This window comes from Narcine bancroftii, chromosome 3 (assembly GCF_036971445.1).
Source record: "Narcine bancroftii isolate sNarBan1 chromosome 3, sNarBan1.hap1, whole genome shotgun sequence".
Taxonomy (NCBI): Eukaryota; Metazoa; Chordata; class Chondrichthyes; order Torpediniformes; family Narcinidae; genus Narcine; species Narcine bancroftii.
Genome location: NC_091471.1, coordinates 187576454 through 188704012, shown reverse-complemented (window position 1 = coordinate 188704012; position 1127559 = coordinate 187576454). Strand labels below are relative to the sequence as shown.

General features: G+C 41.7%; 1 protein-coding gene and 4 long non-coding RNA genes across 6 annotated transcripts; 3 read left to right on the top strand and 2 right to left on the bottom strand.

Annotated features, from left to right (window-relative positions):
- Positions 1–362437: 362437 nt before the first annotated feature.
- On the top strand, positions 362438–374002 carry LOC138757952 (uncharacterized). Its single transcript, XR_011354004.1, has 4 exons — positions 362438–362707; positions 367454–367576; positions 371231–371495; positions 373793–374002. It is a non-coding gene; the product is annotated as an uncharacterized lncRNA (long non-coding RNA).
- tll1 (tolloid-like 1) lies at positions 370685–750476 on the bottom strand. The gene is made up of 23 exons (XM_069926140.1): positions 749992–750476; positions 736940–737369; positions 605184–605294; positions 602413–602493; positions 598689–598841; positions 587690–587807; positions 581786–581964; positions 549466–549571; positions 543440–543563; position 541831; positions 494098–494213; positions 477288–477390; positions 474127–474243; positions 469209–469354; positions 467672–467867; positions 460667–460792; positions 459052–459212; positions 448498–448678; positions 434211–434336; positions 423644–423771; positions 412121–412334; positions 378262–378512; positions 370685–372826 (listed from the first exon to the last, which is right to left on the bottom strand). The coding sequence occupies exons 2-23, from the start codon at positions 737082–737084 to the stop codon at positions 372692–372694; spliced, it is 3018 nt and encodes a 1005-aa protein (XP_069782241.1). The 5' UTR covers positions 737085–737369; positions 749992–750476; the 3' UTR covers positions 370685–372691.
- Positions 749671–1039263, top strand: LOC138757953 (uncharacterized). 2 transcript variants are annotated; one of them, XR_011354005.1, is made up of 4 exons: positions 749671–750547; positions 855962–856063; positions 1005560–1005657; positions 1038747–1039263. It is a non-coding gene; the product is annotated as an uncharacterized lncRNA (long non-coding RNA). The 2 variants fall into 2 exon arrangements; XR_011354006.1 differs by lacking the exons at positions 749671–750547; positions 855962–856063 and adding an exon at positions 988584–989228.
- LOC138757954 (uncharacterized) lies at positions 1016261–1020529 on the top strand. Its single transcript, XR_011354007.1, has 3 exons — positions 1016261–1016473; positions 1017992–1018136; positions 1020149–1020529. It is a non-coding gene; the product is annotated as an uncharacterized lncRNA (long non-coding RNA).
- LOC138757951 (uncharacterized) lies at positions 1036194–1044843 on the bottom strand. Its single transcript, XR_011354003.1, has 2 exons — positions 1044476–1044843; positions 1036194–1036595 (listed from the first exon to the last, which is right to left on the bottom strand). It is a non-coding gene; the product is annotated as an uncharacterized lncRNA (long non-coding RNA).
- Between the last annotated feature and the right edge of the window lie 82716 nt (positions 1044844–1127559).

The following is a 1127559-nucleotide window of genomic DNA, read 5'->3' as shown; positions in this document are numbered from 1 at the left end:
AGTCTACAATCATCTCTTCTGTCTTGTCCATGTTGGAGCTCATGTTGTTGTTGCACCATTTTATGAGTCTCCTAACATCCTCTCTGTAAACCAGCATCATCCTCAAACTGTCTCTTCTTCATAAGCTGGGCACTCTGTCGGGCACTAGCCCTCCCACATTCAATCAGAGCCAAATAGAGGAGCACACATTTATTGATTTAGTCAACCAATTTTGTGGATCTAATTCTTTGAGGCTTTTGTTGTACATTGCAATACAACATGTACATCCAGTTGTCCATACAGTCAAGAACCAGCACAAGGCAACGTTCAGGGAAAGGATCATAGAATCAAAATTAAAGAGCTTTATGTTATGACATGCAAGTTTTATTTTATCCTTGAAACTGAAGAAGCATTTTTGGTGAAAGTTGGAAATCCACGTGCAACATTCCTCGTGTTGCGGGAGGTGGTGATTCACATTCCTAAAAAAAAATCCATATCACAATTTTCCATAATGTGAATCCTCGCCATCTACTAATGCATTTCTCAAGAAATTCAAATTGACAAAAAAGAATAAATGTTGATACAAAAATTCTGAGATGTATTTTTTTTAAATTCTGTACCTCAAATTCTTTTTGATGGTGATTTAAGAATTCTGTAAGGGTGAATTTCCATTACTTGAACTTGCAATGACACGAAGAAGTTGTGTGGAGTAATGACTGCCCCTGCTCACTTGAGATGAATAATGTTGTGGTTCCTTCCTTTTTGTTTCATGGAAGGAGATCACAAATCATTCAGACAAAGCAGTTAAGATTTTGTATTCACCATAATTTAACATATCTCTGTTTTTTAGACCCATGGCTCCTGAGTGTCCATTGAGGTAATGGGGTGGGTGGGGGGGTGGGGGAGGTGATGGGGGAAGAGGAGGTGGTGAAGGTAGCACAACACTGTCTCCTTTTGTATGTGATGCATATTAAGCACACTTCACAACACATACAAATATAATAACTCAGATCTTTACCTCAATCTCTGACCAAAAAAAAATCAGGCTTAAGTCATTGGTGGTCATCATGCAGTGGCTTGCACATTATCCGCTAAATGTTTTCATTAATATAAATTCAACACTCAGAGCTACAGAGAATGAGAACTGAGAATCTTAATTCAATCTCAGAATCATTGAGCCACTGTGCCATAATCTAAAGATTAATTTCTTCCAAGAATATTCAGGTGATATTGGAAGTCTTATCTTCACCTTTGAGAGTCCATTATCAGACCCCTTGCTTAATAGATAGAACCCATTATCATGAGGAGAATTATCTGAATGAGGAGAGAATACAGTGAAAAGGGTCTAGAATCTGGTTTATTCCGAGCTGCCATCAAACTAGAGCACATTGATTGATGCAGTAATTCAAGCTTTTCCTTATAAGCGTTCTTTGAGGCCTACCATGATAGGCCAGACAGAGTGGTATGATATCCATGAACAGACATCTTATAGTGGGTGGTAAGGTTGGCTTAGCGGTTAGCATAGCGTCTTTACAGTGCCACTGATCAGGACTGGACCTGGATTCGAATCCTGCACCACTTGACAGGAGCTTGTACATTCTTCTATTTCTGCATGGGTTTTCTCCAGTGGCTCTGTTTTCCACCCAACGTTCAAGTATTGGGAGGTGTAGGCTAATGGGGTGTAAATTTTGCAGCACTGACTCATGGGCCCATATGGCCTGTTACCGTGCTGCATGCCTAAATTTAAAATTTAAATGTAAACTGTCCAGTTCAGTATAGGAGAACTTTGTTGAGAATTTTTCTTCAATATCGTAGCTTGTTGAGAGTTGCACAGATATTGGTAATAGCTGGCTGCTATGATATGTGTTGGAAATTAGATTAATCCTGACTTATCTATGAGAGAGATGGGAAGTGTTATACTGAGCACATCATGATAATCTGTGCTCCATTAAATAGTCTCTATTAGAAAGTCTAGATAGGGTGTCACTTCTGCTGTTCTCAGCTTGCCTGAAAACCTCAGAGATTGCAGTTGATGGAGACATATTTCTCCTTTGACTTTACCATCTTCCTCAAAGGTTGAAAGTTCCCTGAATACATACTCTGTCATCTGTCATGGAGTGCAGTGAGTGTGTTCCTCTTTACGCTCTCCCAAGAGCTTCCCAAGCCCTGGCACCCAATCTCGAGCCAAACCTTTCCCACAATCTCCAACTGTTATTTCAATGTCAAAAGATGTGACTGATAGCAGTTTTAATGTAAATGTGATATGATTAGATAATATTTGAAATATAAAACACTTTGGGTTAAACTAATTTTCAATTTTATATTAATGAAAATAGCAATACCCTGGGATTGAATTTCTTGCCAATGGTGCATTACTAAATAGTGATGATTTCTCAAATTGGGTCTTCACATAAATTGGATGTTATCATTAGCTCTTCTTAGCACTCAATTATCTTTGTTCACATAATTCTTTTTCCTCCTTATTCATTTTCTGGTTAAAGCATAAACTGTGGTTTTAGCAAGGATTTAAAACATGCATGAACGGTGATTAACACCAGTTTCATTGATGCCTATAGAGAACTGGTAATGAATTTAGCAGTACTATGGCCTCTTTACAGATTGGGTTGAGTTACTCTTAGTTGATATTTCCTTTGATTTTGCACTGATAAAATGGACATTTTCCTGTTTATACTCCTGCACAGGAATGATTGATCCAGTGCAATATAAATGGAAAACTATTAATCCTTGACCATGTTTGAAGTTTAGTATTTGTCTATTGTGATATCTAACATTACTAAAGAATACAAGACAAGTTGTAAGGCATGGAAACAACTGACACACTTGCCAACGCTGACCAAAGTATACCTTCCACATTAGTCCCACTGCTTGCATTTGACCATATACCTCTGAACCCATGCTATCCGTGTATCTTTCCAATTTTTTATTAAACATTACATCAGTACCTCTCTCAACCACCTGCGTCAGCAGCCCATTTTATACGCCCGCCGCTCTCTGTGTGAAACTGTTACCCCTCAGATCCTGTTGTATCTTTTTCCCCTCACCTTAAACCTATGTCCCCTGGTTACTAGTAAATCACAAAATTCTGTAGACACTGTGGTTGAAGTAAAAAAACACAAAATGCTGGAGAAGCTCAGTAGGTCAAACATTGTCCTTTATGTAGCAAAAGTAAAGATACAAAACCGACGTTTCAGGCTTCAGCCCTTCATCAAAGTGGGAAAATGTCGGCAGATGTCCAAATAAAGAGTGAGGGGGGAAGGGGGAGAGACAAAGGCAGAAGATGGTAGTTACTGATTCCCTCACTCTGGGCAAAAGATTCTCCATGTTCATTTGATCTATTCTTTTCATGATTCACTAGAACTGATATGAAAGTTGAGACTGGTTCAAAGAGGGAACACTTGTGAGACACGTTCTGTATGTTCCCCCAGAAATTGTCCACGACTTGATTCAATTTCAACTGAAAAATATACTGTCTGATATCTTTGTGCATGGATAAACCAGGACATTAACGATGACACCTGAATAAACACAAAAACCACGTCGATGATTACATCCACAAAAGTGCATCCCAAGTACAGTACACTGTACCAACATGTCCTGGTTCAGCCTTAATTAAAGGGGACTTGGCCGAGTAGGTCTCATGGTTAAGAGTCTGACATTAGGAATTCACCTCAGAATAGTGTCATTTAAATAACATCTACTTATCAAAACACGATTAGCATAATGGTGAGAACCACACTATCACAGCGCCAGCGATCTGAATTCAAATCTGCTGCTTTCTGCAAAGAGTTTGTACATTCTCCCCATGACTATGTGGGTTTCCTCCCGTGTTCCAAAGACGAATGGGTTAGTAGGTTCATTGGTTGCAATTGAGCAGTGTGGTTTCAAAGGCTGGAAGGGTTGCATCTCCAAATTAAAATTAAAAAGTTACATTTATCCACAGGCACCCCTTAATTAAACTTTACTTTCACCAGAGCATTCGCCCCAAATTGCCTTTACCAACACACCTTCTCCTCGACTACAGATCTCCTGAACCAGCCTTGTCCCAATCATCAACTCACTGATAATGCTGATCTCTGCCCTGCTCTTCATCTCCACTGCCTCCTAGCTGCTGAGCCCTTTACCAATTTGTAATGACCGATGCATCACAGGCCTTCGTTCCCGTGCCCTATTACATGACTTCGCGTGAACTGACTCAATTACCTTTGTGCAGTCTAGATTGTAAAAGCATCAGAGAGAAATGCTTTTCAAAATTTAAAACCTGTACGATGATTCAGAAGCCTGTAGGTCTCCAACAGAGCTGTTTTTTTGTCGAAATGTGCCCTCAAGCATAATATTCATTGACCATCTCACGAAGGCATTTAATTTCTATGCAATGGAGGCTCGACCCAAGATTATGGATCACGTTGCCTTTCTAATGGAATGCTGATTTATGCAAAGTCAGGTGTCTGCACACATGTTGGAATTCACTGAAGGCAATGATGGCAAGAAATACATGAATGCAGCTCCATTTAATATTAATTTAGTGAGCAAGATCTCCAGCTGCTGATAAGTCTAAAATGATTTCTCTGGCGATGTCAGTTGTAATGAGTCATTCCTAACCACTTAAATGCCAGAAACTATTTAAAATGAAGCATTTTCCATGGTAGATAATACATCAGTAATGATTCTGATGTTCATTAAGTTGACTACCTTAAAAATTAATTTCACCCTAAATTAAAATGATGCTTGAAATTTATTCCAGATGGCATAGTGCTAGCTTAATCATGTTCCTCTGTACCTTTAAGCGATACACACTGATGTATTGCAGCATTACATGGAGAAGCTATCAGAAAGTTCATGATTGGAGAGTCTTGCACTGCACAGGAAAAGAACATGTCACTCATTCCATTCTTCATTGTCCTACCACTCACCCAAATCACATACTTTACAAACAGCGTTTTGGCATTGTGGGAAAATTCCATAGCCACAAAATTGAAATCTATCAAAACACTGTCAAATGAAGCATGAGAGTTCCTATTCAACACCCGGTCTGTGGCTGATGCACGGAACAGATACATTTTCCCCTTTGAAAGATGAATTCTTCTCTGTGGAAAGCTGCCTAATGCTGCCAATCTATCTATCAGTTATTCAGTGACTCTTTTGTACAAGCAGGCAGAATTTGACCCACCTCAAACAGCTGCTTGAAATTGAAGCCTTTACCTTCTTCTTTGTTAAGTGAAATTGGAATCAATTTCTGTGCTGCTGGCTCAGCAGTGTTAAAATCATTAGACAACATGAATGGGAATCTGCCAAGATCCTTTTATGTTATCCAAGATGCAAGGTTTTTCATAAAGAAAAGTGTCTGCCGCCTTTGCAAAAAAAAATTAATGTTTTGTGATCATTAAATAAATGATCATCCTTGACACCATGTTGATTTGCCTATACCATTGTCTCCAAAGAGAAGAAAAACTAACCTTCATTGGTGATGCTAAATCAAAGCCATGCTTCTCTATTTTCAGAGTTCTTATGACTGGAAATAGTGAATACAAACTATTAATTTTGTAAGTGGAGAATTAACCAATGTCAATTTAGTGAGAGATGGTTCATTCAACGTGAGATATGAAACAATGGCTCTGACATTTTGTTTCAATTTCAGGAAAAGAAGCTGAACGATATTTTTTACACTCATGGACTTCATTGAAAAATAGTTGAAAATGATACAATGAAAAGTTAAGATAATTAATTACCTTCGTTTTGGCCACTTTTTTGTTCTCTGACGGCCAATTGCAACCAAAATATTTTCCTTTCTACTCTTAATTATGGAAAACCATTTGTTTGACATTGTCTTATTTCCCCTAAACTGCAATTATTTTTTTCACAATCACAAATGTTAGGAGACACAAATGTAGCTAGAAATATTTCTTAAGAAAGTTTAAGAATTTAAACATTTTTTTTTGCTGGTAAATTCATCTCACGAGTGATAGAGCCTTTTGGACCATTTTGAGTGAGAATAGACATGAAGGCACACAATCTTGAAGAAATATATTACATTTAAAAAAGAATTTTGAGACATATTAAATTGAAACAATTGAAATAACTTCTCCTTCAGAATATATATAAATGGCAAGTTTATGTTCTTTAATTTTACATTTTCAATTATTTTTATTACACTTCTATTTCACAATAAAACTGATTAAGCTAACTAAATATGAATTTATTAAATTTAAAAATAAATCATGATTCTTCAGAACTGAGGAAATTAATCACAACATAGAGCTTTCAAAAGTCTGATATTTTCTTTCAGTCATATTTTGTCATTTGTGTGGCACATTATCGATCAGAGACGATTATTTTAAGTGGTGGGTGGTTTCAGCTGGACTGCCACTCCATTCCTGGAATTGCCTCACAAAATTTTTCCAGCTAATGTTTTCTGAACTGCTTTTGTTTTTAAAACCATTGACCTTTTTAGCCAAGACTTCAGGCACATATTCTGTTATAATTATATACAACAGCAGAATTTGTTTATGTTCCTCTAAAACCCCTTGGGGTGCTCCGCCATATTGAAAGGTGCTATCTAATATTTTTCTGAGCTAGTCCCTCATGATCAAGAATAACTTGCTTCCTCTCTGGTTCCTTGGTGATTGTTGGAGTCCAATGTGGGAGCTACAGAAGAGCTACAGGCTCTTCTCAAGCTGTGGAAGGTGTCCCATGGGGTAAATGTGTGGTTTTGAACAATGTGGTTCTTCATCCGTTTGCATAGGGCTTCTGTTTATTCCAAATACATGGATCGAGATTTTTGGTATCATTCCAAGTAGTCAGGGCCAGATATTCCCAAGAGTCAGTGGAAACTTTGGACTCTTTGTGAACATTTTGAACACATCCTTAAATCTTTTTTCTCCATTCACTTGGTAATCTCTTCCCTAACTGAACTTGGGACAGTGTTTCAGAAGTCTAGTGTCAGCCATGCTGATCACAAGCCCTGCTCAGTAGTGTCAATTCAGAGAAATTAGTATCTTTGTGCTTGCCTGGTTGGCCTGTAAGGGAACTTATCAATGCTAATGTTTGCTATTTTACCTGGGGTATATTTTGTCTAGTCCTGGGAACTTATCAATGCTAATGTTTTAAAAAAGACAGCACTTCCTCTTTCTTAACTTCAACATGTTTCAGCACATAAACCTGTTCTATACTGACCTCATATTGACTAACATCCCTCCCTCTGGTGAACACTAAAGCAAAGTATTCATTTAGAATCTCTCCCACGTCCTCTGCCTCCAAGAAAATGTTACTTTCTTTATCCTTCAGCAGCCTATATTCACTCTGATCACCCTTCTGTTCTTCATGTATGCATGGAACACATAGGGGTTTCCTTAATCCTATTTGCCAAGGCCTTCTTGGGCCATCTTCTAAGTCCTTTCTTTTGTTCCTTCCTGGCTACCATATAATGTTCATGATCCCTTCCTGTTTTTTGCTTCCTAAATCTTGTACATGTTTCCTTCTTCCTCTTAACTATCTGTGTCACCACTTGTCAACCACAGATCCCTTATCCTACCACTGTTACCCGTCTCAGTGGGACAAACCTATTCAAAGCCCCATGCAAGTGGTCTCTAAACATCCTCCACATTACTTTTGTACTTTTCTCCCAATCATTCCCAATTTACTCTCTCTAGTTCCTGCTTAATCCCATCGTAATTTGTACTTCCCCAATTAAAGACTTTACCACATTTTGTCTCCTCTTATCCTTGTCCATAGCTATGCTAAGGGTCAGGGAGTTGTGGTCACTTTCACCAAATACTCCCTTATTGAGAGGTGTGTCACCTGACCAGATTCAGTGTGGCCTCTCCTCTTATTGGCCAGTCCACAGATAATGTCAGGAATGTTTCTTGAACACACCTGATAAATTCTGCCCCATCTGCCCATTTTGCTACAAGGAGATGCCAGTCAATATCTGGGCAATTGGAGTCTCTCATAATAACAACCCTGTTATTTCTGCATCATTGCAAAATCTGCTCCTTGATGTCCTGGGGGCTATTTTGGAGTCTATGGACTACTCCCAATACAGTGATTGCACCCTTCCTGTTTCTGACTTCTGGCCACACTGACACAGTAGACAATCTCTCCACAATGTCCTCCCTTTCTGCAGCTATGATACCATTCCCTGACCAGTAATGCTACTCTCATCACTCTCTTTTATCTCCCTTCCTATTCCTTTTAAAACATCTAAACCCTGGCACCTGCATCAACTAATCCTGTCCTTGTGCCAGCCATGTCTGGGCAATGGCCACAACATCATCATTTCATGTTCTGATCCATGTTCTGAGTTCATCTCCCTTATCCCACCAATACCTAAAGCTTTTCTATTACTAGGTGCAAATGGAATTCTGATCAGAGTTGAGCAAATATTTGCACATTGTCGATCAAGGAGTTAGCTACATATAATTTCTGATGAAGGGAATCGTGAAAAAGGATTTAAATGGCTCAGGACCATTTCCCATTTCACAAATACATTCTCCATAATCAAAAGGTAGGGTGATGGTGATGGTGCCAGAAACTAAAGCCTAAGAGTCAGACTTCTCTGGCAGGTTAAGGTTACACATGGAATTCGCCCCAGAAGAGGAGGCAACAATTAATCAAGTTGCCTTAATTTGAAAGTGTGCTGGACAATGCCACTCTCATTACTGATCTGAGAAGCCAAGAGTTTGGGTAAATGTCCTGCTATAATTAAGATCAGGAAATTAATCTTCCCATTTGGAAGGTTCCAAATTCCTAATGTTGAGGGTGTTTTAGACAAACGTAGATTTAGAATATGGGTCTATAAGGCTCATGACAATACCTGTGCAAGGTTAACACAGGTGTATCTCAACATGAGCTCACTAATGAGCTCTTCCAACATACTCTCATCAAACAGATGAGTCATGGACCAGAGAGTCAGAGTTATACAGCATGGAAATAGGCCCATCAGCCTACTTGCTCATCCCAACCAAAGTGTCCACACACACTAGTCCCATATCCCTCTCTGTATAGTTCAGACCCCTGAGTCTTGGTAACATCCTCATGTCTTCTCTGCATGCTCTCCATCTTGACAACATATTCCCTATAGCATCGAGATCAAAAGTAAACACAAAACTCCAAATGGAGCCTCACTAACATAGTGTAAAACTGAAACATAACCTCTCGATTTCTATACTTAACACTGACTGATGAACTACTTTTAAGGTATCATGTACAGGTACTGCTAGATCCCTCTGCTCTACAACACTATCCAGAACCCTACCATTCATTATGTAGATCCTACTTATGATAGAGCTCCCAAAATGTCACTCCTTGCATTTCTGTGCATTAAATTCCATCGATCATTCCTTTGCCACCTACCCAACCAATTAATATCCTGCTGCATTATTTGGCAACCAACCACTACCTACAATACCAAATGCATTCATCCATAAATTTGCTCATCATGCCGTGTACATTTTCATCTGAATCATTCATCTCAATGACAAATAGTAATGGGCACAGCACCACACCCTGTGACACACCACTTGGCAGTTGAGGAGATATGTTTGGAAGATGCACTACTTATATTAATTCTTTGAACCAAACAGTAACATTTTATAATTATAATCATACATTTAAACAAAGCAATGAACTAGCAGTTATCTGTACTTCATATCCATTCATTCTTGCACAAAATAAATGCCATCAGTACTTACTGCAGATCTGAACTTTCTTAATAGAAGCAAAGCTCCAGAGAGAAGTGAAAGCAGCTGCTGCCACATAAATCTAAATAATCACATTTACTGACTGCCTTGGAGGTCATTAAGGACTGTCTCTTGAATCATGATGAGTGAAGACAGATAAATCAGATCTTCACCCACTTTCAATTCTAAGAATACTTAATATACTATACTATCAGACCTGAAGAGTTTAAGTCAGGAGGTAGAACTCATTTGTTTTCAATCATACTGTTTGGATGGGAGTATATACGGTATGTTTCTGAAAATCCGAAACAATTGAGACTGGACGTATTTCAGTTGTAGATTTTCCGGATATCTGAGAAATGCCTTTAAGCAGAACCAGCCTGGGAACCTAAGGTCCCTGCTCCAATCTCCAACATCTCCCCATCGCCATCACAGAACCTGCCTGGGACCATGAAGTCCCCGCTTGGATATCCAACACCTTCCCACCGCCATCACGGAACCTGCCCGGGAGTCTGAGGTCCTCTCTCTGATCCCAGACACTTCCCCACCACTGTTGCCGAACATGCCTGGGAGTCCAAGGACCCTGCTCCAATCCCTGACTCCTTCCCACTGCTGTTGCCGAACCTGCCCAGGAACCCGAAATCCATGCTCCGATCGTAGACACCTCCCCACTGCTATCACCGATCCTGCACAGGCGCTCGACATCCCTGTTCAAATCCCCGACACCTCCCCACGACAGTCGCCAAACATGCTCGGGAGCCGAGGTCCCTGCTCAGATTCCAGCCCAATAGCATCAGCATAAAACAACAACAAAAAACAAGGGAAGTTTTTTAAGAATGAAATAAAATTTAGTTCTTACCTTGAGTACATTTGACTACACGAGAGCTTCGTTGGATTCAAAATGGCACTGACAGCGTGTCAGAGCCCCACTTCAGCATGGAAGGTTAAAAAAAATGAACATTTTTCAACTTCTGATGTCATGTTACTGCTGAAAACTTTCATGGATAACCGGGAATTTCGACAAACTTGTTTTCGGATAATCAGAAATGTACCGTAATTAGAGAAACTCATGAATAGAAACTTGGAAGCTCACTGACAAAGTGAATGAGCAAAACCATACAGTACAAATCCAATTATCTTCAATCGGATTCTCCAAAATCCTCAGTTATCCGAATTTTTTTTTTTAATTTGGATAAATGAGGATATCCAAAACAAATCACAAATCCTCATTTAATCTGTCTAATCTTTCCCTACAACTCAACTCCTGAAGTCAGGGCAACATCCTAGTAAATCTTCTCTGCATTCTTTCAATCTTAATGTTAGCTTTCCTGATGCTGGGTGACCAGAAATGCACTCAATATTCTAGGTGCGACCTCAATCTCACCAATTACTTTCTTTACAGTCCTGTCCCTTTGTGATGCCAGGGACAATGTACCTGTATCCCCAGGTCTCTTTGCTCCTCTGCACTCCTCAGTGCCTTATCATTTACTGTGTATCTCCTTCCTTGATTTGCTCTTCCGAAATGCAATACCTCACACTTATCTGCATTAAGCTCCATCATCCATTTACTCATCCATTCTCCCCATTTGTTACAGATCCCTCTGCAAGCTTCAAAAATCTTCCTCACTATCCACCATGCCTCCTATCTTTGTGTCATCTGCAAACTTGCTGATCCAATTTCCTATATTATCATCCAGGTCATTGATGTTGACAACTGACAACAATGGTCCCAACACAGATTCCTGAGGCACACCATTAATCGCAGGCCTCCAGTTTGAGAAGCAACCATCCACCACCACTCTGTTTTCCCCCACACAGCCAATTACAAATCTAGTTTACAATCCCTCTATGTCGGCCTTGTGTCTTCACCTTCTGAACTAACCCATGTACAACTTTGTCAAAGGCCTTACTAAAGTCCATGTAAACATCATCCACAGCTCTTCCTTCATCTACTCTCTTGATAACTTCCTTGAAAAGCTCTACAAGATTTGTTAAACACAACCTACTATGCACAAAGCCATGGTGACTGTCCTTAATCAGCCAAACGCTGTCCAAATACCTATATATCCTATCTCTCAGAACTCCTTCCAATAATTTACCTACTACTGATGTCAGTCTTCCTGGTCTATAGTTACTTGGTTTATTTTTGGAGGCTTTTTTAAACAGTGGGACAACATGAGGTACTCTCCAATCCTCCGACACCTCTCCTGTGGCTACTTTATGGTTGTTCTTTAATCCCATCATGGAGAACCATGATCAGGGATAAGTATATCACAGACAACAGCCCAGAGTCCATGGCAAACACTCATCACCTATTATTTTTACACTGCTCTTATTCAAACCAATTTTATTCGCTCTACATTCTCTCTTAGATGCTATCAATTATCTACACACATGGGGCAATTTATATGGTCAATTAACCTACCAAATGTCATGTTGGGAAGAGATGTGTCTGGAGACAAGTGTTACAATCACGCATAACTTTTAATAACACATGGTAGACAAATAGGGGAGAACATTAAAAGGTATTTGATCACTATTTCACTTAAGCGACAATATAGACATTCACTTCAGACTTTGATTGAACTCTGACAATGGTAAACCTATACTCAACCCACTCACATACTACAAACAGGGATTCTTGCACACATCCGGTTCTCTTACCAACAGGGGTGCAGCTCTCTGCATGTATAGATCTATCACAATACTATGGCTCAGCTTCAGTGTAGTGCACACCTTACCTGTGATGCTTTCAACGATGTCCACAGTAGCGACCTGGCTGGCATGCAGTGATGTCCAGGGCTTGGACCACAAGGCAGAGAGAAAGAATGTGCTGTGCATTGGTGTTATAAACAGTGCTAATCTGTGCTTCTAGCCAATAATGATGTTAGATTATTTAAATTAGTCAAAGGCAAAGTGTGCACTAATGAGTGGCCGGAGTCCAACCTTGATTGACAGGTGATGTGATTTCTGAATAAGTTTCAGACAGGGAACACACATGACCACCCACAACACACATATTCCAGACAGGTAGGGAGGTAACAAAATAAATTGATGAGGGTAGGGTGGTAGATGTGGTCTACATGGATTTTGTCAAGGCATTTGACAAGGTTCTCCATGAGAGACTCATCAGAAAGTCATGGAACCTTCAATATGTGGATAAAAAAAAAATTGGCTTATAGGAAGAAAGCAGATAGTAGTAGTAGAAGCAAAGTATTCTGCCTGGAGGTTGGTGAGTAGAGGAGTGCCATATAGATCTGTTCTGGGACCCCTGCTCTTTGTGATTTTTATAAATGACCTGGATGAAGAGGTGGAAGGATATATCAGTAGGTTTGTGGATGACACAAAGGTTGGAGAAGTTGTGGATGGAGCTGAAAGTTGTTGAAGTCTGGTTAATTGTGAGGTGAGGCATTTTGGAAGGACAAACCAGAAGGCTGAGTGCAGGGGTTTATGGTCAGTTACTTAAGAGTGTAGATGAACAGAGGGACATTAGGGTTCAACTCCATACATCCCAAAAGGTCACCACAAAGGTTGATAGGATAGTTAAGAAGGCCTATAGGATGCTGGGCTTATTAGGAGCAGAGAGGTCATTTTGCGACCTTCTCTAGTAAGACCACACGTAGAGTATTGTGTTCAGTTCTGGTCACCTCATTATAGGAAGGATGTGGAAGCTATAGAGAGGGCGGAGAGGAGATTTACCAGGATGTTGCCTGGATTGGAAAATAAGTTAGCAGAGTTGGGACTGTTCTCATTGGAGAGTAGAAGGATGAGGGTAGACTGGATAGAAGTCTACAAGATTATGAGAGGCATAGATAGGGTTGATAGCAACATCAGTTTCCCAAGACAGGGTCAACAAACAGCAGAGGACATAAGTTACAAAGTTGAGGGAGGGAATTTCAGGGGAGACATCAGGGGCGTTTTTTTACACAGAGCCTAGTTGGTGCCCGGAATCCCTTGCTTGAGATGGTCATGGAGACGCTAACATTGGGGGCATTTAAGAAACTGTTATAGACAGACACATGGATGAAAGAAAAATAGAGGGTTACAAGGGTAGCAAGGTTTTAATACTTTTCTTTGGAAGGAATATATGGGTTGGAGCAACATCGAAGGCTGAAGGGCCTCTACTGTGCTGTATTGTTCTATGTTCTATGTTAACTCTCCATTATTTACAGGAAACCAGAAACTAACTTGTACTAATCACAGTGCAATTATGTGCAGATGAAAAAGATGTTCTCTAAGAGGATTTCCTTCCAATGGCTCTTTAAAAACTTTTTTTTTCAATCTGGCTCTCCAGAACTAGAAGAAGTTGATGTATTTACCTTGTGGCTTGATGCAGTTAGGAAAACTCTCAAAGACCAACTGACAATAATGTAGAAAAAATCCAGAAATTATTCTGAAAGCAGGTTCAATAACAATGCTTAAATAGGAATTTAATAAATCTGTGAAAGGTTGAACTTAACAGTGCCTTGACTCAAGAGCTGAGAAAAGGCTAATTAAATGGTTAATTCAATGTTCTGACACAACACATTACATTTTGCCTGGTTTGTAAAACTCTGTGGCCTTGGAATTCATTCAGAAAGTGCAAAGTTTTATGTGGTGAATGAATGAATTGTATCTCCCAAAAAATATTGATTGTGAGAAGGTTTTCAGGAAACTCAGTCTGCATGGAAAGCCATGAACACAATTTTTAACATTACAAATGCAATTCAGGATCACTGGGAGCATTGAGAGTTGAAGTATATTTTAACCAGTTTTGAATCTTATTAACTAACAAGATTATGCCTGCCTAGACTGTTACTGGGAATGCAACACTTTGCTGAATGGCACAGTTTTAACTTGTGATTCATCATGATTGATTCTTCCACCCTGTGACTCAGGTTCTGTTGACAATTTCCATTACCCTTGGATCTCATATTCCCCCCTTCTCCATCAATCTTCTCCCCAAATCCCAGGATCTTCAATCTGATACCCTCATCTTCTTTGCAAACCCCTAATGATCTTTCCACTTCCCAATCACCTTCATATTCTTCCAGACATTTTCTCAAACATCCCAGCAGGAACATCAGCAACCTACTTTGATGTCCCTTTCTCTTTTTTTGAATATGTTATTGATCATTTGTATCAATACAAAGTGTAAATGAAATAATATAATAATTGGATAAACCAATCAAAATGATACAATAACTTTTTATTTTTCTCCCCAACCCCCTCCCTCAAAAGAAGAAAAAAAAAGAAAAAAAAGAAAGAACACCTACTTCTACATATATAATATTATTAACATATATAATATTAATGGAATATTTTTTTAAATTAGTAACTGAGAGGGGTGGACAAAGTGGAGGATGGACTTTTATTCATAAAAATCCATATATGGTTCAGAAATTTTATAAAAACTTTCAATTTGATTCCTTAAACTATAAGTATTTTTTTTCCTAAATTTTGCATTTCAATCTGCCATCTGTCTATTTTTACCATATTTTCTGATTTCCATGTTACTGCTATACATTTCTTTGCTGTCACTACAGATATATATATATATATATATATATATATATATATAAGAATAATTTCTTGATATATATCCAATTTCAATCTTATATATTCCCAAGTTAAAATATTCTTGGATATTTTTGTATCTTTATCTTCATAATTCATCCTAACAATACACTCAGATCATTCAAAATTGTTCGACTTTCATACAGGACCATGCCAAATGCAAAAAGGTCCTTATTTCCTTGTTACATCGAAAATATTTATTCAGATAATTAGAATCAAGTCCATTCAATTTATGTGGTGTATAATATAATTGATGAAGAAAATTATATTTTGCTATCTCGCATTAACCGTATTCTCTCTGGTGCCTGAACACGTGTTCGTTTTCACCAACGACCCCCTCTGTGATCACCCCTCATTATCTCTGTAACCCCCCTCCAGTCCACGACACCCCTCCCTGTTTCTGTAACCCCCTCTGGTCCGACACCCCTTCCCCGACGCCTCTCCTTCCGCTCTCGGTGAACGATTACACAATGGAAGGTGAATTTTCATCAATTACATTGTAATTGTCTCTGTTGAGACAATTTTGACCATGTTTCCCTTTGGATTTGTATATTTAAATTTTCTCCTTTCGTAATTTTGTTTTGTATAAATCTTTTTTCTTTTAGTTTCTTGTAATTGTATATACATATTAGTAGTGAATTTATTGATAATAAATGCATCTGTTATTATACCTTCAAACTGACTTTTTCCTGGAGTCTCTGAATTTCTTTTTTAAATATGATTTTAATTGATAAAATGCAGAAATTGTATTATTTTATATTATATTTATCTTTTAATTGCTCAAAAGTTAAAAAGAAAGATCCCAAAAACAATCTTTTTATCCTCTGTATACCTTTACTACACCAATTATCAAATAAAGAATTAAAGTGAAAAGAATAAATTGATTTTGTTTTAACAACATTTTAGGAAATTGATAATTTTTAATCCCTCTCCTCATATGATTCCCATTCCATATTTTCAATATCTGTTTTAAAATTGGTACTTCCAAGTTTTCTTTAAACAATTCATTATTCCATTTATACAAAATTTGTTCTGGGATAGTTTCTCCAATTTTATTCATTTCAATCTGAACCCAAGCTGTTTTCTCACCCATTTGATAAGAGGAGGACAAAAATTTTAACTGACCTGCTTTCTAATAATTTTTTTAAAATTCAGTAATCTTAGTCCTCCCTGATCAAATTTCCATGTTGATTTTGAAGACCAATTCTTGACATTTTACCTTTCCAAATAAATTCTCGTATAATTTTATTCGAAATCTGAAAGAATGTTTCTGGCACATGAATGGGAAATGATTGAAATAAATATTGCATTCTTGGACAAAAATTCATCTTAATACAATTCACCAATTCTATTAATGTTATTGGTAAATATTTTCATCTTCTCACATCTTCTATCTTTTTTAATAGTGGTGAGTAATTTAACAAATAAATTATTTATATTTCTGTCAATTTTTATTCCTAAATATTTAATTGCTTCTCTTTGCCACTTAAATTTTGTCAATCTCTTACATTGTGAACAACAATATCTTTATAACCAGATACTAAACCGTATTCTTTTAATCTCATATTCAACTTATTCAATGCTATTTCTGGTCTTGTTAAGTATACTATAACATAATCTGCAAACTAACTAATTTTATGCTCTTTATTGCCTATCTCAAATCCCTTAATTTCTCCCTTTCCATGATAATCTCTCTCCCCACCCTTGCTCTCCCCATTCATTTCCCACCCTCTGATTCTTTAGTCTTTCTCTCAATTTTTATTTTTCACCAGCCCACACACATCTATAATGTTGCTGACTGCCATCTCGTTCGCCACTGCCCATGAGTCCATATAGATAAGGAGAAGACCGGTTGTTGATTTAATTGTGAGCACTACTACAGACAGCTCTACCTGGATCACCAACCCCTTCCTAATTTAGGGTCTTACCACTGCCTGGGTGTAGTGACGCCACTCACCATAACTGCTTCCATTGATTGGAGTCGACCTTGCTGCTGTTCCGATTGGTGAGGGGGTCGTATGGCTGATCCCAGGATAGAGGCGAGGGATTGGCTGTGGGGACTTGAGGAAAAGAATCGTCCCACATGGAGGGACATTTTCTCATGAAGCTTGCTGCCTCCTTCTGGCCCTGCATCTGCCTGGTTGGCAACATACCACTGCCACTTAACAATAGAGGAACGACCCTCATTGTGGGTAGCATCGGAGGATTTAATCCACCACATAATGGGCACATGAGGCCAGAGTATAACAGTCTAATTGGCCATTTGGTGCTCCATGGTGAGGAGAGACAAAGAACATGTCAGGAGCTGGCATTTGTAGGGGGTGTAGCAGCGGCAGCTTCGGGGATGGTCCTTGTTAATAAGCCAAGTAGAATTCTGCAGCCATTAATTTTCTGCAAGAGGCTCCACTCATCTGTTGTGGTGGTGGCAGAGACCTAAAGTTCAAAGTGGACTCTGGTCTGTCAGGAGACTAGTGACAGTACCTGCTCCAATGATTGTTTTACTGTATCGAGTCCTAGCTGCTGATCAAGGCCCCAGTGAAATGTAGTCTTCTTCCTGGAGACTGCATACAGTGGGTGCAGCAATATGGTAAGATGGGGGGATGTGCTGCTGACATTAACCTAAAATGGCGATGGAATGCTGTGCTTCAGCCTTGCTGATGGGTGCTGCTGAGTTTAAAAATTTATTTCGTGCCACCTCTGGTATATCCTTCTGGCCTGTGCCACTGGATTACCAGGAAGACGACCGTCTGGCTGGGACCCTGTATTTTTTCCCAAATGATCGCTCAGCCATTTGCGCAGAGCGCAGAGATAAGGAGCCCTGTGATTGTGCCACCACTGTCTCCTCCATTGGGCCCTGGATCAGAATGTAATTGATGTAATGCCTTACATCAGGGGGAAGGCAATATTTTTTTGGTCGCAGGCTATTAACCCGTGGCAGAGGGTGGGACTATGGCGATATCACTGGGGTAGGTGACAAAAAGTGTATTGCGTGTCACCCCATGTGAAAGGAAACTGGTCCTGGGAGTCAAGGCTTAAGGAGATGGAGAAGAACAAGCTCGACCATGGCATATCATTCTTTGTTGTTGCTGCCTACGTTATCGTCAACCAATGTGACACTATCAGGAATGGCCACAGTGGAGGGTGGGGGAGCAATTTATTTAATTTGCAGTAATCTATCATCATGTGCCACATGCTGTTTTTCATGTGGATGAGCCAAACTGGGCTATTATAGGAAGACACAGTAGGTCTGAAGGGGTGCAGGGTTGGCAAGGAAAGTCCATGTGGCCACCCCGACAACAATGGTTGCCCAGGTGACCTCAAATGTAAATTTTGCCTTGCTGGTTCATTTCAAAAAAGTACTCAGGGGAGGCCACTACCAAGACCGGGACAGGTCAGGGAGGCTCACCGCCAATGAAGAGGTGGAGAGTGACCTCTTTGTCAGAGAAGATGAAGCCCCATAACCCCATTATACTAACTTCAGGGCCCCTCCACTGTTTGGGATGCCCGATGTCAACCAATGCCATCCATCCCTTTTTCCAGTGGATGGCTTCTGGGATAAATGGCCTCGGGTCACCCGGGCATGACAGGATACTGAATGGATCCACCAGCATCCCTGACATCCATCCTATGAGGCAGGAATGGAATTGTCCCACACAGCAGTGCATTTCTGGTGTGATTTTGTAGTTTTGTTTGATTTCTTGTCACACCAGTGAGTTTGCTTTGCCAGTGGTCTGTACACTGGGGTTAGCAGGATCGATATGTGATCTGAGTAACCAAGATAGGGGTGGGGTGTAGCCTTGAATGCACCAGGGACATTGGTGTACACCTGATCCAGATGTACACCAATAGGGGAGGACATGGGAATAGGTGTCTAGTGGCGGGATCACATAGTAGGTGGTGGATATGGCAGAGGAGTATGTGTTGGATGTGGAGACTGGTGGGGTGGTTAGTGAAAACAAGAGGAATTCTGTTCTTGTGCTTGAGGGTCGACGGAGCCAGGTTATATGTGCAGGTCAGTGCTGAGTTGATGGTAGTAGAGAGAAAGCCATGTTGTTGAAGAGGGAGGACATCTCTGATGATCTGATAATGAAGTCCTCATCCTGGGTGCAGATGCAATGGAGACAAAGGAATTGAGAGAATGGAATGGAGTCCTTACAGGGGACAGGGTGGGAAAAGGAGTAATCTATGTAGCTGTGGGAGCTGGTGGGTTTTTAGAAGATGTCTGTCGAGAGTGTTATGAGCCCAGAGGACCCCAAAACCTAGCAGCAATAGAAATTCACCAAGACAAATGGTTACTTAAACTAAAGTTGATTTTAATTATCTTTAAGCATGAAAACAGAATCACACTTTAACTTATCACTATTAACTTAACCTAACACCCCTTCTAATTCTAAGTGCACATGTAAGTAATATATATAAGTTCAAAAAAAGTTCTTTGGTTCACAGTCCAGTCTCACTTCTCACTCCTCCAAGTTCATAGTATCAGGCAATTTTTATACTGTGTACAGAATTGAACATTTATGAATTTCACCAGGCTCTTGTGCTTGAAAGGTAAATGGTTGCCTCTCAGGAAGGATCTTATTGTTTTTCAGAGAGAGATTTGCTGTTCATTGAACACAAACTGATTCCTTCCGATCAGCAACTTCAGTGTCTTGCGGAAGAAACTTGAACCCATCAGATTTTTCCTGATGATAACCTCTTTCTGTCAGGTCATAGAAACATAGAAACATAGAAGATAGGAGCAGGAGTAGGTCATTCGAACTTTCGAGCCTGCTCCACCATTCAACGAGATCATGGCTGATCTTAAAGTTCAGTACCCCGTCCCCGCCTTCTCTCCGTAAACTTTAATACAGCCTGAAGAAAACTGAGGTCCTCCATCAGCCAGCTCCCCACCATGACTACCAGCACCCCCACATCTCCATCGGGCACACAAAACTCAAAACGGTCAACCAGTTTACCTATCTCGGCTGCACCATTTCATCAGATGCAAGGATCGACAACGAGATAGACAACAGACTCGCCAAGGCAAATAGCGCCTTTGGAAGACTACACAAAAGAGTCTGGAAAAACAACCAACTGAAAAACCTCACAAAGATAAGCGTATACAGAGCCGTTGTCATACCCACACTCCTGTTCGGCTCCGAATCATGGGTCCTCTACCGGCATCACCTACGGCTCCTAGAACGCTTCCACCAGCGTTGTCTCCGCTCCATCCTCAACATTCATTGGAGCGCTTTCATCCCTAACGTCGAAGTACTCGAGATGGCAGAGGTCGACAGCATCGAGTCCATGCTGCTGAAGATCCAGCTGCGCTGGGTGGGTCACGTCTCCAGAATGGAGGACCATCGCCTTCCCAAGATCGTGTTATATGGCGAGCTCTCCACTGGCCACCGTGACAGAGGTGCACCAAAGAAGAGGTACAAGCACTGCCTAAAGAAATCTCTTGGTGCCTGCCACATTGACCACCGCCAGTGGGCTGATATCGCCTCAAACCGTGCATCTTGGCGCCTCACAGTTTGGCGGGCAGCAACCTCCTTTGAAGAAGACCACAGAGCCCACCTCACTGACAAAAGGCAAAGGAGGAAAAACCCAACACCCAACCCCAACCAACCAATTTTCCCCTGCAACCGCTGCAACCGTGTCTGCCTGTCCCGCATTGGACTTGTCAGGCACAAACGAGCCTGCAGCTTTCGTGGACATTTACCCCCTCCATAAATCTTCGTCCGCGAAGCCAAGCCAAAGAAGAATATTTTATGACCCTGCCTCTACTGCCCTCTGTGGCAATGAATTCCACAGATTCACCACCTCTGGCTCAAGAAATTCCTCCTCATCTCGGTTCTAAATGGTTTGCCTATTATCCTCAAACCATGGCCCCGGGTTCTGGATTTTTCCATCATTGGAAACATCCCATCTGCATCCATTCTGTCCAGTCCTGCCAGAATTTTATATGTCTCGATGAGATCCCCTCTCAATCTTCTAAACTCCAGTGAGTACAATCCCAATTTGCGCAATCTTTCCTCATAAGTCATTCCTGCCTTTCCAGGTATCAGCCTGTTGAATCGCCTCTGCACTCCCTCCATTGCAAGAACATCCTTCCTTAGATAAGGTGACCAAAACTGCACACAATACTCCAGGTGGGGTCTCACCAAGGCCCTGTACAGCTGCAGTAAGGTATCCTTGTTCCTATACTCAAACCCTCTTGATATGAAGGCCAACATACCATTTGCCTTTTTAACCATCTGCTGTACCTGCATGCTCGCCTTCAGAGACTGGTGTACGAGTACCCCTAGGTCTCTCTGCACTTCCCCATCTCTTAATCTATTGCCATTCAAATAGTAATCTGCCCTCCGGTTTGTATTACCAAAGTGGATAACCTCACATTTATCCACATTGTAGTGCATTTGCCATGTATCTGCCCAGTCCCTCAATTTATCCAAATCACACTGGAGCTTCCTGACCCCCTCTTCCGTGCACACAACCCCACCTAGCTTAGTGTCATCTGCAAATTTGGAGATATTACATCCAATCCCCTCATCCAGATCATTAATGTAAATTGTGAACAGCTGGGGTCCCAGTACAGATCCCTGTGGCACCCCACTGGTCACCGCCTGCCACTCAGAAAACGAGCCATTTATCCCAACTCTCTATCTTCTACCTGCCAGCCAGTTCTCAATCCACATCAATACTTTGCCCCCAATCCCATGAGCCTTGATTTTGTAAGCCAGTCGTTTATGCGGGATCTTATCGAAGGCCTTTTGGAAGTCCAGGTACACCACATCCACTGGCTCTCCCCCATCTATTTTACCTGTCACCATCTCAAAGAATTCCAATAGATTTGTCAAGCACGATTTACCTTTTGTAAATCCATGTTGACTCTGTCCGATCCCTTCTCTGCTAGTCGTATGCTCCACTATTACATCCTTGATAATGGATTCCATCATTTTTCCCACTACTGATGTAAGGCTCACCGGCCTATAATTCCCCGCTTTTTCTCTACCCCCTTTTTAAATAGTGGGGTAATATTAGCTACCCTCCAATCCATGGGTACTGATCCTGAGTCTATCGAGTTCTGGAAGATAATTCTTAAAGCATCTGCTATCTGAATGGCCACTTCTTTAAGTACCCTAGGATGTAGATTATCAGGCCCTTGGGATTTATCTGCCTTCAATCCCATCAATTTCCCCATGTCCTTAGAGATACTGATTTCTTTTAGTTCCTCCCTTGCATTAGTCTCTGTTTCCCAACATCCTTGGGAGATCATCACAGAGTTCCTTTTTGTTTCCCTTATTTCAAGAGAAACATTATACAGCTAGTCCACTCCTCTTGTATGGACCACAAGCACTGACCAGGCTAAACAAAGAACTCACAACCTGTCTTCAAAATGGTTTTTTTCCATAAGCTTGCCAGCTTGTCCTTTTCCAGTCCCAGCTGTTGCTGCTGCTGAACTGTAGAACTGGATTATTTCTCTCTCTCTCTCTCTCTCTCTCTCTCTCTCTCTCTCTCTCTCTCTCTCTCTCTCTCTTTCTCTCTCAGAGAAAACCACTTAACCCTCATAGAAGAGCCATCTGCACTCAGACAGACTGCGATTTCAGACCTAATCTTCCAAGTTTGTTCATCTGTTGCTTTCCAAAACAATAATCCATTACTCCATAACATGTCAATTAACACCTACTTGTGAAATCCAATGGCATTCTTCAAAGTTTTTTTTTTCAAAGGCACCTCCCGGAGCCTGGCTTGAGCAGAGCTCTGGCATCTTAAATGAGATCTGTTTTGATGCATTTGTATGTGTATATATATATATATATATATATATATATATATATATATCATTATCTTTCACAAAGGTTTGTCTCCCGAGATGCAGACAGAGAGGTCGAGGAAAGGGAGAGTGTTGCTAGAGATGGACTAAGTGAATTTAAGGTCAGAATAGAATTTGGCAGGAAAGTGGATGAAGTCAATGAACTCATCATGGGTACTTGAGGCAGTACCAAAGTAGTCATCAATGTAGTGGAGGAAGAGTTGAGGGGGCTTGGCTATGTAGGATTGTAGCAAGCATTCCATTATGGTTCCATACCAGATTTCAGATTTATTGTCAGAGTACATATGTGACTTCACATACAACCCTGGGATTCTTTCTTCTGTGGGCAAGCAGAATTACCACATATTAGAAGTGCAAAAAAAACTGTATGCATGTAAATAAATAAAGAAATATAAGCACATAACAAATGTAAATAAACTGTCTATGCAATACAAAAAAAAACATAAAAATCAATAAAGTGCACAAGTAAGGGTCCTTAAATAAGCCCCTGATTCAGTTTGTTGTTGAGGAGTCTGATGGTGGAGGAGTAATGGCTGTTCCTGAACCTGGTGGTGTGAGGCTTGTGGCACCAACACCTCTTTCCTGATGGCAGCAGTGAGAATAGAACATGTGCTGGGTGCTGTGGTTCCTTGATAATTGCTACTGTTCTCCAATGGCAGCATTCCCTGTAGATGTTCTCGCTACTGGGGAGGATTTTGCCTGTGAAGTCCTAGACTGTGTCCACTACCTTTTGGAGGGCTTTATATTCAGAGTTATTGGTGTCCTCATACTAAATGGTGATGCAGCCAGTCAGCACACTTACCACCATTCATCTGTAGAAATTTGCCAGGGTTTCTAGTGTCATACCAAACCTCCTCAAATTCCTGAGGAAGTAGAGATGCTGATGTGCCATTAGTGAGTTGGGTCCAGGAAAGATTCTCTGAGACAGTGACTCCCAAGAACTTAAATTTGCTCACCTTCTCCACCTTTCATCTCCCAATGATCACTGGATTGTATACGTTTGGCTTTCCCTTCCTGAAGTCAACAATCAGCTCATTAGTTTGGTGACATTTAGTGCAAAGTTGTGGTTGTTGTTTCACCATTCAGCCAAGTTTTCAATCTCCATCCTCTATGCTGACTCATTCCCTTCCTTTATACAACTGACTACTGTGGTATCATCGGCATAGTTGTAGATGGTGTTATTGACATTCCGAGCCACCCAGTTGTAGGTGTAAAGTGAGTAGAGCAGGGGGCTAAGAAAGAAGCCCTGTGGTGTTCCAGAACTGATGGAGATTGTGGAGGAGATGTTCTTTTCAATCCTCATTCATTATGGTCTGGAGGTGAGGAAATCCACGATCTAATTACACAGTAGGGCATTTTGTCCCAGGTCTTGGAGTTTGCTGATTAGTTTTGAGGGAACAATGGTGTTAAATGCCAAACCATAGTTGATAAAGTACTAGAGATCAGATGAATGCATCTTTACTGTCCAGGTGTCCTAGAGCTGGTGAGATGGCATCAGCTGTAGGCTTGTTGTTTACGATAGGCGAACTGGAACATATCCATGTCACCACTCAGACAGGTGCTGATATGGTTCAACACCAGCCTTTCAAAACACTTCATCACTATTGATGTTCATGCTACTGATCTCTTGTACTGTATAGTACTTTAACCACCTGGTTAAAGATTAACTTTGCGAAGTGCTGCCTGTGCCACAAAGAACAATAGTGTTGTGGAAGCAATTTCACCCCATAGGCTGTTAAAAATTCCTCACAATCAATCTTCTCTAGCCAACACATTCAGCTGGTGCAATTAGAGATTCCACTTGGTTTATTAGTAATGTTAAATTTGGAGTATTGTATTTTCTTGGTCACTGTCTGCAGGAAAAATATCAATAAGATTGAAAGCAGATAGTAGATACAAAAAATTTACAAGGATTTGAAGAGCTGAGTTATAGGGAAGGATTGAATAAGTTAGGCCTTTATTCTCTGGAAAGTCAGAGAATGAGGGGAGATTTTAAGTTCAAGTTTATTATCATCAGACTGTACATGTACAACCCAATGAAATAGTATATCTTTGGACCATGTTGGACACATACACACAATCCACAGTACATAATAATCAGAGGTATATAAAAAATGTCAAAAAAAATTAATGTATTTAAATATTTTTGGATGATTTAATGCATTACAAGATATTGTTCATCAATCTCACAGCCTGCAGGAAGAGTAATTTCCCAGACTGGCAGTCCTGATTTTAATCCACCTGCACCATGTAATGGATGGAAAGAGTTTTCTATAATTCTTTGAGCCCTGTTTAAAAAACACTACTTGTGGATGTTGTCAGTAGAAAAAAGAGAGATGCCAGAGATCTTCTTGGCCATTTTACTAATTCTCTGGATTGACCTGCAGCTACCATACCACAAAATGATGAAGCCAGACACAGCACTCTCAATTGGAATCCTCTAAAAAGTTGTCAAGATGGTGGCTGGTAGCCTTGCCCTCCTCAATCTCCTTTGGAAATGAAAGCACTGCTGCACATCCCTGTCTAATGAGGAGGTTTTGTGAGCTCTGTGTAGGTCATCCTTCAATGAGCACCGAGGAACTTGGTGCTTTCCACTCTCCTTGATAGAGATAGAAAATTGGATTAAGGTATTCAAAATTATTATGAGTGGTAAATGAAAGCAGGCTTTCTCCACTGAGCAGGAACTAGAGGACATATGTTAAAAAGGGAAATATTTAAGGGAAATATTAGAGGGAACTTCTTCACTCAGTGACTGGTGAGAGTGTGGAACGAGCTGTCAGCTGAGGTGATAGATGTTGGTTCAATTTTGCAATTTAAGAAAAGATTAGACAGTTACTTGCCTGGGAGGAGTATGGAGGGCTATGGTCTAGATGCAGGTCAATGGGACTAAGTGGAATAAATAGTATGGCACAGATTAGATGGGCCAAAGTGCCTTTTTCTGTGCTGCAGTTTTCTTTGGTTCTATAGAAAGTGTATGAAGGTGGCTTCTCAAATTTGTTTGATATTTTCTCATAGCAGAGAAAGCTGATTGTCCATCAAATCAATCCCCTCTTATTTCCATGTTGGTTAATTTCTCTCATTCTCCATCCCCTTCTCATTATCCTGCAACAAATGTCTACTAGGGGAAAATTAAGTTGCCAATTAACCTGCCAGCACATCCTTGGGATATATAGGGAACTGGATCACCAGGTTCAGAATCAAAATGAGAATTTATTGTCATGAACTTGTGTCATGGTATTTGTTGTTTTGCAGCAGTATTATTGTTCATTGCATATGCAAAAATAGCTGCAAATTACATTTCCGGAAATATACTATTTTTTTTTAAAAATTAGTGCACACGAAGAGAAAAGAGAGGAAGTGTTGGTGGTTCATTATCAATTCAGAAATCTGTTGGTGGAGGGGAAGAAGCTGTTTTTGTACTATTAGTTGTGTGTCTTCAGGCTCTTGGGTGAAACACAAAAGTTTACAGACGCTGTGATTTTAGTAAGAACACACTGAGATGCTGGAGGAACTTAGCCTATCTTCGGCGCCCATAAAAAGCAAAGACATATAGCTTTTTATGGACATGAAAAGATTGGCCGAGTTCCTCCAGCATCTCAGTGTGTTTTTACTGTCTTCGGCCTCCTGTGCCTCCTTCCCGATGGTGGCAATGAGAAGAAGGCATGGCCTGGGTTTTTGATGATGGAGGCTGCTTTCTTGAGACACTGCCTCTTGTAGATATCTCAATGGAGTGAGGGCTAATGCCCATGATGGTGCTGGCCAAGCTCTCATCTCTCTGTAGCCTTTTTCTTAACCTCCTTCACACCAGCATGTGATACAACTTGTCAGAATGCACTCGACGGTACATGTAGGAATATGCAAGAGTCTTTGGTCACTCATCAAATTTCATCAAGCTCTTAATAAAATATGCCCACTGGTGAGCCTTCTTCAGGATTGCATCAACATGCAGCCTCCAGGACAAATTCTCTGAAATATTGACACTCAATAATTTGAAGTTCTTCATCCTCTCCGCTGCTGATCCCTCAATGAGGACTGGTTTGTGTAGACATGGTTTCCCCTTCCTGAAGCCTACAATCAGTTGCTTAGTTTTACTAATGTCGAGTGCAAGAATCTGTGATTCTACTGACAACCATGGTGCCATCCATAAATTTGTAGATAGCATTTGAACTGTGCCTCATCACACAGTCATGGGTGTAGAGTGAGTAGAGCAGTGGGCTAAGCACACATCCTTGAGATGTAACTGTGTTGATTGTCAGTGAGGAGGAGATGTTATTACTGATCCTCACTGACTGTGGTCTTCCTATGAGAATGTCAAAGATCCAGTTGCAGAGAGGGGGTTGCAGAGGTCCAGGTTTTGAAGCTCGCTGATCTGTACAGAAAGGATTATGGTGTTGAAAGCTGAGCAGGATGAGGATGTGGATGGTAGCAGGAAACTTGCATGGTCACTGTGGACAAAATAAACTCTACTCAGCTCAGTAGGTCAAGATGGCTGGAGCTGGAAGGTCATAGTTGTTAAGAAAGATTGAGTAAAATGGTATTGTTTTCTTTTGGTTAGAATTGTCTGAGCTGTAAAAAGATTATAGGGAAGAAGAAGAAATAAAAATTTATCCGAGCAGTGTTGGTTTGTGTATGAACAATTGAGAAGACAGAGGCCACCGTCACATTTATATTGTTCTGGATTTGTATTTGAAGAGTTATGTTGCCACAGTTATAGGACCAAGCTGAAGATGAGAATAGTCTGGATATTTCTCATTTAACTGGCATGGATACAAATGGGCTCCTTCTATGTCATAAATCTATGTCGCTGACTTAATTCTCACACTATTTCCACATTGAAATGTCTATACATGCCCTCATGCAATACCAAACCAAGGCTACCAACAAATTAGAGGAACAACATCTTATATTTCATCTTGGCACTCTCCAACTATACAGCATTAACATCAACTTCTCCAATTCCATTAAACTCTTCACCGAGTCTCTCCCTTTCACTATCTCTCTGTCTCCTTTGTTCCAGCTCCCCTCCCTTTTCCTTTCCTTCTCCTATCACAGAACAACCCTCTCCCCATAACTTCTCAGCAGTTTTTTTCTCTCTTCTATCCTCCAATCTCTATCTGCCAATGACTTGAAAGGTTGCAGGGAGACTTAGAGAGATTAGGAGTATGGGCAAAGAGATGGCAGATGAAATATAATGCTGGAAAGTGTACAGTCATGCACTTTGGTAGAAGAAATAGACAAGGAGACTATTATTTGGATGGAGAGAAAATTCAAACTTCTGAGGTGCAAAGGGACTTGGGAGCTTTTGTGCTGGAAACCCTAAAGCTTAACCTTCAGGTTGAGTTGGTGGTGAAAATTATGAATGTAATGTTGGCATTTATTTTGAGAAGAATAGCTTTTAATAGCAGAGATGTAATGTTGAAACTCTAAAAAGCACTGGTAGGACCTCACTTGGTGTACTGACTACAGTTTTGGGTACCTTATTTGATAAAATATGTGCTGGCATCGGAAAGGGTTCAGAGAAGATTTACTAGAATGATATGAGGAATGAAAGGGTTAGCATATGAAGAACACTTGACAACTCTGGAACTGTATTCATTGGAGTACAAAAGGATAAGGGGGGAACCTCACAGATGCATTGTGAATGCTGAAAGACCTAGACAGATTTGATGTGCTAAGGAGGTTTCCCAATGGTAGAGGATTCTAGGACAAGAAGGCATCACTTCATGATAAAAGGGCACCAATTTAAAATAGATTGAGAAAAATTTCTTTGTTTCTGAATATTTTATTTCAAATGTTTAAGAACAAAAACACCACAATAAATTCAATTAATAAAAGATTATACATATAAAAGCATACATGTGGTATATCCACCCTCCCTCCCAACCATCCCCCTCCCTTACCCACTACCCACCTCCTCCCAACACCCCAAAGAAAGAAGAAAGAAAAGAGATTATCAATGAATATATAAATTCTTACTTACTGCCGTGGAGCCAAGTACCGTCCAGGACGAGTCACGAGAGTCTAGATTTTTAAGACTACTTGCTGTAAATATGTGCTCCATATTTTCAAAAAGGAATGATATTTATCACATAAATTATGTTATTTTTTCAATAGGGATACAAGATCTCATTTCAATATGCCATCATTGCAACCCTAAATCTGTATCAGATTTCCATGTAATGGCTACACATTTCCTCACATCATCCAATGCCAATCATAAAGTTTGATACTGTGATGGCAGTATGATACTGTGGTGGCGAACCAGCCCCGCTTGTAAACCACGTGGCAGGGCAGCTGGCCAAAATTGTACCATTGGGGGTTTACCTTCCTCTGAGCATGGGGCTCAGAAGCCCACGCTAGGGGACCACGTGATGCCCAGGTGATGTCAGCGCCCTCCAGCGCGGTTCTCAGCCAGGTCCGGGTTGGGAGTATAAGTGCAGCCCAGCAGCCTGCAATAAACTAGTCTGCTCACTGAGCTCAACCCATCTGGTTGTGTGTGTTCTATCAGGAGCAGAGTAGCTGCCGCTACAATTGGTGACCACAACTGGTTCAAACGCTTTTGAACCCATCATGAACGAGCCTGAGATTAGCGCTATAGCCATGAAACGTCCTGAATTCTGGGTTCAGGAGCTGGAGACCAGGTTCGGCCACACAGAGGCTCAGTTTCACCTCCGCCAGATTTTGTCCGACAAGACCAAATTCTACCATGTGGTCGCTGCCCTGGACCAGGCCACCACCAGATGTGTGCTGCATCTCGTTCAGCACCCACCCGCCAAAGACAAATATGAGACCATCAAGCGAGTGCTTACTGGATCCTTTGGACTATCCAGGCACTAGCGTGCCACTCGGATGCTGCACCTCGATGCCCAGGGGGACAGGTCCGCAATGGAGCTGATGGGCGAGATGCTCACACTCATGGGTGATCACACCAACTGCCCACTCTTTGAGCACATTTTCCTCAACCATATGCCCAGGGACATCCGGCTGCTGCTGGTCCAGGAGAGCTTCACCAACCCGAGGAAGATCACCAAGAAGACCCAAGAGCTATGACTCGCATGCTTCCTGGAGGGTACAGCAGTCCACCAGATCATGAGGCATGGGCACGACCATCTCAAGCCCACCCCTAGCACAGCGGAAGAGCATCCGGCCCCTGCAGGGGCCCCCAAGAGCTTAACCAAGTCCACAGCATCCGCTCCAGGCCTCTGCTTCTACCACCAGCATTGGGGAGCCAAGGCTCAGAAGTGTCGTCAGCCCTGCTCATTCCAGGGAAATGATCAGGCCGGCCGCTGTTAATGGCTGCGGAGACTGGCCAAGGACACATCCTCCTCTACCTGCGGGACTCAGTCAGTGGCCGGCAGTTCCTCATTGACACTGGAGCCCAGATCAGCATCATCCCAGGCATGGCCATCGAGTCCAGGAACCGACCTCATGGATCTCCCCTCCGTGTGACTAACACAACAGAAATCCGGACGTATGGAGACAAGACAGTCCACTTCCAGATCAGCCAACAAAATTTTGCGTGGAGGTTCTCCGTCTCGTCCCTCTCGACCGCCATCCTGAGTGCAGTCTTCCTCCTCGCACACGGGCTTCTGGTGGACATTCGAGGTAGGCATCTGGTGGATGCCCGTACCTTCCAAGCCATTCGCCTCGATGCCTCCCGCTTGGAGCAACTGCAGATGGCCACGATTAACATGCCCAGAGATGAATTCCAGTGAATCCTGAACAATTTCCTGACACTCCTCAAGCCACAGTTCTCTGCTGCCTCGCCGTGCCATGGGGTATTCCACCACATCCCCACCCAGGGCCAACCGGTTCACACCAAGGCACGCTGACTCCTGCCTGATAAGTTCCAAGTGGCGAAGGAGTTTTCACACCTGTTGGAACTAGGGATAATTCGGTGGTCTGACAGCCCGTGGGTCTCACTGCTCCACCTGGTCCTGAAAGCCTCCAGTGGCTGGCATCCCTACGGAGACTATCGACGGCTCAGTGACCGTTACCCCATCCCTCACATCCAAGACTTTACGGCCAACCTGCATGGTGCGAGGGTTTTATCCAAGGTAGACCTGGTGAGCGGATATCACCAGATCCCCGTGCACCCTGAGGACATACCCAAGACAGCCATCGTCACCCCCTTTGACTTGTTTAAATTCTTATACATGCTGTTCGGGCTCAAGAACGCTGCTCAGACCTTCCAGCGCCTCATGGACTCTGTGGGCAGAGACTTGGATTTTGTCTTTATTTATTTGGACGACATCCACGTCACCAGCAAGGATCGGGCACAAAACAAGGCCCACCTACACGCCGTTTTCTCCCGGCTGGCCGACTTTAGCCTTGCCATCAACCCGGCCAAGTGCCAGTTTGGGAAAGAGTCCATGCAGTTCCTGGGCAATACCATCATGGCCGAAGGAGCCATGCCCACTGCTGCGAAGGTCACCGCTATCAGGGAGTTCACATGCCTGGACAGCCTCAAGGGGCTGCAGGAGTTCGTGGGTATGATTAACTTTTACAACGGCTTCATCCCAGGTGCTGCGCACATCATGCAACTGCTATTCGCCCTCATCGCAGCCAAGCACAAAATGCTCGCCTGGAACCTAGAAGCCTGCACCGCATTGGAGGCCACCAAGGATGCCCTCGCGAAGGCCTCCATGCTCACCGACCCACACACCAACCTGCATATGGCACTCTCTGTCGACACCTCTGCCACAGCCGTCGGTGCCATCCTGGAGCAGCAGGTGAATGGACATTGGAAACCACTGGCAATATTCAGCCGCCTGCTCTGCCCGCCAGAACGCAAGTATAGTGCCTTAGACTGCACGTTACTGGGCATATATGTGGCAGTGCAGCATTTCTGCTATTTTTTGGAGGGAAGGATTTTTACCATCTTCACTGACCACAAACCCCTCACCCAGGAGCTCGCGATGGCATAGGATCCCTGGTTGGCCCACCAGCAGCGTTACCTCTCCTTCGTGTCAGAATTTACCACCGACATTTGGCACAAGTCAGGGAAAGACAATGTGGTTGCCAATGCACTCTCATGACCGGCCATCTGCGCATTGACACCTGGCCTCAACTTCGACTAGCCTGCCCGGAACCAGAAGTCTGATGAGGAGATGAGGGCCTTCAAGACCACCATCATGAGCCTGCAGTTCTAAGACCTCCCGACTCCGAGAGATGAAGGCACCATCCTGTGCGATATCTCCATGGGCACCCCACAACCCCAGCAGTGGCGCAGGCAGGTCTTCCGTCACATCCACAACCTTTCACATCCGTCCATCAGGTCCACGGTCTGGATGGTGGCAGAACGGTTTGTATGGCATGGGCTGCGGAAGCAGATCACGGGCTGGGCCAGAACATGCACCCATTACCAGACATCCAAGGTGCACAGGCACACCAGTGCACCCGTACAGGAGTTTGAGCACGTCCAGGAACAGTTAAGCTACATTCACGTGGACATTGTCGGGCCCTTACCCATTTCCCGGGGCAACTGTTAACTGTTTACAATGGTGGACCACACCACTCGCTGGCCCGAGGCGATCCCGATGCCAGACGCCTCCACCGACTCCTGCTCCCGAGCACTGTTGCATGGTTGGGTCACCTGGTTCAGCATTCTGGGTCACCTCACCAGCGATTGGGGTGCCCAATTCACATCTGCACTCTGGGCACAGCTCACCAACAGGTTGGGGATCCAGCTATTCCGCACCACGGCCTACCACCCGCAAGCCAATGGACTGGTTGAACGTCTGCACCGCCACCTTAAGTTGGCACTCACGGCCCGCCTCACCGGTCCCGCCTTGAGTGCTCCTGAGCATCCGCTCCACTCCCAAGGAAGATCTGCAGGCGTCATCAGCTGAGCTGGCACTACCTGGTGAGTTCGTCAACACACCTCACAATCCCCAGTGGTCATCGCACAAACTACTTCCTCACCTCAAGGCACGCTTAGACTCATTTGAACCCCCACCTCCGCCCAGGCATGGCACCCACCCATCTCACATCCCCAGCAAACTGCTTTCCACGGAGTACGTTTTTGTTCGGCAGGGCCCGACCATGGCACCTCTGCAGCGACCGTACTAAGGGCCATACAGGATTGTACAGCATTCCAGCTCTACGTTCACAATGGACATTGGCAGCAGGCAGGAGCTGTTTACCGTGGACAGGCTGAAGCCTGCGCACCTCGATCCCACCGAGCCCGTGGTCATAGCCCAGTCCAAAAAGCGAGGCCGTCCGGTGAAAAAGGACATTGGTGCCAGTCCTGGAGGGGGCTGTGTGGCAGCTCACCACTAGGCAGGCAAACCAGCCCCACTTGTAAGCCACGTGGCGGGGCAGCCAGCCAAAATGGCGCCATTGTAGTTTTCCCTTCCTCCCAGCACGGAGCTCAGAAGCCCATGCTGGGGGACCACGTGATGCCTGGGTGACGTCAGCGCCCTCTAGTGTGGTTCTCAGCCAGGTCCAGGCTGGGAGTATAAGTGCAGCCCAGCAGCCTGCAACAAAATAGTTTGCTCACTGAGCTCAACACATCTGGTTGTGTGTGTTCTTTCAGGAGTAGTGTAGCTGCCGCTACAATACATAATTAATTTTAGACTATACATTTTAATGTTTCCTAATAAAAATAAAATTGGATTTAATTAAAATTTAACCTTTAACACGTTTTATAAAAATAATTTAATTGTATCCAAAAAGACCTAACTTTAATACACTGCCAAGTTGAATGAAAAAAAGAACCTATTTCTTTATGACATCTAAAACATAAATCTTAAGAAATCAAATTAAATCTTTTTAATCTTTGAGGTGTTAAATATAACTGATGTAGAAAGTTATATTGCACCAATCTATATCTTACATTAATAATTTTAATCATATCGTCCTTATACAATACTCTCCAATCATCTTGATCTATTATTCTAAATTATTCTCCCACTTTAATCTTGATTTATGTATATCCAATTTTGGCATTTTTCTTTGAAGTAATTTATACATTTCTGAAATAAATCTATGAATACCCACTTTTGTAAAGAAAAATTCTAACTCCGATTGTCTTGGCAATCTAATAATAGATGTAATCTATTATTGGTAATCTAATAATAATGTCTTGATAATAACAAAAAAGTGTATTATTAAAAACATTATATTTCTCTTTCATTCATTGAAAAGAAATAAAATAACCAGCTTCAAAACAATCTTCTATCATTTTAATCCCCATTTGACTCCATATCTTTAAAAACTGATTATTCATAGTAAAAGGAAAAAGTTTATTTTGATAAAATGATGTTTTACGAGAAATCGTACCTTTCCCACTTATCTCATAACCTATTCTATTCCACAATTCAATTAAGTGTTTCAGTATAGGTGGATCATTATAACCAATCAATAATTTAGAATTCCACTTATAAATAAATTTCTGTACAGATTTTTCACCTATTTTAGCTAATTCTATATTAACCCATGTTAAAGATTGATCTAAGTCATACATTCCATTAATAAATTTCAATTGAGCTGCTTTATAATAATTTTGAAAATGTGGAAGGTACAAACCTCCTAATTCAAATTTCCTAGTTAATCTCTCTAAAGATACTCTTATCATTTTACCTTTCCACAAAAATTTCCTAATTATTAAATTTAAATCCTTAAAGAATTTTTGAGGTATATCCATTGAAAAAGATATTTAATCCTTGGAAAAATATTAATCTTAATACAGTTCACTCTACCTATTAAAGTTATAGGTAAATCATTTCATTTATTCAAAACTTCTTTAATTTTATTAAGTAATGGTAAATAATTCAACATATAAATTATTTAAATTTTTATCAGCTTTATTACCCAAATATGCAATTCCATTATCTGACCATTTAAATTGAACAGTTTTTTGCACTGAGTATAATCTCCCTCAACTAAAGGCATAATTTCACTTTTATCCCAGGTCCTCTTATAACCTGATATTTCACCATATTCTTTTAATCTCATATGTAACGAACACAAAGAATTTTCAGGGTCAGTCAAATAAATCAAAACCATCAGCAAATAGATTAATCTTAAATTTGTTAGAATTAACCTTAATCCCTTTAACATCTTGTCTTATTAATTGTGCCAAAGGTTTAATAGCTAAAACAAATAAAGCCGGAGACAAAGGACATCCTTGTTTAGTTCATCAAGTAAGCAAAAATGCTGAAGATTTGTCACCACTTTTGCATACAGATTTTGATATAAAGTTTTAATCCAATTAATAAATATTAACCCAAATCAAAATTTTTCTAACACCTTACAGTGAACTGGGATTCACTGGTAGGGTGCGGTGCTGATGGCTGGCCCTGCCTTCCGACTCTGGTCCCATCAGCTCACATATATCCCTGGTTTCCCGCTTAAACCCAGAACCCTTCTGAAGACTATTGTTGAACCCTACCCTTAGTTATAAGCTAATAAAAGTGTTTGTTCTCCCTCCAGTAGTGAGAGCTTTTATTTACGCTACATACCTTACATAAAAAAATTCCACTCTATTCTATCAAATGCCTTTTCAACATCCAATGATAAAACTATTGCTAAATCAGATTTCATCTGAGAAGCATGAATTAAACTAATCAACTTAGCAATATTATCTGCAGAATATTGCTTTTTAACAAATCCAGATTGATCTAAATGAATTAAATTTGCTAAATATTTATCAATGTTTAATAATGAAATTAGTCTGTAAGATTCTATCTTTAATGGATCTCTATCTTTGTGAGGTATTACTGTTATGATCACATTAGAAAATGTCTCCAGTAAAGAATGGAATTCCTTTACTTGTTTCAATATTTCATTAATAAATCTTTAAATTCCTGATAGAATTCAGATGGAAAACCATCTTCACCTGGAGACTTACCATTCTGCATAGAATTAAGTGCACTAATAGCTTCTCTAACTGTAAATTGGGAATCCAATTCTTTATAATCTTGACAATTTAGAGAAGCAAGTTGAATGAGAAAAAATTCAATCTTTATTTAATCGTTATTAAATTGAGATGTACATAAATTAGCATAAAATCTTTAAAAGAATCATTTATATCTTGAGATTTATAAGTAGTTTTTTTTAATTTATTTTAATAGCATTAATATTTCTAGAAGCCTGTTCTGTTTTCAATTGCCAAGCTAATATCTTATGAGCTCTCTCCCAAACTCATAATATTTCTGTTTAATTCTCTGAATTAACTTCCCTGCTCTATGTTTGTATTGAATTATAATACATTTTTAATTTATCAAATCTCTCTTTTTCTTTTTAGATGGATATTTCTATCGATCTTTCTCTAAACTCTCTATTTCTTTCTCCAATTTATTTATTTCTTTAAGATAATCTTTCTTATTTCTACTAGAAAAACATTATTTAACCTCTCAAATAAGATTTTAAAGCATCCCATAAAACAAATTTATTATCCACAAAATCAGTATTGATATCCAAATATTCTTGAATTTGATTTCAAATATAATTACAAAAATCAACATTCCTTAACAATGAAGGATTATAAACTAGAATAGTCCCTTCAGATCCTGAACATGAAATCAATAAAGGTGAGTGATCTGATAACATCCTAGGCTTATAATCTGCATGAATTACTTGCCCTTGCAATTGAGCCAAAACTAAAAAGAAATCTATTTTTGAATAAGAATCAAACTTGAAAGAATAAAATGAATAATCTTTTTCCTTCGGGTTCAACCTTCTTCAAATATCAACTAAATTCAAATCTTTCATAAAAGCTAAAATTCTTTTTGCAGTTTTTGTTTTTGTTATTGATTTTTGAGATTTATCTAATAATGGATCTATACAACAATTTAAGTCACCACCATATGCTTCTACAAGATTAAAAAAATAATCCTGAATACATTTCTCATCATTTACATTAGGAGCATAAATATTTATGAGTTCAAAATTCAGAATAAATTTGACAAATAACTAAAACAAACCTCCCTGCAGAATCAATAATAGTAGATTGTAATTTAAAAGCTAATTTCTTATTAATTAAAATAACAATTCCTCTTTCTTTGGAATTAAAAGATGAAGCTATAACTTGACAAGTCCATTCCCTTTTTAAGTTTTGATGTTCTGTGGTGGTATACCACTGGCCTACTGCAGAGGGCAACCTCTGTACCTGCAGGAATGTAAGGGGACAGGACAACACCTGGCCGGCTGCCAATCAGTCCGCCTGAATGGATCAAGCCCCACCCGGTTGGGTGTCAATCACCCTCCGGGATATAAGCCTGCACTGGCCTCCCGAGGCCTAACACTTAGTTGCTGCAGCCATAGCCAGCCTGGCTCTGTGGAAGTCTTTGTGGATTAAAGCCTGTTGTACAGTCTTTACCTTGTGTGTGTCTGATCCTGACTAACAGTGCACCACATGTTCTTTTTTAGTTAAATGAGTTTCCTGTAAAAATGCAATACCAACTTCTTTTGTGAAGGGTTGTGATTATCATGTGACAGCACTGCCCCCCCCCCCCACCTAGTCAGAGGACATATTAGCTTCCAATCAAGGTTTGGTTCCACCCAGCTATTAGTGCACATCTCACTGTAGGATCCATTTAAATTACCTGGACTGCACTCTCTAGCCCGCCTGTACTTGGCCTTGGGCCATTGCCTGTTATTATTGGATTAACCCTCCTGTAAATATCTGGGTTTGTCCCTCCAGCATTATAAAGGTGCCACTGGTCTTTGTTCCCTCTCTTTGCCAGCTTGAGACCACCCTGCTTCACTCTAGGCCTAGAAGTGTGGAAGGTTGCTCACTGTTTAATTAGTGTCCTTTGTAGCTGAGAACCGTGCCTGCATTGAGTCAAGGGGTGGTGGGGTAGTGATTTTTTTTCTTGATGATTGTATGTACCAATTCATTCTATGTGTGCATGCGTATTTTGTTTTCACACTATTTTCCCTATATTCATTACTAATTGTCCGCTATTTCTTTTCCATGGCTGCTGTAAACTGTGCTGCATCAGTTACCATTTCCCACACTTGCCTTCCGTAAATACAATCCTTCACTACAAAAAAACTATGTTCAGAGTGCTTGCCTTTGAGACCTACTAAACTTTCCTCACTCACAACACAACTCTTAATTTTTTAATATAAGCCAAAACCTTCTTTCATTTAATTGGGTTATTGAACCCATTCACATTATAAGTTACAAAACCACCAGCATTTTATATATCTAAAATACACAACCCTCATCCCCTACCCCTATAGGTCTCCACAGCAGTCTTCAAAAGTGAATAACATCTCTTAATAAAGTAGGAAACCCTTAAAAAAAATAAACCAAAATACTGAAAAAAAGTACTACCTCTCTCTACTATTCAGAAAGAGGCATCCGCCACTAAGTGGCACTTGACTTCAGAAGGAGAAGATAAAATTCCTCCCTCCCCGGAGAGAATGCAGAAGATCTTTATTTATCAGTCCATCAAGCTTCTTCAAGATCTTTATTCATTTGATCATCATCAATCTCGATCTCAATGGATTCTTGACATTCCATCACTTGAAGTTCATCTCGTGATTTATCTTGACTCATTTTAGGTTGCTGAGAAGAATAACTTTGGCTACTGTTTTGTTTATTATTAGGCGACGCATTAGCAAACATCAGGGCTTTATATTCATCAGTAAAAAACCGTGACTGAAAATCTCCATAAAAAATTTAAGTACAGCTGGGTACTGAAAAGCTAACTTGTATCGTTTCTTCCACAAAACTGATTTTGCCAGATTAAATTATTTCCTTCTCTTAACAATAGTTTGACTCAAGTCTGCATAGAAAAATATTCTGTTGTTTCCAATCATTAATGGAGCTTGTTGTTTCCTGGAAATTTGGTCTGCCAATCTTAATATCATTTCTTTATCTTGATGATGCAAACATCTGACTAAGATAAAGCGTGGTGTTTGTCCCGGAAATGGTTTCATATTCTGAAAGCTCTTTGAGCTCTATCCAATTCCAAACCATTTGGAAAATTTTCAGAACCCAAAACTTCAGATATCCATTTTTGAAAAAATTGCACTGGATTTGAACCTTCAAAATCCTCAGGCAGTCCAACAATTTTAACATTATTCCTTCAGCTTTGATTTTCCTTCACATCAATTTTTTTGTAGAAGATCTTTCCTTTGAACTTCCCAAACTGTAAAGGAATTTTCCATTTTACTGACTGTATCTTTGCATTGTTCCACATCAAAATGACAATCCTGAATTTTTTTTTTCTATTTTTAAAAAAATGTAGCTTTAACTTTATCCACAGCTTTAGCATATTTTTCCATATCAGATTTAATAATAGTCATTTCATCTCTAATAGATTCAAATTGTGAATTGAGCTTTAACAGATTGGTCATTGATTGAATTTGCTGAGAAATCAAATTAAATTGATTTAAAGGATCAACAGAGTATTGAGCAATTTGAGAAGTTTCAATTTTACCTTGAATAGTCTGTTGAGGTTGGGGCCCATATTCATACTGAGCCAATTCCTCTCCCTCTAATTCTTGAGAAGGCTCTTCTTCTGTTCTTGCTTCTTCCTCTGTGGATGTAGCAGCTGGTTTTATTTGCCTACGGGCCTTTTGCTTGGCCCTAGTCTGACCAGCAATGCTGGTCAACAAGGCCTCAACAGCCTCCGTAGTCTGGTACGGTGTAGTTGATTCTGTAGTAGCGCATATTCGTGGAATCCCACGCATGTGCAATTGTTCCTTTTGAATAGTAGTGATATTCCAGCTCTTCATTTATATTCCCTTTACCTGGAGGACAGGAAGGAGTTCTTGTTGAGGTTCATCTTGAGCAGCCGGATATTGGGGGAGTCTCTGATCTTTGGACAGATCCAAGGAAAGTTTACCAATCAGGAATCAGTTTATATTTGTATACCAGCATAAATCCAGATTGTATCCCCAGAGACTATCTGATAGCACACTAATGACAAATGAATTGCTTCTAAACTATGTTGGTTTTCACCTTTCCTTAAGCATATAAATGAATGCTTTTCACAGTTACATCTGAAAACTTTTCAACAATGATGAGCATGTCTGACTTTACCACTTTTTAGGCAAGAAGTTCCAGATTCTTTCCATGCTTGAGGTAAATTAATTCATTCTTCTCATCTCTCATCTTATCTTTTTGACCAATTATTTGAAGTCTTTTGCCTTCAGCTAAAGGAAATAAATTTTACTCAATCTAGTCTTGTTTTCATTTTATGCACCTGATTTAAATTTCATAGCTCATGTCAATAATAGCAAAGTATCAGACCAATGGAAGATAAAAGTATCTGGATACATTTCTAACTTCAGCACTCCAGAGCAACGGGAACAACTGAGGGTTGACATCCACAACAGAGTTCTGTCAGTTTTCGGAAAATAGCAAAGTAAGTCAAATAACTGGTTTAAGGCTAAATTAAGTGAAGCGATCCAATCTCAAATGTAAAGTGAGTTGCCTGTAACAACTACAACCTCAAGCCGAGTTCAGCTGGCATTTCTGGATGTAAAGTAGTGAAACCGACAGTAAAACATTGAGCCAATGAATATTGCCTGCAGCTATTTGAAAGTATCCAGATATTAGCAGACACAGCCAACATTGGAAGCATGGATGTTAGCAATAAAGAGGCATTAGGACCAATTCACAATGTAATTGCTTTCCTCAAATCAGCCATAGGGGAAATTGTAAACAACTGGTCAAAGCAAATGAAGCGGGGTGGAGAGATTTTTCAGAGCTTTATTCCAGAGAAATCTCTATCTCTGACATGACCATCAATGGCAACAGAGAAGCCAAGGGAACTTGGCAATGTACTAGAAGTCACGGAATTTATAAGATTTCAATATTTGCCAAAGATGCACAATGGCACAGCAAGTAGAGCTGCAGCTTCGGAATTCTAGTGACCCAGGTTCAGTCTGGACCTCCAGAGCCATCTGTGTGCAGTTTGCATGCTCTTCTCATGGCCTTGTGGATTTCCTCTGAGTGCTCCAGTTTCCTCTCATCCCAAAGTAAGTTACCCCACCACTAGAAAAGATGGCCATTAGTGTGTAGGAGAATGGTGGAATCTGGGGGGTGGGGGGTGCTCGCAAGGATATTAAGAATAAAATAAGGTCAGTGTAAATAGATGTTTGACCGTCATCTTGGATTTAATGTGGCAAAGGGCCTGCTTTGTGCACCACAACACTACACAAATCACAATTTTATTAGTCCATAAAAATTGACAGTTCTCATAAATATCAATAATACAAACCAGATGGATGGAGAGGATACAAACAATATTCACCAGGATGTTGCTTAGACTCAAGAGCTTGAATTATAGACTGAGTTATAAGCTATAATTAGAAGTTAGGTCTTTATTTCCTTGAGTGCAAGAGGATGAAGGGTGATCTTATAGATCTATATGGAATCATGTAGGGTAGTGGTTCTCAACCTTTTCCTTTCTACTCACATACCACTTTAAGTATTCCTTATGCTATAGGTATTCTGTGATTAGTAAGGGATTGATTAAGGTGGTATATGGGTAGAAAGAAAACGTTTGAAAACCAGTGTTTTAATCGTACCTAATTGACTCATTATGTGCACAGTTTTATAACTCCAAAGGAAATGGGCCAATGACAATTTTTCTCAAGCAAAATATTTCAGTAACAATTGGGTCTAGAGCAGCAATTCTCAACCTTCCCTTCCCACTCACATACCTCCTTAAGCAATCCCTTACCAATCACAGAGCATTGATGGCAAAGGGAATACTTAAAGTGGTATGTGAGTGGAAAGGAAAAGGTTGGGAACCACTGATGTAGGGCACAGATTAAGGGAATGATTCACAGTCTTTTCTTTAGGATGAACAAGAGGGCATACAATAAGGTGACAGGGGAGATGTACTCAAGGGGCAACATTTTCAATCAAAATGTAGCCCATCACCGAACGAGCAGACACAAAACTGAAAGCTATAGAAGTGGGTACGATGTTGACTTTTAAAAGAGATTTGGATAGATATATAGGTGGAAAGGGCTTAGAAGGATATCAAATGCAAGCAAATGGGATGAATGTTGATCCAAAGGTCTGAATGATTTTACAACTGTAATTCTCTTATGATGGATCAGTTAGTCAAACAGTAAATAGGAAGATAGCTCAGTGAAGATTTTTGGCAACAAATCTTTTTCCTTATCTTTTTTAATGAAGTACCATACTAAGCCAAGACCAACATGAAGGATCAATCTTAAAGATTTTTCATTAACTGGTTACTTTTTACCTTCATGCACAAACTGAAATATTTATTTTCTAGGGGAAAGCAAATGCTTCCTGTCAGTTCCTTTCCTAAGGACTTCGGCCTGCAAATGAATGGATCACAAAGAAACAAACCCCACCCCCCATCAACTCCTCCTTGTATAGGTAATATATGAAATGGAATTTGACATTTTGGCATCACAGTTTAGCGCCCTCTAGTTTGGCGTGAGCATTTTGGCAACATACATTTCGGTGAAAAAAATCAAGACTTTTGTATCCCTTCGGATATTTTGGCATCCACAGTTTGGGGCTGGATATTTTGCCGCTTGCATTTGGTGATGGTCATGACAGTTAATTTATTATATTTTTTAATTAAATATAACAAATATAAATTTTTAATTTTTATACTTTTAATTAGGGCTAGGGTTAACTTTAACTCCCATCTTCCTGTGATGACATATCCACATGCCCCTCTCCCTGCTGTAACATCTATGCACTCCCCTCTCCAGACATGGCATTTAATTTATTATATTTTAATTAAATATAACAAATATAAATTATTAATTTATTATACTTTTAATTAGGGCTAGGGTTAACTCTAACTCCCCTCTCCCTGCGGTGACATCTTCACTCTCCACTCTCCGCATGGTAACATCTCCACATTCCCCTCACCCCATGATGAAATCCACCTAATTGTTAGTGCAAAAATGTCCAACACCAAACGGTGGGCAGCAAAATGTCTGGTGCCAAATTGTGGATGCCAAACTGAGGAGGCCAAAATGTCCTAGATCCTATATGTAATGGCATTTTAAACAAACACAGGGAAGGTGGAGGGACTTAACAGGTAAGAGAAAAATGGATAGTCAAATCTGCAGGTCAAGACCTGTGTTGAGACCAAGGTGGACCCAAGCATACAAATGGCAGGGGAGGGGGAAGATGGCCCCAAAAGATTATCGGATTCTGGACATAGTAGAAGTGGAGTTGAGGGTTGAGTGAAAATCAAGTGTAGGAATGGGTTAGGAAATGGCAACAGGTAAAGGACAGATTGAAACAGTGAAACCAGATTGAGGCAAAAGTTACCTGACAAAACGGTTGAGTGCTGGCACTTTGACCTCAAGCATGTGCTGGAACCTTCAGTTCCCATTCATTTTAATTTTCTTCCCATTCCCACACTCTCACTGGCTTTGTTCCTTGCCAGAATGCTGCCAAAGCAAGCTTGAAGAAGTGCATATCACATTCAATCTGGGTAGACTCCAACTTGATTAAATGAACATTGAATTTTCCAATTTAATATAACCCTCACCCTTATCCGGTTCTACTGTTTACATCTGTCCTTTTCCTGTTCCCATTTCCTTGCTCAGTCCACTATTTACTTTTCACTAAACCCACACCCCTTATGGTGTCTTCCTGTAATTGTCTCCAAACTCCAGCTCCCCCACCTGCCCAGTGTCTTCTTACATCTTGGTCCATCCCCAGACCCTTCACCCCCCCTTTTTATGTTTGCTATCCTCCCTTCCCACTTTATTCTTGATAACAGGGGTCTTGATGCTCTATATCTCTCCACAGGTGCTACATGGCCTTTTATTTTTGCTCTGTTTGCCAAATATTCCAGAATCTGCTGGCGTTTTGTTTTTTGTCTTGCTAATGTCACTGTGACCATTCCTTGTCTTTGGTTTCACTCAAGTTGTCTCATATATCCTCCTTAAACAGCTATTTTTGCAAAGCCCACTCATTAACTTAACTGCTTTTTCTACTTGAAAGATTGAACACTGGCTTTCCCATTTCCTTACCTGTATCTTTGCAAGCTTGGAATGTACGTATGAGGTACCAGTGGTACAAACCGATGTGGTTAAAGCTCTATAAAGATGCAATCTGTTAAGAATTGGTGCCTCATCACTCTTCCCTTCATTATTTCTTCACAATATCTCATCTATTATTTTTATTTGATATAATTTATATGCACAATAAATATTTCACCTACTCTAACCCTACCCCAGCCAACAGTCCCATAACCTAAAAGTCAAATATTAATGTTTGTTAAACAAGAAAGTCTGCAGACGCTGTGATTGTAGTTTACACAAAAATGCTCGAGAAACTCATTACATCGAGCAGTGTTGTTTATGTAACAAAGATAAAGACACATAATCAATGTTTTAGGCCTGAGCCCTTCATGAAGGTATCAACAAATAATAGGCAGATTCCAGAATAAAATGATAGGGGGAGAGGCAGGAGGTTGAGCACAGGGCCACAGGCAAGAGATCAGACATGGATATGGGTGGGAGGGCACAAGAGGAAAAAAGCTGAGAAGTGATAGGGGAAGAGGATAGTATTTGACAAGAGAGAAGGGGGTGGAGTCCTGGAGGAAAGGAGACAAAGTGATGGGGGAGTCAGGGGAGTAGCCTAAATGAAACCAGAGAAGATAAGTCGTTGTTAATGTCATCTGGTTGGGGAGTGCACAGGCAAAATATTAAGTGGCTCCTCCAATTTGTGGGGGTCATCAGTTTGATGGAGCATGAGGGCAAACTTGTCGGTGTGGAAGTGGGGAGCAGAATTAAAGTGGTTGGTGTAAGGTAAAAACATCATGAGTTGGGACCGGAGAAGGAGTCACCCAGTACTAAGGAGTAACAGGATGAGATGTGACCTTGTACGCTCAAGATAAGTGTGACAATAACAAGATGATGTGCAGCAGACTAACAGAGAAGGGTAGCAACAGCTTATTCATTGGACAATGTAATGGTATAATAATTTACTAAGTGCGTGTCCTGAGGTATTAAAAAAACACCACTTGCTGATATCGGGAGAATGCGCCTTCTCCAACTAACACTGTTAGTTGCAAGTGTTACAATCCGGTAATAAAGAACCTTGATTTTGACTCAGTCTGGTGTCTGACTCACTCATTCTCGAACAAAGCAGACCTAACATTGGCAATTGGGAGATCCCTGACATTGCTGCAGTCAGAGTGAAGGTGCTCAGTGAAATTATCTCCCAGTCTGCATCTAGTCTCTCCACTAGAGAAGGCATCAGATGCAGTAGATGAATCTACCCCTCCACCATCAAACACCTAAAGAAACTCAATCAGAGACTCGTTTAAGGACTCTTACTTTGCACATTATTTATTACAGAATACAGTAGAATTGCCATTACCCAGAACTCAATCAACCAGAAACCCAAAGAGCTGGTAAGAAAAAACCACAAGGAAATAAATAATCAGATAGATAGATAGATAAATAAATAAATACATTTTTAGAAAATAAATAACATTTTAAATAAAAGTTTAAATTTGTATTTAGGTGCAAAGAATTAGATGGTGACATCATTCACTAGTCCTCCTGGACAGCGTTCAGAAAGTTTGGTGTCTGCTCTTTCATTTGTTCAGCCACTCTTTTATGTATTATGCCACATCCAGTGAAATGGATCTTCTACACTACTTCACAAACAGACACAGTCCAGTAACAGCATGTCAGAAGGAGAAGTCGGACCGATCGAGGGGTAGCACTGTCAAAAATGTCTAGGTTGACATTGGACTAGCGCCAAAGTAGTTGATAGATAGAATAGTGTTTCATGAAAGTAAGATAGAAATATAAAATAAATTACTCCACCATGACCACACAAATAAATTATTCTTAATTATATTATGCATGATAATCGAGCAATTATAAAATAACAATGAGATGAAAGGTTTTCAATTTATGTATGTAATAATTATTAAAAATAGGCTTTGAGTTGCATATCATACCTGTGCCAAAATCCTATTCTTGACTCCACTGAGAGGACATGTGATAATGAGCAAACCTGAGAAACAATAGAAGAAAGTCTAGGCATTGACAACAGGTGTTGGTCATGTTGAAATATAAAGATATTTTGCAACATTGCTAAAGGGGACACTGCGTCTCCAACTCCAGTGTGATATCTGGAGAGGTTCCATACTTGTGATTTGCCATCTAATATCATAGTGTGGCCATATTCATATTCATTCTGTTAGTCTGGTGTCTGTGGTTCCAGAGAGCCACCCCTCTTGTGATACCGTGGTAAAAGGATGGTTTGGATGTCTGGTTTCTTCCTCTAAAACTTTTAGAATATTAACGTGAATCACATTTGTCAACAAATGTATATGAATATTCAAAGTTGGTCATCACCTGAGAAATGCTCTCACTATAAATTGTCTGAAACTGTTTCTTCATTCACACAACATTCAAGTAGTCAAGTTACACACTGCAACTATTGAAATTGTATTTGATCATCTGTTATTATTTTGGTTCATAAATGGTGTAAAAACTCAATGTATCCATTTCTGATGAAGAGGTCAGGCTTACCTTTTACTTCCTATGAATACAATGTGACCTGCGGAGTTTCCCCAGTATTTTTGTGTATTGCACTCAACCCCAGCATCTGCAGACTTTCTTGGTTTACTCAATGTATTCCAGCTGCTTCTCCCACACACTGTATGTTTGCTTGTGCCGAATAAAATTCTGTCCATCTATAGCTCTACCTCTGATGGCTCTTTCAACCACAATGGATAGGATTCGATTTTAAAATATGAGGTGATCATCCCGGCTAAAACTGCTGTGGGGAGGTAAAGGACGAAGTATAGAGTTGCTCCTTGTGCTGATTTTTCTTGCCATCTGCCACAGGCCCAGTCTCTCTGTATTTAGCCAGTTTGTTTATAAATATTGTTCGAGATACTCTTAGTGATAGTGATTGAAGACTCTATTCAAAGAATATTTATAGCCTTTTGTTATTTTTCCATGTTCTTCAGGATGGAGAACATTGCTGATGGTAGATGTAATGGAGAAGAGGGAGGATCTGAGTTACTAAACCTCCTCTTGATTATGAAAGTTCATTGAGGATTCCAAGAGTTAGCCTATCTTAACCATGACACCTCTCTTGCCTCTGTTGAGTTATTGGCACAGAAATTAGTCAATGATTGTGAAGTTGAAAGGGATGACCCTTTCAACCAGAGTTTGACCAGAGTGTGGATAACTCTGGATTCAGCTACAACAGAAGCCGGCAAACCTTGTTTTGCTGGTTTCCTTGGCTTGTCTACTAATAACATGGCAGACAAGTGAAAGGATCATAAGAGAGAATTTATAGCTTTTAAGTTTGAATTGTGTCATGAGAAATCTAGGACTTCTCTTTTCCTTAGGGCAATAATAAATCTGATTGACATTTACAGTAATCTATTATACAGTATATTCCATCACGATCACTGAGATAAATTTTGCATTCCAGATTTAAAGTTTATCCATTTATTTAAATGTCCCAGTTACTAACACGATTCAAATTCATATTTCCAAATCAATAGTCTATATCATTGAGTCCTTGCTCATTAATTTAATTATTATGCTACCATATACTTTAGCTATTATCCATTTAATATTTTACAAAGCAGTATTAATATGATACCAATTGCATTGATTAAGTTCAGTAACATAAAACACTGTAAATCTGCCTGCCAATCAAAGCAATGTATAGTTTATATAGATTGGGCCATCTTCTGCATATGAGTGAAGATCATTATCTGTTCTTAATTTTTAGATGGTATATCCTCCATTTTTGCATTGGTAACTTTTATGTAGTACATTAATTTCAAATGGCATGAACATTATTAGAGAAGCAATAGATTAGACAACATCATTTTTATGAAGGGCTCTGGGCTGAAATGTTGGTTATCCTTTTCTTCCTACAGATGCTGAGTTTCTTCAGCACTTTTGTATTTTGCACAGTCATCCGAGATAGATTTTCCACAGATTAATAGTCACAAAAATGTAACATTTAAGATGAATACTTCAGAACAACCACCAAAAAAATTTGAAGATCTTTGTAAGTTTTGAGAATCCTTGTGAACACATGAGGACTAGGGATTTGTACAGACCTATGAGTATTTTTAGTTTATAAGCCCAACTAATACCATTAACAAACAAGAGCATCATATGGTTAAGATGCTAATACTAAAGACTGTACCGAGTATAATGCGATGATTATTTAGAATTGAAACAAAATCTGAAAAGGACAGAAGGATCAGAAAGAGATCAACCAAATTACTTAACCCCTTTAAACAGCATCTTGAGGGCTCTTTAACATTGAAATCAAAATAGAACAATTCAGCATATTATGAACCCTTGGGCCCACAATAATCTGCTCCACATCAATCTAACCCTTTCCTCCCTCACAGCCCATAACCATCTAAGGAAATACCTGTCATCTTCTGACACACTTGGGAGAAAAGCCCGAGCTTGCTCAACCTTTCCTCATGAGACGTGTTCTCCCATCAAGGCAATAAATCTCCTCTGCTCCCTCTCTAAAGCTTACACATATTTTCAATAAATCAATTGAATGTTCATGTGGCATATAGAAAAGTTCCTATCTCAGTTCCACATTTGAAACACATCTCTGAAAATTCAGCTTTTGATCTGTGCAACTTTTGTGGATAAGATCTAACTGGTATAAAAATTATACTGAACCAAACTATATCTTGCATTTATAATTGAGGTTCTTGTACCAATTTGACCAGCTTCTTTCTGAAATCACCACACCTAAGTCTGACTCCCATCTTTCCCTTGACCTCTGCAACAGTCGTTTTGCACTTTTGCTCTGGAGAGCATAGTACGTTTTTGTTGTAAATTTGGATGTATTTACCCCTCCAAACTATTCATTCAGTTTCACTAATTTCAGGTGGGGTCAATGTTGGTCCCAATCTTTCTCTTAAGAATGATCTAAGCTGGAGAAAATAGAAGAAGGTCCCATTGGCTACTCCGTATTTGTGAACACAGCATGTCGCTGGCAGTGAGTGAAATGCAAAATGCTTCTGAGCTGGAAGGTTTTTATCTGGTTCACTTTCTGGGTCTCCAACCAACTTAGGCTTCAGTTACTTTTAGGGGTGGGGGTGGAGGCTCCTCATTGTCATCCTCCTGTGGCTCAGGAACTGGTGTTATACTAACATTACGGATGATCTCGGAGTTTGTCACATGCTCAAATGTCGGGCATTCATCATCGGCAGAGTACCACTGGAGAAAATCCTCTTTGCTAATCCTCTGCGCCTCACCCACCTCTTCATCTGTGAAGCCATAAATTCTTGCTCATCATCATCATCTTCATCTTCCTTGGTGGATTTTTGTGATGAAAAGGCTGGATTCAGACCATACTCCAAGCTGCTGCCCAGCCCTTCCCACCTAAGTAGCAAACTTATTTTTTTAATATTATTTTTGATTTTTTTTTCAATAATATACATGGTAACATTTTAAATATACAATATATTAAATTTTTTCTTACAAGCACAACAAACAAAAACAAAACAGTCCCACCTTCCCTCCCATCACCCCACCCACCCACCCCATCGTTACAGATCTGTTCACAGTCAGAGCTTACATATATTTTAAATATATATATATAGTACAGTTGGGAAACTACATTTTTATATTTAATAGTTCCTTTTATATCCATTTTTGTTCCTTTTTATTACTGTATCTTGGCCCCTATGAGGTCCAGGTATGTCTGCCAGAGCTTTACAAAAGTGTAATATTTATTCTTTAAGTTATATGTGATTTTTTTCCATAGTTCACTTCCCCAGTCCATCATGCTGTACGTAGAGGAGAGTGGGACTTCTAAGTGATTGTGATACATTTTTCACTACCTACTGCCAATGCTATTTTTATAAATGAGATTTGATATTTGGTCAATTTGTCACTTATTTCCATTAAATTACTGAGTAGATATAGCTCCAGGTCTCCCATGAAGTCCACTCCTGTTGTCCTGTTTAATTTTTCTGCAATTTCTTGCCAAAATGGCCTCACCTTCACGCACGACCACATTACATGTAAAAAAGTTCCTGTCTCAGACCCACATCTGAAATACATATCTGAAATTTGTGGGTAAGAAATAATTGGTGTAAAAATTTTACTGAACCAATTCATATCTTGCACATAATTTATGTCATGCTGTCCTTAAAACAATCTGACCAGCTTCTTTCTGAAATCACCACATCTAAGTCTGACTCCTATCTTTTCCTTGAACTCTGCAACAGTGGTTTTGCACTTTTGCTCTGGAGAGCATAATACATTTTTGTTGTAAATTTGAATATATTCCCCATCCAAACCATTCATTCAGTATCATTAATTTCAGTTGGGGTCAACTTTGGTTTCTCTTGAGAACGATCAAAGCTGGAGAAAACAGAAGAAGATCCCATTGGCCACTCCATATTCATGTTTTAAATTGTTCAAAGGACATAAGGGTTTCTTCCATGTAACAGCCCTTAATATATTTTATACATTTGTCATACATCGAATTTAATATTCTATTGTCCATGTTCATAGGCAATAACACATTTTACACACTGGTGCTTTAATTAATATCCATTCTTTTTTTCCCATACATTCATTAATTTCTTGCCACATTCTAATCATATGTATTAGAATGGAGTTATCCATCTTTTTCTTCAGTGATTTGAAACTCCATTTATAGATAAAGTCCTTTGTTTCCCCTCCTCCATTGTGTACATTCCCATTTGAACCCAAGATCGGGGGTGGTCTTCAGTGAAGAAGACTGCGAGAAATCTAGCCTGTGAAGCTAGGTAATATTTTTTGAAATCTGCAAGTCCTCCCAACCCATAGTCCCATGCCAGTTTTTCCACTGCAATTCTTGGTCCCTTGTTATTCCATAGGAGCTATCTAATATGGTTGTTTAGTAGCTTTAAAAAGTTTTCAGATAACAGAATAGACAGTGATTGAGAAAGGTGTTGCAGTTTTGGCATCACTTTCATTTTTAAGCAGTTAACCTTCCCACCAAAGTAATCGGTAAGTCTCTCCATTACTGTCAGTCTCTTTCTATCTGCCCAAGAAGAGGAAGATAATTTAGTTTGTACAGATTTTGCAAGTTATTGCCAGTTGCTATTCCAAGATATTTTATTCCATTTGTCTTCCATTTAAATTTACTTCTTTCTTGGTATCTTTCATTTTCAAAATTTGTTAATGGCATTATCTCACTTTTATCCATATTTATTTTGTCATCTGATAGTCTTCCATATTTTTCTAGTGTTCCTTGTAATTTTTCCAAGGATTTAGCTGGATCTGATAAGTACAATAAAACATCATCAGTGAATAGACTAATTTTGTGTTCTTCTTGCCCACTTTAAAACCCTTTATATCCCTTCTTATTATCTCTGCCAGTAGTTCAATTGCTAAAATAAAAAGAGCTGGGGATAGGGGACATTCCTCTCTCCTTAATCTATTCGAGGGGAACACCACCGACATCTAATTATTTGTAATTATTTTAGCTTGCAATTTATGGTATAAAGTTTTTATCCAATTTATAAATGTTCTGCCTAAACCAAATTTTTCTAGTGTTTTAAATAAAAAATGCTATTCCAAATGGTTGAATACTTTTTCCGTACCTAGGGAAGCTGTAATATTTGGGTTTCATTCTGATTTTGCCTATGTATTATATTAAATATTCTTCCTAGACTATATGAGGAATGCTTTCCTTTAACAAATCTTGCTTGATCTGTATGTATCAGTTTTGGCAATTATTGTCCTAACCTGTTAGCCAATGCTTTCACTAGTATCTTATAATCAGCATTTAACAGGGATATTGGTATGTATGATGAAGTTTTTAGTAGGTCCCTATTCTTTTTTTGTAACATTGTAATAATCGTGTTTGAGAATGTTTCCGGGAGGGTCTGTGTTTCCACTGCTAGGTCCAGAACATCCATTAGCAGGGACATTAATAGTTCTTTAAATTGTCTATAAAACTCTAGTGGAAATCTATCCTCCCCTGGTGATTTATTAGTCTGTAGGGTGCCCAGGGCCTTTTCAATTTCTTCCCTTGTGAAGGGAGTATCTAATTCTATCCTTTCTCTCTTTCCTAGTTTTGGAAGTTGAACATTGAGCAAAAATTTTTCCATTTCATTCTTATCTCCTCGTAATCCTGATTTGTAAAATTTTATGTAATATTGTCTAAAAATGTCTTTACTTTATTTTTGCTTATTTACTAGGGTATCTATCTCTGTTTTTACAACATTAATCATTCTTGAAGATTCCTCTGTTTGAACCTGCCAAGCTAAAACTTCGCGTGCCCATGCACCCAACTCATTGTATTGTTGTTTAGTTTTTAAATATAGCTTTTTCTGGCCTATATGTTTGTATTGTATTGTATCTTAGCTTTTATATTCTCCATTAATCAGTATTCTTCTTGTGGTGCTATTCTTTGATTTTTTTTTCTTATTCTTTAAAATCTTTCTTCAAACCTTTACTTCTGGCATATGTTCCCTCTTAAGATTCTTTGTATAGGATATAATTTTCACCCTTAAATATGCTTTGAGTGTGTCCCATATCAGAAAACTATTATTAGTAGATGACAGATTTGTTTCACAAAATATTTCTATCGGTCTCTTTATAAATTTGCATATCTATTCTTTTAAGCAATGTAATATTGTGATGCCACCTGTATACATTCTATTGCTTTTCCATTGTTGCTATAGTTGATGTTAGTGGTAAGTGGTCTGATAGAAGAAGCCTCACTAGATATTTTGTTTTTATCACTCTACTCTTTAACTGAGCAGACATTAAAAATAAGTCAATCCTTGTATGTGAATCATGCAGCCTTGAGTAAAAAGAGTAGTCTCTCTCTCTCTGGGATTTAATTGTCTCCATACATTGATAAGATTTAGATCTTTCATATATGAAATTGTGGTTTTTGCTGCTTTTTTCCCTCATTATTGCTCTTGGTGATTTATCTAGAATTGGGTCCAAGCAAATCTCCTCCAACCAATATATTTTGTCTTCCCTCTGCTGTTTATAATTTTGCATTAATATTTATAAATGTCCATGCTTCTCCATAAATTTTATAGTGTGCCATTACTTCCTTCTGGCTTGATCAATCGAGGTATCTTCTATTAACACTGCGGTACTTTTAATTAATTAGAATCGTCACCCCTCTTGCCATTGAACCAAAGGAAGACGATATTATTTGTTCCACTAATCCTCTTTTTAATTTATCAAGTTCTAATTCGATAAAGATGTGCTTCCTGAAAAAGATTATATCCACTTTTAATTTCTTTAAATATGCCAAGACCTTCTTCTGCTTCCCCAGCCCGCTTATCCCATTAATATTATGACTAATAAACTTTAGTGTTTTAACCATACCATTTTTCAAACCGATATTGTATAACAATAAAACCTTTCTAATTTTTTCAATACTGTCATAACATTTCCCTTTTAAGAGACATTTTCAACACATATATTTCCCATTTAAGAAACAAACAGACATCCCTAGCTCAGATGGTGTCATTGTCAATAGTACCCGAAAACCCTCAAAAAAGTCCACGGATTTTTCCAAAGAAAGAAGAAACCCTCCCTTTAGCATCATCTTTTAATATTGCTCCTCTACCAGTGCCATATCCCCCACCCCACCCGAGTACCCACCTTGCTCCTTAACCTACAATCTTTTTGTCTTTGCAGAGTTCTCCATATAAACCATAAGGATTTTTCTTTTAACAGTAAAAGCAAGACAGTTCAGTACTACCAATATAAATAAAAAAGATACGACTTTCAGTTGGTCCCTTTTTGAAATGGTCTTTTCAGCCCTTACAGCTGGCGAATTTAATATTTTCATAACTTTCATAAAAATTCTTCCACTTCTTTATTCTTGAAAATTTGTTGAATGCCTTCTGAGACATCCACCCTCAGCATTGCTGGGTAAATAATTGAATAGTCAAAGTTTTTAGATCGCAGTTATCTCTTTACCTCATCAAATTCCTTTCTTTGTTTGACCAAGGCAGGGCTGAAGTCCTGGAAAAATATTACTTTAGCATTGTCCACCACCCAAGATCGCATCTTTCTCCCGGTAACTTAAAAGTCTTATCAGGACTGGTTGTGGTTGTTGTTTGTCTGGGTCTGAGAGTCCAGTGAGCCCTTTCAATATGTAGCTTTGCATTTACTTTGTCTTGGCCCAGCATTCGGGGGATCCATGTAACAAAGAAACTCACCACGTAATTTCCCTCTATTCCTTCTATCAATTCAATGATGATTACATTATTACATCTGCTGAAATTTTCCATACGATCGATCTTGTCCATCAATCCTTTTTTTTCTTGCTTTTTCTTCCAGTGCCTTTAACCTGCCTTTTGTTTCATCCAGCTCAGCCTCCGAATGAGTCATTTGTTTCATTAAGTCTTCCAAGACTTGTTTGATTTCCGTTACCTTTTTCGATATGTCTCTCATCACTGATTCCACATTCGTGAAATGAGCGCATAAAATTTCCATCTTGTTCAGGATGTTGGTTATATCTTGGCCCAATCCCCAAGCTCTGCTGGGTTCAGCCATTTCCAAGGCCCCTCCTGAGTTTCTCTTATCGGGCTTCCACTCCATGTTACTGGCTGAGCTGTTGTTTCTTCAGTTTTTGTTTTTGGTTGCCTCGATTGTTTGACACTAGCTTTATCCAATTTTTGATGCTAAAATTCTGGTTTTGAGCTTTCTAACTCTCTTTTTAATACTTTTTATGGAGTGCTCTTTCAAAGCATGGCCACGTCTCAGCAGAAAACTTCTTTAACATTCATGCTTTTCAGATAGTCTTCCAGCGTTGATGATTCATCTACAATTCTACGAATTAATTCATGCCTGTAATTCTTCTTGAACGCAGAGATGATCCCCTTATCTAGGGGCTGGATCTTAGATGCAGTGGTTTTTGGAAGGTAAGAAACTTGGATCTTTCAATCACAGCTTAATTGATTGGCAGATGGTGGGTGGGCGGGGCAGCTGTCAAACAAAAGAGCGTGGACAGATGGGACAAAAGTTATGTAAAGCCAATCCTCAAAGATGACACTGGTCATCCAAGCATTGTTACTGTGCGTGTACGTGGATGCTAAAGAATTCATGTTGACATAATGGAAACGGCGGGGAGAGCAAAATTTGCAAATCATGAGTGGTTTTAACTAATGTGTTCCAAACTTGTTAACACAAAACAACAATGTCACATGATCTTTGTGTTATTTGAACCCCTCACATCGCTGGCCATCATCAGCATGTGGTCTGGGATCATTTTGTAGCAAAGGCCTGTTTCATCAGTTGCACACTTGTTCTTCAACATAACCACCTTCTTCTAAGAGAGTTTTTAGTTCTGCCAGGTATTTGCTGGTGGTAGCACTGTCGGCTGAGCAAATTTCTCCAGACACTAACACTTGCGAAATCCCGTGACGGCTTTTAAACTGATCTAGCCATCCACTGCTAGCTTTGAACTGTGAGGCGTCTCCATTAATCAGCTGATCAGACTTCTTGGCTTGAGTTTTGAGAATTGGCCCAGAAATTGGAAGGCCTTCTGAGAGTGCTTGAACAAACCACTTGTACAGGAAGTCATCGAGGCTGACGTCTGTGGCTGTCTTTCTTTGTTTGGCCTTTTGTCCTGCCTCTTCCTTAACTTTTCAAAGCGACATGCATAACTTATCTTCTTGAGATTTCCAGCCACGAATTGTTGATTCAGGTATGCCGAGGTGGCCTTGCAACTTGGGTTTGTCTTTTATTCTTTTTTTCAATTTTATTTAATTATTTGCATCATTACAGGAAAATAAAATGAATAAAACATTAATAAAATATCCATTGCTAATGGTACAAAAAAACTTTTATATTTTTCTCCCAATCCCCCCTCCCAACCAGGTTTGACTTTTATTATTGATCACATCAAGTGCATGAAGCTTATCTATAACTGAAAAAGATTTTCGACTTCTAATGGTGTGTTCCATTTTGATCTGAAAATAATTTCAATTCTGGAAAGATGGAAAATTAAGGGGCTCCACTGGCTGATGGTGTTATATCCAGGTTCATGTTAAATCAGGTCCACTGGCTGATGGTGTTATATCCAGGTTCAAGTTATATCGGGTCATGTTATTTCAGCGTTCCACTGTAATTGGTTCTCTAATTTTTCAGGTTTATCCAGACCAGTAGCATTTTTCATATATTCAAAAGTTACTCTTTTGTAAGGTTTTGTACTTTTTTTAAAAAAACATGCCATCTGTTAACTGGGGTGACATGGATCTAGTTGATCTATTCTCTAATGCAGTGTGTGGGACAGAAATAGGGTTTGCATGAGTCTGAATGTATTAGAGTTTATTGTCAAATACATAAGTACAACATTGCCATGATATGCCATGAGACAGAAAATATAAAGTGATAGATAACAAATATTCACAATTGGAGTTAGTGCAAAGAAAAATGAAGTTAAGAGTGCAGACATTTTTTTTTGTATTTTATGGTTCGGGTGAGTTAGTTTAGCAAGGTTCAGGAATCTGATAGCTGTTGGAAAACACTACTTTTGAACTTAGAGATATTTGATTTCAGTATCTTCTTTCTCAAGAAAAGGTTGTGATTAGGGTGATGGGTATCCTTTATGATATTGGCTGATATCTTGAAGCAGTCCATCACATAGAAATCAACTCATGAAGGAATAGGAAGGGATGACTCGATGGACTGAATAGCTTACTTCTGCTCCCTATATTTTATGGTCTTACAGATGGTAGCTCTAGAGCCAATGATGGACTCCAAGTTTTCCATGATAATGGGCATTTGGATTTCCAAATCAGGACATGATGCTACCAGTCAGTATACTTGCCGGAGTATACAGTACACTTGTAGATGTTCTGTGGAGATTTCACCAACAGACCAAATCTCCTTAGACTTCTAAGAAAGTAGATGCATTATGTGTATTTTTCATAGTTGCATGAGTGTGCTGACTTCCAGGAGTGGTCCTCTGATTAATGGACTTTCAGGAACTTGAAAATACTAACCCCCCTTCACTGCCACCCAGCCATTACCCACCCAGGTTTATTGAAGACAGGTTCCTTGACCTCCCCTTCTGCTTGGTCTGGCTGAATTTGGTAACAAAATTGTCATTTTGCCACTTCCCAATCAGATTCTTAATCTCTATTCTGTATTCTAACTCATTATTATCTAATATTTGGCCAAAAACAGTGGTGGTCAGTGAATTTACAGATTGCATTGGAAGCAAACATGGCTATGCAATTATGAATGCAGAAGGAATAGAGCAAGGAACACAGCCTTGAAGTGTTTCTGTGTTGATGGTCAGCTGGCAGGAAGGCAGAGAACATTGGGAATGAGGTGCAGAAAATGAAATGAGGTGTGGGAGAACAGGAAGAAGGCAAATATGACCCTAATAACCATGTCAAAGAGCTAATATTATCAGGTAATCTTGAGTAGAAGGAGGCAGTATTAGGGGATGAATGCGTTGGATCAAAGATACCCCTCAGTGATGTTGGTTTCTTCCCCCTCATCATATCAGTATGGAAGAAGGTTGATTTTATTATTTTGCTGTATTTTGTATATAGGAAAGAATCAAGCTGGGAAACCTTTGGGTTCTGGCAGCAATTATTGGGCATTTCACAAAAGTAGGGCCCAGATGTACAGTTACAAAGCTGAAAATGAAGAAAGTTGCGATGGAAGAAGGTTTTATGAGGTAAGCTCATTTATATTGATTAGAATCAGCCAATGTGTTTATTGAAGTCATTTCAGGGACATTTAATTACCATTAAAGTTCTTGATTAAGGTGCTGTCTCTTTTATTAATACTTCATTTAGAATGAATACACAGACTGTGGTGGCATTTTAAAGCACTGCTCTTTATCAAAGTGACAATGTAAAGTGAATCGCTGATTTATCAAAGCATCATTTTAACATTTCATCCTCACAGTGCATGGCAGAGAAAATATTCTTTGTGAATACACTAAAAGGCCCCAGCACTTTCGAGGTCCCATTTATATTTCATAGATATGATAAGCAGTTTGACACTTCCTTATTATAATGTGGCAGATTGCTTTTTTCCACCTTTTACTGCAGATAAAATAGAATTTCTATCAGATTTCTGCAGCTTAGGAAAGCAGCTCATGGTTCAGGGGGAGAACGTAAATTCGGGGACATGCCACCAGCTTCTTAATGCGTGGAAAATAGCTTTGAGCTGATGAGTGAACTCAATCATAAGAAGGGTAATGTTAGCAATATTTACAGTGCAGTTAAATGATCATGAGATAAATGGAACTGAAAAAGCTATTCTGCCAGTTTTAGCTTTTTTTAAATCAAAGGAAACACCTTTTATTCTACTTATCATGGCACCTGCTCTATTTTAAAACTCATGGTAATATGACAAGTCATCATTATGGATAATGAGAACTTCTGCTAAAGTTAGCCAAGCTTGTCATATTTGATTCACTGAGGCCTTCTTGAGAGTTGGGTGAATGTAATGTGCGGTATTATGCATCCATTCAGTTGATTTTATCCATCATTCACTTCTTGCTGGCATGTAACCCTCTCTAGAATTGTCCCTGCCTCTGGAAAAACCGACATGCATTTCATATGCCAGCTTGGATTCTTGAGCTACCGTACAACTCCTAAGTGATGGATGCTACACCGTCCAATATTAGGCCATTATCACAACTTCAGTAATTCCTTCTTTCTTTTCTTTGGCTTGGCTTCGCGGACGAAGATTTATGGAGGGGGTAAATGTCCACGTCAGCTGCAGGCTTGTTTGTGGCTGACAAGTCCGATGTGGGACAGGCAGACACGGTTGCAGCGGTTGCAGGGGAAAATTGGTTGGTTGGGGTTGGGTGTTGGGTTTTTCCTCCTTTGCCTTTTGTCAGTGAGGTGGGCTCTGTGGTCTTCTTCAAAGGAGGTTGCTGCCCGCCAAACTGTGAGGCGCCAAGATGCACGGTTTGAGGCGATATCAGCCTACTGGCGGTGGTCAATGTGGCAGGCACCAAGAGATTTCTTTAGGCAGTCCTTGTACCTTTTCTTTGGTGCACCTCTGTCACGGTGGCCCGTGGAGAGCTCGCCATATAACACGATCTTGGGAAGGCGATGGTCCTCCATTCTGGAGACGTGACCCACCAAGCGCAGCTGGATCTTCAGCAGCGTGGACTCGATGCTGTCGACCTCTGCCATCTCGAGTAGTTCGATGTTAGGGATGAAAGCGCTCCAATGAATGTTGAGGATGGAGCGGAGACAACGCTGGTGGAAGCGTTCTAGGAGCCGTAGGTGATGCCGGTAGAGGACCCATGATTCGGAGCCGAACAGGAGTGTGGGTATGACGACGGCTCTGTATACGCTTATCTTCAGTTGGTTGTTTTTCCAGACTCTTTTGTGTAGTCTTCCAAAGGTGCTATTTGCCTTGGCGAGTCTCTTGTCTATCTCGTTATTTTACTTTAAAATATATATTTTCAATTTAACATAGCTGGCTGCTTCCTAAGAGTTATTTAACATTATTTCTAATTCCATTGTTCCTAGCCTATCTTAACCACTTCCAGCCATAACCATTACTAGATTCCATCTTTTGGACAAAGACCAAGACATTACAAAGTGATTGCAAACTCTACTATTCTGATGTTGCCATTTTTGTGCCACTGAGCTTCTCTGCCAGACATACACATTGCAAATATTACCGCCTCAACCCCAACCCTTACCTACCCCTCATACACTGTAGCAAAGGAACATGCCTTCAGTCTACTTGTCTGTGCCAAACATGACATCCAAATTAATCTAATACTTAACTTCTAAAAATAAAACTCTTCTTCCCAGCAAAATATTTTAGATTCCAAACTTTTCTGAGTTCTTATGAAAGGTTGGCAGCTTAAAGTATTAACTCTTTTTCTTTTGCCACACATACTGATTGACCTATTTCTCTCACCTTCTGTTATTATTTCTGTTTTTGCACAAAATACACAGTACTTAATGCCTGTGTATTGGGAAGCGGATGGCCTCATGGTGCTCAATAAGCTGAGATCTATAAAAATATGTGTCTTGATAGATTAACTGAAGGAATCTTTCTTTTTTAATTTGCTTATTAGTTTAAAACCACACAATAAAACACAAAATTAAAGTTAATTCAAAACCATACAAATATATGTGGTATATAAAAAAAAAGGAAAAATATGAACACCTTCCCCCATATACCACCACCCTCCCCCCATCCCCCTACAAACAAAAAGGAGAAAGAACAGGACAAGACTCTCAACAGGGATGCCTATTACTTTAAAGTTTCTTAATAATATACTGAGACCTTAAGGAGAAGAGAATGTCAGAGCTTCATTTAAATATTAACACTCATATTTTGAAAATAAGGGCTCCATATCTTCCAAAATATATAATATTTGTCTCTTAAATTATCAGTAATTTTCTCAAGTGGTATACAACTCTAGACTTCAGCATGCCATCTTTCCATACCCAAATCTATATCAGACTTCCATGTTATGGCAATACATTTTCTTGCTATTGCTAAAGCAATTTGAACAAACTTCTTATGGAAGGAATCTCATTCCAAGGGAGGGAGTTAAATAATCAGGCAATGTAGGTTAATTAATTAAGTATTTGGTGGTGAGTTAAGAAACAAAAGCATACTCAGTAATGAGCTCTGGAAATTTATAAGTCATTGCCTGGAATGTCTGTGCAGGATGAAAACTTGATCATATTTTAAACTTGGGAGAACACTTGTAAACAAGTGGCTTACAAGAGGTTTGCTGGTGCTGCTCTGGGAGGTTTAAACTAGATTTGCAGGAAGATGGGAACCGGAGAACCAGAGCAGATAAAGGAGTGGGAAAGGAAAAAGATGGTGAAGATTGCATGTAATGTCAAAAGTCAAAAGGTTTTTATGAGCTGGATCTATGTCAATGCAAGGAGTATTGTAAGAAATGCAGATAAGCTTAGAGTGTGAATTGGCACATGGAATTCTGACATTGTGACTGTTTATGAAATTTGGTTACAGGAGGGGCTGGACTGGCAGCTCAATGTTCCTGGCATCCCTTTTTTCAGACATGTTAGAGCATGGATGCAGTATTGGGGGGGGGGGGGATGAAAAGGGGAGAAATGGCATTGCTCGTCAGTGAAAGTATCACAGACAGGACAGACCAGAAGCTTCATCTACTGAGGCTATGTGGATGGAGCAAAGGAATGGGAAAGGTATGACCACACTCATATATTATGGACCATCCATTAGTCAACGAGAATTGGAGAAGAAAATCTGTAGAGAGATAGCAGACAGCTGAAGGAAACACAAGGTTGTGATACTAGGGGGGCCTGGCATGATGGTGTAGGGGCAAGACGTGGAAAACGCCTCTCCTGGCAGAATTAATTAAAACCTGACTTTTAATTTAAAAAAAAGAGTGGATAACTTTAAAGTTCTTCTAAAGGTCTCAAAAAATGGCTGCAAGAAAATCTAAAGTTTGATCTGTTAAAAAAAATAACAGCTACAACAGAAGTAACAAAAATGGAAGAAACTGGGCCTACCTTGAAAGTTCAGTCTCTGATCTTGATTCCTCTCCAGCCATGTTCAGTGAGACCTCCTCAGGTAAGAATCCAATCTCCAGAACCACCTTCTCGGGGAGTTTGGTAAAATGGCGCTGGAGCACAGAAGAAGATGTCAGACCTGACTACAGAGCAATTGCACATGCGCAGATCTTCACACATGCATACAATGGAAGCAACTAGCACAGAGCCTGTGGGCCCACCAGCAAGTACTGTTGCAAGTCAGACGAGGGCTAGACAAAGAGCTCGTATGCAGTTTCAACCACTGGCAACCTACAAAAGAAGAAGAGGAGGAGGTCAGAATGGAAGAAGAAAGCTATGTGCCACAGTTGCAAGTAGAGGAGCCAGAAGAAGAAGGAGGAGGTCAATATACTCAAGGTAAAGTTGAAGCATATTATGTCACTCCTGAACCTTTTGACCCACAGATTTTTAATAAAATTTCTGAACAAATTAATTCAATGAATGAAAAAATGGATACAAAGTTTGCAGAAGAAAGAACAGATTTTATTGCACAATTGGGGCTATTATGCAAGAAATAACTATAATGAAGACAGATGTGGCAAAGTGTATCAAAACTGGTAATAAAATTAAAATTAAGGTTCAAAAGTTTGAAGAAGATTTTCAAGACTGTCATATAGAAGTAGAAGAATATAAAGATACAGTTAATAAGATAGAAGATTCTTTTACAATGTGGAAAATTTAGGAAAAAGATTTATTGCAAAAAGTTGATATGTTGGAAAGTTAGAGTCAAAGAAATAATGTTAAAATTGTTGGTCTTTCTAAAGATTTGGAGGGTAGCAATCCCGTACAATTTTTTCAAAATTAGCTGTCTGAAATTTTGTGGCCTGAAAATTTTCCAAATGAATTGGAACACATAGAGCTCTTAGAAAAAAAACCATACCCAGGACAACCGCCATGCTCCATTCCGATTAAATATTTACATTATCAGCATTATTCATCTCAACAAATGGAAATGAATCAAAATAAATCAAGAGAAGAGTTCTTAACAGAAAGTCAAAAGCCGACTGAAATTCAAGTTGAAATCAATGATGATCAAGTTAATAGAGGAGCTTTAATATACTTGCTTGACTAAATGATATTTTTTTTAATATTCTGTCTGGGGGAGGGGCAGACCTCTATTTTTTCCAGTTTCTTCTTCCGAGGCCTCTTCTCGTAATAAAGTGGATTAGTACTGTCCTAATAAGCACTTTTGGGCTTTTCTTTTTGTTTTTTTTATTTCATTGTTTGGGGATTTCCTACTTTCTATCTTTGAAGCTGTTGTATGTTTTTAAGATTGGTTGTCAAACTGAGACATGATGGGGTGGAAATGGGAGTCCAGTATTTTTGAAATTATGTTATGGGGGTACATAGTTTGAATTATGTAACATTTAATGTGAATGGGCTCAATAACCCAGTTAAAAGGAAGAGAGTTTTAGTTCATATTAAAAAGTTGAAAGAAGATTTTTTTTGCAGGAGACTCATTTGACAGAGAAAGAACATCAAAAGTTGAAGAGTTGAACTTAAATTGTCAAGTTAAGCTTCATCTTTTAATTCTAAAGCAAGAGGAGTAGCTATTTTAATTAATAAAATGTTACCATTTAAATTAGAATCAATGGTTATTGACTTCGTGGGAAGATTTGTTTTGGTGAATTGTCAAATTTAATCAGAATTTTGAACTTTTATGAATGTTTATGCACCTAATACAGATGAGAATTTATCCAAGATACTTTTTTAATTTGGTAGAAATAACTGAAAATATAATAATTGGTGAAGATTTTAATTGCTGTTTTAAATCTCAAAGATCTTTAACAAAACCAAAAACTGCTAAAAGGATTTTGATGTTAATGATAGATTTGTATTTGGTAGATATTTGGAGAAAATTGAATCCAAGGGAGAGAGATTATTCATCTTATTCATATCGACTTGACTCTTACTCTAGGATAGATTTTTTTTTTCCATTTTGGCTCATTTAAAGGAAGAATTGAATATGTACAATATAAACTTAGAATTGCATTGGATCATTCACCGTTATTGATGTCATGTTTAAGTTCTGATTAGATTGATTCAGTTTATTGAAAGAGATTTAACTCTTCATTATTAAAAAATGTAGAATGTTGTAATTTTATGAAGATTTAAATTCAAATTTATTTAGATATAAGTGCTAATTCAGTTGATAATAAATTTGTCTTGTGGGATGCATTAAAATCTTATTTGAGGTCAAATAATGTTATTCAACTAAAATTAAGAAAAATTATCTTAAAGAGGTAGATAAATTAGAGAAAGAAATAGCAATTTTTTTAAAAAATTACAAAAAGGTCCATCTGAGAAAAAGAGGTTGGAATTAATAAATAAAAAATGCGTTATAATTCAATACAGACATATAGAGTGAAGAAATTAATTGATAGAGCTAAACAGAAATATTATGAACAAGGAGAAAGAGCACATAATTGAAAATGGAACAAGCATCAAAAACTATTAATGCTGTTAAAAATAATTCAAAAGTTACTTATAAACTGCAAGATAATGATTCTTTTAAAAATACATCTGTCAGTAGATGATGAAGAGAAAATTAATGCATTTTTACACAAGCTTCAACTTCCATCTTTAAATTGTCAAGCTCATAAAGATTTAGATTATCTGTTTATATTGAAAGAAGCTATTAAGGCTTTAAATTCTATGCAAAATGGTAAGCCTCCAGGTGAATTTTATAAAAAGTTTAAAGATTTATTAATGCCTTTATTAATGGATTTATCGAAACAAGCAACCCAAACTTGTTCATTACCAGAATTTTTTTTCATATGCAATAATAACTGTAATACCGAATAAAGATAAAGATTTACTAAAACTGGAGCCATGTAGACCTATATCTTTATTAAATGTTGATTGTAAGATTGTAGCTAAAGTTTGGGCTAATAGATTGAATGTATATTTACCAGAATTGGTTCATTTAGATCAATCAGGATTTGTTAAAAAGTGATATTCTGCTGATAATACTGCTAAATTAATTAGTTTAATTCATATTTCTCAGAAGAAGTTAGATTTAGCTTAAATTTTATCATTAGATGCTGAAAAGGCTTTTGATAGATTAGAATGAAATTTTTATTTAATATTTTGGAAAGCATTTCAATTTGGATCAATATTTATTAACTGGATTAAGACTATATAGAAATCCTTAGGCTAGAATAGTTACTAATGTACAAATTTCTTCTTTCTCATTAACTAAATTGGCTAGACAAGGTTGTCCATTATCTCTGGCATTTTTTGTTCTGGCAATTGAAACATTAGCACAATTAATAAGACAAGATGTTAGTATTAAAGGAATTAAAGTTAATAAAGAGATATATAAGATTGCTATGTTTGCTGATGGTATTTTAATTTATATAACAGATCCTGAAAAGTCATTTATATAACAAATTTCAAGACTATGGGGAAATATCTGGATATAAAATTAATTGGGACAATAGTGAGGTTATGCTGTTAGTTGAAGGATATTATGATCTAATTGAATTTCTATGTTTCGCTTTGGGTCTATCTAAGAAATACTTGGCTATTACTTTGAAATCTGATTTAGTTTTAGGAAAGCAAAGATGGCATACTAAAAAGAAATCTTGTATACTTTTTGAAAAGATAAGGTATAATTTGAGGGATAAATATAATTTTTTGTAAAAATATGGAGCCATATTTTAAAATTCTTGGTTTTGAAGGTTTGAAGATTTGAACTCTCCATCTGTTCTGGTGTGGTGTCTTGGTTTTAATAGTCAGTTGAACATATCCTTTCTTCTTTCTTTCCTTAGTGGGTAGATATAAGGGGCTGAGGGTGGGTATTAGTTGGGGAGGAGAGAGAGGCTTGGGTGGGGGTTTTGTTATCCATACATTTTCTGTATATGAATTTATTATAATTGATGTTATTATGGTTTTAATTTTTTTTAAATAAAACATTTTTTTTAAGTTGTGATAGTAGGAGATTTTAATTTTCCACATATTGACTGGGACTCCAAAACTTTAAAAGAGCTGGAATGGTTTGGAGTTTGTTAAAAGTGTTCAGGAATGTTTTCTAAATCTTTATTAGTGGTACCAACTAGAGAGAGTGCAATTCTGGATCTCCTATTAGGGGATGAGACAGGACAGGTGACGAAGAATGTGTTGGGGAACATTTTGGGTCCAGTGATCATAATGCCATTAGTTTCAAGTTAATTATCCATCAGCCAGCTCCCCACCATGACTACCAGCCCCCCCACATCTCCATCGGGCACACAAAACTCAAAATGGTCAACCAGTTTACCTATCTCGGCAGCACCATTTCATCAGATGCAAGGATCGACAATGAGATAGACAACAGACTCGCCAAGACAAATAGCACCTTTGGAAGACTACACAAAAGAGTCTGGAAAAACAACCAACTGAAAAACCTCACAAAGATAAGCGTATGCAGAGCCGTTGTCATACCCACACTCCTGTTCGGATCCGAATCATGGGTCTTCTACCGGCATCACCTACGGCTCCTAGAACGCTTCCACCAGCGTTGTCTCCGCTCCATCCTCAACATCCATTGGAGCGCTTTCATCCCTAACGTCGAAGTACTCGAGATGGCAGAGGTCGACAGCATCGAGTCCACGCTGCTGAAGATCCAGCTGCGCTGGGTGGGTCACGTCTCCAGAATGGAGGACCATCGCCTTCCCAAGATTGTGTTATATGGCGAGCTCTCCACTGGCCACCGTGACAGAGGTGCACCAAAGAAAAGGTACAAGGACTGCCTAAAGAAATCTCTTGGTGCCTGCCACATTGACCACCGCCAGTGGGCTGATATCGCCTCAAACTGTGCATCTTGGCGCCTCACAGTTTGGCGGGCAGCAACCTCCTTTGAAGAAGACCGCAGAGCCCACCTCACTGACAAAAGGCAAAGGAGGAAAATCCCAACACCCAACCCCAACCAACCAATTTTCCCCTGCAACCGCTGCAACCGTGTCTGCCTGTCCCGCATCGGACTTGTCGGCCACAAACGAGCCTGCAGCTGACGTGGACTTTTACCCCCTCCATAAATCTTCGTCCGCGAAGCCAAGCCAAAGAGAAGAAAGAGAGAATTATGGAGAAGGATAGGTCTGGGCTTCGGGTTGAGATTCTAAATTTGAAAAAGGCTAAATTTGAGGAAATGAGAAAGGATCTAGAATGCTTGAATTGGGATAAATTATTTTCAGGCAAGAAAGTGTGATGTAAATGGGGGACATTCAAAGGTGAAATTTTGAGAGTACAGAGTTTGTATGTTCCTGTCAAGATTTAAGGAAATGTTAACAAGCATAGTGAACCTTGGTTTTCAAGGGATATTGGGGATATGTTTCAGAAGAAGAGAGGTGTATAACATAAATAGACAAAATGGAGTAAATGAGTACTTGAGGAGTATAAAAAATGCAAGAAAAATCTCAAGAAAGAAATTAGGGAGGCTAAAAGAAGACATGAAGATGCTTTGTCTGACAATGTGTAGGAAAATCCTAAAGGTTTGTACAAGCATATTTAGAACAAAAAGATAGTAAGGGACAGAATTGGTCCTCTTGAAGATCAGAGTGGTTGGCTAAGTATGGGGCCAAAAGAGGTGGGAGAGATCTTAAATGTTTTTTTTTGCATCAGTAAGGAAAACAAACAGAAGATCATGGAAACTATACAAATGAAAGAGTAGGAGGTGATTTCAGTCTCAAAGCAAATAAGGCTGGGTAAATCCCTAGGGCTTGATAAGATATTTCCTTGGACCTTGAGGGAGGCTCTGGCAGGAATATTTAAAATGTCTTTAACCACGGGTGAGGTCCCAGAGAATTAAAGATTCCATTGTTTAAAAAAGGCTCCAAAGTCACCCTGGAAATTATAAGCCAGTGAACATGATGTCAGTAGTAGGTAAATTATTAGGTGTAATAAAAGATCGGATATACAATTATTTGGATAGCCAGTGACTGAATAGGGAGGGTCAACATGGTTTTGTGCATGGTAGATCAAGTTTAACCAATCTTAGAGAGTTTTTGGAGGCAGTTACAAGGAAGTTGATAAAGGAAAGGATGTGGATGTTGTCTATATGGACTTTAGTAAGGCTTCTGACAAGGTCCCACATGGAAGGTTAGTCAGGAAGGTTCAGACACTCAGTATTCATGCTGAGGAAGTAAACTGGATTCAACATTGGCTATATAGGATAAATTAGAAAGTGGAAGTGGATGATAGCTTCTCAGACTGGAGGCCTGTGATTAGTGGTGTGCCTCATGGATTGGTGCTGGGACCATTGTTGTTTATCATCTATATCAATGATCTGGATGATAATGTGGTAAATTGGATCAGAAAGTTTCCAGATGACACTAAAATTAGAGGTGTTGTGGACAGTGAGGAAGGCTTTCAAAGCTTGAAGAGGGATCTGGACCAGGTGAAAAAATGGGAGATGGAATTTAATACAGGCAGGTGTGAGGTGTTGTATTTTGGAAGGACAAACCAAGAAAGGACATACACATTAAATGGTAGGGCACTGAGGAGTGTGATAGAACAGAGGGATCTCAGAATTCAGATACACAATTCCCTAAAAATGGTGTACACAGTTAGATAGGGTAGTAAAGAGACCTTATGACATCTTGGCCTTATAAATTAAACTATTGAGTATAGGATTTGGGATGTTATGGTAAAAGTTGTACAAGATATTGATGAGGCCAAATTTGGAGTATTGTGTTCAATTTTGGTCACCTAAATATACAAAGATATCAATAAGTTTGAAAGAGTGCATAGAAGATTTACTAGGATGTTGACTGGGCTTCAGAAACTCAATTACATGGAAAGATTAAACAGGTTTAGGACTTTAATCCCTGGAGTACAGAAGAATGGGAGATTATAGAGAGGCATTTATGAGAGGTATAGACAGCGTAAATGTTGGTAGGCTTTTTCCACAGAGGCTAGATGAGATACAAACCAGAGGACATGGGTTAAGTGTGATAGGGAAAAGTTTAGGGGGAACATTACAAGGATCTTCTTCATACAGTGTATGGAGGGAATGTGGAAAGAATGGTGAATGCGGGCTCAATTTTAACATTTAAGAAGAATTTAGGCAAGTGCATGGAGGCGTATGGACTGGGTGCAGATCACTAGGAATGAGCAGAATAATAGTTTGGCACAGATTAGAAAGGCTGAAAGACCTGTTGATGTGCTGTAGTTCTATGGTTAATAGTGGTCTCTAAGCCATTAGGACAGGAAGAAGAGATGGGAAATGGGAGTGATCAAAATAGTTCCACTCTTGGCTGGTATGGCAAAATGGTTTCCTCTAAGCTATAAATTTGTTTCAAATGAAATATAATGCTCAAAATTGCCCTTCCAGCATCAACATGTTTTTTCCACGTCAAGATTGAAAAGTAAGAGCTGATATTTCAGAAAAGAAGGCATAAAAATTTGTGTACCAGTTTCTCACACTTTTGAATTTCTGTAACTCAAGTGGTGTTATGCAAGAAATGTTTGTTTATACTGCCCATATTTTTGGGCATTGAACCAAAAGCAGAACAATGAATATACAGCTCTGTAGTCATCTACAACTAATTAGCACATGCACACATCACACATCTAAATATAATGAATCTTACCTTCAAGTGTCCCAACTTGACAGGTTTCCTTGAAGAATGGCTCTGGCCTGAAACTTTGGTTATATATCTTTTACTCCTATGGACACTGTGAGACTTTCTGAGTTCCTACATCATTTCTGTACTTTTACTACAATCACAGTGTCTGCAAACTTTTGTGTTTCACAGGATTGTTCAGGAATCCCACCCCATCACTCTGACCCCTATTGCAGCCATTGTAAACTAGCAATCTAGGAAGCATGATGATGCCCTCAGCTTTAATTCTTGGCCAAAAAGAAACTCAACAGGTCAAGAAGCAGTTGTAGAAGTAAAGGGATGGTTGATATTTTATGTTCTGACCCTGCATGAAGACTGAAATTGTCACGTGGAGATAACCAATATAAATATTTGAGGGGGAGGATTGGAGCAGGTCTTGGCAGGCAATAGGAGGAACCAGGTGAGGAGGAAGATAATGGCCATTTCTGCTTGATCAAGTTGCTATTGGACATACAGTCAGCTCCGGCAGCTTGATATGATCTCATTGCTGAGGATGAAGATGAATCCCCACTGGTCCTCAGGCTCCCTCTTTTGACTGTGTAGACAATCAGAAGATTCTGTGCCCTCCGGTAAAATAATCTCTGGTGCTACATGGCCTAAGTATCCATATTTTTACAGTTTCGATGTGGAACCCATTGGATATTTGCCCTGTGATCCATATTTGTTTCAGTTGTATTCAACTTTTCCAATGTTTTTTTCTAGAATAGGTGATTAATGTTTTAACATTTTCTTCTCGGAGAGATGATCCAAGGTATGCCATTTCATGCTCGCCTACACCTGCACTGTTCTCCACCTTAATGAATAAATGACACAATAAGCTTTCCTAGTTCTATTTTTATCTCAGCTAAAGTCTTCTGGTAAGTAAACCCTTTCACAGAGCTGGCATATTATGGATGACAAGATTTATTGGCTCAAGGGTAAAAATCAATCAATTCTGTTCAATGGAAGAATTTTTTTTGTGAAAAGGCAGAAGGGTGTCGTAATGCCCCGCAATAAACAAGTGACAGATAAGGGCCAAAACATGATTTGTTGCATTGTTCTTTCCCCTTTTAGTTATCTTTCGCTAACTGCTTTCTCCAGAGCTGGCTTCTCTTCTGCCACTGTGACAAAAGCATTCATTAACTGACATTGATTAGATGATGGAAAAAGAATAGCTTGCCTACTTTATCACCAGAAGTGGAGGGGGAAACATGATTCTATCAATACAATTAACATTTGCTCTGTGTTTTCATGCTTCTGACCAATCTTGCTCTTCTGACTGATCCATCAAGGGCACTGAATTCAGGCAGCCAAGTGCAAAACCTTTCTTTATTGCATGATGCATTTTATTCATCCTGTTATGGTTCATTTATCATCACCATTGATTTTTTGACCAGTGTTGAGGAGCATGTCTAATATCCTAATCATTCTCAATTGTTTATTTATTCACCTTTTTAATGAGCTTCTGTTTTAATGTCAACAGAAAACAACTTGCACATAAATTTTATGATTGAAAAGCTTGTACTGTGAAAATATAATGATGAGAAATTGGTGATATGGCGAGGAACTGAATAGATAGAGGAGCTCTAACTACAGCATGGCCCAAGTGTCTGACACCTGAACTGGTCTTCAGTTTGGTTGGAAGGTGGACAGATTGCTGGAGTTCTCATTCGATCACTGACTTGCCCATCTTCCACCTGCTTAGTGTAACAAGACTGTTGCCACATGGAATAAAATTGTCCAGCCATCCAGAATTTTCCACACATGTGGTTTACTCAATGATGACATTGCCGCCCCCACCCCCCCCCCCCCCCAGATGTCATGAGTACTTGAGAAGAGATATCTGGGATCTAGAGAGATTAGGGTGGGGGAGGTGGTGGTGAAAGCTTCTTATTAAGCCCTTTGCTAGTCAAAGATAACCATGTTTCCAACTTGTTTTACTTTGATGGCATTTTCTTCGAACTGTTGTGGAACATTCTCTTTCCACAGACTCTGCATTTTCTGTTCTTACTCTGAACCTTAAATGTCAACTATTTTTAGTGGTGACGGCATCAGATTGCACTATTTCCTTGACTACTTTCATAGAAGTGGAATCAGCTCTGAACAAGGTTCCAGAAGCTGCAGAAGCCTACTGAGGTGGGACAGCTCAGAAGGTTCTCTGTTGCACTGGTTCCTCAGTGGAGTTGGCATCTGGGTTCAAGGAGATTCCTTTCCCACAAATTTTCCATTGCATACCTTTTTGACATGTTAAGTGTCCTGCTTTCTTTTATTCTGTAGAATCCAAACATTATGGAAGAATAACTTAGCTTATTCTTGTACTATTTTAACTGTGCAGAAACATTTATATGAGGTTGAATTTTGCATGAGCACAGAAGTCAGTGGTTAAATAGTTATAACCATTTTTCCCTAGAATTTGTGGCTACTTTTGAAATCTAACTGGTTTCTAGTACTGTTATAGACATATTTAGACTGATTAAGGTTGAAGCATGAACTAAAATGTTTCTGTTGTAACAATAATGCGAATTGGTTGCTAACTTATAAATATTTTCCTTTCTCTGAATAAAATTATTCCACTGACAACATATTGTATTCTTCAAAACATAATTGCCCTTTTGACCTCTTGTGTCTCGCTATTTATTGCCTTTTTACTTTGAATATTACTCATGAATATATGAAGCATATATTACACTGTTTATTTAAATTTAGTCGCAAAGCACAGTAACAGAGACTTCTGGCCCATGAGTTCGTGCCCCCTAAATACACCCAATTAACCTACAATTCCTGTTCATTTTGAACGGTGGGAGGAAACTGGAGCACCTGGAGGAAACCCAAGCAGATACACAGAGAAAGTACAAACTCCTTATAGACAGTGCCAGATTTGAACTCAAATCACTGGCGCTGTAATGAATTGCACTAACTGTCTCACCTAATTAATTGTACAATTAATTAGTTGCAATCATATATAGTCTATGACAATGGGCCAATGCTTTAGTTTCTATACCGTCCCCAATTTTAAATTTTACTTTTACTTTTGGTCCAGTAGCTGGTGAAGAGCTGAGCTAATTTTCTATAAATATCAGCAGACTCCAAATGTACTTTATTTAAGATACTTCATTTACCTCTCCATTTCTTTTGTGTGTAAAGATAGATCTGCCAGGTTTAAGGTGTTACCTAGCACTTGTTTTTCTGGGGTTTTTTTGGAGCTAATGTGATTTTAGATTAGTGTCATGCACAATGAATGCAACCTCCTGTGACAGTGTGTCGGATTTGCTGGAGGGAAAGACTGCTGCATTCTATCGGGAGTTAAGAACCAAACTGTTGGACGAACTATGCGGGGGAGGGGGGAGGGGGGGTGAGGAAATATTGATATTTTGGATCAAGTCCAACCCAAAGTGAAAGGAATTCCTTTACTTTTAATGATGTTGCTTGACCACTCAATTCCACCAGTGGTTTGCTCTTACCTCCAGATTCCAGCATCTGAAGAGTCTTGTGTCACCTTTGGAAGTCGTGTAGTTTTGCCAGTTTTCCCATATTTTGGTAATTAATTTCAGGCATATGTGTGTTTCTACATCTTCTATTCTAACTTTGACTGATTTTCCATCTGCAGAGCCCCTGAGGCAAAATCAAGCAAGCTTGTAGAACTCTTCTGGTTCTCTCACTGCTTCAACATGTTCTTTTCAACTTTCATCATTCATGTTCTTAAAAAGATCAGGATTGCTTCAGTCCAGCTGGATCCACGGCGACCCCTTAACACTCGAGTTGAGCATACCTAAGTGTCATTTCATATTCATGCATTTTTGCATCTTCTATCATGACTTGGACAGATGTTGCATTGTCATTGAATTTAAGGTAAAAATCCTATGACATTCTAAATTCCTTTTCTGCATTACCTATTGTGCTTTGATCTAACTAAATTCGAGTCCACTCTTCAACTAGTTATCAAAAATGTGCAGTTTAATTTAAAGCTCTATAATGGATTATTCTCTTTCTCACTAGTTCTAAATTCTAAAAATGATTAATTAATATTTTGATCTATTGCAGGAAAAATTATACCACAAGAGCCAGTTTCCATACTTCCCCTATTTCAATGGCATAATTATTGTCAATTTTCTCAGAACATCTCTAGCTGGGGCATACATTCAGATTTCAGATTTTTTGCAAGTACATCACATCACATACAAGGCTGAAATTCTTTTTCCTGTGGCCTGGGCAGAATTACCACTTAATGAGAGTGCAAAAAGAAACTAGACTCAACGTATACATGTAAACAAATAAAGAAATGTAAACAACTGACTGACAAAATAAATGTATAAGTAAGAGTCCTTGTATGAGTCCCTGATTGATTTTATTGTTGCGGAGTCTGATGGTGGAGATGTAGCAGCTGTTCCTGATCCTGATTGTGTGAGTCTTGTGGGACCTATACCTCTTTCCTGATGGTAGCAGTGAAAACAGATGGTGGTGTGTATCCTCAATGATTGCTGCTGCATTTCCGCTAGATGTTCTTGAAGATGGGGAGGGTTTTGTCTGTGATGTCTTGGGCTGTGTCCACAACATTTTTCAGGGCTTTACATTCAGGGGCATTGGTGACCCCACACCAGACCATGATGCAGCTTCCACTACACATCTGTACAAATTTTCCAGGGTTTCTGATGTCAGACCAAATAGCCACAAATTCCTGAGGAAGTAAAGGCACTGATGTGCTTTCTTCATGATGTCATTAGTGTGTTGGGTCCAGGAAAAATCCTCTGAGATAGTGACTACCAAGAACTTCAATATTCTCAGCTTCTCCACCTCTGATCCCCAATGATCACTGAATCGCACACATCTAGTTTCCCTTCCTGAAGTCAACAATCATCTCCTTGGTTTTGGTGACGTTGAGTTGCTGTTGGTGCACCATTCAGCCAAGTTTTCAATTTCCCTCCTGTATGCTGATGCATTACCCCTTTTTATACAATGCACTTCCATCAGTGAATGTGTAGATAGAGTTATTGGCTTACCGAGCAACACAATTATAGTATAGTTGTAAAGCAAGTAGAGCAGGGGTCTAAGAACACAGCCCTGTGGTGCTCCACTGATGGAGATTATGGAGGAGATGTTCTTACCAATCCTCACTGATTGTGGTCTGGGGGTAAGGAAATCCGTGATACACTTACACAGTGGGATGTTGAGTCCCAGGTCTTGGAGTTTGCTGATCAGTTTTGAGGGGATTGATGGTGTTAAATGCCAAATTGTTGTCAGTGTAGAGCATGCTAATGTATGCATCTTTGCTGTCAAAGTGTTCCAGAGCTTAGATGCCATCTCACTGGCTCTACACAAACCCATAGACCCATTGTTACAATAGGCAAATTGGAACAGATCCATGTCACCACTCAGGCAGGAGCTGATATGCTTCAAAAACCAGCCTTTCTAAGCTCTTCATCACTGTTGATGTGAGTGCCACTGGTTGATAATCATTTCGGCAGGCATTGAAACAGGTGGAAACTATGCCCTGCCAGAATGAGATTTTGAAATTATCTGTGAATGGGTTGATAAGTTGGTCAGTGCAGACATGTAATACTCGGTGGGGTACTCCAATCAGACCAGATGCCTTCCATGGATTCATTCTTTTGAAGGCAGCCCGCATATTATCCTCAGATACGGACAGAAGAGGATCATCAGTGGACATGGGGTCCTCAGTGGTGGCTCTTCCTTTTTTGTGTGGTCCTATCAGGAATAGAAGGCATTGAATTTGTCTGGGAGTGAAGCTTTGCCATATACTACTGCAAAAGATTCGTCATTTTTCCTACTTGGTGGATTTTTGAAAAGTGAAACTTGCAATGCAAGGATATTCATCAAAATCCATCTGATGTGCTAGTAGACATGTCAAATTCAAGTCTTGTTCCTAACCCATGCTCACTTTGAGAGTAACTTCACCAATTCCACTGTGGTGTCTCTCTGGTTTGCAAACCATTCATGTTTCCTTTAACTGCTGAATTTGTCTTAAACTGTATGTGTAGGGAATTCCTTGGTGTTTTGTTCACATTCACTGACCACATAAATAAACTTTGATTTCTCAAAATGTCTCCATTATTTTCCATTAATATGATTCAATCATACTCTTCAAAACTTTCTGAAAGTTATAAGCTTGGCAAATAAAATAATGTTTGTAACAAACTACACTCAAAATAGCTTTGTATAGGTGCATCAAGCACAAGCAGTAGAGGTCGGACCAAAATATACTGCAAGGTTTCCATTCTTTTGGCCTTTATTATCAGCAAATGAATCATATTTAATTCCATTCTTTAGAATTCATTAGCTGCCAAATAAAATTGATTAAATGGCTTGAACTGTATGAATTTCACACAGCATTAACAGAGAGCAATTTTATGTTATTATCGCTCACCATCAATGTCTCCACTTCCAAGAACCAATATCCTTTAGCCACAACTTATTAGTTGAGTAATAAAGTAATATCAAGATGCTACCATAAAGACGGTCAATTAACATTCAAAAATGTTATAAGAAAATAATTAACATTGAAAAACACTTGTGTTGCAACAAGCGTGTCATGGTTGATTTGGCTGAAATAATGGGCCCATGGTTGTATCCATCCATCCAACAACATATTTCTACTCAGGATTTTTCTCAGGATGCAGCACACAATGTCAGCTCGACAGACAACTCTCTCATAGATCGGGGTTAATGGTAGGGTTGGAATTAGGAACAGTAACAATTTCTTGAGATGATTAAAATACAAGTCTTAAAGACAGAGAGGAAACTGGTAGCACAGGTTCGCTCCACTCTCAGGATTCGTTCCCCCCTCCCGAGAACACAAAAACAATGGAAGGAAAGTCGGAAAGGGCTCTGGTTACAAAGGAAAGAGGGTTTCTATTTAGAGTTGAGGTATGTAAGCATCTCTGCTTGGTGCATCTCTATTCTCAAGGGTTGAGTAATCTAGATCACCAGAGGTAATTGAAGAGAAGCCAGAAGACTGGAGAATTGAGGAGAATTGGCTTTAAAAAGAAAAGGTTGAAGCCTAGGGCAGATCAGCTGTATTCATACTGGATGAAGGTCCATCTCTCTAGTACCTACTGAAATGTTCCATCATCTTTAGTCAATGAATATTCCTCCAATCCAGGGAATTTATTTCCGCCAACCTCTTCTCAACAGGATTCTTCTGGAGAAAAATAAAAGTTTCAGATGCAGAGAGACAAATAATTGTTGGAAGAATTCAGTATGTCAGTTGGAATCCGTGGGTAGAAATGGTCAGTCAACGTTTCACATCTGAACCCTTCATTAAGTACCAAGTATGGTTGTAATATGTGTTACGTACTTCTCTAGTACAAGACCAACTCCAACCTCATCCATGTTTTCACCTGCAGATTTTTTTTTAGATTTAGCCATGTTCATGCATTGTGTTGTTTTGCAACATAGCTGCACATTCTGTCGAGTTCATTAGTTTAACACAGCAACCAGCGTTAAGCTAAAATGTCACATTCACTTTTTTCATGACATCAGTAGTTCAACTTGTGTTAAGTTACCCTTTTTCTCATTACATCTTGAACACGTCCAGTTTTCAACTACTTCCTTCATCTGAGAATGGTGGAAGCTGGAAACTTAGAGCATCTTCCTTTCATTTCTTATGTTTGTTTATATTCTTAACTTTCCACTTATTCCTGGTGATGTGGCCTCTTTTAAATCATACATGTGAGATTTTTCTTCCCTGAACCAGCATTTAGATAGAATTGTTCCCTCCACAGCTGTAAAAACCATTGGTTACCTGTGAAAATGATTTTCAGTTTTAACTGAACGGGGTAGTCGACTGCTACAAAAAAAACACACACTCTCACAGCGTGGGAGGTTAAGCTCTGAGATTTATTGAGGCTAAAAAGGCTCCTTTTATACAGTTTGTTTGATTGGCTGACATCAGCTGCATGAATAACAATAGCGGGCAGGAACATTCTTGCATGTGAATACCCTTCTTCCCCAGCCTGCTATTGAGCTGTTAGCTGGGCAGCTTGGCCAGCACCATTTTAGGGCTGCTAGTCTTGTACTGCTCCAGCTTTCAACTGCGCCGGTTCACTGTGTTAAGGGACGTGTTGCAGTGTGTTACGCTGCTGTTTACTACCGCGCGTGCCTCACGTTGTGCCAGCTCAATCTCCACGATGACGGGCCACCACAATGGTATATTTTGCCGTATGTCTGTCATGCATTCAGTCACATGGAACTCCCAGTTTCACTTGCAACTCCTGTAACTTTTAACTAATTAATTCCACTGCTTGTGCAATTTTTCTGTGAACCTTTGAATGTCCAATTCACTGCTGATAACAGCTGCCTTTTAACTTTGTCATCATTAATTCAACATATTTATCTGTCCTCTAGCTTCAAACTTTACACTATCTAACTTGGCTTTCAATTAAAAGGATTCTTTTAGCTATTTCATCAATTTGCCATTTCATCAACTGAAACTGCAGAGTGACAAATTTAACTCAGACCATCATGAAACTAACCTTTTTTCCATTATGCCCTTTCCAACTGCTGTGTAAAATGGGGTTAACCGGGCAATTTGCTCAGTTAGCCCCAATTACCTGGCAGGCAGAAAGGGTCTGACCCAGTCAACCCTGTCAGAATCCAACCGGATCTCTGACATACCTCAGAGGTATTCAGGCAATCCAGTTAAACTTAACTAGGTCACATCCACAGGCGATCTGAACGGGAAAGTGGCTGACCCGTTTATTCCAGTGACATCAGTGATTGCCAGGTTGGCAATTTAATAGATCAATCCCCCTGCAATTTGAAATGTGCTTCCAGCACCTTTGCCCCAGTAATCGCACCCTGGTCCCATGAGGGATACCCTGGTGCTGAAAATTAAAAGGGGCTAATGGCTCTATCTGTACTGTCAAGTATTTTCCCTTTGAAAAAAACCTCACTTGAGAGAAGCTATAAGCATCTTTATTTATGCTACGATGGTGCCAAACTAAACCTCCCCATACAAAGTAACTCCGTGTACATCCATGCACAAGTTTGTGCTTACTGATAAAGTAGAAAATTAAATCCTGTGCTACCTAACTTAAAATGTATCAACTGGAAGCATACAAAGTCTTTAAGTCACCACCCATAGATTTTGTAATGTACTGAATAAAGTCTTTCAGTCACTGCACATAGTCCTTTAAATATATTGGAGGGTATCTTTCTCTCTTGGATCTTCTCAGGGATGAAGAACACTGAACTGGAGAACACATTTCAACTTTTTTGGAGGTTTGTTTAAGAGGTTTAATTGGCAAAGAATCATCCTCCTTACCTTGATCCTCTATTGATCCTTCTCGTCTGTGTGGTGAATTGCAAGTGGTTATCTCCATCTTGTGTTCTTGAAGCTCTCCTTCCTCCAGTGAGTCTCGCTTAGATTCCCTGTCATCCAAGCTTTTCAAATGTTTGTGGTGGTACACCACCGGCCTACTGCAGGGGAAACCTCTATACCTGCAGGAGAGTACCGCCAGCCTACTGCAGGGGGAAACCTCTGTACCTACAGGAAAGTAAGGGGACAGGACAGCACATATCAATAAGTCGGCTTGAATGGATCCAGACCCACCCGGTCAGGTGTCAATCACCCTCCAGGATATAAGCCTGCGCCGGGCTCCTGAAGTCTCACTCAGAGTTACAGTAGCTACAGCCAACCTGGCTCTGTGGAGGTCTTTGTGGATTAAAGCCTGTTGTACAGTCTTTACCTTGTGTGTGTCTGATTCAGGCTAACAGCGCACCACAATTTAATCCACAATTTTTCCCATGGCTGCCATGGAAAAACTCATGAGTGCAGGGAGCCTCGAAGTTGACCCATGCCTCCCGGAAGCCCAGACATGCTTTGAGATCTGGCAGCACGCAGTCGAGGCAATCATCGAGGCGCATGCAGGTGGCATCCTGGACTCGGATCAGAAGAGGCTGGTCCTACTCCAGTCAAAGCTGGGTTCCCACGCCTTCCAGGCAACCAAAAGCTGCTCCACGTACAAGAGCGCAATGGACACTCTCGAGAACTTGTACAAGCCCTCTATGAATGCGGTCTGTGCAAGGTACCTCCTCAATACCTGAGCCCAGCAACCCGGGGAGACGGCCGTGTCTTAGCTGGGACACCTGCGAGAGTTGGCCCAACTGTGTCTGGCTGAACCCGCAGAGGAGGCCAAGAGGCTGATCCAGGACACTTTCGTCTAAGGGCTACGCTCGAGGGCCATCTCGCAGAACCCTGGAAGCTGCAACCCTGCACATCGAAGCCTTCGATTCCAGGATCCCCCAGACTTCCTCATGGCCCTCTCATACTGCAGCTGCAGCCCCAGACCGAGCTGGGGAGGAGAACATCGCTATGGCGGGTGCCCGGCGCCCCGGTAAGTACTGTGGGTCCTGGTGTTGGTCAGACCGATGATCGCGCCAAAACTGCTGTTCCCGATGCGGCAAGAAAGGCCACTTTGCTAAAGTGTATCCCTCAAAACCAGCTGGCAGTTCAACGGCCCTCAATTACCTCCCCACCTCCCCCATGGACCCCTCCACGTGTGTGTACCATGAGATGCATTTGTCCCCGCTACGACTTCCGACTTCCCCGACTCCGATAGTGCAGCATCTGGCTCTATCAGTGATGATCGCAGCGTGTGCCCCGAGCACCTGGACCAGCCCCTGCCCTCACCAGCGCCGCTTGCTGAGAACTACAGTGACGTCATTTCCCCCGGCACAACGAACATGGCTGAGGAAAGAGGCCAGCCATGCGATATGCCCCCATGTGCCACTGGCATCTCGAGCCAGGTGGTGGCCGACACGGAGGATCCCCGATTATGACGGAAACAACGTGGTCAACGTGGGCGATGACCAGGCCACCATACTGACACTCCCCTCATCTCCGGAGATCGTAAATCACTACACATAGCTGGAGAGCGATGACTCTGACCCTGACATGGTCCTGGCTGCCACCACTCTGACCAGGGACATCCCTCACGACTTCGGGCGCTCTATAATGGACATGCAAGTCAACGGGCAGGTAACAAAGTGCCTGTTCGACAGTGGCAGCTCCGAGAGCTTCATTCACCTGAGCGTGGCCCACTCCCTGAGATTAAAAGTCCACTCCACCATCGCCCTCGCCACCAAAGATAAGACTGTTGGTACCCTTGGGCGCTGCTTGGCCGATATAACTGTGGGAGGGGACACATACACGGGGTTCAGGCTCCTGGTCATCCCCAAACTCTGTACCCAAGTCCTCCTGGGCTTGGATTTCCAGTGCCACCTGCAGAGTGTCACCCTTGCTTTCGGGGGGTCTCCAACCTCCACTCACGTTACACAGCACGCCAACCTATCAGCCCTGGCCAACCTGCGGCCTCTCCATACTACGCATCACCCCACCGGCTCTCTTCCCACATCTTACGCTAGGCTGCAAGCCGTTCGCTGCCAGAAGTAGGCGCTAATGCACCACAGACAGAGATTTCATCAAGGAGGAGGTACGGCGACTCCTGGTGGAAGGTGTCATAGAGCCCAGTATCAGCCCTCGGCGCGCCCAAGTCCTGGTGGTCAAAGGGGGAAGTAAGGCGAGGATGGTCATGGATTATAGCCAGACCATTAACCAGTACACCCAACTGGATGCCTACTCCCTGCCGAGGATAGCTGACATGTTCAACGAGATAGCCCGCTACCAGGTTTTCTCCACGATTGACCTGTAGTTGACGAATCACCAAATTCCCATCCACCTGAAGGACAAGCTCTAAACAGCCTTCAAGGTGGATAGATGCCTGTACCAGTTCCGCCGAGTTCCCTTTTCAGTCACGAACGAGGTCTCCATCTTCCAGCGGGAGATGGATCACAGGGTAGACCGGCACAAGCTAAAGGCGATGTCACTATCTGCGGCCGTGACCAACAGGACCACGATGCTAACCTGGAAAAGTTCCTCCAGACAGCCGGGGAGTTGAACCTCACTTACAACAAGGAGAAGTGTGTGCTTAGCACCATCCGCCTCGCCATCCTGGGGTACATCGTGGCCCAGATCCAGAAAGGGTGCCCCCATTAATGGAGCTACCTCTTCCCCCACGCTAAAGGCCCTCCCCAGGTGCCTTGGCCTATTCTCCTATTACTTGCAGTGGGTTCCTCACTTCTCGGTCAAGGTCCGCCCACTGGCCCAAGTTACAACTTTTCTCCTCCCACCCGAGGCGCAGGCAGCCTTCATCTGCATCAGGCAGGACATCGTGGACACCACGATGCAGGCTGTGGATGAGGACTCCCCCTTTCAGGTGGAGTGTGATCCCTCTGAGGTAGCCTCGCTGGTACCTTCAACCAAGGTACTCATGCCTCCCTTTTGCTATTTCTTGCTCGGACACCTCCACGGCCACAGTCATCAGGGCCCTGGAGCAGATCTTCACCATGTTTGGCTACCCCGCTTTCATCCACAGCATCCAGGGGTCTAGTTTCATTAGTGATGAGCTGCGCCAGAACCTGACGGCAAGGGACATCGCGACTAGCCACATGATGAGTTATAACCCGAGAGGCAATGGGCAAGAGGAACACAAAAACGGGGTGGTAGTCCTCCTGGCTCTCAAGTTGAAAGGCTGGGCTGTTGATTACTGGCAGGATGCCCTCCCCGAGGCACACCATGCCATTCAGTCGCTGCTGTGTGCAGCTACATATGAGACCCCTCATGAACGTCTGTTCGCATTCCCCAGGAAGTCGGTGACTGAAATGTCCCTCCCAGCATGGCTCACGTCCACGGGACTGGTGCTCCTGCGTAAGCACATACGGACACACAAGGCTGAACCCCTGGTCGAGCAGGTCTTCCTCCTACACACAAACCACAACTATGCCTATGTTAGTTTCAGCAGTGGCAGGGAGGACACCGTCTCAACCAGGGACCTGGCACCAGCAGGAGCACCCACCACTCCATGGCATCCTTCAGCCTAGGATGACGCCGACCGGGCATACATCCCAGTCCCCAGCAGCTATGGGGTGCGCAGGACCACCTTGACCACCAGGAGCCCGCTTCAGCCCTGGGGGACGAACCTGCCCCCCCCACCCATCCAATACGACTCTCACACGTCAACCCTGGCCCCCTTGGCCATTCCTCCGCGTGGCACCACACCAATCACACAGACCCCTGCCGCCAGCCCCCCCTCTCCCCCTCCAATCAGTGACCAGGAGCCAGTCCTACGACGATCACAGAGACCCCGACAGCCGCCAGATCGTCTCAATCTGTAAATATTGTATTTTGTATAGTGAGTACGATTCCTTGTTACTGCCCACCCCCCACCCCGGGACAATTTTAAAGAAGAGGGTGAATGTGGTGGTACATCACCGGCCTACTACAGGGGGAAACCTCTGTTCCTGCATGAGAATAACACTGGCCTACTACGGGGGCATCCTCTATACCAGCAGGAGAGTACAGCCGGCCTACTTTGGGCAGCAACCTCTGTACCTGTAGGAGTGTAAAGGGACAGGACAACACCTGGCTGGCTGTCAATCAGTCAACCTGAATGGATCAAGCCCCACCCGGTAGGGTGACAATCACCCTCCGGGATATAAGCCTGTGCCGACCTCCCGAAGTCTCTCTCAGAGTTACTGCAGCTACAGCCAGCCTGGCTCTGTGGATGTCTTTGTGGATTAAAGCCTGATGTACAGTCTTTACCTTGTGTGTGTCTGATTTTGCCTAACAGCGCACCACAGTTTCCCATCAACCTTTTCCTCCTGTTCTCGCCGTTTCTGCCTTTCCCCCTCTCTACGTATCTTATCTTGTTCCTCTCACTGCTGTTTCCTTCGCCTCTTTTTCCTTATCTTTATCCTTTGCACTCATGTGTTTTCCTATTTCCTATTTCTTTCCTCATTTCGTTAAAGATTTTAAAGTTCATCTCATCTGCCTGAAGACATTAAATTCTTTGAGTTTCTTCAAACTCAGCCCTTCTGAACTCCTTTTCTTCATTAAATGATTAATGTGCTGACAAAATGCATCTAGCTGTTCAAGACTGGGGACAGCGTCATAATCAATGGAGTAGCCTGTATATCACAAAGTGTGGTGCACTGAGGTAGCAGCAAGCAAGCACAAACTCGAAAAAGACTGTACAACAGGCTTTATTCCAGTAAAGGTCTGAACACCAGTTCATGCCTTAGTGGCTCCCTGTGTGACTGGCTCTGTAGGGGCCGGCTCAGGTTTATAATCAGGTTGGCTGATTGACTGCCGGCCAGGTGGAGTCAGCCCCTTAGCAGGTCTTCCTGCAGGTACAAAGATAACCCCCTGCAGTAAGCTGGTGGTCGTATCACCACACAAAGCTCTTCATCTCCCTCCTTAAGGCACCTTAATTTTGTCATCCTCTCTTTCTTCTCCTTCAAAAGAACCTCCAAACGCGTCCACAAATCTTTTTCCATCTGCAGCCTTGTGTAATCTTCTTCTGACAGACATGTATCCAAACCGATTTCTTGACACTCTGCATGGAGCTCTATCTGGCACACAGCAATGATCGTTTTCAGCCACTGACTTAAATTTCTTCCTCTGCAATCATCATATCCAAAAGGCCTTTAATATGCCTTTTAACAACTTCTGTTCTTTGCAGTCTCTGATCATCTAGAACTCCAATCTCTTCCCAGATATTCCGAAGATGGAAAAGTGCTGCATTGAGACAGGTGACTGATTTTCCACACCATCGTCCGTGATGTTAGCGTCCAGCCTCGGCTGACTGGTCCTCGGTCTCTGGCTGCTGGATCCGGCTGTCCAGCCTCCCCCTGGTCATCTGGCCCCTGGCTGTTCGGCCCCTTAGAGAGCATCCTGCCCTGGCTCTCCCGGTAGTCCTGGTCCTTCTGGAGGCATCATGGCCCCTCTCTTGATACCTGGCCTCTGGCTGATCTGGCCCCACCTGTTTGGCCCCACTCTTGGCGTCTTGGCGTCTGGCCCCTGGTTGTCCTGGCCCAGGCTGTTTGGCCTTCTCTTGGTGTCTGGTCTGCCACTGTCCTGGCACTGGCTGTTCAGCCCCTCTGTGGGTGTCTAGCCCCCTTTGTCTCTCACTTTCTCCCTTTTCCCTTTTCTCCTGAAGATTTTTCATCATCATCGCCACTTTGTCATGTATTTTCTCTTTGAAAAAACTGCACTCGAGAGAACCATACCTCCTGCTATCTTGGGAGAGTTGCTACATATTGAAGGATTACCCCACCCTGGTCATAGTCAGCACATATCTTCCATCTAGCAGAAGATACACATGCTCAAGAGCATGGACCTCCAGATTCAAGGACAGTTACTCTCCTACTGTTATCAGGCACTTGAATGGATCTTAGACTGGCAAAGTTTGATGCCCTTGCAGTGTCTTTTATAACTCTAGTTTTCTCTAAACCCTACACCATTTAGCTACTCTAACACTACTCCCTACATTTATTTATTGTTATTATTACACTACTTGCATATTAGTAGGAGTGTCAGGATGATATGCAAAGTGAAACTGTTTCGAAAACACAATCTGCTAGAAGTTCTGAGCTGGTTGAGCAGCCCCAGTGGGAGTAAAAGAACGGTTGACATTCTGAGCCCAAACCCTTTAATCAAGACTAAATTGACTTTATTAACCCTTGACTAAAGGGTTTCAGTTCAAATAATCGCGCGTGTGTGTGATATATAGAGATACACACATAAATGTAATTTATTTATTTATATGTGCGTGCGCATGCATGTGTGAAGATGTATATAAATAAATAAGTACATGCATTCATTTAAATATATTTATTTATATATTTTATGTATTTCCATTTTAAACACATGAAAAGCCATAAGCCATGTCCTTGCTTTTTAAACAAAAAGCCTGGCGAAGTGCTTCAGGCACAGTTGCTATAGTTGAGAAGGAAATGCTCTGTCATTCTCAAACCGAAGGCAGTCTGTGTGAAAATGTATCTATTCACCCATCAACACTTCCATGACAGAATGGCAATGTGCCAGGGAGGATTTTAAAGAGAAGTACTGAATGAGCCACACAGAGACAGGAGCTGCAGATATGATGGTAATCATTCAGCACAGGCATGACTTCTTACCTGTTAGCCTGTGCTCCTCCCCGTATTCCTTTCTCCCTTCTCTCTCTCCTCATGTCTCTCCCCACATTTTAATTCAGGTGCCTTCTTAAGAGTGATGCTTAGGTCCGAAATGTTGGTCACCCTTTACTTCGAAGGTTCAAGATTCGTTTATTGTCATGTAATAATACATAAGAATGTAATATAAGTGATATTCTTCAAAGAGTCGCTGTGAGCATTGCCTGGTAATCCTACCATTAAGGGAAGGAAAAACAAAAGAGAGCCCCTTCAGATACACTGAGTCCATGGATTTCCCCTCTAGAGCTCTTGCAGCCTTTTCAGCCACATAGACACCTGTTTAAACCAACAGCAGTTCAAGCTCCAGGTCTAAAAATCCGATATGATCATGACGCCTTCTATCTGCCACAACTCTGTCCGTGTTTCCAGTTGATCTATGTCCCAATGTATCCTCAGACAATCTTGCTTTCTACAACTTCAATTTTTTTGTTGTTTAGTTTTTATTATCAGCTGTCTGTAACAGTGTTTTTCAGGGCCAAGGTGCACAACCTTTTCCTACTCACATGCCACTTTAAATAATCTCTATGCCATCGGTGCTCTGATTATTAAGGGATTGTTTAAGGTGATACGTGAGTGAGAAGGGAAGCTTGAGAATCCCTGCTTTAGACCCAATTGTTACTAAAATATTTTGCTTGAGAGAAATTGTCATTGGCCCATTTCCTTCGGAGTTATGAAACTGTGCACATAATGAGTCAATTAGGTACGATTAAAACAGTGGTCTTCAAACTTTTTCTTTCCACCCAAATACCACCTTAAGCAATCACAGAGCGCCTATGACATAGAGAATACTTAAAGTAGTATGTGAGTGGAAAGAAAATGGTTGTGAACTGCAGTTTTAAACATTTCTCACAAAGCACATGATAATCACATACAGACATACATATAAAGAAAATAAATGATATATGGAATAATTTATTCAATTTAATAAAATAAGAGACTCAAGGTGAGAGAATACCTTTCATCAATCTCACACCACTTCTTGCCCTCAGAACACTCCTGAATCCTGGTTCAAATACCTGGTTCCTACAAGCCAGACTTTAGCAGCCTGTTACCTGTGTCAGTCCTTCAACCACAAGTCACCAACAGTTTGGGTCCTTCAGCCACTGAGCCCTTCACTGGTTTGCTGCCATGGTCACCATCCTGTAGGGTTATCTACCATGCTTCTACTCGATGGCCAGGTTGTTCTCTCCATTTCTGGTGCTCTGTGCAATCCACTGCTCCTCCGGAGTCTGAAATCCCTTGTGGTCCACTGCCCAGCACAGGAGCTGCCATCTTGGGCACAGACATCTGTAGTTAGAGGATTTGAAAAAAAAATCATTGAACATTGTTTTTTTTTAATATTTTATTTGAATCAACACATATATGATCATTATAACAGTATCAAAACACAATGTTACAGTGTTTACAAATATATATTGATTGATATATAGTAAAGAAAAGAGTGAAAAAAGAGAAATAAAACTATTAAAACTACTAAAAATCTACAAAAACTAAAAAAAACCTTAAAAACCAACTAAACCCTCCCCCATCCAACCCTTATAAACCCCAATAACTAGAATCTAAATCTAAAATACATAATAATATAACTATGTTACAAGCCCAGAGGACCCCAAAGCCATAGATATTCACCAAAACAAATGGTTACTTAAACAAAAGTTGCTTTTAATTATCTTCAAACATGAAAACAAGATCAAACTCTAACTTATTACTATTAACTTACTTAACCCCTTTCTAATTCTAAGAGCATGTGTATGTAATGTGTGTGTAAATTTAGAAAAGTTATTTGATTCACAGTCCAATCTCACTTCTCATTCTTCCAAGTTTAGGCAATTCTTATATTGTGCACAGAATTTAACATTCATGAAGTTCACCAGGCTTTGGTGCTTGAAAGGTAAATATTTACTGCTCAGGAAGGTTTTTGTCAGTTTTCAGAGAGAGATTTGTTGTTCGGTGGACACAAACTGATTCCTTCTAATCAGCCACGTCAGTGTCTTGCGGAAGAAACTTTCCCCATCAGGGATTTCCAGATGATAACCTCTTTCTTTCCCTTATTTCAAGTGAAACAATAGGCAGCCAGTCCTCTCCTCTTGTATGGACCACAAGGCTTTGACCAGGCTGAACTACGCACTCACAATCCATCTTGCAAAAGGGGTTTTTACACAAGCTTGCAGGCTTGCCTTGTTCCAGTCCCAATTGCAGCTGCTGAACTCTAGCACTGTAGAACTAAATTCTCTCTGTTGGTCTGTCTGTGTGTGTGTATATGTGTGTCTCTCTCTCTCAGAGAAAAGCCTGTTTGACTCTCTCTCTGCTTGCAAAACCACATAATCCTCTTAGAATAGAAACCTCCACTCAGATAGACTGCAACTCAGAAACTAATCCTCTGAGTTCTTTCATTAGTGAAGTCCCTATAAGTACGCCCCAAAGCTTTTGCAAAGGCATTCGAAGCCGGCCTGTCTAGCTTGATCAGAGCACCAGAATTTTAAATGAGATCTGTTTTGAAGTGTTTGTATGTGACCTACCCTAAAAAAACCTGCCACACTTTATCTCCCAAAATTATATCTATAGACAGTATAAAACACAATATATTCTGTCACGTCCCTTGGACACTCTTCACAGTTTTTGCAAAGGCACTCAGAAGCAGGCCTGTCTCACTTGAGCAGAGCTCCAGTATTTTAAATGAAGTCTGTTTTGAAGTGTTTGTATGTGATCTATGCTAAAAGAATCCTGCCACACTTTATCTCCCAAAAACATATCTATATACAATATAAAATACAACATAATCTGTCACAACTATATATTAATTAGGATTGCTTCAGATTATCCTCTAGGATCCCGAAAAGAACATTTTTCCAAAGACTGTTATGCATTTTCAGGGAAAATATCACTGGTTTGTAGAATTCAAAACAAGGGGAAAAAAAGTTATGGTTTTAATCTTATTATTCTAGCATAAGGGCTCCAAATTTGTAAAAATACAGAATATTTACCCCTTGAATTATATGTAATTTTCTCTAAGGGATACAACTTTGAATCTCTATGCCATCTTCCTAATGTTAATGAAACATCTGATTTCCAAGAAAGAGCAATAGATTTCCTTGCTATTACCAAAACTAACTTAACAAATTTCAATTGAAAATCTGATAAATATAATTTAGGGTTCATATTCTCAAAATTTACCAACAATAATAATTTATTATTTAATGGAAAAACAACACTGGTAATTCACTATAAAAACTTACTAATGGAAATCTTAAAAGGCTTAATCTTCAAACAAGACCATGTAGAATGAACAAAAGTTTCAAATTCTTTTCCACATCTAAAACATTGATCTGATGTATCTGACCTCCATCTATTCAACTTCTGAGGTGTATTACACAATTGATGTAAAAAATTATTATGGAATAATCTATATCTTACATTAATAGTATTGCACATTACTTCTTTACATAAATCTTGCCAAATCTGTTGATGTATTGTTATGTTTAAATCTTGTTCCCATCTTTTGTTTGAATTAAACAAACCTAATTTAGGTGCTTTTCCTTTATAACAGCATATATGCCATTGAAATTATTTTTTTAGTCATTCCATCAACAATTATCTGTTTTAAATCTGTAAGATTTTTAAAAATCATATCAGATCTTAATTTCTCTCTTAAATAAGCTCTTAATTAAAAATAACAAAGAAGTGTGATGCAAGGAATATCATATTTCATTTTTAATTGATCAAATGATATCAATCATGCAAATTGATCAATGATGAAATCATAACAATCTCCTTATTTAGACATTCCTTTATTATTTGAAATATTCAAAAAAAGGATATTTTTTTTAAATTAAGAGAAGGTTAATTAATGGCATTTTTAATGATAAAAGATTTCCATCAATTTCTAATTTAACTTTATTCCAATGTTACGAGCCCAAAGGACCCCAAAACCCAACAGCAACGGATATTCACCATGACAAATGGTTATTTAAACAAAAGTTTATTTTAATTAACTTTAAACATGAAAATAGAATCAAACTTTAACTTATCTCTATTTACTTAACTAATGCACATGTATAATGTGTGTGTAAATTTAAGCAAAGTTCTTTGGTGCTTGAAAGGTAAATAGTTACTGCTCAGGAAGGTTTTTGTCAGTTTTCAGAGAGAGATTTGTTGTTCGGTGGACACAAACTGATTCCTTCTTCTTCCAAGTTCTTTGGTTGCAGGCAATTCTTATACTGTGCACAGAATTTAGCATGTATAAAGTTCACCAGGCTTTAGTGCTCGAAAGATAAATGTTTACCACTCAGGAACGTTCTTGTAGGGATTGCAGAGAGAGATTTGTTGTTCCAGGATTTCCACAACTGAGGTACCACCATTAGTCACCTCAATGTCTCGATGATGAAACTTGCCCCATCAGGGTTCTCCAGATGATAACCTCTTTCTTTCAGGTTATCACAGAGTTCCTTTCTGTTCCCCTTAATCCAAGAGAAATATCAGACAGATAGCACTGCCAACCATCTGCCACTCTGGAGGTTTCTGTTTCCCACCAGCTTTTCGTGGCTTATTTCAGCCGTGACTGTTCAGTCTCTTTCAGTGCCACACACACACTGGCTGAGAGAGCTTGTTGAGCTTCTCTCTCTCTCACTCTCTCTCTCTCTCTCTCTCTCTCTCTCTCTCTCTTCAACTGCCAACTGCCAGAAAGCCCGTGTGATTCTCTCATTTGCAAAAACCCCCACCTTCTTCACCAAATCACAGGAGTTCTCCTTCTTAGGTAAACAAAACCTAGGAGTGATCTTTCTGTGAGCACTCTGTAGTAAGGTCAGAAGCCTTGTAGTTATTCAACCAGCCAGCTTGTCTCCAGTCGAAACAATGGTCTATTCATTTCATGATGTCATTTCAATTAACACCTACTTGTGAAATGTGCATAGCATTCTCCATTGTTTCTATAAAGTTCACTGAATATGAATTCTTCAGTCTTTCAAATAAGATCTGTTTTAAAATGTAACCTACTCTCATCTTACCAAATTCTCCCAATATTTATCCATTACACAAATATTAGACAATGCTTCAATATTGGAGCATCTCTATGCACTGTTATTAATTGTGGTTCCCATTTATAAATGAATTGTTCAGGTACAATTTCTCCAATTTTATTTAATTCAATTTACATCCAAGATGGTTTCGTTTTCACAAACAAAGAATGCGACTTAGATGTGGGGATAAACAGCCATATCTCAAAATTTGCAGACAACATGAAGTTGGGTAGTGGGGTTGGCTGTGTTGAGAATGCTAGGAGGGTGCAGAGTGATTTGGACAACTTAGGCGAGTGGGCCAAGACATGGCAGATGCAATATAATGTGGATAAATGTGATATTATCCACTTTGGAGGTAAGAATAGGAAAGAGGACTTTTATCTAAATAGTTTCAGTTTAGGAAAAGGGGATATGCAGAGAGACTTAAGTGTTGCTGTGCATCAGTCATTGAAAGTGGGCGAGCAGGTGCAACAGGCGGTGAGGAGGGCGAATGGTATGTTGGTGTTCATAGCGTGAGGATTTGAGTACAGGAGTAGGGAGATCCTGCTGCAGCTGTACAGGGCCTTGATGAGACCACACCTGGAGTACTGCGGGCAGTTTTGGTCGCCTTATCTGAGGAAGGACATCCTTGCCATGGAGGGGGTGCAAAGAAGATTCACTAGACTGATACCAGGGATAAGGTTGGATAGACTAGGCTTGTATTCTCTGGAATTTAGAAGATTGAGGGGGGATCTTATAGAAACATATAAAATTCTTAAGGGTTTAGACAGACTAAATGCAGGAAGGTTGTTTCCAATGCTGGGAAAAAACAGAACCAGGGGGTCACAGTTTAAGGATAAAGGGGAAGTTTTTTAGGACTGAGATGAGGTGGTGGATCTATGGAATTCTTTGCGATCAATATTTAAGAGTAGGCTAGATTTGGCGCTTGTGGCTAAGGGGATCAAGGGATATGGAGAGAAAGCAGGAACCAGGTACTGATCAGCCATGATCATAGTGAATGGCGGTGTAGGCTTGAAGGGTCAAATGGCCTATTCCTGCACCTATTTTTCTATGATTCTATGTTTCTAAACAAGAAATCTTAATTGTGCTGCTTTATAATAATTGTTTAAATTAGGAATTTTTAATCACTGAACATTTTGACTCCTTTAATGGGCTGTTTAAAGCCTGTACAGAGCTGTCAGCATCATGACTGGGCAGTAGGTCCCTTCAGAGCAGCGCTGTGTCTCTGCTCCACATCCTACTGGGTCTACACCAATGGCAGTACTGCCATTACATCATGTCTGGAAGCGTGGCCATTCTTTTCCTATTGATGCTGCATGTACTGCTGAGTTTCTCTTGCACTTTAGTGCATTACACAACAAATCAAGTGTCTGAGATTTTCCTGTTTAAGAGCCATGTAGGGAGATCTGGTCAGAAAGTCTCTTGGAAGAATCATTCTGAAATCAAAGTTTATTCATGTAATCAAACACAGGGAGATGTTGTCCCTCCTGGCCCACCTTATCAATGCCGAACATGATGTCCACCTATTTCATCCACATTGGGCCCATAATCTCTCAACTCCTTTCCAATCCAAATGTCAGCAAAATCCAATCAGTTTCTATTACATTCTCTGACAGCTTGTTCCAAATAACCACCACATTCTATGTGAAAATCATACCTCTCAGATTGCCTTTAAATCCTTCCCTTTTCACATTAAACCTGTGCCTTCTGTTTCTGCCCCCAAAAAAGATTCTGACTATTTATTATATTTACGCACCTCCTAATTTTGTAAATCTCTATAAGGTCAAACCCCAGCCTTTTACATTCCAGTGAGAATAAACCTAGCATATCCAAACTTTGCTTATAGATACTAACCTCTATGTCAGATAACATCCTGGTGGAGTACACAAAAATGCTGGAGGAACTCAGCAGAACATACTGCATCCTTGGTATATAATAGGCAGGTGACCTTTCAGACTTGAGCTCTTTTTCAGGTACACCAAAAATTAGGCAGATAGCCAAACAAAAACTTTTGAGAGGAGGAGATGGAGGAGCACAGATTAGTAGATGACAGGTGGATATAAATGGGAGGTGGAAAAATAAAAAGGAGCTGAGTGGGGGAAGGGGCAGAGGGCTAAGAAAGATGTTCTATGATAATTGAAGGGAGAGGGTAAAGAACTGGAGGAAGGGTCAGAGGGATGAGGGAAAATGGGGGGTGGAGGAGTGGGGTTACTGGAAATTGGAGATCGATATTGATGCTATCTTGTTGGAGCCTGCCAAAATGGAATATTTTGTGTTGTTTCTCCAAGTTGCAGGTAGCCTCAATTTGGCAGTAGATGAGTCCATGAACAGACATATCAGTGTGGCAATGGGTTGTGGAATTGAATTGTCTGGCCACTGGGAGGTCTTTTTGTTGAAGCAAGCAGAGCGAAGGTTGTTAATTAAGCAATTTACGACTCTGTGTCCCCTCTCCCTGAAGAGGGAATCAACTCTCTGTTGCTATCATATAATTCCTATTGTGTGCTTATCAGTCTTGTTCCAAGAGCAACCTAACCAGCATTTTTTACAACCGCAACATAGTATCACAATTCTTCTATGGAAAACGTTTTTGCTTATGAAGCATATCAACTAGCCTTTTCCCTACCCTATCCACCTGTGTTGTTGCTTTTAGAAAGTGATGTATGGACTTACACCCAATGGTCTCTGCATATCAAAGCTCCTTGGATTCTTGCCATTTACTTACGTCCCATCAGAATTTAATCTCCAAAAGTGCATCACCACATATTTGTCTGGATTAATTTCCACCTGCCACAGATCTGTCCCTCTTTCCAACTGATCTACAATGGCCTCCATAATGTTTTGGACGAAGACACTTTTTTCTCCTTTATTTGCCCCTGTGCTCCACAGTTTTAAATTTGAAATCAAACAATTCTGGAAGGGATTCCCATTTTATCTTCAGACAATCTTCTTGCTGTCCACAACTCCATTAATTTTTTGTGTTGTTCAAGTTTTATTATCACCTGAATGTACATGGACACCAGGATGAAACAACATTTCTCAGGACCACGTTGCATACACATAATATATCATTCTCAAAGCACATACTAAGCACATGCATAAAAATTACATTAAAAAAAATGATATGTGGAATAATTTAATTGCTAATGTAGACCCTGAAGCAACTGGTCAGTATACTTTCCACACTTCACCTGTGGAAGTTTGATACTGTATTCGAAGACAAGCCAAATCTCTTCAGACTTCTTTATAAGCCTTCACAATTGTTTTGATGTGCTGGCTTTGGGATACATGGATTCCAAGAGCTCGGAAACCCTTCCACTGCCATCCTGTCAATAAAGACAGGTGTGCTGTCCTTTGGCCTCCCCTTCCTAAAGACCACTATAAGCTCTGTGGTTTTGTTCAGTGATAATGTTGCTTCCACCAGCGTTGTCTCCACTCCATCCTTAACATCCATTGGAGCGCTTTCATCCCTAACGTCGAAGTACTCGAGATGGCAGAGGTCGACAGCATCGAGTCCACGCTGCTGAAGATCCAGCTGCGCTGGATGGGTCACGTCTCCAGAATGGAGGACCATCGCCTTCCCAAGATCGTGTTATATGGCGAGCTCTCCACTGGCCACCGTGACAGAGGTGCACCAAAGAAAAGGTACAAGGACTGCCTAAAGAAATCTCTTGGTGCCTCCCACATTGACCACCGCCAGTGGGCTGATCTCGCCTCAAACCGTGCATCTTGGCGCCTCACAGTTTGGCGGGCAGCAACCTCCTTTGAAGAAGACCGCAGAGCCCACCTCACTGACAAAAGGCAAAGGAGGAAAAACCCAACACCCAACCCCAACCAACCATTTTTCCCCTGCAGCCGCTGCAACCGTGTCTGCCTGTCCCGCATCGGACTTGTCAGCCACAATCGAGCCTGCAGCTGACGTGGACTTTTACCCCCCTCCATAAATCTTCGTCCGCGAAGCCAAGTCAAAGAACAGAATGTTGCTTAAGGACCTCTTAACCAGATTCCTTGCTATATTCTGACTCATAATTTCCCATTATTTAGCCAACAATAGTGGCATCATCAGCAAAATTATAGATTGTTACGGAGCCAGACTTGTGATTGTACAGGGAATAGAGAAGGGGACTAAGCATAGTGCAAAGAGGTAGTCCATTTGTACTGATTGGGATCTTCTGATGAGCACTGTTACAGAGTCCTTAGCTGAGTCATGTTATGCTGATATAATGGCATCAAATACTGAGTTGTAGTTAATGAACAACGGACTGACATGTTCTTGTGGTCCAGGTGATCTGACGCTGATTGAAGAGCCAGGAAGATGGCAACTACTATTGACCTGTTGTGACACAAGGTTAATTAAAGCGGATCCAGGTTTTTCTTGAGACAGGAGTTGATTTGCTCCATAACTGACCTCTCAAAACACTTCATCATTGTAGATGTAAGCACCGCCAGCCTGTGGTCGTTGAGGTAAGTCACCTCACCCTTTATGGGCTCTGGTAATATGGATGTTCTTTTGAAGCAAGTGGGGGCCCCCAATCAGGCATGTGACACACCACCAGATTTAAGCTTAATGTGATCTGCTGGAGGAATTTGATGGTTCGAGCAGCATCAGATAGAAGAAAAAGAATGGTTAACCTTTTTGGCCAGAGCCCTTCATCAGTAGTTCAGTATGGATAGTGCGCAGTATATCTGACAATAAACAATTCAATTCAAATAATTCGTACTATCTACTTTCATTTGCCATTCAACACTGATAATACCTCTCCTCCCACAATGCTGCTAAACTCATTGAGCTCCTCCAGTAGTTTATTTTTGCTCCAGATTCCAGCATTTTCAGTTACTGGTCTCTCCAAGCTTGAACAGCTCATTCTCACATGAATTACCAATGAGGAAGAAAGAGCTTAACAGTGTCTTTATCTTGCGAGCTACAATAAAAATCCATGAATCACAATGAAAATTGTGACTTAAATTCTTTAAAAGGCACTAAATTGTTAACAAAGTTACAATATTGGCTTGGGTTGAATTACATCCCTGGGTGATTTGGAAAGACTTTCATCTGAATGCCACTATCCGTGGCTGCATAACATTGGGTGGCGCTGAGTCAGCCAATGTAACACCTCATTATCACTTATTAAAAAATTACCATGAGAAGGAAGTACCTTGTCAGTGCTATTGTATGGAACCATTGTGTCAGCCCTGCTGAGCTCATTAATTGTGCTAAAATGGGGGCTCAAATTAAAGCATCTTCCAAAATTCGCATTTGACTTGTGTAGCTTATTGTTTCCGTTCATATACAGCTGGAGCTTTACAGTGGAGAAAAGGTTGCTGGCTAGTGTGAAAGTTAGCCTGCAGTGTAATAGAATAAGCACCTGAACCAATTATGCATCCAACAGTTTCCTTTATTCAGCCTTGTTAACGCTAGCGGGAGTGAGGGGTACAAAGAAAGAGTTCAGTAATTCGTTCTCTACACTGATCCCCACTCAAAGCATATAGCGTGTTCATCCCATTTTATACAGTTTCAAGCAGGGGTCTGCATGAGACCCTACAATTTTCATATGATTCTCACACAGCTGGCGATTCCTGTTCTTACAACAATGTGTTCCCTTGTGGTGGCTGCAGACAAGGTGGCAAAAACAGGATGTGCTTGGTGTTGGTAACTGGCTCACTACAGCAAAGGGAGGTCATGTTAGAAGGCAGTCACATTCTCACTTATGTAAAAGGCAACTATATTCTCACCCAATTCATTAACCCTTTGTTAAGCATATTTGTTAAAGTAACAAGTATTCTGTGACCAAGATACAACAGACCCTGAAATAAAAATATGATAATGGTAAAAAAAATCAAAAGGTTAAGCACAAGAATGCTGGAGGAACTCAGCAGGTCTCTCAGCATCCATAGGAAATAAAGATATAACCAATGTTTAAGCCTTGATGAATAGCTCAGGCCCGAAGTATCAGGAATATAACTTTATCACCTATGGACACTGCGAGACCTGCTGAGTTTCTCCAATATTTCTGTGTTTTTACTACAATCACAGCCTCTGCAGATTTTCTTGTTCCACAAAGATTAATCACATTTGATGATAAGAATATGAGTTTCTCATTTCACTCCCAAAGGATGTGAATAACTGTTTATAAGATTTACTGTCAGGGAATCATTGTTTGAGTTGGAGGAAGGGAATAGTTTAAACAACAGGTGTTGCATCTTCTGAAAGTGTGCAGGGAAGTGGCAGGAGATGGGGAGTGGATGATGGGAATAGAAGGGTGGACCAGCAAGTCATGAAAGGAGCAATCCATTTGACACTTTGAAAGGAGAGGTGGGGAGGAAGATGTGCTGTAAATAGAATTTACAAAGCTTCATTGACTGCAGAGGCTGATTTGGTGGAATGCATGGATGAGGGGAACTTGTTTCTTGCTCTGTCCAAGTGGGGTACAGGAAATAGATGAAAGGTAGGGCAGGCTTCTCAGTGGTAGAATGGAGGGCACAGTTCAGAAGTTCCCCTTATCCTTACCTTCCACTCCATCTGCCTCTGCATTCAATAGATCACCCATATATTCCCCAGTCTCCACTTACAGAATTTTGAAGGACACCCTGGTCCACTGTTCCATTCATACCAACTGTGACTCACCAGAGTTTGTTTTTTCTACCTGGGCCCTCCTCCACTGTTATGACAAGAGCCAATGCAAAGTCTTCCTCTGTGCTATACTGTTACCTCCTCCACTGTTACAACAAGGCCCAATGCAAATTCTTGCTCTGTGCTATACTGTTGCCTCTTCCACTGTTACAACAAGGCCCAATGCAAGTTCTTGCTCTGTCCTATACTGTTACCTCCTCCACTGTTACAACACGACCCAATGCAAGTTCTTGTCCTGTGCTATACTGTTACCTCCTCCACTATTACGACAAGGCCCAATGCAAGTTCTTGCTATGCCCTATACCAGGGGTGGCCAAACTGCAGCACTCAAGCCACGTGCGGCTCCTTGACATGTAATGTGCGGCTCGTAGCAATATCTTACGTTTGAGTTACAGGGAAAGGTTGTGCAGACTGGGGCTTTTTTCTCTGGAGCGTAGAAGATTGAGAGGGGACTTGATAGAGGTGTTTAAGATTTTAAAATGGACAGACAGAGTAAACGTGGATAGGCTTTTTCAATTAAGAGTAGGGGAGATTCAAACTAGAGGACATGGTTTAAGATTGAAGGGGGAAAATTATAAGGGGAACATGAGGGGAAATTTCTTTATGCAGAGGGTGGTGGGAATGTGGAATGAGCTTCCGGCAAGACGTGGTCGAGGCGGGATCATTGGTTACATTTAAGGAAAGACTGGATAGTTACATGGATAGGAGAGGACTGGAGGGGTATGGACTGGGTGCTGGTCAGTGGGACTAGGAGGATGGGGATTTGTTACGGCATGGACTAGTAGGGCCGAACTGGCCTGTTCTGTGCTGTAAGTGGTTATATGGTTATATGGTTATATTGAATAGAGCCCCTTTCAGGTGATTTTGCCTGGGAAATGCGGCTCTGGAGCTGGTTGCAGGTGTGGGTGCGGACCTTTCAGGAGAGAGGCCGTGGAGCAAACGCCAGCTACTGGGGCTGGGGCAACCGGTGCGGGACGTCAAGGCAGGACAGACGGTGGGGGATGTCGGGACTGGGGCAGCCGCTTGACAGCCCCTCGGAGCTGGGGTGGCCGGCGTGGGAGTTCGGTGCAGGGGTAGCCCATGCTGGCCACCCCAGCCCCGACGTCCCATGCTGGCTGCCCCAGCCCTGAAGACCCACCCCAGCCACCTCAGTCCCATAGTCCCATGCCGGGGGGGCTGTCAGGCAGTGGGGAGTTGGGTCGCCAGCTGATTATCATCAGCCAGCCCCCTGCTAGGCATCTGAAAGCTGCTAGCCACTTTCAGGCTGCTGCTTTCAGGTGCCTAGGGGGAGCACTTAGAAGCGGAGAATATACCTCCCCAAGGTAGGTTAAGTACACCTCGGGGATGCGTTCTCCGCTTTCAGGTGGCCTCTGGACATCCGCATTCAGGTATTTTACTTTTGGGTATTATGGCCACCTGAAAGGGGCTAACAATAGTGTCAGTGGGTGTGGCTTGCAATTGCGCAATTGCTACGTCTCTCAAACATCTGAAGTTTATGGTATGAGGCTCTTATGTGAAGCAAGTTTGGCCACTCCTGCTCTAGACTGTTAACTCCTGCACTGTTACGATAAGGTCCAGCACAACTTTGAGGAACTGCATTTCATCTTTCAACTGACCTATTGTAATCTTACAAATTCAATTACAAATTCTCTAACATTAAGAAGCTGTTGCTTTCTTCTGTCTGTATCATACTGGATGTTTCCACCTATCATATTCTTGGCTCAATTGTTCTTATTCTGTTTTACAGACTCACCAGCTGGGCATGTCGCAATCACGCTATTTATAACATAGCTTAAAAAGCTTAATGTACTTCCTCATTACCCTATTTGGTCTCAGCCAATCAAGTATATTCCATTCACTCTACCCATTCCTATCAACCTACTATCCCAATTTTAAAAAAATAACTCAGTTGTTTTCTCTTTTGGACCCAGCCTTGAGTCACTTTGTTTCTCTGTCTGTACCAACTACTGAGTATTTCTACATGTTCTGTTTTTATTTCAAATTCTCGGCAACTGAGGATATCAGTAGAGGGTTACAATCATGATTCGTTATTATAGGGTAAATAAAGAAAACTCTTTTCATTTGCTAAATGGGCAGTATCAAGAGGACATGAAAAATAGACAAATAAAAAAGCATTTTTTATAAATCAAGAATTATGATTTGCAATACACTGAGTGAGAAGCAGATTAAACAGCATTTTTTAAAAACAAATTGTGATAAATACCTAAATATTACAGGAGAGTGGCAAAGAGTAGTTCACGGACAAGTTTCTCTTGTGTCTTGGTGTGAGCTTGCAGGCGCCTCAGATTGAAGAGACTGCCATCCGTGCGGTACCGGATGTAAACAACGTCTTCATTGTTGGGGTCTTTCATGGCTTGGTTCAGCATCATGCTGAAGAAGATTGAAAAGAGGGTTGGTGCGAGAACACAGCCTTGCTTCACGCCATTGTTAATGGAGAAGGGTTCAGAGAGCTCATTGCTGTATCTGACCCGACCTTGTTGGTTTTCGTGCAGTTGGATAATCATGTTGAGGAACTTTGGGGGACATCCGATGCGCTCTAGTATTTGCCAAAGCCCTTTCCTGCTCACGGTGTCGAAGGCTTTGGTGAGGTCAACAAAGGTGATGTAGAGTCCTTTGTTTTGTTCTCTGCACTTTTCTTGGAGCTGTCTGAGGGCAAAGACCATGTCAGTGGTTCCTCTGTTTGCGCGAAAGCTGCACTGTGATTCTGGGAGAATATTCTCAGCGACACTAGGTATTATTCTATTTAGTAGAATCCTAGCGAAGATTTTGCCTGCAATGGAGAGCAGATGATGCCGCTTTAGTTGCCCATTCAGAGCCAGCTCTTCAGCGCTTGACGTCCTGCTTTGCGGAAACTGCCAAAATGTTTGGCCTGGAAGTCAGCCTGAAGAAAACTGAGGTCCTCCATCAGCCAGCTCCCCACCATGACTACCAGCCCCCCCACATCTCCATCGGGCACACAAAACTCAAAACGGTCAACCAGTTTACCTATCTCGGCTGCACCATTTCATCAGATGCAAGGATCGACAATGAGATAGACAACAGACTCGCCAAGGCAAATAGCGCCTTTGGAAGACTACACAAAAGAGTCTGGAAAAACAACCAACTGAAAAACCTCACAAAGATAAGCGTATACAGAGCCGTTGTCATACCCACACTCCTGTTCGGGTCCGAATCATGGGTCCTCTACCGGCACCACCTACGGCTCCTAGAACGCTTCCACCAGCGTTGTCTCCGCTCCATCCTCAACATCCATTGGAGCGCTTACACCCCTAACGTCGAAGTACTCGAGATGGCAGAGGTCGACAGCATCGAGTCCACGCTGCTGAAGATCCAGCTGCGCTGGATGGGTCACGTCTCCAGAATGGAGGACCATCGCCTTCCCAAGATCCTGTTATATGGCGAGCTCTCCACTGGCCACCGTGACAGAGGTGCACCAAAGAAAAGGTACAAGGACTGCCTAAAGAAATCTCTTGGTGCCTGCCACATTGACCACCGCCAGTGGGCTGATAACGCCTCAAACCGTGCATCTTGGCGCCTCACAGTTTGGCGGGCAGCAACCTCCTTTGAAGAAGACCGCAGAGCCCACCTCACGAACAAAAGGCAAAGGAGGAAAAACCCAACACCCAACCCCAACCAACCAATTTTCCCTTGCAACCGCTGCAATCGTGTCTGCCTGTCCCTCATCGGACTTGTCAGCCACAAACGAGCCTGCAGCTGACGTGGACTTTTTACCCCCTCCATAAATCTTCGTCCGCGAAGCCAAGCCAAAGAAAGAAGAAGACAGGAGAGTGGAGAAAGAACAGAATACTGAAATTGCTCTAACAAAGCATTAACATAGGCATAAAGGGTTGAATACTGTGCTGTATTATTCTTACATTCGAAAAATACACCATGCTCCTCCACCTGGTATGAATGTTCATATCTTGATACCAGTATATATTTGTATGCATTAGGTTCTACACTTACATTTTTTTCTGATACAGGTAAAATCTTTCAGCTAGAGAATTAAACTGTAACTTGTATTCTGTCCATAAAGAAAAGCCGGAAGTTCATCCATTGTTTCTTCCCAATCGTGAATCTTCCTTTCTGAAATTTGTTCAGAAAAGTTTTAGATTTATATATCTGGCTTCTCATATTATTATTTTTTTTACTTGTTAATCACTGATGGCCTGACAATAGTTACTGTTTACAGACTCTCAAAGAGGAAATTATTTTTTCCAAAACAATAGACAATGCCTAGAAATTAAACCATTCACCTATATTTTTTTTAATCTCTCTCAGTCACACACTACAAAGTGGTTTAAAGTGAGTGGAATCAGTGCCCTGCTGGACTCAACTTTGCCACAACATCTCACATGCCAGGCAGACACAACAGCAACTGTACTACCTGAGAAGGCTGAAGCGGGCAAGGCTACTGGCCACTCTCCTGTCAACTTTCTACGGGAGTTCTATCAAGAGCATTTTGGGTGTCTGCATCACAATTTGCTACAATTTCTGTAGAGCAGAGATCAATCCACAGGACCATAAGAGCAGCAGGGACGATTACTGGGGTCTCCCCCCAACCCATTGAAGTGATCTGCCAGATTTTTGTTTGAAGAGAGTGCACAAAATCATAGAGGACCCCTTCCACAGCAGTTTCATCTACTTCCTTTGGGAAAAAGATATAGGAGTATCAGACCAGCTCCACCAGACTGAGAAATAGCTTCTTCCCAGGGACAGCTCATACTAATACAGCAAGGCACTACAATTTATTAAACGATTTGTGTGTGTGTGTGTGTGTGTGTGTGTGTGTGTGTGTGTGTGTGTGTGTGTGTGTGTGTGTGTGTGTGTGTGTGTGTGTGTGTGTGTGTGTGTGCGCGCGCGCGCGCGCGCATGTGTGTGTGTGTGTGTGTGTGTGTGTGTGTGTGTGTGCGCGCGCGCGCGCGCGTGTGTGTGTGTGTGTGTGTGTGTGTGTGTGTGTTGAGTATCATTTGCTTGTATATGTGTTGTATCTGGTTGCCTGCATTTTTTTGCACCATTGTACAATTGGATGATAATAAACCAACATGAACACTGGCTGTAGCCTTTTGTGTTCTTGGGCATTCAGTTTTCCTAAGCAGGCCCTGATGCAATCATTCAGTACACTTTCCACAATCCATCTCTAGATGTTTGGATATTTAGCAACATATCATTTAGAAAGAATGCTGAGAAGTTGTGTCATAGGCAAGTGGTGTGAATGGGAGCAGTTCGGGGAGGGGGGGGGAAACAATCGATCTGCAAATCAGATGAAGCTTTGATAATCAAGAGCTAACTATATCCAGTGACAGTGAATACAGGTAGGAGGAACATCGCCTACAATGCAACCAATGATCCCTGATTAAAAGAGGGCCCCTCAAAATGCTCCACTTTCCTCTATATCTACTCCCTCACCAACATTCAGGACCAAAACAGATTCATTGTTGGGTTATTTATTACATGTGGCCTCCTCTACATCAAGGGGACTGGATGCAGACTAGGACATTGATTCATTGAGCACCTTCGCTCTCTGTGCTACAACAGGAAGAACCTCCCACTGGGAAGCAAATTTAATTTTACATATCATTGCCACACAGACATGTCCATGGCTGCATGCTCTGTCAAATGGAGGCCACTTGCAAATTGGAGAAACAACACATTATATGCCCTTTTTGCAGATTCCAACCAGGTAGCATTGACATCAACTTCTCTAATTTTTATTCAACCCCTCCCCGAGTCTCTCTCTTTCCCTATCCCTCTGTCTCCTTTCCTCCACCTCCCCCACCCCCTTCCTTTCCCTCTTCTATGGAGCTACTCTCTCCCCCTTACTTTTCAGCATTTTTCTCTTCTACCACCTTCTACATGTTACCATGTAACATCTCTTACATGTTAGCCAGTGCTCTTTCCCCTGCTCTTTCTCCCCCAGTTTTTTTCTTCAGACACCTGTCTGCCTTTGCTTATACATATTAAAGGCCCCAGGTCCAAAACATTGGTAACCCTTTACTTCCTATGGATCCTACATGACCTGCTGTGTTTTTCAGCCCTTTTGTGTATTTAACCTTGAAATTCTACCTATATTTATGTTTTGTTCTTCTATGGTGTACATGACTTCTATCTCCTGCTCATCATTGATAAGGGTGGCTGGCTGAAAGCATCCAATTGTGCGGACACATGATCGTCATGTGATGTTTACCCAATAAACTTTCACCTGATTTGTTCATTTTGCTGTCGTTCACCCACTCGCCTCCTGGGAGATCTTTCAGTGTTTACACAAGGACTCACAGAGTAGCACATGTGTCAAATGCCTATCAATATATGTGCACTTATATGAGACCATTATGATAAGCAGGTACTGATGTGCTTTCCACTGCCTCTCCCTCTTTTACACCCACTCATCCTCCCTCTTCATCCTCAATCATCCTCCTCCCAAAATCTCTTTGATATCTGCCCTGACTCAACATGGTGTGGATTGTGGAGGGCCATGTGACCTCTTTCTGGAACCTAGTCAGATTGTGGAGGGTCATGTGTTCTCTGGCAAGCCTGAGATCGGAAGTGATGCCATCTACTAGTGCACTGTGATTACTAGATATCAATAGGAGTGGTGGGTATTGTGTGTTTAACCCTTGTGTTCCCAATCAGGAGTTGGGAATGTTTAGCAGTGATTTATTTGCACCGGATGTTTAGTGATTTGTGTATTATTCTGGGTTAGTCTGTGTATGTGCCCTTTTTGTGAATTTCCCTGTGCATAAATAAAAATCACTTTTTGTTAATAGCAGGTGTCTATCCTTGATTCTCTCTGAACCCGTTGAACCTATTCTGAACACAACACTCCCCATCACTTCCATTCTCCCATGGAGCCCTTCTCATTCCTTATTTGAGGCTGCCAGGCTAGCAGTTTACCAACATTAGCATAGCAATGCGTCAAGAGACAGAAATCTCATACATGCCGTCATTTTAGTAAAAAGAGTCAAAGCAGAGAGTCAGCTAAATTGTATCCCAACAAATCAAACCTTAAAGCACTTAGGAATTAACAATTTTTTAAAGCTTTCAGTGAGGAAAAGGAAGCCAAAGAGCTCCAACCATTTGAGGATAAAGGAAATCTAGATCTTATCCATTCATGGTTAAGAATGTTTCAACAATACTGGTGCAGTGATTTCAAAAGCTTGAGATGGGGTTGGGGGGGGGGCAGATGAGATGAGTGTCAAGTCTGATAAGAGGTCTCCAAACATTGTCCACCATCCATTGGGCATGGTTAGTCGTGTCAAACATGCTGTAACCATCAGCCTTCTTATCTTTGCCATATCCTTCTAGGTTTGCTCAACTGACAACCTCAGAGTATAAATTAGTCAGCTGCACACAGATTCCTCAAAATGTTCACAGTTGTATTGTGCAGCAGGGCTCACAACATCATTACTTACGCTGTCAAAAAAATGACACAAGAATAAGCAAAGTGGTGTAATTTTTCAATTTTCAAAAAAATCAGACTTCTTAATTGTATCCCAGTGGCCAATTGAACAATTATTCACCCTCTGTATCAAATATGAACAGTTATACATATTTTTTCAACATTATTATGGAAGCACTTGCCTAAATAATTCAGTATCTACCTCCTCCTGGGAAATGGTATACTGCCTTAATTTTAGCAGTCATCTGTTCTACTCTCATTTCAGAAGAAGTAAAAGTGAAAGAATGGCTCCTGGGTGAATAGCTTTAACTCATCAAACCCAAGTGGAAATCATTAAAACAAGAGCAACACAGATACATTAAAACTCATGGAGTAACCAGTGTAGCCAGTTACTTAAAATCAGAAATCGATGACAATTCTCACTTTTTAATGTGCGTTATAAGATTTTGTCCAAAGTTCCTCCCAATTGAGGTCGTTTATTCTGGAACAGGTGATTCATCTCTATCAGACCTGTGCTTTTACCCAAACGGAAGATCTCTGACATGTTTGCACTACTCAGAGACACAATGTAGGATCAGAGTAAGGGGGAGAGGTTGACAATTGTTCAGCCATATTGGACCAGACAAACAGTGTTTATTTGATAATGCATGATTGCACTCTCCAAAATTGAATGTGGGGCTTTGAACACAACAGCTTTACAGACCACAGTACTGCAGTCCAGATGTACACCTGGGAAATGGACAATTCCATGAACAAATCTAGAGGAGCCAGGCAAAGCTGCCTTCTCTGCTCTGATTGTTGTGTTACATCTTTTCCTGAATCTACCAGGAAGGAGGTGGATGTAAGAAGGATGATGTTCCAGGTAGCAGGGGCACTCAGATCAAAGGTTAATGTTGCCATTTTCTGCTCTAACCAACGCCGGTCCACTGATTTATCAGCATCTGTGAACAGTTTGAACTGGACTCAGGGGTCAGGTCAATTGCAGCAAAAACAAGGCCATGTTTATTGGCAACTGTTGAAACCCATCATTCATTGTGTGATCTGAATAAGCACAAGATAATCTGGCTGTTGTCTGCAACGAATGTTTTAGAAATCCGATAGGAAAATGAGACGGTGGATCAAGCCCTTTTTACATAGCCAGAGTCTCAGTCCCGGGACAGTGGTGTGTGGCAACCATTTAGGGCTCCAAATAGGAGAGAATCAAGTGTCACTACCCCAGGGCGCCAGCTGAGAAGGTAGTGCCTCCTCCCAGAGGTTCAACCAGGATAGCAATGACTCTCCTGTGGCTTCTGTCTGGACCGTGGTGGCCTAGACTAGAACACAAGCTGATTAGTGGTATCTTATCCCAGGGCTCCAGTCAGGAAAATGACTGTCAGCAATGGGACGTAAACTAGGTGAGTGACAATTCAACCTTGGGGGTTTAGCTGGCACAGCGGCAGCCTGGCCCCAAGCTCAAGCTAGGATCACTGTAGCTCATCCCAGCCATCTGTTGGGACCTGACCCAGGACCCAGCTGGGACTGGATCCGCATTGGTGATCAGAGATTGCATTAGAGGTCATTGACGTGATTTGGGGTGAACATTCAATAGGGAAACCAGATAAGCCATTGTTCAATGATAACTGTTCAAATGGTCAAAACTTGACTCTAGCTAAAGACATTGAAGGTAGACAGGAGAAGCCTCAGCAACAATGCTGTGGTGCACACAATAATCACATCAACATGATGGAGTGATTAAACGGCTTTAATTACCAAAAGCCTGACCATTACTGATACACTTCTTGGCCAGGTTCCAGGTACAGGAGCAAGAGGGAGCAAATCCAAGCACACCAGTCTTTATTGGGATATCCAAGGAGGAGCCAAGGGAGGGGTTACGGAAGGTCAAGGAAGGTCAGGTAAGTTCGGACTGGCCAGTCCATATATCTATGCAAATGCATTTAACCACAAATGCAACCCCTGATCCCCAAGTAAATTAGGATCCTTCACCTTCTAAGCGGGATTTAGCACACTGCTTAATCCAATAAACTAAACTTTGTAGATGCAGCTTTAAATAGCTTTAATTCATTGATAAAATGGATAAACGTTTTGCATAACTTCGCATTGAGATTTTCATAATGATGAATAAATAAATCCTAATGATATAAGGATATTCAACTTTCAAAAGATATAAGAAGAAATAGACAAAATGAAGACAAAAAAGATGAATTCAAAGGAAAGTATCACGAACTTAAGTCTCTTTCGTGGTTTGTCGAAGAATGAGATCCATACTCTTGGGCAGCTCAGATATAACAACATATGATGTCATAATCACTATGGTAACACTACAAACAATAATTTTTCTTAAAGGGATAGGCAGAAAATTAACTACAAATCAAAAACACAAGGTTTTAACCTTTACAGTGGATATCCTGTTGACACGTTGCAAAAGAGCAGCTTGCTGTCAGCATCGATTTGCACATCCTTCCATTCCAGGTTGTTTATCGAGGTGCAATACAACTCCATCTCACTGTCTTGGTCCATAACTGATGCCTCAAGTGCAACTGAACAGGAAAGTGTATCAACCACTACATTGTCTTTTCCAGAAATGTGCATTATTCTGGTAGAGAGTTGCAAAATGAAGGACAGCTCCCTCTGTTGTCGAGCTGACCAGGGTTCCGATTCCTTCGAAAACGTGAAGGTCAAGGGTTTATGGTCTGTGAAAGGGTGAATTGTCTGCCTTCCAAAAAGTAACCAAAATGATGGATGGACAAATATATGGCTATGAGATCTTTATCAAAGGTGCTGTATTTTTTCTCAGCCTCATGGAAGTGGCAGCTAAATGCCAATGGCTTCGATTGTCCATCGACATATGTTTCCTATGGCCACATGAGACATGTCTGTTGAAAGGGCGGTGGCTGAATTTAGGACTGGATAACTGAGCGTGGTTGCTTGAGCTGATAGTTCCTTTGTTTTTATGAAAGTATTTTGACTTGCATCTGTCCACTGAATAGATTTGGCATCACCAGACAGTAGATTGAACAGAGGCTTCATAACGAGAGCTGGTGCTGGAAGAAATCAACGATTAAAAATTAACCATGCCCAAGAACTCTGACAGATCTTTGACATTGTTCAGTCTGGAAGATTCAGTAATGGTGTCGATTTTGGAAGGCAGCAGAACCATGTCCTTGTCGGTGATTGTATGCCCCAGGAATTCTATGGACTGTTGTCCAAAAACACATTTATCAGGATTGATGGTCAGTCCAAATTCTCGTGGACGTTTAAAGAGTGTACGTAGATGTTCCATGTGCTCTTCTTTAGATTTACTGGTGAATAATATGTTGTCTAGATAAATTAAGAGGTTGGCCATGCCATGCTCTCCTGCGTCCATAACTAGCTGAAAGGTCTGAGCTGCTTTTTTTAACCCAAAAGGCACAAGCAAAAATTCAAGCAATCTGAAAGGGGTAATTATTGCCATTTTTGGGATGTCGTTTGGTTCTGCTGGTACCTGGTGATATCCGAACACCAAGTCCACTTTTGAAAAGATTTTGGCCCTTTGCAGATTCACTGAAAAATCTTGAATATGAGGAATAGGGTATCCGTTATAGTGGCATGTTTGAGTCTTCTATAATCTCCACAGGGTCTCCAACCTCCAGTGCGTTTTTGGACTAAATGTAATGGAGATGCCATGGGCTGTTGGACCTACGAATTGCCCCCTGCTCTTCCATTTTGTGGAATTCTGGTTTAGCTAACTGCAGTTTCTCCAGAGGCAAGTGACATGCCTTAGCATGGATGGGAGGACCCTTGGTAGAAATATGATGAGTTACTCCATGTTTCATGGTGGGGATCGAAAACTTCAGTTGTAATTTCGGGAAACTCTTCTACAAGTCTCGAGAACTTATCAACAGTCTTACGCAGGGCTTGAAGGCATAGCACAAGTGAGTAGTTTAAAAGGTGGTACTATCCACCAGTCAATGCCCTTTTAAATCCACCATGAATGAATGAGCTGGAAGGAAGATGGCCCCAAGTAGTGGCTGTGTCACTGCCGCTATAATAAAAGGCTTTGTGTAAAGGTTTCCCATGAACTAAACATTCATTTTTATGGTGCCATACCTGGGTATGTTGGAACTATTGACCTGCTGTGAGTGGAGGTTAGAGGTAGGATAATATGTATTGAAACCGGTTGGTGGAAAAACACCTCTGATCCTATGTCCACCAAAGGTTTACATTGGGATAGCTGATCCCAAACACATAGAAGGCACGTAGATTTTCAGCCAACCATCGCAGCCATTAATAACGGTCGACCAGGGGGTTTCCCGAGAACACACAGCGAGTAAGGCACCTATGTGCATTGACTCCTCAACGCTGGTGGTAAAAAGCACCAGGTGGAAGTGTCGACTGTCTGTCCTCTGATTTGAGACATTGGCTCATTACAGGAACTGGTGTGCTGAGAGCGTTGGCTTGGGAAGTAGTGGAAACAAAGGAGGTGCTGGGTGCGGACAACTGTGATGCAGTGACATTATCCAAAGACCTTTTGATGTGTTTTTTTGCCAGCCACAGGACATTTGCTTCTGCAGCTACTGCCCTGGGGTCTTTGAAAGAGTCTAATGTCTAATAAGAGTCTAATGTCTTCTGGCATCATCTCCAAGAAGAGCTGTTCAAGTAACATGCCGGATGCCAGGCATGGCATGTAATCCATTAGTTAGGTCGACATATGTAACAGTCTGGCGGCCCTCTCTCTGTGGGACATGCCATAAATTCGCAGCAGGAGCATATTTAGAGTGTCATAATTGTGTTCCCCAGGCTCCAGTGGATCGCACAGGACATCACCAACTCACTTGGTAGTGGCTTGGTCCAAGGCACTGAGGAAGTGATAGTAGCGAGTTGCATCCACCTCAACCTTCCTGAGATGAAATTGTGCCTTAGCTTGTTGAAACCAGGACAGTCACTTAACAGCTGCAGTATCTCTTTTTGGACCTGTCGATGTCACCAATTGTAGCCACTGAAAATGGTGGCTAATGAACGCAAAATAATGACACACACACAGTTACAGATAAATCCAAACTGGTTTACTTGAGTCATGTGCATATTCATTTAAAACACTGAACTACGTGTGCCACGTCATGATATTATGGCGTCCCGTGCTGGTTCGCTAGACTTCTGGCAGTTGTAGACTTTCTATAGCACCACAACACCACCACATTTTTTATCCCTCCGTCTCATCATATCTGCAAAAGAGCTCCAATAAAATTTGTCAAGAATATTTTCCTTCTTAGAAAATAATGACCACATTTGGGATTGTTTTCTGAACATCCTGCTACTACTTCCTTTCAATGGCCTAGACCTTTCCAGTTTCATCTCTCTCTGTACTGACAATAACCACACCAGCAGTGCGAGTATAAGACAGCTTTAATAAACTAATATGTACACTAAGAGGTCTTGTCTCTCTGCAAGATGAACCTGGAAGGCTAGACTGTAGCTCTGGACTGCTTTATATACAAGGTCACCAGGATGACCCCTGGTGACCTAGTGGTGTAATTACACATCACCATCTTCACCCCCTCTTAAAAAATTGTTATTCCACACCCCCCCACCCCCACCGTCCTCCTTCCCTTGTTTGTAAGTTCATAAGTCCAAAATTTTTCATGGCTTCCGTTACCTTCTGGACCTCCTCGGTAGTGGTATAGGGGTGGGGAGTGCGGTCTGCCTTTTGGCCTTTCTTGGTGGAGGTGTGGGAGTGGGAAGTACTGGTTGGTCATGTGGCCGTGTGGGCTGAGGATCCTCTTGTATGGGATTAGGTCCTGCCACCGAGTCTAGGGTGGTGACATTTTGTGGGGTGGGCGTATCCAGGGTCCTGATTTCTTGGGTGGGTGGTATAGTCCTCTGGGGTGACTCGATGGATGACTGTTCTATTGACTGCTGCTACGCTCCTTGTTGATCCGTAGACATCTGTGTTTCCTCCACGTAGTTCACACATCCAGCCGGCACAAGATCCCTGGTAGCCACCGAGTCTTCTCTTCCATCTGGGAATGTGACGAAGGCGTACTGAGGGTTCGCGTGCCTTAACTCCACTTGATCCACCAGTGGGTCTGCTTTGTGGGGTCTGCAGTGTTTCCGGAGAACAGGTCCTGGTGTCATCATCCATTTAGGCAGCACTGTGCCTGTCATGGCTTTCCTTGTGAAAGAAAAGATACGGTCATGTGGGGTCACGTTAGTGGCAGTACACCACAAAGAACATATAGAGTGTAGGGCCTCGGGCAACACTTTCCATCTAGTAACAGGCAGGTCTTTTGCTTTTAAGGTCAAGAGGACCATTTTCCAGATAGTGGCATTTTCCCTTTCGACTTGTCCATTCCCCCTGGGTTTATAACTTGTAGTGCGGCTGGTAGCAATCCCTCTCTCGTGCAGGTACGGCTATACTTATGTGCTCATGAATGGAGCACCACTGTCTGTGTGTATATAGTTCGGGTGCCCAAATATGCTGAAGATGGGTTGGAGGCATTTTATAACAGTGGCTGCTGATACATCAGAACACAGGATGGCGAAGGGGAAACGGGATATTTCATCTATTCATCTATTACGTTTAGGAAATAGATATTATTGGACGGGAGCGGGCCTTTAAAATCGAGGCTGAGGTGCTTGAAAGATTTGGTAGCTTTTATCAGGGTGGCTTTGTCTGGCCAGTAAAATTGCAGTTTGCATTCCGCACAGATGAGGCAGCTCTTGTTCACTGACTTCACTTGCTCAACCGAAAATGGGAGGTTTTGGGTTTTAATGAAGTGAAGCAGTCTAGCGACCCCCGGGTGGCCCAGTTCATTGTGCAAGCTCTGCAACTGGGACGTGTGGTTAAGGATGGCACAAGTGCCTCTGGACAGCACGTCCGGGGGCTCATTGAGTCTCTCGGGGAGGTATAGAATATCGTAGTTAAATGTAGACAATTCTATCCGCCAGCGCAGGATTTTGTCATCCTTAATTTTCCCCCTGTTCTGGTTATCGAACATAAAACCCACAGACCATTGGTCCGTGACGAGGGTGAAGTATTTGCATGCCAGATAATGTCGCCAGTGCCTTACTGCTTCCACAATGGCTAGGGCCTCCATCTCGACTGCTGAGTGTCTTACCTCTGACCCCTGTAGGGTTCGCGAAAAAAAGGCCACCAGTCATCCATCTTGGTTTAGGGTGGCTGCCAGAGCCACATCGGATGCATCCGTTTCTACTTGAAACGGGATCGACTCATCTATGGACCGCATGATAGCTTTAGCGATATGGTCCCTAATGTCCCTGAATGGTCTGGTGGCTGCTGTGCACAGTGTGAAAATTGAGGCTTTTATAAGTAGGCGGGCCCTGTCAGCATAGTTGAGGACCTATTGGGTGCAGTAAGCGAACAGTCCCAAACACCTTTTTAGTGCTTTCTGCATGTGTGGCACTGGGAGGTCTAGGAGAGGCACATACGGGCAGGGTCTGGGCTGATTTCCCCATTCTGCACTACGTAGCCTAGGATTGACAACTTCCTGGCACTAAAGACGCATTTGTCCCTGTTGTATGTTAGGTTCCATTCCTCGGCTGCCTTGAAGAAATGTTATAAATTCATGTCATGATCCTCCTGAGTGTGGCCACAGGTTATCATGTTGTCTATGTAGGGGAACACCACTTTCAGTTGGAACTCATCTACTATTTGGTCCATTTCTCTCTGAAACAGGGACACTCCATTGGTGATACCGAAGGGGAGTCGCAGAAATTGATACAGCCTGCCGACTGCCTCAAATGGCGTGTAAATGCGATCACTGTTTCTAATGGACAGTTGGTGGTATGCTGCCTTCAGATCTATAGTGGAGAACACCTTACACTGCACAATGTGTTGACCATGTCTGCTATGCGTGGCAGGGGATAGGCATCTCGTTGTGTAAATTTGTTCTTTCTTTCTTTTTCAATCTTTTTATTATTATTATAATTTATAAACACATACAGTTCAAAGAGATATAAAAAATACATAGTAAGTAATGAATTAATACAGAGATATTAAACAATAATATTACAGAATAAAAATATATCATAAAAAAAAAAATTTTGATCAATTTAGGGTGTGAACTATCTCTTAAAAAAAAGATATAATTAATAACAATATATGAAAAAAGAGAAAAAAAAACCCAAAAAAGAAGAAAAAACAAATCAGAATTAAAAAAAACTTTAAAAAAAACCTACGGATATAGCTAAACCACGCCGATCACTCCGATCTCATCTTACAGCCCAATTATCATACATAATCATAGAAAGAAAACAGAGCCAGATCAACTCACCACAAATGAAAATATTGAATAAATGGTCGCCAGGTTAACTCAAACTTAGAAGGGGATTCATAGACAGAGTTTCTAATTTTCTCTAAATTTAAACATAGTATAGTTTGGGTAAACCATTGGAAAACAGTGGGAGGTAAATTTGTTGATTGTCTGGCTGTAATCCACTACCATGCGCAGTTTTTCTCCTGACTTTACTACAAACACCTGGGCTCTCCAGGGGCTGGTGCTCTGCTCTATGATGCCCTCCTGTCGTAGCCTGCGGACCTCTGTCCTAATATAGGCTCTGTCCCTCGGGCTGTACCTCCTGCTCTTTGTGGTTATTGGTGTGCATTCTGGGGTCAGGTGTGTGAACAGCGGAGGGAGTTCTATGTTCAGGCTGGCTGCAGTGTTGTTTCTTCGTGAGGCGTAGTGGGAGGTGAGGCCCATTGTGCACTATTGTATTGCTTTCTAACTGGCACTGAAAATCAAACCCTAGCATCGGGGCACAGAGATGAGGGAGTACTAGTAATTTGAACCCTCATATTTTGTGCTCTGGATTTCTAGAGTAACCCTGCAAAACTGTTTTACCTCAGCTGCAAGGCTGCTGGCTGCTAACAAGATCTGGTGCTCACTTGGGCATGTGGGGAGGGCAAAGTGGTTGACTAACCCCTGGTCAATAAAACTTTCAGTGCTTCCACTATCTATTAAGCAATTTACCCTCACATCATTAATTTTGATGCACACAGTGGCATCAGATAAATTGCGTGGACTCGCCTGATTCATGCGTAGGGAAGCAAGTTTGGGGTGTCCTTTGTGTCCTCCCATCCGATGGTACTCGGCGTCATATTCGTCTCCTGAAGACTGTGTCCTCTGCTTTGTAGCTTTTGTCCAAGATGGCCGGCTGCACATGAGATTCTTCTTCTTCTATTTGTCTGTGGAGAAAGAAGAGCTTTCCCGCCTCTCATTAGCATGAGAATGGGCCTTGGCTGTGGCCTTGGGGTTTCTGCAGACTTTTGCATAATGCCCATGTTTTCCACAGTTGGAACAGATGTTTTCTCTGGCAGGGCAGACGGCTCTGGGGTGCTTTCTTTGTCCACAGAAAAAGCACTGAAGGTGTGCTGCTGCTACTGTGAATTCCTGTGAGGCAGCATACTTTTCTTTTCGTGGGGCTAGAGAGTCCAGCAGTGTGACGTTTGTCCCAGCCCCAGGGTCCTGTAAGTACTCCTCCATTTCTTTCCTGGAGCTTTCTAAAGCTTATGCAATAGTCTCTGCCTCATCTAGCTCCACCATTCCTTTCTCCAGCAATCGATGTCTCATCTCAGTGAATCGTATGCCCGCAACAATTCTGTCCCTAACAAGGTCCTCCGCATACTCATGGGCTGATACTGTTATAAAGTTGCAGCCTCTCGCCAGGTTTTTCAGAGAGAGTATAAAGTCTCTGGCAGACTCCCCTACTTGTTGTGAACTGGTCATGAGCCTATACCGGAAGTGGAGTTCGCTATGCCCCTTACTGTAATGCTTCTGTAAAGTGCTCATTGCCTCTTGGTAGGACCTGGCATCCTGTAAAGGGTGGTCTCCCAGTTGTGCTAACAGCAGCATTAATAGCTCTTCATCCGATGCCTCAGCACCCTCCACATAATTCAGAAAGCATCTCTGCCAGCAGCCGAAGTGGTGCCAGCTCCAGGATTTCTGGAGTCAAGCTCCAGCCTGTATGGTCGCAGCACATGGCTAAACCGCAGTCTTTGGTCCCTTAGGTAATGTGAGGGCACCCCAGGGGTCGTTCCTGGTCTCCACGTGGTTTCTGGGTCTCGGTGTAGCAAGGGTGGTCCCTGGGGTACTTGGAGCTGCTGGTATCTGGCTTTAGGACGTTTTGCAGCGAGCTTAGGGGGGATCCCAGCGGTAGCGTCAGGTCTCCGTGGTACTGGGGAAACTGCTGCAGGGGGAGTGACGATAGCAGTGTCTGCTTTCCCTAGCTCTGGAGTGGTCAGGAATTCTGTACATAAGTGGCGATTGGGAGAACAACCTGTGGAGATTCTTCCACCCCCGCTTGTAGTGGCCCCTTTCTGATTTGACCGGGGTTTAGGGTCGGCAGCACCTGTACCAGTGAACCCATGGGCAGGCAGGATTCTTGGCTGTTTCTTACCTGCCCTATCATACTTCTATGGTCTTCCCCACATTCCACCACGATTCCAGTACAGTGGTCGCTCCCCATCTCTGTTCTCGGATACACATGTGTGCTAGTCGTCCCCGGATTCCATTCCTCAGGAAGAGTCTTCAGGTGGTCAGGAATGCGTGTCGGAGAAGAAGCAGCTTCCATCCTAGTAGCTGTGATATTAGTTTGTTAAATTGTACTGACAATAACCACAACAGCAGTGCGAGTATAAGACAGCTTTAATAAACTAATACGTACACTGAGAAGTCTTATCTCTCTGCAAGATGAACCTGGAAGGCTAGACTGTAGCTCTGGACTGCTTTATATACAAGGTCACCGGGATGACCCCTGGTGACCTAGAGGAGTAATTCCATATCATCACACTCCCACCTTTTGTGAATTGGGGCATTACCTCTGCATTACATCTCTTTCAGATCCAAAGGAAAGTTTGGAAGGTTCCAACCAGTGAATGCATGTGACTTGTCAGCCTTTATTCCTTTTGGTTTTCTGAGCATCTTTTTTCTGGTGATACCCATAAGTTCCTTTCTCCCTTTCCCTTCCCTATTTCATACTTGTATTGCAAATCTGTTAATATACAACCATGGAACACTAAAGCACAGAAAGAGACCCTCTGGCCCATCTAGTCTGTGCTAAGCTATTATTTTACCTAGTCCTATTGACCTGCAATCAGACCAATACCCTCCAAACTCCTCCCATTGAACAAAATATTTGTTCAGTTTTTTCTGTTCCCTTATTAATCAATAATTATTCCCCATTTTTATCCTCAAAAAAGTTTAGCCATTTTCTTCCTTTTAATATACTTGTTGAAGAACTTACTATCTGTTTCAATATTTCTTGCTGGTTTAATTCTCAAAATCCATTTTCTCCCATTTTAATGTATTTGTGTTTTTTTTTTCTGAAAAGTCTCTATTGCTCTGGCCTTCCAGAATTTTTTTTTTAATTTCAAGGACATAGAAACCCTTCTGGCCATGAAATCCATGCAGCCCAATTACATCTAATTAACCAACTATCCCTGGACATTTTGGGGGTGGGAGGAAATCGAGCAATTGGATAAAACCCACAAAGCTCCCAGGGAGAGCATATAAACACCTTACAGACACATCGGATTCAAACACAGATCACTGGCGCTGAAATCGTCATGGCTACCCCTCGTAGTCGAGGATGACAGACTTTGTTCCGTTGATCCACAGAGTGAAGATGCTGATATTTGTTTATGAGTGCAACTTGATGTTTTTCTCCAAGAAGCACACAATACTTCACAAATCAACCAACTGATTCCAATGGCATGAAAACCACGACGAATGGAGCTGATGGATTTGTTGCAGCCTTTGACTTCACAGCCATTGAGTCACCTTTCCGCCAGGAGCATAGCTCAAGACAGCATTACTCTTGGGATCACAGGACCACACAAGCTTCTCCACCATGACAAGATGACAATCCACGGAGAAGTAATAGCTTTGCACTAACTGCTATACTGTGTCAGTATAACATTGTAACCTTTTTCTTTCATTTCAGTACCATTGTTAACTTCCACATGGTACATCCTTCATGAAGCTGTCATATCATAATGGGATATATCCTGGTTGAGAGTAATGAAATATCTCATTAAATGTTTGTCATTGATTCTTACTCTCTTACCTTCTCATCTATTTTCTCCATTCAATTTAGCACCCTCAACCAGAAAAGTATTATTATTACCTTTAATTTTATGACTCCCACTTCTCATTCTCAAACTAGATGTGAAATTTTAAGTTAGCATGGGCACTCTTCTCTATTACTATGGGACTATAAATTAATCCAGTCTCGTAACACATTACCAGAATTAAAATAGCTTGTCTCTGGGTTGGTTACACGATATATGTCCTAAATAAAAATCATGTCCTGAAGACCAAGTTTGATTTGTTCAATCTATATTCAGCACTTCTTTCTTTGTCCTACATAAGGAGGTTTTTCTTCCCACTGTCAAGCTCTTCTCCAGCACACATTAGATTATGGTTGGAAAGAGTGGTGTCTATCCTCCTGTATAATGTCTCATCATAATTTAATTGCTTTCTGCTCCTTAAGCTTCAGTATGCCCCTCTACATGACAATTTGTGATTCATCCACACTGACTGCAAGACCTTCATACCCAGTGGATGAGTGCAAGGACTGAGGATTCATCAATGCTCCTTTCTACATCTCCATATTTCCCTTCCCTTGTAGTCAAACCCTCTTATCCACGACCACAACAAAATCCACATTACTTGATTTAAAGTAGGTGTCTGCCTCACAAACAGTGTCCAGGAATACAAAAGGAAAGGCTAACAGGCCAGTTGCATTCTGATATGTTGAAACACACTGAAATGACTGAATGATGAAAAGTGTATTTTGCTTTATTTAAGCATTTAATTGAAAGACGAAATGCAAGCACTTGAATCGTGTACAATATAGGACTTGGCAGGACATTAGTTCACTAGGTGATCATTCTCGGTCACACTGATGGTTTGCCTTTGTTCTTGGAATCCCAGCCCCAGGATTTCTTCTTTCTGAGTGTTACCACAATTTTACATTGCTAGCTCATTCCAAGATTAACTTGACCTTGAAGTATTTCTTATTGCTCTAGCAACAATGAACTAATTTCACTCCCACAACCCCCCCTTCCCAGACCCACTTTATTGCTGTGGAGAAGCCAAACACAAATTGACAAGTCATGTTTATTATTATCTGATTGCACAAGTACCACCTGATGAAGCAACATTTTCCAGTCCTCCACCAGTCACACAACCAGACATTACACACATACAGACAAATAATACATATGCAGAATCAGTATTCATATAAATAAATAAATAAATAGATAGATAGATATCGTTTGGTGAATGAGAGAGTCTTGGGTGATACTGTAAGCAATTTCTTGGTCATTCAGTAGTCCCACTGCCCATGGGAAGAAGCTGTTTCTCAGCCTGGTGGCACTGGCTCTGATAGTCCTGTATCTTTTTCCTGATGGGAACAGTTGAAAGATGCTGTGTGCAGGGTGATGGGGTTCGCCATGATTTTACACACCCTGGTCGATTATGTCGATGGGGGAAGGAAAACTTCAATGATCCTCTCTGCCACTCTTATGGTCCTGTGGATTGACCTCTGATCCAATTCTCAGCAGCAACAATTCCACAGTATGATGCAGCGACCAGGACGCTCTTGTTAGAGCTCCAGTAGAAGATTGACATAATAATGGCAGGTAGCCTTACCTGCTTTAGTCTTCTCAGGAGGTATAGTCACTGTTGAGTCTTCCTAACAAGTGTTGGGATGTTGTGTGTCCACGATAGGTCACTAGTTATGTTATTACGTGTCTATAATAAAGAATTAAATTTCCCAGTAGGCAATGTGCGTGGTTGGTGGAGGAACCTTCGTCAAGTTGGCAGGCGTACGTTAGGAAGCAGCTTGACAAATAAAAGTTCTTTAATTGTTAAAAACCACGTAAGTCGATTGTTCTTCAAGGAATAAACATAAGTGTGTGAGTAAGTAAGAAAAGACAATAGTTCCCATCATGGATAAGTAAAATCCTCCCACTCCGATGCAGGTTACTGGCAATCTAACCGATAATTAGAAATACTTCAAAGAGTGATTCAACATTTGTTTAGAGGCTGATGGAATGGAAGGGACAAGTCAAAACCAGAAAGTATCTATATTTCTACACGTGATGGGTGAAGATGCCTTGAACATCTATAACAGTTTTCAAATTGACGAGACAGCTTTCACTTTGGACACTCTGATGACAAAATTTGAGGAGTATTTTGTTCCAAGTAAAAATGTCATGTTTGAGAGATACAAATTTTTCTCCTGTGACCAGAAAAAAGGTATGAGCTTCGACCAATACTTAGCTGAGCTTCACGCACTCAGTAGGTCCTATAAATTTGGAGATTTTAAAAAAACTCACTCACTGAAGACAGAATAGTTTGCGAAATCCCAGATAATGGGCTTAGAGAAAGAATGTTGTGTGAAAAAGATATGACACTGGACTGGAGAAGGCTGTGAATATGTGTAGAGCAGCAGAGTCCACAGCAGCACAAGCGAAGGAGCTGCACAGGATAGACTCAACAGTGCATTTGGTGAAAACAGAGAAGCAGAGAATCAGGAGCTTCCCAAAACCTGCAACAAAGCAAACAGGTAAGCTCAAACAGCAAATGCAGCAGGCATGGAGGTAGAGATAATCCAAAGATGAGTCCTGCCTTTGGAAAGTCCTGTAATAAATGTGATAAGAAGAATCATTTTTCAAAGTGTTACAAATCAGAGACTACCAAGAGAAAGGTGCACAGAGTGGATGAAGAAATGAAGGAATTCTTTGTGGATTTACGACAGTGGTAAACTGCTGGTGGTAAAAAGGAATGGACTGTGAATGAGACAGGAATTTCATTTAAGCTTGACACCAGAGCCCAGGCGAGCCTGTTATCTTGCTCATAGTAAAGAGCAAGATTTATCCAGTTAAGTTAAAAGTGACAGGCTACACTGGAGAGAATGTTCCAGTAAAAGGGAGCTGCATGGTTATCTTCAAACACAAAGCATGGCATCTAAAGTCACAGCTACTGTTTGTAGAAAGGAGAGTACAGCAAATATTAGGTCTGAGTGCATGTGAAGAGCTCAACCTGGTGAAAAGAGTTTTCATAATGGCCTCACAGACCGAAGATGAGCACACAACATTCGTGGAAGAGTACTCAGATGTCTTTGAGAGGCTTGGATGTTTACACAAGATCCATGTAGATAAGACAGTGGCCCTTGTTGTCTATGCATGTAGGAAAGTTCTGTTTCCTCTTAGAGACAAACTTAAACAAGAACTAGCACGCATGAAATGGATGAAAGTCATACAGAAAATTGAAGAACCATACAGATTGGATCAGCTCGCTGATCATCATACAAAAGAAAATTGGACCATTGTCTATATGTCTGGACCCAAGAGATCTCAATAAAGCCATCAAGAGTGAGCATTTTAAATTGCCAACATGGGAGGAAATCATGTCCCAGTTTGCAGGTGCCAAGTGGCTTAACAAGCTCGACGTGTCATCGGGTTTTGGCAGATAAAGCTTGACGAGGCAAGTTCGAGACTATGAACTTTCAATACTCTACAAGGAAGATACAGCTTCCTTCAGCTACCACATGAAATCTTGTCCACACCAGAAGGCTACCATAAAACCATCTACATGATCTTAGTATACCTGGAGTTAAGACCATGATGGATGACGTCATTGTATGGAGGTCCACCAAGGATGAACATGATATGTGACTAACGCAATTGCCTGACATGACACGGAATGTCAATTTGAAATTAAATAGAGAGAAATGTGAGCTTGGCGTAAAATACTGACCTTCATAGGAAATGTCATATCTGAACAGGGAGTGAAGCCTGAACCAAGCCATTGAGAATTTTGTAAGGCCCCAAAACAAAGAGGAGGTGAGACATTTCTTGGGGATGGTAAGTTACCTGGCTAATTTCATCCCTCATCTGTCGACAGAGTCAGCACCACTTAGGTCACTCCTTGAGTAGATCTGGTTGTACAAGCTAGAAGAGTGCTTCCAGACTCTCAAAAAAGTCTTAACAGAAAAGAGCCTGCACGAAAATTTTATGATCCAGATAGCTGCACCAGGATCTCAGCTGATGCATCCCGACATGGCCTTGGAGTAGTACTACTAACAGCAGCATGAGGACACATGGCAACCTGTGGCCTTATGCATCAAGGGCTTTAACAAGTGCAGAAGCCGACTATGCACTGATGGAGAAAGAGCTTCTTGCCAGCACTTATGCACGCGGAATGTTCTATCAATACATTTATGAAGTGGAAACAGACTATAAACCATTATGTCCAAACCACTGAATGACTGTCCCATGAGAGTACAGCGCATATTGATAAGGCTGCAGAAATATGTTGTGAAAATGATCTACCTGCCAGTAAAATACATGTTTGAAGCTGATGCACTGTCACGAGCAGTTGACAAGAAAAGAGCGACCAAGAGGTTAATCCAGAGAAAGTTTGAAAACCACCGTTTTAATTGTACCTAATTGACTTGTTACATGCACAGATTCATAACTCCAAACGTTAACCACTTCAAAGATTGATTGAAAGCTGCTGGGTGGAAAGAGACTGACCACGGAATGTAGACACCTTTGTTATGTAGACATAGTATTGTGTTTGTTTTCTTTATTTGCTATTTTGCATGCATAATAAAGAACTAAATTTCCTTGTAGGCAATGTGTGTGTGTGTGTGTGTGTGTACGGGAATCCTCGTCAAGATGGTGGGCATACATTAGGAAGAAGCTCAACAAATAAAAGTTGTTTAATCGTTAAAAACCACGTAAGGTTGCTCTTCTTCAAGGAACAAACATAACACTAGTTAAGTGAGTTCTAAGGAACAGAGTTATTGATGTATAGTGGCAGGTGGTTGTTCGTGGTCCCCCTGAAGTTCATGATCATCTCCTTGTCTTCTCCACGTTGTAACTCTCACACCACATCATGAGATTTTCCACCTCTTCTCGGTAGTATGACTCATTGTTGTTGTTGACAGGGAAGGTTGGAACAAGAATTAAGGATAAGAGGGGAAAACTTTAGGAGAAATATTAGAGGATGCTTCTTCACTCAGAGAGTGGTGGCAGAATGGAATGATCTTCCGAATGAGATAGTTGCAGCAGGGTCCCTTCTATCATTTAAGAGAAGATTGGATGTGTACATGGAGGTGAGGGGGTTGGAGGAATATTGGTGGAGGGCGGGAAGATTGAGCTAGTGGAGTTGTTCTAGTGAACCAGTGTGGACTCGAAAGGCCGACATGGCCTGTTTCTGCTCTGTAAATGGTTATTTGGTTATATGAGAGGAACTATGTTATGTCATCTGCAAATTTGATGACACTGTTGGATCTGGATCTGGCAATGCAGTCATGAGTCAGTAGCATGAACAGGAGTGGGCTGAGCACACAACTCTGTGGTGCTCCAGTGCTCAGCGTGACAGAGCTCGTGTTCTGCTACTGACCCAGACAGATTGTGGTCTTTCTGTTAGCAACTCCAGAGCCTCTGGGAATGATCATAGTAAAGGCCGAGCTGAAGTCAATGAACATCAGCCTGATGCATGAGGCGTATTACATCAGGGGGGTCAGGATGAAGTGAAGGGACAAGACAATAGCATCTTCAGTGGAAAGGGCTTCTTCGATGGGTGAATTGAAATGAGTCTAGTGTCTCTGGGAGGTGTACTTTGATGCGTTCCATCACCAGATGCTCAAAGCATTTCGTAATGGATACCAGGATAATGGTGGCTGCCTTGAAACCTGCTGGGACATTGGACTGCTACAGTGAGTTGTTGAAGGTCCTTAAAGACCTCTGTCAATTAGTCTGCACAGTCCTTCAGTACCGACCAGGTATGTTGTCCGGTCCTGATGCCTTGTGTGGGTTCACCTTGCATAGGTTTCTCCTCACCTCAGCCGTGGCTGTGCAAGAGGTCCATTCATTGGGGGGTGCATGGAGCTTTCTTCAGAAAGAAGAAAGGACAAAAAGAAAGAAGAATGAAATTGGAATAACAACATTCCATGTTCCTACTTAGCAGTTTACAACTGAATGGTATGAACCATTTTAGATAACAAATACCTCTTATCACACGCACAGTCACATGATGATCTAGTTTACTGTTTCCTTTGTTCTTCTCCCCTAACCACTTCTTCCACCTGGTTCCATCTGTCTATCATCCCCTCCCCATCTGGTGCCATCTATAACGCTTTATGTCACCTAATAACCACAACCCCCCCACACACACTCTACTATACACTGTCAATTTTCACTCTTCCTTCTCAGTTCTATGCAGGGTCTTAAATCCCAAACTTTTTCAAGTTGAAGTTCAAATTTATTTATCACCCAAATGTACAAATACAACATGATGAAACATCATTCTCCGATTCTCAGTGTAAAACACATAGAGACATAGCACATGGACAGACAAACAATGCATATGCACAGTTTACCTCTACAGATGCTGTTTAACCCATGAGTTCTCCTAGCATTCTGTTTGCTGGATTACAGCATCTGCAGGCTCTTTTGTCTTCTAACTACTAGGTCTTCTGCCTGTTTCTGATGCCTTGGATACCATTGGCGATCTTTCAGAGTGCACTCATTTTTTTCTTACCTTACTACAAGCAGATGGCAGGCGTTTTCTTGTTTTCAGCTTATCAGATGTTTTGAGTCTCAACAAAGCTAGGCAAATTTCCAATTAAAATAATGGGAAATAGGGAATACTATTTTGCAGCATTGTTCTTTCTTGCATGTAGGTCTACTTTCAGTTTCTGGTTATATCAATTTCACAGTTAAATTGCTACTGATGAATTCTCAAAACAGCTCCTGATTCAAAATTCTGTGATCAGTCAAACAATACCCTTTCAGTTAGATCGCTTTCAATCTTACATTTTCTTGTCATTTTCAGGACACTTCATGGACCATTAACCATCCATGGATGTGGCAACCTCCAAGTTTTCAAACGGGGGGTGCTGCCTCTTCTTCTGTCTGGGAAGGCTGTTTTAAACCTTTTGACTGCTGAACTTCCCAATTGCTTGCAGTTAACTTTCAGTGTCTTGTGTAAGATACCCATGCCCCTTTCAGCACCAATATTTTTTTAATGCAATGCACAAACATGCTGGAGAAACTCAACAGTTCACACAGCGTCCAGAGGGAATAAAGGGTAACCAATGTTTCGAGCCTGGGCCCTTTCTCCACCCCCCCACTAAGGACCCCTTCTTCCTCCCCTTAAACACCTCAGTTTGGCCTTCTACCTGCTTTGGATTGTTTCATTTCCAACCTCATTTGACTCCAGCATTTTCAGACTTTCTTTTTCAGATCAACATTTTTGACTCTATCATCATTTTCAAAATACTCAGTATTTCTGGATTTCTTTACTGGAGTTGCAATTTTCCACATTGTGCAACACCTGCCATGTTGTTGCCCACTCACTCAGTTTGTCACCTCTTTACATCCTCATTATTGTTCACTTAATTTCATGTCCTTCACATACTTGGAAATGTTGTATTTGGTCTTCTCAGGCAAATTATTGATAAACATGGTAAACATTTGGATCCAAAGGACCAATACATGGGATACCCTATACCTGCCAATCAAAAAAGGGCATATATATTTCTGCTTTCTATTTTCATTTTGTTAACCAAATCTGAACCTACACTAGTATAGTTCCTCCAATCCCATGTACTAACTTTGTTCGGTTTTTCTCTGTGTGGGATCTCACTAAACAGCTTTTAAAAATCTAAGTTTTTAATATTGTGTTCTCCTTGAGATATATCTTCATGAAACTCCTGTATGTTAGATCATCTTTGCACAATCGTTATTATAATTTTCCAACTGTTATGATATCACATCCTTTATTATAGATTCCAGTATCTCCATTGCCATTTACTAATTAAATAAATACATTCATGTTTTGACTATCTATCATTTTAATTGCAATTTACATTCAGTCAATATCTCTTGGTCTTTATTAATTCATTCAGTGATCTGCTCTTTATGGCTTTTCAATTAAACCCTATCTAGAGAAACACTTCAGGCTCTCAAACATGGGAGGGGTATTCCAGGGCAGTCAATTTAGTCTGATTCAGCACTGCTCATGAATAATACCCCATTCTGGTTAGTTAGCAGATGCACAGCTGCTTGTCAGTACTCACAGGTCCAAGGCATTTTTTTTAGAGGAAGGTGCATTGCAGGAGTGCAAGGACAGAACAAATGACAGGTATTGTTTATGCAGGAATTTCTGTCTGTCTCAGTTTAATTAGGATCTGCCAAAATCACACAAGAATCAAAGTTGAAATACATCTCAGGCAAAAAGAGCAGGTCATCACTGCCAAATAAAAGCTGGGTGTTGTGGAGTGGATAAAGTTTTGATCTGAAGCATTATAGTTCCATTCTATACTTAATAGCATAGCATATTTTTAATTAAATTTAATCATTTAATGTAGTGGGCAGCACATTGGTTTGCATATTGGTTAGTGCAATGCTCGTACAACACCAGCAACCTGATTTCAAATACCGTGCTTTCTGTAAGGTGCTTGTATGTTCTTCCATGTCTGTGTGTGTTTTCTCCAGGTGCTCTGATTTCCTCCCAGCCCCACCCTTCAAAAATGTACCAAGGTTGTAGATTAATTCAGGTGTTTGGGTGGCACGAGCTCATGGGATAGAAGGGTCTGTTACCATGCTGTATGCCTAATTATAAATGTTTAAATATGTGAATAACTTTAAAAGATATACAGAATGCATATAATGAGATTGAAGGAGTCCATAGAGATCCATGCTGGATGCCAGGGGAGCAATTCCATTAGTCCCAACTCTTCTCTTTATTTTCTATATCCTTCCAATTTTTCTCTCTCTGAAATGTCTATCAATTCTGTTCTACTTTTCTGCCATTAACTTTCACCATAATTACCTACAATAGCTTATTAACCCACCAGATCCTCTTTGGGTGGTTGGAGGAAACCAGAGCTCCTGGAGAAAGCCCATGCTATTTCTCGGAAGCCATGCAAGCTCAGCTCATGCAGCACCTGTAGTTAGGATCAAACCCAGGTGCCCAGAGGTGTCACACATTGCTACTAACTGCTCTGTCCATCACTGTGCCCCAAATTTAATTTTTGCTGCTGCATTTCATGATAATATATATTTTCTTACCTAAGTTGAATGAATTTAAACATGAAGATCACACATTCATATAGAAATTTGGTCGAATGTAGGATTCTTCAATCAATTTCATGATAATTCTAAATAAAATGCTAATTCTGACAAACTCACCCCTTATCCACACATCTGCCATGAACCCTTCTGTCCTCTAGATCATTGGTTCTCAAACTTTTTCTTTCCCCTCACATCCCATTTTAAGTAATCCTAATGCTATTGGTACTCTGCGATTAGTAAGGGATTGCTTAAGGTGGTTTAGTGAATGGGAAAGGAAGGGTGAGAATCATTGCTCTAGACCCAATTGTTACTGAAATATTTTGCTTGAGAAAAATTGTCATTGGCCCATTTCCTTTGGAGTTATGAAACCGTGCACATAACAAGTCAATTAGGTACAATTAAAACAGTAGTTTTCAAACTTTATCTTTCCACCCACATACCATTTTAAGCAATCCCTTATTAATCACAGAACACTATTGGCATAGAGAATACTTAAAGTGGTATGTGAGTGGAAAGTAAAAGGTTGGGAACCACTGATCTAGATGCAACAAGGACAGGATTCTTCTTGACCTCATCTACCACATCAACAGCCTCTGCATCTAACCTGTTATCCTCTGAAATTTCCATTACTTACAACATGGTTCCACCACAAGGCACATCTTCACCTTCATCTCCTCTCTGCCTTCTGCAGGGACCACCCTCCATGACTCCCTTGTCTATTCATCCCTTCCCACTAATCGGCCCCTTGGAACCTACCCCTGTGACCTCAGGAGGTGCTGCAATTGTGTCCACACCTCCTCCCTCACTACCATTCAGGGCTGCAAATAATCCTTCCAACCGAAGCATCATTTCACTTGTGAATCTGTGGGGGTCATCTACTGCATTCAATGCTCTTGTTATGGACTTCTGTACATTAGAGAAACTGGGAGATTGTTTTGTTGAGCACTTGCACGGTCCACATAAATTGGGGGGATCAGACTCCACGTGGCCAGCTATTGCAATTCTGTGCACCACTCCATGGTTTCAGGTATTGCTAATCTGAGACCACCTATAAATTGGAGAAGGAACACCTAATTTTCCAACTGGCTGCCATTCACATTGAGTTATCCGGTTTCCGTTAGGCCACTTCCCTGTCTTCCCCATCTTTCTACCTTCTTTCCTCCAACTTCCCTTCCCTCTCCATTCAGAGAGCTATCCTTCCCCCAATACTTCTCAAGAATTTTCTCTTGTGCCCTCCCTCCTACATCCACCTATGAACTCTTGCCTGTGACCCTGTGCTCCTCCCCTGCCCCTCCCCCCTCAGGCACTTGCCTACATTTTACTCATACCTAGATGATGGGCTCAGGCCCAAAATGTTGATTATGTATTTTTATTTTTGCTTTGTAACTTGGTGAGTTTCTCCAACATTTTTGTGTAAGCTGCAATAACAGTGTTTGCAGACTTTCTTGTTTAACTCTTGCAACATGAGAACAGTTCTCAGAATGTTGGCATTTGCGGACAGGATTCTTGAAAAGCAGTAACCCATTTTGCAATTCAAAAGTTCCCTGATATTAATTTTCAGCCTGTGTTTTTCATTGCACTTGAAAAACACTACTTTCACTGACAAAAGGCAAAGGAGGAAAAACCCAACACCCAACCCCAACCAACCAATTTTCCCCTGCAACTGCTGCAACCGTGTCTGCCTGTCCCGCATCGGACTTGTCAGCCACAAACGAGCCTGCAGCTGACGTGGACTTTTTACCCCCTCCATAAATCTTCGTCCGCGAAGCCAAGCCAAAGATGTGATTTATTGTGAGAATCAGTGTGCATTGCAATCACATCACGATAACAATTGGAAACTGCTCTTTTCCATGTTCAAACTGTACTGACAATAACCACACCAGCAGTGCGAGTATAAGACAGCTTTAATAAACTAAAATGTACACTAAGAGGTCTTGTCTCTCTGCAAGGTGAACCTGGAAGGCTAGACTGTAGCCCTGGACTGCTTTATATACAAGGTCACCGGGATGACCTCTGGTGACCTAGTGGTGTAATTACATATCACCACACAAACAAGTACTTTCCAAGGACATTCTGCTCTTTTAGCACCTGCTGGGTGTACTAAGTTTATCACAGCTTTTATAGTTATATTTTATTCAGCTGCTCATTTCCTCCTCTACAAGCTGTCAGCTTGCTTGATGAACATTGCTTGCAAGAATAGATTTTATTCAACAGCAGTTGTGATGTTATACCATCTAACTAACATTGCATGATTGCTGCACAAAAATAAATTTGATTTTATTCTAAGAATATTATTGTGTTGTTCTTTAGTATATGTTTGTAATTAACACAGAATTCCTTGTTTTCGGTCATCTCTTCTTAACTTCGGGAAGCATCTGCTCTGTTCTTGGCTGGTCTTTCCACAAATATTTCCTTTAGTTGTACAGAAGCCTTGCTTCCATGCCCAGTTTGACCACCAGAACAAGGAAGAACCAATGCACATCCCCACGTCCCCTGATGATCTCCTACGGTCAGTAACTGAAGGTGATGTATGGCCAGGAGAGTGATTGCAAGGAAAGTATCTGGTCCGGATGGAGTATCTGGCCAAGTACTGAAAACCATGCTAATGAACTGGCTAATGTCTTCACAAATATCTTCAACATCTCACTCCACCTGTTTCAAGCAGAGCTCAATCGTACCAGTGCCTTTGAAGAATGTGGTAACCTGCCTAAATGACGACTGACCAGTGACACTCATATCCATAGTGATGAAGTATTTTAAGAGGCTGGTGTTGAGACATATCAGCTCCTGACAAAGTTATGACATGGATATGTTCCAATTTACCTACCAGGTCTCCATCTCATTAGCTTGACATAAAGCCCTGGAACACCTGGACAGCAAAGATGCATAAATTAGGATGCTCTTTATTCACGACAGTTTGCTATTCAATACCATCATGCCTCCAAACTATCAGCAAACTCCAAGTCCTGGGAAACAACACAATTCTTGTGTCCCAATAGTCAAAGGGAATTGGAAGAGCAAATCTGTAGAGAGATAGCAGACAGCTGAAGGAAACATAGTGTGCAATTTGATCCTGAATTGCCTCACCTCCAGACCCAAATCAGTGCATATTGGTAAGAACATCTCCTCCACAATCTCCATCAGTATCAGGGCACTACAGCACTGTGTTTTTAGCCCCCCTGCACTATTTGTTATACACCTATGTCTGTGTGGCTCATTACAACAACAACACCATTTACAGATTACTGATGATGCCACCATAGTGGGCTGTATAAAAAGGGGCTATAAGTCAGCAGACATGAGGGGGATTGCTGAATGGTGTTCTATCAACACTCTTGCACTCCATGTCACCAAAACCAAGGAGGTGATTGTAGACTTTCAGAAGGGAAAAGGAGAGGTGTACAATCCAGTGATCTTGGGGGAATCAGAGGTGAGGAAAGTGAGCAAACTTAAATTCCTGGGAGTCACTAATCTGTCCTGAATCAAGCATTCTAATGCCATTTTGAAGAGAGCTCATCAGTGCCTCTACTTTCTCAGGAATTGGTGAAGGTTTGGTATGACATTGGAAGCTCTGGCAAACTTCTACAGATGTGCAGTGGAAAGTATTCTAAAAGCCCTGTAAAAGTTAATAGGCACAGCTCAGTACATGACATGCATAACTTTTCCCACCAATGAGAAATCCTGACGTTGGAGAGCAGCAGTAATCATCAAGGATCCACACCACCCAGCACATGCTCTGTTCTTGCTACTGACATCAGGAAAAAGATAAAGGTACCACAAGACTCATACCACCAACTTCATGACCAGTTGGTATCCCTCCACCATCAAACTACAAATCAGAAACTCATTTAAAGATTCTTAATTTGCACATTTTCTATTACTGAATATTTATTTTTTTCTATATTGCAGTTTGTTTACATTTTGTTCTTTATTTACATAACTCTCATTTGAATACATATCTTTTTTCTTGAGTACAGTTTACAGTTTCTGAGAAGTAGAAATTCTGCCTGGCCTGCAGGAAAAGAAATTTCAGGGTGGAAATTTTCTAGGATGAATCTATTACAATGCAAGGAGTATTCTAGGATTGTAGGAAAGGCAGTCAAGCTTAGAGTGTGGATTGACACATAGAATTATGACATTCTGCCCATTAGTGAATCTTTGTTGCATGGGGGGGCGGGGGGGGGGGGGGGAGAACTGGCAGCTCAATGATCCGGGCTTCCTTTGCTTTAGGCACGGAAGTGCGGGAGTGGGGATGAAAGGGGGAGGAGTGGCATTGCTCATCAGGGAAAATATCATAGCTGTGCTAAATCTCATCACTGAGGCTATATGGATGGAGCTGAGGAATGGGAAAGGTCTGAACACTTTCATGGGATTGTATTATAGATCGCCCATTAATCAACGGGAATTGGAAGAGCAAATCTGTAGAGAGATAGCAGGCAGCTGAAGGAAACATAGTGTGATAGTAGGAGATTTTAATTTTCCACATATTGACTTGGTCTCCCACATTGCAAAAGGGCTGTATGGCTTTGAGTTTGTCAAATGTTTTCAGACAAGTTTTCTAAATCAATATATAAGGATATCAACTAGAGAGAATGCAATACTGGATCTCCTATTAGGGAACAGGACAGGACATGTGACAGAAGTGCATGTACAGGAACATTTTGGGTCCAGTGATCATAATGCCATTACTTTCAAGTTAATTATGGAGAAGGATAGGTTTGGTCCCTAGGTTGAGTTTCTAAATTGGAGAAAGGCTAATTCAAAGGAAATGAGAAAGGATCTAGAATGTGTGGATTGGAATAAGATTTTTTTAAATTTTTTTCACACTGTGAACCATATCAATCAAAATACATACAAACATTTCCCTCTTAAATATACACAGTGACATTTTCTCACCTTTTTCCCCCCACCTTCCCTCCCCCCTTCCCACCCCCCTTCAACATATACAAAACAATAAACCCATTAAACAATGTCATCACACAATGAAAATAAACAAGAACATTGTGTCATCTACTTTTACACACTGGATCAAGTCATTTTGTCTTCTTATCATTTTATCATTTTAGGGGGTGGAGGTCCGAGGCAAGCCCCCCTCTGTTATGTTCCATGTACGGTTCCCAAATTTGTTCAAATAATGTGACTTTATTTTTTAAATTATATGTTATTTTTTCCAATGGAATATATTTATTCATTTTCATGTACCATTACTGTACTCTCAGGCTCTGTTTTTGGGAAAAAATGCGCAAGATAAGTGGAGGACCTTCAAAGGTGAAATTTTGGGAGTACAGAGTTTGTTTGTTCCTGTAAAAATTAAAGGCAGTTAGAAGGTATAGGGACCCTTGATTTTCAAGGAATATTGAGGATCTGGTTCAGAAGAAGGGAGAGGTGTATAGCAGGTATAGGCAACAAGAAGCAAATGAGATATTTGAGGAGTATAAAATTTCAAGAAAGCCTCAAGAAAGAGATCAGCAAGGCTTAAAGAGGACATGAGGTGGGTTTGGCAGAAAATGTGAAGGAAAATCCTAAGTGTTTCTACAGGCATATTAAGAGCAAAAGGATAATAAGGGACAAAACTGATCAGTGTGGTTGGTCTTGTATGAAGCCAAAAGAGATAGGGGAGATCTTAAATTGTTTTTTTCATCAATATTCACTCAGGAAACAGGCACAGAGTCGTGGGAAGTAAGGAAAACAAACAGTGATATCACAGAACCTAAACAGATTAAAAAGGAGAAGGTGCTTGCTGTCTTAAAGCAAATAAAGTAACCCTGGAACTTATAGGCTGGTGAACCTAACATCAGTAGTAGGTAAATTATTGGAAGCTGTTCTAAGAGATCAGATATACAATTATTAAGATAACTAGAAACTGATTATGGATAGTCAACATGGTTTTGAGCATGCTAGGTCATGTTTAACCAATCTTATAGAATTTTTTGAGGAGGTTATCAGGACTGTTGATGAAGGAAAGGCTGTGGATGTTGTCTTGACAAGATCCCACATGGGATGTTAGTCTGGAAGATTTGGATGCTAGGTATTCATGGAGAAATAATGAAGTGGTTTTCACAATAGTTGGATGGGAAAAGCCAGAGAGTAATAGTGGATGATTGCTTCTCATGATGTGTCTCAGGGATCAGTGCTGGGACCATTGTTGTTTGTCATCTATATCAATGATCTGGATGATAATGTGGTAAATTGGATAAGCAAGTTTGTAGATTACACTAAGAGTGGAGACATTATGGTCAGAAAAGGTTTTCAAAGCTTGCAGAGGGATCTGGATCAGCTGGAAAAATGGGCTGAAAAATGGCAGTTGGAGTTTAATGCAGATAAATGTGAGGTGTTGAATTTTGGAAGGATAAAACAAGAAAGGGTATACATAGTAAATGGTTGGGCACTGAGGTGTGTGGTAGAAAGGAGGGACCTAGGAATATAGATACATAATTCCTTGAATGTGGCATCACAGGCGGATAGAGTTATAAAGAGAGCATTTGGTATATTGGCCTTCATAAATCAAAGTATTGAGTACAGGAGTTGGGATGTTATGGTAAAGTTATATAAGACATTGGTGAGACCAAATTTGGAGTATTGTATGCAGCTTTGGCCACTTAACTACAAGAAAGATATCAGTAAGTATGAAAGAGTGTATAGAAGATTTACTAGGATGTTGCCCGGACTTTAGGAACTGGTATACAGGAAAAGGTTAAATGTATTTGGACTTCATTTCACTGGAGCATATAAAAATGAGGGGAGATTTGATGGAAGTATTTAAAATTATGGAGGGGGGGTAGACAAAGTAAATGTACATTGGCTTTTTCTATTGAAGGTAGGTGAGATGCCACCCAGAGGACATGGGTTTAGAGTGAAAGAGAAACGTTTGGGAAAACATGAAGAGGAACTTCTTCACACAGAGAGTGGTGGGAGGGTGATATGAGCTGCCAGCTGAGCAGGTGAATGTGAGCTCAATTTTAATATCTAAGAAGATTTTTATCAGGTACATGGATGTGAGAGGTATAGGGGGTATGTATGGACAGGTTGCAAGTCAGTGGGACTAGGTAAAAAAATAATGGTTTGGCACAGACTGGAAGGATGAAAGGGGCCTGTTTCTGTGCTGTAGTTTTCTCTGGTTCTATATGAAGTCGTCTTCACACTGACAATAAAGCTAACTTTGAACTTTGCAGTGGATTCAAAGGAAGCAAAACTTTAGAAGTAACAAATCAGTGACAAGAAATCCAGGTGCTGCAGATGTACAGTTTTGATTGTAATGTACACTTTAATGTTATAATGCATGACATGCTACTTATTACATGGAATTAAGCTGTTTCCCATACAATATACTGGGATGTCAATCTTCATGAAATCCTAATTTGGTATCTGCCCTGCCAAACATGGCTGCAAGTGTGCTGGTGAAGCAGGGTATGGACAATACACAGTAAATCAAATCTGAAAAGCATCTGAAACATAATTAAAAGGATTCCAATTACAGGAGAGCTCACTGTATGTTTGCAGTTGGTTGTTTTGGTGTCACTTTAATTTAATGCTGAGGCCAAAGTCAGGTTTCCTTGTGGAAACTGTACGTTTTACTGTAGTTCCAAGTGGCCTTCAGATTGAATAGGAACAAGGGAAGATGAACACAAGCCAAATCCTCAGTGCCAGAAAAAGATGAAAAAGGTTTCTACCCATGGCGTCATCCAAAAAAGATTTGGAAGCAAGAACCAACTTCCACTTGTCCAAGGACCAATGAATCTCATGGCTAAGATTTTAAGAAGTGTCCTCTGAGATCTAATGGATCTCCAACCATGCAGCCTTGATGGAACCTTAATGGCCAAAACTTAGGAAAAACAACTGATTTATGTCAGATTGCACAAAGTTCTACTTGCCACTGCGTTAACAATGCGATGGAAGCTCTTTTCACAAAAAAAATATTATTTCTCTTTGGATGGATAATGACTTTCAGTGTATAGTGTGCGGTTATGCTCAAACTTCACAAAAAATTCACAGATCTGTTTTATTCATAAGTAACAAACAACACCAATGGATAGTTCATGTGGGTGAAGGGATTAATTCTAAACTCCTGTCTGTAAGTGTTAAAAAGGTAATCATATAAGGTTCCTGGATCACTAGCAATATATTGGACACCATATTTGGTGTCCTCAAACTGTAATTCGGGTTGTTGGACTAGTCAAGGATACACTGCAGTATAATTCAAAGATGACCACTTATTTATTGTCACCTACTGTATGCTCCAAATTGTACTTCTAACGAAGATAAAAGATTTCCCCTCTGCAGCAACTGGTGGATGAAAGGGAAGAGAGGAAGAAGGATGGAGAGCATAAGAATGTAAGAAACAGGAGGCAGCGAAGCTACCTCACCTATCAAGCCTGCTCTGCATTCCAATAAAATCATGGCTGATCTGGCTGTGGACTCAGCTCCACTTCTCTGCCAGTTCCACGTAACCCTTAATTCCCCTACATTGATCAGTGTCTTAAATTCATTTTGTCAACCTCTGCTGCTTCCTTGGTCAGATCATTCCACAGATTCACTACTCTCTGGAAGAAGCAGTTCCCCTCCATCTCTGTCTAAAATCTACTTCATCAAATCTCAAGGCCATATCCCTTGGTTCAAATAAAACAACCACCCTTCTTCTATCTATCTATTCCTTCCATAATTTTAGAACATCCCTCCTCATCCTTCTAAACTCCAATGAGTATAATCTAGGCACCTCCTCATTATTGATCCTCATAAGATTACACCTTCATTTGTGTAATCAAACTGGTGAATCTCCCTGGCATCGCCACCAAATTATAAATTTTTTCTCTCATATTTTAAGGGAGTCTCAAATACCAAGGAATTCAAAACGCTCGTGATCTGTAAATATCTAAGAAAATGATGTTTAGATAGTTTAAACTGAGAAGATAATTGTTCAAAAGAAGTCAAATTTTGCTCAATAAAAAGGTCTTGAAAAGATTGGATACCTATCTCTGACCATTCAAGGAAACCAAAATCTTGTGTTGAAGGTTAAAAAAAAAATAGCTAAAAGGGGACTGAGTAGTATTCCTATTGTTTTTGGAATGGAAATCAAATTCTCAATGTGCGTTTAACAACAAAATTATCAGTTCATTTAGGTATAAAAAAGGTAATGGTGCTCCAACTATCGAAATAAGAGAATACTTCTGAGTAGATTCAATTTCAAGATTAATACAACTTGCAGCATTTTGTCTATCCTCATGACAAATCCAAAAAGTAATGTATCTAATATTAGAGGCCCAATAATAAAATCTAAAATTAGGCAATAACACCTGCATCTCCAAAGTATTCTCATCATTTTGCATGCAAGTCAGTTTTGGTGAAGAATGTTTTCAGTTCCTCTTTTAGGATCCAGGACAAAACAATTTGATTGTTGTCCACCAATGAGAAGTTTCAATTTGTACTAAAAGCACTAAAGGCCGGCAGAAGTCTTTACACTCATGCTGCTTGTAAAGCTGCTGCTTCACATCTCCAGCGATCCTGACCTCTGGTGCTCTGTACAGAATTTTGTGCATTCTCCCACATAAATATCCTCCCCACTGCTCCCCCATTTCCTCTCATGTTCTGAAGACATGCAGGTTGATAGGTTGATGGGCCATTGCACCAATGTCCCTTGTGTATAGGTGAGTGGTGGGACCTGGAAGATGTTGACAGGAATAGATATGTTGGGCCAAAGAGTCTATCTCCCAGCTGCAAATGTAACATGTGGGAAGAACAAATTGGGATGAGTGTAAATGAGTGCTTGATGGTCAATACAGAGTCAATGGACTGAAGGGCTAGTTCCTCTGCTGTATAACAATGACTTGGTTATTTTGTATTGTTAAGCAAGTAAAAATGAACACTGATACAAAAAAAGGACAATTTTCATGTTAATCACCTTTGAGTCTACTTGTTCCCTAATCATAGAAATAGAAAACAAGCCCAGCAACATTTCAAACCACTATATTCATCTGTTCAAAACTAAATCTATTGTGCCAGCATCTGTTTGATTCCAGACTTCTAGATAGTGCTGCATCAAAGCTGGTGGGTAGGTGAATGGGCGAGGTGGAAGACTATGACTGATGACCTCGAATCACACGGTGGATACATGTCCTAATTCCCAACCATTATCTTCCAATAAGCAACAATGATCTAGGATGATGGGTTAGAAGTCAACAGTAAGGAGAATATCAGGGTGGAAAAAATGGGATCATAAATCCTACTAATCCTGAAAAAACAAAGAAATAATATTCATCAGAACTACTGCACCACTCCCTCCCTACCCCAGGATTGGTTATCCAAGTAATTTGTTGCTAGGATGCCACAATATTCTTAATGCACTACCAGATACTGGAATCTTGAGCTGTGTTAGCTGGTATCTGAGCTTGTAAGACAACTCTCCATTTCTATGATATTGGATCTCTTCCACCCATGATGTAATAGAAGCAGAGGCTTCAGCGATCACACTTGGTTGAGACTGTTGGTGCTGGAATGAATCAGACGCCCATTTGCAAGTTAAGCATGATGGTTGCAGCTGGAGTGTCCCATAGTCTTTGGCACTTTGACTCAATGAGCATGCCCAGCAGTTTTTTCTATTCAACTCGAGCACAATGGTCCTGGTGGATGGAACTGTTACTGGACCATGTCTGTGAGATCACTAAAAATCCTGCACTGAACTTTCAGGTGATATCCTCCCTCAGAGATTTTATTTCTGCTCCAGTGCCCTGTTTCTCCCGAACTGCACTTGTTCCGCTAATTTGTCCAGTGCTGCATCAGAGAAACATGATAACGATAATGAGTTTATTGTCACATCCATTGTACAATGTACATTTGCACCAACATCCTTACTTGCAGCAGTTGAACAAGTACTTTGTAAAACAATTAAAGTAACTACTTTATTGAATTGAAAATACAATAAATACATAACAATAGGTAATAAATACTCACAGTTGTAGTGAAAAAGAAATTACTTAGCCACAGTGCAGACCGTATTTTATGGTGTTGGAGCTATCTATAATGAGTGTAACAAGGGAAGGTTCAAGAATCTTGATAGCTGATGGAAAGAAGCTGTCTTTGAACCTAGCGGCTTGGCTTTCAGGCTCTGTACCTTCTGCCCAAACGTGAAAGAGGTTGTGATTATGTTAATGAAATCCTTTAGGATATTGGTTGCCTTCTTGAGACAGTGTCTTATAGATATCTATTCCGGGGATGGGAGGTCTGAACTGTAATGGACCTGGCTATATTTGTTTCATTCTGGAGCTTGCTGTGTTCCTGGACCACAGTCATTGAATCCCAAACCAGGCTGTGATGCAACTTGACAGTATACTTTGCATGGTGCAACTGTTTGATAGAGTATTTGATAATATGTCAAATAATTTCAGACTCTTGAGAAAATAAAGGCATTGATGTGGCTCAATGTGTTGACTCCAGGAGAGGACCTTCAATATGCGGACTCCCAGAAGATTGAAGGTTCTAACCCTTTCACCTCTGCCCCATCAATTCAGATGGATGTGTGCTGCCTCGCCCTCTCCTTTTTAAAATCCACAATAACCTTCTTGGTCTTGGTGATATTGAGTCAATGATTGTTCAAACACCATTCAAAGAGATTCTCAATCATTTCCAGATATTTGGCCAACAACAATGATGTCATCAGCACATTTTTAGATTGAGCTGGAGCCAAATTTGGCTATGCAGTCATGAGTGTGCAGAGAATAGAGAAGGGACTAAGCATGTGGTGTATCCCCATGTTTATGGTCAGTCAGGAGATGTAATATTGCCAATTCACACTGATTGGGGTCTGCCCATGAGGATGTTGAAGGTCCAGTTGCAGGAGCATGAACAGAGTCCCAGATCCTTTAGTTTCCTCATAGAACTTGCTGGTTTGCTGATGTTGAATGGTGAGCTGGTCAATAAACAATAGCCTGACACAGACGTTCCTGTGGTGTAGGTGATTGAATGCAGAGTGGAGGGCCAGAGAAATGGCATCTGCCATTGAGGTGATGCTAAGTGGATTGAGGTGAGTCCAGATCCTTCCTGAGATTGGAGTTGATTCACTCCTTAACCAACTTGACATAACACTTCATCAGTACCATGTCATTGAGACGGGTCACATTGCTTTTGTTGGGAACAGAAATAATGGAGGTCTTTTTGAAGCTAAAGCAAGGGATTGAAAATGCCTGCAAAAGCTTCGTGCTATTGTGATAAGTCTGATATTTCTAACCCACTGCTTTAGAATAAGTTCCAGCAGAGCTATTCATTTATGAAATTTAATGAGTGGCAGTTGCATTCTTGATTAAAACTCTTAATGTTGAATGACCATTTCGACAGTTGGATGCTGACTGACCTGTTTAGTTCCTCCAGCAAATGTTGCTCTGCACAATATTCCAGCATCTGCTGCTTTTCTGTTTCTCACCTAATATATTCTGTTGGTGCTGAAAATTCCAAATGTGTTATGAGCCAGTGCTGATTCAAGCTGCAGAAATCCTGAAGTGACTCTTTGAAGTGTTCTAACAAAATTGAGATAAGAGGAGCTCTGATGCAAACTTGGGTGGTCTTCATAACTGAATCTCTATATCAAAGTATTTTGATTAATAATAAGGAAAAGTTTCAAAGGAGTTTAAGACCTGCAATTGGAAGGGCAACAAGCATAGTGAAGACAAGAAATTAACATTTTGGCCCAATGTTCTTTCTGCTGAAATAGGAACAGAAAAAAGTTCTGCTAATGGTTTTGGTCTGATACAGTTCTCTCTTTTCACAGATACTGCTGAGTTTATCTTCAGAATTTTCTGTTTTTATTTTGATTTTCATCTGTGGGGTTTTTATTTGATCATTCAGCTAAATTGGAGCATGATTCAAAATTTGTGAACTTGTAAAGGTTCAGGGGAATGTTTATTCTTTGATAATCATTTCCTACTTTGCGTAAAAATACTGACTGATAGAAAGCTGTCTGCTTCTGAGATGGATCATTCACCAAAGAAAAATATCAGTTCTTTCAGAAACTTAATTAAGAAATAAAAGGTTTTAAATCTATTAAACATCTGAGTTTAAATTGATTTTGACTACTGAAGCAGTTGTAGAGCAAAGATTTAGAGGTCGAAATACAATCGAGACAACTTCCCCCAATGTCATGCAATAGATTTTTCAATCAATCATACACAACTAATGAGCATTATTTGGGAAAAAAAACGACAAGAACCATGGATGGGAAATTCAATACAATAGATTTGCCGCCATTTTGGTGGTCTTTCCAATATTTAGATCAGAGTTTGTACTTAGTTCACCAAGCTTTGTCATTTTGCAATTAAGTATATTAAAATTGAGCTCAATTGCATCATAAAGACATTCATGCAGTTTTTGGAATTAATTCTACAAATGTGTTCTTATTTTAAATGCATTTCTGTTTTGTGGGTTTATTTAGAAATCTGTATTTTAAGGCCATTTCCAAACAGCTGAATAACCTATCAGTATACAGTGTTAGAAATTATGCATGAGGAGTGGCAACTGGGAAAAAGGCTGCAGGGCAATCAACATTTACTGATCACTTGGAAGCAAGGGATCAGTGCTTTTATGATGGAAGGAAAGAAAATATATAAATAAGTTCATAAAACAAAATAACAGAGAAAGGGGGAATTTGACATAGAGGAAAAAGAATGTGCAGAGTGGTTGAAAAACAAGGATAAATAAAAGAGAGAAACTATAAAATCTGAAAGACGACAATTAAATTGGTGATTTAAATGCCGGGTGCATTTGTAGTCACTGAATGATGCAGTATCGACTCTGCAATAGATTTTACAAATAGAACTTTTAACAATGACCTTCAGGTTATACGGGAATTTGAGAACAGTGGTCAATGCTCTCCACAGGATTTTCTGTCTATTCATTTTAATAGAAAGTAAATCTTGTGAGCCTTGGAAATCTTATTCAAACTTTCAAATATGCAAAAAATGTAACTTTCTGTTTACAGAGACACTGACTTGCTGGGATTGATAATCATATTTTTGATTAGGGACTACATCACCGCATAACATTGGGAGGATGTTCCTAGGGGATCCTACAGTCAGAAATAAAAGCATGATCAAATTGTCGAGATCATACTATCAGCACCAAGCAGTCAGCAGGAAATAAGGTAAAGGTACCATTATTTTCACGTAATACTACATTTAGAATGTAACATACATGAAATCCTTTAAATTTTCTCTACCATAAAGCAGACAGAGTTGCCACTCACAGAAACCTACAGCACCGAGTTTACCTAGGCGGTCTTCCTTCCAAGCATTGATGAGTCCTGAGCCTGCTTCGCTTCTTTGAGTAGGCATATTCAGGCTTTTAAATTATTAGTGCAGATGGGTCGTGGGTACATGGATGTAAGGGAGAAGGAGAGGGGAAAGAGCGACTCTGCAGAGGCATGTTCAGGCTATTAGATGCTGTGAGCAAATATGGAGGGATATTGCAGTAATAGTGGGGGATTTTAACTTTCTGAATATTTTCTGGGACTGCCATAGTGGTAAGGGTTTGGATAGGGTGGAATTTGTTAAATTAGTTAAGTACAATAAGGAAAATGTTTGCAAGTAATATGAAGGTGGCCCTACCAGAGATGGAAAAGGTAGAGCTGGTCCACAAGTTAAGTTCCAAAACAGGACCAAGGTCAATTTTGATGGTATTAGGATCTTGGAGAGATTGATTGGGGAAGGCTGGAAGAGGAAAGCTTTTAAAAGTGAGATAGTGAGCGATTAGGACAGCTTGTTCTGGTTAGAATGAAGGACAAGGGTGGTAAGAGTAGGGAACCTGGATGACAAGAATATTGATGCTTTCATCCAGAATAACAAGGAGGCATATGTCAGGTAATGGTAGCTGGGATCAAGCAAATCATTTGAATATGCGATATTCAATTTGAATATTGAAGAAGTGCACTCAAGAGAGATCAGAGAGGCAAAAGAGGGGCATGAGATCACTCTGGCAGGTGAGGACTAGAAGAATTTCAAGATATCCTAAAAGTGTCTTAAGGAGAAGCAGATAACTAGGGTGAGAATATGGCCCCTTAAAAATTCAATATGGTTGTCCACAAGAAATGGACAAGATCCAAAACAATATTTCTTCCTTGTATTTTCCATGTAGATAAACATGATGCTAGAAAACTCAGGAAAATAATTTTAAAAGTGCTGCCTTGGAACATACCCACATTACAGAATATAAGGTGCTGGAGGTCATAAAATGAATAAAAGTAGATGAATCCTCAGACATGGATGAAGTGGATCCTATGACATTGTGAAAAGCTCAGAAGAAATTCTGGGACCCTGGCAGGGATATTGATATCATCATCAGCCATAGGTGAGGTGATAAAAGACTCGAAGGTGGCTAATGCTGTGCCATTATTTAATAAAGGCTGCACAGACAAACCAGGCAATTACAGGGTTGGGTGAGCTTAATGTCAGTCATGGGTAAATTACCAGAAGGGATTCTGAGATTTAGAATTTACCCCCATTTGGAAAGGCAAGGACTGATGATTAATAGTAAGAATGATATTGTGCATGAAGAATTATGTCTTATGCATTTAATTATGTTTTTTAAGAGATGTCCAAGAAGATTGAAGAGGACAGGGCAGTAGACATTGTCTACATGGACTTTATCAACACCTTTAACATGTTGAACAGGTTCAGAACTTGAGAACCATTGGAATCCAGCATAAGATGGCCAATTAGATACAGAATTGGCTTGGCAGTAGGTGACAGGGAGTGGTAGTGGTGAGTTGTTATTCAGGTTGGAGGCCATAAGGATCAGTGCTGGGTTCACTGTTGTTCATCATTTATATTAAAAATTTGGATAAGAATGTATGTGGCACATTTAGTTAGTGAAGAAAGGGAATCTGGAGGGACACAATAGGACAGAGAGCAACCATGGACAGAAAGTGTCAGTAAATGTTTTGAATCAGGATCCTTTATTGAGACCAAAGAAGGAAAGGATGATACTAAGGATAACAAAGGAAAAAAAGGGGGAAGAAACTGGGGAGGGTCTAAGAGATAAGTTATTTGATTGAAGCTGGGAAACATGGGGAGACAGGTAGAGGGAGAGAGAGACTATTGGGGGATGATAGAGAAAAAAATATAGCAACAGATGTAAGTAAAGAAGAAATAGAAACAGCAAACCAGGTGGAAGAGAGGGTACCTGAAATTGGAAAAATGAATGTTCATGCCTTTGCATTTGAGTCTATCTCAGGGGAATATAACATGTAGTTCCTTAGATTTTTGTTTAGCCTCACCCTGACAATGGATAAGGCTGAGGACAGACATGTCTGTATGGGAATGGTTGAGTGAATTAAAATAGTTGGCAACCAGGAATTCTAACTTGGATGTACAGTCAAAATGCAGGTGCTGGTCATCCAATCTCTATTTGGTCTTATTGATGTAGATCAGCCATTTTCGATGGTGGCACAGAGTATTTAAGTGGGGGCCATGGACCGAAATCATAAAGTATTTTTTTATGTTGGCGGTAGGAGAGAAGTATGGAAGAAATTAATTAAACCTGATGGGTTCACAGGGAAGGGGGCAATAGCCAAAACAAAAAGGATGAGAATGGCTGATGTAAAGGAAGTCACATAGTGTTCACTGAATGTGGAGATTAGGTTGGTTGACATGCATGTAAAGCTCTGCCTCACCTGAAAGGTCTGTTTGTGGCCCTGGAAGGAGGTGAGAGAAGAGATGTGGGGACAAGTTTTGTACTTCCTGTGATTGAAGAAGGGAGGTGGAAGGGTGGGTGGGGAAGGAAGAGTGGACCTGGGTGACTTAGAGTGACTGATCATGCTTCTATCAAAATTGCTTTAAGTATCCTGAATCAATGCCAGTTTTCACACGACATTGATTTTAAAAATAATTAAGATGATGCCCTGGCAACAATGTGATTTACTGTTTTAAAGGAATTGTTGATTACACTTAAATGAGGTAGTGATGGTGTGTCAGTTCAGAACTTTAAAAGATAAGTTCTTAAACAATAACACTAATTTCCTTGTATATGGCATTTTTGACCATGTTAAACTGCTCATGGAGCTTTATAGAAAGAGTACCATGCAAAATTTGACATTAGTCTCAAAAAGGAAATTAAAATTCTTAAATAAAAAGAAAATTCTGCAAGCACTCACTGAGGAAATAGAAACAGATTTTTTTTTACATAGAAGTTGCGTGATATTTCCATTCTGAAAGTTCTCCCTACATTCCAGGAGTGGCCATTCACACAAAAATTACTAAAACTCCAAATATCCGTGAAAATGTCTGGGGTCACGGAGGTAACATTTCGGAACAGGAATTCCCGTTCCTGGAATGCAGCAGCTGTGCAAAAAAAACATAAGGGTTAACAGAGTCGATAAAGAGCTTTGGGCTTCAGCATACATTCATACACGGCTTTAGGTTCCCTTCAGAAACTGAAGTCCTTAAATGCTTTCTGCTCTCCAAAGACATGTTTGCTGTGTGTCTATGTGAGTCCATTTTAGGGTAGACACAGTTGTCTATGGATGTCAGGAACCACACTGTCCAGAGCTAGACACAACCTCTTCTCACTGCTACCTTTGGATAGAAGGCTCAGAAGCTCAAAAGCAAGCACCTCTCAGTCCTAGAACAGTTTCTTTCCAACATCTTTCTTTTTCAATTTTTTTTATTGTTTTTTATAATAAATACAGTAAATGAAGAAAAGAGAAAACTGAAAATACAATATCATATATGTATGTGTGTGTGTATATATACCAAGATAAAATCTCAAACAATATAAAATCAGTCCCTGTCAGAAGACAGAAAAGACATCAAAATATTCATATATATATATATATATATTTTTTTAAAAAACTCCACCTAACCTACGTTATTAAAAAAATAAATCTAACCAAAAAAAGACAACTGAGGAGCTTATCCTGATGTTTACATGTATTTTGTAACCTTTGATTCATACCAGGAATCAAAATACAAAGATAAGACTGTATCTCATCTGGAAGAGTAAGTACATCTAATCACATTAAAAACATTTACATCAAATGAAAATAAGACATAAAAGGTCACCATGTATCTTCAAATTTCACCAATTCCTTTCCAACATCTATCAGGCTCTTGAACCTCCCCTTGTTACACTGATCATAGACTGTCCTGACAACACAATATTGTTGCCTACACTATTGCAGTCATTATTTTTTGCACTAGGATTACTGGGAATATTTATTATCTGTCCTATTATATGTATATATTGTTTCTTTCAATTTAATTCAATTATTTTATTGTTGTAGTTTTTATTTACAAGCAGCTGTTTTGCTGCAGAATTTGAGTTCATATGAGTATTGATGATAAATATCATAATCTTCAGGCATAATTGCTGTCTCTTTCTCTAAAGGCCTCATGCTATGTCTGTATGTTCCCACACGAGCAACATTTGCCAAGGGTCTAAATGGTAACCACCTCAGAATGAAAATTTGTTGTCTGCACTTCCTCAAGATCGCCTTCCAACTCCGATGGAGTAACTGCTGCACTGATGTCAACTGCTATTAACTGCCCCATCTAGAAGGGAGGAGAATAGAGTCCTTGTCTGAGTGCCACCAGCAAGGAGGGAGTGGGGAGTAGTGTGAACCGGAGAAAATGGAAGAGAAGGAAGTTGGAGATGAGCAAGTGTTGCATCAGAAGCATACACAGTATAATGCTCTTGATGAGATAGATGGAGAGTGAGGCAGCCTGTACATAATAGGGAATGTAAGGCTGGAGGTTTGGAGGAAAGCTGTCCTTGAAAAAGGGGTAAATGACTGTCTGAGAGATGATGGTAAATGACTGTCTGTGAGATGACGGTAAATGACTGTCTGTGAGACGATGGTAAATGACTGTCTGTGAGATGATGGTAAATGACTGTCTGTGAGATGATGGTAAATGACTGTCATGAGATGATGGTAAATGACTGTCTGAGAGATTATGGTAAATGACTGTGAGATGACTGTAAATGACTGTCTGTGAGATGATGGTCATATGTTCATATGCAATTGCAGTCCAGAAGGAGCTGATTACATGATAGAGATCAGTTGCCTTCTTCTTACTCCTCAGTAAGACGGTCGTTCCAGCCTGATCTCTTAGAAGTTATTTCTTCCTGCCTTTATTCTATTCTTTCTCCCCTTGATCTGTCTTTTCCACTTACATCCAAAGGATCTGTGACTTTTTCTAATTGATCAGTCCTTTTCCACTTCCCGGTACATCCAATATGTCAGTTTGACATTTTCTTGCTTCTTGGTTCCAACAGCTCGATTTAGCCATAGACTTTCAATCTCTCCATGTCATTGACCCATGCCAGGATGCTCTGAGGCCTTTTATTCCTTCCATATCGGAGACCCAACTGTCCCTTTCCATTGTCATGGTTATTTGCCAGGCTAAATGCATTCTCAACTTCATTCACTTTCTCTCAGTCACATTGATCCAAGCTCTGTCTATTTCTTTGTGGGATGCATGAAATGGCCTTTATTTCAGTCATATACAGTCCTTCTTCCTCAGCTCTTTTTTTCTGGTACTTTGCTAAATTGCATTGGTGCTGCTTCCTACCTTCACGTAGAAGTCACAAACATCACTTCCTTTGCTGCCAATTTTCATCCCGCTCTCAATTTTGCATGCTCCATCTTCGATCCTAACACCGAAAAAAAATAGTTAACATGATTAAAAATTAATGCTCAGTTTTGAACTTTACGTTCAATGAACTTCAGGTCTCATCCAGAACTACTCTGAAGATAATTGGAAAGAACTATTGATTCAGTTCTGGAGCTACCATACTGCATAAGTTGGTCCAATGAGCAGAGCAAAAAGGAGATAAAAGTAATTCCTTTAAATGGACTTGAAAAAAAGTTATGTGAGTTCATCTGTTTCTCATTAAGCATTGCAAAAATGATAGCCAAATCTCACTTGCCAATTAAATTTCATGGTTAATGTTATATGGTGCTCAAATTGCTTTGGGTTGTCTCTGAAAAGACTTAAAGTAAGATAAACTACCTTAAAAGAATGTTGAAGCCTTACTTTAATCCCCTTCGCCACAGTGGAGGATTTCAGATCACCAACCCTGAACATTGAGGTCAATTGTAGGTCATGTATCCACCCCAGTGAGCCATCAATCCTTTCATCTCATCCTGCCATCAATAGAAACAGGAACCATCCGAAGTAAACATAAAGGTACTTTCAGATGACAATGATGTAATATTATGGCTTAGATGCTTCCACTATAGAACAGACATTGTTGGACAGAATGAACAAACTTAGAGTATCTCCATTATTTACAACTGATGATCAAATTATACTGGAGAAAAGTACAATGTATTACATCCAATTTCATTGATTTTGAGCCAATATAACATGCCCATTGGGCCAATCATGTAATGATTAGCCTGCTTAGGTGATCCCATTCATCCTCGAAAGTTTAAATACAAATATGAAGTACAGCAAGAGAGTCAGCTTCTGTGGAGAAATAATTAAATTCTGATCTACAGTACTTGGCTCATTGTGCACAATTCAATCGACCAAAAGAAGAATTTGCCTTTCCTGTCTTCAAAAATCACAGTGGATTTTGCCTGATAATCAGAGGTTTCAGACTTCGATCATCATTATACAACTAGAGCAATGTCCCTCAGTGGAAGGGAGCATAGGAGAATCAGGTTTGGGCCATTCAACGAGGTAATCTCTTGTTCTTCTTGGAACCAGCCTGCTTAACCCTTTCTCACACAGCAGACCTGTCACTCGAGGAGTCACTGTGATGTTCCTTCATTCCTCAGTGCATTCCTCTTTAGGGAGGGTGATTAGTACTGCACACAGGACCCCACGCAATTAGAGCAAGCTGTCTCTGCTCTTGCCCTCAGATCCGTGAGCAATAAACATTTCCTTCACCTTCCTAATTGCTTGCTGGAGCTTGATTTTAAATTCCACTGAGATCTAACACCCTCTGAAGTCCAAAACCTTTGATTCTCAAACCATTGAAAAAAATGTGATTTCTTTCTATTTTTTACACCACATGCTGTCCTGCACCTCGGGAAGACTGAGGTAAAGTGCTTGTAATAAAGGTAGATCTTCATACATTTCTCTAGGATGCTTGAAGCATTGCTCTCCTTATTTATTCATTTTTTTCTTCAGCAGTTCAGTGAGGCTTTATCAACCCTTTACTTTTTTGTGAATGGTTTCTTTATAACAAAAGAATGTACCTGAAAACATCTTCTTGAACTTGTTTGTTTTTCAGCTCCATCTGCTTCACTGATAATGAGATGAAAGGATGAAATATGTCAGTGATGGGTGAAACAGGAGAAGCTGTGTTGCTTACTTCATCAGCTTTCACACCTTATGGTCCAGAAGTGAAACCTATGCTTTCACATCAGCCCTCATATTGATCCCGTGAATGTGCAGCCACATGTGCTTTTATCCGTATGTCCCCCATATGGTTGCAGCCATTGCCCACCATCAGACCCGTCCCCACCCTTTCTGGAATCACTAGTGGCTAATGACACTTGATGCCATAAAAGCATCGCTGTCGGCATCTGCTTTAGGGAAGCAGATAGTGGTAACACCCCCCCCACCCCCGCTGAGCAAGTTTATGAGTGTTTCACCATGCCCCCCCACCAACACATTAATGCCCCCCTCTAACATTCATTAAGGTGCCGATGCTGTGCAGGAGAAGTGGAACTAAAATCTTTTTATGCCATGAGAGATCCACAAGTAATGGAGACATAATATTATACCAACATAAAAACATGATTGTAGATGTCTTAACAATGAATATGTCATGTCAACCTGGATTAGAAAATTTCTGCTGAATTACAGAGAGTTGGTCTCTCAGTTAATGAATCAGTATTGTCTGTGTGTTGATAAATTCTTGGACGAAGCATTGAGGATAGTAAACGAACTGATGTACTTTGGGGACTTTCACTCCATCATCAAGAATGTCTCAGCAGCACTAATACTGAGACAAAGGTTCACATGCATATTAAACAGGAGAAACAGCATTTGAAAAGACATCTCACCTTATGAAGAGATCAGATCATCCTTGACAGTTCCAGATGTGGATGAGATAGATAATTTAGCAATTAACTGAAGGAGTTGTGATGAAGAGTCATTGACTTGAAAATATAATCCTGTTTCTCTCTCCATAAATGGCACTCGACCTGTTGAGTGAGACTGGCATTGCTTTGTTGTTACTTCAGATTTCCTGTATCTACATATTTCTGCATGAGGTAATTGACGAAAGTGGCTCCATGTATGTTCTTTATTTAATGCAAGTCTAAAAGTCCCGCATCAGACTTGTCAGCCACAAACGAGCCTGCAGTTGACGTGGACATTACCCCTCCATAAATCTTCGTCCGCGAAGCCAAGCCAAAGAGAAAGAAAAGGAAGAAGCATTTGTCACTATCTTCATTGCGATGTGGTATGGAAATAAATTATTTTAGCATATTTCTGAGGGCCTTGACATAGTAATGATCAGCTTTTGTCCAATTCAGTTTAATTTTAGGCTCCAAAAATTGATGGAGGGTGCCTTCGACAGGATGATCAAGAGGCACTTACTCACCTATGCTTAGTTTATGTTGCATGTAGTCCAGAAGACGGCAGATTTCATCCAAACTGCTTAAACGTAGACAAGAGAAAGTTGTTTTGTAGGGGGTTAACATCAAGATATAATTGCACCAACCCTCTTTTCAATCTTCTTCAGCATGATGCTGAACCAAGCCATGAAAGACCCCAACAATGAAGACGCTGTTTACATCCGGTACCGCACGGATGGCAGTCTCTTCAATCTGAGGCGCCTGCAAGCTCACACCAAGACACAAGAGAAACTTGTCCATGAACTACTCTTTGCAGACGATGCCGCTTTAGTTGCCCATTCAGAGCCAGCTCTTCAGCGCTTGACGTCCTGCTTTGCGGAAACTGCCAAAATTTTTGCCTGAAAGTCAGCCTAAAGAAAACTGAGGTCCTCCATCAGCCAGCTCCCCACCAAGACTACCAGCCCCCCCACATCTCCATCGGGCACACAAAACTCAAAACGGTCAACCAATTTACCTATCTCGGCTGCACCATTTCATCAGATGCAAGGATCGACAACGAGATAGACAACAGACTCGCCAAGGCAAATAGCGCCTTTGGAAGACTACACAAAAGAGTCTGGAAAAACAACCAACTGAAAAACCTCACAAAGATAAGCGTATACAGAGCCGTTGTCATACCCACACTCCTGTTCGGGTCCGAATCATGGGTCCTCTACCGGCATCACCTACGGCTCCTAGAACGCTTCCACCAGCGTTGTCTCCACTCCATCCTCAACATTCATTGGAGCGCCTTCATCCCTAACATCGAAGTACTCGAGATAGCAGAGGCCGACAGCATCGAGTCCACGCTTCTGAAGATCCAGCTGCGCTGGGTGGGTCACGTCTCCAGAATGGAGGACCATCGCCTTCCCAAGATCGTGTTATATGGCGAGCTCTCCACTGGCCACCGTGACAGAGGTGCACCAAAGAAGAGATACAAGGACTGCCTAAAGAAATCTCTTGGTGTCTGCCACATTGACCACCGCCAGTGGGCTGATATCGCCTCAAACTGTACATCTTGGCACCTCACAGTTCGGCGGGCAGCAACCTCCTTTGAAGAAGACCGCAGAGCCCACCTCACTGACAAAAGACAAAGGAGGAAAAACCCAACACCCAACCCCAACCAACCAGTTTTCCCCTGCAACCGTGTCTGCCTGTCCCGCATCGGACTTGTCAGCCACAAACGAGCCTGCAGCTGACGTGGACATTTACCCCCTCCATAAATCTTCGTCCGTGAAGCCAAGCCAAAGAAAGAAAAGAATAATTGAATGAAGAATCTAGGAACGCTGTTAAAATGGAATAGAAGGGAAATCTCTCAATTTGCTTAATTTAAATTTACAACAAATCAAATTGATTCTGATGGTCAATTATTTCAGTTGCATGGCATTATAATCGCAGGAATTCAAAATTGTCACCAGCTTCATCTCTCCCTTAAGCTCAGAAGGCAATAGATTCATTAGTGACTGTAATGTTCTGTTCTATTTTTGAATAATGTAAATAATGCAAAGTCTATGCTCACATGCAGCCAGATGTGGAAAATGTCCAGGCATGGTCGTTTAGTGCTTCAGAAAAATACCAGGATGCAAAAATCAACAACAAGAGTTTAATCAACTCTCTGCTACAGTCAATTAGATTAAACGGTCAAAGCTTTCATCATCTTTACCCACAAGCTCAACAACTACTGAAATAAGAAGTTTGCAAAAGCAAGTTAGAGACTAAATATTTTCCATTATCTGTGCCCCAAAACTCAGGAATAGCTTGGAACAATCATCATTTGCTTGTATGAGTGGAGCTCCAACAGCAAAGATATTCACCCCATATGTTGCTTGATTGTCTCCATATCTACTGACTTATATTAATTCTCTCCACCACTGCCACAGCACGTTGCAATGTGTACCATCTTCAAATTATATGTTAAATGTTCACAAAGGCTTATTTGACATCACCTCCAAATGAAGGTCAAAGATTGAAAGTGTATGGGACCTACTCTTACTTCAAGCCCCTCTTCCACTTAAAGTTTTAGAGAAATGTAAATTGTGTTCAACGTTTATAGATTGGATTTGAATGATGTATTAAAAAAACGTGTTGCAAAGGTAGTGATAAATGGACAGATTTGATCATCTTTTGAATGAATGAGATCAAGTACACAAGGTTGCCAATTACCACCAGCTTTATTTGTTTTAACAATAGAACTGATAGCTGAATTAATAAGATGAGATTCAAAGATTGTGGGTATTAAGGTGAAGCAAGAAGAATATAAAATATATTGATTTGCAGATGATGTTTTGATTTATTTAACAGATCCTTTAAATTCTTTGCCACAACTTAAAATTAGAATAAAAGAATATGGAGATATATCAGGATATAAAATAAATTGGGAGAAGAGTGAAATTAATGGAGATTATCAGAAATTTAATGAAGTAATGCAATCTAGATGGCCAGATCTTATAAAAATATATTTAGGTATTCACGTGCAATCAGATTTGACAAATATATTTAAATTAAATTATTTATTTTTATTAAAGAAGATGGAAAAATGGAATATGTTGCCTATTACTTTGATGAGTAGAGTAAATTGTGTTAAGATGAATGTTTTTCCTCAAAAACAATATTTATTGCAATCAAATCCAATCTCAATTCCTCAAAAAATTTTAAGGAATTAAATGTTTGTGTTAGAAAATTTTTATGGAAAGGAAAAACGGCTAGGGTTTCTTTGGAGAAATTGATGTGGAAATATATTTTAGGATGTTTACAGTTCCTCAATTTTATGAATTATTATAAAGCAGCCCTGTTGAGATTTATTAATGTAATGTATGAGTTAAATTATGTCCAGCATGAGTAAATATAGAACTTGATAAAATAGGATTCACACCATTTTATTTATAAATGGAATGCAAAATTGTTAATAACAAATAGAGAAACACCCACTGAATCATTTAATTGAACTTTGGAATAAAATTGATAAAGAGATTGTAGTAAGAGGTTTAATAAACACCTTTATTTCAAATTAGAATTATTCCATTTTCTATAGAAAATAAATTTAGAAAAATCTAGCAAAATTATGGTATTAGGAAATTTAAATATTATTTTGAAGCCAGGAAATTTATTACTTTTAGTAGAATGAAGGGAAATTTTAAGATATTGGAAAATACAAAATTTTGTTATTATCAAGAGATTCTTTTGTGAAATTTTTGGTCAAAATTTTAGTATTACCAGCAGAAAACAGAAGTAGAATTATTATTGAGTGATAGGGATGTAAAGAAATTTATTTCAGAGATGAATAAATTATTCCAAAAAAGGTTTGTAAAGGAGTTCATAAATCAAGGAAGATTTAAATAAGCAAATAGATGAATGTACATGGATTCAGATATGTAGAAAGAGTATGAAAGGTACAATAAATGTGAGATATCAGTTACTTCAATATAATGTTATTCATCAGTTATATTTAACACCACATAAGTTACATAATATGAATTATATTTATTCAGATTTATGTTTTAGATGTGGACAAGAAGTTGGTACTTGGCAGTGTTCCACAATTAAACCTTTTTGAAATGGGAAATGTATTAGAACAAGTAACTGGAGTAAGATTCACACAGGATCCAATATTATTTCTACTGGGAGATATTAAAGGGATTAAACCTAAATTAAAAATGTATATGTATCAAGTAAAATGTATTCAGATTGCTTTGGCAATAGCTAGAAAATATATTGCTATAACTTGGAGCCCTGAAACTGATCTGGGAATGGATAGATGACGTACATGTTCGGAGTTGCATTCACTTGAGAAAAATTACTTAATTTAAGAGATAAATATCATACATTTTGTAAAATATGAAGCCCATATTTACAAACTGTTGGTATTAAGATTTAAATGAATCTCAAACATTCCCTTTCTCTCATATGTCCATATGAATATGTGTATAAAAGTATTGGAAAGTGAAGTGCTTCTTTTATGGTTTTCTTGTCCCTTTTCATTTTCTTTTTCTCTTATTTTTTTTAGTTTGTAGGGTGTTGGGGGCAGGGGGGTGGAGGGATTTAGAGGAGGATTTTCTTTCTTTTGTATTTTTATTTTATTTTTTATATAAAATACCACTTGTATTTGGATTGTTTGAAATATTGTGATCTGTCTGTTAAATGGTTTTATATTTAAAAAATATATATATATTTTTAATTTTAAAAGCCTCCCTTCCACAAGATGATTACAATTTCTGGCTTGGAAATGTATCATCTTCTTCAAATAGGTCAATATCTAGGCCCTAGTGCCAAAGCTCCTGAAACTAATAAATGCAGCCACATGCAGTGCAATAACAGGCCCTTTTGACCTATGAACCCATGCTGCTTTAATTACACCCAATTAATCTACAACCCTTGTACTTTTCTGAATGGTGGGAGAAAACCAGAGCGCCTGGAGGAAACCCAAACAGACATGAATATTTTTGGGAAATAAATTGGAAAAGATACATACACACACCTTAGAACAGACCTTATTTGAAAATACTGGAGAATTCATATTATGAGCGACTTTACTGAAACTGTGGAAATAAATGGACTATTGTCTTTAAAGCAACAAGCAGGAGATATGATGTCTATTGATAGCTCTTTGCTGAGTTTTGGAATGATCACAGAAAGGTCACTAATGGGTTCTTGTTTACCTAAAAACAACAGATGAACCAGAAGACTGACTTCTATTGTTTGCTGGAGAAAGTCAGGTGTTTTTTGCAAGAGTTTGAGAGAGAGTCACATGGGCTTTCTGGCAGTTTGAGTGTCTGAGTGTCTCAGAGAGAGGGGGATCTCAAAACAGTGTCAGCCAGGAGGAGCTGGTGGGAACTGAAACAGAAGTCCCAGAGTGGAGGATGACCTACTCCTGTGTGTCATGCAAGAGAAGAAAATGAGCTGTCTAGTGTTTCTCTTGGAATAAGGAAAACAGAAAGGAACTCTATGGTAACCTGAAGGAAAGAGGTTATTATCTGGAGAACCCTGATTGGGCAAGTTTCATCAGCAAGATATTGAGGTGTCTAATGGTGGTACCTCCGTTGTGGAAATCCTGGAACCACTCATATCTCTCTACAAAACCTACAAGAACCTTCCTGAGTGATAACCTTTATGCTTCAAGCACCAAAGCCTGGTGAACATTATACATGTTAAATTCTGTGCGCAGTATAAGAATTGCCTGCAATCAGAGAACTTGGAAGAATAAGAAGTGAGATTGGACTGTGAACCAAAGAACTTTCTTAAATTTACACACACATTACATACACGTGCACTTAGAATTAGAAGGGGGTTAAGTTGGGTTAAGTTAAGTAAGTTAAAATAGAGATAAGTTAAAGTTTGATTCTGTTTTCATGTTTAAAGATAATTGAAAACAACTTCTGTTTAAGTAACCATTTGTCATGGTGAATATCAATTGCTGCTGGGTTTTGGGATCCTTTGGGCTCGTAACAGTACAAACACCTTACAGACAGTGCCGGATTCGAAACAATGTTGCTGGCATTGTAACAGCGTTGTACTAACCATATTTAAATTTATTTTAATTTAAATGTCCCTATAGACTAGTGGCAGCAGGAAATGAATAATTTTACACCCCCCTTTCTTCCATCTGAGCATCTGTGAATGTCTGGGAAAGTAGTAGCCAAGGTCCATGATGTGCTTCACATAAATAAAACATTTAATTCTGAGGTCAAACTTTCATCCAAAAAGTGGGCAGATTTTTTTTAATGGATGAGAAACCTGCCTCCTTTCCACAGTTCCAAAGCATACTTTTAAAATCTATCTCTCGTGGGTCTCCCTCAGTGGTATCAATAAATGATTCAGTCCACTTCACATTTGCTGCTCAACAATTACATTTCATTTATGGATCTTACTTAGTTTGACCTGTATGTTAAATAGGATCAGCAAGTTTATATTGTGATTAATTTCCAAACAGATATTTTGGAATATGTGGCTAATCATTGCATGAGCAGTAAATTAAGGGCACACGGGTAAGTCTCAGCCAGAAAAAAGGCCTATGTTGAAATTTTGAAAATGATCTCCTTTATCTTTAGGAAATGCCAAATTAAAAGCTTTTCTAATTGGTATCATACATTGTTCTCAAGTTCGTGAAAGTATAATTGCACAAAAAATCTCTTCACTGATTTCAGTGATTTTTTTTTGCATGATGATGCTGTACCAAAGTATCTAATCCATATTTATTGAAAATGAAGGGAGTGAGTTGAGACCCCAGTGAAATATAACAACAGAATGATTTAAAACCAAGATGATACATTTGTTGACCTACGCTATGAAAGTTTGTTATTACCACTGCAAGTAATTCAGCAGCGATGTGATTTTAATGAAATATTTATGGCATAAGAACTATCCTCTGCATGTCTGTATGCCAGATTTCTAACATTTTGGGAAAAAAAACTCATATTAGATGTGCTTTTTAACAGCACCTTAAAATGAACAATATCATTTTTGTTGAGCTGAACCACTTAATACTTTTGCCCCACATCAGACTTATTCAGTATCTAGTCCCATTATAAAGCATATGGTACTTTTAGCTATTGAAATATAATATCTCATATAAACAAAGTAAAATCACCAAGTCCTAATTTTTAGAAGAATTCTTCTCTCACCTCTACACCACTTCACCTACCTCATTTCTTGACAAAATAGAATGGATTATGATACAAAAATTTAATATAGGTAGTCAACCGTATTACAACTGTCAACTAAACAAGGAAAGAAATAACATTGCTCTCTGCAATTTTTTATTACTTGGACTGATAAAATGGTTTGAAGAACATACAACCATTGTTTTGTTGCAAGGTCTACAAAACAAGCAGTGCCAATAGTGTCCTGCCTGGCTATTGGAAGCAATAGACTTCTTACGTGGTCACAGTTTCTTCTGTCCTTTCCTGTCGGGCAGAAGAAATACGTTTGAAAATATGCACATCAAGATTCAAGGACAGTTTCTTTCCTGCTGTTACCAGACTGTTGAACAGACCTCTTATGAGTAAATGATACAATCAGATATCAGAGCAGAAATAGGCCATTTGGTCCATCAATTCTGCTCCAACATTCCATCATGAACTGATCCATTCAAACACTCAGTGCCATTTTCCTGACTTCTCCCCATAACCTTTCATACCCTGACTATTCTCATACCTATCAATCTCTACCTTTAATATACCCATAGAAACCATAGAAAACTACAGCACAGAAAACAGGTCATTTGACCTTCTAGTCTGTGCCGAAACATCATTCCCCTAATCCCACTGACCTGTACCCATTCTATAACCCTCCAGACCACTCCCACCTATGTATCTCATCTTAAAACTTAAGAGTGAGCCCACACTTACAACGTCAGATGACAGGTCATTCAAAACACCCACCACTCTCTGAGTGAAGAAGTTCCCCCTAATGTTCCCCCTAAACCTTTCACCTTTCACCCTGAAGCCATGTCCTCTTGTATTTATCTCTCCCAATCTACATGGAAAAAGCTTACTCACATTTACTCTGTCTATTCACCTCATCATTTTATAAACCTCTATCAAATTTCCCCTCATTCTTCTACACTCCAAGGAATAAAGTCCCAACCTGTTTAATCTTTCTCTGTAACTCAATTCCTAAAGACCTGGCAACATCCAAGTACATTTTCTCTGCATTCTTTCAATCTTACTGATATCTTTCCTGTCGTTTGGTGATCAGAAATGCATACAATAGTCCACATTTGGCCTCACCAATGTCTTATTCAACCTCACCATAACATGCCAACTCCTGCACTCAATACTTTGATTTATGAAGGCCAAGATGCCAAAACATTTTTTCACAATCCTGTCTACATGTGATGCCACTTTCACGGAATTATGTATCTGTATTCCCAGATCCCTTTGTTCCTCCGCACTCCTCAGTGCCCTACCATTTACTGGGTATGACCTACCTTGGTTTGGCCTTCCAAAATGCAACACCTCACACTTGTCTGCATTAAATTCCATCTGCCATTTTCTGGGCCATTTTTTCAGTTGGTCCAGATCCTCAATGTCCACAACACCTTCAATCTTAGTGTAATCAGCAAACTTGCTGGTCCAATTTCTCACATTATCATCCAGATTATTGATGTAGACAACAAACAACAATGGTCCCAGCACTGATCCCTGAGGCACACTGCTAATCACGGACCTCCAGTCTGAGAAGCAATCATCCACTACGACTCTCTGCCTTCTCCCATTCAGCCAATTTCAAAACCATTTTATAATTTCTCCATGGATACCTAGTGTTTGAACCTTCTGAACTAACTTCCCACATGGGACCTTGTCAAAGCCTTATGAAAGTCCATGTGGACAACATCCACACTTTTTTCTTCAGCTACTTTCTTGGTAACCTCCTCAAAAAACTCTATAAGATTTGTTAAACATGGCCTACCACACACAAAGCCATGCTGACTATCCTTAATCAGCTCTTGGCTGTCCAAATATTTGTACACTCAATCTCTCAGAACACCCTCCAATAATTTACCTACTGATGTCAGGATCATCTTCCTTTAATTTCCTGGTTCACTTTTTGAGCCTTTTTTAAACAATAGAACAACATGAGCTACCCTCCAATTGTCCATCACCTCACCTGTGGCTGACATTTTAAATATTTTTGCCTGGGCCCCTGCAATTTCTACACTAGGCTCCCTCAAGGTCCAAGAGAATATCTTGTCAGGCCAGTGGGATTTATCTACCTTTATTTGCTGTAAGGCACCAAGCAGCTCCTTTAATCTGTGTATGTTCCATGCCACTGCTGCTTGTTTCCCTTCCTTCCTTGTGCACCATGCCAGTTTCCTGAGTAAATACTGACGCAAAAAAAAAACTGTTTAAGATCTCTCCCATCTCGTTAGGCTCCACATATAGATGACCACTCTGTTCTTATAGGGGGCCAATTTTGTCCCTTACTTTCCTTTTACTCCTAACATACTTGTAGAAATCCCTGGGTTTACCTACACATTATCTGCCAAAGCAATCTCATGTCTTCTTTTTGCCATCCTGCTTTCCTTCCTAAGCATTTTCTTACATTTTCTATACTCTTCTGGTATCTCATTTGCATCTTGTAACTCTAAAAGTATTGTAGTTTATAATGTGATGCTTTATTCCCATCCCAGATAAAATGTAGATATTGAATTACCTAATGCTTTATGTCATTGAGATTCATTCACTTGCACTTCAGTCACTGCACTTGGCCAGAAAAATTGTTTGATTTTATGAAGAAACATGGTCACAGATTTTTCTGAAGTAATTTAGAGAGATTCTATTTCAAAAGATTCTGTAGACTGTCTGTTTAATATAACAGACCTTGTTTGCTGAGTAAATTGGTTCCTCTGCAAATTCTATCAGAAGTCCATTTTTTAACTTTGAATTTATTGACAGGCTCATTGATGTCGAAGAATGAATCTCATGTGAACAAGCCTTAATGGGATGGTACACAGCAGGCAACAAAGAACTTGCTCGAATCCATGCAACTTAAAATGCCAGCAATATGGAAGGCTTGAGGCATTGTGCACAACTGAACAGGCTTCATGAACAGGAAGACCTTTCCCTTCAGACATCATAATGGAAGGGCATCAGTCAAGAATGAATTATCAGTACCCAAAGAGTAGTTAAGCACATCTTTGGGAGAGGTAGTTACAACTAACTGCTAGGATTAGTAAGGTTCTGTGACAAGGGTCAGACTGGGAGGCAAGAAGGATGATTCAGGAGTTAAACAAAAAAACCTGCAGATGCTGGGGTTGAGTGCAATACACAAAAGTGACACGTGAAGGATAAATCAAGAAAAAAAATGGCCTTTAAATTTGATAAATTGAATCATGGAATGAGTGAGCTGACATGGTGAGGCATATGAGGGTGAGAGATGGTGGGGAAGGGCAGTAAAGAGGGTGGACAAACAGAGGTTAGTAGAAGGGCTGGAGGCAAGGGTGGAGAGGGTTTGGAGAAGAAAATCTTTCAGTTAAATTTTAGGTGGATACTGAGAAGAGTTACTGGGTGAGTTGGGTGGGGTGCAAATATTATCAAATGGCAGAAAAGTTGTTGGGGCTGATGGGACTTGTTGCGTATGGTGGTGGCAAGAGGGGAAGTAATTATGCTGGTTCAAAAGCCAATCACAGTGGAGAATTCTCTGTCAGCAAACCAAAACGTTTTAGCTGCACTTTAAATACTTGAACTGAAGTTAAAGTTTGGAAGAAGCACACAATATCAAAATAGAAGTTGAAATGTTCAAGAAAGACCTGCTTGAAGCAGTTTCCTCTCAAACCTATCTCTTTTCAAAAATTGACAAAGAAATTAATAATGACACATAGATTGAAGTTCCAGAATCAATTCAGAAAACTTTTTGGACTTACGGGATATATAGTTACAAGTCCTATAATATCTAATTATTTATTTCAACCAGCTAATTTAAATGCTAGTCTTCAAGAATTTAATTTTTTTAGGTATTAATAATTTTAAAGATCTTTTTGTACAACAATATTTTATAGCTCTTCAACAACTGGGTACAACATTTAACCTATCAAATAAACATTATTTCAGATACTATAAAATTTGACATTTTGTTCACTCTAAGCTTTGAATATTTCCTACTCTTCCTGACCCAGATTTTATCAATGAACTCTTTGAGTTACAATTTACTCAGAAAAGCATGATATTTGCTTTATATTATGAACTATAGAATATGAAAGCAATTTTTTTAAAGTGGAATTAAAACTGAATGGGAGAATTATCTGAATATCTCTTTCTCAGAAGAAGAATGGACTACAATTTTGGGCCTGATTTATGATTGTGGGCTCTATGATGTTTCTTCTATTACAATAAAGAAACTTGGGTTTTTTTTTAAACAACTAAGCAAGCAGTATGAGGACAAAGGATGCACATACCAGACCTCATGTGGAGGCATCCATCTTGAATCTACCCAAGATGCAACAGCATTCACAAGGTTACACACACCTCTCTGACTCCTCATGGTGGTAGCACTCTATCCCTGCATCCCCCCTCCCTGAGATGTTTAATCAAACATGACACATTAATGTAGTATTCTTTCAATATAAAGTTCAACACAAAAATAGCATGAACATCAGCAGCACAAGCCTTTAAGTGTTCAGCTCTTTCTCTTTTATAGATTCAGAATGTCAGGTGCTTTGACAACTCGTGTAGACCTTCTTAACACAGGTGCTTGTGTCGGCTCTGCTAGTCCACTACTGTCTAACACAGGTGGTGGTGCTTCCTCTGTTGTTGTGCAGCCTGAATCCTCTGCACTGATCTGTTCCTGCAGAATCTCCAGCATTTTCAGCAAGCTCTTTCGATTCCTCCTCAGTATTTCACCCTCCTCTGTTCTGTCAGTGTAGGATCTTGGATTTACTTCTCCCAGACAGTAGCTTTTTTGCCTAATGTGAATGCGTCATGTTGTGCCGTGGCCCTAAGGTTCTCGCTGACTTGTCATAGTTTTCCTTTTGTCTCCCTTGCAGATGCTTTTGTTCCCGTTCGACATCTCTGTTCCTGTTTGGTTCTGCAGAGTAGGGAAGTGTGCTTCATAGTCTATTTCCCATCAGAAGCTCAGCTGGTGACATACCATGTTCAAGAGGCAAAGCTCAATAACTCAATAGAGCTATATACGGATCTGGGCCGCTGTCTGCTACTATTTTGAGCAACATTTTTCTTCTTTACTGTTTGACTGTGGATGCAGATGACTTGAAGTAACATGTCAAAAATCATACTCTTCTGCAAAGTTCTGGAATTCTCTACCACTGTAGCATGGTCCATTGTCACTGTAGACAATTTGAGGAATTCCATGTCTTGCAAAGATCCATTTCATGTATTGGATCACACAAGCAGCAGACATGCTAGGAAGCAGCGCAATCTCTGGATAGTTCGATAGATAATCAATAACCAGTAAATGATTCTTTCCATCCATGTGGAACAGATCAGTCTCAACTTTCTTCAGTAGTTCTGCTGGTACATCATTTGTTATCAAGGTTCCTTTTTCTGCTTTGCGTGATGTTTCAAACAGGTCTCACAGCTTGAAACAATCCTGACAACATCAGCATATATCTCTGGCCAATAAACAATAGTTCTGGCCCTCCTCTTGCATTTTTCCATCCCTAGGTGCCCCTCATTCATCCTTTTCACATCTCTTGGCGCAGTGTTGAGGAATGTCAATTCTGCTCTGTCTGAGTAGAATTCCATTGACAACCCTCAGCTCAGCTCTGGTGTTGTAGTATTGCTGACATTCCCCTCTAGGCCATCCTTCAACCAGATACTTGATGACCTTCTGTAGAACTGTGTTCTTTTCTGTTTCAGCTGAGATCTGCTTGGATTTCATGTCAGATACAGAAAGAGATTCAGTGATCAGATTCACGTGGAGATTTACATCTGTCTCTGTGGAACTTTCATTATTTGCTTCACTCTGCCTTGTTGCCCTGGATAACACATCGCTAATACAATAAGTTTCCTTGGTATGTACACCAATTCAAAGTCATAACATTGTAGTTTCAACAACAGTCTTTGGATTCTCGGCAATATTTCACTGAGATTTTTCTTGATTATCACTATTAATGGCTCGTGATCTGTCTCTGCCATGAATGTTAGTTGACCATACACATAACTGTGGAATTTCTCATCCATAGACCAGACTTAGACACACTTTCTCAATCTGTGCATATTGATATTCAGATGTTGTCATTGTCCTTGATGCGTATGCGACTGGTGTCCAATCTTCTCCCATAGCCTGAAGTAGTTTGGGACCTATTCCATCTTTTGAAGTGTCTGTGGATATTTTTGAATGTGCCAAAGAATGCCAAAAGCCCTAGTTCTGTAGTTAGAATGATCTTCAGTCATCTCCACTCTTCCTCGTTGTTGGTTGTCCACTTGAATTTACATTTGTCCTGTAACAACTTTCTTAGGTACATTGGTTTGGAAAGCAGGTTTGATATGAATTTACCAATGAAATTGATCATTCCCAGCACTCTCAATATGCCTTTTTTGACAGTGTGTCTGGGCATCTCTAAAATTGCTTTCACCTTGCTCTTCTCTGGCTCTACACCTGTCTCTGACAGTTTATCTCTCAGAAAGGTGATTTCCCTCACACCAAACTGACATCTTTTTCTCTGTTTAACTTTAATCCATACTTTTGACTGCGTTGTAGCACTTTGATGAGCCTCTCGTTGTGTTGTTTTTGTGTAGATCTGCATAGGATCATGTCATCCATGTACATACTGTGATAGTACAGATTCTATCACCAATGTGTATATGTATAGATTGTAGTGTAGGATGACTATGATTGGCTGAGAGTATAGCCACACCTACTGGAAGGTCTTAAAGGGTTGTTCCTAGCCAGACCAGGTCATTCTAGACTGGTGGACCTACATGTGATACTCTCCAGTCTTCGAGTTAATAAAAGCCTTGGTTTGGATCAACATGCTTTTGATTCTTTCAATGTGCTTTACAATTTTATTAACTAGAATGTTTTGAAGGGATGGAGTGTATACTATGGCTGAAACGCCTCAACATCGACCCACAGTCGGCTACAGCCTCAAATCATTTTAAGCACTGGGTGAGGTGCTTCGAAACATACTTAAACTTTCTGACCCTACCGTGATAGAAGACAGCCATCGACTACTAATATTGATAACTGTGGTGTCCCCGAAAGTCTACCAGAGCATCCAGGATGCGACTACTTATGGTGCAGCCATGAAGGTGCTGAAAGGGCTCTACGAGCAACCAGTGAACAGAGTCTATGCTCAGTACAATCTATCATCAAGGAGGAAACAGCCCAGTGAGTCCTGTAGACCTTATATTCAAGCACTAAGACCTTATATTCAAGCACAGACAGAACTGCTGCCGAGACCACAGACGATCTCATTCGTGATGCCTACGTGGCCGGGGTCCGATCAAATGAGATGAGGCAGCACCTGCTAGAGCACGGGGGAGAAAATCTAGAGGACGTGATCTGGATCGCAGAGACAATGGAGGATGTGGTCTTAAGTATGGACGTGTACTTTCCAGACTGGACCCCATGCTCTGATGTGAGTAGGTTGCCCTCCCTTAACCCTACTATCACCCGGCACACCAACAGCCTGTCAGCTGCCGCTACACTGCCCGATGCGACCCTGAAGTGTTATTTCTGCGGGAGGGACAAGCACAGCAGGTCCCAGTGCCCAGCGAGAAAAGCCAGGTGTCAAAAGTGCCTTAAAAATGGCACTTTTCTGTAGTCTGTCACTCCAAAATGGCCACCGTCAAACACAGTGCCTCATGTGAAGCCCAACCATCATCCTCCCATTCAAACACTTCTTCCTCAGAGCTCTCCAATGAGAGCGAGGCCTCCACCACGTGGCAGTGCCTGACATCATGGGGCAGACGCCGAGCGCAGAAGGTACAACCCACCCTTGCAACAATGACTTGCTTCACCCTCCCTCATGAAGCAACGTCTGACCAGACCCCAGTCCTGACTTCAATGGCCGCCGCCGCTGCCGACCAGGGACCCACCGTCGTGATCACCGCTGAGCCCACCGCCGCCATCACCGCTGAGCCATGTCAGTATGGTTGTTCCCGATTTAGATTTCCTCGGGAAAGAGAACATCCTTTCATCGGGGGTGGCATTGGTTGTGGTGCATAGGAGGGAGTGGATGGAGTGTAGGGCACTAGTGAGCATGTCCTGCCAGTGAGAGGTGGGGAGACCTTTAGACTGGAGGGCAAGCGTAACCGCTTTCTAGGCAGTGCCAATCTCTCTTTCTATTGCCCAATACCGCGTGTTCTCCACCATTGACTTACGTTCGGCCTATCACCAGCTCCCAATCCGCAGAGAAGACCAACCTTTCACAGGCTTCGAAGTGAATGGGCAGCTGTATCAATTCCTCAGGGTACTCTTTGGGGTCACGAATGGCATCACGGTCTTCCAGCGGGAAATGGACCGGATGGTGGACCAGAACGGGCTAACAGCTACCTTCCTGTATCTGGAGAATGTCACCATCTGCGGCCATGACACGCAGGATCATGATGCCAACCTCGAGAAATTTTTTCAGACTGCAATTCGGCTGAACTTGACCTACAATTTCGACAAGTGTGTCTCCTGGATCATTCGGCTCACAATTCTAGGTTGCACTCAGACGCTGCCTGCGCTTTTTCTCCTACTATGCCCAATGGGTTCCACACTATGCCGACAAGGAACGGCCACTCATCAAGACCACCTCCTTCCCCCTGTCAACCGAAGTCAGAGTGGCCTTTGACTGCATCAAATCAGACATCGCCGCTGCAACACTGCACACCATCGAAGAGTCCATCCCATTCCAAGTCGAGAGTGATCTGTCTGACTTTGCACTGGCAGCCACTTTGAACCAGGGCAGCCAACTGGTAGACTTCTTCTCCAGAACCCTCAGGGTCCTGAGAGCCGACACTCCTCTGTCGAGAAGGAGGCCCAGGCCATGGTCAAAGCAGTATGTCATTGGAGACATTACCTCACTGGCAAGCGCTTTACACTGCTGACCGACCAATGCGCAGTCTCCTTCATATTTAGCAATACCCAGCGAGTTAAGATCAAGAATGACAAAATCACCAGGTAGAGAATCGACCTCTCCACCTTTAATTATGACATACTGTATCGGCCTGGTAAACTCAACGACCTGCCAGATACGATCTCCAGGGGGACTTGCACCAACATTCAACTGGACAGGTTGCAGAGACTCCACGAGGAGCTCTGTCATCCAGGGGTCACTAGGTTTGCGCACTTTGTCAAAGCTCGCAACCTGCCCTACACGGTCAGGGAGATTCGCTCCATGACCTGAGCCTGCCCGGTGTGCACTGAGTGCAAGCCCCACTTCTTCCGTCCAGAGAACACCCACGTCATCAAAGCCACCCGCCCCTTTGAGCGTCTCAGCGTAGACTTCAGGGGCCCTTACCATCAACCAACTATAATACCTACATCCTTACGGCCATCGATGAGTACTCTTGCTTCCCGTTCGCTGTGCCCTGCTCGGACATGACCACCTCCTCAGTCATAGAGGTCCTGCACAGCATCTTCGCCATCTTTGGGTACCCCAGTTACATTCACAGTGACAGGGGGTCCTCGTTTATGAGCGCGGAGCTGCGGAAGTACTTTCTGGAGCATGGTATTGCTTCAAGCAGGACCACCAGCTATAACCCATGTGGTAATGGGCAGGTCGAAAGAGAGAATGCCACTCTGTGGAAGCGGTTACACTTGCCCTCCTGTCCAAAGGTCTCCCCACGTCTTGCTGGCAGGACATGCTCACTAGTGCCCTACACTCCATCTGCTCCCTCCTATGCACTTTGACCAATGCCACCCCCCCATGAAAGGATGTTCTCTTTCTCGAGGAAATCCGAATCTGGAACAACCATGGTCCTCCTGCGATGCCATGTCCGGTACTCAAAGAACGACCCCTTGGTTGACCGAGTGACTCTGCTTCATGTGAACCTGCATTATGCCTACATTGAGTACCTGGACGGGTGGGAGGACACAGTCTCGGTAAGGGACCTAGCCCAAGCTGGATCAGGCCCAGCAGTGCTTACAATCCAACCTCCCCCAAATCCTTCTTCCCCAGGTCATGTGCTTGAACAGAGGGACCAGCACCACCCCATCAGCTCAGGCCAGACTGTCGACATCGCCGTTGGGGAATTGATCGAAGCAATGGCTGCACCTGACGAGCCTGCCTGCGACACGACTCCAGCAACTCCAATCCCAGCACCACGGCAGTCACGACGGATGGTCAGGCCCCCTGACCGGTACAGACCCTAACCTCCACTGGGCCCTTTTTTTCTTTAGCTTTTTCTTTTTTTTTTACAGCCCTCTATCCACCCCGGGGTCAGTTCTCAAAGAAGGGGTGAATGTGATAGTACAGATTCTATCACCAATGTATATATGTACAGATTGTAGTGTAGGATGACTGTGATTGGCTGAGAGCATAGTCACACCTACTGGCAGGTCTTAAAGGGTTGCTCCTAGCCAGACCAGATCATTCTGGACTGGTTAACCTACATGTGATACGCTCCAATCTTCGAGTTAATAAAAGCATTGGTTTGGATCAACAAGCCTTTGATTCTTTCGACGCGCTCTACACACACGTACCCTTTTTATGCCTTCTATGATGTGCTCCATTGTCCTGTGGAACACTTCCAGAGCTGAGGAAATTCCAAAAGGCATCGTCAGCGAAATGATGTATTAAATGTACAGTATTTTGTACTATTATCATGCAGTTTTATTTGCCAGAAGCCCTGGGATGCAACTAATTTAATGAAAAACTTTGCACCAGCCTTCTCACTTGTAATTTCATCACTGGATGGAATCTGATAATGTTCCCTCATTATATTGGTATTCAAGTCATGTAGGTTACTGTTCTTCTTTTTGACACACACCATTGAATTCACCCATTCTGTGGGCTCCTCCACTTTCTTTATGACCCCTGGTTCCGTCATTTGGTCGAGTTCCTGCTTGATCTTATCTTTTAGTGGTGCAGGGGGATCCCATCTCTGCTGGCTGTGCATCCTGTTTTAGCTGTATCTTATAGGTGAATGGTAAAACTCCAAACCCCTTGAACATGTTGGGAAATTGATCCTGTATTTTCTTCATGCAGTTCTCTGCATGGTCAATGTTAATGAGAAACACCCTCTTGACTAGGTTTAGGTTTTCCCAAGCTTTGTCACCAAGCAGTGAATAATGTCCATCTGGGACTACTGTGAACCTGAGGTGGTGCTCTTCATCTTTAACTTTCACCTTGAGTTTAAATGTACCTTTCATGTCGAGGCTCTCTCCATTGTAGGCTTTCAGCAGTACAGGATTTGCATAGATGTTGGACTCAGAGATCAAATTGGCCTTTGCCCCCTGTGTCTAACTTGAAAGGAATATTCATTCCATTTGTATGCATTTATCCATTTATCCTGCTCAACATTGTTCACTTCCTGCACCACCATGTCCACGAAAAGTATATAAATGAGAGCAATTTCTTCTATAGTGTTTACAGTGTCTTCTATAGTGTGAAAACTTTTACTTCTGTTTAGTTTCCCTTTGTAAAAACATTACTTTGCATAGTGATTCTGCCCTTTGCACTTGTTACAGACTTTCCCATGAGCTGGACATTGCTTTGGTGCATGTTTAGTGTCACATCATTTACAACTGAATGTCTCTCCATCTTTTTGTTGGTTCCTGTATCTCATTTTTTTGTTTGTGTTCATGTCCAGATACTGTGGCTATGGCAACTCCTTCACTTTCACTGGCTTTTACAATATCACCAAATTTTTTTCACGTGCTGCAGAGCTAATTCATTGGCATGGCATATCTTCACAGCTCCAGCTAAGGTAAGCTCTGTCTCTCACAACAACCTTGCTCTCGCTTTCTTATCATTAATCCTAAACACAACTTGATAATGGATCATTGAATCTTGCAGCAATCAAAAATTGTATGTTCTTGCTTTTAATTTAAATCTGTTAAAAAAAAGTATCAAACTCTCTCCCTGCGGCTGCATGCGTGAGCAAAACACATACTTCTTGAAGGTTTTATTTTTTTTTGATGAATAGGGTTCATCAAACATCTCAATAACCTTGATGAATTTGCTCTGATCTTCTGCATCAGCAAAAATAAATGTGTTGAAAACCTTTAGTGCTTGAGGTCCTGTGACATTAAGTAGCAGTGCAATCTCCCATGTATCTGGTTTGCTATCAATTTCAATGGCTTGCAAGTTCAGCATAAAGCTTTGTTTAAACTGCCCCCATTCACAGTTGACATTTCCAGTCCATTTTACAGAATTAGGAATTTTTAAACTTTCCAAATTTTCTCTGCTGATATCGATTGTTACTCACTATTCACAGATTTTATTTCTTTCACTCCTGTGCACAGAAGGACTTGGCTAGATTTATTACAACTAGATTTATTAACTAAGCAAACAGCACAAGGACAGATCATACATATGCCAGATCTCATGTGGAGGCATCCATCTTGAATCTATTTAAGATGCACCAGTATTCCCAAGATGCAACACTCCCAGTCTCTGTCTCCAGCTCCTCCTGGTGGTAGCACTCTATCACTACACGTAAGGCATAGTCTTATTCAATTCAAAATGTGCCATTGTGTACATTTCTCCCAAGTCAAACTTATTCTGATATTAGTTCATTTTGTGACAAATGTGAAATATTTGATGCCTCTTTGTTGCATGTTTTGGACTTCCCTAATTTGCAAAAATATTGGACTGACATTTTTAGAACTTTTTCAACCATATTCCAGTAAATTACATTATTTGGTTTTTCTAAAGAAGTAAATATTATTTTATCTTCTAATCAAAGACAGGTTATAGCATTCTCCATTTTATTAGCAAGAAGAACAATTGTGTTAAAATGGAAAGTGAGTTCCCACCTACAAATAATCAATAGATATTAGATACTAAGTCCTTTTTAAATCTGGAGAAAATTAGGCATAATGTCACGATAAGACTTCTGTTAAGACTTAGGGGTCATTTATTGCTCACTTCCATAATTTTCCTAATTAGATGTGATGATGAATGGCACTGGGAGCATTTGTTTGGATCCCCGAGGCTACTTGTTCAGATTTAACGCTACTTACAATATGAATTTTAACCTTTAATGTTGTGGGTTTTAATTTTTTTTCTTTTTTCTTTTCATTTTTTTCTTACTTATCTCATATAATATTGTATGTATTACCATTTCTGGGAATTAGAATTAAGGAGTATTGCTACTGTACCATATGTTATTATTTGTAAATCTGCAAAGATTTCATTGTGATTGATTTACTGCTTTTTTTGTTTGTTTTTCTGATAAAACTCAAGAAAAATAATTTTGAAAGAAAGAAAGTCAATGTTGAAAATGACAGTACAGATCCTGAGACCTGATTCTGTATGAAAGGGAACATAATCAATCAGAGATTGTTGGTACTAATGAAATAGATAGGAGAAGCAACATAGTGCAAAGAACTAGGTGGCAGGACCTCAAAGTTGGTCACCTCTGGATTACTTCCAGGGTCAACAATGAGTGTAGGCTAGGTGAATGCATGGTACAGGTGGATGAATGTTTGGCTCGTAGATCAATGGGATGTGGTTTGGGTAATGTGGGACCTGTACAAGAGAGATGTGATTCAAGTAAATTTGAAGGGAACAAGTCAGAGGTTTCTTAGTGTTTTGGAGGAAAGATTTGACTAGGTAGACAGGAGAAAGAGAATAGTGGGGTGGTAGATTCATGGTAGAGAATAGCAAGTCCAGTGGGTAGAGCAGGAGGTTAAATGCAGATGAGGGGAATACAAAACCAAATTTCACTTATTTTAGTGCATGGTATCTAACTAGTAAGACAGATAAATTCAAAGCTTTAATTGACATGTGGGATATGCCATACATTCCCACAGATAAGACACTTGAAGCACCCAAACCACATCCCAATAAAAGGGGTCATCCTATAAACCAGATACAAAAAAACAGTGATCTTAAAATTACACTCAAAATACTCCTTGATTGGTTCCATAACCAATCCCCCTCCACCGCGCCCTCACCCTCCCCACCCCCCCACCCCCCATCACAAGATCCCACACTATAACAACTTTTTAAGCTACCGGTATATTAAAAATAAAGCTGCTGTAGTGTACACAATTTTTATTTTGCACTAAAATCCATTACCAATAACAATTTTTAAGCTAGCGGTATATTAAAAATAAAGCTGCTGTAGTGTACACAATTTTTATTTTGCACTAAAATCCATTACCAATGTGTTCTTAAACCAATAAGAGAAATTTTTAAAAATCCCACACATTTAAAATCCTTGAAAATCACTGGCTTCATTGTCTGAGGCAAAGAACTCGGCAAGTACATCCGGAGTCTCATTGTTTTCACTGTTATCATCTTGAAAGATTTTATTACATTCTCTACTTTCACTTTGTCCCATGCTTTGATCACACATTCACACAGCACATCAAGTGATGCAGCATGCATTGCCCCACCCCTTGTAAAGGACTTTTCAGCATTCATCATGCAAGTTAGCTACAGACTGAAGCTTGAATCATTTTGTGATGGTGCCTTTTCACCCACCTATCAGCCATGCCCACCCAACTCAGTCAACACATGCCTGGTACCAGTATATCTGAGGGTCGTCTTATACCATTGATATGAATGAAAACCATGAAATTCAGACTGAAACTGCGGTCGCGTCTTACGTGAAGGTGGCCTTCTCCACTGAAATATACTGTAATTGTGATCATGCCAGGGTTCGGATCTGAAGCTTGGGTTGCCGATAGTCTGTGTGGCTGCAGAGGCTATGGAAGCACTGGAGGCAGATCCATAGACATTCGATGACTCTGGTGGCCTCTCTTTTGCTTCTTTTTCTCTGACTGTAAGGGGCTCCTGGCAATTTCTGATGATGATTGCCGCAGACTAAAGCAAAGTTCTCATTATATTATATTACACCTGTAAAGGGCTTGGTTCCACAATAACATTATGGAAACAAGCTCTTTAAACGATGGACCATGAGCAGCAGAAATGTCGAATCTCTGAGGAGGTGATCTGGAGGTGGTAAGCCAGGGCAGAGCTGAAGGAACGGATGTGGCTTCAGTCTGTCCTGTCAAGACAATGCAGATTGCAAATTTCTCATTTTGGCGGAGGGAGTGGGACTGGATAATGTGGCACCTCTGTGGACTGTGCAATTTCAGGATCTAGAAGAGGGTTGTTTTTTTTGTGATTGAAGATACATGACTAGTGGTGTTTCACAAGGATCAGCTGTTGGGATCCTTGCTATGTGGAATATACATGAATTTGGATGCATGTGACAAGATCAGATGACATGAAGAGGGGTAGAGTTGTTGATTTTGTAGAGGTTAGTCTCAAAGCTACAGAATGATACTAATGTGTTGGTGAAATGGGCTGAGAATTAGCAGGTTAATTTTAATCCAAATACCTATGCATTTGGGGAGTAATGTAGCTGGGGTGTGCATCATGAATGGTCAAGTCCTTGGGACTATTGAGAAACAGAGGGACCTAGGTGTGCAAGTCCAAAGTTCCTTGAAGTGGCAGTACAGGTAATTAAGAAGATGGAGGGGATGTAGGCCTTCATAAGTCTGGGCATTGACACATGGTATTATGATGTTGGTGCTCTCACAGAGACATAATTTAAAATACTGTCATGACTGTGTGGTGAAATAGTGCCCCAAATTCATCTCCACATTTGCAGAAGATGCCACCATTATGCGCTGGATCTCAAACAAGGATGAGACGGAACAGGAAGTAGATAATCTATTGGCATGGAGTGAAGACAACAGTTTTTTTCCTCAATGCCAGCCAAATAAAGTATCTGGCCAGTGACTTCAGGTAGTGGGGTGGAGGTACTTCTGTCTGCATCATTAGTGTTGAGGTGGAAGTTGTTGAGAGCTTTAACTTTATGGATGTAAATATCTCCAAAAATCTGTTCTGGTCCAACCATGATGATTTGAAGGCCAAAAAAGTGTTCCATTGTCTCTGCTTCCTTAAAAGCCTGAGGAAATTCTGCATATCCTCAGTGTTTTAGATTCACCACAGAATAAATCCTGACTGGATGCATTAAAACTGGGTACAGGAAATACTGTGTCCAAGACCTGAGATATTCCAGACCTGTGAACGCAACTCAGGCTATCATGCAAACCATCCGCCCCACCACTAACTCAGTCCATACTTCCTGCTGTCTCAGGAAAGCAACTAATGGGTTAAAGGTCACATCGCACCCTGGGCAGACATTTGAAAACACATCCAGATTCAAGGACAATTTTTCCTCACTATGGAACAGACCTTCAGTAGTAAAAGAATAATGCTCTTACCTCAAAATTTTCTATGTCATGCACTTTGATTCATTTTGCATGACCTAGTATATTTAATCTAGCTTGACGTGCCTGGATGACAAGCAAAACGGTTTTTCACTGTAGCATTGCACATGTGACAATAAATCATTCAATTCAAATTCAAAGAATAGGGAGGTTATGCTGCAACTTTGATAAAACATTGGTCAAAGCTCATCTGGAGCAAAGTATGCAGATCTTGCCACCACATTGGCAGCATGGATTCCTCCATGTGGCCAACAAAAAGGCAGGAATAGCTGAAACCCAAGCAGGTTCCCATGGCTACTTTGACTTGGAGAAAGTGGAATGAGCCAAAAGAGGGTGAGAACAAGTTCTGCCAGGTGGTGGAGGGTTGTGGTAGAGGGGAACAGGTTGGGTCTGTTATTGAGGAAGAAACAAACAGTTTTGAGACCTTTGGAGGTGCATGGATATTGGACGACTACGCATAGATGAGCACTTGAATCGTCTCAACTTTGAAGGCCATGAGCTAAGTGCTGGGATTAGTATGGATGGGCACGTAACAGTGGATGTGGTTAGCCAAATGACTGGTTTCAGTGTTCTGTTACTCTGTGCTGTACACCATTCTAAATTCTTACACCTCACTCTGGTCATTGCTTATAAGGTAGACTGAACTTTCCCTATTCAACCATTTTCTACATGGCAAACTGATTTCAGTGGGGCATAGCCTTGAATCAATGACATGAAAGTGCAACAGATGCCACCAGGTATGCAATATCTGCAATCCAATGAAATTTAATGGAGACTGGTTATCATCTGAGAATTAATAGCCAAAACAATTATACATCCTTGTCTGCAACATTGTTTGATGTGCCAAGTTTTAAAAAAAAACAGTAGTTAACAGCATATGTTCAATGTCCTCCCTTTGAAGTTGCTTCTTAATTGCAGAGGAATTTCTTTGGCCAGAGAATGGTGAATCTCTGAAATTTACAACCATGGGTGGCTGTGGAAGACAAGTCATTGGAAGTATTTAGGGCAGAGATTGATAGGAATCTGAATAGTCAAGGTATCAAAGGTTATGGGGAGAAGACAGGGGAGTGGGTCTGAGTGGGAGAATTTATCAGCTTATGATGGAATGGTGGATCAGACTCAGTGGGATGAATGGCCTACTTTTGCTCCTAAATCTTAAGGTCTTATTGTTCATATTGTTTCGTAGTTAACGTCATCTGAGATTTTATTGTCGTAAGACCTCTATCACTTCTTGATATCTTAAGGATTCTATTTCTTTTTGCCCACTCTTTAATCTGTTAGACATAAACAGCCTTTTTATTCCCCCTCATAAATCAAAAATCTCCAACTCCCTCTGACTTCCAAGTGTACTTCTCCGCCACTTCTAAAATACACAGAAGTGGTGGAGAAATTCAGCAAGCCCCACAGAGTCCAAACGGGACAAAGGTTTATAATCAATGTTTCAGGACTAAGCCCTTTGTCAAGGTATGAGAAAAAAGCAGGCAGGCACCTGAATAAAAAGGCATGGGGAGGAGGGAAGAAGGGGCAGGGGGAAGAGCGCAGGCCAACAGCCAAGAGGCTATAGTTGGTCATGGATAGGAGGGCCAGAGAGAAAAGCTGAGAATTGATCAGGGGAGGGGTAGCTCGGTGAATGCTGAGCTGGAAAAAGGATTGGGGAGGGGGGGGTTGGTTAAAATGCAGCCACAGAAACTAGAGGTCAATGTTAACGTCATCTGGTTGGTGGGTACCTGGATGGAATCTTAGGTGTTCTTCCAATTTGTGGGTGGTCTCAGTTTGGCAGTGATAAAGGGCTCAGGCCTGAAACATTAGTTATGTATCCTTATCTACTATTGACACTGTGGGACCTGCTAAATTTATCCAGTAGGTTTGTGTATTTACTGCAATCACAGTGTCTGCAGACTTTCTTGTTCATTCTAAAATACACACAGATTTCAGAGCTTCATATACTACAGATGTGTACTGGGCTGAATTCCAAAGTATTTTCCTATCAGCATAAAGCATTCCATGCTTGTGTTTAGAACCAATTAAAGTTTAATGAATATGAATTACAACCAGCTATTATTTGTTCTCCGGTCTCAGAAAACACAATGAGTGAATTTGATAATTTTCCAGTCTTTGCAATATTGCCTGATTTTACTAAACTACAGCTCATCTGCTGCAGTGACCTCGCCCAGGCTTTCGTATCTCTTTCCCACTCAGCTTTCCATCAATTACCATCCAATAAACAAATTCATTCTAATATTAGTTGCCAACTTTGTAATTTGATGATTTCATCCTTTCTGTTCGCTGATTAATATAGGTCCTTGATCCAGTTCAATTATAAAATTCTCACTCTTAATTTTAGATCCCTCCTTGACCTCAAGACTTTACTGCCTTCCCTATAACCCTCAGAAATTTCCTCCTACCACCCTCATTGTATGTTTGATCTTGTATTATTTTCCATGCTTTGCTTTAAAAGTCCACCTCTGGCAGTTGACCCTATAGGAACATAGACCTAACATGTTAGAACTCTCTTTTCCCATTTAACATCCTTTGCCCTTTTGTCTTATGCCAAATTCAGTTTGATACTGACCCTGTGAAGCATCTCCAAATGTTTTCCATATTGGAGGTGCTATTCTTGTTTTCAAATATCTGTAACAACTGGTTTGAATGATACCCAAGCACATTTTCAACACAAATCTGCACTTTCCAAATGAAGTCTACTTCTTTGTGAAAATACCCTTGTTCTTCAGTCGTTGAGGGGCATTGAATAATGCCCACTAATCAATGAAGCCATTATTACTCTTGTTACTTTCCAACAATTCTATAATGACAAATAACAATCTTGGCTCCTTTGTCTTCAAATTACTTCCCATTATGAGGAAACAAACTCAGTTCCTCTGAATAGAATAGATATAGTCCTCCTAACTTTCTCCTTTATTACCCATCCTTTTTGCTATTAAAATTCATAATGCCATGACCCACAAAACAAATAAAATCCTTGTGGAAAGTTTTCTCCCTCTCTAACACATAGTGACCAGTTTTAAACATCCTTCAACCAACTAGATTCATTGATTTTCCCTTTTTCAACTTTGACCACAGATCTTTTTTGGAAGAATCACTAACTATATCTTGACATCTTGCTTATTTCATTGTTGGGTGAATGATTAATTTTTATGTTGTCATTGCTTCATTCTTGAATTACAAAATATTTGCCTTGGAACTCTGCTTTCACTGAAGCCTCCAGTACTGATATCTTGTGTGAAAACATCACTGATTTCCATCCCATTAATTTCTGCTTGTTTGATTCCATCTTTGTTCCCTCAAGTCGACGGGATACAAGCTGAGGTAAATCTGCCAGTATGTTGGGAAAGCTAACCACTGTGGTTCATTTATCTTAATCCAGAAACACAGGACTCATTTCCCCAAACTAAAGTATCCCTTAAAGTGGCTCTCTCACTTCACAGAAGCTATAAAATCTGGTGCGACTATCCCATGTACCCACTTACCCTGCCTTTTTCTTGCTCCAAGCACAAGGACTTCCATTTCAGTTTTCTGGCCATGATCCTTGAAGTCCCAGGCTGTCTACTACATTCTACCAGACCTCTCCAAATGTATTTAAGTTTTGAAACCCACTACCTGCTGCTTGGATCTCCTTTCCATTCACTTCCTGATCATCAGATATTTTTGAAGACTTCTACTTCTCAGACTATCATCTCCCATTGTGCTTCTATAATCTCTCATCTCCTCCATGGCATATTTCTCTTTTTATCCTTTTTGAACTACCTCTACATTCCACACAAAATTACTGGAGAAATTCAGCAAGTCCCATGGTGTCCAAAGGAGGCAAAGATATATAAACAATGTTTCTTTTTTTAATTTAATATTTCACTGTGAACTACTACAATAACAATATATACATTCATCATTAAAAATACAGTGACATTTTTCTTCCATTTTTCCCTACACCCTCCCCACCTCCTATAACATAAAGCAAAAGTAAAGAATAAAAATAAGAAAAATAAATAAACAATAAAATAATACAAAATAAAAAGAAAAAAGAAGTAACGTCATCCTAGATTCTATATTTAAATATTTTCGTATTTGTCGTTTATTATTTTAGGAGGTGGAGGTTTGAAATTGGTGGTTTCTAGGATACTCTATGTATCGTTTCCAAATTTGTTCAAATAAAGTATATTTGATCTTTAGATTGTAGGTAATTTTTTTATAATGGAACACACTTGTTCATTTCTATGTACCATTGTTGCATTTTTAAGGTTGCCTCCATTTTCCAAGTTGTCATTATGCATTTTTTTGCTGTTGTGATTGCAATCATAGTAAATCTTTTTTGAGTCCTGTCTAATTTTAAGCCTAATTCTTTGTATTTTATGTTGTTTAACAGAAAGATTTCTGGATCTTTTGCTATCTTATTTTATTTAGTATTAAGTTTAAATCTTCCCAAAAAGTTTTTACTTTTGTACATGTCCAAATTGCATGTAATATTGTTCCAATTTCTTGTTTACAACGGAATCATCTGTCTGACATTGTTGGATTCCATTCTTATAAACAATGTTTCTGACTGAGCCCTTCATCAAGATATGAGCAAAAAGCAAAATGCAAAGGCTCTGGTCTGAAACCTTGGTTCTACATCTTTGCCTACTATGGATGCTGCAGGACCTGCTGAATTTCTCCACCAATTTTGTGTATTTCCTACAATCACAACATCTGCAGATTCATTGCTTCACCATTATTGGCTCTGTACACATCTTTCCTCTGACTCTCTTTCCCAATTCATCCATTTCAGTTTCTTCCCATTTCCAACACTTCTTTATTGCTTTTGGTCACTCTGTCTCAATTTCAGGGGAGAGACTTGCCACTGACACCTTCTATAAACTCACTGACCCCCACAGCTACCTGGCCTGTACCTGTACCTCCTTCCACCCTACCATTGTTGCATTTTTAAGGTTGCCTCCATTTTCCAAGTTGTCATTATGCATTTTTTTGCTGCTGTAATTGCAATCTTTTTTGAGTCCTGTCTAATTTTAAGCCTAATTCTTTGTCTTTTATGTTGTTTAACAGAAAGATTTCTGGCTCTTTTGCTATCTTATTTTATTTAGTATTAAGTTTAAATCTTCCCAAAAAGTTTTTACTTTTGCACATGTCCAAATTGTGAAGAGGTCACAATATTCCAGGGTCACAAGGGGAGGAGTTACCAGGGAGCGAGTCACCAGTGAGGATGTGTCAGCTATCCATCTGCAGTTACATATTTGTATCACCACAAACAGATTCATTAATTTAAGCATGTCACCTTATCTAAGGAAGGATGTTCTTGCAATGGAGGGAGTGCAGAGGCGATTCACCAGGCTGATACCTGGAATGGCAGGAATGACTTATGAGGAAAGATTGCACAAATTGGGATTGTACTCCCTGGAGTTTAGAAGATTGAGAGGGGATCTCATCGAGACATATAAAATTCTGGCAGGACTGGACAGAATGGATGCAGATGGGATGTTTCCAATGATGGGAAAATCCAGAACCCGGGGCCATGGTTTGAGGATAATAGGCAAACCATTTAGGACCGAGATGAGGAGGAATTTCTTGACCCAGAGGGTGGTGAATCTGTGGAATTCATTGTCACATGGTGAGGGCAGTAGAGGCAGGTTCATTAAATATATTTAAGAGGGAATTAGATATATTTCTTCAGTATAAGGGTATTAAAGGTTACAGAGAGAAGGCGGGGATGGGGTACTGAACTTTAAGATCAGCCATGATCTCGTTGAATGGCAGAGCAGGCTCGAAGGGTCGAATGACCTACTCCTGCTCCTATCTTCTAAGGATGTCATCTTAATTTGTCTGCCCGTGTTTCATCTTTTCTACAGTTCAGGCCTTCTGCTCTAGTGCAGCTGAAATGTCTTTCTGGAGTTGTGGCTTTCCTTCTTACACCACTTGTAGACCACTTGTATGTATTTCCTCCATTTCCCACCTGTCTGTGCTGAAACCATTCCCCCACCTGGAAATAGCAACAGAGTTCCCTTGGTCCTCACTGTTCACCCTACCAGGCTCTGCATGCAACACATCACCCTGTGCCTCACTGCCAGCTCCAATGGGATCTCACCACCAATTCCCCTCCCCCCGCCCCTCCATTCTGCCTTCACAGAAACCACTCTCTTTGATCCTCGTCTCTCCGAACCCATTCCCCCCCCCCCCACCCCCGGGAGAGATGAACAAAGCAGACATTTTACACTCCATCTGCTGGAGGTGTAACACCTGTATCTTCTTCTCCTCCTTCTCTGGTTTGCAAGCACCTTAATCTTCATATCAGGTGAGAATGTTTGACTGGAGTGTTAAATGAGGCCCTTCAGTCCATGACAGAGGACCTACAAGCACCAGAGTAAATTTTTAAAATCTTAGACACACAGGGCAGTAACAAGCCATTCAGCCCATGAGTCTGTGATGCCAAATTTACACCCCATTAACCTACAAAGCCCAGTACATTGTGAACAGTGAGAGAAAACTGGAGCCCCCGGGAAAATCCCACGCAGATACAGGAGAGCGTACAAACCCCTTAAAGGCAGCGCAGGATTCGAACTCCAGTCCTGATCGCTGTGTCACTGTAAAGACGTGGCACTAACCATTATGCCAATCATGTAACCCCATTGTATTTCAACATAGTTAAAGAGCTGAAGGTCTAGTCTCTAAAATTATATGGAGAAAGAATTTATATCTTTTAATTTGGAAATTATAAAGTTAACATGAAGCCAAAGGCTTATTTCTAACTTTCATGCTTGCACATTTTATTGCTCAGAATTAATTCATTTAAAAATATTTTATTCATTATATTAAAATAATTGCTCATTTTACATTGACTTGTAATAATTTATAACACCAATGTGTTCCAATTAAAGCAGTTTTTCCATGTTCCGATTTGTTTCACATGGTGAGTAATTGAATGCTTGCTGTCCGTGTACAAAGAGCAATAATGCAAAACAAAATTTCCATTCATGCACTGATTTGGAAATTGTTTTGGATTGTGTCACAGATTTCTGGAGTATAATGTAAGAAAATATGCTGGAGAAACTCAGCAGGCCACACAGCATCCGCAGGAACTAAAAAGCAGTTGATATTTAAGGTCTGAGCCCTTCATCAGGAGTGTTGGAAATCAGGGAAATGTCTGAATAAAAGAGTCGGGGGGAGAGGGGAAAGGAAAGGAAGAGAAGCACAGGTGGATATAGTGGGAGGTTGAGGAGTGATGGGAACGAAGGAAGAGGGCTAAGAAAGATGGCTCTCTGATAGGAGATGGAAGGGAAGGGGGTGGGAAGGGAGACAGAGGGGCAGGGTAAAAGAAAGACACTGAGGAGTGGGGGATTAATGGAAATTAGAGAGCAATATTGATTTGCCCTGTTTGGAGAATGTTGAGACAGAATATGAAGTGTTGTTCTTCCAATTTGTGAGTAGACTCAGTTGGCAGTAGATGAGGCCATGCCAATGTGGTAAAGGGGTGTGGAATTAATGGGTGGCCACTGGGAGGTCACCATTATTGCTAAAGACAAAGAAAAGGTGCTCAACAAAATGATCTCCCTGTCTGCTTCCAGTCTCCCAGATGCGGAGAAGGTCACAACAAGAGTACCAGAAGAGAAAAATGATGCACTGCTCCAAACCACCCCCATCCCCCGCTCTGACCAGTGCCGCCGCTTCTCCCGTCCAGGACTGCTGCATACCCCCACTCCATCCAGCGCCATCACCTCTCCCCATCCAGTGCTACTGCAACCCCTCCCTGTCCAGCAACCCTTTCCCCCCCTCCCCCTCTGTCTAGAGACCCTTCTAGTTGGAGTGTGTCTTTGTTTCGCACGAATATGAAGGGCTAACTGGCCTACTCCTATAACTATTTTTCTACCAGTTCCATGGACAGACATATCAGTGTCAGAATGGGCTGTGGGGGCAGAGGTGAGGTCACCCCAGCATGAGGTCTTCCATAGCACACATTTGAGATGTCCTCCTTGAAAGAATGTGGCTTCTACCATCTACTCAACCCTTATCTGCATCTCCTCTATTTCTCATACATCTGCCCTGGCCTGCTTCTGGAACTATATGCAATAAGGACAGGATTCCCCTTGTCCCTGCCTGTAGCCACCACCCTCCACATCAAACATATTCTTCTCTTCTATTTCTGTCACCTACAACAGGATCCCACCATCAAAAGCATCTTTCCCTCCCTTCTCCTCTCTATTTTCCATAGGTTTGCTCACTCCTCAACTCCCTTGTCACTCATCCCAGCCATCCATTCCTTGGTACCGACTCCTGTGACTGCAAGAAGTGTTACACTTGGTCTTGCACCTCTTCCATCACCATTATTGAGGGCTTCAAACACTTCTTCCAAATGAAGAAAAAGCATCTCATTTGTGCATCTTGAGGGTCATTTACTGCATCTGGTGTTTTCGATGTGCCTCCTCTACATTGGGGATACTGGATGCAGACTGGGAGATCATCTCATTGAGCACCATCGTTCTATCTGGTGCAGCAGCAAGGACCTCCAGTGACCAATGATTTCAATTCCACACACCATTGCACACTAACATCTCTGTCCAATGGGTCATGTACTGCCAAATCAAGGCCCCACGCTAATTAGAGCAACACCTTATATTCACCAGCCAGATGACATTCACATGACAACTCCAATTTCCATTAATCACCTTCCTCCCATGGGCTTTCTCTTTTCTTCATCCCTCTGTATCCCTTCGTCCTGTTCCCAATACCTTTCCTCCCTTCTCCATTCAGAGACCTACCCTCTAAGTCCTCTGCCCTCTTGCCCATCACTTCTCAACTTACTTCTATTTCCCCCCCCCACCCATATACAGTAATTATGTCTTACCTGTTAGCCTGTGCTCCTCCCTTCCCCTCCCCTAAACATCCCTCCACCTTTTTGTTTAGGTTGTCTGCCCTGATTTTCAGCACCCCAGATGAAGTGCTCATTCCTCTGGATGCTGCAGGACCTGCTAAATTTCTCCAGCACTTTCATGTACTGCACTAGATGCCATCAACTGTAGATTTTCCCGTTTACCCATGATAAAAGCAAACCACTGATAGGCTCTATCAATGATTCCAAAGCCATAGAGTGAGGAACGATATGCATTGTTATACTTTAGACTTGTAACTGGCCCAATTCCAAGTATTCGACTGAGGACAGGGAGAGGGAGGTCGACTTTTATTCCAGGGTCACAAGGGGAGGAGTTACCAGGGAGCGAGTCACCAGTGGGGATGCGTCAGCTATCCATCTGCAGTTACATATTTGTATCACCACAAACAGATTCATTAATTTAAGCATGTCCTCAGCTTCCAGACATTTTTTTTTCTGAACATGTGCCCAATAAACAATCTCTTTGCTTTGCTCAATAAAATTAAAACTACAATAATGGGTGTTGTCCAATTAACATGATCTTAATAGATGGAAAAGGATGCTCGTAATAAGGTAGATTCAGCCCGGTACTCCTGTACTTTCTCAGTTGATTTGCTATGATTGACTGCTTGGTTTTCATTAGGTTTCATGCCAAACTCGAGTTGCAGAGTTACTGCAGGGTGGTTTAGTGATCTATTGGTTTGAGAAGAAAAGGCAGCCTCTGAGCAGATAGGCTGCTGGTATATGGACAAGTAAATAATTTTTGATTGAATCTGTGGTCATTTCTCCAAGAAAATCCCCAGTGCTTTCCAACCAGTATTTGGAAGATTTAAGTTGGAACCAATTCCCAGACCAGATTTTGGGCCCCATTCCTGTAAATGTCAGTCCACATATATCAGTTGAGCAATCTGCCCTGAACAACCACAAATATATCAAAGCAAATAAATGAATGGAGAGGTTCAGAAAACCTAGGATGACATTGTAATTGGTGTCGTCATGATCTAAAGTTACATTGAAAATAATCTTTCATTTAATTTCAGTTGCTCAAAGGAAAAGTGGAGAAAATACCAGATCTTCAGAAAATGATAGAATGTGCAGTTCCTCATTCATGAAGCTGAACCAGTACCTAACGGTGTGAGGCATCACAGCTAGTCGCATGAATAGCTACAACCCCAGGGGCAATGGTCAGGTGGAACGTGAGAACGGGGTAATCTGGAAGGCGGTCCTTCTGGCCCTGAGGTAGAAAGGCTAGTCCATCAACTATTGGCAAGAGGCCCTCCCTGAAGCACTCCATGCCATACGGTCGCTTTTGTGCACCAATCAGACCCCTCACGAACACCTTTTCTCCTTTCCTAGGAAATCAGTCACTGGTGTCTCCCTGCCAGTGTGGCTGACGTCTCTGGGACCAGTACTCCTCCGTAAACATGTAAGGACCCACAAATCTGACTCCCTGGCCGGGCAGGTGCACCTCATCCAATCAAACCCAAATTATACCTACGTCAGGTACCTCAATAGATGTGAGGACACCGTCTTGACCAGGGACTTGCACCAGCAGGGGCCCAGCACCCCCACCCTGGGCACTCCTGGCTCATCCAGGATCTCCCAGGAGCCAACACCCACTCTCTGCCTCTCCAGAGGGGCCCACTCCCTGTGGACTTGCGCCATACCTCCATCCCCTCTCTGCCAGACACCATCGCCCACCCCCCCAACCGCACCACCAGCCGCCCCAGCCACCCTGAGCCCAGCCAACCATTGACTAGGAGCTAATTAAATTGTGTGCACTGCTGTGTGAACAATTCTGACACAAAGTCCACAGGCTGTACAACAGGCTTTAATTAGCTTAAACCAGGTCTCAGTACACTCCTGGCTCCATGTCTCTGTCTGTCCCCAGAGGGGCCAGCTCGAGTCTTTATATGGGCTGGTGACTGATTGCAGGCAGGTGGGGCCAGCCTCCCAAGTTGTATACCTGCAGGTACAGTGGTTGCTTCCACTGAGGACAGGGAGAGGGAGGTCGACTTTTATTCCAGGGTCACAAGGGGAGGAGTTACCAGGGAGCGAGTCACCAGTGGGGATGCGTCAGCTATCCATCTGCAGTAGGCCAGTAGGAGTCTTCATACAGCCAGTGATTAACAGCAGGTAGGTGGGGCCAGCCTCCCAGCTTGCCTACCTGCCAGTACAGTGGTTGTCCCCTGCATCAGGATAGTAGGAGTATGGCCAGTGTAGTGGTTGTATCACTACAGAACTTACATTATTTCTGCTTTGTATGGGCTGTGCATTTATCATTTAATTCCTGCTTTTACTATATGTTATTAAAGGTTTTATGTGTTATTTGGTTTAATTTGGTGGGTTTTTTGGGTCTGGGAACACTCAAAAAATGTTCCCATATAAATTAATAGTAATTGCTTCTTCACTTTATGCCACTTTTCATAGGAACTCTACTTTTGTATAGCAGGGGAAATTTGTACCTGGTTATCTTCCTTCCCCTTGTTTGTCAAAAATCTATCTTAGCCTTAAAATATTGAGAAATTGTATTCCAGTGCCCTTTGAGGAAAAGGGTTCCAAAAAGAAAAAACTGACATCTCTGTCATAACTTCTTATTTTTAAGCAGTGGCTTCTCATTCTAGATTCTCTCATTTGAGGAGACATCCTCTCCATATCCACCTGTTAGGTTGCCTGGGGATCTTAATTCTGAATATTATTTGTGCACAGACTGCAAATGTGAATTTGAGAGCTCTTTCTTATAGTTGAGGTTAAAAATAGCCACCGAGCCAAACAGGCATCTGATGGGTAGTTAGATTGCAGAGGGACTATTGAGCATTTGATGTCATAGGTGCAGTGATAAGGGACCATTTGCTGCATTCAGCATCAAATTGAAGTAAAACAAAAGTCGGAGAACAGAAGAAACAGTGTGAAGGGATGAAATGCAGATACAGCGTTTTGGAAAATGCATTGTCAGATGCATAAAACCGATCACAGTAACAATGTCTTGAATTGAAAATAGTTATGTCAAATACATAAAATACATAGCTGCTAGTGCACTCCAGCTCTGTTGATAAGGAGTTTGTATGCTCTCCCCATATCTGCATCGGATTCCTCCGGGTGCTCTGGTGTACTCCCACATTCCAAAGACATTCCAAGGTTGGTAGATTGATTGGTCACAGGGATTTGATTTGGTGGCGCCAGTTTGTGGGTCAGTAGGGCTACAAAAAGAAAAAGAAAAATGACCATGTACACAGCAAAGAAAGAGTATGCCACATCACGCATGGAATTTACTTGAGGATCCTCTGCAAATGGATGAATGGGTGCATGAGAATTAAAAAACTGTAATAACGGCGAGGATGCTCGGCCTCCTCTCCATGACAAGAGTTGATAATTAACTGAAGACTCAGAACAACTAAAATCTAAAATCTGCTTCCTTGCACCATTATTTTATTTTGTAACATAATGCTGAAATTATATTAACAACATGAAATCAGTTTTTTTTTCATTATCTATTGTGGAGGAAATGGATATCAACATCTCTTTCATTCAGGGTGCACTTACAGACTTGCCAAAAAACTTCTAAACACAGTTGTCATCAGCTGGAATAGCAAAAAAAGAAGGTACATTGCAATGTTATCACCTTCAGATTTCCCTTGATGTCATGAACCCAGCATGTCCAGGCTATGTGCTGCCATTATTTTATTTCTACAAGTCAAAATCTTGGAATACCTGAACGAGTGAGTGAGTGAAATTACCTTCACTGCCCACACTGCAGTCATCCAGGAAGTGGTTCACCATATCTACATAGGACAAGTAGAAATGGATAAAACTGCTTGCCCTACCAGTGACTTTTACATTAGGAATATCTACCCCCAAGGGTTATGGGGTTCCAGCATCTGTAGTTTAGTGAAGGGTAACCCAGCCAACAGGCTCTTTGGCCTCCAAGAAGTAATTTATTAAAGATTTTGCTGAAAAAAAGCATATGAATTTTAAAAAATGACATCTTGGTCGATTGTCTTCGCAAATTGTGAAAATGTGTAAAGCTAAAAAAAAATCGATTCTTCAAAATATAATTATTCAACTGTCAATCAGTACTAAGGTTTATGGCAAAACTCTTTATTCATAAATATCTAGACTTGCTATTATGGTATAGCATTTAAACCATTTTACTGAAATAGATTTGGAGTGTCATTATGATTAAAATATAGCTTTACGACCGACCATCATTAAAGCTCATTTGTTTCTCTGTATTGCAGTATTGCCATTCATTGAAAAAGTAATGAAAGCAGTCCCTTAAATATTAACAATTCAGCTTTGAAATCAAGAACCTTTTGCAGTAGAATACTGCATGATCATATTGTGCTCTTTCTGTGGATTGCGTGCAGATTTCTGTCCTTCAGAATAACCACAGCCCATTCAGATAAAGTGTCAACCATCCAATTCTTCTTCCAGATGAATTTGCAGTTAGATTCATTGCATTCCAATATTATGCACTTTGGGAATAGCAGAGATTGATGGGGTGGCTTCGTGAACCAAAGGAAATGTGAAATTGTTAATTTAACTATTAAGCAACACAGAGATTCTGTACATTTGTAATTCTGAATGACCTGATTACATTCTGTGCAATGGGACTTTGTATGGATTTCAGAACTGATTAGAATCATGCCTTCAGAGAATTGAGGCTATGCTCTCTGTGCAAGCATTATCAGAATTCACTGACTAGTTTTCTTGCTGTTTCGTGTTGGTTTATGTCATCTCCTCCTCTCAATGCAAGGGTAGTCAGCCAATGTGAGTGACAGCAACCAGGGAAATAACATCTTGGACCATAGCACAAAATAGGCAATAACAAATTGTTAACCCCTTTTACAGTGAAGTTGATTTACTTTTTCACTGAAATCAAGTTAAGGACCATACTCCAAGTGAATGCAAAAGTTATACCACCATTGTAAAGAATGCCTTGAAGTTGTGATGTATTTTACAGATGGCTATAATACAAGATCGTGTTATATGGCGAGCTCTCCACTGGCCACCGTGACAGAGGTGCACCAAAGAAAAGATACAAGGACTGCCTAAAGAAATCTCTTGGTGCCTGCCACATTGACCACCGCCAGTGGGCTGATAACGCCTCAAACCGTGCATCTTGGCACCTCACAGTTTGGCGGGCAGCAACCTCCTTTGAAGAAGACCGCAGAGCCCACCTCACTGACAAAAGGCAAAGGAGGAAAAACCCAACACCCAACCCCAACCAACCAATTTTCCCCTGCAACCGCTGCAATCGTGTCTGCCTGTCCCGCATCGGACTTGTCAGCCACAAACGAGCCTGCAGCTGACGTGGACTTTTTACCCCCTCCATAAATCTTCGTCCGCGAAGCCAAGCCAAAGAAAAGAAAAGAATACAGATACACAAGAGCAACTTGTCCGTGAACTACTCTTTGCAGACGATGCCGCTTTAGTTGCCCATTCAGAGCCAGTTCTTCAGCGCTTGACGTCCTGTTTTGCGGAAACTGCCAAAATGTTTGGCCTGGAAGTCAGCCTGAAGAAAACTGAGGTCCTCCATCAGCCAGTTCCCCACCATGACTACCAGCCCCCCCACATCTCCATCGGGCACACAAAACTCAAAACGGTCAACCAGTTTACCTATCTCAGCTGCACCATTTCATTGGATGCAAGGATCGACAACGAGATAGACAACAGACTCGCCAAGGCAAATAGCGCCTTTGGAAGACTACACAAAAGAGTCTGGAAAAACAACCAACTGAAAAACCTCACAAAGATTAGCGCATACAGAGCCGTTGTCATACCCACATTCCTGTTCGGCTCCGAATCATGGGTCCTCTACCGGCATCACTTACGCTCCTAGAACGCTTCCACCAGCATTGTCTCCACTCCATGCTCAACATTCATTGGAGCGACTTCATCCCTAACATCGAAGTACTCGAGACGGCAGAGGCCGACAGCATCGAATCCACGCTGCTGAAGATCCAACTGCGCTGGGTAGGTCATGTCTACAGAATGGAGGACCATCGCCTTCCCAAGATCGTGTTATATGGTGACCTCTCCACTGGCCACCGAGACAGAGGTGCACCAAAGAAGAGGTACAAGAACTGCCTAAAGAAATCTCTTGGTGCCTGCCACATTGACCACCGCCAGAGGGCTGATATCGCTTCAAACTGTGCATTTTGGCGCCTCACAGTTCGGCGGGCAGTAACCTCCTTTGAAGAAGACCGCAGAGCCCACCTCACTGACAAAAGACAAAGAAGGAAAAACCTAACACCCAACCCCAACCAACCAATTTTCCCTTGCAACCGCTGCAACCGTGACTGCCTGTCCTGCATCAGACTTGTCAGCCACAAACGAGCCTGCAGCTGACGTGGACATTACCCATCCATTAATCTTCATCCGCAAAGTCAAGCCAAAGATAATGCAGATACCCTTTCTTTCATTTCCAAAGGTCACTTTATCGGAATTCATGGGGTATTCTGTTGATAAATAAACAGCATGAACTAACAAATTCCTCAATAATCAGGGAAGAAAACTTGCTTGGCATACAAGTACTAGACTGTCACCATCTTTTAGTCTTCTTCACCCTTGTGCTAACGTGTATCCCATGTTAACTCCTCAATTTAGCTGTCTAAAACATCAGAGTTTGATAGCTGCCTTCCAAAGTTAGGCCAGGTGTTAAGTTGTTTGGGACCACTCGCTGAACTCTCATCGTATTTTTACAATACACAAATGTGCCGGAGAAACTCAGCACGCAATGCAGCATCCATAGCAAGGGTAACCACCATTTTGGGTCTGGGCCCTTCGTCTGCTAATAAATTTGTGTATGTAATACATACTTATTGGTCTACCATTGCCTTATAATGTGGGGGTGACATTAATATAATCCAACAGGAGAGAAACTGACTTATTGAGATCCTCTCCCTTATGAGTTTAGCATTCCATGAAATTAATGGACAATGAAATCTGACAGATTTTTAAATTGGCTTCCCAGATGCCTTAGCCAGTCTGATGCTGAATCCCAAAGATAATTTTACCTCCAGTTCTTGTTTTTTTTATATTTTATTTTAATTTTCCGTCAATAAAAATGAAACATCACATATTTCTCCAATATATACAGATATCCACCAACTATTTAGAAACAAGTGTCCCCCTCCCCCACCTCTCCCACCCTCCCATAAAGAAAAATCCATGAAAGGAAAATTTTAAACCAACTACCAGTCCGGCCCTGTATGATTGGACCGGCCACCACAACAAAGCAAAACAACGAGATGCAGCATTGGTGCTTCCAATGGATGTCCAGAGAAGCAATGGAGCCATTCCCTAATATAAATTTTTTATTAATCCACATATTGGTATTTTTGTCAGGGTGCAGCTACAATTGCGCATCATATATGGTTGCCATATTCTGACAAGGTTGCTGTGTTGTTTTCTAAGATTATACATGATTTTTTTCCATGGGAATACAGCTATGCATCTCTGTAGTCCACCGACTGAGAACGAGAGGGGTGTCAGACTTTCAGATCATCGCTATACATTTCTTTTTGCTTCAGACAAAGCAACTAATAAGAATTGAATTTGGGATTTAGATAGTTTATAGCTTATGTCCATAAGGTTCACCAAAAGATATAATGTCGGGTCCAGTGGGAAGCTAATCCTGCCAAAATGGGCCCACCTTTACACAGGGCCAATTTGCATGAATGAACGATCCCACCTCCACCCACACCTAAAGCACATCTCCGACACTCTGGTTTCACCTTAAGGATCTTTTGTGGTGTGGTGTAGAGCTGGTGCAAGATGTTGTATTGAACCAATCTGTCACACTTTTTCTACACCAGTCAGACCAGCATCTCTCATTAATTGTGATGCCCAAGTCCGACTCCCATCTTTCCCTTGGTCTGTGTAGCCCCTGCTTGGAGCTCTCATCTTGGAGTACAGAGTACATTCTCCAAATAAATTTAAGTGCATTTCCCAGTTGCAGCATCCCCTCTGCCTCGTTGGGTGTAGGCGGGGTCATTGTGGGACCCCACCTATCCCTTAGGAATGATCTTAATTGGATAAAACATTGAAAGGTCCCATAAGAAAAATCGTATTTATCTTTAAGCTGCTCGAAGGACATAAGCCGTCTCCTTTTGTAGCTGTCCCCTACTGATGCCAGATCTCCAAGATTTTAATGCCCAAATCCAAAGGCATCTTTTCACTATGAGACAGCAACATCTTTAGTGATATTCCCACTTCCTCTTCAACACACTCATTGATGTCACGCCAAATTTTAATGATATGCCTTAATATGGGGTTGTCCATTTTTTCTGCTATTATCTTGGTATCCCATTTGTATGTAAAATGCTTCACTGTCCTCTTCCCTACAAGCTGTGACTCTGTGGACCCTAGAGCACAGGACAAGTTATAGCTACATGCAGGTTAGCTCAGAAAGAATGACACAAACCCCCAGCTGAGTGTAGTTAACACTGAGCTTTATTGGATTCACAACCTTCTCATCAAGCTGAGGGGCATGGTCAAAGCCCCCTCAGCGCTGATTGGTGCAATCCACTTTCCTTGCTAGGCCAGTTAGAGTCCTTTAGTTGTGGCCAATTGGAAAGCAGCGCTGCGGGCCTCGTGCAGTCTGCTGGATCGTCGCGGTCATCCTTCATTTTGTGAGGTACCCCGAGGGGACTGCAAGGGGCCGCCACCATATGCCTTAATATGGGGTTGTCCATTTTTTTTGCTATTAACTTGGTATCCCATTTGTATATAAAATGCTTTGCTGTCCTCTCCCCCATTGTATGCAATCCCACTTGCACCCAAGTGAGTGGTTCCCCCTCCTCAAAGAAGGATGAGAGGAACCTCAACTGAACAGCTAGATAATATTTTTTTAATCAAGTAACCTTAACTCCCTCCCCCCAAAGCTGTAGTCCCATGTCAATTTTTCTAAAGATATCCTGTGTACTTTCCTATTCCAAATAAATGTCTTTATATTACCATTTAGAGGTTTTTTTAAAAAACCGTTGTAATAACCCCATGTCTTTATTACTCAGATTGCAGTATCAACTAGTGTGGGAGAGTGCACACCATAAACTAAATTGAGTCAATCTCACTAATTGGAGAAACCTGTAAATTACTAGAAACACTGAATAGATTGTAAAACCTAGTGAGGTGTAAAATTTGAGGCCAATTCCACTGTTTCCATGAGTTTCCAGATTCAATTAAAATTACTCCTTGATGAGCAACATTTTGTGCTCAAGTGTAAAACACGAAAGTCTGCGGACACTGTGGTTGAAGTAAAAACACAATGCTGGTGATCTCAGCAGGTCAAACAGTATCCTTTATATAGCAAAGACAAAGATACATAACCAATGTTTTGGGCTTAAGCCTTTCATCAAGGTATGGAAAAATGTCAGCAGGTTTCCGAACAAAAAGGTAAGGGGGTGAGGGGAGGAGCATGGTCCCAGGAGGTAATAGGTGGAGAAGGAAGGGAGGGAGGGAGGGCACAGCAGCAAGGAGGGGGAGGAGGGATGACTAGGTGAATAGAGAGGGAAGGGATGGAGAGCTGAGGGAAAGAAGACAAGAGGAAGGGAGGGAGAATAGATTAGCAGAAACCGGAGCGATCAATATTAATGCCAGCTGGCTGGAGAGAGCCCAAGTATGTGTTTGTGTACAAGGGAGTGAGTAGCTGGGACTGTTCTGACAACACCAGAATAGTTCAAGCCCTCATTTGGGTAACACCTCCAAATTTATTCTTGGCATCTCTTGTTACCCTCAGTGTTTTAAATTCTTCAGTTGGACTCATTGGTAAGAAATTCCAGAGCTGTTCATTGCTCTGATTTATTCAAGTTCTAGCATAATGTCACATTAAACCTGACAGTGAGAATCTATGATCTGTGAATAGTCTAGCAAATCAACTTTAACATGCATGCACCTATACAAATTAGAAGAGTAAGAGTACAATCACAGGGAATAGTGTTACGGTGAAAATGATGAATTATTGCATTGCTAAGACTCCTGTCACAAGGTTCATTCAGAAGCTTGATGGCTACAGGTGAAGAAACTTTCTGTATGCCTGTTAGTATGCCATTTCACATTCTTAAACCTTCTTATTGATGGGAGAAGGGGGAGTGACTGGGACGTCTTGTGTCCTTCGGTGTGATGGCCGCCTTTCCTCAGTAAAGGGAGGGAGGTTTGCCTGAGATGCATTCACCACCTTCTACAGCTTCTTCAGATCTTAGGCAGAGCAGCTCCTGTACTACACTGTACTTCCTCTATCTTGGATCCTTTCAAGATCTATCTTATGGAACTTCCTATGGAAGTTGTTGAAGGATGTAGACGCATAGTTGTGCTTTCTTGATCATCATGTCAATGTAGTTGATGTTTACCCCGAAGAACTTGAAGCTTTCACCTGTCTCTGCTTCAGTGCCACTGATGTGCTCAGGGGTGTGGGCTCTACACCGCACCACCCCCCCACCCCCATCCTCATTCTATAATCAGCTCCTTTGTCCAACTGATATTGAGAGAGAGGCTTTAATCTTGCCACCAGATTCTCGATCTCTTTCCTGTGTTCCATCTCATCATTATTGAATTTTCAGCCTATGACTGTGATGGTGTCAGTGAGCTTGAAGATTAAGTTGAAACAGTATTTAGCTGTACAGTTGCGAGTGTAGTGGGAAGCTGAGTACGCATCCTTGCACAGCACTGGTGTGTGATTTTGGACGATGAGTGATAGTCTGATGTGGGTATCTTTGGCATCCCTGTGCTCCAGGGCTGAGTGGACAGCAGTCTACCGATCAGTGTTAAAATAGTGCAATAATATTGACATCTTGTTGTTCCATGGAGCAGATCTGAAGGGTGATTCATAATCTTTCATTGCGGAGGCTGCATTTGCAGGAATCGTAGATCATTGCTCAGATTACAATAGCATGTTTTGCTGAATATTGCCAGATGATCTTATTATTTCTAAGAAGACATAGTCTATCTTCTGATATAACCTGATTGACAGTAATAAATTAAGCATACACCATGCAAGCATGTAACATTACAAGGCTTTGCTAAGTCAAGAATCTTCAATGAGTAATTTTCTTCCTATCATCCACAGATCATCTATGAAGAAACATCAATGTTGTGGCCATCTCCACAAATCCATACACCATCCCATCTTGGTGGTAATTCATTACCATTGCTTCAATTACAAATTCTGTAATTCCCTACTCACAGCATTGCAGAGGCATGTTCACCCAAACAGTTCAAAAAGTCATCTCATCACAACCTCCTCAATGAAAACCATACCAGCTTTGCTAGCAACATCCATATCCAAGATAAAAAAAATTAAAAATGCATGGGAACACTATAAAAATCTATCAGAATTCTGTTAAAGTAGGAAAAGTTACCTTCAACTGATCAAGCCACACTCTAGAGCATTTTGAACTGCTCCGACCAATTTTACAAAAGGGATATGTGGGCACTTGAGTACATGCAGAGGAACAGAACACAAATTTATTCCAAGTGTTGGAAACACATTCCAGGAAGAAAGATATTATTTGGAAAAAAAAAACAATTGAGGCGACATGATTGAAGTTAAGAAAATATAATCTTTGAAATTGAAGAAATATTGTTGCTATAAACATAAATAAATGGTTTAATGAAGGATGTAAAAGACCTTTGTAATAACCTAATGAAAGATAAGCTTTTGATTAGATTACTAATTAATGCCTTTATACTAGAAGTGATAAATATCTGGGATAATTTCCCATGATGACTGACTGAGACTCAAATAGATTTCTGGTCCTTTACTGACAAATGGCAGAAACTCATTGTCGATAGGGGCTTAAGACCATTACTGATTATCAGGCTGCCACAGTTCACATGCTTGGACCTTGGTTCCAAAAGGCAAATGCATTTTCTTTATTTTTGGATTTTTCTACTTTCTAATTATCATTTGAAATGAGATTTGATGGACTTCTAAATTATTGTTTGGTCTATAATCTATGCACTCTTTTCAACAATTTATCTTTGCTGATGAACCCATGCTAACCTTCTACAGACAAATACACAATTTTTACATCTTTGCTAATTTCAATCAGTAAATTTAATTTTGTTACATGTAAAAAATTTCAAAGTCCCTTGGCACCCATTGCTTGTAAATCAATGGCAACTGAATATCCTTTATTCCACTCATTCCCTGCAATGACCCTCATTTGCGGGTGGTAAATATCTCCCTTCAGTGGCCTAAAATACGCAAAATTTTTTGTTCATTTCTCTCCTTTATCAGGATCAAATGAGCCACCTTTCATGCCAATTTTAACTCCTGAATTTATGAAATTTCTAAAAATATTACCTGGAACTGGCCTACTTCCTGATTCATTATCTTGAAATTTCCAACTGACTATGTTAGACCTGTCATTTCTTGCCACGTGTGCTGCGAATATGCATTTCAATTTCTGATTCATCATTCCTGTTGTCACATTTATCTTTCCAACTGACACTTTTGGGTACCAAAGATATAAAAATAAGCTACTGACGTGATCATTGTCAATTGACTGAAGAGAACATTGATTAATTGTTATTTTACTTAAGAAAGTTTATGTCAAAAAAGTTGAAATGATGATCTGTTTATTTATTATGTATTCAAAATAAATCAGTGTTTCTAAATCAGTGATCTAATCATATGCTAATCAATTACCCATGAAATTAATACATTACAGTTACAATTGTGTTCTATCATTTGCAATCATGTCTATGGTGACGAACTTTGATTGAGGATATCTATGTAAGGTGAGAGGAGGGAAGGAAGTTTAGGGGTGATGTCAGAGGTAGGATTTTTACACCAAGAGTGGTGGATACTGGCAACCCAATTGAAGTTTGTCACCTCCCTCTTTGACAGAGGAGACAAGTCTTCATGGGTAAAATCGGAGTTGCATAAGGATGAGGAGAGAGAGGATAGCAGTAAACCTTATATATAAATGGAACTCTAAATTATTACCTGGTCCTAAAGAAGCCCCCCTATTAAAGCATAATTACAATATGGAATAAAATTTATGGTCAAGTTGGGGACAAGGCAGGTTTTTCACCTAAAGGACTCATGGCTCAAAATATGTTAATTCTATTAGTGACTGATAATAAAATCCTGGACACTTGGTCCCAGAGAGGGGTCAAGTGTACTGATAATTGTAGGGACAATTTATGACATTTGAGCAAATTAAGAATAAATATGGAGATTTAAATGCATCATTTTTTCTGCTATCTTTGGTTAAGATCTTTTTTAAGACAAATTAGGTCCAGCACTAATCTTACTGCAGTGTGGCAAAATAGAGACTCTGGTTCAAAGGAGAGCACAAAAAGATTATTTCAAAAATGTGTTTCTCACTTCAGGCGGGAACCCCTAAACAAGGGCTTTATAAATTAAGACCAAGATGGTTATCAGATTTGGGTAAAGAAATTGATCCATTTTGCTTGTCCATCTTATGTCAGGACAGTATGATTAACACGATTAATGTAAGGTGTCAGCTGGTGCAACATAATTTCTTGCATCAGCTATACCTTACTCCACAAAAGTTACATAAATTCAAATCGGAAATATCAGACCCATGTTTTCAAAATGGTCAAGAAATAGGTACTTTCTTGCATTCAACCTGGTCATACCCTAAACTGAGGTATTTCTGGGAAGATTTGGGTAATCTGGGGAAAGAAAATGACTGAAATTTGATACCATCAGGAACCTGAATTATTTTTATTGGGGAATTTGGTAGATGTAAGACCTAAAACGAGGTTGTCAAAATATCAATTAAAATTTGTTAAGCTCGCTTTAGCAGCGGCCAGAAAATGCATAGCAGTTACTTGGAAATCTGATTCCCAACTAGGTTTAACCCACCAGAAGATAGAAATCCATAATTGTGCTCCACTGGAGAAAATCACCTATAACCTCAGAAGCAGGTATGATGTATTTTCAAGAATATGGAATTTATACCTAAGGTACATCGAGGTAAATCTTTAACAATTCCCCCCTCCTGTCTCTTCACGGTGCTCACAGTGCTGAGGACCCTAGATAAGTCAGGTGATTTGTCCCTTGTTGGGAATGGGGTTTATCCTAGGTGAAACCGATCTTTTCTTTTTCTTATTCTTTCTCTTTTTTTTAACTTTTTCTTCTTTTCTTCTTTCTTCTTGGAGGGGTGGGAGGGTTCCTCTTATTTTGTTCTTATTTCTCTCTATTATCTTTTTTCCCTTTGGTTCAACATGGATATTGAATTTGCACTTCTGTAGGATTATTGTAATTTTTCTTTTTTTATAATAATTGAATCATATGTTGATTCTTTCCTTTGTTTTTCTCTCATTCTTTAACATCAACATACGGATCGATATTTGTATTATTTTGTTAATATTATCCATATTGATTATTTCCTTTTTAATTATTCTTCATTTTGATTCCATGTTGATTGACAATTCTCAAAAGCAAATATTCAAAAAAGAAAGAGTGGCGGGTGCCCAGAACCACACTTCCAGAGGTGGTGGTGGAGTCTGATATACAGAATTAGGGACATTTAAAAGACTCTCAGCTGGGGACATGGATGGTAGGAAAATGGGGAGTTATGACTGAGGGAGGAAAGGGTTTGATTGATTGTGGAGTGGGTTTTTATAGGTTGGTGCAACATCTTGGGTTGAAGGGCCTATACTGTGCTGTACTCTTCATGTTCTATGTTCTACATTCTATAGGCTTTGATCACTTTGACAAAAAACTGCCAATGTCCTCATTTTAGGACTGTGTAGTTATTGGATTCCCCTTGTCTTGAAACCTTTAAAACCACCACAACAGTTGACTTTCTGCTTCTAGTACTGATTGCCTTTCTTTCCATTTCCAGTGTTTTCTGCGAACAAATACATGATGTAGGTCAGGCAGCACCCATATAAACAATTGGTCAGTCAACATCACAGGACAGGTACTTTTGCAGAGACAAAAGTAGGAAGGGCAAAGGAAATGTAAACCAGGGGAAAGAGCTGAGGAGGAGTCAGAATCTGGGTTTCCCCAGTATTTTTTGCTTTATTACTGCTGAACAAACCATTGGGTGGCACCATTAACGTAGCGGTTGGCAAAACGCTATTACAACACAAGCGAGTCAGGTTTGAATTTGCCACAGTGTGTAAGGAGTTTGCACATTCTCCCTGTGATTTGCATGCATTTTCTACAGATGCTCTGGTTTCCTCCTACTCTCCATGATGTACAAGGTCAGTAGATTAAATGGATGTAGTGGCCAGAATGGGTTTCATAGGCTGGAAGGGGCTTCTACTGCACTGTGTGGTTTGTTTCTTTTTCAATCTTTTTATTAAGTTTCAGATCAATAAACATAAATGATACAAAGAGATCAGGATTGCATTAACAAAAGTTAACAGACATGGAGTAACATATGTAAACTAAACCTTCCAATCTCTTAAAGGCTGAACATGGAAAGGAATCAAATTTTATTACAAAAATATCCCCCTAACTAATAAACAAAATAAAAAAGAAAACAAGAGCTGGGCTATCATGTTTCAGTGGTTAAACAATTATTTTGCGGTTATTTCCGCTCCTCTACACTCATTTAAAAAAATGTTGAAAAGGTTTTGGAAAGGATCAACTTACATCACATGAAAATGTTGAATAAATGTTTCTTCAAATTTAACCAAAGGGTCAGCAGTAACACTTCTAATTTTTTCTAAAGATAAACATGCTATAGTTTGTACTGTGTTGTATTGTTAACATTTTTTTTAATTATAAGGAGTTTTTATCATAGAAATCATGTCGGGGTATGAGAATAGGCTGAATTGTGAAGAGTGCAGAGGGCAGGATAAGGATTCTGGAAGCACTTGGAATGGAAAAGAAATATCAGTGGCATTAAGAAGGCATCAGAAAGATCTAACCAATAGAAACCCAAGTGTGGCTAAGGAAGGGTCTAGAGTATCAGCATCGACTGGAAGACCACTTCTGCACTCACCCCCCGCCTCTCTTCTTGGATAGAATAAAGACTTGCTTCTCTTTGTCCTTGCCTTCCAACTCTCCAACTTGCACTTAAAACAAGGCATAGTCCTTAACTTCCACTGCCTTGAAAGAGATTCTTCTACCAAACATCTTTCCCTTCTTTTTTATGGAAAAATTCACTCTGCAACTCTTGTTTCCATTCTCAACAACTACTGCCCCTGTTCATGGCACTTTAATGTCCAACCATTCCCTACCATGCAGGTAGATAAGCAGTCCTTCCAGGTGAAATAACAACTTCTTCCAGTTTGGTACATTACAATCAGTGCTCACAATGTGGTCTCTTCCACATTGGAGAAGCCCGAGGCAGATTGAGTGATTACTTTGCAGAATAGCTCTGTTCCTGACTAAGGAATGACTCTGTGCTTTCATTTCTCTGTTTTACACCATTCAGAGTTCTGTCTTTGGTATCCAAAGTGCTCTAATGAAGCCCAATGGATCATACTGGGGGTATGGTTAATTGGGTATAAATTAGATGGCATGGACACGTGGGCCAACATGGTTTGTTAACGTGCTGTATGTCTAAATTTATAAATTTATAGAGCTCAAACAACAGCATCTCATCTCTTCTCAAGCCACGCCTTTCCTGTTTCAAAATGACAGGTCTAATTATAAGATCACCCCCTTGTAACATTAACTCATCAGGTCATGTGGCATTTGTGGAGGATATTTCCAGCATTCTCTTTTATTTCAGATTTTCATCAAAAGTTGTATTCTGTATCACCTTGTGCATTTCCATCTATTTGCACTCCTCCAGGCAGATCCAGCATTGGCAAATGAGATTCACCCTCATCTCTTCTATGCAATCAACAGTATTTCTGTCAAATGGACAAACTTGCTCTCCAACTTAAAACAAACACTCTCCTTGTTCTCTTAACTTTCATCCCTCTCTACATTCTGGATCAAAGGTCAACAGCTCAAATCCTTATCTTTGTTTCTCTCCGCAGATGTTTCCCAACCTGCCAAGTATCTCAAACAGCTCCAGTTCTTATTTCCAATGTTCACTTTTCTTGTTTTCATCAGCTAGATGTGTTTCGCTGGCACTCAACCCTATTTTTGGTGACAAGGAAAAGTGGGAACAGAGAGAATTCAGCAGAAGATATTATTCAATAGTGAGTAAGTCATGGAGGGATGCAACTGTAACCCATTGGGAAAAGAAGAGATTGACCTCAGTCACGTCCAATTGCCCAAGACACATTTGGAGGGATGGTTGACACATGTAAAGCACCAGTTGAAAGGATTCACAAAAGCAATTTCAAAAAATTGCTTGAAATACTCAACACGCCAGGTAGATTCTGTGGCAAGAGAAGCAATGTTAGAGGGGCAGAAAAGTGGACTGGGGGTGGCAAAAGGCGTGACCCTTCATTGTCTCTCTTCCGAGCCTTGACAAAGGGTCACAAACTTTAAAAGTTTACTGTTCTGACCAATGAATTATTCCATCATTTTCTGTTTTATTTCAAATAGACCTTGTATAATTTAGAGAGCTTTCAACGTTTCACATTTATTACTCTACATGCTCTGAGCAATACTGAGCTAAAATCCCACAAAAGTACATACTTTTGCTGGTGACTAGAATCAATCAAAGAATTGAAGCTTCATGAAGTGGCAAAAATCATTGAAAGTGTCAAGTGCCACATTCTTCTGGTAAAAGGATGAACTGTATTAATATTAAAGTGTAACTGGAAAGAGATGGAACTCACATTTAGGCCTGAGTACATCAGAATTGTAGGGGTTAAGCCTTGTGACTGTTAAAGTGGAAATGGAGCTCAGTAGCAGCTCAGATTCCACTGTATCAGGATCTGTACAGTCTAGGATAAAGTGTGGCCCTCTATGAGTTATACAGCAGTCCCAACTCCTTCATACTGACCACATTATATACCTGAGCTAGTCCTATCTGCCTTTATTGAGCCCATATCCCTCTCAACCTTTCCTATCCATGTGCTTAAATCAATGTCTTTAAACATCTGAATTATGTCTGCCTCTGCAGCATCCTCTGGCAGCTTGTTCCAAGGTATGAGATTCTGTTGAGGGAATGTGAGCAACTAGGGATTGTTGCTCCATGAGGAATTACTACCTGAGTCATGTCCAAATTGGCACAGGGTTAATAAGATCAGGGAGTTAAATGCGTGGGTCAAAGACTGGTCTCAGAGAAGTAGGTTTAAATTTGTGGATCACTGTTACCAGATCTGGGGAAGGAGGGAACTATTCCCTTGGGGCATGTTGGAACCAGGGTCTTAGTGAATCACATAACTAGGCCTGTGGATAGGACTTTAAACTAAATAGTGGGGCAGTGGGGTGGGGTTGGCAGTGTGGAGGATGAAGTGATCTCAACAGTTTGCAAAAAATTGAATAAAGCTAAAGGGAAAGGAAGCTCAAGAGAAATTACTGAACTTTACAGTATTAAAAAAAAGGTCAGAAAGTTTAGAAAAGGGAATCAATTTACCTCAGGTGACGTGGAGATGAACGTGAGAAGAGGGGTGAACATTTGACAGAAGTATTTAAATGCATGTAGTGTATGAAACAAGGTAAACGTTGGCAGATATGACGCTGTGGGAGTAACGGAGTCGTAACTGAAAGAGGTTAGCAGCTGGGATCTTACCATCCAAGGATACACATCCTAGCAAAAAGATAAGCAGGCTGGCTGAAGGGTTGAGGTGGTTCTGTTGGTAAGGAAATTAAATCAAATCCTTTGTATGGAGGGACGTAAGATTAGAAGAGAGAGAATATTTGTGTTCAGAGTTGAGAAACTCCAAAGGTAAAAAGTCCCTAATGGGAGTCACGTACAGACATCCAAACAGGAGGCAGATTGTTGGGTGAAAATTACCACAGAAATCAGAGTAGGCATCTAATAGAGGCAATGTTACGATGGTCATGGGGGAACTCCTCAATATGCAGGTAGACTAGGAAAATCAACTTGGTGCTGGATCCCAAGAGAAATGCCAATGAGATAGCTTTTTAAAACAGCTTGTGGTTGAGCCAACTGGAGAAAAAGCAATTCTGGATTTGGAGCTGTGCAATGGACCAGATTAGGTTCTTCAAGTGAAAGAACCCTCAGGAGGCAGTGATCACAATAGAATTCACTCTGCAATTTGAGAGGGAGAAGGCATTTGACAAGGTGCCATAGTTATGTTATTAAACAAGATAAGAGCTTATGGTATTATAGGAAAGGGGGAAGCATGGACAGAAGATTGGCTGACTGTCCGAATGCAAAGAGTGAGAATAAAGGGGGGCTCTGGGGACTAGTGTTCCACAAGGGTTGCTGTTCGGTCTGATGGGTTTTCACATTATATTTGTTAATTATTTAGATGATGGAATTGATTAAATTGTGGCCAAGTTTGCAGATGACATTAATATAGGTGGAGGAGTAAGAAGTATTGAAGAAGCAGAGAGTCTGCAGAGGGGCAAGGACAATTTGGGGAATAGGGAAAGATGTGGCAAAAAGAAGACAGCGTAGGGATATATATGGCAGGATTTAGGTAGAATGAAAAAAAGCATGGACTTCCTTCTGAGTAAGAAGATCCAAAGGGACTTGGAAGTCCTAGTGCAGGATTCTGTAAAGGTTCATTTGCATGTCGTGTCAGTTGTAGGAATGCAAATGCAATGTCAGCTTTCATTTTCAGAAGACTAGAATATAAAAGACATTGGAAGACCACATTTGGAGTATAATGAGAAGGATTTGGCCCCACATCTAAGGAAGGACATGTTAGTGTTAGAGAGGGTCCAGAGGAGGTTCACAAGAATAATCCTAAGGATGATAGGTTTAATACATCAGGAGCATTTGATGGTTCTAGTCCTTACTCCATGGATTTTAAAATTAAGAAGGATCTCATTGAAACCTGCTGAATATCAAATGACTAGACAGAATGGATATGGAGAAGATATTTCCAGTAGTGGGAGAGTCTAGGACCAGAGGGAACAGCCTTAGAGTAAAAAGGTGTTTCTTTAAAAGAGAGCTGTGGAGGTTTATTCAGCCAGAGGGTGGTTAATTAATTAAATTTGTTGCCACACCTGCCTGTGGAGACCAAGTCATTGGGTGTCTAGATGCCCAGTCGACTACCGTCATCTCTGAATGGGTTTTGAACGGCCCATTGAGGGAGACGATGGGGGAGTTTTATTTGAAATCCTGCGGCCGCAGGTCTGTGCCCAAGATGGCAGCACCTATTAATTGGTGGCAGCAACAAGAGGCTACAGACTCCAGGGAAGCAGAGGACTAGAGCAGGGCACCAGAGGATGAGAAGATCATGCACCATCTGAGAAGGAGAAGCAGAAGAGATGACCTGAAGGGATGGTGACCACGGCTGTAAACCAGTGAGGGAGCTCTGCGGCTGAAGGACCTGCACAAATGGCAGGATGCTGACGACTCGAGGCGAGAACCAGTGGAAGCTCTGGGCTACTGGAGACTGGTGTGGGAAGTCCCGTGTCGGGCTGCAGACTGCTGGAGATTGACTCAAATTGGCTGGAGGGGTACCAGGTATCTGAACCAGGATGCAAGGAGGTGCCAAAGATGTTGAAGGGTTCTTGACTGTATTAGAAGTTCAGATCTGGAGCTCAGTTTGCCAGTGGTTTGGATTGGACTCCGTGTGGCTGCAGGGGCTGCAGGGGCTGTGGGAGGCAAATCTACGGACTTTCGGTGGCTCTGGGGGGACTCTCTTTTGCTTCTCTCTCTCTGACTTTAAGAGGTGCTTAAGCAATTCCTGCTGATGGTGAATCTGTCTACCTTGCAGCAGGCAAAAAGAAGTTTCATGTAATACAGCAGTTTCATTACTATGATAATGAACTGATCTCGAATCCTAATACATTACCATTTTCCATATTGATTTCACTATCTTCCAAGCCTTCCTGAAGACAACCACTGCCATCGGCTCCTCTGCACTTGCTGTAATTGCATAACAGCCACTGTACTCGCAACAGCACTCTGCACATGTGCGAGGTCTGCAAAGGCAGCGGTGAAAAAGTAGGCTTTGGCATGAAGTTTACACCATATAAGAAGCTCCCTCTCCTATGTGTACAAAGTAAACAGTTTGCTTAACGTTACCCTCCGCAGTCGTCTTGTTATTCAGCATGCAATACAAACAATACCAATGCAAAGTAATCATTTAGTTTCTCACCAACTCCACACATAAATTCCCTTTCTTGTCCTTGAGTGGTCCTATCCTTTTCCTAGACATTCTTTTGTTTTTAGAGTGAAACATAAAAGTCTCCAGATGCTCTGATTGTAGTAAACACAAACCGAAATGCCGGACGAACTCAGCCGGTCTTTTCAGCATCTATAGGAGACAAAGATATATTTCTGACGTTTCGGGCCTGAGCCCTTCTTCAAGGAATAAGCAGAATGAGCCAGAAGCAGGAAATCTTAGAAAGTCTTGGAATTCAGACAGTGCTGGGTGGGGGAGGAATCCAGACCAACAAAAGATCTTAATTGGATATGGTGAGTGATAAGGTAAGAACTTATCATGTTTGTGCCAAAGGGGATGTAAGAGAGAGACAGGGGTAGGGAAAGGTGTCGGGGAAGAAAGGGAGGGTTTTAACGAAAGGCAGAGACGTCTATATTAATGCCATCTGGTTGGAAGGTGCCCATTCAGAAGATGCAGAGTTGTACCTCCAATTTGCAGGTGGTCTCAGTCTGGCAGTGCATGAGACCATGGACAGACATGTCAGCAAGGGAATGGGATGGAGAATTGAAATGGGTGGCCACTGGGAGATCCATTCTATTGCGGCGGACCCTTGTCCAATTTGTGGTGGTCTCAGTCTGGAAGTGCATAAAACCATGAGTCTGTCCATGGACTCATGCACTGCCAGACTAAGAGCATGCACGTTGTCTCCAAGAGACACTGAAAAGTCCGCCTGAGTTCCTCCAGTATTTTGGTATGTTTTTACTTAATCTTTTGTTTCTAATGTGTATTAAATGGCTTTGGATTCTCTTTCATTCTACTCACTAAGGACATTTCATTGTTCCTGTTGAACTTCCAAATGCCCTGCTTGAGTACTTTCTGCAATGTTTATGTACATTCCTGCAGCATTTATATTCCTGCAGTGTTTATATTCCTCAAGATCCCTGTCTGATTTGAGCTTCTTAAACCTTGCATGTGCTTCCTTGCCTTTTTGACTAAATTCATGACTTTCCTTTTCATCCAAGGTTACCTTACCTTACTTTGCCTTTCCTTATGACTGAAGCCTGCCTATCCTGGACTCTGGCTTGCTGGTTCTAAAACAACTTCCACATATTATTTATGGATTTGCCCAATAATAACTGCTCCAAATCAATTCCCCTTTTTTCCGTCTTTTAATTTCATAGCAGCCCTCTCCAATGCATCTTTTTTCCCACAAGGTCCAGGTTTATCCTCATTTATAACCATTTTGAAACTTGAGGAATTGTGATTAATGTTCCCTGAATACTTTCCCAATAACACCCTGGTCAGCTGGCTAACGTCAATTCCAAAGATAACCTGGTCTCTTCCTTGGTTGGACCATTGACATAGTGCTTCATGAAATCCTCCTGGATGCACCTAATATATTTTGACCCATTTACTCCCTTGACACTGAAGGAATTCCAGTCAATATAGGGGAAAAGTTATAGTCAATATCAGGAAAAAGTTCCAGACAATATTTGGCAAGATCTTTAGGTTCAGCTGAGGCTGTGGAAGACAAGGATTCAAAGTGCATCATGCAACCTACTTGAGATGTGATGCAGGAAATTTGACATGTGAATTATAAAGAATACTTAATTAGTTAAGCAAAAATTGAGACGGTCAACTTCCATAAACTTCACTGAACCTATTTAATGTGTTTTAGAGCATCTAATTTCCATCAGAAGCAAGGAAAAGTGTTTCTCTGTTTACCAGGCACCAACATGACAGTATTGTTTACAGCATTCAACAACTTTAAACCTTTTCCTGAAATGGGAAGACCATTATACATGTCATGGAGGCAATGATGCTCCCAGCTGGTGCAATGAAAACACCAGCAGTGACATCCACATTTTAAATTCACCAGATTCAAATATGGAATAATTATTTGTTGAACCGCAATACAAATAAAATAGGCACATCTCTCTTTAACATGGAATGAGATTTTAACAAGATACAGTTAAGCACCTCAAAGATGAGGTAGCTAAATCTTGTGCAGTGGTGCTCGATTACCAGCCTGGGTCCATGGAATTTCAGCCATTCTTCCTTTAGTGATAAAGGCCCTTTACCAAGTACTGTACAGTAAAACCCCTATTTTCTGGAATTCAAGCAACCGACAGCCTCAAGCCACCGGCAAAATATTGCGGAAAATAAATAAATCAAAAATACGGGTTTAAAATTGGCGCACCACACTGTTAGTTCACCAATGCACGCAACACTCAAATCTCAGGCAACTGGAAAATTCATTTGTCTGGCATCTACCAATCCCCATAGGTGGCAGATAACAGGGATTTTACTGTATTGTAACCAGTGCAGTCAAATATCTGAGAAGGTGTTAAAAGCCTTTTTGGTGCTGCAAATCCCTTCACACAGTGTGGGGAGTTTGGATATCAGCAGGCAACATGAGGAATAGAAACTGAATAAAAATAAAAAAGAACAATTGTTGTCTTATGGCAGCTAATGAACTCTGCTGGAGGACCTGAAAAGGTTGGATCCTAATGCATTTTTCAGTTAAACTCTTCCTAGCCAATTATATTTCAGTCTGATCAGTGATTCATTTTCTGTTTCAGAGAGAAAATATTGGAACCATTTGAAAGTCTATTCTGTTATGCTTTTTATTTAATTTTTAATTTTTTACACTATAAACCATACTGACCAAAATACATACAGACATTTTTCTCTTGAATATATACAGTGTCATTTTCTCCTCTTTCCCCCCCCCCCTTCCCTCCCTCCCTCTCCCCCCCCCCTTCCCATTTATTCAAAGTTCAATCTATAAGATACATTAAACCCATTAAACAATGCTTTTATGGCAAATTGACATAGAGTCTTCCCTGTGGGAACTGTGAAGTTCTGCTTCCCTCAAGATATAAACCGTGAGCATTTCAAGAAAATTAAGTAGTGGACTTTAAATCCTTGGGCTTCAATCACCTAAGATCTGAGCATTCAGAAAATAATAGCTTTTATCTTGATAGGAGGGGAGAGGGCAAAAAGAGTGCTAGAGGGCCAATGAGATCTAATGCTGAGAATATAAAGTGCTGCTTTTTTTGTCAGAAGAATGAGAAGAGACAGCAGAAACTACAAAAAATCTCTTAAAAAAATATAAGGACAAAACGAGCTGAATGAGTATGTACACAATCTGTTAAAAGTGATCAAGTGATTGGACCAAGTAGTTGGAAAAGCATCCACGATTCTAACATAAAAGATATAAACAAAGAAGTTTATGGCAAAACTTTATAAAATGTTGGTTTGGCCATGACTGGAAAGCTATGAAGGCTGTAGGGATGTAGCCTGGTCCAGTTGCTATAAGATTCTGGGGATGAGATTCTTCAGTTTTGTGCATAATTTGGAGAGGGTGAGGTTGTTTTCCTTGCAACAGAGGATGTTCCAGGTTCAAGGTTCTTTTATTGTCATGTGCAGAGATACACAAATCTGTTTACTTCCCTTTGCCCATCAAGGTAAACAAGGAGGCATCGCTAGTCCAGTGTCTGTACCAAGAAGAGAAAGAAAGTCCCTTCAGAGGCATTGTGTCTGTTGATACCACCATCCCCTTCATAGCCACACACCCTCCCACCCCATCCTCATCATTGTCTGTTTCAGCAGTCAACTGGATCTCCAGGCATTCGTCACTCTCCTCAGCTCCTTGTCTGAATCCCCAGTTTAATTAGGAAGCTTGCTCACCATCGATACCCTCATGAATTCCAGACCCAACATCTGGTTACCAGGTCTGTCTCCAGCAGCCAGCCAGTTGGGTTGCACCTTCGGCCAGCCAACCCATCACTTTTACACTATAGGGATGTCTCCCACACCTTGCTTTCATGGCAGGGTAGTGTTCTCCCATTCTGGTGTCCTGTGCCACTGCACTGCTTTCTTGGAGCCAGCAACCCTCATAGTCTAGACCAACGGTCACCAACATGGTGCCCACAAGCACCAGGTTGCCCACAGGGATAACATGAGTCGCCCGAGGGCTGCCCAAGCCCCGTAGTCCCCTGCCAGCTGCCCCAACCCCGTAGTCCCCTGCCGGCCACCCCAGCCCCATAGTCCCCTGCCGACTGCCCGAGCCCCGCAGTCCTGCACCAGGGGGCTGTCAGGCAGCAAGGAAGGGGCTATAAGGCAGTGGGGAGATGAGCTGTCAAACAGCTGCCCCTGCCCAAACTCAGGAACCGGCGTTTGCTCTGCGGCCCCTCTCCCCACTTCAGACCTTTTAGGTGGCAGACACCTCCTTCAGCGCTGCCACCTGAACGTCCCTTCACAGACCCCCGTAGCCTGGTCCAGAGCCGCATTCTCCAGGCAATTCCACCTGAAAGCAGCTATTGATGTAGACTTGAAAATGAAAATATTTTTAAAAACATTTTTAAAAATAAAAATGTTTAATACACATGAACTCGGATCTAGTCTTGTTTAAAGATCAGTATTGTGCACATGACAACCCTCAGCGTTTGTTGAAAAAGCTAGCGGGCGCCGTGAAGATGACTAGCTGTGAGGTTTCTACACCCAAATACCTGACAGAAAAAAGAAAGAAAACTTATCATTTTCACAGTGAATGGGAGGAAGAGTTCTTTTTTACTACTGTGAAAGAAAACTGTGTATGTCTCATTTGCGGGGCGACTGTGGTGATGGCAAAGCGGCACAATGTGGAGAGACACTTTAGTACGTGTCACAAAAGCTACCATGCTAACTACCCACCAGGCAGTGCACTACAGGCAGAAAAAGCCCGCGACTTCAAGGCAGCTTTGGGCAAACAGCAGTCTTTTTTCACGAGGCCAGTGAAAAATTCCAGAAAAACAACTGAAGCCTCATTCAGAGCTACACATTTTCTGATAAAGAAGAAGTCCTTTTCAGACGGGGAGGTTTTCAAAGAAGCAATGATGATAATTGCAAACACTCTGTTTAAAGGCAAGAAGAATGGAGCCAATGTCATATCCACTCTCTCCGATGTCAAACTGGGGGCAAGTACGATGGTTAGAAGAGTTTCGGCTATGTCTGGAAATTTGACCGAGCAGCTGGACCGGGACCTGGCGAAGTGCTGGTGGTTTAGCATCCAGTGCAACGAGTCCGTGGACAGCGGCAGTACAGCACAGCCGATGATCTTTAACCGGCTGGTGTTTGATGATTTCTTCATAAAAGAAGAACTCCTGACTCTACTGCCCCTAAAGACAACTATGAGGGGAATTGACATCTATAACACGGTGAAGAGGTTTTTCGCGGAGAAAAAGATACCATTGGAAAAGCTGGTATCGGTGACTACAGACGGAGCTCCTGCTATGACCGGCTGACATGCAGGTTTGACATGCGCACTGTAAAGGTGACACAGACTTCTCAACATTTCTGCATTACCACTGCATCCTTCACCAGCAGGTGATATGTGCAAAAGTGACCGGCTTTGAGCATGTGATGGCTCCCATCCTGAAGATCATAAACAGCATCCTCTCCAAAGCGAAACAGCACAGGACATTCAAGATGCTATTGGAGGAGCTGTCAGCTGAATATGGTGACCTGTTACTACACACAGAAATCCAATGGCTCAGCAGGGGACGAGTTTTGCAACGTTTCTTATCACTTTTGGGTGAAATCAAAGAGTTCATGCAATCCAAAGGCGAAGATGCCTCGCTGCTGGAGGACACTGAGTGGATACTTGACCATGTATTTTTAACAGACATCACTGGGAAACTAAACCACTTGAACTGTGAGCTGCAAGGCAAAGGTAAGACTGTTGCTGACATGGTAAGTGCTGTAAATGCATTTAAAGCCAAGATTAACCTTTACTCAGTGCATTTACAGGGGAAAAAAGTGCTACACTTTGTGATAGAGCAGATCTATCACCAATTTTTATAGTGTATATAGTTACAGTATCTAGACTGTGCTGAGAGCTAAGCCATGCCTACTGTCTGGGCCTTAAAGGGTTGTGTCCCTAGCCAGGTCGGATCATTCCGGACTGGTCGGCCACCTGTGAAGAGCTCCTGTCTTTTGCAAATAAAAGCCTTGGTTTGGATCAACAAGTCTTTGATTCTTTCGACGAGCTCTACACACTTCCCCTCTGTACATTCGGTGCTGAAAAGCAATGCTTTTGCATCTGAGACTTTTGACAAAGTTGCAGAAAAGTATTCTCAAGCCATAAACAGTCTTGGGCAAGAGTTTGAGAACTTTGTGACTTTGATCAGCTTGAGCCATGTGTGTCATTCATTTCCAGTCCTTTCATGCAAGTGGACATCACATGCAGTGCAACGTTCAACATGGATGCTGGACAGGTGGAGATTGAAATTATAACATTGCAAAATGACCTCCACCTCAAAGCCTACCAGGCTGCACCAAACTTTTGGTGCCTTGAGGACACAGAAAACCGATGAAGGTTGCCAGCCTGTTTGGTTCAACCTCTCTGTGAATCAGCCTCTTCTGACATGAACTTCATCAAGAACAAACAAAGAACATGCTTCACTGATGCACATCTGCAAGACTCAAGAGTTGCAGTGTCAAGTTACACCCCAGATTACAGTACACTGGTGAGCAGCGTGCAATGCCTGGCTTCCCACTGACAAAAAACAGATACCAGATGTTGTCAGTGGCAACATGGCAGTGCCATAGCAAAGTTGAATTCTGTTGGAGTTGATAAGTTTTCATATTAAATTACCCATCTTTTAACATTTATTTTTACTGACTCCAACAAATTCAAATATTGAAAAATTGTGACAAATATGTTCGTAAAGTGTGACAGATATGATGATTTTGTTTAAAATGCTGCAGATTTGGTGATTAGTACAAAATGTGATAAGGTTTACCGTATATATTCGTGTATAATGCGTCCCCACCCATTTTTGAGGGGAAAAAGGGGGAAAATTTTACCCCCGTGTATAATACAACCCCCCCTCACCTGCCTGAGTCACATTTGCGCCTCTCCGCTCACCCGCTTGCCCACCCGCCCGGCCTCCTGAATTGCGGTCGCGTCTCTCCACTCGCCCGCTCGGCCTCCTGAGTCGTGCTGGCATCTCTCCACTCGCCTGCTCGCCCGCCTGGCCGGCCGCCCGAGTCGCGCTGCCGACTACCACTCGCCCAGCCGGCCGCCTGAGTCATGCTGCCAACTACCGCTCGCCCGCCCAAGTTGCACTGCTGACTACCACTCGCCCGCTCACCTGCAGAAAATTTTTTTTTAATTTAAGTCTCATGTATAATGCGACACCCCCCCCAACAATTTTTGAGGGGAAAAAGGGGGACTTTTTTTGCATTATACATGGATATTTATGGTATTTAAAAATCTGAAAGAGTTGCTTTTTGTTAAATCTTATATAATTGATAACTTGTACAAACATGGTACATATTTCATGATTTGTTAAAAATTGTTAGAGTTAGTGGCTAGTAAAAATGGAACATGAGGATTTCCTATGAAATGTTGCAAAAGTGATCATTTAAAAATGAAACAGTTGAAGGGATTAATAGAAATAAAGTGTTGCACATTGAAACGTATCTGTTTCCTACCTTGTTAAATCATTGTTAATAATTATTGTGACGAATCATTAATGTGATCAGTGTCTTCAGATGATGAATATTATTAATCATTAATAATAATATCTTCTTTCTTTGGCTTGGCTTCGAGAACGAAGATTTATGGAGGGGGTAAAAGTCCACGTCAGCTGCAGGCTCGTTTGTGGCTGACAAGTCTGATGCGGGACAGGCAGACACGGTTGCAGCGGCTGCAGGGGAAAATTGGTTGGTTGGGGTTGGGTGTTGGGTTTTTCCTCCTTTGCCTTTTGTCAGTGAGGTGGGCTCTGCGGTCTTCTTCAAAGGAGGTTGCTGCCCGCCAAACTGTGAGGCGCCAAGATGCACGGTTTGAGGCAATATCAGCCCACTGGCGGTGGTCAATGTGGCAGGCACCAAGAGATTTCTTTAGGCAGTCCTTGTACCTTTTCTTTGGTGCACCTCTGTCACGGTGGCCAGTGGAGAGCTCGCCATATAACAGGATCTTGGGAAGGCGATGGTCCTCCATTCTGGAGACGTGACCCACCCAGCGCAGCTGGATCTTCAGCAGCGTGGACTCGATGCTGTCAACCTCTGCCATCTCGAGTACTTCGACGTTATGGATGAAAGCGCTCCAATGGATGTTGAGGATGGAGCGGAGACAACGCTGGTGGAAGCATTCTAGGAGCCGTAAGTGACGCCGGTAGAGGACCCATGATTCGGAGCCGAACAGGAGTGTGGGTATGACAACGGCTCTGTATACGCTTATCTTTGTGAGGTTTTTCAGTTGGTTGTTTTTCCAGACTCTTTTGTGTAGCCTTCCAAAGGCGCAAGTCTGTTATCTATCTCATTGTCGATCCTTGCATCTGATGAAATGGTGCAGCCGAGATAGGTAAACTGGTTGACCGTTTTGAGTTTTGTGTCCAATCTCTTTTCAGTGCCAACCGCTCAGTCCAAGATTCCGCCCTGCTCCAGCTCCCTCAACAGCCCCTAAGGCTAGAGCTGGATGAGGTCCTCACCCTGGATGAGACATATAAGGCAATCGAACAACTGAAAAGTGGCAAAGCAGCAGGTATGGATGGAATCCCCCCAGAGGTCTGGAAGGCTGGCGGCAAAACTCTGCATGCCAAACTGCATGAGTTTTTCAAGCTTTGTTGGGACCAAGGAAAACTGCCTCAGGATCTTCGTGATGCCACCATCATCACCCTGTACAAAAACAAAGGCGAGAAATCAGACTGCTCAAACTACAGGGGAATCACGTTGCTCTCCATTGCAGGCAAAATCTTCGCTAGGATTCTACTAAATAGAATAATACCTAGTGTCGCCGAGAATATTCTCCCAGAATCACAGTGCGGCTTTCGCGCAAACAGAGGAACTACTGACATGGTCTTTGCCCTCAGACAGCTCCAAGAAAAGTGCAGAGAACAAAACAAAGGACTCTACATCACCTTTGTTGACCTCACCAAAGCCTTCGACACCGTGAGCAGGAAAGGGCTTTGGCAAATACTAGAGCGCATCGGATGTCCCCCAAAGTTCCTCAACATGATTATCCAACTGCACGAAAACCAACAAGGTCGGGTCAGATACAGCAATGAGCTCTCTGAACCCTTCTCCATTAACAATGGCGTGAAGCAAGGCTGTGTTCTCGCATCAACCCTCTTTTCAATCTTCTTCAGCATGATGCTGAATCAAGCCATGAAAGACCCCAATAATGAAGACGCTGTTTACTTCTGGTACCGCACGATGGCAGTCTCTTCAATCTGAGGCGCCTGCAAGCTCACACCAAGACACAAGAGAAACTTGTCCGTGAACTACTCTTTGCAGACGATGCCGCTTTAGTTGCCCATTCAGAGCCAGCTCTTCAGCGCTTGACGTCCTGCTTTGCGGAAACTGCCAAAATGTTTGGCCTGGAAGTCAGCCTGAAGAAAACTGAGGTCCTCCATCAGCCAGCTCCCCACCAAGACTACCAGCCCCCCCACATCTCCATCGGGCAATAATAATATATAATTAAAGGTAAACCGTGCAACTTTGTTATTTCAGAAGTTTGTACTAAACTGGTAGCCCTTCGTATTACTCAGTACCCTTGAAGTAGCTCGCAGTTTCAAAAAGGTTGGTGACCCCTGGTCTAGACTGATAAGCATTGATGCCAGCATCTTTGGCACAGAATTCCCTGGGTTCTCCAATGTTAAAAAAAACCACTGTCCCTGTTCTGCATGCGGTTCAAACCTGTATGGCACTGATAATAGAATGACTGGACAGTAGGACCACAGAGAGGAGTGCTAGCAGACGAGGTGCTGTTGGTGAAAAATAAAGAACAGTTGTAGAATAAGTTGAATAGGCAAATGAGATAGAAGTGACCTTGAGGAATGTTCTTGTAATAATAAATTGTTAAAATTTGAAATGCCATGCTAGGGATTGACGAGGCAGTAGGTTCAAGAGTGGCATTCAGAGGAAATTAGATCATCTGAAAGGAAACAATTTGCAGAGTTCTTTGGAAAGGGTGGGAGAATGGCACAGCTGGACTGACAAATCAAATAGCCTCCTTCTATGGAGCAATCAATTTATGATCCTGTAAAATTTATACTCTTAATCTATCATGAAAGCCAAGAATGAATCATTTTGAGAAACACAAAAACTGCAGATGCAAAATGAAAAGCTGGAGGGACTGAACAGGGTGGGCAGAGTCCATCGAGGGAGATGGACACTCAGCAGAGTGGGCAGCGTCTGTCGAGAGAGATGGACACTCAGCGTTTCGTGATACTCAGCATTTCAGCGTCCATCAAGAGAAATGGACACTCAGCATTTTGTGTTGAAGCCTTTTATAAAGACAGTTCAGACCCAATAAAAGGACCCAACCTAAAATGTTGATGGACAATTTCTGAACATGGGTCCTGCCTGACCCACTGAGTCCCAGTTTTTCATTGTTTCCCCCAAAACATTTTGGTTTGCTTAGAAGCTAAAGATCACATCTACATTCTCCTTTTTGGAGATTCACTGAGTACAAGAGTCATGCTCCCCCCACCCCCACCTCAGAAAATGTGTCAGTTGATTTTCCTTTAATGTAAAATTAATCAAAGAATTATATGCAGAGCAATGGGTGAAGCAAATGATTGGGAATGACAAGATTAGATTGCTACCAGCCAATAGAGAATCTATGGACTATATGGAATCTATATGGAATCTATGGAATCTATGGAATCTACGGAGAATCTGTGGCTCTCAAATCTCTGAAAACACAGACAGCACTTCAAAACTGTGTATCTGGAAATGTTCAGTGCTACATTATTATCATCATGGTCAACTCAGAACATAATTTTTGCTATGTCCACAGAACTGGTGAATGGCTGGAACTCTTAAAATATGGACCCAAGAAATAAACAAAACTTTCAAAAGGAGCAAACAAATTCAAGGAAAATAATTCATTTAGAAAATGTAGCACCTTGAGAATGATGCACAATATTTCATCAGTCTGGATATCACCTGGCAGCTTAGAAGCAATATCTTGTGAAATATTAATCATCAACTTGCTTATTATAATGTTTCCATCTATTACAACCGTTGTGAAAATTCCAACTCAAAACCTCCCAGTGTGTTTCATCAATTTGCCATTGCATGTTAAAACTCACTTCAAGAATTTACCAAATTTACATTCATTTTTTGGGATCAAAGCACAAAATGAACCATTTATTGCTAACTCCTCAATTTAGTATTATCCTGCAAGGTCCATACTTATTCATAATTATCTTAAAACTTAAGGAGTTATGATTGTGGTTCCTAAAATATTCTTTCACTGAAAGGCCAGGCACCTCTTCAAGCTCCAATTCAATGTCCAATATGGTCCATCCTCCATGTAGTGTTTTACAAAACCTCCTTGGATGCACCAAAGCAGAATTTCTCTCACACTAAGGAAGTCCCAGTCAATGCAATGAAGACATATAGTATAGGAAGGAGATGTCTGGTTGCATGCCTTCAGGTAATAACATTTCCCTCAATGCAAGGAAAATGGAATTAGTCGTCACTTTCAGTAAATGGGAGGAGTGCACATCCCAAAAAAATATCTATCGTGCTAAGGAGGAGAGATCAAGTTCTCAGGAATACATGTTGCCAGCAACCTCTCCTGGTCCAATTATGTTGATGTTATAACTAAGAAAATGCACTAGAGGCCCTATTTTCTCAAAGAAAATGTTTGCAGTTTCTGGAGTCAAGTGCAATCCACAAACATGCGGGAGAAACACAGCAGGTCATGCAGCTTTCATCGGAAGTAAAGGGTAAGCAATATTTCAGGCCTGGACCCTTCAACAAGTCTGATGTGGGTTACTTTTTACTTTCAATTGATGCTGTATGACCTCTTGAGTTTCTCCAGCATGTTTGTGCATTATACATTAGTTTATCAGAAGTCACAGGAAATTCACATATCCCCTAAATTTTACAGATCTACCATTGAAAGTATCCTGTCTAAATGCATCAAAGCCTGGTACAGGAATTGCTCTACTTAAGAATGCAAAAAACTTCAGAAAGCACAATACATCCTGCAAGCCATCTTCCCCTCCATCAACTCTGCCACATCTCTTGCTGTCTTAAAAGAGCAGCTAACCTATTAAAGGATGCATCCCATCCCAGTCACGTTCTCTTCTTCCCCCTCATCCATCAGGCAGAAGATGTCTATGCTTGAAAACAAGAACCTTGAGATTAAAGGACTGTTTCTTTCCTACTGTTGTTAGAGCCTTAAAATAATCTCACACTGGCAAAATATGAATGTCCTTGTACTGCTTATAATTGAACTTTTCTCTATGTCCTGCATGATGTTTTTGTACTTTTCTTGAATCCTTGACACAATTTGGCTTATTGTAAAATGACGCCAGACACTGTCGTCTTATCTATTTATTTATTTGATTGCTTGCTATTATTGATGAGTTAACTTACCTGGTGCAGTGAACTGGAATTCACTGTCTATGGGTAGATTAGATGACTGGCCCTTCCTCTTGGCTCCGCCCCATCAGTCCCGATATAAACCCTGTTTTCCTGCCTTACCTCCAATTTATCTGAAGACCATTACCATTAACTGGCTGTTAATTGCAAGCTAATAAAAGCATGTTTGTGCTCCACACAAGTCTCTGAGTACACATTACAATTTTATTAGCTTACCTTTGGAAATGGGATGGAAGCCCTAATGAAGCCTGGTAAGTTTCAGGTCAATCCTCTGTTCTCAAAGGCCCCAGAAGAATTTGCCTACTGGTTGGAGTTCTTCCAATCTTACCTACGGCCACCCAATAAGTCTTCCACTCTGATGGCCTCCAGAGATTGGCCCTCCTCTCCCGAGTCAGTCCCAAAGGATACGCAGTCATCAGGGACTGTGCGATGTATGAGACGGCCATCGAAGGCCTGAAGGTCCACTACATGAGGCCTCAGAACAATGTGCTGGCAAGATACCGACTCTCTCAACATCAGCAATGACCAGATGAATCATTGGATGACTATGTTCTGGAACTATGGACACTGACGAGAAAGGGCCACTATGCAGTGGTCTCACCCCAGTGAAGAAAAGAAGAGCAAGTCCGGGATACACTCGTGGCAGGAGTGAGATTGAGGTATGTGAGGCAGTGACAGCTAGAGTTGGAGAAGAAGGACCTTGCCAGTACTCTTGATCTGGTGAAATATCTTGAACAGGCCAACTGGGAATGGATGACCTCTCTAATGAAAGTGGTGCATTCTCGGAAGTCCAGGCCTGTGGAACACAGCTGTCCTTGGTACAAACTACCACGGCCACATGCAACCGGGGATGCTATCTCTGTGGACAGGCCAAACACCCCCATGCCAGATGACCCATGAAGGATTTCATGTGTTCAGGATGCGGTAAGAGGGGACACTGGGTGAAAGTCTGAACTGCCAAGGGGAACCCCAGGAAGGCAATGGTGGATGTGACCCCTGAGCCATTGTATGCCCTGTACTCGAGCCCAGAAGTGTAGGTCCCTGCCTCTCCATGCTGCTCACCACTGCCATCTTGCTGCACCTCGTGGTGGGGACCACTACCGGATGTGAAGTGTCAAGGAAATCCTGAAGTGAAGCAATGTGGGAATGGCAGCCACATGGTTGACACCATCTTCCCAGCCCTTGGATCAAGACAAACATTGACAGGGAAAGCAATGCAGCCTCCAGAGTGTTGGTATCAGTTGTCCTTGACCAGGCAAAACCCCACTAGCTGAACAACTCATTGATGGAGGTGAGGGTAAATGGACATCTGATGGATTGCTTAATAGACACAGGCTCATCTGAGAGCTTTATAATCTCTATGTCTGCTCGGAAGTACAACTTAAAGGTTTACCCAACAGACAATCGTATTCGGTGACTACTCAGGTGTATCTGTAAAAAGGGGGAATTGTCCAAGTTCCAACTGTATGTATTGAAAGGTTTGTGTGCTTCTGTGTTGCTGGGCCTGGACTTCCTGTGTCACCTTAAGAGCGTGACCATGGAGTATTCAGGCCCACTTCCCCCAATCACGGTGCGGAACAGAAGGTCCCAAAACCCAGACGCTACATGCGGTATCTCCACACTGAATATTAAACCGCCTCCCCCACCTTGTTTCAGAACCTAACCCCTGAATGTAATCCAATAGCCACAAAGAGCAGGCGATACAGTGCAAGGGACTGAGAATTTATTGGAGCTGAATCGCAGCGGCTGCTTAAAGAAAAAATCTTTCAACCCAGCAATAGCCTGTGGAGAGCCCAGGTAGTAGTTGTGAGAGAGGTAGAAAAGACCAGGCTAGTGACTGACTATAGCTAAACTATTAATCGCTTCACACTCTTGGACGCATACTCTCTCCCCCAAATCACAGACAAGCTAAATTAAATTGCACAGTACTGGGTCTATGCAACGATTGACCTGAAAGCTGCATATCACCAGCTACCGATCCATCCCAAGGACCGTCCCTCCATGGCATTCAAGGCAGATGGACGACTTTATCAGTTCCTGAGGGTCCCTTTTGGAATACGAATGGGGTCTCTGTCTTCCAGAGGCAGATGGATGCAATGGTAGATGAGTATGGGCTAAGGGTTACCTTCCCCTATCTAGACAACGTCACCATTTGCAGACACAATCTGAAAGATCACAATACCAATCTTCAGAAGTTTCTCCACACAGCCAAATCCCTGAACCTCATGTACAATGCTAGTAAGTGTGTGTTCCAGACTAAACATCTAGCTATCCTGGGCTATATGGTGGAGATTGGCGTCATTGGCCCAGACCCTGAGCGTATGTGCTCCCTCTTAGACCTCCTGATCCCAAGGACCATGAAAGCTTTAAGAAGCTGTCTGGGCTTTTTTTCATATGACACCCAGTGGGCACCTCATTACACTGACAAGGTCTTCCCCTTTTTAAAATCCACCTCCTTTCCATTATTGGCTGAAGGCCAGGCAGCTTTTAGCTACATCAAGAGCTATATCGCTAAAACCACCATGCATGCGGTGGATGAAAATGCACCATTCCAGGTGAAGAGCGATGCCTCTGACGTAGCTATGGCCACGACCCTTAACCAGGTGGGCAGGCTAGTAGCTTTCTTTTCCTGCACCCTACAAGGCCATGAGTTCCGAAATCCTTCAGTGGAGAAAGAGGCTCAAGCCTTTGTGGAGGCCATTGGGGACTGGAGACACTACCTGGCCAGCAGGTAATTCACTCTGGTCACTGATCAGTGATCTGCACCATTCAAGTTCAATAATACGAACAGGGGCAAAATAAAGAATGACAAGATCACGAGGTGGAGGATTGAACGCTCTAACTATAACTATGAGATAGTGTATAGGCCAGGTACATTCAATGAGTCTTCAGATGCCCTATCCTGAGGAAGCTATGCTGCTGCAGACACCAGCCAGTTGCAGTAAATTCACAATGAGCTCTGCCACTCGGGCATCACCCTCATGGCTCACTTCATCAAGCCATGCAACCTGCCCTTCACTTTTGAAAACATTATGGAGATGACCAGGTTACGCCAGGTCTGCACTGAGTGCAAACCACACTTCTATCACCCTGACAAAACGCACCTGATAAAAACTTCCTGCCCCTTCGAATGTCAATTTCCTTCCACCAATGGAAACGTGTACTTTCTTAATGTTATCGATGAGTACTCGCATTTTCCATTCGCCATCCCCTGCCCAGACACCACCACCGCCACAGTCGTCAGAGCTCTTCATTCCATTTTCACCATGTTCAGGTATCCCAGCTACATTCATAGCAACCAGGGGGGTCATCATTCATGAGTGAAGAGCTACACTGACACCTTCTCGCAAGAGGCATCACCTCAACCCCCAGGGGAACATACAAGCTGAAAAAGAGAATGCAATGGTTTGGAAAGCTGTGAAATTAGCTCTCCAGTCTAAAAGCCTTCCAGACTCACGTTGGCAAGAGGTCTGCCCACCGCACTCCACTCTGCACCATGTTCAATGCGACTCCTCGTGAATTAATGTTTGCATTCTCAAGGAAATTCACGTTGAGAATCACTCTTCCAGCATGACTAATGACACCAGGACCAGTCCTGGTGAAAAAACTCATGAGGAAAAGAAAAATGGACCCTCTGGTCGAGAGAGTGCACCTACTGCACACAAACCCGACGGATGCCTATATGGCATACCCGGATGGCAGAGAGGACACCATTTCGATCAAAGACCTGGCAAGTTCAGGAACTGAGGTCCCAATGCCCACAATAGGCCTGGAACCTCCAAATACCCTACACAGGGTTCAGGATGACATGGTTCCAACAATCTTAGTGAACCCCCAAGTCCCCTTTTGAGTCCCAGTATCCAAGACCCACAGGAGGCATAGGAAGTTCTGGAAAAGCAAAGTCCACCAGTTCTAAGGCGTTCGACCAAAATAAACAGTCCCAAAATAAACAGGCCCTCAGATGAATTCAACTTGTAAATAATTGTAAAAAGCTTGTGTTGCTGAACGTGGCCTCTGATTTCACCTGCAGATTCTGTTCTGAAAGAAGGGATGAATACAGTGAACTGTCTGTGTGAGTAGATTAGATGGCCGACCCTTCCTCTTGGCTCCGCTCCCATTGGTCCCGATATAAACTCTGTTTTCCCACCTTACCTCCAATTTACCTGAAGACCATTGTAGATACTGTCCATTAAATATAAGCAAATAAAAGCATGTTTGTGCTCCACGCAAGTCTCTGAGAACTATCGATCACGTTACAGCTGGAAACCATGCAAAACAAAGATTTTTCCTGTATTTCTCTCAGTTCATATAATTAAAGAAACTCACTATGATACTGCTTGTAAAACAAAATAAAAGTCTGGAGAAATTCAGCAGGTCAAACAGTGTACTTTACATAGCAAAGATAATTACCAATATTTCGGGCTTGCGCCCTTCATCAACATATGACTAAAATGTAGGCATGCGCCCAAACAAAATGATGGGGGTAGGGGCAAGGGGGAGGGGATTGTGGAGAGCACATGCACACAAGCAGGAGGTAATAGTGGATAAGGGAGGGTGGATGGCTTTATGAATGGAGAGGTAAAGGGGTGAAGAGTTGGGAAAAGGAAAATAGAGGGATTGGGAAGAGAGGGAGAATTGGGAGTTGATTAGTAGAACTGGAGATGTTAGTGTTAATGCCATCCAGTTGGAAAGTGCCCAGACATGTGATAGTCGAGCTCCTGTCAAGGTACAAAGAGTACAACCAAGCCATACAGTACAATTCAAACTGTCTTTATTTGAAAAACGCTAATGGGAATGAGCAATCTGTAGTGTTGGGGAGACAAGGTCACCTCACTAAGACTGGTCTCAATCAAAGATCACAGTCACCGGGTACAATATTTAAGGCATTTTCCTGCATATAAATTGGATATCATTTCTTGGAATATCTTGATACAACTTATGTTTTACATTTTGCATATCCTCTTCCTAAAGATAGAGAAATGATTTGTTGTCAGTCATTTAATCTCATGTACAAATCACAATTAAGAGACATCCTTCTGGTATACAAAAATCAACAGAAGTCTTGAATGGTTACTCTCAGTATACTCCAGTATCCGCTCTCTGCCTGCCTGATTTCTGGTTTTCAATTAACACATACAAATGGCTAGTTTCACTTAAATCTTAAATTATTAAAGTTAACAATGGTAGCCAAAACTTCTGGGCAGAAACAATGTCAACCAGGGTCTGAGTGGTGCAGTTAGTTTTGCTGGATGCTTATTGCGACCTTTGACAATTCACATCGCATCTAACAGGTAGTAATTCAATCAGCTGCATTTGGGTAGGAAACTGATTTATCAATGGGCTGCCTTTTGACAGTAGTCAGTTAGCACTATTTTGTTAAAGATATCAGACAGGCAACAGGATATCTTCCGGAGGTTGTGGGGGGGGTGGGGGGGGGGTGTGCTGGGCTCTGTAGAGGAGGTGAAAATTGATTCCTATCTGGGAGGTTTATTACTTTTTAAACTTATACCCTGTCTGTAGCAGCTTCTTGATTGAGTAAAACTTATGCTGCTTTTTAATAAACACAACTTTCTACATTTATCCTATGAACACAATCTTCTATTTTTCTACAGATGGAATATTATGTATTGCACTTCAATATAGGGATGGCCTCGGCTTGACAATACATGAGGGCATGGATAGACATGTTAGCATGGGAGTGGGATGTAGAATTGAAATGATTGGCCACTGGGAGATCCCTGTCATTGATTTGGACAGAGCAAAATTGCTCAGTGAAGCGATCTGCCAGTCTGCATCCAGTCTCTCCAATGTAGAGAAGGGCACAACAGGAGCACCTGATGCAGTAGGTGCCTCCCACAGGTTCTCAAATGAAGTGTTGCTTCACTTGGAAGGACTGTTTGGGGCACCGAATGGTGGTGAGGGAGGAAGTGTGGGCACAAGAGTGGCACTTCCTACAGCTGCAGTGGAAGGTCCCAAGGAAGCAATTGGTGGAAAGGGATGTGTGGACGAGGGAGTCATGGAGGGAGATGTCCCTATGGAAGGTTGAGAGGGGAGGTGAGGAGAAGATGTATCTGGTGGTGGAATCATGTTGTATATGACAGAAATTGTGGAGGACAATGTACTGGATGCAGAGACTGGTTTGGGTGGTAGATGAGGAGAAGGGGAATCCTGTTTTGTTGCATCTAGGTGTAGAGGGAGACAGGGAAGATGAGCAGGAAATGGTGGAGATGCGAGTAAGAGCTCAGTTCATGCTGCTGGAGGGGAAGCTACATTTTTGGAAGAAGGAGGACATCTCAGATGATCTGAACTGGAAGACCTCATCTTAGGTGCAGTTGAGAGAAAGGAATAGAATCCTTGCAGGGGACTAGGTGTAAAGAAATGTAGTTGAGGTAGTTGTGTGGGTTGGTGGGTTTGTAAAAATTGTTTGTAGAAAGTTTGTCTCCCAAGATGGAGATAGAGAGATCAAGAGAAGGGAGAGCTTCGCAAGAGATAGACAAAGTGAATTTGAGGTCAAGGTGAAATTTAGAGGCAAAGTGAATAAAGTTAATGAGCTCATCAATGGTCTATTAGGCAACACCAATGTAGTTGTCAATGTAACAGAGAAAGAATTGATGAGTCGTGTCTGTGTTGGCTTGCAGCATGGATTGCCCCACATAGGCAAAAAATGTCAGGCATAGCTGGGACCCCTACATGTACCCAAGGCCACTCCTTTGATATGAAGGATGAGTCAAAGGAGAAGTTATTGAAGGTGAGAATAAGTTCTGCCAGGCAGAGGAGGATATTGGTGGAGTGTGACTAATTAGGTCTCTTGTCAAGAAAGAAATGAAGGGTTTTGAGACCTTCTGTTTAGGGGGTGGATGTGTAAAGATATTAGATTTCCAAAGTGAAAATGAATGGTCAAGTTCAGGGAATTGGAAGTCATTGAAGAGATTCAGGTCATGTGAGGTATCACAGAAGGAGATAGGGAGGGTCTGGACCAGGATAGACAAAATGGAGTCAATGTAAGATTATACTAGTTCGAATGGGCAGGAGCATGTGGAAACAAAGGATTTCAGAATCAGAATTTATTGTCATGAACAAGTCATGAAATTTGGTGCCTGCAGCAGCATCAAAGGGTAAACATTCATATTATTACCATCTTGCAACATTACTATATAAAAAAAAACGATAGTTTTTCTGGCTAATTAGGTTTGTGTATTTTGGGTAAGAGTTGGATTTGGGCAATGTGGGAATGGCAAAAAATGAGGTTGAAGGTTAGGGGAAGGAGATGACCAGAGGTGATGAGGTTAGAGATATTACTTGAGACAGTGGGGTCCTGTTGAAGGTGTAAATAAGAGGAGGTGTCTGAGAGCTGTCGCCTGGCCTCAGCAAGGTAGAGGTCAGTCCGCCAAACCACAACAGCACCATCCTTGTGTAGTGCTATCAATTAGACCCGACAGACCAGAATTTGAGATTAATAGGCTTTAATCACTATAAACTCACAGGCATATCTTACAAGCTTTTGACCCTATTCCAGAGAGTGAAGGGATTGGGCAGTACTACCTTTATTAGGGATATTGAGGGGGGGAGTTACAGTATCAGGGGCAGGCCAACTAGTACAATGCATGCATTACAGTTTTCCACCACACCTTGTCTTTGGGTTTAATAGTGAGTTTGGGATTTGTGCAGAGAGAGTGGAGGGCAGAGCATTCAGAGGAAGTGAGATTGAAATAAGTGAGGGGAGTGATGAAGTTGAGATGGTTGATGACTCGGTGACAATTGGAAATAAAATGACTAGGATGAGGTGTCCAAGAGAAGGAAGATGGCTTAAAGCAGGAGAAGGGGTCTTCACTGGAGGGTGGAGAATCTTGTGGAAGTGGGAATGGAGATATAGATGATAGAAGAAGATTTTGGCTTCATGATGTGCTTGGAACTTATTAAGGTGCGGGCAGATGGGGACGAAGGTGAGGCCTGTACTGAGGATAGAGCATACAATTTCTGAGAGGGGATGGTAAAGAAAGAGAGTCAGTGTGGTGGAAGATGTCAGAGGGAGGAGGGTGGGGTGGATTAGGTAGTGGGAAGTAGAGGGTTGGGGAAGACAGAGGGGGAAGGTGAAGAGTTGGGGGGGGTTCAGAAGTTGGAGGTTGTATGTCGGAGAAGATAAAAGGGGGCAGGTGGAGGGTCGGCGAGGTCAGAGGGTGAAGATGGTAGGTGGGGAAGGTCAGAGAGGGGAGGTGGAGGGTAAGAGAGGTCTTTCGATAATCTTACATCTCTGTTCCTCCATCTGCGAATGAATATTTGGAGACCTCCAGAATAACTCAATCAGAGCTCTATCCAGCTTGCCTCAGTAGATGAGCCCTCTATTATGTCATCTCTGAGTGCAGCTGAGGCATTCCTTCCTAATTAATGCAATTTCTCTACTCATTTTACTTCCCAATGATCCCATCCAGAACATCAAAAAAACACCAACCAGTTCTCTTCCTCTTACAGCTAAATCTCTGTAATTGTCACATCTTAATTCCATGCACTTATCCCATGCTCTAATTCATCTGCCTTATCCATCATACTCTTTGCACTGAAATAAACACACTTCTGCCCATTAGCTCCACTCCTTTCAGTCCAACCTTTCAGACTTAGGAACAGTCCAGGAATTCTGTTCAAGGTACTTTACTTCAGCCACTGTGCACCAGCAGTGGAGAGAATAAATGTTTACAGCAGTCCATGCCCTGTTACTTTAAGTGCTGCACTTATCCAGGTGAGTGGAAAGTATTTCATTATGTTCCTGATTTATGCCCTGCAGATGGCAAAAAAGCTTGGGGTTGTTAGAAATTGAGTGATTCACTGACAGGTACCAATTTCTGGTCAGTAGCAGCTTCTCAGGAATTGTTGAAGAAACTTAATCAAGGCACTACAATCAAATGATTGGTTACAGTGCCTCATTGGAAATAATTGTGGTATGCCACTTTTAATGCCTCAGTATTCTCAAGATTTTGCTGCATGTAGGCATGGACTGCTTGATTTGCTGAAAAATTGTAAGTAGAATGAAACAGTGTGCAACCTCTGGCCTTTGACCATTAATCAAAATGTTTGGCTTTTTGCTCATACCTTGATGAAAGACTCAGGCCCGAAACATAGGTAAAATATATTTACCTCCTGCGAGACCCGTTAAGTTCCTCCACCATTTTTGTGTTTTTACTAAATCGCAGCATCTGCAGACTTTCGTGTTTTATTTTGATTGTTGATGAAACAGCTGATGATGGTTGGACCTGGGACATTCTCCAAGATGCTCCTGTCATAATTGGCCTGGACGATGGATCTTGATCAACCACAAGCATGTTGTGGCTGAGGTCGAAGTCCAACCACCAGAGTGTTTGATGTCAATTGGCTTAAGTTTTACCAGGGTGCATTATTACCACACACAGTCAAATGCCACCTTGATGCTGCCGAAAGTCACTCTCTGGAATTTAACTCTTTTTTTGGGACCAAGATTAAGATGAGATCTGGTACCAATGAGTCTGAAAACCAAAAATGACAAACTAAGACAAAAAGAGAGCCTGCTCCTTTCCCACTAAATCAGGGGTGTCAAACTCAAATTCACGGAGGGCCAAAATTAAAAACTTGGACTAAGTCGAGGGCCGAACTAAATATTTATTGAAAATTTTCAACAACATCTGCATGTTTTCTCTTCTTTCAACATATGTAATGTTAAACTTTAGGATATAAGTTTAGGAGGATAATGTTACAGGTCAAGAGTAGGTAGCTCAAGTTCACCCTTTGCTTGACCTGAGGGAAACATATTTGGTCCCTGTGGAGATGTAGTCACAGGCTGTGTCCATCTTGGCCTGCATCAGGACTCAGCATTTCCTGCTCACTCCTCAGGCTCTAGGCCTCTATTCACCCTCGACCCACCATCCCTCTACCTGACCAGTCCTTTACCCAAACTCTACTCACCCCTCACTCCACTCGCTCTGCCTCTACCTACCCCATCCTATACACGCCCCTCTACTGCCTCTCCCCTCAACCTGTTCCTCCCTCTACCCGTCTCTCACCCTCTAATCACCCCTCCCCTACTCGCCCTGCCCCTCCCCTTTTACCTCTTCCCTATCCACCCCTCCTTCTACTCATCCCTCCCTCTAACTGCCCCTCGCACCACCATAACTTCCCCTGCCCATTACTCCTCACCTACACCTTCTGCCCACCCCTGCTTACCCACCCACTCAGGCCCAGCGCACTGCCGATCAGCCTTTGCAGACAGCCACCATCTCTCTCTTCACGTGCAGGGCCGAACCAGCCGCCCTGGGGTCCGCACGGGTGCAAGCACTGAAGGCCGTGGCGACCGGGAGAAGTGGGCTCATGCTGTGGAAGGGCCGTCCGGTACCAGTCACGTGGGGCTCGCGCTGCCCGGGGGCCGTGCGCAGCCTGCCATGTCCGTCGTGCCGACAGGAAATCACAGGCGCTCGCCAATCCGCTGCACCGCTCGACAGGTGGGAGAAGTGACTGGTTGTGCGGGGAGCCTTCCAACTGGCTTGCCGGCTGATGACATCGACAGACTTCTCGTGTTACAATTTCTCGTGTTACAATGGGGAAGGATGTGCAATGAAGGGGGAGGATGGTGGGGGTGACATTACCAAAAAACAGCATCGGCTCTCGCTGCAGGGCGGGCCACCTCTAATACATTTTTTAAATGATCTCGCGGGCCAAATATAATTATATCGCGGGCCAAATTTGGCTCGCGGGCCAGAGTTTGACATGTGTGCACTAAATCCTAAACATTGCAGTCTGCTCTTGATTAAATCAGTTATTGTTGCAATCTGTGGTTATTCTCCCTGCCTATTCCATATTTCCATATAATCATCTGCCAAAATAATCAGTCAGTGCTTGTGAATGCTTTCTATATCGAACAATTGAACATACAATTGCAAATAAAATGTAGATGAAGCAAACTGGAGAGATAATTCAACGTTCTAGGAAACCACACCTGATTAAACTAGGCTTGAAAAACCGTCAAGATCATTTCTGCCTACAGTCGCAATTATCATTTGAGGCATGCATAAAAACCGTATAACTTTAATGAATTTATTTTATGACTTCTTTGAGCAAGTCTGCAACAATTCCCTTTGCTTTACTTTGCTAATATTTAAATTTCAGCAAGACTTTTATGATTATTAATATGATCAATGTGTCTGACATGGTTCGTTGCTCAAAGCTTATTGTATGATATCAATATACCACTCATGCTAATCAACTCAATATAGCTGTTTTGGAATTTTTTATTCCTAGTCCTTTGAGGAGGATCTTTACTGCTTAATGTATACTTACTTCTGACAGCTTCTTACAAAGCACAAGCAATTGTGGAGAAGAAATTCCTCCTTGATCTTCCCTTGTAAATGTTAAATGGAGCTGAATGTGTAAAGGCAAATAAATCAGGCTGCTAATACCTGCAGATCATGATAGTGTGAGAGATGAAAATCAAGTTTCTCTGCCTGAAGAGATGAAGGAAAATAAATCAGTGCCCAGTGCAGCTTTTCCAGACACTTCAGAGGAACCAACTTCTTGAAGGAGTTTTCACAGAGATCTAGCATACATTTCATATCAAATTAAGATCTAGCCCCTTGTTTCTTTCAAGACTGATGTAGGAAACATGAGTAGCATTTGGCATTTTGCAGGGCACCACAACTTCAGATACTCCCTACTCTCGAAGAGTTGAATTAATCTCCTTCTTCGAAAAAAGGCAAGTTGCTGCAGGCAAAGATCGGTCTTCTATGGAATTCATCAGACCAAAGCATGGCTGCTGAGGAATGCAACACTGGACTAGGTAGCTGCACCCCAAACATTCACAAAAGAGAATGCATGTAAATCAGAGGTTTTGGTGGCATGCACAACTTGACTCAGTTAAGCACAGTTTCTTCTGCCTGCGCTGCACAAAAGCAGCCAATGACGTGGTACAGATTAGGTGTCAGATTGTGTTGTGCCCTTCACAATCTGCTAAATGACTGCACCCTTGCTTCACAAGAGGCGTAGCAGGAAAAGATTAGTAGGAAGAAGAGGCAAGATGGAGGCCAAAATGGGAGTTATTTTAGGTTGAGGTCTCAAGGACAGACTGAAAGGATGATGTTTTCATTAACGCACCACTATAAAAACCAAATTGTTAAGGTAAGGGAAATTAAAAAACCCATTCCTGCATGGAACCAGAGATTTATGGGTGAGCTGGGAAATCAAAGAAAAAAAACCAAAGCACCTAAATGTGAGATGACGGTTATAATGGACAAGTTAGTATATGACTGGATCCCCTTGACATTTAACAGCATGACCTTTACACAATCATCCACCATCGATATCCTCACCACTGACCAGAAATTTAAATATTGTAGGACAAACTCGGGAGCAGCAACACTTCACACTGGACTGAAACCTATGGACAAGAGATTAATGTACTTACAGTTAGAGACAAGCTGCCATTCTCTGGTGGATGGGATCCTGAAGTTGATGCTGAAGGAGTAGCTCACAGGCTTGATTCCTCTGTTGTAGCCAGGTCAACATTTTGGATGCTGCGGTCCAATAAATCTGTGAGAATACCTTCACTGCAAGGACTTCAGTGACTCAAGGACATAATTCTCGATCACCTGATCTGCTGAGGGAACTCGGTGAGTCAAGCAGCATCAGTTGGAGAAATGAAATGTAGATGTTTCAGGCTTGTGCCCTTCATCAGTCCCCTAAATCAAATAATTACTCCTGCACTCCTTTAGATCCTGCAGTCACTGTGTCTTTACTTTTCCTACTGCACGTACACTGAATTTTCCTCACAGGTGCAGCTCATGGACATAACCAGGTTCTAAAGTTAAGGGGAGCAAGCACATAAAAAAAGTCATCATGACACATGCCAGATAGTGAGCCAGTGGGTTGGATGGTGGGCCGCACTGATTTTTCAGCGGCGTCGGAATGGGACAGGTGGGGTGGTGGCATTGTCAGAGCAGGGATGGTGGCAGCATCAGAGCGGGGGTGGGGTGGTGCCACTTTTGAAAGATGTGCTCAGGGGCAGTAATCACTCCATCTGCACCCCCCGCTGCCCCACCTCAGCCCCAGCTATGCCACTGGTTCAGATAAGCAGGGTTAAGTGTGATGCATTAGAGATGAATTGGATGAGCAAGTCTGTTATTAGATGACAACATTGTTTGTTTTAAACATTAATATCAACAGAATGGATTGATTACCATGGACAACAAAAACTTTTCTTCCTGAATACTTTTGTGTGTATTTTATGGATTTTGGGCTGCTGATCATGACAATCACCTTAATTACATACTCCTTTTTAGATATAACCTATTTTGTGATTTCAGTCATTTTTTAAGTCAACTAGAAGATTACCCACAAAGCAAGATGCTTTGGTCAGTCCCAGCAGGTGCAATGCAAATGGTGTCTTCGGCCTGGACATGCTTAGTCAGGATAGATGCAGACAGGCTATAAAAGCAGCTCATTTATACAGATGTTTTGCATACATGGATATAGATTTAATGCCTATTGATGCACATGTTCTTCAGGCAACAGCATGGTGAGTGTATTTAACAATAGTATTTATTGACTTCAGGAAGATTCAGTGCAGCAGAAATGACTCATCAATGTGGCAACAGCTGCAATACATTCTTATACATTTGTGGTGAGTGTACACTTAATTTCAATAAAATTCAATGTTTTTTCTCTGATTTCCATTTTCATTTTAAAATATTTTGAATTGAGTTTAATTGAAAACATATACATAATAAGTTCCGAAAGAACCAAATACAATATATGTTTATATTGATTATCATATTGTACATCAATCACATGAAATCACAATCAAACCCATAAGTATTTATTGCCTCCCCAAAAAAATAGAATAACTCAATTAAAAAAAACAGAAGGCCTAACCCCCTCCTACTAAACAACGTTAAATTAATATTATTAACAGCCTTGAAATAGAGCAGTGACTTCTGGAGATCTCGCAAAGCACACCAATTTACTTTAATTATTTGAATTGTGATATTAAACCATAAATCGACCCCATGTCTTATCAAATGTGACCTTAACTTTCCTGACATGCCTAATTTTCTCTAAACTCAAAAAGGACATGGTATTCTGTGACCATTGCAAATGGATTAGGTGGAAACTCATCTTTTCAATTTAACAGGATTTTTCTTTGTCGGCCATGTAGAAAATGATAAAACTTGTCTTTGATTTGACATTAAATTTATATTCTCATCTTTGGAAAAACCAAATGTTTCTATTAACAGACAGGGTTCAAGGTAGATCCTGAAGATATCCGAAAAATATCTGTCCAAAATTTCCCTAATTTAGGACATAATGAAAACTTGTGTATCAAAGAGGCTTCAAACACTTTACATTTATCACACAATGGATTGATATCAGGATAAATTCAAGAGAGTTTAACTTTAGAAAAGTGAACTCTATATACCACTTTAAATTGAATCAAACTGTCTAGTTCACAGAGAAGAATTACTGATAAGGCCTAGAATTGTGAACCAATCTTTCCTACATGATATAGCATTTGTATTCAATTATCTTTGTGAAATTATCTTTTTGTACAACTTGAAGTTATCTATCATAATCCCCAATTTCTTTTCAGGAAGCAAACCTTTGGAAAAAGGTTGTTGTCCAGTGTTAGCCGACAACCAATAGCTGAAAGACAGTACTATGGTCTCAAATGCTACCAGCACGAGAAGGGACAATTACCTCTTGCCCCACCAGATTACTCCATTGAGGTGACATCAAGCAATGCTTTCCAAACTTTCATGGAAGAACCTCAGCTTTGTATTCAGCTCTCAGGTGTTTGCTATTGCTACTATGGAGGCAAATAATTTTGTTTCCTGTTATAAGACAAAAGCAGAAAATAGCAAAAACATTCAACTGTTCAGGAAGCAATCCCAGAGGGAGAACCAGAGTAATATTTCAGGTTAATAAAGTTTTACCACAAACTGAACATTCACTCTGTTTTTCTTTTTCTAAGGATGCTGCCTGGCCTGCAGAGCATTTTCTACATTTTCTGTTTTTTATTGCGGATTTCTAGCATCTCCAGTTTTTCTTTTTATTTTCAACAATCAGATGTTGATTGATGGTTAGAACAAGAATTGCTGAAATGGAACTGGGCACCATTTCATGATGGAAAGGAAAGGCTCCAGGCTCCATGCTCATTTGGAGTTTTCCCTTGCTGTAACTGATGTTCAATGACACGTCGTCTGGTGTCGGCTTCTTGGGTCAGAAATATTCCCCTGCCACTTCTAGCTTCTAGCCAAGTAGATGGAAGAAGACAATAAAAGCATGGATACCACAAGTGACAAAAGATATGATGTTTTATACTTGGAGTAATCAAAAAAGTCAAGTTTCAGACCAGAAGTACAACCCAAGGGAATTGTGCAGCACTGCTGAATAGAATGGTAGCAATTACAAAATGCTGTAATGATACATGAAAATTAATGAGAGAGAAGCAGATCAAGGTCATCACATTAATTAGATGCATGACAGAGCATGAACAACATAGCTCTGGTTAAACTAAAAACTTGTTGCTTTTTTAATTATCAAGCTTTCTGCATATAAGTAAGTTATTCAGTCCATTAAGCTCTGCCAGTGCTAGATTCACATTTTAACTTACTTTAATTCCAATACCTATAATTTTTTAACCTCTTCCCCTTCTTGCTTGATCAAATCCACTATAAGCAGAAAAAATATAAAGCAGCAAGTAAAATAAGCAAACACAACTCTGCTCCTAAGGCAACCTTTACATTTAGTAATTGAAGTGTCTGTGTGTGTGAGATTCTGGAGAAAAATTGGTCCATTAAATGACAATACCCCATTATACTTGGACTCACAGGCTATGTTGGCTCAGTGTCACCTTCATCATTCACCAGTTGAACTTCATCTAACTGTCAGATGATACCTCTGTCCAGGATGGCGCTGTGGAAATTACAATTGCTCCAAAGCATAGTTCATGATTTTCCCTGCTTTATTGCAACACTCACTAACTGTTAACCATTCCAACCTCCATCTTTTTTTCTTTTTTTTCTTTGGCATGGCTTCGCAGACGAAGATTTATGGAGGGGTAATGTCCACATCAGCTGCAGGCTCGTTTGTGGCTGACAAGTCCGACGCGGGACAGGCAGACACGGATGCAGCGGTTGCAAGGGAAAATTGGTTGGTTGGGGTTGGGTGTTGGGTTTTTCTTCCTTTGTCTTTTATCAGTGAGGTGGGCTCTGCGGTCTTCTTCAAAGGAGGTTGCTGCCCGCTGAACTGTGAGGCGTCAAGATGCACGGTTTGAGGCGATATCAGCCCACTGGCGGTGGTCAATGTGGCAGGCACCAAGAGATTTCTTTAGGCAGTCCTTGTACCTCTTCTTTGGTGCACCTCTGTCACGGTGGCCAGTGGAGAGCTCGCCATATAACACGATCTTGGGAAGGCGATGGTCCTCCATTCTGGAGACATGACCTACCCAGCACAGTTGGATCTTCAGCAGCGTGGATTCGATGCTGTCGGCCTCTGCCATCTTGAGTACTTCGATGTTAGGGATGAAGTCGCTCCAATGAATGTTGAGGATGGAGTGGAGACAACACTGGTGGAAGCATTCTAGGAGCCGTAGGTGATGCCGGTAGTGGACCCATGATTCGGAGCCGAACAGGAGTGTGGGTATGACAATGGCTCTGTATATGCTAATCTTTATGAGGTTTTTCAGTTGGTTGTTTTTCCAGACTCTTTTGTGTAGTCTTCCAAAGGCGCTATTTGCCTTGGCGAGTCTGTTGTCTATCTCTTTGTCGATCCTTGCATCCGATGAAATGGTGCAGCCGAGATAGGTAAACTGGTTGACCGTCTTAAGTTTTGTGTGCCCGATGGAGATGTGGGGGGGCTGATAGTCATGGTGGGGAGCTGGCTGATGGAGGACCTCAGTTTTCTTCAGGCTGACTTCCAGCCAAACATTTTGGCACTTTCCGCAAAACAGGACGTCAAGCGCTGAAGAACTGGCTCTGAATGGGCAACTAAAGCGGCATCGTCTGCAAAGAGTAGTTCACAGACAAGTTGCTCTTGTGTCTTGGTGTGAGCTTGCAGGCACTTCATGGAATGAGAACCTGCCATATTCCATCATTCCATTAAGTTGCAATGGACAAATTGAAAAATCAGTTTTCCTCTTCTAGCACATCTAATTACTGTTGCAGCTTTTAATTGGTCCATGGAATGTCTCACACTTGACAAAACCAGCATTTATTGTCCCTTCAATAGTAGTTTGGTGGCTTATGCAATGAGAATCATTGGTTAATTTGCTGAAAATTGGGTGGCACAGACTCGTGGTACAAAATAGCCTGTAATTGTGCTATATGTCTAAATTTAAAATTTAATTTAAATATATTTTAAAAAGAGAATCATCTAGATTAGTGAATCTGGAGATATGTATAAGCTTTACTGGGAAAAGGACCAGATTTCCTTGTCTAAAGAACAAATGTGTTCAGACTGGTTTTACAATACTATGGTAATATTTTAATATGTGTTCTTACTCATACAAGCTTTTTTATAACAATTATTGTTTTTTTTTTATTTAATCAGCTTGTTGGGCACTATCAGTTGCCCCAATAATTGCAATGACAAAGACTTGAGGGGAACAATAGGCTTTATTGCACAGAAGACTTGAGCTGGCCCGGATCCAAACTAGGGAAGGCAGGGAAGGAAAAGGTGGCCCGACATTTATGGCCTGGGTCCCAGGGGAGGAGTTCAGGTAAGAGAGTCATCAGGGGGCAGGCCAGCTTGAACCAATTAGCATATACAATCCATACCATTACACAGCTGAAGTAAAATTCACATGTTACCTTGAAAAGATTCAATGTTGCTTTCATCGAACATTGTTTTAGACCTGCAGTTATTTTAAAGGCAGTTAGAGAACAGTGTAAAGTTCTTGTTGCCCTCCTGTAAGGAGGATGCAGAAGCAACGGGGTGAATGCAGAAGAGATTTATCAGGATGTTGCTTGCAATTGGGGGCTGTAATTAATAGGAGAGACTAGATAGGCTGAGTTTATTCTCACTGGAATTTCTGAGGGTATTTACAGAGATGTATAAAATTATGAGAGGCACACATAAAAAGTGCACAAATACAAATTTGATGAGGATGTTGTGCATAAACACAGCTATTCTTTGAGCCTGAAAATCACCCTGAAATTAGCCAAAGATAAAACATTTTCCCCTAGACTGCATGACTAGTTAGACAGATTAGTGAAGCCTTGTGGGTCATATCTGTTTCAAATGCCTGTCCTCTTTGCTTGCTCTTGCAGCCACTGACAGAAATGAGATTTTGTGTATCAAACTGTGCCGTGCAATGTACCAATGTGCAGAAAGCAGCTCGGGTCCAGCAAATCTCCTGAAAATATCTGGAAAGAATTGGTTGCATTGGAATTTAATGTCCAAAGTGACGCTGATCATCACAGCACAGGTTGTTGTTATTCCTGGAGTTCTGATTTCCCAGGAGATGGCAGAGTTTAAAGATAGCTGTGCTGCCAGAGAAGGATGGATCTGCTCCACTAAATAAAATAGGAGGTATTCCCTCTGAATCTTCATTCTTTTTTCCTGTAAATTCTCTTTCAACATTCTGAGAAACAGGTTTTCCTTATTACTTTCCAATTGAAACATTGCTCCAAGGTGAGTGTTCTAAAGTTATAGCATCCAGGAAATAACGTCCTGGATCCAGCAATAGTTTTACTTTAATTTCTAGCATCTAATTCAAAATGTGCCCAGAACTGTGACAAGAGAGGTGGAATAAATAAGGTTTAGGAAGCAAAAGTCCGGGTGAGAATTGTAAGGTAGCCAGAAGGGTAGGAGAGCCAGAAGGTGGCACAAAAAGACCTTGGAATTAAGGAAAACTCTAAGGCCTTCTATGCATAGGTCAAGAACAGGAGGGTGATGAGAAGGTCTGCATAGGGATAAAGATGGGGGGTGGGAACCTACACGCAGAAGCAGAGGAGTTAGGAGAGGTCCTGAAGGAATACTTCACTTCAGTATCCACCAGAGAGAAGGATGTTAGTGAATGTGAGATTGGCGTAGCACAGGCAAATGTGCAAGAGCTTGTTGTGTTACAATGAGGAAAATGAGGGAAGAAATTTCTGGGGCATGGGTGGAGTCAGAAGATTGGATTATGGCAAATGTAGTTCTCTTGCTCAAAAAATGTTATAGAGAAGATCCTAGGAATTATAAACCATTGAGTGTTACATCTGTGATTTCCAAACTATTGGAGAGAATTCTTAGGGACAGGATTTATGACCATTTACAGAAGCATAGTTTTACAGAAGATAGTCAGCATGGCTTGGTGAGGGGCAGGTCATGTCTCAAGAGCTTAATTGATATTTTTTGAGGAGGTGACAAGTGAAATTGATGAGGTTATGGGGTAGATGAGGTGCTTATGGATTTTAATAAGGAGTTTGACATGGTTCCCATAGCAGTCCCCTCCACAAACTCATGACCTACAGGAACTTTAGAAACTTGGCTGTGCAAATTTGGAATAGGCTTGTCCATAGATGGCAGCGGATGGTAGTAGATGGAACATATTCTGTCCAGAGGTTAGCGATAAGTCGCGTTTCACAAGGATCTGTCTGGGTAACCTGATCTTTGTGATTGTTATAAGTGTCTTGGACAAAGGAGAGAGATGGCTCAGTATCTATAGCAGAGAGCATAAAGTTGGTGATGTTGTGAATAGTGCAGAAGTTTGGTGAGGGGTTCAACAAGATAAAGACAGGATGCAAAGTTGGGTGGAGAAATGGCAAATGGAGTTCAAGCTGGAAAAGTGTGAAGTGATGCAATTTGAAAGATTGAACTTGAAAGAAGTAAACATGATTAATGACAGGATTCTTTAACAGTGAGGAGGAACAGAGGAATCTTGGGGTCCAAGTCCATAGACCCCTCGAGATTGCTGCTTGGTGTTTGGTGTGTTTGCTTCATTAGTCAGATGATTGAATTCAAAATCTGAAAGGTAATGTTGCAGTTATGTAAAACTACTCTTAAGAGTGAAACCATTTTGAATTATGGGATGGATACTGAAGTAGGTTGGCACAAAATCCTGGGCTGAAGGGCTTATACTGTGCTGTACATAATGCTTAATTATGTTTTAATTAAGCATGACTAATTTTGTATCAACTTTTTTTAACAAACTCTTCAACTGAAACTTAGATATGTTTTAAAAAGTATTATAAAGATGGTTAAAATCATAAAATTGAGATTTTTTCAATAAAAAAATAGACAAAACAAGTACTAAGAAACCAAGGCAGCCAAGAACAAAAATTGAGGAAGTTTCTGCACAGCTAGGAACATCGAGCGAAAGCCCAAAAAGAAGTGGTGCAAAAAAGACCTCGGGACCGGAAGAGCTGGAGAGTCAGGGCAAGAACTAAATATTATCCTGAAAAAAAATGGAGTTCTTGAGCAATCGATTTGAAAATGTAATGAGACATATGACTGAAAGGATGACTGAAATTAAAGAAATCATTGAAGATTTAATGGAAAGAATGAACCAAGCAAAATCAGATTTGGTAAAAACACAAGCTAAGCTAAAAGCTTTGGAAAAGATGCAAAGAAATGGGAATCAGACAGACAAGGTCTGCTGGACAAGATCAACCACATGGAGAATTTTAGCAGACAAAATAATGTTTGAATTATTGGATCGAAAGAAGGAATTGCAGGAAGAGATCCGGTGAACTTTGAAACATGGATCCCATGACTGTTGGGAGATTACAAATTCAGAGAAAAATTACATATTGAAAAGGCTCACTGGGCCCTCAGATCTAGGAGACCCAGTGATCAGCAACCACGACTGGTCCTGTTAAGACTTTTGAATTACCGAGAACAGAAGACGATTCTGGGAGCAGCATCAAAGAAAAATAATGGCCCACCTGAGATTCATAATAAAAAGTGCATTTTTTCAAGATTTTAGTCCATAGGAAAGAGGTTGATGATGTAAAAAGACAATTGCATCCAAAAACTTGAAATATTTGATGATATACCCTGCGACTCTGAGGGTTAATGTAGCAGAAGTTAATCTAATTTTCAAGACTAAGAACGAGTTGGAAGACTTCCTGAGAGGTTTATGAAAAGACTAATGTTGCCAAAGAAGATGACTGTGAGGAACGTTTACAATGGGACCAAGTAAAAGTTGTATTTTTTAAAACCATCTTGTATTTATTGTTGAAAAGTAAATTTTATTAAAATGTTCATGGGGAGCTGAGTAACTAGTGAAAACTTGGGAAAAGTAGTAGCAAGGTGGAGACTCTGGTCCAAGGGGGAGAATGAGTATAAAAAAAAAGATGGCACTAAAGGGAGAGGTTCTTCTTCCAGAGAGGATTCCACAGGATTTTTTTGTGGGCTTTCAGTGTTTCCTGTTTACATCACCATCAGGGCAGGGACATTGTAAGTGTATTATTTAAACAATTGAAAATATTTTATTTTTAAATAATATTTGTTTTAAAATTGATATGGATAGAATGTTAAAATTTATTAGTCTTAATGATAATGGGATAAATAGGCCGGTGAAGAAGAAACAGATCTTGGCACACCTAAAAAAAATTAAAAGCAGACATAATCTTTCCACGAGAAACACATCTTGCAAAATTGGAACAGGCTAAATTAAAAAGAGGATGGATGGGACAAGTAATATCATCTTCATTTGGCTCAAAAGCAAGAGGAGTAGTGATTTTAATTATTAAGAATATATCAATAATATTAGAAGATAATACCAGTAATAATAAAAGAAGAAGACTGACCAAGTTGAAAGATTTGTAATGGCACATTGTAAAATTTATGCAGAATCATGGACTTTTATGAATATCTATGCACCAAATTATAATTTTGAAGCCTTTGTAAAGGATATTTTTTTTTTTAAAACAGCAGAGGGGAGTCAAAATATATTGGTCAGAGGAGACTTCATTTTCTGTCTGGATCCAATACTGGATGAATCAGCCAGAATAGTGACAAGGACAAAAGATGCAAAAACGACACTATCATTTATGAAGGATTTAAATTTGATTGATATCTGGAGGCAGCTTAACCCTGTAGAAAGAGACAAATTCTTCTACTTAAGGGTACATGTTTCACATACCAGGATTAATGTCTACCCAGATAAAAAAATAGAGTGGTAAAATGGGATATTTGGTGAGACTTTTATCACATTATTCACCATTAACTTAAACTATTGCAATAATAGAAAAACAAGAAAGTGTGTATGGATGGCATCTCAATATCAAACTGTTGAAAAGGAAGGACATTTGTGAGTTTATTAAGAGACAGATTGAACTATTCTGTGAAACTAACCTTTCATCTACTGATAATAGTTTTTTTTTTTAAATATGGGATACATTTAAAGCTAAAGAGGACAAATTATCTCTTATACAAAAAAAATCTTAATAGAAAACATGCTACAGAGTTGGATGGTTTAGAGATAGATACAATGAAATTGGAAAAAGAATATCAAAGAATGGGGATACAAGAAAAATATAGATTATTAGAGAAAAAACAAATGAAATATAACACATTACAAAAGTAAAGAATGAAAAAAAAAATACCAAAAGCTAAACAAAAATATTATGAATTAGGAGAATGAAGACATAAAATGTTATCTTGGCAGGTAGAGGCAGAGGAGTCTTCTAGGATGATAAATGAAATAAAAATATGTCAATATTACCACATATAATAAAAAAGAAATAAATACTATTTTTAGACAATATTATGTGAAACTATACAAATCAGAATTATTAGGAGATGAAAATGAGATAGATGAATTTTTAACAAATATTGTACTTCCAAAATTAGAAGATGGAGAATGAGTTGATTTAGATGCCCCTTTAACAAGAGAAGAAATTGATAGAGCTTTGGGCACTTTACAAGCTCACAAATCTCTAAGGGAGGATGGGTTTCCTACCGAGTTCTATAGACAATTTATTGGTATCTCTTATGATCCCGGATTCTTTCTCAACTGCTATAATTACAGTGCTACCAAAGAAAAGTAGAGACCCATTAAAAACCATCATATAGACCTATATCACTTCTGAATGGTGATTATAAAATATTGGCAAAGGCACTAGCTAATAAATTGGGACAATATCTACCAAAGTTAATACATACAGATCAGGTGGGATTTGTTAAAGGAGGACATTCTTCAAAGAGTCTAGGTAGACTATTTAACATAAAACATATGGCAAAATCTAAGTTGAATATCTAAGTATAACAGTCTCCTTAGAAGCAGAAAGAGCATTTGACCATTTAAACTGAAAAAATTTGGTACAGGCAGAAAAATGTATAAATTGGATAAAAAGTCTATCATAAACCACAAGCAAAAATCATAACTAATAATGAGATGTCAGTGGTAGACAAGGGGTGTCCTCTGTCCCCAGCTTTTTATCCTTGCGATTGAATCACTGGTGGAGATTATAAGAAGAGATCTAGATATTAAGGGCTTCAAATTTGGACAGAAAGAACATAAAATTAGTTTATTTACGGATAATGTGTTATTTATATATATATATATATATATATATATATATATATATATACCTGACCCAGCTGAAATCTTGATAAAATTACAAACATTGGAAAAATATGGAAGAATATCAGGTGATAAAATAAATATGAACAAGAGTGAAATAATGCCATTGAAGAATTTTAATTATGAAAGGTATCAGAAAGGCAGATTTAAATGGAAGATGGATGGAATCAAATGTTTAGGAATAATGACACATAATAATTTACAAAACATATATATTTAATTACACTCCTCTTTTAGAAAAAATAGAGGTTTACAGAAATGGAAAGACTGATTACTCAAGATGGAAGAGGAAATTGTATTAAAATGAAGGAGATGCCTAGATTACAGTATCTTTTTCAATCATTGCCTATTGCACTACCTAAAAAATTCTTTACTTTATTTAATAATTACATAAGGCAATTCCTATGAAAAAACAAAGTGCTGAAATTTTTTTTGGAAAAGCTAAAATGGGACCATAAGTTAGGAAGACAGATTTGTGGACTTTAAGAAATATTATTTATCAGCACAAGCAAGAATTTTATCAATCATTTTGGAAGAAGACAATCCTCCTTTTTGGATCTGAATGGGATTGAGTTCAACAAAAGAGGGGGATAGCAAAGGACTTTATTTACAAGTGGAATGTTAAGTTATAACAAAAAAGACAGACCACCCTAAATTAATACATATGATTAGAATATGGGAAGAAATAAATGAGTGTATTGGAAAAAAGGCAAGTGTACCATTTGTAAAAATGTGTTGCTGCTATGAATCTGGGTAACATAATATTGAATTCATGGTACGATAAAGGAATAAGACATATTGATGCTTGTTATATGGCGGGAGCTCTTATGTCTTTTGAACGATTAAGAAATAAGTATGGATTAGCTAATGGGACTTCCTTTTGTTTTCTCCAGCTAAGATCATTCCTAAGAGAAAGGTGGGGGCCAAACTTGGCCCCACCTGAAATTGGTGAAATGGAAGGAACAATTTGGCTGGGGTATACACCTAAATGTATAACCAAGATGTACTATGTTTTCCAGAATGAAAGTGCAAAACCAGATTTACAGAGGTTGAGAGAGAGATGGGAGTCAGATCTAAGTGTTGCAATAATGGAAGGATGACATCAATTATAAATGCAAGATGCAGATTAGTGCAACATAATTCCCTACACCAATTATATCTCACATCATAAAAGTTGCGTAAATCAAAATCTGAAATATCGGAGCTGTGTTTTAGGTGTGGGATAGAAATAGAAACCTTCTTGCAGGCTACATGGTCATGTATGAAAGTGAGACCTTTCTGGCAGGATATTACTGAAATATTAACAAGGATAAAAGGGGTGGCCTTCGCATGCAACCCAGAGCTTTTTCTTTAGGACAATTTTACTGAAATAAGCAATAAAGTAACTAAATTTCAAATTTCTTTTTTTTTAAATAGCCTTAGTAGTGACTAAGAAATGTATTGCAATTACATGGAAATCCGACTCCCCTCTGTATATTGCACGATGGACTGTTGAGATGAAGAGTTGCATACCTATGGAAAAAAATTACATATAACTTAAAGAACAAATATGACATATTTCAAGATATGGCAGCCATATTTGGATCATTTAGGGTCCAATTATAATTATAATTACAACAATAAATGCTGCTGTAGTATAAATACAAGTGACTTACCCAGATAGAATTTTTTTATGGTCAACATAAATGTGAGACCTGACAGTGTGTGGATTTATACTGTGAAAAGGGAGGGAGGAATGGGTAGTTTTGTTTTGATTTGTTTCATGTAAGTATATTTATACACACATATACATACACACATATACATACACACATATGCTTTGGTATTGGAGAATTGACTATGTATATTTATGGAAAAAAACAAAAATAAAATATTCAAAAGAAAACAACCACTTCAATTCTATGACTGTGGACTCATACAGTGTAATTTTGTCTTGCTGGAACCAGATTTTAAACTGTAGGTGGAATTTCCCAACTACTTTTTGATTTTGTTTGCATCCGATTTTATCCCTACCCTACTTAATCCTTCCCTGCCTCACAACCATAACCGTCTATTTTTCTTACATTCATCTCAGAGACCTTTGACTATCCCTGTTTTACCAACCTACACCACCAACCCCGTAATGCATTCCAGGAACTCACCATGCACTGTGTAAAAAAAAATACCTCTGATAATCTCCCTTAAACTTTCCTCCATTCACCTCAAACAAATATCCTCTGGCATTTGCTATTGTCATTCTGGAAAATAGGTGCTGGTTTAGCCCTATCCATGCCCATCATAATCTTATATTCGCCTATTAAGACTCCCTTCATTCTTCATCGCTCAAAAGAGTAAGGACTAGTTCTATCAACCGTGCTTCCTAAGACATGTTCCCCAATCCAGGGGATTGCACTCTCTCTTCAAACAGTAAACTAAAATTCAAGATTTTCATCAACAAATTGATAGTCTTGGGAGTCTTTGCTCTTTGCTTCAAACTGTGAGGGTAAGGAACAGCCTATGTTGCCCAGAGTGAGTGAAAGTGATGTGAAATTAATTATTTTTGCTCAGCTTTGTTGGAGATTTCAAACAAAATATATGAAACACAGCATTTTAAGTTTCTTAACTATTGATGCAAGGTTTTGTACTCAGAAGAATGAAAAACAAAGATGTGTGAATGAAAGGGATCCAGATGCAGTTTGTTGGAAGGACTTCTGAAAGCTTGACTATGAATAATTCAGAAGTTATAGCTTTATTTGAAAGTACATCTTGGTAAAAATGCGTGTTCACAGAGTTGAAATCTATTTAATTCATTCTGGTCATGTTTGTTTTTGGAATTATAAAATCTATACGTACATATGGATCAGATTGATTTAAACCATTTTTATGGCTCACAACCTGAAAGTAACAAACTTTGTGTCCCTATGTTTTCATTTTCAGTTTTCAGATTTATTGACATCATATATAACCCTGAGATTCCTTTTTTTCTGCAGATGAGGCAGAATTACCACTTATTGCTAAACTGTACACAGCATATGCATGTAAACAAATAAAGAACTGTAAACAGATAATGAATGTAAACAAACTGAATCTGCAATACAGTGAGAATAAAAGAAATAAATAAAGTGCACAAGTAAGAGTCCTTAAACGAGTTTCTAATTGAGTTGCTTTTGAGGAGTCTGATGGTGGAGAGGTAGCAGCTGCTCCAGAACATGCTGGTGCGAGTCTTTACTGATGATAACGGTGAGAACAGAACGTATGCTGGGTGGTGAGGGTCTATGATGATTGCTGCTGTTCTCCGACGGCAGCGTTCCCTGTAGATGTACTCAAAAGTGGGGAGGGTTTTGCCTGTGATCTCTTGGGTTGTGTCCATTATGTTTTTGAGGATTTCACACTCAGGGGGAATTGGTGTCTGTGTATCAGACCATGATGCAGCTGGTCACACTTTCCACCACTGATCTGTAGAAATTTGGCAAGGTTTCTGGTGTCATACCAAATCTCTGCAGACTCCTGAGTAAGTAGAGTCACTGATGTGCTTTCTTTATGATGCCAATAGTGTGTTGGATCCAGGAAAGATCCTCCGAGATAGTAACTACCAAGAACTTAAATATGCTCATCCTCTCCACCTTTGATCCCCCAATGATCACTGGATCATATACCTCTGTTTTTTTTCCTTCCTGAAGTCAACAATCAACACCTTAGTTTTGGTAACATTGAGTGCAAGGTTGTTGAGGGTGCACCATTCAGCCAAGTTTTCAATCTCCCTCCTGCATGATGACTCATCACCTTTCTTTATACAACCCACCACCAGTATGTTGCCATACTGATCCACACAGTTATAGGTGTAAGTGAGCAGAGCAGAGGGCTAAAAATGCAGCCATGTGGTGCTCTGGTACTGATGGAGATTTGTGGAGGAGACATTTTCACCCAATCTGCTAGCTTTTGTTAGTTTGTCAGAGAAATTTTGAATAAAGGGCCAAATATTAAAGTTTTGAACAGACAAAGGCATGTTTCCTTCTAACAAGGGATATATGGCAACTGTGACAATCTATCTATAAGACATAGATTTAAAGCTTAAATACTAATTTATAGTGTTTGTTTTTAAAATAATTGAAATGTAAAATACTTTATTTTAATTAAGATAGAGTTGAGAAATTTCTTTTGTTTCAAGGTCTCTAAATTAAAATGAAGATTAATGTTTAGTATTAATTTAAATGTCCACAAAATCTTACCTTAATTCAGTTAATCTAAGCCTGAGATTATTGACCAGCACATTGTCCTTCGATACACAGAGGTTTTGTCAAGGAAGAATGGATCATAAATTTGAATTGAGAAGATAACATATGAAATTAGCATGCCCGAACCAAAAATAAGTGAGATAATAGAAAGAAATATTTCTTTTCCAAAGTTAGAAATTGAAAATTGTTTTCTTCATATTTCAAGCATTCATATACAGTTTAGCAATCCAAAAACTGGGTGAAGTTCCAACCTTTTTCTCCTATTTGCACAAGTTTTGAAAGTTTTGTTCATGACACTATTAACTGTCTTCAGCTTAATGGAATTCATCATCATTGTTCAGATTAGGGGAAGTTGTTAGATTAGAAAATAGTCAATGTGACTCATTCAGAAAGGGAGACAGAAAGAAATAAAGTCAAGTTTACCCCAAGCTTGGCATCTTTCATGGGAAATATCTTTGAAGCTATAAACTAGTTTCTATAGACTGGGGGCTACATCTGCTGAGTTTAGGAGAAAGAACATTGTGATGATGTAATAGGGGGGAGGCGTATTATACTGACTGCTTGCTATTGGCTATGCTGTAGCGATAATCCACCCTACTAGTATAACAGATAGAGAGGTTTTCCCACTGGCCAGTTTAGTGGTGTTATAGATTGTTAATAAAATTGATATGCCTTAAACATGGACCAGACAAGGGTTATACTAATACTGAGCTTTTATTAACAGACTATAACCACCACTAAACTGACCAGTGGGAATGCATCTCCATCTTCATGCATACCAGTAGGGTGGAGTATCTCTACAGCCATAGCCAATAGCAAGCAGTCAGTTTAATGCAATCCCCCCCCCCATTACATCATCACAAATATAATTCAAATTATTTATTTAATAATTATTTTAATAGCAAATGATTGCAGCATGTTACTATGCAGATGGACTTGGGAGTGCTTGTGCATGAATTGCAAAAGGATGGTTTGCAGGTGCAACAGGATATCAAGAAGGTAAATGGAATGTTGGCCTTCATTGCTAGAGGGATTAAATTTATTGAGGAGTTGATGCTGCAACTGTACAAGGTTCTGGTGAGACTGTATCTGGAGTACTGCATACAGTTCTGGTCTCCTTACTTGAGGAAAGATGTAATAGCTTTGGAGGCAGATCAGAGGATGCTCGCCAAGTTAATTCCAGAAAAGAGGGGGTTAGCCTATGAGGAGAGATTGAGTCATCAGGGGTTGTACTCACTGGAATTTAGAAGAATGAGAGGGGATCTTATAAAAATGAATAAAATATAAAAGTTGTTCCCATTGACAGGGGAAACTAGAACTAGGGGCATAGCCTCGGGATCCAGGTTAATAGATTTAGGTCGGAGATGAGAAGTAACTACTTTTCCCAGAAGGTGGCGAATCTGTGGAATTCACTGCCCATTGAAGCAGTGGAGGCTACTTCATTGAATATATTTAAGACAATGTTGGATAGATTTTTACAAAGTAGGGGAATTAAGAGATATGGGGAAAGGGTAGGTAAGTAGAAATGAGCCGATCATCAGATCGTTGAATGGGGGAGCAGGCTAGACAAGCCAGATGGCCTAATCCTGCTCTTATTTCTTATTTATAAACTTATATGACGAGAAGAGTTTTTGACAGGGCAGATGGTATGAGAATGTTTCTTTTCAAGGGGAAATCTACAATTCAGGTTTACATTAAAAATAATGTGTAACCCATTTAAGACAGAACTGAGGTGATTTTTGTTTTACCCAAAGCATTGAAATCTTTTGAAATTCTCTACCTCAAAGGCAGTGGAAGCACACACTCTGAATATTTTAAAGGAAGAGGGAGATGACTCGGAATAAACATAGGAGTAAACAATGAATGGGAATATGGTTAAGGTGGACATTGTAGTCAGATTACCAATTATCATACTGAATGAAAACCTCATTGGGATGAGTGACCATTTCCTGCTACTTATGTACATGTTTTTTGTTTCTTTAAATTTAATATTTGTATTGTAATTTGGTCAAAATTAACACAAAGGTGGGACACATGATAATAAAATATACATATTGTAATTCATTGGATTTCTTTGCAATCATGTGTCCTCTGTCTCTATATGCTTATGTATTCTTTTATGTTTTGTTCCAATGGTTCATAAAATATTGATGTGAAGTAAATTTACATTAGAAATAATGCTAACATAAATTTCTTAAATTCTCTTCTGGCATAAGAGGAAACTATTTGAACCATTAAGTTAATATTGTCTCGAGAAGTGATCCAATTAACTCCATTAACTCAATTATTTTCCTGTAACCTCTTCTCTGACAAAGGTCAGTCCCAATGCAGAGGCTTCACCAGAAATAGTGACATTCGCTCTGCCTCCACAAATACTGTTCAACCCATTGAATTCAGTGAAACATGAAATTCACCAGAAGCTGTGATTGTAGTAAAAACACAGAAATGCTGGAGGAACTCATACAGAGGGAATAGAGAAAAGAAAGAGACAGACAGACAGCCAGAGCTAGAGGAAAGGAGACATAGTGAAAGATGGAGGGAGGGGGGCCTAATAGAAACCAGAGAAGTCAATGTTAATGTCATCATGTTGGAGGGTGACCAGACACATCATGAGGTGTTGTTCCTCCAATTTGCAAGTGGTTTCCCTCTGTCACCTTTACCATAACTCTGCCTCCGCAGAGCCTCAGACAACCCCCATCAGTTCTCACCTTTCCTCTCTCCTGTGTACCATCCATATCCAATTAACACCTTTTAGTCTGTGGGTCTGTACTCCTCCCCCTGCCTATTCTTCCCTTCTCCCCAGTCTTTTAATTCAGGCACCTGCCTGCTTTTTATTCATTGTTAGGTACAAGACAGCATAAAATAATATTTTAAATTATTAATCAACAATTATAAAACACCTAATCTAATTTAACTAACTTATCTAAACATCTTTTTATGGAGGGGTATGTCCACATCTGCTGCAGGCTCGTTGGTGACTGACAAGTCTGATGTGGGACAGGCAGGCACGGATGCAGCAGTTGCAAGGGAAAATTGGTTGGTTGGGGTTGGGTGTTGGGTTTTTCCTCCTTTGTCTTTTATCAGTGAGGTGGGCTCTGTGGTCTTCTTCAAAGGAGGTTGCTGCCCGCCGAACTGTGAGGCGTCAAGATGCACGGTTGGAGGCGATATCAGCCCACTGGCGGTGGTCAATGTGGCAGGCACCAAGAGATTTCTTTAAGCAGTCCTTGTACCTCTTCTTTGGTGCACCTCTGTCTCGGTGGCCAGTGGAGAGCTCGCCATATAACACGATCTTGGGAAGGCGATGGTCCTCCATTCTGGAGACGTGACCCACCCAGCGCAGTTGGGACTTCAGCAGCATGGATTCGATGCTTGTGGACTCTGCCAGCACGAGTACTTCGATGTTAGGGATGAAATCATTCCAATGAATGTTCAGAATGGAGCAGAGACAGCACTGATGGAAGCGTTCTAGGAGCCGGTAGAGGACCCATGATTTAGAGCCGAACAGGAGCGTGGGTATGACAACGGCTCTGTACACACTGATCTTTGTGTGTTTCTTCAGGTGGTTGTTTTTCCAGAATCTTTTGTGTAGTCTTCCAAAGGCGCTATTGGCCTTGGCGAGTCTGTTGTCTATCTCTTTGTCAATCCTTGCATCAGATGAAATGGTGCAGCCGAGGTAGGTAAACTTGTTGACCGTTTTGAGTTCTGTGTGCCGGATGGAGATCTGGGGGGGGGGGGGGATGGTAGTCATGGTGGGGAGCTGGCTGATGGAGGTCCTCGGTTTTCTTCAGCCTGACTTCCAGGCCAAACATTTTGGCAGTTTCCGCAAAACAGGACGTCATGCGGTGGAGAGCTGGCTCTGAATGGGCAACTAAAGCGGCATCATCTGCAAAGAGTTGTTCACGGACAAGTTGCTCTTGTGTCTTGGTGTGAGCTTGCAGGCGCCTCAGACTGCCATCCGTGCAGTACCAGATGTAAATAGCGTCTTCATTGTTAAGGTCTTTCATGGCTTGTTTCAGTATCATGCTGAAGAAGCTAGTAAAGAGGGTTGGTGCGAGGATGCAGCCTTGCTTCACACCGTTGTCAATGGAGAAGGGTTTGGAGAGCTCATTGCTGTATCTGACCCGACCTTGTTGGTTTTCGTGCAGTTGGATAACCATGTTGAGGAACTTGGGGTCTTTGGCCCAAAGTCCTCTGGCTCCAATCATGAAACTGAAGAACTGGATGCTCTGGCCACCTGTGAGCTCTTTTATCTCCAAGTCCAGGTGTTGGTACTTGTTAGCTTTCTCCCTCCAAGCTTTCTGAATGGATTTGTTGTTGTCCTCATACCGGATGGTTATGACCACAACAGCGACGTTGCCGTTTTTCACCAAGATGAGGTCTGGCTTCCAAAACAACCCATCGCCTGCATGGAGGTATGATTCAACGAACGCCGTCCATCCATACTTCTTGGCATCTTTCAAAATGTCCTCGATCTTATTGTGGCGTTTAATTCTGGCATTCTTCATGCTCAGGCAGAGATGTGTGCCAACGTTTCATTGGACGTCCGACACCTTCTGCAGGTCTTGATTGCAGAAGGCCTGCCGTGGCTCCTGGTACACCTTGTCAGGTACAGCCCACATTTAAGTAGAAGGGCATTGATGACTTGATGCCTCTTCCAGGTCTTATTGTTCTTCACCCACAAGTTGGAAATTGTATCTCCTTGGAATTCATTAATGCCCGAACCCTGGCATGCAAGGCCCGCCCACTTGCTGAATTTCAGCGCCCTCCATTCGGGATGTATATTAGGGGGTCTCTGTCTTCTTCCCCCTATCATCCTTATCTACACATCTAAATTAACTCCCAACTATGCGTGAATATACTGGTGTGTGTGGAACACCCCACGCCCCTAGATCTCAAGGCAAAATTTTCAAAAGATAGTTCCAAGTTCACTTTGCCGAAATTCAGTGATGTTGTCATGTGGGTTTGAAACAGGTGCAAAATGTAGCCTTTACATTGATGGGATACATAGACCTTAGGTGGATTCGACATGCAGGCTCTAGATGGATGAGATACACAGGTGGATTCGACATACAGGCTTTAGATGGGTGAGATACACAGGCCTTAGGTGGATTCGACATGCAGGCTTTAGATGGATTGGATACACAGGCCTTAGGTGGATTCGACATGCAGGCTTTAGATGGATTAGATACACAGGCCTTAGGTGGATTTGACACGCAGGCTTTAGATGGGTACACGCAGACCTTAGATGAAATTAACAGTTCCTGAAGTGGGTGAGAAACCAGAGCTGACACCTTGTTGAGGTGATTCACTGAAATATCCTTTGTCAGTGAATGCCAATCAAAACTCCCCTCTTCTTTGGCATAAGGGACATGAAGCAAGTGATGCTCACGAAGCTCCCAGAACCCTTTTTGTGGGACAGCCAAACTCAAGTGACTCTCACTCTGGTCACCATCCAAGCACAGTATTTCTTCTGCAAGTAGAACCCTTTCTGTGGGTCAGCCGAACTAAAATGACCTTCATCCTTTTTGGTCACAAAGTGGTCTTCTCATTCCCAATAGCTTACAGGAAGAAATCTGACAGTTTGTCTATAGCTGCACAATGAAGCCAAATGGGTTTCTCATTCCCACAAGGAAGTTGAAGAGCTTCTTACTCTTGTGCTGCCTTCTTAAAATGTCCTCCTGAGCAAACAATGCTCTGTGTTTTTAATAAGATGGTCACATGGCTTCTCCAGGGCTTCTTCTCTTCACTCTGCAAATGTATCAACTTTTGGAACATGCTGTCTTCAAAGCCTGCTGGTAGTTCACACTCACTTTTCAAAACCTGCAAGGTTTGTTAAATCTGTTCTCTTAAAAGGACAGTCCCACACAAATAAAATGAACTGAACATCACACTCATACCTTGAAGGGCTCAAGTATGAAACATCTGTTATATATTTTTACCTCCTATGGACACTGTGAGACCTGCTGTGTTCCTCCAGCATTTTTATGTTTTTAACCCATTGAATTCCTCCAGCAATTTGCTTGTTGCTCCAGATTACAGAATATATAGTCTTTTGTCCCTCTCTTATACTAACTGCACCTCCCCCATTCCCTATATTAAGAGACAATACAGTAGTCAATTAACCTACCAACTCGCTTATCCTTTGGATATGGATGGATAGCAGAGCAGTCACAGAGAGAAGGTGTAATCTCCACAGAGACAGACGCAGAGGTCAGAATTGAACCTGGGTCATAGAAGCGGAGAGGCGGCAGCAATAGCTGCTGAAACACTCTGATGCCCTTCATTGGCTCAGCACAATAGAGATAATGTTATACTTCACGCGATAATTCCTGGTTCCAGTCAAAGACCACGTGCTAAAAATTGGATTGATGCATTTGAAAGAGTTTTGCTTATTTTATTATGAACTGTTACAAAAAAGTGTGAGAATAATCAAAGGGGTTAGTTTCAAAAAAGGGTCTTGCTTGTTTAATATTTTTAAAGATTAATCATGATTTTTGATTTAAAGCTACAATTTGAGTGGGTTCTGTAAATTACAAAGAAAGATTGTGCAATGTGAATGAATGAAAATGCCATGTTTGATGCTATTCAGTCCATTAATAGCAGTGGTTTCTGAATCATTGAATCAAGAAATTAATCCACATTTTGGACAGTTTTATGCAAAATATGCATGAAATAATAGGTATTATGCATAAATTGCACATGTATTAGAACTTTGGAAATTACCCTTTAAAAATTTGTATTGCTCATTCACTTTCAATTAGTTAATATTCCAATGTGTCAAATAGTAACATGACAACACATAGCTTTCACACACATCAGGGATGTGGTTGCATCTGACAAATTAAAATTAACCCTACTTTCCATTCAGCTTTGATTTGCTACAAACATGCTCATTTCTATTCATAGAAACAGGCAACCTCAGCCACTCTAGACTGTGCCAAACTATTTTTCGGACTAGTCCCCCTGACCTGCACCCAGTCCATAGCCCTCCATACCCTTCCCATCCATGTACCTGTCTAAATTCTTCTTATATGTTAACGTTTAGTCTGCATTCACCACTTCAGCCAGCAGCTCGTTCCACACTCCACCATTCTCTTTGTGAAGCAGTTTCCTCTAATATTTCCCTTAAACTTTACCCCTTTCACCCTTAACCCATGTCCTCTGGTTTGTATCTCATCTACCCTTTGGAAAAAGCCTACAAACATTGACTCTGTCTATACCCCTCATAATTTTAAATGCCTCTGTGATGGCCCACTGTGGAGACAATCGAGCTGGCGCTCGGGGCAGTGAGCACAACCAAAAGCCAGCAGCCCCCATAGTGGCACTGGTCCCAACAAACGAACCAGTGGGTAAACAGCAAAGGCAACCTCAAAATAACACTGGCCTTGCGGTGGAGCCAACAGGCAGGGGCAGCGCGTGGGGAAGGAGGGTATTGTTATGCAGAAAAGTACCTGCACATGGGAAACCCACTTTTGTTATGCATGTTGTGACGTCAGCCAAGAGGGGCCATGGTGGGAACAGTGCAAGTATAAAAGTCAGGCCTGAGTAGCACTTCTGTCAAATCTCCCCTCATCCACACTCTAGGGAAAAAAAAGGCCCAACCTGTTTAACCTTTCCCTGTAACTCTGTTTCTAAAGTCCGGGCAACACCCTAGTAAATCTTTTCTGCACTCTTTCTATGTTATTGGTATCTTTGCCGTAGTTACATGACCAGAACTGCACACAATACTGATATCGCCTCAAACCGTGCATCTTGGCGCCTCACAGTTTGGCGGGCAGCAACCTCCTTTGAAGAAGACCGCAGAGCCTACCTCACTGACAAAAGGCAAAGGAGGAAAAACCCAACACCCAACCCCAACCAACCAATTTTCCCCTGCAACCGCTGCAATCGTGTCTGCCTGTCCCGCATCGGACTTGTCAGCCACAAACGAGCCTGCAGCTGACGTGGACTTTTTTACCCCCTCCATAAATCTTCGTCCGCGAAGCCAAGCCAAAGAAGAGAGACCAGCAGCAATAGAAATTCACCAAGACAGTGTTATTTTTCAAACAATATATTTATTAGTAATTATTAATAATATGACAACTTAACTTAAATCTAAACTTAACCCCCAACTATGTGCAAATATATATGTGTGTGTGTGTGTGTGTGTGTGTGTGTGTGTGTGTGTGTGTGTGTGTGTGTGTGTGTGTGTGTGTGTGCGTGCGTGTGTTTGCGCGCATATGTGTATCACCCAAACCATTAAAACTTGGACAAAATTCTGGAAAGTCATTTCCCAAAGTTCTGTCTTAGAAATCCTGTGTTGAAACTCAGACTTTTAAACTGATGTTTCAGAAGTAATTGTGAAGTAGATGAGACAGTGCTGACTGCTCAAATGCTTGTCGAGTTGCTTCCAGAGAAATGCTTTTAATAGAAATGATTGTCACAATTCCCTTCTTCTTTGTGTAGCAGAAACAAAATCTGTGACTTCCACGATGCTTCCAAAAACCCAGGCAAGGATCAGATGAAATGAACATCGAAATGGTCACGATCCAATGAAGCAATTCTCCTGCTTCTTTTACCCAGATATGGGTCAACCAAAAGTGACCATTACAATGGTCATCATAGATCACTGTTTACCTTGACAAGGAAAAACAGTAGAAGTTTCCATTTCTCACAAATTCATTTCTGTCCCTTGCAGATTTCTGGTTACTTATTAATTAATCTTGCTTCTTCAAGTGTCTCAATCACATGATTTGCTTGATCAATGCTCAATATCTCAAACATATGAGTCATAATCATATGACTTGTAAATGTCCTATCTGGTTTGTCTTGAATAAACAATAATTGTCCTTTTGTTCTTCCTAAGCATTAACTTTGTTTATGGTTTGGACTGGATGGTGTCAGGCTGTCTGGAAAATGTCATGAGTGTTTTTCACCCTGATCCCACCCCCAATGTAACACTCACTAAGAAACAGAAGCTTGCAACACAACCCCCCCATAGAGAAAATTTTGAGCTTTTAAGATCAAAATTTTAACTGCAACTTACAATTGTTTTTTAATACTACATCCTAATGTTATATGATATAATACATATAAATATATAATTTGTCAACAACATTGCAGACTTAACATCATGAAAGGCAATCAGCAATTACATTATCCTTTAATATGTTATCATTACATCATATTCTTGCAAAATTAAACTTAAGCTTAACAATTGTCTATTTTTATTTATGGTCAATGTACAAAACAAATGGTCCTTGAGCTGTGCAGATGTAAACATCAAAATGCTGCAACCCAGTACAAGGGACAATAATTCTTTCTCTATGGTCGAATCATTCTTTTGATGTTCATTGAATTTCTGGGATAAATGAGCCACTTGGATGACCAATATCATCACAACCCTTCTTTTGTAATTAACGCTGCTCCTGTGGCTTCATCACTAGCATCTACTGCTAAAGAAAAGGGCTTTTCAAAGTCAGATGACTTAAGCACAGGTTGATGGCATAAAATGGTTTTCAGTTTACCAAATGCTTTATGGCAAATTTTTGTCCAAACAAACTTTTCACCATTCTTCAGAAGGTTAGTCAAAGGAAGGGCAATATAAGCAAAATTTTTTACAGAACTTTCTATAATACCCTACCATTCCCAAAAACCTCCTAACTGCTTTCTTACCCGTGGGAATGGGAAACTCGGAAATCATCTGAAATTTCCCCTGGACAGGCACTAATTTACCTTGACCAACAACATAACCAAGATAAATCACAGTAAATTGGCCAAATTCATTTTTAGCTAAATTGACAGTAAGGTTTACTTTTGAAATTTTGTCAAATAATTTCTCTACTCACAAATATGTGCTTCCAAGGTGTCATTCCCCAAATCATTAATATAAGCATCCGTATGCTCTAAATCTTGAATCACAGAATGGATCATCCTTTGGAATGTTCCAGGAGCATTTTTTCATTCCAAATGGTAAAGCATTGTATTCATATAAACTTGACGGGGTCACAAATGCAGAAATGTCCCTACCTCTCTCTGATAAGGGAACACACCAGCAACCTTTTAATAAGTCCATCTTTGAAAGAAACTTAGCCTTTCCAACCTTGTCCACACGATCATCCAGCCTAGGGAGTAAGATAAACATCTGTCTTTGTTACCGAATTAACTTTTCTATGATCAGTGCAAAATCTAACTGTCCCATCTAATTTAGGTGTCAGGATACAAGATGAACTCCAATCTGAGGTAGAACGTTTAATAATATTATACTTTATCAAATATTCAATCTCTTGATCTACCAATTCGCACTTTTCAACATTCATTTGATATGGATGTTGTTTGATAGGTTTTGCATCTCCAATATGAACATCATCACAAGTTATTGTGGTTCTCTTATCTGGAAACAGATTCCTAAATTTTAAAAGTAGCTGTTTCATTTGTTCCTTTTTCTTGGGCTGAAGATGAGTCAATTCATCATCCAAATTCTACAAAACACTTGAATTAGACAGACGAACTAGAACAATGTTTTGCTTGAAGGGTCAGCTTGTACCGTCTCATGATCCCTAAACTCCTCAGTTTTATCAACAGCCAATACCTCTAGTGAATACCTGCTCCTTGCTAAAAGTCAAGTTCTCAAAATAGGGTTTTAATATGTTCATATGGCAACTCTGCGTTTTACGTCTCCATCAGGTGTTTTAACTATGTAGTTGACTTCATTCACCTTTGACTCTATCTCAAATTGACCTGAAAATTTAACCCTAAGAGGACTGAGAAAATAATTAACACTTTATCTCCTGGTTTAAAAGTTCTCATCCTAGTGTTTTTATCAAACAAGACCTACATTTTGCTTTCAGCCTTTTTCAAATTCTCTTCAGTTATTTTACAGTCATCCTGCAAATGATCTTTAAACTTTGAAACATAATCTAACAAATTTAAAAGCACATCCTCATTAACCCATTGATCCTTCAACAACACTAAAGGTCCTCTAACTTGATGTTCAAACACCAGCTCAAAAGGACTAAACCCTAATGATTCTTGTAGAGACTCTCTCACACAAACAAAGGCAAATGGGCACCCTCATCCCAGTCCTTCTCATTCTCATAACAATAGGTCCTCATCATGGCTTTTAGGATCAAATGCAGCCTCTGCCTGACCACTTGAGATTCTGGATGATATGCAAATAACATGATTTGCTTAGCTCCCAATTTATAACCTATCTTACTTCCCCAGTCTAATTGAATCTCTTTAGGCAAACCAACTAAAGTGAAAAATTTCACAAGCACCCTTGACATAGTTTTAGCTTTAATATTTCTAAGTGGTATTGCTTCTGAACACCTGGAGGCTGTACACATGACAGTTAACAAAAACTGATTCCCAGCTTTTGTCTTGAGCAATGGGCCAACACAATGCATGATAACTTTAGAAAAGGGTTCGCCGAAAGCAGGAAAATGGGTTTTAAAGGAGCCACTGGGGACCCTGATTGGGTTTACCCACAACCTGACAAATGTGACAGGTCTGGCAAAATGTCACATCTTTTCTTAAACTAGGCCAATAGAACTGTTTCATAATTTGTCATATAGTTTCCTTATGCCAAGATGACCACCCAAGAGTGTGCTGTGAGGCAAGGTTAAAATTGCATCCCTGTAGTCTTTAGGAACTAAAACCTGGTGAACAACTGGCCATTCATCACTGGCAGGGAGATCAGGTGGTCTCCACTTCTTCATCAACATGCCTTCCTTGAAATAATATCCAATTGGCACTTTCTCAATTTTATTATCAGAGAAAGCCTTATATCTCAGTTTAGTATCAGGATCTTACTCTCAGGTTTAACACCAGAATTCTGGTCCAATAAAGAAGAACGTCAAGTCTTTGCCAGGTCATTACAACCTGAGTGCTGTTGTGCATTATCACAGATCCCTGTCCCTTTTAACTTAGTCTGCACAGCACCATCTTCATTGGCAATCTCTTTAGCCATAGCTCATGTCACTGCACAAGTTGGATATATATCAGAATCTGTCTTTGTCTCACCAATCTCACTGCAGGAACAACTTTACCCTCTGAAAGATCATATCCTAATAACAATGACACCCTTTCCACTGGTAAACTTAATTGGATCCCTATCATAACAGATCCACTAACTAATTCTGATTTCAACATTATCTTGAGCAGAGGTATCAACTCCGGATCACCCCCCCAAACCTCGAATCAAGTTTATTTCACCCACGGCAGTCTTATCGCCAAACTCCAAAACACTGTCTAACTCTAGTGACTGGGCAGCCACAGTATCTTGAAGGATTTTCACTGTCACTTGTGATGACCCTTCCCTTAACAAAACCATACGCTCTGACACAAAATATTTGAATTCCTCCCTAATGTTACAAGCCGGTCTGGAACCTCTTTTATTTTCATGTGTTTCATCTCTTTGAATACAGGCATCTAGCACTGCATCTTTTTCTCTTTTTTTTACTCAGCATGGAACAAGTTGCTATCATGTGACAAGTTGCTATCATGTTGCTATCATGTTATCACAACAGTGATAAAGGAGACCCGAAGGTTTTTTTCCTTTTCCTGCTTCCCTTCTTCTTTACCCCTATTACTACTTCCCCATTTTTTCTAACTTACTTGGATAGTCAATATTACCCCTTTGGAAAGTTCTACTTGTAACCTTGAGGATTAAAGCATACTCATCCACTAATTTAGAAGATTCTTGCTAAGTTTCTACCCTCTTTTCATCTAAATATTTTTTATGTCATTAGGAGCACAATTTTTAATTTACTCAACTAATACCAACTCTTTTAGTCTGTCATAATCATCATTTATATTTTTTGGTGTGCACCATTAGTCAAAGCACACAGCTTTGTCATGTGCAAAATCTATATATGACTGGCTCACCGATTTTCTCAAATTCCTGAATTTTTGTCTATAAGCTTCTGGAACTAATTCATAAGCCTAAAATACAGCTTGCATTACGGTATCATGATCAGAAGCCTGTTGGATTGTAAGAGCAGAGTAAGCCTGCTTAGCCTTCCCTTTATTCATGCTTTGTAACATGAGGGAACAATGGCCACTTTAAACTCTCAGCAAATTTCTCAAAATGCTGGAAGTATTTATCAATCTCAGCCTCATTAAATGGAGGAATTAATTTCACATCCCTACTTTCATAAACCTCTCAAGAGGATCAGAAGGTGGATCTCCTTCTCCTCTCTCCTCTCTTTCAAACTCCCTTTTCTTTGTCTCTCTGCTTCTTCCCTTTGTTTCTCTGCTTCCTCCCTGTTTTTGTTTTTGTTCTTTCTCTCTCTCTCTCGCAAACCTAACTCAAACAGCATTTGTTTTCTCTCTCAAGGCTAAGTTTTTCTAATTCAAACTGTTCCTCTGGCAAACGCTGCTCAAGAGATTTACTCTTAGGAAATTGTTTTAACTCCTCTTCCCCAAACTTCCCCTCTTTTATATAGTGTCTTCGGATCTTTATTTTTCCTTCATTGATGGTTTTAGCACTGCAAGTTACAAATTTTAGGTGATAGTCGCTAATTCCTTCTTTTTCACCCTCTGCAAATCTGCAAAGGCTGGCGATCCCAAAAATTTATCTCTATCCATTGCTGATGTTATTTCACACACACAAGCTTTTTAATTTTGTTTTAATGGAATTTAACTAGCACATGTATATATCTAAAAAATCTTTGTTTGAAGATTTAATCTCTCAGTCCGCTCCAGTGGGTGTCTCAGTTTCCAAGCTAAAAAGTTGAATATTGTTATTTTTAAGTGATGATCTCTTTTCTTCATTCTTAGTAGGTGGAAGGGGGAGGTGGGTGGGTGTTAGTGGGGTGGATGTGGGAGGTTGGGAGGGGGGTTATTCAATTATATACTTTCTGTATGAATATGTTTTGTAATTGATGTTATATGATTTTAAAATTATAAATAAAATATTTAACTAAGAGGAATTTAACCAAACAAATTGAAAATCAATCGATCAATAAGCTCCTTTTTGTTCTTCCAAAGGATTAATTGGAAAATGTCATTACAGCGCGCCAAATGACTTGAAGGCATGTTAACTCAAACCAAGGCTTTAATCAGCAAAAGACTGGAACATGTTACACCAAGGTCGACCAGTCCAGACTGACCTGGGTCTGGCTAGGAGCAGCCCTTTATGACCTGCCAGTAGGCGTGGCTATGGCTCTCTGCCAATCAGAGCAGCTGTATGCAAATATATACAAATATACATTGGTGATAGTATTCTGTACTATCACAGCCATGAACTCTTTGAGTGTTTTGTACCATGAACCAATCTCCAAAGTATCACTCACTAAAAATCAGAAGCTTGCAACTCTGCACCCCAACAGAGAAAATTTTGAGCTTTTAAGAGCAAATTTTTAACTGCAACCGACAATATTTTAAAATACTACACACTCATGTAATATGATATATACAGACAAATATAACATTGTTCAGCAACATGGAACAGGTTTTTATTGAAATCACCATTGCTGCACAAAAACAAAAGTTTTCAAAATGTTTCCTGCAAACTTATTTAAGGATGACTTGGGAAAAAATTGTAATGAGCTCAGCAGATGGCTGAGCCTTGACTAATGATGCAAAACCACAAAAGTGTTTGCACTATTACTAAGTAACCTTTGCACTAGAACAGCTATAAATATTTATTATCAACCTAGTTTTAAACTATTGTCTCTTTTTAATTCAATTAAGTGCTCTTTCTTTTTCAATTTTTTTTATTCATAATATACACAGAATCAGGAGAATAGAAATTACACAATTAAAATGGTCTGTCCAAGTCTACATAGTATAAGCATCATATATAAATTCCAAAGAGAGAAAATGTGACATATTAGAAATAATTCTCCTTAGAAAACAGAGATAAAGAAATAATTATAATTTATATATATATATATACATAAATCACAACTAATCTACTAAACAAAACAACAAAAATAAACAACTGAGTGGCCTATCCCGAGGATCTGTTGAATAGTTTGAGACATAGCTCCAGTCCACACCTCCAGATAACAAGAATAATGCCATTTATAACCCAAAAAGTAATCAATAAATGGTTTCCATGTTTCTTCAACTTTAGTAGTTGTATCTAAAGTGTGACTTCTGATGTTTTTCTAGATTTAAGAAAACTGGCCACCGTGACAGAGGTGCACCAAAGAAAAGGTACAAGGACTGCCTAAAGAAATCTCTTGGTGCCTGCCACATTGACCACCGCCAGTGGGCTGATATCACCTCAAACCGTGCATCTTGGTGCCTCACAGTTTGGCGGGCAGCAACCTCCTTTGAAGAAGACCGCAGAGCCCACCTCACTGACAAAAGACAAAGGAGGAAAAACCCAACACCCAACCCCAACCAACCAATTTTCCCCTGCAGCCGCTGCAACCGTGTCTGCCTGTCCCGCATCGGACTTGTCAGCCACAAACGAGCCTGCAGCTGACGTGGACTTTTACCCCCTCCATAAATCTTCGTCCGCGAAGCCAAGCCAAGCCAAGAAAAACATGACATAAGAAAGCCGTTGAAATCATGCAGGAGAATCAGAGTCAAGTAAAATGGCTCTTATAGCTAATAGTGTCGAAAAAACTCTAACTCAATATGCAGAAGTAGTTAAACAAACTACATCTGTAATTCAATTAAGTTCTCAATTAGACTTGTTTCGTATCTGTTCAGCTGCAGTAAGTAAGAATTTTGATGTAGATATTGTTACGTCTCAAACCCACAACAACAGAAGTCGCAATTCAAAAGGGTTAAATTTTAACTATAATTATTAATGACTATTAACAACGTAATATCTTAACACAATTACACCACTATAAGTAACTATAGCAAATATACAGATGTGGCGGCTCACTACAAGGCAGCCGAACTGGCCCCGCTTGTAAGCCACGTGGCGGGGCAGCTGGCCAAAATGGTGCCATCGGGGTTTCCCTTCCTTCCAGCATGGGGCTCAGAAACCCGCGCTGGGGGACCATGTGATGGCCAGGTGACGTCAGCGCCCTCCAGCGCAGTTCTCAGCCAGGTCCGGGCTGGGAGTATAAGTGCAGCCCAGAAGCCTGCAATAAACTAGTCTGCTCACTGAGCTCAACCTGTCTGGTTGTGTGTGTTATTGCAGGAGCAGTGTAGCCACCGCTACACAGATATTATATATTTATAATCAGTGTGTACGTGTAAAACCAGACCACTACAGTCTGTGCCGAATATTCAAAAAGAAAAATTCCCCCAAAACCCCAGGTCAATCAGTCAAGTAAGTCAGTCCAAAAACACAGTCCACAGAATTCAATCTCGAAGTTCAATGTCCAAGCTCAGTTCTTTAACTGATAACAAAGGACATTGTATTGAACGTTGGAGAGAGAAATGACTGATGTGTTGCAGTAAACTTACAAATCCTCACTTATGAGGCATGTGCATTTCACACAGCTCTCCAGCTGCCCTCTTCTGCTCCAACTGCTGCTCTCTGCTTCACAGCTGGATTCTCCCTTTGTTGTCGGAAGTTCTGAGCAATTGGCGAGTCAGTGCCCATTGGTACCACAAGTTGCACAGAGTTCTTAGCAGAAATCTATCCTTTATAATGACAGTCCACTGTTCTAAAGGTCAGTCCTTGGTCCATAATAATATACAGTACATTGTAGAATGTATATGACAATAAATATTATCACAATCTTCAACTGTGCCACCTACAGTGCTCTACTTGCTGTGCAGTTGACAATGGGAGGATTAATCAGCCACACACCTGAAGCCTGTGACCTGTGTCCATGGTTGACCCAATCAATCATTTGTCTTTATATATACCTTTTCATATTTATATCTAAGCATATGTAGGGTGAGAGGCAAATGGAAAAATACAGGGGAATTATAGCAAAGTTATGTTGAAACTCATTGGTTTTCATGCTTATTTATTTGTTCCACCTGCATGAGAATTTCAGAGCCTAAACCTCTGAGTACCCTATACCTTTACCTCTCCTATCAGAGAGCTACCCTCATCCCTATCAATTATCAGATTTTTCTCTTCTACCCTCCCACCAGTATCCACCCATGACCTCTTACCTGTTAGCCTATTCTCCTCCACCTGTTCTTTCTTCCCTCCTCTCCTTCACCCCTTCCTCCCACCTATTTATTCAGGCAACTGCCTGTTTTAACTGATACCGAACAAAATGCTCAGGACTAAAACAGTCATATTTTACTTCCAATGGATGCTGCAAGACTTGCTGTGTTTCTCCCAAACTTTCGTGTATTGCCCTGTTGAGTGAATTGTGGAGGATCATGTGACCTCTCGTCTGCAATCTGGGGGCAGCGTGGATTGTTGAGGGTCACGTGACCTCTCTGTCTGGAACCTAGATGGACGTTACATCACCTGCCAGACAAGGTTGAGCTCTGTTTGCCCATTAACCTACTATTGGTCCTTTAATCACCTAGTGATTACCTGGGCTGGACTTTCCATCTTACTGTACCATAAAGTCCATCGTGTGCAGTAACTCTTCCCCTTTTGCTCTTCATCTCCATCCTGAGATGAAGTCTGCTCCATTCCAGATCACAAACTGTGAACAACACTGGAGGAGTCATTGGTAAAGCGTGCACTGTTCAGAGATCAGGGCAGTTAGATAGCATTGAGGCCATGCCCAGGTTAGACAAGGAACAGCAGCTAGCACATTATAATCCTTGGTTGTTATAAGTCTGTACACAGTTGCTAGTATCAGTAGTGTTAAGTCCAATGTGACTGGGTTATACTGTGCTTTGTGATTGAGTACTAGTGTGTGCTATCCCTGTTGTGTTTTGATAAAGATCCTTCCTGTGTTCAGCCTGTGTCCAGATTCACAACATGCACAAATGTAACATTGTTCGTATTATTCTTAGAATAATCTGCTATATTGCAGATTACTGACTGGCCATTAAGAATTCCCAAACGGGGAAATCTTGCAGAGAAGATCATATTTTTATCACAGAACCCCTTGCTTTCCCTCTTTGTGTAGGAAAGATAGGAAACTCCATTGGGTTTTTTTTTAAACTTTATTTATTCGTTCAAAGTACAGATAATAAGTAACATATATAACAATAAACCATAAACATGAACATTATATTTTATATATAAAAAAGAAAGAAAAGAAAGAAGAAGAAAAAAAAGAACACCCTCCACCCCCCTTCAGCCAACTCTCCTAAGGAGAGCCATAAAGAGAAGAAAAAAAATATTAAGGAAAAATTAAACATACATATTAAGATCTAATCAATGTAAATCAAAATGTAAATATTCTGAATATAACAACCACTTGTTAATAAAGAAACTATAGTTATCACGCGAAACATATGTAATTTTTTCCATTATTAAACAATATTTCATCTCATTATTCCATCTATTAATATCAATCATATTCGTATCTTTCCACATACTAGCAATACATTTTTTCGCTACAGATAAAGCTAAATATACAAAAGCACGTTGAAGCTTATCTAATCCCAAACCTTTCAGAGGTTGCAAACTATCCAATAAAAATACTGTCGGATCTAAAGGTATTTTAATCTTATACAGGTATTCCAGAAACAATCCATTGGCTTATTTAATTAATCTGTGAATTCCCCACTGTGTTCCAGCCTGTCAAAGCCATGCACCCAGATAGCATGGATGAAAATCTATCTCGGACTTCACAGTGGTTATGTGGTACTATGAAAAGTGGCTGAATTGTTGTTGTTCCTGCAGCATCTCCCTGTGGTCTTCAGCTCCTGCCAACTTTTTTTTGGGGGGGGGGTCACCGTTGGTGTAGCCGTTAGCGCAATGCCTTTACAAGAGTTTGTACATTCTCCCCATGTCCGCGTGGGTTTTCCCCACGGGCTCCAGTTTCTCCCACCATTCAAAACAGACCAGGAGTGTAGGTTAATTGGGTTTAAATTGGATGGCATGAACTCGTGGGCCAAAACGGCCTGTTCCTGTGCTGTATTTCTAATTCTAAAAAAATAAATCCTTACAGTATTATTGCTGTTGCTGCCCTCTGGTGACAGAACATCATGCTATGAAGAAGATCCCTGAATTTATTCGCAGCACGTGTATGTTTCAAGTATCAGCGATTTAAATCCCTGTAATCACTGGCCTCTGCATGTGCTGGACTTATTGTAATAAATAAAAGAAGTACAGAAGCTTGGAGACTTTTACCTCTCAGTTCAAGAACAGTTCTTTTCCAATGGTTATCAGACTCTTGAACTTCCCTTACTTCACTAATCCTAAAATACTCCGACACCACAAAAAGGACTGTCTGCCACTTTGCTTCTTGTGCTCTGGTAACTGTGAATACTTATTATCGATCTTTTGCATTTATTATCTCTGTAATGTAATTTAATGTACACGATGGTATTGTATTATTTAAAGTACCTATGCAGCTGCAACAAGGCAAAATGTCGGTGCATATGTATATTATGCAATGTATATGACAATAAACTATTATCATTATCAATATTTAGGAGATATAATATGTCAATTGGCTCCACTGCTGCAGTTTTTGGGTGGCATCTAGCACCGAGCCTCTGCCTTGTCAGGATGTATTAGTTGGGTTTGTCCCTTGGAATAAAAGACACAAAATGCTGAAAATATTCTGTAAACCAGGTAGCATGTGTTGAAAGAGAAACAGAAGGATCATTTCAAGTCAAAGTCCTTTCATCTCTTGGAGTTAGCACTAGTTAGGTTGTGGTTTGATGGTTGACAAGATAAAGAGAAAAGTTTGCTCCTTATTCAAAAATTACTTTGCTCCAGGTTAATGTTTTCAATTGCTTATTTTGCATGTTTTTATTCTTAATAATTTTGTTAATTTATTTAAGGTCATTACTTAATTTTTAATATTTTTCAATATCCCTCAATGCCAGAGTTCCTAAGTTACCACTTTTTTTGGCCAGCAAAGACTGCCAAGGCAATTTGAAAGTGGGGCCTTCACATTGCACACCATGACCCGGGTGCAGTGTGGCTCAGACAAGCAGACTCCAGGATGAGGAGGAGCAGCCAGGTTGGTGGTCTACATCATGCCCCACGGGACTTTGTCAAAGGCCCATATAAATCAGTTTCAGATATAATTCCAAATCAAGAAGTCATTAATGATGACAAATTGTACTTGTAAAAGCAATCAAGACTTCCTACAGTGTTCAATGATTCTGCCAGTGTGAATAACATCAGGGCATGGATTGAATGTGGGGATTAATTCCAGATCTAGCATGTTTCAGCCAATGTTGTTACTAAAATAGAAAACTTATAAACAGCCATGTGAACTATTCATCAAGAAAAATCATTTGAATTTATTTGTCATCCAATCATGACTGAAGCAACTTTTGTGCAAATTATCCCAGAAATCTAATAATGGTTGCTTTGTAGATTTGCTTCCTTGCCATGCATTCAAAATATTGCTGAAAAATCATGTTTAAGTGATAATATTGGAATGGTCTTTATTTTAGAAATATTATTTATCTTATCCAAGGTTTGAAACAGATTGAAAGGTTTTTTGGAGTTCCTCGCACTGATCAAGGGAACCTCAGTATTATCTTTGTGCTTCTGTGGCTGGGAGGCTGTTATGCAAAGCACTGTTCCACCGCCCACCTGAACTGGACATTTTATTGGCTGAATAAAAATACCTACAATTGAACAAGGTTCACATTTCTTGAATAGGCCGTCTCCTTCCTCTGGGGCTTGTTTTTCATGGTGAGACCAATGCTGTTTCATTTTCTTGTGCATTAATGTTCCAAAATTGTAGCTGTAAGGACAAGTGTTGATTGCCTGTCAATTGACATCAAACCTACTTGGCTAGCAATCATTGTATATAAGTTCCTAATATGCGCAGAATTTTTTTTTACAGCGGCCTTTTACACTGTAGGAAGTCTTGATGGCATTTACAACTGCAATTTGTCATCATCAGTGATTTCTTGATTTGGTATTAACTCCATCACAGATCTATGTGGGCTTTAATACGGTCTTTGACAAAGTCCAGCAGGGCAGTCTGCTCAAGACTGGCAGATTGCTTGGGATCCAGGCGAGAAATCAGACTGCTTAAACTACAGAGGAATCACACTGCTCTCTATTGCAGGCAAAATCTTCACTAGGATTCTCCTAAATAGAATAATACCTAGTGTCGCCGAAAATGTTCTCCCAGAATCACAGTGCAGCTTCCGCGCAAACAGAGGAACTACTGATATGGTCTTTGCCCTCAGACAGCTTCAAGAAAAGTGCAGAGAACAAAACAAAGGACTCTACATCACCTTTGTTGACCTCACCAAAGCCTTCGACACCATGTGCAGGAAAGGGCTTTGGCAAATACTAGAGCGCATCGGATGCCCCCCAAGGTTCCTCATCATGATTATCCAACTGCACGAAAACCAACAAGGTTGGGTCAGATACAGCAATGAGCTCTCTGAACCCTTCTCCATTAACAATGGCATGAAGCAAGGCTGCGTTCTCGCACCAACCCTCTTTTCAATCTTCTTCAACATGATGCTGAAACAAGCCATGAAAGACCTCAACAATGAAGAGCTGTTTACATCCAGTACCGCACGGATGGCAGTCTCTTCAATCTTACCACGCTGGGTGTGGTTGAACATGAAGGAGACCGCGCATTGATCAGTTAGCAGTGTAAAGCGCCTCCCAGCGAGGTAATGTCTCCAACGACACACCACTTCAACTATGGCCTGGGCCTTCTTCTCGATCGAGGAGTGTCTACTCTCTGGACCCTGGAGGGTTCTGGAGAAGAAGGCTACAGGCCGACCGGCCTGGTTCAAGATGGCTGCCAGGGCGAAGTTGGATGCATCGCTCCCGACTTGAAACGGGATAGACTCATCGATCGCGTGCAGCATCGCAATGGCGATGTCGGATTTGATTCGATCGAAAGCCGCTCTGGCTTCAGTCAAGAGGAGAAAGGAGGTGGTCTTGATAAGAGGATGTGCCTTGTCGGCGTAGTGTGGAACCCGTTGGGCGTAATATGAGAAAAGGCCCAGGCAGCGTTTGAGCGCTTTCTGGGTATGGAGGGGGGGGGAAGTCCATTAGGTGACACATGCGGTCAGGATCTGGCATGACTATCCCGTTCTCCACCATGCAACCTAGAATCGCGAGTCGTGTGGTTCGGAAGACACACTTGTCCAAATTGTAAGTCAGGATCAGCCGACAGGCAGTTTGAAGAAATTTGTCTAGGTGGGCGTCGTGGTCCTGCGTGTCATGGCCGCAGATGGTGATGTTGTCCAGATATGGGAAGGTAGCAGTTAGCCCGTTCTGGTCCACCATCCGGTCCATTTCCTGCTGGAACACCGCGACACCATTCGTGACCCTGAATGGTACCCTGAGAAATTGATACAGCCGCCCATTCGCTTCGAAGGCCGTGAATGGTCGGTCCTCACAGCGGATCGGGAGCTGGTGGTAGGCCGAACATAGGTCAATGGTGGAGAATATGCGGTATTGGGCGATTTGGTTCACCACATCCGTGATGCGTGGCAGGGGGTACGCATCCAGGAGTGTGAAGCGGTTAATGGTCTGGCTATAGTCGACCACCATCTGTAGCTTTTCCCCATTCTTGACAACCACCACCTGGGCTCTCCAGGGACTTGAACTTGGTTCGATGATGCCCTCATCCAGCAATCTACGCACCTCACTCCTAATGAATTGCCTGTTTTCGTAACTATATTGCCGACTTTTGGTAGCCACAGGCTTCCAGCCAGGGGTGAGGTTTGCGAAGAGTGCTGGTGGGGCAATCCGGAGTGTGGAAAGGCCGCAGGATTGGCCCCGGGGCATGGGGGCGGGTTGCTCGGGTGCTTCGGGGGTGGGCCAATGGCAGACCGAGAGGGGGGCGTGGGGTCCCCCAAAGTGTAGGGACACCGTTCGGAACTGACACTGAAAGTCTAATCCCAGCAACACTGGGGCACACAATTGGGGAAGGATGAATAATTTGAAGTGGGTGACCGTTACGCCCCGTACTTCCAGCATGGTGATGCAATACCCCTTTATCCCGGTCGAGTGCGACCTCGTCACTAATGAGATCCTCTGGGTAGTGGGGATAATGTCAAGTCCCCAACGGAGGGCCAGATCTGGCCGGATAAAACTGTCAGTTGACTCAGAGTCAAATAAGCAATTGGTGTAGTGTCCATGCACTTTAATCAGTTCCATTGCTTTAGTGAGGGGATGAGAGCATTGCTGGTTTAGTTTCATAGAAGCAGCCACTGATCCAGTTGACAGGGGAGTTCCGCGTGATGATGTCACGCAACAGGATGACATCATAGACGTAATTAGCGCTGGAGGAGCAGGTTGGAGGACCTCCCGGAAGTGCTGTTGTGGTGGCGTCGGCGGATGAAAGGTAAGTAGTGGGGTTTATAGTTGCTCGCAGTTGGCGGTGGGTAGGTCGTCGGTCGCGGCGATCGGGCCCCGGCGGTCATCAGCGATGGATGCTAGGGTGAGAACCTGGTTGGCCGCGGTGGGTCCCCAGTCGGTCGTGGTGGCCGCATCGGCGGCGGCGTAGACAGCGGCAGATGGGGAGCGGGCAGCAGCAGCGGTAGCATTGGCCCCAGGGGTGGCTGTGGCGGCGGTAGCATCGGCCCCGGGGGTGGCCATGGCGGCGGCAGCAGCGGTAGCGTCGGCCCCGGGGGTGGCCATGGCGGCGGCAGCAGCAGCAGTAGCCACAGCTGGGACCAAGGCCGGGTCGAGTGTTCTGCACGAGGGCGAGAGGCGGGCCAACATCATGGTTGCGAGGGTGGGCTGCCCCTTCCGGGTTCGGCATCTCCGTGACATCAGGCGTTGCCGTGCAGGGGAGCCCTCGCTCTCATTGGACGAGAGCTCTGAGAAAGAAGAGTTTGAATGGGATAGTGACGGTTAGGCTTCACACAAGGCACTGTGCTTGCCGGCGGCCATTTTAGACCTACAGACTGCAGCAAAGTGGCCTTTTTTAAGGCACTTCCGGCACCTGGCTTTTCTTGCTGGGCACTGGGACCTGCTGTGCTTGTCCCTCCTGCAGAAATAACATTTTGGGTTCGCAGGGGCCAGTGTAGCAGAGGGAATTAAATATATTTCTTCAGTATAAGGATATTAAAGGTTACGGAGAGAAGGCGGGGATGGGGTACTGAACTTTAAGTTCAGCCATGATCTCGTTGAATGGCGGAGCAGGCTCGAAGGGTCGAATGACCTACTCCTGCTCCTATCTTCTATGTTTCTATGTTTCTATGTCAGTATCTCGGGGGGTGGTAGGGTAGAAGGGCACTCTACTCACATCAGAACGAGGGGTCCAGTCCCTAGAGAACTCGTTGGACTTTAAGGCTGCATCCTCCATTGTGATCGCAATCCGGGCCACGTCCTCTAGTTTTTCTACCCCTTGCTTGAGCAAGCGCAGCCTCACTTCGTTCAATCGGAGCCCGGCCACATAGGCATTCCGGACGAGATCGTTTGTGATCTCAGCAGCAGTTTTGTCAACACAGTTACAGTCCTTGCCCAACGCCTTTAATACTTGTAAATATGCCCTGCTGGACTCGCCGGGCTGTTGCTTCCTCGATGCAAGCACGAGCCGGGGATGAACTCTGTTCACCGGTTGATCATACAGTTCTTTCAGTACCTTTATGGCTGCGGTGTAAGTGGTCTCATCCTGGATGTTCTTGTAGACTCTCAAGGACGCCATAGACAGCAATGCTGTTAGACGCTGGTTATCCTCCTCCACCCGAATGAATCTCAGGAAGTTCTCAAAGTTCAGAAGCCACAACTTAAAGACTTTGAAGGCTATAGCTGACTGTGGGTCAATATCAAGTTTTTCTGGCCGAGTCAAACGCTCCATCCCTTTCAAAAAAATATTTTTTTTCTTTTTGCTAATAAAATTGTAGAGCTCGTCGAAAGAATCAAAGACTTGTTGATCCAAACCAAGGCTTTTATTAGCAAAAGACAGGAACTCTTCACAGGTGGCCGACCAGTCCGGAATGATCCGACCTGGCTAGGGACACAACCCTTTAAGGCCTAGACAGTAGGCGTGGCTAAGCTCTCAGCCAATCGCTGTAAGCACAGTCTAGATACTGTAACTATATACACTATATATATTGGTGATAGATCTGTACTATCACAACACCTTTTAAAAAAAAACAAGCAGGCGATTGCACGCTTCTTGTGTACAAAAAAACACAATTGTTTCCTTTACATTGTTTCCCCAGCAGCATCGCCACAGGCTCACAGAATTGCTCTCAGGTGTATGTCCAATTGCTTCCTAAATTCTCAATTAATAAAGGCCAACATACTGCTTAACTTTGACCTGAAACCATGATTTATTTCCCTTCCCACAGATGCTACCTAAGCCACTGAATGTTTCCAGCATTTTTTGTTTTGATTCCATCTGATATATCCAAGTAAGTCCACATTAATTATCTGCACTAATCCAAGGTTTCTCACAACACCTGCCAGATTCCTTTAGGAATCTTCCTACCAGCAAGGAGTGGTCTGCTGTAGCAGATTAATCTAACAACTCACCAACGTTGTGAGATACATTCAATAGTGGTATCTCCCATGGTCCGTCATGTTCAGGTTCAATGCTCCTTCCATGTGGTTCGACTCTGCTTAAAGGAGCAGTAGATCTTCTAATTAATTCCTTCCATTTGATGGCTCTACTTGTCTCATTCCTTTCCTTATAATTTAACAACATTGCACTCGCTGATTGTGGACTTCAGGAGGAAAAAACCAGAGGTGGATGATCATTGGGGAATCAGAGGTGGAGAGGGTAAGCAAATTTAAATTCCTCGGAGTCACTATTTTAGCAGACTTTTCCTGGACCCAACACAGGAAGTCCATCATGAAGAAAGCATATCAGTGCCTCTACTTTCTCGAGAGTTTATGGACGTTCAGCATAACTTCAAAAATCTTGGCAAACCTGTACAGATGTGTAGCGGAAAGTGTGCTAACCAGCTTGCATCACGGCCTGGAATGGGAACACTGAGTAGAAAGCCTTGCAAAAGGCATTGGACACAGCCCAGCACATCACAGGCAAAACTGTCCCCACCATTGAGAAAATTACACTCCTTATTTGCCCTGCCTCCTTGTTCACAGTTCTCTCTTTTGTATATGGTATCTTTTCTTGAGACTAGTTTTCATTGCATTACCAATAAGTATAAATTCTTCCTGGGCCACAGGAAAAAAGTGTCTCAGGGTTGAATGTGATATAATTTATGTATTTAGATAATAAATCTGAACTTTGAACTTCCATATCTAGTTCCACTCTGAGAATTTTAGTGCCCTGCAGAACATATATATCCTTCAAGGGACAATAGAAATCCATGTCACACAGGGAGGCCACAGCCCATTGTTCAGTGACCAGGCAATGAATAAAAATTCTGAAGGAATGCCATGAATGTGGCCCACATCAAGGGCTGAGGCATCCTTTCCTAAACGAGCTGGTAATCCTGCCTCTACCATCCTTTCATCTTTTCTTTTTCTAAATCTTCATTTCTCACTTATTTCTAAACATGGTGTCAGGAATATATAAAGAAGAAATTCATATCATGGTCAAAGAAGCTACAACTAAATCTAAAGTATGATTTCTCCCCACTATCTTTTGATGTGATATCACTGTGCTTTCAGCAAAAATAAAACTCCTCAAGATGAACTGGTCCCAGATTACATCTGTTCAGAAATTAAGTTGCTTCTTGCAACTGAACAAATAATGTCCAGAATCTGACAGAATTATGTTGAGTAATTTGTAAAGTGATTTTGGATTACACTACAGAATCTTCCAATTATTGTTTTCCACCAAGGGAACAGTCTGTCTTTTGGTGTCAAGGAATTATTTCTCTAGTGCATAAATGTGTGAATCATCACCTTCAAATTAGCAGCTGCTGCCCTGTGTTATTACTAAATAATGATTAGAAATGTCAGTCAAAAATTATTGCATTTTGAATTCTGAAATTGATTCCTGCAATTATTTTTATCAGCCCAGACAGATTTCATTAAAAACATTCCTGTTGTGTGTATGTAAAAAATATCCTTGTGGTTAATGATTGCAAAAAGAATACTGCACAGAGAGAAATATTTTACTATTTGTTTTCAAAAATGTTTTTGATCATTTAGAACTTAACAGAAAGCATATTGGAGAATTGGAACCTTAGAGAAAGTTTCAGTCACTAGATCCATGCATACCTCAAACAGGACATACTCAACGGCCAATAATGGATTCTTAATTCCTCATTCATACCAAGCAGAGGCAGTAAGTCTTCGTGCTGCATAGGAGAGCTGTTGCCCCACAGCTGCAGCCAACTTGATGCAATCCTGGCCTCTGCTGTTGACTGCATGGAACTTTCTTGTTCTCTGTGCGATCAAGTGGATTTCCGCCTGCTACTCTGGATTTCTGCCACTTTCCAAGGATAATGGTTGGATAATTCACCATTGTAAATTGGCCCGAGTATGTGGGAGAATGGTAGAACCTTGTGGGAAGTTATGCGAATATGAAGAGAATAAAATTGATTTCCTGCAGGATGTAAATGTTTGGGCCAAGGAGCATGTCAATAACTTTGTATTAAGTCAGGCTTCATGTTTCACCTTAACCAGGGATGGTTGACACAAGATCGCAACTGCATTTATTCCATTTCCTACATTTTGTTTTTTCCTAATATTTCACCAACTTGCAGCCACAAGAGGTATCTCCTTGTGCTCACCACCCATAAGTGCTATTATTTCTGTTCCCCTTGCCTCTCTTTGCAGGTTTTATGACAATCTCATCTGTAATATTCTGATCCATGTTTACATCTCCACCAATAACTATTCCTCCTCACAGCTCCTTTTGAAGCAACTGGGGGAGACTTTAATTTCCTCCATTCCCACCATTCAACAGTGCAAGCACACTTGCCATGTAAAAAAGTGCTCGGATTTAAGTCCTCCAATTCCCAGTTTTGTATTCACTGCTCAAAATGTAGTCTCTTCCACAGTGGAAGACATGACAACTGTTGACATGATCACTTTTTTGCGCTGCCACACAATTCAGCCTGTATGGGTTAACCTGGGCTTCCAGCTTCCCATCACTTCAGGTGCCTTTCATAATCTCACTCTGATCTCTGCCGTCAATTTCCTACAGCATTCCTCCAAGGCTCGGTGTAAGGAAGACCCTTACCATGAATTCATTGAACACTTCTGACATTCTGAGTTCCGATTTCTTGCATTCCTTCCATCATTTTTTGGTAAGTTCAAATAATATTCTGCATTTTCAGTTCCCCAAGATATCTGTATTATTATATAATATGTAGTTACCGCATGTCTGGAATATTAAATAAAATATTTTTTAAAAGATGGTTATCTTCTTTTCTGTCATTTTATCACCCTATCGATTATTTTTCCTCTTATTCGTTCTCCTCTCCCCCTCAACTTCTAACTTGTTTAATTGCCGATTTTTCACAGCTCCATTGAATGTCAGTGACTTACTGCCAGACACATTGTGCATACAAATTGAAATTTTTACTTGCTGCAGCCAAACAGGTACTTGTAAAGAAATACTATAATGGGAAACTAATTGAATTAAATTAAAAGAGACAATAAATGCATAAGGATGGACAATAAATACTTGCAGTAATCCCAGTTCACAAAAGGTGATGCAAAAGTGCAGCCAGTCTTTTTGTGCTGCCAGACCAGACCCTGATTTGTATAATCAGGGGAGTTTCAAGAGACTGATAGCCGTTGGAAAGAAACTGTTCTTGAACTTAAAGGTACGGTTTTCAAGTATCTGTCCCTTCTACCTGATGGTAGGTTGTGATCAGAGTGATGGGGATCCTTTATGATTGTGGAGATATGTAATTACACCACTAGGTCACCAGGGGTCATCCCGGTGACCTTGTATATAAAGCAGTCCAGAGCTACAGTCTAGCCTTCCAGGTTCGTCTTGCAGAGAGACAAGACCTCTTAGTGTACATATTAGTTTATTAAAGCTGTCTTATATTCGCACTGCTGGTGTGGTTATTGTCAGTACAATGATGTTGAGTGCTTTCTTGAGGCAACTCCTCCCGTAGATGTCTCTAATGAATGGGAAGTCAGAGTCCATGATGGGCATGGCTATATTTGCTACTTTCTGCAGTCTTCTGTATTCCTGGGCACTCGTGTTGTCAAACCAGGATGTGCTGCAACCAGTCTGTATGCATTCCACAATGCTCCTGTAGGAGTATGGTCGAGGTAAAAGCACACTGAAATGCTGATGGAACTCAGCTGGTCTTTTCAGCACTTATAGAAGACAAAGGTACATTGTCTAGATTTCAGGCTTAAGCCCCTCTTCAAGGTCACCATCATCTTGGGGAAGTCACGTGATGGAGTAGGAAAATACCAGCCCGCTCCAGAAAAGAAAAAAAAAGTAAACAAAAAGCAAAGCCACAGACACACAAACCACAACAAATTAAAATTAAGGTATGGAGAAAATGACACCAAAGAAAGAAAAACCAAAAACAATGGGAAGAAAAGAAGAAGGAAAGACGTCAGAAGAGAAAGGTGAAGGCCTTACCTGTATGAAGAGGCCTGCCATGGAGAGAAACCCGCTCCCTCAGGTCAGTGGAAACCCCGAGCGCAGGACTACAAAGATGGCTCACAGAGCCAAACAGAAGTGCGCAACCGCGCATGCGCAAATCCTCGCACTTGCGCGATACACATGACAAAAACAACACCGACGGGAGGGGGGACCAGCTGAGGAGTGGATCTCCACAGCTTGAACAGATAAGAATGACCCGACAGCAAGGCTCCCAACAGGAAAACACAGAAAATAACGGAAACAAGAAGGAAGAGAGTGAAAAAAGGAAATCAGAGAAACAGCAGATGACCAACCCAGAGGAAGAAGACCAACACCAAGACACCTTTAATAAAAATAATAAAAACAAAAATACCCAACAAACTGAGATAAACAATCCAGCAAGAAAGTCAGAAGAGACAGAGGTAAAGAACACAGATCCTGGAATGGACTCAGAAGAAGAGGAGGGAGAACATCAAGCTCTACACAGAGAAATGGAAAATGAAGGGAAGGGACAGTACATGGAGAAAAAAAAATTTAAAGAATATATGGAAACATTAAAAGAATGGCTGTCACAAGAATTCAGTGAAATAAAAAGAAGAATAAAAGGTACAGAAGAAAAAATAAATAGATTAGAGATGGTCATGACAGAAATAGGGGAAAGAGTAGACAAGAACGAGAAACAGCCATAGAAATCGACGTAGATGACTTAAAAAAGAAATTGGAAGAATCTGATAAAAAAAGTTAAAGAAACACAGGAGCTGTTAGCTCAGAAGATGGATATAATAGAAAACTATAATAGTAGAAACAATATAAAGATAGTGGGCCTTAAGGAAGATGAAGAAGGCAAAGATATGAAAGAATTTATAAAAGAATGAATCTCCAGGGTCCTAGGAATGCCAGAATTACAGGAAAGAATGGAAATAGAAAGGGCACACAGAACATTAGCCACTAAACCACAGCCACAACAAAAACCAAGATCCATTCTAGTAAAATTCCTGAGATATACGACAAGAGAAAATATATTGGAGAAGGGAATGAAAAAAATAAGAAGACAAAAAAACCACTGGAATACAAAGTCAAAAATTTTTTTTCTATCCAGACACAAGTTTTGAACTCCTGGAGAAGAGGAGGGAGTTTAATGCAGCAAAATCAACCCTATGGAAAAAAGGTTATAAATTTATGTTAAAATATCCAGCAGTGCTTAAAATAGTTATCCCGGGGCAGCAAAACAAACTATTCTTGGATCTGGAGAAAGCACGAAAATTTGCAGAACGCCTACAAAACAGACAGAGAGATGAAGAGATGTAAAGAAGAAGAATAAAGTATAAGTAAAAACTAAAAACGGAAAGAAAGGGAAGAAAGGAAGTAAGGGGGGAATTAAGAGAGTGAGCTTTGTTATATGTGAAGATTAATATCTTTTCTGGGGGGCTGAGTGGGGAAGAAAACAGTCACTGCAAAATCAATTGACGCTTGCGAGCGGGTTCGCAATCCAAATGGAGAGGGGAGATGTGGTTGCCCGACAAGGGACAAAGGGCAACTCAGAGAAGGGAGGGACTATTAGGGTTAAGGGAATTTTAGATGTGGGAATAGTGGAAATATTTTATGTTTTAGAAGTGTTGTCTTACAGTGTGTTCAAAAAAAGAAAATAGAAATGGATAAGAAGGGAAGGTGGTGATGAGGAAATGGAAAGGAAAGGTAAACAAAGTATGAAATGGCCATGTTGAACTATATGACTTTAAATATTAACAGAATACATAACCAAATCAAAAGGAAGAAGCTTTTAAATTTACTGAAGAAAGAAAAAATTGATATAGCATTTGTGCAAGAAACACATCTAACTGAAGTGGAACACAAGAAATTAAAGAGTGATTGGATAGGGCACTTAATGACAGCATCATATAATTCAAAAGCCAGAGGAGTAGCTACATTAATCAATAAAAATGTAACAATCAAAATAGAAGAGGAAACAATATATTCAGCAGGGAGGTATGTAATGATAAAGTGTCAGATATATTCAGAATTTTGGAATTTCCTCAATGTATACGCACCTAATGAAGGAGATCAAAAATTTATGCAAGATATCTTTTTGAAGATCACAGATACGCAGGGGAATATACTTATAGGAGGGGATTTTAACCTTAATTTTGACTCAAACATGGATAAAATTGGAGTGAAGACATAAGGAGTGTGGCCAGAGTTCTTCCTACATAATTTCACAAATCGCACTATTGACAGTCTTGGAAAATCTATATCTAAAATATCCATAATATGTTGAAATTGTGATCATTGTTTCATTGTGTGGTGATACACCACTAGTCGACTGCGGGGTGGGGGGGGGGGTGGGGGGGGATCTCTGCATCTGCAGCAAGACTACACCTGGCCAGCTATCAAGCAGCTGACCTGAATAGACCCCTAGGGGGCTAACTCCACCCGGCCGGCTGTCAATCACCCGACCAGGGTAGAATCCTGAACCAGCCTCTCCTGAGCCAGTCACTCGGGAGCCACCATTACAGCCACTACTGTAGCAGAGGAATTTAGCCAAATAAAGCCTGTTGTACAGTCTTTGAGTTTGAGTCTGCTCACTGCTGCTGCAGTGCAATACACATTGATATTGTCAAATATCTTCATTATACAGAATATTATTAGGTAATAATAATGGTGATTTCACTGAGATCAGAGGAAAAGCAAAGAAAAGATTGGGAAAAAAAAGTGGAAGAATGATTGCTGCCTCTGGCTGAAGGGGAGATACTTTGCTGTTGACTGCTCAAATGACTGGTTTATCACAGAAAATGGTTATATCCCCAGTACACCAAATATCTGTTTTGCATATTGGATCATGCATATGATGGTATCTGTCAGTTCTTGATGCACCAGTAAAACTGCTTTATACCTTAACCTTTCAGGTAACCTGTGATTATTAAAAAAAACCCCAAGGCTTACTTTGTGAATGTTAATTGGAGAGGTCCATTTTGGATGAGATGTTCCTGGGCTTAGGATCTTCACTAGTTGGCGTGACTTTGGTTCCTGCCCTAAGGTCCAAAATGCACCTTGAGTGGTCAACCAAAGACATAACTATGTGTTTGAATTTCTTAGTCACAAAATATCTCGTACAGTGAGAAGGACTCTTCAGCGAACAGACCAAGAGATTACCTCCTGTATTATATACAGCTGTGTAAAGAGTACAATTTACAGAGTATGGCATCACAGTGAAAAGATCAATACACCAAGCAAGAGCAGCATGAAATCTCTGATATGGGGTCCATTCAGGAGCATGATGACTGCAGGGAAGAAATTGCCTTAAAACCTGTTGGTGCATGATTCCACGCTGTTAAGCCTTCTTCCTGGTGTGCTTGGAGTCTGATGGATCTCTCAATGTGTTGGCTGTCTTTCCTAGGAAGCATGAGGTATAGATAGAATCCATGGAGGGGACGGTTGGAGGGGGGGGAGTTGGCATTATGTTCTGAACTACATTCACTACCTTCTGTAATTTTCTCTGGTTTTGAGCAGTGCAGCTCTAATAACACATCGTGATGTACCCAGTAAGTATGCTTTCAATGGTGCACCTGTAGAAGTTCCTTCATCTTCTATGGAAGAAGAGGCATTGGTGCACTTACTTGATTGTTGTATCGATGTGCTTCTCCCAGGTCAGAACATTGGAGCTGTTTATTCCCAAGAACTGGAGCTACCTGTTCGTTCAACTTTAGTGCCTTTAGTGTGGACAGGGATGTGGACTCTGCCCCCTCTCCTGAAATCAATGATCATTTCCTTCATCTTAATGATGTTAAGAGAGGTGTTATCTTGTGACTATCTCACCAGACTTTCAATCTCTTTCAATATTTAAGACAAGTTTGGATAGTAGGGTAATTAAGGGATATGGGGAAAAGGCAGGTAGGTAGAGATGAGCCTATCATCAGATCAGCCACGATCACATTGAATGGCTGTGCAGGCCTGACAGGCCGGATGACCTGCTCCTGCTCCTATTTCTTATGTTCCCGTAGTGCAACTTATCATTATTTGATATGAAGCCCACGACAGTTGTAGGTGTTGAGGGAGTATAGTTGGGGACTGAGTACACATCCTTGAGGAGTGCCAGTGTTGCATGCGATTGTGAAGGAAACATCATTATCCAGCTTTACTGATTGTGGTCTGCTGCACAGGAAGTTAAGGATCTAGTTACAGAGATAGGTATTGAGGCTTAGGCTCCAAAGTTTGGCAATGAGTTTCCTGGAAACTAAAGTTTTGAAGGCAGAGCTATCATCTGTGAACAGTAGTACAATACAAGTGTCTTTGGCATTCATGTGTTTGAGGGCTGAGTGGAGAGCTGAGGGAGAGCTGTTTGAAAGGTTGGCAAATTGAAGTGGGTCAAAAATGACTGGTAGACTAGAGTTGATGTGAACCATGATCAACCTTTCAAACCACATCAGGATGGCAGTTAGTTCCTCCAATATCACAGAGGAACTCAAGGAAATAGTGTATCCTCAAGTAAAAAGTAAACCAAAAGGTAACAAATGAATGCTATCTCCTCCTTGATCTACTAATGGTATTTGTAGGCACACTATTGTGAACACGTGAAGAAAGTGCATGGTCCATTTTCGCAACTGGAACTTTGTTGCTCAAGAGTTATGTAGAGTAGAATTTACTCAGGGTAACTGGTGGCTTTATGATTCATTCTCTGGATTTATAATTGGTATGTGTTGTCTCAGGAACTGTGAGAATAATCCACAGAATCTCTTGGATTAATTTTTGAAATATTAAGTGTTAGTTCATTTTAATCAGAAAATTTAAAAATCAGTTTTCCCAGCCAAATTACAAAACGAATTAGACTGCTGAATGAAATTGCAGGTACGTGAAGAATATGTCCACTCTTCGCAAGTATTTCAGTTTATCTGCATCCACCTTGAAATCTGAAAATGTTCATATCTTGTTCATTGTGGTAACATGAATGGAGCTACAAAAATAATTTCTTTCTTAAACTTAAATTTGGACGTACAGCATAGTAACAGGCTCTTCCCGCCCCCAAGCCCATGCCACCCAAATACCCCAATTAACCTAGAACTCGATATGTTTTGGAGGGTGGGAGGAAACCCACGCAGACATGAGGAGAACATACAAACTTCTCACAGACAGCTCCGTAATCTCTCTCTCTTTGGCTTGGCTTCGCGGACGAAGATTTATGGAGGGGGTAAAAGTCCACGTCAGCTGCAGGCTCGTTTGTGGCTGACAGGTCCGATGCGGGACAGGCAGACACGGTTGCAGCGGTTGCAGGGGAAAATTGGTTGGTTGGGGTTGGGTGTTGGGTTTTTCCTCCTTTGCCTTTTGTCAGTGAGGTGGGCTCTGCGGTCTTCTTCAAAGGAGGTTGCTGCCTGCCAAACTGTGAGGCGCCAAGATGCACGGTTTGAGACGTTATCAGCCCACTGGCGGTGGTCAATGTGGCAGGCACCAAGAGATTTCTTTAGGCAGTCCTTGTACCTTTTCTTTGGTGCACCTCTGTCATGGTGGCCAGTGGAGAGCTCGCCATATAACACGATCTTGGGAAGGCGATGGTCCTCCATTCTGGAGACGTGACCCATCCAGCGCAGCTGGATCTTCAGCAGCGTGGACTCGATGCTGTCGACCTCTGCCATCTCGAGTACTTCGTAATAGTGTTGCACTAACCACCATGCTAACAGTGGCTCATGTCAATTCGTTTTTACCTTGAGAAAAATCCATCACCTTCACTGTAATTAAATCATCCATTCACTTGAACAGATTTAAGTGAAATTCACATACATTTCTTACCAAAATTGACTTTTAAATAGAATGCTTACTATTTTCTCTGATGCATAAAACTCAAATTATCCATAATATTCACCAAAACCCAATGAATTCTGAACCTCAAATATACACAAATAATGAAGGTATATCGATGCTTGATTGCAAGTGAAATGGAATGTCCTGTATAAAGAAAACAACTTTTAATGTAATAATGCCTACATTGTCAAGAAATTTAATGATTAGGCTTATATGTTTCAAAATAAATGACACAGATTTCAATGAGGTAAATTGTGGATTTTAACATGTACAGTTTGTATCTGCAACATCAGGCCCTTTCACTTTTATAATAACTTAATAACCTCTTTAATGATTATGTAGTATTGACAATTTCATCACTTGTCAAAAACAACTATTGTAAATGTCACCTCAATTTATTGTTAGTTGTGCTGTCACACTGCAGCTGCTGTCTCCAGATAATCACAGCGGCAAAGCAGACAGCACTCATTTGTGGTTGTTTTAATGGCACCGATTCAACAGGAAAAAAATAGCATCTATCCAAAAAGTGTAACAATAATTTTGAGTGATTTCGTTTACAAGATCAATAAAATACTTCAAAATATCTTTGAATTTCAGCCAATGAACACATTTTTTTTTAATACTGCCATTATCAAGCAAAAAGTAAAATCTATCAGCTTCAGGAAACATCCTACGGATGAGCCAGCACATGTAAGCGAGAGACAGCTACCAACTCAGTGGATGCCTATCTGAAGAAGTTCTGCTTCTGTCTTCGAAGGGAGATCTGTGAGAGTCTCCATCACTACTGCTCCTCTCTTATCCCCACTATTCTCAAGCTCTACAACCATGAGGACCTGACAAAGGACCCAGACCTAAAACATTGACTGCCTTTCACTTCTTATGGAAGCTCTGTGATCTGCTGTGTTTCTCCAGCACTTTTACACTTGATCCCAGCATCAACAGATTTACTTGTATAACAACAATTCATGGCCCATGTTTGTCATTTACTTTCTGTTGAAATATCACAGTTTGTTTCGGATCCCCTGCTGAAGAATTACAGAGAAAATTCTATTCCAACTGTTAAGTCGTGACCTCTTTGGCCTCTTAAATTACTTTTCTGCTATACAAATAATGGAAAATATTCTGACTGGTTGCATCATGGTCTGGTTTGGGGATTTGAATGTTCAAGAATGCAGAAGGCTACAGAAAGTAGCAAATGTAGGCAGGTTCCTAGCAGGCTCTCACCTCCCATCCATCAAATGTGAGGCACTGCATCAGGAAAACACCCACCTTCATAAAGCACCCCCATTACCCTGGTCACAACCTCTTCTCATTGCTACATTCAGGTAAAAAGTACAGAAGTCCGAAGACCTCCACCTCCAGGTTCAAAAACGGTTTATTTCCGACAGCAGTCAAACTTTTGAACCTCCCTTTGTCATACAGATCAGAGGCGGCTATGACTTTACAAAAAAGGACCATGCACTTTTGCTCAAACACTTTTTTTTGCACAAGAGTATATGAATATCTATTACTTGTGTAACTTCTGTATTTGTGTCTTTTTTTAATTCCTTAAATATCCTACTGCAGTTTCTTTGGTAGTTTTTTTTTTAAACAAAGTACCAGTTCAGCTTCAGCAAGTAAGAATTCTGCCGCCTATGTACATTGTACTGTAGCTTACGCACTATGATGAATGTGGAAGGAAGACACACACAAGAGGAGTCGAGGTCGAAGGCTGATTTATTGCGCTGGCAGCTTTGCTTATATGAGACCCTGGCACTGACATCAGGACCCCGTGACACCGGAGCACCCACCTTGGGTTGGCCGGCCTTCCCGCCAGAGTTTCCCCTCTTCCCGCTGTGTGGAGGTCACCTGGGATGACGGTCGGTTTCACCCCCCAGGTCTGCGTGGCTGTTGCATTCGTCAGCCATTTTGTGGGCCGCTTCACAACTCCGTGTGCAGGCCGCTGCTGCACAATGTATATGGCAATAAACTCATTGTCATTATAAAATCTGTAGGGTATAATCTAGGACAAGCTCCACTGCAAGCAAAAATGGATTTGATAGTAGAATCAGGCTCTGAATTTATTGAGATGAGCACATCATGAAATGTGTTATTTTGCAGCAGCATCCCAGTGCAAGTACTTTTTAAAATAAACTAGTACAAAAATAAGCAAAGTATGTAGTTCATTGTCCATTCAGAAATCTGATGGTAGAGGGAAGGAAGTTGTTCATTCTCAGGCTCCTGTACTTCCTTCCCCATGGTAGCACAGTGAAGAGGGCATGGCCGGGGTTGTGAGGATCCTTGAGGATAAGAGGCTGTTTCCTTAAGAGACCACCTCTTGTGGATGTCCTCGATGGATGGAAACTGATGCTTGTGATGGTCCTGGCTGAGCTCTCAACTCTCTGTAGCCTATTCCTGCCCTGTGCATTGGCACGTCTGTACCAGTGATGCAACCAATCATGGTACACCTGTAGAAATTTGCAAGTGCCTTTGGTAACATACCAAATCTCATCATGAAGTATAGCCACTGGTGAGCCGGGGGAGTGTGGTAAACCACTGTTATGCTATGATTGGCTGCTTGTGACACGCCTCCCGAGTCCGATCCTACCAATAGCCCTTTCCATGCTTCCCATTCCACCCTGCCTCGATCAGTCAATGAGGTTGATGGCTGTTCCAGTCTATAGTTAATAAAAGCCTGTCAGATTCACAATTTCAGTCTTTTGTGATTATTGACGGTACATCAGGGTGGTTTATTAAAATTGTCGTGAAAATGAATAAAACATTTTGAATTGTACAGCATCAATGGAGCCCCATCGGTTATCATCAAGAAGCCATTTTAATCATTCCATTTTATTCTTCCTATCATCTTCCCCACATTCTGTCAGTTACCTACAGAATCAGGGCATTTAACAGTGGCTCTTTAATCTACCAACCAACAAGTCTTTGGGGTGTAGGAAGATGCTGGTGCACCCAAAGGAAACCAAGGAGTCAGGAAGAATGTGCTGGAGCTGTGACACTGTAGTTCTGCTAGGTATGTCTCTGTGTCATCACCATCCCCCAAAACGTTACTCAATGGTCGTAATTGTTGTGGTTTAAACAGCTGTTACCCTCCATTGTAATCAAAATGAAAACTATCTCTATTCCAGATCTCATCTGTACAAATTATTTGGGACAGTTCATCCACATAAGTAATATGGAATGATAACACCTTGCATTCCCTCTAGATCTTGAGGAATCCACTGTTGGGGTACTATTGGGAGTACATAATTATCTGGAAATTCCAAAGTTGCAGACAGTTAACCCGGGTGCATTGGGAAGTATCAAGATTTCATCACAAAATCTGGGCCATTATTTAAGATTTCATCAAATTTGGGCAAAGTTAATGTGACAGAAATTGGGAAGAGGAGGAAAGGACCAAGAGGAGTCGCATCAGAAAGGCTGGATGTCGAAATAAAACATTCCGGCTCTGGACATACATTTCACCAATCTCAAACAGCAGAAGGGAGGTTAGATTAGGTGACATTAGAGAATGTAAGTAACAATGTACATTGATGGAAATGTATGAAGATGACACTAAAGATGTGAAAAGATTTTGAATGTTTTTTTGTTGTAATAATTCATTGTGAATAAATTTACTCTCTGGTGCTTATTCCCCAGTTTTTCTCTCAACATTTTGATCAGGCAATCCAGAACACGAAGACAAAAATTCGTCCCACCGTCATATCCACTGCAGACAAAATAGTGATTGAGAGTTGCCTGGCAACTCATGTAGAAACATTACAGCTTTAGTTTCTGCATCAGATTTACTTCATTGCCCATGAAAGAAGTTAATGTTGACTTTCAGAATTTCCTCTGTTGGAAGATTGGTCATTGATTTCTCACTTTCCAGCAGGTGAAATATGCAGTATTTAGAATCAAAGCACTGTCGGTGTTGTTACTGTGCAAGAATATAATGATTTTAAGGTCAAACGAGATTCTAGGATTCAGAACTCCAACTATTTAAAGAACTTTAGAGAATATTTACATCTTCAAATATCTAATCATATCCACTGAAGCTGGAAAGACATCCAGGAAAAATCAATGCATGGATTGAGATTGCTCAGTTAGATTATGATATATTGGAAGGACAATTTATGGCATCATCCCACCAGAAGTGAAGCATCTGAGGTAACTTTGTTCTGTCATAAATTTACTCTTAGTATCATTTAGAAGGGAAACAATGGAATCGAGAGAAAGCACAAGAATAGATTGGTGATCTAAAACATTGTGAAGTATTTTTCTTTAGAGTCATACTATGCTGAACAAGCCCTTCAGCCCAACTCATTCATGCCACCAAGTAGACATTCGGAGCTAGTTTCATTTCCCTCCATTTGGTCTATATCCTTCTAAACCCTTGCTACCATATGTTGTTCACATATCATTTGAATGTTTTAATTGCACCCATTTCTATAGCTTCCTTTAGCTAAAGACTACCCTCCAACTGAAAAGGTTGGCCCACAGGTCCCTCTTAAATCTCTTAACTCTCAACTTAAACCTATACCCTCTAGTTCTAGAATCATCTACCCTTGAAAAAAGATGGTGTGCATTTGGCATTATCCTGCTCCCTCATGATTTTATACACTCAATGCACCAAAAAATAAAGAACAAGCCTATTAAATCTATCTCCATAATTCAAGCCCTCAACTCCCTCTGTACCCATTCCAATTTATTGACATCACTCCTAAAAAGCTAGGCAACAAATACTGCACCTAATATTTCAAATCTGGTCTCACAAATACCTTCTAAACTGTATCATGATGTCCCAACCTTTGTACTCAATACCCACTTAATAAGAACATAGAACATAAGAAATAGGAGCAGGAGTCGGCCATCTGGCCCATCGAGCCTGCTCCACCATTCAATAAGATCATGGCTGATCTGATCATTGACTAAACTCCACCAACCTGCATTTTCCCCATATCCCTTAATTCTTTTTTTATGTAAAAATCTATCTAACTGAACCTTAAATATGTTTAATGAAGTAACCTCAACTGTTTCCCTGGGTCGAGACTTCCACAGATTCACTACTCTCTGGGAAAAACAGTTTTTCTTCACCTCCATCTTAAATCTACTCCCCTGAATCTTGAGGTTGTGTCCCCTAGTTCTGGTCTCACCTACCAGTGAAAACAATCTTTCTCCCTCTACCTTATCTATCCTTTTCAAAATTTTATATGTTTCTATAAGATCCCATCTCATTCTTCTGAATTTGAGTGAATATAATCCCAGGGGATTTAGTCTCTCCTCATAGGTTAACCCCCTTATCTCCGGGATCAACCTGGTGAATTTCCTCTGTGCTGCCTCCAAGACCAGTATATCCTTCCTCAAGTTTGGAGACCAGAACTGCACACAGTACTCCAGGTGTGGCCTCACCAGTAGCTTGTACAGTTGGAGCATGACCTCCCTGCTCTTGAATTCAATTCCTCTTGCGATGAAGACCAACATTCCATTTGCCTTCTTAATAACCTGTTGTACCTGCCACCCAATTTTTTGCACCTAATGCACAAACACTCCCAACTCCTTATTCACAACAGCATGCTGCAGTTTTTCACCATTTAAATAATAATCTGCTCTTCTATTTTTCCTACCAAAGTGGATGACCTCACATTTATTAATGTTGTACTCCATCTGCCAGACCTTTTCCCACTCACCTAACTTAACTATATCCTTCTACAGCCTCTCCATATCCTCTGTACAATTTGATTTTCCACTCAATTTAATATCATCTGCAAACTTGGCTTCACTACACTCTGACCCCTCTTCCAAATCAATGTAAACGGTGAACAGTCACGGGCCGAGCACCGACCCCTGCGGCACCCCATTTAGCACTGTCTGCCCACCAGAAAAAAAAATTTATCCCGACTCTCTGCCTTCTGTCAGTTAACCAATCCTCAATCCATGCCAACATACTTCCCTGACTCCATTCATTTCTTATTGTTTATTATTGACAAGTCTCTTGTGAGACACCTTATCAAATGCCTTCTGGAAATCCAAATTTACAACATCAACCTGTTTCCCTCTATCTACTGCACCCATTATATCCACAATGAACTCCAGCAAGTTTGTCAAACAAGACCTGCCCTTTCGAAATCCTTACTGCATCTCCCTTGGTTCTAAATATCTCGCTATTTTAGCCTTAATGACAGTTTCAAGAATTTTCCCGACTACAGACATTAAACTAACGGGCCGATAGTTACCTGTCTTCCTACATCCCTTTTAATAAAATTGCGTGGCATTTCCTGCCTTCCAATCTGCCGAGACATGCCCAGAATTCAGAGCATTTTAGTAAATGACTAACAACACATTAAATATAACTCCCGCCATTTCCTTCAGTACCCTGGGATACATCCCATCAGGACCAGAGGATTTGTCCACCTTCAGTCTCATTAGTTTACTCATCACTATCTCTTCTGTAACAATTATTTTAACCAGACCCTCACCTCCCTTTGCATTCCTATCACCACTTTTTGACATGCTGGGCGTGTCCTCCACCTGAAGACTGACACAAAATATCTGTTCAATGCCTCGGCCATTTCCTCATTACTCAATATCAATCTCCCTTTCTCATCTTCCAAGGGACATATGTTGACTCTAGTCACCTTTTTCCATTTTATATATTTATAAATTTTTTTGCTATGTGTTTTTTTAAATTTTGTGCTCATTTGTCTTCATAATCGTTCTTCCCTTTCCTTATTTCTCATTTGTTGTCCTTTGTTGCCTTTTGAAGTTTTCCCAATCCTTCAGTTTCCCACTACTTTTGGTGACTTTGTACACTTGAGCTTTTAATTTTATACTTTCCTTAGTTAACCAAGGCTGACTCTTCCCTCTCTAATTGCCCTTATTTTTAACAGCCTGTCCACCTGAGTTGCCACTTTCAGGAAACTGTGCACCAGTACTCTGAGGTCTCTCTGCTCTACAGCACTCTCCAGGGATCTACCATTTACTGTAAGTCATACCTAGTTTAACTTAAAGAGCAGCACCTCACACAGTTACAGTTAAATTCCATTTGCCACTCCTTGGCCCACCATCCCAAATGATCTAGATCCTTTTGTAAACTTTGATTAACTTACTTGCTGTTCAGTGCATCACCAATTTCGGTGCCATTACATCGAGTGACAGAAAACTTGAATCATTATCAGCCTAACTCTGCCAATATATATGCTCCATTGAAGGCTCGACCCATTCTACTTCATCAGTCCCAATTGGCATATCCTTGTCCCCTAAATACTCACCTAGATTCCTCCATCAATTATGTGATAAAGCCCATGACAATTATGGCCTCAGATAATCTTGAAAATAGGAATGAACATCATCACCTGATAGAAATACTTAGGATCTTTCTGCTCTCAATTGGAAAAAAGGTACATTGTGATGGTATCTTATATCTACAAAATGATTGTAACTATGTAGCATAGCTTCTCAGTCCAACTGCTCAGCATCAGTTCTGTTTACAAAATATGTGAGACTTGCACCATTCTACCTCACCCAAACTAACTAAGACATACTGTCAATAAAAATAATGACGCTCCAGTGGTGCAGAATGGTTTGGGTGAAATAAACCTGGAGTTTGATCTTATAATATTTGACCATTTGACATGACATCACATCAGACCAGTCACGTTGAGCCCATGATACGAGTGAACAGGGAATTGTCCCACTGTTTCACAACTAAGAGGGAATAAATTCAAGCTGTAGGTCTCTACTTCCCAATTGTGTTTCTTCTTTCTTTTCATTAACATTGACTTCTCCAATTTCCATTATTAACCATGCCCCTCCTCTTCTTCTCTTCCTCCATTCCTGAAGATATTTCTCTCTCACTCCTTTTCCAAGTTCAAGTTTATTTTTCATCCGATTGTACAAGCACAACTCAATGAAACTGTGTTCTCCAGTCCTTATTTAAACACTGACATAACACACATACAGTGTGATGCACTATTGAGCAGAAAAGCAGACACAAAACATAAAGTCTGTTCAACAGGCTTTATTCCACAGAAACTGCCACAGAGCTGTGAGAGTAGCTGTGCTGGTTCTGAGACTGACCTCGAGGGGCCAGATGTAGCTTATATCCGGGAGGGTGATTGGCAGCCGACCGGGTGGGGCTTGGTCTATTCAGGTCAGCTGATTGACAGCCGGCCAGGTGCTGCCTTGTCCTCCAGTGCTCTTCCTGCAGGTACACAGGTTGCCCTTGCAGTAGGCTAGTGGTGTATCACCACATACAGACAAATGATACATATGTGCAGTACATATAAATATTTTTGTTAAAACATAGTTGAGCCACAGAAGGGTTTGTATGAGCAGTTCATTGATTGTCTGACTGCCAATGGGAAGAAGCTGTGGAGTGGTAGGGGTCCTCATTGATTTTGTGAGCCATTGCTAAATAACAATCTCAGTAAATCATGTCAATGGGCTCCCATGATCCTCTCTGGTGCTTTTATGATCCTTTGGTTTGACCTCCGATCTGATGCTCTACAGCATCCATAACACACTGTATTACACTCCCGATATAGCCCCTGTAGAAAGGTTACAGGATGTAACAGCAATGTAAACTCTTTTGTTTACAGCTGGTTAACCTTAGGTACTTTGGAAATCATACTGTATATTGGCATTGGAAGGAATAGAGCAGTTTGCCAGACTGAAATCTAGAAACTTGAGTTTCAACAGATGGAAGGAACAACACCTTATATTCCAAATTGGCAATCTCCAACCATACAGCATCAATAATGACTTCCCCAATTTCCATTATTAACCACTTCCCTCCTCTCCTTCTCTCCCCCAAACTCCTCCTCTCCCCCACCCACCCACCTTTTTATTCAGGTGTTTGTCCGTTTTTCTATATACCTGATAGAGGGCTCAGGGCTGAATCTTGGACTGCCTTTTAATTTCTATGGCTGCTACACAACTTGTTGAGTTTCTCCAGCACTTTTGTGCATTTCCTATGAGTAAGGCATTTCCAAATGTAGGAAATCTAAATTTAAAACCAGAATCAGGCCAAATGAAATGTTTACAGGTATCACTGACAAAAAGAAACAATAGATGTTAGCTCATTTAAGAATTTTGCCAAATATGGATATATATGGAATATGGTACTAAGGTGGGTGGGTGGGTGGTGCTAAATGCCTTGCCCTTGAACCTCTGTTCCTTTCAGAAGTCTGGTTCTCCCACATCACAGCTAACAATGCTCAGAAACCAATGATAAATATGTGAACATTAGCCTTGGCATATCTTGAAACCAGAGATGAAATAATAGGGGAAAACTATCATTGATCAAAATAAATATCCAAGCATTTTATAGAGGTCCGCCCTATTGTCATGGACCTGTACTGCCAGTGATGCACCTAGGAAGCCTCCTATGAGAATCAAAGAACCGTAAAGTAGGAATTACAACCAGAGAGATCAGCATATGGGTTGAGGTATGCTTTCTATTTTCTCACAAATAATAATTACAAACAAACAAAAATAAATTACAAAAGAAAACAGAGCATTAAGCCAAAATAGTTTATGTAGGTTTTTATTTCAGTTATGCTGGCTGACTGCTCAGTGAAAGAGAAAGAAATGATGTAAATGCACCTTATTTATTGATATGCAAGTTTTTTCGTTGATGGAACTACCTAGCCCTCAAGGTCACAGCAAGGCATTTCAATGATTACTACAGAAATGTGTTGCATAGATATTTATCCATCGTAGAGCATTAAAGTATCTTCTTTCTTCTTTGGCTTGGCTTCGCGGACGAAGATTTATGGAGGGGTAATGTCCACGTTAGCTGCAGGCTCGTTTGTGGCTGACAAGTCCAATGCAGGACAGGCAGACACGGTTGCAGTGGTTGCAAGGGAAAATTGGTTGGTTGGGGTTGGGTGTTGGGTTTTTCCTCCTTTGTCTTTTGTCAGTGAGGTGGGCTCTACGGTCTTCTTCAAAGGAGGTTGCTGCCCGCCGAACTGTGAGGCGCCAAGATGCACGGTTTGAGGCAATATCAGCCCACTGGCGGTGGTCAATGTGGCAGGCACCAAGAGATTTCTTTAGGCAGTCGTTGTACCTCTTCTTTAGTGCACCTCTGTCTCGGTGGCCAGTGGAGAGCTCGCCATATAACACTATCTTGGGAAGGCGATGGTCCTCCATTCTGGAGATGTGACCTACCCAGCGCAGTTGGATCTTCAGCAGCATAGATTCGATGCTGTCGGCCTCTGCCTTCTCGAGTACTTCGATGTTGGAGATGAAGTCGCTCCAATGAATGTTGAGGATGGAGCGGAGACAACGCTGGTGGAAGCGTTCTAGGAGCCGTAGGTGATGTCGGTAGACGACCCATGACAACGGCTCTGTATACGCTAATCTTTGAGAGGTTTTTCAGCTGGTTGTTTTTCCAGACTCTTTTGTGTAGTCTTCCAAAGGCGCTATTTGCCTTGGCGAGTCTGTTGTCTATCTCATTGTCAATCCTTGCATGCGATGAAATGGTGCAGCCGAGATAGGTAAATTGGTTGACCGTTTTGAGTTTTGTGTGCCCGATGGAGATGTGGGGGGGCTGGTAGTCATGGTGGGGAGCTGGCTGATGGAGGACCTCAGTTTTCTTCAGGCTGACTTCCAGGCCAAACATTTTGGCAGTTTCCGCAAAACAGGACGTCAAGCGCTATATATATAGCATAGTACATGCCTATCAACCCATGATGTTGTGCCAACCTATGGAAACATACTCCACAAAAATCTTATTTCCATTCCTCACACCCATAACCTATTTTTCTTATATCCATGTGCCTATCTAGGAGTCTTTGAATGTCCCTTTTGTGCCAGCCTCCACCACCATCCCTGGCAATGCATTCTAGGCACACCCACCACTCTGTGTAAAAACCATACTTCTGACATCTATAACCATATAACCATATACAGCACAGAACAGGCCAGTTTGGCCATGCCAGAACAAATCCCCACCCTCCTAGTCCCACTGACCAACACCTGGTCCATACCCCTCCAATCCTCTCCCCTCCATGTGATTATCCAGTCTTTCCTTAAATGTAAATAACGTCCTTGCCTCAACCACCTCTGCCGGCAGCTTATTCCACATCCCAACCATCCTTTGCGTGAAGAAATTTCCTCTCCTTTATAATTTTCCCCCTGCAATCTCAAACCATGGCCTTTGGTTTGAATATCCCCCACTCTTAATTGAAAAAACCTATCCACGTTGACACTCTCTGTCCTTTTAAAATCTTGAACACCTCCATCAAATCCCCCCTCAATCTTCTACGCTCCAGAGAAAAAAGCCCCAGACTGCTCAACCTTTCTCTGTAACTCAAACCCTGACATCCTGCCAACATTCTCGTGAACCTTCTCTACATTCTCTCTATTTTGTTTATATCCTTCCTATAATTTGGTGTCCAAAACTGCACACAGTATTCCAAACTTGGCCTCACCAATGCTTTGTACAATTTCATCATAACATCCCAACTCTTGAATTCAATACTCTGATTTATGAAGGCCAACATTCCAAATGCCTTCTTCACACACTATCTACCTGAGCATCAACTTTGAGGGTACTATTTACCATAACTCCTAAATCCCTTTGTTGCTCTGCACTCCTCAATTGTCTACCACTCTTCTAAACTTTTCTCCAGTTACCTCAAACTGATATTTGCTATGATTACCCCAGGAAAAAGATGTTGGCTGTTCACCCTGTCTAAGCCCCTGATAATCTTTTATGCCTTGATTGAAAAGCTTCTCATCCTTCCAAAGAGAAAATTCTTGTTAACCTTGCCTCATAAGACATGTTGCACATTCCAGGGAGAATTCTGGTAAATCTCCTTTGCACCCTCTCCAAAGCATCTGAACATTTTGAATGGCACAAAATAAAGTTAATTCAATTTAACAATGAGATTTTGATGATTCGTTTAATTCAAAGATAGGCTATCAGTAAACAATTCAGTGGCATGCAATTTAATTAATCTTTTTTAAAAATTGACAAAGTTTGCAAAAAAAATACAGATAAAGCAAAGGAACAATAGGTTTACATTTCAAATTTTTTAGCAAATCATTAAAAAGTTAAACAAAAGGGTCTTTTATTTTGCTGAACCCCCATGTGAGAGCATAAATATTGTACCATTGTTGCTGAAGCTATAATGTCATGTTTGTTTTGTTAAACCTCAGCAAATACTTAATTTAGATTAATTATTTTTATTTATAAGAAATTAGCTTTCATGAACTGAGAGGTGCTGAGAGGAACAATTCTCTTCTTTATAATTTGCTTTAAAAGTATCCTGATTCATGCATATTGTTTAAGTGTTGCCAATAAATGTTTTTGGTTTATTGACCTATCAGTTGAAATGAATCACAATTATGTGAAGTTATAGCCATTTGAGACCGTCTGAAATACGAATCATTTTGACTGGGGCGAGATGACAGTAAGAAATCTTTACTGCTCTCACTATATAAATGTCACTTGCCCCTAAATCGGAGAGACTGGATGCAGACTGGGAGATGATTTCCTTGAGCACTTTCACTCTGTCCGCTGCAACAGCAAGGACCTCACAATGGCCAACCACTTCAATTCCGCATACCACTGCTAAACTGACATGTCTGTCCATGTACTGCCAAGTTGAGGCCACTCCTAAATCCTGGTATTCCATCCCAGCAGTCTCCAACCAGACACCATCAATATGAACTTTCTCAACCAAATTCTATTAACCCATGTCCTTGGTCTCCATCTTTCTCTTTCCCCACCCCTTTGTCCAGTTCCCTACACCCTTCCTTCTCCTACAAGATAACTACCTTTCTTAGCTCTCTGCCCTTTTCCCTCTCGGCTTCTATCACTTCTCTCCTCCCAGCTGCATCCACCTGTTACCTCCTTGCATGTTAGCTTAAGCTCCTTTTCCTTCCCCTTCCTCCCTCTCCCCCTCCTCTCCTTTTTATTCAGGTGTCTGCCTGAATTTTTCAACACTTCCAAGGAAAGAGGTCATATCCAAGTGTAGACTGAATTTTATCGACACTGCATGCCCGGTTGGGTTTCTCCAGCAATTTTGTGTAGATTTTCTTCTTCACCTGCTCCTAAGATTGGGTTGCTGCTACAAGATCATGTTTTGACATCTTTTATAACATATTACACCAGCAATTTGTTTTATTCAGATTCTATTCCACATTTGTAATTATGATTAGATTTTAGTATGCTCATTAATTTTTTTAGTACTCTCCCAGTCACCAACATTAATGGAGCAAACAAAAAGGAACTAGACGGACTTGCAAGGTCAGGTACCACCAACGGACAGTCAATGTATTATGTCACACCCTTTTTTGGCACTCTGCTGTTCTTGTGTGTGACCAGAGTTAATTGTTAACAAGGTATTTCAAGAAATAAAATGTTAATTCATGCATCAGATTTTTTGAGGAAGGGAATCTCAAAGGGTGTCCACTTTTGGCTGCCTATTCATGTTTATGACTTTCTAATTCTTTTCATGTTAAATCACTGAAAGCGTAAGCTGATAAAGTCTATGAAAAAAAGGGCACTTGGAACCTAAATAAACAGAAGTGCAACCAAATGAATTGAATGACTGAGAAAGAAATGTGAATTAGCCTAAGTGAGTAGAATATCAAGTGAGAAATGGGAGCATGGGGAAAAAATCTGTATTAAGAAAGGAATTGAAAAATACAATGGAGATATTTAATTTTTTTAAGCAATAATTAAAACTAATGGAGAAACACTTTTTAAATGATGATTGTTAGTAATTGGCCAATTTCATTTTTATACCATTATTCTGATACGCACAGGGCTTTGGAGATGCAGCAGTCTTTTCAGATGATTGGATGTTATTTTTTTTATTGGCCGGAAACTTTTGATACACAGTAACATAACATCTGGTCTAGTGAACCAGTAAGTTGAAATGAAGTGTGGAAACCATGGCCCTATAGTAGGAAAGGGAAAACAAGAACCAGGGCCCCAATATGTGAAAGGTTGCCCCACAGATGGATAAGATAGTTAAGAAGGCCAATGGGGTGTTGGACTTCATTAATCAGGGGATTGAGTTCAAGAGTTGAGAGGTCATGTTGCAACTCTACAAATTAAATGTGACACCACAATTTGAATATTGTGTTCAATTCTGGTCACCTCATTACAGGAAGGATGTGGAAACTACGGAGAGGGTGCGGAGGAGATTTACCAGGATGTTGCCTGGATTGGGAAATGTCTAATAGGCATGGTTAACAGAGCCAGGACGTTTCTCTTTGGAGCGTAGAGGAATGAGAGGTGGTTTAAGAGATCTACAAGATTCTGAGAGGCATAGATAAGGTAAACATCCAGCACCTTTTTCCCAGGTTAGGAGTAGCAAACAGAATAAAGTGAAAGGAGGGAAGTATTGGGAAGATATCAGGGCTTTATTGTTTTTTTTTAATAAAATAGAGTCATAGGTGCCTGGAATGCATTGCTAGGAATGATGGTGGAGGCTGGAACATTAGGGACATTTAAGAGAATCCTAAATAGGTACATGGATGAAAGAAAAGTAGAGGGTTATGAGGTAGAGAGAGTTTAGGGTTTTTTTTTAGTCAGAATATACAGGACATCACAGCATCAAGGGCCCAAGGCCCTGTAGTGATCTATGTTTTAATATAGAGGCCCTGGTGAGTAGGAGATGGGTAGAACCAGGGCTGGGAGTGCAGGAGTCAGCACCCAGTGAGCCAAATGCTGAACAATCTGGATTTTCGAATATTTTCAAATTAGCGGAGATTTTTTGCACCTAGAATTAATATGCAAGATAAATTTCTGGACATTTATTTTGCATCCAGTCCTTAGTTGGTCAGTGGCAAATGCAGGCTGCAGTTAGTTTCCCATCCTCTATTCATTAATTACATTCCTTCATTAATGTATTTCAGTGGTGAGTCATAGAGCAGCATGCCATCTTCACAAAACCAATAAGACAGTGACTCAGTTTGGCTCACAAATTCTGGAGATGAATCACATGCCTGCCCTGGTTTGAATTCATTCTTTCACTTCAACACAACTTCCATGCTCTTTCACCTTATTGTTACATTGCCAGAAAAATCTGGGCCACCCTAATGCGCTTTTGTTCAGAGGCTCCTTTCTGAAACAAGTCTCAAAAAGAAAGAAGAGAATTAAGGATGTCAGGATCTTTGCAGGTCTGAAATCCATGAGCTTCTTGGTAGGTATCAGGTCTTCACTTTCAAGCAGCTGAAGGCTGTACTGGTGCACAAGCTGATGATGCCTGCCTGCCTTGATTGAAATGTACCTTCCAATACAAGGCTGCTATTGGTTTTGTTTTGTATTTTTGGAGGGTGCTATTATACAGCAAGATCAAGTTAATAAAGGAGCTTGGTTGTAATTATAATCAAACTAATCAAAATTTATTGTCATGAACAAGTCGTGAAATTCGCTGCTTTCCAGCAGCATCAGAGTGGAAACATTCATATTATAAATCATCTGACAATAATAATATAAAAAATACAATAATATGGCACAAAAAGTAAGGCAGTGTCTTTGCTTCATTGATTATTCAGGAATCTGAAGGCAGCGGGGAAGAAGCTGTCCCTGTGCTGCTGAGCGCTTGTACCTTTTTCCCCCCTGATGGTAGCAATGTAAAGAGGGCATGGCCTGGGTGGTGGGGGTCATTGTGGATAGAGGCTGCTTTTTTAAGACACCGCCTCATGTAGATGTCCTCAATGGAGTGAAGTCTGGTGCCTGTGATGTCGCAAGCCGAGTTAACAATCTTTGGAGTTTATTCACGTCCTGAGAGTTGGCACCTCAATACTAGGCATTGATGTAACCAGCTAGAATGCTCTCCACAGTACACCTGTAGACATTTACAAGAGTCTTTTGTGATATTCTGAATTACTTAAGATAAAATTGACAAAATTCCACCTGTGAGGACATTAACTGTATTAATGGCCAATCCACCTATTACAATATTTGACAAAATCTTTACAACAGGTGGATTTTGCAGATGTGATGTGAAAGTGCCATTATCTTAACTACCTCAGTGAACAAATCAAAGATGGCTTGCCATTCATATCTGGATGTGAAAAAAACTCATTAAAATTCATATATCCATTTAAGTCTTGATAACACTCAATTTTTACTTTCAAAACATTTCCTTACTCTTCCATATATTTCTTTTGCTTACACTCACACAATTCATAATGTGATGTTATGTCTCAGTTTGGAGGAACCTTCATAATTCCCACTATTCAAAAGTCAGTTCTTTCACACTACATATGAGAATGCAAAATGGATGGCTGGAAAGCAGAGCTAGGCTACCACAAAATTATTCTCAGTTTCCAGCAGTCATTCATTATGGATTGCCATGCGTCTGCAGACTATACTAATTTTTCAAGTAAGCTTTGTGAATACCCTTGAATCATTTTCTATCCTTCCATTGTAATTTCTTGATATAACAAAGCTCCATTTTGGGAGACAAATACTGTGGTCTGCCTATTGGAGTCAATCGAAAGGAATCAAGGCCTCAGTGCTGAGGTTGGCCTTGGAGAGATTTCCTATTGTATAACACCACCACACAGTTCTGTCAGGCAGGAAGATGTTTTCAAGATAAAGAGCACAACTGTGGCCCTCTCAGAGATACAGAGAAATCCTCAATGCCTGACAAGAGATTCAAAGATGGTTATGATATATAACTAGAAGTTTTTTAGTGACAGCCACAAAATTCTACTAAGATTATTACTTCTTCTGGAAATATTTGGCCCAAGTTTTGCATGAGCTGAAACAGTTTCCGAGAGGATCTCATTGCTTCTGAGACGGATGCAACACAGGTCATAAAGCCTTACATCACTGTGGACACTGAACAATAAGGCTCTGACAAACAGCTTTCGCTCCACTCACACTTGTGTACAAGAGGAACAGCATGGTCAACTGCTCTGAATAATTTCACACAATTAGTAACCTTTATACACATCTCCAATCAGATCTGTACATGTTATTAAATAGAATAGAAAATAGCATAGAAAAGTCACTAATCATGATCTAACTTAAAGGCACAAATCACCAACAATAATTGAAAGATGATTAATCTTCTATTGCATGTTATCTGCTCAAAGTGGTCAATCTCTATGTGCGTCAACAAACACAATCAAGGCCATAATTATTACAATGGTCTTTTCCATATTTTATTTTGCAGGCAGGATCTGTTACTGTGGGTATGGCCCTCGAGGCAATGTTTTTGCCTCTTACCATTTTCATGGCAAATTCAGCTATTGTCAGTGCAGAATTTCAACTAGTACATTCTTCCACAGACTTGCTTTATTTATTTTAACCCTTAGAGCACTTCGACTTCCACACCATACATTAATGGGTCTGTTTAGAATGCTAACTGTTCGCGTGATTATTTACTATTTATAAGTAACCATAGATTGGTAAAGCATCTGTTTTTGATGTAATTTCCAAGTTCTTCTTGTGGTGCACACAATAATCACATTGACACGATGGAGTGATTAAATGGCTTTAATTACCAAAAACCTGAGCATTACTTGGCCAGGTTCCAGGTACAGGAGTAAGAGGGGAAAAGTCCGGGCACGCCAGCCTTTGATGGGAAATCTGGGGAGGAGCCAAGGGAGAGGTTAGGGAGGTTCGGACTGGCCAGTCCATACATCTGTGCAAAAGCCTTTCACCACACTTGTTCCAATTTATTGTCGCATGTATCGAAACTGCAGTTGTGGAGAGAGCTTCATGAGCAGACTAGTTGACATTCATACATTGTACAAAAATAAAGCACGGTACAAAAGTACAAAATGTAATCTGGTAGAAGTCTGAGGAAGTGCCTTCATTCCTCTGAAAACTTCTCTCAGTATTTTAGAAACCTGGGCTGGAGACAAGACACTTAAGTCACTCCAACATCAATGGAATGCATCCTTTTAGTTCAAAGTTCATACATGACATCACATATAAACCTGAGATTCTTTTTCTGGAGGGACAGACATAATTTCTAATTACTAGTAACTGTAAACTGTACTCAGAAGAACAAAATGTAAACAAACTGACTGTGCAAATACAGAAAAATAAATATTCAGTAATAAATAATAAACAAAGCAAGGGTCCTGAAATGAGTCTTCAAATGAATCTTGTTCAGGAGCCTGTTGATGGAGGAGTAGCAACCATTCCTGAACCTGGAGGTACAAGTGCTTTGGCACCTATAGCATGTTCTTGGTGGCAGCAGCGAGAACAGAGTATGTTCTGGTTCATGTGGATCCTTGATGATTGCTTCTACTCTCCAATGGCAGCATTCCATGTAGATTATTTTGATGGTCAGGAGAGTTTTGTCTGTGATGTCCAGGGCTGTGTCCACTACCTTTTGCAGGGCTTTCTGCTCAGAGGTATTGGTGCCCTTATACCAGGCCATGGTGCAGCCAGTCAGCACAGTTTCCACTACACATCTATAGAAATTTGGAAGGGTTTCAAAAGATACATCAAATTTCTGCAAAGTCCTGAGGAAGTGTGCTTTCTTCATGATGTCATTAGTATGTTGGGTTCAGGAAAGGTCTTCTGAGATACAGGTGCCTAACACTTTTTCCAGAATTCCGAAAACTGGCAACTTCCAAAAGCCGGCACTTTTTTGACCCATTGGATCTGCTCATCAAAGATGGAATTTGGCGCTAAACATGGCCCAACATGACCCTCACTCAATTTCTGTGTATCCCATCGCATTCTGTGTCGATAATTTACAGTATCTTCACCTAATAAGTGGCCTTCATGGCATGTGCAGTCGCGAATTAGTGGGATTATCTCTTTATAAGAGCAACTCCTTGTCAGGCGCCATTGCTGATTAGTGCAATCATTGCTTTATAAGACCCCCTCCCTGCCGAGCATCATCACCCTTCCAATCAACACTACCAGTCGGAAGCCTCTGTGAAGCCTATGGACAGGCAAAGAGAGCTGTAGAGTCCCCTGTGGGTTGCAGTAAGATGCAAAAAAGGAGCCGTCTTTCACTATCGATCATGCAGGTTTTTGCGGAAGCTTAATAGTGGCATATCTGTGCATCGTCTAACAGAAGATTATGGTGTGGGATCATATACCAAATATGATTTGAGGAAACAGAAAGAACAGTTGTGGAAGTTTTACAGTGAGAGTGAAGACCCTAGACTGATGAATTAAAGGAAAACTTTGTATTGGGCAAAAAATGTAGATATTGACTGAATGCTTATTGAGTGGGTGCGATAACGAAGAAATGAATGCATGCCACTGACTGGTCTGCTTGTAATGAAACAAGCTCGAGAATTCCACAAAGAACTGAACCATCAGATGGTTGGCAGCAAAAATTTAAGAAGGGTCACAGTATAAAATATCTTAAAATCTGTGGTGAAAAAGCTTCTGCAGATTATGCACTTGTGAATGCATGGAGAAATGTAACTGAAGCAACATTAAAACATACTTGGTATAGACATTGGCCATCAACAATGAGTCTACAGGTGAAGTCTTTGAAGGTTTTCGTGTCAGTAACGAGAGGAGGATGATCGCTAACCTCATTGCCTACGCCAAAAGTGTTGCAGGAGAAAATGTAAACACGTTAGAGGCAGCGGACATTGAAGAAGTGCTGAACATTGACCATGATGCACTCGTTGTGCATTCATTGAGTGATGGGGAAATTGCTGAAATATCAATAAGCATGAGGAGGGTAGTGATGAGGATGAAGACATCGTGCACATGGGTGAAAAAAATGACCATTGATGCTATAGTTAAAATGTGCGATCAATTAATTGGTGGGATGGAACAAGGTTCATTTATCAGTGAGCATAAGATTATGGCAGTTTATTCAATTAAAGAGGGATTGCTTAGTTGGAAACCTCTTAATTAAACAGACGACATTGGAAGAAATCTTGAAAAAGAGTTCATTCCGATGCAACGTTGGAGCTGTAGTGTGCGTTTACTGCATTTGCACTGTTTGAGATGCCTGCAATGTCTGAGCCAGTTTTATTCTGAAGTTTTACTTCAGAATTAAAAAAACATGCTAGTAATATTATGGTCTTTATTTAAATTCATTTAACACCCCATGACCCTGTTTTGTGCGATTTTAAAGCTTCACATTTGCTTGAAGGGATGGCCATTTTAAAATGATTCTGAAATCCGGAAGATTCCGAACAATGGCAGGTGGTCTGGTCCGGACGATTCCAGATAAAAGGTTAGGCACCTGTAGTGACTCCCTGGAATTTAAATTTGCTCACCTTCTCCACCTCTAATTCACCCCCCCCCCCCCCACCCCACCCCATGATCACTGGATCATACACCTCTGGTTTTCTTTTCTTAACATCGACTATCAACTCCTTTGTCTTAGCCATTCAACCAAGTTTTCAATCTCCCTCCTGATTGTTAGCTCATCATCCCTATGTAAACAGTTCATCACAGTGACATCACCGGGGCAAATGTGTAAATGGTGTTGTTGTCAACCAAGCCACACAGTCAAAGGTGTAAAGTAAGTGGAGCAGGGCACTAAGAACACAGCCCTGTGGTGTTCCAGTGCTGATGGAGATTGTGAAGGAAATGTTCTTGCCAATCTGCACTGATTGGGGTCTGGAAATGAGGAGATCCAGGATGCAAAGTATGGTATTGAGGCCCAGGTCTTGGAGTTTCAAGATTCAAGATTTCTTTGTTGTCATGTAATAGTAGAGAACACATGTCATTAAAAGAAAAAATGCCTTCTGCCTGCCATAAAGTAGATAAAACCCCATTTCATGTCAGGTCTCCACCTGGATGCCAGCTACAAGAGTGGATCAAAAACTTAAAACTTACCTTTCTGACAGCAGTCCTAAAAGGCTGCTCCAGCTCCCATTCATATCAAGAGGCGCCTCATAGTGCCATTCAGAGCCGATGGAGGTGGGACGACTGGTGCCGTAGTGCCACCCATCATAAATACGTGGCAGAGCAACAGCCATCTTCCCTACCCATAATTCCGCATGCAGCTGGAACCACTGTGTTTTCCAGAACACAGTGATTCCCCAAAGCCCAAGGTGGCTCGGTGAAGCTGTCACAGACTCCTGATGGCTCACGCTGACCTGACGGCCCCCACTGCCCCTGACTTGAGGGGGTCATGAAGGGAGAGGGGTGAGTGGGGAGATGGGTCGCAGGCTGACAGCATCAACAGCCCACCTCTATCTAGCCATTTGCAGCAGCTGTACATTCATGTCGGGTGGCAGAGCGCAGTGCTCCACCGAGAAGGGTTGGAATCCGCGCCTCGGATCTGGCCATGGCGCATTCAGAAAGGTACGTCTTGTTAGGTCTGCTTTGTTCGAGAATGAGTGAGTCAGACACCAGACTGAGTCGAAATCAAGGTTCTTTATTACCGGATTGTAACACTTGCAACTAACAGTGTTAGTTGGAGAAGGTGCATTCTAACGGTATCAGCAAGTGGTGTTTTTTTTTATACCCCAGGACACGCACTTAGTAAATTATCATACCATTACATTGTTCAATGAATAAGCTGTTGCTACCCTTCTCTGTTAGTCTGCTGCCCATCATCTTGTTATTGCCACACTTATCTTGAGCGTACAAGGTCACACCTGCATCCTGTTACTCCTTAGTACTGGGTGACTCCTTCTCCGGTCCCAACTCATGATGTTTTTACCTTACAATCTTTAGGCATAAGGGTGAAGAACCTCCCCCTCTACAGACGGGAGTTTTCCCTCCTTGAAAGTGCCTAGGGAGACGTCATTAGTATAGCCCAGTGTCTCTTATGACATGTAAGAAAGAGAAACAAAAAAAAGTCTCTTCAGAGTCACTTTGAGTCTGTGGATTTGCCTCCAGCAGCCTCTGTGGCTTCACAAACTCCTATTTGATACATTGGCAACTCAAGGTCCAGATCCAAGCCTCCAGTACCATCAGGAAGCCTTCAGTGCCTGTGGCCATTCAGGAACCTTCTTGCTCTTGGCACCCTCTTGAATCTTGGCTGCAATACTGATACGTGGCTCTTGTCTCCGGTCACCTGCAGTCTGTGTGGATCCCTCAGAGGCTGAGCCCCTCGCTGGTCCACTGTCATGGTCACCTTCCCTGTAGGTTCCTTTAGCCACTGAGCCATTCACTTGTCCACCACTGTGGTCACCATCCCGTAGGGTTGACTCCTCTGCTTCTCAAAGGATAGTGTTTCTCCCCGTTTCTGGGATGCCCTACACCAGTCCACTGCTCTGGCGCCTGCAATCCCTCATGGTGACTGACTAACACATGCACCACCATCTTGGGCACAGACATCATGATTTGAGAGGATGATGGTGTTGAATGTCAAACTGCAGTCAATAAAGACCATCCTGGTGCATGTATCTCTGCTATCCAAGTGTTCCAGTATAGAGCCAGTGAGATGGTGACTGGCATAGACTTATTGCTATGGTAGGCAAATTGGAATGTATCCATCTCACTGCTCAGACAAGAGCTGATATGCTTCAACAACAGCCTCTCTGTGAATGTGAGTGCCACTGGTTGATAGTCATTAAACCAGATTACCATACTCTTCTTGACAATTGATGCCTCTTTGAAACAAGTGGGTACCACACCCTATATCTCTTCCCTCCTTTGGGAAGAAATAATAAATTGAACTCTGCAATAAAATCAAACCTATTGTTACATAGAAACATAGAAACATAGAAGATAGGAGCAGGAGTAGGTCATTCGACCCTTCGAGCCTGCTCCGCCATTCAACGAGATCATGGCTGATCTTAAAGTTCAGTACCCCATCCCCGCCTTCTCTCCGTAACCTTTAATACCCTTATACTGAAGAAATAGATCTAATTCCCTCTTAAATATATTTAATGAACCTATCTCTACTGCCCTCTGTGGCCATGAATTCCACAGATTCACCACCCTCTGGGTAAAGAAATTCCTCCTCATCTCGGTCCTAAATGGTTTGCCTATTATCCTCAAACCATGGCCCCGGGTTCTGGATTTTCCCATCATTGGAAACATCCCATCTGCATCCATTCTGTCCAGTCCTGCCAGAATTTTATATGTCTCTATAAGATCCCCTCTCAATCTTGTTATGTGAGATTTAGTGGATTCACAGAGAAGCAAGTCCAGACAGACATGGAGTCATCTTTATTGTATACAAAGGAGAATCATAACAGAGAAGAAACAAAATAACATGATCATAAAAACTACACAGGTATTCACATCAAATAGAGCAATTTCCAATACCAGTGGCCGCCTACTCCATCACTCTCTTCAATACACAGATTTAGTAATATACAGTTACTAACATGCTCATACAAGACAGGGACTTCAGCAAAAGCCCCCAATCCCTGTACCACAGGTTGCAGCTCTACATCAAGTAATATACAGTTATTAACACACTTTTACAAGACAGGGACTTAAATGCACACTCCCAGTTCCCTGCACCAACAGGGTTGTGGGCTGCTCAATGCTAAATACTGCCAAACAACACTATGGTTCCACTCTAAGTGTAGTGCACACCTGACCAACAACTCCTCTAGCAATGTCCACAGCTTGTGACCTGGTATAGAACAGCATTCATAGTCAGGACCAAGGAGCAGAGAGAGCATACAAAACACATGGTGTGTTTTTAAATTGCAGTAAGCTGGGTTATCAGTCACTGATTTAAAGGGGCTATGGTCATCAGTGAGTGATTTAAAGGAGCCAATGGTCAGTGTGCACAAATGGATGGGCAGAGTCCCACCTTGATTGGCTGGTGATGTGACTAAATTCTAGACGGAGAGGTCACGTGACCCTCCACAATCCACATTCCCACCAAGTTCCAGGCAGAGAGACCACATGACTCCACAATTTGCTCTACACCTACCCTTGATAAACACTGACAGGATCATATCATCGATCCGTTTGTGAAAAGCACAAACAACACGGTTTAATCAACTTGTGATAATAATCAACAAAATCTGCCTGCTAATGGTTAACAAAATCTATAGTACCTATAGTATTTTGATTGACAGAACCTAGCTGCAATGATTGGCAGTATTCATCCTGCCTTGATGGTTAACCTAATTGTGGTAGCCATTTACTTCCTATGATAAAGATTGAGTTGTTTTTAATCAGGATTAACCCCTATCCCTGCCCCACCCCAGAGGAAATCAATCCACTTAGTATTGTGGGAGATTATGTTATATTTTATATTGTATATAGATCTGTTTTAAAGGAGATAAATTGTGGGGTTCTTTTTAGTGTAGTCAAAAACACACTCAAACACTTCACAATACAGATCTCATTTAAAATGCCAGAGCTCTGCTAAAGCCAGACAGTCCAGACTCCGAGTGCCTTTGCAAAAACTTTAAAGAATGCCCATAGAAACTTCACAAGTAGGTGTTAATTGCACATGCTGTTGTCTAATGGATTATTGTTTTGGAAAGCAACAGATGAACGGGCTTGAAAGATTAGGAAGATTAGGTCCGGTGCCGTAGTTTGTCTAAATGCAGTTGGCTTTCTAAGAGGGTCATGTGGTTTTCTCTGAGAGAGAGAAAATTCAGTTCTATAGATCAGCATCAGCAGCAGCTGGGACTGGAACAGGACAAGCTGGCAAGCTTGTGGATAAACCCCATTTTGGAAGATGTGTTAGTTCTGACTATAGTCTGTTCAAAGCTCTTGTGGTACATACAAGGGGAGATAGCTGGCTGTATAATGTTTCACTTGAAATAAGGGAAACAAAAATGAACTCTGTGGTGACCTGAAAGAAAGAGGTTATCAACTGGAAAACCCTAATGGGGCACGTTTCTTCAGCAAGACACTGACGTAGCTGATTAGAAGGAATCAATTTGTGTGTGTGTCCAATGAGCAACAAATCTCTCTGAAAACCAACAAGAACCTTCCTGAGCTGTAACCATTTACCTTTCAAGCTCCAAAGCTTGGTGAAATTCATAAATATTAAATTCTGTGCACAATATAAGAATTGTCTGATAATGGTGAACTTGGAGGAGAGAGCAGTGAGATTGGACTGTGAATCAAAGAACTTTTCTGAACTTACACACACATTACATACACGTGCGCTTAGAATTAGAAGAGGGTTGTTAGGTTAAGTTAAGTTCATAGTAATAAGTTAAAGTTTGATTCTGTTTTTATGTTTAAAGATAATTTGTTTAAGTAACTATTTGTCTTCGTGAATTTCTATTGCTGCTGGGTTTTGGGGTCCTCTGGGCTCATAACATTATCATTATAAGTCATTTGATAGTTATCATATGCAAGACCATTAATAGGAAAGTTGATCATTATGCAGACATGTCACAATGATCACTCCATCAATGAACTATTGGTCCGTGATCCACTTCTAAATCAGGTATTAAATAAAATCACGAAAAGCAACATACCAAAAAAATCCAGAGATCTTTCTTCTAAGTAATATAAGTAAAGAACTTGGCCTCGATTTGGATGGAGCACAAAAAAGATTTATTATGATAGCCTTAGCTGGAGCAAAAAAATGTACAATGTCAACCTGGAAATCAGAAGAGAGCCTGAGAATACAGCAATGGTACATAGAAATGAATAAATGTATTCCATTGGAAAAAATAATATATAATTTAAGAAATAACATCACGGTATTCGAACAAATTTGGGAACCGTACATGGAACACAACAGAGAAGTCCTACCGTGGACCTCCACCCCCTAAAATGACAGAATGAGAAGAAGACAAAATGAACTGACCAGTGTGTAAAAGTAGATGACACAATTTTCTTGTTTATTTTCATTGTGTGATGACATTGTTTAATGGGTTTAATGTATCATATATGTTGAACATTGAGTGGGTGGGGAGGGGGTGTGAAGGAGGGAGGGAAGGGAGGGGGGAAAAGGGGAGAAAATGACTCTGTGTATATTCAAGAGGGAAAGGTTTATGTGTATTTTGGTCAATATGGTTCATAGTGTGAAAAATAAAAAATGAAATTTAAAAAAATGACCTTCCCTCAGTGAAAATCATCCATTTTCATATGACCTGTGATCATTTGTGTGCACTGGAGAAACTATAAGTATTGTTTGAAGTTCCAGTAGTTAACTTACACTGTCAAAAGAACAGAGACAAGACACCGATGACTTGATAGAGTGAGATGTAAAACTCAAGAGCTTTATTCACATTGCACATGAACCAAGCAGTGGTCATGTCACATTCCAGAGCGGTTCAGTCATAGCTGTATAGAGCTTACATTTTACCATATAATGGTTATAGTGGACATTCCTTGGGTACGAATTATGAAACAGATCATTCACAGATCAGGTACATAAAACAATGAGATTAATGACAGTATTATTGCAGTCACAAGGTACTCATAATACATTAGCATGGGTGCTGACTTATAGGATACTACAATAATATCTAGCACATGATTTGTCTGTGTTATTGATATAATGGACTTTGATAATGATCCAGAGAGGAACAAAAAATCTGCTGATGCTAGAATGTTGATCAAACAAAGAAAATTACTGGAGGAACTCAGCAGGTCAGATATGATCCTTGGGTAGAAATGGTCAGGCAATGCTTAGGTGGGGCCTTTTTCAAGACTGATAATGATCGATTCACTTGAGATAACAATTGGTGATAACATTGAAATCCCAGTAATTGCTGCAGGCCATAGCTAAGAATATATTTCCCAAGTTCAGTCAAATGCTTCTCCACTAAACCATAAAGAGAATGCTTTGGAGCAGATCATGTCAGGGTTTAGAGATACAGATTTAGATGGTGAGGTGAGTGAGAAGGACAAAAACATAGTTATTTCTACATTGCGGAGAGGGTCTAATTATTCAGTGGCACTAAAATGGAACCCTGCAGGAGTTCAAGTTTATTTGTCATCTGATTGCATTATGATGGCTGGTAGCCTTGCCTTTCTCAGCCTTCCAAGGAAGGGCAGTCACTGCTGCACCTTTCCTGACCAGGGAGGAAATGTTATGCATCCAGGATAGGTCACTTCTGAAGTGGACTCCAAGGAACTCGGTGCAGAAGCAAGATGAAAGAATGAAAGAAAATTTGTAGTTAGTAGCACATTTGTTTCACACCACAAAAGAAATAAGGCAGCATAAAGATACAGATAACAAAGCAATTTCTCCAACCGTGTAAAGGATGTATTGAATCAATACTGTATCCACTGTACATAAGCTGCATCTGGCTCTTCAAGATTAAAAGCAGCAACTTTAGTGTAATAATGCAACTTATCAAAGCTCCGTGATTCACTGAAACACAGGCAGGAATAAAGGTCCGACACATTTTTAACTCTGCCAAGCTCCTTTCCTTACAACACTTTATTTCTATTCCCCCCCCCGCCCCCTCCCCCCCAAGCTCCGATCAGGTTTCAGGCATTATATTGATTAATGTGCAGGCATTTTCCGGATGAGCTCATTCATTTCTACTACATTGTGTTCATTGCTTTCACAATAAAACCGTTCCTCTTTGCACTTTAAATGTCATCTTTCCTTCTTTGATTTAGATAAACTTTGATGTAATTTGAATAACTACAAATATAACATTTTCTATGTGCTCATTTATCAACATTTCAGACAATAAAATTTGAATCATTTGTTTTTATATATTTATGCCCAGCATGTACAGGAAATGGCAGAAATACAAGAGTCACAAGAAATAGGTGCTGAGTGAGTGAGTGAGTGAGTGAGTGAGTGAGTGAGTGTGTGTGTAATCAAATGGTGAATTGATTTGACAATTATACTCACAGGTCATGTGAACAAAAGCTGAGGGTCTACAAATACTCAACATTTTAAATAACCTTTTGGTTTCAAACACAATTACCTGAATATAGCACAAGATCAGGTAGAAAAATGGGAACAAGCGCCGAACAGTTGTTATTCAGTCTGGAGGGAAATATACAAAAGGGTCCTATCAGCTAAAGTACTAGGAACTTTCAAGCCCTTGACATACACAGTATAATTTCAAAGTTTTTAAATTATATTGTTATGTGGGAAGGGAAAAGTTCCATGGGTTCAAAGAATAGTGGGTCTAGACACAGGTTAAATGCAGAAATAATCTCTATTGAAATACACACAAGGGGATCACTACAGGCATAACACATGCGAGTATTCTTAATCACACAACACAGTGCAACCAGTCACAACAGACTTAATACTACCGATACTACCAACTATTTATACAGGCTTATCACAACCAAAAATGACAATAGTCTACCTGCCGTTCCTTGTCTAATGAGGACAGGGCTCAGATGCTATCTACAACTACAACGGTGTACAACAACCTTGATCCCTATGTAGTGCACACCTTACCAACGATTCCTCCAGCATTATCCACAGCAGTGTTCATCTCAGGGCCGAAGAACAAAAGAGGAAGTTTTACTGCATGTGGTGGACTTTATAGTACAATAAGCTGGAGGGTCTGGCCCAGATAATCACTAGCTGATTAAAGTGGTGAGCAGATTCCAACCTTAATTGGCAGGTGATGCAAATTCCGACTAAGTTCCAGATGGAAAGGTCCATATCCCACACTACATTGAACCACTCAGATGTCACACCACTCACTAATCATTAAAAAACAAATAAAAACATTATTACAAAAAAGAAATGTTTACATTGTCAGAAAAGGTAAACACATTGTTGCAGCATTAGTGACTGGTGAATAAACAGAAAGGCACAACAGAAGGGTGATCGTATTGTTTCAAAAAATGAGTACGGCCTACTAACTCCCTGTGGTGCATGACAGTGTGAACAAAACAAGCACAAACTACGAACGCTGTCCTAAAGGCTTTAATTAGCTTAAAACTTGCTCACCAGGTTCATTTCCCTTCTGGCTCCATGTGCTCTGCTCCTGCCCAGGGGCTGGAGTGAGCCTTTACATGGGACTGGTGATTGGCAGGTTACCTCCCTGCAGGTACAATGAGTTTCCCCCAGCAGTAGGCAGTGCAAGAGTGTGGACAGGTGCAGGCAGTCACAGACAGTCCAGTGGTTGTATCACCACACTCCCTAAGGTCCCGTCCCTTCACTGACGGTATGCTACTGTGCCCAGCCATTTAAGTCTTATTCTACAATGGTAGGGAACCTGGCCCCCATTACAGTCATCACCCGATCCCATCATGTGGTGCCATCACTGACCTCTTTGGCAGCACCCGCAGTGCATTGTTAATCATCCATTGATGAGACAGACTGCCTAGGGCGCTCACTTCCAGGTGAGAGAGGTAAATATTGGGGCCCCCCTCATCCAAGAGCCATAGCAGTCAAGCAGCTAGGTTTTTGCCCGGCTGCTGGACCACTAACCTGGTGAGCTCCTTGGCAGAGTACTTGAGTTTCAACTGTGCTTTCACAGCAAATGCATACCTGCCCACCTGAAGTCCCCCTTCTTTCAGATATTTCCTCGTTTTGGCAGGTCGACGAGATGCCCTCATTGTGGGTTGGGGACTGTGTGGTTACTGGTTAGACTTGCCAAGCTTTGGGCACACAGTTGGAAGGGTGTGTGTAATAGGACTCAGTTTCCTCATATTCATCACTGCCCATGTATACACATCCCATCCCCCAACCATATGGTGAACTTTTCCCCATGTCGGACAATGGTTTGGACCTTAACTGAGTCGAGCTGCCAGCCAGACTAACCAGCTGCTTGCAGTTTCTGCATTTTAATCAGCTTGCAAGCTGCCTCTGCACTAATGATTTCTGAGTTGGTGGCTCGAACCTGGACAATCTGTGCTTCCTCCTGCAAGGCACAACAACGATGCTGGAGGAATTCTATTTTCCTATCTTTTTGGTCACCCTGTTGACTTAACTCTGCTATAATTCCCTGTTTCATCTCAGGAGAGACACCACAAGCCAAAGGGGCCTGCATGACTCACCTTGGTCTTGAGAAATCCTGCCTTCTCAAGGACAGATGCAAGGTGGTGCCCAATATTCTCTCCCCTCTGGTCCAAACTGTCAACCCAGTCTACCAGTCCCTGTGGTCCGCCAGTAAACTACTAAATCCCTTGCCATCATCAGTTCACCTGGGAATTCTACTCTCGTGCCCTGAGGCTCCCTTACTAGCTGAGGGGCTCTTCCTGCTGGTGCTGTTTCCAAGGAAGTATGCCATCACACACACACACACACACACACACACACACACACACACACACACACACACACACACACACACACACACACACACACACACACACACACACACACACACACACACACGACAGGACTCCTTGAACCCTGCTCACTACACCAATTGTGTGGGAAGGGAAAAATTCAGTGAGTTCAAAGAACAACGAGTCTGGACACAGGCTAAATACAGAAATAATCTTTATTGAAACAGATGTAAGGGGATCACTACAATGGTAGGGAACCTGGCCCCCATTACAGTCATCACCCAATCCCAAGTATTCTCAATCACATAACAATGCAACCAGTCACATCGAGCTTAATACTACCGATTCTGGCAACTGCTTACACTTTTACAAACACAGTACAACCCAGTCACATCAGACCTAATACTACTGATACTTGCAGGCTTATCACAACCAAGGATGACAATATAGTACCCGCTATTCCTTGACTTATGTGATCATGGCTCAGATGCTATCTACAACTACAACAGTATATAACAGCCTTGATCCCTCTGTAGTGCACCTCACCTCCAGCATTGTCCACAGCAGGATTCGGCTCAGCACCAAAGATCAAAAGAGGAAGTGCTACTGCATGGGGTGGATTTTATTGTATAGTAAGCTGGAGGGTCCGCCCCAGGTAATCAATAGGTGATTGAAGGGGTGAATGGTCAGGTATACACTAATGGGAAGGCAGAGTCCAACCTTGATTGGCAGGTGATGCAATTTTCAACTGGATTCCAGATGGAGAAGTCACATGACCCTCCACAATCCACATTCCCATGAAGTTCTAGATGGAGAGGAACATGATCCTCCACAATCCACACTCCCACCAGGTTCGAGATGGAGAGGTCATGTGACTCTCCACAACCCACTTGTAATGGAGGATTAAAACCATGTACCCAGATGCTTTTTGCTTATGTGGAACTGACGACACTGGGTCCACACGCAGGTCACCTTACTTTCAGAACTAGCAGATGTAATTAAACTCAGCCATGGGGACTTATCTGAAGATACACTTTGAAATGGAATTCCACTGTGAGGCCCAGGGAAAGCAGTTGTCAAATGCAACACTCTGAAATTGACGAATTGGTCACAACCTGTCTTGCTCGAGAAGTTTTAATAAGTCTTTGTATCTACGAGATAAACCAGGAAATTATAACATCCTGGTTCCATAATAATTAATCTTCTAAATTGTAGAATGTAATGTTCAGTTTTGATTTTGACTGACAAATATTAGAAGGAGTAGGCGCATGATTAATTGTTTTTGGGGTATATAAGCCTGTGGTCCTGCTGCTGAAGTTTAGACTCTCCGAGGGGTGGGAACACCCCTTGTCAAGAAGGAAGAACAGCCAGAGTCCGAGCAACGTCCCGGTCGGGGGAGGTGGAGAAGCTGCTACCAGTGCCCTGACAACCTACTACAAGTGTGCAGTCGTTGCCTCGCTTCGGCAGTTGGGACCAGTCCAAGCGTTGATAAGTATAGTTGGGAAGGGCTTGCATGTTGTAGTGTGAAATCAGCTTTTGAATTAGTAATAAACATTTGTATAAACTGAACTGCTCTCGGTGTGTGTGTCTATTTTCTTTCGGTAGCTCAAACACTGTGACCAATCTAAAATGAACAAAATGAGAGGTATAAGTTTACCCAAGACACCACTTTACAGATATCAACTCAGAAATGTAATAAATAGAGAAAGAGATGGGAATGGACTTTAGGGAAGACGGGTAGATCACCATCTGCACTCCCTGCTGCTCACTCTAGTCAAATTGAGGAAGTGGACCCCAATGCAAATGATAAAATTTAATGCAGAGAATTATGAAGTTAATTATTTTTGTTGGCAGAAGGAAGTAACGTGAACTTAATGCAACAACTCTAACGTGACGCACGAGCAAAAAGATCTGTGTGTTTATGTACACAAATTTCAGAAAGTTGTTTGAAAATTTTAAAAACTTTCCTACAATGTGCACTGGATCCCTGGCTTAAGCAAAATGCTTCTGTGCCGTAACATTAAAAAAAAGGAGCAGGAACAGAGCAGAGTGTTCCCTGAACTTCTCCTTATTCAGCATCATTTCTGATTTTTCTTCTCAAGCCCACTATTCTGCCCATTATGCTAGAAACGTTTAATTCACTCACAGCTCAAGTTCTATCAATCTCAGAGTGAAATGCACAATGAGTCCATTGAACTCAAGAGCAGAGATGCCAAGGATATAAAAAAAACCTCAATAAATTTGTTCCTCCATTTCAATTTTAATTTCCTTTTCCTTAGTCTGTGTCTAGATTTTGCAGCTAAAGGAAACATATTCTCAGCTTCTACTCTGTCAATCATTCTCAGAATCTTATAAATTTCAATAGTATCCCCTTTCATTCATCAAAATGGTAATGTGTTCTGATCTCATTCAATTTTTCATCAGAAGATGTATCCTTCGTTCCAGAAATCAGTCCATTGAGACCACACCACACAATCCCCATGGCATATTTCTTAGGTACATAAATGAAGTGTAAACGTGCCCACAAGATTCGAGGTCTGAACTCCACTACTTAAGATGATCATTCCTTTGTTGGTGCAGCGTGACTGCCCCTTGAGCACGTTCACATTCATGTTGAGGATGCCCTTGGGGAGGGTTGGGGAGGTTCGTTACCTCATGAGAGGCAGAGGGCTTAACATAATTAGCATTTTTTGTATAATAAGCTAACCGCACAAACCCACTTTCCTACGGTCAATTAGTAAAATATGTGCATTATATCACTAGAAGTTATAATAAATGAATAGTCAAAATAGCCAATTGCTGACTACATTAATAAAACATAATGAATACAATCTATTTAACTATCAAAAAAAACCAAAGTGAACCAAAAAAAACTAAATTAAAATAAACCCACTTTAAATTAAATCAATGAACACCTCCAGTGGCTTAAGGAAGAGAACAACTAAACTCCCCCCTCTTAGAAAATAAAACACCCCTCAGAATTTAAAAAAAACCCTTCCAACTCAGAGACATATCAAACTTGAAGTTGAAGAGGAATCCTCCAAGACTTTATGGGCTTCATCCATCGAATTCAATGTCTTTTCACCACTTTCCAAAGTGATCCACAGACGAGCAGGATACAACAAAGCAAGTTTCAGATCATTCTTGCAAAGTTCCATTATCACTCCCCTATATTTCGGCCATGTATGTTTATTTCTTAAACTGCCAAGTTGAACCATATGCAAGAATTGAATACGTTTTTTAAACCATACACAGGGATTAGATTTGAACAATCCCTCATGCAATGATTCCTAATTTCTCAACATTTCATTTTTGACTCTCATTAAGAGAGATCCAGTTGTGTTTACCAAAATAAAGAATTAGGCTATAAATACTGCTAAACAGGAAAGTTTGCAAATACTGTGCAATACTCAAAAATGCCTGAGAAACCCTGCAGGTCGTGCAGCGGCTAAAAGAAGCAAAGAAATATACCCAAATGTTTTACGTTGACGAAGGGCTCAGGCCCAAAATGCTGGTTATATCCCTATGTTTCCTCTAGGTGTTGCATAACCTACTAAGATACTCCAGGATTTTTGTGTATCAGGCTATGAATACTGTTCTCAGCTGAACAAAAAAGTGCTGGAGAAACTTAGCTTCTCATACAGGATCCATAGGAAGTTACTCAGGCCTGAAATATTGGCTCAATCATTCAATCCTGGCAGCTGCAGATTTTTTTTTAACCTCATTCCGAGATGTACATTTTTTCCAAATTTATGCACATTTGGTCTGGTCCATCAGGTGTCTGACATGACTAGGAGCAGAACAGGACCCAAAAGCAAGAGTGGAGAAGGAGGAGCCAATAGCTGTTGCAAGAAGGACATTCCCCAATAAATATTCAGGAACGATCTTCCTAAGGCGTGACAGAGAAGCAGTGTATCCTGTAGCCAAGGTTTTCAAAGAAAATGAACACTGAAACTGCCACCTGCTATTAGCAGAGGTCCAGCCATAGGGATTGTAGTGAACTTGGGCCCGTATATAACCCTGGTTTCCTGCCTAAACCCAGAACCCCTCTGAAGCCTGTTCAGGAACCCTACCTGTGTTGTAAGCTAATAAAGCATTAGTTCTTCCTCCAGTTGAATGTGAGCTTTTATCTACGACACAGCAAACAAGGATGGAGGCGTTACTCAAGCCCAGTATTCTGTTAACAGACCCCCAGACCCAGGCATGGCTGAGGAGTTTACATATTGGCTAGACTGCTTCCAGCCCTACCTGAACACAACCAGGGACGTCTTCCATACAGACAAGCTCCAGAGGTCAGCGCTCATCTCAAAGGAAGGGACAAAAGGGTACACAGTTGTCTGAGACTGGCCGACGTATGAGGCTGCCTTTGAGGCACTGAAGGCCAGCTACATGAAGGCCCCAAAAAAAGGTCCCAGTGAAGCACCGGCTTGCCCTACACCACCAATGGCCTGGAGAGTCAATTAACGACTACCTGCTGGATGTGTGGATGCTGGCTAATAAGTGCAGGTATGAGGCCATTTTCGGCTGCGACTGGGAAGATGAACACATCCAGGACATTCTGGTCGCAGGGGTCTGCTCAAGGTATGTGTGGCAGTGGCTACTTGAGTCAGGAAGGAAGGACCTCACTAGTCACATCGAGCTGGCCAAATCACTGGAACAGGTCAGTCTCGAGAACAATGACCTCGAGGCCAGTGAACTCGCGCTCTCAAGTGAGCCCGGGAGTGATTTTTATGCAGCAAGGGACAGTACCCCCGTACCTGCTGCCTGGCCAAAGACTTGCCGTACTCCAGCTGTGGGAAGATGGGACATGGGGTGAGAGTCTGCCATGCAAAGGGAGGTCCGGGGAACTCCACAGACTGTACCGCTCCTGGATTTGATTCCAGCCCCAAGCCGTCTGCCCTGGAAACGATGCATAAAGGCTCAATGGCCATCTTGCAGTGGCCTGATTTCTAATTCAGCGCCATCATCATCTTCAGAGGAGGATAGAGGGCAACTATCTTGCCGCGCCACGAGGTCGGCACCATCTTACTTGCACAGGTCAACTCAGGACAGAGGGGGCCACTCAAGGGAAGAACACAATGTCTCCAGTGATCTAGCATCACTGGTCCTCAACCAGAATAGACCTCACCAGCTCAGCAACTCGATGGTGATGGTGAAGGTAAACGGACATTTGACCAAGTGCCTGATTGACACAGGTTCCACGGAAAGTTTCATAGACTCACGGACGATGCAAAAATATAACTTAAAAATGTACCCCTCTAATTACCAAATCTTCCTAGTGTCCCAGTCCCATTCAGCATGGGTACAAAAGCATCATCTGTTGTTTGGGGTGGGGGGGGAATCTTATAAATTTTTCATGTGCATTTTAGAAGAAATGTGTGCTCCAGTATTGTTGGGTCTGGACTTCCTGTGTCACCTTAAAAGTGTAACCCTGGAGTTTTCTGGTCCCCTTCCCCCGGTAATGGTTCGGAATGGAAAGCCCTCAAAACCAGGGCCCACTTGCAGCCTATCCATGCTGAACATCGACTCCCCACCCCTGTTCCCAAACCTGTCTAAGCCCATCACCACCAAGAGCAGGAGATAGAGTGCAGCAGACTGGGAGTTTATAAAGACGGAGACCCAGTGCCTGCTGGAGGAGGGGACCATCGAAACCAGTACCAACACATGGAGAGCGCAAGTGGTGGTAGTAAAGGTGGAAAACAAGTCCAGATTAGTGATTGTCTATAGCCAAACTATTAATTGGTACAGACTCCTGGACACATACCCCCTCCCTCACATTTCAAATATAATGAACAATATCATGCAGTTTCGGGTCTATTCGAACATCAACCCCTGCCAATCCATTCCAAGGACCACCCGTACACTGCATTTGAGACTAACAGTCAACTCTATCAGTTCCGGAAGGTCTCTTTCGGCATTACCAATGGGGTGTCTATTTTCCAGCGGCAGATGGATAGGATGGTTGATGAGTATGGGTTAAAGGCTACTTTCCCCTACCTTGACAATGTCACCATCTGTTGAAGACCATGATGCCAATCTTCAGAGCTTTCTTCACGCGGTGATAGCCCTGAATCTCACCTACAATTCTGACAAATATGTATTCAGGACTGGCTATCCTTGGCTACATGGTGGAGATTAGCATCATTAGTCCTGACCCTGATAAGTTGCACCCCCTGTTAGAGCTTCCCCTCCCCGGAACAACAAAGGCTTTGAGGAGATGCCTGGGGTTTTTCTCATATTACACCCAGTGGGTCTCTCAGTACATCAACAAGATTTGTCCCCTCTTAAAGGCCACTACTTTCCCCCATCTGGCTGAAGCCCAGATGGCTTTTAATAACCTCTGAAGTTACATTGCAAAAGCCACCATGCATACGGATAATAAGAATGTACCTTTCCAAGTGGAAAGTGATGATTCGGATGTAGCCCTGGCTGCTATCCTCAAGCAGGCAGGCAGACTGGTTGCATTTTTCTCATGGACACTTCAAGGCCACAGCTCCAGAACCTGTCTGTGGAAAAGAAGGCTCAGGCCATTGTAGAATCTGTAAGACACTGGAGGCGCTACCTGGCTGATAGAAGATTTACGCTTCTCACAGACAAGCACTCTGTCGCATTCATGTTCAGCAATGCCAAGAGGGGAAAAATCAAGAATGATAAGATTGCTAGGTGGAGGATTGAACTCTCCACCTACAATTTTGACATCGCCTACCAGCAGAGGCACTCCAGATGCCTTGTCCAGGGAATGCTGCGCCTCCGCACACATCGGTCAACTGCGGACCATACACAATGAGCTCTGCCATCCAGGGGTCATCCACACGGCTCATTTTGTCAAGTCCTGCAACTTTCCCTACTCAATAGAAGATGTCAGGGAAATGACCAGGTCATGCCAGCTCTGAGCAGAGTCCAAGCCACACTTTTTTCACCCCACTAAAATGCATCTGATTAAATCATCCAGGCCCTTCAAACGGCTCAGTGTCAATCTTAAGGGATCTCTCCCCTCCACGAATGGGAACATCTACTTCCTTTCGGTCATCGATGAGTACACCCGCTTCCTGTTCACCATTGTTTGCCAAGACACGTCCGCCTTGCCCGTTATGAAGGCCTTAGACTCTATTTTCACCCTGTTCGGGTATCCCAGCTATATTCATAATGACCAAGGCTCAGCCTTCATGAGCGATGAGCTGCTGGTGAGGGGCATCACGTCCACCAGGACTACTAGCTACAACCCTCAGGGGAACGGGCAGGTTGAAAAAGAGAATGCCACAATCTGGAAGGCTGACATATTTGCCCTGAAGCAAAAAGGCCTTCCAGACTCACACTGGCAGGTTGTCCTCCCCATCGTGCTCCACTCAATTCGGTCGCTACTCTACACTGTGACCAGTGCTATTCCTCATGAGCTTATGTTTACATTTGACAGAAAGTCGGCATCAGGGACTACACTCCCAGCCTGGCTCAGTTGTCTTGGCCCGGTCCTTCTCAAGAAGCACGTGAGGAGAAGCAAGACCGACCCGCTGGTGGAAAGAGTGAAATTGCTCCATGCCAACCCCACGTACGCCTATGTGGATATCGGGACACTGTCTCCATCAGGGACCTGGAACCTGCTGGAACAGAGGATCCATTGCCTCAGGTGCCCCACGAGCTACCGAGCTTTTTCTCCCCACCCCCACTCAGGACCTCAGGGGATCCGGTTCAGGAGGAGAGTGAACCTCCCTCTGTCGTCGAGCCAGAGCCCCAGCCCAGTATCCTTCCATCACAGGTGGACCAGGAGACTCAAGGAGCCCAAGGCCCCTCCCGGTGCTAAGGTGCTCCACCTGGATCTCCAGACCCCTGGGCCGCCTGAACCTGAAAATAGTTTTGTAAATATTTATCATCTGTGTCCATTATCAGCTTCTGATTCTTGTTCTCTTCATCCACAGACCCTTAATTCTGAAGGAAGGGGTGAATGTAGTGAACTGGGATTCACTAGAAGTGTGCTGTTCTGACAATTGGTCCCACCTCCCGGCTCCTCCCCCTGGGGCCTGTATATAACCCTGGTTTCCCGCGTAAACCCAGACCCCTCTGAAGCCTATTCGTGAGCCCTACCTGTGTTGTAAGCTAATAAAAGCGTTAGTTCTCCCTCCAATCGAGTGTGAGCTTTTATCTATGCCACAGGGATATCCTGGTCCATTCTGCCTAAAGCATTTAAGGTCACAGCAGCCTTTATCCATCAGGTGTCTGCAGCTGATCTACATTGTGTGTCCAAGTTTGCATGCCACAGAATTTCCTTACTGAAGAGGAAGAGTCTTAATCCCCCCCTTCTTGGATTAAAGAGAATCCAAAAATGCATTTATATGGCTTCCTGGCTGTTCAGGAAATGGTAGAATGGACCTATAGAATTTACATATTTCACATGGCAATACTAACCTGTAAAGAGTACTTTTTTCATCAGCTACATATGTATGTTACCATTTCCAGGACCTCATGACTAGAAAATTCATACGACTTCTTCATTTTGGATAAATTGAGGGACTGGGCAGATACATGGCAAATGCACTACAATGTGGATAAATGTGAGGTTATCCACTTTGGTAATACAAACCGGAGGGCAGATTACTATTTGAATGGCAATAGATTAAGAAATGGGGAAGTGCAGAGAGACCTAGGGGTACTTGTACACCAGTCTCTGAAGGCGAGCATGCAGGTACAGCAGGCAGTTAAAAAGGCAAATGGTATGTTGGCCTTCATATCAAGAGGGTTTGAGTATAGGAACAAGGATACCTTACTGCAGCTGTACAGGGCCTTGGTGAGACCCCACCTGGAGTATTGTGTGCAGTTTTGGTCACCTTATCTAAGGAAGGATGTTCTTGCAATGGAGGGAGTACAGAGGCGATTCACCAGGCTGATACCTGGAATGGCAGGAATGACTTACGAGGAAAGATTGCCCAAATTGGGATTGTACTCGCTGGAGTTTAGAAGATTGAGAGGGGATCTCATAGAGACCTATAAAATTCTGGCAGGACTGGACAGAATGGATGCAGATGGGATGTTTCCAATGATGGGAAAATCCAGAACCCGGGGCCATGGTTTGAGGATAATAGGCAAACCATTTAGGACCGAGATGAGGAGGAATTTCTTGACCCAGAGGGTGGTGAATCTGTGGAATTCATGGCCACAGAGGGCAGTAGAGACAGGTTCATTAAATATATTTAAGAGGGAATTAGATCTATTTCTTCAGTATAAGGGTATTAAAGGTTACGGAGAGAAGGCGGGGACCAGTACTGAACTTTAAGATCAGCCATGATCTCGTTGAATGGCGGAGCAGGCTCGAAGGGTCGAATGACCTACTCCTGCTCCTATCTTCTATGTTTCTATGTTTCTGAGCCTGAACCAATAGATGTTTCTGGGGGAATACAGATATTGACTGAATCTATCATTCCTTACTGCAATTTGGGGTACTCCATTCACACTTAAATCCACACAAAAAAGGGAAGGAATTCCCATTGGGAACCAAAAATTAGCGCTTCAAGTGCTTGGGCTGACCTGTGGGTAGCTCCAGGGATGAAGTTGTTAATTTTGCTCCGAGTAGCAGCAGTTCATGTAGGCCAGATAAGACTGATTGATACACAAGAGCTGAGGACACCGTTGAAGTGGCTGTGAACGGTTTGCACATTCTGACATGGTCAGAGAGAACAACCAAAATGTATCCAACAAACCCACTTAATCTTCTCCAGAGAGTGCCTCAACAATCCATTCAGAGCCCAGATCGCTGGAAGGCCTTGACATTCTGAAAACCTCAATAAAACAGTAGAACTCAGCAGTGAAAGGAGCAAATTTTTGATCTGTTTAGTGTGCACAAATTTTCCAGCACATTTTTATCCTTTGTGCTGAACATTTCAGCCACTTTTACGTTGTGCATGGTACTGACCTAATTCACCTTTCTTTCAGCTCTGGTGAGTAACGGTGAGACATCATGCAGAAGTCTGACCTTCCCCTGCATCACTCAAATGTTGAGTAGCTGCTGCGCTTATACCTATTATTTCATTTTCAACATCTGAGAATCAATAGCAAGGACAGTATTTATTCCCCATTGATAATTGCTTTTGAAGAAGTGAACTGCTGTTCTGAACTCTAGCAATCTCACTATGAAGCTGTTTCCACAGTGATATTGCACAGGGAGTCCTAGGATTGAGACCCAGAGATGATGGAGGCTAGGCAATATGCAAGTTGGGATGGTGTGCATCTTGAAGGGGACCCTGCAGGTGATGGTAGAGATTATAGATTTGAGAAGCACTGTCAGGGAAGTCTGGACAAATAACTGCAAAGTATTTTCCAGATGGCATACATGGCATTCAACATGTGCAGGTGGCAGAGGGAATAAACCTTTAGGATGGCGCATAGGGTGTTAATCAAATGAGCTGCTTTGTCTTGGATGGTGTCAAGCATCTTGAGTAGCACTCATCCAGGCAAGCGCATTCTATCATGGTGAGGATGTGCCTTGCAAAGCCCTTGGGATGTCAGGTGATGAGCCATCTGCAACAGGATAGCCTTTGATCTGCACTGTGTAGTCACGGTGTTTATGTGTCTGGTTCTGTCAAATTTCTTGGAAACAGTAGCCCACCAAGATGTTGATGGGTTGCCCGGTATTAGTAGTGCCACACTTATTGTTGAGTATAGTCATATTTCAGGCACATATTACTTGATAGATTTCAACCCATGCTTTAATTTAATCTCGATCTTGTTGCATTCAGGCAAGGGGTGCTCTGTTTCTGTGGAATTGAAATGGAATTGGACATTGTTTAATTTTCAACAACTTTTCCCACTTTTGATCTTTTAATGGAAGGAAGGTCACTGTTGAAGAACTAAAGATGTCTGGGTTTGGCTTTGAAGAATTCTTGCAATAGCTACCCTTGGGCTCGGTTGATTGATCTCTGACAATCTCAACCATTTTCCTTTGCATGAGGTATGAATCCAACTACTGGATTATCTTCCATATGATGCATGTTGAATTCGGTTTTACCAGGGCACCTTTGATACCACACGAAGTCAACCCTATTAACTCCCACCTCCCCCTTGGAATTCAGCTCCTTAGTCCATTTTTGGATCAAGGATACATGGGCAAACCTCCCATTAATGAGTAGGATTCCAGTGAGGGAATAATAGACCCTGAAATGAAGTGTTTGTATCGAGGAAGGAAACATGGCTGTGGAAGTGTTAGTAGTGAGGAAGGAAACATGGCTGTGGAAGTATGTAGCACTTCAAAAGTGCTGGCTGATAGGACTACCCATGACAGACTTCCATCACTTTGTTGATTATTTTTCTGATTGAGCTATAATGAATCAATGGCTGTAGGAAGAGTAGAAGAGAGAACCAGAACTAAACGGTTTGTGATAAATTCCATTTTGGAATAATAACTCAGTGGAAAAGCTTGAGATCTGTTTCTTCGCATGCACGTGAATACACCACTTTCATCTTGGAGCTTAGATGGCTCATGTCAAATCTGTTATTTATAATTGTCCTATTCTTCAACCCATTCAAAACTTCTGGCCTCGCACTGGTATGAGCAGCTTCAATCCAAGGGATTGGAAAGCAAACCATCCATTGCTTTGGCCTCTGACTCGTCATATGCATAGCTTGCTACAAAATCATTCTCCACCCTTCATGTATATCAGTGCCTGAGCTGGTGGCTATGAATGTCAGTTTCAGTCAAGAATATATCTTCTTAATTGGCCCTGAAAAACACCTATGTTCCCATCTATAATGAGTTTTTGTCCGCACAAACTAAAATATACATAAATTAAGCTCTTACTTTGGAAAAGGTGGAGTAAAAAGGTACAGATTTAATCCATCTGCATTCTATAAACCAGAATAGGTTACGGGATGTGAGAAGGATCGTTCTACAACCATCAGCACTACCATCGTCCCTGGACTCTGATGCTGTTTTCCCATTAAACGTCAGCATTCTTTTTTCACGATCAAAGAGTAAGTGGAGATGATAGAAGCCTTTCACAGCTAAAATCAAGGCCTTTCTTTGCTAAAATAGGAACTAATTTTATATCTGAAATCTATAAATAGTGGACAACCGGAAACGTAATCATTTCTCTTTACATATCGCTTAGCATGCAGTGTTCTTACGCAAAATCAAAGTAAAAGCTGAAAATGTAGCAACAATTCACAGTAATAGCTATTGCAGTATCAGCATTGACAAGGAGTATATAATTTTCCACAGTGAACAATTGGCATTCCAGTTATGACTTATACCAGATTTTAAACCACAAAATTTAGTCTAATCTTATATTTGATCTCTTATAACTATCCATTCCATGAGGGTTCCTTTCAGTCAGTTTGTGGGGTTTGATATATGCTTCCTGGGATGGCGGTACAACTCGATCCTTGACCTGCCCTCCTTGCAACATACTTAGCAGGTGCGGCCTGGAGGGACAACAGGGGCAGAAGCTTGATGTGATGCTTCCTGTGCCTTACTTCTGTTGTCTCTTTGACTTTCTTCTCAGCAGCGTTCACACCATTTTGGATCCAAAGGGAGTGATCTTGAAATAGATGCTCCCATGTTGATATGCTCAGTATCAGAATATATACTGTATAGTACAATTCTGTTGCAAAAGATGAGAATAATTCAAATTTTCACTTTTTATTGTACATTTTGAGTGAAATATATCATGCAATGAAAAGGGGAATGGAGGGATGCTATGGTGTTTTTAGCAAAAAATATCTTCTAACATGTTGCCTTCCTTGATACTAACACTTCCACAGACATGTTTCCTTCCTTGATACTAACACTTCCACAGACACGTTTCCTTCCTCGATACTAACACTTCCATAAACATGTTTCCTTCCTCGATACTAATACTTCCACAGACGTTTCCTTTCACGCTATTAACTCTTCCACAGACATGTTTCCTTCCTCGATACTAACACTTCCACAGACATGTTTCCTTCTTCACTACTAACACTTCCACAGACATGTTTCCTTCCTCGATACTAACACTTCCACAGACATGTTTCCTTCTTCACTACTAACACTTCCACAGCCATGTTTCCTTCCTTGATACTAACACTTCCACAGACATGTTTCCTTCCTCAATACTTACACTTCCACAGCTATGTTTCCTTGTTCGATACTTCCACAGCCATGTTTCCTTCCTCGATACTAACACTTCCACAGACATGTTTCCTTCCTCGCTACTAACACTTCCACAGCTATGTTTCCTTCCTCGATACTAACACTTCCACAGCCATGTTTCCTTCCTTGCTACTAACACTTCCACAGTCATGTTTCCTTCCTTGATACTTACACTTCCACAGCCATATTTCCTTCCTCAATACATACATTTCTACAGACACGTTTCCTTCCTCAATACCTGCAAAAATCTACCCTATTATTATCTTTTCTTCTTAATGTCAGCATTAAACACATTCAAGCTGAACAGTTGTTGAAGGGACGTAAAGTTATCTTTATTCTGCACAAACCTTTTCTCAGGAGAGGGCTGCTCAATGTACCATCCTTGCATTTTAGCATTTCCTCATAGGTCGTCCCTTCTTTGAATTGATTTAATACTCTGCCTCACAGGTAACATTGTTTGGTGGCTTTGAATGCTCAGCTACAGACCTAGAATTTTGAAAAGGAAAAGTATTTTCCTGTTTGCTTGTTGCAACAAATTCTAAATTTGTGTACAAAGAAATTGTTGCAGCTTTCAACTTACAACACAGATTTTTCACCACTTGTTTCATTAGTAATAGAACTATACAGCAACACGTAGGCTGCATCACAGCTTATTTTTTTACAGACTTCTGTGAAAAAATTAGATCACAGAGCTTTCCTCAGTAATAGGCAATAAAAATTGATTTTTGTTCCCCAGTGGAATGTGACTGTGATTATTTCTGGCTCAAATCACAGAAATTTAACCAGACACAATCCGTTGGGATCCACACCAGCATGACATATTTTCATGATCAGACACACAGCTAATGATACCAATTTGAGTGCAATAAAAAATGCCTTTTAGCATTGCCAAAGTAAACCTGAACACCCTGTTTGAGGACAGCATCAAAAAAGAGCACCAATGGAATGCCATTCAAAAGGCCAGACAAATAGGAATGAGACTTTAGTTGACAGGATTCAATGTCTCTGTAGGTAAAACACAAATGCCTGTAGACATTGTGGTTGAAGAATAAACACAATGTTGGAGAAACTCAGCAGATCAAACAGTATACTATATGTAGCAAACATAGAGATACATAGCCAATGTTTTGGGCTTGAGCCCTTCATCAAGGTATGAAAAATTGTGGGCAAGTTCTCGAAGATAAGGTGGGGAGTATCATAGTATGGGATCTTATCACCACTGTAAATATTTGTATATATTTGCATATAGTGATAATGATTGGCTGAGAGCCGTAGCCAGGTTATAAAGGGCTGCACTTAACCAGATCCAGGTCAGTCTGGACTGGTCGACAGTCTTTTGTTAATAAAAGCTTTGATTTGAGTCAACAAGTCTTGGAGTCATTCGACGTGCTACAGGGAGGAGCATGGTCCCACAAGCAGGAGGTGTAGGTGGATAAGGGAGGGAGGGAGAACCAGCAAATGGGGAGGATGGATGGCTTTGTGAATGGAGAGGAAAGGGGATGGAGAGCTAGAGGAAAGAAGACAAAGGGAAAGGGAGGGAGGGAGAATGGAGAGAAGGCTAGCAATAATGCCATAGAACCATAGAAGACAGCAACACAGAAAAAAGGCCATTTGGCTCTTCTAGTCTGTGCCGTCCGGTTGGACAGTGCCTAGATTTTAAAAATTAAGTGGGTCTCCCACTCCCATGCTGAGATGTCCATCCATGATCTTATGTACCTTCGCACCAAGACCACTCATGTCAGGAAGTGCCACACCTGCACCCACACCTCCTCCCTCACCAACATTCTGAGCCCCAAACAGTCCTTTCAAGTGAAGCAACATTTCACGTGTATCCGCAGGAGTGATCTACTGAATTAGTGTTCCCGCTGAGGTCTTCTCTACATCAAAGAGATAGGGCGCAGGCTGGGAGATCGCTTCACTGAGCAACTTCACTCTGTCAGCATTAGTAAAAGGAACTCCCAGTGGCCAACCACTTCAATTCCATTCACCACTCCCATGCTGACATGTCTGTCCATGGCCTCATGTACTGTCCAACCAAGACCACCCATAAATTGGAGAAGCAACACTTAATTTTCCATCTGAGCACTCTTCTACCAGATAGCATTAACACCCACTTCTCCAGTTTCTGCTACCCTACTTTCCATTCTACCTATCTTCTCTTTCTAATATCTCCTTTCCTCCAGACCTCCACCCCCTTCCCTCTCCATTCACAGAGCCATCCCTCTGTCCCTTGCTTGCTGGTGTGTCTTCCCTCCTTTATCCACCTATTACATCCTGCCTCTGGGACTGTGCTCCTCCCCTTGCCCATCCCCTCTACCATTTGGTTTGGGCACCTATCCACATTTTTCCATACTTTGATGAAAGGCTCAAGCCCGATACATTAGTTTTATATATATTTTTCTTTTTAATCTTTACTACATAAAGTACACAGTTTGACCTGCTGAGTTTCTCCAGCATTGTGGGGGATTTTTTCAACATCTCTGGAGGCTGTTTCTACAACTTCAAATGTGCTCTTGGTCAAAACCAAAAATTCAGTTGATCTCTTTCTGAAATTTGGCGATTGGAACCTACGCAGGAGAGAAGCTCACTGGAGATAATACTGGCAGTGCTTCTTTCACCAGTAACTCGGGTTAAATATCATCAAAGTCTAAAGCAGCATTGGATTCTCAGGGGATGAGGCACAGGAGCATTCATATCTAAAGATTCCATTCTCTAGATGCAAAAGTCTTGTCCTCTTCTAAAGGTTAATATGTGTCGGACTCTGGCTTTACCTTACTCTTAATTTAGTCTATGTGTGGTCTGAGTCCAGCGTGTTCTTTGAATGAAGTGATAGGAGAAGGTATTCGGTTCAACAGTCAGTTTATTACACAGCACAAGAATAAAACTTAACAGAGCTCTGGGTCAGTCGTTAGTTCATAGGTCACCTGCACAGTGAGCTACTCCCCAAGACTGACCCCTATTGTCCAGTTGGCTCAGTTTATATAGATCAACCTTATCATACAGAACAAAAGTTGTCTTCCTTTGCTAGATCTTTTTGCATAAGGGTTATCACAAGTCATCTCCTGTTTTGCAGATATCTGGGGTGTAGCACTCCCATCTTAATCCTCCAGGCCAGACTATCCTGTTGTGTTGATCAGAAATTAATTCATCCCCAGATATTTCTAATCACCATTCTGTTCCTGTCTGGCCAATTTCTGCTGTTCTCTTTAACACCTCCTCCTGCCTTAATCTTCCTCCTAGACTGGTTTTCCATTCCCTTTGTTTCTTGCAGGCCATTCTTTGTTCTGGTCTGGCCTGTGTCTCCTGTGCTACTCACCACCTCCTTCAGTTTGAGCATTCCTCCTAAATCGTTTTATGCATTTCCTCTCCCTGTATTTGGGAGCAGACCATTTTCCTCAGCCAACTTTGCTCCATGCTGTGATTGCCACTTAATCACATTCCTCTTTTTCCCTGAACCATGCAGTAAATATAAACTTATTAATTAATCATTTCTTTCATAATGTTTTAACCCCTAGATTCCAACATATGTCAACTGGCTCTGGTTGATCCCAGCAGCCATCACTGAGGCATGAGGTATTCTATAAGCACAGCTTCAGCCACTCACATTTCTGGGCTGCTTTTCACACAAAGATTTTCAGTTTTTCAGCACCAGGATTACTCCAGGTAGACTGATTTATGGCATATTTCACAGTTTGATACACATCACAGCTGAAGAGGGGTCACTGATGTTCTGCTCTGGAGAAGAGACTTTCATGTGATAAGGCACTTGAGTGGAATTTGGTCATTCACTCTATGGAGTCTGCCCCTCCATTCCATGTCCTTTTCAATCCCATTTCTCCTGCTTTTTCCCTTAACCCAATCAAGAACTCATCCACCTTTATTTTAATCTACCTAATAACTTGGCCTCCACAACCACCCATGACAACAAATTCCATAGATTCATCAGGTTCTGGGTAAAGAAATTACTCCATCTCTGTTCCAAAGGGATAATTCTGCATTCTGAGACTGTGCCTTCTCGTCCTAGACTCACCATATCCACTCTATCCAGACCTTGCAGTGATGAGGATTTGCCTTCGTGAACATGTCTATTTCCCAGCACTGCTGCTTTTGCCAAAGTTCAGCAGGAATTGATTGTACTTGCGCCCATACAGATTTCCTTGAAGGTCTCTGAGCACCTGACTCTGAAAGGGCTATCTTTAACTTACATGATTTTTTTAATGATACAGTATAGTAGAAGTCCCTTGAGGTCCATAAAACCCATACCACCCAATTGCACTCAAATAATCTGTCAAACCTGTATGTTTTGGAGGGTGAGGGGAAAAAACCAACACCAGTTCTCAGAGAAAACATACAAACTCCTCATAGATAGCACCAAATTCAAACCCGGGTCTCTGGCGCTGTAATAGCAAAAACACTAAACACTACACTAAATACACTGCTAACTCCATCTACTCTTGCTGAACACCACAGCATTCAATCCTTCAGCCCATCAAGTATGTGTTGGTTCTCAGAGGATTCCCAGTTATTCACTGAAATTTCCTGTACATTGTTCACTCCACATTCCATCAACTCCCACCCTTTAATTCTCCCATATGCCCACCTCACTGACAAAAGGCAAAGGAGGAAAAACCCAACACCCAACCCCAACCAACCAATTTTTCCCTGCAGCCGCTGCAACCGTGTCTGCCTGTCCCGCATCGGACTTGTCAGCCACAAACGAGCCTGCAGCTGACGTGGACTTTTACCCCCTCCATAAATCTTCGTCCGCGAAGCCAAGCCAAAGAAAGAAAGAATGCTTATACACCAGCAACAACTTGCAGTGGCCAATTAACCCTCCCCCACCCGACTAGCAGGTCTTTGCGATTTGGGATGAATTGAAAGGAAACCCAAATGGTCATAGATAGAAACTGTGAGGTTTGGCATGAATCAGTCCACCTGGAATGCTGGCTCCACACAGACAGCCCCAGTGGGGAAGATAGAATGCAGGTCTGGCGGCTGGGCCATAATGCTCTTCTGAATTATTAATTAGTGATTGTAAATATCCCTTACAATGCAGGTGAATGATAGAATTAGCAAAGAAGTTGATGTGAATATGTGGAGAATAAAATAAAATTACTGTAGATTAATACAAAATTGGTGCTTGCCGGATATCTCAGACTTAATAGCTAAAGTCTGTGTCTCTGTGTGACTGTATGCATTGCACAACTCTATGAAGGCCATAATACAACTAAAACGCCAGAGGAGACTGTAATCGGGCTTCACCTTAATTCAGGGACACATTCAAGTGTAGTGAACTGGGATTCACTAGAATTGTGCTGTACTGATGACTGGTCCCACCTCCTGGCCACTCCCCCAGGGCCCCTGTTTTCCCACCTAAACCCAGAACCCCTCTGAAGCCTGTTCATGAATCCTACCTGCTTTGTAAGCTAATAAAAGCATTCATTCTCCCTCCAGTCGAGTGTGAGCTTTTATCTACGCTACGTCCAGTCACTCCAACTAGATCTGATTCCTTTTTGTTATTCACTGCATGCTCCACAACCTGTAAGTTTGGAAATGCTCAGCCCATATATGCCTGAGGCAAATCAACACAGAGACAAGGCATCCCACCAAGTGATGAAGTGGCCCATGGCTTCTGACTCCATCTGTTGACTCCATCAATAAAGGAGTCAGACATCATGCAAATTGTGGGTAGCTATGCTTAGTGACCTTCAAGGAAATTTGTATGGTCATGAGTGCAGCCAATTCCTGCCTCACTTTGGCAGTGTTGAGAAATACATGTGTTCATGAAGACAAATTCTCAGCACTGGAAATCTCTTGATTCTCTTGGGGGATCAAAGAGGATTCACCAGGATGTTACCTGGTTTGAAGGACTTTAGTTATGGGAAGAGGTTAAATGGGCCAGGCTTGTTTTCCCTGGAGTGCAGAGGTCATCTGATAGAATTATATAAGATTATGAAAGGTATAGTTAGGGGAAATATTTAAGCATGTTTGGATATTTAAGACAGGAAGATATAGGTTTAAGATGAGAGGAAGGAGTTTTAAAGAGGATCTGAGGAGTAAGTTTTCTACACACAGAATGGTTGGAGATGAGGAATATGCTTCAAAAGGTGATAGTGGAATCAGATACAATTATCACTTAAATAAGTATATATGGTTAGGATATATATAGAAAGTATATATACAAATTAGGATATATGGTCTTAACGCCAGCAAATAGGTGGTGGGCCAAAAGGTCATCATGGACATGATGAGCCAAAGGGCCTGTTGCTGTGCCTGTCATATCTGTGACTGACACTCTATGACTTTACAATCGAAGCCATGAGGAAGCTAAGGATCAGCCGGAGGAGAGAGAGCAGCAGTAAAAGAGCCTCGTATTGCAAGTGCAGGATCGTGCAAGAGGGAAGCTGGAATATTATCTGAACCCAGCACACTGATTTTACTGTTCACTTCTTTAAAAGCCTTCATATGTAGCCTCATTGAACATTGCATTGAAATGTAGGGGGAGAAATTTAACAGGAACCTAAGGGGCAACTTTTTACATAGAGGCTGGTGGGTGTATGGAATGGGCTGCCGGAAGAGATGGTGGAGGCAGTTACTATTGCTATAGCAAATTGGCCAGACACATGGAGTAGTGGCTCGCAACCTTTTTTTATCCCCCACTCACATACCAGCTTAAGTAATTCCTTACTAACTGCAGAGCACCTGAGGCATCCTATGGTTGAGAACCATTGGTTTAGAGGGATATGGGCCATATGCAGGCAGGTGGGACAGTATGGGTGGGATATTTTGGTTGTTGTGGGCAAGTTGAGTGAAAAGGCCATTTTCAATACTTTATGACTCTATGGCAGAAGTTTTCAACCTTTTTATTTCCACTCACATTAATGCCAATTAGCATTAAGAAACAGAACTGCTGGAGGAACTCAGCAGGTCAGACAGCATACAAGAGTAGAAAGGATTAACATATAACGATCCAGCACAATCCAGGCTCTCCGCCCCACATTGTGCTGACCAGCATCAATCTAACCCTCCCCAACTTCACAGCCCGTAATCTTCTATTTTTCTTTACATCCATTTCTTATATTAACTGTCCCTATTATATCTGCTTCTACCATCATTCCTGGCAGTGCATTGCACTCTCTGTGTAAAAATTGTACAACTGAAGTCTCCCCTGAACTTTCCTCCTCTCATTTTAAACAGATGTCCTCTGGTATTGGCTGTTGCTACACTGGGAAAAGGGTGTTGGGTGTCCACTCTGTCTATGCCTCTCATCATCTTCATTGCCACCTATCAATGTTTCAAGTGTGATCCTTTATCAAGACTAAGATATAATAGTTGAACTTACATATTTAAAGGTGAGAGAAGCTTGGAGAGGGCCCAGAAGTGATGCAGTATGGGACCCAAAACATTGCAACCCGTGGATCCTGAATGACTAGCTGAGTTCCTCCAGGTTCTGTAAACAGGAAAGTCTACAGATGTTAGGATTTGCTTGATTGATGATTTTATTGATCTTGAGCAGAGGGGTCTCCCTTCCTCCACATTGACATGATTTACCATTGTTTAAATATGACTTGCCAAATCTGCGAGGACCTCCCACTACCCTGCACGCAGCATCTTCCAGCTACTTCCATTGGGAAAGAGATACAGAAGTATTAGAGCTGTCTCCTGTTGTGAGCCAGTAACGATTGCTCTGAAGTCAGTAGTGTTTATATACATGGCTGCCACTGCTTGTGATTTGCGTTTAACACTTTTTGTAAGACTGGTGTTCTTTGTATTGATGCCTGCTTTCCTCATAATTCTTGAAGGATATCCTACATCCTACAATCACAATCATATTAAATATTTCCCAAAAAAAGGCAAGAAAGCAGATAAATGCAATAAACTCTGTTGAATAATCTGCCATTGAAATAGTTACTCTGTAATAGATCAATTGTTTGTGATCATTTTCCTCACAAATTACGCCTAAGATTATCAATTAATCAGCATGTCTAATTAGCATATTACTCAGGATTTAAAATTAAGAACAAAATAACTTCCTTGTACAAATTGTGATCTTTGATCCCTTGTGTGTTTGGTTGAAATGTTTATGAGATTGTCAGTGACACCAAAGTGCAGTCAAAAGACAGCAAGATGACCATGAACCCTCACTCAATCTGCAGATGTTGAAACTAAGGACATAAGTACTGGCTGGTGGACTGCAGAGATGCACAATTGGAGACAAATGGAGGGGATGGGCAGGAGAAGATAGAGAGGAGATCAGGAGAAGGGTAGGAGCTCAATTGTGTGGAAACATACCAGAAATATGGTGGATGCCGGAAATGCATTGCCAGGGATGGTGGTGGAGGATGGTGCAATAGGAACATTCAAAAGACTCTTAGATAGGCACATGGATGTAAGAAAATAGATGATGTCGGAAAAATTAGATTGTTGTGGAGTAGATTTCCATAAGTTGGCAAAATATTGTGGGCTGAAAGACCTGTACTATGCTGTAATGTTCTATGAAGAGAGAGACAGTGACACACAGATGAAAGATTGAATAAAACAGAATAGTACAAGAAATAAGAGCTGGTGGAGGCCATCTGGACCATTGAACTATTTCTGCCATTCAACAAGATCACAGCTAATCAGGCATGAACTCAGCTCCACCCACCTGCCCTTCTCCCATCATCCTTAATTCCCCTTACGTACAAAATTCTCTGTATCTTTGTCTTAAATACATTCAGTAAAGCAACCTCTATTGCTTCTTTGGGCAGAGAATTCCACAGATTCAGCATTCCCTGGAAAAAGCATTTCCTCCTCCTATCTGTTCCAAATCCACTTCTGTGCCCCTTGATGCTATGTCCTCTTGTTCTAGTCTCACTTACCACTGGAAACACTATCCCTTTCATATCTTTATAAGTTTCTATAAATTCCCCTCTTATTCTTCTGAATTTCATTGACTATGGGCCCAAACAACTCAATCTTTCCTCATAAGGTAACCCCTTCATTTCTGGAATCAACTTGCAGATCCTGCTCTGCATGGACTCCAAAGCTCTTATATCTTTTCTCAACTAAGGAGACCAGAACTACATGCTGTCATTTAGCTCCAGCCTCACCTGTACCCTGTACAGTTGCAGCAGATCCACCTTGCTCTGAAATGCAAACTCTCAAGCAATGAAGGCAAATATTCCATTTTGTGTTGATTGCCTGTTGCACCTCCAAACCAACATTTTATACAAAAGCAGACCCAAATTCTTCTGCACAACAGCAGGTTGCAATCTATTATTATTTAAAACAATAATCTCACATAGTGGCCCATTAACCAGGACACGACCTGGTACACAAGATGGCCGACAAACTCTGTGACCACGCATACCCCATGGGGGTCAATGACCTTCGTCACAAGCAACCACCTGCATGGTGGGAAACAATGAGCAACAGTGGGAATGCTGGCCAATCCGAGGGCGGCGCTACTGTGACATCACTCCTGTCGTCAGTGGTGGGGAGAGAATAAGCAGAGCTTCCAGTGCAATAAATCAGTCTTTGACTTCGACTTCTTGGGGATTTGTCATTTTTTCCACACTTCCCAGTAGTGTGTATGCTACATTAGTGAGCCTGGCAGGTCCAACCAGCAGTTGGACCCGAAGATGACAGATCAAGCAGCTCTTCACACAGTTTCATTAATGCTAACAAGATTCTGGGTGTCACAGCAACACCTGTGGTTTGAACAGGCCGAGGCCCAGTTCCACCTCCGACAGATCATTACCAATGACACATGTTACTACTACGTGCTCAACCAGGGCACTGCAGCTAAGGGTTGTCTACTTCCCAGTTCCACCTCCGACAGATCATTACCAATGACACATGTTACTACTACGTGCTCAACCAGGGCACTGCAGCTAAGGGTTGTCTACTTCCTCCAGAGCAAGGCAAATATGATGCCCTCAAGAAGCTAGTAACCCACACCTTTGGGCTCTCATGGCACGAGTGCACTGTCCGATTGTTGCATATGGACTGATAGGGGGACAGGACCCCATCCGCCCTCGCGAGTGAAATGCTCGCCCTTGCTGAAAGACACAGGCCTTACTTGCTCTTCTAGCAGATTTTCCTGGAGCAGCTGCCCGAGGATATTCGACTCTTGCTCACTGACAAGGACTTCAGCAACCCTAGGAAGGCTGCAGCCTGGGTGGACGTACTCTGGAGAGTGAAGAAAGAAAATGGCACCTCAGCGGAGCAGATCACCAAGCCCTGATTCCAGCAGACAACAAGGCCACGGCAAATAAAGAGAAAAGTGGTCCCCCTAACCCAACAGTTATTATCACTAACGATGGAGTCGCGGAGGCCCATTGATACCACCCACCCTGCACATTTTAGAGACACTCCATGGCCAACCATTGCTAATGGTTGCGTAGTTGGCCAACATCACAGCCTCTCTCACATGTGGGACTCTGTCAGAAAGGAGCTTCCTCATTGACACCAGCTCCGAAATAAGTGTCCTTCCCCTCTCAGCCTACGACACCCAGAATGGGAAACCAGGTCAAGTACTGAGGGCAGTGAACAGAACCACCATACAAACTTTAGGCACCTGCACCATCCCCATCTATTTCGGCAACAGCCGGTTCATGAGGACTTTTACAATTGTGGCTGTGGCACAAACGCTCCTGGGAGCAGACTTCCTGTGAGTCTACTGCCAGCTGATGGACCTTAAAGGGCAGCATTTGGTGCTTGCCAGGACTTTTCAAACAATGCCCTTGGGGAAGCAAAGTTACCAGCCCCCCACCTCGACTCCATTACTTTGTCCGACAATGCATTTTCGTGGATCCTAGCAGAGTTCCCTTCAATTGCCGTCACCGTTTTCCTACACCAAATTGAAGCATGGAGTAAGGCACCACGTTCTCACTAAGAACCCCCCACTCCACGCCAGGGTGTGCCGCCTTCTCCCCGAGAAGCTCACCCTTGCCAAGGAGGAGCTTTTTTTTTAAATGGAAGAGCTGACAGCCCCTGGGCCTTCCCCTGCACATGGTACCAAAGACAGCAGGAGGGTAGAGGCCATGTGGTGACTATCGCCACATCAATGAGGCCACTACACCCAACAGGTACCCTGTGCCCCTAATTTAGAAGGAGCACACTATTTTCAAAAGTCAACCCCATTAGGGGCTATCATCAGATCCTGGTCCATCCTGATGACATCCCTAAAACTACCATCATTACCCTTTTTGGACTCTTTGAATTCCTGATTATGCCCTGTGGACCTTCCAAAGCTTGATGGATGCAGTGGGCCACGATCTCCCATTCATGTTTATCTATTTGAATAATATTCTTATCACCATCCGCAATCACCCAGAGCATGCCGTTCATCTAAGGCAACTGTGCACCTGGCTGCAAGAATTCAAACTATAAACCCTGCTAAGGGCCAGTTCAGGTTGGAAACTATCGACTTCCTGGGGCATCAAATCAACAGTCAGGGAGCGAAACCCTTCCCCGGAAAGGTAGAGGCCATTCAGCGCTTTGCCAAGCCCAACACAGTGAAGGGGTTACAAGAATTTGCGGTATGATTAACTTTTATCACCAATTTATACTGGCAGCGGACCACTTCATGTACCCCCTTTTCACACTTATGGCAGAGAAAGGTAAAAACATTACTTGGGACATTGAGATCTTGGAGATGTTCCAGAAGGCCAAGGATGCACTGGCCAATGCCACCCTTCTGGTACACCCCAGGCCAAAGGTGCCAACTGCTCTCACAGTAGACACCTGCAGCACAGCAGTAGGGACTTAATGGAGCAACATATCGAAGGCAAATGGCAGCCCCTGCCTTCTTTAGCAGGCACCTCTGTCCACCCAAATTCAAATACAGTGCCTTTGTCCAGGAACTATTGGCACTGTACCTGGCAATCAGGAATTTATGTTCTTTTTGGAAGGTAGACAATTCAGAGTTTTCATGGACCATAAAATCATTGCCTTCCGTAAAGTGTCAAATCTGTGGTCGACCAGGCAGCAGCGACAACTCTCATACGTGTCTGGGTTCACCACGGACATCCGACACATCGTGGGTAAGACCAATGTGGTGGCTGACGCACTGTCCCACAAGTCCATCCACTCCCTGTCCCAGGGAATAGACTATTCCACTCTAGCCAGGGCACAGCAGGAAGACCCTGAGATCCTGGCATACAGGTTGGCAGTTTCCGGGCTCAGGCTGGAGGATGTCACCATCAGCCCTCGTAATCAGATGCTCCTCTGCAACATCTCCACCGGAAAACCCCGACAGCATGGAGACAGCAGGTTTTCGACGCAGTGCACAATCCGGCGCATCCAGCCATCAGAACTTCTGTCAAAATGGAGGCCAGTAGGTTCTGCTGGCATGGCCTCTAGAAACAGATCAGACAGTGGACAAAGACTTGCCCGCTCTGCCAGATGTCCAAAGATCAGATTTTTGAGCCAGCGCAACGTAGGTTTAGCCACATCGATATTGACATTGTAGGACCGCTACCTGTCTCCCACGAGACAAGATATCTCCTCACAATGATTGTCTGCTCCACAAATCAGTCCCACTGGCCAACCCAACCACTGAAACCTGCACCAGGACACTGATTAAGACCTAGATGTTGAGATTCGGAGTCCCAGAACATACAATCTCCGATAGAGGTGAACAGTTCACTTCAGGACTCTGGACAGCACTGGCCAATTTACTGGGAACCCAGTTCCACCATGCCACGGCATACCACCCTCAGGCCAACGAGTCAGTGGAACAGTTCCACAGGCACCTAAAGGCAGCCTTGATGACTCGGTTAAAGGAGCAGAACTGAGCAGACGAACTACCCTGAGTCCTCCTGGGGATCAGCACACACCGAAAGAAGTCTTCAACGCTTCAGAGGAGAGATAGTGTATGGTTTGCCATTGGTCATACCAGGGAAGTTCTTGGCTGCTGCCATGGAACAAAAGAACTTGACGGCCTCATTGACTAAGCTGAGGGAAAGACTGAGCACTCTAGACCCTCCACAGCCTCTGCCACAGCCAGGCCAAGTCCTATGCCCCCAAAGGTTTTGAGACCTGTGAGTACATTTTCATTGGGAGGTGGGCAGACCAAACACCTCTGCAACAACTGTACGAGGGGCTGTACAAAGTAGACAGACACAACGGATTGACATGTGTGCTGGATATCAGTGGTAAGGACTTTAACCATTGACTGCCACAAACCAACACATCTGGATATTAGCCAACCGGTCTCCACTCAGCCCCCATGATGCAGAGGTAGGCCACCAAAAGTGGCGAACAGTGCTCCAATAGCCAGTTTTGGGGGGGTTGGGGTTGTATAGCGGCCCGCTAACTGGGACGTGACCCAGTACACATGATAGCTGACGAACACAGCTATCATGCAGACCTCGCGGGGGACAATGACCTTTACCCCAGGTGGGAAACAACGAGCAATAGTGGGAATGCCAACCAATCCGAGGCTGGTGCTGCTGTGATGTCACTCCTGTCGTTAGCAGCGGGGAGAGAATATAAGCCGAGCTGCCAGTGCAATAAATCAGTCTTCGACTTCAACTTCTTGGGTGTGTGTCTTCTTTCACACTTGGTGGTGGCGTACACAGTACACTCATGTATTTTTCCTTCCAAAGTGGATGACTTCACATTTTCCCATTCACTAGATCTTTTGTAATCTCTCTGCAGACTCTTAGCATTCTCTGCAAAATTTGTTTTCCACTCATTTTAGTGTCATCAGTGAACTTAAGATACACTGCATTCCATCCCCTCTTCCAAATCATTAATGTATATCATGAACACTGTCCCCTGCAGCACTCTGCTCACAACTGATTGCCAAACAGAAAAACATCGATTTATCCCGACTCTCTGCCACATTTCAAATTTCAGATTTATTGTCAGAGTACATACCTGACATCACATACCACCTTGAGATTCTCTATCCATGTTGATACCTTACCCCCAACTATCTTATGGATAAGTCTTTTATGCGTCACCTTCTCTAATGCCTCCTGGAAATCTAAGTATGCCACATACACTAGTTCTTCTCCATCCACTGGACTCATCAGATCCTCAAGGAACTCCAGTAATTTTGGTAACTATAACCTGATCTTTCTGACCCCAGGTGTGTGTCTATCTGATGGAGCAATTTCTGTCCAGATGTAATAAAATCATACAGCGTTGGAATAGGCCCCCTTCAGCCCAACTTTCTGACCAAATGTGCCATCAACATGTCCTTCTGCCTACATTTAACCCATATCACTCTAAAACCATCTTATCATTGCAATAGTATCTACCGCAACCACATCCTCCGGCACCCCATTCTATATGTCCTTAAAATGTTGCCCCTCCGGTTCCTGCTAAATCATTCCCCCTCATCTTGTCTCTCTATTTCCTTCCTTAGTGATAGCCTCAAGCATTTTCCCCATTACAGACATTAAGCAAACCTGCCTTTTGTTGACATCCTTTCTTAAACAATGGGGTGACATTTGCTATCTTCCAGTCCACTGGGACCTTCCCAGAGTCAAGAGAATTTTGTTAAATTACTACAAATTCTTTTCCTATAACTTCTGCTAATCTCCTGGGATGTATTCCATCAGGTCCAAATGACTCACCTAGCTTTAAACCCGCTAAGCTCTATCTCTTCAGTGATAATGACTGCATCATGATTCCCACCTCCCATCACATCCTTAACATGACTCTTTAGCACGTTTGCCTTGTCTTCCACCATGAAGACCGATACAAAGCCTTGGCCATTTTCACATTTACCAGTAATAATTCTGCCTTCTTATCTTCCAAGGAACCTATGTTCACTTTCGCTACCCTTTTACAATTATACAATTATAAAAATTGAGTGTGAGAAGACAGAGGATAAGAGAAAGGGAGAAAGAAAGAAAGAGAGAAGGGAAAGGAAGGAATGATAAAGGGAAGAAAGTTTCAACAATGGCCTGACCTCTCCTAGCATGATGACAGCAAGGCAATAGCTCCTTCAATTGAAAAGTTGACCCATTTGATTCCATACCTTGAAGAAGGACTCAGGCATAAATGGTCAGTAAAAGATCTTTACCTTCTATGGACACTGCAAGGCCAGCTGAGTTCCTCCAGCATTTTTCTATGTTTTTACTACAATTACACCGCCTGCAGACTTTCATGTTTCATTCCATTTGATTCACCACTGGGATTGCAGCAAATCCCCAGGAACTGGTGGGAGGTATCACCTGAGCAGTAGCTAGCAGCTGGATCCAGAGCCAGCTAGGGGGTGGTATCCTATCACATTAATCAATTCTTGCTAAGGGTCTCACCGCCACACTCTGCCTCGCACATGAATGCCCAGATTAACAAAGATGGACTAAAGCTAAACTAGTCCTCCCAAGGCCCCTTTGTTCCTCCACTTGGACTTTTGAGCCTCATTCCTTTCTCCTTCTTTGAAATACCATAACTAAAAATAGACATATTTCATGTGGATTTGTCAAGAGGCCAGTGGTTGTCTTAACAGCAGCGCTGCCACTGGAGCAGACCAAATGGACCAAGGGAGTTGGACCATGGCCATTCAGTGCTCCAAGAGGGACCCCCTGCAAGTTTCAATTTCCTGTAGAATGGGACTATTGGTGTTTTTATATTAATGTGTTTGAAGATCAGGATCCGTGGCAGCACCCATGTCCTGCAGCTCAAACTTCAGGGATGTACACTCCGAGAAAGGGGATCAAACCAGGTCACCAGAGTGGGATGACACTCCCTGCCTAGCAGGAAAAGCCTGGGAGAGACTTCAGGACTCCACAATTGAAGGCCTCTCATCAGGCTGTGGGCTGCTGGCAGCCAGCCTTTGGGGACCAAGTGTCAGGTCCAGAAAACTTTCTCACTGCTTTTTTGAGGATCACTGTTTTGGGGTCAGGCTTTGCACCTACTTCAGCCCAAAGGACAGTGGCCTTTTCAACATTGATAGCAAATGGAAAGATTGCAATCTGGCTACTTTACATCAATGGCTTTTTGCCATTATGTCATGCTTAGATTTAGAAAAAATTGGACATTTGAAAACACCTTCAACTTCGAAAAAACCTGAAGACCATTTATTCAATATTTCATATGACTCAAACTAATAATCAACATTGAACCACTTCCTGTTTGCTTGTTTTTTTTTTCTCCAAGTGTGCTGTGTTTACTCAGGAAGAATCTCTTTTCTACTTACTTTGAAATTACTCTCAGAATTGGATTGACCAGTTGTTTTTGTTTTGGAGTTCCTTTTTAATTTTTTTTCATCTGAGTTAGATGGATTTTTTGTTTTTGTTTTATGCATTAACTTTTTATATCCTTACTCAATGTAACTGTCAATATATGACAAAGTTGAATTAATTTGAAAGTACTTGTTTGTTATATTCAAGCACAATGTATATTACTTTTTCATGTTTTCTATCTATTATTCTGTTTATTTTCATTTTTGTGGAAAATTATAAAAGGATTTAAAAAAGAGAAGTTAAATGTAACATTTCTTTTTAACGTTTTTGCAGATATCTTCTAATTATATCTTTTAAATTATGCTTAAAAAAACTCTTCCAACCAAATTAAATGGTTAGATCTTACCTGGAATATGTATGCAGTTTTGGCCTCTCTACCTCAGAATGGATATACTTGCAATGGGGTTGTTTCATTTTAAATCATTGGGTTGATGAAGAAGTTGTGTTAAGGTTTCAACTGCCACACATTAGAGTTTAGAAGATGACAGATGTTATTGGTTTGACTGGGTAAATAGAGCAAGAGTTTTTCCTTTTTCAGAGAGTCACAGCACAAAATCAGGCAGTTCGACCCCTGGAGGCTGAGCTGATCACATTTTACTCTAACCCTACACTAGTCCCATTCTCGTTTTGTTCATATTCACTCACTTGCATTCTAGGGATAATTCACAATGGTCAATAAACCAATCTTTAGGTTATGGAATGAAACTAGGCCACTCGAGAAAATCCCTGCTGACACTCACAGAATGTGCAAACTTCACATAGATAGCACTGGAGGTAAGGATGGAACTAGGGCTGTAATAGTGGTGAGGCAGCAGTTCCCCCACAGACGGTGCCCAAAGTCTCAAGCCAACAGGCTCTTCTTTTGGTAAATAATTATTCATTTATGATTGAACTTATTTCAACGCAGAAGCTTCCAAACTCCTTTGTCCAGTGATGTTCGGTCACTAAGTAAAATTTAAATGCTTTTGGACAGGGTGTCAAGCGATAAGAGGATGGTCGATTAAGGTAGAAGATCAAACGTATTACCATTGAATGGCAAAAGAGCTCAAGGAGCTGTTCAACCCCCACTGCTTCCATTTCTAATGTTCAGAATTAATTCTGACAGAATTGCCATTGAGCTGCAAGCAACAACACTCTTGCAGAACATGTGCAACTCCAATCATTAATAGGATAAATGCAAGTTATTTTTAAAGCATTGCAACAGAAAACCATTTAATCTTAGCATTACAGATAAAGTAAATCATATAAATTAACCTATAATCCTTTAACAGAAAAATAGGCTGAAAGGATGATTTAAGTATGGACATTATTGCCAGTGATATTTTACAACCACTTAATGTTCTTGCATCATTTTTCACTTCTGCTGTAATGGAGGTGTTAGCCTATTTATTTCAAGTAGGTTTGGGTTTCCTTTTAAACAGCACAGAAAATCATTTGATGCAAAATAAAACAGAAATTCATCTTCTGCTGTGGACAAAGGTAGGTTTTACAATAATATACAGTATTTTTATAAAAGTCCACTTCAGAAATTCAGTGCATTACTAAAAATAATAGAACGATAGAATGGAAATGTAAAGCACCAAAAGAAATGTGGTAAACCACTGTTTGTATATTTAACTGTCTGGGCACGCCCATTGGCAGACTGTACCAGTGGCCCTTCCCACAGTCTCCTGAATAAAGGTGACTGTTCCACAGTCCCCTCCCTGTTCAGGACAGTCATCCAGCATGGATGTACCTCCATTCTATTATGAATAAAAGCCTATCAGTTTCACATAACTTCCGGCCTTTTGGAGTTATTGATGGTGCATCAATTTTATTCACAATAAATTTTGACAATGGAGCAGATACTGAAGCTGGAGAAGTTGAAAATCAACCCTCAGTCACCTGAAGCCTCCACCAACTCCACCATTTCCTGAGGATTCCCTTTGGATCACCAACAGGGTCTCGGTCTTTCAGCAGGAGATGGAATGAATGGTAGACCAGTATGAGCCGTGGGTCACATTCCCATATTGGAGCAATGTCACCATTTGCGGCCATGACCTGCAGGAACATGACGCCAACCTCCAAAAATTCCTCCAGATCGCCAAACTCCTTAACCTTACATATTATAAAGCTAAATGCATATTTTGCACAACCCACCTTGCCATCCTTGGCTGCATAGTGGAGAGCAGAATCATTGACCCCAATCCCATGCATCCACTTTTGGAACTCCCCCTTCCCCACAGCCTCAAAAATCTGAAAAGGTGCCTGGGTGCAGTCAACTTGGTAATGTGTTGTGCTGAATGTTGGCTCTGACCCCATCTGCTCAGATGTAACCCTAGTTTCCCACCTAAACCCAGAACCCTTCAGAAGACTGCTGTTGAACCCTACCCTTAGTTATAAGCTAATAAAAACGTTTATTCTCCCTCTAGTTGTGGGAGCTTTTATTCATGCTACATTTTATTAATTTATTCCCTAAACGATGGAAGGGCTACTCAAGCCAGGGATACTGCTGATAGGCCCTCTGTATCCCGATGCGGATGAGGAGTTCACATACTGACTAGACTGCTTCCTGAACGCGACCAGAGAGATTTTCCACACCGATGAACTCAAGAGGTCTGTACTCATTTTGAGAGAAGGAACGAAAATGTATGCGGTCATCAGGGACTGCCCTACGTATGATGCTCCCATTGAGACATTGAAGGCTTGGTACCTAGCAAGGCACTGACTCTTTCTATGTCACCAACGGCCAGGAGAGACCATTGATGACTACCTGCTGGATCTGTGGACGCTTGCCAAGAATTGCAGGTATGAAGTGGCTACGGGCTGCGTTCATGAGGAAGAAAAGATCTGCAACACTCTAGTCGTGGGGGACCGCTCAAGGTACATGAGGCAGCGACTGCTTGAGTTGGGAAAGAAGGAACTGGGTAGCCACATCAAACTGGCCAAATTGTTGGAACAAGCCAAGCTCGAGAATGATGACCTCAAAGCCAGGAGACCCCTTCCAAGCACTGGCTGTTCCCACTACCCTTCCCCTAACAGCTGTCACTTCCCATGCTAGGGAGTGCTTTTTCAGTGCCAGCCTGGCTGATGTCCCCAGGGCCAATCCTACCCCAGAAGCACACGAGGATCCATAGGCCTGATCCACTGGTCGAAAGGGTCCACTTGCTCCATGTCAACCCCAATATGCTTACATGGTGTACCCTGATGAGCACAAGGGCACAGTTTTGGTTAGGGACCTGCTGCCCTCAGGGGTTCCAGAAACCATGACCTCCCCTCTCCTATCTTCACCCATAATGTACCAGAGCCCTAACAGGTTAACGCAGCCCTGACAGATGGCATGCCAGATTTGTCACCATGCATCCATCAAACCAATGCCAACGACTACATACAGGCACCCCAGACTGTCCAGGACCCCACTACAGGATCTTGGCCACAGCCGGCAGCTCGACAGTCACAGCAGCAGATCAGACAACCTGAAAGACTTAATTTATGATAACATCTGATGCACTTCACTCCACCAAACTCTTAAAAACAAGGAGTGAATGTGGTAAACCACTGTTTGTATATTTAACTGTCTGGGCACACCCATTGGTTGATTGTACCTGTGGTCCATCCACAGAATCCTGAATAAAGGTGACTGTCCCACAGCCCCCTCCCCAGTTCAGGACAGTTGACTAGCATGGATGTGCCTTCATTCTATTGCAAATAAAAGCCTAATCAGTTTTACATAAGTTCCAGTCTTTTGGAGTTATTGATGGTGCATCAAGAACTTGACAGGGTAGATGTAAAATTCATGGCTCTCCCACCTAGGATAACTCGTGTCAGAGGTCACAACCTAAAACTAAGGGTTTGTCCATTCAGAGCAGTTGCAAGGAGAAATGTCTTCACTCAGAGACAGATAGCTGGGTTTATCACAAATTTTCAGATACTAAAAAGAAATCAAGGCTTATGGGATCAGTGCAGGGAAGTTGCAATGATGTAAAAGACTAGAAGGCCAACCACAATTTATTGAATGCTGAACCAGGGACTAAGGCCAAATGCTCCTCTTCTACTTACATTTCTTTATGTTTCTCTGTTCTGAACTGTCCTTTAGTAGCAATGTTTAGCGCACATGTTGCTACATTGATGGCTTTGTGCACATAATAGGAGGTGAATCACAACCTTCAGTCTTTTCTATTGACTTGTTTGATATGTTCACTGACTTTTTATATGTGGGTGACTAACTTCAAAAGAACTTGTCAGGCATGAACATAACAAGAAATTGCACCTTTAAACTTTTATTTTCAAACTCTGTGATTTAATGTCTCCATTGTACCAACAGCATAGAAAATAAGCTCCTGTTGCTACTGTCCTATTGGTTTGTGATTAAAATAAGCCAATAAAAACATGTTGGTATAATACTGAAAAATATGGCTTTTTACAGATGAAAAGCACCTATGATTCAAAACCATCTTATACCTTTTACTAAAGACAACCAATTTTTAAATATCTGATTTCACAATGATATTAAAAATGTGGAAGATTATTATCAACAAGGACAATTGATGTCATTTCAACAGTTAAGAAATAAATATGGAATTACTTGGAATACACTTTTTTGCTATCTTCAATTGAGAGAAAAATTAGGTTCAACAATGTAGTTACTGGCTTGTAGTGAGTTGGAAGTTCTTATCAGGAGGGGTTAAATTAAGAAATTTATTTCTGCATTGTATCTTTTATTACAAGCAAGCACTATTAAACAGGGAGTTCATAAATCTAGACAGAATTGGGAGGTTGATTGAAATATTACAATTGATGAGAAAAGGTGGTCAGATCCTTGTCAAAACTGCACGACAATTATTATAAATGTTAGATACAATTTAGTTCAATATAATTATTTACACCAATTATACTTAATGCCTCAAAAATTGCATAGGATGAAATTGGATTTATCAAATAAATGTTTTAGATGTGGTAAAGAAATAGGAACCATTTTAAAATCTACTTGGACATGTTCTAAAATTAGAACTTTTTGGATGGATTTAGAAAAGCTTTTAGAACAGATTATTGATATCGTTATTCCACAAAATCCAGATTTATTTTTGTTTGGGAACATAGAAGGAACAAGACCTGATTAAAACTACCATTTTATCAAGTCAAATTTATCAAAATAACTTTAGTGGTGGAAAGGAAGCGTATTGCAGTGATTTGGAAATCAGATGTGCATTTGGGTATGGAAAGATGGCCCTCGGAAATTCAAAAGTTGTATACCCTTGGAGAATATTGCATATAATTTGAGAAATAAATATTCAACTTTCATACAAATTTGAAGCCCGTATATGCAAAGTTTAGGGTTAAATATGTAAAAATGCATTTTCAGCCTCTTAAGATCTATATAAACTTCCTCACTAAAGTTGTTTAATATAAGTACTGTAAGATCCCAGAGTGTGAGCCAATCCTTTGTGCAATCCAGATTAACATTATCTTTTCTTTATACTGTTCTTTTCTTTCTCTTTTTGTATAATTTTTTTAAAATAACTATATATTTTATCTATTGTTATTATTATAACTTTTATAGTGGGGATAAGAGGGAGAGGACGGTTAATGCCATGTAATCACTACAATATTTAAATTTAATTAAGTATTGACTCTACAATTACATGGAAGGAAATTTTTAAATAAATTATTCAAAAAAAACCACATTAATGAGACATGAACCCATTCTGCAGATATTTCGACACAAGTCTATGCCAGTTGATAATAAAGATGGATGTTTTGGTGCAAGGTTTGTGTCTGAGCACTGTCTTCTTGGCTCAAGGCTTGCCCAAATGTCATTAACATAGCCGAAAAGTAATTAATGGTGAGAATTTCAATCACTTTGACCTGAATTATTACTTGCACTGTTTTGTAACAAAAAAAGTTATTGTGAGCTTTGAACTTTCAGCATTATTACTTAAAGTTTCAGAAACAGTCGTGCACAGCTCTATCCAAAAGTAATCCCAAGCAGATTGACCTATGCTGTGCTGTTTGTCATTCGTTCTCAAGTAAGACCATGACATCTACTCTTTGGTAGTGCAATGTGAACAAAGGAACCTGATTAGATCAATCTATGCTCAACACCTCTTTTCACACAAGCAAAAGAGATTCAGGGATACTGGCATCCATGTCGCCATACACATAAGTGGCTTCAATCGGCTAACTCTCAAAATTATATGGCCAGAAATGCTCAAAGAAAGCATAGAAATGCAGATGTGGGTCCATGTTCACCAGATCTGACAGCCTTTGAAAAATAAAATGTGGAGAATGATATCTGACTAAAGAGGTGACACTCAATGAAGGACATTGTTGGGGGTGTATCTATAAGAGCAATCTAAATAAATCCATAGGCTGGAAATCTGAAATAATAACAGAAAATGCTGGTAACAGCAGGTCAAAAATCAATTGAGGAAAGAGAAACAGAGTTAATATTTCAGGTCTCAAACCTTTGAAAAGAGCTTTCAGAAAAGGGGCTTAGACCTGTAATCTTGACTCTGCTTCTCTTTCTACAGTTGTTGCCTGATCTGCTGACCCTTTCCAGCCTTTTCTGATTTTAATTCTGTAATCTACAAGGGCTTGATTGCCTTCTCTGTGCCTGTTCAACACTGCAACCAACTGGCCTCAGCAGAGACAGCTGGTATGGCTACTGAGGTTAACATATCTGGGAATGAAAGGAATCAGATGTTGACTGTGAACTGAGCATCATATTTATTGATTGTCTCATTTTGGGCAAAGCTCAAAGAATATCAGCATAATCTACAAGAGTTGAATTAATTAGATCACTACCAAATTAAAATTTGACAAATATGCTTATTTTGCCCACGCTAGACCCCAACAATGAAGACGCTGTTTACATCCGGTACCGCACGGATGGCAGTCTCTTCAATCTGAGGCACCTGCAAGCTCACACCAAGACACAAGAGAAACTTGTCCGTGAACTACTCTTTGCAGATGATGCTGCTTTAGTTGCCCATTCAGAGCCAGCTCTTCAGCGCTTGACGTCCTGCTTTGCGGAAACTGCCAAAATGTTTGGCCTGGAAGTCAGTCTGAAGAAAACTGAGGTCCTCCATCAGCCAGCTCCCAACCATGACTACCAGCCCCCCACATCTCCATTGGGCACACAAAACTCAAAACGGTCAACCAGTTTACCTATCTCGGCTGCACCATTTCATCAGATGCAAGGATCGACAATGAGATAGACAACAGACTCGCCAAGGCAAATAGCGCCTTTGGAAGACTACACAAAAGAGTCTGGAAAAACAACCAACTGAAAAACCTCACAAAGATAAGCGTATACAGAGCCGTTGTCATACCCACACTCCTGTTCGGCTCCGAATCATGGGTCATCTACCGGCACCACCTACGGCTCCTAGAACGCTTCCACCAGCGTTGTCTCCGCTCCATCCTCAACATCCATTGGAGCGCTTACACCCCTAACGTTGAAGTACTCGAGATGGCAGAGGTCGACAGCATCGAGTCCACGCTGCTGAAGATCCAGCTGCGCTGGATGGGTCACGTCTCCAGAATGGAGGACCATCGCCTTCCCAAGATCCTGTTATATGGCGAGCTCTCCACTGGCCACCGTGACAGAGGTGCACCAAAGAAAAGGTACAAGGACTGCCTAAAGAAATCTCTTGGTGCCTGCCACATTGACCACCGCCAGTGGGCTGATAACGCCTCAAACCGTGCATCTTGGCGCCTCACAGTTTGGCGGGCAGCAACCTCCTTTGAAGAAGACCGCAGAGCCCACCTCACTGACAAAAGGCAAAGGAGGAAAAACCCAACACCCAACCCCAACCAACCAATTTTCCCTTGCAACCGCTGCAATCGTGTCTGCCTGTCCCGCATCGGACTTGTCAGCCACAAACGAGCCTGCAGCTGACGTGGACTTTTTACCCCCTCCATAAATCTTCGTCCGCGAAGCCAAGCCAAAGAGAAGAGAGAGTTAACTACATGAGCAATAATTCCAAGGAGTCATAGGTTTCCACAGCACAGGAACAGGCTCCTTGGACTTAATGATTTCTGTTAACCAAATTAAGTAAATGAGCTAGTCCCATTTGTCTGCGCTTGGGCCATGTCTCTAAACCTTTGCTTTCCATATACCTGTCTAGATGCTTTTAAAACATTGCCTCCACCTCCACCATTTCCTCTGGCAGCTCGTTCCAAATAACCACCACTCTCAGAGAGGAAAATGTTGACCCTCAGGTCGCTATTTCTTCACATTTTACATTCCCCTACCCTGGGATATAGACAATAACCTCTGACCCTCATGTTTCACTATAAGGTCACCACTCAGCCACTATGCTCCAGAGAGAAAGAGTCAGCCTATTCAGTATCTTAAAGCCATAGAGTCATACAGGGTGGAAAGAGGCCCTTCAGCCCAACTTTCCATGCCGACTGAAATGTCCCACCCAAACTAGTTCCAACTGTCTGCTTTTGCCCCATATCCTTCCAAACCAATCCTATCCATGAGTATGTCCAATTTGTTTTCATAATCACAGCAAGAAAGAAATTAGTAAAGCTAAAAGAAAGTATGAGGTGACTATAGCAAGCAGGGTGAAAATAAATCCAAAGGGTTTCTACAAATATGTAAATAGCAAAAGGAAAGTGAGAGATAAAATTGGTCCAATAGAGAATCAGAAAGGACAGATGTATGTGGAGCCAAAAGAGATAGGGGAAGTCTTGAACAATTTCTTTTCCTCAGTATTTACTGAGGAGATGGGTATTGATCTGTGCAGGATAAAGGAAGCAAAGGAGGTATATATGGAGATTATAGTGATTAAGAAAGAGGTAGTAGTACTGTGTAGTGCACTGTTAGACAGAATTAGACACACACAAGGTAAAGACTGAACAACAGGTTTTAATGCACAAAGACTTCCACAGAGCCAGGCTGGCTGTGGCTGCAGCAACTCAGTGTGAGGTCTCAGGAGGCCAGCGCAAGCTTATATACCGGAGGGTGATTGACACCTGACCGGGTGGGGCTTCATCCAATCAGGCCGACTGACTGGCAGCCGGCCAGGTGTTGTCCTGCCCCTTATACTCCTGCAGGTACTGAGGTTGCCCCCTGCAGTAGACCGGTGGTGTACCACCACATTCATCCCCTTCTTTAAAATTGTCCTGGAGGGGTGGGGGGCAGTAACAAGGAATCGCACCCACTATGTACATACAATATTTACAGATTAAGATGATTCGGTGGCCGCCGGAGTCTCTGTTTCCGTCGTAGGATTGGTTCCTGGTCACTGGTCAGAGGGGAAGTGTGGGGGGGGGGGGGGGGTTGGCGGCAGGGGTGTGTGTGACTGGTGTGATGCTATGCGGAGGGGTGGCCAGGGGGGCCGGGATCGATGTATGCGGGTCGTATTGGATGGGTGGGGGGGGCGGGTTCGTCTCCTAAGGCTGAAGCGGGCCCCTGGTGGCAAGGAGGCCCTGCGTGCCCCATAGCTGCCTGGGGATGGGGATGAATGCCCGGACAGCGTCGTCCTGGGTTGAAGGGTGACATGGTGTGGTGGGTGCTCCTGCTGGTGCCAGGTCCCTGGTTGAGACGGTGTCCTCTCTGCCACTGCCGAACCTAACGTAAGCATAGTTATGGTTTGCATGAAGGAGGAAAACCTGCTCCACCAGGGCTTCGGCCTTGTGTGTCCATACATGCTTACACAGAAGCACTGGTTCCGGGGACGTGAGCCATGCTGGGAGAGACATTCCAGTTGCTGACCTCCTGGGTAATGAGAACAGACGTTCACGAGTAGTCTCATTGGTAGCCATTCACAGCAGTGACCGAATGGCTTGGGGCACCTCGGGCAGGGCGTCCTGCCAGAACTCAAAGAACCACCCTTTTGACCTGAGAGCCAGGAGGACTGCCTTCCAGGCCACCCCACTCTCATTCCACTTGCCCATTTCCTCTTGGTTTATAGCTTGTCATGCGACTGATCGCGATGCCCCTTCGCCGTCAGGTACTGGCGCAGCTCGTCGTTCTTGAAACTAGACCCCCCCAGTTGCTGTGGATGAAGGCGGGGTAGCCAAACATGGTGAAAATCTGCCCCAAGGTCCTGATGACAGTAGCCATGGAGGTGTCTGGACAAGAGATGGCAAAAGGAAAGCGTGAGTACTTGTCTACTACCGTGAGGAAGTAGACGTTTCTGTTCGTGGAAGGCAGGGGCCCTTTGAAGTCCACGCCGAGACGATCAAAAGGCCGAGTAACCTTTACAATGTGGGCCTGGGTGGGGGGGGGGGTGGCAGGTGAAAGAAACGGGGTTTACACTCAGCACAGACCCGACAGGCCTCGGTCATGTCCCTGATGTCCCTGATGGTGGACGGCAGATTTCAGTACTTAACAAAATGGTACAACTGGTTGGTGCCTGGATGGCAGAGGGACTCATGCAATACCTGCAACCTGTCATCATGCATAGACGCGCAGGTGCAAGAGAGGGCATCAGGGGAGTCGTTAAACTTCCCGGGGCGGTACTGGATATCGTAGCTGTAGGTTGCCACCTCGACTCTCCAGCGCAGGATTTTGTCGTTCTTTATCTTGCTCTTGTGGGTAGTGTTAAACATGAATGTCACGGCCCACTGGTCCATGAGGAGAGTGAATCTCCTGCCGGCCAGGTAGTTGCGCCAGTGACGACTGCTTCCACAATCGCCTGGGCCTCCTCTTCAATTGCGGAATGCCCTAGCTTGAAGCCGTGGAGGGTCCTGGAGAAGAAGGTGACGGGGCACCCCCCCTTGGTTGAGGGTAGCAGCGAGGGCCACCTCAGAGGCATTGCTCTCTACCTGGAAGGGGCAGTTCTCATCCACAGCCTGCATCATGGTGTCCACGATGTCTTGCCTGATGTGGGTGAATGCTGCCTGCACCTCAGGTGGGAGGGGAATAGTTGTGGCTTGGGCCAAGTGGTCAGACCTTCTCCGAGAAGTGAGGGACCCACTGCAAGTAATAAGAGAACAGGCCCAGGGACCTGTGGAGGGCCTTTCTCTTGGGGAGAAGAGGTAACTCCATTAATGGGCACATCCTTTCTGGATCTGAGCCGACGACTCCATGGGCCATGATGTACCCCAGGATGGCGAGGCAGGTGGTGCTGAACACACACTTCTCCTTGTTGTAAGTGAGGTTCAGCTCCCTGGCCATCTAGAGGAATTTTTCCAGGTTAACATCATGGTCCTGCTGGTCACGGCAGCAGATAGTTATGTTATCCAGATATGGGAACTCGACTTCAGCTTGTGCCGGTCTACCATGCGATCCATCATCCGCTGGAAGATGGAGACCCCGTTCGTGACCCCAAACGGAATTCGGCGGAACTGGTACAGGCGCCCATCCGCCTCAAAGGCAGTGTAGGGCTTGTCCTTTGGGTGGATAGGGATTTGGTGATACGTCAACTTCAGGTCAATCATGGAGAAAACCCAGTAGCAGGCTATCTCATTGACCATGCCAGCGATCCTCGGCAGGGGGTAGGCATCCAGCTGGGTGTACCGATTAATGGACTGGCTATAATCCACGACCATCCTCGGCTTACTTCCCCCTTTGACCACCAGGACATGGGCTCTCCAAGGGCTGTTACTGGGCCCTATAATGCCTTCCGGCAGGAGTCGCCGCACCTCCACCTTGATGAAGTCCCTGTCTGCAGCACAATAGCACCTACTTCTGGTGGCGATCAGCTTGCAGCCTAGTGCAAGATGTGGAAAGAGTGCCAGTGGGGTGATGCGCAGTGTGGAGAGGCCGCAGGTTGGCCAGAGCTGGTAGATTGGTGTGCTGTGCAATGTGAGTGGAGGTTGGGGCCCCCTGAAGGCAAGGGTGACACTCTGCAGGTGGCACTGGAAATCCAGGCCCTGGAGGAGTGGTGCGCAGAGTTTGGGCATGACCAGGAGCCTGAATCCTGTGCAAGTCTCCCCTCCCACCGTTAAATCCACTGAGCAGCGCCCAAGGTACCAACAGTTTTATCCTTGGTGGCGGGGGCGATCAAGTAGGTGGTGGGGTGGACCTTTAACCTTAGGGAGTTGGCCACGCTTGGGAGAATGAAGCTCTCGGTGCTGCCACTGTCGAACAGGTACTTTGTACCTGCCCGTTGACTCGCACGTCCATCATCGACCACCAGAGATCATGGGGAATGTCCCTGGTCAGCATCGTGGCGGCCAGGACCATCTCAGAGTCGGAGTCATCGCTATCCGGAGGGATGGGGAGCGTCGATAGGATGGCCTGGTCATCGCCCGTGTTGACCACATCAACATCGGTTGTGAGGTGCAGTATGTGGTAGCTGATGGCACCCGGAGGCATGAGGAGCGTCGGTAGGGCTGCCTGCTCATCGCCAATGTTGGCCACATTGCCGTCGGTCACTGGGTGCGGCGTGTGGCAGCTGATGGCACCCAGAGGCGTGGGGAGCATCGGTAGGACAACCTGGTCATCGCCCATGTTGACCACATCATTCTCAACGTCGTCGGGGGCCCTCCGTGTCAGTTGCTGCCTGGTCCAAGATGGCGATGTCACGTGAGGCGCCGCTGCATGGCTGGCCTTCTTCCCTAGCCGTGTCCGCTGTGTTGTGGGAAGTGGCATCATCACGGCTGGTGGCAGTGATGTCATTACTTCAGCCGGAAGTAACGCCACACCGTGAGCTGGAAGTGACGTCGCTTTGGCTCTCAACAAGTGGCGAGGGTGAGGGCTGGTATATAAAGCAGTCCAAAGCTACAGTCTACTCTTCCAGGTTCGTCTTGCAGAGAGACAAGATCTCTTAGTGTACATATTAGTTTATTAAAGCTGTCTTATACTTGCACTGCTGGTGTGGTTATTGTCAGTACAGGTCTTACCCACATTACACCTCCCAAAATGCAACATCTCACTTCTTCTCATAGCTCAAGTCTTCCAGTCCTGGCACCATCCTTCTGAATATTTTCTGCACGCTTTCCAGCTTCCTATTATCTTTCCTATCTCTGGGAAACCAGAAATGCGCACAATACTCCAAATGTGGTCTCACCACTGTCCTACACAATGCAACATCATTTCCCAACTCCTGTGCTCAAAGTCCTTCCCAGTGAAAGCAAGCATGCCCAATGGATTCTTCAGCTTTTTGCCCATTCATGTTGGAATTTTCATGTACCCCTAAGGCCCTCTGTTTCACAACACTCTTCAGGGCCCTACTGCCCTCTTCTGCCCTGGTTTGACTCACAAAGAACATTATCTTACACTTACCTTGGCCCATTTACCTATCGATCTGGATCCTGTTTTAAAATCAGACAGCCTTCAGTGTCCCTTCCAGTAACTTATTCATTGCAGATTTAGGCTTACCAGCCTTTAGTACCCTGGCTTGTCCTTGCATCCTATCTTAAATAAAGGCAGAGCATTAGTCACTCTCTTACAGTCTTATGGTACTTAACCTATTGCAAACAAAGATACAAGTATCTCTGACAGGAGCCGCCAACAATTTTTCCTTCACTTCACAAGACACCCAAGGACATATTTGGTGAGGCTGTGAGATTTGTACATCTTAAGCTTCTTTAAGATGGCTATCACCTCCACTTTTATAATATGAATAAAGTCCAGAACATTACCATTCATTTGTCACAATTCCGCAGCTTCTATGAATTTCTCCACAGTAAATACAGAGGATTATTCATTTAAGACTTCATCTACCTCTATTATTCCACACATAAATGACAAAGAGTACCTTGTGGCGACGCACATGTTTGCAGCGGTGAACCACCCCCACTTGTCACGTGCGGTCACCAGGGCAGCCGTGGCAAGGATGGCTTCACAGGAATGTCTCTTCTGGCCCAGACCGGAGGGGCACGTGCATGCTTGTGTCATCGTGACACGAGTGCCGTGATATTGGGGGCAGGACCAGAGACGGGCTTAAAGGCTGCAGCACAGAATTCAAATTAAAGCAGTTGTGATACTCGAGCTCCCAGCCTGTTGTCTCAGTCTCTTCACTGCGCTCACTCACAACCCGCTACATTGGTGACCCTGACAAATCTCCATGACCTGAAGACTCGATACAGTGGAACCAGCAGTCGTAGGTTCTGTCACGTTGAAGCTGCCAACATTCTGGATGAATGGGCTCTGCACTTGGTTCGACCAAGCTCCAGTGTGATTTGGATAAATTGAGGGACTGGGCAGATACATGGCAAATGCACTACAATGTGGATAAATGTGAGGTTATCCACTTTGGTAATACAAACCGGAGGGCAGATTACTATTTGAATAGCAATAGAGTAAGAGATGGGTAAGTGCAGAGAGACCTAGGGGTACTTGTACATCAGTCTCTGAAGGCGAGCATGCAGGTACAGCAGACGGTTAAAAAGGCAAATGGTATGTTGGCCTTCATATCAAGAGGGTTTGAGTATAGGAACAAAGATACCTTACTGCAGCTGTACAGGGCCTTGGTGAGACCACACCTGGAGTATTGTGTGCAGTTTTGGTCACCTTATCTAAGGAAAGATGTTCTTGCAATGGAGGGAGTGCAGAAGCGATTCACCAGGCTGATACCTGGAATGGCAGGAATGACTTATGAGGAAAGATTGCGCAAATTGGGATTGTACTCGCTGGAGTTTAGAAGATTGAGAGGGGATCTCATAGAGACATATAAAATTCTGGCAGGACTGGACAGAATGGATGCAGATGGGATGTTTCCAATGATGGGAAAATCCAGAACCCGGGGCCATGGTTTGAGGATAATAGGCAAACCATTTAGGACCGAGATGAGGAGGAATTTCTTTATCCAGAGGGTGGTGAATCTGTGGAATTCATTGCCACAGAGGGCAGTAGAGATAGGTTCATTAAATATATTTAAGAGGGAATTAGATATATTTCTTCAGTATAAGGGTATTAAAGGTTACGGAGAGAAGGCGGGGACAGGGTACTGAACTTTAAGATCAGCCATGATCTCGTTGAATGGTGGAGCAGGCTCGAAGGGTCGAATGACCTACTCCTGCTCCTATCTTCTATGTTTCTATGTCTCTATGTAGGACCAGTTCCAGATCAAACAGATAACCTCTGATTCGACGAGATACTTCTACATCATCAGCTCGCTCAGCCAGGAAGCCGCCTTATGAGTCGATGACCTCATCCAGGCACCGCCAGAGGAAGGTAAATACATGGTTCTTAACAACCTCATCATTAGCACGTACAGCTTTTCATAACATCAGAGGGCCAAGAGGCTCCTTCACTTGGATGGTCTGGGCGATAGGACCCCCTCTGCCCTCATGGACAAGATGCTCACACTGGTGGAAGGGCACAAGTTTGAGCAGGTGTTCCATGAGCAGATGCCTGAAAACATCAGACTCCTGTTGGTTGATGTGGATTTCAGTGATCCTCACAAAGTTGCAGCGTTAACAGATGTTCTCCACTGTTCCAAACCTGAAGCCACAGACTCGATCTACTGTGTTACATGGCCGTCGCCGATAATGTCCAAATCTAGTCCACAACGTGACCAGGCCCCACCCTGCCAGAGAGCAGAAAGGTCCAATCCATATGGTGTTTCTTCCTCTAACATTGGGGTGCATCCGCAAGCAGGTGCCGCAACCCATGATTGTTCCCGGGAAATGACGTTAGTGGCTGCGGTGACTGGCCAAAAGAACACCCTTCTCTATGTCTGGGACAGCATCTTAGGCCGCAGGTTCTTCATAGATATGGGGCAGAGATAAGTGTCATACCCCCTACTGCGCTTGAGACACACACGAGACCCTCTGGCCCATCCCTGCATGCTGCGAAAAACACCGCCATCAGAACCTTTGGCAAGAGGTGAATTCCTGTACGTTTCAGCGACACCACCTTCAAATTGTCCTTCATGCTGGCCTCAGTTCTGTTGGGCACCAATTTCCTGCAGGAACACTCCCTACTCAGGGATATCCATGGCAGACAGCTCGTCCATGCTGAGACTTTCCACACTGTGCCCCTCAGCATGTCCAACAAGCTGTCAACCCAGTTCGCCTCCATGGAAATTCAACACGGCCAGTACCTCCTCGCTGATTTTCCCTCCATTCTGCACCCTCAGTTGATGGCCGCCATGACAAAGCATGGTCATGAGAATGGTCAATATCACATCACTACCACTGGCCCACCATTGTATTCACGGGCCCACCAACTGGCCCTGGACAAGGAAGAATTTAGATGCATGGAGAAGCTTGGCATTGTCCGCAATTCCGATAGCCTGTGGGCTTCACCCCTCCATTTAGCGCCCAAGTTCAACAGCAGCTGAAGACCCTGTGGTGACTACAGGCACCTCAGCAATGTAAGATGCCAGACAGCTACCCAATTCCCCACATCCAGGATTTTAAAGCAAAGCTGTTCTCTAAAGTCAACCTGATCCGGGGATACCATATGCACCCATATGGCCTGTTTGAGTTCCTTCACATGACATATGATTTTAAAAATGTGACACAGACATTCCAGCACCTCATGGACATGGTCGGCAGAGATTTGCCTTTCCATGTCATCTACTTCGATGACATCCTGGTAGCCAGCAACACACCCAAGGAGCACATAACACACCTGCACCAGTTTTTCACCCACCCCGCACAGTTCAGCCTCACCATTAACCCAGAGAAGTGTCAGTTTGGCCTTGAGGAAATAGACTTTCTTGGACAAAAAAATTACCAAAGATGACGAAACCCCCTACCCAAGAAGGTGGATGCTATACGATGATTTGCCAGGCCAACAACACTGAAGGTCCTGCTAGAGTTCATGGACATGATAAATTTTTACAGCAGATTCATTCCCACAGCAGCTAAGATTATGCGCCCCTCTTCGCTCTAATATCAGACTCAAAGAAGGAGCTCGCATGGACAGATGAAGTTCACACTTTCAAAGAGACCAAAGAGGCACTGGCTACCCACGAATGGATGGACTGATGGCCCTCACAACTGACGCATCCAACACACCAGTAGGCGCTGTCCTGGAACAGTTCATGGATGATTCATGGAGACCCCTCGCCTTTTTCAGTTGCCACCTGCATCCGCCCGAACTGAAGTACAGCACATTTGACATGGAGCTACTCGCCCTCTAACTGGCCATCCACCATTTCCACTACCATGATGGGGCCCACTCCCGGCAAGACAACCCTGAAACTCACAGCTTCAGAAGTGCGATCACGGGATTGCAACTCCAAGACCTCCCATTTGACGCCAATGGCACTATGCTCCTCTGCAACATCTCCACAGGCCAACTCTGACTACTAGTCCCTGCCCAATTGAGAATGGTCTTCAACATAATCCACGGTCTGTTGCACCCTTCAATCCGCACAACAGTGTGACTGATGTCTGAAAAATTGTTTGGCACAACCTGTATAAACAGGTCACAGAGTTGGAGAAAACCTGGACATACTGGCAGTCGGCCAAGGTCCAGTGGCACACCAAGCACCAACTCCAACAGTTTGATGCCCCAACCCACAGGTTTCACTACGTCCACCTCAATAGCCAGTCTCCTGAGGGTTGTGCTACCTTCTCACAGTAGTGGACAGGTTCATTCGTTGCCCTGAGGCAACACTCATTCCAGACACCTCCACAGAAATGTGCGCCAGGGCTTTCCTCACTGCCTGGGTCTCCCGTTTTGGTGTCCCAGCTGACGTTACGACTGGCGGGGGGGGGGGGGGGGTGGGGAGCTCAGTTCACCTCTGCCTTGTGGACAGAACTCTTCAAACTCCTGGGTACCCAGCTGCATCGCAGCACAGTTTATCACCCCCAAGCTAACGGACTAGTCGCCATCTCAATTCGGCATTGATGGCCCACCTCGAAAAGCCCAGCTGGGTAGATAAACTACCTTGGGTTCTCCTGGGAATATGAATGGACCCCAAGGATGACATCAGAGCCTCATCTGCTGAACTAGTCTATGGTGAGACCATTGCAGTCCCTGGGCAATTCAAACTGGACACCTACACCGCAGTCCTCCTCGGGAGGTTGTAGGACAAAATGGGATCCCTTGCACAATGGCCACCACAATGACATGGTCAGCCACCCTGCAACTACCCCCCAGACTTGGCCTCCTGTCAGTATGTATTTGTGTGACGCGGCGCACACAGGACTTCCTTTCAGTGACCTTATGAGGGTCCATTCAAGGTGCTGCACAGGAACGCGTCCATGTTCACTCTTGACATTAGGGTCAAGGAGGAGTTATTCACACTGGACCATTTGAAACCAGCCCATCTCGACTTGACCCACCCAGTCCAGGTCCCCCCACCAGTGCGGAGTGGCGACACACATGCTTGCAGCGGCGAACCAGCCCCGCTTGTCACGCGCGGTCGGTGGGGCAGCTGCGGCTCCGTGTCTTCCAGTCCAGATCGGAAGGGCGCGTGCACGCTCGCGTCATCGTGACACGTGCCGAGATTTTTGGGGGCGGGACCAGAGATGGTCTTAAAGGCTGCAGCACAGAATTCAAAATAAAGCAATTGTAATACCAGAGCTCCCAGCCTGTTGTCTCAGTCTCTTTGCTGTGCTCACTCACAACACCCTACAACCTTTCCTTTCCCTCATTAAACTTTTCTCTTAATGCATCTTCGGACTTCCCTTTAATCTGTTTGTCAAAGCTATCTCATGTCCTTTTACTGCCCTACTGAGTCCCCTCTTTATTGTGCTCTGACATCTCTTATATTCTCCAAGAAATTTGTTGGACCTCATCTGTCTAAACTTGATATACAGTATGCCTCCTTTTTTATGACCAGGGCCTCAATTTCCCTCATCAGCCCGGGTTCCCTTAACCTGCTGGCCTTACCCTTTAATCTTGCAGGGTCATGCTGTTCTTCAACTTTCTCTTTAAAGCCTCCCAATTGCAAGATAGCCCCCTATCTGTAAGCAGCCTGTCCTAATTAACCTCTGCAAGCTCCCTTCAAATTGGCCTTGCCCCATTTTGGGATTCAGATCACTAATTTATTTTCTGTAACTGTAATGATAAAATATTTTTTTGGAAGGATTAAAATTCATTTGTCGCACTGTGCAAGAATGAGTAGCACCGGAGATGGAGCACAGGAGATTTACCTGGATATTGTCTGGATTGGAGAACAGGTCTTATGAGGCAAGGTTAACAGAGATAGGACTTTTCTCTTTGGAGTGAGGAGGGTGAGAAGTGACTTAATGGAGGTCTTCTGGATTATGAGAGCCATAGATAAGGTCATCATAATCACTCACTCTCTCACAGAGAGTACATACCACTATCACATCGGACGCCACTAAACAAGCAATAACTGTAAACCATGCTAGATATACAGTAGATGTAAAGAAGAAGCAGCAACAACAGTATTCACCACCCCTCGACCTAGTGCAGGTGCAGCACTAAAATTATAAAAGAAAAAGAAGCACAATACAATGATGATAAATCAGTTTGCACCTCAAGAGCCCGCACCCGCGACTGGCACACACCTTGACATCGATCCTCCAGCATCGGCTCAGGCTCTTGAACTGGAGTGGAGCTCGGGTTCATTCCTTTGGGGAAAGAGACCTGGTGGCTCCACAGGTTGGACTTTATACCCCTCTTTGCTGGTCAGTGGGGCCGGCCCAGGTGATTCACTGAGTCAGTGGCGACATGTGGGATCTTTTGCAAAGGCCATTTACAAGGTGTGTGCTCAGCATAGGTGGTCTTGACCTTGATTTACAGATGTGGTGGCTTCTGATCAGGTTCCCACTGGAGAGGTCATATGACCCTGCACACTACAAACTGGTAGCGTGAGAGGAAGATAATGCATGACACAGAACCTCTAATCTTTACAGCAAGTTGTCTGCACAGAACTCCACACAAATATAAGAAGGCACTGTACCTTGGACATTGAAGCTGCTCAAAAAGTTTTCGGAATGTCCTGTACCAACTGAGATAAGAACTTTATTTATATTGTTATTAATAGTGGAATAAGGATAGGCCAGCATATTTATTTAATGTCAGCTAAGATATTCATTTCTCCACAGTTAGTGTAATGGTTAGAGCAACACTGTCCAGTGACAGTGAACCAAGTTCGAATCCAGCACTGTCTGTAAGGAGTTTGTACCTTCTCCCCACATCTGCAGTGGTCTCCTCCGGGTGCTCTGGCTTCCTCCTATCCAATGGGGTTTTAGGTCAATTGGGTGCAATTGGACGGCATGGACTCATGGGCTGTATGTCTAAAAAAAATGATTCCCTAACCTAATCATTGCAATAGCTTTCAGTGACTATTTTTCTGTTGCCCTTTCTAATCTCTACTCTCAATGGCAAGGGACTATATTGAAGCACTTGATATTGCTTCATAAGAAACAGACAGTTGTTTCTACCTTCAAGCTCTAGTGTACAGAGGTAGTTGGCATTCCTCACAAGACCATGAACTGTTTCTCACTCTGCAGAAAATAACACAATGCCAGAGAAAAGGGATCATCTCTCTCATATCCTTAAAATCCAACTATAAATACCTTGGGCAGAAGGTGACATACAATAAGGCCAAAGAAAGCATCCCATTGCAGCTTCTGGTACCACAATCCATTTCTTCCATCAATCCACACAGCTTGGTACTTCATTGAGTAGCTATGGCTTTGCCTCATATTTCCTATTTATTTTTCCGACTTCTCCTTTGCCTTCAGGCTAGTTGGGGAAGTGTCAGTGTCTGGTGATGTCCTGTCAGTCACTCCTACACAATTGAGCACAGCCTCAGAAAATGAGACTTCAGCATTTTCTGCAGGACTCTCCTGCTATCTCACTTTAGATTTCTGGCAGGTCTCTGTAGACCACCGGACTTTCTCACAGTAAAACTATCAATATTTCAAGGGAAAAGCAACAAACGTCTGGAATAATTCAATAGCTGTAGTGGAAGGACAAGTTTAATTGAATTGGTAACTCCTTTTATTTGCATAAAGTCTTTTGCATCAAAGGTTGAGCTGAAAAACACAGTACATTCCCGATTATCCAAAATGCTTGGGACTGGGCCTATCTCAGTTAAAGTGGATTTTTCAGATATTTGGGAATTTTCTCTAAAGAAGCCCAGTAGCATCAGGAGAATATATTCATATCGGCTGGTGCTGATCCCCGACACCTCCCCATGCAGTCACCAAACCCCGCTCCCTCCCCACCACCTTTGTCAAACATGCCCGAGGTTCCCCACTCCTGCCCGGGACCCCGAGGTCTCACTTCACCTGTAAGTGGTAGGAGATTGCACAGGAATTGTCCTCCAGCAGAATTTCATCAACTCCACTTGAAAGAGGGAGCGGCTCAGGTGAGTGGGGAGAGAGCGCGGCTCCAGAGGGCAATCGGGGAGAGAGCGTGGCTTGGCCAGGCGAGCGGGGAGAGAGCACGGCTCAGGCAAGTGAGCAGGGAGAGAGATTCGATTCAAATTCCGAGAATGCCATAATGCAAATTAATCGCGAAGTTGCAGTACCTCATGGCAAAAAAATGACATTTATAAATAAATAATTAGTGTTACCCTTTCCTTCAATGTGTAGCCTTTAGACAAATGTCTCCTTTGTAAAACTGATTCCCTGAAGCCCCACTTGAGAAAGGTGGGTAAATTTGTTTACAACTTTTTTTTTCATTTTGTGACATTATGTCTCACCCAAATAAACTTTTGGATATTCAGAATTTCAGCTGATCAGTTTTCAGTTAATCAGAAACATACGACCGGATGACGATAATGAAAAGTTTGATAAGACATAGATATGTTTTAAGAAGGGGCTTACAAGAACAAATTTCTCCTGTCTGAATCATTTAATCTAGTGTTTGATAAAACTGAACCATAACACTTATGTTTTTATGACAGAGACCTGACACGCTGATGTTTAACATGTGATCGGCAGTCCATCAGCAAGAGTTCCTTTCTTGTCCAGCACAACATTACAAATTGGATTAATAGCCTGAGTTCTGCATTTATTGTAACAGCAAGCATTTTTCATTCCTCTTTACTGTCCTTCAGTGGGGTGCATATGGTTGTAATAATGTTCTACTGTTTCATCACCTGTTGTCTTGATTTTCCGTCTGATATAGACATCTCAAGAAACAGCTATGGCAAAAAAACAGTGAGGCTGGAAACTATTGAGTGAGCTTAATCGCAGATGTTTTACAGAGAGAAAATCCTGGCAATGAAAGAAGGCACGCAATCAGATGCATGTGAAAATGGAAAGCAGCCACGGAATAGTTGTAATGGAGAACATAAATTTCATGGCTTACGAATGTGTGCACAGCAGAACAGTTGAGGAATCTGCTGTTTAGCTGGTCCCATGTCAGAAACAAGATACACTGTTGTGATACCAATGGTGAAATTAAATTGGTTGACACTCCTTACATGATTTATGTCAAATGTGGAATTTACTCCATCAATGATGCATCACGAAAATCTGCCACTTGTACAGTTAGACCTCTGAGAGTTCAGTCTGCTTTTATCATCACTGTAGAGAACTGGAGGATAGAGATAAGAATAGCAAATAGAGACACAAACTGTCAGGTTTTCTGTTTGTTGCCTGGCAGAGGAATGCCAGTCTGTAATAAAATGGTTTACAATGAAATGACAGTGTTATTAGTGAACTTCACCAGGAATTTTCTTGGGAATTCACTCAATCAGCCTTCAAAACATCAGTCGAAGATCTGCAGAAGTCTAAGGTATACTAAACTAACAGTGCTTTCACCAAAGCTCAATTGCATCCCCACCTCTTAAACCCCTGCCCGTCCCCATTTCCCTCTGTCAACTCAGAAAACCATCTCTCGTTGGAGCTTTATCAATGATCTTTCTCATAATTTAAATGATATGGGTAGAAAAGACAAATGACAAACCAGCAGTTCAGATCACTTGTAATCTCTGGCAAAGTTGGGAATAGTAGGCTGGAAGATCAGGTGCCAGCACTAATTGAAGAGCTATTGATAGCTCATATGAAGCCACTGCCATTCGTGTTTTGCCTTTTTCCTTATTTTCCTAAGGATTATATTGTCTTGTGGATTTACCGTTGAACCTTGGAGAAAGGGAAGCAGATGTAAATTTGAGCAGCCTAGGTGCTGAGGAACAAAATGTTTTCTTTCCCTTACAGGCTACAAGTGGACTTTTGTACACTAATTTCACACACTAGTTTGAAGGTCATAAGGGGAAATAACAGTTGTGAAAAGGGGTCTGTAATGAACAAAAGTAGCAAATTAAAATTAAATCTAATTCTTTTGAATTGATGATAAAAACCAGTTTTTACTACCAAAAAAACCTCATTCCCCAGAGGCTGGTGGAGAAACTGTCTTCACTGGGACTCAACACCCCTCTCTGTAACTGAATTCTGGTCTGTCCACATCCATAGCAGAATATTGACCACTGTCACATTGAGCACTGGTGCACCTCAGGGCTGTGTGCTCAGCCCACTCTGGTTAACGCTACTGATCCATGACTGCATCACCAGATCCAGCTCCAACAGTGTCATTGAGTTTGTAGATGACACACAATAGCAGCTGGTCTCATCAGCATCAGCGATGAGTTGCACTACAGAGAAGAGGTGAAAAATCTCATGAAATGGTACGAGAGTAACAACCTGAGTCTCAACATGGACAAGATGAAGGAGATGATCGTGGACTTCAGGGAGGACCAGAAATGATCTCCCTCCACTACATATCAACAACTCTGTAGTAAAGAGAGTGGAAGTACCAAGTTCCTTGGAGTTCACTTAACTAGTGACCCATCGTGGGCACTCAACATTTCCTCCCTTGTCAGGAAAGTGGAACTGAGACGACACTTCCTGACAAGGGAGGAGATGTTGAGTGTCCACGATAGGTCACTAGTTAAGAGCAACAAAATAACATAAAATGACTTGTCGTTATTAATTATGTTATTGCCATTTGATTACTCTTCACAACATTTATTTTCTTGTATTGTCATATTTACTTTAATTTCCCTTTGTCAGTTTTCTCCCAATCCTTTAGTGTTTGAGTACACATCTAAGCACATTTCACTACTTTCAATATCTTTTTCCTCTGGCTATTGAATGCATAGGACTTTTAACAGTGTATTTGATTATTGAGAAAGCATCACAATTGTTCAGGTTGCCATATAACACAGAGAATAATAGAGAATTAAAAAGATCAGGAATCCAATTCCCTCATAACCTAAGGTTACTAAAAGGGAGTTGAGTTACCTGCACTGGAAACTGTCTCAGTTTGGTTCACCCACCACAAATCAAAGAGAGGATTTGGCACCTTCCCAGTTTGCATGCCTCAACTGCGTACTGGATAAATTCAATGAGGCATTGGAAAAGCTTTTATATTTGTTATTTGTTACTTAATATTTCATCACTGCCTCGATGCAATTTTAGTTGTGACTGAAGCCAAATGTTCTGTTATGCTGCTGCCATCTACTGGTGATAGTCTTAAATCAGAGAACGGAGGAAAATGTGAAACATTTTAAATGGTCACATGTTTAATTGATTAATGGAATTGGCCATGATTGCTTTATATTCCTTGGAGACTTTGGAATAGCTCTGTAGAGTCCAATTGTTGTGACTGAGTTTTTGGACCTATCTTTTAAATTATTTTTAAATTCCTTCCCATGTGATAAACTGTTGTTCTTTTGATGTATCTTAGTCAGTTCAGAATCTCACAACTGTTTTGCTTTTCATAGGTTCTGAGGCCCACAGAGTCAGGTGACCAAGGGAGGTGTTTATTTGATACAAGACACACAAGACATACGGGAGATTGACATTGTTAGAATCTGGAGCAAAGCAAAATATGCTGGTGGATCTCCACAGGTCGAGCAGCATCAATGGGAGAAAAAGAACCATGGACTTTTCGGGACCTTTCATCAAGACTAAGCCCTGCTCTCCAACCACACTCCCACCTGTTGGTGTAAAAGATCACGAGAGCGCTGCTCCGGACACCTCCTCATTGATGCTTTTGAAGAGCTCTAGCACCTAAAAAATTAACACTGCCCACTTGATCACCACCCAACTCTCCCACTGCCCCACAACATACAACCATGATTATATTGACACAGCTTATATAGATACAAGGCTTATATTGGCACAAGGCTTCCACTTCTCTTTTTCATTATTTAATGTTCTTCTCTCGCTTAACAATCAAATGCTTTATTTTATTTTTCTTGTGGTTCACCACAGTCTTCATAGAACTTCAGAATAAACTAGCTCATGGAAAACATATGAGTAATTCCATCAAAAATGAATGAAATAAAATGACATTACCTGCTACAAATCCAAATCTGGTACAATAAGAGGCTGCAAAGCTTCACTCCCAGATGATCTCAAAGCCTTCTATGCCCGATTTGACCATCAGAACAAGGAACCCCCATGTCCCCTGACAGTCTTCTAGTGTCAGTACCTAGAGATGACATGCAGGCTGCCTTCAGGAAAAATAAATCCAAGGAATGCATCTGGTCCAGATGGAGTCACCGGCCAAGTATTGAAAACCTGTGCTGACCAACTTGCCAATGTCTTCATGGATATCTTCAACATCTCACTCTGACACAGCGTGGAACCCACCTATTTGAAACAGGGTTCAAATATGCCAGTGCCCAAGAAAAGTGTGATAACCTGCCTAAATTATTACTGACCAGTGGCACTCACATCCACAGTGATGAAGTGTCTTGATAAATTGGTGTTGAAGCAGATCAGCTCCCATCTGAGTGGCAACATGGATTCATTCCAATTTGCCGACCGCAGCCACAGGTCTATGGCAGATACCATCTCACTGGCTCAACACAAAACCTTGGAACACCAGGGCAGCAAAGACACATACATCAGGATTCTCTTTATTGACTACAGTTCAGAATTCAACACCATCAACCCCTCAAAAATGATTAGCACACTCCAAGACCTAGGCCTCCGTACCCCATAAACCCCTTTATCCTTTCCACTCAACAGCAGAGCAGGAGTCAGATGCATCGTTAAGGACAAACTGACCGATGGAGAGGATCTCTGATGCTCTCTTCCTCCTAGCAAAAGGTAAGTAGCTTTCAATAACCCTTCACTACAATGAGACAACTCAGAAAGAAGATTGCTGAATCCTGTGGCCAGCAACTTGCAAGAACAAGTCAAAAGATGATGGGTTGAGGGGCCAAATGCTCTAATTCTGCTCCTATGTCTTATGGTCCTAATTACATTGAAGGTAAGTTGGTTCACCTCACTCCCTGGTTATAGTGGTTGTGAGTTGGTTCACCTCATTCCCTGGTTATAGAGGCTGTGAGTTGGTTCACCTCACTCCCTGGTTATAGTGGTTGTGGGTTGGTTCATCTCATTCCCTGGTTATAGTGGTTGTGGGTTGGTTCATCTCATTCCCTGGTTATAGTGGTTGTGGGTTGGTTCATCTCATTCCCTGGTTATAGTGGTTGTGGGTTGGTTCATCTCATTCCCTGGTTATAGTGTGAGTTGGTTCATCTCATTCCCTGGTTATAGTGTGAGTTGGTTCATCTCATTCCCTGGTTATAGTGGTTGTGGGTTGGTTCATCTCATTCCCTGGTTATAGTGGTTGTGGGTTGGTTCATCTCATTCCCTGGTTATAGTGTGAGTTGGTTCATCTCATTCCCTGGTTATAGTGTGAGTTGGTTCATCTCATTCCCTGGTTATAGTGGTTGTGGGTTGGTTCATCTCATTCCCTGGTTATAGTGGTTGTGGGTTGGTTCATCTCATTCCCTGGTTATAGTGTGAGTTGGTTCATCTCACTCCCTGGTTATAGTGGTTTTGATTTTTTAGCTACAATTTCTCTGCTAACCATGCAGATCAACCCTAATAGCAATTGAACATCTACTGCCAATCTTCACTGCAGAATACAGAAGTATTGTGTGGAATAGAACTGAAGGTTTATCTTCTACATGAAATAAAAAAGGTCAATGCCAGCAAATAGAAGGGAAATATTTTTTTTTTAAATTTCCTTTCACTTTGAGAACGAATCTTCTAGTTATGTTGCCTTCTCAATCAGCAAATTATTGTTCAAACCAATTCTCCTCTTTAAATGCCCAAGGCCCTGGAGTCACTGAATGTTTTATTTTCTTTCAAGTAGGTTTAAGGAACATCCTTGAATATTTTCTTCCATCCATTTGATTTTCGACGTGTGGACATCTTTAGTCTTGTACTCAAATCCTCTTGCAATAATCCTCTTTCATTTCTCATTGACAACTTCCCTTGTACTGAGCTTTAGCTTTCACTGTCCTGTGTACCAAAAAAGCCAGTGCCTCTGAATATTAATATTTCACAATCTCTAAAAATACTCAGCTTTTATTTTTATTTTCACCAAAGTGCATGCGGAGCTACAAAGTAGACAGGTGAGTATTTATATTACACATGTCATAATCTATCATACTTGTCATTCATGTGTTGGACATTGTCAGAGGATTGCTTTACCTCACAGGTCACCAGGCTTTGATGAGTGATTATAAGAAACATCTCTGTATGCGGCCCTGCTATGGACTGGCAGTGGATGCTATGGTCATTTAAGGATTTTATTTTACGCGTGTTCTCTCACACCAGGCTCTACAGCTCCTCCTTCACCGAAGATCTGCACCTGGCCTTCATGTCACAGGATCATTTAGTGTGCAGCTCAAAATGGGAAATCAATGCATCTGCTTGGAGAAGAGGGGTAGATGCCTGCAACATTTAGCCTTCACTGTCCTGTGCACAAAGAAAGCCAGGTGCCTTTGAACCTTAATATTTCAGTCTCCAAAAATCCTCAGCTGAGAGAACCTATGATATTCTCTACAATTATTCTAATATCTGTCAATCAGAATCCAAATTTATTGTCATGAACATGTCATAATATCTGTGGCTTTGCAGTAGCACGATAGTGTAAATGTTGCTCTAAATCAAACTGCAAAAATATATAAATAGTGCAAGAAATTAGGATAAAGTGAGGTTATGTTTTTGGTTCATTGTCCATTCAGAAACCTGATGGCAGAGGGGAAGAAGCTGTCCTTAGGCCACTAGGTGCTCATCTTCAGGCTCATGTACCCATTTCCTGATGGGAGCACTGTGAAGAGGGCATGGCCTGGGTGGTGGGAGTCCTTGGGATAGAGGCTTCTTTCTTAAGACACCGCTTCTTGTAAATGTCCTCGATGGAGTGCCCATGATGGTCCTGACTGGGTTAACTACTCTCTGAAGTTTTTTCCTGACCTGTTCAGTGGCATCTCCATACCACAGTGATGCAACCAGACACAATGCTCTCCATGGTACATATCAGTACTCCACATCCACATGAGGAGTAAGAGGAGAGGGTAAGACCTTGTCTTATCTCTTGGGACAAGCCAGTCTCTAAAGTTGTCAGGCAACTTGCTGTCGCAAAGGATGAAAAAATTATGTGTATCTGGAGGTTACAAAAGAGTGACCAAGAGAAGTATCTTCTGAAAGAGCCACCAGAATGGGTACATTAAACGAATGAAAGCTTACTGCTGATTAACAAGTTGGGTTATTGAGTCAAACTATCATGGGTCTGAGTAAATTTAAATTAAATTTTAAAAAATGTATTTACATCTTAGAAGACAATTCCGACCATTGAACCCCATGCTGCCCAATTACACCCAATTAGCTTAACATTCCAGTACTTTTTGGAAGATGGGAGGAAACTGGAGCTCCCAGGGAGAATGTGCCAACTCCTTTATGGACAGTGTCAGATATGAAACTAGGTTTCTGGGGATGTAACGGCATTGCACTACAATCAATGCTGTGCTGGGAAACCATCAACTAGTATAAATTCAACTGAGATTGTCAATGTGATCTCTCACATTGATAACACATTGGGAGAGAAAACAGAATGGCTGCAAGGAATGGCCCTGAGCCGGCGAATAAGATACAAGGTTATCCTGACATTGATGGAAAGAACATTGATGGTTAAGGTCTTCCCTGAACAAGTCACATATTTCGATCTATATTTGAAAACCTGGGGTTGTGAAGACAATCAGATAAACTGATTGAAAAATTAATCAAAGATCAGGGTCCTCCTTGATAGAAGTGTCACATGGGACAGGTCCCAAATCCACATTGCTCCCATTGGTGCTACTATGCATTGGTGGAGTATTTCCTATTAACTACAACATAGGTCACTAACATTAGCAGAGTCAACGGAGTTTCAATTTTATTGGAGTAATTTTACATCTCAGGGACTCGAGGTCAATTGTGTGCTTTTAAATGGGAAAAAAAAGCCATAAAGTATCACAATGAACTGTGAGTGATTCTCCAAAGTTGTAAGCTGCACTCACAAAGCCAATGTTATGATATTACAGGCAGAAAATGGTCAGCATGGTTACCATAGCAGTTAGCACAACATTGTTAGAGCAGCAACAAGCCGGGCTTGATTCCCACAGTCCGTACGTAAGGAGCTTGTACCTTCTTCCCACATCCATGTGGGTTCATTCTGGGTGCTTCGGTTTCCTTTTACATTCCAAAGATGTACATGGGTTAGAAGGTTAATTGCTCACATGGGTAGGCTTGGGCGATGTGGGCTCGTGTGCTGGAAGGGCCAGTAACCATGCTGTATCTCTAAATTTAAAATAAATTGAATTAAACCACATTCATGTAAATTATCAGTAACTGCATGACAGCACTTGAAACATTTTGTGATGTGCACTGGTTGCAACAATTTTGCTAAAATACTTTGAATTCATGCATTAGGTGTTGTTAAGTATCATGAAAGCAGGTAACTAATGGGCAATTTGTGATTTCTAACGGCTAGTTTCTGAGTATAATTTTGCTTTTAGTTTTCATCTTTCTTTGTGGTTTGAAATGAATGAGCAGGAGGAAGGAAAGCAGCAGCCGAAAGGACAAGAACATTGAAAATCAGAGCCATTTTTCGAGTTAGCTCATGAAAGTTCTGATAGCAGGATATTGAGGCAGAGTCTTTTGCATGGATCCCCTTCAAGTGATTCCCTTTGGTGTTTCCTGTTGTTTGATTTGGGCTGAATGAGGAGGAATATACAATATTTTTAATGTCAGTTATTCTGAGAGAATGAGACATTCATGTATAGGAGTATAGGAGCCCTGTTTTGTGTGGATGAGTATGAAATTGTAATGCTCCTATCGCACACAAGTCAGCACATAATCATCTATATCAATAAACGCAAGAGTGTTGATTTATTTCTGAACAATGTGTCAAAAATCTAAGCAATTAAATGTAAATATACACCAGTGGAAAAGGAAGATAGTAATGAACTCAAATGTATAACCCCCAATAGGCAGACAAATAACAATGAGATCCACTAGAATCCTCAAAATTAATTTAATTTTTAACATTTTTAATTTAGACATACAGCACAGCAACAAGCCATTTCAACCCATGAGTCCGTGCCACCCAATTTACACCCAATTAATCTACAACCCCTGGTACGTTTTGAATGGTGGGAGGAAACCGGAGCTCCCAGGGAAAACCCACGCAATCACAGGGAGAACATACCAACGCCTTACAGACAGTGAGGGAATCAAACCCTGGCCCCGATCACTGGTGCTGCAACAGAGTTATGCTAACCGCTACACCAACCGCACCACCCCAAATTTTTGTGAATGTTGATCATTAATTTCCAAAATAACCTGTCACTACTTCTAACTTTATTGCTAATGTCCACCCCATCCCAATCTGATAATTAATTAGTGTGTGTGCAATGCATCTGTCATGGTCTAACTCAGCCATCCGCAACCTTTTTGTGACTCCTGTTATCAATGTCTTGTCTAATTCATACACATTCATGCAAAATGATCATTTTAGACTGGAGAATTTCTCTGGTTGAAAGCTGACATGGACATTAGTGGTTAAGTGGCCTCTGTCTATGTCTGAACTATTCAATTATTCTAAAACCCAGCCTCATTCTTAAGAAACAGTCAAACAATGAGAAACTGGAGGGACTCAGCAAGTCAGGAAACATCATGGAGAGAAATCACAAAATCTTGGATCAATGCTGGGCACATGTTTTAAGTTTTTAACTTGTCTAAGCAATGAGTTACAAGGCATTATTTTAATTGTGGTGACATGCACATTTTAAACATGTTTCTCCGCACAGAATTCAATGGGGAAACTCCTGATATATACATCTTAATTCAAATCACAAAGTAAAATTTCCAGATGATACAAAAGCTGATATTATTAATTCCTTGGGCATTGTCCACAAGATGCAGGTGGTTTTTGCAATGAAACTTTTGTTTCTTTAGAGCAACCATTCACAATCTTTTCTTTTTGGCTATGGCCCTCTTGGGGCTTGTCTTGGGTAAACTTATACCTCTCATTTTGTTTGTTTTAGATTGGTCACAGTGTTTGAGCTACTGAAAGAAAATAGACACACTCACCGAGAGCAGTTCAGATTATACAAATGCTTATTACAAATTCAAAAGCTGATTTCAAACTACAATATGCAAGCCCTTCCCAACTATACTTATCAACGCCTGGACTGGTCCCAACGACCGAAGCGAGGCAACGACTGCACACTTGTAGTTGGTTGTCAGGGCGCCGGTAGCAGCTTCTCCACCTCCCCCGACCGGGACGTTGGATGGACTCTAGAAGTTCTTCTTCTTGCTGAGAGTTGTTGCCACCTCTCGGAGAGTCTCAAACTTCAGCAGCGGGACCATGGCTTATATTACCCAAAAACTGCTTTCCTAAGCACCTATACCCAGCACAGCAAGAAAGATAAACGAGCAAGCTAGCATGCTAGGCTTCTATCAAATAACATAATTTTCAGCTTATCACTTTGAATACAATGGTTTATTTTGCATCAAGGCTAGGCTTCTGACAGTCTGTGACCAAAAAAAGCAGGAAGATTAAATGTTCTTGGTACACAGATGTCCTTTCGTCAAATAACAGCATCTCTGGCCCCTCGGTGGAATTTAGCTTATGTCTGCTGATTCTAAAACACAAGCAGGTTCTCAGCCTTGCAGAAGCAAAAGGCTGCAAAAGTTTTTTAAAAAAGTTAGAATCTTCCATTACAGACCTCCATTCAAATTTATGGGCCCTCTTCCCAGTGAAGCAGTCAAGTTTAGATGGTTTCTTCTATACTGCTCTCCTATCGACTACATTAAAAAAATTAAAATATTTAATGATTTCAGCCAGTGCCCCCCCCCCCTTTAAATGTTCTGTGACTCCCAAGGAGGCCCCATATGGCCCCCAGGGGTAATAGCTGTTTTAGAGTATCGCTGTGACTAAAGTTCAAATGTTCTCCAATGGTACTATGTAAATGCATATACTTTATTTTCCTTTGTTTAGTGAAATAACATTCAATTCTGCATGGTGCTGACCACTGTACAAATGCAAATGACCTAATTCATTCTGAAGATTCAAAATGTTAATTCTAATTCTCTCCATGAAAATAACATGCACTGCATGTTTTAAGCATTCCCCGATTCTGTTTTCAGATTCCCAATATTTGCACTCTTTTGCTTGCCCATTACACTTCATTTTGTTTCAGTTTCCACTATCACAGAGAAGTTATTGCAAAACTCAGGATGAAGAGGGAAGAGCAGGGAGGCTGATGAGCAGGCTTACTGAAGAAATTGGGAACTGTGTGAATTGTAACACAAGAGCTTGAAAGGTATGATCCACATACCTTTCACTGTACTACTCATTAAGCATGAGAATAATATAGATAATAATCTGGATTTTGGATAGGTGTAATAAAGATAAAGCTGTCACCATTTGCTTTTAATACACTTTTCAGACTATTGGCCAGGCCTCTTGTGAATAAAATAATGATGTCCTTGCAGACTCTTAACTGAACAGTTTCTTGGTAACACTCTGCACTTTTATTTTTATGTTGGACTACCTGTTGCACTTCAGTATGGATTGACTTGCCTGGATAGCATGCAAATCAGTCTTTGACTATCTCGACACACATGACAATAACCAATTCAATGCACCCTGAAATTTAGAGAAACTTCTGGACTGTATACACAATCTCAGGCCCCAGTTTGTGCTGGAACCACTGCTTGTGGTATTTTACAGGTTTCTCTCCAGCATAAGTTTCATAAGTCATTGAAATGACATCAGCTTTTTTTTTACAACTGCTTCTTCCTTTAAAGAAATATGGAAAATATTGCCCTTCCTTGCATATGACATTAATGGACATAATGGGTGCAGAGTGGACACCAAGTAGATCTACTGCCTCACAGTGATAGAGACTACAATTCAATCATCTCCTCAGCTGCCATCTCTTGTGTCTGCGTGGAGGTCCTCCGGGTGCTCCGGTTTCCCTCCAAAGGCATTCTGGTTAGCAAATCAATAAGCCTCTATAAATTTCCCCAGTATGTTTGTGTGTGTGTGTCTGTATGAGTGGTAGAATCTGGGGCAGTGGATGAGAATGTGGAAAGTATGAAGTGTCAGATAAATGTAGGATTAGAGCAAAGGGATGGTTGATGCATCACGAGAACCTTTTGGGCCCAATTGTACTTTCTCTGTGTCTTTCATTGTTTAACAACCGAAATGCTGGAGGAACTCAGCCGGTCTCCATAGCAGGTGAAGACATATAACCGATGTTTTGGGTCTGAGCCCTTCAAATGCTGGAGGAACTGAAGGGCTCAGGCCAGAAACATCGGTTATATATCTTTATCTCCTATGGACACTGCGAGAGTGGCTGAGCTCCTCCAGCATTTCTGTGCTTTCACTACAATCACAGTGTCTGCAGACTTTTGTGTTTCACTGCAGAAATATTCTTTAGCAACTTCTCTAACCAACCATACAAACTTCATAGATGTATTCCCCCATTTTTCTTCTGTTCAAAAAAAATATATTTTCAAGTTTTTTTTAATATTTCACCATCTAACTTAATCTCACACAAGGTATGTTCTTGACTTTATTTTGTGCTCTCTCACAAAGTGTGTCCTTTGCTTCCTGGATGACTGACATGTAACTATTGCCTTACTCACCATTAACATCCAGCCAGAGTCAAAAGGACAGCATTGCACAAATAACATTGGAACCAAGGCTGAGAGCAGCACCAGCCTTCTTTAAAAATGAGGTACACCCTAGCAAACCTGAAATATGTGCTTTACCGCAAGACCAGCAAAGAATAATCCAATAATCTTTATGTTAATTCATCTACTCTCATTCATTAGAAATGTAATGGAAGGTATCAATGATAAGTGCCTCAATTGCCAGTAATCAGCTCACCTACAGCCAGTTCAGGTTCCATCGGGACCATTGAGCTCCAGACCTCATTCTATGTAGATAGAATACAATTTGGAAATTTGTGAAGTCATCCACTTTAGTAGAGAATATATTCAAAGATTCTTTAAATGGCAAGATATTGGAAGGGTGGACCAGGGTTTCCTTGTGCACAAATGTCTGAAAGTTAACACCTGCTAAGTTATTCAGAAAGCAAACAATATTTTGGCAAGAGGATTTGATCATTAAAGTGAAGAAATTTCTCCGAAATGATTTGGTGCCTGGGTTAAATTGCACCTGGCATCATGTATTTAGATCTACTTACAGAAGGAAGGGTAGAACAAACATTTACAAGCTCTCACCTCCTCCACACCTTAATGAGGGGCTCAAGCCCAAAGCTTTGGTGATATTTCTTTACCTTTGCTACATAAAGGCACTGTTTGACCTGTTGAGTTTCTCCAGCATTTGTGTTTTTTTTTCAACATTTACAAGCTGATTTTTGAGAATGGGGCATTTGTCATTTCTCGAAGCATAGACTTTCTTGAATTTTGAAATACACGAGGTGATTCAATCAAAACATTTTTAAAAATTTCTGGGGATTAAAATTAGCATTTCATACAAAAGAAAACAATTGTCTAGGAGGAATTTCAGGTCATGTCCCTGTGTGAGTGATGAGGGAAGATAGATGGGATGGTGAGGAGAGAAGAAGGGGTGAGACAAGGGCCAGTGGATCAAAGCGAGGTAAGGGATGATGGGCAGGGGGAGCTAGGTGAGGGATAGAGAAAGAGAGAGGAGTTGGGCGACAGAAGCAGGTAGATGGCAGCAGTCAAGGAAAAAACAAGGGGCAAAAGACAGTGTTTTTGCTCCAGATTCCAGCAACTAGACTATAGGAGTAAACATGCGCTTCTGCAGCTGTACAGGGTCCTGGTGAGACCACACCAGTTCTGGTCTCCTAATTTGAGGAAGGACATTCTCACTATTGAGGGAGTGTAGCATAGATTAACAAGGTTAGTTCCCGGGATGGTGGGATTGATGTATGCTAAAAGGTGGATAAACTGAAGTTGCATATGTTGGAATTTAGAAGCTTGAGGGAGATATGATTGAGTTATATAAAATAATTAAGAGATTGGACATAATAGAGACAGTTAACATGTTCCCGATGTTGGGGGAGACTAGGAATAGAGGGCATAGTTTAACAATACAGGGAAGACCCGTTAGGACAGCGATGAGATTTTTTTTTACCCAGAGAGTTGTTGGTCTGTGGAATGCCTTACCGCAGAGGGTGGTCCAGGCGGGTTCTCTTGATAAGTTCAAGAGTGAGTTAGATAAGGTTCTTGTGGACAGGGGAATTAAGGGTTATGGGGAGAAGACAGGGACAGGGTACTGATAGTGGAAGACCAGCCATGATCTAAATGAATGGCAGTGCTGGCACAATATTATCTATTGTGTCTCCAAGATTTCATACAAGATACTGTTAGGCAGTATAGATTATGTACAGACATTCATTTAATGTTTGTAAAAACATATTTATTAGTGCTAATGATGTTTTCATGGACGTAGGATATAATACAGATACAAATAGGATCATTAATGCTAACTTAGGTAGTAATCTACTGTGGAAAGACATTGCAAAGTAACATCCATTGCAATGAGCTTTGATTTTTACTCCAGAAACTTGACCTGAAAGGACAAAGACATTGATCTGGTTATAAACAATAGCAAAAAAGTAAACAAAGAAACACTTCAGCAAACAGATTCAAGTTGAACTTGGCCTGTACTGGTAATGATTTCACTGGCTGGCCTTTTATTGGCTTTGGAAATGAACACATAATAGTACATTTATGTTGTAATTAAACATCGAATGTTTTGGTTTTCTTGTGTAAAGTGAAAAGAATGGTGAGAGATTTAACTGCCGGTCTGGAAAAGTGTTATTCAGCATTTTTATATCTTAGCTCTGTTAAAACATTTCACTTTTATATTATATATAGACATTGACTTTGTGGATTTTTTTACATGGCAAAAATAACAAAAAATCTGTTCAAGTTGTGGAATAATTTTAAATCAAGTATTCATTGTTTTGTTACAGAAAGACTTGTCATGTGCAAGATTTACAAGGAATCATTCTAATCTAAGGCATACAGCGTCCACAGGATTAGAGGCTTTGCAGCAGGACGATTTTATTTCATGTTCAAGATGAGATTTGTTTTTGCCCTACCACTTACACCTGCAACTTCTTGCCAATATCTAAAGATGGTTCCGAACACAGAGTAGCACCATTGGAAACCTGCTTAACATGGCATTTTCTCGAGTCTTTCATCATTTCAGGGATATAATTCTTCTCTTCAACTTTGGTACATCTGCCATTTCAGAAGATCTGAGTATTATAATAAGTTGATTTTTCATTATGGGAATATAGGTTACAGACTTCATCTAAGCAATTTGTCTCTCTGCCTGAAAATCATAGCACTAAAAATGATCACCAGTTTAATTATATTTTTTTTTTCAACACACAGAATGGCTATAAGGGTAGTTATGGAATTGCAGTTAGCTATTTGACTTTTTAATATTCCATGGCCATTTGCTCACACTACCTGCTGAAACACTATTTTTAACTGGTTATCTATTAATTTACTTTTCGTTCACATAAAGTCGAAAGCTTAACACTTCAGATGATTTACATAATAGAATTTCCAGACATACAATAGCTAGAGCCTGAAAGAAGGCCCTTGGTATCATTCTAAGTGCAAACTACCAAAACACACACACACTCCTGCACACGCAAACACGTGCACACACACACACACACACACATATATATTTATATATATATATATATATATATATATATATATATACACATATACATATATATATATATATACTATCCTGGTACATTCCGATACCAAAATATAGAAAATGTTATCAGGATTTTCAATGTTCTTAAACCTGTTTTTGGTACGGAAGGAATTCACAGTTTGCTACAGTGCTCATCTGTTCTGTATGATGTCCTGTGTCTGAGACAAAATCACAGATAATAATCACCAGTAAAGACATCCAGTTTTTTTTTAAAAAAGAGACTTAAAAAACCTCATAAGTTATGTAGTAAATGGTTTTGTTTTATATCAGTAATGTTGACAATTGAGCGGTACGTAGAATACTTTTGTCCTCCTTTTATTATTTTTGCCTGATTGAAGAAATCGATGAGTGGCAGGTTGTAGTTTCATTCCTATGGATAGTGCAGTTGGCTGCGAGTGTATATAGCAGTATTTTCACTCTGTAGCCAGTGGTGGACAGAAGCTTATGCAGCAAGCAAACCTTTATAATTACTCCACAGTGGGGTCCTCTTCTTGCAGTTACATACTCAGACTAACTGGTTGTCTGCACTTTTCACTGAAGCTTCCACTGAAATTCATCACCTTTATGTTGATCTTTCAGCAATTCACCTTCTTCAGTTCCTCCCCATTCTGTCATTATAAAATCATCCAGGTTATTTTTGCTTTTGCTTTTTAACAAAAAAAAGATAAAGGAAACTGTGTGATGGTGCAGGCTACTTTTTGATGTGGAGGGAATCCTGGAACTTTGTACTCGTGTATCGTATATGGAATCCTTTCTTGTTAATTGTGTCATCAGTATGGAAATGGAGTAGAATGGCATTTCCTGTTGAAAACATTTCTTCAGGTGGCTGTAAACAAAAATGGAAAACAAACATTGAATTTTTCAGGAACAAAAGCTGGACCCATACAATAAATAGTAAAGTCTTTTTATATGGAGTAAAACTCTCGAGGCAATTCACGAGCACAAGTCAACCAAAAAAAGATTAATAGCAAGAAAAGTAATAGAAGTCAAATAATAGGTTTCGATGAGTATGATCTGGGAGGTGGAAATGCTAATAAGTTTAGGGAAGTATGTCTAAAACCTACAGTCTGAGCAAGGTGATGGGGAGAAGGGAGGGAAGATGTGTAAAAAGCCCAGATGCAAGAGCAGTATTAGGCCATTTGACCCATCAAATCTGTTCTGCCATTCAAATCATGGATGATTTTGACACCCTTACTAATTATGAACCTATGAAATCCACTTTAAATCTACGCAATGACTTGGCTTCCACAGCCGGCTTCAGCAACAAATTCCAGATTCACCATTATCTGGCTGAAGAGATTTCTCCTCATTTTGTAAATATTGAAGATTTTGTAAAAGACTGGAGATTATTAACAAATATATGGTGGATGAGGCCATGAGGAGATGCAATAAAACAACAGAGATTAAAATGGATAATCTTTGCAGAGGTGAGCATAAGGAATAAGACATACATTAAATTTAGGCTCAAGATGCACAGGATGCGAACAAGCCAAGTTAACCAGACATTTTGGGAGAAAGATGATGGAATCACATCGTAATCCAAGGAAATGCTTTCAACTTCTTGCATATAATGCTGACTTCACTTCAGAAACATTCCTTAATAACTGTTTAATGATTTGAAAAATTCAGAGGTCACACAATGTGTTTCATGGAAACATCTCCCTTCTTTTAAAATTGGGGGAAATTGTGCTCCAATAACAAATGAAAAATATAGCCAATGGAAGGGGTTAGAGAACTATTGGTGAGATAATTCTTCTTCATCTTCCTCTTCTCCTTTTTCTTCTCCAACCAGATCGAAGATGACTTGATCCAGACCGGCATCGAGGGTTTGAGGTTAACCAAAGCCTTCCAATCAAGAAAACATTCTTCCACTTCTACCCTCTGTTTCCTTCCACTTAGCCATTTGGCCAATTCACATTGGATCCCATATGGTTTAACCTTCCAGACTAACCAGCCATTTAGAGCCTTGAAACATGCCATTGCTGGTCAAAATACACAACATCCTTGGGCCTACTCTCATTAATCCTCTTTGTCGTTTCTTCAAAATTTCCATCAGATTGGTGAGATGCAATCTGCCATGGACTATCCCATGCTGAGGATATCCAATCAGCCCCTGATAATCCAAATGCTAGTAGATCCTGCCCTTCAGCATCTCCTCCAACAATTTTCCAGCCACCGGCATTGAGCTCACTGGTCTATAGTTGCCTGGTTTATCCTTGCTGCCATTTTAAATAACAGCACCACATTTGCCAGCTTCCAGTCTTCCAGCAATTCACCCAAAGCCAAAGATGATATAAATATCTCAGCAACACTCTCCACAGTTTCTTCCCTAGATGCCCACAAGGCAGAGGATACACTAGCTTCTTAGACAAGGTGTTTCATGTGCTCATCTAAATAACCAGTGTGATGTTGTGAAAGTCTCAGCTTCCAACAGCACCTCAGGCAATGCATCCTTGATTTAAGACCAACCTGCCAAAAAACAAATCCAACATATTCAAACTCAATCATGTGCTTACAGTGGTGTTGTAACATCTCTGTGGACAGTAATCTAGCTGTGGGTATTATATATTATTATAGCATAACCTCTTTGCTCTTTTTTGATCTGGCTAATGAACACACCTATCCTGTATACCATCTTAACCACCATATTAGAGATTTTTGGAGATCAACACTATGGTCCCTCGGTACTTCCAAGGGTATAACTATTCATGGTAAATATCCAAGACTTAATAGCTACCCCCAAAATGAGTCAATTTACATCTTGCAGCCACACATCAAACTTCTGCCATTTCTGCACTCATCTTATCAACTGACCACTATTTACCTGCAGCCAAAAACAACCCTTCTGATCAACAGCGGCACCATTGAATTTGTAGCATTTCAGCTTTGACAATGGCACCAAGGACATCAAGAAAGATAACGAGAAAGTTATCAAGATCATATTGACTGGGAATGCCATTTGCATCTTTATTTTAGTCATTTCAATTCTGCAGCAGGGTCAGATGCCATGCGTTGGCATTTACATTTGAGAGCACTCAAGGTACCCTAGAGTTAAATTAATTACAAACAAATATAAGCTACAATGATTAGATTTTGCTCCCTTTAATTTGGGAAATGTCTTGAAGAAATGTAAGGGAATATATGCATTGAGCCTGTGAAAGGAAGATTAAGGTTCTGTGATCAAACACGCAGTCTAAAAGAGAGGTTTCAAGGAGATCAGAAAATGTGTTGAAGGAAGTTTAAATCCTCTGCGATGAAAACTGCAAAATGTAGGGCCTACACAGGTGGTAGAATAAAGAATAGATGCACTAAGGACAGATTGTGTCAGAAGACTGACAAAAGTGGTGAAGGGAATGCATAATTGTAGGTTGTTAGAGATAGATCTGAGGACCTGGAGTGGTTTAAATTATGTGGAAAATTTGAAGGTTGATGAGATTAATGAAATCATCATTTGAAACTTCCATTATACAGTATTTTGTTAATCAATTTTGAAAAGTCTGTGCTTTATGATTCAACTGCATCACACTGCTTTCCCTGCAGGTTTTCAAGGTAGCTGTAAAATATGTGTTCTCAAAATGCAGTTTGATATTATAAGAGGAATAATCCACTGTGACAGTTTGAGAATTTGATTTCTGTTAAAAAAAACAATGAAGGTGGGAATTTGACATAAGTAAATGTCTTTTACAAAAGAAAGCAACCCACCCCCACCCCCGACTTGGTCTGCCTTTTGGAGATTTCAATTCCCCAATAGCAGAGCAATCCAAAGCTCCCTGCAGTCTTGCCAGAATCAATCATTAATGATTGTGAGATAAAAGGTATTGATCATCTGGAAAGTCAGGCAGAGCAACAGGCAATGTAATCTAGCTCTGACAGGTGTGAAGAGACGAAGTTGGAAATGGTAGTAAAGGTTAGGACCCCAGGGAGTGTTGACTAAAGTCAGCTTGGGGTATGTACATACATCCTTGAAAACAGTAGTACAAGTCGATAGGACAATGAAGAAGGCCTATGGGATTCTTGCTTTTATCAGAATATAACTTTATAAAACATGGAGTTTTATAACTTTATAAAAATATGCAGTTCTAGTCCCCATTTGTTATACAAAGGGTCAGCTGACTTCTCCGGTAGAAACCGGTCGGAAGTCGCCTTACCTGCCAATCAAGCATAAGGTCCACCCTCAAGTAAGGCTACCATACTATTGGTTCTCACAGGCCATTTGGGTGCACCTGGGCCAGCCCTTCTATCTGGCAACAGTACAAAGCCCACCATGTTGGGCTGCACATTCTCTTGTTCCCTCCAGATGATCTCTGAGCTCCACTCCAGGTTGCGGGCTGCAGGCGATGCCAGAAGAATAACTGTGATGGATCCAATCCAGGTTGTGTCACATCAGTTGTGAGGTGTATGCTGCTACAAGGTGGGCCTATTGTGGCATATACCAGGGAGAGACCATTGCATTAGACAAGTATTCCTTTGTCAATTAGTTTATCATGCTTGTGTATTGTAGAGTGGTGGCAGGTATTGTGTAGCCTAAGCATGACTATAGGGAGTTACAAGTATCTTTGGCTAACTAATGTCTGATGTGTACAATTTGCGGGCTACTGTTGTACATGTCCTTGTTGCAAATTACCCCACGTGTAAATAAATATCTCTGTTCTCTACTAACATGTGTCCAAGACTCACTATTCTTTGAAAGCATCCAACCTACTCCCACCATTGGACGATTCCATATTAATTGGCTGGAAAGAGTGGAGAGGACATTCACCAGGATGCTACTTGGACTCCCATTAAAAGAGAAGATTGGTTCATCTAGGTTTGTTTTCCCTGGAACAGATATGGTTGAGTGGTGATCTAAAAATATATATAAAATTGTAAGGAGAATGGACAGCATAGATTTTTTTTCCCCCCATGTTGGGGGTGTTAAAATAAGTGAGTGTAGGTATAAAGTGAGAGATAGGCAGTATGGAGGGAAGCTGACGCCAGCACATTTAGGGTAGCAGTTAACACAATGTTATTACATACAGCGCCAGTAACCTAGGTTTGAATCTGGTACTGTCTGTAAGGAATTTGTGACCTGTGTGGGTTTTCCCTAGGTGCTTCAGTTCCTTCCTAACCTCCAATACGTATGGGAGGCTAATTGGGTGGCACAGGTTTCAATAGCATGTTGTAAATATTGTTTTTAAATTGTTTCACACACAATATGGTGTAATCTGGAATGCTCAGCCTAAAAAAGTTGCTGGGGCTACTTTCATAATATTTAAGGACCATTCCTCCAACAACTGAATCACCAAGGCACTGAAGGCTATAGGGCAAATGGAGGTAAATTGCATTAATACATAGAATAACCAATGGGTTAAACAAGGTGGACCAAAGGGCCTGCTTCTGTGCTGTACAACTCTGATTCTCTCTGTAACCCAATGTAATAATTCTGGAACTCCCTATCTAACAGCACTGTGGGAGGATGCTCACCACAGAAATGATTATGATTGGTTTGTTTTTGAATTTTTCTATCATTTTCTACAACTTAATTTCAGTAGTTGTAGTTTTGATTTGATTTTTGTTTCTGTAAACTGCATCATATGTAAACACTCCATAGAAAGGTGCCGATTGGATAAACTCAGAGGGTGGTTGTGTGTGTCCTTGCCATCATTCCACAAAACTTTATCAACCGTGTGTGTGTGTGTGTGTGTGTGTGTGTGTGTGTGTGTGTGTGTGTGTGTGTGTGTGTGTGTGTGTGTGTGTGTGTGTGTGTGTGTGTGTGTGTGTGTGTGTAAACTGCATCATATGTAAATTTTCATTGTAATGTCAATGGCAAATAATTTAAGCAATTAATATGTATTTACAGAATTTAACATGTATTTGGTTTGTATCTCAGATTTCCAGCATTTATTTTGTCTTCTCTATTTTCATTAATCTTCTTTGAATTATGTTTCCTCAGGACAGGTCAGCTTTGATTAAAATGCCTTTCTCCTCTCAGCTGGCAATTTTCTGTCATTCAGATCATGTCACAGACATTGTTCTCCCCCTTTCTCTACAATTTGTTTGATTTCTCAGGCTTGATGTAAAATCATCAATCAAAAATAGTTTCAAATCACACATGTTGCTTGGCCTGCTGATTATTTCCATCATCTTCTATCTTTATTGGAGATTTCCATTACCTGCGAGCTTCTCACCCAAGAAAAGTTCATCAATAATTCACCATTTTATTGAAAAATTAAAGCTAATAAATAGTCAATATCTATCCATAGTAGTCAGCTTGTTTCTTACCCCTGATCCACAGAATTGTCCAAGCCTTGAAGCTGTGGTGTCAAATCCATCGAATAGTTCAATGAAGTCATAGCCACAGTCAGCTTCCACTTCCACTTCAAATGTCTGGAAGGATAACTCCACTCCAAAACCTTTCTCTGCTATAATCTGCCACTCGCAGTCGACTTGGCCTGGATAGTTATTGTCTCCAAACTGTGCATGGGAGTACAGGTCCTTGGATTTAATTTCAGCCCGCAATCTCCCGCCACACTCTGAAACAAAGAATTGATACAAGGGTAACCAGCTTATCTTGCTGCATCTCTGTTTACAAGACCAGAACTAAAAGACAAAGAAATCCACTTTAGTTCAACTATTTAGAAAGAATGTAATGCCCCGTCATAATATGATCTTAAAAGCCTAATGATCCTGTTATTAAAATTTCTAAAATCCATTCTCCATTTACCACATTTAAATTTAGATTCAGACATACAGGCCCTTTCAGCTCTCGAGAGCCTACCACCAAATTACACCCAATTGACCTCCAATTGAAGGGTGGGAGGAAATGGGAGCAGCTGGAGGAAACCCACACAGACACGGGGAAAACGTGCAAACTCCTTAGACAGCACTGGATTCTAACCATGCCATCATGTCTTAAATCCGCCTGTTTAAAGTAATATTCTAATTTTAACCTTTCCACATAAACTAAAATCCAACTGAAAATGGGCACAAACGTGATTTTAAAAATGAATTTGATCCTTTTGGAAAAGATCAAAACTTAATAACAATTTACATTTGAATAGAACATTCAAAACAGGAATGCAAATCAGGCCATCATTTCACATCTTTAAAATATATAAATACAGCACGGTAACATATCCTACCCACCTATGAGCCTATGACCCCCTTTTATACCCATGTGGCCAATTAATCCACTAAACCAAACGTCTTTGGAATGAAGGAGACCCTCTCAGTCACAGGGAAAATGTACAGACTCCTTACAGACAATGGTGGTTTCAAACCTAGGTCGCTGGTGTCATAATGCATTGCTCTAACTGTTACGCTAAGTGTGCCACGATTGAGTCGTGCCATCCAAGCTTGTGAATGATAATAATGTGTTTATTGGCATGTCATGTACATTGTACATATGCCCCAAAATTCTTAATTGCTGCAGTTAAACATGTACTTTGTCAAAAAAAATACACATATTCAATTAAAAATTGAATAATAGTATACGAATTAAAATGAGTCAATAAATACAAAAAATGAATAAATAATAAATATTCAGTTATCCTACTGCAATAATGTCTTTTGTCATGTCAAAGAAGTCTATGATTGGTGAAACAAGGGGAAATTCCAGAGCCTGATTGTTGTTGGAAAGATAAAACTGTTCTTGAACCTTGACGTGCTAGTCTTCAGGCCTCTGTGCCTTCTGCCAAAAGTAGCAGTAAAAAGGGGTTGTGACCAGGGTGATGTGGGACCTTTATGATGTTGATCACCTTCTTGAATCAGCACCCCACGTAGATCCATTCAATGGATGGAAGGTCGGAGTCCGTGATGGACCTGGCGATTGTTATTTTCTGGAGATGTCTGCATTCCTGGACAATCCAATTCCCAAACAAGGCAGTTAGTACACTTTCCCAAGTCTACCTGTTGAAATCTGTTAGAATATTCACAACACACCCATCTCCTTGGACTGCTGAGAAAGTAGAGGGATCAGTGTGCCTTCTTCATGGTGGCCTCGATATGCTGGCTCCAGAAGAGGTCTTCTGAAAAATGGATTCCCAGGAATTTAATGGTTTTAACCCTCTCAAATTATGTTCCATCAACACAGACAGATATATGGTGACTCCCCTTTAGAAAATCAACAGTAAGCTTCTTGGTCTTGGTGACATTGAGAACGTTTGTTGTTCTGGCATCACACAACCAGGTTCTCAATCTTCATCCTGTATTTTGACTCATTGTTTCCAGTTACTTGACCAACAACGATGTTGTCCTCAGAAAACTTGTAGATTGAGTTGGAACTGGACTTGGCTATATAGTCATGAGTGTGCAAGGAGTAGAGTAGGGGATGTAATGTGTGTCGAAAGAACCAAAGACTTGTTGATCCAAACCAAGACTTTTGTTAACTGAAAGACTGGAGCATATCACAAGTAGGTCGACCAGTCCAGAATGACCTGGTCTGGGAAGGAGCAATCCTTTAAGACCTGCCAGTAGGTGTAGCTACACTCTCAGCCAATCACAGTCATCCTACACTACCATCTGTACATATGTGCATATACACATTGGTGATAGAATCTGTACTATCACAGGGGACCAAGCTATTGGCCTTTGGATGCCCTATGTTAATGGTCAGTGTGGATCAGACGATGTCGCCGATCCACACTGATTGGGGTCTGCTGATGAAGAAATCAAAGATCCAGTTGCAGAGTCCAGATTCTTTCATTTGCTCATTAGATTTGGTCACATGATGTTGAATGTCAAGCTATAGTCAATGAACTGATGTAAAATGACAGTAGGTTTTCAGGAACAATCTCAGAAAGGAAGGGAGAGGTAGACAGAGTGAGGAATGCCCAAGTCCCAACTGATGTTCCAGTAACCAGAATCATCTGTGCAAGTAATTGACCTGTGAAAGTACAATGAGTTTGGGAAAGTGTAATGCAGATGGAAGTTCCAGAAGTATAGAATGGTGAACACAAGGAAGGTTGTTCAACCAGCAAGAGGGTGAACTGGATAGACAAAGGATAGAGAGGATGGGAGGGAGAGGGCTATCTGTGGTATTGGGATGGCAGAATCTTTGGTGCAGCTGTATCGCAGGGACCCAGGTTTGTCCTGACCTCCAGTGTTGAGCCTGTGGCATTTTCCTCATGATTCCAATGGTACAGGTCCTTCCATTCTGCCACAGGAATGCTAGTAGATGTAGTGGCCACTATCAATTATTACCTTCAGTAAAAGTAGCAAGAGAATCATATTTCATGTCATTAATTCAAATTTTTTTTGATATGGAAGGGGGTTATTTGGTCCATCAAGTCTTTGCTAGCGCCTAGAGCAATTCTTTCAATCCTATTCCTGCATTTATTACCCTGCAACATATTTTCTCTCACATGCTAATTAACAAACCCAATTCTTCTATGTATTACAGATACAGTATGTTGTTGGGATATGGAGAAAACACAGCACTGAGGGACTGGAGAACCCATGCAAATCATTGGGAGAGCATCCGAGGTTCAAACAGACAGCACTGGAGGTCAGAATCCAAAGGAGAATCCTTGGCTTATGAGACAACTGCAGTACCTGCTGAGCCACTGTCTCACTCTCAAAGGGAGTTGAAGGGGCATGTGAAGTGAAAAAGGTGCATGAGATATGATTGGTTACTCTGCTGGGAGCTGGCATGGGAACTTAGAAACAAAGAATGGAATGGAAGGAAGAAGAAAGAGGTCTAAAGCAAAGTGAAGAAAGAGGAAAGGAATGGGAAGAGGGAAGTAAGGGAGAGAGTACAAAAAAGGAAGGAATAGGTATGATATAAGAAAAGATGGAAATGGAGAGAGGGTGAAAAAAAGTGAAAGGTAAAAAGGAAGGTTGGGATGGAAGGAGAGATGAGTGCTAGTTAAAGAGAGGGGTGTGGGATAGAGGAGGAGTTTTGAGTTGCTGGGAGAGCCATATTTAATAGTAAGTCCATATGATCTGGTCATGAGATGCCCTATTTCCCATTGCATTTTCTGGACCTACATAAGTGAGGATGGCCCTGTTTTCTGCATAGCTCATGAAGAAGCACTCCTCAGGGAATGATATAAATCTATTTAAAGCCCAATGAAAAAAATCAGGTGATTTACAACGCCTAATCAAATTTACACAGAGATGTTAACTGACACACAAATTGTTCTTATGTTTCACTCCAGAAGGTATCCTGAATTTCAGTTACACAGTACTAAAAAAAAACTGCTTATATTCTTGAATTTGCAGTCTTTTAAAAAAAAATTACATGCTTTAAGCACAACAAAACTGGTCATCATGTCTTTGAGCAGTTGTGATAAATTTTCTAAAAAAGAGGCACCAAGGATGTGTAGTCACTTGCCAATTCGGTTGTGAGACCAAAGATCAATCTTTAAACGTTTTATTTACACTCATTCCAGCTATTGAAACCCATGCCGGCCAAATACACCCAATTAACCTAACAACCCTGTATGCTTTTGGAAGTTGGGAGGAAACTAGAGAATGGGGTGAACATGCAAATTCCTTGCAGACAGTGCTGGATTCAAACCTGGGTGGCTTTTGCTGTAATATCTTTGCAATAAAGATTATACTAACCATGCAATGCAGTGCTGTCCCACATAGAACACACACGTACCCTAAATTAAACAACTCCACAAATGTTTATCTTCTGGCTTGTTCATTTCATCACTCTCTCCATAATCCCCTGAAAATGTTCGTTAGCTCTTCCAGAGGAAAAGCCTTCATCTCCTTATTATTTTCTACTTGTATTCACTGAAATTCTAGTGACATCCAATAAATGCAGCAGGACCATTATTAGCATTTCTGGGACCTGTGGAAATCCAAGTTGCCCCTGATACATCTCAATGCGAAGAAAGTAAAAAGTTGACACTGATTAAATTCAACAGCACCAATTAACAAACCCAGAAGGATGGCAAATATGTGGGCCATGGATGTGAGAAAGATGGAAAGTTATGGGTTGTGAAGAAAGGAACATTTAGATTGATGTGGAGAAGGTTTATGTAGGTTCGCACAAAATTAGGGGCTGAGGGATCTGTACTGTGCTGTGCTGCTCTATGTTCTATTATAGCCCAAGGGGTTGAATATACATGTTAGAAAACAAGCAAAGCATACTATTATTATAGCAAAGGCATTGATAATAATGTTGAATAACATGCAAGGCCTTCATTCACTTTTATCACAAAATAGTTCCAGAGATCAGAAACAAATGACAAAAGCAAAATTTCAATAATGCTGTAACTCTGTCCTGAAATATTTACTCAGTTAGATCAGTTAGATGCTGACTGATCTGTTGAAAGCTCCGAGTACTTTTCTGTTTTTATTTCAATTGCAAATGACCACAATCATGAAAAAGAAATGGTGTCAAGAACTAATAGTTTAATAGTTTAGTTGTTTAGAGAGGAGACCGTGACACTGGTCACTTTGTGTGTGGAATGATGGGCAATCCAATTATTTCATTTATTAACAGCAACCTATTTTTCCCTTTGCCCCCAAGAAAAGTTTCTCTTCAATAATTGTGGTCCAGTGATCATCACTTAGGTGCAAACATGTCATCCATTGGTTCTCAACGATGAGCCCTGCACATTTCCAGAAGATGGAATGAAGGATTCCATTTATTGGCTCCACCTTGCTATTACACACCATTGAGTCCAGCAGGCTCACTTGATAGTTTCTGAACTGAGTCTCAAATTATTGTTTAAAAAACTGGGAGAAACCTCTTGCTTGGGAAGACATTTTTATTTGCTATTAAAAGTCGAAAGTATGATCTTACCCAAGAAAATAGATAATCAAAATTCATCAATTACATGAGCTCAAACAAGATTTCTTGTTTCCAAGTTTGTTTTTGATATATTGGAATCAAACTATAATTTGATTATAAAAACATAACTATAGTCATGTTCAGAAGTACTAACCATCGAGGTGAAATTATTTAAAAAACTATTGACTTGGAAATTTGATTTTTTTGCACTTTTATTTTGGCTTTATTCCACAGGCTTGACAGTGATGTTTTCTTCAACCACCATCACTACCCTATGCTGCAGACTTTCCACCAATCACTACTAAGCGAGTCCAGGGAGTGTAGAATTGATATGGTGTAGGTTGAACTCCTCAGCACACATTATATAGATGTGTTAACATACAAGGAATATATTTCACTTTGTTCCTTTCGTTGGAGCAAAAATGCCTTTTGGGAGAAATTCTGCATTGTGATGGCCCATATCTGACCTGCACGGCCAGATGGATTAAAAATCATCTAAATCAATAAATATGTAAATTGGGACTCCAATACGTCAGAACAGATTTCAGACTTCAGAAGCTGGTGAGTGCTCAAGAAAATGTTCTTAAAGGGGCCACCCAAATGGGTTTTTCTTAAATTACACTTCAATGGAGCAAAAGAGTGACAGCATATCTCCTGCTTCTATAAAAATATGTCGATGACAATTGTCCTGCCCTCATTGCTCTGCATTGTCATCACCCACTCCCTTGCCAAGGATTTGCCTGCAGGCTTGTTTGGCCCCAGAGCCAGCCAGAATTTATCAAGCACCGCTGATAAATTTAGCTGCATCAGAACAATCAATTGATTCTCTCAACCAGGACCAGATACCTCAGACTGGCATAGAAACAGTCACTTCGCTCACGGTGCATCCAATTTGTTGGCTAGTAGCTGCAATAAGCTTTTCACTCTCTGCTTCTCTCATATAAAACAGATAAAAGTAAAGTGGAAAAAGGCTGCTGGACAGAAGCAGAATAAAGGCAAGGTAACAAAAACCAGCTGTTAGCTGATATTTGGTCTCAACATGATTTAGAATGGAGCCCAGCTGTGTTTTGGAAGTCAGTTTTGAACATTGAGCTTTTGCACTCAGTAAGAATCCAGATTTGGGATTTCTTTCAGAACAGCAGCCATAATGGAAAAATTTATATATGGCTTCAATGCACCCTTTTAGAGGTAATCCTTTCTTCAACTGAGTGTAGCTTTTTTGTGGCACCATTTGTGGTGAAATTGTGTATTTGGGCTGTCTGATTTGATAGCAGTGAAGTAAATGCAGAATGTCATGGAAATAGTCAATAGGTCAAGCAACATTGTGGAAAGTGAAACCGAAGTCATGTCTGAGGTTAATGAGCCTTCACTGGAGACATCATGTTGGCCCGTCAATACAATTTTTCCTGTCAGTCTGAAGGGCAAACAGACCAAATTTATAGTAATGGCTGCCCTGTTTCTTGGTGCCAAGTGATCAGAAAGCTTAAATATATTTGGGAGATTCACCATTAGCACTGACCTCCTGGTTTACCTTCCTATCATTTCAGTGATAGCATTACATTTATTTTTAAATTCTCTGAGGCAATCAAATGAGTTTAATCTTAGAGTCTTTTGTTGCTCTGAGGAGAATGTAAGAGTTGCAGAGTTGATTCCATACCTTTTGAGACCCCTTCAAGCAGCTCTGTTCTCAAACTACACCCCTAACTTGACTTAATGCAGACCATGACATATAATTGGAAATTGTTTGAAAATTACCTTGGTATTAAACTGGCAATCAACATTCTGAGATTTTGTAAAAATGGATAGATTGCCTTGGAACTCTTCCAACAAAATGAATACCCATGAAAAGTAAAGAAACTCTCAGCTGTTCCTAATTCTGACCACTGTACTTTCTGCATTGCTTCCACCAAAATATGCGATGGATCTGAATGGTACGGGGGGTTACTGCCTGTGGTTGCCTCCTACTAGCCGAGATCTGGGATTCTAGTCAAAGATCTGGATTGCATCAGAGCCTCCAGTCATATATAATAGAACTTTCATCCCAAATGACTTAAAAACTTCTGCAACCTGCACTCTGCTTTGCTATCGTTCATTTAAGGGTTATGAAAATGCCTCTGATCTACAGGGATGTTTAAAAATAAAACATTATTTCAAAAATGCTAACATTATCCAAAAACAGTTATATTTTTAATTGCACAGATTATCTTAAAACTGAGGTAAAATAATGGAACAAGAGGAACTGGCCTTTTTCATTTCAACTAATCCATAGGCTGCAATACCCACAGGAATCAATGGGGTCTTCAGTAGATCATCAGTCAAGATCTGAGATCTCTAGTGCAAGTACTGAGCATGATTCACCTGTCCTGACTAAGCTGACACCTTTAACATTAACTCTGAACCTGTCAGTAATTTTGGAGCTTCTAAGTTTAACACTGAGTGCTGAGAAATCCCAACCTTGTTCTTCCTTTTAAATGGTAAATGCAAGTTTTTCATATATTTATGTCAATAATTATGTCTCTTTCTTTATTCTAACTTGATAATTTTCAAATATAAAAACAGGTAGAAAAAAATGTATAAATATATAAAATGGAAGAGTTTGGATAGAGTCAACAGAGGTCCCTTGGAAGATGAGAAAGGGAGATTGATATTGAGTAATGAGGAAATGGGAAAGGCATTGAACAGATATTTTGCATCAGTCTTCATGATGGAGGACATCTGGCATGCCAAAGGGTGGTGTTAGAGATGCGAAGGGAGGTGAGAGCCTCAGTAAAATAATTGTTACATAAGAGATCAGAAAACTCATGGGACTGAAGGTGGACAAAAGCCCTGGTCCTGATGGGGTGCATCCCAGGGTGCTGAAGGAATTCGTGGGAGTACTTTGTGCACTTCTGGTCCCCATACTTGAGGAAGGATATACTGGCTTGGAGGCAGTCCAGAGGAGGTTCACCAGGTTGAACCTGATGTAATGATAGTGATCATGGTTGCAATGCAACTAGCAATACCTTACTGGTTGAATAGATGGCTGCCAACATGGGGCTGACACATAGTATGTAGAACAGTAATGAAGGATTGAGGCCTCATGGCATGCTTCATTGTGCTGTTTACAACAACTTTAAATTAAAGAACCTTTTCCTTCATCCATGTGTTGTCTATGAGCTAACACGTATGAAACATGGTGTCAGAATGGGATGAAGGAAATTAAAAAGAAATACTTTAAAAGGTAAAATCTAAAGTCAGCAACTGATCAGTGAAGAGAAGCTAACATAGTGGAAAAATTGAAGGATTACATCCATCAGCGGAACTTCAACTGACAGGTAACGTGGCTGAAAAGTGGAACAGATTTAAACAGCATTTTGGATTGTATTTAGTGGCAGTCGGAGCTGACGAGAAAAGTGATAAAGTGAAAGCTTCAGTTTTCTTACATGTTGTGGGTGATGAAGCCCTGGAGGTGTATAATAACTTCACATTTGCTGCTGAAGGAGACAAAATGAACCTGGAAAAAATAATGCAACAGTTTGAGGCATACTGCATACCTAAATGTAATGAGAGGCACAGATTTTTCACATTTATACAGAAAGCAGAAGAAAGTATTGATCAGTAGATGACTGAATTGAGAAACAGAAGCAAAATGTGTGAATTTGGTGGACTGACCGACCTGCTGATAACAGACAGACTTGTGTGTGGTATTCCAGATAATAGTCTAAGGGAAAGACTGCTAAGAGAGCAAAATCTAGACCTGGAACTGGAAAAAGACAGAGCACACTACAAGGCTATAGAAACTGTAAAAGCACAGGCAAAAGAGCTGTTCAGTGAAACTAGCTGCATCATGGATGTAATGAGCAAGACATAAACCATTTTTAAAAAGTGCACCAACATGGAAAGAGAGCAAACAAAAATGAAAGGGACAATTGAAAGCCATGTTGTTGATGCGGTGCACAACGCCTACCAAAAATATGTCCAGCATATGGTAAAACATGCGATATGTGCAACAAAAGCAACCATTAGGCCCATTGCTGTAGGAACCAAGTGCAGTAGATGAAAGGGAGATAGAGGAACTCTAGGTAGATGTTGTGACTGGAAACAAGAAAGAAAACAGAGACTGGATGTTGAGATTAAAAGTGAATGGCATATACATTTCAGTTAAATTGTACACTGGAGCACAAATTAATGTAATATCAGAGACTGATTTTAAGAAGATTAGACCCAGACCGAAATGTATGGAACAAAAGTGAAAGTGACAGGCTATTCAGGTTCTGATATACCAGTGCAAGGAGAATGCAAGGTCAATGTGAAACACAAGGACAAAGAGCACATGCTAGCATTCATTGTGGTACCAAAGGATGTACTAGGTTTAACAGCCTCAACCTGGTAAAAAAAGAGTCCTCATTGTGGAAAGCAAAGGAAAGACAGTCTATGATGAACTCATGAAAGAGTACAATGACCTATTTCAGGGTCTAGGCTGCCTTCCAGGAGAACGCACAATCAGTGTGGATAAACATGTGTCCCGATAATACATCCATGCAGAAAAGTTCCATTTGCACTTCAAAAGCAGAGTTGGACAGGATGGAAAGCCTGGATGTGATTCGAAGATAGATGAGCCAATGGAGTGGGTGAGTTCACTCATCGTTTTGGACAAAAAGAATGGAAACCAATAAAGGGAGAACACATTTAAGCTTGTGACAAGTGAAGAAACCATGTCACAGTTTGCAAATGCAAAGTTTTTCAGCCAGTTAGATGCATCATCAGGATTTTGCCAGTTTAAGTTGGATGAAGCAAGTTTAAGACTGTGCACATTCAATAGTCCATTTGGCAGATACAGATCCCTAAGGTTACGATTTGGAATTGCCTCAGCTCCTGAAGTGTATCACAAAACTATCCATATTGTCTATGAGCACCTGGACAGAGTTGATACCTCAATGGATGACATCATAGTACAGGGAACCACGAGAATGGAGCATGATGAGAGACTAAAGAAAGTGCTGGAAGCAACAAGGAAAGCAAACCTGAAACTGAATAGAGAAAAATGCCAGCTTGGGGTGACAGAACTAATATTTGTAGGAGATATTATTGGCAGTGAGGGCATCAGACCAGATCTCAGAAAGGTGTCTGTCATTGGGAACATGCCAAGGCCACATGCAAAAAGGATGTTCAGAGGTTTAATGGGATGCTCAACTCCATCCCATCCCATCCATGGCCCATCCCTTCGCAAGTGAAGATGAACACAGTGCCTTGTAGCTTTTCAGCTTTAGGCACCGTGTGCCTGGGCAAGGTCTTGGAGGCAAGTGCTTGCCCAGGACAAATGCCTCTTTGTGGTTCCCATGCTACTGATCCTGGCGGAGGGCAAGGCACGACAGCCAGAGTGACGCGGGATTGCCCCGCTGTGGTCTGTTTCAAGACCATGCTCGCTGGACGTTGTCCTTATGGATCCTTCGCCCACCGAGTTTCCTGCCACAGACTGCTATAGAAATTGTTTCCTGTGCACTGCCACAGATGCCAGCCCCTGCTGCCAGACTGACATGTGGTATTTGCCCACAGCTGGGGCCCTTTACAGGTGCTGACGGCTGGGTGAGTCGAGTCCAGGGATTTGAAGTCAGAGTTGCCTTCGCCTAAAGAGGCAAAACTTGCAAGGCAGCAGGTGATCAACTACATGGGTAAATTCATATCCAACCTCTCAGAAAAGATGGCTTCATTGAGAAGACTAAAAGAAAAGAACATTGAATGGGAGTGGAGTCATGAGCGTGAAAAGTCATGGAGGGAACTAAAGAAACTGTTCACAGAGGAACCAATTCTGAGGTTTTACAACCCAGCGAGACTCATCAAGATGCATCACATAGTGGGCTTGGTGCAGTTCTTCTGCAAAAATATGATGACTAGCAACCCATTACGTATGCATCATGCTCAATGACAGACGCGGAGACGCGATATGCTCAAATTGAAAATTGAAACCTCCTGTTTCAGCATCACATATGCCTGTGAAAGATTTTATCAATTTGTGTCAGGACAAGCAATCAGTGTAGAGACTGACCATAAGCCCTTGATTGCATTGTTTCAAAACCCATTGAATGAATGTCCACTTAGAATACAAAGAATGATTATTAGGCTGCAACACTATACACTGAATGTGGTGTAAGCTAATGTACACAGCAGACACATTGTCTATAGCTGTTGACATGAGAGAGCCCGCAAACACCAAAATGGATGAAGACGTGAATGCCTTCGTGGACATGATCACAAGTGCACTGCCCGTATCAGATGCAAAAATAGAGCTCATAAAGTCAGAGACAAACAAAGATGAAACACTGAGACAACTGAGAAAAATCATTTTGGATGGATGGCCCAACATGAAGCAGGACTGCTCACCTGACATTTCAGATTACTGGAACTAGAGGGCGGAACTATCCATGGTTGAAGACATCATCTACAGAGGAAGTAAAATCCTAAGCCCAAAGAATCTGAGGAAAGGGATGCTAAAAAGGATCCATGGAGCACATCTCAGAATCGAAAAGTGTAAGAAAAGAGCATGAGAGGTGATGTACTGGCCAAGAATCAACAATAAAATAACAAATGAAGTGTCAAACTGTACAATATGCCAGAAATATCAAGCAAGCAATCCTGCAGAACCACTAAAGCCACACCCAGCACCAAACAGACCTTACCAAAAGGTGAGCGCTGACCTATTCGAATGCCAAGGGAAGGACTATCTTGTAGTCACAGATTATTACTCCCTATATCCAGGTGTGTAAACTGAGCACCACCACTGCAGATGCTGTATTAACAGGTATGAAAGCCATATTCTCCAGACATGGCGTGGCAAGTGAGGTCTTCACAATGCACCCCAGATTTGAAATTTTAAGTTCCGAAAGTTTGCCGAAGAGTGGGACTTTGTACACACAAGGTCTAGTCCTCATTTTCCATAGTCCAATGGTCTAGTGGAAAAATCAGTACAGACAGTGAAAAGACTGATGAACGAGGCAAAAGTCAGTGGAACAGACTTCTACCAGAGCATGCTCATATACGCACAACACCTCTCGAGCACAACTCCTTATGGGACGTAGGCTAAGATCAAACCTACCCATTCAGGAGAACATCCTAAAAACAAAAGAAGGGGAGAAAGTGAGGAAGTTCAAAGAACAACAGAAAGAAAAGCAAAAGTATTACTTTGACAGAGGAACAGAAAATCTTCCGGAACTCTACACTGGTGACCAAGTAAGGCTAAAAGACAAAACAACTTATGGGCTCAGAAGAGAACTGTCCTTAGTGAAGTTCAACCAAGATCATACATCATTCAGACAGATGAAGGTGCTGTTCTGTGAAGAAATCATTGAGATCTTCAGATGGGACCAGCCACAGTAGATGGAAAGACGGATACTCTTGAACAACCTGAATACTCATCTGAGAAAACGTCATCTGAGGCAACAACTCAGATTCAAGGACAATCAATCTGGAGATCGTCAAGACATGTGAATTCTCCTAAGAGACTCATTGAGCAAATTTAAAGACTCCTGTTATCGAATGAAGTAGTGCTATCTTATTCACTCTTCAAGTTTTAGTGTATGTAAATGTGAACACACAAAACAAGTTGAAAAGTGTTAACAATGCTGATAATAATGAAAATGTAAGTTTTTGGTGTTAAAAGTTAAAATTGCAGAGTTATACAAAGAAAACACGTTTGGTAAAAGTAAGATACTTTTTTTTAAGAAAGGGAGATATAATGATAGAGATCATGGTTGCAATGCAACTAGCAATGCCTTACTGTTTGATTAGACTTGGTTGCCATCAGGGGACTGACACACAGTATGCAGATCTGTAATGGAGGCTGGCAGCCTCATGGCCTCATGGTGCTGCTTACAACAACTTTAAAGTAAAGAAGCTTTTCCTTCATCCATGTGTTGTCTAAGAATTCACACATACTAATACAAAATGAAACTCTCATGGATGAGGGGGTTGACCTACAAGGAGAGACTAAATTGCCTGTGATTATACTCACTCAAATTCAGAAGAATGAGAGGGGATCTTATAGAAACAAATAAAATGATGAAAGGAATAGGTAAGATAGAGTCAGAAAAGTTGTTTTCACTGGTAGGTGAGACCAGAACTAATGGACACAGCCTTAAGATTCAGGGGAGTGGACTTAAGACAGAGATGAGGAAAAACTGTTTCTCCCAAAGAGCAATGAATCTGTGGAATTCTCTACCCAGGGAAACAGTTGAAGCTACTTCATTAAATTTATTTAAGGTTCAGTTAGATAGATTTTTACATAAAAATGAATTAAGTGATATGGGGAAAAGGCAGGAAGGTAGAATTGAGTCAATGATCAGATCAGCCATGAGAGGCCAGATGGACTACTCCTGCTCCTGTTTCTTATGTTCTTACATTTAATGTCTGTGCCAGGCATTAATAATGTAAATTCCACTGTGGTAAATGATTGTTATGTATAATTGTCTGCATGATGCTGAAACAAGCCATGAAAGACCTCAACAACGAAGTCGCTGTTTACATCCGGTACCGCACGGATGGCAGTCTCTTCAATCTGAGGTGCCTGCAAGCTCACACCAAGACACAAGAGCAACTTGTCCGTGAACTACTCTTTGCAGATGGTGCCACTTTAGTTGCCCATTCAGAGCCAGCTCTTCAGCGCTTGACGTCCTGTTTTGCCAAAATGTTTGTCCTGGAAGTCTGCCTGAAGAAAACTGAGGTCCTACATCAGCCAGCTTCCCACCATGACTACCAGCACCCCCACATCTCCATCGGGCACACAAAACTCAAAACGGTCAACCAGTTTACCTATCTCGGCTGCACCATTTCATCGGATGCAAGGATCGATAACGAGATAGACAACAGACTCGCCAAGGCAAATAGCGCCTTTGGAAGACTACACAAAAGAGTCTGGAAAAACAACCAACTGAAAACCTCACAAAGATTAGCGTATACAGAGCCGTTGTCATACCCACACTCCTGTTCAGCTCCGAATCATGGGTCCTTTACCGGCATCACCTACGGCTCCTAGAACGCTTCCACCAGCGTTGTCTCCACTCCATCCTCAACATTCATTGGAGCAAATTCATCTCCAACATCGAAGTACTCGAGAAGGCAGAGGCCGACAGCATCGAATCCACGCTGCTGAAGATCCAACTGCGCTGGGTAGGTCACGTCTCCAGAATGGAGGACCATCGCCTTCCCAAGATCGTGTTATATGGCGAGCTCTCCACTGGCCACCGAGACAGAGGTGCACCAAAGAAGAGGTTCAAGGACTGCCTAAAGAAAGCTCTTGGTGCCTGCCACATTGACCACCGCCAGTGGGCTGTGTAAGGTAAAACATCATGAGATGGGAATGTGTAGGGAGTTACCCTGTACAGGGCAGTAACAAGAAGGGGAGGTGTCCTTGTACTCCTGTTAGGTAAAACATCATGAGATGGGACCGGAGAAGGAGTCACCCAGTACTAAGGAGTAACAGAATGCATCCTTGTACTTACAAGATAAGAGAGACATTGATGGATTGAGAGGCAGGAAGCTAGCAGGGAAAGGATAGCAACAGTTTTAGTCATTGGACAAGTAATGATATGATGATGTTCTAAGCATGTATCCAAGGGTATAAAAAATCACCATTTTGCTGATAACGGCAGAATGCATTCTCCGACTAACTTTGTTAGTCGCAAGTGTTACAATCCGGTAATAAAGAACAAAGAACCCTGATTTCGACTCAGCCTGGTGTTTGTCTCACTCATTCATGAACAAAGCAGACCTAACAATTTGGTGACCCCGACGTGATGGGTGAGTGAACACTGGACGACGGTTTCTGTTTTTTCTGACAATCATCTCAGCCGGCTGATAAAAAGGTCCAGAGAAGCCTGTTTTAACAAAATTCTCTTTTTTTTTTTAAATCTTTATGATTGTCAGTAAGAACTGGAGATCGGACAAATTAGACGACCACAATTGAAGGTCGCATGCCAGGATTGTAACACGTAAGTGATTACAGACAAGATAAAAGTCCTTAAGGTGTTTGAATGACATTTATTAAGTGCTTCGCAAGAAACTACTAGAGTTTAAAAGTCTTTATTGTGTCGTTGCAAAGTCCAATAGAGTGAGAAGGTGGTCTATAAACAATTGAGGACCTGAGTTTTCTGCCCTAAACTGGTTATTAAGAGGAGAAATCTCCCACGTGAAGGTTGGGCTTTGAAAGAAAACAAAGGTTCAGGCTTATTGGCCTCAATTGTATCTGAGAGACTGACTTATAAATGTCCGGTAGGTATGATAATGTCTGTACACTTGAGAAGTTAAGAATTTATTTCCCCAATTCGCCGTGGTGGAATACCACAGCAGACACTAGAGACCTTGAGACAACAAAAAAAGTACTCAGGGACGCCTGGCTGGTGAACAAGAACGACGACAGAAGGCTGCGACAGCTGTGTCCGGATCAGGTAGGAGATATTAATGAAAAAGTTGACAAACTCCTAAGAGACACCCAGTTTATTCGAAATACTTTTGATAAGTTAAATGAGGGTATTCCCAACATCACCAAGGAGATAAAGTTACGTAAATTCATAGATTGGTACAGGGAAACAGGACAAAAGTATAGCCCAAATATCTGGTTTTCTAGTTGTAATTTAACTTTCAGACCCCTTTGGGAAAACAGAGAGTGGAAAACGAGCAATCAGAGTATACAGGACAGTCTGAAGTCAATTGGAGGACAAGACTTAGAGACTGTTCTTTTAAAAGATATTAGTCATCCAGCTTGCAAGGAGACATTTTTAAAAGCAATTTTCGTTGACATAGATCCCCTAAACGGACAAGAACCTAAATTAAAACAGGCATTAGAAAGCGGTCCCGCAGCTATGGCTGTACAGTTGCCTGCTAAGACTTTTGACCAAGTTATTAAGGAAATTAATCAGGAATTAGAGGAGCGAAATACCAGTAATGCGGCATTGGAAAAACAAAAAATGCTCCGAAAATGTGTAGACCGCTGGAGGAAGAGGGGTTGGTTACCCGGGGGCACTGAGATGTTCCTGACAGGTGAGGGAAACAAAAATTTTAAAACGTAGAGGCTTAGATAAGCTGGAAGAAACAAAACACAGAAGGGAAAGGAAAAGTGCCTGTTTCCAGTTTCCAGCCACGAAGTGTCCGGGTTTGCTCTCTCCCTCCCTCCTTTCACCCTCCCCCCTCTCTCTTCTCTCCCCCCCTCTCTCTTCTCTCCCCCTCTCTCTCTTCTCCCCCCCCTCCTCTCTCACCCACTCCCCCTCCCAATCCCAATCTGTGGTGGTGCTGCCCTGAAATCCCCAGGTTGGGCAGGGCAGAGAAATACAATTTGGTTTTAATTTTGTGCCCACAATTCCAGCTCCGCATCAAATGGGATCCTGTTTTATCCTCTCTCCCTCCCTCTTTCCCGCACCCCCACCATTGCGGGATCAGGGCAGACATTGTGGGCTGACGTGTAGCTCACTCGAGGCGGGAGGGAAGGAAGGAGTGATAGTTCCCAGTGGTGGGAGACCCAATCTGATCCAGACCAGTGATCACAGGATGAGAACCTTTTAAAACCTTTGAAACGAAAGTGTTAATCTGAAGACTTTTCTCCCAGTGGGGCCAGTGCAAGGCATTTTCTCTCTCTATCTCTTGTGCTCTGTGTATCTGCCTCTCTATCTCTTTCTCTCGCTATGCTCTCTCTCTCTCTCTCTCTCTCTCTCTCTCTCTCTCTCTGGCACCCCAGATGGGACACTGGAGTCACGTCCCTTATATTCAGATATTGAGACACTGGGGTGTGACAAGAACCACGGGAATAGGGATACATCAGACGAGGTACAGGCCCCTTTAATAAAAATAGAAGGGGGAGTAATAGATGTAGAGACCCCTCTGGAGTCCAAGAAAATAGAAAAGGAGTTAGAGATACAGAAATGGAACATGAAAAAGGTTCAGGATAACATTAAAAACTTAAACAGAGATATTAATGTGCTGGGGCAGATCAGTGAGGATCAAAAAGATTTAATGGTAGGTGTATTGAAGGAAGTGGAAAAGATAACTACAACACTGTCAGGAGAAATTAAAGCTGAAGGAATGGTAATAGGAGTAAAGGACGAAAAGTGTAGTACAGAAGAGGAAACGAGATACGATCCACCATGGGAGGAAAGTAGAAGGAAAAGACTCGGGAGGGAGAAAAATAGACATGCCTACCTGGACATAGTTAGGACAAAAGAGAAAGATGTGAAACAACTAAACTATGGCCGAAAAGATTATCTTAGAGATGAACGTGACCAATATACCTTTGACCCTGAGACATTGGAAGCTGATAGGGACAGTGACAGTGACGAAGAAGAGTCAGAACAAGGTGGGATAAATAAATGCATTACAAGAGTAAAGAAGGAGCAGAAATCCCCAAAATTGAGATATCAATGCCCATTACTGATCACGGGACGGGGAACTCAAAAATATGTACCCTGGTCACGAATGGACTTAGAGAGTTTAATAAAAAAACTACCTCCGTTGAGTAATGGGGCTAGTCCATGGATTTCTTGTTTTGAGCGAGAAACCTGCCAAGAACAATTAGCACTCACAGATGTCAGAACTATCATGATAAAATTAAAGGCAGAAGGGGCCCTGAAGCAAATAGAGAAAATTGTAAATTGGGGGATGAAATAGAATTTAACCCACTTCGGAATAAATTTTGGGAAGCACTTAGAGAAACATTTCCTACACCCTATAGTTTGGATGCCTTGGTAACCCTTCAACTAAAGGAAGGAGAGACTGCACACGAGTATTTCACTCGAGCATGGGACTTATGGGAAACAGGGACTGGAGAAAGACCCGACCACAGCCCCTTAGGAAGGGCTCACTTTCGTAATGGGATAATAAACGGACTACCTGCTACGGTTCAAGCAAAATTAAGGGACATTGTGGGATTAGAGACAATGTCAGAGGATTTGTGGAAAAGACACCTGACACATGCAATCAAACGACATCGTCAATCAGAGCATGCTAAGTCAGAAAGTGCGTCCCAGAAGGAGGTGGACAAGACAACCGATAAATTGGTGAGAGCCATAGAACATATAGGGGTTAAATTAGCGGCCCAACAGATAGTCCCACAGGTCATGGGGCCAGTGATAAATCCGGGACCCCAAGTAAGAAATGGTTGGGAAAGACAGCTAGGTACAATGTATAGAGGGGAACATGCAGTATGCTGGTACTGCCAAAATCCTGGACACTACCAGCGGAACTGTCCGGAGGCTGGGAGAGCAAGGGGAAAAAGATTACCCTCTATTAGAGGCTATCGGGGAAGAGGAGGAAACTTAAGAGGACAAGCAAGGGGTAGGGATGGACACATTGATGGGCCCCAGAGAATCGGGGGGTGGCAGAGTGATCAACAAGTCCAGGCACCTCAGTGTAATGACTATATTGAGGAAGGTGCTGAATTTGATTATTGAAGGTGCCCAGGAGAATCAAAAATCACACCTCCCTGGGAGCCACCAAAAATTTGGGGGACGGTAAATGGAGAAAAAATTGAATTTATGGTTGACACAGGGGCAGCAGTTACGACAGTGATTAAAAAACCCCCAGGGAGCACATTTTCGGGCAAAACATTATCTACAATAGGATTCTCCGGGATAAGGGAAACACAGCCCTATACAGATAACATCGACATGACATTTGGACGACAAAGGGTTAAAACGCCTGTCCTGGTTGTGCCAAGTTGCCCCATTAATTTATTAGCAAGGGACATTCTTACCAAACTAGGAATAACCATACAATGTTCTGAGAAGGGCCTTCGGTTAACATACCCAGGGGATACAATAAGAAGGGGAGGACAGTTTATAGTAATGACCCCATCTAACGCTTCAGAAGACTCTGTGGAGGTTAGTATTTTCTGGAGTCGGCTACTGTATGATGAACCAGGCCCAGGGATGATTAAACAGTTTTTTGAGTGGAGGGCCAGTATTCCTCGGTATATCCACTAGATCCTATGCATGTTACATTAAACTACACCATCCACCCGGACCAGGAATATGAGGAGAGGTGGGACTCTCTAAAAGAAGGGAAGACAGAAACGATACATTGTCCATTTATCTTTGTAGGTAAGGAGGGAATAGCTGCTATGGTTGTCATGACAGAAGAACAAATGGAGTGGTTCTGCTTAGGAGTAGAAAGTGTGCCTCATGTGACCTTGGGTATTGCCAAAGATCATCACGCTCGACAGCTGGGTCCGATGGTAAAGGAAGCGATAGGGTGTGAATACAGGCAGACAGAAATCCCGGGATATTCCACCTCGGAGGGAGGAAAATTTGTCAGACTGAATATTGAAGCATGGGACCAGGTTGTGAATGAGAAAGTAGAAAGAGACCGAGCCATAGAAGGAGAAAATATTGATCACAGAGACTCAGACAAATATCTTTCTAATCTGAGTCCACATATATGGACAACGGGGCCCTATGATGTGGGAGTAATAAAAGGAGAGGTATTTCTAGAATTGGCCAACCCCGGGCAGAAACCAATATGGAGAAAACAATACCACTTGTCGCCCAGTCAGGAGGAGGGTATTAAAGGAACGATAGAAGGGTTAATGGAGTCAGGGGTTTTAAGGGCGGCACCTGACAGTATGTGGAACATGCCCATCATGCCTGTTCCCAAACAGGGTAGAAAAGACTGGAGGATGGTACACGACCTCCGGGAGATTAACTTGGCTACCAAGACTATCGGGAGACCAGTCCCAGACCCATATGTAGCACTTAGGGCTCTGAGTCCGGAGCACGAATACTATACTGTCATTGATCTGGCAAACGCATTCTTCTGCTTGAAATTAGCTGAGGAATGCCAAGACTGGTTCACTTTCACTTACCAAGCACATCGGTACACATACACTAGATTACCTCAGGGTTATAAGGACAGTCCAGGACTGTTCAATCAGGCCCTTAGCGAAATCCTAATGAAATTAAAGCTCCCGGAAGATGTTACACTGATTCAGTATGTAGACGACCTACTATTAGCAGGGAAAACGCCACATGGGTGCCTGACAGGGCAGCCAAACAGGTTACTGGTTATCATGAACATATACAGGGGATGATTTTGAGGTCCCATAACAAAAAAAATGAATCTGAAACTAAGGAGACTTGTAGCAGATTGAATGACTACACAGATGAGTTTTGTGGAGGAAGAGTGCTGTACAACTGGCTCCCCGCTAACTGGGATGGTCGGTGTGCTCTAGTAACCCTTAATGCGCCAGTGCTGATTGTCAAAAGGCAGGAGGGAGACGAGGATTCCCTAGAATTGCGCCACACAGAGAGTTGGCTGTGGAGAAAAAGGAGGAGTGTTGGACTCTTGGGGCCGGGAGGAAGGAACCCTGATGGGGTATGGATTGATGCCATTGGCCAAGCCCGGAATATTCCGGACGAATTTAAATTAGCCGATGAGATTGCAGCTGGGTTTGAAAGCTTTCCTGTTTTTAGTGCAATTTTTCCCATCACTGTAAATAAAAATGTTAATAGGATCAACCTTATTCACTATAATGTCCAGCGCCTTGCAAATTTGACCAGGGACGTTGTTGAGGCAATACATCAACAACTGTCAGAAACTTCCCTTATGACACTTCAGAATAGGATAGCGATTGATATGGTCCTGGCAGAGAAAGGTGGAGTGTGTGCTATGTTTGGAGATCTATGCTGCACTTCTATCTCTAATAACACAGGGCCAGATGGATCACTCACTAAGGGGTTAACGAAACTTAGGGCATTGGCGAAAGAATTAAAAGCCCAGTCTGGAGTCTCCAATCCTGTTTTATCCTGATTACAGGGAGTGTTTGGGAGATGGAGCACATTGTTAGGACAACTTTTGCTGGGTTTGTTCATTTCTGTATCAATTTTTATCACTTGTGGCTGTTGTTGTATTCCATGCATTCGAACGCTGGTCACGAGGACCATAGAGAAAGCCTTTGCTGACCGTGATGAACTGCCTCCGAAATATCAAGCTGTGCAGGCTGTGGAGCAAGACTATCTCACATTACAGGAGACGGAGAAAGTTGCTGAGATCGATCTGGAGTCTGAAGGGGAATGTGATGGGAAGGAGGGATTGTGAATTAGATTGTTACACATATAATTTTAACCTTGCTTGTAACCCAAATATTATAACATTGATTGTAACACAAACATTATTAATCAGATTGTAGACCATATGTTAACTTGGGTATTTACTAATGTACGGGGGGTTAGCTAGTTTTTTGCATGGGGGCAAATGGGATGAAACTTGTAAACGGGCAATGGGATCGGGGTGACGGATGGGGGGTGTACGCAAAGGAGGGTTGGGGGAGCCCTCGCCCACCAGCCGAACTACCCTGTGAACAGAACCCGTATAGAGCTTGGCAATAATAGGCGAACTAATGTAACGCGGTGGTAGCATAGTCAGGGCGAGATTGTCCTCTAAAGAGGACAAAGGAGGGATTGTAAGGTAAAACATCATGAGATGGGAATGTGTAGGGAGTTACCCTGTACAGGGCAGTAACAAGAAGGGGAGGTGTCCTTGTACTCCTGTTAGGTAAAACATCATGAGATGGGACCGGAGAAGGAGTCACCCAGTACTAAGGAGTAACAGAATGCATCCTTGTACTTACAAGATAAGAGAGACATTGATGGATTGAGAGGCAGGAAGCTAGCAGGGAAAGGATAGCAACAGTTTTAGTCATTGGACAAGTAATGATATGATGATGTTCTAAGCATGTATCCAAGGGTATAAAAAATCACCATTTTGCTGATAACGGCAGAATGCATTCTCCGACTAACTTTGTTAGTCGCAAGTGTTACAATCCGGTAATAAAGAACAAAGAACCCTGATTTCGACTCAGCCTGGTGTTTGTCTCACTCATTCATGAACAAAGCAGACCTAACAGCTGATATCACCTCAAACCGTGCATCTTGGCGCCTCACAGTTCGGCGGGCAGCAACCTCCTTTGAAGAAGACCGCAGAGCCCACCTCACTGTCAAAAAACAAAGGAGGAAAAACCCAACACCCAACCCCAACCAACCAATTTTCCCTTGCAACTGCTGCAACCGTGTCTGCCTGTCCCGCATCGGACTTGTCAGCCACAAACGAGCCTGCAGCTGACATGGACATTACCCCTCTATAAATCTTCGTCCACGAGGCCAAGCCAAAGAACATAATTGTCTGGTCAGGCATACCTAGTCACCGGTTGTACCTGGGGTCACTCTCCACAGGCTCATGCATAAAGGTAACTGTTCCACAGTCCCGTGCAGCTCAATGCAGTTCCACCGAACAGTATGGATGTGCTTGTGTTCTTAAGTGAATTCTGGAGGAAATGTTCCCTCCCATGAAAATTTTATACTTTTCCTGAAAGTTCTAAATTACCATTATCCAGAATGCAATGAACCAGCAGCCTCAAGTAATGGCAAATAAAAATGGAAAACAGAATGATTAAAAAATACAGAAGTTTAAAATTGGTGCCTCTGGAGATTTGTTTGCTAATCACACAGCATGCAATCTCAAACAACCAGCAAATATACTTAACCGGCATTTATTGATACTCATGGGTGCAGGATTTTGCAGAGTTTTACTTTATTTACTGCTGGTTTACAGATTCATCTCAACAGATTCATCTCACTGTCTCTTTAAGATGTCAGAAAGCAAAGGTACTGTATTTCAATTTAACAATAAAGCATTTTATTAAATGAAAGTTAAAGCTTTCAGTGTCTGAGCATTTTTCACTATGGCTTTCTCCCATAGAAGCAGTCAGACTGAAACTTTCTACGCTGAACGTTATTGCATTAAGATTTTTTTTTAAAATTGCAGATGCAGGAAATCTATAATAAAAGCAGAAAATCCTGAAAGAACACAGACCAGGCAGCATCTGAGGAAAGGGAAACAATGTAAACATTACAGGATTAAGACTGTTCATCAGTACTAGCAAAATTCAAATGAAATGTCTCAGATTGGAGGAGAGTATCAGAATTAGTGGAAGGAGTTGTACCATTTAATCAAATGAGGCCAGAATAGATGAAATATTGAAGGCAGGTAAACCGGCATAACTTTAATTGCTTTTTAAAACATTAATGAATAGTCCAAGTTCAGTTTTCAAGGTGATTAAGGAATTTGATTGGACAGACCAAATGAATTTCCTCAGAGATTCTAAAACAAGGGACAAAGAAAATCAGAGCTGGAGTATTCAGGAAGATGTCAGGCTAGTTAAAATCTGGACCCCTCACCCCAAAAATTGCTGAGGCTACATCTAATGAAATTCTGAAAAATGAGAGTGACAGAGTTCTTTTTGGGGAAAGTGATAATAAAAATGAGTGTATTGTCATGCACATATATACAATATACATATGCACTACAATTGCAGCCAAACAGGTACTTTGTTAAAAAAAAATCCAAATAAGAATGTAAGGGGGTTGTAGGACATTAAGTGTAATTGGACAGCATGGGCTCGTGGACTGGAAGGGCCTGTTACCATGCTGTGTGTTTAAATATTATTATAAAATAATTACAGATAAATTAAATTAAAATCAGATCAGTTTTCATTCAACAAAATGCATTTCTAATTTACTAGACTTTTATCTGCCTTCCAGCCATGTAGACTTCTCGAAAAAGTAACTTAAAATCAGTATGTAGACCTCTCTTGGAGTCAGCACATCGAGGCACCATGGAAAAAAACTCACCAACTCCTAGAATGTTTGAGGAGATTTGGCATGTCATTGAATACTCTATCAAACTTCTTCAGTGCACTGTGGAAGGAATGCTGATTGGTTGCATCACGGCCTGGTTTGGAAATTCAAGTGAAACACTAAGAAACTCAATGGGTCTCTTAGCATCTACAGGATGTGAAGACCTTCTCAGGCAAGACCTGCTGAGTTCCTCCAGCATTTCTGTGTGTTTTTACTTTGGTAATTCAAGTGCCCAGAAGGCTGAAGACAGTAGCAAATATATCCAAATGTATTATGGTCTCCGACCTCCCATCCATTAAAGATATCTATGTGAGGCGCTGCCTCAAGAAGGCAGCCAACATCATAAAGGACCCCCATCACCCTGGTCACAACTTCTTCACATTGCTACCAGGTCTAGCATCTCTCTGTTCAAGAATAACCCCCCCCCCAGAAACCGAGGATAGCACTAGACAAATTAACAGAATGGTATAAACAAGGAGGCTTACAATTGCCAAACTTCAAAAATTATTATAGAGCCGCACAATTAAGGTACCTATCAGATTTTTATCAAACAAGGGAAAAACCAGACTGGACGAGACTAGAATTAGATAAAATAGGGGAAAAGATACCTGAACACATATTATATAAATGGGACGAAAAATTGGTACAACATAGAACTTCTCCAGTATTACACCATCTCCTCAATATATGGAAGAAGATTCATGTAGAAAGAAATAAAATAAATTACCAAATACCAAAACTAATATTGACGCAAAATAAGCTACTCCCTTTTACAATAGACAACCTTGCCTTTAGAAAATGGGAAAAAAAAGGGATTAAAAGAATAGAAAATTGTTTTTCAGGAAGTAGATTCTTATCCTTTGAACAAATGAGAGATAAGTACAATATAACGGGAGATACAGCGCTGGCATATTACCAACTGAGATCCTACTTGAAAGATAAATTAGGAAGCAACTTGAGTTTACCAGAGGGAAGTAACCTTGAATATGTGATTACAGATACAATGTTAATCAAAAGATTTATAAAAAATATGTATATTAAACTGCAAGAAAAGGAAAATGAGGAAACAAATGGTAAAACTAAACAAAAATGGGAACAAGATTTAAATATAAAGATAAAAAAGGAAACATGGGAGAAGTTATGCTCTGGAACGATGAGAAATACAATAAATACGAGGCTGCGTATGATACAATATAATTGGTTACACAGACTATACATTACACCGCAAAAGTTAAATAAATGGGACCCAACAGAATCTGATAGATGTTTTCGATGTAAAAAAGAAAGGCAATCTGGACATGTGAGAGAGTAGAAAAATTTTGGGATGATCTCAATCAGATATTAAATAAAATAACAGAAAACAATATACCAAAGAATCCAGAGATCTTTCTCCTAAGTAACATAAAAAATAAAGAATTTGGAATTGACTTGGAGGATGCACAAAAAAGATTTGTTAAGATAGCCCTAGCTGTAGCAAAAAAATGTATTATGTCAACCTGGAAATTGGAAGATAATTTGAAAATACAACAATGGTATATAGAAATGAATAAATGTATTCCATTAGAAAAAATAACATATAGTTTAAGAAATAATATTGAAATATTCGAACAAGTATGGGAGCCTTACATTAAATACAATAGCGAAAACCTACCGGGAACAAACATTACCTAAGTTGATGGAAGGAGAAGAAAAGAAAAGAATGGACTCAGTAGAATTTCTGGTGTATTTTTGTTGAATGACAACATTGTCTAACTGAATTAATGCAACCTAGATTGTATAACTAAAATGGATGAGAGGGGGGGGGATGGGGGGGTGGCTTGGGAGGAGGGAGGGGGGAGGGAGAAAAAGTCACTGTAAATGTGTGGAAAAGAAAAAGTGTATATCATGGCTATTGTGATTTATGGTGTGAAAAATAAAAAATTTAAAAAAAAAAAAAAAAAAAAAAACCCCCCCCCCACCTACAATGGCTATCAGCTTCTTGAACCTCCCCCATTATATAAACAACAAAACAACCTGACTTCACAGTTGAAAACCTCTTTTTTTTGCACTAACACTTTTTAATTGAACTATGACAGTAAATTCATTATCATTTTGCCATATTTTTCCTCTGAGAAATAGGGCAAGATCCTCCAACTTCTTTTGACATTTACGAAAACTGGTTGAAATAGTTATGCCAGCAGCAACAGCCATCGCAGGATAAATTTCACTTGCTTGGTGACTGGAATGACTTAATGAACAATTGGGCAACACCCTTCCAGAAAGGTAAAGATGAAGTTTCCATTATTGTCACATAATGCTACATTTAGAATGTAACATATGTGAAATTCTTTGACTTTGGTCTACCGTAAGGCAGTCAGAGAATCAGTACTTTGTCCAGTACTTTGTCACAGAAATCGCCATTTTGTCACAGAAACCTACAGCACCTGGTGTTTTTAGACGGTCTCCCCTCCAAGTACTGATCAGTCCTGAGCCAGCTTAGCTTCTGAGATTCTGAGATTCAGACAGTAATTAATTCAGCAATTAATTAAAAATGAAAATGATCTCAAATGGAGCAGAATGACTAATGACGAGGATCAGAGATATGAACATAAAGTCACATATTTTAGTCCAAAGTGAGATACCAATCAATCTTTTTCATAATGAGGTGTAAATTAAATATCAAAAGAAAATTACTTTCAGTGTTAGTGCTTTGTCTATTTTGCTCACTGACAAAAGGCAAAGGAGGAAAAACCCAACACCCAACCCCAACCAACCAATTTTCCCCTGCAACCGCTGCAACCGTGTCTGCCTGTCCCGCATCGGACTTGTCAGCCACAAACGAGCCTGCAGCTGACATGGACATTTACCCCCTCCATAAATCTTCGTCCGCGAAGCCAAGCCAAAGAGAAAAGACAGTAGAGGGTGCTGTAGTCCTCCAAGTCCTGACTGAAGCCCATCTCTTGATTTAAGATATATTTGTTCAAATTGAAATGCTTAATTAAAAACTAAAACTAATTTGGATATTCAATTATAATCATACATATTTACTTTAATATGATGTGCAATAGAGCTGGCTGCTGCTGAGCACTTTCAGAGAGGCTGGTCATGACTCCCATTCACATTGGTGAACCGCTAAATTGATGGTTCATTTATCGGTCCTAAAATACCAGTAGAGCCATTCACACTGGACCAATTTTAACTGGTTCTCTGCATCCTTTCACATTCACCACCCAGCATTGCAGAGCAAAGGGGCAGCTATCCTCCAGCGGTGATGTCCTGCATACCCCCTGTGCCATTCACACTGCATGAAACGGTATGCCGATTCAAAATGGATCAGTGATGATAGACCCTCCCTAAGCAGTTCATCCCATGGCTATTTGACTCTTGCATGCTGGTTCGCGAGCGTTAACACTAGCATGTTAACTAATAGATGGGTAATTAATTATTGGGTGCAGTGAACTGCAATTCACTATCTGTGTATCATTTGGATGGATGGCTCCTCCCTTGGCTCCAACCTCACCTACCCCAATATAAATCCTAGTTATTACCTCAGATTCACCTAAGGACTATTGTGTCTACCAGCCATTGGATGTAAGCTATTAAAAGCGTATTTGTACTCCTCAATTGTCTCTGAGTGCAATCAGTCACATTACAATTTTAATAGTGTAGCGACTGTGTAGCAGGCCGAGCGGACACTCAGCGCGGCAAAGCGAACCGCCACCATCAGTACACGGACTTACCCAAGGGCTGGCATGCTAGCAGTACCGAGTGCCAAGGGACGGCATGTTGATTAGCTGGGTCCCCTGCCGAAAGGCACAGGACATTAACAAGACTCACTAGAAGCTGTCCCTTAACAAGATCCCACCTTGTCCTGTGGAGCACGGGACAGGCAAGGAATGAAAGCCGCTTGTAAAGCTTCAATAAACCAGTCTTGAGTTGACTACTCTGGCGGGTGTTTGTATTTCTTTAGTAGCTCTACCATAGTAGCCGCTAAAATAGCTTAGTTTGAAGCAGGATGGAAGCCCTGTTGAAGCCAGGCATGCTTCAGATTGACCGTCTGTCCCCTGAGCCCCGGTGGAATTTGCCTACTGGCTGGAGTGTTTCCAGTCCTACCTGACAGCTGCACAAAATGTCTTCAACTCTGACAGTCTCCAGAGATCTGCACTTCTCTCTCGAGTCAGCCCCAAGGGGTTCCCTGTCATCAGGGACTATGCAACTTACGAGTCTGCCATAGAATGCTTGAATGTCTGCTACATGAGGCCCCAGAACAATGTCCTGGTGAGGCACCAGGTCTCTCAACGTCGTTAGCATCGGGTGAGTCACTAGACGATTATGTCCTTGAACTGTGGGCCCTGACTAGGAAATACCACTATGAAGCGGTCACGGCCTGGGTGAGAGAGGAGGAACAAATCCAGTATACCCTAATAGCAGGAATGAGGTTGAGGTACGTGAGGCAGTGACTGCTGGAGTTGGGGAAGTAAGATATGGCCAACACCCTGGAGCTGGCGAAAGCGATTGAGCAGGGCCAACTGGGAGCTGATGACCTCATGGGTGAAATTGGTGCCTTTTGAGAAGACCAGGTCAATGGGGCTCCAGTGACCCTAACAGCCCCAGCGCCGACTGCTGTGGCCATGTGCAACCAGCGATGCTACTTTAGTGAACAAGCACAGCACCACCACACCTGATGCCCCATGAAGGACGCTGTGTGCTCAGGATGTGGTAAGCGAGAGCACTGGGTGGTTTGCAGGGCTAAAAGGAACCCAAAGAGAGCGACCATGTGTGTGACCTCCGAATCAGCATTCAACCCATGCCTGAGTCCCAAAATGCCAGCCTGAGCCTCTCCATGCTGCTCACTGCCAGCATCTTGCTACAACTCGTGGCGAGATCTGCCACCGGAAGTAAAGCATCACGGGAAGCAATGGTGGCCATCTTGCCACGTCTCGTGGTTGATGCCACCTTGTCCTCTTCCGGATCAAGATGGAGGGTGGCCATCTTGCTGCACCTTGTGGTCGACACCGTTTTGTCTGCCCATGGGCCAAGAGGAGAGAGTTGACATCAGTATTGGGAGCAACGTAGTTTCTGGAGCACTGGCATCAGTCATCCTAGATCAGGCAATACCTCACCAATTGAATAACTTGACGATGGAGGTGAGGGTAAATGGACATTTAACTGATTGCTTAGTAGACACTGGCTCCATTGAAAGCTTTTCTGCCCTGGGACCTTTGCAACTCGTCACAAGCTAATGTTCACTTTCCAGAGGAAATCCACATCCTGGACCACCCTCCCAGCTTGGCTAATGGCACCGGAGTCTGTCCGGCTGAGAAAGCACATGAAGATAGACCCCTTAATCGAGAAGGTGCTCCTGCTGCATGGCAACCTGACGTATGCCTACGTGACATATCCTGATGGCAGAGAGGACACTGTCTCGACCAGAGACCTGAAACCCGGAGGAACTGAGGATCCGATGCCTCAAACTAGGAACCACCAAGTACCTCACCCAGGGTTACGGACGACATTGTTCGGGAAGTAGGTCAATCGAGACCAAGTAACCCTGTACCATAGGGGGTCAAGGAAATTCAGGAAGCCCAAAGTCCTCCAGTACTGAGGCACTTTACCGGAATAACCAGAACCCCCTGTCAGACTTAACTTGTAAATATTTGTAAACTATTAGTTTTTGAATGAATGGTCTGTTTTTCACCCACAGGATCTATTCTGAAAGAAGGGGTGAATTCAGTGGACTGGAATTCACTGTCTGTGTATTGTTCAGATGACTGGCTCCTCCCCTGGCTCCACCCTCTCCTACCCCAATATAAACCCTGGTTTTCCTGCCTGACTTCAGATTCACCTGAGGACTATTGTATCTACCGGCCATTGATTTTAACCTATCAGAAGCGTGCTTGTACTCCTCATAAGTTTCTGAGTGCAATCAGTTGCATTACACTGGGTTAAAGTGCTAGTTCGACTACCAGCCAGCCTTGACCCACCTCAAGATTGGAGAGACAGAAGCAACTTAGAACATCACCCAAACTTCCCTCCCCTCCAGGGACTCCATCTACATTTCCCACTGCCAACGAAAGTCAGTCAACATACTGAGGGACTCCCATCCTGGACATCTACTCTTATGCCTCCCCAATTAGGGAGAAGGATCAGGTGTAAAATCAACAGCAACGGGCTTAAAGACAGTTTCTTCCTTACAGACATCAGGCTCCTGAATGAACCCCATGACTGTGCTGCTCTTGCTTTTACTCTGTATTCTGTAAAAGTTGTTCTTCTATCTTATATAGCGGTGTTAATATTAGAGTTACATCGCTCGTAGATGAACCCTACTGTAGAAGTTGTCCTCTATTATAATGAAATAAAACATATCTATCTGAGAAGTCCTGATATTGCCTCCAGTATGTCCAAAAATGCACATATAAAGGCATGTTAGCAGAGTGTAACATTACTATAGTTACAAAAGTGATTGAAAACTAAAAATTAATTTTGTCACAAGATGGCACTGCAACACATCAAAATAGTTCCCCATGAAGATGTTTGTATGCTCTGCACTCATAAACTAAGATTACTTTTAATTGAAACCATAGTTGATCAAGTGAGGATTTCCAACTTTTTCTGGTTCTGACATCCTGCAATGAGAATATTTTGTTTTCAATGTATTAATATACCTTGTTTATCTTAACTAACAAACATTTGTATTTGTAAAGATGAGAATAATTCCAATACTCTATGAATTGATGTATCATTGTGGTTATATGACCGACAACTGCAGGAGTATAATACATGAAAGAAAGTAAAGATGGGGATATCTTTACTCATCTACTTAACCATTTCCAAGTTTTTGGAATTGAATGGTTTTAGCTGATGTAACATATGCTTCAGGACAGCTATAAACTAATGTTAAGTATTGAATAAAATGTAGAGACAAACCATCAACTGATTTGATCAATTTAAAATTGAAAAAGCAATCCAATTTCCACCCTCATTTTTTCCCATCTCTGTACTCTTACCACCCAGCTACACACTAGGGGCAGTTTGGGATGCCGCAAAGATCCCGAGGACCCAGGAGAACCCTGTGTGTTCACAGAGAGAACGTACCTGCACATCCAAACAGCACCAGAGGTCAGGATTGGACCCATGTCACTGCAACTGTGAAGCAGCAGCTCCACCAGCTGGGCCACTGCCATGAGCTGCAAACGATGAACCTTCTGGTGCTTCGACGACTCCTGACAACATTTTCGGAAAGACTGCAGGTTTTCTTCAATGATGAGTCAGTGGCATATTTATACCATCCATGTGCGACCAATCTAATCCCAGCCCCGTAAACGGGTCACTTTGTAACTGTACGGTTCATTTGGGGTACTCTCACCACCAGAAGAATTAAGGATCATTAAGGACATGTTTATTCAAGTTTCGGGATTTCAGCCTTTGGAAGCTCATAATTTGATCACAATAAGGTGGCAGTCTGTTCTGGATGTGGGTAAATGACAAGAAGAAAATGGGGCAAAACCTTCCAGCCACGAACTGGCTGCAGGCAAAGTCAAGCTAGAAACTACCTTTTTTAAGTGTTCATAAAGGTACCTCTTCACGGTGCTTGGAAATTGGATTATTGTCATATTCACAAATACAAGGTACAGATGAACCAAAATTCTTACTTGCTTCTGCAAAGCAGGCACGGAAGATACATCAACTGCAATGGTATAAATTACTGCCGTATGCCAAGACAGAAAAATGGGTAACAATATAAAAGGATTGATTGATAAATATTTACAGCTGCAATTAATGCAAGAACTAACATGACGCCTCAATAATGTAGACAGATCTTTCAATGGTCCTGATCTAGTTTCAGGTTAAGTTAGGATAGTATAAGGAGGTTCAAGTGCCTAATAGCTGTTGGGGAAAAAAAACAGTTCTTGAACCTAGAGATACTGAACTTCAGCCTTCTGCATGAAGGGAACAGCGAGAACAAGTGGAGACTGGAGCGATGGGAAGCTCTATTTTGTTGGAGGTGAAAGTCAAAATTCGAAAAGTGTTAAGCGTTTCAAGATAGGTAGGGTGAGAAGTTAAAAAAAAATCGCACACTATCTTTGACCCACTACTATCAGGAAGGAGGAACAGGAGCATCAAAATCAGGAGTACCAGGCTGGGAAATAAGTTCTTCCTACTGGCTGTGAGACTGATAAGCAGTATTCTGAAACTGATCAAATCATTCCAAACTTTATATTAAAAAAAGTTTGCGTGCGCGTGCGCGCGCGTGTGTGTGTGTGTGTGTGTGTGTGTGTGTGTGTGTGTGTGTGTGTGTGTGTGTGTGTGTGTGTGTGTGTGTGTGTGTGTAATGATCATCAATGACGTGTGTGTGTGTGTGTGTGTGTGTGTGTGTGTGTGTCTGTATAATGATCATCAATGACGTGTGTGTGTGTGTGTGTGTGTGTGTGTGTGTGTGTGTGTCTGTATAATGATCATCAATGACGACCTTCACCATCCAAGCCATGCCTCTTTCTCACTGCTATCAGGAAGGAGATACAGGGGCCTGAAGACACACACTCACATTACTCCCCTCTGCCATCAGATTTCTGAATGGAAAATGAACCAATGGACACTACCTTAGTTTTTTCTCTTTTATGCATTACCTATTTTTTTTATAAATCTTGTATTTACATAATTGTAATTTTATAGTCATTTTTGCACCTTGTTCTGCACCATACTGCTACCGCAAAACAACAAATTTTATGACACATGTTCATGACAAAAAACCCTGATTCTGATCATTATAATATGCTGTGTATTGTGTGTATATGTGTGTAGACCATAATCTGGAGAAAGGCTGCATTGTCTGTTTGATAATAAACTTGAACTTTAAAATGTAGCTTTTGCTTATACCGTCAATGCATTGCATGAGTATCAGTGGCTTATATAAAGATGAAGCAATTATTGCAAATTAGAAGATATAATGTATACATTTAATTCAAATTGGTGCAAAGGAGGTCGAATTGTCGCTATTAAAATAACCAATTGGCAAGAGGTGACAAGAAGGAAATAACTTGGACAGCCAATTGTGGTGGTATGGAACACTCAGCGGCGAGTGAGATTTGTTGGAAAGCTCCAATGAAGAGGTGACTTAGACTTAGACATCATGATTCATAATAGACTATCATTCCCCTCAAGGGCTGCCCTAATCCTCTATTAAAGGAACAGCAATTTCACCGTTGCTAATGAAGAGCAATGAGTGTTTCATTTACAATAGAAACGATTATTTTCAGAACAGGAAGTTCAACAAAGCTTCTTTCAATCTAGCCTCATGATTTATTATGCTGAAGCTGCAGCTGTAAAGTGGGAGAAGCTCATAACAATTTGTCCTAATATCGTAGAGCTTAACATAGTCATATCATCAGAAAACTTAGGTGCATTAGGCAGATGTGGGTGATCTTACAAAAAATCGATATTGTTGATATAAACATTTTTTTCATTTACTACCTATTGGCCCATTGATATAAAAAGTAATTGCCCTGACAAATTAACTTTGTTTCTCCATGGATGCCTCCTGTCCTGACCCATTGAATATTTCTTTCCAATTTCTGTCTTTGACAATATTTTGCTTGTTCAGTATAGAGCACAAGCATATATGCCATGTTTAAAATTATTATTGCCCTCTCATACAGAGCATATCTCAGCTAGTTGAAGACATCTTTTTCCTCTGCTGGAAACAGCCAAGATCCTTACCTCTAACATGGAAAAGTGCCCTTTTAAATGGGCATCTTGATTGACTTACCAGTGGAGTGGGTAGCCTGGAAACCTTTTCTTTGTACCGATGCATCAGAAACAAATCTTACAAACATTTTATTTCCAGTGGAGATTACAGGATTTGGAATGATGCTCCCACAGAACCGTCCAAGGATTGCAAATTTATCAGTCCCTCCATCAAACATTTCCAGGTGATCATAAGCACATTCTTGGTGTTGTTCGATCTCAAATTCATTAAAGGTCTAGAAAAACAAAACTATGGTGAAATATCTTTCCCTGACCTGTATATATTGGCCAGTACAAAGTTTGTTAAGCTCTAATTGTCTCTGACAACTGTCATAAAGATATATATCTATAGGTAATATCTGTAACATCCAATTGTTAGCCAGCCAAAATGCAGCATTTCATTGAGGTCCCGATGTGGATTTTATTGAAGTGTCACAGAAATAGGTCCTTTGGCCCATCGTATCCATACTGACTTTGTTGCCTGTGTACACTAACCCCAAGTGCTTGCATTAGGGCCTTGTTATTCCACATCATAATAATTTGTCTGTCTAAATTCCTCTTGAGCCGAGTAATTATGTGTCATTGCTGCCGAATTTGCACAATATTCTCAAGGTATTAATGAATGATTATAAAAGACGGAACATTCTGTTTTTCATTCAACTCTATGACCTGTCTTTCTCTTCAGAAGAAAGAATCTAAAATATATAAAACTTCTTACTTTATCAACCAATTTACCATCCTCTTTAAAGTTACCCAGCAGCTGAACTTAGATGATATTTTCTCCTTGGTGATCTCACATAGGTTAATATAATATAATATAATAATATAATAATATAATATAGTAAAATAAAATAAAATAATATAATATAATATAATATAATATAATAGGTTAGTAGGAGGTATTGTCATGATAATGAATATGTATGAGATGTACCGGAAGTCACGTGGTATGAGAGAGAGAGATAAGAACACAAGCAGGAGAACAAAAGGAAACGGGAGAATAAAGACACTCAGAAGTTTACCTGATAAACTTGTGTTTAATGTTTTATTAACTTCACATTTCGGGCCACAAATGTGACATTGGCGACGAGGATGAAAGAAGCTTGAAGAAAATTAAAGACTAAACAAGATTACAGAGGATTACAGACAACTTCAAGGTGATAAGAATTTTCTCTTTGTCTCAGTACTTTTGGGGATGGAATATTTCCTCATGGCTGGTGTAAACTGACTTTCTAACACATAGTGGAATTGCTCATTTTGACCCAACGGGTGATGCAAGCACTGTAAGTGTGAAGTGGAAGGCATGGCTGGAAGAATTTGAATCCTAAGCCGACAGTCGTGGCCTATTTCTAGATACCGGTACAGTTGAACAAAAAGCACAGAGAAGGGCGTTACTTCTTTTCACTGCAGGACCCTCAGTTCGGGAAACGTTTAAGACACTTTTGAATACTGGAAGAAAGGATGAGTACCAGAAAGCGGTAGATGCATTAAATGCACACTATGTAGTGACACCGAATGCTACATTTCAACGCCATTTGTTTCGGAGAACTAGACAAGAAGTTGGCCAGACAATTGCTCAGTACGTGACGAGACTACGCCAGCTAGCTGTTGGATGCAACTACACGCCAACTGATTTGGACAACCAATTATTGGATCAAGTCGTACAGCACTGCAGATCAGATAAACTCAGAAGACGTCTACTGGAAAGAGGGAGTGAGTTGGAACTCACTGATGCTTTAACCATTGCTGCTGCATTAGAGGCTGTTGAAGGGCAATTTCATACCATGACCCTGAAAGACAACTCAAGCCAGCAAATTAAGAGGCTCTCACATCGCCATAATCAGCCAAGATATACGTCGACACAGGACGTGGAGTGTTATCGATGTGGAAACCGAGGTCACTTTGGAAAAGACCCATATTGCCCGGCCAAAGGCAAAGTTTGCAGAAAGTGTGGAGGTAAGGACCATTTTGCAAAGAAGTGCAAAAGCAAGTCCAATGCAGACCAGAAGAGGAAGAGTACAACTTCCAAAGGCAAAGCCTGGGGGAAAGGAAAGTATCCTGGAAAGAAAGATACCATTCGCCAGATAGACGGTGACGATGATGATACCCAGGAGGAACAGAGTTGTTACCAATTTACGTTGAATGAAGTACATCATGAGAAGGTCCCAGTGATCATTGGTGGAGTGACAGTTCAGGTCATTGTAGACTCAGGCAGTGACAGTAATGTGATTGATCGACATTTATGGGAGAATTTGAAAAGGAAAAAGATCATCTGTACCTCAAAGAAGTGTTCCAAGAAACTGTATCCATACACAGCAACAAAGCCATTGCAGACCATTGGATGTTTTACTGCAACTGTTGAAGCTGGAGATAAGTACACCGAAGCAGAGTTTATGGTCATAGAAGAGAGGGGAGAACCATTGCTGAGTAGAAGCACAGCGCAAGACCTGGCAATACTTCATATTGGAGCTTGTGTCAATTCAATTCAGTCATACGAGGATATGAAGCAAGAATTCCCCGCAGTCTTTCAAGGAGTAGGAAAGCTGAAAGGTCGACAATTGAAGCTAGCGGTAGATGAAACGGTCAAACCCAAGGCACAACCAATGCGCCGAACTCCGTTTGGACTTCGTGGGAAAGTCGAAGCCAAAATTAAAGAATTGATCGAACAAGACGTTATTGAACCGGTGGAACATTCGACACAATGGGTCAGTCCCGTAGTAATTGTGCCCAAACCAAAGGGTAACATAAGACTATGTGTTGACATGAGAATGGCCAATGAAGCTATAATTAGAGAACGACACCCTATACCAACAGTGGAGGAAATACTTCAAGAACTAACTACCAGCAAGGTATTCTCAAAAATTGATCTGAAATGGGGCTATCATCAATTAGAGCTGGATCCAGGTTCCCGAGATATGACAACATTTGTGACTCACTGTGGATTGTATCGTTACAAGAGACTATCATTTGGAATTAATGCAGTTTCGGAGATCTACCAGTATGAAATCCATCGAGTGATTCAAGGCATTCCTGGAGTTGCCAACATTTCTGATGCCATCATAGTCCATGCACCAATGAAGGAAGAGCATGACAAACGGTTGAGGCGTGTACTATCTAGACTACAGGAGGCAGGCCTTACCGTGAATGGAAACAAGTGCCAGTTCGGTGTGTCAGAAATGGACTTCATGGGACACAGACTTACAAGGAAAGGACTAAACCCTGCAGAGGCCAAGGTGAAAGCTATTGCAGAGGCACGTGCACCTCAGAACGCAACAGAGGTGAGGAGTTTCCTGGGATTGGTCAATTTTTGTGCAAAGTTCATTCCTAATTTCGCTACAGTGGCAGAACCACTAAGGAAACTAACCAGGAAAGGTGTACCATTTCATTTTGGATCTGAGCAGAAGAAAGCGTTTACAGCGCTGAAGCAAAGCCTGACAGATGCAAAAACTCTTGGATATTACGATCCGGCGGCATCAACCAAAGTCATAGCGGATGCCAGCCCAGTTGGTTTAGGAGCAAACTTGGTCCAGATGCATGAAGGAGGACAAAGAATCATTGCCTATGCCAGCAGATCGTTATCAGATGTGGAAAGAAGATACTCTCAGACAGAGAAAGAAGCACTCGGACTTGTATGGGCCTGTGAGAGGTTCCATGCATATTTATATGGCATTGAATTTGAACTCATCACAGATCATAAGCCATTAGAGGCGATTTATGCACCTAGATCCAAACCATGTGCCAGAATAGAGAGATGGGTACTCAGACTACAACCCTACAAATATAAAGTAATCCACATTGCAGGGAAAGCAAACATTGCTCATCTGCTGATTGGTGAAGGATGGTGGTCCACAATCCAAGTCAGAATTGGGAACAGAAACAGAGAGCTTTGTACGCTTCGTAGCTATTCAGGCGATACCAAAAGCTGTGACTACGAAGGAAGTCGAAAGACAATCCGAACATGATCCAGAACTCATGGAAGTAAGAGAATGTATACAGAGTGGACAATGGGACAAGTGTACTCACAAGGCTTACATTCCCATCGGAGACGAACTTTGTTGCATCGGACAGTGTGTATTGAGAGGTTGCAGATTGGTGGTACCGCAAAGATTGAGACCGAAGATCGTATCCTTAGCGCATGAAGGACACCTAGGTATTGTTGGTACCAAGCAAAACCTCAGGACCAAGGTATGGTGGCCAGGTTGTGATAAAGACGCCGAGAAATTTGTTAAAACTTGTCACGGATGTCAAATCACAAGTAGGAGTAATCCGCCAGAACCGATCCGGAGTACGCAACTTCCGACAGGACCATGGATCGACGTAGCTGTTGATTTTCTTGGACTTTTACCGACGGGTGAATCAATTATGGTAGTGATAGATTACTACAGCAGATACTATGAGTACGTGGTGTTGAAGTCCACAACCACAGAAAAAACAATACAAGCGTTAGCAGAGATATTCACAAGATATAGATTACCTGTTACATTATACTCTGACAATGGTCCACAATTCATTTCAGAGACATTTGCGGAATACATGAGGACCACAGGTATCCACCATCATAAAGTAACTCCGAAATGGCCGCAAGCCAACGAAGAAGTAGAGAGACAAAATCAGTCCATTGAAAAACGATTGAGGATTGCACACGCAGAAGGACAAAATTGGCGAGAAGCATTGCTATCTTATGTGGCTCTCTATCGAGCAACGCCTCATGCAACCACTGGAAAAAGTCCTGCAGAAGCATTTTTTGGGAGAAAAATCCGCACAAAAATGCCAGAAATAAAGGAAATCTGAGACGACCAGGAGATGAGGGACCACGATGCTGAAAAGAGAGGTGCAGCAAAGCTGTACACGGATTCGAAACGTGGAGCCAAGTATTCAGACATCATGCCAGGAGATAATGTTCTAGTGAGGCATGAAACTGGTGGTAAGCTAGACGCACCTTATTACCATCAACCCTATACTGTCGTATCCAGAAGTGGCAGTATGGTGACAGTCAAGTCTCCGACTGGAGTCCTGTATAAGAGAAATGTCTCAGGTGTAAAAAGGTACCAGTCCAGAGATACATCGAGCGAAGAGGTTGAAAGGCCAATACGAGATGCTGAAACTGAGAGACCTGATGATGTTCCAGAGGCAGTTACCAGCACTCCTGATGAAGTGACTAGAGCGCCAGAAACACCCGAAGCCGTGGCGAGCAGTATTTCCGACGCCGAGAGTGAACAACCGAGAAGCGACGACAATATCGCAGGCAGGCCAAAACGAAACCGGAAAGTGCCCAAACGATACGAAGACTTTGTGCCATAGTTTTAATAAGAACTTTGGGACAGTATTTTAATCTTATATTATAAAGTGCATGTATGAATGCTGTAGGAAGTAAATTTTATGTAGTTGAGTTATAGTATTACCATTAGTTACGATGTTTGTATGTTTCCGAGGGATATTGATAAGTGAAGGTAAAGTTTATTTCTGATTAAAGGAGGGATGTCATGATAATGAATATGTATGAGATGTACCAGAAATCACGTGGTATGAGAGAGAGATAAGAACACAAGCAGGAGAACAAAGGGAAACGGGAGAATAAAGACACTCAGAAGTTTACCTGATAAACTTATGTTTAATGTTTTATTAACTTCACATTTCGGGCCACAAATGTGACAGGTATAATTTATGTTGGTGATTTAGGAGCATATTCTATCAGGCTGCTCTGCATCAAATGCAAATGATTAGTTGTTTTAACAAGTCCTTTCTGCACATCTCAGTTACCTCTCCATGGAGGCTTTCAGAGGTCAGCAATCACAGGTGAGTAAAATGATTGTGAACTGGCTTAATAGAATGTGACCTTTAGAGAAAGACTAAATAAAATCTCTGAAAATCGTCTCTGGTTAAATAATTAAAGTTTAAGATTCAATTACTGTATCTGCAAAGGAAATGAATTGCTTCAAATGTGATGTGTAAGGGAGATTTTTTAAAACTTTTTTTCACATTATATTACAAATTATTTATTTTAATAACCGGCTTCTGAAATGGCTTAATTTCTGTATTTTATGATGGAATCACAAGCTGTGTAATAAATTAATAATCTTCAATACAACCATTTGAAACCTTCAAATCTTTCTGTTCTTGCACATTGTGGATCTAAGAAAATCAAAAGTGAAGGAACCTACAGAACAGAGGCACGTCTCATTTCCCATTCATTTGCTTAAATAGACAGAAAGTCAAATAGTCCCCATAATGGGCAGGTGCACCTTTTGTCTTCATTTCCCTGTGTTCACTCTGCCTAAACAAATCAAATGATCCCAGATACATGAATGGAAGGGTTTCTGAGATGTTGTTTGAAAAATATTACACTTATTTAAACAATTTTAATTAACTATAGACAGTTGTGCTCTGGGATCGATGGGTATGTTTTCCTCAATAACCTAATTTATGAAGCAGAAAGCCATACATTGAATTGTTGGAAGTGGCATGAACCAGTGCAGCTTCTTACTGTAAGTATATAAGGTGTAGAAACTGTGACAGTAGGTCACATTATCCTCCACCATTCCACTCAGGCTAGGATAATGGTTCTCAACCACATTCTTGAAGGTAGTTACCATTACTTCCATCGCCTCTGAAGCCCACATTGTATAAATGAATAAAAAAGATCACAGCTAACCTTTTCTCAAGTGAATCAACACTTCACTTGTATATCTGCAGGACTGATTTTACTGCATCCAGTGCTTCCTTTGTGGCCTTCGCTATATTGGAGAGACTGGGTGCAGATTGGGAAATCACTTCCCTGAGTACCTTCGCTCCATCCGCACCAGTGACAGAGACCTCCCAGTAGCCAATCATTTCAGTTCTGTGTCACATTCCCACAGTCACATGTCTGTCCGTGGCCTTGTGTACTATCCCACCAAGACCATCCACAAATTGGAGGAACAACACCTGATTTTTCTCCTGGGCACACTCCAACCAGATAGCGTTAACATCGACTCTTCTGGTTTCTGCTAACCTGCTTCCTCTTCCCCCTCCCCCTTCCCTTCCCCTTTCCAGTACTCCTCCCTCCCAGCAATTCTTCCTCCCCTTCTACACCTATCACCTCGTGTGTCTGTAACCGCATCCCCCCCCCACTCTTTTGCTCGGAGGCCTGCCGACATTTTTTCCATACCTGATGAAGGACTCAAGTCCGAAACGCTGGTTATGTATTTTTACCTTTGCTATATAAAGGGCCCTGTTTGATCTGCTGAGTTTCTCCTGCTTTGTGTGCTTTTTACTTCAGCCACGATCTCTACAGATTTTCATGTTTTACTTTTTTTCAATACCCCATTTTTTTTCTCTGCATTCAAATAATCCTTCAACCTCAGGTATTAGAACACATCAAATAGGTAGAGTGACCACTGCTACCATTTGTTAAAGATTATGGTTGCTTTTTGGATTCTGGGACAATCCAGAGTTATGGGAAAGTGCCATAGACTGGATTATCCATAACCATATTGAATTACAGAGAACACATAAGGGCTCATCCAGCCAACTGCTGCTTCTACTTCTTCCATTCTTATCCCTCTCCATTGCACTTTCTTACCCAATCTCTATGTCAGTTGATGAAGAGCAGCCAACTTTAATTAACAGCCGAGCATCCATACGCCTCTGAGTTGGAAATTCCCAAATATTCACAATCTTTTGAGTGGAGAAATTACCTTTAATTTTCCAAACTTCTACTTATTCAAGAAATCAATCCTGCAAATATTTGTTGGATCTCCTTTGAGATAGCCTGGCACAATTTAAATATTCTTGAAATAGATGTGTCACGCCCCTACTGGAATCACAAGAATTGACAGAATCCCAAGCATCTCCTTTTAAACCAGTTTGAAAGAGCAGCTGGCAACTTCAACACAAGGTAGAATCTAAGAGATATTTCAACCTCCCTGAGCTTCCAGCATGATGCTGTGCCCACAGTGTAGTTTAGGTCAGATGAAGATGCAAAGGAGGAGGAAATGGTGAGGCAATTGGACAAGCTAGAACCATTAAACCAAATGACTCATTATTGTGCTATAATTTTTGTGCATTGCTATTTAAATTGGAAGGTGTGCTGAGGTTAATGCCCAATCCTTGCTTCCTTTGAATGTACTTCTTCACTTGGAGATAGAATTTTTTTGGTTTTTAAGCTTCAAGCTATTTTTTTTCAATTATTTTAGGAGTGAAGTAAGCTAACTAGAAGAGCTATGTGTTCTATTTGATATTTCACTCTTTTTTTAAAAAATGGTATAGCTGCCAGAACTGCTGTAATGTTGGCACTGTGGGGTCCAACTGCCCAGCCCAACTGCTGTCGGCTCTATATAGGGCTGTTAAAGGAGCTGACGTGGTTTAATTTAAAATCCCGTGACCATGGGGTCTGGACCCAAGATGCTGGTGCCTATGTTCCGGAATGGGTTCGAGGGATTGCAGACACCAGGGAGGCAAAGGACAGGCACAGGGCACCAGAAAACAGGAAGACCATCTGCCATTGGAGAAGAAGAATCAGAAGAGATGACCCATGGGACAGTGAACATGGTGGAGGACCAGCAAGGGGCTCTGAGAACACATAGGCAGTGGGCAGTGGTGACTGGAGGCAAGGAACCCATGGAGGCTCTGGGTGCTGGTGACTGCAGTCAAGGGACTTGCACCAAGCTGTGGACTGCTGGAGATTACCTCGAGGGGTATCAGGTATCAGAACTGGGATGCGTGAGGGCGCTGAAGGCTTTCTGGTTCTGTTGAAGGTTTGGATCTGGAGCCCATTCTCTTTCTCTGACTGCAAGGGACACTCAGCAATTTCTGCTGATGGTGAATCATTTGCCTTACAGACGAAAGAAAATTTCATGTAATATTGCATTTTCTGTTGTATTGCATGACAACAAAAAAGAATAGGGAAACTTGAAAGTACAATCCTTTCCTGTGTCAGCAAGCTCTATCTTGAAGCTTCCCCGGTATATATTTGATTGACAGATTCTAAGGCACGTGTGACAACTGGCAAATGCGACAGAAAAGAGCTAATTCATCTGTGAACTTTCCAAACTTCTTCAACACAAACTAGTTCAATGATAGATAAATAACATTACATTTCTTTGAGGAACGATGGTATGGAGTGTTAACAATGGATTTGGGATGAAATAAAGCATTTGTTTTAATAATAGAAAGCAGTAAATATGCCATATACAGATTTTAAAAAGTCAATCTCTTGTCACAAATCCATTCAATTTAATGCCACTGGACATCAGACAGATTCATTTTGGATTTGCCCCATATATTAAAAATAACCCTGAAATCATTCATACTCTGAATTCAATTAGCATGTAAAGGTTACTTAAAAACTGATTCGAAGCAAATAGTGGTATATATTTCACTACTATATATTTCGAATTTTCAAAATCTGTATCATGAACAAATCTTCACAGGTCACATTAATTAAATTTAAAATATTTTGTACTTTAAAGAAACACAATCCAATTAAATACAGCTTCGCTTGGTTTTAATATCTACCTATTTATTCAACTATCATTTTATTTATCTGTAATTATTGCATATCTTGGTAATACGTTCGTTCTGGGAAATATTGCTATCAAGTATCGGTGAACTTGAGGGAGGTGCCTTATACTGCCTCAATGATGGGTAGAACTACCTCTTTCTCACAGTAATCAGAGAGGGAGTAGTTTCGTCCTCAGTGCATGTTCTACTTCAGAAGAATTACTTTTTAATTTGCAGGCCATTTAAACCTCCTTTTGTAATTTCAGCTCTTTATAATAATTACTGTCAAAGTATCAAGATGCCATTTAGTGTGCTATATGCTTAGGTAGAATTAACAGGACGCATGAAGATTTATAATCCCAATTCGTTGTGTATATCACAACTGTATTTAATCATTTAAAAAAAACACCGTGGCCAACAGCATTACACAGTGGAAAAGTTAAGTAGCTCTAATAATACACAGACAAAAATGTTAAATGTAACCAGAGTTGCATTTGAAATGTCCTGGGATCAAGATGCCATGCTGATGTGCTCTTCCATTATCTGAATATCCCTAGTATCCATTTTACACTTGCTCAAATTGATTGATTGGTCAAAGTGTGACAACTGCAATCTAGCAGAAGATCACAGTAGTGGACTGAGAGGGGTGGAGAGAATGGGGCTTCTCTGCAAGCTGTGATCAGGTGTCAGCATTAGATAAGAGAGACCCAGAGGTTCTTTAGGGGCCATACACAAAAGTGCTGGAGAAACACAGCTGGTCACTTCGTGTCTATAGGAAGCAAAGGGATATAACCAACATTTTGGGCTTGAGATCTTCGTGAAGGTATGAGCAAAAAGCAGGCAGGTGGGGGAAGGAGAGGAGAGGAGAGAAGGGAAGAAGGGGCAGGGGAGGAGAGGAGAGGAGGGAAGAAGGGGCAGGGGAGGAGTACTGGCTAACAGGTAAGAGTCATAGGTAAATATGGGTGGGAGGACAGTAGAAACAAATGCTGGGAAGTGCTGGGGAACGAGTAGCTCTCTGAAAGGAGAGGAAAGGAGGTGGGGAATGGAAGGAAAAGAGACAGAGGGATGGGAAAAGAGAAAGAAAAATAAGGGAGGGCCTAACAGAAACTGGAGAAGTTGATGTAAATGTTGTTCCCCCAATTTGCTGGTGGCCTCGGTTTGGAAGATGTGTCAGATGTGGACGGATATGTTAGTGCAGGAATGGGGTGTGGAAATGAAATGGCTGAATACCAGGCATTCCCCATTTTTGCAGCAGACAGAGCAAAGGTGCTAAATGAAATCATTAAGCGAGCACCAGATGCAGTACATAACCGGTGCAGATTCACAAGTGAAGTTTTGCTTCACTTGGAAGAACTGTTTGGGGCCTTGAATAGTTGTGAGAGAGGAGTTGTGGACACAAGTGTGGTACCTCCTACGGTCAGGTAACAAGGGGGAAATTAGTGGGAATGGATGAGTGGATGAGAGAGTCTTGGAGGGAGTGGTCTCTGCAAAATGTGGAAATGGGAGGAGAGGGGAAGATGTATCTGGTGGTGGGACCACCTTATAGGTGGCGGAAATTGCACAGGATAATATGTTGGATGCGGAGGATGGTGGGGTGAGAGGTGAGGACAAGGGAATTCTCTCCTTGTGTGTTGGGGCAAAAGCGGGGAGTGTAGGGTTGACATGTGGTAAATAGAGGAGATGTGTGTAAGGGCTGAGTTGATGGCAGCAGAGAGGAAATTACATTATTTGAAGAAGGAGAACATCTCGGATATTCTGAAATAGAAGACTTTATCCTGGGAGCAGATGCAACAGAGATGTAGGAATTGAGAAAAAGGAATAAAATCCTTAAGAGGTTACAGGGTGTGTAGAGGTGCAGTTAAGGACAGTGTAGGAGGTGATGGCTTTGTAGAAAATATCTGTACAGAGTTTGATTCCCAAAATGAAGACAGAGATCAAGAAAGGAGAGAGTGTTGCCAGAGATGGACCAAGTCAAGACCATACTTATGAAGTAAATAAAATGATAAACAGCCTTCTATCGAACATTAATATTGAAAGATGTTATCTTTTCCATTCGCACACTTACTATCTTCACTCTGTGGCCTGGAGTTGCAGAGATTTCCCACGTACATTCTTTGCGACTAGGATATTTATCTGGCCAGTTGGGACTCGTGATGATACCAGTGGCACTGTAAATCGTGTGTTCACATTCAGCTGAGATTTTAAAAAATTACCAATTAGTTCATCGGCAGGATGGCTAAGATCGCATTATATAATTATGCAAAATACATTTATTCATAATCAGGTTCCTAAAGAAGCACTAAAATAAATTATCAGTGTCTGTTGAGCATATTCACAGGAGCAAAGATTTAACGAGTAGCAGAAGGTTGGTGTAAGTCAAACAGATTGTTAATTTTTTTCAGTTGAACAACCGTATTTTCTATGTGCTGTGTTCCTGCTGTCTCTATAGTAAAAAACATATGAATATCTACTGAATTTCAAATCCAAGAGTAATATTTTCTCAAAGCTAGAAAGACGTTCTTTGAATCTTAGTGAGTAAATAATTAACATGCTATTTTCTATAGAGTTCAAAAGAAATTCCAATGCCATTTTTTTAAAATACTGGACAAATAATTTTAAGATAATCAACAACACAGTTTCAATTCATTAATTTTCATGGGTTGTTCTTTTAACTGTCTGCAGCATAGCTTGTCAATTGGTTTGTTAAGTATACTATATTCCAGGTGAAACAAAAGACTCTTGGCAATTTTACACTGGTTGCCTTCCAGCAGATTTTATTCCACTGAAGACCAGTGGATTCTGGATTGATACAGTACAAGTCCAAGGTGTTGGAGTTGAAGAGATGGGCACACCTTTTAATTCTCCAGACCACCTTGGTACATTGCTAAACCCTGCCTGGGAGTTATACACAGATAAAACCCTTTCCACCATATTCTGCATCTTGAAGCTTCAGCTTTGTCCTTTCTGTCTGCTATGGAAGATCAGTTATCAGCCTTGAGTGCATCAACACAAAAACACAATGGTTCCTCTGTTTATAGACTATATCATTGAGTTGAACATAATCGTAGGTCAAAGTTAATCCAGAGACAGACTAATGGGTCAGTTTGAATGGCAAAGATATATGGGAGGCTGTCAACACTGTTTCCCTAGGATATTTCAATACCGCATAGCCTTTGCAATGAAGTTAATTGGCATTGTCAAGGACAACACAGAAAAAAAAACAGCCAGGGTTTCTTTAAATCTGATGTTTTATTCTGATGAGGCTTTTATTACATTAACAAACTGACCATGGCAATATTTATCATCTGTTCCTGCTTACCAACTTTCTACAGTAACCAGCATGCAACCCTTCATCTTCTTCACTCTTACTTCACCTCCTCCTTTATGAATTGACTGTTTCTCTCAGCTATAATTTACATGTCCACAATCTGGGTAGTTAATCATGGCCCATTGCCAGGCACTGCTTCAGGAGAAAGTGGCATGTAACAGCAAGCCTCTAGAATGGAAACGTGGAGGAGATGGTGCAAGTACCATGGAAGGGGAATGTTTCCTGGCCTGCTGAATGTTTCCAGCATTTTTTGCAGTTAAAATATAGAACATTACAGTACAGCCCATTCAGCCCACAATGTTTTGCTGACCCTATGTAAGCCTACTCCACAACAATCTAATCCTCCCCTACCTCACACCATAACCCTTTATTTTTTCTTACATCCGTGTTACATCCAAACTAGGGCTGCCCACCCTATCTAAGCCCCTCATAATCATACCATTGTCGGGGCCAGAAGCATTGTAAGAGAAGCCACCAGCATGCCTAATCCACTTTCTTATGCCACAGGCTTCAGGTGGTATGTGCATGAACTTGTTTTCTCCCCTCTCCATTTCTCAATGGTCATTTCCTTTTCCCATTTTAGATGTCCAAACAGTGAAAGCACTGAAGGATGAGGAAGTTAGCAGTCATTCGATCTCATACTCAGCCATCGGTCAGAGGCGGGAACTATAAATATGCACAAAGATCATTGAGAGAGCAGGATATCACCAGTTCTCCTGGAATGGATTCAGAGAAGGATTTCAATGGTCCCATCTAAGGAACATCTATAATATTGAAATATTCAGTGTACCAGAAAGATTGCCAGAAATATCATACAGGGTCAAGAATAAAAGCGGAGACCAGAAGTTCATAACTCCAAGCTTTGCAAAGAATTTGGTGCAACTCTTTGCAAAATAGACCAGGTATCAGCCCACAAGAGAAACCACCATAATTGAATGATTTCACTTGCAATATGAAAATGCTTCTATCAAAGAGCTGATCGCAGTTTGAGATGGCCATCAGAAAGCATCTAGTGTCCCAGCTCTATAGGAGACCTTGGACAAGAAAAGGCTAACAGGCAGCACAGTTAGTAGCATCATTATTACAGCATCAGGGACCTTGGTTCAGATCAGGGACTTTGTACATCCTCCCCTTGTCTATGTGGGTTTCCTCTGGGTGCTTCAGTTTCCTTTCAAAACATATGGGCGTTATAGGTAATAGGGGTGTTTGGGCGGCACGGGCTCTTGGGCCAGAAGGACCTGTTACCGTGCTGTAGTCTAAATTTAAAGAAAACCATAAATGGAATATACAAATGATTGTTTAATTTTATACACATTTTAGGCAAAAGTTTAAGATGATAAAATCGGTTTGATATGCACATTCCAATGATTTTTATTTTTCATTGAAAGAGCACCTGGTGATCATCAGTGAGAGTATAGAAATGTTGGCATAGAGAAGGCAGTGGCATCAGGATTTGATTTATTATATGGAGCTGGATGGGGTGGATTACATTGTATTCTCTCTTCCTCTTTCTGTTCCATCACTTCTCATTGTTTGCCCTCTTCCCCTCCTCTTCCATCCCTTCTCCCCCTCCTCCTCTTCCTCCCCTCCCCTCCCCCTCCTCCTCCCCTTGTCCCCTCCTCTTCCTCTTCCCCCTTTCTCTCCTCATCCCCTTCCTCCCCCCCTCCTCCTCCTCCTCTTCTCCTCTTCATCTTCAAGGTGCTGCTCCTTCAATCATGAATTGATTGTAGCAAACCCTGATCTTTCCTCACAGAAGCCATGCTCTGCAGCATATGGAGTTTCTCTTGATCTTCTTCTTGATTGTTCATTACCAGGCTGGTGCAGACCCGGGGGACCAAGGGAGCAGAGAAGCAGTGCTCCCACGGGGTCCAGCCACCCAGTCAACTGCCATCAGCTCTGAACAGATTTTATTTGAAATCCTGCAACTGCAGGTCTGGGCCCAAGATGGCGGTGCTTATTAATTGGCAACAGCCACGAGGGGCTGCAGACTCTGGGGAAGCAGAGGATTGGAGCAGGGGACCAGGGGACGGAAAGACCACCCCTCTCTGAGAGGGAGATGCTGAGGAGATGACCCACAGGGACAGTGACCATGGTGGAAGACCAATGAGAGGGGTCTGTGGCTGAGGGACCAGTCCATGCGTGGGCTGCAGGAGACTCAAACTGAGGAATCTGTGGAATCTGTGGGCTACTGGAGACTGCTGTCAGGAGACTCGCACTGGGCTGCAAACTGCTGGAGACTGGCCTAAGCTGGCTGGAGGGGTAACGGGTACCAGAACCAGGATGCGAGGAGGTGCCAAGGGTGCTGAATGGTTCCTGACCATGCTAGTGGTTTCGATCCAAAGCTTGGGTTGCAAATGGTTTGGATTGGACTCTTGTGTGGCTGCAGTGGCTGCGGAAGCACTGGAGGCGAATCGATGGATACTCGATGTCTCTGGGAGGACGCTCTATTGCTTCTCTTTCTCTAACTGTAAAAGGCGCTTAAGCGATTCCTGCTGGTGGCGAATCTGTCTGCCTTGCAGCAGGCATAAAGAAATTTCATATAATATGACACTGTTTTATTACTATGACAATAAATTAAATCTTGACCTTGATCATTGCCAAGAATTCAGGTAATAATGAAGATAAAGCTAATGGTCACAGCACTTGTCTTTGGCCACTTATTTGTTTCCAAAGTTCATCCTGTGGTGCAAGGAGTCACTTATGTTTTATTCATGGTCTTTGTCAATGGAACTCTGTGTCATCATTCACACATAGCCTGGAGCGATTTTATTTACCTCCCTTGAAGCAGTTGCATGTGGATTCTTGGGACAGCTGCCAACCTATTGGGGCATTCATCAGGTGATCTGTGGACCTCAGTTCCATTTCGAAGTTTGCTTTGAGAGTGTTGGCTTTCCACTCTCATGATGTGTCTGGTCCCCACAAATTTTGTTTTCAGAACTGCTGATTCTATGCTCAAATATCTGAACACTGGTCATTCAATCTTGATTTGTGGGCAGATTTGCTAGTGCTGCTCCAGTGGGTTTAAAATGGATTTGCAGGGGGAGAGGAACCAGAGTATCAGAGGAGATAGAGGAGTGGAGTGGAGTTCAATGGGTTGAACATAGTGGAAATTCTCTCAGGTCCATTTATTTCAATTCAAGGAGTTTTGTAGGAAAGGCACATGAGCTTAGAGGGTGGATTGGCATGTGGAATTATGATATCGTGGCCATTAGTGAAACTTGTTTGCAGGAGGGACAGGACTGGCAGCTCAATTAAGAAAGGGAGAGGAATGGCATCGATCATCAGAAAAAATATCACACTTGTGCTCAGGCAGGACAGACCAGAGGCCTCATCAACTGAAGCTATATGGGTGGAGCTGAGGAACGGGAAAGGTATGACTATTCTCATGGGGCTGTATTACAGAGCCCACCTCACTGACAAAAGACAAAGGAGGAAAAACCCAACACCCAACCCCAACCAACCAATTTTCCCTTGCAACCGCAGCAACCGTGTCTGCCTGTCCCGCATCGGACTTGTCAGCCACAAACAAGCCTGCAGCTGACGTGGACATTACCCCTCCATAAATCTTCATCCGCGAAGCCAAGCCAAAGAAGAAATTACAGACTGCCCAATTGTCAGTGAGAATTGGAAGAGCAAATCTGTAGAGAGATAGCAGACAGCTGCAGGAAACATAAGATTGTGATAGTAGGAGATTTTAACTTTCCACATATTGACTGGGACTCCCATACTGTAAAAGGGCTGGATGGCTTGGAGTTTGTCAAATGTATTCAGGAAAATTTTCTAAATCAATATATAAGGTACCAAGTAAAGAGTGCAATACTGGATCTCCTATTAGGGATTGAGACAGGACAGGTGACAGAAGTATGTGTAGGGGAACATTTTGGGTCCAGTGATTATAATGCCATTAGTTTCAAGTTAATTATGGAGAAGGATAGGTCTGGGCCTTGGGTTGAGATTCTAAATTGGAGAAAGGCTATTTTTGAGGAAATGAGAAAGGATTTAGAATGCATGGATTGGGATAAGTTGTTATCAGACAAGGACGTGTGAGGTAAGGTGTGGACCTTTAAAGGTGAAATTTTGAGAGTACAGAGTTTGTATGTTCCTGTCAGGATTAAAAGCAATGTTAGCAGGCAAAGGGAACCTTGGTTTTCAAGGGATATTGGGGATCTGTTTCAGAATAAGAGGTATATAACAGATGTAGGCAACATAGAGCAAATGAGGTACTTGAATATAAAAAAATGCATGAAAAATCTCAAGAAAGAAAACAGGAAGGCTAATAGAAAATAGGAGGTTGCTTTGACAGTCAATGTGAAGGAAAATCCTGAGGATTTATACAGGTATATTAAGAGCAAAAGGATAGTAAGGGATAAAATTGGTCCCCTTGAAGATCAGAGTGGTCGGCTTTGTATGGAGCCAAAAGAGATACAGGAGATCTTAAATGTTTTTTTTCCATTAATATTCATTCAGGAAAAGGGCACAGAGTTGTGGGAAGTAAGAAAACAAGGAGTTAGATCATAGAATCTATACAGATTAAAAAGACAGTGCTTGCTGTCTTAATTAAAGTAAATAGGTCCTGACAAGATATTCTCTCGGACCTTGAGGGAGGCTAGTGTAGAAATTGCAGGGGCTCTGGCAGAAATATTTAAATCGCCCTTCACCACGGGAGTTATGCCAGAGGATTGAAGGGTAGCAAATGTTGTTCTGTTATTTAAAAAAGGCTCCAAAGTAACCCTGGAAATTATAGGGCGGTGAGCCTGATGCCAGTAGTAGGTAAATTACTGGAGGGTGTTCTAAGAGATTTGATATACAATTATTTGGATGTTCAGGGAGTGATAAGGGATAGTCACATGCCTTTGTGCATGGTAGGTCATGTTTAACCAATCTTATAGAGTTTTTTGAGGAGGTTACAAGAAAAGTTGATGAAGGAAAGGCTGTGGATGTTATCTATGAAGACTTTAGCAAGGCGTTTGACAAGGTCCCACATGGAAGGTTAGTCAGAAGGTTAAAACACCAGGCACATCATCCTCAGATATGGATAGGATGAAATCACCAGGGGACATGGGGGTGTGGAGGGATAGTTCTTCATTGTTACTGTATTCAAATTGGGACAGAAGCTTTTGACATATTGGCCTTCATAAATGGAAATATTGAGTACAGGAGATGGGATGTTATGTTAAAGTTGTATAAGATATTGGTGAGGCCAAATTTGGAATAATGTGTACAGTTTTCATCACCTAACTACTGGAAAGGTATCAATAAAATTGAAAGAGTGCATAGAAAATTTACTAGGATGTTGCCCGGACTTCAGGAACTGAGTTACGGGAAAGGTTAAACAGGTTAGGACTTTATTCCCTGGAGCATGCAAGAACGAGGGAAAATTTGATAGAGGTATAGACAGAGTAAATGTAGATAGTCTTTTTTCCATTGAGGGTAGGTGAGATACAAACCAGAGGACATGGGTTAAGAGTGAAGACAAAGCGAGGTGGAGAGAAGCTCCAGTGCTGACACTTTGATCTCCAGCTGGTGGGAAGTGGAGGCCACGGCCACGTTCTAATTTTGGACAGTTTTAAAGCCCCTTCTCAGTGGGAATTGACTGTTGTGCCGGGGGGAAAAATGTGAAAGGGAAAAAGTTTAGGGGGAAAATGAGAGGGAACTTCACACAGAGAGTTAGTAGCATAGTTCATCCCCTTTCCGCCCACCACTGCTCCGACGTGGCTAAAAAATTAGTGCGGCCCGCCATTCAACCACTGACTCACCATCTGGTATGCATTGTGGTGCCTTTTTTATGTGCTCCCTCCCCCTAACGTTGGACCTGGCTGCACTCCTGCAGAGAGAGGTGGAAGTGTGGAACAAACTTCCAGCTGAAGTGGTGAAAGTGGGCTCAATTCTGACATTTAAGAAGAATTTGGACAGGTACATGGATGGGAGAGGTATGGAGGGCTATGGATTGAGTGCAGGTCAGTGGAACTAGGCAAAAAAAAATGGTTCGGCACAGACGAGAAGAGCCGAAGAGGCCTTTTGCTGTGGTACAATATTCTATGGTTGTAAATGCATGTGGAGCTTCCCAAACTGTTTGATTCACCATTTATAGAAGAGTCATTACTCATGGAGATACACTGGCCCTGAGTTCAAGATTTTCTCCAGAATTCCTTACGTGATTCTTTCACATTTATGCACTCCAGTTTTGGACAACAGATCAGAATCAGAATCAGAATCAGGATTTATTGTCATGAACAAGTCATGATATTCAGTGTTTTGTGGCAGCATCTAGAGCAAACGTACATAATACAACATCTTACAACATTACTATAAAAATAAAATAAAAATAACAATAATAGTCCATAAAAAGTAAGGCGGTGTCTTTGGTTCATTGATTATTCAGGAATCTGATGGCAGCAGGGAAGAAGCTGTCCTTGGGTGAAGTCTAGTGCCTGTTACCAACCCTTTGTAATTTATTCTTGTCCTGAGAGTTGCGCCTCCATACCAGGCAGTGATGCAACCAGCCAGAATGCTTTCCATGGTACAACTGCAGAGGTTTACGAGAGTCTTCAGTAACATACCGAACTGCCTCACAAAGTATAGCCAGTGGCGGGAGTGCCTTCTTTGAGATTGCATCAACTTGTAGGCTCCAGGACAGATCTTCAGAGAGGTTGACACCCAAGAATTTGAAGTTCTTGACCCTCTCCACTACTGAGCCCTCAATGAGGACTGGATTGTGTTCCCCTGACTTCCTCCTGAATTCCACAATCATCTCCTTGGTTTTGCTGATACTGAGCGCAAATTTGCTGTCGTTACACCATTCAACGAGCTGATCTATCTCCCTCCTGAATGCTTCCTCATTGCCATTTGTGATTCTGCCAACAACTGTTGTGTCAGCGGCAAACTTGAAGATAGCACTGGAAATTTGCCTGGCCACACAGTCATGGGTGTATAATGAGTAGAGCAGTGGGCTAATAAGCACATATCCTTGGGGTGTGTCTATGTTGAATGATCAGTGAGGAGGATATATTGTTTCCAATTCATACTGACTGTGGTCTTACAATGAGAAACCCAAGGATCCAGTTGCAGAGTGGGGTACAGAGGCCTAGAGTTTATAGCTTCTTAACCAGCACTGAGGAAATAATTGTATTGAAGGCCAAGCTGTGTTGATGAAGAGGAATGATCTCTTCCTCTTATTTTTTTAAAATCAAACTTAATTTGTTTTGCTTTGCAGGTCACTCCTCCACCTCTTTTCTGGAGAAAGGTGTCATTATAAAACAGGAAGGAATAGTTTGTTGCTACTGTTGCGGTGAACGAGTTTCCATTCACTTTGCACTCCCAGCAGCCAGTGGAAACTTACCCACATGCTGCACAAAGACAGCAGCTGTTACAGGTCTTCCTGCTGCAGATGTGATGAAGGATGGAGAAAAACAAATACCCATCACACTTCCGCAGACTTTATCAGAGGCTTCCTTAGTCTTATTTCCAATTACAATATTGTGTTCAAACATTATGAACAATTGCTGGGGAAGCCAGGGTGGAAATTCAGTCTTTTAATGTGAACACTTGATTTCCTTAATATTAAATGAAATGAAGGTGTAGGGCATTGTGGTTGAAGTAATGGGCACAAGTAGTTACTAGTGTTGCCCAATCAAATTCTTTTAAAAAAATCATTCAAATACAAGCACTTAAATAGCCTTTTGTGTTCACAAGAAAATCGAAGAAAAATTAAAATACTTCACAAGATCACAAGATAAAATAACAGAAGCAGGCCACTAGGCCCATTGGGTCTGTTCCATGACTCTGCACTAAGCTAAACTACGCTCACACCCTAGTTCCAATTTCCAGCCTTTTCCACATATCCCTTGATACCTTTAATAATTAGATACTTATCCATTTCCTGTTTAACTTCTCCCAATGATCTGGCTTCCACTGCTATGTGCGGCAGTGAGTTCCACCGATCCACGACCCTCTGGCTAAAGAAGTTCTTCCTCCTCTCTGTTTTAATTGGATAAGTTCTAATTTTAAGACAATGGCCTCTTGTCCTCGATTCACCCATCAAGGGAAACATCCGTATTCACTTTGTCAAAACCTTTCAATATTCAAAATGTCTCTATGATATCCCCCTTATTCTCCTATACTCCAACGAATACAACCCAAGAGCTGTCAAATGCCCCTCGTATGCTAGCCCTTGCATTCCAGGAATCAGCCTAGTAAATCTCCTCTGCACCCTCTCCAACAACATCACATCCTTTCTAATTCTGTCAGGTGTTAAAAGGGACTAGTTTCTTATTTGATTTTGATTAGTTCCTAGTAGGACTTTCTTGCAATGAGTGTCAAACCTGCTCACCACCAGTCATTCACATGTTCCACAGAGGCAGTTCAGAGTTGACATTCAACTGAACAGGTGATGATAATCCTGGTCTATCAATACATGACACCTGTTGAAGGGATCATTTCTCTCCATTTCAATGGGAGCTTACATTAGCCCATGCTTAATGTAAGCAAATGATAGCTGAAGTAACAACAGGAACCAATTTCAAAATTAATTTGGTGGATCTGCAGAATAGTTGGTGCAGAGAAGAGGCAGGGCTCCCTTTTGATTGGCTCTGTGAGCCACAGCAGCAATTTAAAAAATAATATCATGGAGCGGTCATTTTGGGAGAGGTAAGGATTGTGAGAAAGTGCTGGGACTGAGTTAAATGCAAGCCTCGGATAAGAATATGTCGGTCTTTCAGCTTTTCAGACAGTGGAGTTTAGCTAATGGAGTGGGGATGGATTCCGGGAAGAGGTATGCTCCTGTTGGTTGTTGGGCTTCAGGGAGACTTTAAATTTATTGACAAGAGTATATACATCATATGCAATCCTGAGATTTTTTTTTCCTACAGGCATAGCAGCATTACCACTAAGTGGCAGTGCAAAAAAACTACACAATTTACACATGTGTAATCATATAAACAAAGGGATGGCACGATTGGCATAGCGGTTAGTGCATAGGTTTTACAGCACCAGTGATTGGGACCGGGCTTAGAATTTCACGCTGTCTGGAGATTGTGGAGGAGATGTTCTTATCAATACTCATTGATTGTGGTCAGTAGGTGAGGAAATCAAGACAATATCCCAATGTCCTTGGGAACGACACCTGCAGAAATGACATCCAACTCAACTCCTCAATGAACATGTTAAGGAACTGGAATTAATTAACTCAGGATCATCCGAGAGGCAGCTGGGAAGTAGTGTTCTGAGTTTTTATATTGGTTCATTTTTTGGTTGAAATATCAAATAAATAGTTTCTCCCCCATCAAAGCAGTCAAACAACACATACCTTCTTTGCAATCATGCTTGTTTTCATGTAGTACAAATCCATTTCGACACTGGCAAACATAACTGCCTATCGTATTGACACACTCATGTTGACAGCCTCCGTTGTCTTTGGAACATTCATCTTTATCTGCAAAGAGGTCAAAGAAGGATCATATAGTATGCATTTATAAATTCTCAACTCCAAGCACACAGTTAAGATTTAAAATATGCATGTGTGTTCATCCAGAGCAAGGTAAACTAAAGTATAGGCTTGACCGTCCACGATACCTTCTACTTTAGCTGTACCCATTCATTATTAAGCTTGCACTTTCACCTACAATTGCCAATCCATCAAGCAGACAGAGAAAGAAGCTTTGGGTCTGGCAATGGCTCCAGGCTGTTGACCATCTCTTCGGCAAGGCATTGCCCTGCTCGATTAAACCATTTGTAATTTGAAAGTGCTTGGCAGTGCATTGTGCTTGAATGAATCTGGAGATTTCAGAAACACACAGATTAAAGCCAGCAGTTAAGAGCTACAGTTATCCCTTTGAAGGATAACTGATCAAGGAACTATTTTAGTGGAAGAATTTACTCAGTTAAACTAATTTTCATTTTTTTAAAAAATAGAGGTATAATTGTGTTAGCACAGTTAGCACAGAAAATATCATCCTGGGAGTCTACATGAAACAGCCAGAAACTCACTTCAGGGAAGAAAAGCCATAATAATATTAGCAGCCATTCCAGTAAGTGGTAGTCAGCTCCCATCTTTCGACAGAGCTGTTACAACAGGCAAAGGCAGTTCATCCATTTGGCCAAAACTGGCAGACTGTTTCTGACTCTCAGTTCCATGATGCAAAGAGCTTTATCACCTCAAAGTACTCAGGTAGCTGTAGAATGCTAAATGGGAGCATTTCAGTGAATAAAATTTTTAAAGTAAAATTCTCAATGGCTGCAACGTGATTTGTATTTTGCATTGAAGAAATAATAAATTATATGTGGGGAATACAAAATGAGCAATATTTAAACAAGATGATTAGAGTTCAAAAAGTTAAGGTGAAAAGTACATTGTACTTTTGTATTACAACAAAAAACATGGTGCTCAAAACACACAGCTTGTTGTTAAATTACTGCTTTAATCATAACCAGCTATTCATTGCATTCTTGAACAGTGATGAATTAAGATGAAAACAGATTTTGCACTGGGTGGAATAATTATCTTAATGGATTATGATGGGAGAAAAATATATTTGCAGAAATCAGTCTTACAGTTTTCAATGGATGCGTCAGGCCTCATGAGATGAAAATTACGTTAAATGTCAACCAATCAGAGGACACATGGTCGTACCTCTGAACCTTTCAGAGGCCACCAGTCTGTCAATAATACGTACTCGGCTGGGAAAGGAAACCTGCCCCAGGTTCTTGCAAGACTCAAAAATAAAAATTCTTTCTTTGCATGGTGCTTCCTTGTCTGTGAAAGAAAACGTATCAAGATGGCACCAGAGATGAGTTTGCGCTGGTTCTTCTTTCATGATCTCATTTGATGCCCATTCTCTACTATTACATACAAATTTTCATGTATAAGCTCTGTGACTAAACAAGCAACATGGTCAGTAATGGCTGATGTATCACATCTTTTTTCATTTTACAATGCAATCTACAATTAAGTAATTTAATAAAAACAGAAATCCTTTATTAGTTGAACTCCAATAACCTGGTATCCAATTCTTCAAAAATCCCCACAGTTCGGCACCCAGTTTGCTCATATTCAAGAGTGGGCGGGATGTTGGCTAAAGCATGCAAGCTAAAACTTAGAGGCTGACACTCACCAAATTCTGTTTCCTGCTCCCTTTAAACTCATGAGGTTCTGTTTCCTACTCAAAAAGGTTCACTGGAAAATTTTAGTATACCACTACATGTAATATATATATATCTATAAAAAACATGAAATAAGACATCAAATAAAAGTTCAACAAGAAAGTCTGCAAATGCTGGGGTCGTGCAAAACACAAAAGTGCTGGAGAAACTCAACAGGTCACGCAGCGTCCATAGGCCCTTCGTCAGGTATAAGCAAAACCAGGCAGGTGACTGCATAATAATGTGGGTTTGGAGGGTGAGGGGTGGAGAGGCTCAGGGGGAGGAGCACAGGCTAACACATAAGATGTCAGGTGGATACAGGTGGAAGAGAAAAATGCTGAGAAATGATGGGGGAGAGAAGCCAGTGGGGACCTGGAGGAAAGAAGACAGGGGGCTAGAGAAAGAGAGAGACTCAGGGAGGGAGCTAACAGAAATTGGATGTCAATGTTAATGCCCTCTGGTTGGAGAGAACCTATATCAGAGACATTATTGTTAAGTTCAGCAAATAATCAAGTAACAACGTGCAAACTCATGTATAATGTTTCTTTTCTTCAAAGAAAGGTTATTTATTATCAATGGGTTGATTCAGAGTCATAAGGTCCGAGAGTCACACAGTGTGGAAAAGGCAATTTGGCCCAATCCTCCATGCTGACCAAGTTGGTATTTTAGGCTTGTTCCATTTACTTTAATTTGTTCCATATCATTTTTAGGCCTTCCCACCTAAATATCTGTCCAAATGTCTTTTGAGCATCAAAATCGTAAGTGTTTTAAATATGCTCTGGCAACTTTTTTCAAATATGAGCCACTCTCAAATACAAAGTGAAAAATTGTTGCCCCACATGTCACGCCTTAAATCTCTGCCCTCTCACTTTAAACCAATGCCCTTTAGTTCTAGAATCATCTACCATGAGAAAAAGACTGAGCCTTCACTTTATCCATGCCCTTCATGAATTTATAAACATCTCTAACGTCACCCCTTAGCCTTCTATGCTTTGTGGAATAAAGAAACAGCCTATCCAACCTTTCCCTATAACTTAAGCCTTCTAGTCCCTACAACATCCTGGTAAATCTCCTATGCACCTCTTCCGACTTATCAATAAGATTCTTTAAGTTACTTTTGTAGTTTATTTTACAAGTGATTTAGTTGCAGCAAGTAAAAAGTTTGTTGTATATATACACATTGTACAATGTATATGACAATCTCATTATCATTATACTTCCTAGAGGTGGATGATTGTAACTGCACATAGTAGTTTGAGTGTGGTCTCACCAATGCCCTGTTCAGCTGAATCATGAGGTTGGGAAGTACACCAAATGTTTTCTTTACTACCTTATCAACCAACCTGAGTTGTCAATTTCAGGGAACTAATTGCTGCTGTACCCCGAGATCTCTCTGTACTACAACACTCTCCAAAGCTTTGCCATTTACAGTGCATGTCCTACCCTGGTTTGCCTTACCAAAGGGCAACACCTCATGCTTGTCAGAATTAAATTCCATTTGCCACTCCTTGGCCCACCTTCTCAAATGCTTCCTTACTATTCTCTACATTACTAAATTTGGTGTCATCTGCAAACTTACTGATCACCTTAATGGCCTGCTAAACTTGCTAACCTTTTCTTCCCCTTCCCTATCCAGTCTTTCGAGTTCTCCCCTTCCTTCCCCCTTACCCACCCAGCCATCCCTCTTCTCCCTCATTGATGTTGTCCCCTCCCTCCTCTCTCCCCCCCCTACCCTGAATGCCTGCCGACATTCTCTCATACCTTGATGAAGGGCTCAAAGCCCAAAACTTTGGTTATGTATTTTTACCTTTGCTACATAGAGGTCACTGTTTGACCTGCTGAACTTCTCCAGCATTTTGTGTTTTTACCTGAAGTATTTGTCTGCTCATTGCTGTTCAATTATTTTAGTTTCTTCAGGAAATGGTTTCACTGATAGAACCACCAGGTTTGGTAATCTGTGTCAGGTTTTAAATTGGTGACAGCACTGAGAATATTAGATGGACCTACACAAATGGAGCAATACACCTGCAGTACATAGAAACATAGTTAAAAATCTCAAAAATATTTTATAAAGAATATATTCCCTGCTCTAAATGGAAATGTTGACTTTGTTCAACCAGACAGTATTACATAAATTTGTGCAAAATCACACACATTGGGCAGAAGGGTTAGTGTTGAGGTTATTCAACGCTACTACAGCACCAGTGACCTGAGTTTGTATATTCTCCCATTGTCTTCATGGTGTTTCCCTGCATATTCGTTTCCTCTGACCTTCCAAAATGCATGGGGTTGAAGATTCGTCCAAGCTGACCAAGGGTGTGACACCGAATTATACCAAGGGTGTAATTGGGTGGCACAGGTTTAAATGACCATAATCGGCTTCTACTATGCGTAGTTAACATTTAAATTTATATTTTTAATTAAGGTATTCACTTTGCTTACAAAATTAAAATCTCATGAACAAAGTCAGAAGCAGGCATCATCAACAAAATTGCGGCTTCAAATTCGCAATGATATTTAACACTGTAACTCCTTAGTCATCAGCTTTGTCAAGAATTCTGTTGAACATTTTGCTCCGAACTAAGTTGACATATCATCAAGAAGTTTTTTTTTTTCCCTCACTCTCACATACTGTCGGTGCATGAAGGATCTGGCAAAGGGCCCCTTTCCCACCTGCTTCCACCCGATATTCCTTGTCACCTCATCTGCTGGTCCAGAGTCAGCTCCTGGGAGAATGTTGAAAATGCCCCATTTTAACTTGACAATTGATCTCAAGACAATAACTTGTCTGAATGACATCAAAACATCTTTTAAATTAATATAAGTTCAGGGCAAATGTCTTGGTCCCACATTCAATTGTATCCCAGCTACATGTTCTGGATGAAACAGCTGACCAGAGGTCATGAAATTCTGTTCAACCTGAGCCGAGCTTCACTTGATCCTACATATGTATGATTCTGCTATCATACTAACCTTAGCATAGCAAATACAAGTTGATTCTCTTTAATCCGGCAATGTTGGGACCTGGCTATTGGCAGACCACAGAAAATGCCAGAAAACAGAAAGCACATGCATGCACAGACTCTGCCGTTACTTCAAGTTAGTGGGGGAAGGCACAGACACTGCAGTAAGTGCCCACCGCACCCTGCCACCATCAATAAGTGCCCGCCGAGCCCTGCCACCATCATTAAGTGCCTGCCATGCCCTGCTGGCCAGCCAACGGAAAGTGCCCGCTGTGACCTACCAGCCGTCGGTAGGTGCCTGCCACGCCCTACCAGTCAGCCATTGGTAAGTGCCTGCTGTGCCCTGCCGTGCATCCCACACATCTCGGTTGGCATCATTGGTGGAACCACACTGGTTTCTTTCCCACTCTTGACCACAAGAAATATCTTTCACCTGCGCAATCCCTCCAAATGGAGGATGATTTGTTTTCATTCTGCTTCCATTCGTTCTGAGGAGGCCGGTGTGGGGCAATGCAGCTTCTGCCACACGTTGGGCAGTAGCAATTTGATGAGATGAGTGCTTAAGGAGCTTGTCGATGGGTATGCTTCTTTCACTATTTACACATGGTTTTTGATGAATGAAGATGGTGGCACAGTTGGCATAATTAGCGCAACGCCTTTACAGCACCAGCAATCAGGACCGAGTTTCAAAACCTGCGGTCTCTGTAAGGAGTTTGTACTAATGTCGACAGATTCAAAGCGTGCTGGACCACAGGAGTTGCCAGACCACAGAGCACCAGATAAGAGAGGTACAACCTGTATATTGAAAGCATTATCCACCATTCTATGTGATCATGCAATACCTGCATCATTCGGTGAAATTCAAATCATGTTTGACCAATTTTTTTTCTCATTCTTTGAAGAAATAACATGTGGTATGTATAAAAGAGGAACCAATAAATCTGCTGAACTTAGATTTCAGAAGACATTTGACTATATGTCACATGAAATGATATTGAGGGAGATGAAAATCAACTTTTTGGTTGGGATGGAAGATTGGCTGGCTGACAGGAAAGATGAAATTACCATTAATGGGTATTTTTCCAGTTTGCAGGATGAAATGATAGGTGTTTCAGGGGTCTGAATATTTTATAGAAGAGGTACTGGAGGACAGGTGGACAGTGAATAATGTACCTTTATTCAAGTAAGGATAAGGAAAGCCAGTGAGTGTAACATCATGAGGGACAAAATTATTTGAAAATAAAGCACATCAGACAAGATGAAATTGTACATAGAGTCAAAAGGAATGATTAGTGGTAGACAGCATGGTTTTGTTTTGGGGACATCCTTTCTAACCTGAGAAAGTAACTAAGCGTGTCAATGGAATTAGTGTGGGTTGATATGGTCAAAGTGAATTTTCAAGGAAGATTTTTCCACAAGAGCCTACACAATCTAGGCAGTTTGACAAATTGATTCTGAAATTGACTAGGTGGCAACAGTCAGAGATTAACGGTAATGGGATGTTTTTGTGACAGAGGGCTTGCTGCTTGATGTCTGCATGAACTATCTGAATGTGAAGGTGGGAAATAGGCTAAGCTTGCAAATGACATGGAGCAGTGCTGCTGTTGATAATGAGGAATATAGTTGTCAGCTGCAGAAAAAATATCAATCGATTGATAAGTTAGGCAGAAAAATGGCAGATGGAATTTAATTTTGTAAAACAAATATTGATGCATTTTGGTAGGACTAAAATGTGGATGACTGGTGAATCACTGGGAAGTATTAGGGAACAGAGTGGGTTTGCAGCACCTGTGTAGGCCAGGGTGGTTGAACTAAACCCCCGAGTTAGCTGCAGCCTGTTGCCCATTTTTAAATGGCTCAAGGTGAATTTTAAAAATGAAATGTAATCTGGCCCATTAGAAGATAGTCTCTAACAATAAATTGCACTGTAAGTAAAATGCACTTCTTAGTTACAATACTAGATGTCACTGGCATTCTTAACTACTAGACCAACCAATGCTGTGTTACTCGATGAAACATTTACCTTAGTTTTAAAAAAAATGTTTACCTCAGTTGATTAAACAAAGTGGAACTGAAAGATGGAAAATAACAAGAAAGGGCCAAAAATTTTGATCACGGTGGGAAAATAAATATGTTTTCATGGCAATCTAGGGTAAGTGTGTTTGATTTGCAAAGAATATGTAAACTTCAATAGCCTATCTACAGATTTACACATTGTGTTATAATCAATAGGGTGGACACTTGGGCCATGAACTGCATTCACGGAGAGTTGTGGAGGAATGTTTTCCTGTTGTATTTTGCATCCAACTTTTTATTTTGCATTACTTTTTGAATGAGAGTTTTAAAGAGTTTTTATTGCATTCATTTAAATTTTAAGAGCAGTAGATACAGAAATGCCTACTGTAATATGTGACCACATCAATGAACTACTATAATGTCAACAGTTAAACAGTTCAGCAGAGCCGTATAGTTATTTTGATAGAAAATGAATTTTCAATGGCTCATGGGTTTTCTAGTCTAAAAATACCATTGTTCTTGCAGTGTAACTGGTTGAAAACTGCCGGGCTTAATATTACTTGGCTTATGACTCCTTATATTTTTCTCTAAGTGGCCCACAGCCAAAAAAGGTTTGCCCACCCCTGCATTAAAGTAAACACAGAGGAGAGAGGAGATTCATCAGGACCTTTCAGCAATGTGGAGAAACTAGATAAACTGAGCATCAGAGAAGACTGAGTGGAAACTTGAGATGCATTGATGGAGTAGATAGTGGAAAAATCGTTTTCCCTCACCAAGGGTGTCAATCAACCACAAGGTAAAGGTTTAAACTCAGGAGTGGAGATTTAAAGAGGATTTGAGATGGATATTTTGTTCACTTCCAGATGGTATTGAAATTTGAATGTACAGTCTCTGAGAGTGATGAAGACAGGAGCTGACAATCTTTGAAAGGTATTTACATGAGCACCTTAAACACCATAGCATAGAAGTCTATGGGCAGAGTGATGGGAAATGTTGAATTTGACGATCCCTACTATCAGTCTCACAGGATCCTTGATCTACTACCATCAGAAAGGAGGTCTAGGAGCATCAAAATCAGGACTGCTAGGATGGGAAGAGCTTCAAGATTGATGAATGGTTTTCTGCAACTTTTGGTCTCTTGCTAATGAAATTGAGTAAAATTATTCCATAACATTTATATTTTATATTTTTATGTGATTATGATTATTATGTATTGTGCATTGTGTGTCCACCGTGCTGTTTCATCTGGTTGTATATATATATATATATATATATATATATATATATGCTGAAGATCCAGCTGCGCTGGGTGCGTCACGTCTCCAGAATGGAGGACCATCGCCTTCCCAAGATCGTGTTATATGCCGAGCTCTCCACTGGCCACCGAGACAGAGGTGCACCAAAGAAGAGGTACAAGGACTGCCTAAAGAAATCTCTTGGTGCCTGCCACATTGACCACCGCCAGTGGGCTGATATCGCCTCAAACCGTGCATCTTGGCGCCTCACAGTTTGGCGGGCAGCAACCTCCTTTGAAGAAGACCGCAGAGCCCACCTCACTGACAAAAGGCAAAGGAGGAAAAACCCAACACCCAACCCCAACCAACCAATTTTCCCCTGCAACCGCTGCAACCATGTCTGCCTGTCCCGCATCGGACTTGACAGCCACAAACGAGCCTGCAGCTGACGTGGACATTTACCCCCTCCATAAATCTTCGTCCGCGAAGCCAAGCAAAGAATATGTACAGTGAACTGATAATAAACACTGTGATAAACTTGGTGGCCTGCATATAAATGGAGGGGCCAATAGGCCTGGTTCAGTCATTTAAGATTTTGCCATTCTATGGCTTTGAGTCGAGCATGTTAATTTTTCTGCTATCTCACGGATCCTATCAAGAGATATTGATTGGTTAAGTGTGAGCAAAGATATAACAGATAGAGTCCAATGTGGGAAAATAGAAAATTGTCTATTTTGGCAGAAAAAAAAGGCACACATTTTCCCAATGGTGAGAGAATCCAGAGTACTTGGGTCTGCTGGGGTATGATTTGTAAACAGGGAGTGTACATGTGCAGTAAAACTCTGGTACACAGTATCTATGGAGATTGATAGATGCCGAATAAGTGAATTTTCCAGTTGCTTGAGAATGCATATTGCGTATTGGTGAACCAATGGTGAGGTGTGGCAATTTTAAACCTGCATTTTTTTTATCTTTATTTTAGATTTTTTTTGCTGGTTGCTTGAGGCTGCCAGCTGCTTGAATTCCGGATAATAGGGGTTTTACTGAACAACAAATAATCAGGAAAGTGAATGGGGAATTGAATTAAAAAATGGACATATTATGCACAGTTACTGAATATGGATTAGCCATTCTCAAACTTTTTTTGGCTATAGCCCCCTTAGGACTCTGCTCAAAGTTTATGGGCTCCACTCCCTGAGAAGCGGTCAACTTTTAGTTTCTTCCGTCCTTCTACCTACCAACTATAGAAAAAGAAAGAATATTTATGTTATGTGAGGTGAAAAGAAAACAAGGGTTCTGTGGGCCCCAGTCGGGGTGGGGGGAGGGGGGTGGTAGGGCCCCCGTTGAGAATGACTGAGAGCACTAGTGGGACCACATCCGAAATACTTTTTATAGTATTTAGTTGATTTGTTGAAGAACCTTTTTTGGCCAATTTTCACACATCTTCAATGTGTATTCTCCTTTGTTCGATTTATCAAAGGTTTTCTTTATTCTATAAATTGCCTTTGGATAATTTTTAGTTTAAAGGTTATATCCAAATGTAAGCTACTTTTGAAATTGTTGAACGTGTCTCTCTAAAAACACTCAAATATTATTAGGCTCCATGGGCAATTAATAAAAACATAAATAAATTAATACTTCGCAGTGTCTTCATTTGGAAGATTATAAATAACCTCCCATAATTTTGAGGAACATAGGATCTCGTGAGAGGAAAGATCTACATCAGTGGTTCCCCAGTGTTTTAGGGCTGCTGTCCCCTTGGCCTCCAGCTGCATTCCAAGCACCTACTGCCCCCATAAAATAGCACTGGGGGGGGGGGATTAATGGCAGCACTGAGCGGGCTGGAGGGGCCCAGTGGAGGCACTGAGAGGGGGGTGGTACTGGTGCTGAGAAGGGGGGTTGGTGGCAGCACTGGGAGGGGGAGTGATGGTGGCGCTGAATGGGGGGGGGAGGTAGTGATGCCAGTACAATATGGCGCCATTTATGTTGCTCACTACTGCCACCCTGAGTCTGACCAGAAAATTGCTGCACTGGCTTCTTCATTAAACTTTGCAGCAGAGTGAATAATAAAAGGACTTAAGGTTCAGAATGCCCCCTTTTCCTTCACCCACTTGGGTCTTTCCACCACCCACAGGGAGGTGGCAGCACCCACTTTGGGAATCACTAATCTACATTAAATCAGTATTTGAAGGGTAACAATGTTAGGGAAATTGAAGGGGTGAAATACCAATAAATCTCCAGTTTTCTGGAATCTCCATCCCACGGTACTGAAGGAAACAGCCCTATAAATAGTGAATGCATTGGGTTATCATTTACCAATACTTTCTAGGGACATGAATAGTTCCAATGGGTTGAAGCTAATGAAACCCCAAAATTTAAAAAAGAAGGTGGAGGGAAAGCTGGGAATTGTACTCACCAGACTGATATCTGCAGTGGAGAAAATGCTAGGACTCTTTCTAAAAGACGAAGTAGCTGGGCACTTTGAGAAAAATGGCAAGATTGAACAAAGTCAACAAGAATCCCGGAAAGGAAGATCACATTTGACAAATTAATTGGAACTTTGAGGATGCAACTGACAGAATGGATGAAAGGAGAACCAATGGGTATGGCTTATTTGGACTTACAGAAATCTTTTGCTAAAATCCTACCTAGGAGGTTAGGGTGCAAAATTAAATTGCATATAATTGTGCACAGATATAGAGAGATAGAAAGCTAAGCCGAGTAATAAATAGGCCTTTCCCCGAGAGGAAGACAGAATCAGAGGGGACTACAGGGGTATGCACTGGGAACCCCAACTACTTACAATTTACATACATAAGACTTGGATGAAAATCTCCGTTAACAAATGGCACAAAGCTGGACGTGAGGGCGAGCCATGAGAAGAATGCAAAGTGTGATGGACAGGTTGAACGAGCAGGCAAATGCATCATCCACATATCCTTTTGGAATGTGGGAGGAAACTGGGGTGCCTGGAGGAAATCCTGTCACAGGGAGAATGTGGAAAATTCCACACAAACAGCAGCAGAACTCGGGATTCAACTTGGGTCACTGGAGCTCTATTAGCCTTGCCACTATGCTGCCCAAGAAGACTATTAAAGAGTTGACAATGAAGACCAAAATAGAGGTCTTGGCTTGAAATTGGTATTGGGAGCTGACTGGTTCCTAGTTTGTCTACTCCCGGGAGCAGCTTTGTCATTACACTCTATTACAGGGGTTCTCAACTTTTTTCTTTCCACTCACATCCCACTTTAAGTATTCCCTATGCCATCAGTGCTCGGTGATCAGTAAGGGATTACTTAAGGTGGTATATGGGTGGAAAGGGAAGGTTGCAATCACTGTTTTAGACCCAATTGTTACTGAAATATTTTGCTTAAAATTGTCATTGGCCCATTTCCTTTGGAGTTAGGAAATTGTGCACATGATGAGTCAATGAGGTACAATTAAAACAGTGGTTTTCAAACTTTTTCCTTCCACCCGCATACCACCTTAAGCAATCCTTTAATAATCACAGAGCACCCATGGTATAGGGAATACTTAAAGTGGGATGTGAGTAATTGTTAAGGAATAGTATGGTTAGCAAAATGGTATTGCAGCACCAGTAACCTGGGTTCAAATTCTCCCCTGTCCGTAAGGAGTTGGTATATTCTCCCCACATCTGTGTGGAATTCCTCCAATTTTCACACACATTCCAAAGATGAATGAGAAGGTTAATTGGTCACATGGGTGTAAATGGGCAGAGTGGGTTTGTTGGCCTGAAAGACCTGTTATCATGCTGTAACTCTAAACTAAATTAAAATTAAAGTTATTGGATCTAGCAGTTACAGTCTAGATCATTGATCCAGGGAGATCAGTTCTAACTTCACCAGAGGAGATTGGAAAATTTAAATTCCTTGTCTAAATAAATACGGATTTTTAAAAAGTTAATGTAAGTAATGGTACCAATGACACAACATATATCAATCATATCTTCCAAAGAAGATAAATGCCCATCCTTATCCAGTCTGGTCCAAATAAACTTATCGTGGAATCATTGGATCACAGCTCAGATACAGACTTTCGAATCCAGCTCTTCCATGCTCTTTATGGAGCATATCTATGCTCATCCCATTCATAGGTATTAGGCCCATACTCCTCTCTATTTTTTCTAGCTTTACCTGTCCATATGGCTTTTAAATACTTTAATTGTGTCTAAGATTAACTGCCTCTTTAATTGACAAGAGATAGTTCTGGCAGGGACCTTTCTGTCATTTAAGAGAAGGTTGGATGTGTACATGGATATGAGGGGGTTGGAGGGTTATGGGCAGAGAGTGGGAGGGGGGAAGCTAGTGGAGTTGTTCAAGTGAACCGGCATGGACTTGTAGGGCCGATATGGCCTGTTTCCACACTGTAAGCTGTTATATGGTTAAATGGTTATAATTACTGGCACTGTGACTGATATCCTAATGACATGAATGAATATATTAAAGAAAGGGGCATGCTAATATTCTCGTCACTATGTCATCCAGCATACACATGCTTAGGATAGAATTCTATATTGGAACCAACTCAGCACCTTTGGCATCCAGAACATATGGGCTACAGAGCCAAATTCTGGAGCAGAGAGAACAAAAGCAAAATGAACATCAATTCAGAGTCACCCCGTGCACTACTGTAACCTATCAGAAAGCAGATCCAATTACAGTACGACTCCGATTATCCAAAATGATTGGGACTGGGCCCATTTCGGATAAATGTGGGTTTTTTTTTTCGGAAAACCAGTCATTTTTTTTAAAAACGGCCCAGAAGCAAATCACTTGTAACTGTTTATAAAACAATAAACAGAAAGGGAAGGCTTTTGTAAGCATTAAAATAAAGTTTAATTCACAACAGAAAAATGCTGGCTACTGCCGATCACCAACACTTCCCCACCAAGGCCCCACTTTTGCCAGGAGCCCAAGTGTACCGCTCCTGCCTGGGAACCCGAGGTCCTCTGCTGTGACCTTGGGGTCTGCTGCTGCTGCTGGTGCCGGGGGCCTGAGGTCACCTGAGTTGCTGCCGGTGGCGGGAACCCGAGGAAAGCTATGTTGCTGCTGTTGCTGAGAGCCCAAGATCCATTGCTCCTGGCGCCGGGAGCCTGAGGCCTGCTGTATTGCTGCCAGTGCCAGGACCCTGGGACCCGCTGTGTTGCTGCCGGCGCTGGGAGCTCAAGATCCATTACTCCAGGTGCCAGGAGCCCGGGGCCTGCTGCATTGCTGCTGGCACCAGGAGCCCGAGGTCTGTTGTGCTGCTGCCAGCAGCCCGAAGTCCCAAGTCAGTTCGGCTCTGAAAATTTTCAGATAACTGAGGATTTTGGAGAATCCGATTACAGATAATCAGAGTTGTACTGTATGTTCAAAACTCAGAAAGGATGTAAAGCATAAACAATGTTTAAAAATATTTTTAAAATCATTTTTTTCTTTATTCATGCTTTTCTTCTTTCCATTCTATCAAAGCAACATTTGAATTCAGGGATGAATTCAGTCCTCTTGTGATCTTTTTAACAGTTCTGCTTAATGATAAAAAAAATAATGTGGGCTCTGTAAAGGCAACTGTGACTACGTTTCAGGATTGAGTGAATAATGCATTATTTTAAGCAGTGAAGCTCCAAGTGATCACATGAGAAGCAAGAAGAGGAAAGTAATCTGGAAGGAAATGCTGCATTCCCATTGCTAAGGCTCTCTGGTGCTTTCTCCCTTTTTTCTCATATCATTTACTATGAAAGGAAATATGTTTTGCTTCAAGAGGTCTCGAAATGTTTTACAAAAGGAAACCAGCAGGGAGATATATCCCTCCAGGACTCTTCTTTTAGGAGATGTACTTCTTACTCATCCCTTAGTGAGATTGGAAAATTATCTATTGTCCCATGAAAAATTTATCAAAAAAAAGTGCCACAGTAAGATGCTTCATAGAGCATATATCAATACTTACACTGTACAGATTATAATCGATTGAGAAAATCTTCAGGTGAACCCACAGGCAAATTTGCAAATTAATTCTTTATTCTTCTGTACATTAAGAATGTGGTCTTCTAACCAAGATTGGTTAATAAAACTTTTCTCAGATTATCAATTCATAGAAAGCCTTACCAGAGCCAGTATACTAGTGTAACCCTATCCCAGGATTTATGTGATAGGTTGAACATTAACCCAGCAATTTGTGCTATCACATGAACATCTTGATTGTAAATGAAACACTGAACAAAGTTTTGTGGGGATCAACATACCTGAAAAGAAATGGGCTTTGAATCCTTTCTTTGAAACTGTATTATCAGATTTGAACTCAATCCTCATGTTGTTATATTGCGATGTTATAACCTCTGGCACTTCAGTACCGCAAAACTTTCCATGAAGCTTGGAATCAGATGAAAGGCCGCTGCGGATCTCCACATAATCATATTTGCATATCTGATATAAAAAATATAAGCAAGAAGATTAGTTCAGGTATGAAATGTGTGCATGCCAATATAGACACTGTCTGGCTTCCATTACTCATCCTTTTTGAATTTATCCAGTATTGTGTTGACATGCTCATCAATTGTGGTAATATAAAGAATGCATTTTGAATCTTAATTTCCCTGCAATGCTGGATGATTTTGTTTTAGATATATAATGTTTAACATTAATCTGAGGGAGAGATCAGCTTCAAACATTGAATTGATTAAAAGGTCTGTGTACAACATCTACTTTTTTTTAAAAAAGCAATAAAAATATGATTTGAAAATGAACAGGAGAATTTAAAATTAGGAAAGAAGGAAGGAAATGAAAGGAAAAACAAAATCATTTCAAAATATTTTTATTGATTTGGTAGAGAGAAATATGTTATAAATTGTCTATGTATTAATCACATAATTTTTATATAATGCAATACATAACATGAATAAGCGACTTATACATTCTCTTGTATACAATGCTTGAATAAAATGGAAATTCCTCTATGAAAACTTCACCTCATATATTACGGCATATTCATTGTTGGCTTGTGATGTACCATTAATACCACAAAAGGCTGAGTTGTGAAAAAATCAGTTTTTTATGAGCTAAAGACTGGAACACTATTAAACAACCATCCACCTCCTTGACTGATCAGAACAAAAGTAAAAGGGCGGCTATGGGTAGGATTGGTCTCGGGAGTTGTGTCCAGTCAATAGCAGCCAATCATGGTATAACAGTGGTTTACCACATTTATATAACCAACAATGAATATGTCAGAAAAACAAAATCAAGCGAAACATAAAAAAGAGATAGACATACTGCAATCAGCATCCATGAGACTCTGTAAGAATTATTTGATATTGGCTCATCTCAGTGAGAACTGTGATATGAATTAAACAACAGGGAAGTAAAACAGATTGATGGGTCGGCAGAAGCTGTTGGCGACAAAGGAAGAATAAAAATCAAAATGTTCTTTGGGCAAAGGGAGAAGGGAGAGAATCCTTCCTCGAAGGCCCAGGAAGTAGGTGGAAGGAAAGGTTTGAGGGGTCCCTCCTTGTCAGGGAGGAATGAGGTACAAAGGAGCCAACTTTTGATCTCCAAACAATTTGTTGCTAAGTTCTCCGAGTGATTGCACAACCAGTCTGTTCATGTGTCCAGACATCCTGAAGTGTGTTACCACTCAAGGTTGAACGTTAAATTGATGATCCAATGTAAAGCAGGCAGTAAATGCTAGATGAGTGTGTTGGCATATGTCATGAGAAAGAAGGATATGATGGGGCCAGATGTTGGTTAAATCTTGTTAGAAGCCAGTTAAAAAAGTGCAACATTTCTTGGATTATCTTTGACCTGATTATTTTCTGCTGAACACCTCAAGTAAATGATAAATCTTGGTGGAAATAAGTTCCAAACTTTTACGGTGTAAAATTTCAATGAGCATCCCAGAGCCTAAAATATGATCCGAAATTTAATCTGCAGAAAGACATTTGCCATCCAAGGTACAATCTCTGCCCACTTACAAACCCACTTCATATTTGGAATGGATGGACAATGAGTGTCAACAAAGAATTTTCCACTACTTGCCACCTATCCATCCTGACGTTGCCTCAATATTCAATTGTTGCCTGCCATTTTCTAGATTAGAAATGACCACCAGTTTCAGATCCCCCTGAAGTGTTTGCAGAGGAAAACATACTGATCAGTGGTAGGGAAAAAGTGAACCTTCTCAGTGTCAGAACTCATGAGTGAGAATCACTGTGAGCAGGTGGGAAAATAATATCCATCATGCCTCTGAATGGAAAACAATGAATCAAGTGGTGGAATAAAGGCTGGTGGGAAAGAGCGAGAACCCATTGATCCACATAGTGGAAAGAGAGGAGAAACCTTATAAAGATTCAGAGATACTGCCAATAAAACATAGCTTGTTAAAAGTAGTAGTCTTTGCCCTGTAGATTTAAACTTACTCAAGTAAATACAATTTCATCAGTTTCAGCAGAAAGTTCCTTGTGGAAGCAAAAAAACCTCGCAGGTAGCAGCAGTATTTTCATTACTAAGCATGATCTACACTTGACCTTACTGAAGTGGCACAGGTATCGCCGTGATAAATAGTCCCATGAAGTTGCATTGGTTTTTTTTTGTGCATCTCTCTCATTGGAAGGATATTCCACATCCAATGAGAATATGAATAACAATAAAATAAACAAATAATCTTTATATTATTCCACAGCTCAACCTTCATGAAAAACAAGCATTGGAATTTTTATTGGGATTAATGTTATAATCACACCATCTGTTTGAGTGTGCACTCCTGTGTTATGTATTTAAGATATAACTAATATACCATTGCTTCACATTTGCCTACTTTTTACATAATTGGCTTTTTATCCTGGCACCATAAAAGCTTTCTGCAATTAACTTAAGTACAGCACTTATTGGTAATGCAAAAATTATTCATAGCCCAAATATTCTTCGTCAAATGGGAGCAATTATGTTCCATCGTGAACTCCATCATTTAACAACTGTGGACATTAAACCATTCTTTCCACAAGTGCCTCAATTGATGCCATTGCTCCTCAAATGCAAAACCTACCTATTCCATCACCTTCATTAACTATTCCACCTTGTTGTATTTGGAAACAATAAAGGAATTACACAAGTGCAAGTTATTTCTCTCCTGGTTATCATCCAAGCACACAGTCAGACTAGGCTAATAGGGACAGTTTAGACGTTGATGCAAACACCATCACAATTTTGAGAGCTCAACATTTTCTCCCTTGCTCAATGAATAGTGTCAATAGGGAACTACTGGCTAGTGAACCCAATATCAGTGGCTGGAAAGTTACTGAGGGAGATTGGAAGAGACAGGACCAACCTTAATTTGGAAAGTCAAGGATTGATTAGAGATTGTCAGCCGGGCTTTGTGCATGAGAAATATTGTCTCATAAATTTGATTGCAATGTTGAAGAAGTGCCCATGAGGACGGTGTAGCAGACCTGTCTATGTGAATAAATGCAGAAAACTCACATTTTTGAAGACTTCTAGTGGAGCGAGAAGATTGAGGCATGGTTGAAGAAGACCACTAACACATATGTAATAGAAGTCTGATAATATTTGGCATGTCTTGATCAAACTTCTACAAGTGTACTGTGGAAAGGATACTGACTTGGTTGCATCACAGCCTGGTTTGGTAATTCAAGAGCTCAGGAAAATAGAAGGCTTCAGAAGGTAACAAACATAACCAGGTCCATCCATTGAGACATCGATGTTATGCACTGACACCTTCAGACAGAAGGTACAGAATCCCGAAGACAATTTCTCCACATTCAAAATCAGTTACTTTCCAACTGCTTCCTTATTACATTGATAATGGACTGCTCCAATACCACAAAAAGATTGTCTGTTCTATTGAAACATCATTTTTTCTTGCACTATGGTAACTATAAATATTTATTAGCGATTTATCTTTTGTATTTATAAGCTATTTTGATTTAATGTACACTATTGTACAGTAAAACCCCTGATATCCAGCTCCTATGGGGATGGGTAGATACTGGATAAGTGAAATTTTCAGTTTCTTGAGATTATGTGTGGCATGGATAAGCAAACTAACCGCTGGCAGGGTGGGGGGTGAGAATTTTAAGCTTACATATTTTTATGGCAATTTATTTTTTACAATTTTTTTGCCCGTTACTTGAGGCTGCCAATTGCTTGAATTCCAGATAACAAATTTTACTATAGTTTTTTTTCATGAAATACCTGTTTGGCAACAGCAAGTAAGAATTTTGGTACAAGTCTATGTTGTACAATGTGTATGACAATAAAATTTTATCATTATCATTATCAGGGCAGGACTTGCACAGTCAAAGGTAGGGTCTTGAAAAATGGTGTGGATCAGAGTCCAAGAGTAAAGATACATAGTTCTCTGAAAGTAGTAAAACATAGACAGGGTGATGAAAAGAGCATTTGGAAGACTTGCCTTCATCTGTTAGGGCATTGAGTGCAAGAGTTGGGATGGCTTTTCACTGCATGCCATTGGTGAGAACATGTACAATTCTTGTCACCAAGCTGCACTGATGATGCCATTAAGCTGGTGCAGAAAAGATTCATATAGATGTTCCCAGATCTAGTGCCCTTGAATTATTTGGGGTTTAGGAAGTTGAAGTCACCTTATAGAATTAAATAAAATTATGAAAGACAGAGATAAAATGAATGGACATAGTTTAAAATTAGAGGACATAGATTTACGGTGAGATAGGAAGGTTTTAAAGGGGACTAGATGAGCAACATTTTTACACTGTAAGTGGTGATTATGTGGAACGAACTATCATGGGATGTGGTAGAGGTAGGTACAATAAGAGCAATTTTGACATCTACAGTACATAAGTAGGAAAAGTTTAGAGGGATACAAGTCAAGCATAGGCAAATGGGACGAGTTCAGATTGGCAATTTGGTCAGCATGCTGTATAACTAACTCTATGACACACTAATTCCATGCTCAATTTTTTTTGACACAGCAGGAGTCAGGCCCTTCCACCTCACAAGCCCGCACCTCCCAAATACACCAATGTGACCAATTAACCTACCAACGGTGTAGGAATGTGGGAGTCAGTCGCTGGTGCTGTAGAAGAGCTACACCAACTCTGCCACCCATACACCCGTCAATTTCCAAAACAAAACAGTTTATTTTCTGTCAGATGCATTGGAAAATATTAATTTGCAAATGAATTGAAAGACAAATGGTCACTCAATAATTGCTCAGTTGAAGTTTCTCCTGGATTTATGATGTCAGTACATCAAGAATTATTCTTGCAATATCCATTTGAAAGCACAACTCAAATGTCACATTTGATACGAAGACATTCTTTACTATGTGACTATTATTGCCTATGAATACTTTTAAACCATTTTTTGTGGCAGACAGAATGATCAATTTGACTCACTTGTAACTTGAACTATGTTATAAGATTGTACTAAAAAGGGAGGAGCAGCGAGAAAGTGGAAACCCACACCTAACTTCATAGATTTTTGGGTTGTTAATAAGTACAATGGCATCAATGGTGGGGATAAAAGAAGGAATTTATTCTTAATGTAGTTGCTCCAAAGAATTCCTTCAAGAAGAATATGTTTTTCTATCAATATCTCTAAGGAATTAGAGATGTCCACGAAATATTGACCTTGCCAATAATGTCCACATCCCATGAATTTAAAAAAAATACTCCTACATGTGCATACTGTTATAATGCCATCCATGAACGTTTAGTCTGTCACCTTACATATTAAGAATCACTGCACGGCATCAGAATAGTGTAACCAAATTCTTTCAGAAGAAGCGATATATTAAAAAAAATAGGTTTCATTGAGAGTCTGGCAGCAGGTTTTTGACTGCTGGCTATTTGCACCTAATTTTGAAAAGCGCCTATAGGAATTTCCCACAAGTACATCGACTTGTGAAACTAAGATATTGCATGATAAATTTTGATCTAAGTGGAAAGTAAAAATGAATTGAAATGTGTTGCCTGAGTGACAATGCTTTCACTAGTGTTTTATTCATGTTAAAGATAACCTGCACCTAGAGCTCTTGAGTTTGTTTTTATATCTGCCACTCTTGTCAAAGAGTCCATTAGAGGTTTTCACAAGATGACTGTCCCACCAGGCTCTCATGGAAAAAGCATTTTGCAAAGTCATGTGCTTATCCTCCAAGATTTTTAATTTATTTATTGGACGGAGTATTAAGGGTTGCATGCTTCAAGGTGCACTTGGAATGATTGGCATCCCCCGAAGAGCATTAGATCATGGAATTGTTTCTTTTTATAGAGGAATGACCTTAAATATTTTTCTCCCTGCAGAATAATGATTGCTTAATTTGTGACATAGCACAATTTTCTCAATAATAAAAGTGGGCAGCATTCTTGAAGGAGTTCTGATGAAGTTAGATTACTCGAGACCCAAGTGCATACAATATTGACTTGGTGCTATGAGTCAGAGGGTGGAGGTGGAGAGCTGTTTGCAGATTTGAGGCGTGTGACCAGTGTTGTGCTGCACAAATAGGATATCACTAAACTGGAAAGGGTACAGAAAAAAATTCATGGAGCACAGGACATCCCCTTCAGCCCTCGATGTTGTGCAGACCTATATATTCCTACAAAAAATAAATGAAACCCTCCCTATGTCATTGCCCTCAATTTTTCTTCCATCCATGTGCCTGTCTAGAAGTCTCTTAAATGTTTTTTAATGTCTCAGTCTCCACCACCTCCCCTGGAAAGGCAATATAATAGGTAATATAACTCTTTGGGTAAAAGCTTAACCCTAATATCTGCCCTAAACTTTTCTCCCTTCACTTTATACTGATGTGCTCTGGTGTTTGCTACTCCCACCCTGGGAAAAAGGTGCTAGATGTCTACTTTATAGATGTCTCTCAGAATCTTGTAGTCCTCTATTAAGACACATCATCCTTTTGTGTTCCAAGGAGAAAAGCCCCAGCTCTGACAACCTGGCTTCATAAGACACTTTCCAATCCAGGCAACATCCTGGTAAATCTCCTTTGTAGCTTCTCTATCCTTCCTTAAGTGAGGATTCATGAGGATGTTACCAGGAATGGAGGAGTTGTAACTCAAGACTGTTTCCCTGGCTGAGGGGTACCATTTACAGAGGTGTACAAAGTCATTAAAGGCGTAAACAAGTTGTATAGTCATCATCCTTTCCCAGGAGAGGGAAGTCTAAGATGAGAGGACATAGATTTTAAGGTGAGAGGGGAAAGTTTAAAAGGGACCTGATGGCAACTTTATCCAGTCAGAGGTTGGTGGGTATTTGGAACGAGATGTCAGAGTAAGCTGGAGGCAAGTACAATTTAAAGGACATTTGGACAGGTACATGGGTGGGGAAGGTTTAAAAAGATATGGACCAAGCACAGGCAAATGAAACTAGTACTGATAGGCAACTTATGGATGAGTTGGCTCAAAGGGCCTGTTACAGGTGCTGCATAATTCTATGACTTTATGATGAAACAGAAAATGCGTCATGCAATGTGTTAGCAACACTGGATTACCAACAATACAAGTGTTAAACTGAACGATGAACAGATCTAACATATTCACAGAATGCATTTTTGATTGACAAACAGGGGAAAAAAATACTTAAGTGCATCTACTTATAATCAGCAATGTGGCAAGAAAACAACACAGTTCATAAATCTCCTCGGGACAATCCCAAATTGGCTTTGAAGGTTTGAAAAGCAAAGAAGCTGGAAGAAAAAAAAAGTCCTAGAAATATGAAATGAATGCAGAAAATGGTGGATATCCTTACTGGTCAGGCAACATTGGGAACAGAAAAACAGAACTTTTCTGATTGATGACCTTTTATCAAAATTAGACAGTCAAAAAACATGCTTCATGGGGCAGGAGTGGAAAGAACAACGGGCATATATATGACTGGATGGATATCAAGAGAGAGTCTGGACCAAATGTTGACGGCGCCTGTGAGGGAAGGTTTCAACACCTTTCTACCCAATTTCTGCCCTGCTCTCACTATTACATGATTCGTCATTTCCCTCTCTCTAATTTCCTATTTTCTCAGAGGACAGGTTAGCAGCCTTGTTCTAATACAACCCCCAGCTACCCTGACCACACCTTGGCATAATGATCTGCACAGAACTTGTTGAGGTGTGGTTGAAGGGGGACAAAGATTGCTCCCAAATGGCTGAGGCCTGAAACACTGACTCCCTTTGACTTCTTATGAATGCTGTGGGACCCACTGTGTTTCTCTAGCACTTTGAGTACTGCACACCTCCTCCCACCCTGCTTCTTTTCAGGGCTCCATTCAATTTTCCCAGCATCTCCAGCTCCATTTCATCCATTCTGATTATGGTTCCTTCCACAGCAGTACTTCCGAGCTGCCACTCTTTTTTTTAGTATCTGTGGTTTTCCCTCCAAAATCATTGACAAGACTTTTAACTGCATTTTAACTGGACTTTTGAACATTTCTACAGGTGTACTGTGAAGAGCATTTCTGACTGGTTGCGTCATTGACTGGTTATTAAAAGGTGCCAAAGCTTTAGACAGGAAGAGGGTACAGAGAGTTGTCAACTCAGCCAGCACCATTATTGGCATCAGTCTTCACTCCATCAAGGACATCTACAAGAGATGGTGGTTTAAGAAACAGCCTCTATTCTCAAGGACGCTCACCGCTTAGGCCATGCTTCCATCAGGAAGGAGGTACAGGAGCCTAAAGATGAACATCGAGTGGTTCAAAAACAGCTTCTTCCCCACCACCATCAGATTTCTGAATGAACAATGAACCACAGACTTTCTCTTCTTTTTGGACTAATTTCTTTATATTTTAAAGTAATTTAATAGTAATATACACCTGCAATGATGCCACATAACAAATTTTGTGACATGTTCATGACAATAAATTGTGATTCTGATCTGTTCCATTTTCTGCATTTCTGCCTCATCCCCTCTTTTTCTACCCAAAGTAAGGGTAGGATTTTACGTGCTCAAGTTCTATCCCACCAGACTTCACATCCAATACAATATCTTTATGATTTCTTCCAGTTTCAATGGCAGTCTATCACCAGACATATCTTCCCTTCTGTTCCTCCAGGGTTACGTGCATCTGTCCTCTATTCATGGAACTTCCCATTATACTCATGGAAGAGTGGCTAACATTGTGTCTTTATTTTAAAAGGGCTGTAATGATTAAGTCAGGGATAAATTATTGAAGGGGATTGTGAGAGACAGGATCTACTTGCATTTGGAAAGGCAAGGACTGATTAAGGATTGTCTGCATGGGGTGGTGCATAGTAAATCGTGTCTCACAAATTTGATTGAGTTTTTAGAAGCGGTGATCAAGAGGATTGATGAGAGCAGGTGGCAGATGTGAACTTTAGTATGCCTTCGGATTGTTACTCAGACTGGAGGCTTATTGTCAATGGTGTGCCACGGGGATTGGTGTAGAGTCCACTGTTGTTTGTCATCTATATTAACGACGTGGATGACAATGTAGCATGGTGAACAAATTTGTGAATGCCACCAAAATTGGTGGTGTCATGGACAGTGACAAAGGTTATCTGAGGATATGCAATTATCTAGATCAACTTGGATAGTGGCCAAGGAATGGGACTTTGGTAGGTTAGCAGAGGACTAATAAGTTGCATAATAAGAGCTGGGGAGTGGTTTCTTTTATTTCAGACTTAAATAAAGGACTAAAGAGTTAGGTAGGTAGGGAGGGAGGGAGGGAGGGATTCTATATTCAGTTCACTAACATAAACTTATGCATGGATAAAGTTGGGAACAGAAACTTCAAAGAAACTTGAATTTAGTTTTTGGTACAATTAAGTACCAAAATGAGCTGGAACAAAAATGAGAAAAAAATTGTTGAAATGAAAAGAGAACTCAACCCATTTGCCTTTACAAAGTTGAATGGAACCAGGGAGACATAATCAACAAGAGATACAGGTAAAAAAAACACCATGGCTTGACGCACTACATTTGTTAGTCAGTAACACGTATTGGGAAATTGGGATACAAGTTGTCTTGCTGCCTTGTGTTATATGGACATACTACTATTGGTCATCTTTGTGCTTTCCTTCCATCTGCTCATTTTCCATTAACAGTTCTGAGCAATAGGGCGTTGAGGACAGGAACACAAATAGAAATGTATGTGTTCATCTTTTCTGATGTTTCTTAGGTAAACATTGTAATGAGATTGCTAGGATGAGTAACCGCTTGTTACTCTATATTTTATTAACTTTGAATTGTATCTTTTAACTTATTTGTGGGTTTTTTTTAGTTTTATGTGACAAGTATTTCATAAAGAAAATAGAGTAAATGCAAGCAGGCTTTTTTCCACTGATGTTAAGTTAAACAAGAACTAGAGTTCATAGGTGAAATGTTTAAAGGGAACATAGGTGGGGGAGCTTCTTCACACAGAGAGGGATGAGAGTGTGGAGCGAGCTGCAGCTAGAGTAGTGAATGTGGGCTCGATTTTGGCATTTAAGGAACATTTGGATCAGTACATGGATTGCAGAGGTATGGAGGGCTACGTTCCGGATGCAGATCAATGAGACTAGGCAGAATAATAGTTCAGCACATAGTAAATGGGCTGATGGGCCTGTTTCTGTTCTTTAGTGTTTGATAGTTCCATGGAGTTTGATATAAGTATTGTGAATGCACTGTGGTTTGGAAAAATGTTATTTTGTTTGGTTGAATATATGTTCAGTCAGACAGCAATAAACCAGAAATTGAGTCTTAAACATTCGAAATAATATTGCGTCATTACTTTACATGGGTTACTGTTCACTTAAAATCAAGAATTTACACTTTGTGATGCAGGAACATTTGATTACTTACATCATTTCCTTCTAGCTCAAAAAATTCAAACTGCATGGAGATCCTGTACTGGGTGGGAGCTACAACTTGCCAAACACAGTTCTTATTTGGAGGGTATTCTTTTGGCCATCCTGGTGTTGTGATTGTTCCATTGAGCTTGGACAGGAGGCCTCCACAGGCAGCTAAATTATAAACAGCACACTTACATTCAAGTTTCATACAAAAAGAATTAATATAAACACAATGACTAGTCTAGTATTGCAGGCAGTTATTTAAATAGCTTAATAATATACCAGTAATGAAGAAACAGGCATGCAAGTACAATTTTAGTTTCTTCTCAAGGTAAATTGAGCTCTGGCTCAAGTCATCCTGATTCCACACCATAACTTGCACTTGCTTAAATCAGGGGTTCCCATCCTGGGGTACATGTACCCCCAGTGGTACATTTGCACTTTTCAGGAGGTAACCACTACTCGTGTTGTACATGGTGGTGCAATCTGCATTCAGATTGCACAATGTCATGTTTTTTTTTAATCCTTAATTTTAGGGGTACACGGGAACTTATAAAAATGCCCAAGGAGTACAGAGGAACAAAAAGGTTGGGAACCCCTGGCTTAAATCCTTTGGTTGTCAGGGAGAAAGTCAGTGGGACCCATTTTGAATTGTTATAGCAAAGAATCAGCTGATGGCTTCATTCATCCCATCAACCTTTTCAGTAAATGCACCATTTGATACGGCAGATATGTAAGGTGCCAGAACCAACCCACAAAACATCAATTAACTCACTTGCTCCAGCAGATTCGGGGCTGTTTTAGTTCTTGTGAATGTCCTAGTGCTGGGAATGGGTTACAAACTTTGCTGAATGAGATGCCAAAGGGTTGCTGTCACCCAGAGATTTGTAGTGCATGTTCTTTAAGGAACTACACCACCATCTTATCCTCCCATGCAGTCAGAGACACAATATTTGCCTTGACACCTCAAGTCAATCCATTTGAAGTAAGAAAACAGGTCAGGAAAATCAAAGCTAGCAAACTGAAAGCAACCTATTGCTATTAATCTTAAGTATAAAAGAATAACCCACAGAAAGATGAATGTTTTGGATGAATTACTAGAGTGCCGAGAAAAATACCTTATCTCATAATGAAGTTCAATATTAGTAGAGCATAGATTTTAACCTGTCTTCAGGAAGATGCAATTGCTTCTTGCATTGGTTCAATGGGGAGGTATATTGGGCAGATTCCAAGAATTAGGAGAAAGCAGAAGGGTTTCATCAGAGAGTAATCCTGGAGGTTTCAGGTATTCCTCTTTAATGCAACAGAGAAATCATATGGACTGTGTTGCTTCTCTTCTTTGGCTTGGCTTCGCGGACGAAGATTTATGGAGGGGGTAAAAGTCCACGTCAGCTGCAGGCTCGTTTGTGGCTGACAAGTCCGATGCGGGACAGGCAGACACGGTTGCAGCGGTTGCAAGGGAAAATTGGTTGGTTGGGGTTGGGTGTTGGGTTTTTCCTCCTTTGCCTTTTGTCAGTGAGGTGGGCTCTGCGGTCTTCTTCAAAGGAGGTTGCTGCCCGCCGAACTGTGAAGTGCAAACAACAAGTTCATGTAATGGCCTAATAACCATATTTTATCATTATTACCTTCGCAACTTTTCTTGTCTGCCGCAAGTTCATAGCCTGGATCACAGGTACACTTGTAACTACCCAAAGTGTTCACACATTGCTGCTCACAGCCTCCATTGTTGTGTCTAGAACACTCATCCTCCTCTGTGGAGATGAAATGAAAATTTTTTGTTATTCCCTCAGCTCCTTGGCTGATGCTTCTGCATGGGGTGAATTCAATTGTTATACTTCCTCAGCAGCTGCAGTTTCCACATTTCCCCCAACTATCAATCTTACTCTGGCAGTCAGAGGAACATTGGTGTAATCTCTGAAGGAGAATAATGCATGTCCATGTATTTTACAGTCATTAAATCATACAGCACAAAAGGAAACTATTCACCTACTTTTGTTGTTTGTCAGAACAGCTATTCCATTAATCCCAAAACACTCGTCTTCACTCCATGCTCACTTTTCTTCTCAAACACTTCACTAGATCCCTTGGGAAAATTATTGTTGAAACTACTACTATTACCTTTGGGTTTGCACTCCAGTTTTCTAGATTTAAATATCAATTCCCTTTACCTCTGCTCTACCTCTTTTGTAAGTTGTTGAACTATGTGCTTTCCGGTTATACTTTTTCACTGACTTTAATAAATACCATGAGGCCTTTGGAATCACTCACTAGATCCCCTTTCATCTGTGAGGTTGTGACTTCCAAACATTTTAGACCGCTGCTCCTTTGCGGTGCTGAGGAGTGTTTGCAAAGTCAAAGGTAGTGTTCCTCAGATGAGACCATAAACTAAATCCTCTCCTGCCTTCTCACATTAACATCAATGATTCCATGACGTTAATTTATGGAGCAGCAGGGAACCCACCCCCCCAGACTTCAGGTCAATATTTATGCATTGCTCTACAACAGAAAAGTGATGATCTTACATTATTATATTTGCTGTTTGTAGCAGTTCACTGAGTGCCTGCTGGCAGCTGTAAGTCTGACCTCAGAATTAGGACTACCCTTCAAAGTCACAGCAATGGCTGTAAACTGCTGCAGTACAACGTAGAAGGGACATGCCAGGCTCTGATAAATTCATGTCTTCCTTATTATTCCATAATTTTGAAAACAACCCCCTAGCCTTCCATACCATCAAAATCTCTGCAGCCATTATCAGGAATCTGTGCTACGTCTGATCTAATGTCTTGACAGTCTTCCATGTGTACACTGAAAATAACAGAATTTTTGATGGATCAGAAATGTATTCATGGACCAGAAGCCATCAGTGGGGGGAAGGAGGAGTGGAAGATTCCTAAATTGAGTTTCAAATTAACTGCAGAGCACCTTTCACATACCCAGAAAGCTTCCTACCAGATAGCTAACTCAGAATGGATGTTGGATGAGCATTGGAGGGGATTTGTCATTGGTGGGATCTGTGCCAGGATGAGTAAAGAAATCGTCATGTGGGACTTGAAGGAAGTGCCTCTTCTTCACTTCTCAAGCAATGTGCTGTGAAGTTATTTACTTCATGGATTCCCACCCAATGTGCTTTTTGGAAAAGTCTGCTCGAGCTCCAATCTCTGGAAGCTCATTCTGATGTCTTTCTACTGACCCCAATCCACGTGATATTAAGGGTTAATATTCCACCAGTACATTATCGAAGATTTCGCGGAGAGCTTTTGTGTAACTCTCTGATTAACTGCAAAGTTCAGTGGGAGATCGATGAATGGCAAGGAAATCAATGCTGCTATCTTTTATCCTGGTGGTTTTCTGAATAAAGAATTGAAAACTATAGATTCTAGTATTTCAAACAGGAAATTAATTTGCTAATGGCACTCCCTGATGACTTAGGGGACAAGGTCATTGTGATACTGGTGGTACCAGACCACATCTATTGAAAGAATTGATCTGGAATTTCTTTGTCCCAGGCAGCACGGTTGGCGCAGTGTTTAGCACAGCACCTTTACAGCACCATCATTCGGGACTGGACCAGGTTTTGAATCCTGTGCTGTCTGTAAGGAGCTTGTATGCTCTCCCCATGTCTGTTTGGGTTTTCTCCAGGGGCTCCAGTTTCCTCCTACCATTCAAAGCATACCGGAGTGTAGGTTAATGGGGTGTAAATTGAGCGGCATGGACTCGTGGGCCAAAATGGCCTGTAACCATGCTGTATGTCTAAATTTAAAACTTTAAAAACTGAATTAAGGAAAAGTTGTACATTGTTCCATGTTATGCGAAACACTGTATGCAGAAGAATTGCAAATCCTGGAGTTTCTGCATAATTTTGTCTGTTGCTTTGGTAGTCATTTGAGAAACATCACTGTAGTTAGTCTGAGAGCTGAGAGGTGTTAACTCTGTGGTAAAGAGAGTGGAGAGCAACAAGTTCCTTGATGTTTACTTAACTAATGACCTATTGTGGACACTAAACATTTTGTCTCTTATCAGGAAGGTGCAACTGTGATGGCACTTCCTGAGAAGACTGAAGCAGGCAAGGCTACAGGATATCATTATGTAGAACTTCTATGGGAACTCTGTCAAGAGCATCCTGGCTGGCTGCATCACAGTGTGGTATGGTTGCTGCACAGAAATGGATTGGAGATCAATCCACAGGACCACAAGAGTAGCAGAGAGGATACTGTAGTCTCCCTCTCCGCAGTGACGTGATCTACTGGGATCATTGTCTCAAGAGAGAGAGCAAAATCATTGAGGACTCCTTCCTTCAGCTGCTCCCATCGGGGAAGGGATACAAGAGTATCAGAGCCAGCACCACCAGGCCGAGGAATAGCTTCTTCACATGGGGAGTGAGAATCTGAATGACCAAACAAACTCCTCACACTAACCATCCAAGACCCTCATATACGCAAAATGATAATTATTTATTTGTATTGATGAAATACTTGTCATGCACGTGTATTGTTTGTCCGTATGCATGTTATTCCTGGTTGCGTGTCTGCATGTTCTGCACTGAGGACTGGAGAATGCTGTTTCATCAGGTTATACTACAATCAGATGACAATAAACTTACTTGACTTACCAAACTGTTAATTGGAAAAGGGGTTGTGCACATGCACAGGAACCAAGTTTCTCTGATGCAATTAGAGATGTGTCCCAACAAAAGAATGCCAATGGATGCCTTCTAACTCACATAAAGAATTTATACAACTATATATGATATTTCAATGTTTTCCTTTTCAACTGAACTCCCTTGTCAACTGCTGAGGCAGCATTGGGGCTTCAGTGAATTCTCTACCTCATAGTTATGGAGCCCAGCGTATTAGAAAGACCTAAAGTCAAGGTAGGTCATGTTTTGAAAGAGCAAGGGAATGAGGGCTTTGGAGTTCTGGCAGAGAGGATGAGTTGAGGTCTGGGATAGATCAGCCATTTTTAATGGCAGTGCCACTGGAGGGGCAACACTCATGCTTCTATTTCCTTCTGTTTTTCACAGATGCTGTGCTTCTTCCTCATGGAAGGCCATATAATTTTTTTTCCCATTAAATTGATCTATCCTTTTTGTGCCTTGGTGGGGGGGTTATATTATGTTTTTTTCTTTGGCTTGGCTTCGCGGACGAAGATTTATGGAGGGGGTAAAAAGTCCACGTCAGCTGCAGGCTCGTTTGTGGCTGACAAGTCCGATGCGGGACAGGCAGACACGATTGCAGCGGTTGCAAGGGAAAATTGGTTGGTTGGGGTTGGGTGTTGGGTTTTTCCTCCTTTGCCTTTTGTCAGTGAGGTGGGCTCTGCGGTCTTCTTCAAAGGAGGTTGCTGCCCGCCAAACTGTGAGGCGCCAAGATGCACGGTTTGAGGCGTTATCAGCCCACTGGCGGTGGTCAATGTGGCAGGCACCAAGAGATTTCTTTAGGCAGTCCTTGTACCTTTTCTTTGGTGCACCTCTGTCACGGTGGCCAGTGGAGAGCTCGCCATATAACAAGATCTTGGGAAGGCGATGGTCCTCCATTCTGGAGACGTGACCCATCCAGCGCAGCTGGATCTTCAGCAGCGTGGACTCGATGCTGTCGACCTCTGCCATCTCGAGTACTTCGACGTTAGGGGTGTAAGCGCTCCAATGGATGTTGAGGATGGAGCGGAGACAACGCTGGTGGAAGCGTTCTAGGAGCCGTAGGTGGTGCCGGTAGAGGACCCATGATTCGGAGCCGAACAGGAGTGTGGGTATGACAACGGCTCTGTATACGCTTATCTTTGTGAGGTTTTTCAGTTGGTTGTTTTTCCAGACTCTTTTGTGTAGTCTTCCAAAGGCGCTATTTGCCTTGGCGAGTCTGTTGTCTATCTCATTGTCGATCCTTGCATCTGATGAAATGGTGCAGCCGAGATAGGTAAACTGGTTGACCGTTTTGAGTTTTGTGTGCCCGATGGAGATGTGGGGGGGCTGGTAGTCATGGTGGGGAGCTGGCTGATGGAGGACCTCAGTTTTCTTCAGGCTGACTTCCAGGCCAAACATTTTGGCAGTTTCCGCAAAGCAGGACGTCAAGCGCTGAAGAGCTGGCTCTGAATGGGCAACTAAAGCGGCATCATCTGCAAAGAGTAGTTCACGGACAAGTTTCTCTTGTGTCTTGGTGTGAGCTTGCAGGCGCCTCAGATTGAAGAGACTGCCATCCGTGCGGTACCAAGAAAAGTGCAGAGAACAAAACAAAGGACTCTACATCACCTTTGTTGACTTCACCAAAGCCTTCGACACCGTGAGCAGGAAAGGGCTTTGGCAAATACTAGAGCGCATCGGATGTCCCCCAAAGTTCCTCAACATGATTATCCAACTGCACGAAAACCAACAAGGTCGGGTCAGATACAGCAATGAGCTCTCTGAACCCTTCTCCATTAACAATGGCGTGAAGCAAGGCTGTGTTCTCGCACCAACCCTCTTTTCAATCTTCTTCAGCATGATGCTGAACCAAGCCTTATATTATGTACATGTGAAGATAATTACAATTGTATCTCTAAATTTAAAAAAAGGACAACATTTGTGAGCTCTATTAAAAATCAGGTCAACATGATACAGCAGTTACTTGGATAGGTTTGCTATCAAAGCAAGAACAAGTCTCGATAAAGCGTTCCCATCTGAAATGGTCCCGACCATGTTTAGCCATGGACACTGCCTAATCCACTGAGTCCTTCCAGCAGCTCATTATTTGCTCAAGATTCCAACATGTGCAGCCTTTGTGTCTCTCTGAGCTTTTTCAATGTTTAGAATGACTAAAGGTCACATGTGGAACTTTTCTAAACACATCTGTTGCAAGATAAATTGAGATCATGGCGTTTCACACTTTAACTTGAAAGCCGTTAAAGGAGAATTACTGTGTGAGGTTTAAAAATAATGAATCTTTTTCTCATTACACGAATCCAATAACATTAATTGCCAAGTTTGATCTTGATCAAACTGGCATCATGATTAATGAGTTGACTAAATGGGGCAGAATTTTGTGGAATTCAAAAATACTGCAGAGATTCGAAATCCAAAACAAAAACAAAAAATTCTAAAAATCGCCAACTGATCAGCCTGCGCCAGTGAAATGAGAAGAGAGTTAGTCAACAATTAAGTTCAACGATGAGAGCTTGAAAACACCATCACCTTCCATAACTTTAGTAAGGAGATAAAAGATTGGGTAAAACCAGGTATGAACTGTCAACAAGGTTAGTTAGTCAATGAGTAAATGGACCAGTTAGAGAGGGAAACCATAGGCAAAACAACATAGACAAACGTCAATATGAGACGCCAGATGCTAGATCTAGAGCAAGAATCAGGCTGCTGGTGGAGCTCAGCAGATCAGGTAGCATCTGGGAAGGGAAAGAGAAAGTCAACATTCCAACTCAATGCACTGCTTCAGGATGTAGAAGAGTATGGGATTATGAAATCCACAAGAGGAAAATATGCCAAACAAATCAGACAAATTTTTCACTCATTACTGGCATAGTTTCCTTTGGCAGCCCCTCAAGGTTGAGAATGAGTTGCTTCCACTAAAATCTGTAGGCCCTATGATGGCTGATGAGACCTATGGACTCAACCAACAAGGGGAGGGAGGTGCTTGAAGAGTCATTTGGTCGATAGTTTGAGATGCAGAGTGTTCCTTCTACTGTCCACTCATACTTTTAACAGAGACACTTATAGCACTGCACCAAGAACTATTTGACTTATTGTAATGCTATTCCTTGCATGTTTATTATTTATTTGTTTATTATTACATTACTTGCTATATGTGCTGACTGCCTGGGTCACATGCAAAGGAGGGCTTTTTGCTGTATCTTACTACACATGACAATAAACAATTCAATTCTATTATGCTGATCTTTTTTCTCTCTCAATTATACTTAGTTTATATTAGTGTGTTTGACGCTGCAGAAAGACTTTCATTGTATCTGTACCTTGGTACTTGTGTGTATGACAATAAACACTCATTCATCAAGTGAATTTCTATTTACTAGTGCACTCAGGAGTGTCCTTGCCAACCGGCCTCTGTCTTCTCTTTCTTCCTGTGGCTCAGATATATAGTTTGAGAAATCTACAAGAAAAATATGGTGCCCCATAGCCACAGGAAGAGATGACAGTGGCCAAATAGTTTTCACAGCCACAGTCGATATCTCATTCAATGTAGCAGGACTGGAAATCTTAAGAGTCGACCCTTCAGTACAAAGTACTTCTACAATGTTGGACACCAGATTAGATGTTAAACCAAGATTCTATCTGACCTTTTAGATCAGTAAAAATATGGTAGGTTTCTGAGGAGTAAAAGAATCATACCATGCAAGCATGGCAATATTTATCCTTTGACTAACATCATAGGAAAAAGCTATTTGCTCATTATCACATTGCAGTATGTGAGAAATTTCCACACACAAATTAGCAGCTGCATTTCTTCTGAAAACATAATGACTACCCTTCAAAAATATTTCACTGGCTCTTAAAGTGTAAGAGTGGTTTCAGAGAAAGAAATAATGCATTAACTGAATGTAAGATTTTTCTTTCATTCAAAAGGACAATATTTATTTTTTTACTCGTTGGGCTCTCGATCACAGTCAAAGAGCATCAGGATTTTGTATATTTGTACCTTTAAAAAAGTTTGCAGCAAATCCTGCTTTATTAACTGTTCCATCGGAAACAAACTTCATCCATAGGGAATTGGAAGTAGATTTGATGTCTTCAGGTTTGTCGTAGCCACAAAATCGTCCAATCAATGGACTGTTTTCATTGTTGCCGTTTCGAACTTCAAGGTAGTCATAGGCACAATTGTCATGTCTCTCAATCTATGACAGAATAAATATTTTACACAGCTAGTCAGGACCCATTTTAAAATGGATGAGAGACATTAAAAATATGGAATACATAAAAGTACAGCACAGGAGCAGCCCCTTTGGCCCACGTCTGTATTGACTGTGATGCTAAATTAAACTAATGTCACATGGCTGTGCCTAGTCCATATCCTTCTATTCTAGTTGTTCATGCATCTGTCTATATCCACTTCTACCATTGTCACCTTGTTCCAGGCATCAATCGCAGTGGAAAAAACCTTGCCTCGCAAACCTTCTTAAAACTTCTCCTTTTCACTAAACCTATGCTATCTATTCCTTGTCATTTCCACCTTGAGAAGAAAGATTCTGACTATCTCCTCTATCTATGCCTCTCATAATTTTAGATACTTCTATCAGGCCACCCCCTCAGCCTTCAGCGCTCCACACAAAAGCAATCTAAGTTTGTCAAACTCTGCTTCTAGCTAATCATTCCAATCTAAGCAACATTCTGGTAAATCTCTCCTGCACCCACTCCAAACCATCCACACCCTTTCTATGGTGTGGCAATGGAACTTCACACAATGCTCCAAATATCAACCAACCAAAGTTTGATACAGCTGCCACAAGGCTTCCCAGCTTTCAAGAAACACGAAATTTGGCAGACACTGTGATTGTAGTAAAAACACACAGAAATGCTGGAGGATCTTCAACTGGTCTTGTAGCATTCCTGGAAGATAAAGCTATATTACCAACATTTTGGGCCTGAGCTCTTCTTAAATGTAAAATCTGGAAGGGGTCAGAATAAAGACTGAAGAATGGCAGGGGAAGGAGTCCAGACCAACAAAAGGTGTTCATTGGATATGATAAGAGGAAAGCTGTGAATTGATTTTGGCTCTCTGAAAGGAGACAGAAGGATAAAGGAAGAGAGAGAGAGAAGAGATGGGGGGGAAGGGTTAGCAGAAAATGGAGAGCTCCATGGAACCAAACTTCAGAAGGGGAGTTTGGTTAGATGCACATAACGTGTCTTTTAATGGATGCAACAGATGAATTCTTAGTCCTCTGAATAATTTAAACTTCAAAAGTACATGTTGAATTTTAAATTAGACTGACCAGCATGAAATCTGCATCACTAATCAAATGTATTTAATGCAAACTCCAAGTAGCAGAGATGGTTTTATATTGGCTACAGACAAAAGACAAGAAATTACTATAATCATTATTCTAGATTACATCTCTGAAGAAAACTAATTTTATGGACAATAACATTGTACCTGGTGTTGCTCCCCTAATGCAGATTTTTCGCACAATTTGGTTTCATCACTTCCTTTTTTTTTTAAAATTGTACAACATAATTACCTCAAATGCCTGGAAAATTAATCCCACATGGTAGTGCTCAGACATTGTTATCTTCCACACACATTCCTTCGTTGGTCTGTAGTCATCTGGATAGTTCGGGCTCTGGATCTGACCAGATTCTTTAATGATATCTCCACCACAAATTGCTATCAATTAGAAAGATATCAAATGTAAACAAGCATATACATTTCTAAAAGACAAGTTACAGAATTTTATAAATGTTTCCCCACATCTCAATTTTAAATAGATGTGAAACTTTTCTCACTTGGAAAATTACAGAAAGAACTATAATGCAATGAATTCATATGGACTTCACCACGCAGTAACCACCACTGCCAACCCCATATTATTGAATACAGTAAGAGATTCACAGTCCACTTCAGCTTTGTTGCATCCTTTGGAGAAATTCTCTGCCCAAATTTTTGCTGTACTTCTCCCTTATTTGTTACAGAAATTTGTGGTAAGTTTATATAAATGATATTTGGTTCAGTTCTCTGTGATTTTTGAGCAGCTCACAGTGGATCAAATTAAAGCGAACTCCTGTGGTAATTCCACTCTCTAAAAGTGTAGCTGCAACCTTGGTGTGTTCAGTGTCTCACCTTGTAGGTTCTGAAGGTTGCCTTTATGTTAACCTCAAGACCTCAACAGTTTACTTTCCTTTCTTAAATATTTTTTATTGAGTTTAACATATAAACTTACATACAAAATTTTAAGGAAAACACATAAGTCATATCATATCATATATATACATACACACAAGTACAAAGAAATGGATGAAACTACATTAGACAGTTCCTTAATCCACAGAAGAAACAAGTTATTGAATTGTTAATAAAATTTGGAAAATGTCTTTCCAAATCTCTCAAGATTTGGGCTCTCCCAAAAAATATGGATCAGGGAAGCTTCAAAATTGAAGGAGAGGACCTCCAAGGTTGCAACCTCAGGATTGCTACCCATGCCACATGCTATAGTGAGGTGAGAAACACAAAGATAATGCAGCTTAACACCTGCCTAAAGAGATGGTGCAGGAGGGAGGGCTTCAGGTTTCTGGATCATTGGGCTCGCTTCCAGGGAAGGTGAGACCTATTCTGGCAGGATGGTTTGCACCTGAACTGGAGGGGGACTAATATCCTTGTGGCTAGTTTTCCTAGTATTGCTTTGGGGGTGTTTAAACCAGATTTGCAGGGTGAGGGGAACCAGAGTGTTAAGGTGGAGGACATGCATGTAAAGTTGGGGTTGTACAGGAAAGAAATGATCTCACATGCATCTCTTTCAATGCAAGGAGTATTATTGGTAAGGCAGATGAGCTTAGAGTGAGAGGGTTGCTACGTAGGATTATAACATTATTGTTATTAGTGAGGTGATTGCAGGAGGGCAAGATTGGCAGCTCAATGTTCCAGGGTTCCATTGTTTCAGACAGGATAGAGGGCAGGGGATGAAAAGAGGAGGTGTGGCATTGCTAGTCAGAGAAAATATCACAGCTGTGCATGAACAGGACAGCACTGACGACTCATCTACAGAGGCCATATGGCTGGAGCTGAGGAACGGGAAGGGGATGAGCGCACTAATAGACCTGTATTACAGACCACCCAGTAGCCCAAGAGATTAGGAGCAACAAATCTGTAAGGAGATACCAGGTATAAGAAACAGAAAGTTGTGATAGTCGAAGAATTTAACTCTCTGCACAGAGACAGGGACTTGCATTTGGTAAAAGGACTGGATGGGTTGGAGTTTGTCAAATTTATGCAGGAAAGTTTTCTACCTCCATATGTAGAGGTACAAACAAGAGAAGATGAAATACTTGATCTTCTTTTAGGAAACCAGGAAGGTCAAGTGGCAGAAGTATGTGTAGGTGAGCATTTTAGGTCCAGTGACCATAAAATCATTATTTTCAAGTTAATTATGGAGAAGGATGGGTCTGGTCCTCAAGTTGAGGTTGTGAATTGAAGAAGGGCCAATTTTGAGGAAATGAGGAAGGATCTTGGAAGAGTCCATTGGAATGTTATTTTCTGGCAATGATGCATCCAGCAGGTGGAAAACCTTCAAGGATGAAACTTTGAGAGTACAGAGATTGTATGTTTCTACCAGGAATAAGGGCAAAGTTAACAAACATAGGGAGACTTGGTTTTTAAGGGATATTGGAGAGTTGGTTAGGAAAAGGAGGGAGCTATATATGTGGTATAGGCGACAAGGAGCGAATAAGACACTTGCAAAGTATAGAAAATGCTTAAGGAAATTAGGAAGGCAAAAAAAAAGACATTAAAATGCTTCGGCAGATAATTTGAAGAAAAATACAAAGGGTAATACAAAGTATATTAAAAGTAAAAGCATAGTAAGGGACAAAATTGGACCCATAGAAAATCAGTAATCAGTTATGAAGACTCATTAATCAAGCAGAGAGTAGAGTACCAGTCTTCAGCTGAAAATGTTATGTTCATATCTCATTCCCAATCACTCTTGCTCCCAGCCATTGAGGCTGATCTTTGATTACTCCTTTGTAAACTGACCTCATCAATTTACAAAAGGACAAATGGCAATTATGGGATCATTATTAAACATGTGATAGTTTATTAAGTTTATGAGGTGGAATACTGTAAAAGATATAATGTAAACAAGTAATAATTCTGCAATTTAATTCTAAAATATGATGAACTGTTTTCTTCTTCAAATGTGAAATTAGAGAATGTGATTTAACAGAATTTTAAAAGCAAAAGAGTCCATGACATCAATATTTCCAAATTAAAACACAAATTTGAAATCCACCTGCAAACGCATTCACCAGATTATTCTGCATGAGACCTACACAACAGACTTACAGACAAGATTGGTTGTGAGGTACATATCCCTGGCATTCCTCCCACATATATACGCTTTAACTATGGCAGATATTTAGCAAAAAGTCAGGCAAAACAAATTATATTGTACTTAATCTATTATTCAGGGATGTTGACACTTCCTGAAATTAAGAGAGATTGATGCAATTTCACCTGTGGAAACCTATCTCTTCTCTCTCTTCCGCACATCCCAAGCCACCAACAAACCTTATCTCTCCAAATAAATGTATGTCATTCGTTTTCTGTTACCTGCATCAATTCTGGGCATCCATCATTTCTGTTATTGCTGATTCATATGAGTTCAAATTTAAAACTGTTATTCTTGTGTTTATATTTTTGCACTATCCATTAGCCTTTCAAGTCTCCAAAAATAATCTTGCCCTTTGTTACTTTCTCTTTTTCCCCGTCAATCGAAAATATTGGAATTCCATCCCAATTCCATAACTATCCTTCTGCTTCCTTCATATTCCTATCCTTCACTGCTCCTTCAGAGCAAGCATAGCATTTGCCCACACCTCAGTCTTCATTATTTGGATTACACCTATCTGAATCATTTTTAAAATCAGGCTCTAAAATAATAGAGATTATAAAAAGACTATTGAAGTCATTACTGAGATTTATTCTCTTGGTCCTTGCTATGGGAAAAGATGGTAGTGGCTTTAACACTCAGTTCTTCCTTCCACAATTAAAGGAATTAAATCTTATCATTCATTAAAAATGTGTCTATTTTTATTTTATTTTAATTAGTATACCTAATGGCTAATCTCCAGGGAGAATTTACCAGTCTGGTAACAACAAACCACTCAACTCTCTCCTGAAAGCAAGGGACCAGCTCTCATCTTTCCTCTTACTGAAAAGATGGCCGATAAAGTTATCTCCAACTGTATTCACCAATAAACACAATAAATGGACATGGCTAAGATTCAAAAATAGAAACACGTCTCGAGCAAATTCACCAACAAGTTTCAAAGATGCAGAAAGAAGAAACAGAGGGTATCAAATCAAATTACTGATGGCGTGGATAGTGGTCAACTTACTGATTGCAGGTTTATGACTCTTTTCTCTCTCAAGTCTTCATTTTATCTTCAGAAGTTTTAAAAGTGATTGAATATTCGCATTAAGATTCTCAATTCATGTGTTTATGCTACAATACTCAACCAACAATAGAGAACCCAAGATATCAATGAAATTATAAAACACACATTCAAGAGACCATTTAGCAAAAAAATCTTGTGTGGCATTTTGAAGTGCAAGAAATTGCCAATTGTTTGGAGCAATGTATAAGGATCCTATGAAAAGCACTTTAAAGTTTTCTGCTTATTTAAAAGTGTTACATTGCTTTCACAAATACCATCCTGGAGAGTATAGTTGCATTGATAGAGGTGGGTATAGGAGACCTCTGGATTGAGATCTGTTTTGGCTGTCAGTGTAATGAGGATTGGTATATTGACTAGCTTCTACCGTCTACCATCTACTTACAATAAGTAGTTCAATTGAGTTCAGTCGGAGTAAATATCAAATCCAGATTTCCAGCAATCTCACCTGGGGGGAGGGGGGGGAGTGGGGGGGCGCTCCATTTCAAGAAGGGCATCTGAGTTAACCTGGCATCCTTGCTAACATTGTTTCCTTACAAGCAATAAAACAATAAACAGATGAACAAATCAGCTCTAAGAACTGCTCAGGGACTGCTGCTATCCTGACCTCCACGAAAGAGGAACTTTACTTCAATAATTATTCACTCCCCGTGTAATTTTCTGGACATCCTATGAAGAACTGCAAATGTAAAATTGTCTGAACTGCTCCAAGTTCAGCCTACAGTATTTAAATGTGTCTTTAGCTTGTGTCCGTTTTAGCAGGACATTCCCAAATGTTTTAAAAACCTTTGTTTACTTTGAAGTGCATTCACCATTCTTACTTAGCCAGAAAATAAATAATTTGCAAGTAGCAAGGTTCCATTGATGTTAAATGAAAAATGGCCAGGTGATAGAGGGAGAAAATTATGGACTTTAGTAAATAAAATACTGGTCAGAGTGATATGCAAGCAGCTACATTAAATATTTATAGTAATATAATTCAAAGTCTACCTTCATAAATTGCAGCAAAACCCTTCCCTACCCAGTTACTGCTGCTGCGGAATTCTATCCACATCCTGCTGTCGGTGGAAGTCAGAACATCAAGAAGCTTATCACCACAAAATCTACCTGGATAAAGTAACATGACAGCAAGGAATCAGTGCAGTCCGAAAACAAGGCATGAAAATACAGACTCTATGTCATAGTTTCTCCAGGTGGAGCGTGGGAATATTTTGTCGGGGCGTGGGGCTTAAGAATATTTTAGTGGAGCGTCGGAATATTTGGGGAAATAATTAAAAAGTCGGTTTGAAAAAATTTGTGTGAAAGGTGTGACTTGGGCAACACTGTCAGAACGACACAAGTGTGGAAAATTCCAAGTAAAATCGTTTTGTTCTTTTTATTTTCATAATGTGCTTTTGCTCTTCTGATGTTTCTCTGTTGTTTCTCTTATTTTAACTGAAGGTATCCTTGGTTAATATTATATTTTTTCTGTCCAGTCTTATTATCATCCATTCCAAATTATCTCATTGATGATGAGGATTCCAAATTATCTCAACAATCATGTCTCCGTCATTACCCCTCTACTTTTTCAGTTCAGTAGTGACTGAGGCCTGTATCTGTATGTATCTTTGTGCACTAACGTAGTGATGAGGGGGGCAGGGGGTGTCAGATGCCAGCCTGAGGGGGACACCAAAATCTAAAAAAAATAGGGACCCCAGAAAGTAAAGCAAGAGGATAGCGCAGTTTTAACACACTCTCTGCGAGAAAAAGTGTCAGAAACAGCGGTAGTGTTTTTATTTCATGTTTTTTTAGGGTCCGTATTCTTCCTTTGATTCAATCATTACTTTAATTACATTTTTCAATTCTAAGAAAAAATAAAATATTGATTCATCTGTTTCAGGGAGCTTGCGCTGTTGTATATTCAAAATGAGCAGACCAAGCAAGCAAAAGGTTTGTCAATATTCAGTGGATTTCTTGAAGTTTGGGTTTATTATGCCAACAGACTTCAACAATTGAATCAAAAGGCCCTTTAACGTGGCCTGAACACCCCTTTGTAATCTCCTCCCTTGCAGCTAAACACATACTCACCTCAACGTGGCAGAAGTGCCTCTGAGGCACCGACATCAACCCTCCTCCAGGAGGGATAATCGGCAGAGCGCTGCATTCACGCACCTGAGTGTGGAGGCAGGCTGATGACTCCATCAGATGGCGACCCAACTCACCGCTGCCTGACATCCCCCCTCCCTGCTCCCTGACAGCCCCCAGTCCTGCGACCTGACAGCCCCCCACCCCTCTACCCAAGAGCCCTTGCCCATTGGAGAGGGGAGGTGGGCAGGGGCAATCAGGGCAGGGGTGGCCAGCAGGGGACGTCGGGGCAGGGGCGGCTGGTGGTGAACAATGGGGCGGCTGGCGGGAAACATTGGGGCAGGGGCAGCTGGTGGTGAACAATGGGGTGGGGCAGCCGGCAGGGAACATCGGAGCAGGGATGGCCATCAGGTTAGGAGTGGCAGTCAGGGCAGGGGCAGCCAGTGAGGGACATTTGGGCAGAGGTGGCCGGCAGTGAATGTTGGGGCAGGGGTGGCCATCGGAGCAGGGGTGGCCGTCGGGGGACATCGGGTCAGGGGCAGCCGGCAGTGGATGTCGGACAGGTGGCCGGTGTGGGCTGTCACAGCCTGGCTGGCTGCTCCTGCACCAGAGTCGCTCTCTGCAGCTTAAAACGTGGCACAGCAATGGCCGTCTTCCCTACCCATAATGCCCCATGCAGCTGGAACTGTTGTAGGAAACACAGAGCAGATTATGGGTAGGGAAGACGGCCATTGCTCTGCTGCTTATTTATGACGGTGGCGCTGCAGCACCAGTCACTTCGCTTCCATCAGATCCGGAGGTGCTCCAAGGTGCCTCTGGATATGAATAGGCCCTTTCAGCTGGACCAGGCAATGCTGCAGCTGCCTTTTCGGGCTGCCACCTGAAAGGTGAGTCTGTAAGTTAAGATTCTCTCCTGCCACTGGCCTCAAAGCAGAGATTTATCTGAAATTACAAAACATGGAGGTTGAAACTAAAGAAATTAGTCCCTCAAATTAAAAAAAAAATCTGCAGCCAGCATCAGGGGAAAGGTTGCCACTGAAGTAATGACAATTGTTGAATGTGTGTTTGAGATGGTTGGCATATTGTAGTAGTTGAATATGAAATATGTGTTCCAGTTTATTCCCAACCTTAATTGCATTGAAATACACTTGCAGTAAATGATTTAATTAAAACATCTTTTGAATATATAACATTTTTTTCCGCTAATGGTGGGGCGTACGTTTTTTTGAAAAATGAAAGTGGGGCCTAGGGCAAAAAAGGTTGAGAACCATTGCTCTATGTTAAGCATTAGGGTTGGGAAAAAAAATCTCAGGGTTTATGTGATGTCATGTATATACTCTGGCAATAAATTTGAACATTGAACTTAGGAACTTTACCTTACCAGTGATGGAGAGAAATACACCATGGAAACAGGGTCTTCAGCACACTGAACCTTGCTGAGAATTAATAGACATTTTTGTGAGTCCAGTTTACTCTCCCCACATTTTCATCAACTCTATCATTTAAATACACATTAGGGGCAACATACAGTGGTCTATTAACCCACCAGCCTGTGGCTTTGGGATGTACGGAAAAGTGGAGCCCTTGGAGAGTACCCACGTTTTCACAAGTACAACATGCAAATTCCACACAAAAAGCACCTGAGGTCATGATTGAATCCAGGTATCTCTTCCTGTGAGGAGGGGATTTACTGGATGCCTCACTATACTGTAAGCCTTATTTGCAAGAGGATTTGAATACTTTCATTCTATAAGCTCCACTTTTGGCAGGGACATAAAGGATTTTGGTGGTACGGTTAGCGTAATGCTATTACAGCGCCAGAGATCGGGGTTCAACTCCAGTGCTGCCTGTAAGGAATTTGCATGTTCTACCCATTGGCGTATTGGTTTCCTCTGGGTGCTCTGGTTCTTTCCACCCTCCAAAAACATAGGGGGTTCGTAGGTTAATTGGTGTATATTGGCAGCACTGGCTGATGGGCCAGCCGGAAGGGCCTGTTTCCATTCTGTATCTCTATCTTTAAAAAGAAAATTAAAAATTAAAAGCTCAAATTCAGTGGTACAGCCATGAGTGCTAACAAAGTTTAATACCAAGAAGTGGCGCCTTTCTCCAATAACCATCTCGTACTTCAATGTAGTCATACCAGCAGAGGCGACTCTTAAAGAGATCCATGGTTGTAAAATTCAAAACAATCTGCAAAAGAAACAAAAAGAAGTCTTGAAAATCTATCTCCTTAATTTATAAACTACAGTCTGTATTTGCTATAGAAAGAATCTATAATAAACAAGAATCTTGCCTATTAACAGCATTATCTTACATTTTTAAAAAGCAGATGGAGATTTGTTAAAATCAGAATTCTATATGACAATATTAAGGAGCAGATGTAAGAAAAGGTCAGGTGCACTTAGGACAAACGATCTGATCAATATAAGATATAAATATATGGATTTACAGATCTATTTTCAGTTCTAATTGACAACGTTTCACTTCCATTTGCTAGTTTTCTTTGCAGCCTGATTTAGTTCCAGATTGTTTACAGAGAGAATACCATAAATTATCAGGACTAAACCTCAATATGTTTAGCAGGAAGGCCACAGTGAATTACATTATTGCTACTCTAGCCTCAAAAGGTCAGGACAAAAATAACAAGAGGCTTGTGATTTTTCTCATGTGTTTGTGCAGGATTATGAAAAATCTTGCCAGCTGCACATCCTGGGGATTCATTACCGCAAAAACCTCTGTCCTTGCCATCAATGCAGCATTGACTTCACCAAAAGTGACATTTGTCAGAAAATAATACTGGGTTGGATCTTAAATTTGACATCCAGACATTAACATGACAGTGTCAGTTACAACATTTTTACATTTTGGAACAAAAAATGCTGACATAGTAGAAATTACAAATAAAACCTCTTCAAGTGCAGAGCTAAGATGACAAACCAACATTAAGGCCACCTAACAACTCTTTCTGCCTCATCAAATGCCCAATGTAACTTTTTCCCTCAAGTGCCTCTCTGTAAAGAATTGAGAGTTTTTTGATCAGCTCTTCAAAGAAGCAGAATCAGGATATATTGTCATGAACAAGTAATGAAGTTTGGTGTTTCGTGGCAGCATCAAAGTGCAAACATATATATTAAAACCATCTTACAGTCTAAAAAATAAAATAATAACTAAAAAAGTGCACAAAAATAAGTATTTTGTCCATTGATCATCCAGGAATCTGATGGCAGCGGGGAAGAAGCTGTCCTTGTACCGCTGAGTGCTCCTTTTTAGGCTCCTGTACCTTTTTCCCTGATGGTAGCAAAGTGAAGAGGGCATGGCCTGGGTGGTGGGGGTCTTTGAGGTCTCGATGGAGTGGTCGAGTGCCTGTGATGTCGCAGACTGGGTTAACAACCCTCTTGTTCTGAGAGTTGGCACCTCTATTCCAGGCAGTGATGCAACCAGCCAGAGTGCTCTCCATGGTACACCTGTAGAAGTTTACGAGTATCTTCGGTGGCATACCGAACCTTCTTAAGATACCTCACAAAGTGATTCCATCAATGTGGAGACTCCAGAACATATCCTCAGAGATGTTGACACCCAGGAGTTTAAAGTTCTTGACCCTCTGCACTACTGAGCCCTCAATAAGGACTGGGTCATGTTCCCCTGACTTCCTCCTGAAGTCCACAATTATTTCCCTGATTTTGCTGAAGTTGAGTGCAAGGTTATTGTCATTACATCATTCAACAAGTTGATCTATCTCCCTCCACGCTTCCTCATTACCATTTGTGATTCTGCTGACAACTGTGGTGCCATTAGAAAACTTATAGATGGCATTGGAATTGTGCCTGGTCACACAGTCATGGATGTATAATGAGTAGAGCAGTTGGCTAAGCACACATCCTTGGAGTGTGTCTCTGTTGATAATCAGTGAGGAGGAGAAACTGTTTCCAAATCATACTGATTGTGGTCTTCAGATGAGAAAGTCAAGGATCCAGTGGCAGAGGGGGGTGCAGAGGCCTAGAGTTTGTAGCTTCTTGACCAGCACTGAGAGAATAATGGTATTGAAGACCGACCTATAATCTAGTAGAGCAGCCATATGTATGACTTGCTGTTTTCGAGGTGATCCAGAGCTGAGTAGAGAGCCAGCAACATTGCAGCTGCCGTGGAGAGATTGTGACGACAGGCGAATTACAGTGGGTCCAGATCTCTACTTAGGTGCTTGTTAATTCTGTCCATGACCAGCCTCATTTCATCATAAGTTAGTGCTACTGGGCAGTAGTCATTGAGACAGCCCACGCTGCTCAGCAAACCTTGACAGACAGTAGGAATTAAGGAACTCTTTTCCAGTCAGGAAAATAATCACTCATTTGTCAGTTAGTAACTGATTTATGATGATTGTTGCTGAATTGCTGGAGAGTCTAAGGTCTCCATCCTGGAAGACGCACATTTCTACACATCAGGTGGAAAATTATGAAGCTGCAATTCCATCAGATTCAGAGTTGACTGACAATGTTTATAATGTGTATCATATCAATTTCACTCTGCAACGTGCAGAAGATTATAGCCTGATGGTTTCCAAATGTGTATAGATTCTTCTCCTTGATGAGACAATTTCAGTGTCCTCTGTTGCATAAGATACCAGCTGAAAAACAAGCTGCATCAGATCTGTTCAAAACAGATCTGTTCTATGGTGCATAACCATAGTGCACTGCAGAACCGATAGACCCTTCAGCCCATCAAGTCTGTCCTGAACTATTATTCTGCTTCCACTCAATCACCTGCACGAGGTTCATAGTCCTCCATACCACTCCCATCCATGTACCTCCACAACTTTTTCTTAAATGTCATAAATTTTAAGAATAAAATCAGGAGGGATTAAAACACACACACACACACACACACACACACACACACACACACACACACACACACACACACACACACACACACACACACACACACACACACACACACACACACACACACATGAGATTGCTTTGCAAAACAAGGTGAAGGAAAATACCAAGGGTTTCTACAGAGAAATCAAGAACAAAGGGATAGCAAGGAACAAAATTGGTCCTCTTGAGTGTTCAGCGATATATGGAGCTGAAAGAGATTGGGGAGGATCTTAATGGTTTTTTTTTGAATCTGTATTTACTCAGGAAACTGATACAGAGTCCATAGAAGTGAAGCAAACAAGCAGTGAGGTCATGGAACCTTTAGAAATTAAAGAGCAGGAGGTGCTTGCTGTCTAAAGGCATATAAGGATGGATTATTCTCCAAAGCCTGACAACATCTTCACTATAAGCTTCGGGAAGCTTTTGTAGAAATTGCAGGGGCCCTGGCAGTTATATTTAAAATGTTCTTAGCTGTGGGTGATGTGCTGCAGAATTGGAGAATAGCTAATGTTGTTCCATTGTTTAAAAAAAAATCTAAGAATAATCCAGGAAATTATAGGCCAGTGAGCCTGTAGTGGGTAAGTTATTAAAGGATATTCTAAGAGATTGGATATGAAAGTATTTACATAATATGAAAGTATTTACATAGTAGGTAGTGTTTAACCAAGCTTATAGGGCTTCTCATGGAGTTTTCTAGGAAAGTTGATGAAAGAAGTGCCCTGGATGTTGTTCACTGTTCTAATATAAAAGATTAACTGGAGCTGGAAGTTCAAAAATAAAACATGAGGAAAGTGATAAATTGATTAAGATCATGATTTCCCTGGTCTGTATTTTCATGGCAGTCATGGCATCAGCACAACTTTCCCCACACGTGTACATCGTGGAAGAAATTGTGGAGGGTTAAGATTGTGGATGACATCCAAATATTAAATTCGGCAAAGCCCAGTTTCAAGCTGAAAATCATTTTAGTGGCTGAAAACCTAATAATTTACAAAATTTAGCATAGATTGATAATCCAAACTAAAGCTTTAGTGACAAATCACATATTATTGGAAGACAATTATTAACAGGAATAAAATTTCTATAAAACTAATTTAACCAACTCACTGCTATGAATCTGGATTTTGAGTAGTCATGTAGCTATAATCTGGAATTTGAAAATAAATTGGATTTAGTACCTTGCTGAATTTTGCCAGTAAGATATTAAAATCTTAATTAGTGTTTGGATTTACTTGAAAATATCTACTGTTGTAAATTTTTACACCAATAACTAATCAATTTCTTTTAATATTTATGTGTATTAATGATAAACATTTCAAATTCATCTCAAATTGCTTCATTTGCTGATTCATAGATCTTCCCTTACTTTGAGGGCTAGATCTTGCTACCTGAATCCTTTTCCCTACAATATCCCCATACCTAAAGCTATCAGTTTTACTTGCTTGGCTTTCTTATTCAAAACATCTTGGACTCCCAGAGGAAGACCTATACAAAGGAAGTGTTGGCACTCTGCACCATGAAGGCCAGCTCCCAAAATCCTCTTGAAAGACTTCAAAAATTGGCAAAGACTTAGCCCCAGTTTTAATAGTATATAACTATCCAAAATTAAATCATTAAATTATTTTAAACTACAGTAAAACCCCTGCTATCCAGCACCTATGGGAATTGGTTGATGGCAGATTAGTGAATTTTCCAGTTGCATGAAATTGTGTGCTGCGTTGTTGGTGAACTAACGGTGAGGTGAGCCGATTTTAAACTTCCATATTTTTTACCTATTTATTTTCCACAATATTTTTTGCCAGTTGCTCGAGGCTGTCAGTTGGTTGAATTCCATATAACAAGGGTTTTACTGCATTTCAACTGTGGTGATATGATTGTGTGCACTAGGTGACCTGCCCTCGGGTATCTCCCTGCCTTGGCTCCTCCCTTAGTCCTGCCCATGTGACCCTGGGCCATAAACGTCAAGTCCCCTTTCCTTCCTGCTCCTTTCCTAGTCTGGACCCGGGCCAGCAGTTCAATAAAGCCTATCGTTCCCCTCAGACTTTCTGTCTGCGTCATTATTGGGGCTACCGATAGCCCCAACAATTTATTGATTTAGATTTTGGAACTCTCCGGTTATGGAGAAATTGCTGTGCCCCGAATGGCTGGAAGTAGACCCCCAAGACCTGGGTGCATCGGTGCTCTTCGAGCAGTGGGTAAACTGCTTTAACAACTTCCTCGACCCCACTGTAGTGATGTGGTCGATTCAAATGAAAAGAAACTAAAGATCCTTCGGGCACGAGTTGGCCAGGGGGCCTATTTGGCCATCCAAGGCAGCACGACCTACACCGAGGCGATGGCTGAGCTGCGGGCGCTGTATAAGCCGAAAGTGAATGTGGTTTACTCCCGTTACCTGCTGGCATCCCGGAAACAACAACCTGGTGAGTCCACTGAAGAGTTCGTCCAGTCCCTGGTCACACTGGGAAAAGACTGTTTGGGTGTTTCCACGGGCACAATATCGCTGACCCAGTGCATGAAAGAGCTGATCAGAGACACCTGTGTGCCGGGGTTGAGGTCGGACTACATCCGGCAAAGACTCCTCGAGGAGCTCCCGCTCCAAAGGGCTATCAACTTGATCAGAACTCTGGACTCGGCCCAGGGCCACGCGGTGTCGATCGCAGGCAGAAGCAGGCCATCTGCGCAAGTTCCATCATGAGGGCTGTCGGCGTGGGACTCAGCGTCGGGCGTTAGCAACCCGACAACGACTGCAATAATGCTTTCTGCATCGTCGAGATGCAACTTCTGAGGGCAGGCCAGGCATGCGAGGCGCCTCTTCCCAGCGAAAGGAGCAACGTGGTCGGGCTGCGGGAATAAGGGCCGTTACCAAAAGGTCTATAGGTCCCGACCCGCAGTCCAGGAGTAGCATGGCGCGCGTTCCTGCAGCTTATGGCACTGACCACGTGCGCGGTGAGGGGAGCGCCAACTTACCGGCTACCGCTCCCAACCTTAACACCTCTGCCTACCGCTTCAGTGATGCCTGCTTCTCACACCCCCCTTGTATAATAATTGTTAATACTGCTGATATTATTATTATTGTTAGTGTTATTACCTCCAGTTTTGCTGTTGTTTTTCCAGTGGGTTCCATTTTTTTAGAGGAGGTGAATGTGGTGATATGATTGTGTTCACTGGCTGGCCCACCCTCCGAGTGTCTCCCTGCCTTGGCTCCTCCCTTAGTCCTGCCCATATGACCCTGGACCATAAAGGTCAAATCCCCTCTCCCTCCCGCTCATTTCCTAGCCTATTATTCCCCTCAGCCTTTCTGTCTGTCATTATTGGGGCTACCGATAACACCCAACATCAACAAAACTAAAAGCAGATTAAAGAGCTTTAACTCTCATAAATAATCAAAACATTAAACAAAATGTTGTTCATTAAAAGGAATATTTCTACCTGTGTTCTTTCTACCCTAGAGACCTTCAATGCCCCTTGAAAGCAATTGATTTGCAAATCTCCACTATTAGCCTAATTTTGCACAAAGTCTGAGATCAGATTTTCCAAGAATATTGCTGCACCATTTCATCTGATGCAAGAATATTGCTAGTGAATATCTTTAAGATTGGTTTTAGCTGGCAGATACTCTTATGGGAGTATCTTGAAAGATAGAGCACCCAAAATCATTTAATAAATTAGGATCTCCCATCTTTGCCATTGTATGCACTGAACCCTTGGAAGGAGCAGTTAGTAAACTGAAAATAAATGCCATAATTGTTGGCCTTTACCAGAAAAAAAAATCCATGCCAATGACATTTCTGGCAAACCCATTTACAAAAAAAGTTTTATGGAATCCAGCATATAACTTTTGTGCAAATATGAAACTGTTTTAGATTCACTAAAACACTCAAACATTTGGGCTACATAAAAGTTAAAAGAAATTACAGGAAAAAGCAGGAGTCAGGTCATATGTAAACATGCAAGTACAGTAGGAAAACATCCAAAAGGGAATAGAGGTGGCTTTGTGCCAAGACAGTAAATGGAAATTCACACAGTCAAATAAAAAGGTGAAAAACCAAAAACATAGAAAATGCTGGATGGATGGAATGAATTCTAAAAGTGTAATGCTGTCAACAGGTTTGGGTACCTTATAACCTTGAGGATCAGTCTTTAGTAGGTAGTTTCTTCCCCCCTCTTAGGTAGTCTGAAATTTGTGGCTGAACAACTTCATGTGATGCTGAACCAGATTTTTCTCCGATGCTTGCAGATGACTTTCTTTAAATGGAGTCTTCGCTTATAAAACAGTGCTCACACTGGCAAACTGATAGCTGTCCTGTTCCTTAGCCATTAGATTCAGTTGTATTGCTGCATTTAAACAATTGGATTATCCACAGTACAGCAACAATGCAGTAGCATTCAGGTATGTTGTCAACATAATCCAGAGACAAAGACTAAAAATTTAAAGTAACGAGATCAAATCTCAAAATGGAAGAGGGGCAGGGGTTGGGGGAAATTTAAATTCAATTAATTAAATAATGCATAACAAAAGGATACTGGTTGAAAATACAATTGCACACCACTTTTGTTCAACATGACAATATAAGAAGTAAAGAACTAGGCCTCAAATTGGATGAAGCACAAAAAAGATTTATTATGATAGCCTTAGCTGTAGCAAAAAAAAGTATAATATCAACCTGGAAATCAGAAGAGAGCCTGAGAGTACATCAATGGTACATAGAAATGAATAAATGTATTCTATTGGAAAAAATAACATATAATTTAAAAAATAAAGTCACAGTATTCAAACAAATTTGGGAACCGTACATGGAACACAACAGAGAGGGCCTACCGCGGACCTCCACTCCCTAAAATGATAGAATGAGAAGTCGAAATGAACTGACCCAGTGTGTAAAAGTAGATGGCACAATTTTCTTGTTCATTTTCATTGTGTGATAACATTGTTTAATGGGTTTATTGTATTGTATATGTTGAACGTTTAGTGGATAGGGAGGGGGGTGGGAATGACGGAGGGAAAGGAGGGGACGAAAAGAGGAGAAAATGACACTGTGTATATTCAAGAGGGAAATGTTTGTGTGTATTTTGGCTAATAGTGTGAAAAATGTAAAAAAAACATGACATGAAAGAAAATGACTTTTTTTCCTCAGAATGAAATTTGAATGGGCTCTTTGCATTAAGAACCAGACTTGTGCAGGTGACAAATGATTTTCTATCTCTGTGATTGAAAACACTACTCACTTTTGTCATGTGCAACTTATACAGCCTGATCTACAACACTCTGTTAATCTTCATAACACATTGCAACACCTACTGCTATGCCTTTTCTTTGGCTTGGCTTCGCGGACGAAGATTTATGGAGGGGTATGTCCACGTCTGCTGCAGGCTCATTGGTGACTGACAAGTCCGATGCGGGACAGGCAGACACGGTTGCAGCGGTTGCAAGGGAAAATTGGTTGGTTGGGGTTGGGTGTTGGGTTTTTCCTCCTTTGTCTTTTGTCAGTGAGGTGGGCTCTGCGGTCTTCTTCAAAGGAAGTTGCTGCCCGCCGAACTGTGAGGCGCCAAGATGCACGGTTTGAGGCGATATCAGCCCACTGGCGGTGTTCAATGTGGCAGGCACCAAGAGATTTCTTTAGGCAGTCCTTGTACCTTTTCTTTGGTGCACCTCTGTCACGGTGGCCAGTGGAGAGCTCGCCATATAACACGCTCTTGGGAAGGCGATGGTCCTCCATTCTGGAGACGTGACCCATCCAGCGCAGCTGGATCTTCAGCAGCATGGACTCGATGCTGTCGACCTCTGCCATCTCGAGTACTTTGACGTTAGGGATGAAAGCGCTCCAATGAATGTTGAGGATGGAGCGGAGACAACACTGGTGGAAGCGTTCTAGGAGCCGTAGGTGATGCCGGTAGAGGACCCATGATTCGGAGCCGAACAGGAGTGTGGGTATGACAACGACTCTGTATACGCTTATCTTTGTGAGGTTTTTCAGTTGGTTGTTTTTCCAGACTCTTTTGTGTAGTCTTCCAAAGGTGCTATTTGCCTTGGAGAGTCTGTTGTCTATCTCGTTGTCGATCCTTGCATCTGATGAAATGGTCCAGCCGAGATAGGTAAACTGGTTGACCGTTTTGAGTTTTGTGTGCCCGATGGAGATGTGGGGGGGCTGATAGTCATGGTGGGGAGCTGGCTGACGGAGGACCTCAGTTTTCTTCAGGCTGACCTCCAGGCCAAACATTTTGGCAGTTTCCGCAAAACAGGACGTCAAGCGCTGAAGAGCTGGCTCTGAATGGGCAACTAAAGCGGCATCGTCTGCAAAGAGTAGTTCACGGACAAGTTTCTCTTGTGTCTTGGTGTGAGCTTGCAGGCGCCTCAGATTGAAGAGACTGCCATCCGTGCGGTACCGGATGTAAACAGCGTCTTCATTGTTGAGGTCTTTCATGGCTTGGTTCAGCATCATGCTGAAGACTACTGCTTCTGATGCACCAAATGCTTCAGATAGGCTGCAGATGTGCATAATGACAAGGTTTAGAACTTGAAGCTTAAGCCATCAAGATCCATAGAAAAGCACAATGCAATCTTTATCTAGCAGGCAGCATTCCTCAGACATATCAGGATTCTAAGTGAGGTCTGCAGCCTTCTCCAATCTCGACTCCAGATTTGCAAATATGCCTGAAATGCTCCAGCAATGAAACTCAAAAACACTAGTGCTCTCAACCTCCTGGTCACAGCATCTTTACAAGCTTCTACAACTAATTCATGTAAATCTCATCATTTTATGCTCAATGTGCCATTAAGGAGGTTGCTGATACTCTACGCTCAATAAGAGATAACCTCCTAACTATCCTCCAGCACAGGACAAGATAACCAAAGCAAATGCCCAGAATGGCCATCACAATGCCTTGCAAGAGCTCACAAGACAGTCATAACTGTCTATCATTTGGTTGCAGCCACACTGCTCTAATGGATCAATATTTCAAGCAAAGTGCTATCCTTCCATCATCTGCCTTGGACTCCATGCACACTCTAGCCACACCACTGGTTTTCATTGCAGCGAACTTCTTGATAACACGAGAGTTCAGTTTTAAATTCCCCTCTCTGCACAACTATGAGGTGTCCTTCCAGCACTCACTGGACCAAATCACAATGTCCTGTTTACCCCTAAATTTGGAAAACAGGTGTGGGGTGTAAAGAGCCCTGATCTGTGTGACTTCAGCAAGAGCGAGAGAAGCTCTCTAAGGACAAAAAAAAGGAAGGGAAGGTGGAGGAAGATAAGGAGAAGAATGAGGAGCTAACCAATGCACCACAGAAAGAGGAAGAACACAGTGGCAGGTGGTACAGAAGGGAGGCCTCTATCTGGATGTGTTGCCCATCAACAGATTCCAACCCAGTTCTAAACATGTAATTTATAATATATTACCCATATTTGATTCCATATAAGACCCTGTAGCACTGCTAAAGGCAGAGCTGCTGAAATAAATGCTGTCCACACCAAGCAAGTAAACCAGTAACTGTCATTTATTCAAAGCACGCTGTTCTTTTTTAGGAGAGGTGACAGACTCATGGAATGATGTCATAATGCTGCTGTGAAGCCTGGCTGTTCACTTGGCAACACGCTCCTGCAGCCTGGAACTTCTGTGCGGTGGGGCGAAAGTCCCTGTGCCCTACTGCGATGGCTGTTCACTACGGCAATTCAGGCCATCATGTGCAGGGTTGACCCACTGACTACAAACCACCCCGCCCCCACCCCCATTTCAGCAGGGAATATTAAGAATTTTTTTGTGTATTTATGGGTAAGCATTTAATGTTATTGAAATTTGTAGCAACAGTATACCAGATAAAAAGGAACAAAACAGGAAACATTTTTAATAATAATACTGCTATAATTTACAAGAAAAAACAAAAGCAGTTCAGCTATAGCAGAAAACATTTTATAAAAACAAGCTACCAGTAGAGATAAAAGCCTTCAAGATAATTTCAGTTCTTAAATTTTCCCAAGATTTCTTCACACAATCATACACCTGTGGAATGGTGGGACGTTTCACTCTTCCTGTTGTCTTCATAAGCTGCTGACATTTTCTTTGTCATGGATGTTTTTGTACGCATTGATAAACCCTGCCTTTTCATGAACCGGAAACACCAACTTTCTGTTCCTGCAAAACCATGATTTCCTTGTTCTTCTCCTAATATCCTGGCCTAATTAATTATCATTATGGTAGAAATGCATTTCCCTGAATTCCTCTCATCTACCATCCAGATTTTTAGCTCCTCCTCAGGTTCTGGCCGATGTGGAGCTGGTCAACAAAGGTTACATTTACCCTTTTTTGGCAGTCAAAAGCTGTTCTTGCTTTCTCCATTCCCGTATATAGGCAGTGACTCAAAAACTCTCGCTGCTGCTCTATTACATGCGTCTGAGTTTACCCCGTTTAGTTTGTATCCAATAGTATTCCAAAGTGATTTCCTCCTGTAGCCACGTTGAGGGTAAAATCTTCCGCTGCTATTTTTTATTTCCGATGGTGTTGTTATAATACTTGTTGTACCAAGATGCCCATAATGTGATAAACACCAAATACACAAGATGCCATTGGCTCGTGAGCGTGACAAGGAGTTGTTGGTGCACGACGATAGATGGCGGTGTGGCTAGTGAGTCACACAGCGATGATGTTCACTGTTGGCGTTACTCACCATTATTGTCCTAATCTCAAGTTTTGTTTAAAAACTAAAAGACGTGTCAATGTAAAAATAATAAGATATATGTGGCAGGTATGACATCATTAGCCAGTAACACGCTTATGAGCTCAGAAACGGTTACTGCTTAATTTTTTTGAGTTGGCTGCTAAATGAAGATATTTGTCTCAGAACAACCAGCTTTAATTTTTATGATTTTTTTTTAAATTAAAGTATCCATAAATAATAATATTGATGATATTTGAGTAAATAATATAACAGTATTACGAGGTTAGGCTAGGGATGAGTACCTTTACGGCGTCTGGGTAAACATTAGCCAACCAGATACCTCAACTTCACATATAAGACCCTGGGATATTTTTGAGCCATCTTTTGGTATGTGATAATAACAATTATAACAGGCATGTGTTGCTTGCTTGCTGCAGGCACACAGGTATGAAGATGCACCAACATAGTAGAGATTAAATTACCGTAATATACCATGAGACAGTAAAAGAGATGATAAATACACACAGGAGCAAAACCAAGGAGATGACTGTAGACTTTAAATTGAAATCTGGAGAACATGAACCAGTCCTCATCAAGGGATCAGCAGTGGAGAGAGTGAAGAACTTCAAATTCCTGGGTGTCAACATCACTGAGGATCTATTCTGCCGCATCCATGCAATTACAAAGAAGGCTCACCATTGGCTATACTTCGTGAGGTATCTGAAGAGATTCAGTATGCCACTGAAGACTCTTGAAAACTTCCACAGGTGTACTGGAGAGCATCTGGCTGGTCGCATCGCTGTCTGGTACGAAGGTGCCAACGCTCAAGACAAGAAAAAATTCCAGGGGGTTGTTAACTCGGCCTGCAACATCGGTGGTGGGGGGGGGGGGGGGGGGGTTGCCAGACCACTCCATCAAGGACATCAACAAGGGGTGGTGTCTTAAGAAAGCAGCATCTATCAAGAACCACCACCACTCAGGCCATGCCCTCTTCACTCTGTTGCCAGGTATAGGAACCTGAAGACGAGCACTCAGCAGCACAAGGACAGCTTCTTCCCCCTTCCATCAAATTCCTGAATGAACAATGAACCACAGGTACTGCCTTACTTTTGACATTTTCTTGAACTGTTTTTATTTATTTTGTAAGATGGTTAAAATAAATGTTTGACCTGTGACGCTGCTGCTAAACAACGAATTTTGTGACATGTTCCTGACAATAAATCCTGATTCTAATTCAAAGAGGATGGTTAAATAAATAATCTCCCGTGCCATTTCTTCAGTTTTCTTAATGGTATTGATAAGAAGTATGGGCCTCCCTTCAAGAAATTCACATCTATTCACAAGAAAAAGACCACAAGCTTCAACGTAATACTTAATTTTAGAGGGGTGCTTAACAGAGTTTTACTTTCCCAACGTGTCAAGTGTCAATCTTTGTCAAGTGTCAGCAATTTGGAGGTAATCCCATACTTTACATCAATGTACGGAAGCTGTTATTTGCCGCAGTAATGTCTTAGTCATCTGCTCTCCACGATGATCACCAGCTAAATTTATTGCCTACATATATACCAGCCCAGCCACAGTCTCAATATTTACTCTCCAGTCATTTTCTACATTGAAAGCAGTTCCTTCCATTAACGATGTCCATTAAATGGGCACTGGAGTTGACCAGCTCAATAGGTTGGTTGCCAGGGTCAATTGCATAACTGGGAGTAAATGGAACCGAATGTAATAACACTCTCAATTTCACATTCATTTAAAGGCCATCCTGAAACATAAGAGGAAAATGCTGATCCCCTTAAACTTTACCTCAGAAAATACAAGGTTCTAACCAGGGTTTCTCAAACTGAGCTTCTTTTCAATACTTTGGTTTGAATATTTGCACCTGAGGTGCAGTCACAAAAAGGTATTTGCTCTCAAAGTGCTCCAGGATACACAGGCCTTAATCCACTTCTAAAGTTCGCCTCAATACTTCTCTCTCATAAGGAATATTAAATTTAAAGGAAAGCACTTTATTCAGCGCTAAACACAGAATGAAAATGATTAAACACCTGAAATTAAAATGTTTTCAATTAGTTCAAAGTATAAATAAAATACATCAAGGAAATATAAGAACATTGCAGCAAGTAGGCCACGAAGCCCTCAATACTTTCTTATCATTCAATATTATCATCACTGATTTGCTCCAGGCTTCATCTCCTCTTCTGGGCCAATTCCCCCTGGCCCTCAATTCCCTCATGTTTCAAAAATTTATCAACCTACTCTTTAAATAACCCCAAAGATCAAGCCAAACTTAATGATCATTACATGAACTGAGTAACTATTGGCCGTGCTTTCTCAATTCACAGGCACTCCATGTGCGCTGATTCTTCCTCAGCATTCCCTTTGGATCATGGATGACCTGCTTCCACTCAATTTCCCAGGTTCTGCGATAACTAATGGTGCCAATGGATGAACAACAAATTGCTCCACTGAGGGGGTGAGGCTTAATGGGGCAGGAAAGTGGGTAGTTTGGTTGCACCACACTGATGGAAAGACCAGATTCTGAATGCTGCATTTCAATCAGTGTATCCATGGTCTGAGAATGTTGGATGTGGGACTCAGTGGAGGCAATGCCTGGGAGGCTTCACCCAGAAGAGAAATGCCAATATGCTGAGAGAATCAGGACTTCCAATTCCCATAATAGCACTGGCACTCATACAGGATGAGGTAGATAATGATGCGTACATCTGTTGATGTCCAGTTCACAATAATGTGGCAATATTCTCCAACCCCCTTGCCTAGATCTTCCAGAAAAGAATTGCCTTCCCATTGCTGCACCAATACCCAATGTGACACCTTACTGTTCACAGCCAGCTCACACTGGAGATCAACTGGCTGCTGGTTCACAGAAAGCACAACTCTGATCGCTTCTGAGACTCCAGGAAGGCACAAAAGCTGTGTGGTTCTAGTCCACAGTCAATGACTGTCTTGACATAGGTATTAACTCCACTCCAGAATGTGATTCCCTTCTTGCTTTACATCATTCCCTATGAAAGACAAGAGGTTTCCCACATGCTCCTTGTTATCTTGTGCATTTGGCAGTGTAGCTACAGTATCAAGTGTTTCTAAGTCAATCTCCAATGGCTTTCCTTCATTGGACTTTGTCTCTCCCCAGGGCTTCTCTCTCTCTGAGTTGGCATGATAGATCATCTACAGCTGTCCAATGCTGTCATCTTCATCTGTTCATGCAGTGTACTTGTCTCACTCCCAACTCCCAAACAACGCTTATGCTTACAGTAAATGGCAGGACTAGGAGAATTAATTCTTGGAACTATCTTGGGGTGCAAGTCTATGGCTCACTGAAAATGTTAAGATGATAAAGAAGATGTACAGAAAGCTCGCCTTCTTTGGTCAGGGGGTTGAGCAGTGCAGAAACAGCTTTATCAAACTTTGCCATTGTGGTCTCTGCATTATAGGAACAATATGGGGGCTTTGGTGAAGATATAGAAGAGGCTTGGATTAGAGCATGTGAGATGTAAGGAGAGGTTGAAAAATGCATTGTTTTCTTGGAGCATCCGAGACTGAAAAGGCAACCTAGGTGAAGTTTATAAAATTGTGGACAGGCGGTGTCTCAGAGGGGGAATCCATGTAGAAAGCACAGAGGGAGGGAAGGTGTGTCTGGAGGAGGGCGTGAGTGAAATTGCAGGCGTCACCTACTGCATCCAATGCTCCTGTTAAAACCTCCTCTACATCAGAGACTGAAGGCAGATTGGGAAATCATTTTGTTGAGCATCTTCCCTCTGTCTGCGATAATAACAGAACTCCCCCAGTGGCCAACCATTTTAATTCCACACCCCATTCCCACAGTGACATATCTGACCATAGCCTCATGTACTACCAAACTGAAGCTCCCTGTAAATTGAAGGAACAACATCTAATATTCCAAAAGTAAAACACGAACATCTGCAGACACCGTGGTTGAAATATAAACACAATGCTGGAGAAACTCAGCTAGTCAAACTGTGTACTTTATTTAGCAAAGATAAAGATACATAATCTACGTTTCGGGCTTGAGCCCTTCATCAAGGTATGTATTGGTTATGTATTTTTATCTTTGCCTCATAAAGTATAATGTACACTGTTCGATCAGCTGATTTTCTCCAGCATTGTGTTTTTACGAACATCTAATATTATATCTGGGCATCTCCAACCAGATGGCATTAACATCAGCTCCTCCAGTTTTCATTCCCAATCCTTCTGTCTCCTTACCTCCAGTTCCACACCTCCTTCCTTTCCCTCTTCATTCAGAGCCCCTCTTCCACCTATCACTTCTCAGCTTTTTTTACTCTTCTATCTCCTATGCATATCCACCGATGACCTCTTACCTGTTTGCCTGTGCACCTCCCCTTGCCCCTTCCTCCCTCCTCTTCTACTCCCCACATCTTTTCAGTCATGCTCCTCCCTGCTTTTTGCTCATACCTTGACAAAGGGCTCAGGCCCAAAATGCTGATTACCCTTTACTTCCTGTATGACCTGCTGAGTTTCTCCACCATTGTTGGGTATTGCACTATAATCAGAGCGTCTGTAGATTTATCTGTTTAATTCTCTGACAAGGTCCTGCTAGTAACCATCTGCAGCAAGCAAATTCTAATCACCAATGTGTAACATCTAATGCCATTATCAATGTTCTGGAGAATGACCATTGACTGAAACTCAACTGAACAAGATGTATAAATACTGTGGCTTCAAGTGTAAGTCAGAGGCAGGGTATTCTGTACTAAGTGACTCACCCAAACCTTTTCCACCTTGCACAAAGCACAAATCATGATGGAGAATTGTCAGAAGCTTGACAATTAGCCATCCTTGACAAATCTGGTAAAGAATGTAAAAGTAGTGAATAGTTCATTTTTTAACTAATCCAAGTATTTTGTTTCTAAAGTCTGAAATCTTATTTGAAGTAGAACAGAAGTAAAAATATAGATACTTATAGCTCCTGCATCAAGAAATCTTTGCATTATTAATAATAATGAATGCTGTTTATTTTAGAACCACAAAGCTCAAAGTATACATTTTATGATAATTTCTTTGGCAATTATCATCATGTTAAAGGTGTATACGTGAAATTTGTTGTTGGTTTTAAACATCTGTTCATCTTGTCCTCTTTCCAATTTGATATAATGCTTCATGCAAATAATTTCCTACATCTCACTGCAATGACCAATAAATTATTTTTATCCAATATCGGGACCCACAATAAATGACTGTATGTCCTTAATATACAAATCTTGTCAATTACATATATTGATTGATAATTAGGTGGGGCTTTTAAAATAATGAAGATAAACTGAAGGAATAGGACAACCAAAGACTATTCAAGTAGATTACCTTTTCACCAGGTGTAACTGAGATTCTCCAAACACAGTGTGTGTATGAGGGGTATCCGTTAGGAAAACCAGGAGATGAGAAATTACCAGCTGAATCCTGAAGAGTTTCTCCACAAGCTGCAAAAGACACCAATAAAACTTTGTGTAGCTTTTGTTAACGACCCACCCAATTCCCACTGCACAAGTGAACTACTGAGAGCAAAGAAAGATGCAATCTTATCAAATCTTGAATCAAACTGAACAACAATTTGGAAAATTCTGAAACTTTACTCCATTATAGAACAAATGAGTTGTGAAACATCTACTCTGCTTTAATCTCCTACTGCAAAGGACTATTTTTTTCAATTCCATCACAATATTTTATTGTGAGGATCAATACTAGTGACCTTTGAACAATATTATCTCATAAACTGTTAAAAATATTTGGTTCATTATTCATTGGTTGTGACTAAAGTGTCACGGTTTTTCAGTCAATTGTTTGTCAGAGGGGATCAGTTGCATTTATTAAATCCTTAAACAGCGTAATTTCGCACAAATTGATGATGAAAATGCACCAAGATGTGATAAAATCAACTGTGATCACTTTATTCAATTGAATAGCAATAAAAATCTCCTCTGTAAAACCTTGAATACACCACTGATAATTAATTCAAAAGAGATTGAAAAACACCATGATAAAATGGTTGAACTGTGAGTTTTGTTCCCAAAGATTAGCTTAATCGGTAAAAAAGGTCAAGTCATAACAATAATCCAGTTATATGTATATCTCGAGTGAAAATACTGCAGATCTAATAAACTTAAATCATTTGTGTGTTCCATTGGCAGGGAAAGTGTCTACCTGATTTTCAGCATTCCTGATGAAGGACTTGAGCATGAAAAATCAACTGACCTTTATTTCCGATGGATGCTGCGTAACCAGCTGTGTTTTTCTAGCACTTGTGTGAATTGCATGTTCCAATTGCCTGAACATATTACTTCACACATATTTATTACAATATTAGGAATCACATAGAGATATTTAATACATGTTCATGTGGTGGAGCCTTGCCAATATAATGTCAGCACCGCCGTCAGTGTGGACCCTGGAGGTGCAGGGTTTGTTGATGTATCTTATAACACCCATTCAAAAGTAACTGGTGTCAAGTTGTCCTCTCTGATAGACCCATACAGGTTTAAAATGTCTCAAGAACATGGCCAGTGATTTTATTTTACATTGAAGACCTACAGTGGTCTGTGCCCAAGATGGCAGTGCTCACACTTGGCAGCCCAAACCATGAGGATTGCAGTCTCTGGGAGAGGAGAAGACTGGTGCAGGGGGACCACAGCTGAACATCCCCCACCAACCCACTCTCACTGAGGAGGAGCATGTTGGAGAACTTTACAGGGTAGGAGACCACAGGAGCAGAGCAGCATGGAGTCCAGCCATTGAAGGATTCACAGCAGACTGAAACGTTGGTTACCCTTTACTTCCTAGATGCTGCATGACCTGCTGAGTTTCTCCAGCAATTTGTAGACCTCACCACAATCACAGCATCTGCAGACTTTCCTGTTTAACTGCACGCTGCCAGAGACCAGCACATGGGAACCAAGTATCGGGACAGGGATTTGTGGGGGTAATGATGGCGAGCAGGGCACTTGAAAGGCCTTGGACCCTGATGGTTTCTAATTCCCATTGGGGTATAGAACCAGGGACCAAGAAGGGTAACTTGAATGCCTGGATCCCTTGGGTTTCCTCTGAGTGCTCCAGTTACCTCCCACGTTCCAAAGATGTATGGGGTTAGTTAGTTAATTGGTCACAAGGGTGTAATTGAGCAGCACATGCTTGTGGGCTAGAAAGACCAGTCACTGTGCTGTATTGCTAAATTAAATTACAATCAAGGCATCGTGCACATAAATTTTCCGTGTTTCAATCAACTAAACACATGACATTAATAAGAATGTCTTTTTCAATGGTATGGGAATTTCATTTGCCACAATGATCTTTTCTGGTATCCTGGATGTCTAACTTCAATAGCTGTGCAAACTCAAATCCTTAAATACTTTTTATAAGTATGGTATATTCACTCATTGGAAAAAAAGCCCACAGATTACTAATGCTGAAAGCTCCAAAGCAACATTCATAAAAGGACAAGGTACATTTATCCGTCAATGATTGACATGGCGCAGCGTAGCTTTCTGCAGGACCAACCAAGTTAACTAACTCAAAATGGGATTTCATCGCCACATCAAATATACATGGCTATCAATGCAATTGCAATCATATAAAAAGAGAAACAACAAAGACAAATCGGACAGCAGCATGCGAACCGTTGCACAGTTGTACAAAGGGCTTTCGTGGCAGGAAGTTATAAGGGAGATTATCAGTACGGTCATTTGCCCATTATGGGTACAAGACTGAACCACTGCAGTAAAACGCTCCTTCCAAGTGAAAATGCAAAAGTCACATGGAACAATAAAAACGTTCCCCATGTTTTACTTTGAATGCAACAGTGCCATGTGCAATATTCAGGTGACCCAAAAAAAATCAGTTTTGCTTAAAAAAAATTGCACCCAATTTAAGTTTTATATCTGCAGACAAAGCAAACAATCGGTATTTGCACTATGTCCCTGACTGTCTATTGTTATAAAAAAACTATATGTGAAAGTCTTGGTGAAGAGAAATATTAGGATTAAATTGCAAACCATTTGTATCAAGTACAAATTTCCTTGCCATATCAGCAAAATGCACAAAGCACAGTTGCTTACATTGATATATCTATTGTACGTTTTAACATTGAACAAGCCAAATCCTTTACAAACATAAGTCCATTAAAAAACAATAATATTAATTCCATATATATAGCTGCATAGAACCACGTCAGATCATCCACTAGATTCTTATTCTTTTGTTTCCGATTCCAGCATTTACAGCCTTGTGTCTCCACACATACATTACAAAGTACTTAATATTGATCATCTTTATCATATTTCATTGAAAGATTGGGAGAGGACACAGCAATCTCATCCTAAAACCAGATATCTGCTTTCAGATTAAGGTATTCTTCCAACCGTTTATCTGCCTCTTCTTTTTTCTCTGTTTTCAGCTTCAAGATGTTTCTCGTCGAAATAGACTTCCAGTTCAAGATTTTGCAAATCACTTTGTTACCTTTTAATGTAAAATGGAAGGTGATTGTCTTTGATCCTCCTGAACCCCACAATCATCTCCTTTAACTTGTCCACATTGAGACTCAGTGTGTTATCCTCACACCATATCACGAGATTTTCCATCCCTTCTCTATAATCCGACTCGTCATTTTTAATGATGAGATGAAGCCAACTACTGCTGTCTCATCTGCAAACCTTATGAGTTCTGTTGGAGCTGGATCTGACAGTCGTGGGTTAATGGAGTGAACAAGAATGGGCGGAGCACAGAGCCTGGAGGAGTGCCCAATGTGGTAGTGCTCCATGTTCTGCTGCCATCCCAGACAGACTGTGAACTTCGAGAATCCAGTTCCAGAGATGGCTAGTGAGTTCCAGTAAGGACAGCTTCTCCACCAGCTTCTAGGGAATGATCATTTTAAATGCCAAGCTGAATTCAATGAAAAGCAGCCTGGAATACGAGGCATCGTTTTCCAGGTGGGTGAGGATAGAGTGGAGGGACAAAGCTATACCATCAGCAGTGGACTGTTTGGATCCTGTCCTGAATCACACAAGTCACAAGTGTTTGCTGTTCAGCAGAGTCGGCCACCAATCAGCGTCCACTCCTTGAGGGTGAAGTAGGATGCTAAAAAAATTCCATCTAACAAAATAAAATCTAATGAGACACTGCAATTTGCAAATACTGGAATCGGCACCAAATAAAGACATCTGCTGGAGGAATTTAGGGGAACAAGGAGCATTAGTGGAAGAAAAAGAATTGTCAATATTTCAGATCAAAGGGACTCCAAATATCCTCAATTCTTTTTCCCCCACTGATACTGCTTATCTCCCCCCCCCCCACCCCCCACCACCCAACCCTCTGAGTTCTTTCAATAGGTGAGAGTTAAACAAGAAAGTATGCAGGTACATCCAGTAGACTGAGTTTGAACACCTTTATCAAGTTGATCAATATCTCGAACTATATGATGAAAAAGTTGTCTAGTTCAGCAATTGTACTCTGACTTTGATATCAGAAAGGTAATAGGCTCAGGTTTTAGTCCAAGACCATAATTCTGAAATGATAAACACAAGAAGCCACAGCTGCTGTAAACTGGAGCAACAAACAAACTGCTGGATGAACTCAGCAGTATCTGTGGAGGCAAAGATCTAGTGAACATTTCAGAATCAGAATTTATTGTCATGAACATATCACAAAATTCATTGTTTTACAACCACATTAAAGTGCAAATATTGCTATAAATTATATTTCAAAATAAATAAGCAGTGCAAGAAAATAGGAGAAAGTGGGGTCATGTCTGTGGTTCATTGTAGATTCAGAAATCTGATGGCAGAGGGGAAGAAGCTATCCTTGTGGCACTGGGTACTCGTCTTCAAGCTCCTCTTCCTCCTTGTGGATGATAGAAGGGTGGTGGGAGTCCTTGAGGATAGAGGCTGCTTTCTTAATACATCTCCACCTCTCGGAGATGTCCTCAACCAATCCCTGTGCTGTCGCTGGCTGAGTCAACAACTCTGGACTTTTTTTCCTGTCCTGTGCATTGACTCCTCCATACCAGAGAGTGATACAATCAGAGTGCTCTCCACTTGTAAAAAATTTTGAAAGTCTTTGGTGACATATCAAATCTCCTCAAACTCCTCATGAAGCAAAGCCAAAGTATAAGTATTTTGTAGTAAAACAGAAAGTCTGCAGACGCTGGGATTCTTGTAAATACGCAAAATTGCTGGAGAAAGTCAGCACGTCCCGCAGCATCATTATGAGGTAAAAATACATAACCAATGTTTTGGACCTGAGCCCTTATTCAAGGTAAGATGAAGGGTTCCGCCCTGAAACATTGTTTATATATCTTCGCCTCCTACGGATGTTGCAGGACGTGTTGAATTTCTCCAGTAATTTTGTGTATTTATCTCAACATTTTTGCTTAAGACCCTGAATCAGGACCGCTGCAGGATCTTGCCTTGAAACATCAACTTTCCCCTTGCCTCCACAGATGCTGCTTGAGCCGTTAAGTTTCTCCAGCAGTTTGTTTAACACCTGTACTTCAATTAGTTAATGGGAAAAGGATGCATTGCATTGGGAGCTGAGAAATTAAATCAAATCTCCAGTCTATTTATGAATAAAAATATCCCAAAACACTATCAGAAACACATCAAGATATTGGACTCGTCAATGATTCTTTCAGCTGAAACAACGAAGTGAGTCATTTATCTTATTATTATTAGTGAATCTTTGCTTTGCATAACCTGTCAATGCTTTTGCATCCAAAACTATAATTATACTTCATCATGATCAATAAACCACATTTATATGGAACCAAAAACATTATGTAATAACTCAAGAACCATCATAGGATTATTAACAGCCTAAATTTGATACTGAGCAAGAAAAGAACATGACAGCAGAAAACCAAAAGCTTGGTCATTGAGAGAGATTCTTAGAAGCATTAGGGCATTCCTAATCAGTTCAATGTCAGTTGGTAGACCCAGATTGGAAAGTTCTGAATGAATTTTATTTGAAGGTCAAGCATGGGACTGCATTGCAGTCATCAAGTTGAGAGGAAGCAAGTGCACAGATAAGAATTTTAGCAGCAAATGTTCCCTGAAAGACAACACTCAAATGCAAGTTCTCTCTTGGAAAAAAACAGAAAGAATTGAAAAGGTCTGTCAGTTTGAACTGATTGATTTGGCTTGGCTTCGCGGGCGAAGATTTATGGAGGGGTAATGTCCACGTCAGCTGCAGGCTCGTTTGTGGCTGACAAGTTTGATGTGGGACAGGCAGACACGGTTGCAGCGGTTGCAAGGGAAAATTGGTGGGTTGGGGTTGGGTGTTGGGTTTTTCCTCCTTTGTCTTTTGTCAGTGAGGTGGGCTCTGCGGTCTTCTTCCAAGGAGGTTGCTGCCCGCCGAACTGTGAGGCGCCAAGATGCACGTTTTGAGGTGATATCAGCCCACTGGCGGTGGTCAATGTGGCAGGCACCAAGAGATTTATTTAGGCAGTCCTTGTACCTCTTCTTTGGTGCACCTCTGTCTCGGTGGCCAGTGGAGAGCTCGCCATATAACACGATCTTGGGTAGGCGATGGTCCTCCATTCTGGAGACGTAGGGCAGGGCGGATAGTGTATTGGTTAACACAATGTTATTACAGTACCAAAGACCCAGGTTTCAATTTGGCACCGTCTGAAAGGAGTTTGCACATTCTCCATGTGACTAGCATGGGTTTTCTTTGGGAGTTCTGGGTTCCTCCCACCCTCCAAAATGTACAGGGTTAGTAGGTAATTGGACGTAATATTTAAAAATGGGGACACTACTAGATCTGCTGCAACGGCAGCACTGCTGCTGGTGCAGACCTGCAGAGACTGGGGAGCAGAGACATAGCAGTCCTCCACAGGGTTCTACTACCTATTCCAATGACCAACAGCACCGTACAGACTTTAAATGGCTCCTTAAAGGAGCCCCAAGGTGGTTTACGTTAAAATCCTGCAACCACAGTTCTAGGCCCAAAATGGTGGAACTTATGTTTAGCAGCAGCCACGAGGGGTTGCTGACTCCAGGGGAGCAGAGGACTAGCGCAGGGCACCAGAAAATGGAGAGAGCACATTTGTGAGAGAGAAACAGAGGAGACAATGACCACTACAGCGAACCAGTGAGAGGTTCTGCGGCTGAAGAGCACACAGGCAGCAGGCTTTTGGTGACTTGCCATGAGGAACACATGCAGGCTGTGGGCTACTTGCAACTATGGTCAACTGCTTCACACCCGGCTGCAGGCTGCTGGAGGCTGCCTCAAGACTGGCAGATATTGGAACCGGATGCAAGAGGGTGCTGAATACTTCCTGATCCCGACAAAGCTTTGGATCTGGAGCTCAGGTTGCCGATGGTTTGGATTGGTCTGTGTGGCTGCAGAGGCTGTGGGAGCACTGGAAGCAAATCCAGACACTCAGTGACTTTGGGGAGACTCTCTTTTGTTTCTCTTTCTCTAACTGTAAGGGGTGCTGGGCAATTTCTGCTGATGGCAAATCTTTGTCTGCCTTACTGCAAACTAAAGTCAATTTCATGTAATATTACCCCTGTTTTACTGACAATAAAGGAATCTTGAATCTTCAATGGCTGCAATTGGCTTCTACCGTGTTGTAAATAAATGTAATTTAAAAACTCATTGTTTTTTTTCATTAAAGTGGACTGAAGATTTGTGGCTAATGGAAATTGTCAGCAATGTCAAACAATTTTGAAAGCAAGCCCAAGACTACATCCAAAATGCCTTCAGACTGTGAAATTAGGTCCTATATTATTATATATTACTGAAATAGATGTTTTCCAGATGCTCTCCATTTCCAGCTGAAACTTTATCTGGGATCTAAGACCCCTTAACAGTGAAGCTTACTTTTCCACCAGTCATTATTTATGCAAGTTTGAACGCAATCTGTATCATCCATGGTTACAATAGAAAGCAATACTTGTCAAACAAATTATCCCATTTGAACTGATGTGGGGGGAATGTTAAGCTACCTCAGGGTCATTAGGTTAGAGGATTAATTATTCATCGCCAATTGGCTAAAAAGATCATTTTCAAATGTAGAAAGAGAAATGCCATGACCTTTTCTTCAACAGGGGCAACTGTTTAACTGATCGTGGAATATAGGTCACAACTCTATAAGCAGCTTGTCATGGTCTGATCTAAAATCAAATCCTGAAAGATTTATGCATCAACTATTAAGGACTAAAATCTTCTGATAATAAAAATATTACAGTATCTGCAACAAAAGCTGCTGGCATAAGGTCTGAAGAAATTGTCCTTTCTGGAACATTACAGGAAAACTGATTAAAGCAATTTGAGCATTCTGATGTTATCTTGGCTCACATACTTTTAAGTGACCTGCATTCGGAATTATGGAATATATTAAATTAAGGTTTGAAAATAGTTTAATAATAGCCCTCATAGGGTGGGGCTATATTCTTAGTTTAACAATATATGTTTTTCTTTCTTTCTTTCCCTTTTCTCCATTTTAATAACATGGGTTCCGATGTACTTTGTTCACTCTTATTTGATATTTGATATTAATTTACTTAATCATTATATATATTATCTATGTAATTTGTAAGAAAGAGAACAGTTTAGTCAAGAAATCTGAGCATATTGCTCATGTTGTAATCAAATGTATTCCTTTACACATAAAGTACTTGATTATTAAAAAAAAGTATCTTTTAATCTCTCTCCAACCAGGTGGTTTAAAGTTGTAGCAATGGACACATTTGCTTCATCTTCTGTCAACTATGAAAGGACTACTGAAATTTAGCTGGGTGCCCAGGGCATTCAATGAAATCACATGGTTGCGGGCATTAGGTCAAGCCATTTGAGCAAGGAGCACCAGTCCAAGCCAGTTAGTTCCGATTAAACAGGAGCAGCTGTTTAGAATCATTCTCCAGTTGAAGCGATGGCATCACTGGAAGAGATGGCACCGCAAAAGCAGACACCCTAAATTTCCAGCTTTGAGTCTGAACAAGATATGGTCAAGCTGTATTGGATGAAGCATTAATTGAGATCAAGACCCTAGATGTGGATGCAATCTGATAAGAAGTTTAATGACCTATGAGTAATCAGACTCAATGAATAATGTTGATTTCAGAATGGCCTCCTACTCCGCACTGTGTAACACCCCACCCAACCATTTGGCGTCCAGCTCTCATAACCATACCTCATATTCAAAGGAACTTCACACATTCTAATATGCTAATTATGCCATGACTCATATTCATGGAACACTACAGCATAGAAAAAGGCCTTTCAGCTCATCCATTCTGTGCCAAACTATTATTCTGCCTGGTCAAATCAACCTGCATCCAGTCCATACCCCACCCATCCACGTACCTACACAATTTTTATTCTTACATGTCAAACTTGTGCTTACATTCACAGCTTCAGCAGGCATCTCATTCCATACTGTCACCACTCTCAGCATGAAGGTCCCCTGAATGTTCCCTCTGAACAGTTTACCTTTCACCTCTAGTTCTTGACTCACATAACTTCAATGGAAAAAGTCTGCTTGCATTTACTCTACCTATAACATTCATAATTTTATATACCTCCATCAAATCTCCCCTCATCTTTCTATGCCAAGGAATAAAGTCCTAACCTATTTAGCCTATATCTGGAACTCAGTTCCCCAAGTCCCAGCTCTAACTTGTAAATGATGCCAGCTATTCATCCACAGCAGTTCCATCATCTACATTAACTAAAAGCTCTTGCATTTCCAGAAGGAAGAGGCATACAAACAGCACCAGCAATAATGCCCAGTGGGGGTCACTCTGGGCACCATAGCTCACCACTACCCACCAACGCCCAGTGCTGATCTATATTGGAACTGGGAGGGAAGTTACCGGAAGCACTGAACATGATCCCGACCAGTGGCTTCCTTCCCAGTTCCAATATGGATCAGCTCTGGACAGTGGTGGGTAGTAGAGAGCAGTTACCCCCTACTGGCCCCCCCATTCGGTGGTGGGTAGACTGAGCTATAGCACCCAGTTCACCCCGAATGGACCTCATTGCTGGTGCTATTTGTGTGTCTCTTTCTTCTGAAAAAGCAAAAGCTTTTAGTGAATGTAGATGATGGAACTGTCATGGATGAATAGCTCAAAAGGTTTGACCTGTGAATGAATAAACATCCTAAGGACTTCTACAGATATATTAAGAACAAAAGAAAAGGAAGAGACAAAATTGGACCTCTTGAAGATCAGATTGGTCAACTATGTACGTCACTGGGAACACTGAACATGATCCATATCCAATAACTTACCCTCCATTTCACATAATTTTCCCCTCATTATACAACCACCTTTTCCTGATTCCAGGGAAATTGCCAGTGACGTTTATTCGGGACAAGTGTGAAGTGCTGCACTTTCAGAAGTCAAAAGGAAGAGAACATATACAATTAATGGCAGGACTCTTAAAAGCAGGGAATTGCAGAGGGACCTGGGAAATTTCAAGGAACACAAGAGAGATCTTGCTGCAACCTTTCCCCTGCTTTTATGGAGAACAAGGGAGTGATAGCCATCTCCATTGCAGTAATCTCAAGGGATCAGGTAGCCAGCATCACGACTTCCATGCCAGCATCATCAGAAATATCCTGAAGTTGAGTGCTGCAGTAATACATAACAATGAAAGAAATAGGAGAAAGAGGAGGCAATCTGATCTGACAAGTCTGCGCTGATACTTAAGAATGTCACGGCTGGTCTGGCCAAGGACTCCAATTTGCTTATCTGAAGTTAAAAGAATGTTAGGCTGCTGCCATTATCTCTGTAGATATCATTGTTAAAATCAGTTGTGTGCCACAGACCTCCAGAAACATTGCTTAGCCTGAGGTGAACAACTGCGATGGAGCATATGGCCACCCACTGGTAGCCCTATCCCCCTTCTACTCTTCCTTCTTCTGGAAGGTAGTCCTGTCCTTAAAATCTTCACCCATTCTTCTTTTGAGGCATTTTATTTTTAAACACAATATCATTCCATGAAGTTCTTTCTGAATTTTTTATTGATTTCAGAAATATTGCTTCATTCATTCAATTTGGAAAATACATACTAAGTACATGCATTCTCAGACCATGCTTTCCATTTGCACTATGCCACCCTGATGTTAATTTTTTTTTACATTTCTTCAGCAAAGTTTGTACGGTTTTTTCTTTATAACGTGGGTTTGAACCCCTCTTTGTATTCCTGTGGTATTGCCTGAAAGCTGTGGCCTTTCCCCAGGCAGACTTTGCAGAGAGTGCATCAGACTCGAAACATGCTTTCCTGAATTGTTTGGTTGCAGGCGGGCTGGGCTGCTCCTTGTTCTGAGAGACCAAAGGTTTCCCAAGCAGACCAGAGAGCAACTTTCACCAAGTGAATGAACTTCCAACAACAACTGGTGTGTGTGTGTGTGTGTGTGTGTGTGTGTGTGGGAAAACCTCATCTCACACAGAAATGTGCTTCCTAGTTAATATGGGAGGAACCTCAACAAAACCCACTGTATCTCTTTCAATAATTGCTTGGCAAATTCTAGAGGAAGCTAGATGATGGCCATATACCCACTACAGCTGTGTTGAGGGCATGACGGATTTAACAGGGAGGATCCTTCTCATCAAGAGCTAAGCAAGGTCTTGCTGCTCATTTGAAAATTTTGCTCAGGGAACCATCCAACAGGATTGACCATTTCCTTTTCCCACAGGGCCTTGAGTTCATTCCAAGCAAATAATTGACAGAATGAATAATAATTGAAGTTCTGCATAAACTTTTCTAAGAGGGATAAATGGTGGAGCACTGAAATACCTTTTCTCAAATAATTTGCAACGCCTTTCTGCTACTAACTCTGTTTCCAAATAAATTCCAGTAAACCTGGCTGTACTGTAGTTGATACCAGGGCTGGCAGTGCCATTAGGCAAACTAAGCAGCCGCCTAGAGTGCAAAGCTCAGAGGGGCTCAGTCTGGGTGGCCAGACTTCCAGTTTTAGACTGAACACTCCAGCTTTTCACTTTGAGGGATACCAGGGTCTGTATGTTTCTGTACTGGGTGCAAGTGTAGTGGTTCGGTATTGTTGGGGCCAGGTGACTCCCTCCCTCTCCATTCCCTATACCCTTGCTACAGTTTCACTGCCGCAGACCGACTCTGGTTTGAAATTGCCTCTCGGACTGACATGCATGCTCGGCCCAGGCAGCTGTTTTGGGTCTGAAGTGGTGGGTTTTTGAGTGCACTGGTTTGAAAACTTGGAATGTTTTCAAAACTTTGGCACTCTTTACTTACGCCAAACTGTCGGGCAAATTCAGCTCAAGTGAGACTACAGGTTTGCGAGTGTCCTGACCAACATGCGGTGATCAGGTAAGTCTTTAAAGGTGCAGTCCAGTGAGTGAGTGGCGCAGGGAGGGCAATGGTATAGTGGTTCCCCGAAGGAGGGGGGCAGGGGGTGCAAACGCCCTCGCTCAGCTCTGGCCACATTGGCTCAGTGCTTCGATCCAGTGCATCCCTCCCTTGTCTCTATTCCCCCTCCCCTCCCTGGCCCCCATTCTCCCACCCACCCCCCCACTCGTCTCTGCTTCCCCCCCTCCCCTTTCACAGTCCCTGGCCCCCGCTTCTTCCCTCCCTGCTTTCCCCCTCTGGAGTTCCTTTTCAACACCTAACCATAGGTAGATGGTTCCAATTCCCGCAGCGACCTCTGAACATTTGCAGGTAGAACTTTAATTTTTTTCAGGGTTGGGGGTGCAAGTAGTTGGCCTTGCCTAGGGCGCAAAATAGTCTGGCACCGACCCTGGATATTGAGACCTTTCAAAGCACAGCCGAAAGGGTTTCTGTCAAGCACTGGGTTCTTTCTGCAATATCAACAGGTGGCATTGGCCATGTTAAAGTCCAATTTAGCAAACAGCTTCACATAAAGATCACTGTTAAACTTCACCTAATCATTATATTTTGGTGTTTCACTCATCCACCTATCCGAGGTGGCAGATACAGCAAGAAAGCAGAAACTATGCACAAATATAACACACGTAACATTCCCAGTGATTCAGCACTCATGTACCACAGAGCTTCACTCAGGAATAAAGATGATCTCTCACTGATAACATCCACCTTGAAATTATATCATTCTCAGCCCATTCTGCAGGAATCCTTATTATCCAGAAATACAAGGTACTTACCTAAAGATAGATATGTTTGAATTGATTAATACAGTATAATTTCCTGGCAATGAGTGGCAGCCAGCATTTTAGCATTATCTAGACAGAAATATTCAGTTGAAATGTTTATCATTTTCATTGCTTTTCTTCTAAATCAAAATATACGTATAATGCAAAGCAGCGATTGTCAAAGTATAATGTTTAACTGTAGTAGCCATTGATACTATCAAGATCCAGTGCACATGAACCTTTGGGTCATGTGAGGGTTTAATTTCCAAGAAATATCCGCAAGCTGATTTCTCTGTAAGTCAAAGATGTCCATTGTCTACGGTAACCCATATTGTATCGCTCTGCCTACACTGCTTTAGTTGAGACATAAGAGACAGATGTTTTAATTTCGAGCCAAAATTGAAACTGCTGGAGGAACTTATTAGCAGGCCGAGCATCATCTGTGAGGGAGGGGGGGTGGAGAAGGGATCGTCAATATTTCAGATTGAGACCTGTGACATGCGTCAGGATTGAGCGTGAAGAGGGGGATAACTTAAACAAAGAGATGTGAAGATGTGAGACAGGAATGTAACGATGTTATAATGTTCCTAATTTTTGACATTATATATGTTGAATAAATAAAATATTCAAATAAACAGAGATGAGACAGGACCCAGTAGGTACTAGACAGACTGAGGAGGGGTGAATAATGACAGATAATTGGAGGAGGGGAGGATGAAGGAGGAAACCATGGCTATAATTCTTTTAGTTCAACAGATATTCATCTCAACACAAGCCAGGAATAATCCACAAACTAATGGAATATCCTTTGTTCTCACTCATTGATGAAAACCATGAAACATTTTATTGTTAGTCTTTGGCTTGGCTTCGCGGACGAAGATTTATGGAGGGGGTAAAAAGTCCACGGGCAGTCCTTGTACCTTTTCTTTGGTGCACCTCTGTCACGGTGGCCAGTGGAGAGCTCGCCATATAATACGATCTTGGGAAGGCGATGGTCCTCCATTCTGGAGACGTGACCCATCCAGCGCAGCTGGATCTTCAGCAGCGTGGACTCGATGCTGTCGACCTCTGCCATCTCGAGTACCTCGACGTTAGGGGTGTGAGCGCTCCAATGGATGTTGAGGATGGAGCGGAGACAACGCTGGTGGAAGCGTTCTAGGAGCCGTAGGTGGTGCCGGTAGAGGACCCATGATTCGGAGCCGAACAGGAGTGTGGGTATGACAACGGCTCTGTATACGCTTATCTTTGTGAGGTTTTTCAGTTGGTTGTTTTTCCAGACTCTTTTGTGTAGTCTTCCAAAGGCGCTATTTGCCTTGGCGAGTCTGTTGTCTATCTCATTGTCGATCCTTGCATCTGATGAAATGGTGCAGCCGAGATAGGTAAACTGGTTGACCGTTTTGAGTTTTGTGTGCCCGATGGAGATGTGGGGGGGCTGGTAGTCATGGTGGGGAGCTGGCTGATGGAGGACCTCAGTTTTCTTCAGGCTGACTTCCAGGCCAAACATTTTGGCAGTTTCCGCAAAGCAGGACGTCAAGCGCTGAAGAGCTGGCTCTGAATGGGCAACTAAAGCGGCATCATCTGCAAAGAGTAGTTCACGGACAAGTTTCTCTTGTGTCTTGGTGTGAGCTTGCAGGCGCCTCAGATTGAAGAGACTGCCATCCGTGCGGTACCGGATGTAAACAGCGTCTACATTGTTAGTACCAACTTGCAAAATGGTTGAAAGATGTGTAGGAAAGTTTAGATCCCCATAAATCAGGTCATTCATCGGGTTTGCAAAGTGTAAAGTACTAGCAGTAATCAGTGTCGAAAAAAAAGTGCAGGCATATGCAAACAAGTTGTGATGTCTACAGAGCACATACTCCTGTTCATAGCAGGACTGAACTGAAGGAATGGCGTTTATAAACTGACAAGACCAGAAAACAATCTCATGGACATCAGCTCTGGCTACATTAATTGGATTATGTCAAAGCGGGGATTCGGCATATTAATTGATTTTGCACCATTGTTGCAGAAATCCTGGAAGGATTCAAGATTCCTTTTTTGCCATGTACTAATGCACAAATCTAATAATGCAAAAAAAATTGACAACTCTTTCCTGTTGTAAAGCCATGCAGAGGCCTGATGCCCTGAACAATAAGAGAAAGATAAGCAAAAAAGAGCCCTTCCAAGGACATCGAGTGCCTCTGGATTTGTCTCTATCACTCCTACTCTGCAGCTGTACAGCCTCCTATTTGGTCCATTGTTCCAAAATTTTGGACCAGACTTAATTTATCACTTAGCACATCAAACTTGGCAATAGGCACATTTACTCAATCCATCAATAACTGGAATATTTGTGAGAGGCAGCTCTCACAACGATTATTTTGAGACCATCCATGTGGATTACTTTGTCCCACCAAAGGTATTGGAACATTCAAAGGTCTCCAATTTCAGTGTGCTCCCACTGAAATTATGTACTTCAATTGAACCTTTCATCAGATGCAAATGATTAAAGTGAACTACATCATGTAGTTGTTGAAATTGTATTTAAATACCTGCTGATATATTTATGCTTATTAGTTTAAAAACTCAATGTCCCTGCCCTCAACAACTGTGGGAAGATCAGCTCTCAGCTGATCAAGTCAGGGAATTTGAGCTAGACTTGAATGAATACTAGATCATAAAGGAAGCCAAGAAGAACACAGCTAACAGTGATCACACATAAGGCTCAGGCTGCAGTGATTACTAAGAAAGGAATAGATAGGACAGTGAAGAGTCACTCTGTGGCCACCCCCCTCAGTAACAAGTCTTGTAAGTTGGGTTCTGTTTCAAGGGATAGCCCTAGCAGCCACTACCTTGACCAACTGTTGGGAATGTGGGCCAAGAAGTAGCAAATGGAATTGAATTCTGACAAGTGTGAAGTGATGCACTGTGGTAGGTCAAACCAGGATAGGACTTAAATGGAGAGAATTGTTACAAGGGTACAGGTGCCTAGTTCCTTGAAAATGGTAAATCAGGTGGAGAAGGTGGTGAAGAAGGTGGTAGGCATGCTTGCCTTCATTGGTTAGAGAATAGAATACAAAGTTGGGAACTCGTGAATCACCTGTACTTTGGTAACACTTTACTTATGAAAAAAAAATGTTTTTATGTACAAATTAATACACATATAATCTGAAATGTATTGTGTGTAATTCTGGTCACCCAGCTACAGAAAGGACATCAATAAATTGGATGGGGAGCAAAAGATTCACCAGGAAATTGCATGGACTGGAGGGGTTCAGTTGTAGGGAGTGGTTGGAGAATATGGGTCCTTTATTCCCCAGAGCAAAGGAGGCTTAGGTTTACAAAACCATGAGGAGCATATTTTTCCCACGGTAGGTGATTCAAAAACTAAAACATATGATTAAGGTGAGGGGGAGAATATTTACAAGGCAATTTCTTCACTCCAGTGATCTGTATCAAGAGTAAACTGTAGAAGTGGGAACAATAACAACATGTTAAATATATTTAGACAGATTTATGTATAAGAGGGGCTTTGAGAATATGGACCATATACAGGTAAATGGGATTGGCCCAGAATGCCAAATTGATTGGCATGGATTCGTTGGGCTTAAAGTGCCTGTTCTATGCTGTATGAGTCTATGACCATATAATTGTTAGAACATCGAAAATAGAACACCACAGCACAGTACAGACCCTTTGGCCCTCAATGTTGTGCTGACCTATATATTCCTACCACAAAAAAAATTAAACCCTCCCTACCTAATAACTCTCTATTTTTCTTTCATCCATGGTCCTGTCGAAGAGTTTTTTTAAATGCCCCTAATGTTGCAGCCTCCACCACCACCCCTGTTAAGGCATTCCAGACACCCACAATTCTCTGTGAACAGATGTCCTCCAGTGTTTGCTCCTCCTGCCCTGGAAAAAATACACTGGCAGTTTACCTCATCTATGCCTCTCACTTACTTATCTATACCTTTCATCTTTCCTTTTTTAAGTCAAAGCTACTCCACCACTGTTATGGATGGAACTAATCTGGTCCCTTCCTAGTAATCAATTAAACTGCTGAATCCATGGAATATTTGCCATATTGAAGCAGTGTAATATTTTTCATCACCACTGCCAAATATTTTATGAACAAATTAACACACAAAAATTATATGCTTAAAATACAGATCCTTCAATTCAGTTCGAATGATGTTGAAATTACATTGTATTTTCTATTCAATTTATCATTAAATGCACTTCAAATAATGAATTGCAGGCTTCAAGAAATTACTGCACAAGATCATTTAATGCATCAAATTTTAATAATTTTATAATGAAATATGAAATCCTTTACAGAATGCAATTCATAAACTGGTCAAGAATGAATAATGAGAAGAGGCTTAGGCTAATGCTTTGAAATTCACACTCAAAACTTCAGTCTTTCTACCATTCACAATTTTGCTCTTAATCAAGATCAAGATTAACCTCTTTGACTCAGCCTTTGTTCATCTGTCATACTGTATTCTGTGGCTTAGGGATAAATTTGGTCAAATTTTGTATGGTAATATTCTTATTGTACCTAAGATATCCTATGTAGTTACAAGTTGTTATTTTAGAAAGGTGTGATTTAACAATAATTTGACTCTTTAAGCAAATAGACATGTTAACACATAGCCAGTGGGAAGTGGAAAACTGTAGATGGACTACAGCCATGTTTATAATCCTCATCAACTAAATGAGAATACATTCCTGTGTGTAAGATTCTTATACAGCCCTTTGTGAAATACCCCAGCTAACATCATCTGAATGTATCTCCCATGCTAACTGCAGTAACACAAAACTCTATACATCTTTCAATACTCATATCTAAGCTCTTTATTTCTGGCTCAGTTATTCAGGATTCAAGATTCATTTATTCTCATGTAATTGTGCAGAACATGTAATATTTTTTCAAAATTGTTTCCTCCCTGCTGTAAGACAAAGAGCCACCATTAGTGTCACCCGACACTGCATGCAGTAAGAGAGAATAGTAGCTAAAAAGAGCCCCTTCAGAGTCTCTGAGTATCTGTGGATTCACCTCCAATGCTCCCGCAGCCTCTGTAGCCGCACAAACTCCTGTTAGATCCATTGCCATCCCAACCTCCAGATCCAAACCTCCAACATGATCAGGAATCCTTCAACACCCAAGGCCATATGGGAGCTCTTCTTGCCCTCAGCCCCCTCTTGAAACCCAGCTCTGATACCTGGTTCCCATGAGCCAGTGTCCAGCAGCCTATAGCCTATGTGGGTCACCCAACCACAAGTTGACCACAACCTGTATGGGTCCTTCAGCCACGGAGTTCCTCAGTGATTCGCTGCCAGGGTCACCTTCCCTGAAGGGTCATCTCCTCTTTTCTCCTTCTCAATGGAGGGTGTTCTCCCCATTTGTGGTGCACTGGGATGGTCTGCTATTCTCCTGGACTCTACAAAACTTCATTACCACTGCCATGCACATCTTGGGCACTGACCTCCGTGTTGCAGGTTTTCACTTCAAAATACCGTCTTCTCCTTTAACAGACTATTTGAAGCCTGTACTGACCCAAGAGCATTAGGTCTGGGTGGTTGAACCCTTCAGAACAGTGCGGTGTCTCTGCTCTCTCCGAGCCAAACCAGCAGCAGTGCTGCCTTTAGAGCAGCTCCGGCAGTGCCGCCATTACCTAAATGTGATATTCCAAATCTCCCACAGAAACGATGGCAGTTCTGTACTTTTATGCAGCTTGGTAATTTAACATGGGGATGGGAGTCAGCCAGTATTTTCACGATTGTGTTCCTAACATAATTTCCTCCTTGAGTCTAGTAACAGAGCATAAACCTCCTCTGATTCTGCAGTTTTACTCTGGGAAAGCTGACTGCATGAAATTCTTGTGCCAGATGAGGTCTAGCTCAGGATGAGGAAAAGCATGGAGAGCTCTGAGCGATGTGAGGAAGTATAAAATAATTTAATATTTCATACAGTGTATACAGTAAAACCTCTGGTATCTGGCACCTATGGAGATTGGTAGATGCTGGATATGTGAAATTTTCTGGTTGCTAGCGATTACTTGTTTCATATTTGGTGACCTGACAGTGAGGAGAGCCAATTTTAATTTTTTACCTATTTATTTTCCATAATTGTTTTCTCATTGCTTGAGGCTGTTGGATTCTTGAATTCCAGTTAATAGGAGGTGTTTTTATTTTACAGAATTTGTTGCATTTATTACTACATTTATTGCATTTAAAAATACAGTACATTCTGTAACAATTACGGTAGTTTTACAAGTTAGGTTCCATGTACTTAAATACAATATTTAAATTTTACCAGCTCTACTGTGGTTCAGCATGTGATCTTTTACCAAGATCTCCAACTTCAGGGGAAATCCTCATCCATGACAGCCTTTGTGGAGGCTAGGAACATTAATGGCCATTGTAGCACCCCAAGCCAAGCACTATATATGCAGTAACCTGTTGCATAGCCCCAACAAAAACAGAGGTCAAAATAACTATCAAAAATTTTTTTTTAACCTTTTACTGAGCAGACAAATGGACAACAGCAATGAATGCCCTAATAGAAAGCCCATATTAATTCCAACAAGAACAACACAAGTGCCCTCCATGCCACCTCCCAGCTGTCTATCAGAATTCCATTGTCAGTGATTCTATGGAATAATGCAGCTCGGGACTAATGTGGACTGGCATCACGCTGATTAGCATTTGTCAAAGCTTAAATGCACTTGCTTTTTGGACTGATTTTGAATGAACTGCTTCACCAATATCTATCCAGATTTTAGTGAGAGGGAGGGGGCAGTGGGATGAATTCAAATTGCATTCAATCCTCAAACCTGTGACTAATCTAAATGAACCTCTAATGCAAGCGATATTACCACCTTTACACATGACAGAGAAACTCTTCCCATACTTAGTGCTGTTGGTCACTTAGTGCAACCCTGTCTTTGCAGTTTAGGCTCAAAGATTCTGCACTGCAAATCAATTGGCATTTGCCATATGCTCAATAACACTACTTGCATCAAGGAATTTACAGCAATTTTTAGTCAACAGAAGGGAATGTACTGGGGGAAAAAATGCTTCCTAAATTCATTCCATTGGTACACAGGAGGAATTGTCCCACACCAAGTAAACGGCTTTGATATTTTGTACATCAAGCTTGAGTGTACAACTTGGCAGCAATGTACCTATTTATGCATTGTGTTTCATGTTATCTGTTTATGGGAGGGGAAGTTATTAATTCATTTATTAAATTGTTTATGAGGTCTTGTGTGTTGCTATTTGTTCTTGTCCGATCAAATGGTTTTGTGTTGGGAAATTGTAGGTAAAAGCTTGTTTAAATTCTTGAGTAGATAGCCTGTATATTAATAAATGTTTAGGTGAATGTTTTCAAATCCTTGGAAGCAGAGGAGTGTTACTCTTTCATGCTGCAGGCTTTAATTGTCCAGAATGGGGACAACTGCATATTTGGAAGTTGCAAAATTTGTTTTCCGACTTCTGTGTTCTTCTCACCTATTACAGATTAAAATGGTATAAATTTAGTCCAGCATGCCATTGTGTTCAATGGCATTGAGTTGTAACAGGGGTCTTATTGTATAAGCATTTTTAAATTAATTTCTATGAATGTTAGAGACAGTCAATCTCTTCAACAGCTTCAACAAGCAGTAAGTTTTGGGCATGTAAAAACACAATGATACATATCCAACATTTTGAGCTTGAGCCCTTCATCAAGGTATAAACAAACCTGAAACATTGGTTGTGTACCTTTATCTTTGCTATAAAACCTTACTCGGTTTGACCCACTAAGTTTCTCCAGCATTGTGTTTTTACTTCAACAGTGTCTGCAGACTTCTGTCTTTTACTTCCTTAAGTTTGGTCATGTACCTTCATCAGCTCTCACATCAATGTTGAGGGCAGGGCTTGCATTGCACTGGCCCTTACTGAACAACTAAACAGGGTTTAATGGGCAGGTGAACAGTGCCTGTGAGCACTTCAGTAAAGATTCCAGATTGGCACATGATTTAAATAATTTGTGGTAACAGACTGTTAAAGTATTGCATCTTTTCCAATAGATGATAAATCTGTGTTTTGTGAAACATGGTTTAATCCTCATTTCAAACAAACAGCAGTTGGAGAGTAGCCAATCCATTACTAATTACCCTGAAAATGACAGAATTTCACCATACAAATGGGAATTTTTAAAAAAAGAATTTGGTGTGAATTTAATAAGAGAACATCTGTGCTAGTCTCATTGCATACTGAAAGGTCAGACACTTTCAATAAAATACTTGTTTAAAAAAAGTTTTGGATTTATTTAACACCATTGTTGGAAATGAGCTGGTTTTGTAGAATCAAACAATTGATATATTACTGAGCACGCTGAGGTAAAGTATGAAGATTGATGGAGTGCTTCATCATTCCACTTGAGAACCTCTAGAGATATTCATGGTTTTCAATTTAAACAAAATGTTGTCTAAAGTGTAATATAACCCCTTCCTAAATATATTCTGAGTCGCATCAACATGGTCCCCGTATAATTAAGATAGTCAAGTGTAGTCAGTGCTGCAGTGAGATCAAGATGTGCTTTTCAAAATGCAATTTGATATTCTTGGAATTCTCCCAGGCCTCAGGGATTACCTTAGTGAATCATTAATGCTTTCAAAATGACAAAGTTAATTGTTCTTTTAAAATCAAATGAACCATACAATAATAGGTGAAATATGTGTCCATGAGGGAGGGAAATAAAGCAATGGTAAGAATCCCAATCCAGTGATCATGCCCAGTTAGCAAGTATGGATATCAGTGGAGAATCTGTAAAGGCCACAGGCAACGATTTCCCACCAGCCATGAGAAATTACCACTGGGTGAGTTGCATTGTCGGGATAGATGCAACTTCGTGTCAGCAAAAAGAAGCATAGTAGCTTCATAATAAACAGGTGATATGTACTTTCAAAAAAATCACTGACTCTGGCCCTCTAAGCTCATAATCAGAATTTATTGTCATGTCATGAAATTCAGTGTTTTGCAGCAGTATCATAATGCAAATATTTATATTATTAACCATCTTACAATAAATAAAAAAATAAAATAATAGTGACAGTGTCTTTGGTTCATTGATTATTTAGGAATCTGATGGCAGTGGATAAGAAGCTGCCCTTATGCCACTGAGTGCTCGTCTTTAGGCTCCTGTACCCTTTTCCCGACGGTAGAAGAGGTGAAGAGGGCATAGCCTGGGTGGTGGGGGTATTTGAGGATAGACACTGGTTTTTTGGCACTGCCTCAATGGAGTGGTCTAGTGCCTGTGATGTCGCAGGCAGAGTTAACAACCCTCTAGAGTTTTTTCTTGTCCAGAGATTTGGCACCTCCATACCGGACAGTGATGCAACCAGCACGGTACACCTGTAGACGTTTGAGAATCTTTGGTGACATACCGAATCAACTCAAACACATCACAAAGTATAGTCACTGGTGCGTCTTCCTGACAAGAGAGGAGATAGTGAATGTCCACAACAGGTCACTAGTTAAGAGAACTCCAAGGAACTTGATGCTCTCTACTCTCTCTACTACAGAGTTGTTGATGTGTAGTGGAGCGTGGTCATTGCTGGTTCTCCTGAAGTCCATATTCACCTCCTTCGTCTTGTCCACGTTGAGACTCAGGTTGTTACTCTCCCACCATTTCACAAGATTTTCCATCTCTTCCCTGCAGTGCGACTCATTGCTGATGAGGCCAACCACTGTTGTGTCATCTGGAAACTTGATGACACTGTTGGAGCTGGATCTGGCAATGCAGTCGTGGGTCAGCCTCTACCTACAGCAGCTCAGTTCAATGTCACCAGTTCAAGATCCAACCCACCAATATCATAGTGGAAAATGCAACTGGACTTTAATTGTCTCAAAGGAGACAATTTACAATAAGAAGCCTTCCAACTCCAAATCCCCAATAAAACCCCTGCACACACTAATCCTCCAAATCAACATACCATACTTAACAACTTAACATGAGGTGGATCCTTGATGAAGCATAAAATTCATTCACCATCATTGATTATACATATCAGTAATAATCCCTGATTCAGTTACTTAATTATCTTGCAAAATCATTGTTTTACTGATTGGATTTCAATTTATTACTGAATTTTTTTTTTCCCTGAATTGCCCAGTCAGTTTGCTTACATTTATTTCTTTTCTATACTTACCTTTTCCCTTGAGTACAGTTTACAGGCAAGAAGTCTGCTGGGTGACTGGATCTCCCAGTTCTAGAAGCACTGGTTGCTAATGTGCAGCTTTTCTATGGCTCGGTTGAACCAATATGATCTGTGTGATCAGACTGCAAAAATCTGCACACTACTTCTAGAGAAGAGATCCTTGTCTTCTGGGTTTACCCAACTTCCCGAAAGAACTTAGAGATGGTCATTTCTGTATTTCGTGACATTTGCTAGATTGATTCAGGCATTCCTGATATCATTCTTAATTTTCTCACGGTATATTGTTTCAGCCTTATCATTAAAGCATCCCATTTGTGATCGTCAATTATTATTTGGTACAGTGCGAAATGCATGGAACTCTTCTCCAATGAGCCCCCACTTCAGATTCCCTAAACCTGATGCAGACAGCCACCTGCTAGGGCATGGTAAATCTCCCCATTAAATGCATTCTCTAACCCATTATATTAATCCTTCATGGCTCTGAAGTGATGAGTCAGATATCAAGCACACCCATTACACCCATCCCTTTCTTTGCCCTCTATCTTCACTTTTCTCTCCTTCCCCAAGAAGGAGTAGAAAACCTCTCCTCACAATCTAAAAAGATGAACTACTGATTGGTTGCCTTGAGGTATATAACTTTAAGAATTATGTCTATGTGATTGTTGTACAGCAAATTGTTGGCAGATGTGTAGCCCTGTTGGGAACATTGAAAGTCAAGTCTTAATGATTCATGCTTGAAGTAAACCACTCCTATGTTATTTAAAACTTGTTTTTATATAATGTTCTGATTATCTGTGTGAGATCTGATTTGAGGCCATGGTTTCAGGATACCAAAAATAGGCAAAACTCAGCCTTTGGGTTTTAAAGTCTCAGGTCTTCTCCCCCCACCCCACCAACCCCTTCTCTCTCTCACAACACAAAATGTCATTACATATTAGTATATTAACGCCTGCACAGTCTTATTCAATTTCTAGGCCAGCCAGTTCCAAAAAAAAAGATAAGGCCAAGATGCTAAATTTGCAAAACTAATATCACATTGACAGAACTAGGACAATAACCTGTGGGTTTTCACTTTTTACCAGGCCTCGCTTCCTCATTTGAATTTGCTGCTTAATGCACCAACAAATATTAGTCATCTTTGCAATGCTGTCTAAACAGAATATAAAATGAACAAACAAATACCAAAGGAAGCAAGTTATAAGACAAGAAGTTCAAAAAACAAGTTTCAGACTCAATGGGATTTAATTTCTTTCTGAGGACAATGAAAGGTTTAAATTAATGATTGTTTTCAACCTCACCATATTATTTTTGTGGATTTTTAAAGGGCATTGTGTTACAATGAAGACAAAACTCACCAGTCTAGCAGAAATAAACCACCAATAATAATGATAAATTACTTGTTTATTTAAAAGATGCTCAGGGTACAATCCAGTTGCTGCATGATCAAATTTCAATGATGAAGACATTAACAAACAGGTCATAAAATTTTAAAATGTAACTCATCACTAGACAGGAGAACTAGTTTTTTGAGTTCAGAAAAAAATATCCTGCATTGCACTGTCATCTACTTTCTTTTCTATTAATATCACATGGTAGAACAGAAAACAATCTACTGATACACTTTTGTCTATTAAACATTATTTTGTGCAATAACTAGAGGGCTAGAAAATTTAACGTGTTTTAAGAAAAATTTGGGGAATTTAACTTGTTTCCAAACTCAGTGATTCTCAATCACCCTCCACCTCTGTGTTTGCCATTCTGAGATGGGATTGATTTAATCATTACCTTGATTTTAGTATTTTAATTCTTGCTTTCAAATCCTTTTGTGGTCACACTCTTTCCTATCGCTGAAATTTTCTGTAGTTTTATAACCATTTGAGATAGTTAGATTTCTCCATTTCTGGACTAGAGCATGAACAGTTGTAATTAGTTTACAAATGGGGCCCTTGCATTCAACAGCTAAGCATGTGCATTTCTGAAACCAAGTTACCGAACCTTCAGATCTCCCTTCCCTTAAAGCACAGCATAAAACTTGTCTAGGTGACCTAGCTTTTGGTCATGACTTCTGGAATTATGTAGCTGAGCATTGTTTTTGGTGACAGACGGTGGTAGGTTTCCTCAGAATAGAGGAAACTGCAGTGATATTTTATTATTTTAAACCATGAAAGGAATAGAGCATCTCTTGAGAGAAACTCTTCCCATTGGTAAAATGGTTAAAAACTAGATGACAAGGAATGTGAATGGCTAGAGAAGAACCAGAGGTGAAAGGTGTGATATTTCTTTTATTATAATAAAATTTTTTGGGTTCTTTTAAAACAACTATACTTTATTATCTCAAGTACACATACGACCATGTAGAGGCATCCATCTTGAATCCAACAAAAGCTGCAACAAAATAGTCTCCGACTCCCTCTAGTGGTCAGGAGGATCACTAGCACTCTGTCACTACATTCCCTTTCCTTGAGATGTTTAATCTAACAACATGACACACAAATACAGTATTCATTTCAATTTAAAGTTCAACACAAAAGTAAACACAACATCAGCAACACAAACTTTTTCTTTTAGGGATTCAATCTGTCAGGTTCTTTGATAACGCGTGTGGATGTTCTTGAAACAGGTACTTGTGTCAGCTCTGCTGCTCCACTACTGTCTTGCACTGGTGGTGTTACCTCTGTTGCTGTGCAGGCTGGATCATCTGTATTTGTCTGTTCCTGCAGTGTCTCTTGCACTTTAAGCAGGCTCTTTTGTTACCTCAGTATTTGACCATCCTCCATTCTGACAGTGTAGGATCTCTACAGCTGTAGCATGGTCCATTGCCACTGTAGACCATTTGAGGAATTCCATGTCTTGCAAAGATTGATTTCATATATTTGATGACACAAGCAGCAGACATGCTAGGAAGCAGTGCAATCTCTGGACAGTTTGATAGATACTTTCCATCCATGTGGAACAGATCGGTCCCAACTTTCTTCCATGGTACTGCTGGTATTTCAGTTATTATCATGAGTTCCTTTGCTTACTTTGCATGATGTTTCAAACAGGTCTCACAGCTGGAAACCATCCTGTCAATGTCAGCATTTATTCTTGGCCAATAAACAGCAGTTATGGCCCTCCTCTTGCATTTTACCATTCTAAGGTGCCTCTCATGCACCCTTTTCAGCTCTGATGTTGTAGTATGGCTGACATTCAGTCTGGCCATTCTTCATTCAGATTCTTGATGACCTTCTGTAAATTGAATCTTTTCCTACTTCAGCTGTGATCTGCTTGGATTTCATGTCAAATATAGGAAAAGATTCAGCGATTAGGTTCACATCGTGATTCACATCTGTCCCTGTGGAATTCTCATTGTGTGCTTCACTCTGTATCTTTGGCTTGGCTTCGCAGACAAAGATTTATGGAGGGGTAATGTCCATGTCAGCTGCAGGCTCGTTTGTGGCTGACAAGTCCGGTCCAGGACAGGTAGACACGGTTGCGCGGTTGCAAGGGAAAATTGGTTGGTTGGGGTTGGGTGTTGGGTTTTTCCTCCTTTGTCTTTTGTCAGTGAGGTGGGCTCTGCGGTCTTCTTCAAAGGAGGTTGCTGCCCGCCGAACTGTGAGGTCCCAAGATGCATGGTTTGAGGCGAAATCAGCCCACTGGCAGTGGTCAATGTGGCATCACTCTGTATCATTACCCTGGATAATACATCAGCCAACACAATGGGTTTCCATTGTGTATACATCCTTTTAACTTGGGTTAATTTTTCGCATGCTTTGTCACCAAGCAATGATTCATGTCCATCTGGGATTACTGTGAACCTGAGATGGTGCTCTTTATCCTTAACTTTCACCTTATATATACCTTTTGTGTTGATGCTCTGTCCATTGTACACATTGAGCTGTACAGGACTTTAATGGATGTATAGCTTTATCTTCATTGCCCTGATAGTGCACTGACAGATCAAATTGACCTTTGCCCGTGTCCAGCTTGAAAGGAATGCTTGTTCCATTTGTATGCAATGACACAGTCCACTTAGCTGTTCAGTGTCCATTGGTTTATAATCTTCTTGCACAATGCCAATGAAAAGTGAATAATTGAGGGAAGTTTCTTCTATAGTATTACAGTTTCACTTCTGTTTTGTTTCCCTTTGGAAAAACATTGTTTGCATTGTGATTCTGCCCTTTGCACTATTACAGACTTTTCCATCGGCAAGGCATTGATTTGGTGCATGTTGAGTGCCACATCATTTGCAATTGAATCTCTCTATCATTTTGTTGTTTCCTATATCTCATTTTTTTGTTTGAGTGTGTGTTCCGACACTATGGCTATGACTACACCTTCAACGTTTCATTTTTCTTTGGTGAACAGTGTTCATGAAACATCTTGAAATCTTGTCAAACTTGCCCTGGTCTTCTGCCTTAGCAAAAACAAATATATTGAGGTCCTGCCACGATAAATAGCAATGCAATCTTCCATGCATCAGGTTTGCTTTCGAATCCAATGGCTTGTGGGTATAGCATGAATATTTGTTTAAACAACCTCCATTCATGTCCAATTTACAGCATCAGGAGCCTTTAAACTTTCTGCTGATAATGATTAATACACACTATAGCAACGTCGAACCAATAAATGGTCGTTTGAAGGTTAAGTGAAACATTTGTTCATGACACATTTCAATTATTTTCAATACAAATCCAGATGTAATTAAATTCTTAATTTACACGTAAACTTGAAATTATCTTCTTCAAACATTCAATGAAATTATAATACACAACCTCTGCATTAAAGCTCTATAAATACAGAGTAACATTTATGCTAACGGTCAATTAAAGTTATAAGCATTTCACTCACCATGTTTATGATATACTATCAGATACTCCCAATGCACATCATATATTACTGTGCATTCTCCAACAGGCACACCAATACACGAACACACTACACATGCTCCAGTCTGCATTCTAATACACAAATGTACTGTGCATGCTCCTAAAACATGTGCATGAGCACAATAACAAAGATGGCCATGGAAAGCCAATCAAACGTGTAGATGCTTCCAACGCTCACAGGAACCAATGGGACACCAATCTAACACGGTAATTAAACAAATTACACATTTTTGGCCCCTACACACACACTTCAAACTCCCGGTGTTTCTTCCACTCCTGGTACCATGTGATGTTTCTGTTATTGCAATAAAGAAATTTTGGGTTCATTTAAAACAACTAAATTTATTAGCTAAAGTACACACTCGACTGTGTGGAGGCATCCATCTTGAATCCAACCCAAGCTGCAACAAATTAGTCTCCGTCCCTCTAATGATCAGGAGGATCACTAGCACACTATCACTACAAAAGGAGAAAAAAATTATTTACATTGGTAGCAACTGGGTGTGAATTGCATTGCCAATGAGTCAGATTCAACTGTGATATGACCTGTCTTTGACCACTGATCATTGGTAGTGCCCTTCCAGATCTTAGCTCTGGAATGCCCCACCTGCCACAAATCAACTTCATTTCTGAGCTTTCATCATCTGACCTGACTATTGAACCACCATATTGTCATTTAGCAGGTGTTAACAACTTAAAACAAGTCGTTGGAAACCTATTTAACAAATAGCTCTTTATAATCTGTGGGGTTTTAGCTGGTTAAATGTTACACATGTAGGTCTTGGACCTTGTCAACAAGATCTGATTGTTTAGATTAGTAGGTTATGTTCCTGCAGGAAGTTGCTATCAGACAAGAAATAATTCCATTGGGAAAATAAACTCTGTACTGTAGCTTAAATCATGGGTCACTCTGCAGGAGTGGAAAATGTAACTCATCCTTACAGAGTAAAACATTTGTTCTCACTTTGCTTCACTTTTCAAAACTACATCTCAAGTTGCACAAACTATTCTTTACATTGTGGATATAAACAGGGGTGTAGACAAGTTCTAACTTTAGGGGGAGCGAGCACATAAAAAGACACCACGATACATACCAGCTGGCAAGTCAGTGGTTGAATGGCAGGCCACACTGATTTTTCAGTGATGGGGGGGGGGAGGTGGTGTGGGGAAGTTATAATTGTACAGTCTTGAACAATTCTTTTTCCAACGAAGGGCTCCGACCTGAAATGGCAACTCCTTATTTTTTCCCATGCATGCTGCATGCGATGCCACATTCCTCCGTCACATTGTATAGTGCTTTAACAATCCTGATCAGGTTACTTGAGCTACATGGAGGAAAACAAGAAAACCTGCACATGCCAGATTGTGTGCAAGACAGCAGTTTTGTGTACTACAAGTCAGCAGTTTTATGTTCTCCAACATAATCTGCTGGAGAAATTCAGAGGGTCGACTATTCTGAGGCTCCTCCATCAACCTGAAGATTGTGTTTAGCTTCAGATTCCTGCATCTGCAGTCTCCAACGTGTCCTTATTCCTTAACCCAGATGAAAAGTTGTCTTCACCAAATTAATTCAACATTGTAGGGCATCTGTTCCAACCTAGATGCACAGGGCCTGATTGTCTTTGTTTTAAGGGAGTAAGAACCAGCAATGAAAACATTTTTCTGTTTATTTAAATGTACTTTATCGACACTGTGTAATTCCAGAATCATATTTTCATATTAGAGGGTGTAGCACCTGCTAATGGCAGTGCTATTAAAATGAGAGACGTCCACACAGCACGAGGAGAACCAGTAACTGAATTTTATTCTGAAATTCTCGCGCTGCTCGAAGAGACCATCCACTTACTGCGAGGGGCCCGCGGACCTTAAGAAGTGATGTCAGAGTGCCATGGCATCACTCGGAAACAAAAGTGGCGATCTCCCATGGCAATGCATATTGCCAACCATGTGCTCCTCCACGGAAGGGAAGAGGAACCCGTGCCATCTTGTGTTGAATGACTGGGGCAGCAATTCGGCCCATCTAACTGCACAGCCCGCTACAAGGGCATGATTAATCCAAGATATACATGTTCTTCCATCAGTTTTCCCCACATTGTTTGCGATTCTCTTCTGAAATTGACTGCAGCCTTATATTCAAAGTGACCCCACGCACTTCCAATGAATGGTAATGCTGTGCCCTGCACTGTCACTGGTAACATGGAATATCAATGGGCATTTTATGCTGCGCCTGATTCCCAGGCAAAAGCAACTCAATGAGTTTTTGGGCCAGGTTAACGTGATGGTGAGATGCAAGGAGGAGATGGGCATTCTCCTGCTTCACAGCCAATAGCTCCGTTACAGCAGGCTGGCATTCTTTGCTGGCAACACTGATCCTCGCTCTTCTCCAACCATCTGTGACACTTGGCTCAGTCAAAGCAACTACCTAATGATTGAACTGAATAACACACTGATGCAAGGGAAGGGCTACATCATCCAGGCCAACTGTAATGGGCTACTGGAGGAGAAACTCAAGGGGCTTTCCATCGGCTAGTATCTGAAATGGGGCATCAACAAACATGTTCGAAAACTAAGGAGGGGTTGGGGCACTTCCTGACCGGCCAACTCCTTTTGAATAAAGGCACACTTTCAATTATTAGAGTTTTCTGCCACTACATGCCAGATTTCCCACCTAGTTCTTTGCTGAAGTGGCATGTTAGATGGTGAGAAATCTACATCTTTACTGATAGCTCTCCCCCATTGGGGTGAAATCTGCAAATATGTCCAAGCACCACTTCAGTTCCAATAAAGTAGGGTGGAATGCAGGTGTGAAGCGGGTAGGGGGGGGGGCAGCAGCATTGGATGGAGCAGGGGCGAGGCAATGTCAGACTGGGTTGGGGGGTGTTGTGAAGGCACCACTTTTGAAAAATGAGCTCAGGAGGAGCAGTCGCTCTCCCTGTTCCCCCACCCCAGCTACACCACTGGATATAATTAACCATCCAGCAGCAATGCACTGGAATTAGAGTGGTCACACAGCAGCTGCTTCTCCATTGCAGAACAATTGTTCCTATTTCTGAGGCTAAACGATCTGATTGGATCTAAAACAGGCTTTGTGCAAATGCAATACTTCTGGTTTGAGCTATGATAATCACATATTCTGACAGTGTCAATGACTTTCAGTGTCATTGGTGGAAAGCACTTCCCCGTTAAACACAGCATGTGTTGGCATTTAACAGGAATATCCATCTGCTCATCTGAGGGTGCTTTTCTTGGAAAAGCCAATCCAAGAGAAGGAAGCAGGTGCGTGACTTATCTGTCTTGACTCAGCCCTTGAACAGCTGAGTCACAAGTATTTTTCCCACAGTATTTGTGAGTGATGAAGGACAAATATCATGTGATGCAAATGAAGCTCTTTGTTCTTTGGAAGTTCAGTGGTTTTCAGGTCACGTTAAGTCTAATGTGTAAATTCATTCTCACAAGCCTACCAATAATGCGGAAGTTCCAGAAGATCAGACTAAGCTCAATGTGGTCTTTGGGACCTGGATTTCTCATCCTGTCAAGATAATGGCACTCTTGAAACATGCAGTGTTGTGACAGTGTCTCTTCTAGAACACTTTATCTTTTAGAATCTATGTTTCGGATTATGCCCATTATCACAGGTGGCAATATAATGAAAGCAATTCTTGTATTATGTAGTGATTCCAATTGATCGGATACAAGAGCCAAATTCACCATTTGCATCGGCAGGAACTAGGAATGCAACTGTTAAAAGTTTGAACATTGCAGGGTGTGAATACCACCTGATAAGGAAGTTGTTCAGATATGTGGCACTTTTTTTCCAGCTGCAAAATGAGTCAGCCAGCCACTTAAGCCAGCAACTGTCAAAATAACTGAAAATTCTCACATCTAATTTATACAATCTGGATCTTCACAAGCCAACCAGTCGAAAGTATATACTTAAACAAATTATAATACTCTGTATGCTTGCAGCACCTATATTACATTGACTGAATGTGAAAATGGTGATAGCCATTTGATGTCCTTTCCATCGTCTTTCCTCTCTCAATAAAATTACCTGAAAGGATTGAAGGGACAATGACTGCAATTTACATGATGACAGTAGTAGATGACATAATGATCCACCTTGCTACACTAGTGCGAAATGACAGAACACGCTTATCAACTATAACAAAATGGAGACACAAGAGACTGTAACCTTGAGCAAAATAAACAGCTGGAAGGTGTTAGCAGATATCGTGTTACAAGGGATTACATTTTCTTCCTGTCACCAATGCAACACATTGAAAACTAAAGAACTGTTAGGGGAAAAGATATAGTGCCAGAAATAAATCATTTGATTGAACAAAAGTAACAAATGTCCAGAGGGTCAAGCAGCTATAATGCCAAATTTTTTTTAGAACTAATATAAATATCAGAATTCCCCAAAGAACTTTGCTTCAAGATCAGTGCTAATTTGCAGATACACACTCTTGACGAGCTTTGCTTGTAATTATCAATACAGTCCCTGATGTTGAAATTGTCTGTATTGCATCCGCAAAAGTAACTGCAGAGGGCCTCGGACGTTCAAGGTTTCTTGATCACATCGGAGGTTAGGATCAAGAGCTCAGGTTGCCAATGGTTTAAACTGGAGTCTGTGCAAGTGCAGAAGCTGCAGGAGAGCTAGAGGCAAACCCACAGACACTCAGTAACTCTGAAGGAATTCTCCTTCATTTCTCTGTCTCTTATCGTTAGGGGTGCTAGACAATGCTCATGGCGATTCTTTGCTTTATGGCAGACAAAGTTTGAAGTATATCATGTACATATGACAATGATACAAACCTTTCAAAAGCTACTCTCTCAAAGCTCCACAGATGCTGCCTGCCCACTAAGTTACTCCAGCAATTTTCTTTTGATCCAGATTTCATCAGTCTCTATCTCAAAGTGAGGTTATGTCTTTCCACTGTTTGGCTTGAAACAGCAAGATGGATAAAAGATTCACCAATGATGTCCTCAGAAATTTATCAACTACTTGCCATGACAGTGTAACCACACGTACCACCAGATGCACACTTACTTTATTCCTTCATGGCTTTAAGAAACACCCCACAAAATAAAGTATGACAAAGCTTTGTGGTAGCAACCAAACACTTCTTGATTTTTTTTTATTTGCAAGTAGTTATAAAACTGTGATTGGTAGGCATGATGCGAGGTACAGGAGTTACATGAGTAATTGTTTCTGTTAACAGTGGCGGGTCTTTGTTTTCATAATTACCTGAACAGATGCTGCAAAACTGATACATTTTCACCAAAAGAGGTTGTACCCTCTGTTTGGGTCTTGCACCACATCCTTACCCACACATTTTACTATATAGTCTTCGTATTTTTTGCTGTGCTGGCACGTGGTATGAGGACTCATCTAGAGATTATAATCCTTCAGAGCATGCTTTTTTAAACATTCTACCCAATTCTCAAAATCCTCTTGGAAGGACCTTATCTTTCTTTCTACTTGTGTTGTTTGTCAAAGAAACTGAATCCATTATGGCAGTGGTTAGGAGTTAATTTGTCACTGTTGGAAACCATTCATTGCATGCAATTTCCACAGCTTTAACTAATTTTTTTTCCCCTGTCAAAAATTAGATGAACAAAATCATCTCAAATGTCTCAAAATGCTCAATAGTTGCCAGATTTTAATGAGTGAGAATCTTGTCTCTGGAATTAGAGATTCTGACATGATTCATGGCATTAACTGAATTGCATGGGTCATTTATGGAATTTGGGACCTTATTTCATCAGATATTAATTCAGATGACTATTCCTCAAGTTCCGGTTGCACTTGAGCCCACTTTCTTGATATTTGGGCACCAGGTATGAAAGAAAAGGGGTTGAATCAATCAGAGGACACTTAAATCCTCTTGGATCTGGCGAGGTTGTCCATTCTCATGTCCAGCCGTTGGGTGATGGATAGTTCTGCCCAAGGTCAGTGCCTGCCTCACCTCTGAAAATATATGTACCCAGGTGTCACTGGAGAGAAAGAACATGACACCTACAGATTTTCCAGGACCTATGAGCACAGCAGATACTGGGAATGCATCATGGACAAGGATGGCAATATTTTCATTTGATGTTTTAATTCAATGTATGTTTATAAATAACGAATAGTGAACAAAGTTATTGTTGTAAATATCTAAATAGTGTTTTTAAAGAAAGGCAATAAATAAAGATCTCTGTTAAAGTGACATTTAAATACAGTAACTATTAATGTGTTTGGTTGACTGTTTTTTGACAAAATTACCAATAAGACAGGCCAGATCATATTTGTATGGTCATTAATCTGGCAGAGAGAAGGGGATGTGAGCAACTGTTCATAATACTGGATGCTTGGAGGAAGAGTGGGGTTGGAACAGGTGTAAAAGGTCCACGTAATGGAGATAATGCCAATGGCCAAACTACCATAAACTATCATAAGATAATTACTTAGATTCAGCAAAAAGATCTTTCAAGGCATTGCCATTTTTTTTTTTAAGAAGCATTAATTATGTGAAGCCTTCATCTGAAGATTGAAGGGTGATGGTAATCCATTGAAGAAATGTTCACAGAAGCTTTATGGATGGTTTTAGAATTGAAGAGCTTTGAATAACTTGTCCATTATCAAATATTGCCAAGCAAAGAACTGTGAATTTAATAAGCTCCTAATCTTTTACCCAAACTTAGTCGCTTCATATTTTGTCTTGCCATTCCGGTCTCAGCAATACATAATGGATGGAAAACATCTTGAAATTGGAAAGCAGTCCTAAGGAACAGTTTCCATCAAAAATATTATCTGTCCATTTCCCTCCATTGATGCTGCCTGACTCATCGGGTTTGTCCAGCAGCTTTTTTTCACCCTACATTCCAGTCTCACACTTGGAATATGAGGTGGGACAAGACTACATTCCAACAAAATGTAATAAGATCAGCACTGGACGTGGCTGCTTGATCATGGTGCAAGGTAGTTTTGGTGATTGGGGTCTGCAAAAAAAATTGAAGGAAGTGCAGGAAATTTTTAGAGATGCACCAGGAACACAAGTAAACCAATGTTTTAAGACAGAGCTACAGTTAAGAATGGCAGAATATCTCATGAAATATAGCCCAGTTGTCTTTGAAGGGGTAGTAAATTATATTCAAGAACAAGGGGATTAAAGCTGTTAAGTCAATCAAATTGGCAGCATGTGGGCTGAAACAAAATGATAAGTTGTGTAAAATGTGAACAAATTAAAGATTTTAAGGAAATTTGTTTCAAAGGAAATGGAGTCAGACTATTAGCAAGTGTGTAGGCCTCTGGTACATTTCAAGAACTGTAAAATAAGGAAGAGAGGAAAAGAGCCACGTTAAACTTGTGGCTCTTAGCTTCTTCCCACAGGCTATGAGAGTGATGAATGGTATCCTGTAACTGAGTAAATTATTCCAAAATATAATACAAAATAGGTGTTTATAAATATCTATGTACATAAATATCTATGCCTAGGGCAGCTCAGTTAGTATAATGCTATTAAAGCTCCAGTGACCCCAGTTCAAATCTGGCACCTTTCTAGAAGGCAATTGTTCATTGCCTCCAGGTGTTGGGCAGCATGGGCTTGTAGGGTAGAAGGGCCTGTTACCAAGTTTCTGAAATGTGTGTGTGTCCAGAGATACATGATCTGACGATCATAGACTTGAGCAAATTTGGAGGTGGAGTATATGATAAGTCACAAGCTCATTTGGAGGTGGAGGGTATAATAGGGCACTTAAAACAAATATGAGGAAACCACAATCAAAGACAGCCATCCTTTGTATTCTATTGGGATATCAGAGCTTATGCCCAGATGTAGTCAGCAGAAGCACCCATAACAATTACTCCATCTGGGAGTGATTATAGGCTATCGTTGAGACTCTAGGTTTGGCAGGTTTCTATGAAGAATTATGATCCAAGGGATACCCTTTGAGTCACACCACCAATGCCACCTCTAATGAACCAGGGACACAATTCTGCTGTTATTGAGAAGGGGAGGAAGAAAGGGAGGGAGAGAGGGAGAGATATCTGGCGTTGGGAGGAAATTTGAATGAATCATACGCTCTATCTCAACTATACACTAGGGTATGAGCTGTGATGAAGGAAAAAAAATCTTATTTTTATGTGAAATAAAGTTGCTGTTTCTCTTGTATTTTAAGAGGCCGTATCTCTTGAGGAAGATTTAGTGTTTATGTAAGATCTGCGTGAATCTCTGCTTAACTCTCCTTGGTCCTTGGGCAAAAGTATCAAAGCTTTATTTCACTCTTAATTTTTAACGTTGTACAAATGTTTGAATTTGCCCTTTCGTGATTTTTCTCTATAAATTTCCTGCAGTTTCCAAAAACATGTTTTAATTAATAACATTTGTCATCTGAATTAATATCCGATGATACAAGGACCCAAATTCCATAAATGTCCCATGCAATTCAGTTAATGCCATGAATCATGTCAGAATCTCTAATTCCAGCGACGAGATTCTCACTCATTAAAATATGGCAACTATTGAGCATTTTGAGACATTTGAGGTGATTTTGTTCATCGCTTTAATTTTTGACAGGGGAATAAAATTTAGTTAAAGCTGTGGAAATTGCATGCAAACAGTGACAAATCAACTCCTAACCACTGCCATAATGGATTCAGTTTGTTTGACAAACAACATAAGCAGAAAGAAAGACAAGGTCCTACCAAGAGGATTTAGAGAATTAGGTAGAATGTTAAAAAAATGGACCTCAAGAAGTATAATCTCTAGATGAGTCCCCACACCACGTGTCAGCACAGCAAAAAATAAGAAGACAATGCAATAAAATGTGTGGGTAAGGATCTGATACATGGGAGATGCATTGAGCTCCCTTCCAGGAAACCTGAACCTTCTGCAAGAAAGATGTGTGGCACTTAAACTAAAAGGGCATCTGAATCATTGCAGGACAGGTTACTAAATGCAGAGGGATAACTGATTAAATCAGCAATGTCCATTAAGAAATTGGGTTTGAAACAATCAAAAAGGTTGGAATCTTTGAGACAAATCAATGGCAAATTAATACATTGGTCTTAGATTAGAACAGTTGAAGTTGAAGGAAAGGTAGTGCTTTGCAAAGTACAGGGTAGACACATTTAACATGGAACATTGTAAAATCTATTTCATCCAACGAGGCATTGTGATTCACTTTGCATTTGTTATTTATAGCACTGGAATGGTAAATTAAGAAAGCATCAGAACTCAGTGTGCCCAACCAGGTCAAAGCGTGGGCCGGAATGGCCTGTTACCATGCTGCATGTCTAAATTTATAAATTTACACTCTGTGGAAAAAGTCTACCTACATCTTCTCGGTCTATTCCCTTCAAAATTTTAAAGACTGCTATCAAATCTCCCCTAATTCTTCTACTCCAGGGAATAAGATCTTAAACCCATTTAACCTTTCCTTGTAACTCAGTCCCTGAAGTCTGGGAACAATCCTAGTAAATCCTCTCTGCACTTTTTCAATCTTATTGACATTGTTCCTGTAGTGAGGTGCCCAGAACTGCACACAATACACCAAATTTGGTCTCACCAATGTTTTATACAACTTTACCATAACATCTCAATTCCTGTACTCCGTATTTTGATTTATGAAGACCATTATGCCAAAAGCTTTCTTTACAAACCTATCCACCTGTTATGCCACTTTCAGAGATGTATCTGTATTCCAGACATCTCTGTTCTACCGCATTACTCAGTGCCCTACCATTTACTGTGTACGTCCTACCTTGGTTTGTCCTTCCAAAATGCAACACTTCTCACATGTCTGCATTAAATTCCATCTGCCATTTTTCAGCCCATTTTTCCATTTGGTTCAGATCCCTCTACAAGTTTTGAAAACTTTCCTCACTGTCTGTAACATCTCCAACGTTTGTGGCATTTGCAAACTTACCGATCCAATTTACCTCATTATCATCCAGATCATTGACATAGATGACAAATAACAATGGTCCTAGCTCCTATCCCTGAGGTAGACCACTAGTTAAAGGTGTCCAGTCTGAGAAGCAATCATCCACTACCACTTTCTGGCTTCTCCTGTACAGCCAACATCAAATCCAGTTTACTACCTCACCATGAATACAGAGTGTCTAAACCTTCCTTATTAACCTCCCATGTGGGTCCTTGTCAAAGTTAATGTAGACAATATCCACAGCCTTTATTTCTCTGAAGGAAATCCTTGCAGGTCACAGGAAGAATGCACAAAGTGCTGGATTTGGACCTAGGTCACTTGCACTATAATAGCATAGCACTAACCACTGCGCTTAACTGCACTGCCCTTACCTGCTGTGCTAACCATGCAGCTAATGTGTAAACCATATATGTGTGGCATTGCTATGAAATGTAAATAAAATCATTGTTCTGGTAAGTAGCAAAATAAAGCTCCAGAATTCTTTACCACTTCATTAAAGTGACCTTTCTACACAGTAAATATTAATGTAATCAGTTTTCCATTTGTTGTTTAGAAATACTATAATAAAAAGCTAGACCAAACGTGTATGCTCATTTTGACTAACTGAATATACATTCCAGTCTTGCAGATAGAAAGGGATTGCAGGGAGAGTTTGGAAAGTCTAATCATAGCTTTTCCATCTTGGTAGTCGAGTTCTTATGAGCATGATAAATCGTTATTATGTCTCATAACTAGACTAAAAAGGCAAGCAGATAGCTTCATCTGACGTGCAGTTGTTTGAAATGACCACCACAAAAATGATTTGCAATCACTATATTGTGAAACACATTATTCTTCAAATCATTCAAAACATGGTCAGAAAATCCAAAATGGATAACCTCAAGGCTGAAAATGAACTGTCCAATTAATAAAATACCTCACTTTTGGAACTCATTAAGCACCAGCCATCTTGCAAGCAGTAGTCTTCTTCCTAACAAGAAGGAATTTGCAAACAAAAGTGAAATCCAGACTGGCAAAACCTTATGTTATTGCTGTGGTCCTTTTTAAGAATACTCTGCCCTTCATTTTAAAGGTGAATAATTCAAAGCACGCCCAGTTTCTCAGGAGGCAATAAACAAAGTATCCACTATTTATATTGTGTTCAGCAGTGACTCTGTGTTAACAATTCCAAGCCCAGGGTGATCCCTGGTGTCCAGGTCCATTCTTGTGCCCATGTTACTGATGCACAATCCTAACCTGGCTCAGGCACCTACTCCCAGACCCAGACTGGTCAGTGCCTGAAGTCAAATGATACCATAAGCCTACAGCCTCTGACTAGCTCCTTATGGTTATCACATGGCTCAAGACTTCCAAATTCTCAGAAATCTCCGCGATGACATCTCTGGCCATTCAGAAAATCATGGAGTAACAGATCTCCTTGTACGCAAAGGTGCTGAGAGCAGAAATAGAATCAGAACTTATGTTCAGGCACCTTTCAGAACCTCAGAACAACCAAAAGCATCCTGCAAGCAATGAAGTTTGGTTCTACTAAAGGGAGGTATGTGACATCATTCCTTCTCTGTATGTCAATCCGGAGCTGCTGGAAATTTAGACCATGTTCGTCCCATTTACATCAAATACTTCCATTATTGCAAAACTAGAACAAAATTTGGCATAATGTGCCCTGACTGTAAATTTGGCACAGGAATAGTATACTCAAATCCTAAATTGGCAGGAAATTCATGAACTGATCAAGCACCAGTCAACTTTAGCAGCTGAAGACCATTTCAAAAAAGATCTCCCTTATGCCAACTAAAATATCAGCAGATCCATTATCTTGTTGGTTGCAGGACAGAAGTCATGAAAACAGTTGAAAGAGCTCAGTACTGGAGTCAGGCCAATGGGCAGGAGAAGGAAGAGGGGGTAACTAACTGATGGATCAGAAGGTGGGTTAAAGTGCTGTCCCAAAAAAGATCTTCTGACCTCTGAGGATTATGTAAAACTTAAAACTGAACTGTCTGACCCTCAACCACTTTCCATCTGACTGAGCTGATTAAAGAAGGCATATCTTTTCCTCCACTCAAGCCTCTAATTAAAATGATGGATTAGGTTTAAGTGATGTCATCAGGAATAAGCCTCCTTTTGTAAGTGATGTCATCAGGAATAAGCCTCCTTTTGTAAGTGATGTCATCAGGAATAAGCCTCCTTTTGTAAAAGCATTACATCTCCATTCTTACCTGTATAGCCAAGCTGGTTAAAATGGAAATTCAAGACCAAGATTCATTTTATTGTTAGTAATAAAACAGTGTCTTCTTACATGACATTTCTCTTTGCCTGCTACAAGGCAGACAGATTTGCCACTGGCAGGAATTGAATAAATACCTCTTACAGTCTGATACAGTGAGAGCGAGAGCGAGAGCGAGAGAGATGGGGATGTGAGAGCGAGAGAGATGGGGATGTGAGAGCGAGAGAGATGGGGATGTGAGAGCGAGAGAGATGGGGATGTGAGAGCGAGAGAGATGGGGATGTGAGAGCGAGAGAGATGGGGATGTGAGAGCGAGAGAGATGGGGATGTGAGAGCGAGAGAGATGGGGATGTGAGAGCGAGAGAGATGGGGATGTGAGAGCGAGAGAGATGGGGATGTGAGAGCGAGAGAGATGGGGATGTGAGAGCGAGAGAGATGGGGATGTGAGAGCGAGAGAGATGGGGATGTGAGAGCGAGAGAGATGGGGATGTGAGAGCGAGAGAGATGGGGATGTGAGAGCGAGAGAGATGGGGATGTGAGAGCGAGAGAGATGGGGATGTGAGAGCGAGAGAGATGGGGATGTGAGAGCGAGAGAGATGGGGATGTGAGAGCGAGAGAGATGGGGATGTGAGAGCGAGAGAGATGGGGATGTGAGAGCGAGAGAGATGGGGATGTGAGAGCGAGAGAGATGGGGATGTGAGAGCGAGAGAGATGGGGATGTGAGAGCGAGAGAGATGGGGATGTGAGAGCGAGAGAGATGGGGATGTGAGAGCGAGAGAGATGGGGATGTGAGAGCGAGAGAGATGGGGATGTGAGAGCGAGAGAGAGAGATGGGGATGTGAGAGCGAGAGAGAGAGAGATGGGGATGTGAGAGCGAGAGAGAGAGAGATGGGGATGTGAGAGCGAGAGAGAGAGAGATGGGGATGTGAGAGCGAGAGAGAGAGAGATGGGGATGTGAGAGCGAGAGAGAGAGAGATGGGGATGTGAGAGCGAGAGAGAGAGAGATGGGGATGTGAGAGCGAGAGAGAGAGAGATGGGGATGTGAGAGCGAGAGAGAGAGAGATGGGGATGTGAGAGCGAGAGAGAGAGAGATGGGGATGTGAGAGCGAGAGAGAGAGAGATGGGGATGTGAGAGCGAGAGAGAGAGAGATGGGGATGTGAGAGCGAGAGAGAGAGAGATGGGGATGTGAGAGCGAGAGAGAGAGAGATGGGGATGTGAGAGCGAGAGAGAGAGAGATGGGGATGTGAGAGCGAGAGAGAGAGAGATGGGGATGTGAGAGCGAGAGAGAGAGAGATGGGGATGTGAGAGCGAGAGAGAGAGAGATGGGGATGTGAGAGCGAGAGAGAGAGAGATGGGGATGTGAGAGCGAGAGAGAGAGAGATGGGGATGTGAGAGCGAGAGAGAGAGAGATGGGGATGTGAGAGCGAGAGAGAGAGAGATGGGGATGTGAGAGCGAGAGAGAGAGAGATGGGGATGTGAGAGCGAGAGAGAGAGAGATGGGGATGTGAGAGCGAGAGAGAGAGAGATGTGGGGATGTGAGAGCGAGAGAGAGAGAGATGGGGATGTGAGAGCGAGAGAGAGAGAGATGGGGATGTGAGAGCGAGAGAGAGAGAGATGGGGATGTGAGAGCGAGAGAGAGAGAGATGGGGATGTGAGAGCGAGAGAGAGAGAGATGGGGATGTGAGAGCGAGAGAGAGAGAGATGGGGATGTGAGAGCGAGAGAGAGAGAGATGGGGATGTGAGAGCGAGAGAGAGAGAGATGGGGATGTGAGAGCGAGAGAGAGAGAGATGGGGATGTGAGAGCGAGAGAGAGAGAGATGGGGATGTGAGAGCGAGAGAGAGAGAGATGGGGATGTGAGAGCGAGAGAGAGAGAGATGGGGATGTGAGAGCGAGAGAGAGAGAGATGGGGATGTGAGAGCGAGAGAGAGAGAGATGGGGATGTGAGAGCGAGAGAGAGAGAGATGGGGATGTGAGAGCGAGAGAGAGAGAGATGGGGATGTGAGAGCGAGAGAGAGAGAGATGGGGATGTGAGAGCGAGAGAGAGAGAGATGGGGATGTGAGAGCGAGAGAGAGAGAGATGGGGATGTGAGAGCGAGAGAGAGAGAGATGGGGATGTGAGAGCGAGAGAGAGAGAGATGGGGATGTGAGAGCGAGAGAGAGAGAGATGGGGATGTGAGAGCGAGAGAGAGAGAGATGGGGATGTGAGAGCGAGAGAGAGAGAGATGGGGATGTGAGAGCGAGAGAGAGAGAGATGGGGATGTGAGAGCGAGAGAGAGAGAGATGGGGATGTGAGAGCGAGAGAGAGAGAGATGGGGATGTGAGAGCGAGAGAGAGAGAGATGGGGATGTGAGAGCGAGAGAGAGAGAGATGGGGATGTGAGAGCGAGAGAGAGAGAGATGGGGATGTGAGAGCGAGAGAGAGAGAGATGGGGATGTGAGAGCGAGAGAGAGAGAGATGGGGATGTGAGAGCGAGAGAGAGAGAGATGGGGATGTGAGAGCGAGAGAGAGAGAGATGGGGATGTGAGAGCGAGAGAGAGAGAGATGGGGATGTGAGAGCGAGAGAGAGAGAGATGGGGATGTGAGAGCGAGAGAGAGAGAGATGGGGATGTGAGAGCGAGAGAGAGAGAGATGGGGATGTGAGAGCGAGAGAGAGAGAGATGGGGATGTGAGAGCGAGAGAGAGAGAGATGGGGATGTGAGAGCGAGAGAGAGAGAGATGGGGATGTGAGAGCGAGAGAGAGAGAGATGGGGATGTGAGAGCGAGAGAGAGAGAGATGGGGATGTGAGAGCGAGAGAGAGAGAGATGGGGATGTGAGAGCGAGAGAGAGAGAGATGGGGATGTGAGAGCGAGAGAGAGAGAGATGGGGATGTGAGAGCGAGAGAGAGAGAGATGGGGATGTGAGAGCGAGAGAGAGAGAGATGGGGATGTGAGAGCGAGAGAGAGAGAGATGGGGATGTGAGAGCGAGAGAGAGAGAGATGGGGATGTGAGAGCGAGAGAGAGAGAGATGGGGATGTGAGAGCGAGAGAGAGAGAGATGGGGATGTGAGAGCGAGAGAGAGAGAGATGGGGATGTGAGAGCGAGAGAGAGAGAGATGGGGATGTGAGAGCGAGAGAGAGAGAGATGGGGATGTGAGAGCGAGAGAGAGAGAGATGGGGATGTGAGAGCGAGAGAGAGAGAGATGGGGATGTGAGAGCGAGAGAGAGAGAGATGGGGATGTGAGAGCGAGAGAGAGAGAGATGGGGATGTGAGAGCGAGAGAGAGAGAGATGGGGATGTGAGAGCGAGAGAGAGAGAGATGGGGATGTGAGAGCGAGAGAGAGAGAGATGGGGATGTGAGAGCGAGAGAGAGAGAGATGGGGATGTGAGAGCGAGAGAGAGAGAGATGGGGATGTGAGAGCGAGAGAGAGAGAGATGGGGATGTGAGAGCGAGAGAGAGAGAGATGGGGATGTGAGAGCGAGAGAGAGAGAGATGGGGATGTGAGAGCGAGAGAGAGAGAGATGGGGATGTGAGAGCGAGAGAGAGATGGGGATGTGAGAGCGAGAGAGAGAGAGATGGGGATGTGAGAGCGAGAGAGAGAGAGATGGGGATGTGAGAGCGAGAGAGAGAGAGATGGGGATGTGAGAGCGAGAGAGAGAGAGATGGGGATGTGAGAGCGAGAGAGAGAGAGATGGGGATGTGAGAGAGAGAGAGATGGGGATGTGAGAGCGAGAGAGAGAGATGGGGATGTGAGAGCGAGAGAGAGAGAGATGGGGATGTGAGAGCGAGAGAGAGAGAGATGGGGATGTGAGAGCGAGAGAGAGAGAGATGGGGATGTGAGAGCGAGAGAGAGAGATGGGGATGTGAGAGCGAGAGAGAGAGAGATGGGGATGTGAGAGCGAGAGAGAGAGAGATGGGGATGTGAGAGCGAGAGAGAGAGAGATGGGGATGTGAGAGCGAGAGAGAGAGAGATGGGGATGTGAGAGCGAGAGAGAGAGAGAGATGGGGATGTGAGAGCGAGAGAGAGAGAGAGATGGGGATGTGAGAGCGAGAGAGAGAGAGATGGGGATGTGAGAGCGAGAGAGAGAGAGATGGGGATGTGAGAGCGAGAGAGAGAGAGATGGGGATGTGAGAGCGAGAGAGAGAGAGAGATGGGGATGTGAGAGCGAGAGAGAGAGAGATGGGGATGTGAGAGCGAGAGAGAGAGAGGATGGGGATGTGAGAGCGAGAGAGAGAGAGATGGGGATGTGAGAGCGAGAGAGAGAGAGATGGGGATGTGAGAGCGAGAGAGAGAGAGATGGGGATGTGAGAGCGAGAGAGAGAGAGATGGGGATGTGAGAGCGAGAGAGAGAGATGGGGATGTGAGAGCGAGAGAGAGAGAGATGGGGATGTGAGAGCGAGAGAGAGAGAGAGAGAGATGGGGATGTGAGAGCGAGAGAGAGAGAGAGAGATGGGATGAGATGAGAGAGAGATGAGAGCGAGAGAGAGAGAGATGGGGATGTGAGAGCGAGAGAGAGAGAGATGGGGATGTGAGAGCGAGAGAGAGAGAGATGGGGATGTGAGAGCGAGAGAGAGAGAGATGGGGATGTGAGAGCGAGAGAGAGAGAGATGGGGATGTGAGAGCGAGAGAGAGAGAGATGGGGATGTGAGAGCGAGAGAGAGAGAGATGGGGATGTGAGAGCGAGAGAGAGAGAGATGGGGATGTGAGAGCGAGAGAGAGAGAGATGGGGATGTGAGAGCGAGAGAGAGAGATGGGGATGTGAGAGCGCGAGAGAGAGAGATGGGGATGTGAGAGCGAGAGAGAGAGAGATGGGGATGTGAGAGCGAGAGAGAGAGAGATGGGGATGTGAGAGCGAGAGAGAGAGATGGGGATGTGAGAGCGAGAGAGAGAGAGATGGGGATGTGAGAGCGAGAGAGAGAGAGATGGGGATGTGAGAGCGAGAGGGAGAGAGAGATGGGGATGTGAGAGCGAGAGAGAGAGAGATGGGGATGTGAGAGCCGAGAGAGAGAGAGATGGGGATGTGAGAGCGAGAGAGAGAGAGATGGGGATGTGAGAGCGAGAGAGAGAGAGATGGGGATGTGAGAGCGAGAGAGAGAGAGATGGGGATGTGAGAGCGAGAGAGAGAGAGATGGGGATGTGAGAGCGAGAGAGAGAGAGATGGGGATGTGAGAGCGAGAGAGAGAGAGATGGGATGTGAGAGCGAGAGAGAGAGAGATGGGGATGTGAGAGCGAGAGAGAGAGAGATGGGGATGTGAGAGCGAGAGAGCGAAGCAAAAGAGAATCTCCCTAGAGTCAGAGTGTCCGTAGAATCACCTCCAGCACTTCTGAACCTCCCCACCCCCCCCCCCCCCCCACCACAGCCACACAGAGTCCAGTCCAAACCATTAGCTAAGCTCCAGATCAGAATCTCTGACTTGGCCAGGAACCCTTCAGCATCCTTGGTGCCTCCTCACATCCCGGTTGTGACACATGGCATCCCTCCAGCCAGTGCAAGACAGTATCAGCAGTCCACTGACTGTACTGTACTCGGAGCTGCAGCTGATTAATAGGCACCCGCCATCTTGTGTGCAGACCCACGGTCCTAGATTTCAAATAAAACCACCATCGGCTTCCTCAACAGGCCGCTTAAAGCACGTGTGGAGCTGACAGCAGTTGACCGGGTGGCTGGACCCCACAGGAGCACTGCATCTCCTTTCACTCGCTCCCCAAGGGTCTGCACCAGTGGCAGCACTGCCAAGGAGAAAGCAGTTGTGCTTGTTTTAAACACCACTCTTTCCATTCTCTTGCAGGATAAATAAGTCCAGACCAGAGTCTCAATCATATAACCATATAACCACTTACAGCACAGAACAGGCCAGTTCGGCCCTACTTGTCCATGCCATAACAAATCCCCACCCTCCTAGTCCCACTGAACAGCACCCGATCCATACCTCTCCAGTCCTCTCCTATCCATGTAACGATCCAGTCTTTCCGTAAATGTAACTAATGATCCCGCCTCAACCACGTCTGCCGGAAGCTCATTCCACATCCCTACCACCTTTTACGTAAAGAAATTTCCCCTCATGTTCCCCTTATAATTTTCCCCCTTCAATCTTAAACCATGCCTCTAGTTTGAATCTCCCCCACTCTTAATTGAAAAAGCCTATCCACGTTTACTCTGTCTGTCCCTTTTAAAATCTTAAACACCTCTGTCAAGTCCCCTCTCAATCTTCTACGCTCCAAAGAAAAAAGCCCCAGTCTGCACAACCTTTCCCTGTAACTCAGTACCTGAAATCCTGTCAACATTCTCGTGAGCCTTCTCTGCACTCTCTCTATTTTGTTTATATCTTTCCTATAATTTGGTGACCAAAACTGTACACAGTACTCCAAATTTGGCCTCACCAATGCCTTGTACAATTTCATCATAACCTCCCTACTCTTGAATTCAATACTCCGATTTATGAAGGCCAACATTCCAAATGCCTTCTTCACCACACCATCTACCTGAGTATCAGCCTTGAGGGTACTATTTACCACAACTCCTAAATCCCTTTGTTGCTCTGCACATCTCAATAGCCTACCATTTAATGCATATGACCTATTTAGATTTGCAATCATCAGATTTAGATTTTCAGTTTGAACTTATGGAGAAATTATGATACAAACAGTATATAGTTATATAGTTTTGAACTGTCATCTATTGGACCAGACCACAAAAATTAATTTGGAATTTAGTTCAACTTCTTTTATTGTCATATGCTAATACACAAATGAAATAATACACAAAACTTCTCAACTTTTGTCTGCCATGAAGGCACACAGAGACGTCATCCCCAACAGTAAGAGAAAGAGAAGGAGAGGTAACAGAAGGAGAGGTCATAGAGAGAGAGAGGTCATAGAGAGAGAGAGGTCATAGAGAGAGAGAGGTCAAAGAGAGAGAGAGGTCAAAGAGAGAGAGAGGTCAAAGAGAGAGAGAGGTCAAAGAGAGAGAGAGGTCAAAGAGAGAGAGAGGTCAAAGAGAGAGAGAGGTCAAAGAGAGAGAGAGGTCAAAGAGAGAGAGAGGTCAAAGAGAGAGAGAGGTCAAAGAGAGAGAGAGGTCAAAGAGAGAGAGAGGTCAAAGAGAGAGAGAGGTCAAAGAGAGAGAGAGGTCAAAGAGAGAGAGAGGTCAAAGAGAGAGAGAGGTCAAAGAGAGAGAGAGGTCAAAGAGAGAGAGAGGTCAAAGAGAGAGAGAGGTCAAAGAGAGAGAGAGGTCAAAGAGAGAGAGAGGTCAAAGAGAGAGAGAGGTCAAAGAGAGAGAGAGGTCAAAGAGAGAGAGAGGTCAAAGAGAGAGAGAGGTCAAAGAGAGAGAGAGGTCAAAGTGAGAGAGAGGTCAAAGTGAGAGAGAGGTCAAAGTGAGAGAGAGGTCAAAGTAAAAGAGAGGTCAAAGTGAAAGAGAGGTCAAAGTGAAAGAGAGGTCAAAGTGAAAGAGAGGTCAAAGTGAAAGAGAGGTCAAAGTGAAAGAGAGGTCAAAGTGAAAGAGGTAAAAGTGAAAGAGAGGTAAAAGTGAAAGAGAGGTAAAAGTGAAAGAGAGGTCAAAGTGAAAGAGAGGTAAAAGTGAAAGAGAGGTAAAAGTGAGTTCTCTCAGTCACTGAATGCCCTCAGATTCACCTCCAGTGCTCCTGCAGCCTTTGCACCCACACAGACTTCCACCCGATCCATTGACAAACTCCCAGATACAAACCTCGAATACAGTATGTAAGCTTTTAGTCCCCGAGGCCTCTTTACCAATCCTTCTTGCCCTCGGCACCCTCTCAAATCCTGTCCTGATACCTGGTTCCCACGAGCAAGTCACCAGCAGCCTACAACATGATTTTAGTCCTTCGGCCACCAGCAGTCCACAGCCTGTGTGGGTCCTTCAGGCGCCTCTCCCTGTAGGTCATCTCCCAGGCTTCCCTTCAGCAGGGAGCATCCTTATGTTCTTGTGCCCTTTGCCACTGATCCCCAGAGTCCACATCCTCTCATGGTCCACTCCCAAACATCTTGCCCATGGACCTCCATGGTTTCAGGATGTTAAACAAAAACACAATCGGCCCACTTAGTGTTTAAAGCAGTGATTCTCAACCTTTTTCTTTCCACTCACATACCACTTTAAATATTCCCTATGCCACTGGTGCTCTGTGATTAGAAAGGGATTGCTTAAGGTGGTATGTGGGTGAAAGAAAAAGTTTGTAAACCACTGTTTTAATTGTTTCATAACTCCAAAGGAAATGGGCCAATGACAATTTTTCTCATGCAAAGTATTTCAGTAACAATTGGGTCTGGAGCAGTGATTCTCAACCTTCCCTTCCCACTCACATACATCCTTAAGCAATCCCTTACTAATCACAGAGCACTGATGGCATAGGGATTACTTAAAGTGGTATGTGAGTGGAAAGAAAGAGGTTGAGAACCACTGGTTTAAAGCCTTTTCAGACCTGTTGGCATTATGACCAGGCAGTAGGAGCCTGTGGACGAGCACAGTGCCTCAACTCCCCACAATACTGGGACCGCACCAGCCGCAGGGCCTCCTTTACAGCAGCTCTAGCACATTTCAGAAAAAGAGGTTTATTTCTTAGCTGATTGGCAAATTATTGCTGTTGCATATCCACCAGTTATACTTGGATTTAACAAAATCTCCAATGAAGCAGCATTGAGCAATATCCAGGTTCAGTAAGAAGGTCAAAAGCAGCATTCATCAATTTAAAATAAATGAATTAAATGTTCTGTCACACCTCTATCTCACTCACATTTTCAGCCAGAGTTGTATTGCCACCTTTCCAAAGCCAAACTGCCTTTTTTCCTGTCTTAGTTTGAAATCATCAATTCCCTGAATAAGCAAGAGATATTCAGGGTTTTCCTGCCACTCTTCTGCTCCCAGTCTGTCCATAGTTTGCTTGCTTTGCCTGGTTTCATGAGGCATAGGATAAGTAGCATGAATCATTACTTCTGCTGTCTATCTTGGGCGAAGCCCTCATCATTTCCAACTGCTAAAGAGAAAGGAGGATTCTGCAGCTGACCACGTGTCAGATATTAGTGACATTTAAAATAATTCTCCACAGCTGAGAGATTATTCAAAGCCTGAGACTCACACAAACATTTTGGAGAGAAAAATAAGCAACAACAGCTAAGATTAAACATTTCATCAATAGAATTTGACCTATTCCTTTCACTATTACTATACAATTGATAAAATGCGTACATGTGATTTACCATTCCCTCAGTATTCACATGATTGTGAGCCATCTTTTTTCCTGTGCAAGAATGCTCTTACTTCCATTATGGTCATACTGATGGTCTAATGTTTTGCAACATTCCAGCCATATTACTGAGTAGTTTGTGGATGATTACAGTAATGTCTGTCTTCATTATCTCCTAACTGGACATCTATACAGCTTTCTTGCCTGTGCAATGTCTCCTTTACTTAACCGTGCACGTTGGCCAATAGCAGGTCTTATGCCATTTTCATCACGTTCCGGAAGAATAGTATCCAAAAACATTCCTCTAAGAAAAGAAAGAAGTGTCACTTAGTATGAAAATGTTGCGAACTTCTGCACATCAGAGTAAAGGTGTCTGTGAAATACAAAAATTGCAGCTGCTGGAATCTTGAGAAGCTGGAGGGTCTCAACAGGTCAAGCAGCTTGCATGGGTAGAAATGATCAGCTGGTGCCCTTCATTGAGACTAAAGTAGGAGGGATTAATATCAAATACATCAAGTGGGGAAATATCAAGTTCATCCCCTTTTATATACTTGATATCTCTCCTTCCCTCTTTCACATCGAGAAATGGACCCAACACCAAATATTGACTGACCATTTCTACCCTGACCCATTAGGTTCCTCCAGCTTCTCGTTGTTTACTAAAAGTATCTGAAGGGGTGATTCCCCATAAGTGCACTTGCTTTAGTATTCTAAATATATATTCACCATAACATTGTCACCCAGTTAGACTATTTGGTCAGTGATGAAATAACTAACTAATCGCTGTTAAAAGAGGAAGAGTGGTATTGTATCTGTCGCTGGTCTGGATTGCCATTCCTCATTGTTGGCTTCCCACTGTGCTGAAGCATCTCAAGGAAATCAGCTCCAGACACAGCAGGCAGCCCTGCCAATAAATACTGCAGCTTCTAGAACTGAATATTGATCCTAATCAAATCACTGGAGGGCATCCTAATGCCCATTATCCTACATTTAGGAAATAATTAATTCTTCAGCAAAGGGGTTAAGGGGGGGGGGTGGAACTGGTGAAATATCAATATGCATTCTGAGAGGAATCTTATCAAACTCACAGGAAATTAACCAAACACACATATTAATGCATGAACGACACAAAGTAAATTCAGAAAGGCATCCATATTTTAAACAATTTACCAATATCATTGAAATATCAGTAGAAACAAGAAGGATAAATTAATACATTTGAAGTATTCTATTCAGTTTTACCATGAAATTAACAACGAATCAGTCCTGTAGATTTGTTTTTTTATGTTAATGCTGATGAAGCTGTGTTCTATGGCAGTCATTCAGGAGTCAATCCATCTTACAATTAACCTATTTGCAATACACTGATCTCATTCCCATATTCTTGAATGTGCAGGGTAAGATCTGCACTGGGAATAATTTTCAGTCTTTGGAATGTTTGTGAAGTTCCATCTTAATCCTAAAGATTACCCATTGGAAATTGTAAATAAACAAAAAGTGAATGATATATGGAGTAAAAATAATGAGTGGAAGCATTCTCAGATCTATTTTCATACTACTTGATCTTGGGAACAGTAGAACCCTCTTATGGTTGCAGTATTTTCAATGGAAGCAAAGAATTGTGCCCTCAGGAGTAATTATTTCCTAGAATGTAGAGATTGAGGGTGACCGATGAAGACATAAAAAACCACGAGGAGCATGGATAATGTGGATGCTTGGTCTTTTTGCCAGGGTAGATGATTCTACAGAGACTTGAGGTACCTAAGGGGCAACATTTTTCCTCAGATTGGTTTGTGTCTGGAATGAGCTGCCAGAGGAAACTGTAGAAGAGGGCACTTATAACATTTAAAAGACATTTAGATGGATTACATAGAAACATAGAAGATAGGAGCAGGAGTAGGTCATTCGACCTTTTGAGCCTGCTCCGCCATTCAACGAGATCATGGCTGATCTTAAAGTTCAGTACCCCGTCCCCACCTTCTCTCCGTAACCTTTAATACCCTTATACTGAAGAAATATATCTAATTCCCTCAAATATATTTAATGAACTTGCCTCTACTGCCCTCTGTGGCAATGAATTCCACAGATTCACCACCCTCTGGGTAAAGAAATTCCTCCTCATCTCGGTCCTAAATGGTTTGCCTATTATCCTCAAACCAAGGCCCCGGGTTCTGGATTTTCCCATCATTGGAAACATCCCATCTGCATCCATTCTGTCCAGTCCTGCCAGAATTTTATAGGTCTCTATGAGATCCACTCTCAATCTTCTAAACTCCAGTGAGTACAATCCCAATTTGCGCAATCTTTCCTCATAAGTCATTCCTGCCATTCCAGGTATCAGCCTGGTGAATCGCCTCTGCACTCCCTCCATTGCAAGAACATCCTTCCTTAGATAAGGTGACCAAAACTGCACACAATACTCCAGGTGGGGTCTCACCAAGGCCCTGTACAGCTGCAGTAAGGTATCCTTGTTCCTATACTCAAACCCTCTTGATATGAAGGCCAACATAACATTTGGCTTTTTAACCGCCTGCTGTACCTGCATGCTCGCCTTCAGAGACTGGTGTACAAGTACCCCTAGGTCTCTCTGCACTTCCCCATCTCTTAATCTATTGCCATTCAAATAGTAATCTGCCCTCCGGTTTGTATTATCAAAGTGGATAACCTCACATTGTAGTGCATTTGCCATGTATCTGCCCAGTCCCTCAATTTATCCAAATCACACTGGAGCTTCCTGACCCCCTCTTCCGTGCACACAACCCCTCCTAGCTTAGTGTCATCTGCAAATTTGGAGATATTACATCCAATCCCCTCATCCAGATCATTAATGTAAATTGTGAACAGCTGGGGTCCCAGTACAGATCCCTGTGGCACCCCACTGGTCACCGCCTGCCACTCAGAAAACAAGCCATTTATCCCAACTCTCTGTCTTCTACCTGCCAACCAGTTCTCAATCCACATCAATATTTTGCTCCCAATCCCATGAGCCTTGATTTTGCAAGCCAGTCGTTTATGCGGGACCTTATCGAAGGCCTTTTGGAAGTCCAGGTACACCACATCCACTGGCTCTCCCCCATCTATTTTACCTGTCACCATCTCAAATAATTCCAATAGATTTGTCAAGCTCGATTTACCTTTTGTAAATCCATGTTGACTCCGTCCGATCCCTTCTCTGCTAGTCATATCCTCCACTATTACGTCCTTAATAATGGATTCCATCATTTTGCCCACTACTGATGCAAGGCTCACCGGCCTATAATTCCCCACTTTTTCTCTATCCCCTTTTTAAATAGTGAGGTAACATTAGCTACCCTCCAATCCATGGGTACTGATCCTGAGTCTATCGAGTTCTGGAAAATAATTCTTAAAGCATCTGCTATCTGAATGGCCACTTCCTTAAGAACCCTAGGATGTAGATTATCAGGCCCTTGGGATTTATCTGCCTTCAATCCCATCAATTTCCCCAAGACCATGTCCTTAGAGATACTGATTTCTTTCAGTTCCTCCCTTGCATTAGCCTCTATGTTTCCCAACATCCATGGGAGGTTATTTGTATCCTCTCTTATAAAAACAGAACTAAAGTAAGAATTTAATTAGTCTGCCATTTCCTTATTCCTCATTATATATTCCCCTGATTCCGACTACAAAGGACCTACTCTGGATTTCACCAATCTTTTCCTCTTGACATATTTATAAAAGCTTTTGCAGTCGGTTTTTATATTTGTCGCAAGCTTACTTTCGTAATTTATTTTTGCTCTCTTGATTAATCCCTTTGTCCTCCTTTGGTGCATCTTGAACTGCTCCCAGTCTTCGGTTGTGGTACTTTTTTTGGCCAATTGATATGCTCTCTCTTTGGACCTAATGCTGTCTCTAATTTCCCTTGTTATCCACAGTTGAGTCACCTTTTTTGGTTTATTTTTATGCCAAACCGGTATAAACGATTTTTGCAATTTCTCCATTAGATCTGTGAATGCTTTCCATTGTCTATCTACCGTCAACTCCCCCATAAACACCACCCAATCAATCTTACTCAACTCCCGTCTCATACCATCATAATTCCCTTTATTTAAATTCAGGACCTTAGTTTCGGTTTTAATTTCATCACTCTCCATGTCGAGTGAGAATTCGATCATATTGTGATCGCTCCTACCCAAAGGGCCTCGTACAACAAGATTGTTGATTAGCCCCTTATCATTGCATAATACCCAATCTAAAATGGCCTGCTCTCGAGTTGGTTCCTCGACATATTGGTCTAGATAACCGTCCCGTAAACATTCAAGGAATTCCTCCTCCTCAGTATTTTTAATAATTTGGCTAGTCCAATCTATATGCAAATTAAAGTCTCCCATGATGACAGCTGTTCCCTTATTGCACGCTTTTCTAATTTCTCTTCTAATGCCTTCCCTCACCTCTACACTACTATTTGGAGGCCTATATACCACCCCCACTAATGTTTTCCGCCCCTTGCTATTCCGCAGTTCTACCCATATAGATTCCACATCTTCCGAGTTGATAACCTTTCTGTCAATCGTGTCGGTCCCTTCTCTCACCATCAATACTACCCCACCCCCTTTTCTTTCTTGCCGATCCCTCCTAAATATCATATACCCCGGGATGTTAAGTTCCCAGGCTTGGATTCATGGATAGGAAGGCTTAGAAATAAGTAGAATAAATGTAAGCAAATAGGTCTAGCTCAGGTTGGCATAGATATCTGAGGCAAAAGTGTCTTCCATGCTGTACGACTGAGACATTGAACGACATTACAAAGTGCATTTCACCATCCTGAACTTGGGAAAATGCAGCATTACCAGATCTATCTGTAGGAATTCATGTGAACGAGCACATATCATCATTCTACAGGAAAGATGATGTCAAATTGGAGAAGGTACGAAGAAGGTAACAAGGATGTTGTCAGAATTCGGGGGTGGGGGGGGTGGTGGTGGTGGGGAGAAACTAAGTTTATAGGGAGACGTTGAACAGGCCAGGGCTTTATTCCCTGTAGCACGTGAGGTTTAGAAGTGATCTACAGAGCTGTACAAAAACAGGAGAGGAATAGATTGGGAGAATGCACAGAGTAAGGGAAATCAGTAAACACGGGGCATAAGATGAGAAGAGAGATTTATTTGGAACTTGACAGGTAACTTTTTTTTTCCTGACACGGAGGATGGTGAATATATGGAATAGGCTGCCAGAGGAGGTAATTGAGAGGTATTATAGCAATATTTAAGAAAAATTTGGATGGATACTTATGTTTAGAGGGATATGGGCTAAACACAGGCAGGTGAGACTAGTGTGGGTGGGATATTTTGGTCAGAGTGGGAAAGTTGAGCCGAAGGGCCTGTTTCAACTCTCCAACTCTATGGCTATATCAGGACCATGGATTTGTTTGTAAGTGCACGTAACTCTTCCACTTCCATTTCATCCATTCACGACCTTTCAGATTTATCATGGAAATGGTTCTTTGACTGAATTGTTTTGTCTAACACCTGATATAAAAACAGAATGGTGGAGAAGTTCAGCAGGTCAAACAAAGTCCTTTATGTAGCAAAGGCTACATAAATGTCGATTCGCTTGAGCCCCTCATCAAAGTATGAGAAAATGCCAGCTTTGCAGCTCTCCCCTCTCTTTCCTCCACCTAGCATCTCCTGCCTTGCCACCCCCTTTCGCCCCCCCCCCCCCACCCACTACCCTTTTGCTCAAAGGCTTGCTGGCATTTTCTCATACTTTGATGAAGGGCACAAACCCGAAATGTCGGTTATGTATTTTTACCTTTGCTACATAAAGGACACTGTTTGACCTGCTAAGTTTCTCCAGCATTTTGTGTTTTTACCTCAACCACGGTGTCTACAGAATTTTGTGATTTATGTCTGAACCCCTGCTGAGTTTCTTCAGCATTTTGTGTTTTTACTTCAACCACGGTGTCTACAGAATTTTGTGATTTACGTCTGACCCCTGATGATAAGTCACATATTATTTTTTTTTTTAAATTATGGCATTTCTTTTGTAATGTTTAAAATGTAATAAAAAAACTTTAGGTTTATGTAGTTTAATATAATTTCAAACTTGCAAGGATCAGAAAAATAATAGTTATGCAGCTGCCCAATATAAACAATATAGCCTCAAACCAGTATTAATCGGAGGTTTGTACTGTACTCTACTAGCTGACTGATGTTAGAAGTCAAAGAGACCCAACGTTAGACTCCAACCTTGAGAAGGTGTTCCTAGCATAATGCATAATACTGTCAAAGTCATATGCTTCCCCAAGGGAGTTCACTTCACCAGGTTCCATCTTTAGGAAATTGTATTCCTGCCCTGCATGAAGATAGAAGAAAATACTGTGGTTAGTTCTTGGCGTAAATTTACTGATTATTGCTCAAAATATTCTCCCATGACCGCTTTAAAGACTTCAAACTGCAAATAGTCCTTTTATTCAACTGTTAGCACCAGCTTGCTGAATTATGAACAAACCAAAAGTCTTCAATCCAAACATTCAACTTCCAAAACAAAATCTTTATGTAAATACAACTCTGTTCAAAATACAATGTCAATTCTGAACCATTATTGTACGGTGTAAAATCGTACAGTCCTTTCCTCCTTGTTCTGGCAACTACTGGTCAGTCATAAAAAATGTTGAATTCTCTCATGTTACAAGATCTGAAAGACTGCCACATGCCAGATGAAAGAAATTCACTATTTTGAAGTAATTTGGGAATGTATCACCAAAAAGTCATGATGTTTTGATTTTTGTTTAATTCAACATTTTTTCACTTTTTAAATCAGTGTTTGGCAAATTTGGACAAAAACTTTCATCAACTTCTTTTGATCCTGATCAGGTGGAACTAAAGTAAAGTCAGCAATAATAATAGCAACAGGGGGACATTAAATGTATTATTAGATCATTAAAACTTACCAGGTCATTTCTACCTTGAAATCTACCAGAGCATCTCCACAAATAATATTACTGTCAGTGTCCACTTGAGGACATTGATCTCAGGTTTTATTGCAAGCCAAATAATTCAACCCCTAACCATTTCTTAGAAAATAACACCATAAAGGAAGGCCCCAAGTCAGATGAGGTATCACCTTGGACAATTTTAGTTGCTGCCAAAACTTGTTGGATTCATATCAATAAGGCATAAAGCCCAACTTTGGACTGATTCCCAGGTCTATGATGGGCTTCTGTCCCTACAATACACTTTTGGAAGTCAAATTTCCACTTTTTTTTTGGCAAGCTTATTGTAGCAAATCCAGAGTCATATTATAGAGGCTACTACAGTAGATGCTACTAAATAAAGGCAAACACACAAAGGTAGTCAACTCAAGACTGGTTTATTGCAGACATACCTTTTATTCCCTGCCTGTTAATGAGCTCATTAGTGAACAGCTGCTGGTCCTATGGACCAGCAGGTTAAAGCTATGAGCCATTAACACCCTGCCTCTTTAGGCAGGGGCTTCATCTGATCCACTAGCTGTCCTTTGGCGCCCAGCACTGCTAGCCCACGATGTATCAGGTAAGTTTGTGAACTGACGGTGGGGGTTTGTAATACCGCGCTGTGTGCCCGCTACATCATCCCCCCCAGAATTGTCACCGTAACTTAAAATGCTAGATACACTTGGCTTAGGCAGATGTCCACGTCACCTGGGTTGAGGGCACTGAACTGGTGAAGTAGGGTCTGTATGGGCGGGTTTAAGTCTGTCCACGCTGAATAGCTGTGGATGCCCTCAGATGTCTAATGTATATACCACTCCATCTCTCTTAATCACACAAAATGGTCCTTCATATGGTTTTAGTAACAGTGGCCCTGGAACCTGTCTTTGTATGAATACAAGTTCAATGTTTAATAGTGACTGGGATACTTGTTGCCTAGGTTTGCCATGCCAGTTGGTGGAGGATGATTTGCTGTTAACAATACCCTTGCGGAGTTGTTGCAGGACGTCCATGTCTGAATTGATTGTGAAGTGAATATCTCCTGGAACCATAAGGGCCGAACCATACATCAATTCTGCAGACAGTGCAGACAGATCTTCTTTTGGAGCTGTTCGTACTCCTAGTAGAACCCAAGGTAGCTCATCAACCCAGTTGGGGCTGGTGAGTCAGGCCTTCAGTGAAGATTTAAGTTGTCAATGGAAATGTTCCACCAGGCCATTGGACTGTGGATGGTACTCAATAGGGTGGTGCAACTGTGTACCACAAAAATGAGCCAAGGAAGCCCATAACACCCAAGTTATGTGCATAGGCATTCCAAATATAGCAATCCAATTTAAGATGAACACTCTAACACATGCCTCAGTATCACTGACTGGTAATGGACTGGCATGTGAAGCGGTCTACTACCGTGAGAATATACCTCGTGTCCTGTGATACTGGTAATGGTCCAACCAAATCCACATGCACATGCTCAAATCTTTTGTGTATTGTCGGAAAAGGCTGCAGGGGTGCCTTGGTGTGGTGTTGAATTTTCGCAGATTGGCAGGATATACACGTTTGTGCCCTTTGCACGACTTTTTTTCCAGCCCATGCAATATGTACTTGTTTGACATTATTTTGACTGAAGTCCTGATGGATGGGTGTGATAGATTGTGAATGTCATCAAAAAGACGCCGTCTCCAAGATAATGGGACCAATGGTCGAGGATAGTCCAATGATACATCACAAAGTAATAGCTGTACTGTATGCCTGTATATCTGGATCTGTGGATTGTGCCACAGCCAGTTCAGCAATATTGACTCCACCTTGAATACGGCACACATTTGATCTAGAGTGCACATCTGCGACCAGATTATCCTTTCCCGAAATATATCGCATGTCCATAGTAAACTCTGAAATGTAGGACAAATGTCATTGTTGTCTTGTCAACCAAGGATCTGCGACTTTGCTAAAGGCAAAAATGAGCGGTTTATGGTCTGTGAATATGGTGAAATGTTGACCTTCCAAGATATAATGAAAGTGCCTTATAGCCAGATAAAGTGCTAATAGTTCTCGATCAAAGGCGCTGTACTTCATTTCCGCTGGTCTTAGATGATGACTAAAGAAGGCAAGGGGCTGATAATGGCCATTGACTTATTGTTCCAGAACTGCACCCACAGCAGTTCCCGAGGCATCTGTGCTAAATGTCGAAGCAGCTTCAGGATTTGGATGCGCAAGCATTGTTGTTTTGGCTAATGCCTCTTTGGCGGACATAAATGCGGCCTCTGCCTCTGCGGTCCAGGTAATGTTTTTGTTTGGAGCAGAGATTATGTCAAACAGGGGTCACAGGATGTCAGCAATTCCGGGAATAAATCTGTGATTAAAAATTTATCATTCCCAAAAATTTCTGTAGCCCTTTGACGGTGACAGGTCTGGAGAATGTACGGATGTCGTCTACCTTGCCTGATAACGGAGATATGCTGTCTGCTGTAATTTTATGCCCTAAGAATTCTATAGTTGACTTGCCAAATTGACATTTGTCAAGATTAATTGTCAGACCAAAGTCTTGGAGCCATTGGAAAAGGTGGCGCAAATGCAGGGGGGTTATCTTGCTCATTTTGACTTGCTACAAAGATGTCGTCCAAGTAAATATACGCATTTCCAAATCTCTGCCTAGAGTGTCCATAAGCCGCTGAAAAGTTTGCTTGGCATTCTTTAAGCCAAATGGCATTCTGAGGAATTCAAAAAGACCAAACAGCGTAATAATTGCTGTTTTGGAAATATCATTTTCATGAATCAGTATCTGATGATATCCCTTAACCAAATCAATCTCTGAAAATATGCGGCAATGATGCAGATGGGTGGTGAAATCCTGTATGTGTGGAATTGGGTATCTGTCAGGTGTAGTGACATCAGAAAAGCCTAGGGTAGTCGCCGCAGGGTCTCCATCCACCTGTCTTCTTGGGTATCATATGCAAAGCTGAGGCTCAAGGGCTGTTTGAGTGTCGGATGATACCCAATTCTTCCATTGCTTTAAATTCTGCCATTGCTTGCTGCAATTTATCAGGCGCCAGACGACAAGCCCTGGCATGGACCGGTGGGCCTGATGTGTCTATGTAATGAGACACCATGGGCTGTTCTTGAGGCATTTTTTCCCCAGCGGTGATGGTAAAAACACCACTCTCGATGTACATCAGCACGTTCCTCTTTCTGGGATTGGACTGCAGATACAGGAGGCTGGTAGGATGCGGAAGATGCTTCTGCTGCAAAAACTGGATGTATTCGGGCAGACTCTGGTACGATAGAGCCGGTCAGCCTCTCAAGCCACGTCATGGGGATGGCAGAAATCCATGTTACCAATGGGTATGGCACCGTAAGCTGGAAGTTTTGACAGAAATAAGGTTTCGAAAAGCAGACAATGGGAATGCCAGCATCTCATTCATCAGGTCAGATAGATTCTTGTCATCTAGGCCTTCCATGTTCAAAAGATGCATGCCACAATCATGCCTAGTTAGTTTCATTGTGTCAAGAAGAAACTGGCGGAACCAGGTGTACTGGTCTTCTGCCAGAGGATGAGCAATAAATTAGCTTTCTAGCGAGACTGTGGCCATGTCCAATGTACTCACGACATGCCAAAATTTTGTGGCTTCTGCCGTTATACCCCGAAGACGAAACTGGGTTTCAGATTGAAGAAACCAAATTCAAGGCCGATGTGTCCAGAAAGGAGGCAAATGAAGCCCAACTGCATTAACTGTCATGGCGGCGCCAGCAGTTGTTGCTGTTGAAATGTCCTCCTTTTTCATAATGATTCAAATTCGTTGAATCTTAACATCGGGGTCACCAATTTGTAGCAGCTACTACAGTAGATGCTACTAAATAAAAGCAAACACACCAAAGGTAGTCAACTCAAGACTGGTTTTATTGCAGACATACACAGACCTTTTATTCCCTGCCTATTAATGAGCTCGTTTGTGAACAGCTGCTGGTCCTATGGACCAGCAGGTTAAAGCTATGAATCGTTAGCGCCTGCCTCTTTAGACAGGGGCTTCATCTGATCCACTCACTGTACTTTGGCGCCCAGCACTGCTAGCCCGCTATGTGTCAGATAAGTCTGTGAACTGACAGTGGCGGTTCGCAATACTGCGCTGTGCACCCGCTGCAATATCCTTAATATACTGGGGGGAAAAATTCTACAATTTAATCTTTTGAAATATTGAACCCTGACATTCCCATCAGATTGATCTCCAATTCATATAGTAAAATAAGGACTCTTAATGGCAACATAGCTAAATATTGAGTTGAATGGTCTCCTGGTCTCCCTGTTGAATCAGTTTACTTTTCTTACATTGTGGAATTCCAAAATCTGTCTTCATTGTTGTTCATATTAACAAATGACATACTAAGAATAATACTGGATTTTCTGAACAGAAAAAGAGCCCTCCAGCTCACTGATGTACACAAAAGTCTGAAATGCATCCCAATCTATCTGAGTCTCCTCATCATTCACATGAGTTACTATCAAGACACACTTATAAAGAATAATCACGAGTATGATATTAGAGCCATATTAAGCATCAGGAACCATCTCCCAGAAACAATCAACAACTCCATGCACAACTGTGAAAAGAAAAACCTCTGCTAAAAAAAAATTTAAAAATGCTGATATCATGAGATTCAATTCAAAATTGGCAGAACGTTGATTCAGAATCCCTGGAGCTTATTTGCAATGGAATGGTAGTTTAAATGCAAGCACAATCCAGAAATAAAATTAATCAAATTTCAGCAAATTTCAGCTATTGCCAAAGATTAAAACTCTAATTCGTCTTTATGCAAAAATAGGAAAATTAAAAGCAATACTTTCAATACTGGTTAGAGTTACAATACTGATGAGATTGTTAACATGACAGATCAGCTGCAAAAAAACAGATCCACTGGCCCAATGTTAATGCACGAATGGTTGGCTGGGAGGTGGCAAAGACATTAATAGAGAGCACAAAACATAAATTTCTCATTTCAGATTGTTTGAATACAGTAAAACCACTAATATCCAGAAATAAAGCAACCGGCAAAAATAACTGAAAAAAAACCACACATTTGAAAAATTAAATAAAATAAACTAATAGGTAAAAATACGCAAGTTTGAAATTGTAACCATATAACCATATAACCACTTACAGCACAGAACAGGTCAGTTTGGCCATACTAGTCCATGCCATAACAAATCCCCACCCTCCTAGTCCCACTGACCAGCACCCGGTCAGTTTCCCCGCATGTTCCCCTTATAATTTTCCCCCTTCAATCTTGAACCATGCCCTCTAGTTTGAATCTCCCCCACTCTTAATTGAAAAAGCCTATCCACGTTTACTCTGTCCCTTTTAAAATCTTAAACACCTCTATCAAGTCCCCGCTCAATCTTCTACGCTCCAAAGAAAAAAGCCCCAGTCTGCACAACCTTTCCCTGTAACTCAAATCTTGAAATCCTGTCAACATTCTCTGCACTCTCTCTATTTTGTTTACATCTTTCCTATAATTTGGTGACCAAAACTGTACACAGTACTCCAAATTTGGCCTCACCAATGCCTTGTACAATTTCATCATAACCTCCCTACTCTTGAATTCAATACTCCGATTTATGAAGGCCAACATTCCAAATGCCTTCTTCACCACACCATCTACCTGAGTATCAGCCTTGAGGGTACTATTTACCACAACTCCTAAATCCCTTTGTTGCTCTGCACATCTCAATAGCCTACCATTTAATGCATATGACCTATTTAGATTTGCCTTTCCAAAATGCAACACCTCTCACTTAACTGTATTAAATTCCATCAGCCATTTCTCAGCCCACACCTCCAGCCTTCCTAAATCACCTTTTAATCTACGGTAATCTTCCTCACTGTCCACAACACCACCAATCTTTGTATCATCCGCAAACTTGCTTATCCAGATCGTTAATATATATAACAAACAATAGTGGACCGAGGACCGATCCCTGAGGAACTCCACTAGTCACTGGCTTCTAATTGGACAAACAATTTTCTACCACTACTCTCTGACACCTCCCATCCAACCATTGCTGAATCCATTTATACCTAATGCCTCCACCTTTTTTCCTAACCTCCTGTGGGGAACTTTGTCAAAAGCTTTTGTAAAGCTTTTGTATAAAAGTAAATGTTTTCTGAAGTAACACATAAAACCTTTGGTGAAGATGGGAGCAAATATTCAGTCAGTGGGGTGCCTTGGTTGTGCTTTGCTCGCAGCAGCAGTTTGAATAAAGTTGTGTTTGAATAAAATGGTGTCACCCAGGATGAAGAGCTGATTGATGCCACTTGCCGATGGGGTGACTCCCTTAAAGTGTCTCCTTATCCCTTAGTATAAACTTGGGCAAGGTGGGGGTGTTAATTATCTATACTGTTATTGTTTATCTTTCAGACAGCTCCATGTAGGGGGGGGGGAAGAACTGCAGATTCAGCATCTGTTAAATATTTTCAAAGAATGTGACTGAAAATAAAGTAAAATGCTTTAAGATTATATATTCACACAAGTTTGTTCAGTGTAAGCACAGTATAGATATTTTTGCCTTTTGTATCTTAAACTGTTTATTCTTAATGTACATGTATTAGTATGGCATTTGTAAGCCTCAAGCAACCGGAAAATACTCTTATCTGGAATCTACCAATCCCCATAGGTGCCAAATACCAGGGGTTTTACTGTAATTCTTTATTTTGCCTTTCAACATTTTTGTTTCCATGTTGCACAGGAAGGTGTGTACCCATGTGACCCAATTCCAAGCCAATTATTTAAAAAGAATTTGGAGGAGTTTAACATTATTCCATGGCCAGCATTTGGACTGAACAATGCTTCCTTCTATTTATTGCTGATTACAGGCCACATTCAGGAGTAGGAGGATGATTTTCTCTCGTTCAATTGAAGGAATAACCCGATGACTATCATCTGGGTGGCTTGGTTCTGGGTGACAGAGGAGGCAAGCAGCAAAAGCACTGTGCCGTATCCTTCAATACCACGCACGTCCACTATACCTTGATTCACCTTTTCCTCTTCTAAAGTACATCATTAACCTGAAATTTTAATGCTAGCTCTCTCTCTCCAAAATGCTGCCTAATCCACTGAGTGCTTTCAGAATTGCCTGTATTTTTATTCTTTGCTATAAGCTTGTCTTGCCGAGTTTACTCAATTACATGATTATTTATCCTCATATTGCAGCTATCAGTTTCCATGTACTGTACATCCTCACCCACCTGTCTATTGCTGCCACCACTTCAATCCATCTGTAATGTGATGCACTTGCCTGAGAGCACCTTGCATCTATTGAAGAGGTAATTTTCAGTTATCTATATGACTTCTCTTTCACCCCATGTAGAAGATCATAGAAAATGCACGTGAGAGGAAGGAGCTGAAAGCTGTCCTGCCATAAATAGCGCAACACAGAGATACAGAGGAAATGCAAATGACTACAATTGGTACATCTCTTTCCCTCTGAGAATGCACTCACAGATGAATGCTGATACTCTGACAAAAATTTGTCAATGACTTTATTTTGCAGATAATGGAACTGTAAGAAATATGAACAGGGTTCCTTGCCACATTCCCATGACTAATTTATACCTCTGAACCAAAACCTTTATACACAAAAGATCTGTGGGTGTACAAAATGAGAGATTCTGAAATCTTGTCAGGTCTTGAAACAGAGTATGAGAGACAGACACACACGATGCTGGAATCCCGCACAAGAATTGCAGATGATGACGAGAATACCTGCCATAAAATGATTGGACACTTCAGAGGCACTAATGGGCTCTTGAATGACTGTATAAGACATGACCATGATAGGGCATGACAGAACTGCTTTCTTAAACAGTACGTCTGATACAATACCTGGTACCCCATGAATTGTCAATTAATTTTATTAATTTACTCTGCCATTGGATGCTGGAATAATTTGGAGAGGAATGATCTTTACAGGGATATGGAAGTAAGATCACAACTTACAGTTGCCATGTCTTTAGCAATCCAACTCCTCAGCAAATTCATTTTCGGTCCTGAGCCCTTCATCAAGGTACGAGCAAAAAGGAATCTGGCACCTGAATAAGGCCAGGGAAGGAGGAGCAGGTCAACAGGCAAAAGGTGACAATTGGACATGGATAGGAGCACAGGTGAGAATTGAAGGGGTGGGGGTGAAGGATGTTACTCTGTGAAGGCAGCACTGAAGGGTAGGGGGGAGAGCAACAGAGAGAGGGAGAGAGAAAGAGAGACAGAGAAACTTAGTAATATGGCAATGGTGGTTGGGGGTGGTTACTAATGGAAACTGGATGGTTACTAATGGAAACTGGAGAAGTCGATATTACTGCCATCTGGTAGTAAGGTGGCCAGACAGAATATAAAATTCTGTTCTTCCAATCTGAGGAAATTTGTTTCAGTCTGGCAGTGCATGAAACTAGGTCCAACAATTCGGCGTGAGAATGAGGCATGAAATTGAAATGGGTTACTACTGGGAGATCCTCACTATTATGTCAGACTAAGCAAAGGTGCTCAACGAAGTGATCTCATTGTCTGCATCCAGTCTCTCTGACGTAGAAGAAACCACAAAGGGCGCATCAAATTATATCCCCTGCAGATTCACAAGTGAAATATTGCTTCACTTGAAAGGACTGCTTGAATCCCTGAATGGTGATGAGGGAGGTGTTATGGGTGCATCTGTAGCATTTCCTGTGGTCGCAGGAATGGGTGCCAAGAGGCCAAATGATGGAAAGGGATGAGTGGACGAGGGAGTCATGGAGGGAGCAGTCCCTGTGGAAAGCAGAGAGGGGAGGAGAGTGGAAGATGCATATGATGGTTGAAGATGATTCCAGATGGTTGAAATTGTGGAGGATGATGCATTGGATGGAGGGTGGAGAAATGGTAGGGGAATTAATTGACATTTGCTTATAGATAGCATGGGCTGGAAGGGGCTCTTGCCATACTATGTCTCCATGTATATTAAAGTTAAAATTACATTAAACTAAGGCAAGATTTAGGGCATCAGACTTTGCCAAATCTGCCAACAGAGCAGGGCCTGTCAGGCTGCCTCTGCTGACGCCGCAGGTTACATTATTGAGCCATGTAGGCAGGGCAAGGGGTGCTTTAGTATTTCCATGCAGGTAAATAGGCATTTCCTGAGATTGTTAATTTTTCTACTTCAATTCTGGGATAAAAATTTATTGCTTGGAAAGTCCTCCATGCCTTGTCAACTAATCGTACTTTCAGTTCCTGTGTAATTAATGTTAAATCACACAGCGCCAACTCTCAAGGCTTCTCTAGCAGCAACAACAATGGGAACTTCAAGCAAGTTTTCCTCTGGTTAGCATACATTTCTGATGTGAAACCAATCACCAATCCTTCATTATTGCTGAGTCAATAGTCGCATCCTTCTGAACAGCAAGAATCCTTCATACAAGGGCTCACAATTCCCAAACGCCAACCAGAAATGCACGATAGATGCAGGACCCACTAACACCACCCATATCTCATGGATGAACAAATATGTATAATTTGGGTTCACAGAGATGTGCATAACAGATGGTTTAAATAGATTTTGTATAAAGTGAGTAAATTCAGGGAAAGCAAGAGATTTTGATGAAAGGCTGGAGAATTTATTTTTTAATTCTCTTATGTGCCTTTTCCAGACTGATCTGTTGAACTATCTGCAAGATGACTTGCTCACCTGGAAGTATTGGGGAGGATGACCTGATGGTGCCAGAACCCCTTTCCCTATGGTGGTCCTCACCCAGGATGAGACATACAAGGCAATTGAACAACTGAAAAGTGGCAAAGCAGCAGGTATGGATGGAATCCCCCCCAGAGGTCTGGAAGGCTGGTGGCAAAACTCTGCATGTCAAACTGCATGAGTTTTTCAAGCTTTGTTGGGACCAAGGAAAACTGCCTCAGGACCTTCGTGATGCCATCATCATCACCCTGTACAAAAACAAAGGCGAGAAATCAGACTGCTCAAACTACAGGGGAATCACGCTGCTCTCCATTGCAGGCAAAATCTTCGCTAGGATTCTCCTAAATAGAATAATACCTAGTGTCGCCGAGAATATTCTCCCAGAATCACAGTGCAGCTTTCGCGCAAACAGAGGAACTACTGACATGGTCTTTGCCCTCAGACAGCTCCAAGAAAAGTGCCAAGAAAATAGCTTTGTAGTGGAGAGGGCAAAGAGGAATGCAATAGAGATAGGAAATTCCATTGTGAAGAGAATAGACAAGAGATTCTGTGAGCCTGATAAAGACACCCAGATGGTGTGTTGCCTCACTGGTGCCAGGGTACAGGGTGTCTCAAATTGGGCCCAGAAGATCCTGAGGGGAGAAGGTGAGCAGCCAGAAGAATTTGGGTGGCACAGTTGGTGTAGCAGTTAGCACAATGCCGTTACAGGCCAGTGATCAGGACCGTGGTTCAAAACACATGCTGTCTTAAAGGAATTTGTATTTTCTTCCCATGTCTGTGTGGGTTTTCCCCAAAGGGTTCCGGTTTCCTCCCATACAAAATGTACTGGGGGTTGTAGGTTAATTGGGTGTAAATTGGGCAGCATGGGCTCATGGGCCCAATGGCCTGTAATCATGCTGTAAAAGTCTTGGTACATGTTGGTACTAATAACATAGGTAAGATAAGGGAGGAAGCTGAGAAACAGAACCCACATGATGATAATCTTTGGATACTGCCTGTGTCACATGCCAGTGAAGGCTAAAGTAGCAAGATCAGGCAGATAAATGCATGGCTGAGAAACTGTTACAGGAGACAGGGCTTCAGACTCTTGGATCATTGGGATCTCTTTTGGGGAAGGTATGACCTAAATAAAAAGGATGGGTTACACCTGAACCCAAAGTGGACCAATATCCTGGCGGAAAGGTTAAATACAGCTGTTCGGGAGGTTTAAGTTAATTTGGCGGGGGGGGTGGGAAAGAGAGTGGTAAAGCTGGGGAAGGGGGAAACAGCAGTAAAGTGAAGATAGTGTGCAGCAAGGATGACAGGCAGGTGACGAGACAAAATAATAGCCAGAGGGATGACAGAGACACAGTACATTCAAAATTTGGTCTAAAGGTATTATATTTAAATGCATGCAGCATTAGAAACAAGGTGAAGGATCTTGCTGTGGCCATTACTTGAGTCGTGGCTAAAGGACTGATGCTATGGGGAGCTAAATGTCCAAGGATACACATGCGAGAAGGTAGAGGGGGCGGCGTGGCTCTGCTGGTAAGCAATAATATTAAATCATTGGAAAGAAGGCACATAGGATCAGAAGAGGTAGAGTTCTTATGAGTTGAATTAAGGAATGGTAAAACGACACTAATGGCAGTTATATACAGGTCCCCAAACAGCAGCTGGGATGCAGATTACAAAATACAACTGGAGATAGATAAAGCATATTAGAAGGACAGTGTCATGATAATTATGGGGGATTTTAACTTGAAAATAGATTGGAAAATTAAGTCAGTATGGGACCTCAGCAGGAGAGAGAGTTCGTGGAATGTCTACAGGATAGCTTGTTGATGAGCCCACCAGGGGATTAGCTGTTCTGGATTGGATGGTTTTTAATAAGCCAGAGGTAATAAAGACCTTAAGGTAAAGAAACTCTTTATAAAAAAAAAAAAAGGCAATGATCACTATATGATTGCGTTCACTTTGAAATTTGAAAAGGAGAGACCAGATTCCGATGTGTCAGTATTTCAGTGGAGTAAAGGGAATTACAGTCACATGAAAGAGGAACTGGCCAAGGTCCATTGGAAAAGTATACTAATGGGGAAGGGGAACAGATCAGCAATGGCTGGAGTTTCTGAGAGAAATTAGAAAATTGCAGGACAGGCACATACCAAAAAGAAAGAAAGTTGTGAATGGAAAAGGTAAGACAATTGTGGCCGACGAGGGAAGTTAAAGCAAAAGTAAAAGTGCAAGAGAGGGCAGACAAGGAACCACAAATAAGTGGGAAGATAGAGGACTGAGAAACTTTTGAAAACTTGAAGACAGTTAAGAAAGTGATAAGGAAGGAAAAGATGAATTATGAAAGGATGTTAGCAAATAACATCAAAGAGGATACTGTGGAAGACATTAATAGAATTCCTGACTCTCATCACTCTCTTGGAAGAAAAGTGAGAGCAGTCAATATCACAAGAGAGAAGGTACTTGGGAAGCTAAATGGTCAAAGGGTAGATAAAGTCTCTTGGACTGGATGCAATGCACCATCATGTTCTGAAGGAGGTAGCTGTAGAGATTGTGGAGGCATTGATAATAATCTTTCGGGAATCACTGGAGTCTAGCATGGTTCTGGTGGATTGAAAGGTCACAAAAAGGCAGCAAAAAGGAAATTATAGACCTATTATAATGACGTCAGTGGCTGAGAAGCTGTTACAGTTGATTGTCAAGGATAAGATAAAGGAATATTGGGAGGTGCATGAAAAGATAGGCCCAAGTTAGCATGGTTTCCTTAAAGGAAAGTCCTGACAAACCAATTATGATTTTTTTTGAAGAGATGAAAAGTAAGGTAGACAGGGGAGATGCAGTAGATGTTGTGTATTTGGACTTTCAACAATGTGCCACAGATAAGGCTGCTAAACAAGATGAGAGCCCATGGAATTACAGGAATGATGCTCGCATGGATAGAGCATAGGCTGATCAGCAGGAAACAGAGTAGGAATAAAGGGATCCTATTCTGGTTAGCTACTGGTTACCAGTGGTGTTCCGCAGGGTTCAGTGTTGGGGGAACCCTTCTTTTCACATTGTATTTAAATTATTTGGATTACGGAAGATGGCTTTGTGTCCAAACTTGCAGATGATACCAAAATAAGTGGTTGGGGAGGTGGTGCTGAGGATACAGAAAGGCTGTGGAGAGACTTGGATAGATTAGGAGTATGGGCAAAGAGGTGTCAACTGAAATACAATGCTGGAAAGTGTACACTCATACACTTTGGTAGAAGAAATAGATGGGCAAACTGTTATTTAGCTGGGGAGAAAATTCAAAATTCCAAGGTGCAAAGGGACTTGGGAGTTTTCATGCAGGATACCCTAATGGTTAACCTCAAGGTTGAGTCAGTGGTGAAGAATGACAGACAGCAATGAGGAAAAAAACATGAGGAAGATCAACTCATTGAGTGGTGCCACAACAAAAACCTTGCATTCATTTCTAGAGGAATAGCATACAAGAGCAGGGGTGTAATGTTGAGATTCTATAAAGCACTGGTAAGACTTCACTTGGAGTACTGTGTACAGTTTATTTGAAAAAAGATGAGCTGGCATTGGAGAGGGTCCAGAGAAGATTTTTTTGAATGATATCAGGAATGGATATCCAAGACGCTTGTCGACTCTTGGACTGTACTTGTTGGAGTACAGAAGGCTGAGGGAAGAACTCAGAGGCATTTTGAATACTGAAAGGCCTGGACAGAGTAGATGTGTCAAGGATGGTACCCTAGTAGGGCATTCTAGAACAAGAGGGCATAATTTCAGGATTAAATGGCATCAATTTAAAACAGAGATGCGGAAACATTTCTGAAGTCTAAGGGTTGTGAGTGTGGAACTTGCTGCCATAGGTGGCTGTGGAAGTGAGGTCATTGGGTGTATTTAAGGCAGATATTGTCAGGTATTTGATTAGTCAGGGCATCAGGGATTACAGGGAAAAGGCTGTTGGGTGCGGCTGAGTGGGAGGATGGATCAGCTCATGATTACAATGGCAGAGCAAACTCCATGGCCAATGGGCCAACTTCTGCTCCTATATCTTGTGATAACTACCTTACAAAATAAATAAAAATAGTGCAAGAAAAAGATAAAGTAGGGCAGTGTCTATGGTTCATTGTTCATTCAGAAATCTGATGGCAGTAGGGAAGAAGCTATTCTTGTGCCATTGAGTGCTCATCTTAAGGCTCCATTACCTTTTCCCCAATGGTAGCAGAGTGAATAAGGTCCTTGAGGATGGAGGCTGCTTTCTTTTTTAAACTTTAAATTTTTTCAAGAAAAACTTATAAAAAGTCCATAATATAAAAATGAAAACCTACAACTAACCCACCCCCCTCCACCCACCCTCAGCAAATCCCGCAAGGGAAGCATACAAAAAACATCATAAAAGAAACACGTACAACAATTTAAAATATTGCTAAACTCATACATTTCAAATATGGTGACCACATCTTAATAAAAGTCATAATTATCATGCAAATTGTTATTTTCTCCATATAAATACAAGACCTCAACTCATTATGCCAACGAATTACATTTACCTCAACTTTCCATGAAGTTGTGACACATTTACGTGCTACAGCCAATGCAAGAAGAAAAGCTGTCTGAAACTTGTACAACCCCAAATCACATAGGACAACACAACCCAACAAAAAAATTTTGAATCTAGTAAAAATTTGATCTTAAACAATTTTTGAAGAAATTCCCTAATTTTTTGCTAAAATGGATGAACCTTATCACAAAGCCAGACTGAGTGTAAAAATGTTCCTACACATCTTTGGCTTGGCTTCGCTAATGAAGATTTATGGAGGTGTAAATGTCCACGTCAGCTGCAGGCTCATTTGTGGCTGACAAGTCCGATGCGGGACAGGCAGACACGGTTGCAGCGGTTGCAGGGGAAAATTGGTTGGTTGGGGTTGGGTGTTGGGTTTTTCCTCCTTTGTCTTTTGTCAGTGAGGTGGGCTCTGCGGTCTTCTTCAAAGGAGGTTGCTGCCCGCCGAACTGTGAGGCGCCAAGATGCACGGTTTGAGGCGATATCAGTCCACTGGCGGTGGTCAATGTGGCAGGCACCAAGAGATTTCTTTAGGCAGTCCTTGTACCTCTTCTTTGGTGCACCTCTGTCACGGTGGCCAGTGGAGAGCTCGCCATACAACACGATCTTGGGAAGGCGATGGTCCTCCATTCTGGAGACGTGACCTACCCAGCGCAGTTGGATCTTCAGCAGCGTGGACTCGATGCTGTTGGCCTCTGTCATCTCGAGTTCTTCGATGTTAGGGATAAAGTCGCTCCAATGAATGTTGATGATGGAGCGGAGACAATGCTGGTGGAAGCGTTCTAGGAGCTGTAGGTGATGCCGGTAGAGGATCCATGATTCGGAGCCGAACAGGAGTGTGGGTATGACAGCGGCTCTGTATACGCTAATCTTTGAGAGGTTTTTCAGTTGGTTGTTTTTCCAGACTCTTGTGTAGTCTTCCAAAGGCGCTATTTGCCTTGGCGAGTCTGTTGTCTATCTCATTGTCGATCCTTGCATCCGATTAAATGGTGCAGCCGAGATAGGTAAACTGGTTGATCGTTTTGAGTTTTGTGTGCCCGATGGGGGGGGGGGGGGGCTGGTAGTCATAGTGGGGAGCTGGCTGATGTAGGACCTCAGCTTTCTTCAGGCTGGCTTCCAGGCCAAACATTTTGGTGCTTCTGAATTACTAATTCTATATTTTTTTCAATTTCTCAGGGGTCAGATACAACTGATGCAAAAAATTATAATTAACCATACTATATCTTACATCAAGCAATTAAGTCACTCCATCAAAACACATAGTCTCCCCATCAGCCTGATTAATATCGCAAATTAATTCATTTTCCCATTTAATCCTAGATTTATCTAAATTTATTTTATCCATAGTGTCTTCCAACAATACATATATCTCAGAAATAAAACTGTTATTTAATGGATGAGAAATCAAAAACTCAAATTTTGTTAACTTAGGAATTTTCATTTCTCTTCCAAAATTATCTTTCCCTAATGCTCTAATTTGATAATACACAAATTTCTCTCTAAGTTGATTAAATGATAAAAATTTACCACCTTCAAAACAATCCTGTGACAACTTTATTCCTTTAATCTGCCATTCTTTTAGAAATCTATTATTCAACGAAAAAGGATTCAATTAATTTTGATATATTGGAGCCTGAACTGATATTTTACCTTTCATACCTATCAATAAATTCCTTTTCGTCCAAATCTCTAACATATGTTTTAGAATCAGTACATTATATCTCTGTAATAAAACAGAATTCCACTTAAATATAAAATGATGAGTAAGGTTCTGAAATACTAGCCAATTCCACCCTCGCCCAAATAGGAGGATATGAAACATCCAACATGCAATTAATAAATCTTAATTGAGCTGCTTCATAATAATTTTGAAAATGAGGCAATTGTAAACCTCCCAAGGCATATTTCCAAGTCAATTTATGTATCGGTACTCTAGCTAATTTCCCCTTCCATAAAAATTCTCCCACTACTTTATTTAAGTCCTGAAAAAAAGATTTCGGAAGTAGACAAGGAATCAACTGAAAAAGATACTGAATTTGTGGAAAAACATTCATCTCAATACAATTTACTCGACCTACTAATGACAAAGGTAAATCCTTCCACTTAATCAAATCAACCTTAATCTTTCTCATTAATGGTACATAATTTAAATTATACAATAATTGAATATTTACATCAATCATTATACCCAAATACTTAACTCAATCAGTCCAACAAAATTTAGTAATTTGTCTACACTGATCATAATTTGCATCAGAAATTGGTAATATTTCACTTTTGAGCCAATTCCCCTTATATCCTGACAATACACCATATTGTTCTAAACATTCTTTAAAATAAATTAAAGATCATTCCAGATTCGTGAAATATATCAAAACATCATCAGCAAATAAATTAATCTTATATTCATCATCTGCTATTCTTATTCCTCTAATATTCTCATTCTGCCTTATAGCTTGAGCTAATGGTTCAATGACCAACGCAAATAGAGCTGGTGACAAAGAACAATCTTGGCAAGTTGAACGCAATAATTTAAATAATTAAGAGGTTTGACCATTTGTCACTACCTTAGCAATAGGCTGCTTTCTTAAGACAATGCCTCTTGCAAATGTCCTCAACAGAGTGAACACTGGTGCCTATGATGTTGCAGGCCGCGATAACAATCGTCTGGAATTTTTTTCTTGTCATGAGCGTAGGCATCTCCATACCAGGTACGGATACAACCAGAGAGGATGCACTGCATGGTCCACCTGTAGAGGTTTTCAAGAGTCTTTGGTGACACACCAAATCTCCTCAAACTCCTCACAGCCACTGGTGAGCCTTCTTTGTAATTGCATAGACATGGAAGCTCCAAGACAGATCCTTGGAGATGTTGACACCCAGGAAATTAAAGTTCTTGACCCTCACCTCTGCTGACCCCTTGATAAGGACTGCTTCATGTTCTCCTAATTTCCTCCTGAAGTCCACAATTTTCTTTCTGGTTTTGCTAATGTTGAGTGAAAGGTTATTGTTGTGACATCACTCAACTAGCTGATCCATCTCCCTCCTGTATGTTTCCTCGTCATCTGTGATTCTACCAACAACCATGGTGTCATCAGTATATTTGTAGATGGCATTTGAATTGTGCCTAGCCACACAATCATGGGTATAGAGTGAGTAGAGCAATGGGCGAAGCGCGCATCCTTGAGGTGCACCTGTGTTGATCTTCAGTGAGGACGAATTGTTGTTTCTAATTTCAAACTGACTGTGGTCTTCCAATCAGGAAGTCAAGTATCCAGATGCAGAGAGGCCTAGGGATTGGAGCTTGTTGACCAGCACTAAGGGAATATCAATGTTGAAGGCAGAGGTGTAGTCAATGAAGGCAGCCATATGTATGAGCTGGTGTTGTCTAGGTGATCCAGAGATGAGTTGACAGCCAGTGATATGGTGTCTGCTGTGGAATTATGACCTTGGGTGAATTGCAGTGGATCCAGTCCTTTGCTTAGGTATATGTTAATTCTGGCCATGGCCAATGACTCAAAGCACTTCATTACAGTAGATGTGAGTGCTAATGGGTGATATTCATTGAGGCAGCTCACTCTGCTCTCCTTGGGTATGATTGCTGTCATTTTGAAGCAGGTGGCCACCTCCGACTACAGCAATGAGAGGTTGAAAACATTCATGAACACCTCGGCTGATTGGTTGGTTTCAGTACCCTGCCAGGGCCTGGTGCCTTGCAAGGGTTCACCCTCTTGAATGATGTTCTGATGTCAGCATCAGGGACAGATATCACAGGGTCCTCAGCCTTTGCAGGGATTCTCATAGGCACTGTTGAGTTCTTCTCAAAGTGGGCATAGATGTTCAACTCATCAGGTAATGAAGCATCACAGCCATTTATAGTGTTCGCCTTTGCTTTTTAGGATGTAATGGCCTAAAAACCCTGCCTCCGATGTATTCCCACCAATAGTCGCATTTCCCCCATTCCCTCTCCCCCTGTATTTTTCCTGCAAGGACCATGTCTCCCTGGTCTGTTCATCACTTCCAACCCCTCCCACTCCAGTGGCACTTTCCAATGGAACTAAAGGAGGTGCATAGCTTGTCCTTTAATCTCCTCCCTTACCACCCTGGGGGCCAGAGCACATTCAAGTGAAAGCCTGTTTTCTTTTTTCCTTGCATAACATAAATATATTTTAATGTTTTTTTTTAAATGTAGTCAGTAGGAGCGAAATAAGGATAAAACTAAAACTTGATGGCTTCACAGGGAAGGAGCCCCAGAAATTTTAAGCAAAACCCAAATGGGGCCCAAGCCAAAAAATAGTTAAGAATGGCTGATCAAAACCACTCTTGCAGATGAGGCAGAGATTCAGATGGACTTCCTCCAATTCCTCTATTACATTCAGAGCTCACGATGTGGCCTCCTCTACAATGAATGGTTCCCTTCTCATTCCCACCTACCATGCCATGGCGAAGCTAGACACGAATGAGTAGAACAAACCTTATATTCCAGATGGATAGCTGACTACACAATGGTATGAATATTGAATTTTCCAATTGGAAGTCGCCCACTCTCTTGTGCTCCCAACTATCTTTGCAGGTCCTCTGTTCATCCCTTGGCCTATCATTCCCTGCTTCCTCTGAACCAACTCTTCCCTCGTATATTTATATTCTTGGACATCTTTCCTGTTCCTGACTCACTGAGTTATTCCAACAATTTTTTTAATATATACCAATCCAATTTATTTTGGATTTAAAATTCGCTTCATTTTATGCAAACCATTTGTAGAATTTTCATTCAAAGCTTTAAGGGGCTTAACAACCTAGTTTCATATTTTCAAGAATCAAATAAAATTTTACATCAAAATTAGAAAACTCATGTTATCGAGAATTCATGCAACCGGCAACCTCAAGCAACCGGCAAAAAAAAGGAAAATAAATTAATAAATTAAAATAAATAAGAATAAACTAAAAATGCAAATTAATCTTTAAAATTGTATAAGTAAATGTCCTCTGAAATAACACAAACTTTGGTGAAGATGGGAGTAAACATTCAGCCAACGGAGCGACCCGCCACAGCAGATGTTTGAATAGAGTTGTTTCAATAGGATGGCATCACCCAGGATGGCCACTCACAGTTGGGGGTCACTCTCTTAAAGTGTCTCCTTATCCCTGTTTTATCTATAAGCTTGGGTGGGTGGGGGGGGGGGCAGTTAATTATGATCGTGTTTTATTTTTATTGTTTATCCTTTACCCTTTATGGTTTATTTAACACCCAGGGTTCTTGAACTTTGAGGAAGGTCATGGACCCCGTTGGTGTGAGAGGGTTTTTCTTATGTATTTGTGTTGAGGAGAGGGAACAAGAGGAAGGGAAGTGAAAACATACTGGACTCTGTACATAATATTGCATGACAAGAAAATGTTTTTTTTATTGTTTGCTTGTATTTGCATGAGTCTTTGAAAATAAAATATATTTTTTTAATTATCATGGTGGCTCAGAAAGCATAGGGGTTTGCACAATGCTGTTACAGCACCAGTGACTGGAGTTCAAATTTAAATTTTCTAAGTTACAGGAATTACCTGATTGATGTGATCTTTACATAGTTAACGACTACAATATTGATTTTCTTTCCCCCAAATTAATTTACATTTTGCACTGTCTTTTGTCTTTAAAACTGTTTATTCTTAATGCTGGTGTATTCAATAGGCATTGTAAGAGTGTCTCAAGCAACCAGAAAATTTGTATATCCGGCATCTACCAATCCCTGAAGGTGCCGGATACCAAGGGTTTTAATGTATTTCTATTTCCTAAAATAACAGGCTTATAATACTGTGTTTAATATCATGTATATTTTTTGCTTTTTCATCCTTTTGACCTTATTTGTTTTGTACTATCTATTTCTTAGAAAACTTAGCCTGAAAATAGGCCACACAAGTACACTACAAAAATGAACAAAATGCTTTAAAAAGTAAATAGAGCCCTTAACGCAGCTAATTTTTGAATTTTCAGTTTAGTTTTGAGTTTCCAGAAAATATTATCCTAGTTCAATAACTCATCCAACTGGACTGGCTGTACAGACCTAAATCAAACAAGGAAGCAGGTCCAAACATTACATTTTAAGGAATTTTGCCTGATTTCCCTTGTTGATCCAAATAGATAAATTCCTGTACAGTTGGGATTTTCAGCCTGTCTGATTTTGCAGTAATGTTCCCACATAACAAACATTGCATAATTAATGCCCAAAAACCATCAAGAAATGAATAACATTTCATCTATGTTTTGCAGTTGTGGCTAATTATTATTCAGATTAACAACAGGAAGCAGTATCAACTTCTTTAGTTGCTATGCCTCACTATTACATTAATAAGTAACGGATTCAGCCCTAACATTAGTCTTGAGCTCGTAATCCAGAGTGATGATCTCAGAATTAACAGGTCAGAACACATTGATGGCAATCTAGCAATCTGTCTAACTGCCAGCAAGCAACAGTACAGTACAGAATTTGGCAGCACACTACACATTTGACTCCTTGCTCCATCCTTGAAGTCACTGCTGAGTCCAGAGAGCTCCACTGGGTGCTAATTTTAGCTAGTGCCCCTCCTGAAGTTCCAAACATCTCTGGTTGTTAGTGCAAAAGAGATGTTAGAAGGACTGACGCAGACTGATAGAGACTGGCTTTTAGAAACCAGGTATCTGATCTGGGATTCGAAAGGGTGCTGAGGGCAAGAAGGGATCCAGAAGGGCCTCGGGCGCTGACAGCCTCCTGATCGTATCGGAGATTTGGATCTGGAACTCAGGTTGCCAATGGTTTGAACTGGAGTCTGTGCGGGTGCAGAAACAGTGGGAGAGCTGGAAGTGAATTTCAGGCACTGTTTTCTTAAAGCAAGCATAGAAGGTATTCATTTCATCGGGTAATGAAGCATCATAGCCATTTATAGTGTTCACCCTCACTTTGAAGGCTGTAATGGCCTGCACTCCCTGTCATAGCTGGTATATATCTATCTCTCTCCATAGCTTCCTCCAGCATTGCCACTTTGCTTCAGAGTTGGCCTTCAGCAGATTGTACCTGGACTTCTTGTAAAGCTCCTGATCCCTGGCCTTAAACGGCCTTATTCTTGTCTTCAGCAGGATGTGAATTCTCTGATTCATCAAGGGCTTCTCGTTGGGGAACACCCAGTATGTGCGCATGGGTGCACACACTCCACGCAGGTCTTGATGAAGTCGGTGACACATGTTGCATATTGATTCATGTCTATGGATGAGTTCTTGAATATGTTCCAGTCCACTGACTCAAAGCAGTCCTGCAGACACTCCTCAGCCTCCATCGACCATACTTATGCTGTCTTCACCTCTGGTGTTGTGGTCCTCAGTCTCTGCTTGTATGCTGGGAGTAGAAGTAGAGCAAGGTGATCAGACTTGCCGAAGTGCGGTCATGGTATGGCTTGGTGTGTGTTCTTCATGGTGGTGTAGCAGTAGTCGAGTGTGTTGGCTCCCCTGGTCTCGAATGTGACATGTGGATGGATGTTTGCCAGAGTCTTCTTCACGTTGGCCTGATTGAAATCCTCGACAATGATCGGGAAGGCATCAGGATGTGCTGTTAATCATGGTGCTCAATCCCTCCAGTGCCAGCCTGCCATTAGCTTGGGGTGGTATGCACACTGTGACCAGGATGATGGTGGTGAACTCCCTCGGCAGGTAGAATGGGCGACACTTAATTGCCAGATGTTCCAGGTCGGGGGAGCAAGACTAGGGCATGACTGTCTCGTCTGTGCACCATACTGAATTGATGATGACATAAACGCTGCTTCCCCTGGCTTTTTCCAGACACTGGTGTTTGGTCAGCACGATGGAAGGTGTAGCCCTTGAGCTGCAGTACAGTGTCCAGAATGTCTGTAGTTAGCCATGTTTCTGTAAAGCACATCACACAGCACTCCCTGATGTCTCTCTGATGTTGAAGTCTGCCTTGGAGTTCATCAACATGAAGCACCTCAGTTTTTGTTCTGTATGAATGTACAAATTTGAATAAATTCCACTTTGGAAAGATGGATTGAAAAGCAAGTATTTAAATAGATTGAGATTTCAAAATTTGGAGAACAAAACTATTTGGGTGTCCAACTCCATGATACATGCAGAGACAACAAGTAATTTGGAAGGTTAAAGAAACATTGGTCTTTATTGCAAGAGGTATGGACTACAAAAGCAGGGAAGCTTTGATACAACTCTAGAGGACACCAGTGAGACCACTCCTGGAGTGCTTCACCCAGTTTTGGTCTTCAGAAAGTGTTGCACTGCAGGCAATGCAGAGAAGGTTGGCCACATATTTCCTGGGACAAAGGGATTGGAATATAAAGAAAGATTGAGCAATTTGTAAAATATCGATCGAGTCAAACCAAATGAGATACTGAAAAGGATAAGATAGAGTGTATGCCAAGAACCCAGAAGGAGTACTGAGAACAAGGCAGCATTGTGTAGCTATGGAATAACAGGGTTTCCAACTAAGGCAGAGATGAGGCACAATTTCTTTTTTGAGAGTCATGAATTTTTGGCATTCTGTCTCCCATGGCAGCTGTAGTGTTGGAGCCAGTGAATATATATTCAAAGCAATTAAACCATAGCGGTGAACCCAAAATAGGATAGTCATGGTCTTACAGGCTTATGGGTCTGTCTGGCCTACCCCTGTTCGCTTTTCTTCTGTTCCTTAACCTTCCCATTTTTGTGCACCTTCATCACTTTTGGATTGACTGCTTCTGATATGATTAAAAACTTGACTTGCTCTTACATTCAACTAAAATTTCCTGCTCGAATGAAATATGCAGGTGTTTTTAAAAAAAAAACAAATACTGCAAAAAAAAAAAAAAAATCCAGGCAATATGTTGTTCTGTTTCAAAAGGTGACCGACTACCTTCCCCAGTGATAGGATTGTAAAGAAAAATTCTGTTGGAACAGAAGCAGTTGAAATTCACCTCAATATGCATTAAGCGTGGAGGAGGAGTCACGTGATGGAGTGGTGACCGGTCGGAGAATACCAGCCCTCTCCAGAACAGAAGGAAAAAAGTAAAGAAAAAGCAAAGCCCCAGACACACAAACCACAACAAATAAAATATAAAGGTGTGGAGGAAATGGCACCAAATAAAACCCAAAAACAATGGGAAGGAAAGATGCCGAAAGAGAAAGGTGAAAGCTTTACCTGTACGAAGAAGCAGGGACCCGCCGTGGAAAAAGAGCCCACTCCCTGAGGAGTGAGGTCAGTGGAAACCCTGCAGGGTCACAGGACGACAAAGATTGCTCACGGAGCCAAACAGAGATGCGCGATACGGAATCAGTGAAAGATAAGTTTATACTATGGGATGCAATGAAAGCGTTCATCAGAGGGCGAATAATAAGTTATGTAACTAAGATGAAGAAGGACTACAATCGGGAAACAAAACAGTTAGAAAGGGAAATAACAAATATAGAAAAAGAATTAGCAATAAAGGAAGATACAACTAAAAGAGAATTGGCAGATAAAAAATAAAATATGAAACACTACAAACTTATAAGGTGGAGAAGAACATAAAGACAAAACAGAAATATTATGAACTAGGAGAAAAAAACGCACAAAATTCTAGCATGGCAGCTTAAGACAGAACAAACTAAAAGAATGGTATTGGCATTAAGGAAAAAGGACAAGCAAATTACATATAATCCAACGGAGATCAATGAAAACTTCAGGGAATTCTACGAGCAACTATATCGAACTGAGAACGAAGGGAAAGAAGACAAAATAGACAAGTTTCTAGCTAAAATTGAACTACTGAAATCACAAGAGGAGCAAAATAAATTAATAAAATCATTTGAAATAGAGGAAATACAGGATATATTTAAAAAAAACTACCAAGCAATAAAACGCCGGGAGAGGATGGACTCCCAGTAGAATTCTATAAAACATTTAAAGACTTATTAGTTCCTCCTCTCCTTGAAAGAATGAACCAGATTGAAGAAACAAAAAACATGCCAGATTTATGCAAAACAGCAATAATTATAGTAATACCAAAGATGGGGAAATATCCACTAACACCAGCATCGTATAGACCAATATCTCTACTTAACACAGATTATAAGATAATAGCTAAACTATTAGCAAACAGATTGGCCGACTGTGTACCAAAAATAGTAAAACTAGATCAAACTGGATTTATTAAGAAAAGATGAACAACGGACAATATCTGTAAGTTCATTAACTTAATCCATGCAGTACAAGGAAACAAGACGCCAACAGTGGTGGTTGCTTTAGACGCAGAGAAAGCCTTTGACATAGTAGAATGGAATTATTTATTCAAAGTACTACAGAGGTTCAACCTACCAGAGAAATATATTAATTGGATTAAAGCATTATATAAGGGACCATTGGCCAAAGGTGACAGTAAATGGATATATATCAAACCAATTTAAATTAAGCAGGTGAACTATCCACCATCTCCCTCACTGTTCGCGTTAGCTATAGTGCCACTGGCAGAACTGATAAGAACAGAAAATAAAATAAGAGGGATAAAAATAAATAAAAGAGAAGGAATATAAAATCAGTCTATTTGCAGATGACATCATAGTATACTTAACAGAACCAGAAATATCAATAAAAGAATTACATAAGAAATTGAAGGAATATGGAGAAGTATTGGGGTACAAGATCAACGCAAATAAAAGTGAAGCAATGCCAATGAATAATTCAGAATATACAGAATTTAAAAAAGAATCACCATTTAAATGGCAAACACAAGCAATCCGATACCTAGGTATATAACTAGATAATAATCTAGGCCATCTATCAGCCATTAATGAAGAAATTACAAGACGATTTAGAACATTGGAAAGATTTACCACTAACACTGATCGGAAAGGTAAATTGCATTAAAATGAATATCTTCCCAAGGATACAATACCAATTTCAATCGTTACCAATTCACCTAACAGAAAAATTCTTCAATGAGCTAAAGAAAATAATAAGGAAATTCTTATGGAAAGGGGGGGAAAACCAAGCATAGCGCTAGATAAATTAACAGAATGGTACAAACAAGGGGGCTTACAGCTACCAAACTTTAAGAATTATTATAGAGCAGCACAATTAAGATACCTATCAGATTTTTATCAAACAAGGGAAAAACAAGATTGGACCAGATTAGAGCTAGATAAAATAGGGGAGATGGTACCTGAACATATACCATATAAGTGGGATGAAAAGCTGGAGCAACATAGGAATTCACCAATACTGCACCATCTGCTCAACATTCTGCTATCAATCAGCACTTGATGAACAGTAACCTGTTAGCTAATACCCAGGTTGAGTTTCATCAGCCCTCATCACAGCCTTGAGCTAAACAGAGATCAAATGTGAGGTGACAGTGACTTTCCTAGATCTGTCCAGGAGTGGCATCAATCAGGATCAAAATTTATTGTCATGAACAAGTCATGAGGCCCTGATACAATGAAAGTCAATAGATCAGTTGAAAATCATACCTTGCACAAAGAAAGGGGGTCACAGTTTTTGGAGATTAACCCTGCCAACCCCAAGAATTCCAAAGGGCAGTGTCTTGGGTCCAACTATTCACTTTAACATAGAAGTGACGATGTTTGTTATTGATTGCACAATGTTCAAATCCATTTCCAATTCCTTAGACATTGAGGCAGCTCAGGTCTGCCTACAGCAATTCCAAAACATTTAGTCATGAATGGATATACACATCGCCAACGTGCATCTCCAACAAGAGTCTAACCATCTACCCTTCGTATTGAATGTCACCACTCTCTTGGAGCGTCTTCTATCAATATCCTAAGAGCTGTCAATGGCCAAAAATTCAATTGAACCATCCACATAAAAACAGGGACTGTAGAGGTGGAGTATCGTGCAAATGACTTACCGCCTGACACCCCAAGGTCTTTTCACAACCTACAAGGCTATGAAACCTCCAAAGAGGAATTTTTTTCCATATGCTGTGGTCACCACTCAACAAAGGTGGGTCAATAATGAAATTCACTATCATTTTTAATGTGCTATCTGTCATGATAATGAATATGTATGAGATGTACCGGAAGTCACGTGGTATGAGAGAGATAAGAACACAAGCAGGAGAACAAAAGGAAACGGGAGAATAAAGACAACGGAGAAGTTTTCCTGATAAAACTAGTGTTTAATGTTTTATTAACTTCACATTTCGGGCCACAAATGTGACATTGGCGACGAGGATGGGATAAGCTTGAAGAAAATTAAAGACTAAACAAGATTACAGAGGTTTACAGACAACTTCAAGGTGATAAGAATTTTCTCTTTGACTCAGTACTTTTGGGGCTGGAATATTTCCTCATGGCTGGTGCAGACGGTGACTTTCTAACACATAGTGGAATTGCTCATTTTGACCCGACTGGTGATGCAAGCACTGTAAGTGTGAAGTGGAAGGCATGGCTGGAAGAATTTGAATCCTACACCGACAGTCATGGCCTATTTCTAGATACTGGTACGGTTGAACAAAAAACGCAGAGAAGGGCGTTATTCTTTTCACTGCTGGTCCCGCAGTTCGGGAAACATTTAAAACACTTTTGAATACTGGAAGAAAGGATGAGTACCGGAAAGCGGTAGATGCATTAAATGCACACTATGTAGTGACACCGAATGCTACATTTCAACGCCATTTGTTTCGGAGAACGAGACAAGAAGATGGCCAGACAATTGCTCAGTACGTGACAAGACTACACCAGCTAGCTGTTGGATGCAATTACATGCCAGCTGATTTGGACAACCAATTATTGGATCAAGTCGTACAGCACTGCAGATCAGATAAACTCAGAAGACGTCAACTGGAAAGAGGGAGTGAGTTGGAACTCACCGATGCTTTAACCATTGCTGCTGCATTAGGCTGTTGAAGGGCAATTTCATACCATGACCCTGAAAGACAACTCAAGCCAGCAAATTAAGAGGCTCTCACATCGCCATAATCAGCCAAGATATACGCCGACACAGGACGTGGAGTGTTATCGATGTGGAAACTGAGGTCACTTTGGAAAAGACCCATATTGCCCGGCCAAAGGCAAAAGTTTGCAGAAAGTGTGGAGGTAAGGACCACTTTGCAAAGAAGTGCAAAAGCAAGTCCAATGCAGACCAGAAGAGGAAGAGTACAACTTCCAAAGGCAAAGCTTGGGGGAAAGGAAAGTATCCTGGAAAGAAAGATACCATTCGCCAGATAGATGGTGACGGTGATGATACCCAGGAGGGACAGAGTTGTTACCAATTTACGTTGAATGAAGTACATCATGAGAAGGTCCCAGTGATCATTGATGGAGTGACAGTGCAGGTCATTGTAGACTCAGGCAGTGACAGTAATGTGATTGATCGACATTTATGGGAGAAGTTGAAAAGGAAAAAGATCATCTGTACCTCAAACAAGTGTTCCAAGAAACTGTATCCATACACAGCAACCAAGCCATTGCAGACCATTGGATGTTTTACTGCAACTGTTGAAGCTGGAGATAAGTACACCGAAGCAGAGTTTATGGTCATAGAAGAGAGGGGAGAACCATTGCTGAGTAGAAGCACAGCGCAAGACCTGGCAATACTTCATATTGGAGCTTGTGTCAATTCAATTCAGTCATACGAGGATATGAAGCAAGAATTCCCTGCAGTCTTCCAAGGAGTAGGAAAGCTGAAAGGTCGACAATTGAAGCTAGCAGTAGATGAAACGGTCAAACCCAAGGCACAACCAATGCGCCGAACTCCGTTTGGACTTCGTGGGAAAGTCGAAGCCAAAATTAAAGAATTGATCGAACAAGACATTATTGAATCGGTGGAACATTCAACACAATGGGTCAGTCCCGTAGTGAATGTGCCCAAACCAAAGGGTGACATAAGATTATGTGTTCACATGAGAATGGCCAATGAAGCTATAATTAGAGAACGACACCCTATACCAACAGTGGAAGAAATACTTCAAGAACTAACTACCAGCAAGGTATTCTCAAAAATTGATCTGAAATGGGGCTATTATCAATTAGAGCTGGATCCAGGTTCCTGAGATGTAACTACATTTGTGACTCACTGTGGATTGTATCATTACAAGAGACTATCATTTGGAATTAATGCAGCTTCGGAAATCTACCAGTATGAAATCCATTGAGTGATTCAAGGCATTCCTGGAGTTGCCAACATTTCTGGCGACATCATAGTCCATGCACCAAACAAAGGAAGAGCATGACAAACGGTTGAGGCGTGTACTATCTAAACTACAGGAGGCAGGCCTTACCATGAATGGAAACAAGTGCCAGTTCAGTGTGTCATAAATGGACTTCATGGGACACAGACTTACACGGAAAGGACTAAACCCTGCAGAGGCCAAGGTGAAAGCTATTGCAGAGGCACGTGCACCTCAGAACGCAACAGAGGTGAGGAGTTTCCTGGGATTGGTCAATTTTTGTGCAAAGTTCATTCCTAATTTCGCTACAGTGGCAGAACCACTAAGGAAACTAACCAGGAAAGGTGTACCATTTCATTTTGGATCTGAACAGAAGAAAGCATTCACAGTGCTGAAGCAAAGCCTGACAGATGCAAAAACTCTTGGATATTACGATCCGGCGGCATCAACCAAAGTCATAGCGGATGCCAGCCCAGTTGGTTTAGGAGCTGTGTTGGTCCAGATGCATGATGGAGGACCAAGAATCATTGCCTATGCCAGCAGATCGTTATCAGATGTGGAAAGAAGATACTCTCAGACAGAGAAAGAAGCACTCGGACTTGTATGGGCCTGTGAGAGGTTCCATGCATATTTATACAGCATTGAATTTGAACTCATCACAGATCATAAGCCATTAGAGGTGATCTATGCACCTAGATCCAAACCATGTCCCAGAATAGAGAGATGGGTACTCAGACTACAACCCTACAAATATAAAGTAATCCACATTGCAGGGAAAGCAAACATTGCTGATCCGCTGTCCAGATTGGTGAAGGTTGGTGGTCCACAATCCAAGTCAGAATTGGGAACAGAAACAGAGAGCTTTGTACGCTTCGTAGCTATTCAGGCGACACCGAAAGCTGTGACTACGAAGGAAGTCGAGAGAGAATCCGAACGTGATCCAGAACTCGGGGAAGTAAGAGAATGCATACAGAGTACATGAGGACCACAGGTATCCACCATCATAAAGTAACTCCGAAATGGCCGCAGGCCAACGGAGAAGTAGAGAGACAAAATCAGTCCATTGAAAAACGATTGAGGATTGCACACGCAGAAGGACAAAATTGGCGAGAAGCATTGCTATCTTATGTGGCTGTCTATCGAGCAGCGCCTCATGCAACCACTGGAAAAAGTCCTGCAGAAGCATTTTTTGGGAGAAAAATCTGCACAAAAATGCCAGAAATAAAGGAAATCCGAGACGACCAGGAGAGGAGGGACCACAATGCTGAAAAGAAAGGTGCAGCAAAGCTGTACACAGATTTGAAACGTGGAGCCAAGTACTCAGACATCATGCCAGGAGATAATGTTCTGGTGAGGCATGAAACTAGTGGTAAGCTAGACACACCTTATTACCATCAACCCTATACTGTCGTATCCAGAAGTGGCAGTATGGTGACAGTCAAGTCTCCGACTGGAGTCCTGTATAAGAGAAATGTATCCAGTGTAAAAAGGTACCAGTCCAGAGATACATCGAGCGAAGAGGTTGAAAAGCCAATACGAGATGCTGAAATTGAGAAACCTGATGATGTTCCAGAGGCAGTTACCAGCACTCCTGATGAAGTGACTAGAGTGCCAGAAACACCCGAAGCCGTGGCGAGCAGTATTTCCGACGCTGAGAGTGAACAACCGAGAAGCGACGACAATATCGCAGGCAGGCCGAAACGAAACTGGAAAGTGCCCAAACGATACGAAGACTTTGTGCCATAGTTTTAATAAGAACTTTGGGACAGTATTTAATCTTTTATCATAAAGTGCATGTATGAGTGCTGTAGGAAGTAAATTTTATGTAGTTGAGTTATAGTATTACCATCAGTTACGATGTTTATAGGTTTCCGAGAGATATTGGTAAGTGAAGGTAAAGTTTATTTCTGATTAAAGGAGGGATGTCATGATAATGAATATGTATGAGATGTACCAGAAGTCACGTCGTATGAGAGAGATAAGAACACAAGCAGGAGAACAAAAGGAAATGGGAGAATAAAGACAACGGAGAAGTTTACCTGATAAAACTAGTGTTTAATGTTTTATTAACTTCACATTTCGGGCCACAAATGTGACACTATCCAGCCTTTACTCTTCTGAAGAAAGCACATTTTCCATAACAAGACTTCAATGGTGACACAAAGTTCACAGACGATGGGGTGGCCGTTATCCCTATCCTCCTGTACACTTCTGAGACACAGACTAGAATAAAGTACTGGAGTAATATCTCTAGTGATACTTCAATAAAATTCTAATTCTCTGGCAGGATAATAGAATAAACATCCCTAGCACTGAGGCCCCAATTAAATGTAGTTGGATCCAATAGACGGCACTGTGTCAACTGTTTAGCTTGCACCAGACTTTTGAAGTAGGCCTGCTATGCCAAGCACGGTCACAGCAAGAGATTGTCACATCGACAGTGTCACAGCAAGAGATTGTCACATCAACAGAAAATAAAATTCAAGAACATTTTCAGAGTTTCCTTGTAAAAGTATAACATCTCTGCTGTTTCAGGACAACTCCTGGCCTGCCCTGCTCAATTTGGGAGGAAGGATACTGGATGGGACTGAAATCCAATTGTCCACATGGCAGAAATAAACAGAAGCCTAGCATGAACTGCAGAAGTCATACATGTCTTCCTAAATATCTTCTATCTGTTCTGTTAAGCATTTCCTTCTCCACCTATGGCAAAAATCTAAGAGTTCCAAATTGGCATCATCAGTCACTTTGGAGTAAAAGCAAACCATCCTTGACCCCAAAAGACTGTCTAACAATAACTATTATTTGTGCATAATAGCCATTGTCATACTTAAGTATTAATTCTCATTCAATGTAACATTTGCAATTGATCCACAAGATTTTCCCCAAAGTCTCCAAATACTGACATAAAAACATTGGCCATTATTTTTGCTTCACAATCTGAATTACAAACCTCTTCATTTTTATATTAATTTTCCTCTGATCATTCATCTCCAAACAATTTTATTTGCCATGTAACACTCAATTCTGGATGTGCATTGAAGCTAACCCCTTATTCTGTGCACAATGCCCCTATACTTTATGCTCACACATTCATCTAGCAAAAGATTTTTTGTTCCTAATAACAAATATAGCCAATTACATGTAATCAATGTAGTCGATGAAATGCAGTCATTCAAATAAGACAAGTTTTCTTTTTGTCTTGTGGCACCTTACCAGGCTGGATGTTTTCTCTAATGATGGTCACATGATCATCTCGGTCTGGTCTTGTATGTTCATGCCAAAACCCAATCACATGACCTAGCTCATGAACCACAATGCCAAATTTATCACAATTTTTGCCGATGGATATAGCCTGAGGACCATTCCCACGTCTACCCACGTAAGAGCAGCACCTGTTAAACAGAAGCACCATTAGTTATTTTTATCATGGAACATTTTCCACTATAGATTGCAGTCATTAATAAATAAGTTTACCTTGGAGAACTAAAGTTGGGCAAAATCATTTGACCATTACAATTCACAGAATGTAATTTTCAAATCAAGTCAAATACACTGGAAGAGTCACTGAGTATAGCATATCAGATTTGATGCAGTACCACGAAAAACAGAGTGCACACAATTCCCTGCAATGATTATCTTGTTAATAATCAGTTAATAAATTAAGAGTGGCTACAACAACAAGAGCTTAAGTATGATTAGTTTTATGCACCTGAAATCAAAAAACAAACAGCTGGAAGAACTCAGCAAGTCAGCCAGTATCTGGGAGGGAGGTGGGTGGTTGTATGGAAGAAATAGTTGGCATATCGGGTCAAAACCCAGCATGAGGATTATGTCAGCATGAGGTAGTTGATTGCAATCAACCTTCACAACAGCTGCTGTCCTAAAATATTTAGAATTTATAAGGATAGAAGCTATGCCATCATGGAGTTTTACAGCACAGATCCTCTGCTCTCTTGTTTCCCTACTCTTGGTTTTAATGTCAGAGAGATATCAAGGAGAGGGCTGGGGCATGGTGAAGGGAGAATAGACCCACTGACGAGATGGAAACCTGTCACTTCAGGCAACACTGAGGTAGTGCTGTTCTTTGGAGGTGTGATCATTTGAATGAGACAATAAATCTGAGCCCTTGTAAAGAGAAACCAACACCATTCAAAGAAAAACAGGCAAACTGCCCTCCCCCCCCCCCCCCCACCACCAGCCCTTCCCATTTTTATGGCTAAGTACTTTCTTTCTTCCCCGTCACCCCAACACAGAACATGATTAATGGGTCTTAGATTTCAGGGTAACCTTGGCAGGAATCTGGGAGTAATCACTCCAAGGTTTTGTAAGCCACAATTCCCATGCTTGCTGGGTTTATGTGTGCTAGGTTTCACTGAACAGGATAATGGGTTGGTTAAATTTCCTATGTGTTTTATTTGAATAGGTCATGAACATATCAACTTTAAAACCAGTTTGGAAAAAATCACATTGAGGATAATTTGATGCAATTGCATTAATCCAAGGTAAAAAGGCAGAAGAATTTCAACCTTTAGTACAAAGAAATCTCAAACGTGGAAAAAAAAGGCAAGAATAGCAACAAAGAAATTTCTTTGAAGAACAAAATACTTTTTGAAAATGATTTCCACCTCCAGCAAACTTAAATAATTCAGGTACAATATCCAGAACTGTTATTTACATATTTGTACAAATAGATTTGAATCTCTTTTGGTAGATTGAATCACACCATTAATGCTCCACACTCCCAATGACTTGGATTGTTAAGATGGGTTAATAGCTGAATACTACAGGCAAGGAAGATGCACTCCGAAATTACCTCATTACTGCCAGCCTGGCAGGAGACATCATGATTGATCTCAGTATGCTTGAGGTAAAAGATCCTGCCTGGTATCTCCTACCAACCAATCTCCAGTGACCCATGATGTGCCGATATTTAACAAAGGCCTGATCAGGCAGACCTGTGAAGAGCCTACTACTGATACCCTCACACTCAGTAACTAGTCTCAGAAATGAAGAGCAGAAATTTGACAGACTCTACAGGTCACCAGCTCGAAAATGGCAGTAAGGTATACCCCCCAGGGATTCTGCCATAGTAACGCCAAGTGATTTCAGAGATCTCTTGTGGACAATGTAGCTTTTATGGTTAGATATAACAAATAGCTAGGGGTGTGAGCGCTCCAATGGATGTTGAGGATGGAGCGGAGACAACGCTGGTGGAAGCGTTCTAGGAGCCGTAGGTGGTGCCGGTAGAGGACCCATGATTCGGAGCCGAACAGGAGTGTGGGTATGACAACGGCTCTGTATACGCTTATCTTTGTGAGGTTTTTCAGTTGGTTGTTTTTCCAGACTCTTTTGTGTAGTCTTCCAAAGGCGCTATTTGCCTTGGCGAGTCTGTTGTCTATCTCATTGTCGATCCTTGCATCTGATGAAATGGTGCAGCCGAGATAGGTAAACTGGTTGACCGTTTTGAGTTTTGTGTGCCCGATGGAGATGTGGGGGGGCTGGTAGTCATGGTGGGGAGCTGGCTGATGGAGGACCTCAGTTTTCTTCAGGCTGACTTCCAGGCCAAACATTTTGGCAGTTTCCGCAAAGCAGGACGTCAAGCGCTGAGGTACTCGAGATGGCAGAGGTCGACAGCATCGAGTCCACGCTGCTGAAGATCCAGCTGCGCTGGATGGGTCACGTCTCCAGAATGGAGGACCATCGCCTTCCCAAGATCGTATTATATGGCGAGCTCTCCACTGGCCACCGTGACAGAGGTGCACCAAAGAAAAGGTACAAGGACTGCCTAAAGAAATCTCTTGGTGCCTGCCACATTGACCACCGCCAGTGGGCTGATAACGCCTCAAACCGTGCATCTTGGCGCCTCACAGTTTGGCGGGCAGCAGCCTCCTTTGAAGAAGACCGCAGAGCCCACCTCACTGACAAAAGGCAAAGGAGGAAAAACCCAACACCTAACCCCAACCAACCAATTTTCCCTTGCAACCGCTGCAATCGTGTCTGCCTGTCCCGCATCGGACTGGTCAGCCACAAACGAGCCTGCAGTTGACGTGGACTTTTTACCCCCTCCATAAATCTTCGTCCGCGAAGCCAAGCCAAAGAAAAGATAACAAATAGCCCACTCAACCTGCACATGATCTGCACCGTTCATGTTATTCTGCTTCATCCCTGTCCGGTGCTGACATTGCCATCAATACCCAGGCCCAAATACCAGAAGGCCCAACTTCAAATGGAGTAGCCCTGACATAATCAGGGATGGGGCTAGAGAGTACAGAGCTAATTATGCCAAGCTGACTCTTTTCTTGAATTTACATCTGCTTAATATACAAGGCCCACCTGATGCTGGGCTTAGAGCCACATCTAACGTAGGCTCCAGACCACAGACCAAACTAGATTCAGAACTGAAGACACAGTAATGGGGTACCCAGGACAAGTGACCCAGACCATTTCAGGTCCAGTTCAATATCTAAACATAGATCCATAATATGGATGGGCACATTCTGTCACTGAATAACACTGAGGAAGAGTGCTAGTTAGTATAGGTCTTCTGTCATTATATTAACCTGGGATAGAACCACAGGAAAGCATTGGGGTACAATACTGGTTTATATAGGTTAGGCATAGTATAATACTTGATTTAGTACTGGCTGGTATAGATCTGCACTATATGACATGGCTCTTCAGAACATCTGGCACAATACTGGTGCCCATAGGTCTGGCACTATGTAACATGGATCCAATACTGGTCAGAAACAGTACAACACTGGGTGCACTATTAACAATAGGCACAGATATAAGCTTGGTACCAGCCAAGTGTGTTCTGTGCCCTTCTTCACCACAATTGTAAAAATAGCAACGTACATTGAGCATCTCGCTCTGTTGTTTACAGCTAACTTTTTTAGTTAAAAACAGAGTTAAAATCACAGGAAAAGTTATTTTTTTAAATTTAATTTGAACGATACAGTGCAGAAGAAGCCTTTTCGATGCCCCATTCTACTAAATTAACCTCCATTCTCCAGGTGTTTTTGAAGGGAGGAAGAAATCCAGTGCACCCAGAGCAAACCCATGCAGGTCACGGGAGAACATACAAACTCTTTACTCAGAGAGTGGTGGCTGTATGGAATAAGCTTCCGGGAGAAGTAGTGGCAGCAGAGTCAATTTTGTCATTTAAGGAAAAATTGGATAGGTACATGGACGGGAGAAGAATGGAGGGTTATGGGCAGGTTGGAGGTAGGTGGGACTAGAGGAGAGTACTTAGTGAGAACTAGAAGGGCCAAAATGGCCTGTTTCCATGCTTTAATTATTGCTATAATTTAAAATGGCTGTAAAAATTATTTGAAATAAATGCCAATACTTCCGAAGTAATAATCAATTTTGGATGAACTCATCATGTGTTTGAACATTGGCACACCCCAATTTAATTTCATGGCTGCAATGTCGAGGTGACTTGAGATGTTTTGCAGGTGGCATTGTCTCCATGTAGGGAAAAAAAATGGTGGGGCTGCCTGAGCTGCTGTAAAGGCAGCACTCCCACAGGGTCCACGTCTGTCATCAGCTCTGTATAGACTTTAAAAATCCCGTTAAAGGAGTCGACGGTGGTTTTATTTAAAATCCTGGAAATGTGGGATCTGCACACAAGATGGAGGAGTCTATGATTGGCAGCAGCCAGGAGAGGTTGTTGTCACCGGGAAAGTGCAGGACACCAGAAAACAGGGAGATAAGCCACCTCCCCACCCCCCCCCCCCCCCACTCTGACCATCTGAGAAGAAGCAGAGGAGAGAAAACCCACAGGACAGTGACCATGGCAGCAGACCAGTGAGGTTTCTACAGCTGAAGGACCCACACAGGGGGCGGGCTGTTGGTGACTCAAGGCAGGAAATTCACGCAGGCTGTGAGCTGCTGGAGATTACAGTCAAGGACATGCACCAGGCTGCAGTCTGCTGGAGAGGGTACCAGGTATTGGAAATGGAATGCAAGAGGGTGCTGAAGAGTTCCTAATCATATCGGAGGTTCAACAGTGGCTTTAAAATGACATTAAGTAGAGTCATCAAGTTGCATAGCGAGGATAAGAAATGAATGCCTTATTAAAGGAATGGCACTGGTGCATTGTAGGGGAATATACTACATTAATGGATGGAGAGAAAGATGTATTGATTGCATATATAATATATATATAGAACATCTTGGGGGAATAAACATAGCATCTAATCAAGCAGGGGGTGGGGTGGGGGGGGGGGGCTTCTGGATATTACCCTACCACTCCAATCTGGAATTTAGGCAAAACAATGTCAGAGATCGAGAACAAGCAAGGAGATGAGTGAGTCTGTGAAACTGCAGGAAATAGTGAAACACCTGTAATTTTTCAACCCCTAAACTGAAAAAACTTGCACTAATTAATTTATTACATGAAAAAAACGAACCATTATTCACTTAAACATGCAAAAGTATTCATTATAATTTTCAAATATGCCAGGAATTATTTTTTTTAATTCCATCTGCTCGGGGGTAGTCCTTATCCACTGAGCAAGTGCCTCCCAAACTCATGGAAGTTGCAGCATTAAATTAAATGGTTTAAAAATGGTACAAAGTAACATCTGACAGGCACAGTAAACAAACAGTAAACCTTATTAAGCATGATTATATCTGCAAAATATCAGCCAACAAAGTGATGAAGTGCTCCACAATGCATGTGAACTGTGTAGCTGCAGCCAGCAATTTCCTTCCAAATCAATTTGCTGCAGTCATTAATTACATTACATGCTGTCTTATTGATCAACAGTGTCAGGCAAAGATCAACAAATGGTGGAAAGCAAGTAATGGCCCAGTAGGTATTTATAGATTTGTATTCTGCCAAAAATATGTTCCTTTTAACCACACAGAAAGATGCAAATGGTAGCAAGGGGATTAGGGTTGAGAAAATCCTGTGAAGTATGGCTAATTGATACTGGCTAAACACATTTCATCCAGCTGCACAAAGAAGCTCTTGTAGTCGATTCCATTCAGTAAAGCAGTTGAAATAATGCTGTGAGTTAACACCACAAACTGAATAATGAATTTACGCATTCATGTGTTGGGTCTAATTCAAATCACTGATGAGGATAAAAAATGGCTTTGCCTTACCCACATGGCCTGTACGTGAAGACAATATAACTTTCTTCATCTGCTCGTTCTATGAAAGTGACACACGTGTGTTTCTCCCAGTGTCGCATGGCCTGTTTGAACATTGCCCGCTGGCTACCTAGAGGAGTCAGAGCACTAATTGAGAAATTGCATCATCCTAGTCAAGCATTAAAGAGCAGGTACTTTCACTGATTTTAATTACATTTATCTGAACAGGACAACAACCCAATTTTCTCCTGTAAGGGAGCAGTGAATTCATAGTTGCCATACCCTATAAAAGTAAACTAGATTCAAGAAATGACAAAATATCACTGGCCCGCTAGATTGACTGAGTGATTAAACAAGAAAATCTGTAGATGCTGGAGTCAGAGTAAGACACAACTGTGCTGCAGAAACTCCGCAGTCATGCAGCATCCAGAGGAAGTAAAGGGTGTCAAAAGTTTCGAACCTCGGCCCTTTGTCAGGTGTCAGCAAAAACAAGTTGGTGTGGGAATTAAAAGGTGGGGGAGAGGGGTGGTGGGGGGAGGAGAGGAGGCAGGAAAGGGCTGAGGGAGGAGTAGAGGCTCACAGTTAAGAGGTCATAGGTGGATACAGGGGGACAGTAGAAGAGGAAAAGGCTGAGTTGATAGGGCAAGAGGGTCAATAGCATCTCTCTGATGTGAAAGGGAATGAAGGAGGTGGGGAGCTTGAGGAAAGGAGCCAGAGTGATAGGGAAAGACTCAGGGATGTGTCTAATGGAAAAGTTGGTGTTAATGCCATTAGGTTGGAGGCTACCAGGACAGAATACAAGGTGCTCCTCCAGTTTGACGGTGGCCACTGTTTGGCCTGTGTGATTATATTTTGTTTGGACACTGCAGAATCATCACCTGATTAGAGAATTTCAAGCTAACTTGCCCATTTGGCATTAACATATCCAAATCTCCACATCTTATTGAATTTTGGAGAAGGCGCATGGGGTTGATGGGCCTCCTGCCATTATCAGCATTCATGCTGATCTTTTACCTCACTCAGTGGCATATTTTTTGCATTAAACCCATATTCTTTGATTCCAAAAGGATGAAAGATGAAACTAAACTGACAATAAAACTTGGATAAATTAAACCCTAATGTCTGAGATTATGACCAGGGAATGAAATGATCTTGCTGTAGCTTTGAATGCTCATTTTGTTCTGTATGTCTGGACATGCCTCTGGAAACAGTGATCACCATCCTTCATTTCCTGCCTCTGACAGCAAAGATAAACAGTCACTTCTGGAGCCTTTCACCATAAGTTTATCATTTTATTTAGTCATATGATTTTCCCATGACTTCCCTAAACCCGTGGAATGGCCATCATTGTGAATGTGACAACTGTTTCTGTATATACAGAGGTTCCACCATCACTGTGGTCCTGCAGTGTAAACGGTCTACAAAAACTTGCACTTTACACCATACTTTCCTTCATTGGACAATTTCTATTTCTCTGAAACTGGTCAAAGAAAAAGTTTAAATGGAACTGTTTTTTTATTATATTTTTTTATTTTTCATACTGTGATCCATATCAACCAAGATATATACAAACGTTTCTCATTAAATATACACAGTGGCATTTTCTCCCTTTTTTACCCCCTTACCTTCCCTCCCCCCTCCAAAACCAATAAATATTCAACATATACAATACAATAAAACCATTAAACAATGTCATCACACCATGAAAAATAAACAAGAAAATTTGTGTCATCTACTTTTACACACTGGATCAAGTTGTTTTGTCTTCTTATCATTTTAGGGGATGGAGGTCCAAGGCAAGCCCTCTCTGTTATGTTCCATGTACGATTCCCAAGATTTGTTCAAATAATGTGACTTTATTTTTTAAATTATGTTATTTTTTTTCCAATGTAATACATTTATTCATTTCCATGTACCATTGCTGTATTCTCATCCTTTCTTCCATTTTCCAAGTTGACATTATACATTTTTTTTGTTACTGCTAAGGCTATCATAATGAATTTTTTTTGCGCTTTATCAAATTTGAGGCCTAATTACTTACTTCTTATATTACTTAGAATAAAAATCTCTGGATTTTTTGGTATGTTATTTTTTGTGATTTCATTTAATATCTGACTTAGATCTTCGCAAAATATTTTCACTTTCTCACATGCCCAAATTGCATGTATTGTTGTTCCCATTTCCTTCTTACAGCGAAAACATCTATCTGATAATGTTGGATCCCATTTATTTAACTTTTGGGGTGTGGTGTATAGCCTGTGTAACCAATTATACTGTATCATGTGTAACCTTGTGTTTATTATATTCTTCATAGTTCCAGAACATAGCTTTTCGCATGTTTCATTTTTTTTATCTTTATGTTTAAATATTTTTCCCAGTTTTGTTTGGGTTTATAGCTTATTTCATCATTTTCCTTATCTTGCAGCTTAATGTACATGTTCGTTATAGATCTTTTAATTATCATTTTATGTGTAATCACATATTCAAAGCTGCTTCCTTCTGTTTCCCAATTAATCCTTCAAATAAGCTTTCAGTTGATGATGTGCAAACATTGTATACTATGAGTTATTCCATATATATACTTCAACTGTTCAAATGTTAATAAATTATTTCCCCAAAAACAATTTTCTATTCTTTTGATTCCTTTTCTCTCCCATTCCCTAAAGGAAAGGTTATTTATTGTAAAAGGGATTAGCAGATTTTGCGTCAATAGTAATTTTGGTATTTGGTAGTTTGTGTTTTTCCTTTCTAAGTGGATCGTCTTCCATATATTGAGTAAATGATGCAGTACTGGTGAGCTTTTATATTGTACCAGCTTTTCATCCCACTTATAAAGTATATGTTCTGGTACCTTCTCCCCTATTTTATCTAGTTCTATCTTAGTTCAGTCTGGTTTTTTCTTTGTCTGGTCAAAATCTGATAAATACCTTAATTGTGCTGCTCTATAATAATTTTTAAAGTTCGGTAACCGTAAACCACCTTGGTTGTACCTCTCTGTTAATTTATCTAACACTATCCTTGGTTTCCCCCCTTTCCATAAAAATTTCCTTACTATTCTCTTTAGTTCTTTGAAGAAGTTCTCTGTTAACGGAATTGGTAATGATTGAAACTCTTCTACTTTATCATCTTTCCCTTCGTTCTCAGTTTGGTATAATTGCTGATAAAATTCCTTAAAGTTCTCATTAATCTCTATAAAATATCTCTAATATTTTATGTGTTTTTTCTCCTAGTTCATAATACTTTTGCTTTATTTTCATTTTGTTCTTCTCCACCTTATACATTTGTAATGTTTCGTGTTTTATCTTTTGTCCACCAATTCTCTCTTTTTTGTTTTATCATCCCTTTTTACTAGTTCCTTTTCTGTACTTACTATCTCCCTTTCCAACTGCTCTATTTCCCGATTGTAGTCCTTTGTCATCTTAGTTACATAACTTATTATCTGCCCTCTAATGAAGGCTTTAATTGCATCCCATAATATAAATTTGTCTTTCACTGATTCCATATTTATTTCAAAATATGTTTTAATTTGGCATTCAATAAACTCTCTAAATTCCTGCCTTTTAAGTAGCATGGAGTTAACCTCCATCTATATGTTCTTGGTGGGATGTCCTCCAGTTCTATTTCTAATAACAGGGGTGAATGATCAGATAGTAATCTAGCTTTATGTTCAGTTTTCCTAACTCTCCCTTGAATATGGACCGACAACAAAAATATATCAATCCTTGAATATGTTTTATGCATACTTGAATAGTATGAGTATTCCTTCTCTCTTGGGTGCTGCCTCCTCCATATATCCGTAAGTTTCATTTCTTGCATTGATTTAATCATAAATTTGGCCACTTTATTCTTTTTGCTAGTCTTTTGTCCAGTTTTATTCAACATTAGATCCAAATTAAGGTTAAAATCTCCTCCTATCAATATATTTCCTTGCGTACCTACAATCTTCAAAAAAATATCTTGCATAAACTTTTGATCCTCTTCATTAAGTGCATATATATTGAGCAAATTCCAAAATTCTGAATATTTCTGACATTTTATCATTACATAGTTCCCTGCTGGATCTATTATTTCCTCCTCTATTTTAATTAGTACATTTTTATTAATTAATATAGCTACACCTCTAGCTTTTGAATTATATGATGCTGCCACTATGTGCCCTACCCAGTTTCTCTTTAATTTGTTATGTTCCAGTTCAGTTAGATGTGTTTCCTGCACAAATGCTATATCTATTTTTTTTTTTCTTTTTTCAGTAAATTTAATAGCCTCTTCCTTTTAATTTGGTTATGTATTCCATTAATATTTAGTCATATAATTCAACATCGCCATCTCATTCCTTGTTTACACCTAATTTCTGCTTCCTCTCCACCACCATCCCCCTTTTCCCCATTTTCATCTCTCAGTTTTCCCTTTTTAAACTCAATGTATGACAATAAATTTCCACTAACTCACCACCACCATCCCCCTTTTCCATCTGTTTTCTCTTTTTAAACTCAATGTATGACAACACATTTAAAACATAAAATATTAAAACATAAAATATTCCAAAAACTCCCACATCCAATATTCCCTTAACCCCAAATATCCGCCCCCCCATCTCTGAGTTGCTCCTTATCCCTTGCCAAGCAACCACAACTCCCCTTTCCATTTGGATTACGAACCTGCTCGTACGCATCAACTGATTTCGCAGTGACAGTTATTCTCCCTCCCCCCCAACCACCCCCAGAAAACACTTTTTTTTACACATACAACAAAGTTCTCCCTTCTTTTTCCCCTTACTTCCTTTCTTCCCTTCTCTTTCCCTTCTTTAGTTCTTTACATATATATTGTTTTTACATCTTTATATATATTTTATCGCCGTTCTTCATTCTTGTTACATTTCTTCATCTCTCCTTCTGTTCTGCAAGGATTCTGCAAATTCTCGTGCTTCCTCCGGATCCGCTCCCTGGGGATAAATATTTTAAGCATAGCTGGATGTCTTAACATGAATTTATAACCTTTTTTCCATAGGATCGATTTTGCTGTATTAAACTCCTTTTCTTCTTTAAGAGTTCAAAACTTATGTCTGGGTAAAAAAATATTTTTTGACACTTATATTCCAATGGTTTATTGTCTTCTCTAATTTTATTCCTTGCCCGCTCCAGTATATTTTCTTTTGTCGTATATCTCAAAAATTTTACTAAAATGGATCTTGGTTTTTGATGTGTCTGTGGTTTCAGAGCTAGTGTTCTGTGTGCCCTTTCTATTTCCATTCCTTTGTGCATTTCTGTCATTCCCAGGACCTTCAGGATCCATTCTTTTATAAATTCCTTCATATCTGTGCCTTCTTCATCTTCCTTTAGGCCCACTATTTTTATGTTGATTTTCCTACTATAATTTTTCAACATATAAATTTTCTGAACTAACAATTTTTTTATCACTTTCTTCCAATTTTCCTTTTAAGTCGTTTACTTCCATTTCTACAGCCGTTTCTCATTCTTCCACATTTTCTACTCTATTCCCTATTTCTGTCATGACTAGCTCTAATCTTTATCATTTTATCTTCTGTTCTTTTCATTTTTCTTTTCATTCCACTAAATTCTAATGACAACCATTCTTTTAATGCTCTAATTTGTTCTTGAAAAAAAGCTTTATCTATATTCTGTACATCTGTTTTACCTTCTATTTCTCTGTGCAGATCTTGGTCTTCATCTTCCTCTTCTTCTGTATCTGTACCTGTGTTTGTGTCTTCTTCTTTTCTTTGTATCTGTATCTCTTCTGACTTTCCTGATGAGTTGTTTGTCTCACTTTGTTGGGCCTCTTCTTGCTTGGCCTCTTGCTGTTGGTCCTCTTCTTCTGAGCTGCTCATCTGTTGAGCCTCCTGCTGCTGCTCTTTCCTTTCACCCCGTCGACTTTCCTTCTCACCTGGTACTTCACTCCCTCTCCTGCCGCTTTCCTCTTCTTCCAGCTGAGAGCCCTGGTGTCGGGCATCCCTCAACTGGTCGCTCTGTGGTTGCCCGCTCCTCAGCTGAGCACCCCTTCCGTCGGTGTTTTCCTTCTCTTTAGTTTGTGCACTGCGCACTTTTGTTTGGCTCAGAGAGACATTTCTGCAGTCCAGCGGTCGGGGGATTGCGACTCTGCGGGGCCGTCACCAACTTCGGAGATCGGGCGCTCTTCTCCATCACGGCTCCCTGTTTCTTCGTGCAGGTAAGGCCTTATCCTTTCTTTTCTGGCATCTTTTCTTCTTTTTTTCCCGTTGTTTTTACTTTTTCCTTCTTGGGTGCCTTTTTCTTTCTTTTCTCATCAACTTTATCTTTTATTTCTTATATTTTGTATTTATTGAACTTTGTCTTTTCTCCACTTTTTTTTCTTCTTTTCTGGAGAGGGCTGGTATTAATACCCTACCGGCCTCTAGTCCATCACGTGACTCCTCCGTTAAAATGGAACTGTTGACTCATATTGGTGGTTTGTGCCCCTATTACCCAATGAAATAAGCCAGGAGGCAATGTGATTAGTACACTCTTCTGTTACTAAATCCAAAATCTGCAGGTACATGTAACAATGTCCTCATCTCCCAAATCCAGTAAAAGCATCCAATAAAATGGAGACATTTAACCTGGACATTAGAATACTGATGACCTTTCTCACATAATGGATCAATATCTGCATAAAAATTAGATAATTTAAGTGTGGACATATGAGTACTGTGTACTGTAACAAATTATATTATATTTTATATTGTATATTGGTATGTTTTAAAGGAGATAAATTGTGGCAGGTTTTTTAGTGTAGGTCACATACAAACTCTTCAAAACAGACGTCATTTAAAATGCCAAAGCTCTGCTCAAGCCAGACAGTCCAGACTCCAGGTACCTTTGCAAAAACTTTGAAGAATGCCTATAAGGACTTCACTAGAATGTGTTAATTGGACATGCTGTGGTGAAATGGATTAATGTTTTGTAAAGTAACAAATGAACAAACTCGGAAGATTGAGTCCAGAGCCGAAGTCTGTCTGAGTACAGTTGGCTGTTCTAAGAAGGTCATGTGGTTTTATCTGAGAGAGGCAGAGAGGAGAGATAATTCAGTTCTATATTAGCAGCTGGGACTGGAACAGAACAAGAAGGCAAGCTTGTTTGAAATCCCATTTTGAAGATGGGTTGTGAATTCTTAGTTCAGCATAGTCAGAGCCATTGTTGTCCATACAAGAGGAGAGGTCTGGCTGCATAATGCTTCATTTGAAATAAGGGAAACAAAAAGGAACTCTGCGGTGACCTGAAAGAAAGGTGTTATCATCTGGAAAACCCGGATGGGGCAAGTTTCTTCAGCAAGACACTGAAGCAGCTGATCGAAAGGGATCAGTTGTGGGTGTCCAACAAGCCACAAATTTCTCTCTGAAAAGTGACAAGAACCTTCCTGAGTTGGAACCATTTACCTTTCAAGCACCAAAGCCTGGTGAAATTCATAAATGTAAATTCTGCGCAGAGTTTAAGAAATGGCTGATACCTGTGAACTTGGAGGAGTGAGATTTGACTGTGAATCAAATAACTTTTTTTGAACTTATATATACATGTGAGCTTGGAATTAGAAGCGGGTTAAGTAAGTTAATAGTAATAAGTTAAAGTTTAGTCCTGTTTTCATGTTTAAGGATAATTAAAAGTAACTTTTGTTTACGTAACCATTTGTCTTGGTGAATTTCTATTGATGCTGGGTTTTGGGGTCCTCTGGGCTCATAACAGTACCACCTTAAATTGTAATAAGCAGTGTCTTGCACAAAATGAGGAATCATTAATCAAGCTGCGTATAGGAAGATTTGTATAATTTTTGAGTTGGGAGGGGGTATAAGGAGGGGATAAAATCAGCATGTAATCATTGCAATTTTAAATTTAATCAATATTTGTTTGTTTAATAGTTTATTAATTCCATGTATAGAAAAAAATTAAATAAGATATTTTTTAAGTTGAGAGTACCTATCTTCATCTAAAAATGGTGTTCAAATCTCATTCCCATTCGTTCTTGATCCTAGCCATGGAAATGGAATTTAAATCCAATAAATTATAATAAATACATGATGTTAATTCATTATAAAAACAAAACCGTAAATTAAAAAAAAGACCAAGCATATTAGTGTTGGAAATTCACAGAAAATCCAAAATCATAGACTGAATAAAATGTCTAATTTATAAATATCTTAAAAAGTGTCTATTAGAAAGACTAAATTTAGCTGATAATTGTTTGAAAGAGGCAAAATTATCTTGAATAAAGAGATCATTAAAACTTTGAATACCTATTCTATGCCAATCCTTGAAACCTGCATCCAACAACGACGGTTGAAAAAGAAGCTTCCCTGATCCATACATTTTGGATGTGCCCAAATTTAGAGGGATTCTGAAAAGACATTTTTCAAACTTTATCAGTGATTCTTAAGATTAATTTGGAATCTTGCCCACTAATTACTTTGTTTAGTATTTCTCGTCATTCAGATAAAGTTATCAGTGTCTCAGGAAAAAGTTTTAGCTTTTACCATGTTGATAGCCAGATGAGCAATTTTATTGAAATGAAAGATGATTCATCCCCCACTCATTCACAGTGGTTCTATGATGTAATGTCCTATTTAAGTTTACAGAAAATGAGATACAATATTAAAATGTAGAAAGTTTCAATTTATCAAATTGTGGGGCCCATTCTTAGAATTTTTTTTATAATTGGAAGAATTAACAATTCTTGTATGTTCTGGTCATTCATTGCCTGTTCTCCAGAGGTTGCCAGCGAATCCACATTATTGATTTTTTTTTAATTAATTTATACGGTAACCTTGATTAGAGGGAGTGGATAGATTAGTTAGTTTTTAGTTTTTTCCTCCTTTATTTTATACAAGTTATTTCAACAAATAACTTTATCATGATGGCATAGATAATTTCAATTAAATGTTTTTGAGGTATTTTAAGCAATTATTGATGTAGTTTTATTTACTTTTTTCTTTTTTTGTGCATGTTTACTCCTATACAAATGAATGATTATGTAATCGTCAATTCTGTATTTATGCTTATATGTTCCAACTCAATAAAAATAGTTTTAAAAGAAAAGAATACTAATTACCATTTCAACAGGAGGATATGGCTGATACCATCATCTTGAAAAAGAACTTTGTAATGCCCTTTCAAATAGATAACTGACTTTCAGTATATTAAAATTGGCCCTGATTTCCTGGTATAGGCACCTTACAAAATCATCAAATTATCAAGATAAAAGGCATGGAAGCAGACTCTTGGCCCCATCAAGTCCATGTTGACCATCAACCACCTCGTGAAATTAATTCTATTTTTGTTATTGTCACTTATCCCATCACTCACCTGCACACTAAGGGCAGCTTACTGTTGTGTTGCAATCTACCGAACTACATATCTCTGAGATGTAAGAGGAAACCAGAGCATCTGGTAGAAACCCTCATGTTCACAGGGAGAACTTAGAATATCCACGGACTCAACAGCTGAGATCAGGATTGAATCCCAATATCTGTTAATGTGAGTGAGGGAACAGCTCTTCTAGCTCCGCCACTGTGCTGACCAGCACACCATGTTTTGACTGCTAGACCATCTTGAAATGCTTTGGTATGTGAATTTGTGGAATGAAATGTTTTCCATCTCCTGGGTGTTTCTCCCTCGCCATAAATTGCTGTGTAATTTCACTTGTTAACCAACAGAGTCCTCACTGAAACTTGCCTGTATATAGGCAACAAAATCTGGGTCAAAGCAATATCAGCAGAAAATGCCCCTCTAACAGCACGATCATTTTCGTCGCTAATGCAAGGGTGAATGAGGACATCTGAAAATATTAAAAAGTATATATTTAATAAAATTGCAAATATTAAATGTAAAACATCATCAATATAGACCACTGAAGGAAGCCATTTATTCAAGAGGAATATCAGCTATACAAGCAGCAAAAGATCCTGGACATTGTCCCGTGTTCAAACAGCATTACTGTCCTGAAGAACAAGCTATCCACTGCAAGCACAAGTCCTGCCATTAAGTCTGAGCACTGGGTAGAGACAGGTAGAATCTAGGTGTGGATAAACCATTCCTAACAGTGGAAATTCTACTATCCAGCCACATAAAAATATAATAAATTCAGCAGTACTAAATGAAAGATTCATATCCCCACCCGTTAACCTTCTGATCATAAGCATGGCTTTTTTTTTCTTACCATTCCCAGAGGCACTGCAATACATGGAGTGGACGGAGCAAGCCCCTATTCCATTTAATGAGAATGGGGAAGACAGAGAGATCCAGAAAGTTAACACATTTATTTCAGTGAGGAAATACTGGAATGTATTTGACCTTGAACCAGCTAAACACATTTTCAGCAATGGGAGAGTCTGGAACCAGAGGGCACACACTGAGATTAAAAGGACATCCTTTTAGAACAAGAGATGAGGAGAAATTTCTTCAGTTAGAGGTTGGTGAATCTGGGAAATTCAAGGCCACAGATGGCAGTGGAGTCCAAGTCATGGGTTAGATTTAAAACAGATGTTGATAGGTTCTTGATTAGTGGAGGAATCAAAGTTATGGAAAAAAGGCAGGAAAATGGAGTTGAAGGGAAGAGTACATCAGTCATGATTCGAATGACAGAGCTGACAATGGGCTGAGTGTTCTCTCTCTTTTGGAACAGCTTGATGAATCTGAGACCTCATTATCTTTCATAGGTGACATTATTGAGACCACTTGACTCTTGAGTCTTTCTGAATTCAGTTTAGATCAATAACAATTCAAAAAATTTGTCAAATGATGCAGTTACTGTTTAACAACAAAAGACTGTACAGTCTATAGTAATTTGAATCCTTCTTTCTTCATGTAGGTTGTAAGAGAGCACAGATCCTCAAAGATCACATCAGTATCTACATTATCTGGATTAAAAGCATGGAAAGAAAACACAAGTTGGCATGTGGCAATTCAAGAAACATTTGGAAGAGCAATGCATAATATCGCAAAAGGCAATTTAAAAAGTTTAAATCTGAACAAGCATCAACAACTCTCACCAGTGAAATTGCCTCCAATGACATAGGGGATAACTCCCCCAGGCCAAATTCTCTCTGAGCGTGATGTGGCGGCTCTGGGAACTCTGCGCTTTTCGCTCTGTCTGAACATCTTTGAGTTATTCTTTTCTCTGTCGTTGGTACTTTGATCACTGTCTGGAATGAATTTGTTTTTAAAATTACTAAGTGTTTTTTTAGACTTTTTGTTCTTAAAAATATTATTAATCCACAGTGTTTTAAATGGTATATCATGCACTCAATAACTGCAATTTGTTGAATTACTTTACAGAAGAAATGCATTGCTGAAGAAGATGATTTTACCAGTGAGTGGAGGCTGCTAATATTGCATTGACCCAGATTTAGCTGTCAAAATAAAAGTGAGTTAGGACCCTGTTAGTTAATTCATAAATTATGCTGATGGGTTTTGATGACCAAATGTTACATCAATCTCCCCTGCAGTGTCAGGAAGGCAGTCCCCTTCCCCTTTCAGTCCACACGATTTTCTTGCTCCAAAAGGACTGGCTCTCAACTGCTGCCCTGAGACCACTGAAGCAGCATTTGGCATAATTCACTGAAGTATAGGTGGCTCTCTTGCCTAACAGGTTGTGACAGGAAGTGACTTGCTGATCTTCTAGGGGAGGTGTGTGTGTGTGTGTGTGTGTGTGTGTGTGTGTGTGTGTGTGTGTGTGTGTGTGTGTGTGTGTGTGTGTGTGTGTGTGTGTGGGGTGGGGGGGGGGGGGGGGGAGGTGGTGAAATGGAGTTGACATCAAAGTCCTGAACCCACACATTAGCCAACGCGTCAGGTGGGAAATAGTGCATTAACCTGCTGGGACTCTTTGTTCAACTAACCTGCACTCTCAGACCCCTAATAATGGTGTTTCTGGACCCTGCTCTTCACCTTGCAGAGAATAGGATGGGTGGCTGCATGTCTCTGACTACAGGAGATCAGGTCCCATTAATCAGGAAAGCAATTAACTGCTGTATAATATCTGTAACTTTGTGGTGTACAGTGGGTCAATGACATGGTATCCCCTTGCTCCTGCTCGTGGGTTCCCACTGTGCCAACAGAACTTGGCACTGTGCTGATCAATGAAAATAACCTCTGCTCACGGGCAGTGTCAGGTTCAAATTTATTGTGGTCCTGCACATTTGGATGCACCCTCCTTCATTGTGGGTGGGCTGCAACAAACCCACAATATAACAGAAGATCCCAGAAACAGGGCAGGCTCAATGGAAATGTTGTGTAAAATAAAATTAAACAAGTGACAAAGGAAAAAAGAAAATATATTGGAGTCACCAGTTGATCACCCCCAAAACCAACACTTTTTGGAACCAATGAAATCTCAATGCTGATACAGTCCATGGTAAATTACAAGTCCAGAGCTGTTTTATTTTAAAGTTAGCAATTCAACGTTTCCTCCTGCTTCTCAGAGAACAAACACTTTCCACTTCCCAGAGTTAGGAGTGTTGGGGACATTCCTTGATCAACACCATCAATGATCATTATACTTCACATTGCTTTATCTGGGAATCCCTTCTTCACGTATTTTCACTAAAAGAGTGACATTTTGGAAGGAGGTCATGAGGACAATTGCAATTGTACTTCCAAGAATCTTACAATGAACTCTTTCTGTACCATCACCTCAACCAATGACCATTGTGTGATAAGGTTGTCATTAAATCTTTGCAAAGAACTGCACATCACCTCCAGAGCAGATGATCTCTCTGGCTTCTATCAATCTCCTGCCAGACAATAAATATCAACCTCCCCATACTTCTTGTCTTTTTCAGCATTCAGCAAAGAGGTCAGCTAATGTGCTTACCATCACACTGTGCCTTTGCATCTGCCTTGTCAAAACAATCTCAATCGGAGTGAGATCAGTACCCCCAGTCCTACCACATAGGAAAACCAATCTCATCTCTGATGGTTGCCTGTTAATATCAGGTACATTTCCCAATGACATATATCCCTCAAGATTAATCCTCTCATGTGTAGAATTTAGTCTTTTGTTTAAATGCAGGTGCCAAAATTCTGAAGTAAAAACAGAAAATGTTGTAGACACTTTGACAGTCAGGCAGGGTCCACAGAAAGAGAAACAAGGTTAACATTTCTGGTGGAAGGTCTGGTAGTTATGCAAAAGGGTCTTCAAACTAATACATTAACTCTCAATTTCTGGTGGAAGGTAGGCCAGTTATGACAAAGAGTCTTCAATCTAATACATTGATTTTCCATTTTCATAAATGCTTCTGAGTGTTTCCAGGATTTTACACCCATTAGACAAGGCAGCACAAAAACAGGCCTTTTGGCCCATCTCATCTGTGCTGAACTATTATTCTGCCTAGTCCCAATGACCTGCAGCTGGTCCATAGCCCCTCCATACCCCTCCCCATCCATGAACCTATCCAAATTTTTCTTAAATCTCAAAACCGATCCCATATTCACCACTTCAACTGGTTCCACATTCTCACCACTTTCTGCATGAAAGAGTTCCCCCTAATATTCTCTTTAATCATTTCCCCTTTCACTCTTAACCCATGTCTTCTTGTTCTTGTCTCACCTAGGTTCTGTGGAAAAGCCTGCTGCATTTATTACCCTCATCAATTTCTGTTTTATTATCTGAGATGGTGTAGCTGGAATGACACACGATGGTGTTTATGATCAGCCACATGTTCATGCTGGTCCTACAATTTTATTCTTTTCTCCTCTATCTGCTCCATCTTCTGCTCTTTCGCCTCTGTGCCTTGGTATTGGCGTAGAAGGAAAGTTACATTCGAAACAGAAGAAAGTTGCACGCAAAATCTGCACACAAGACACCTTGATTGGAATTGAGCAGCATGTCGGTGGTAATATGGTGTATATTTTCATCAGTAGTGATGTGGTCATTTCAATGGTAGTTTCTTTCCAATGGTCACAACAAAACCTTCTCAATAAGTATACCCAACAAATTTCATGTAAACTTCATTCCTAATGTGGTTTGAACACCAGTTACCCTTCTTCCCAAGAAGATGACCCAGGTTGTTGAGGCAAAGCACTCAAGAAGTTTTCACCTATTCATTGTGCTCTTGGTCTGAATGGAAGCTATTGAATAATATTGCACATGATCGTGCATTTAAAGATTTTATGTATTTGTGCGTACGCATGTGCCTGTATATTGCACATACACCAGGGTAGGCACTAGTATGAAAGAACAGTTTTGAAACTGTTGTTTTGAAAATGTCATGAAAGCTCAAATTGACACATTTAGGGAGGTCTTAAAATTTCATTTGAGATTGCTCCATTGTCCAGGGATTCTCACTCCTGTCAAGCTCTTCTGAAATGAATCCTATCCAATCTCTTGGACCACCTGCCAATCAGAACTCCTCTTCTGCCACAAACTGAAGCTGTGAACACTTTAATTACCCTTTAAGTCTAGGAACTATCTCCTTCTCCCTGCTCTTCCTTTCTTCCATATGCCATTAATGGATGAAGCCCTGCCCTTCTGGCTGCACAATAGGTTGCCAGCAGGCTCATTGAGCCGAGTCAAATGTCATCTGGAACCACTTCAGTTCTGTTTCAGTGTTTCTGCACACTTGTTTTGACTAGTTTTTTGATTTTCTGATGGGGCTAACTTCATACTCACACAACGCCCACAAAATTTAAGCACACTAAAAAAAATAAATTCCTTTTTCCGTGAATTAACCAAAAAGAGTGAAAACAATATACTGACATAATTAAGTTGAATCATACCTGCCCCCAATCGTAGTATCCGATCGATAAGTTGATAAACTGCTCCCTTCTTTTTATAAACTCTATGTTCTCCAGACCCACCTGTGAAAATTCAAAAGAAAGTAACATTTAAATTGATGTTCAGAACAAGCTATGAATGAAAATGAAAACTTTGTGACTATGAAACTCAGCTGGTCACATGTTTGCTTCTTGTTACACAAAATATAATCCCACAGGGACACGAGGGCTTCATTGCTGTCTCTCTGGAACTACTCTGAGGAGGTGAGAAGGATCCCTTGGAAGAGATGTAAGCTTGACAAAAGGCTCTATTGAAGAAGAGTCCATGTTCCTCCCTTTGTCAACATCTATTAAAATAAAGTGACTGCCCATATTTCTTATTGCTTTTGGTGAACATTGGTACAGAATATTTCTCCATCTATGTCACGTCAATCATTAGAATAAGTGTTTTTAGATGTTTCAACGTGAAAAATGCATGCATTATTTTATTATATTTTTCCACTGTCATGTCTGCAGAATCAACTGCTTACAGAAAGATCCCTGTGAACTGTTAGGTGCTCAATAGATCAGCGTCAAATTACTGAACTAGAATCCAGAAAAAATATACAGTTAGGTTAGCAACCTGTAGCAGTGAAATATTTGTGGTCAATGCTGGCTGAATAAAAATAGCTGTTTTTATGCCTAGAAATTTATATTTAGAAAAAATTGCCCTTTGCACTGCATGTTTACAACTTTCAAACAGCAATGCACAAAATATAGATTTTTAAAAACATTACGGTTGCTATTTTATAAGATAATGTGCCTGTCAATTCACAAAGAGTAAAATCTCAATAACAACTATGAGAGGAAATGTGGGCCTATGTTGATTTTGGGATAAATATTATTTTCTTTTTAAAATATTTTTATTAATTTTAATATAGAACATGTACTGATAATATAATTAAATAAAATTATATGGATAATTATATAGAATTAATAATTAATTCAGTGTAACAAAAATATATACATTTTAAATCATATTCATAATTCTTATTCCAAGTATTTTATATATATATATTCTTTCTTTGGCTTGGCTTCGCGGACAAAGATTTATGGAGGGGTATGTCCACGTCTGCTGCAGGCTCGTTGGTGACTGACAAGTCCGATGCGAGACAGGCAGGCACGGTTGCAGCGGTTGCAAGGGAAAATTGGTTGGTTGGGGTTGGGTGTTGGGTTTTTCCTCCTTTGTCTTTTGTCAGTGAGGTGGGCTCTACGGTCTTCTTCAAAGGAGGTTGCTGCCCGCCGAACTGTGAGGCGCCAAGATGCACGGTTGGAGGCAATATCAGCCCACTGGCGGTGGTCAATGTGGCAGGCACCAAGAGATTTCTTTAAGCACCCAACTGAGCTGGGTGGGTCACGTCTCCAGAATGGAGGGCCATCGCCTTCCCAAGATCGTGTTCTATGGCGAGCTCTCCACTGGCCACCGAGACAGAGGTGCACCAAAGAAGAGGTACAAGGACTGCTTAAAAAAAATATATATATAGATATATATAAAAAAAAGAACTAATGACAAAGAGGATGAGAAGAGGAAAAAAATTAAAAAGAGGAAAGAAATAAAGGAGAAAAACTCAAACCCCTGCCTAACAGCATTATCAGATGCTATATGTGATTAATATTAAAATAAAATAACATGGAAAGATACGAGTCAGACAATTTAATTACCCAAAGATGAAATTATAAAGTAAGAAAGTGAGTCATAAATGACCCCCCATGACATCCAAAATCTTATGTCTATATTAGAAATTCAGGTTTTGGAATGAATTTTGATCAGGACACCAAAACATTCATAAGAAAGAGAGAAGGTGAATTGGGCTTTATATGTTGCTAATCAACAAGGCAGTGATTAACACTGTATTCTTCAGTTTGCACATGCATGATTTTTAATTCAGTGCTGCAGTAAGTAATAACCTCTCAAAAGAATAAATCTTCGCCATATGGTTGTATAAGTTGTCCATCTGTTAGAGAAACCATGAAAATTATTTTCCTCCAATTAATTCACCTTCAGAGTAGATAATAATTAGCCTCCATATGTCGAACAATGCACAAGTCACTCAGCATTGTATATATGATGTAATTGATTGACACCTTTTTAACTAATATAAAAATGGCCTCAAAATCAAAGATATTTTAAAGATTTTATGGCACTCAATTTACATCCAAGAATTTTTATTTTACCTCCTCTTTTGTTAATTAATTACACTTCCTCTCTCAAATGAAAAATCACTTGATAATATTCAATTTTCCAAAAAAAGTTACCCCAGGTCATTTGCCAATGAATCTGGACTCAGGAGCTATGACAGATGCAAGGTTTGCCTCGTCAATGTCTGCACATGCACAGTGGGTGTCTCCAGGTTCAAGACAGTTGGGTCTACTTCTGCCCCAAATGAGATAAGCACAGTGCAGCAATCCCATCTGAAATGCTCCTTATCTATAGGGTGAACATAGTGAAGACCTGCAGGAATAGCACAAGAGTTCCTCTGTGACACATGAATGCACATTTCCAACAGCAAAAAAATGTCACCATGTTATTTTCAAAGGAGGTTGCGAACAATTTAAGTGAGAGATATGTTGCAGAACAGCTAATTGTGTTTAACTGCTATAGTTTTCTAAATAAGAGTTGGCACTGAAATGCATTCTCAGCAGTTCAGACTCTGGAAATGTCAGGGTGATGGTTTAGTTTGTTGGATGGCTTCAATTGAAAAATACATTGCTTTTATGCATGTAACATACTTTACCTGTTGTGTGCCCAATTCTGTCTAAGATGTGCCTTGATAAATCAATTGTCCTGTCAATCTGAAAGAGTTGCAAGTCTTCTTCATCTAAGGCAATGTCTCCCCAAAATGCAGCTTAAAAATAAAAGACAACAATCTCATTTTAGATAAAGGAGCAAAGAGGTAGTTAACCAGAAATCAAACACATAGAAATAAGAAATGTGAGGATGAGAAATTTGATCCTGCTTCATGTTTCAAAGACCATATAACAGTAGTTCTCAACATTTTTCTTTCCACTCACATACCACTTTAAGCATTCCCTATGTCATTGGTGCTCTATGATTAGTAAGGGGTTGCTGAACATGGTAATGTGGATGGGAAGGGAAGGTTGAGAACCCAATTGTTACTGAAATATTTTGCTTGAGAAAAATTGTCATTGGCCCATTTCCTTTGGAGTTATGAAACTGTGCACATAATGAGTCAATTAGGTACAATTAAAACAGTGGCTTTTAAACTTTTTCTTTCCTCCCACATACCACCTTAAGCAATCCCTTACTAATCAGAGAGCACCTATGGCATAGGGATACTTAAAGTGTTATGTGAATGGAAAGAAAAAGGTTGAGAACCACTGCCATATAAGTTTATTTTGTTCAACCATTTACTGTATTTCTCTTTCTGTCCTGAGTATCATTCCAGGATATGATTAATTGAGCAGAACATTAGCCCTTTATCACTAATTCAACCAATGAGACGAGCTAATCCAGTCTTCAATCAACATCCACACCCCCACATTTTCATTGGTGTCCTGAATACTATTTGAAAGGAGATGGAAGTTGATTTAAACAAGTTAAGGGATTTGCCCATCCCAAAGCTTTAAGCTTGTGTAAAAAAAATACATTGGCTTGCATCTTTTGGCATCCATCAATGCCTGTCAAATTTGGCTCATCATACCAAAAGCAGTGTAATTGAATTAATATTTATAATTTATTTTATGCATGTTTCTGATCATAAGATGACAAATTGAAAGTGCAATTGTAACTTTAACATGACCAGTGATATTCAATAACATTACTATCCCCTCTAGTTGAATTTGTGGTGGTCTCATGTGCCGCAGATTTTAAGAAGGATGTGAAAAATAACTAGATATTTTTTGGCACATCTGGTCACATTTGTTAACATTTTTTCCAACTCCACAATCCACCTTAATCACTCTAAATGTTTCCCCTGCTTGGGATCGGGCATTCTGATATTCCCTCTTACTTTCTCAACTGACCTTCCACTTTAGCAGAGCTCCACCTCAACATCCCCCCTTGCTTTGAGATGAAGAAACTTTGAACCTGTTCTTTTCCCCTGCTCTGGTCCTCCATTATCAGATACTCTGCTTCCGTGGAACCTTCCTCTCCCTTTATCTCACATTGCAGATCAAGATATCAAAAGCCATGTTTGGGTTTGGAAAATCCTGCCCTTGAATCCAAAATGCAACTGTAAAAAAATGTTACAACTCATAAAGTGCTGGAGGAGCTCAGCAGATTAGACAGCATTCAAGGAAAGCCACGGATGCTTGATAGTTCATGCTAAAAAAAAACTTTCATCAGGAATGGCAAGAACCAAACAAGAATATCAGATCTGGAGTTAATAGGAAAGTCTTCACTTGTGAATCTGCAGGGTTCATCTACTTTATCTGGTGCTCCAGTTCTAGCCTCTTTTACATCGGAGAGACTGGACACAGACTGGGAGCTCCTTCCTTGAGCCCCTTCTCTCTGCCCACTGCAATAACAGGGACCTCTCTGTGACCAACCATTTTAATTCCACACACCATACCCACACTGACATGTCAATCCATGGCCTTATGCACTGCCAAAAATGAGGCTACCTACAAATTGGAGGAACAGCACCTGATTTCGTCTGGACACTCTCCACCAGATGGCATAACATCAACCTCTGGTTTCCATTAAAACCCTTCCCTGTATCTCTCTCTTTCCTTATCTCTGTCTCATTTCCTCCATCTCCCCAACCCCTTCACTTCCCTCCCCATAGAGCTACCTCCAATCCCTATCACTTCTCAGCTTTATATTCCTCTTCTACCCTCTCACCCATACCCACCTGTGACCTATTATTTGCTAGCATGTACTCCTCCCCTAGCCACTTCCTCCCTCCTCTCCTGCCTCCACCTTTTATTGAGGCACCTGCGAGCTTCTTGCCTGTACCTTAATGAAGAGCTCAGGCCTGAAAGGTTGGTTAACCTCGACTTCCTAAAGATACTGCGTGACTTGGTGCATTGCACCCCAAATTTTACATTAATTGTATTTACTAAAAATAACAATATTGAAAGCAACAGCATATTTCAAAGAACAATTCTATGAAATGTCATTGTTTTGAGAGCAACAGATTGATTATGTGTAAAAAGACAAACTGTTGTTAATGAATTTTGGCACATCATTTATATTTTTAGAAGTAACCTGTTTCCTAAGAGAATTATTGCTGAAGGATTGAATGTTTTAAAAATTATTGAAATGACAAATGAATTCTTGCAAATGGCAAGACATGCCTTCAGGGGGTCTCAGTGATGATTATAATTGGAACTCATCATGACAGATAGGTCTGGAAAAAATGACACCTGAGTAAAATGAGAAAAATCCTTCTTCATTTCAGCCTATTTGTGTCCTATCTCTGCATGTGAGCATCTTCAATTAAGGGGCATGAGAAAATTAATAAAATTATCATGTTTATGGCCAACCTGAAGATGACCTTTTTTGGAGGCAAACAAAAAAGAGTGCAGTTGCTGGAACAACACACCAAATGCTGGAGCAACTCATCACGTCAGGCAGCATCCAAAGAAGCCAATAGATGGTCAATGTTGCCAAAAACATGGACTGTCTGTTGCCTTCCATACATGCTGTCACACCTGTTGAGTTCCTCAGCATTTTCTGGGTGGTGTATTGGGTCTTTCATCCAAAGCAGTTAGCACATGGGTGGTATGATTGGTGTAGTGGTTAGCGCCACACCTTTGTAGCACCAGCTCGGGACCGAACTTGGGTTAGAATCCCGTGCTCTCTATACGGAGCTTGTACAATTTCCTCCAGAGACTTCGGTTTCCTCCCACCCTTCAAAAACATACTGGGGTGTAGGTTAATGGGGTGTAATTTGGGTGGCACAGACTCATAGGGCTGAATTGGCAAAAAAAATTAATCATATTGCAGGGGAGCCCAAACTTGCTTAACATTAAGAGCCACATAGGATAAACTTCAGATGTTTGAGAGCTGCAAGATATGAAAACATATTACATGCAAGATTTTGCTCTTACATGCACATTTTATTACAAAAAAATTCAAAATATTAAGAAAAGGATGTTCATCACAATATTTATTAATATGTATGTAGTTATTAAACTGCTAATTTATATTAGTTTCAATGTGTTCAGGGTATAGGGAGCTCAGATGGGATGGGCAGATGACCGGGACCGAGTGGCACGTTAACTTTCACGCCACTGGGAACTCGGATGGGCAGGCAGGCAGGACCGAATGGTAAGTCTACATTCAGGGCAATGGGAGCTCCGACGGGCGAGCGGCTAGAGTCTGGGTGAGATTCTGTGTTTGGGGCAACAAAGCTCAGGTGCATGGGCAGCCGGGGCTTAGGCGAGAGTCTCCGGTTGGGGCTTCAGCTCTAATGGGCAGGTGACCTGGGCTTGGGCGTGAGATGGCAGTCACAGCATCCAATGGTAGGATGGGTAGACGTCCAGGACCTTGGGGAGAGTCCGTGGTCAAGGCGTTGGGAGTTCTAGACGGCGTGTGGCTTGAGCCGAAAATTTGGGGGGGTGGGGGGGGGGGCAAACTCACCACTCCATTATCAAACAGTGTCCATAGCTGCAGGCCCCCACAGGATCAGGAATTCCCGATGGCCAGGGCCCACGAAGAACTTTGGGAGGCATGTGACTTCAGAGGTCCAGTGATTGTGATAGTGGGCCAACTGTAATTATTTAAACTCTTGCGAAGATTCTATTAAACAGTTCTGTTGGTTCAGCTCAACTCCTGTTGTGCTTTAGGGGTTGACTTTTACACACAAAGATATATATATATATATATATATATATATACACCAAACATTTTCAATCGCAAGCCACACCCACTAACACTACCACTGTGAACACCAGTTCATACGATTCCTATCTCAGCCGACATATTTCTGTGAGCCACACATTATATATCAAAGAGCATGTGGCTCATGAGCTGTGGTTTGACCCCCCCCCACCCAGTCATATTGTTTTATTATCAGTGGTTTTTATAAATTTTTTTGAGGCTATCTTTTTCCACTCATGCCAGGATATCCACCACCATCCCAACAACACCCCAACCTTTCATAAAAGTAAATCAATAACATTCAGCAAAGTTTAAACCAAAAATTCCAAAGATATGAGAAAATGAACATGTTTAGATGTTTATGAGCTTAAAACACAAAACCTCAATTTTTTTTTTCGAGTTACAATTACTGATCACTTGCCATAATTTATACTGTCAGATCCATAGCAACAGTTCATGCTTCATTTAACTCATATGCTTACTTTGTTATAGCTGTTTGAATCAATGATCCTTCACATCAGCATGTTAAAAGTGAAGTGAGTTTCAGCTCAGTGCTTTGAAGGATGGTCGCTGCTGTCCAGAGCACTAGGAGACTCACTGCAATTAGAAAGGGCTGACCAAAATTGCTCGTTCATGTAAAATTATTTGTCATTTCCTCTTGGTTCCATTATTGCTTTAAAATTGGGATAATGTTGAATCTAGGTTGTAGAAACCATCTATGAAAATGATTAAAAATCCTTTTTCATTGATCCATTGTCAAATGTTAAACTTTCGATCCAACCCAGAACTTGCTAGAAAGCAACATCGTCTTCATTGATGCTGCCTGTTCTACTGAGTACTTCCAACAGTTTCTGTTTTCATTTATCATCTCCAGCATCTGCAGTTTTGTTTAATCATTCAAGTGCACCAATTGTGCCTGATGCCAGACACCCAGACTGCTGAACCAAAGCCAGAATGTGCTAGAGGTCAATTACTTCTCAGATGATTATATTGGTCAGAGAAAGGAACTTCTGGTAAACTGTTGTCAGGGAGATTTCAAGCACCAGTTTGCATTCTTGCCTTTATTTAAATTAGCTGGAAATCATAGCAGTGAATTACATATGTATTTTATTGTGATCCATTGATCTTGGAAAATATAACTCATTCCACTTTCTTACAACTGGCTTGAAGCCTGCCTTCTTCTCATAGTGTTGTTGAACTTGGCTGGGCTTGATCCTTCTGCTGGTGTGCCCTGCCATGTTTCCTAGTGCACCGGGATCCATTTGGATGTGATGGCAGATTGAGAGTTCTGTCAGGCTATGTTGCTACAGATTGGAATCTCTGTGCTTTCTGCACAGTAATAGAGCTAAGAAGTGGGACTAATTTAAAGTTAAGTTTTTGCCCAGCATGGGCACGATGGAGCAAGTTGACTAGTTCCCTGTGTGGATTTCTACAGCTGAGTCCCCTTCACCTCACCACTTGACCACAAACTTGTGTCTTCCCTGAATTCCCCATGACTTTACATTTCAAAGCTAAGCTCCAAACATGATCTCTTCCTTTCAACAATGATGCCATCCTCTCCCATTTTCCATTCCCATCCATGTTGTTCCCATTCTTCCATGTCACTCCCTATTTCCAGGCAATGCTGCTTCAAATCCTTAACACCAATGCTGCTCTTTGAACCAGTCCTTGACAGCATCCCCCTGACTCCTTCCCTTCTTGTTCCCTTTCTCTTCTATTCTTCTAAATTACATGCATCCCCAGCCTCTTCTATATGCTGAGGATCTGTGGGATTCAGAACCATCCAAAACCATCCTCTCATTTGCAGTAATCAGTTGCTGCCATCAGACATTGAAAACAGATCTAGTCGGGCCTGAACCTCACCTCTTGAGCCTGGACTTGAGAGAGGAGTTGCTGTATCTTCAAATCTGAAAATAGGCATCTTACCACACCAATGTCATTCCAGTGTATATTGCAGGGTGCATAGGTATTTCTGGGCCATATTACATAACTAGTTCTGTCTTCTAAGCTCCAGGTGATCAGTGTTGGGAACATAATATTCAAGGGTACTCAACATTTACAAAGGATATACTGAAAGGTAAGTTCAAGTTCAAATTGATTTATCATCCAATCGCACAAGTGCAACCCAATGCAACAGTGTTCTCCTGTCCTTAGTGTAAATCGCTACACTCGCATATACAGACCTAACACATACAGAGAAATGATGCATGTGCACAGTATGTACATACAAATAGTAAACAAAATAAATATTGTTAAATAAGTATCAGAGTCACAAAGGGTTTGTATGAGCAGTCCATCAATCATTCAGCAGTTTCACTGCCCGTGGTAAAGAAGGGGTGGTAGGATTGCTATTAAAGAGGCTGTTAACACAATTGTGAGGAAAGGCATCATCTTCCTTAATGTGGAATCTCTTTGGGTCAAGATGTGGGACATCAGAGGGCAAAAAGAATATTAGTGGGAACAGTAGTGGCGAGATTGTGGACGTCATCAAACAAGAAATAAGGAAAGCATGCTCTAAAGGTGCAGCAGTTAACATGGGTGAGTTTAGTATTCAGGTAGATTTGGAGAAACACACTTATGGAGATACAATGGAAGAGGATGTCTTGGCCTGTGTCAGGGATGGCAGTCTTCGCCGATGTCTGGGAACAAACAAAAAAGCAGGTAATCCAAGCCTGGCTGTGGTTCAATGATTCAGGATTAATTAGTATCCTTGTTGTGTGAAGCCTCAGGGGGGAGAGAGACCTCAATATGGTGGAATTTTTCACTGGAGAATGAGACCAATTCAGAGACTTGGGTCCAAAACTTAAAGAGTGATATGAGGCCTGAATTGGGAACACAAGACTGAAGGAGTGGGGTTAATGGGTTGATAAGTAGATAGACAATGGGTATATTTGAAGATCGTGAAGAGGAGCGGCACATCCATATTTGCCATAAAAATAAAACAGAGAAGGTAGCTCAACTGCATGAAAACCAAAGTAGCGGCATAAAAATTAACTTGGGAAAGTGGCAAACATGAGGACTGGGAGACAAAGGGTCAAATTGGAAGGGAGAAAATAGAATTCAAGAGAAAAGATGAAACTGCAGATACTGTGTGTAAGAAAGAGATTAGTTAAAGCAAATGTCAGTTCCTTACAACCAGAATCAAAGGAACAGGGAAATGGCAGATTAATTGAATACTGTATATTCTTTGGTTCGGCCTTCTCTCAGAAAGATATTCTGCACATAACAATCCACAGGTCCAAGGGACAAGCATAAAGGTGGAAAAAACGGAAATTGTTATCCATCACCAAGTTGTAAATTTATAGAGTTGAAAGCTGACTAATTCCCAAGTCATAATTGTCTACATCCCAGACAAGTCTTAATGCCAAGCTACATGCCAAATAATCTATCTGATCTTTCTCTTAGTCATATGGTCTGACAGAATTTAAACAAATAAGTTGTTAATTTGGGTAGTTCAGCGAATTGCACTGCCTGGACATAGGGCCAAGAAAATTTCTTGCTGCAGTGCTGTCATATGTGGAACAGACAACATCCTTCACTTGTGAAACACAAAAGTCTGGCAATGCTCTGATTGTTGTAAAATCACAAAAATGCTGGAGGAACTCAGCAGGTCTCGTAGCATCCATCAGAGGTAAAGATATATTACCAATGTTTTGGGCCTGAGCCCAAGGTATTGGCAAAAAAACAGGCTAGCTGATGAAGACTAAAGAATGGCAGGGAGTAGAGTTCAGATCAACAATCAAAAAGATTTAATTGGATTAAATTGGATTAATTGGAAAGGTAAGAACTGATTTTGACTCTATGAAAGGAGATAGAGGGAAAAGGGAAGAGAGAGACAGGGCTGGAGGAAAGGCGATGGAGGGGGGGGGGGGGAAACAGGGGGGAGGGGGTTTTAATGAAAGCCAGAGAAGTCAATGTTAATGCCATCTGGTTGGAGGGTGCCCAGACAAAAGAGAGGTGTTGTTCCTCCAATTCATGGGTGGTTTCAGTCTGACAGTGCATGAGACAATGGGCAAGGGAATGGGATGGGAATTGAAATGGGTGGCCACTGTGAAATCCACGCTATTGTGCTGAGGTGCTCAACAAAGAGATTTCACAGTCTACGCTCAGTCTCTCCGATGTAGAGGAGTCCACAGCAGGTGCACCGGATGCAGTAGATGACCCCTGCAGATTCACAAGAGAAGTATTGCTTCACTTGGAAGAACTGTTTGAACCTGCTGAAATGTCTGGCAAACCAGCAGTTCACCTGACAACAGGTTCCCCTCTGTTTTCCATTCATGCATTGTACTTCAGTTCATGGGGTACTAAAGCAGCCTTTGAAATCACATTTTCACCGCTCTGTATGTTCTCCTAATCCTCCTAATCCATCTCTGATAAATCCTTGCAGTTTATTCCTCAGGGGTCAGTAACAGTCACTAGAAATCATGGGGGATATTAATTTTCATTAACAAATAGATAAAAACCTCATGCAAACTATCACAAGACCAGGTATTTTGTCTTTAGAAATGGCTGCAAACACTTACTTTTTCTACCGATTCTTGGAGGTTTCAAGAGGCCATAGAGGATATCTGGCAAACCTCTGCTCTCCCTGAATATCTTTACTCTGGTCCACTCTCTGGCAGGATAGATGCCAACAAAAATAAATCAGTTTGCACTTAGACTGAAAACCCACCGGGTCTAGACATGTATCTCAGCAATAGATTATGTCACTTTGTCCTTTTTCTGGTGCGATGGACAAATGGAAAGTTTAGGTGAGTTTACTGATGATCGCAAAAGTAAAAGAATAGTGTCTCGTTTATTTAGTTTTAATTTTCAGTATAATAATTTCCTGAATGAATTCTGTACAAATAAGGCACTTCCTATTTATCTTCTGTGTTCCAGAGCATACTCAATGTTAAGTTGTTTAAAGTTACAAATGTATATAAAAGTACTATTTTTAGAAAACTTGTCCTGGAAGTCCAACCTCAATTATTATTCACCGGTGGCCGTTACCAGAAAGTGTGCATGTGTTCAGGAATCAATCCAGTGGTTATTTCTTCCGCAATCAAATAAGCAATCAATGATAACAATCTGCTTCAGTAGGAAATAATAGTCCTTTTGGCCAAATGCAAGATAGCTGTCAGCACTGGGTTACTAACTGTGGTTAGTCAACTATGTGCCATGTAGCTTGAGTTTCTCCTAGCACAGGACCACACCAGTGACAACATAGTAAGATCCTTCTTTTTTTTTAATTACCTCTTCTGCTCCTTCTTTCCTGCAGGCATACATTTTTAATTTAATTTAGAGATACAGTGCAGTAATAGGCCCTTCTGGACCATGAGCCAAATACACCCATGTCACATATTAGCATACTTCTTTGGAATGTGGGAGGAAACTGGAGCACCCAGAAGAAAGCCACATGGACATGAGAAAAATGTACAAACTCCTTACAGACATCGAGGGATTTGAACCTGGGTCACTGGAGCTTGTAATAATGTTGATGCTCATTGCTATACGAACTGTATTGTTCACATTAATTTCTTCCATTTTGGTGTTCTGCCCTCAAAAATCATTATCCATGCTTTCATACTTCTTAATTTTGCCCACTCTTCAATTGTCCATGACAGGCTTCTCTTTTTAATCAGCTAACATACTCTTGGTATCCTCCAAAGGAGTTACTCGGACACTTTTCTGTTCATTGAGTCCACTTACCTAGTGACCTATCATCGACGCACAACATCTCCTCACTTGTCAGGATGGTGCAACAGTAACTGTACTTCCTGAGATGACAGCCAAGGTTACCAGCCACCATCCTCTCAACTTTCTACAGGAGCTCTATTGAGAGCATCCTGGCTGGCTACATCATTGTGGTACGGTTGCAGTAGAGCATTGCATTGGAGGTAAATTCACAGGACTATAAGAGAGGCAGCGAGGATCATTGGGGTTTCTTCAATGATCCCCATTGATGTGATCTACTGGGAGCGTTGTTTGAAGAGTGCTCAAAAAATCATTGAGGACCTCTACCACCCTGCACACAGCATCTTTCAGCTACACCCATTGGGAAAGAGATCCAAGAATATCAGAGCCAGAACCACCAGACAGAGAAACAACTTCTTCCCACAGATGGTGAGACTGCTGAACGGCTGAATTAACTGCTCATACAAACCCCACAATTTATTAAACAATATTTATTTATTTTTATATATTTATCTGTGTACTGGATATTTTTCGTTTTTCTGCATGTGTGTTTGCATGTCTTTGCACTGAGGGCCAGAGAACACTTATCCTTTTTATACCCCTTTTACACAGAGGATTCAAGTTGGGTATTATCTGCCTTTTGGATGGTTCACCTACTTGTGTGAACACATAGAAGGTGGATGGGGTCTGAACTGACCAGGCTTCCATCCGCCAAAGTATGTAGTGTCAGAGGGGAAGCGGGGCCAGTCTAAAAGGGCGAGCCGTGTTGCCAGGTCGAAACGGGAAGGGAAGATGATATCATGATAATGTCTTATGTGTGTGATGTAAATCCATGGTCCCAGGCTGCCCATATAGCCGAACTCCCGACGCCCTGAACACCCACGCATATGAGCTCCCGTCGCCCCGACTGCCCGCACATCCGAGCTCCCAATGCCCCAGGTATCCCTTTAGTATCTCCATCATCCTCACCATCCACTGATTAATTTTAGAGCACTTTCATTCTTCAAGCCCAGTGTGCTTTCACCTATGTTCATTGCAGTAATGTTTTTTTTCAGTATAAGTTTTGAATAAAGGATTTAAGAACAAAAAACTATAATTTTTTAAGTGTAAATGGATTTTGAATAAAGGTTTTAAGAACAAAAAACTATATTAAGAAAAACACATTGAACTGTGCAAGGTAGCTGTAGTATCTCACCAAAGGCAATTTATTCATATGTAAGCGTACAGCCGACTATCACTAGTCTTCATTTCCATAAGAATTTACCACATACCTATTCTTTAATTAGAGCGATACATTAAAACAAAATACACCATTATTGTGTACAGAGCAATGTCACTGCCGATACATATGTTTTACATCACACTAGACGCCAACACTGCCTCTTTTGCTCCGGGAAGCCAGATTGCTGTGTAAGAGGATTCATCGACCCGGCATTTCTTCTGTTCTCTGTGAACAAGCTAGCCGGCTTCCAGAGACGGGCCATGTTTACGGCGATAATGCGGGTTTTCAGTGTAAAAAGGGTATATGTTTCATCGGCTTGTATTTGTACAATCTAGTGATAATAAACTCGAACTTGAAATGTTTGATGTTCTAAGCATATGATAAGAAATGTGAATATCCATTGATGATTACACACTATTCAATTTGTTTTTTTAACTTCTTTGCCAATGAAGTCACCCATTCTTTCATGCAGCAAGATCTAAATATTCAGGAATGAGCAGAGAAGTGACAAAAGTTTTTTTCAATGTAAGTGCCAAGTAATAATTATTTCTAAAAAATAGGCTCTAACCATCTACCTTTGAAATTCAACAGGATTATCATTGTCAGGTCTTCCATCAGCAATATCATGGGGTCACCATTGACAAGAAAATCAACTGGATTATTCACCTAAATACAGTGGCTATAAATAGGTCAGTGGCTACATATCCTGTGGATTATGATTCACACCCTGACAAAGGTCTTTCTAACATCCACAAGATGCAAGTCAAGATTGTAATGGCCTTCCCCACACACATAGACAAGTACAACTACAGTCTATCCACCACATTATTGTCAGACCTTGACTAATACCAGTGGTTGCAGTGTGTACCATGTACAAGACATTCTTGTAGTTGATCACCCACTACTCTTAATTTGTTAACATTCCTGATCTGGAAATGTATCACAAGATCTTCATCTTTGCTGGATCTAAATCCTGAAAATGTCAAACAAACAGTGCTGTACAATTATCTTCACTAGAAATGGTTCCATTTGGGAATTTTACAAAATATGCCAGCAAAGCTCAGGTCCAAAAAAAATGAATGAATGAAAGGACATTCTTACTAACTGTGCAGTTGTTGAACATGATTAACAAAACCCTTGCTGAAAAGTTATGACTGCCTTCCCTCAATGAAGACTCTCCACTTCATTTAACATTTCACCCCTTTGTTCACCCATAATGTTGCATGTGATTTGATTTTTAATCGCCAAATCACCCCTGGATCAATCTTTTTTTTTGGAACTTTGAACATTTGTTGTTGTTCTATCAACTTCCATCTTTTGCTTAAATTCCTTGACCTCCTTAGCCCATTCAAGTGCTACAAAAGCAACGTATATTTACTTATGTTTTCTAGACTGCAATGTCTGGAAAATAACGGAAAAAAATAACATAATTACTGCCCGTGTGGTCATTCACACTGGGCGCCTTTTTAGACTGCAAGTATCTGACTGCAACAGTCCCGGTGGCTGGACATACAGTTAAGTGCATGTCGGTCAACAAATTTTTCCGGTACGATTTACCCTGTATGCTTTATAGATGACACTTTCATTATTCTAATATATCCTAATTTCAGAGTATCATCTTCCAAAGCATGAGCACCGATATCCCAAATTTCGATCTCTTTAATCCAACAAATCAAACTCTGTGGCTGTTACTTTATGAAGTTTTAATTTACTGATAAAACATAAACATTTTGCGTAGCTTCACAACGAGACTTTCATAACAATGAATAACAAAGATATATAGAGATACAAAAACTTAAAGAGATACAAAAGTTCAAAGAAATAATTCTCATGCTCACACTTCCTTCACATCTTGTAGAACAAAGATGCAAGCCATTAGTCTGGGGAGATATTACGGAATATTACATCATAGTCATAATGCTAACACTACAAATAATGGTTCTCTTAAAGAGACAGGCACAAAATTAGCTAAGAATCAAAAACATAAGGTTTTAACCTTTAATGGCTTCCTCCAAAAAGTTTTAGGGGTCCTGCAGGTTAAATCGTGGAGCAGGAATTAACTCCAAAATTCCTGCACATTCCTTTTTAGACTGCCCATTTAGCAACAAAATTTCTTGATTGCACTGTTACATGCCTGCAGTCTAAAAAACATAACCGATTTCCTTCATTAATCATTACACTAATATGGTGAGGGATACTGGTAGCTACTGGGATGGATGTTGACTCAACCTCCATAGAATTCTTCTTGTTCTCTCCTATAAATTATACTCCCTATCATTCCTGATCTCTTCTTCCAATCAAATTCATTGCATCCTAATGACCTGACTCTTTATTGTGGCCTACTTATTCCCACTAGGCCACTTTCTTATCTACCTCCCATCTTTTCAACTTTCAATATTTACTGATAGTTCCAAGATTATAATTTGATCCTTTATTCATGTCATCTTAACCATATTCTCAAGCAGCTTCAAAGGTCTACACTCGAAGAAGAGCATTTACATCTCAATCTAACGTAGTGTAGTGGTTAGTGCAACGCTATTATAGTGTCTGCAACCGAAATCCAATGCGGCGCTGTCTGTAAAGAGACTGTACATTTTCCCCATGTCTGCGTGGGTTTCCTCTGGGCACTCCGGTTTCCCACCTTTCAAAGCATACACAGGCTGTAGGTTAATGGGCTCATGGGCCGAAAGGGCCTCTTACCGTACTAAACGTCCACATATAAAGTGTAAAATTTCAATTTAATTTTTGAATTTTTTTTTTAATTCAATTTCTGTTCTCTTAGGTCTAGATGCATAGAATGGAAATGATAGAAATTGATTTCCCTGATCATAGCAGGATCTTGCACAAGCATATAAAACACATGTCAAACTTGTTCACTCATCTAGAATCATCCTGGAATTTAAAGATAATGGAATTCCTTACTCTATATCATCTTCTTAATTCCCTCTAGCCAGTCACCTTCATCATTGCTTCCACAACTGTAAGGAAGTCATGAACGTCAGTAATTTACATTTAGATCAGTGATTCTCAACCTTTTTCTTTCCACTCACATACCACTTTAAGTAATCCATATGTCATTGGTGCTCTGTGATTAGTAAGGGATTGCTTAAGGTGGTATGTGAGTGGGAAGGGAAGGTTAAGAATCACTGCTCTAGACCCAATTGTTACTGAAATATTGTGCTCAAGAAAAATTGTCATTGGCCCATTCCCTTTGGAATTATGAAACCGTGCACACAACGAGGGGAGGGCATATTGGGAAGCTAAAACTAATGGGAAATCAGAGGACTGGGATTCCTTTAAAAACTTACATCAAGAAATAAAGGTCATAAGGAAAGAAAAGATGAGTTATGAAAGGAGATTGGCAAACAATATAAAAAGAGATCATTTTTAAAAAATATATAAAGAATAAAAGAGAGACACATGTTGTCACAGGACCAATAGAAAACGATGCTGAGGAAATTATAATGGGTTACAAAGATATGGCAGAAGAATTAAATCAATATTTTACATCTGTATTCACTGTGGAAGACATTAGTAATATCCCTGACAGACAGGCTCAGCGAGTGGAGTTGGATACAGTTAAGATTACTAGAGAAATTGTGCTAGATAAATTGAATGGATTAAAGACAAACGTGGGTTTTGAAAGAGGTGGCTTTGGAAATTGAAAATCCGTTGGTGACAATCTTCCAGAAATCAATAGACTCTGGTGTGGTTCCAGGGAATTGGAAGGCTGCAAATGTAGTTCCGCTGTACAAGAAAGGTGGGAAACAGGAAAAAGGGAACTATAGACATAAGTCTGATATCAGTGGTTGGGAAGATATTAGAGACAATCCTCAAGGGTGAAGTTATGAAATACCCGGAAATGCATGACAGGATTGGTCCTAGTCAGCATGGTTTTTTTAAAGAGTAGATCATGCCTGACTAACCTATTAGAATATTTTGAAGAAATCTCAGATAGGATAGACAAAGGGGAGGTTGTGGATGTTTTATACTTGGATTTTCAAAAGGCTTTCGATAAGATGCCGCACGTTAGGCTGATAAATAAAATGAAGGTGCATGGAATCACAGGGTCACTATTAAATTGGATAGAAAAGTGACTGATAGGCAGAAAGGAAAGGTTGAAATTAATGGATCCTGTTCAGGATGGCGGCTTGTAACAAGCGGTGTTCCACAGGGGTCAGTCTTGGGGCCGCTGCTGTTTGCAATTTATATTAACCATTTGGATTGTGCAATGAATTGTTCTGTGGTCAAATTTGCAAATGACACCAAGATAAGTGGCGGAGCAGTAAGTGTTGAAGAAACCGTATAATTGCAGAGAGATATAGACAGATTGGGAGACTGGGCAAAAATATGGCACATGAAGTACGATGTTGAATAGTGTATAAGAGTAGAGAGGTGTTAATGAGATTCTATGGGACACTGGTGAGACCCCATTTGGAGCACTGTGTACAGTTTTGGGCCCCCTATCTTTGAAAGGATGTGATGTTGTTGGAGAGGGTGCAGAGGAGATTTACTAGGCTGATTCCTGGAATGCAGGGGCTGGAGTATGGGGAGCGTTTGGCAGCTTTTGGATTGTATTCATTGGAGTATAGGAGAATGGGCGGGGATCTCATAGAGACTTTTCGAATATTGAAAGGTTTGACAGAGTGATCGCGGATAAGATGTTTCCCTTGATGGGCGAGTTGATGATAAGGGGTCATAGTCTTAAAATTAGAAGTTATCCAATTAAAACAGAGAGGAGGAAGAACTTCTTTAGTCAGAGGGTCATAGATCTGTGGAACTCACTACTGCACAAAGCAGAAGCCAGATGACTGGGAGTACCTCATTAGTAAAGGTATCAAGGGATATGAGGAAAAGGCTGGTAATTGGAACTAGGTGTGAGTTTAGTTTAGCTTAGTGCATAGTCACGGAACAGACCCGATGGGCCTAGTGGCCTCTTCTGTTCCTTTATTTGCTTCTGTTCCTTTATTCTTGTGATCTTGTGAATTAAAACAGTAGTTTTCAAACTTTTTTCCACTTACCACCTTAAGCAATCCCTTACTAATCACAGAGCACCAATGGCATAGGGAATACTTAAAGTGGTATGTGAGTGGAAAGAAAAAGGTTGAGAATACTTATCTACATACTATGTCTGGTACAAAGAGGGGCCCATCAAAATTGGGGTTTAGAGTCACCTGCTTCAACTAACTTGTTACTTTTACATCCTTTTATAATCTACTTGCATATATATTCCTTTATTTTCTGGTGGCTATTGTGAAGCTATAGAATAACCAAAATTATTGCACCTTTCTTATGCCTGAGTTCCACTTACATTACCTAACTGGATGGACCCTCAAGGATATCCCTTCTAAATGCCACTGTGACATTCTCTTTGATCAGTATGCAACTCCACTATCTCTGTTGCCTCTGAAGCTCTGAACAGCTATTCTTTCAACCAAGTCATGCTTGCAACAAAAGCCACTCCCTTTAAAATAGACCATGTCTGGGGGATTGGGCAGAGAATATACAGAGTAGTCCAAGCTTCTGGGCAAGTGAGTAACAATATACGTGGCTTCAATGAAGTGAAGCATTGACACTTCAAAAAGGATTAAAACAAGCAATCTGCTGGAGAACTCCATGGGTCAGGCAACATCCGTGGATGGAAATGGACAGTCGATGTTTTGAATCAAAACCCTGCTTCAGGGCTCAGGAAAGAGGAGAAGGGGAGGGATCAGTCAGGAATAGATGAACTGCGGAGAGGTGAAGGAGATAAGCGCTGAAATCTGCTGTTTGCTGCAACCACAAAAGTAAACTCAGCACAGCAGTAATTGAGGCAACAACTTTTGTATGAGGCAATGACATTGGAGGCTGTTTGTTGTCCTTTATTACATCAGGTATTCACTGAAGCACTCTATTCAAAAATGCTGAGTACATTTAATCCTCTCTTGTCTGAAACCAACAATCAAGGAGACCAAACACTTTTGCTAGGATAGCAAAGTTCCTGATACGTAGTACCAGATGCCATCAAGTGCCACACATTGATTGAAGCCAACTGAATCCCATGGAGGAGCTAGACAAATTTTATATCCTCACTGATATGTTTCCCCCTAATGCAGCGCAGTGCCTGGCATCATACTCCTTCATTCTGAAGAAGCCCACTGCTGGCAGGTGCATCTAAGTCACCATGACAACCAAAGGATCTCTACAAGATGAGAGAAACCAGCTTCTGTATGAAAAATTGCTGACTAAAGTGTGCAACCCATGCACATGTTCACAGCATCCATGCCCCTAAACCCATGCTGCCACAGGTAATCTCATAAAGCAGATTGGTGGACTTGCCAACAGCTAGTGTCAGACAGCTGGGGAGTTCAATTTCCCAGTCATGATGTGTTACAAGGGAACTGGACCTTCTGTATCTTCTTTGGGCAGCACGTACAGGCTGAATGCCAACACTTCCAGATTTCTTTCCTTATCTATCAGACTCTTTAACATTCCCTTGTCACACTAATCATAGACTGCTCTAAAAGCACAAAAGGACTGCCTACACACACACACACACACACACACACACACACACACACACAGATACAGACACACACAGACAGACAGACACAGACACACACAGACACACACACACACACACAGATACACACCCACAGACACAGACACACACACAGACAGACACACACACACACAGATACACACACAGACACACACACACACACACACACACACACACACACACACACACAGACAGATACACACACACACAGACAGACACAGACACACACACACACCATCCTCCATCGTAGCATGGATGATCAAACTACTTTTTCTACTTTAAAATAATTTTATTATGTTTAATATAAGTATAAATACTAAACTGACAATGACATAATAATTCATCACGCACAAAAAAATTCATCAACACGCACAAAAAAAAGCTAATGAGAAAAATATGGATAACGCTACATCAATAATTGCTTGTATTACCTCAAAAACATTTATCCATGTAACCATGGTAAACCCTTTTATTGAAATAATGTATAAAATAAAAGGAAAAAAAGAAAAAGAAAAAAACAGAAAACTAAAGCTAACTCTAATCTAACCCCTCCCTCTAATGAAGGTTACCACATAAATTCAATAATGTGGAACCATTGGCAACTCCCGGAGAACAGGCAATGGACGACCAGAACATACAAAAATAGTTCATTCCTCCAATTATAAAAACATTGTAAGAATGGGCCCCACAATTTCATAAATTGAAACTTTCTAACTTTATTATAATATCTAATTTTCTCTATACTTAAATTGGACATTACATCGTATAACCACTGTGTATGAGTAGGGGATTAATCATCTTTCCATTTCAATAAAATTGCTTGTCTGGCTATCAATGTGGTAAAAGCTAAAACTTTTTCCTGAAATGCCAATATAATTTTATCTAAATCATGAGAAAAACGAAACAAAGCAATTAGTGTGTATCTATCACAGATACCTGTGATATCTGTCTCTGAGGGCAATATCAGAACATCATTCAAGAGGGTGATCCCTTGAAAGGCATCAGACCCTGATGACATACCTGGCAGGGTACTGAAAAGCTGCACCAACCAACTAGATAGAGTTCACGGACATTGCTGCAGTCAAAAGTTCCCACCAGCTTCAAAATGGCATCAATCATCCCGGTACCCAAGAAGAGTAGCATGAGCTCCCTCAATGATTACCTCCCAGTAGCATTTTACTGTGATGAAATGCTTTGAGAGGCTGATGACCAGAATTAACACGTACCTAAGTAAAGATCTGGACCCCCTGCAATTCACGTATCATCGTAATCGCTCCAGGGCAGATGCAATGTCACTGGCTCTCCACTCAGTTCTGGATCACCTCAAAAACAGCAATTCATACATACAGCTGCTCTTCATTGACTACAGCTTGGCCTTCAATACCATTATTCCCTCAGGCCTGGTCAAGAAGCTACAAATTCTAGGCCTCTGTACTCCACTCTGCAACTGAATCCTCGACTTTCTCATTGGAAGACCATTTCGTACAATTTGGAAACAATGTCTCTTCCTCATTAATCATCAACCCACGACTGTATGGCCAGGCACAATTCCAATGCCATCTACAAGTTTGCTGGTGACTCCACAGTTGTCAGCAGAATCACAAATGGCAATGAGGAAGCATACAAGAGGGAGATAGATCAGATCGTTGAATGGTGTAATGACAAGAACCTTGCACTCAATGTCAACAAAACCAAGGAGATGATTGTGGACTTCTGGAGGAAGTCAGGGGAACATGACCCAATCCTCAGTAGTGGAAGGTCAATAGCTTCAAATTCCTGGGTGTGAACATCTCCGAGGTTCTGTCCTGGAGCTTCCACGTTGATGCAATCATGAAGAAGTCTTGCCAGCGGCTATACTTTGTGATATGTCTGAGGAAGTTTGGTAAGTCACCGAAGACTCTTGTAAACTTCTACAGGTGTACCGTGGAGATCATTCTAGCTGGTTACATCACTAGCAAGTATTAAGGCGCCAACTCTCAGGACAAGAATAAACTCCAGAGGGTTGTTAACTTGGCCTGCAACATCACAGGCACCAGATTTCACTCCATCGTGGACATCTACATGAAGCAGTGTCTTTAAAAAAGCAGCCTCTATCCTCAAAGACCCCCACCCCCCAGGCCATGGCCTCCACTCTGCTGCCATCAGGGAAAAAGGTACAGGAGCCTAAAGACAAGGTCTCAGCGGCACAAGGACAGTTTCTTCCCCACTGCCATCAGATTCCTGAATAATCAATGAATCAAAGACATTCCCTTCCTTTTCATGCCCTATTATTGATTTTTTAGTAATGTTGTAAGACGGTTATAATATGTAATGTTGTAAAACGGTTATAATATGTAATGTTGTAAAACGGTTATAATATGTAATGTTGTAAAACAGTTATAATATGTACGCTTGTTCTATGACGCTGCCACAAAACACCGAATTTCGTGACTTGTTCATGACAATAAATTCTGATTCTGCATTAATAGGCAAGGTTCCAAATTAATCTTAAGAATCAGTGATAAAGTTGACAAACTACTTTTTAAATTGTACTGATAAATTAGTTTTCTGCGGAACAGTTGTTCGGTCAATTTAGGTTATTGAGTTATGGGAAACGGGAGCTGAGTTTCCAGAATCCAAGTGAAAATAACAAAACAGCTCCAGTGAGGCATTGTGCCATCAACCATGCCTTTTGTCTGGCTATTGATTAAAATGCTTTATTCATAGCATTGAACTCCTTGATGATACCTATGGGCCAAGACTTGCATCTGAGTCAAATCAACAGTTCAAGTATCACTTCAGAGATTTGAACACAAGGCCAGATTGAGTCTCCATTGAAGTACTAAGTTGGAAATGTCTTGTGGCTGAATCATTAAACCAAGATCGCATCTGTTCTCTCAGATGGATTAAAGGTTACGGAGAGAAGGCGGGGATGGGGTACTGAACTTTAAGATCAGCCATGATCTCGTTGAATGGCGGAGCAGGCTCGAAGGGTCGAATGACCTACTCCTGCTCCTATCTTCTATGTTTCTATGGATGGCACGATTCAAAGAGAAATGCAAGGAAATCCTGACCTTCGATAAGAAAAGCAAAACCCATCTATTTTGGTCCAACTCACTGCGCTGTTTGTAAGAGTTTGTGTGCTCAAATTGTTTGCCACATTTCCTATCTTACAGAAGTGCCAGCTCTACAACTACTGCATTTCTATTTGGCTGCAGTCTCAAAGCACATAAATGTAAATGCAACCCATCCTTCAACACTCACTCAACCTAGCCAAGTAATCAAAGTGGATCTGCTGATCAGTAAAGGCAAATGTGAGAATCTTTCCACACCAAACAACCATAATTTAAAATTTTAAATGTTTGAATGCTTTAATGATTTAATTTGAGTGAAGAGTCAATTGAACACAAGCATTTTGTTTTCCAGAAAGGTGTTGCTAACCTTTTCACAGAAACTTTCACTTTCAAACACAATTAGCCAAATTTGATGTACGGTAATTATATCCACAGTGTGAATAAGTGAATATCAAGGGTGGCCTTTGGGGCTGCTGGTCACAGAGGATTTCTGACCATGTCATGTTTTTACAATGAAAAAGTGAGAAAATAAACGTTTTAAATTGCAGAGAGATGATGGGAGAGGTGCAGGAACAATGGGAATTGACGGACAAAGGCTGTCCAGTTGTAATCTCAGAGAGGGCAGTGAACATTGATCTGACACCAACAGTAATTTTCAGGTGATTTTTCTTGGTTTCCACTCTATCAAGATCTCTTAAGCTGCAGCAAAAGCAGAGGAGTGAAAACACTCTTTTTCACACTTTTCCAGTTCTCAGAAAAGATCATTCTGAAGCAGGAACTTGGTTCATCTCTCCATAACTGCTGCCTGGCTTACTGGGTATTTCCCATAGGTTCTTCATTTATTTCAGATTTGCAACATTTTTTTTTAGCTTTTATCTATCCTTTTGATGACTAGCAGCATTTTATACTGGAGAAAAAGGGCCACATGCAAATATCACAAAATGACAAAAGATTTCACAACAGTCTATTTACATTAAGAAAGGAAGGTTGTTGGCCATGGAATTTATACCTTCTCTCCCAAAAAGTGAGTAGTTATCACTCGAATACATTATTTTATCGAACTACAGCAGAAAAAAAATTACATTGATTTTGTGAATGATCATCAGGGAACAAGGCTCAAAAACAGTAATGAGCCACATCATGTTCAACTTACCCAAGTCTTGACTTTGCCACCCTAATGAACCCTTCAGGCAAAGTAACCTATTGTGACTCCTCGGGGTCCATTGGATCAGAGGCCATCTTCTCTTTGCAAGGTTTTTCATTTGTTCTGCATTTGTCTGGGTGTGGATCATGTCTGGAGTGGTTGCATGTTTTGTACCTGAGAACGCTGTTTGTCGGGTTGTACTTGTGCAATCAGATGATAAATGAACTTGAACTGTGGCAGAGCAGGAGAGCAGGTAGAATCTCCAGAGCAACTTAGCTTCTGTGCTACTGCGTGCAAGTGCAGGGGTCACAGATAGGATGAATACCGGAGGGTGGACAGGCATCAATCAGTTCCTCAAATAGCTGCCTCCCATAGCTCAGGTCAATCATGGAACTGTCTGCCACCCCATGGTGGAGCTTGATCTGGCCATTCCCAATGGAATGATCCCACACTGAAGCTTGATCCAGCCATTCCTTCTGGAAATACCCCCATGGTAGAGGTAGAGCTCAATCTGGCTGTTCCCTATGGAACCTGCTCCTGCAATGAAGCCCAGTTTCTCTGCAGTAGGATTATGACAATTTTTTCATTCTTTTTTTAAAAACGTCAATAATTTTTCAGTAAATAAATTGTATACTAGGTGAGTAAATCTTAATGCCTACATATTTTGGTTAATGATAACGAGTTTATGCTCATATACATTGTATAACACATATGCCCCAAAAGTCTGACTTTCTCCAGCTAAACAGATATATAAATATAAAAATCAACAACCACATACATAAAGTGGAATTAAAAAACAATACATACAAAGATAAATAGATAATATTTATTTACCTGAATGTAAAAGAAAAAAGTAACATTTGCAAGCACTATTGTAATGCCACTTTTGTGGTGATGGGCAGTCCTTTATTAGTCTAAGGTTCAGCAGTCGAATAGTACTTGGAGAGAAACTGTTCTTGAACCTAGAAGTGCTGGTTTTCAGGCTCTGTCCCCTTTCCCAAAGGTAGCAGTGAGAAAAGGCTATGACCAGGGTATGGGGGTTCCTTTATGATGTTGGCTGCCCTCTTGAGGCAGTGTCTCAATTCAATGCCTTCAATGAATGGGAGGTCCAAACCTGTGATAGGATTGGCTATGTGTGCTACCCTTGCAGCCTTCTACATTCCTGTGCACTTTGAATTATCAAACCAGACTGTGATCCAACCAGTCAGAACATTTTCCACAGTGCATCTGTAGAAATTTGATATTCCAAATCTCCTCCGACTCCTTCAAAAATAGAGCCGCCAGTGTACCTTCATCACTCTTGCCTTGATGTGCCGGATCGAGGAGAGGTCTTCTGAGGTAAGGACTCCCTGGATCTTGAAGGGATTAACCCTCTGTTCCCACATTAGTCTTGCTTCATTTTGTTTGTCCAAATATGGAAGTTGTGATAGAAAAATGTAGATAATTACAGAAGAAGATATGAAAATGGGAGCCGAAGTAGGCTGCAAGCAACACTCACATGTGCTGGAGAAACTCAGCAGGTCACCTAGCACTGCCCTCTGAAACCTTGGTGTTGATACTCAGGAGGGTTTTGTTTGATGTTGATCAACTGATAAACTGGACAGGATAATGGCAGATCAAATTTAATCCTGGTAGTGTGAGATGATATATTTTTGGAAGATCTAATAATGGCTGGGCATTAGGGAGTATTAAAGTAGAAAGGGATTATAGTGTGCAAGCACAAAGATCCCTGAAGATGTCAGCATGGATAGGTGGGTCGGTGCTGATGTCATAATGGATGCTTGCCTTCGTTATCTGAGACATTAACTCTAAGGGTGCTGATGCAACTTATTAAAACACTGAATAGGCCATAGATGGTGCACTATGTGCAGTGCTGATTGCCACACTATGGGAAAGAGGTGGGTGGACCGGAGTTATGAGCAAAGCAAAGATAGGGAGGGTTTGTTTTCATTGGAGCAGAGGGTAGAGAGTATCCATGAGGGCATATCTTCAGGTGAGGAGTAGGAGGGGAATCTGAGAAATCTTTCTTTTCACAAAGGGTGTTTGGAACCAAGAATTCACTGGCTGAAAGGGTGGTGGAAGCAGGTTACACTTATAACATTTAAGAAGCATCTGGATGAGCATTTGAATCCCCATTCATTCATGGGCACATGTTGATGAATAAGCTTAGTGTGTGCATAGGTACATGGCATGACCAAAGGCAGGTACTTGATGCTCACCATAGACACAGTGGCCCAAAGTCGCTATTCTGCACAGATGGTCTCTCTAAGCCTCTCCCGTTTTTCAGTATGATTGCGCTGATCTGCCCAAGAACTCATAGCCTCTTTTGTACCATTTCCCCATAGCCCTCAATTCCTTGATCTTTATCTACCTCCTCTTTAAACATCCCTGACTATCCATCCTTCACAATCCTCATGGGAATAGAATTTCAGAGATTCTCCCCCGCCGTGAGAATTCCCCTCACACCCCAGTTTTAAATGGCAGCCCCCATCTTGTAACAGTATCAGGTCATTCAAGATTCTTCCCCCAATGGAGACACCTTGATATCTACCCTGTCATGCCCCCTTTAGATCCTATCCATTTCACTAAGATTACCCATCATTCTTTTAAAGTCCAAGGAATTATACATAAAACTTGTTTCGCCATTTGTGATTGGATAACACTTTCAATCAGGAATTTACCCAGTGAATCTTTCTAACAGTATATCCTTTCTTAAATGTGGACCAAAACGACAAAGAATATTCTATAATTGGTCTCGATAATGTCTCCTGACTTTAAGGTTGACTGACCATTTCTAAAATTGGATGTTGCCTGAACACTGAGTTCTTCCAGCTTCTGTTGTTCAGTCAAGATTCCAGGAGCTGCAGTTTTTGTTTTACTCCATAATTTCAGCGCAAGGGTATCAAAACTTCCAAACTCTCGTTCTGTTGCACTCGGGTTACTTTTATTGAGCTAATATACTGTATAAGAGGGCTAAAATTGAATGACATGTGAATATGAACATGGGATCACTTTATGGATTTCCTCAAAATCGATTTCATCAAAATCCATTGCTCTGTTACAAGTTTAGGTTTTCTGCTTGAAACCACCAACAACTATCTTTTTCCCTAAAATATATTTTCTTCATAAAATGTACAAATATGAAACATAGTATCTTCATAAGTCACATAATTCAATTGCTTACTCAAGTTACCTTATATCAGCACGACACATTTCTATTTTAAGAATGTTGCTCAGCAGTAAATCTGAGATGGTAATTGTTAGGTCTGCTTTGTTCATGAATGAGTGAGACAAACACCAGACTGAGTCGAAATCAGGGTTCTTTGTTCTTTATTACCGGATTGTAACACTTGCGACTAACAAAGTTAGTCGGAGAATGCATTCTGCCGTTATCAGCAAAATGGTGATTTTTTATAACCTTGGATACATGCTTAGAACATCATCATATCATTACTTGTCCAATGACTAAAACTGTTGCTATCCTTTCCCTGCTAGCTTCCTGCCTCTCAATCCATCAATGTCTCTCTTATCTTGTAAGTACAAGGATGCATTTACATCTTGTTACAGCCCTGTACATTCCCATCTCATGATGTTTTACCTAACAGGAGTACAAGGACACCTCCCCTTCTTGTTACTGCCCTGTACAGGGTAACTCCCTACACATTCCCATCTCATGATGTTTTACCTTACATTTTAAGCAGGGTCCAGTTTTAGGCAGCCTCTCAAGCCCTCAGTGTGGAAGGCTTTTATGCCATCTACACCAGGCCTCAGCACATAGTAAGAGATCTTACAATGTGTCACCTGTAACATTCACTGAGGGCTGCTCTGTGCACTGGAAGATCAGAACATTTAGGGCAGAGCACCCAGGATCATGTCTGAGAAGATAATCTTCCAACAACATTTGATATTTGTCTCACTGTATCCCTAGTAATAGCCTGTGGTGGACAGTTACACAGTTGCATACAATCAACTTCATCAAAGATACAAAACATTCTTTTCCAGAATTTTTTGGGAATATCCATTGCAATAGGATAACGATCTCATCTCCAATGCAGCTAACTTGAGGGCAGTGTGCAGTGAAATTGAGATTCTGGCTATGCTTGAAAGCATTCTTTTCCAGAATTTTTTTGGGAACATCCATTCCAGTAGAATAACATTATCTCCAATGCAGCTAACTTGAGGGCAGTGTGCAGTGAAATTGAGATTCTGGCTATGCTTGAAAGCATTCTTTTCCAGAATTTTTTTGGAAACATCCATTCCAGTAGGATAACATTATCTTCAATGCAGCTAACTTGAGGGCAGTGTGCAGTGAAATTGAGATTCTGGCTATGCTTGTATGATCTGACAGGGAGGGTCTGACTCACACTGAGTCAGGCAAGCACTTAGTTGTTTGAAAATCTGCTGATAGGGCATTGTTGACTTTGACCATGGATTTGCGGGACTTTCCAACAACATCCATACTTTCATTTCCTGTGGGCCTGCAGATCACTGGTTCACTAGCATGCTAGAAGATATTTTGCATGAACTGTTCCACAAGATTTGGTTTCTAACATAGACCAACAAATAGTTGGAACAACTAGAACATCTCGTGCAAGAGTTGGAAACAAGAGAAGTTCCATTTACTCAATGATCAAGAAATCCCACAACTCAGGGATAGTGGAGATGTGACAGTCAGTGCTTTGAGTCGAGCTCTTGGACACTGACAGCAATGCAACCCTTGTATGTCGCAGTCAATAAATGTTTAAGTTAAATGACGAATGCCAGCAGCTGCTGAGAGTCTCAGACTCTGTCCAATCCATCCTATCCATCCCTATGTCATTAACCTCCAATAATCAGGGTGCATACCTCATACTGTTTTGCTTCATCACCTTTAGATACATCAAAGAGCCCCTGTACAATGTCAGCTATTCAAACATGGAAGGCATTGTAATGATAGTGATCACAGTTGCGATGTAACTACTAGCAATGCCTTATTGTTTGATTAGAATTGGCTGCCAGCAGGGGGCTGACACAGAGCAGGGCACTGCAGTATGCAGATCTGTAATGGAGACTTGCAGTTGCATGACCTGTCTCATGTGCTGTTTACAATAACTTTAAAGTAAATAACTTTTTTCCTTCATCCATGTGTTATCTAAGAACTCAAACATACGAGTACAAGATGAAGCAGGCATATCACAATTTGACTCTCATAGACACACTCCCCTCAGTTACAGAAGGTGACAACATACAAATAGAGGCAGTGAAAAGTCGCAGAAGCAGGACTATGATCAGTGGAAGACTGGAACAAATGCATTACCTCGTGGCCACCCCTCCTCAGAGAGGACACAATGCGCATCTTCAGTCAAAGGTGCTGACAGGATCTCTGGCCAACAGCAAACGGAAACTGCTGTTGATGATATCCTGTTGCTGAATTCTTCTCTTGTCACAGTTCTCCCTCATCCCACGGCTCCCTGACTACAGGCTGCAGGCATGGTATTTCCCATAGAAAAGCCAACTCAAAATGATTACTGCTGAGGAGGATGATGATGAGAGTTAGAAGCCCCTTTGTGACCCTGGTTCCTCCAAGGCCATCAGCAGCTTTCTCCTCTGAAAGTCAATAGCCTTTTTCCGGGCAGCCTATAGCCTTTGTGAAAGGGTTGCATGGAAACATTGGAACAAGCAATGCCCTGTAGGGACAATTATAACATTCAAAAGATATTTAGACAGGTGCTCAATATTTCAGACTTCCATTGCTTTAGACTCGATAGTACCAAGGTGGAGGTGGAGGGGGGGGAGGTAGGTGAAAGGAGGAGGAGTGGCATTCAACATCAGGGAAAAAACCACAGCTGTGCTCAGGCAGACCAGAGGACTTGTCTACTGAGGCTATAAGGGTAGAGCTGAGGAACGGGAAAGTTATGACCACAATCATGGGGTTAATTATAGACCGCCCAATAGTAAGCGAGAATTGGAGGAGCAAATCCATAGAGAGATAGCAGACAACTGCAGAAAACATACGGTTGTGATAGTGGGAGATTTAACTTTCCACATTTTTGACTGAGACTTCAATATTGTAAAAGGGCTGGATGGCTTGGAGTTTGTCAAATGTATTCAGGAAAATTTTCTGAATCAATATGTAGAGGTACCAACCAGAGAGAGTGCAATACTGGATCTCCTTTTAGGGAATGAGACAGGACAGGTGAAAGAAATATATGTAGGGGAACATTTTGGGTCCAGTGATCATAATGCCATTAGTTTCAAGTTAATTATGGAGAAAAATAGTTCTGGCCTTGGGTTGAGATTCTAAATTGGAGAAAGGCCAATTTTGAGGAAATGAGAAAGGATCTAGAATACATGGATTGGGATCAATTGTTTTCGGGCAAGGATGTACGAGGTACATAGAGGACCTTCAAAGATGAAATTTGGAGAGTACAGAGTTTGTATGTTCCTATCAGAAACAAAATTCAGGTTAGAAGGTATATGGAACCTTGGTTTTCATGAGATATTAGGGATCTTGTTCAGAAAAAGAGAGAGGTGTATAGCTGGTATGGTCAGCATGCATCAAATTAGGAGGATAAAAAAAATGCAAGAAAAACCTCAAGAAATAAATCAGAAAGGCTAATAGAAAACATGAGGTTGCTTTGGCACATAATGTGAAGGAAAATCCTCATGGTTTCTACAAATGTATTAAGAACAAAAGGATAGTAAGGGATGAAATTGGTCCCATTGAAGATCAGAGTGGTTGGCTTTGTATGGAGCCAAAAGAGATTGGAGAGGTTTTAAATGGTTCTTTTTCCATCAGTATTTATTCAGGAAATGGCCACAGAATAGTGGGAAGTGAGGAAAACAAGCAGTGAAGTCAGGAACCTATACAGATTAAAGAGGCGAAAATGCTTGCCGTCTTAAAGCAAATAAGGGTAGATAAATCCCCAGGGTCTAACAAGATATTCCCCAAACCTTGAGGGAGGCTAGTGTAGAAATTGCAGGGGCTCTGACAGGAATATTTAAAATGCCCTTAGCCATGGGTGTGATGGCAGAGGATTGGAGGGCATCTCACATTGTTCTATTGTTTAACAAAGGCTCCAAAAGTAATCATGGAAATTATGACATCAGTGGTAGGTAAATTATTGGAAGGAGTTCTAAAAAAGATTGGATATAAAATTATTTGGATAGCCAGGGACTGATTAGTGATAATCAACATGCCATTGTGCATGGTAGGTTGTGTTTAACCAATCTTATTTAAAAATTTTGAGGACCTTACCAGGAAAATTAATGAAGGAAAAGCTGTGGATGTTGTCTACATGGACTTTAGAAAGGTCATTGACAAGGTCCTGCATGGGAATTTAGTCAGGAAGGTTTAGACACTCGGTATTCATGGTGAAGTTGTGAACTGGATTCAACAATGGCTGGATGGGAAAGGCCAAAGAGTAGAGGTGGTTGATTGCTTCTCAGATTGGAGGCCTGTGACTAGTGGTGTGCTTCAGGGATTGGTGCTGGGACCCTTATTATTTGTTATCTGTATCAATGATCTGAATGATGATGTGGCAAATTGGATCAGCAAGTTTGCAGATGACATTAAGATTGGAGATGTTGTGAACAGCAAAGAATGTTTTCAAAGCTTACAGATGGATTTGGACCAGCTGGTAAAATGGGCTAAAAAATGGCAGATGGTGTTTAATGCCGACAAATGTGAGGTGTTGCATTTTGGAAGGACAAACCAAGAAAGGACATACTTGGTAAATTGTAAGCCACTGAGGAGTGCAGAAGAATAGAGGGATCTGGGAATTCAGACACATGATTCCCTAAAAGTGGTATCTCAAGTGGAGTAAGTTGTAAAGAGAACTTTTGGCATTTTGGGCCTTCATAAATCAAAGTATTGAGTAAATGAGTTTGGATGTTATGTTAAAGTTGTATAAGACATTGGTGAAGCCAACTTTGGAGCAATGTGTGCAATTTCGGTCACCTAACTACAGGAAGGATATCAATAAGATGGAAAGAGTGCAGAGAAGATTTACTTGGATGTTGCCCGGACTTCAGGAACTGAGTTACAGGGAAAGGTTAAACATGTTAGCACTTTACATGTATTCCATGGAGCACAGAAGAATGAGGGGAGATTTAATAGAGATATTTAAAATGTAGATAAGCTTTTTCCACTAAGGGTAGGTTAGATACAAACCAGAGGACATAGGTTACAGGTGAAAGTGGAAAAGTTTAGGGGGAACATGAGGGGGAACTTTGAGTGGTGTGAATGTGGAATGAGTTTCTAACTGAAGTGGTAAATGTGGGCTCAATTTTAACATTTAAGAAGAATTTGGACAGGTACATGGATGGGAGAGGTATGGACGGCTATGGACTGGGTGCAGGCCAGTGGGACTAAGAAAAAATGGTTCAGCACAGACTAGAGGGGCGGAGGTGGCCTGTTTCTGTGCTGTAATGTTCTATGGTTCTATAGAAAATGTTTAATGGGATCTGGGTTGAATGCAGACAAATGGGAAGTTTGGCCGAAGGGCCTGTTTCTCTGCTGTAGATCACAATGGCTCTATAGCATGGGCACTAGAGCAATTTTCAAGGATCATTCATTGTATTTTTCTAAGCACTAGGATGGTTTCATTCATAAAATGTGTTTGGAACGTTCATTCTGTGTTGTGTTTCATTTTAGCATTGTGCCCTTTCAACAGTGTGAAAGCCAAATGCAGGCAGAAAATCTAGGGCCAACGAGTGAATGGGAAAGTGGAATTCTGCCTGCTGGTATCACAATCTAATAAAATAAAACAGGAAATGCTTTAAATACAGTCTGACCCATTGATTATTTCCACATATTCTGTTTTATTTTACATTTGTAGCATCTGCAGAACTTTCTTTACGTATCAGAATGAAATATGTCATTGACAGATTAATCCCTGTCCCCTCTTTCTTGCCCTATGGACATGCAGGTGTTGAGCAGTAGTTCAGTCGATAGCAGTGCATCACAATTCTTAAGATTCACTCTTCTACATGCTGCAAGGCTTCTGCAGAGCTTGGAAGGCATGCTGATCCTGTTTTATTAGATTTGATATCTCAGCATGACATTCATGATATGCAGGGCACACTGGATTCAAAAGACAGCAGTGGGTGGCTCCTGGCACTGATACAGTGGATTGCTGCAGAACCAGAGGTAATATAATTGAGACGGTAGAGGGCACAAATCTGCAAGATGCATTGAGTGCAATGAAACACTAGATGGTCTTTGAGAGAATGGAAGCACTTCCCATTGTGCAGCGACAGGATGAAGATCCAGAGCATCACATTGGTAGGAAAGAGAGGACATCAGATTTTTAAATTTAATATAATTAATTTGTTTATGGTCACATCTAAAAAGATGCAGTAAAAAACTTTATTTTGTGGGCTAACCAGGCAAGTCAGCCCATATTTCAATGCAACGGGTAGTTCAATAATAAAACAAAAGTGCAGGGTGTAGTGTTACTGTATGTCCAGAGTATCAAGTGACAACAAAATAATGCAGAATGTAGAGAAATATATGGTTAAAATAGTGGAGGGGCTCTTCTTTTATTAATGAGAGGTGAATTTCAGAGTCTGGTAACAGCAGGAGACCGTATGTTCTTAAATCTGTAGGTTCATGTTTTTAAACCCATGTATCTTTTGCCGAATGGAAGGGGAGAGGTGACCAGTGTAAAATGGGTCCTTAAATATGCTGGTAGCTTTCCTAACACAGTGAAAAGTATTGATGGGGGCAACGGTGTAGAGGTTCTCACTTGATTGTCGGGGCTGCGTTCACAACTCTCCAGTTTCTTGCAGTCTTGTTTAAATGAAACGGTTCTACAGAATGCAGGAGCACAAAAGAAGCTGGATGCCCTTGTACATGAAAAATAGAAAACTAACATCAAACCTCAACAAGTAATTGAGACGGCAAATAGAACATTGGTCTTTATTGTTGTCTAAAAGTGGGGATGGTACACAGACTACACAGGTCAAGACTTTGCTTCCTGAACAGTTCTGGTTATGATAACCATCTTGAAATGTTCCTATCTCATACCAATTTTTGGATATAACATATTTTGGTGATTTCCAGTCATATTTTTAAGTCTATTTCAATCATACCAAACCATGAAGTGTAACATGTCATTGTAAGTTCAATTTCTGCATTCGCACTTGGACTTCTTCCCTGCTGATCTTGGTGCAGTCAGTGGCGAACAGGTGAAAGGTTTCACCAGGACATTGCAGTCATGGAAGTGGTATCAGGGCAACTGGAATCCATCAATGCTGGCTGACTATTGTGGGACACTGACACGAGAGGCTAAGTACAAATGAAAATCAGCAACACTTTTAGGTCAGTTGAACTAACACACTGTGTCAGCGTCATTTTGCAATTAAACATGCTAAATTCATTAAAAGCTATTGTAATATTTCCTCAACTTTGCTGTGATACAGCAAATCTGAAATTATCTTTGTGTTCTACTTGGCTGCCTATCATAATACCCAATTTTTTCAGGAAGCAAGCCTTTTGAAAAAAATTGTTGTTCAGTAATATCAGTGAGACAACAGCTGGATTACCATACATATCATGGGTCTCTTACTATTTTCCTTTAGAGGCAGTTCAAAAGGATTCATCATGTTATCTTAGGAGGGAATATTAAGCCTATGGAATTTACAAAAAAATAAAATGGGATCTTATTGAAACATAAAAGATACTGAGGAAAAATTAAAATCAAAAACCTGCAAATCTTTGGGTTTGTCAAGAAAGATGTTGAGAGAATGTTTTCTTTCATTGAGATTGAGAATCATTTAGTGAAATGGGTGTGCCTGTTCGAGAATGTTTCTCTCAGACAATCATGAATCTCACCTCCAAATAAATACAGAGGCAGAATGATGAATATATATGAAGGTATCTCAGAAATGTAAGGGGAATGGATAAGAAAATAGACCAGAGGCCAAGATCAGATCATCCATGCTCTCATTAAATGTTGTAGCAGGATATAAGGGCCAAATTCCCAAATTGTTGACCTTGTATATTTCTAAAAGAGCTAACAACATTTGCACCAAGCTGTTTACCAATAGGGTGGTCAGTGTAACTTGAACAATAAATCTAGATGTTTATATTAGTCATCTTCTTAGACCTGAGCTGAACAAGCAGCATCCTAACAAATGGTTTATTGACTATATTTTACAGCCAATAAGTCTGCTTCCTTTTGTATTACAACAATGCTGGGGGGGGTGGGGGGAATGCAATCCATGTAATGAAAGATTTAAGATGGGTCAATATATTTTTAAAAACCTTGGAAAGATTTTAATTATACAAGTGATATTCCTCTTTGGCACCATAATCCAAAGCGCATTAACCGACGAAAAGATGTTAAAAAAAAATCCTAAATACTGTTTCTATTGTTGGCTCTCACTTTCACAGTTCAAACAACAGTTTGATTTATTAAGTTTAACTCAATAACTAACTGAAATAGTAAATATTTAGCTATTTATATACTGCTGACACAGGACCAGCTGGCCAGAATAATTTTGGTCATTTTGCTTCGTGCAATTGTTCTCAAGAGTTATTTAAAATAAATGTCCAATTAATTACCACTTGATTCTTGACAAATAGTGTGCGGTCCTAATAAAATTCTATTAACGTCATGCTGTAGTACTTAGCTTTCAAAAATGCCACAAAAATGTAATTGTAATTTTAAGTGAATCTTTTCAGAACAAATTCTGAAAATTGTCTTTTCTAACATTAACTCTGATTACATGGAGTAAGCAACTTCTATCAATACAATTACTAAGCTGGTTGAAGCTGTTCCAAAAATATTCATGATTTATCTTTGCCAAAAGTCATTAATGATTTATCTCTGCTGCATCTTTATATTACCATTGTATTTTATTATTGAATAATTATGCCCAGAGAAGTGAACATATTCTAAAAATGAAGATCTTCAGTTTGAAAAGTGTTCCTGAATTTATTCATGCTGATTTTTGAAAACGTATAAAAAGATATAAAGATGATCATTTGGGAGGATTTAGCTAATTTCCCATGGCAAAAGTAACAAGGCCCAATATATTCGACTTAAATTCCATACACAGGAGTAATTTCATATAGTATCATTAATGAAGAGAATTGATCTAAATATGCACTCCTCTCCTGATATCTGAATTTCTCAATGAGTCCCGATATCGTTTTCATCATCTGTAGCTTTTCCATTGACCATTTTGAATTTGCCCAGCCAGTCAGGGCCAACCGGATAGCTGAGCACAGCGGCACGCCGAACTTTTCTCCTGCCCGAAAGCCATATGCATCCATGTTGAAGAGTTTCAACATAAAATTTCAAAGATCTTTAGCCTTCCATGAATGCTCCCTGACCCACTGAGTTCCTCCGGCATTTTGTGCGCTTATCTTTCTGCATGTTTGAATTTATTAATCAGCAGCAGGAGTCCATGACCTGTTTATTAACCAAGAATTCCAAGTCCATTTCATATTTCTATTGCTAATAATGCTGAGATCATGCAACTTCATTTACAGTGAGGCTTCCATATGCACAAGTTCACAAGCTCACGAGTGAACATGCTAAACTAAGCCCATCTTCTCTCAGCCAGCATCAAAATCTTGTAGGATGTTGCAGGAAAGAAGAAAGCTATCATCTATATTATCTTTCCACTTTGCCTTGGAACCTTTTCAAATGTACCATGTAATCTAGAAAAAATAAAAGCCTGAAATTCACTGCAAATCAAAAAGTAATTTTGACATTAGTTATTAGTATAAACAAGGAAAATTCAACTCAACATGCACATTTTTCAACAGATCTAGAGACCTTGGGCTCCCAGAGGAAGCCCAATTGTTTCATTCCCCTCTTACTTTCCTGAAACATTCTCTCTCATCTGCTCACACACCTCCCTCTGCTTCTCCTCACATCCACCTACTCTGGGTGTAATTTATGGAGGCCATTAACCAAGAAAATAGCATGTCTTTGGGATGTGGGAGGAAATCCAGTCACGGGTAAAACATGCAAACTCTGCACAGACCGCAACTGATGTCAGAATTGAACCTGGGTCACTGGAGCACCAGATGTTTTCATTAACTTCAGTGGTATGGAAAATACAGAATGATGTCTAACACTCGGGGTGGCACAGTTGGCATGGGGCAGCACGGTTGGTGTAGCGGTGAGCGCAACGCCATTACAGTGCCAGCGATCGGGATGAGGGTTCCAATTCCGCACTGCCTGTAAAGAGTTTGTACATTCTCCCCATGTCTGTGCAGGTTTCCTCCAGGGGTTCCATTTTCCTCCCACCATTCAAAACGTAGCGGGGGTTATAGGTTAATTGGCTGTAAATTGGGTGGTATGGACTCGTGGGCCGAAAGAGCCTATTACCATGATATATATCTAATTTAATTTAATTGAATTCAGTTGAATTGTACTATTAACCATTGATGTGTTTGAGAACTGGAACTCTTAATATTACTAATCTAATCCATCTGGTCCTTGCTCATTCAGTGAATGGAAGAAGTCAAATCTTGTGCTGCATTATTAACCAGGTTGAAATTTATTTTCCATATTTGTAGCAGAGGTATCACCACAAGTTTGGGTTCATTCTGGATTCTGCTGAAAAACCACTTGAACATTTCTTCCAATGAACCACCATGGGCACAGAGTGTTAACAACCTCAGATAGAGATATTGCAATACCTAATTGTCAGCCACCTTTCTCTCACACATTTAATTTGCACAGTAAATGAGAAGTAAGCCACTTTCTACCAGCCATCAAAAGTTAGAAGTGAATAAAATCCAAAATTGTGAAGCTAAAGTCTCCACAGTTGGTAGAATTTTTGCTCAGTATGAATGAACCTACACATTGGAGAGACGTGAATGTTCTGTTTCGTGGAAATGCAGGTGGAAAATAATGTCCACAATATCCAATAAGCCCAACAGAGTATATTCAGTATGCCGAGTCAGAAGGCCTTGCTCCAGGGAATTCAGATCCAGACAGGGGCAACCTTTAGAATGATTGGCAATGACGCCACGTGCAATATAAATCAAGTATTCATGCAAGTTACAGTCATTAGTTTATTTACTCCTTTAAGAATATGTGGCTGATATTTTCATCAAATGATCCTTCACAATCAAACGCATCATGCGACAACACAAGATTTGACTTCTTCCATTCACTGAATGAGCAAGGACCAGATGGATTAGATTAGTAATATTAAGAGTTCCAGTTCTCCAACACATCAATGAACAGCTTGGCTTTAGAACAACTACGTTCTAATGACAACCTCCAAACTCAACGGAGTTCAACAATTTCAGATATCCACTCATTCCAATGTGTCAGAGCTGATCAGCACTGATGCCAGATCAAAGACCTGATGCATTAACTCTTTCTAGCACTTTAATGATGCTGAGTATTTCCAGATTTCCATCTGTATTTTTACATTTATTCCTTTTCCATTCCAATGAAAATTGTTGGAAACCATCACCGAAAAAGAGTTAATGTATCAGGTCAAAGACTGTTCATCAGAACTCAATTCTGTTTGAATTTCAGATTTCCAGCATTGACAGTTGTATTTTATTTTTAACCTAATAGATATTTCAAACATTCCAGGAACTGCATTGCTTGGAATTTGTAATTCCAGTATTTTTGTTCCTCTCCCTGTTTTCATTCATTTAATTCGATCTACATCTTATCCAAACAAACAGCAAGCGCCAACCAATTGCTGGCTTCTCTCAGCCAGCACCACCTTCAGTTGTGTCATTCAGCCTTTCTTGCAACACCTACCTTCCATTTGCTCTCGCCATTCTTCCCTCCTCCTCAAAATTAAAACATCCTATCTCTAGTTTTCCCTCAATCTAATTAGAGTGAATGTATACCTCCAACTCCTATCAGGAAGATCTGATGGCCCTCTGCTTCTTTCTGGACAAATAACCATCCAGTTCCCTTTCACTAACACTCTCACCTGCCTGGAAGAACCTGTCCTCACACTCTGTCTCCAAATGCTGGGCCTTCTACATCCATCCATCCTTCCCACTGCTTATAGCAACCACTTCATATCTTGGTCCAACAGTTTATTTATTTATCATTGTCACCAAACTGTTGGCTTGCCTATGCTCTAGCTCGATCTACAAATAAAAGGGAGAAAGGATTTCTTTTTGACACAGCAAGTGATCAAGAATCACGTCGCCTCCATCAATGGAGCTGCCTCAGTCAACACTATATCAGGTAGCCTTCATCGCTATTTATGTTGTCCCCACATGGCAGTGGCTGGCCTGCAGGCACCGAGCCTGAGCTTGTCCTCTTGCCTACTCTCCATTGCAACCCTTCGACCCTGGCCTCAACTCCCAAAAGCTGTTGGAAGCTGTCAGCTGCCATCTAGAATCCCTTTCTTAACCTCTTTCCTTCCTTTAAGGCTCACATTGACACTCTTCTTGGACAAAACTATCAGTCATCGCTCCCGTTATTCATTTTTGCTGAAGATGTTTTTTCCTCTTTAAATGTGCTTCATTGCAATGTTAATGCAGCGTCTGTTCTGAATTTACCCTGTATGCATGGCATTCAGAGTCAAAGATTTCTGTTCGATAATACCAACTGAAGCCACAGTTTATATACAAGTTTGTTATGTCTCTGTGTTATTTGGGAGGCTTCTTAAATAACTTAGAGAGAGCAGCAAGATTCAAATAACAGAACAGATTTTACTTACTGATATCTTCTACCATATCAGGAAACTGTTTACACACACTCATTTACATACACATACGCCCCCCCCCCCAGTGGTGCACTATAGTTACTACAGTGAAAAGGGCGTATTCTCACGTGGTTACAAAATAGTTCACATTATCCTGACTATATAAAATCCTTCTTTCTCAAGATAAAGAAAAATTGTCATTTATCACTTTCTTTCCAGTGCAACTTAAGTAACTGAACTTGTACACTAGTTTATTTACACAACTATTTTTAAATAGTTCTTATCGATATCACACTGGCGACAGTATGATCCTTCGCTATCTTATGGATTTGGCTGCGACTGCTGGGCTCTGTGTTGCTGGTACACGTGTAGGTGATGTAGCTTGTTGTGCTTCACCTGACAACTGTTGTGTTGATGTTTCAGTATTAGTGGTTGTGGTCTCTTCACTTGATACCTCATTTGATATTAGTGTTGCAGGCTTTGCTGCTATTATAGTTTTCTGCCTCATCACATCTTGTGTCAGCTGGACGTGAATTCTGTTCCTCCTCAGCTGATTGCCAGAGTCTGTCTCGACAATGTATGACCTTGGTGTCTCCGCTTCTCTGATGACCTTTGCTGGATTCCATGTTTTCAACATCGGCTCTTGAATATGCACAGCCTGCCCTCTGAAGAGTTTTGGCAATGCTTGTGCATGTTTGTTACAAAAATGCTGGTGTCCTTCTTCTTACGTGTCAGCCAGTCTTCTTCTAGTTTCCTCTTGGTCTTCTGGAGGGTGTATTTTGCTTGGCAGAATTGTTTTATATCTCCTGCCATTTAGAAGTTCTGCTGGGGCCTTCATGTCAACCCTTAAAGGTGTTGCTCGTAATGACAGAAGAGCGAGATATGGGTCTTCTTTTGATTCACAACACTTAACTAGTGAGTGTTTCACAGTTTGCACTTGCCTTTCAATGAACCTATGACTTTGGGGTAGTATGGGGATGATGTAGTGATAACAAATCCATACTCTGCAGCCAGCTTTCTGAATTCTTGTGATGTGAACTGTGTTCCATTGTCATATATTACTTGCTCGGATATTCCTTGTTCAGCAAGGAACGCTCTCATTTCTGAGGTGATAGTTGACACTCACAGGTCTTTCACCCTTTTTACAAATGTAAAAGTAAGAGGCTACTATTAAATACTACTCTTGATTCTTGGTGAACAAGTCTGTTCCCACTGTGTGCCATGGCCTGGCAGGTATTTCTGTGGAAATCATTTCCTTTTTTTTGTGTATTTTTGTACTTTTGGCATATTTGGCATGTCGCCACCATATTTTCAATGTCTTTGTATATACCAGTCCAGTACATGGCTGACTTCGCTCTGAGTTTGCATTTCTCCACTCCCATGTGACCTTCATATGTTTTCTGGAGAATCTCTTTCTGCATTGTTTCAGGTATAATCAGTCTTGATCCAGCCAGCAGAACATCATTCTCCAACGATATGTCATCTCTGATAGACCAATATTGACATATTGAAGGCTGAATCTGTTTTATCCTTGTGTTACTTGTTGAGAAAGCATTTGCAACACATTGTCCTTGCTGGTTTCTTCTCTGATCTGGCTTAGTTTATTACTGGTCACACTGACGAGATGATGTATATGGATCGCCATGTCTTCCATTTCATATTTTTCATTCTGGAAAGTCGTGACAAGGTATCATCAAGCACTAGATGATGGGGTGGTGAATTGGATTAGTAAATATGCAGACGATACTAAGATAGGTGGAATAGTGGATAATGAAGAAGGTTTTCAAGGATTGCAGAGGGATTTGGGCTGCTTAGAAAAGTGGGCTGAAAAATGGCAGATGGAATTTAATGCTGATAAGTGTGAGGTGCTTCATTTTGGTAAGAAGAATCAGAATAGGACATACGTGGTAAATGGGAGAGCATTGAGGAATACAGAAGAGCAGAAAGATTTAGGAGTAACGGTACATCGTTCCCTGAAGGTAGAAACTCACGTGAATAGGGTGGTGAAGAAGGCTTTTAGTATGCTGGCCTTTATCAATCATTGCATGGAATATAGGAGTTGGGAGGTGATGTTGAGATTGTATAAGACGTTGGTGCGGCCTAATTTGGAGTTCTGTGTGCAGTTCTGGTCGCCTAATTATAGGAAGGATATAAACAGAGTGGAGAGAGTGCAGAGAAGGTTTACCAGAATGTTACCTGGGTTTAAGCATCTAGAGTATAGGGAGAGATTGGACAGATTAGGTCTTTATTCTTTGGAGCGTAGAAGGTTGAGAGGGGATTTGATAGAAGTATTTAAGATTATGAAAGGGATAGACAGAGTGGATGTGGATAGACTATTTCCGTTAAGAGGAGGAAAGATTAAAACAAGAGGACATGAGTTAAGAATTAAGGGGCAGAGGTTTAGAGGTAACATGAGGGGGAATTTCTTTACTCAGAGAGTGGTAGCCGTGTGGAATGATCTTCCAGGAGAAATAGTGGCGGCGGAGTCAATTGTATTATTTAAGAAAAGGTTGGATAGGTATATGGATGAGAAGAAGACGGAGGGTTATGGGCATTGTGCAGGGAGGTGGGACTAGAAAGGGGTGTTTGGTTCGGTGCGGACTAGAAGGGCCTAATGGCCTGTTTCCGTGCTGTAATTGTTATGTTATGTTATGTTATACTATCTCTTTGCCAGATATGTATTTTAGCATTGTAGTTGTAAGAGTAATCTCTGCAGTCATGCTGGTGTCTCATTTAGGTTCTTTCTCTGGATGTGTTCCGGTGGGTGATGATCACTTTCCACTATAAACTTTCTTCCATACAGAAACTAGTGAAATTTCTCACATCCATATATGACTGTCATCAGCTCTCTAATATTGGCATATCTGGTCTTCGCTGTTGTTGTACTAATGCTGCATCAAGGCCTCTGTTAAATGCATCTACTTGCAGAGTGAGGGCATTTTCTCTTAACATAGTATCTCAACTCCACTTCTCTGCGTATTATTTCTTTGAGCTGGTCAAAACTTTTCTGATGTGATGGTCACCACAGAAATTCCACGTCTTCCTTCAGCAACTCTCTGATGTTTGCTGTGTAGTCTGACATATGTGGCATGCAGGAACTCGTGTATTGGACCAAACCAAGGAAACCTCTGAGTTCCTTTTTGTCCTTTGGGTGCTCCATCTCGGCAATGGTTTTGACCTTCTCTGGGCTTGGCTTTACCCCATCAGGAGTGTACACCATTCTGAAGAATTGGCATTCCTTCTCTTCTATAATGCATTTGTCTGCATTAAGTTTAACTCCAGCTCCTAGGCATTCCTTCTCTTTTATAATGCATTTGTCTGCATTAAGTTTAACTCCAGCTCCTCTTGTTCTCTCCATGGCCTCATGAAGATGAAGATCATGAGCTTTGGCATCTCTGCCAAAACCTTGGGTGTCGTCCACGATGCCAACAGCACCTTTACATCTCATCGATCTTCTGTTGGAACACGACCTGGTTCACCTTTAGGCTGAAAAGTAGTCGCAGGAGCTTGTAACGACCAAATGGAATATTGAACATTGTTAGTAGTGTTGATTCCTCATTTAGTTTCACATTCCAATATCCATTCTTAGCATCGAGCTTGCTAAAGATTTTGGATCCTGTTAGTTCTGCTGTGATGTCTTCTAGTAACGGTGCTAGGTAGTGACCCCTTTTTATTGCTTGATTTAAGTCTTTAGGGTCCAGATATATTCTCAAGTGGCCATTTAGTTTTTCTTTGACCACTATGGAATTTACCCAGTCAGTTGGCTCAGTCACTTTGGCCATGACCTGCATCCTTTCCATGCCTTTTAGTTCTTGCTCCAGCTTCTTCTTAACCTCTAGTGGACCTTTCCTTGGAACATGGACGACTGGGTTGCAGTTTGGATCTATGGTGATGTGATATTCAAAGTCTCCAAAGCATCCATTTGAATCATCAAAGCATTTCAGGTACATGCTAATGAGCTCAATCTTGTTTGTGACTGGAGTTCGGTTCTCCAATGGAATGTCTCTATTGATCCTTTTGGATATCTTCTTCATCTGGATGGCCAGATCAATTGCAACTCCCGGCAGCTATCCAGACCTAGAATTGCTGGTCTGTCTGCATCTACCATGTAGAATGTACAGAGGATGTTCTTTCCATATGGAAACTCTCCCTAACTGCTTGATCATGGGTCCACCATATGTCGTTGATGTGGCATTTGCTGTTTCCAATGCACTGTTTTTTGGATACCCTTTTATTATGTTCTTGGGAACATCTGGCAGAAGAGTCTGAGTAGCCAGAATGTTGCTTTGTGATCCAGTATCCAGCTTCACCTTTAGGTTAAATATCGTAGGCTTGTTCTGGATTGTCCTCTGTATTTGGATCTTTGTGTGCAACTCACTTCCTTCTTTCATCTCATCCAACATCTCATGAAGGTGTATGAATTCTATGTCCAGTATCTGGGAATTGGAGTCCTCATTATTGATTCCTTTTATGTGATGGATCTTCTTCTTGTCTTTTTTCTTCACTGATATTACTGTTTTCTTCATACCAGACTTGCACATCTTATCCCAGTGGTTTGCTTTATCACAAGGTCGACATTCAGAACCGTATGTGGGGCATTTGTTTTGGTCATCGAAGGGGTGTTGTCTGCCACACTTCCTGCAGGTCTTGGAGGTTTGCACTTTTCTGAATGTGTTCTTTATAACATTAACCCTTCCTTCTCTTTGCTGTTTGTGGGTCTGCATAGATAGGGATTTCATTTTCCTCCTCATGGCTACGAAAGCTCTGGCTGTGTCTATAGCTATGGCCAGCTTCAAGCTATCCTTCCCTATAAGAGACTTCTGCACTTTGGGATGGGCACTCCCCCATATTAGTTGATCAACTGATCTTTCCTCTATATCCTTAAATATGCATTTTGCTGCAACAATTTTTATTCTAGTGAAGAAGTTATCAACAGTTTCATCATTCTCTTGCATTAAGCCTTGAAATTCATAGCGTTTAATTCTATGATTAGACCTGGGTTCAAGGTGAGAAGCAAACTTTGCAAATATCTGCTCTGGATCATTTTTCTCCACCTCTGTAAGCTCCCAGCTATTAAATAAGTCAAAGCCTCGCTCCTCTGTCTAGAGAAGTAGATAAATGACCTTGTCCTCTGCTGTTTCATTTTTAAGATAGCTTTAGAATGCCAAATTGCACTTCTGCTGAAACTTTCTAAATGATTCAACAATGTCTTCAGCCTCATAGTCCATCACTGGGTGAACTGCTGTTGCTCCAGCCATTTTTTTTCAATGATTTTTTTTTCTCTTCTTCCCCTTCTTATTTCAATGACTTACAATCAATTGTATGGCTTTAATCTTTTTCTCTTATACCACTGCCACCATGTTATGTCTCTGTGTTACTTGGGAGGCTTCTTAAATAACTTAGAGAACTGGGTGAACTGCTGTTGCTCCAGCCATTTTTTTTCAATGATTTTTTTTTCTCTTCTTCCCCTTCTTATTTCAATGACTTACAATCAATTGTATGGCTTTAATCTTTTTCTCTTATACCACTGCCACCATGTTATGTCTCTGTGTTACTTGGGAGGCTTCTTAAATAACTTAGAGATGCAAGATTGAAATAACAGAAGAGACTTTACTTATTGATGCCTTCCAACATCTCAGAAAACTGTTCACACACTGATACATCGCCCCTCAGTGGTGAACTACAGTTACTACAATCAGAAGGGTGTATTCTTATGCGGTTATAAAATAGTTCACGAGTTTGGCTTACTCAAATGCAATACACAAATGTACTGGAGAAACTCAAAAATATCCATTGGAAGTAAAGAGTAACTAATGTTTCAGGTCTGGGCCTTTGTTGCATAGAAGCAAAAACAGACAGGTGCATTTTGAGCACATTTGTATACTGTGCTTGACCCCAGCATCTGCAGGCTTTCTTGTTTAACTGCTGGCTTATTCAAAGTTCACATTGTTTCTTTTGGATTTTTATCTATTCATTTCCTGAGTTAAGGGTGTCAGTGGCAAGGTCAGCATTTATCGCCAAACTGTGATGCTGGGTCTTATTCTTGAATGGCTCTGGTTTCTCTGGTGATGTCCTCCCATGATGCATTGGGGAGTTCCAGGATTTATACCCAGTGACAATCAAGGAATGGCAGTGTATTGCCAAGGCAGGATGGTGTGCGACTGGAAACTAATCTGCAAGCGATCATGTTCCTTTTGGTGGTGGAGGTCAGAGTTGAGAGCTGCTGTCAAAGTGGCCTCAACAAGGAACTGCGGTGCAATTTGCAGTTGGCAATCAGTGCAGCCACTGTGCAAGGAATGAAAGTGTATGGTTGTGGATGAAAGTGGCTGCCTTGTCCTCGAGGGGGTCATTTTTGAGTCTGATCAGAGCTGTGCAGATCTCATCAAATGTAAAGCATCTCACTATGCTCACAATCTATGCCTTGCAGACAGTGGAAAGACTTTGGTATGTCAAAAGTTAAGTTGGTGGTTGGATCAGTTTTGTTGAAGGTATTCATTACCTGATACTTCTGTTCCATGGCTGCTTGTTGTTCAGGTCTTGCTACATGCAAGCATGGGCTGCATCACTTTTTTGAGCAGTTGGAAATGGAATTGAATGGAACTATGCATTTAAGGAAATGTTCACACATCCTGTCTTTAACATTGCGATTTAACACTTCCTGCAGGGTATTGTGACACAATGTCTCAACTTTTTTAATTCTGAACATCAATGATGAAATCATGTTTTGGAATCATGAACAGGAATAAACTTTCAAAACCCAGAGTAAGCCTATGAATGTTTTCTGTATGCCCCAATGTGTGAAAGGTTAACGCAATCATTCAAATTTCAGTTCAACTATAATATGCTAAGCATTTTTTTATTTCCTTGTCTCTTTTAGTGATCAAGGCTAAACTCTGCTTCACTCATTTCTAATACGTTGTCGTTTAGAGATCATTGCAAGCCACAAGGTCCTTGTTTCTTGCCATGTGGCAATGCAACCAGAAATGAGTTCAGACAGAACTGCAGGGAAATTGCAAATTGAAAGGAGTTACAAGTTGCTCTTACTCTCTTCCACGGGACTTTTCTTTCAAAAGTATTATCCAGTTCCCTTTTGATCACCACGATTGAACCTTCCTCTCTAATCACACACCCGTCTTTCCTATAAGGAGGATGGCACAGTTAGCATAGGGGTTAGTGCAATTCTGTTACAGTGCCAGCGACCCAAATTCAAATCCAGCACTGTCTGTAAGCTATTTGTAGGTTCTCCCCATGGTGCTCCAGTTTCCTCCCACCTTTCAAAACATATGGGGGTTGTAGATCAAACGGGTCTAATTGAGCAGCACAGGCTCATGGGTCAAAAGGCCCTGTTACCATCATGAATGTCTAATATTTATAATTTAAAAAGACCATAAGGCATAGGAGCAGAAATAGGCAATTAAGCCCATCGGGTCTGCCCCATCATTTAATCATAAGTTGATCCATTTTCCCACTCACCACCACTTCCCAGCTTTCTCCCTATAACCTTCAATCTCCTGGTTAATCAAGAACCTAGCAGACTCTGCCTTAAATCTACCCAATGACTTGGCCTCCACCACCGCCTGTGCCAACAAATTCCACAGATTAACACTCTCTGGCTAAAGAAATTTCTCCACAACTCCCCCTCAATCCTGAGCTTTACCCTCCTGTCCTAGACATTCCCACTATGGGAAAGAGCCTTTCTGTATCTACTCTGTCCATGCTTTCCAACATTTGAAATGTTTTAATGGAACCTCCTAAATTCCAACAATCACAGGCATCAAACGTTCTCTCCCAGTGCATTCCAGATCTGAACCATCCGCCAGTGCACAAAGGTCTTTCTATATCACTTCTGAATCTTTCGCAAATAACCTTCACTCAACATCACCTGGTTCTTGACTTTGCACATTTGATGACAGCTTTGCTCCGTCTACCCCACTTAGCTCGTTCATGGTTTTGAATACCTCGACAGACCTCCCTCATAAAAATGTAAAAACAAAACCCACAGATGTTTGAAATCTGATACGGCAATTTGAAAATGCTGGAAACACTCAATAGGTCAGGGAACATCTGAAAAAGAGTCAGTTTGTCAGTTCTGATAGAGGGCCCTGATCATTAAATGTTCATTCTCTTGCTCTTTCCATTGGTGCTCCCTGAACTGCTCAGCAGTTCCAGCAATTCATGATTTTGTTCCCACAAACCTCCTCCCTTCTTTAGGAGGCGAGCATCCATTTCTCCCACCTCGTCACACAATTAATGTCCCCCATTTTCTGAATGATTTTAGATCATCTCTTCTGCACAAGGCCTTCAAGCCTTAAATTCTTACTTTTAAAATTCCTTCTTCAAGCTACCATAGCATTTTCATTGACTTGAACAATTAAACTCCCTGATTGCTCTCCTCCTGTATCTCTTAAACTTATACCCCTCCACTTCACATTGCCTCTCTTCATTTCATAAATGCTACACTTCACATTTCTCTTTATACTTTTTTTATCTGTCATTTATCCACCCGGGGCTTGGTCTCGTATGAACTGCTCCATCCTCCACAAATCCCCACCATGAACTCTGATCACATCCAAAACAAATACATAAGGCACTTTCATGAGGCCAAAATACCCTTATGTTTGACCTCTATGTGGCTGTCAGGAGGCCACCTGAAAGTGCAGGAGGCACCTGCAATACGCACTTGGTAACCCTCCTCCGGGAGGGATCATCGCTGGAGCACTGAGGTCTCCCCAGTATCTGAATGCAGCCGCCTGAAAGCGGCTGCTATGGGGATGACAATTAGCTGGCGAGCACCTGACAGCACTCCTCCCCTCTACCTCTGTTCCCCCCCCCCCCCCGGTGTGGGATGTTAGGGCAGGGGTAGCCAGTGTAGGCTGTCAACGCTGGTGCAGGCGGCACGGGCTGTCAGCACTGGGGCGGCCGGTGTGGGCAGAGCAGTGGGATCCATGTGGGGACCGACATGGGGCTATGGGGAGAGAGCAGAGCAGTGGGATCAGTGTGGGGACTGACACGGGGCTATGGGGAGAGCACGGGCCATTGGGAACATTGTTGGGAGAGAATGGGGCAGTGGGATCAGTGTTGGGACCAACATGGGCTATAGGGAGAGAGCAGGGCAGTGGGATCAGCGTGGGGGCCGACACGGGGCTGATGGGGAGAGAGTGGGGCAATGGGATCAGTGTGGCGACCAACACAGAGATGTGGGGAGAGAGTGGGAAAGTGGGATTAGTGTGGCGACCAACACAGGGCTGTGAGGAGAGCACGGGACAGTGGGATCAGTGTGGGGACAGCCAAAGCCGGCCGCCCAAGCTCTGACAGCCCAAGGGACAGGAGCCCAGAGAGCGCTCCGAGGCACCTCCCGAGCAGCTGTCACTTTCAGGTGGCCACAGTTCTGAATGCGCTTCTGCAGGTACATTCTCGGCAGAGGACACACCTGAAGGCGGCTGAACTTCACTAAAGACAATTATTATCATCCTCATTGCCACCTAGAGATGTAAGTATTAAATTATCTGCCGTTTTGGAAATTATCCTCTGTACACCCAAATCCAAATCATTAAAAATGTAAGCTCCTTTTCACTTTAATTGCTGGGTGAGGAGGCAGTGAGAAATTAGTTGATTAAGGGTGTGTTCAATGGAGACAATTGATTAGGGCTAGAAAGCAATTGAGTGTAACAGGTAGAGGGTAATAAAAGAGGGACAGCTATTAGAGCAGCCAGTGATTGAGTGGCTCAGTGACAAGAGTGGGGCATTGATGCTGTGGCTTTGTCTCTCTGCCACTTTGTCAATCAGTGGCTGAGGAAGAACTTTTTCCTAATAAGGTAAGGGTGATAAGTTTTGTTAAGTAATTGTTCTTAATGCAAGAATTAAGTTATAGAGCCAGCAGACAGGGCATTCCAATGTTCTGATTGCAGGGTGTGGTGAACCAGGGGCAGAACAAGTATTCCTGGTGATTACACCTGCAAGAGGTGCCTTCAGTTGCAGCTGCTGGGTGACTGAGTTAGGGAACTGGAGCTGGATGAATTCCGGGACATTCAGGAAGCAGAGGTTGTGATAAATATGACCTTAAGTGAAGGGAGGAAAGAAGCTGGGTGGATGTCAGGAGAGGGAAAGCAGAGTAGCCCTGGTGTACTGTTTTGGATACTGTTGATGGGGACAAGTTGTAGTGGTTGGGTTTCTTGGACTGGACCCTCAGCTCAGAAGGGAAGGAGGGAAGAGATGAATGCCATTGTGACAGGGGATTTGACAGTTAGGGGGACAGACAAGAGGTTCTGTGGGAGGGATTGATAGTCTTGGATGGATTGTTGCCTCCCTGGTGCCAGGGTCTGTAATATCTTGGTTCAAGTGTTCCTGACTCTCAGAAGAGAGGGTGAGTAACCACATGTCATAGTCCATGTAGGGATTAAAGATGTGGGCAGGAAGGGTGAGTAAGTCCTGATAGGAGAGTTCAGGGAGTTGGGAGCAAAGTTGAAGGAGAGGATGACCTCAGGATTGCTACCCATGCCACATTCTCATGAGGTGAGAAATATCCAGCTTAATGTATGGCTAAAGAGATAGTGCAGGAGGGATGCTTCAGGTTTCTGGATAACTTGGCTCTCTTCCAGGAAAGGTGGGACCTGAACTGGAGGGGAACTAACCTCCTTGCAGGTAGGTAGTTTTGCTTGTGCTGCTTTGGGGGGGGGGGGGGTGAGGGGGGTTTAAAACTAGATTTGCAGGGGGAGGGGTACCAGAGTGATAGAGCAGATAATAAGGTGGAGGATGATGAGAGTTTTGCAAGGACTGCAGGTAAAGACAGGGTTGTTCAGGAAAGAAATGGTCTCACCTGTATCAATTTCAAAGTGAAGAGTATTGTTGGTAAGGCAGCTGAGTTTAGAGTGAGGATTGCCATGTGGGATTATGAGATTATTACTATTAGTGAGTCTTGGTTGCAGGAGGGGCAAGATTGGCAACTTAATGTTCAGGGTTTAATGTTCCAGGACAAGGGAAGAAAGGAGGAGATGTGGCATTGCTAGTCAAGGAAAATATCGCAGCTGTGCATACAGGACAGCACTGAGGACTCTTCTATAGAAGCCATATGAGTGGAACTGAGGAACAGGAAGGGCATGAACATGCTAATAAGGCTATAATTATAGACTGCCCAATAGTCCAAGAGAATTGAAACAGCAAATCTGTAGGGAGATAGCAGACTGCTGAAAGAAAATGTTGTGATGGATTTTAACTTTCTGAACATCGACAGGGACTTGAATTTGGTAAAAGGACTGGAAGGGATGCAGTTTCAAATGTATACAGGAAAGTTTTTTTTTTTACCTCCATGTGTAGAGGTACCAACAAGAGAATATGAAATACCTGATATTGACATGGGGAACCTTTGTTTTCAAGGGATATTGGAGAGATGGTTAAGAAAAGTATGGGTATTTTGCAAAGTAAAGATAAAGGTAAGAGAATGTTTAAAAAGGAAATTAGAAAGGCAAAAAGAAGACATGAGGTGCTTTGGCAGATCATGTGAAGGGAAATCCAAAGGGTCTCTACAAATAAAGTAGAAGGATGTTAAGGGACAAAATTGGACCCCTTGAAAATCAGAGTGGCCAACTGTGTGGAGCCTTGTGAAATGGGGAAGATCTTGTGAACATTTTTTTGCATCAAAAAACTGGCATAGTGAATAAGGATGGATGGGAAACAAATATAAGTGTCATGGAACATAGTTTGAGGAGGAGGAGGTGGTGGTGGTGCTTGCTGCCTTGCACAAGTGGCTGTTAAAGATGTTGAATATTGGAGAATTTGTGGTGTGCTTGGGCCAGCAAGGGTGGGAAGAAGTCAGTTGAATGAGTGGGATCTCTTGGGCTAGGGGACTGGGGCCAAGAAGTGGAACTTATCTGCAGAGTGAGTTGATTGATGTATGAGGATCAGAAACTTGAGGGAAAGAACTTGTGCCAGACTTTGAAAAGAAGGGGTTGGAGAGGCCCAGGAGTTTGTGTTTGAGGAGGCTGTGTTTGGAAATCTTGTTGTAGGGAGGTAATGGAGATGGATACAGCCAGTTCATATGAAGTCAGTCCTGGTAAGTGGAGCAACCTACCTTGTATGGGAGGCCTTGCTGTCTAGTAAATAAACCATAAATGCTCCAAGAATCACAGATAACCCCAAGTTGCTCAAGGAATAATAGGATGCCATTTCCCATGCAATATTTCAAACTGAAGGTTGTAAGTAAGATGGCATCATGATCCAACAGGGGTAAAACACAGGTGAAATAAGCCATACAAGTTTCTAGTACAGTGTTGAATGCAGCAAAAACAGTGCCTTGTGTTTTAAGCCTCATTGATTGATTTTGATCTGATTGACTTTATATTAAAAAAAAAAGCTTGACTAATAAAATATCTTGGCCAGTACCTATTTTTTCTGAAATAATATCAGGTTAATAAGGCTACTCCCATTCAGAGAGCTTGAGTCTTTCATTTCATCTCAATGCTCAAAGACCTATGTAGAGACATAACATCAAGATCAATTAACACCAGCAAAATTCAAGATCAGGAGGCCACAGGATAGTACTTCAGTTGATGGACTACATTAAACGACCACTGTAAATGCCTGCTAATCATATCACTGAAGCTACAATCGGGTCAAAAATCTTGTACATGTTTTCTGCTTCTTGCAAACTAATAGTAAAGTCACAAGTGAGATTAAGACTGATTCCATTTTCCTACATGATAGAGGACATGGACTTAAGAGTGTGGGGGTGAGAGGGTGGAGTATAAAGGAGATCTGCAGTAGGTTCTTGTAAAGGCCTGCCAGGTATAATGGTGAAAGCAGATACAATCGCAGCATTTAAGGGGTTTCTAGATAGACATGGGAATAGATGCAAGCAGCAAAGTTTTCGTGTAAACTTCAGTGCAGCATTTGGGTCTAAGGGCAGTGCTGATTCAGGCTGTCTCATCAATTTGCAGCTAGTGCTGCTACAGATCCACAAACTAGATTCTGCAAACCAAGTGTGAAGAGTCGAGATTATAACACAAGGTTTCAATGTAATTTGTATTTCATTGACATTACAATGTTCTCATAGAACATTTCAGAACAGAAACAGGGCTTTCGGTTCATCCAGTTCATGCTGAACTATTTTTTTTCCTCCTGGTCTTATTGGCCTGGACCACAGTCATCCATGTACCTATCCAAAGTTGTAATTGATCCCACTTCCACCAGTAGCTCATTCCATTCCTCTAAGTGAGAGACTCTCCTTAATGTTCCCCTCAAATATTTCACCTTTCATTCTAAATCTTTGTACTCTAGTTCTTGTCTCGCCAAAGCTCACTGGAAATGGCCTGTTTTCATTTACCTGATCTTCTTTCTTTGGCTTGGCTTCGTGGACGAAGATTTATGGAGGGGGTAAAAAGTCCACGTCAGCTGCAGGCTCGTTTGTGGCTGACAAGTCCGATGCGGGACAGGCAGACACGGTTGCAGCGGTTGCAAGGGAAAATTGGTTGGTTGGGGTTGGGTGTTGGGTTTTTCCTCCTTTGCCTTTTGTCAGTGAGGTGGGCTCTGCGGTCTTCTTCAAAGGAGGTTGCTGCCTGCCAAACTGTGAGGCGCCAAGATGCACGGTTTGAGGCGTTATCAGCCCACTGGCGGTGGTCAATGTGGCAGGCACCAAGAGATTTCTTTAGGCAGTCCTTGTACCTTTTCTTTGGTGCACCTCTGTCACGGTGGCCAGTGGAGAGCTCGCCATATAACACGATCTTGGGAAGGTGATGGTCCTCCATTCTGGAGACGTGACCCATCCAGCGCAGCTGGATCTTCAGCAGCGTGGACTCGATGCTGTCGACCTCTGCCATCTCGAGTACTTCGACGTTAGGGGTGAACTACTCTTTGCAGTCGATGCCGCTTTAGTTGCCCATTCAGAGCCAGCTCTTCAGCGCTTGACGTCCTGCTTTGCGGAAACTGCCAAAATGTTTGACCTGATCTATATCCTGCATAAATTTGTATACCTCTTTCAATGCTCCCCTCATTCTCCACCATTGCAGGGAATAAAGTCCTAACCTATTCAATCTTTCCTTCTAACTCAGCTCCAAGTCCTGACCACAACCTAGCGAAGAATTTTAAGCAGTCTTTCAATCTTATTGATAGCTTTCCTGTAGGTAGCTGACAAAAACTCCATGCAATACACCAAATTTGGCCTCACCATGACTTGTACATCTTCAACATAATATCCCAATTTCTATACTGAATTCTTTGATTTATGAAACCCAATGTGCAAAAAGCTCTATGACCTTCTCTCCCTTTGACACCACTTTAAAGGAATTGTATAATCTGTATTCCAGATCTACCACACTCCAGTTTCCTACCATTTACCACACAAGTTCTACCCTGGTTCATCCTCCTGAAATGCAATAGCTCACACTTGTCTATATTCAATTCCACCTACTGTTTTGCAGCCCATCTTTCCAGTTGGTCCAAATACTTTTAAAAGCTTTCTTTGCTGTCAAGTACACCTCCACTCTTTGTCATCTGTAAATTTGCTGATGCAATTTACCACATTATCATCCAGATTGTTGATATGGATGACAAACAATAATGGACCCAGCTTTCAATAACTGAGGCACACCACTAGTCACAGGCCTCCAGACAGAGAGACAGTCATTGACTACTACTTTCTGGTTTCTCCCAAAAGGCAATGTTGAAACCAATGTACAACCTAATCCTAAATACTAAGTACTAAATACTGAACTTCCTTGACTTGCTTCCCAGGTGGGACCTTGTCAAATGCCTTACGAAAATTCATGTGGACAACACCCACTGCCTTAATCAATTTTCTCTTCAAAAAATTGCACAAAGCCATAATGAATTCTCTAATCAGTCCCTGCCTATCCTCAAATTTGTATATCAGGTCTATAAGAATGCCTTAACTTACCCACTACTGATGTCAAGTGCACCAGCCATAATTCCCCAAGTCATTCTTGGAGCCTTGAACAACAGAATAACATTTGCAGAATAACTCAGCAGAGTGGCTAAGGACATTTAAAATATCTCTGCTAGGACCCCTACAATTTCTGTACTTGTCTCTGGCAAGGTCTGAAGGAATGTCTTGTTGGGCCATGAGGATTTATCTACTCTTCTTTGCCCCAGGGCGGCAAGTGCCACCTCCTTGGTAATCTGATGGCCTCACTGCTATTTTTCCTCACATTTATGGACGTGCCAGTCTCGTGAGGAAATAAAGATGCAAAACCCCATTTAAGATCTCCCTTGACTCTTTTGGTTCCATGCATGAAGGACCAATTTTGTCCCTTGCTATACTTTTGCTCTTAACATAGCTATAGAAGTCATTAGGATTTTCCTTCACCTTATCTGACAACCCTTTTAGAATTCCTTATTTCCTTGTGTTTTTAATATTTCTTAAACTCAAGTACTTCATTTGTTCCTTTCTGCCTATACTTGCTAGGTACCTCCTTCTTCAAGGCCTCAATCCCTCTCAAAAACCAAGGTTCTCTATAACTGTTCATCTTGCCTTTAATTCTGCCATGAACATACAAACTCTATCGGTATATTTCCATTGATCATGAAATCTTAATATTTTCATATACTGGAAAAGAAAACCGTCTCAGGCATTCATAGAAAATAAAGGGGTTTGAACGTTATTTCTTAAATTTGTTGGATTACCATACTGGGCATAATCCCATCCATGGCAATTATTTAAGAACTCTATGTAATAACATGCTGTGGCATCAGTTCTCATACAATGTGACACAATCAACTGCATTGGCTTTTCACATTGTGAATTCACCGATAGTTAAGTGTGGTTGAAATCCCTGCCATAGTGAGCTGAAAATAACAACCTGAAAGAAGCCACCACAAATTCCTTTAGAATTTCACCCTATAAGAGTGAGAAAGAGAAATGAGTAAATAAGTAAATTTGCTTCTTAAATCTGCACTTTTAATCCAGGGTCTTCTCCCTCCAAAACAGATATACCACTTTGGGTAATCTTGGGATGGCAGGCTCATCAGGGGAAGCAGCAGTAGCCAAGTTCATGCACAAGTCTGCTGCACAGGAAAAAATTGTATAAAATTGGGGCAAGGGTGTGTGAGTGAACTAGGCTAATTACTGAATAGTCATTTGTGGTGCTGAAACAAATATTCCAGAACCTTGGAAGTTGGGTAATGCTTTCTTTAATGTCTGAGAGTGTCTTCAGAATTGTCCAACCATAATCCATAATCATATTACAGCAATAAACATAGTCTGACAGACATAGACCATGAGGTTGTGGTCATTGTTGCTCCTGCCAGCAGATCACTTCCTGCAGAAGGTGCAAGTGAATGGCATCTTGTTGGTTTGTTCTGCCAAGCTTTCTAATTATTACATTCTTCTATTATTTGAAATGCCATAATTGCTATTGTTTATTAATATAGCTTGAGTGGAAAATTACACATGTTTGACATATGATTAAATGCAGTTCCAATTGAACAGTAACAAATTAAAGTGTTTTTAAAATACATATTATTTGTCTGTACTAACGTGTTTAATACATTTTGCTTCAGGTATTTGTCCTTGAGTTGGGCAGTTTACTTTGGCTTTACGGACAAGAGTGACAGTGGATAACTGGGAAGCAAGCAATGCTGAACTGAGAGGTCTACATTGAAGTCAATTGGTTGTTGTCACATGTTTCAAGACACAGTGATAAAGCTTTGCTTTGCTTGCTATCCAGGCAAGTCAACCCTTACTGAAGTACAACAGGTTCTGCAAAAATAAAACTAAAAATAAAATAAAAAATAAGGAGCATAGTGTTGCAGAGAATAGTTTTGGTAAAACAATGTGGGGACCAAGGTGAGTAAGGGTTTGTGAGCATCTTTTACTGATAGCATCAGGAAAGATGGTGGCCTTGAAGTTGGTGGTGCATGTTTTCAAACATGCATATTTTCTGCCCAGTGAGGAGTGGAGGGAGGGGGGGGGAGAAGAGAATGACCATGGTGGAATGGATCCTATAATATGGTGGCAGTGAGGTGTAGAAAGAGCTGGAGGGTAGCTAGTTTGTCTAATGGTCTGAGCCATGTTCACAACTCTCAGCAGTTTCTTGTAGTCTTGGGATACCAAGTTGAGGCGAAATGGACAGAATACTCTGCATGGTGCATCTAGAAAATATGATAACTGACACGGAGTACATGTCAAATTTCATTGATTTTCTGAGGAAATGTAGTCACTGGTGTGCTTTCTTAGTCATAGTGTCCACATGATTAGATTACTGGTGATATTTATGCCTTAAAGCTCTCCACCTCAGTACCATTGATTCAGACAGGGGCATGTGCTCCACCCTGCTTCATGAAGTTGGTGACCATCTCCGGCATTTAATTGATATTGGGAGATGCCATGCCACTCTGCTCTCCACGTCTTACCTATGCTCTGTCACAACATTGTTTGAAATCTAGTTTATGCAAACTTGTAAATGGAGTCAGAGTTGCATTTGGCTGCAGAGTAGTGTGTGCCTGCCACATTGACCACCGCCAGTGGGCTGATATCGCCTCAAACCGTGCATCTTGGCGCCTCACAGTTCGGCGGGCAGCAACCTCCTTTGAAGAAGACTGCAGAGCCCACCTCACTGACAAAAGGCAAAGGAGGAAAAACCCAACACCCAACCCCAACCAACCAATTTTCCCCTGCAACCGCTGCAACCGTGTTTGCCTGTCCCGCATCGGACTTGTCAGCCACAAACGAGCCTGCAGCTGACGTGGACTTTTACCCCCTCCATAAATCTTCGTCCGCGAAGCCAAGCCAAAGAAAGAAGAGTGTGTGTTAAGGGAATAAATGCATACAACTTGTGGAGCACTGAGTGTTGAGGATTATCATGGAAGGGGGGGGGTTATCACCAACATCATTGATTAAATTCTGCACCACTTGCTGCTGAGTTCAAAGATTCCATTAATGTTGGATTTTTCACTGCTATAACCCATTCATTACAATTATATTCCAAATTAGGAGGAAAAAATATTTAGTTGCCCAGTCACAACATATTAACTGAATTTACTTATTTGTAACTTATTAAATATCTTCGGGTTCTCTTCAAATTGCAAAACAGTAAATAGCAGGTCAACCTTCAAAGCTACCAAGTTTCCCCTGCCAACAGAAGCACAAGCCGCTTTCAAAAATATCAGATGACATGGCCAAGGCAACTGTAGATGCCATAGACAAGTCTACACCATTCCAAATGGAGAGCAATGCATGACTTTGCCCTGGCTGCCACACTCAATCAAGCAGGCAGACTTGTCACTGTTGTGCCATGATTGGCTGCTGCTGTCTGGACATGCCTCCTGAGACCAATCCTACCCATAGCCCCTTGCATGTTCTCCTTTCTCTTTGCTGGTAGTTCCAGTCTTTATTTAATAAAAGCCTGAGTTTCATAACATCAGTCTTTTGTGGTTATTGATGGTACATCAATTGGTATGGGAGGAGGTTCACAAGGATGATTTTGAGAATTAAAGGGTTATCTTATGTGGAATGTTTGACTCCTCTTGGCCTGTACTCAATGGAATTTGGGAAAATGAGGGGAAATCTTATTGAAACCTTTCAACATTTAAAAGGTCTGGACAGAGGACCAGAAAATGCTGTTTTGAAAGGTTGTACTTGTACAATCGGATGACAATAAACTTGACCACTTGAGAGTCAAAAGATTGTTTCCTATGGTGGGAGAGTCTGTGACAAGAGGCCACAACTTCAGATTGATGGGCATCTGATTAAAATAAATGTGTAAGTATTTCTTCAGCCAGAGGGTGGTAAATCTATTTAATTTGTTTGCATGGGTGTTCGTAGAGACCAAGTCATTGGGTTTATTTAAGGGAGAGAATGATAGGTTCTTGATTAGCCAGGGAATCAAAGGTTATGGGGAGAAGGCCAGGCAGTGGAGCTGAGTGGGAAAATAGATGCATTCATTATTGAATGGTGGGGGCAGACCAATGAGCTGAATAGTTTATTTCTGGTCCTATGTCTTGTGGTTTTGTAGTTTTATTCCTAATTTCCTCCCAGATAAATTAAAAATTCTGCTCCTTAGATCTTACATTTATGGCTTTTAAACTGCAGGCATGTAACGGCACAATCAACAAAATTTTCTGTTACAGGGGCAGTCTAAGAAGGAAAGTGTCTGCATTGTGCTTTATCCTGCAGGACCCCTACTACTTTTTGGGGGAAGCCTGTAGTGTAAATCGCACCACAAAATTTTCCTCATGAATTCAACATCCAGCTCATTGCTCCAGGACTAACATGCACAGGAACTTGAGGTGTGTCATGTAAACAACCACAAGGTAAGCAATTATGTTAATTTTTTCTGACATTGCTATCTAAAAATCACTATTGTCTCTCACCATTGCTCTGATCTCTTTAAGAGCATCAACTTTCCTCCCTATCCTTCTGAATGACCTGACACCTGTTTCATATTTAATTCCTAATCATATCCACCCTGCAACCATGTTCATCATCATACCCCTTTGTACTGATTTGTGCCTCAAGTTCACTGACCTTGTTTTGAATACTACCGTCCTTACACCCAGTGTCCGATTAGATTTGAGCATTCTTTGTGTCCTTTGCATTTGACTTTTCTGTTCTCTACTTTTTTTCTAACACTTGTTTTGATCTGTTTCCTTCTGTCTTTCTTCCTGGATTCCCAACCCCTTGCCATATTAACTTAACCTTTAAATCCTCCCCAACAGCAATCCCCAAGAACATTGATCCTGGTCCTACCCAGGTGTAGACTGTCTGGTTTGTATTGGTCGTACCTCCACCAGAACCAATGCCCCACGAATCTGATGCCCTCCCTCCTACACCATGCACAACCCACATATTCATCATAATTATTCTGTTACTCCTACTCTGGCTACCACATGGCACCAATAGTAATCCTAAAACTACCATCTTTGTGATCCTATTTTTAAATTTATCTTTTTTACGTTAAGAGAGTTTGCAAAGGACCCACCATGATGCTTTATCATTTGTCATATCTCCAAAAATTAATTTCTCCATTTCCCCAAACTTGAATGGCTTTGAACATCATGATTTACTCAGCATACAATGCTATTACAGCCCTTAACAACTCGGGTTTGAATCCATGCTGTCTATAAGGAATTTGTCCATTCTCCCTGTGACCTGAATGGGTTTCTTCCAGGTGCTCTGATTTCCTCCCACCCTCCAAAAACAATACAGGGTTGGTAGGTTAATTGGGTGCAATTGGGGCAGCTTTGGCTTCAATGGCTAGAATCAGCTTCTATCATGTTATAAATAAAACTTGGATAAAATAGTTTCCAGTAGTGACAGCATATTTACAAAATTGATTAATTGCTTTCTCCACCTGTCCTACCATCCTTTCACCATCCACTCTTCTCAGCAGAGGATTATTGATGGGTGCACACAACTGTGAAAAGGATAAAGCAGGAGAACAGGATGAGCTTAGATTTTTCTCAAGAGTAAACCATCAATAAAGAATGACGGGACAAAACTGTCTTTTTTTTTTCAATTAAGGTGAATATTTCCAAGCCTATAACCTATGATTTTTTTTTTTAATATAGCAGTTCCCAGATTAAAAACTGTGGAAGCTGTCTTGTGTTGGGCAACACATACAGTGCGACTCTCTCTTGAAAATGCACTATGTTGGAGGAATACTTTGAAAGGTTTTGTGGTCAACAATTTAGAGACGATTGGAAATTACTTACAGTTGAGAATGGAAAATTACTATCTGATAGTCATTGCAAGTCCACTTTGGCCAAATGAACCATCACAAGATGTCACCTCATAAACTACTTCATGTTCTTTAACCTCTGCAGGTTTTAGACTCAGACTGAATCATGGAGTTGATCAGCATGCACAGGTCATTTGGCTCACTGTCCTTAGTGTACAAAAGTGTGCTGACCAGCTATGGAGATACCAATACCCCTGAGCATAAAGCCCTCCAAAGGGTAATGGACACAGCCCAGAATATTAAAGGCAACCCCCTTCCCACCACTGAGAATACCCACAGGGAACACTGCTGTTGGAGAGGAGCAGCAATCATCAAGGATCCACACCATCCAGCACACATTCTGTTCATTGTTGCCATCAGGAAAGAGGTATTGGTGCCACAAGACTCATCACCAAGTTCAGGGACAGCTGCTACCTCTCCACCATCAAACTCAACAACAAACTCAATTAGGGACTTGTTTAAGGACTTGTACACTTTGATTTTTTTTAATTCTCTCTGTATTGCAGAGTTATTGTCCATGTAAATAAATAAAGTAATGTAAACCATCTCCTTGAGTACTGTTTTTGCACTACCAATAAGTGGTAATTCTACCACTTCAGAGAGAAATAGTTGAGAAGACCAATGTCAGCAGCTTTGTTTGAAAGGACTTGGATGCAGCACAGGAGAAAGATGCTCTCTGCACAGACCAGTCCCGCCAATCCTTAACTGAAGTACTGACAGCTTGTTTTCCCCTACTTTTTTTCTTTCTCTTTCAATCACATTAGATAATGCAGCAGGACAGAAAAATCTATGCCCTCCTATCCCTGTTGAAAAAGAGACACATACAGCTGCTACAGATATTTGTAGTATGACAAGCAAGAGGCCCTTGAAATTCAAATGGAAAATTGTTAGAATCTTTAGAATCCAACAATAAAATGCTCAAAACATTCAACAGGTCAAGGAGCAGAGTTAAGGTTTTGGATTGAATTTTTTTTTGTCTGAGCTGGGAACAGGGTAGTCCTAATTCACAGGACTGAAGGACGGTTAGGACAAAGAATCTAGACCCGGGGTCAGGGCAAGACTAGACTTGTCGTGGGGATAAAGTGTGGAGGTCATCTAACAGAAATGAGAGAGATGGGTAAGCTCCCAGAGTACAAGAATGCAGAGCAACATTAAACCTTGCACAATGCAAGGCCAGACATATCCAGCAAATCAGGCTGTACTAATGGAGGGAGAAATATTGAGTTCATACCACTGATGGGTGACTTGCAGTGAAAAGTCCAACTCTGAGAAAGCACAATACCTGAAAATGTAGATTTTTATATTAAATCTGAAGGCCACAAAACATTTTCACTTAGAAAAAGAGATGCTGTTCTGCCAGCTGACAACTAATCATTTTTGCCATAAATCCTCAATGGCTCTGATTATCTCTAACACAGCCCGAACTAGACTTTTCCTTTTGCCTCGCCATTTGCACTTTTATATATTACTTTTTTTGTATTGTAGTACTCTGACTGCTTATGTCAGTTTTTTATTGCATTTCAAACCTGACCTCACACTATCAGAAATATTCCCTTCGTCCTATCCATATTTCCCTTGTTTTCTCTGCAACTGAAAACTTGATTGATTCACAGTTCCAATAAAGCAACCTGAAATATTAACATTTTTAATGCTATCGACAGAGAGCATTTCTATCACTTTACCTTCTTACTTCAGATTTCAGCATCTGATTTTTCTTTCATTTAGTTGCAATTCAAAAACTGGTTTTGGATACCAACAATGGGATACAATAGGAACTCAGACAGACAGGCACACTGAGACAAGAAAAATGGAGGGTTATGGCTGTTCGTGGAAAAGGTTTACAGAGGTTGGTTCAGCATCATGGCTGAAGGGCCTGAACTGTGCTGTAATGTTCTATTGCTATATTATTGATTTTAAAAGGAATTCACTTTTTCGAGGGTCAGAATTCTGGATTGCATTAGCTCAGGTGGTCATCTGGGCTGATGACATGGTTTAAGAATTTAATTTCCCAGCCTGTTGCCCCTATTTTCTGCAGTGTGGAGGATGTGAATATCACCCAGGTGAGCTTAAAGTTGATTATCATCTGACAGCCAAACTAAAGAGTTTCTCTGGACCATGGTGCACCCACATACACACACAATACACAGCACATAATAATGATTTACATACTTTCAAAATTTAAATTTATTGCCAGAGTACATATAACCCTGATTCTTTTTCACCTGCAGGCCAGGCAGAATTTCCACTTATCGGTAGTGTAAACTGTATTGAAGAAAAATACGTGTCCAAAGGAAAGCAATGTAAACCAACTTACTGTGCAAATACAGAAAAAGATATTCAGTAATAAATAGTGTAAAGTAAGAGAACTTCAATTAGTTTCTGAATAATTCTGTGTTTAGAAGTCTGACGGTGGAGGGATAGCAGCTGTTCCTGAACCTGGTGTTATGCATCTGTGACATCTATATCTCTTTCTTGATAGCAGCAGTGAAAACAGAGCATGTTCTGGGTGGTGTGGATCTTTGATGATTGCTGCTACTCTCTGACAGCAGAATTCCATGTAGATTTTCTTCATGCTGGGGAAAGTTTTGCCTGTGATGTATTGGGCTGTGTCCATGATCTTTAGCATGGCTTTCCACTCAGAGGTAATGGTGTTCCCATATTGGGCTGTGATGCAGCTGGTCACCACACTTACCACCATACATCTGGAGTTTGCCAAGATTTCCAAAATCATACCAAACCCCAGCAAACTCCTGAGGAAGTAGAGGCACTGATGTGCTTTCTTCACAATGACATTATGTTGGGTCCAGCAAAAGTCTTCCAAAATAGTGGCTCCCAGGAATTTAAATTTGCTCACCCTCTCCACCTGATTCCCCAATGGCCATTGGATCATACACCTCTGGTTTTCCATTTCTGAAGTATACAATCAGCTCCCTGCTTTTGTTGGTATTGAGTAAGAGGTAGTTGTTAATGCATCATTCAGCAAGTTTTCTATCTACCTCCTATTTGCTGACTCATCATGTTTTATACAGTGCACTACTGTGATATGATCAACAAATTTATATATGGTTTTGTCATCATTCTGAGCCATGCAGTCATAGGTGTAGAGCAGGCCAGTGTCAGTGCCAAGGGCATTGCCCCTCAATCAAGGTCCTGTTTTCTCCCCCTCCCACCTATAAAGTCATGGGTATCCCTGGCTGTCACGCCCACCCAACTCCCTCCTGCATCAGTAGTGTCCAGGTTGATGCATGTTAGTAATTCTCCACCACCCCTGGCCACATCACTAGTGTGCATCAAGCATCAGTAGCATCTATTGACGCAATAAAAAAGTGTCCTTGTGCCCCATGTCAGAGGGGTGGATGGCATTAATGACAGGTCCCTGCTAGCACACCCACCCCACCTGCTGAATGTACTCCCCTCAAAAATCACCAATTCCCCCTCTAATGTGTGTTCTGGCACTGACCCTGGGGCCGGAGGCTATGTTCTCATCCCTATGGTGCTTTGGTGCTGATGAAGATTGGAGGAGATGTTCTTTCAATCCTCCCTAATTGGGGTCTGGTGGTGAGGAAATTCAGGATCTAATTACATAATGGGGTATTGAGGCCAAGGTCTTGGAGTTCGCTGATCAGTTTTTAGGATGATGATGTCAATGTCAATCTGTTGTCAATAAAAAGCATGCTAATGCTTGTATCTTTGCTGTTCATTTGTTCCAGTGTTTTGTGTAGAGCTAGTGATATGGCATCTGCCATAGACCTGTTGCTGTGGTAGGCCAATTGGATTGATTCCAAGCTGCTGCTCAGACAAGAGCTAATAAATTTAAATATATAATAAGCTTATAATATAAACATAGATATATTACTGTACATTTTATACTTGGATTATAAAATAAATATGTATAAATATTTCAGAATAATTTACTTGTCTTATTTATAAGAGACTCAACATTGCAGGATGCCATTCATCAATCTCACAGCCTGTGGGAAGATATTTTCCAGCCTGGCAGTCCTGATTTTGATGTTCCTGTAGCTCCTTTATTTTTGGTAGTATGTTAAAGATATATGAAAAATGGTGGGGATCCTCAATAGTTCTTTAAGCAATCCTCCCAGTGAATGTCATCAATAAAAGATCTTCTCAACCATTTTGGTGATCCTCAGTATTGACTTAGGATCCAAAGCTTTGCAGTGACTGTACCACATAATGATGCAACCAGATGGGACACTCTCAAATGTGCTCCTGTAACATATAACCTTGCCCTCTGAGTAAAGTGTTTAAAGAAAACAAACACGCCGGCCATTTTATTGTTGCTGTTAAGTAATGCTATGTTCTTCCTTGGAGTAATTTATTTGGACTATAGTTATGTTAACATTGAGCATTGAGTGTGGGAGTGAGTAAAGGAAATTTAGACGGTTCAACAATTGTTGAGACTGGCATTTTGGGCTCCATACCAACTATTCCAGATTGTGCATTACTGATGTGTACATTTTAATGTGAGCAAGTTATCATTAATTTAGACCAGTGGTTTTCAGTCATTTTCTTTCCACTCACATAGCACCTTAAGTAATACCTATGTAATTAGTAAGGGATAACTTAAAGTGGTATGTGAATGGGGAGAGAAAGGTTGCGAACCTCTGCTCTAGACCCTATTGTTACTGAAATATTTTGCTTGAGAAAGATTGTCATTGGCCCATTTCCTCTGGAGTTAAGCACATAACAAGCCAATTAGGTACGATTAAAACTGATCACAGAGCACCTATGGCATAGGGATTACTTGCATGAGTGGAAAGAAAAGGTTTAAAAACCACTGATTTAGACTATAACAGCACAATACAGGGCCTTCAGATGTTGTGCTGATCAACATAAACCTACTCAACAATCTAAACCTTCCCTACCTCACATCCATAAGCCTCAATTTTCTTGCAGATGTAGCATATATTCTTTCAAGATGCTGATTTATCTGGAAAATACCAATGCCAAAGATGTTCCAACATGTAGACATACAGCTACGTGTGTGTGCGTGCGTGTGTATATATATATATATATATATATATATATATAAAATATAGTCCAATGATATGTCAAACATGGTGACACAATGAATCACAAATTCTTTAAAAGTCACAAATGCCAGTTGCATCAAAGCTTGTCCGAAATGAGAGCCTGGGACCTCCTCACCCAAGAAGCTTCAATCAAATCTTTAAACTCTGCCAGAAAATCATGAGCTTGAATCTGCTGAAGTTTAGACGAGTGGGAGATGCACCATTGAAAGTATTCTGTCAGGATGCATTACTGTGTGGTATGTGAACTGCTCTACCCAAGATGGCAAGAAACTGCAGAGAATTGCAAATGCAGCTCAGACCATATGACAACACAAACCAACCTCCCCTTCACTGATTCCATCTACTCTTCCTACTCCCTTAGAAAAGCTGACCACATTCCATTCACTTTCTTCCCATTGTGCAGAAGATTCACAAATCTGAGATCACACAGCACCTGATTCAAGGATGTTCCTTTTCTATCTTTATCAAACATCTGAATTAACCTCACACGAGTAAAATTATGCTGCCTTTGCTCTATTCCAACTGATCTCTTTTTCTCTGTACCTCTGCACTTTCTTTTTAACTACTGTGCTATGTATTGGTGATCAAGCTTGACTCCTTGCAAAATAAACTTTCCCAGTGTATTAGTACAAGACAATAAACTTGAACATCTCACAGCACAATGAGGATGTGGACAGAATGTTTCTTCTCTAGAGAATCCAGAACAATGGGTGCCAGTAAAAGTCACTCGCTCACTGCCACCTACCCCTCACTCAATTTGCTTGGGGGGGGGTCGTGCTCGTTGAACAAAGGATCACAAAGGTCTAGCGCTCCCCTCAAAGCAAGTGATTCTCTGCTCCCTGCGATAGTGGCTCCTGCCTGTTGCCCGACTTTTTTCCCTCCCGCCATCATGCTCCCGTGGATCCCAGTATGCTCGTTAATCGACATTTTCATGGTGAGGGGAAGTGGCCTAACCCTTGTCGTGCAGTAGGCAGGAGGATGTGTTGCTGTTGCTCATGTGTGAGGAGGCCGGCGGCAGACCACAAACAAACATCGGTGCCTATCTATCTCAGCCCAACAAGGTGAAGAGCTCCAGTGAGCAGTCTACTGATGAATTTGACTTTGGATTCTCAGCCATAAAGGCTGTAGGATTTCCATCAAGATGAGTGAAGGCACAAAAATATATGCATTATCTACAAGGGGCCTTGCAGGAGGAACCTGTTCGCCAACTTACCTGCAAATACCCTGTAGTGCACTACCAGTAACCACAAAGACTAGGCTGAGGGAACAATAGGCTTTAATGTACAGAGGAACCTTGCTGGCCCGGATCCAGGTATAGGAATTGTGGTTCGACCTTTACGGCCCAGGATCACAAGGGAGGGATCATAGGGTATGAGTCATCAGTGGCCAGGCCAGCTCCATATATATATAGTCAACCATAATTATATACAATGGAGGAAACATATCACCAATAACCCCCAAAAAAATTCTTAATACTCCCTGCTGAAATGGTGGTGGGAGGGAGAGTATTTTATGCCTGTGAGTCTTATATGCCATCAAATATGGTAAATGATTAGAGAGACCCTTCCTTTCACTGTTTACTTTTGGAGGTGGAGGTGTGAAAATTGCTGCCCCTCTCACTTTCATTACAATCTGAATTCATTCTGCGTCAAGTGCTTCAAGATGTTGTTGAGTAGCAGAAAATTGCCTCTTATAAATACACGGCTTTCTTCAGCATGGATCCATATCTTCAGCAGCTGTTACAAGTTAAGCTATGGCCTTGGAAAATTATCGGCAAAGCTGGGTGATGCATTTAAAAATCAGTTAGCTACAAAATAGCACAACATAATTTAACTATGACATTTCCTTACCCTGAAATTAATGAGGTAACATTGAGTTCCTTTGTGTAAGAAATCTTACATATACAGTAAGTCACTAGTATTTAGATGTTTAACATACCAGGATTAGCTCTCAGCAGATTGGTCACAAGGTGACACCCTCCTGAAAACCAAACTACTCCAATGTTTCACACCTTCAATTCCTGTCAGACACTCTGTCCCATTGTGCACACACATGCTATGAAACCTGTCACCACACACATTGAGCAAATATGCTACATTGTTTTTGCCATGTGGCAAAAATTCATTGGATAATAGGTGCTCTCGTTTTCTCTCTGCAAGTAAATCGAGCACGCTGCACATGTGTAAATCAGAACAGTTGGCATTTGCTGGGTGTTACATAGCTGAACAGATTCTTCAGACAAGCTTCAGTCTACACAATGTCGACTGTGGCTTTATAACTGATTCACAGTTTACACATCAAGGTGTCCATCATTTCTTTCCTGGTAAATTACTTTAATTGAACAATTTTAATTAACCATCAAGGGACTAAATATCCAAGATCAGTGAAGAGTAGGTCCTGCTGTGTGAGTACCAGAATATACAAACCCGTCTGTGGCAGGGCCTCTAAAACTGACCCCATTAAATGTTGCTGGGTCAAAGAAGGCTCTCTCATTTCAATGTGAATGACAAGCATTCAGTCATTTGCAGAAGTCTCAACAGCAATGTATGCTGACGAGGTTGAAAATTTCCCTAGTCAATCTAGGAATGCACAGTTTTTATGGCACTAGCAATTCAGGTTCAAATGCAGCGCTTCTGTGAGTAGTTCATATGTTCTCTCTGTGCCTGTATGGTTTTCCTCTGCGTGCTCTGCTTTCCTCCCATGTTCCAATGAGTTAGTCAGTTAATTGGTCACATGGAAGCATTTGGGCAGCTTAGCTCATGGGCTGGAAAGGCCTGTTACTGCACTATATCTCTAAACCTAAAAATCATTAACAAAGATAAACAGTTACTCCTCACAACCACGCTAAAATCCCATGCTGGATAACACACTCGGTCAGACAGCATCTGTGGAGGAACATGGACATCTGCCATTTTAAGTTGAGAAACTTCATCTGAATTGAAGGAGTAGGTGAAAGTTAGCTGGTGTAACAAAGTAGAGGCAGTTGTGAGGTGGGGCAATAGCTGGCAAGTTGACCTAGATGAGGATCAGCAATTGGCAGATAGAAAGGTGGTGGGGGTGAGGGGGGGGGGGCACATTTACTCCAGATTTAATCATCTGCAGTCGCTCGAGACTCAGCACCCAGTGGAATTTTAATATTAAAACCAATGATCCCTGCCCAGAGCTTTGGTGAGTCTACCACCACTTTTAGTTGGAGAAACATGGGAGACTTCAGATGTCAGACACAACTTGCTGGGGGAGCTCAGCATATCCATGGGAGAAAAAGAATGGTCGACATTTCGAGCAGGAACTTCTAATGAATGTTTTTGGCTCAAAATGTCAGCCATTCTCACTCTCCCACTGATACTGTTTAACCCACTGTGTTCTTCCAGCAGGTTTTGTACGACCACTTTTTGATGACCGAGGGGCACCATCACATGAAGGGTGAGAACATGAAAGCTCCTGATATCAGGAGTCTAAATTTCTTGTTCTATTGCAGCTTCACCCCAACAGCTGGATATTTCTTTGCTTCCAAATTTTGGGAAATACTGAGCTCATGCTAACATCAAGGATATTTGGATGTAGATCCTGTTCTTTCTTCAGTCTGGTGGTATTCAGGCAGCTGAGTTTTAGTTCCAAGATATTAAAAGCGGTGAACATATAATGGAAGAAACTATTGCGGGTGGTTATTCCAAGAAAGGTTAGTGCTATTGTCACAGCAGAGGTTGGGCAAGGAGTTTTAAGCTGAGGAAGGAGATTGGAAGGGGAAGCAGTCATAAATTTTACAAGAATATAATGGAAAGATCAGATATCAAGATAAGGCAGAGATTGATTAGGGTGGTAGGAACTGATCGTTAGAGGATTTGAATCATTATGATAAGGTTCAGGAAGATGAGTAGGTGGGTAGAAATGGCTGCAGAGGATTGGACATGACCAGTCATGGTTCAGGAGAGGACCACGGGGATATAGGTGTAATAAAGGGAGGGCAGGAAATAATTGGCATTGGTCTGGGAGTGGATGAAAAGACAACAAAAATACTGCCATTCACTTGATAATCAGTGTTGATAATCACAAAAACATTGGACATGGTAGGAAGGGTGAAAGGTATGATCTTGAAAATTTAAAGATACCGAACGGAAATAAGATAAATGCTATGGATGGCTCAGCAATGACTGAAGTAATATTGTAAATAACAGGCCTCTGTTCTCCTATTTGTACTTGCTTCACTTCATTGTTTTTTACGTGCAATTTTGTTGACAGCAAAAATAATGATTCAGTTAGTTAGACATTATTGCATGTCCTATTACTTGTCCACATACGCGCATCAAATGTACTGTGGATCTGGATCTAATTATAAGCAGTGACCTACCCAGACACAAAGTGCACAGCACAGTTCAGGAATCACTTTTCTTTAATGCCTTTACTCCACTTGCAAATGTTTTTCAATACAAAGTATAAAGCTTGATCCAATATACATTTTTCCCCCACACCCGTACATAGAATACAGCTATGATTATCTGAAATCGGATTCTCTGAAATCCTCATATCCAAAAGAAATAAGAAATTCTCATTTATCTGAAATTTTTTCAGAGCCAAACTGACCAAGGACGTTGAGCTGCCGGCAGCAGCGGACACTTCGGGTACCCAGCAGTAGCGCTGACCTTGGGCTCCCGACAGGAGTGGGGCCTCAGTGGGAAGATGTCGGTGATCAGCGGCGGTCAGCATTTTTTTGGTGAGAATTAAACATTATTTTAATGCTTAAAAAGCTTTGTACTGTGTATATACAGTATATACACACAAACACATAGAGTACGTGTGTGTATTTTTCAAATATACATATATATATAATTAAAAATACACACACACACACACACACACACACACACTCACTCACATTTATATCAACTTGAATATAACTGAAAGAGTGCACAAGATATAAAATTAAGCAAATTGTGACTTTTCTTCTAAAGGTTTGAGTACACTTTCTTTATCATTTGACTACATACATACAACCAGCACATTACTCCAGACCACGGTGCACACACAATAATCGCATATATATAAGATACAATTTAAAATAAAAATGTATAAATATTTTGTCATAATTTATTTATTCACAGGATATCATTTATTGATCTCACAGCCAGTGAGAAAAATCTATTTTCCAGCCTGGAAGTCCTGATTTTGATGCTCCTGTAACCCCCCTCCTAATGGTAGTAGGTCAAAGATAATATTCGATGGATGGAAAGGGCCCTCAATAATTCTTTGTGCCTTATTTAAGCAATGCTCCTGGAGATTGTCAACAATAGAGGAAAGGGAGGTACCCATGATCTTCTCAGCCATTTTGCTGTTTTTCTGTACTGACTTCTGGTCTGATGCTTTGCACATAACATATCAGGCAATGATGCAGCCAGGCAGGACCCTCTCAATCATTGTCCTGTAAAATGTCAAGATGAGGAACAGTAGCCTTTCCTTCCTCAACTTCCTTCCGATGTGTAGGTCCCTTTCTGACTAATGAGGATGTGTTGAGAGTCCAGGATAGGTAGTGGCATATCTAGGTATGCCATATCATATTTAGGGCAAGCATTGACATTGCACCCCCATTTTTTTTTAAAAACACACAAAAAAACCACTACACACTATGATATGAGCAGCTGATTAGGTAATGTCACAAGGCGGCCAGTGTGGGCTGGGGCTGTCAGCAGATGGTAGGTGGAGCTGTCAGCAGGCAGCCGGAGGAACCATCAGTGGGCGGTCAGCAGCGGAGCCATCAGCAGGCAATCAGCGGTGTCATCAGGAAGTAGCAGAGGAGCCATCAGTAGGTCAGCCTATGTCAGCCCCACCGGCCACCCACTAACAGCCCACCCAGCCGGCCGCCTGGCCTCCAGCACCTGACTCTGGCACCTCACCAGGCCACTCATTGGCGACAGCTGCTCAATGCAGGATCAATGGGCAAAATGGCCAACTTCCCTACCCATAATCCCCCATGCAGCAGGAACCAATCTGCATTTCCCTAGCTGGCTCTGGCACTGGCAGAGTAGTTCCAGCTGCGTGGGGGATTATGGGTAGGGAAGATGGCTATTTTGCCCATTGATCCCACATTGAGCCACTGCCAGGAGCCTCTTGTGTGCTGGAATAGTCCTGAAGCAGCCTGATGGTGTTGGCCAGAAGCTGCGCTCTGGGACACTCAAGTGGAAAGGAATCTGTTTTGGGCTAGCCCAGCTAGGGACTCGGATATTGGGTGAGCGAGCCAAGATATTGGGCAGACAAGCCAAGGACAGTAGTGCTCCCCTGCAAGTGGCGCCCAGGGTATGTGCCCTAGATGCCATACCCTAGATACGCCTATGCAGATAGGTCATCCATTACATGCACACCGAGGAATGTTGTGCGCTCCCCTCTCTCCACAATAGAGCCATTGATGTGTAGTGGAGGGTGGTCAACCTTCATACCCCTGAAGTCCACAATCATTTCCTTTGGCTTGTCCATGTTGAGATTCAGGTTGTTGTTCCCGCACCATTTGACGAGCTTCCCAAAGAAGATTGCTTGGACAAGTGCTATCTTCAAAGTTTGCTCAACAACCATCCAAAAATAGAGATACACCTTAAATATCTTTGCAATAAATGAGATTGCAAGAAAAATTTAAAAATGACAAGTAATCTACAAAAAATGGATCTCCTTCAACTATCATTGGGCTGTTTTCTCCAAATATCATTAATTGTGAAAAAACACATTTTGCTCCAGGAAATCTAACTTTTATATAGTAGCACTCACCAATTACAGATATAAAACGTGAACCATCAGCTAGTGATCAAACATCTAGGATATGACCCACTTGATCTAGGATGTTTCCTGTCCATTCTAAAAGTAATCCAAATTTCAGGTTCAGGGTTTTCAATATCTGTTCTAAAAAAAAGTCCTGCCATTTTCTAAAGCAACTGAATGATCTGCTCTACTCATTTACTGCGTCAGCTGCACAAAGAAAAATTACATTCTCCATCATTAGTTACTGCCTTCAGCAAACATTAAAGTAGAGGGAACTTGAAAAATCAAAATTAAAGGACAGTGTGATATGGCCCAGGGTGATGGTGTACAGCAGTTACCATCAAAACATAATTTTAAAAATAAATTGAAAATGAAGCTTTAAGTGAACAGATATAACACATTTATGTCTATTAAAATTAATAAAAGTTACCAGTGAACTTTCCGTAGTCAAGATCCACACATGGTAATGAGTCTAGGCACATCCACAGACCTTTTTTCCAAAATGGTTGAAAATGTGACAAAAGATCAGAGACCATCTTGTTCTCACACATGTTCTTACTCTGCACCCAGTGTAGGTAAATTTTCATATTCACCACTGAGATCAAGTAGCAACAAGAAGGAAATGGAGAATTCTCTTTGTGCATTATTGCCTGTGTTTCCTACCATTGGAGAAGGAACTCCTAGCCTGAGTTCAAATCATTGGAATAGAACTTCAGGACATCCAGACAATATTAAACAACAAATATTTTTTATAAAGTGCAGTCACAATTGTAAAATACATGGCTGCCAATTTTCACAAAATACTGGACAGAGCCAGTAAATCTATTGTGAGCATGTTCAGGCCAGAACAGTGGAAAAATCACCCACACTCTTGCTTTGAAATGGCACTTTTAAAATCCTCCCAAGTGATCCTTCAGTTAGGGTTTTAGACTGCAGGCATCCAACAGCACAATCAACAAAATTTGCCATTCCTGCACTGTGATTTGTCCTGCAGGACCGCTACTATTCTTTTGGGGAAGCCTGCAGTCTAAATCGCAACACAAAATTCACCTCATGAATTCGACGTCCAGCTGACGATTCAGGCCACTTTGTTCCATATAAAAGCACCGGAACTAATGCGCACGGGAACTTGAGGTGTACCGTGTAAACAACCACAAGGTGAGTAATTATTTTAATTAATGCTACATTTTTCACAGATTTTTCCAACATTGCTGTCTAAAAAAACACTAATAACTATAGTCAAATTTCAAAATGGGCTTTGTGCTCAGTACCACAAGCACACTGAGGCAAAGCTAACACCTAATAAGATGAAATTCATCAACCTAATCTTCAGCACAAAATTAAGGTACCCCATTAAATATCATATCATTAAAGAGAAAGGGGATTTTAATTTAATAGGGAAGGAGGTGCATTAAAGTCAGTGGTTTTCAATTTTTTTTATTTCCACTCACATATCATCTTAAATAATCTCTATGCCATAGGGGCTCTGTGATTAGTAAGAGATTACTTAAAGTGGTATGTGAGTGAATAAAAAATGGTTGAGAACCACTGCTCTAGACCCAATTGTTAATGAAATATTTTGCTTGAGAAAAATGGTCATTGGCCCATTTCCTTTGGAGTTATGAAACCGTGCACATAACAAGTCAATTAGGTACAATTAAAACAGTGGTTTTCAAACTTTTTCTTTCCACCCACATACCACCTTAAGCAATCCCTTACAAAACACAGAGCAACTATGGCACAGGGAATACTTAAAGTGGTGTGTGAGTGGAAAGAAAAAGTTTGAAAGCCACTGTTTGAAGTGATATATAAAATCTCTTCAGCCACAACATGAATACATCATTATGACGTCTGTTTATGTGGTATGAGAAAGGTCAAAATCAGCTGAGTCATTCTTTTTCAGGTTTCCTTGGAATTAAAAGCAACAGGAGTGTTTTCATTATATTTGGAATAGTGCCAGATGGGGTTCACAGCTTGCTGAAGTCAAGAGTTTCAATAATTACCGTAACTGCATCTTGGCATCAAATCAAATTTGTAAGCACACTAAACAGCAAAATGTCAGAATTGTAACAGTAATTTCTAAACAATAACTATGACTGATAACTTCCCCTCCCCACAGCTGTTCATCTTTGACCTTACCCTCTATTCCTTAATCACTCTGCCGTTCCTTATGCCACCTTCAATTATCACCGTGCCAACATCCACACGTCACCTCTATGTCTCTGCTTCTACCTTAAATGTACGATTTCTTACATCAAGTTCTGATTAGATCATTGGTGTGCCAATGTGGTTAACAAAGTCTCTGGGGGAATAAATGAACAACAACCTGACTGTCGCTCAACAGGTACTCTGCTAATCTTGAGTAACAAGACTTTGGGTTCAAATCCTCACACAGGTATTTGAACACAAAAATCTATAATCACCCTCTCATATAATATGGATATAACATTATATTAAGACACAGATTTTGATGTAAAAATCTCTACATTTTTGTAAATATTCAGGTTTTCTTTTGATTATCAAGTCATCAATATTAGAATATCAGGGGAGGAGTCACGTGACGGAGTAGTGGCCGGTCAGGGAATTCCAGCCCTCTCCCGAAAAGTTAAAAAAAAACACACAAAGCACAAAGGTACAAGATTAAAATTTATAATAAAGTAAAAATAAAGGTGAGAAGAAAATGGCAGCGAAGAGAGAAAAGTCGAAAACAACGGGAAGAAAAGAGGAAGAAAGAATGTCGGAAGGTGAAGGCCTTACCTGTCCGAATAGGCCCGCCGCAGAGAGAGAAGCCCGCTCCCGCAGGTCAGTGGAAGTCCCGGGCTCGGGACTACAAAAATGGCTCGCAGAGCCGGGTAAAAGTGCGCAACCGCGCATGAAAAAAAACACACTGACGGGGGGGGTGGGGGGTGGGACACAGCTGCGGAGTCGATCTCCACAGCTGAGAGAGACACCTGCAGCACAGCAGCAGGTGCAGAACACAGACAATAACGACAACAAGAAAGAAGAGGGTAAAAAGAAAACAAGGAAACAACAGATGGTCAATCCAGAGGAAGAAGAAGAAGAAGAACAGAAAGAAGTGGAAGAAGAAGAGAAAGGCAAGACAATGGATGTATCTTTTTTTAAGAATATATGGAATCAGTGAAAGAATGGCAATTACAAGAATTTAATGAGATAAAAAGAAGAATTAAGAATGCAGAAGAAAAAATGAATAAAATGGAAATTGCCATATCAGAGATAGGAAAAAGAGTGGAAAATATGGAAGAACGAGAAACAATTGTAGAAATGGAAGTAGAAGACTTAAAAGATAAATTAGAAGAATCTAATAAAAAAGTTAAAGAGGCACAGAAGATAGATATAATGGAAAACTATAATAGAAGAAATAATATAAAGATAGTGGGCCTTAAGGAAGATGAAGAAGGCAAGAATATAAGAGAATTTATAAAAGATTGGATCCCCAGGGTCCTAGGAAGACCAGAATTACAGGAAGAAATGGAAATAGAGAGGTCACATAGAACTTTAGCCCCAAAATCACAACCGCAGCAAAAACCAAGATCCATTTTAGTAAAATTCTTAAGATATACAACAAGAGAAAATATATTGGAGAAAGCAATGAAGAAAGTAAGAGAGGACAAAAAGCCACTGGAATATAAAGGTCAAAAAATTTTTTTCTATCCAGACATAAGTTTTGAACTCCTGAAAAAGAGGAAGGAGTTCAATACAGCAAAAACGATCTTATGGAAAAAAGGATATAAATTTATGTTAAAGTACCCAGCAGTACTTAAAATAGTTATTCCAGGGCAACAAAACAGACTATTCTCGGATCCAGACGAAGCAAGGAAATTTGCAGAACAACTACAAAACAAGCAGAGAGATGAAGACATGTAATGAGAGTAAAAATGACCACGAACTATATGTATGTGTGTAAAGGGGTATATGTGTGTATATATATAGTGTGTATACATGAATGTATCCGTATTTAGAGGAAAATATATAGAGTATAGACAAGAATTAATAAGGAAGGGAAAGGGAATATAGGGAATAAGGAGGGAATTAAAAGAGTGACCTTTGTTACATATGAAAATTCAAATCCTTTCTGGGGGGGGCTGGGTGGGGAGGAGTTACGGTCACTACAAAATCAGTTGACGTTTGCGAGTGAATTCGCAAATCCAAATGGAGAGGGGAGATGTGGTTGTCCGACAAGGGATAAAGGGCAACTCAGGAGAGGGAGGGGAGAATGGGGTTAAAGAAGTTTTAAATAGGAGAATAAGGAAAATGTTTGATGTTTTAGAAATGTTGTCTTATAAAGTGTTCAAAACAAGAAAGCAGAAATGGATAAGAAGGAAAGGTGATGATGGAGAAACAGAAAGGGAAGATAAACAAAGTATGAAATGGCTACGCTGAACTATATGACTTTAAATATTAACGGAATACATAACCAAATTAAAAGGAAGAAACTGCTAAATTTACTGAAAAAAGAAAAAATTGATATAGCATTTGTGCAAGAAACACATTTAACTGAATTGGAGTACAAGAAATTAAAGAGAGATTGGGTAGGACATGTAACAGCAGCGTCGTATAATTCAAAAGCAAGAGGAGTAGCTATATTAATTAGTTAAAATGTTCCAATTAAAATAGAAGAGGAAATAGATCCAGCAGGGAGATATGTAATGATAAAATGTCAGATATATTCAGAGTTTTGGAATCTATTCAATGTACATTCACCAAACGAAGAAGATCAAAAGTTTATGCAAAATATTTTTTTGAAGATAGCAGATACGCAAGGGAACATAATATGAGGGGATTCCAACCCGAATTTGGATTCAAATATGGACAAAACTGGGAAAAAAATTAACAGAAAGAACAAAGTAACCAAATTTATAATTAAATCGATGGAAGAAATGCAACTTTTGGATATATGGAGGAAACAACACCCAAATGAAAAGGAATATTCATATTACTCGGGTAGGCATAAAACATACTCAAGAATAGACCTATTTCTGTTATCAGCTCGTATGCAAGATAGAGTAAGAAAAACAGAATATAAAGCTAGAATATTATCGGACCATTCACCCTTAATATTGACAATAAAGTTAGAGGACATCCCTCCAAGAATGTATAGATGGAGATTAAACTCCATGCTACTCAAAAGGCAGGATTTTAGAGAATTCATTGAAAGACAAATTAAAATGTATTTTGAAATAAATACGGAATCAGTGAAAGATAAGTTTATACTATGGGATGCAATGAAAGCGTTCATTAGAGGGCAAATAATAAGTTATGTAACCAAGATGAAGAAGGATTATAATCAGGAAACAGAGCAGTTGGAAAGGGAAATAGTAAATATAGAAAAAGAATTAGCAATGAAGGAAGATACAACTAAAAGAAGAGAATTGGCAGATAAAAAAATAAAATATGAAACACTACAAACATATAAGGTGGAGAAGAACATAATGAAGACAAAACAGAAATATTATGAACTAGGGGAAAAAAAGCACAAAATTCTAGCATGGCAGCTTAAGACAGAACAAGCTAAGAAAATGGTATTGGCATCAAGGAAAAAAGACAAACAAATCACATATAATCCAAAGGAGATCAAGGAAAACTTTAGAGAATTCTATGAACAAATATACCAAACTGAAAACGAAGGTTCAACTAAAATTGAACTACCAAAATTACAAATAGAGGAACAAAATAAATTAACAGAACCATTTGAAATAGTAGAAATACAAGAGATAATTAAAAAATTACCAAATAATAAAACACCAGGAGAGGATGGATTCCCAATAGAATTCTATAAAACATTTAAAGATTTATTAATTCCTCCCCTCCTAGAAGTAATCAACCAGATTGATAAAACACAAAGCTTACAAGATTCATGTAAAACAGCAATAATTACAGTAATACTAAAGCAAGGGAAAGATCCACTCGCACCAGCGTCATATAGACCAATATCATTACTTAACACAGATTATAAGATAATAGCTAAACTATTAGCAAACAGATTAGCAGAGTATGTACCGAAAATGGTAAATCTAGACCAAACTGGATTTATTAAAAAAAGACGCACAACAGACAATATTTGTAAATTTATTAACTTAATTCATGCAGTAGAAGGGAGTAAAGCGCCAACAGTAGCAGTTGCTTTAGACGCAGAAAAGGCCTTTGACAGAGTAGAATGGAATTATTTATTCAAAGTATTGCAAAAATTCAGTTTACCAGAGAAGTATATTAATTGGATTAAAGCATTATATAAGGGGCCATTGGCGAAAGTGACAGTAAATGGATATATATCAAAGCAATTTAACTTAAGCAGGTCAACACGGCAGAGGGATGCCCACTATCACCCTTATTGTTTGCGTTAGCTATAGAACCACTAGCTGAATTGATAAGAACAGAAAATAATATAAAAGGGATAAAAATAAAAGACAAGGAATATAAAATCAGTTTATTTGCGGATGATGTTATAGTATACTTAACAGAACCAGAACTATCAATAAAAGAATTATATAAGAAATTGAAGGAATATGGAGAAGTGTCGGGTTACAAGATTAATGTAAATAAAAGTGAAGCAATGCCAATGAATAATGCGGATTTCTCAAAATTTAAGAAGGAATCACCATTCAGATGGCAAATGCAAGCAATAAGATACCTAGGTATACAAATAAATAAAAATCTCGGCCATCTATATAAACTCAATTATTATCCACTAATGAAAAAATTACAGGACGATTTAGAGCATTGGAAAGATTTACCATTAACACTAATAGGAAGGATAAACTGTATTAAAATGAACATTTTCCCAAGGATATTATACCTATTTCAGGCATTGCCAATACACTTGACAGAGAAATTCTTCAAGGAGTTAAAGAAAATAATAAGGAAATTTTTATGGAAAGGGGGGAAACCGAGGATAGCACTAGATAAATTAACAGAATGGTATAATCAAGGAGGCTTACAACTGCCAAACTTTAAAAATTATTATAGAGCCGCACAATTAAGATACCTATCAGATTTTTATCAAACAAGGGAAAAGCCAGATTGGACTAGATTAGAATTGACAATAAAGTTAGAGGACATCCCTCCAAGAATGTATAGATGGAGATTAAACTCCATGCTACTCAAAAGGCAGGATTTTAGAGAATTAATTGAAAGACAAATTAAAATGTATTTTGAAATAAATACGGAATCAGTGAAAGATAAGTTTATACTATGGGATGCAATGAAAGCGTTCATTAGAGGGCAAATAATAAGTTATGTAACCAAGATGAAGAAGGATTATAATCAGGAAACAGAGCAGTTGGAAAGGGAAATAGTAAATATAGAAAAAGAATTAGCAATGAACACATATTATATAAATGGGATGAAAAATTGGTACAACATAGAAGGTCTCCAGTATTACATCATCTACTCAATATTTGGAAGAAGATTCATGTAGAAAGGAATAAAACAAATTATCAATTACCAAAACTAATATTGACGCAAAATAAGTTACTCCCTTTTACAATAGATAACCTTTCCTTTAGAGAATGGGAGAAAAAAGGGATCAAAAGAATAGAAAATTTTTTTTAAGGAAATAGATTATTATCCTTTGAACAAATGAAAGATAAATACAATATAACTCAAGATACAGTGCTGGCATATTACCAATTGAGATCCTACTTGAAGGACAAATTAGGAAGCAGTCTGAGGTTACCAGAGGGAAGTAACTTTGAATATGTGATTACAGATACAATGATAATCAAAAGATTTATAACAAATATGTATATTAAACTGCAAGAAAAGGAGAATGAGGAAACAAATGGTAAAACTAAACAAAAATGGGAACAAGATTTAAATATAAAGATAAAAAAGGAAACATGGGAGAAGTTATGTTCTGGAACGATGAGAAATACAATAAATACAAGGTTACGTATGATACAATATAACTGGATACACAGGCTATACATTACACCTCAAAAGTTAAATAAATGGGACCCAACAGTATCTGATAGATGTTTTCGATGTAAAAAAGAAATGGGAACAACAATTCATGCAATCTGGACATGTGAGAAAGTAGAAAAATTTTGGCAAGATCTAAACCAAATATTAAATAAAATTACAGAAAACAATATACCAAAAAATCCAGAGATCTTCCTCCTAAGTAACATAAAAAACAAAGAATTTGGAATTGATTTGGATGGTGCACAAAAAAGATTTGTTAAGATTTGTTAAGATAGCTCTAGCCGTAGCAAAAAAATGTATTATGTCAACCTGGAAATTGGAAGATAATTTGAAAATACAACAATGGTATATAGAAATGAATAAATGTATTCCATTAGAAAAAATAACATATAGTTTAAGAAATAATATTGAAATATTTGAACAAATATGGGAGCCTTACATGAAACACAATAGAGAAAACCTACCGGGGACATTCACTACCTAAATTAACGAAAGGAGAAGGAAATGAAAAGAATTGACTCAGTGGAATTTCTTGTTTATTTTTATTGAATGACAACATTGTTTGACTGGTTTAATGTATCCTAGATTTTGTACTTTAAATGGACGGGGGGGGAGGTAGGGAGGGTGAGATAGGAGGAGGGGGGGGGGAAATGGCACTGTATATATTTGAAAAGGAAAAAGTATGTGTCATGGTCAATGTGGTTTATGGTGTGAAAAATAAAAAAAAATTTTTTAAAAATTGGAATATCAGTCAGGGAAATGGGGCATTTTTTCAGTATCCATTTGCAGTGCCAAATATTCTCCAGATACAGCACTGGGAAGTAGTAAAGAATGATACGAATATTCAGATCCTCAGCGCCCATTTATTATGTACAACAAGTGCAGTGTCAAGATGATGTGTTCAACAAAACACAGACACATGGGGCAGGTTACTTTGGACTCCATAATGATGAATCCATTAATATCTATGAACTGATTGCCTGCCAAATGTATCCGGGTAGGCATATTGTAACAAGAACACTCCAAGATACTGGAGGAACTCAGCCAGTCTTTTCGGTATCCATAAAAAGCAAAGATGTATGGCTGACATGTCAGGCCTGAGCCCTTCTTCAAAGAATGAGCAGACTGAGCCAGAAGCAGGAAATCTCAGAATTCAGACAATGCCGGCTGGGGGGAGGAATCCATAAAGGTGTTTGTTGGTCTGGATTCCTCCCCCAGCTGGCATTGTCTGAATTCTGCATTTTTCAGAGATTTCCTGCTTCTGGCTCATTCTGCTTATTTCTTGAAGAAGGGCTCTCAGGCCTGAAATGACAGCAATTTATCTTTGCTTTTTATGGACACCGAAAAGACCGGCTGAGTTCCTCCAGCATTTCAGTGTGTTTTTCCTACAATCAAAGCATCTGCAGCCTTTCGTGTTTCACCGGGCATGTTCTGACATCAATCGACCTGCAACGTTCATCCAATACATGGATTATTATGAAAATTAATGTTCCAGTAAAATTGAACACCAGTTCACTGACTGGAAGGACCATCTACCACAATTATTTCAGTGTAACATTAACTGCTTGCAAGTTTGATACTGTTGGATGTCTGCTGGCTGTACTGTGGTTCTCTGCAAGAGTTTGATGATTCCCAGTTGTTTCAGGCTGCCAAGTTTAGACTGACTCATATTTAAGGATCATTCTTTGACTTCAGGCTTTTACAAAAGTCATCTGACCCCATACCAGGAATCATGAGAAGGTAATTTCTTACACAACCAGAAATAAAGAGATCAAGAGCACTCCAAGTGTTCAGGGAACTGTTCAACTATCTGAACCACAACTATGAATTATGTGTGAGATAGATGAGCTCCCATATTAATTCTCAGCCTGATCCAGCCATAAACTCCAACTTCAGAGCAGGCAAGGACAAGCACTGGCTGTCAAGGTGAGTGTCACATGTCACGAGGAAACATTTATTACCATAAGCCATACAGTGAACAGCTGAATGTATACAGCAGGGGGATGAACTGGAGAAAGCTAGGAGGTAACATACATAATCATGTTTTGCCTGGGGCTCTCTGTACACATCTCAGTTTTGGTAACTACAACCCAAGTTCCAAATTTTCCTACAATCCCAAACTCCCATGTCTTAGCTGCCTTCTCACTTCAGTGCCACACAATAAAAAAAATCAAAGTAAATTGAACCAATTTATATGAATTTATAGCAGAGCATGTGTACCAGTATCCACCTGGCCCACTCAAGCTGTATATCATTTCCTCTCTTTTGCACCTCCTTCACCAAGATTCCCAGTGATGCTGTAAACATTGGAGTCATCTCTCCCCTACATTGCTCCATACTCCATTGTTCATTGGATCAGCTTCACTTGCAGAATACCTGCCTCACATTCCAGTCAGAATGGTGGAATAGTAGGTGCTGGTCACTCATGGCATTAGTTACTGCTGAACTATTGTGCAATTAAACTCCACAGTCAATTCTGCCTGAAAACTGAAATTATTATGATTAGCAGACAGCTTAGACTTGGCCAACTGCATGCATCAGAGTGGGATAGACAGAGTAAATATAGATAGACTTTTTTTTCCACTGAGGGCATGAGATAAAAGCCAGAGGACATGGGTTAAAGGTGAAGGGGAAAAGTTTAGGGGGGAACATAAGGGGGGACTTCTTCACACAGAGAGTGGTGGAAATGTGGAATGAGCTGTCAGCTGAAGTGGTGAATTAGGGCTCAAGTTTAACATTTAAGGAGAATTTGGACAGGGACACGGATGAGAGAGATATGGAGGGCTATGGATGAGGTGCAGGTCAGTGGGACTAGGCCAAAAAATGGTTTGGCCAAAGGGGCCTGTTTCTGTGCTGTAGTGTTCTGCAGTTCTATGGTCACATGGGTTTATTTGGACAGTACAAGCTTGTGGGTCAGAAAGGCCTGTAACCTTTTTGTATTTCTAAATCAAATTAAATGTTTCATAGAAGGTAAGTACAACTAGTGCAGTTAACCTGTATTCAAAAGCTGAAAATCAATCATGATTTTTTTTCTGCATTGATGTATTTTTACATGGATTATGGGTGTTAAAGTCAACAACAAATGTTGCTCCTCCAACTTCTCAGAATTCCCCTTGTCTGCTATGGGAGGCTATGAGACTGTTGGGGATCTGTCTGCCATTTTAATATCTTATTGGCCACAAATGAGGTAGAAAATGACCAGAGGATAGCATATCTGTTCAAGACAAGAGGCAGAGGAATTTGCCTGTCAGTAGTGGGGAAACTACTGGAAAAAAAATCTGAGGAACAAGATTAATGGAAATGTGGAAAGAGAGACTAATCAGAAGTGGCCAACAAGACTTTGTCAAGAACCGATTCTGTCTGATCAATCTGATTGAAACTCTGGAAGAGGCAGAAAACTGTATTGATGAGGAGAGTGGGGTAGATATGGTTTACTTGGACATTTGACAAGGCACTACATTAGAGATTGGCCAAAAATGCAATGTCCCGTGGGAACTAGGGCAAGTTGGATCAAAAATTGGCTTGACGTTGGGAAACAGAGAGTGGTGTTAAAGATTGTTTAGGTAATTTACAGTGTTCCATATTATTTGGTGCAAGGAGAAAACACTGAGCTCACTTTGGGTTGGCTTCAAGTTTATCTTTACATTAAAATACATTTTATCTGCATGTGACACTCCAATGAAAATGGTCCATAACCTGAATGCCTTCTTTCACTTCCCCAAAATATTAAACAGTACAATTAAAAATGATAATGTATTGAGGGTGAAAATACTGGAAGAGTTGCATCTTAAATGGCCTCATCAATTGCCATTTCTTATTTTGTTTAATCTAAAAGGAATGAGTGAAGTTTACACAAGGTCTTCACTTTGAGCACACCCTCTCCAACTCCGGTTTCTGTTAGCTGCAAACTATTTTGTGGCAGAATTCAGACTTTCTGCAAAGGATAATTTTCCTCAAAGATAAAGAAACAAAAATTGCACAATTCTAGTTTTCTTCCCAAATTAGTTGACAATGTGCTATTAATCTACGGGTCCAGTTAACAAACAGCCAAATCATTTACAGTGCCTCCATAAGAAATATTACTAACAATTACTGGTATATTCTGTCATTTAAAATCAATTCTTCATCATTTACCTGCCTGTTAAATGGGTTTAAGTAGACTCTTGAAGAACCAAAGCTCTATCAGGTGACAGATAAAGCCATTGTTCTGCAGAATGACTTCTTTAAATAGGTAATCAGGATAAAACATTAAAATGCCCAAATCTCTACAGTGATCCAATTGCTAAAGTTGATTTGAAACCCCAGAGCAATTAAATTTCAAATGCTGCACAAATTTGTATATTTAACTTGCCATCCTCAGTGTCTAAGAATCCAGATACATCAGACAGTGCAACAGGAGGCATTGTCTTTAGCCATGGTTCCAGAACAGAAATTCTGACTCACTGTTTCGGAAGTAATCCTCAACCCCGAGTTACTACGTGAGAAGATGAGGAGCTGGTTTGGGTAAATAGAATTAAAGTTCCACCATGCCCATGTCCCATTCAGACATCCTGGTGATACTACTTCCACTATATACTTTAATTCATCCTGAGGCTCATGGAAAGACAACTTTTCCTATATGGTGTAGCATGCATGCATGAACATGTAAAATATTTGTTGTGTGATCTGCCAATAAATAAGTCAGTTGTGAGTGGGAAGAAGAGGTGTTAGTGACAAGAATGTTACTGGGAGGGGTCAGTGACTAAATGGGTGTGAGGTTTGGTGATTCAGATTACGACATAGTTGCGGCTTTCAGGGATGAAGGGTTTGGGAGTGGGCTGATTGGGGAATTAACCATTTTTGGCCCATTCTTTCTTTAAAAAAACAAGACATTTGATACTTCATAATTTCCAAGTGGATCATCCTGCAAACTTGAAATGAAATTGAAACTGAGATGACAACACAGGATATCAAGATGACAATATTTTCAGGAATAATATTTTACATGACTATCAAATAACCACTGTTAAAATGCAGAATAAACAATCTTTTTTTTTAAAAAAGACTCTTGCCCAATAGCTGAAAATAAATCAAAATAAATCTTAAGAAAAATAAGTTGGTGGACAATATAGTGCAAAACACTCTAGGCCACAGGTAGCCATATTCCCCCTTGATCTCAGCACGAGCAGTCAAACAATGGACCCACCCCACTCCCCTTCCAACCATGTGGGGAGAACAGATTTGCATTACCACAATACTATCATACTATGGACCCCCACATCCTTCCTCTGCATCCTCTTTCAGAAACGAATTTCAGAATTTTCTAGGGGGGAAAGATAGCCCATTAACTAATACAGCAACACCTCAGATGTGGAGTTCTAAGTAGTTTTTGAGGCAAAGAATAATTATGAAAGCCCAGATTAGTTGGTGGTTTGGGCTTGAAAATGATGAAAAAAACTATTAATTGTAGGAGTCAAAATTTAATGTTTGGTATTAACTGATATAAGCCATTTAGTCTACTGACAGATGAAAAAGGAAAAATTGCAAACTAACTGACAATGAAAAATCAATGAACTAGAGGTGCCAGAAAGAGAATTAGAAAATTCTGGAACAAGTCAGCAGGGCAGACAAAATCTATGGAAAGAGAAACAGAATTAAGGTCTCAGGTCAATGACCTTTCATGAAAAGCAAATTATGCTGTCAAACCGAAGTCATAAACCACAAGTTATGAACCTTCGCATTTTAAGTAAGGTAATCATTACTGTGTCTTCTTGTTCAACAGTAAAATTAACAGAAACTGGGCTTAATAAAATATAGAATTTGCATCTTTGTGCATTTAATTGCAAAAGTATTGTTATCTTGTCATGGTGATTAAATGGAAATGACTTTCACACAAATAACCTGCCACAAAATGTAGTGTACCAAAATCAAAGTAGTGCGAAAAGGAGATGCTGGGGATATGAGCAGGGAATCCCTTTCCCACTGACACCTTGTCCCAGGGACAGGGTCCAGTGGAAAAGGAAAACTGTCAGCACTTCGGCGTCAAATTACATCATTTCACACTGGGGATTAACCACCTCGACCCCTATTCATATTCCCAGCGTCAGCTGGCACTGGCATGCTAATAAAACCGGTGATAGAGGGACAGCAGAAGTCACCCATTTCCAGATGAAGAAAGAACACTCTGATCCCTGGGAATGAGTTGGGTCCGAGTTAAGGGTGGCCCTGTGGAAACGGCACATGGGTTTCCGATCCCAGGATACTGCACAGCTAATTAACTGGGATGCCAGTGGAAGAGGGGCTGGGGTTGAGGAGGTTAATCCCTGGTGTGAAATTATGTCATTCAACACCTGCATGCTGTCAGTTTTCTTTTCCCATTGGACCCTGTCCCAGTTAATTCCTGGGACAAGGTGCCAGTGGGAAAGGGGCTAATGTCGGGGAATCTAAAAGCCCTTTAATACAGTCAAAAAGCCCGAGTGTAAAGATGGAGATTCTTTGCCCTTACGTCGGGAAGCTTACCACCTTGAATGTGCCCTGGCCAGCTCCAATGCACCAACTGCAATCCCTCTTGGGGGAAGGGTCAGTGGTGGTGCGCTGCACTCCACCACCCTGCAAGCAGCTGGCTAGGGGCGGGCTGATGATGTCGTCAGCCCATGACCCATCTCACTCACCATTCTCCTTCCATGACCCCCTCAGGGTGGGGGCAGCCAGTGCAGGCTGTGACAGCCCCCCAAGCCACCTCACCGGGCTGCTTCGGCCTTCAGGGCCTCTTGTCAGCACCAGCTACTCAAAACACAGCAGAGCAATGGCCATCTTCCCTACCCTTCTCTATTTCCCAGAATGGTTTCAGCTGCATGGGGGATCATGGGTAGAGGAGACAGCCATTGCTCTGCCGTATAATTATGATGGGCAGCACCACGGCGACCACCCTGCCTACAATGGCTCCAGACGACGCACCAAGGCCCCGCTCTACATAAAAGCAGCACTGGAGCAGCAGCCTTGCTGCTCCATGAACAGATAAGTTTGACATTTTTATCCACCTCTGCAGCCGACCTCGAAGCAGAGGCCCAGCATGAAAACACCTAAAAATCTCAGCATGCAGCCACACTGGAGCCTACACACTACTGAGGTCCTGTTACAGCTTCAGCAGATGCTTGGCAGAGACCAAATCCATACAACCTTGTCTGCATGCACTCATCACTTGTAATTTCCCCATTCATGTTTAACTAGTAACTCATACTAACATCCTTCATCATTTTCATCAAACCTCAATCATTATTTTTCTTTTAACCAACAATTATTACATGGTTGCAAAATAAAAGATTGTATATTCTTAAACTATGATCCCTCAAAGCACAATGAGAGTTGCAGACAATAGTATTCCATGCAGTCTTTAAATCAAACTTGAAGCAACCTCCACAGCCCTAATATAATGAAAGCTAATTTCCCAGACCAAGGCAGCAAATTGGTCTATTCTTGTCTGTGGCCACTTTTGTCTGCCTTATTATACATGCATCTTTGAAGACAAATGCTGAATCCAATTATTGCTGTTATCTGTGCAGTTTTAAGTAGGTATAAATGAACTTATAGGCTGATTCCTGGTACAACAGTCATTAATTTAGGTTCCAGCAACAAGTTAGGACACTCAGATTTTCTGATGAATATTTTTAAAAATTATTCCTGGTGTAGGTTCTGTAAATTTATAGTGAAACTATTAAAAATTCAAAAAGATATTGGTGCACATCTAGAATGTTGTTATACAAGTATGACCAAAACCATCTGCTTGGATAATTACATGGCACACTGATTTGTCATTTCACATTTTTATTATTGTTTCTTGTCAAAGGTTTGATTTCATGCCTTCCTGCATTAATTTATCCTCTTCACACATCAGTGCATTATCCTTAATGCCAGCACATTATCATTAACCAATTAATACATGAATGTCAACATTTATAAAAAGTATGTTTGACACACAGCAACTCCACTGGAAGAGCAGTTACAAAAATGCGACTTTTTCTCCACTAAATCTAAAAAATTAAATCTTAATAAATGGTTACATTTATTTCTAAATTGTGCAAATATAAATGACTTACACTTGGAGGGGGTCTTTCATGGCTTGGTTCAGCATCATGCTGAAGAAGATTGAAAAGAGGGTTGGTGCGAGAACACAGCCTTGTTTCACGCCAATGTTAATGGAGAAGGGTTCAGAGAGCTCATTGCTGTATCTGACCCGACCTTGTTGGTTTTCGTGCAGTTGGATAATCATGTTGAGGAACTTTGGGGGACATCCGATGCGCTCTAGTATTTGCCAAAGCCCTTTCCTGCTCACGGTGTCGAAGGCTTTGGTGAGGTCAACAAAGGTGATGTAGAGTCCTTTGCAATGAAGACGCTGTTTACATCCGGTACCGCACGGATGGCAGTCTCTTCAATCTGAGGCGCCTGCAAGCTCACACCAAGACACAAGAGAAACTTGTCCGTGAACTACTCTTTGCAGATGATGCCGCTTTAGTTGCCCATTCAGAGCCAGCTCTTCAGCGCTTGACGTCCTGCTTTGCGGAAACTGCCAAAATGTTTGGCCTGGAAGTCAGCCTGAAGAAAACTGAGGTCCTCCATCAGCCAGCTCCCCACCATGACTACCAGCCCCCCCACATCTCCATCGGGCACACAAAACTCAAAACGGTCAACCAGTTTACCTATCTCGGCTGCACCATTTCATCAGATGCAAGGATCGACAATGAGATAGACAACAGACTCGCCAAGGCAAATAGCGCCTTTGGAAGACTACACAAAAGAGTCTGGAAAAACAACCAACTGAAAAACCTCACAAAGATAAGCGTATACAGAGCCGTTGTCATACCCACACTCCTGTTCGGCTCCGAATCATGGGTCATCTACCGGCACCACCTACGGCTCCTAGAACGCTTCCACCAGCGTTGTCTCCGCTCCATCCTCAACATCCATTGGAGCGCTTACACCCCTAACGTTGAAGTACTCGAGATGGCAGAGGTCGACAGCATCGAGTCCACGCTGCTGAAGATCCAGCTGCGCTGGATGGGTCACGTCTCCAGAATGGAGGACCATCGCCTTCCCAAGATCCTGTTATATGGCGAGCTCTCCACTGGCCACCGTGACAGAGGTGCACCAAAGAAAAGGTACAAGGACTGCCTAAAGAAATCTCTTGGTGCCTGCCACATTGACCACCGCCAGTGGGCTGATAACGCCTCAAACCGTGCATCTTGGCGCCTCACAGTTTGGCGGGCAGCAACCTCCTTTGAAGAAGACCGCAGAGCCCACCTCACTGACAAAAGGCAAAGGAGGAAAAACCCAACACCCAACCCCAACCAACCAATTTTCCCTTGCAACCGCTGCAATCGTGTCTGCCTGTCCCGCATCGGACTTGTCAGCCACAAACGAGCCTGCAGCTGACGTGGACTTTTTACCCCCTCCATAAATCTTCGTCCGCGAAGCCAAGCCAAAGAGAAGACACTTGGAGGATCTTGTGAAATTTGCTCTTTGCAAATAGATAATGCTATACCCAGTATACAAGAGTAAAAATAACAGATTTTAGCTTACATTTCAGGAGTTATCAGGCTCTATTAAATAATAACGAATGACAGGTGAGACATCTCCATCTTAAGCTCTTCTTACTCACATGTCAAAGAATAATTTTTAAACATAGTTACAGAGTACTACGTTCAGCAATAACTAATCTGTTTTCTCTGCCTTTTTGCACAGACCCAATTTTCAAAGTTGCTGCAACTTTAAGTTTGCAATTTTGTCCATGCCCTTCTAAACTCACTTTGCTCCTTCAAGAACTTTGTGATCAACATTTCAGTTCCATGTTTTTATGCCCTCTTATGGTTTTGTTTAAAAATGCTCCAGTGAGGAATTTCAGAAAACTTCAAAGACCTCCACAAAAGAAAGATGTTTTTGCATTGCAAGTAATAGGTTTACCCACTGTTTGTTTCCATTCTGCAAGCAAACCTTCCCAGAAGTTGGGAGAACGTTTTCACGGGCACGTAACATCAAGATTGATGGGCAGAGTCAAAATGTGTATTGTACAAATAAAATAATATATCTGATGCACAAACTATTGGCAAAGGACAATTATTTTTGCTACAACTACAATGGCCCAGTTGTACAATAGATTTGAGATGGGGTTAGTTTTAATGTCAGCATCTGAAGCAACTTTCTTGCCAAAAGTTGGACCAGCTGTAAATCTGAAGCAACTTTCTTGCCAAAAGTTGGACCAGCTGTAAATCTGAAGCATCACCCTGATAAATATTCAGGTCAGGCTGATAAAAAGCGGGTTAATCTGAAACATTTCTTGATGATGACAGGTGATCAGCCTCTTAATCTCAGTGTCTGTACACGGCTTATCACACTACCATGCCCTGACCACCCACAGATTGGAGGAACAACACCTCATTTTTCGTCTAGGCACCCTTCAACCCCAGGTCATGAACAAAGAGTTCACTGCATTCCACTAATAAGCTTGCCTTTTACCCCCTCCCCTTTAACTAGTTATAACAGTTCCTACTTTCTCTCTCCACCTAGCCCAGACTCTTCCCCCCATCTTCCTGTGGTTATCCTCCTCCCCAACTATCATCTTCCCCCCCTCACCACCACCTGCCCCCTCCCCCTCAGACGTCTCTCATGTTCCCCACACCTTGATGAAGGGCTCAAGCCTGAAACGTTGGTGATGTATTTTTACCTTTGCTACCTAAACGCACTGTTTGACCTGCTGAGTTTCTCCAGCATTTGTGTGTTTTTTCAATTAACCACAGTGTCAACAGAATTCTGTGTTTTACCCCCAACCTGAAAAGTTAATGTTGTCTGAATTGCTAAGTGTTTCCATCATTTTCTGTTTTTTTAAATATATATGCCAATACCAGGAATTTAGGACCTGTATATTGAGGCTGTTCAGAATGCATAATCTTCTTCCAAATTTATTAATTCCTTTAATGAGTCCAATAAAGATCAACAATTCACTAATTTTATTTTTTTAGAACAGTATTGTTTAAACTAGTGCACAGCAAATGCACACAAATGCCATTAGAGCTAATACTCTGTCGGTGGTAAAATAAGGATCAGATTAACTACTTGCAAATACTGTTTAATTTCAGATGTTTCAACATAGTTTATTCATACGGTTTTTTTGTAGCAAGATCGGCAATTGAAAAATGTTTCAATGAACTTAACAGTTGAGCTCAATTCCAAATAAAGCAAATGGTGATACAGGGAGTGGCCAAAATCTTTTGATTATTTTACCAAATTTACTTGGAATGTTGTGTGTGGAAACATGGCCTCCCTGCCTGTCTGAAATATGTGTATTGTGGGTGGTCACCTTCTGAAAATTATTTGGAAGTTGCATCACCTGTCAACCAAGGTTGGACTCCAACCACAGTAATTAATGCACATATTGCAGTTGGCTAATTTAAATCACCTAGGCGCAGTGGTTCTCAACCTTTTTCTTTCCACTCCCATACCACTTTAAGTAAGGGATTGTTTAAAGTGGGATGGGAGTGGGAAAGGAAGGTTGAGAATCACTGCTTGAGACCCAATTGTTATTGAAATATTTTGCTTGAGGAAAATTGTCATTGGCCCATTTCCTTAGTAATTGTGTACCATTCAATGTTCTCGTTGGGTCAGATACAGCAATGAGCTCTCTGAACCCTTCTCCATTAACAATGGCATGAAGCAAGGCTGTGTTCTCGCACCAACCCTCTTTTCAATTTTCTTCAGCATGATGCTGAACCAAGCCATGAAAGACCTCAACAATGAAGACGCTGTTTACATCCGGTACCACACGGATGGCAATCTCTTCAATCTGAGGCGCCTGCAAGCTCACACCAAGACACAAGAGAAACTTGTCCGTGAATTACTCTTTGCAGACGATGCTGCTTTAGTTGCCCATTCAGAGCCAGATCTTCTGCGCTTGACGTCCTGTTTTGCGGAAACTGCCAAAATGTTTGGCCTGGAAGTCAGCCTGAAGAAAACGGAGGTCCTCCATCAGCCAGCTCCCCACCATGACTACCAGCCCCCCCCACATCTCCATCGGGCACACAAAACTCAAAACGGTCAACCAGTTTACCTATCTCGGCTGCACCATTTCATCAGATGCAAGGATCGACAATGAGATAGACAACAGACTCGCCAAGGCAAATAGCGCCTTTGGAAGACTACACAAAAGAGTCTGGAAAAACAACCAACTGAAAAACCTCACAAAGATAAGCGTATACAGAGCCGTTGTCATACCCACACTCCTGTTCGGCTCCGAATCATGGGTCCTCTACCGGCATCACTTACGGCTCCTAGAACGCTTACACCAGCGTTGTCTCCGCTCCATCCTCAAAATTCATTGGAGCGACTTCATCCCTAACATCGAAGTACTCGAGATGGCAGAGGCCGACAGCATCGAGTCCACGCTGCTGAAGATCCAGCTGCGCTGGGTGGGTCACGTCTCCAGAATGGAGGACCATCGCCTTCCCAAGATCGTGTTATATGGCGAGCTCTCCACTGGCCACCGTGACAGAGGTGCACCAAAGAAGAGGTACGACTGCCTAAAGAAATCTCTTGGTGCCTGCCACATTGACCACCGCCAGTGGGCTGATTTCGCCTCAAACCGTGCATCTTGGCGCCTCACAGTTCGGCGGGCAGCAACCTCCTTTGAAGAAGACCGCAGAGCCCACCTCACTGACAAAATACAAAGGAGGAAAAACCCAACACTCAACCCCAACCAACCAATTTTCCCCTGCAACCGCTGCAACTGTGTCTGTCTGTCCCGCATCGGACTTGTCAGCCACAATCGAGCCTGCAGCTGACGTGGACTTTTACCCCCTCCATAAATCTTCGTCCGCGAAGCCAAGCCAAAGAAAAGAAAAGAAGAAATGTTACGTGTGATTGTAACACTTGTGTCCAGACTCATCTCTCTGTGAACCCACCAAACCTGATACACAACAGAATGCTGGTCGCCTGATGTATAATGAATGACCATAGATATTGTGTTAATGAATGATCTGTATTATAGCTAACTTCAACCGTTTTAATTTCATTAACACTTCTGATTAAATTTAATACAATTCTCTACCTAATTGCCTGCTCAGCAGTAAAATATAATTTGGTTAAAGATTGTGCTCTTCACATTGTGTAAAGTGCATCTTCACTTTCAGTTCAATGGTACCAAACCAACTCATCCACAAACTCCATGATATTAGCTTCAGCACCCACATCTGCAATTAGATCCACAATTTCCTATCCAGAATCAGTGAGCACCCTTATTAATCATCCTCAGCACCAGGGTGGTACAAGCTGTGTATTCAGTCCCCTACTATACTTCAAGTACACCTGTGACATATGGCCAAACACTGCTCCAACTCCATCAATAAATTTGCAGATATCACCTCCATTTTAATGGTTCCCTTTAAATCTTCCCGTCTCATCTTAAACTGATGCCCTCTAGATATAAACTCCCTTATCCTGGGAAAATGACAAAAACCTTACAGATGCTTCTCGTGACAATATATCTACAGGTTAAGTACCCCTTATCTGAAATGCACAGGACCAGAAGTGTTTCATATTTTGGATTTCAGATTTTGGAATAATGTGTTTAGGGTAATTAAACAGCACAGTAGCATCAGCAGAATACCTGTATCAGCTGTTAAACAACAAACAAGGCAGGCTTCAGTCTCCACCAACAATGCTGCGTTTTAATCAAAAGGTTACAGTACACTGTATTTTATTTTTATCCCCACACAATAATGTCACTGGTCATGTTACACTCAAATGTGGCATTTTAGGTGGAGATGAATTTCAAATTTAACATGAAAATTATGTTTTGAACTTATCACAAAAAATAAACGATATCTGTTTACAAAAAAAGATAAATGCAGCATCAAATCCTAGAAATTCTGCTGGATGACTCCTCCAGAGTCATCACAGGTCTTGGGGTGACGATGGTTGGTAACAAACTGGTGCCAACAGAGCATCAGAGCCCCACATGGCCAAGTGAGGTCAAGTATGGAATGTTCCACTTGTGGCATCATGTCGGCACTCAAAATGTTTTGGATTTTGGAGCATTTCAGATTTTCGAATAAGGGGTACTTGACCTGTGCCTACACAAGTTCACCCCTTATTTGTTTCAGGGGAAAAAATGTCCCAGCCTCTCCAATAATTCAAGCCTGCCAATTCCAGTAAATTCTTCCTAAACTCCTGCTAACTTAACCACATCATGTGATGAGAAATGAACAGAACATTCCAGTTGTGGTCTCACCAATATTCCACACTGCTCCAACAGGATATTCCTAATCTTGGATGCAATGCTCCAAGAGACAAATTGCTCTATATTTTGTTGTGCAAGAAGTGCTTGTGCATGAATCACAAAAAAATTGATTTGCAGCTGCAACAGGTAATCAAGGAGGCAAATGGGATGTCAGCCTTTATTGCAAGAGGGATTGAATTTAACAACTGGGAATTTCTATTGCAACTGTACAGGATACTGTTGAGCCTGCACTTGGAATACTGTATGCAATTCTGGTCTCCTTACTTGATAAAGGATATGCTGGCTTTGGAGATGGTGCAGAAGAAATTCACCAAGTTGAGTCTGGAACTGAAGAGGTTACCTTGTGAGCAGAGATTGAGCAGCATGAGATTTCAGTCACTGGAGTTTAGAAAGATAATGATTCAAAATAATACATTGCTATTATGAATTTAACTTATAGTTAAGGACCCAAATCAATTGTAAAATTCTTCTCACTGAGAAGAAATTGACAAAAAATGTTTCAAAAAGCAAAGTTCTCTGATATTATGAACCTGAAAATTTGTGCCTTTTTTATGGACTTATCTCATCATTACAATTAAAACCATGGGAGTTTGATGCAAATTTTAAGCACTCATTTTGTGTATCATAATTGCTTTGAACACATGCAGCCATTCTCCAAGCCGTACTCCAACCTGATTTGGAAATCTTCTGCCATTCCTCATCATGGCTGGGAGTTCCCACTAATCCATACTATCCTTCTTCACCTGAAGGGCTTAGCAGCTCAAAAAGATGCTGACCATCGCCTTCTCAAAGGCAATCCAAGTGGAGAACTCCCGCTGGTCTTTTCTGTGATACACACTTCCCAAAATATGAAGAAATAAAACCATAAAGATCCCACCCAACTTGTAGTAAAACACTCCTCCCGAGAGGTAAATATGCTGTTCAGAAGATGCATATAAATCTTGAGGATGCATAATATTTGGCAGGGCACACTGCTGATAAAAAATTAATTAAAAATTGCAAAACAAAATTGTTTTAGTTTTTAACATGAACAAGTAGGCATTATTTCATTAGAAGGAAGAGTGACAGTGAATTAAGAAAACAAACAGATTCCATTAACATGGCTGGCATCATGACAAGCAGTGTAATACACAGTCCAATCAAAATTATACAGCTGCTGAACGAAAGGTATGTTTAAGATTTAAATATCGATATATATATCTACACATATTTATTTTATTCCTAAAACATCATCTGTGCATCTTCGTCACCACACTAGACATGTCACTGTGTACCAATTAACATGTAATCCAGTTTTTAAAAAACTTGAACATATAGAACATATTTCGCATCTCATTCAAGGTGTCCAAAAGCAATTTGCAGCTCATGAACTGTTCTTAATTTTTATTGGGTGTAGGAAACCGGATAATCAATTTGCACTCAGGAAGTTCCCATAAACAGCCAAGAGATAATAATCAGATGGTTTGCTTTTGTCATATTAATTGAGAAATTATTATTGATCAAGATTATATAGGAACGAGGTGAGAGCGAGGAGGAAGGCAAGGCAATAAATTCAGGTCCTTGCTGGGACTCGGGCCTAGTCGGTTCAAGAAGCGAGTCAGAGGAGGTGGCGACCAAGGCTTGGGCAGTGTTCGGAGGAGGAGGAGCGAGGTGAGAATGACGGGGTTAATTGGTCAAGGGCCAATAAAAGGAGGGTACAGCAAAGGGACGGCCAGCGAGGAGGAGCTGAGTGAGTGAATGACCTGGTGAAAGAGTGGGGCTTCAAGGCTTTGGCTCGAGAGGCTTCGGCAAGCAGAGGCACAAGTCGAGCACATCTGGATTAAGGTAAGACTGATATTCGTCACATATTATCTTTTTGTTTTTTTTCTCTTTGTGAGGTGAGGGGGAGAGAGAAGGGATGACTGTAAGAGCAGTTTGAGGTTCTCAGTGTCAAATGTGGGAGGTATTGGAGTCTTCTAGCCTCCCGGACATCCACATCTGCAATAGGTGTGCTGAGCTGCAGCATCTCAGGGACCATGTTAAGGAACTGGAGCTGCAGCTCAATGACCTTGCTCCGGTCAGGGAGAGTGAGGCCATCATAGTTATATGTAAATAGCAAAAGGAAAATGAAGGATAAAATTTGACTCTTAGAGAATCAGAGCGGACAACTACATGTGGAGCCAAATGGGATGGGGAGATATTGAATGAGTTCTTCTCTTCGGTATTCACTAGGGAAAAGGATATGGAATCGTGCAGGATAAGAGAAACAAGAGGGGTAATTATGGAAAATATAGGGATTAGGAAAGACGCCGTGTTGGAAATTTTGAGGCATATAAAGGTGGATAAGTCTCCAGGTCCCGAAAGGATTTTCCCCAGGACCTTGAGGGAAGTCAGGGAGGAAATAGCGGAAGCTCTGACAGTGATTTTTCAAAAGTCGCTAGAGTGGGGCATGGTGCCGCAGGATTGGCGTATCGCAAACGTCGTTCCTCTGTTTAAAAGGGCTCCAGGTATAGGCCTAGCAATTATAGACCAGTAGGTTTGATGTCGGTGGTCGGTAAACTAATGAAAAGTATTCTTAGAAATAATATGTATGTATGTATCTAAAGAGGCAGGGACTGATCAAGGACACACAACATGGGTTTGTGAGGGGAATGTCATGTTTGACAACACTTGTCAATTTTTTTGAGGAGGTGTCTAGGGAGGTTGATGAGGGTAAAGGAGTAGATGTCGTCTATATAGATTTCAGTAAGGCCTTCGATAAGGTTCCACATGGAAGGCTGGTAAGTAAGGAAGGTTCAGGTGCCAGATATTAATGTTGAGATAGTCAGATGGGTTCAATGGTGACTGGAAGATAGATGCGAGAGAGTCATGGTGGATAACTGTCAGGATGGAGGCCGGTGAGTTGTGTGCCTTGGGTCCCTTGTTTGCCATTTACATTAATGATTTGGATGATGGAGTGGTAAATTGGCTTAGTAAATATGCAGACGATACAAAAATAGGGGGAGTTTGTGGATAGTGAAGATGGTTTTCATGAGACTGAAGAAGGATTTGGACTGCTTGGAAGAGTGGGCTGAAAGATGGCAGATGGAGTTTAATATCAATAAGTGTGAAGTGTTAATAATCAAAACAGGACATATGCAGTGAAAGGGGAGAGCACTGAGGAATACAGAGGAACAGAGAGATCTTGAAATAAAGGTTATTCATTCCTTGAAAGTGGGTTCTCATGTGGATAGAGTAAAGAAGACTTTTGGTATGCTGGCCTTTATAAATCAAAGCATAGAATATAGGAGTTGGGAAGTGATGTTGAGACTATTCAAGGCATTGGTGAGGCCGAATTTGAAAAACTGCGTGTAGTTCTGGTCCCCAAATTATAGGAAGGATATCAATAAGGTAGAGAGGGTGCAGAGAAGATTTACTAAAATGTTGCCCAGAGTGCAGTATTTAGAATACAAAGAAAGATTGATTAGACTGGTTCTTTATTCATTGGAGCATAGAAGGTTGAGGGGGGATTTAATAGAGGTATTTAAAATTATGAGGGGGATTGATAGAGTAGATGTGAATATGCTTGAGGGTAGGTGAGATTGGAATGAGGGGTCATAAGTTAAGGGTGAGGGGGCAAATGTTTAGAAGTTTAGAAGTAACATGAGAGGGAACTTCTTCACTCAGAGAGTGGTGGCTGAGTGGAATAACCTTCCGGAAGGAAGAGGTGGTTGCAGCAAGATCAATTTTGTCATTTAAGAAAAAGTTGGATAGGTGGATGGATGTGAGAGGATTGGAGGGTTATGGGCAGGGTGCAGGTTAGTGGGACTAGAGGAAATCGCATAGATCGGCATGGACTAGAGAGGCCGAGATGGCTTGTTTCCGCCCTATAATTGTTATATAATTAAGATTCAGGAGTAAATCCCCTGCTCTTCTAAGAAAGTGGTATGGAATTTATTTTTAAGTTAAACAGGAAAGTCTGCAGATGCCGGGATTGTAATGCAATACACAAAGGTGCTGGAGAAATTTTGGGCTTGAGCCCTTGTCAAGATATGAGCAAAAAACAAACCCTTGCCAGTTGACATGTGTACTTTCCCCTGCCCCTTCTTCATTCCTCTACCCTCCACTTCCCTCCTTTATATTCAGGCACCTGCCTGCTTTTTGCTTGTATGTTCCAAAACGCTGGTTATATTAGGCAGCAAGGTAAACAACACTTAGGCGGCATTGACATGGGTTTAAATCTGGCCATGTATGTAAGGAATTTGTATGTTCTCCCCATGTCTGTGTGAGTTTCCTCCCACCCTTCAAAACTGAATGGGGATAGTATTTTGGGGACATGGATCATGTCAGAAGGGCCTACTTCTCTAAAATTTAAATTTAACCCTTTTCTCCAGCATTTTTCTGTATTGCAATGGAATCTATTATGTCCAGTTGAACAAGTAGATGAGGGTCTAATGAAGAGATTTTGACCTGGAACAATAACTCTAGCCTTCTTTTCCAAGTCCTCCTTTTTCCCTGAATGCAGCTTCCCCACTGCCATGGTTGATGGAATCCTTTCCTGCAGTTACTCACTTGCTTGGTTTCACCCCATTCCAGATGGAATAGATAGAGACTATCTTTCATCCAACTAGCCTTTGCATCCAGTACATCACCCTTCATTATATATGGCATCTGCACGAGATCCCATAACCAGCCACACCTATCCCTCCACCTGTTCCAGAGAGACCACTCAACCATGATTCCCTTGTCTGTTCATTTCTCCCTGTCTCTTTGTCACCCTTGGTACTTTCCGCTGAAACCACAGGAGATGCAACACTTGTTCCCAATCCTTATCACTCACCACTATCCAGGATCCTAAAGAGTCCTTCCAGGTCAATCATAGATTCATCTTCCAGCCTCAGCTCCCACTGTGACATCATCGGCACTGACTTGACACTGTTTCACAGAGAACCTGCACTCTGTTCGGAATGGCTATCCTGAGTTTCCAGTTGCTTTACATTTCAATTCTCCTTCCCATTCCCACACTGATCTGTCGATCCTTGGCTTTCTGCATCACTAGGGTGAGTCTCAAAGCAAACTGGAGGAACACTGCCTCATATTGTGCCTGAGTAATCTACAGACTAATGGAAGGAAAAGAGAATTTTCCACAAGTAGCTCTCATCTCCTGTGTTCACCTTTCTCTATTCCCTGGTCCTTCCCACGCCCACATATATTTTTCTCCCCCTCCTCCTTCTGCCCCAACCAGTACTCCTATTTTAACCCCTCTTGGCTCCATCCACCTCTCCCACCACTCTTCTCACCATCTTGTTCCCGTTATCACGTTCTTTACTTATCAGGTTCCAGCACTGGAAATCATTCATTTTCACTCATCACCCGACACCAGTTGTTCCACCTCTCCACCTTCACCCTCCCCAGCTCATCTTGCTCCACACACGCCCTTTTCGCTTTCACACCCACAGATTCTCACACATCTCTCACACAGGCGTGCGCACACACACGCACTCACACACACACACACACACACACACACACACACACACACACACACACACACACACACACACACACACGACAATCACCTGTCTTTGCCTTCCAACTCTACCCCTCAGTCTCCCTATCTTCTGCCACATTTCATCCCTCCCTGGATTCAGCAATTCCCTCCTGGCTCACCTTCCCGCAGCAAATACAACTTTCCTTCGCTGGGAATACAGCTCACCTTCACTACGTCTAACTGCTTTCTTTTCAAGATTCTTGAGTGGCTTTGAAACCAGCGTATTCAGAGGCTAATGTCACACCAATTGAGCCAAAGATGATGCTTAATGAATATATTAACAAGACCTTTTCATTAAGTAACTACTGGGACGTGTAAAATACAAGTTAAAAAATAAATTATTCAGCAACACACCATTCTTGTGAACAATAATTATACGCATCATTGGAGGTGTCAACTCTCAGGGAAAAAATAAACTCCAATTGTTGTTACCTTGGCCTGTGACATAACAGGCACCAGACTTCACTCCATCTTAAAAAAGCATCCTCTATTCTCAAAGACCCCCACCCCCCAGGCCATGCCCTCTTCACTCTGCTACCATCAGGGAAAAGATAAGGAGCCCAAAGACGAGCACTCAGCGGCACAAGGACAACTTCTTTCCCTGCTGCCATCAGATTCCTGAATAATCAATGTCAATAATCAAGACACTGCCTTACTTTTTGTGCACTTTGTTTTATATAGAGTGATGTTGTGAGATGGTTATATGAATGTTTCCACTCCTGATGCTGCCGCAGAACACCAAACTTCATGACTTGTTCATGACAATAAATCCTGATTCTGATATAATCAATGGCAGCTTGCATTAAACTTGTAAGTTTGTTATACAGCTACTCACTGTCTATATCTTTAGTTCAATAACATCAGAAACCCCAAATCTTTGACACTTTTTTGTTACTAATGATGCCAGGGAGAAGGAAACCTTTTCGAATGATTTCCATCCAAGTTTCATTGTTTTTTCCCTGGAAAGTAAGATTTTTTTTTCCATCAATTAGTAATAAATAGAAACCTCCATAACACCATATCCCCCATAATTTCCTGAACTAAAAGACTCCACAACAACTTCAAGAGCATCCAGGGAGTTGAGCATTTTTGGATTGGAAGTAATTGAGGAAGACAAACTGTTCAGACTTTATACAAAGTTCAATGAACTTAACCCATCCATTTAACATTCTATTTTACAAATGAAAAAGGATGTCAATTTCATTTTACATCATGGTTCAGATCAGATATCCAGCACTGCACCTGGGCAATATTCTACAAATGTTTCCAAAGCAAAGAATAGATCAATGAAACATTTTTGCAGACTGTGTTGGTTTTCAAATTATTTTTTGCAGTGATTTTTCACTCGCACGATTCAAGATTGATTCCAACATAATTCATCTTGTCCAAAACTGCGTCAATTGCTGACAATGGTATATTTCCAGAATTATAATAATGCTTACTGTTTTATTCACGCATATTCAAGTTTTGAAATGCAACTTCACTATTTATGCAAAAGTCATCAAATGCTTTATTTAAATTAAGGAAAGAAAAGACCCTTTGCTTTTGAATCAGTTTAAAATTCAAATAGAATTGATCTGTCATGATGCAAGCTTCAGTGTAATTAGTTGAGGGGAGCATGCTGTTTGCATTGGAAAATTTGCAATGTGGGGAGTCCACTGGGAAAGCCTGATTTTTAAGCAAACCAGAATGGAAACATTGATCTATTATGTAGTAACAAATTATTGGCCAGCTGCTGAAATTCCCATTGACAGAAAATTCATGGCCCAATTTCTAATATATGGAAAATGATGCTACTTTTCTTCCGTTATAATGCCGAAGCCCTGGATTATGCTCAGAGACTGATCTTAGAACAATAACAACAAGCAAGGAAGGAAGTAATTTAGCTCATTATGCACATGTGAAATCTTTAAAAGAGCTCTCTAAATAGCCTCACTAGGTTTTTTTTTCCATGGCAATGCAAGATTTTCCCCCTTTCCACAAACTTCCTGATTATTAAAACCAGCTCCCACCTTTTTTTCATCTCTATCCCAGAGATGCAATTTTTTTGTAAAGGTACACCATATTTTCAGTCTGTTTCCTTTCCCCAGTAGCCTTCAACCCTCCTGGTTACTGACCCTCCTACCAGTAAAGAACAACATTTCCTCACTCGTTCTTGAAAGCATCAGAACATAAGAAATCTGAGCAGAGGTAGAACATCTAGCCTGTTCTGCCTTTCACCAAAATTTTGGTTGATCTTCTGCTTGGCTCCCATTTTCCACAACAATCAGTATATCCTTGATTGCCTTAATATTCAGTCCATATACAGTATTTCTGTTTGAAATGACCTCAGTGACCAGCTATTTTGGTTCACCACTCCGGGAGGATAGCAGTGGTTCCTCATCTCAGTCTTGAATTACCTACCCCTTGTTCTGAAATGGTGGACTCCTCTGTCAAGGTAAACCCATCACACATCTTATCTTGTCTGTGAAGGATTTTAAGAATTTTATCAGCTTCCTTCAGATTTTGTCTCATTCTTTCAAACTCCCAAGAATACATTTTTAGCCTAGCTATTCACTCCCCACACAGCAACCCTGTCATCCTGGAACTGTTCTAGAGCAATCTTTCTGCACACCTTCCATGGGAAATGCAGCCTTTCTTTGAGAGATCAAACCCTTCCACAATACTGTAGATGACTTTTCACCAAGGCCTACACGTTTGCAATGAAAATTCTTTACTCCTGTAATCAAAGCCTTTTGAAATCAAGACCAACATGGCGCTTGCCCTGCCAATTGCCTACGAAATCTACATGTTGCCCTATTCAAGCTCACCCAGTTTCTATTGTACACCAGCATCAGCTAGTCCGACACCATTTAATAATCCAACGGCCTTGACCTCACCCACTCACTCTCCTCCTCCATATCCTCTTCTTATTTTCCTTTGTGCTCCACCTGATAATGACATCAGCAAACTTGAAAAATGACATTTGTTTTCATCATCTAAATTATTGATATGGGTGGTGAATGGCTTCTTTAATAATAGATCACCCTTTAACTTTCTCTGCTGTAAGGACTGCAATCCCTTAGCTTCTCTGGTCTTTCCATTAAATTAATTTCATTATCCCTGGCATCATTTAGGTAAACCCCCTTTTGCATCCTTCCAGGGAATTTTCATCCACTCTTAAGTATGTTGGAGTCTTTTATGGGCACTACAACAACTGAGAACTACAGTAATGTTCCTGGTATCTGGAATTCAAGCAACTGGCAAAAAGAAATTGAGGAAAATAAAAAAAAAGAATAAAATAGTAGGAAAAAATCTGCAAGTTTAAAATTGGTGTGCCTTGCCATTAGTTCACCAATCCACTACTTGCAACACCTGCAACCACACATGACTTGGACTTATCTGGTGAGCAAAAATCAGCAGATCATGAGCCAGCCGATGTTTTAGTTAGGCATTGTAAGAGTAAGTCTCAAGCAACTGGAAAATAAATCTATCTGGCATCTACCATCTACCAGTGAATGGTGGCATTCAGTATGATGTTGGTCAGGGGCACAGCCATGGTAATGCAATTGAACATCAGATGCTAATAGTTACACTCTCTCTCTTGTTCTTGGTGGTCTTTGCCTGGCATTATTGTGGAATGAAATGTAACTTGCCACTTTTAAGCCTATGCCTGACTGTTACCAAAAGTACAAATGCACACAGAGATGAAATGCTTCATTTGCCGAGGATTTACAATGGGAATTGAACCTGTGCAATCATCAGCCAAGATCCAACATTTACCCTTTTGACAGAAAGAATGTCATTAGTTAAGCTGCTGAAGCTGTTGGGTTTTCTTCTGCAAAGTGGTCTCTTCTGCATCCAGGTCTGATTTGATTAACCTCCAATGACCCCAAACATCATCCTTTATAAGGCTCCAACCATTAGAGTTTTACCAGAACTCCTTGAAACCATGCTTGATCAAATGAAGGCCTCAAGCCCGAAACATTGGTTATGTATAACCATATAACTATTACAGACCAGTAACAGCTAGTCCATGCCAAATACTTTCTCCCACTTAGTCCCATTGAGTCGTACCCGGCCCATAACCCTCCACACCTCTCTCATCCATATACCTATCCAACCTTTTGTTAAATATTAAAATTGATATCTGTATCTACCACTTCAGCTAGAAGCTCATTCCACACTCCCACCACTCTCTGAGTGAAGAAATTTCCCCTCATGTTACCCTAAACTTTTCCCCCTTCAATTTCAATCCATGTCCTCTTGTTTGACTCTCCCCCACACTCAATGGAAAAACCCTATCCACATTGACTATCTGTCCCCCTCATCATTTTAAATACCTCTATCAAATCACCTCTCAATCTTCTACACTCCAGGGAATAAAGTCCAAGCCTGCTCAACCTTTCCCCGTAACTCAGAACCTGAAACCTAGACAACATTCTTGTAAATCTCCTTTGCATTCTCTCTATTCTGTTTATATCCTTCCTATAATTTAGTGACCAAAACTGCACACAGTATTCCAAATTTGGCCTCACCAACGTTAACATGCTATATAAAGCATTGTTTAACCTGCTGAGTTTCTCTAGCATGGTCTTCACTCTAACCCCATGCCAGGAATTCAGCTCTTTGGCCCAGATTGGAATCAAGGCCATTAGGAGGAGAATGGCTTGAGTAAAACTGAAACTGGGTCTCTTGTTGAAGGAGTGTCTGTTGACAGCAATGTCAATGACACCTTCTGTCACTTTGCTGATGACGACTGATTGGATGATTGGATAACTAGCTAGACAGGATTTGCTTGGAATTTTGAGAATGAAGCACAGTGTGGCACTTTTCCATAGAGTTGACATTAAGCCAGCATTATAACTACACTGGGAGATGTAGCTGGCTCTAGTGCTTTCAGTACCACAGCTCAGATCTGGTCCTATAGGCTCTGATGTGTCTAATGTCCACGTTCATTTCTTGCTGTCATATGGAGTAAATTGAATTTGCTGACTAATCTTTAAGAGGGCTCAGGAGAATCAAAAAATTTGCTTTTGACAGAATATCATTGTAACTGCTTCAGTTGGGTCTTTAGCGTTCACATGCTGGGGCCCTCAGAATCAGGGAGGAAAGTAATGTTCCTGGAGCCTTCTTCTCCCACTCGCTGTTTAATTGTCCATCACCATTCACAGCTGGATCTGACAGGACCACAGAACTTTGATCTGTTTGCTCTGTATCTCTTTATTTTTGCTGTTCAGCACATAAGCACTTCCAAAAGTTGAAGCCATGTCCTGCATAAAGGAATCAGGTTGCATTTGTTGGAAGTTGATTATCTCAGCCCCAGGATGATGTAGGAGTTTTTCAGAACAGTGCCCAAAACCCTACAAAAGGTGAGCCTCACTTCATTGCAGACAAACCTGCTAACTTTCCACGGAAGGAACACTTGAAACACTACTTAAACCTTATCAAGAGGGAACTTGACTGTCTTACAGCAGCCTATCTAGGCCAACCTTGCCCCAACTCCTGACTGACACTTCTGCCATTACCAAACTAAAAATATAACAAAGCATCAGAAGCAGATGGCATCATCACTGAACAATACAATTCAGAGATGAAGAGCTTGTAAATCCATTGTTTACAATTGCGACCTTTTACAAGAAGTAGGACAACACTGTCTATGGTAACCAAATTACAGTGTTGGTTACATCTATCAAGGCACACAGCGGACATGATCTTCATTGCACAAAAAAGCCAAGAAAAATAGTGATTAATATGTGATCAACACCTTTGACTCCATCAATGAGGAGCGACTATTGAACATACCCAGGAGCTTGTCTGCCTCCAGGAGCCACCTCTCAGCAGAAATCATTGATGGTGTTGCTACTGCCTTTGATGCCATTTGGAAAAAAAAGGGTGTTTAAAGATCCAGACCTCAAATCTGGCACAAAGTCTATGGGGCAGCAGCAGTTATCTCTGGCTTTTCACGTGCTTCTGAGCCCTGGATTATCAACAGTAAGTATCTCAAGATTGCTGTAAAATATCACCAATGCTGCCACCGAAAACTCCTCCAAGTTCACTGGAAGGAAATCCTGCTGTCACTGTCCTTTCTGTCCTTTGCTAGGTCATTATCCTTGGTTCTGAGGCCCAAGTTGCCTTCAGTCATCAATGTTCGGCAGGCAATGTTAGTTTAATGCCCGGACATTAGACTACAAAGCACTCTATTCTTCACTCCGCAATGTGGAGATTACTAGACAAACCAAGAAAAAGATTTAAGGATGTATCCTTGATGAAATGCCACATCATCGTTGACTCCTGGAAATTCTCTGGCCCATGATCAAAGTGGAGAAGGAGTATTCAGGGCAGTCTTGAGAATCTCATCCAACTATTAAAAGCACATGTTCTCTCACAAACTATCAGCCTCATCAGCCACCCAAGAGCCCAGAAAACAAAAGTGGTAGCAAGTCATCCTTGATCCCCAAGAGGTAAACAAGAAAGATTGCAGATGCTGAAAAACTGGAGAGCACACAAAGTGCTGGAGTAACACAGTGGGTCAGGCAGCATCCACGAAACACGATTCAACCAATAGACAACTCTTCGGGGCAGAACAGTTAGCGTAGCTCAGCACCTTTACAGCGCCAGCGATGGCCGGGGTTCAAATCCTGCGCAATTTATAAGGATTTTGTACATTCTCACCGTGTCTACATGGATTTTCCCTGGGGGCTCCGGTTTCATCCCATCATTTAAAACGTACCTGGGGTATAGGTTAATTCGATGTAAATTGGGCAGCATGGACTCATGGGCTGAAATAGCCTGTTACTGTGCTGTATGTCTAAATATAAATTTAAACAACCCTTTATATTAAGGAAGAGAGAGTTCCGAATAAAAGGGTGGGAGGGGGGTGGAATGGGAGAGAGAGAAGCACAGGTGGAGAGTGAGGGGGAGGTAAGAAGCTAGGAGGTAATAAATGGAAAATGCAGCGGGTTGAGTAAGATCATTCTGATAGGGAGCAAAAGGTGTGGGGAGCTGGAGGAAGGAAGGTGTGAGTGATGGTTAGGTAGGGAGTGTAAGGAAGGAGAAAGAGAAGGAATGGATCAGAGAGGTAAAAGAGGGGGAGGGTGAGAAAACAAGGGGGAGTGTTACCATATGTTGGAGAATTAGTTTCTTGCTATTCCTGATGAAGGGTTTGGGCTCAAAATGGTGACTTGACTATTGTCTTCCACGGATGCTACATGATCTGCTGAGTTCCTGCAGCATTTTGTATGTTGCTCTGGAACTTGAGGAACTGTTTAATAAGATCTCATACCTAGATGCACCTGATGCATGCCCTTCTGCTTTCCTATCACACTTGATTTAATCCATTGCTTTGCTTGTAGTGGTCCAGCAATTACTTGTGAAGGTGTCCATTACAGCGGATGCTGTCGTTGATCCACAATGTTTCATGGATGTCCAGCTTTACTGTTTCTAACTCGATTGTAGTGTAGGATTTTGACATCAATGGAAATGGAACTCAGATGTCAAAGAATTCCGTTGTTTGTCAGTCACAAATATAACGGTGGACTATCGTCATAGAAATTGTGGAAGTACGGTGTAATCCCAAGTAGAATTAAGTTCTGATATTCTTGCATTGGTGGACAATCCCTGTGTTATTGTTCTTTTAAAATGACTGTGCCACTCCTACCTAAAGAGAGCACTTAACAGCAGCCTAAAAATCTAAACACAAGGCAATAGATAAGAGCACTGTTTCTAATGCAACACCAATACGCGTCCTTGTTCTGAGTTCCTGGTGTCCCTCAATTACTGAAGTTCAACCTTATATATTCCACACACATCTGGAATTGTTTCCAGCTTCATTAATATCGGTTAAAATTAAGACAAAATTTCAACCTTATTTTAGTCCGACAAGTATTGATATTCCACTGTGATCATATACTCAGATACCATAGTATGCATAGCATCCTTCACTCCAACATCAAGAACTTGAGCGGAAACATGAACCGCTTCTCTCTCCACACATGCTGCCTGGCCTGATGAGCATTTCCAGTAATTTTCTGTTTTGTTTCAGACGTTCAGCACCTTCAGTTATTTTGCCTTTTGTTTCAACTGCTATCCTGTACTCTAAAATCTTCACCATTTTCATTGTTAAATGGGTCATGTTTAGATCAATATATTTTATTTTAATGAAGCAGCACAGTACAAGACCCCTGTGGCCCATGAAACCTGTGCCAGCCAATTACATCCAAATAGGCCACTAAACCCTTAGCATTTAAAGGTGGGAGGAAACTGGAGCACCTGGATAAAACTAAGCAGGTCACGGGGAGATCGTACATACTCCTTACAGACAGTGCCAGATTTGAAACCAGGTCACTGGTTCTGTAATAGCATTGTGCTGACCACTGTGCTAACGGTGCCATCTATAACTTACATAGTTATGTAAAGGAGCTTATGAATGGTCAAATGATACTGCCCCCTGGTTTTTGTCAAGTACAAGTTGACCCCAGTAACTTCTCCCTCCCCTCTCCTCCCCTGAACTGGAGTGGGTTCTGAGCAGCAACTAAGTCTAAATCAATAAATAATCAGGCCTCCCCACCACCACCCCACCTCCAAAAGCATTTCTCACATTCCATGGCAGTCAAAATCATCTTGAATGTGGCAATGTCTCTAAATGGGAGATATTTAAAATAGATTTAACCAAAAGTTAAATTTTAAAAATGACATTGAAATTCAAATAAAGAATTAAGAGGATTAAAATATGTAAATTAATGTGGTTGCTCATTGTTTGTCATCTCTACAATGTATAGCTCAGCGAGAAGACAAGTGAATCCGGACCCTTACTTCTCATATCAAAGCAAGTTCAGCAACGTAGTGGACAACAAAATGCATCCGTGCTGATCATCTGCACTTGATTGTACACACATGGAAGTCTAAAACATTCTGTGGAGCAATCACCTCACCGCTGATTATCAGAACAGCCAGATCCCATCCAGCATAATGCACCACATTAAATTCATGTTATCACCATTATCTTCCTCATTCTGTTTCAATATCTAGTTGCTGAACTGGTCTCTGCCAGATTTTTGGTACTACTTTGGCACAACTTTAACTTTAATTCATTCTTCCTGCATTGCTCAACAGTGAATCGATACAAGATCACAAGATTTAGGAGCTGGATTAGCCCATTTGGCCCATCAAGTCTACTCTGCCATTCAAATCATGGCTGATGTATTTTTTCTTTCAATCCCATTCTCCTGCCTTCTCCCCATACCAGTGATGCCCTTATTAATCAAGAACCTATTTACCTCTGCTTTAAATATACCCAGTTACTTGGCCTCCACAGCCATGTGTAGCTCTAGGATATCCTTTTATTTTGAGGCTGTACCCTCTGGTCCTCAACTCTCCCACTACTGGAAACATGTTCACTTTATCCAGCCCTTTCAATATTTGGTTGGTTTTGATGAGATCCCTCCTTATCCTTCTAGGCTCCAGTGACTACAGGCCCAGAATCATCAAATACTCTTCATGTGTGAACCCTCTCAACCCTGGGATCATTCTAGTAAACCTCCTCTGGACCCTCTCCAACACCAGCACATCTTTCCTTAGATATGGTACTCATAGAACTCCCAATATATTCTGACCAATGCCTTGCAAATCCTCAGCAGGATGTCTTTACCTTTGTATTCTAGTTCTCTCAAAATGAATGCGAACATTGCACTTGCCTTCCTTACTACTGATTCAACCAGCAAGTCAACCTTTAGTGAATCCTGCTCCAGGACTCCCAATTCCCTTTGGACCTCCACTTTCTGAATTCTCTCTCCATTTAGAAAATAGTTTCCTTCTTTGTTCCTTCTACCACAGTGCATGACCATATACTTCCCTATATTGTATTCCATCTGCCACTTCTTTGCCCATTTTCCCAATCTGTCATGGTCCCCTGCAGACACCCTGCTTCCGTACCCATCCCTTCACCAATCGTGGTATCGTCTGCAAACTTGGCCACAAAGCCACTGATTCTGCCATTTAAATCATCTGCATTCAGTGTGAAAAGTAGTGGACCCAAAGCTGACTGTTTCAAATGGCACTAGTCACCAATAGCCCCCTTTATTCCTATTCTTTGCCATCTGCCAGTCAGACAATCATGTTATTCCAATTATGCTCAGTTAACATTCTGTTATTTTATTCACCTTCACTCAGAAGATATAACTTGAAGGAGTCATGGACTCATTACCATGTAGCAACAATAAATGATACACACTAATCTGAAAATGAATAATTCCCTGCACACCCACCTCCACTCTTCACCTCTCCTACCAGATCACCCAGTACTTATCCTAATCACCTCATTTTGGGGAATACTTAAGCAAACAGCTCACCATAGGACAGGAGATAAGATAACAGAATTTGAGTGATGCTTCTTTTCTTGGTGGTGGTTCATGTTGATGTAAAAAAAATCACAATTAAAGAACAATGATCCACCATGGACACAAGAAAATAACAGAACATCAAACAGTCAGCACAGTACGAGCCCTTTGGCCATGATGCCGTGCCGACCTATATAACCCTACTCCACATCAATCCAAACCTTCCCACCTCACCCATAACCCATTCTTTTCCTTACATCTGTGTGCTAATCTAAGAATCTTTTAAATGTCTATTGTACCAATCTCCACTACTGAATTCCAGACTTGCACCACTCTGTGTAAAAACCAACCTTTGATATCTCCCCTAAACCTTCTTCCACTCACCTTAAATGGATATCCCCGGTATCAGATGTTGGCCCCTGGGGGGAAAAAAAGTGCTGTCTGTCCACCCTAACTATTCATCTCATAACCTGATATACCTCTATTAAGACACATCCTCCATAGTTCCAAAGAGAAAACTCTAGCTTGCTCAACCTTTCTTCATTAGACACATTCTCCAATCCAGGCAGCATCCTGGTAAATTTCTTCTGCACCCTCATTGAAGCTTCCGCATTCTTCCTAATATGAGACCACCATAAATAAACACAATACTGTGTAGTCTAACCAAAATTTTATAGAGCAATGTAACATTACATTATGGTACTTGAACTCAATCCCCCAACTAATGAAGGCCAGCACACCATACACTATAACCATCCTATCTATTTGTTCAGCAACCTTGAGGGATCTAAGAACTTAGACCCAAACATCCCTCTAATCCTACCATTAACCATGGACTCTGCCAAGTTCGAACTTCCAAAGTGCATCAATTTACACTTAACTGAATTGAACTCTGTCCCACATTTCTGCTCAACACCATATCCTGTCTATATCCTGTGTAACTTACAAAAACCTTCTACACTATCCACAACATTTCTGACCTTTGTGTCATTTGCAAACTTACTGACCCACCTCTCCACTTCTTTGTCCAGGTCATTTATATTAAAAAAATCACAAAGAGCAGGGATTCCAGAACAGAATCCTGTTGAATTCCACCAGTCACAGACGTCTTGGCATTATATGCACCAGCGACTACCAACCCCTGGCTTTTGTGGGCCAGCCAATGCCATATCCATGCAGCCAGGTTTCCTTGAATCCCATGTGTCAGGGCTTTTTAGATGAGCCAACTATGGTGAACTTTGTCAAAAGCTTTACTAAATCCATCTAGACCACATCCATCGCTCTACCTTCATCAATTTCATTTGTCGCCTTCTTGAAAAACTCTATTGGAATTGTGAGGCATGATGTCCCCGTTCCCCCACCCCAACAAAACCATGCTATCCCTGAGAAGGCTATGCTACTCCAAATGTTTATAAATCATCATCTCCAATGGTTAGCCCACTCCTGACATTGGACTCACAGGTCAATAATTCCCAGGATTTTCTGGAATTCCAAGGGGACCACATATGCCTTGCTCCAATCCTGCCACATCTAACCATTTTGTAAAGTTCAAGTCCCCCATGATAACATCCGTTGTCATTTTTGGATCTTTCCAAAATTGGCCGGCTTATTTGCTGCTCAGTGGCCGGATGACTCTTTGGGGGCCTATAAAATATTTCCAGTGGAGTGATCGCTCCCTTCCTGTCTCTGACTTCTACCTACTGACTCAGTAGACCATCCTTCATGACATCCGTTTTTACTGGAGCTGTGATATTATTCCTGAGCAGCAATGCCTCCCCCCCCCCCTACCCCACACCCACTCATTTATCTCCCTCCCTCTCCCTTTTTAACATCTAAATGGAGGAATTTGCCTCAGGTCTTTGCATCATCCCAATCTTAGTAATGGCCTCACCATTACTGATCCACACTTTAAATTCACCATTCTTATACTTAATGCTTCTCACATTAAAGTACACACATTTGAACCCATCCAACTGACTGCATTTATTCTTGATCCACTGCCTGTCCTACCTCAGTCTCACAACACATAGCATCTAATTTTTTTGCCAGCTGCTACATCATCTGACCAAATCCTCTGGTTTCCATCTCCCTGCTGAGCTAGTTTAAACCCCTCCACACCCAACCGCTCTAGCAAACCTGCTCACAAGGATATTGGTTCCTCTCCAGTTCAGGTGCAGCCCATCCCTTTTGCACAGGTCATAGCTTCCCCAGAAGAGGTCCCAATGATCCATAAATCTGAATCCCTTCCCCCTGCACCCACTCTTTAACCATGCATTCATCTACCGTAACTTCCTATTCTTATTCTGAGTGGCAAGTGGTCCTTGAGATCCAGCTTTTTAGTTTCCTTCTCAACTCCCCATATTCACTCTTCAGAGCCTCATCCCTTTTCCTCTCTGTCATTGGTATCAATGTGTACCATGACTTCTGGCTGCTCGCCCTCCCTTTCAAGAATGCCATGGGTTCAATCCAAGACATCTCTGACCCTGACACCTGGGAGATAACAATTCATCTGCGAGTCTCAATCTCTTCCTCAAATCTGCTGTCTTTCCCCTCACCAATGAATCGCCTATCTCTATCACTCTCCTCCTCCTCCTCCTCTCTCCCCTCTCCCCTTCCCTTCTGATCCACAAAGCCAGACTCCATGCAGAGACCTGGCTGCTATGACTTCACCCAGAAGTTGTAATGGGAGAATAATTTTAGTGAAAAGTGAGGAACATCAAATTGGCTTTTCATTATATATCTATTCTGTTTCTTAAAAGTTAGGAACTGCATTTCCTAGTAGCTAGCTGAGTTGTCACTACCCATCACACCATCTCTAAAGGCAAATGAACACCTTCCCCATCCCACTCAAACACAATATTTTCAAATCATGGCTTTCTTCACAAGTTTCTGGAAATATGTTGTCAGTAATATTGAGGATTCATCGAGGTACTTTAGTTTTTTTTTTACACCTTCAGCAGCAGAAATTAAAATGACTAAGTGCTGGAAATGTGAAACACAAATGTTTTGCAAGAGAAGCAAAACTGGTCAACCACTTCAGTCAAAAGATAAATTTGGTTAATGTCAACTTGGAGATTGGGCATTCTTAAGCTCATAATTTTTTTTCTCTTTCAATATTTTTATTAGCCTCATCATGTAAATATTACATGGGTACATGAGAATAAGATAGAGTATTAACAAATCTTACAGAATTATACAGATGGTATTGTAACCTATCTTACATTAAAAAGAAGTGTTTCAAAAAAAACCACCAAACTTATCTATCCCCACCCTACTATTGCTATTGGTTTAACACGAACAGACCACTACTGATAATTTTAAAAAATAAGGTAGCCTGTGGGGTCATAAACCAGAAAATAGTTAATCTTACAAATTTTGAAAATAATTGAGAAACAAAATAAGATTCATTTCAGTAGTGGAACATTAATTTTTTTTCCAAAGTCAGACAAGCCATCATATCAGCTAATCATTGAGTATGAGTGGGAGGGACAGCATCTTTCCATCTTATCAATATGGCCCTTCTAGCGATAAGTCATAATTTCTTTAAGATGCTCCCAATGTAAATGAAAATATTAATATATTATCGAGCTTTGGATTTCTCATGCAAACCAGTATTTCATATTTCTGAATGTAGCACAATGTAATTGATTTTCTTTTAATGATATGGCATCAAAGAAGACCCTTCCAGCCCATTACACACAATTAACCAACCAACCATGTACATTTTGGAGGGAGGGAGGAAACCCGGATAAAAACCACTGAAGTCCTGGGGAGAATGTACAAACTCCTCACAGACAGTGCCAGATTCGGCCCTGGGTCTCTGATGCTGTTGTAGTGTGGTGCTAACTACTGCACTAACTCTTATAGAAAGATGATTACTCACAGAGACAGAGAGATAAAGTACAGAAACAGCGCAATTGACCTACCAACACATGCATCTTTGGGTTGCAGAAAGAAAATGAGGCAACTAGATGAAGACCAGGCAGTCACTGAGAAAACTTCACGCAGATGACACCTGTCAGAATTGAACATAAGACTCTTGGCTCTGTGAGGCAGTGATTCTTCTGCTTCCCTCAATGTGTCATGGATTTTTAACTTTTATTAAAATTTGAGAACAAAGTCTCAGAATAATGCAACAATAAAGAGATACATATATTTTGATACCTTTACACAATAAGGGAAAAGAATTTATTGATCAGTACTGCAGCCTGTACCAAAATCCATTTGGACACTAATCATCTCTCTGGTAACAAATTTTCAATATGCTGCTCATCACATTTCCAGTCATGCTGAATATAGCAGAACTCCTCCAGGATCTGTGAGAAAACTTTCAACGTTAACAGGATTTAAAGGAAATTCTTTAATGAAAAACTATAAATGTTAGAAATGTATTGACTTTACACACTTACTGCTGTCAACAAACTAATTGTCAAAGAATATGTGGATGTATAATAAATACAAACAAAGTGGGTTCTGAACAGTCAGACAAATAATGATCCTTGATCATTCAGATACTAAAGCAGCAGAATCTGGAAAAGGCATCCTACCTGTATTGTACACGTTCCTGGATCCCACCAGGGAATTTGACATTAGGCTTTCTGATGAGATTTCCGTTAATACTAGAAAAACTTTTCTTCAGCATTGAACTCCTCCAAATGATGGCAACAATACTGCAATTTCCACAATTGACTTTCAACCCCATTCATTGGAAGCCCAACATTTATTCACAGAACAGCTGATTTTAATTAAATGTTTCCCCTCAAGTGGTGTAATTTACAGGACAAAACTTCAAACATCTTCCTGAGATCATGGACATCCAAAAAAGCCTCAATGACCATGCACACCACTGTCCATTTCAACTGTTTTGCCTCAGGACCATTCCAAGCTGCAATTTTGATTTCTGACACATCTGGAAAACTGCAGCTTTCTTTCCATTAGACAGAGGGCAAAAACTCAAGACAGGGAGAAAACTTCATCTTCAGCTCACAGGGTCAGACAGAAGGATTTGCCTCAATTGGAGGCTTCCCAATAAGGAAAGTCACTCCTTCCAGCTTAGTTTTTGAAGCAGAGTGAATCTGCAGGTACTGTTTTCCACCAGTTTGAGTCCTTGAAAGTATTCTTCCTTTATGGCAACATTCATTGTTTAGTCATTCATCGCTCAATAGTAAATGGAAGAATGCTATTTCTATCATTGTGAGTTTCTTTAAGAACTGACAGCTGAAGTCACAGCTTCATCAGCTGCTATGGGAACCACTCCATTAACAGTCGTGACTTCAACAGATTTTTACAGGTAGTGATCGAGTGACACAAAATGCTGTTTACATATCAGCAAGAAGTAGAAGATCTATGACTTCATCTCACAAACTGAACAGAAAGTAAACTGCTTCACTTTGTGGCTGAATTGGCAGAGCAGTCATCTTTTGAGAAGCATTAAACCAAACCTCTATCTGCTGCATCGAGTGGATAAAAAAAAATGATGTTGAATGCTCAGATCAAAGTTGCTTGTTGCAGATAAAATTACACTTTCACTGCAAGCATACAACAACCAATATTTATTGGTCATTGGCATTCAGTTCAGTGTGTAATCTTCATAAGGATTTAAGTGTTTTACAATGTGGTGCATAAAACAATTATTTGTAATAATGGGAAAGAAAATAAAAAAGATGCCTTATAGATTTGAAAGGTAATTCAAACACAAGATCTCTATAGCAGAATAGATTCTCCATAAGTGAAAAGAATGCCTGCCTTAAAATAAAATGCATACTTAACTGAATATACTTATGCCACAACCCTTAATGACTACATTTAAAATAAGAGTGTGAAAGTGCTCATTAAGTTTTGACATAATGTCAAAAGAACACGCATCATTATTGTGCAGGTTTTAGAATATTTAAGAAAGGAACCTGCCAAGCTTTTTTTACATTTCTAATCAGCAAAGAAAAGCTGTTCCAATTCCTACCCTGAGCTTCATTATGAATCCAGTGCACATGCATTTCCAATTAAGTATACCAGAACTTCAGAAAATATATTGGCTTCAGGAGAATGCATGAATTTACTGGAAAGATCATTTAAATTTATGGACAAAGTTACACAAACTAAGCTAGATTTTATATTGCTTCAAGATTTATGGGGAATTGAGACCGAAGCCAAAGAGAAACTATTTTGACTATTTCAGTTAGAAGTCACTGGACACAAATGATATAGAGACTCCACGCAGCAGGCACTCAAGTCAGCAAATAAGTTCTGTGGCACAGAACTGACCCATGCTTCACCGTGCCACCCTTTCAACACTAATACTTTCAATCTCTCACCATCAAAAATAAAATACATTTTCATGATCAAAGTAGATTTTTCTCCCACATTATATTCTGTCCGCCACATTTTCCTTCCTTCACTTAACCTAAACCTGAATTCTCTTCACACAACTTTTTTGATCCAAACTTGTGGATATATCTGGTCATAATTATGGTTTTTAGATTGCAATATCAGGAAAATTGTGGAAAAACTTAACATAATTACTTCCCATGTGGTTGATCACACTGGGCGCCTTTTTAGACTGCAACAGTCCCAGTGGTTAGACATTCAGTAGAGTGAATAACCAACCACAAATTTTTCTGGTACGATAATGTGGTGATACGACCACCAGCCTATTGCAGTGGGTGATCTCTGTACCTGCGGGAAGACCACCTAAGGGCTGACTCCAATCTGGTACCTGAAAAGACCCACCTGGCCAGCTGTCAATCAGCCAACCCAAATATAAACCTGAGCTGGCCTCTCCTGAGCCAGTCACATGGGGCCACTGAAGCATGAACTGGTGTTCAGACTTTTATCTGAATAAAGCCTGTTGTATAGTCTTTGAGTTTTGTGCTTGCTTGCTGCTACCTCAATGCATCACATATTTACATTGCAGTCTTCATCCAAAAAGTTGCTGGGGTCCTGCTGGATAAATCGCGGTGCAGGAATTGTCTCAAAATTCCTGCACATTCCTTTTTAGACTGCCTGTATAGTGGCAAAATTCCTTGATGGTGCCGTTACATGCCTGCTGTCTAAAAACCGTAATTGGTGTACTTGGGCAGTGTGAGCTTGTAACAATATCCTGGTACCATGCAATATCTCAAACAATATATATATATATATTAAAAATTGACCCTTTTATCCAAAATCAGAGGTACAGATTGTGATAAGATGGAAATTCAACACTGTTCCCTGCAGTATCCCATTTCTCACAATCTCTCAACATGAAAATGATCCATTTGTCCTAGTCTGTTTTCCATACTGAACAAATCCTTAATTCAAACCAGTTATATTACAGCCAATGACTTTCACACTAATCTCATTTAATATCACTTCTGAGGCAACTTGTCAAATGACATCTGAAAGTTCAAATACGCAATGTCAAATCTGCCTAATCTTATTATCATTTTCTAAGTGCCTTATAGCCATAAGGAAAATACCAGGTGAACTGATTCTTGTTCCCTGGTTTCTCTCATCATCCTTTCTTATGTTGTGGGGGTAGATTTTTCTGCCTTCCATTCTGTGGGAATCATTCCAGAATCTGTGGAATCTTAATAGGGAAGATGGTGAAGTCACTATCTCCAATGTCACCACCTTCAGAAGCCCTCAGATGTTACTCATCAGACCCTGGGTTTTTTTTAAATCACTTCAGTCCCATTAGGTTTCCCCAATTTTTTGAAAAACACTAATGCTGTATCCGTTCACCCCAGATGTATGGTTCTCCAAGAATTTTCTGCATTTGTTTAATTTCTCTGCCATTTCCTTACTCTTCTCTTCTACTTTCCCTTTTTTGGATTTGTTACTGTTACTTTACTAAATTCTGAAATGTTTCCACGTTCTGAGTTGGAATTTTGTTTTTGCCAACACTATAAATTTAATTATATCTTTAACTTCTGCTGTTATAGCATTGAGATTTTTGAGCCTCGTGTGAACTATTTGTCAATTGTTTAAATATTCACCATTGTCCATTTACTGTTGTATCTGTTAACATTGTTTCCCAATCTATCATTGCCTCTTGTTTTTTAGTTTGTTTTATACAGATTTAAGCCATTGATTTCAGATCAAATTACATCGCTTTTAATCATATGATAATTCTTCACTAAATGTGCCTTAACTACTAAATAATTAATTTGCCTTAACTACTAGATAATTAATTAACCAACCCTTTTTTTTTGCGAGATACGGGATGTAAAAATCTGTATCCTCACTGAGTATTCAACATACTGACAGTTTGTCTGATAAACACTGTGAATTTGTTCTCCACACTAGCACTGCTCATTTATTCACACCGTTAATTTTTAGTTTTCAATTCCATATAATTACTCCACCATCTTTATGGCATGCATCCCTAATTTGCTGATTTATACTATTATGTACATCATAACTGAGGACTTACAGGACTTCAGAATTATGGTTCTGCTAGCACATGAATCACAAAAGACTGGATTGTAGATGCAACATATAATCAAGAAAACAAATGGAATGTGGACCTTCATTGCCAGAGGGATTGAATTTAAGAGCAGGAAGGTTATGTTGCAACTATACAACTGGTGAGGCCGCACCTACAGTACTTCATACAGTTCTGGTTTCCTTACTTGAGAAAGGATATATAGTAAAAACCTGGTATCCGGCTCCTTTCTTTTTTTTTCTTTGGCTTGGCTTCGCGGACGAAGATTTATGGAGGGGTAAAGTCCACGTCAGCTGCAGGCTCGTTTGTGGCTGACAAGTCCGATACGGGACAGGCAGACACGGTTGCAGCGGTTGCAAGGGAAAATTGATTGGTTGGGGTTGGGTGTTGGGTTTTTCCTCCTTTGTCTTTTGACAGAGAGGTGGGCTCTGCGGTCTTCTTCAAAGGAGGTTGCTGCCCGCCGAACTGTGAGGCGCCAAGATGCACAGTTTCAGGCGAAATCAGCCCACTGGCGGTGGTCAATGTGACAGGCACCAAGAGTACTTCATACAGTTCTGGTTTCCTTACTTGAGAAAGGATATACAGTAAAAACCTGGTATCCGGCACCTTTTCTTTGGTTTGGCTTCGCGGACGAAGATTTATGGAGGGGTAAATGTCCACGTCAGCTGCAGGCTCGTTTGTGGCTGACAAGTCCGATGCGGGACAGGCAAACATGGTTGCAGCGGTTGCAGGGGAAAATTTGTGGTTGGGGTTGGGTGTTGGGTTTTTCCTCCTTTGTCTTTTGTCAGTGAGGTGGGATCTGCGGTCTTCTTCAAAGGAGGTTGCTGCCCGCCGAACTGTGAGGCGCCAAGATGCACGGTTTGAGGCTGAAGTCGCTCCAATGAATGTTGAGGATGGAGCGGAGACAACACTGGTGGAAGCGTTCTAGGAGCCATAGGTGATGCCGGTAGAGGACCCATGATTCGGAGCTGAACAGGAGTGTGGGTATGACAATGGCTCTGTATACGCTTATCTTTGTGAGGTTTTTCAGTTGGGTTGGTTGTTTTTCCAGACTCTTTTGTGTAGTCTTCCAAAGGCGCTATTTGCCTTGGCGAGTCTGTTGTCTATCTCGTTGTCGATCCTTGCATCTGATGAAATGGTGCAGCCGAGATAGGTAAACTGGTTGACCGTTTTGAGTTTTGTGTGCCCGATGGAGATGTGGGGGGGCTGGTAGTCATGGTGGGGAGCCGGCTGATGGAGGACCTCAGTTTTCTTCAGGCTGACTTCCAGGCCAAACATTTTGGTAGTTTCCACAAAACAGGACGTCAAGCACTGAAGAGCTGGCTCTGAATGGGCAACTAAAGCAGCATCATCTGCAATCCACCTATGGGGTTGCTAAATACCAGATAAGTACTAGTGTATTTTCTGGTTGCTTGAGACTTACTCTTACAATGCCTGCATTAAGAATAAATAATTTAAAAGACAAAAGACAAAAATACTATACTGTACTTACACTGAACAAACTTCATTTGCATGAATATGTAAACCTTAAAGCATTTTACATAATTTTCAGTCACATTCTTTGAAAATATTTAACCATCACTGCATCTGCAGGTACCTCCCCATCCATGGAGCTACCCGAAAGACAAACAATAGCATTGTGGATAATTAACTATCCCTTCCCCCCAAGTTTACAGAGAAAGCCTCTGACTGAGATGACTTTATTAAACAGGCATAAGGAGACACTTTAAGAGAGTCACCTCAACGGCGAGCGGCATCAACCAGCTCTTCATCCTGGGTGACACTTTTGTTATTTCGGACAACTTTATTCAAACAGCTGCTACGAGCAAAGCATAGCCAAGGCACTCAGCTGGCTGAATATTCACCAAAGGTTTATGTGTTACTTCAGAGAACATTTACTTTGACAATTTTAAACATGTATTTTTTACCTATTATTTTATTATTTTATTCCCCTTCGATTTTTTTTGCTGGTTGCTTGAGTTCAGGATACCAAGAGTTTTATTGTACAGGGTTTAGTTGCAATGCAGAGGAAGTTCGGCAGGATGAGGAGGTTAGCCTTTGAGAAGAGATTGACTATGCTCATGCTGAAATTCAGAAGAATGAGAGGGATCTTATAGAAATACATAAAATACGAAAGGGATAGAGGCAGGAAAGTTGTTTCCATTGGTAGGTGAGCCTTGAACCTGGAGGCATAGCCCCAAGATTCAAGGAAGTAAACTTTGGATGGAGATGAAGTGGAACTATTTCATGGGGCAGTGAATCTGTGGAATTCCCTGACAAAGGAAGAGTTAGAGGCTGCCTCATTAATATATTTAAGGAACAGTTGGATAGATTTTTACACAGTCAATGGAGTAAGAATTAATAGGAAAAGTCGTTGGTGAAGCATGTTCTTATTGAATGGTGGACCAGATTTGAAGGGCCAGATGGGCTACACCTGCTCCTACTACTCATGATCTTATGATCATTACTGTTTTGTGGTCCCATCCAATCTCATGCTGATTCTTGATCTTACAAGATGCAAGATTCTATTGGTTAGCTTTAACCCTTCCTTTATCATCACGGACACCCCTCTTCGTTTTCCATTCAGTTCATTTTTGGCCTTTTCAGTGATAGTTGCCTTTTAATAAGGAATAAACTTACACTGTTTCGTGCAGGCTCAGAAGGGTCCAGGGCCAGTCTGTACTGAATTATTTATGATGATCTGAGCATCCCTCGAATAAGCCATGCTCAAGTTTATTCTCACATGTTCTGAGGCAGTGATGGAGCTTTTTTTGTGAGCAGACCAGTGGACATCTTATATATAATATAAATAGTAAGTCACAGTACAAAAGTGTAGAGTTACAGAGAGGGATCAGTTGGTATGGAGAAAATACAACATAACTGAAGAAAAACTAAGACCAGAATTACTAATCATAGAAGTATCCGAATGGAGGGATAGAAGAGAATAGCACTTGTAGAGAGAGTAAGGAGCAGCTTGTAAAGTGTTGTTATGCTTCCGTGCCTCTTTTTTTGCACCTATGTGCAGGCTCTGTCTCCATTGGTGAAGTAGCTGGTTGAGACAAGAGGAGCTGAAGGTCACTGATGCAAAATACTGGGCTGAATTTCGCATTAAAGCATTTTGGAAGATAAGAGTCAAGAAAAGTGATGCAAATAAAAATGGAAAAAGAGGCAGGAGAGAGACATCACATTGTTATTGGCATTGCAAACAAAACTGAACTTCAAACTTGAGTGATTTGAACCTGTGTTTGTATTTTCAATGATGTTTCACATTGATTCACTTTGCACAGAAATCGACAGAAATCTACCCACAGAAATTTTGGAAGATTTCATTTGTTGCATAGTTTTGGAATGTATTCTTTAAAACAACAAAACTTGCATTTAAAGAGCATTGTGGTACTTTACATTAGCATTATCAATCGCAACCTCCCTATCCACTTTGGGGCCAATGTACCCCGACCTCAATTTCATTTGGTCCATCTCTGGCAACACTGCCCCCTTTCTTGATCTCTCTGCCTCCATCTCAGGAGAAAATCTCTCAACAGACACCTTCTACAAACTCACCAACTCTCACAGCTACCTCAACTATACCTCTTCACAGCCTGTCCCCTGTAAGTATTCCATTCCTTTATCTCAACTCCTCCTTCTCCATCACATCTGCTCCCAAGATGAGTTCTTCCATGCCAGATCATCAGAGATATCCTCTCTCTTCAAACAACATGGTTTCCCCTCTACCACCATCAACAGCCCTCACCCATATACCTCCATTACCCACACACCAGCCTCTGTATCCACATATCATCCTATGCCATTTCAACTATCTACTATATGATTCCACCACCAGACATAGTTTCCCTGCTCCTCCCTTCTCCCCTTTCCACAGAACAGTTCCCTCTGTGACTCCCTCGTCCACCACTCTCTTCCCATCAATTGCCCCTTTGGCACCTACCCTATGATCATAGGAATTGCTACTCTTGTGCCCACACTTCCTCTCATGCCACCTTTCAGGGCCCCAAACAATCCTTCCAGGTGAAACAATGCTACACTTGTGAATCTACAGGGGTCATCTACTGCATCCAGTGTTCCCCCTTGTGGTCTCCTCGACATTGGAGAGATTGGACGCAGACTGGGAGACCTCTTCGATGAGCACCTCAGCTCTGTCTGTCACAACAGTGTGGATTTCCCAGTGGCCACCCATTTCAATTCTCCATCCCATTCCCTTGCTGACATGCCTGTCCATAGTCTCGTGCACTGCCAGTCTGAGACCACCTGCAAATTGGAGTAACACCACCTCATATTCCATCGGGGTACCCTCCAACCAGATGGCATTAACATCAACTTCTCCAGTTCCCGTTAGCCACCCCCCCCACCTAACCTTTCCCTATGTCTCCTTTCCTCTAGCTACATCACTTTCTCTCTCTTCACTTTTCCCTCTGTTGCCTTTACCCTAGTTCTGCTTCCACATAGTCCCAAGCACCACTGCCTCTCCCCCAGTCACTTCTCATCTTTCCTCTCTCCTATGTCCCATCATATCCAATTAGCACTTTTTATCTGTTGGTCTGTAGTCCTCCCCATTCCCATTCTTCCCTCCCCAGCTTTTTAATTCAGCTGCCTGCCTTTACTCATACTTTGAAGAAGGTCTCCAGCTTAAAATGTCAGTTATATCACATCAAGTCAAGTTTATTATCATCTGATTACCCAAACAACCCAACGAAACACTGTTCTTTGCTGCTCGGTGCAAAACATGTCGACATACATACAGGCATAGCACACATACAGATAAACAATCCATATACAGGAAAAAATATTCATATATACAAATAAATATTGTTTTGGGAAAAGGAGAGTCTCAGATGGTTAGTATGAGCAGATTCTTTGGTCGTTCAGCATTCTCACTGCCTGTTGAAAGAAGCTCTGATACTCCTGTATATCCGACTCATTGGAAGCATTTGAAAGTGGCTGTGCGCAGGGTGGAAGAGTCCTCAACAATGTTGCGTGCCCTGGTCCCATTAGATCACATTGATGGGGATTTGGGAGACTCCAATGATCCTCTCTGCCACTCTTATGGTCCTGTAGAATGACCTCTGATCCAATTCACTGCAGCATCTGTATCACACTGTGATGCAGCCGACCGGGATACTCTCAATAGACCTCTTGTAGAAGGTTGACATGGTGGCTGGTAGCCTTGTCTGCTTCAGTCTTCGCAGGAAGGGCAGTCACTGTTGCACCTTCCTGACAAGTGAGGAGATGTTGTGCATCACGATAGATCATTATTTAAGTGGACTCCATGGAACTTGGTGCTCGCCACTCTCTCGTCTACAGTGTTATTGATGTGTAGCTCAGTATGGTTATTCCTGGTCCACGATCATCTCCTTTGCCTTGTCCAGACTCGGGTTGTTACTCTCACACCATATTACAAGATTTTCCACCTCTTCTCTGTAGAGCGACTCATCGTTGTTGCTGATGAGGCCAACGACTGTGGTGTCATCTGCAAACTTGATGAAATCGTTTGAGCTGGATCCGGTAATGCAATCATGGGCCAGTAGTGTGACCAGGAACAGGCTGAGCACACAGCCCTGAGGAGCCCTGGTGCTCTGCACGACGGTGCTCGACGTTCTGCTACTGACAAGGCCAGTCTGTGGCCTCTGCCTCCTACTGAAGGTTGATTTCCTCCAGCAATCACAGCATCTGAAGATTTTCATATTTCATTCCCTCAATCACAGCCTGATACTGAATCTTTCTTTGGCTTGGCTTCGCGGACGAAGATTTATGGAGGGGGTAAATGTCCACGTCAGCTGCAGGCTTGTTTGTGGCTGGCAAGTCCAATGCAGGACAGGCAGACACGGTTGCAGCGGTTGCAGGGGAAAATTGGTTGGTTGGGGTTGGGTGTTGGGTTTTTCCTTCTTTGCCTTTTGTCAGTGAGGTGGGAATCTCTGAACAGATAAAAGGGCATGCAAGCCAAAGCTTGGTTAAGAGCAAAAGGTTTATGCCATTTCTTCAAGGTGTAAACAAAAGTGTATACAGACTGGGAACAACCAAGCTCTGCACCGGTGCGGCTGAAGCACAGTTTGTAATGGTGGATTAATTAAAGCTGGGAATGTACAGATTTGACAAAGAACCTAAATGAGGTTAAGGAGGAATTATTTTTAAAATTATATTTTAAGCTTCAAGCCATAGGTTTAATGAACATCGTAGTGATTGTTTAAATGGGAACAAAACAACAACTTTAGCAACAGAGTTTTAAATGATTTTAAGATAATCGAGGATGCAAGATGGGAGAGTGTCAATAAAGCTCTGAAATATGTAAATCTGGAGATAGTAAAGGCAGGGATGAAGATTTCAGCAGCTGATTCATTTGCCAGGAGTGGGGTCAACTAATCTTCAGGAAGTGAAATCAGGCATGCATATGTAACTGGAATCTCACATTAAAAAAAGCAAAATACAGCAAATACTGGAACACTGATATAAAAATAAACAGAAAATACTTACATCCATGTATCTATCTAAGAGTTTTTTTTAATGTTGCTATTGTACCAGGTTCCATCACCACTCCCGGCAACGCGTTCCAGGTACCCACCACTCGGAGTAAAAAAAAACTTACTTCTGACATCTCCTCTAAATGTTTATCCATTCTGCTTAAACAAATGTCCTCTGGTATTTGCGATTGTTGCCCTAGGAAAATAGTGCTGTGTGTCCACCCTTTCTAAGCCCCTCATAATCTTGTATATCTATTAAGTCATCTCTTATTCTTTGCCACTCCAAAGAGAAAATCCCTAGCTCTGTAAAACCTTGCCTCATAAGACATGTTCTCCATTCCAGTGAACACTTTGGTAAATCTCCTCTTCTCCAAAGCACCAACATCCTTCCTGTAATGAGGCAACCAGAACTGAACAAATTCTGGAAAAGGCAGAAGATAAGATCTGGTGATTTCCAACAAGGTAAAATTGTAACTGGAATCATTCCTGGGCAACTCCAAACTACAGTGCTTCAATAGAAAATAGAAAGTGCTGGGGCAAAAGGCTTCTAACCTTTCCAGGTCTCTCCAGGTCTGTTGACTATTTCTGGCATTTTCAGTTTTTATATTAATATTAAATTGAAGCATGCTACAACCTTGCGATTGTTTGACAGAAAAAAAATTCTCATTCATCCCAATCTGCTGATTTCAAGACAACATTCCAATGGTAAATCACTAGAGTTCAACCCACTGTTGCACATGGCCCACTACAGGCTGCACTTTTAATTTGAACCCCAGTGACCAAAACTAGAAATAAAGAGTCAGAAGTTCAAATCCCACCAATGGCAGCTGAGGAGTTTAAATCCTGCTTGTTAAATAACTTGGAAAGATAGAGGAAACTATCTGAGAAATTATTAGTTTTATCATAAAAACTTATCTGGTTCTCTAATATAGTGCTCAAAAGAAACTTGACTACATTTAGTCTGTCCGGTTGAATGTCAGTCTAGCCACCTCTTCATGACTATGGATCCACATAAATGTAGTTGATTCATTTGCTCTAAGGAAATGATTGTAGACGTTGCTCTCTGAAATATCTAAGCAGAATGAGAATGAAACCAGATAGATAGCCTAGCCATGGAATTCAGATATGACAAAGCAGCTCCAAATTCAGCCAATTGCAGTCTTCTCTCGTACATTTTGGAATTGCGATTATATTGTGAAAGCTGTGTCATAAACTAGTTTCTCCTCACAGAAGAAAACCTTACATTCATGGATCGAGACTCCTTCATTTTGGGTTTGTCTTTGGTCACTAGCGTCAGGCCCTCTAGAATCAGAACTTATTGAAAATGTGTCACAGTGGGGGTGGGGGTTCTTATTTTTCAGCAGTATTACAGATGCAAAAATTGCTATAAATTACAATTTTAGTGCAAAAGAAGATTTTTTAAAAAGTGAGCTAATGTCAGTGTTTAATGATTGCTGGATGGTGGAGGGGAAGAAGTTGTTTTTGTACTGCTGGGTGGTCATCTTCATGCTCCTGTACCTCCTTCCCAATGGTAGCAGTGAGAAGTGGGCATGGCCTGGGTGGTGAGGGTCCTTGATGCTAGAGGCAGCTTTCTTGAGACACTGCCTCTTGTAGATGACCTTAACGGAGTGAAGAATAAAGCCCATGAAGGCACTGGCCGAGCTCACAACTCTGTAGTCTCTTTCTGTCCTGTGGATTGGCATCTCCATATCAGACAGTGATGCAGCCAGTCAGAATGCTCTCTTGGGAATATTTTCAAGGGTCTTTGGTGACATACCAAATCTCCTCAAATTCCTTCCAAAGTGTAGCTGCTGGGGAGCCTTCTTCACATGAGGGTCCCAGGATGGATCTTCAGAGATATTAGCATCCAGGAATTTGTAGTTCCTTACCCTTTCCACTGGCGACTCCTCGATGAGGGCTGGTTTGTGTTCTCTTGATTTCCCCTTCCTAACGTCTACAATCATTTCCTTAGTTTTGCTCATGTTGAATGCAAGGTAGTTGTTCTGACATCACTCAGCTAGCTGATTGATCTCACTCTTTGTTGAGACATAGTGGACCTTAGTCAGGCACATCCGGCTCCTGTTTATTTTCACAACTGAAAGTCTCATGACATCAGGAAAGAAACCATATGCTCTTTAACCACCTTCCACTCTTCATTGGCTGGAGAATGGCAATCAGGGTAGAAAGGGTGCAGAATGTATCCCAGGTTGGGAACCTCATTGACATTAACAATGATTCCACTGCTGAAAGACACAGCTGTGAGTCAAGATGTGAGTGAACCAACTTGACTTTGCAGATTCATCTGAAGTGAAGGTATTGGTTTAAGTGACCACTACATACTCCTTGCAGAGATAACAATGATAATAGTTTATTGTCGTACACATAAGTACAAGGTGCATGTGCTCCGAGATTTCTACTTGTCACAGCCAAATAGGAATTTTTTGTTAAAAACAGTTGACATTAAATTACCCCAGTTGAGACTCTCCAAGAGGTGGCAACATCTCTCAGCAAGAAGAAGAACTTCAAGATTCCAAACCGACGTCCCAGTCCGGGGAGGTGGAGAAGCTGCTTCCGGCACCCAGACAACCTACTACAAGTGTGCAGTCGTCGCCTCGCTTTGGCATTTGGGACCAGTCCAGGCATTGATAAGTATAATTGGGAAGGGCTTGCATGTTGTAGTGTGAATTTAGCTTTAGATTTAGTAATAAAGACTTGTATAAACTGAAAAAAAAATTACCCCAGTTCAGAAAGAGATAACAAGGAAATGATAAAGTATTGAAAGATACAGTTAGTGCGAGAAAAAAAGTTCAGTAGATGTAATAGCAGGTCTTTTTGTGGTGCCAGAATAATTTATGATTAGTGTAGTAAGGGGAGGTTCAAGAGCCTGATAGCCATTAAAAAAAAGAGTTTTTGAACCTGGAGATGGTTCTGCGCCTTCTTCCTGAAGTTGTGAACAGAATGAGCAGGGCCTCACGTGGATGTCTGCAATGGAATGGAATCAGAGCATGTAATGGATTTGGTTAGGTTTGCTTCCTTCTGTAGCTTTCTGCATACCTAGGCATTCAAATGACCAAACCGGGCTGTGCTACAACCAGTCAGTATGCTGTCCACAATGCATCTGTCGAAGTTCAAAAGTGTATTCGATGACATGCTGAATCTCCTCGGTCTTAGAAAGTCGAGGCTTTGATGTGCATCTTTTCTTCTAATTTGTAGGTCCAGCACGGTATCAGGCCCTTCTGGCCAACAAGACAGTGATGCCCATTTCACAGTTGCCTTAGAGGGCCTCTGCTAGAGGAATATTCTGTCATTTCTGTTGTGCTACAGAGAATACCCTTATTGGACATCTACAAACCTAATGAAATTTGATCTAGAAATATTAGGTGACTGATATATCTTATGTCTCTTCTTAAGATCACTGTCATCACAGAAAGCTAATTGAATCACTGCACATTACATAGGATACATTCACAATACTGGCATCTACCTAATAATATCCAAAATCGCCTAACTATGTCCTGTACTCATTAAGCAGGATATATCCAGCTAATTACTGATCATTTCAGTCTACTCGATCATCAGTTATTTGATGAAAGGTGTGTACATTTTATTTTGAAATTGAAACATACAATTTCAAATACAAATACAATAGCCTGAGATCTCGGAGCAGAATTCTAGGATGAGCAAAAAAGTGCATTTTGCATATTCTTCCAACTCAACAAAATTCATCACCATTTTAAAAACATAAGCAGCACATTAAAACACATTAAATCTATCACAATATAGAGACATCAACAGCTGTCACCGCACTTAGACTGGCTTCTGGATCTAAAATATGGGTAAATCCATCTGAATGATTTGCTTATGTCACTATTCTATTTTGGCAGCGAGTGTATTTTGCATGTCTGTAGATTTCCAGACACTTTGCTCATTTCTAAATTCATTTCAGCAGCTTGATGCAGAAAATTAATCAAATTTAAAACTTAAAATGACCTGCCATAAAAATTTAACCCTGCTATGATTTTACCAATTTTGTGCTGGAAGGCTGCGAAACTCGGGCACTGATGACTTATCTCTTAGGTGGACGTGGGTTCGAGCTCCATGAACTTTTTCACTATGGAATCATGTTCAACAGAAGCCATTTCTTTCACAGTGAGGTGAGAAAAGATTACCAGTGGCAAAATTGACACCAAAGATTATATTAAGATCATCTCTGAATATGGGTGTAGACTTGTCTGATGTTTGACAGAGATTTCCCCAGGAGCACCATAAGAAAAAGTCAGAACTCAGTCACTGAAGCTAGTAAGTTTACCTGCTTTTTTGCATTCAGGGGCAACCATTTAGCTTTACAGCTCATTGTAGTTAAATACAGGAGAACTTCTTCCAGATCAGCATTCCTTGAAGAGAATTTTCAATGGAGTAGCCAAATAGAATGAAATGTAACATAACTAGACTATGTCTGCTACATATCAAGAATGGAGCAAGTGCAGACATTGTTGTTTTACTGCTGGTTGTATTCTCTTGATGATCCATCACACCTGAATCATATTGCTGCTTCATTTACATTCCACTTCACAAAAAAACTATGTTGGCCCAACTACCAATGGATAATGGTCCAAAACTTCTGAAAATGTGCCAACCGTTCCCTCTCGTGGACTGCAATTGTGGGGATGAATTTGCTATATTGACCCACCATTTAGTCAGGGCAGGGCAGGTCAGGGCAGTCTACCCATAAAGTTAGTGCAGGATCCATATACTTACAGTATATAAATGTAAATTTTACGACTATGTATTAGAAAGGGAAAAGTTGGGTCATATTTTTCAGGTTTTTATTAAATATTATATGTATCACAATAAACTCATTGTTATTATTAACTCCAAAATTATAGCACTGCAACATAGACTGACTTGACATCGCATGTGGGCTGATCTACATACTTCAGCTGAACATTATCTGTGAGAAGATGCATCCTGAACAATTCAGGCCAGAAATAAATTTAGACCAGAGCATTTCTGGACTGTTACACAATGATGGTATAATCCAAAATTGCATGACCTTGGCATCCACATTAAAAAAATACAATACATTTATAAAAATAATACAAGAAAGCATTGATATGATGTATTTATGGAATATTGAAATAACAATAAATGTGTGCAGGGTGATAACACCAGTACTCCAAATCTACAGTTGTTAATGAAGAAATGCAATAACTGTTCCCTGCACCAGTTTCTACCAATTGTGTCCTGTAAGAACTTCAGCTACTCTAGAGTCATATAGTCTCACAGAACAGAAACAGGCCTTTCAGTCCAGTGTTCCCATATATCCATCAGTTTACTTTTTGATACTCATCCTATTTTCTAGTAAACAGATTCTCTATGCAATATTATTTCAAATCAATCTAAATCAATGGTTCTCAACCTTTGTCTTTCTACTCACATACCACTTTAAGCATTCCCTATGCCATAGGTGTTGTGTGATAAGTAAGGGATTGCTTAAGGTGATATGTGGGTGGGAAGAAAAAGTTTGAAAACCACTGTTTTAATTGTACCTAATTGACTCATTATGTGCACAGTTTCATAACTCCAAAGGAAATGAGCCAATGACAATTTTTCTCAAGCAAAATATTTCAGTAACAATTGGGTCTAGAGCAGTGATTCTCAACCTTCCCTTCCCACTCACGTACCACCTTAAGCAATCCCTTACTAATCACAGAGCACCAATAGCATTAGGGTTACTTAAAGTGGTAAGTGAGTGGAAAGAAAAAGGTTGAAAACCACTGATCTAAAAACTTCATGTTGTTAGAATAAATGCCTCCACCTTCCCCTTGGATAATGACTTCCAGGTTTCAACCATACCCTCCGTATGGAAACCTCTGTCCAATCACCTCAAAATTTTTTAATCCTTACCTTGCACCTATGCCCTCTGCCCTTACACACCTCTGCAGAGGATAACTGTTTCTCACTATTAACCTTACCCATTCCCTCAGAAATTTGTACACCTCAATCAAATGCCTCTCTCCCTGGTCCACTCCAAAGAAAACAATCTCTATATATCCAGGTCTCCCTCACGGTGAAACATTCCATTGCAGACAACATGCTGGTGAAATTAAAAAACTAATTTTTGGAAGCCTTAATGGACAGAAAACTGTTAATGTTTCACATCTGAGATTTTCTTTCCATAGATTCTGTCTGACCTGATGAGTATTTCCTGCATTTTCTGATTTTATATCAGATTCCAGCTTCAGCAGTTTCTTTGTTTTTAACATCCTAATGAATCTCCTCTGTAATCTCGCCAGTACAATCTTATCCTTCTTTGGCAAGCAGACCTGTACCAAAATATTTGTTTTTAAACAATAATAGTGCTAAATTTCTCTGTATTTGTTCTCTCCAGAAAATGCAAGGAGCAGTCATTGCAAACAAAATCTGTGCATAAAATCAGTCTCTTACAGTTTGGGCAGTCACCGGATTTCATTCATAGATAGGTGAATTATGTTCCCTTCTCAACATTAGCAGGATATAGTGTTCCCAATGCATGCAGCCCCTATTTAATGTTCCATTATACCAAGGGGAAGAGAATTTGAAGCTACCCAAGGAAAATGTGTACATCTAACGACAAATACTCTTTCCAATGCACGGAACTGTTGTTGGAAGTAGGTTAGCTGCTAATTTTCACATACCTCTAGTACCTTATGCAAACAAACCAGCTAATATATTCAAATGTATTACTTAAAATTTCCTGTTACTTTTATTGGGGGGAAAACAAAAAAAAAATGCATAGAGCCACTCCTTACCTTTACCTTTAGTTGCAACTGCATTGGTAAACGTTAATTCCCCAGGTATAAAATTGTGCAGAAGCATTCGGGCTTAATCTGCACTGAGGTCAAAAATATAACTCCTTATTCATCTTTCACAAATCACTTGCTTACCATTGAAGGGCTCCTGACCATTCTTAATTTGTCTGTAACAGACACACAGTGGATCTATTTATTTATTCTCTTATTTGGAAAATTTGGGCATTGCTGTTAATTGCCCTAATTGTTCTTGAGAAAGGTGATGATGAGATGCAGCAATCTTCCTGGTGGAAGTACACCTACACTGCTGTGGGAGGGAGTTCCAAGATTTAGGCCGAAACACAATGATAACTTTTATAGCACTGGTATATTTTCAAATGAGGATGCTGTGCAACTTGGACATCACACATTGGATAGTGGTGTACTTATATTCCTGTTCCCTTCTTCCTTATTGGTGATAGAGGTCACAGGTTTGGGAGGTGTTGCAGTGGTTACTGTGGCACTCATTGCCACCTCTATGTGACAGGGGTGGAGAAAATGAATGTTTAGATTGATGGATGAGGTACCGTCAAACTGGCTGCTTTGTCCTTGACGGTGTCAAGCATGAGAATTCAGCCAGGCAATTGGAGAGCTTTCCATCATGCATCCAATTGCATCTATTAGATAGTGGGATGGTTTGAGGATGTCGTGAGATGAGTCATTTGCCTCAGAATTTAGTCTATGATCTGCTCTGGTCATCGCAATATTGATGTGGCTGGCCCAATTGAAGTTAGAACCTATGGTGACCACCTGGGTGGCGATGGCAATGCCAAAGAGATGGCCATTCTCTGGCTCAATGGAACAAATGTTAATTTGCCCAAAACTATTAGAATAAGATGATCATTACTGATTGCTTGAAAGAAACCAAATGCATTTCAGAATATTAACTGAGAGGAAGAAAGAAGAAAAACAAACTGAGTAAAGCGTTCAGAATTGAATAATAAACTGGGTGAAAGATGGAGCACTGAAAATGGAATGATGAGATTGTCTAGGTTTGCACTTCCAAGGAGAAATGTTTGGAGATGGGATCACTCCTCTCTCAGAGAGAAAGAATTGAACTCCCTTTTGGACTAGCAAGAAAAAGACACCTTCAGTCATGGACACACACTACGCTTCAGGTATTCCTGGAGACCACTTCTCACTAGAGAAAACAGAATGGGTCGGTACCTCCAATCTGAAACACCTTGGCATAGGGCCTACTTCTGAAAAGAAACACCAGGAAATAGTTGACCAGTGTCCATGCCACCTTCCAGAGGTGAGAATTCACCACTGGTCAAAAGCATCGAGATGAAATCACACCTCCTGCCAGGATCAACTGGCCAGAGATGCCAATTCCCAAAACCAACTCCTGAAGGGTTAGCACTAGAAGGCACCTGGAGATGAGCAGACATTTGTAGGAACACCCAAAAACAGACATGTACTTCCTAAGAGGAATGGCACAAAATAAAATGAATAAGACAACATAATTCTTCCACTACTGTCACCACATACTGCAGCTGTGGAGCATAACTGGACACAAGGCACAATGTGAAAACTCAACCTGGTCTTTATTCCTAGCTCGTCTGTTACCCCTAGATTCAGAAATTGCAGTTATTGGCCAAATCAAAACATGTTTGCACTCTCACTAGTTACAGTTAGATTAAACACATCAGTCACATCATCCCACAGAGCTTTTGAGTACTAAATTCTGCACCTCGCAATGAACCTTAGCCAAACCCAATCTGTTCGGGGAGTTCAGCGAGTCATACAACATCTGTGGAAGAAAAAGAATGGTGCACGATTCTAGATGGAACTCTTCTTCGTTCTTTTTCTCCCTCCGATGTTCCTTGACTGGTTGAGTGCCCCCAGCAGATTGGATTTGGCTTCTGATCCCACCATCTGCAATCTCCTGTGTGTCTAGAGCAATGAAGCATCACAGTTACTTTTCAATGATAATGTTGAACTTTGAAAAAGTTGCATCACCGCTCTGGCAGAAAGTGATTTGGGCAGTTCCTAGTTACCAGCTGACAATGCAAAATGCAGAACATTGCAGCAATTGGTGGCATTCAGTAGCTCCCACATATGGTGCAGTGTCAAATAACAGCCAATAAATCCAGTTTGCACAATGGCAAAAGCCTAAAATGTTTAGCAAACAATCGCGTGCCAAGTGCAACTCTCTGAATGCACCCGCAAGTCAGTTGATCATCAGAGCTCACTTACCAGCTTTGCATGGGTCTTTGTAATCAATGATCTCCGCCTTCTCCTCATCGGAGAAACCATATGTGTAATCGTAATCTAATCCACTAATCCAGTGGAATTTCCCAGACAGAGACAATCCGGTGAGTAGCAGTGCAATTAGATTCATATTGAAAACAAAATGTCTATTAAATACTGGTTATGTGGTTTGCGGATAATTTACTCCATCAAGTCTCTATGCATAAAACTCGATGCTCAAGCAAGTTGTGAGAGAGCTGGAATTTACAAGCGCAAAGCGAAGACGTCGTTGCCCGCTGCCCCGTCAAATTAAGGTCCGTGGCAACTTGACTTCCACCCTGCTCTCTGCTTTGCTAACCCGGTTGATTTTTTTTAACCTTCAGGATGGACCAGAGCCGTTGCAGTAAGATAGCATCCAATGTTCTGAACGTGCACTCTGCAAAAAAACACAAAAAAAGTACAATTTAAACAAAGATCTAGACAGCTTCTGAGCAATATGACATCCAGCAGTGGCAGAGTGCCAGTAATAGCACTTCTCGGCTGCCTTAACCAACTCCTAGAGCCATATACTCGTCGTCAGTAGCTACGAGCATCCTGCTTACTTATTCATACAATCAGGGTCATCCGGACCATCTTGATTGCTTGGCTTGATAAAGTGAACTTAGCCACCACGTCGCGAGAAACAAATAAAATGTAAGGTCACGGAGTGGTTAAAGACGCCTCTCTGTCTCCAGTTGTGAAGAGGCTGGTTTTCAACAGATGAAACTAAATCCCAGAGAGAGAGAGGGAGGGAAATCCACAGCTGCCAGAGCAGCTGATTGTAGTAGTTCAGGAGAGAGAAAAGAAAACACCGCTCACCCTTCATTCCCAAGGAAACATTGAAAAATAAAACTACATTTTAATCACACAAAATAAGCGCAAGTGCTTATACCTATGGTATTCACTAAATCTCCAGATGCTTTTAGTGGCCTCCACCTGTCATACATTATCACATTTTACTCGTTCAGCTTCCTCTTTATCATCCTCTCTTCTCCCCCCTCACCCTCTCCCCCTCACTCTCCCCCCACACTCTCCCCTCCCACTCACTCTCCCCTCCCACTCACTCTCCCCCCCACTCACTCTCCCCTCCCACTCACTCTCCCCCCTCACTCTCCCCCCACTCACTCTCCCCTCTCACTCACTCTCCCCCCCACTCAGTCTCCCCCTCACTCACTCTCCCCCCCACTCACTCTCCCCCCCCACTCACTCTCCCCCCCACTCACTCTCCCCCCCACTCACTCTCCCCCACACTCACTCTTCCCCTCCACTCACTCTCCCCCCATTCACTCTCCCCCCCCCACTCACTCCCCCCCCCACTCACTCCCCTCCTCCCCACTACCTATCTCCCTCTCTCTCCCACTCTCTTAGACCCGAGTTCCACAAGTAGGGCCTGCTCACCTTTAGATGTAGATTTATACATGAGCCTGGGCAGGCTGTCAGCAGCAATTAAATGACTGGCAGCATTGCAGCCGTTCTCGGATGTGTTTGACATGAATATCATCAGAGAAGCCAAACTTGATGTCAATCAGGAGCAGGATGCCATTCAGCTTTCATCTTCCGAATTCAGGTGGATTGATTCCAAAGAACGAGTAACTGGTGACTCAGCACAGAACCTGGCAGCTCTCTGGTAGGTATTGCTGAACTACTTTAATCAATGAATGACCAGGGAAATAGTCCCACAAGAATCACCCAAAATGTATGACTATTACTTAAAAGTAGCACGACTTTTTAAACTTGTGGATATATTTCAAGCCAACCCATTCTTCGTACTGACAATAATAGTTGAAACTTGTTTGATAAATAAAATGCCTGAAATTTTGACTGTTAAAATTTTGGATGGTATTTAATGTGAAGAATTTATGTGTATAGAGCAAATTTCACAATATCCCAGTTCCCATCACATTTAGGAAGCATATAAACACAAACTGTGCCTCAAGTCCACCAAACAATCTAGAAATTATCAAGGCTGGGTTTCCAGACAGACTGACCATCTTTGATGCACAGTTCTGTGAGATAAAGAGGCTGACGCTGAAGAAAGTTTCGTGTTCCCCTGATGAACGGTCGAGGTGAGGAGAACCCTATCCAAGGTGAACCCACACAAAACATTGGGATCAGAAAATATATCTGTTCAGTACTGAAGTACTGCACAGATCAATTGATGCAGGTCTTTACGGACATCTTAAATACGAAACCCATAAGGACAGCTGCAGGCATCGTCATCCTAGTACCAAAGAGGGTGACAGCAATAGGTCTCATTGACTACTGCCGCTCGGCTCTGACCTCCATCATTATGAAATCTTTCGAGTGTCTGGTGATGGAGCACATCAAATCCCACCTCCTGAAGTCTCAGTTCACCGAGAGACTAAATCATTCCACTGATGATACTATTGAATTGTCCCTCCTCTCCTTCTAGACTGACTTGGAGAATGACGCCTTAAACACCAGGCTTCAACTTGGCATTTAATAAAAATCTGATAGGTAGCTTAATTGCGCTGCTCTATAATAATTCTTAAAGTTTGGTAGCTGTAAGCCCCCTTGTTTGTACTATTCTGTTAATTTATCTAGCGCTATCCTCGGTTTCCCCCTTTTCCAGAAGAAATTCCTTATTATTTTCTTTAGCTCCTTGAAGAATTTCTCTGTTAGGTGAATAGGTAACGGTTGAAATAGGTATTGTATCCTTGGGAAGATATTCATTTTAATGCAATTTACCCTTCCTATCAGTGTTAGTGGTAAGTCTTTCCAATGTTCTAATTCGTCTTGTAATTTCTTCATTAATGGCTGATAATTTAGTTTGTATAGATGGCCTAGATTATTATCTAGTTGTATACCTAGGTATCGAATTGGTTGTGTTTGCCATTTAAATGGTGATTCTTTCTTAAACTTTGTGAAATACCTATCAGATTTTTATCAAACAAGGGAAAAACCAGATTGGACCAGATTAGAGCTAGATAAAATAGGGGAGAAGGTACCTGAACATATACTTTATAAGTGGGATTAAAAGCTGGTGCAACATAGGAATTCACCAGTACTGCACCATCTGCTCAACATTTGGAAGAAGATTCACGTAGAAAGGAATAAAACAAATTATCAACTACCAAAATTAATATTGACGCAAAATCAACTAATCCCTTTCACAATAGATAACCTTTCCTTTAGAGAATGGGAGAGAAAAGAGATCAAAAGAATAGAAAATTGTTTTTCGGGAAATAAATTATTATCTTTTGAACAAATGAAGGACAAATATGGTATAACTCACGGTACAATGTTTGCATACCACCAACTGAAAACCCTACTTGAAGGACAAATTGGGAAGCAGACTGACGTTACCAGAAGGAAGCAATTTTGAATATGTGATTACAGACACAATGATAATTAAAAGATTTATAACAAACATGTACATCAAACTGCAAGAAAAAGAGAACGAGGAAACAAGCTGTAAACCCAAACAAAAATGGGAACAAGATCTAAACATAAAGATAAAGAATGAAACATGGGAAAAGCTATGCTCCGGAACTATGAGAAATACAATAAACATGAGGTAACGCATGATACAATATAATTGGTTACACAGGCTATACACCACGCCCCAAAAGTTAAATAAATGGGACCCAACAGTATCAGACAGATGTTTTTGTTGTAAGAAGGAAACGGGAACAGTACATGCAATTTGGGCATGTGAGAAAGTGGAAAAGTTTTGGGAAGATCTAAATCAGGTATTAAATAAAAATCACAAAAAGCAACATACCAAAAAATCCAGAGATCTTTCTTCTGAGTAATATAAGAAGTAAAGAACTTGGACTCGATTTGGATGGAGCACAAAAAAGATTTATTATGACAGCCTTAGCTGTAGCAAAAAAATGTATGTCAACCTGGAAATTAGAAGATAGCCTGAGAATATAGCAATGGTATATGAATAAATGTATTCCATTGGAAAAAATAACATATAATTTAAGAAATAACATCACAGTATTCGAACAAATTTTGGAACCGTACATGAAATACAACAGAGAAGTCCTACCACGGACCTCCACCGCCTAAAATGACAGAAGGAGAAGACGAAATGAACTGACCCAGTATGTAAAAGTAGAAGACACAAATTTCTTGTTTATTTTCATTGTGTGATAACACAGTTTAATGGGTTTAATGTATCATATAGGTTGAACGTTGAGTGGGTGGGGAGGGGGGGTGAAGGAGGGAGGGAAGGGAGGGGGGAAAGGGGATAAAATGACACTGTGTATACTCAAGAGGGAAATGTTTGTGTGTATTTTGGTTAGTATGGTTCATAGTGTGAAAAATAAAAAAAATTTTACAAAAAACTTGGCATTTAACATTGTACAACCATTCCCTAGAGGCCGTTGGAGAAGCTGTCTTCACTGGAACACAATATCTCTCTGTAACTGGATTGTACACTTGCTAACAGTCTGTCCAGGTTGACGACAGAATGCTGAGCACCATTAAGCTGAGCACTGGTGACCTCAATTCTGTGACCTCTGCCCGCTCCTGTGCCAGATCCAACTCCAAAAGAGTCATCAAGTTTGCAAATTACATGATAGTAATTGCCCTTATCAGCAACAATGAGCCACACTTCAGAAAAGAGATGGAAAATCTTGTGATTTGGTGCAAGTCTGAACATGGACAAGAAAAAGGAGATGATTGTGGACTTCAGGAGGACCAGAGATGACCACAACACATTAATAACTCGAGAGTGGAGAGCACCAAGTTCCTCGGAGTCCACTTAAGAAGTGACCTATCCTGGTCATACAACATCTCCTCGCTTGTCAAGTAGTAACAACAGCGGCCTCTTCATGAGTAGACTGAAGTGAGTAAGGCTACTGGCCAACCTCCTGTTAACTTTCTACAGGAGCTTTATCAAAAGTTTCCAGGCCAGCTGCATCACGGGTGTGGTACAGTTGCTGGGTTCCATTGGATCAGAGATCAATCCACAGGACCCTAAGAGTGACAAGGGCATATCATTGGGGTCACCTGCCCTTCCATTGATGTGATCTATAAATTATCATTTTTAAATCATTGAGGATCCCTACCATCTCACACGCAGCATCTTTCAGGTACTCCTAATGGGTACGGGATATAGGAGCATCAGAGGCAGAACCACCAGGCTGAGGAACAGCTTATTTCCATGGGTAGTGAGGCTGTTGAATGACTGATGGACTGTTCATACAAACCCTTCTGAGGAAAGTGGAGCACCCGGAAGAAATCCATGCAGACATGGCAAGAATGTACCAACTCCTGACAGCCAGCACCGGGTGGCCAAATTATGTCACTGAAGGAAACAACAAATTTCTTCTTCATTGTTTGCCTTTGTTGAGTTGGCTTCCTAGAAGAGGTGCAGATTTTAAAGAGGTTCAATGGAGCAGGTTGATAGAGTTGATTGAGTATAGGCCCAGTCTCTCATATGTTTCAGAAAATGAATTAATGCTAAATCTAAACTCTGTGACTGGTATATTAATATAGATTTTTTTTTCATCTTTTAACACAAAATCTAACAGTCTTAGTTCTGAAAATATCAACCTTCTATAACTGTAAGGAGGAGAGCTCAACATTGCCACTGCTCTTTGCTTAAACCAATGCCTTCTGACTTCAGTTGTTAGCAACTTGCTTCTAATTTCAATATTAGGTCCCTTTATTCTGGATTCTTTGACCAGCTCAGAAATCTTGGTGTGTTCCCCATTCAAGCATAGGGTAGTTCCCATCATGCATTAGGGTTGGGGGTTTACCTACCATGGAATCCCACCACCAGACACATCTTCCCTTCCCCCCTCTGCTTTCCATAGGGATCACTCCCTCAGTGACTTCCTTAACCATTCATACCTTCCCACGAATTGCACCACTGGTACCCAGGCTTGCGACCACAAGAAGTGCTAAACTTGCACCTGAACCTCTCCCTCACCACCATTCACGGCCCCCGAACAGTCTTTCCAAGTGAGACAACACTTCAGCTGTGAATCTGGAAGAGTAATTTGCTGCATCTGGAGCTCCCAATGCGGCCTTGTCTATATAAGGAAGATTAGCTGCAGACCAGGAGATCGTTTCATTAGTGAAACACAAAAGTCTGCAGATGCTGTGATTATAGACAAAAAAAAGTCTCAAAAGACTTTAAATGATAAGAGTTTGTCATTGAATTACAAGTACAGATATGTACAGATGCACCAAAATTCTTACTTGCTGTAACCTGTACCTGCAATACAGAAAGAACCTAACCACAAAAGTATAAATTAAATTTCCACAAAAATTCTGGAGAGCATTCAGAGGAGATTTACCAGAATGATGCCTGGCTTGGAGAACATGACTTATGAGGCAAGGTTAGCAGAGCTAGGACTTTTCTCTTTGGAGTAAAGAAGAATGAGGTGACTTAATAGATGTCTGCAGGATTATGAGAGGCATAGATAGGGTGGACAGCCAACACTTTTTCCTGGGGTGACTGTAGAAAACACTAGAGGACATCTGTCAGGTGAGCAGATGAAAATTTAGGGGAGATGTCAGGGGTAAGTTTTTTTTTGCATAGAAAGTGGTGAGCACTTGGAATGCATTGGCAGGGGTGGTAGTAGAGGCTGGTACAATAGAGGCATTTCAAAGCCTCTTAGATATGTGTATACAAAAAATAAATCATTATGGTTGTACAATAGGTAAGGTTTTGTTTGTTGAATAGTTTGCTAACGTTCAGCATAATATCATGGGCTAACGGACCTGTACTGTGTTGTAATGTTCTATGTTCTAAAATCCTGGAGGAACTCAGCATGTTTTGCAGTAAAGATATACTACTGATTTTTTTTTAAGGCCTGAACCCTTCTTCAAGGTAGGAGTAGAAATCAGGCAGGCATCTGAAATAAAAGGCTGGGAAGAAAGAAAAAAAATCAAGATTTCCTTCCCTCCCCCTCCCCACACCCATGCTTTATTGGGGCATCTGCATGATTGCCTTTTATTTCCATTGGATGTTGTGTGATCTGGTTTGAGTTTCTCCAGAACTTGTGAGGACTGTTTTAGACCCCAACATCTGCAAAATTGTTGTTTACTGCCATTATGTAATAATTTTAACCAGATATTATTCTGAAGAATTTGTGTTCAATTTGCACAAAGGCCAATAAATCTTCTAGAGATGCATAGCACTCCAGATAAAGCCAAATTGTCATAAGACCACTTCTCTCTTCTTATATTCCAACCGCTTCATGAAAAAGGCATGTAGTCAAAAAGTAGTCTTCTTATTCATTTCTATTTTCCATAACTTCATGTAAATTGATCTTATTTACCCAAATTTATCTAAGTTCTCACATTTTCAGCATTTAGAAATCGATTCATTTCCAATGAAGGGCCATTGACCAGAATTATCAACTCTATTTCTCTTTGTACACATACTGCCCCAACTGCTGAATATTGCAGCATTTAATATTTTTATTTCAGGTATTTTTTTCTGCTTTCCAATCTATCTTTGTTAAGTGTAAAGCAGATTATCTCATACCGACCCACATTCTCCTTAAGCCTATTTGCTGAAACTATCAATGTCCTTTTGTAACATTCTGCTTCCATACATTTACTTTGTTGCCTAAGATGACCTTTCTTAACAGATTTAGGTAACTGGCTTTCAAGTCATTTATCCATGGAATTTAAAATTATATCAAAAAGCTAAACGCGATGTCAACCTGGAAAATGGAAGATAATTTGAAAATACAACAATGGTATATAGAAATGAATAAATGTATTCCATTAGAAAAAATAACATATAGTTTAAGAAATATTTGAACAAATATGGGAGCCCTACATGAAACACAATAGAGAAAACCTTCCGGGGACATTCACTACCTAAATTAACGAAAGGAGAAGGAAATGAAAAGAATTGACTCAGTGGAATTTCTTGTTTATTTTTATTGAATGACAACATTGTTTGACTGGTTTAATGTGTCTTAGATTTTGTACTTTAAATGAATGGGGGGGGGGAGGTAGGGAGGGTGGGATGGGAGGAGGGAGTGGGGGGAGAAAATGACACTGTATATATTTGAAAAGGAAAATGTATGTATCATGGTCAATGTGGTTTATGGTGTGAAAAATAATTTTGTTTTTAAAAAAAGCTAAACGCTGAGGAGTCAAAAGAAATCCCCAGGAATACTGCCAGCACATTAATTACATTGTCTATTAAATAAGAATTAATATTGCTTTCCACAATTTTGTGTCCTGCTTCTGAACTAATTCCCCATACAGTAGGTTGCCTCTAATGCCATGAGATTTTCTTTGGTTAACATAATTTGCCGGGCAACGCCCTGATTTTGATGTCAGGTTGGTGGGGTCCTGCATATGACAAGAACTTCAGACAGAGTTTGAGGCTGAAGTGTGCAAGTGGCAAAGGAGGTTTCAGAAAATGGATTCAATGACCATGAGAACTGGCATCATGAGTAGAAGGGCCTATTCCTGTGCTGTGTTCAGCAGATGAGTATCTTATTGAAACTCGCTAATTGTGGGCGTAATGATCACATTTTTTTCTATTTTTATACTATATTTTCAATGTTTTCCCCCTTTTCTATGCATTTCATTAGTCCTTCCATCAAATATACTGACTGCTCTATAATTCGATGGGTGTGTTGATCTCAACTCTCTGCCCATCCAATGCTATTATATCATATCTCTTGAACATATCATTTCGTCATCCCTCTGCTGACACTTCCCTAAGTTATTTTAAAATGCTTGGATACATCCAACTGCATCAGACTTGAATTTGTTAGCGGCCGGGATAGGGTGAATGTTACTTGGTGGTTCGGAATCGAGAAAAATCGGGTCCGGTAATGAGGTCCAACTCACATCGCAGGTCACACCCGAGTTTACCCGCCAATATCGCAGGTCAAGTGGCGCGAATGGCGCGGCGTGAAATTGCACAACCGGCCAGGGCGAGTCGATTTCAGCGGGAGGGAGGGGGCAGGTGTCAGAGACAGGCCAGTGAACTCGCCAATCGCCCTTCTGGCGGTGTGAAAAGTACCCGCTGGAGGCGGGACCTCCCTTCAAATCCCCCAGACGGTGCGGTGTGAAAGGCGCTGCCCTGCGAATGTTCCCGTCTCCTGGGAGGGTTGGCAGTGAGAAAAGGGGGGGCTGCATGGTCCAGGCCTGGGTGCACAGGTGAACCGGCGGCTGCCCCTGGCTGCGCACAAGAGGAGGCAGCGAGAAGCCGCCGAAACACAAAACCAATGTCGCAGCAGCAGCGCCAAATCCGCGAGATTCGAAGCAGGGTTCCGATCAGGAGAGGCTCATTCCACACTCTCTTGCTCAGCAATAGCCAATGACTCGTTAAAAAGCACAGTGGCCGCCGGCCACATGACGCTGCCTCGAGGATTTCGTGGAGGGTTGAGGATGTGCTCGATGCGCACGGATCCTGACCGACAGAGCGCCCGCCGCTCACTCATCCCCCAAATGAAGGCGAACACTTGGGTAAAGAAAAAAGCCTGGAACTCAGTGGGTTCCGGATTGAGCTTCAGGAACGAGGGGGCAGGCGAAGTGAAAAGTTTCATGTTGTTTAACACCTGCGACGATGAACGCGAGAGTGGCTGCCCGAGGGGTTCCCACGCCCAGGACAGCCACTTCCACGTAGTTCAAACAAAAGAACCGCTCGTTTCCCGAGAGAGAGGATAGGAGTGTGTCTCGACGATGCAGCCCTTGGTCCGGGGCAGCTCCCAACGCGATCAATGGGCAGAGCGAGGTGCTCTCCCACCGGGCCGTCCTCACCGCGACTGTCCCTTCTGAAGGGGCGATCAATGGGCAGAGCGAGGTGTTCTCCCACCGGGCCGTCCTCAACGTGACTGACCCTTGAGAAGGGGCGATCAATGGGCAGAGCGAGGTATTCTCCCACCGGGCCATCCTCAACGTGACTGACCCTTGAGAAGGGGCGATCAATGGGCAGAGCGAGGTGCTCTCCCACCGGGCCGTCCTCACCATGACTGAACCTTGAGAAGGGGCGATCAATGGGCAGAGCGAGGTGCTCTCCCACCGGGCCGTCCTCACCGCGACTGTCCCATGAGAAGGGGCGATCAATGGGCAGAGCGAGGTACTCTCCCACCGGGCCGTCCTCAACGTGACTGACCCTTGAGAAGGGGCGATCAATGGGCAGAGCGAGGTGCTCTCCCACCGGGCCGTCCTCACCATGACTGACCCTTGAGAAGGGGCTATCAATGGGCAGAGCGAGGTGTTCTCCCACCGGGCCATCCTCAACGTGACTGACCCTTGAGAAGGGGCGATCAATGGGCAGAGCGAGGTGTTCTCCCACCGGGCCATCCTCACCGCGACTGTCCCATGAGAAGGGGCGATCAATGGGCAGAGCGAGGTACTCTCCCACCGGGCCGTCCTCAACGTGACTGACCCTTGAGAAGGGGCGATCAATGGGCAGAGCGAGGTGCTCTCCCACCGGGCCGTCCTCACCATGACTGACCCTTGAGAAGGGGCTATCAATGGGCAGAGCGAGGTGTTCTCCCACCGGGCCATCCTCAACGTGACTGACCCTTGAGAAGGGGCGATCAATGGGCAGAGCGAGGTGTTCTCCCACCGGGCCGTCCTCACCGCGACTGTCCCATGAGAAGGGGCGATCAATGGGCAGAGCGAGGTACTCTCCCACCGGGCCGTCCTCACCATGACTGACCCTTGAGAAGGGGCTATCAATGGGCAGAGCGAGGTGTTCTCCCACCGGGCCATCCTCAACGTGACTGACCCTTGAGAAGGTGCGATCAATGGGCAGAGCGAGGTGTTCTCCCACCGGGCCATCCTCACCGTGACTGTCCCTTGAGAAGGGGCGATCAATGGGCAGAGCGAGGTGCTCTCCCACCGGGCCGTCCTCACCGCGACTGTCCCATGAGAAGGGGCGATCAATGGGCAGAGCGAGGTACTCTCCCACCGGGCCGTCCTCAACGTGACTGACCCTTGAGAAGGGGCGATCAATGGGCAGAGCGAGGTGCTCTCCCACCGGGCCGTCCTCACCATGACTGACCCTTGAGAAGGGGCTATCAATGGGCAGAGCGAGGTGTTCTCCCACCGGGCCATCCTCAACGTGACTGACCCTTGTGAAGGGGCCATCAATGGGCAGAGCGAGGTGCTCTCCCACCGGGCCGTCCTCACCATGACTGAACCTTGAGAAGGGGCGATCAATGGGCAGAGCGAGGTGCTCTCCCACCGGGCCGTCCTCACCGCGACTGTCCCTTCTGAAGGGGCGATCAATGGGCAGAGCGAGGTGTTCTCCCACCGGGCCGTCCTCAACGTGACTGACCCTTGAGAAGGGGCGATCAATGGGCAGAGCGAGGTGCTCTCCCACCGGGCCGTCCTCACCATGACTGACCCTTGAGAAGGGGCTATCAATGGGCAGAGCGAGGTGCTCTCCCACCGGGCCATCCTCAACGTGACTGACCCTTGAGAAGGGGCGATCAATGGGCAGAGCGAGGTGCTCTCCCACCGGGCCGTCCTCACCGTGACTGACCCTTGAGAAGGGGCCATCAATGGGCAGAGCGAGGTACTCTCCCACCGGGCCGTCCTCAACGTGACTGACCCTTGAGAAGGGGCGATCAATGGGCAGAGCGAGGTGCTCTCCCACCGGGCCGTCCTCACCGTGACTGACCCTTGAGAAGGGGCCATCAATGGGCAGAGCGAGGTGCTCTCCCACCGGGCCGTCCTCACCGTGACTGACCCTTGAGAAGGGGCGATCAATGGGCAGAGCGAGGTGTTCTCCCACCGGGCCGTCCTCAACGTGACTGACCCTTGAGAAGGGGCGATCAATGGGCAGAGCGAGGTGCTCTCCCACCGGGCCGTCCTCACCATGACTGACCCTTGAGAAGGGGCCATCAATGGGCAGAGCGAGGTGTTCTCCCACCGGGCCGTCCTCACCATGACTGACCCTTAAGAAGGGGCGTCAATGGGCAGAACGAGGTGTTCTCCCACCGGGCCGTCCTCACCATGACTGACCCTTGAGAAGGGGCCATCAATGGGCAGAGCGAGGTGCTCTCCCACCGGGCCGTCCTCATGCGACTGTCCCTTCTGAAGGGGCGATCAATGGGCAGAGCGAGGTGTTCTCCCACCGGGCCGTCCTCAACGTGACTGACCCTTGAGCAGGGGCGATCAATGGGCAGAGCGAGGTGCTCTCCCACCGGGCCGTCCTCAACGTGACTGACTGACCCTTGAGAAGGGGCGATCAATGAGCAGAGCGAGGTGCTCTCCCACCGGGCCGTGTTCACCGTGACTGTCCCTTCTCGTTAACTAACAAGTGCAAATTGCTAAAAACAAAAGTACAAAACGCCGCGGTGATCATAAAAGCCGAGTTCGTTGGCCTGTAAGTCAAGTTCATCGGCGTCTCGTCGCTTCTCCTGGGGAACAGGGCAGGAGCAAAAAGCGGCTCTTGAGAACTGCGGCAAATATCAACTGCCTCGGTCACGCTTTATTATCGACTTGGTGTCGCATCGACCAAATTGTACACCACCTTAACCAGAAAGACAGCGCGTAAAACTTCGGTTAATAGACCAGGAATAAAATTATTGTGCCGGCTTAATATTGTCCGACCGAAGCGCGTCGCCTCAATGCAAAAGTTTCTCCTGCCTGCTTCTCCGGAGCATGGGTGCTGGATCCGGGAAGTTTGTTGAACTGAAGCCCACTGTTTATAACTGATAACAGAATGTTGTTTTTTTTTAATAGGACCCCCCCCCCCCCCCCCTCCGTTTCAAAGCCAGGTTATGACTGGCCGCAGGAGAAAACAAGAGTGCCGTCCTTTCAGGGTTGAGCCCTCCGGGCCATCCAACGCAGCCAACCCACCAGTGCTGAGCGACTTGCCGGGGCAGCCGGCCGGTCTCTCCCCGGCACTCTTTCAAGGGCAGGTAACAGCAGACCGAGACGGGGCAACTCGCAGGCTCGGACGAGAAAAGACAAACGCACATTTTCACCAGTGAACTAAGTGCAGGTGAAAGCATCTCGTCTCGGCGGAGGTTTTCGGAATCGCCACTGAAATAAAGAGCGGGCTCGAATTGCAAAAGGCTCGACAAGATAAACTCACGTACCTTCGGCACGGGGAAGCGGGGGTTTCTTTTCAAGAGATGGTTCTTTTATTCCCCATTCCGGGAACGGTCGGTTAGCAACGTGCTGGTGGCTTTCCTTCACATCCGTGTCGAAACGTGCCCATTTCCCTCTGAGATTTAGACCGTCCACAAAGAGATTATTCTGCTATCAAGGTACGTACTGACGTCACTCCATCAATCCTCAAATGATCCTGCAACCTGGCGATTGAATCCCCCTTCAATAGTCTGCTCTGCCTCAGCTGCACTTCCACTGCAACTTTCCAGCAGTCTTCACTGCTCCGCTTCGCCCCTGCATCCGCCGCTGGCATTGATTTCTCGTCCACTTGTAATTTTAGCAAGACGCTGCGGCTGCTTAATCCCAGAGAGTTTCCAGGGATCGGTGCCTCGTTGCGCGTCCTTCCTGTTTGGCCAGATTGATTTTCTGACATTCGACGACCCCTAGTGAGCGCAAAAGGTTGACAGATCCCGCTGTCACTGAGCCCGCGAGTCTTGCTACAGTCCCGCTTCGGGGTCTGCTCTGATGATCGGCCCGCACGCAGTAAGTTCAAACAAAGGCATTGAACACGTTGGCTTTGGACTAATGGTAGTATGTCAAAGCGAATAACCCCCCCCCCCACCAGAAAAAAAAGCCCACACGAATGTTAAAAGTAATATTATAAACTGCTAAAGAGGTTAGTGGCAACTCCAGCCACGCACAGAGAAAGTGCTGGAGCAGCTCAGGGTAGGACCTGCACTCATGGTTCTGAGAAAGGGCTTTCATAAAGTCAGGTAATAAGATGAAAATCCACTGTCCCCGCTAGAATGGATCTCAGATACTATTCACAACCCACAAATAGTTTCCAGCATTTTTTTTTTCTTAGCTTGGCCTAAAAATATGATGGCGGGGGTGGGAACAGGGTTGGTTCCCAACCTTTTCTTCCCACTCACATCCCACTTTAAGTAACCCCAATGCTCTCAAGGTGGGATGCGAGTGGGAAGGGAAGGTTGAGAAGCCCTGCTCTAGACCCAATTCTTACTGAAATATTTTGCTCAAGGCAAATTGTCATTGGCCCATTTCCTTTGGAGTTGTGAAACTGTGCACATAACGAGTCAATGGAGTACAATTAAAACAGTGGTTTTCAACCTTTTTCTTTCCACCCACATCCCACCTTAAGCAATCCCTTACTAATGACAGAGCACCTATGGCTAGGGAATACTTAAAGTGGTAGAAAGAAAAAGGTTGGGAACCACTGAGAGCAACCCATTCTCGGCACCAGTCACCCAGGGAAGGAAAGATCTGGTAGAAGACAGAAAAATTCCTCTCCTCCCAACAAGCACCAATCCAGGCCTTGATTATCATTGAATTCCATTCCCCTGTATTTTATCAGCATGGTCCGCCTGATGATGATCATCTGAAGGTAGGCAGAGAATCAGCAGTTCCTTCAGAACCTGGCAACATGTCACCTGCGAATCTGTTTGAACATATCCAAAAGCATTCACCCTTTTAAAGTCAAACATTGTTGTCTATTAATATGGGCGTGCCTCCATGATCACCACTGTTGCCACTGGAGTAGTGGAACAGAACAAAACATGGATTCTCTCAATTAGAAGGTTTGGATTCCCAGACCAGAGATCTGCCATGTATCCGTGACTGACAGGGGGTTGCCTGGTTGAAGTGCCATCTTCCTGTTCATTTAATTTTAATTTAAACCTACAGCACAGTAACAGGCCATTTCAGCCCATTAGTTTGTGCCATCCAATTTACACCCAATCAACCTACATCTCCAGTACGTTTCGAACGTTCCGAGGGAACTGGAGCCCCCAGGGAAAACCCATGTTATGAGTCCTTGAGAATTTAGGTAAAACACAGAATTCTGTTGACACAGTGGTTAAGTGAAAAAACACACAAATGCTGGAGAAACTCAGCAGGTCAAACCTGCTCACACCTTGATGAAGGGCTTCAGCCTGAAACGTTGGTGATGTCTCTTCACCTTTGCTCTGTTTGACCTGCTGAGTTTCTCCAGCATCTGTGTTTTTTTCACTTATGTTCCTCAAGTACTTATAACATATTGCAAGGCATGTTTTTGAAGAGATGCAGATAAATTGTTTAAGTTTTTGGCTAATATTTAAAGCTCAATCAACACAACAAAACAACCATTGTTGTGTCTAGGAGCTTGCTGTGATATTCAACACAACAATGACTTTGCATTCCAGGAAGGGATGTGAAAGGTGTTGCAAACTTTTTTTTAGAGAGTAATAAGATTCCCCCATTGCTTCTGCAATTGTTTGCTACCTGTTTAATGATTTATCTGTATGTTAATGTTTTTTTTATTTGATCATTGTTCCTGTTCTCCTGAGAATTATATTTTCTTAATCTGCAAAAGTATTTTTGTTGAGATTTAATGAGTTTTATTGTCTGTAGCTATTTCCCATAATTGATTTTGTTTTGATACATGCATTTTTAAAATTCTTGGTTCATGTCTTTCAGACATTGACTATCCATTTTTTTTTCTGTTTGATATTGTTTCCCAATAAATGTTTTACAAAGCTTTGGGTTTTTTTTGTAGAAATAGCCCTTTTGAAAGCTGCATTATAAATTATGATAGCCTTTGCCAGATTAGATGTCTTTGGCATCACTGTGGCCTCAGTGCTCCTCCACACAGAGGCCTGATACAGTTCTATGGTTATTGCTAAAATTAAACTGAGTATTTTGCCCAATCTGAAATTCATTACTTGCATGAACAGCAATAAAATACATTATAGATATATTATAAATCACATTATAGATCACATTAATTCATGGGAAATCATCACAAAATCCATTCTAAGTTTGTGGGTAGTAAATGACTCAAAATGTTATTGACCATGTTTTTGAAGAATGCATTTCTAACTTTTTTCTGAATTATACAAAAGAATTGGATGCAGAATCTGATCAAAAGAATGTTGCTTTGAAGAATAACCTAGATTCTCTAGAACATGCACCTTAGTTAAGGCATAATGTTTGAACTGCCAACCTTTACCTCAAGTAGAATGCTCAGTTTGATACTTAAGGATTGTTTTACCGTGTCGCTTCATTGATGAAAAGATTTTACCGTTTTACCAAGTGGAATGCTCAGGTTGGTACTTAAGGATTATTTTACCGTGTCGCTTCATTGATGAAAATATATTTTTTTTTAACTCCAATGACGCTGGACATGATTTTCTGACCAAGTGTTAGGAAAAGTACATGCATCTCCCCTGGAAAGTCAAGAAGAAATTATCATTTCACAGAAGATCCAGAAAACAAAACTACAATTAGTCACAAAGATTAAAGGAGATGGATGATCTTTCGTTTAGTCCTAACAACTACTATCTTCAATGTTTTACACTCTGGTTTCATACAGTGTAGTTAACATGGAGAATGCACAACCTACATACTAGCATAATCCCTTTAGTGTTTGAACATTTTTTTGTTTTTTACATAACTGCTGTGTTCCAGAAAATTGTTCCCAAAATTCCACAGCGCAGACTGTGTAAAAGTTCCTGGAGATAAAATATTTTTCCAATATTTTACCTTGTGGACCCCTAGAGAATTTCACAGAATGTCTGCAGTCTGAGCACAATTGCAGGTGTTTGGAAGCAACAATGGAATGTTATTGCTGACGTGTGATGCTGTACATCGCACATAGGTTAGACGTCACGGTCAATGTCAATGCAGTGGTATTGCATCTCAGGTATTTAACGTAAACGCACATTGAGATCTGAATTTTAGGTGGTCATTCCAATGTGAACAGCCATTCGGGAAGGTAGGTGTGATAATTGCTGATGGAAAAACCTGTTAGTTATATGTAAAAAACATAACTGTGGGCTCAAGTGATTCCTGCCAATTGAAAACATCATTGGTTAACTTTCTGCAACATATAATGAGTATTCAACTTACACAAAGCACATTTTTTAATTCTCCTGCAAAGTTCTTAATCTTTCCATCTCGGCTTGAGGTGTGCAGCTCACTTCAGTATCCAGCTCCACACCTAATGAATATTATTCATAAGATTTGATAGTGACTTTAATGACTAGTCTTGTCACTACATCCTGAGACATTTATGCAGCATTGATAATAATGTTGTGATTAGGAAAACCTGCACTAGTTAGATTTTAAACTATCTTCCCAACCTGAATATATATCAATGCAAGCACTCAAGCCAAGTCAAATCAAGTCACCTTTATTTATCGTTCAACACATGCTCACACGGGAAAGACGAGTTAGCATTTCTCTAGGATCATGGAGCGTGTTTCCATAAGTTCTTTCTTTGGCTTGGCTTCGCGGATGAAGATTTAGGGAGGGGTAAATGTCCACGTCTGCTACAGGCTCATTGGTGACTGACAAGTCCAATGCGGGACAGGCAGGCATGGTTGCAAGGGAAAATTGGTGCGTTGGGGTTGGGTGTTGTGTTTTTCCTCCTTTGTCTTTTGTCAGTGAGGTGGGCTCTGCGGTCTTCTTCAAAGGAGGTTACTGCCCGCCGAATTGTGAGGCGCCAAGATGCACGGTTGGAGGCGAGATCAGCCCACTGGCGGTGGTCATTGGGGCAGGCACCAAGAGATTTCTTTAAGCAGTCCTTGTACCTCTTCTTTGGTGCACCTCTGTCTCAGTGGCCAGTGGAGAGCTCGCCATAATACACGATCTTGGGAAGGCGATGGTCCTCCATTCTGGAGACGTGACCAACCCAGCGCAGTTGGGTCTTCAGCAGCATGAATTCGATGCTTGCGGACTCTGCCAGCTCGAGTACTTCGAAGTTGGTGATGAAGTCACTCCAATGAATGTTGAGGATGGAGCGGAAACAGCGCTGATGGAAGCGTTCTAGGAGCCGTAGGTGATGCCGGTAGAGGACCCATGATTCGGAGCCGAACAGGAGCGTGGGTATGACAACGGCTCTGTACACGCTGATCTTTGTGTGTTTCTTCAGGTGATTGTTTTTCCAGACTCTTTTGTGTAATCTTCCAAAGGCGCTACTTGCCTTGGTGAGTCTGTTGTCTATCTCGTTGTCGATACTTGCATCAGATGAAATGGTGCAGCCGAGGTAGGTAAACTGGTTGACCATTTTGAGTTCTTGTGCCCGATGGTGTTGTGGGGGGGCTGGTAGTCATGGTGGGGAGCTGGCTGATGGAGGACCTCAGTTTTCTTCAGGCTGACTTCCAGGCCAAACATTTTGGCAGTTTCCGCAAAACAGGACGTCAAGCGCTGGAGAGCTGGCTCTGAATGGGCAACTAAAGCGGCATCGTCTGCAAAGAGTAGTTCACGGACAAGTTGCTCTTGTGTCTTGGTGTGAGCTTTCAGGCGCCTCAGATTGAAGAGACTGCCATCCATGTGGTACCGGATGTAAACAGCATCATCATTTTTGAGGTCTTTCATGGCTTGTTTCAGCATCATGCTGAAGAAGATAGTAAAGAGGGTTGGTGCGAGGACGCAGCCTTGCTTCACGCCGTTGTCAATGGAGAAGGGTTCGGAGAGCTCATTGCTGTATCTGACCCAACCTTGTTGGTTTTCGTGCAGTTGGATAACCATGTTAAAGAAATTGGGGGGGGCATCCGAGGTGCTCTAGTATTTGCCAAAGCCCTTTCCTGCTCACGGTGTCGAAGGCTTTGGTGAGGTCAACAAAGGTGATGTAGAGTCCTTTGTTTTGTTCTCTGCAATTTTCTTGGAGCTGTCTGAGGGAAAAAACCATGTCAGTAGTTCCTCTGTTTGTGCGAAAGCCACACTATGATTCTGGGAGGACATTTTCGGCGACACTAGGTATTAGTCTATTAAGGACAATCCTAGCGAAGATTTTGCCTGCAATGGAGAGCAGCGTGATTCCCCTGTAGTTTGAGCAGTCTGATTTCTCGCCTTTGTTTTTGTACAGGGTGATGATGATGGCATCACGAAGGTCCTGAGGCAGCTTTCCTTGGTCCCAGCAGAGCATGAAAAACTCATGCAGTTTGGTATGCAGAGTTTTGCCGCCAGCCTTCCAGACCTCTGGGGGGGATTCCATCCATACCTGCTGCTTTGCCACTTTTCAGTTGTTCAATTGCCTTATATGTCTCTTCCCGGTTAAGGACCTCATCCAGCTCTAGATTCCAAGGCTATTGAAGGAGCTGGAGCAGGGCGGATTCTTGGACTGAGCGGTTGGCACTGAAAAGAGATTGGAAGTGTTCTGAGCATCGATTGAGGATGGAGATCTTGTCGCTGAGGAGGACTTCACCGTCTGAGCTGCGCAGAGGGCTTTGGACTTGGGGTGAGGGGCCGTACACAGCCTTTAGTGTCTCATAAAAACCCCTGAAGTCGCTAATGTCGGTGCTAAGCTGGGTTCATTTGGCGAGGCTAGTCCACCACTCGTTTTAGATCTCCCGGAGTTTGCGCTGAAGATGGCTGCATGGGAGACGGAAGGCTCGTTTTTTTCTCTGGCCAGGAAGGCTTTGCAAGGTGAGCCTGGTGGGCAGATCGCTTCTTTGCCAGCAGCCCCTGGATTTCCTGGTTGTTTTCGTCAAACCAGTCCTTGTTTTTCCTGGAGGAGAAGCCCAGTACCTCTTCAGTGGATTGCAGTATGGCCGATTTTATCTGATCCCAAAGGGTTTCAGGAGACGTGTCCATGAGGCAGTTTGCATCCTCGAGCTTTGCTTGGAGGTTTGCCTGGAAGTTTCCTCTCACTTCATCTGACTGCAAGTTTCCAACATTGAACCTCTTTCTGGGGACTCCACTGTTCTTGAACTTTGGCTTGAAGTGAAGGTTGAGCATGCAGCGAACAAGCCGGTGGTCAGTGTGGCATTCCACGCTGGGCATGACCCTGGTGTGGAGCACAACTCGTTTGTCTCTTCCTCGCACCAGAACGTAGTCCAGGAGGTGCCAATGTTTGGATCTGGGATGCATCCAGGTAGTCTTCAGGCTGTCTCTCTGCTGGAAAAGGGTGTTAGTAATGACAAACCGCTGTTCTGCGCAGAGCTCCAACAGGAGGTGCCTGTTGTCATTGCACTTGCCGACACCATGCTTGCCAAGGATTCCTGGCCAGGTTTCTGAGTCTTTGCCAACACGAGCATTGAAGTCGCCAAGGATGACAACCTTGTCGGCTGTAGGTGTGTGTTGGATGAGGTTGCGCAGATCAGTGTAGAACTTGTCCTTTTCTGCTGGTTCCGCCTGAAGGGTTGGAGCATAGACACTGATGAGAGTGATGCGTCGCTTGTTTTGAAGGGGGAGTCGCATGGACATGATCCGGTCAGAGTAGCCTGTCGGGAGGTTTTCGAGTATGGAGGCAATGGTGTTCTTGACCATGAAACCAACACCAGATAGGCGTCGTTCAGCCTGAGGCTTGCCAGACCAGTAGAGTGTGTAGCCCGTGCCATGTTCTTGGAGGCTGCCTACATCTGCAAGGCGGACTTCGCTGAGAGCGGCTATGTCGATGTCGAGTCTGAGGAGTTCATGTGCGATGAGGGCAGACTGACGTTCAGATCAGTGGCTGTCAGCCTTGTCTAGCATGGTTCTGATGTTCCAGCATGCTAGCTTGAGTTTGTGTGCATCTTTTGAGGGGGAGGACGTGGACATGTCCTCGGGACTGCGCAAAGGAGCTTTTAGGTGGAGTGCAGAGTGCGCAGTACTGGCCCCACCCTTTACACACATGGTTCGTGTGCCATGGCCAAGCAAGCTGGGACGTGGCAGCGAGGTCCTTTGGTCGTAGGTTTTATATCGGAGTGTCCTCCTATGCAGGTTGCTTAACCGGGCTGAAGAGGCCTGCCTCCCCTTTTAGGTCAAACCATATCTGGAGATCTACGTCCGCTGTCCACAGTTATGGAGTGGTGTGCACTAGAATCGGCCTGCATGCATTTACTCCTGCCGCAGCCGAGTGCTGGCAGTGCAGGCGAGCTTTCTTCTGCCCCTCCTGCTGGGCCCTGGAGCCCCCTGGCTGTACCACGCAGGGTCGAGTGGGCAGGAACACACAGGACCACAACCTTTCCCACGCCTTGCAAAACACCCCGGAGGTTCCCCAGGCAAGGTCGTTCTGGTGGGGCGCAGACTTGGGGCTCACCCCTGGCCTAGCCTGTCCGTGTTTGGTGGGGGCCCGCTGACCAGCTGGGGCTTCGGGTGCAGGGTGCAAGAGCCGCAGGCCAGCCCACGGGTTCCAAACCACCCCCATGAATTCCTGGTTGAGCGGCCTGGCCCTTACCTGAGAGCCGGAGGTTGCCGCTTCTGCTTGGCTGCCGTCACTTGTGCGCCGGCCGCGTTAAAAAAATTAAAAAGTTAAACACATTAAAATATTAAAATATTAAGATGTATACAGTAAACATCCACAGTACACTATTGTGATAGTACAGACCTATCACCAATGTATATAGTTACAGTATCTAGAGTGTAATGACTGTGCTTACAGCGATTGGCTGAGAGCTTAGCCACGCCTACTGTCTGGGCCTTAAAGGGTTGTATCCCTAGCCAGGTCGGATCATTCCGGACTGGTCGGCCACCTGTGAAGAGCTCCTGTCTTTTGCTAATAAAAGCCTTGGTTTGGATCAACAAGTCTTTGGTTCTTTCGACGAGCTCTACAACTATCCACATATGTTCTTGGAATTTAGGAGCCTATTGGCTTGGGGGGAAAAAAAAAACTGTAGCCCAATCTGGATGCAAGGGCCCGGGTGAAGCATTACTCCTACCAGATGGCAGAAGGGAGAACAGTTTACATGAGGGGTGTGTGGAGTCTTCCACAATGTTTATTGCCTTTTGCCTGCCTCGAGTGTTATAGATGTCTTTCATGGTAATAAGAGAGCCCCCAATGATCTTTTCTGCTGACTTCTCTATCCTCTGCAGTGTCTTGCGGTCTGAGGTGGTACAGTGGCACAGGATGCTCTCAATACATCCTCTGTAGAATTTAGTGAGGATGGAGGTTGGGAGATGGACTTTCCTCAGCCTTCACAGGAAGTAGAGGTGCTGCTGGACTTTCTTGGCTATGGGCTATGTTAAAGGACCAGGTGAGATTCTCCACCAAGTGCACTCCAAGGAACTCGATACTCTTGATGACCTCAGTGGTGGAGCTGTCAATGGTCAACGGAGTGTGGTCCCCATGAGCGTTCCTGAAGTCGACATCCATCTCTTTTATTTTGTTAACGTTCAGATACAGGTTGTTGGCTCTGCACCAGTCTGTTAGCGACTGCACCTCATCTCTGTACACTGACTCATCATCATGGTCATGTTGTCAGTGAACTTGATGATGTGGTTCGAGCTGTGGCTCAGCAGAGTGAACAGCAATCGATTAAGCAGACAGCCCTGGGTGGCGGGGCTGTTACAGTGCCAGCAATCAGGACAAGGTTCGAATCCTGCACTGTCTGTAAGGAATTAGTACCTTCTCCCCATGTCAATGGGGGTTTTACCAGGGGCTTCAGTTGCTTCCCACAATTCAAAAGGTACCCAGGTGGGGGAAGTGTAAGTTAATTGGGTGTAAATTGGAAAAAAGGTACCCAGGTGGGGGAAGTGTAAGTTAATTGGGTGTAAATTGGAAAGCACGGCCTCATGGGCCAGAATAGCTTGTTACCATGCTGTATGCTATAAAAAAAACAAAATTGGCTCCTTAGGAGAAATGTAATGACATGGCCCTCCAAGAACTGATAGCCAAAGGAATGAAGTGATGTATATTCGATGCAGACAGCTCTACTGTCATGCAAAGAAGGGTCTGGGAAGATGTCTGGATAAACCCAGTGCTCAGCTTAAGACAGAAGTTAGCAGGGGAAATGACAATAAATGTATGGTGCAAAGCTTATAGGCATGAGATAATATCACAGTTACAGGAATTGCGTGGAATTAAGAGAAGAGGTAAAAAAATTAGACATAGAAGTGAAAAGAAGGGTGATGTGAAAGTACGTTTTATGGTGGGTGAATAAATATATAAATATCTCTCAGGAAATAATTTTCAAGAGTTCATGTTTATTCCCCTCCACTTTATAACAGGAAGACACATTGTGAGATATGTAATAGAATTCTAAGCAATGGGACACTCACCTTTTATGAGTGCACACATTTGATATGTTAATAAAATAGACTTTCTAAGGAATTGATTTGCTTGAATTAGAAATAATTTTGGTATTCAGCTCATTGTGAAATCAAATTATCGGTGATTTCACACAAGTAACTAAACTATTTCCAGTGGACTGGGAGATACACAATAAGAACATCCTTTGTGGAGCAGAGGCAATGCAGCAGTAAGTAATGAAGCCTGGTTAAAAACGTATATTGTTCCTACTGAGCCTACGATGGTCCCCATGTGTTTGATTCATAAGCTACTGGAGGATTTCAATGGGTCAAGTGTCAGCATCAATATTGAATGAGGGAAAGGGATGGTCAACATTTCAGGCTGAAGTTCAGCATCAGATTTTTCAGAACTTAGACATTGTCAGAGTACATACACGGCATTACTTACAACCCTGAGATTCTTTTTCCTGTGCACAAGGTAAAATGATCGCTTAATGATAATGCAAACAAAAATGTACTCAATCTACACCTGTAAACAAATAAAGAAATATAAACAAATGACTGGGCAGTACAAAAAGAAATAAAATCAATAAAATGCAAAAGTAAGAGTCCTTGAATGAGTCCCTGATTTGAGTTTGTTGTTGAGGAGCCTGATGGTGGAGCTGTTCCTGAAACTGGTGGTGCAAGTCTTAGAGATAGTATATTTATAAGTATATGGAGGGACAGGGTCTGATTAGGGACACTCAACACGGATTTGTGCATGGAAGGTCGTGTTTGACTGATCTTGTTGAATTTTTTGAAGAGGTGACTAGGAATGTTGATGAGGATAGAACAGTGGATGTTGTCTATATGGACTTCAGTAAGGCCTTCGATAAGGTTCTGCATGGGAGGTTAGTTAGGAAGGCTAAGTCCTTGGGTATTAATTTGGAGATAGTCAAATGGATTTAACAGTGGCTGGAAGGAAGGTACCAGAGAATAGTAGTAGATAATCGTTTGTCAGGATGGAGGTCAGTGACAAGCGGTGTACCTCAGGGTTCGGTATTGGGACCATTGCTGTTTGTCATATATATTAATGATCTGGAGGATGGGGCGGTAAATTGGATTAGTAAATATGCAGATGATACTAAAATAGGGTGAATTGTGGATGATGAAGAGGGTTTTCAAAGATTGCAGAGGGATTTAAACTGCTTATAGGAGTGGGCAGAAAGATGGCAGATGGAGTTTAATGCTGATAAGTGTCAGGTGCTTCATTTTTGAAAGAATAATCAAAGCAAGACATATGTGGTAAAGGGGAGGGCATTGAAGAATGCAGTGGAGCAGAAAGATCTAGGAGTAATGGTGCATTGCTCCCTGAAGGTAGAAGGTAGGAGCGCATGTGGTGAAGAAGGCCTTTAGTATGCTTGCCTATATAAATCAGTGCATAGAATATGCGAGTTGGGAAGTAATGATGAAACTGTACAAGGCATTGGTGAGGCCAAATTTAGAGTTCTGTGTGCAGTTCTGGTCACCGATTTATAGGAAGGATATTAACAAGATAGAGAGAGAGTGCAGAGAAGATTTACAAAAATGTTGCCTGGGTTTCAGTATCTGGAATACAAGGAAAGATTGAGCAAATTAGGTCTTTATTCGTTGGAATGTAGAAGGCTGAGAGGGGATTTGATAGAGGTGTTTAAGATAATGAGAGGGATAGATAGAGTTGATATGGAAAAGCTTTTCCCATTGAGAGTAGGAGAGATGGAGGTCATGAGTTGAGAGTTGACTGGCAAAGGTTTAGGAGTAACATGAGGGGGAACTCCTTCTTTATTCAGAGAGTGGTTACTGTATGGAATGGGCTTCTGGGAAAGGTGTTGGAGACAGGGTCAATTTTGTCATTTAAGAAAGAGTTGGATAAGTATATAGATGGGAGGGGGATGGAGGGATATGGACAGAATGCTGGTAAGTAGGATTAGAGGAGGTTACATGGATCAGTGCGGACTAGAAGGGGCAAATTGGCCTGTTTCCGTGCTGTAATTGTTATATGGTTATGTCTTTCCTGACGGTAGCAGCGAGAACAAAGCATGTGCTGGGAAGCCTTCAAAGGTGTCACCAGATCTGCTAAGTTTTCTGTTTTTGCTCCAGATTGCAGCATCTGCAGGTTCCTGAGCCTCCACAATCAGATTCAACTGAGTTACCTTTTTTTGTCCTTTGAATTTAAGGACAATTCCTTTCATTCCAGTTTTATCATTTCTGAGGTTTGTGAGGATGACGGACTTTTCCAGAGATGACTAATGCATAGTTGTCTATGATGTGAACAGTGTGTAGATTGTGAAATGGTGAGTTCCTTCCACTGTTGATACAGAGCCTCTGGGAGCTCCCAGTGCATAGACTGAAGGATCTCAATACCATGTTCAATGCTCTTTCTACACTTTGAGCAGTTATGAACCTGAGATTAGCAGGATTCAGAGGTTTACCAGCATGTCACTGACACAAATTTTCTGAGATCAAATATGAAGTAAAGGTTCATGACAATTATTCAAGTGTTCAGTGAACTTAATTCAAACATTACTCAAAGTCATTAGAAAAACTGAAACAGAAATATAATTTCTACTCCCTCCCCTTCCATTTTTTTCCTTTATGTCTCAAAAGGCCATTTCATGTCAGGTATCCGCCTGGAGACCAGCTACAAGAGTGGATCAAAAACTTAAAACTTATCTTTCAGATAGCAGCCCTAAAAGGCTGGTCCAGCGTCGCATTCGTATTGAGCAGTGCCTTGTAGTGCCTTCTGGATCCGATGGAGGCTGGGCAACTGGTGCTGTAGCACCACCTGTCATAAATACGTGGCAGAGCAATGGCCATCTTCCCTACCATATAATCCCCCATGCAGCTGGAACCACTCTGTGTTTCCCAGAACAGTTCCAGCTGCATGGAGAATTATGGGTAGGGAAGATGGCCATTGCTTTGCCACGTTTTGAGTGCAGAGAACAGCCCTGAAGGCCGAAGCAGCCTGGTGAGGCTGTTACAGCCCAAACCAGCCCCTGCTTCCCCAACAGCTCCCGCCAGCCCCCACTACCTGACAGCTCCCACCCAGCACCCCTGTCTTGAGGGTCATGGGCTAACCAGCGCCCCTAACCATCTGGTTGCAGCAGCTGTCCATTCAGGTCAGGTTATCCTTCCCTGAGAAGGGTTGGAATCGGTGCCTCGGAGCCGGCCATGGCGCATTCAGAGAGGTAAGTCTTCAGGCGTAAGCCGAAGAACCTCCGCCTTGGGTGTTTTCCTTGCTTGAAAGGGCCTATTGCCGAATGATGCTGAATAATCCTTGCAACACATGAGGTCAGTGTTAATGCTCTTCCATCACCTCAGCTGATCTCAGCTAATTCAACACAAAGCAAGGATTAAATCTTAAAATTTTGTAGCTCTGTCTGATTAAATTGCAAGTTAGGTTGTGTCTGCATGTTCATCGGATTTAATTTTTATTAATCATTTTTGCATTTTGATGGTTGAACAGAATAGCTGACTTCATTGTGCTTCTCAGTTGTAGCACTCTAAACTTTGTAAAATTAAAATTGATGTACAGCATGGTAGAAGTCCATTCCAGCCATGCTGCCCAATTAACCTATCAATTCCCTACGTATTGGAGGGTGGAAGGAAACTGGAGCACCCAAGGAAAATCCACATAAGTCATGGGGAGAATGTACAAGCTGCTTACCAACAAACCCAGGTCCCCAGTGCTGTAATCTTCTTCTTTGGCTTGGCTTCGTGGACGAAGATTTATGGAGGGGTAATGTCCACGTCAACTGCAGGCTCGTTGGTGGCTGACAAGTCTGATGCGGGACAGGCAGACACGGTTGCAGCGGTTGCAGGGGAAAATCGGTTGGTTGGGGTTTTTCCTCCTTTGTCTTTTGTCAGTGAGGTAATAGTAGTTTACCCCCTCCATAAATCTTCGTCCGCGAAGCCAAGCCAAAGAGAGAAGAGAAATAGTGTTGCACTAACCACTATGCTAACCTTGCTGCCCTAACTTTTACTATCTGTCTTTTTCATCTGCAATGTTAAAGTGCTACAGCTGAGTTCTGAAGTTTTGTGCAATGTCTTTTGACTGCAATCAACTGAAAGCGAAACACCAACTAGTATTCCCATGAAATTAAATGTTGTTGCTGCAGTAAAACTATGGAAAAACTGAAGTATTGCATTGAAATGTTAAGACATATATGACAAGCAGGTAACTCGGTTTAAATGGAAAGCAAAAGTATGATAAATTGCCTTGTACCTGTCAAAGTGGAGAGTTAATGGAGTCCAGGAAAGAATTTGAAAGAGCTAAATTGGAAAGTCTCATCATCATAATAATCCTGGTGACCACATTAGGTGTCTTAATAATTGTCTCATCATTCCATCCATTTCTCTTCAGAACACCAGGAGAGTGTCAAAATGTATTGCAGAAATCAGCAGCTTTATTTCTCAGGAATCTACTTGAACAAAGCATTTCAATGACTGTACTTTGTCCAATGGACCACTTTCTATCATTATAATCAACTTAAGTCAGAGTTTGCAACAGATAGAAAAGCAAGCACAAAATCTGGGGTGAAAAATTATTAAATATTTATCCATGATGGATCTATCCTCAGCACGGCCCCTTCACTCTGCTACCATCTGGGAAAAGGTACAGGAGCACTCAACAGCACAAGGACAGCTTCTGCCATCAGATTCCTGAATGATCAATGAGCCAAAGACACTGCCTTCCTTTAACTCTTCATGAACTGTTTTTATTTACTGTTGTAAGGTGGTTTGCCCTAGAGATGCTTGCAAATGCTTTCAGGAAAAGGGAGATTAATTGTAGGGTGGATCACAGTGGGTAAGGTACCTGACTGGAATGTACTGTATGTGTTGTGCTCTTGCTTCTGCTTCACCACTCAAACCCAAGGGGCCATGCAGGTAACCCTACTTTTCAAGTGAGGAACCCAACCACTATGATCATACATTGTCAATGTCCATTATGATCAGTCAAGTATTTAAACTGATGGATGTGGGAGGATGGAAGTACTGGCACGATCAGTCTAGAGGGGTGGAACGCTTAGCTTAACAGTTAGCACGAGGCTGTTACAGCGCCAGCGACCCGGGGTCAAACCTGGCGCAGTATTTCTTTTAAAGAATATATGGGTCAGCACCACATCGTTGTCCAAGGGCCTGTACTGTGCTGTTCTGTTCTATGTTCTATATTCTGTGCTCTGAACTCCAATATTTTGCTCTGTTGTGGCTATCTTGATTGCTGATTGCCCACACTGTTAACACATACTCGCTTTGTGAAACCTCAGTGTCCTGAATATAAAATCCAACGTGCTAACCTTCAGCTTTCATGATTTTCAATCCCACCAACATTCTACCACTGCTTTCAAGCAAACTCTCACCAACTCTGGCTTTCCTTGCATCATTACCCCGCCATATCCCACCCCTTTCCTTTTGCATCCAGGCCTGTATTCATTGCCTCATCTTCCACTGGACAAGAGGTGACAGAACTGAATTCAACATTCCTGCTTGAAACACATTAAGAGTCTGGAAAAACAACCAACTGAAAAACCTCACAAAGATAAGCGTATACAGAGCCGTTGTCATACCCACACTCCTGTTCGGCTCCGAATCATGGGTCCTCTACCGGCACCACCTACGGCTCCTAGAACGCTTCCACCAGCGTTGTCTCCGCTCCATCCTCAACATCCATTGGAGCGCTCACACCCCTAACGTCGAGGTACTCGAGATGGCAGAGGTCGACAGCATCGAGTCCACGCTGCTGAAGATCCAGCTGCGCTGGATGGGTCACGTCTCCAGAATGGAGGACCATCGCCTTCCCAAGATCGTATTATATGGCGAGCTCTCCACTGGCCACTGTGACAGAGGTGCACCAAAGAAAAGGTACAAGGACTGCCTAAAGAAATCTCTTGGTGCCTGCCACATTGACCACCGCCAGTGGGCTGATAACGCCTCAAACCGTGCATCTTGGCGCCTCACAGTTTGGCGGGCAGCAGCCTCCTTTGAAGAAGACCGCAGAGCCCACCTCACTGACAAAAGGCAAAGGAGGAAAAACCCAACACCCAACCCCAACCAACCAATTTTCCCTTGCAACCGCTGCAATCGTGTCTGCCTGTCCCGCATCGGACTGGTCAGCCACAAACGAGCCTGCAGCTGACGTGGACTTTTTACCCCCTCCATAAATCTTCGTCCGCGAAGCCAAGCCAAAGAAGAAGGTGGTTTATATGAATGTTTTTACTGTGATGCTACTGCTCACCCATGAATTTCATGACTCGTTCGTGATAGAGTTTGATTTTGATTATTATTTTATTCTTTGTCTTTCTTTTTACCTTCCATTAAAGGAATAGATTTTTTAATGTTCTTCCTTAAGAGATTGCTTGTTGAAATTCCAAGTGTTCCAGTAATTTTCCAATCACTCAATTTGAATATCATGTATAACAATAGTAGGATTTCTGATAGTGTGCTGGGCAGTAGTGGATTCAGTTGTTTGGGTTTCAAGGAGTTGATTGTTTCTCCAAGGGTAACCCAGCTTTAATTATGCGACCAACATTCAGAGAGACATTTCTTTTTAATCAGCAATGATCTGTTTTCTTTTGAGGGGGGGGGGGTTGTGCTTATCAATTATTTTAGGATATTTAAGATCATAGAATTTTAGCTAGAAATGACACTGGTTGGAGATATACACAAATTACACAAAACCCAAAAGTGAAGATGTATGATGAGGTGAAAGACAGGAGTGGTTAAATAACTAATGGAAAGGGAGAACAATGCAAAGGGAGAACAAGAAAAAAAGAGACAAAACATAGGTCTAGAGGTGTAAATGGGAGTAGCAAATTATTATCAGCACCTCTTTTTTGAAAAGGTGGGATAAGTGTTTATAATCAGACATTGATCTCACAACTTTTGCATTTGGATGTCTTTGTAAATTATTAGAAGAAGATGAGGTGTTATTTCTCAACCTTCCACTGAGCTTTTACAACAGCACAGGAAACCAAACACCAAGTGTTTTTATGGAGCAACATCACATTGAGGCCAGCTCCATTGAATTGAATAAAAGGCTGATGTACCTTTTTATGGAGAAGGCCTATAAGACTTCTCCAGTGTTGCTTTTATAAGCCCTTTTCACACTTGTAAGTGGCCTAAAAAGGGTCTAGTGTGAAACGAAAATCTTCTCAACGCTGGCGTGAGATGATGTCATCTCATGCTGGGGATAGACTGCCTCTACCTCTAGTGCAATCAGGCAAGTATAGAATGGGCAATTGTATTCTGGGATAGAAATGACCCAGGTTTTTGCGTGAGTGCAGGAATGTGAAGGAAGAAAAGATTAAAATTAAAGTATAAACTTTGGAGTGGGAAAGTTATAGTGGGAAAGAGAGAGAGAGGAAATAAGTAGCAATAACGGACAAGTTTTTGTTAGCGCTGCAGCACACAATTTATAAAGACCATGGGAAAAAACGATGAAGGACCTGACTTCCTAGAATGCCATACAGCACAGAAACAAGAAGGGACAGTAACGGTGAGCACGGCTCGGTGGGAGTGCACCTTGCTCTGCTCATTGATCGCCCCTTCAAAAGGGGCAGTAACGGTGCTCCATGCATGCAGCCACACATATAGCCCTTTCTCTGCTGCACGGCATTCTGGGAGGTCAGGTCCGCCATCACTTTCCCCCACAGTATTTATAAATTGTGTGCAATAGTGGTAGCAACTTTCCCACGCTGTTTAAAAATTGTCCACTATGGCTATTTATCGCTAGCACTTTCCCACGGTCCCTTATAAAGATTTATATAGGTTGGCACAGCAACAACAACAGGGGCTGAAGAGCTCATACTGTGCTGTACCTAAAACTTAATTATATTATAATTAGACATGATTAGTTTTGTTCAAATACAAGATCATAATTCATTGATCAGAATTTAGGGCAGGTCTACCTTCGCCCGATGCGTCACAATGTCACCGGTAGAAGGTAGAACAGTCCTAACCCCAGGGATGGCTCCTTGAAAGTGTGAACATATGCAAGTGTCAATAGACAATAGACAATTGACAATTGCTGGAGTAGGCCAATTGGCCCTTCGAGCCAGCACTGCCATTTATCGGATCATGGCTGATCTTTCCCTTTCAATAACCAATCCCAGCCTTATCCCCATAACCCTTAACTCCCCTGCCCACAAGAGCCTTATCCAACTCTCTCTTAAATCTATCCAATGAATCTGCCCCCATTACCCTCTGTGGCAATGTATTCCACAGACCCACAACTCTCTGGGTAAAAACAAAATCCTTATTTCTGTGTTAAATGGCCTTCGCTTAATTCTTAAACTATGCCCTCTAGTCCTAGTCTCTCCCATCATTGGGAACATGTACTCTGATTTCACCCTGTCAAGCCCTTTGATAATCCTAAATTCCTCAATCATGTCTCCCCTCATCCTTCGAAACTCCATTACATATATCCAAGTCTTTCTAACCTATTTGCATATAACAATCCTGCCATCCCAGGAACTAACCTTGCAAACCTGTGCTGCACTCCCTCTATAGCAGATATGCCCTTTCTTAAATATGGGGACTAGAACTGGATGCAATACTCCAGGTGAGGTCTCACCAGGGCCCTCTACAACTGCAGGAGGGCTTCTCTACTCCTATACTCCAATCCCCTCTTTATGAAAGCCAACATACCGTTCACCTTCTTCACTGCTTGCTGAAACTGCATGCTACTGGTGAAAAAGTAGGCCCAGATCCCTTTGCATTACCCCACTCCCTAGCTGAACACCATTTATATAATACTCTACTCTCTTTTTCTGCCTCCAAAATGGACAACCTCGCATTTACTCACATTAAACTTCATCTGCCATCTTTCCACCCACTCCCCTAAACTATCCAAATCCCCATGCAATTTCCTGATATCCTCCTCGCTCTTTACACTACCACCCAGTTTAAGTGTCATCTGCGAATTTGCATATGTAGTTTTATCCCCTCATCCAAATAATTTACATAAATGATAAACAACTGAGAGCCCAACACTGACCCCTGCGGGACCCCATTCATCACATCCTGCCATCCAGAAAATGACCCGTTTATCCCAACCCTTTGTTTCCTATTTCTCAACCAATTATCTATCCATAATAGCACCCTACCCCTGATACCATGCTCCTTGATTTTGCAAACTAGCCTCCTGTGTGGGACTTTATCAAAGGCTTTCTGAATGTCCAAGTATACCGCATCCACTGGCTCTCCCGAGTCCACCCTCCTTGTTACGTCCTCGAAAAATTCCAGGAGATTAGTCAAGCAAGATTTTCCTTTACGGAACCCATGCTGACCAGCACCGATACTATTATTCCTTCCTAAGTGTTCTGCTATGTCTCCTTTAATGATGGATTCCAATATCTTCCCCACCACCGACATCAGGCTGACCGGTCTATAATTTCCCATATTCTCTCTCCCTCCCTTCTTAAAATGTGGTACAACATCGGCCACTCTCCAGTCTGCAGGCACTTCCCCGGAATCTAAAGAACTTTGGAAAATGTCAGCCAGTGCTTCTATAATTTCCAGAACAACCTCTCTAAGCTCCTTGGGATGCAGCCCATCAGGCCCAGGGGACTTATCAGGCCTCAGTTCTAACAATTTGCTCACAACCACCTGCTTCTGGATCTAAATATCCATCAAATTCTCTGTCTCCTTCGGTAATTTCACCAAGTCCCTAGATACTGCTTGACCCCTACCCCTATTCTGATCATAACCTATATCCTCCTTGGTGAAAACAGAGGCAAAGTAATTGTTAAATTCCTCAGCCATCTCCATGTCCCCATTGATAATTTCACCTTTCTCTGTTTTCAAGGGCCCAATTTTGGCCCTAACCAATTTCTTCCTTTTAACATATCTGAAGAAGCTTTTGGTATCCCATTTTATATTACTTGCCAATTTGCCCTCGTACTTCATTTTCCCCTCCTGAATGACTTTCTTAGTTCCTCTCTGTTGGTTTTTAAAGACCTCCCAATCCTCTAACCTCCCACTCTGCTTTGCCATCTTATACTTATTTCTTTTGGACCTGATACTGCTCTTGATCTCCTTTGTCAGCCATGGCTGCCATTTGCTCTTTGAAGAGCCTTTCCTCCTCTTTGGGATGAATCTATTCTGAATCCTATGAAAAATGTGTAGAGATTCCTGCCATTTTTGCCCCGTTGTCCTCCCAGCTAGAATGTCCTTCCATTTTATTTTGGCTAGCTCCTCCCTCATTGCTGTATAGTCACCCTTAGGAGTGGTCAAGTATGAAAAGCCAAATGCCCATTCCTATCCCAGGATACTGAATGACCAATTTAGTGGGACACAAGGGTAAAAGGGGCTAAAGAGAGAGGTGTCAGGACATGTACTCCAGAGCTGAGGGAAGCAGGGGTGAGTGGTTCAGTAATGCCGCCCATCACTGAGAAGCCTAACCATGGCTGTCTTCGCAGAGTAGTTCCAGCTGCATGGGGGATTATGGGTAACGAAGACAGCCATTGATCCTTCTTCCAGGTCTTTTGCACAGCGCTGCTCCTCCAGCATGCCAAGCACGGCTCTTCTCTCCCCTCTTGCATCCTTTGGACTTCCCGGCTCTGCTTCTCTATCTCCGCTCCTCACCATCTGTCCTCCATCCTCCCAAGCCGTGGAGTTCAGCACCTGGGTCCCTTTGCCCTGTGGCCCTGGCAGCATGGTGGGCTCTGACTCTCCTTGCCCCTGCAGGGCCTCCACACTCTTTGAGCCGGACTCCCCCACCCCTCCCCCTCAGCTCGCATGTCCACTGCCACTCTCTCCGGCTCCTCACTGCCTTCCTGCTCCTTGGTCTCAGTGACCTTGGTTGAAGGAGCGAGGAGCGGAGGGGGAGCGGGAAAAGGACATTTCTGGGTGACAGGAGGGAGCTCTAACCCCAGCACCAATCACCATGGAAGCCCTGGTGGAGGTTCCTTGGTCACGGGCTGGTGGCATTCAGCAGCATTGCATTTATAGAGTGAGGTGGAGTGACTCACTTCACCTGTGAGACTACCCCCCTGGACGGATCGAAGTCCACATCCAGCATCCGCCATCAGCATTTTTATAAAGGTAGGTGAAGCTATGTAAAGGCGGAGAATATCCACCTTTGCATTCACTTTTTTTTCCTCTATAAAAAGGCCTAATTAGAGCTCAGAATTGGATACTGTATGTGGAGAATTCAAATGCCAAGTGATCAAAGGTTTGAGATCATAGTTGCAGCTTAAACCAGTGTTGAGCAAAGTTGTCATCCAATTTAAGTTTGAATTCTCCAATATCGTGAAGATTACATCATTTGCAGGGAATGCAGTTTACCAAATTAGAAAATACAAATGACTATTTGTTTGACAGCAGGATTCCTGGATTGTAAACTACATTTAATACAATGGATAAGTCTCTTAATGAAATACAGTGTAATCATCCTGTTTGGCAGCATTAGTCACTCCTCTCACCCCACTGAGTTGGAAACCAATTATCTGGACTATGGGAAACACAATCTGCCAGATACTCAAAAGTACAAGACTTGTTGCCAGAGAAGGTAGCTGAAGCAGGTACTATTGCAACTTTTAAGAAAAAAAATTGAACAGATGCATGGATAGGTTGGGTTTTAGAAGGATATGAGACCGACACAGGCAAGTGGGACTAGTGTGGGTGAGACAGTTTGGTCAGCATGGGCAAGTTGGCCAAAGGGCCTGTTTCTACACTTTATGACTCTATAAACCACATCAATGTCAAAAATTGAGTAGAACAGTTAATAGCACTTAGTGACCAGTGAACTGCTGTGTTTGTTCAATACACTATTAGCTTAGCGAATAGAACAACAAATATAAATGAAATATTTTAAAAAAAACAAATTGTGTTATGCTGCTACCTGTGATTGTTTAATATAAGGATGATTGGAGATTATTTTATTTATTTGGTAATCATATAGCAAGAATCATTTGCTGTCAAAAAGGTGTAAGTTCCTGCCAGGTTTTAGTCCCTCCTGCCTCCCTACATGTTACTAAGAGCCATGGAATAATATTCTTGCTAATTTGCTTGACATTTCCTTTCTCCTGCAGGGAAGCATTTCAGCTCTGCTCTGTGTAGCTCTGGGTGGTCAAGACGGCCCCTTGTGTGGAATGTTCTCTCCTTCGCTCCACTGCCTTGTGTCACAATGCAGGATACTCTTTTTCTCCTTATTGTTGTGCAAATTAGCTATTTAGATCATGAAAAGCTGAGGAGAGAGTACTCCACCAACAGGCACAGGATAGCAAAAGCTGATCAGAATTGATTTTAGTTGTGGGGCAAGATGGTTGTAGCTGAACGGTTACAGTGCTGCACTGAGCAACCATTGTGATCCAGTCAGTTTACAAGAGAGATTGCAGATGCGGGAAAACTGGAGCAGAACACAAAGCACTGGAGTAACTCAGTGGGTCAGGCAGCATCCATGAAAGGCAGCAGAAGGCACGAGGCCTTGACTTTGGCAGCCCAGATTCTCAGCTGAAGTGGCTGAGCGCCTCGGGATCCAATTATATTCAAGGTAGAAGTAGTGTACATTGCCCGACTTTCCTCACACTAATGGGTGGTAGGTGCCTCACGCAACAAAGAACAATTACAGTATAAGTGCAATTTAAATGGAAGCCTGTCTACATCTGGAGCCATAACAGGAAATCCATATCATGGCTACTGATCCTGCTGTCACCGGCACCGATATCAATGACCAATTCATTTGCTAAGTTTCTTTGGAACGTTCCTTTGAAATGCACTTACTTTCACGGTTTAACCTCGAGGATGTTCAGAAATCGAGCTGGTAGATGTGCTACGTGTTTAACCATGGACAGATAAAGAGAGCAAACACTGGCAAGGCAGGAAAGTTCAAAGAACCCGAGATGATTGAACCCCAACACAAAGAGAGAAATTCATAGTGAATTATACCCAACCATGGAATCTGAAGGCTCTGAGTGCCACTTCTTTTCAAAGGAACTCACAATGACTGTTTATTCTTGGCAGTTCGGTAAACTACCCGAGCAGATTGTTATTTCAGGGTACAGGAAATCTCAACAAGCCACAAGTGGGTAGTGGCTGGCACAGAGGTACAGCTGATGGAGCTACTGTCTCACATCTTCAATGACCTAGGTTCAATCCTACCCTCCAGTTTTGCAGGTCAATCAGCTTCCATGGAGGCAAAGGGGTGGGGTTCATGTTTCACATTAAGGCCCTGCAACAAGACAAAGAAAGCAGAGAGAAGATAGCCAGAATAAAGAGGTGAAAGAGTGGGGTTAGACAGGTACTGGTAACACATGGGACCAGGTGAGATGAGGGATGATAGGCAGGTGGACTTAAGTAGATGGAGTGGGGGGGTGGGGTTGGGGGGCGGTGGAGTTTGGAGCCAGAGGTTGATCGACAGATAAGAAAAAGGCTACAGATAAGGAAAAAAACCGGCAGATGGAACTAGTGGAAAGGTAGACAGAGCTAGAAAGTGATAAATAGAATCCTATATCTCCATGGAAGCTGAGTTCCTCCAGCAGTTTCTGTTTTGCTTCAGATTCCAGCATCTGCAGTCTCTTGTGTGACCATTTGTCCTGAGTGCTTCAACTTTGCCTTATGATCCAAAAGCATGGGTTGGTAGATTATGGTAATCTCAATTGTGCCCAGTGTACAGGCAAGTGCTAGATTGCACAGAGAATTAGAGTCATAGAGTTTTACAGCATGGATACAGACCCTCTGGCTCAACATCCACACCAACTATGTTGCCTGTATTTGGCCCAAATCCCTCCAAATCTTCCAAATCCAATTGAGGGAATGTAGAGAGGTCAGAGAGAAAATTAGCAGAGGAATGGGGTTTCTCCGAGTTGGCATATGGTTGATGAACTAAATGACCTTCGATATAGTAAGATAATATGGAAATACTCCCCCAGGCATCCGTATGTAGAACATAGAACATTACAACATAGTACAGGCCCTTTAACCCTCGATGTTGTGCTGACCTATATATTCCTACCAAAAAAGTACTAAACTTTCCTACCTCATTACCCTCTATTTTTCTTTCACCCGTGTGCCTGTCTAAGGGTGCCTTAAATGCCCCTAATGTTCCAGCCTCCACCATCACCCCTGGCAAGATATTCCAGGCTCCCACAACTCTGTGTAAAAAAACTTACCATTGATGTCTCCCCTAAACTTTCTTCCTTTCACTTTGTACAGGTGTCCCCTGGTGTTTGCTATTCCTGCCCTCGGCAAAAAGCACCGGCTGTCCACTTTATCTATACCTCTCAGAATCTTGTAGACCTCTATTAACTCTCCTTTCATCCTTCTGTGCACCAAAGAGAAAAGTCCCAGCAATGGAAAAATGCCAATGGAAATTGCTGACCATGGCCCTGACTTTCACAGGCTGCAGCAAGTGACAGTAATCATGTCAGTGAATCTGCAGTCTCGATTAAAGGTGGAGTGCCAGAATATTCTGATCATTCAAGGTCATTCCACCAAAACCAATGACACAATAACATAGACAGCAGCAATGAGAGCTTCACTGTGGATGGTGTAAGGCTGGCAATGGTGGATCTCAGGAGGCTTGGCTGACAAGCTCGGTGTTCAGGTCTTAGGAGTTTTTGCTACATGGTCAGCATCTGGGATCCTGCAGACAAACGCCAGCTCACCTTGAGGATTCTCCCCATTCATCTCCATACACAACTGAAGAAAGAGAAGAGGTAGAAGAGTCCACAGTCTTGGTAAGGCTAAGCATTATTAAACTATTGAGTTGTACCTTGCAGCACCATGTTGCCAAACTATCTATACATGTGATTGCATAGGGAAAGTGCAAAGGTGCTAATGGATGGAATGTGTCCATACAGCTTGCTATCGACAAGACTTGCTTGTTATCTGTTGATTGGAGCTCTACCTATTGCTTCCTGAATGAGGACCTGTACACATGCTGGCAGTCCTCAGTTCTCAGGCAGCCAACCAGGATTTTGTGTGGTGCAGGGATGAAAGGCAGCTTCTAACCATGTGCCTGGAGATAGGCAGATGCTGCAATCTGAAGCTAAGCCCAATCTCCTAGACTCTAGAGGAGCTCAATAGGTCGAGCAACAGCAGTGGGAGAGGAAGAATGGTCAACGTTTCAACCCAAATCCCTTTAATGACACTGGGGAATTGTAGAAGAGAAGCTAGTGTAAAGGGAACAGTTTTAGAGGGGTGGGATAGGAACCCCATGAGGAATCAGTGACCACCATCCTTATCTTCTCATCATATTCCAATACTAGCAGCCTTTTTTCTTCTAATCACCCAGCCACCCTGTGTGACTCATCTTCTTCCACCTGATCCCTTGTTTTTTTTTGCTCCTCTCTATCACTCTCTCTCCCTTTTCACTTTCTCTCTCCCCTCTTTCTCCCTCTCTTTCCCTCTCTCACTCTCTCGCTCTCTCTCTCTCTCTCTCTCTCTCTCTCTCTCTCCCTCTCCATCTGCCAATCTACTGTTATGTCCTACTTACCTCTACCTGTTTCACCAATCTCACATGGGACCCTTGTCCCACTCTGTCCTCTGTAGGTTAATATCTATATTTCCTCATTCCAGTTCAGCTCAATACATCAACCATTCTTTTTCTTTCACTGAGCCTGAAGTTGTGATTTCACATTTGGAATTAACTATTGGAAATGCATAGGCAGTTAATGAATTATCATTGAGGATTATCCATCAGCTTTTCCACTGATGACATTGGCCAGGAAGTCCATCCATGCCTGGTTAAAAAAAAAAAATATTGTGTTATATTGAGTGAACTTGTCAGCAGAATCACATACAGCAATGAGGAAGTGTACAGGAGGGAGATAGATCAGCTCATTGAGTGGTGTCACATCAACAACCTTGCACTCAACATCAGTAAAATCAAGGAGATGATTGTGGACTTCAGGAGGAAGTCAGGAGAACACGACCCAGTCCTCATTGAGGGCTCAGAGGTGGAGAGGGTCAAGAACTTGAAATTGTGTCTCCTGTTTTTTTTGGAGTAGGTAATGGGTAAGTTGATTGAAGTTTTGAAGATAAGGGGAACTGATAGTGTAATTCAAGGAAAATAATTTACGTTGCTTGGTGAATGAAGGTATTGCCTGAAAAATAATTGAACACAGAACAATCCCTTCACCCCTTGATGTGCTGACCTAGTTGCCAATTTAGACCACCCTGTGGCACTGACCTCCACCATTAGGAAATGCTTTGAGTGTCTGGTGATGGAACACATCAAAGCACACCTCACAGAGATGTGGGATCCATTTCAATGTGCCTATAGAAGAAACAATTCCACAGACAAAGCTATAGCCTTGTTGCTTCACTCCATCCAATCTCACCTAGTGAAAGATGCTACTGTTTATTGACTTCAGCTCAGCATTCCCCAGAAGCTGATGGAGAAACTGTCCCTGCTGGGAGTCAAAACCCATTTCTGTTATTGGATCGTGAACTTTCAAATGGAAATACCACAGTTTGACCGGGTTGGTAGCAGAATATCAACCATTGTCACACTGAGCACTGGTGCACCTCAGGGCTATGTGTTCAACACATTACTGACCCATGACTGCATCGCCAGATCCAGATCCAACAGTGTCACCAAGTTTGCAGATGACACCACAGCAGTTGGCCTCAGCAACAGTGATGAGTTGGACTACAGAGAAGAGATGGAAAATCTCATGAAATGGTGAGAGAGTAACAACCTGAGACTAAATGTGAACAAGATGAAGGAGACTTCAGGAGGACCAGGAAAGACCACCGTTCACTAAGCATCAACAACTCTGTAGTAGAGAGAGTGGAGAGCACCAAGTTCCTTGGATTTCACGTAACTAGTGATCTATCGTGGACACTCAGCATCTCCTCTCTTGTCAGGAAAGTGCCCAACAGCTACTGCACTCCCTAAGAAGACAGAAGTGGGCAAGGCTACCAGCCACCATTATGTCAACCTTCTACAAGAGCTCTATCAAGAGCATCCTGGCCGGCTGCATCACCATACAGTATGGATGCTGCAAAGAAATAGATTGGAGATCAATCCACAGGACCCTAAGAATGGCAGAGAGGATCACTGGAGTCTCCCTCCTCCCCCCCCTCCCCACATCGATGTGATCTACCAGTATCATTGTCTGAAGAGGGCATGCAAAATCTTTGAGGACACCTTCCACCCTGCACACAGCATCTTTCAGTTGCTCCCATTGGGGAAGAGATACAGGAGTATCAGAGCCAGCACCACCAGGCTGAGGAACAGCTTCTTCCCAAGGGCAGTGGGAAGGTGAACGACCAAAGGAAGTGTTCAGATTGAACATCCAAGGCTCTCATTTGTACAAAACAATATTTATTTATTTATTTTTATAGATATAATACATATCCTGTATTGTTTGTCTGCTTGTGTGACATGTCTGGTTGTGTGAATGCATATTTTGGCACCGAGGACCAGAGAGCACTGTTTTGTCAGGTTCTACTTGTACAATCAGATGAGAATAAACTTGACTTGACTTAAACTAATTCCATCTGCTTACAAATGGTCTAGGTCCCCCCCATTCCCTGTCAGTTCATGTGCCTGACTCTAAATTGTTCCTGTCATTTCTGCTTCGCTCATCTTCCCAAGCAGGGCTTACCAGACAACTACCACTTTCAACGTGGAAAACTTGCTACAAAAAATCTCCTTTTCTCCTTTCTCTTTAAATCTACGCACTCTAGCATTTGACATTTCCACCTGGAGCAAAATACTGACTAGCTTCCCCAGGTGGAAATGTCTCATAGTTTTATAGATTTCTGTCAGGTCGATCTTCAGTGGAGATGGACATTTAAGGCATGTAGTTAGGAAATGCTTGTACATACAGAGAATGTGAGAAGTTTGACTCGTCTTCCTCAACAGAATTAAGTCAGACCATTTGTTAATATTAAAAAATGAGAATAATAACTTTTGTTGACCAAATTCATAAATCGATCTGGGGACACAGAATTCGTTCACAAGTCAGCCTTGATTTTAATGAGACAGCTCAAGGAGCTAAATAAAATAATCCTGTTCTCATATTTCTGAATTGCAGAAATTTTACATCAGTTATTATTTATTTAGACCAACTATTTTCCTTCACTGAAGGTATTCATAGTCCCAGTCATTCCATAAAGTATTCCATCATCTGTATCTCATAAAATTTAACTGTCCTTTCCTCATCTCGCATCTGCATAGCATAGCACATTTCTCCCTCCTTCTCACAAGGCAGTAGTAGTATTTGACTTTCAACAAAGCTGAAGTCCATTAATAGGTTGTAGACAGGAACACAATAACAAGGTCTCTAATGTCCAGTCTAGCATTTCTTTCAGAAATAGCGTACAATGCCAGAACCAAGTTTGTTCAAGTGAGGGAATAACACGATAGCAGTTTGAAACACAATCTGCATGTCTGATCAATTGACTTTTTTTCTCCATGATTTATATTTAATTAATTCATGATGATCAACCCCAGGGTGTAATTAATGTAAAAGTTAGTTGCCTTTTTAAAGACAAAAACACTTCTGGCCTTAATCACTGATCAGAGGGTGGGGGGTGGGGGGGGGGGGTGGGGAACAGTTCTGAAAGAGATTGTCTACAATAATAAACTTTTTTAAATGACCAGGAAAGTGTTGAAATTGAATTGAGAGAATATTATGGCAATTCAGCTTTAACAACCAAATTTCAGGTTTATATTCCTTGGGCATAAAAATTTGCAGAAGGAGTGTGAGGCAGAGGAAGATTGCAGCGCTGCCACTGGTGCAGACCCACGGAGAGCAGGGAGCAGAGACACAACACTCTGCAGGGATCAACCACCCACTCTGATTGAAACTGCTCCATACAGGGTTTAAGCTGCCAGTGAATGGAGCTGACAGTGGTTTTATTTAAAATTCTGCGACCTTGGGGTCTGCGCCCAAGATGGTGGCACCTATGATCAGCAGCAGACACGAGGGGTTGCACAATTGGGGAAGTTGAGGACTGGTGCAACAGGGAGACACCCCCCCCCACCCCCTGTTTGAGAAACAGAAGCAGAGGAGATGAGCCACGGGATGATGATCACGGCAGCAGACCAGTGAGGGGTTCTAGAAACGTAGAAAATAGGTGCAGGAGTAGGTCATTTGGCCCTTCAAGCCTACACCACCATTCAGTATGAACATGGCGGACTTGAGGAGCGGAACCCATGCAGGCTATGGTTTGCTGGAGACTGTGATCGACTGTGGTCAAGGGACTTACACCAGGTGATGGGCTGCTGGAATCTGGCTTGAGAGTGGCTGAATGGGTACTAGGTATCGGAACTGGGATGCGAGAGGGTGCCGAGGGTGCTGAAAGGTTCCTAATTGTGATGGAGGTTCGGATCTGGACCTCAGGTTGCCGGTGGTTTGGACTGGACTCTGTCACTGCAGAGACTGCGGGAGCACTGGAGGCAAATCCACTGACACCTGGTGACTCCAGGGAGACTCTCTTTTGCTTCTCTTTCTCTGACTGTGAGGCACTTCAGGCAATTTGCATGAATGGCAAATCTATCTGCCTTACAGCAGGCAAAAGACAATTTTGTGTAATATGATACTGTTTATTTTACCTGACAATAAATTGAATCTTGAATTCGTAAAATTTGCCATACCGTCTTGAATGGAATCTTTACAATCATCTGTGCCAAGGCTTTTGAGGGAGATTGATACCAATTTATTGCATTAAAATAAGCAGCATGTCCTGTGCTTTTAGTCATTGGTGCACAGATGCAGAAGAAGACTGATAAAAGGCTTGGGAGGAGGGAGGGGGGGGGGGGGGGAGAAAAAGTCACTGTATATGTGTGAAAAAGAAAAAGTGTATATCATGGCTAATGTGATTTATGGTGTGAAAAATAAAAAATTTAAAAAAAAAAAAAGACTGATAAAAAACAGAACCTCTGTACATAGAAATGTAGCTACCATCCCATGAAGAATCACTTCCATTCAAGCCTGGAGTAGACACAGTGATGCAACTTCTTTGTGGTGAAATCCTAGACGGGTACCTCTATTCATGCACCATACTGCTTCAAGAGATTTGACAGAAGTTAACTGCTTTTTTGGAGTCATTAAGCTCAGTGCCAGTTTAAGGTACTGCAGAGCCTGTAGTATATATTTTAAAGGGGCCCTAAATAGTGCCAGGTGGTGCATGTATGGTTAGGGGCAAGCGTGACGGCAGTGCAAAAATGAGATCGGAGTAACCGATTTTGGGCCATTACTATTATTTCATACTGTAAAATGAAGCTGGGATTAGAATCTTTTAAAGCAACATCAATACCGGCATACAACATGTTTAGGTATCCATTTATTGACACCGGCAGATCAATTATCCTTACATGTAATATTTTTATTTTAAAAATGGATATTGTCATTACTTGTGACAACGCTCTCTCTTGATCTTATGCTTCGACTGTGTAAATAAACAGCAAATGCAAGAGTTTAAATAATTAGCCATCTATGCGCTTCTGTGGATGCGCAGCTAAAAGTCAGGAATAGATGGAAAGATTAGCTCCCTGGTCACAGATGCAATGGGCTCCTCATTGGACTGATCTGACCTTATTGACTCCAGTGAAAAAAAAATAAAGATTGTTCACATTTCAGATTATTGTGGCTAATAATTAAGTAATTATAACTCACCTCTTGGAATAGCCAGTCCACAAACTTGCCTCCAATTGCAATGAGCCTGCATCACACTGTGAACCATATCAATCAAAATACATACAAATATTTCCCTCTTAAATATACACAGTGGCATTTTCTCCCCTTCCCCCACTCCTCCACCTTCCCCCCCTACCTTCCCTCACCCCTCCAAACCCATTAAACGTTCAACATATACGATACATTAAACCCATTAAACAATGTCATCACACAATGAAAATAAACAAGAAAATTTTGTCATCTACTTTTACATTTTGCCTTCTTATCATTTAGGGGGTGGAGGTCCAAGGTAAGCCCTCTCTATTATGTTCCATGTATGGTTCCCAAATTTGTTCAAATAATGTGACTCGCTTTTTTAAATTATATGTTATTTTTTCCAATGGAATACATTTATTCATTTTCATGTACCATTGCTGTACTCTCAAGAGCCTGCGTCTCTTTTTGCTAAGTATTGGGAGGTGTCATGTTATTGTTTTTTGTGTTTGTTATGGTCCATGTTATCCTTTTTGGTGCAAACAACTTTTCACCACTGAGTCTTCCACATAGCCAGAAACCGGCGAGATAGTATAGCAATGAGACACAACTTGAACATTCGTCACCTTAAAGAATCTCCCACATGAAAACAAAACTTACTTACGGCGGCGACTGGCTTAATTCATGATCTATGGCTGTCTTCGTTACCCACAATCCCCCATGCAGCAGTTACTGCCCTGTGTTTCCCTGATGTTGACACTGGCAGAGCGAATCCAGCTGCGTGGGGGATTATGGGTAAGGAAGACGGCCATTGCTCCCGCATTGAGCTGTCTCCTCAAGCTGCTGGAGTAGCCCCAAAGTGGCCTGATCAGATGCCGGAGTGGTGCTCTGGTGAACTCCGGCAGCACTGCATCCCTGCTGCCGTATTGGAAGTTAGATGGGGGTGGGGGAGAGTAGCGACGGATGGCTATGAGATACAGCACACCCAAAGTCTGTGAATAATAACCCCAATTAAAGGTGATAATTGGTTAAAATCACTAGTGATTTCACATGTAGCCTCTTCTTTAGTACCCATCATTTTTAACCTGCAGTTTCTTCCTACCAACTCTTATTTATTCTGCTATTAACACTGCGAGTTTGAACATTTCTTCAATATCTCAAAAGACCCTTTTTATAGAGAGAAAAAAGGCAAATGAAAAGACAGAGATTCTCCGTCTTTACATCGCTGCACTTACCTCCATAAAAAGTTCAAAGGCAGATGGACTGCTGGAATACACTCCAGGTTCCATCCACCTCAGGGGTACACTTAAAGGTGGAGTGTAGTCGCTCCACCCCCTCCATAAAAGGAATGCTGCTGAAAGCAGCTGTAAAGGGGAGGCCTCGTGACGTCCTTGGCCTGTTAAGTGCTCAGTATGTTCAGATACAGGGCGATGGCAACCTCAATTTGTCTCTAAAGGATCATTATTTATACGAGTGATGGCTAAAGTATTTTGTTCTTTTGGGTGAGAGGGAATGTCTATATTAATTTTCCACTTGCTGCCACGTATGCTTGACATCACGATGACAGGAGGTGCTACTGCACTAATCGCCTCACCTCCCTCAGCTCCAGAAGACAGACTCTGCTCTCCATAAAGGCAATGCTGGATCAGTGTTATAGGCCATCACCATAAAAGGTAAATTCACCATTTATTTCTTGAGTTGGCTTTAATGCAGGATTGCACCATAAATAGGGGTTTAGACTTTCTGCCTGTTGAAATAAGCAAGGTCAGATGGTAGTTAAACAGGAAAGTCTGCAGATGCTGTGATTATAGAGTAATGCAAAAAGTGCTGGAAGAACTCAACAATCATGTAGCATCTCTGGGCCTGAGCCCTTTGTCAAGGTATGAGAAAAAAATGGCAGGTGTCCAAATAAAAAAATGAGGGAGGAGAGGAGAGGAGGGAGGAAGGGATAGGAGGAAGAGAACAGACAAACAGGTAAGTGGTCATAAATGGATATATGTGGGAGGGCAGAAGGGAAGTGATGAGGGGAGGGGTTAGCTCTGAATGGAGAGAAGAGAAGGGGGTGGGGAACTGTAGGAAAGGAGTTGGAGAGTTAAGGAGAGAGACAAGTCTCAGGAGACCACAATGTCCCCTCCACTCCCCCTTCGGTATTCTGCAGGGACCATTCCCTCTAGGACTCTCTTATCCTCTCCTTCCTTCCCACTAATTGCTCCCTTTGTATCTACCCCCTATGACTGCAAGAAATGCTCCACCTGCTCCCTCACCATCATTTAGGGCCCTAAACCGACCTTCCAATTGAAGCAACTCTTGTGAATTTGCAGGGGTTATCTGCTGCATCTGGGGCTCGCATTGTGGTCTCCTCTCCATTGGAAACACTGGATGTAGACTGTGGGGGAGGGGGCATTCATTGAGCACCTTCACTCTGTCTGCTGCAATAACAGTGACCTCCCAGTGGACAATAGTTTTAATTCCACACACCCTTCCCACACCAACATGTCTATCCATAGCCTCATGCACTGCCAAACTGAGGCTAACCACAAATTGGAGGATCAACACCTAATATTCTTTAAGAGCACTCTCTAAACAAACTACATTATCGTCAACTTCTCCAGTTTTTGTTAAAGCCATTCCCCATGTTTCTCTCTCTCCCTATCCCTCTGTCTCCTTTCCTCCAGCTCCCCACCCCCTCCTTGTCCATTCAGTACATTATCCCCTCCTCCTATCCCTTTTCAGCCTTTTCCTCTTCTCCCTTCCCACCCATACATATCCACCTATGACTTCTTACCTGTCATCCCCTGCCCCTTCCTCCACCCCTCCTCACCTCCCTCCACCTTTTTTTATTCAGGAGCCTGCCTGCTTTTTGTTCATGTCTTGATGAAGGACCCAAGCTCTTTATTTCCTGTATATGTGGCGTGACCTGCTGAGTTTCTTCAGCTCTTTTAAGTATTGCAAGGTCAGATTGCCGAGCCGCTCATCAAAGTATGAGTCCTTGAGCCCTGTGGCCATTCCCAAAAATCTCTCCTGTACTCTCTGTTCATTTTAAAATGCTGCGGCCAATATAGAGCACCACATGTCAGCTGAGGCCAATCTGGGCATGTGTACTCCATGATTCGATTAACAAAGCAATGCTTCAAAAGAATCTCTCTCACAGTCTTTCACTTGGTCTTCCTACTTTCATTGTAAAGTTTGTCTGTTTCTCCACCCCTTTTTAAAATAATTTTCCTCACTAAACTCCATCACTCCAGATTTCTTTAATTGAAATTTAACATCCCAAGTTTCAGCCTATTCATCAAGGTATGACATAGTCTTCCATATTGTTTATTACATTTAGTAAATAACTAAGTGTAGTTAAATCCATGGTATTTGGTACCTTTTGGGGATTGGTAGATGCCGGATGAGTGAATTTTCTGGTTGCTTGTGATTGCATGTTGATTGACGAACTAATTGCTAGCCAATTCTACACTTACATATTTTTTACCTTTTTATTTTCTGTGATTTTTTTTGCCAGTTGCTTGAAAATCCGGATAACAGGGATTTTACTGTTTACCCAAAACCAAGTTCTATTTCAAAGAAAGTAGTGGTCCTAACATCAAAAAGGAAACTTTACTTTTTGGCATGGGCGACCATTCGCTATTATTAAGCACAAACTGTTGGAGAAACTCATGCTACATCGGTTGGAGAAAAAGAATGGGTTCCATTTTGGGCTGGAGTCCTTCATCATGATTGCGGTTGTGGAGAAGAGAAGCTCTTGTAAAGAGGACATGCGGAGAAGGGTAGGACAGCAGCCCAAGAGTGATTCAGGGAGAGGTGAAACATGACAGACAGAAGGCAATAGATTGGCAGATCCAAGACAAAGGGAGAGACAAAAGAAAAGGGGTCAGATGGAGGAAGGTGAGTCATCCAGGGTGGAGTGGATGATCAGAAGACAAAGGGTGCCAGACCTGGAATGTGGTCAGAAGAGGAGGTGACAATGGTGGTATTAAGAGAAACCACAAAGAACCCACAGAAGTGCATGTGTTTATGGGGAGGGGGTTGAGGAGAAGAGAGCAGAGAATCCACTGGGAAGATGGGGTTGAGAGTGAATAGAACCAAAAGAGGATAAAAGATGAGAATGGGTGGGGGTAGATGGGAAAAGGAACAAATGAGGAGGTGGGGTGAAAAAGGGGAAAGGGGGAAGTGGTACGGAAAAGGAGAGAGGGGATTCATTATCTGAAATTAGAAAATTTAACTTTCATACCTTTGGGCTACAGACTGCCCAGGAAGAAAATGAGGTGTTATTCCTTTAATTTAGGTTGGGGCTCTCTCTGGCAGTGAAGAAGGACCAGTGCAGACAGGTCAGAATGGGATTGAGGAGGGCATTTGATGTGGCATGCAACTGGGAGCTCCTTTGTGGACAGAGCAGAGATCCTCTGCAAGACGGTTCTCAAATTTTGTCTTTGGTCTCAGTCTCACAGATCTAGAGGAGATTACATTGGAAGCATGGGAATCTTTCTTTTGGAAGGGTTGATTAGGTCTCTGGATAGTGGCGAGGAAGGAGGTGTATGATCAAATTGCTGCACCTCTGTGGTTGCAAACGAAAATGCCAGGATACTACTGAATAGCCAAATTGTATGAATGTTCAATTTTATTCCGGCAGAAATGAGTTTCCTTTTTGGATAAGTTTCTAGATTGTTTTTTTTTCCTTTCTTGATCTCTAAAATTGATTTGGGAAAATAAGCAAGCAGCTGTAATCATGAAGATCCCTGTGACCAATTCAATTTAAGATGCATTTCTATGAACAGACAAATAAAACAAGAATAGACAATATATTTTATAGTCAGCATATCTGTTGTTTCACAGTTCTTAAGTTATTGGGTTAACATTTTAAAGGTCTGTTATTTCATCTTGTCTGGATCATTCAATTGTGTGTCTATTTACTCTGGCATAATGCCAGTGGAGGTATCAGTGCCTCAGCTAAATTTACAAATGTTGCATCATTGATGATGAAAACAAACATGACAATGAAGTTTTCATGATGCATTTGCTACATAATGTTCTTCCTTCCATACTCCATTGTCACGTGGAACATGTTGGTTAGTTTTGTTGCTGACCCGTATATATAATTTCATAATCAGAAACATAATCCATTTCCTCTGTCTTGCTTTCTCATTGAAGTCCTGGATGATTTTGTATTCTGCAAAATATTTTTTTATTTGTCATTTCTATTTGATCTGTTTATGTATCTCGAATAATCCAGATAATTTATTTTAAACATTATTGTGCATCAATTTTAAAGGACATCCTTTGGTTTACGATTGATGTCAGTAAGTTTAATTTTTCCCTATCTAATCTAAAACTTACTAAACATGCCCAAATAATACATTTCTCTGCCTCGTCATGAGTTTGCAACTTATTCAATGACATAAATAGCAACACTGAGTTCTTTCCCTAAAATGTATTTTATTCAAGATTCAAGATTTCTTTATCATCATGTAATGGTACAGAACATGTAATATTACCCAAAATTACCTCTCCCTGCCATAATGCAGACAAAGAATCACCATTATTGTTGTCCGCACATGCCCCTTACAGTAAGAGAGAGAGAAAGAGGAAGCAAAAGAGAGTCTCTTCAGAGCCACTGAGTGTCCACTGATTCCCCTTCGGTGCTCCCACAGCCTTTGCAGCCACACAGGTTCCTGTACAATTCATTGGCAACTTAAGTTCCAGATCCAAACCTCTGAGATGATCAGGAAACTTTCAACACCCAAGACTCCTCGGGAACTCTCTTTTGCCCTCAACTCTCTTTCGAATTCCATCTCCGATATCTGGTCCCACGAGCTGGTTTCTAGTGGCGTGTAGCGCATGCCGGTCCCCCAACTATAAATCGCCCACAGCCTGTGTAGCCGCTGAGCCCCTTGCTGGTCCACTGCCGTGGTCACCTTCCCTGTAGGATCAACTTCTCTGCTTCTCCTTAACAATATATATCATCCTGCAACTGCCTTCATTGTACCAACCAATTAAGTACATCCCCCAGTGGCAAATTAACCAGGCTGAGCTTTAGTAAAGCCTCCCGGTGTCGTGGGGGGGGGGGGGGGGCATTTGCGGGCCATGCCCACCCTCCCACCCACAGCACTAGTGTCGCTGAAGCAACTACGCATTTTATTATGTTTTTGATTCCTGTCTCAAATTTAATGTCTCAATCAAAGCAAATGATGTTTGAAGTTCAAATTACTTCATCATTATTTAAGCACAAAGCAATTTGCAATACCAGAATAAAATTTAGAAAAGTCATGTGTTTGCTTTGTGACATGGTTTTTTTGACTGTTTAGTTACACAGTATTATAACCTGTCGACCTCTGTCGACAGCATCGAGTCCATGCTGCTGAAGATCCAGCTGCGCTGGGTGGGTCACGTCTCCAGAATGGAGGACCATCGCCTTCCCAAGATCGTGTTATATGGCGAGCTCTCCACTGGCCACCGTGACAGAGGTGCACCAAAGAAAAGGTACAAGGACTGCCTAAAGAAATCTCTTGGTGCCTGCCACATTGACCACCGCCAGAGGGCTGATATCGCCTCAAACCGTGCATCTTGGCGCCTCACAGTTTGGCGGGCAGCAACCTCCTTTGAAGAAGACTGCAGAGCCCACCTCACTGACAAAAGGCAAAGGAGGAAAAACCCAACACCCAACCCCAACCAACCAATTTTCCCCTGCAGCCGCTGCAAGCGTGTCTGCCTGTCCCGCATCGGACTTGTCAGCCACAAACGAGCCTGCAGCTGACATGGACATTTACCCCCTCCATAAATCTTCGTCCGCGAAGCCAAGCCAAAGAAGAAGATTATAACCTGTACCACAGGGTCGTAGAGTAACCGAACATGCTGGTAAGCAGCGACAGTTCGCTGTCAAGTCACATCTGATCAAAAACACAGGTTCTTCTGTTCACACACTGATTGGAATCAAGACATTGACTTTGGCCTCATATAACGTGTGGATTCTGTTCAATCTGATAATGTAGCTCCACATTAATTTTAGCAGATGATTTTGTTACCTTCATATAACGACAGGAAATGCTTTTTTTCAGAATTGGCAATTACAATTTGAACAATAGGTGTTTTTATTTCAACACAATAATGCCTATCTCAATGGAAATTATCACCCATGGTTAGATTAAATGTTCAGTGGAGGGTTGCTTTCTAATTGGAGCATATGCATAGGGGTCAGTGTTGGATTCAATGTTGTTTGTTATATATATTAATGATTAGGAGGACAATTTAGTTAACATTCAGTTATATGACACCAACTTTGGTGGTGTTGTGGACAATGTAGAAAAATACCCAAGTTTACAAAAGGATCTAGGTCAGATGGGAAGGTGGGCCAAGGAGTGGCCAATGGAATTTACCTCAAGTATGAGGTTTTGCACTTAGGAAAATCAAACCCAGGCAGGACTTACACAGTAAATGGCAGGGCCCTAGAGAGTATTGTAGAGCAGAGAGATCAATGGGTACGTGAAGGCATGTGCAGCTCTGAAATAACTGGGAGGTGGGTCCTAAATAGCATCGGGAGAATGTACTCTCAAAGGAGTTTTTATCCCAATCAGAAAGAGGAATCTCATGAGGATTTAAAAAAAATCTATGTTCACAAAGGAAGTGAAGGAAGAAATAATATTAGAACACCCAAAATGGCAGGGCTTACTGGTAAACCAAAGGACTGCAAGTTTCACAAGAACTAGAAATGATAGACTGCAATGTTAATAAGGAGCGAAAACAATGATTATGAGGGAAATCTGCCAAATTATATCCTGACAGACATCAAAAGCTAGGGTAAGGTGGGACCCCACAAGAGCGAGCATGGGGAATTAATAATGTGAACCAGGGAAATGGCAACTGAGTTAATTCAATATCTTGCATCATTCATCACAGTAGAGGACCCTGCTAATATCCCGAAGATATTTAATCAGTTAATTTCAAGTAACATGAAGGAATTTGCAAGTCATAATTACCAGGGACAAAGTATTGGAAGAACTAATGGGACCAAAACAGACACATTTTCAGGACCTATTAATTTATAACTTTTGTTGGCAAGATGCTGGACTCTTATTATCAAGGAGGAAAATCTTAGTCAATTGAAAAAAATCATAAAATAATTAAAGGAAGCATGATTTTCAGAGAGATAAATTATGTTGGATAAATTTGCTTAAGTCCTTTGAGGATGTTACAAGCAGAGGCAGTTGTGGATTTTTAGAAGGTATTTGACAAAGTCTGACATAAAAAGTTGGTGCACAAGAGCCTGGGGTATTAGGTGAAGTGTAAGTATGGAATGAAAACTTTTATAACAGAGATAGAGAACGTGATGTGTGGAGCACCCCAAGGATCAGCTCATGGCCTTCGGTTATTTCCAGTTAATTAATACCCTGTTGGAGGGCCCAGAGTGTAAGGTATCCAGGTTTACCAATGAAATGAAAATAGGTTGAAGGGCATGTTGTGATGAGGATATCAGGGCTCTGCAACAGGAGGAAGACAGGTTGAGGAAGTGGCAAAAAATTTGGCAACTGGAGATGAATGTGGGAAAATGTGTTTTAATTGAGAAATAATCAAGTTTATTATCATCTGATTGCTCAAGTACAACCTGTCCGTTCTCCCATCCTCGATGCAAACATGCAGACATACAATCAGACATAATGCATACAGACAGCAATAGATATGCAGGACAAGTATTTGTACATACAAACAAATAATTACATTTTGTTTTGTAAATATGAGAGTCACAGATGGTTAGTGGGAACAGATCTTTTGGTCATTCAGCATTCTCACTGCCCTTGAGAAGAAACCAGTGGTGCTGGCTCTGATACTTGTTTTTCCCCACAGGAGCAGCTGAAAGATGCTGTGTAGAATGGAAGGAGTCCTCAATGATTTTGCTTGCCCTCTTAAAACAATGATCCTGGTAGATCACATTGATGAGGTGGAGGGAGATTCCAGAGATCCTCCCTGCTACTCTTATGGTCCTATGGATTGACGTTGGATCCATTTATCTGTATCACACTATGAGCCAGCCAGTCAGGATTTTCAATCCTGAGAATTTTAATTTTTGAGGGGATTAAATTAATTTAAATTAAAAACAATAAATGGGATATGATTAGGAGAAATGAAGGATATTTCTACATTTCATGTATATTTTATATTATGCAAATCGAGGCAGCTCAGACCTGTTGTCTTTACCAAATAAGATTAGATATGTTTCCATAATGGCATAATGGACGCAAGTATTTGTTGTTTAGTTCAAATCTTCTGGTTCAATCTAAAATTATACCCAGTTCCTTCCTGACAAGTGAGAAGTGTGTCCATGATAGGTCACCAGTTAAGTGAACTCCAAGGAACTTGGTATTTTCTACTTCCAGTTCAAAGTTATTGATGTGTAGTGGATGGTGGTCCTTCCTGGTCCAACTGAAGTCTTGAAAAATTGCAGACTATCAAAATACAGAAGGATCTAGGTACTTTTGTACATAAATCGCATGAAGTTAGCAGACAGGCACAGCAATGATTGAGAAGGCAATAATACATTAGCCTTTATTTCTAGAGTTTAGAAATTGAAAAGAATTGTTACAATTGTTCAGTGCATTGGAGAAGCCATTATTGGAGTACTGTGGAAAGTTGTGGTTTCCTCATTTAAAAAACAATATTCTGGAATTGAAAAATCAAACTAAACTGCAGATACTGAAACCCTAAAAACAAGAAGAAGGATTTTGTCTTGAAATGTTTCTGTTTTTCTTTCTACAGACGCAACATAAAAAGTTGAATAATTTCAGCATCTTCTGATTTTGTTACTAGTATTGGACTTGTGGGCTGAAATGGCCTGTTAATGTGTTGTGTGTATAAATTTCAATTTAAGATGGACAAAGCAGAGATGGGGATTGTTCTATCACCAGGAGTTAAAGAAATTAGACTTTATATTCTTTGCAAGCCAGAGGAATGAGTAGAAATTTTATTTAAAACATACATGATGCACAATGAGCAAGACAGGTGAAATGTTTCCTGGAGTGGGTGAATCTCAAACGATGGGACATACCATAGATACAAGATTAGGGATGGTCACTGAAATGAGAAATGTCAGAGCTTCTTGTAACAGAGAATGGTGAAACTCTGGAATTCCCTGGTCTGGAGGATGGTGGAGGTTAGATCATTGGGGGCATTAAAAAGAAATATAATTTTTGGGAAGATAAGTGCCATGAAGTCTATGGGGAACAGGCATAGATGAGAAGATGAAGCTTTGGGCAGATCACCATGACCATATCGAATGGTAGTACAGGCTCAAAGGGCCAAATGGCTTATTCCTACTCCTTCTTTCATGTGTTCTTTAGGTTCATTATAAGGGAAGTGTGTGTGTGAAATTAAGGGAGCTATTTTTTTGTAAATTTATGGGATCAGGGAACCGTGATATGTAAGGAACTGGAAGCTGAAAAATGTAACTTCATGAAAGTTTAAATGAGTAACTTTGAGAGAACCAATGAATGCTGTGAAGTAAAACATCACAAACCATCTCAACTCTAGAGATTGGTGAGGACTTACCCACCAGAATATATTTTCATTACTCCATGTTCAGAATATGTCAGTAGCACAGGTATGGTCGTTTTTGGGCATTGGTCATTATTCCATTTCCTGTACCAACTATCTTATGCATAGTTCACTTGTAATTGTCTCCTTCAGTTGTATTACAGGTAGTTTAACAATGTGGCCTTTCATATATACAGAGGTGTTTTGAAAATAAACTAAACTTGTTTTATATTAATCCCTTGCACCCAATAGAGAAAAGAAACACCTAACACATTGATCTGACAGCTGAAAGGATAGTGTGCCATCCTTTTTATCAAATCCCATCTATCCAACCCAATGAACATCAGCACAAATCAACATATATTCTAAATGATTTTTCACTTTTGACTTTGCTTTTGTCAACTCTGTTTTTCATCCATTCTTTAAAGTGGACGGCAGGGCAGCCATGGGAAGATGGCGCTGTCAGGGTTTTCTTCCTGCCTCAAGTCTCCTGCCCTGCGCGCACCTGGGGCAGTGATTATGATGTCACAATGCACGAGGTGACTGAGCTCATGCTCCCCTTAAAAGGGCGTGCGCTGATTTTGAATAAGAACAGTCGTTAATGACTTTCAATGTGGTGGCCGAGTCTTTCTTGGCTGTGTCCAGTAGTACATTGGTGATCCCATTGAGCCCAGATGCCTCTCTGGTCTCAAGAACATGAATCCGGCAGGGATCAACGCCATTGCCATGACCCATCGCCTGCGTACGTGTTTCGGGCAAGTGGAGGCGCAGTTTCAACTGAGGAACATTTCAGCAGACACCACGATGTTCTACCACGTCGTGAGCGTGCTGGATGAAGAAACAGCAGCTAGGGTGGACAATCTAATACATAACCCACTGGCTGAGGGTAAATATCTTGCCCTCAAGAACCTGATCCTTGGCACTTTCAGTCTCTCCCTTCAGCAGCATGCCTCCAGGCTCCTGCACCTTGACGGGCTTGGGGACCGCACACCATCAGACCTAATGGACGAGATCCTGGTGCTGGCAGAGGATCACAAACGTTGTTTTCTATTGTGTAAGGTCTTCCTCGAGCAGATGCCCGGCAACATCCAACTACTCCTGGCGAATGAGGACTTCACGGATCCACACTGAGTCACAGCCCGAGCGGACACCCTCTGGGGCACCAAGAGGGAGAATGAAGCAGCCCTCAGTCAGGTTGTATGACTGAGAGCCAGCTGGCCGCAACACTCCCCCAAGCACAAGCCGGAGGACCACCATTCCACCTGGTGCTTTTACCATCAGCACTGGGGAGAACAAGCTCATAAGTGCCGACAACCATGTGACTACCAGGGGAAACAACCTGGCCAGCCACCATTGCTGCAACATCTGGCCACATGGACAGCCTCTTTCATGTTACTGACAAGTCCACTGGCCAACGTTTCCTGGTGGACACAGTAGCAGAGCTGAGCATCCTGCCCCCCACCACCCTTGAGACATGCACCTGATCTCGTGGTACCACCCTGCAGGCAGCCAACCGTTCCGCCATCAAGGCCTTTGGTACCTGCAGGGCGCAGATCCAGATTGGGAAAGAGAAATTCTCCTGGAAGTTTGTGTTAGCCTCAGTGGGTACTGTGTTGTTAGGGGCCAACTTGATATGAAGGGCAAGAGGATGGTCAATGTTTGCATCTTCCATTCGGTGCGCTTGGACACCATGAACACCTGCAGGCCTGAGATCGCCTCCATCGCCACTTCCAGGAATGAGTATTCGAACATACCCCATGAGTTCCCCGCCATCCTTCAACCATGATTCAGCGCCACCTTACCCGAGCACAGGGTATACCACCATATTTCCACGCAGGGCCCCCCGCTGCATGCAGGCCCCTATCCAGCAATTCGACCTGGCGGTGCGGACATTTAATCACATCCACGTTGATGTCATAGGCCCCCTGCCGGTGTCTAGAGAAGCACGCTACCTTCTCACAATAGTCGATCGGACCATGAGATGGCCGGAGGCCATTTCCATCAAAGAGGCTTCTGCAGAGACGTGTGCCAGGAACCTAGTCAGTCATTGGATCACTAGGTTCGGAGTCCCAGCTCACATCACCAGTGACAGGGGTGCCCAGTTCACCTCCTCTGGGCTCAGCCTGTGAACCTCCTGGGGGTTAAACTCCACCACACCACAGCCTACCACCCGCAAGCAAATGGTTTGGTGAAAAGGTTTCATCATCATATGAAATCCGCCCTCATTGCTCACCTCACCAGCCCAGGCTGGGTAGACAAACCACCCTGGGTCCACCTCGGCATCAGAACAGCACCCAAGGAGGACCTACAGGCATCCTCTGTGGAACTGGTCTACAGCGCACCGCTCTCACTGCTCGTTGAGTTCTTTGGCCCAGAGCCCAATGTTACAACCAAGCACGCGAACCTTTTGGCAGATCTCCATAAGAAACTATCCTCGTTAGCCCCCCCACCTCCCTCGCATCATGGTGTCCGGCCGACATATCGTCCCAAAGAGCTGGGTGCGGTGGAATTCATATTTGTTCAGTGCAGCTCACATACACCACCTTTACAACGCCCTTATGAAGGTCCGTACAAGGTCCTCCAGTGGTCCAGCAGGACTTTCACTTTGGACATGGGGGTAAAGATGAACTTTTCACCATGGACCATTTGAAGGCAGCGCACTTAGACCTATCACGGCCGGTGCAGTCGGCCATGCCCAAACGCTGGGGCTGCCCGCCCAAGCAGCGGGACACGTAGCTGGTTTTGAGGGGTTTTGGGTGGCGGTACACTCTCTCATGGTGAACAGGCCCCGCATGTGATGCCACGTGGTGGGGCAGCCATGGGAAGATGGCACTGTCAAGGTTTTCTCCCTGCCTCAAGTTTCCTGCCCAGCACGTGTCAGGGGCAGCGATTATGATGTCACAATGCACGAGGTGACTGAGCTCATGCTGCCCTTAAAAGGGCGCATGCTGAAACTGAATAAAAAACAGTAGTTAACGACCATCAACATGGTGGCTGAGTCCATCTTGGCTGTGTCCAGCACTACACATGAAGGTTTTTATTTTAAACATGTTCTCTCAAACTCAGTAAAGACAAATAGAAATATGGAACAACCTTTAATTAGAAGATCAAAAATCTTTTACCAAAGCAAAAATCATGCAATTACAATGGTTTATAATCATCAATACAATTTAGTCGTGAAGATTAACGACTGTAAATGACAGTCAATCATTGTTAAGAAACAGGTTTTTCTAACACTTTTCTCTTTACTAGACAGTGGGAATAACAGCCAGGGCAGGGACATGCTCCTTGCAGAATGTGGATAATCAGGGAGGGTAGCAGTATCCCTGACGACTTTGTCTTCGAGAAGTGCATCCAACTACAGCCCCTTACAATCCATATTAGGGAATTAGAGCAGAAGTTGGAAGAAATCTGGATCATTTGGGAAGCTGAGGGGGTGATAGGCAGGAGTTAGAGGCACAATCACACCCAGGAGGAAGGAGGAAGGTAGCTGGGTGATAGTCAGGAGAGGGAAAGGCAATAGGTAGGCAATGTGGCCATTCCCCTCAGCCACAAATATACCCCTTTGGATGCTGCTGAGGGTGATGGCCTACCTGAGCCATAGCCTCAGAAAGGAAGGATGTAGTCCGGTACAGCAATAGTCACAGGGGACTTGATCATCAGGGGAACAGATAGGAGATAATGTGGTCTAAAAATAGACTCCACGATAGTGTGTTGCCTCTTGGGTGCTCGGGACCAGGATGTCTCTGAGTGGGTACGGAATATTCTTTTTTTTTAATTTTAAAAAATTTTCACACTATGAACCATATCAATCATATCAATAAAAATACATTTCCCTCTTAAATATACACAGTGGCATTTTCTCCCCTTTATTTCCCCCCTACCTTCCCTCCCCCCTTCCCACCCCCCTCCCCTCCAAACCCATTAAATGTTCAACATTTACAATAAAGCCATTAAACAATGTCATCACACAATGAAAATAAATAAGGAAATTGTGTCATCTACTTTTACACACTGGATCAGGTCATCTTGTCTTCTTATCATTTCATCATTTTAGGGGGTGGAGGTCCGCGGTAGGCCTTCTCTGTTGTTTTCCATATACGGTTCCCAAATTTGTTCAAATAATGTGACTTTATTTTTTAAATTATATGTTATTTTTTCCAATAGAATACATTTATTCATTTCCATGTACCATTGCTGTACTCTCAGGCTCTCTTCTGATTTCCAAGTTGACATATTTTTTTTGCTAAAGCTAAGGCTATCGTAATAAATCTTTTTTGCGCTTCATCCAGTTTGAGGCCTAATTCTTTACTTCTTATATTACTTAGAAGAAAGATCTCTGGATTTTTTGGTATGTTGCTTTTTGTGATTTTATTTAATACCTGATTTAGATCTTCCCAAAACTTTTTCACTTTCTCACATGCCCAAGTTGCATGTACTGTTGTTCCCATTTCCCTCTTACAGCTAAAACATCTATCTGATAATGTTGGATCCCATTTATTTAACTTTTTGGGCTGTGTAACCAATTATACTGTATCATACATAACCTCATATTTATTATATTCTTCATAGTTCCAGAGCATAACTTTTCCCATTTTTCATTTTTTACCTTTATAACCATATAACCATTTACAGCACGGAAACAGGCCATGTCGGGCCTTCAAGTCCGTACCAGTTCACTTGAACAACACCACTAGCTCCTCCGCAAACTCCTGAGGAAGTAGAGGCTTTCTTCATGATGCCATTGGTGTGTTGGTTCCAGGAAAGATCTTCCGAGATAGTGACTCCCAACAACCTACATTTGCTCATCTGATGAAGCTGTGAGGCTTCAATACCTCAGAGGCCAAGGTGTTGAATAGGTTTTATGATTGATACATTTTGAAGTGCAATGATATCATGGGGAATGGGGACAGAGCATGAATACGACATTGAAATAAAAGAAAAGCCATAATCAGGGAGAGCAGAGCAGGTTTGGCCAAAGTGTCCTCCATCTGTTATTTTCCAAGAATGTACCCTCTGATAGCATCATTAAAAATCAATTGATTGCTTCAACACATCCTCAGCATTTAAGCTCCATTCACCTTAAGATACCCAGAAGATATGAATACTGTTTCAAGGGATTTTCCCCCCCTTGAATGGGAGCTTTGTGAAATGTACATTATAAATTAATTCAATTAAACTATTGAATTGGCTGCTGAGGAGGGGCGAGCCCAGGATAGACTGAAGCAGTCGATCACTGATGGCAGGAGAGCCCTTTGCCGATTCTCAAAAAATGCTTATCCACCACTTTGAGCAGAATGAAGAATGAGACGATTCTCCTGACAGAGTGGACTCCAACAATGACTGGCTCAGGTAGCCTTCTTCCAATGGCCAAGTCCAGTCCATCCATGACTGCTGCTTTCAGTTTTGCCATGTTTTGAATGTTTAAATCTTTTTTCCCACTTTTGTTTGGGTTCATAGCTTATTTCATCATTTTCCTTCTCTTGCAGCTTGATTAACATGTTCGTTATAAATCTTTTTATTATCGTTATTTCTGTAATCACACTTTCAAAGCTGCTTCCTTCTGGTAATCTCAGTCTGCTTCCCAAGTTGTCCTTTAAGTAGGCTTTCAGTTGATGGTATGCAAACATTGTACCATGAGTTATTCCATATTTCTACTTAATTTGTTCAAATGTTAATAAATTATTTCCCAAAAAACAATTTTCTATTCTTTTCATTCCTTTTCTCTCCCATTCTCTAAAGGAAAAGTTATCTATTGTGAAAGGGATTAGTTGATTTTACATCAATAATAATTTTGGTAGTTGGTAATTTGTTTTTTTTCCTTTCTACGTGAATCTTCTTCCAAGTGCTGAGTAAATGATGCAGTACTGGTGAACTTTTATATTGCACCAGTTTTTCATCCTACTTATAAAGTATATGTTCTGGTACCTTCTCCCCTATTTTATCTAGCTCTATCTTGGTCCAATCTGGTTTTTCCTTTGTCTGATAAAAATCTGATAGATATCTTAATTGTGCTGCTCTATAATAATTTTTAAAGTTTGGTAGCTGCAAACCACCTTGTTTGTACCACTCTGTTAATTTATCTAGCACTATCCTCAGTTTCCCTCCTTTCCATAAGAATTTCCTTATTATTCTCTTTAGTTCAATGAAGAATTTCTCTGTTAAGGGAATTGGTAATGATTGAAATGGGTATTGTATCCTTGGGAAGACATTCATTTTAATACAATTTACCCTCCCTATCAATGTTAGTGGCAATTCTTTCCAATGTTCCGTCATCTTGTAATTTCTTCATTAATGGCTGATAATTTAATTTGTATAGGTGGCTTAAATTATTATCTAATCTAATACCTAGGTATCGGATTGCTTGTGTTTGCCATTTAAATGGTGATTCTTTTTTAAATTCTGTATAATCTGCATCGCTTCACTTTTATTTGTGTTGATCTTGTACCCCGATATTTCTCCATATTCTTTCAATTTCTTAGGTAGTTCTTTTATTGATATTTCTGGTTCTGTTAAGTCTACTATGATGTCATCTGCAAATAAACTGATTTTATACTCCTCCTTTATTTTTATCCCTCTTATTTTATTTTCTGTTCTGATCAGTTCTGCCAATGGTTCTATTGCTAAAGTGAACAGTGAGGGAGATAGTGGACATCCCTGCCTAGTTGACCGACTTAATTTAAATTGGTTTGATACATATCCATTTACTGTCACCTTTGCCAATGGTCCCTTATATAATGATTTAATCCAATTAATATATTTTTCTGGTAGGTTGAACCTCTGTAGTACTTTGAATAAATAATTCCATTCTACCCTGTCAAAGGCTTTTTCTGCATCTAAAGCAACAGCCACTATGATATCTTATTTCCTTGAACTGCATGGATTAAATTAATGAACTTACAGACATTGTCCACTGTTCGTCTTTTCTTAATAAATCCAGTTTGATCTAGTTTTACTATTTCTGGTACACAGTCAGCCAATCTGTTTGCTAATAATTTTGCTATTATCTTATAATCTAAATTAAGTAGAGATATTGGTCTATATGATGCTGGTGTTAGTAGATTCTTCCCCATCTTTGGTATTACTGTAATTATTGCTGTTTTACATGAATCTGGCAAGTTTTGTGTTTCTTCTATCTGGTTCATTACTTCCATGAGAGGAGGAATTAATAACTCTAAATGTTTTATAGAATTCTATTGGGAGTCCATCCTCTCCAGGCATTTTATTGTTTGGCAGTTTTTTAAATATATCCTGTATTTCCTCTATTTCAAATGGTTTTATCAATTTGTTTTGCTCCTCTTCTTGCAATTTCGGTAGTTCAATTTTAGCTAAAAACTCATCTATTTTGTCTTCTTTCCCCTCGTTCTCAGTTCGGTATAATTGTTCATGGAATTCATTAAATATTTCATTAATATCTGTTGGGTTATATGTAATTTGTTTGTCCTTTTTCCTTGATGCCAATACAGTTCTTTTAGATTGTTCTGTCTTAAGTTGCCAGCCTAATATTTTGTGCACTTTTTCACCTAGCTCATAATACTTCTGCTTTATTTTCATTATATTCTTCTCCACCTTATACATTTGTTATGTTTCGTATTTTTTTTTGTCCGCCAATTCTCTTCTTTTTGTTGTATCTTCCTTGTTGCTCGTTCTTTTTCTGTACTTACTATTTCCCTTTCCAACTCTTCTATTTCCTGATTGTAGTCCTTTTTCATCTTAGTTACATAACTTATTATCTGCCCTCTAATGAAGGCTTTCATTGCATCACATGATATAAATTTGTCTTTCACTGATTCTGTATTTATTTCAAAGTACATTTTAATTTGGCGTTCAGTAAATTCTCTAAATTCCTGTCTTTTAAGTAGCATGGAGTTTAATCTCCATCTATATGTTCTTGGTGGGATGTCTTCCAGTTCTATTTCTAATAAGATAGCAATCCTGCTTTATATTCAGTTTTTCTAACTCTCCCTTGAATATGGGCTGACTACAGGAACATGTCAATCTTTGAGTATATTTTATGTCAACTTGAATAATATGAGTATCCCTTCTCCCTTGGATGCTGCCTCCTCCATATATCCATAAGTTTCATTTCCTGCATCGATTTAACCATAAATTTGGCCAATATATATATTGCTAGTCTTTTGTCCAGTTTTATCCAACTTTGGGTCCAAATTAAGGTTAAAATCCCCTCCTATATTCCCCTACATATCTACAATCTTCAAAAAAATATCTTGCATAAACTTTTGATCCTCTTCATTAGGTGCATATATATTGACCAAATTCCAGAATTCTATATATATCTGACACTATATCATTACATTCCTCCTTGCTGGATCTATTATTTCCTCCTCTATTTTGATTGGTACATTTTTATTGATTAATATAGCTACACCTCTAGCTTTTGAATTATATAATGCTGCTGCTACGTGCCCTACCCAGTCTCTCCTTAATTTATTATGTTCCACTTCAGTTAGATGCATTTCCTGCACAAATGCTATATCTATTTTTTCTTTTTTCTGTAAATTTAGTAGCCTTTAGTTATGTATTCCATTAATTTAGTTATGTATTCCATTAATATTTATAGTCATATAGTTCAACATGGCCATCTCATACTCTGTTTACATCTAATTTCCACTTCCCCACCACCACCTTTCCCCTTTTCCCCATTTTCATCTCTCAGTTTTCCCTTTTTGAACTCAATGTATGACAACAATTTTAAAACATAAAATACTTCAACAACTCCCACATCTAAAATTCCTTTAACCCCAAATTTCCTCCCCTCTCTGAGTTGCCCCTTGACCCTTGCCGGGCAACCACAACTCCCCTCTCCATTTGGATTGCGAACCTGCTTGCAAGCATCAATTGATTTCGAAGTGACTGTTATTCTCTCCCACCCAACCCCCTCCAGAAAAGACATTTAACAAAGCACACCCTCTTTTTTTCCCTTTACTTCCCTTTTCCTTCCCTTCTTTACTTCTTACTTATACATTATTTTTACATCCTTATATGGAGTTTGCTGTCGTTCTTCGTTCTTGTTGCATCTCTTCATCTCGCCTTCTGACCTGCAGGTGTTCTGCAAATTCTTGTGCTTTCTCCGGATCTGAGAACAGTCTGGATGTCTTAACATAAATTTATAGCCTTTTTTCCATAGGATCGATTTTGCTATGTTAAACTCCTTCCTCTTCTTTTGGAGTTCAAACCTTATGTCTGGGTAAAAAAATATTTTTTTACCCTTGTATTCCAATGGTTTTTTGACTTCTCTAATTTTATTCCTTGCCCTCTCCAATATATCTTCTCTTGTCATGTATCTCAGAAATTCTACTAAAACGGATTTTGTTTTTTTTGTTGTGACTATGATTTCAGGGCTAGTGTTCTGTGTGCCCTTTCTATTTGCATTCCTTCCTGTATTTCTGGCATTCCCAGGACATTTGGGATCCATTTTTTATACATTCTTTCATATTTGTTCCTTCTTCATCTTTCTTTAGGCCCACTATCTTTATGTTGTTTCACCTTCTATAGTTTTCAATTATATCAATCTTCTGAGGTAATAACTCTTGTGACTCTAAGTTTTTTGACATTGTCTTTCAATTTTTTTCTGAGGTCATTCACTTCCATTTCTACAGCCATTTCTTGTTCTTCCACATTTTCCAATCTTTTCCCTATTTCTGTCATGACCAGCTCTATTCTACTCACTTTTTCTTCTGTACTTCTTCTCCTGTACTTCTTCTTCTGTACTTCTTCTGTACTTCTTCTTCTGTACTTCTTCTTCTGTACTTCTTCTTCTTCTGTACTTCTTCTTCTTCTGTACTTCTTCTTCTTCTTCTTCTTCTGTACTTCTTCTGTTCTTCTGTTCTTCTGTTCTTCTTCTGTTCTTCTTCTACTTCTGTTCTTCTGTTCTTTTTCTTCTGTTCTTCTGTTCTTCTTCTGTTCTTCTTCTTCTGTTCTTCTTCTTCTGTACTTCTGTTCTTCTGTTCTTCTTCTGTTCTTCTTCTTCTGTTCTTCTGTACTTCTGTTCTTCTGCTTCTTCTGTTCTTCTTCTACTGTTCTTCTTCTGTTCTTCTTTTTCTTCTGTTCTTCTGTTCTTCTTCTGTTCTTCTTCTGTTCTTCTTTTTCTTCTTCATCTACACCTGTATTTGTGTCTTTTACTTCTCTTCCTTGTATCTGTGTCTCTTCTGACTTTCTTGTTGAGCGACTTGCCTCGGTTTGCTGGATTTTTTTTTGCATAGCTTCTTGGTGTTGGTCCTCTTACAGAATATTCCTAAGGGGGAGGGTGATTAGCCAGAGGTTTTCATACATATTAGCACCAACATCGCAGGCAGAAGTGGGGTAGAGGTTCTCCAAAGTAAGTTTCAGGAGTTAGGAATGAGGCTGAACAGCAGGACCTCCACAGTGCTAATCTTTGGATTTCTCCTGGTGCCATGAGCCAGGGAAGGTTGGAATAGGAAGAGAGTGGAGACAAATGTATGGTTGAGGAGATGGACATTAGGCAGGGTTTCAAGTTCTTGAATCATTGGAACCTTTTCTGGCAAAGAGGTGGCCTGTACAAGTGGGACAGGTTGCACCTGAACTCAAGGGGAACAAATATCCTGGCAAGAAGGTTTGCTAATGCTCTTGGGGGGTGGGTTTAACTAGATCACAGGGGGGTGGAACCAAGGTGAAGAGGCAGACAAAGAGGTGATTGGTGCACAGTAGGGACAGCTGGGAGGGACTTTGTGAGGAAGGACAGGCAGATAGGGCAAAATTGCAGCCAGTGGGATGAGTTGAAATGCAACAGGGACACAGAGTCAAAAGTAACAAATAAAGGGCTAAAGGTTTTGTATTTAAACTCACATAGCATAAGAAATAAAATGGATGACTTTGTAGTACAGATACAGATTGGCAGGTTTGATGTGACCATCACAGAGTCGTGACTATATGATGGATATCATTGGGAGTCTAATGTCCAAGGATATAGAGTGTATGGAGAGGATAGGCAGATAAGGAGAGGGGGTGGCATGACTCAGTTGGTAAGGAACAACATTAAATCATTAGAAAGGAGTGACATAAGATCAGGAGATATAGAATCATTGTGCATTCAGTTAATAAATGTCAAGGGTAAAAAGACACGATTGTTGGCAGTTATGTACAGGCCTTCAAATAGTAGCTTGGATATGGACAACAAATTAATACAGCAAATAGAAAAAGTGTATCAGAAGGGCAAAGTTATCATAGCCATTAAGGATTTAACAAGGAAGTAGGTAGGGAAAACAAGGATGCGAATGGATCATGAGAGAAAATTTGTAGAATGCCTGCGATAGAGCAGCTTGTTAGTAAGCCTCACTAGGAGATCGGCTGTACTGGATTGGGTGTTTTGTCATGTACCAGAGGTGATTAGAGAGATTAGAATAAAGGAATCATTAGGGGGCAGTGATCATAATATGATCGAGTTCAATTTGAGATTTAAGAAAGAGAATCTAAAGTCAGATGTGTTGGTAATTCAGTGGATTAAGTTAATTACCATGACGTGAAAGAGAAACTGGTCAAAGTAGATTGGAAGAGGGCATGAGTAGGGAACACGGCTAAGCAGCAAGGGATGGAGTTTCTGCAAGAAATGAAGAAGTTGCAGGATAAATACATATAGATGAAATATTCAAATGGAAAAATGTTACAACTGTGGCTGACTCAGTAAGTCAAAGCCAACATAAAAGCAAAAGGGAGGGCAGTCAAGGAAACAAAAGCTAATGGGAAGTTAAAGTATTGAAAAGATTATAAATGGATTGGAGTACCAGGGCCATGAGCATCACCTCCGTCGTAGGGATGCTCGTGGCCCTGCTACTCCAATCCATTGTGCATGCGCCAACCGGCACTAGTACATGAGGGCAAGAAGAGACATGGCTGCAAATGACCTAGAGACCCCGATGTCATGATAATGAATATGTATGAGATGTACCAGAAGTCACGTGGTATGAGAGAGATAAGAGCCGGAGCAAGAGAACAAAGGAAACCGGAGAATAAAGACACTAAGAAGTTTACCTGATAAAGTTGTGTTTAATGTTTTATTAACTTCACATTTCGGGCCACAAATGTGACATTGGCGACGAGGATGAAAGAAGCTTGAAGAAAATTAAAGACTAAACAAGATTACAGAGGATTACAGACAACTTCAAGGTGATAAGAATTTTCTCTTTGTCTCAGTACTTTTGGGGCTGGAATATTTCCTCATGGCTGGTGCAGACAGTGACTTTCTAACACATAGTGGAATTGCTCATTTTGACCCAACGGGTGATGCAAGCACTGTAAGTGTGAAGTGGAAGGCATGGCTGGAAGAATTTGAATGCTACGCCGACAGTCGTGGCCTATTTCTAGATACCGGTACAGTTGAACAAAAAGTGCAGAGGAGGGCGTTACTTCTTTTCACTGCAGGACCCTCAGTTCGGGCAACATTTAAGACACTTTTGAATACTGGAAGAAAGGATGAGTACCGGAAAGCGGTAGATGCATTAAATGCACACTATGTAGTGAGACCGAATGCTACATTTCAACGCCATTTGTTTCGGAGAACAAGACTAGAAGATTGCCAGACAATTGCTCAGTACGTGACAAGACTACGCCAGCTAGCTGTTGGATGCAATTACATGCCAGCTGATTTGGACAACCAATTATTGGATCAAGTCGTACAGCACTGCAGATCAGATAAACTCAGAAGACGTCTACTGGAAAGAGGGAGTGAGTTGGAACTCACCGATGCTTTAACCATTGCTGCTGCATTAGAGGCTGTTGAAGGGCAATTTCATACCATGACCCTGAAAGACAACTCAAGCCAGAAAATTAAGAGGCTCCCACATCGCCATAACTAGCCAAGATATACGTTGACACAGGATGTGGAGTGTTATCGATGTGGAAACCGAGGTCACTCTGGAAAAGACCCATATTGCCCAGCCAAAGGCAAAGTTTGCGGAAAGTGTGGAGGTAAGGACCACTTTGCAAAGAAGTGCAAAAGCAAGTCCAATGCAGACCAAAAGAGGAAGAGTACAAATTCCAAAGGCAAAGCCTGGGGGAAAGGAAAGTATCCTGGAAAGAAAGATACCATTCGCCAGATAGACGGTGACGATGATGATACCCAGGAGGGACAGAGATATTATCAATTTACGTTGAATGAAGTACGTCATGAGAAAGTCCCAGTGATCATTGGTGGAGTGACAGTGCAGGTCATTGTAGACTCAGGCAGTGACAGTAATGTGATTGATCGACATTTATGGGAGAAGTTGAAAAGGAAAAAGATCATCTGTACCTCAAAGAAGTGTTCCAAGAAACTGTATCCATACACAGCAACCAAGCCATTGCAGACCATTGGATGTTTTACTGCAACTGTTGAAGCTGGAGATAAGTACACCGAAGCAGAGTTTATGGTCATAGAAGAGAGGGGAGAACCATTGCTGAGTAGAAGCATAGCGCAAGACCTGGCAATACTTCATATTGGAGCTTGTGTCAATTCAATTCAGTCATACGAGGATATGAAGCAAGAATTCCCCGCAGTCTTCCAAGGAGTAGGAAAGCTGAAAGGTCGACAATTGAAGCTAGCGGTAGATGAAACGGTCAAACACAAGGCACAACCAATGCGCCGAACTCCGTTTGGACTTCGTGGGAAAGTCGAAGCCAAAATTAAAGAATTGATCGAACAAGACATTATTGAACCAGTGGAACATTCGACACAATGGGTCAGTCTCGTAGTAATTGTGCCCAAACCAAAGGGTGACATAAGACTATGTGTTGACATGAGAATGGCCAATGAAGCTATAATTAGAGAACGACACCCTATACCAACAGTGGAAGAAATACTTCAAGAACTAACTACCAGCAAGGTATTCTCAAAAATTGATCTGAAATGGGGCTATCATCAATTAGAGCTGGATCCAGGTTCCTGAGATGTAACTACATTTGTGACTCACTGTGGATTGTATCGTTACAAGAGACTATCATTTGGAATTAATGCAGCTTCGGAGATCTACCAGTATGAAATCCATCGAGTGATTCAAGGCATTCCTGGAGTTGCCAACATTTCTGACGCCATCATAGTCCATGCACCAACGAAGGAAGAGCATGACAAACGGTTGAGGCGTGTACTATCTAGACTACAGGAGGCAGGCCTTACCGTGAATGGAAACAAGTGCCAGTTCGGTGTGTCAGAAATGGACTTCATGGGACACAGACTTACACGGAAAGGACTAAACCCTGCAGAGGCCAAGGTGAAAGCTATTGCAGAGGCACGAGCACCTCAGAATGCAACAGAGGTGAGGAGTTTCCTAGGATTGGTTAATTTTTGTGCAAAGTTCATTCCTAATTTTGCTACAGTGGCAGAACCACTAAGGAAACTAACCAGGAAAGGTGTACCATTCCATTTTGGATCTGAGCAGAAGAAAGCGTTCACAGCGCTGAAGCAAAGCCTGACAGATGCAAAAACTCTTGGATATTACGATCCGGCGGCATCAACCAAAGTCATAGCGGATGCCAGCCAGGTTGGTTTAGGAGCCGTGTTGGTCCAGATGCATGATGGAGGACCAAGAATCATTGCCTATGCCAGCAGATCGTTATCAGAATGGAGAGAAGATACTCTCAGACAGAGAAAGAAGCACTCGGACTTGTATGGGCCTGTGAGAGGTTCCATGCATATTTATACGGCATTGAATTTGAACTCATCACAGATCATAAGCCATTAGAGGTGATCTATGCACCTAGATCCAAACCATGTGCCAGAATAGAGAGATGGGTACTCAGACTACAACCCTACGAATATAAAGTAATCCACATTGCAGGGAAAGCAAACATTGCAGATCCGCTGTCCAGATTGGTGAAGGATGGAGGTCCACAATCCAAGTCAGAATTGGGAACAGAAACAGAGAGCTTTGTACGCTTCGTAGCTATTCAGGCGACACCGAAAGCTGTGACTACGAAGGAAGTCGAGAGAGAATCCGATCATGATCCAGAACTCATGGAAGTAAGAGAATGCATACAGAGTGGACAATGGGACAAGTGTACTCACAAGGCTTACATTCCCATTAGAGACGAACTTTGTTGCATTTGACAGTGTGTATTAAGAGGTTGCAGATTGGTGATACCACAAAGATTGAGACCGAAGATCATATCCTTAGCGCATGAAGGACACCTAGGTATTGTTGGTACCAAGCAAAACCTCAGGACCAAGGTATGGTGGCCAAGTTGTGATAAAGACGCAGAGAAATTTGTTAAAACTTGTCACGGATGTCAAATCACAAGTAAGAGTAATCCGCCAGAACCGATCCGGAGTACGCAACTTCCAACAGGACCATGGATCGACGTAGCTGTTGATTTTCTTGGACCTTTACCGACGGGTGAATCAATTATGGTAGTGATAGATTACTACAGCAGATACTATGAGTACGTGGTGTTGAAGTCCACAACCACTGAAAAAACAATACAAGCATTAGCAGAGATATTCGCCAGATATGGATTACCTGTTACATTATACTCTGACAATGGTCCACAATTCATTTCAGAGACATTTGCGGAATACATGAGGACCACAGGTATCCACCATCATAAAGTAACTCCGAAATGGCCGCAAGCCAATGGAGAAGTAGAGAGACAAAATCAGTCCATTGAAAAACGATTGAGGATTGCACACGCAGAAGGACAAAATTGGCGAGAAGCATTGCTATCTTATGTGGCTGTCTATCGAGCAACGCCTCATGCAACCACTGGAAAAAGTCCTGCAGAAGCATTTTTTGGGAGAAAAATCCGCACAAAAATGCCAGAAATAAAGGAAATCCGAGACGACCAGGAGATGAGGGACCACGATGCTGAAAAGAAAGGTGCAGCAAAGCTGTACACAGATTTGAAACGTGGAGCCAAGTACTCAGACATCATGCCAGGAGATAATGTTCTAGTGAGGCATGAAACTGGCGGTAAGCTAGACACACCTTATTACCATCAACCCTATACTGTCGTATCCAGAAGTGGCAGTATGGTGACAGTCAAGTCTCCGACTGGAGTCCTGTATAAGAGAAATGTCTCAGGTGTAAAAAGGTACCAGTCCAGAGATACATCGAGCGAAGAGATTGAAAGGCCAGTACGAGATGCTGAAACTGAGAGACCTGATGATGTTCCAGAGGCAGTTACCAGCACTCCTGATGAAGTGACTAGAGCGCCAGAAACACCCGAAGCCGTGGCGAGCAGTATTTCCGACGCCGAGAGTGAACAACCGAGAAGCGACGACAATATCGCAGGCAGGCCGAAACGAAACTGGAAAGTGCCCAAACGATACGAAGACTTTGTGCCATAGTTTTAATAAGAACTTTGGGACAGTATGTTAATCTTATATCATAAAGTGCATGTATGAGTGCTGTAGGAAGTAAACTTTATGTAGTTGAGTTATAGTATTACCATTAGTTACGATGTTTGTAAGTTTCCGAGGGATATTGGTAAGTGAAGGTAAAGTTTATTTCTGATTAAAGGAGGGATGTCATGATAATGAATATGTATGAGATGTACCGGAAGTCACGTGGTATGAGAGAGATAAGAGCACGAGCAAGAGAACAAAGGAAACCGGGGAATAAAGACACTAAGAAGTTTACCTGATAAAGTTGTGTTTAATGTTTTATTAACTTCACATTTCGGGCCACAAATGCGACACCCAGATGCTGCATTTAACATGGTAAGTCCTATTTCACCATGCCCTCCCCTCACTGAGCGAGTTTTCAAGCATCAAATTGCACCCCTGCAGTTACCTAATGACCCCCCCCCCCCCAAGACTTGTCCTGGTGTCGACCCTGAGGTAACTATAAATTTTTGTTCATTTCATTCAAGAATTGTAAAGTCCTTTATAGAAAGAATAAGATGGTTGTGATGGTTGAGGGTAAGTATATTTTATTTCACAGTATAACAGGATCAAGAAGTGTCCTCTACAAACTCTCTGGTTAGTCATAAAGATGGAATATTGAAATACATTCAAGGATCTTGAGATGTTAGTGAGAATCTGCATTCAAGGCAAACGCAGGTCACAAATCAACCAGTGAGTGTGAAGCCTTGTTTCTTTAATCAATAGTGCCTTCAAGGATAGCTTTCCAATGGGGTCCAGTGAAGTTATCTGATTCTTTCAAGTTATTCTCAAGATTAAAAGGTTATGTGAAATACTTGTATCATTTTTTAATCAAACAAATGTTCATCAGCATTGTTTCACTTTATTATGTGAAAAAAGTAGTTTTATTATTATTACAAGGCAAGCTGACAAGAAGTTTTATTGGGCAGCATTTATGTGAGAAGATTGTTATTCTAAAAATGGAGAAAAAAAGAACGGTGGTTCAATTTTTATTACACCAGATCAAGGCTTTCTTAACATCAATGGAAACAATATTACTTTAGAGTGAGTTTTCAAAGGCAGTATGTTCGTGGTAACAACTGTGCAGCTGGCCAAAACAAATCTTCAGATCCTTTAAGTTTCAAAAGGTCACAGATGCTGAAAGACATAAAAAGATTGTAAATCTGGTCAGGACAATACGCCATGTAAAACCCTTATAGTGGTTATTTTAAAAAAACAACCTCAGAAACAATAAATTAAGAAAGGAATTTATATTAAACAGATATCGTGATTATGCTGTTATAGCTTAGCTCAATAAGGCACAGATCCAATTATGAACAGCTACAAAGTATACTGCAAAACTAAGAATAAACAAAATGAGGTTTTTATTGTGCAGTGCAAAATAATGTTGAAATTAAAAGCAGTGTGAATCTCTTCATCAAATATTTTCAAACTTTGAATAATGCAGAAGACTAGGAGGAAGATTGTGGAATCTGAAATTAGACAGTCTGAAATTTGATATCAGGAATAATATTGCTTTACTTTACTATTTTGACCCCACATGTTGTTAACTGTTTTTTCTGATTAATTCATGTCAACATTCAAAATAAGTATTTAACATGTGCAATGAAATACCAAACTTTTCCTAGTGGCTACTGTCAAACATGCTATGAAATGTTAAGCATTCATTGTCTTGGTACTAATTCATATGAAGCATATATCATCGCAACCTGTAGGAAGAACACCTCACCTGTGTTAATAAGATGTTAATCTTGATCTATTTGAGCTTTAATGTCCCAAATGAGACCAAATTTTTGACTTTTTTTCACTATGACATTCAAAATAAAGACACTGATTGTGTTATGTCCAGAAAAAAGAGGTGGATAAAATTTTGATTTGGAGTGAGTGTCAAAGGAAATTGAATGTCTTCATAGCACAATAACTAAACATTTAGCATCACCATCTGTGAAAGCTAAGGGCCAAATGAATCTCTGGAGAAATTCAACTCTTGATTATTTTAAACATTCATGTAAAGCATAATTGGTCCAAGCATATTCACAATTAAAAACATATTTGGTGTTGTTCAGCCAAGACACAAACCCTTGTGCCTACTCTGTAGCTAAGGTTAAAAACTCTAACGCTCTATTTTCTGCTCACTTTTTCCTTCTTTTTTTGAATCATTTCACTTCTCCTCTTACCTTTCATCCTCCAACTCCTCATGTTTCATCTGAATTCATGGTTCAATATGCTTTTGATTTGTTGAAGTTTTTAACCAAGGCTATATAAAAGTACCATGGATAGACAGATGAAAGTGCCAGATATAATTAGTTTGTTACATGCCTTTCCAGCAGAAGAATTATTTGAGGTTGAGCATGAGAAGGTATCTAAGGCAATAGTTTCTCTTCATGCAAAGAAATACCAAACTTTTCCTAGAGACTACTGTCAACCATGCTAAACATTCACTAAGTCTTGGTGCCGATTCATATGAAGCATATATCATCGCAACCTGTTGGAAGAGCATTTCACCTATGTTCAATTAGCTGTCCCCCCCATCCCCCCCCCCCCCCCACACACACACACACACACACACACACACACACACACACACACACACACACACACACACACACACACACACACACATATACAAAGGGTGTTTTGTCTCAAGTTATGCTCACCTGAACAGTACTATTTCTAAACAAAGTGAAAACAACTTCCTCTAAACATTTCTGCTGCTAACATCCATTAGTATTTGGTCATGGAATCCTTGAATCTTCTGCAAGTAAAAAATAAATTGAATGATGTGACACAAAATGTAGTCTGTATTGAATGTTAAACTACGGTGTTCAAATACATCACTGTAACCTTTTGTGGGTGTTCTGATTACAGACTCCACTATGATAGAAACATAGAACATTATATACCTACAAAAAACAAAACCCTCCCTACCTCAAAACTCTTTATTTTTCTTTCATCCATGTTCCTGTATAAGAGTCTCTTAAATGCCACCATTGTTCCACCCTCCCCCACACCTCTGGCAATGCATTCCAGGTCCCATAACTCTCTACGTAATAGAGAGTGCCTCCCCTCAACTTTCTTCTCTTCAGTTTGTACAGATGACCTCTGTTGTTTGGTGCTCCCGCCCTGGAAAAAGCTGCTGACTGTCTACCTTATCTATGCCTCTCATAATCTCGTAGGCCTCTCATCTTTCTTTGCTCCAAAGAGAAAAGCCCTAGCTATGCTAAGCTTGCCTCATGAGACATTTTTCAATCCAGGCAACATCCTGGTAAATCTCCTCTGCATCCTCTTCACATCTTCCACATCCTTCCAATAATGAGGTGACCAGAACTGACACAATATTCCAAATATTTATGGAGCTGCAACATTACCTCACAAATCCTAACCTCAATCCTCCAACTAATGAAGCGCAGCATTGGGTTGAAGCACCAACTTAATCTTTGAAGCATCAAAGTTGAAGCATCAACTTTGGGAAATCTTGGATTTAGATCCCAAATCCCTTTGTTCTTCCACACAGTTAAATTAACGTTTAACCTTCCAAAATACATCTCTTTACACTTATCGAGATTGAAATCCATCTGCCACTTTTCTGCCAACTCTGCATCCTGTCTGTTTCCTATTGTAACTGATGGGCACTACCAGTTGCCCCAATAACCACAAGGACAAAGACTGAGGGGAACGATAGGCTTTATTGTACAAAAGACTTGAGCTGGCCCAGATCCAAGTTAGGGAAGTGCAGGGAAAGGAGAGGTGGCTCGACCTTTATGGCCAAGGCCACAGGGGAGGAGTCCAGGGGAGAGTGTCATCAGGGGGTCGGCCAGCCCGTGCCTTTACCAGCCAATGACTATATACAATTCATATCATTTCAGTATCCTGTGACAGTTTTCAACACTATCTTCAATACCTCCAAAATTTGTATCATCTGCAACATCCCTATTTTCTCTATTTCTCCACCTAGGTCATTTCTAAAAATCACAAAGAGCAGGGGTCCCAGAACAGATCCCTGTGGAAATTCACTAATCACTGACTTCCAGGCAGAATACTTTCCATGTGAAACATGGAAGTCTGCAGATCTGTGATTGTAGTATAAACACTCTGTAATTGCTGAAGGAACTTAGCCGGTCTCGCAGCATCGATGGGAGGTAAAGATGTATCACTGATGTTTTGGCCTGAGCCTTACTTCAAGATACAAGCAAAGAGCAAGTAGGCATCTCAAAGACTGAAAGAGAAAAATGGGAGAGGATCCAATTTTGAATCTACACAGCCAAGATCCCATGGATCCTATGCCTCAAGACTTTCTGACATCAATCCTAATGTTTTTATTAAAATCTAGCACTTCCTCTTTCCTAATCTCCACATGGTCCAGCACACAAGATCATTCTACTTTGATCTCACCTTGGCCAAGATCCTTTTCCATGGTGAATACTGAAACAAAACATTCATTTAGGACCTCCCCAACTTCCTTTGCCTCCAGTCACATGTGGCCACCTCTATTCTTAAGTGGCCCTACATTCACGCTCATCATGCTTCTGTTCTTAATGTAAAAATAGAACACCTTGGGGTTATCCTTAATCCTACTTGCCAAGGCCTTCTAATGCCCTCTTCTAGCTCTCCTAAATGCTTTCTTGAGTTCCTTCCTGGCTACCATATAATTATCTTAAGCCCTTCCAATTTTTTGCTTCCTTCTTCCACTTAACTAACTGCTTTGCCTGTTTTGCCAACATTTTCCAACCATATTTTCCCTGTCTCAGTTGGACAAAGTTATCTGGAACCCCATACAAGTGATCCTGAAATATACTCCACATTACTTTTGTGCTTCTTCCCAGGAACATGTATTCCCAATTTACTCTCCCAAGTTCCTGCCTCATCCGATCATAATTAGCCCTTCCCCAATTAAACACTTTACCATTTTTTCTGCTTCTGTCACCTGACCAGGTTCATTACCCAAGGCTAGAACCAGTATGGCCACTCCTCTAATCACCTGGTCTGCATACTGGGTGAGGAATCCTTCTTAGACACACCTGACAAATTCTACCTTGCAGGAAGGAACTGGCAGTCAATATATGGGCAGTTAAAGTCTCCCATAACAACAACTCTGTTATTTTAAGTCAAGTTTATTTATCATCCAATTGCACAAGTACAGCCCAATGAAATAGCATTCTCCAATCCTTGGAGCAAAACATGCAAACACACAACCAACAATACATATCCAGGACAAGTATTCATATATACAAATTCTGTACCATTCCAAACTCTATCTACTTATCAGTTCTGAGGGCTATTTGGGGACCTATAGACTACAGGAAAATACAATGTTTGTTCCCTTCCTATTTCTGACTTCTACCCACACTGACTGCAGCGTCCTCCCTTCCTGCAGCTGTGATACTATCCCTGACCAGCAATGTTACTTCCCTCTCACTTTTACCTCCCATTCTATCCCTTTTAAAATATCCAAATCCCAGACCTGGATCAGCCAGTCCTAGCCTTGAGACAGCCAAGACACATTTCAAACCCAACTGACCGCATTTATGCTTCCTCCCCTTCCTCACAAACCCAAAATGGACTGCATCATCCTTTCCGCCTTCTGCTATATTCTCTGCCCTCACATTCTGGTTCCCAGCCCCTGCCAAACTAGCTTAAACTCCCCCAAACAGCTCTCAAAAACCTGCCTGCCCTAACATTGGTCCCAGTCCAGTTCAGGTGCAGCCCAACCTTTTTGTACAGGACCTTCCCCAGAAGCAACCCCAAATCTGAACCCCTGTCCCCTGCTCCAACTCTTCAGCCACAAATACATCTGCCACAACTTCTTCTTCCTATCTTCACTGGTATGTGGCACAGGCAGCAATCCTGAGATTACCACCCTTGAGGACCTGCTTTTCAGCTTCCTAACTCCCTATATTTCCTCTTCAGGACCTTATCCCTTCTCTTTTATACGTCGTTGGTACCAACGTGGACTACAACATCTGGCTGTTCACCCTCTCATTTCAGAATGCTGTGGAATCAATCAGAGACATCCCTGACCCTGACATCTGGGAGTCTTGATCTTGTTCACAGAACAGCCTATCTATTCACCTAACTATCAAATCACCTATACCATAGCACTCCTCCTTTCTTCCCTTCTTAGACAAATGGCCAGACTCTGTGCCAGAGACCTGCCCACTACCATGTTTCATGTGCATCCAGCAAATAAATTTTTCTAATTTATATGCATTCTACTGTATGAATTCAGCTGTTATATTCATCACTCATTGAGGAATTTATATTTAGCAATGTTAAAAACTGTATGCCATTATCAGATCACTTTGAGCCTAAACCTGTCTATATTAATTCCATTGTTAGCTCAGCCTTATGCCAAGCCCAAATCATCTTGATGCCCAAAGAAGTGACAGTAAATGGACAAAATGATGACCAACCAGGGGCACTGACCTCAGCTATCATGAAGCGCTTTGAGCAATTTATAATGGAACGCATCAAATCACATCTTCCAGCGTCCAAACTGATAGTTGATAAAATAACTTTGACCCACCTAGAAAACAATGCCTCATACGCCAGGCTGTTCTTCATTGAATTCAGGTCAGCATTCAACACAATCTTACCTCAGTGGATAAACTCTCCTCACTGGGACTCAACATCCCTCTCTGCAACTTGATCTTGGACTTCTTTTGACCAAAACACAGCCAGTCTAGGATGCAGCAAAATCTTGTCCCATTATACCGAGAACTGGCATACCTCAGGGCCATGTGCTCAACCCACTCCAGTTCACGCTGCTGGCTGATGAATGTACTGCCAGATTCAGTTCAAACAGAATCATCAAGTATGTGCATGATACTACAGTAGGTGGCCACATCGGCAAAGATGACAAGTCAGCTTGCAGAGAGGAGGTTGGCAAGCTCATAAAATGGTGTGAGGACAATAACCTGAGTCTTGATGTGGACAAGACAAAGAAGATGATGGTGGTGTAATGCGTGTCGAAAGAACAAAAGACTTGTTGATCCAAACCAAGGCTGTTATTAACTAAAAGATTGGAGCAAATTACAAGTAGGTCGACCGGTCCAGAATGACCTGGTCTGGCTAGGAGCAATCCTTTAAGACCTGCCAGTAGGGTTACACTCTCAGCCAAATACAGTCATCCTACACTACCATCTGTACATATACACATTGGTGATAAAATCTGTACTATCACAGGTGGTCTTCAGGAGGATGAAGGTCATCCTCTCTTCACTGCTCATCATGGCTCCATCGTGGATAAAGTGGAGAGCACAGATTTCCTTGGTGTGTATATAATGGAAACCTGCAGTCAGACGAAGCGAGAGGAAACTTCCAGGCAAACCTCAAAGCAAAGCTCGACGATGCAATCCGCCTCACGGACCCGTCCCCTGAAACCCTCTGGGATCAGTTGAAGACTACCATACTGTAATCCATTGAAGAGGTACTGGGCTTCTCCTCCAGGAAAAACAAGGACGAAAACAGCCAGGAAATCCAGGAGCTGCTGGCAAAGAAGCGAGCTGCCCACGAGGCTCACCTTACAAAGCCGTCCTGTCCAGAGAAGAAACAAGCCTTCCGTCGCGCATGCAGCCATCTTCAGCGCAAACTCCGGGAGATCCAAAATGAGTGGTGGACTAGCCTTGCCAAGCGAACCCAGCTCAGCGCGGACATTGGCGACTTCAGGGGTTTCTACGAGGCTCTAAAGGCTGTGTACGGCCCCTCACCCCAAGTCCAAAGCCCGCTGCGCAGTTCAGACGGCAAAGTCCTCCTCAGTGACAAGATCTCCATCCTCAACCGATGGTCAGAACACTTCCAATCTCTTTTCAGTGTCAACCGCTCAGTCCAAGATGCCGCCCTGCTCCAGCTCCCTCAACAGCCCCTAAGGCTAGAGCTGGATGAGGTCCTCACCCAGGATGAGACATATAAGGCAATCGAACAACTGAAAAGTGGCAAAGCAGCAGGTATGGATGGAATCCCCCCAGAGGTCTGGAAGGCTGGCGGCAAAACTCTGCATGTCAAACTGCATGAGTTTTTCAAGCTTTGTTGGGATCAAGGAAAACTGCCTCAGGACCTTCGTGATGCCACCATCATCACCCTGTACAAAAACAAAGGCAAGAAATCAGATTGCTCAAACTACAGGGGAATCACGCTGCTCTCCATTGCAGGCAAAATCTTCGCTAGGATTCTCCTAAATAGAATAATACCTAGTGTCGCCGAAAATGTCCTCCCAGAATCATAGTGTGGCTTTCGCGCAAACAGAGGAACTACTGACATGGTCTTTGCCCTCAGACAGCTCCAAGAAAAGTGCAGAGAACAAAACAAAGGACTCTACATCACCTTTGTTGACCTCACCAAAGCCTTCGACACCGTGAGCAGGAAAGGGCTTTGGCAAATACTAGAGCGCATCAGATGCCCCCCAAAGTTCCTCAACATGATTATCCAACTGCACGAAAACCAACAAGGTCGGGTCAGATACAGCAATGAGCTCTCTGAACCCTTCTCCATTAACAATGGCGTGAAGCAAGGCTGTGTTCTTGCACCAACCCTCTTTTCAATCTTCTTCAGCATGATGCTGAACCAAGCCATGAAAGACCTCAACAATGAAGACGCTGTTTACATCCGGTACCGCACGGATGGCAGTCTCTTCAATCTGAGGCGCCTGCAAACTCACACCAAGACACAAGAGAAACTGTCCGTGAACCACTCTTTGCAGATGATGCCGCTTTAGTTGCCCATTCAGAGCCAGCTCTTCAGCGCTTGACATCCTGTTTTGCGGAAACTGCCAAAATGTTTGGCCTGGAAGTCAGCCTGAAGAAAACTGAGGTCCTCCATCAGCCAGCTCCCCACCATGACTACCAGCCCCCCCACATCTCCATCGGGCACACAAAACTCAAAACGGTCAACCAGTTTACCTATCTCGGCTGCACCATTTCATCAGATGCAAGGATCGACAACGAGATAGACAACAGACTCGCCAAGGCAAATAGCGCCTTTGGAAGACTACACAAAAGAGTCTGGAAAAACAACCAACTGAAAAACCTCACAAAGATAAGCGTATACAGAGCCGTTGTCATACCCACACTCCTGTTCGGCTCCGAATCATGGGTCCTCTACCGGCATCACCTACGGCTCCTAGAACGCTTCCACCAGCGTTGTCTCCGCTCCATCCTCAACATTCATTGGAGCGCTTTCATCCCTAACATCGAAGTACTCGAGATGGCAGAGGTCGACAGCATCGAGTCCACGCTGCTGAAGATCCAGCTGCGCTGGGTGGGTCACGTCTCCAGAATGGAGGACCATCGCCTTCCCAAGATCGTGTTATATGGCGAGCTCTCCACTGGCCACCGTGACAGAGGTGCACCAAAGAAAAGGTACAAGGACTTCCTAAAGAAATCTCTTGGTGCCTGCCACATTGACCACCGCCAGTGGGCTGATATCGCCTCAAACCGTGCATCTTGGCGCCTCACAGTTTGGCGGGCAGCAACCTCCTTTGAAGAAGACCGCAGAGCCCACCTCACTGACAAAAGGCAAAGGAGGAAAAACCCAACACTCAACCCCAACCAACCAATTTTCCCCTGCAGCCGCTGCAAGCGTGTCTGCCTGTCCCGCATCGGACTTGTCAGCCACAAACGAGCCTGCAGCTGACGTGGACATTTACCCCCTCCATAAATCTTCGTCCGCGAAGCCAAGCCAAAGAAGATATAATGGATGACCTATCCTGGACTCATAACACCTCATCATAAGTCAGGAAGATGCAGTAGGGCCTGCACTTCCTCAGGAGGTTGAAGAGAGTGAGGCTATGGCATCCATCTTTATAACATTCAATAGGAGCATAATTGAGAGTGTCCTGTCTGGCTGCATCATTGGTGGTACGGTAGCTGCATAGCATCAGACTGGAAGTCAATTCAGAGGATCATCAAAATGGCTGAGAAGATCACTGGGGTCTCCCTTTCCCCTGTTTACAACATTCATCAGTACCATTGATAAAATAGGACCCTTTCCACCCATCACACAGCATCTTTAACCTATTACCATCAGGAAAGAAATAGTTGCTTTCCATAGGCTGTATGATTGATGGATAGTATCCTGTAACTGAGTAAATCTTTTTAAAATATTTATATTATTGTGTGTGTGTGTGTGTGTGTGTGTGTGTATATATAAGGGGTTGATCTCTTCAGGGGCCAAAAGGGTAATCTATAATGTGTGGAGCCAAGGGATATTAGCTTCTCATTTGTATTCATCAGGGAGAAGGATTAAGACATCAGTGAGTCAAGGGAAAGTACACTAATATTCTGCAGCATGTCTGTATCAGGAAGGAGGAAGTGTCAGAAATGTTGGTGCAGATTAGGGTGAATAAATCCCCAGGATCTGAAGGGATGTATTCCAGGAGATTAATAGAAGCAAAATGTTGCTTGGCTTGCAACATCATCTTTGTTAGTCAAGACAAGGTACCAGAAGATTGGAGGACAGCTCATGTTGTCCCCTTGTTCAACAAAGGCCATCATTCAGAATGCAGTTAGAAACTACATGCTACTGAGCATTACATGAGTGGTAGGGAAGTTTACTTGAGAATATTTAGACGAACAGGATTTATATTCACATATAAAGGCGAAAATTGATTAGAAAGAGCAGCATGGTGTTGGGCAGGGGAAGTTGTGATGGTCAAAATTGTTTTGAGGAGGTAATGAAGAAAACTGATGAATGCAGAGCAGTGGATGTGATTTATGTGGACTTTAGCAAGATATTTGACAAGATTCTGTATTTTTGGATGTCCTGAAGTTTAGGCATGAGGGATCTGATTCATGTTGGCAAACTGTATCAAAAATTAGCTTGGTGATAGGAGGCAGAGAGGAGTGGTGGATGTGTGCTTTTCTGACCATGACTGAAATAAGTGGAGTACCACATGGAAAAGTGCTGGGATCCTTGTTGTTTACAATAGATAAGTGACTTGCATGAGAATGTAGGTAGCCTGACCAGTAAGTCTGCAGAAGGCACAAAATTGGGGGAGTTGAGGGGAAGGAAATTGTCTAAGGATACAGTAGAATATTCAGCCATAGAACACTACAGCACATAAACAAGCCTTTCACCTCATTTAGTCTCTGTTGAACTATTATGTCTAGTCCCATTGTCCTGCATTTTTCTCAATTGTCAAAATTCAGCCTGCATTCTCCACTTCAGCTGGCAGCTCATACCACATCCTCACCACTCTCTGCGTAAAGAACTTCCTCTCAATGTCCATTCCGCTTTCACCCTTAATCCATGTCCTCTAGTTGTTGACTCACCTATCTCAGTGGAAAGAGCCTGTTTGCATTTGTTATATCCATGTACCTCATAATTTGGTATATCTCCATCAAATACACCCTCTGATGCTCCAGGGGAATAAAGTCCTGACCTGTAATTCAATTCCTCAAGGCCTGGCAACATCCTTATAGATCAGCTGGAAAACTAAGCAGACGAGTGACAGATATAACTATCTGGACACATATCAAACATTGCATTTTGGGGAGTTAAATACTTGCAGGACATACACAATAAATGGCAGGGGTCTTGGGTGTGTTGATGTGTAAAAGGACTTGGAGATGCAAGTCCATAGCTCACTGAGAGTGGTGATATAGTTGGAACGAGCACTTACTTCCATAAGAAAGTTGTAGAAGAAACCATTTGATATGTTTGGCTACATAGGTAAGGATAATGTGTCTAAGAGTTGGACAGTGTACTGCATAATACTCCATGTGGTTTAATCAATGTCTTATAAATCTACAGAATAACATATGAATTTTTGCATTCAATGTCCTGACTTTGAAGGCAAACATTTGTCTTTTTGCCACTCTATAAATCAGTTTTGCCACCTTCAATGAACCTTTGCATTTGACCGCCCCCCCCAGTTCCCTCCATTGTTCAATGTTCCTTAGCACCCTCCCGCTTACTGTATGGACGTGGCCCCTATTTATCTTTCCAAAGTGCATCACCTCGCACTTGTCAGGAGTAAATTCCATTTCTCAATGCTTCGCCCAACTTTTCATCTGATCTATATGGCTGTTCCATAGGAAATCGAATATTCTGCTAATTATTTGCATCCTTGCATTCTAACTTTTGATGAAACACATTCCACAACAATGAGATCTTTCTGGATCTCAGAGGTCTGTAATCTCTCCCTATTTAGATATGTTTTTTTAAAAACACATTTCCTATCAAAATGAACAATTTCATTGTGTACCATAATGGTCATGTCTTTGCCCACTCACTTAACCTACCTACATCCTTTTTTTAACCCCTCTTCAGAAAATGTAAACCCGTAGTCGCGTGCTATTTGAAAGTAAGACATACTCATGAGTGTTGTCAGGATAAGCTCTGTGTTTTATTGGGGCTCAAGCCTGACTTCTATACCTCTCGCGTTCCCGCTGTTTGCCCCAATTGCTGACGTAACGATCCACATAACAAAAGCATAGTCTCCAACCCCCAGTGGCTTTGGCCCTTGGCTGTCTGGCCACCGTACGATTCCAAGCTCTTCCAGTTTCTTGAATTCCTCCTTTGCCAGTTGGAGCTTCTCTGGAGGAAAGCGTCTTACTCATGCATGGAGCAGTGGGCCCTGAGTCAGGATATGATGCTGTACTCTGTGCCAAGGCATTACTGTGGTGAATTGGGGAGTAAGCACCATTGGAAACTCTGCCAGAACCTTGGCGTACTTGTCGGTGGATTGCTGCACAGAGTCCAGGTGGAGTACTGGAAGCTTGGTGTCTTTGAGGGGGAAGGTTTGGAAAGTCTTAGCGTGGACCAGTCTTTGACCCTGCAGGTCCACAAGTAAGCTATGGGGATGCAGGAAGTCTGCTCTGAGGAGCACCTGTTCCACTGCGGCCAACATGAACACCCACAAGAAAAGGCTGCCTCCCAACTACGGTTGGATCTTGTGGGTGCCATAGGTCCAAATCGTGCTGTTGTTGGCAACTCTCCACATGGGGTCCGACTGCCTGTTCCTGGTGTCCTATCCCAACGGGGGCAGGATGCTGACCTCCGTTCTTGTGTCCATGAGGAAGCATTGTCTGGACTGGTGGTTCCAAACGTACAGGAGGCTATCTTGTTGGCCAGCCATTGTAGCCATTAGTGATGGATGGCCTCAGCATTTCCCTGGAACATGTATGGCGGCCTGCACTGGCAGGATCTAGAGCCTCATCTTTGTGGTAGGATCACCACTGGCCACTGGGGTCACATCCTCTGTGGGGCTGCTATTCCTTCGGGGGGTCTGCATCGGTCTGGGTGCGGGGTTTAGCGATGAGCCCCATGGATGCCGAGCACTCTCTTTCCTGTTTCCACAGAATGTCTGCTTGTGCTGCGACTTTCTGGGGGTCGCTGAAGTTGGCGTCTGCCAGGAGCAGTTGGACGTCCTCGGGCAGTTGCTCCAGGAATACCTGCTTGAACAGGGATTGTGTTTTCCCAGGAGGGCCAGCATCTCGATCATGAGATCCGACAGGGCCTGCCCCTAGCCCATCCAGATGGAGCAGACGTGCCACCCCTCTCATGCCATGAGAGCCCGAAGGTCTTGATTAGCAAGTCCTTGAAGGCAGTGTGTGCACCTTCCGATGGGGACTCTCGGATGAAGTTGGCCACCTAGCTCGCCGTGTCCTGGTCCAGGGGGCTCACCACATGATAGTACCAGGTGGACTCTGCTGCGATCTGCCGGATCTGAAACTGTGCCTCAGCCTGGTCAAACCATGCACGTGGCTCATTTGTCCAGAAGATCGGCAGCTTGAGGATGACTGTGTGGACTGCTGCTGGCTCGCTCATCATTGGGCCACCAATTTTAGCCGCACACTACTCGAAAGAATGACACACTCATGAGTCTAGTCAAGTTAAGGTCTGTGTTTTATTGCGGCTCATGTCTGACTTTTCTACTTCTCATGGTCCCACCATTTGCCTTAATTGTTGATGTAACAACCTGCATAACAAAAGTGGGTTTCCCGCGCATGGGTACCTTCTTGCATGACAATGCCCTTCTTCCCTGTGCAATATCCCTGTCTGTTGGCTGGGCAGTGGGGCCAGTGCCATTTTGGGGTCACTGGCCCTTGTGCTGCTCTTGCCGTTCACCCATTGGTTCATTTGCTAGGGCCAGGGCTGCTGGCTTTTAGGTGCACTCACTGCCTGGAAACCCATGGATCATTGGTCTCACTGTTTGTATTAGGAAGGTTTGTGGCTGTCATGTGGCAGCACTGTCCCCTACCTAGTCGGAGGACACACCAGCTGCCAATCAAGGTTTGGTTCTGCCCCACCCATTAGTGTACACCTTGCTGTTGACACATGTAAATTACCTGGACTGCACTCTCCAGCCTGCCTGAACATGGCCTTGGGCCATTGGCTGATGTAATTAGATTAACCCTCCTGCCATTGAGCCATTGGCCCCCAGTAAATGATGTGGGTTTGTCCCTCCAGCACTATAAAGATGCTATGTGCTCTTTGTTCTCCCTCTTTGCCAGGTTGGGACCACCCTGCTTCACTCCAGGCCTAGAAATGAGGAAGGGTGCTGGAGAAACTGTTGGTAAGATGTACACTGTTAAAAAGGTTGGGAGCATTTAATTAGTGTCCTTTGTAGTATAGAGCCATGCCTGTACTGAGTCAAGGGGTGGTGGGGGATTGTAGTGATTTTTCCCTGATCATTGTATGTACCAGTTCATTCTGTGTGTGTGTGTGTGTGTGTGTGTGTGTGTGTGTGTGTGTGTGTGTGTGTGTGTGTGTGTGTGTGTGTGTGTGTGTGTGTGTGTGTGTGTGCACGAGCTCTGCATCAGTTACCATTTCCCACACTTGCCTTCTGTAAATAAAATCCTTCCCTACATCAAAACTATGTTCAGAACCCTTGCCTTTGAGACCTACCAAACCTTTTTCCTCACTCACAACACTGTGAATGTCCCCAGGATGAAATGCATCAGCACCTGGGGAACTGTCAGTTTACAACTCTGATCATTTGCTCACAACCTCTTTTGGGATGGTTGCAATTTTCCTCAGATTCTCCACACTTTCCTGTCAATTTTCAACTATTTTTTGGATGTTACTGCATTCCATTGGCAGTAGGTTCATCACAATGCCAATTAGCCATAGTAGACTGCGCCAGGATTACCATGTTGTTGTGCAGATATCCTAAGGGGTTAGGAAACATTAGAATATGCTTTCTTTTGAAATGATCTATTATGAATGCCTCTTGGGCAAAACATTCTGATTCAACAAAATTCAAGGTTGAAAGTCAGCAAATAAAACTTTGTTGCAGTGGGATGCTAGGCGTTGGTTCACATCTGCAGAGGGAAGGATTGATTACATTTTCTAGCATAAGTGGATCGTGTTGAGTGGTCATGAAAGGAAGATTTATGATGTACAGTTCCTTGCCAATTTGAAGATCTGATTTCCTGGATATCTTCATGTTAACTGGTAAAAATGCAGGTTTGGATTTGTTTTGCATTAACAAAAGAAGGCTGAGAGTTTATATTTTTTAGGGCCAGGCTATTTCTTTGAAAGATTAGTCTACTCCTGCACTGTTTCAGGGTCTTCCTCTCCCATGTATTAGACTGAGAAAAAACACTAGCACGAGTAACAATCTGGATCCCTGCTGGTTGCACTCAACCCATCCAACAACGGGTGTACCAAAACCAGGAAAATTCACCTGTAGAATTTCTTCAAGCAAACAGGGCTTTCACACTCTGCATTAGATCACCTGGACCACAAGAACACCTATACCTGTACCAGGACGTTGTTCATAGACTACAGCTCGGTATGTAACCCCATCATACAAGCAGAACTAATAATCAGACTCAGGGATCCAGGACTTTGTTCATCCCTTTGGAACTGGATCCTCAATTTCCCCAATGGCAGCCCACAATCAGTGCAGTTTGTCTACATTACCTCCTCCTCAATGGTTATCAACACAGATGCACCTCAAGGCTGCGTGCTCAGTCCCCAGCTCATTTTCTTTTTCTTCTACATTCACTATTGCATAGCCAAGTTTAGCTCCAACATAATCTCTAGATTCACACGGCCCCCTCCATTGTTGACCAAATAACAACAAGCAATGAGTCAGAAATGAGATGCATTTCTAAAACCAGAACAAAAATTTTGCTCTCAATATTAGAATGATAAAGGAGCTTACTGTAAACTTTAGGAAGGGGAGGTCAAGATGCCACGCACCTGTCTTCATTGGTGGGATGGCAGTTGATAGGTTAGTATCTTCAGGATCCTGGGAATTCACATATTTTAAATTCTACATTTATTTTTAAATTTGCACTTGCGTCATGGTAATAGTCCCTTCCAGCCCACGAGCCCGTGCCACCCAAACACCTGAACGTTTTGAAGGATGGAAAGAAACTGGAGCATCCAAAGGAAACTCACGCAGACACAGCTAGAACATACAAACTCCTTACAGAGCGCTGGAGTCAAACCTGGGTCACTGGGGCTGTAATAGAGATGTGCTAACCAGCCATGGTCCTCCTGGAGCCACAACATCAAGGCAACTGTGAAGAAGGCACATCAACCTTTTTAGTTTCTATGAGGACATTTGGCATTTCATCAAATACTCTATCAACTTGTACAGGTGTACTGTGGAAAGTATACTGACTGGTTGCATTACAGTCTGTTTGGAAAGTCTAGTACCCAGGAAAGCAGAGGCTGCTAAAAATGGCAAACTTAGACAAGTCCATCAATGGCAGCGGCCTCCTAGGCCTCGTAGGCATCTATGTGAGGCACTACCTCAAGATGGCAGCCAACATTATAAAGGATTCCAATCACTCCAATCATGATCTATTCTATCAGTTACATCCAGATAGAAGCTAACAGAAGTCTGAAATGCAACATCTTTAGATTCAAAAGCAGTTCCCCACCCCCGCAAACAGCTATCAGGCTCCTGAATCACTCCGTATTAACACAACCTCATCATAAATACTCTGGAACCAGCAAAACATCTGTCTGCGCTTTGGAAGCGTCACATTTGCACTACCTGTAACTGTGAATTTGGATTTATGCATCCTTATATATTTATTATCTCTTTTTCTGTCTTTGCACATTGTGATCACTTAATTTGCACTTTGGAAGTTGGTGTACCTTATGTTCCCATGACAATGCAGCAAATAAGTATTTATGTACATGACGATAAACTCTCATCTCAAATTCGGGTCCTAACTTGAGACAAGGCCAGTTTTGGAAACATTAAATGGGAACATTAAGCAGAAAAAGATTGAGAGCCGTTGTTTGCTGGTCAGTGGATGGCTGACATTTAACAGTGAGATAGTAAGAGATCAGGGACAGTATGTTTTTGTTTGGGTGAGGGGAAAGGGAGGTAAGATCATGAAACCCTGGATGACAAGGATATTGAGGCACTGGTCGGGAAAAAGAAGGAGCCCTCGTCAGATTTAAGCAGTCTGGATCAAGTGAATTCTTCTATTATCCAAGTACACAAGTGGGACATGGATCAGGCGGGCTGGATAAAGAAAAATCCCTAGATATTCCACAGATATACTAAGGGTGGATGGGGAGAACATTAGTCCCATTAAAGATTGGCTTAGCTGCCTTTGCCTTAAGCCATAGAAGATGGATGAGATTGACATGAATACTTCTCATTAGCCTTTGCTGTGTAAGAGATCGTGGAAGCCAAGGAGTTAAATCAGTTGCAAAGATCTGGACCATGCATGAAAGAGTAGTGAGCTCTAAATTTGCTGATGGCATGTATTAAGGTGAAGAAAGCCCATTGTGGGAAGCCATGGAAGAAATTTGCATCATTTATGGTCACAAGTCAAGAGCTGGAAGTTTGGATGGTAGCTAATGTTATGCCGTTAAAAAAAGGGCAGCAAGGAAAAGCCAGTGAACTGCAGGTCAGTGAGTCAGCATCAGTGATGATGGAAGTGATTCTGAGGGACAAGATCCACCAGGTAGAGACTGGTTAGAGGCTGTCAGCATGGCTTTATGTGTGGGAAATCATGCCACACAAATCTTTTTGAAAGAGGCGACCAAGGAAATCGATGAGGCTAGAATGGTGGACCTATAAATGGACTTTAGCAAGGCGTTTCTGGTGGCCAGTGCGCAGCTGAAGGACAGGCAAGGATTAAATCATCTTAAAGCAGCAGTGCGGGGAAAATGTATAAGCAGTAAACTTGGACGGACTGCTGTAACTCGACTTGTTACAGATAAGGAACGCAGAAAACGTGGCCTTGTGTGTGTACTTTCCACAGTGGCAGATGTTGGTAGTGGATAAAGGCAAAGAATAGAATATGGAAAAGAACATGGCATGAACTTAGGGAGCACCCCAGTACTACACCACCACAGTAACAAGAGCAACCAATCAGTGTGTGCCACAATAGAAGAGGAGTAAAAAGAGTTTTGGAAGAGGATCACACACAAAGTTGGTCATTAGGATGAAGTCCATCTGGGTACGGTGACTTAAACATGGTGATCCTTTGGAACCTTTCCATCTTGCATCCCCACATGAATTAGAAGACTGCTCTGGTGACTACCAGGATGGAGGTGTGTAGCATGGGTAACACCTACACCATGTACTGAGAGCACCTTACACCTGATGACCAGGTTCTTCTCTGTTACTTGGAGGGAGCGCTGCACCCAGAGACCCAATTTCTGATGGTCTGCTCCAACCAATTTTTGTTGCACACTTCAGCCCCTCTAAAGCAGATCCCCAGCACCTTCAGGTAGTGAGTTGTGCCTGTGAAGGGAGTGGTGGGCTGGTTGGGCCAGTTACCTAAGAGCATTGACTTACTCTTTCAGTTTACCCTGGCACCCAATGCAAACACAAAATGGCCACAGATGCTGACTAATCCACGGGACGATCATGTGTCTGAACAGAAAATGATGATGTCATCCATGGTCTGGGAGTCTTTGACTTGAGTGCCTCCACTGTCTGGCAATGCCACTCCTTTTATGTCCTCACCCTTCCTGATGGATTCAGCAAAGGGATCTATGCAGAGAGTGGACAACTTGTCTGATTCCAGATTTAGTGGGGAAGCTATTATTTCCCACCCATTGATTTGGACAGCACTCAGAAGTCCAGGAGCAATTTAATTCAATTTTGGATTCCATCCCCAAAGCCATTTTGGAGAGCACATCCATCATGTACATGTGCAATATCAGTCTAAGCCAACCAAGCATGCATTCACCCCCATCCTGCACGTAGATGATGGTGTGTCTGAAGAGTGCAAGACTCTCAGAGATTTTCCTGTCAGGAACCGTGCAAGTTTGGTCTGGGTGGATCACCTGCCCAGGACAGATTTAACTTGATTGGCAATGTCTTTGAACAGGATCTTGTAGTCAACATTTAACAATGATATGCATCTCCAATTCTTGATATCCTCCTTCTTCCCCTTCTGTTTGAAGGTGAGGGTGATGATGCCCTTCCTCATGGAAATGGCATGTTGCCTTCCAAGAGCATAGTATGGAATACTTGTAGCTGGTCCAGGCCCACCCAGTCCCACGGAGCTGTGTACAACTCAGCTGGTAATCCTTTGCTTCTGGGAGTCTTACTCACCAAAGGAACGGATGGAGTCCATCATCTACCCCAGGGTAATAGGCAGGTGCAGTCTCTCCCACTGGGCCAAATGGGCCTAATTCTGCTCCTACATCTTTTCACATGGGATCCGAGGTGAGTTGCCTAATTGGATTCAAAACCACTTTGAAAGAAGGAGTAAGAGGATAGTAGTGAGAAGCTGCTCATCAGAGTTTGGTGATTAATAGTTTGTGGCAGGGATCATTTCTGGATTCACTATTGTTTATCATTTATTTTAATGATTTGAATGACAATATCATTAACATAATTGGTAGACTTGCAGATGACACCAAAATTGGTTGTGTGGTGAATAGTAAGGAAGAATACCTAAACTTAAAAGAGAATCTCAATTGGTTGGGAAGGTGACTAAAGATCGACAAATGGAATTTAACTGAAAAGTGTGATGTTTTACATTTTGGTATGTCAAACCAGGGCAGGGCACACAGTAAATGGTAAATCTCTGGAGAGCACCATAGGAGAGAGAAGTCTAGGAGTACAGATGCATAGACACCCTTGCCTTCATTGGGCAGAGTATTGAGTACAAATGTTAAGACATCATGATACAGCTGTAAAAAGGAATTGGTAAGACCACATTTGGAAGCTATCTGCTCTGGTGTAGTTTTGATTATCCAATTATAGGCTGGATGTCACTAAGATGGAAAGAGAATCATCAGGATGGGACTAGAGGGCTTCAGTTCTTGGGAGAGGCTGGATAGGCTGTGTCTTTATGCCCTAGATTGCAGGAGGCTGAGGGATGACCTTATGGACGTACATAAAGTCATGGGGGACATGGATTAAAATAATTGCTCAGTCTTTTTCCCCCAGAGTAGATGATTTTAAATTGAGAGGGCAGAGATTTCAGGTGAGAGTGGAGAGATTTAATAGGGACTTGAAGGGCAAGTCTGAATCTGGAATGAGCTGCCAGAAGAAGCTATAGAAGCAGGTACAATTACAATTTTAGAACATAGAACAGTACAGCATAGTACAGGCCCTTTGGCCCACAATGCTGTGCTGACCTTTAGACCTTTCCTCCCACATAACCTTCACTTTAAATTTCTCCATATAATTGTCCAGTGGTGTCTTGAAATTCACCAATGTACCAGCCTCCACCACAGGCCCAGGTAGTAGATTCCATGCACCAACCACTCTCTGGGTAAAAAAACCCTTCCTCTACTATCTCCCTTGAACTTTCCATCCATTACTGTAAAGCCATGCCCACATATTGAGCAGTGTTGCCCTGGGAAGGAGATAAAGACTGTCCTCTCTATCTTTTCCTCTCAATATCTTGTACACCTCTATCATGTCACCTCTCATGCTCCTTCTCTCCAAAGATCTAGCTCCCTTAATCTCTGCTCATAATGCATACTCTCTAAATTAGGCATCATCCTGGTAAATCTCCTCTGGATTCTTTCCAATGCTTACACATCTTTCCTATAATGGGGTACTGGAAGAATGGTGCACTATTTTGAATAAGAACCCCAACTACGAGGTACTGAGCAGATGGTAGAGTGCGACCGTTATGAGATGACGCGAGGGCCCTTAACGGGTCAGCGCTGAAGCAGCCTTTGACGGGTTGGCGGTGCGGGTATTTGGTACATTCTTTCTTTCCTAAGTGAGGGTGTTGTTAGAACATTTACAATAACTCCTGAGACAGTGATGTGCCTCTCATGTGAGATGTAACAGTCCTGGGGGAGGGGGTGGGGGGGGGGGGGAGTTCTCTCCTCTCCCAGAGAGCCACATCTGCCAGAAGTTCATGAAGAACTGAAAAGATCTTGTTAGGATTCTGGACCAGCAGCTGGAAGACCTTTGGCTCATAAGGAAGAATGAAACAGTCATTGGTCAGAGCTACAGGGAGGTAGTCACACCTAGGCTGCCAGAAGTAGGTAGTTGGAGAAAGGAAAGCAAAGGTGAGTAGGCAGGTAATGCAGATTACCCCTGAATAATAAGTATATCATCCTGGATACTCTTGAGAGGGGAATGACCTACCAGGATGGAGCCACAGTGTCAGGGCCTCCAGTACTGAGCCTGACCCAGTGGTGCAGAAGGGTGGGATGGAGAAGAGGAGAGCTACAGATCCATAGTTGGAGGCCAGACAGGAGATTCTGTGGGCATGAGAAAGACACCTGAATGGTATGTTGCTTCCCTGTGCCAAGGTCAGGGATGTCTCTGATCGGATCCAAGGCATTCTGGTGCGAAGGGAAAGCAGCCAGACGTCATTGTACATGTCAGTATCAAGGACATAGGTAGGAAGAGAAATGAGGCCTTGAAAAATGAGTTTAGGGAGCTAGGCAGAAGACTGAAGAATAAGAGATCAAAGGTAGCGTGCTCAGGATCGCTGCCAGTGCCATATGATAGTGATGGGTCAAATTGGAGGAGATGGCAGATGAATGCGTGGCTGAGGAATCAAGGTTTTAGATTTTTGGATCATTGGGACCTCTTCTGGGGAATGTGGGACCTGTACAGATTGGATTGCCCGGAGGAAAAAGGAGGCTCAGGGTTATATGTGATGTCATGTATGTATTCTGACAATAAATTGGGATGGCTTGCACCTGAACTTGAGGGGAGCAATAATCCCTGCCAGCAGATTTGCTGGTGTGGTTTGGGAGGGTTTAAACAAGATTGCAAGCGGAGTGAGATCCGGTGCGATAGGTCAGTAGAAGAAGTGCATGGAGTAAAGCCAGATCTATTATTTAGAGAGGCTTTGAGGAAGGAAAAACGGAATATAGGGTATAAGAGTACAGTAGTAATGTATGAAGGGCTTAAATGCATGTACTTGAATACAAGAAGCATCAGGAATAAGGGTGACAGTATTGTGCTTGCATTGATCACACATTGGCAATCCTACCAGACTTTAAGTTCTACGTGGTTCAATAGGAAGGAACATTAATTAATGTTCAGTATGTTAGCAATAGAAATGAAAGCTAATTATACTTGGCAGGTGTTTTTTTTTGTTGGAACCTTTTGTGGAAAAAAATCCATGGACATATACTATTGCTTGCCTATTCGCGATGCTTTTCTCTGATGAGCATGAAGTTTGTGATCTGTGGAAAGTAGTTTCCCTGTCATGAAGAGAGTTGGATGAAGTCATGAATATAGAGGAGTTTGAACTTGATGAGCAGGCAGTGACTTAACAGGGATTAACTTTCTGTTCCCTCGAAGCAGAGGGGTTTCTCGCCCCTTAATGTTGTTTTGTTCCATTTCCTGTTCTTCCTGAGAAACGTCCTAATGTTGACAGATGGGAGAATGCTTGTCTTGTCTTCACCTTCGCTGCCTTCAAGCCGTATAAGCAAAGAATATTCCACCTCACATTATGGGGTAGGAAGAAAGCGGTGGCCCTTTTGATGCTGTGTGGCATTGCTCCTGCTTTGTTGGTCTCCCAAAAGGAGACTGTGGAATGCCTTGTAGTTAGAAGGTATCACTTGTCTGTGCAAAACCTACTGATCAATCATAGTAAGTGCAGGCTCAAGTGCCCTGGAAAAAACTGAGAAGCTGTAGCTTAGCTTTTGGGTTCACCAGTGCAAAATAAGAGCAATGACTAAATGCAAGAACATCTCAAGTTCAAGGTAGTCTATAATCCTTGTGCATAAAGTACAATGAAAAGATTTGCTTTGAATGCTATCCAGAAAGTGAACAAATACACAAGCACAGCAAATAAAACACCTGACAGAGGGCAGAGTTACGGAGCAATCAGTTAGGACAGAGCAATGGCAAAATTTAAACAAAACATTTAGACATACAGGAATTTGGCCCTACAAATCTGTGCCACCCAATTTACACCCATTAACTTATGACCCAGTACATTTTTCAAGGATAGGAAGAAACCAGACCCCCCCCAGGGAAAACCCACGCAGACACAGGGAGAATATACAAACTCCTTACAGATAGTGTAGGATTCAAACCTGGATTCAAGTCTGGTCCCGATCACTGGTGCTGTAAAGGCTTTGTGCTAAACGCTATGCCAACCGTGTTGTTCCTAATTTTCCTAATGTGAAGTTCATTCAGGAATCTGATCATAGCAGGAAGGAAACTTCCTCAAGGGTGGTGGTGCATGAATTTGACCATGTGGCCAGGTTGAGATGAGTCCCATAATTTTCCAGGAAGCAGGACATATAGATGGAGACAATGAGAGGGAGGGGAAGGGTTTCTATGATTGACTGACCTATTTTCATAACTATCTGTAGCTTCTTGAAGTCTGAGCAGTTCCTGTACCATGCAATGATGCCCCCCACCACGATACTTCCAGTGATGCATCTGTGGGAGGTGTTGAGGGGCACAGAGGACATGCTAAATTTCCTCAAGCTTCTGAGGAACTAAATGTTGTTGGTATACTTTCCTGCCCATCACATTGACGTGGTTGGACTTGGACATGTTGTTGGAGATATTCATGCCTAAGAACCTAAAGCTGCCCATTATCTCAACCTCAACATAATCAAAGCCAATGGATGAGTGAGCTATTATTCTCTTACAGACATTTATGATCAGCTCCTTTGTCTTGATGAGATTGAAGTTTTTGTTCTGGCACCAAACCAAAGACTCTCTATATTCATCGTCATTATTCGAGAGTCACCTACAATAGCAGCATCACCTGTGAATTTGTAGATGGAGTTGAAGAGGTATTTGGCCACACAGTATAGTCATTTATTTAATTTAGATATACAGCACAATAACAGGCCACTTTGGCCCATGCCACCCAATTGACCTGGTGCATTTTGAACGGTAGGCGGAAACACTTCCATCACAGGGAGAATGTGCAAACTCCTTATAGGCATCATGGGATTTGAACCCCAGTCCCTATCACTGGCACTGTAACAGTGTTGCACTAACCACTACTCCAACTGTGTCAGGGCTAAGGTTGTAGCTTTGCAAGGTACCAATGTGGTTTCCAATCTTCGCTAATTGTGGTTTACAGGACAGGAATTTTAAATTTTTTAATTTTTCACACTGTGAACCATATCAATCAAAATACATACAAACATTTCCCTCTTAAATATACACAGTGGCATTTTCTCCCTTTTTTTCCCCCCTACCTTCCCTCCCCCCCTTCCCACCCCCCTCCAAACCCATTAAATGTTTAACATATACAATACAATAAAACCATTAAACAATGTCATCACACAATGAAAATAAACAAGGAAATTGTGTCATCTACTTTTACACACTGGATCAGGTCATTTTGTCTTCTTATCATTTTATCATTTTAGAGGGTGGAGGTCCGCGGTAGGCCCTCTCTGTGGTGTTCCATGTATGGTTCCCAAATTTGTTCAAATAATGTGACTTTATTTTTTAAATTGTATGTTATTTTTTTTCCAATGGAATACATTTATTCATTTCCATGTACCATTGCTGTACTCTCAGGCTCTCTTCTGATTTCCAAGTTGACATATTTTTTTTGCTAAAGCTAAAGCTATCGTAATAAATCTTTTTTTGCGCTTCATCCAGTTTGATGCCTAATTCTTTACTTCTTATATTACTTAGAAGAAAGATCTCTGGATTTTTTGGTATGTTGCTTTTTGTGATTTTATTTAATACCTGATTTAGATCTTCCCAAAACTTTTTCATTTTCTCACCTGCCCAAATTGTATGTAATGTTGTTCCCGTTTCCTTCTTACAGCGAAAACTTCTATCTGATAATGTTGGATCCCATTTTTTTTTAAATTTTGGAGAGTGATATATAACCTGTGTAACCAATTATACTGTATCATGTGTAACCTTGTGTTTATTATATTCTTCATAGTTCCAGAGCATAACTTTTCCCATGTTTCATTTTTTATCTATGTTTAAATCTTTTTCGCACTTTTGTTTGGGTTTATAGCATATTTCATCATTTTCCTTCTCCTGCAGCTTGATGTACATGTTCGTTATAAGTCTTTTTATTATCATTGTTTCTGTAATCACATATTCAAAGCTGCTTCCTTCTAGTAATCTCAGTCTGTTCCCAATTTATCCTTTAAGTCAGCTTTCAGTTGATGGTATGCAAACATTGTACCATGAGTTATTCCATATTTCTACTTCATTTGTTCAAATGTTAATTAATTATTTCCCAAAAAAACAATTTTCTATTCTTTTCATTCCATTTCTCTCCCATTCTCTGAAGGAAAAGTTATCTATTGTAAAAGGGATTAGCTGATTTTGCGTCAATAATAATTTTGGTAGTTGGCAATTTGTTTTTTTCCTTTCTAAGTGAATCTTCTTCCATATATTGAGTAAACGATGCAATATGGTGAGCTTTTATATCGTATCAGCTTTTCATCCCTCTGATAAAGTATATATTCTGGTACCTTCTCCCCTATTTTATGTAGCTCTATCTTAGTCCAATCTGGTTTTTCCCTTGCCTGATAAAAATCGGATAAATACCTTAATTGTGCTGCTCTATAATAATTTTTAAAGTTTGGTAACTCCAAACCACCTTGGTTGTACCTCTCTGTTAATTTATCTAACACTATCCTTGGTTTCCCTCCTTTCCACAAAAATTTCTTTATTATTCTCTTTAGTTCATTAAAGAATTTCTCCGTGAAGGGAATTGGTAACGATTGAAGTAAGTATTTTATCTTGGGGAGACATTTATTTTAGTGCAATTTACCCCCCCCCCCATCAACATTAGTGGTAATTCTTTCCAATGTTCTAAGTCTTCCTGCAATTTATTTATTAGTGGCTGATAATTTAATTTGTATAGGTGGCTTAAATTATTATCTAATCTAATACCTAGGTATCGGATTGCTTGTGTTTGCCATTTAAATGGTGATTTTTTAAAAATTCTGTATAATCCGCATCGCTTCACTTTTATTTGTGTTGATCTTATACCCCGATATTTCTCCATAATCCTTCAATTTCTTAGGTAGTTCTTTTATTGATATTTCTGGTTCTGTGATGTATATGATGATGTCATCTGCAAATAAACTGATTTTATACCCCTCCTTTATTTTTATTCCTTTTATTTTATTTTCTGTTCTTATCAGTTCTGCCAATGGTTTTATTGCTAAAGTGAACAGTGAGGGAGATAGTGGACATCCCTGCCTAGTTGACCGACTTAATTTAAATTGGTTTGATACATATCAATGTATCAATGGTCCCTGATATATTGATTTAATCCAATTAATATATTTTTCTGGTAGGTTGAACCTCTGTAGTACTTTGAATAAATAATTCCATTCTACCCTGTCAAAGGCTTTTTCTGCATCTAAGCAACAGCCACTATTGTTATCTTATTTCCTTGAACTGCATGGATTAAATTAATGAACTTACAGACATTGTCCGCGGTTCGTCTTTTCTTAATAAATCCAGTTTGATCTTGTCTTATTATTTTTGGTACACAGTCGGCCAATCTGTTTGCTAATAATTTTGCTATTATCTTATAATCTGAATTAAGTAGAGATATTGGTCTATATGATGCTGGTGTTAGTGGATCCTTCCCCATCTTTGGTATTACTGTAATTATTGCTGTCTTACATGAATCTGGCAAGTTTTGTGTTTCTTCTATTTGGTTCATTACTTCCAGGAGAGGAGGAATTAATAACTCTTTAAATGTTTTTATAGAATTATATTGGGAATCCATCCTCTCCAGGCATTTTATTGTTCGGCAGCTTTTTTAATACATCCTGTACTTCCTCTATTTCAAATGGTTTTATCAGTTTGTTTTGCTCCTCTTCTTGCAATTTCGGCAGTTCAATTTTAGCTAAAATTCTTCTATTTTATCATCTTTCCCCTCGTTCTCAGTTTGATATAATCATAAAATTCCTTAAAGTTCTCATTAATCTCCATTGAATTATATGTAATTTGTTTGTCCTTTTTCCTTGATGCCAATACAGTTCTTTTAGCTTTTTTGGTTTTAAGTTGCCAAGCTAAAATTTTGTGTGTTTTTTTTCTCCTAGCTCATAATACTTTTGATTTATTTTCTTTACATTCTTCTCCACCTTATACGTTTGTAATGTTTCGTATTTAATTGTTTTGTCTGCCAATTCTCTTTTTGTTATATCATCCCTTGTTGCTAGTTATTTTTCTGTACTTACTATCTCCCTTTCCAACTCTTCTATTTCCCGATTATAGTCCTTTTTCATCTTAGTTACATAACTTATTATCTGTCCTCTAATGAAGGCTTTCATTGCATCCCATAATATAAATTTGTCTTTCCCTGATTCTGTATTTATTTCAAAGTACATTTTAATTTGGTGTTCAATAAATTCTCTAAATTCCTGTCTTTTAAGTAGCATGGAGTTTAACCTCCATCTATATGTTCTTGGTGGGTCCTCCAGTTCTATTTCTAATAACAGGGGTGAATCATCAGATAGCAATCTAACTTTATATTCAGTTTTCCTAACTCTCCTTTGAATATGGTCCGACAACAAAAGCATATCAATCCTTGAATATGTTTTATGCCTACTTGATTAATATGAGTATTCCTTCTCCCTTCGTTGCTGCCTCCTCCATATATCCATAAGTTTCATTTCCTGCATTGATTTAACCATAAATTTGGCCACTTTATTCTTTTTACAAGTCTTTTGTCCAGTTTTATCCAACATTGGATCCAAATTAAGGTTAAAATCCCCTCCTATCAATATTTTCCCCTGCGTATCTACAATCTTCAAAAAAATATCTAGCATAAACTTTTGATCCTCTTCATTAGGTGCATATATATTGATCAAATTCTAAAATTCTGAATATATCTGACACTTTATCATACCACCTCCATGCTGGATCTATTATTTCCTCCTCTATTTTGATTGGTACATTTTTATTAATTAATATAGCTACACCTCTAGCTTTTGAATTATATAATGCTGCTGCTACGCGCCCTACCCAGTCTCTCTTTAATTTATTAAGTTCCACTTCAGTTAGATGCGTTTCTTGCACAAATGCTATGTCTATTTTTTTCTTTTTTCAGGAAATTTAATAGCCTCTTCCTTTTAATTTGGTTATGTATTCCATTAATATTTATAGTCATATAGTTCAACATGGCCATCTCATATCCTGTTTACACCTCATTTCTGCTTCCTTGCCACCTTTTCCCCATTTTCATCTCTCAAGTTTTCCCATTTTGAATTCAATGTATGACAACACCTTTAAAACATTAAATACTTCAACAACTGCCATATCTAATATTCCCTTGACCCCAAATGTCCCCCCCCCCTCCGAGTTGCCCCTCATCCCTTGCCAGGCAACCACAAATCCCCTCACCATTTGGATTGGGAACCTGCTCGCAAGCGTCAACTGATTTTGCAGTGACGGTTATTCTCTCCCACCCAACCCCCTCCAGAAAACTTTTTTCTTCACATATAACAAAGCTCACCCTCCTTTTTCCCCATTACTTCCTTTCTTCTTTTTTCTTTCCCTTCTTTAGTTCTTACTTATACGTTATTTTTACATCTTTATATGTATTTTATCGTCGTTCTTCGATCTTGTAACATCTCTTCATCTCTCCTGTCCTGCAGGCGTTCTGCAAACTCTCGTGCTTATTCCGGATCTGAGAACAGTCTGCTTTGCTCCCCAGGGATAAATATTTTAAGCACAGCTGGATGTCTTAACATGAATTTATAACCTTTTTTCCATAGGATCGATTTTGCTGTATTAAACTCCTTCCTCATCTTTAAGTTCAAAACTTATGTCTGGATAAAAAGATATTTTTTGACCCTTATATTCCAATGGTTTTTTTTGTCTTCTCTAATTTTATTCCTTGCCCACTCCAGTATATTTTCTCTTGTCGTATATCTCAAAAATTTTACTAAAACGGTTTTTGGTTTTTTCTGTGTCTGTGGTTTCAGATCTAGTGTTCTGTGTGCCCTTTCTATTTCCATTCCTTCCTGTATTTCTGTCATTCCCAGGACCTTTGGGATCCATTCTTTTATAAATCCTTTCATATTTGTGCGTTCTTCATCTTCCTTTAGGCCCACTATCTTTATGTTGTTTCGCCTACTATAGTTTTCCATAATATCAATTTTCTGAGAGAACAACTCTTGTGTCTCTAACTTTTCTGTCACTTTCTTCCGATTTTCTTCTTAAGTCGTTCACTTCCATTTCTACAGCCATTTCTCTTTCTTCCACATTTTCTTATCTTTTCCCCATTTCTGTCATGACCAGCTCTATTCTACTCACTTCTTTTTCTGTACTTTTCATTTTTCTTTTCAATTCACTAAATTCAATGTCAACCATTCTTTTAATGCTGACATTTGTTCTTGAAAATTTTTTTTATCTATATTCTGTCCATCTATTTTACCTTCTATTTCTGTGTGCATAGCTTGGTCGTCTTTTTCCTCTTCTTCTATGTCTGCACCTGTGTTTGTGTCTTCTACTTCTCTTCCTTGTATCTGTGTCTCTTCTGACTTTACTGTTGAATTACTTGCCTCAGTTTCTTGGATTCTTCTTGCTTCTTGCTGTTGGTCCTCTTCTTCTAGGCTACTCATCTGTTGGGTCTCCTGTTGCTGCTCTTCTTTCCTATCACTCCCTTTCCTGTCGCTTTCCTCTTCTTCCAGCTGAGAGCCCTGGTGTCAGGCATCTCTCAGCTTGTCGAGCTGTGTTTGCTCGCTCCTCAGCTGGGCCCCCCTCCCATCGCTGTTCTCTTTTTCCTTCGTGAGTGCACTTTCGTTTGGCTCAGAGAGCCATTTTTGCAGTCCAGCGGTCAGGAGGTCACAACTCTGCAGGGTCGTCACCAACCTTGGAGAACGGGCTCTCTTCTCCACGACAGCTCCCTGTTTCTTCATGCAGGTAAGGCCTTCTCCTTTCTCTTCCATCATCTTTTCTTCTTTTTTTCCCCGTTGCTTTTAGTTTTTCCTTCTTGGATGCCATTTTCTTTCTTTTCTCTACAACTTTACCTTTTATTTGTAATGTTTTGTGTTTCTTGAAGTTTGTATTTTCTTCACTTTATTTCTTCTTTTCTGGAGAGGGCTGGTATTCTCCTACCAGCCACTACTCCATCACGTGACTCCTGTCACAGGACAGGAATTTGAGGATCCAATTACAGATGGGGTGCTGAGACCAAGATCTTGGAGTTGGTCTTTGTTTTGAATCACTCATCCGCATCTTTATCCACCAGATTGTCCTTGTTCATTGTTCTATCCTCGTCCCTTTTCTCCACCCTCAATAAAGGTTCTGTTGACCCCAAACACTGCTACACAACCCACTCTGTACCAAATGGCATGCTGGAATGGAAGTCCATGAAAGAGTGAGGAAAAAAAAGTTGATTGTGATAAGATGAAAGTTATTGGGGAAATGAGGAAAAACCTAAACTTGCCTGTAATTGATCTCACAAATATTGATTTAATTGTCCATATAAAGACAAAATATGATGCATCTCGAAGAGATTTCAGATGATTTTGTTAAACTATATAAAAGCCGACCTCAGTTTGGCCTGGAAGTCAGCCTGAAGAAAACTGAGGTCCTCCATCAGCCAGCTCCCCACCATGACTACCAGCCCCCCCACATCTCCATCGGGCACACAAAACTCAAAACGGTCAACCAGTTTACCTATCTCGGCTGCACCATTTCATCAGATGCAAGGATCGACAATGAGATAGACAACAGACTCGCCAAGGCAAATAGCGCCTTTGGAAGACTACACAATAGAGTCTGGAAAAACAACCAACTGAAAAACCTCACAAAGATAAGCGTATACAGAGCAGTTGTCATACCCACACTCCTGTTCGGCTCCGAATCATGGGTCCTCTACCGGCACCACCTACGGCTCCTAGAACGCTTCCACCAGCGTTGTCTCCGCTCCATCCTCAACATCCATTGGAGCGCTCACACCCCTAACGTCGAGGTACTCGAGATGGCAGAGGTCGACAGCATCGAGTCCACGCTGCTGAAGATCCAGCTGCGCTGGATGGGTCACGTCTCCAGAATGGAGGACCATCGCCTTCCCAAGATCGTATTATATGGCGAGCTCTCCACTGGCCACCGTGACAGAGGTGCACCAAAGAAAAGGTACAAGGACTGCCTAAAGAAATCTCTTGGTGCCTGCCACATTGACCACCGCCAGTGGGCTGATAACGCCTCAAACCGTGCATCTTGGCGCCTCACAGTTTGGCGGGCAGCAGCCTCCTTTGAAGAAGACCGCAGAGCCCACCTCACTGACAAAAGGCAAAGGAGGAAAAACCCAACACCCAACCCCAACCAACCAATTTTCCCTTGCAACCGCTGCAATCGTGTCTGCCTGTCCCGCATCGGACTGGTCAGCCACAAACGAGCCTGCAGCTGACGTGGACTTTTTTACCCCCTCCATAAATCTTCGTCCGCGAAGCCAAGCCAAAGAAAAAATAAAAGCCGAACCCTCACTGAACTGAAACAAGAACAAAATATCCAAGATGCAGTGCCACTACCCTGCACAATGACTTTGAACATCAAGGTAAAATAAAAGAAAGGCAACCAAGTGGAAAGAAAGAAAGGGAGAAGGAAAGAGAAAAGTTAGAAAGCATGCCATTCCTTCATACCCGGAGTGTACTGGGAAGGCACTCCCAACTCACTCACAACTGGGAATTCCCTTTCAGAATCATTCAATTTGTTTTGAAATGGAAAGTAATGAAAAATCAGTGGAATAAAAAGGGCAGAAAATAAAAATGATATAGGGCCAACTGCAATCTCTCCCTACTGTCGGCAATTCAGTGAAAGGCCAATAAACCTCTTTTGAAATCTTGATCCAATTATCATACACCAACCTCCTTTCAGACTAAAATTGCACACTGGTTTGCCTTCTAAATGTTCAATACCATGGAAATATATCTCTGAGAAAGATAAATTCAAAATAATATATCAAGTTAAGAACAAAACTATTCTTTAAAACCAGGCTGATTTGAAGCTGTGCTTCCTTTTTCAATAATGACTGGGTTTCTAAATAATCTTTGCATGTTATTATTCAGTAAAATGGGATCTTGACTCCTTGCCTGCATCACCATTCAAGGCTGCTTGGAGTCCAGATTTTACATCAAAAAGGAAATCCAACTCAAATCACTTGAAATTCATTCTAAAGATGGCAGAAAAATACGACCTTTTTCACAATTCAACTAATACAAAGTACTCAACAAAGAGGCAGCTCTGTGATGCCATAGTTGTAGCTATTGTACAGTTCTAGCATATAGGGCTTGATCCAAAATGTCAGAGTTTAAACTTTGTGGAGTTTGCACCTTCTCCGCGTGATTGTATGGGTTACACTTGGTACTTTGTTCTCCTTCCACATACCAAAGAGATTTTGACAAATTTGTTGGCGATTATGAATCACCAATAGTGTGGGTGGGTGGCAGAAGAATGTCGAAGGGTAAGATTTGTTGGGACCTGCCAAGGAGGGCATAGCAGGGAAACAGGATTGGTCAGATTCCTCTGAGAGCCAGGATAGACTTGATTGGCTTCCTTCTATACTGACAGTGAAATTTGAGAAACATGAACAAGATTAACAGTAACTCAGGCTTTTCAAACAACAAATAATGACAAGTCAGAAGCAAAATTGCAGTGGAGGAAAAAGGCTAAATGTTATTTTATGTCTGCAACCTCACTGTGACCAGGCAGTCACCGGAACAGATTTCTGGTGTGTTGTGTGATGAATGTGCAGAAGCTGAAATGCAAGTTCCTGTCTAAGTATGAGCTTGTGGTGCTCTGACTGGCCACATAAAACTTGCTCCATCATAATATATGGATTTAAGTAGAGTTTAGGAGTTTAAGTTTGATTGATGTAACTTTTTAATCTTCTAGTCCGACATTCAATTCCAGTATATCTTAATAACTCATATATATATTCTTTTCTTTCTTTGGCTTGGCTTCGCAGACGAAGATTTATGGAGGGGTAATGTCCACGTCAGCTGCAGGCTCGTTTGTGGCTGACAAGTCCGATGCGGGACAGGCAGACACGGTTGCAGCGGTTGCAGGGGAAAATTGGTGGGTTGGGGTTGGGTGTTGGGTTTTTCCTCCTTTGCCTTTTGTCAGTGAGGTGTGCTCTGCGGTCTTCTTCAAAGGAGGTTGCTGCCCGCCGAACTGTGAGGCACCAAGATGCACGGTTTGAGGCGATATCAGCCCACTGGCGATGGTCAATGTGGCAGGCACCAAGAGATTTATTTAGGCAGTCCTTGTACCTCTTCTTTGGTGCACCTCTGTCACGGTGGCCAGTGGAGAGCTCGCCATATAATACGATCTTCGGAAGGTGAAGGTCCTCCATTCTGGAGACGTGACCTACCCAGCGCAGTTGGATCTTCAGCAGCGTGGATTCAATGCTGTCGGCATATATATACGTGTATATACATATGAATGTATACATATATATATATATATATATATATATATATATACACGTATACATAGGTATGTGTATATATGTATGTATATATATATATATATACACACACACACACGTATACATACGTATGTATACATATACACACATATACATACATATATGTATATATATATATAAACATACGTATGTATGTGTGTGTGTGTGTGTATATATATATATATATATATATATATATATACATAAATGTATGTATGCATGTATGTGTACATATGCATGTATGTGTGCATGCGTGCCTGTGTGTAGGTATGTATGTATATATTTTTTTAAGACTGGAGGGAACACTGCAATGGAGTTCACAGTTGTTAGTGTTTAGACTATTGGTTTTTGAGGTGTGTATTAAACTCTGAAATACACTAATCAGTTCTCATTGACTGCTCCCGGCCCGGGGCTCGCCTGCCATCAGTCAGGCTGTGCGGGCTGCCGGGGTTTGCCTGGTGACGGCGGCCAATGTTCGGTGCTCGGGCAGCGGTGCGGGCAGGCCCGGTCTCGGCTGGCTGTCTCTCCCCGTGATGCAGCTGTTACCTCAGGCGGACTCGGGCAGGACCTCGGGCCCCCCCGAGTGGCAGCGGGTCCTCGTACCTCGAAGAATGTGATACTGATTCATGTGTAGGGAAGCAAGTCTGGCATGTCCTTCGTGTCCTTCTATCCGATAATACTCGGCATCATATTCATCTCCTGAAGACTGTATCCTCTGCTCTGTATCATTTGTTCAAGATGGCCGGCTGCTCATGGCATCTTTCTTTCTGATCCTCAACCAATGCTGCATCCCCTTTACTCGGCCGCGCAGGAGTAAACGCACGCGGGCCGATTCCGGGGCGCACCACTCCATAACTGGGGACAGCGGTCGTAGATCTCCATAAATGGTTTGACCTAAAAGGGGAGGCAGGCCTCTTCAGCCCGTTAAGCAACCTGCATAGGAGGACACTCCGATGTAAAACCTACGACCCAAGGACTTCGCTGCCACGTCCCAGCTTGCTTGGCCATGGCACACGAACCATGGGTGTAAAGGGTGGGGCCAGTACTGCGCACACTGCACTCCACCTAAAAGCTCCTTTGCACAGGCCCAAGGACAGGTCCACGTCCTCCCCCTCAAAAGATGCACACAAACTCAAGCTAGCATGCTGAAACATCAGAACCATGGCTGACAGCCACTGACCTGAACGTCAGTCTGCCCTCATCGCACATGAACTCCTCACACTCGACATCGACATAGCTGCTCTCAGCGAAGTTCACCTTGCAGATGTAGGCAGCGTCCAAGAAGACGGCGCGGGCTACACACTCTACTGGTCTGGCAAGCCTCAGGCTGAACGACGCCTATCTGGTGTTGGCTTCATGGTCAAGAACTCCATTGCCTCCAAACTCAAAAACCTCCCGACCAGGCCACTCTGACCGGATCATGTCCATGCGACTCCCCCTTCAAAACAAGCGACGCATCACTCTCATCAGTGTCTATGCTCCAACCCTTCAGGCGGAACCAGCAGATAAGCACAAGTTCTACACTGATCTGCGCAACCTCATCCAATGCACCCCTACAGCCGACAAGGTTGTCATCCTTGGCGACTTCAACACTCGCGTTGGCAAAGACTCAGAAACCTGGCCAGGAATCCTTGGCAAGCATGGTGGCGGCAAGTGCAATGACAACGGGCACCTCCTGTTGGAACTCTGCACAGAACAGTGGCTTGTCATTACTAACACCCTTTTCCAGCATAGAGACAGCCTGAAGACTACCTGGATGCATCCCCGATCCAAACACTGGCACCTCCTGGACTACGTTCTGGTGCGAGGAAGAGACAAATAAGATGTGCTCCACACCAGGGTCATGCCCAGCACGGAATGCCACACTGACCACCGGCTTGTTCATTGCAAGCTCAACCTTCACTTCAAGCCAAAGTTCAAGAACAGTGGAGGCCCCAGAAAGAGGTTCAATGTTGGAAACTTGCAGTCAGACGTAGTGAGAGGAAACTTCTAGGCAAACCGCCAAGCAAAGCTCGAGGATGCAAACTGCCTCATGGACACGTCTCCTGAAACCCTCTGGGATCAGCTGAAAACAGCCATACTGCAATCCACTGAAGAGGTACTGGGCTTCTCCTCCAGGAAAAACAAGGACTGGTTTGACGAAAACAACCAAGAAATCCTGGAGCTGCTGGAAAAGAAGCGAGCTGCCCACCAGGCTCACCTTGCAAAGCCTTCCTGGCCAGAGAAAAAACGAGCCTTCTGTCTCGCATGCAACCACCTTCAGCGTAAACTCCGGGAGATCCAAAATGAATGGTGGACTAGCCTCACAAAACGAACCCAGCTTAGAGCCGACATTGGCGACTTCAGGGGTTTCTATGAGGGTCTAAAGGCTGTGTACAGCCCCTCACCCCAAGTCCAAAGAGCTCTGCGCAGCTCAGATGGTGAAGTCCTCCTCAGCGACAAGATCTCCATCCTCAATTGATGGTCAGAACACTTCCAATCGCTTTTCAGTGCCAACCGCTCAATCGAAAAATCTGCCCTCCTCCAGCTCCCTCAACAACCCATGAGTCTAGAGCTGGATGAGGTCCTTACCCGGGAAGAGACATATAAGGCAATTGAACAACTGAAAAGTGGCAAAGCAGCAGGTATGGATGGAATCCCCCCAGAGGTCTGGAAGGCTAGCGGCAAAGCTCTGCATACCAAACTGCATGAGTTTTTCATGCTCTGCTGGGACCAAGGAAAGCTGCCTCAGGATCTTCGTGATGCCATCATCATCACCCTGTACAAAAACAAAGGCGAGAAATCAGACTGCTCAAACTACAGGGGAATCACGCTGCTCTCCATTGCAGGCAAAATCTTCGCTAGGATTGTCCTTAATAGACTAATACCTAGTGTCGCCAAAAATGTTCTCCCAGAATCACAGTGTGGCTTTCGCACACTGACATGGTCTTTGCCCTCAGACAGCTCCAAGAAAAGTGCAGAGAACAAAACAAAGGACTCTACATCACCTTTGTTGAACTCACCAAAGCCTTTGACACCATCAGCAGGAAAGGGCTTTGGCAAATACTAGAGCACCTCGGATGCCCCCACCCCCCCAAGTTCCTCAACATGGTTATCTAACTGAAAAGATACCTGAACACATATTATATAAATGGGACGAAAAATTGGTACAACATAGAACTTCTCCAGTATTACACCATCTCCTCAATATATGGAAGAAGATTCATGCAGAAAGAAATAAAATAAATTACCAAATACCAAAACTAATATTGACGCAAAATAAGCTACTCCCTTTTACAATAGACAACCTAGCCTTTAGAAAATGGGGAAAAAAAAAGGGATTAAAAGAATAGAAAATTGTTTTTCTTATCCTTTGAACAAATGAGAGATAAGTACAATATAACTGGAGATACAGCGCTGGCATATTACCAACTGAGATCCTACTTGAAAGATAAATTAGGAAGCAACTTGAGTTTACCAGAGGGAAGTAACCTTGAATATGTGATTACAGATACAATGTTAATCAAAAGATTTATAAAAAATATGTATATTAAACTGCAAGAAAAGGAGAATGAGGAAACAAATGGTAAAACTAAACAAAAATGGGAACAAGATTTAAATATAAAGATAAAAAAGGAAACATGGGAGAAGTTATGCTCTGGAACGATGAGAAATACAATAAATACGAGGCTGCGTATGATACAATATAATTGGTTACACAGACTATACATTACACCGCAAAAGTTAAATAAATGGGACCCAACAGTATCTGATAGATGTTTTCGATGTAAAAAAGAAAGGGGAACAACAATTCATGCAATCTGGACATGTGAGAGAGTAGAAAAATTTTGGGATGATCTCAATCAGATATTAAATAAAATAACAGAAAACAATATACCAAAGAATCCAGAGATCTTTCTCCTAAGTAACATAAAAAATAAAGAATTTGGAATTGACTTGGAAGATGCACAAAAAAGATTTGTCAAGATAGCCCTAGCCGTAGCAAAAAAATGTATTATGTCAACCTGGAAATTGGAAGATAATTTGAAAATACAACAATGGTATATAGAAATGAATAAATGTATTCCATTAGAAAAAATAACATATAGTTTAAGAAATAATATTGAAATATTCGAACAAGTATGGGAGCCTTACATTAAATACAATAGCGAAAACCTACCGGGAACAAACATTACCTAAGTTGATGGAAGGAGAAGAAAAGAAAAGAATGGACTCAGTAGAATTTCTGGTGTATTTTTGTTGAATGACAACATTGTCTAACTGAATTAATGCAACCTAGATTGTATACCTAAAATGGATGAGAGGGGGGGGGTGGGGGGGTGGCTTGGGAGGAGGGAGGGGGGAGGGAGAAAAAGTCACTGTAAATGTGTGGAAAAGAAAAAGTGTATATCATGGCTATTGTGATTTATGGTGTGAAAAATAAAAAATTAAAAAAAAAAAAAAAAATATGGTTATCTAACTGCATGAAAACCAACAAGGTCGGGTCAGATACAGCAATGAGCTCTCCGAACACTTCTCCATTGACAACGGCGTGAAGCAAGGCTGCGTCCTCGCACCAACCCTCTTTTCAATCTTCTTCAGCATGATGCTGAAACAAGACATGAAAGACCTCAACAATGAAGATGGTGTTTACATCCGGTACCGCACAGATGGCAGTCTCTTCAATTCGAGGCACCTGCAAGCTCACACCATGACACAAGAGCAACTTGTCCGTGAACTACTCTTTGCAGACGATGCCACTTTAGTTGCCCATTCAGAGCCAGCTCTCCAGCGCATGACGTCCTGCTTTGCGGAAACTGCCAAAATGTTTGGCCTGGAAGTCAGCCTGAAGAAAACTGAGGTCCTCTATCAGCCAGCTCCCCACCATAACCACCAGACCCCCCACATCTCCATCGGGCACACAGAACTCAAAACAGTCAACCAGTTTACCTACCTCGGCTGAACCATTTCATTTGATGCAAGGATTGACAACGAGATAGACAACAGAATCGCCAAGGCAAATTGCGCCTTTGGAAGACTACACAAAAGAGTCTGGAAAAACAATCACCTGAAGAAACACACAAAGATCAGTGTGTACAGAGCCATTGTCATACCCATGCTCCTGTTTGGCACTGAATCATGGGTCCTCTACCAGCATCACCTACGGCTCCTAGAACGCTTCCATCAGCACTGTCTCTGCTCCATTCTCAACATTCATTGGAATGACTTCATCACCAACATCGAAGTACTCGAGCTGGCAGAGTCCGCAAGCATCGAATCCATGCTGCTGAAGACCCAACTGCGCTGGGTGGGTCACATCTCCAGAATGGAGGACCATCGCCTTCCCAAGATCGTGTTCTATGGCGAGCTCTCCACTGTCCACCGAGACAGAGGTGCACCAAAGAAGAGGTACAAGGACTGCTTAAAGAAATCTCTTGGTGCCTGCCACATTGACCACCGCCAGTGGGCTGATCTCGCCTCCAACCATGCATCTTGGCGCCTCACAGTTTGGCGGGCAGCAACCTCCTTTGAAGAAGACCGCAGAGCCCACCTCACTGACAAAAGACAAAGGAGGAAAAACCCAGCACCCAACCCCAACCAACCAATTTTCCCTTGTAACCGCTGCAACCGTGCCTGCCTGTCCCGCATCGGACTTGTAAGTCACCAACGAGCCTGCAGCAGACGTGGACATATCCCCTCCATAAATCTTCATCCACGAAGCCAAGCCAAAGATATATATATATATATATTTTTTTTTTGTATATATATATATATTTTTTGTATATATATATATATATTTTTTTTTTTGTATATATATATATTTTTTGTATATATATATATATTTTTTGTATATATATATATATTTTTTTGTATATATATATATATTTTTTTGTATATATATATATATTTTTTTTTGTATATATATATATATTTTTTTGTGTATATATATTTTTTGTATATATATATATATTTTTTTGTATATATATATATATTTTTTGTGTATATATATATTTTTTTGTATATATATATTTTTTTTTTGTATATATATATATTTTTTTTGTATATATATATATATTTTTTTTGTATATATATATATTTTTTGTATATATATATATTTTTTTGTGTATATATATATATATATTTTTGTATATATATATATATTTTTGTATATATATATATATTTTGTATATATATATTTTGTATATATATATTTTTGTATATATATATTTTTTTTTGTATATATATATATATTTTTGTATATATATATATATATTTTGTATATATATATTTTTTGTATATATATATTTTTGTATATATATATTTTTTGTATATATATATTTTTGTATATATATTTTTTTGTATATATATATTTTTGTATATATATATATATTTTTGTATATATATATATTTTTATATATATTTATATTTATATATATATATATTTATATATATATATATATTTATATATATATATATTTATATATATATTTATATTTTTATATATATATAAATAAAATGTTCTTCTGCTAAATTCTATTGTATCTCAAATAAACTTAGGCCTGTCAACTCCACTTTATTAATAATATCCTCACCATGTCATAATATTTTTATTGCAGCCATCAACAAATACTACAAATGCTTTTTTGTCATTTTGTTTAAAGGCTGCTGGTTATTGTGTGCAAATATTTCCATGTGCAGTCATTCACTTTCAGAAGTAAATTTCCTCAATGTGCTGTAAACAAATAATAAGTTTCAAAAGAATTTAAATACAAACTTTGATTTTCAAAGCTTTGTCTCAGAATTCGGTATTTAGTTTTAGAATATGCTAATTCCATAGGAATCAGAATATTATTTTTACACCACAGATTGTCAACAGCTGATACAATTCATTCACTGGAACACTTTAATTTAGCCGACGTTCTTTCAGAGTGATTGCATATAGTGCCGTAATTACTCAGATCATAACTGCAAGAATATTGCCAGAATATGCACAACCCATTCAAATAAACATTTAACTACACATTTGTGATTCAATGCAACTTGGAATGTGCAAATTTCCACACCTATGGAGAAAATGATGTGATGATAAAATGTCCACATCAGTGACAAAACCCCTACAGATTAATTTGGGTGTTTTGAGGACATAATGAAGTAGTTTCTTCTGAGCAAATCTGTCTTAAACCAAGCCTCTGTCAATCATGGCAACGATCGTACAAAACATGATCACGTTCTATCTGATCTGCAGTATCTGGTATGTTTGTTCAAGAATTGATGCTCAAGGTTTGAACTAGCATTGATTCAGATGACAATGTAGGGAGATTAAAGGAAAATAACCTATAATTAAGCTACAATTTGACAATTGCATTGTCCTGCTAGTCAAGTTTATGGTCATCTAATTGCACAAGTACTACTCGATGAAACAGCATATGCCAGTCCTTGGTGCAAAACACACACATAGCCAGACATAAAGCACATAGAGACAAATATAGATGCAGAACAAGAATTCATAAATACAAATAAATATTGTTTCATGAATATGAGAGTCTCAGATGGTTAATGTGAGCAGTTCCTTTGGTCATTGTCTTCTCACTGCTCATGGGAAGAAGGTGTTCCTCAGCCTGGTGGTGCTGTCTGATACTCTTGTAGCTCTTTCCCAATAGAAGCAACTGAAAGATGCTGTGTGCAGTGTGTAAGGGGTTCTCAATCATTTTGTACACCCTCTTCAGATAGCTATCATGGTAGATGATGCCGATGGGGTGGGAGGAGTGGGGGGGGGGGGGGGGGGGAGATGGAGAGAATGATCCTGTTTGCCACTCTTATGGTCCTGTGGATTGACCTCAATCCATTTCTCTGCAACAACCATATCCATTGTGATGCAACTGGCCAGAATGCTCTTGATAGAGCTCCTGTAGAAAATTGACATGATGGTTTTTGGTAGCCTTGCCTGCTACAGTCTTTGCAGGAAGTTTAATCCTGATATAATAAATTTTGATTTGTAATATAAACTCTGTTAATCTGGCACTCAAGATTTTGGTGGTGATGGACTTGTACATGTTCTCGTTGCGGGATATTTCTCTTATTTAACCCCAAACATACTGCTAATGTTCCTTTTTTAAAAAAAAATATATAGCACAGAACCATGATATATTTCCCAGTAACATGAAGGGGCTTAAAAGGAAAATGGAAATAGTGTCCAGGTTGGTTTGAAGGGCGTTCAGGAAACAGAGCCCCAGAGGGTTTAAAGAGCACGAGCGCAATGAGTGTATCCCAAATAAGCAGAGGGAATGCTGGGAGTACTCAGCAGATTAGGCAGGCACCTGTGGAAGTCAATAAATCTACTTTAATGCTGCTTGGCCTGATGAACATTTCCAATTTTCTGCTTATTCCAATTTGATATTTTGCCCTTCCCTCCTGTCTCAACTTTTCTCACTTTCTGCTCATAAGAAGCAACACAAACCACTCTTAACAGTGGTATCCAAGGAGGAGACAGGTTAAAAATAAAAGTTTGTTTCAACATTTGGAAGAGTACAAGTTAAAAATTTATTTGAAAGCACAGTAGAAATAAAGTTTTAAGAAAAATTACTCATGAGATGGGACTAAAGAGATCTGGAAGAGAGAAATGGTAGCTATTGGTGAGTAAATAGTTCATGTGTCTCACTATACTGAAATTGAATGGATTGAATGAAAGTATCCACTGGACATAGTTTTCTGTGGAATTTCAGCCAGTAACATACTTGAAATTCTATTATACTGTGTCCGCCACATGCGGTTACAACCTTCTTTCATTTCACAAGCTATCCTGTTAATGAATGCATGGTTTGTCCTGGTTACAGAAGAAGGGTAACTGATCTGAGGACTAACTGGTGGTCTTTGGCATATGATGTACGGCTATCGTGGAGTTGAACTTCTTCCCACTCGACCACCATGAAGTTGGCAAAGTTATAAAAGCCCCATCAAAGTAACATAAACTTCAAAAAATAACAAGGAAAAAAGTTGCATTTGTTCATTGGTTTTCAGGAGTCCTAAAACACTTTATAGTCCATTAGGCATTTTGAAGTGTCTTAGTATAGGAAGCACAGGAGCCCATCTGCATCACACAAAAGACTGTGATGATAAAACATTGAATATAAAATAAATAGTACAGCGCTTACAGGCCCTTCAGCCCAGAATGTCATGTCGACCCATAAAAACCTACTCCATGTCCATTCTAACCCTTCACTCCCTCACATTCCATAAACCCTTATTTTACTTGCACTTATTTTTCACTTTTTACACTTACCCTTATTTTTCTTGCTTGCCCAAGAATCTTTTAAATGCCCCCATTGTAGCAACCTCTCACATAGGATAATGACCAGATGATTATAGGGAAAATGTTTGGTCGGTCAAGGTAAATCAAAGCTACTGTATCAGCTGCTCATTCAATGGAATTGAAAATTAGGATGGCAGCCAAATGGGCAGCCAATGCTTTTGCATCTGTTTAATCCAAGTGGTGAAAGATACTGATTTTTTTTTTATGAACTTGGCTCAAGAATAAATGGTTGTTTGGGCAACAGCAGAATGAAAAGAAAATAGAAAAATATTCAGTAGATCAAAGCATCTGTGAGGAGAGAGAAAAGCAAGAGTTAATGTTGCAGAAAAACCATGAACATAACAGGAAACACAATTTCTTACTCTATAGCTGCTGCCTGACCTGGAATTTTGTTTTATTTCAGATCTCCAGCATCTGCAGCATTTTATATTTGGCCACGGGAAAGCTCTTCTGCTTTTTTTGAAATAGCGTTGAGGATTTTATATTTGTTCCACTGAGAGAGAAGATGTTGGTGAAATATTTCACTCAAAAATACTACACCGAACTATCAGTATGGATTTGTGCTCAAAACCTCATCTCATAACAGAAAACAGTGCTTCATACAACTACAAATTGTGCTTTATTTTACTGCCCTTTATACAAATTTAATGAAAATGTTACATTTCTATTGATGTATTAAGATACAAACTTCATTTTCCTTACTTGTCACAGTTCAGAGAGATGTTTTCTGATTTCACTTCAAAGAATTGTACCCTTCCACAAGGGGGTTATTTCATTTTTCAAACTGCAAATTGTCCAAAGGAAATATTGCAATTCTAATGTTTTTTCATTGTAATTGAACAAAATGAGTTTCCTCAAAAAAAAGAACAAAGTATTCTTTAATAATATCTTCCTTTGAAAAAAAAATCACAATTCAGCATTTCATTTGCAGAGCTGACTCAGAACGTTAACTTGAATGTCAACTTCATTCTTTATTATTTATTCCCTGCTTAAGAACACGAGGAGGAAATGGTCACTCAGAGGATACAATAAGAGGAAACAGAGCGCGGCAGAGGTTTAACTGATAACATGATCCCAGACCACCGTTCAGGACTCACTCCAGTGGACCATTCCAAAACCTACCACGATGTCATGAATGCATTGCAAGCATTCAATTCATCTGTCTAAAGGCAGACAGCCCAGCAAGAACACAATTCAAAAGCTGAAAGGCAAAGTTTTGTGCATGTCATTAAAGCCTCTTTTGAACTGAACATCAAAATATTGTTTTGTTTGAAATTGGCTTGAATTACAAGCAAAAACTGCAAAAAAAAAGTACTAATTTAAAATGCTTCACATCATTTTTCTTCACAGATTTCCAATTTTCTTATTTTATTTTAAAACGTGCAACCTCATATGCTGTAACCACAAGGTGAGATAAGATAAGTAAATTGTCTAGATAGACAGATAGATATTGAAAACACACACAATGTGGCAACATATATTTGATGGCCTGGCGAACCGGTTCTGTGTTACACACACACACCATTGGAACAGCTGCATCAAAGATGGCATCATGCAGCCCTTTTCCAGTAGAAGCTTGAGGCCTGCATGTGGGCAGGGAGCGCGCTTACATCACAATGTCGTTTCCAGTGTGCAGGGGCAGGAGCTTTGAATGCTTTAAAAGTGGCAGGGCAATAGTCAAAATAAAGCTCACTAGTTCCAATGAGCCCACCGACTGCTGGCCTCATTCTTTCATTCAGTTAGCCCGCTCACTACGCACACACCTGTTATATTAGTGGCTGAATTAACCAATCGCCTTCAGTGGATCACAGGGAGTCCAATCTGGGCCTGTGGATCAGAGGTGGCCGATCAGCAGCCAGTTCTGCTCAAGCCATGCCCCAGTGGTGATGTGGCCGGCTGGCTATAAAAGGCAGAGCTGCATCTCAATAAACTCAGTGTTGACTACACTCCCTTTGTGGGAGAGTCTTCTTTCTTGTTATAACTTCGAGCTATAACCATAGTGACCTGCTAAGAGTGTGTGTGTGTGTGTGTGTGTGTGTGTGTGTGTGTGTGTGTGTGTGTGTGTGTGTGTGTGTGTGTGTGTGTGTGTGTGTGTGTGTGTATGTGTGTGTGTGTGTGTGTGTGTGTGTATCTCTTCTCTATCTCTCTCTATATAGATATATATGCATCTATATATATACACACACACACATACACACACACGCACACACAATTTATTTATCTAAACATTAATTTAGTTCGTACGCAGGCATGAATTTATCCATGTTCACTCTAAAGGGTCCCCTTTATCTGGTGAAGATTTTGACACCAACATTCTTCTAACCCCTTATGGATCTACAAATGAAAATCAAAAGACTCCAGATGCTGTAAATGTGAAATAACAATGGGAAAGCTGGAAACATTCAGCAGATCATGCAATATCTGTGGAAAGAAAAACAGCTCATTTTTTAGGACCATGATACTTTGTCAATTCTGAACAAGATTCCTATCTAATGCACTCCCTTTAAATTTCAAAACTGCTTCAGAAGCATAGATTCCAGCAGATTCAGGGAGATGGCCACCTACATCAACATTGGTGAGTCTCTACAAGCTCAGTGACCAGCTACATTGGCATTACGATGATCAATCGCTGGACATCCAGGGCAAATCATGAGACATGGCAAGACATGGAGCTTCGTGCATTGCTGAGAGCTCGTGGCACTGTCTTCAGGTCAGGTGGCAAGATGGCAGAGAATCCATAGACACCTGAGTGACACCAGCAACATGATGCATATGTGGCAGGGTATTCAAACTATAACTGACTAAATCAATCCTGCATTCAGTGACAATAATTCCTCCCTTCCTGACAGGTTGAATACTTTTCTATGCACGTTGCAATGTTATGCCAAATTAAGCCTCATCTCCCCCAGAAAGATAGGCACCCTGCATAGCCTCACATGCAGATTGTTCTTCATAGAGTTCAGCTGATCATAACTCAGAGGGCGGTGGATAAATTGACCTCATTGGGACTCAGCACACGTCTCTGCAATTTGATCTTGGACTTCTTGATGGAAACACCACAGTTAGTCTGGGTCGGCAGCAAAATCACAAGTCCCATCACACTGAGCACTGGCACATCTCAGGGCTGTGTGCTCAGCCTGCTACTGTTCACGCTGTTGACTCACGACTGCACTACCAGATTCAGTTCAAACAGAATCAAGTATGTGGATGATTCAACAGTAGGTGGCCTCATCAGCAACGATGATGAGTCCGCTTGCAGAAGGGAGTTGGAAGGCTCATAAAATGATGTGAGAACAACAACCTGAGTCTTAATGTGGATAAGACAAAGAAAATGATTGTGGACTTCAGGAGCATGAAGGGCAACCACTCTCCACTGCACATCAATGGTTTTGTCGTGGAGAGATCGGAGAGCACAAAGTTCCTTGGTGTGTATATAAAGAATGAACTGTCCCAGTCCCAAACACCTCCTCATTAAGAAGGCACAGTAGCACCTAGACTTCCTAAGGAGGATGAGGAGGGAAAGGCTACTGGCCCGCATCTTGACAACATTTACAACAGTGTCCTGACTGGCTACATTATTGCATGGTAGCATCAGACCAGAGGTCAGTACAGTGGATCATCAAAACACTCAGAAGATGACGGGCTTCTCTCCTTCCTCTATTAATGATATTTACTGGGACAATTGTTTTAATAGGGTTCAAAGAACCCTTTCCATCCAGCACACAGTACCTTTGACCCACTACTATCAGGAAAGTGGTACAGGAGCATCAAAATCAGGACCGCCAGGCTGGGAAATATCTTCTTCCCACTGACTGAAATTGATGAACAAAATCCTGTAATCGAGTAAATCATCCCAAAATATTTATATGTATTTATTTTAAATTATATCTTTATGCCATATAAGTGATTGTCATGTCTCATGCATTACATGTGCATGTGCTGTGGTCTGTAGAAACATTGTTTGTTTGTTTATGCAATCAGATGATTAAAAAACTTGAACTTAATCATTAATGGAAAATGTATTAAAATGCTGTTTAAAATCTAAAAATTAGTTAATAGAAAGTGTGTTGAGATATTAATAGGAACAACATCCAATAGTTTGAAAAATCTGCTGAAGAGGTATCACCAAAGCGCTGAGCATGTAGGATTAGCAGAATATTACTCTTATATACTATATGGTTTCCTATTATGCTATTTTGCACCTTGTTACCTGTGGTGATATGACTGTTTGTACTGGATGGCCCACTCTCTGGGGTCTCCCTACCTTAGCTCCTCCCTTGATCCTTCCTATGTGACCCCTGGCCATAAAGGTCGAGTCCCCTCTCCTTCGCACTCATTTTCCTAGCCTAGACCCAGGCCAGCAGTCTCTTGCTTAATAAAGCCTATCGTTCCCCTCAATCTTCTGTCTGTGTTATTATTGGGCTACTGATAGGGCCTAACATTACCATTAAGTACATCTCAGCTGTGGGGGTGGGGGGGGGGGGGATCCAAGGCTCATGATGCTCACAGATTCTTGAAGCATGCATGATGCAAGACTTCAGTTAGACTATTCTGTTCAGTTCCAATCACCTCATTACAGGAAATATGAGGATGCTATAGAGAGGCTGCAGAGGAAATTTACAAGGATGTTGCTTGGATTTGAGAGCATGCCTTATGAGTATAGGTTGAGTGAATTTGACCTTTTCTCATTGGAGCAACGGAGGATGTGGGGTGACTGCATAGAGGTGTACAAGATGATGAGAGACATTAATCATGTGGATGTCCCAGAGCTGAAATGGGTAACAATAGGGGGCATAGTTTTAAGGTGCTTGGGAGCAAGTACACGTGGAATGCAAGAGGTAAATGATTCGCACAAATAGTGGTCGGTGCATAGAATGTGCTGCTGGCAATAGTAGGATCTTTTAAGGGAACTGAGAAAATCAGAGGGTTATGCAGTAGTGAAGTTCTAGGCAGTTGTTAGAGTTAGGTCAGAACAACAATCATTATTGCCTGTTCTTTAATGGTTTGTCATAACATGGTTCTGTATTTTTGAGAAAGAATCTGTAGCCCAGATTTGCTGCCAGACTCTGTGGGATGTCAACATGAATTGAAAAATTGCAGCCATATGATTCAAGATTCAATTTATTGTCATTGTAATAAAACAGTGTCATATGACATGAAATTGCTTTTGCCTGCTGCAAGGCAGACAGATTCACTATCAGTATAAATTGCCTGAAGCACCTTTTACTTACAATCAAAGAGAAGCAAAAGAGGGTCACCCCAGAGTCACCATATGGTCCACAATGGAGTAATAGGTGGAAATGCTCAGGCTATTAACCAGTTACATCACTGTCATTGCCTTGTGAGAGAATTCATTAGTGAGGTAATGATAAACATAGATAATATGACCATTGCAATTATTAAGTTAATTTACTCTTTGCTGAATTTGATACTGTCCATGTTTAACATTTAATTAGTTTTCTGTTTCTGCACCAATAAAAGTATTGCTATTGTTAACTTGTCAACTCACACCGACCTTCTGCTTGTTCTCTTGAGCAGATTGGAGGATGTAGCTGGCCCTAATACACTCGATCAATACAAAGATATACATCAAGGAAAAGTACTGTACAGAAGCCGGAAAAGTGAAACAAGAGCAAGGAAGTGAGTACTAGAGAATTTTATTCAACTACTGCATGACAAGTCCATCACAAGTCATTATTTGTATATCACTTTCCGGTTGATTGAAAGAGCTCTGACCCTAATCATTTGTGTCAACATGTACTTCCAATCATAAACTTTCAACAGTACAAAGGTTATTTTAAAGTTAAGATAGTGTGCATGCTTCATTGCTACCCTCTTTCAAGCTGTGCTTTCACTCTTGTTGCAAAGTTAATTCTCTTTGCCAAGTTGTTTCCTGTTACTTGTCAAACTGAACAAAATATTCCATACAGATTGTCACTTCTTCAGCATATCAGATTTTATGGAGTTCATGTTACTGTGATTTTGTTACACTTTACCACATCTCAGGGATCAGTTGTTGTGGTAGTCTTTGAGATTTCTTTTGCCCTTACAAACCAGGATAAATGCATTGCATTAAATATTTGAAATGACTGTATCAGTTGGTGTATTTTGCAAAGATATAGACCACAAACTATGAATATCAGAGACACAATTGTAAAGTATTAATTTATAAACTTGTATCCTTTAATTAGTTTGGATCTTCTCAAAATGTAGCCATCATTTTTTGCCTACCCTTGAGGAGTAATGACAGGGGAATTTTCTTTAACCCACATGCTTTGCAGTTTGCAACTTGTAGTGGTGTAGATGGTTTGGTGAATTAGGAACCTTCCTGAGGAGGAGCTTCACATGGATGTCATTAGTGGATGGGAGGTCAGAGCCTGTTCTGGCCCATGTTTGCTAACTTCTGGAGTCTTGTGTGTTGATGGGCTTTTAAATTCCCAAACCAAGCTCTGATGCAAATAGTCAGTATACTTTTCACAGTACACCCATTGGAGTTTGACTGAAGATTTGACAACATGCCTAATTTTCTCAGACTCCTTAGAAAGTAGAGGTGTCAGTCAGTAGGTGACTAAAACAGATAAAAGATGAATGGGAGTTAGCCAGTAACACAAGAGGATACCAAAGATTTTTTCAGATATATAAAGAATAAAAGAGAACCAAAATTGGACATTGTACCACAGGAAAATTACGCTGGAGAAGTAGTAATGGGGGTCAAAGAAATGGCAGAGGAACTGAATTAGTCTTCACTGTAGAAGGACCTGTGACATGCCAGACATTTGAGAGTTGGGGGCAGGGGTGAGTGTAGTCGCTATTACTAAGGAGAAGGTGCTTGGGAAGTTGAGGGGATGAAGGTGGATGATTCACCTTGACCAGATGGAAAAAATGCCAGGATCTTGAAAGAGGTGGGTGAACACATTAGTAGTGATCTTTCAAAATCACTAGATTTGGGAATTGTTCCAGAGGAACAAGAAGGGAGAGAGGCAAAAGACTGGAATCTATGAGCTGGTTAGCCTGACTTCAGTGGTTGGCAAGATCCTGGAGTCTATTGTTAAGAATGAGATTTCGGGGTACTTGAAAGCACAAGATAAAGTCACCATCTACAAATTTGCCACGATAGTAGGCTGTATGAAAAGGGGTGATGAGTCAGCATATAGGCAGGAGATTGAAAACTTGGCTGAATGGTCTACTGACTTCAACCTCTCACTCAATATCATAAAACTCAATGAGTTTATTGGAGACTTTAGGAAGGGAAAACCAGAGGTGTGTGATCCAGTGAATATTTGGGTATCAGAGGTGGAGAGGGTGAGCAAATTTAAATTTTTGGATTCACTAACTCAGTGACCTTTCCTGGGCCTAACACACTAATTACATCATGAAGAAAGCACATCAGTGCCTCTACTTCCTCAGGAGTTTGTGGAGGTTAGGTATGACATCACAGATCTTGGCAAATTCGTATTGATGTGTGGTGGAAAGTCTGCTGACCGGCTGCTTCACAGCCTGGTATGGGGGCATCAATACCTCTGAGCGGAAAGTCCTACAAAAGGGAATGGACACAGCCTAGGACATCACAGCAAAACCCTTCCTGCCATCGAGAAAAGCCACATGGAATGCTACCATCAAAGAGCAGAAGCAATCATCAAGGATCCACACCACCCAGCACATGCTCTGCCATCAGGAAAGAGGTATAGGTGCCACAAGACATGTTCCATAAGATTCAGGAACAATTGTTACCCCTCCACCATCAGACTCCTATAACAAAAGACTCATTTAAGGACTCATCAAAGGACTGAATTTTTTTTTCTGTGTTGCACAGTTTGTTTACTTTTCTCTTTTTCCTCGAGTACAGTTTACCGGTAAGTACAACAGAACAACTGAGAATATTAGGGTTGTACGTGATCTCATGTAAGGATTCTGACAATAAATTTAAACTTTGAACTTCAGGGAGGATCCTGCCTGACAAATTTGTTGGAATTCTTTAATGGAGTAACAAGCGGGACTGACAAAGGAAAGTCGGTGTTTACTTGGATTTCCAGAAGGTTTTTGGTGCACATGAGGCTGCTAAATGAGATAGGAGCCCATGGCATTATAGGAAAGGTACCAGCATGGAGAGAATATAGGCTGAGTGGCAGAAGGCAAAGAGTGGGAATTAAGGGCAAGGGGTGGTTTCTGTCTGGCTACTGGTGAGTAGCAGTGTTCTACACCACTTTTCTGCTACTTTTCACATGATATGTCAATGATTTAAATGATGGAATTGATGGCTTCATGGCCAAGCTCGTGCATGATATGAAGAGAGGAGGAAAGGTGGGATTTGTTGTGGAAATAAGAAATCTGCCGAAGGGCTGAGAGAATGCACAAGTGACAGAGTGAATAGAATATGGAGAATTGAATGGTTATGAACTTCAGTAGAAGGAATAAAAGCATAGACTATTTTCTAAATGTGGAGAGAATTTGGAAAGCAGAGGTCCTTTTGCAGGATTCCCAGAAGGTTAACTTGCAGGTTGAGCTGATGGTAGGGAAGACAAATGTAAGAATTCATTTTAAGAGGATAAGAATATAAAAGCAAATGTGTAATGCTCTGACTTTATAAGGCATTGGTCACACCATATTTGGAGTTTTGGGAGCAGGTTTTGGGTTCCATATTTAAGGACTGATATGTTGGCATGGGAGAAGGATAAGAGAAGTTTCTCGAGGTGGACTCTGAGGATAAAAGGTTTAAAATATGAGGAATGTTTGATAGTTCTGGGCCTGTAGTCAAGGGAGTTTAGAAGGATGAGGGAAGATCTCATTGAAACTTTTCAAATATTGAAATGGCAAGATGGAGAAGATGTTTCCAGTAGTGAGAAAGTCGAAGACCAGAGGGCCCATATCAGAATAAGATGACGTCCCTTTTGACAGAGATGAGAAGAAATTTCTTCAGCCAAAGGGTGGTGAATCTGTGGAATCTATTGCTGCAAACAGCTGTTGAGGTTAAGTCATTGGGTAAATTTATATAGGGAAATCAAAAGTTATGGGGAGTAGGCATGGAAATGGGTTGAATGGAAAAACACACCAGCCATGATCTGAATGGCAGAGGAGACTCAATGGGACAAATGGCCTTAGTCTTCTCCTATCACTTGTGCCTTCTGCATTAGCCTTGATGTGCTGGCTCCAGTAGAGATCTTCTGAAATATGGGACTTCTGGGAACCTGAATGTTCTAACCCTCTCCACCTCCATCCCATCAAAGCAGACAGATGTGTGCCCTTCTTCCTAAAATCAACAAGAAGCTCCTTGGTCTTAACCAAGATTGTTGTTCTGGCACCATCCTACCATACTCCCGAAATCCATTCTGTTCTCTGGTATCATTTCCAGTTATTCAACCAACAACAATGGTATCATCAATGAATTTATAGATTGAGTTAGAACCAAACTTGGCTACACAATCAGGAATGTTCAGGGGACTGTGTGTTCATAGTCAGCATGAAGGAGAGGAGGTTGCTAATTCACACTTCTTGACTGGAGTTTGCGGATGAGAAAGTTGAGATTCATTTGCAGAAAGATAGACAATGTCCTTTTAGTTTAGTCATTAATTTTGCTGGTGATGATATTGAATATTGAGCTACTATCAATGAACCTGTCGTTTAGCTGATCCAGTGCAGAGTAGAGGACCAGTGAGATGACACTTGTTGTTGTGCTGTTGTGACTATAGGCAGTTTAAAGTAAATCCAGGTCCTTCCTAAGATAGGAATTGATTTGCTCTATAACCAACCATTCAAAGCATTTGGTTGCAGTAGACAACAGTGCTACCAGCTAATAGTCATTGAGGCAGATCACTTTGCTCACTGAAATATGGTTGTCCTTTTAAAGCAGGTGGGAACCTCTGTCGTGAGATGTTGAAAATGTTCACAAAAAATGCCAGCCAGTTGATTCACGAAGGTTTTCAAGAAATGACCAGGTCCACATCTTTTGAGGCTTCACCCTGTTATGTCTCCGCTACTGGGAAGCTCCTTAAATAATTTAGAGATGCAAGATTCAAATAACAGAAGAGATTTGACTTACTGATGTCTTCCACCATCTCAGGAAGCTATACACACACACATACAGGTGAACTACAGTTACTACAGTGAGAAGGGTGTATCCTTACAAAATAGTTCATATTATCCTGACTAGATAACAGACATGGTATGGGTCTTCTTTTGTTTCGACACTTAACTAGTGTGTGTTTCAGTTTGCAATCGTCTTTCAATGAACCCATGACCTTTGGGGCAGTATGGGGATGATGTAATGATAACAAACCCAAACTCTGCAGCCAGCTTTCTGAATTCTTGTGACGTGAACTGTGTTCCATTGTCACATGTTACTTTCTCAGTTATTCAGCAAGGAGCACCCTCATTTTTGAGGTGATAGATGATGCTCTCAGGTCTTTCACTATTTTGACAAATGGAAACTTAGAGTAGTAACAGGCTGCTATTAAATACCACTCTTGATTCTCGGTGAACAAGTCTACTCCCACTGTGTGCCATGGCCTGGCAGGTACTTTTGTGGAAATCATTTCCTCTTTTTGTTGTGTGTTTCTGTTGATCCTTTTGGATAGCTTCTTGGTCTGGATCTCATAATCGATAGAGTTCAACTGCAACTCCTGGCATCTATCCAGACCTAGAATTTCCAGTCCATCTTCATCTACCACGTAGAAAGTGCAGAGGATGTTCTTTCTATTATAGCAGCCATTGATCTTAGCTCTCTCTAGCTGCTTGATCATGGGTCCACCATAGGCCATTAATGTGACATTTGCTGTTTCCAATGCACTGTCTTTTGGATAACCCTTTATTATGTTCTTGGGAACATCTGGCAGTAGAGTCTGAGTGGAAAGATGTTGCTTTGTGATCCAGTTTCCAGCTTCAGCTCTAAGTTAAATATCGTAGGCTTGTTCTGGATTGTCCACTGTATTTGGATCCTTGTGTGCAACTCCCTTCCTTCATCTCACCTGACATCTTGTGAAAGTGTATGGATTCTATGTCCAGTATCTGGGTGTCCATGTCCGCATTGTTATTTCCTTTTATGTGGTGGATCATCTTCTTGTCTTTTTCTTCACTGATATTAGTTTTCTTCATACCAGACTTGCACATCTTCGCCCAGTGGTTTGCTTTACCACAGGCTCTACATTCAGAACTATAAGAGGGGCATTTGTTTCGGTCATCGAAGGGGTGTTGTCTGCCACACTTCCTGCAGGTCTTGGGGGTTTGCACTGTTCTGATTGTGTTCTCTTTGCTGTGGGTGGATCTGCATAGATAGGGATTTCATTTGCCTCCTCATGGCTTCGAAGGCTTTGGCTGTGTCTATAGCTTCAGCCAGTTCATGCTATTCTTCCCTACAAGAGACTTTTGCACTTAGGGATGGGCACTTCCCCATATTGGTTGATAAACTAATCTTTCCCCTATATCCTTAAATCTGCATTTTGTAGCAACAATTTTTAGTCTAGTGAGGAAGGTATCAACAGTTTCATCAGTCTCTCGCATTAAGTCGTGAAACTCATAGCATTTAATTAGACCTGGGTTCAAGGTGAGAAGCAAACATTGCAAATATCTGCTCTGGATTATTCTTCTCCATCTCTGTAAACTGCCTGCTATTAAATAAGTCAAGGCCTCACTCCCCTGTCCAGAGAAGTATATAACTGGCCCTCTCCTCTGCTGTTTCATTTTTAAGATAGCTTTTGAATGCCAAATTGCACTTCTGCTGAAACTTTCTAAATGATTCAACAATGTCTTCAGCCTTGTAGTCCATCACTGGGTGAACTGCTGTTGCTCCAGCCATTTTTTTTCTGTAACTTTTTTCTCTTCTTCCCTTTCATATTTCAGTGACTTACAATCAATTGTATGGTTTTATTCTTGTTCTCTTATACTGCTGCCACCATGTTATTTGGGAGGCTTCTTAAGTAACTTAGAGATGCAAGATTCAAACAGCAGAAGAGACTTTACTTACTGATGTCTTCCACCATCTCAGGAAACTACTCACACATTCATCTATATATGCCCCACTGTGGCGCACTACAGTGAGAAGGGTGTATTCTTACGCAGTTACAAAATAGTTCACATTATCCTGACTATATAACACATTCTCCTGCAGGTTCTGTTCACATCAGCCTCAGAATCACTGGGTCCTATGGGCTTTGCAAAGTTTTTTTTTATTTTTCTCTTTTGTAGTGAACATCTGGAAGAGATGTATCACAGTTAATAATATTATCTTGTTTTTTCTGATAGAATGTGATGATGTTCAAGTCCTGCCACATTCGTCAAGCATCTATTGGAGGCTCCTGCTTGTTCTCGAATCGTCTCTGCATTTGTTATGATCTTCATGAGGTTGTGTCTCATCTTTCAGCATGTTTCTGAATCTTCTGATCTAAACACTACAGATATGAATTTCAGTATTTTATAGATCTCCTGGTTCATCCATGATGTCTGATTTGAATACACCCAGATTACAGTAACACCTTTGTCCATGCATTTTCTGATGAAGAAGATGGTAATTGGGAGCTGGATGGAAAGTTGAAAGAGGAGAAGGGCAAGTCAGAGAAGATGAAAAGAAAGTTTGGGTATGTGGAGGGGAAGATGAAGTAGGGGGATTGAATGGGCCAGGTGGAAAGGAGCCCCATTCTGTGGTAAGAGCAGAAATGATAGATGCAGGATAAGGCCATTTGGCCTTGCTTCCCATTCAATAAAATTATACTTACTGCTTTCTCTGGGTACTGTTATTCCTCAATAATCCCAGATCCTTTGATCTCATAACATCCAAAATCGAATTATCACTATTCCTTTTGCAATGTATTGCCTCTTTTCATTTCAAATAAGTAGACAATTTTTTTTAAGTTGCTTTTTTGCTGTTCAGCTGCAGTGAGTAATAATTTTGAAGCAAATGTACACTGCATACAAGGTGCATGACAAAAATCTAATTTTCAATGTCATCTAGGCACAGCAACTACATCTCCGTAGCCCACTTTGGTGGCAACTTTCAAAGAGTAGTGGCAGCTACACTGCTAATGAAAGAACGCACAACCAGACGGGTCAAGCTCAGTGAGCAGAACTGATTTATTGCAGGCTGGTGGGCTGGACCTGGCTGAGAACTCCGCTGGAGGGCGCTGATGTCACCCGGGTGTCATATGGTCCCCCAGCGCAGGCTTCTGAGCCCTGTACTGAGAAGAAGATGGCGCCGACGGCGCCATTTTGGCTGGCTGCCCCACCACGTGGATTACAAGCAGGGCCGGTTCGCCTGCCTAGTGGTGTACCGCCACACAGCCCACCCCCCAAAAAAAAAAACCCAATGTCCGTTTTAACTGGGTGGCTTCACTTCTTGGGCTGGGCCATAATCACTGGTTCGGTGGGGTCGAGGTGCGCTGGCTCCAGCCTACCACAGTAAACAGTTCCAGCCTGCCATCGATGTCCAGCATGAACGTAGACCCTGAACGCTGGACAACCTTGTACGGCCCCTCATAAGGTCTCTGCAGAGGTGCCGCAGGCGGGCCCCGCTGAATAAAAACATACTTTGCAGGAAGCAGCTTGCTAGGGACACGAGATGGCCGAGTTCCGTGTCTGGGTGGCGGTGGGGGTGCGAAGGAGTCCAAGCGGGCCCAGAGGTGGGGAAGCAGCTCGTGCAATGACCGCTGGGGGTTGTGAGGCACATTGATGAACTCATCAGGAAGTGCCAGCGGTGCATCGTAGACCAGCTCAGCTGATGACACCTGCAGATCCTCCTTGGGCATGGAGCGGATGCCCAGGAGCACCCAAGGCAGTTCATCCACCCAATCGGGACCAGTGAGGCGGGCCATAAGTGCCGACTTAAGGGGGCGGTTTAGACGCTTGTCTAGCCCATTGGCCTGTGGGTGATAGGCCGTGGTGCAGTGTAGCTTGATCCCCAACCTGTTGGCGAGCTGTGCCCAGAGTGCAGAGGTGAACTGGGTGCCCTGATCGCTGGTGAGGTGATTTGGAACGCTGAACCAGGCTACCCAACCATGCAACAGCCCTCGGGATCAGGAGTCTGTGGAGCCGTCCAGCATGGGGATCACCTCGGACCAACGAATGGTGCGGTCTACCACTGTGAACAGATAACGGTTGCCCCGGGAAACGGGTAAGGGCCCGACTATGTCCACGTGAATGTGGCTGAACTGTTCCCGGACATGCTCAAACTCTTGCACAGGCACCCTGGTGTGCCTGTGTACCTTGGACATCTGGCAATGGGTGCATGTTCTGGCCCAGCCCGCGATCTGCTTCTGCGGCCCGTGCTAGACGAACTACTCTGCCACCATCCGGACCGTGGACCTGATGGATGGGTGTAAAAGGTCATGGATGTGATGGACGATTTGCCTGTGCCACTGTTGGGGAACCACTGGCCGCGGGGTGCCCATGGAGACATCGCATAGGATGGTACTTCTGCTGCTCTGAGTCGGAAGGTCTCGGATCCGCAGGTCCATGATGGCAGTCCTGAAGGCTCGCGTCTCCTCATCGGACTTCTAGTCCCGGGCGAGCTGGTCGAAGTGGAGGCCGGGCGTCAGTGTGCAGATGGTCGGTCGCGAGAATGCATCAGCGACCACGTTGTCCTTCCCCGCCTTGTGCCAAATGTCGGTGGTAAACTCCGACACGAAGGAGAGGTAACGCTGCTGACGGGCTGACCAGGGGTTCTTCGCCATCGCGAGTGCCTAGGTGAAGCGTTTGTGGTCAGTGAAGATGGTAAAAGACCTCCCAACCAAGAAATAGTGGAAATGCCGCACTGCCAGGTAGATGCCCAGTAACTCACGGTTAAAACCGTTATACCTGCACTCTGGTGGGCGGAGAAGCCGGTTGAAGAATGCCTGTGGCTTCCATTATCCATTCACCTGCAGCTCCAGGACGGCGCCAATGGCTGTGGCAGAGGCATCAATGGAGAACGCCATATACAGGTCAGTAGGCGAGCATGGTAGCCTTCGCGAGGGCGTCCTTGGTGGCCTCGAATGCACTGCGGGCTGCTGAGGTCCAAGTGAGCATTTTGTGCTTGGCTGTGATGAGGGTGAATAGCGGCTGCATGATGCGCGCAGCTCTCGGGGTGAATCTGTTGTAGAATTTGACCATATTCGCGAACTCCTGCAGCCCATTGAGATTGTCTGCATATGGGAACTCCTTGATAGCGGCGACCTTCGTAGCAGCGGGCGTGGCTCCCTCAGCCGTGATGGTATGGTCCAGGAACTGCATGGACTCTTTCCCAAACTGGCACTTGGTTGGGTTGATGGTGAGGCCAAAGTTGGCCAGCCGGGAGAAGAGGGTGCGCAGGTGGGCCTTGTGTTGCGCTTGATCCCTGCTGGAAATGAGGATGTCATCTAAGTAAATGAAGATGAAATCCAGGTCCCTGCCCACTGAGTCCATGAGGCGCTGGAAGGTTTGAGCGGTGTTCGAGTCCGAACGGCATGCGAAGGAATTCGAACAAGCCGAAGTGGGTGATGATGGCTGTCTTGGGTATGCCCTCAGGGTGCACCGGGATTTGGTGATACCCAAGCACCAGATCAACCTTGAAGAAAACCCTCTCACCATGCAGGTTGGCCGTAAAGTCCTGGATGTGAGGGATGGGGTAACGGTCAGGAACTGTCGCCTCTTTGAGCCATCGATAGTCTCTGCAGGGGCGCCAGCCGCTGGAGGCTTTCGGGACCAGGTGGAGTGGCGAGGCCCACGGGCTGTTGGACCGCCAAATGATCCCCAGCTCCAACAGATATGAAAACTCCTCCTTCGCCACCCGGAGCTTGTCAGGCGAGAGCTGGTGTGCCTTGGCGTGAACCAGTGGGCCATGGGTGGGGATGTGGTGGAACACCCCGTGGCGCGGCGAGGCAGTGGAGAACTGTGGCTTGAGGAGGGTTGGAAACTCGTCCAGGATTCACTGGAACTCTTTTCTGGGTTGCTGATCGTGGCCGTCTGTGGCTGCTCTGTGTGGGAGGCGTCGAGGGGAATAGCCTGGAAAGTACGGGCTTCCACCAGGCACCTACCCTGAATGTCCTCCAGAAGCCCGTGGAGGAAGTCGGCACCCAGGATGATGGTCAGAAGGGATGAGACGGTGAACCTCCACGAGAACTTTCATTGGCCGATCTGGAAGTGAACTGTCTTGTCTCCATACGTCCGGATCTCTGTTGTGTTGGCCGCACGGAGGGGAGGTCCTCAAGTTTGGTTCCTGGACTCGATGGCCGTGGCCGGGACGACACTGATCTGGGCCCCAGTGTTGACAAGGAACCACCAGCCGCTGACTGAGTCCCGCAGGTAGAGGAGGCTGTGTCCTTGGCCATCTACCGCAGCCATCAACAGCGGCCAGCCTTCTCATTTCTCTGGAACGAGCAGGGCTGACAACACTTTCGAGCCTTGGCTCCCCAGTGCTAGTGGTAGAAGCAGAGGCCTGGAGCAGATGCCGTGCCCCTGGTCATGCTCTTAGTGGCCCCTGCAGGGGCTGGGTGCTCTACCGCAGCGCTAGGGTTGGGCTTGGCGTGGTCATGCCTGTGTCTTGTGACCTGCTGGACCGCCGAGCCTTCTGGGAATCACTCGAGTCATAGCTCTTGGGCCTTCTGAGCGATCTTCCTCGGGTTGGTAAAGATCTCTTGGGCCAGTAATGGCCGGATGTCCTCATGCAGATAGTCGAGGAAAATGCACTCGAAGAGTGGGCAGTTGGTGAGATCACCCATGAGCGCAAGCATCTCGTCCATCAGCTCCAACGGCCTGTCCCCCAAAGTGTCAAGGTGCCACATCCGAGCGGCACGCTGGCGCCTGGATAGTCCGAGAGATCCGGAAAGCACTCACTTGATGGTCTCGTATTTTTCTTCGGCGGATGGGTGCTGAACGGGGTGCAGCACGTGTTTGGCGGTGGCCTGGTCCAGGGCGGTGACCACATGGTAGAATTTGGTTGCGTCGGATGAAATCTGGCAGAGGTGAAACTGAGCCTCTGCATGGCGGAACCAAGTCTCTGGCTCCTGAAACCAGAAGTCAGGCAGCTTGACGGCTATAGCACTGATCCCAGGTTCGCTCATGATGGGTTCAAAGATGTTTGAACCAGTCGAGGTCACCAATTGTAGAGGCAGCTACTCTGCTACTGAAAGAACACACAACCAGACGGGTTGAGCTCAGTGAGCAGAACTGATTTATTGCAGGTTGCTGGGCTGGACGTGCTCCCAGCCCGGACCTGGCTGAGAACCACGCTGGGGGGCTCTGATGTCACCCAGGCGCCACATGGTGCCCCAGCACGGGCTTCTGAATCCTGTGCTGAGAAGGGGAAACCCCCGACGGCGCCATTTTGGCCGCCTGCCCCGCTGCGTGGATTACAAGCGGGGCCTGTTCACCAGCCTTTTGGTGTGCTGCCACAAAGGATTCATCATCCAGTGGGTAAAGGAATTTTATCTAAATTCTGTCCTCAGTGTGATTCTAGCCACTCCAGCTAGAGGAAACATCAGCTCTGCATTTACCTCATTCACAAAACCACCTCTCCTTACTCAAACTTCAAAGGAGTACAACCTCTGAGGAATCAATCTGATCAATCTTCATTCCACTCCATCTAGCAGGGGAGTTTTCCTTCTTTTATAGGGAGACAAAACCTGAATAAAGATGCTGTTTCGCATGGAGAACATATACATGGAGTACATATACATGGAGTACATATACATGGAGTACATATACATGGAGAAAGGTGTCTCTGCTCTTGTAATCAAATCATTCAGTGTCAGAATAGATCTAATCCGGGGTGGGGGGGTGTTGGGGGGGCATTAGGGTACACAGGTGGAGTTGGGGAGGGAACCAGACTGCTGCTGTTCGAGAACTTACTCAGTGGGGTGGGGGGGTGCGAAGAGACACCGGCTAGCACAACGCCTTTACAGCACCAGTGATCAGGACTAGACCAGCGTTCAAATCCCACGCTGTCTGTACATTCTCCCCATGTCTGCGTGGTTATCCTCCCACCGTTCAAAAACGTTACGGGGGTGTAGGTTATGCAGTGTAAATTGGATGGCACAGATTCGTGAGTTGAAATGGCCTATTACTGTGCAAGGTCAATATTCATGCTGCAATACTTCACAGGCAAGACACCTCAACTCGTCCTCCACGACATTGACAACTAACATCAGTGCTACCTCAGGCAACCATGATGAGCTCATCAAATTTATCCATACTTTCAACGTAACATTTGTCTTCCTAATTATTTGCTGAGCTTTCAAGTTAACTTTGAATGAGTTGTGTACATGGACACTGACTCTTTTCAATCCATATTCTACCATTTTATTTTTTTTCCACCGGAGTGGATGACCTCACATTTTTCAATTAATATTCCATGTTCAATTTCCTTAACAATATTCCCCTTAAAAAAAATTCTTCATCCTGTATTAACCCACACTGTTACCAGTTTGGTAACAAGAGCACACTTAGATATGTTACACCCGATTTCCTCATCCAAATTATTAATATCAGTTATGAACATTGAAATCCCAACAATGATCCTTGCAACCTCTGATTTGTAATGATTTCCCAACATTATTATTTTTTCCTACATTTTGCATTCTGTTCATTAACAATTATTAATTCAGCCCCTGACATTTCTCATGCTAACTTTGTGTAACAACATCTGCAGAACCTTATTAAAGTTAGACCGGAAGTTCAAGTATAGCATATCAACTGGATTGCCTTTAAATATTTTGCCAGTTATCTTTTTTTTTGGCTTGGCTTCGCGGATGAAGATTTATGGAGGGGTAAATGTCCACGTCAGCTGCAGGCTCGTTTGTGGCTGACAAGTCCAATGCGGGACAGACAGACACAGTTGCAGCGGTTGCAGGGGAAAATTTGTTGGTTGGGGTTGGGTGTTGGGTTTTTCCTCCTTTGTCTTTTGTCAGTGAGGTGGGCTCTGCGGTCTTCTTCAAAGTAGGTTGCTGCCCGTCAATAATTGGTTTGTCAAACATGTTTTCCCTTTCATAAATCCAAGTTGCCTGTCCAATGCTGTTATTATTTTGCGAATACATTTTTAAAAATCCATTTCTTCAATAACAGACTCCAGAAGTTTTCTTCATTGGTGATATCAAACTAATTGGTTGGTAGCTTTTTGTTTAGTCTCTCCCTCCTTCATTAGATAGGACAGTTCCATTCACAACCTCCTGATATGTGGAGACAGTACCAAATTCCATAGATTCTGGAAAAGGACAACCATCACCTCCATAGCAGCTTGTATAGCATGCAAGACATCAGCTTGTTGGATACCTGCCTTGATCCTCTATTAAATTAGACAATTTCACTCTGGGCAGGTCTTTTGGCAATTTTAGAAGACTTCTTTTCATCTACTACTGTTTAATTTAAATTGAATGCCACAGTTGCATTCATGCTAACCTTTTTATAAAATGAAAGAGCATAACTTACTTGTGAACTATGCATTAATTCTTTACTAAGTTAGATTCAACTTGTTTGTTGTTATTTTTATTATCACCATTTTAAAAAATATTCTTTATCCATCTCCCTTTGCCAACTTGTACCTTCCATTTTTGGACTTTTTCTATTCATAGTTAAAACCTTGCCTTCAAATTGAATTATGTTGCTTTCGATCTTTAAAATTCTATCATTATCATTTTCCCATTAATCCCCAGGTCATCAATTAATACTTTGATATGACATAAATATGACAAAGCTAGGACTTTTCTTGTTAGAGCAATGAAGAATCAAAGGGACTTAATGGAGGCATACAAGATTATGAGGGGCTAAGATAGGGTGGACAGCCAGCACCTTTTCTCAGGACAACAATCGCAAATACCAGAGGGCATCTGTTTCAGGTGAGTGGTGGAAAGTTTTTGGGGGAAGATGTCAAAGGCAAGTTTTTACTCAAGTGCTAGAATGCATTGTCGGGTTTGGTGTTGGGGGAAGGTACAATTGGGACATTCAAAACTTAGGTGGTCACATGGATATATGAAAAAAATTACATAGGTCAGCACAATATCATAGGCTGACTGTGGCCAAGTCAAAGAGATAGCCTTTTTGTTCTATATGTAGAGCAATCCACACTACAAGCCTATACAAGCAAGGCTCCTCAACTCTTCCTCCGCTTTATCGACAACTACATTGGTACTGCCTCATGCACCCATGATGAGCTCTTTGATTTTATCCACTTTGCTGCCAACTTCCACCCTGACCTCAAGTTCACTGTATCTACCAACACACTTCCCTTTCTCAATCTATTGGTCTCTATCTTACAGACAAACTCTTGACTTTTTTTATATATATACACCAACACACCAACTCCCACAGCTACCTCTACTTCATCTATTCCCATCCTGGACCCTGTAAGGATTCTATTCCTTCCTCACAATTCCTCCATCTATGTTGCATCTGGGATGAGGTCTCCCATACAAGATCATCTGAGATGTCCTCCTTCAAAAACATGTGGCTTCCCCTCTACTACCATCATCTCAGCTCTTATCTGCTCATCCTCCACTACTCACACTTCTGCTTTAACCCCTTCAGTCCCCTCTCACAACAAGGACAGGATTCCCCTCGCCTTCACCTACCACCGCACCAGCCTCCACATCCAACATATTATCATCCGCCATATCCGCACCTACAATGTGATCTCACAACTAGACACATCTTACTTTCTCCTTCACTTTCCACAGGAACTGGTCCCTCAAGAACTTCCTCCTCCACTCCTCCCTTCCCACATATCACCCTCTTGGTACCTACCCCTTTAACTGCAAGAAATACAACACTTGTGACCACACCTCCTCCCTCTCCACCATTTGGTCCGCAAACAGTCCTTCCAAGTGAAGCAACATGTCATTCGTGAATCTGTAGGGGTCATTTGCTGCATCTTGTGCTCCTGTCATGGTCTCCTCTACATTGGAGAAACTGGATGCAGACTCTGAGATCGTTTCGTTCAGCACCTTTGCTCTGTTCACTGCAATAGCAGGGAACTCCCAGTGGCAACCCATTTCATTTCTCCACCCCATTCCTTTGTCAACATGTCTGTCCATGGTCTCATACATTGGCAGACTGAGACCACCCACGAATTGGAAGAACAACACCTTGTATTCCCTCTGGGCACCCTCCATCCAGATGATATTAACATCAACTTCTCTAATTTTTGTTAGCACTCTCTCCCCATCACTCCTTTCCCTCTCACTCTGTCTCCTTTCTTCCAGGAGCCATCTCCTCCTCCGATAATTCTCACCTTTTCTCTCTTGTCGAACATTTCCAATGATGGCCTTTTGCCTGCTGACCTGCGGTCCTCTTCCCAAGTTCCTCCAGCAGTTTTGTGTTTTTACCATCATGGGCTAAAGGACCTGTACTGTGCTGTAATATTCTAAAATGCTGATCTAGAAAACAATCTCTGTGAATCCACACTAATACTGCTCAATAAAATCCCCACTTTTATTACATTACCTTTGTCATATGCATTGCTAATTCCCGATTGATATGATGTTAACATTACCAAGATTGTTTGGAGGCTAAAATACAATTTTCACCAATGTTTTTAAACTCAGTCTCATATCCTCCTCCTTTCCCAATTCCTTATTTCTTCTAAAAGCTAAGTATCGGGACTATTTAATTCCCAACTGTGGTCACTTTACAACATGCTTCTGTAAAATCAAATAAATCATATAGATTTATTTCTACTAATTTTTCTGCCTTACTGTAAATGCTATCTGCATTCAGATAAGGAGCCTTCAATTTTATCTGTGTACATTTTCCCTGTTCTGCCTCTAATTTATGATGAGGCTAGTCCCTACTACCAAAACCATAAACTACTCCAGGACTACCAAAATATTTGTCTGCATTATTGAAATATTTTGCACTAACTCCAAGTGTGAAGTATTATTTTTTTCCTTTTATATTTATAATCTTTTTGTCTTGTTGTGTATTGTGGTAATTTAATTTACATTATTGCTTTTGCCTGGCTGCAGCAAGTAAGAAGTTTGGGGCACGTGCATTTAACTGTAAATGACAATAAACTTTCATGTCATATAATCTGAAGCATCCTCTCATGTATGTACACATGACCCCTTCCTATAGACTCGGATTATTATTATCCATTTCACACCCATGCATGATCTTTTGATCTTTCTCGTTAACTTTCTAAATGTCCCCTCAACAGAACTTACCACCCCACAACCTGTATTAAAGCCTTATGCGCAGCTCCAGTTATTTGAGCTTCTGGGATAATGGTCTTCCGACAAATTCAAGTGAAGCTCATTGCAACAAAATTCAGTTCCCAGGAAATGAAAATAATTTTTTCTACATCAATCAATGAACAATACTTTCAATTCTCTGCTTTATTTACTCTTTTGTAATTTATATATGGCTCAGTTATTGAGAAATTATAATCCATGAGTCCCTACTTTATAATATGGACTCATGTTGTTCATACACCTTCAGCAGAACCTCTTTTTTAGTCATTGGTTCACCAATGGGCTTCAATAAGTTGATCTTTCCCACTCCAAGGTCTTCTCCAAAACCAATGAGATGTCCTTGGCCCTGGCACTAGGAAGGCAATCTAACCTTCAGGACTCGTGCTCATGGTTGCAGAGAATAAGATTTATCCAATCAACTAAAAACATGGAAAAGTGCAGCAGAGGAACAGGCCTTGCGGCCCACAATATCTATGCTGACCCAGTTTCCTGGCTGTTCGTGCGTCTGTCTAAATGCATTTTGAGTGTTGTGATCATATCTGCTGCTACCACCTTCCCTGGCAGCTTGTACTGTGTTAAAAAGAATTTGCCTCACTTACCTTTAAACTCCTGTAAGCATTCCCCTCCCCACCTTAAACCTAAGCCCTCCAGTATTTGACATTTCCATTCTGAGGAAAAATACACTATCCACCTTATCTATGCCTCTCATAATTTTATGTAGCTATCAGAACAGAAGTCAGCCTCTAACACTCCAGAGAAAAGTAACAAATTTCTTGTGGTGAATGTCTGACAAGCTGCCCGTCTCCCCTCTGGCGAGCCTTGCAGTTCTAACATTCGTTGTTCATTATCTCTACTGTTAAGGGCACTCCCCTTGAGTATAACTGTGTATGCACCTATTGTCTTTCATTATTGTACCGTGAGCTTCTGCTAATAAAAGCCATGATTATTGTTTGACCACAGTCTTTGTCTACTTCATCAACTGGCACTTTACTTCTCCAACCTCTCCTTAGACCTAAAACATCCTAATCTAGACAAAACCTTAGTGGAACCTCTTCTGTACCCTCTTCAAAGCCTCCATATCTTCTATGGAGTGGTGATCAGAGCTACACACAATAGTCCAAATGTGGCCTAACCAAAATTTTATAGAAACACAACATGATTTCTCAACTTCTATACTCTTTCTTTGTGATTCTATTTTCAGGGAGCTATGAACGTCCATTCCAAGATCCCTCTGGATATCAATGTTCCCAAGGTCTCTTACATTTGACATCTCAGAATGGATCACCTCACACTTGTCCAGATAATGATAATGAGTTTATTGTCAAATTCATAGTGTAATGTTCATATGCTCCAAAATTCTTATTTACTGCAGTTCAATAGGTACTTCATAAAGCAAATAAATTACAATATAAGCTACAACAGTATACAAAATTGAATGAAAAATACAATAAATACAATAGAGATAGATAATACTGTAGATAGTTGATAAAAATATTCAGTTATCCATGTTCAAGAAAAAAAGTGACTTGCAATAGATCAGTCCATGATTAGTGTCATTAAGGCAGTTCAAAAGTCTAATATTAGTTGGAAATAAATTGTTCTTGAACCTGGATGTGCTGGTCTTCAGTCTCATTTTATTTAGAAAAATTTTTTTTTGATGCAGCATGGTAGAATGCCCTATCGGCCAATAAAATCCATGCTGCCCATTTACGCACAATTAAACTCCAACCCTGTACATTTTGGAAGTAACCATCCCTGATTTATCCTGGAGTAGACATACCCTTCCTGAGCTACCCTCTTGTTCCTAATACACATATACTGTATAATGCTTTGGATTTCTCCTTAATCCAACTTCCAAAGGTTTTATCATGGCCCCTATTAGCCTAAATTCCCTGTTTAAGTTCTTCCCAGGTTTCTTTATATTCCCAAAGGGCCTTTCCACTTACAGCTTCCTAAACCATAGATAGGTTTCCTTTTCCTTTTTGACTAAATTTACAATAAATTGTCACCCAAGTTTCATGTACCTTACCATCCTTGTCTTTCATTGTCAGGGAAATACTGGCCCTGAACTTGAAACATTGGCTTTTAAAATATTCTGACATGTCAGGTATGGATTTATCCCCAGCTTCTCCCAATCTATTTTCCTCAATACCCCACGAATAATGATGTAAATAGCCTTCCCCCATTTTAGCCCTTTTACCCGAGGATCAATCCATAGCCAACTTAAAATATATGGAATTATTATCACTGTTCCAAATATGCTCCCTCATTGACACTTCTACTCCCTGGCCAAGTTCATTGCAGTACAAGAACAACCCCTTTCCAAGATTGAATATTTATGTTATTTTGAAACATTCATGGATGCACCAAACAGATTGCAACTCCAAGCGAATACTAGTCAATGTATAACTCCCTTTCAACATTACTTTCCATTTCATTCTTCCACTTTGAATAGTTCATTGTATCAGGACAAAGTTAGGTTGTTCATGGAGCCTGTAGTCTCTTCTCTCTTCCACAAGAGCCTGTCAGACATGCAATTGCTGAGGCTTCTTCAACATGAACTCTCTATCCCCCTTAGCTGATGAATTTTGGAGTAACTCCATGCAAGGGGAATGACTGTCGATCCAGAGGCTCCACCTTCAAGATATAGTTTCATGTCTCAGAACCCATCTTATAAACTCCGAGCCAAAATTCTTTGCAGTTGTGAATACTCCTGGATCACAGTTGTTACCATCAGTTCCCACTGACTACTGCTGCAAAGCAGTGTCTATTTTTAAAAATATTTAATAGAATCAAGCTATTTTATTCTGACTCCTTTTCCCCACCTCAAAGTTTATGGCCCATTGATATAATGCTCACAAGATGCCCAAAAGTGTCAACTATATTTTGAGGTGAGACCATTATATTCCAGGTAAGCACTGATCACCTGACTTCAGTTTAGTTTGTTATGCAATTATAGGGCAGACTCAAAAGCCACTTTCTATAATACACTTTTAAAACAAGATGAATTACAATTTTACAGCAAGGAAGCAGGCCCGTCAAGCCAACTTGTCCATGCTGACCAAGATAGTCCCATTTGCTTGGTTTCAGTCTATATCCCTCTAAATCTTTCCTAACCAATACCCTTGTGCCTACACCTTAACAGGTCCTGCACCCGTCTTTACACCAAGCTCTTCTGCCACTTCTGTGTATCAGCTTCTCAGCTTGTCTTCAGTCAACAGCAATGAGGAAGTCCCTCAAGGTGATTCCTTGTTCTTTAGCCAAGAGTCTGCTTAGGTTGAAAAGAGCCCCATCAGTCCACTATCCAAAGTTGATTCCATCTTTATCAGGTTTGGCATCAGACGGCATGGCAGAGAACATCATGCGAACCAATTTGGGGGAAAACGCACAGCCTTGTTTCAGACTACTGGTGACTGGAAATGGGTCTGAAGACTCTCAGTCATCACTACTCTAATCATCATAATTTATGGAGTTATGGGACAATCCTGATGAACCCTTCAGGGAAGCCATGTTCTTCCACAGGCCCTCACGACAGGCAGTGTCAAAAGCTTCAATACGATCAGCAAAAATGGTGAACAGGCTGCAGTCTTTTTTTCCTTGAGTCTTCTCTTGGCATTGTCTTGCTAAAAAGATTATGTCCACAGTTCCACACCCTTTTCAGAAATCACATTGGCTTTCTGGAAGAAGGCCTCCCTCAATGTGAGTGATCAATCTGTTTAACAGGACTCCAGTGAAGATTTCACTAGCAGTGCAGAATAAAGAGATGGCTCTATGATTATCACAAACTTGCATTTGTAAGTGTGTGTAATTGAGGTGCCTTGAATTTGTGGGGTGCTCTTTCCTGGTTTCATAACACCTCAAGTAACTGTGCCAGTTTCTCAATATTTGAATACTCTGCCTGCACAGCATCTGCTCCTGGAGCTTTGCCTCAATAAATGTGACATTAACTTTTGAATTTCAACCATGTCTGGGGGTTCAGCAAGAATGAGGCTTGTTAGAAGTTGTGGCATGCGATCTACTGCTTCATCACTAATGGTCTCAGTTAAAATACTCAGCCCATTGATTTGTGCCAGTCCCTCTGCTCTTCGTTGAAATAAACCACTAGACAGCTGAGAACTTTATACAGATTTCAGAGCACAGAAGTTTTTTTGAGAAATCAAGACTTGCAGAAGCAGGAACCTTGAGTGAACTAAAAGAAGTTGGATGGACTCAATGAGCTGGGCACCATCTATGGAGATAACTGGTCAGCAAATGTTTTGGCCTGGGACCCTTTATCAAGAGTTTTTTTTTGTAGAGTTTTCAATCATCATAGCTAGAATTTCTCTAACTTAGAGATGACCCATAGATCCCACACCTTGCAGCACATTTTTTGGACACTTCTTCAAATGTCATTTTAAAAAAAAGACATTAATTACATGAATCACTTCATTTATTCATGATCAGCGCTTGAACCAGAGGCAGCCACACGGTACTTATCATCCACCACCTCTCAAATGAAATCTAGCTCACCAGGTCAAGTTGATAGTGTATACACAGACCTACTCCCATCCGTGGACAAACAGTCCCACTGATTTTGGATGCATTGGGAGAGGATAAAGCTGGGGCAGAAAAACTTGTAAATGCTATCCCCACAAAGACAACTTAGAGGCTGGGGTTTCTGTAGTCGGTACCTCACCTCCCGACACCACAAAGCCTTTACACCATGTCACAATGTATCTCGATGAGGGAGTCGTCTGCATCTTTCTGTTGGAGGGCAGCCATAATGGTCAAGAGCAGCCAAAGCAGTTGACCAATATGCTTCATACTTTCCTAAATGTTCATTCCCATTACCACCTGTGAACAGAGATGGGAAGGAGAATGCAAGTTATCATGGACTTGCAAGGCATGCAAGTCCAAAACTGGCTGATACAATTAGTGTAAATTATTAAAGCTGGATTTCAGGTGAATAAATCCCCAGGACCCAATGGGATGTATTCAAGACTGAGGGTAACTGGAGGACAGCAAATGTGATAATTTTATTCTAAAGAAAGAAGCAAGGATACACTGGTTCATTTTCAACTTGTGAGTGGCAAGTAAATTGCATTAAAACCCAAGGGATAGGATTGTTCTACATTTACAAAGGCAGGGATTAATCAAAGATGGTCAGGAATGTCCCATTCAAAGCCATGCTATTTGACCAACTCAAATACACTTTTCTTGAAAGCAACAAATAATATGACTTTAGGGAGAATTGAGAAACAGAGGGACTTTGGTGTACAAGCAGGTCCACGATGAGAGAATGCATCAATGATGAGCATAAGAAAATGACTGTGATAGCTCAGTGGTTAGAGCACTGGTCTTGTAAACCAGGGGTCATGAGTTCATTGCTCGCTGGGGCCTCATTTCTGTGAGGGGAGCTGGACAAAGTGGAGACTCTCTGTCTTCCTTACAATAGATAAAGTTAAAGAATTTCATGTATGTTACATTCTAAATGTAGTATTATGTGATAATAATGGAAATTTTACCTTTAATGAATGCTAGTAGGTCATCTGGCCCATTGAGCTGGCTTCACCATTTAGTAAGATCATGGCTGATCTGTCCGAGGACTCACCTGTTCATCACAACTCTCAACTCTTCTACTCTTCATGAATTTGCCCATCTGTGAATTCATCCCTCATTAAATAGATTCAATGAGGCATCCTCTACTGCTTTCTGGGATGGAGAATTCTGCAGGTTCACTACTCTCTGGGAGAAGTAGTTCCTCCTTCAATCTATTCCCCCTAGTTCCACTCTCATCTGCCTGTGGAATCAACCTTCTGGCATCCATCTCATCTTTTCCTTTCATAATTTTGTATGTCCCCATGAGATCTCCCCTCATTCCCCTAAACTCCATGGAGTACAGTTGCAGGCTACTCTGTCACCCCTCATAAGCTGACCCTCTCATCTCTGGAATCAACCTGGTGAACCTCCTCTCGACTGCCTCCAAAGTCACTATATCCGTCCTCAAGTAAGAAGATCAGAATTGCACACAGTACTCTGGTTGTGGGCTCACCAGTAACTACTGCAACCACAGATTTTTTTTTGTTCTTCATGCACAAGCATTCCCAGATTTCTCTGCACAATAGAACTTAAATAATCATCCAATTGATTCTTTTTCTTATCAAAATAGATGACCTGTCATGTCCCAATATTGTATGGCATCAGTCAAACTCTTACCCAATCACATAACCTTCAGATATCTTTCTGTCGATGCTCTGTGTCCCCTACACAATTTGCTGTTCCCTCAATTTAGTATGATCAACAATCTTGGATGCATTATACTGTGTCCTCTACTCCAAATCATTGTGAATGTTGTTAACAGTTTTAGGCCTAGCATTAATCCATGTGGAACCCCAATAACCACTGGTTGCCAACCAGAGAAACATCCATTTATTCCATCTCTCTGCTTTCTGTTTGTTAGTTAACCAATCCTCTATCCATCCAATACATTACCTGCAGCTCCATGTATCCTTATCCTATGGACATCTTTTATGTGGCACCTTATCAAATGCCTTCTGGAAATCTAACTATCCCACATCCATTAGTTCTTCTTTATTCACTGTGGTCATTATATTCTCAAAGAGCTTCAGTTAATTAGTGAAATAAAATCTGCCTTTTTGAATCTGACTATTGAAACACTTTCTATCCAGCTGTCACATTATTTTTTCCCCTCAATGATAGCTTCAAGCATTTTGCCATCTAAGATAACCAACTTTTTTGTAAAAAGTGTCATCACATTCATTGTCTTCCAATTAACCAGGACCAGAGCATCATTGTAAATTACCATAAACACATCTGCTGTCACATCTTTAGTATGAAGATGAGGAAGACAGATTACTTGCCTTCATTACCCAAGACACAAAATGTAAAAACAGCTGAGGTACGTGTATAGTTGACATCACCACACAATGCAAAGAATGTGCTTCACTGGGAAGAATACAAGCCTCCAGGATGTTGCCTGGGATTGCTTGTTACAATTAAGAGGAGAGACGTTTTAGTTTGTTGACCTCAGAGAAAACAGAGGAGAATCTGACAGAGGTATACAGAATTATGAAGAGCATGGATAGGGAAATACTAGGGATCTTTTCCCTATAGCAGTGGTATCTTAAACTGGAGGGCATAGATTTACGGCTAGGAATAAAAGATTTAGAGGGGGAAATCGGATGAGGAGTATTTTTAATCACAGGATGTTTAGAACCCGAAATGCCAGTGCGTGCGTGGTGGAGCCAAGAACTTTCACAGCATTTAGAAATTATCTTGAGTACTTGATTCAGATTTCAGATTTACTGCCAGAATACATAGGTGACATACATACAACCCTGAGATTCTTTTTTCTGTGGGGGATGCAGAATTACCACTTATCAGTAGTTTAAAAAAAAACTGTACACAGCATAAAAATGTAAACAAATAAAGAACTGTAAACCAATGACAAATGTAAACAAACGGCCTGGGCAATACAGAGAGAATTTAAAACAAAACAATAAAGTACACAAGTAAGGTTCCTTAAAAGAGTCTCCAGTTGAGTTTATTGTTGAGGAGTCTGATCGCCAAGGGGTAGCAGCTGTTCCTGAACCTGGTGATGTGCATCTTGTAGCATGCATACCTTTTTCCTGATGGCAGCAGTGAGAACAGAGCATGTGCTGGGTGGTGTGGATCCTTGATGATTGCTTCTGCTTTCCAAAGGGCAGTGTTCAATGCAAATGTTCTCAATAGTGAGGATGGTTTTAGGTGTGATGTCCTGGGCTATGTCCACTACCTTTTGGAGGACTTTACATTCAGGGGTATTGGTGTCCTCATATCAGGCCGCAATGCAGCAGATCAGCACACTTTCCACCACACCTCTTGAAAATTTCCAGGGTTTCTGGTGTCATACCAATTATCCGAAAACTCCTGAGGAAGTAGAGGCACTGATGTGCTTTCTTCACAATGCCATTAGCAGGTTGGGTTAGGTTAGATCCTCTGAGATAATGACTCCAAAGAACTTAAATTTGCTTATCCCTCTCCATCTTTGATCCCTCAATGATCTCTGGATCATATACCTCTGGCTTTCCCTTCATGAATTCAACAATCAGCTCCTTAGGTTTGGTGACATTGACCAACAACAGCCTTTCAGCCAAGTTTTCAATCTCCTTTCTTTTCAAACTCGTCATAGTGACTTGTACCTAGCATCTAGGTCTCTTTGAACATTAATGTTACCCAATCTCTCAACATTTTTTAAATACTCATGTTTCTTTTCTGCACTAAGCCAGATAATTTAATCAAAGTATATAGTTCCCTGTGTTCTTCATTCGTACTCAACCCTTGCTTCTCTGTTAGGATTTTTGTGCCTTCTTTCATAATGACAGACAGATGTGGTTGTTTAATTCCTCCTCCTTTTTCTTAACCCCATTATAAATTCTACTGACTCTGAAGGGATCCACATTTCCCCTCAGCAGTCTTTCCCTTTTAACATGCCTCCAGAAACATTTCATTGCAGCCTGTTTTCACTAAAAATTATACTTTATTATTTCTTTATCTCCCTGTCCAATGTCACAATTTTGATGTACTTTTCTTATCCACAGCAAACTCTTGGATACCTTTGTAGTTTCATTTGTGTAGATTTAAGACCTAATTTCAGATTAATTTACATCACTGTTATGTAAAATGTTATATATCCTGGTTATTCTCCCTCACTGCCCCTTTGCAACTAGATTTTCAACCAACTCATTGCACAAAATGAGATGACAAATTGGTATTTCTCCCATCTGTGCCTCATGATGTTGATCGAGAAAAGTATCTAGTAATATATTTCATGAATTTGTCCTGCACCTTTTAATGCAAATTTGTCCAGTTTATATGTAGATCAGTGGTTCTCAACCTTTTTCTTTCCACTCACATCCCACTTTAATTAATCCCTATGCCATTGGTGCTTTGTGATTAGTAAGGGATTGCTTAAGGTGGGATGTGAGTGGGAAGGGAAGGTTGACAATCACTGCTCTAGACCCAATTGTTACTGAAATATTTTGCTTGAGAAAATTTGTCATTGGCCCATTTCCTTTAGAGTTAAGAAACTATGCACATAACAAGTCAATTAGGAAAGATTAAAACAGTGGTTTTCAAACTTTTTCTGGTGTAAAAAGTCATGGTCCTTCAGCATGAAAACAGACACTCAGGCCCAACTGTCCATGTCAAGCCAATGTAATTTCATGCTTTGGTCGCCTTTCCTGCAATAGGCCCGTACCCTTCTAACCCTCTCCCATCCATGTAGTTATCCAAGTGTTTTTTTTTTAAAAATGAACCTAACATGCCTGTCTCCACTATTTTGTCTGGACACCACCTTCTGAGTGAAAAACTGTCCCATCACATCCCTTTTAAATCCCATCCCCTCTCATCTTAGATTCTCCTACTCCAAGAAACAGACTGCAACTATTCACCTTATCAATGTGCCTCAATTTTATAGATCTCAATAAGATCCCCTCTCAACCTACAACACTTTAAGGAAATCAGCCTAGTTTTTCCAGTCTTACACAACAATTTAACTTCCTTAATCCTGGCATCAATTTACTTTCTTTTTAAATTTTTTATTGAGTTTAAACATAGAAACTTGCATATAAAATTTTAAGGAATACCCATAACAAGTAATCTTATATATTCAAGTACAAAAAAGGGATGGAATGACAGTAAATAGTTTCTTAATCCACATGAGAAAAAAATTGATTTAATCTACAATAACCATGTTGAACCCATATTTTCCAAATTAATCCAAATAAAAATTAATAAAAAGGAAAAACTTAAAAACTAAATCTAATCTAACCCCTCCCTCTAATTATCTTGATTTTATGCAGATATTGATCCACTATATCAGAAGTGTAAAATTGTTGAAGCTTCTCTGGTCCATAAATTTTTGGAGTGCCTAAATTTAGAGAGATTTTGGAAAGACATTTTCCAAACTTTATCGATGTTTCTCAAGATCAAAATAGAACCATGTCCATTAATTGCTTTGTTTAGATTTTCACATGAGCTGGATGTACCCCTGTCTTCAACTCAGGAGAAAGTTTTAACCTTTACCACACTGATAGCCAGAAGAGCAATTTTATTGAAATGGAAGGATGACTCTTCACCTACCCATATACAGTGGTTACATGATGTAATGTCCTATTTAAGCTGGGAGAAAATTAGATACAACATTAAAGATAGAAAGTTTCAATTTGTAAAGATGTGGGGCCCATTCATAGAATACAATTATGATTGGATGAATTAAGAATTTTGAATATTCCGGAGATTATCTGTCTGATGTCTGGAGGTCACTATCTAATCCACAATTTCTCTTTTCTTTTACAAAGGCAACAACTTTCTAAACTTCTTCTGTACAACTTCAACATAACATCCTAAAACTTGTATTCAATGCTTCATTCAGTGAAGAGAAGTGACACAAATGCTCTCTTTACTACTGTTTCTCTGTGCTGCCACTTTTAAAGAGCTATGTACCTGCACACTTTGGTCCCTCTATTCCATAACACTCTTCAGGGCACTACCATTAATAGAGTAAGTCCTGCCCTGATTTGATTTACCCAAATGCAACACCTCACACTAATTCCAGTTGAACTGCATCTGTCATTGCTTCTGTATTGATCTGGATCTCTGCACTTAAATGCCTGTGATCTGGCTCTCAGCGGGTTCTGGATTTCATTGTTCATCCAGGTCTACTGGTTGGGGAAAAGCTTGAACGATTTGGTGAGGCACACTCATCCACAGCTGTTTTAATAAAGTCTGTGACAGGCCTGGTGTAATCATTCAGATTCTCAGCTGAGTCCTTGAACACTGCCCAAAGCACTAACTTGAGGATGTCCTGCAACCATTCTTCAGCCTCCTGTGACCACCTTCTGGCTATCCGGATATCTGGAGCTTTTCTTTTTAGACTCAGTCTTCACGAAGGTAGAAAGAGCACAGCCAGGTGATCAGACATGCCAAAATGCATTCTCGGAAAAGAACGGTAGGCACAGAAGTCTAGGTAGGCAAAGTCATTGAAGTCTATGACCCTAGTATGAGTATAAATGGGTCAGCATGGTCACAGTGGAGAACAGGGCCTGATTCTGTGCTGTATTATTTCATAATTCTATGACACCGACCGAGTTAAATCAATGCTAGAAATGTGACCACACGAATAAGAAATTTAAGTTACTTTGACCCTAGGCTCAACATACCTAATGCACTGTTGCCTACCTGGATTATTCCTGCAGCTTCTCCCAAAGCCTCAACTCTACCATCAAATGTGTAAGGGCAGAGATGTTCAGCTTTTCCAAGTCACGCACTATCCTGTTATAGAAATGAATGGGAGCAATGCAAGCAGAAGGGGGTCAGTGAGTTTTGCTTCATTGATTTTATTTTCATCTATTCATGTTTTAAGAGCTTTAGCATCACTTGGAGACCCTATCTGACAGCCTTCTACAGGTACTGTATATAAGGATTGTCATGACTCAAGGAAGAGGTTGATTATGATAATGGTGATGAATTTATTGCCACAAGACTCACACCACCAGGTTCAGGAACAGCTACTACCCCTCTCTACCATCACACTCGTCAACAACAAACTCAATCAGGGACTCTTACTTGTGCACTTTATTGATTTTCTTTGCTCTCCCAGTATTGCACAATTTGTTGACAGTTCTTTTGATTGTTTACATGTTCACGCCATGTGTAGTTAAATTTTGCACCACCAATTCTGCTGCACCCACAGGAAGAAGGAATCTCAGAGTTGTATGTGATGTCATGTATGTACTCTGACAATAAATCTGAAATGCACATTGTACAATGTGCCAAAATGCTGACTTGCTGCAGCCAAACATGTACTTGTAAAGAAAAAGATGCCTGCATCCAGTGAGCCACTTAGGAATTTGTACAAATGTTTGCTTTTCCATCGAGGCCCACTGGCGATATTCAATGTTGTGAAATCCCATGCTTGATGGAGAGAAAATGAGAAGTGTGACAAGAAGAGTTCCAGGGATCCCATTCAATTTGCATGGTGCTGACGTTGAATTCCACACTATTTTATTTTTTTTATTATTTAGAAATACAGCGCCCTTCTGACCCATGAGCCCATGTCACCCAAATATACCCATGTGACCAATTAACTAACTACTAACTCACAAGTCTTTGAAATGCGGCAGGAAACCAGAGCATCTAAAGGAAACCCACGCGGACACAGGGAGAATGTAGAAACTCCTTGTAGACACGAAGCAGATTCAAACCCAGGTCACTGGCACTGAAATAGCATTGTGCTGAGCACTTCACTAACCAAGTGGAATCATGTACCCACTTCAGTGCAGCATTGAAATTACTGCATAATGTGGCACTTTGATGAGAGTGACCTTGTAATGGGAAAGAGTTAATTATAGACAGAATATCAGGCCAGAATAGTTAGCAGTCCACTTTGAGAAGTTTGTATTGAGAAGTTGTTTGGACAACTTTGTTGGCCCAGAATAACGTGTCCCATATGTCGAATATCAAATCTGTTCCATGCATCTGAAAACAACCTGCATAGAACTACTTTTCCATGACAACACCCGCAGTTTCAAAATAAATCCAGCAGCTGCGTTTGCTCTCAGCATCAGTGGGAATCTTCTGTTGCCATGGCTACAGCTTCACCATAGCGACCACCAAGGATCCTGGAATGTCTACTGTGCACAAAAATAACCCATTGATGACGCAACAGCACTGTGCATTGGGCACGCCTGCCGAGTGATTAGTTCTTCCAAGATTGGCCAGGTCCACGTTATCTTCTGATTCCTGTTGAAAATAAGTAGCACTGCATACCTTTCTACTGCACTGGAGGCTAGTGAGGTATAATTTAAGTTACACCATGGTAACTGTCATTTACTCCACGAGAACCCTTTTAAACAGGATTGTTTGCAGGCTTTACCTCCACGTGAATCAATTATAAATGAATCTCTTGAAGAGATGCTGAATAGATGTTTCCATTTTCAAGGTTGATCATTAATAACTAGTAGCAATTACACATGGCCACATAAACATGCACTTGGATATGCAGATATGCATATACCCACATGAGTAACTTGTACTTAAGGTCTGCATGCAAACTCATCGCAGGCATAAAGGCACACACAGACAAATATACCAGTAGCATGGCATAGGTTTACTGCATTCCTGATTTTAAAAAAATTATTATTAGCCATATTTTAAATGACAAGGAAGAGCCAATAAATGCAAGGACATGGATAGGAAGCAAGTGAAATTCCTCAAGATTCAACATTTCTTTATCATCCTGCGATAGTACAGAACACATAATATGACACAAAATTGCTTTCTGCCTGCCGTAAAGCAAACAGAGAGTCACCATTAATGTTGCCCGCCACCCCTTACAATAAGGCAGAAAGAGAAGCAAAAGAGAATCCTTTTAGAGGTCCTTCTTCAGCAACACAGACTCAGCTTCCAACCATTGGCAACCCAAACTCCAGATCCAAACCTCCGACACAATCAGGAAGCTTGCCCTCAGCACCCTCTTGAATACTGGCTCTGATTCCTGGATCTCATCAGCCAATCTCCAGCAGCCTACAGCATGTGTGGATCCTACAAATTCAAGTCTCCACCAGCCAGCAGCCCATGCAGGACCCCTGACTCCAGCCTGTGTGGTTCCCGACAGTTCCTTTTACAGGCTGTTTAAAGCCTGTACAGAGCCATCCACATTATGACCAGGTGGTAGGACCTTGCGCTGTGACTCCGCTCTCCAGTGGCAGCATTACCATTACAACAGCTCCCTGCAGCACCACCATTTTACTCTCCTAGTCCATTAGAAAACATAGGACCCATAAATTGTGGTTTAATTCTCTAGTCGAGGCTGTCAAAGCTGAAAAGAAGATTCAACTGGATTTTAGAATATTGAAAGGAATTGATAAAAATAGGGTGTGAAACTTCTCTTACGCAGATGAAAGAATTGGTCATCGATTTCAGGAATCGAAATGGAACACATGCCCAAATCTGTATTCATGGTTTTGAAGTGGCGATGGTGGAAGATTTTAAGTTCCTATGTGTAAGATAGTCCATCCATATTGACACCTATGGAAATTCAGCATGGCCCTAGGGTTCCTGATTTTTTTTTCTGATGCACCATCGAACCTATTCTGTCCTGATACATCACAGTGTGGAATGGGAACTGCTCTGACCAAGAAACTGCTGAGAGTTGTTAACACAGCTCAGGACACCAAACAAGCCAAACTCCGCTACCTCACCTCCATCTTCACCTGTCGCTAACCCTAACCCTAACAACAGCCAACATATTGAAGGATAGATCCCACCAAGGATCAATCTTTCAATATGTTGGCAGAGAAAAAAAAATCTAAAAAATTAAATCTTGAAGGCTAAAAGAAGACATGATGTTGCTGTGGCAGACGATGTAAGGAAAACCCCAAGGTTTCCTACAGATATATTAGGAGCAAAAGGATAGTAAGGGACAAAATTGATCCCCTTGAAGATCAGAGTGGTTGGCTATGTGTGGAGCCAGAAGAGGTAGGGGATAACTTAAACATGTTTTTAGTATCAGCATTCACTCAGGAAACTGACAGCCAAGAAGTAAGGAAAACAAGGTCATGGAACCTATACATATTAAAGAGGAGGACGTGCTTTCTGTCAAAGAAAATGAAGGTGGATAAATTCCAAGGGCCTGATAAGATATTCATTCAGACCTTGAGGGAGGCAAGTGTAGAAATTGCAGGGGCTCTGACAGAAATGTTCTTAGCTATGAGGGTGGTGCTGGAAGATTGGAGAGTAGCTCATGATGTTTTGTTGTTTAAAAAAGGCTCCAAAACTAACCCTGGAAATTACAGGCTGGTGAGCCTCACATCAGTGGTAGGTAAATTATTGAAAAGTGTTCTAAGAGATCAGATATACAAGCATTTGAATAGCCATGGACTGATTAGGGATAGTCAACATAGATTTGTGCATGGTAGGTTGTGTTTCATCAATCTTATAGAGTTTTTCGAGGTTACCAAGAAGGTAGATGAAGGAAAGGCTGTGGATGTTGATGGCATGGACTTTAGTAAGGTCTTTGATACAGTCCCGCATGGGAGTTTGGTCAAGAATGTTCAAATGTTAGTTTTTCATGGTGAGGTTATAAACTGGATTTGACGTTGGCTGCACGGGAAAACCCAGAATGTGGTAGTGAATGATTGCTTCTCAGACTGGAGGCCTGTGACTAGTGGTGTGCCTCAGGAATCAGTCCTGGGACCATTGTTGTTTATTGTCTATATCAATGATTTGGATGATAATGTGGTCAATTGAATCAGCAAGTTTCCAGATGACACAAGATTGGAGGTGTTGTGGACACCAAGGAAGTCCTTTAAAGCTTGCAGAGGGATTTGGACCAAATGAAAAAATGGGCTGAAAAATTGCAGGTGGAATTTACTGCAGACAAATGTGAGATGTTGCAAGAAAGAACGTACATGGTAAATGGTAGGCCATTGAGGAGCGCGGTAAAACAGGGATCTGGGAATACAGAGTTGACAAGAGAGCTTATGGTATATTGGCTTTCATAAATCAAAGTATTGAGTATAGGAATTGGGATGTTATGGTAAAGTTGTAGAAGAATTAGTGAGGTCAAATATATAATTAAGATTGGAAAAAGTGCAGAGAAGATTTATTAGGATATTGTCTGGACTTCAGGATCTGAGTTACAGGGAAAGGTTAAAAAGTTGAAGACTTTATTCCCTGGCATGTAGAAGGCTTTTCCCACTGAGGATAGGTGAGATACAAACTAGAGGATATGGGTTAAGGGTGAAAGGGGAAACATTTGGGGGGTGGGAGGGAATTATCAGAGAGAACATTCACACAGAAAGTGGTAGGTGTGGAACTAGTTGCCAGTTTAAGTGGTCAATGAGGGCTCAATTTTAACATTTAAGAGTAGAATTTGGACAGGTAAATAGATGGGAGGGGTATGAATGGCTACAAACTGGGTGCAGGTCAATGGGGCTAGGTAGAATAATAGTTCAGCACAGAATAGATGGGCCAAAGAGCCTATTTCTGTGCTGTAATGTTCTATGGTTCTACTTCTCCACGAAAGAAGTGAATGATTAGCCATGATCATATTGAACAATGAACCAGTAACTACACCACTGCCCAGCCTTCTTCCCATAGCCTTTGATGCCCTGGCTAATCAAGAACCTATTAATCTCTTCCTTAAATACGCCCAATAACTCGGCCTCCACAACCACCCATGGCAACAAATTCCATTGATTTACCACTCTCTGGTTGAAGAAATTCATCCATATCTTTGTCCTAAATGGACTCCCTTCAATCCTGAAGTTGTGCCTAGACTTTCCCATGGTGGGAAACAATCTTTCTACATCTATTCTGTCCATGTCTTTCAACATTCGAAGGGTTTCATTGAGATCCCCTCTCGTTCTCCTGAATTCCACTGAAAACTGACCATGAGCTGTCAAACATTCCTCATTTGATACCCTTTCATTTCCAGAATTATCCTTGTGAATCTCCTCTGAACTCTCTCCAACATATTTTTTAAATGAGGAGCCCAAAACTGCTCACAATACTCCAAGTGAGATCTCAATATCACATCCCTGATTATTCTTCTTGAAATGAATGTCAGCATTACATTTGCCTTCTTCACCATGAGGACTCCCAAATCCCTTTACATCTGATTATTTTCAAATTTCTCCCTATTTAGAAAATACTCTGCCCATTAATTTTTCTACCAAAGTGCATGACTTCCCACTTTCTGACATCATATTTTATTTGCCACTTCTCTGTCCATTCTAACCTGTCTAAGTCCTTCTGCCACTTCCTTGTTTCCTCAACATTACCTGCACCTCCATGTACTTTGATATCATCTGCAAATTTGGCTACAAAGCCATTCATTCCATCATCTAAATCATTAATATACAAAACATAAAAAGAAACTCCAACACCGACCCCTGTGGAACACAGTGAGCAACTGACAGCCAACCAGAACATGATTCCTGTATTCTGACTCTTTGCTTCCAGCCAATGCTCTACCCACACTAGTATGTTTCCCATTATACCATGGGCTCTCATCTTGTTAAGTAGCCTCATGTGTGGCTCCTTGTCAAAGGCCTTCTGAAAATCCAAATACACAAAATCCACTGCATCTCCTTTATCTAGCCTACTAGTCACTTCTTGAAAGAATACAATAGGTTTGTCAAACAAAATTTTCCCTGAAAGAAACCATGTAGGCTTTGGCCAATCTTTGTCATGTGCCTCCAAGCACCCGGTAATCTCATCCTTTACAATCAACTCCAACATCTTCCCAACCACTGACATCAGGCTAACTGGTCTATAATTTCATTTCTGCTGCCACCCTCCCTTCTTGAATAGTGGGGTGACATTTATGTTTTTGCAATCCTCTGGGGCCATACCAGAATCTAATGATTCCTGAAAGATCATTACCAAAGCTTCTGCAATCTCTACCATGAGATTTTTCAGACCCAAGGGTGCAAACCATCTGTTCTGGGAGACTTATCCACATTTAGATCATTCAGCTTTCTGAGCACTTGAAATTGTAACTACACTAGTACCCCTTCCTTGATACCCTTCAACATTTGGCACACTGTTAATGTCTTCCACAGTGAAGACTGGTGCAAAATACTCATTTAGTTTCTTTGTCATCTCCTTGCCTCCAATTATTAACATTTCCCCAGCATCATTTTCTGATGGTCCTATATCTGCCTTCACTTCTCTTTTACTCTTTATATACTTGAAGAAACATTTTGTATCCTTTTTGATGTTATTTAATAGCCAATTTTCATACTTCATCTTTATGAGTTTTTAGTTACCTTCTGCAAGTTTTTAATAACTTCCCAATCCATCTTCCCACTATATTTTGGTTCCTTGTATGCCCTCTCTTTTGGTTTTACATTAGCTTTGACTTCTCTTGTCAGTCATAGTTATGATATTTTTCCATTTGAATCTATCCTGCACTCTCCTCATTACTTGCAGAAACTCCATCCATTGCTGCTCTGCTGTCTTCCCTACCAGGGCCGCCTTCCAATCTACTTTGGCCAGTTCCACTCTCATGCCACAGTAACTCCCTTTACTCCACTGAAATACCAATAGATTGGACTTGCGTTTATCCTTGTTAAATGTCAAATTGAACTTAATCATATTGTGATCATGGACCCCTAATTATTCCTTTACTCTAAGCCACACATGTCAAACTCTGGCCCGCGGGCCAAATTTGGCCCGCGATATAATTATATTTGGCCCGCAAGATCATTTCAAAAATGTATTAGAGGTGGCCCACCCTGCAACGAGAGCCGATGCTGTTTTTTGGTAATGTCACCCCTACCATCCTCCCCCTTCATTGCACATCCTTCCCCATTGTAACACGAGAAATTGTAACATGAGAAGTCTGTCGATGTCATCAGCCGGCAAGCCAGTTGGAAGGCTCCCCACACAACCAGTCACTTCCCACCTGTCGAGCGGTGCGGCGGATGGGTGAGCGCCTGTGATTTCTTGTCGGCGCGACGGGCATGGCAGGCTGCGCACGGCCCCCGGGCAGCGCGAGCCCCACGCGACTGGCACCAGACTGCCCTTCCACAGCACGAGCGCACTTCTCCCAGTCACCACGGCCTTCAGCACTTACACCCGCGAGGACCCCAGGGACGGCTGGTTCGGCCCTGCACGTGAAGAGAGAGATGGTGGCTGTCCACAAAGGCTGATCGGCAGCGCACTGGGCCTGAGTGGGTGGGTAAGCAGGGGTGGGCAGAGGGTGTAGGTGAGGAGTAATGGGCAGGGGAAGTTATGGTGGTGCGAGGGGCAGTTAGAGGGAGGGATGAGTAGAAGGAGGGGTGGATAGGGAAGAGGTAAAAGGGAAGGGGCAGGGCGAGTAGGGGAGGGGTGATTAGAGGCTGAGAGACGGGTAGAGGGAGGAACAGATTGAGGGGAGAGGCAGTAGAGGGGCGTGTATAGGATGGGGTGGGTAGAGGCAGAGCGAGTGGAGTGAGGGGTGAGTAGAGGTTGGGTAAAGGACTGGTCAGGTAGAGGGACGGTGGGTCGAGGGTGAATAGAGGCCTAGAGCCTGAGGAGTGAGCAGGAAATGCTGAGTCCTGATGCAGGCCAAAATGGACACAGCCTGTGAATGCTGACTACATCTCCACAGGGACCAAATATGTTTCCCTCAGGTCAAGCAAAGGGTGAACTTGAGCTACCTACTCCTGACCTGTAACATTATCCTCCTAAAGTTATATCCTAAAGTTTAACATTACATATGTTGAAAGAAGAGAAAACATGCAGATGTTGTTGAAAATTTTCAATAAATATTTAGTTCGGCCCTCGACTTAGTCCAAGTTTTTAATTTTGGCCCTCCGTGAATTTGAGTTTGACACCCCTGCTCTAAGCTCTCTAATCATCCCAATTCAGTACAGCCGATCCCCTAGTGAGCTCATCAGTAAGCTGCTCTAAAAAGCCTCTCATAGTCATTCTACAAATTCTCTCGTGATCCACTCCCAACCTGATTTTCCCAATCTACTTGCATGTTAAAATCCCCCATGACTACCATAACATTGCCCTTCTGATACGCCTTTTCTATTTACTGTTGTAATTTGTTGTCCACATCCCAGCAAATCTTTGGTGATCTGTATGTAACTGCCAACCTTGTCCTTTTACTCTTGTCATTTCTTAGTATCTTCTCATCCTATGTCACCTCTTTCTAATGAAGTAATGTTATTACTTACAAAGCCATCCTACCCCCTTTCCTTACCCCTCTATCCACAACTCATCTGAAATATTCTTTTGGATTGCTTCTGGAAAGAAGAGGGACTTAAATTCATCTACTTTGAATAAGTTTCCTGTGAATTTGCAGTAAGACGTTCATTCAAATGAGATTATGCGGGCTCAGCACCCATTCTTGTTCTAACTTGAAATTTAAGACTCCTGCAGGGTGTAGTTCATGTTTCAAGTACCACTCCCATTTTATACCAAAAGCACCAATAATTGTTATTTTAATGGAAAAAATCTTTCACTCTTCAGCCTAATTTACAGCTTGGAAACAGATAGCATTAAATGTTCAGAATCACTGTCAAGATCCAGAAGAGCTGTGTGTGATTTGTGCATATCAACTTGTATTAGATATGAATATTCTTTGCTAAATGATTTGTCTCATCTTGCAAGTTTGAAATGTGCATACAAAAGGTCTATTGACATGATATGATCCATTAATTTCCGGGATGGAGCAGGAGATTCCTATCACTGCAATGATATATTGTCTAACCCAATTCCTCTAGATCTAGATACATGATAGGACCTCAGACCAAATGCACCATTGTTTTCTCTTCTTGTGTTTCAGAATTCTGCAGTGCTTAAATGCCTGATGAAATATATACACAAGCTTATATTTTAAAAAATAAATAAATTACAAGGAATTTTGCAGTTTTCAACCATGCTGCCTTCAAATAGTTCTCTTTGGTAGACAAAAATTATTCCATGTCACCATTACAAAGAGTGAAATGCTTTTCCAGTAATTTGTTCAATGTTACTCCACCAAATCTTCAAACTATTTGGACAACATTACATTGTTGTTTAAGGAGTACCCTTTTAAACAAAGGGTTGTAGGTATATAGAAATAGCTGATGGAAGAGGTAGCTGAGGCAGGTACTTTTGCAACATTTCAGAAACATTTTGACCTGGATACATGGAGAGGGTAGGTTTATGGGCCAAATGCAGGAAAATTGAATAGTGTGGGTGGAAAACTTTGGAGAGCTAGGACAGGGTGGGCTAAAGGACCTGTTTCCATGCTTTATGAAAATGACATGAGAGGGACATGAATCCTTGGTGAATTTGATGCATTCCCTTAGTTTTTTTTTTTTTTTTTGTTTTTTTTTAAAATTTTTTTATTTTTCACACCATAAATCACAATAGCCATGATATACACTTTTTCTTTTCCACACATTTACAGTGACTTTTTCTCCCTCCCCCCTCCCTCCTCCCAAGCCACCCCCCCACCCCCCCCCCCTCTCATCCATTTTAGGTATACAATCTAGGTTGCATTAATTCAGTTAGACAATGTTGTCATTCAACAAAAATACACCAGAAATTCTACTGAGTCCATTCTTTTCTTTTCTTCTCCTTCCATCAACTTAGGTAATGTTTGTTCCCGGTAGGTTTTCGCTATTGTATTTAATGTAAGGCTCCCATACTTGTTCGAATATTTCAATATTATTTCTTAAACTATATGTTATTTTTTCTAATGGAATACATTTATTCATTTCTATATACCATTGTTGTATTTTCAAATTATCTTCCATTTTCCAGGTTGACATAATACATTTTTTTGCTACGGCTAGGGCTATCTTGACAAATCTTTTTTGTGCATCTTCCAAGTCAATTCCAAATTCTTTATTTTTTATGTTACTTAGGAGAAAGATCTCTGGATTCTTTGGTATATTGTTTTCTGTTATTTTATTTAATATCTGATTGAGATCATCCCAAAATTTTTCTACTCTCTCACATGTCCAGATTGCATGAATTGTTGTTCCCCTTTCTTTTTTACATCGAAAACATCTATCAGATACTGTTGGGTCCCATTTATTTAACTTTTGCGGTGTAATGTATAGTCTGTGTAACCAATTATATTGTATCATACGCAGCCTCGTATTTATTGTATTTCTCATCGTTCCAGAGCATAACTTCTCCCATGTTTCCTTTTTTATCTTTATATTTAAATCTTGTTCCCATTTTTGTTTAGTTTTACCATTTGTTTCCTCATTCTCCTTTTCTTGCAGTTTAATATACATATTTTTTATAAATCTTTTGATTAACATTGTATCTGTAATCACATATTCAAGGTTACTTCCCTCTGGTAAACTCAAGTTGCTTCCTAATTTATCTTTCAAGTAGGATCTCAGTTGGTAATATGCCAGCGCTGTATCTCCAGTTATATTGTACTTATCTCTCATTTGTTCAAAGGATAAGAATCTACTTCCTGAAAAACAATTTTCTATTCTTTTAATCCCTTTTTTTTCCCATTTTCTAAAGGCAAGGTTGTCTATTGTAAAAGGGAGTAGCTTATTTTGCGTCAATATTAGTTTTGGTATTTGGTAATTTATTTTATTTCTTTCTACATGAATTTTCTTCCATATATTGAGGAGATGGTGTAATACTGGAGAAGTTCTATGTTGTACCAATTTTTCGTCCCATTTATATAATATGTGTTCAGGTATCTTTTCCCCTATTTTATCTAATTCTAGTCTCGTCCAGTCTGGTTTTTCCCTTGTTTGATAAAAATCTGATAGGTACCTTAATTGTGCGGCTCTATAATAATTTTTGAAGTTTGGCAATTGTAAGCCTCCTTGTTTATACCATTCTGTTAATTTATCTAGTGCTATCCTCGGTTTCCCCCCTCTCCATAAAAATCTCCTTATTATTTTCTTTAACTCTTTGAAGAATTTTTCTGTCAGTTGTATTGGCAATGCCTGAAATAAGTATAGTATCCTTGGAAAAATGTTCATTTTAATACAGTTTATCCTTCCTATCAGTGTTAGTGGTAGCTCTTTCCAATGCTCTAAATCGTCCTGTAATTTTTTCATTAGTGGATTGTAATTGAGTTTATATAATTGGCCTAGATTTTTGTTTATTTGCACACCTAGGTATCTTATTGCCTGCGTTTGCCATCTGAATGGGGATTCCTCCTTAAATTTTGAGAAATCCGCGTTATTCATAGGCATTGCTTCACTTTTATTTACGTTTATCTTGTATCCCGACACTTCTCCATATTCCTTCAATTTCTTATATAGTTCTTTTATTGATAGTTCTGGTTCTGTTAAGTACACTATCACATCATCCGCAAACAGACTGATTTTATATTCCCTGTCTTTTATTTTTATTCCTTTTATATTATTATCTCTTCTTATCGATTCTGCTAGTGGTTCTATAGCTAGCGCAAACAATAATGGTGATAGTGGGCATCCCTGCCGCGTTGACCTGCTTAAGTTAAATTGCTTTGATACATGTCCATTTACTGTCACTTTCGCTAACGGTCCCTTATATAATGCTTTAATCCAATTAATATACTTCTCCGGTAAACTGAATTTTTGCAATACTTTGAACAAGTAATTCCATTCTACTCTGTCGAAGGCCTTCTCTGCGTCTAAAGCAACTGCTACTGCGGGTGCTTTATTTCCTTCTACTGCATGAATTAAGTTAATAAATTTACAAATATTGTCTGTTGTGCGTCTTTTTTTGATAAATCCAGTTTGGTCTAAATTTACCATTTTCGGTACCTGTTCTGCTAATCTGTTCGCTAATAGTTTAGCTATTATCTTATAATCTGTGTTTAGCAGAGATATTGGTCTATATGACGCTGGTGAGAGTGGATCTTTCCCTTGTTTTAGTATCACTGTAATTATTGCTGTTTTACATGAATCTGGTAAGTTTTGTGTCTCATCAATCTGGTTGATTACATCCAGGAGGGGCGGTATTATTAGGTCTTTAAATGTTTTGTAGAATTCTATTGGGAGTCCATCCTCTCCTGGTGTCTTATTATTTGGTAAATTTTTTATTATCTCTTGTATTTCTACTGTTCCAAATGGTTCTGTTAATTTATTTTGTTCCTCTATTTGTAGTTTTGGTAGTTCAATTTTAGTCAAAAATTCATCTATTTTCCCTTCTTTCCCTTCGTTTTCGGTTCGGTATAATTGTTCATAGAATTCTCTGAAGTTTTCCTTAATTTCTTTTGGATTATATGTAATTTGTTTGTCTTTTTTCCTTGTTGCCAATACCATTTTCTTAGTTTGCTCTGTCTTAAGCTGCCATGCTAAGATTTTGTGTGTTTTTTCACCTAGTTCATAATATTTCTGTTTTGTCTTCATTATATTCTTCTCCACCTTATATGTTTGTAATGTTTCATATTTTATTTTTTTATCCGCCAATTCTCTTCTTTTGGTTGTATCTTCCTTTATTGCTAATTTTTTTTCTATGTTTATTATTTCCCTTTCCAACTGCTCTGTTTCCTGGTTATAGTCCTTCTTCATCTTGGTTGCATAACTTATTATTTGCCCTCTAATGAATGCTTTCATTGCGTCCCATAGTATAAACTTATCTTCCACTGATTCCGTATTTACTTCAAAGTACATTTTTAATTGTTTTTCAATAAATTCTCTAAAATCCTGTCTTTTAAGTAGCATGGGGTTTAATCTCCATCTATACATTCTTGGAGGGATGTCCTCTAGCTCTATTGCCAATAACAGGGGTGAGTGGTCCGATAATAGTCTAGCTTTATATTCCGTTTTCCTAACTCTCCCTTGAATGTGGGCTGATAACAGGAATAGGTCTATCCTTGAGTATGTTTTATGTCTAGTCGAGTAGTATGAGTATTCCTTTTCTTTTGGGTTTTGTTTCCTCCATATGTCCACAAGTTTCATTTCTTGCATTGATTTAATTATAAATTTGGTTACTTTGTTTTTCCTGTTAATTTTTTTCCCCGTTTTATCCATATTTGGATCCAAATTCAGATTGAAATCCCCTCCTATTAGTATGTTCCCTTGCGTATTAGCTACCTTCAAAAAGATATCTTGCATAAACTTTTGATCTTCTTCGTTAGGTGAATATATATTAAGTAGATTCCAAAGCTCTGAATATATCTGACATTTTATCATAACATATCTCCCTGCTGGATCTATTATTTCCTCTTCTATTTTAAATGGCACATTTTTGCTAATTAATATAGCCACTCCTCTTGCTTTTGAATTATACGATGCTGCTGTTACATGTCCTACCCAATCTCTCTTTAATTTCTTGTGCTCCAATTCAGTTAAGTGTGTTTCTTGGACAAATGCTATATCTATTTTTTCCTTTTTCAGTAAATTTAGTAGTTTCTTCCTTTTAATTTGGTTATGTATTCCATTAATATTTAGAGTCATATAGTTCAGCGTAGCCATTTTATATTTTGTTTATCTTCTCTTTCCGTTTTTCCATCATTACCTTTCCTCCTTTTCCATTTCTGCTTTCTTATTTTCAACTCTTTACCAGACAACATTCCTACAACATCCAACATTTTCCTTATTCTCCTATTTCTATCTTCTTTATCCCCAGTCTCCCCTTCCCCTCCTGAGTTGCCCTTTATCCCTTGTCGGACAACCACATCTCCCCTCTCCATTTGGATTTGCGAATCCACTCGCAAGCGTCAACTGATTTTGCAGTGACCGCTCTTTTCCCCCACCCAGCCCCCCCCAGAAAAGATTTCGCTTTTTATATGTCACAAAGGTCACTCTTTTAATTCCCTCCTTATTCTCTCTATTCCATTGCCTTCTCTTATTAATTCTTGTCTATACTCTCTATGTTTTCCTCTAATTACAGATACTTTCACATATGCCCATTGTCTCTATTCACTCTTATACCTCTTTACCCGCATACATATCAATCGTGGTCATTTTTACCCTCCTTACCCTTCTTCATCCCTCAGTCTATTTTTGTCTTTACCCACATACATATCAGTCGTGATAATTTTTGCTCTCATTACCCGTCTTCATCCCTCAGTCTATTTTTGTAATTGTTCTGCAAATTTTCGTGCTTCTTCTGGATCCGAGAATAGTCTGTTTTGTTGTCCTGGAATAAATATTTTCAATACCGCAGGATGCTTCAGTGTAAATTTATATCCTTTCTTCCATAAAATCGCTTTTGCTGTATTGAACTCTTTTCTCTTCTTTAGGAGTTCAAAGCTTATATCTGGATAAATGAAGATTTTTTGCCCTTTATACTCCAGTGGTTTGTTGCCCTCTCTTACTTTTTCCATTGTCTTCTCCAGTACCTTTTCTCTTGTAGTATATCTTAGGAATTTTACTACAATAGATCTTGGTTTTTGTTGTGGTTGTGGTTTAGGGGCCAATGCTCTATGTGCCCTTTCTATTTCCATTTCTTGCTGTAGTTCTGGACATCCTAGGGCCTTAGGGATCCATTCTTTTATAAACTCCCTCATATTCTTGCCTTCTTCATCTTCCTTAAGGCCCACTATCTTTATGTTATTTCTTCTGTTATAATTTTCCATTATATCTATTTTTTGGGCTAGTAATTCTTGTGTCTCTTTAGTTTTTTTATTAGATTCCTCCAATTTCTTTTTTAAGTCTTCTACCTCCATTTCTGCTGCTACTGCCCGCTCTTCCATCTTGTCCATTTTTTTCCCCATTTCTGTTAAGGTCATATCCATTTTATTTATTTTCTCTTCTGTGTTGTTTATTCTTCTTCTTAAATCATTGAATTCCTGTGTTTGCCATTCTTTAAATGACTCCATGTATCCTCTAACAAGAGCAAGTATATCCTTTACCTTGCCTTTCCCTTTATCTATTTCTCTGTATTCTTCCTCTTCTTCTTCCTCTGGGTTGGCCATCTGTTGTTTCTTTGCTGCCCTTTCCTCCTCTTCTTTCTTGTTTCCATTGTCTTCTGTGGTCTCTTCTTGCTGCAGGTGTTCTGCAGCTGTCGTTGCCGGCTGTGGAGATCGACTCCCCAGCTGGTCCCCCCTCCCGTCGGTGTGTTTTTTTGCATGCGCGGTTGCGCACTTTTACTCGGCTCTGTGAGCCATTGTTGTAGTTCTTTTTCTACCGACCTGAGGTAGTGGGGCCCTCTCTCCACAGCGGGCCTCTTCGGACAGGTAAGGCCTTCACCTTTTTCCTCCGTTGTCTTCTCTTCCTCTCTTCTTTCCGTTGATTTTGATTTTTCTCCTTTTGTCTCCCTCTTCTTTCCACCTTTATACTCACTTTTCTTTAACTTGTATTTCTGTGCCTTTGTATTTTCTCTTGTTTTTCCCGACTTTTCTGGAGAGGGCTGGAGTTCACCGTCCGGCCACTACTCCATCACGTGACTCCTCCGATGCATTCCCTTAGTAATGTCTAGAACTGTCAGTTGTGCATCTACAATTCCAATATTCATCACCAATGAATGAGATTTTGTTGAGGAAAAAAAAATTGAAGAATTGAAAATGAAATGGGTGGGACCATGAACCCAAACCTTCAAAATCTGTTGAAGTTTTCATTGCATTGGGTTTGATGTTTCGTAAGGGGAGAATCAGGAGGAATATTTCATTGGTGTGTTTGGGTCCCTTGCATCCAACATTGTGTTCCTGAAAACCCACAGGAAATAGGATAAAAGGGTTGGAAATACTTGCAGGAATATGAACTCCACTCTAATTTTTCACTGACATCCGATCAGCAGGAAAGGAGTATCTTGGGTCCATCTCAGTGAGGTAGCAGCTGTCCCTGAATTTTCATTCACTTTCTACTGCTATTGTTTCATCTTGTATTTGTATGTGTGAGTCAGCCTGAAGAAAACTGAGGTCCTCCATCAGCCAGCTCCCCACCATGACTACCAGCACCCCCACATCTCCATCGGGCACACAAAACTCAAAACGGTCAACCAGTTTACCTATCTCGGCTGCACCATTTCATCAGATGCAAGGATCAACAACGAGATAGACAACAGACTCGCCAAGGCAAATAGCGCCTTTGGAAGACTACACAAAAGAGTCTGGAAAAACAACCAACTGAAAAACCTCACAAAGATAAGCGTATACAGAGCTGTTGTCATACCCACACTCCTGTTCAGCTCCGAATCATGGGTCCTCTACCGGCATCACCTACGGCTGCTAGAACGCTTCCACCAGCATTGTCTCCGCTCCATCCTCAACATCCATTGGAGCGCTTTCATCCCTAACGTCGAAGTACTCGAGATGGCAGAGGTCGACAGCATCGAGTCCACGCTGCTGAAGATCCAGCTGCGCTGGGTGGGTCACGTCTCCAGAATGGAGGACCATCGCCTTCCCAAGATCGTGTTATATGGCAAGCTCTCCACTGGCCACCGTGACAGAGGTGCACCAAAGAAAAGGTACAAGGACTGCCTAAAGAAATCTCTTGGTGTCTGCCACATTGACCACCGCCAGTGGGCTGATATCGCCTCAAACCATGCATCTTGGCGCCTCACAGTTTGACAGGCAGCAACCTCCTTTGAAGAAGACCGCAGAGCCCACCTCACTGACAAAAGGCAAAGGAGGAAAAGCCCAACACCCAACCCCAACCAACCAATTTTCCCCTGCAGCCGCTGCAATCGTGTCTGCCTGTCCCGCATCGGACTTGTCAGCCACAAACGAGCGTGCAGCTGACGTGGACTTTTTACCCCCTCCATAAATCTTCGTCCGCGAAGCCAAGCCAAAGAAGGACATGGATGAAGGAAAAGGTTCTTTAAAGTTGATATGAACAGCACCATGAGGCCATAGGTCCCCATTACAGCTCTGTGTGTCTCAGTCCCCTGCTGGCAGCCAAGTCTAATCAAACAGTAAGGCATTGCTAATTACTTGCAAACATGATCTCTAGGACTTTTCTTCCAAAAGTTGCTAAAAATGTGTTTATTGCTTTGGGTAATTTGTGAACTTTCATTGACTCAAGGGAGCAGAAATACATGAGAATCTTAAACAAGAATTAAGGTGAACTGTTATTCAGATTTACTTTTTGAAAAAACCATATTGGATAGAAGAACAAAGGCAAATCTAATAAAGACTGATGGAATGTCAGCCATTCAACATTGAGTGAAAATTTAGGACATAACCTGACTGAAACCGACAAATTTAATATTCATTATTTACTTTAATATACAATTGTGTAAAGATGTGGCAGAAAATATTCTTTATATTTAATAAAACACAGCATATCAACAGCTTACAGGAAGGCTATTTGGAATAATAGTTAGGAACAAACCATGAAATTATGCAGTGCCTACAATCAAATAGTGACCCCATTTGAAAACTACTTCACTGTGTATATTTGAGTTGAGATTCTCTTTCTTCTTTGGCTTGGCTTCGCGGACGAAGATTTATGGAGGGGGTAAAAAGTCCACGTCAGCTGCAGGCTCGTTTGTGGCTGACCAGTCCGATGCGGGACAGGCAGACACGATTGCAGCGGTTGCAAGGGAAAATTGGTTGGTTGGGGTTGGGTGTTGGGTTTTTCCTCCTTTGCCTTTTGTCAGTGAGGTGGGCTCTGCGGTCTTCTTCAAAGGAGGCTGCTGCCCGCCAAACTGTGAGGCGCCAAGATGCACGGTTTGAGGCGTTATCAGCCCACTGGCGGTGGTCAATGTGGCAGGCACCAAGAGATTTCTTTAGGCAGTCCTTGTACCTTTTCTTTGGTGCACCTCTGTCACGGTGGCCAGTGGAGAGCTCGCCATATAATACGATCTTGGGAAGGCGATGGTCCTCCATTCTGGAGACGTGACCCATCCAGCGCAGCTGGATCTTCAGCAGCGTGGACTCGATGCTGTCGACCTCTGCCATCTCGAGTACCTCGACGTTAGGGGTGTGAGCGCTCCAATGGATGTTGAGGATGGAGCGGAGACAACGCTGGTGGAAGCGTTCTAGGAGCCGTAGGTGGTGCCGGTAGAGGACCCATGATTCGGAGCCGAACAGGAGTGTGGGTATGACAACGGCTCTGTATACGCTTATCTTTGTGAGGATTTTCAGTTGGTTGTTTTTCCAGACTCTTTTGTGTAGTCTTCCAAAGGCGCTATTTGCCTTGGCGAGTCTGTTGTCTATCTCATTGTCGATCCTTGCATCTGATGAAATGGTGCAGCCGAGATAGGTAAACTGGTTGACCGTTTTGAGTTTTGTGTGCCCGATGGAGATGTGGGGGGGCTGGTAGTCATGGTGGGGAGCTGGCTGATGGAGGACCTCAGTTTTCTTCAGGCTGACTTCCAGGCCAAACATTTTGGCAGTTTCCGCAAAGCAGGACGTCAAGCGCTGAAGAGCTGGCTCTGAATGGGCAACTAAAGCGGCATCATCTGCAAAGAGTAGTTCACGGACAATTTTCTCTTGCGTCTTGGTGTGAGGTTGCAGGCGCCTCAGATTGAAGAGACTGCCATCCGTGCGGTACCGGATGTAAACAGCGTCTTCATTGTTGGGGTCTTTCATGGCTTGGTTCAGCATCATGCTGAAGAAGATTGAAAAGAGGGTTGGTGCGAGAACACAGCCTTGCTTCACGCCATTGTTAATGGAGAAGGGTTCAGAGAGCTCATTGCTGTATCTGACCCGACCTTGTTGGTTTTCGTGCAGTTGGATAATCATGTTGAGGAACTTTGGGGGACATCCGATGCGCTCTAGTATTTGCCAAAGCCCTTTCCTGCTCACGGTGTCGAAGGCTTTGGTGAGGTCAACAAAGGTGATGTAGAGTCCTTTGTTTTGTTCTCTGCACTTTTCTTGGAGCTGTCTGAGGGCAAAGACCATGTCAGTGGTTCCTCTGTTTGCGCGAAAGCCGCACTGTGATTCTGGGAGAATATTCTCAGCGACACTAGGTATTATTCTATTTAGTAGAATCCTAGCGAAGATTTTGCCTGCAATGGAGAGCAACGTGATTCCCCTGTAGTTTGAGCAGTCTGATTTCTCGCCTTTGTTTTTGTACAGGGTGATGATGGTGGCATCACGAAGATCCTGAGGCAGTTTACCTTGGTCCCAACAAAGCTTGAAAAACTCATGCAGTTTGGCATGCAGAGTTTTGCCGCCAGCCTTCCAGACTTCTGGGGGGATTCCATCCATACCTGCTGCTTTGCCACTTTTCAGTTGTTCGATTGCCTTATATGTCTCATCCAGGGTGGGAACCTCATCCAGCTCTAGCCTTAGGGGCTGTTGAGGGAGCTGGAGCAGGGCGGAATCTTGGACTGAGCGGTTGGTACTGAAAAGAGATTGGAAGTGTTCTGACCATCGGTTGAGGATGGAGATCTTGTCGCTGAGGAGGACTTTGCCGTCTGAGCTGCGCAGCGGGCTTTGGACTTGGGGTGAGGGGCCGTACACAGCCTTTAGAGCCTCGTAGAAACCCCTGAAGTCGCCAATGTCCGCGCTGAGCTGTGTTCGTTTGGCGAGGCTAGTCCACCACTCATTTTGGATCTCCCGGAGTTTGCCCTGAAGATGGCTGCATGCGCGACGGAAGGCTTGTTTCTTCTCTGGACAGGACGGCTTTGTAAGGTGAGCCTGGTGGGCAGCTCGCTTCTTTGCCAGCAGCTCCTGGATTTCCTGGCTGTTTTCGTCAAACCAGTCCTTGTTTTTCCTGGAGGAGAAGCCCAGTACCTCTTCAGTGGATTGCAGTATGGTAGTCTTCAACTGATCCCAGAGGGTTTCAGGGGACGGGTCCGTGAGGCGGGTTGCAACGTCGAACTTTGCTTTGAGGTTTGCCTGGAAGTTTCCTCTCGCTTCGTCTGACTGCAGTTTTCCAACATTGAACCTCTTTCTGGGGGCTTTATTGTTCCTGGGCTTTGGCTTGAAGTGAAGGTTGAGTTTGCAGCGAACCAGCCGGTGGTCAGTGTGGCATTCCGCGCTAGGCATGAGATTGATACTTTATTAAATGTCCTTTTTTCTTCTTGGCAATTTTTTATTTTAATACTATGGTACTGGAGAAAAAAATGTCCCAATTCCTCAAGAATATAACAACAAATTATGGAAATAAAAAGTACATATGCAAACTAATTTTCACACATGCAAGAAATGATCATTTGATGGCAAAATATCAGCAACCAGCTCATTTGATACTTTTCACTGTATGGAGCTTTCCAGTAGGTTCCAGTATCAATGTGTTTCTTAAATCAATGATCTATCACTTCAAAGTCAAGGCAGCAAACTTAATTCAATTGACAATCTCCACAATTTTAGACAGTGAATAAGAAAATAAACTTGAACACTTAATCTAAGACAATATTACATTTTGTTGGAACTGGAGTCATTCAGAGAAAATGTTAAACCAAGGATCTGTTTGCCTGTTTAGATGCATACAAGGAGACAATGGCATTATTTCTCAGAGCAGAGGGATTAGTTTCTGGCATGATTGCCAAAACTCATCTCTAAACCAGCACACATGGTTATGCTGTTTGAATTCATTGCTCACATGGACTCTGATATAAAGGGCTAGTTAGCCCTAACCCTAATACATGAGATAGAGAAGTTCATGAGCAACATATGGATAATCCCAAGGGTCTTCCCTCTCCCCCAGAGTTATCCAATACAGCCATCAGCCTTTTAGCTCCTCACCACTGTCAATGGGAATTGAGAATTTTTAAAAACATATACACCATTCACATTGATAGAAAGATAAAAGCACGGACTATTTTTGAAATGGGGGTCCAAAAAGGCTTGAAAGTCCTGGTTCAGGATTCTGCAAAGGTTAAATTGCAGCTTGAGTTGGTAGTAAGGACAGAAAATTCAATGTTAATTTTCATCACAAGGGGTCTAGAATATAAAATCAAAGGTGTAATGCTGAGGGTTTATCAAGCATGGGTAAGTCCACATCCTGAGAAATGATGTACTTGTATTTGTTTATGAGAATGATCCCAAGGATAAGACTGTTAATATATGAGGTACTCACCAGATTTCAGAAGGATGAGGGAGATCTCTTTGAAACCTTAGGAACTCTTCAGGAGAGAGTATAAAAATCAGTTGCAGCTAGCAAACAGATAATTGGGAAAAGCTGCAATCACATGACCTTGAATTACTCTTCAGGAAAGACTATAAAAGTCAGTTGCTACAAGCAAGCAGATGATTGGAGGAGCTGTGAACATGTGACATTGGGGACTTCAGGAGAGCGTATTAAAGTCAGGTGCAGCTAGAAATCAGGTGATTGGAGGACCTGTGATCATATGACCAGGACTTCAAGTGAAGCTGCTGCAGAAAAGAAAGGAATCTGGTGAATGGCACGGTGTAAGAGTGGGACTTTGGTTTAAGAGGCTCCAATGACAAGTAGCTGAGCTTCTTTCAAGTTAAACTAAGATCTTTGCATATAAACAAAGAATAGATCATGGAGATGGCAGCTAGACCAGTGGAATGTTCTGAATGCAAGATGTGGTAAATCTGGGAGTTAACCCTGATGACTGCAACTGAAAGAGGTGCATCTAACTGCAGTTCCTGACAGCCTAAGTAAAGGAACTGGTGTTGGAACTCTGGATCTTTTGGGAGGCTTTGGGCGTGATAGATGAGAACTTCAAGGAGAATGTCACCCTCAAAGCCAGGTAGCTGGGGGACTGTTAAGAGAGGGAAGAGGAAGAGGTAGTCAGTGCAGAACACCCCTCTGGCTGTTCCCCCTCAAAAACAAGTATAGTGTTTTGGATACTGTTGGAGGGAATGATCCACCAGGGACAAGTTGAGGTCATCATGTCTCTGGCACAGAGTCTGGCCTTTTGGATCAGAAGGGGAGGGAGGAGAAGAGGAGCGTGATAGTGATTGGGGCTTCACTAGTTAGAACAGATAGATTTAGGTTTCTGGATAGTATATTGCCTCCCAGATGCTAGTGTTGGGGATGTCTCTGAATCCACAACATTCTCAATTTGGGAGGGGGAGCAGCCAGTTGTTGTGCCCCATATTGGTACAAATGGCATAGATAGAAGTAGGGATGAGGTCCTAAATTGGGAATATATGAAGGAAGATGAAAAGCTGGACCTTAAAGGTTATAATCTTGGGATTGCTGCCTATGCCACATGCCAGAGAGGGTAGGGACAGGAAGTTGTGGCAGGTAAATGTTTGGCTAAAGTTGGTGCCAGGGGCAGGGTTCATATTTGCGGATCATTAGGATCTCTTCTGGGGAACCTCTGTCCTGGACAAAAAGGAATGGATTCATCTGAACTGGTGAAGGGCCAATATCTTGGTGGGCAGGTGTGCAAGAGCTATTGGGGAGGGTTTAAACTAATTTGGCAGGGGTTGGGAACCAGAATGTGATTGTGAAGAATAGGGCAGAAAGTGGAAAGGATGATGGAATGTGTGGTGAGTTTGAGGAAAGACAGACAGGGAAGAAATAATAAATGTAGTCAGTTGGAGGGTTTGAAATGCATCTATTTCAATGCAAGGAGTATTAGGAATAAAGGAGATGAACTTGAAGCATGGATCAGTATGTGGAACTACAATGTTGTGGCTATTACAGAGACTTGGCAGGTAGAAGGACAGAATTGGCTGATGCCACCAGGAACTACCTTATTTCTGATCTGATGTAAAGATCAATGATGATGCAGTTGAGAATGGTTGGAGATAGGACCTAACTCTGCAGCAATATCCAACAATTTCACTCAATGCAATTTTATCTCTGAGGTGCCCCTTGACTTTAACTTTACCTGTGATCTTCAATGCCCATTTGGTTAAATGTTGCCTTGGTATCAAGGGCAGATACTCTCTCAGACCATTGCCCTGAAACATTAACTGTTTCTCTTTCCACAGATGTTTCCTGTTATGGGATTTTCCAAGTAATTTCTGTTTCGTTTAACTTTCAAAAATTAAGATAGAGTGGTCACTCCAGCCCTTTATCCCATTCACCTCACATGATCATCACCATGATTAGAACAAAGACTGGATTTGAATGATCCTGGTGAATCCCATTGAATACGTGAACTATTTCTTCTTGAGCAGTCTTCCAGATTGAGGAAGACTTCCTTCCACTCCAGTTTCGTAAATGAGGCCATGGGAGGAACGGGGCACTCTTCCATAAATGAGGCATATGGGGATTGGTGAATAATCTTTTTTGCTTTTGATGCAGTCTCAAGATTGCACTGGTGCATGGTAGAGGCTAGTGAATTTCATGCCTTTGCTAAGAGGTTGTTCCATTATATAGGAAATGCTGCATGTTTTCAAGTCTCAGCATGAGTGTTGTGCAAGGAAGAGTTTGGTAGAGCAGTTTTGTCTTACACTGTTGGCTGTCAGCCTCATTCATATGTTTCAGCAGATGAGTTAACCTGTGTACATATAGGCATAATCTCCATACTGCATATTTGTGGGATAGTAGATCATAAAGGAGATTGTCTAAGGTTTCAACAGGATCTAAATGAGATGGGGAAAGTGGGAAGAGGAATGGTAGATGGAATTTAGCTCAAACAAGAGCAAAGTGATTCACTTTGGAAATTAAGCCAAGCTAGGTCATGTAGAGCATGTCAGGGTCTTGGGAATTATTGTAGAAGTACTGAGGGACACGTACATAGTTCACTGAAAGTGATGGCTCATTTAGAGAGTGGTAATGAAGGCAAGGATTATGTTTTTCTTCATCAATTGCAATATTGAATACAAGAGATGGGATTTATTTTACAACTGTACAAACATCTGATGGGTCCACACATGCGTGCAGCTCTGGTCATCCAGCTGTTGAAAGGATATAATTAAGAGAGGGTGCAGAAAAGATTCACAAGGATGTTGGTTGAACTGGAGAGCTTGAGTTAAGAGACTGGATATCCTATTGGAAAGATTGGACCAAAGACACAGAAACACCAAAAATTAAGAAATTGTCTCTGCTAAACAAAAAACGCAAACTTGACAAAGTAATTGTTCAATCAATCTCAAAAGGATGTCTTTCTCTACATTCACAGAAGCATTGAAAGAAAGTGTGGCAAGTAATGTCATTCAAAAGTAAGGCAGATGAAATACAGAGCCATACTGACCAGTTACTCTTTAAAAACTTCTATGCTACACTTAAAAAAAAATTTGTCATGTCCTCAGAATCAGAATTTGTCAAGACAAAATTCATTGTTTTATGGCAGCATTAATGCAAATATTGCTTTAAATTGCATTTCACAAATAAATACTGCAGGAAAATAGGAGAAAGTGAGGTCGTCTGTCCACTGTCCATTAGGACAGCAGAGAGGAAGAAGGTGTCCTTGTACTGCTGGGTGCTTGTCTTCAAGATCCTGTTCCTTTTTACTGATGGTAGAAGAGAGAAGAGGGCATGCCCTGGTGATGGGGTTCATTGTAGATAACAGTTGCTTTCTGAAGACGCCATCTCTTGTAGATATCCTTGATGGAGTTGAGCTTGGTACCTGTGATGTTACTGCCTTACTTAACAATTCTCTGGAGATCCACAGCGATGTTGACACCCAGGAATTTGAATTTCTTGACCCTCTCCACTGCTGATGAGGACTGGTTTGTGATTTCCCCTCCTGCAGTCCACAATCAGCTCCTTAGTTTTGCTAACATTTAGTGCAAGGTTGTCATTGCAACATCACTCAACTGCATGATATATTTCATTCCTGAACATTTCCTCATTGCCGTCGGTGATTCTGCTGACGTCTTTGGTGTCATCAGCAAATTTGTAGATGGTGTACCTCAGCCATCTTGTGGTTTGCCTCAACTAAGATCAGGGGACTGGCTCTTGCCTACAAAAAGGTGCAATCTTGGAGAGGTGGCTGGAGTATTTCAATTTGGTTTTAAATAGGCTGTAGACAATTTGTGATGAAGAAATAGATCACTGGCCACAATTTCCAACATCTCTTGCGACCAGATATGGTGGAAGTTTATCAGTATAACATTTACTGTGTGGAAAAACTCCAGGAGTAGATGCAATAAAGGCAGAAGTCTTTAAAGAAGGCTTTGAAGATTGAAAAACGAACAGATCTACATCAGGTGTTAATGGAACAAGCAAAAAGCATCCCAGAACATCAAGGTGCCCCATATGTGCACCTACTGTATACAAGTGGAAGTGTAGATGCCAATAATAGGGCTCTGACAACTAGCAGTCTTTCACAAACACACTTTATTCATCTTGTGCGCAAGAAGAGAAAATAGGGGCTCTGTCTGAGGAATTTCATGCAGGTTACCTTTGCAAACTTTTCTCCAATATGTTATAAACTACCTTTAGCATAGAAAGTCACCCAATCATGAGATAACTTGACCGTCTAAATAACCAATGATAATTGCAAGCTATTTGATCCTCTATTTGCATGTTAACAGATCAAAGTGGCCAATCCCACCTTAGTGTTTAGCACGCAATATTGCCCATTAGTCATCGAGTGTGTGTCTATCCTTCATTTGCGCAAGGTGGTAGAGACAGATTCGCTGATTATGTTCAAAAGAGACTTAGATAAGACTCTAGTGGGCAAAGGAGTTAAGGGTTATGGGGATAAGGCTGGAAAGGGGTACTGATGGTAGTGATCAGCCATGATCTGTACAATGGCGGTGCTGGCTCGTCGGGCTGAAGGGCCTACTCCAGCTCCTATTGTCTATTGTCTACTGCATGCAAGTAATTGCTATTAACAAGGGCGAACACTATAAATGGCTGTGATGCTTCATTACCTGATGAGCTGAACACCTATGGCCGCTTTAAGAACCTACTAGAATCCCTGCAAAAGCTCAGGACTCTGTGATATCTGTCTCTGAGGGCGACATCAGGACATCATTCATGAGGGTGAATGCTCGCAAGGTGTCAGGCCCTGGCAGCATGCCTGGCAGGGTATTAAAATCTGCACCAACCAATTAGTCAGTGTGTTCACAGTCATTTTCAATCTATCATTGCTCCAGTCAGAGGTTCCCACCTGCTTCAAAAGGACATCAATCATTCTGGAACCCAAGAAGCGTAGCATGAGCTACCTCAACGACTACCACCCAGTAGCACTAACTTGTACTGTGATGAAATGCTTTGAGAGGTTGGTCATGGCCAGAATTAACACATACCTAAGGAAAGATTTGGACCCACTGCAATTCACCCATCATCACAATCACTCCACAGCAGATAAAATATCAATGGCTCTCCACTCAGCTCTGGATCACCTCGAAAACAGCAATTCATGCATACGGCTGCTCTTCATTGATTGCAGTTCAGTCTTCAATACCATTATTCCTTCAGTGCTGGCCAAGAAACTACAAACTCTAGGCCTCTGGAACCCACTCTGCTACTGGATACTTGATTTTCTCATTGGAAGACCACAGTCAGTACGAATTGGAAACTATATTGTCTCCTCACTGATTATCAATACAGACGCACCCCAAAGATGCTTGCTTTGGCCACTGCTCTAGACATTATACACACATGACTGGCCAGGCACAATTCCAGTGCTATCTTTCTTCTCTTTGGCTTGGCTTCGCGGACAAAGATTTATGGAGGGGTAATGTCCACGTCAGCTGCAGGCTCGTTTGTGGCTGACAAGTCCGATGCAGGACAGGCAGACATGGTTGCAAGGGAAAATTGGGTGTTGGGTTTTTCCTCCTTTGTCTTTTGTCAGTGAGGTGGGCTCTACAAGTTTGCCAATGACAACACAGTTGTCAGAGAAAGTATACAGGAGGGATATCAGCTCGTTGAATGGTATATCGACAGTAACCTTGCACTCAATGTTAACAAAATGAAGGAGATGATCGTGGACTTCAGGGGGAAGTCAGGAACACAACCCAGTCCTTAGCAAGAGGTCAGTAGTGGAGACGGTCAAGGACTTCAAATTGATGGTGTCAACATCTCCAGGGATCTGTCCTGGGGCCTCTGATGCTATACTCTGAAGTGTCTGAGGAGATTTGATATGTCACCAAAATCTCTCAAACTTCCACAGATGTACCGTGAACAGCATTCTGGCTGGTTGCATCACTGCCTGGTATGGAGGTGCCAATGCTCAGGACAAGAATAAACTCCAGAGGGTTGTTAACTCTGCCTGCAACATCACAGGCATGAGACTTTACTCCATCGAGGACATCTACATGAGGCAGTGTCTTAAAAAAGCAACCTCTATCCTCAAAGGCCCCTCACCACCCAGGCCAGGCCCTCTTCACTCTCCTACCATCGGGGGAGAATGGTATAGGAGCCTAAAGACAAGCACTCAGTGGCACAAGGACAGCTTCTTCTCCGCTGCCATCAGATTCCTGAATGATCAATGAACCAAAGACACTGTCTTACTTTTTGTGCACTATTATTTTTTTATTTATAGTGATGTTGTGAGATGGCTATAATATGAATGTTTACACTCTGATGCTGCTGCAGGCACCGAATTTCACGACTTGTTCATGACAATAAATTCTGATGGTCTTCTCCACATTCTATTCTGCAAGCAGGACCTGAGTAGCTCCCTCAAGGTCACATTTCTGTCTCTTATTATTTTCATAAGCAAGTTCAGCTACAGTTGGTTTGAATGGGATTTCTGCTCATATGGTTGCTTAAGGTGTTTTTAAACCTTGGTGCGCTTTAACTTTCACAGAAGGGGAACCATCAAGTCTTTGATAATAGGAGTCATCTCTTTATTCTTCAGTCTGATCACTCACATTGAGAGGGAGGCCTAATTCCAGAAAGCCAATGTGGTTTCTGTGAAAGGCATAGAACGGTAGACATAATGTTCACAATTCCAAGAACAAAACAGCAGTCCGTTTTCCACCTTTGCTGATCCCACTAAAACTTTCAAAACTGCCTGTCATCAGAGTTGATTGAAGGGCATGGAAAAGTATGGTTGCTCCAGAAAATTGCCTGACAGCTCCATGATGGTATGATGTGGTGTGAAACAATTTTGTAGCTTGCCCCCAAACTGGTTTGCCTGATGTTCTCTGTCATGGCATCTGATGCCTTACCTGATCAAGAAGATGGAGTCAACCTTGGACACAGGATTTCAACCTAATGAAAATCTCAGTCAAAACTAAAGCCAAAACCACCTTCAGGGACTTCCTCTTTGCTGATGACTATGTATTGAATGAAAGCTGAGAAACTGATATGCAGGAGAGCTTGGACAAACCTGCCTTGCCTGTAGCAACAATGGCCTCACAATTAGCACAAAGAAACAGAAATTGTGCTCCAACCTGCCCAAAACACCCCATTCACAGAACCAAGCTGATTCATAAATGATCACAGGCTCTCAGTAATGGACAAGTTCACATTACTTAGAAGCATTTTCTTAAGATCAGTCAACATTTTGTGATGAAGTCAACAACAAGGTGGTTTAAAAACCATTTCTGTTTTTTTGAATGACTGAGAGGGCAAAAAGAATGAAGTGGAATTGGTCTAAAGACCAGGATGAAATTATATTGTGCAGTTATACCCTCCTTGCTCTATACTTGTGAAACATAGTTTCATGTGGAAGTGGTTTTCTTTAGACTATCTGCATAATGTTTCATGTGAAGGGGCAAGTCAAGATTATTTCCCAGCAAAATGCCACCACCATCTACATACTGAAAGAATCACAAATCTGATGGACAGGCCAGAAAAATAGCTGACAGAATTTCAAAGTATGTTTATTAAAAAGGACAGCATGGTGTAGCGCTTAACGCAATGCCTTTACAGTGCCACTGATCAGGATTGGACTCCCATGCTGTCTGCAAGGAGTTTGTATGTTCTCCCCATGTCTGTGTACATTTTCTCTCGGGGCTCCGGTATCCTCCCACCATTTGAAACATACCAGGGGTGTAGGTTAATGGGGGGTAAATTGGGCGGCACAGAAATATGGGCCGAACTGGCCTGTTAACATACTGTATATTTAAATTTAGTTCCTTTGTGGAGAGCTGACTGAGGGCAAACAGTCATGTGGCAGTCAGAACCAAGAGAATCAGACTCCCTTGCAACATCCATGAAGAGTTTCAGCACTGACCCACCCCACTGGGAACAAGTACTTGATTGTCCTATTTGGTGTACCCATATATATTTTTTTAAAAAATCAGTGCTTATCCATGTTAGAAAGGAGGGAGGAAAAAATAATTTTGAATCACGAACAACTGATTCCATAGCTTCTCCACACCTCTTCCACCTGTGTGAAATGGTTTTGAGCTCAGATTAGTCTAATCACTCCCCTTTTTACACCATACCACACTAAAAGACAAGATATCATGGCCTTAATCAAGAATGATTGATGAACCAAAAATTCCTAATCTGTTGAAAGATAAGTTTCCAGTCTAATGCAACTCTTTCAAAGTGTCTTTGAATAAAGATTTTGAAAACTGATGCCAACTCGTATGATAGCTTTGTGACCTTCCACTGCTGTACTCACATTTTTAGCAGTTTTTGCTTCTGTTGTAAAGCTGTGATATTGGCTTCAAGAACTAAATGCGGCTGAGTTTGGCAGCAATAAAAGAGAGTTTCCTATCACTTCAAGTCAGGAAGAATGGGATCCAGATGCCATGCAAAGTTGTGGGGATGTGACATCCACATTCTGCATGACACCACAATCAGGGCTGCCAACCCCATTCTTCCATTGAAAGTCCCCATTAGCCTTTGTGGGCTACCCTGTGGCAGTTCTCATCTGATTTCTCTGGAACAGCATGCATGCAATGTCACACTTAAGGAAGCTGACACCAGACTGTTTTCCCCAGTGTCTGCTGTGTGGTTCTAAACCTGGTGACTGACAGGTACATGTAAACTCTTCCCCCCCAATTGCAAGTTTGCAATGGGTATCAAAATCAGTGCATGGGAGCCTTCTTCATTGCTCTCCTCCTGTTTGATATGGACTGTCAGACCAAGTGTGAGTTCTTGGTTATTTGAAATAAAAATGCCACAAAGGTAGAGCTTGTTGTTCATTTATAATGGCTGGAATCAGCTTCGTGTGACCAAACATTCTCTGTGTTCCTGCAACACTGCTGGACGAAGGCACAGCAAACCACTGCCCATCCTGACGTGACTTTTCATTTAATGAAGTTCCTAAGTCTGAATTACTAACTATTTGTACAGTGGTTTAGAGAAACAAAGTGCAGGAAGGTGATGTGCAAAATCTCTTCAGATTTAAAAATGGGAGATTATTGCATGAGAGGAAAATGATGGTAAGACAGAACATGCATGAAAATATCATCACCTTCAAATGACTGCAGTGGCCCTTTCTATGTCTGCAACCAATCCTGCTGGAACTGTCTCAGCAGATCAATTAAGGCACACAAGGCTTGTCCAGTGCTAGATGATGCCCTTGCACTGTTTTAACAGTACTTTACTCTCTACCTTGTACTTTGTCTTTGTAACACGATACAGTATCTTGCATTCTTAATTTACTGTACCACTTCATCCTGCAGTTTTGTTTCATTAACGTTTTACTTTCTGTTCTTATGGGCTGACTTGCCCAAATAGCATGCAAAACAATGCTTTGCTGTAAATAAGTGCACATAACAATAAACTAATCAAGTCAATCAGAACTTAGTTACTGTAGCTTCGCAGTTAGTACAACACTATTGCAGTGCCAACGACTCGAGGTCAAATCTGCTGACGTCTGTAAGGAGCTTGTACTTTCTCCCCGTGACTCTGTGCGGGGTTTTCCCCAGATGCTCCAGTTTCCTCTCGCGTTCCAGAGATTCACGGAGTTATTAGATTAATTGGTCACATTGGGGTAATTGGATGGCGTGGGCTTGTAGCTGGAAGGGCCTGTAAAGGTGGTGTATCTCTAAACTAAAAGTCAATGAGCAACCTGAGTATGTGATATTGGTATTTCGGCAGTGGATATACATATAGCTGAGTGTAAATGTATGCCAGAGCTTGTAGTTTGGTAAGAACATAGGAGTGTTTTGGGCATGTGATTGTGAGTTCAGAATTCTAACTGCAGGTGGTTATTGGCAAGTGAGTCATGGGAAAGTGTAGCATGGATTGAGTCTGGTGTTGCAGTTCTTGGGAAATGGAATTTGATTCACTGGCTGATATCAGCCACACCTGTGAGGTAATTAAACTTGTGCCTCAGCATTCAAGACCTTGGCTCCTCCTCACTTGAAACTTCCTAGACCAGTGGCAAGTCGAGGCCATTCTCTATTCACTCTACCTCACAAAACTGAATTTCCAGAGCTCTTTTCTCCTGCAGTGGCTTCTTAAAATTGTGGAACGATGTTCATCAATGGAAGCTATCAATGAAAAGATTATGAGCAGGCATGGTTTCAAACTCCACCATAGAGCTTCAACTACCATGTGATTGGGCTCCAGAGGATACACTAAGTAATTGGCACTAACTGGTCAGTGATCCAGTGATAAGGAAATAGGACCTGAGCTTTTTTGCCTTGCACTGGGTAAGACAAGCTGAAGTTCATCACTTGTTACCCATCACCAATTTTTCTGCCATGACCCATCTCTCCTCAGTGAAATCTTGGGTTTTTATTAAAAAAAAGATTTATTAGTGTTGGTTATTATGTTCTAAGTAACCAAATGGAGAATAAGAGAAGTGCAAACAAACCAGTCATTTTGGTTTGTTATTTATTATGTAGGTAGAGGGTACAGCACCCCATATCCAAAACACTTGGGACCAGACGTTGTTTAGAATTGGGTTTTTTGGAACAAAACTGAAAAAAACCCAAAAACAGCACGGTAGCATCAGCAGATTAAACAGCGATGACATGAAAATTCACCTGAAAGAATATTTAATAAGTACTAAAAAAAATCTTGATCTCTTCCACTAGTCCCCAACACCTCCCAATCACTGCCGCTGGTCCCTGACTACGGCTCTTGCCCGGGAGGCCGAGGTCCACACACCTGCCTGGGAGCCCAAGGCAATTTCTTTGAGGTGGACAGCACCACAGCTGATGTTGAGAATGGAGTTGCCAATTCTGGCTCCAGCCGATGCTGAAAACTTGGACCCAGCTCTGTTTGGCATCTTCTTGGCCAGAAGCTGACTTTTTGTTACTGTTATTGTAATCAAACTGACACCGTCAGAGCCTCACATGGGAAAATCGGGTGTTGAATTTTTTTTCCCACCTGTATCAGCACTTTAAAAAAAATCGTTTTTTGGATCTTTTTGGTTTTTGGAACTTTGGACACGGGGTACTCGACCTGTAGTATATTTATATTTTAATTATTTTGTGAAGGTGGATTTGTATACAATCTGAAGGGTCGTTACACATTCCAGCGTTAAATATTTTATTATACATCAGGGAGTAATTGTAAGTGAAAAGGAAGTCTGTTGCACAAACTGTTGGCAAGTATGTTTTGAAAAGAAATGTTTCAAAAATGTTTTGAAAAGAAATAATCAACAAATGCATTTGATATTTGAGCAATTATTTCCAACGATCTATTTTGTTCCATAGTTCGTGATAATGAACTCTGAAGCAACTTAAGTCAATTTACTTGATTATTTCCACAATATTTATTTATGGAGAAGTATAATCTTCAATAAACAATACTGATGCTAATTGTTTTAAAAAAAATTCTGTTTATAGTTCTCTGTGTCCTTTAATTATCTGTTAGTATTTGCACGCTCTCCATTATAAGTTAAAGGTCAGTAATGCTAAAACATATATTAAGTCACATTATAAATTGACATTCACAAAATAGGTCAAACAACATATCAAAAATGCTCAAATACAAAGGGTAAAGCTTTCTTTATGTAACCTACCTTACAAACACTCACAAGGTCAGCAGCAGATAGCTTGGATGAAAGATTTGTTTTCAATCATAAAATCAAAAACAGTTCCGGGTGATTGTAATTTGAGGTAAAACACTTAGCAGGTCAGCTAGTATCTATCTCATAAAAGAGAAACAAATTTAACTTTTCAGGTGGACGGTCTTTGTGTGAATGAATAAATGGAGAAATGCAATCCACAAATGTACTGGAGAAACTCAGCAGGTCCATAGGAAGTAAAAGGTAAACAACATTTCAGCCTGAACCTTTCACCAGAGAGAAAACAAGATGCAGAGAGGGTGGAGAAAAGCAAATATCTCTGATAGGGTGAGGCAAGGATCACCATGTGAGTAAACTATTGATGTCATCACCCAATTGATGTCAATCAGTAGAGTTAGAGAGAGTAGTAACAAGCAGTGAAATGAGAATGGCAAGGGAGGGTGATCACAAGTAAAAAGATTAGAAATGCAGAGCTTCAGAAAATACCCAGTGGGTCACAATGTGGGTATCAGGAGAGAAAATTTGAATTAATAGCCCTTTTTCAACTGGCATCCTAGTTGGCTGGTCAGTGTCCCAGGATAGGAAGCCGTTTGTGCTGTTATCACCTTTAACTGTGACAATGACTGCTTTTTCACTGAATACAACTCATCCCTGGGATCGGAGAGTCTACCTTCAACTGGAAATGGGTGACTTTCTGCTGTCCTTTTTCCACTGGTTTAATCAGCAAACTGGCATCAACTGACGCCAGGGATACGAGTAAGGTCATCAATCCCTGGTGTTAAATGACATCATTTGATGCTGGCTTGCTGACTGCTTTCCCCATTAATTCCTGGGACAATGTGCCAGTGGAAAAGGGGCTAATATCACAGGTGGATGACTTGGAATAGAAATGGCCAGTTTTGTGACAAAAGGGGGGAAAAAACCCAAATTATCTTAAGTTCTGGCATCAAGACCTGATGCTGTTTCAAGCACAGATCAGAAATGAGTTGCTGTTCCTCAACCTTGTGTTGGGGCCTTGTAGTAAGAGCACCATTTTCAAAATATTAGTTCAAAAAATCTGGACTTCACTGGCAAAACAAGCATTTAAGGTCTACCCTTAGTTCCCTTTGAACTAATTTGGTTATTAGGCCAAATCAGAAAGCAGTTAACAGTTCTGTATCCCCAAAAACGAATTGCTGGATTTGTGTATTGCAAACAACTAGCATCTACAGATTTTCTTGTTTCATGCTGGCTTCAAGGCTAGCTCACTGTGAGAAAAATAGACAGATTGGACCCTTACCAATTTTTGTCCATGACATATCATGTTGCTCCTCCTCCTGTGTCAACTACTGCATTTGGCGCTTTCAATGAGGCATCCTCTACATCGGTGAGACCAAGTGCTTACATAGGTCAGCATTTGTGCTCAGTCGTCACGTGCCACCTGGAGCTCCTGGTTGCCAGTTGGTCTCTCTTTCGATGTCCTTAATTAAACAAATTAACATTATTAAGATGAATATTTTATCCAAATTTCTATATTTTTCAAGCTATTCCAATTTTTTTTCCTAAATCTTTTTTTAAACTCGTTTGATGATATATTTTGAAAAATACGACTGTTTAAATAAAATTTATCTCCAAAATCTGAAAAAGAATGGAGGGTTTGCTCTACCCACTCTATGTTCTATCATTGGGCTGTTAATATTTGTTATATTATATTTTGGTTATATTGTGTTAATAAAATGGGTGGCCCAGACAGGGTTGATTTGGAGTTGAATTTGACTAAGAAATTTTCTATTGTTTCTTTACTTAGCGTATTCTTGCCTTTTCCTCTCGGTAAAATGATTGATAATCTAGTAGTAAAACACACAATTAGGATTTGGTTTCAGTTTAGAAAACATTTTGGACTCCATAGGCTTTTTTCTTGTTAGTCCTATTCTATCAAATTACTTTTTTAACCTTTTATTGGTTTCTACTTTTCAGGAATGATTTAGATTAGGTATTAAACATTTTTCGATAATAATTTTGCTACATTTGAGCAACTCTTTACTAAATACAAACAGAGAAAATAATTTATTGGAAGTTTGAGATTTCAATATCAAGTCTGGAAGGCAGCCATAAAGCAGCTCAGAAGGAAAATAAAGTGTTGTTCTTCAAACTCCTGTTTACAGACAAAGTGTGAGAGAGGACAAAAGGTTAGGACGGTGAATAGAATAGTGGGTCAGACTGAAGGAAGGTTAGTCTGAGAGAGTGAAGGAAGGTTAGACTGAGAGAGATGGTCATAATGGGAGAGAGGCAAAGGCTCAAACAGGGAGAGGATGGAGCATTGGACTGGGAGAAATTACATGATGACTAATAATGGAGTGGATTGGGCTTGGACAAATGCTTAGAACTGGGAAACAAAGACAGGAGATTGGAATGAGGAATTGACATGGAGATCAGAGCTAGGGAAAGAACAAAGGATAAAATTGTTGGAGAGGATGGAGAATCAAAGTGGGGGACAGAATAGATTAGCTTCAGACTGGAAGAAGTCAGTTTCCAGGAGGTGAGGAAGTGGATAAGAAACTGGAGGAACATGGACCATGCTGGGAGAGCATAGACTGGCCAGAGGGGTTGTGCGCAGTGAAGAGGGGGTCAGGAAGCTCCAGTGTGATTTGGATAAATTGGAGGACTGGGCAGATACATGGCAAATGCACTACAATGTGGATAAATGTGAGGTTATCCACTTTGGTAATACAAACCAGAGGGCAGATTACTATTTGAATGGCATTAGATTGGGAGATGGGGAAGAGCAGAGAGACCTAGGGGTCACTGAAGGCGAGCATGCAGGTACAGCAGGCGGTTAAAAAGGCAAATGGTATGTTGGCCTTCATATCAAGAGGGTTTGAGTATAGGATTAAGGATACCTTACTGCAGCTGTACAGAGCCTTGGTGAGAAAACATCTGGAGTTTTGGTCGCCTTATCTAAGGAAGGATGTTCTTGCAATGGAGGGAGTGCAGAGGCGATTCACCAGGCTGATACCTGGAATGGCAGGAATGACTTCTGAGGAAAGATTGCGCAAATTGGGATTGTACTTGCTGGAGTTTAGAAGATTGAGAGGGGATCTCAGAGACAAAATTCTGGCAGGACTGAACAGAATGGATGCGGAAGGGATGTTTCCATTGGTGGGGGAGTCCAGAACCCGGGGCCATGGTTCAAGGATAATAGGCAAACCATTTAGAACCAAGATGAGGAGGAATTTCTTTACCCAGAGGGTGGTGAATCTGTGGAATTCATTGCCACAGAGAGTAGTAGAGGCAGGTTCATTGAATATATTTAAGAGGGAATTAGATATATTTCTTCAGTATAAGGGAATTAGGGGTTACGGAGAGAAGGCGGGGACAGGGTACTGAACTTTATGATCAGCCATGATCTCATTGAATGGCGGAGCAGGCTCGAAGGGCCGAGTGACCTACTCCTGCTCCTATCTTGTATGTTTCTATGTAAGGGGAGGGAACAGGAGATAGAGGGAGGGAGAGGACAGAGCATGGATTTGAATGGTAGAAATGGCAATGGAGGTGGAGAAGTTGGTGAGGATTTGAGTGGAAGACGAGATAAGAGATTAGAATGGGGAGAGGATGGGTGGGAGAGAGGGCAGCAAATCAGAATTGGAGAGAAGTGAAGGGGCTTATATAATTTGGAGATACACCACAGTAATAGGCCCTTTCATCTCACAAGTCCACACCATCCAAATACAATCACGTAAACAATTACCGTAAATATTCATGTGTAATGTGAAATTTTTTACCCCCTTTTTCCCCTCAGAAAAAGGGGGGTTGTATTATACACGGGAGTAGAATTTTTAATTTTTTTTCTGCAACTCACAGAGTGGCTCGGGCAGGTGAGCTGTAGTCGGCAGCGCGACTCAGGCGGCCGGGCAGGTGAGCAGTAGTCGGCAGTGCGACTTGTGCAGCAGGGCAGGTGGGTGAGGGGTCACATGAGGTGGTCACATGAAATACATATTTTTCTGTTGCTCTAATTTCTATCCATGATGTTTTCTCTTGGAACCAAGAGAAAACGCAGTGCTTATGCTGTATCATTTAAGCTGAAAGTGATCAAGTATGTAGAAAGCAATAACAATTGTGCAGCCTCCAGAGAATTCAGCATTGCTGAGAGTCACTTCAGGCTTTGGAGGAAGCAGAAATCAGAGATAGCCGAGTTGCCCACGACCAAACGTGCTCGTAGGAGAAAGCAGGCTCTGTATCCAGAACTGGAGAAGGCACTGGTTGACTGGGTAGAAAGGCAGAGAAAGGATGACTACATTTCACCTGTTTCCATATCCAGCTTCATGCTAGGAAGCTGCAGAAAGATCGCAAATATAGAATGAATGGCACATTCAAGGTGTCAAATGGTTGATGTCAGAGGTTTATGAAGAGGCACTCCCTGGCCACATGACAGAGAACCAAGATATCACAGAAGTTTCCCAGTGACTTGGATGACAGGATCATTCGTTTTCATGATTTTGTGATTGTTAAAGATGGAGCATAACTTTGATATGAATAATGACAATATGGATGAAATTCCCCTGTGTTTTGATATGCCTGGTAACAGAACTATTGACAAAGTAGGTAGTAAGACGGTTTATGTAAGGATGACAGGTCATGAAAGGACCCATTTCACTGTAGTTTTGTGCTGTTTAGCTGATGGGTCCAAGTTGCAGCCGATGGTAATCTTTAAGCGCAAAAGGAGAAAAGTTTCCACCAGGCATTCTTGTACAATACTATCCCAAAGGGTGGATGGTTGAAGAGGGCGTCAAACTGTGGTTGGAGAAGGTGTGGAACAGAAGACCTAGATATCTTTTAAAGAAACTGTCAATGTTAGTGTGGGACCAGTTTCAACCCTATCTGACAGAAGCCATAAAGAAGCAGCTCAAGCGATTCAAGACACACCAAGCTGATACTCCTGGTGGCTTGACAAGTGTACTGCAACTCCTTGATGTTGTGCTTCATAAGCCATTTAAGGACCATATTAGTAAAGACTGGATTTCCTGGATGGCCTCAGACCAAGTGGAGAAAACAGCAGGGGGAAAACTCAAGAAACCAGGCCTATCCACTGTTGTTTCCTGGGTGAACCAGGCCTGGGATTCACTTCCAAGTAATATGGTCTCTGAGTTTTTTTTAGAGACAGGAATCAGCAACAAAATGGATGGGACTGAAGATGTTTTATGGGACGATGTAAGTACCACCACTACTTCAGACTATGAACACGAATCTGAAGATGAAATAAGACACAACAGGCTGGGACACGGATGAGAAGATCAACAGAGAAGAATGGGAGGCACTTTTTGAAGCATCTGATGACAATGAGTCTGATTTTGAAGGATTTTAAAATAATGTTTTTCTTTTTATTTACTATTATATTTTGAACAATAAATTGTTTATTATGATAATTTTGTAATTTCATTCAGCACAACACCTGTCAAAGTGGCATTTCCATGATGATTTTGGGCCAATAAAAGGCGGGGGGGGGTCACATTATACATGAATATTTACAGTAACTTAACAACCCCGCACATCTTATGAATGTGGGAGAAAACAGATGCTCTGGAGGAATCCATGAGTCACTGGGAGAACATACAAACTTCTTACAGGAAGATGTGGATTCAAACCCGGGTCCCTGGCTCTGTAATGTCATTGGGCTAACTGCTGTACTAACCATGTGGCCTGCAGTTATGAGAGAGGGCAATGGACTGCAATCGTAGGAAGGACAGGGGATTGGACATGGGGGGGGTGGGGGGGGAAGAAACCTGGAATTGGAATGGTAGAATGTTCAGGGGATTACTCATTGAGTTGTACACCAGAGAAATGGGCTCTCTAGTTCCTTTCTTCATGGCAGCAAAGGTGTCTTCCTTTGTCCCATTTGCCTGCATTGGCCCCACACCTGAGGAAATGTAATTCTGTACCTTGGTCAAACACATCATGGTATTGCCCATTTACTTCTATTTGTGGCATTGATTTGCCTCCATTCCCCCGCCCCCCCAACCCCTTACTTTAAATGCTGTATAAGCACACATAAGAAACAATAATTGTATCTTCTAACCATTATTTCCTGTTCTATCTCAAACTGAAGATATGCTCCTATGTTTTCATACATCCCGGCAGGTTCTGATGATCTTAACTCAATTTTCTACCCAGCACTATTATGCTATACTTTCAATTTACCAGCTAAATTTCTAATCACAACTGAACTGCCACCATCTCATCGCTAACCTCAAAATTATGTTTCAATCCTTATCTGATTTTCTAAGACACTGGCCCAACCTGATTCAGGTAAAACATTAGGTGGAAGAGTTGGCGAAGTGGTTAGCACACCTTTACAGTGCCAGCGATCAGGACTGGGGTCCGAATCCTGCACTATCAGTAAAGAGTTTGGATGTTCTCCCCATGTGTGATAGTACAGATTCTATCACCAATGTGTATATGTACAGATTGTAGTGTAGGATGACTGTGATTGGCTGAGAGTGTAGACACACCTACTGGCAGATCTTAAGACCAGGTTATTCTGAACGGGTCAACCCACTTGTGATACGCTCCAGTCTTTTAGTTAATAAAAGCCTTGGTTTGGATCAACAAGTCTTTGGTTCTTTTGACGCGCATTGCAGCATGTCTGCATGGGTTTTCCCTAGGGGCTCCGGTTTCCTCCCACCATTCCAAACGTACCAGGACTCAGGTTAATTGCGTGTAAATTTGGCAGCACAGACTTGTGGGCCAAAATAATCTGTAACTGTGCTGTATGTCTAAAAAAAATAAATTTAAATATCCCAAGTGAATCATTCCCTCTTTCTCCAGTTCCAATTGGAGCCATTTCACCCCTATTCTGTACAGCTTACTCAGTTAATCTGTTTTAAGATAATGCTTACATGAGCTACATGACTAACATAAAGGATAGCTTTCTACTACTGCTGCTCACGTTATTTCAGTTGAATCTTTTTTCCTATCGGTGTCATTTTCCCAAAGTTAGCGCAGTGCTATATCAGCGCCAATGACCTGGGTTCAAATTGAATGTTGATTGTAAGAAGTTTGTATGTTCTCCCTGTGACCTGTGTGGGTTTTTTCTGGGTGCCCCAGTTTCCTCCCTCCCTCTAAAACATACAGGGTTGGTAGGCTAATTGGGTGTAATTAGGCAGCCTGGGTTTCATGGGTAAGACAAGTCTTCTGCGCTGTATCATTAAACTTAATATTTTATTAAAATTAAACCTCCCTTAATTTCAAATGACCATTAACTCATTCCTCATCAATCACACCTTCCAGAGGATTTTGTCTTTCCTGGCTTTGATGTTGAGGCTGCCCAGGAAGATCAGTTTGTCTCTATCTGGGATGCAAGTCAAGGCTGGAGCAGAAATGCACCTTGGTCACATCTACTAGAGAAACACAGGAACTGCAGATGCTGGAATCTATGAGCAAAGAGGGCCATGGAGTGAAGGCTGCCTCATCTGCTGAGTTCCTCCAGCTTCTCATTGTTTGTCCATAGTTACTAGGTTTCGGGGATAATAGCTTGGAGGGCTATAGGACATTCACTTGTGCCAGAGAGAAAGTCATTGGGTCAGTTCATTGTTTGGAGCAAAGGCCATTTCCTGATGACAACTCTGTTCTGTTTCTTAGGTGTGTACTGCACCTCATTCTTTGACCTGCCCACATTTTACCTGGGCAGTGCTATCAATGTGAAATCATCTGATTTCCCACAGGATGAATTTATATGAAGACACAAAAATTCTTCACAGGAATTAGGACAGGTTAAGTAAGTGGGCAAAAAAATTGGCAGAGGAAGCATAATGAGGAGAAATGTGAGATTTTTAAATTGGGGAATAACAGAATATTAATGGGTCATAGAAATAGCAAGATTAATGAATGATCTGAGAGATCTGTGTGCCTTTGTATTCTTTCTTTGGCTTGGCTTCGCGGACAAAGATTTATGGAGGGGTATGTCCACGTCAGCAGCAGGCTCGTTGGTGACTGACAAGTCCGATGCGGGACAGGCAGACACGGTTGCAGCGGTTGCAGGGGGAAATTATTTGGTTGGGGTTGGGTGTTGGGTTTTTCCTCTTTTGTCAGTGAGGTGGGCTCTGCGGTCTTCTTCAAAGGAGGTTGCTGCCCGCCGAACTGTGAGGCGCCGAGATGCACGGTTGGAGGTGATATCAGCCCCCTGGCGGTGGTCAAAGTGGCAGGCACCAAGAGATTTCTTTAAGCAGTCCTTGTACCTCTTCTTTGGTGTACCTCTGTCTCGGTGGCCAGTGGAGAGTTCGCCATATAACACGATCTTGGGAAGGCAATGGTCCTCCATTCTGGGTCTTCAGCAGCATGGATTCGATGCTTGCAGACTCTGCCAGCTCGAGTACTTCGATGTTGGTGATGAAGTCATTCCAATTAATGTTGAGGATGGAGAGGAGACAGCGCTGATGGAAGCGTCCTAGGAGCCGTAGATGATGCCAGTAGAGGACCCATGATTCGGAGCCAAACAGGAGCGTGGGTATGACAACAACTCTGTACATGCTGATCTTTGTGTGTTTCTTCAGGTGGTTGTTTTTCCAGACTCCTTTGTGTAGTCTTCCAAAAGCGCTATTTGTCTTGGCGAGTCTGTTATCTATCTCTTTGTCGATCCTTGCATCAGATGAAATGGTGCAGCCAAGGTAGGTAAACTGGTTGACCGTTTTGAGTACTGTGTGCCCGATGGAGATGTGGGGGAGCTGGTAGTCATGGTGGGGAGCTGGCTGATGTAGGACCTCAGTTTTCTTCAGGCTGACTTCCAGGCCAAACATTTTGGCAGTTTCCGCAAAACAGGACATCATGCGCTGGAGAGCTGGCTCTGAATGGGCAACTAAAGCGGCATCGTCTGCAAAGAGTAGTTCATGGACAAGTTGCTCTTGTGTCTTGGTGTGAGCTTGCAGACTCCTCAGATTGAAGAGACTGCCATCCATGCGGTACCGGATGTAAACAGCATCTTAAGTCTTGGGAAATTTGCGGCTTGAAAATTCTAAATATCTCATGCACAACCAGTACTCTCAGCATGGAAATCTCATCGATGGATTAAAAGCATTTTAAGAATTGTTTTTTTCTTCCCAAAGAGAATTTTCAACAGTCAGTTTCTGGTGTCCAGGATAGCACACCATCTAATACCTGACATTGGACAGATGCAAAGGACAAGGATTTATAGTTTTTAACTGGATCTACTAAGATTGTTTGTGATCAAATTTTCCTGTCAGCAACTCTGAGCAAGCTTAATTTATAATTGTTCCCTTTTCCAATGGGTGGTCATGAATGAGAAATAATAAGTCTGTTTCTCTCTTCATAGATGCTCTCTGACTGTTAAGTATTTCCAGCATTTTTATTATTATTTCAATATTCTAATTAAATAACACTGTGTGATCACTTCATACCATGATGACCTTTGGGTGAGTCAGCATTATATCTCACTCAATGTGATTTCCGGTCTCAGAGTAAACTTTGATGCTTTTTCCAGCTCCACACTAGTGCCAAATCAAATCATTTCTGTCACTGAAAGACCTTGAGAAACTTATCCATGCCCCCATTTTCACCCATTTAGATGACTAACTCTCTCTATATAAATTATCCTGGCTGCAACTGGTGCAGAATGCTGCAGCAAGGATCTTGACAGGAGCCAAGAAGAGGGACCATATCACTCCTATTCTGGCCTCCCTCCACTGGCTGCCAGAATGGCTCAGATTAGATTTTAAAGTTCTCCAGATTATTTACAAAGCCATCAACTGTCTATCCCCCTCCTACATCACCAATCTCCAAATGCCATACTCCACTTCAAGACCCCCCCAGATCAGCCAATTTAGGGCACTTGGTTGTTACCCATTCAAATTGCAAACTCAGGGGAGATCGCATTTTCTCTATTGCAGCCCCCAAATTGTGGAACAACATTCCTCCCTCCATCAAATCAGCCCCTTCCTTTAACTCTAAAATCCAGGCTGGTTGCATTTTTACTCGCAAGCATCTTAAGGTGATTGTTGATTGTTACCATGTTGTATGTACAATTCTAAATCTCGGGTACCTGTTTTATACTGCACTTTAAACAGCTGATTAAGTTAAGATGTAATTTATGATCTGTACAGCACTTTGGTCAACACAAGTTGTTTTAAATGTGCTATATAAATAAACTAAACTATTTAGTTTCAGCATCAAATTCCTCAGGTTTGAAACATTTAACTTTTCCCAAGTTAGAATCACAGAGTTTTACAACACAGAAACTGACTCTATTGCCCACGTTGTCCATGGCAAACAAATTGTCGATGTTCCTGTAGTATGAGATCAGAACATAAAAAATTGAAAGGCATCATCCAGGCATTAGAAGTATTATTTCAGAAAAACAGAGATCTTCATTATTTGTCAAAAACATAATTTCAGGTAATATGGCTTCAGAGAGGAGCGAGTCATCAGGCAAAGACCTTCTTCAATCATTAATAGTTGACATTAAATGATAGAATTGTTCTCAGAGATAATTGTATTGATTGAAATTCACTTGATTTTCTAAAAAAAATTCAAGATTTAGTGTCATTTAGACTATTTCATTTAAATGTTACATTGCATATGAATATAGTTACATGTTTGCAAAAAAAATCAATAGCCGCAACAGCACTTGGATAAATACATCATCTTTAACCCTTTGAAGGGTTGAACCCAGGTCTGTGCAGCATGGATGCACAAGACATATTGAAGCGTGGCTTGTTTTGGATGATGATGAAAACCAGCCATTCCAAAGCTAGAAAGAAAACCAGGCACAAAATAAGGATGAAGTTCTCTTCCAATTTCTCCCTAGAGCAAAGTGAGGAGATTAAAGAAAGAAGCACATGGGCAGCTTAAGATCCTTATGCCTCATGCATCAGAATTATTCAGCACCTATAAACCAGGGCAAGGTACTCCCATGGCGACAACATGAAGCTGAAACCACTTAAAGAACAAAAATATAATGAATTCTTTCATCTCCACTGAGTACAGATAATGGCCACTAATTTGATGTTAATCACAACATTGTTTCTCTTCAATGCACAACTAGCTTCAACAAGCAGAATATAGGTACCTTCATTAATCTCCCTCACAGATAATTGCAAGTATAATAGTAATTTAAACAATCTGAAGGATTATCTGGTCAGTTACAGCTGCTTGTAAATTCCTAGTTTTATCCTTCAGATTTGACTGAGTTACCACAGATTTTAACATTATGAAGTAGGTGGTGTGACAGACACACAACAGGCACAAGCATAAAGAAGTTACAAGAGATTGCAGATGCTGGAATTTGGAGCAAAAAGCAATCAGCTGCAGGTCGAGTGGCATCAGTGGGAGGAAAAGACTAGTCGATGTTTTGGATTGGCTGCTTTTTCTGCTAGGTGGATAATGTGGAGGGGATCAGGTTGGATCATCATTCTATGAAGAAGTAAAGGACTTTTCAGACCTTCCTTGTGTGGAATGGATGTGTACAAGGACTGGTCATCCATGGTGAAAGTGAGACACAGGGAGCCTGGGAATAGTGGAGGGTGTGGGAATGAACTGGACAAGGATGGAATCAAGCTATGAGGAGATGAGCTCAGAACAGCAAGACAGAAACTAAAGGCCTCTCAGGACTGTCTTGTTGAAGAGTTCTGACCGAAAACATTCTTCTCCCACTGATGCTGCTCAAACCAGTGAAGTCCTCCACCAGATTGCTTTTGAGTCACAAATATAACTTTGTACACACAAAGCTTTGAAACTGAACAAGAAAGTGGTGAGCGGCACAGTGGAGCCGCTGCCTCACAGTGTCAGAGATCGCGAGACCCACAAGTCTGCACATTTTAATGAGTGGCACAGTAAGCGGAGGAGTTAGAACAGGTTCAAATCCAGCACTGTGCGTAAGGAGTTTGTACGTTCTCCCTGTGTGTGTGAGGTCTCCTCCAGGCATCCTGGTTTCCTCCTACCTATTATAAAATGTATGGAGATTGCAGGTGAATTGGGATATTTAGGCGGCATGGCCTCATGGGCCATAAAGGCCTGTTACCATGATGCAAGTCTAAATTGAAAATAAATAAAATTTAAAATTTTAATTTAAAATGAAAGCCTGAGGTTTGTTGGCCTACATTAGTTTGGGGATTGAGTTCAGGAGTTGTGAGGAAATGTTGCAGCTCTATAAATCTCTGCTGAGACCACACTTGGAATATTGTGTTCAGTTCTGGTCACCTCATTAGAGGAAGGATGTGGAAACTATAGAGAGGGTGAAGAGGAGATTTACCAGGATATTCCCCGAATTGGAAAATACGTCATGAGGCAAGTTTAGCAGAGCTGGGACTTTTCTCTTTGGAGTGAAGAAGGATGAGAGGTGACTTAAAAGAGGTCCACAAGATTATGAGAGGCATAGATAAGGTAGACTGCACCTTTTTTCCTAGGGCAGAAGTAACAAACACTAGAGGGTATCTGTACAAAGTGAGGGGAGGAAAGTTGAGGGTAAGTTTTTCCACACAGAGATTAGTAGGTCCCTGGAATGCATTGCCAAGGGTGGTGGAGGAGGCTGGAAAAATAGGGGCATTTAAGAGACTCTTACATCCGGTACCGCACGGATGGCAGTCTCTTCAATCTGAGGTGCCTGCAAGCTCACACCAAGACACAAGAGAAACTTGTCCGTGAACTACTCTTTGCAGATGATGCCGCTTTAGTTGCCCATTCAGAGCCAGCTCTTCAGCGCTTGACATCCTGCTTTGCGGAAACTGCCAAAATGTTTGGCCTGGAAGTTAGCCTGAAGAAAACTGAGGTCCTCCATCAGCCAGCTCCCCACCATGACTACCAGCCCCCCCACATCTCCATCGGGCACACAAAACTCAAAACGGTCAACCAGTTTACCTATCTCGGCTGCACCATTTCATCAGATGCAAGGATCGACAATGAGATAGACAACAGACTCGCCAAGGCAAATAGCGCCTTTGGAAGACTACACAAAAGAGTCTGGAAAAACAACCAACTGAAAAACCTCACAAAGATAAGCGTATACAGAGCCGTTGTCATACCCACACTCCTGTTCGGCTCCGAATCATGGGTCCTCTACCGGCACCACCTACGGCTCCTAGAACGCTTCCACCAGCGTTGTCTCCGCTCCATCCTCAACATCCATTGGAGCGCTCACACCCCTAACGTCGAGGTACTCGAGATGGCAGAGGTCGACAGCATCGAGTCCACGCTGCTGAAGATCCAGCTGCGCTGGATGGGTCACGTCTCCAGAATGGAGGACCATCACCTTCCCAAGATCGTATTATATGGCGAGCTCTCCACTGGCCACCGTGACAGAGGTGCACCAAAGAAAAGGTACAAGGACTGCCTAAAGAAATCTCTTGGTGCCTGCCACATTGACCACCGCCAGTGGGCTGATAACGCCTCAAACCGTGCATCTTGGCGCCTCACAGTTTGGCGGGCAGCAGCCTCCTTTGAAGAAGACCGCAGAGCCCACCTCACTGACAATAGGCAAAGGAGGAAAAACCCAACACCCAACCCCAACCAACCAATTTTCCCTTGCAACCGCTGCAATCGTGTCTGCCTGTCCCGCATCGGACTGGTCAGCCACAAACGAGCCTGCAGCTGACGTGGACTTTTTTACCCCCTCCATAAATCTTCGTCCGCGAAGCCAAGCCAAAGAAAGAACAGGCACATGAATGAAAGAAAAATAGAGCATTATGAAGTAGGGCGGGTTCAGCTTGTTTGGGAGGTATTTATAGATCAGCACAACATTGTGGGCCTGTACTGTGCAATAACGTTCCATTTTCTAAAGATACTCCAAGCAAGAAATACAGCATTAGTTATCCAATACATGGAAGAAAACCAACAGAAAGCTAAATAGAAATATTACAGAAATCTTAAAAACTTAGGAACCAAGGTAATACCATATGAAAAGAAAATTAAAGTGTAATATCAGTCCTGTAAAATTCCATGCATACCTAGCAGCAGCATTTCAAAATTAGATTAATTTGACACCTCTGCCTAATATTAAAGAAAATGGTGAGATGTAATTCAGGATCATTTATTTAATTAAACATCCCCATGGATTTGGCAACTCTGGTTTAAGTAATTATTAAGTGCCTCTCATTGAAAAAGGGAATGATTTTAACACATTGGGTATAAATTTAAATTAATGAATATAAATGAGAAGAAGATGTTAAGCATATGGAATATAGCAAGACAATAAATGATGGCCATAACTGCACAAATCACAGAGGACAAGATGAAGTTTTATATTTTTAGAATTTGGGAATGCAGAATCATTACATACCAGTCGACTTGTGAGGCAAACAAAATGTTGAGACATTTTAATTCCACATTTATATAAATATTCTCCAGCTACTTTCATTCTGTTATTCCTGCACATATAGCACTTAGCAATTTTACATGAACTTTACTGACAGTGACACAGTTAAGAGGAATACTGCATCAAAATTGTTGCTTCAAACTACCAATGGTAAATTTAATTTTTCTATTTGGACTCATGGTCTTCTCTGTTCATAATTGCAACTGGATGTTATAAGTTATGTCCACAAAGTGTGATCGTGGCATCATATGTGAATTGGGCAGATTTTCAATCCATTGTCTATGCCCTTGTTCTTTTAAAAGGCTGTAAAATTAATTCCCCCCCCCCCCCACCTCTTTCTTACCCACAGTGCCTTCTGAAAGTTACTGGGAATAAGCATCCACGACATCATAAACTGTCAATTCCAGATCATATCAACTCACTCTAAAAAATAATTCTCAGTACACCTCTGATTCATTTAAGCGCATTGTCTGGTTATTGATTCTATCTCTATTTCCCTTGTAAAAGATGCATCCAAGTCATTTTTTACCCCTCTTTTACAGTTCTGGAAGTTCAACATTTAAAAAAAAAATTCCATCTTATTTTAATCCCCAACTAATTCTGATATATATAGTTTCATATAGTATTGACTAAATGTACTATTTATTTATTTTTGATTATATGTTATAGTTTGTTTTTATTGCATTTATCATTCTGGTTGACTTCTCTGCTTTAACCTGCCAAGATAACAGTTTATGTGCCCGTTCTCCTAGTTCATAATATTTTTGTTTAGTTTCTAATATTATTTTTCCATTCTATATGTTTGTAGTGTATTATATTGTAACTTTTTGTTCTCTAAAATACTCTATTTTTCTTGGGTTCTTGATAACTGATATTCTTTTTCCAATTTTGTTAAATCCTTCTGTAGACCTTCTATACCTCTTAAGATTTTTACTCTCGGAAATTATTTGTCCCCTCAGCTCAGATAAGCTTTAAATGTATCCCATATTAGAAAACTTGTCATTGGAAGAAAGATTGTTTTACAAAATATTTCTATGTCTCTTAATAAATTCACAAAAATCTTTCATCTTTAATAATGTAGTGTAGTGGCTACTATGGTAGATGCTACTGCTGTACTGGTCTTCTGCCAGAGGATGAGCAATAAATTCGCTTACTCACAATGCAGTGGCCACGTCCAATGTACTCACGACATGCCAAAATTTTGTGTCTTCCACCATTATACCCCAAAGATGAAACTGGGTGTCAGCAAATTAGAGGCTGATGTGTCCAGGAAGGAGGCAAATGAAGCCCAACTGCATTAACTGTCATGGCGGCGGCGGCAGTTGTTGTTGTTGCTGTTGAAACTTCCTCGTTTTCCATAATGATTCAAATTCATTGAATCTTAACTTCAGGGTCACCAATTTGTAGCGGCTACTATGGTAGATGCTACTAAATAAAGGCAAACACACACAAAGGTAGTCAACTCAAGACTAGTTTATTGCAGATATACACAGACATTTTATTCCCTGCCTGTTAATGAGCTCATTAGTGAACAGCTGCTGGTCCACATGACCAGCAGGTTTTTTTTAAAGACTTTATTTAAAATTTTATAACATGAATACAATAAAGAATTACATTTAAATAAAAATAGAAAAAAAATTTTAAAAAGGTATGATTACAATATTACATCAGAAAACTACACAAAATAACCCCCCCCGTTAATTGTAACACAATATTAATAGTCTAACTTAAAATTAGTCCAACCCTCCCCCCTAAAATAAAGAGTGAAGAGCTAATAAAATTGACAATATTATATATGAAAAAAATACCCACTTACAAAAAAAAGAGATAAAACTTAACCTAAAACAATTCTAACAACAAAAAAAATTGTCAATACTAAAATATCACACTTAAACATATATTTAAATCAAACTTAAATGCATATAATTAGCAAACGGAGTCCATTTTAACTTATAAAAAGACATCTTATCCTGAATTGAAAAAGATATCCTTTCCATAGTCAAACAAAATTTCATTTCCAAATATCACTTATCTAAAGTTAGTATATTTCTATCTTTCCAAGTAAGTGCTATACATTTCTTAGCCACATCTAAAGCTAAATAAATAAATGAAATCTAATAATCCTCTAAACCTAAATCGATTAATGATTGCATGTTCCCTAATAAAAATATATCGGAATCTAATACAAAATGGATATTATATAAACTGTTAAAAACAGATTGAATACCTTTCCAAAACTGTTGCAATCGATCACAAAGCCAAACAGTATGCAAAAAAGTATTGGCCGTCTGATCACATCGAAAACAAGAATCCAACTTACTAAAACCAAATTTTTTAAATTTCTCCGGCGTTAAATATAGCTGATGAATAAAATTATAATTAATCATCGCTAGTCTAGCATTAATTAATTTCCGAATACTATTCTGACAAATTTCCATCCAAGCTTCTTCAGCTATTTTATGTCCTAAATCTTTTTCCCATTTCAACTTATCTTTATCCCAGTCTTTTTTACTATCAATTTCTTGTAAAATACAATACAAATCAGATATATATCCCTTTTTTGGTATTGAAAGTACATATTCTTCAAAACTAGATTCAGGCAATAAAATCATATGTCGACCACATAACTGTTTTACAAAAGATCTTAATTGATAATATACAAATATAGAATTTGCACTAATATCATATTTCCTTTGTAATTTGTCAAAGGAACAAAAACAACCCTCAGAAAAACAATTAGATAATTTTTTTTATTCCCTTCTTTTCCCATTGTTTCAAAGTGGCATTAGAGACCGTAAAAGGAACAAGTTGATTATTATATAATGGCAATCTTCCAGAATATATATTTTTAAGTCCCAATTTTTTAAGTTTACTTGTCCATAAATTCAATAAATGTTTCAATATTGGCACATCATAAGTTCGTAATAAATTTTTATTCCATCGAAACAAAAACTCATGAGGAAATTTTTCTAAAGTAACCGCCATTTCTATCTTTACACAACTAGGTGGGTCGTCCATATTCATTAATGCACTAAGAAATTTGAATTGAGCTGCTTCATAATAATGCTGAAAATTCAGTAATCTTAAACCTCCAAATTGAAAATCCCACATCCATTTTCTCATTGCTACTCTCGGAAATTTTCCCCTCCATAAGAATTCTCTAATCGCTTTATATAAATCCTTACCAATACTTTTTTAAAAAAAATAAGGAATTGATTGAAACAAATATTGTATTCTAGGAAAAATATTCATTTTTATGGTATTAATCCTCCCTAGTAAACCCAAAGGTAGATCCCTCCACCTAATCAAATCTAATTTAATCCTTTTTATTAAAGGAAAATAATTAATTGAATATAATTCTTGAAATTCCGTATTAACATTAATTCCTAAATATTTAATTTGTGTAGTCCACTTCAAATTTGTAATATTTTTATATACTGAATAATCACCTTTACAAATTGGTAAAATTTCACTTTTAGCCCAATTTACTTTGTAACCAGATAATTGGCCATAAATTTCTAAACATTCTTGAATTGCAGGTAAAGAAATATCCGGATCCACCAAATATAATAAAAGATCATCAGCAAATAAATTAATCTTATATTCCTCATTCAGAACTCTCATACATTTAACATTTTCATTTTGACGTATTAATTGTGCTAAAGGTTCAATAACTATAGCAAATAAAGCAGGTGACAATGGACATCCTTGTCTAGTAGATCTTGTCAAACTAAAAGATTCTGAAATTTGGCCATTAACAGCAATTCTAGCCTTTGGGCTATTATATAAAGCCTTTATCAATCCAATAAATGAAGAACCAAAACAAAATTTCTCAAGTTCTTTGAACAGAAACTTCCATTCCACTCTATCAAAAGCCTTTTCTGCATCCAATGAAACCACTATTGGATAATTCAACTGAAATTTAGATTTATTTATCAAGGTTATTAACCGTAAAATATTATCTGACGCATACCTGTCTTTTATAAATCCCGTTTGATCACCATGTATAATTTTAGGCAGATATTGAGCTAATCTATTAGCCATAATTTTAGCTACAATTTTATAATCTACATTTAAAAACGAAATTGGTCTATAAGAAGAAACCTGTAAAGGGTCTTTATCTTTTGTTGGTATAACCGTAATTATTGCGTTAGAACAAGACTCAGGTAATTGAAAAGTATTGTAAGTTTGTTGTAATACATCCTTATAAATAGAAGATACATCAGCATAAAAAACTTTATAAAACTCTATAGAAAACCCATCTTCACCAGGTGCCTTTCCATTTGGCATGTCTCTTATTGCCCTTTTTATTTCATCTTCTGTAAAAGGTTTATCTAACTCTTGTCTATCTTCTTGATTCAATTGTGGCAAGTTAATATTTTCCAAGAAAGAATCTATTGCGTCTCCAGTTACATCTTTACATTCCGAAGTATACAATTGTTTATAGAAATTACAAAATTCCTCATTAATCTCCTTTTGATAAAAAGTAATACCTGATTTCTTTCTAATCACTGGTATAATCCTAGATAATTGTTCCTTTTTTAATTGCCATGACAAAACTTTATGAGCTTTCTCACCCCATTCATAAAACTTATGCTTAGTTTGATTCATTAAACATTCAAACTGATATGTTTGTAATTCCTTATATTTAAATTTTAAATTAGTTAACTGATTCTTTGGTGTTTCGGTAGCATGTTTTTGAAATTCTTTTTCAGTAGCAGTTATCTTTTCCTCTAAGTCTTCAATCTCTTTAATTCTCTCCTTCTTTACTTTAGAGGCATAACTGATCATTTGACCTCGCAAAAAAGCTTTCATTGCATCCCATAAAACAAAATGACTAGAAACAGAATTACAGTTAATACCAATAAAAATTTCAATTTGCTCTTTTAAAAAACTAATAAATTCTGGTTTTTGCAATAGCATAGTATTAAATCTCCATCTTGAAGCTTTCTGAACATCTTGTGAACTCAAATATTCTAATAATAATAATGAATGATCCGAAACCAATCTAGCCTTATACTCCACATATGTAACCCTATCCTGCAAATGTGCTGATATTAAAAAATAATAAATTCTAGAAAAAGAATTATGTCGCGAGGAATAAAAAGAAAAATCTTTCTCTGTAGGATTAACTCTTCGCCAAATATCAATTAAATTCAAATCTGCCATCATATTAATCACTTGGATTGCCATCTTAGACTTCTTAATTACTCTTGGCTACTTATCCAATAAAGGCTCCAACACCACATTCAAATCTCCCCCAATCATCACATTAGAGTTCGATTGTCCAAGTAATAAAGACATATCCACAACAAAACCTGTATCTTCAACATTAGGAGCATAAACATCAAGCAAAGTCCATGCCTCATTAAAGATTGTACAATTTAATTTTAATAATCTTCCACCATTTTTCTCTTCATTCTGTAACTGAAATGGTAGATTCTTATGTACCAAAATTGCCACACCTTTTGCCTTAGAATTAAACGAAGAATAAAAAACTTGCCCAACCCATTCACGTTTGAGTTTCAAATGTTCCTTATCTGTTAAATGAGTTTCCTGTAAAAAAGCAACTTCAACTTTTAATTTTTTTAAAATAAGCAAGTACTTTCTTACGCTTAATAGGATTATTTAAACCATATTAAGCGTAGACATTTAGACATTTCTTACACTCAATAAAACACAACAACAAGAAACAAACAAAAAAAGAAAAAAAAGAGAGAAAAAAAAGAAAAAAAGAAACCCCCAAAAAAAGAAAAAAAGAAAAGAAAACCCTTAATTCCCCTTTGAAATTACAACCAAAAACTAAAAAAAAAAGTTATATATAAAAAAATAATTATTTAAAAAAGATTAAAAAAAAGCTTCACTCCCTAACCCAAAAATTAAAAAGAAAAAAAACAGGTCGGAGGTCACAATTACCTCCTCCTGTTTAAACCGCCTAATGCGGTAATTCCCCCAAAATATAGGGTGTGAGATAACTCACACGCAGCTGATGACTTCTGGAAATTGGTGCCCACCCAGTTCCCTCTCCCAACTCCCATCACTATTTAAAATCTTCTCAACAAAAATAATATATTAAAAAAAAATTTTAAATTTTTTTTAATCAACTTTGCCATTGCGACCATGGTTTCTTCCATTTCTTCCAGAAATCAAATTCCCTTCTTGCAGCTCTGCCCTCTTTGGAGACCGTGGAGGACTACGTCGTTCCTGGAATTGTGTAATTGGTAAAGACTGAGCAAAATCCATAACTTCTTTAGGATTATCAAAGAACTTTGGTTGATATCCATCCTGAAAAATCTTCAGTACCGCAGGATATCTAAATGTTGCCTTATATCCTTTTTTCCACAATAATTCTTTCACAGAATTAAATTCACATCGTTGAAACATAATTTCCTGACTCAAATCCGGATAGAAGAAAACACGATTACTCTGAACCATCAAAGGAGATCTGTTTTGCTGAGCATTTCTAATAGCCATATGTAAAATAGTCTCTCTATCACAGTAATTTAAACAGCGAACCAGAACAGGTCTTGGATTCTATCCTGAGAAAGGTCTCCTTCTCAAAGCTCTATGAGCCCGTTCCAATATTAAACCTTCAGGAAACTTATCTTGTCCCAACACTTGTGGAATCCATTCAGTGAAAAATTTTCTTGGATCTGACCCTTCTATGCCTTCTGGCAAGCCAACAATTTTCACATTATTCCGTCTGGATTGGTTCTCCAAATAATCAACCTTTTTTGCTAAATTTTTATTCTGAATCTGTAGCATTTCAATTGTTTTATTCACATCTTGCAATTGATCTTGTACATCAGATAATCCTTGATCACACATCTCAAGTCTTTCAATAGTTTCGACTTTAAAAGCTCCATAATCAGCCATCTGTTGAGTATTGACATCCACCAATGCATTAATCTTAGAAGTAAAATTATTCATAAAATCTCCTAAATGCATCATTGAAGAAAATATCTTATGTTCAAGACTCTTGAAAAGTATATCAACATCAGTAGATCCAAACATGGTGGGATCCTGCTGTTCTTGTGGAATCAGAGGACCTTCTATCCCTTCTTTTAATTTAGTAGCTTTTCTTGCAGTTTGACTCCGTGTAAGAGCCCCTGTCACAGACCCCCCAGAAGTATCAGGAGGCTGATGATCAGGGTTATCTTTGATCCAAACCTCCTTTAAAAGCTTCGTTACGTCAGTATCTGGAAGAGCTGTTATAACTGATGGTATATCTCCAACTGGTGGCGCCCCAGCTAATTCAGTAGTCAAAGTCTCAGTAGACGTTGTTTGAAATACTGGCATCCGGCCAGCCCTTTGTTCTAAAGCAGCTGAAAACGACCTTCAGAAAGACTTACGAAATCAGAACAGAGCTCCAAGGGTGAATTCTTCGCTTCTTTTCCTGGATCCATTTCACGCTGAGTCGTGGCTTTTTGTAAACAAGCAGGCTCAGATAATTTCGGAAAATATAATTTTTTAACAATCTGTTGATGTTTCCTTTTATTTTTTTTTTAACAAATGTACCATTAGGTATTAATTCAACACCTCATACTATTTATAAACTTTTTAAAAAAGTTTTAACGGGCACTTAAAGACAAAACAATAAGTTAGAATCAGGAGAGGACTGGAAGGCACGTCTGTTCCTTATGCCATCTTGCCACGCCCCCCATGACCAGCAGGTTAAAGCTATGAGCCATTAGTGCCCCCGTGCCTTTAGGCACGGGCTTCATCTGATCCACTCGCTGTACTTTGGTGACCAGCACTGCTAGCTCGTGATGTGTCAGGAAAGTCTGTGAACTGATGGTGGCAGTTTGCAATACTGTGCTACTTTCTTGCTTTTCCATTATTGTAATATTTCACATTAATGGTGAGTGGTCTGATAAATCTTTGCCAAATACTGTGTTTTTACTATTCTACTTTGTAGCTGGACAAACATTAAAAATAAGTCAATCATTGTATGTGAATCATGTACCCTTGAATAGAATGAATAGTCTCTTTCTAAGGGGTTGAGCTGCCATTCTATAACAATTAAATTTAAATCCTTCATAAATGACAATATAGTTGTTTTGCAGATTTCACCCTTGTTAGTGTTCTTGCTTATTTGTCCAATATTGGATTGAAACAAAAATTGAAATCTTCTCCAATTTTGTCTTCTCCCTGCGATTTTTAAAAAGATTTCATCATCATAATTTGAAGTGTAAATATTCATAAATGTCCATGATTCTGCATAAATTTTGCAGTGGCCAGTACAATTCTTCCAACTTGATCACTTAAAGTCTTTTCTATTATTATTGGTATATTTTTATTAATTAACATCACTGTGCCTCTTGCTTTTGATCAAAATGAAGATGATATTAATTTCCCCACACATCCTCTTTTTAATTTTGTGCTCCAATTTGGTAAGATGTGTTCCTTGTAAAGAAACTATATATGACTTAAATTTTTTAGATACACCAAGACCTGTTTTCTCTTCACCGTCACATTAATTCCATTAAAATTAAAATGAATAAATTTTAATATTCTATCCATATCCTTCCCCTTTAAGAAAAACACACAATGTCCCTGCCCCGACGGTGAAGTATACACAGAGCCCCGAAACCCACAAAAAAGGCCCGCAGAATCTTCCGAGGAAGAAGAACCCCTCCCTTTGGCACCATCTTTTTCAGCTACTCCTTTCCAGGTACCATTTTCCCCCTTAGATTGGAGTCTCCACCCTGTCCTGGATTTTTTTTTCCTTTTTACTGAGCTTTCTGTGAGCATTTCTATACACTTCACTTTCAACAATAAATACAAGACTGTTTAATAAAAATTTAAAAATACAACTTTAACTTAGTTCCATTATAAATATTTTTTACAATCTTGTCCCTTGGCAACCCTAATTTTTTTAATAAACTTCGCAGAAAGTCTTCCACCCCATTCTTGTTCTTGAAAAATCACCAGTTCCCTTTGCTATTTCGACCCTTAAAATTGCAGGATATATCATTGAGTATTTCAAGTTTTTAGCACGTAGTTGTCTTTTCACATCTTCAAATTTTTTTCTTCGTTTAATCAAGATTGGACTGAAATCTTGAAAAATTAGTACTTTTTCATGACCAACCTACTATTCTGCTTAGAGTAATCATATGGTGTGTCTAGAACTATCTCCCGTTCTCGGTAGCTTAAAATTCTCACCAGATCTGGTCTTGGTCTCTGGTGACTGACTCTTCTGGGTCCAAGTGTTTGGTGAGCTCTCTCGTATGCAGTTTTTCCCCAAATTTGTCTTTTCCCAATACTGAGTCTCTTCCCTCAATTCGTACCTCAGTCCAATGATTTGAACACTATTTCATTGATAAAGTTCTCTATGTGGTCAACTTTGTTTAACTGACTTCCATTCTTTGGCTTATTTTTCCAAGGCCTCAAGTTTTTCATGCATTTTCATCAATTAGAACTCTGCTTGACCCATTCTTCAACAATCTCTTGAATTTTGGACATTTTCTCCATCATACATCTCATGACCATTGCAACTCTTATAGATCAGTTACTCAAATACTCAATTTTTTTCCAGGATGATGCTCAGCTCTTGACCCGATTCTCAAGTTTTATCTGATTGCCAGTCCTGTTGTCATTTTAACACCGCTCCCTTTTGGATTTTCTCCCGATATTCCCGGTTGAATAGGAGCTTCTTCAATCTTTGTTTTTGGCTGCCTTGGCTTCTTAGTGCTAGTTTTATCCATTTTGATGAACTAAATCTTGATTTTAAAGTTTTGACCTCTATTTAGTATTCATAACCGCGAGTTCAAGCAAAACACATCTGTCTAAATCCTTTGCATGGCCACGCTCCCCCTAAAAGTTATTATTTGGAAGATACCATCATCTTGATGAATTTCTATTGCTGCTGGTCTAGTTAAAGTTGTATTTTTTAATGTTTCTCCAAACTGCAAGATTATCACATCACCTTTAGTCTTTCCACACTTTATACCAACTTTCCTGGCCAAGTAAAAACAAACTCTGAATCAGCTGTAATGAAAGAATATATGAAATCTGGATGAGGCAAGATATATCATATATGTAGGCAAATCCAGGAAATTAGCTGGATTAGTCAGCATTTAATTTTCAAAGAATGTTCAAATGTCTGGGATAGATCAAATCTTTAACAATAACCAGAACTTATAACTTGTAAACCATGAATATTTTCACATTTGTATTCTGCTTGTCATGTTGGCACATTTTATCATTCTCAATTGTATCTTTTTCTTCTTAAACAATGCCATGGGACAGAGAATGACTTACTTCCATTCTGGTTTCATGGGTTCTGAGGTAGATATTGATACCAATGTGGGAACCATGGTCTCTTCCACAGATATCTGTTCTTTGATCACTGACATTAAACAGATCTTGGAAGATTAGCCACCTGTTCAAGACCTCTTCACATATTTGATTCCAGTGTATCTAAGTCTCAAGTGAAGAGAATTTCAAGCTGCCTTTGAGATTAATAAATCATATTGAAGGCTCACAGATGAACAAAGATCATAGTTAAATAATCTTCATTACCAGTAAATATCAATGTTATAACTATTCATGGCACAAGCAAAATCAAGAGAATGTAACACAAAATATTTGTTCAGCTTCTGTTGAAGTGTAACGCTACTCTGCCATGATGTATCTCTTGGATGACTCTATCTATAGCTTTATCTACAATAAGATTACCAAGAAAGTAACTCAATCATTGAGACCAGTGAGGCTCCACTTTGATTCTCTGATCTATCAGCATTAGCTAACTCAGCAGGATATGAGAAAAGTTACAATCAGCCTCAGGACTATAAGGTTCAATTCAGAATCTCTGGTCTAGATACAACCCAAGATATAAGCTTCTCCGAACAGCTTTATAGCACTGATATCTGCATCTTTGATCTCTAACATTAAACAGATGCTGCAATATTAGCTGCATTTCTCAGTGATCTGCAAATATTCAGTTCCATTTTATCTGGGAGGGGATTTTTATGCCCAGATGTGACAGCCTCCATCATCATCAAGTCATTGAGAAGACTCGTATATAGACCAGAGCCATTTAGACAAGTTGCAAGTGAGAACTTTTATTGGAGATCCAGGCCACAGTCAGACAATCACACCTGTAGAGAGGATAGAAGGGGGACAAAGAAGGGAGAACTATTAGCATCCATGTTCCTTTGTCCTTTTGCCATTTTTCAACATGCCTAATGATCAAGTTATTGTATTCTACATCTTGTTTATCTCAGTTCCAGTCTTCTGTATTCAAAGCAAAAGAGTGCTACATGTAAAATGGGAATCGGTGCTCTATTCTCCACACAGGTGTAAGGTGTTTGGTCCTGGGAGTCCAACTAAAAGAAGTGATCGCCCCTAAACCATGACAGCAAGATTGAAAAAAATCTGATGCCAAGCTCATATTTTTATACCCACACTCACTGGGGCCAATCCCTCCACTCCATATCATCCCAATTTTCACCCAGCCCATGTTAATATTCCAATACCCTCCTTCAAATCCATGCCCAGAAATATTCATCCATTTAAAGTGGTGAGCCATTTCTAGTGATACAATACACAGCTCAAACAAATAATTTCTGTAAGATCTGTGGCCTGGGAAGGGGGGGATTGTTTGACCAGAAGAATCACAACAAACACCTCATTCAGAGTATTTCAATAAAACTAGAGGACTCTCATTTTCGATGCGGCCATGCAAACGGGACTAGTGGAACTTCATTCCAACTTTTACTTCCAAATGAAACCATTGGCTCTCTATGTTAATGCTCCATGATCCAAAAAAAACTAATGATGTCTATTTATTATCCTTAATGCAGGCTCAAATTGAAGTTTTCAGTTACTACATGGAGATTACATCAAGTCTTATACAATATTTGATTAAATGAAACTTCCATACTCTAAGAAAATTTGCTACTCAAATGACTAAACGTCTTCAATATATTACAAAAATATAGTACATATTGCATCAATAGTAAACCTGGCCTGCTATATTTTTGTCTTGACAGGAGATATTGGGGAGTAATTGACTAACATCTGAACATGTCTGAAATCACAGAATGCACTCAATCTTAACTATAACCTTAGGCACAGAGAGCATGTTGATTTGGTGCTCCCTGTCCTTTTATGTGATAGCCGTAAAACCCATGCTCTTCACTAAATGCACACACAAGCACGATGCCGAATAAGGCGAATATGTAAGAATCCTTCAAGCCAACCTACTTTTCTTAAAAGGGAAGTGCATTGCAATTGCAACAAATGCTGAGAGATCTTTCAAAAATGTCTGGGCTGTGCTACTTTAAGCACTCTCAACACATGCATTTGTGGCAGAATTAAGAAGCATCTTAACACAGTAGAGAGGTTGGAGGTGCCATCCACCCCCAGGCACAAAGCCAGAAGGCAAGGTGATTGAGTTCATCATCAATAGCATACCCTACAAACCTCATAATTGGCCTTATCCATAGATGAATTCACTAAAGCACCAGCACACTCCAACCTCAACCCAAAAATTAATGTTTTCTTTATAAATACTTAACAGCTTTGGAGGCCTTGTAACCACAATGCTCAGAGAAACCGACAGCGATTCATCTCAATGTAACCAAAACTTATTAGGAGGCACCAGGTGATACTCAACTTGTAGGAAAATGTAATGCACTATATGAATCATCCAGCGGAATTTGAGTACATCAGAATGTTTTAACCCCTGTGGAGGAGACAGGGCTAACTTTCAGGGATGGGACTACCATGAGATTGTGGCAACCAGCTGGGCCAATGTTCAGAGTACAGATTTATTGTCAGAGTACATATATGACATCACATGCAACCTTAAGATTCTATTTCCTGCGGGCCAGGCGGAATTTCTACTTATCGGTAACTGTAAACTGTACTCAATAAAAAAAGATACCAATACAAAAGAAAGTAATGTAAAGAGAGAAAAAAGTGTAAATAAACTGTCCAATACAGAAAAAAATATTCAGTAATAAATAACGTGCAAAGTAAAGGTTCTTAAATGAGTCTCTGATTGAGTTTGTTGTTTAGGAGTCTAAAAATGGAGGGGTAGCCACTGTTCCTGATGGTCTGAGCCTTGTGGCACCAATACTTCTTTCCTGATGGTAGCAGCAAGAACAGAGCATGTCCTGGGTGGTGGAGATCCTCAATAATTCCTGCTTCTCTCCAGCAGCAGAATTCCCTGGGGATGTTCTCAATGGTGGGAAGAGTTTTGCCTGCAATATACTGGGCTGTGTCAACTACCTTTTGCAGGGCTTCTTGCTCAGAGGTATTGGTGCCTGCCTATCAGACCTTGATGCAGCTGGTCAGCAAACTATACATTACACATCTGTAGAAGTTTGCCAAAGTTTCCAATGTCATACTAAACCAATGCCAACTCCTGAGGAAGTAGAAGTGCTGACGTATTTTCTTTGTGATAACATTAGGATGTTGGGTCCAGGAGGTGAGGAAATCCAGGATCCAGTTACACAGTGGGGTGTTGAGTCCCAGGTCTTGGAGTTTGCTGATCAATTTTAAGGGAATGATGGTGTTAAATGCTGAACTGTATTCTATAAAGAACATCCTGATATATACATCCCTTCTGTCCAGGAATTCCAGGGCTTTGTTTAGACCCAGTGAGATGGCATCTGCTGTAGACTTGCTGCTGTGGTAGGCATATTGGAATGGATCCATGCCACTGCTCTGATTGGTGCTGATATGCTTCAAGATCAGCCTCTCAAAATACTTCATCACTGTTGTTAATACCGCTGGTCAGTAGTCATTTAGACAGGTTACCACTCTCTTCTTGGGGACTAGTATGATTGATGCCTGTTTAAAACAGGTGGGTACCATGCCCTGTCAGAGTGAGATGTTAAAGATATCATGAATACATTGACCAGTGGTCAGCACAAGTTTTCAGTATTCGACCGTATACTCCATCCAGACCAGATGCTTTCCTTGGATTCTAAAAGCAGCTCACATGTCATCTTCAGATACTGACAGTAGAGGATCATCAGGGGACATGGGGATGCACTATGGTTCTTTCTTGTTCTGGTGGTCAAATTTGAGCTCATCTGGGAGTGAAGCTTTGCTGTCTCTTATTGCACCAGATTTGATTTTGTAGCAGGCTATGCCATTTAAAACCCTACCTCAGCTGTCAGGTATCCTTCCTTGTTTCCATTCTCTTCTAGAATCTCCATTTCCCCCCAGGAGATGGCTTCCCGTAGGTTGTACCTGCTCCTTGTGCAGTGTTCTGGATCTCCGGACTTAAATGTCTGTGACCTGGCTCCTAGCACGTTCTGGATTTCATTGTTCACCAGCTTCTAGTTGGGGAAAACCCTGAATGATTTGTTGGAGACACATTCATCCAGAGCTGTTTTGATAAAGCCTGTAACAACCCTGGTGTAATCATTCAGATCCTCAGTTGAATTCTTGATCTACTGATTCAAGGCAGTCCTGTAACCATGCTTCAGGCTCCTGAGACCATGATCTTGGGAGCCTCTCTTTTTAGGCTCTCTATATGCAGGCAAAAGGAGCACCACCAGGTTACTCATCTTGCCAAAATGCGGACTCAGGAAAGAACTGTAGGCCTTCCTTATCTGGGTGTAGTAATGATCAATTATGCTGGCACCTCTGGTTACGTGCTATTACAGTAGGTTGTAATTGGGCAAGGTTTTCTTGAGGCAGGCCTGGTTAAAGTAACTGACTATGATTTGCAGTGCACCAGGTGGACTGTCTCTTGTTTACTGATCACATCATGCAGCTGTTTATAATCAGCTTCGGGAGGGATATAAACTCCACTGAGAATCAATGATGAGAACTCTCAGGGTAAATAGAAAGGTTTGCATTTAATTGAGATTTTCTCTAAGGCAGTGGAGCAGGATATCACTGTAAATCACCCAGAATGAACTAAAAAAACTCACGCCACCTCCTCTCTCTTTGCCAGAATTCAAATTCTGATCTAGTCCGTGAATGGTGAAACCCTTTGTTTCTTTGCCAGGTCTTGTTGCAGCAGACAACTGAGATTTGTCACACCTGTCTCTGATAAATTAGCCTTGCCTTCAGGTCCTCAATTTTATTTTCTAATGACTGGATATTCACCAGTAGTATGGATGGTAGGGGAGGTCTTAGTCCTTTGTACTTCAGACTGGTTTAGTTCCTGGCCCTCACACCATGTTTCCAGCCTTGACTTTGGAGGGCTAGCCCGTTAAGAGTTCTGCATTCCAGCCAGCCTGACTCAGCTGTCACCTGGAAGATCAAAAGTTCATTAACGCTTCTGAGCAGATGGTTGTTGAGAAGAGGACTGCATGCTGCCCGTTGCTGTGAAGCCACGTTGGAACGTGAGCATTTAAAAGGAAAGGTAGTGGGGGCTTCTGTGGCCACAGAAAGTCACCATTGCTTGTCATCGTCATTGTTTTCTTGGGTTGATTGTGAGAGCATTGGCATTCTCAGATCTCCATCTCTTATTTCACCTCTTCCATTTGTCTTTAGGCTTGAAAGCTGCTGAAAGCTCAAGCAAACACTTCTTATTTTCTCATCTTGAGAGGCAAACAATCCAGTGATCATTAGGGAATCAGAGGTGGAGAGGATGAGCAAATTTAAGTTGTTGGAAGTCACTGCCTCGGAGGATCTTTCCTGGACCCAACACACCAATGGCATCATGAAGAAAGAATATCAGCACCTCTACTTGCTCAGGAGTTTGCGGATGTTTGGTAATGACACCAGAAAATCTGACAAATATCTACAGAGGTGCGGTGGAAAGTGTGCTGACTGGCTGCATCACGGACTGGAATGGGGACACAAATACCCCTGAACGTAAAGCCCTCCAAAAGGTAGTGGACACAGCCAAGGACATCAGAGGCAAACCCTCCCCACTAAAGGGAACGCTGCCGTCGGAGAGCAGCAGCAATCATCAAAGATCGACATTTCTCAACCCATACTCTCTATTCTTGCTGCTGCCATCAGGAAAGAAGTAGAAGTGCCACAAAACTCACACCACAAGGTTCAGGAACAGCTGCTACCCCTCCACCATCAAACTCCTTAATGATAAACTCAATCAGAGACTCATTTAAGGACTGTTACTTGTGCACTTTATTGATTTTCTTTTGTTCTCTCTGTTTAACGTGTCGAATGACTCAAAGATTTGTAGATTCAAACCAAGGCTTTTTTTAAAACCAAAAGACTGGAGCGTAGTACATCAAGGTCGACCAGTCCAGACTGACCTGGATCTGCTTAGGTGCAGCCCTTTATGACCTGGCCAGTAGGTGTGGCAATGGCTCTCAGCCAATCATTATCACTATGTGCAAATATATACAGAGGTGATAGGATCCCATACTATCACACTCTGTATTGCACAGTCACTTTGTTTACCTTCATTATCTGTTTACAGTTCTTTTATTTGTTAACATGTTTACGCTGTGTAGTGTTTATTTTTTGCAATACCAAAATTAGTGCCGCACCGGTAGGAAGAAAGAATCTCAGGGTTGTATGTGAGGTCATGTATGTATTCTGACAATAAACCTGAAATCTGCTTATGGCGGCAAGCCTTACATCAAAGATAAGATGTGCAAATATGCATGAATTCCAGTCTGCAGCCCTGAAATCACATCACATGTGAATAAAGTAAAAACACTCAGAAATGCTGGAGGAACTCAGCAGGTCACACAGCGTGCATAGGAGGTAAAGATATTTTACCAACATTTCGGGCCTGAGCCCTGCTTCAAGGTAACTTGAATTATACCTTAAAAAAGGGCTTAAGCCCAAAATGTCGGTAATATATCTTTACCTCCTTTGAGACTGGCTGAGTTCCTCCAGCATTTCTGAGTGTTTTCACTACAATCTCAGCACCTGAAGACTTTCATGTTTCCCTCCTCGTGTGTGAATAAACTTCATCACCCAGAAGCAAGCCCATGATTGGCTAATACCCATGGCATAGTGGACTGCCACAGAACAAAAGAATAGTCATTACTGCCCAAAGAATAGGCATTCATTACACTGGGCTGTACAGCTTGGCGTGCGAGCATTGGCACTGGAAGACAATGTGCATCTTGTCATGAAATGGTACAGAAAGGAGAGACCTTTTTTATTGCACCATCTGTTTGTTTCTGGCAAGAGGGAATAAAATCATTCTCTGCCTGTGTTCTGATTTAGCACAGTGTTTTTTTCCCAAACATAGACGTTATTTACAATAAATTGTTTATCAAAAAGAAAACCATTCAAAGTCTTTTCACATCCTTGGTGTCTTATCCATACATTTCCATCATTGTATATTGCTACATACATTCCCCAATTACACCATTGCCACCTTGTTGTTACTCCCCTCCCTGTTGTTTGAGAGGCCTCCTCTCAGACTCAGCCCCTAAATGCCCAGTGACAGAAGGACTGTGGTCCTTCACCAAAACACCCTTATGATGGCTGCACCAAGGCACAATGCATCCCTCGGCATGGACCTCTATCGCCTGGATGTGCCAGTCAGCAGATTTCCATCACTGACATCATTGTGCGCTGAAAGATCAACAAGTTCCGTGCAGTCCAAAGGGTGTCTTCACCAAGTTGATGGTCTTCCAGCAGTTCTGGATGTCTGTTTCTGTATGCAGCACAGTATCCTAAACTGCATGTTGTTGCTTATTCTCCAGACAAGGCCTGAAAGGATTAAAATGCATAAAAATCAAAATCCATGCCCCACCCCACCCCCCTTCACCATGACAGGCAATGCATTCCAGGTCCTGCTTTCAGTTAGCAGCACATAGACAGCCACGCCCTTTCACCCCTTTTCCTCCTCCTTGCTCGTATAAGGCCCTTTCATACAATCAAAAAGCCTAAGTGTAATGGTGGAGATTCTCCATCCTTTTGTCAGGAGACTTGCCTCGATGAATGCGCCCCGGCCAGTTCCAAGGTGCCGACTGCAATCCCTCTCAGTGGAAGGCTGGCTAGGGGTGAGTTGATGATGTCACAGTGACATCATCAGCCCACGACCCATCTTACTCACCCCTCTCCCTCCATGACATCCTCAAGGCAGGGGCTGCCGGCGGGGGCCATCAGGACAGGAGCAGTCTGCGGGGGCCATCAGGGGACTGCTGGGGCGGGCTGTGACAGACCTACTGGCCGCACCAGCCTTTGGCACCTCACCGGGCCACTACAGCCTTCGGGGCAACTCGTCGGCACCAGTGGCTCCATACGTGGCAGAGCAATGGCCGTCTACCCTACCCATAATCCCCCATGCAGCTAGAACCATTCTGGGAAATGCAGAGCAGTTCCAGCTGCTTGGGGGATTATGGGTAACAAAGTCGTCCATTGCTCGGTGCGTGTGTATGGCATCATGGTACCAGTAGCCACACCTCCTGAAAGCCGGATCAACGCCCCATCCACTTCCAGGCTGAAAGGGGGCATCGGAGCAGACTTTTCTGGGCCTGCATGAAAAGGTAAGAAATACCTTTTCATTCAACTTAAGCCAGCTTCATGTAAAGCTGACTATATAAAGACCTGCTGCAGCTTGGCTTAATCTGCAGACCATCTCTTTGTTCTCTTGTCCATGCTCGGTTCCACTGGACCAAGCTTTTCGGACAGACTGTCCCGTAAGTCATTCAAACTTTAACTTAAAGTTGCACAAGGAAACACAGGAAATGACTGTAACTGAGCTGTAAATTGTTCCTGTGCCATGTTCATGCTGTTTAACATTACGTTCAGCTGTATTAAATTATGATACGCCTTTGGCTGGAGTTCCAAAATAGCAGCACTAGTGTTAGATCATGATTCGGGTCATACTCAGTCTGTTCTGCCTAGTTATAAGATGCACATGAACTCCTTCCTTTACTAAGATGGTGTCTAACGAACTTACGCAAATTTCTCAATGCCATTTGTCATTATTCTGAAGTGGCGCAGGCTCTGAGAAATAGGTTTTACGGAGCTCATTTATCTCCTGGGATTTCTTAAACAATTTAATTACAGAGGTTGCATGAGCATGTTGTCGTTTATATGAGAACTGGCCACAAATAGGGAAAGATTAACAACAATGGATCAGGCAAATGGTGTTGAATTCCACAGTAAGCGATGTGCAAAGACTCTCGACAAGCTTCATCTTGTTTATTACAGATGATTGATGTACTTGGCAAATTTTCATGTTATAAGGTTAATTAGTAAAACTCTGAAATGCTAACCTTGTCAAGTAATTTATTACATTGCCCCGTGAGGGGTAATTGAAGAAGCTGATGATAATCAGGATTAAAAATCCTGTTAAGCTTTGTAATGATTCAATTACTGCCAAGTTAAAAATAAAATTGTTTTTAAATAGGATTGATAGTAACGTTATCCTAAATTAAGTTAGGTTATGTAAATTTTGTCCTCCCTCATTCAAGTTATGTAAGGAAGGATAATTTTTTTTCCTGCTAAGAGCAATGGAGAAACAGAGAGCATTAAATCATTGTTCAAATATCTTTTTAAATAATTCTCCTCTCTTTGCCTTTTTAGGATTGATCAGAAAGGTTTTGTTGTACTTTGACCATTACAGAATGATTTAAGTGAATTCTGAAAGATGGATTGAATGAATGGACTGATATTAAATTGCAGTTTCATGCTTGCCTTCCTCCTTCCATACAAACAAATCCAGTGTTTTGTTTGGCAGATTAACTGCCTGTGAGCACTAAAACTCCCATTAGTCTTCCAAATGTTGCTTCCCTTTGGAATGATCTGATAATTAAAATTGGTAGAAAGCCAGTTAACTGGGCTACATGAATGCTTTAATAAATTTATCTAACTACAAAAGTCAGCATATTTATGCCTTCTCCCCTGTATGGCAGCATGCAATTTACTTTCCTCACTGAAGGAATAACTAATGTTTCAAAAAAGGAATGCCAATAGACTTTTGCCCTAAATTAATAAATGTGTCCAATCAGTAGAAGAGTATTTGTTTTGGCAGTGGCAGAATAGCATTAAAGACAGTTGCAGAAATATTGTCAGGGCTTTCGATGTAAGATTCTGCTCTTAGCAGAATCCAGGGAGCTTTGCGTAAGGTCATTGGTAGCAATCTTGCCTCAAAGCCAAAGGGTTGCCGGTTCATTCCTCACTCCAGAGAATCAGAGGACATAAACTAAGAAAATGTTTCAATTAATGGTGAGGGGGAATGGCATTGTAAGAAGAACTAGCTAGTGGATATATTATCAAAGTAAAATCCTCTTAGGTGATACTAAAGCATGTGGTGTTATTTAAGGAAGACGAGAAGACCAAACGTGGATCTGGAGGCTGCCAAATAATTCTATTTGCTTGACTTAAATGTATTTGGCTCACCATCTTCCAGTAAAGTTCAATGCAAGCTCAAGAAAGCTTCACTTGCTTATTGGGCAAGGTTCAACCTTCCAGACTCAACATGCGATGGGATATTTTGTTGTCCATCAAGTCAAGTGCTTTGATTGTCCTTGTGGAATATTCTTTCTCAGCTCTATTCTCAACTCTGTAAACAGTTTCAACATCTTCAATTTCCTGCTTTTGATAGTGAATTGAACGATATTCATCGCTCAATTGCATTTGATTTATCACTCAATCTACATCAGTAAAACAGAGGGCTATCTTATTTCTGTTTGCATAACCAAACATTTAGTGCATTTGGTGAATTACAGCAGTAATTACACATTTTATAACAATTCATTAGCTGTAACTTGTTCTGCAATATCCTCAGTGAAAGGTAAACTATAGGCATGCGCCACTTAATGTCCACAATAAGTTCTGTGAAATTGGGCATTATACGATGTGGACATTGTGTGAACACCATATTATATACTTAGCAAAGCTATTTGAGAAACTGTAAACTTTTTATTTGTAAGTAGGGATAGGACACAGGGTTGTAGTCAGAGAGTGGGGCATGGGATCACTGTGGGGACTGATTCAGGGCTGTGGGGAGAGAGCGATTCTGGCCATTCAAACCTGTGCCGCCCAATTACACCCAATTAACCTACAACCACCTGTACATTTAGTAAGATGGGAGGAAGCCCATGCAGACACAGGGACAATGCGAAAACTTCTTACAGACAGCACCGAATTCAAGCCCAGGTCTCTGGCGCTGTAATAGCAACGGGCCAACCAATACTGTACTAGTTAAATGGGGTAAGTGTAGAATGAATATAAATGGATTCATGATTATTGGAATGCATTAAAGAGGTTTAGTTTGAAAAATATTGGCAGACAGTGCTCAGTTATCCTTCAGTATCATCCTGTCTAGGGATGACTCAATAGAGGTGTATAATATTATGAGAGGAATAGATAGGATGGATAACCAGCACCTCTTTGTCAGGGTGGCAATGGCCAAAGCCAGGGATGGTGGTGTAGATAGGTACAACGGGAACTATTAAAAGATTCTTAGTTAAGGATATGGATGTATGAAAAATAGAGAGTTTTGGGCTGTGAGATTGGGAATGATTAGAATGATTGTGGAGTAGGTTTATATCAGTCAGCACAACATAATGGGCTGAAAGGCCTGCATTTGGTGTACTGTTCGATGTTCTATATCTATACATTCAGAGAGTTATTGGGTTGGCAGTGTCAATGGTTTCTATGTACAAGAGACCATTGCAACTCATGTGACTTCTTTAGATCTGTGAAATGTTTGAGAGGCTTTAACACAGGATGTAGCCTATCAATATCTAATGGTGGCAGGATTTTCAACTGCAGCCAGTCCTCACAAGGCTTTGTATTCGGCTGCACCAAGCTTCAGTGAATCCCTCAGTGTGTACTTTTGGAACCTGGAATGCACCAGCTGGTAGCATTCACGTACAGAATCAGAATGCATTGTCATTAACGTGTCATGAAATTCATTGTTTAGTGGCAACATTAGAATGCAAATATTGCCATAAATTACATTTAAAATAGAAACAAATTAGTGTAAAAATAAGAGAAAGTGAGGTAATATCTGTGGTTCATTGTCCATTCAGGAATATGATGGGAGAGGGGATGAAGCTGTGTTTGTTCACTGGGTATTCGTCTTCAGGCTCCTCCAGGAAGCAGTGTGAAGAGGGCATGGCCTGGGTAGTGAGGGTCCTTGAGGATAGAGACTGTTTTCTTAAATAAAGTAAGTCAAGTTTGCTGTCATCTGATTGTACAAGTACAACCCAAGTACAACAAGTACAATTACTGTGCTCTCCAGTCCTCGGAGCAAAGCAGGTAGACATAATATACGTAGAGACAAGCAATACATATGCAGGACAAGCATTCAGTTACACAAATAAATCAATATTGTTTCGTAAATATGAGCATCTTGGATGGTTAGTGAGAGCAGTTCCTTGGGTCGTTCAGCGTTCTCACTGCCCGTGGGAAGAAGCTGTTCCTCAGCCTGGTGGTGCTGGCTCTGACACTCCTGTATCTCTTCCCCAATGGGAGCAGCCGAAAGGTGCTGTGCGCAGGGTGGAAGGGGTCCTCAATGATTTTTCACACCCTCTTCAGATAACAATCCTGGTAGATCACATCGATGGGGGACATAGGGAGACTCCAGTGATCTTCTCTGCCACTCTTATGATCCTGTGGGTTGACCTCCGATCTATTTCTCTGCAGTAACTGGACCACACTGTGATGCAGCCGGCCAGGACACTCTCGATAGAGCTCCTGTAGAAGGTTAACACCACTTCTTGCAGATGCCCCTGATGGAGTGAAGACTGATGCCATGTTAGCGCTGGCGGTAGTTTTTTTCCTATCCTGTGCATTTGCACCTCCATGTCAGACAATTATGCAATAGGTCAGAATGCTGTCCATGGTACACCTGTTGAAATTTGCCTGAGTCTTAGGCGACACAAATCTCCTCAAACTCCTAACAAAGTATAGCTGCTGGCGAGCCTTCTTCATGATTGCATCAACATAGAGGTCCCAGATCAGATCTTCAGAGATGTTGACACCCAGGAATTTGAAGTCCTTGTTGGGGTACTCTTGGTATGTACTCATGGGCACATACTCATCCATGCAGGTCTTGATAACGATATCCCCCAGATATCTCCTTGTACCAGAAGACCAACAATCATCCCAACAATCCCACATTGTGGAACTGCTAGCTGATGACAACCTCAGCGATAGGAGGCCATCACCGATTCTGCGGAAATGGCACAGGCTGGCTAGAGACCAGAGAATCAAAGAAGACGCCTGGAAAGAGAAGTTCCTTTACTGTTTGCCTGCTCAGCTTCAGGGACACCATGGACATGGCCATGACATCTGCAGCTCAGCTAGGAGCAGTCGCTGCAGTAACCTGCGTTGGAGCAACAAGTGGTAGCACTCAGCGCAAGTCATGGCATTAGCAAACCAACTGAATCACTCTCATTTCTGGACCAACTCTATTCGTATGGGTCGGAGACGGGCAGTAGATGTGACTGCTGCCCTTTGGCAACTCAGCCACCTCCTTTCCCTGAAGGACTGTCTCTCTGGTAATCAATTTCTTACCGATTCAGGCATAGAAATTTCAGTGGTCCCTCTTACTCCACAACAGCACTGTCACCCTAGCCCGTCATGTATGCTGGCAGCCACAAACAATTTGAGTATCCAGACTTTCGGCCAGAGGTCGCTCATGCTCGACTCGATTTCGGTTTTCAAAAGCTTTTCATGTTGTATTTTCTTCCACACTTTTCCTTGCTGGTGAACTTGAAGGATCACCATTTAATAGACCTCTGCACTTGCATGCAGGTGAGCTGTATTCATTGCCCCACAAGGATTGTCACTCACCTGACCTGTCTCCAACCCATCATCTGCTCATTCTGGGGATTACTCAAGCTGTTCCCTCACCTGCTAACTCCTTCATGTCGGCACAGTGACGTCAAATATGTGGTTACCCACCACATCCAAACCCACGGTCCTCCTGTTGTAGAGCATGCTTGTAGACAGTGGTAGGCTCTGACTCCAGATCAAAAGGCTCTGTGTTCAAATCACATTGGGGTCACCAGTTGAAGCGATTGCTAAATACACACTGCACAAACAGTAAAGAGGACACACACAATGGTCTTTAACAAAAAGCCTGGGTCATGATTTTATGTAGCAAAGAACCTATGTCCTCATTTTATTTCTTCCAACAACTGCTTCTTCTTCCCAGCAAACCTCACTTGGTCATGTCCCATGATTCCCATTTCGCTGCTGTCCTGCAGGTGATCGTGATGCTCTTTATGCTCCTCGTTCCGGCCCTGTTAACTACGGCACTCTTCCTGCTTCCCATTCCAGCCCACACCTGCACGCTAACATTTCCTGAGCATCACCACTGATGTGCAATCAGCAGTGATCTGCCCTCCCAGGCGGCTGTGTCATATCCTCCTACATTGTCAATTTTTTTGGCACCTTGCCTGCCTGCTCCATCCAATTTTTGTGACATACCTCATCATCTCCAAACGACATGCCAGCACCCTCAAGTAGTCAGATGATGAGGGGAATAGAGGATCATTCAAGCTAACTGCCAAAGAGCATGGCTTTGTTCTTCCGACAGTTAACTCTGACCTGAAGACCAGTTCAAACTAGACATAGACACAGTTCTTGGATCAGACCAGAAGATAATGAAGTCAGCCAAGTACAGTGAGGCCTTATCTACATGCCTCCACTGCCGGATATTGTTCCGAGGTGTCTTATGGTTCTATTGCTACCCCTCTTATGCCTGCCTCCTTCCTCATGGATTCACCAAGGGGTTCCATGCAACACACAAACAAGTCAGAGAAAGTGGGCAACCCTACTTAATTCAAGTTCAAGTTTATTATCAGCTGACTGTACATATACTACCAGACACAACGGTGTTTGTCCGGACTACGGTGTACACGCATACACAATATACAGCACATCACATGTGAAGATTCCTGACTCAAGAGAGAGGCTGTACCCCAACCATTGATTTGGACTACTACACTAGTGTTGTTTCTTTAGAAGAGTTGGATTCTGTTCCTGATTCCCTCCCAAACACCCATTTTGGAGAGCACATCCATTCTGGGCCTGTGGAAAATCATCTCCGCTCTTGGATTTGCCACCAAGTGAAGGACTGGAATTCAAATGCTGTAAGGAAAAGAATTAGTTCAACCTTGCTTTAGGTTTCAGACAATCCCATTTTGTTTCTCTCTTTGTTTTTGTCAATTAATTTCTAAAACTTGTCTTTTTTATTTGTTTTAATTAGTCAAATCTATTGGAACCATTGTTCAGTATCTTCAGTTGTCAGACACTTAATAACTGCATGGAGACTTGTGGTGACAGCAAGAATCGAATGCCTACCCTCCCAGACACTATTCTCAGACTGCACTGCCTCACAGGATGACCACACAATTTAGATACCAAGGTTATCTACAACCAAATGGCAACAAAAAGTGAGTGGGCTGGCAGACATAGCATGGCAGTGGGTCAGATTGAGCAAAAATGACCTGCTATCCTTTAGATTTACCTAAGTGTATCCAGACATGAACAATTTCATCAATGAACTTAAACACAAAGGAGAGGGTGGGCTTAAAAGGAGATTCGGTTGAGGTGTATCCGATCATGATGTGTTTCGACAGGATACGTTGAGGGGAGCTATTTCCATTTAGTGCTTTTTTTCTTTCCAGAGAGTGGTTATCACCTGGAACCTTTGAAGGTGGTGGTGGGGTGGGGGTGGGGGGGGGGGGGGTGAACACAAAGCAAATCCAAGCTTTCATAAGAGAAATGAAATGAATAGGCTAATGACAGAGAATAACTTGCAGAGCTGTGGAAACAGAGGGGAATTGCAAGGATTCTCAACTAAATCCAGGATACATGATGGGCTGAATGGCATGCTTCTGTGCTGTAACAAATCTGTGAATCTATATAAAATAGCAGAATAGGGCAGTTAAAATAAATCCAATTGTAAGATTATCTCCAAATTGTTGATAGACCCAGAATAAATCTTTCCTTATTTTTATTTCCAACAATTTTGTGGAAATGATATCATCCATTTTACATTCAAAGTCAAAATCAGCCTGTTAAGCCATGTAGAATTAAAACTGAAACAGCTGTTCAGCATGTGATTTACTGCATAAGGTTGCCGCCCAATATACAGGAAGTCATCTCCAGGAACGAGAGGTTCGAGTCGCTTGCACAGCATTCAATGTATAGATACTATCACTTCAAAGCTTAGCTTGCTGTATCACAGCAGCAAGGTACTGCTCAACAGATACTTGAAGAGAATACAGGAAAGTGCAGATGCTGGACTCTTTAGCAAACAAGGAGAAGCAGGAGAAACCCTACAGGTCAGGCAACATCCATGGAAGGAAGTCGACAGTCAATGTTTTAGGTTGGGACTCTATCTAGAGACTGATATCAAATGAAGTTTTAACAAAGCAAAACATTCAAGGTATGCTGCAGGTACTTTTATTTATTTATTAATGTATCTCACTCAGAGAGGCACACTCAGAAAATTTATAGAAGACGATAAAGTTGGAAACAGTCATGGAAAGCAGCTGTCTTTCTCAGTCAAACAACCCATGCCACTTGGCAATCATTCTTCTTCCTTGTGAGGGCTCCTATAGGGCTCTTGGGATGGGTGGAATTGTGGTTAACATTGCAAATAAGTATCAGAGAACCACTAATCAAGTTCAAAATGATGGTTTCAGGAAACAGTGGAGCCATTTATATGAGGACAGTAACTTCTTCAGAAAAGAACATATCTTTGAATCCAATGACTAACAGCTAGACTGTCTGATCACATTATCAGTAAAAAACATCTGCATTGGCTTTGTAACATTCTGTGAAATCCAAGCAACTCAACCAAAAGTCATTTGTTCACCTTATGAGAACACTTCACGAGTATTTGGGTGGACATTTTATGGAAATAAAACAGTGCTATTACTGGTTTTTTTTAAATAGATAAAGGAAGCATTAGTTTTAAACTATGACAGTATGTTCACACAGATGTTCGATAATGCCTGGAGGATAAGAATAAAAACAAAATGTAATAAATATTTATGTCAGTAACAATAGCCATGCGAATGAGTGTTTTTCCAAAGGTGAGGCCTGGGAACTATTAAGCTAAATATTGATAAAATGCCAGAATAAGACACTTAAAATGATTTTACTTCAGTGGAAAAGTTGTATTCTAACAGAGATATATTGCTTCTGGAGAAGGACACAGTACACATTGTACTTTTTATTTTTGTGCCCATGTCATGTTGGGAAGAGTATCAGGTTCAGAGAAACAAGTCTGGACATGTGTTATAATCACACGTAACTTTAATTAACACACGGGAGACAAACGGGGGAGAAAGTTAAACGGTTCTCGATTACTAAGCGACAATATAGACATTCACCTCAGACCTAGGTTGGATTCTGACAATAGTCCACATGCTGACACACTTGAGTACACACACTACAAACAGGCACTCTTACACACATCTGGTTTCCTGTACCAACTGGGGCAGCGGCTCTCTGCAAGTATTGATGTATCACAATCCTACGGCTCAGCTTCAGTGTAGTGCACACCATACCTGCAACACTTCTGGTGATGTCCACAGTAGCGACCTGGCGTGGAGTGATGTCTGGGGCTTGGACCACAAGCAGAGAGAAAAAATGTGCTGTGTTATTATACAGTGCTAATCTGTGCTTCTAACCAATTATGACCCTAGGGCAGTGGTTCTCAACCTTTCCACTCACATACCACTTTAAGTATTCCCTATACCATAGGTGTTCTGTGATTAGTAAGGGTTTGCTTAATGTGTTATTTGGGTGGAAAGAAAAACTTTGAAACCCACTGTTTTAACCGTACCTAAGTGACTTGTTAGGTGCACAGTTTCATAACTCTAAAGGAAATGGGTCAATGACAATTTTTCTCAAGCAAAATATTTCAGTAACAATTGGGTCTAGAGCAGTGATTCTCAATCTCCCCTTCCCACTCACATCCCACCTTAAGCAATCCCTTACTAATCACAGAGCACCAATGGCATAGGGAATACTTAAAGTGGTATGTGAGTGAAAAGAAAAAGGTTGAGAACCACTGCCCTAAGTGATTTAAATTAGCCAACAGCAAGGTGGCCAGAGTCCAACCTTGATTGACGGTGATGTGACTTTCAAATAAGTTTCAGACAGGGAGGTCACGTGACCACCCACAATCCACACATATCAGACAGGCAGGGAGGTCATGTTTCCTCCATACACAACATTCCACCCTTTGAAATGCTCATGACTTGACAATCACTACAATCTCTATGTACATGTTATTACTATAAAAATGGGGGGGGGGGGGGGAACCAAAAAGATGTGTTTAAAAAAAGATACCAATCAAGTGGATCAATATAAACACAAGTGCCTTCCGTATGCTGGACAAGGCACATAATCAAATTCAATGACAATGCCTCACCTGCTTCCCCCAACCGCCACCAAACAGGGTCACTGTGTTTCTGGTGGAGCAAGGTGCTGTGGGAGGGTAGAGAAAGAAATTTGTCTGGTCACTGACTTGCATGTCTGATTTCTCCATCTTGGCTGGCAATGTGAGAACCCTTAACACCAACATCTGCGAGCAGGCAGTGCAAGCTCATCCATCAGGTGCCAGAGCCCTCTCTTGGCTTGCGCATCCCATGCCTTGGCCTCACCCTTAGGTGCTCCCTAATCACAGAGCCCAGATGACTGTCGCCAGGCGATCCTGTGGTGAGGCAGGGGGCAGGCTGGCAGACCTATATCTAGGGTGTACCTGGGACACCCCATTTCGTAGGCTATTGTGAATGGCAGAATGTCATTCCTGCTTTGCAATTTGTTTAAACAGGTGCCACAAATAAGTGCTTTCAAACTGCCTTGTAAAATGGGGTTAACCGGGCAATTTGTCCAGTTAGCACCCCACTCACAAGGCAGCTTAAAAGGGTCCAACCAGGTCAGCATTGTTCAAAGTCAACTGGGTCCCTGCCCTACCTCAGAGGTAGTCAGGGAACCCAGTTAAATTTAACCAGGACACATCGACTAGAAGCCTGAACAGCAAAATGGCCGACCCAGTTACTCCTGTGACATCAGTGCTTACATGCTGGCCTCACAGGGAAACCCCGGCTGAAGTGTCTGCGGTGATCATAGGGAGAGAGGGGACACTGCCAAGGCCCCGGGATGGTGGGGGGGGTGAGAGGTCACTGTCATGGGGGAAGAGGTCGATGTCATGTGGGGGTCAGAGGATCACTGCCATGAGGGAGAGGGGTCGCTGTTGTGGGGAAGAGAGGAGAGGGGTCACTGCTGCGGTGGAGAGAGGAGAAGGGTCGGCTGCCGCAGGGGCAGAGGGGTTGGGACCGTGCAGTCACTGGTCGGGCTTGCAAAGGCTTGGGCACACAGGGGAAGAATGTGTGTCGAAGGACTCAGTTTCTTCATCACCATTCACGCACACATAACCATCCCACAACCATGTGTTAATTCCCTCCCCCACTAGACAATGGTTTGGAATGTGCCTGGGTCAAGCTACCAGCCAGACCAGTGAGCTGCCTCCATGACTTTCATTTCTACATTGGTCACTCGCACTTGGGCCGACTGCACTGATTCCTGCAGTGCACAACAGTGATGTCACAGGGATTCTACCTCCCTCTCTTTCTGGGCACCTTCATAACTTAAATCGGATGTGATACCCCATTGGTGCCTAAGTAGGATATCAGTAACCATAGGGCTCCTCCACGACTCCCCCTGGCCTTGGGAAAACCCAGTTTCCCCGTGGTGTCCTATCTTCACTCCGTGGGGGTCAGCCTGTTGATCCAGTCTACCGGCAAGGCATGGCTTGCCAGCCAGGCTGCCGACTGGTTGCACCCCTGATGGTCATCAGTCCACCCGGGGATTTTATATTCTGACCCCAGGTTTCCTTTACTTCTGTGGGTTGCCTCTTGCTGCCTCTGTTGGTGAGCAGGTACTCAATAATGCATACACCCGACAGGACACCCACACACACAAACACACTCATTAGCACATTCTCTCATATGGTTAGTACTCCACGTGTGTCCAGCCGAAACTCTTTGACCCTGCAAAAGAGCAATTTATGTTCCATAAGATATGTTACCAAAAGATGAGTAACTATTAAGTAGCTTCATGTTCCACATTATCAACTGTGACAAATTGATTATCAAAATATATCTTGTACTAGTTTACTGCACCTTGCTGGCTTGCTAATAAATGATAGAAATAGTTTTCTGCAGTAATATTGAGAGAATTCCAGATGAGTAGTCCAGTTCCATGAATTATAATGAAGCTTATTACATGAAGGAGAATACATGACAGCCATAATACACAAAGATTAATGATAGGTAATGTCAGCTGAGAAAAATATGCTTTGGCTGGTTGACCTTATCAGTGAATTTCGAGGAAATAGAAATGTTGAGTCACTTGAAAGCCAATAATAAACAAAGCATCAATATATTCATCAGAATGCATATAGCAACAGTATGATTGGAACAACTACCAAATATTTAACCACACCTATCTCCAAATTCTCATTAAAAAACAAATTGCACATATTGATTAGAAATTATTCCATCCCCAGAAAGTACGTTAAGCTCTTGGATAAACTAATTATCCACTTTGGAATGAAAAATGGAAGATGAGATTATTATTTAAATCACAAGCGATTGCAGCATGTTGCCATGTAGAAGGACTTGGGAGTGCCTATGCATGAATCACCAAAGGGTGGTTTGCAGGTGTAGTAGGCTATCAAGAAGGCAAATGGAATGTTGGCCTTCATTGCTTGAGGGATTTAATTTAGGAGCAGGGAGGTTATGCCACAACTGGACAAAGTTCTGGTGAGGCCGCATCTAGAGTACTGCATGCAGATCTGGTCTCCTTACTTAAGGAAGGATGTATTGGGTTTGGAGGCGGTGGAGAAGAAGTTCACCAGGTTGATTTAAAAAATGAGGCATTTAGCCTATGAGGAGAGAGTGAGTCATCTGGGACTGTACTTGCTGGAATTTAGAAGAATGAGAGGGGATCTTATAGTCAGTGAGTGGACATAGGCTGGGGTTTGCAGGGCAGTCATTTTTATTGGTTCTAACATGTAAGCTCTGAGCTCAAGAAGGAGAGAAGGCCATCTGTGAGGGCACAAGTGATGTCAGCAGGGTTCAGGCACCAGGTTTATAAAGGTAATCTCCTTTTCACTTACTTTAATTGCTGTGTGTGGAGACAGTGGAGATTAGTTGATTTGGGGTGCGTACTATTGATTAGGGCTAGAAAGCAATTGAGTTAACAGGTAAAGGGTAATAAAAGAGGGACAGCTATTGGAGTGGCTCAGTGACAGAGTGGGCATTGATGTTGCAGCTTTGTTGCTCAGCAGCTTTGTCAAGCAGAGGCTGAGGAAGAGCTTTCTCCTTGTCAGGTAAAGGTGGTGTTTCTTTAATTAATTGTGATTATTGCAAGAATTAAGTTATGGAGCCAGCAGACAGGGCATTCCAATGATCTGACTGCAGGATGTAGGAAGTCAGGGGCAGCACGAGTATCCCTGATGACTATACCTGCAAGAGGTGCCTTCAGCTGCAGCTACTGGGAGACTGAGTTAGGGAGCTGGAGCTGGATGAACTCAGGAGCATTCAGGAAGCAGAGGTTGTTATAAATAGGACCTTCAGTGAGGCAGTCCTCCATAAGTGAAGGGAGGAAAACAGCTGGGTGAATGTCAGGAGAGGGAAGGGGAAGAGAGAGCAGGGTAGCCCTGTGGCTGTTACTGTTAACAATAGGTATACTGTTTAGGATACTGTTGGTGGGGATGACCTACCAGGGACAAGTTGTAGTGGTTGGGTCTCTGGACCTTCAGCTCAGAAGGGAAGGAGAGAAGAGATGAAAGCAGTTGTGAAAGGGGATTTGACAGTTAGGGGGACAGACAAGAGGTTCTGTGGGAGGGATTGATTATCTTGCATGGTTTGTTGCCTTCCTGGTGCCAGGGTCTGTGATATCTTGGATCATGTGCTCCTAATTCTCAGAAGAAAGGGTAATGAGGGTAAGTAACCACATGTCATGTGGGCAGGAAGAGTGAGGAAATCCTGATAGGAGAGTTCAGGGAGTTAGGGGCAAAGATGAAGGAGAGGACATCCAGGGTTGCAATCTCAGGATTGCTTCCTGTGCCATGTGCTAGTGAGGAGCGAAACACAAAGATAATCCATCTTAACATGTGGCTAGAGAGATGATGCAGGAGGGAAGGCTTCAGGTTTATGTATAATTGGGCTCCCTTCCAGGGAAGGTGAGACCTGTTCCAGCAGGATGATTTGCACCTGAACTGGAGGGGGACTAACATCCTTGTGGGTAGTTTTGCTACTGTTGCTTCGGGGGGCTTAAACTACACTTGCAGGGGAAGGGGAACCAGCGTGTTAGATCATGTAGTAAGGTGGAAGATGATGAGAGTTATGCAAGGACTGCAAATAAAGACAGGGTTGTTCAGGAAAGAAATGGTCTCATATGCATCTACTTCAATGTGAGGAGTATTGTCGGTAAGGTGGATGATCTTCAAGTGAGGATTGAGACATTATTGCTATTAGTGAGACTTGGTTGCAGGAGGGCAAGATTGGAAGATCAGTGTTGCAGGGTTCTGTTTCAGACAGGATCAAGGGCAAGGGAGGAAAGGAAGAGGTGTGGCATTGCAAGTCAGGGAAAATATCACCACTGTGCATAAACAGGACGGCACTGATGACTCGTCTACAGAGGCCATATGGATGGAGCTGAGGAATAGGAAGGGCATAAGCAAGTTAATAGGGCTGTATCACAAACCACCCAATAGTCCAAGAGAATTGGAGCAGCAAGTCTACAGGTAGATCGCAGACTGACTTAAGATACAGAAAGTTGTGATAGTAGATTTTAACTTTCTGCACATAGGGACTCTCATACAGTAAAAGGACTGGGTGAGTTGAAATTTGTCAAATGAGTACAGGAAAGTTTTCTACATCAATTTGTAGAGGTACCAACAAAAGAAGATGCAATACTTGATCTTTTAGGGAACCATAACATAACATAACATAACATAACAATTACAGCACGGAAACAGGCCATTAGGCCCTTCTAGTCCGCACCGAACCAAACACCCCTCTCTAGTCCCACCTCCCTGCACAATGCCCATAACCCTCCATCTTCTTCTCATCCATATACCTGTCCAACCTTTTCTTAAATAATACAATTGACTCCGCCGCCACTATTTCTCCCGGAAGATCATTCCACATGGCTACCACTCTCTGAGTAAAGAAGTTCCCCCTCATGTTACCTCTAAACCTCTGCCCCTTAATTCTTAACTCATGTCCTCTTGTTTTAATCTTTCCTCCTCTTAACGGAAATAGTCTATCCACATCCACTCTGTCTATCCCTTTCATAATCTTAAATACTTCTATCAAATCCCCTCTCAACCTTCTACGCTCCAAAGAATAAAGACCTAATCTGTCCAATCTCTCCCTATACTCTAGATGCTTAAACCCAGGTAACATTCTGGTAAACCTTCTCTGCACTCTCTCCACTCTGTTTATATCCTTCCTATAATTAGGCGACCAGAACTGCACACAGAACTCCAAATTAGGCCGCACCAACATCTTATACAATCTCAACATCACCTCCCAACTCCTATATTCCATGCAATGATTGATAAAGGCCAGCATACTAAAAGCCTTCTTCACCACCCTATTCACGTGAGTTTCTACCTTCAGGGAACGATGTACCGTTACTCCTAAATCTTTCTGCTCTTCTGTATTCCTCAATGCTCTCCCATTTACCACGTATGTCCTATTCTGATTCTTCTTACCAAAATGAAGCACCTCACACTTATCACCATTAAATTCCATCTGCCATTTTTCAGCCCACTTTTCTAAGCAGCCCAAATCCCTCTGCAATCCTTGAAAACCTTCTTCATTATCCACTATTCCACCTATCTTAGTATCGTCTGCATATTTACTAATCCAATTCACCACCCCATCATCTAGATCATTAATGTATATAACGAACAACAATGGGCCCAATACAGATCCTTGAGGCACACCACTGGTCACCGGCCTCCAACCTGACAGACAATTATCCACTACCACTCTCTGGCCTCTCCCTTTCAGCCAATGTTCAATCCATTTGACTATCTTAAAATTTATACCTAAAGTCTGCACCTTCCTAACTAACCTTCCATGTGGTACCTTATCGAAGGCCTTACTGAAGTCCATATAGACAACATCCACTGCGCTACCCTCATCCACATTCCTAGTCACCTCTTCAAAAAATTCAATCAGATTGGTCAAACATGACCTTCCTCCCACAAATCCATGTTGAGTGCTCCTGATCAGACCCTGTCTATCCAGATGTTTATAAGTACTATCTCTAAGAATTTTCTCCATTAATTTACCTACCACAGACGTCAAACTTACAGGCCGATAGTTGCCAGGCTTCCTCCTTGAACCCTTTTTAAATAACGGAACCACATGCGCAATGCGCCAATCCTCCGGCACTATCCCCATATCTAATGACATTTGGAAAATTACTGCCAGAGCCTCTGCTATTTCCTCCTTCACTTCTCTCAATGTCCTGGGGAAGATCCCGTCTGGTCCCGGAGACTTATCCACCTTTATATTCTTCCACCAGGCAGGTCAGGTGGCAGAAGTATATGTAGGTGAGCATTTTGGGTTCAGGGACCATTATATCATTAATTTCAAGTTAATTATGGAGAAGGATGGTTATCAAGTTGAGGTTGTGAATAGGAGAATGAGGAAGGATCTCGGAAGAGTTCATTGGAATAAATTATTTTCTAGCAAGGATGCATCCAGAAGGTGGAAAGCCTTCAAGGGTGAAATTTTGAGAGTGCAGAGATTGTATGTTCCTACCAGGAATAAGGGAAAAGTTAACAGACATGGGGAACCTTGGTTTTCAAGGGATATTGGAGAGTTGGTTAAGAAAAGAGGGGGCTATGCGCTATAGGCAACAGGAGGAAATAAGCTACTTGCAGAGTATAGAATATGTAAGAGAATGCTTAAGAAGGAAATCAAGGAGGCAAAAAGAAGACATGAAGGTGCTTTGGCAAATAATATGAAGGAAAATCTAAAGGGTTTCTACAAGTATATTAAAAGTAAAAGGATAGTAAAGGACAAAATTGGACCCCTAGAAAATCAGAGTGGTCAACTATATGTGGAGCCTCATGAAATGGGGGAGATATTGAATATTTTTTTGCATCAGTATTTATGCAGGAAACTGCCATAGTAAATAAGAATGGAAGGGAAACAAATGGGTGTCATGGGACACCATGGAGAAGGGGGTACTTGCTACCTTGCAACAAATAAAGGTAGACAAATCCCCTGGACTGGATTTGATATTTTCCCCTGGCCTCTGACGGATATATTCAAAATGTTCTTAGTCACGGAGGAGGTGCTGGAGGATTGGAGAGTGGCTCATGTCCTACTGTTTAGAAGGGCTCCACGAGTAAACCAGGCAATTGAAGGCCAGTGAGCCTGATGTCGATAGTATGTAAATTGTTTGAAGGATTTCTGAGAGGTGGAATATATATTTATTTGACCATCATCAGCTGATTAAGGACAGTCAGCATGGATTTGTGTGCAGTAGGTCGTGTTTAACAAATCTTGTAGAGTTTTTTGAGGAAGTTACCAAGAAGGTTAATGAGGGAAAGGCTGGGATGTTGTTTATATGGACTTTAGTAAGGCCTTTGACAAGGTTCCACGTGAGAGGTTGGTTTGGGACACTAAGTTTACATAGAGGTTGCAAACTACATTCAAAATTGGTTTGGTGGAAGAAAACAGTGGTGGTGGATGGTTACTTCATAGACTGGAGGTCTGTGTCAAGTGGTGTGGCTCATGGATTTGTGTTGAGACCATTATTGTCTATCTACATAAATGACCTCTGATAATGTGGTGAATTGGATCAACAAGTTTGCTGATGACACAAAGATAGGAGGTGTAGTGGACAGTAAGGAAGATTTTCAAAGCTTGCAGAGAGATCTGAACCAGGTGGGAAATTGGGCCAGTAAATGGCTGATGGAATTTAATGCAGATAAGTGTGAGCTGTTGCACTTTGGAAGAGCGAATTAGTCTAGGATGCACACAGTAAATGGTAGGCTATTGAGGAGTGCAGAGGAGCAAAGAGATCTGGGAATACATATACATTGTTACCTGAAAGTGGTGTCACACATGGACAGGATTGTAAAGAAAGCATTTGGCATCTTTAGCCTTTATAAATCAAAATATTGAGTACAGAAGTTAGGATGTTATGTTGAAGTTATTCAAGTCACTGGTGAGAGCACACTTAGAATATTGTGTGCTGTTCTACTCACCCAGCACCAGGAAAGATATCAACAAGATTGAAAGAGTTCAGAGAAGATTTACTAGGATGTTGCTGGGTCTTCAGGAGTTGAGTTACCAGGAAAGGACTATACAACTTGGAATGAAAATGAATAAGGGGAGTCTTGATAGAGGCTGATAAGATTGAAGGGTATAGACAGAGTAGATGTGAGTAGGATGTTTCCACTTAGATTGGGGGGAAATGAATATGAGAGGTCATAGCTGCATGGTAGAAGGGAAACATTAGGGAAAAGTTTTTCACTCAAGAGAGGTGGAAGTGTGGAATGAGCTGCCATCTGATGTGGTGAATGGTGATTCAGTCTTGAGTTTTAGAAATGGATTCGAAGGGTCTGGAGGGGGAATGAGAGCAGGTCAGTGAGCCAAACTAGTTTTATTGGTCGGTTCAGACAAGAAGTGTTGAATGCCCTGTTTTTTTGGTGCTGTAAAGTTCTGTTGTTCTAAATGTATAAAATTATGAAAAGCATAAATAGAGATAGGCAAGTTGTTCCCATTGGTGGGGAGACTTGAACTAGAGGACATAGTAGAGTAATAGGATAGTAGATTTCGGATGGAGATGGAGATGAAGAGGAACTGCTTTTCCAAAAGCATGGTGAATCTATGGAATTATTTTCCCATGCAGTGGAGGCTACCTCAGTAAATATATTTAAGATCAGGTTGGATAGATTTTACATAGTAAAGGAATTGAGAGATAAGATGAAAAGGCAGGTATCATCAGATTAACCATGATCACATTGAATGGCAGAGCAGGCTTTATGGGCTGGAAGACTGAATCCTGCTCCTATTTCTTGTGATTTTTACATAAACATGATTCAGGTGGCAGAGCCAGTATTTGCTGTGGGCACATAATTTTATTGCACGTATGGCCTGAACATCTTACTTAACAAAGTCAACTTTAAACATTGTGTGCGCAAGGCTTTTCTCCTGTAAGGTTCATTATTGCAGAGCTTGTACAGAAGTTCAAGTAGTCTTGGATTGCAGGTCATATGATGTGGATGAAGTGGAGGGAGAGAGGGAGGAGAGAAAGAGAACTGGTCGATTGTTCTTTGAAGAATAAAAATGTGAAACCTGGAATGTGGATGGGGTTTGTCAGAGAGTTTGCAATTGACTGGGATTGGGCCAGAGCCTTTGGGTGACAGATTCCAAAGTGTGGCAATGCTTGAAGTGCAAGCACAGACATTGAGGAATAAGTGCTTAGACTTTGGCGAGAAGGCAGAGCAGCGATACAGGTAACAATAAAATAAGATCTCACAACTTTTCAGGGAAAGTGCAGTTGGGATGGCACTCAGGGTGGAGGTATGCACTTCCTGCAGGATATGGGATAGAAGGGAGGCTTCCAATGTCCCTGGTGACTTCATCTTGGGAAGTGTACCTACTTGCAGTCCCTTACTGACCAAGTCAGGGAATTAAAGCTGAAAATGAATGGATAGTAAAGTGGCCCAGGCTGCAGGTAGTTGGCTGCTGAGTAGGAAAGCTGAAAAGTGTCGACAGTGTGGGGTTTGCCTGTGGGCAGTCCCTTCAGTAACACTTGGATTTTGCCTGGGAGGGGAATGACCTATCGAGGCAGCAGCCAGGCTCAGTTCAGCAAGAAATGGAGATGTCAGGCAGAGGCCACTCCATATATTGGAAGGAAAATGGAGGTTCTGTGGCCTTGTACAGGATACAAGGAAGGAGTGTAGCATCCTGGGTGCAAAAGTCAAGGATATTTGGGCAGTTGCAGAATAATTTCAAAGGAGAGGATGAGCAGCCAGAGGTCAATGTGCACACCTTGAGGGTAGCAATCTCTGGATTATTCCCAGTGTCATGTGCTGGTGAGGTTAGGAGTAGAAAGATGGGCAAGATATAGGGAGCTGATCCAGGTTCTTGAATCATTGGGATCTCTTCTAGAAGCAGAGGTGACCTGTACAAGAGTGATGGGTTTCACCTTAACACCCAGGGGTACCAATATCCGAGCGGGAAGATTTAAACTAGATGAAAGGAGCTGAAGCCTGCAGCAGAGATGAGGCAGATGAGAAGTTGGGGCTAATACTGTATTCAAAGGGAGCAAACTTAGTAGACAAGAAAGACAGGAGCACAGTAAAGGGAGAGGAAAGACCTGTACTTTAAATCAGCCATTCTCAGCATTTCTTTTGGTAATGGCCCCCTTAAGACTCGGCTCAAAGTTTATGGGCCCCCTTCCTTGCGATGCAGTCAAGCTGAGTTGGTTTCTTCCATACTTTTCTCCGACCAACTATGTACATAAAAAAAATTGGTTCCATGAGGTGAAAAGAAAACGAGCTTTTACTCTGAATGTAACAACTGTAGTTTGTGAATTAACAGACAAATAAGAAATCACTCTTATTGAATATGCAGGAAAGAGGAAAACATGAGCATACATATTACAAAAAATATTCTTGGAGTGCAATAGTTTGTACACAATGAGTCATTAAGGAACCTTGAGCATAAACAAAAGGATGTGAAAACTTAATAAAAAGAACTTTAAAATATAATTCTTATAAAATGATCCTTGAGTATGCGAGTAGAAGGAAAAAGGTTGAGAACCATTATTTTCACATAAACAAAACTGTCATCATCCTTCAGAGCCTCTGCGTTCATGTTCAGATTTGGAAATTGTAAAAATCCCCAACATCTGATGTTGCTCCAATAGACTTGGAGCTTTTTAAGGAAAGAAACTATGGCAAAGAAACTATGGCTTCCTTACTATCAGTGAGGTTATTATGCTTACCCGGTAAGATCTTGTTGAATAAATTGAGTTTGTCAAAAATAAACATGTTCACCTTTCCATCAGCGAGTGTTTCTCCTTGTTTGTGTCAAGAAAGGCAACAATCATGTCGCAGAGTGCAACAAAATGAAGACCATTTCCTGTGGGCAGCCATCTCACCTCAGCACGCATCAGCATCTGGAAATGTTTGTTATTTTCTTCACACAGGTGCCAAGATAGAAAGTCTGGAAGGGGACGTGATTTTATAAATTTACTCTTTTTGACAATTGAAAGCAACCCACTTAAACATCCTCCTAAGTTTTTAGCCGCAACGTGCTCCCTCTGAGTGATGCAATGAACAGTAAAGACTGAAGGTATAATATTTTTCAGGCATGTGATGAACCCTCTGTATTGTCCAACTATTGAAGCAGTAACCATCAGTTGCACCAACAGCTATGTTTTCGAATTTATGTTATTTCTTTTATTGGAGGACTGTCACCAGTTGTTTGCTGCAGTGTTGGTGTTGGATTCACTACTGTTTGTTACTGATACAAACAATTTGGATAGCAATACAGTTAATATGTCAGCAAAATTGGTGGTGCTGAGGGCACTATATCCCTCTGCAGATTCTCCACATCCTCATTACAATTTGCTCTTCCACTCAATTTGGTGTCATCCGCAAACTTGGCTGCACCACATTTTGTCCCCTCCTCCAAGTCATCAATGTAAATGATGAACAGTTGTGGGCCTAACACTGACCCCTGCGACACCCCACTTACCACTCTCTGCCAACCTGAAAAACTCCCATTTATCCCGACTCTCTGGCTCCTGTCAGACAACCAATTTTCAATCCAGGCCAATAGACTTCCCCGGACTCCACTTTCCTGTAACTTACTGAGAAGTCTCTTGTGCGGCACCTTATCAAACGCTTTCTGGAAATCCAAATATACAACATCAACCTGTTCCCCTCTATCCACCGCACCCATTATATCCTCAAAGAAGATCTTCCCTTTCTAAAATCATGCTGCGTCTGCCTGATTGAAGGAGAGGTTAGATGGGTTGGGTCTTCAATCATTGGCGACTAGGAGTCTGAGGGGTGATATTGTAGAGGTTTACAAAATCATGAGGAACATGGATAAAGTAAATCATAATATTTTTCCAAGGTTCTAGTTCATAGGTCAAAAAGGGTGGAGAGATTTACAAGAGACCTGAGGGGCATCATTACCACCAGAAGGTGGTTCATACCTGGAATGACCTACCTGAGGAAAGTGTAGAAGTAGATGCAATTTTGACATTTGGATAGATTTGTGGACAGGAAGTGCTTGGAAAGATATGGAGCAGTGCAGAATGCCAACTCAATCAGCATGAACATTTTGGGGCAAACAGTCTGTTCTGGGCTATGTGACTCTCTAATTCCAAGAGCAGAGGTGGTTAAGTATGACGTTATTAAGACTTAAATGCCTGTCAATTCTGCTGAAAATTTCCATTATTTCTTGATTTGTTTCAGATTTACCACATTTGAAAAATAATTTTCTTTTGGACTTTAGTCAAAAGGGATATGCTTTAAGAATGAGATGGAAAACATATGGAATTAAGAAAGGGATTGATAAGATAAAAACAGAAGTTGATTTCATTGGTAGTTGAGACTAGAATTAAGGGCACAGCCTCAAGATTTGGGGGAGTATACTTAAGATGGAGATGAGGAGGAACTTCTTTTCAGAGAGTTGTGAGTCTGTGGAATTCTCTACCCAGGGAAACAGTGGAGGGTGCCTCATTGAATGTATTTAAAACATAAAAAGATACATTTTTGCAAAATGGGAGAAATTAAGGGTCATGGGGAAAAGGCAAGTAGGTGGAGCTGGGTCCACAGATCAGCCATGATCTCATTAAGTGGAGGAGTAGGTTTGATGGGCCAAATGGCCTACTTCTGCTCCTATTTCTTAAGTTCTACTGTTCAGAGAGGCTGCTAAAGAGGTGTAGAGGTTGAGGGAGGCTTTTCCAGCATAGGAGTCAATGGCAGGAGAGAGCAGACTACCAATAGTGAAGGTGGTGCACAATTTCCACGGGGCACTTGATGAGATGTTGCATCAAAGGTTATTGTGAAAAATATAAGGTCCCAGTGTAGAAGGTAACCTCTTGAATGGAAGACTGGCTGCCAACAGGAGAAAGAGTCTGCATCAATGGCTCTTCCTATGGTAGGCAAGATTAAATGTGCCATGTGGATCAGAGCTGAGGCTTCAACATTTGATAATTATGGAAATTCCTTGGATGAGGAACCTAAGGTATGACCACTGAATTTTCTAATGGAACAAATATTGGGGAAAATATTAACTATGAAGAGGTCATGAGGGGGCTACAAATGGTATGAATAGATTAAGTGAGTGGGAAAAGGTTTGTTTAATGAAGTACAGCACATGGCAGCTCAGTTGGTGTAGCAGTTAGTGCAATGCTTTTACGGCGCCAGCGATCGACACTGGGGGTTTGAATCCCACACTATCTGTAAGGAGTTTATATGTTCTCCCCATGGATTCACCCCCTTATCTCTGAAATCAACCTGGTAAATCTCTTTTGCACCTCCTCCAAAGTTAGTGTATCATTCCTCAAGTAAGAAGACCAGAATTACATACAGCACTCCAGGTATGGCCTCACCAGTATCCTGTACAGAACCTTCCTGTTATAACCATACAATATAGCCATATAATAATTACCACACAGAAACAGGCCAGTTCTGCCTTTCTAGTCTATGCTGAACATCTTCTCCAACCTAGTCCCATTGATCCACACCTGGCCCATAACCCTCCACACCTCTCTCATCCATATACCTATCCAACCTTTCCTTAAATATTAAAATCAAACCCACATCTACCATTTCAGCGAGAAGCTCATTCCATACTCCAACCACCCTCTGAGTGAAGAAATTCCCCCTAAACATTTCCCCCTTCATTTTCAATCCATGTCCTCATGTTTGAATCTCCCCCACTCTCAATGAAAAAAGCCTGTCCACAAATCACCCCTGAATCTTCTACATTCCAGGGAATAAAGTCCCAGGCTGCTCAACCTTTCCCTGTAACTCAAACTCTGAAAACCAGGCAACATTCTTGAAATCTCTTCTGCACTCTCTCTATACTGTTTATATCATTCTTACAATTTGGCAATCAAAACTGCACACAATATTCCAAATTTGGCCTCACCAATGCCTTATACAACTTCATCATGACATCCCAACTCCTGTACTCAATACTCTGATTTATGAAGGCCAACAGAGCAAAAGCTTTTTCACCATCCTATCTACATTTGACTCCACTTTCAGGGAATTATATACCAGAATTCCTAAATCCCTTTGTTCTACTACACTCCTCAATTCTCTACCATTTAACATGTATAACCTTTGGTGATTAGTCCTACCAAAATGTAGCACCTCACACTTATCAGTATTAAACTCCATCTGCCATCTTTCACCCCACTCTTCTAACTGTCCTATATCCCACTGCAAGCTTTGAAAACCTTCACTGTCCACAACACCACCAATCTTCATATCTTCTGCATACTTACTAATCCAATTAACCACCCTATCATCTAGATCATTAATATATATGACAATCAACAATGGACCCAGTACCAATCCCTGAGGCCCTCCACTAGTCACCAGCCTCCAAAACCATGTTGACTACTCCTAATCAATCCCTATCTTTCAAAATAATTGTATGTACCATCTCTAATAAAGCTGTCCATTAATTTATTCATCACCAATGTCATTCTCACAGGCCCATAATTACTAAGTTTAATTTTGGAGCCTTTTTTAAACTGTTGAACAACATGAGGTAGCCTCCAATCCTCTGGCACCTCTCCCTTGGCCAGTGACATTTTAAATATTTCTGTCAGAGCCCACAAGTTGTCCACTAACCTCCCTCGGGACCTGGAGATTTATCCACCTTTATTATCTTTAAAATAGCCAATACTACCTTCTCATTAATCTGTATATTATCCATGACCTCACTATTGGATTGAACCACTTCACCTTGCTCAATATTCTTTTCCTTCGCGAATACTGAAGAAAAATTATTTAAAAATTTCCTTATCTCTTCTGACTTCTCACATAGCCTACCACTCTGATCCTCAAGGGGCCCAATTTTATCTCTCACTATTCTTTTACTTTTAATGTACCTGTAGAATCCCTTTGGATTTATTTTTACCTTGCCTGCCAAAGCAGCCTTATGTCTCCTTTTAGTCTTTATAATTTCTTCACGTTTTTTTTTAACACTCCTTGAATTCTTCAAGGACCTCATCTATTCCTTTCTGTCTATACCTATTGTACACATCCCTCTTCCTCTGAACCAAGTTCCTAATTGTGGTGGTACACCTCCGGCCAACTGCAGGGGGCAACCTCTGTACCTGCAGAAGTGTAAGGGGACAGGACAACACAATCAGACGGCCTGAATGGATCAAGCCCCACCTGGTCGGGTGTCAATCACCCTCTGGGATATAAGCATGCGCCGGCCTCCCGAAGTCTCACTCAGCGTTACTGCAGCTACAGCCAGCCTGGCTCTGTGGAAGTCTTTGTGAATTAAAGCCTGTTGCACAGTCTTTACCTTGTGTGTGTCTGATTCTGGCTAACAGTGCACCACATTAATATTCTTTGAAAACCAAGGCTCCCTATATTTTCTAACCTTTCTTAAATTCAATATCTCTAGTAATGAAGGGCAACATTCCATTTGCCACCTTGATCATCTGTTGCACCTGTGAACTAATCTTTTGTGATTCATGCACAAAAAGGATGTTAATGCATTGGTGGAGGTTTGCTAGACTGACAACTAGAATGGGTGAGTTGCCTCATGAAGAAACGTGGACAGACCAGATTTGTATATATTGGAGTTTACAAGAGCAAAAGGGGATATGCTTGGAATGTTTAAGATCCTGAGGGACCTTGACAGTATTGATGTGGAGCAGATCTTGTGGGAGAATGTAGATCTCGAGGCCACTAGTTTTTTAAAAAAAATAAAGATTCACCCTTTTAACACAGTGTAGCTTTTTTCTCTTTCAGGTTGGAAGCCTTAGTAATTTTCTATCACAAGTTATGATGGAAGCAGAATCTTTGACTTTTTTTTAAAGCAAATGTAGATAGATTTTTGATAAACAAGGGGTAGGCAAGAATGTAGAGTTGAGATTAAAATCATGACTTCATTAATTTGAGAACCGGTTTGAATGTCAAGTGATCTACTCCTGCCCTAATTCACATGATGCAGGGATTAAAGTCACGTTTAACAAATGCAGAGATTTGCAGTTTAAGCAGAGGCAGATTCGGGTGACGTGTGGAAATGGAAATAGACTGTCTTAATAATCCAGTTGATAAGGCTGGACCCATGCCAACACCAACAACGAAATGAATCAGAAAATTACCGGGAGAGGGATGGATTTATTGGCTAGAACAAAACTGAGGTGGGAACTAAAAACAATGGCCTCGCTTTCCCGACATTTAGCTGGAAGAATTCTCTCCCTTCAGTTCTGATTATTGAAGCAAGCATACTGAAAGGCATCAGCATCTCAACAAATGTGATTTCACTGAGGTGAAGCAGATAGATGAGAAGAAGAGAGTGCAAATGATAAATCTTTTGGAGACAATAATCCTTGAATTATTGCAAGTAATTGGATATTTAAAAAGAACCAGGAAAGTGTTCTGCGTGTCTGGATGATGGAGAGATGGCAATGTATGAAATTTTGTTCCCCATTTGAAGGATTGCAGATAGGCTTTAAAGATGGAAGACAAATAATTTACACTATCAACACTGAGTAGAATGCTGGTGATGGGAGCCACTTGGATGTGGTATAACTGAAATCTGATTGGAGTGATTCCTGCTCCAGAAAGGATCCATTCTTGTGTTTTCAGGACAGCTGGACTTGCATTTGTGAAGAAGAACTACCACAATTGATATTTGGGAGATTAGATTTCTGATGGAAAAGGCAAGGATTGTTTGGAGAAAAGTTTGAAGACAAACAAGGATGGATTGGATGGAATTAGCTGAAAGTTTATGGTCAGCACCTTTATGGAAATGGTAAAAACAATACTGGAGAAACTCAGCAGGTCAAACAGTGTCCTTTATGCAGCAAAGATTAAGACAGAACCAACATTTTGAGTTTGAGCTCTTTCTTTTGAATATTTTATTTTTTGTTTTCCATCAATAAACAAGGAGATAATATCACAGACTGGTACAAAATAAACAGATATCCCTCAACAATCTACATACATGTCGTGTTTCTCCCCCTTCCTCTCCTGCCCCCTATTTAAAAGAGAGGTTGGGTGTGGTGTCGACCATGGAGACTGTAGAGCAGCCTCCTTGTGTAATTTCTATTGTTAATCCATCTATTGGTAATTTTTGTTGGGATGTGGCGACAATCGTGCTCTCGTGTACATCAGATATGGCTGCCATATTTTAATAAAGGTGCTATGTTGGTTGCTACGATTATACATGATTTTTTTTTCAATGGGAGACACCTACTGATAAGTCACCTACTGATAAGAAGAGGGGAGCCAGGTTTCCAGGTCATTGCTATACATCCCTTCAACCTAGTGAAGTTGATAGGATGCTTCAACTGAGAAATGCACCCAAATTTATTTCAAGTATGTTCTCTGTGCTCCAAGGTGAAAACCCCAAGCAAGGGCTACACAGATCAAGAGAGAGATGGGGGTCAGACTTGGGCGTCACAATTGATGAGAGATGGTGGTCAGACTGGTGTAGAGACAGTGTGACCACAGTGATTAATTCTAGATACAGACTTGTTCAATACAATTTTCTACACTAGCTCAACCTCGCACCACAAATGATTCACAAGGAAAAACAGGAGATGCTGGAGACGTGTTTCAGGTGTGGAGTGGAGCTGGGAACATTTGTTCACGCAACCTGGTCTTGCACAAAGGTAGCCCCATTTTGGCAGGATTTGGTCGATATAACAACCAGGATAACAAAAGTAACCTTTCTGCCAGACCCAACATTGTGTCTGCTGGGGAACCTCATGGACATAAGCTACAAATTAACCAAATTCAATTCAAATTTATCACTTCGTCCATAGCAAAAAAAATGTATAGCTTGAGCTCTTCATCAAGGTATGTGAAAAATGTAGACAGGAGCATGAATAAAATGGTGGAGGGAGAGAAGCACTGGCAGAGGGTAGATAAGGGAGAGAGGGCACACCAGAAAACAGGGGGAGGAAGGATGGCTCTGTGAATAGAGAGGGAAGGGGGATGAGAGCTGAAGGAAAGGGGTGGGGAAGAGAGGGTTAACTGGGAATGGACTAATAGAAACTGAAGAAATCTGTTAAATCTATTGGATTGGAGAGTGTCCAGATAGAAAATTAAATATTGCTCCTCCAATTTACAGGTGGCCTTGACAGTACATGAGGCCATGGACAGATATGTCAGTACATGAGTAGGGCACAGAATTGAAATGGTTGGCCACTAAGAGATCCCAGTCACTGGTATGGACAAAGTGAAGGTGCTCAATGAAGTGATCTCCCAGTCTGCATCCAGTCTCTCCGATGTAGAGAAGAACTGAATGGGAGCACTGGGTGCAGTAGATGACTCCCACAGATACACAAGTGAAGAGTTGCTTCACTTGGAAGGACTGTTTGGGCTCCAAATGGTGATGAAGAAGAAGATGTGGGTGCAAGTTCGGCACTTCCTGTAGCTGCCGTGGAAGGTGTCAGGCGGGGAGAATTATTGGGAAGGGATGAGTGGAAGAAAGAGTCATGGAGGAAGTGAACCCTATGGGTGGTAGAGATGGGAGGAGAGGAGAGTGGAAGATGTCTGATCGTGGTATAATATTTCAGGAAAATGAAGTCGAGAGAAAATTGACAGAATGACCCAGAATGTAAAAGGCAGTAGATCAAGATCTAATTATAGAAAAATGCATATTCAGAACAAGGCTGGGAGCCCAAAGGGAGAGGGAGAGAGAGAGGGAGAGAGAGGGAGAGAGAGGGAGAGAAAGGGAGAGAGAGGGGGAGAGAGGGGGAGAGAGAGAGAGGGAGAGAGAAAGGGAGAGAGAAAGGGAGAGAGGGAGAGAGAGGGAGGGAGAGGGAGAGAGGAAGAGGGAGAGAGGGAGGGAGAGAGAGGGAGGGAGAAAGGGAGAGAGAAAGGGAGAGAGAACACTGAGCTTTGGGCTCAGTTTTAATAATATAGAAATTCATGCACACCTTGCATTTTTTTTTGTTGTTGTTTGTAAAAATGTGAGATGGAGAGATGGGCTTAAGTTGCTATTCAATAGAGGGAAATAAACCAAGGTGATATTTGCATTCCAACATGGTATCAGTCACAGAATGATTTTACCAGGGCTATACAGGCGCACACAGTTGGAACATAAGCTTACACAATATTAACTTTTTTCAAAAGCAATCCTATATTGTCTTTCATCCCAAAGCATTTTCCTGAATTGTTATATTGTACTGTAATCCCTGGCGTTCTGTAGGCAAACACAATGAGAAATTTAGGCACAACTAAATTCATCTGACAGCAATAAGATTAATGAAAACTTTTTGATCATGTTGATTGCAAGGTAACTTGGGAGAAATTTCCACAGCTCTACTTTGAAATGTCAACTTGTACAAATAAAAGTTGCTGCCAAATGTCTACACATAAACAAGTTGGTGTTTCTTTTGGATGGTTTCCAAGAGATCTGGAAGGACAATGCAAATTAAACTGGACATTGTCTTCTGATTACCCAAATTAGGAAACTAATTTGCTGATTACAATAGGTTATATAAACATACAATGTTACAATCAAGTCTTATCATTCATATAGTAGTCTACATGTAGATTGATTTCTTAAGGTGATGAGTCCACTTCACAATTACCAGGTATATCCAAGCTCCATTGAAATGGCAAACTGAAATGCATTTGATGTAGAGGATTGCATTTAAAAAATGAAGCACAAATGCTCTCAATCAGATGGATCAAACAAGCTGCCAATAGTGAACAATAAATTAATTCAACATCTAAAGGCAGCATTTCAAAGCAGAGGTGCTTTACTCAGAGGCGTGACTAATATTTATCCTTGAATTAATAAAGAAAGCAAATTATCTATCATTGCCATTTGTGAAATTTGAGGATGCACTGTTGTGACACATGCATGTGTAGGGTTTACGGACAAATATTGGGTACAGGAGTGTGAGGAGGACAGGGATGGGTGGAGATGAGAGAATGAGAGGAACAGGAATGTGGGTATGTGATTGTGCAATGTTTAGGCAGAGTGAGAAGAGATGGTGAGAGTATCACTGTGGAGATGATGGCAGCAGAAGGTTAGACTTTGGAGGCAATTGGTGTCCAGTGGTGGATGGGTTGGGGAAATTACTGGGGCTGGGTGGTTAGCTGGGTTGATATTATAGAGGGTGTTATTGAGAAAGACAGTAGCTTTATTTAAATAATTCAATCTTTCCAGACAAAAATAAACATCTTTGACTCTCTGCAGAGAGCAGACAGTGGGAGCCCAAGGAATATTGCCAATGCTTGCACCAACACCCTGATGAAGGCCTGCTTTATTGTTCAAATCCACAACAATTTGGGTTTTTTTTTAAATCTCCATTGTGCAAACTTCTATAATGTTGTTATCCACAGCAGGATTTGTATTCTGTTAGCATTTAATTTTATCATTTGGATATCTGAGGGGTTGGGGTAACTTTCCCAAGGAATCCTTACTGATTTTGATTGGGATTGTAACAGAGAACCTACTCATCTCAGTCCAGGACAACAATTTTAACTTTTTTCAGTGGGCCATTCAACCTCAACTCACCACCACTTTCCTCTGAGCTCTGAGCCTGAACCCACTTCTAGGCAAGCAGAAACTTCCTCCAAGTATTGGGAAGACAAAAAAAAACATTTTCCTGAGTCCTGCCCACAAACTTTATTCCTCTATTATCTCCATCCCTTAACTCACTTTGCAAATATCTACAGCAGATCCCAAGGGTTAATAATATTGGTGTTACATTTAACCATATAACCATGTAACCGTTTACAGCACGGAAACAGGCCATGTCGGCCCTTCAAGTCCGTACCGGTTCACTTGAACAACTCCACTAGATGAGCTTCTGAGCACATTTCCACCCTTTATCTCCTCTTATTATGTATGTTCTTCCATCTCCATGACACTGATCAACTCCACACCTGAGTGGTTTGCTCCTTCAGTCACCTACACAGGTTTTCTCCATGCTCCCAATGCATGGCCTTGAGGTTATCAATATCTATTTCTCCATATGAAATGAGCATGGGCTTGAGATATCCAGGGCTTTGTATCAAGAAAGCTTTGAGCACATTGTTGAATCTTTTTGTCTATTCTTCTCTTGACACTTCTTCACATAACTAATCTGAGAATAGAATGTCCATTTCTTGGGCCTGGTGCAAACCACATGAGTTGCCAAAGATAATTGATTCATTGTCGGAAGAGCTGTAGTCCAGGTAGATGTTTCCATCTGTCCTTCACATGATCCTAGCCTATTCCAATACTCATTTTCCACTCACCCGTCTCCAATGTCCACTGTCCCTACTTCACTGCCTATTTTGCCTCTCCCAGCTTCATCTCCCAAGTATTCTATTTCCTCTTGAACCCTCCCCAGCCTTTTCCTCTTCCCATTGATGCTTGCTACTGCACGTAATCTTGCAAAAGGGTTCTGACCTTTATCTGACCATTTCTCTCTGTGGATGCTGCCTGACCCATTGAGTCCCTCCAACTTCTCATTCTTTGTTCTAGATTCCAGCATCTGCAGTTTCTTGTGGCTTTTAAGTAACCAAAAGTTTTCCCCTTCTTTTAACTGTTAGCTGATTGTCATGTTCCACTTATTTGAGATTAATAAAAAGTGATGGAAAGAACAAATAAAACAAAGGGCTAAAATTAAATTTTAAAAATGTACAAATAAATAATTGTTAAGACGATAAGGGTTGGAAAGAGTGCCAGTCTTCCATTTCATTGATCTCAGCCCATGCTTGCAGTGGAAAATTACAACCCTTATATTTTCTTACTTATTAATTTTAATGAATAGAAAATGAAGTACAGAAGGCACAAAATACTCTGGCAGAAACACTCTTGCTCCCCAAGTGCCTATGCAGGAATGCTTCCTTATATTTTGTAAATATGCTTATATTCTGTTTGAACATCTTGCTAGGTCAAGGTGGTTTATGGTGGAATTCCAGAAGAATTGTAAGGTTGGGTAACCTGTCTAGAGTAACAACTGAAACAAATGCTGTCAATCAAAATGAATGACATCAGAATTTTGTAGTAAATCTTCCATTTATAGCCAGGCATCACAAGGCATGCAAATTTGAGTGATCAGGTTTATCAAGATTCAAAACACTTAACTGAAAGAATACTTCAGCTTCAGTGTTTTTACAAGGCTCAACAAACAGAAGAAAATGGTGATCTGCATTGTTTGAAATCTTACAGGAAAGAATCACAGTACAATGTGTCAAGGAATTTTAAAGATGTTAATTGATGTTAAATATTTGAAGGAAGTTAAAGCTTCTTATCTGAAATAAAAAGAATGGAAAATAGAATGTGTGATAATTAAGAGATGTGTATACTGAATTTTTTACATACAGTCAAGCATTTCGAACTATAGCTCCTCCTAGCTAATCAAGATTTTTTTTCATTTTGTAAATCTAACTGTAATGTTGATGACCATTCTGTCATCTTTCTATGGACCTCAATCAAGAGCGTATGGTACAGTTGCTGCAATGCATTGGATCAGAGGCCAATCCACAGGACCATCAAAGCAGCAGAGAGGATCACTGAGATCTCCCCACCCCCCACCCCCCAAATCCCAAATCAACAGTGATTTACCAGGATCATTGTTAAAAGAGAGCTTGCAAAATACCACCCTACACACATTCTTCCAGCTACCCCAGTCAGGAAAGAGATACAGAAGTATTAGAGCCAGATCCACCAGGCTGAGGAATAGCTTCTTCCCATGGGCAGTGAAACTGCTGAACTGCTAAAACACCCTATGACTCTACTGTTTATTAATAATACTTTTTAATTGGTGTGCTTCACCGTTACCGCCATTCCACGCAAAACACAATCTCAAGTAACTGGAAAATCACTTATCTGGCAACTACCAATCCCCAAAGGTGTTGGAATCCAGAGGTCTTCACTGTATATGAGTGTGAAGGTGCCTTTAAAAACTGAATATACTATGTGATGTGACCTTGATTCGTTGTTACATCAAATACTGATGTTTTGTTTGAAAATGGCTGCAGTTTGTTATTTCTTCTCGACAGACTGATAGTAATTCTAGTAATAAACCCTACAGCCCAATTTCAGGAAAAGGAGAGTTCCTTAAAAACCTGTTGTGTAAGGCACAGGAATAGGCAACTTAAGACATGTGACGTTGTCAGCCATTTCAAACTCTGACATGGTTAACACACACAACCAACCTTTGTAATCCATTGAATTATCTGTCAGCAAGTTATCAGCTAATGAACACTGCCTCATGTTGATATTCAGAAAGGATGGGAATTAGGTGTCATTCACCTGAAATAAAAATGATTTAGAGGTATGGCATGATAACAGGCCCTTCCACCCCATGAGGCCGCAATGCTTAATTACACCTATGTGATCAATTAACCTCTTAACCGTATGCATCTGGAAAGTGAGAGAAAACTGAAGTACCCAGTGGACACAGAGGGAGCATACAAACTCTTTATAGATGGTGTTTAGGAGATCAATTGGGGAAGTTTTGTTAGAGCAGGTCACACACAAACACTTTAAAACCGAATTTTTGCAGGAGCTTTTGCAAGAGTGCTCAGATTCGTGATGGACTGTTATTTGAAAAAGGCAACAAATGCAACATGCAGTGGCAGCTTTGTCTGGGAAAACAGAATTTACTGTCTTGAAGGTCATGTGATCTTTGCAGGCAGAGAGCAGAAAAAGGGCAAGCTTTGCTCTCAGAGTTAGAGGGAGTGAGAGAGAGAAGAGAGACACAGACATCAGTTCCAGAGGGACAAGCTGGCAAGCTTTGGAAGATGGCCTGATCAAAGGAGAGGACTGGCTGTCTGGTGTTTCCCTTGGAATAGATGAAACAGAAGGAACTCTGTGGTGTCCTGAAAGAAAGAGGTTATCACCTGGAGAACTCTGAAGGGGGCAAGTTTCGTCAGCAAGACTCTGGAGTGGCTGGAGTGATTAAAAAGGAATCTATTGTGGATGTCCTCGAACAAGAAAAACTCTTCCTCTGAAAACCAACAAGAACCTTTGAGTGGTAACCATTTAGCTGTTTAACACCAAAGCCTGGTGATCTTTATTAATGTTAACTTCTGTGCACAGTACAAGAATCGCCTGCAACCAGTGATATTGGACTGTGAACCAAAAAACTTTGCTGAACTTGCACACACATTACACACACGTGCGCTTAGCATTAGAAGGGGGTTAAGTAGGTTAAATGAGTCAATAGAGATGAGTTAAAGTTTGATTCTATTTTCATGTTCAAAGATAATTAAAAGCAACTTTAATTTAAGTAACCCTTTGTCATGTTTCATATCTATTGCTGCTGGGTTTTGGGGTCCTTTGGACTTCTAACAATACGGTGGACTCGAACCTGGGTTGCTGGTGTTGTAAAAGTATTGCACCAATGGTGCTGCAGCAACAAAGTATCTTCCTGTCAATATCATGCAGAAAACAGTGCCATCTTACCTTGGTTACCTCCCAGTCACAATATGCTTGCTCAAGCCTTGTTTTGGATATAACCTTATGGCCTTAGTTGGGAATTCACTGGTTGACTGCATTGAAGGTCCCTTCTTTCAGGTGAAATGTTAAACTAAAGTTCTTTAAAATTTGAGTAAAAGATGGCTGAGGTTACAATACATAGATTATTAATAGCATGGTACAGGAAGCATTTTAAATGTAGATTCCAGAATTCCCCTGTGTATGCTAACTATAAATATGCTTGTCGAAGATAAAAACTTTTTTAATGATTCAGAAGATCGATTTCACTGAGATCAGCAAAGTTATCACTCAAGGGCTCTCAATTTTCTGTTCTAAATCAGTCAAGATTCCTTGATCTCTATTGCATCAGGCACAGATCTAGTTCTGCTACATTTACAACTTTTTAAAAAAAAGTAAATTGTCAACATTTAAAGTCATCCTGGAGCATAAACAATAATTGTTTGTGTGACCTCTGGAATCTTCAGCCTCCCTCTTAATGAATTTTGTGAGCAGAATCAAATATGCCTAATGCCCAACTGCGTAAAGGGACCCAATCTGAAATGTTGACTGACCATTTCTCTCCATGGATCCTGCCTGACCGGCTGAGTTCCTTCTGATTCTCATTGTTTTCTCAAGCCTAATGATCAAACTGTGTCATAAAGGGCATCATCAGCTGAAACCGCTCATAGCAAAATGATGTCATCATGTCAAGTTTACTATCATCTGACTGCACAAGTACAACCTGATTGGAAAAAGCATTCTGCAGTCCTCAGTGCAAAACACACAGATACACAACCAGACATAACACACATACAGACAAACAATTCATATGCAGGTTAGTGTGAGCAGTTTCTTTGGTTGCTTGGCATTCTCACTGCCCATGGGAAGTTGTTCTTCAGCTCTCTCCTTTTTTTTTCTGAAAATTTTATTTATTGAATCATAATACATATATTGAAGCATACAATTAATAAATAAACTTAAAAAACAAAACACAAAATACATACATGATATTTTAAAACTAACCTTCCCTAACCATGCCCCCCATAACCTACCCAAAAGAAGAAAGAAAAAGGAGGAGTTCATCTATAAAAATAAAATTCATCAGTTAATTACCATGGTTTGGAGTAACACCACTACTGTGCAGCGAGGGCATTGAATAATTCAACCCTATATAATCCAAATACGGGCTCCAAGTTACACAACAAAAAAAATCATTATCAAGTAAATTATGTTATATTTTCCAAAGGAATACAAGACCTCAACTCCATATGACATCAAATCCGTCTCCTAAAGAGAAAGATTTTTCATTGCATTCATTTCGCCATGATTCTTATTCTAGAATAGACTTATTTTTGGTATCCACACAATTGCAAGGCTGGCTATTGAAGGCTGAATATAAGAGTAGGATTTTGTCTGATCATTCTTTGTTATTAATAACATGTACTGGCTTAGAGAGAATTAACAATATATATCGATGGATATTTAATTCTTTGTTGTTGAAAAATGTCAAATTTTGTGATTTTATAAGAGATTAAATACAGCTTTTTTTTGAAAATAAGTATGGATTATTAGTAAATTTGTTTTATGGGATAGTTTAAAAGCATATTTGAGAGGACAAATTATTAGTTTTACTGCTAAAATTAAGAAACAACATGTAGCTGATGTAATTAAATTGGAGAAGGAAATAGAGATTTTAGAAAAAGATTTACAGCAAAATTCAACTGAAATTAAGAAAATACATTTAACTAATATGAAATTATGTTATAATTTGTTACAAACATAAATTTGAGAAGTTATTACAGAGAACTAGACAAAGGTACTATGAATTAGGGGAAAGAGCTCATAAAGTATTAGCTTGGCAGTTATAAATGGGACAAGCTTCTCGAACAATAAATGCTATTAGACATGAATCAATAATTACATATCATTAATTTCCTGAGGTTCATGTGTTTAGAAAATTTTATGAAAAATTGTATAATTCTGAAGTAGTGGAGGATGAGGTTCATGTTAAAGATCTGGATGCTTCTTTTACTGCTGAAGAAATAATAGATACACTTTGATCTATGCCAAATGGGGTCTCCAGGGGATGATGGTTTTACTTCTGAATTTTATGATGAATTTCAGGACTTATTAATTCCTTTATTGATGGAAGTATTGAAACAGGCGACAGAGGTTCACTCTTTTCTGGATTCTTTTTCTCAAGCAATTATTAAGGTTATTCTTAAGAAAGATAGGGCTCCATTGAAAACTGGGTCTTATAGGCCAATTTCATTATGAAATGGTGATTATAAAATTGTGGCGAAGGTTCTAGCTAATAGGTTGGCTAAATACTTACCAGATTTAATTCATTTAGACCAGGCAGGTTTTATTAAAAATCGTTATTTGGCAGATAATATTGTGAAGTTGATTTCTTTAATTAATGTTTCTCAGGAGGGATCCAACCTACTAATGGTTATTTCTTTGGATGCAGAAAAGGCCTTTGAGAGAGTAAAGTGAATTTTTTTTTATTTAAAGTTTTAGAGAATTTTATATTTTGCCCCTTTTTTTATTGGTTGGATTAAGGCTTTATTTAGAAGTCCAACTGCTAGAGTTATGACAAATGGACAGTTATTTTTACCTTTTATGTTGACCAGATCAACTAGAAAAGGCTGCTCTTTGTCATCAGCTCTATTTTCATTAGTTATTGAATCTTTGGTTCAAGATAGTAATATTAAAGGTATTAAGGTGAAATCTGATGAATTTAAAATTAATTTGTTTGCAGATGATGTTTTGATATATTTAAAAGAACCTCAGAATTCTTTGAAGAGTTTATATGTTAGATTGGAACAGTACGGTGAAATATCAGGTTATAAAATTAATTTGGAAAAGAGTGAGATTATGTCTTTATCGGTAATGGATTATTCTTCATGTAGGCATATTGCGAAATTTAAATGGTTGGATCAGATTAAATATTTAGGTGTTAAGGTAGAATGTAATTATAGTCATTGATATGAATTAAATTATTTGTCGTTATTGTCTAAAAATAATATGATTTGAATCAATAGAAAGATTTACTGATTACATTAATAGGACGAGTTAATTGTATTAAAATGAATATTTTTCCTCAAGTTCAGTATCTTCTTTCAATCTATTCCCTGTAAGATTCCTCAAAAAAATTTTAAGCTCTGATTCTCTTGTATCTTTTTTTCAACAGGAGCAGCTGAAAGATGTTGTAGGAAGGGTGAAATGGGTTTTCTCAATGATTTTGCACACCCTCTTCAGACAATGATCCCAGTAGATCACGGGGGTGGGGGATAGATAGGCTCCAGTGATCTTCACTGCCACTCTGCAGATTGACCTTTGATCATTTCTCTGCGGCAACCATATCATACTGTGATGTTGCTGGCCAGGAAGCTCTTGATTCTAGTTTGTGAAGGTTGATATAATGGTAGCTTGCAACCTTGCCCACTTCATTCTTCTCAGGACGTGCATTGATGTTGTGCCTCATACCAACTCTGTAAAAGGTGGCGAGAAATGTCATCAGTGACATTGTCAGATATGTTATCTTCATCCAGACTTTCTGGCCACTAATTGATCTGGAACCCTGCTACCAGACCCTTTGATGGACAGGCTGAGCTCAAGCATCGATTGAAGCCAGGATGGGGGGAGGGCAGGTATTATAGAAATGAGTGGTCGAGGTAAGCATCTGTGGAAGGTTGGACATGTCTCCCCCTCGGCTGCCATCTTGTCTTCCCCCAAAACAAATTGAATTAAAGACAGAGGCAGAGGTAAAAAGTAATTTATTTCTATTCCCTGTCACTTCTTTCATGGAACCCCTAGGCCTTTCCACAGAACACATGGGTTCTGTGGAATCCATTTTGGGAAACACTGTCCTGATAGATACCCATGTAGTTATGCAGAAAATGCACAAACTACTTACTGGCAATAACATCAACAGCAACTTAATAGAATTGTTTATTTTCTTTTTTTCTCATGATAACTTTGTGAGCGCTTGTGCTTGAATCAGATGAAGACAGACTTCTTGTGGCAAACATCTCATTTCCACTTCCCTGATTGAGTGGTAAATCCAGCATTTGAGGAAACTGATTGCTATTGATTGGATTGAGTGCAAATCTGAGAAGGCCTTTTGATTGGCTAGTTTGTGCTCTCCACAATGAAGGTGTTAATTATCAAAATATTTCTGATAAAGTATATCTGACACACAAACTCTGACAAATCTTGGGAGTGATCTCCACATAATTAAGGACAATCTGAATGCAATTTTGCTTTACACTAAATTGCACATTTTAGTGAATATCAAGGAATGCAAAAAGGAATTCATAAAAGCATTTTATAATCTGAAAAAAAGTATTTTCTTTTCAGGACTTATTTGTGTTGAGTGTTATTGACTATTGTGTCAATTGATGAGTTTGGTTGCTTTACTTACTGAATAGGAGACTGGGAAAGATTAACATTAAGACTTATAGCAAACAGTCTGCTTATTTATGGAATAGCAAAGCAATAAGGCCTATTTACTTATCATTTTAAAGAATGGGCTACACTAAATATTGACAGAATCTTTGTGAACAATTTCTATGGGCCAAAAGAAAGTGAACTCACAAGTAACTTTCTTATAACATTAGTCTGGCCTGCAACCTGGGTGGCAGCTAGTGTAGCGGTTAGCACAACACTATACAGCACCTGACCCAGGTTCAAATCCACCACTGCCTGTAAGTAGTTTGTGCATATTCTCTGCATAACTGCATGGGTATCTATCAGGACATTGTTTCCCAAAATGGATTCCACAGAACCCATGTGTTCTGTGGAAAGGCCTGGGGGTTCCATGAAAGAAGTGACAGGGAATAGAAATAAATTACTTTTTACCTCTGGCTCTGTCTTTAATTCAATTTGTCTTAGGGAAAGACAAGATGGCAGCCGAGGGGGAGACATGCGCAACCTTCCGCAGATGCTCACCTCGATCACTCATTTCTATAATACCTGCCCTCCCCCCATTCTGGCTTCAATCGATGCTTGGGCTCAGCCTGTCCATCAAAGGGTCCGGTAGCAGGGTTCCCGATCAATTAGTGGGCAGAATGATTTGTGGGGTGGGGGGGGGGGGGGTAGTATGACATTTCTTCTCACCACCTGCGCAGCCAATCAGCAGGCCGCGGCCCCATTGTGATGTCGATGGGCTCAATATGGGGGGGGGGGGGGTGGGGAAGGCGGTGGGTATGGACCAAGTCTGGATGAAGATAACATATCTGACTAAGACATTGATCTGTGGGTGAAATGGGTGTAGAAGACTCAGTGGTACGCAAGTCTCTGGAAAGATAAAAGAATATACGCAGGAAAAGCTCAATGGAGTCAGCATGCATCATTTCAGGCTGAAACTGTGAAACTAGAAATAGTGTTAATGTTGGTGACAATTGATCAGATCTGGGAACGAGAGAATGACACTAGTATCGTGTTGCGGATTGTGAGGGATGGACTGCAGAGAACTAATCAACAACATCTGAGAGGGGAATATTAGCGTTGCCAAGGGAATGAATTACATCATCAGTTGACATATGTTCAACAATCAGCGCGGAGAGCACATTTCCTACCAAAATGTCCCTGTACTAAGAATCAGAATAAAGAATAAAACAATGTTTTATAGGGAAAAGAGCATAACTGCCAGACTGTGGATTTGATACAGATATGAAGAAAAAGATTGAGCAAAACTACTTCAAAGGCTGGGATGGAGAGTAACCTAAAGTCTGGACATTTGATATTGAGTGTAGAATGCAGTGATATGCTTGGGCGAAAGTGAAGATGAGTTACTCAGGCTTCTGTTTTTAAAAAAATTGCAGGAAACTTCAGAGAGGCAGAGCGATGGGGTATCAAAACAAAAGGTAAGAGCTAAAGCTTACTCCCACAGATTCAACGCCTGTCAAATCAAGTGGTGGTGGGTGACATCACCACCGCCCACACAGCCAATCAGTGGGCAAAGCTCCATGGGGGTTGACCCCATCCTCACCTATCAATCAACACCTGCTTGTCAGTGTGCAGCCAATTATCACCAGATGAAGGCCCCCCTCCACCATTGTGACGTCTTTGGGAGGACAGACCCCCACCCACCTCGTCTGTCAATCAGTGGCTGGCGAATCAGGCGTGGTGGAGAAGGTGATGTAAGCAGTAGGCTGGCCTTCTCTCGTCAGTCACCAGCTGGACCAACTACTGAGCAGAGATGATGATGTACTTTGTCTTAAATATACTTACCGATGTCACCTTCACTGTTTCAATTGGCAGCGAATTCCACAGATTCACCACTCTCTGGGGAAAAAACAGTTCCTCCTCATGTCCATCCTAAATCAACTACCCTGAATCTTGAGGCTAAGTCCCCTAGTTCTAGTCTCCTGACCGATGTAATCAACTATTTCTATCTTATCTTCGCCTTTCATAATTTTAAATGTTTTTATATGATCTCCTCTCATTCTTCTAAATTCCAGCAAATACATTCTCAGACAACTCGATCTCTCCTCATAGGCCAAACCCTTCATCTCTGGAATCAACCTGGTGAATCTGCTCTGCACCACCTCTAATACCAGTACATCATTCCTCAAATAAGGAGACCAGAAGTGCATACAACACTCCGAAAGTAAAACACAAGAGTCTGCAGACACTGTAATTGAAGAAAACACAATGCTGGAGAAACTCAGTGGGTCAAACAGTGTCTTTTATATAGCAAAGATAAAAATACATAATATCAAAAAAACATATACTCCAGATGCGGCCTCATCGGTCGGTACCTTGTACAGTTGCAGCATAACCTCCCTGCTCTTAAATTCAATCCCTCTAGCAAAATGAAAGCCAACATTTCATTTGTCTTCTTGATATCCTGTTGTACCTGAAAAACAACCTTTTGTGATTCATGCACAAGTACTCTCAAATCCTTCTGCACGTCAGCATGCTGAAATTGATTGCCATTTAAATAACGTTCTGATCTTCCATTTTTCCTTCCAAAGTGGATAACCTCACATTTGCCAACATTGTCCTCCATCTGCCAGACCCTTGCCCACTCACTTAACCTTTCTATATCTCTCTGCAGACTCTCCTTATCCTCTGCCCAATTTGCTATTTCACTCAATTTAGTGACAGCGGCAAATTTGGATACACTACACTCTGTCCCTCTTCCAAATCGTTTATGTATAATGTGAACAGCTGCAGGCTCAGGACTGATCCATGTGGCACCCTGTTCACCACTGATTGCCAACCAGAAAAACACCAACTCTCTGCTTTCAATTGGTTAACTGATCGTTCATCCATGCTAATACATCATCTCCAACTCCATGCATCCTTATCTTATGTACATTTTTTATACAGCACCTTATCAAATGCCTTCTGGAAATCCAGGTAAGCAACTTCCACCTGGTCCCTTTTATCTACCATGTGTCTTGTATCTTCAAACAACTCCAGTAAATTTATCAAAAAAGACCTACCTTTGCTGAATCCATGCTGCATCTGCCTGATGGATCTATTTCATTCCAGATGCCTCGCTATTTCTTCTTTAATGATAACTTCAAGCATTTTCCCAGCCTCAGATGTGGCACTAACTGGCCTACAGTCCCTGCCTTTTGCCTACATCCTTTTTTGAATAATGATGTGATTTGCCATCCTCCAATCCACCGGAACCTGGCTAGAGTCCAGAGAATTTTGGTAAATTATCACCAAAGCCTCGATTATAATGCCTGCCATTTAATTCAGTGCCCTGGATGCATTACATCAGGACCAGGGGATTTGTCTATCTTTATACCCTCAAATTTTCTGAGTGCAACCTCTTTAGTGATAGCTATTTCATCCAGGTCCTCTCCTCCCATCACTTCCATAACATCTGTCTTTGACATGTTCGATGTGTCCTCCACCATGAACAATGACACAAAATAGTCATTCAAAGCCTCAGCCATTTCCTCATTACCCAATATCAATTTACCCTTCTCATCTTCCAAAGGACCAACCTTCACTTGACCCACCCTTTTATAGAATTATAAAAAAATTTACTGTCCGTTTTTATATGTTGGCCTAATCTTTTCTCATAGTCTGCCTTCCCTCCCTTTGTTGCTTCATGGTTCTTTGCTGCTTCTTAAAGTTTTGCTATCTTCTAGATGCCTACTGTTTATGGTGCCCTTTTACGCACAAGCTTTTTGTTTCATGCCTTCATTGATTTCCTTAGGCTGGCTGTCCATACCCTTACTGTCCTTGCTTTTAATTGGAATATATTTTTGTTAAGCATATGAAAAATCTCTTTGAAAGTCCTCCACTGTTCCTCAACCATCCCTCCATATAACCTGTGTTCCCAATCTACCCTGGCCAACTCCTCCCTCATTCCTTTATAGTTTCCCTTGTTTAGGCATAACACACAGACCAAACAATTGTACCCTCCATTTGTGTGATAAACTCAATCATACTGTGATCACTTTTTCCTAACTACAAAATTGCTAATTTTACCATTCTCACTGCACAGGATAGCATGTTCCCTTGTAGGTTCAGTAACATGCTGTTCAGAAACCCATCCCGTATGCATTCTGTGAAGTCCTCCTCAAGGTTGCCTTGACCAACCTGATTCACCCAATCTATCTGCTTGTTAAAGTCCCCCACAATAACTGCTGTTTCATTTTTACATGCCTCTACTATTTCCTGGTTTATTGCCTGTGCCACTGTAATGTTATTAATGGGTGGCCTATAGACAACTTCCACCACTGATTTTTTTTTCCCCCTTTACTATCCTAATCTCTACCCAAATGGACTCAATATTTTGCTCATTAGATCTTAGATCATCTCCATTTCCCTGATTCATCCTTAACTAAGAGCCAATCCTCTCCACCCTACAATCACATTTTTGAAATGGTCAATAAATCATAACCCTTTTTACCAATTTATGCCACAAGTTCACTGACCTTGTTTTGAATACTTTGAGAATTCAAAGTGCCCTTATGTCCATTGTGCTTTGAAAATCTAGTAATATTTGCCTTTTTTCACTTGACTTTAACCCCTCAACTCTTACTTTTCTCTTTTTTAACTTTTGCTTTTACTTAATGGACACTTTTCTTTCATCCCTCTCCAATCTGTTGAAACCGCCCCCCCCCCGCCCCCACTATTTAGTTTAAAGCCCTGTCCACAGTCCTAGTCATGCGATTCACCAGGATCTTAGTGTCCAAGTGGATAGGGGTCCTTTATGAAGTTAGATGCCTTCTTGAGGCTGTGTCTCACATAGATGCCTTAAATAGTTGGGAGGTTGGATCCTCTGATGGACTTGGTTATGTTTGCTACCTCCTGCAGCCTTCTAAATTCCTGAGCACTTGAATGCCAAACCGGGCATTCTAGAGCAAGGTTGATGTTCTGGTACCATCCAACCCTTGATCTCTACTCTGTATTCTGACTCCCCATTTCCAGTTATTTGGCCAATTACAACATGGCAATAGTACTCACACATGGTTGTATAATTTGGGTGGCAGACGTGCTGCTGAGGAAACCTTGGTGAGTATCTGCAATGCATTTTGTTTAAAAGAAAATACCGTGATCATGTGGCTAGTCTCAGTAGTTCTCTCTTCTATGCAACTTGTTCATGTAGAGCTCATAAACAAACTACAATGGAATTCATAAATATCTGAAGAAATTAAGTTGTAAATTGATTCAACTTGCATTGGCAATGATAAAACAAGCAAATAACCAGAACAGATAATTAACTTTTTCAGATGTGGAATGGAAAGTACATTAATTGGTTACATCATGGCCTGGTTTGGCATTCAAGTGCTTAGGAATTTAGAAGGCTGCAGGAGGTAGCAAACATAGCCAAGTCCATCAGAGGATCCAACCTCCCAACTATTTAAGGCATCTATGTGAGACACAGCCTCAAGAAGGCATCTAACTTCATAAAGGACCCCTATCCACTTGGTCACAACTTCTTCTTGCTGCTACCTTTAAGAAGAAGTTATAGAATGCTGAGGTCCAGCACATCTAAGTTCAAGGAAGGAAACTCACCTAGTGAAATGGAGAACAAGCAAACTCCTCACAGACAGCAGTTGAGGTCAAAATTGAAATTAGGTCACTGGTGGCTCTACTAGCTGCGCCCTTCCTTGTACATCTACAAATTTGATGCGAACAGTGTAGCAGAAGCGTTCCCGCACACTGCAGTTTTAATTTCTAGGTTTTAAAGATTGTGGTTGCAGTTCTCATTGAGATTAAAATCTTGAATATGATGAGGTAACTCAGACCCAAATAGAATTACTATTTTAATATGTACAACTCACATGGAGTCTTGGAACCATTGTCAAAAGCAGGCAGCAAACAACATCAGGTCAGTTAAGGTCCAGCAAATAATTTGGTTTTTATAATTGTTTTGATAGTTTCCTTGGTTCTTCTGCTCCAGATCCAACAAGTAAACTTTACACCTCCTCCAAATCGGGTTTTCACAATGATCTCTTTGGGCCTGGCAATCGACTTGAATCTCAAAGACATCCTGGGGAGCATTTCTATCAGATCCAGATGGCACCCATCTTCTGTGCCAAGCCTTGTTTGGATCTACCAGTTGAATAGTATTTTACCCCCAGCCTCAGAACAACAGGGAGCTAACAGCGTTCTCCATCATGGTCTGCTTGGATTATCACTCCTACTTATTTCGAACAACAGAAACCTTTTTTTGGGTTTTTTTTTGCATAAAGATAGAAATGAATTAAACCGATTCAGAATTTATTGCTATGAAATTCGGTGTTCTGCTTCGATGAAACAGAAGTGGGTAATTGGAATGTGCTTAGCTATTGCTGCATAGTTTAACTTTAGATGCACTTGGAATTCCGTCAATGCTGAATCATTATAAATTTATGGCTTCTCCAAGGTCTTTCTAATTTGGCATTTCCTCCTGGATCTGTTGTCAAGGTTATTATTTGTTCTTTCCTTCTCTCAAGAAACATAAACTCTCACAATATTGAGTCAGCTCATATCGGAAATTGTCATTAAACTTGTGTAACTGCCCAGGCCTTTTTTACTGCCAGAGCTTCCCTCTTTCCTTTCGGTTATTTCTGTTAAATTTCTACTCCTGAAGCTTCAGCACATAATCATGGAGGGAGCTTCATTTGCTGCGTTACAGGAGGTAACAACTTTAGGATGAGACTTTAATCACCACTCCATCTGACCTCTGAGATCATTATCCAAAAAAGAGCAGCAGTTACATAGAAATCTACAGCACAGTACAGGCCCTTCAGCCCACAGTGTGGTCCCAAGACACTATCTACTTTACAACTGCTAGAATTTCCCTACTACATAACTCTTAATTTTCTCAGTTCTATGTATCTATCTAATAATCTCTTAAAAGATCCTACTGTTCTTTCCTCTACCACAATTGCCTGCAGCACATTCCATACTGACAAACCTCCTGTACTTACACCCAAACACCTTAAAACTGTGCTCTCTCATATTACCCATTTCAGGCCTGGGGGAAAAGCCTCTGTCTTTCCACACAATCAATACCTGTCATCATCTCAAAGACCACTATCAGGTCACCTCTCATCCTCTGTCATTCCCAGGAAAAAAGACCAAGTTCACTTAACCTATCCTCATGAAGCATGCTCTCCAATTCAGGCAGCATCCTTGTAAATCTCCTCTGCACCTTCTCTATAACATCCTCATCTTTCCTGCAGTGAGGTGGCCAGCACTGAATGCAATTTTCCAAGTGGGGTCTAAATGAGCTATTGCATAACTGCAACATTACTTCATGGACTCTTGAAGTCGATCCCGCAGTCAATGGAAGGCAAACACACCATACACCTTCTTAACAACACTATCAACCCGCACAGGAGCCTTGAGTGTCGTATGGACATGGACTCCAAGATCTCTGCTCCGCTCGGAGTCCTCCCATTAATATTGGATTCCGCCTTCAAATTTGACTGCTTGAAATGAACCACTTCACAATTTTCTGGTTAAACTCAGCCCAACCATGCATACTGTCAATATCCCTTTGTAACTTCTGGAACCCTCCAGGTCATCCACAATACCACCCACTTTTGTATCATCTGCAAACTGACCCACCCTTTCACTTCCTCACCCATGTCACTTATAACTATCATAGTCATTTATAACAGATCCCTGCAGATCACCACTGGACACTGACCTCCATGTAGAATACGAACCATGTACAACCACTCTCTCCCTTCTGTATCCACAAAGTATGCCTCCATGTATTCCATGCCTCCTTAGTTTCTAAATGAGCCTTGCACGGGGAACCTTATTAAATGCCTTACTGAAATCCACATGGACTGCATTCACCACTCTACCTTCATCAATGTTCTCTGTTAAATCCTCAAATAATTAATTCAAATGCATGAGACACTAACCATACCCTGATGAAGCCTTGCAGACTATCCCTAATTAGACCATGCCTCTCTAAATACTTGTCTCTCAGGATGTTCTCCAACAGCTTGCCCACTACTGAAATAAGACTCACTAGTCTATAATTTCATGTTTATCTCTACTCTCTTTCTGACACAGGGGAACAATATCGGCAGACATCCAATCGTCTGGTACTTTTTCTGTCCCAGTGACCATGCAAAGATCATCATCAGTGGCTCCGCAATCTCCTCCCTCACTTCTCATAGTAACCTTGGTAAATCTCATCTGGTACTGGCAAATTATCTAACTTCATGCTTTTCAAAAGTTCCAACACATCCTTTTTCTTAATGTCAGTAAGTTCAAGAGTTTCAATCCATTTTAATTCATACTCACAACTGTCAATGTCTATTTTTCAGGTGAACACTGAAGCAAAGAATTCATTAAGGATCTCTGGTACTTCCTCCGACTCCACGCATGCTTCCAATATCACCCCGATGAGACCTATCCTCACACACTTATCCTCTCATTCTTCACATACTTATAGAATGCCTTGGGATTTTTAAAAATCCTGCTCACCTAGCCCTTCTCTTGGCTGCACTTACCTCTCCTAAATCCTTTCATGAACTCTTTTCCTGACAATCTTTTAATTCTCCAGAGTGCTTATCATGTCCTACCTTCTTAAACCTCCCATAAGCTTTAGTTTTATTTCTAATTTTGTGCAGAGCACCATGCAAGATTCAAGATTTTATTTATTGCCATGTAATAAAAATGGTGTTAATTTTTTTTTGTCTGCTGAAAGATACACCATCAGCAGAAATTGCTTGAAGTGCCTCTCACAGACAGACAAAGAGAAGCAAAAGAGAGATGCCCCTCCCCCCCCCACCCCAGAGTTACCAAGTGCCCCAGCACTCCCTGCAGTCTCTGCAGCCACACAAAGACTAGTCCAAGTCATTGGCAACCTGAGCTCCACATCTGAATCTCTTATATTGATTAGAAATCCTTCAGGGCCCTCAGCACCCTCTCACATCCTGGTGCCAGTCTCCAGCAGTCCACATTCTGGTGCGAGTCCCTTGTCTGCAGTCTCCAGCAGCCCACCACCTGTGTGGTTCCTTCAGCTGCAGAACCCCACACTGGTCCGCTGCAAGGGTCATCGTTCTGTGGGTCATCTCCTTTGCCTCTCCTCAGACAGAGGGTGGTCTCCTCATATTTTTGGTGACCTGCACCACTCCTCTGCTTCCCTGGAGTCTGTAACCCTTCACAGCTGCTGTTGATCATGGGTGCCACCATCTCGATCACAGACCCCGCGGTTGCACAATTTTAAAATAAAACTATCATTAGGTCCTTTAATGGACCATTCAAAACCTGTATGGAGCTGGGCATTTGGACTCCACGGGAGCGCTGTGGCTTTGCTCTCTGTGGATCAGCACCAGCCACAGCACTGCTCTGAGCATTTCTGTTGTACATTTCCCAGAGTACCTCTGCTCCCAATTTATAACTCCCAAGCTCCTGTCCAACAATGAAATGTTTCCCAAATTGTCTATTCCTGTCCTTCTCTGGCACTATGGTAAAGGAGAGGGGATCAATTTTCCCAAAATGTTTGCCCACTGACATCTGACCTGGTTCATTCCCAATACGAGCTAAGTATAGTCTCTCCTCTAGTTGGCCTATCTACATGTTGTGTCAGGATACCTTCTTGAACATGTATAATAAATTTTACTCCCTCCAATCCGTTCACTCTCAGATGGTATAAATCAATATTAGGAAAGTTAAACCACCCATCTCAACAACCTTATTATTTTTGCACCTTTCTAGAATCTGAGTCCCTATCTACTACTTAATGGCTCTGTTACTAATAAGAAATCTATATATTAAAAAAAAATACCAGTAGGGTTATTGCCCCCTTCCTGTTCCTGATTTCCACCCACACTGACTCCACTACTTCCCCTTTATCTACAGTTATAATAGTAGCCCTGATCAGCAATGCCCTCCCCCACCTCCCTGCCCTTTTTGACACATTCTGGATTCATCTTTCCTTCTTTCTTTTTCAATCTTTTTATTGATTTATATATATAGAGTAAACAATGGATGGAGAGAATAAGGATACATAATTTAAAAGTTTACAATAAACATCAGTGGGTCTCAACCTTTTTCCCCTCGCATCCCACTTTAAGAATTCCCTTTGCCATGGGTGCTCTGAGATTAGGAAGGGATTGCTTAAGGTGGTATGTGAGTGGGTAGGGAAGGTTGAAAATCACTGCTCTGGACCCAATTGTTTCTGAAATATTTTGCTTGAGAAAATTTGTCATCAGCCCATTTCCTTTGGAGTTATGAAACCGTGCATATAAAAATTAGGTATGATTAAAACAGTGGTTTTCACATTTTTTCTTTCCACCCACATACCACCTTAAGCAATCCCTTACTAATCACAGAGCTCGTATGGCATAGGGAATACTTAAAGTGGAATGTGAGTTTGGGGGTCAGTTCAAAAACCACTGATGTACAACAATCAGTACATAATCAGGTAATAATAGTATCTTCATCTCCCCGTACTCAATGAAAGAAGAAAAAGCAAAGATTCACGTTACAGTAAAGCCCCTTCTACTAATCTAATGAAGAAAAGAAGGGAAAAAAAATGGAAAACCTTGCATCAGTGTTCATCAAACAAGAAGCCTGGTCCTCATCCAAAAGAGAAACTTGATGATATTTGAAAGGGACAAATAAATCAAAGAAAACATTAGAAATTGTATCATATGAAATTGTATCATATGAAAATATTGTATGAATGGATGCCAAGTTTCTTCAAATTTAAAAGGGATCAACTGTAGCACTTCTAATTTTTCCTACTGGATTCATCTGATCTATTTCTAATACACCTTGCATATGCAAACATTTCAACTATCCAACTTATCCCATTTATATTCCACTCACTGTTTCTCCTTCCTCATATTCTCACGGCACATAGATGATGATTCCATTAACTGATCCAACACTCTCGTTCCCATCCCATACTGCTAAATCAAAAATCTCCTGAAATCAACATCTGGAATATACGGTGCTGGGCTTTGCAATTGAAATACGGATTTAACGATCCATGCTTGCAATTATTATGAAGTAAATTGGACAGCAACTTTAATAATTCACATAGGCAAATAGGGCATGAAGCTGTGTCACTTGCATGTTGATTAGCCATGTACCATAGCATTTGTGCCATCATCTGATGACTGAGTGGACTAGGTCTCCCCTCAAAGAACTATCATCTTCTGGCTCCCAAAGCTGCTGGGGAACCTGCACGGTCAGCAGGCTGCTGGAGACTGGCATATGGGAACCAGGTATCAGACTTGGAATTTGAGAGGGTACTGAGGGCTAGAAGGTTTTTTGAAGGGCCTCAGTTACTGAAGGCTTCCTAATCATGTCAGAATTTTGGATCTGGAGTCTGGTTGACAAGAGTCTGTGAAGCTGTGGGAGTGCTGGAAGCAAATCCACAGACACTCAGTGACTCTGAAGGGACTCTCTTTTTCTCCCTTTACTGTAAGGGGACCTGGGCACTACTAATGTCGACTCTTTACAATAAGCAAAAGTTCAAGTACTGTATATCATGCATGTTACATTTTTAAGGTATTATTACATGACAATAAAAGGAACCTTGAATCTTATACACTACCTTCTTTATTTTCCCTCCATCATTTACCAAATATACTTTTTGTGATTATGAGCAAGTTGATCCTGTGGGTTGTTGTAGGATCATGGCTTGCATAACCGTATGATGCACATTTCTATCTTGCTGCGTGGTTTTTTCTGAAGGAGCATAAGGTAACATAGGATGCTTAACAGCCCTTTTGTATGAAAGATTTTAGATATATTGAGTTAGAAAGTAGAATTAAGGAAACAAAACTGTACCGAATTACTTTGTAGATTGCAATTGCAATTTGCTAAAGAAAATAAGGGTATTTTGAGAAGATATAAACAATCTTGTACTTAAATTAATTGAAATTAGAAAAATTATGAATATTAATTTGGAATCAGAAACTACTTTTTGCTCATTTAAGTTTTGTTCATTTCTTTGGTCATTAAATAAATCAATGAAGACTTGGGCACCCTGTGAGTATACTGTCTCATTTTGGATATATAAACCCCAGACCTTCACAAGTATGACAGCTTTCTGCATGGAGAGTACCAGACACACTTTCATTATGTCAATGAACATGCACTGGCCACTGAGACAGAGATGCACCAAAGAAGAGGTACAAGGACTGCCTAAAGAAATCTCTTGGTGCCTGCCACATTGACCACCGCCAGTGGGCTGATATCGCCTCAAACCGTGCATCTTGGCGCCTCACAGTTCGGCGGGCAGCAATCTCCTTTGAAGAAGACTGCAGAGCCCACCTCACTGACAAGACAAAGGAGGAAAAACCCAACACCCAACCCCAACCAACCAATTTTCCCTTGCAACCGCTGCAACCGTGTCTGCCTGTCCCGCATCGGACTTGTCAGCTACAAACGAGCCTGCAGCTGACATGGACATTACCCCTCCATAAATCTTCGTCCGCAAAGCCAAGCCAAAGAAAGAACATGTATTGCATCAATGACAGTTCCATGATTTTCCATTGCAATTACATGATATGCAAATACCACAAATATACATTCATTGACGTCCATCTTGCTGCTATATTAATTAATGCCTCACCTTATCTGGGTCGCTGACAGGATACCAGCAGTGTGGATTCCCTGACAACAGATTGTTGTCCCTTTTGGCTAATCTATATCTTTTTGGATCCCCCCCATCCCTCCCCACCAGAGTTCACCCATAACTCCATCCCTGTCCTAGGAGCCCACCGTCCACACCCAAAGCTTCATGGTATTCTTGCCCATTTTCTCACCCCACCCTCACCTTTTAAAGGTTATTCTATTCCAAAGCAGTCACAGGAAGTCCAAAAAAAACCCCAGCATCTTGAAGTGCTCCCACTCTGCTGGAAGATGACAGAGCCATAGAGTGGTGGGCCCACTTTCTACTATGTGTCCAGATGACTTATGATTGCAAACACGTAGAACGCTATGCAAGTCATCTGTGAATTTTTACACTTTGAAAATCTTTTAGGCCATTGTTCAAGTATTTGACCAGTCTACCTTGATGTGAAAACCTTTCCTGTTGGAATAAGCCAATTCTTCACAAGCCATAATATAATTATAAATGAACATGAATATTATATTGTTAATTGTCATATATATCTATATCTATATCAATAGATAGATAGGTATAGTATAATCTGTGGAAGTTACTTCTCCAGCACATGAAAAATTGTGGTATGAATCAAATATCAAAAACTAAATGACACGATCATCAATCCACATGCCATACATTGCATTAAGAGATGAAGTATGACAAGAGAACCATCAAGAACTCATGAGGAAACTATAAAGATAAACAATCATAATATTTTAGAAGATAGATGAAAATTGATAAAAAAGCATTTTGTGAAACAAACTGAAATCAAAGGAATCATCCTTCAAAAATTTGCCAGTGAGCTTACAAATGTATATCTGCACTGAAATTCTTACTTGTTGCAGCTGAACAGGTACTTTGTAAAAGAAAACCTGCAATATTAAATTAAAAAGACATCATAAATACAAGAGACAGATAGATAATAAATATTCACAGTTATCCAAAGTCTTCTTTCTTTCTTTCTTTGGCTTGGCTAAAGTGACATTGGAATAATTCACAATCCCTTTTTGATGCAGACCAGTCCAAGCAAGGGGTAAAATAAACTATTTTTGTACCTAGGGTGCTGGTCTTCAGGCTTTTGTGTCTTCTGCCCAAAGGTAGCAATGAGAAGAGTTGTGACCAGGTTGGTGGTGGTCCTTCAGGATGTTGGCTGTCTTCTTGAGGCAGTGCCTCATTTTGATACGTTCACAGACTCAGGACTTGGTCTGTCAGCCTGAAGGTCTTTTTGTGGTGTCCCAGGGTTGCTCCCCTCATCTAGAACATCTGGTGCTGAAGTGTCAACCCATCTACCTCCGTTGTGCTGACTGCAGTCGATGTCCCTCAACTGGTAGATGCTAAGCAAGCACTAGAGGAACTACATGCTGTGACCAGCATATTATTATCATGCTGTGGACTGCAATGATTCAGAATAATAGTGTAGGGTAAATCAGCTGCCAGTAAGGGGGTAGAGCTGGGGAAGAATAATATCAAGCCAATGGAAGTATATATGTTGGAGTTTGTTGGTGGTTGTGATTGGGAAGGCAGTAGGTGGAATGGAGACTAATTTACTGGGAATTTCTTACCTGAAGATGGATTTTAAAAAATGAATGGCAGTAATTTGTTGAAATTACAATTCATAGAGTTTTCATGATTGAAGCTGCAAAAGATCACCCAATTTTAATTGCATTTTATAAACTATATAAATGTGCTCAATATGTCTCATAGCACTGGAGTCTTGATATGCAATGAAATTATTGTCACTTATCTTGGGTGACAAGGCATAATTATTGATTTTAACTATTTTTTGTTTTAAGATTTCAGAATACATTATGCTAACATAGCAGTAACAATCTGACTATCATAATGGTGGCTGGCATCCACCATTCACCGGTGGGTAGCATCCATCTACATGACAGAATAGGCTGTCATTCCTGGCAGCAAAGATGTCCAAACAACGAACTGATGTTTCAGCTCTTTTCAGAACTGTGGAAGCAGTTCCCTCTGCTTATTTTGCATTTCCTTTGAGAAACCATAGCTTGCAGTACTCTCATATTTCCGTCGAATAGTCTGTCATTGAGTAATGATATCTACCCTGCTGCATGTTTCATTTATTGCTTGAGGATGAAAATCCTGAGATGAAGAAAGGGCATTAACAGTTTTTTTTTGGATGAGAACAACCATCATGCATTTCATAAGAAGTAGCAAGGGTTCTGGTACTGACAGGAATAGAGAGGAAACTTAAAACAGAAAATAAAAGCACAGAGACTGGGAATACCCAACAGGTCAGATCACATATGTGAAGAGAGAAAAACAATTAACATACCAGGTCAATGACCTTCATCAAAACAGGTGACATGGAATTTCTCACTTACTGCAGATTATTAAATTACCAGAATTCCACAGAACACTTTGAAGTTGAATTTGGCTAGTGGATGTTTGGGGGAACATGCAGAATTTCTGTCAGAGTTATGGTGATGGGGTGAAGATGACTGAATCAATTATATTTGATCTCTTTCAATAGAAACTACAGTATGGTCAGAATATTTCTGTCAAGAGGCTTGGAATTTTGAGGAGCTGAGAAAAGCAACATCATTTCTCTTGAGTGAAAGAAACAGTTTGATAAGGAAAAAAAGCATTTGTTATGGATTTCCATTCCTCTGAGTTTAAGCTGGCCAGATGTCTCCCCTCCTCCTCTTCCACAGTTCCTCTGGCTTGAAAACGACTTGCTTCCATTCCAGTTCCGTAGATTCGAAGGTAGCTGATGAGCCCAATGTGGGATTTGCAGATTCTTCCATAGATGGGTTTTCAGGAGTCTCTGAAGGGCTGGATAAGTAGCTTCCACATGCTCTCAATGCACGAGCGAGGCTCTCAATATTGGTCCAAATGGTTCTTTTCCATTTAAAGTGGTCATGGCCCAAGGATTGCTAGAAATCAGTGGGGAAATATCACTTTACTTAGAAGTTTTGAGAACATCCTTGAGGCTTTACCTCTGGTATTCTACTCTGAACTTGAACACAGAGAGTATTTGTTTTGAGAAAACAATAAGATGCTGCAGGGTCTCAATAAGTCAGGCAGCATCCATGATCTGAAATAGTCAACATTTTGGGCTAGGACCCTTTATCAAAACTAAAGTATGAAGGAATGACATGAAGAAGGAAAGAAGCTGGGAGGCACCAAGAGGTGACAGGGTATTGGACAGAATATGTGGACAGTGGAGACACAGACAATTTGGGGGGGGGAGTTTGAGAGAAAAGTAAGAACAGAAGTAGAGAAAGAAGAAATGGAAACAGTGGAACCAGTGGGGAGGGGGGAAAAATTATGTTCATGCCATTTGGGGGGGTTTTGAGAGTCTGATATTAGGCATCTGAGTGATGCAGTCTGCCTAATAGAGGTAACTAATTGTTACAGTGATGGCTTCAGTGATGGGGAAGTTTGCCTAGGTAAGAACATTGACATTTATTTGTTAATCTCACCAATTGATTTGAATATGTGGAATTTCACTATTGGCATAAAACAATGGGTTTTCAACCTTTTTCTTTCCACTTACATACCACTTTAAGTAATCCCTGTGCCATAAGTGCTCTCTGATTAGTAAGGGAATACTTAAGGTGGTATGTGAGTGGAAAGAAAATGTTTGAAAACACTGGCATAAAGCACCTGTTGCAAATTGCCCACGTCAAATGTAGAAAAGATCATTGATTATTGCTGTCTGCTAGGCCTTGGACTTAATGTTGGGTTTAAGGTTTCATGGTGGAGCCAGGCAGTTTTTAAAAAAAAACTTTTATTTTTTGGATGCCCGTTTTTGTGGATGCCCATGCTCACATGTCCTTAAGTTAACAAAAACATTGAGCTCAGGGTCTAAAATATGTGTTAATGTATCATTCATCTGCTGCATTTTAACTGCTGAGGCTGGCGTGACTGTGGTACTGGAGTGGAGTCACCAAAGTTTAAACCATTTTTTTTCATTACTGGCTCCACTGCAGTGAGAAGCTTACTGAAAATGAGGCTATCTCAATGATTATATTGTTTTTATGCATATGTTGATCCATTTTGTGAGAAGAGCAAAATTTGTGAAAAGAACAAGAAGCTTCATTGATCCATATGTTTTGGGAGTGCCCCAATTTAGGAAGATTTTGAGAAAATATTTTTCAATCTTTATCAACAATTTTTAAGATCAGAATAGAACCATACCCTTTAATTGCCTTGTTTGGCTTTTCTTGCGAATTGGATATGCTTGTGTCTGAATCTCAAGAGAAAGTTTTAACAATTTTTAATGAAATGGAAAGATGACCCTTCACCTATTCATACACAGTGGTTACATGATGTAATGTCCTATTTAAACTTGGAGAAAATTAGATACAATATTACAGATATAAAGTTTCAATTTGTAAAGATGTGGGGCCCATTCATCGAATACTATCACGATTGGAAGATTTAAGTAATTTGGATGCTCCAGCGATTCTCTGTCTGGTTTCTGAAGGTCACTATTTGATCCATATCTTTACCTTTTTTTCCCACAAGGTAACCTTGATTAGAGGGAGGGTGTAGATTAGATTTAGTCTTAGATTATTGTTGTTTCCTTTTTATTCCTTAATTGATTATATACAGATTTAATTATGGTTGTCTTAGATCATATCATTATATTAGACAGATATTATTTTGTGTTCTGACCAAGGGTTGGTGTAATGTAACTCAATTGGTTTCTATCCAGAATTATTTTTTAAGAAATAAAGTTAAATCAACAAATATAGATAGATATTTTTGAATTACATTTATATTAATTTGTGATTTTTAAAAATATATATATCATAATATATATATAAAACTTGCCTTTTGTTTATATTAGTAAACTTTGTGTATAGGATTATAGGATTATTATGTCAAACTCAATAAAAATGTTTTAAAAAGAAAAATAGTGTGGCTTTGCAGTGAGAATGATTGAGAAAAATGTGAGGACAATGACCCAATCTATACCAAGATGGCTTTTGTGTTAACCCAATGATTAGGATAATGGTTTGCATGCCTTTAAAGTGGAATATATGATGGAAAAGAATTTAGAAGAACTTTCCACATTTCCTCTCAACTAATGAAAACAGAAGCTTTTTCTGAGCTTGAAGAAAAGATGCATATACTAGTCAGTGAAATGTTTTACATTTCTCCTAGAGTTGTCACAGAGTGAAGAACATGCTGACTCCGCCACAAGATAGATGGAATGGACAATGAAATTTTCAGAGCATCTCTTCTGACTGATTTACTTGAAGGTACGAAGGCAAAAACACATACAGAGTATCCAAAACAATTCTGCAAAGTTCTTAGCTTAAAATTGTTTTGTGCAGGAAGGCAGCATGATCAACAGAATAAGTCCTACTGAGTGCAAAGGTCTTGCCTCTTTTGACTGGCAAGCAAAGGAACTTTTGTAGGTGAAGGGAGAGGAAGTGCGGTAACATGTGAAGGGGAATTCCTAAGCACAAACTTCCACCTTGCTATCAACAATACTCTTTTGCCCTTTGGTGCAATAGAGAAGGTTTCTCATTCTCAGATCTCCATCCATATGAACTGTGCCCAAACTGCTGAGATTCTCCATGTTTCAATTGTAGAAGACAACCCTTTTGCCTTTTTCCAACCATCCTGAGAACTGAAGAAAATAAGAATAGTTATGGGTCTCTTGGCTTTTGAACCCTGCCCCACCATTCAAAAATGATCGTGACTGATCTTACCCAGGTCTCATCTCTCCAATGTTAGTTCCCCATTGCCCTCAATCCCCCAGTCTTTCAAAATCTATTTATCTCTTCTTTAAATACATTCCACAATCTAGCCTTCACAGTCCTCTGGGGTAGAGAATTCCTGAGGATTCACCAGCCTATTGTTATGGGCCCAGAGGACCCCAAAACCCAGCAGCAATAGAAATTCACCGACAAATGGTTCCTTAAACAAAGGTTGCTTTTAATTATCTTTAAACATGAAAACAGGATCAAACTCTAACTTATTACTATTAACTTACATCCTTCTAATTCTAAGCGCACATGTATGTAAGGTGTATATAAGTTCAGAAAAGTTATTTGGTTTACAGTCTCACTTCTCACTCCTCCAAGTTCACTGGTTGCAGGTAATTCTTATACTGTACACAGAATTTAACATCTATGAATTTCACCAGACTTTGGTGCTTGAAAAGTAAATAGTTACCACTCAGGAAGGTTCTTGTCGGTTTTCAGAGAGAGATTTGTTGCTCGTTGGACACCCACAAGTAATTCCTTTAAATCAGCCACTTTAGTGTCTTGCTGAAGAAACTTGCCCCATCAGGGTTTTCCAGATGATAACCTCTTTCTTTCAGGTCACCACAGAGTTTCTTTTTGTTTCCCTTAATTCAAGTGAAACATTATGCAGCCAGTCCTCTCCTCTTGTATGGACCACAAGGGTTTTGACCTGGCTCCCAACCCATCTTCAAAATGGGGTTTTTCCACAAGTTTGCCAGCTTATCACGTTCCAATCCCAGCTGTTGCTGCTCAACTGTAGAACTAAATATTCTCTCTCTCTCTCTCTCTCTCTCTCTCTCTCTCTGGGAAACCACATGACCCTCTTAGAACAGCCAATTGCAGCTCCAGATCTAATCTTCCGAGTTCATTCATCTGTTGCTTTCCAAAACAATAATCCATTACTCCACAGCATGTCCAATTAACACCTACTTGTGAAGTCCTTATAGGCATTCTTCAAGGTTTTTTCAAAGCCACTTGGAGCCTGAACTGTCTGGCTTGAGTAGAGCTCTGGCATTTTAAATGAGATCTGTTTTGAAGTGTTTGTATGTGACCTACACTAAAAAAAACCTGCCACAATTTATCTACTATAAAACATATCTATATACAATATAAAATATAACATAATCAGTCAGAATATAAACACAGAATAAGTTCATTATTTTGATCTCTCTCCCTCCTTCCTTCTCCTTTCATTCATTTCTCTCTCTTTTTTCAGACACGTTTTTAAGCCTCTGTGTTTATAAACTCCAGAAGCCCTTCAACAAATGCAATTCAATCATATTTAAACCTTTTTCACTCCATACCACTTACAGCTGTCAAATAGACGAGCCCTGCTTTAAACCATTGCCTTTAAACAAGCTCAACTTCACTAGAAAGATATTGTTCGAAGAATATTAAGGGTGGCCTAAATCTGGTCTCGGTTCAATTCACAGTTCTGTCAGCTCAGGAAAATCCAAACCTTGAGTACTGCATTGAAAACAGTCAGCCTTATAGTTCTGCTTCCTTTTGGCTGAGATGAGGTTTCTGGTGAGATACTCCTTTGAATATTTTATCATTCAAGTATGGTATGCATAAAAACAACAAAATGAAATGTTTAATAGAGTTCTACCAGAATGGGGTATTAAAGAATAAAGTAAACCTTTTGCATTCTTACTATGTTTATAAATTTATTACAGTAACCTTTATATGATTCTATTTAGAACTTCATAAATCAATAGGCAAACAAATAATTAGTTGAGTAAGAGTTAAAAAAAATCACAGATCTGGTTCTTTACTAGCTTTCAAATGTCATCAAAAAGGAAGAACAGAAGCTGATTCATCTGGTGCTTTTTGACAGGCTTCCTTTATTTCATGTGAAGAAGGAAACATAATTATGAGAACCAGCACTGGGAGCTGACTACACAAAGATTTGCTCACGTATGACAAAGTGAATCAATGTAGTACAAGTTCCTGGCTTTTTTATCATGGTCATACTGAGACTAAAATTAAAAAACAACTTTTATTAGTTGAGGATAATTAAGTTCTCTCTCTCTCAAGCACACACACGTCAAACAAATAGTCAAATGTTCTTCACATATAATTAATAGTTTAAAACTTTAATAAGTGATAATCTTCTCGGTATTAAATGCATGTTGGTAACACAATCTAATGTATATTATGCTGCAAAAAAAGTTATTTGGCTCCCACAAAAATATATTCATGGATAAATAAAATTCTAACAAAGGGAGAACAGCCTCCCACCCACCCCCCACCCCCCGCCCCAGTGTGGGTGAGACTGTGGGTGGGGAAGTAGTCAGAAAGCAGAATGGATGGTTTAAATCCACAATTATAAAGCACAAATTGGGATCCAGGGACTATCCACTGCCAAACCTATCTCCCTGTGCCATGGTCAAAACTAGACAACATTTAAAGTATTAATTGATCTACTGAGATCCAGACAACTTGAGGTTTACCTATTCCGGGAAAAATGGATAGCAACATCGAAATGCAGTAGTCTGGGGCCAGAAAGAACCTATTTGGGTCACAGGTCTTGAGATTATTCAAGATGATCACAAGAAAAATATATATCTTTGAGGATTAACGACTGGTATATCAGATTTGGACAACCTGGATGTGACTTTCCATGTATGTTTAATTATTATTATTATTGTCACATGTACCAAGATACTATGTCAAGCTTTTTTTTCCCATGCCATTCAAAGAATAGCTAAGAGTCATCATGCTCCAATGCCATTTTGCAACAAAAGAAAGTAGAAAGAAATAAAGTAAGTCCCTTCAGAGGATCATGCCACCTCCTCAACCTGGGTCCCAAATCTGGTTGCTGGCTTTGGCTACCAAGCCCATGGTGGAGCCCAATCTTATTCAACCATTTTCGGGGGTCAGGCAGAAGCTGTACTGGTAGCTGTGTTCTTCGGCTCAGCGCCAGCTGGCCTGGTCTATGACTGTAGTTCTCTTCTCCACAGGTCCACCACAAGGCACGTGGCCAATTAATGAAGTTTGCTCTATTGTCATTGAACTTCTGCAGATGAAATCAATTTTATAGGTACTCATTTCAGATGCCTGATGCAGTATCTACAGTTATATTGATCAATATTTGACTCTCATTTTGTTACTTAAGCTGTGGATCAAATGCCTCTCCAAGGGTTTCCACTTTTTAAAAATAATCATTAGAACATGAAAGGTGTTTTACAGATACATCATGAAGCAACAAGAGTACTGAAGTTATGACTTCAGAGTAAAAAGAAGCCTCTGGACCTTAGGGATCCAACATTTTTGCATTTTAAATTAATGCTATTGATTACCTTGACAGCTTAGTTGTTCTGCAATAGGATGCCAGCAAAATTTCACAAAACATCACAATACTGTACTTCCATAATTTCTACCACTCTAAACACTCAGAACTGGTTTAAATGTCATATGATTATCTCTGACATTGGTTACTTGTCGGGCTGCATGGTTAATGTAGCGGCTAGCACAATGCTGTTACAGCGCTTGTGACCCGGGTTCGAATCCAGCGCTGTCTGTAAAGAGTTTATAAGTTTTCTTTGTGTCTGTATCAGTATGGGGGTTATAATTTAATTGGGTATAATTGAGACACAAGACAGGATAGGTGACAGAAGAATGTGTAGGGGAACATTTTGGGTCCAGTGATCGAAATGCAATTAGTTTCAAGTTAATTATGGGAGAAGGACAGGTCTGGGCCTCTGGTTGAGATTCTAAATTGGAGAAAGGCCATTTCTGAGGAAATCAGGAAGGCGCTAGAATACGTGGATTGGGATGAGTTGTTTTCAGGCAAGGATAGGCAAGGGAAGTGAAAGAACTTCAAAAGGTGAGATTTTGAGGTACAGAGTTTGTATGTTTCTGTAGGGTTAACAGGCATTGGTTTTTGAGGGATACTGAAGATCTGGTTTGGAAGAAGAAAGGTGTATAGGCAACACAGAGTAAGTAAGATATTTGAGTAGAATAAAAAATGCAAGAAAACCTCGGCAAAGAAATCAGAAAGGTTGAAAGAAGACATGAGGTTGCTTTGGCAAATAATGTGAAGAAAAATGCCACTTTAGTTGCCCATTCAGAGCCAGCTCTTCAGCGCTTGACGTCCTGTTTTGCGGAAACTGCCAAAATGTTTGGCCTGGAAGTCAGCCTGAAGAAAACTGAGGTCCTCCATCAGCCAGCTCCCCACCATGACTACCAGCACCCCCACATCTCCATCGGGCACACAAAACTCAAAACGGTTAACCAGTTTACCTATCTCGGCTGCACCATTTCATCGGATGCAAGGATCGACAACGAGATAGACAACAGACTCGCCAAGGCAAATAGCGCCTTTGGAAGACTACACAAAAGAGTCTGGAAAAACAACCAACTGAAAAACCTCACAAAGATTAGCATATACAGAGCCGTTGTCATACCCACACTCCTGTTCGGCTCCGAATCATGGGACCTCTACCGGCATCACCTACGGCTCCTAGAACGCTTCCACCAGCGTTGTCTCTGCTCCATCCTCAACATTCATTGGAGAGACTTCATCACCAACATTGAAGTACTCGAGATGGCAGAGGCCAACAGCATCGAATCCACACTGCTGAAGATCCAACTGTGTTGGGTAGGTCACATCTCCAGAATGGAGGACCATCGCCTTCCCAAGATCGTGTTATATGGCGAGCTCTCCACTGGTCACCGAGACAGAGGTGCACCAAAGAAGAGGTACAAGGACTGCCTAAAGAAATCTCTTGGTGCCTGCCACATTGACCACTGCCAGTGGGCTGATATCGCCTCAAACCGTGCATCTTGGCGCCTCACAGTTCGGCGGGCAGCAACCTCCTTTGAAGAAGACCGCAGAGCCCACCTCACTGACAAAAGGCAAAGGAGGAAAAACCCAACACCCAACCCCAACCAACCAATTTTCCCTTGCAACCGTTGCAACCGTGTTTGCCTGTCCTGCATCGGACTTGTCAGCCACAAACGAGCCTGCAGCTGACGTGGACATTTACCCCCTCCATAAATCTTCGTCCGCGAAGCCAAGCCAAAGAAGAAGAGCAAAAGGATAGTAAGGGACAAAATTGGTCCCCTTGAAGATCAGAGTAGTCGGCTAAGTATGGAGCCAGAAGTATGGGAGAGATCTTAATTTTTTTTTTTGCATCAGTATTCACTCAGGAAACTGGCACAGAATCTACAGAAGGAAAACACGCATGAGGTCATAGACCCTATAGAAATTAAAGAGGAGAGAGTGCTTCATGTCTTAAAGCAAATAAGGATGATAAATCTCCAGGACCTGACAAGATATTCCATCGGACTTTGAGGGAGGCTAGTAGAGAAATTGCAGGGTCTCTGGCAGAAGTATTTAAAATGTCATTAGCCACGGTTGAGGTGCCAGAGGATTGGGGAGTAGTTCATGTTGTTCTGTTGTTTTAATAAAGGCTCCAAAAGTAACTCTGAAAATTATAGGCTGGTGAGACTGACACCAGAAGTAGGTAAATTATTGGAAGGTGTTCTAAGATATACACTTATTTGCATAGCCAGAGACTGATTAGGGATAGTCAACAAGTGTATGCTGGTAGGTTGTGTTTAATCAATCTTAGAGTTTTTCGAGTTGTTTGTGTGGACTTTAGTATAGCCTTTGACAAGGTCCCATGTGGGAGGTTAGTCGGGAAGGTTCACTCAGTATTCATGGTGAAGTAGGAAACTGGACTTGACATTGACTATATGGAAGAAACCTCTGGTAGTGGATGATTGATTCTCAGACTGGAGGCCTGTGACTAGTAGTGTACCTCCGGAATCGTGGTGGGACCATTGTTGTTTGTCATCAATATCAATGATATGGATGATATGTGGTAAATTGTGGATCAGCAAGTTTGCAGATGACACCAGGATTGGAGTCATTGTGGTCAGTGAAGTATGTTTTCAAAGATTGCAGTGGGATCTAGACCAGCTGGAAAAATGGGCTGAAGAAATGGAATTTAATGCAGACAAATATGAGGTGTTGCATTTTAGATACAAAAGCCAAGAAAGGACATACACAGTAAATGCTAGGGGACCGAGGGGTGAGATAGAACAGAGGGGCCTGGGAATACAGATACATAATTCCCTGAAAGTAGATAGGGTTGAAATGAGAGCTTTTGGCATATTGGCTTTCATAAGTATTGAGTACAGGAGTTGGGATGTTATGGCAAATTGTATAAGACATTGATGAGGCCAAATTTGAAGTATTGTGTGCAGTTTTGGTCACCTAACTATAGGAAAGATATCAATAAGATTGAAAGAGTGCAGAGATTTACTCGGATATTGCTCGGACTGAATTACAGGGAAAGATTAAACATGTGAGGACTTTATTCCCTGGAGCGTAGAAGAATGAGGAGAGATTTGATAGAGGTATTCAAAATTATTCGGGGTAAAGAATAATACCACCTTAGGGTGGTCTATCAGACCACCCTAAGGGGATAAGCCACTGAGCTACAAACTCTCACGTTGGTGAACCAATGTACATTGCGAAGAATAATGGAACATTAAATGAGCACTTACCTGTACGAAGTTTGATAATTATTACTCAAGCAATGGGAGTTAGTGAGTCAACGTGCCCACCTCTCCCTCCCTTTCTTGTTTGTTTATGTAATAAATAATGTTCAGTCACAGGTTTGTGTTATGGTTGGTTCGTCTAGTTTAGTTCATTTAAGTTCAGTGGCTTCTCCCCTCAAGACTGTAAAGGAATGGCTGCACATGTGCAGATGGGATCTCACATTGACTCACCAGCTCCCATTGCTCAAATAATAGTCATCAAACTTTGCACAGGTAAGTGCTTGTTTAATGTTCCATTACATGACAAAATAAATGAATCTTGAATTTTGACAGTGTAAATGTACGGAGGCTTTTTCCACTGAGGGTTGGTGAGATGCAATACAGAGGACATAGGTTAAGGGTAAAATGGGAAAAGTTTAGGGGAAATATTCAGGATAACTTCTTCACACAGAGAGTGGTGGGAGTGTGGAATGAGCTACCAGCTGATGTAGTAATGCAGGCTCAATTTTAATTTTTGAGAAAAATTTGGACAGATTCATGGATAGGAGGTGTATGAAGGGCTATGGACTGGTGTTATATGTGGGTTGTGGAGGAAAACGTGGCCTCCCTGCCTATCTGGAATATTGTGGATGGTCACATGTCTTCCCTGTTTGAAAATTATTCAGAAGTCACATCACCTGTCAATCAAGGTTGGACTCCAGCCATCCATTAGTGCACACCTTGCCGTTGGCTAACTTAAATTATCTTGGGCCATTATTGGCTAGACACCCAGATCAGAACTATATAAAGCATCGATGCATTGCACATTCTTTCCCTCTGCCTCATGGTCCAAGCCTGGACATCGCTCCACACCACGTCATGGGTAAGGGGTGCACCTCACTGAAGCTGAGCCATAATACTACAATAAATCAATATGCAGAGAGCTGCACACCTGTTGGTACAGGGAACCAGGTGTTTGAGTGTGTGAAAGTCCCTGTATGTAGAGTATGTACTCAAGTGTGTGAGCGTGTAGAGTATAGGAAGTCACTTGTATCGGAGTCCAACCTCGATCTAATGCCTATATCTTTGTTAAAGTAATATAGCAATCGAGTACTGTTTGGCATTCTCTCGTTTTATCTCTTGTGTGTTAAACTTATGTGTGATTGTAACACTTGCATCCAATCTCGTCTCTCTGTGAACACACTGAACATGATACCCTGCCAAATGTTACAACTGGATGCATGAGAATAATAGTTCAGCACAGACTAGAAGGGCCAAAGGGCCTGTTTCTGGCCTGTAATGTTCTATGGCTCTATTAGACCAAAATGGCACTGATGTCGCATTCTCTAGCAATAAATCACACCTTGATTTCTCTATAGCTCCCCCATGCCTTCTCCTTTGAACATGTACCTTGTTAGATTTTATTCACTTTTTAATTAAAATCTTCCTTTTCTCCTGTTGTCCTGTTGTCACCCTCACTCCATTTTCCTCATTGCAATCATATTTCTCAGTAAGTTTCATTTCAACTCACAATGGTTTTTCTCTTCTTATTTCAGTGATTTTTTTTCAGGCCACCTGACCTAAACTGAAGATCCTTTACCTGTTGAATTTAAAGGTTCAGAATCCCTTACCTCCATCACTGCAACTTTACATTTTCTTTGAAGAAACATAGACATATCATGCCATCACGCCAAATGATTAATGGAGCAGTTTTAGATTTCTTCACTGCACTTGGTTCACAACTATATTGAAAGGCATCACTTTACCACACTTCTTGTCATCTTTTTTACGAATCTGTTTATTTGGCTTGTTGTTAACTTTTGCAAGATTATGCTTTTCTACTATTGCTGGAATTATGTTCTGATTTAATGTGCTGTGTAAATGTAATGTTTTATTGTTGAATAACAAGAGAAAGTCACATAGCACAAGAGTATGTTGGCCACCCAAGCCCTAGTTAAAAATGTCCTCATCCATTGAAAATTCACGAAGTTGGAATATACATTCAATATCTTATATCTGCATTTAAAATAGTGGTCAATTTGAAATTCAGAAATTTCTAAATCACATTATTTGGTTCAAAAATCTTATCCAGTCTGTTTTAGTTTCAAAGGAATTACAGCTTTTCAATCATTAAAACTAAAATCAGGATCAAATTTCTAAATATTCCTTTAAGCCAGTGGTTCTCAACCTTTTTCTTTCCACTCACATACCACTTTAAGTAATCCCTATCCCATCAGTGCTCTGTGATTAGTAAGGCATTGCTTAAGGTGAGATGTGAGTGGGAAGGGAAGGTTGAGAATCACTGCTCTAGACACAATTGTTACTGAAATATTTTGCTTGAGAAAAATTGTCATTGGCCCATTTCCTTTGAAGTTATAAAAACTGTGCATGTAATGAGTCAATTAGGGATGATTAAAACAGCGGTTTTCAAACCCACCCACATACCACCTTAAGCAATCCCTTACTAATGACAGAGCACCCATGGCCTAGGGAACACTTAAAGTGGTATGTGAGTGGAAAGAAAAAGATTGAGTACTATTGCTTTAAGCTGTTCTTGAGAATCAAAGGGAAAGTTGAGGCTTCTTAGGAATTAATGTTTAATTTTGTACTGTTCAGCTGAATTTATTTTTTTAATTTTAATGATACAGCACAGTAGTCGGCCCTTCCAGCCCATGAAACATGTGCCACCTAATTACACCCAATTAACCTATTAACCCCATATGTTTTGAAGGGTGGCAAGAAACCCTACACACAGAGGAAATCAATGCAAGTCATGGGGAGAATACACAAACTCCTTACTGACCGCAGCAGACATGAATCAGGTGACTGGCATTATGCTAACCACTTTAGTGGCAATTGGAAACTCACAGCCCCAGATTAGTTTAAATCTGCATTGAAGTGATATTAATCTGCAGCAGTTCTGATTTGACTTGGTTGAAAGTGAGGTCACCTTTATGGCTTCCTGCCACATTCTTTTGGTATGCATACTTTGAACAACAGACACAGAGAGAAACGAGTGGGAATTTTGTGGGGGTTGCTGTTGGACGTTTAAATCCCCACTACCTTAGAGTTTATGAACATTGGATAGTTAAGAAATTTGAAATAAAGGGAAAACGAGCCAGCAATTTCAGGACTGAGGCATCAGAGATGTTTAACAAACATCATTCATTCAGTGGCATGGCCGTTGTTGCTCTGTGGAACTACTTTGCATTAAAATTTAAGCAGTGCAGTGGCTATTGCAGCAACTGATACAACGAGAGGGAAACCCACTTTGACCATTCAATTAATCCAGGTATTCTCCTTATCAAGCTAGTCGGGAACTAATCCCACTGAGTCAAGAGGTGTTGTTTTCATTGTAATTGTTCCATCAACCTGAGAGCTGCCCTGCCATAGGATATAAAAGTCTGCATTCTCAAAGACCAGGTGCCATTGTTTTTAATGTCGCACACATCAAGTTGCCTTTGGAGATATTTACCTGTAAAGGTCATTCCAGACATGGCCACTTTGACTATAGAGCCTTCCTGAGTTTTCATCTGCCTGCATTTGGCCAATATCCCTCTCACCTTCCCCGTCCACACAGCCATTGAGATGTCTCTTAAACAATGTAATTGTAGCTGATTCTGACACTTCCTCTATGCTTGTTGGAGCTAGATATCATGTGTTCTTCATTTGCCCAGTTTCCCGGTTGGTATAGATCTTTAGACGGCCTTCTTCACGGTGAAAGGACATGGATTGCACCTTTTGTACCTGCAGGAGGAAGTCCCAGAAGAAGGTCTCATTACTTTTGATTTCCCCACATGTGATTTGCACATGTGCAAATACAGACAAAAAGGTAAGATACCATAGTGACTGTGGTACTTCTGTCATTACAATCGCATGAAGTAATTTTGGCTGAGCTCTTGTGTTGTTGGAGGAGGTATATGAGAAGTCTGCCTTTTTCTCTGCCTGAAGCAATACATGGAAGAGGTAGAGAGAAAAGGGCAGCATGGTTTGGGTAGCAGTGAGCACAATTCTGTACATCGCCAGCGACCAAGGCTTGAATCCAGTCCTGTCTGTAAGGAGTTTGTTCATTCCCCCCGTTGTCTATGTGGGTTTCCTCCAGGTACTCCGATTTCCTCCCACTGTTCTAAAAGTACCGGGGTGGTAGGCCAATCGGGTGTGATTAAGCAGCACGGTCTCATGGGCTGAAAGGGCCTGTTACCATGCTGCATGTCTAATTTTTTTTTAAATGACCACATCCACAAATACAAGAAACTGCAGATGCTGTAAAAAAAGAACAATCTGGTGGAGGAACCTCAACAAGTGGGGTAGGGGAAAGATTGATCAATGTGTTGGGTCAGGACTCTGTTCAGCTAAGCATCTTTAAAAAACATGATGTTTCTATTCTTATATAAGTACAGAAACTTTCTAAGTTTGCATTTCATCCTCACCTTGCTGGACATACTTGGTGGATGACAAATTGCCCTTTAATTCGTTTCTGAAAGTCACAATTTGACAGAGAACAAATTGAAGGTTCAGCTAAAAATTTGAAGCATCATGGGACTGAAGAATGCAAAGTCCTCTGAATTCAGAAGTTTTTAATCAAAAACTGAAGTACAGCAGGCCATGTTTGCCGCAGGCTCCGTACAATGAGCAAGTGTAAAAATGGGAAATGGCATCATTTATATAGGGACAAATCCAGAATTAAACTGAATAATCAAATTACAAATGGGTTTCAACACATAGACAGTTTTGTTTACACAGTTACTGTCTTTGGCTCCATTACTTTCACAATACAGGAAGTGCTGATGTCACATGACTGGGCATGAAGGTTTGCCAATCTCATCATCAACAAATATACAGAAGTGTTAAAACATCCACAAATGATTGTATTGGCGATTTTTCTGATATGTCTGTTTGATTTCCTCTCATTTTGACTATTTCCTGCTTCTGATTCTAACTTGTATGAATCTTGACTATGAAAGGGCATTAGGAAAGCCAAGGGAAGTGATTTTCAGACAGACAGAACACAAACAAATATGCTTATATCTTTGTGAGTCATTAATTAGAGCCACTTTAAACCAGGTTTGTGCGTAAAATTGCTGCTGATCAGGAGTGAACCAATGACACATTTTAAAAAAAAAGTCGAATCAGGAACCATAATTTAATATGTAACAAAATTTAAGATAAACTGGAGCAGCGATTATCCGCTGTGGTATTTACTAAAAATATTGTTTGTATTGAGAACATCTTTCGCTAAAAAGAGTATAAATGTCAAATTCATATTTCTTTTATTAACATAGTAATCTACGGAAGGATCAGACTATGAGGCACAGAATATAGTTAATCGCATTTTGTCCTCAATTTCTAGTGCTTTTTGAATAAACAAGTGATTTTGACTACTGGAACTGAGAACAGTCTGGACCACTGTTGCTGTTGCCATCATGCAACTTTTCCACAATGTGATTGTGATGGATTCATGTTGTTGAGTCAAGGAGATCAAAAGAAAGCAAAAGGTGAATTTTTTGAAAGCTGACCAAATCATGCTTCCTTGTTTAACCAGAATAGTTAAAGTGGACAAATGTTACATTTTGATTATATTTCAGGCTTTCTAAAACTTGAACGAAACTTTCAAAAACTATTAAAACTGTTACCTCTTAAAAAAAAATTAAAACACTCCTCCTTCTTCAGTAAACATGGCTAAACATGAGCCCTTCGCCACATTCACTTCACCTCCATTTCCTGCACTTCTTCCTTTGGCCTATCCTTCCCAATATAACAGAGACATGTTCCCCTTGTCCTCACCTACCTTCCAACCAGCCTCTGCATCCAATATGTTATTCTCTGGAATTTTTATCAGCTACCACAGGCTTTCACCACCAGACACTTCTTCCCCTCCCCTTCCTGCTTTCCATAGGGATCACTTTCTCCTCAACTTCTTTGTCCACTCGTCCCTTCTCATTAATCACTCCCACCAACCCTGCCCCCCCCAAACCCAGCACTTAATCCCAGTGACCGTAAAAAAAATGTTACACCTGCATCTACACACCTCTCTCACCACCATTCAAAGCCCCAAACAATCCTTCCAACTGATGCATAACTTCACCTATGACTCTGTAGGGATCATTTACTGAATCCGGTGCTCCCGATGTGGTCTCCCTTGCATTGGGGAGTCTGGGACGGAATAGGAGATTGTATCATTAACCACCTTGGCTCTGTCCACTTCAAACGCAAGAATCTCCCAATGGCCAACCAATTCAATTCCACATTTCCATACCCACATTGAAACATCTGCCTATGGTATCATGTATTGTCTGGTTAACACCGCATGTAGATTGGAGGAACAGCACTTTATATTTTGTCTTGACACCCTCCAACCCAGTGGCATCAATTTTGACTTCCAATTTCCTGGTGGCCTCCATGGCCCTGCCCCAGCTTTCCTTTATCCCTCTGGGTCCAGTCCTCCTTGTCTTTCCCCTCCCCACCTCCCTGTCACCTGCACCTTCCATCCTCCAGAATCTCATCTGCTTCCCTTTCCTCCTTTCAGAATGCATCTTTCCCAGCGTTCTGCCCTTTCCCTATCAACTCTGAACTTTTTTTTCTTCCCCCACCCCACCTATTTGGACATCTGCCAATGAAAGGTTTTGGCCTGAAACATCAACTATCTTTTGCTTTCTATGGATGCTGCCTGACCTGCTGAGTTTCACCAGCAACTTATAGGTTGCTCCAGTTTTCCATCATCTACAGACTTCTTGTTTGCCTAACTTTTCACCATTTATAGTTCTATCCAATCACTTTATATCATTCATTGTGAAAGATGTGGCTCCGATTTTGCACGCAATCTTCCACATCTATGTTTTTGTACAACATTTCCTTTAAAATTGTATCATGTTCACAGTGGCCACTGATCTCTTTCTCATCTGCTGCAAAGTCTGCAGTGGTTTGATCTGGATGCTGATTCTGGCAGCTCCCATTGGACCACCAGCCTGGAGGCAAATCACTCACACTTTAACCAATTCTTCAAATGCCTTGACTCCTGGTTTGGCTGCAGCCATCAAAGTTTTAAACAAAGTATCAATGGCCACAATCATAATCGATGTCCTCATTCCTGCTGCAATATAATATCATATGCAGCAAATAGGGGTTCGATCTTATCTATATATCCAGTCCAGAATTCAATTGTACCATTAAAAAATCCACACTACTAATTGTCTCTCAATTACCAATCTTAAACTATCAATTTTCCCTCTCCCCATCACTTCTCAGCATTTTTCTCTTCTACCTTCCCACTTGTGTCCACCTATTCTTTCCTGTGCTCTACCCCCTTTCCCTCCCCCCAACTTTTTGACCCTCAATGAAGGTTGAAAACTGATTGCCTTTTACTTCCTATGGATGCTGTATAACCTGCTGAGTTTCTCCAGTACTTTTGTGCTCAGACCTAATTGTCACCACAGATGATATAAGCACAAAAGCTAAAGTGATGAATTTTAACCCACTGTCAATAAACTCTGCTATTCCACAACTCCAGAAAAAGAATCGGAAAGCCTCATGAAAATCAAGCAACAGTTATTCCTGCAAACAGTAGAGTTACTGACCCTCAGTTCTCCAGAGGAGCCCAGAGGAGTTGTTCAGAGGAGACCTCAAGTGTGAATTGTTCAGAAGGGCCTTGGATCATGAGTTGTTCAGAGAAGCCCAGAATTTGTCAGAAAATTGTGTGTTAAAATTAACCTCCGTGTCATCAACCTTGTATTCTTGGGAAATTTACAACACCTGCAAGCTTTGATTTGTTCAGGTCACACAATCCTCTCACAGTAAAAGTGAAGAGAATATTGTTCTTGAAAAATAGAGCACATGTCCCTGAAGTGAATCATCCACATAATTGCTGCACATAGAAAGATTTAGCAGAAGCCTCCAGCCATTGCCAGCAACATAAAAGGGTAACATATCGGAAACACTCATTATTGGGAGAGTGCAGTTCCAGTTGAGGAAGTTGCTGGTCAATAGCAAAAGCGAGCTAAGCTAAGGCAGAAAAAAGGATGCCACTGGTAAGCTCAGACAGGAACCTCATGAGGATGTTAATTTAAATGATGGGATGAGAAAAAATGCCTTTTTGTGCTGCATTCTACAATTCCATCATAATCAAATTATAGAGTATGAATAAAATTCACAGAAGAATTTCCTTCAGTAGTTTTTGTTCTGCAAATCCTTGTGCAATAATAATCAGTGACATTATCAAAGTATTGTAAAAATTACTCTCAAATAGTGCAGTCCCCACTGAAAGTTATTAGTAAATAAAATCAAAGTTCTGTTAGAACATGTAAACAGTAACCCATCTGTAGGAACCCTGGTGAGCAATCCAATCGAGTTTGTTAAATTCTATGGATGAGATCACCTTTCAGGGACTAAACTCAGCTTGTTTGCTTACTTCTACAGGGCATTCTGAAAGGGGAATTTAATTAAAATTTTTTAGAGATACTGCATGATAACAGGCCATTCCAGTCCACAAGCCCATACCACCCAAATACACCATGTGACTGATTAACCGAGCTTCCCTGTATGCCTTTTAGAATGTGGGAGGAAGCCAGCAGAAATGTGCGTGTAAGCACATTTACTTGAAAGTCAAACTCTTTCTTTGCTCACCAATCAAATAGGATCCCTCAAACTCCATTTTTATTTGCCTTTAGTGTATGTTAATGTACCCCCAAAGTCCTCTCTCTCTCTCTCTCTCTCTCATGTCACAGCTAGGCTTCACAACAGCTTGCATGTATATAGAGCCTTCAGCGAGGTAAAGTATCCTAAACCAGTTCATGAGTACGGGTACATTGTCAGTCAACATTTTACACTGAGCTATGAAAGGAGGTGCTGCTGCAGCAACTATAAACTTGGACAAGGATGGGAGTTCTGAGGAATATCTTCAGGCACAACGAGAGGGAAAGAGACATACTTCCACAACTTTGATTCAAGCAGCTGAGAACATGGCCACTGGTGGTGGCTTTCGGGGAAGGAGGAAACATAAATTTCAAGGCAGTGATGAGGAACAAACAACATTTATAGAAATGATGATGAGATGAAAATACAAAGCTTTCTTCATTTGCAGGAGAGGTGAATGGTCCAAAACAATAATAGAGACTTAAGTTGAATAAGTTAAAAATGTTAATCTTCTAGACTGTGTGGGAAGCTGTGTGATGCCCCAGGCCTGTCATCTATTGAGACTGTGAGACTCGGCATCAGACTTTCTCTTTGGCTGGTTTCAAATTTAGTCACCTACAGAGTAGGGAGGCCTGGGACACTGTAATGGGAGTGTTAAACATAAAGATAAACGAAGTGTGCTTTCTTTCAGCTGTCTAAATTTGACTTTCTGACTTCAAACATTTTCTTTAAGGAGTTTACCCCAGATTGCTGACTGAGAAAGAAATCAGCTGCATATTATTTTTGAAACTCCTGCAGCGTCCCTCAGCTGCATTTTTAGTCATGTGCAGTCAGCAGGGTTTGGAGTAAATCGCTGATTCTTTTGCCTGATGAATGTTAGAATATAGTTTTTGAATTTTTATTGGAAAAAAATATTTGCTAGCTCAGCAATTCCATTTATCAAACCCATTAGAATTATTAGGAGATTTAAAATGAGGTGTATTTGCCACCCATACATAAACATTGTTTTTTTTTAATTGACAAATTTCCTAGCTTATGTAATGAATACCATAACTCAGCCCTTATTTACCTTGAAAATAGGTTCAATACAAAATTGTATTTTCGTTTCCATCGTATAATTCTCCCATTAAGTAAAAGAGACTGACATGAAACAGTTTCCTGGTCCTAATCTGCACCCTGCTCACTGGTTCTGGTCCAACTCTGACTCCCATCCAATTTTCTCTGACCTCCAACCCTGTACAAATTCATGCCAAGGATTTGCAGAAAAATTAATCAACACAGAGAACGTGGACTGTCAAATATCCATCAAAATAACAATGAAAATATCCAATTATTATTAAAGCCAGCTACCTCTCTAAATTTAAAGAAAATTACAACAGGAGGTTGCTGCAATTCTCCTGTCATTAGCGCTAGTGAAACACAGCAAGCTGCATCAAACTTTGAAAAAAAGTTTAGCTGCAGTTCAGCTTCCAATAAAGTCAATTAGCTAAACAATCTCCAGATAAATTGTGCAAAAAAAAAATCCATGAAATGAAAATCAAAAAAGCCGCAGAGGCTGAAAGTCTAAAATAAAAACAGAAAATGCTGCAAATACTCAGCAAGGCAGGTCACATCCTTGGAAAGAAAAGCACAGTTAACATTTCAGGCTGAAGACCATTTGTCAGAACCTGAAGAAGCTCTCCACTGCTCTCTAACCGAGTTCTTACGAAGTCTTCAATCTGAAACGTTATCCTCTTCTCATAGATGCAGCCTGACCTATTGAGAATTTACAGAAAATTCTGTTCATTTTCTTGGTTAAATTTTGCTGAGCTTTACAGAATCTAATCTATTATCTTCATTAACTTAATTCAGGGGTGCACGATAGACATCCACCCTACCAATTATTTATTTCCAGTTTCACCATAACCTCCCAAGGAGCAGAAGAATAGGTAATGTTATTGGACTATCAGCAGCATTTGCGCAGGTTTCTGGATGGATTTATCCCAATGAGGCAGGAAATGGATGGTAGTGAAAGGAACCATGGTTGACAGGATAGGTGGAACAATGTCAAGAGGAGGAAGGAAGCATGCATAAGATTTAAGAAGTAAAAATCAGGCAATGCTCATGAGAATTACAAGGTGGCCAGGAAGGAACTGATGAAGAGAATTAGGACATCCAGAAGGGGACATGAGAAGATCATGACAAGTAGGATTAAGGAAATCCCAATGTGTACCAAATGCACATGATGAACAAGAGAATGACTAGAATGAGGGTAGAACAGCTCAGAGACAAAGGGGCCTGAGGAGGAAAGGTCCTCAGTGAATACATTACTTCATTGTTCACCTTGATGAATGTGAGGTAAGTGTAGAACAGACTAGCATGCTGGAGCATGTTTAGGTTAAGAAAGAGGTTGTGTTGATTCCATGAAAAACATTTGGATAGATAAGTCCCCAGGGCCAGACATAACGGGAGGCGAGGGAAGAAATTTCTTAGGGATCAACAATGATCTTTTTCCCCTTGCTAGCCACAGAAGTGGCACTAGAGGATTTGAGGATGGCAAATGTAGTTGCCTTGTTCAAGAAATGTAATTAGGGATAATCCTGGGAATTGTAGACCAGTGAGTCTTGCATCAGGGATGGGCAAATTATAGGAGAGGATCCTTTTGGACACATTTATGAGCAATTTTCAAAGCATAGTACAGTAAAAATCCCCATTATCCAGCATTGAATCAACCAGAAATCCCAACAATCGGCAAAAAATAAATAAATAAATAAATAGATAAATAAATAGATACATCTTAAGATAAACAAAAATAAATAAAACTTTGTTTATTATATTTTGGAAGTTATGGGAATGACTTGATTAAAGTGAACTTTATGTAATTAAATACTGCAATATCAATTTTCAATGACATTTTGCACTGACTTTTGTCTTTTAAACAGTGCAGGTGTATTAGTTAGGCATGGTAACAGTGTGTCTCAGGCAACAGGAAAATTCACATATTTGGCATCCGCAATCCCCGTAAGTGCAGGATAATAGGGATTCTGACCATTAAGGATAGTCAGCAAGGCTTTGTGAGGGGTACATCATACCTCACTAGAACCATAGAAAACTCCAGCACAGAAAACAGGCCATTTGGTCCTTCTAGTCTGTGCCAAAACATCAATCCACTAGTCCCACTGACTTGCACCCATTTCATAATCCTCCAGACCTCTACCATTCATGTACCTATCCAATTTATTCTTAATACTTAATAATGAGCCCACATTTATCATGTCAGATGGCAACTTCTTCCAAACTCCCACCACTCTCATAGTGAAGTTCCCCCTAACATGCGGCCTAAAACTTTCACCTTTCACCCTAAAGTCATGTCCTCTTGTATTTATCTCTCCCAATCTAAGTGGAAAGAGCCAACTTGCACTTACTCTGTCTATTCCCCTCAAAATTTTGTAAACATCTATCAAATTTCCCATCATTCTTCTACGCTCCAAGGAATAAAGTCCTAACCTGTTTAATCTTTCCTTGTAATCCAACTCCTGAAGACCCGGCAACATCCAAGTAAATCTTCTTTACACTCTTACTGATATCCTTCCTGTAGTTTGGTGACCAGAACTGCACACAATACTCCAAATTTGGCCTCACCAATGTCTTGTACAACTTCACCAACTCCTGTACTCAATACTTTAATTTGTGAAGTCCAAGATACCAAAAGCTTTCTTTCCAACCCTATCTACCTGTGACACAAATTTCCAGGAATTATGTATCTGTATTCCCAGATCCTTTTTTTTCCTCCACATTCCTCAGTGCCCTACCATTTACTGTCCTACCTTGGTTTGTCCTTCCAAAATGCAACACCTCACACTTGTCTGCATTAAATTCCACCTGCCATTTTTCCAGATGGTCCAGATCCCTCTGCAATCTTTGAAAACCTTCCTCGCTGTCCACAACACCTCCAATCTTAGTGTCATCAGTGAACTTGCTGATCCAATTTCCCACATTATCATCCAGATCATTGATATACACAACAAACAACAATGTCCCAGCACAGATCCCTGAGGCACACCATTAGTCACAGGCCTAGTTTAATGTTTCAAGGAGGTGAAAAAATTAATGAAGGAGGGCTGTGGATGTGGTGCATATCGATTTTAGTAATACATTTGACAATGATCCCCATTGTAGTCTCATCCAAAAAGTTGCGAGGCATGGGATCCTTGGAAACTTGGCTGCTTGGATACAGAATTGGCTTTTCCACAGAAGACAGAGTTCAGTAATAGATGGAGTGTATTCGGCCTGGAGGTTGGTGACTGGTGTTGTGCTGCAGGGATCTGTTCTGGGACTATTGCTGTTAGTGATTTTTATGAATTAAAAAGTGGATTGATGTTTCGGCACAGACTAGAAGGACCAAATGGCCTGTTTTCTGTGCTGGAGTTTTCTATGGTTCTAGTGAGGTATGATGTACCCCTCACAAAGCCTTGCTGACTATCCTTAATAGTGATGGGCTAGTAACTTTTCAGATGATATGAAAGGTAAAGGTATTTTGTATAGTGTAGAAGTTGTCATATGTTAAAACGGGATATAGACAGGATGTGGAGATAAACAGAGAAGAGGCAGATGGAGTTCAATCCAGAATATTATGAAATGATGCCCTCTGGAAGATTGAACCTGAAGGTGGAGTATGTGGTTAATAGTAGGTTTCATAGCAGTGTGGAAGAACAGAGAGATTGGGGTCCAGATCGATAGATCTCTCAAGGTTCCTACACAAGTTGATAGGGTGGTCAAGAAGACATGTGGTGTGCTGGCCTTCTTTAATCAGGGGATTGAGTTCAACATCCATGAGGTAATGTTGCAGTTCTTTAAAACTCTGGTTAGTCACAGAGTATTGTGTTCAGTTCTGTTTGCCTCCTTAAAAAAAGGATGTGAAAGCTTTGGAGAGGGTGAAGGGGAGATTTACCAGGATGCTGCCTGGATTGGAGAACGTCTTATGTAGAAAGGTTAAGTGACCTGGGTTTTCCTCTATGGAGTGAACGGTGACTTAATAGAGATGTATAAGATATTTGTGTCTAATAATTTTGACAAGTTATGTGTTGAATATGATATTTTGCCTTCACACATGTTGTTTCACATCTTGAACCACAGAAAAGAGTTGTATTGTCAATTTGCCCAACTTCACAAAAAATTCCACTCATCTAACTCAAAAGCAATTTATTACTGTGGTTCAGTTCAATCCATGTTCACCAGAACAAATACATAACCATTGTACATCTCAAGTATTTGGACAGGTCATGTTCCCTTTCTGCATCTCATAATTATCCCCACCTAATATACCTGGTATGGGTTTGGACTGATTTTAAGTAAAAAATGACAAAAATTATTGCTTTCCCTGAAAACATGGTTTTGTACTGTGAAGAAATATTCTCTCCCTCACTGTTATGAAACAGATTTGCCAGAGACTTCAAGTTAAAGTTAATCTTCCTCAATCCATATTAGTTGAACCCAATGTGCTGAGGCAAAATCAAGGGGAGAGAAGGATTTTGCATGAGACAGCAGCTTGCTACAATTAGCTTTGCTTGTGTGTAAAAAAACTTAGTAGCCAAAAATGTGACAAAAGAAATCTATTATCTATACCATATGCCAGGCAAAAACCTCAAACATCTGTTTTTAGGATGCACCAGATTATGGTTTACTACCAAAAGAAGCTATCATTCCAAAACTGGCCTGTGGTGTGCTGTCAGTCAGAAGCAAACACACAAAACCAAAGACTGTACCACAGGCTTTATTCAACTTAAACTTCTACAGAGCCAGCTGTGAGATTGTGCCACTGTAAACTCTGAGAATGACTTCGAAGGGCCGGCTCAGGCTTATATCCTGGAGGGTGATTGACTCCCAACCGGGTGGGGCTTGGTCCATTCAGGTCGGCTGATTGACAGCCGGCCAGGTGTTGTCTTGTCCCCATGCTCCTCTGCAGGTACAGAGGTTGCCCCCTGAAGTAGGCCAGTGGTGTACCACCACATTCACCCCCTTCTTTAAAATTGACCTGGGGGGGAGGGGGAGGAGTTGCAATAAAGCCCCAAAACATATACACAGTATTACAGATTAAGACGGTTCAGCAGCCGTCGGAGTTTCTGCGTGTGTGGGGGGGCTGAGGGCTGGGGCCGGAGCGGCTGGTGTGGTGCAGCATGGAGAAGTGGCCAGGGTTAAGTTGTGTGTATCTCATCGGATGGGGGGGGGGGGGTGAGTTCGTCCCTCATGGTTGAGGCAAGTCCTTTGTGCCCAAGGAGGTCCTGAATGCACCATAGCTGTCCGGGGTCAGGGGTATGTGTCAGGCCGCCGGGATCCTGGGCTGGAAGATGCTGTGATGTGGTTGGTGCTCCTGCCTGTGACAGGTCCCTGATTGAGATGGTGTCCTCCCTGCCACTGCCAAACCTAACGTAGGCATAGTTGTGGTTCGCATGTAGGAGGAACACCTGCTCGACCAGAGGTATGGCCTTGTGCGCCCACACGTGCCTACGCAGGAGCACTGGTCTCGGGGACACAAACCATGCCGGGAGAGACGTTTCCGTCGCCGATCTCCTGGGGAACAAAAACAGGTGCTCGTGAGGGGTCTCGTTGGTAGCCATGCACAGGAGTGAACGAATGGCATGGAGCGCCTCAGGAAGAACCTCCTGCCAGTATTCTATGGACCACCCTTTTGACTTTAGAACCAGGGAACTGCCTTCCAGATCACCCCATTCTCACATTCCACTTGCCCATTACCTTTTGGGTTGTATCTAGTCGAACGACTAGTCACAATGCCCCTTGATGTCAGGTACTGGCGCAGTTCCTCACTCATGAATCTAGTCCCCCAGTTGCTGTGGATAAATGCAGGGTAGCCAAACATGGTGAAGATCTATGTCAGTGCCCTGATGACGGTGGCCATGGAGGTGTCTGGGCCAGGGATGGCAAATAGAAAGCGGGAGTACTCGTCTATGACAGTGAGGAAATAGACGTTGCGATTTGTGGAAAGCAGGGGCCCCTTGAAGTCCATGCCAAGGCACTCGAAGGGCCAAGTGGCCTTCACAACATGAGCCTGGAGTGGGCAGAAAAAGTGGGGTTTGCATTCCGCGCAGACCTGACAGGCCTTGATCGTGGTCCTGACATCCCTGATGGTGTACGGGAGGTTCCGGGACTTGATAAAATGGTATAAGCGAGTGACGCCTGGGTGGCAGAGGGAGTCGTGCAGTGCCTGCAGCTGGTCATCGTGGAGGAACACGCAGGTCTGGGAAAGGGCATCGGGGGAGTCGTTAAACTTCCCGCGGTGATACTGGGTGTCATAGCTGTATGTTGCCATCTCGACTCTCCAGCGCAAGATCTTGACCCTGTGTGTGGTGTTGAACATGAATGCCACTGCCCGCTGGTCGGTGAGGAGGGTGAACCTCCTGCCAGCCAGGTAATGGCACCAGTGATGGACTGCTTCCACTATCGCTTGGGCCTCCTTTTCAATGGCGGAGTTCCCTAACTCGGAGCCGTGGAGGGTCCTGGAAAAGAAGGCGAATGGGTGTCCCCCTTGGTTGAGAGTGGCGACGAGGGCCACATCGGAGGTATCGCTCTCCACTTGGAAGGGGGAGTCCTCGTCCACGGCATGCATCGTGGTGTCTGCGATGTCCTGCCTGATGCACATAAATGCCGTCTGTGCCTCGGGTGGGAGCAGGAATGTTGTGACCTGGGCCAGTGGGCGGACCTTATCCGAGAAGCAGGATAAGCACTGAGAGTAATAAGAGAATAAGCCAAGGCACCTGCAGAGGGCTTTGAGCATGGTGGGGAGGGGCAGCTCCATTAACAGGCGCATCCATTCTGGATCTGGGCTGATAACACCATGTGCCACAATGTACCCAAGTATGGCGAGGAGGGTGGTGCTGAACACACACTTCTCTTCGTTTTAAATGAGGTTCAGCTCCTCGGCTATCAGGAGAAATTTCTCCAGGTTGGCATCGTGGTCCTGCTGGTCTTGGCCATAAATGGTGACATTATCCAGGTATGGAAAAGTCACCTTTAGATTGTGCCGGTCTACCGTTCGATCCATCTCCAGCTGGAAGATGGAGACCCCAAACGGAACTCAGCAGAACTGGTACAGGTGCCTGTCCGCCTCAAAGGCGGTATAGGGCTTGTCCTGCGGGTGAATGGGGAGTTGGTGATAGGCCGAGTTCAGGTCAATTGTGGAGAAGACCCGGTGGCGGGCTATCTCATTGAGCATGTTGGCTATCCTTGGTAGGGGGTAGGTATCCAGCTGGGTGTACCAGTTCATGGTCCACGACCATCCTCGGCTTGCTTCCCCCTTTGACCACTAGGACTTGGATTCTCCAAGGGATGTTGCTGGGCTAAATGACACCTTCCGCCAGAAGTCACTGCACCTCCACCCTGAGGACATCTCTGTCCACGGCGCAATAGTGTCTACTTCTGGCGGCTATTGGCTTGCAGTCTGGCATGAGGTGTGAGAAGAGTGCAGGAGGGGTGATGCGCAGCATGGAGAGGCTGCAGGTTGGCCGGGGCTGGTTGGACAGCACGCTGTAGAGTGTGAGTGGAGGTGGGGGGGCCCCCCGAAGGCAAGGGTGATGCTCTGCAAGTGGCACTGGAAATCCAGGCCCAGGAGGACTGTGGTGCAGAGTTTGGGCATGACCAGGAGCCTGAACCTAGTTTATGTCTCTCCCCTTCCCCCCCCCCCCCCCCCCCGCACAGTCAGATCGGCCGAGCAGAATCCGAGGGTATTGATAGTCTGGTCTTTGATGGTGAAGCTGCTAGAGAAGGTGGTGGGGTGGATTTTTAGCTTGTGAATGGGCCATGCTCGGGTGAATGAAACTCTCAGTGCTGCCACTTTCGATTAGGCACTTTGTTACCTGTCCGTTGATTTTTACGTCTATCATGGAGCGCTCGAGGTTGTGGGGAATGTCCCTGGTCAGTGTGGTGGCTGATAGGACCATCCCGGGGACCGAGTCGTCATTCCCCAATGGTGGAGGCGAATTGTGGTCGTCGGTGTCTACTGCAGACATCGTGAGAGGTGAGTGTCGACCAGTGGTGCTCTCCATAGACGTGGGGTGTGGTATGCAGTGGTTAGCAGCATGCAGAGGTGTGGGGTGCATCGGTATGGCGGCCTGATCCTCACCCGTGTTGACCACTTTGTCATCGCTGAAGGCCTGGGAGGCCTTGGTGTTGGTGGCGTCCGCGCCTTTCCAGGCCAAGATGACGGCGCCGCATGAGAGGGTGAGGCATGGCTGGCCTTCTTCCCCGGCTGCGCTCGGTGTGCTGGGGGAAGTGATGTCATGCCACTAGCTGTCGGGGAGGGTAACGTCATCACATCCGGCGGAAATGACGTCATTCCGTAGACCAGAAGTGAAGTCGTTGTAGTCTTTGGTGGGCGGCGCTGGCAAGAGCGAGGGCTGGTCCAAGCGCATGGTGAACACAAGGCATTCGTTGCTGGAGAGGCCAGAAGTTGGGTTGCCGGGGCTGGGGAGGCCGGAAGTGGCTGCAGGGGCAATGGCGTCGCCCGGCAATCACATGTGGCGGGGGCTGTGAGGGAGGGGAGAGATCTTAGAGGGCTGCTGACTGGTTTTGTGTGGCATACCTTGGCAAAGTGGCCTTTCTTGCTTCATCTCGAGCAATACTGGTTTTTGGGGCAGTTTTGGCATGATCAATGATCAGACCCACATCGGGACCCACGGTACTTATAGGGGTACTGGGCACCCGCAGCCGTGAAGATTTCTTCCCCAGCTTGATCCAGGGCCACAGCAGCCAAATGTGCTGACCACGCGGAAGCCTGGAATCGAAGGCTTCGGTGTGCATGGCTGCTGCCTCCAGGGTTCGGAATACCTCCACTGTTTTGGGCAGTGAGTAGATATTTTCTTCCAGCAGCTTCTGCCTGATGGCCCTTGTGCGTTGCCCTCAAACGTAGGCATCTCTGATCAACCTCTCAACCTCCTTTACATTTACTTCGGGTTCAGCCAGACAAAGTCGGGCCAATTCACACAGGGCTCCCAGGTAAGACTCGGCTGCCTTCCCGGGTAGTTGGCTTCAGATACTCAGGAGGTACCTTGCAAAGACCATATTCATGGGCGGTTTATACATGGTCTCGAGGGTGTGCATTCGCTTCCGAGATCCCGGTGCAGTCTTTGAGTACCTGGAAGGCTCGGGGACCCAGCTTTGATCAGAGTAAGACGAGTTTCTTTCAATTGGAGTCCAGGGTGTCATCGGCGTGAGCCTCAATGATCGCTTCAACCATGTGCTTCCAGATCTCAAAGCATGTTTGTGCTTCCGGGTGGCATAGTTCGATTTCGAGACTCCCGGCGCTCAGGAACTTTTCCATAGCAGCTTTTAAAATTTACGTCGAATAAATTGTGGTGCACTGTCGGTCAGATGAAAACACATAAAACCAAAAACTGTACCATAGGCTTTATTCACGTAAACTTCCACAGAACCAGCTGTGAGATTGTACTGCTGTTAACCCTGAGAGTGACTTCGAAGGGCCGGCTCAGGCTTATATCCCGAGGGTGATTGACACCCGATCGGGTGGGGCTTGGTCCATTCAGGTCAGCTGATTGACAGCCGGCCAGGTGTTGCCTTGTCCCCATGCTCTTCTGCAGGTACAGAGGTTGTCCCCTGCAGTAGGCCAGTGGTGTATCATCACATGCCTCATCACATAGTCTGAAGGAGAATGTGAAATCGGTGGTGGCTCACCTTCTATTGTCTCAGGCTTCCCACCAATAGAGTTCGTTGCTCTGTGTATGTGTGCCTGTCTGCCCAGAGAAGAACATGGATTACACAAATGCTGCTTAAAGGAATCCAACACCTTTTAAAGGGAAGATTCCTTGGTGTTAGGCAGGAAGACACCTGTAAATCAACAAATGAATGTACTGTCTACAGATCAAACTTAAACAACGGCTTGTTCCTCTTTTTCAGAACAATTGATTAAAATTATAGAGTACCTCTCCTTTGGAATGAATGATGAGATAAGTGTTACTGACATCTCCTCATTCACATTTGACCACTTGGTAAGCTTTGGATGAGAGTATCTGAGTCAAACGGTTATATTTGTGATGTATTAAATTTCCAATGCTATGTCACTAAAATAAAAGGCATTTCTATCCCTCTGTATAGTGACATTTCCCTCTCCACCAATATCTACATTTCACAGGAATAAGACTCGATGAGACTCTCTGGTCCGCTCTTCCCTCCCCACACCTTCTTCCACTCTTTCACCCCCTTAGGCACTTCCCTCTGTAATAGCAGAAAGTGCAAAACTGTCCATGCATCTCCCCCCCCCCCCCCCCCCCCACCCCTTACTGTCAGGCTAGGCCGAACGTACACTTGGGAAAGAATACATCATATTACAGCCTTAAACTTCACAGCCTTAAACTTTTTGTTTGAGGTAACCCCCATTCCCACCTGGTTCCACTGTTTCTTTCTTTATCTATTCTTGGACTTGGTTGATTTTTCCTCTTTCAAACTTTTCTTAACCCCCAACTCCCAGCCCTTACTGTCAGGCTAGGCCGAACGTACACTTGGGAAAGAATACATCATATTACAGCCTTAAACTTCACAGCCTTAAACTTTTTGTTTGAGGTAACCCCCATTCCCACCTGGTTCCACTGTTTCTTTCTTTATCTATTCTTGGACTTGGTTGATTTTTCCTCTTTCAAACTTTTCTTAACCCCCAACTCCCAGCCCTTTCACATTGGTCTCTCCCTTTACCCATATCTCTACCTCTCACACCTTCTCTTCTATTCCCTAGTATCACTGTTCCTCCAGCTCCTTTCCCCATTTATAGACATAATTTCACCTTTTTGATCTTAATCTTAATAAAAGGTCCCAACCCAAAATCTTCACTGTCCATTTCTACCCATGAATGCTGTCTGACCCATTGAATTCCTCCAGCAATTCTTTTGCAGGAAGTATCCAGGATTAGCCTGTTCTGCCAAAGCAAAGCCAGACATAGTTTACAGATTTTAAAAATGGTGAAGGGTTCCCACAAGTATTTGTTACAGAATTCCAGGGTTCTGACCCATCACGACTGAAGGATTGGAGATATTTAATCCTGGACAACAGCATGTAATGTGGATAAACTGTGAGGTGGCAATGCTGTTTATGGAGACCATGGACTCTGGAGGTGATCTGCATTTCTGGGCAAAAACTTGACTACAACTCACTTAGTGCAGGTGACAGTTGTAGGCAGAGAAAGAAGCCACATCAAGTTTTCCTATTTCTAAGCATTATCACCCTGCTCTATTCTCTGTCACATGGAAACAGCCTGCACATCTATAAGTCCTATGATACCATGGAATAGCCATTGAATAGAGAGATACCACTTGTAGGCAGGTCACTGCTCTCACTGGACACATGCTTGCAACCCAAATCCAATTGGCAGTTGATCAGGAAGGGAGGGATCTTAGATAAGCCTATTGATCTCCTCTTTTGGTAGGGAGATGCCACAAAGGTAGATACCACACAGGTAGATATAGTACATGAGAGCTAGCCTCTCCTCTGTGCATACAGAGGCGTGCCCTACCCTACCACCACACAAACTTCACTGATCAGCTTGTAGAAAGAGTTGATGCCAAGGGGGTTGAAGGAAATCTCCAGGAAACCGACACCCATATATCAGGATCTTTCATCTGGGTCACAAGATCACAAGATACAAGAACCAATCAGCCCATCAGGTCTGCTCTCCCATTTAACCCAGCATTCTCTCTATAACCCTTCAAATTCTGTCTTAAATACACCCAATGACCTCATCTGCAGAAATGGACACAGAAAATATAATGGAGTAGTCTGTATCCCAGGAATTTTGCATTGTTGTCCAATGAAAGTATAGGTTTAAAATGTTGACATTCCTTCCCATGAGAAGACAGTTCATTTCCCACTACTGCCCTCATGCAGTACATTCTCCCGTACCCTACATGCAATCACCCTAGACCTTTCTTCAATTGCCCAAAGTATTTGTCTAAAGCCAGAAAATCAAAGCCAAAGCCTTCCTGTAGCTTTTCAGGAATACCTCTGGGAGTCAAAGGTAAAGGGATGTGCCCTCCTATGACTGACTACAGGCATACAGTGTTACTGCAATGTAATGCTGGGATATTGAAACTTATGTTCAAGGAAATAAGAAATGATTAATTTTAGTTTATGTTTTTATGCTTTATCAATCTAATTATCATTTGATTTTGCATTGTGATTTTTAAAAAAAATATCCTCAACAGCACTGCAGAAATATGTCCTTGTTTTGGGCAAAAATGATTGTGCAGGGTTAAGTGATGTGGTCTGGCAGCTAAGACACACACTCAACATTACAAAAACAGCTTCTTCCCCTCCGCCATCAGATTTCTGAACAGACGGGAAACCTATGGACACTACCTCACTTTTTCCTCTCTTTTCCACTACTTTTTTAAAAAAATCTTGTATTTAGGGTATTATAATTTTGCACCTGTAATGCACAATACTGCTGTCGCAAAACAACAAATTTCATGAAAGATGTTCATGACCCTAAATCTGATTCTGATTTTTAAAAAATTCTTCATTATGGTTGTGGCTAGAAAGCAGTTTTGTTTTCATATCACTGTTGTGAGCCACACCAATGTGAAGCTTTTAGCCTCATGCTATAATTGCCATTTTATTCTGCTTTTGTTCACAGAGAGAACTTGATATATATCTGATGGGTCTCATCCTTGACTTGATCTTCCCTTACAAATTTATATCTGAGGGAAGATCTCCCATGAGATTCTGAAATAAAAGTATGAGAAAGATGAAATGGTCAAAGGTGAATTAAACATCTCCCTCTTGTCTGGAAATATTCTCCTTCCATTCCCCTCCCTTCTTCCCAGCTTTGCTTGAGATATTGAATGAAACAATAGGGGGAGATAGCTTTCATATGAAACTATGGAAACCATGACGCTGCACACTAATGGCATCATGAAGAAAGCACGTTAGTGCCTCTACTTCCTTAGGAGTTTGCAGAGGTTTGATATAACATCAGAAACATTGGCAAATTTCTACAAATCTGTGATGGAAAGTGTGCTGACTGGCTGCATCACAGCCTGGTATGGGGACACCAATACTCCTGAGTGTAAAGCCCTGATAAATGTAGTAGACATAGCCCATGACATCATCCTTGTAGAGGATAGGAAGAGGAGAACATCTAAAGGGAACTCTGCTGTTAAGAGTAGCAGCAATCATCAAGGATCCATATACCAGTACATGCTCTGTGTTCTCATTGCTACCATCAGGAAAGAGGTGTAGTTGCCACAAGAGTCACACCACCAGGTTCAGGAACAGCGGCTACCCCTCCACCATTAAACTCCTCAATGACAAACTCAATCAGGGACTTATTTAAGGATTCTTACTTTTGCACTTTATTGACTTTTTTCTCTCCTTGTTGCACAGTCAGTTTGTTTACATGTCTTTATTTGTTTATATATGTACGTTGATTATAGTTTTTTGCACTTCTAATAAGTAGTAATTCTGCCTCACCCGCAGGAAAAAGAATCTCAGGGCTGTATGTGATGTCATGTATGTACTGTGACAAGAAAACTGAAATTTGAAATCAAATCAAATTGTTGTGAACTGGTGCTACTTCTGATACTGAGACAAACTCTGTGTGCCTTGAAGTTGGAAAAATTGCTAAATATGGACATCAAGTAGAATCTCATAAGGGATTTCTTGCTATTGAAAGATTGTGGACTTCATTGGTTTGAAATGTTAACTTCTCAATAATTCTCCTTATTGATTGAATGCAAGTATGTTCAAGATATTACTCCTAACTGCTATGGCTGCAATGGTGATTGGCCAACATTACTGTTAAACAGCAGTCCAAAGAGTTTTAGAGCAATGTTCAGAACCACATGATGGAGAAGATCAAAGGAAAGCATACAGTGTGTAGGAGTCACAGTTGTTTACTTAAACTGCTACTGTTCATGAAATACAAAGAATTTAATTCAAAAACAATTTTTATTCTAGGATCGGGAAATAGTTTACCAATATGTTATATTCATTGCAAATTGATCTGCACAGAAAGGTACGAAGGGATTTTATGCATCATCCAGCAGATCCCAGTTGAACATATATGCATCATTCTAGTGTCAGAATTTAGTACGAGGAGGGTCATTAAGTTTACAGTAAGGAATTTTGTTATTCAAGTTAAAATCATCTCTTTGTGAGGGATTCTTATAAATCTCACACAGCCAGTACATCTCTCCTCTGCTCATCTGAGAGGTATGGATCCAGTACAGGGGCATCTTCCAGTGGTCTATTTGATGGCTGAAACTCTTCCTCCTGCCACTCTTCTGGCTTTGGGTCTTGGCCTTAAGCTCTGCCCTTCCTCACTACTCTTCCTGTGACAAAGGATATTGAGGGGATTATACAACATGCAGCACAAGGTGACAAAGTGTATACACTAAAGCAGTGGTTTTCAAACTGCCGCCCCCCCCCCCCCAAACTCACATTCCACCTTAAGCAATCCCTATACCATAAGGGCTCTCTTAAGGTGGGATGTGAGTGGGAAGGGAAGGTTGAGAATCACTGCTCTTGACCCAATTGTTACTGAAATATTTGGGTTGAAAAAAATTGTCATTGGCCCATTTCCTTTGGAGTTATGAAACCATGCACATTAATGAGTCAATTCGGATCAGTCACTTCACTTTCCCTTCAGTCACCCCGGTCTCGGTTTGGCACGGGAGGGCTAGCTCACGCAGAGCCCTCAGATAGGCATCTGCTGTCTCACCTGGCTACTGGACCCTGATGCTGAGCAGATACCGGGCGTGGACCACGTTTGTCAGGGGCTTGTGCATGCTCTCCAGGATGGCCATCGCAGGTTCGTAGTCTGTGCAGTCTCTGATGGCTTGGAAAGTGCGTGGACTCAGCTTGGTTGGTGTTGATCATCTCAGCCTATATTAGGATGATCGCCTCAATCGCATGGTTCCAAATTTCAAAGCGTACTTTGGCATCTGGGTGTTTGGGGGGCGGGGTTGGGGGGGGGGGTCAATCTCCAGGATTCCGATCATCAAAAACTTCTCCATGATCTCTCTTTAAAATTTTAATGGATTAAATTGTGGTGCGCTGTGGTGCAGCAAGCAAGCACAATTTTCAGTAAAGTCTGTACAACAGGCTTTAATCCATTAAAAGTCTGCACACCAGTTTCTGTCCTGATGGTTCCATGAGTGACTGGCCAAGGAGGGGCCTGCTCAGGTTTATATTCAGGTCAGTCAGTTGATTGACAGCCAGCCAGGTGGAGTCAGCCTCTTAGGTGGTCTTCCTGCAGGTACAGAGGACGCCCCGCTGCAGTAGGCTGGTGGCCGTATCACCACACCAATGTGGATTTGGCCTGACGGGCTCAATCCAGTATCCTGTTTCATGTGTTTTCACCTGGACTGATCTCCATGCAGTCTACTCTGGGTAAAATCAATAACTGCACCACATAACATTGAAAAAAAACAAGAACTACACAAAATAATTCCTGGGCTTAAGATTTTAGAAATGAACAAATAGAACTCAAAACAATATTCCAATTACTTTAACGCTCAAGATCACTCATTTTGAGATTACTAACTCACCCCACTTCATAATACAAGGCAAGGCTGAAAATAACTCATTACTCAGATGGATGTATTGCTCCAGGAAACTGTCCTGATAGCAAACAATAAATTAATTCTCTAAACAGCATTTGTCAATTTGATTTTCCCAGTTGATATGAAGATTAAACTCCCTTAATTTTGTCTCTTGATTAATATCATTTCCAACAATATAGCTGCTGTTGTGGAGCCTAGAAATCCTTTTGAAAGGTTAACTCTGTGTCTGTCTCCAGAGATGTTGTTTGACCTGTGAAGTAAACAAGCAAATCTGCAGATGCTGGTGTCCAGTGCAGAATACTGAAGTGCTAGAGTAACTCAGCCAGACATGCAGCCTTTATGTCTCTCTTATTTCTAATCTACATTCATACTATCTCTTGGTCCCGTTCTACCAAGCCATGATCATTCCTCAGCACTGCCCTTATAATCTCCTCTGGTAAAAACCCTTCCAAGAAATTGCACCACCATGATTAAATGTAACAGATTGGGTAGTGGCTGGAAGGGATATTGTGAAGGAAACTTTTTTTTAATGGGGAAAGAGTTGTAGATGTCAAAAGTAAAATGGATAAAATATCTTTGCTTAATGTAGTTCTTAGAAGAAATAGTTTGGTTTGAAAGCTAAAAGCCCCTGTGATATCTCCACCCTGTTTTGAACAACATGATCATATAAAATGATAGAGCTCAGAAGGAGGCCATTTGTCCCTTCGTGCCAATGTCAGTTCTGGTAAGGCCAACTAGTTCCATAGCCTTGCTCTTGACCCAAAGACCAGTAAATTCCTTCCTTTCAACTGTTTCTCCAATTCCTATTTTGGAAATTGTTGTTTATTAATAAATGGAATTTGCTTCCACTACCTTTATAGATAGGGCCTTGCAGATTACAAGGTGCCTCAAAAAGAAATCCATGTTGTCTCTCAGCAGAAGCTCCATGTCAATGCCATCGCAAAGAAGGATCCCCAGTGGCTATACTTTGTGAGGAGTTTGAGGGGATTCGATACGTCACCAAAGACTCTCAAAAACTTCTATGGATGTACCGTGAAGAGCATTCTGACTGGTTGCATCACTGTTTGGTAAGGAGGTGCCTATGCTCAGGACAAGAAAAAACTCTAGAAGGTTGTTAACTCAGACTGCAACTTCTCAAGCACCGGTCCTCACTCCATCGAGGACATCTACAAGAGGCAGTGTCTTAAGAAAGTGACCTCTATCCTCAAGGACCCCCCAACACCCAGGCCATGCCCACTTCACTCTGCTGCCATTGGGAAAAGGTACGGGAGCCTGAAGGTGAGCACTCAGTGGCACAAGGAAAGCTTCTTCCCCTCTACCATCAGATTCCTGAAAGAACAATAAATCATAGACACTGCCTTCCTTTGCCTTTTTCTTTATCTTGCATTATTTAATTTATTTTGTATGGTGGTTAATATAAATGCTTGCACTGTGATGCTGCCATGAAACAACACATTTCATGATGTATTCATGACAATAAATTCTGATTCTCGTTCTCATTCTTTTGCCAGTCACATTAATTTTTTTACCATTGTCATTACACTAGTTTCTCCCTAATTACTCCATTAAATTTGTCTATGGTTTGAAGACGTCGATCAAATTTCACCTGTAGTGAAATAAAGCAGCTTCCCCCAGTCAATATTCATTCTGTGGTACCATTCAAATAAATCACATCTGTAACTCCAAGACCTTGACACTATTGTTAAATGTGGCAACCAGAGCTGAGCTCTGCACTCCATTTCAAACCTAAGCAGTGTTCTATAAACATTTAGCACAATTTCCTTCCTCGATAATGAAGCCAAGGACTCAATATGCTTTTTTAACAGCCTTCTCAACTTGCCTGCCAGAATTATTAGTGTGCGTACATACACTTCCAGATTTCTATTAATGTAAATGCTTTAAAATGGTATGATTCAGTTTATGTTGGCCTCCTAATTTTGCTTATATATGTATCATTCCACATTTTTCTTCATTAAATTTCATCCACCATGCCTCTGTGCTATTTAACAGCTAAAATTTTCCTGACATGTTTTCTCTTCAGTAATTACCACAATCTTATATTTCATATCTTCTGCAAACTTTGAAATTATACTCTGTATACTTGTATAGGTGCTGGCATGTATCAAACACCCCTTTTCAAGTGCATGTACTGCACACCAGTCGATGTGATATCTTTATGCAGCAGGCAATAGGCCAGTAATTACAGCAAGTCCAACATCAGTAAGAAGGAAATGATTGAAATGGAGTGGCAGGGATTGATCACAGTTTGCATGCATGACGTTCTTAAAGGGAAGATCCTTGAAATTAGTAAATGTGTCAGAAGTTTGCATGGTTGATGTAACCTCTGTGATTTTTACAAGGTTCCATGTGGGAGACTGATCCAAGAGGTGAGAAGCTAATCTGAGATGTGGTTGGTGAAAGGAGCCATGTTGTTAATTTGCGATGGTAACCCATTCAGGTTCTGCAAGCACCTTTGCCAGGAAATGCAGTTTTTTTTTTAATTTAGAGATAGAGCAAGGTAACAGACAAGCCAATGCCACCTAAATACGCCCATGTGACCAATTAACCTACAAACCCTGTACACCTTTGTTCAACTGTTTGTTTTATAAATGAGCAGTCTGGATGTGAATTTAGGAGGTATGTTTAGTAAAATCCGGAATGATATGAGAATTAAAGAACTAAATTAAGATAGGTCAAACACAATGTAACCTTAATGAAATCATGATTACTTTATTTTATTACCCTGTAACAAGCTTCACTGATCTGCAAGCGAACCAAGTTACAGAAGTGCAGAATCACACTGGGCTAACATCATAATGGACCCGGTGGGCGGGGTCAAAAATGATCATAGAAGTGGTGCTGATAAACTCTTGAAGAGTTCCAGTAAAGTCAGTTGGTTCGTTCAATTCATTCACAGCTTCTGTGTGTTTTTTTCTTTCTTTCACTGCACAGTGCACCGAACAACATTGGTGACCTCAATGGTCCAAAATGCCATTTTGGACCCCACGATTAATGACACGAGTGCACAGAACGCTGTCTCATCTAAGCTGCCGACCTTTTGGACCTCACGGCCACTTGTCAAGTTCAACCAGGCTGAGCCCCAGTTTCAGGTCAGGCAGTTCACTGCAGACTCCACAAGATATTACTACGAGGTCACTTTGCTCAACCAGGAGACTGCCAGATGAATCACTGATTTCTTACATCAGCTGCCAGCTGCAGACAGGTATAAGGCAATTAAGGTATTACTTATCCTCACCTTCGGCCTTTCCCGCAGCGAACAAGCGGCACGGCTGCTCCACATGGACGGCCTGGGTGACCACACACTAACTGCCCTTATGAACGATATGCTGGCATTAATGGACAGCCACAGGCCCTGCGTACTGTACGTGCAGATATTTCTCCAACAGATGCAGGAAGGCTTCCACCTATTCCTGATGGACTTCAGCGACCCATATAGGTTAGCAGCCCATGCGATGTTCTGTGGCATGCCAAGCAATGTGGTAGGGCATCCGTTGACGTAATTGCTGTGTCACGCCCAGTGACTCAACTCTCTCCCACTCCACCAAGGAGGCCGGTAACAGCTGCAGTAGGTAGAGACTCAAACTGCCATTTCTACCATCAGAAATGGGGTTCTAGAGCCTACCACTGCTGTCCACCTTCCTCCCATCTAAGAAACACTAGAGCTGGCCATCGCTGATAGCTATGACGGTCAGCCGCTGAGATAGTTTCCTTTCTCCATGGGCGGCATTTCCTTGTGGACACACGGGCAGAGGTCAGCATCTTTCCCCCTCAAACTGAACTGGGAAGTTGGGACTGTCACTCATTGCTGTCAACAATAGTAGCAGACACACACAACGGGTGCAGACCATCTCGCTCAAGTTCAGTTCCTGCCATTTTACCTGGAATTTCACTCCGGCTGATGTGTCTCAGCCCTTACTGGGCGCAGACTTCCTTCGAGCCCACTGCCTCCTGGTGGACCTGAAAGTGTGCCATCTGGTCAATTCCAGGACATTCCAAAGCTTCATCCTTTGAGAAGCCAAGTTCCTGACCCCCCACCTTAACTCAGTAACTTTATCGGGTAACATATTTGCCAGAATCTGTGCAGGATTCCCGGCTATTATAATGCCACAGTTCTCCACCGCGGTCCAGAAACATGGCATCCAGCACCACATCCCAATCCAGGGACTACTGCTACATGTCCGGGGATATAGGTTTCCTCCTGACAAGCTGTGGTTCGCCAAGGAAGAATTCAACAAGATGGAGGAGATGGGAATCGTTCGGCGTTTGGACAGCCCATGGGCCTCTCCTTTGCACATGGTGCAGAAGTCCTCTGGGGGATGGAGACCTTGTGGGGACCACCACTGGCTCAATAACACCACAACAGCCGAACAGTACCCATTTCCCCACATCTAGGACTTCATGGCCAGTCTACACCGAGTGAGGATCTTCTCAAAAATTGACCTGGTCTGGGGGTACCACCAGATCCCCGTGCACCACAGTGATGTCCCCAAGACAGCTTCGTCATTCCGTTCAGCCTTTTCAAGTTCCTCCGCATGCCATTCGGCCTCAAAAATGCAGCATAGATGTTCCAGAGGTCTTGGTGAGGTGCAGCCTGGATTTTGTTTTTTTATCTACCTAGACAATATCCTCATTGCTAGTCATTCACCTAACACACCTGCATCTGTTCTGCCAGTGAGTGAGCGACTATGGCCTAGCCATCAACCCAGCGAAATGTAAGTTTGGACTGACGGCCTTCAATTTCCTTGGGTACCTCATTAATCGACACGGGACGGTCCCTCTTCCATCAAAGGTTGAGGCCATTCTTAAGTTCGCCAACTTAAAGGTTTGCAGGAGTTCGTTGGGATGGTCAACTTCTACCATCAGTTCCTGCCATCAGCTGCCAGGATAGTCTGTCCAGTCAGACTAAAGAACTCAGCTGGGAGTGGTGTCATTGGCAGCTTTCAACCAGGCCAAAGATGCTCTGGCCAACACCACGCTTCTACGACATCCACACGTTGATGTGCCCACCACCCTCACAATTGATGCATGCAACATGGCTGTTGGCGACATCCTGGAGAAGCTAATTGATGGACATTGGAGACCACTTGCTTTCTTCAGTGGACACCTGTGGCCCCTGGAGTAGAAGTAAAATGAGTTTGACAGGGAGTTGATAGTCCTCTACCTCACCATACACCGTTTCCACTATTTCCTTGAAGGATGGAATTTCACGGTCTCACCGATCACAAGCCCCTCACTTTTGCCTTCACTAAGGTGTTGGACCCATGGTTGGGAAGAGAGCAGTGTCACCTCTCTTATATCTCAGAGAACACGACGGCTATCAAGCACATTTCCAGCCAGAACAACCTCATGCCTGACGCTCTGTCCCATACATCCGTCCTGTCTGTGCACTCCCTGACCCATGGAATCAACTATACAGAGCTCGCAGTGGCCCAGTGGCAGAATGGCTACAGCTGGAAGATATGCATTTCGGGCCATCTGAAACCACACTTCTCTGTGACATGTCCACCGGCCGACCTAAGGCCAATCCAGGCCTTAGAGCCGTGCCATGAGGGCAGTCTTCAAATGTTGATGGAACCTTTCCACCAGGCCATTAGACTGTGGGTGGTAGGCCGTGGTATGATGTAACTGGGTCCGTAAACCAGATGTGAACTGTACCCCCATCCGATATGATATTGAAAGGAAGGCTGAAATGGGCTATCCAGTTGGTGATGAGGGGCCTGGTGCAGGATGTCATGGAAATGTCTGAGAGCGGGACAGCTTCTGGCCATCTAGTGAACCTGTCCACCATCACGAACAGGTATGTGGCACCTCTGGAAACCAGCAGCAGCCTGATGATGTCCTCATGGACATGGTCAAATCATTTGACCATTGCTCTTGTTGTGAGGAGGCGTCACGTCTTCAATGTGCTACATGGATTGGCCCACCCATCCATCTGGGAAACAACTCAACTGGTCGCAGACAGATTCATGTGGAGTGGCCTGCATAAGCATGTCGGCTACTGGGCCAGAACTTAAATGTACTGTCAGATATTCAAGGTACAGAGGCATGTGAAAGTCCTCTTCATTCCTCCCCACCGACACACAAATGATTTGACCATGTCCATGAGGACATCATCAGGCTGCTGCTGGTTTCCAGAGGTGCCACATACCTGTTCATGATGGTGGACAGGTTCACTAGATGGCCGGAAGCTGTCCCGCTCTCGGACATTTCCATGACATCCTGCACCAGGCCCCTCATCACCAACTGGATAGCCCATTTCAGCCTTCCTTTCAATATCATATCGGATGGGGGTACAGTTCACATCTGGTTTACGGACCCAGTTACATCATACCACGGCCTACCACCCACAGTCTAATGGCCTGGTGGAAAGGTTCCATCAACATTTGAAGACTGCCCTCATGGCACAGCTCTAAGGCCTGGATTGGGTGGACAAGCTGCCTTGGGTGCTCCTTGGCATCCACATAGCACCAAAGGAGGATTTGGCCATGTCCTTACTGAACTTGCCTATGGAGCCCCACTGACCGTCCCGGGAGAGTCGGTGTCATTGGTTCGCGGCCAGGAGGAAATACCCATGATGCTACTAGCAAGACTTCGTGAGAACGGGGCACCTTGGCCCCCATACCAACCTCACGCCACGGTTCAGCTTCATCCTGCGTCCTGAAGATCTCAAAGACTGCAAATATGTCTTCATAAGGAGAGGCATGCACTAGACACCACTTCAGCGCCCATACGAGGGTCCATTCAAGGTGTTACAATGCAACGGGACTACGTGCCTTTTGGACATTGGGGGTAGACAGAAAACATTCACAGTTGACCGTCTCAAACTGGCACACCTTGTCCTTGACCAGCCAGTAACTCTTCTAGCCCTGCGGCAGAGAGGTCAGCCACCCAAATGTACGAACTGTTTACAAACTGTAGACTCAGCATCTCCGAGCACCTGTTCTGGTGGTGGGGAAGTGGGGTGGGGGGGAATCATGTAGTGATCTTCACTGATCCTCCCCATAAGTGAACTGGGTCACGGAGGTGCAGGCTCACACTAGGCTGACATCACAATGGTCTCAGTGGGACAGGCCGAAAAGGATCATGGGAGTGGTGCTGATAAGCTCTTGGAGAGTTCCAGTAAAGTTAGTCAGTTGGTTCAACTCACACACAGCTTCTGTGTGGTTTTTTCTTTCATTCACTATATAGCCCACTGACCACAAGCCAATATTTTTTCCAAAAGTCAAATAATTTTACCCTCCACTATGATCTCTAAAGGTTGCCCTAGTTTTGACATCACTGTTTTTGAAGGGTTAATTTCTTATGCCTTTTATAACAGGACTGAAACATTTAGACTTATTTGTTCTTCTGTCACTACCTTATATTCTTGGAAGATTGGTCAATTGTACTGAGTTTTTCTCTAACTTAACTTCCCTCAATAACATAAGGAGCTTCCATTATGATTGGATTACTTTTTACTTTCTCGAACTCTCAACCTTTTAAGTCATCACACTTTAATTTGATCCAGGTACAGCATCAGCATCCTTCTTCTCTGTTAAGTGCCTTCTTGTCTACTGAAGGTAGATGAAAAGTATTTATTCATTCAGTACACCTTAAATCTACTGTCAATGTTATGGTCAACCACAGTGCAAAAACTGGCTATATTTTTGATTTTTGTCTATAAAAATATATTTTGTGTTCCTTTAAATATTATTCACATATTCTCGATTTGACTATCTTATTCACCGTCTTAGATTTTCTCTGAACTTACTTGTTTAGTTTGATTTTACACTGTAACTATAAACTTACAATTTCATCATTTACCTGCTATGAGAAGCCTGAGGTCTGTCCCCACAGCATGCCCTTTTTCAGGGATTTCCCTTGCTCAATTATTGTTTTGCTTTCTTCTAGTTAAGTATCTCTTCCGTAATTGATCTTACTGTAAGTTTGATCATGCTTCCCTGCATATTTATCACGGAGACAGGCCTCACTTGATAGTTTCAATCCCAGCATCAGATTTTTCACATGATGATCAGGAAAGTGATTATAATGGACATGTTTCAGTAACTTCATTTCCTCTTTATCCATGATGCCATACCAGTTTACCAGTTTATGTAAGAATAATTGTCTCAGTAATTTTCAATATCTGGTTACTCTTTCTGCAATTTTCAAACAAACTTGCTTCTGTACCTCTTTCCATTATTTAGTACTCTGTTGACTGTACCATCTTGGCAGCTCCTATTTCCCTACCCCTTCCCATTCTTCATGTAAACTCCATAATTTATTTTCAGTATGTAGCCAAAGATCAATAGATTGTTTCTCCTCCATTTGTCGCTCTTTGGCAATGATTCTACTGAATCTTTTACTTTCAGAATGGAAGTTAAAGAAAAGTAACTGGTCAGAATATTATCTACCATTCATATGTCCACATGCCTGCTATTGTTATCAGATTAGTCCGGATGGCATGAATTTAAAGACCTCTCCCTCAGCATGAAACTATCTCACACTTGAAACTTCATGGTGCATTCTATGGTTTATTTGCATAGTTTGCTTCCTTTTTGCTCATTGTAAAACATTAATTTAGGTAACAACACCAAGAGAGCATAAGGAGATAAATCACAGCTGCATCTTTCCTATCTGTTCTAACTGAAGAACGGTGTCTTCACTGAGCTTGTGAGGTCATTCCTTCCTGCAATATGGTCGTGGAGATTGCACAGATTGTTTCAACAATCACTATCTATAATGTTTATACAACACCCATGTGACTTCCTTTCCCAGTTCCCCAGAAATCTTCCCAACCTGCCAACAATATATTCACACACGAATTAGAAAGCACATCTCCTCCTCCTGGTGTGCCCTCCACCCCAAAAGTCAGCTCATTATTAACCATTTTTCATACTGCTCCAGTTACCATAGGGAAGCTGTTCCTTTATTCAGCTATTGCCTTTTAAAAAGTGCAGGGAGCTCAATATTCCTCTACCCTGAGATGCTTTGTCTCATTGTTAACCCACCAATGGAAGCAGATGCCAGCGAGCTGAGTAAATAAACACAAAAGTACTCCAGATGCGAAAATTAGAAAAGAAGGGAATGAAACAGCTGGTCACAAAGCTTCTGTGAAGAGCAAAACTGTTCACATTTCAAGTTGATAATTCTTCTTCAGAACTAAAAGTTATGGATAAAACCAGTTTTAAGTTTCAGAGAAAGTGGCAAAAAATCGAAGGCGAGAGTGCAACGGGCTGGAAGGCAGGAGTGACTGGCTGGAGCGAAAACAAGACAAAAAAAAGCAAAAGAAGTTAAAGGGGAAAAGGCAAATCCCTGCAGAAAGAAGAACAGAACTTTCCCAAGTTGGGGATCTCCAGAAGAATGAAGGGAAATTTGATAGAGACATACAAATTATGAAGGTACTGACAAATAGGCTTTTTTGACTGAGGTTATGTGAGATACAAACCAGAGGATATTGGCTAAGGGTGAAAGGGGAAAAGGTTAAAGGGGGAACTTCTGAGAGTGGTGGGAGTGTGGAACGAGCTGCCACCTGAAAGAGTGAATACGGGCTCAAGTTTCACATTTAAGAAAACTTTGAACAGATACATGGATGGGAGGGATATGGGGGGTGGGGTGGATATGGGTTGGGTACAGGTCAGTGGGACTAGGAAGAATAATAGTCCAGCACAGACCAGAAGACCTGAGGAGCCTGTTTTCTGTGCTGTAATGTTTTATAACATTAATGTAATGGCAGTTCATTTAAAAAAAAAACTTAACATTTCGAACACTAAAAATTTGAATTAAAATAGATAATGCAACATCTGCAAAGCTTAAGCTTGATGATAGCCACAAATGTGTATTTCTAGGACAGCCCTAAGAATTCCCATCCTAGGAATTACTGGGCAGTTCTGTCCAACTCGTATTCTGCTCCTCAGGCTGGAAATTCCAACACCCAATGGTGAGCAAACCCTCTCCTCTCCACTGATGTCAATTCTCTGTCAGTTCTGATACCAATGTGCAGTTTTCAATATTAAACTCTTAACCGGTTCAGGCTGATGGCTACAATCCAACTCACATGTGTGCACTCACTTAATGAATCAACACCACAATAAAATCAGGTACATGGAACACCTGATGGGATTCTCTTAAAATCAACAGACCCTCTTTGCTTGAAGGGATGTTCAAATATGACAAATTTGCAATTAATTTTAAAATTGAATAGTGAGGCAGGACTTGCATGCCGTCAGGCATCATTTTTGAAATATCAAGGAGGAAATCCAAAATCCCTCCAAAATCTTACCTGACGAAGGACCCAGGCTTAAAGGGTATACGTTACGCTTCTACTTCCTATGAATTCTGCGTGACCTGTCAAGTTTCTCCACCACATTTGTATTGCACTCAACCCCATAATCTGCAGATTTCCTTGTTAAACTCGTATAGCTTTTTGCTTGATCAGTTGACCTGCTCAAGATAAACTTAATTTAACATTTTCTTTTCAGGCCTGATTTCACAGTGATCCAAAAATTTTTTACTGCTTCATCATAAACACTACCGAAGCCCAGTTTAGGTCCATTTACTGGAGATCCATTGAACTTAATATGGTGTTGTGTCATTACCACAGCCTACTGGAAATATCCAAAAGGTGTTAGCCATGGCTCAGTGGTATCACTCTCAAAAGACCATAAGACATCAGAGCAGAATTAAGCTATTTGGCCCATTGAGTACTTGCTGCCATTTGATCATAGCTGATTTATTTTTCCCTCTCAACCCCATTTTTCTGCCTTCTCTCTGTAACCCTTGACACCCTTACTAATCAATAATTTATCAAACTACACTTTAAATGTACAAAACAATGGCCTTCACAGTTGCTTGTGGTGAAATTGCACCAATTCCTATCTACTTGCTGAAGAAATGTCTAAAGGGACATTCTTTCATTCCTCTTTATCTGGTCCTGGACTCTCCCACTACTTGGAAGCATGCTATCTATATAGCCTTTAGAATAGTGGGTAGATTTCAGTGATATACCACCTCATCCTTCTAAAGTTCCGCGGGTACAGGCTCAGAGCCATTAAATGCTCCATATGAACCATACTGCAAGTGCGCTCTGACCAATGCCTTAGCATCACATCCATACTTTTATATTCTAGTCCTCTCAAAATGAATGTTATCACTGCATTTTCCTTCCTTACTACTAATTCAACCTCAATAAGGACCTCAACTTTCTGAATTCTCTCCTCTTTTGGAAAATGGACTATGCCTTTGATCCTTCTACCAAATTGCGTGGTCATACATCTCCAAATGCTGTATTTCATCTTTTTTTACTCATTTTCCTAACCTGTCCGAGTCCTTCAGCAGACTCCCTGATACCTCAGGACTACCCAGGCCTCCACCTGTCTTTGCATCATTCTCAAACTTAGCCATGAAACAATTAATTTCATCATTAAATTATTTACATACAGCATGAAAAGTAGCAGACCCAACACCAACCCCAGCAGCCCTCTTTTTTCCTGCCATATGCATTTTCCCAGCCATGTTGGATTGAAAACCCAAGCAACATCTACTGACTCTCCTTTGTCCGTCCTGTTCGTTACTTCCTCAAAGAATTCCAGCAGATTTGTCAAACTCCCCTAAAGGGAACCATGCAGCCATTTTTCCTATTTTATCATGTCTTTCCAAGCACCTGGAAACATCATTCTTCATAATGAAGCCTGAAATCCTACCACTAAAGTCATGCTAACTATCTAATAATCTCCTCTCTTTTACCTCTCTCCCTTCTTAAAGGGTGGAGTGACACTTGCACTTTTCCCATCCTCTGGAACCATTCCTAACACAATTGGTTATTGAAAGATCACTACTAATCCATTCACAATCTCCTCAGCTCCCTCTTTCAGAACCCAGGGTGTTGTCTATCCTGTCCGAGTGACTTATTCACCTTCAGCTCCTTTAGCTTCCCAAGCACCTTCTCAAACAGAGACTGCACTCACCTCTGCTCCTGACTCTCAAATTTCTGACACGTTGCTGATATCTTCCACAGTAAAGACTGACACAAAGTGCTTATTCAATTCATGCCCTATTTCTTTGTTGCCCATTTCCACTTCTCTAGCATCATTTTCCAATGGTTCGGTGTCCACTCTTGCCTATATTTTACTCTTTATATTATCAGCTACCTTACCTTCATCTTTCATCTTTTTTCCCCTTTGATTTTTAGTTGCCTTCTGTTTGTTTTTGAAAAGTTTCCAATCCTTCGGCCTTGCAATAATTTTTGCAACATTGTATTCCATCTCTTTTGTTTTTATGCTGCCTTTAACTTCCTTTGGCAGCCATGGTTGCCTCGCCCTCCTTTTAGAATGCTTGTTCTTCTTTGAGATGAAGTGATCCTCCAAATTTCTCCCAGAAACTCCTGCTTTTGCTGCTCTACTATTTTTCCTGCTGGGGTCCCCTTCTAATCATCTTTGGCCAGTTCCTCTCCCATGCTGGGGTCGCCTTCTAATCAACTTTGGCCAGCTCCTCTCCCATGCCTGTAGTCACTTATACTCAAACATAATACAAAGACATCAGGTTTTAGCTTCTTCTCCTCAAGCTGCAGAAAGAATGTTTCATATTGTGATCACAACAGGAGCACCGGAGGCAGTAGATAACTCCTGCAGAACCACAAGTGAAGTTCTGCTTCACTTGGAATGACCGTTTGGGCTCCCGAATGCTGGTGAGGGAGGATGTGTGGGTGCAAGTGTAAAATTTCCTCCAGTCACAGGGGTAGGTACCAAGGGGATGATTAGTGGGAAGGGATGACTGGATGAGGGGAGTCATGGAGGGAGTGGTTCCCTGCAGAAAAGGGAGCAGGAAGATGGGGGACATTGTGGAGGATAATATGTTGGATGCGAAGGCTGGTGGAGTGGGAGGTGAGGACAAAGGGAATCCTACTCTTGTTGTGTCTTCTCAGTTTTTTTTCTCTTCTGCCCTCCCACCCACATCCACCTGTGACCTTTTGTCTGTGGGAATGCCCTCCTCCCCTCATTGTCTTATTCAGACGCCTGTCTGATTTGTGTTCATTCCTTGACAAAGGACTCAGATCTGAACTATTGGTTACATATCTTTGCTTCTGATGGACGCTGCGCGACCTGTTGAGTCTGAGTTTGTATCCTTTCAATGGAATGTGTATCCTTGGATGCTTGGTTTTCAGCTGTAAATCTTCTTCAGGCATGACCCCGTTATTGCCACAAAAACATCACACCAGCCAATTTCTAAAAGTACTATTAGCTTATCTACCTTGTTTTGTACATTGCCTGCATTTAAATACACCTTCATTCCTGTAATCAGCACCCTTCTTATAAATTCTTACTCCTTTTGAAAGTTCCTGTCCTTTTTTTGTTATTCTGGAGGTTTCAGCAATCTCTTCTGTTCGGCTTCTTTTTTGCTTTATCTCAAAATCAGATTTTTGTGGGTTCAAACCCCTGCTCCACATGCTTGAGCACATGAACTCTGGCAACTGCACAGTGTGGGGAGAAATTCTGCAAAGTGAATTGCTTCTGAAGAGCGCAAGAGATAAAGCTGTTTTTAACTAAAAGGCCTTATTTCACATCATCACCAGCAGGTATTAGAATTGGGAATTGTGTTTTTGGATTTGGAGTTAAGGAGTTCATTCTGCTGTTTAAAATAACCTGAAGGAGAAAGAGAGTTTCTTTAGAATTATTTTAGTCTATCGCTCTTGGTTTGTTTTTTAATGGAGGGAAACGGGGAACCCAAGGCCAGTGAAACAGTAGTATTCCTCATAAGACCAATGAAAGAACTTGGCTTCCTCTGCATCCCACAATGGAAATATTTTGCCTTAACCCGGAGGTGTCTTCATTCTTCCCACTGTTCGCCAATTCTTCAAACCAGCAGAAAATCGATGGACAACTTCCATGAGTTCTAATGTTACGACGTATCCAGTGACAAAATGGAATTTGCATAATGTGTTGATGCTCGAGGCTACATTTGACAGCCAGCTTGCCTGCCCATAGAAACTTGCAGGCTAATATTGGAAACAGCAAATCTAACTGCTCATCTGCTTTGTGAGTCTGGAAAAAGATTATCCTTTCATTGTAGGTAATCTTTCATTTCCATTGAAAAGGGATCAGCACCTACCTAACTTCATTAATATTTTTATAATAGCAGCAGTAAGTTCTTTATCATTGTGTGAAGCCCATAAAAAAGTACACAGCATGGTTGTAAAGTTGCAAAAATCATACTTCTGGCATCTTCCATTTGTTTAAGGATCCATTTATTCCGCACTGTTTGACATACTTCACATTCATCCTACATTTTCAAAACCTTTCAGCGCTAGCCAAATCCCACATGCTATGAAGGAGAAAGAGAGTTTCTTTAGAATTATTTTAGTCCCTCGCTTTTGGTTTGTTTTCTAATGGAGTAATTTTGATTTGTTGCAATTGTGTGAAATGAATAATCCTAAATCGACCACCTGCTTTCTGTCTCTCCTAATTTCTATTTTTATTGCAATCAATAGAAATAAAAACCCGAAGAGCTGTAAAGTAGGCTGCTGATCTGCTATCATCTGTTTTGCATTACTACGCTGTCAAAATTACTCTAAAAAGTTGAGCATTAATATAAGGCTAAAACTCTCCTGCCCCAACTGCTGAACACTTGACATGCCAGCAATTGCAGATACTGGAATCTGGAGCACAAAAAAAAACAACCTGCTTGAGGATCTCCATGGGTCAAGCCACATCGATGGGAGAAAAAGAATGGTCAGTGCTTTGAGTTGGAACCCTTCATAGGTCTTAATTAAGGGTTCTGACCTGAAATGTTGACTATTCTGTTAGTCCCACCAATGCCGCTGGACCTGCCGACTTCTTTCCACAGGTTAATTTTTGCTGAACCTCTGAGTCCATTATAAATCAATGCTGAAATTTCAAAGTTCAGACGTACACTTCCTTGTTTCTCTCCAATATTAGACACTGTGGTCAGGGGCATTCTTTTGTTCAAAAGGATTAAGTTGTGGAAGGGCATTCAGGTCACCAAGTGGTTTAGTACATTTGGAAGTTTTCTTCAGCAAAATAAACTGGGTTTTGAGTATGTTGATTGATAAATGAACCAGATTGTGTTTGGAAATCAGTTACTGAACACATCAGATATCTACAGATGCAGGTTTTGTGAAAAACACACTCCATGAACCAAACAATATTTATGATTTGTTTGAATAAGGCAACATATAATATCCAAATCTTTGTGTAATAAAATGTATTGAATAGTGTATATCCAACAACAGAAATTGTGGGGCAAGTGGTTTGTTCAACAACTGATGAAAACCTTGTGCTTTTGGGAGTAGGTTTAACATTCTTTTCGCTGCTTTAATTTGCTATCAAAACATAATTGTGAACTTATAGAAGATTTTTGGCTGGAAAAACAGTTCTTCATCATTCATGAGGCCAAGTATGAAAACCCATAGCTAGTAATAACCAGTAACACTGTCAGACTTTGGGATCCTTATCTGATGTGTAAGGTAAAATTTCTCATCAGTGAAATCAGTCCCCCTCAGTGGGATTCAAAAAACTAGGCATCCAATAATGTTATTTTGATTCCTGCTGGCACCCAAAGAGATGTTGCACCAACTCTAATCTGTACTCCTCGACCTTCCTTCCACCCATAAAATCACATTCTTTCACCCTCTTGGAAATTTCTTTTTACAATTATTTTCATTGAGTTTAATATATAAATTTGCATACAAAATTTAATGATATATAACCAGTCATCTCATATACATGTAAAGAATGTCAGAAAGAATAATATAACTGTGTTAGCCAGTTTCCTATTCATATGGAAAAACAAAGCAATTAACATATTCTTAATGTACATAATTAAACCCATTTACCAAATTATTTGGGTTTAAAAAAAAGATAAAAAGACAAAAAAAAAGAAAACCTACCCCCTCCCCCTAATCAAGGTTACCCTTGTTATGCAAAAGGAAGTTTGAATCAGATGGCAACCTCCAGACATCGGATGGCGAACTGCGCAAATTTCTAGTCTGGCACCAACGTAAAGATGTGGGACATTTATGGTGGTTAGAATGTGGAATATGTAAATAGAGTGAGCTGAATGAGTAGTTATAGGAGAAAGAAAAAGAAAGATTTGTTGGCAAGGTAAGGCAGAAAATGGTGGGAAGAAGTTGGTGCGAAGTATAAACTAGGAATCATAGTAGAGGTTTAGGACAGAGATGTGGGGGAACTGCTTTTCCCAAAGGGCAATGAATTGATGGAATTTGCTGTCCATTGAAGCAGTGGAGGCTACATCAGTAACTATATTTAAGACAAGATTGGAAAGATTTTTTCGCAGTGGGGGAATTAAGGGATAGGTGGAAAAGGCAAGGTAGGTGGAGATGAGCCTTACATCAAATCAGCCAGAGCAGGCTTGACAGGCCGGATGGCCTACTCCTGCTCCTATGTCTTATGTTTCTTAAATGCTAGAATGAACTGCTTAGGCTAAATTGATGGCTTCTGCATAAGATCTTCCAAGTGAAACTGATGGAAACTGACTCAACCCCTTATCTGCTCTCATAGGCTTTAGCCGCATCCCTGTAATGACCAGTTCTCAAATCTATCAATGAGATAGAATATCTCTGGAAGTCACAAATTTTCAAAACACTCAAAAACTTTCCAAATTTAAAACATGACTTAAAAATAGTGATAATTAAAAAGATTTTAAAAATGCTTAAAAGTGAATGCATTTTAAAACATGGGGAAACTATTTTGAATAATCAATTACTTCAATATCAACTCAGTCAAAAGATGAAGAAATTACCTACAGCTTTTACTTTTATAGTGGTTGTTTCTTCCCATATTTTTCTATGGGTTTATTGGTTGACCTGGAACCAGTTCAGCAAGCAGATTTGTCAGCCAAACTTCTGCAACTGTTTGTAGTCTCCCAAAGGACTGCATGAGGCGTCCGAAGTCAGGCTGGAAACTGACTGCGCATAAAGCAGGAATCCCACTTTCAATCCATCCCAAATCATGCCTCAAAGGTTAAAAACCAGCAATCCAGAGCAGACCTTGCCATTCATTGCTACCCCCTTCCCCTATCACCTCAGCTTTTCTTCTCTTCTACCCTCTGTTAGCCTGTGCTACTCCTCCTGCCCCTTTCTCCCTCCTCTCCTCCCTCCAAATTTTTATTCAGGCACCTACCTGCTTTTTGATCATGACGAAGGGCTCAGGCCTGAAATGTAGGTTACCCTTTACTTTCTTTGGATGCTACGTGACCTGCTGAGTTTCACCAGCACTATGTATATTGATTGGATCCATAGCAGAACTATTATTTTTAATTGGGCAATTGGGCCCATTATGGAAATTCACATCCTGTTTTTACATTTTTACCCTTTTATTGAACTTTATAGTAACCAGGCATTGTTCACCATTCCTAATTTAGGGGGCAACTTGTTGGGCCATTGTAGAGAGCATTTTTATTTTCACAATTCAAGCATATGGAATGGGTTGGGAGACAATGATGGCAGATGCACTGGAGAGAGGGCAGTGTGTTCACCAGAACATTGTCTGTACTGGTGGGCTTTATATTGGAGAAATTGGATAAGCTGGGCTTGTTTTCCCTGAAGTGAAGCAGATTGAGGAGTGAACAGACAGAAATATGGGAGATTTTGAGAGGTATGGATAGGAGCAATAGTCGATTTATTTTACTCAGGGTGGGAATGTCAAGAAGAAAAGGACATGGGTTGAAGGTGAGAGGAAATAATTTTATGAGGATCTGAGGGTAAATTTTAATAGAGATTGGTCGATATTGGGATGTGCTGCTAGAAGAGGTGTTGGAATTAGATTCAATTACTACCTTAAGAAATATGTAGACTGCCACCTAAGTAGACAACACATTGTGGGATCTGGTCCTTCTGTGGGCAACTAGAACAAATGCAAATGGATAAAGGTTGGCATGGGCCAAAGGCTCACTTCTGTGCTCTCAAACTCCTTGAGACTCTTGACTTTTTCCTCTCCTAAAGGGCTTTCATGAACAAGATGTTTTGCTTTTGACAATAATTCAGCATTTTAGTGAACAGGATATTTAAGACTAGCTGTTGAACATTCCAGGTTGCTAATTGAATTTAAATTCCACACTCAGTGCAACGGGATTTGAAATTGAGCTTCCAGTCTATTGTGCCATGCCTCTGGAATACTAGTAAGTTAACCACTGAAGCACCAATATCCTCACATTGGATATTCAATTAGCCATTCATTTTTCAAGGAGCCTTTCCAACCCATGACACCTGTGCAGCCCAATTACACTCAATTAGCCTATCACCCCGTAGGTCTGGAGAGTAGGAGGAAACCAAAGCACCAGAAAAAACTGATGCTGGTCATGGGGAGGACAAGCAAACTCCTTTCAGACAGCACTGGATTCGAACCTTCTCTTATTCAGTCTCTAGCCAGGATTTAGGTTTTGTTAGGATGGGTTGTTATTTACTCTTTGGTGAAGCTTGCTTCATCCTTCTTTCTTTCTTCATTTTTACTCAGGGCATGGAGAACACATAAACTCAACCAGCTGTTTTTAAATTCACTGGAACACCATTAGGAAAGAAACTTTGCCCGAGAATTCAGCAAGTCTGTGCATTCTACATCAATATTCTCTGCACACTTTGTGTTGGTGTTTCTTCAGCTGGCTGGATACCAAATCAATTTTATTGTAGGTTATGACTGGAACACTTCTGGGTTAGTGATTACCCTGTATGTCCTTAAACTGTCTGATTAGATACCCTGTCACCATTTGTTCTCAGGGAAGTATTATATGAGCTGTCTGGTCCCGCCTGCTCTCTGGCCCATTTACTATTGTGTAAAGTGGTGAGGAGGCAGCTGGCTTCTAAACCCGATGGCATCACTTCAGCCCACCCTGCCAAATATCTATGCACATGAACTCCAAGCATGTTGTAATCGACGCTGATCATGGAATTCCAAAACCTGAGCAGGTGTTTTGTGGAGTCAGGCACAATGAAGCAATAATAACAGAGAATGCTGGAGCTACTCAACAGGACAGATGGCATCTATGGAAAGAGAATTAGAGGTTACATTTCAATTTAATGATCTTAATTCAGCACCTTTTATCATGGAAGGTCATCTCAGTGAAACATTAATTCATTCCCTCTTTCACTCTCACTCTCGATGCTGCCAGACCTTCTGAATGTTTCTAGCAAGCTCCTTTCATTTCAGATTTCAAACTCTTGCTATTTATTGCTTTACTAAAATGAGGCTCAATCTGCCTTCATTTACCGTCTCTTCTTCCTTGTTTATTGTATGAGAAGTTTGGGCAAAGTGTTATCACCTATGTATCTGCTACAATCAACATGGGACCAGTGGGGAGAGAGTGCTACCAGGAGACACCCATGGGTATGTAAAAAGACCATTCAGTAGCCTGAGGGGAGGATACATTAAAAAGAATCTGTTGGATGCTTGTGCTAGAAGGAGGAAGATTCACATGTCCAACATATACAGTGGCAGGTTACGCCTAGGTAGCTATAGCTCCATATAAATCAGGATGTGTTCCTTGAACCGGATTTTGCAACCCACCTTTGCTCTAGTACCCTCCTAACATCCTTGTTACCATGCCCCCAGCACTTCTGCAGCCTCCACAGCCACCAGAGTCCATTCGAAACCATCAGCACCCTCGGAACCTCCTCGCATCCCGGTTCTGATACCTGGTACTCCTCCGGCCAGTTCAGGCCAATCTCCAGCAGTCCAGAGCCTGGTGCGAGTCTCCCGACAGCAGTCTCCAGCACCTTGCAACTTCGATGGGCTCCTCGCCTCAAGTTGCCAGCAGCCTGACGCAGAGCTCCCTAAAGGGTCCACCTCCCTGGTCACCATCCAGTGGGTCATCTTTCTTGCTTCTCCTTCTCAGTTGGGGGTTGGTCTTCCCATTTTCAGGTGCCCTGCTCTAGTAGTCCGCTTCTCCAGAATTTTCAGCCCCTCGTAGATGCTGCTGATTAATACACGCCACCATCTTGGCCACAGACCCTGATGTCATGGGATCTCAAATAAAAACCACTGTCGGTTCCCTCAATGGGTCATTCAAAGCCAGTCTGGAGCCAACATCAGTCGACTGGGCAGCTGGACCCTGCGGGAGCACTGCATCTCCACTCCCTCATTCCCAGTGAGTCTGCACCAGTGGCAGAGCTGCCACCACAGCGACTCCAGCAGCGCTGCCGTACAAACAATGTACCGACTCCCCTCTACAAATAGCATGATGGAAGACAGAGATGAATAGTTGTGTACCTACAGAAAAAAATCACACACAACCGAAAGGACAAATATGACGTATTTATAAAAATATGGCATCCATATTTGGATTATATATGGGCCCAAATATAACAATAATAAAGATAATAATAGGAGTTAATATTAAAAAAGTAATAAATATAAGTAACCTCTCCAATAAGGATTTTCTTTTTTATACCCAACTGTAAGCTCTGACAGTGTACAGATTTTTATACTGCGAAGGGGGTGGGGTGAAAGGTGTGTTGTGTTTGGTGAGAAAATGTTTTAGATATGTATATATTGAAAATGGAAAAATTTGATATGTATATTAATGGAATAAAAAACAAAAATAAAATATTTAAAAGGAAAGCAATCAGCAAGTGCACAGGATTAAACTACCAGTTGGCATGTGGTAACTTTTAATCCTGGATTCAAAACCAAATAACATTGGGAGCATTATGAACAATCCAGCATTCCCATATATAGCCAGAAGAATTTCTAGTCCCTGGTCTTCTGAAGGCATTGGTGCTGCTGGGATTGGCGCTCAGCACTTTTGTGTCATATAAGTTAATAATTTGGACAACAATCCAAGTGGTATGATTAATAGGTTTAAAATGACTCCAAAATTGGTGGTGTGGGAAAATGCATTAAAAATTTCCTTTCAATAGTGATTTAATGCTGAACAGGACCAAAACATATGAAATAAGGAAGCAATCCCATTACGACATCTGTCACATACAGGGTGGTAGTAGGAAAATCTTAGTTAATTTATCTTTGGATAAATGTGCTCTATATACTATCTTGAATTGAATAAATGAATGAAGTGCACAAATACAAGAGGAATGGAACAATTTTAATCACTTGGTCCATATATCCTTAGACAATAGTTTATAAGCCGCTCTCCCAAGCACTCTTAATTTTATTCATAGAAACCCAATGTATATTAGAAATTAATCCATTAATGAATCTTATTAAGCACTTTTTACAAGGATTTAACCAAAAAAAAATGTCAATACAATTACTATCATGGGAGAAGGGAAAAGTAGTAACTTGCTTTCTCAGGAAATCTCTAACCTGTAAATATTTAAAACAATGGAAGTTAGGGAGATTAAATTTATGTGACAAATGCTCAAAGGTCATAAAACAGCCGTCTACAAATAAATGAAAAAATTGAAGTGAAACCCTTTTCTCTCCATTTATGAAAAAGACAATAAAGGCAAGATGGAGACAAAAATAAATTATTTATAATTGAAGCGGATAAAAAAAAATTTCAGTTCAAAACAGCACCTGAACTGAAACCAAATTCATAACGAATTTTTGACTACCGAGCTGCCTATTAATTTATTCACCTTTACCAAAGAAAACGGAAGGGAATCCCCAAGGTGTAGCCAGAGCAAATTTGTTAAAACCTTTCACCTCCATGGATGTCCATTCTGGGCAGTTCAATTTATCTATATAATGAATCCAGGAAATAAAATATTTAATATTAATAGCCCGATAATACTCTCTCAGGTTAGGAAAGTAAAGCCCCCATCTTTGTTTTGATTTTTGTAAATGAGATTTTTTTCAACATTGGACTCTTGTTGTTCCAAACATATGAAGAAATAATAGATGCAACCAAGTCAAAAATAGTATAAAAATGGGAATTGCCTGGAATAAATAAAAAAATTTAGGTAGAACATTCATTTTTATGACATTAATTCTACCAATTTTTAATGCATTTTCCTGGATTTTCTAAGTTACTATTCAATCTCATCCCATTACTGCTTTATTTGGTGTGGTGATAGAGAATAGTTGATTATTGGTGTTGGATGCCATGTGATAGCTTTTGCCACTTTAATGGCTAGAAGATTTATTTTGCTAAGATGAAAGGACTCGATCCCTCCCAGTTATGTACAATGGACGACCCAAACCTTACCATGGTTGAACCTCGAGAAGATTAGATGCAATGTTTTGAAAATGTAAGTTAAGTTTAATAAAATGTGGCACTTTTATGGAATATTTTAATGTTTAATGAATAATACAGTGGTTTACTGTTTTGTATGTAACATACAAAGTGTTTGTAGTTTCTTCCTGAACTTGCTTATTTACAAATAAAGGAATTCACCAACATAATTGTTGCACCATCAATAATCACAAAAGACTGAAGTTGTGAAATTATCAGACTTTTATTGACTATAGACTGGAACAGCCATCAACCTCATTTACTTATCGAGGCAGAGTGGAATGGGGAGCCCATGCAAAGGGCTATGGGTAGGATCGGTCTCGGGGGTCGTGTCCAGCCGGCAGCAGCCAATCATAGCATTACAGTGATTTACCACAGTTACCCTTTTGTTACCCTTTTGGTGGTTTAAACCATCCCAGTGGCTTTTTTATTTAGTTTAGGGGGTATAGATTTAGGATTACAGTCTTTTTTCTTTATTTCTGCAGGAACAAGAGATATAATATTGAATTCTGTCTGTTTGCTTATTATTAGTTGTGATGCTCATTTTATTCTAGGATACATTGTAATTGTACCTGTACATCATATTTTCTTATATTTTTTGTTAAGTGTAAAAATTATATTATAACAGATCAAAAATAAAATAAATTGGTTGTGTGGCAGCGAAAAAGGTTATCGAGGGTACAGCAGGATGTAGGTCAACAGGGAAAGTGTACAAAGGAATAGCAGATGGAATTTAACTCTGGCAAGTGCAAACTAATGCATTTTGGTACATTATACTAGGTTAGGACATAATGCAGTGAATGGCAAAACCCTGCCTGGTAAGTGTTGATACCACAGGGAAACCTCAGAGTACAAATACACCATTTCTTGAAGTAACAACACAGGTAGACAAGGTGTGAAGAAAGCATACTGCTCACTTCACCAGAAGGGGCTCTGAATGTAGGAAATAGGAATCTTGTTACATCTGCGAAGGAAGTTGATGAAAATGCACCTGGTATATTGCTTGCATTTTTGATCATCATACAATAGGAAGGATGTGATTAAATTAAAGACGGCACAGAAAGAATTCAGAAGGGTTTTGCTGGGAGTGGAGGGCTTGAGTTATAAGGAGAGACTGGATAGGTTGTGGCTGTTCTCACTGGAACAAAGGAGGCTGAGGGGTGACTCTGGATGTTTATTAAATCATGTGGGTTGTCCATAAGGTGGATATTCACGGTCTTTTCCGCAGGAAAGGGGAGTCAAAAACTAAGAGGCATAGTTTTAAGGTGAGAAATGAAATATTTACAGGGGACCTGAGGGGCACCTTTATCACACAGAGGGTGGTAGGCTGACAGAGGAAGTACTAGAGCCAGGTACAGTTATAACATTTAAAAGACATTTGGACAGAAAATATTTAAAGGGATTTGGGCTAAATGTAGGCTCCTTGGTCAGCATTAACTAGTTAGGCCAAAAGACTTGTTTCTTTAATGTATTCCATACTACAACTCAAAACAATGTAGTTTTATTCTATTTAGTTTGTATAACTGTAATTTTCCTTGCTCAGAATCAGAATTTATTGTCATGAGCAAGTCACAAAATTGCATTGTTTTGCAGTATCATCACAGGGTAAACTTTCATATAAAACACCTTACAACAATAAATAAAAATCGTGCACCAAAAGTCAAAGTAAGGCAGGGTTTTTGGTTCATTGACCATTCAGCAACCTGATGTCAGCGGGGAAGAAGCTGCCCTTGTGCTGCTGAATGCTTGTCTTTAGTCTCCTGTACCTTTTTCCCAGTGGTGGGGTCCTTGAGGATAGAGGTTTCTTAAGACCCCGCCTCTTGTAGATGTCCTCGATGAAATGAACACTGGTGCTCGTGATGTCGCAGGCCGAGTTAACAACACTCTGGAGCTTTTTCTTGTCCTGAGCATTGGTGCCTCTTTACCAGACAGTGATGCAACCAGCCAGAATGGTCTCCTGTAGAAGTTTTCAAAAGTCTTTGGTGACATAGTGAATCTCCTCAAACACCTCACAAAGTATAGCTGCTGGTGAGATTTCTTTGTGATTGCATTGATATGGAGGCTCCAGGACAGATTAACGGAGATGTTCACACCAGGAATTTGATGAGGACTCAATCGTGCTCTCCTAACTTCCTCCTGAAGACCGCAATTTTCTCCTTGCTTTTGCTAACATTGAGTGCAAGGTTTTTGGTGTGACACCATGCAATGAGCTGATCTACCTCCCTCCTGAACGCTTCCTCATTGCCGTATGTGATTCTGCCGACAACTGTGATGTCATCGGCAAATTTGTAGATAGTATTGGAATTGTGCCTGGTCACACAGTCATGGATGTTAATGAGTAGAGCAGTGGGCTAAGCACACATCCTTAGGGTGTGCCTGTGTTGATATTCAGTAAGGAGGAGACATTGTTTCCAATTTGTACTGACTGTGGTCTTCTGATGAGCAAGTTAAGGATCCAGTTGCAGAACAGGGTACAAAGGCCCAGAGTTTGTAGCTTCTTGACCATCACTGAGGGAATAATAGTGTTGAAGGCCAAGATGTAGTGGTTGAAGAGCAACCGTATGTGTGAGTTGCTGTTTTCGAGGTGATCCAGAACTGAGTGGAGAGCCAATGATGTTGCGTCTGCCGTGGAGCGATTGTGACAATAGGTGAATTGCAGTGGATCATGATCTTTGCTAAGGTAAGTGTTAATTCTGGCCATGACCAGCCTCTCAAAGCATTTCATCACAGTAGAAGTTAGAGCTACTGGGTGATAGTCATTGGGGCAGCTCACACTACTCTTCTTGGGTATCTGGGATGATTGATGCCCTTTTGAAGCAGGTGGGAACCTCTGACTGTAGCAATGAGAGGTTAAAAATTTCCATGAGCACTCTGGCTTGAGGGATGGCACAGATTTTCAGTACCCTGCCAGGTACGCCATCAGGGCCTGATGCCTTGTGAGGGTTCACACCCTTGAATGATGTTCTGACATCAGTCTCAGAGACAGATATCACAGGGTCCTCAGCCTTTGCAGGGATTCTAGCAGGCACTGTTGGGTTCTCCTTCTCAAAGCAGACAGAGATGTTCAGCTAATCAGTAATGAAGCATCACAGCTATCTATGGTTTTCACCCTCGTTTTGTAGGCTGTAATGGCCTGAACTCCTTGCCATAGCAGGCGTGTCTCCGTCTCTATCTCTAGCTTCCTCCAGAATTGCCTCTTTGCTTCAAAGATGGCCTTCCGCAGATTATACCTGAACTTCTTGTAGAGATCTGGATCCTCTGCCTTAAACATCCTGGATCTCAACCTAAGCAGGTAGCGAATCCTCTGATTCATACAAGGCTTTTGATTGGGGAACACATGGTATGTGCGCATGGGCAGACACTCTCCACGCAGGTCTTGATAAAGTCAGTGACACCTGTTGTATATTCAATCAAGTCTAATGTTGAGTTCTTGAATATGGTCCAGTCCACCAATTCAAAACAGTCCTGTAAATGCTTCTCCACTGCCCTCGACCATTTTTTCACCATTTTCACTACTGGTGATGTAGCATTTCATCAGATGCAAGGATCGACAACGAGATAGACAACAGACTCGCCAAGGCAAATAGCGCCTTTGGAAGACTACACAAAAGAGTCTGGAAAAACACCAACTGAAAAACTTCACAAAGATTAGCGTATACAGAGCCGTTGTCATACCCACACTCCTGTTCGGCTCCGAATCATGGGTCCTCTACCAGCATCACCTATGGCTCCTAGAACGCTTCCACCAGCGTTGTCTCCGCTCCATCCTCAACATTCATTGGAGCGACTTCATCTCCAACGTAGAAGTACTCGAGATGGCAGAGGCCGACAGCATCAAATCCACGCTGCTGAAGATCCAACTGCGCTAGGTAGGTCATGTCTCCAGAATGGAGGACCATCGCCTTCCCAAGATCGTGTTATATGGCGAGCTCTCCACTGGCCACCTAGACAGAGGTGCACCAAAGAAGAGGTACAAGGACTGCCTAAAGAAATCTCTTGGTGCCTGCCACATTGACCACCGCCAGTGGGCTGATATCGCCTCAAACCGTGCATCTTTGCGCCTCACAGTTCGGCGGGCAGCAACCTCCTTTGAAGAAGACTGCAGAGCACACCTCACTGACAAAAGGCAAAGGAGGAAAAACCCAACACCCAACCCCAACCAACCAATTTTCCCCTGCAACCGCTGCAATCGTGTCTGCCTGTCCCGCATCGGACTTGTCAGCCACAAACGAGCCTGCAGCTGACGTGGACATTACCCCTCCATAAATCTTCGTCCACGAAGCCAAGCCAAAGAAAGATGTAGTCCTCAATCTCTACTTGTACGGCAGGAGATCAGACTTGCTGAAGTGCGGTTGTGGTATGGCTCAATGGCATTCTTCATGGTGGTGTTGCCGTAGTTCAGTTTGTTGGCTCCCCTGGTCTTACATGTGATGTGTTAGTAATAGTTTTTCAGAAACTTCTTTCAGGTTGGCCTGATTGAAGTCTCCTCTAATGATCCGGAAGGCATCAGGATATGCTGACTCATGGCCTGACTTTAGCCTGGGGTGGAATGTATACTGTGACCAGGATGTTTGTGGTGAACTTGGCAGGTAGAATGGCTGACAATTGATTGCCAAATGTTCCAGGTTAGGGGAGCAGGACTGAGACATAACCGTCACATTTGTGCACCATGATGAATTGGTGATGACACCAACTGTAACTCCCCTGGTTTTTCCTGAAGCTGCTGTCCAGTCAGCACGGGGGAGGGTGTAGCCCATGGGCTGTAGCGCCATATCCAGAATGTCCCCGTTTAACTATATTTCTGTAAATCACATTACACAGCACTCCCTGATATCTCTCTGATGTTGTAATCTGGCTCAGAATTCATCGAGTTTGTTCGATTGGCCAGTTGGATAGTAAGGAGTGGAAGCCTCAGGGTGCGGTGTCTTAGCTTAACCTATAGTCCTCCACCCCTCTTCCTGTATCCACGTGGTTGGGTCTTCTTTAAATAGCCCATGGGTGTGCTGCTGGTAACTCCCGCAGTGTTGAAATGGTCTGTGCGATGTCTCTTTAAATCTCCCTCAATGCTTAGATGGGCCGAGCGTCTGCTGTTTGTTACTCATTCACTGGCTGTTGAAACTCCCGTGGTGTTGAACGTGCCTGTGCGGCGGCTGACGAAGACTGTCATTTCTGCCAATTGCAAGGTCCGCTAGTGATCTTAAGGCATCCTTATTCACGGGTAAGTTTGATTGTATGGTTCTGATTCTAGGGTTGAGTTTTAATAGTTACATTTTAAATTTAAGTTTAGACATTCAGCATGGTAAAGTCGATTTCAGCCCACGAGTCCATTTTGCCCAATTTACACCCAATTAACCTACACCCCAGTACGTTTCAAATGGTGGGAGGAAACCGGAGCCCCCGGGGAAAACCCACGCAGACATGAGCAGAACGAACAAATTCCTTATGGACAGCACAGGATTCGAACCCCAGTCCCAATCGCTGGCGTTTACCACTAAGACAACCATGCCGCCATATGAACGGGAATATTTGGTAAATGTATTTTCAACATCAGACTGTGTTTAAGGAACTTGCTCATACAAATTGTTACAACATTGATGCATGGTTTGACAGTGTACCACACAAAAGGAGTAATTTTACAAAATTACAACCCCATTGGGGACCATTCCCCACTTAAATGTGAAACAATTCAAAGAGACAAAAAGAAATTATAGAGGCTCATTGATGAATTCCCAGAAGGCAAGTTCCACCCTACAAGCACAATTTTATAAAATTATACAATGTACAAGCTGTGGCTTTGTTGGGATTTCATCAGAATTCAGTTGTGAAAAGGGGAGGTTACTCCCGGCAATACTCCAAGGGAAACTAATCAAAATTTTGTGACATTCTTGCACAGAAGATGTGCCATTCTTTAATGAGTACAATGTATTTTTTAAGAGAGAAATACTGTTGCTTGATTTAAAAACTTTAAAGGTAAGGCCACAATGATACAAGCCCTTCATCTGACCCTGGGGATTCGCTGAGAAAGCATGTAATGTAGTTCTGTGCAATGGTTCCATCTGGAGGTGTGACCTTATACTTTTCCCCCAGTGCTGCTCAATCCATTGAGAATTTGCAGTATTTTCTGCTTTATTTTGCCCATCTGCTATTATCCTACGGGACTTGGTTTCTAACAATGTTTTGACTACTACCAAGGAAGTTGAAAAAGGGTTTTAAAATAAACAAAACAAACTTTGAAGAATCTACTCCTTCCAAGCATCTTTTAACTCCCAACTGAGTGATTCCCATGGATCGTTAAAGAAAAGCATTCCAAATGAAAAAAATGATACATTGCAGCGGCAACTACACTGCTCCTGCAATAACACACGCAACCAGACGGGTTGAGCTCAGTGAGCAGACTAGTTTATGGGATGCACTTTTACTCCCAGCCCGGACCTAGCTGAGAACCGCGCTGGAGTGCGTTGATGTCACCCGGACATCACATGGTCCCCAAGCACGGGTTTCTGAGCCCCCAGCTGGAAGGAAGGGAAACCCCCTGATGCCGCCATTTTGGCCGGCTGCCCCACCACGTGGCTTACAAGCGGGGCTGGTTCGCCTGCCTTGTGGTGAGCCGCCACACAGCCCCCCCCAGAACCGGCGCCAATGTCCTTTTTTGCCAGGCGGTCTCGCTTCTTGGACTGGGCAACGACCACGGGCTCAGTGGGATCGAGGTGCACTGGCTTCAGCCTGTCCATGGTAAACAGCTCATGCCTGCCGCCCAAGTCCAGTGTGAATGTCGAGCCGGAATACTGTATGGCCCCTCGTACAGTCACTGCAGAGGTGCCATGGTTGGGCCCCGCCGAACGAAAACGAGATCCGCAGAAAGCAGCTCGCCAGGAACGTGAGTCGGGCAGGTGCCATGCCTGGGCGGTGGTAGGGATTCGAAGGAGTCCAAGCATGCCCTGAGGTGAGGAAGTAGTTCATGCGGCAACCGCTGGGGATTGTGAGGTGCGTTGATGAACTCACAAGGTAGTGCCAGCGGCACACCGTAGACCAACTCAGCTGAAGACACCTGCAGATCTTCCTAGGGAGTGGAGCGGATGCCCAGGAGCACCCAAGGCAGTTCGTCCGTCCAGTCAGGACTGATGAGGCGGGCCATGAGCGCCGACTTAAGGTGGTGGTGCAGACGTTCAACCAGTCCATTGGCCTGCAGGTGGTAGGCCAAGGTGCGGTGTAGCTGTATCCCTAACCTATTGGCGAGCTGTGCCCAGAGCGCAGATGTGAACTGGGCGCTTGATCACTGGTGAGGTGAGCCGGGACGCCAAACCGGGCGACCCAACCATGCAACAGGGCTTGGGAGCAGGAGTCGGAGGAGGAGTCTGGCATTGGGATCACCTCAGGCCTGCGAGTGCTGCAGTCCACCACCGTAAACAGGTAACGGTTGCCCCGGGAAACGGGTAAGGGCCCAACGGTATCCACGTGAATGTGGCTGAACCGTTCCCGGACGTTCTCGTCCCTGGTGCCCTGGTGTGCCTGTTCACCTTGGACGTCTGGCAATGGGTGCATGTTCTGGCCTAGCCCGTGATCTGCTTCCGCAGCCCATGCCATACGAATTGTTCTGCCACCATCCGGGCCATGAACCTGATGGACGGATGTGAAAGGTCGTGGATGTGACGGAAGACCTTCCTGCACCACTGCTGCGGAACCACTGGCCATGGGGTGCCCAAGGAGATATCACACAGAATGGTGCCTTCGCCACTCAGAGTCAGGAGGTCTCGGAACCGCAGGCCAGTGATGGAGGTCTTGAAGGCCCTTATCTCCTCATCAGCTTCCTGGTCCCGGGCAAGCTGGTTGAAGTCAAGGCCGGGCGTCAGCGCACAGATAGCCGGTCGCAAGAGTGCATCGGCAACCACATTGTCCCTCCCCGCCTTGTGCTGAATGTCGGTGGTAAACTCCGACATGAAGGAGAGGTGGCGCTGCTGGCAAGCCGACCAAGGATCCTTTGCCATTGCGAGTGCCTGGGTGAGGAGTTTGTGGTCGGTGTAGATGGTAAATTCCTCCCCTCCAAAAAATAGCAGAAATGCTGGACCGCCAGGTACATGCCCAGTAACTTGCAGTCGAAGGCACTATACTTGTGTTCCAGCGGGTGGAGCAGATGGCTGAAGAATGCCTGCGGCTTCCAATGCCCATTCACCTGCTGCTCCAGGAGGGCACCGAAGGCTGTGGCAGAGGCATCCACAGAGAGTGCCATATGCAGGTCAGTGTGCGGGTGGGCGAGCATGGCAGCCTTCGCGAGGGCGTCTTTGGTGGCCTCAAATGCGGTGCAGGCTTCTGGGTTCCAAGCAAGCGTCTTGTGCTTGGCTGCGATGAGGGTGAACAGCGGCTGCATGATGTGCGCAGCTCCCGGGATGAAGTGGTTGTAAAAGTTGACCATACCCGCAAACTCCTCCAGCCCCTTGAGTCTGTTCGGGTGTGGGAACTCCCTGATAGCGGCAACCTTCGCAGCGGCATGGCCGTGATGTTCTGGCCCAGGAACTGCATGGACTCTTTCCCAAATGGCACTTGGCCAGGTTGATGGTAAGGCCGGATTTGGCCAGCCGGGAGAAAAGGCATGTAGGTGGGCCTTGTGTTGCACCCGGTCCTGGCGACACGGATGTCATCCAAATAAATAAAGATGAAATCCAAGTCCCTGCCCACAGAGTCCATGAGGTGCTGGAAGGTCTGAGCGGCATTCTTGAGCCCGAACAGCATGCGCAGGAATTCGAACAGGCCAAAGGGGGTGATGATGGCCGTCTTGATTATGTCCTCAGGGTGCACCGGGATCTGGTGATATCCGCGCACCAGGTCAACCTTGGAGAAGACCCTTGCACCGTGCAGGTTGGCCGTAAAGTCCTGGATGTGAGGGATGGGGTAACAGTCAGGAACGGTTGCCTCATTGAGCCGTCGATAGTCTCCACAGGGATGCCAGATGCCGGAGGCTTTCGGGACCAGGTGGAGAGGTGAGGACAAAAGGCTGTCAGACCGCCAAATGATCCCCAGCTCCCACAGGTGCGAAAACTCCTCCTTCGCTACCTGGAGCTTGTCAAACAGGAGCCGGCATGCCTTGGCGTGAACCGGCAGGCCCTGGGTAGGGATGTGGTAGAACACCCCGTGGCGTGGTGAGGCAGCGGAGAACTGTGGCTTGAGGAGTGTCGGGAACTCGTCCAGGATCTGCTGGAACTCATCTCTGGGTGTGCTGATGGTGGCCATCTGCAGTTGCTCCGAGTGGGAGGCGTCGAGGCGAACGACCTGGAAGGTATGGGCATCCACCAGGCGCCTACCTCAAATGTCCACCAGAAGCCTTTGTGCAAGGATGAAGTCTGCACCCAGGATGGTAGTCGGGAGGGACGAGACAGTGAACCTCCACACGAAATTCTGTTGGCCGATCTGGAAGTGGACTGTCTTGTCTCCATACATCCAGATTGCTGTTGAGTTGGCCACATGGAAGGGAGGTCCACGAGGCTGGTTCCTGGATTCGATGACCGTGGTCAGTATGATGCTGATCTGGGCTCCAGTGTCAACGAGGAAGTGCCGGCCGCTGACTGAATCCCGCAGGTAGAGAAGGCTATGTCCTTGACCAGCCACTGCAGCCATTAACAATGGCCAGCCTGGTCGTTTCCCTGGAACGAGCAGGGCTGACGTCATTTCCAAGCCTTGGCTCCCCAGCACTGGTGGTAGAAGCAGAAACCTGAAGTGGATGCTGTGGCGTTGGTTATGCACTTGGGGCCCCTGCAGGGGCCGGGTGCTCTACCACAGCACTAGGGTCGGGCTTAGTGTGGTCGTGCCCGTGCCTCATGACCTGCTGGATCATTGACCCTTCCGAGAATCATGCGAGCCAAAGCCCTTGGGCCTTCTGGGGGACCTTCCTCGGGTAGGTGAAGCTCTCGTGAACCAGCAGCAGGCGGATGTCCCCGGGCATATGTTCGAGGAAGATGCGCTCAAAAAGTGGGCAGTTGGTGTGCTGTGCTCACCCATGAGCATGAGCATCTTGTCCATCAGTTCCATCGGGGTCCTGTCCCCCAGGGCATCAAGGTGCAGCACCCGAGCGGCACACTGGAGTATGGATAGTCCGAGGGACCCAGTAAGCACTCGATTGATGGTCTCGTACTTGTCCTCAGCAGGTGGGTGCTGAACAAGACGTAGCACGGGTCTGGTGGTGGTCTGGTCCAGGGCAGCGACCACATGGTAGAATTTGGTCGTGTTGGACAAAATCTGGTGGAGGTGAAACTAGGCCTCCGCATGGCCGAACCAGGTCTCCGGCTCCTGAACCCAGAATTCAGGCAGTTTCACAGCTGTAGTGCTGATCCCAGGGTCGCTCATGATGGGTTCAAAGACATTTGAACCAGTCGGGTTCACCAATTGTAGCGGTGGCTACACTACTCCTGCAATAACACATGCAACCAGACGGGTTGAGCTCAGTCAGCCGACTAGTTTATTGGAGGCTGCTGGGCCGTACTTATACTTCCAGCCCGGACCTGGCTGAGAACCACACTGGAGGGTGCTGACATCACCCGGGCATCATGTGGTGATGTCAGCGGGTTTCTGATCCTCGAGCTGGAAGGAAGGGAAACCCCCAATGGCATCATTTTGGCCGGTTGCCCCACCGTGTGGCTTACAAGCGGGGCCGGTTCGCCTGCCTTGTGGTGAGCCGCCACAACATTTTAGTTGTTTGCTGTGAAGAATGGGCACAACGATATTACAATGCCTGCAACCTGGGTTCAAATCCGGTGCTGTCTGTAAGGAGTTGGCACTTTCTCCTCTTGCATGTGTGGCTTCCCTCTGGGTGCTCCGGTTTCATCCCACCCTTCAATACATACAAGGGTTGTAGATTCATTGGAGTATTTGGGCGGCATTATTCAATCCTGTACATATTAATTGGGAAGAGTGGGTGTTATGGACGATGTGGATGGGCTCTTACTGATGAAATCCATATATGGTTTTCAAATCATAAAAATTCTCAGGTTGATTCCTTAAATTATATTTAATCTTTTCCAATGATATACAATTTTGAATTTCCGTACACCATCTATCCAACCTTATAAAATTATCTGACTTCCATGTTACTGCCATACATTTCCATGCGACTGCTATTGCTACACTCAAAAATTTTCGTTGATATTTGCCTAACTTCACTTTAGTATCAATGTCATATAAATCACCAAGCAAAAATATTCTGAGATCTTTTGGTATCTTTTGACCCAATAATATATTCAAGTCTTCCCAAAATGTTCCCACTCTTTCACAAGACCAAACTGTATGTAATAAGGTTCCTATTTCTTTGTTACATCTGAAACATTTGTCAGAACAATTTGAATTAAGTCCATGTAATTTATACGGAGTGCAGTATAATTGGTATAAAAAATTATATTGAACCATTTTATATCTAATATTAATTGTATTAGTTACACTCTCCTGGCACAATTTTGATCAGGCCTCATCATGAATGTGTATATTTAAATTTTTTTCCCATTTTTTTTAACTTATAGTTCTTTTTTTCTGCATTGTGTCTTGTAATTGTATATACATATTAGTAATAAATTTCTCAATAAATGTATAAATTATTAAATACTCAAATCGGCTCTGAACTGGAAGTCTAAAATTCATGCCTAATTTCTTTTTTATACATGATTTAAGCTGATAGTATGAAAAAATAGTTTTATTTGGTATATTCTCTTTCATTTGTTCAAAAGTTGAGAAAAAAGAATCTAAGAAATAATCTTTTATCCTCTTTATCCCACTATTGTGCCAGAAAGCAAAGAAAGGATAGCTACTTTCCTTCTGTGACTGAAAAATAACATAAATTCAGGAAAAACACCATGACCCTAATATTTTCTCAGAGGCTGTTTGATAATGGTGGAAGTGGATAGATTCCGAAAATTGATCCATCTGGAAGTCAGTTCCATGTGTCTGATTTTTGGCTGCTTCATTATCATCTTCCTGCTGTGTTTGTGTGGTAGTCAATATCACAAAGATCCATAAAATGCAAGATCAACTCAAGGGCTTAAAAAGGGTGTTCCAAATTTTTTCAGGAAGACCTTTAGTATGAAATCAAGGTGATTGAGCTCTGTGCCTTAATTTAATGGCTGCTGCAAGCCATGACAAGATGGAGAATGATACGCATCTCCAACAATGGCAGGAAGCAGGCTCCTGCTTTCACAAAGGATGGATTACTGGAGGCCATCCAGGGGCTCAGTAGCAAGTGTGAGTGTGCAGTATTCTTAATCCTAGCCCTAAATCTAGCTTCAATGCAGTAGGATATAACTAGACTGGAGAAAATATGTTAATTGCATATTCTCCATATCTTCCATTTTAAGCCCATCTCATGGTGATTCTTCTCACTTGAACCATTGCAAGTTTACCTGTCACTGAGTCTTCATGTAATTCTTCATATCCACACCTGTTGACATACCACTGAGGCAACCAAAGTCAGTTCATATCAATTGCATATCAATTGCATCATAATGGTACTTCTATTGATAAGTTGTAACATTTTTCCCATTGTAATTTGAAGTTTTTGTTTTGTTAAAATGCTCTCACACAGGCAGTAGAAGTTTATGGGCCTGAGAGAAATGAGTCCTCCAAGGAGCTGATTCTTTCTCAGTGATCACCAGTACAGGGGTGATCAACCCCTGATGAAATATGACTGATGAAATATGACCAGAGGTTCATATTTTAAAGGATCGGCAAACAATGCATTTGGGTCTCACCTGGCAACACACACTTCAAATCTGAATATAAGTAGATGTTATCAGCAGGGACAAGCAGGGAGAAACTTCTCCAAGCTTTGAACAGCTTTGTGGAGTTTCTACATCCCAGAGGCCATCAATGGAAAGGAGAATCATGTGTACCTGCAGAGAGTTTGTAGTGCACTGATTGACCAAGAGCAAAGAGAATAGAGAGTCCTTTATCACCATCTCAAGCACAATATCTTAGACCATTGCATAGATCAAATGGCCAGGTGGATGGATTCTCAAATGCACCAATCTATTATGTCCAGCTGCTACTGGATGGACTGGATGTTCTTGTGAATCATAAATACCATTTGGGTTGGCACAGTGACCCACCAGGTAGAGCAACCACCTCACAGCTCCAATTTTGGTCCTGACCTCTGGGGCTATATGTTTATGGAATTGCTCTTTGTAACCATATTGGTGTCCACCGAGTGCTCTGATTTCCTCCCACATATAAGGAAATGTAGTTTGGTAGGTTAATAAGCAAATTTAAATTACGTAGTATGTAGATAAGTGGTAGGGGAAGTTGATGGGAATGAGAGGAGGAAATAATGGGTGAGTATGATTAGTGTGTGGTCGATGGTCAGTGCAGACTCAGTGGGCCAAAGGGCCTGTTTCTCTATAGATGGCTGTATCTTAGGTTGATCAAAGATGCCATGGCAATCCTCTCAACATGTTTACCACTTCAATGACTATTGGCAGGATTTTTTCTGCCAGTTTCAGTGGAAGGAGGCAGGAAGAGTGTCTATGAGATAAAGAGTTGGGATTTGGCCATTGAAGAGAAGTTTGCATTTTTAAAAAAAAGGTACTCCTGGCACAGTGGGAGTAGTTGGGTCACTTTCTGCATTCTTCCAACTCCCCAGTGAATTGTCTGAAGAAGATCTCACCTCTTCAAATTAGTCCAAACCTCATTAATCTGAAGGGCACATCTGATATTCTGAAAGGATTGGCCAAACCCATCTGAGCACCTGAAGTGTATCTTCGGCATGCTAACATTTAATAAACTGCATAGCCATTCATCAGCATTCCAAACTTCATATCTAGATGACCCCAACAAGTCCAATAGTTCATGAAAATAAATAAAACTAAGATAGAGAATGCTTCCTCAGGTCTGAAAGTTCAGAGGATTGGCTAAACCCTTCAACATTTACATTTTTCCTGTTTGGAGTATCTGTACCTGGCATCCTACCCTTTAATTGTGGCAGGTCTAAAATGTAAAGCCTTTATATTGCCACAGGGCAAAAATACCACAACTGCCCGATGGCCTTTCTCACATCTGCATTTTAAGACCTATCAGTGGTTGCTCACCAGCTGCAGAAGAAGTAAAGCACAAAAAAACTTCAGACACGGTGGTTGAAGTAAAAGCACAATGCTGAATAAACTCAGCAGGTCAAGCAGTATCCCTTAAATAACAACGGTAACCATACATAACCGACATTTTGGGCTTGAGCCCTTCATCAAGGTAGAAGTTTGAAGATAGAGTAGAAGACCTTGACTATGAATTCACAGTCATTGATGATCAGCAAGGTTGATCTCTCAAGGTTGACGCATAGGTTGACAGGATAGTTAAGAAGGCCTATGGAATGCAGGACATCATTAGTCGAAAGATTGAGTTTAGGAGTCATGAGGTAGTGTTGCAGCTCGAAAGATTAAATTTTTTTTGTTTGTTTTTTCTTTGTGTTTTTCTAATCTTCAATATGATTGTACTCTGGATTCTTTTTATACCGAAAATCTTTTTTGTAATCATTTCTTTTTTTACTCTTATAACACAATTTATAATGTACTGTTCAAGTATTTATATAATGTATAATACAAATACCAATACAAATATTTTAAAAAGAAAGAAAGATCTCTGAGGAAACCACACGGATTATCATATTTAGTTCTTACCATTGATTACAGGAAGGATGTGGAAGCTATGGAGAGGGTGCAGAGGAGATTTACCAGGATGTTACCTGGATTGGAAAATAAGTCTCATGAAGCAAGGTTAGCAGAGCTGGGACTTTTTACTTTGGAGTGAAGAAGGATGAGAAGTCTACAAGATTATGAGAGGCATAAGGTGGACAGCAGCAAAAGCCAGAGGACATCTGTGCAAAGTGAAGGGAGACATCATGGGTAAGGTTTATACGCAGAGAGTTGTTGGTGCCTGGAATGCCTTGCCAGGGGTGGTGATGGAGGTTGAAACAATAGGAGCATTTAAGAGACTTATAGACAGGCATACAGACAAAAGAAAAATAGAGGGTTATGAGGCAGGGAAAGTTTATATTTTATTGGGGGGAGGGGGTAGGTATTTATAGATTGGCACAACATCATGGGCTGAAGGGCCTGTATTGTGCTGTGATGTTCTATGCTCTATATCCTGTGGGATGCCAGGCAGTGGCCCAATGTCCAGCACAGTACAACTGCTGTCATCATAAATTCACATAACCTACAGCTTGGAAATCCTCCATCACTCATCTATCATGAATTTTTACAATGCCTCTGGGGAAAAAATCCATATGTTTACAGGGGAAAGTGAAAGGAACTGAAAGTAATAAAAATTAAGGCCAATGCTCACTTTATCAAACAGCATTCAATACTTTGGTTTTTGAACACAAAAATCAAGTCTGCTGTACTGACCGATTATCAGACTACATTTTATAGGGTTAATATGTCTTTTTTGGGGGCTGGTGCCTGAATCTGGAAACTGTGGACTCAGAAACACATACCTTACCAAATTAGCTAGAGCTTGCAGCACAACTGAGACAGAGGCTGCCATATTATGTTCAGCCATGTGGACAATGGCTATCTCCTATTGGACCTGATGAGCAATTTTTGCCAGTGGTTTCAAAGTAACACTGACCCATTCATGACCGCAAAGGGTACCCTGAGAAATTGATACAGCCACCCGTTCGCTTCGAAGGCCGTGAAAAGTTGGTCTTCTTGGAGGATCGGGAGCTGGTAATAGGCCGAATGTAAGTCAATGGGTGGAGAACACACAGTATTGGGTGATCTGATTCACCACATCCATGATCCGTGGGAGGGGGTACGCATCCAGAAGCATAAAGTAGTTGACTCTCTGTCTGTAGTCAACCACCATCCGTGGCTTCTCCCTGTTTTTAACCACCACCACCTGGGCCCTCCAGGGACTTGAGCTGGGTTCGATAATGCCCTCCTCCAGCAGTCTGCACACCTCGCTTGTGATGAATTTCCTGTCTTCGTAACTATACTGCCGGCTTTGGGTGGTCACTGGTTTCCAGCCAGGAGTGAGGTTTGGAGAGGTGGAGGAGAGGCTACAAGTGGGTCACTGGGGCGCGGGAGCTGGTGGTGTGGGCTGTCGCTGGCAGGAAGCCTCTGAGGTGGAGTGGTTACAGACAGAGAGTGGAGCATGGGGCCCCCCATAGTGCAGGGAAACAGTTCGGAACTGGCACTGAAAATCCAGTCCCAGCAATACGGGAGCGCACAGTTGGGGGAGGAATAACAGTTTCAAATTGGTAAATGTGATGCCCTGGACTTTCAGGGTCACCATGCAATACCCCTTTACGCCATTCGAGTGTGATCTGGTCGTCCGTGAAATTTTATGGTCAGTGGGGAGAATAACCAATCCGCAACGGTGGGCCAGGTCTGGACGGATAAAACTCTCGGTTGACCCTGAGTCAAATAAGCAATTGGTATGGTGTCCATGCACTTTAATCAGTTCCATTGCTTTTGTAAGGGGATGGGGGCAGTCCTGGTCCAGGGTCACTGATGCAGAGACCTGTGCTGGGAACAGATGAGACTTACGTGATGACATCACACAGGGTCGGGCCTGAAGTACATTACGTGTGTATGGTGACATCAAAGAAGCAGTCGGGCTGGAACTGTCAGCATCGAGGAGCTGGGGCTGCTGCCTGCAGCCTGCTGGGGGTGTCAGCCAGCCAACGGTAAGTGCTGGGGGTCGCTGCTTGCAGTCGGCGGTGGTGGGGCAGTCAGGCGGGCAGTCATTGGCGGTAGTGGCGGTGGGTACCGGGTCGGTAGAGTCAGCAGTGGTGGCGGGTCCCTGGTCAGCAGCATCAGCAGCGGTGGTAGTGGCGGCTGCAGCAGCGGGACCCTGGTCGGCAGCATCAGCAGCGGTGGTAGTGGCGGCTGCAGCAGCGGGACCCTGGTCAGCAGCATCGGTAGTGGCAATGGCGACAGCAGTGGTTGTTGAAGTCGGGGCTTGGGCCTGGATGGTCATTGCTGCGTGTGGGAGGTCCAAGCAGGCCAACGTCATCGTGGTGAGGGTGGGCTGCACTTTACGCACTTGGTGTCTGCCCCGTGACATCAGGTGCTGCTGCGTGGTGGAGCCTTCGCTCTCATTGGACGATAGCTCTGAAGAAGAGATGTTTGAATGGAAGGGTGATGGTTGGGCCTCACATGAGGCACTGTGTTTGACGGTGGCCATTTTGGAGTGACAGACTACAGCAAAGTGGTCATTTTTAAGGCACTTCTGGCACCTGACTTTCCTCACCCAACACTGGGACCTGCTGTGCTTATACCTCCCGCAGAAGTAGCACTTCGGGATTGCATCAGGCAGTGTAGCGGTCGCCGATAGGCCATCGGTGGGCCGTGGGGTGGTAGGGTTGAGGGAGGGCATCCTACTCACTTCATAGCGTGAAGTCCAGCCCTGAGAGTAAGCGTCCATACTTAAGACCGCATCCTCCATTGTCTCTGCAATCCAAATCACATCCTCTAGTTTTTGTCTAGCAGGCACTGCCTCACCTCATTCGACTGGACCCCGGCCACGTAAGCATCCCGAACGAGATCGTCGGTGGTCTCAGCAGCAGTTCTGTCTGAGCAGGCACAGGCTCTGCCCAGTGCCCTTATTGCTTGGCTATAAGCTCTACAGGACTCACTGGGCAGTTGCCTCCTTGTCGTTAGTTTGTACTGGGCGTAGACCCTGTTTACCGGTCGCTCGTAGAGTCCTTGCAACACCTTCATGGCTGCGACGTAAGTGGCTGCATCCTGGATGCTCTCATAGACTCTCGGGGACATCATGGACATCAGTACTAGTAGTCGATGGCCATCCTCCTCCACGGCAGGGTCAGAGAGTTGTAGGTAAGCTTCGAAACACCTCACCCAGTGCTTAAAGTCATTTGAAGCTGCAGCCGACTGTGGGTCAATGTTGAGGAGTTCCGGTCACAGCATCCCTTGAAAACTTTCTCGTTAATAAAATTGTAGTGCACGTCGAAAGAATCAAAGGCTTGTTGATCCAAACCAAGGCTTTTATTAACTAGAAGACTGGAGCGTTTCACATGTAGGTCGACCAGTCCAGAATGATCTGGGTCTGGCTAGGAGCAACCCTTTAAGACCTGCCAGTAGACGTGGCTACGCTTTCAGCCAATCATCACCATCCTATACCACAATCTATACATATACACATTGGTGATAGAATCCGTACAATCACAACGGGAAATGCAAACAACTGCATTCAAGAAAAGATATGTCCACAAAAGAAACAAAGAAAGATTTGCAAACAAACTTACTGTGCAATACTGAAAATAAATATTCAATCATAAATAATGTGCAAGGGGTCCATAAATGAGTCTCTTGAGTTTGTTTAGGAGTCTGATGGTGAAGGGGTAGAACCTGTTCCTGAACTTGGTGATACGAGTCTTGTGGCACCTCCTCAAACTTGTAAAATTCTGAGGGCAGTAGCAAAATGACTCAATGCTATCCAGAGAATCACCTACAGAAGCTATTCCTTATCACAGTATTCATGCAAACAAAATTCCAAATTAATTACTGTATTAGATTATATGTAAAAAGCAGAAAGTCAGATATAATTGCAATGATAGTTAAATACATAGTTCAAAATATTTTTTTGTGGTTGAAAAAGAGTAAATAACTTCAAACTATTTAAGCAGGGTGTATGATAGAACTGTGAAAAATAATTTAGTCCTGACTAATGGAATCAAAGATGCTCCCAACATTTGCAATACGAGTGTTTAAATCATTTTGATAAATACCTTTCTCACCATTAAGTGACTATGGGCCTGAAGTCTAGAGTTATTCAGATCCTGTTTTTTATTGTTGTTTCAGTGAAAGGAAAAACTGGAAACTTGGCTTTGAACTGAGCTTCAAGTTTGCTTTTCAACTGGAGGAGGAAGCAGCAGATTTAATGGTTCCCCATTTACTTTAATGTTGTTTGGCTCCGACCTTGTTTTCCTCCAATAATACATGTAAAGTTTCACTTAATCAACCATTGTCTCAGCTTGTTAACCCCAAACCACTCCACACTTCTTTCATTTCTGGATTCTGTCTGATTCTATTCCTACTTTTGTTTTTCTCCCCCGTGTTTTCATATAGATCCAATTATATTTTATCAAGAGATGTTTAATTTCATATACCCTTCTATGTTTCCTGTTTGCCCTCAATATTTCTGCATTTAAATTGAACTAAATGTTTTCCACATTTGATGATTTTCACATTTGTTTTACATTTCGATGATACACCTCAGTGGAAGGCCCTACCGTGAAATCTGCGCTGCCCAATTAAGCGACCAAACTCCATACGTTTTGAAGGGTGAGAGGAAACTGGAGCATTCCGAGAAAACCCACACAGGTCATGGGAAGAAAGGACAAACACTTTACAGACAGTGCCAGGTTCAAACCCATGTCATTGGTGCTGGCATAACGTAGCACTAGCCACTGCACTAACTTTGATATACTGTACGTTTGTGTGTAAATAAATCTGCCCTTTGCATGTGATTGTATGAAATTGCATGTGATTGTCAGAAAAAAAGTGAACATTGGACTAATTGGGTGCCTCCTCATTATTTTGAGGCAGAAGTAAAGAAGAGCAGATGGGCATGGCCTCCTTTCTTCACCCATGCGCAACCTTCATCTCCAAGGAAGCATTCCAGCCATAATTTAGTTTGCACCAAGTTCTCTTTCCAATCATCCAATTATTGGAGTTCCACTACATTCCCACATCCCAGTGCTTTGACTTCAGAGTTCTCACCCTCACATTGTTTGGTCTGTTCCTGACTTGGTCCCTGCATGAAATCTTAGCTCCTTTCCTCATCCTTTTCTCTCTCTTTCTGTTCTCTCTCCAGGGTTGGATTGAGGGGCATTTGCAGAGATATGGACAGGGGGTAGATCTACCACCACCTTCTGAAATGTTGTTAATTTCCTCTGTTTTGTAATTGCGCCCTTTATTTGAACATCCTGCCTTTTCTCCATCTTGCATTGTTTACTCAAATGTTGTGTGGCCTGAGGCATTCACCTATATTTGAAGGTGAATTGCAATGGCATCACTAGGGCTGGTGTCACTCAGTGTGGTAACTCATGGTGTCACCACTCCTCCTGTATGTCCAGGGTGGTGGCAGCAGCGATGCTGAGCGGGGGGTTGTTGGGAGGGGGTGGCGGTGGTGTTGACCCAGTGGGGAGGCGGGGGGTGGGGGGGAGGGTTGGAGAGTTTCTGACCAGTGCATTAGAAAGTTCAAAAAGTTAATTAATGTAGAGTTTTAGCCTTGTAGGTATATTGGTATATGTAAGCTGGGCTTATGAAAACTGTTTTTGTTGTTATAACTAACTACAGGGATATTTTTATAAAAATAATACATTTCTGCTGAAATACTACACAAAAATTTTATATACAGTGATTTTGGTGTCACCCCCTCTGATGGTGTCACCTGATGCACTCCGTGCCAATGTTCCCTCTAATTTTTAGTCATCAGTGTGCACAAAATTCTTGTTGTGCAAATTTTGTTCCTGTGACAAAAGTATTTGCACACTGAATGCTTGTACAAATGTAAACAAAATTGTTTCAAGATAATTTTGGTCCAGCCTATCTCTCATGGCTAATAAAACTGTATTGGCATGTTTTAATATAATACAAGTACGATTGCATTCTATGTAGAAACATATTTAGTTAAGATTTTACTCTTTACTTAGAGCTACTTTGTACACACCTTAATTTCCTTTGTGCGCTGGTTGCAAAACGTTTGTGCATGTGCGCACACTCACAGCTTAGAGGGAACCGAGGTCCACACCCCTCGGTGACACCAGTGTAGTATTGAGAAGCAAATTGTTCTTGTAACTCTCTGCTTTCCATCTTTATCTATCAGTATTATCAACTTAGAACATTATCATTGAAAAAATCAGCAAAGCATGATACACAAAAGTGCTGGAGAAACTCAGCAGGTCACGCAGCATTATAGCAAGAGAAAGGTAACCAACATTTGAGGCCTGAGCCCTTCATCAAGGTCTGAGCAAAAATCAGACAGGCACCTGAATAAAAAGGTTGGGGGGGGAGAGAGGAAGGGGCAGGGGAGGAGTACAGGTTAACATGCAAGAAGACATAGATGGATACGGGTGGGAGGGCAGAAGAGAAAAAAGCTGTGGTGATAGGAGTGGAAGGGCTTTCTGAATGGAGAGAAAAGACTGTGGAGAATTGGAGGAAAGAAAACAGAGGGATAGGGACAGAGAGACTCAGCTGAGTGGTTTTATGGAAACTGAAGGTAGACGTTAATGGCATCTCGTCAGAGAGTGCTCCAATGGAATGTTAGGTTTTGTTCCTCCAATTTACAGGGAGCCTTAGTTTGGCAGTGCATGAAGCCATGGATAGACACATCAACATGGGAATGGTTTGTGGACTTAAAATAGCCACAGGGAGATCCCTGCTATGACAGCAGACACAGCAAAGGTTCTCAACAAAACTATCTGCCTCCAGTTTCTCTGGATACAGTAGGAGTACTGGCTGCAGTAGGTTACCTCTGCAGATTCACAAGTGAGTTGCTTCACTTAGAAGGAATGTTTGGGGCCCGAAAAGGTGTTGAGGGAGGAGGTGTGGGCACATATATAGTGGGAAAGGATGAGCAGAAGAGAGAGCCCTGGAGGGAGCAGTTCCTGTGGAAAGCAAAGAGGGGAAAGTGTGTCTGGTGGCGGGATCACATTGTAGGTGGCAGAAATTGTGGAGGTTAATTGGATGTGGAGATTGGTGGGGTGGTAGGTGAGGACAAGAGGGATCCTGTCCTTGTTGCATCTCGGACCTGATGTAGCCAGGGCAGATGTACAGGAAGTAGAGGAGATGTGGGTAAAGGCTGTTTGATGCCAGTAGAGGGGAAGCCACATTTTTGGAAGTAGAACATCTCAGATGTTGTGGAATGGATACTCTCATTTCTGGGAGCAGATATGATGGAGTAACTCCATTCAGCAAAGTACATCTTTGTTAATCCTGATGATTAATATGAATAAAAAGGAAATGTAAGTCAATGAGAAAATGAAATATTGCAGAACAGTGGACAATGTGTGAAACAGTGGGGTTGTCTAAGAGCCAGCACTAGGATAAAGGGTCAAATGCCAAAGAGATCCTTCACAGGTGAATGATTAAATGAAATGAAAGACGATGTGCAATTATTTTCTTTTGCTTTACAGTGATTTACCTATGGCACAATATTTTTAAAAAATTTAGACTTGCAGCACGGTAACAGCCCATTTCAGCCTACCAGTCCGTGCCGCCCAATTTATACCGAATTAACCTACACTCCCAGTTCGTTTTGAATGGCGGGAGGAAACCAGAGCCCCTGGGGAAAACCCACTCAGACACGGGGAGGACATACAAACTCTTTACAGACAGCGCAGGATTCGAACCCAGTCCCGATCACTGGCGCTGTAAAGGCGTTGCGCTAACCATCTCACCAACCATTCTGCCCTAATAATTCTTTGATTTTTGTAGCATTAGATAAGGACGTTTTGCGGTTTCTAAATTTGAACTAAACATCATCATTTTAATTTGAATAAATCTCGTTTTGAAAGGTTACTGGTCCTCAAAGTTTATATTCCTAATCTCACATTCCTAATCCTTGTGCTTAATTTTACATGATGAGTTCACAAGCAGGGCTCTTCAACCACTATTTTCCAATTAACCAAGGTTTCTTTGAATGCCAAAATAGAAGTTATAAGATTTCATCTGAGAATGGGGTTAAATTAATTTATTCCCCTTGTCACAAAATAGTCATTTTATTTAGTCATTTCTAAAATGTATCACTTAAGAAAAATGGTTAACTACAGCTACTCATTCATTGGGGATGCAGGATGTGTAGTCATTAGTGTAATTACACGAATTTAACCAGCAAATACATATCGCTGTGTGGAAAAGAGTTATAACTTCACCTGTCAATAATGCATTGAAATCTGGGTTATGGGTCTCTCTGGCTGTCAAAATTTGCTGCCTAATTCCCCTTTGGAAGATGATACTGCAATTCACTGAGAAACAAAGCGCATAAATATTTGATTCTTTAACACCTCATTAATGATGAAACACAGAGAGAAGAATTTGAAATTACTGGAACATTACTTGCAGCCTATTTTAAGATAATTGACCTTTGATTGCTTTCTCACGAAAGGAAAAAGCAAAGGGAAAATTTGATTGAAAATATGAGGAGCCTGGAAAGAGTGAATAAAAAAAATCTATTTCTTTTAGGTGGCATGGTCAATAGCATGGACTATTATGGGAATATTAGAAGGGACGGGATATTTCCTTTATACCAGAGGACCATGGGATTTAGAAAGAATGATAAACTCATCACATCTAAAAAAATCTACATGAATATATTCAGGATACATCCTCTGTAGAATGTAGTGAGGATGGAGGGTGAGAAATGAACTTTCCTCAGCCTTCACAGGAAGTAGAGACACTGCTGGGGTTTCTTGGCTTTGGAGCAGGTGTTAAGGGACCAGGTGAGATTCTCTGCTAAGTGTACTCCAAGGAACTTGATACTCTTGATGACATCATTGGTGGAGCTGTCAATGGTCACTGGAGCGACCCTCCAGAATTCGGCAATCATCTCTTTTGTTTTTTTAATGTTCAGATACAGGTTGTTGGCTCTGCACCAGTCTGTTAGTGACTGCACCTCATCTTTGTACGTTGACTCATCATTCTTACTAATCAAGGCCACCACAGTCATGTCATCAGCGAACTTGATGATGTGGTTCGAGTTGTATTTAGTTGCACAATCGAGGGTCAGCAGAATGAACAGCAGTGGACTCAGAATGCAGCCCTGGGGTGGGGGGGGGGGAGGGTTGACCCTGTTCTCAGTGTGATAGTCTCGGAGGTGCTGTTTCAGAACCAGACTGCCTGAAGTGTCCCCGAAAGGAAGTCAAGAATCCAATTACAGGAGGAGGTGTTTAGACCCAGTAGGTTCAACTTCCTTATCAGATACTGATCTATGATTGTGTTGAATGCCAAGCTGAAGTCAATAAACAGCATTCGAAAATATGAGTCCATGTTTTCCAGGTGGGTGAGGGCTAGATAGAGGGCAATGGCTATAGCATCGTCCATGGAGTTGTTGGGCCTATATGCGAACTGTGGGGAGAGGGGTGGGGTGTCGAGCTTCTCAAAACACTTCATGACGATGGGGGTGAGTACAACAGGCCAGTAATCATTGAGGCAGGACACAAATGACTTCTTCGGCACAGGGTCAATGGTGGTGCCTTTCAAGCATATTGGGACCACGGCGCTTCTCAGGGAGATGTTAAAGATGTCAGTGAGATCATCTGCTAGCTGAGCCGTACATCCCCTTAGCACTCTACCAGGGATGTTACCTGGTCTAGCAGCTTTCTACTAGGTCTAGTCCTAGGTCTAGACCTTGCCTAGTTCTTGCCTCACGTTAGTCACTGCAAGACACAGCACCTGATCATTTGGAGGAGGGGTGATCTTTGTCACAACATCATTTTTGCCTCAAAATGCGCTCAGAAGTTGTTCAGTTTGTCTGCAACAAAGTACTAAACATGACCACTTTAATATACATACCACTGCTCTGTGCCAAATATTATGGTGCCCTTAAATGAGGGAACAATGTATAAAAAGTGATGTAATTTCTACATGGTCTAACCAAAATGCACACAAATAATCTTTAATGAAATCTGGAATGTGCACTTTAATCACGTGAATTGCTCGACAACAAATTTAAAACCGTAGAACACAGGGGCTCGTCAATCTGACCCACACCAGAACCCTCAGTACTTACAGGGGCGCCAGGCGCCTGCCACAGTGACGTTCTCCTCTCCAGCTCAGCCTGGGACAGCAGCTGCATTGTGAGAGGGCTATGAAGGAGCCTGGCGGAACCTGGAATCGAAGGCTTCGACATGCAAGGCTGCTGCTTCCAGGGTTTGAGCCACTTCCACAGTCCTGGTTAGGGCATAGATGTTGTCTTCCAGCAGCTTCTGCCGGATGGCCCTCGAGTGTAGCCCTCAGATGAAGGCATCCCGAATCATCCTTTCTATCTCCTCTCCACCTACTCCGGGTTCAGCCAGACATGGTCGGGCCAACTCTCGTAAGTGTCCCAGGTAAGACTCAGCCGTCTCCCTGGGTTGCTGGGCTCAGGTGTTGAGGAGGTACCTTGCACAGACCACATTCATGGGGGGCTTGTACAAGTTCTCAAGAGTGTCCACGGCGCTCTTGTACGTGGAGCAGCCTTTGGTTACTTGGGAGGCGCGGGAATCCAGCTTTGACCAGAGTAGGACCAACCTCTTCCGATCGGAGTCCAGGATGTCGCCCTCAAGTGCCTCAATGATTTCCTCGACCGTGTGCTGCCAGATCTCGAAGTGTGTCTGGGCTTCCGGATGGCATGGGTCGACCTCGAGGCTCCCTGCGCATAGGAGTTTTTCCATAGTCGCCATGGGAACATTTTGTGGATTAAATTGTGGTGTACTGTTAGCCCGAATCAGACACACACAAAGATAAAGACTGTACAACAGGCTTTAATCCACAAAGACTTCCACAGAGCCAGGCTGGCTGTGGTTGCAGCAACTCTGAGTGAGCTTCGGGAGGCCAGCGCAGGCTTATATCCCGGAGGGTGATTGACACCCGACCAGGTGGGGCTTGATCCATTCAGGCCGACTAATTGACAGCCAGCCAGGTATTGTCCGGTCCCCTTACACTCCTCCAGGTACAGAGGTTGCCCCCTGCAGTAGGCCGGTGGTGTACCACCACACAGAGATAGAGTTCTCCTTGTCTTCACCTTTCGCCCAACTAGTCTCCGCATCCAATGCATTATCACAAGCCCCTTTTATAGTGAAAATTACCAATTTGTAAAGAGAGGTTTCCTCTGCCTTTAAGACACTCCACTTACCTGCATAAAAGGTCCAAAGGTGAATTGGTGAATCCAACGCAATCTAGGTTCCCTTCGCCAAGGGTGTTAGTGTCAGAGATGGAGTGAAGTCACTCCACCTCCTGCGTAAAAGGATAGCTGCTGAAAGCGGCTCCAAACAAGCTGCGCTTGCTCACTCTGCCACGCTCCCTCACTCCACCCCACTCCCTCACTCCATCCCAATCCCTCAAGCTGCTCCACATCCCGTGCTCTCACACTGCCCCAGTCCCTCAAGCTGCTCCCCTGCCCTGCCCACTCCTTCACGCCACTCCCCCACCCCACTCCCTCATGCTGCCTGCTCTCTCATGCCACCCTGCTCCTGACAGGTCTGTCAGGCAGTGGGGCAGTAGGATCAGTGTGGGGCTGATAGGAAGGAGATGGGGCAAGAAGAAGGGCAAATGGAGAAGAGAGGGAGCGGGTCGGCGGGGCTTTCAGGCAGCAGACTGAGGGCTGTCAGGCAGGAGGGTGGTGGGGCTGTCAGGCAGCGGGGTGGCGAGGCTGTTAGGCAGTGGGGCAGCGGGACTGACAGGCAACAGGGTGGTGGGGCTGTTGCAGGGTAGCCACTGCTGTGCTACACATCCCTCCGCCTTTTGCCCTGGGAAGCCGGAGCGCTGCTATGGGCTATATAAAAGAACTGTGCTATCCGCCTTTTCAGTCCTCACCATAAACGGTAAATCCACCATTTTAAAAAAAAATGTGAACAGGCAATAATGTGGCTTCTGTGCATAAAAACCCATATAGAGTCATAGAGTGTGGAAGCAGATCCTTCAACTTGCCCATGTTGACCAAAATGTTCCACCCATATTTGTGCCACCTGCCTGCACTTAGCCCATTTCCTTCTAAGCACATCTTATTTATGTTTGATCCATTTTCTTAAAATTTCCTATAGTACCCATCTCAACCACCTCCACTGGTAGTCTATTCCATACACCCACCACCTCCTTTCTGGTTCCTGTGAAATCTCTCCACCTTCACCTTAAATCAATGTCACTGACTCACCTACCCTGGAATGAACGCTCTGCGTTCTCTTGATCTATATGTCTCATGATTTTGTGAACCATGATAAGGTCCTGCACTCCAAGGAATAAACCCCTATAGCCTGTTCAATCTCTCCCTTCAGCTCAGGCCCTCAAGTCCTACAACATCCTCATAAATCTCTTCTCCATTTTTCCCGTACCATAGTGACCAAAATGGAACACAACTTGCCAAATGGGGCCTTACCAATGTCTTACACAACTGAAAGATGACTTCACAACTTTTATGTTGATTACTCCGATTGATGAAGGTCAATATGTTGAAAGCCTTTTTGACCACCTTATCAGACAGCTGCATGGAACCTTCCACCAGTCACATTTAACCCTCTCCACTGATTTCCACATTCTGCGGGGCCCATACCCTTCTCAAATTGTTTTTCCAATGATACCTCCCTACACACCTCTCCATCACCTGCAGCACTTTCCCTTCACATCCACTTGTTCTTTCACCCTCTCCTTCACTTACATTTAGGGACCTAGGCAGCCCTTCCAGGTGAATCAAGGATTCACCATCAATTCCTTTAAATTCATTCACTGCATTCAGTGTTCCAAATGTGCCTCCTTTCCATTAACAAGACCAACCACAGATTTGGTTACCATTTCACAGAGCACCTGCCCTCTGTATGTAATAGTCGTCCTGCATTACAAGTTGCCTTCTATTTCAACTCCTCTTCCCATTCACATACTGACCTGTCCAACTTCACTTTCTCCACTGCTAAGTCAAGGAACTCGAGGAACAACATTCCTGGTAACCATAGATTGAAAGTGAGAGGGAGAGATTTTAAACCAAGCCAAGTCAAGTTTATTGTCATCTGATTGCACAAGTACAACCTGGCAAAACTGAATTCTCTGGTCCTCAGTGCAAAACACATAGACATACTACCAGACAGAACACACATACAGACAAACAATATATGTGCCGGAATGTATTCAACTGTTTCTCAGCCTCGTGGTGCTGGATCTGATTCTCCTGCATTTCCTTCCTGACGGGAACAGCTGAAAGATACTGTGTGCAAGGTGGAAGGGGTCCTCAATAATTTTGTGTGCTCTTTTCAGATAGCAGCGTGGAGCTAACCTTTTAATACAGAAGCTGTTGAGAGTATGGAATGGGCTGCAGAGGAGGTTGCTGAGGCAGGTACTATTGCACTGTTTAAGAAAAAAATTGGTCAGACACTTGGCTAGAATGTGTTTAGAGGGATATGGGCCAAATGCAGGCAGGAGGAACAAGTGTGAAATGCTGAATGACTCAATGACTCAATTCTGCCTTGATTCTCAACCGTCCAATATGAACCACAGAATTTTCCCATTTCCCATTTCCCCCACCCCCACCCCTTCCTGGGTTCCTGGGTTCCTCTCTCTTCTTCCATTCTACCTCTGGTCTTTTCCTTCTACTTTTTTCTATTTTCCCACCAATGCCTCACCTCCTTTATTCCTCCCTCTTCCCCTCTTCCACTCCCCCTCCCTCTCCATCTCCCCCTCTCCCTCTCCCCTTCTCCTGGTTCCATCAACCTCAACCCACACATTTCACTGACAGACCATTTCACTCCTTTGGTTTCAACTATCCATCAGCTCTTCCTTAATGGTTCCCATTGTCACCATTAACACCTTCTTTATGTATCAGATGACAGCACAAGTAACCATTGTTCCCATTCATCACCCTCCACCAGCTATATCCATGCCCCTTCCTGTCTGCCTGTCTGTCTCTCTCTCTCCCTCTTTCTCTATGCACACATAGACAAAGACAGAAAAAAATCATATATAGAGAGAAAAAATTATATATACTGTATACAGTCATGCTGGGTGTTATGCGATGTCGACGTTGTGCGCACATCATATTACATAGTTAGCAAAGCTATATGGGATTCTGTAGTGTACCTGTAAACTTTTTATTTATAAGTAAGGATCAGCGTGGCGACACGAGGCTGTGGGGAGAGAACAGAGAAGTGGAATCAGTGTGGGGACCGACACGGGGTTGTGAGCAGAGATCAGGGCAGTGGGATCAGTGTGGAGACTGACATGGGGCTGTGGGGAGAGAGCAGGGCAATAGGATCAGTTTGGGGACTGATACAGGGCTGTGGGGAGAGAGCAGGGGCAGTGGGATCAGTGTGGAGACTGACATGGGGCTGTGGGGAGAGAGCAGGGCAATAGGATCAGTTTGGGGACTGACACAGGGCTGTGGAATGAGAGCGGGGGCAGTGGGATCAAAGTGGAGACTGACATGGCGCTGTGGGCAGAGAGCAGGGCAATATAGGATCGGTTTGGGGACTGATACAGGGCTGTGGGGAGAGAGCGGGGGCAGTGGGATCAGTGTGGAGACTGACATGGGGCTGTGGGGAGAGAGCAGGGCAATAGGATCAGTTTGGGGACTGATACAGGGCTGTGGGGAGAGAATAGAGGCAGTGGGATCAGTATGGAGACTGACATGGGGGTGTGGGGAGAGAGCAGGGCAATAGGAACAGTTTGGGGACTGATACAGGGCTGTGGGGAGAGAGCGGGGGCAGTGGGATCAGTGTGGAGATTGACATGGGGCTGTTGGGAGAGAGCAGGGCAATATAGGATTGGTTTGGGGACTGATACAGGGCTGTGGGGAGAGAGCGTGGGCAGTGGGATCAGTGTGGAGATTGACATGGGGCTGTTGGGAGAGAGCAGGGCAATATAGGATTGGTTTGGGGACTGATACAGGGCTGTGGGGAGAGAGCGAGGGCAATAGGATCAAGTTTGGGGACTGATACAGGGCTGTGGGGAGAGAGCGGGGGCAGTGGGATCAGTGTGGAGATTGACATGGGGCTGTTGGGAGAGAGCAGGGCAATATAGGATTGGTTTGGGGACTGATACAGGGCTGTGGGGAGAGAGCGAGGGCAAGGGGATCAGTGTAGGTAAACATAATACAATTTCATACAGCTCGCGATCACTTTTTCTAAATTGCTGAGGACTTGCTCACGGTAACTGAATAATTATGGAACCATGGACGTATATGCATAGAATTTTTTTCTCTCTTTTGTTGTCCTTTTCTTTCTCTCTGGCATCTACCAATTATTGATCTCCCAACTCAACCTCTCACCTTCCCCATATGCCTGTCATCCACATTGGTTTACAAATTCCCCAATGACTATGACTCACCTCTCCCACCTTGTCCTCATACTAGATGTCTCCCCTTTCTATGATCAGTCTTAATGAAGGGTTTCGACCAAAAACATCGACAAGTAGAAAGATATCAGGTTGAAATTTGGCTTGGGTAAGGTGGAATGAACGAGAATTGGAGCCATACACAAAATTCTGGAGAAACTCAGTGGGTCAGGCAGGATCCATGGAAGGCAATAGGTGTTCATGTAGTGGATCATAACCCTTCATCAGGAATAGCAAGGAGGAGGGCAAAGCCTGAATATGATGGTGGGTGGGGGTGGGGCAGGGGGAAGAGGGGGAAGGCACACAGGGTGGCAGGTAATCGACGAATACGGGTAGGAGGAGGAAGAAATGGGATAAATAGGAGGCAAAAGGAGAAAGAGGCTAAGGAAGGTGCACTCTGATAGGAGGACAGTGGGTCAGTGGATAGGAGGAAATAGGTCAGGGAGCTAATGGAAGGAAGCTGTTGGTAACAGGCAGGTAGAGAGGGTGGGAGAGAGGAAGGGGAAGGGAAAGAGAAGGAGGAATGAGGCCAGAGAGATTAGGGAAAGCAAAGGTGCAGTTGAGAAAGAAATCAAGGGGCTAGGTTCCCAGAAATTAGAGGCGTTGATGTTGATGCCATTCAGTTGGAGACTGCCAAGACAGAATATAGGGTGCCGATCGTCCAATTTGCATGTGGCTTCAACCTGGACAGACATGTCAGTGTGGCCATGGGTAGTAAAAATAAAGTGGCTCATCACTGGGAGATCCGTGTTGTCACAACAAAAGGAGTGAAAGTGCTCGAAGACTTAATTCAAACAGAAATGTCATATATTTCCTTTTGTGTTTGTGGGATTTTGACTACAATAGAGCAAAACACAGCCCCTGCTGCATCTGAGAAAGAAAGACATTTTGATCACCTGTTATGAAGACCTGTACCTGAAAGTTAGTCCATGCAACCCCTCTGGTATTTTATTTCCAGCATTTTGCTTCAAAAGCAGATATTTATATTTCTCTTTTACTTCTGCTGAGGGCTACTTTTTCATTTTGACATCTTAGAGCTTTTCTTGGTTCAAGTACACAACAGGAATGCAATGTCACGTCCCATTTATCACACTATAACTTTCTACCTATTAAAATTTCAGATTGATAGTTTCTAGAGATAGTGAATTTCTTCCACATGCATCCATCACAGATCTGCATTGCTAAAAATGAAAGTCTGCCATTACATCAGTCACAACAAGAGTACTCTGTGGCACTGTTAAAGCTTCTGCACATTTATCACCTCCTGTATATTGAATTTCCACGTCTCTCAATAAAATACAATCATATTTTTTTGTTTACTTTATGAGTTACATATCAAAATTGCAGTACTTGGATGGTTTATGCTATATTTAATTGCATTTTTATCATCTTTATAGATTTACTTTATAAGTTACTTCAGATAATTAGAAACAGGATTTTAAATGTTCGTTAGAATCGTAAAGCTTTGATTGCTGAACAGGGTGAAATTTCCTTTCAAAGTTATTTTCCCTTTGTCTCCTTGTACCAGTTACCTTCAAGATGGCAAAGGATTCCTGGGCAGCATTGTCTCCCAAAGCTCACAGCTGACATTCCATCCCAACAACTAAGAAGAGTGATTTATTCTGAAAATGTCATGCTTCCACTTGGAGGCCGCATGGGTTTCCAAATCCAGAAAAAATAAATCTATTGATTTTTCTTTCCTTCACATGCAGTGCATCTTTCCGAATAGAATCTGGCCATGCATATTTCATCATGCTGACTCAATATAGAGATCCTCTCCAAGCTGCCAGTTCTAAGCACCCTAGAACCAGCTAGAACTCATTGCTACACTTTAAAAAAAAACTTAACATCAATTTATAATGGGTGCTATCAATGCCTGTATGAACACTGAGTTTTCCAGTTTCAGATAACCCCATCTCCTGTGTTCCCCCCTTAATTTCCATTCTACCTCTTGTCCATTTCTCTTTTATGCTTTTTTCCCCTTTCCCACCAACAACCCCCCCCCCCCCCCCAACCCTCACCCCATCCCTTCATTGTTCCTTTGCTGGCTACCTAAACAAGTTGCTTTTTTCAGCCCATTTGATTCAACTGCATCTGGAAAATATAATTCTCCGACAAGAATGAAAACTACAGGCTACAAAAGCTACAAATCTTCAATCATATTTGATCATTGGAGCTATATGGTTGCACTGGCTGATATTACATACTCTGTATAATATTCAAAGGTCGTTATCATCAATGAGCTTATTCTCAGGTGTAACTTTGACATGTCTTGCTCAGGTACTGTATGTCCTGTGGTTTCTATCAAGCTCTAAAACATTGACATCCCCCCAAAAAAAGCCTGACCTAGAGGTGACTGAAAGTCTTTGTGGTGCCACAATGTGAACAACTCATCACAGGGTACCCATGAGATAGAGCAGCCGATAAAAGGCAGGAGGCCTCAAGAGGAACATCCTGATACCCTGCCTCAACTGCCTTAATGATCTTTTGTGAAAGTTACTGGAACCGTGTTTATATGTCCCTGAAACATTTGAAAATAGTTTAGTTAGGTTTAAGTAATTAAAATATATTTTTTAAATGAGTTAAATATATTAAGATTGAGTAGAATGAAGAAGAAATCTTTCTTGCACTTATCTTTAAAGCAAGGTCAATGTCTGCATTCAAATGAATGGCATTAATCACGCCAATCCCATACTGGGTGCCCAGTTCTGCAACAGAGTTGGAACTCACAGGCACATTTCAGTTCTAAGGCTGAGCTCCATCACACTCCGCCACCCTATGGAGGACACTGCCAAGTTCATCATGATGCTTCTCTGTTGGGTTGTACTTGTGCAATCAGATGATAATGACTTGACTTGAAGATGGTGTAGCAAAATTAATGCAGGACATATTTTTGGGCACACAAATATGACAAATGCCTAAGAAAGTGAAGGCACAAGTATTTATTTTAAATATATGAACCAAACTTGATAAAGCAGATCAGTGCAATCACTACGTATATATTTTGGCCACACTGATACAAAATATTAGAAAAATAGTCATGGACATTGCCTATTAAGGCTTACATAAAGAATCAGCAAGCTTGCCTGCTATTAATCTTCTCACATGCTGCACTGTTGCTGACATGGTTAAATGCCTTATAAAAGTCCATATAAATTACAGTAGATGTCGGAATCGATGGCTCCATAGTGATCTGTGAATTCCCAAAAGGGTAGGAGTGTAGAGGCAGAATAGATAGGTTAAATTTCAGATTGATGATAGCTGAAGAGCTTGCTAAGTGGAAAGGAGCTATAGCTGGTTTTACAAAAGCCTGTCCAAATTGTCAACCCCATTGATTAATCCATCTTTCACTGCACTCTCATACTGACAGACTTGGAGTTTACGTGACCTAATGCTTTGAGAAGGAACATCAGCACAAAATATTCCATCAAAGTTAACAGAGGCCTGTTTCCTGATCTCCTGGAAGGGCACTCAGCACCGAAGACAAATCTGTGAATTCAAAATTAAAATGAAAAATAGGTCTTCAAATTAAAACTGAGTCCACAGACATCACCTTTTACTCTGATGACAAATAAGGAAAATAAAGTTTGTGTTCATTTCAGGCTTCACTGTTCACATCCAATGACGTCCAGGTTTTCATGATGTGGCAAGATCCAACCAAGTATTATAAGAAGCCTTTGGAGAAGTTCAGGGCACTGAATGAAAAATGTGTTTTCATTTTTTTTTTCCCTTAGAAACATTCCCCATGCAACTTTCTGTGTGCAGTTTTATTTGTGGACTGCAATGCATAATTTATCTTTCCCAAAGTCAGATGGGGCCATACAAGTCATTGATAGAATAAAGAGATGAAATAATCTGCTTTGGAGCATGGGGTCCGTAAAGTCAACCCTCTTCCTCAGCGGGCGATGGAAGCAGAGCCTTTTATTTCTATTTTTTAATATGGATCTGTGGCGGCGCACATCCTCATGGCAAACCGGCCCCGCTTGTATCGCCACGTGGCGAGACAGCCATGGGGAAATGGTATCGTCAGAGGTTTCTCTCTGACTCCAGCATCCCTTCCAGCGATTATGATGTCACAATGCACCAGGTGACTGAGCTCATGTTGCCCTTAAAGGGGCATGCTGAATTTGAATAAAAACAGACATTAACAACCTTCAATGTGGCAGTAGTGATTTCCTTCAGCTCCTGCAAGTGCCACAGTGGTGACCCCGACAGGCCCAGATGGCTATCTGGACCCAGCGAACAATGGAGGCAGCTGAGGTGAATGCCGTAGCCCTCAAACTTTCCCCCTTCTGGCCCCATCGCCCACGGACATGGTTCGGGCAGGCGGAGGCACAATTCCACCTCTGCAACATCTCAGTCAACACCACAAAATTTTACCACATCGTGGACGCGCTGGACCAGGACACGGCAGTGAGAGTAGACGACATCATTCACCGGCCACCAGCAGTGGGTAAGTATACCGCCCTCAGAAATCTACTCCTGGGGAAGTTTGGCCTCACTCCCCAGCAGCGTGTTTCCAGGCTCTTACACCTGGATGGGTTGGGGGGGTCGCAGCCCCTCAGCCCTCATGGACAAAATGCTGGCCCTGGCGGAGGATCATGAACTATGTTTCTTCTTCCGCCAGATATTCCTTGAAAAGATGCCAGAAGATATCCGGCTCCATCTGTCCGAAGAGCACAAGGCCCATCTCCGTACCCTGTTCACCCGGCTGGCAGAATTCAGCCTCACAGTCAACAAGGCCAAATTCCAGTTTGGGAAACAGACATGACAGTTCCTGGGACACACCATCTCAGTGTCTGGAGCAGCTCCAGCACCGGAGAAAGTGGTAGCCGTCCAGCATTTTCCCAAACCCTTCTCCCTCAAAGGTCTGCAGGAATTCGTGGGAATGGTAAATATTTACCACAGATTCATCCACAACACCACCTGCATCATGCACCCTCTTTTCACGCCAATCACGACGAAAGAGAAAACCATGGCCTGGTCGGAGGAGGCGGATGAGGCCTTCACTGCAATGAAACAGGCCCTCGCAGAGGCGACTTTGTTGGTGCACCTGTTCCCGGAAGCGCACATGGTGCTCTTGGTCGACGCTTCCGCCACGGCGGTCAGGGGAGTACTAGAACAGTGGCTGAAAGTGGTGCCCACTGGCCTTTTTCAGTAAGCATTTGCAGCCGCCAGAGCTTAAATAAAGTGCATTCGACCGGGAGCTCCTGGCACTGTACCTGGCCATCCGTCACTTCCGATACTTCTTGGAGGGCAGAACTTTCACCATTTTTGCCGATCACAAGCCCCTCACCCAAGCACTGGCTTTGGCCAAGGACCTGTGGTCAGCCAGGCAATAGTGCTCTCCCGCCTGGCCATCAGTACGCTAGCTCCTGGCCTCGACTACGCACAACTAGCGCAGGCCCAGCAGCTCGACGCTGAAACTCAATCTCTCTGGACCGCCATCTCTGGTCTCCAGCTCAAGGATATCCAGCTTCCTGACTTTGCCCAGCTGCTGCTCTGCGACACCTCCACTGGCTCACCGTGCCCGGTAGTCCCGCAGGAGTGGAGGGCAAGGGTTATCAACTCTAACACGATCTCGCCCACCCCTCAGTAAAGACTACCATGCGTACAGTGGTGCAGCGATTCATCTGGCATGGCCTCAAGAAGGAGGCAGCAGCGCTAACCCGCAACTGCATCAGATGCCAGACGTCTAAAGTCCACAGGCACACACAGGTCCCTGTTCAACATTTCGACTCAGCAACACGGAGGTTCCAGCATATCCACGTGGATGTCGTGGGCCCCTTGATGGTGTCCAGGGAGTCGCAGTATCTGTTTACCATAGTGGACAGAGCAACCAGGTGGCCGGAAGCCATCCCGGTCCATGAGGCATCAGCGGAGACGTGTGCTAGAGCCCTGGTCAGCCAATGGATCACTCGTTTCGGCATGCTGGCGCACATCACAAGTGACAGAGGCACCCAATTTACCTCCGCAATATGGTCACAGCTGGCAAGGCTTTTAGGGGTAATACTGCACCACACCACGGGCTACCACCCACAGTCTAATGGGTTGGTAGAGAGGTTCCACCGACACCTTAAGTCCACTCTGATGGCAAGACTTTCCAGCCCCAACTGGATGGACGATTTGCCCTGGGTTCTCCTTGGGATTAGGACGGCACCCAAGGAGGACCTGCAAGCCTCGTCAGCAGAAATGGTTTACGGCGCACCACTCTCCCTGCCTGGCAAATTCTTCGGCTCAGAGGGCAAGACGAAGCACGACAAAGGTGAGCGGCTCACAAACCTCCGTAAATGACTGGGCAACCTAACCCCGCTGCCCCCATTGCACCACAGCACCTGACCATTCCATCGACCGAAAGATCTGAATGTGGTGCAATTTGTGTTCATCCAGAGAGGACCACAGAGGACCCAGCTGCAGCGCCCATACGAAGGGCCATACAAGGTTCTCCAGCAGTCGGGTGGGACTTTTACTTTAGATGTTGGGGGGCAGGGAAGAACTGTTTACTGTGGGCCGCTTAAAGGCTGCTCATTTGGACTTATCACAGCCGGTGAAAATGGCCGCGCCCAAGCGCCCGGGGCCAGCCGCCAAAGCGACAGGACGCGTAGCTGATTCTAGGGGGGGTTGTGTGGCAGTGCACATCCTTATGGTGAACCGGCCCTGCTCGTATTGCCACGTGGCGGGGAAGCCATGGGGAAATGGGGAAATGGTGTCGTCAGAGGTTTCTCTCTGACTCCAGTATCCCTTCCAGTGATTATGATGTCACAATGCACCAGGTGACTGAGCTCATTCTGCCCTTAAAGGGGCATGCTGAATTTGAATAAAAACTATCATTAATGACCTTTGGATTTCCTTCAGCTCCTGCAAGTGGCACAGATCCACTGTAAGCAAGACAGACAATGCAGGAAGGCAGGGATTGAAGTTGAGGTTATAATCTGATTATATAATCTCAATAAGTAGCTATCAGCCTTAAGAGGGATTGACCCCTGCTGCTAATTTCATTTTCATATATTTTTAGAATCAAAGTTTGCTTGCAGAAGTTGACCATTCAATCCATCACATTAATGCTGAGTGCACTTTGGAGATAATCACATTTTCCCCCACTAAGCTATTGTCCCATAAATTCCAGATCATGAGGTATTTTTTGCTCCAACCTCCTTTTCTACTAATTGAGTTGAGAGTTCATTGTCCTATCCACATTGTACAGATGCACTGAAATTCTTACTTGCTGCAGCCACACAGGTACACAGGACACACCATTTACAAGAGAATGAATTAAATTACCACAATATGCCAAGACAGAAAAAGAGATAATAAATGTAAAAGAATAAATAAATAAATATTCACAGTTGTAGTTAGTGCACAAAATAAAAGATGTTTTAATAATGCAAACAAATCTTTTGGTAGTCCCAGAGTAGTTTATAGTTTATAATGGAGGTTTAAGAGCCTGATACCTAATGAGTTTCGTAAAAACACAATGCTGGAGAAACTCAGCAGGTTAGACAACATATTTTATATAGCAAAGATAAAGATACATAACCCATGTCTTAGGCTTAAGCCCTTCATCAAAGGTTAAGCAAAATATAGGCAGGTGCCTAGTTCCTCCAGCATTGTGTTTTTACTCTCAGCTAGTGAGTTTCAGTGGATTTTTTCCTTCCCTCTAACTCTTCTTACCTTGAGCTTATGTCCCCTGTTTCTGTGAAGCAAAATTAGTTCCATCCTCAGCATGGCTGGAGTTATTTAACAGATAGGCTTCTCCAGCTGTGTCTCCATCAGAAAGAAGAAACCATCAGTGCCCAGTACTAAAATTCAATCTGTGATTGTCACTGCATTAATACAACACTGGCCTTCTCCTTAAAGAGATGGAATAATTCCATTCAATGAAACCTCAGCCTGAAAATTATTGGCAGAGATTGCATTCTGAGGGAAGAGGAGGCCTTAATCAAGCCTTCCACAATCTATTCATAACTGGCCCCTGCTGACCTTGCATAAGCACACTGCAGGCAGGGATTGGATGGTCTGTATTAATCTAATGGGAAATTGAGGTCGAGGAGATAGACAGGCCAAATAATTGAAATTGGTTTCATTCCCGAATGATACCCCACAGCTCTATGGAGAAATGCATTTCATGATGCCCCTTTATTCTCAACTTAAGTACCAACAGGTGAGCATTAGGGATCTTTTGCATCAAGGAATAAACATGATAATGTTACCACATTATCTGGTAACCTTAGCCGTGGTTTGTAAGTTATAGACTTGAACTACGATGTTCTAGGGTACAGATACCTTTCAGCTTATTTTCACCTCTTCTCAAAAGTCAAAAAGCTATTGGAAGAGATTCTGTTTGAACCATAACCTGAGATTATTCTTTCCTTCAATGCAGTGATGGTGATGGCAAGATTCAATAAAAATTGAAGCATCTTAATGGGAGTGATGCCTCTTAGCACCTTGTGTGATTCTTCCTATTAAAACACAGAGATGCTGGAGGAACTCAGCCAGTCTTGCAGCATCCATAGGAAGTAAAGATATATTATTGACATTTTGGACCTGAGCCCTTCCTCAAGGTATGAGTTTAAAAAAGGCAGGTATCTGAATTAAAGGCTGAGGAAAGAAAGGAAGAAGAATGGAAGAGGGAGGAGTACAGACCAGCAGACAAAAGGTGTTAATTGGAGATGATAAGAGGAAAGATGAGAATTGATTTTGGCTCTGTGAAAGGAGGCAGAGGGAAAAGGGAAGAGAGAGAGAGGAAAACAGAGCAAGAGGAAACAAGATAGGAGAGGAAGGTGAGGAGACATTTCAATGGAAACTGCAGAAGTCGATGTTAGTGCCATCCAATTGGAGGGTGCCCAGAAAGAGCATGAGACCATGGACAGACATGTCAGTAAGGGAATGGGGAAGGGAATTGAAATGGTTGGCCACTGGGAGATCCATGCTATTGCAGTGGACAGCGCCGATGTGCTCAACAAAACAATCTCCCACTCTGCGTCCAATCTCTCTGATATACTGGAGACCATAACGGGAGCACCAATTGCAAAAGGCGATCCCTGCAGATTCTTCCTGTTGCTTTGGTAGCTTCATTGCATATGGATAGCGAGAGTGAAAGCTGGACATGTTAGCCATGATATCATTTCATGCTGCTTATTGTAAGACATTTAGCTTATCAGGTCTGCCCCTGTTCTTTGATTGATATATGCAGTAGAAGCCTGTTCTGGCAATTGAAATTGTCATCCAATTACATCCACTTAGCCTACATTACACCCTCTTAGTCTACATTTTGAAAGCCACTCATTTAGTCAGATTTCACTGTTCGTGCCCCAGAATGCTGCAGTTTTTATTCCCAATCACTGCCAAGGTTTTTTGGCCAGGCAATTCATCAATCAAAATAATAATGAGACCTAACCATTTAAACAACTAATCCAGATGGGGATGCTGATCACTCTTTCCATTTCTTGTCTGAACACTCTGAGGGAAGAGGAGGCCTCAATCAAGTCACCAAATTTTAAACTGAACATAGTCATTGAAAATTTATAGCACAGAAGGAGATTTCCATATTTCAACAAGATACAAAAGACCATTCAGCTTATGTTGGCTGACAGAGCAATCCAATGCCCCAGGCTAATTTTCCTAAAAATCTATTCTCCGCACATTTCCATCAATCTCTACTACTTAATGAAATAGGAGGGGGAGTTTGGAGGTGATTCAGCTCATCCAGTCCAAAATGCAATGACAAGCAGAAGATGGATTTGATCAATTAAGCTTTGGATTATGGGGCAAAAGGTTCCACTGTTGTACCAAACTTTTGACTTGCTGCTATTTAGTAGTTTAAAGAAATGGGATCTTCATTTATTTACTGAGTTTGACATTTCAGTTGGAGGCTGTGCAGGCAGTTAAGCAACATCCAAACTAAAACAAATAGAACTTAAAATTGGATGTCTTTCTATTGCTACACAGGAGAGATCTTAAAAATCATAACTAAGCTTTCAGGGTGTGAATCTGCTTTGAGCCTTTGCAGATTCTTGTCCTGACAGTGGATCAAGTCAGAGTACAGAAGGAAGGCAGCTCGGTTGATTGAACCAGTAAGCGCTAATTTTAGTTTCTTTTCACTCTGAAATCCAAAATTATTTATTATCCAAGTCTGAAATTATCTGAAATAATTTTTGAGGCCAAGATTTTTTCAGGATAGCATTACTAGCTCTGACAATTAACTTGGAGACTAAACTATCTTGAATGCAATAGTGTAACTAGGTGGAAGAAAATGTGCTTCTGCTGTCAGAGTATTCTTTGATACTAATGCTCTAACTTGTCACAGTACATTGTAAAACCAATGAATATGAAAAAATATAATTGAACAGCAAATATCAGAAAGGTTCAAAACAAAGAGCTGCTAATTAAGAAATTGCTCAGAATCGGAATAAAAATCAGGTTTATTGTCATGAACATGTCACAAAATTTGTTGTTTTGTGGCAGCGGTAATTGTACAGCACAAGCTGCAAAATTTACATAAATTACAATTCCATAAAACAATATTTAAAAAATCAATAACTAATGCAAAAAAAGGAAAAATGGTGAGGCAGTGTCTGTTCAGAAATCTAATGACGGAGGGGAAGTTGTTTTTGTAACATTGAGTGCACATCTTCAGGCTCCTGTACCTCCTTCCTTGTGGTAGCAGTGAGAAAAGGGCATGGACTGGGTGGTAAGGGTCATTGATGATCGAGGCTACACACAACCTCTTAAAGATGCCCTTAATGGAGTGAAGACTGATGCCCATGATGGTGCCCATTAGCACCTCCGTACCAGACAGTGATGCAACCAGTCAGAATGCTCTCAAAGGCACATCTGTAGAAATTTTCAAGAGTCTTTGATGACGTAGCAAATCTCCTCGAACTCCTCATGAAATATAGCCACTGGCCAGTCTTTTTCATAATTACATCTACATGATGGCCCAAGGAAAAATCTTCTAAGATGATGACACTCAGGCATTTGAAGTTCCTTACCACTGCTGACCCCTCAATGAGGATTAGCTTGTGTTCTCCTTATTTCCCCTTCCTGAAACCCACAATCAATTCCTTAGTTTTGCTAACATTGAATACAAGGTTGTTGTTTTGGTACCCTCAACTAGTTGATCTACTGTTCACTTCCTCATTGCCATCTTTGAGTTTACTAACAACCATAGTATCATCAGAAGATTTGTAGATGCTATTTGAATTGTGCCTGGCCACACAGTCCAGGGTGTGGAGAGAGTAGAACAGAGGGCTAAGCGTGCATCCTTGAGGTGTGTCTATGTTGATTGTCAGCTGGGAGGACACATTATTACTGATTCACACTAATTGTGGTCTCCCGATGAGAAAGTCAAGGATCCAGTAGCAGAGATCCATATTTAGTGGTTCCATGAATTAATGTTCCATTAATTATTAATGAATAAGGTGGTCAAGGGCTACAGAGTGTTTGGTGTTTTTGATGGAAGAATGAGGGCTGAGAGAAGGGCAGTCTGACTGGGAGATTAAGGTCAAGGAATAGGATTGGAGAAGTAAGTTGATGAGGACCAGGGCATGGTGTTGAAGTCTGGATTATTGGTAGCCTGTACTTTGAGACTACTGAGAGATTGGAGGGTTTGGTACTGGGACCAACAGTGCCATTGGAGGACAAGAGATCCTGGGAACTTGGAGAGCTTGGGGGTGGAATGGCAGGTGTTAAGAAACATCACGGGCCTTGGAACATCGAAATATCGTGATATGGGAACTTTAGGAGAGAGGAGAATGGGGAATTGGGAGTGAGATCAAGAGATAAAGGTGAGGAGGATACCATGTGGAAAATGGAGCCTTAAAAGATTAATAATAAGCATGGGACATATGTTAATGAATTCCAAGCAGCTACCGAAGTACTCATTGCAGCAAAAAAACTGTTCTTTCAGAAATCTGAAGTGAAAAAAAAACTGGAAAATGCTGGCAGTGCCCAGTAGGTTAAGCAGCATCTATAGAGAGAGAAGCAAAGGCCAAGTTCTGGATCAGGAACCCTTTGTCAGAACTGGAAGAGTGAGAGTCAGAGCTTGGTCATAGACATTAGGAGAGATGAAGAGAATGGGGTAATGTCTGCGATAGTGAGCAGGAAAGAATTCTCAGGGTGATAAGCAGTTTTAAAGCTGACAATTGGAAAATAAAAGATGAAAAAAGAAGAAAAAATTTTTTTTTAAAGTAGAGTGATATCGCCTCCCTGAAACAGCTCCAGACTGTGGTTTCAAAACAGACTCATAGTGCTGCTGTGCCCCCGCCCCCACTCCTTCCCCAGCCTCATCTTGATCTCCCTGCGAATTGACTTTTTGTATTTTTGCAGCAGTCTGTATGCTGGAGTTAGCAGAATATGGTCCGAGTATCCAAGGTGGGGGTGCGAGGCAGCCTTGTACGCATCAGGGACATTGATGTATACTCAACCTAGGGTGTTCTCTCGTCTGGTGGTGAAGTTGACATGTTGTTGAAAACATGGTAGAACAGTTTCAGATTGGCATGATTAAACTCACCAGCACCAATCATGGCACTGTGAAACCAGAACATAAACTGCAACAATCAATGTGGCCATGAATTTCCACGGGTGGGTAGAATTTCACAATCAGTTACTCTATCTCTGCTGAGCAGAAGGTTTTTTTTACAACAGAGACATTTGTGCACCAGTTCTCACTGATATAAATGCGTGGTCCCCCTCCTCGAGTCTTGCCAGAAGCAGTGGGGTCTCTTTCTGCCCTGAGGGAAATAAGACTATGTGAACAACAGGCTTTAGTTGGCTACAAGTCTCTGCTACAGTAGTGGGCGTGATGGTGGCTCCCGAGTGACTGGCTCAGGAGCAGCTGGCTCAGGACTATATTCCAGACGGATGATTGACACTGGCCGGGTGAAGTTAGCCCCCTAGGGGTCTATTCAGGTCGCTGATTGACAGTCTGCCCTCCGGTGGCCTTTCTGCAGGTACAGAGATCGCCCTCTGCAGTTGGCTAGTGGTGTATCACAAAAGGCTATTTAGCTGGATTGCTGAGTCCAGAATGGAATGGAGTCCTGGAACCATGTTTCTGTAACCACCAGAGCACAGCTACTTTGCAGTTCTCTCTGGTTCATTTGCAGTCCCAGGTAATTCATTTTCTTCTCTAGCGATCTTGCATTTGCGAGTAAGATCTTCGGGAGCACGGATTTGCATGGGTTAATTTTCAGTCTAATCCCGATGCCAGCCCACTTGCCATTCTTCTGTCTTCTCACACAGCCCTTCTGATAGCCTCCTTCATATCTCCAACAGCCTCCCTTGTGTCTCCAGCAATCCACTCCATGGTTTACTGCAGACTGGCTCTCTTGCTTTAGCAACTTAAAACCACTCAATAACTTATCAGTTCAATCCTCTAGTTTGAAAATCCAGGTAATGTTTCCTATTTTCTTTTGTGTTTCATGATGGTAAACAAAACATGTAGGGTAGGGGATATGACCATTATACAGAGCTAAAGTGGCTGGTGCAACCTCGTGTGCTGCCATTTTTGCCAAACACAATGTCAAATGGGAATATAGAGTTGAGGTTATCAGATAGGTCATGATTATTTCAAATCAAGGAGCAAGCTTGTGGGGCTGAGTGACCCAATCCTGTTCATACTTTGTGTCCACATGTAGCTTTTAGGAACCTAAAGGTGCCATCCCCTTTGCAAGTCGCTAGTTCACTGCTCGAGTTCCATGAACCTTGTAAACCCTCTTCCCTTCCCCGCCATCAGAGACCCGAGCAGCGATTCATTTTTACCTCTTACAGTGTGGTCTGCAATCCAGTGGAGACATGAACTGTAGATGCCATGATTGAATTGTACACAGCTTTATTCAGTCCCCAAAGTCAACCCAAACTTCCAGTTGGGATCATTTTAATTCTCCCCAATCCTATTCTAATCTTTCTGTCTTCCACCACCTCCCTAGGCAGCCCATGACAGACCCCTACCCAAAATGGTCGGTGTAAGCTTAATTAACACTCCTTCAGCTTCATCTTAGCTCCTTGTAGCCCTTAGGACTTTATGTTGAGTTCAATAATTTTTAATAACTGCACTTTTCCCCCTCACATCTGATGTTTTTTCCCTTTCTTTTTCAACATGTTTCTTTTCTCTTTTCTATCTTTAACAGATTTTTAAATAAATTGTTACTTTGACAATTTTAGATTACACCCCATCAGAGTCAGTCCTTTCCATCTCTCCCCATCTCCGCAATGTAAAACATGGTTGCTTTCTCATTTTTCCAGTTCAAACAAAGCATGAAAGGATCATCAAGTTTTAAGGCAGGGAAACAGCCCCTTCAGCCCAACTTGCTCATGCTGACCTAAGCTGCCTGCATTTGGCCCACGTTCCTCTGAATTTTTCCTCTCCCTGTCCCTGTCTAAATATCTTTTAAACATTGCAATAGTACCTGCCTTTACCACTTCTCCTGGCAGCTTGTTTCACATACCTACCGCTGCCTGTGTGAAATCTGCTTTCACCACCTGCCCTGACAGCATGTTCCAGGAACCTACCACCTCGTGTGTAAAAAAAAACTTGACTCATACATAGATTATAGAACATCAATCACTTCTGCAGAGGAACAGAACCTTCAGCCTACGGTGATTATGCCAGACACAATGCCAAATTAAATGGAACTCTTTTGCCTGGTCATTATCCATACCCCTCCATTCCCTGCAAAACTCCTGTGTGCCTCCTCAGTGTAAAAGCTTGCCCCACACATCTCCTTTAAACATTCCTCCTCTTACCTTAAAGCATGTCTTCTAGTATTTGACATCTTCACCCTGTCTTTGCAATCTATACCTCTCATAATTTTTATAATCTTCTATTAGGTCACTTCTCAGTCTTCAATGCTCTGGAGTTAACAGTTATTACAGAGTCCAGAGGACCCCAAAACCCAGCAGCAATAATAGATATGCACCACGACAAAGGGTTTCTAAAACAAAAGTTGCTTTTAATTATCTTTGCACATGAAAACAGAATCAAACTTAAACTTTTTACTATTAACTTACTTAACCTACTTAATCCCCCCCCCCCCCACTCTAATACTAAGCGCACGTGTGTGTAATGTGTATATAAATGTAGAAAAGTTCTTTGGTTCACAGTCCAATGACATCGGTTCCAGGCAATTCTTGTACTGTGCACAGAAGTTCACCAGGCTTCGGTGCCTAAAAGGCAAATAGATACCACTCAGGAGGGTTCTTATTACCTTTCAAAGAGAGATTCCTTTTGTTCCAGGACACCTGCCCCTGATTCCTTTTTAATCAGTCTTGCTGAAGAAACTTGCCCCCTTCAGGGTTCTCCAGATGATCTTCTTCCTTTCAGACAGCCAGTCTTTTCCTTTGACCAGGCAGTCTTCCAATGTTTGCCAGCTTGTACCTCTGGAACTGAAGTTTCTGTCTCGCTGGAAGGTCTGGGTGGCATTCTTGAGCCTGAACGGCATGCGTAGGAACTCGAACAAGCTGAAGGGGGTGGTGATGGCTGTTTTGGGTATGTCCTCAGGGTGCACTAGGATTTGGTGATACCCGCGCACCAGGTCGACTTTGGAGAATACCCTCACACCATGTAGGTTGGCTGTAAAGTTCTGGATGTGAAGGATCGGGTAACAGTCAGGTACTGTCGCATCATTAAGCCATCGATAATCTCCGCAGGGGCGCCAGCCACCGGATGCTTTCGGGACCAGGTGGAGTGGTGAGGCCCAAGGACTGTCGGAGTGTCAAATGATCCCCAATCCTATTTAAGGCTCTTCTTTCGCTATCTGGAGCTTATCCAACAGGAGCCGGCGTGCCTTGGCGCGGACCTGCAGGCCTTGGGTGGGGATGTAATGAAACACCCCGTGGTGTGGTGAGGCAGCAGAGAACTGAGGCTTGAGGAGGGATGAGAACTCGTCCAGGGTACACTGAAACTCATCCTTGGGCGTGCTGACTGTGGCCATCTGCGGCTGCTCTGTGCAGGAGGTGTTGAGGTGAATGGATTGGAAGGTACGGGAATCTACCAGTCGCCTACCTCAAATGTTGACCAGGAGTCCGTGGGCGAGGAGGAAGTCGATAACCAGGATGGCAGTTGGAAGGGACGAAATGGTGAACCTCCACGAGAACTTCCGCTGGCCGATCTGGAAGTGGATGGTCTTGTCTCCATACATTCGGATCTCCGTTGAATTGGCTCCACAGAGGGGAGGTCCTCGAGGCCAGTTCCGGGACTCGATAGCTGTGGCCGAGATGATGCTGATCTGGGCCCCTGTGTTGACGAGGAAGCGTCGGCGCCTGACTGAATCCCACAGGTAGAGAAGCCTGTGTTCTTGGCCAGCCACCACAGCCATTAACAGCGGCCAGCCTGCTCGTTTCTCTGGAACGAGCAGGGCTGACAACACTTCTGAGCCTTGGCTCCCCAGCACTAGTGGAAGAAGCAGAGGCCTGAAGTGGATGACTTGCTTCTGGCTATGCTCTTTGAGGCCCCTGCAGGGGCCGGGTGTTCCACCACAGCACTAGAGGAAAGCTTGGCATGGTCATGCCCGTGACTCGTAACCTGCTGAGCCCTCCCGGAATCGTTTGAGCCATAGCTCCTGAGCCTTTTGAGCGACCTTCCTAGTGTTGACGAAGCTCTCCTGGGACAGTAACACTCGGATTACTTCAGGCAGATGGTCAAGGAAGATGCGCTTCAAGAGTGGGCAGTTGGTGTGATCGCCCATGAGTGCAAGCATCTCATCCATCAACTCAATTGGAGTTCTGTCCCCCAAGGCATTGAGGTGCAGCATCTGAGCAGCATGCTGGCGCCTGGAGAAGCCGAGGGAGCCGGTGAGCACCCGCTTGATGGTCTCGTACTTATTTTCCGCGGGTGGGTGCTGAACGAGGTGCAGCACTCGTTTGGCAGTGCCTGGTCCAGGGCGGCAACCACATGGTAAAACTTGGTCAAATCCAATGAAATCTGGTGGAGGTGAAACTGAGCCTCTGCATGGCTGAACCAGGTCTCCGGCTCCTGAACCCAGAAGTCAGGAAGCTTGATGGCTACAGCATTGATCGAAGGGTCATTCATGTTGGGTTCAAAGACGTTTGAACCTGTTGGGGTCACCAATTGAAGCGGCAGCCACACTGCCAACTGAAGGATCGCACAACCAGATGGGTTGAGTTCAGTGAGCAAAAACTGATTTATTGCAGGCTGCTTGGTTGGTCTTATACTCCCAACCTGGATCTGGCTGAGATCACGACGTCACCGGGGTGTCATATGGGTCCCAAACACAGGCTTCTGAGCCCGATGCTGAGGTCAGGAGAAAACCCTTGACGGCGCCATTTTGGACGACTGCCGCGCCATGTGCGTGACAAGCGGGGCCGGTTCACCTGCCTAATGGCGTACCGCCACATTCCTTTAATAAAAGGTATATTGGGAAAGGTAACGTGGAAATGAACATTTAAATATATTTGCTCTTCCTTGATTAGCCTGTAGCATTCATAAAAACTAGAAGGTAGTTTAAAAAAAAGATTATTTCAAGAGTCCTTGAAAGCTCAAACATCTCAAAACTGGCCTCAAAGACACATGAATTCAAGGAATTAAACAAGAAATACAGTGGATATGGGATTTTAATAACTAAAACTGTGAATTTCCAACATACATTCATGTTTAATGGAGAAATGTTGAATTTAGAACATTGAAAGAGAGGCAGAAGTCCTGAAGCTGAAAGGTTTGGGGGTTTTGGTGGAGTGAGGGACAGGTGAGTGAACAGCACAGCAAGTATTGCTGAACATCCTGATGCTTTGAAGTATATTATTCAAAGCAAATCCAGTTCCTCAAGGATGGTTATGTTTATCTTAAACAGAAAATAAAAATATTTCTTGGGACTTTGATACAATTTCAATGCACCTAGTAATAGAAACTTATATTTCACAATATTTTGTGAAATGAAATCTTTGCAATGTATCTCCTCAACAAACTGAAGCAGCAGATATATATATTAATTTTAAAAAAACATAACTGACTCTATATCGCATTCAATATCAGGTGGCCTTGAGCAATATTATTTAATTATTTAAATCAACAGGTTTGGTTTTATTCTGAAGCAGTTCTGTGGCAATGAGTTAATAACTTTGATCCATCGATGAAGATTCACAGCCAAACCAAAGTCTGCTTTTGCCTCTTTCAGATGCTGCTCAACCAGATGACACCACTATTGACTTCTCCCATTTCCATTAACACAATCCCCCAATCTCTCTCTCTTTTCCTAATTGTTCTGTCTCCTTTCCTCCACCTCCCCACTCCCTTCCCTTCCTTCTCCAGAGAGCTATCTTTCTTGGCCCTCTGTCCTCTCCCCCATCACCTCAGCTGCTTTCTCTTCTATCCTCCAAACCTATATCTACCTATTACCTCTAACCTGTTAGCCTGTGTTCCTCCCCCTTCTTCTTCCCCCGCCTCACCATTTTATTTAGGCATCTGTCTGATTTTCGGCACTCCTAAAGAATGGCTCAGGTCCGAAACATTGTCTGCCTTCTGCTTCCTATAGATGCTGCATGACCTGCTGAGTTTCTCCAGCACATTTGTGTACTGCACTTGGCATGCGCTGAGTTTGAAGTATTTTCTAAAGTGTGAGATTAAACATCACATACAGGCATGGTAGATTGTTGGCACTAAAGTAGTCTTTCTGAATGATATTTAACTAGGTGGGGAGCCTATTTGGAAAAAGTGCATTAATATACCAAACCTGTTTACATTACTAACAATATCTGGTCTATGTTACTGTCAAAAACTTTTATTTTCTTTTACTGAGCCTAATTGTCATAATATAAAAAAGATTAAACTGCACTAAACAGGAGTTTGTGAGAAAGAGGTCTAAATGTGGGATTTAATGTTGAACCTAACCAGCTACTTCCCAATTGAACGTTCCAATCTAACAGATTATTACTTATAAAATATCTCCCTTAAAAATCTTAAATCCAATTTCATGGTAGCTTCAATTTGCAGTCAATCTGAATCATGCTTACCAATTTGCTAATGTGATTCGCTGCAGGTAAATGTGATTTATTTTGCGAAACATTCATAAATTAAAATATTTTGAGATGTTCTAATTCTGTTTAATTAATTTTATTTTAAAAATAAATATAATTTTCAATTTGTGGGTATTTTGGATGAAAAACGCTCATATTTTTTATTCCTCAACTATAACAGCTGTTGATTGGGTAACAAATTAGGCTTAGCAGACCAAAATCATCAAATGACCCCTTTGGAAAGTTCATAGATACTGTTTTACCCAAATGAATGCTGCTTAACTACAACCATTTTCCCTATCTTTAGCATTAACAGAATATAAACAGGCATTACAAACACTGTGGAAATGTTGCTGTGACTTTTCTCCTGGGACATTCGTATGTAGAGAACTGAAACCTGGATTACTAACAACAGCCAGCATGAAAAATATCACCAATGTCTGGAGGGAATAAAGGATCTGGGCCCTTCATCAGGTGTGCAGAGTTTCTCCCATATGTTTGCGTGTTGCACTTGACCATATTACCTGCAGGCTTTCTTGTTTTTTTCTAAAAAATATCACCAATGCTGTTTCCACCCCCACCCCCCCAACACCCCCGCTCTGATGCTATCGAAAAGTCAGTGCAGCCTGCCATTCAACCACCAGCTGGCATGTGTCATGGCACCTTTTTTATGTGCTCGCTCCCCTTAACTTTAGAACCTGGCTACGCCCCTGGCTGTTTTTGCAAAAGCTTCAAAATTCAGAAAATAAACAAATGAACCAATGCCATTTTCTTCATCCTCAGTATTGAACCCCAAGATACACTCAGTGTTCTGCATTGGGCAGGCCACATCATTCACCCATCCAAACCCAAAATTATTCCAAGACCCATCACAGGAAGAATCAGGAGATGGGCAAAGGCAGAGATACAAGTAGATGTTCAAAGACTTCATGAGAAATGCAATGTCCGCACTGACTCCTGAGAACCTCTGGTCTGTGACCACTCAATGAGGAAGGTGTATTTGGAATGGTATTCACGACCAAATAGCCATATACTAGGAGCATGAAGGGCCTGTATTAGAGGCAGAAAGAGTGTTCCACCTTTCTCTACATATTCATTCACCGCCATCAGCCACCTGCTTCCCCATCTGAGGAAAGGTCTACAAAATAATTGTACCATTTGACCCATTGAATCTGCTCTGCCATTACATCTCCAATGTAGGCCTCATAACCACCCAAGGACCCACCAAACTGGAGTGGAAGTAAGTCCTCCTCAATGCTGAAAAGTTGTCTAAGAACAACAAGAGTTTAATTTTCCATTTTTTGTCCACAACAAAACTCAGAGTGCTGTTGTAATTCAGCAACTTTATGCATTCTCTCTGTTACCTTCCCTCTAGAAACAATAGAACAGAAGCTCCTTGGCATGATCTCACGAGACCCACCCCATATCACTTGATTTGATGCATTCTTCAAATTGTGAAGGAAGTTTTTCAGATCACAACCAGAAAGGAAACCACAGCAGTAAACCAGGCTTCAGCTTAACCCTTCGCAGATTTAGGCCATTGTCTGCTGGGAATGGGCTTCTGCAAACCAGAAAGCAGGTCTAGGGCTCATGAAGGTATGATGTCAAGCAGAGCTTCTGAAGGGTCTCAGATGCTGATCGCTTCCAAATGTTTTGAGTGTTCAGTATCAGGGTCAAAGAGGTGTGACAGATACCTTGAGCTTGGATTCACCATTGGACAGGACAAGAGGCCATGTGGCTATGGAGATTTTGGGGGGACGCAGGAGGCAGCAGCATCAAAGGAGGTGGCGAATCTACAGGCATGATGTCTCTGAGGGGATTCTCTTTGCCTTCTCTTACTTGTTTTGATAGTGGTGCTATACTAATCGTTCCTCTTTATGTGGCTTTACAGGGCAAACAAAGGAAAGATTTTTGTGCACATTATGATAAATGGAATCTTGAATATTTAAAGCATTTTCACCATCACTTATGCAACCATTGAATTGTCCCAAAGTTATCACTCCACTCAACCATATTTGGGTTCTTTTACTTTTTGAAACACTGACACCATGATTAAAAACAAAAGTCGCACCTGACTTCACCAGTGATTAGGAGACACATGTCCAATTTTTGTCTTTGTAACAATGAGATGAATCTCCCAGGCTAGGGGTTTCCTTGGGAATTTCTAGTATTCAGGCATTCCACTGGAAAGAGTTTTTCCTCATATGGATTCTGCTGTCTGTGCAATCCAGAATAACAGACAGTCCCTTATCTGGCACTACCCTTCATCATGGAGCCCTGTGGAGTCTGTTGGGATTTCTCATTGTTTTCCTGGGGAATCGCTTCTGTCAACCTCCACCCAGATGGTTCTTAATTTGGCAGCAAAAAGTAATCTAGTTTTATTTTAATTACAGAACTAATTGAATCCAAGTTCAAGTTTATTGTTATGTGGACCATAGTACAGTGAGAAAGAGTGATTTACTTGCAATCCAGCTAGTCAACCCATACATAGTACAGTGATTAAAAACAAAATACATCTTCGAGAGTTCAGAGTTACAGAGAGAGATCAGTTAGGACAAAGCAAAGACAACATTATTTTACCAGGCTGAAATGTGTTCAGAAGTGTGATAGCAGTGGGAAAGAATCTATCATGGACTCTGTTAAGTCAAGTCAAGTTTATTGTCATCTGATCACACAAGTACAACCCAACAAAACAGCATTCTCTGGTCTTTGATGCAAAATGCACATTCGCACATATAGACATTACACACATACAGATAAACAATACACATGCAGGACAAGTATCCATATACACAAATAAATAAATAGAGTTTCATGAACATGAGAGTCTCGGATGGTTAGTGTGAGCAGTTCCTTTGGTCGTTCAGCGTTCTCACTGCCCGTGGGAAGAAGCTCTTCCTCAGCCTGGTGGTACTGGCTCTGATACTCCTGCATCCCAGTGGGAGCAGCTGAAAGATACTGCATGCAGTGTGGAAGGGATCCTCAATAAGTTTGCAAGCCCTGTTCCGACAATGATCCCGGTCGATCACTTCGATGGTGGGGAGGGAGACTCCAGTGATCCTCTCTGCCACTCTTATGGTCCTGTGGATTGACTTCCGATCCATTTCTCAGCAGCAACAATTCCACATTGTAATGGAGCCAACCAGGATGCTTTCGTTAAAGTTCCTGTAGAAGGTTGATACAATGGTGCCCAGTAGTCTTGCCCACTTCAGTCTTTTCAGGAAGTGCAGTTCATCCATGGTTTCCAGTTGGGAACACAAAGGACCTCTGTGCACACTTGCTGATGAAGAATTACAATCAAACAAGTTTTGTCATTCAAACTTTTTACAGAGAGGGCAGTTATAAAGATGCAGTTTTTTTTTTACATGGTTGAATAAATTGTAAGTCTCCAGGACAGATTTTACCCTAAAGATTTTAACAATATATGGGGTTGTTATTCATTTCTAAGTGCCTAAATGAATTTCAATTCCCTTATTTTTATATTATTTTGATTGATCAAACTCTACCAATAATTTTAAATAAGTAAGTTGCAAAGGTTCAGTGTGCGGGCAAAGATCTAGTAAATGGAGCATAATGGGTTAAAAACATGAAATTGTCCATATTGGCATAGAAATTAAAAAAGACATGATATGAATGGCCAGAGACTGCAGAGTCCTGAGATTCAGGGACCTAGCACATGCTGCACAAAAGAATAGCATGCTGAGAAACTCAGAGTGGATCCAGTTGCGTAGGAGATTATGGCTAACAAATCGGTCATTGATCCCACATTAAAACAAAAAGAGGGCTCATCCCACCAGGCTCCGCAACATCCTTGTCTGGCTCCTTCCGGCCCGGCTCAGTGAAGGATCAAGGGGTGGAGGGAGAATGGGAAGAGCACATTTCCCGGTGGCAGGAGGGAGCCCAAACCCAGCACCAATCACCGTGGGAGCCCTGTGGTGGCTCCTGGGTGACGGGCTGACAGCGTCATTGCAACATCATCAGCCCACCCCTAAGCAGCCACCTTCAGTGGCATTGATTTTATGGAGTGATGGGGAGGATTTATGAAGGTAAGTTAAGCGATGTAAGGGCGGAGAATATCCGCCTTTACACTAGCTTATTTTTTCACTATATATAGTGCTTATAGATGTCTGTAATGGATGGGAGGTTAGAGCCTGTGATGGATATGGTTATGTTTGCTACCTTCTGCAGCCTCTAGATGGCAGTCAACATCATAAAGGACCCTAGCACCCTGATCACAACCTCTTCTTACTGCTGAGAGAAACATAAAAGTCTACAGAGGATTTGATTGCAGTAAAAACACACCAAAAATGCAGAGTGAACTCAGCCGGTCTTTCACCATCCGTAAAAGACAAAGATATATTGCCAACGTTTCAGGCCTGAGCCCTTCCTCAAGGAATAAGTAGAATAAGCCAAAAGCAGGAAATGTCATAAAATCTCATAATTCAGACAATGGGGCGTGGGTTTGGGGGTGGAAGATGGGGGGGGGGAGGAATCCAGACCAACAAAACACGTCAATCGAATATGATAAAGGGAATGGTGAGAATTTATAATGTCTGTGCAAAAGGAGACAGAGCTGGGGGGAGGTCAATGGGGGAAGAAGTGGGTGGGGGGAGGGGGCCAGAAAAGTTGATATCTGGTTGGAGGGTGTCCATTTGGAAGATGAGGTGTTGTTCCTCCTTACTGCTACCTTCAGGCAGAAGGTGCAGAAGCCTGAAGCCCAGCATCTCCAGGTTCAAGAATAGTTTCTTTCCAATGGCTATCAGACTCTTGAACCTCCCTTTACTACTGTAATAATAAACGACTCTGACACTGCCAGAAAAGTTTATCTGTACAGTTGTAATGCTGCTTCCTTTCTTTCTTACGCTATGGTATTCTTTTTTTAAAATTTAATGTAAACCACTGTAGTTGTTCTTTTATCCTTCATGAAGACTGCAGCGAGTAAGGATTTTTGTGGATATGAACATTTTACATTGTATCTGACAATAAACTCATGATCATTATCTCACATCTAGACCTGTAATTCTACATAATTCCAGAAACTTTTCTACACTTTCCTTCTTGTTTTTGACTATTTTATTTTTCATTTTCCATCTTTCTTCTCTTTGGCTTGGCTTCGCGGACGAAGATTTAAGGAGGGGGTAAAAGTCCACGTCAGCTGCAGGCTCGTTTGTGGCTGACAAGTCCGATGCGGGACAGGCAGACACGGTTGCAGCGGCTGCAGGGGAAAATTGGTTGGTTGGGGTTGGGTGTTGGGTTTTTCCTCCTTTGCCTTTTGTCAGTGAGGTGGGCTCTGCGGTCTTCTTCAAAGGAGGTTGCTGCCCGCCAAACTGTGAGGCGCCAAGATGCACGGTTTGAGGCGATATCAGCCCACTGGCGGTGGTCAATGTGGCAGGCACCAACAGATTTCTTTAGGCAGTCCTTGTACCTTTTCTTTAGTGCACCTCTGTCACGGTGGCCAGTGGAGAGCTCGCCATATAACAGGATCTTGGGAAGGCGATGGTCCTCCATTCTGGAGACGTGACCCATCCAGCGCAGCTGGATCTTCAGCAGCGTGGACTCGATGCTGTCGACCTCTGCCATCTCGAGTACTTCGACGTTAGGGATGAAAGCGCTCCAATGGATGTTGAGGATGGAGCGGAGACAACGCTGGTGGAAGCGTTCTAGGAGCCGTAGGTCATGCCGGTAGAGGACCCATGATTCGGAGCCGAACAGGAGTGTGGGTATGACAACGGCTCTGTATACGCTTATCTTTGTGAGGTTTTTCAGTTGGTTGTTTTTCCAGACTCTTTTGTGTAGTCTTCCAAAGGCACTATTTGCCTTGGCGAGTCTGTTGTCTATCTCATTGTCGATCCTTGCATCTGATGAAATGGTGCAGCCGAGATAGGTAAACTGGTTGACCGTTTTGAGTTTTGTGTGCCCGATGGAGATGTGGGGGGGCTGGTAATCATGGTGGGGAGCTGGCTGATGGAGGACCTCAGTTTTTTTCAGGCTGACTTCCAGGCCAAACATTTTGGCAGTTTCCGCAAAGCAGGACGTCAAGCGCTGAAGAGCTGGCTCTGAATGGGCAACTAAAGCGGCATCGTCTGCAAAGAGTAGTTCACGGACAAGTTTCTCTTGTGTCTTGGTGTGAGCTTGCAGGCACCTCAGATTGAAGAGAATGCCATCCGTGCGGTACCGGATGTAAACAGCGTCTTCATTGTTGGGGTCTTTCATGGCTTGGTTCAGCATCATGCTGAAGAAGATTGAAAAGAGGGTTGGTGCGAAAACACAGCCTTGCTTCACGCCATTGTTAATGGAGAAGGGTTCAGAGAGCTCATTGCTGTATCTGACCCGACCTTGTTGGTTTTCGTGCAGTTGGATAATCATGTTGAGGAACTTTGGGGGACATCCGATGCGCTCTAGTATTTGCCAAAGCCCTTTCCTGCTCACGGTGTCGAAGGCTTTGGTGAGGTCAACAAAGGTGATGTAGAGTCCTTTGTTTTGTTCTCTGCACTTTTCTTGGAGCTGTCTGAGGGCAAAGACCATGTCAGTAGTTCCTCTGTTTGCGCGAAAGCCGCACTGTGATTCTGGCAGAATATTCTCGGCGACACTAGGTATTATTCTATTTAGTAGAATCCTAGCGAAGATTTTGCCTGCAATGGAGAGCAACGTGATTCCCCTGTAGTTTGAGCAGTCTGATTTCTCGCCTTTGTTTTTGTACAGGGTGATGATGGTGGCATCACGAAGATCCTGAGGCAGTTTACCTTGGTCCCAACAAAGCTTGAAAAACTCATGCAGTTTGGCATGCAGAGTTTTGCCGCCAGCCTTCCAGACCTCTGTGGGGGGATTCCATCCATATCTGCTGCTTTGCCACTTTTCAGTTGTTCGATTGCCTTATATGTCTCATCCAGGGTGGGAACCTCATCCAGCTCTAGCCTTAGGGGCTGTTGAGGGAGCTGGAGCAGGGCGGAATCTTGGACTGAGCGGTTGGCACTGAAAAGAGATTGGAAGTGTTCTGACCATAGGTTGAGGATGGACATCTTGTCGCTGAGGAGGACTTTGCCGTCTGAGCTGCGCAGCGGGCTTTGGACTTGGGGTGAGGGGCCGTACACAGCCTTTAGAGCCTCGTAGAAACCCCTGAAGTCGCCAATGTCCGCGCTGAGCTGGGTTCGTTTGGCGAGGCTAGTCCACCACTCATTTTTGATCTCCCGGAGCTTGCGCTGAAGATGGCTGCATGCGCGACGGAAGGCTTGTTTCTTCTCTGGACAGGACGGCTTTGTAAGGTGAGCCTGGTGGCCAGCTCGCTTCTTTGCCAGCAGCTCCTGGATTTCCTGGCTGTTTTCGTCAAACCAGTCCTTGTTTTTCCTGGAGGAGAAGCCCAGTACCTCTTCAGTGGATTGCAGTATGGTAGTCTTCAACTGATCCCAGAGGGTTTCAGGGGACGGGTCCGTGAGGCGGGTTGCATCGTCGAGCTTTGCTTTGAGGTTTGCCTGGAAGTTTCCTCTCGCTTCGTCTGACTGCAGGTTTCCAACATTGAACCTCTTTCTGGGGGCTTTACTGTTCCTGGGCTTTGGCTTGAAGTGAAGGTTGAGATTGCAGCGAACCAGCCGGTGGTCAGTGTGGCATTCCGCGCTAGGCATGACCCTGGTGTGGAGCACATCTCGTTTGTCACTTTCTCGCACCAGGATATAGTCCAGGAGGTGCCAGTGTTTGGATCGGGGATGCATCCAGGTGGTCTTAAGGCTGTCCCTCTGCTGAAAAAGGGTGTTTGTAATGACAAGCCGCTGTTCTGCGCAGAGCTCCAACAGGAGGCGCCCATTGTCGTTGCACTTGCCGACGCCATGCTTGCCCAGGATATCCTGGCCAGGTTTCTGAGTCTTTGCCGACACGAGCGTTGAAGTCGCCCAGGATGACAACCTTGTCGGCTGTAGGGGTGCGTTGGATGAGGTTGCGCAGGTCAGTGTAGAACTTGTCCTTTTCTGCTGGTTCCGCCTGGAGGGTTGGAGCATAGACACTGATGAGGGTGATGTGACGCTTGTTTTGAAGGGGGAGTCGCATGGACATGATTCGATCCGAGAGGCCTGTCGGAAGGTTTTCGAGTTTGGAGGCAATGAAGCTCTTGACCATGAAGCCTACGCCAGATAGGCGTCGTTCATCCGAAGGCTTGCCAGACCAGTAGAGTGTGTAGCCCGCGCCGCGTTCTTGGAGGCTGCCTACATCTGCCAGGCGGACTTCACTGAGAGCGGCTATGTCGATGTCAAGTCTGAGGAGTTCATGCGCGATGAGGGCAGACCGACGTTCAGGTCGGTGGCTGTCAGCCTTGTCTAGCATGGTTCTGATGTTCCAGCATGCTAGCTTGAGTTTGTGAGCATCTTTTGAGGGGGAGGACGTGGAGGGGGAGGACGTGGAGGGGGAGGACGTGGAGGGGGAGGACGTGGAGGGGGAGGACGTGGACCTGTCCTCGGGCCTGCGCAAAGGAGCTTTTAGGTGGAGTGCAGTGTGCGCAGTACTGGCCCCACCCTTTACACCCATGGTTCGTGTGCCGTGGCCAAGCAAGCTGGGACGTGGCAGCGAGGTCCTTGGGTCGTAGGTTTTATATCGGAGTGGCCTTCTCCTATGCAGGTTTTTTTACCCGGGCTGGAGGGGTCTGCCTCCCCTCCTAGGTCGGTCCATACTGCCCGGACCGGGGCCGAGTCCGTGGCAGCTCACCCTGTGCCTGGACTGGGGCCGCCGCCTCCCACTCTCTGCCCGGATCGGGGCCTCCGCCTGCCTCACTCGACCGAGGCCGGGGCCGCCGTCTCCCCCTTGCTCCTGCCCGGATCGGGGCCGCCGCCGCCTACCCTTCGCCCGGACCGGGGCCGGGGCCGCTGCTGCTCTCTCTGTGCCCGGACTGGGGCCGCCGCTTCCCACTCCCTGCCCGGACCAGGGCCTCCGCCTACCTCACTCGACCGAGGCCGGGGCCGCCGACTCCCCCTTGCTCCTGCCCGGATCGGGGCCGCCGCCGTCTACCTTTCGCCCGGACCGGGGCCGGGGCCGCTACTGCTCTCCCTGTGCCCGGCTATAACAACATCACAAACTGCATCAAAATGTACAGATATTCCCCCATCAATCTATGTACATGTGATGATTCCCCCCCCTCCCTCTACCACCTTTCCTTTAAAAAATGAAGGAAGAAAGAAAGAACGCTGGGTGCGGCATCGGTGGTTCGGATGAATATCCACGAAGGCCGTGGAGCAGCCCCCCTTGTGTAGTTTCAATTGTTAATCCATCTATTGGTAATTTTTGTCAGGATGTGGCTACAGTCATGCTCCCGTGTACGTCAGATATGGCTCCCATATTTAATAAAGGTGCGATGTCAGTTGCTAAGATTATATGTGATTTTTTTTTCCCATGGGAATACAGCTGTGCATCTCAGTAGTCCACCTACTGATAAGAAGAGGGAAATCAGATTTCCACATCATCGCTATGCTTCTTTTTTGCTACAGTCAAAGCAATTAATACGAATTAAATTTGGAATTTGGTTAATTTATAGCTCATGTCCATCAGGTTCCCCAGAAGATGCATCGTTGGGTCTGGCAGAAAGGTTACTTTTGTTATCCTATATCGGCCAAATCCTGCCAAAATGCAGGACCAGGTTGCGTGAACAAATGCTCCTGGCTCATCTCCACACCTGATACACATTTTCGGCACCTCCGATTTTGCCTTGTGAATCTTTTGCGGTGTGAGGTAGACCTAGTATAGAAAATTGTATTGATCCAGAATGTATCTAGAATTAATCACTATTTCTATACTGTCTCCACACCAGTCTGACACCAGCTCTCATTAATTGTGATGCCCAAGTCTGACTCCCATCTCTTTCTTGATCTGTGTAGCCCTTGCTTTGGGCTTTCACCTTGGAGTACAGAGTACATTCTTGAAATAAATTTGGGTGTGTTTCCCAGTCAAAGCATCCCATAAGTCTGACTCCCATCTCTTTCTTGATCTGTGTAGCCCTTGTTTTGGGCTTTCACCTTGGAGTACAGAGTACATTCTTGAAATAAATTTGGGTGTGTTTTCCAGTCAAAGCATCCCATCAACCTCGTTAGATGTAGGTGGGGTCATTGTAGGGCCCCACCTATCCCTTAGAAACAATCTTAACTGGAGGAAACAAATCGTATTTACCTTTTAGGTGCTCAAAGCTCTCTCCTTTCATAGCTTCCCTCAATATATCGGATCTTCTGCTGATGCCAAATTTCTAGGATTTTATTGCTCAAGTTCAGGTACATCAATTCATTATATTCCCACTTTCTCTCCAATACATTGATTGACCTCGTGGCAGATTTTAATCGGATGTTTCAGTATGAGGTTATTCTGGTTTTTTTGCGATTAATTTGGCATCCCATTCGGATATAAAATCTTTCACCGACCTCTTCCCCCCCACCCCTCCCCCCATTATGTGCAATCACATTTGCATCCAAGTAGGTGGTTTCCCCTCCTCAAAGAAGGATACAAGGAACCTCAACTGCACTGCTGGATAGTATTTCTTAAAATCAGGTAACCTTGAGCCCCCCCCACCGCCCCCAACCTGTAGTCCTATGTTTTCTTTAAAGCTATCCTGGGCACTTTCCCATTCCAGATGGATGTCCTTATATTACCATTCAATGTTGTTAAGAAAGATCATGCTAATGGAATTGGTAGAGACTCGAAGAGGTATGGAATCCTGGCATCACCTTCAATTTTATACACTTTCCTTCTTGAAGATAATCAGAAAACATTTGTTGAGCAATCTTTATCAATCTAAGTTCCCGAACCTTGCCATCTTTCTTTTTTCTCACAGGTAAAACTGGACCTGAATTCTGAGCAGCTGATCATTAAATGACTCCCACATGTAAGCTTAAGACTTCCCCGATTACAGCAGCTCCCAATTTACTCTCCTCAGATCCTGCCTTCTCATGTTGTAATTTACCTTTCCACAATTTAGCACTTTCCCCCAAGGTCCAGACTCTTCCTTATCCATAGCCATCTTAAACTTTGAGGAATTGTGGTACTGTTCTCAAACACTGAAACCCCAATGACCTAGGCCAGGCTTATATCCCAATGGCTTTAAAATATTCCTTTTGACAAATGTTAATCTTTTCTGTTTTACACCTCCCTCCATTTTTAAATAAATGAGTTACAGATGCTATTTTCAAAACTAGTTGGATCTTCCCCTAACCTGGAGAATTTAAAAAAATAAACTCAATGCATCAATTTTCTCACTTCCATTAATAAGGGACATCCTAGCTAACATCTTCAAAGATTCCATTGCTTCAAGAACAGTTCAAATCAAATAGAAGTTCGCAGTGTAACTTTACTGTTAAAAGATGCAGGAAGAGAGAAACCAGGGTCCATATTCTCTTGTGGAGAGAAGAACAAGAGGTTATCTCATTGAAACATTTATAATTCATACAGAGCTTGACAGGGCAGATGCAGGGATAATGCTTCTTTTGACAGGGCCTTGAGCACAGGGAAAAAGCCTTACAATAAGGTGTTAGCACTCAGGACCAAAAGAAAATGAGAAGAAATGTCTTCAACTACAGGATAGTGAATTATCTGCTCAGAAAGACTATGTCATGGAATACTTACAAAGCAGAAATTGATTGACATTAGTTTTGAAGACATTAAGGAGTATGGGTTAGTACAGAAAGTTGTCCTGAGGTAAAAGATTGGCCATGGACTTACTGAATGGTGAAGCAGCCGTAGAGAATAGAAAGTCCTTCTGTTTTCACCTCACATTGTTACATAGCCCAGTTAACGTTGAATAACTGAAATTTACACTCTGGCTGAATATTAAAAATTTACTTCCAAAACTCCCTCAGACTATTCAGAGCACTTTAATATACATTCACAGCTGATTGTCCACTTCTTTTTCCAGATGAAGACAAATTTGTTGTCCATCCTGACATCACTTCCCACAGCTATGATTGTTTCTTTAATCATTATCAACATATATGCATTTCTATTCCCCTCTTTATAATCAGAAGGTACTGCAACTAGAAGCTCCATAAAGCTGTTTCAGTAATACCTAATATATCCTATTTCCAAATGCCTTAAATTCTTCTGTCTTATTTAGGTTCTTTCCCAGAACCTATCCTCATGCACCAGGCACTGGAGGGATGGAACTGACCATTGATTCAGAAAGGAGAAATCTGGAAATAGAAGGCAGAAAATAGTGAAAGTGTTTGAAATGCAGATAAAATATGTGAAGATGGGATGTGCAGAGTCTTGACACTTTTCATCGACTGGGTTGGATCCAGTCTCCCCAGGAATAGGATGGGGAGGGTTTCAACCAATTTGGCTCATAGATTTATAACTTTTAACTTCAGAATGAAATCGATTGCTTTAAATGGGTTAATCCAGTATTGAAATCACTTCAATTAGAAAATATATCCAAAAAGTCACACTTGGCTACAGATATCTGAGACCTTCCAGTTATAGACAGGGATCCCAGAGATATAACCAATGTGGAAAATCGCCAGCCATTCCACTTTAATCAAGGCAGGTTTCTCACTAATTTCTACAAATTAGACCAATTTTTACATTGTTCAGCTTTTCAGTTGAATTTCTTTTGAAATATTTCTTGAGACCATCAATTAAGTTCGGCAACAAATAAGTTACAAGGGAATCAGATCAGAATTGCGCACTTTTGGTCTGGCCAAGGGAAAAAGAGAGACTGAGAAAAGATAGGCAAGTCAGTCAACTCATCTGCAGGAAATATCTCCACCATAGTGTCTGAACTTCTAACTTCAACTCCTACTCAGAGATTCAGATGAAAGAAGAAGAAGAAGTTGAATGCTGGCATTCATTTCAAGAGGAATAGAATATAAGAGCAGGGATGTGACATTGAGGTTCTATGTGGCACTGATGAGACCTCACTTAGCATATTAGCACTGTGAGCAGATTTGGGCTCTTCATTTAAGGATGTGCTGATGTTGGAGAAGGTTCAGAAGAGGTTCACAAGAATGATTCTGGAATGAAAGGGTTATCATATGAGGAGTGTCTGACAGCTTGTGGCCTGCACTTGGAATTTAGGAGAATGAGTTGGGATCTCACTGAAACATTTCAAATGTTAAATGGCAAGGACAGAGTGGATGTAGAAAGGTTGTTTCCTATGGTGGGAGAATCTTGGACAAGAGAATACAACTTCAGGATTAAAGAGTGTCTGCTGAGAACAGAGATGCGGAGGGTTGAGTGGGTGTGGTGCGCTGTTAGCCAGAATCACACACACAAGGTAAAGACTGTACAACAGGTTTTAATCCACAAAGACTTCCACAGAACCAGGCTGGCTGTAGCTGCAGTAACTCTGAGTGAGCTTCGGGAGGCCAGCACAGGCTTATATCCCGGAGGATAATTGACACCTGATCAGGTGGGGCTTGATCCATTCAGGCCGACTGATTGACAGCCGGCCAGGTGTTGTCCTGTCCTCTTACTCTCCTGCAGGTACAGAGGTTGCCCCCTGCAGTAGGCCGGTGGTGTACCACCAAAGTGGGGAAAATGGATCATATCATGATTAAATGATGGGGCAGACTCAATGGGCTCAATAGTCTATTTCTGCACCTATGTCTTAGAAGAAGAAGAAGACCCCCTTTTGGAGATAATTTCGTTGGTAAATTCCCCACAGTCACAGATTCCCAACCTTCTCCGTCTGGTCGATAAGGCACTTTGTCAACATGTGCAGAAATGGCAGCTGAGTGAATTTTTCCTCCTTTTAGCAGTGGCTGAAGAACTCTGAAAAATTAGGAAGATGCTAAAAGGTAAGAACTTCCCTTTTTTATGATATTAAAAAGAAATATATTGTACAGTATAGCTCTGGAGAGACCAAGCTTTTAGAAGTTGTAAATTCCAGAAATACATTCAGAGATAGGTTCGAAGCTAGGTTTATCAACTTCTGCCGACAACAAGCTGGAAAGCTTCGAATTAGACTGGCAATTTGGAGCCATTTTCATACTTTGTTCCTCAATAGTTAGGTGAAATTGGCTGATATTTTGCCAGACACTGGTCAAATTTCATTTTAGTTATATTCATTCTAATAATGTCTCTTTAATTTCTCAAAGATATTTATTGGCATTTTGGAACTTTGACTAGGTAAATCTTTAAGAGAGTATAATGCAAATCCTTATTAAAACTGGGAGATTTAATACAAACCTTTTTTTTTCCTTTTTCATCTTTCTTTTTTCTTCTCTTCTTTGGCTTGGCTTCGCGGATGAAGATTTATGGAGGGGTAAATGAGCTGCAGGCTCGTTTGTGGCTGACAAGTCCGATGCGGGACAGGCAGACATGGTTACAGCGGTTGCAGGGGAAAATTGGTTGGTTGGGGTTGGGTGTTGGGTTTTTCCTCCTTTGTCTTTTGTCAGTGAGGTGGGCTCTGTGGTCTTCTTCAAAGGAGGTTGCTGCCTGCCGAACTGTGAGGCGCCGAGATGCACGGTTTGAGGCGTTATCAGCCCACTGGCGGTGGTCAATGTGGCAGACACCAAGAGCTTTCTTTAGGCAGTCCTTGTACCTCTTCTTTGGTGCACCTCTGTCTCGGTGGCCAGTGGAGAGCTCGCCATATAACAGGATCTTGGGAAGGTGATGGACCTCCATTCTGGAGACGTGACCTACCCAGCGCAGTTGAATCTTCAGCAGCGTGGATTCGATGCTGTCGGCCTCTGCCATCTCGAGTACTTCGATGTTAGGGATGAAGTCGCACCAATGAATGTTGAGGATGGAGCGGAGACAACGCTGTTGGAAGCGTTCTAAGAGCCCTAGGTGATGCCGGTAGAGGACCCATGATTCGGAGCCGAAAAGGAGTGTGGATATGAAAACGGCTCTGTATACGCTAATCTTTGTGAGGTTTTTCAGTTGGTTGTTTTTCCAGACTCTTTTGTGTAGTCTTCCAAAGGCGCTATTTGCCTTGGCGAGTCTGTTGTCTATCTCGTTGTCGATCCTTGCATCTGATGAAATGGTGCAGCCGAGATAGGTAAACTGGTTGACCGTTTTGAGTTTTGTGTGCCCGATGGAGATGTGGGGGGGCTGGTAGTCATGGAGGGGAGCTGGCTGATGGAGGACCTCAGTTTTCTTCATGCTGACTTCCAGGCCAAACATTTTGGCAGTTTCCGCAAAGCAGGACGTCAAGCGCTGAAGAGCTGGCTCTGAATGGGCAACTAAAGTGGCATCGTCTGCAAAGAGTAGTTCACGGACAAGTTGCTCTTGTGTCTTGGTGTGAGCTTGCAGGCGCCTCAGATTGAAGAGACTGCCATCCGTGCGGTACCGGATGTAAACAGCGTCTTCATTGTTGAGGTCTTTCATGGCTTGGTTCAGCATCATGCTGAAGATTGAAAAGAGGGTTGGTGTGAGAACGCAGCCTTGCTTCACACCATTGTTAATGGAGAAGGGTTCAGAGAGCTCATTGCTGTATCTGACCTGACCTTGTTGGTTTTCGTGCAGTTGGATAACCATGTTGAGGAACTTTGGGGGGCATCCGAGGCGCTCTAGTATTTGCCAAAGCCCTTTCCTGCTCACGGTGTCGAAGGCTTTGGTGAGGTCGACAAAGGTGATGTAGAGTCCTTTGTTTTGTTCTCAGCACTTTTTTGGAGCTGTATGAGGGCAAAGACCATGTCAGTAGTTCCTCTGTTTGCGCAAAAGCCGTACTGTGATTCTGGGAGAACATTCTCGGCAACACTAGGTATTATTCTATTTAGTAGAATCCTAGCGAAGATTTTGCCTGCAATGGAGAGCAGCGTGATTCCCCTGTAGTTTCCCCTGATTTCTCGCCTTTGTTTTTGTACAGGGTGATGATGATGGCATCACGAAGGTCCTGAGGCAGCTTTCCTTGGTCCCAGCATAGCTTGAAAAACTCATGCAGTTTGGCATGCAGAGTTTTGCCGCCAGCCTTCCAGACCTCTGTGGGGGGATTCCATCCATATCTGCTGCTTTGCCACTTTTCAGTTGTTCAATTGCCTTATATGTCTCTTCCCGGGTGAGGACCTCATCCAGTTCTAGCCTTAGGGGCTGTTGAGGGAGCTGGAGCAGGGTGGATTCTTGGACTGAGCGGTTGGCACTGAAAAGAGATTGGAAGTGTTCTGACCATAGGTTGAGGATGGAGATCTTGTCGCTGAGGAGGACTTTGCCGTCTGAGCTGTGCAGCGGGCTTTGGACTTGGGGTTAGGGGCCGTGCACAGCCTTTAGAGCCTCGTAAAAACCCCTGAAGTCGCCAATGTCCGCGCTGAGCTGGGTTCGTTTGGCGAGGCTAGTCCACCACTCATTTTTGATCTCCTGGAGTTTGCGCTAAAGATGGCTGCATGCGTGACGGAAGGCTTGTTTCTTCTCTGGCCAGGACGGCTTTGTAAGGTGAGCCTGGTGGGCAGCTCGCTTCTTTGCCAGCAGCTCCTGGATTTCCTGGCTGTTTTCGTCAAACCAGTCCTTGTTTTTCCTGGAGGAGAAGCCCAGTACCTCTTCAGTGGATTGCAGTATGGTAGTCTTCAACTGATCCCAGAGGGTTTCAGGGGACGAGTCCGTGAGGCGGGTTGCATCGTCGAGCTTTGCTTTGAGGTTTGCCTGGAAGTTTCCTCTTGCTTCGTCTGACTGCAGGTTTCCAACATTGAACCTCTTTCTGGGGGCTTTACTGTTCCTGGGCTTTGGCTTGAAGTGAAGGTTGAGATTGCAGCGAACCAGCCGGTGGTCAGTGTGGCATTCCGCGCTAGGCATGACCCTGGTGTGGAGCACATCTCGTTTGTCACTTTCTCGCACCAGGACATAGTCCAGGAGGTGCCAGTGTTTGGATCTGGGATGCATCCAGGCTGTCTAATATGCAATAAAAGTCTATGTTTTACAAAAGAGCTCCAGACATGATTCCTTGAGTGGCTGGCAGGTCTTGGAAATGTTCCAAGTTCTTTTCACTGAGTACAATGTCAGTAATTTTCCTTACATTGAAATATATACCTCTAAATAGATGCACCACTTGTAGGAGGATAAAATTAATTTTAGAATGCAAATTATATGAGGCCATAATGACATTAATGTCTTGAAATGTTAAACCTATACCTCATTTTAAGAGATGAGATCAAATTGGTTATTCATCACATCTGTTACGGTCTCTGTTTGATATCTTGTAATGCTTGTTCTCTCAAATATTTATTGCTTTTCATGTTAATTGCTCCCAAGCAATTGAGCTATTGGAAGTCTTTTGTAGAATTCCTGAAAGACTTGCATGTTAACCAACATCTTCTTACCATTACATCTTATATGATAACAGCTGTGCTGCATCAGTTCAGCTGACAATTAGTTTGCTTTGCTGCACAAGAGAAGTTTTATTCAGAACTGACATGTTACAAGTGAACATTCATTGTAAATTAGCCAAGTTTCTATTGAATTATTTCTGTCATTGACATATTTTGGTAACTATTATGCAACTAGCTTTGTAGAAACCAAATCTAAATTAAAATGCATTTTTTCCATTGCTAATTCTCACATTAAAAAGTCATCTTCCCAATTGTATTTGAAGATCAGTGCGTAATTGACCAATCCAGGCCAAAAGTTCCCAGGTTTGACCCTAGTTTCCGATGGAATCAGTTGATGAAAGCCAGAGGTAATCTCAGAAGAATTTTAGTTCCCACAGTTCCCCCAGTTAAAAATATGCATTCAAAATTAACTACATTTTCCATTCTTGATCACTGCCCAATAACCCCTGCCTTGCATATTTGGATATCTGGTCCAACTCTGATGGCTCTACCCTACACTTCCTAAGAAAGTTGAAGAGGGCAAGATTACTGGCTCCCATCTTAAAAACATTTTACAGGAGCACCTTTGAGAGTGTCCTACATGGCTGCATCATTGTGTAGTTGCAAGCCATCAGAATGGAAGTCAATACAGAGGATCATCAAATCAGCCAAGAAAATCATTGGGTTTTCACTTTCCTCCATTGACAACATTCACTGGGAGAGCTGCTTAAATAAGGCTCAAAGAATTACTGAATAAATTATTCAAATAAATAAATAAATAAATGGATAAATAGATAGATAAATAGATATATTTATATGTATATATGTTTATTTTATGTTGTTATGTATGAAAATGATGTGCTGTGTATTTTGTGTGTATGTGTGTCCACCATGGTTCGGTGAAATGTTGTTTTGTCTGGTTGGGTCAGATGATAAAAAACTTGCAGATCTGTTGGCAACTGAAGTTATCTGAAGGAGCTAAAGAGCAGATATTAAAAATCAGACACATCCTTTTACTTCAAGGTGCAAGATTTAATTGTCTGCAAAATGACCAGCAAAATGATCAGTTAAATGATTAGCATTTGTCCATGATTCTATGAATTAGAGGAGACCCTTGAAGCTTGCAAGCCACCTTGATGCCTTGATCTCTTGTTTGTGCCTATGCATTTGTTTATTTTATGATCGTACTGGTCAGTAGAGTCTAGAGCAGTGGTTCTCAACCTTTTTCTTCCCATTCACATTCCACTTTAAGTAATCCCTATGCCATCAAGACTATGTGATTAGTAAGGGATTGCTTAAGGTGGTATGTGAGTGGGAAGGGAAGGTTGAGAATCCCTGCTCTAGACCCAATTGTTACTGAAATATTTTGCTTGAGAAAAATTGTCATTGGCCCATTTCCTTTGGAGT

Bases quoted from the DNA above. Each gene is read 5' to 3' on its own strand.
- tll1 (XM_069926140.1), bottom strand. From the start codon at position 737,084: ATGAATCTAATTGCACTGCTACTCACCGGATTGTCTCTGTCTGGGAAA. The intron at 477,391-494,097 runs GTAATCTACTTG...TTTCTTTTGCAG, and splicing joins CAGTTACACCTGGTGAAAAG to ATTGTTTTGAATTTTACAAC. The intron at 412,335-423,643 runs GTAAGTGTGCGA...TTGTTTTTCTAG, and splicing joins CAGGCCACAGAGTGAAGATA to ACCTTTAATGAATTTGAGAT.